Raw genomic sequence first — 1,110,804 nt, 5'->3', positions numbered from 1 at the left:
AGAATATAGTACTTAGTGTAGTATTTCAGACACACAGCTGTATGTTTTTACCTGAACTTGTCATTTTTTCTAAAAAATGGCGTGCTATTGTATACTGATTTCAGTTGCTATAAAATATGAGTTTACAATATTTTGAAACAAAAGCAAGAGAATATGTACAATAGCAATGAATTTAAATTATATTAAAGATGCTGAATTTTTAAAAGAGAATCAGATTGCTCTCAGATTCAAGTGGAAGTCTCTCCTCCTTGAAAATTATTGCTGACTTTTAAAGAAAATATAAAAAATGAATATGAAATGATATCCACATTCCTAAAGCAGCAACTGAGAACAAAAGCACAAGCCCAAGAAATAACTCAAAGACAATGATTTAAGGTTTGAGTGTCCATAAATCATGCAGATGGCTTTCCCCACTTCTCTCGTGATTAATTCAACATCTTCCCCAAAACAAAAGCATGCTTTTTGAAATTAGAGATCAGATCATCAAGAGAAGCACCTAAGATATCAAGGTCTAAACAAAAATTAATTTATTTCCCTTCCTCCTTGTACTTCTTGAAGACACAGACTGAGAAGAAAATCAGGATTAAAAGAGATGTGCTTAGGTGAAATCATCTGCTTAAACCTCACATGCTCGGAGATGAGTGATTAAAAAGCCATCCTGCACTTGGATGGAGTCCACACTGGGGGCAATGCACATCCGCACTGGCTGTCTTCAAGCCTGCGTCGTTGTAAAGCAGGCCCTGGGAACATTTGCCTGGAGATGATATGTGGATTATATAGGTCAATTATACACTTAATCTGCCTTCTGGAGGATTAAGTATTTGCAGATTGACTCTGCATTTGGCTTCTCTGTGGCAGTTTTCAGATCAGGAAAGGGCTCCTTACCAAACTACCTCATAAGCACTTAATCAGGCCACACGGTCAGGTTCAGCCAGGGCTACTGCTCTAGGTTCTTTGCCTTGCACAGATTTTGACTTGCTGTTCCATTATCAAATCCTGTAATTGTCCACTTTATGTGTCAGCACAATAATTTAGTGTGAATATTTTCTTTTAAAGAAGTAATTTGACAAATGAAACCTCTACCTATTAAAATATAAAAATATATAAGATATAAAAATAGGGTAGGGCAAAAGTAGGTTTACAATTGTGAATATGAGAAACAGAGTTTGTTCTTGTCTTATTATTTATTACTTGTATTATTTTCCACATGAACAATTATAAACCTACTTTTGTCCCACCCTGTATTTGCTATATTCATATATGAAACCACAGACAAGCATATTTTAATAACATTATTAAATTACAGAAGTGGTATCCACGTGAACATGTATCAAAGTAGGAGTCAATCTTCTAGAGGAAATGCTGAGGAATAGACTCTGAGGAAAGCATTATGTTGTTATGTAAAATCTGTCAGGTAGTCACTAACTGTCCAGGTGAAGGAAACTACTTCCAAAAGTATGAAGTAGGGAGAGGTGCACAAGATTCACCAGTAAACAGGTTATAGTTCCGGTGAGCTGATTAAAGAAAATCAAGGCATATGGCCCTGTAGACACAGAGATAGTGAGTGATTTCCTCTGTAATCAATAAGCAGGTTTGACTGCCCCAAATGGGAACTGTTGTGTAGTGATCATGGGCCTTGCTTCTGGAGACTTCAGATTTCACCCCTGATCCTTCCAAGCTGGTTGACCTTGGACAAGGTATTTAATCTCTGAGCCTCAGCTGATACACCTACATAACAGATATGATAATAAGCAGAACTTTCTCATGGAGTTGACATCGGGGTGAAATGCCATGTGCAACTGCAAGCATCAGGCTCTGAAGAAGCGTTTGGTAAGTGTCAGCCACCACCACCATCATCGTCATTATATCATCATCATCAATGAAAGGGAATGCTTTTCCCAGACATCTTTTTTTTCATGTTAAACAAAACTCTATACCTGTTCTAATGTGCTGTAAGAGTCTTGCTATCACATCCAGACATTAACCTCAAGTTTGCTTAGAATTAGTTGATATACAGCAGCCTGGTGGTACCTTTTTACTTAAAATAAAACGTAGTTCTGAAACAGGCCCACGGTGATGGTCGGGACTGGGGCATTGAAGTTAGTCAGATAAAAGTAGACATCCTGATTTTGCTACTTCTGAGCTTTCTAACCTCAGGTGAATTGTTTAGCCTCAATTTCCCCATTCATAAAGAAATTGACTTCTTGTAGTTGCTGGAGGACTAAATAACATAATGGATGTAGACTGTAGTAATGAAACATTCAACAAGTCTTTCATTATCATCATCATTCAACTGATATTGAAATGACCTAGCCCTACCCCCTAAGCAAAATCACAGTGTATTGGCAAATAAATATTGACCTTCTGAATGAGAGGAGTGTTGTGGGGGAGAAGGGAGGAGTGCTAAATACCTTTTATTATTACAGATGCAATATACATACATTGTAGGCCTTTAGAAATAGAGCTAAGCAAAAATAAGAAAATGTTATATTCCCAGTACCCAGAGATTATTACTCAAGTGTTTATTCTTTTGGATCTTGTTCTACATGCTTATATACATTATGTACTTTTTACTAAAATAAGCAAGCAAAAAAATGCTTTTTAAAGTTAATGATTTACATTTTCTTTGTCAATAAATGTTCATCTAATACACTGTCCATATCCAAAATTTCCCACTTGTCCCCAAAATAGTTTTTACAGCTTGTTTGTACAAACCAGGATGCAATGCAGGGTCCCACCTTCATCTGGTTGTGATGCACTTTGCATTTCTTTTCACCAGCACTGGCTCTTTTTTTCCCAATCCTGACTTGTTAAAAGGACTGCCGTGCCAATTGTTCTGCAGACTGGAGGAGTTTATTACTATCTAAACATAGAACTGATTTGAAGAGAAAAAAAAATCTAGCTGAATTCAACCAAATAGTTCTTTTAGACATAATTAGTAACTCAGCATAATTCAACCAGGGTTTTTTAAAGCTGTTCTCTGTGTGTAAGAAGAATTTCTGAAGCTGGTTCTTTAAAAAAAAAAGGCAGCAAGAAATTTACAGAGGCCAGGGTACAAGTTGGCCATGTGAAGAACACCAGGGACTTTATTTCATGAATTAAGGCATAGATATCTGAGCTCAGTGTGTAAATCTAAGGTCCATGGTCCACAGTCCTTAGTATTTCTTCTGTTGCTGTAGCTGATTTGGTGAAATCTTGGACTAGTAATTTTGATATATGCACCCCTAGACCATTAAGAAGGCTCCTTTGTTAATTCTGCTAGAATTTTCCTAAGGTTATCAATCTGAAATTATGCCCTTCAAATCAGCCTGAAGCTGAGCTCTCATACTCTTCAAATCGAATTTTAATTGAACTATGGCCTCATTCCCTCAATTATCCGGTTGAAGCGCATGTCTTCAGTCTGCCAAGACTTCCTTTAGAATCTGTGTAATTATATACATTGGAACAGGAAAACAAATCCAATAGGGACCAGGAAAAGCAGCTAGGAAAAGAGAAAACATTGATTTTCCACTAAATATTGAATACCAAAGAAAGTTCTGGTAGTTAAGCCATGTCCTGGGCTGTGCATTAGACCTATAGAGGACTATCATTTCCCAAGAACATTATGGAAACTGGATACAGTCAGAGGGAGATAGGAAGTAGAAGGAAAGAGAAGGCTTGTCCTGCTCACCTTGATTTGTAGCATAAGATATATACAGGGTCCAGCAGAAGTAAGCCCTGTTTGAGTATGGTTGATAGGGTAATAATATTGGTGTAATAATTTATAGTTTTACTTTGAACATATCACCTAAGATGTCGTATGGTATGCTTGAGTATGATATTGTTATGTTACAGAATTACATGCTTATGATTTTGCAATAAAAAGATTTTACAATACAGAGGGGTGTTATTTGTGCCAGGCCCTGTATAATAATGTAAATTGCATGTATGTAACTAGATACACAATATTGCCAAATACGTATAGCTATAAATCAATAGATAATACACATATACAGATTTGATTGAGGTTTGTGTTCTTGGAAGTGAACCTTATACTCAGACCTTTTCCAACTGAAATTAAACAACAATCCAAGTTCATCTTCCTGACTTTCATCCTCCAATGCCCCTCAAAGACCCAATATCTTCATGATTTCCCTGATTCCCACCATACGCATATGCTTTTTTTCCTTAAAGAAAAAAGATCGTATTTATTTTTTTAAAGAGAAGGGAAGGGAGGGAGAAAGAAAGGGAGAGAAACATTGATGTGTGAGAGAAACATCCAATGCTTGCCTCTCACATGCCCTCAACCAGTGAGCCTTTGGTTTGCAGACTGATGCTCAGTCCACTGAGCCACACCAGCCAGGGCACATATGCTCTTAACAGGTTTGCTATTTCTTCCCCTATTAAGGTAAAGAAGACTTAGTGCTACCGTTGTTGAGACATTTGCAATTTTAACAAAACACTTAGCCAAAAGAAAAGGTCACTCTAATAGAAGTTTTTGGTCTTGGACATGAGAGACAGCAGACTCTGTGAGAGGGGGAGGGGATGGAAAGAAAAATGTCTTGAGGCCTCTGATGCCGTTGTCATGAATCTTATATTCAAATATGAATCCTCCCGTGTCCCATGGCATGGCCTTCACAGTAACATGTAAATGACAACAATTATTTATTTTGCTTTTGGAGTTCTTAGGTATAAGAACCGGTAGGTGTGTTCTAGGTATAGAGCACATTTCTATTTGACATGGATATGGGAGTGTTTCTCACCCATGCCTGTGTGGTTTGAAGTTTCAGCAGTCTTATATGCAGAAAACATAAGGGATCATTAATAGATTGCAATCATTTGGATTGTGTCAAATGGATTAATGCTATCCAAAAGGAATTGTTTATTTTTGTTAGCATCACCCTTGCAGATTTATATTTCAGTGGCATGTCTTCAAGTAGTTCTTTTCTAATCTGGCTTCTTCCTCTTAAAGCCATTCATAGAAATAGTCCTTTTTTACTTTGGGGCAAACCTTAAATAAAACCAGTCTTGAAATTTCTCTGGAGCTTGTGTGCAACAAAGAGTTTTGCTAAGTGTCTTTAATCAAAACAGCTCTCTGTATTCCAGGAAACACTTGGTGAGTACAGTTAATTTGTTTTCCAGAGAGGAATGTTCCTAATAATTATCATAAGAAGTCATACTGATTGCTCTACTATATTAAGGTCACAGTATACTTGCTAACATAACCCATAGACTTAGAAAAGGTTTTTCTCTCCATTGCAAATTTATGGCATAGAGGCAGTAAGCAACACACTTTCACCACACATGTGTGCACATGGATGCACACACACAGTAGCCAAGGTGCATTTCGTAGAGCAAATATTATTACATTGTGTTGCAAGATGTACTAAATTCTCAAATACTTCCCATTAACTAACCCGGTATCTATATCTCTTCCTGCTGAGCTCTGTAGAGGATACTTTCACAAGATTTCACTGTCTAACCATATCTAGAATCATAGTCACTTGCTCTAATATTTTTTAATGAATGAAGTTAAAACATCATCTAGGTTGTTATTATTCAAAGTGTGGTTCATGGACCCTTCATCATCAATCTCACCAGGGAGTTTGTAAGGTGCAGAATCTGACCCCAGCCTAGATGATTCTAAATCTACATTTTAACAAGATCCTCTGTTAATTCAAATGAACATTAAAGTTTGAGAAATACTGGACAAGATCAATGACTTTCAAACTTATTTGTTCATGGTTCACAGTAAGAAACAAATTTTACATTGCAACCCATTATAGTATGTACACACATGCACACACACATGAAACAGAAGTTGATGAAACCATATGTACACTTCATATGATTCAGTCTGATATTTTCTATTCCATCTTCAAAAAGGTTGGTGGTAACCAGTCAAATTATTTCAGGGTACTGCTAGGTTACAACCCTCAGGTTAAAAAACACACCTTGAACAAAGTTTCTCATCCTTGACATTATTGACATTTGGGGCCCGGTAATTCTTTGTTGTGGGTTCCAACCTGTGTATTGAAACATGTTAAGCAGCATCCCTGACTTCTACCCAGTAGATACCAGTAGCACCTCCCTCTCAGTTGTAACAACCAAAAATGTCTGCAGTTGTGACCAACCTGGGGCTTAGCTTGGGAGCTGTGCCAGTCTCAGAAGTAGATTATGTTGGGGAGCTTGATACAATGACTGGAAAAGTTTGTAATACATCCAGACTCTCCACCCTCTCACTGTCTCTTCCTAGAATAGTCCCAGTCAGAGCCCAAGAAGGATCTGGAGCAGCATGCTAGATCAGTAGGGTGGATCCCACTTTGGCCTTCCTCAATTGCTTTTCTGCACTTTGCTTTGAGTAATTCCACCTGGACCTTGGAGACTATATATATATATATAAGTATATATATACTTATATATATATATAATAGACAGATATATATATTTATATATATATATCTTCTACCAGTTGGCTACAAGTTGTTTTTGTGTGTCCAAAAATCTGAAATGGAGACTCAACTTGAATACTTCATTCACTTCAAATTCCCAGTTCCAAAGAGAATAGCTAACAGGTTCTGTTCTTCAGTTAAACTCCTGCCAAGTTTATTAAAAATCCCAATTAACGGAGTCAAGTGATTTGTCTCTAGTGTGGATATTTCCATATCAGAAGGCTTACAATGATAGTGTCACTTGCCATATTGTGTGCCTTGACTGCCTTTGGCAGAATTTTTTACTCTGACCATCCCTGGACTAATGCCAGTTTTACCAACAAACCCCTACGTCTTGCCCAGGACGTGGGTATTATTACCAGATATATATGCCAATCAGGATATAAGAGACCCTCTCGTTTTTTGTGTATAAAAAATATTTTTTGAAAAGAGCAATAATATGTAAAGTAAGCAAAGTTAATTTCATGAGTTTTCTTATAAAATTCTCTAACTCACTTTTTTTATAGAAAACTGAGAATTTTTTTAAAGATGGTTCATCTTTTTAAATTTTATTTATTTATTTTTAGAGAGGGAAGGGAGGAAGAGAGAGAGAGAAACATCAATGTGTGGTTGTTGGGGGCCATGGCCTGCAACCCAGGCATGTGCCCTGACTGGGAATCGAACCTGCGATGCTTTGATTCTCAGCCCGTGCTCAATCCACTGAGCTACACCAGCCAGGGCTTCTAACTCACTTTTTAACGAAGAGAACGATTACTCCCTTTTGTTCAGAAAATTCATCACTTGGCCCAGGAAACGATCCTGTTAAAAACAAAACACCCTGTTGCAATGTGCCTCACTGGCTTTGGGAACACTGTTTCTCACCCAGACCTGACTTTGCTCCACCAGGGACATTCAGCAACGTCTGGAGACATTTTTGGTTGTCACAGATTGAAAGGTGCTATTTGCATTTAGTGGGAAGAGGCAGGGAAGCTGTTAAATGTCCTGCAATGCACAGACAACCCCCCACAATGGAATTATACAGCTCAAAATGTCAATAGTGTGGAGGTAAAAAAAAAAATCTGTCTTTAATGATATGGACTCTTTGAGGTTAAATCTGGGTGTAAAACAGGAACATTATCTCTAGGTCATTTTCTCACCCAGGGATTCCAATGACTGCCTCTAAAGAATACTCTACTAGGCAGATAGCTCAGAAACTACTCTCAAAAATCCTTTTAAAAAGCTTCATCCAAACTACTTTTTTAGGGTCAAAAAATAAAAACTAAGGAATTGTTAACATCTAACATTCTCAGCTTGAATTTAACAGTCACCCTTGTGTAGTTCCCATGGAGCTTCACTACTTCAACAAAAACTCCAGTCTCATCTGTTAAAGAAATTACAGCAGCTTCCTTCTACTAGAAAGTGACTCGAAGTTTTTAAGGAACTGGATCCTTTATAGCAAATAGATTTAAGAGTACAGGTTTTGGAGTAGGACGCACTCGAGTTCCATTTTTTGGGTCTGCTTCTCGCTAGCTGTGTGACTTTGGGTAACTTTCTTAGCCTTACCAAGCCTTAATTTCCTCCTCTGTAAAATGAAGATAAAAACATTACCTGGCTCTTTGGATTAGGACTAAATGAGACAATGCCTATAAATCATAAACCACAATATTTGCTGAGTAGAAATTATCCCCCAAATGTCTTCTCTTCTTCTTCTCATCTCTGTCAATGGTAGTAATAACATAAATATCAGCTCATACCTTTACCTAATACTAAGGTAGGCCTTGCAGAGAGAAGAAAAGTGGTGATACGTTTGTTACACGGATTCTAAGAGCCAGATGTGAATTGATCAGAGACCATGGTAACAAGCAGCAAAGAAGCAAAAAGTCCAGTCGTATGCAGAATCCCTCAAAGAAATTTGTTTTAAAGTAGAGTAAGAACCCAATGTGATTAGAGCCCCAGAGGAGGCAGCTCCATGGCTGGATCTACAGATGTCTAGGATTCAGAAAGGAGAAAGATGTAGGATTCTGTGCTCAGGCACTAAGCAAGGAGACATGATTGCTTTCCCTGGGAGCATCCCTGACTCACCAACACCATGTTTTCACCATCCTTAGCAATGCTTCTGTTTAGAGAGGTCCTTTCAGAATTTAGACAAGGGACATAGCACCACCTGGGTTATGATGATGCCAATCTAGGCATCTGGATATTAGCTTCTCCATAACCTGAAGGCCTGAATTCTTCCTGTATTAATATGTGTTGTTTTGTCTTTTATTGTGTGCTTCTTAACCAGGGCTGCACATCAGAATTACTTATGTATATTTTTAATTGTAAAAATGTCCTCATCCAAATTATATACCAAAAATTCTGAGTCATTAGATCTAAGAAAAGGCTCAGGCATATTTAATAGATAGATAGATAGATAGATAGATAGATAGATAGATAGATAATAAATGCAAGTGTGTAATCTGACCAACAACCATTGATTTAGAGGAGTGATCTTCCACTGTAGGTGATTTTGTAATCCAGGGGTATATTTGGAAATGTCTGGAGACATTTTTGACTGTCACAGCTCAGGTTGGGGTAGGGGTAGGTGCTACTGATTGTCCTTGCATGGTACCATTCTGATGCCATGGTAGATGGTAAACATTCTACACTGCACAGGACAGCCTCTCACAACAAAGAATTATTATCTGACCCAAAATGTCAGTGGTGGTGAGGTTCATGAATCCTCATTTAGTGAATAAAAGATGCTGAAAGATGTGTTTATTTCTATTATCTCTTTCAATACCATTCTTACTTTGTGTCTTATAAAATAACTTAATAACTTTGTTTATTTATTTGTTTGTTTAGCAACAGTAGGAAGAAACAGGAGAAGGTACTGTAATTTCCACTTTTAAGATAAGAAACTAAAGTCCAGACAGAGCTGCCCAGGACTATAAGGCCGCAGGGTCCCTACCTTCTGAGAGCAGCAGTCTTACCTACCTCACTCACTGTTGCATCCCCAGTGTTTGGCATTTTGTAAGCCCTCCGTAGTTATCTGTTAAATGTGTATTGATGAATTCTTAGCCCCTTCATAATATATTGTGTGCCTTGTCAAGGATATTTTTTATTTCCAATTCTAACTCAAAAACAGTAATTAAGGCCTTTAAGTATCTCACTGTGAATTATTGCAATTATCATCTTGTTTTTTTGGAAGCCCTGAATACATTGTGCTCTGGTTAATTTAATGGGGAGTGAATTTTTTCAGCCTATTTGATATTTTGACTAATTTGAAAATTTATTGGAAGACCATAGCTGTTTAAACTACTTTTGAAACGATTTCTAAAATTTCTTAGTTCTATTTTCTCCCTTACTGAGCATTTGAAACAGAATCTAAGTCTTTGGGTCAAGTTCTTTCAAGGCTCTGGCTATACCATATTTAACCTCACCCATTACTATCCAGAACCTGAAATATGAAAAAAGTTAATTACCCAGGATCGCACCACTAATAAATTCCCACACTCCAAATACAGGGCTCTTTCTGTCACACCTCACAAGAAGATAGAACTGAAATGTTTATTAGCCCACAGACATTCTAAAAGCTGCTCTTTTGATTTGGTCCCCAAAAGGGCTTTCAGGAAGAGGAAAAAGGGCAGCTTTCTCTTAAAAGACAAATGCAAACAGGGAAAGACTCTAATTAATTGAGGGTTTTAATAAATAACTATTTAAGAATAAAAATGATAACTTAGAGTTTCTTTTATGTATATTTTCCTGACTATACGTTGGAGACAATAACATCATCTTGTTGAGAATGTTATTTCTTTTAAATCCTCTTAGCAGCCCAAGGAAGTAGGTGCCTAATGATTCTCATTTTTTAGCATGCAGGCTGACAGCCAATATCCAATAGGTACTATCTATGCACCAGGTACTGTTCTAGGCACTTAAATGTAATAATCTGTGTAATTTTCATGACTCCCTCTGAGGCAGGTTTTTACAGTTAAAGAAGTTGAGTTATTGAAAGGTAATTAAGCACTAAATTCAGAAGCCTGGGAAGTGATCGATTCTAGATCAACCTCTTCTTCCTAATGCAGAGTGGATAACTAACCATAATGTCTTAGAAAAACTTATACAGTTCAAATATGTGCCCAAAACTCCCACTCCAGAGTGCTCTGCGTCCCCACACGATCCACTGTTATGAGAGTCACTGTTGCCTACATGGCACCACAGCAGTGACAGAAATTGCAATTCTGTGATTCTGGTAGAAAGTGGCTTTTAGTCATGGCTTGTCCACTAACAATCTGGGGAGTTGTATAGCTAATCTGGCAGACCCCTTAAGGAAAATTCAGCCCCACTGTGTCAAGCCTCCTCTTGAATGTGAGAACATTGTCACTGGGCTCAAGTTCCAGGAACACCAGCAGAACCTAGACCTAAAGGTGGGACATCTTGGGAAGTGTGACTGTCCCCACTTCAGGGTGAAACCCCATCCTCAGCAGAGAGGGACCACAGCACAGTGGGGAAGCTTGCATCCCATATGTGCTGCAAAAAACACTTCCACCTAGACCCAGCTAAGGAGTGGGTTTCAGTTTTTGGTCTGTATCTCCCTCTGTCTTCTAAGAATTTTTAACCCATAAAAATAAAGTTTAGTGGTTTACTGGGGGGAGGGGAGGTGATGGTAACACAATAGCATTACATCTCAGAGTTGATAACTACTTTAGGGTAGCAGCTTAAGTTCCTTAACCAAAGTTTGACACAGTGGTATTATTAAACAACAATGCTCAAGATTTTCCTACAAGGACCTGTTGACTCTTTTACCCTACCCACATAGCTAAGTTTTCAATGGCACTATGAGATTTCACAGACCGGCAATACTTTACCGGTCTGTGAAAGTAATCCAAAATTACAGAATAGCATAGTTATACAATCCATGCGTAATACAAATGTAGTTACAACTAAATCAGTATGTGGTCATTGTCCAATAATGTCTAAGGTGTCAGCAATTTGAAATTTTTCTATCAGGTTTCACCAAAGTCCTTCCTTGATTTATTTCCAGCCAAAGCTTACAACAAACAATGTGACAAGGTGATGAGTGGGAAAGGAAGGGAGGGCAGGAGGAAAGGAAGGAAGGGAGGGAGGGAGGGATGGAGGGAGGAAAAAGAATTGTTTTTATCTTTTTGAAGCTTTAAAGAGCTTACCAGATAGATTGTCAGCTGTTAGCCAACCCTTGAAAGTGGCAAATCCCTTGGCTTGTGGAAAGTGGTCTCTGTGGATTGTTTCTAAAGAGTTTGTTTATTCAAAATATGTCTGCTTTTGGCATTGTTTCTTCCGTGAGCATGAGCTCAGGGGTAGTAGCTGAGTCAGCGTTGTGCACCCTTTCATGAAGCTCGCTGCTGACTGTGGTTTTTTGAACATCACCATATAGTGGTAACCTGGCACAGGGGACATACATAGGGCTGGGATCTAATTCTTTTAAAGACTTCCCGCTTGGCTTACACAGAATCAGAGAAATGGAGGCCTGTTTGCATTTGTTGGTGCACATTAGAAATAAATTTGGACATTCAGCTTAAAGAACTTACTAAGGGCAAGATGCACAAAGAAATGCTATTATGTTTTCAGCAGTCTTTGTAAGCTTGGCTGGGCAAGGGGATTTATCAAAAGAAATATGTAAATAACACAACCTGCTTTACAAAGGAAAAGAGAATAAAATTAATCCAAGACATCCATGGCATAATACTATTTTCTGCCCTTAGCTTTTCTTTCTATTACTTGCAACATACAGCTTAACAGTCCAACACAAACAATAACATGCTAAAACACACACACACACACACACACACACACACACACACACACACCCAGGGCATCCCTTGGTCCCTAGAAAAGAACCCCAAATGAATCTTCAGCCTCATGCACAATATTATTATTAAATCTAACACGATCATAGCCAAATTATAGGCTTGGACACAACCCCCTTCTCTCCCTCCTTTTTTGGGGGAAAGTATTGGGAGAGGCGGGGAAACCAAGCCAATCAAAGTTAAAATAAAGTCTCTTTCTAGCAAGACTACTGTCTATAACATGTTGTTCCTTATAGAAAGTGGGATATGGTGGCATTTGCTTGATTAACTTGCTCGACAAAAGTGACAGCTGCTGTGAGTGCATGCGGATAAGCTGCACGGCGCAGTTCCGCCTTTGTACATCTGTCAGCAAAAAGGGAAGAATAAAGAGTGAAAAGAGACAAATTGGTCCCAAAAGACTCTCCATTCAACTTAGGAGGTTTGTCCCATTCAGGCACTCACTGTGCGCCTCAAGTACTGAGAGCTTATTCAATTTCATTCACTCTTTCGAAAGAACCCACAAGTGTTTAATTTCTTATTCTGTCGCCTCAAAAAGGTGGGGTGGAGGAGAAGGGGGCGGGAGGCTGTGGACAGAAAGCATTCAGGGCAGGGCAGGGTGATCCTGCCTCATGTATTAACTCATGGCTAATTTACACTTTAACTCCTATGTGCTCAGGTCCTAGACCTGGCTAGTGCTTCTGCAGGACACCTGACACACACTTTTTACCTCCTGGCTGGCTGACCCCAGACCATCTGTAGATGAGGGCACCCAGCAAGGTTGAAGTGTGTCTTGTGTAAGGACAGTGGTCTGAGGTTCTTGCCCTTTCCAGAGAAGGAGTGGTGGACTCCCCAGGATGAAGTTTGGGTAAGCAATCTGGTGAATGTGGGGTATTTTTTCCTCCCATAAAAAGAAAAAAAAATAGACGCAGTGAGATGTAGTAAGAGAGGAAGACAGTTTCCAGAGATTAAAAATAAAGCAAGAGAAAAGGGCTCCATTGGGAGGTAGATCCCAGCTGTACAGGGGAAAACACATGTTAACTTTTCAAAACCAGCACTTTGTCTTTCTTTTCCTCAGCCCTGAGCCCTGGGCATCAGAACCTGTTTTCCAGACTCCTTTAAAGGGAAGGTCGCTATGTTCCCCCAAATGTTTCCTCTAGGAGTTTGAGAAGCCTGGCCAGTCCCCTGTGCTATCATGCTCTGCTGGAGACTGCTTCCCATCTTTCTCCTGCCTTTATGCCACTCCTCCTTCTCTGTTGACACCCAACATTCCCTTTCATCTCCTGGGCCCTCATCTGAATATCGTCCCTGCACTCAAGCCTTCTTTGTTGACTGCTTTTTGAAAACCACTCAATGCCAGCTCTGGCTCCTAAAGAGATCATACCCTTCCCTTATGAGAAAGCATCCCCCATAGAGTCCAGGCTGACCATGTTGACATAGATCTAATGTTAATGTGGGTGGAGGACTTTTTAATTTTATACTGGATGCAGTTATAATTGTTGGCTTTTTTGCCTTGAAATTCGGAAGCTCTGAATTGTGCCTCCTAAATGGTATAATCATGTCCTTTCATCATCTGCTTGGAAACTTGCTGGGTGTTTGGACCTAAAGCATTTACCTATTTACCTGAACATTTTCCATGTAATAACATGGAAATTATGTGAATGCACACATCATGTTTTTTTAAATATTGAGAGTTGTTATTAAAACAACTTTGGCCAGGAAAATGACTCCCTGAAGTCAAGGTGAATTTTCCTGCATAAAAACTTCAATTTCAACTGACAAAACTCTCATGACTCATGACTGTACAAAGTTTAATATGTGCAAATTATGAAATTAGCCCTAATGTAATTAACCAAACCTGTTTTAAAAAGACAAAGTTGGCTTCTACTTTGTCTTTCCGTTCTGTATATGAGTTGCAATCCTTATTTTAGAGTATTTCTATACAGTATGCAAATTCCTTATTCAGTTGCTTACGTCAATCTGCTTATGAATTAATGCAGTTAACTCTGAAGGAAGTTCCTGTATCTAAGACGCGATCAGGCAGTGGGCAGATGCTGTTCGTGAATAATTGAGTTTAGTTCATAGGATGAATCCTTCTCCTATTTCTGAAGTCCTTGAAAGCATATCAGAGAAGAATTTTCAGATAAATTATTCACACACCTCTCATGGATAATAGGTGGTAGTATGTGCCACCAAAACTGGAGTTTTGTTTTCAACATAATTGAACTTAAAGCGACTGATGATTTAAAAGTCTGAATTTGGGTTGTAACTATACATTTTCTCAAAACAGTAGGTTCCTTTGAGAGGGCAGAGGCTAAAGGCATGGGGGTCCACTTTCTCAATGCACAGGGAGGCCTAGAACTCAATCTCCAACATATCCAGAGAAAAATAGGCCCCAGAAAAAGGTATTGTTAACCATGGTCAGTTTGTTAATTCTCAAACTGCACACCTGCCCTGGGCAGCCCAGGTGGCAGACAAGACCCGGTCAGAAGCTGATTGGGGCTTAATCACATTGCGCTCATTAGTTATGTCTCTTGGAGAGAGAAATAGTCTGAACTGAGAAAATCCAGGTACCTAAGAGAGCTGTTTCTTTTTTCTTAAATATCATAGTTCCCTAGTCCACTTGCTGAAAGTTAGGTGTCAGCCTCTGACGTTTGCTACAAAAGCTTGTATATTTAACGGAAGTCACAAACTCGAGTCTGTCCTGATTTTCAGTGTAATGGGTCCTGCTGATCAGCCAGGGAGCATTAGAACAGCTGGTGTTGGGCCCATGTTCCATGGTTCATTCAGGGTTTGACTACTAGTTACATTTTTATTCAATTACTTAGACGCCCAGCAGCTTCTGAAGTCAAATTGTGTACAGGCAAGCACAGATCTAATTTTGATACCTAAATTGGATTCTTTCTTTCAGAACAGCAGGGCTTTGGAGGCTAATCAAAAGAGATAGAATGGAAAGGTATATTTTGTTCTTTGGGTACCTTAACTTCAAAGGTAGGAGGATTTTGCAGGAAGTTATGCCTCACTCCTTATTTAACTTAATATTAAATAGGGCATGACGTTATAGGAAAAAAATAGTTATTTAAGGAGTCCCTGGGCTTCAGGATCTCTGGTGATTCAGAAGCAGGAAAAATACAATGAAAATTTCAAGCCATTTTATTACATGTGGCTAGTTATGTTTCCCTTTCTCTCTTTTTCATAAAGAACAAATTCATATAACTATTACATACTATACAGAAATGTAAAATGGGACTTAAAAAGTAACTATATCTTGAAGTGGTTAGGAGAATTCAAGTCTGATTTATATAAACTGCTTAGACTAATACCTGACATATAAGTGCTCACTGAATGTTTACTCATTATTTTTATTGCTAACTTTTATTTTATTTATCTTATTATTATTGCTAGTTCTTATTATTGTCACTATGGAAATTTTTTCAAAAGTGAATTCAGTGGAATATAAGTACCCTAACAGATATTAATAGGTGGCTCAGGAAAAGTGGTTTTTCTTTTATTTTATTTTATTTTAATCATTGTTCAAATACACTTTTCTCCTTTTTACTCCCAGTCCAGCCCCCCCTTCCACCCCTCCCACGTCCCTCCCATTACCACCCTCCCCCTAGTTTTTGACCATGTGTCCCTTAAGTTTGTTCCCGTGAACCCTTCCCAATGTCCCCTGAAATTCCCTCTTCTCTCCCCTGTGGTCACTGTCAGCCTGTCCTCTATTTCAGTGTCTTTGGTTATATTTTGCTTGCTTCTTTGTTTTGTTGTTTAGGTTCCTGTTAAAGGAAAAGTGTTTTTTCAGTCAAGTACATGTGGAAAATACAAAGCAAAGTTAAATGAAGGGTTTTTTGTTTGTTTGTTTGTTTTACCGCAGGACTTCTCAGAGCACTGCATATCTTAATATAACACTACGGCTCTGAATCACCAATACCCTTCAGACACAGTGTACACTATGCCTATATGTATTCCATCCACAGGTCAGTTAAAAATGCAGGGCTGGAAAAGTTTACACTGGTGTCACTTTTATTTTCTTTAAAAAACTTGCAACCAAATACCCCTGAGTAGTCTCTGAGTAGTAAAGGTAGGTCCTCTCTACCTTTAGCCCAACTGATATTACAAAATAGTAAATGTTCCCCAAAAGAGCCTTCAATTTTCCTCCCAAACTTTGGAGATAGTAGCTGAAGGCTCAAGGGGTACAGGACTTTGCCCACAGTTGGGAGGCCACTGGCCTTTGATGCACACATGCTGTTTGCTTTTTAGTGGGCATTGTTCTGTGTCTTCATAATGTCTCTGAAGGCGTCCCACGGCCTGGAATTCACAAACTTCAGAACCACCTTGGATTCTAAAGGTGAAAGGCCCTTACTCAAAATTTCAAAACAAGTTATTATCCTGGACAAAGAGAGGAGTAGCCTCTCTCTAGAGCTTTCCAGTCCAAGTTTATGTCACCATTTAAATAAATAAAAAGACACAAACTCTGGATTGGTTCAGCTGGGCTGGGAGCCCTGCGATAAGAGGTCACTGGTGTGAGTTACTATGGTAATTGAGTAGTATCAGCAATAGTTTTGCTCTCATGAGCATTAAAGCACATAATAATAGGCAAACAACAGTGGTTAAAGCAAGCAGGTAGGATTACTATGTTCTTTTGTCAGAAGTATATAATGTCTTGTAGTCAGTTTTAAAGACTTCTCAACCCCCAAATCCACCCCACCATCACCTGCTGAGTAATTTTGTATGCTTAATCTCCTGCCCTTAGCTCCAAGATCTCTGCTAATTTGAGGCAAATGGGTATTTCTGACATTAAATGGGGCAGCAAGGAAGCTCTGACCTAGAAAACCCACATTCTAAAGCACCGAGAAAAATATTCTTTCAACAATTTCGCTAAGGCTCTTTTGAATGACGAAGAGGGAAAAACAGCTTTCACTGAAATAGAAGGTTGCAGCCTCCCAAGGAAGGGTTTTTGCAGAACAAGAAAAAAAGAAAGAAAGGAGAAAGAAAGAAAAACTTGCAGAGCATCCCCACTCCCAACTTCCCCCATAAAACTTGTCACTTCTCATTGCCATCCACTACCCCAACAATAATCACTCCGTGCCTATTGCTAATTGCAAGCACAGCTGAGGCCCAGCGGGGAGCCCTTGCACAGTCTCAGGCCTTTATACGAGGCTCAATCTGTTGTATGGCACTTGTTCACACACAAAAAAACTACCAGCAAAGGCAGAAAGAGGCAGAGTCACAGGTTTCTTGTAATCCCTCCGCCTCCCCGCTGACAGCCCAGCCCTAGAAGCATTCCTGGTTTTGTCCTCCTCTTTACAAAATCTGAAGTGACCTTAAGCTGTGAGCATGTCAGCTTTTGAATGTCGAGTTGCCGGCTTCTTCAGGTGCATTAAGGAGCATGGGGAGGGAGCTGCATCTGGCTTCTGCGTGTCTGTTTGCAGCACCCCTGGGGCGAGCTGTGGCTTCCTGTAACATGTAAAATATGAGTGTGAACTCAGAGTTCATGGCAAGGAACAGGAGGTCATGCCTCCATTCAGTTCTAAGTAAAGAAACTGGGAGTTTGCAGATGTTTTTCTGTACGTGTAATGACACCACCCCCTCCCCAGCCACCACCACCCGAGCACCGTTTTTTGATAAAATGTGCCACAATCAGTGTGCTACTTGCAGATTTATTCATATCAATTTTTGCAATTTATATATTCAGAGACAAGATTGCTATTTCGGCAACTTTATGTTACATGTTGTATGTTTGCATCTAGAGAAAAGGGGAAAGATGTATGGGGTGAGGAGGGTGGGCAGAGAATGAAAAGAAATTAAGTCTGTTCCTCGGGCCACCAGCTGGGGTGTTTTCAAGGAGACAAAATGTCGACAGGAGGGTCCATGCCCCCTTTTTGCCCAGAGGTCACTTCCTGCCCAGGCATGGAGGTGGCAGATCTATTGCTGCTGGCCCACCTGAAAGCCCATGAATAGCTACTGTGAGGAGGAGAGTGGGGTTGGGGCTAGCAGAGAAAAGCCCCTCAGGAGAAAAGGCCCATCTAAAGAAACACCTTTCTAACCTTCCTCAAGGTCAAGAACAGGTAGGCCCAAGAAAATCCTTGGCCTGGGTCTCTATTTGGGTCCGGCAGGGAGCACCCAGTCCTTCCTGTGCACTTTGCCACCCTCTGAGGTGGCAAGGGAATTAAGCCTCCTGTGAAATTCCCAGGGAAAAATTCTGTTCCCTGCCCAAAGCCTCATTCTGTATTTTCCCTGAAGGAAGACATAGGTGAAGTGAACATGGGGATTAATCCCCCTTAGCCTGGGTAGTAAATGTTCCTCCGTGGGGCAGTGTTAATTGCCAAGCTGGGTGCAAAGATCATTTCAAAACATTCAAGAAATACTTGATTTTTATTAGTATAACTGCTCCACGTAGGAGTTATTTCTCAGCAAAAGGGCAAAAGCTTTGCCCGCCTCACCTTATTAGCCTAATTCTACTTAATGGTTTCTTAAAATAAGGGCTTCCCGAACATGTATTTCAAACCTTAATAAGTCTGTGGTGGTGGGAATAATCCTGGGTAGGGAGCTGCTGCTCTTTTGGGCAGAGAAACAGGGGTGTCATGGCTGAGGGCTGCCTGATCAAATCTGTGCTTGGACTATCAAGGATGGGGGCCAGTGAGAGCCAGTCTCTGTGAAAACATGAGGTAATGTGTCACACAGTGTGAAAAATGCATCCTCTTTGTTGTTTGGGCCTAATTCTCTATAAGGATTCTCAGTCCTCATCTTTGGGTTTCATTTAATTCTATTTCACAGATTTAGAAATGTTGGCCCTGTGGAATGTTTTAAATAAACCAAATAAATGGCTGAGCAAATGCTACCAGATTTGTTCTTTGTTCTTCAGTCTCAAAATTCGGCCCTGAGAAATTGTATCAGTCTTGCTATTAAAGAAAATGCCCACGTTCATTTTAAAATGAATTTTTTGGCATTTTGTGAAACACAGTTGTGTTTCCAGATTAGAATATGTACATTGCTACATAACCGAGATTTCGTAAGAAAATTTCCTTTCCAGTATGGAAAGTGATTTTTTCATTTCCTGTTTTTTTTAACTGTGGTAAAGTAAACATAAAATTTAACATGTTAACCATTTCAAAGCATACGCTTCAGTAGTGTTAGGTATATTTACACTGTTGTGCAACCAATCTCCAGAACCCTTTTCATCTTGCAAAACTGAAACACTGTGCCCATTCAACAAGAACTCCCGTGTTCTGCACCCTAGGCCCTGGCAACCACCTTTCTATTTTCTGTTTCTCTGAATTTGATTATTCCAGATGCCTCATATAAGTGGAATCATGCTATATTTGCCTTTTGATCACTGGAATACTATCCTTAAGTTTACTCCATGTTGCATATGACAGTAGTTTCTTCCTTTTTAAGGCTGAATAATACTCCATTGTGTGTATATAGCACCTTTTGTTTATCCATCCATCTGCCAATGGACAATTATGTGGCTTCCACCTTTTGGCTATTATAAATAGTGCTGTTATGACTATGGATGTGCAAATACCTCTTCAAGATACTGCTTTCAATTTCTTTTGAGGCAATACTCAAAAGCTGGATCTCTGTCTTCTTATAATAACATTTACTTGGGTTGTGGAAATGGTGGAAGTGTTGTGTCAGCGTTTGAGTTGATATAACATTCACAATTGAATATTCACTTTTGTGCTTCTGCTTTAGAAAATATTAGTACCTTCCTGTCCTTAGGTAAATATCTATGAGTTGATTTTTGACTTAGTTTTCTCATTGAGAGATGGTACACTGCTTCCAACAGTAACTACTGGAAAGTATTAGGAAAGAAAGCCTTTCAGAGACCATCACATCTCCTTACAGGTAACCACTTACTATATTGAAACATGGGATTGGGCATTTAGAACTTGTTGGGTTTCATACAGTCTGTTCAATGCAGAGGCAATAGACCAGTTTCTAGTCTGCCTTTGGTTAGCTTGGATAGCTTACTAAGACTGCCAACAAGTTAATCAAACCATTTAAAAAAACAAAGAATGTATCTTCCAGAGAGGGACTCCCAGGAGCTTAGCTTTGAATTAATCTCTCCTGCTTGATTTGCTTTCAGAAAGGGCCATTTAGTACTGTTACTTCTCTTATATTTTTCCACAGGCAACTGATAGTCATAAGACTGACTTGGGTTAGAATACTGCAGTGCATCAAGTCAGGAGTTTAAGTATGGACTCATCATTTTGATCATTCATATGAAATCTCAACACTAAAACACTTGTTGTTTGCTATTTCTCTGCATTTCAGGTTTAGAAAGTTGCAATTTGGTACTGAATAGATAACTACTTATTTTAGTAAGAGAATATTAAAGTATTACTTGGGCCCTTTCTAAGGAGGTTCAAATAATATTGCTCCTAAATGCTAAATTCTATACATGTTCCTGCAGAAGAAGCAAAAATGTCAAGCAGTAACAATTTAAATCAAGTTTTAAAAAATTATATTTTGTTTGCTCTGTCTCTCCCTAAGAAGAAGATGCTAAAGGCAAAAGCATAGCTGAATAATCTCAGCTCCAAGTTATAGATAACTCTAGTCTCCAGGACCAAAGTTTTCCACAAGGGACCCCTGCCTTATCCAGCAGTCTGGATTGCATTACTTTCAGGGGATGCAATCCAGAGTTTAGAACCTTGAGGAGCCACAGCAGTAAGACAGTTTTGCAAAGACTTTTAAGATATGGGGTTTTAGGCACTTAAAGAATTACAGATGTTGGGGGAAAAAAAACCTCCCTCAACTGTAAAAAACATTTGGCTCAACCTAGAAGGTCATTCTGATTATCTCTATCCACTGATTTTAGTTCTGGTTATTTTTGGTGTCTTTGTGCTCTTAGCTGAGCGTCCTGAAGCTGTGACTGGGAAATACCCATTTCTAGGAGCAGTTGTTTTGGTAAATCAAATAAGACAGAAGATTGTATATTTCAACTATGTACTCATTTTTAAAAGCACTCAGATGATACACCCTTTTAGATAAGCCCTTTGGGAAGCTTTGACAAATCCTGAAACTTGCATGCACTCCTTCAGTGCTTTTCCCACTTGGTATAGATAACTTGAACATGCCCGGGTTCCTTAATCACACCCTCTCTGAGTCTGAATTAGAACACTGAATACAACTATAATTCTGGCAGTACTTAGACCTGAGAGACCTGGCTGTGGAATTGCGGCTTGGTTGAACGAAGCTATGGTACTTTGGTAGTAGTGTAAAAAAACCCTGGATGGTGCTTTTCACATGCTCTTAAATTACCCAAATTGTAAGGAAGAAATATGCATTGAAAGTTTCAAACGTAAAAGATTTCATTACAGTATTTCAATATAGCAATTGAAATAGGTTGTGGGGTTTTTTCCTAATTATAACTTACTTTGGTCACAAAAAGCAAAGTGAAGAACTTAGTCACATGGGTGTGGTCAAAGTATTATCTTCCTCTTTGACTCCTTGCCAACAAACAAAATGTCCTTTCTTCCTTAAACACTCTAGGCAAGGTGATGAGGCAATTTTTCTGAAGTGTGGCTGTGCTGGGTTGGAGAAAGGGTACTTTCCAAAGAATAGATAAAACCCCTCCAGCATTCACTGTGTTTTTTCAGTCCAGAAATACAGGTTGATTACCCAAAGGTTACAAATTGCCTGTTTGCTCAAACATTTTCAGAAGAATAGAAGCTGCTCAGAGCTTTGCACAACCCTGAATAACTCATACTTTGGAAGATGTGTTTTCTTATTCATGATACAGGATAGGATAGTGTGGTTCAGATAATTATAGCTGGTATATGCCTAGCACTGTTGTAAACACTCCACAAATAGTAACTCATTTAATCCCCACAAGAACCCTTAGTAGTTCTTAATTAATCCCATTTAACAGATAAGAAAAGTGAGACCAGAGAGGTTAAGGGTTTTATGAAGATTCAAACACGGGAGAGTCCTGGTTCAAGTTCATTCTTTAAGCCACTAGGCTGCACTGCCTCTCAGCTCTTGAGTCCAGGCTCCACCTCTTGCTAGCTGCTAGACCACTTTGCTTCTCTGAGCCTGTTTCCTCATCTGTGAAGTGAGACTACAGATGATAATAAAGACTCACCTGTTTAGAGTTTAGAAATGAACTCTACAGGCATTTAGTGCTTGTTCTGCCTGGCATATATGCCTTGAACATGCCAGTTTCAAAGGACATACATATTTAGAAATGAACTAACAAGAGAACTTATATTTTTGTGAATTTCAACCCATGCACGGTTAAGTTATATTGAACTGAGTCACAAGATTTTAATAAAAAAAAAGTGTGTTGCATGGTATAATTATTGGTCCTTATGGTAAAAAAAATACCATAATTTCTAAAAGAGCTCATTTTTATGATACTGGCCTAAATATTGCCCTCGTTTATAAGCATGGGGAAATATGTCTTATTGGGAGTATGTGTATGTGTGCAGGTGTTTTCCTAAAAGTGATACACTATGGAATGTATGTCTCACTTCAAAAAATTGTTCTTTAGAGAAAAAAGCAACACAGAAAGAACTGAGTTATGCACTAGACTACTTTCATTAGATTTAGGCTAAAATTGTTTCTTATAGTACACATTGATGACATCTTCTTTAATTTTACATGAAACTAAATTTTCCCAAGACTCTATTTTTTCTCCCTATTCACTGATAATTTTAAAGCTTATGATGTATAATTTCAGAAACTGAAATTTTTATCAATGTTAGAACTTTTCTTATCTCCAAAACTCTGTTAGGTAAATTCAATCCATTGTGATAAAGGCAACTGTTCTAATCATATTTCTTCTTGAAAACTCAAAGCGCCCACAGTGAGAATTTTCTAACCTTTTCTCAGTAGTAAATGCTGAGTTACCAACTTAAAAAAAAATAGGAAGCCAGGCAGGGCTACAGGGGAGAAGAAGAAATATGTTGATTTTAACTACAAAATAGCATCCCTCATCCCCATCCTACTTTTTCTAATCACATCCTTTAAGAGTCAGTAATGGTTGACTCTCAGCCATCAGTTCTTTAACACTTTGAGTGTTTTTCCATGGGAATCCCCTTCACTCCCCACACTGGGCTTAGTGACTTTCCAAGCCCATAAAAAATAGAATCTTTTCAATACCACTGAACTTAGGCTCTGAGACATGTTCTACAGCATTCTCCTACCCACACACTTTTTCTTTGAGAAGTTCTGAGCTGAGTGACTTTGCTAAGGAAACTTTGAGAACTAGAGCTGTTTCTATATAAACCATTACTTATTTAACTTATCTATGCCTCCTTTTTTATGGGGCTGTTAATAGTGTCAACCTCTTCAGAGGCCAGCTTGATAATTAACCTATGTAATGCTTGTAGAATGCTCTGCATAGTGTCTACAAATTGTAAGGACTCAGTATTCAATAACTTGGTAGCTATTTTTATTAATTGTGTGGGGCATGTGTGTGTATTAGGAACCTTGTGTGAAATAGTACTTTGTGTAAAACAGTATACTGAAATCTTACAGAATGGTCTGGTCTAACTAGGGTTTCCTAAGTTAAGGGGTAAGTTACCCTCGTGATTACTGAGTAGGAAAGTGCAATGAATAGTTCTACTTCTTTTCAGCCTCTATTCCTTGTTTCCAATGCCACTCATGTGTGATATGCGGCTTGCACTGAACACAAATGAATCATTAACAGTAAGGTCTCTTTAGGACATCAAATTAGCATCAGGATGGGAGTCTGGCATTTCGACTCATCTAGGTGGAGGTGGCCATGGCCACTGTAGTAATGTTCCATCTTGTTGATTAGGGATCGTCCAAATCTAAGTGAAAGTCCATTTTCTGTGAACTCCATATTGTCCAATGAGATGCAAATTATTTATCTTATCTGTCAACCTTTCAGCCTTTCCACTAGATAAAGTTTCCAAGGGAACAGTGAACTCAAGGGTAGGGATTAGAGAAAAGAACAGGAGTCACTTCTCAGATGCAAAATTTTGAAACCTCTCAGTTTTAAGAAATACAGTAGTCAAGAAAAATAATATTTTAACATAGCATTTTAAAAATCTGAATGAATGGCAAAAATCCATGATGAACAAAATATCACAATATTAATTAAAGATAGTATCCAATCCTGCACTTGCAAAATCCTGCTTCACTTACTTCACTCTAATCCTGGTTATAGTGAACCTTGATATTGTAGAAGAGATATGTTGTGTGTGAGAATTGCTCTGTGTGAAGCTTGTGTGTTTGCAGGGCAGAATCTGTGACTTGAATATATCTGCATATTAATTACCTAAGCTTCTACTAGATATAAATCAAGAAAATTTATTTTGTTGTATAATGAAAGTACTTATGTCTGTTATATTTCTGGGTATAATAATAACAAAAGTGGCTAAATTTTATTGAGTACTTACTATGTGACCATCACTCTGCTAGGCACTTCACATAAAGCAATTATCTCTTTTAATGCCTATAGTAAACCTGTGAAGTAGGTACTGGTATTAACCCCAAGATGAAAGTGAGAGTCAGAGTGTTAAGTAGCTTGCTTGAGTTTACTCCGCTAATGGGGGTAACCCAAGATGAAGCTGTAATTTACCCATGCAGGGTTTGAGAAATCATTCATTGTTTGTCTAAATCCTTTTAATCCAATATTTAAATCTAGGTCAGAATAATTTAAACTATGCTTTAAAATTCTCCTAGGATGGTTTTGTAGGTTTTGTTGATGATCTACAACAAAACAAGTTTACAACAGAATTTGCATTGCTTAATGTCCTTTAAGACTGATGCATCCAATTCCAGAGATACTCAGTTAGGAGTCATTTCCTCCTCCACCACGTGGCTCTTCTGGTCACTTGCTCTGTTTTCTCCCTTGTCTCCTGGTATCCTTGGGGAATGAGGGAGGGAAAGTGAGAGAAGAGGAGGGAGGTGATGGCAATGGTGATGATGGTGATGTTCATGGAGGAAACATTTACTGAAGCCTTATCATGTGCTGTGAGAGGAGATTTACCCACCTTACTTCATTAAGTCATGAAAAAGCCTATGAAAGGCCAGCTAATCCCCATTTTTTAAATCAGGAAATTGAGTCTCTGAAAATATAAGTAACCTATCCAAGATCACAAACCCAAGCAAAAGGCAGGTAAGGTCTATGCTCTTAATGACTACATTGTAGAATGGAAGAAAGAAGAATTAAATGACAAAGTTTTAGATCAGCCTTCCAGCTCCTCTTAGAGCCTTCAGAACTGATTGTGTCTTCTAGAGAAGTCCTCAACTTTCCAAGGGCCCTATTGTCCTTCAGGCCACAGCTATGATGGGCATTCTTTTTGGTTCCAACTGTAAAACCCTTTAGAATTATCCCCAGAAGGCATACTTTAGAGGTGTCCAGGGAACTGGGGATTTTATTTCTCCAGTGCCTTTTTAACATTAAAGTAACCTTACTTAAGAAGTTTCCAATTAATATTCCTGAATTAAGGGCAGGCAGCAAAGGAGACATGATTACACTTAAATACCTATTACATATCATCAGTTCACATTTTTTTTATCCCTAAGAGTTTAAAGAATATTTTAACCAAATAGTTTAGTTTAACCAAAGAATAGTTTAACCAAAATTTTACTACCCAGGTTTTAGAATATCTCTGGAAAAGGCATATCAGAACAACAGAGAAAACAAAATGGGGAAAACTAAAAATGTTTTATTAATTTCTACTTTTGAAGAATCCTAAATCTGCTGTGTTAACCACAATCTCAACTTAAAGCAAACCTGATTAAAGCCTTATAAACAGCACCAGGAAACACAGGAACAACCCAGAAACCCAGTAACCTGATGATAAATGTTTAACAACTGGCTTTCTGGGAGGGAGGGTGCCCTGCTTTGTGGTGTTAGCCAATTTGTACAGTGTAAAAATTCCCACTATGGCCTATTTCTGCCTGTTAATGTGCTACTCTGAATGTGGAGTTGGGAAGAGATGCACAGGATTAGCTGTGATGAAAGTATGCTATTATTATAGCCTCCTAGGGAGGAGTGATAAAATGATCAGCTATTTCAGTCCAGGGCTTAATCCTGGAGAGCTGGGGTCACTAGCTGTGTGACCTTGGGTAAGTGGCGTCACCTCTCTGTGCCTTTGTCTTCTCCACTACAAAGGATAATATGAAAGATGACTTTCACCCCTACCATTTTAAAGTTCTAGAAGGCAGTGACTCCTGTTTTCTCTGACATCCAAATGCCTTTAAGCTCATTTCTGGAAAACCAAGTTAACGCTGTGCTGCGTCCAAAAGTGCCGCCAATTTCATCTCCTGAGCATAAGGTTTAGAAAGGAGCGACTTCTCCCTTTTGCCTCTTTAAATGTGTAGCCAATGGGGCATCATACATTTTTTACACTTCTTTTGCTAGATGTGAGATCCAGGAGGAATTGATGTTCCAGGGCTTTCTTGTTCTCCTGGGGTGGGAATCTGTAAGTGTGATATACTGATCCATTGCAATCTGCATTGCCTACCCCTCTGCCCTTTCAGCAGCAGAGAAAGAGTCCTGATGGTGTTCTTTCTCTTTGTTTTTATGTTTTACTACTCTGATGCCATTTGCAAGAATGAGAACTACTCATATAAAACAGGGGTGGGGGTCGGTTTTTTCCCCTGGAAGGTGGCACATCTCTCAGCAAAGAGAAAAAGGCATGTTGCACAAGGCTTGCTGGCAGTGATCGAAGCCAGCACCGGTTTGCCTGTTGTCACAGCCAAAGCAAAATGCTGCCTCTGCCTAGAAGCCAGGGTGTTACATTCCTCTTTTGTGTCCCTGAGATGCACACATCATGAGGCCCTGGGCTTGTAGGTTTGGCCAGGAGATCATCCAGGTTCCTTGAAGGACATCTTCCATCCCCAGGACCTGGGGGGCAGGAGGGGAGGCTTACTCATAACTCTCAAAATAGGTTATCTGAGCCCCCGTTGCATGTCAGATACAGCCAGTAAATGTGGAATTTGAGGCCTAGGGTGAACACAAGAGCAGCCCCAGCTGCCGAGTAAGGTAAAGCTGAAGAAACGCCAGTGACCTAGTAATATTCCAGTCCCCGGACCCCTTCTTAACAAACCCAGACACAGTGACAGCACAAGCTCCAGAATCCCAACGCAGGAGGTGACAAAACACCCCCAATAATCACCACCCCCCCACAAAAAAGTTTCAGTTAAATGTTCGCACTCCTGGAGGGGAAAACCTGTCCATGCCTAAAGCAGCTTGACCTGTCAAACCACCCCCCTCCATGGAGTGAACTGCAGATCTCAAGGAAAAAATCTCCACCCCCAAAGCCTGCTCTCTGGGGAGGGACAGAAGGCTCCTAAACTGACAGTTTCGCCTCCATGATCTTTAAAAGAGCAGAAGTTGGCTGTGAGGCTGCAGTGCTGCCTTGATTGAGGTATGTGGTCTCTGTTTGCGGCTGGGCTCCAAGGAGAGCCACAGTTGGCTTTGATGAGGAAGGAGCCTAAAATGAAAGATTTCAAAGAGGGCTTCTGAACGCCATGGCTGAGACTCCATCGTTTCTTGCAAGGTGAAACTTGGCAGTTCTACCTTGCAAGTAAAAACCCAAATTAATTTTTTTAAAGAAATTAAGTCAGAAACAAGCCTTCGGAAAAACTGTGAGTGTTAGGCATAAACTGATTTTGGATGATCTTTCGGTGAGAAAGGGTGGAGTTACCATCAAAAACATGTTTTTATTTATGCTTTTCAAATCCTGGTGTGCAATGTGTGTGTATACATGTGTGCTGTGTGTATGTGTGTGTTGGTTAGCATGAGAATATGCATCGTCTCAATGCTCTAACCACTCTTTTTTTTTACATCTCTTCTGTGCCCAGTTCATATAGATGCCCTATAAATAAACATATAGGTCCATCCACACCTTTTCATCTTATTTGTAAATTGTTTGGTATAAGCGGCAATGCGTAATGAAACCTGGTGAAGTTTAAAAGATTAGATTTTTTTTCATACTGACACTTCATAACACTGTTCATATGTCTCCGAGTGAGATTTATGAATATATGAGCAGTACTGCAAAATTATACCGCACCAGAGACTTCCTGCACCACAGGGGTGGCAGTCTAAAGTGACACAGCTTCAAGCATTTTTCACAGACAAGAAGCAAAATTTAACCCCCTTAAGGGGAAGTATGATTTCAACAGCTTGAAATGAGCTCATTTCTAGATGTTTTTTTCTCTCATCTTCCATAATTTTTTTGTGTTAAGATTAAAACAGATTGCACAGCCAACATAAGGGCACATAAGATGCCCAGAGTATAATTTGGCCATTAAAAAGAAACTCTTCTTCATTGTCTTTATCCAAACATCCCAATAAGGAAAATGAAAGTAGACTTTGCTCTAAATTTTAAGGCTCTTAACCATGAATCTTGGAATTGTCCTTTACAGACAAGTTCTGAATATTTCAAAAGGTAAGCAGCAAGTGACATCAATTAGCTCAGTGGAGAAGCCCCATCTTCCTGGGCACGTGAGACAATGGCATTAGTAAATAAACAATGACTTGAATCTCCACTGAGTGAAATTAACCAACAAAAAGGAGAATCAAAAGAGCAAATGTTGATCTTTGTGAATTGATGGTACGTGAGATGTCTATAGTGGAGGAGCTCTATTTTAGTTTCCAAGTCCAAGCCCATCTCTTTTAGGCTGATCTGGCATCTTGTATTTTATGTCAATAATTGTTCATGATCTCTATGCCCTCATATTCTTTTTAACCATTTCATTTCCTCTTGGAACAAAGTAGGGCACTCAGATGCGTTCCGTCCCCTCTCTGCTCTATACACTCTCCATGATGTGTTGGCTGGAGAACTTTTGTCTCTTTTTTCAGCAATGGTACAACAGCTCCATGAACGTGATCTGCACTTGGTTGACGGACCGGATGGACTTACAGCTTCACATTTATCAGTTGAAAACACTAATTAGGATGGTAAAGGTAAAAGAAAAAATAATTATTCTTCTTTGCAAATAGCTTACCGAAATACATTTCATTGGCAAGCTGAAGAACCTCCTAAACACAAAGAAAATGAGTTTACATTTAAAACAAGGTGACTTCTACAACAGTATCTCATGCAAGAAAAACCTATGAAGTGATTTTGGGATGCATGGTTAGTTTATTACTCAGACATCAAATGAAAATTTAATTAAAAATAATTTGATACTTTATCAAGGCTGGAAAAATACTTTATGTATTTGCTGTGTAAAAATAGCACAGTGGCCATTGTGTACCCTTTGCATTATATTTTCAAAGGCTGGCTTTTGGTACCACTGTGCTAATCACATCAATTACCAATTTCATTTGTGGTTTAATTAAATAAAATTTTGCCACAATTGATTCAATAGAAATATTTACCTTCAGCTATTTCTAAATATGTCCTGAGATCAGGATGCAAATCAAGTTGTCCTCATAGCTAATTGGAATCGTTTCTCTGACAATGCATGTATAGAATCCAATGTAAAGACTCACAAAGGTGAGATAACATACCCTGAAAGTAGCTTTCCCCCTGTTCTTGTGTGTGTGCTGTGGACTAATGATAATTATTTCAGCGTGAAATCTCAGTGGTTTACATAAAATAATAAGATCACAGAAGGAGGTAAATACGTTTTTGATCATTTCAGTTTCCATTTGATACTTCTCCATAGCAGGTTTTAAAACATTTATATGCAAAAATCTCATTCAAAGCACAAAATCTCCTTTAAAATATTTTAACAATAAAATGTAGCTGAATTTCCATTTCTTAACAGTTTGCCCAAACTGCCTCCTGCCCCTGCTATCCCCACCTTACCCCTGCCCACCCCACTTCTTAGGCTCCATTGGATTAGCACCATTTCAGTGAAGGTGTCCTCCACCCCACTTAAACCAATTACTAATCTGTTGAGTGTAATTAAGGAGAATTATTATCATCTGCATGTGATCTTACAGAGAATCTGTCCAGGGAACGTTACAGACAGCAATGCACTGCAGCTCCTAAAGAAGAAATATATACACTCAGACTATGGACCCAGACTAATTTTCACATGTTTTTTTATTTCAGTTCCTTAAGGCAATTCATTAGCCATTATTGCTTGACCACCTGAATTCCATTTTCTGGGTATAAATACTCTTTGGGTGAATTTCTGTTTGACCCCTACTGAATAAACATGAAAATAAAACATTAATTTTAATACTTTAAAATATCTTTCCACTACTAATATCTCCACATCCATGTTGGGAATGTTGGGATTAACAATATTATATTAAGAAAAAAATATGTCAGAGGGGAGGTTTATTCTTAGCCTTCTGCCAAAAAAAAATATCCACCAACATGAATCACAGGGAAGATACAGAGAAACATCACAGCCAAAGAAACCCCTTCATTTTTGCCAAAAGTGAGTCCAGCTTAGCTAAAGTCACAACACAGAAGGATAAGGTGGAATTTACCACCTCTTTACAAAGTACATTTCCCAGAGTCTCCTTCTTCAAGGCAAATATCCAAAGATTATTGACTTTCTTTCCTGCCCCTTCATCCACTCCATGTATTCATCCAGTTATTCATTATTCAGCAGCATTTAGTCATCCATCCAACATAAGACAAATGTCAGTTGAGCCCCTACTTTTATATTACAAGGTGGAGGATTAAAAAGTAACAAGATACAGTCCAGCTGAATTTGAATGAAGGAGAGAATATTCAAATGCTTTCTACCTTTCTTTCTCTCATCATATCTGGCAGCATTATGTGAAATGTCAGTAGAACAACTTATTGAAAAGTACAAAATAAATCAAGTTAACTACTTGGGTATCTGGTATATACCATACCTACCTTTGCTCAACCTCCTAGCCTTCCCCTTCAAGGTGAAGACACAGTTCAGGTAGCTACCTAGGAGAGCTTGCATCTCAATCTATAATTATAATGAGCTTTTAATTTAGTGTCAAAACCAGACTATTTTAAGGGGGAAAGCAGGTACTATGAAAACTCATGCTGGGACAACAGGTATAAACTAGCAAAGTGGACATGAAGTCATCCTATCAATAACCCTATGTGATTGGACTTTCTGAGCTGGACTGCACTCACTAACTCTACAGTCATTACAACACAGAACCTTTAATAAAGGTTGACAGTGTGACTGGTGACACTATGACTGCATTAGGTAGACTACAAAGAAATGGAAATCCCACTGGGAGTGGTATTGAAGTATCTTAACATTCCTTGTCTTGCCCATGTAGCCAGTTTCCCACATCAATAGGAGAAACAAACAGCAGAACTGGTAGCTAAAATGATATGCAGTGTGATGAGAAAAAGTTGTAGTTAGAGAAAGACCTCTTTCAATAAAATTTTTTATGAAGTAGACAACAGCCAGATGCTCCTGGTCATGTTCAATTAACACTAAGAGATTTCTAGAAAAACAGTCCCTGGGATACCTAAGGAAATCCGAGAGAAATTGCCTGAAGGAACAAAGAATCTGTGGTACAGTAATACTAAACCATTCATCTTGAAAAAGAGCCAGATTTCTTCCCTGAGACCACAAAGTTGTGAACGGAAGAGACACACTTCTTTCCCAAGGAGATCAGAGATGAGTCACATGCCTGCAACATACTGATGAGGCTTCAGTGCTCCATCTTCCCCACAATCATTGCTGCACTTAATCCATTTCAGATACCAACATACATATGTCTGTCTTGTGAATGAGACAGAGGGATATGCAATCATGAGCCTCAAAAATACTAAAAACCAGACTGCAACAGGAATTGCAAAATACTGTAATCACTTGATCTATTATTTATATTTTAGAGCCCCTTATACTGCCTATCATATTCTAATAACCTAAGAGGAAGAACCAGACACCCTCCACCCCCCAAAAAAAAAAACAACCGAAACAATTAGGGAACATTTCCCTTTATGGAACTGAATAAACACAAGCTTATGTTCTTTGCTTTGTCTCATCTAATACAGTTTATCCTGTCACAATTTCTCATTTTCTGTCAATCAACAAATCTCAGTTTTCAGTGCCAGGGAAATCTGAACATGATGGCTTTTCATTTGACCATGCATGACGAGTGACACTTAGCTGACGGCCAATGTTCTCAGCCCCACACGTGCTTTCATCCTTTCCCTCCCCTTCATGGAAATGAGATTTCCCTGATCACTGCATCTCTTCCCTCCTTAGAAAACCTACAGGGACTTCCGATTGCAAGGAGTCCTGGACTCGACCTTAAACAGCAAGACATATGAAACCATCCGGAACCGGCTCACTGTGGAGGAAGCCACAGCATCCGTGAGTGAGGGTGGAGGTCTTCAGGGCATCAGCATGAAGGACAGTGATGAGGAAGACGAAGAGGATGATTAGAATGCTTGGGCCGGCGTCCTGTGGGACGGATCCCGTAATCAATGCATGTCCTTAGTCCGTTAGTTAACCCCATTAGGGAATTTCCTGTCAACTATCATGCCTATGAGATGTTTACCAACACAATTGCCATTTTAGCTATGTGGTATCAAGATTAGCAAACGACCTACCAATCCACCATTTCCCAATCCTTGTCTATATGTTTACAGCAATACAGAGCACCATTCTTTAAATACTGATTGTGAAGAATCATAGTCCAACTGCTAGGCGTATCCCTTTTACCAGCAAAGTTAAATGATGCTTCATTAACGTGCTGTGTATGCATTGACAGTAAATGGATGTGAGGGCGAGTACACCAAGTACTTTTACCTCTTTGTTTCATGTATATGGATGCCAGTTATTTAAATGAGTACAATAAATTAATTTAATTAAGACACATAGGTCTGCTTTGGTTTTTGAGAAACAAAAAGCAAGCCGCCTCCAACAACCAACTTTTGGTTCTCTCTGTTCCCCTAAAACTAAAAAATGAACCCCTGGTGTCCTTGTTAACCCATCCTTTTATTTATTCTTATAGTTAACCAAAACAGGATGACTACATACCAATAGATCAATCCTTTTAATTGCCATGGCAAGGATGATCCTATCATGACTCTAGATATCAAGCACAGTTCAGAGCAACTGTCTTCTGTCCGAGTTTATCCTAGTACATGTTACATTTTGCTTTTATGTTTCAATAACAGTGTATGTAAAAAAACTGAATATTTAAATTACAACCCTAGACTATAAATGTGTTTATAATAATATATGGATATTTCCTTCAGTAGACTGTAACCATAATTTAAATTATTTTGTTCCACACTGATTTTTATATCTGTCATGTACATTGCACTTGGATCTGTAACTGCACGATGCTGGGGTCCTCTGCAGAGCTATTTCTTTCTGTGTAAAGTAGTGGATCCATCTTGCTTTTGCCTTATATAAAGCCTACAGTTATGAAAGTGTGGAAAACTGTGGCTTCTCAATAAATATTCAAATGTCCAAAGATTACCTTTTTCTGTTCTTTTTTCCTTTGTGTCCTTTGAAAGTCAGAACTGAAACATGAAGCAGGAAGGGATGGAAAGAGGAGGGAAGGAGTAATTTTCTTAGAGTGCTTTTGCAACTGTTGTAGTGGGGAGTTCTCTGAGCTTGTTTTCACAAGAGACAGCCTGAAACTTCGTGATTTAAGACTCCACTAATTCAGAATCTGTGGGCATTTGGACATGTTGGGCAGATTATGCTTGCATTATAGGATAAATAAGGGTTTGCTAAGCAAGAAAGTAGTGTAAACGAGAGAAATGTTTCTCCTGTATGAAGAGAAGGCCAACAAACTGTTTTTAAGCACCACTTCAACAGCAGTGTTTGTATTCAAACAAAGTGTGTGCCAATTATATATGATTCTTATATATTTGTTAAAGCATTTTACAAGATTCTCTAAGATATGGAGCACTCCTCTCATTCCCCAATCTTTGTCAGCAATATAATCACCTAGGTTTGAAAGAAATCAAACAAGGTGTCACCTTACCTGTTTTATCTGTGACTGCCATTAAATCATACTGACCTTTCCTGGGGCTGATTGAGGTTTTAGAGAAATGACTACTTTTTCTAGTAGAAGCAGGTGTAATGGTCACCAATTGCTCTCTAGAGCCCTCTAAATAGCATGTCCCACTCTTGTTTAATCCTCAGGGTCTGCAAGTACAAACCTGCCCTTGGTGGGATTTAGGAATAACTCCCATTTATTGAGCAGTTCTGCTCTGCTAGACATTCTGCACATATTACCTTATTTAAATTTTATAACAACCTTAAGAGGAGAGGACTATTATTATCCTGATTGTAAATGAGAAAATTGAAGTCAGAAAAGGTAAGGTAATCTGCCCAACCATGACACAACTCTCTCTAAAAACATGAACCCAGAGATTCCAACATAGACTTGATAATAGAAATGGTGGTAATATAGCATTCAGATGTAAAAAATCTTTGCTGAATGCACCAAGTTAAACCAGTGTGCAAAAATTTTACAAATGTATTTGTATGAATTATGTTCTGAGTTGCAAACTGAAGCATATTTCCTGCAACAATTACAAACAATTAAAAATGTGCAAAGTAAAGAAGGAGCATTTGCCTAATGTATAGAAGATGGAAAAATTAAAAACAAACAAACAAACAAACCATGCTCAAGTGCTCTGGGAGAAAGCTAATTGAGTTAGGTATCAAACATGATCCAAAAGGCATAAAGAGGGACGAGTCATAAAGACTGTCTCAAAAACTAAGGTTTAAAAAAAATACCTTCAAAAGAATGCTTCATTGCAGCCTTACAGTGGCAGCCTGGTGAGTAGTGGCCCCAGAGTGGCCGCCCTGGAGAGAGGGCTGTGAAGACAAAGTGACATCAGAAGAGACCAGAAAGAAAGAACTGTCCAAGGCTAAGTCAAAGTTATCCTTGACACACTCAAAGTTGAAAAGGAGACCATTTTGGAATCTTCATCTTTCTTTTTTATTCCTTTGGGACAAAATCCCAAGTTTTCTGTTCTTTCCTTTTTATTATTTTCTATTCAAATGTAATATACATATAGAAGAGTACACAAATCCTAAGCATACAGCTCAATGATTTATCACACAGAACACACTCGTGAAGCAACCACCAGATCAAGAAATAGAACATAATGAACAGCCCCAGACATACCCATACCCAGGCCCCTTCCCAGTTGCCTACCACCTTACTCTGCAAAGATAACCACTATCCTGATTTCTAATAGCATCAATTGAATCTAAAGTTTTATATGATTAGAATGTCAGTATACATTCTCTAGTGTTTGGCTTGTTTTTGCTCTACATTAGCTTGTTGGTGTAACTGTTGTTCATTTCACTACTTTATAGTATTCCAAAGTAGGACTATACCACAAGTTTTATTTATCCATGTTAAAATGTGTTGGGTTTATTTTGTGGTTTTTTTGTTTTGTCTTGTTTTTTTGTTTTTGTTTTGTTTTATTTTTAGTTTAGGGCTGTTATGAATAATGCTTCCATGAATTTTCTTGTACATGTGTGTTGATGCGATTGCTGGGTGATAAGGTAAAGGTATGTTCATTTTTCAGAGATACTGCCAGTTTTCCATGGAGGTGAACAAGGTTATACTCTCACCAGAAGAGTAGCAAAGTCCTGGCAACACTAGGTATTGCCACTCTTCTTATTTTTTATCATTCTGGTAAGTGATGTATGATTGTAATTCCCTGATTATAAAAATGGAGTTGACTGCCCTTTAACATATGTATTGACAATTTAGGTAGTCTGTCTTTGGAAATTCATGTTTCTTTTCCCCTCTTTTTAAGAGGAAAATTATAGAGTTATTTAAGGACTGATAAAGGGCTATAGGAAAAAACTGCCAGATGGGTGGTGAGGAAAATGTTAGCCTGACAAAAAAAGTATTCACTGTATTAAAAATCAGTTCCCAGTAGTTAAGTACATATTGATCGCCTCTGCTAGAAACAGCCAGGTTCTCTCTAACCCATTCTCTCTCATCAGCCAGGAGGACCTTTTAAAATGTAAGCGTGACCTGTCCTTCTTTCAGTGAAAAGCATCCAATGGCTCCCCTTGCTCACAGAATGAAACCCAAGGTTGTTAAGGTGGTTTACACAGCCATATACAATGTGACCTCTGCCCACCCCTCCAGCTTTCTCTGTTAACTCTGCTCCTCTCACTCTAGGTTTCAGCATCTGCCATCATCTTTTGCTTGCTCCTGTGCACAGTGGTTCTTCTCACCTGGAAACTCCCCCTAAGCACCTCATCTCATCCTTCCAATCCAGCTAAATTTTTCTTCCCCAGGGAAGCCTTTCTACATCCCACCCTCAAGTCAGCATCCACTTCCCCGGTATATATACTTAAAATACTCTCTGCTTATCTTTCATAGTATTCGTCACAGTCTCCATGCATGGGTTATTTGAATCATTGCATGTTTCATGTAGCATTTCTTCAATTCAGGAAAGTACGTCCTGCACCAGCTTTTCTACTCTATTGTATTCAGTAAATACAGGGTCTGGCACAAATAATGCCCCTCTTTTATTACAAAATATTATATTATAAAATCATAAGCATGTAATTCTATAACATAACAATATCATACTCAAGCACACCATATGACATTTTAAGTGAAATGTTCAAATTGCTGTCCATCTTGTGCGAGATACTCACATACCATACCAACCACACTCAAGCAAGCCTTACTCCTGCTGGACCCTGTATATGATTAATAAGTGAAGACTAAAAATACAAAAATGTAGATAATCTGATTACTCTTCTCTTAAAATCTTTAGTCTAGATGATATGAATCTTCGAAAGATTCAGATAAATTAAATACTGTAAGATTCAGAGGAGGGAGAAGGAAGGAAGGCTTCCTGGAGGAGATGGATTTTAAAGAGCACATAGAAAGGACAGGAAAGAACATCAACTAAAGTAGAGAAAGGTGAGGGGATTGGCCACTCAGCTGAAGTTGTTTTCTTCTTGGTGCATTCCCAGTGTACCTAGTAAACACTCAACAAGTACATGTTGACCCTATATATTAATGAAAATGTTCAGTGTATTAGGGAAGTCTGGCTTCATGGAAAGATTCACAGAGGGGGTTGGAGAGATTCAGATGGGAAGGGTGGATTAAGGCTTCAAAGGACATTTAGTTTCCTTTAGTTTGGGTTTGTTGGTCTGAATAACAGAGCTAACCAGTATTTTTATTTTTTCAAAATATTTAAAGACATTTTTAAGTTTAAAAATCAAATATAGACGAATTATATGAAACAAAAAGTTGAAGTCTCTTCCTTCCCCAACCCATTTTCCCCAAAGTAGCCATTGCAAACAGATGGGCACATATTCTTCCACATATGTTCAAATCACATACAAGTATATTGGATATATATATTCTCCATCCAATATCCAGTTGGATATATTTATATATTTTATGTATTTATATTTTTAAAATATATTTTCACAAATGGGATTCATCCTCAACCCACTAAGACAAATCATATTTTTCATTTATCAGTGTAAAAATCATTTTCATATCTGCACATATAGATTTTGCATATTACTTTTAATTGCTGTGCTACATTTATGGAGATTTTCTGGTCAAAGAAGAAACAAGAACAAAGTAAGGTAAACTGAAAATGCAACATAGATTAAAACACATTGGAGGAAATGAGCCATCTGTGGAAGTGACCCAAGAGACTGTTTGAAATGTGTGACTAAAGAATTTCTGAAAACCCCCAAATTCAGTCCCTGTTTAATCACACTGTATTATAATTATATGTTTATGTATCTGTCTCCCCACTAGACTGCCAAATTCTTGAGGTCAGGAACTATATATCCATTTGTGTATGCCAGTCTGACATCTGGGATATGGTAAACACTCCATAAACATCAGTTGAATTGAATGGGTGGAGATCAGAGAGGCATACCTGAGTATGATCAAGGCCAAGAAAGCATAAACTAAATTTATTACAATATACTTTTTTGACAAAGAAACAATTACTAAATGAGGTGAAGAATCTCAACAGCCTTTGGAAAACAATCCACCTCACCACCAACATAACTTAAATTTCTAGTGCAGGCCTGAACAGTCATGCCATCATAAATTCAGGTTTCTATGAGAATTTTTGGAAATCAACCAACCAACAATGGTTGTATCATTATTGTCTCAGCGTAAGTTTTAATGAGTTCATTTTACCTAATTTTAAACTCCAAAATGAGGGTGTTCTTTGTGGCCAACTCCCATCAGCACATGATTAAGAAGTCTGAAATTAAATCAAATTATGCACTGTTCTGTAGTTCTTGGTAAACAAATTTTTAAAAATCAATATTCTTCTTTTATTCAAGATTGTTTTGCTTCTTTGTCTGAGTACTAAAATTATTATTTGTTTTCCTTCTTATGAGAACAAATGCATTTCATCTAAACTTGTAAGTCTGCATTTGTTGTAACCAAGTAAAACATGAGAAAAAGGCCCATGATAGTGCAACCTGCCCACAGAGTTCTCTACTCTGACAACTGCATGCTGAAGGTCAAAGAGAAACACTGCACAGTCAAGTAATCACAGCCACCAACCAACAGAGGGATAAAATGACCACAATTAATTCACACAGCTACAAGATAAGGGATGCAAAGGCAACAATAAGCCAAAGTACACAAATAAGATTTTTTATTTCCTAAGAATTGATAGTGCAATGGCAAAAAGCAACTGTAAACACGTTTAAGTTGGCATATTTCCCTCTGTCCATTAGAAAAAAGTTGGCTTGTTTCCTGGCTGGTGAATACAATTGCAAAGAATAAACAAGGCTTTGCTTAAATCTTCAAGCAGGAACATGTAATTGAAAATAGTACAAATTTGAGAGAAAGTGTAGGGAATTTTGGAATGTACTTAAAAAAAATCAAAGACAACCTAAGAAGAAGACAAATACTGGTGGTATTTGGTGTAAAGAAGAGTGCAGTTTTTGTGGAATCTGTGGCTGGGTTTCAAATTCTAATGTCACTGTATTATTGTGAACAGAACTACGGAACAATGCAACTTAGCCTCTTCAAAAACCTCCTGGAACAGGGTTTTGAACACAATAAATTCCTCCACAGTATTCTTTGGTGCAATCAATTTCATTTTGAATAAAAAGTACCCTTTAAAAAATCAAAGATCAAGATTATAGACTAAAAATTCCAGAGCATCTGGAAAACATTGTCATTGAAATGTACTTGGAAAGTTGGACTCTTTATAGGATGCACAATTAAACAACCATCTCTAGTTTTGTGAGATTGAAAGTCGAATTCTATGAAATGATTTTTGGCAGGGTGAAGAAATAGTTTCTCTCCAAAACTCAGAATGGTCCTGATAAATTAATTCTGGAGACATTAAAGTAGAGTAATACTCTTCTACTCAAGAAAATGGGTTTCTTTTTCATTGATAGCAAGTAAAGCCATCTCTGATACACTTCTTTTCCAATACTTAGTCAAATCAATTCTTGTATTTCACTAATTCTAACAAAAAACTTTTTCACTTTTAACATCTCTCTGAATTTGGGATTCATCCTTCCGCTGTAAGAAAACAAATTCACATTTCTTCCACCCTCTGCCACTACCATACCTGTGTAACAAAACTGGTATACACAGAGTCTGGGGTTAATGGTCCTTTGGAGAATGCCAGGAAAAGGAGGTATGTGTCCCAGGGAAGAGCCTTCCACACAGTAAACAAGGCAGAAGCAGAACGAGGGACTGATCCAGGAGTGGACATGAGACATATGCTCATTTTCCCCACTATATTAGAGAAAGATGACTTGTGTGGTAGGAAGAACCTAGATCCTGTTATTACACAGAATGTGGGCTCAAACCACGTAGTTAATTGTTCAAGTAGAGGTGAAAGCAGTGGCCACAGGACTGTAGACCACTGGGTGACAGGTATAGCCAGAGGGATAGAAGCTGAATTTTAAGAGCACAGGTTCTAGAGTCAGGCTGACCTTAATGAATATCCAGACTTCAGACATTCATTGGCAATCACCAGCCACATAACTTTGGCAAAATTACTTAATTTCTCCAGACCTCAGTTTTCTTATCTGTAAAATAGAAATAACCAGAATAATACCCTAAACATGACCTACTGTTATAAACTCATTAGATTAGATGTGTTAATGCACATAAATGCAAAAAAAAGCCTAAGTGCTCAGTAAATGTTAGCTAATATTTTACTGTTAATTTCTTAACCTCTGAAGAGCCTACCACATGTTTCACACTCTGAACAGATTGCAGGTATGGCTAAGTCACTGTCCTTTGGAAGCTGGGTTCTGCTACTTGCTGTTCCTTTTTTACCTCTTCGCAAAACTAACTCATGATCAGCTTTACATTGAGCAGCACTGTGTTCAGCAAGGCATTCTTGACACCTAAATTCCTTTTTACCATTTGCTTTTGTGCCTTAGACAAGAAGAATTTGTCCCCTTTGTCTACATTTATGTGTTCTCTCTTTTACTTTCCTTTGACATGGGTCTCAGTAAATAATTATTGAAGAAATGAATTAATGAATAAATGAATTTCTTTCCATGTATCCCCTTCTCTACCATCACACTCTTAATTTGGGTTCCCTAGAAACAGACTCTGAGACAAAGATTCTAATGCAAAGGGTTTACTTGGGTGATCCTAGCAAACATGAATAGAGGAATGGGCAGGGGAAGACTGGGAAAGGAAGGCAGTCACTGGGGTAGCTGGACACTGATCACTCTAGAGAAATGGGAGCCAGATTAGGCCATATATTTTATAGTTATCCCCCCTGAGCAGTGAGAATACTGGGGTATTCTCATCATTGGTTGAGGGTGGCTGAGAGGTGAGGCTAATTCTCCAGCACTTCAGGCCTGCAGGTCAGATGGACAAAAACACATACACATGCTCACACACAAGTCCAGTAATCACAGAAAGCCCTCAGGCAAGTAAATAAATAAATACAAGAACAGCAGTGGGAAAATCAGCACCAGTTTTAAAGACGTAGTAAGGCCCAGGAGAGTGGGTACAGCACTAACAGTCTCTATTGTACAGTCACACTTCTACACCCCAGGGCAGAGGCTGTGGTCCACACTGGCCTGAAGACAGCAAGATAGAAACAGCATTTCTTATGCCAGGTATATTGTCACACCAGACAAGACTGAAAAGCCTCCCAAGAGTAGTGAAATAAAGTCCAGCCTTTGCTACAATGGAATGCAATGGAGCCAGGAAAAAGAATATAGTAGGTTAATATATGCAAAATGTCCAAGATACACTGCTGAGTCTTTAAGAAAAATCAAGGGCAGACCAGCCTTTTTAAAAGGCTTAAAATTTAAATAATTTAAATTTAAATGATAAGCAAATCTAACTGTGTGCAAGTGTGAGTTGTATATTTGTTTATATATACACACATTTTTAAGAGATTAAATAGACAGTTGCCATTGTGGCTTCCCAGAATCCAAATCCAAATTCCATGGAAATTGAATATTCCAAGAAAAGGATATTCCTTCCTCCTGCCCTAACAGGTAGAATGTGGCTAAAACAGATGCTGTAGCTCTGAACTTTGACTCTTAGGAAAAGGACCTGAAGCCACACCAGCTTCAGAGGACATTCCTGGGGCATCCAGTGATGGGTCTGTGGGCCCAGCAGCAGCTGTGTTCCAAATAGAGCTGGCCCTGCAGTTCCCTTGCCTGTGTCTTACCTCCCTTGTTTCTTGGTTCCTGACTAAGCCTGTTCTCCAGCCTTCAGTAGATTCTTGTTCTGCTGTCTGTTTTTGTTTTTGGCAACCAAAAGCACTGAGAGATGTAGTTGGGCTCAGAAGAAGCTGGTAACAATGTTTAGTTACAATTTTGACAACTATATGTCAGTATGATTGGTCTCATTTGGAATTGTACATATTTATCTTATGAGTTTAAAAGCATTATTCTGAGAACTGGTCCACAGTCTTACCAGACCATCAAAGGGGTCCATGATGTATGAAAGAGAGACAGAGACAGAGACAGAGACAGAGACAGAGGCAGAGACAGAGACAGAGACAGAAAGGATGAGAACCTCTGCCAAAGTTCTTCAACTTTCACTTCCCCATGCTGCTACTTGTTTATTCATTGTCTTTCTTCCTAATGTTCTTACCTATAAAATGGGGACAGCAATTTTCCTTTCTAATACAAACCATGTGAGCAATACACTTTTAATTTCTTGAAAGAAAGTCAAACCACAAACCAACCAAAACAATTTGACAAATGATAGTCTACAGTTTACTGCTGGAGGATATTAATAGGTCATAGTTTTGTATTTCTAGAGCAATACAAAAATAATGGTTAAGAGCAATGGGTATGGGTGGGGTCAGGTACTGACTATGCAATTAGGTCCTGCCTCTCATCTAAACACATAGCCTTAGGTTAATCACTAATACTCACCAAGTTTCATTTATTCCATCTAAAGATGGTGATAACTAGTCCACCTGCCCTATAGGGTCACATTTTTAATGCAATAATAATGATAATTGCTAATAATTACTAAGCTAACAGGGCCTGGCAAATAAAAAGAAACCAGTAACAGTGGTTACTTCTGGGAAAAGAGACTAGAGATTTAGGGTAGAAGAGAGACTTGATTTTCACTGCATACTGTATTATGTTGCTTGAACTAAGTGTCAGCAATCATTATTACTGTACACAAAAGACATTGAATGGAGAAGCACAAAACTGTGATCTACTAATAATCGCCTAAATGATTGCTATTAATTTATTTACTCCATGTTCTCAAGGTGAGAGCTTAATCTAATCTGCAAACATAAATCAAACAGAAATATTTTCCACACTGAACTATGTTAAATAGCACATGCTCCAATATAACTTAATAGTGGAAACAGAGACTTATATGCTATGGCTCTTCTTTCTTTCCCCAAGTGAGCCCTCATTTACAGAATGTAAGTTGCTCCTGTGCTTCACTGTGCACCTCTTCTGCTTCCATACCCAAGGGACCTAGGGAGGTGTGGCTGGGAAAGAGAAGCTCTGTAGGAGATCATTATTCTGGAATTAAAATAAGTATCTTCTCAATAGCCAAGGAAAAGTCTGAGATTACTTCCTTCTCTTCAGTTGAAAGCTGGAGGCCTTTCTAAATATGAGTAAAAAGAAAGAAAGCACCAGCCTACATTCCAGAACCAGAGAGAATGAAATGTTAGTCTGCCTGTTAGTCCAAAGTAGAAACAAAACAGAGCATGACTCTCTCAGTCCTTAGGTTCATCCAACAGATCAAGTGTGCTTGCTCTCCGGGTGGTGGTGTGACAGCAGGTTCCAAAGCCGAACAAGAGGGTCTCCTGCCCTCCAGGGGGCTTACACAGCACAGGTTTACTCTCAAAAGAATGTTCCAAAAGTGGCAGAAAGAAGGGCAATATCTTAAGCAGTAGTTTTTTAAATTGCCAACACCACAGCAATGCTATCAGCAAAATTCAGACAATGGAAAACTCCACAGGACAAAAAAAAAAAAAAACAACTGTTTTCAAGAAAATAAATTATAAGGAGAAAAAAGACAGAGATGGAGAAAAGTCTATAAATTAACAGAGACTTAAAGATATCACAACCAATCATAATGTATGGACCTTACTTGGGCCATAATTTAAACAAAGGATTATTTAAATTTATGACATGCATAAGAAACTGGAAATGTGAACACTGACTGGCTATTCGATGATGTCAATGAATTATATTTTAGGTGATGATACTTAAGGCATTTATAGATAAAAATATTCTAGGACTTGCTTTAGAATAAATTATGGGGGAGTAGATGGGGATGTAGACTTATTAGAATTGGCCATGATTCATCTTATTGGGGCTAGGTGATGATATATGGGTTCATTATATAATTCTGTACTTTGAGTGCGTTCAAAACTCATAATAAGGCTTAGCTATTTTTTAATCCTCACCTGAGGATATGTTTGTTGATTTTAGAGAGAAAGGAAGGGGGAGAGAGAAAAAAAAATCAATGTGAAAAATTTTGATTGCTTGCTTCCTGTACTCACCCCAACCAGAGATCCAACCCACAACTTAGGTATATGCCCTGACTGAGAATCGAACCCCCAAGCTTTTGGTGTATAAGACAATGCTCAACCAACTAAGTCACCCTGCCAGGGCAAGCTTGGTTACTTTGATCAGTTGAAATCAGAGAGGTAATGAAAAGCTTGCAGTTCCCTGGCTAGACAGAAGCTCACATCCAGCATGAAAATCTAGTTCCCATGAATAAATAACTGTGTGCCTTCTCTCCTATGTGTTGTGTAGGCAGGACCCCTCTTTTCATTGCTAGTACCTCCTTCAACTAGAGCTTCTGATCCCTTTTCGAGGTGTGGTGAGATATTAAAACTGGTCCTTCCCTTGGCCAGCCAGCTCGAATTTGCAAAACATCTGGCCAAGGCCAGAGAAAGATCCTTTGGGAGCCCTTTCAGAGAAGCACAGGCCACCTTTACCTCATTAGCCTGAGGCTTCCCCTATGGGTCTGGACCTCCAGCTCCAGGTCAGAACCCACATGCAGTACCTAGGGGCGAGCTTACCCAGAAAGGGACAGAAGGTCTAGAAGGCACAGAGGTGGCAACAGCTCCCTTTCTCACTGGGGCTTCTGAAGAGCAGGGAGAGTGAGAGTTTCTCAAGGAAATATTCAAAATCTAAAGAAATCTGGAACCATCTGGATGCTCAAAAATGCAAGGTCTGTCCAGAAAAGAGTCCAGCCATTGTTAATAACAAGAACAGTTTGCATGGCATCAGTATAGCCTGGCAACCAAGAAGAGTGGACTAGAATGCCCATGCATGAACAATAATGACTTCACTGTACTAGTCAATGGGGGCTATAGATACCCCCACTGAATTAGTATGTGTACTGTGTGGTCATCACATGTAAAATGACTGAGTGAGTAGAACAATGAATCTGCATCAAATTTTCCATTAAGCTTGAACATTCCTCCTCAGAAACTATTCGGATGATTCAGAAGGCCACAGCTATAGGCAACTGGTGATTGGCAGCTTCATCACAAACATGTGCCTGCTCATTCACGAGGTCTAGTGCAATGTTTTTTGGTGAAGCATCAAATCACCCCTGTGACTTAGTCCCCCTACAGCCCAGATTTGGTGCCCTGCAATTTCTGGCTTTTCCCAAAACTAAAATTACCTTTGAAAGGGAAGAGATTTCAGACTGTTGATGAGATTCAGGAAAATACAATGGGGCAGCTGATGGCGACTGGGAGAACTGTGTGAGGTCCCAAGGTGCCTCCTCTGAAGGGGACTGAGGCATCATTGTCCTATGTACAATGTTTCTGGTATCTTGTATTTTCTTCAGTAAGTGTCTTTATTTTTCATATTACATGGCTGGATATCTTCTGACAGACCTTGTATATGACACTGGCCTCCCCTTTCTCTGGACATTTCTCTCTCTGGAATGTCCTTTCTCATATTTCCTCCTTTTCTGTCACCCAGGTCTGTACTATCATTTTCACATTCCAATTTCTCCATAATTTGGCACCTGAGTCTGCGCTAGGCAAGAACATAGTGGCAGAAGTAGCAATGAGATACTATTTGGGACCTATCAAATTGGTAAGGACTTTTTAAATGATAATGCCCAGTGTTTGCCAGCACCTTCATTAAACACTGGGCATTATCATTTAAAAAGTCCTTACCAATTTGATAGGTCCCAAATGGTATCTCATTGCTATTTCTGCCCCTATGTTGCAAGAACATAGTATCCCTTTTCTGAAGGGCAGTTTGTCAGTTGATATCTAAAACTTTAAAAATGATTATATCTTTTGCCATAGTCATTATACAGGGAATTTGTTCTAGAGAAATTAGCTACTCTCAAATTTTATGTGTAAGAATGTTCCTAATGTGATATTGCAAAAAACTGTGAACAACCTAAATATCTAACAAAGGATCATTTAACTCATGTTAAAACCACATAGTGGAGTAGTACACAAACATTAAAATCATGTCTTAGTTGAATGTTTAAAACATTGGAGAATATTCACACTGTATTAACTGGAAAAGCATATTATAAAATAGTGTATATCATATGATGTCAACCTTGTAAATGCATAGAAAAAATATATGCCAAAGCATTGTCTTTGATTTCTGGGTAGTGGGATTTGTACAGTTTTAATACAGTTCTTTGTGATTCTCTGCTTTTCAAAAAAATTCAATTAACTGCTTTTTAAATCAGAAAAAAAACTCACTTCATTTACAAAAAGAGGCGAAAAGCAAAATAAGAAAGTTTGTTGCCCTCTTGTCCCCTCTCTCCCCCATCAGACTGAAGGACCACAGTTATGAATAACAAGAGTTGCTAAAATAACAATAGCTAACATTCTCTGAGTGCTTGCCTTTGGTCAGTCACAGAGTTCTGTCTGAGCTCTGCCTGTGCATTTTCTCATTTAGCTCCCACCACCTTCTGATGAAGTCTCTGTTCATCTTCTGTCAAACATGGGAAACTCAGGCTTACAGAAAGGTTTAGTAACCTGCCTGTGTACACAGCTAACTGAGAAGCCAGGCTTTTAACTTAATCTAATTCAGAACCCCCTCTGCCTCAAAAACACTCAGTCCTACAAAGCCCAGAAAGGAGTTTCATGTGGTGTTCTAACAACTTAAGAAACGTTGTGCTCCAGGGATACCCAAGTCCACCCAGAAGCGAATCCTGTCTCCAGAAAAGAACTAAGCAACAAGCAGCCAAAGGGAAAGTCTCCCCACCCATCATGGAAATGACTCCAGAAACCCTTTATTTATTAGTTTAGCCTGTGGCCTCTGACAGAGTGAGAAGTTTTAAATTTTTTTAACTTTGTCATCAGGGAGGGTTTTTTTTTTTTGCTATGTTTTTGTTTGTTTGCTTTTCTTCTATAACTCTGACCTCTTTGAGAGTCTTGGACCACAGTAGCCATATGCATTGTCCATATCTCATTTATAGGGTATAGTTTGCAGAAGTTATTTGTGCATGCCTGTTGGTTGCATGAAGGAATGTAAGCTGCATGAGGGCAGGGATTGTATCTCCTCCAGTAAGCACTGTATTCATGGCATTTATATGCTTCCCAATATACAAAGTCTCAAAATAGGTGTGCTGGCTAACTAATGAATGTATTACATCATGCTGGGTCTTAGCTTCTCTCACTCTTTCAGGACAAAAAAAAACTCTTATTTTTTAGTCTAGCTAAATTAGAACACCAGCTCTTACCTCCTCACCCCCACCTTAATTGCTTTAGTCATAGGTTCTTATCTTTCTTCAAGTGCCAGAGGTCAGATTTGCCACCAGTACCACTGGCAGAATTCAGCTGGATTTGACAAAGGAATTGTCAAGTATTAGGTTTGATTTCTGTGCCCCAAGGCTTTTTTCTGCTAAAATGAACTTCCCTGCCCTCTCCCAGAGCAAGATTGTTAGTTCTGCTAACTGGGTCACTTGCCAATGAGCCAAGATTCTGTCTAGAATCTTTTCCTCTGGTCTTGTCTAGAGCCAAGAACCAATGAGTTGAGCTCTAAAGACTTGCCAAGGCTTTCTATTAATGCCAGTTCCTACAAACATCCCATACCCCATCCCACCTTCAACCAGATCCTCCACCTCCCAAGGCAACCTGCCAGATTGTGGGTCTGGAAAATATGAAGCAGTGTCTGGCCTGAGGTTCTTCACCTAGAGCCCTGGGCAGAGTACAGGTCCAAGTTCAAAGCTGCCACCTCTCTGCTGAGGTCTTGGGTGAGAAGAATGCTTCAAATGAGCTCCCTTGATTAAGCATTCTTGAGCCTTGAGAACTTGGAGCAACTGTCCAGGCTTCAAAAACAATTATGTCAAAAATTTAGATGGAGGTTGTTTTTAAAAGTCTATAAGAGATGTCAGTTGAGGTGGTTGGTCCAGAGGAAGAAATTCAAGATGCATTACTCAAAAGATAGATGAGGAGCAGTATGTTTTGGGGGAACTGTGGGAGGGAGGCAAGTCATAAAATTATACTGACCATTCACTTATTAACAGATACAGAGATATTATAATAGATATATAAAGTGTGAACAAATAAATGTATTTAACAGGTATATAGAAGTATCACAAGTATGTAGAAAGAGATTCAAATAGTAACTGTATACAGCTTGAAGATATTAATAAACCAGAACTCAGATCAGGAAATAGACCATTACCAGCAACCTAGAAGTTCCCTTTATGCCCCCAAATATTGCCTATTATTTAATTTTATTTAAATTGACTCATGAAAAATGTAGTCTTTTGGATCTAGCTGCTTTTGCTCAATATCATGTTTGTGAGACTCACTGATGTTGTTTAGGGTAGCAGTAGTTTGCTGATTCCTACTGATATGTATAGTGTTTCACTTTGTGAATATACCACTGTGTATTTACAAGTTTCACTCTTAATGGTTATTCAAACAATTTCCAATTTACGACTATGACAAACACTACTGCTGTGAACAGTCTAGTGTATGTCTTTTGGTGAACAAAAGTACACATTTCTGTTGGGTTTGTGATACTTAGGAGTGGGACTGCTGGGTCATAAAAGGAATGCAAATATTCAATTTTAGTAAATATTGCCAACCAATTTTCCAAAGTGTCCCAGTTTACACTTTTCCAGAAGTTAAGGCTGAGTGTTTAGCTATGGGTTTGTTTGTTTGTTTGTTTGTTTGTTTTAGCGTAGTGGTTAGGATCACAGGTTCTGAAAATGAACTCTTACCAGTTATGTGATCCTGAACATGTTATCTAGCCTCCAAGAACCTCAATTTTCAAGTCTCTATAATGGGCATATTGATTATATGCACTGGCTTCATAGGACTTCATAGGATGAAGTGAGAACTAACTGGAGTGGGCATTTAGCTTAGCACTATATTTGTCATGTAATAGACCCTCAGTAAGAAGGAACCATTTAGCACTCACTGACTGGCTTAATCCTCAAAAAGGCAGATGCTGTGTGAGGGAGACTTCGATAGGGACAGAAAGAGATTGTTCTCAGTGATGCTCTGCACAGCTTTTTTTGCAGTTTCCCGTTTTGTGTTTACCTGAGTCACACTACAAACTCCTGGGGTGACACACACGCAGACAGAAGTCTTTACCCAGGTGAGGAGAAGATAGGATTCGGCTGAACATGTGAGAATTCAAGAAACCCCAGCAGGAAAGAATTTTTTCGTTAGCACGCACACCTGGGAAGTTCCTATCAAAGCCAAACTGAACAAAACAGAACTGAGAGATTCACTTGTAAAGCAATCCCAGCATTTCAGCTTCTTATCCAATGTATCATCCAGGTCAGACCTACCTGCTCTCCGACAAATTTCCAGAAGTTTGAGCGAACCTGAAATCTCAACCCATTGCCCCTTCCAGTCCCTCTTTCCTCCCTCCTGCCACCTTAACTCCTCTTTTCAGCACTTAAGCTAATACCTTTGGGCAGGCTCCTTGGGTTTTAACTACCTGCCAAGTTAAATACCACAGGAGATCCTAAGCCGGCTTCCCAGGGAATCAGAAGTTGACATCACTCGAACTAGGCAGGGCCCTTAATTCACCAAAACACCTTTTTATTACATGTATTTTAAATACATGTTATAACACTCATGTATATGTGTGTATAATACGTATTGGATATATCACAAGTGTTCTTCATAAACTACTGTTTCCTTTGGGTTGCACACCAAAATTGTGTGGCAAGAGCAAAGAAAACGTGTTTGCGCAAGGCGACTGCCTTCCCACACTGCGCCTCACAAAATGACACGTCCGTTGGCCAAGTGCTATGCGTGGGTATTGGATCAAATTCCTAATTAAATGGCATTTCTAAGTGGAGGGTTGTCGATAGCAGTGATATATATATATATATACACACACACACACACACACATATATACACACACACACACACATACACACACACATATATGGATGGATATACACAATATGCATATATATGCATATATATGATATATATTTAAATGTTTTAAATATGTGTGTGATTATATATGCATCCAAGACAGATAGGAGACACACCTAACTTGTACGGTAGAGACTGCTGATCTGCTCTTCTAAAAGACTCCCTCTGGCCTAGGAGCATGCACACTGCCCAAATTTCCGAAGATGCAGCGAATGTCCTCTGAAGTGGTCACAGAGTGGGTTAGGAGGATTCTGGAAACCATGATAGGTTTGCACCACCACCCCCTTCCCTCGTTGGCTGCAAAGCCCGCTGCCCTTGGCTTACAGGCGTCTCTCCTGTTAGAGAATGAAATCAAGTCTGTGCGTTGAGATTTACAAACCAGTTCCCAAATGCAACTGGCGTTGCGAAACAGCCGCCCGGTGCAGTGGGACTGGCGCTTGGCACCCTGGGTTTGGGCGCTGCAGCCTCCCCAAGGACGTGGGCAGATGCAGACGGCTCTGGCCCATCTGTCCCTGAAGGCCAGGCCCGAAACTGTGCTCGCGCTCTTCGGGCGGGTACCCAGAACCCGGGAGCTCTTCGGGCGCGCCCTGCCTCGCTTGGCCCCGGTATCTGGGGCTCTTTGTCTTCCGCCGCACTAATCCTGCAAACGGCACGCACTGAAGGCCGAGGTCCCTGCGCCTCCTACGAGCCCGCCACTGGCAAGCGGATTCGAATGTTTTCAATAAATGCTTGGGTGGGGGGAGGGAAGGGTAGAATGGGTTTTGGGGAGAGATCGCAGAAGAATTTCTCTTCAGGAGTTCATCTATTTTCAGCGGTTAAGCGCGGCACCATGTAAATCAGATCCTAAATGTCCCTTTAAAAAGAAGTAGGGAAAGAAGGGAGGGAGGGAAGGAAGAAGTGAGGGAGACTCCTCAAACCATAAAGTTTGTTTAGTTTGCTTTTTGGGGGTTTTTTTTTTCGTTTTCCAAGCGATGTACACAAAGCTGGGAGAAAGAACATCAAATCTACACAGTGAGTGTTTCCCCAAACTCAGCAACCTTAAGCATGCTGTCTGCGCTTCACCTCTCCCTGAAGTGCTCAGTCTCTGAAAAGATGGCATAAAAGGATGCATCACGTATTGTAATCTAATGATCAGCAAAGAAAAAGCATTACAGTATTTTTTATTAATGCCATCTAGAATCAAGAGATACAAGCTACCAGGACTGGAATTACACCTTTTTGGAGTAGAGATGTTTGGCTTTCCCCTCTACAATCCCATAAATGATGCAAATGGGTGAGCTTTCCCTCAAGAAAGGGATTTTCCTCTGAGGTTGTCTACACTCCTGCAAGGCTTCTGCTAAGAAAGTTGTCCTAAAGTGAGGGTGAGTTCTGGCATTAAATTTTTTTTTAACCAAAAGTCGTCATGACGGCATTCCAGTTAGTGACCATGAAAAGGCCAGAGGGAGGGGGCAGGAGGAGAGGCCAGCCGTGCCAGTCATATTTAATATGCTTCCCACAAGAGAAGCCCCTGTAAAATCCAATAGACAGCCGCCAGCTGTGCTTAAACTACAATTTCTATTAAAACATTGAGCTCCAGTCCTTGGGGTTGAGACTGGCTCCTCAGTCAGTGGTGCGCGAGTGGCTTGGCCAGGGTGTGGAGTCCCACAGCCCCAGATCCTCGAGGTCCCGATCTGGATCAGGCCTTGCGGAGCCGCAGAAGCGCCAAGCCTTGGCACCCGGTTCTGCAGCGTAGGAAGAGCACAGGCCGTGGAGGGGCGTCAGGCTTCACTCTGGCAGTGTTTCCCTACCACAGCCGATGTGTTGAGGCCCAAGCGTGGGCCAGATGGGCCGAGGCGAAGCGTCTGGCTTTCGGCTGATGTACAGGGAATAAGGGCCGAGAGTTTTTGCCTCAGAGAGAAGGAGGACCCCACGGTGGGTCCAGGCCTGACAGGCCAAGAGCGGTGGGCTGCAGCCTGCGCTGTCCAGTGAGGCTGGCCACCGAAGACCTGGGTTTCCCGAAATTGTGGGAGCGTTGCCTAAGAATCCGGTCCCTGGGGCGGACCCTGAGCTGAGGCCTAGCAGTCCTTGCTTGGGCAGCGATAGCATGCCACCAGGTCAGGTGGCTCTTTTGGTCTGGCTGTCGACCTACAGGCACCGGATTCAACAAAGTGGAGCTTGTATACCACTCTGAGTTGGGAGAGAGACTGGGACTTCCAGTCTGCCTCCACGGTCTCAGTTCACTTTGTACCAGGAAAATCATGACTTTAAAGGACAGGACTTCTTAGAAAGGGAGGTTTTGGAAAACTTTATTTTCCATGAATGGATTCACATGCCTGAAATATCTTATCCCTGGACCTTCCTATTGCCTTTCCTGTCTAGTTATCCGGCTTTCTTTTCCTTCACTGAAAATGTGTAGGTAGAAAAAAGTTACTCAGTATCTCATAGACCGCCCCTCCATCAATCCCTTAAAAATGTCAAATCTTAATTCTTATGGTTGTCCCACTTTTTTAAAAAAAGCATTTCAGCCTCAAAAGAAACAAAAGACACTGCAATTGAGAAGAAATTGAAATGTTGGGGGCAGCAAAGTGAAACCTCAGCACTCTCTCCTCCGAGCACCACGTTTCCCTAGTCTTCTATTCTTCTGCCTGAAATCATCTCGTTTACAGAAAATATTTGTTTGCACTATTAGTTGGTACTGGAGTTAATTACTCAATGTGTTAACGTGAAGTAATATGTATAAAAGTAGGATCAGTGTTTATTGTGTGGGTGAGCTGTTGAGCGGTGCTTGAATAAACTGCAATTAGGGTTAGATAGAGATTAATTAACATGTGAGTGGCAAGGTGTAAAATAGTTTCCAATCCTCCACTTCAATATAATCTGCAGGCAAGGGAAGAAGTTTGTGGAAGCTAATTAAATACTTTCATAAAAGCCAGTGTACTCGCCCAACATTTGGAAAAAGAGGCACATTAGGGACAACTTGTATTTACCCAATTGTTTTCTTTCCGTGGAGGTAGCACTCCTTTGTGATGCCGGGCAGAGAGATGGCTTATGCAGCTACAAACAGCGCTAGGAATGGCAAGGCAGGTTCACAGGCTAGGAATGGCAAGGCAGGTTCACAGGAAGCCTTGGGATGACTTTCAGCCTGATGGAGCTTTCAAACCAGCAGATCTCTCAAGCTGCTGCCGAGATCAACAATTCCCCAATTTGGAAAGGGTGTTGGAGCACAGTGCTGGTGGCTGAATGAGATTCACAGGAAAGTCAGGGTAGAAATTCAAGTTTTGAAACCCTGTGGGTGTATTGATACTCTTTCAATGTCAGGGTGAGTTGTTGGTTTGTTTCTTGTTTGGTGGTGGTGTGTGGGGTGGGAGGAGTGCTTCATCTGTGTTCTTGCTTTCACGTGAATAGGATAGGGGTACACTGGGTCCGGAATTCTGCCTCTCTGGACATCTATATTATATGGGCTCTATGGAAATGTTCTCCTCCAGAGAAGCAAGGTTTTTTTCTAGCTTTGGAATTTGGATGTTGGTGGGGAAAGTGTCGGGGAACAGTATCATGACTCTGAATTTAGGGGCACTTTCTGAGCTTGGCAGGGTGAAAATATTTACCCATGACAGTCACCATGTGGGCCACTTTCCCTCAGAGACCTTGCTTTGTTCCTACTCCTTGCTTTCCAAGTATACTTTTCCTTTCTTTAACCTGCCATGTCAATACCCTGTCTGAAAGTGCACTCAGAGGGTGAGTGGGTAGGAAAGAGAAGTTCTGAAGGGGGAAAAAAAAAAGGAGTGATTGCCTGACATTAAAACTAAACCTGTCCTTGTCCCTTTCCCTGAAGGTTTTCCCAGGATGTTTTTACCCAAATGTCTTTTGGCAGATTTCAGCAGAGAGGGAGGCCTAGGATGGAATACTCAGGCCATCCAGACCTGTTCCTGAGTGAAAAGGGAGAGAATTTGTGTCCACCAAGAATTGTTTGAGCTCCACGAGATCGTGTGTCTTTGGAGATGGAATTCACTATCAAACCCTCAACCCTGTTTGCTCATATTATACCCACTCTAATCCTCTTACACCCTGGTTGCATCTACAAAGCTGGTGGTCTGGCAAAAGCCGGCTGGCAAGATATAATTGTCCCACAAACAAAACCGTCCAAAAGTATTTTTTTTAAAAAACCCATGCGCCCCTCTCCTCCTTTCCTAAACCTAATTGTCTCCCTGCTCTCTTGCTAGAGGTACCCCCACCTGGTAAGGACCCTCAGGCCTTGACCACTTCTGTTGTCCAAGAGCACCCGGCCTGTTGAAAGTGCTGGAGCGCCTTTGAGCAGTTTGTTGTGATACGCAGGTGGAACGGTCTGCAAACAGATGAATTCAGCCCCTCCATACCGAGCTCCGAGAGCGCTGCTTTTGTGCGCCAGGCACAAAACGCTGAATTCCTCCGAACTTAGTTGGGGCCTGTCTAGAAAAGGGCCTTTTCTTCCCTCTGCTTGTACCTCTGGCCACACTAAGTCTCTCCCGCCCCCCTCAGGGCTCCCTCCCTTTCCCCTCTGATAATCCTTCTCTTTATTTTAGAAAAACACAAAACCCGGTTCCACGCGGTGCTTTAGTGGCTAAAAGTGAAAGAGCTGCCTTGGCAGATTTCAGCTCTATGAATCACTTCGGAAAATTGGTTCGACTGAATGGCCTTAGGAGGAAAAAACGTTTTAATAGGATCCAGGGGGAGGTTCTGCTGTTTCAATCTGCTCCTTAAACAGGTGGAGATTGGACCTTCTCAATTATACAAACAGCAAGAACCCATCAGCGTGGAGAGCTGCCCCCTGAATCCTCCCTGCACGCAGTCCTAAACCAGCAGCAGAGCGGGGCTTTGCCTCAGACACCCGATCACAAATCAGCGATTCTGATCGATTAGGATCTCAAACAGGCCTCAGCTAGTGGTGCAGTCTCCCGCAGCCGCAGGCAGGGAGCTGGCCTGAGAGGGGGAGGCTCACTCGCCAGTCGCCAAGGTATGGGGGATCTGGGCTCGCGGCCTTGATCTTCCCGACGCTTTGGGGTCCTCCTTAGGCGGCGGGAGCTCTCTCCCGACCTCCGACACCAGCCAAGGCGAGCTCGTTGTTTTTGCATAAATTAATATTTCCCGATTAACAAGTTCCCCCTCCAAACGCTGCGCTCGCGTCCATGCGCCACATCCTAATGAGGTAATTATCATTTGCGCGTGTTCGGGGCTGGCGCCGGCTCCGTGGGTAACTGGCAGTTTATTAGCACGATGCCCAGCTCGGCTGCAGAGGGCTAAGGGACACTTCGGCAACTAGACGGACACCAAGGGGCCCTTTGGGACTACGAATCCAGGGCCCCCCGCCCTCGCTGCGTCCCCCACACCTGTAGGCCCCCAAAGTTGTGACTCACGCACAGAACTCTGCTTGGGTTTGGACTCCCCCCACCTTTTTTTCCACCGGCAAAACCATCACGATTCCTCCCCCTCCCCCTCGCGTCTCTCCCCTCCTTCCCGATTCGCGAACCGCTCGCACTTTCCCAAAGGGAGCGCGAGCGCCAGTTGCCTCCTTTTAAAGTTTGAGGGGCTGTGGCGGCGGCCGGCAGGCGCGGGGGAACACAGGGGCCGCTACTGGAGCCGCGCCGCCGCCCAAGTCATTCCACTTGAAGTGACTTCATGTGATGTCAGCTGAATGTAAAAGACAGTGATCTCACGCGGAGGGGAAGATGTTTGCCATTAAAATGTGACAGAGGAAACACGCTGCATGGCTCGGAACGCATCTCCTTGGCGGTGGGGGAAAGAGGTAAACGCGAGGTACCTTTCCTGGTCCTCTTTAACTTTGCCTCTTCACTGTCCAGCTCCCAGCACGCGTGCCGGAGGCCGGGGTCCAGGGAACGGCTCAGGGGGGGCTAATTTAAGGCTCTTTTCTTTCTTTCTCCCTTTCTCTCTCTCTCTTTCTCTCTCTCTCTCTCTCTCTCTCTCTCTCTCTCTCTCTCTCTCTCTCTCTCTCTCTCTCTCTCTTTCCTTTTTCTTTGTAAGCCCTCCCCCTTCTTCCCCTTTCAAAGTCCCAAGGCAGGGGCTGGTGGGTTCCTTTGCGCGCCGGGTTAATGGGCGGTAATTTGGTACCCTTGGGTGCACTTTGTTCTGCCCCTGTTCATTTGAATGCAAATGGGTGACCTGGACCCGACAAGGTGCTTATTAAATTGTGGTTTCCCTCCCTGCCTTTTCTGGAATGCAGACTTAGAGGAGAGAGGCTGCGCCCTGGCCCAGTCCGGCAAAACTCGGCTCTGTGCGCCATGGCAAGCTCGGCTTCCCTGGAGACCATGGTGCCCCCGGCCTGTCCTAGAGCCGGAACGTCGCCGGCCACTTCCAAGACTCTGGCCTTCTCCATCGAGCGCATCATGGCTAAGACGTCGGAGCCCCGTGAGCCCTTGGAGCCCCGGCCGGGGGCATTGGAGGCAGACAGCGGCCAGGGCAAGAAACTGCTGAACTTGTGCTCCCCGCTGCCCTGCATGATCCCTCTCCAGCCCCTAGGCTACGACGTGCCGTCCAAGACGCTGCTCAGTTACTCCGAGCTCTGGAAAAGCAGCCTCCGGGCGGGCGGTGGCGGAGGAGGAGGCGGTGGCGGCGGGGGGGCTCCGGTGTGCGGCGCCAGCGGCTTGTGCAAAACCAACTGTGGCGTGTGCTGCAAGGCCGAGCTGGGCCTGGCGCCGTCTGCGCTGCCCGCCGGCAGGGTCATCAAACCGCAGGTCATCAACCACGCGGTGGGGCTGCCGGCCAGCGGCTCGCTCTACTACTTCAACTACCTGGACTCTGCCGCGTACCCTCCCTCTGAGCTGCTCGGCGGCCACCTCTTCCCGTCCAGCCTTCTCAACGCACAGGCCCCCACCGCCCTGGCCGCGCACCCCAAGCTCTTTTTGCTGGAGAATGCCAAATTGGCTGGCCTGGCCGCGGACAAATTTTCCCATCCGGCCCCCTATGCCCATAAGGAGCGCTTGCCCGCGCCGCTGGAACAGGTGCTGAAAGAAAACTCGGCCCTGACTGCCGAGCGCGGGGGCGTCAAGAGCCACGGCAAGCTGCCTGGAGCCTCCGCGGATGGCAAGCCTAAAAACTTCACCTGCGAGGTGTGCGGCAAGGTGAGGCCTGGGGTCTGTGGGGTCTCGGAGGGGGGAGCAGCCTGGAAGTCCTCTTTCTCAAGTTTAGGGGCTCCCTGGTACCTGTCTACTCGAATCAGGGGCCTCGGTTTCCTGTTCTGTAAAATGGGGATGCCGTTGTCACTAGCCACACAGTACAGGCGTGAGCAGAGGTTTGGGAAGCCCTTTGCAAAATGAAAGGGCTCTGGTTGGGGGAGGGTATTGTTGGTTGGGCAAAGTAGGCTGTGGCCTCCCGGGGCTGATGCTAGACTCTCTGATGGACCCACCACAAGGCCCCGTCACGTCCTTCCTTAGGTGTTTAATGCTCATTATAACCTCACCCGCCACATGCCAGTCCACACCGGAGCCAGACCCTTCGTGTGCAAAGTCTGCGGCAAAGGCTTCCGCCAGGCCAGCACGCTGTGCAGACACAAAATTATTCACACCCAGGTACGTGCCCCGGGTCCGGCCCAGTTCGCGCGCAACATCCCGCGCTGGAGCAAAGTCTTTGGGGAGAGGATGGCCGAGGGTTCCCGCACCCCTCCCGGAGTGCCCTTGTTGCTTCAAGGTGTTCCTTCAAATTTCCCGGAGGCAGCCTTTCCCTGCGGGGCGATCAACCTCACTGTGTTCCCGCCCCTCTCCGCAGGAAAAGCCTCATAAGTGTAACCAGTGCGGCAAAGCCTTCAACCGCAGCTCCACACTCAACACGCACATCCGCATCCACGCGGGCTACAAGCCCTTCGTCTGCGAATTTTGCGGCAAAGGCTTTCACCAAAAAGGTAACGTTCGGGGAGAGGCCCTCTTTTCATCTCACCCCGGAACTCGGCGGGTCACCTCCACAAGGGAAAACAAAACAAAACAAAACAAAACAAAACAAACAAACAAAAAATTCGAGAGCTGCGGGCTTGGGAGCAGCATTTCTTTGCAATAGGGTTGTGCTGGGTTTGGGAAGAAGCTCCCTCGGCGATGTTAGTAGACCTCGCTGGATTCAGGTTGGTTGCATAGAGAGAGACTCCGCATTTGGCGGGTGGGAAGGAAGGCAGGGGTGGAGGGAAAGACAGTGGGAGAAAGTGAGTATTGTCCTACAGGAAAAGCTTCCCTTTGTAGCCGAGACTCCCCTTTCTAATGAAAAAAAATCGTGGCAAAATCCACCACTTGGAAACAACTTAAGGGTGGGGGAAACTGCTAACTGTCCAGAGTACCCCCAACCCGCGGGACACCTCTTGGATTTTCCAAAACATTGTCATGTCCCCAGGTGATGGTTGGGGGACCAGAAGGAATTTTTTTTTGTTTAATGAGAAGGAAAATAAAATGAAGCCCGAGTTCGTGAGAATTTCTTGGAGCGAAGTAGTAGCCCAGAGTAGGACCCGGAGTGTCTCTGGGCTGCGCAAAAGTTTCCAGGCTCGCGGAGCACAGCGGGCGGGACGCCAGGCAGGCCTCAGGGCAAGGCGGGGCAGAGGCCCTGGGCGGCAACTCCGGACTCGGCCTTCCAGCAGGTCGTGAGCGCTCCGGGCTTGACGCACACGAGGTTTGACAACTTCTTCACTTTGAGAGGTCGCGCCCGCTTAGCCAAGCATCGCTTTCTTTGCTCGGGCCCCTGAGACAACCCCCGGACGTCCAGACTCCCCGCCGCCTCCCCCCAATCCACTTCATTCCCCCACGTTTTTGTTTTTGGTCTCCTGTAGGGAACTACAAGAACCACAAGCTGACCCACAGCGGCGAAAAGCAGTACAAATGCACCATCTGCAACAAGGCCTTCCACCAGGTCTACAACCTGACCTTCCACATGCACACGCACAACGACAAGAAGCCTTTCACGTGCGCCACTTGCGGCAAAGGGTTTTGCAGAAACTTTGATTTAAAGAAACACGTGCGCAAACTCCACGACAGCGTGGGCCCTGCCGCCCCCTCCACAAAGGACCTAACTCGGACAGTACAGAGTTGAGAGCTACTGCCTCGCCCTCCTTTCCCGCCCCACCCAATCCCCAAACAGATCACATGTATAAACTTATTTCTAAAATTAAGAGGGAAAAAAACTATAGCAGAGAGGCTAAAATCTATTTATCGAAACCAGCATATTTTTGGAAAGCTAAACGTTTCCTCGATGACTGGCAGTAAACAAGTGTCTCCCACCTTTGCGTATTCGGGAAACTTACTTAAACCCAATGCCGAAAACTATTTAATTCCAGGCCTTGGCTTCTCCTCGGGCGGTGGGTTTTAACAGGAGTCTGTCACGTGAATGCCTGGAAAGAGCACGGCGCCCCCAGCCATCTTTATACAGTCATGTAAATCCTGCTGTACATGCGAACACGGAATATATACATATATAATTCAATAAACAGAATCATTAGTGCGCGTTTTCTTCCCCGCCCCCTCACCCTCGCCGCAAGGTCAGCTCAGCAACCCCGAAGAATGAGAAGGAAATAGGCATTTATAGCATTTTCCTGTCCAAACGCGACTTCTTTGGTGCGCTGGGACAACGATGAAGCCCAACCCGTGTTCCTGAGGTGCTTGCCCGTTAACACCCTGCTCCCCTACACAACCCCAAGAGCCAGGGTGAAAAGGCCTGCATCGGCCTCCACATAACGAAATTTTTCTATTTGGTGAATGTTCCGACGCTTGGAATTCTGGGTGTTGCTTTATTTGAGTGAGAATTTTTTTAAAGGGTTAAAGTGGTTGAATATTGGGGAGCAGGTTTGGGGTGCGTCCTTGAGCAAAGCGCAGCATTGCGCGGGGATAAACGGCTGAGGCACTGCCCAGCCGGGGCGCTCCTGGACATGTACCCTTCTCTGGACGACCTAACGGGGACAACCCTTCTTCCCAATCTTTTCTGGAGGCGAGGGCTGAAGGCCAAGGATCCGCAGCCCAGGCTGAGCTCTGGGGCTCCCTGATCCACGCTGCTGATCTGGGGCCTGACTCCGGGTGCCGGGCGCCCTGCCGCGGGAGGGCGCACCGGGACTCCCGGAGCTCGCAGCCGCTGCCTCCAGCTCTTTGATTACCACGCAGTTAGCCCATTTCCTGAATAGCTATCTCCGCCGCCGAGCACGCTGATGAAATGATTTCACGCTTGCTTCCTAAGTAATGACCCAAATTAAGAGAGAAAACAGAGACCCTTCAAACAGCATTACATTAATCATCTAATCATTCCCAGGAGGGGGTCGGCCGCCACCGCCCCGTTTGATCCGAATCTGGATAATCAAAAGCTCGGATTACTGGCTCGGACCTCCGGACCTCCCCCCCCCCCCCCCACCACCACCACATACACACTCTTAATATTTGAACGGGGATTCAGCCCACGTCTTTTGGAACAATGTTTCCCAACGCCAGGAGGAAAGGCGGCGCGGGCCTGGGAGTGCGCTTCCACAGAGCCTTGCTATTGCAAGAGCTAGGGCAGCGGAGGCTGGGCGCTGGTCTGACGCGGGCTTCCACGGCAGTTGGAGGCTATTTGGAGGGAAAGATGAGAAAGGAAATCCCCAAGTAACTCTGAACGTGACTTGTTATCTGGTTATTCTAACGCTGGGTATACTCTAGGCGCTTAGTACTCCTCCCTTCAGAGGCTTACACAATTTTGAAAGCTAGCATTTCTTGAGAGCTTGTTTCATGCCAGGCCCTCGGTACACATTCTTTCGAATGTTCACAACCCGCAAGCTGCGGGGTGATTGTTGCCACTTTACGGATGGACGGAGAAGTTGAGGCAGAGAGAAGCTAAATGACACTCTTAGGGTCACGGGGACTAGGTAGGACTGGGATTCGAACTTTTAGGGAGTCTAAACTGCTTCCAGTCCTCGTAGTTGAGGAGGAATCTTCAGGTTGGGACCCAGGAAAGACGTTCAGCAGCTGGGTGAAAGCTTTGTCCTAGTCACAGTCAACGGCCGGGTCCCAGGCCCCCAGTCCAATTCGCAGATCCATTGCGTGGGGAAGGAGAATTGTCGATTTTGTTTGTACAGAGGACGGCGACAGCTTCCTCAGGCTGTCGCGAGGGTATTTTTAGTACCTCCGATTCAGAAATAGGAACGTGTACATTATAATTCCATTTCCTGAAAGGAGAGCGTCCTCGTTTTTGTATCCTCCCCCAGACCCCAAGTCTGGGAAGACGCAGCCAGGGGAGGAGGGGATGAGGAAGCGAGGAGGAATTTAAATGTTAGCTCGTTCTGGCTGCAGTTCACTGAGGGGAGATTGGGACCCAGAGGGATATGCAGATTTTCGGAATTTAACTCCGAAATCTCGGTAGATGCCACAAACTCCAGGAAACCCCAGGATGGGCGAGAAGGACTTGACGGCTAAGAATATGGAAATATCGCCTAGCTTTTCCCAGGCATTTATCTCAAGGGCTGGCTGGAGGAGCCCGCGCCTTCCCTTGTTCTCGGAAAAGGTTTTATTAGCCCCGCCTCCTACGCACACCCCTCCCCCATTTCTGAGAGATCGTGGGTGCCCCAGGGCAGTACCCCCAACCAAAATGGGTTCCTTCTTGAATTCCTGAAAAGGGCCCTTTGCAGCTGTGCTTGTTGTGCTCGACAATAGTCGAGGCAAACGCACCTTGTTTCTGAATAGTTCCAGAACTTTGGGCAAGGGGCAGACACCACAAAATTTGGTGTAAATGCGTCTTCTTAGAGAATTGGGTTTAAAAGTTAGCCTGCAAGTGGAAATCGCGATCAAGTGCTCCGCTTTCCCTTTAAGAAGGAAATATAAATAAAAACTAAGTGGAGTATTCCCCTTCCAGGGTATTAACTTTCCAACCATCAAGTGAGAGAACTTTCTTAGAGAAATTTTTCTGTAATAAATTTTCACAGGAAAAAGATAAAAATGTTGCCCATTCATAAAACTGGAGAAATTTTGTTTTCAGGTGCAGTTCTGGAGAGGGGTGAAGATGGCATTCTTGCAAACTAGATAGCAAATGAAATAAAACTAATAGGTGGCGCAGAAGGCATTTCTCTCTTGGACTGCTCATCTCTGCAGTAACGGGCTCTGAGGCAAACCTGAGCAGAGTTTCTTGCTTACTGCAACCTCCTTGAGGTTGTTTTCTCATAATCTGATTGTTACTTAACCTTCACACCAGCTCCTGCCAATCGCTCTCACCTGAGAAGGTGTTATTTCACATCTGGTGGTAATTGTAGATAAACAGAGTTATTCTCTATCTATAGAGCTTAGCTCTACTTTCCACAGGTTTGAAGTCACTCCTCCCGGGTGTAAGATGTCTGCTTCCTTCAAGTGTGGGGTTTAATAAAGGATTCCTTCACCGGAAAATTAGTACCAAGAGAAAATGAACCTTTTGCCTGAATCATAAACATCTTTTACAGACAGTGCAGGTGCTGAAGGCAACTCTAAGTCCTCTCAATAACCATCTTAATTAGGATCCTTCTTAGTTATTCACCATGCATTGGAATTAATGGGTGAAATGCTCTGTTTTCTGATTTTTTTCTCTCTTAATATTAAACTGTTTGCATGACTTGTAGTTTGCAATATTAGTAAATGACTGAAACAAGGTAGTCATCAGCTGCATGTTAATATTCTAACCTTGATTGAATTGAAGAGTCCACCCTTAAGAAATATTTGAAACAAATCAAATTGCGGGGGAGGGGGATCCTGTCACAGACACAAAAAAGACTCCAATTATCTTTTCCCCTACAAGATGTTTGTTCTGTCCATGACTGCTCACACTTCAGCAATCTTGCCAGCAAGACTCAAAAAAAAAAAAAAAAAAACCCTCTCCTTCTTCCAAAGCCACAGCCTTGTACATAACAGATTGTACAGTCCTATTGCCTTAGGCGGGTTAGAGGTTCCTCTCTGCAAAGAGCGACACAGAGAAGTTGCCAGCATCCAGACGTATTTGGGGGAGCACTGTGCTTCTTCTTGCCTTGGCTGCAGAAGTAGGTCTATAAAGTCCCCATAGGGCTGTTTGGCTCCCAAGACGGTAGAGGGCTGCCTGAGCCAGGCCCAAGAGTTATAGCAACAAGGCATCCAGGTGTGCTGGTTCTGAATGGGCTTCAGGATAAAGGCAGACGAGTAAAAGTGAGGGGTGGGGGTCTGCCAAAGAGAGGACAGGAGTCTTGAGAAAACGCTGGGAAATAAACAACCTCAAGGCAGCTGCGTTGCCCTTTTCCCTGCACTTCCCTCTCAACCGTCTGAGCAACCAGTTTGCTCCTAGAAACATGTTAATTGCCAACGGAGCTCATTAAGGCATGCACATGCAAAACACAGCAAGAAAGATTAAATGGACAAAAGCGCAATAATGAACTGTCAACAATCGGGCCCATGTACGAGACCAGGATCACTCAAGAATGAGGCATTTAGAGGCAACAAAGGATTGTCTGGGACAGGAAGAAAAGACGACCTAGACTTTTGTTTAGTCAACACAATTGATTACAAATGAGAGATTAACAGGATAGCTTCAGATTTTTTAAAAAAGAGGCAGAAAAGAAAAGTCCAATTAAGTCCACCGAATGTTAACTATATTGCGTTCCATGCCTAGCCCCAAAGAAATTCTCATTAAACCATCCCTGGCGATCCCTTTTGGAAAGTAATTTGTCTCCCTGATGGAGCAGAGAAAGAGAATCGTGTAAAAGAAAGCGTTAGTTCTTGGCACAATGAGCTTAGGAGACACACTAGAAAGAGCCAAAGGGGGAGTTAATGAGCATCTGACAAACTGCTTGGATTCAGGCCTAGAGAACAGCGATGAAAAGATGAAATTGGCCAACAACTATTCTTTATATCAAACATAAAAAGGCCAATCTGAAATGGGGCTGCTCAAAACTGGTTGAAAGTACATAGCCCAAGAAAAGAGAGCTGTGGTCTGGCCCTGTGGTGGACACTGGACAGGCAGAGACAGAATTCAGCAGGCCCTGAGCTAGGAAATGGGCAGAAAGGTGGGCTCTCCATCACAGAGCAAACTCCAGACACTGGCCCTAGGTCTTTGGAGGGGCTGATTTGAAACTGTTGGTGCCCCTACTACTGCCCTCTGGATGTTTCTTTCATGAGTGAAAAATGTATCAAGCTAGCCTTTGAAGGTTTTCTAAAAGTTCTGGTAATCTGGTCATTCACCAAAATATTCCTCTCTTCTAGAGCCATAATCCCCCACCTCCAGGGGGTACCATATGTCACCAGTTCACATTCAGTTCTTCTATTCTTCCTCCTAGTGACCATGCAAAACCTCATGCCAGGTGATTGTCTTCCAAATTTTGCATGGAACAGAGGGGGCAAGAAAGTGAGGACAGATACACAGTTTTGTGGACAGGTCATGAAGTATTTAAATTGTTTCTCAGAGTTGTTCATCTGCCCTTAAGAAACCACCTCATTTTAATTTTTTCTCTGTAGAACAAACTAGATCAATGATATATATCTGAGAGAAATAGTGCATCTTATTTAAACATAAAAGTCCAAGCACTCCAATAGCAGAAGCATTCGATGTCTGGGAGAGCCAGGTGAACAGAATCTAGCATTGTGGTGGGGTTTTTAACTGAGTCTACCAGGAACTCAGAATGAATTCTGTGGTTTCTTTCTTTTCTTTTTTTTTAAAGATTTTATTTATTTGTTTTTAGAGAGAAAGAAAGGGAGGGAGAAAGAGAGGGAGAGAAACATCAATGTGTGGTTGCCTCTTACATGCCTCCTACTGGGGATCTGGCCCACAACTCAGGCATGTGCCCTGACTAGGAATTGGACTCTCAACCCGTTGCTTCGCAGGCCAGCACTCAATTCACTGAGCCACACCAGCCAGGGCTCTGTGGTTTCTTAATGCCTTATTTATTCCATTTGAGGTGGGACCTGTGCCATCTCAGATACTAGAGTGCAGCATTTAAATCTTGATTCTAGGTTTTGTATTCTTATTCTCAAATCCTTGGTAACAACTATCACATTTCTGAGGGCTTGGCTTACACTTCAGGCTTTGCTCATGCTTCATGGAAAAAATATATATTGGTGTCTAGAAGTAAAGAATGAAGAAGAAATATACCAATTCAAAATAAAAACAGTCATCTAAGATTAAAGACTAGTTCTGGTTTTCAAAGCACAGAGGTGTTATAAAATCTAGCAAGGTACATTTTAGGAATGAAACTTTTCTATTGCAGATAAATCAGGGTCTGATATAAATAGTTCTTCACCAAGGCATTCTGTCAAGGCCACATGACCGATACATGATCATCACTGTCAATGTTCTCCTTTCATCAATGTTTTTATCTTAGGTCATATTTAGAGCTTACTTTCCTCAAAGAATTTCAATGTCTTTATTTTGTCCCTGAAAGTAGGTGGGGGTGAGTTATGTAGGGAAGGATAACATCTATAGGATAGAAAGTAAGAGTGAGTGGTTAGGGGCTTGGCATCTGGCATCAGTGCAGTTGAGTTCAAGTTCAAATCCTATCTCAGCCACTTATCAGGGGAAACTATTTTGGGAATATTAAATGGGAATATTAACAGTACCTGCCTCAGAGAGTTGTTTTGAGGCTTAAGTGAGTTGACGCATATAATTAGAACTTAGAACAGCACCTGACACATGCATAGTAAGCATTGCAGAAGTTAGCAGCCATTATTAGAAAAATGTAAGTAATAAAATTTTAATATAGCAGTTTATAAAGATACTTTACCTGTGCTATCTTATTGACTTTTCATTACATATTAATATGTAGACTTTCTTAGCCCCAATTTAAAGAGGAGCAACCTGAGCTGCTGAAGATGGTATGGCTCCCTTTATTTCATACAACTGGAACTCAGTGATAGAGTGGGACCTCATACTCAAGGGATTCTGATTGACTATGGAGCCATGGTTCTAAGAAGAATGTGCATAAGGATCACATAAAGGCTTTGCTAAAAATGCACCTGAATCCAATTTACTGAGATCATGAGTCAATAGTTCTGGTCTGTGGCCCAGGAATCTGTATTTTAATCAGAAGCACTTGGTTCTCCAGATTATACTTTGCAAAACACTGATTAGCACTTGTGTTCTTTCCACCTTACCATAATGCTGTCTTTGAAAGATAAAATAACACCATCAGCTCTTCATAAATTAATACATTTGATTATTCATTCAACAAATGTGATGTGAACATGTCTACTGTGTCAGACACTATACTGTCTGCTGGAGTTACAACAAAGAGAAGTGCATAGCCATTGCCTTGGAGTTTATAGTTTTGTGGGGGAGAAAAATCACATACAACAAAAATCCCCATATCATACTTGGTTATAAAGATGAAATTGGGCATTCAGTCAGTCTGGGTTGGGGTGTGTAGTGGACATCTGTTATTGTTGCCTGCTGATCATCATTCTCCTGTCTGGTAACAACAGCTAACATTTCCTTTGGAGACATCACCTCTCCCCCACTCTCAGTTCATGCAGTTAAGGTGGGGGCTATTCCATTTCTCCACCATGGGCATGTGACCCAGGCCTGGCCAATCAGAACACAGCATCTTCCTGTTCTCAGTCAATGGCTCAGGACTGGGCATCTGCCCAAAATGGGGTCAATAAAAGTCCTACCCTGGACTTAAGCCTAAACAGAGAAACTCTTCCTCTGAGGTGCATGAGTAGTTTGGATGTTACTCTGGGGATCCCGTACAGGCATATGTATTACAATGTTAGGGAAGAATGTCCTGTACTGGTAATATTAGAGGTAGAGAGGGAGTGGAATTGAGAGCTTGCCCTAATGACCTCACTGACCCTGCTGTGGTTCAGGCCTGATGCACACTGGACTTCATAGCTATTTGCTCTAAATGGAGTCTCTCTGCTCTCACCCCCAGACTCCTGGCATACTGGGCAGAAGAAGGGAAAGTCTGAGATGCCTCTTTAGAGGAAGTTATGTCTTAGTTGAGTCTTCAAATAGCAGGTGATGTTTGCTCTGGGGAAATGGAGAAAGCAGCCTAAGTGAAAGCCCAGAGATAAAAGAAAGACAGTGAGTTGATGCAGTGTAGATGGGGGTTGTTATGGTTGGCTGGGTTTAATATCAATAGGTGTGACTTTGAAACCTACTGCTACTTCTGAGCAGCTGTAGGGCTATGGGCTAGAGATGCCTTTTCTAAGCCTCAGATTTCTCCTCTGAAAAATGGGCACAAAAATAGCATCTGCTGCACCAGACTGATATGATTCAATGCAATGAGGTAAGTCAAACACCTGATCCATCATACATATTTAGGTAAATGATTGCAATTATAACCATAAGGTGAGGCACCTTTAAGAGGGTGTGAATGACTGGTTGGCATTCTAAATTTCCTGCATGGTCCAGTGGCATGGTCTGCTGGGGCTGGAGATGTCTTAGGGAAGAGATTAGTACCCTGGTACCCTGTCATTGTCTGCTCAGCTGCTTAAGCCTGCCTGTTTCTGATGAAGCAGGAGATGGAAGTGAAATATCACAGGCTTTAGGATCACATAGACCAACCAGTTTCAATACTCATGAGCTATGTGACCATAGGCCCTTCCTCTTAACATTCTAAGACCCAGTTTCTTCATCTTTTCGATCTTAACATTAACAGAATTGTTAGAAGGATTTAAATTATATAAAATGTGTAAAGTGCCTGGGTATTTATTCTTACTAGTTACTGATATTACAATTATTACCACTCAAATAATTTTGAGATCCTTGGTCAGCAGAGCAAGTAGAAATCATCATCCTTCAGCAAATAAAGCTCCGTAAACATATGAGGACAGGGGCTATCTGTCTTGTTCACTGCTGTGTGTCCAATGCGTGGCACATACTAGGTACACTGAAATGAAGAATAAGAGATCAGCTTCTCTTCTCTATGGGCAAAAGGTTACCCGGCTCTCTCTTCTGGGCAGCCACTTGCACTCACATCCATAGCAATTCAGTCACAAAACAAATATTTATTGAAGGCCTGCTGTGTGCCAGGTACTGAGGTGGGGATATAACTGAACAAGACAGACTTTGACTGTGTGGACCTTACATCCTAATGGGACACAGATGATGAAAACATCCATTAAAAAACAAAATTCAACCAAGTAAATTTGAAAATATAATTGGCTTTATTAAGTGGTTCATGAATTGGGCAGTATCATATCTAGCAAATAAAAAGGGAGCATAAAGGGGCTTTACAAAATGGAAGGTTTTTATAGGAAGGAATAAGGGTGGGGAAAGGGAGCTATTAACAAAAGAAAGAATTATTTTTAGACCAAAACAATTTCTTTTGTGGGTAGAGAGCAGCAAGTGTTTTTATCATGCAGATTGCTTCTTCTTTCTGTGGAGGTGGATGGGCCCTTGTGACAGATTACCTCACTGGTACTTGACCAGAAAATTCCACACCGGTTAATTAAGATTATATTTCCAGGAAAGGTTGAAACAGCAATTAGGTCAGGTGTCATTGGGTAAATCATCATGCTAAAACACAAGTGACACCATTTTGGGCCCATGGTTTTCTCTTTAACAAAGCCAAGAAACAGGAAATAATTTCAGATTATGGAAAACACCAGGAAGGAAATAAAAGAGAGTAACCTTATAGAATGTATGTAGAGAAGGCTGCTTGAAATAGGTGGTCAGTACCAGTGTTGGTGCAATTAAAGTCCCCATTGTACCCAGGAACTAAGGAAAGTATCAACACAACTCAAATGTCCCCCTGGAATTAATCCACTTGGACTTCATAAAAAAGTTTCTCCTCCCCACAGCTCCAAATTTCCCATTGGTTGTCCCATTTCAAATGTGCTTGGGACTCAGAAAAGGGGTTTCCCAAAGTATGCAACAGAAAACCAAAAGCACCCCTGAGCAGGGGTGCTCTAGGCCATTGACCCACATACCATTTTCCCACTGAATGGTAATTGATCAAAGTAAAACATTTTATAGAAAGAGATACTGCTGCCATGTTTTTAAAGCGTGTGTTTCCCAGCCAAGTCTCCAGATGGAATCACCGAAGCAACACATCCTTGACTTAAATGTGACTGTTTAACAGTTATATTGGGTAGGCCATATTTTTCCATAAGGAGGTGGTTGCTTGTCTTAGGAACTTGAGACTCTTAACAGACTTTTGGGTAAGAGCTTTCCAGGATACCACTCTGTCTCTCACACTTCCTGAAGTCACAGAAGTCAGAGTCCTGACTGTAGTGTCAGTAAAGGGAATAATAGAGTGAACAGCTTGTGGAATGATCAGGTTTGTAGGAAGTCTTAGTGCCAATGACTGCCACTAATGAACGATTCATAAGCATGAGGATGATTCTGTTGTTTGCTTTTGCCCGACTGTCATCCATTTTCCCTTCCTCTGCTCATCAGCATTCTGTTTTCACTCTGAGGGAGCTGCCCTTCTCCACTGAGCACAGACCATTATTGTACTTGTGAAGAAGGACCCCCGTGCCATGTCCATTGGCTACTATACAGTCATGGGCATAAGCTGGGTCACACAGATGCTTTCTTTGGAGTTTGACCCTTGAGCAGAGGGATAAGACTACATATAACTGATGCTCATTCATTCTCAGGAGACTGTGGATAAGCCTGTTACTTACACATCCTGAGTTGCCTACTCCCTGCCCTTCCACACCTGGTGTTGCAACTTTCCTTTTGTTCTATTTAGCTCCCCCATAACACTCCAATGAGTTAATGTTCCACGTAAACTGGCCAGAGTCATTTTCTGTGGCTTAGAACCTAAGGTGTTGACTAGTACAGTAATCTTCCAATCCATGACCCACCTTCTCCTTATGGTCCTTAGAAACAATATCTGAAGATCAAAAATGGATTTTCCTGCCTGGCATTTTAATTGTCTACCAGAGTCCCTTCTGTTAGTTCTGAGGCTCTTTCAAGTAGACATGGACTACTTTGCTACATGAACAAAATTTGGAGTAAGAAAACCCTATTACCCTATGCACACCCTACATTTATATTCAGAATAAAAAATGCCTTCAGGTGGAGGTGGGGCTAAGGCAAGGAACTCAGGCAAGAGGGAAGAAAATACAGCAGAACAATGATGAGATTTAGGATTTTTTTTTTTTTTTGCTTAGGAAGAGCTCTGGCAGGGGGTAGGAGGGGAGGGGAGAAATGGGGAGATGTTTGTTAAAGGTCCAAACTTCCAGTTAGAAGATTAATAAGGTCTAGGGAGTTAATACACTGCATTGTGAATATGGTTAACAGTGCTGTATTTTGAAACAGTACTATACTTGAAAGTTGTTAAGAAAGTAGACCTTACCTGGCTGGCATAGCTCAGTGGATTGAGTGCGGGCTGGGAACCAAAATGTCCCAGGTTCGATTCCCAGTCAGGGTACATGCCTGGGTTGCAGGCCATGACCCCCAGCAACCACACATTGATGTTTCTCTCTCTCTCTCTCTCTCCCTCCCTTCCCTCTCTAAAAATAAGTAAATAAAATCTTAAAAAAAAAAAGAAAGTAGACCTTAAATGTACTCCCCACAAAAAAGCAATGGAAATTATGTGGTATGATAGGTGTCAGTTAATGCTACTATGGCAACCACATTGGAATACATAAGTGTATCAAATCAAAAGGTTGTATATCTTAAACTTACACAATATGTCAATATAGCTCAATAAAGCTGAGGGGAAAACAAAAATAAAATAACAGCACCCCTCCAACAAAAGGAAGAGTTTTCAGGATATATCTGGTTATTTTTTCCCAGTACTTCCATGTTGTAGAAACAACTTGTTAAGTGTAGTCTACTGAGAAGGGGGACATCTTAACATAGACTTTAGGAAGAGAGTTGGCTGGGGTCAAGCAAGGAGATGGGAAGAAGGCTGGCTTTAATTCCTGGGGGTCTGAGCCTAGAAGTCTGTGCTTTGTGTATTGAAGAACACAAATCCTAAAACCTGGTGTGCACTTGGGGCAAGAAAGCAGTATTTATCTATCATGTGTCCCTTTTAAAAAATGCATTAATATAAATTCACCCAAAAACTCACACATTCAATTAGGTAGTGAATATAAGAACAAAACCAAATAGGAGGAAAGTAGGCCAGCTACAAGGATTACTGAGAGGGAGGACTGGCTTTGACAGACACTGAATTTTCCTGGTAGCTAAGCCAAAAAAGGAAAGACAATGGGCTATATTACACTAACATTCTTCAAGAGACACCAGAGAACAAACAGAACAGCTTCTTTGATCATATTTTCTTCTAGATTTCCTTTCAAGTTACCTCTTCAACCTTGAATATTGTGAAGTATGTGCTCATAAGCCTGTATATTGATCACATTCTTATAGGTTGGTGCCTAGAAGGGGTCAGCTCACTTCAGTCACAGCACAGAGTCCCTGGAAAAAGAAAAAAAGGGAATCAAATCCTGACTCTTGTGGCTGATTCCTGAAAACACGTGGCTTTTAGTGAAATTGTCCTCCTGGATGGAATTTTCTTCGGAGTAACTTCTCATAGGTTCTACATCTGTAATAGCATTTGCAGATTTTCTCTAGGGATGAAGGTGGAGCAGAGTTTGGCTGTTCTGACTGAGTCAGAGTCAGTGTGGGATTTAAATTGTAGGTCAAAGATTAATTTGAAGATGCACAGGGTCTCCATGGTTTTCTTTCAAATCTATAAAATTGACATAAGACCATTGACTGTCTTTGACTAACACAAAGGAATATTGTGTTAGAAAAAGAATGTACTGGTGTTTGCAATTGCAACCCTTGAAGGGTGCTCTGTAAAACTCACAAGTGGCTGCTCTAAGCTTAAAGTACCCATCACATCACTTCTGGTTAGGTCATGAGAAATCAGTAGCTTTGAAGTCAGTGTTATATATTCCATCCTCTGGGAAAAGAAATGCCAAAGTGTCTGCTCCAGAGAAGAAATCTGGGAGGTTTTAATTTCCCCATGAGTTTGTTTGTTTGTTTGTTTTTTGATTGCCAGCTGATTTGCTCTTTGGTTTGACCTTTCCCATTTCCAGTATTTTGCTCTTGCTATTTCCTTTACTGAGCTCATGTAGTGACCTCTTTCTCCCTCCACCTCACTCATCTTGTGGCTGCCTCCTTCTCATCCTCAACATATAGTTTACTTTGGGAGAGTCTTCCTTGGAAAGGAAGGAGTGCAATTATACAGAATAGGTAGCCACCTTCAGGTGGGTTTGACCTACAAAGAGGCTTACTCTTAGAAAGGGCCTTTATCTCACCTCCCCCTACTCTTTATTCCAAATGTTCTTCCTCTATTTTCCCTCTCACTCCATATTTCCTCCCTTCTTTTCCTTTGTGGTACTTACCAAAAGTCCCATATTCACTTGTTCCTTTCTTGTTTGCTCCCCAAGTACACTGGAAGTACCAGTATTTGGGGTCATGTTGCACCAGTGTGTGTCCAGTGCCCAACTTTGTGCCTGGCATGCAGTAGGCGCTCTCAAGTCTAGGTAGGAATGAAGTAATGTACCTCCTCCTTGAAAAAATCATATGTTGAAAATTATATGTATGCAAGGTTTGGATTGTAACTGTCTTGCTTGTTCCATGCCCTCACTCAAACTGGGGAACAGAAACTCAAACCTGCAGAATGTATATTCTATCACAAGGACTAAGGTGTATTTGGCATTTACTATACAGGGAATTTTGTGAACACTATTTTTAATTCTCTCAAACCTGCAAGGCACATGTCATTTCAGTTAGAGAAAAAGGAGGCTCCCAGAGGCTCCAGTTTAGCATAGCTGTCATGGCTGAGTAGGCATTTGAGGCCGGATTTTACTCCCAGTCTGTGCCCTTTCCACCTTTCCAGGATGTCATCTCCCCTTCTGGACATAGCTACATTCCAGGTACCCTCAAAGCTCAGTTAACTGCCTCCTTCCTCCAAATATCCCATATGAGTTCTTTCTTCCAAAACTCTCACAGCATTTTATCTATGGCTCTCCTATGATGTCTGATATTTTTCTACAGTATTTTGGGTCATTGATTTCTCATTCAGGTCCAGGGTTTACTATCCAGCATGGTCTGGCTCCAGCCTACAACTATTCTAGTCTCATCCTGGGTTACTCTCTCCTTCCTGCTTTGGGGATGAGCTGTGCCAGTTTCTCTTTGTCCTTGCAACAAGACACATCCTTTCATTTTTGGGGCCCTGAAGCATGTAGTTTACTCTGTCTGAGGCCCTCTTTCCCCAGAGTTATATTTTGCTCATTTCTTTAAGATTGACACATGATATGATCTCCTTAGGGAAGTCTTCCTTGATGGCTTGCTGCAGAGAAACACACACTTCTCTGTGCATTCTCCACACCATATCTATCATTATGCAAGGTCCTTCCTTTTCCTTTTTCAGCATTATCCCAACTAGAATTATTATTATCTTTTGGTGGGTACAGTGAACTTTATTGATGGTGTATGACAAGGCAGGGCTCCCTAAGTCCCTTCCCTCTTCAGGGGGTCTAGGATCAAAGCTGAAGGTCAGGAGATTCTCAGTGTGTTGGGGGATCAATTTGGGGGAAGAACTCCCCAGCAGCTGAGGGTCTCTCTTCCTGTTACTGGGGCTGGTGGTCCAGGGGGCACTTACTCCTTGGAGGCCATGTGGACCACAAGCTCCACCCCCCTGTTGCTATAGCCAAACTCATTGTCATACCAGGAAATGAGCTTGACAAAGTGGTCATTGAGGGTAATGCCAGCCCCAGCATTGAAGATGGAGGACTGGGTGTCACTCCCAGTGACAGGGTATAGCCCAGCATGCCCTTGAAGGGTCCCTCTGATGCCTGCTTCACTACCTTCTTGATGTCATCATATTTGGCAGCTTTCTCCAGGCAGCAGGTCAGATCCACAACTGACACATTGGGGGTGGGGACACAGAAGGCCATGCCATTGAGCTTCCTGTTCAGCTCAGGGATGACTTTGCCCACAGCCTTGGCAGCGCCAGTGGAAGCAGGGATGATGTTCTGGGCAGCTCCTCAGCCATCACGCCACAGCTTCCCAGAGGGCCCATCCATGGACTTCTGGGTGGCAGTGATGGCATAGGCTGTGGTAATGAGTCCCTCCACAATGCCAAATTTGTCATGGATGACCTTGGCCAGGGGGGCCAAGCAATTGGTGGTACAGGAAGCATTGCTGACAATCTCCATGGAGCTGTCGTACTTCTCATGGTTCACACCCATCACAAACATGGGGACATCCACAGAAGGGGCTAAGATGATGACCCTCTTGGCCCCACCCTTCAAGTGAGCCCCAGCCTTCCCCATGGTGGTGAAGACACCAGTGGACTCCACAACATATTCAGCACCAGCATCACCCCATTTGATGTTGGTGGGATCTCACTCCTGGAAGATGGAGATGGACTTTCCATTGATGACAAGCTTCCCCTTCTCAGCTTTGACTGTGCCTTTGAACTTGCTGTGAGTAGAATCATACTGGAACATGTAGACCATGTAGTTGAGGTCAATGAAAGGGTCACTGATGGTGACAACATCCACTTTGCCAGGGTAAAAGGCAGCCCTGGTGACTAGGTGCCCAATATGGCCAAATCCATTCACTCTGATCTTCACCATCCCGTCTCAGGGTTGAGGCTGGCACTGCTCAGGAAGACGTGGCATCTGTTGAACAGGAGGAGTGGAGAGGCAACTAGAATTATTTTTCTAAGCAGGTTTACTTCTTTCTTTCCCACTTATACATAAGCTCCATGAGGGCAGAGACCATGTCTGTTGTGTTCATTAGTATGTCTCCAGCATCCAAGTATCTGGCCTAGCATAGTACTTTGCCCACAGTAGGTGCTCAGCAAGTATTTTTTGAAAAACATTGGATTGTGTCAGTTCCCTGCTGAAAACCCTCTAATGCTTTACTGTTTACCTCTCAGTGTTCCTGTGACTTAAGGCTTCTTACCCTCATCCCCTTGAATTGAAGTCTCTGAGTTCATCTGCTTTCTTCCCCTCACTGATTCTACACCAGCTACACAGGTCTCCTGATGTTTCTCACACATGCCAAACAAGTTCCTGTCTCAAGACCTTTGCATTTGCTATGCCTTTCTCTGGAACCATTTTCTTCATGGGTCCCTTTCTCCCTTCAGGACTTTGCTCAGATCCTGTTCCCCGGGGTAGGTCTTCCCCAGCAAGTTGAAATTTGAAGCTTGTAGTTTACACACCCTTTACACACCCACAGACACACCCCCATACAGACATTCACACACATTCTCTCTCTACCTTCGCTGCTTTATTTGCTGTCTATCTACCCTTACTGGAGTGTAAGCTCCACTAGGGCAGGTGTCTTTATGTATTTTCTTACTGCTGCTTTCCTCTGATGCCAGAATAGTACCTGACACACAGCAGGTGTTCAGTAAACATGGAATGAATGGGCATCTTTCCTCTTCTGATTTGCCCCATTGTTTTTCATTGCCTCAGAGTTGCAGCAAGTCTGCATTGAATATCACTTCCAAGAATGAAGGATTCTGTTGCTAGGTACTAAACATGGTCACTTCAAAAAGTGAAGCAGACACATTGAATAATCTGAAGATCTTCAGCAGACACTTGCACTACTTTCAGAAAAATGACAATGAAATAACACTGAAAAGCCTCAGCTTTTTGTTTTCTGCTTCATTGGTGAGTTTAGCTCATAATTAATGAGAGAAAATAATGTCTTTTCTTGCTATTTATTTCCCCCCTTATTGTTGACATCTCCCACAGCACCCCCTCTGCAGACCCAGTTTCTTTCCATTAGACCTTCTCTGGGTGAGGGAGTTGACTTCTAAAAGCAGAGCAGTTATAGCAATTCTTGGGGTGTCTAAACTTTTGGTTTAGCTCTACAATTAAGAGAGAAACAAGCAAAGAGAAAGAGTTAGAGAGGTTGTACTTATAAAGCATTTTCAACCTTGTTCATCCAAAGTGAAGAGCTGCATTTCAAGGGCTACCTGGATGAGTTTGGCTTTTTAGTAATTTCAGGTCACAGGTGTGATAGTGTCAGCTTCGTGTTTGCTGGGCCAAGTGATTCATCTATTGGAGTTGTCTGTGTTTTCTGTTTTTGTTGAAGAAACAGCCCTTCCTCATGCAGAAACTTTTCCTTTGGCCTAGGTCACAGGACACTTCCCAGCCACCCACCATGTTCTCTTGTTCTGCCCCGCCGGTCCCCTGCACTGCTCTGTGCCATAGCACTCACCAGCTTTTGCTTCACCTGCCATCCCTTCTCTCTGCACACCGTCCTCTCTGCCACTCTCTTACAAGCTTCTGGAGCACAGGGGGAGCAGGGGCTCCCCAGAAGTTCACTGAACAAAGTAATAAATGAATATAACATGCTCTCACCCTTTCTTTAGAGATTTAGTTTGCTAACTTCTATTTGACCTCAATGTAAGTCACACCTTCACTACTACTCTTAGACACTCAAGGAAGATAAAATGTCTCATTTCAACTTCTTAGATAATTTAGGCAAGACTATTTGCAGAATCTTTCCCTAATCACCTTGATTAAAAGAAAAACAATGTCGGTACAAATTAAAAGCTTCTGAGAAGCTTGATTAGAAATCCCTTCTTTAACTTATTTTGTAAAGTATGAAAAGCCACACAAAATTTTAAGGACTAAAAAGCCTTGAACTTCTGCAAAAACTCACCTTTTGTTAGTTGTAAATGCCCTTGAAGCCAAATAATTTCTAAATCCTGCTCCAGAATTTGCTTCTGTTCTGCAGCACTTAGATTGATCAATTTTCAAAAGTTGTGGGAGAGAAAGTAAATTCTGTCTCCAAATGATGTTTATAATCTCAAATCTAAATTAAAACATGTCGATTCCACAGCAATAGTCACTATGGAAATAGAAACATATAGGCCTTGATTCTAAATCAAGAGAGTGTTTAGCTGGGTGGTATATATTTTCCATCATGTTTTTGAAAAATCTGTTACAGTGTATGCATTTTCAAAGGCTTGGATTTGATAAGCTTCTGAGAAATAGTACATGTGTGGGTCAGATTTGAATTAAATATACTTTGTATACTTTTCAAATATAGTTTAGAATTTTCTGCTCCTTTATTAATGAAAATATTGTTGAATTTTTAGTCTTATGGGATTAAAAAATAAATATGTATTTGAAATAAATCCGTGGAAACTTCTGTAGCAGGTAGCTAGGCCTACACATTATCTGCATTCAAATTCTTCTCAAATTCAAAAGTTTTATTAAAAACACTAACAAGTATAGAATAAATATTAAAGAGTTTAAATAGAATTGCCACTCACATCTCAATTTACACCTAATTATCAAGGTTTATTTAGTTTTAGAAACTGTTTAAAAATATATTTGCTAGTTTAAAAATTGTGAGCTTAATAAAACCCCAAAGATAATGATAGAAGCTATTTATTCTAAAGATATATCATGCAAAAAAGGTCTTTAAATTTATTTAAAAGTTTTATAAGTTAAAAAGGCTTTCTCCTCTGTTCAGATGAATGAGCAATGTATCTCTTTTTAAAAATCTTTTTGCAGCAAGTAATTAATAAATAAATATTCCTTTAGTCAATAACTGTTTGATGGTACTGTGCTAGGCGGCAATATTCTAAAATCACATGTCACTTCTCAAATGATAGGAAACAAATATATGCTGTGATTATTTCCTTTAAATATCTTAAGTCAAACATAGAACTTCTTTACATAAAATACATAATTATTTTCATTTTAAAATTACATAGTTCCTTTCTTTCAAGGAGCTCAAGATATGAAAACAATTAGCTTTTGGAACTTAACGGAAAGCAAGCTCCATAATGGCAATCAAGTCCTACCTACCTCTTATTGCGCCTGGCATACCTTTCTAAAAATTAAAAATGAAAAGGAGTAATTACATACCGCTTGGTGAAGAGAGAGTGATACACTAATTCTGCCAATTCCTTGTCCAGTAATCTCTCATCAGTTAGACAGTGAGGGTGGCCTAGCTTCCCCTTCCTCACAAAAAGATCTATTGTCAAAATTCTGTCCATCTTCTCTCTCTTTTTTCCCTTGTCCCCCAGGCATTAGATTAGGTCAGCATCTCTCCCTCTGCTAATACTTACTGCCTGCTTATGTATACTCTGCAGTATCATGAAATGAAATAGGTCAGCCTCTCTTTTCTGTGTGCAGAACTTTAGCCATTTAGACATCCTTTTAAGTGTACAGCTTGTTTCTTAATTAGCCCAAATGCTAAGATCTTTCTCAGTGTCAAGTGTCTTGTAGTCATTCCTCCAAAAGTATTGGGGATAATGATGTGTGAAATTCAGGGTGAATTTGCGTGTGAGGTTTTCCCCCCCTTGTTCTAATAGGGCTAACCTAGGCAGCAATTCTCTTGTCTACTGTTTTGCTCTCCCTATTCAACCTCACTCCATTTACTCCATTTACTTGAGTACAACTAAAATTCTGAGAAATTTTGGTTTTTCCTTGATACCATACCAATTCATACACTTAGTTTCTGTTTTTGAGCTGAAATAACTAGGTGTTTTGCAGTCGCACAGATCCACTCTTGATTTAAGCTTACAAATGGTTTTGCCTGAAATTTAAAAAATCAATATATTGTATCACTCAGAGCTCTCATCTGCTAGTAACATGCCCGAGGCTTAAATGACAAGGAAGTTGATCATTTCCCAGTGTAAGAAACTGAGAAGTATAAGCCAGGTCTGTTTCTGTGTGGTTCTTTATATTGGCTCTCCTCTAGTGAAGTTTTCCTTGAGGCTGGTAGAAAGATGCTACAGGAATTCCAGGCTCATGTGCAGTTCTGACAGTGTCCAAAGTAACAATCTTCTGTCTTTCAGGAGCAGAAGAAACTTTCCCAGAAACCCTCTGGCTAACTTGCTCTCCTGTTTCATTGGCCAGAATATTATCACATGTTCATTCCTAAACCAATCAATGGCAAGGAGAAGGGGATTAACATGGCTGGTTTAGATAAAGTACAGCACATCCCTCTCCACTATTGAGATGGGGAGCTTCCCCAAAGCACTCAAGGTTTGGAGAAAGGTGATATTTTAATAAAATCGAGTTGCACTTAAGAAGGAAGCAGTAATATGAATGCTAAGACAATAGTGGCAGGTATATGTGATTTTGGGAAAAAAAGCCAAGAAAGGAATTCACAAAGTCAGACTGGTGTTTTAGAAATAAAGGACACTTTCCCCCAGGTCAGCAAAATATAGAAAATGATGTATTTATTTTTTGGATCATAGGGTTTTTTTTAACCCACATCTCAGCGCAATGAAAACACTAAGTATAGATAAAGTTATTTAATGTTGGAAATTCCCACTTAGTACAAAAACAGAATTTGCCCTTAAGAAAAATTAGCAGCTTATATAATCAACTTGCTTTGTATTAAATTAGCAATTATAAGTGACAACAGAATAAAGCATTTAATAACCTCTGTGTCCAAAGTTCAAAAATTATTATCAGTGGAGAGAATTAATTAGCTGAAGTCATCAGAATACTCTGTAATTTGTTCTCCTCTAAATGTGATTTGACATTTATATTAAACTCAGATTTTGAAAAAAATGTTTTTGATGCTACTTGGCATATCTTTGTGCTGCATTATGTGTTGCTGTAGAATTTACAAGATCAACATTAAGATGTCATCAGGGAGACATATATCCTTGCACTGTGATAGACATTATCAGGCACTCCTAAAGTAGCAGCAGCTATTTACATTGAACTTAAATAGGCAACTACGGAAATGTCAAGAAGCATTATATTTTTGGAGCTTGGAAACATTGAGGAGAATTAGGCTTTTCATTTTTAATTTGCATTCAAGTGACCAAAAAGTATCTTCTGTGTTAGAATGACTCCATATGGGTGGAGCAAAAACCAAGGTAGCTAGCAATCTCATGCATACAAGCCTTTAGTGCATTGCAAAATTAACTTAAGGGGTCATTACCTGTATTCTTTTTTTCCTTCTATGATATAGTTAAGGAAAAGAATATCAAAGAGCATTTTATATAATAAGAGTAAGAGTAGATTCATTTCTTTTGAACTTCATTTTTCATTATGAAAAATTTGAAGCATATACTTTCTTAAAGTATATTTTATTGATTATGCTATTACAGTTGTCCCAATTTCCCCCCTTTATCCCCCTTTGCACTGCACCCCCCAACCCTCCAGCACTACCCCCTTAGTTCATGTCCATGGGTTGTACATATAAGTTCTTTGAATTCTCTGTTTCCTATACCATTTTTGACCTCTCCCTGTCTATTTTATGCCTACCAATTATGCTTCTTATTCACTGTGCCTTTTCCTCCCTATTCTTCCCCTCCCCCTTCCCACTGAAATCCATCCATGTGATGTCCATTTCTCTGATTCTGATTCTGTTCTAGTTGTTTGCTTAGTTTTGTTTTCTTTTAGGTTCATTTGTTGATAGTTGTGAATTTGTTGTCATTTTATGATTCATATTTTTGATCTTCTTTTTCTTAGATAAGTCCCTTTAACATTTCATATATTAATGGCTTGGTGATGATGAACTCCTTTAACTTGACCTTATCTGGGAAGCACTTTATCTGCCCTTCCATTCTAAATGAAAGCTTTGCTGGATAGAGATATCTTAGATGTAGGTCCTTGCCTTTCATGACTGGGAATACTTCTTCCCAGCCCCTTCTTGCCTGCAAGGTTCTCTTGAGAAATCAGCTGATAGCCTTATGGGCACTCCTTTTAGGCAACTCTCTCCTTTCCTCTTGCTGCCTTTAAGATTCTCTCTTTATCTTTAATCTTGGGTAGCATAATGATGATGTGTCTTGATGTGTTCCTCTTTGTGTCCAATTTCTTTAGGACTCTCTGGGCTTCCTGGAAGCCTATTTCCTTTGCCAAATTGGGGAAGTTTCCCCTCATTATTGTTCAAACAAGTTTTCAATTTCTTGCTGTTGTTGTTCTTTTTCTGGCACTCCTGTAATTCAGATGTTGGAACGTTTCATGTTGTCCCAGAGGTTCTTAAGTCTCTCTTCATTTTTTTTGAATTCTTATTTCTTTATTTCGTTCCAGTTGGATGTTTATCTCTTCTTTTTGTTCCAAATCGTTGATTTGACTCTTGGTTTCCTTCCTGTCACTGTTGGTTCCCTGAATATTTTGCTTTATTTCACTTTGGGTGTCCTTCATTTGCTCTTTCATTTTGCGACCAAGCTCAGTCAGTTCTGTAAGCGTTTTGATTACCAGGGCTTTGAACTCCCCATCAGATAGGTTGACTATCTCCTCATTACTTAGCTCTCTTTCTGGAGTTTTGCTTTGTTCTTTCATTTGAGTCATATTTCTTTGTCTTGGTGCACCTGTTAAGTTGTAAGGGGGTTGGCCCTTAGGTATTCACCAGGTCTGGACAGCCCTCCTTGTTGCCTTGTGGCACTATCTGTGGGGGAGGGGCCATAGAGGGGAAAATGCAGCTCACCTGCTCAGCTCCCAGCCCACCTTCCAATGAACCCTTGTGAGACTGGGAGTTTCTCCCATGGTGGCAACCCCTACTGTAGTCCATAGTCTGTTGTGAGTCTCAGTTTCCAGTTCAGCCAGCCCCACCTGCATGGTCCACCACCTTGCCATGGGTTCATACTGTTTGGTTGGTCTGGTTGACTATTTCTTTAATTTCTTGGTTGTTGTAGTTCCATGCAGTTTGATTTTCTGACACTTCTGGTTGTTTGTTGATTTTAAATTGGTTGTCGTCCTCCTTTTGGTTGTGCAAGGAAGCAAAGGGTTTCTTCCTGTGCCTCCATCTTGGCTGCAACTAATCTCATTGCTTTTTTGACATGAGAATATGTAAGATCTAGTCTCTCAGCAATTTTGAAGCATGTAATTGTTGAATGTAATCACTGTAATATGAATTAGATCTCCAGAATTTATTTTCCAGTGGCAAGTTTGTACCCTTTAAGAATATCACCCCCAGGGTCTTGTAACCACCATTCTACTGTTTCTATGAGTTTGGCTTGTTTATGTTTCACATTTAAGTGGTACCATGCAATGTTTGGATTTCCCTATCTGGCTTATCACACTAAACACAATACCCTCAAGGTCCATTCACGTTGTCACAAATGCAGGATTTCCTTCTTTCTAATGGTTAATAATATTCTATTTTGTATATACATATGGAGATATGCCACATTTTCTTTACCCATTTATCTGTTGATGGGTATTTGGGTTATTTCCATATCTTGTCTATTGTGAATAATGCTGCAGTGAACATGGGAGTACAAATATCTTTGCAATGTAAGTTCTGTCCAGAAAAAGTCCAGCCATTATTAATATAATGAAAATGGTTTACACAACATTCAGGTAAGCTGGCAACCAAGGAGAGTGGACTGGAATGCGCATACATGAATGATGATTTCACCATACTAGTCAGTGGGGGTGGTAGACATTGTTGGGTGAGCATGTTTTCTGTGTGGCTGTCACATTCCAAAAGACTAAGTAGAGCAACGAATCTGCATCAAATTTTATGTGAAGCTTGAGCATTCCTTTATAGAAACTATTTGGATGATTTAGAAGGTCACAGCTATGGGCAACTGGTGATTGGCACCTTCATTCTGACAGTGTGCCTACTCATGCATCACATCTCATGCAGAAATTTTTGTGAAACATTAAATCACCCAGGTGACCCAGCCCCCCTACAGCCCAGATTTGGCACCCTGTGACTTCTGGCTTTCCCCAAAACTAAAAACACCTTTGAAAGGGAAGAGATTTCAGACTGTCAGTGAGATTCAGGAAGCAGCTGATGGCGATTGGGAGAACCGTATGAGGTCACAAGGTGCCTACTTTGAAGGGGACCAAGGTGTCATTGTCCCCAAGATACAGTGTTTCTTTATTGCTTCTTCAATAAATGTCTCTATGTTTCATATTACGTGGCTGGATACCTTCTGAACGGACCTTGCATATTCAGTAGTGGATCATATATATGGTAACTGTAATTGGGTGGGGAAAAACTCCATACTGTTTTCCATAGTGGCTGAACACTTACATTCCCACCAACAATATGCAAGGTTTTCTTTTCTCCACATCATCCCAATCAACAGTTATTGTCTCTTGTCTGTTACATGATACCCATTTTGATTTTTGTTTCCCTGACAACTAGTGATGTTAAACACTTTTTGATATACCCATTGTCTATAAGGACATCTCCTTTGGGAAAATGTCTATTCAATGCTCTCTGCTCATTTTTTAAATAGAATTATTTATGGGTTTTTGTAGTTGTTGTTATGGAGTTATATGAGTTATTTATATATTTTGGATATTAATCCATTACTTGATATATGGGTTTACAAATATTTTTCCCATTCTGTGTGTTGCCCTTTTATTTTGTTGATTTTTTTACTTCTATGCAGAAACTTTTTAATTTGATATAGTACCACTTATTAATTTTTACTTTTGCTTTTTGTGCTTTTGGTGTTATACCTAAAAAAAATCATTGTCAAGACTAACGTTAAGGAACTTTGTCCCTATGTTTTCTTTTAGGAGTTTTACTATGTCAGGTCTTATGATTAAGTCTTTATCATATCCATTTTGAGTTAATTTTTGTGAGCAGGGTAATATTGAGGCCCCATTTCATTTTCGTGCATCTGGTTATCCAGTCTTCCCAACACCATTTGTTGAAGAGACTACCCTTTCCCTATTGAATATTCTTGGCTCCCTTTTCAAACATTAGGTGACTGTGTATGCAAGGGTTTACTTCTTGGCCCTCAGTTCTGTTGCATCAGATTATGTGTCTATTTTTGCGCCAGTACTATGCTGTTTTAATACAGTTTTGTAGTATAGTTTGAAATCAGGAAAGTCGATGCCTCTGGTTTTGTTTTTCTCCTCAAGTTGCTTTGGCTGTGTGCAGTGGTATCTTTTGTACTTCCAAACAAAGTTTAGGTTTCTTTTTTCCTAATTAATTTTGTGAAAAATGCTTTTTGGATTTTGATAAGGATTGCATTAAATCTATAGATGGCTTTGGGTGTTATGGACATTTTAATTACATTCTTCTGATCATGAACATGAGATATCTTTCCATTTGTGTGTGTCTTCAATTTCTTTCATCCAAGTCTTACAGTTTTTATTGTTCAGATCTTTCACTCCCATTGTTAAATTTATTCCTAAATATTTTATTGTTTTGGGTACTATTGTGAATGAAATAATTTTCTTTATCTCTTTTTCAGGTATTTCATTGTTAGTATGTAGAAATACAACTGATTTCCAATGGTTGATTCTATATCCTGAATTTTACTGAATTCATTAATTCAAGCAGATTTTTGGGTTTTCTTTAGGATTTTCTCTATATAAGATTGTATCATCTACAGATAATGACAATTTTACTTCTTCCTTTCCAATTTGAATGCCATTTATTTCTTTGTTTTGTCTACTTGTTCCAGCTAGGATTTCCAGTACTATGTTGAATAATAAAGGTGAGAATGCACATTATTGTCTTCTTCTGATCTAAAGGAAAATTTTTCAGTCTTTCACCATTGAGTGTAATGTTAGCTGTAAGTTTGTCATATGTGACCTTTATTATGTTGAAGTGTGTTCCTTCTATACCCAATTTGTTGAGGTTTTTTTTAGCATGAAAAGATGTTGTATTTAGTAAAATGCTGTTTCTGAATCTATTGAGATAATACATGTTTTTTATCTTTCATGCTAGCAGTGTTTCACAACATAAAGGTGCTTCACATTTATTGATTATGTATATTGAATCATTTTTGTCTGCACAGACAAATCCCACTTGGTTATGGTGTATGATTCTTTTAATGTGTTATTAAATTGTTTGCTAAGATTTTATTGAGAATTTTTGCATTTATGTTCATAAGAGTTAGTGGTCCATAGTTTTCTTTTGTGCCCTTATCTGGCTTTGGTATCATGGTGATATTGGCCTTGTAAAATGACTGTTCTCTCCTTTTAGATTTTTAAAAAGAGTTTGAGAAGGATTGATGTTAATTAGTCTCTAATGTGTGGTAGAATTCACCAGTGAAGCCATCTGGTCCTGGGATTTTTTTGTGTGTTGGGAGGTTTTCGACTAGAGATTCAATTTCCTTACTGATTACTGGTCTGTTCAGATATCCTATTTCTTTATGATTCAGTCTTAGTAGGTTGTATGTATCTAGGAATTTATCCATTTCTTCTAGTTTATACAATTTATTGGTTATAATTGTTCATAGTAATCTTTTATGATCCTATGGATATTTGTGGTATCAGTTGTAATGTCTCCTCATTTATTTCTGATTTCACTTATTTGGGTCTTCTCTCTTTTTTTCTTAGTCTAGCTAACAGTTGTCAGTTTTGTCTGTCTTTTGATTAAAAACCAGATCTTGGTTTTGTTTTCTTTCTTATTGTTTTTCTGGTCTCCAATTTATTTTTGTTCTGGTCTTTGTAATTTCCTTCCTTCTACTAACTTTTGGCTTAGTTTTTTCTTCTATTAGTAGTTCCTTGAGGTGTAAAGTTATTATTTGAGATCTTTCTATTTTCTTTTTTTTTAAAAGATTTTATTTATTTATTTTTAGGGAGGGAAGGGAAGGAGGGAGAGAGAGAGAGAGAGAGAGGGAGAGAGAGAGAGAGAGAGAAACATCAATGTGCGGTTGCTGGGGGTTATGGCCTGCAACCCAGGAATGTACCCTGGCTGGGAATCGAACCTGGGACACTTTGGTTCCCAGCCCGTGCTCAATCCACTGAGCTACGCCAGCCAGGGCTTCTATTTTCTTAATGTAGGCATTTATCACTAGCTACGAATCCCCCATTTTCTGAAAGTTTGCATTATACCACTTCACTTTTATGAAAGACCTACATTAAAGCAGTGATGGTTTTTCTGTAAAGGCAAAAATCCTCTTTGGATTTCTTTAACAAAAACAGGTATTAATGTAGGTCTTTTGTGAAAGTGAAGTAACATAACTCAAACTTTTGGAAAGCAGTGGATATTGTTCACTTGAAGCCATTTCAGTTTATGAAAGGTTTCATAGGAGCACTGTCCTTTTGGATAGTGGGGGAAACCTGTAACTATTCTACTGAGAACTGCTTTTGCAGCATCCCATAGTCTACATCTATATACATCTATTGTGATTTGTTTCAAGATACTTTTTGATTTCTCCTTTGATTTCTTTTTTGACCCATCAGTTGTTTGGGAGTGTGTTGTTCAGTTTCCATACATTTGTAAATTTTGTAGTTTTCTTGTTGATTTCTAGTTTCATTCCATTGTGGTTAGAAAAGATACTTGATATGACTTCAACTTTTAAATCTGTTAAGATTTATTTTGTGATCTATCATATGAGCTGTCCTAGAGAATTTTTCTGCGTGCACTTGAGAAGAATGTGAATTCTGCTGTTCTTGGTGGAATGTTCTTTAAATATGTTAGGTTTAATTGGTATACTATATGACTCAAATCCAATGTTTCCTTGTTAATTTTCTCACTGGATGATCTATCCATTGCTGAAACTGGGGTATTTAAGTCCCCTACTATCCTTGTATTGTTTTCTATTTTCCCTTCAGATATGTTAATACTTCCTTAATATATTTGGGTGCTCTGATGTTGGGTACATATGTATTTGTGGTTGTTATATCTTTTTGATGAATCAACCTTTTATCATTATATAATAATCTTCTTTGTCTCTTATAACTGTTTTTTGCTTAAAGTGTAATTTGTCTGATAGAAGTATAGCTATCCTTGCTGTCTTTGGTACACATTTTATTTACATATTCAACCAGGTTATTTCTACCTTTTGGCTATTGTGATTAATGCTGATATAAGTGTTGATATACAAGTATCTGTTGAAATAGTGAGGGTTTTTTTTTTCATTCTTTATCATAAACCTATTCATTAAACTTACACAATATACAAATTATTGGGTGGACCAAAAAGTTCATTCATTTTCTGCAGGCTGGCTCTAGTAGTGCTTAGTTGCCTTTAACTTCTTTTCAAACAATTCAGTCAGATTGTATTGTGACAACTGTCATATCAGCATGCATTTAAAACAAAGTTATCAAAATTGGTGAATTTTTGAATAGCTATTTTAATATTGAAGATGGAAGAAAATAAGCACCATTTTGGCATATTATGCTTTATTATTTCAAGAAAGGTAAAAATGCAACTGAAATGCAAAAGAAAGATTTGTGAAGTATATGGAGAAGGTGCTGTGGCTGATTGAATGTATCAAAAGTGGTTTGTGAAGTTTCATGCTGGAGAGTTCTCCCTTGAAGATGCTCTACAATGAAGTAGATCAGTTGAAGTTGATAGCAATCAAATTGAGACATTATTGAGAACTATCAACATCATAACACATGGAAGACAGCCAACATGCTCAAAATATTCAAATCCATAAAGTTATTGGTGAAGATGAAAAAATATGTCTTTTATTTTAGGGAAAAAACTAAACAGACTTTTTGGCCAATCTAATACTAGCAGAGAAAACGTTGCTTTACTGGAAACTCCCCAGTCAAGATCTTTGAATAGGGAAAAAAGCCACTTTGTTTTAGTCATATTTTCTGAGAAACTACAAAAACTGCTTTGTTTTCTTGCACTAAGAAAACACTTTAGATATTCATACTATAATAGACTTTGTCACCATTTAATATATCAAATATTACCTTTTTTTATCACTACTTTCTCAACCCCCTCCACCCACTGCCCCCTTCAAAACATAAATCCCATGAGAACATGAATTTTTTGGGGAGGGTGGTGTTCTGTTTACTGCTATATTCTTGGTGCTTACAACTGGTCCTTGTACAGAGTAGGCAGTCAGTAAGACCTGCTGAATGAATGAATAGTGCTTGAATGTTATCCACCTCTATTTTAAAAGGTTTTAGATTTTGCTTCTTTTGAACATCTGAGTATTTCTTTTTCTGGTAGAGCAGTCTACTACAATAGTATGTTGATAAATGTTATAGAGTTTATAAATAGTATGAAAAATAATTATGTTGTATTGGGAAATATAAAAAGATAGAGATGGGCTACAGAAAATACATAAATACAATTTTGTCTCCCTTTAATTTGACTGTGTTGTCCCCAAAGTAGAATTGTACAAAACATTAAACTCATACTTTGATGACCTTGACTTAGGAAGGAATAATAAAGAACACTTTGACCTTAACAGTAGAGGTTAAATGATCCAATTATCATAAAAAAGATAGAAACAAACTCAATCATCACTTTCTAAAATAAGAACACTTCACTCTTTCCCCTCAATTCACTGTTAATTTGTATCACAGTCAATCTAGACACTACTTTAGCTGGGGCTCAGTATTTGTCTGAAACACAAATTAAGAGTTCTTAAAATAGCAAGAACTTTAAAACATTATTATAAGGTAGGGGACCTGGTCCATTTTCTTGTAAGCAAGGAAACTTGACTCTGAGAGGTGAGATGATGTCCGGAAGCATTTTTTAGTCTCTGTCTTTGTTGTAGTCATTTTCCTCATCTTGGATTTTAGTAGGGATATAATCTCCGTTCTAGTCAGAAAGGGGATCACAATGCCAGGTGTCAATTCCACCAATCAATCCTCTCCTTAATTGCTGAAGTTTGACACATCCCCATGTTTGCCCCAGGAAACTGTAAATGTTCTTTTTATGAACAATAGGGAATTAAATTTCCTATGAAGACAAATTAACTTCTAAATTATAAAAGAAACAAAACCACCACCAGTGAGAGTCAAACAGACAGACAGACAGAGAAAGACCCTTGCTCCAACTCCAAGCCTTCAAAAAGTTAATTTTTTCCCTTCTCCATATTTTCAACCCTTTTTTTCCTGTTTGAACTCACCATGTAGTTTTTATCTTCTCTGATAAAATTTACACTTCTCTGAAGTGTAGATTTTGGTCAGGAACCTAATTAAAGTGGAAGAGGTCAAAATAGACTATTGAAATGAAGTGTCATTTAAGCCATGGTGACTATTATATTTGGGCAATTCTTAAAAAGAGGGAAGAAACTCTTCAGGGAATTTAAAACAATGTTTTGAATAACAGACTTACAAAAAATATAACATAAAATGGTATGAATTGACTTAGAGTAAAAAGACATTAATAGAGTAAGGAAGGAAAATAAACTGTTAAGTAGATAAGTCAAATTCATGGCCTTATGCATCAAATTTTATACTCACAGTGGTTTTAAAGCTTAATATCTTCCTGTTGTCTAAAAATGGTGATTGCAAACTCTGGTTTTTCATCTAACCCAGACTCACCTCATCCTCAGTCTGTCTCCAGTGATTTCAGAAGTACTAAAATAACCTCCAAATAAGTTTAATTTTGATTAAAAATATATCCACATATCCACCTTATTATTATTATTTTGTTTGATAGAAAGGGAAATGAGGCAGAGAAGACAAAATTGTAAAGAAAGTAAAAGATTAGTATTCTCATCTAAGTCTTAAGGTAACCAGTTAAAACACCTTGTACACAATGCAGAGAATAACTGTTGGTTTGCCTGGTATTTCATTCACACTGCTCCTTACACACAAGGAAGACCAGAGGTCTGGTTTCCAGAATATTAGGCTTTTTCCTTAGTACTTCAAAATTTAATTTTTGAAGTTCGGAAAAACAAACTGCAGCACTTTCTGATGCATTTCATAGCTTAATAATCCCATATACTAGAAGTGTTTCAGCAGAAAATGAACTTTGACTATAGATTTGCAACAATTTAAGTAAGGCTGTAGAAACGAATTCTTGAAATGGCCCTTATTTTGAAAACCCAATTACCCTAAAAAATTATGAATTCATAGTTTTCATGAAGGATAAATAGTAGGTAAAATGTAGCATATAGAAAGAGGACTAAATTAGAGGTGGGAAGGTATGAGTAGATGGTATTTTTTTTCCTGTTTGATTACTACTAATTGTGTACTAAAATATATATTAGACATGGTATTTTGCCTCTCCTTAAGAAAACAATATTTGGAAATTCCCATGTAAAGCTAATATGCCACAAGGAATATAAAGACCTTTGGTGGGGTATCCATATCCCTACAGAAATTACACACACACACACACCATGTGGTGCAATCTGTTCCAGTCTATACGGAGGGAGGAGTGGAGAAAGCTCTGTAGGGGCCAGGAATAAAGTCATCTCTGGGAGTTTTTAAGGTATTAACTAGAAATGGGAGAAATGATCCAGCTAAAACCTAGAGAAACCTTCCCTTTTGCCCTAAATCCTAACCCAGAGTATGTTAAACTTAAGCATTCTTTATTTTATTTTGTTTTTTATTGTTGTTCAAGTACAGTTGTCTCCATTTTCTTTAAAAACTATTTAGCAAGTTAGGTTAGGGGAGAAAAATCCTGAACCTTTTTTGAGATGGTGAAATTGCTATTCATTTTGTATTTTAATCTAACCTACTGGTGATTTAATTTACAGAACTCAAAGGAAGTGTATGCTCAAATATTTGAGGACGTTAACATATCAACCACTGTTTAATTTTGGAATGTGCCTACTTGCTTGACACAATATTTTACCATCTCAACAAATGTTTAGCCTTTTTTTCATTTGACTAAAGAGAAATAAGTTTCACATTGCTTCATTCACCTTCTTATGTGCATATGCTGGGAAAGATTGGATGTTAAAAAAAAAACTTCCTCATGTTCCTTTCTACTACATCTAAATCTGTTTACCAATTCAAAGCTGCTAAAAGGCACTGCATTCTCCTGCTAAATCAACTGGATGGCTAGAAACCAAACTGTAATGTAACAGGAAAAAATTATCAATTTATTTTCATGACAGAACATTCTTGAGAAGGTATAAATTTTTTCTGGTCTCTATGCCAGTTTTCTTTTTTCTTCTTTTCTCTGTCTTTTCAAAAGGCTCTCAGCCTTTAAGCTGATACTTTTTATAGTTATATAACAGTTCTAATATTTTGTGACATTTTGTATTGTGACACCATAGATGAAATTGTCATCGGACTGACACTCTGTGCTGTTTATTCCTTAATTACAACTGTTAAAACTGTAAAGAAGTATGCTAGTCTGCCAGCACATATTATGAAAACATTATTGTTATCCACACCAGAACCCACTCAATAGGGTATTTCCAAAATGATAGTTTAAAGAAACCTAACACAATGAACATTTCAATTTTGTTTTAGTTCTCCTATTACCTTCTTTAAAAAACACAAACCAGTTTGGAATATAAAATCTTTCATTGTAACGTAGCATAGACTCTCTTATCAGTAGGACCTGCCTACATAGTTCGAAAAGGATAATTTTTGTGAATGTTCAGGCAGCAGTGCACTGAAGAATCTCAGGGCTGTGTAGGGTTCTGACCCAAAGCTTTCTGATTGACAGTTGCTTCAGAAATAATGAAAACAGAAGGGAGAGGGAAGGGCAAGTTTAAAGATAAAAAAATAACAGAGGAGTTATTTGCACTCACAGGGTTGACAAGTCAAAATCCAATAACCATCTCCAGCTTTAATAGGTATCCTTTTTCAGAACCAGTCGGGGCCTTGCTGAAACTGACTACTTAACAAATGCTTTGTTTTGGTTGTTTCCTACAACCGGTTATTTCTAAGGAACAAAATTCTCTGAATCTATTTTCTGATAGAATATTATTATACTAAAGCAGTTAAGTGTGACTGTCTTTTCATTTGTTAAAAGAAACTAAAATGGTGAGCAAACAATCACTTCGATCCTGTGCCTTGCCTTTATACTAAAATAACTGAAAAGCAAAGATTCTACAAAATAAAAAATCAGAAGAGCTGGTATTCACTGTTTAGATGAAAATGACTAAGTGATTTTTTTTAAAACAACACACAACATTTAGCAATTTATTGAATAAACAGTCCACCTTTCAATGTTAGTTTTTAATACTTGCAGGAGACTGATAGAAAGCGAATGCATGACCTTGAAATAGTCGTAGGTCTCTAAGGGGCAACCCAAGACTTGCCAGTAGATTCTCATGTCTTTGTCATTGAGGAGTTAATGGAACAACATGAATATATTAGATTCCTAAAATTCCTGCAGTGACCTGCATATTCTTTAGTATCCAGCTTTACTAAGCAGGTTTTTTAAAAACAATATGTGAAGAAGTTATTGCTGTGCCTTAACTTCTGCTTCCTTTTCTGCTTCATTTTGATTTTCAACACCAATAGGATATGGTGCTCTTCCTAAAAGAAACTGCTCCCATTTGGGAATATATTCTTCTACTGATGCCCAGTAAAGAGTCTGGAAAAAAAAATCCCAAAGTAAAAAAGCATATCAAGCAATTGAACTTGGCTCTTCATAATAGTCTAAATGTTTATTCACTTGAATGTATGTGTGTGTGTATACACACACATATATGTAGAATGCACCTCCTTTACAGAATATCTTATGTTAATTTTAGAAAAAAATCTGGCTACTTACTAGTGTTAATTTTCAAATTTCTCAGTAAAACCAGAGCCTGGCAGAGTTACAGGTTTCAGAATTTTATTGTGATTTTACACGCCCTCTTGTGGCCAACCTTGTGTTTATTACCAGTATCATTTATGACTGCAGTTATTAAATGTTTTTGTTTAATGTTCCAAGTCCCATACCAAATGATTACCCACACTATATTTGTTACAAGAAAATAATTAATCATGACCTGCTTCAGGTGAATTGACCCCCTTAATTGCATGGGGAAAATATTAAAAAATGCATCCACTATATCTTTTAACAGAGCACTTGATATAACAAATTTTAATTTATTCCCTTTTTTGTATGATGAGAAAATAATATCAAGATTACCTACCTAACCATTTTTAAATTCAGATAACTTGGATGTTGAGGTGCTGTATTATTGGCCTGACTCTAGCAATCTGTAAGTTACAGAAGCTCAGGCAACATCACCACCATATTGTGTATACAAGCTTCAATGGCTTCTTGGGTCAGAAGCCAAAGAAAAGTACCTGCCAAAAGCCCTGAATCACAGGAGGGCATTTAGTATTACATCATCATTATCGACCTCATTTTGAGAAATTCAGTCAAAAAGTTAGCATTAAGAACACAGTGATTCACTCTGATCATTAAAAAGGTACAGGAGTTCCTAAAGTTGATAATGGTGAGGGATTCTACATATCTCTGCATCTATGCATGTGGTCTGAGAAAGAACCTGACATACTGAAAATAAAGGTCATCCTGCTGTGCAAGACTAGCTAAGAAAAATACCACCCAAGGCCTGTGGTTGGTAATTTCTCCACCATTCACAGCTGGATTAACCCCTATTGTGTGGGCCCTATATGGGCCAGAGTAAGGTATTGGAGAATTCAACAAAGAAAAAGACATGCCCAGGGCACAACTTTGTACCAAGGCTTTTTCTCTCCTTGATCACTGGCTTTTCTTATTACTCTAGATGACACAGAAAATTGAGGGGCAAATTCTCAACCTTTAAGTTTGGGTCTATTCACATCCCTGGTTAGGCAGCAAGCAAAATTGTATTTGAAAAAGGTCATTAAAAATATCAAATAAAACTATTCTATATGTAGTAAATTCCCTTTCATCAAAAATACATTCATATGCCAACTATGGTTTGGTTTATTTTTGCCAACCATCTTCCCAATCTGTTCTTGAACTGAGCAAAATAAAACAGATAAAGCCACAATATACTGCATAAAATGCATTTAAATAGCATTGGTTGAATTTTTGGTGAAGGGCTGAACTGCTTGCTATGTCTAACATCAGCCAACAGGAAAAGCACTTTGATTAGGCATATTGCCAGCTTAATAGTTAGTGCATATTTTCTGTTAGAGTTTAACAGGATAGTTGTTTCTAAGTGACTAGGTGAAAAGACACAAAATCTTTATACAATTTTCACTTGTTCAAATTTTTGTTTAAATCAAGATACTTATTACCTACTATGTACAAAGTATGGCTCTGTGGACAGGTAAAGACCAGACCCATCTTGTTTATTTTAGTTGAATAAATTAATCTTGTAAATACAGACATAATTCAGTCTTTACCATTCATTGTTCCTCACAATTCTCACCTCAAGAGAAACCACCTCAGGTGGTGGAAATGGCTGAATCCAGGCCTGTAGAAACTTTTCTGCTCTTTCTATGTCCTGCAACAGACATCAGCATTTAAAAACAAATGTATTTATATAGCATGCATAAATGGCACCTGTAATTTATAGCTACATCAATTTCCCAAATCTCTCCCCTCCACTCTTCTCTGCATACAGTTTGAACTGATGGAGGGGCTCTGAGGTAAGAGAACTCATTATTGCTTAATTAACCAGTTTCAAATAGAGAGTGCAGGGCTTTCTATTTTAAAATAAAAGGTGGAGGTGGTACTTCTAAGTTCTGCTTTATTTTAAATAGTGTCAATAATTCTTGCAGGAAAACAAAAAAAAAACTTCCTCTAAAACTGTTCAGAGTGCCAACTTAGCTCTAAAATCATTAAAAACAGTCAGATGGCTAAAATAGTCAAATATTCAGATACTAAAAACAGTCAGATACCCAGACCCACATTGCACTATCCTTAAAAGTAAAGAGATTGAGTCTGTCCAAATCATGTAAATAATATATTAATGACACATTTCATTTGTTCAATATTCCACTTTTAAATTTTATACTTATGAAAATATTAATAATATTTAAAAGACAGTCAATAAGGTATGTCAACACTTTACAACAACACCTTTTCACTATACTCTCTAGATTTTTAGTACTGAATTTCTAAGGTAATCTCCACAATGAGTTTTATTGCTTGGTAGTATAGCATTTAGCTGATGGCATTCAAGCACTGTGCTTTAATCTGGGGCTTAAATTGTAGATATGTGTATTTTCTCTTATGATTATAGCAACACAAGGGCAATTAAATGTAATTCATACCCTGGGAAAGATTCTACCTTGATGCAGGCATTAAGTTCATGCCCAGAAACATTTGAGTCCTGTTTAAATTAAAGCTCCCAAATCAGCACCAATGTTGTCTTGTGCTTGCTTGTATTTGTCAGGTTCACAAGAGGCCTTGGTTGAAGGCCATGTAAATTTTGTCTCTCCTTTGAGCTTTGTGATTTGAGAGAAAAAAGAAAGCATTGGAGCAATCTTAGTACAGGGCTGTTGGACAGACGGAGGGAGATGGAAAAGGGCGTGGGAGTGGGTGTGAAGAAGCCAATGCTGAACAGGAGAAAAGAGACAGCAGATGGCAGCGCAGGGAGCATGGGATGGGTGTGAAATGTAAAAGGGAAAAACAGGAAATTCCCTAAAGGGACTCCCCAAAGTTGCACAGCTATTAATGCACCTGCTGTCTAGAGGAAGGTGATTTGAAGGGGAAAAACATCAATTTAGGGATAAAAAGCCCATCTATTAGCATGTTGATCCCATCCCAGAAGTTTACATCGAAGACATGCAAAAAGCTTTTGATGCTGATGCTACAGCAGACAGAGAATAACTTTTCTGTGAGTACATTGAGATTTTACGAACTCCTGAAAAAATTCTTACTTTATAAACCAGATAGGATAAAATAACAACTCCAATTATACCATTATTCTAAGGACAGTTACAAAGTTATTGTTAATGGTAGATCTAGGTGTCACTAGTACCTATAGACAAGATTATAAACATTTTTCCTTTTCTAAAATATTTTTAATCCTTACCTGAGAACATTTTTATTGATTTTTGAGAGGGAGAGAAAGAGAGACAACGGGAGAGAGAGAGAGACAGACAGACAGACAGACATTGATCAGTTGCCTCCTGTATACACCCTGATGGGGGATCAAACTCATAACCTAGTTATGTACCCTGATGGGGGATTGAACCTGCAGCCTTTTAACGTATAGGACAGTGCTCCAACCAACTTAGCCACCTGGCCAGGGCAACATTTTTCTTAAAGATCAGAAAATTTCTTTTCTGATCTTTAAATTTCTTTTATTGAAAAGCAGATACAGTAGGGACATGTGACCTGGTAAATAAGGCCTGTGGTTAGTAACTTGACTGTCACCTCTGCATCATTTCCACAGGAGGTTATCACTCCAGAGCAGTTTTTCCTGAAGTGGTATTTCACTTCTGTAGATGTTTTGCTTACCTCTCTGAATCTTTGTCTTCCTCCTTACCTGGCTCCTTTGTTTCTCTTTTAGAACGTTTCTCAGGGTAAACCTAACAGTGGGCTTTCTTAAGATTTGTGACATTTGTCATTTTCTTTTTACTTTTTCACCCTTCAAAATTGTCTTTTCTCTAGCTTCCACTATTCATGTAGATGGATGGATAACTTTTCTTCCTAGTCCTTATTTATCAGCCTAATAAAACTACACTCATTTTCTTGCTACAGAATGTATTGAATGTATAATAGTGGGAAATCTATTCACCTAGATACCCTGTATCTTCAGCTCTTCTTATTCCCTGTCATTTATTTATTTTTATCTTTAAAATATTTTTTATTTTAATTGTTGCAGTACAATTTTCTTTTACTCCCATCCCAACCCACCCACCCAGTCCTCCCCTCCTCCCTCCCATTTCCACCCACCCCTAGTTTTTATCCATGTGCCCTTTATACTTCTTCCTGTAAACCCCTCTTCCCCTGAAATTCCCCGGAAATTCCCTCTCCTCTCCCCTCTGAACTCTGTCAGACTGTCATTTAAAAGTTCAGAGCTTCAGGATGTTTCCTCCAGCTTCTCCATGCCATTCCCAGTGCTATGGCCTTATTATTACACTTATTCACTAAACAACTATTTATTGAATACTTACTTTCACTTATACTTCAAATAAAATATTCTTATTTTACTTCAATCCATACTGAACATGGAATTGATTAGTTTTGCTAAAACTACTTTAAATAGGTCCTTACTTAGATTTAAAAAAAATGATACCCAGTATGCAGGAGATGAAATATGAATTCCTTAGCTTGTCTGAAAAATTCTTTGACTATATGCTGCTAGAAGGAAAGGACTAGTGATTGCATTTGAAATGATATTTTATATTTGTGATGGAATTACTTCTAATGACATTTTATTTAATCTATTTCATTTCATTTTATTAAAAGTACTTACTAGAAAATTTAAAATTACATATGTGGCTCATATTATATTTCTGTTGCACAGCACAACTTAGACTTATCAATTTATAGGGATTCTGGGAACTAGAAGAACATACCAAATGACACCTCAGCTATGTAATTAGCAATATGCAGACTCTGGGAAAGTCTGTAGGACAATGATCCAATTCCTTCAACAAAGAAATTAAAAGGGCAGGGGAGACTTAGAGATTCATGACTCCTATCAATCAATTAATCAGGGAAATATGAATCCTTATTGGGTATTTGAGGAATTATCATAAATTTCTTAGATTGATAATGATACTGTGATTTTTCTTTAAATAGTCCTTGTCTTTTAGTGATAAATACTGAAATAATATAGAGATAATTTGCTGAATTATTTACAAATGAAACAATGAGATATTGAAGATTAACTTCAAAATAATCTGAGGGGTGGGAGGTGAGGAGTATGGATGAAACATGATTGGTCATGTTTTGATAATTATTTAATCTGGGTAATAAGCACATGGAAGTACATTCTTCTATTCCCTCTTCTACACAGGTTTGAAATTTTTCATAAAAATTAGAAAACAAGCGTCTAGTGCGTATGATGGTGTAAATGTTACACAATGGCAGAATTCAGCAGCCTGTATAAATGAGTTGACTTGTGACTAGGACAGGTAGAACAGGAGCAAAAACACTTGCAGATTGAGATCTCCTCTCCCCCTCACCCCTGCCTCCCAGCCCAGCAATATATATCTCCCTATAAATGTATACAGTAAACTCAGCTATGGCTGGGCTAGGTTTAATCTTTTAATCTGCTGGAGGTGCAATTTCTGGGATGAAAGAAACAAGATACTAAAACATAAGGTACAAGGTCATTGGTACAAGGAACACTTAAACATTCATTGAACTTATTCTTCATTGAATTGGAGAAAGTGACAGATGTGAGGAGGAAAGAGAAGAGATGTGGACTTGTAAGTCATTGGCCATCCTGGGTGGCAGGCAGTTTGTTGAAGGATCTGATTGCCAGTTGCCCTGTGAAGGCTTCCAGGACATACCTACATGGAAGCCCTCAGGGCATCGCTAATGCGCTGGAGCACTTTCCCATTCACTCTTACCCTGGAGTGTTTGTCCGCCCTCCTCATGAGATGACCTTCATTAGCATGAAATTGCCCTTTATGGGTAAAACTAAGGTTTTTGTGGATAAAGGTGAGAGAGATGACAGTCTAAGTTATGGAAATATTTTTTGTAACAAAATCCTCTGTTTCTCTTACAAATGCAGACCAATTATGCTTATATTTTTAAAAGGCAAATAAATTTCATTTTCTAAATATTAACAGGGAAAAATCACTCAGTCTGTTTTCAAAGTCCACTGTTACAATATTTACTGATGAAACCCTCACTGTGAGTTTTCTTCTACTTATATTCTTGTTCATTCTTTTACTAATAAGTTTGAATCTTTTATGGGACTAGGCTCTTCCTTATTGCTCCTTTTAAAAAATATTCTTTGATATTCTTGCTAATTTATTTTTGCAAATACATTTAGAGAAATTTTATTGGGTTTGATACACATTTTGTTGGAATTTTGTAAATCTAAAAATAACATTGTGACAGCTCACTTGAGAAAAGTAATACTCCCCACTCAAGAATAAGGCATGTATTTTTACTTAAATTTTCTCATAAATCTTCCAATGAAATGCAATAATTTTTTCATACAAATGATGCACATCCCTATTTAAGAGCATTCCCAAGTGTTTTATAATTTAATTGCTAAGGTGAAACTGATCTCTTATATTTTCCAGCTGTATCTGTAGAATTGCTATTGATATTCACCTTTTATCCATTAATTTTGTTCAACTCAAAATATACTAGTTTTAAAATAATTTTAGGTTTTCTTATTATATAACCATACCACTTAAAAATGCTAGTGCTGCATTTTCCTGTCCAAAAGTTAAAACTCTTTCTATTTTAGTGTTTATTATATTAGCCAGAGCTTCTAAGTAAGATCAAATAATGGATGGAGATGTAGATCATCCTTATTTTGCTACTACTACCTTTATAGGAATTCTTCTAAGTTTTAATGGAACCCTTTTGAAGCACATTCTGCACTTAAGTACATATCCTAATGTAACTCAACCTGTTCTTAACAAGGAGTATTAGGAGTAGTTATTATGGTTTCCTCATCTCTAAATTAAGGAACTAGAGCAGACTAGCAGTTGTCCCAGTTCCTTAGAGCCACAGAAGGGCAGACAAAAAAGGGCTGAATGGGTGGGGCTTTGGACCAAAGCTGTCCACTATTATCTATTTTACAGCTTTGAAATTGTTTCTATGCTAAAAAAAAATTGAAAACTTTACAGATGACAATCTAATCTGTATGCTTTTAAATGTCTCTCCCAACTCAAAATTCTGTACTCACGTCCTATTTATTTTACTTTCACAATAATTTCTATAACAGAGCCATTAAATTGATTTCCAAAATTAAAAACTATGAGAGAAAGCAGGATAAAAATCGCATATATAATTATCCAAAACATGTAAAACAAAGACTGGGAAGATAGCATCTGTATCTGGGATAAAACAAGTGCTCAATAAATGTTTATTAAAGACTGTAAGGAAATACACGAAAATATATTAGTTCCTAGGCAAGCAGGATAAAGAAGTTATTTCATCTTCTTTGCTCTTCAAATTTTCTGCAGTGAGAATATATTACTTTGATAATCAGGAGAAAAATACCATTTCACACTAGTTTCTGATGACTATGAGATAGTTCATTATTTTCCTTCTAGATATGACAGTTACTACATACTTCTATTAAATACAATCTCTCCATTCTTGAAGTGACTTTACATCTAAATAGCAAATGAATCTTTCCTAAATATCCTCTCATATGTTTCTTATATAAGTTTTTATTTTTCTTTTGTCCCAAAACTTTGAGTATTGTATTATCTCTATATAGTCTCAGTTTACTCACAGACCTCACAATACATATTCAACTTTTTTCTGTGACTTTCCAAGCTAGTTAGCTCATAGTCCTCTGACATTAATAAAGTTCTTCTGCTGGCTCTTTCATAACAATCCAGCAGAACACCTTGCCTTCTGCCAATTCAAACACAGCTCCAGCTTAGATTCCTCTCTGAGACCTCTTAGAATATTTGAGCTCTCAAAGATTTTTTACACCTACTCCTAGAATATGAGTGCTGAGTGTTCCACAAAACTTAATGTTTAATCACATAAAGTCTCATATTTTGTGTGTGACAACCTTACAACATCAACTAAGCCTGTTAGCTACTTGAAGTGAAGAGCTATGACTTAATGCTTGTTTTGTGGTCCCCACTTTCTAACCAGAACTAGCTCAATAGTAAGGACCCTCTGGGCATTCATCAAATATTTGCTTAATAAAATATTAAGCAAATATTACCTGCACTTGCTGCAGGAAGTAGCAACCAAGACTTCAAGCCTTCTAATTTCATTTTTCTGACTTTTTCACAGCAAATTCCAGATTACCCTATATATTTCCATTTAAAAATAAATATTGCAAACACCATTGGGCAAGTAAGACATATGGCAATATAGAATGCTTTGGTAGCACTATGGCTGTGACTTAAATTACTGTGGCTCAAACTGCCAGAAGCTGAGAAGATAACTGAATTTTCTCTTCCTTTATCTCCTCTAGTGAGGACAGAAGATAACTATATCATGCCTATCGATGAAAATATTTAACAATAAAAAACTGAAAACACTTCTTTATAACTTAAATAATATAGCCTTAGTACCAAATGTTTTAGTCATAGGATCTCTTGGAAGCTTGACTAGAAGCAAACTTTTAGGGTTTTAATTATGGATGAAGCCATACAATTCTGGAAGCAAAGCATAGCAAGCAGCCAAAAATGTTACACATATGATTTTACTCCAAGTGGGCACATTGGCCAAATGGTGAGGCCCTGCGCAATCACACACTTTGACCGCCCCCTCCATCACCATCCAAAGGGATCTTGAAAATCTGTTATCTTACATATGAATTCTATGTGTGGACTGTGGCCCCACCAAGGCAAATCAAAGTGTTCTTGTTTTTATGATGTTAAAGAGTGTTGAGTTACATGTAAATATACTATAGGTACTTTATGGTATTTTAAAATCTCCCTACAAAGAAAAGATGAAAGATTGAAAGCTACATCTTATATTTATTACTTTTTGCATAAAAGATGACCTTAAAATTCCTTCTGTAGTCATTGAAATTTCTGGTTGATTGAAAACATTTAGCTTAAGCAAACTTCACTTTTTTTCATTTTAAAAAATGAGAATTCATATGCTCCTTATCTCACTACATGGCTCTGAAAAACAGATGATGCTTCATTAATTCTATTTATTACTCGTAACAAAGACATTGTACAAATCAAATTATTAAATTCACGTCAAACCTTTTTCAAAGATGGAAGAATTCCTTATACTCAAGTCTTGGAAACTTACCTTTAAAAGACTAAGGTTCCTTTCAAATGCAGCTTCAGCTGCTTGAATCTGAGATGCCTTTTCCTTGTTTTTATCTCTAAATTTACTCTTCATTTGTTGAAGTGACTTTACTCTTTTCGATACTCTAGAAAAAATGAAGATTATTATATATATAGTTTTTTAAAAGGAAATATTTTATTGCTTGACCAATGTAAAATATCCACTTCTTAACTGTACTTCAACCTATTTTATAAGCCAATTAATAAGACAGCAAAAAACTTAGGTAGTTCAATATGTCTTAAATCTGGATGAAATTATTTTTATTTTCATTAACATATACCATAAGTATATGCTTCTGTCTTTTTTAGCCTCCTTGGTCTTCTAAAATTATTTTAAAGTGTTGAAACCATATAAGTTCTAATTTATTGATGAAAATTCAAACATCTCCTTGTATACATACTTACATATACCTCTACACACATATACATTGATGTAACTTGCTGCACTAAACCTTCTGCTCAACACTTTAATACTCCTGAATCTTGTGTTACACATTTAGAATTGTGCTAAACTTCCATATGTCTGAAAAAGCAATACAAATATTTTTTTCCTCTTTTTCTAAGAGAAAGATGATGGTTCCCTAGATGAGTGAAGAGGCTATGTGTATGTATGCAAACTCACCACAAGGTAAAACTGTAGCTGAAGAAAGATGTAAAATGTTGTTAGTGAATTATCAAACTACTTTGTTATATAGAATATACTTTAAAAATGTCTCACTGGTACAATGTTGAGTTTACAAGTTTTTGGTCTTAAATGATTAATAAGTAAATATGTCAGATGATAAAAAATACATAAATAGTATATGTAACAGACTAATCATCTCCCCAGTAGTTGTAGAGATTCTCAAGAAACACTTGTTTCATAGGGCTGTTATTGAGCATAGAACTAAACTTTGATACAGTCATTTTTGTAGGTAAAATATCTTAAAAGACAAAGGAAGAGGGGCTGGTGATTAATTAGAGAAAAGGAAAACATGAGAGCCCATAGTCAGAGATGGAGAAGGGTTAATACAAAATATAAGTGCAAGACTGGCTATATAATTGCAGTGCCCTATGTAAAATAAAATTATGAAGCCCCTTATTAAAAAGTATTAGGAATTTCAAGAGTACAACATTAGGACATTAAACCAAGTGCAGGACCTGTGGTCACACAGGTCACAGACCCACAAAGCTGGCCCAGGACAAGAGGCTTCAAGAATTCCATTAAATATTAGTGTGTAGCCCAGAAAGTGTGACAGGAAGGGTGAAATCGTCTAGATACCAGTAACAAAAGCAAAAAGATACAGAACATAATTGTAAAAACATACAGAACATGATTATATCTTTCAATCTTTGTTATTCTTAAGGACAACGACATTCCCTTAGACCAAAATCTCTGAAGTGTCAGGAAATTAAAATGACACACTTTCAGATTTTTAAGTCTTCTTGTGCACACAATGTTTCACTAATAAAGTCAGCATAATTTATTTATTTAGATTAGCTTTTTAAAGAAACTTACATTTCTTCATGTCTTTTAGACAGGCGAATTTCTTGAGTGAACAAGGAAGTCATCTTTAGTTAAAGCTGCATTAGAAGCTTTCTGCTAAATAGTAAAAACATTTACAGTTATTTCTACCACATGTCCTCAGCTTCACAATATTTCATCGTTTTATTTATTCGATCATTTGTTTTCTCAGGAGAGAAAACTAAAACTTGAGATATAATACTGTATAAAATGAAATAATGTATTTAAAAACATTTTTATTTATGATGCATAGTTTTCTTATGCCAGATGCATCTAAGAATACTGTTAATCAAGTAAATTCAACACATTTCATATTTTCCCTCTTTTCTTTCCACATTTTAATCTTAAGCAATTCAAAACAAGCAAGCAGCTAGTACTAAGACTAGTAACATTTTATGAAGTAAATAGAAAAATATCTTCTCTGTAAACCAATACAGGAGCACCATCCCTCATGCATGTGCACACATATACATAGGAAGGCAAACATGTATTAGAAGCAACTGGAAATTCATGGTCTTTCCTTTATTGGAACACTGTCCAGTTCTACCATTTCTTTTCCAAACAGGAAAGTGATTTTTTTATATGTAACTGTGGGGGGAAAGCACCATTGCTCCCTGCACCTTACCCTGGCTGCTAAGGAGTCACATTTGGGAAGTTCGGGAAGCCCATTTTCCTGGCACATGAGCAAGCTCACCTTGGCTGGAGAACCTAGTCCAACATAGAGGTTGCTCTAAACTTAGGATTGGAGCCTGAAGGCAAATGGTCTGATTGGGTGCAAAAGTTGAAGGTGCCGGCCCTAAGGGAGAAAAGACAGGAATGAAATTCCCTTCTGGAACGAAGTACTAGCTTTCTTAAATTTTATGAAATGTAACACTGATTGCGGATCAACCAAGTGTCCAGAGCTGATGGAGACATTGAGCTCTAGACGCGGAATTGCAAATGCCACCCCGGCCCTCATCGAGTTTCCTCCTCCAGGGACCACTGTTTTGTATTCAGCACCGAGGACAGCAATCACTCGAAAGGTTTCCCCTTCCCCAGGCCCACCCTGCAAGGAAGAGTTAGAGAGATTTTCCGTTAAAATTACTACAGGCCAGTCCTCACTGCCTTCTTTCCAGTTTCCAGTGCAGTGTCAAGGAAATCCTGTAAAGTTGGTCCATAATAACTTCTTTTCTGTTACGCCTGCCATCAGCACTTCACACAAACCCCACAACGAATTCTGCCTTCTGAAATGAAGATTCACATAGTCTCAGAGTCATCGGCCCTCTGACCACCCCAGGTCCCGCTTCCATCCAGAGGACTCAAGAACTTTCCTCATCACCCCAGCCCTTCCTCCTGAACAACATCGTCCCTACCGGCCATGCAGGCACCTGCGCTGCCTGGGAAAGCCAAGCACCCACCGGCGCAGTGATGCTGTGGGACCTCACGCTCTGCGCCCCACTCTGACCTCTCTTCCGGAAAAGCTCTTGAGTCTGCGCAGAGGCTAGGTCTCAGCAAGGGCCTGGGTGTGGCCACGCCCACCTCTGTGCAGCGACTCAAAGTGACGTAATGACGACGTTATAAAAGGCCGCCCTCTGGCGCTCAAGGTCAGGTGGCGCTGCTGGCAGGCAGGATCTCTGAGTTGGTTGTTAAGAACTGTGAATTTGGTGGTAGCTCAATTTCAAGGCAGTTTGAGATGGGACCTGAGTATGTTAAAAAGGCTTCCGAGAGTGAAGCTGATTTCTTAAAACCTAAAATGTCATAGTAGAAGGTGGATGTGAGGAAAAAGTCTTCCAAGTAGTCCAACATGTTTGAATGGATTTTACAGTCTGTGAAAGCACCTTTGAAGAGTTTCAGCCTGGATGCCCCGTGGGGAGTATAGCTCGCACACCCAGAGGGATAGTGATGTGGATCTTTCACGTTTTGAGTTTGTGTGCCAATCACTGTGTTTACGTGGATTAGGTCATTCATCGAATCCCCACTGCGCCCGATGAGATGGATACTATTATCCTCACTGGAAAGAAGAAACAAGCTTGATAATTTATTTCGTTTATGGATTGAAGCCAGCAGAGCCTTTATTAAATTTACCATTGCCCTCAGGACACACATTTGGGACTCATCCATTAGTACTGTAAAGTGCATTCTCAAACATCCTTTTCCCTCTGGGAATAATTTTGCGAGTTATGTGGTACCATCTTTAATTACAGAGGAAGACATTGAAGTTCCAGAGAAGTAAAATTGTTCTCTTCCTAAAAGTTTCTGATTTGGTAAAAGCAAAGAGCTAGGACTCCAATCCAAGGATCTTTTATTCGTTTTCTCCCAAAACATCTACACAAAACTTAGCTTCTGCTTGGGGGCTAAGGCACGTTGTGTTTCCTTTGCTTGGAAAGCCCCTTCCCCAGATACTTACATAGTCTCAGTTCCTTGTCTTTCGATGCTGTTTCCTCAAAGAAGCATCTCTTGAACCTCTAGTGTAAGACTGCAGGTCCACCTCTTCTGTGTCCTCTTTATTCTGCTTTATTTTTCTCCACAATACAGCACCATTCCACATACCTTATAACCATTTGTTCATTTTTTTTACCAGTCCACCCCCCTACTAGAATGTGAATGGCCTAAAAACAAGTATTTTAGGAGAAAATTTGGACCTTTATCATTTATTTATATAAATAAAATATATTAGGGTGACATTGGTTAATAAAATTACATAGGTTTCAAGTGTACAATTCTATGACACATCATCTGTATATTGCACTGTGTGCCCACCACCCAAAGTGAAGTGTTCTGTCATCACACATTTGATCCCTTTTATTAGCCCCATAATCCCCCTTCCCAACATACTGTTATTTGTGTCTTTGAGGGGTTTTTTTTTTCATTCCACGAACATCTATTTATTTCTGCATTTAGGTTTTCTATATTTTGTCCTAGCATCATTTCTAGTTTTTCCTTTCTAATTTTATTTTAATCATTGTTCAAGTACAGTTTTCTGTCCTTTACTCCCATCCCAGCCCATCCACCCATCCCTCCCCACCTCCCTCCCATTTCCATCCCCCTTAGTTTTTGTCCATGTGTCCTTTATATTTGTTCCTGTAAACCCTTCCCATTCTCCCCTGAAATTCCCTCTTCTCTCCCCTCTGGTCACTGTCAGCCTGTTCTCTATTTCAGTGTCTTTGGCTATATTTTGTTTGCTTGTTTGTTTTGTTGTTTAGGTTCCTGTTAAAGGTAAGATCATATGGTATTTGTCTTTCACTGCCTGGCTTATTTCGCTTAGCATTGTGTCTCTGAGTTTTTGAAGAAGAGGTATTTTTGTCTCTTTTATTTGCTGCTGTGTCCTCAGCAACTAGAACTGCCTTGCATGTAAGTGTTCTGTAAATATTTTATTTATTTATTTATTTATTTTTAGCAAGGGGAAGGGAGGGAGAAAGAGAGAGAGAGAAACATCAATGTGTGGTTGCCTTTCATGTGGCCCCCACTGGGGATGTGGCCTGCAACTCAGGCATGTGCCCTGACTGGGAATTAAACCTGGGATGCTTTGGTTCACAGCCCGTGCTCAATCCACTGAGCTATGCCAGCCAAGGCTTGTAAATATTTCTTTGAATCATAGATGCAGTAATTTCCCAGTAGAAATTTCATCATAAAGTCATGGAGGCCTGTTTTCAGGTCATAGGACCTTTGACCTAGCTGTCCCATAGTTTTAGTTAGTAAAGATGCAAAATAGAAGTTACAAGACATTCTTGTTTATATTTTATATAAGTTTAGACATAAGAATTTTTCTTAAGTTGGCAATGGGTTGCATGAAACAGAACTAAAAGAGTGCACATTAAAGATTTGTATGTTGCTTAAAACAAACTTTGCTCACCTCCCTGCTTTGGAAATTTTCATGCAGGTTTTAGAATAATGGTAATCAAGAATACCTCACAGATACTTAGAGGTTATCTATTATTTGTAGACAGTGATAAGTTTACAGCCTCCCAGAAAAGTACTTACCCTCTACATAAAAATCTGCTGTGATATCTCCCCTCTTCACCTCATAACCCACAGCTGAGCCTTTCTGTGAGACACGGAGCTAGAGAAGAAGACTCTCTGGAAATTGCAGACTATCTATTATTGTACAGCTTCAGCATTTATTAGGCAAATTTAGATATTTGCTGGGGTGAGGTATGCATGGTCTATTCTGCAAATTATTGCAACTCCTAAGTAACACCTGGCCCCTATAATAGGGCATTCTATAAATGTGTCATGAAGTTAATATTTCCTAACCCTGTACTAGTTGTGCATACCAGCTGGCTATCATTGTCCCCTTATCCTCATTATTTAGAAAGTACTATGTCATTTAGTCATAAATTATATAAGGATATGCTTATTAAAAATCTGTAGGATGTAGTCTCTGGCCTCCAGAGTCCAGAATCTGGATGAGCGCTTAAGGTATACCAAAAAAACCCAGAAAACAAAAAACAAAACAAAACCGTAGAGGAGAGGATGACAGCTGACAACATACAAATGACTAATATTTATTGCAGGCTCACTAGGCATTTTGTGTGAATTGCCTTGCCTAATCTAACAACCCTGTGAGCAAGGGTACTGAACTCACACTGTCATCATTTTATAGCTGAGAAAACAGAGACTTGGAGAAATGACTTAATATCACACTGCTAGTAAATAAATCCCAGCTTGTCTGATGTTAGTAGTCAAGTAATTATGTATGTTATATTGAGAATGTGTAATTAGAAAGTATCATGTAGACTACAAGGGTGCTGGAGAAGAAAAAGAGCACTATGAGTTGGAATTGTCTAGATAGCATTTTAGAAGACTGGGAGGTAGATTTTGAAAACTGGGTGGGATTTGGAGGTCTGTTTTTGTAACTGGGTATATCAGGACAGGAGAGTGGAACATGGTTTATTAAGTGAAGGAGACAGCATGCATGGAAATGTGTGTATGAGATTACATATGGGGTGAGGACCAGTGGAAGGGAAGCATTGAGAAGAAAATTTTCTCCTCATTTCTCTCAGTTTTGAAGATTTCATTTCTGGTGTCAGAGAACTTTAAAATAGAGGTTTGACAGTGATAAAGAGAAGGAATTGTTGGAGAAGGTAAGACTGGTAAGTAGAGAGTAGAAATGAGGAAAGAGAAGATGTGGAGATAAAAAATAAAGGACAAGCTTTATAGAATTAGAAATAAAAAGAATTTCAGAATCTTTGATAATTTCATCACTCCAAATTACTACCAGTAAGTTCTGTTGTAGTTAATAGTGAGTCTTTTTTTATAGAGTATTTTTAGACCTCCTTTGAGTTTACTCTGGGTACATAATTACTAAGAAAATTTTAAAAAAAAACCCCTCATGCCTGAGATTTCTGGTCAAGATGAGGCATATATAGATGTGCTTTGCCTCCTCCCACAACCACAGAGAGAATTACAACTAAATCTCAAAGCAAATAACACCCAGAACTGTCAGAAAATTGAACTGTATGAAAGTCTCCAACAACTGAAGATTTAAAGAAGCCATATTCATCCAGATGTGTAGGAGGAGTGCAGATGTGGAGACAGGGTGGAGAAATGAAGAGACATGGTGTGGTATGGAGAGGAAACAGTGGTGGTGAAATGGGTGGTCCCATATTCACATTTGGATAAAAATCAGGAGGGATATGTTAGGAGCAAGTGATCCCAGCCCCAGGTGACACTGCACAGTCCAGGGTTCCAGAGCTGGGGAGATAAGTCCTCATAACTTCTGGCTGTAAAAACCATTGGGGCTTGGGGCAACAGAATAAATTACCAGATATTCAGGAGACTTTGCTTAAAGGGCTCACATAGTCTTAGAATGTGTGCAAACTCACCCACTCTGAGATTCAGCAGCAGGGCAACAGCTGGAAGGGCACCAGTTGCATATGAGGAGTGGGTGACATGACAGTAAATGGAGTGAGTGCCCAGAAGCCAGGTGATTACCTAAGACTCCACCACACACATTTTACAGGTGCCTTTTCTACAATGGACATCTCTACTAAAACAGGGAGTCAAAGTAGCTCTACTGAATACCCAGAAACAAACACAGGGAGGCTGCCAAATTGAGGAGACAAAGAAATATGGCCCAAGTAGAAGAACAGAACAAAATCCCAGAAAAAAGAACTAAATGAAATAGAGATAACCAACCTAGCAGAAGCAGAGTTCAAAACATTGGTGATCAGATTGCTGAAATAACTCATTGAGTATGGCAACAACATAAAGGAAGAAGTGAAGGTTACTCTAAGTGAAATAAAGAAAGATCTACAGGGAACCAACAGTGAAGGGGAGGAAGCTGGGATTCAAATCAATGATTTGGAACATAAGGAAGAAATAAGCATTCAACCAGAAGAGCAAGAAGAAATAAGAATTTTAAAAATGAGGATAGTATAAGGACCCTCTGGGACATCTCCAAATGTGCCAACATCCAGATCATAGGAATACCAGCAGGTGAAGAGGAAGAGCAATCAATTGAAAATTTATTTGAAAAAATAATGAAAGAAAACTTCCTTAATTTTGGTGAAGGAAATAGACATACAAGTCCAGGGAGTACAGACAGTCCCAAACAAGTTAGGCCCAAAGAAGGCCAAAGCAAGACACATCATAATTGAAATGCCAAAGGTTAAATATAAAGAGAGAATCTTAGAAGCAGTAAGAGAAAAACAGACAGTTACCTACAAAGGAGTTCCCACAAGACTGTCAGCTGATTTCTCAAAAGAAGCTTTGTGGCCTATACGAGACTGGCAAGAAGTATTCAAAGTGAGAAAAATAAGGACCTACAACCTAGATTACTCTATCCAGTGAAGTTATCATTTAGAATGGAAGGGCAGACAAAGAGCTTCCTAGACAAGGTAAAGCTAAAGGAGCTCGTCATCACCAAGCTATTATTACATTAAATGTTAAAGGAACTTATTTAAGAAAAAGGAGATCAAAACTATGAATATTAAAATGGCAACAAATTCACAACTACAAACAACTGAAACTAAAAAAAGAAGTTAAGCAAACAATCAGAACAAGAACAGACTCATAGATATGGAAGGTCATTAGCTGGGAAGGGGAAGGGGGAGAATGGGGGAAATGGTGCAGGGATTAAGAAGCATAATTGGTAGGTACAAAATAGATGGGGGGTGTTAATAATAGTATAGGAAGTGGAAAAGCAAAAGAACTAATATGCATGACCCATGGACATAAACTAAAGGAAGGATTACTAGAGGGAAGGGGTACTGGGCTAAGAAGGACAAGAGAAAAAAATCAGGACAATTGTAATAGTATAATGAATAAAATATATTTTTACAAAACCTCATGCCTGAAATGGAGTTAGTTTATCTTCCTATTTCAGGAAATCCAGATGAAATTTGGTAAAGTGTGTCCAATTGCCTATGTGTCTGCTTTTCTTCACTTTGAAATAAAATAATTAGAATTTTACTTTTTTTCCATAATTGTAGACTGTCCATTTTGCTATGGAAAAAAAATATTCCACACTCAAAACACATCTGAAAGTCTTTAAACTAGCCCTTGATGAGCTTTGACCAGAGAGAATATACAACCAGATACAGTACCTCTTTAGGATCTTTTGTCAGCTATCAATCTAGGTCCAATCAAATAAAACTCTACAATAGAGAAATCATTATCGCAGCTGGTACCTACAATGTAGACATTGTTGACTGAGAGAATAAGTCATGCTGATGAACCCGTGTTTGGTCCTAGAGATTTCCAGTGAGAATTTGAATTTGCCTTTCCTTCTTGAGAGAGCAAATTAAAACCTCACTAAGTCAGTTGAGAAAGCATTAGCATTTTAAAATTGAAGTCACACATGGTAATTTTTATCAGATCATTTGTATGTTGTATATATAGTAAATATGTATACTTTTTTACTTCCCAAATATCAGTAATTTAAAGCTCACACATCCTTTTCTTTTAAACTGACACCCTTGGAACTCTGTATAATTTATAAAGGCATTTTTTTTGCAACCCATCTCCTTGATTTCCCAGCAATTTTTATTGCATTAACCAGTCTCTCTAGAACTCTAGCTTTTCTTGAAGCAACAATTTTCTTTCACAGCCTTCCTGCCTGATTGTTTTCTTCATGTTTTTATCCCTTTTGCTCTTATAATCCTGTAATAACTTTATCATTAGTCCACCTTTGAGTAAGCAATTAAAAACCTTAAACGCATACTTGACTACTTGGTAAGCATTGTATTCTGCCATTCTCATCTTTTTGTAATGCTCTGCAACTGTGTTTATTGCAAACACTCAAGGCTCTTTGCACCAGCCATTTTTTTATCATTATTGTGTGCTATATCTATCCATCCACTTGAAAAGTTTTGTATAATTTTCTTTGAAAGAAAACAAGAGTTGCAGTTTTACTGTATTGCAACTTCTTTGTTTCAAGATCTAATGATGTATAGAAATATTATTAGAAGAGGCTGTTGTGGTTTAATGTGTTTGAGAACAGACAGACAGTTTTTTTTTAAAAATCAGTATCTTTGCCCTGGCCAGGTGGCTTAGTTGTTCAGAGCTTTGCCCATACACCAAAAGGCGGCAGGTTCAATTCCCTGTCAGGTTGTGGGTTTGATCCTGGGTTGGGGCACCTATAGGAGGCAACTGATTGATGTTTCTCTCTCTCTCATCTTTCTAAAATCAATAAAAAGCATATCTTTGGGTGAGGATTAAGTTAAATAAAAAATAAAAATCCATATCCTTTGTTTATGTGAGAAAAGCATGAGAAAATGTTTTACCTAATCTTTTTTTTAACATTTCATGTGAATACATTTCTTATTTTGCTAGAGCATCAGGTCTTGTTTACAAATGTTACATTTTTTTCTCTTAAGTATGTCTTTGGTTTTGCTTTTCAGTGATGGCTTTCTTGAGTTGAAAAGCAACTGTACTGGTGGTTTATTCTTATAAACCTCCTCAAATTTGGATAAAATGTCACTTTTAACACAAGAATATTAAAATCTTTAGTTACACATTTGGGATTTGGATAATTTTAATAATCATGTATTTCAGAAGTAAAAATGATTTTTTATTATCTTTATATATAGTTCTGCTTTTCTTGAGCTATTAAAAAACGAATGGAGCCCTGGCTGGTGTAGCTCAGTGGATTGAGTGCGGGCTGCAAACCAAAGTGTCGCAGGTTCGATTCCCAGCCAGGGTACATGCCTGGGTTGCAGGCCATAACCCCCAGCAACAGCACATTGATGTTTCTCTCTATCTCCCTCCCTTCCCTCTCTAAAAATAAAATAAATAAAAATCTTAAAAAAAACACAAAAAAACAAAAAACAAATGTAAGGCTATAGAAATACATTACAAATTAATTTTATTTAAGTTTTTTTATGTATTTCCCCAAGTCCAAACATGGACTAGGTTGTTTACTGACTTGTTTCTATGTTCAGAAATCATGTTTTCATTAGATTCAATATAAGCCTCCCTTTTTAGTCAATCTAAACTACCTCCAGCTGGTGGAAATGTTAATGATACTTTAAAAATTGGATAAAGTTATTCTTTCACAGTTTTTTGTGTGAATAATATTTGTTTGATATAATATAGGGGTTAAACATGTTGGCTTATAAGCCTAAAATTTTGAAGAGGAGTAGTGTAGGAGAAGAGAAATGAATTCATTTTAACTCTAGATGGCAGTTAAACACAGCTAACAAAGACCAACTTGTTTGAAATTCAGAAATAGTAAAACACACATTCTGTTCTACCATCCAGCTAATTATATTCTCAAAATGGTGTCTTGGATTGATATTACTAAACAAATATATATAAAATGTAATTACGCACAAGTGGAGTAAATAGTGTAGGCCTGTAATTGCAAGACTTTTTTTTTCAGCTGGTAATATGGCATACACCTGTGCAATGCTTTATATTGCTCATATTTTATTTTGTCATTTTTACTAACATTTAATTTGGTATAGTTTCATTTCATGAACAATTATTTACCAATATCAATGAAACCATATGCCACTGGGAAAACTATTACAGATTTAATGTCTTGGAATTTTTAAATATAAGCAAAGCCTATTTTCATGATGAAATGTGTTCCATAAAAATCCACTCCAAAATCTGGGATAGATATCCAAACATGTACATTTGAGATTGCCTTTACTTTACTTTGTTATACATTTAAAAATATTTTTACATGTAAATATTTAATTCATAATGTTAGTTTATTGTTTTTTAGGTTATTAAAATTATGTTTCTGATAATATAAGGGAAGGGAAAAGTTTGTCAGATCATATTATGTTTTCAACTCATGGTCTCATCTGTTTGAATAGACTGTCTATAGACTTGTAGAAGGTGCCTAACTCTGGTTTTTTATTATTTTCCATGATTATGATGTCTAGCAAATAGGACAAAAAGGACTTATGTATATCTAATTAGTCTCTTCTGATTTGTCAGATGGCTTAGAGAAGGAAATGATGTGATATTTAAAAAATGTTATTGCAGATTTTAGACAAAAACTAAATCCATTTGAGACAACTTACTTGATAGACTGTTATTTCTTGTATTTAGCAATTTATTCCCTGGGGCACAGGTCCTGCATATGAGCACCCAGGCCATTTATAGTCATTCTACAGTATCTGCAGGGCATTGGTTCTGGGACCCCATGGATACCAAAATCTGTGGATGCTTAAGTCCCTTCTATAAAATGGTATAAAACAATGCATGTAGTTAGTTGGCCCTCTGCATCCTCAGATTCCAAACCATGGATTGAGACTACTATTTTCTATCTGTGGCTGGTTGAATACAGGGATGCAAAAACCCTGGATATAGAGAACTGGCCATAGTTTCAAAACCTTGTAGGCCTTGCACAGTGAAGTTGTGCCTCTTAGTTCCAAAGATGGAGCGGTTCAGAGAGGTCTACTGGAAGATAGGCTTTGAACACCTCAGATCCTGGAATGAGTGTTTACTTTTTGAGTTGGTGGGCTAAACATTGAGTAGGCTCTCCAAGATGTAATCACATTGTAAAGAGTTCCTGTGTCCTTGAAATTATTATGTAAACTACAAACTCCTAATAGCAGGTGCTGGTTTATAACAGGTTCTTGATAAATGCTCGTTGACTATAAGTTGGCAGAAGAATAAATGCTTTGCTTTTTTCTTTTTTAAAAAAGCAACATAAAAACAGTCCCATGTTACTCAAAAAACTGAAGTAACAGAATTTATCCATTTATTTTAGAGAAGTTTCTACTAGAACTTTATAATGATTAATGTACTTGCTGTTCCTCTCTAACAGATTGTTGCCTTGCATGAATACAAAGTTGCCAGAGCTGATTTTTTAAGTGAAGACAGAAATTTGGATTTTCACATGAAATCTTCTGATTTTTCAGTGTTAGCAACTAATTCAAATAAAAAACAATGAAGTAAAAAAATATATACTAGATGATGGCTTGCAATCTTCAGTACATACATACCACTCTCATTTTTTCTAAATGTTATAAATTTGATTAATTGAAATATTTTATTTATGATTGCAACCCAATCATACTTTTTTGAGGTTAGACTTTTAGTTATCTTAAAATTAGATTTTGGATTCTATCTAATAGTCTTTAATTTCATAGCCACCATCAGTCTCTTGGGCAATAGCTACAGATACTGCTCCTGTCTTTTGTATTTTGATCCTTCCTAATTTCATTCTCAAAGGATAACCTTAAATTAAATTTTGGGAGTAACTTGTTATAGGTACATTGTGCCACTTATTTGGTGTCTAAAAATGCAAGTACTAAAGAAACATATCATAGCCTCTCCATTAATTTTTCTTTTACTTTTTTCTTTCTACAATCTTCTTTACAATCAAAGTGATTATTGTTTCAAAACATAAATCAGAACTTGTAACACCTCTGCTGGGATCTGCCTCAGACTGGGCAGTGGCTTTCCACTGCCATTAGAGTAAAATCCCCATTCTTTCACATGGCCCTGCTTGGCCCTACTTACTTCTTTGAACTCATCTTTGCCAGGCCCCCCCTCATTCACTCTTATCTCACTCATGCACACCAAGCCCAGTCTTATCTCAAGAACTTTTGCATTTGATGTCCCCCTGCCTGGAATGTCTGCCACAGAGCTTTTCATATTCTACATATGTCATTCTCTGAGAGAGTCCTTTTTTGCCCACCTTATCAAAATTAATCCCTTTCACCACCCCTTTGTATCACCTTTTACCTTACTTTATTATCTTTTATAGTACTCACCTCTTCCTCATATAAATTTGCAGGTGTGTATACACATATACATGACATATCTGATATATTTGCTTACTTGTTTATTATCTTTCCCTCCCACTAAAATATAAATTTCATGAAGGCAGGAACCCTATCTTGCTGATTGCTGTGTCCTTAATACCTAGAATAGCACCTAGCCCCATTCTGTATAACAGAATTTTTAAAAAAATGAGTAAGTTGGATCTAGATAGCCACTGTGGTATTGAGTGGTAGAAAAGAGACCACAAGTTTAAAAGGGCTGCAGAGAGAAAGTTGGGAAGCTGTGACTCCGGTACCTCAGTTTTACACACTTGATATATTTGCCCACCATTGTAGCCCATGACTCCAGTTGCTTTATTTTTTTTTTCAATTTATAAATTTGATTTTCTATATTGTATGATAGAATTAAAAGTGGTATGTTACATGTGCTTTGTAGAACTGCATTTCTATAAACGACTTGCTAAATTCATGGGGTGATCTTGCATGTGGACTATAGTGTAATAATATAAAATCTATTAGAAAAGTATCATTTCTGAATCTACACTGTAATAACAGCTGAGTTTTGCAATAAAATCCTTCAGATGTGTTTCATAACAATACTTTGAATTGCTATCAGATAGCTAAGGATTCAGAGAAATAAGATTGAACAATTATTTATACAGTATTTGCTTTGTTTTATATGTCCTTAGCATAGGTAAATTCTTGATAGAGAAGTAATTCATAGTAGAGACAACATAGAAAATATGTATTTTTTCTTTAAAGATTTTATTTATTTTTAGAGAGAAGGGAAGGGAGGGAGAAAGAAAGGGAGAGAAACATTGATGTGTGAGAGAAACATTGATCAATTGCCTCTTGCACATGCCCCAAATGACCCAGGACCAAACCCACACAACCCAGGCATGTGCCCTGACCTGGAATTGAAAGGGCCACCTTTTGCTTTGTGGGATAATAGTCCAGCCAACTGAGCCACACTAGTCAGGGCTATTTGTTTTTGCTTTGTATATCCTTAGCATGTATAAGTTCTTGATAGAGAAGTAATTCACAGTAGAGACAACATATAAAATATGTTAACTTTTTAAAGTATTTCAGTATTGTTAAAATTAAGATTTTGAGAACTTTTTAAAAACAACTTTGTTTTGCATGTGAACTTTTAATGTATTTGTGTAAGACAAGTTTGTTAAAAAGATGATTTAGAAGGGTGACAATGGAACATTATATTATTTCCAAAAGCTGTACAATTTATGGCTCAAATGAATTTCTGACAGCTGTTGAATTCTTCTGAATTCCTTTTAAGATCACTATTTTGTTTCCATTGATAGTATAAATATAGTCTGTTGGGAGTACTTACATGACTTATTGAAAGTTCTATGAAAAAAATACCTTATTGTATATGAATTTACTTCTCTGCCAACTTTGCTCTGTATAAACATATCCATTCAATACAACTTCTATCCTGAGTAAGAGTAGATTACTCTTGGACTGCATATATAGAAAAAGAAATATAAAAGTAGTAAACCATCTTCCTATCCCAGACATATTAGAAATTTTAACCTAGTTTATGCTGTGAATAAACCTAAGCCTGATCTTTACAACTGAAAAGCACTGGAACCTTGAACTGATGATAGATAAATAGGCAGTGTGGTGAAATGGTGACATTGGTTTGCCAAATTAGACACATGGATTCTAGCTCTGAATTTCCTACCTAAGAACTCAGTTTCACCATTGACAAGGAAAGGAAAATAGCACCTTCTTTCTCTACTTCACAGGATACTGGTGAGGCCCAAATAAAGTAATGTATGTGGAAGTGTTTTCAGCATTGACATACAATGTGGAAAGTATGGTTCTCACTTTTGAGCAGCATTAATGATAAAGTAGATCTACTTTATTTGTGTCACACATAGTCTTGTTATATGTGGTAAAACCTTTTTATAAGTTGTTTAATTTAGAACATGGTTCTATCTTATGGATTCAGGTTTCCTTGATAGCATAGCTCTGGTGTATCTCAGTTCCGATTTATTCTATGAATTTTTAGTTTATATCTTTTCAATGATAATATTTTCTCTCATCTCTGAAATAATATGAGCTGAATAGACTGATTACTGCTAAGCTTATTTAGCATGTGAATACAGGTATTTATGCACTTATTGAACAAGCAAATAAAGGTAAATTTTTTACAGTAAATCTTGCAAAATTATCCTTAGCTTTACATTTTTTATTAGGCTTTGTGAACTAATTTTCCCAGACTTTTTAGACTCAGAAGAACTGAGTCTCATTTTTCATTCTGAAACTTACAAAGTAATTCTCAAAAAGTCACTGATAAGCAAATAATCTAAAGTTAATTTAAAAATGTTTTTAGACCCACAGTAAAGCTTTTCAGGAGAGTAGAATTAACACATCTATTGGACTTTGAGGTATTTTTTGGAAGCACAAAATTATAATCCTATTTAATACCAATATGTATGAAAAAGACTCAGTTATTTCTAAATGACTGTTTAAGAGGGAGCTGTACTATTTTTATTTTAATTTTGTGATCATTCTTAAGAACATTTCTAAGTAAGAGAAAGTCTTATCTAAAGCTGTACAAGAAAATTCTTATCTATCTTTGAGAAGACATGTTTTCTGGAAAAAATTGAAAAAAAAACTGGACTCAGACCATTTGTTTTATGGTTTTTCTTTGTCAGTAACATTATTCATATACCTATAACTTCAATGGCAAAGTAAAGATCAAACTCTTTTTTAAAAAAAGATTTTATTTACTTATTTTTAGAGCAAGGGAAAGGAAGGAAGGAAGAAAGGGCAAGAAACACTGATGGGTTACCTCTTGCACCCCCCACGGGGGACCTGACTCTCAATGCAGGCACGTGCCCTGACCTGGAATCAAAAGGGCAACCTTTCACTTTGTAGGACGACACCCAACCCACTGAGTCATGCTGATCAGGGCTTTTTTGTTTGTTTTTAATTTTTACCCAAGGATATGTTTTTTATGGATTTTAGAGAGAGAGAAGGGGAGAAAGGGAAACATCAATGTGAGAAAAAAATATTGATCAGCTGCTTCCCATACATTATCTGAACAGGGATCCCACCTGCAACCTTTTGGTGTATGGGATGGTGCTCCAACCAACTGAGCCACCCACCCAGGAAAAAAATAAGGGGAAAAAGCTGTTTAGCTTGATATTTAAGGTCTTCCATTCTACAGCTCTCATCCTACTTTTCATGTAAATTTTTAGGATGAAAATACTGTTGATACAGGACTTTCCCCAACTTTCCCAAAAACAGAATGGCCTTTATTACCTACCTTGCCACTCAAAATCTACCCATTTTTTAAGGTTTAACTGAAGTGTTATTTTCTTCTTGAACTTTTTCTCTGAATTCTTGTGGCACTTATTTATGTTAATAATACAAATCTATTTGAAACCTAATTATATGCTGTTATATATTGTTTTATAATTTTTCAGGTTTTAAATAGCCTTGGTACATGAGTATGTGTGTATATATAGAGACTATATATTATTTTACATTATTTCTATCTTCTATAGGGCTTAGAATACAAAGAGATAGGCATATATGTTCAATAAACATTAAAATGGTTGCTTTTCCTAGTATTACAGTTCTTGGCTTGAAGTCGACTTAACATTTAAAGATGGATTCACAGACTCACTTAGATTACTTTGCACTGTCACCCTGTCACCTGGAATGCCCTTCTCCTTCACTCCTAATCAATGTTCAGATGATGACTTTCTCCTGGAAACTCTTTCTGACTAGTTAACTGATAACTTTTAACAGTAACATGAACCACTTTGTTCTTACACTCTCTCTAGAACAACTCATTGTAAATCTGTTCTTTATCTTGTTAAGCAGGAGTGATTCCTGAGAAAATAAAGGTGGTGGGTGAGAAGTGAGGACAAGACATACATGTTACTCTATAAGGAGAAGCCAGCACTCAAAAATAAAATGACCAAAAAGCCTTGGATGAGTGGTGTTTGACATAATAAATTGACAGGTAGATAACCTCTCATAATTAACTGTGAGGTGGGGGCTTTCAGTAACTGAGATAACTGAGAGCTGTATAAGGAGAATGCATGATGACTAAAGATTATGTGTTTCCTAAATAATCTTTCAAACACTAAATAAGGAGAGTATTATTCTGCATAGGGAGCACTCATACTCAAAGAGTCCCTGTCTCAGGTTCTAGGAGTGGATCAGTGAGTGAATGGATTGGACTTGCAAAGGTGTGAGTTGCAAAGAAGAATATAAGGTTATATAAATGGTAGTAGTCAATGGAGGAATGGTGACATCTTTAAACCAGGAGTTGACATTTGATATGATTCAGAAAGAAAACAATTAAGTGTTCTAAGGAGGACTTGGTTGATTCTTAAGAGACACCAATTAACAGAGCTTTGTACTTACATTCTCCAAATATGTTTTTGGAATGTATTTATTAAACATGTTCTCTTTATATCCCATTTGCTCCACAGCGCATGTGGCTACTACAGAGCCTGTCTGATGTAAACTCAACAATGTATAGTGCTTTGATTTCTTTGGATACTTGGTCAAAGTGTGGTTTTGAATATACTCTGGTTATTATTCTCCAATAATAGTTTTAATTTTTCCTTTTTGATTTGTTTCTCTTGCTGCATAATGTACATATGAATCTGAGTATAGTTGTCTGTGGTCTATATGACTCTTTAACAAAGCAACATAATCTTGTGTTAATGGCAAAAGATAAGTATGATAATATAATAGTATTCCCTCTGCTAATTTTAACCCAATTTTTACTCAGTAATTTTACATAGGGATTATACTAATCTCCTAAACTCTTCCCTAAGGAAACTACATTAACAGCTTCTAACTAGGCTATCATTAATAAATATGTAGAATGTCACCAGGAAAACATACCTATAGCAAGTGTTGACATTGGAAACTTTGAAAAAAGAATATGTGTAAGAATATGGCTCTAAATAGAAATATGTTTTACCCATTTACATAAGTCATTTTGGAAGAATAACCTATATCCTGGATATTGAATTCTAGGTTGACATTTTTTTCTTTCATCATTTTACGTATGTCACTCCAGTCTCTTATAGATTGTGTGGTTTCTAACCAGAAATTGGCTATAATTGTTATCTTCCTCCTTTTTAGGTAAAGTGTGTGTTGTGATTCTTCTTTAACTTTGGTTTTCAGCCATTTGAAAAGGATAGTCCTAGGTTTGGTGGTGGTGATGATGATTCATCCATATTCGTATTCTCTAAGCCATTAAGATCTGTGGTTTGTTATCATTTGGAAAATCTCTGCATTTATTTACTGAAATATTTTCTTCCTGCTTCTTTCTCTCTTTCTTCTCCTCCTGGAATTCCAATAATATATGTTACATTATTTGATATTGCCCACAAGCATTTAAAAATTCTTTTTGTAGGTTCTATTTCATTTTACATTTCATTTGGGGTCACATTTATTAATGTAACTTCAAGTTCGCTGGTTCTAATAAGTGTATTACATTGTGGTTTTAGTTATATTTACTTCATGACTAATAATACCAAGCATCTTTTTATGTGTTTACTTGCCATCTGTGTAACTTCTTTGATGAAGTATCTGTTCAGCTGACTATCTATGTTTAAAATTGGATCGTTTCTTTTTTTAACTTATTTTTAATTTAATTTTTTCATCGCCATTTATCCCTCCATACCTTCTTCCACCTCTACCCACCCTCCCCGGCCTCCTGTAATCACTACTCTGTTGTTCATGTAAATGAATTTTTCCTCTTTTTCTTTTCTTTTTTGCTCAATGCCTCCACACCCTTGAATCCCCTCAGAGCTGTCATCTGCTCTCTATCTATGAGTCTGTCTCTATCTATTTTGCTTGTTAGTTCAGTTTGTTCATTAGATTCCACATATGAGTGAAATCATATGGTATTTGTCTTTCTCTGACTGGCTTATTTCACTTAGCATAATGTTCTTTAGATCTACCCATACTGTTGCAAAGGGTAAAATTTTCTTCTTTTTTACAGCTGAGTAGCAGACTTGTTTATTAAATGGCAGGAAATAAACAAATCAAGATACTTAGGTTTTTAGCCTGACTGCCTGAATAGATGCTATTGCTATTTATTTAGGTGGTAGAAGACTGAGGAAAGAGCAGGTAAGGGAAAAAAAATTCAGAGTTGTGTTTTTATCATGTTATATTTGGCATCCTTATTAGGCACACAAATGGAGATGTTAAATATCCATTGGATATTAATCTGGATTTCAGGTATAGTTGGGACTAGACATATATAGCGGTAGTTGGGGGCATATAAAATATTTAATTCCACAGTATTGGGTGAAACCGAAGAGGCTATAAATGGAGGGGGAAAGGAGCCACTTTAACAGAAGCCTAGGGCATGCTAGCATTTAGAAGTTGTATACATAAAGTGAACCCAACAATGGAGGTTTCATAAATAACATACAGAAGAGATGAGATATCTTACCCTTAAACCCTGAGTGTTTTCACTCTCCAGAAGTATCTATGGAGCCACAGTTCTGACACCAAAAATGGTTTACAGAACCTTTTTAACCAGTGAGGTAAAAAACACCTTACAAGACAAATCGCAGAAATGAAGGGGTGTTTCAACATTTTTTAAAGTATATTTTATTGGTTATGCTATCATAGTTTTCCCAATTCTTCAACCTTTACCCTGCCTGCGCCCTGTACCCCATAACCCTCCAGCATTCCCCTGCCCTTAGTTCATGTTCATGGGTTGTACATATAAGTTCTTTGACTTCTCTGTTTCCTATACCATTCTTAACCCCTCCCCATCTACTTTACATCTACCAACTATACTTCTTATTCCCTGTACCTGCCCCCCCAATTCTTCCTCACCCTTCCCCACTGAAAACCCTCCATGTGATGTCTATTTCTCTGATTCTGATTCTGTCTTAGTTATTTCGTTAGTATTTGTTTTCATTGTTGTTGTTGTTGTTTAGGTTCAGTTGTTGATAGTTGTGAGTTTGTTGTCATTTTACTGCTCATGGTTTTTGGTCTTCTTCAATTTCTTAGATAAGTCCCTTTAACATTTCATATAATAAGGTCTGGGTGATGATAAACTCCTTTAACTTGTCGTTATCTGGGAAGCACTTTATGTGCCCTTCCATTCTAAATGATAGCTTTGCTGGATAGAGTAATCTTGGGTGTAGGTTCTTGTCTTTCATGACTTCAAATACTTCTTTCTAGCTCCTTCTTGCCTGTAAGGTTTCTTCTGAGAAATCTCTGATAGCCTTATGGGCACTCCTTTGTAGGTAACTCTCTGCTTTCCTGTTGCTGCTTTTAAGATTCTCTCTTTATCTTTAATCTTGGGTAACTTAATGATGATGTGCCTTGGTGTGTTCCTCCTTGGGTCCAACTTCTCTGGGACTCTCTGGACTTCCTGGACTACCTGGAAGTCTATTTCCTTTGCCAGATTGGGGAAGTTCTCTTTCATTATTTGTTCAAATAAGTTTTTTTTCTTTTTCTTTTTTGTATTGAGTATGCTATTACAATTGTCCCATTTTCCCCCTTCACTCTCCTCCACTCTGCCCACCCCTTCCCACCCACATTCCCCCTCTTTAGTTCATGTCCATGTATCGTAAGTTCTTTAGTTTCTACATTTCCCATACTATTCTTGCCCTCTCCCTGTCTATTTTCTACCAACCGTCCATGCTACTTATTCTCTGTACCTTTCCCCCGTCTCTCTCCCTCCCACTCCCCTGTTGCTAACCCTCCATGTGATCTCCATTTCTGTGGTTCTGTTCCTGTTCTAGTTGTTTGCTTAGTTAGCTTTTGTTTTAGGTGTGGTTGTCAATAACTGAGTTTAGTGTCTTTTTACTGTTCATATTTTTTATCTTCTTTTTCTTAGATAAGTCCCTTTAACATTTCATATAATAAGGACTTGGTGATGATGAACTCCTTTAACTTGGCCTTATCTGAGAAGCACTTTATGTGCCCTTCCATTCTAAATGATAGCTTTGCTAGATAGAGCAATCTTGGATGTAGGTCCTTGCATTTCATGACTTGGAATACTTCTTTTGAGCCCCTTCTTGCCTGCAAGGTCTCTTTTGAGAAATCAGCTGACATTCTGATGGGAACTCCTTTGTAGGTAACTGTCCCCTTATCTCTTGCTGCTTTTAGAATTCTCCCCTTCATTTTAATCTTGGGTAATGTAGTTATGATGTGCCTTGGTGTGTTCCTCCTTGGGTCCAACTTCTCTGGGACTCTCTGAGCTTCCTGGACTTCCTGGAAGTCTATTTCCTTTGCCAGATTGGGGAAGTTCTCCTTTATTAATTGTTAAAATAAGTTTTCCACTTGTTGCTCTTCCTCTTCTCTTCCTGGTACCCCCTATAATTCAGATGTTGGAATGTTTAAAGATGTCCTGGAGGTTCCTAAGCCTCTCCTCATGTTCTTGAATTCTTATTTCTTCATTCTTTTCTGATTGTATGTTTTTTTCTTCCTTCTGATACACTCCATTGATTTGAGTCCCAGTTTTCTTTCCATCACTATTGGTTCCCTGTGCATTTGTCTTCATTTCACTTAGTGTAGCCTTCATTTGTTCATCTAATTTGCAACCAAAATCAACCAATTCTGTAAGTATCCTGATCACCAGTGCTTTGAACTGTGCATCTGATAGGTTGGCTATCTCTTAGTCACTTAAAAGTATTGGCTGTGGGGCTTTGATTTGTTTTGCTTGAGCCATTTTGTTTGTGGGGGGTGGGGCCTGGTCGTGCCTGTTACATATTGAGGGGTGGAGCCTTAGGTGTTCACCAGGGCGGGGCAACCCAGTGTCTGGGTTGTGAGGCTGTATGTGGGGGCGAGGTCAGAGAGGGAACAATGGCACTTGCTGTGCTTTCTCTCCACTCCCTTGGACTTCAGTGTCCTCTGCCACTCCCCCACAAGCAAATTGGGCCCTTCCGGTGCTGGCTCCCAGGTGGGTGGGCTTGTTTATGTTCTAGGACCCTGTGAGTCTCCCCAGGAAACTCTCCTGTGAGGTTGGGAGATTCTCCCGGCACCTCAACTCCCACAGGTGTTTTCAGTCAGTGCTTTTAGGCTTTATTTCTGGGTGCTGGGTCCCTGGGTGCATGGTCTGTGTCACTGCCCATTTTCGCCTGGTTTATCTACACATGAATGTGTGACTGCAGACAGCCAGCTGCCTTGCACACCTCACTGGGTCTGCTTGTTGCCTCCCATGCCCAGGAACTGGTCGGTCAGCCGCCCCTGCACACGTGTGGTCTGCCAACTGCTGCCTGCGCCCTGCATGCCTGAGTCTGCTGGCTACCACTTTTTCCTGCCAGGACCCCTTGACCCCTCTTGGTCGGCCCCCGACTCCGCCCTTCTTACGGGTCTGGATGAATGGTTGTCAGACTTCCGCACAGTTCATTTCTCTGTCTGTTCTGGTTGTTTTTTTTGTTGTTGTTTCTAAATTTTTGTTGTCCTTAGTTTTGGTTGTGCGAGGAGGCACAGTGTGTCCACCTACGCCTCCATCTTGGTCAGCAGTTGTTCGAATAAGTTTTCAACTTTTTGCTCTCATTCTTCTCCTTCTGGCACCCTTATAATTCAGATATTGGAACGTTTAAAGTTGTCCCAGAGGTTCCTAAGCCTCTCCTCGTGTTTTTGAATTCCTGTTTCTTCATTTTGTTCCGGTTGGATGTTTATTTCTTCCTTTTGCTCCAAATCGTTGAGTCCTGGTTTCCTTCCTGTCACTGTTGGTTCCCTGAATATTTTGCTTTATTTCACTTTGGGTAGCCTTCATTTGCTCCTTCATTTTGCGGCCAAGCTCAATTAGTTCTGTGAGCATCTTGATTACCAGTGTTTTGAACTCTCCATCAGATAGGCTGGCTATCTCCTCATCACTTAGCTCTCTTTCTGGAGTTATGCTCTGTTCTTTCATTTGGGCCCTATTTCTTTGTCTTGGTGCACCTGTTAAGCTGTAAGGGTGTGGAGTCTTAGGTATGCACCAGGGCAGGGCAACCCTCCTCCCTGCCTTGTGGCACTGTCTCGGGGGGAGGGGTCAGACAGGGAGCAATGCAGCTCACTTGCTGGGCTCTAGCCCCACTTTGCAACAAGCTCTTGTGTGAGACTGGGAGTTTCTCCCATGGTGGTAACCCCCGCTGTAGTCCACAGTCAGCTCTGAGTCTCAGTTTCCCATTCAGTCAGCCCTGCTCACTGGGTCCACCTCCTCATAGTGGGTCATTTCAGGGTTCCCTGCCTTGCTGCAGGTGCTCTCAGCCAGCCCCCGGCTCACTGTGCAGTCTCCTCCTATGCCTCACCATGGATCCTTTCAGCTAGCCCTGCCTGTGGGATCTGCCACCTTGCCTTCAGTTCTCTCCTTCCGCCTGTCTGTCCCATCTACCTCCTACCAGTCTGGTTGTCTGGTTGACTGTTTCTTTAATTTAATTCCTTGGTTGTCAGACTTCCATGCAGTTTGATTTTCTGGCACTTCTGCTTGTTTATTGTTTTTAGATTGGTTGTTGTCCTCCTTTTAGTTGTGCGAGGAAGCACATGGTTTCTACCTGTGCTTCCATCTTGGCTGGAACTCCCTCAATTTTTAAACTTTGTGATTTTTTGCTGAGTAGATGTCTGTCATCCTCCTTCACTCCCTGTCCCCTTCTCTGATTTATTTAGAGATTGATTTCTTTAAATCAATATTTATGGATTTATTTAGTATTTTATTGCTTATGCTATTACAGTTGTCCTATTTTTTCCTCTTTCCCCCCTCTACCCAGCTCTTCTACTCCCTCATGGCAACCCCCACACCATTGTCCATGTCCATGGGTCATGCCTAGATGTTTTTTGACAATTTCCTTCACCTTCTTTCAACCACCCCCCACTTCCCCTTACCAATGTCAGTCTGATTCTATTTGCTCATTAGTTTATTTTCTTCATTAGATTCCACATATAAGTGAAGTCATATGGTATTTGTCTTTCACTGACTGGCTTATTTTACTTAGCATACTTGTATCCAGGTCCATCCCTGATGTTGCAAAAAGTAAGAATTCCTTCTTTTTTACTGTTTCATAGTATTCTGTTGTGTAAATGCACCACAGCTTTTTTATCCACTCATCTACTAGTGGGCACTTAGACTGTTTCCAGATTTGGCTATTGTAAGTAAGGATGCTGTAAATATAGGGGTACATATATTTTTTTTTGTATTGGAGTTTTGTGATTCTTAGGATATACTCCCAGAAGTGGAAACACTAAGCCACAGGATAGTTCCATTTTTAATTTTCATGGAAATTTTTTTCTACTCCTTCACTTTCAGCCTGTGTAAATCTTTTTGTTCTGAGGTAGGTCTCTTTTGGACTATATATATATATATGTGTGTGTGTGTGTGTGTGTGTGTGTGTGTGTGTGTCATTTTTTAAAATCCATGCAGCTACCTATGTATTTTGATTGGAGCATTTAATACATATACATTTAAGATTATTGTGGGTAGGTACTTATTCATTGCTATGTTGTTGTTGTTTTTGTTTTTGTTTTTGTTTTTTTACTTATGTCACCTCATCCCTGTCCCTCTATTTCTTCTTTAAGCAGTTCCTTTAAAATCTCTTGCAGTGCTGGTTTGGTGGTAATAAACTCCTTTAGTTAGTTTTTTTTGTTTGTTTGTTTTATTTCTTGGTCTGGGAAGCTCTTTATTTTGCCTTCAATTTGAATAGCCTTGCTAAATAGTGTAGTCTTGGTTTAAAAAAAATTTAAAAGGCCATGAAAAAGAAAAAATAACAAAATAATGAAAAAGAACAAAGTGAAATTTGTCTCAGCAGAGTTTAGTGCCTGTGGCTCCAGTGTAGTCTGATGCTGGTGTCAGCCAATGTCAGCTGATGCCCTTGTCTGGCCCTCCACTGCAAGTTTAAAGCTGAAAGTTTAAAGCTGCAAGTGATCCAAGCTCTGCTGGGCTTGGTTGCACATGGAGGCACCAAGCTGCACTCCAAAGCTGGCTTTACCAGGACAGTGCTCAGGGGTGGCTCAGCAAACATCCCAGGGCACTGAGGGATCTGCCTCTGCCTGCTGGACTGAAACTGTTTCTGAAAGGGCTTCTGGTGGAATCAGGAGAATGGACACCCTGGATCTCCCACTGGGGGGCGGTGCAGTTCAGATTTCAGGGAAGCTGGTGGATATATTCTCCTGCCCTAGAGCCACACATCGGAGTCGTTGCCAGATTATTTCTCTGACCTTAGTAAGGCAGAGCCTCTAGTAGGTAAGCAGGTAAAGTACTTGAATAACTTGATAAGAACTGTGGGATGATGATGATGGATCACTAATTTAAACAGTTTGAGAGAATGGAAGAAAGGAATGGATCTTGTGACTATAGACACCTGTCTGAAGAAGTTTTATAGTCAGAGAGAAACAACAATATGAAATGGCAGTCAAAGGAATCTCAGCATCAATAGAAGGTATTTCCAAGTTGGTGATAACAGAGCGCATATATATATATATATATATATATATATATATATATATGAATGATTTAGTAGAGAAAGAGAAGTGTCTGATTCAAATGAGAAGAAGGCTGATTACACAAATGAAGTCCTTGGGAGGATAAGTAGGCATGGACCTCCTCTGAGTAATGGAAGATAGAATGGTTGACCTTACGTAGGAGCAAGGACGCTTACATAGTACCAAGGGAGAGGTAAAGATTGTGAGTTTCAGATGCAGGGAAATTGATTGGATTTTAGTTGACTTCTGCCTGAATTATTGGAATAGGGCAGCCCCAAATCCTTTAAGTTTTCTCATGTAAACACCGTACTCAGTTGTCAGAGAAGACATCATAGTAAACCATGAAGCTCTAGAGACTGTCTGTATTCCTATTTGGAGTGGTTTTACAGTGTACAAACCATGCCTTCTATTGGGGTTTATGTTTAATAAATAGAAAATATGATGGGGATGTTAATAGTAGACTACAGCTGCTGCCAGCTCAGTAACCATAATTCACTTGCTCTGATGCACACTCTCATTTGGAGATGTGGGTTACCTATGAATCTAACCCAGAATTATAACACTGAACAAAGTGTGTGGGGGGGGTGTTCTTGAGGAAGTTGAGTGTGGGGTTAGCTGCTGTAGCACTTCATGTTTTCCTCAGTGTCCAGAATTTGAGGAGATATTTAGGCCTAAATCATTTTGAGAATAGCAAGGACTCCTTTATCATTTTGTAAAGGCCTGGAAGAATTTTTAAAAGCCAAAGGATGATTTTAGAACTATATAATCTGGGTACTCACATGCATGCATCCACATGAGACATTTAAGAATTAAGATGAAGGGGGGAATAGGAAATGTTTTATCTAGTAGAGAAAATCTGATTATTAGTGTGGTGAAGGCTTAGAACTTAGGAATACTATGCAAGTTGCTGGGATGTTCTGACAGAAAATCCAGTTTACATATTCTTAAGCAATGTGAGAATTTTGTTCCAACAAAGGGTGTCTTAATAAGTAATGTATATGATAAATTCAATTTAAATGCACATAATCATTGTGCATCTTTCCATGAAAAATTATTTCTATACCTAGTATTCTAATAGCCTATCTCACATTATTATTTAATAACTTTTAAAATTTATTTGATTTGAGAGAGAAGAGGAGAGAGGGAGTGAGAGAGAGAGAAAAAGTGAAACATTGATTTGTTGTTCCACCTACCTACATATTCATTGGTTGATTCTTGTATGTGCTCTGACCAGGGATCAAACCTGCAACCTTGGCATATTGGGAAGATGCTCTAACCAACTGAACTGCCTTGCCAGGGCTGATATTATTTTTTAAATGATCAATTTTGAAACAGTTACAGGATTCATGAGTCATGAATGTTAAATATTGGAACATTTTAATTTGTTGTTAAAATACCAAGAGTTCTAGGATAAGTAACCTTAATTTATTTATTCTCATTGTTTCTTTCTTCAACAATCTATAAAACTTTGGCAGAAGAAACAGATTATCTTATTTAAATAGTGAGATATTCTAAAATAATGTACTTTATAGGCTTTAAGAACAGGTAATATTTCTAAATGTGGCAACTTCTTCACAGTATGATAGTGAGTAGCTAAAAAAGCCAAGTAGACCTAGGGTGAAGAAAGATGTTGGTCAATAATGTGGTATATTGAAAGTAGTGAAAGATGATATAAGAGATAAAAATCATCTGAGGATAAAGGAATTATCACTGATTAGTAGTTTATAGGGTTTGGGGATTGAGATATGGCAGTGCAGCTAGTGATAGAAACAAAATTTGACTTATAGTCAAGATGGAGACAGAGTTAAACACAGCTTGCCTCCTCTGACAACCACATCAAAATCACAACTAAAATATAGAATAACCATCACTCAGAACATCAGAAGCTGAGTTGAATGGAAGTCTGAGAAGTATGGCATTATCTTGATAACTACATCCATCAAGACTGGTAGGAGGGACAGAGATGCAAAACAGGCTGGTCCCTCATCCATGTGTGGTGGATAAAAATTTGGGAGGGATATCTTGGGAGCAAGGTGTCCCACCCACCAGCCTCCCCAGCCCAGGGTTCCAGTGCCATTAAGATAAGTCCCCATAACTTCTTGATTGCATTGGTGGAAGAAACTTTGGAGTCCCCAAGCAGTTCCCCTTAAAAAACCTACACACAGACTTACGCAGATTCAGTCTCTCTGAGCTCAAGCACTGAGGTGACAGCTTAAATGGTACCAGTGGCATACAGGGAGTAACTGAAGTTTCTCACATCAAGGCAGGAGCTGGAGGATCGTTTTCTCCAGAAAGAAAGACGGGTAGAGGCCATTGTCCCTTTTCTGAGTCCTCTGCCCATAGAGCTACAGAGATGGCAGTTTAGTACCATATCTGAGACTCCATGAACCTGGCTAAACAATCTTTGTCCTGCCCTGGGGTTTCCCTGAGACTCCATCCCACCCAACTTAAAAATCCACCCAAACTGTTAACTGTGACTTTTCCATATGAGTAGATGGACTTGGCTCATGTTTAACAACTTCTGAAAGACTATCAAACAAGCAACAGCTGGCCTCATTGAGCCCCCAACCCCTGTACATCTTGCTTAAGTGGCCTCTGGCCTGGCACTGGCAGCAGCCAGCCTAGATTCACAGCTTGGCTTCACCTGGGAATCTCCAAGTCCAGCACAAGAAGCAGCCATCTCTGATTGCTTTATACCTCATGCAGGGTGGCCCTGGGCAGAACACAGGTGGGGGTGGACCTTGGCCTCCACCATCTGGGAAACATTAGAGCCTATACACCCAGTGGACAGCTATAGATCATGCTGGAGCACCACCACCCTGCCCCTGCACAGCTGATCCTCCATGGAGGGTGGAGGTTGGTGGTCAGTGGTCATAGCCAGTCCTTGCAGCTGCTGGCCTGGGTAAATCCCTCCCATTGGCCTTCCAATAATACACCCTCAACTACAAGAGGAGGGTGTACTCAGCTCACATGAACGGCACACCTCAAGTACCGAGCTTGGGTGATAGGGAAGGTTGTGCCATTGGACCCTACAGGATACCTACTACATTAGTACATGCTACCTCTATAGGAAGTCATAGCAGCTCTACCTAATGCATGGAAACAAACACAGGAAGATTGTCAAAATGAGGAGACAGAGAAATGTGACCCAACTGAAAGAACAAATCAAACTCCAGAAAAAGAACAAAATGGAAATAAGCAATCTTATCAGATGTAGAGTTCAAAACACTGGTTACAAGGATGCTCAATGAACTTTGTGAGGACCTCAACAGCATAAAGATCCAGTCATAAATGAAGGTTGCATTAATTGAAATAAAGAATAATTTACAGGGAAACGTCAGTGGAGTGGATGAAGCCCAGAATCAAATCAGGGATCTGGAACATAAATAAGCAAAAAAACAAGCAGTCAGAACAAAAAGAAGGTAAAAGAAAACAAACCAACCAACTAGGGTAGTATAAACAACCTCTGGGAAAACATTCACATCATAGTGCTGTCAGAAGGAGAAGAGAAAGGGCAAGAAATGGAAACCTGTTTGAAAAAGTAATAAAAGAAAACTTCTCTAATTTGATGAAGGAAATAGACATGCAAGTCCAGGAAGCAGAGAGAGTTCCAAACAAGATGGATGCCATGAGGCCAACTCCAAGATACATTATAATTAAAAGGCCAAAGGTTTAGAGATAAAGAATCTTAAAAGCAGCAAGAGGAAAGCTGAGAGTTACATACAAAGGAATACCTGTAAAACTATCTATTGATTTCTCAAAAGAAACTTTGCAGGCAAGAAATATTCCAAGTGATAAAAAGTAAGAAATTACAACCTACAGATTACGCTATACAGCAAAGCTGTCATTTAGAATGGAAGGGCAGAAAAAGAGCTTCCCAGACAATAAAAAACTACAGGACTTCATCATCACCAAACCATTATTATATGAGATGTGAAAGTGATTCATTTAAGAAAATGGATTCATTTAAGAACTTGGAGTTCTGGCCAAGATGGAAGCACAGGTAGAAACCATGTGCTTCCTCGCACAACTAAAAGGAGGACAACAACCAATCTAAAAACAATAAACAAGCAGAAGTGCCAGAAAATCAAACTGCATGGAAGTCTGACAACCAAGGAATTAAATTAAAGAAACAGTCAACCAGTCAACCAGACTGGTAGGAGGTAGATGGGACAGACAGGTGGAAGGAGAGAACTGAAGGCAAGGTGGCAGATCCCACAGGCAGGGCTAGCTGAAAGGATCCATGGTGAGGCATAGGAGGAGACTGCACAGTGAGCCGGGGGCTGGCTGAGAGCACCTGCAGCAAGGCAGGGAACCCTGAAATGACCCACTATGAGGAGGTGGACCCAGTGAGCAGGGCTGACTGAATGGGAAACTGAGACTCAGAGCTGACTGTGGACTACAGCGGGGGTTACCACCATGGGAGAAACTCCCAGTCTCACACAAGAGCTTGTTGCAAAGTGGGGCTAGAGCCCAGCAAGTGAGCTGCATTGCTCCCTGTCTGACCCCCTCCCCCGAGACAGTGCCACAAGGCAGGGAGGAGGGTTGCCCTGCCCTGGTGCATACCTAAGACTCCACACCCTTACAGCTTAACAGGTGCACCAAGACAAAGAAATAGGGCCCAAATGAAAGAACAGAGCATAACTCCAGAAAGAGAGCTAAGTGATGAGGAGATAGCCAGCCTATCTGATGGAGAGTTCAAAACACTGGTAATCAAGATGCTCACAGAACTAATTGAGCTTGGCCGCAAAATGAAGGAGCAAATGAAGGCTACCCAAAGTGAAATAAAGCAAAATATTCAGGGAACCAACAGTGACAGGAAGGAAACCAGGACTCAACGATTTGGAGCAAAAGGAAGAAATAAACATCCAACCGGAACAAAATGAAGAAACAGGAATTCAAAAACACGAGGAGAGGCTTAGGAACCTCTGGGACAACTTTAAACGTTCCAATATCTGAATTATAAGGGTGCCAGAAGGAGAAGAATGAGAGCAAAAAGTTGAAAACTTATTCGAACAACTGCTGACCAAGATGGAGGCGTAGGTGGACACACTGTGCCTCCTCGCACAACCAAAACTAAGGACAACAAAAATTTAGAAACAACAACAACAAAAACAACCAGAACAGACAGAGAAATGAACTGTGCGGAAGTCTGACAACCATTCATCCAGACCGGTAAGAAGGGCGGAGTCGGGGGCCGACCAAGAGGGGTCAAGGGGTCCTGGCAGGAAAAAGTGGTAGCCAGCAGACTCAGGCATGCAGGGCGCAGGCAGCAGTTGGCAGACCACACGTGTGCAGGGGCGGCTGACCGACCAGTTCCTGGGCATGGGAGGCAACAAGCAGACCCAGTGAGGTGTGCAAGGCAGCTGGCTGTCTGCAGTCACACATTCATGTGTAGATAAACCAGGCGAAAATGGGCAGTGACACAGACCATGCACCCAGGGACCCAGCACCCAGAAATAAAGCCTAAAAGCACTGACTGAAAACACCTGTGGGAGTTGAGGTGCCGGGAGAATCTCCCAACCTCACAGGAGAGTTTCCTGGGGAGACTCACAGGGTCCTAGAACATAAACAAGCCCACCCACCTGGGAGCCAGCACCGGAAGGGCCCAATTTGCTTGTGGGGAGTGGCAGAGGACACTGAAGTCCAAGGGAGTGGAGAGAAAGCACAGCAAGTGCCATTGTTCCCTCTCTGACCTCGCCCCCACATACAGCCTCACAACCCAGACACTGGGTTGCCCCGCCCTGGTGAACACCTAAGGCTCCACCCCTCAATATGTAACAGGCACGACCAGGCCCCACCCCCCACAAACAAAATGGCTCAAGCAAAACAAATCAAAGCCCCACAGCCAATACTTTTAAGTGACTAAGAGATAGCCAACCTATCAGATGCACAGTTCAAAGCACTGGTGATCAGGATACTTACAGAATTGGTTGATTTTGGTTGCAAATTAGATGAACAAATGAAGGCTACACTAAGTGAAATGAAGACAAATGCACAGGGAACCAATAGTGATGGAAAGAAAACTGGGACTCAAATCAATGGAGTGTATCAGAAGGAAGAAAAAAACATACAATCAGAAAAGAATGAAGAAATAAGAATTCAAGAACATGAGGAGAGGCTTAGGAACCTCCAGGACATCTTTAAACATTCCAACATCTGAATTATAGGGGTACCAGGAAGAGAAGAGGAAGAGCAACAAGTGGAAAACTTATTTTAACAATTAATAAAGGAGAACTTCCCCAATCTGGCAAAGGAAATAGACTTCCAGGAAGTCCAGGAAGCTCAGAGAGTCCCAGAGAAGTTGGACCCAAGGAGGAACACACCAAGGCACATCATAACTACATTACCCAAGATTAAAATGAAGGGGAGAATTCTAAAAGCAGCAAGAGATAAGGGGACAGTTACCTACAAAGGAGTTCCCATCAGAATGTCAGCTGATTTCTCAAAAGAGACCTTGCAGGCAAGAAGGGGCTCAAAAGAAGTATTCCAAGTCATGAAATGCAAGGACCTACATCCAAGATTGCTCTATCTAGCAAAGCTATCATTTAGAATGGAAGGGCACATAAAGTGCTTCTCAGATAAGGCCAAGTTAAAGGAGTTCATCATCACCAAGTCCTTATTATATGAAATGTTAAAGGGACTTATCTAAGAAAAAGAAGATAAAAAATATGAACAGTAAAAAAGACACTAAACTCAGTTATTGACAACCACACCTAAAACAAAAGCTAACTAAGCAAACAACTAGAACAGGAACAGAACCACAGAAATGGAGATCACATGGAGGGTTAGCAACAGGGGAGTGGGAGGGAGAGAGACGGGGGAAAGGTACAGAGAATAAGTAGCATGGACGGTTGGTAGAAAATAGACAGGGAGAGGGCAAGAATAGTATGGGAAATGTAGAAACTAAAGAACTTACGATACATGGACATGAACTAAAGAGGGGGAATGTGGGTGGGAAGGGGTGGGCAGAGTGGAGGAGAGTGAAGGGGGAAAATGGGACAATTGTAATAGCATACTCAATACAAAAAAAGAAAAAAGAAAAAAAACTTATTTGAACAAATAATGAAAGAGAACTTCCCCAATCTGGCAAAGGAAATAGACTTCCAGGTAGTCCAGGAAGTCCAGAGAGTCCCAGAGAAGTTGGACCCAAGGAGGAACACACCAAGGCACATCATCATTAAGTTACCCAAGATTAAAGATAAAGAGAGAATCTTAAAAGCAGCAACAGGAAAGCAGAGAGTTACCTACAAAGGAGTGCCCATAAGGCTATCAGAGATTTCTCAGAAGAAACCTTACAGGCAAGAAGGAGCTAGAAAGAAGTATTTGAAGTCATGAAAGACAAGAACCTACACCCAAGATTACTCTATCCAGCAAAGCTATCATTTAGAATGGAAGGGCACATAAAGTGCTTCCCAGATAACGACAAGTTAAAGGAGTTTATCATCACCCAGACCTTATTATATGAAATGTTAAAGGGACTTATCTAAGAAATTGAAGAAGACCAAAAACCATGAGCAGTAAAATGACAACAAACTCACAACTATCAACAACTGAACCTAAACAACAACAACAACAATGAAAAACAAATACTAACGAAATAACTAAGACAGAATCAGAATCAGAGAAATAGACATCACATGGAGGGTTTTCAGTGGGGAAGGGTGAGGAAGAATTGGGGGGGCAGGTACAGGGAATAAGAAGTATAGTTGGTAGATGTAAAGTAGATGGGGAGGGGTTAAGAATGGTATAGGAAACAGAGAAGTCAAAGAACTTATACGCATGACCCATGGACATGAACAACAGTGTGGGGATTGCCTGAGGGAGTGGGGGGTACTGGCTGGAGGGGTGTAAAGGGTGAAAAACTGGGAGAATTGTAATAGCATAATCAATAAAATATAATTAACTTAAAAATCAATGATAAAAAAGACACAAAGGTCAACTTTTTCCATAGTATTATATCATTTTCTGCACTTGGTGTTTGACATGAAGGAATAATACTGTTTCACTTTTCTAAAACTATGAAGCTTTTTCTTAAAAAACTTTCTTGGAATGCACTGAGATATTAAACCATTAGAAGAGAATTATTGAAGCATTGGGGCATCATGTGTGTTTGTTCATTCCATGCTTCCGCCACTCTTGTTTCTGGACAGTAGGGTATGTGGATTGTTCTCTGTCCATCTTCACCCCCATTTAGCACTCTAATTTGACACAGTGAGCTTCCTTATCAGTGAAGAAATATCTCAATATTACTATGCAATTGGGCAAGCTAAGGTAGTTGACTTATGTTTCATGATTGACAAGAGATGTGCTAAGCAATTGAAAATTAAAGCAAGATTATAGGATAGTTATAATGGCTAACATTAACAGTTTCTCCCAAAAGCTTTGCATGCATCGTTTTATTCACTCCTCACAGCAGTCTAACAAGTAAACATGTTTATCTTTTTTTCCAGCTGAGGTAAATGGCACATAGAGAAGTGAAGTAACTTGCCCCAAATCACCCAGTGAATTACTGGGTGGGCATTTCTGCCCAGTGGGGTGGCAGAATTGACTGGAACCCTTGGCTGTTTGACTCCATAGTCCTCATCCTTTAACATTTTTTTTCACTATTGGAAAATGCAGAATACATAGAATTTTGTCAGCACAGTCTATTAGTTAGGGAACATAGATGGATACAGGTTCACACAGGTGAACAATTATTTTTTACTCTTTCCCTAAAAGTCATCTCTACTATTGTGCTAAGTAAATTGAAGAACTAATTTTTAAGATTAAATGGTAATCTTTGCCTTATCTGACTTGAAATGCCTCTATCAACAACTTCATATTCTGTACAGAGTATAACTAACATGTAGCCTGTGGTAGATATATAGCAAATGCTTATGGAATGAATTCTAATGGAATGCTCAAGATATCTACTGTTCATTTAGAGCTTTGCATGGACCTTGCAGAAGTAGTCTGGGGAAGGGGAGATAAGATTTATAGGACGGTAACTATGCAAGTCGAATTATTTCAGATGACCACAAATCAGTTAATTTCCTATTTTTTTATTTTAAAGCAACATAATATAATTATTAAATTCATATAAACCTCTGGCCTAATTATCTTTCTGGCAAACTTCATAATCACAAAAGCCAGTTTTACCTTGCTGGTACTAAACTTTCAGTTCCTATCTTCTAGTGCCTTATTTGTTTTACCTACACAGGCAGAAATGGAGCCAATGTCTTCAATCCTGTCTCTGAATCTCCACATGACTAGTAGTGACTTGTTCCCAATCTTAAAAGTTCTCAACAGTCTAAATCCACTGTTAGAAAATGGAGTTTTGGGTCAGTGGCTCTTTGCACTCTTGTTTCTTTGCCCCATTCTTGATAGAAGTGAAGCTTCCTTGTCCAGCGTTATACTCTAGACAGTAAAGGCCATGGAGTAGAGAACTGCTTTAATCATTTTGAACAATCATAGCTGCTGTTTCACGGAACCATCTTGGGTAGACTTAGAAGTAGTTAGGAATGTGGGAACCCTGTTTGCCCCATGCTGACTTCCTAGGATTGTGGAGGAAGACCAATATAAATACTTCTGCTGCTCCTGCTTGTTGCTTTACCAGCCTGAGATGGTAGAAAGATGATATCAAAATTCTCACGCAACTTCTCATAGGATCCAGGAAGCTTGTTTAAACAACTGATGATGGGCAGACATAAGGTGATGGAAGAGACATCGGCTTTGGTGAGTGGCAGAGTGCATGTCTCACATTAAAAAGACAACCAACTGCCACTCTTCTCGTTTGTTACTGCCACGTATTGAGTGCAGATGGCGGAATTTGAGGAAGAGTAGGATCACATAATCAGATTCATTCTTTTGTGCTGAAATTGGTCTTTCTTCCAGATACCAGTAGAAACTACCAATAAATACTAACACATTCCCAATTACTTAGGGGGGATGAAGTTTCATCAGCTCTTTAATATCTATAGGAAGAGACACTGGAGCCCTGGTAGTAGACTTCCTGGATGTGGGGCCACCTAAAGTTCAAAAAGAATGGTGTACCAAAGCTGCCAGCTTTAGGACCCCTATTTGGAAATGTCAAAATTCCTTGTAAGTAGAAGCAATTGTAGTGACATTTTATGTTTTGTAGATTCTCCAAGTCTTTCCAGGATATATATCCTTTATCCTACAAATATTAAGAGGGGGAAGTGGCTACAAATCTAGTTGATACACTGGGTCTTAGCAGCAGACTCATAAAGTGAATAAAGTCAGTATACAGGTATAACTTTGTAATTATTTACACTTAAAAGTAGGCAGAACTCAGGAAAGACACTTCATTTTGGCTTTCTGGCTGTGTAAAGATGACTCCTAATATTCATTTTACTACCAAATGATCTAGCATGAAGAGTCAGTGTAAATATGATCTGTTAAGGGAAACTAGTAACCTGATTTTACTGGATATAGATATTTTCACAGAAATGCTCATTACTAATGAATACATCAAAAACCATACTTTATTTTATGTATAGCAATACAATTTACATATTAAATAACACTATAATAGAGTGATTTGATATAGTTTTAAACAGAAGAAAAAAGGGAAAATTTCAGGTTACAAAACCCCTCCCCCTGGACAAATTTAAAAAAAAACACACTTTTTCCAAATGGGTCAATGCAACAATGTATTCAGTGACTTTGTCCAATTCCTACTGCACAAATGGTTAATGGAATTAAAAAGAAAATCCAACTTTCACAATCACTGCCTCAAAGAAATAACACACGTGGGATTCTTTTGGAATGCAAAGATGATTCTTGGCTACTTCAATGCACAGAAAGTTGAATTCACATATCCACCACAAAAACCAAAAACCAAAAACCAAAAACCATGACGGAGTTGAAACTAGAAAAAAATTAGCTTTATATGAAAATATAAAATTCTATGATTATATACCATAGATACAAAGTTCCCAGAAGATGTTTATTCAAGCAACAAAATATTTACAGTTTTAATGATTTTAGCTATTTCAAAATGAAATGAAAGAAACACAAATCAACATAGAGGCTGAGTTTTTTGTTTTTTGCTTTTGTTTTTTTAGAAACAATGGCTGCTTGCTAGATTCAAATGTCCTAACAAAAAAGAAGTCACTACCCCAAATGTTGGAGAGTTGCGACATTTTATAAAACCGGCTGTCTCCTTTTCTGGAGATTTTATTTCTTAAAACTCAAGATATTTTTCTTGAAATTAATTATCCTCTGTAGAAAATGCTTCCCTTTGCAAATATTTAACAAAAATACTAAAAACAGTTTAACAGCTACGACAAAGTAGAGGCCAAATATCATTATTACAATTCCTTCCTATTTGTAGCATGCCTTCATTCTAGAGATAAGTAAAGCCAATATTGTATGGTAATTGGCAACTAAAGGAAAGCGCAAAGGGGTAAGTGAAATTATAGCTGTTTTAAAAAAAAGCAGGCATTTTCCCTTCATATAAAAATTCACTGACACCATCATAACATAAACTTTAGAACATAGGAGTTGAAATGCACTTTCCAGTATAACCGCTAAATTCTTAAGACAATCTACATTTTGATTATTATTTCTTAAATTATGATGAGTTTGGGTTTCTTTTTCTTATTTTTTGCTTAGAATTAGTAATATGTATCTTTGGTAAATTGGTACTATATTTTAATTTTTAAATATAGTATATATGCATTTAAGAAAAAATTCATAACAAGGCAGTTGTGCTGTGTCATTAAAAAATAATTAAGGTTAATTGTTGATTTAAATATGTCACTCTGGGCTGAAAACTCTGAAAGCCAGACCTTGTTATAGAACACCATAACCTTCTCTGACCTTGCTGGACTTTTCAACTTGAAATAGACTCTGAAAGCTCCAATGAGTAAGAAATAGGCAAACCAAATCAATTAATCTTATTCTTCTTGAAATTCAGAACTGTGTGTGTGTGTGTGTGTACACACAGTGGGTTTTGGATGCAAGAAAGAGTTCTCCTGATGGAAATAAAGTTTTTTTTCCTTCTGATGTCCAGCAGAGCCACTTGGTCTGATCATTGCAATTCAATTTTGTATGATGTGTGCATTCTGATTGCCTAAAGATAAATTCATATAGCCAATAAGCTTATTTTATTAAGTAGCACACATTAATTTGCAATAGTTATTCCCTTTCCCCCTGAGTGCAAGTGGTGATAACCTTGTCATGTAGTTAAGCAATGTGCTTATGTTCAAAGAAAACACCATACTTGAAGCTCTGCCTTGGGAAAGATGGAAGCATATTTCTGCCAATAACAAATGAAGAATAATAGTGCCAATACACTCTGTGGTGAAAGCGAGGAATTTCTGAATATAACTAACCTAAATGAAGTATGTTGGGATCACTTTGGCAAGATGGACAAAGAGCAATTGCTCATAGTTTAGTGGGTCAGCATTTGTATAGACTTTGGTTCAAGCCTGCTGTAGATACACAACTGGCTCACAGAAAACTTCTAACCATCCTCGTAACATTCTGTTCTATTTACAAGCTATCTCTTTTATCATGATTCTGATGGCCACATAAGAGATAGTCACAGAATTATGTTGGAGGGTATGCAGTTCCATGAACTGAGACCATTGTAAATAGCACCGGAGGGAATACTTGCAGTGTGTCTTCTAACCAATGTTTACTTATATATTAAGAAAAATTACTTAAGGACCATGACTCCAACCCATGAACCCCAACCTGAACATTACTTCTGCAAGTCAAGTCCACTGTGCCAACTACTGGGAATAGCTCATATCAATACTCTAGACAACCAAAGTAACCTACCGAATTAACTAAAATGCTCTAGCTCTTGCTATGATCTAAAACCTTTCCCTTCCTGATTCCCTTTAGCCTTTTGGCAGTTTTAGTGTTCAGTGGTCAAGCTTTTTTCTTCACTGTTAGGTAGAGCTTCCTTGTATCACCTTGGATGGGGGCTATAGTGGTGTCTGTTTCATCTAGAGGGGCTATAATGGTGTCTGTATCATCTAGCACATACAATTTAGCAAACTTGGCTCATTTGCACACCTTTTCTCAAGCTGCAGCCTACACAGTTTGTGAACAGTGGACTATTCTATGTTGATGAATCTACATGATTAAAAAGATGAGATTAATTTAGCCCTGGAAAGTTATGTAGTTCATGACAACTCCATTGACCTGGCCTATGCACTGGAACTCCTATTCCTGACCTGTAGACTCTCTCTGCCTAGTAGCTTTGGTCCTTTTCAGCACCATTCTGACAGACTTCATAGAAATCCAACGTAAGAGCAATAGAACCTCAATGCTGATTACCATTAATGTTCTAATGCCTACCAAGATAGTATAATAGCCAGCGTGGGCTTTCGGTTGAAGTTTATTAACATAAATAACCCAAACCCTTTTTTCCTCCTGTAACAGGTCCAGTTCTGGTGGTGATTTTGTTTCTGACAGAAGTTGTCCCTCAAAAGCAAATAAGGAATATAAGAAAGGGATCTCAGTAGCTAGATTATTTTTCTAATGGAATTGAAATTCCTTATTAATGCTCCTATTTTCCTCTTGTGTACTCTGGGGTGAATGTGGCTGCACAGGCCGACCGAGTAACTGCCTGGTGCTCTGTATGCTGACTGTTTTACTGAAGTGTATCTGTTTTTGAGGCTAAACTGCACAAAAACATACAAATTTGTCTCTCCCCCTTAAAAACTATTTGGAAATGTAGATACTATCTTTCTTTCAAGATTGTAATTTTCTCTCTCCAAATCTGATTTATCCATGTGTGGGAGTCTAGATTAGTCCTAAGACTTTTTGCTAATACAGTATTTTCAACTTAATCCTAAGTAGAAGAATGTAATTATAAGATTTATCATGAAACATGTGACAAAAAAAGGAAAGAAAAGAATGTTAACTATATAGGTAGTTTTTATTAGATTGCTATATGAGTAATAGGGATTTTGGGGACTAGTTTCAAAATTATACACTTGCAAAAATTTTCATAATTCACCTGCCATGAGATTTGGTATTTTATACCACAAAGCATTAATGCAGAGTCACTAAAGGGTTTCTTAATTGAGTTGTGTGAAATATTGCCATCACTCTATTGTAAAAGATAGCCCTGATTTTAGGGTGTAGCTATTTCAGAGTCAAAATGGAAATAACACACAGTCCACATAGCTACTGTGAAAACTGTAATACAGAGATATCCTTTATTTTGACACATCATTTTTTTTAAGCTATGAGTATAAGTTTGTAACTAATAAGTGATGTTTACATGAAGCAACTCTTAAACCTTCTAATTTCTTAATGGGTGTCTTCACCATCATAAATGCAACTGTTTCAAGGCCATGAAGTTGACAGACCTTCTTAGTAGCTCCCAATAACCTGCTATGCTTTGAAAGAAAACAATGTGCATCCACCCCATTAAAATATAGAAGGCATACAGTATTGAACAATGTCTAAAAAGAACAGGAGAGGAGGACTGAGGAAAAAATACAGCATTGTCTGCTAGTAGAACGCAATTGCTTTAGCCATAACAATAAAATCAAGATACACTGTCATAACAAAGACTTTCACTGTACTGAACTAAAAAGTAGCATGTATGTCATTACGGAATGTCACATCAGCATTTGCTTCAGTATTAGATTATAGGCAGTAACACTGATCAGATAGTGCAAACTAGGTCAAACTGCGTTTCACTGGGGGAAATGAACAGAGGTGCAAATGCTCAGTAGGATACCATTAAGACATAAAATGGCAAAAAATAAATATCAAAACTTTTATCAGTGTAAAAAAGTAACCGGGTTATTGTATAACCTAGAGTCTGGCAAAAAAGGCCTCAAAAAAGTTCTCAGTCTTCAGAAGTTTTACAAATGAAGTGCGCTGTCAGGATTCCAATCAAACTAGAGATTCCATGCTCTCAGCAGGGTCCGATTCATCTGCAATGAGAACAGCACCATTTTTGTCCACTGTCATGGGACCGTTTCCATTTTCCTTAGTGCTGACCAAGCTGAGCATTGCTTTATAGACAAACTGGTATTGTTCCTGGAAAACAAGAGAAAGACAGTTTGAGCCAGAAGGCAGCTTAAGTCATTCCATCTAAGGTAGGAATGCTAATTATAATCACAAATGTGAAAAACATGCTAGAGAAACAGGAATATACATTTATGCTGTCTAAAAAATCATGTGAATCCTATATAAACAAGACCTATGCTTGCTTCACATCCTTTTGATTTCTGTTGGCTTGGAATTAATTCTCAGTGTTGACAATAAATTTAAGATAAAGAGTATATCTGCATTTTATAACTAGAGAATACTATACTGTAAAGAGCAGAGTTTCTCCACATCAGCACTACTGACGTTTTGGGGTGATATTTCCTTGTTCTGGAGGTTTGTCTTATGCACTGCAGGGTGTTTGGCGGTAACCCTGGACTCACTAGATGCCAGAGAGTACTCCAGATATTGCCAAAACAACCCCTGGGGGTTAGGTAGAGAGCAAAATTACCCCCAGCTGAGAACCACTACTCCATAGCGTGAGCCCAAGTTTCAACTGGTGGCGTCCAGGTTTCATAAATAAGCGAGGTACTTACGATGTCTGTGAAGACTCCAGGCCTCATAAGATTGATCATTTTTGCAACCTGGAAAACATCCACAGCGTTTTCATTCTCTAGTTGTTGGGACAGGGTGGTGAGGGCACACAACATTCCTGCCGAAACTGCTCCATACCTTGGGGAAGAAAAAATATGCTATTTCAGATTTACTAAGGGACTGAAACTACCCTCTCATATTTCTAAGCAGACCATATTGACACTTATCTGGAACACAAAAATGAATGAAATACTGGAGAGGGAGGAAATTTAGAGGGTAAATCTTTATATAAATGTGACTTTTGACTGTGAAATCTCCCAAATTGGTTTTATCAGATACATAGCTTGATATTTAGTATTAAATGAGAGATTAAAAAGTATACTTGGAAGAAATACCGAAGATTTGATATTGGGGACAAATTAGATGATATTGTAGGAAAAATAATATGAGTGGCTTAATTACAGGCTATTGGGCAAGTAGAAAGGTGAGAGGCTTGAAAAAAAAACTTTTTAAGCAACCCCAGACAGCCAAACTGAACTTATAGAACAGGAGATATGGAAATACACTACGCAAATGCTGTCAAGAGATTTTTCAAAATGAGTTCATAATAAGTAATTACTTTTGATGCTGAACTGGGACCTTCTTAATGAGGACACCTTTTATAAAATTCTTTCAAAAATGTTGTTTGCTTTATCCGCCCCCCGCAACAACAACAATAAGACTCAAGAGAGTAATAGGCGTTTTCATCAGGCCAGGCTGGCAAGCCCATGTTTCATAGGGACCTGTCACAGATGGCACACAGTTTCCATATTAGTGACACTTAATCCAAACAGATGGATTCAATAGAATTGTTTGAGGTGGTGTTTCTGGTAGAAATAAGACTAGCACTTAGATGCCCTGTGCCTGCTGTTCTGTTAAACACTATTAAGTATGCAGTTTCTGAATTATTCTGACATGATATTAAAACATTACAGATGTTTTACGTTGTTAATAGAAATAAGACCAATGTCCCCTCAACAACCACTCCAACTTTAAAGGTAAAACAGAGATTAAAAACTGTTACGATTTTAGATGCACACTTCCAGATGTAGGTATATCAATACATTTCAATCCAGCTCATTATTTATTTCACCTGCTTGCAGGCATACTGGGCTTACTCATTTCCTTCTGGACGGACATTTCAGTTGCATGTGTCTTGTGTACATTAGAAGAGGGGTCGTGTGCAGAGGAGCCAGATTACAGGTATGCCTGTTTTTAGTTCTAAGGACATTTTCACATGTCTCTCCCAAGAGGTTGTTACCTGCTTATATTCCTCCTAGCATAGGAATATTTGTTTTTTTTCTCATTATTTTAAAGTTAAATGCCTCTGTCAATCTGGTGGGTGAAAAGTTGTACCTTATGTAGTTTTATTTTGCATTTCTTAATTATTAAGAAAGTTGAATATCTTTTTGCTTATTGGCAATCTGTATTTCCTCTTCTGAAACTGCCTATTAATACACTTTGGCCATTTTTCTATTAGGTTGGTCTCTTTGAAATGGATTTATAGAAGTTATCTTGTATTGTCTACAGTACATGTTGCAAGTATTTTTTCCAATCTCTAGTTTCTTTTCACATTGTTTGTGGTTGTTTTTGTTGTACTGAAGTATAACTTAGATATAATCAAGTTTCTCAATCTCTCATTTTTGGCTTTTTTGGAATGTTGTTTGAGAATGCTTTCTCTAGCTCAGTATTTTACATTGTCTTAGGTTTCTTTTTTACATTTAACGAATTCATCTGAAATTTATTCTGGTTTTGATGTAAGGTAGTGTCCGATTTAGTTATTTTTCCAATGGGTAACCAATTACTCCAGCATTTTAAATTAAGTAGCCTCATCTTTTCTCATTGACTTGCTCTGCCATACTGAATTCTCACATATGTAGGCCTGTTTCTGAACTTTATTTTTGCCCTTCAATAAGTTTGTCTATTTTTTTTCATTTTCCTACTTTTAATTTGTACAGATTTTTAGTAAGTCTTGGTATCTGATCAAACAAGATTCCATGCTTGTTTTGGTCATCTCTACTACATTTATTCATCTTACTTGTTTTTGGTGCTTCAAATATAAATTTTTCATTTTTCATTTGTACACTCATTTCTAAACACCCTTCTATCCCATCCCATTTCATATTAATTTTGAAACTGGATTGTCAAAAAACTGACTTTGTTATGATTTTGGTCAGGTGGCATGGGATATTTTTATTTGAGGAGATTAACATCATTTTGAGTTTTTCTCTTGATGAACATGATGTCTTTCAAGGCTTTCAATGTGATTTTACAGTTTTCTTCATAGTCTTGGCTAATTTAATTTTAGGTAAATTCCTAAGTACTTTAGAGTTTATTACTAAGACTGGGCTCATGGCATTTTCTGTTTTGTTTCAATTGATAGAAAGTTGAATTTCACGTGGTGAACTTGTATCCAGCCACACAGCAGAACTCTTTTAAGTTCTAATCTGTGGTTTCTCTCAGAAGTTGGCTACATCTTTATCTGCCAATAATGCCAATTTTGCCTCTTTTCAACTTTTATACTTTTTACATCTTTTGCTTTTACTATGTTGGCTAGGACCTCAATAGTTTTGTACTCTAGAACTGCAAGGACGCATCACATTGTGTTCTTTAATGGTAAAGCTTACAAGTTTTTAATACAGTGGAATCTCGGTTCTCGAACTTAATTCATTCTGGAAAATGGTTCAAGAAGAGATTTGTTCAAAAACCAAATCTCCTTTGTTGCCTGAGACATATGTGGCTGATCATATAGGTATCAGCATGAAAAGGCTATTGGGTAGAGAATGGGGACCTGAAGTTTTGTTAGACCACCGAGGCATGTTTTCCACAAACAACTTGGTTGAGATCCAAACTGTTCAGAAACCAAGGTTTGACTATATTCAGTAAAAATACTTTACACTCTGATAAGTAGCACTGATCATTTAAAGAGGATTCTTGATGCTTTTAGTTTGCTGAGAGTGTTTTCTTTGGGGGAGGAGGATTATGAATGGGACTTATTTTATGCTTTTTAACATCTATTACTATTTTAGAAATACTTTTAATAACGTTCTGAGTCCACTCAGAGTTTTTTGGTAATGTTTAACCACCTCTAAATTCTCAGGATTAATCTTTTTCAAAATGTATAATTCTTTTAATATAACATACTGGGTTTTATTTGACAGTATTTAGATTTTTGTGCTCATATTCTACGGAGTAAGATTGGCCCATACTTTTTTCTGTTCTGGTGCTAACCATTTTTTGTTTTTTTTTTGTTTTTTTTTTTAAATCAAGTTAACATTAAATTTGCTCTCTGTGTGTTATTTGTTGAAATGCAGCCTCTCAGAACCTACTGGGTCTTAACAATTTTGAGAACTCATCCTTTCATTCAGTTCTTAGTAATCACTCATGTGTGGTATGCTCTTTCAATGTTGCTAAGTTTTGTTTAGGTATTTTACATGCATCAACTTAATCTTCACAATAACCTGTGTTGTAAGTACTATTATTATCCCCATTTTGAGGTTGAAGAAACAAGGCACAGTGGGGTGAAGTAACTGGCCAGAGTCTCATAGCTTGTGACTAGAGCCTATATTTGAGCTGATACATATAAATGGCTCAGAACACAGATTAGCACATCTACCATATGTTCAAAAAGTATCATTTATTATGCTGATTGTGACTTAGGGTTAAAAATTTACTAATATGAAATTATACCTTCAAACATTTATGCCTTTAAAATATTTCTATTATTTTAACCTTTTATTGGGGTGGCCAAAAAGTTTGTTTAGTTTTTCTTATACGATGGCTCTAGTAGTGCTTAATTGTCTTTAACTTCATTCACAACAATTCTGTTACTGTATTGTGACAGCTGTCATATCTGTGTGCATTAAAAAAACTTACTGAAATTGGTGAATTTTTGTGCAGCCAGTTTAATATTGAAGATGGAGGAAAGTACACAACATTTCCAGCATATCGTGCTTTACTATTTCAAGAAAGGTAAAAAATGCAACCAAAATGCAACAAAGGATTTGTGCAGTGTATGGAGAAGACACTCTGACTTATTGAATGTGTCAAAAGTGGTTTGAGAAATTTCTTGCTACTACTGATATTTTGGCCAAATAATTCTTTATTGTGGGGCTGTCTTATGCATTAGAAGCTGTTTAATAGCACCCCTGGTCTCTACCCACTAGAAACTGATCGTGGGAGATAGCAGACATACTCATATCCAAATCAATAAAGTCATTGATGAAAATGAAAAAATGTCTTTTATGGAAGAAATTAAATAGACTTTTGGCCAACCCAATATTATAGAAAATATAAAACATACACAAAAGTATAATAGTACAGCAACCCTCATGTACCTATCACTAAATCACAGCAATCATCAGCTGAAAGGGTCTCTTGTTCATCTCTACTTCCTTCCCCATGTATTTTATTCATTAATATTTTATTATAAAACTTTAAAAGATAAGGATTTGAAAAAATAAATGTTATCATCACACCTAAAGATATTAACAATTTTCAAATGTTTTGATGTAAGTACAAATAAATGGTAGTTTTTTTCTTCGCCATTTTCCAAATTCTATCTTTCATTAATTAGATTTACTATCCTCTTCCTGCTCCCGATTCGTTGCTGTTTGCATTTATCTTTTAATTCATTGTAGTTTTTATGGACTTTTTGGTCCCCTACTCCCAATTTAAGTTGAAACCTTAGTTTATTTTTAATCTTTCCTGAAGCATATGCAGCTTAGGCTACACTTTTTTTTTCTCAGTGTAGTTTGGCTACACCATACCAGGTTTTGAAATGCAGTGCCTTCATTATTACTTAGTTTTAATTATTTTGAAATTTCTGTCTCCAATACCTCTTTAGCCCACGAATTATCTATAAGAACTTGAGTGTCTAGGTATAATGACTGGGAGTCTCATTTCATTGTTGGTTTTTAATATTAATGCATTGTCCTTGATGAATGTGGCCTTGTATGGTATCAGTATTTTTTTTTTGGTGGGCAGAGAATTCCATTTGTGGAATTTATCTCAACGATGTGCATCGGAAGAGACTATATGGTCTCTCAATACAGTTCTTAGGTGCATATTTTTATATATCACTATTTGATCAGCCTTATTAATTATGGTATTCAAATCTCTCTGAATGTTATTGTTCCAATGTATCCTGATCATTCAGTTTATGAATTTATCTCTTTATTCAGTTCTTAGAAAATCCTCAGCCATTATTTATTCCTCTTTAATCTCTTTCATCTCTCCATGGGATCACCTCTTAGACATATGTTAATATGTCTGTGTTTTACTTTTACATCCTAGTTTGATTTCAACTTTGCCCATTTTACTGCTAGCACATCTCTTATTCTTCTATTTCTTCCTGGTTCATAACACATTTTTAATTCACTTCACATAGTTGTCCTTTAGATTGCTGAACATATTTTAAAATCCTATTAGAATTAATCTATTAACTCTGGTTCACTATTTGTTCTTTTGTTCTTGCTCATCATGTTGTCTGTCTTTCCTCACATGCTAAGTTGTACTGAGCTTACCTTCTTACCTTCTTATTTTAGCATGGTACTGATGTTTTTCAGTAGGGGAAGAATTTAACCTTTGCTAGTTTTCTAGTGAATCTGTTAGACTCAGGATCTTTATCCCCTCCTCCTTAGTGCTTTCTTAAAACTATCCATAGCTGTTAAGATAGAAAAGTCAGGTATTATGTATTTTTATGCAGTGTCCACTCCATGTGGCCTTTCTTACAGTTAGTCATTCTTAAACAAGAACCTAAATTAAAAGGAAGTACCTACACAAGAAGACTTTAAACACAACTAGAAACTATGTCAAATCAACTGAACACACAGATGCTTTTTAAAAACAAATTTTAAAAAAAGATTTATTTATTTACTTCTAGAGAGAGGGGAAGGGAAGGAGAAAGAGAGAAAGAGAAACAGCAATGTGTGGTTGCCTCTCACACACTCCTAGCTGGGAACCTGGCCTGCAACCCAGGCATGTGCCCAGACCAGAAAGCGAACCAATGGTCCTTTGGTTTGAAGGCTGGCGAGCCACACCAGCCAGGGCCAAATGCACAGATACTTTTATATATCTTCTACAGACCAAGCATTGATATGAAAGAATACAGACGGAAAAAGAAAGGCCATTCTTTTTTTTAGTAATTTAGGAATTAAGTAGGATTAAAGGATATTTGTCTAGTGTCATAGATCTGCACTTAATTATAGGGCCTTGGTTAAAAAGTGAAAAGTAATTTATAAGCTAGGGAAAATAAGAATAGTATATAAATTCACTGTCTTTGGTATTTTGTTTGCCGCTTTTTCAAAGCGATGCTTGTTTAGCCAGTGCTGTTAAGAAAAAAAAAAAAAAAACCTAAAATATTTTCATCTTTCCCTGTCCATGCTGCAAAGAAATCATAGAAGAAATGAAAGTAAGTTACCAGTGCAATACTTTTAAGTGTTCTGCCTATACACATTTTAAGGCATATTGGGGTTCCTTGTATAGTCAGTGTGTATAATATCTATATGTCCATTTAACTATTTTTTTACTATTTCATGTAACTACTGACAATTATTATAGGTTTGTTTTTAAGATTTTAAAAAAGATTTTATTTATTTATTTTAGAGAGAGGGGACGGGAGGGAGAAAGAGCGGGAGAGAAACATCAATGTGTGGTTGCCTCTCACACGGCCCCCAGTGAGCTACATCAGGCAAGGCTTAAGATATTGTTTTTTAAATGATAACCAAGAATGCAGTCCAGACTCGTAACTCTGTCACTGTGAAGAAAGTGAAGCTTCCTTTGGAAATCATTAGGGCAAGAAGGAAAACAGAGTGAAAGCCTGAGTATGTATCCATCCTGGGGGAAAATGGCAATACAAAAGCCTTCTACAGGACTTTAAGAAATTAAAACTTTGTAAGTAAAGGAGAAAATAAAGTAGGAAAAAACCCCCACAGTCTGAAGAAATGACAGACGTGAGTGCATGAGTGTGCACATGGAAACCAGCAGAGTGAGACAGACCCCAGCACAACCGTGGCAGGGCTGGCTCCCAGGCTTGCCACCGGGACGGTGTGGGCAGGTGACACTTTGGTTGGTACCTTACTCTGAAGTCCTGCACTTAAGTTTAAAGCTCTAAAGTTGTCACCTGTAAATTCTTCATTAGTTTTGGACAAATGTTTCTGCATTTTCATTTTATACTGGACTCCACAAATTACATAGATGGTCCTGGCTCTGACACTAACTATATGTGCACATATGCCCTGTTACTTAGCTTCACTGTGTCTGTTTTCTCATATGTGAAGCAGGGCTACTAAAATTATCCCCCCAGTGGGGTAAATTTGAGGATTATATGAATTAGTTATGAATTAATGTCTTTACAGCTATTGGTACAGAAGGCACGCCATGTACTGCTGCATCTCCTATAGACTATCTCAGGACCAAATTAAGAAGTTACTTGGACTTCCAGCAGGATGGAGGCATAGTAGACACACTGTGCCTCCTCGCACAACCAAAAGAAGGACAACAACAATTTAAAAACAAAATAACAACCAGAACTGACAGAAAGTTGAACTGTATGGAAGTAGGACAACCAAGGAGTTAAAATAGACACATTTATCCAGACTGATAGGAAGGGCGGAGTTGGGCAGCAGGTCGGAGAGGGGTCGCAGCACAAAAAGCAGTGGTACCAGGTGTGTAAGGCATCCCAGGAGCGCAAGACCACAGCAGGCGGACCCTGGCATACAGGCAGTGGCTGGCAGACCCCAGGCACAGGGTGGCAATAGGCAGACCCAGTGAGGCAGTGATTGTGAAGCGAGGCACTGCGTGCAAGGCGGCTGACTGACCAGGCAGTCCCACATTCATGTACAGATAAACTAGGCGAAACTGGGGAGCGAGACAGACCACGCAACCCAGGGTCCCAAAGTCCTAGTTCCAGGCTCAGTGCTGAGCCCCAGGGCACTGATTGAAAACACCTGTGGGGGTTGACATGCAGGGAGAGACTCCCAGCCCCACAGGAGAGTTTGTTGGAGAGACCCATGGGGTCTTAGCAACGTGCACAAGCCCATCCACACAGGAATTAGCACCAGAAAGGCCCAGTTTGCTTGGGGGAAGCAGAGGAAGGGACTGAAATCTGACAGAGAGTGGAGCAGGTGCCATTGTTTCCTGTTGGACCCCGCCCCTACATACAACGTCACAACCCAGAGACTGGGGTGTCCCACCCTGGTGAACACCTAAGGCTCCACCCCTCATACATAACAGGCGTGACAAGACAAAAAAAAAATGGCCCAAATGGAAGAACAGATCAAAGTGCCACAGCAAATACAACTAAGTGACCAAAAGATAGCTAACCTATCAGATGCACAGTTCAAAGCACTGGTGATCAGGATGCTCACAGAATTGGTTGAATATGCTCACAAATTAGATGAAAAAATGAAAGCTATGCTGAGTGAAATGAAGGAAAATGCACAGGGAACCAATAGTGATGGGAAGAAAACTGGGACTCAAATCAATGGAGTGTACCAGAAGGAAGAAAAAAACATACAATCAGAAAAGAATGAAGAAATAAGAATTCAAGAAAATGAGGAGAGGCTTAGGAACCTCCAGGACATCTTTAAACGTTCCAACATCCGAATCATAGGGGTACCAGAAGGAGAAGAGGAAAAGCAACAAGTAGAAAATTCATCTGAACAAATAATGAAGGAGAACTCCCCCAGTCTGGCAAAGGTAATAGATTTCCAGGAAGTCCAAGAAGCTCAGAGAGGCCCAAACAAGTTGGACCCAAGGAGGAACACACCAAGGCACATCATAATTACATTACCCAAGATTAAAATGAAGGAGAGAATCCTAGAAGCAGCAAGAGATAAGGAGGCAGTTACCTACAAAGGAGTTCCCATCAGAATGTCAGCTGATTTCTCAAAAGAGACCTTGCAGGCAAGAAGGGGCTCGAAAGAAGTATTCCAAGTCATGAAATGCAAGGACCTACATCCAAGATTGCTCTATCCAGCAAAGCTATCATTTAGAATGGAAGGGCACATAAAGTGCTTCTCAGATAAGGCCAAGTTAAAGGAGTTCATCATCACCAAGTCCTTATTATATGAAATGTTAAAGGGACTTATCTAAGAAAAAGAAGACAAAAAATATGAACAGTAAAAAGACACTAAACTCAGTTATTGACAACCACACCTAAAACAAAAGCTAACTAAGCAAACAACTAGAACAGGAACAGAACCACAGAAATGGAGATCACATGGAGGGTTAGCAACAGGGGAGTGGGAGGAGGAGAGAGGGGGAAAAGGTACAGATAATAAGTAGCATGGATGGTAGGTAGAAAATAGACAGGGGGAGGGCAAGAGTAGTATGGGAAATGTAGAAGCTAAAGAACTCATGATACATGGAAATGAATAAAGGGGGGAATGTGGGTGGGAGAGGGTGTGCAGGGTGGAGGGGAATGAAGGGGTGGAATGGGACAACTGTAATAGCATAATCAATAAAATATATTGAAAAAGAAATTACTGAAAACCTCCAAGAGCTTTGGATTATTTGGGCTCTATGTGTCAATATATACTTTATCAGAAATTAGAACTCAGAAAAAGGTTAAAGCACAAAACAATGCAAGCACACATTCCAGTAGCCATCAGAGTGAGGGTGCCACCATATCATGCACCTCTGGAACACTGTGCACTCGTGACAGAATGAGTGAAGAAGGCAACAGTGTCTTTGCATCATTATGAAAATAGCTGTGGCCTCTTGGATCTCTTAGAAGGGCTCTGAAGATTATCCCACTCCTATCTCTAACCAGGAGTCCTAAGTTCACACTTCAAGAACTGTTCCACGAAATTAGTCTACATGACACCCAGTAGGGTGCCAGATGTATTTCCAGAGTGAATTAACATTAAGTAATCGCACAGGAAACTATTCTGTTCTGTGAGTGAAGGTCTAACCTATTGTCTCTTAAGACTATGTAAGAACCATGCCTATCTTCCAGAGTTCCTCTGTAGAAACACAGCCTCCTTTTTAAAAATCTGACAGTAATGATACAGATCAGCCTCTACACAGAATTGTCTTAAACAGATGTATATAGGATACTGTGAAGAAAGTAGTTTGCTTTTAAGCTGTGCCTGTCCTCAAGTAGAATCAGTTTACTTCTGGGTAAGGAATTTTATCCTTAGATCATTTACCTAGAAATGTCACCCACCTGGTGCACAGCCGAGCACCCTGAAAGTAGGTATTAAAAAGATCTCTGTGAGGACTAAGAGATATTGCACAGTTTGTGCACGAAAAGTTAAACATTTTGACTTACAGTGGAAGCACTCAGCTCTCTCCACCTCTGCTTACTCCTAATCTGGGGCATAAAAAACTCTGTAATTGGCCTTATAGTTCACAGAAGAACTTAAGAAAGCAAAATGACAACAAAAAGCCTGGTGCAAGGCTCTCTGGGGAAAGGTCACATAGGGATGTACAGCCTTAACATTTGTAGGTCATCGAATTTTGAAGCAGAAGTTTGAAGTGCAGTACCCATTCATGCCAATAACTACCCAGCCCCTACTATGTGCCAGGTACTGGGCTTTACCCTATGGAGACCGGGATGAGTAAGTAAGTTACCACTGCTGGTCTCAGTGTGGGGGTGGCAGTCCTGGGGACAAATAGTGACAATACATGATAAACAGGAATGGCACTGGTAAGAATGTGACATTTACTACTGATATGGATTATCACCCCTAAAATGAGTTAGAGACAATTTCAGAGAGAGCGACTTTTGAACTGTGTGGTGGATGAAAGGGCACTCATGGGAAATAGTATTTATAGGGAAAGATGTGTGGAAGGAGGTACTTCAGGAAGAGGGAGATGACAGCTGGGAAAGTAAGCAGGCCAGACTGTAAAATAATTTGAAAAGTGTGCTGAAAGAATGGCTGGCACCAACAAGACTTAGTGAATGGGGCAGGCTGGAAGATGAGTGTGGTTTTAAATAAGTTAAATATGAGGTGTCTGTATGCAATCACGAAGGGACACTTATAGGTACAGAAAGTAGGTAAGGGGAAACTGAAAGGTAACTGGCATCCAGAGTATTGCAGTAGACCTAGCAACTGTTTAAACATTTTAAAGTTCTTCCTCAGTAATGTGGAAAAATAATTTCTATGTACTCACTTTTCTCCTAATAATAGTGTAGGGATAAATGAATGAACACATTTCTTTAGTTGGTTTTAATCGGGCTCACCAATATGATATTTGTAGATCCACTAATTTAGGGTTAATTTTCTCTTTTCTTATTTAGGCCTAAGAACAGCTATCTTTGGTTAATTTCAGAAGTGACATATTCAGCATGTGGCATAAAATAAAAATCACTGAATAAGAGAAATATACCCAAAAGCTGAATACAGATAAGTGAAACAAACAGTTCAGTTAAAACTTTTTAACTAGGTGGTAGTGTTTAGTGTTTTTTTTTTTCCTTTCCTTCCTCCCTTGCCATGAAATACAAGATTAACTGTATTACTGACTTTAGGACAAAATTGCTTGGAGCCAAATCAGTCATAGAACTTGGAAAGCAACATTAGGATTTGGCCTGAATTGATAGGAGATGGTAAAACCCAGAAGTAACTTAAAAATCTGTTTCGCTTTGGTGGGCCCCAAATTTACACTCTAACTGCTCACCTTAAAGATTCATGGCCAGAAGCAGCTACCCAGTTATTCTGAGACTATAATGCTCTTCTAATCTTAATTCTCAATATAAGATAGGCCAACATTGTGAAATAGTCACTATTTCTTAAGACAGACCGCAGAACTTGTTGGAAGCAGCCAGTAAAATGGCTTACTTCAAACAGAAGAGTGCTATGGGTTTGAACTAAAGGTGTGATGTAGGCCAAAAAATCTTTTATGTGCTTTCTATTATACCATAAGTTCAAGGGAAAAAGAGACAACAAGCTTTACTTTCAAATTTATTAATACCTATGCTATTAAACTAGTTGGTAATTTAATGAACATAATGTATGCACTGAGAATCTGCTGGCCAAGGCTGCAAGCTACCTAGGAACTAAAATAAGAAATGAGGACATGTAATAGGTGCCACATTGGCTAAAGGTTTGTGAGGTCCTAAATAACTGATTTGCAGGTTGATTCCAGCTATGAAGTTTGTCTCCAAATATGCATATACCATAAGGTCTGTCTTTAGCCCTTTCCCTCTTATTAAAGTGGAAGTGGCTGGACTTGAACACCATTTGTACCTTAAAATCTCTGAGCCAGGAGTAATCTGTTCTTTTTGCCATTCATATTCTTTACTTTTAAATCCCAAAGACAGTACTCTAAACTTCAAAGTACATTGTAAACTCTAATAGTTTAACTTTTTTGGTACTAATTAATGACACCATATTTATAAAGGTTTCTTCCCTAATACCTGTTTGCTAAAACTCAGTGTAGGAGTGTTAATAGGTTTCTAAATCTGTCTTCCCTTTCCACTGCTAGAGCAATGTAACAGGAAAAATGTTTGCATTTTAAAAATAAGCAGCATATACATACTCATCATGAACAATGGTGGGGCCATCCCTCGTTAAGGCCTCCTCCTTGATGACGTTGATAAGTTCAAAGGTACTGCTTATGGGGGCATCAGGGTTAGGCCATTTGGGACACTGAAAGTGTCGAACTTCTAGGACATAGTCATCCTGCAACCAAGACAACAAGAGTTTATTTCACTCTATACTCTAATGACTAGAACTTGCTCTTGAGAAAGCATATCTTACGGGTAGCTGAAGAATGCCAGATTAACCAAGGTGGAACTGGAAAAACAAAAATATTAGGGCAGTCTGCCTGCCATAAAGAATGAGGAGCTCATGACAGTGAAATAGCAGAATCCTATTTTGATAAGGCATGAACTTGAAGTGATGATTCTTATCTTTAAAAATAAAGAAAAAAAGGGAAGGAGTTAGGAGCTCATTTCAGTTACTACATAAGCCAGCTTCCCTCTTAGCTACCCTATAAGAAGGCAGTTATTACATGTCAAAATGCTGTGTAGCAAGAGTCATAATAGTATCATGTCTGCAACATACTGCAAAGTTTACATTTCTGATGGCAAAAAAAATATTGAGCTCTAGTATATATTGCTTGTATAATTATGTCAAGAGACCTATTTGTGTGTGTGCTCACTCAAAGGAACTGGTTACAACTCACCTATCCAACTGGGAAAGCAAATATTTGAAGAAAGAAAAAAAAAGGGAAGTGTGCATATTTAAAATTAGGTTGTACTCAAATGCCAGGCCTGCCTTGAGGGTGGTAAATTACCCCAGTATTTCTCAGGATGACCCAGGGCCAGATACAGCTATGACTCAGGAACTGAGAGTCAGGTTACCTGTGTAGCTTCCAGGATAAAGTCATGGATGATAATTTGTTCTTCATTAGAGAGGCACAGTCTGTCTTTGCTGATAAGGGTGACGGTAAAGGCCTCACAGTTCATGGATTCTTCTCGGCTTGGCCAGTACACAAACTCATCTTCTGCCTATAGGAACAACGACAACAAAATCCTCTGCAGTGCTGTTAAATATTTGTTTATGAATTTTCTCGCAAAACAATTTATGTTTGCCTACCTCTCAAGTCATCTTTCAAAATTGGTTCACAGAATTATGTATCTCCCCACCTAATATGCTGAGTTCATTGGTTACTGTGTTGTAAAACATATATGATAATAACCATTTCCTAGCACTTTTCACCTGTGTCACTGTAACAACCAAAATGCATTCATGGGGAATGCATTACCCGCATTTGAGAAGTGCTCTGCAATATAATTGTCATGAAAAAGGAGATGAGGTTTAGGTCAATTAATTGTAACCTATTATTCACAATTGTTTAAGCAACAAATTGTTATTTCCTATGGATGATGTTAATAACAGCGCCACAATTGATTAGCACTTTGCAAAGGACTTTCTTAACATTATCCATCTTAGTTTTTACAATATACTAGTGAGATGAAAGATTTTTACCACCTGCGTTTACAGATGAGAACACCAAGGCTCAGAGAGGTCTGAAGTTGTTTAAAATCACACTGCTAATAAATGTTATATACTGAAGTTGTCTAAAATCACATTGCTAATAAATGTTATACAACCTCTTGGGGAGGTTGTATATAAGTAAGCATGTTGGCTGTAAGTACAAGGTGTTCTTAAAGAAAAGTTAATATGTCAATGTTAGGTTTCAAAAGGGGATAATAGAGAAAGTCTTTCAGCCTTGAATCAGGCATGCTTTAAAATGTTCATCTATTTTAAGATTAGAAGTAAATATTCAGGCTTGGTACTTGAATTCCATCCTTAAACTAAGGAGTCCTAAAGAAAGTTAATTGCATAGGCTGGAGACTTTGTGAGAGATAGTGATTTTTGTAATAGGCCCTCCTTCCCCTTTTTCTAATTAGTTCAAATGGCAAACTAAAGTTTGCCTGTAATTTATAAATTTTTATGGCATTTTCTTGAAAATGCTTCAATACTACTAGGAAAGTCAGAAGTAATTCTGAATAGTGTTCAAAACAAAGAGGGCTTTGTTTAATCTTACAATGCTGCATTACAAATGAGCCAACAGTCCAATAAGACTTATCACCCTTTCAAGTTTCAATACAGCTTATTGCCAAGTACATTTTTATTTTTAAAGCTCAGCATACGGGGGAGCAGATTAGCAACTGGGTTCAGGCTATACAAAGGAAGTCTGTGACTGTCATGTGTTTCGGTACATTTTTGTCCAAGGAAATGGAAGTAGAGCCCTTTAACAGGCGTTAAAAACAAGGTAATGATGGACAGGGTCACTACGTTTAACCAATATGTACAGACTAAGCATAGGATTTATGGTTGGATGTGATCGTGAATATATTAATCTAAGCCTTAAATTCCATAGCTGCAAAGTGGAAATAATAAAACTACCTAACCTCAAAAAACTTTTATGGTGATAACATGAATAGTAAATTATTGGATTGGTCTAAAAGCTGCCAGAGGGATTTGTGGAAGGCAGGAAGAGAAAAACTTTTGAATGCAGTTAGAAAACTCAGGAATAATTGATCATCTTGAAAGACTGGGAAAAATAAATCTACTTCTTAATTCAGTAGGCACACTGGCCTCATGCTTATTTTGCTGGCAAATAAGAGGTCTGTCCAGGAGGTATCCAGCCACATAACATGAAAAACAGAAACCTTTATTGATGAAGATACAAGGAACATTGTACATAGGACAATGGCACCTCATTACCCTACAAAGTAGGCACCTTGGGACCTCATACAGGTCTCTCGGTTGCCATCTGCTGCCCCATCATATTTTCCCGAACCTCATCGACAGCCTGAAACCTCTTCCCTTTCAAAGGTGATCTGAGTTTTGGGAAAAGCCAGAAGTTGCAGGGCACCAAATCTGGGCTGCAGTTGGGCTGAGTCACCTGGGTGATTTGATGTTTCACCAAAACACTCTGCATAAGATGTGATGCATGAGTGGGCATGTTGTCATGATGAAGCTGCCAATCACCAGTTGCCCATAGCTGAGGCCTTCTGAATCATCTGAATAGTTTCCATGGAGGAATGTTCAATCTTAATGCAAAATTTGATGCAGATTTGTTGCTGTACTCGCTCAGTCATTTTGAATGTGATGGCCACACAGTAAACATCTCACTCAACGACGTTTACCACCCCCACTGACTAGTACAATGAAGTTACCATTGTTCACACATGTGCATTCCAGTCCACTCCCCTGGCTGCCAGGTTACATCAATGTTGCACAAACTGTTCTAGTTATATTAACAATGGCTGGACTTTTCCTGGATAGACCTTGTGTATTTATATAGGTCAAAGATGCCTAGGTATCTCTAACAGTGCTTTCTGAATAAGGCACCAGTGACTTTTGGGTTATTCACAGAACTGTGGTCTTGTCAAGTTATAGTAGTAAGTAATAAAGCAAACTCGGTATCCAGAGACATTATTTTATGGAAAATTACAATAAATGCATCTGACTTTTGACCCTGGACCTGAGAGTGCAGATGAGTGTGATTGATAACAGCCCAGCCTCCCTAGGTGTCAGAAACACTGAGGTGACGTGTTCCAGGGCAGTTCCTCCATCCTCACTGTCTGCAGACCATTTATCCACTTATTTGTTCCAGTTTGCCCCTAGCCTCCCCATACAAATGGGCTTATGGTAGATACTTTTGGTGACTCTCCTCTGTTAAGTGACAATAGCAAAATACTAACTCAGCCAAAAAATGAACGTTTTAACAACCCTAAATGCCTCCAAATTCCACATGCTAACAGAAAAGACCCCTACTGCCAACTAATTTGAAAATTTACACTCCAGTTTTTAGCTTCAGATTCTCAACTTTGTTGCCATTCTTCTATCATGCAGAAGCAGCCTTGGAATTCTGAAGCTGAGCAAAATGCGACACAGTGAAGAAGTTCCTACTGACTGGGCACACAGTCAAATGCATGTCACCCAGACGAGGGTTCAATCACATGCTGTTCTTTCCTGATTAGAAACTCACTAATCCGATGCTCATGGAGGCCGATCCTCACTGTGTTTCTGTTTTTGTTTTGACTTCCTGTGCTTCCATGTCCTTATACTAACTTCTGAAACCAAACTATTTCTGGAACTTAGAGAGCTAAGCACAAACATTTAAGCTTCTTTTGATAAACTTGCTGACCCTTCTATATAGAGGGCTCAATAGGGAAGGTCTAACAGGAGGAGAAAGAGATAGTAGCATCAGAAAGTTCTTAAAAGTAAGTTGTAAGAAAACAGCCTTTCCTTATCTCCTCCCCTATAATAGATCTGACTTATCTATGGCAGAAAGCAAAGTAATGATATTATTACCTTTGATACCATTTTGGGGGGGTACAAAGAAACATTTCTATGATATGGGTGCAACACATACTATAGGAAAAATGATTGAAAGCATGATCTCAGGAAAGAGGTGACTCAGGTTTAAACCCTGACTCTAATTGTTTGTGTATGCCCTTGGGCAAGTTACTTCCTCCAGTTTGTCCACCTATTAAATGAGATGATAATAGTACTTACTGATCAAGATCAGTAAGTGATCAAGAGGAATGAATGAGTTTAATGCATGTAGAGTAAGAAGCACAGTTATATCCTCAAATGTTAGCTGCTATTATAACTTATTTTTCCAAAGTGACATATAGCAACTAGGACACAGGGCTAGGGTCATGCATTATTGAGGTTAGCAAAAGGACCTTTTCAAAGACTTCTGCCACACTGCCATGTACAGCACAACTGAGAAGTGCTATCACCAGCATTAGAGAACAAGTAATGGAGCTGACCTGGGACTACAAAAGGAATCTGTACAGCCTTGAATATGAGAGTTCTGAATTCCCTCCCTAGCATCTATAGACACTGCAGCCCTGTGGCAAGGTATCAAAGTAATTTATGCTTATGGCCACACTGGCTCGTTAATATATAGCAGATGTGCTTTACTCACCAAGCTCTGGTTGTCTGGCAGCATGACAATGATCTGTGCATTATGATCCCAAATCATTCGCCAGAAATCTTTCGTAGTATGTGGCAGAGGATGCTGGGTTATAATAAATTCATTGCTCCTATAATAGCCCTTCAGTTAGGAAGACAAAAAATCAGTGATCATGGGTGTTTTATTCTTACTTTGTAGTAGTAAAACATACTGATGAAATAAGATAGCATTATTTTGATACTAAAATAATTGAAGAAGGCATTCAGTGCATTTGAATTTTTAGACATACTTCTGCTAACATGGGTAGAGGATTTTCTCTCCATGTGCAATTCACTTCTGGTTACCCCTGCTGTTTTTACTTAACAGTAATTTCAACATTTTTTCAAAGACTAGATGGGTGAAATTAACAATAAAATTAATTCCTTAACAAGCATTTTCCTTAATTTAAGCATTTATATACCCCCACTGATTAGGTACCTTTTGTTAGAGGTTCCAAGGTAGGAAAATCTCTGTAATTTTGATAATTTGCATTGATAAATTTTTTGAAAAAATGGAACCAGCCACATAGGTGGTATCTGCTCTTTAGCACCTTTAAGTTTAACGGCCTTTATTTATAATTAACTGTTGACTCTCACCATGATATAAGAAGCGTTAATATAATCTGTTCCTTTCATGCCAGGCAACGGTGCAAGACCCACTCGAGCACGTTCAGCTGTCATATGGAAAAGACAAAACACCACATTGCCTGTTACACACAGAACCAACAGTGCTCTCTGAGTAATTTACTTGGGAAGTAATATATCCTCCTGGTTACCCTGTCTTTTTAAGACTTACCTATATTTTTAACCAAGCTAAAGTGTTATCAGCTCAGGCAGAATGTAAAATGAAATTTTGCTACACATTCCCAGGACACAGGCATTGTAGAAATAAAATTTTACTGTGGGAGAGATTTCCACAGGACATCCCTAATACTCTGTGTAGAGATGACTGAGGGTCTAAGATAAATTTTACTCTGGTTTACTATTCCTACAATTGTACCACTATATTTCACTTTGCTCTTTTCCCTTCCCCTTATCCATATCTTTCTCCCCATGAAGGGCTTAAAACACAGTGCCTTTTTCCAGTAGAGGTAACCTCTCAGCAATCACCCATGCCTGTGTCCACAGCATGCACACAGTAACCTCTGCTGTGTCCTCAGTTATTTACACAAAGGTCACCACCTATCAACAGTGCTTTGATCTCAATAGCCAGAATACTTGAATGATGTAGTTACCATTGTACAAATTAACTTGGGAATCTATGTTTTAAAGGAGTGTAATGCCACAGTGAGAATAGATAACAATTTTTCTTTTCACTAGTTACGATAAGGTAGAAGGCACCTAATTCTTGAATTTTGAGGTGAACTGAAACTAGATTTCATGCCCCACAGATGCAGCATCTTGCTGGCACTGACCCAGCCTTTGCTGTCCTGTGCATAATAACCTCTCTCCTCTTCCTCCTTACATGACACATAATACCCAGTGAAACAGATGCTAATACACTGAACCAAGGCAAACTGATTTTGAGATCTTACATGGCACGACTGAAGAGTTTCTGTTTTTTTCTTTGTTACACTCTTTCTGAGCACTAAAGCATTCCACATATTTTGCATTACATTGTGTGACCAGCTGAAAGAAAAAGAAAAACATTTCAGTCTTCCTTCAAAGGTAGAGTTGTCACCATATTGTGATAATCATTTCACAATATATACATAAATCAAATCATTACCTTATAGACTTTGAACTTACACAATGATATATATCAACAAAGGTAGAAAAAAACCAATAAAACCAACAACCAAAAAGGAATAATTGATGGCATCTGCTTGAAGATCTGGGGAAAATACCAATAATCAGATTACTGAGGAATAAAAACAATTTTATGCCCTTGAGAACATTTTTTGTGTTTCATTAGTGGTACTTCTCTCAATTATCTTAGTTGTTTGCATGCTTGTGCTTTTTTTCCTTTACTTTGATAGTCTTCCACCTTATTTATAACTGAGTAGTTAGGAGGAGGATCAAGGGCTTGGACTTTCCTCTAGCAACTTCCTCCGCTTGAGCAAAGGGAAAAATAAGAACACTTTCATATAAAGAGAATGTCACCATAGGGAACTCTGCTATTTTGATGTGAGGCCACTCCTAAATATTCCAATAACCAAGCAAAACCAAGCAGGCTCACACCCTGAGTTGCTTGGGACAGGAAGTAGGTGGTTAGTATCCACAAGCAAACTCAGGCTGTAGAGTCAGGAAAAAAACCCTGAGTGTGAGTCCTGGCTACACCATTTATTGGCAGCAGGAGCCTGGGCAAGACATGTCTCATCTCCTCACTTCTTCCTTTATAAATGTGGGGCCATATCCATCTTATAGGATGCTTGGAAGATGAAATACAGGGTGGGGCAAAACTAGGTTTACAGTTGTGAGTATGTGAAACACACAGTTTATTCTCATGCTATTAGTTATTAATTTTTGTATGACTTTCCATCTGAACAACTGTAAACCTACTTTTGCCCCACCCTGAATTTCCAAAGGTCCTAAAACTGTACAAACACTCAGTAGGTCTTGGATAAATGGTGCTTACTTTCTGTTTGCATTAATATTAAAGGGTATTAAACACAGCAACATTTTCAAGTTCTAAATAAGTGGGAAGCCTATCAGGTGAATGCTTCTTATTTCTATAATCAGGTGTTAGGCTTCTTTGTGATAGGTATTATATAAGTAATAGATATTTACTGAATTAATGTGGATTTTTTTGTTGATGTCATTGCTTTTGTGAATCTTTTGTTCCTTAGGCACAAGAGCTACACTAGGAAAAACTGCTTCATGGTAATACATGCTAACCATATTTCTTAAAGAATTGACTGAGATCTCAGTAAATTTCTGTCGAACTGACATTGTTCTAAGGCTGTTATAAATAATTAACCCAGTAGTTTGGTTGTTCTTCCTTGTTCTGTAAAAAGGTTGAACCACCCTGTCAATCCTACATACATGTACACATTTTGGTCCATCCTAACAGCGGATATGGGAACTGTCTCCTTCCAGTGCTTTAGTACTAATGTCAACGACCCTAAAGGTAGTTTTCAAGTTTCTGATTCTTGTTTTTTTCCTTCTACTTAAGTTCTAAAGTGGATAGTGTCTGCAAAAGGACTGATTACCTGGTTTCCAAGGGAATGAACTGATTTCTTTGATGAATTTTTTTAAAAAGTATGTGTAAAATATTATAGAAATAGAACAGACAGCATTTAAAAAATGTTGGTTCATATTGTCCATTCATATATGGAATTTAATGAACAAATGAACAAGCAAAACAGAGACAGACTCATAGATGGAGAGCAGATGACAGCTAGTGGGCGGGGTGCGGTTAGCAGGTGGAGGGATTGAGAGAAAAGGAAAAAGGACTCATGGACATGGACAACAGTGTGGGGGGGCAGGGGGGTGTAAGGAGACTCTATGGTAATGGAAAACATATAATAAAGACTATATATTTAAAAAAAAGAAATATTGGTACTTAATAATTTTTTAGAGCTCATTTTAGACATTTAAAATGAGACACTATGTCCCCACTATGAATTAACTTAAATGGTATTTAGAGGAGTTTGGACACTGTGAAGGAAGAGCTAGGAATATGAAACTGTTACAATCCAACAGTGAAATTAATCTTTTTCACTTCATCTCACTTGTTACACTTTGTTTGGCTGTCTGATTTCTTCAGGTGAGATTCAAATGAAAGATTCAGAGTCTATGGAATGTTTTACCATGAAAACTAAGCTATAAAGTTTCATCTAATTCTTTCCATCTTGATACAAAATGAGAAATTACACATAGAACAATATGCAGAAAATAGAATTTAAAAGACTGAGAGACTAAGAAATAGGAAAGCACTTAGTGATTAGACAACATTTGACAGTTATAATAAATTCTTTGAGATAACTCAGCTTTTCTGATCTTAATTACTTTAGAAGTCCTTATAGTCTCTTTTTTTCACCATTACTTCAAGTCAATTCCACAAAACCTTAACTACCTGTTAACTTTTTCATGCCCCTATGAAAGAAAAAGAACAATCATTTAGGGAAAGTTAACTTTTCTCTAGTATTCTATAGATCTTTCCCAGTTTCTAAATCATCTATTAGGATAGTCTTTATTTTTTAGAGCAATATGTCAACAATTACCATTCTTAATAAGGATAAGATAGATTAGTGCAAAAAATGCAGATTTTTTTTTTGAATCGTAAGGACTGACTCAGAACATTGTTATTGCAGTCAGGGGCTGATGTATTTGTTTAGATAAAGCTGTAAATTGTTCAGGAGAAAATACAACACCACACTATCTACTTGGACACCAACAATGCACACAGAAGTCAAACTTTGTATTTCTTAGCATTATGTTTGAGGAGTATAAATAGCCATCCATTTTAGTCCGTAGGTTTATGCAAAAAGACATACCCAAACTCAAGGCACTTCTTTACTTCCTTGCTTTTCTACCAAAGAAATGTATGTGAAGCACTACCTTGAATTGTTTTTCCAGTCGTGTCTTTCCGCCTACTCCTGGTATGAGGATGCTATTCACATAGCTATGCAGTTGATTTGAAGATACTTCAGTCTCTTTTCCAAGAATGGCTTCCAACAAGGCATCATGGATGAAAATGTACTGCTCCTAAAAGGTACAGTATATGGTAGTAACCTCCATCCTGTCCATTAAATCTACATTTGATGAGCTCTTCCCCTAGAAGGCACCTCCCAGTGAATTCCTTCAAGTATTTACAGCTCCGTGGTTTGCCCCAATACTTACTTTGTAACTTTTTTAAGGTAGAGATTGTGTTGAGTGTAGTTCTGTATTTCATTCCACGCCCCAAACAGTAGGTTCAATGCATTGTGCAATGGATAAATGTGTGTTCAGTGCAGAGCTCTAGAACCATTCTCTCACATGTTATGTATTTTTTTCACTCCCTATAGCACTGAACACAGCCCTAGACCCTAGAATGAATCTATCTCTTCAATATCATTCAACTTCCAGTTAAAGAATGTCCCAGAATCTCATGACACTGGCGGCTGGCCACTGCTTACCTCAGTCTGGACGAGGTAGTTACGCTGTGTCCTGATATGCTTCAGGAAACCCAGGACGTTAACTGTGCTTTTGTCTTTTATCTGTTGCAGCATGCTGTCTATTACAATGTAGGTGCCTGTCCTGCCCACACCGGCACTGGAAGAAATGGGACACTCAACTAGTACCTCTTGCTTTATCATGTCATGAACTGCAGATTAGAAAAATTACCATCTCAATGGCTAATGAGTGTAGAAACAATGCTGATGCTTAGATAGATTATTCATCCTTGATAGTATCCAAAATCTTTATTAGGATATTTCCCATTCTATTAGTCTTGATGGGGAGCAAAGGCTGCCTTCCTGCCACAGGAGCTGCAAAAATGACACCTCCTAGTCTTCCCAGTCTCCTGTGGCAGCAGCCATCTCTACACCAGAGCCATGCCTGCTTCTCTGACTCCCTCAGTGGTTCTGGGAGTGCCTGTTAGCCTTTCAATAAATCCCTTTGCTGCCCAACTACTTCTCCAGTCTGCTCAGTCTGAGGAAGTTCCTATTTAAAGAGGTGCTTTCCTTTAATAATCCAGGTATAGAATAAGAATGCCACGTCTAGACAATGAGGCCTCTTATTCACATTTTCTATTGTTACTGAAACTGTATTCAGTACTGCAGACCTTAGATGTAATGTAGCAAGCTTCTTTTGGCAGAATTTTCCCCAGCAGGTCCCTGTTTGATACAAGTCTACTGACACCCAAGCCCTTTTGATAGGCATTTATCTGTATTTTATTGATTCCTACATGGGTTAGCAAACATGTACAGTTCTCATGGGCCTTTAAACAGAAGATGGGTTCCCATTTCTGCAAAGGATCTTGCGTAGCATAAGAATAGCCCAGGAAAATGCTTAGGAAATGCTGTGCACAATATCCATTTGAATATCAGTGAAAATAAAAAAAAATCAAGAATGAAATTTCAAACAAAACTCAGTAAAAACATTTTTTAAATAGCCAACTAAGGTTGTTTGAGGTAGTTAAAGAGAGAAAATGGATTTTACAGAAGGCTTTCTGTAAAGCCTTTAAAAGTTTAAAAAAAGTGTTTTAAAAAAGTTTATATAGCATGTAAAAACTAAAATTTTGTAAATAAAAGCCTTTCATGCATATTGTAATTAACATTATTTCGAGGAACCCACAAGGAAAGCCATACATAAAACCTCAAGATCTCTAGTGTAGAAAGTTCTAAACTTGTGTTTAAGGTTAGATTTTTAGATATTATGAGCAGCCTGCAATTTCCCTATACACAATGGAGATAACAAAATAATGTTATAAAATCTAGAGGTTCATGCTCTAAGAGTAGATTTTGTTTTAATCTCAGAAGCAGCAGATCTTAATGTCATGGGAATAGAGTTACTTTACATAAGCCTAACAGGTCTTACTGCTCCCAGTTTTCAATGGAAGACTCAGTTTCTTAAACAAAACAGTAGCAGGGCCACAATGGCCCAGATTCACAAGGCCCACACCCCTTGCTCTGCCCATCTCAGATGCAGAACCCAGGCAGAAGACAGGGAAAGACGTCAGCCCCACCTGCAGTGCACCAACACAGGGCCCATTTCTGGCGTCCGGGCTGCCGAGGACCTCCTCACAAAGGTCAGGACTGGCAGGGCGTACTCAGGGACTCCCATGTCAGGCCACTGTGTGTAGTGATACTGGATTACCACCCTTTCATTCTGACGGCCCTTGGGATTTCCCTTCTGACCCTATGAGAAAGGTGAAAAACGATGTCTTTAAGCCGACTGTGAGCATTTTAGAGATAATGTAAGCATGCTAGGAAACAGCACACCCCAATCTCATTCATCCTAATGTTCCTGGGCCAGGTACTTCCTCACTGTGGCCATCTCATGCCATAAATGGAGAAACTGTATTAGACATCTCTTAGGAGAGAAAATGGTTTAAGGTTATACCAAGAATGAATGTTTAAAATTAGGATTTTCTTTGAATTTGGAACCATATAGAACACTTTGCAATTTGTCTACAAGGCCTCCATTTCCTGACTTCTTGCACCAGAAGGCCTGAGTGCTCTGCTCTCATCTGATTGTGGGCCGTGGCTCCCATTCCTTCCCACTGTCGGGGTGGGACCTTCAGGAGCCCAGGTGCTGGCTGCTGCTGTGCTCACTCCAAGAAGTGCGGGGAGGGCCCTAAGTTACAAATGATTCTCTGTCTCTAGAGTCAAAGGCAGAAATAAATTTATCACTTTTATAAATGAATTTTCCAGAGTAGTTTTCTTTTAAGTGGCTAAACTTTTTACAACTTAAATATTTCAGATGAAAAATTTCTCCAAAAATATCCAAAAAGATGATATGTCTTTTCTTTCTACCAATACCTCTAAAAAAATTTTTTTTAATGACTGAGAGTCATGAATAAATCAACACTGAAGCTTGTAGGGCATTTGGCCCTGTGCTACAAAGACCCCGGATGGCTTTGATTTCTTAATTCTTCTGTTAACTCTCGTTTGGCTGTCCCTTTCTCGTTTTCAGTTATTACTTTATCCTCTTATCAGTGAGCAAAACATCTGAAATTGCCATGTGGTTTCTTCCTCTGACTAAAGCTATTTCTGAACGAAGAGTAAGTGGGCCATGTTTAAATACCTGATGGGCTTCCATGAACAACAGGCTTTGTAAGTATACACTGGTTATTGGTTAGCTTGAGTTAGCTAACAGTTCTCTGGTAAAGAACACAGATAATACAGTGCTACTGATTTTTAAATACTTCTGCCATTCTTGGGAAAAACTATACATAGAAAGGACTGTTAACCTTGGACTACATATGGGCTTCAGAGCCACTGAAATTGTATATAATAATTTCAGTGAATGAATTCCTCTGGAGCAAGGGAACTACAGTTTCGTCACACTCTCAAAGATGTCCAAGACTCAAAAAGTAAAAATTAAGACCCAGTGCTACAAACAACTGCTATTTCTGAGTCTCTGCAGAGTAACTACTTTACATTTTCTTAATGAGCATCTGTCTGGAGTTCATAGTACTGCTTTACTGATCTGAGTCTTGATGGGATGGTAGAGTTTGAACAAGAGGAACTGACATAACTTGAAAGAGCATTTCTACAAGGTGTGATTCTCAGGATGTTCATTTCTACAGAAAAGGGTTTTATTGCCAAGTGCTGTTGGAAAACACTCGGCAAAACAAAGTTAAGTAGGTTTCTTAACTGCAGCACTCTAATCACCTGTGTTCACTGTACATTTCTAAAGGTGGGGGGGGGGCATATATTATGTAGCATTAGTTCCCCGTACTCTTAGGTAGCAGGATCTGATTTTTGCAAGCATTTTGCAGGCTTACTATTCCCTGAAACATGCTTTGGGAAACAATGCCTTAAAGCTGTCAGAAAATTGGAATTAAAAAGCAAACTCAACAAACAGATGCTGCTGTATCTGATAGTTACCAAAACCTAAGAAGACCTTTTTAAAAATTAAGCCTTCTTCGTAAAGAGATTAAAGAACTCAATCAGGCCAATTAAATTCCATTACGTGCTTTGCCAGTATCTTTCACACAATACATTGATGTCAATCAACAGAGTTGTGAAAAAATGTTTTAAAATACTTTCTAAAAACCAAGTTGGTTATGAGAATTGGCCTTGGTTGTAATTATTTTCATCGACGTTTAGGAAGAGACACCCTGGCATCCCACCCGACTCCTTCAATACCTTTTTCACTTTTGTATTTCTGACTGAAAAACGACGAACAGTATAGCAGGCGTGTACTTTTGTGCTCTTCAGTGTGACAATAATGTTTCCATACTCCTCACTATTCTCCGTTGGCCAATATTGATCACATTTTCGCTGCAAAAAGAAAAACGTAAATTGCAACTGCAGTTGTTGCTCTCATTATACTGTTGATAATATAACTTCAAATGACAACAACTTAAAATGATATTACCTGTTAAAATGTAGGTAATATCACTGTTGTTGACAGAAAAAGGAACTCATGGGCTGAATTGCTTAGAGGAAGGTATGGCCTCTGAAGAGGTTAGGAAAAATTTGGCCAAGATCATTTCAGAAATGAGCCTAGTATGCATGATCATCTTTCAACATATGCTATACTATCAAGTGGGCTTAAGAAAGAAACCTGTATGCTGGACCTGTAAGAAATGTAGGTAGGGTATGTTTGTTACAAAGGGAGCTTAAGTGAGGCTGGGCCGCATTCACAGCTTGGGTCACCAAAAGCAAAATAGAGACTCCAATAGTTAAAGTGAAGCTGTAGTGATTTTAAGTAATAAACCTGGAAATGAGTCCTTATCACAGCCTAAATTAGCACCATCTATTATAAGTTCATAAACTCTAAATTATTAATTATCTTCTTTAAAAAGGGTCCTTTTAATGATGGTCAAGGTGCTTAAACAGTCTCTTTACTTCCCCCAATGGAATGGTTAATACTCCCTGACTACACTCTTTCTTCCCACTTCCCTGCCTTTGTCCTTTGTCCCCCCTACATGTAGAAGCCCTCCCTGCTCTTTTCAGCCTCCTAACTCTCCTCCTAACTCGTTCAAGTCTCACTTCAAATATTGGTTTCTTTACTAAATACCTATACTAGACAACACAGTCCCCCACTTTGCAGCATCCCCCAATATTCTACTCATCTCTGTATCACAATGGACCCACTCCTGTGAGTGCACAGCTCTCACTCCCACCAATCCACAAGCAAGGAAGGGACAAGAGGACACTCTGCATTCCTATAAGTCTCTCCATAGCCGGTGGAGTTTCTACCCTGCAGCAGGCACTGCACAAATATTTTTTTGAACAGGATACATGATTAAGATAGTAAGCCAAGAGGTTCTTACTCTTCCTTTTTCCACAAGGTTTGTAATCATGACAATGATCCCAGTGTTTTGTTCCCAAATCATCCTCCAGAAATCTTCAAATGTAGACTTTAAAGGTCCCTGGGTGGCGATGTAGGCTTTTGCTTTGTTGTAACCCTTCAAAGATGACACAGCACAAAGTAAGATGAAAGGGGTATCCCAGACTAGTTAATAATTCAAGTGCCATCCATACTGAATAGGCTGTGTTTTCAGTGAAAGCTCCGTGCAGCATTAACACACACTCAAAAGTCTCTGTGGCACTCTTCAGTGATTATAAACAGGTTTATAAAAACATTTTGACTTACATCGACATAGTTTGCATTAATGTAGTCGCTGTGCTTAGAGTCTTTTCCTGGTAAAGGTCTTAACTTCACCCTACTGTGATCATCTATAGAGGATAAGAAAACAAAAGAGCAAAACCAAAATGTATAATTCAAAATCTAGCAGCATTCTGAAGTACAAGACAAGGCAAATGGTTTTTGTGGTATCTCTTGGATGCCCCTGAGAAATCTTTTGACGGAAGAGCAACTAAAAATTAAAAGAGCATTTGAAACCATCTCAAAAACACAAGGACACTTCTACTTCATGCTCTGACCTGTGAATGCCCCCCAAATGTAAACATGTTTTTATTAGTTAATGTAAAACAGCTGCAAGTTGCAACCTTCTCAAATTTCCTTGTCCTATAGTTTAAAACCAACTGCCAAGGTCTTTGATTACCCATGCCCCTATCCTCTCCACATTAGTACAAGTATTAAAAAGTCATATGTTATATCAAGTCTGCAACATCTATTTTCAGGAGAGTTCACTACTAAAGTCAGTTGGAGTCTTTGCCAGGCCAATAGAACCTACACGATTGAGGGAGCTAGAGCTGCTTGTAACAGCAATGTCACTGCAGGAATATGAATTCAGTGACCAGATCTTAGGATCCACTTGGCTTCAGCTTATGAACAAAAGGGGCAATGCTGTCTCTAGTTGCCCCACAGAGTGAGCTTGTATTTTCAAGGTAACAAATTAAATTAATAAAAGAAAGCTGAGCTGATAATTTTATTTTCCTTAGCTAGGAATGGGAAAAGGCCAATTTGCATTTCTGTTTATGGTCATGATCATCAACAGCTAGCTCAAAAAAAAAAAGTCCAATGCATGGATTAGCCCAGACACGACCGACAGACTTATCAAGCACATTTTCAAAGCCCTTTACACTCTGGGAACTGGGAATCGCTGCTGCTGTTCTGACAAACTCTCAGACCACAGGTGATATGAGCAGGGCTGCCTGATGTAAATAGGCCCCATATGAAAAATTTCAACTAAGGCGTCTGTGTATGCAAACTGTCCTGGCTTGATAGCATTATATTGTAAATTGTTATTTCTCAGACAGACAAAGTAAAACATACTCTTCAAGTTGCAATTTCATATTTAATTAATAAAGTAATAGGATCACTAAATAGATCAATATAGGAGTTGGCATGGTGGCATCAACTTATACTTTGAAAGCTGTGATGCTCTGTGAGAGAGGCTTTTCCTACACTGTTTTTCTGGCATAGTCATGGACAAATTTTACTTGCAACATGACATTTCCATGATACCCTTTGCTTTATAAAGGTATTCATGTAGGGGTAGACCAATGTGACAAGTGATATGTCCAGAATCTGACAAAGTGGCCAAGAGAACACCAACCCAACTCTTCAAACTTTGGAAAATTGAATCATGTGTAATTTGAATTTGTGACAGTAAAACCACAATGAAGTTGTGAAAGTATAACCGCATCTAGCTGGAGATGGTGGTTTTCCAGCAAAACACTATGATCGTTGGTCACATCACATAGCAGTTGCTTTGACTACCTGCCTCTTCTTTCCTACGTATGTTTAGCCAAGGCAGTGAGGTCACTAGAAATAAAGACTGCTAGGGCAGAGAGAATGGTATGTGTAGATATATGCAAGACATGTATTTTGTATATATCCCTGCCTGAGTTACATGGTTAGAAATGAGCCAAACAAACAGGTAAATGCTCAGTCTCAGCAAAGTGAGCCTTGACTGGCTGGCCAACAAATGTAGCCAGATTGAATTCATTCAAGATTTGGAGAGAAAAGAAAAATTTCACTCTTCTTCCTTGTTCTCTTTTTTAACCTCCTCATCCTCTCTGAAAAACTGAAAACTGAAAATAATCATTAGAACTAATAAATGAGGTCAGCCACGGTTGTAAGACACAAGATCAATATATAAAAATCAATTGCATTTCTATACATTCAATGAACAATCTGAACATAAAACTAAGTAGACAATTCCATTTACAATAGCATTAAAAAGAATAAAATATCTAGCAATAAGTTAAACAAAAGTACAACAGTTATAAAATGCAGACTGTACAACATTGTTGAAAGAAAAGATGACCCTAAGTTAATGGAAAGGCATCTGATCTTCATGAATTGAAACACTTACTATTGTTAAAATGGTAATGATTCTCAAATTAAAATTGATCTACAGATTTGATGCAATCCATATCAAAATCCAAGCTTCCTTTTTCTTGCAGTAATGAATAAGTTGATCATATGGAAACACAAGGGACCCAGATTAGGCAAAAGAAAAAAAAATCTTGCAAAAGAAGAACAAAGTTGGTTGGAGGACTCACGGTTCCAATTTCAAGCTTATTACAAAGCTACAGTAAATAATCAAGATGGTGTGGTACTGACATAAGGATAGGCATTAATGGGATAGAGCTGAGAGTCCAGAAATAAACCCTATACCTTCGTTGGTTAATTTTCATTAAGGGTCTTAAGACAATTCAATGAGGAAAAGAAGAGCTACTTTTCAACAAATGGTACTGGGACAACTGGATATTAATATGCAAAGAATAAAGTTGATCCCTACCTCCAACCATATACAAATATTAATTCAAGATTGATCAAAGACCTAAATATAAAAGCGATAAAACTATTTGACAAAAACATAGGTGTAAATATTAATATAGGTATAAATATTTAGGATCTTGCATTAGGCAATGGTTTCTTAGCTATGAAACCAAAAGCATAGGCAACAAAATAAAAAAAAATAGATACACTGGATTTCACCAAAACTAAAAAAAAATAGAGGGAGGTGGGGAGGGCTGGGGTATTGGGCTGGGGTGGGGGGAAAAGGCAGAAAACTGTACTTGAACAACAATAAAAAAATAAATGCATCAAAGGAGGACATCATGAAGAAAGTGAAAGGGCAATGCAGAGAATGAGAGAAAATATTTGTAAACTATCTGATCAGGTATTTGTATCCAGAATGCATAGAGAACTCTTCAACTGGAAACAAAAGGACAAGAAATCCATTTAAAAAATGGGCAAAGAATGAGAAGAGTTATTTCTCCAAAGAAGCTATACCAATAGCCAACAAGTACGTGAAAAGATGTTTGTCATCACTAATCACTAGGGAAATGGAAATCAAAACCACAGGTAGATACCACTTCACATCCATTAGGATGGCGAAGTAAGCCAGGTGGTGAGAGACAAATACCATATGATCTCACCTGTAAGTGGAACTTAATCAACAAAACAAAAAAGGAAGCAAAATATAACCAGAGACATTGAAATAACGAACCAACTGACAGTAACCAGAGGAGGGGAATAATGGTAAAAAGAAAAAGGGTCATCAAGGAACATGCGTAAAGGATCCGTGGACAAAGACAAAGGTGGGGAAAGGATTAAGGGTAGGAGGTGGGGGTGGGTGGAACAGGGGAAAGTAGTGGTGGGCAAATGGAGACAATTGTACTTAAACAACAACTAAAAAATGCCAAAAAAAAAAAGAAAGAAAAAGAAAAGGATAGCTCTTTTCATAAAAACAAAGTCACAAGTGTTGACAAGGATGTGGAAATACTGGAGCCCTAATATAGTGTTGGGAAGGTAAAGTGGTGCAGGTACTTTGGAAACCAGCTTGGGAATTCTTTGAAATATTAAACAAAAACTTACTATATTTCTAAGTATAATTTCAAGAGAATTAAAATTATTTGACTATACAAAACCACATATACAAATGTTCATAGCAGCATTATTCATAATAAAAAAGTTAAAATAACTCAAATGTCCACAAATGGTAAATGAGTAAACAAAATGTGGTATTTCCATACCACAGGGTATTATTCAGCTACGAGAAGGAATTAAATACTGGTACAAGCTACAACATGGATAAATCTCGAAAACAGCCTGCTAAGTAGAAGAAACCACCTCCAAAAGGCCACATATTGTATGATTCCATTTATATAAAATGTCAGAATAGGCAAATCTACAGAAACAAAGTAGATAACTGGTTTCTACGGAGTTTAGGAGAAAGGGATGAATTGGGAGTCATGGGGTAAAGGGGCTTCTTGTTGGGGGTGCTAAGGATGTTCTATAACTAGATAGTGGTAATGGTCACATAACCCTGACTATTCTAAAAAGCACTGAAATTTAAACTAACTTTAAATGGGTGAATTTATATGGTATGTGCATTACATTTACTCAAGTATTATTAAAGACTATCTACAGTGGTCAAATTTAACTGGTCTAATTTAAATGCACTGTTACATAAAATTCTATGTATGTTAACCATATGTGCCACTGTCCTCAATATCAAAGAATGTATTATCTGTCAGTGACCCAATTACCAATGTCTGTGAAAAGTGGCATTCTAGCCATAGAAGTGAACTGTGCTCCTAGGCTATTCCATGAGGCTCCATAAAAATAACACTTATTTGAGTCAGGAATCTCCATGATATTCCTTTTTTTTTAAAAAAAAAATAAAACCTTCAGTCATTCCTATTTTTTAAATTTTTTAATTTATTGATTTCAGAGAGAGAGGAGGGGGGCAGGAGAGAGAGAAACATTGATCTGTTGTTCTGCCCATTTATGCATTCATTGGTTGACAACTTGTACGTGCCCCGACCAGGGATCGAACCCACAACCTTGGTGTATTGGAATGATGCTCTAACCAACTGGATTACCTGGCTAGGCCTCAAGAATACTCTTGACCCAGAATATGTTGGACAGGACTAAGCACATGGGCTATAGGACTGGAGGCTCATCACTTAAAGGTATACACCTAGTCTTAGAAAGAAGGATGGTTTTGAAATCAGCTTCATTCAATTCTCAGGACATCTATTTTTTTAAAGATTTCATTTATTTCTTTTTAGAGAGAGGGGAAGGAAAGGAGACAGAGAGGGAGAGAAACATTGTTGTGTGAGATCAGTTGCTTCTCACATGCCCTGAGGACCTGGCCTACACTCCAGGCATGTGCCCTGACTGGGAATCAAACCAGTGACCTTTTGGTTCACAGGCTGGCACTCAATCCACTGAGCCATACCAGCCAGGGCTCAGGATATCTATTTGTATTAAATGACTTGGCTCTCATTGATTAAAAACAATGTCAAGGTAGCTATGTGATGTTAAAATTTTGATTCCCAGCATTGGATATGGAGTCACACCATGTGGAAACAGTGAAGCTCAGAACATTTTCTTTCAATCGTCTTATTATTAAGCTTAATAAAAAAGATCCAACAGCTTAATGGAAGAGTAAGGAGGGCAGAAAATGTCCCCATTTCTTCCTATGCACTGTTGAAGAAGATAGGCTAATGACAGGATAACTGGCAAGGGTCATTCTTTTCTGGCATCCTGATTCTGACTGCATGCCTTTCAGCTTACACCCAGCATGAAGATTTAATTTCCTCGAGGTTGAAGATAAAGTTTATTACTCACATGCTAAAATGTTGATGTATCTGTTTTTGTGCTTGTTATCTGGATGATTGGAATGCTCTGCAGTGATGTTCATATCAGCTGTACAGCGCTGGACTTCCTAGTGAAGAAAACAGCAGGGTTTCAGAGATTTTAGACACACTTGAGACAATGAACAGCAAGGTCATGGAAAGAAGCTATTCATACCCAAAAGCATAAGGTATTCACTCACTCCGTAGCCACTGCCACTGTTACCTCCCCAAACTCAACCTCAGAAATAATTACTACTGACATATTCATAACAAACATAGGAAGGATGTGAACAAGATAAAAGGATTTCATCCTTTACTAATTCATCAATCATCTACTTTATTATAGATTTTGACCTAGGCATGGGGATTTCAAAGCAGTATATCTTTTTAAATGTCACGGTTTGATGGGTGAGAATAACATGCAAGAAGATAATGACAGTCAAATGTGATTAAGAGCAGGGAGGCCTGAAGAAACTATGATAGGTGCAGAGAGGAAGGCTTCAGACAGGAGATCATTCACAGGACTCCTAAAGGATGAGAAGACTTTTCCAGGCAGACATCTAATCTCCACCATGATTTGCAATATGCTCATTGGTTATATAGCCTCATTTTACACTATCAGATTGCAAATTGGCTATAAAGACTCAATCCTGAAATGACACTAATATATGGCCCAATCAGTTGTCATATCTGGCTTAAATATATGTCTCTGAAGAATTATTTGTGAACTCAAATTTTATTTAAATTATCCTTCTTTAGAAAAACAGCAGAAGAAGCAATTCTCATTGGCTACCTTTGTCATGGATATAAATGTTATCCATTAGCCTAAAATAAGGGTGCTGAAAAGTCAAATTTTTCTAAACTGCATGCTTCAAACCCAAGAAAGTACTGGAGCTGACTAATAAGGGAAGTCATTAGCAGTGCACAGCTGCTACAAAGAGCAGGAGCAAAGTGACACAAAATTATCAGGAGAAAAGTTTTACACGTAGCAGATGTAACAGAGTTTAGGAGCATGCAGACGTTTTTTTTTCACAAAGGAGTTGCTTAGCAATTAGGGATGTTTTCCACAGCATTTACATCAGGCATAATGAACACAAGGAACTGGCTGTCTTTTATATTCACAGACTACTTCGCAGTGAGGAGTCCTCTGTTCTCTCCAAGGAGGAACTCACTTTAATTGGAGAATTTGGGGTATAAAAACAAAAGGATGCAATCTAGTCAAAGAAACCATATTTAAGGACTCCTGTTTCTTGGATGTTGAAGATAGAATTTTTCATAGTTGTAGGCCTTCCCAGTTGTCCATTAAAAAAAAAAGAAAAGAAAAAAAGTCCCACAGGCTTTAATTCAACATACCTCTCTGGGGAAAGTGTGTTTTTCAGGACAATTCTTACCATTTCTTTACTCTTACTAAATGTGATAAACTCTGATATTTTCTATTCTAATGGTTTATAACCTATGGTTTGGCAAATGCTAGTTTAAAGGGGTCTAAGGCTGTCTTTGGCTCTTCCCCCTAAAACAAGATAAAGTGCTGGGCACAGAGCCCTGAGGTAAGATCTTAATAGCAACAAGAACATAAGCAAACCTAGCCACAAGTGTGTTTGTGGAACTAGCCTTTCAGAATTGCCCTGAAAGCCTGAGGTATACGCTTTTGAATACCATGAGGGCAGAAAACTTTGAAAATGGAAGACACTAATGCAATCTATACACAAATCCTTGAAATAAGCTGACATCCTTTGTTGCTGGATTTTAAAGGTCAGACCTTTGGCATATATCTCTTGAGGGCTGAGTTGCTGAAATTTCTTGCGAGGATTCTAGCTTTTAGTACTTTAGTTTGAGATTCGCTTTGTTTACTGATATTTTTCTCCACTGTGTAAATCTGACCACCCTAGTTATGGACTAAGGCTGAGCCCCTATTATAATATAATGCAATTGACCAAGACTGCTTTGGGAGGAGCTGTCTGCACTGTTTAAAGCAGTCATTCAATAGGGCCAATCAAACTTTCTGTTATCTAAAACCCTCGGTCTGATCTGTCACTTCTATTTCCCTTTTCCAATTATGTGAATGACAGAAAACAAAGAATAGTCATAAATAATGTTAAATCTGATTTTATAGAACCCAGGAGGTTTGCCTAAGGCCTTCTGATTCTGTCCTGTTGATGATAATGTCATCTGTAATTCCTTGCAGTTGCTGCTTGGCTCATTTAGATGCTGATAATATCATCTGATCCTGGGGTGGCCTTTTCCCATCAGAAATGGCATTTCAAAGTTAATGTGATTTTAATAGGTGTCGCAACGTTCAAAGTGACACTGGCTGATGGAGTATGTATGGTAAAGTTACCTATTTAGCACTCTGATAAATAGTTTCAGATTTAAGTTTGTATTTTACTGTCTATATAACAAAGATGGAATTCTCAAAATGAGTATTCTTAAGACTAAGAGGCACACAACCACAGAAGATGGTGGAGTGAAGACAAGCGATTTAAAATACAGTACAACTTTAAAAATGAACATAAACACTAAAGTTGATATATTTTTCCTTGGGAGATGGAATAGGCTAAATCTCCTTCTGCCTGGACTTGATGGTGAGACGCTGTCCAAGGGCACATGGAGACGTACTGTCCTGCTGTTCTGTGGCTCAATATGAACAAATAATTGAACAAAAGTATGTCTAGAAATCTTTTGGATTACTATTCAGCTTTACAAAACAAGCTGAGAAGAAATATTTTGACCTGGTGACCAAGTGTTAGGCCGAGTATGTGTAATATTCTTAGTGCCTGAGTTCAGGCAGCCTAAATGGCATTGCAGGGAGAGTTCTACAGAAGACTGACAAATTTCAGTCCTGAGGACAGCCCAGCGCTCGCACTGTCAGACTCAGGGCAGCCCCTCGCCAGATGCTGGTTGCACTGCATCTTCCTGCATCAGTTCTCTGCTCAGGCTACAACTGCTGCCACACTGATTTTCTTCAAATGCTGTTCTGACTTTGTTATTATTGTCTTGCTCAGAAACCTATAGATAGATTCTAAATTCTTTAGCCAGCCTTTCAGGTTCCCAACATATCTTTCACCAACACCCTTCCCAATCCCAAAGTTTTAATTCTGTGCCCTTTGCTTCCTTGCTATTTCCCTAGCTCCGAATGCCTGTTCTCTCCCCTCCAAATCCAGGTGTCTCTATCAGAAATCCCCGCCTCACCGCTCCAGCACACGACCCCATCTTTGGAGTGTACATCACAGTGCCTATTATCCTGCCACAGGTCTATAAAATAACATTATCCTTTTTATACAATCTGTGAACTTTGCCTAACTCACTTTTGTCTCACTCTTCATAAAAACTTCATCTTAACCAACCATGATTTTCTTCACAATAAGGGTTTAAAAACATTTATCTTCAAGCCATTTAAGATCCATACTGGCATTTTGTCACTATGGCTCTGGAAACTCTGCAGGTTCATTTTCTGCCACCTTGCAGCTGGCAGTCTGCATGCAGCATCACGCCTCTGTTCCCCATTATGTGTCATGGGCAACATGAACTCTGCATCCTACATAGTGCTTGTGGCCATTGGTCCCTCAGTGCATGGGCTCAGGTGGACAAAGCTTTGTTCTCTTGATTTAAAATGAGCAAATGGCCCAAATTTAGCTCAGCTGGAGTTAATTGCAACACAGGCGACACCCCAAAGGATCCTGGACCTCTGGCCTCAGTCTTTAATCTTGTGATGCTCTTGACCCTGCCTGTTAATTCTGCCAACGCCAGAGCCTCAAGCTCCCTCTTTTTGAAAGATTATGCTAGCAAGGTACCTTTGGAAGCCTCCTGGATTATGACAAGGAGGCTGGGGAAGACTCTGGTGGTTGAAGTCAGCTCAGGTAGCCAAGGGAACAGAGTCATCGAATGCCGTAGCTGAGATGACGGCTGATGTTATTTCCTGTGACTGCAAAATCTGCTAGAGGTATAACGTCTCCAGCTTTCACAGGCTCCAAAATTTATCCGACAAGGGCAAAAGACTTGCTTTCAACATCACCTCTACACAAAGACTCAAAATTACCAGTCAGTCATTTCTCTCATTCTCTTCCAAGCAGCAAAGTTCTGAGAAAGTGACAGTTATTCACCAAAATTTTTTTCACGTCCATCCATGATTTTTAAAGATGATGGGGCAAATAGAAGTTTTGGTGAGATACCCAATCAAAGTTCAGAGTGGGCCCTCTCCTCTGCACTCCCCTAGAATGCTGGGTCTGTGTTAGTACTCACTTTGCTTTGCCCTCTATTTCACTGGTGTACCCTCCGGCCTCACCCCAGCAAAGAACTTGAGGGCAGAGTCTTTAATTCACCCTTGTACTTTATATTATTTCCAGAGGCTATAAGGTACTCATAACTGGTAGGTGAATTGTTTTATTTCCTCCTAGTAGCCAAATATCAACTGTTAAGTGGTATTTTTCTATGATTTTAAGATTAGTTCTTTAATTTTAGGGCTTTATTCAGATTTTTATAGGTCAGATTCTCAGCATTCTGGGAAGGCTCTAGACCAAAAAGGTTATGTAATGGACTTCCAACATTCTTAGTGGCAGCTCCTTAATTTTGGCTGCCCCCCACCCTGTTTTTATTGTCAAGGCAAGTGTTGGCCCGTCAGCAGCATGATCAGTTTTAGACAATCACTGCTAACCTTGGATTTTCTCCTTCTGACTTCAGCTCATTACAGGACACTACTCTACTGAAAGTCTGGAGGGGGTTAAGGTTAAACATGTGTGCTGGCTTCAGACAGTCCTGATCTGAACACCTGTTTCTATCTTTTCAAAATGAAGCCACCCAAAGCCTTAGTTTTCTCCTGGGTCAAGTTTCCTCATCTGTAAAATGGGAACAGTAAAGTGCCACCTGTCATGGGGTGCTACTGAGGAGGTAAGTATGCACGGGCCATCCATCTATTACTATTCCACATAGAGAGATCTGACATCTGGGGCCAAGGTTACTACTCTCTTAACATAATGAATGTTTTGTTTGTGGTTTTTTAAAATCACACAAGATCTGTTTCCCTGACCTTCCTTTTATACCTATTACACTCTCTTGTTTATAAAACAGCCTTAATACTGTTTTATATAGACTGTTACCCATTTTCCTTTTTAGCAGAGCCACCAAAAGGCAAAAATACTGTTTTTAAATACTTCAGACTTTCCCTATATGAGAAGATGACAGTGCATTAGTGAGATTTGATACTGTCTCATTCCCCACTTCACGTTGCAGCCTCACCGTTCTGAATCAGAAGAAAGGATATTCTTCCCATTCTGAATAGCTCTGATTTCCACCCTTTCAAACCTGATCTTGAAATGACATCAGGAGAACAATGCCTCCCGCCCCATTGTCCCCCCACCCCATTTCCTTCCCTAACTACCAGCCAGTAACATTTAAACTCTGAAGTTCAATATAGGCTACAAAGGCTTATGGCCACAGTAGGTTTTGTTGTTGTTGATGTTTTGATAGAAACAGGGTACAGATGCACAGGACTTGTTAACAGGCATTATTCTGATGCAGCAAAGCCCATTTTAAGTCAGATCAAGCTTACAGAGGTGTAGCTGATTATTTTGAATAATTAAATGGTGTCAAAACCAGCTGTGATGAATAGCACTGGGATCTCAAATCATAAATAATTGAGAAACTGGAGTTGCATTTGATCATCCTGATCAAATTCTGTTCTCTAGAGGATAAATATTTGTCCTGAATACTATCAACATAGTTAAATGCCTCAATATTCTTGCTCAGTCATCCAGCCAACAGTCAATTGAACTAAATCACTTTAACACCACACACAGTTGCTGTCCTCATGAATACAAAATGTTTGACTTTAAACCATGTTCTTTGTAGTGGAATAGGCACCTTTTTTGGTTAGCATCTAATAGGCACGTTAAATACTTGACATGTTTTTATTTGTTACTTTAAACATGACTTTGCATGAAAAATCAGAGGGTTCTTTCACTCTACCACCTTTGCTTTGATTCTGCTCAAAAAACAAAACAAAAACAAATAAAAAACTAAGAGAAATACTTTATTTAACATGAGTTGTCAATATAATTGCCTTGTGATGGCCGTTGGAAACTCAGAAATTTTGCATGGAGACGGGGGCTTTTGGTCTTGTTTTTTATTCCTCACTCTCCATGCAAAATAACTGCACCTCCCAGCTGTATGTATGGCTCTAGAGCAGAAGTCCCCAGACTCTGGACTGCAGACCAGTACTGGTCCAGGCCTGTTAGGAACTGGGCCACACAGCAGGATGTGAGCTTGTATGTAATGCACTCGAATCATCCTGAAATCATCCCCCCAACTCTGGTACATGAAAATATTATCTTTCACGAAACTGGTCTTTGGAGCCAAAAAGGTTGGGGACTGCTGCTCTAGAGAATCTCAAAGTGCTCACTTTCCATTATGTCATTTGGACCCTCATAACCAATTTTGCAAAAAGAGGTAGACAGGTTAGCTTCATCATCATCATCATCATCATCATCATTTCCATTTTCAAGTGGAAATGAGACAGAGAAAGGAACTGATTTACCCAGAAAGCTAGAAGACAGCTGAGCTGCCATGAAAACTTGGCCTCCTCTGCACAACTCCTGCTGCCAGAGATGTGCCTTCTTGAAGCGCCTCAGTGACGAAAAGGGCAGTCTGTTTAATAGCTCCTCATTGACGCCCTGTCACTGTGGAACTGGCAGGGAATCCAGAGCTGGCAGGGGGCTGTGAGCTGCTCTCTACCTTGTTTCCTACATGCCAGCCAGTTCTTAGAACTAGGAGGCTGTGTTAACCCAAGTCTTGTCTCCAAGGAGTAATAATTGTGACAACATCAGCAATCAACCTTTGCATGGGCTTCACTGGGAACCCAGCAGTTGCAAAGATTAAGTAATCATTCACTTTTCCCAACAACTTTAGAAGGTAGGCATCACAGGTACCACTTAAGAAATGAGGACACCAGTGGTCAGAGATGAAGTGACTGGCTCAAGGATAACAAAGCTCATTATGGTGGAGCCAGCATCATGCTCCTCAAACTTCAGATCTGCTGTCCCCACCACATCTTGTACACCCTGGAAATGATGTGGGATAACGAGCCCTCTCCTCTGTATTATGGCTGCTGTCCCAGTTACAATGAATATGAAGGCCCTGAATTTGCCTTTTTTTTCACTGCTAAGCCTGGTCTTTCATAGAAGTGCATGTTCAGGACATGTGCAACCTAATTTTTATTTGAAAAGAATGCCTGTTAAAATTATAAGTGAAAGGGAAAAAATCACCACTTTCCTCATTGTTATGCATTAAGTAAGTTCATTTCCAATTTACAAAAATCCCTGCAAAATAAGAGTTAGGTCTCTGGAAATTTCATTTTAAAACATACCTCAAAATCCTCAGAGAACCCATGCTGGTTATTAGAATAGAGCTCACCGATGTGTTTCACAAACTGTTTGACAGGAATGGCTTCCATGTCATCTGTGGGAATAAAATGATATTCAGAGTCACACAGTCCACTTTCACTAAACAAATAACACTCATAAGGGATGATAGAAGACAAATATTTGATTTTTGAAAAGAGTGATATAATTGTATCACCTAAAACAGATGTCTTCAAGACAAGCATCAGCATCTATTTTATATCAGTATCTCATTATGATTTTGAATGCCTATGAGCTAGGTTAACTAGGTTTTTTAAAAAAGGTTCATCATAAAAAATTATGTCTATTTTTATATTCAAGGCAATTTACATAGTTAAATGATCATATTATACCCTTAACCAAAAGTCTGATCTTATCGAGGGTAACTATTTGTCAAGAAATTTTATCACAACCTAGGGCTTTTTTTTTTAAATTGCTATTCAATAGGGTCCAGCTCATAGTTGGAGCAATTATGTTCTATTTCCAGTCTTTGATGTCTAAGCAATCTTTATACACCATTACAGATAGATGCCATTTTACCAGCTGGCTTCAGGGACAATGCCATCTATGTTTAAGTGTTCAAAATTTCAGTTCAAGACAGCTGTGTCCACATGATGCCAAATAATCAGTTTGGCTCAAATAACTGGATTTTTCTGGTGTTGACAGACTAGGTATAGCTTCAGGAAGACTCCACATTCCGATTTATTAGTGTTGTCACTTCACAAGGACTATCTCAGTTCGTGCGTCCCAAGTAGGTTTTCTGCAGCTTTATCTGACCTGATGTGATACTTGAGTACTGCTGTAAAATGGCCACACCCCACTAACGAGCTCCCCAACCTCTTCCCTCCCCCACAAATATTTCCTTTTAAAAATACTCTGCTGAATGCGAGATAAACAACAGACATGACATTTACTTTATTCAGAGTGAAAGATCCTTGGCAAACGCACAAACATCTAAACTGCCACAGATGCTTTTCTTAGCAAAGGGTATGAAGATCTGTATGTGTAAATGAGGTCCTACTTTGGCAAGAATGTTATAGATCCAGGCCTGACAATCTGATTTCCCTTCATCTGGTGACAGTTAACATTGACTATGTCATTCCTCCTCTTTCTTTCGAGAGAGCAAAGCTCTAGGGTGGCTTTTTGCATCTATTGACATTTTCAAACTTGAATCATTCTTAAGCGGAAAATAGCATCTCTTATATTTTGTTTAAGGAAGGTGATTTATATGTTCATAATCCAAATTGCCTAGCGTAGCAGTGTTACTTATCAAATAGGTGGTGCTCTGTATGCACAAATTCTTTCTGTGTGAACAAATTAAAGACCTAATCATTTTAATAGGCCACCTTATGAAAAAATTGCCAAGTTATTTACAAATATTTCAGGATTGAAGATGTTCATGAATATGCAATCATTTTGCACGCCCAAGAAATCTATAGCTCTGTAATGATGTAACCAGCATTAACAAAGTAAGCAGAGCCAAAATGTTTCCCCAGAATATTTAGCAGAATGCACAGTTGGAGAAAAATTTCCAAAATTATCTGATCAGTTCACTTAAAATGTTTAGAAGTAAGCAAATTCTAAAATAATGATTAAATGGCAAAGAAATTATCTTAGGTTGAAAAAGGGGTTAATATGTACAAAATTGGAGATTCTGAAAAAAAGATTAACCCAAGAATAAATTCCTTGTCAAACAAGAGGCAAAGTAAGTGCAATGGAGCACAACCCAGTCCCACAGACCCCCCAGGATGAAGACCCCAGCGCCTCTCCCATTTCCAAGGGCAGTGTGTCATTGTTAATAATGTAATAGCTTGCAGACAACATTTATTTCATGATGATAGTTTAGAATTGTACATTCCTAATAAAGCTATGGTGCCATGATTAAGCACATGGACTCTAGTTCAAAATAAGAAAAAAAAAATCAGCTTTAAAGCTACTTTATTCCACATGGTACAAGCCACAGCATTTTAAAGGTCACAGCCCACCTTAAGTCATAAAAACATACTTTAATGTTAACAATTTATTATTTTTTCCTGCAAAGTGCTCAACTGTAATATCCAAGCTAAAGCACACATGCCCAGAGAACAGTCTGCCTGCTACCCCCATGACTAGATGCAGCAGAAATCCAGTAGAGCTCGCATGCTAATCATGGCAATACATGACTCACCAGTCTCTCCAACTTGCTTCCTTGTTCAAGGAAGTCTGACCACGCCGCTCTGGGTTTCCAGGCACCACGAGTAATGCCATAAAATGGGCAGACAGACAGATGCACACACCCCAAACATGCATGCTGTACTGACCACCATCAGCTACCCACATAACACATTATTTGTCTTTTAATCAAGATAAATGAAACTGAGGGGTCATAAATCTTTTTTTCTCAATAGTAAGATGAATATAAGGCTATGACTAATTAGAAGCCATATTAGTTTTCCTCTTACATAGTGTTTTCTATTACATTTCTTTCAACACGAGCCAGATAAAATACAATTGCTGCATCTAGCAGAAGGCCAAGCAATTAGGACATCATCATAGACCTGCACTGCTCAATCTTCATCTGGACAGACCCTGTGTTTTAAGAAGCTATCCATCTGTAAGATGCTATTTCCATCTAAATATCTGAGTTTTGTTAACAAATACACAGAGTATTAGCAGTGTAACGATGGACCAGTGCCCTTTTATGTACATGCATTAACATGTAAGATTTTCATACTCAACTTATAGTTGAGATAGAAGCTCAGATAAACTAACTGAAGGCTAGAGTGTGGCTGCAAAAGCTGGCCACCGATCCAACATCAAGAGTTCTCTGGCTCAGAAAGAACAGGTATGGCGTAGGGAAGTGTGAAGGGGAAACATCTGAATGAGGTGTTGACTGAGCACCTAGGACTCAGCCAGATACTAGAGAAGGGGTGGGTCTCTGCCCAAGGGCAAGCTGCGTGTTGGAGAAGTGAGGAAGGTGACATAGTGAATGCAGGGACACTGTGTAACCACACAGTAAGGATGATAAGTGTCACCAAAGGATGGATCTGATAACTCAGGTGAGAATGCATGTCTTTGATGGAATGGTGATGGGGGGTGGGCAAAGACAAAAAAAAGCTGGAATCCAAGTGAAAATGTTCTCACTGACCACAGGCTAGATGGGAGTTTGTTACTCTATGATGAAAGACAGTCTAGTGACAGTCAGTATAAAGAGAAGAGAGCCACCATTTATTAAGCCCTTACTGGTTGCTAGGGACTGCACTATATGCTTTTCATATATTTATCTTTGTAAGAACTAGTTAAAGGGCACACTGTTATCCTCATATCACACATAAGGAAGCCAAGGCAGAGCTGAGATTTGAATCCTGGTGTATACTGAACCGAAAGCCTGTGCTCCTATGCACTGTGATTCACTCTCAAAGCACCACAGTTTCAAGGAAAGGCGAGGAAATAGAATAGCTCAGTTAATCTGACAAAATGTTGCTTTGTAATTCTGTGCCAAAAATTTTACTTACAGAGTTTTCAGATAACCAAGGTGTATTAAATTAGGAAAAAAAAAAAAGAAAAAAGAAAAAAAGAAGGGACCACTACAGTTATCACTAAATCACCCCATGAATCAGTATCTGAAAAGTGGACTGCTTCTTAGTAAATCATATTTATACTTCATTCTAAGGTTTTAGCCTTTTGTGGTTGGGATTAAATTCTGTAGGTAAGAGGTTTTTTATTCTGGCAAATCCACAGCCAAATGTTTGTTTCACTTCTGCTGAAACCTGAAATTAATCTTTGGTTTGTAGGTACCAAAAGCAGAGCATTCAAAGAGGGTGAATACCTCCTGAGAAGAAAGTATCAAAGCCAAGAGATTTTAGGAGGAAAAGAGTTTAATAACAATAGCCTCAAATGCAACACGGCAGGAAATAGGGAAAAATGTATCTGAACACAGAAAAAGGTTGTTTCCAAAACCTGTGGTTAGGTCTCTGTTGTACTTACATACTCAGAGCCAGCAGAGGGAAAGCACCCAGACTTTGCCTATGCTTCCAGCCTCCTTGCATATGCTAATTCTGCTTTCCCTTAATCTTAAGGAATAACAGACTAATAAAGAAAAATGGAAAAATTAAGCTTTCTTGTCTGCAGTTTTGGTTTGATATCCAAAAGGAAAAATCAGCACCCTAGGCTGTGCCTGAACAGCCACCGCAGGACACTGCTGTGGGGTGGGCCCTTTGGCCTGCAAGACAGTAAAATTGTGCAGCTGTCATTCTGTCAGCTGCAGTGGTGGGGTACTCCCTGAGTACCAGGCTCCCAGAGGCAATGGTGTGAATGCAAACACTGGAGCCAGACTGCCTGGTGGTGTGACTTCACCTCTGTGTGACTCCCCTTCTTCAACTATAAAATGGGAATAACGACAGCACCTAATTCACAGAGTATTACAAAAAGTAAACTAGATAATGTAAGTACTTATTGGAGCACTGGGCTTTTAGTACATGCATAATAACTGTGATTTACCGTTAGGTGCTAGTTCCTTTACATGTATGACCCGCCACCCCCTGCCACCCAAGACCTAGGGGCTATCATTACCTCTATTTAGAGATGGGAAAATGGGCTAAGAGAGACCAAGGAGCTTGGCTAAAGTCCATTGTCATTATCAAGTAATAGGGCCAAAGCTGACTCCCAAGTTGGCTTCTTTCACATTATAGGACTTCTCTAGACCTTAAATTAAAAATACATGGTTTGAGAGGGAAGAGAACCATACAACACAACACATTTAAAATAAACTTTCCAACAAAAAGGATTGAAGTGAATCGCTTTAGCTTTCAGGGTAAGCTTCAGTTACCTGGAAAGCTCGCACTGGTGCTCTGGTCTGCTTGATGATGCCAGGTACATCAAGTGTTACAGCATACAGCCTACCGGCCCAGATACTTAGCTGCTTAGGTTAAGTGGCTTAAGGTCTGTTTAAATATATTCCTGCCTGCTTACTCTGGCAGTGTGTGGGTACATATGTAATTACCACTGAGATTCCACAGGGGCTTGTCACTCACTCTGTGACCAATCTCTGTAAAGTTCATTTAATCCATAGTGGTTCCCTCAAATCCTATTCCAAATTCCAATCAAATCTGTCTGTGGGCAAGGAGAACTTGTGAAGTCCCAGCACAACACTTGGATGAAGTCAAATCTTGACAGACTTTCCCCCCAACCTCAAGTCCCAGGACTGGGCTATTATCAGGGACTGTTAACCACTCCTCTGTCAAACAGATCTCCAACTTAGGAACTCAGTACACTTCTTGTCTGCCCTCTCAGCCTCCAAAGCCAATCTCAGGCCTCTCTCTTGGCTACTATCAACTTAGGAAGATAAAGCAAATATGAAATAAAAGAACATTATCGAGACTTCAGTTCTTGAGTTAGGACACAACAAATAGATTTTTGTCTAGACTCTTAGAATGCAAGGAGTGTTGTGGAGATTGGAACATTTTATTTCCTGCCATAAAAAGAAATATCTTTTCATTTATGAGATAATAAAGTCAAGGAAGAAAGTGCTTCATTATAGTCAAAAGACCAATGAATCTCCTTCAGAGACTATCTTTGTATAAATAAAATATGCCAACAAGGTTGGTTTAATCCCAAGGGTTTTAAACTGCAGGTTGAAATCCCTTTGATATGCTGGCACCCTGCTGAAGCCAGCGACCTTCCCATTACTAAAATGTATTTAACTACCAGAAAGGCAGTAATCATTTCTAGATTTCTAAGCTACTGGTTAGCAGCAACATTCCGTTTTGTAATGCTCTTATTAGAAAGTTTGATTTTCTAATTTCCAGAGAAAAGCATTTATAAGAACATTTGTGTTTGACAATATGCACATTTGGATAAGCCCTTTCAACATGCTCTATAAACAGATTAATTTCATGTGCTAATTTCTGAATTAAGAAGCTATATACAATGAAAGTCTAAGAGAGTAAGTAATATGATACAGTAAATATAATTTATAAGTGATAATATGTACATAAGGCTTCATTAATAATCACAGCAAAAATATTATTCAAGTTTGTTACTTCAAAGCAACACCCCCATGTTGGGAATACTAGATTTTTAAAAGTACTTGTAGGTTTCAGAATAATGTGGATTTTAAAGGACAGAAGTTCGTGACCACTTCAGTTATCTTGGAAGATGGAAAGCCTGCGAAGGGACTGACGGCTAGGCTACTGCGTTCAATTATATCCATCCTCACACATTAAACATGGGGAACCAGTAGCCATGGAACATTTGATTTTGAAAAACCATCAGTGACAAATAAAAGTGTCAAAGCCCCTTTTCTTCTCCTGCAGGAGCCACAGTTTAACATATCTGGGGAAGGGGAGAAAACCCACTTTTCCCAAACATCATACAGGGAGCAGCCACTGCAATTCACAATTTTTATGGTGAAAGAACTAATGTCACTTCTGTAATGATTGGAACCTAACCTCAAAAGCACCTCTTTCACCCTGGCTGGTGTGGCTCAGCAGAGTGAGCGCAGGCCTGAGAATGAAAGGGTCACTGGTTCAATTCCCAGTCTAGGGCACATGCCTGGTTGCAGGCCACGTCCCCAGCGGGGGGTGGGGGGCGAGCAGGAAAGACAACCACACATTGATGTTTCTCTCTCTCTCTTTTTCTCCTTCCCTTCCCCTCTCTAAAATAAATAAATAAAATCTTAAAAAATAGAAAAGCACCTCTTTCATGTTCAATAAATTGTCTTGCATTATTGGTGCTTTCTAATGTGGCTAACTAACCTCAGCTACCATGTCTTACACAGGTGCAGGTGAGACCAGGAAAAACATCTTCATTCTTACAAGATTGTATACAATGCAGAGTCTAAATTCCTAAAACTGTTAAAATTAGTAAAATTGATTAACTTAAAAATGCTCAAAAATACCTATAAACTGCTCTCTCCAAGGGCTGACTATCAAAAGGTTAGCAAAGCTTTCCTTAACCATTTGCCTATTTTATATTCCTTTTCTAAAGTCAGAATAACTTACTGATTCTACTTATGCTTTGGGATTGAAAGATCAGAGCTATTTATTTATGAATGTAAACCACAGCAGAATCATTTAAAAGTTGTTGCTTTAGTGTCTAAACTTACTCAACATGTTTATGAATTGCTCCTAAAGTCATTTAAATCACACAGGCCTATTTTGCACAGGGAATTAAAGTATCAGTGGGTTGAGAGTCTTTTTCTTAGGAAGGAGGAGAATAAAAATGACTAGAGAACAAAGGCAAGGGGAGAGATTCTTTGATATGGAGGAAACTTTAACAGAAGAATGATCAACTCCAGGAAGATGAAAGAGAATTTAATGCAAAAGGAAATGGTCAGTGCCAGTGAAAGAAAGTACAGATAAAGTACTAGTGAAAGAACAATTTGGAAAAAACTAAAGACAATATTCATATTTTGATTTTGAAGATGTCTTGATTGAAAATGAAGAGCCTCAAGATTCCAGACATCAGAACTGCCAAAATAGCACACCAAGAGGTAGCAGAGCCATTGCTAAGCATCTGTGCTTTGAAGTCACACAGAATTATAATGCTTGCTCTGCCATTTATTTATGTCACCTTGGGCAAATTAAATAATGACTCTGAGCCTCAGTTTCTTCATCTGTAAAATGGAGATATCACTTGCAGCAGTTCTGTAGGACTACAGTGAAAATAAACATACTGCACGAACTTGGTAAATGCTTGATAAATATTAGATGGTGATGATGATGTTTTCTAAAAAAGGATAAATGTAAAATAAATTCTAGGAACAGATATATTACACATTCTACAATGCTGATGCAGGAGCTCTATTTTACAGCAGTTTGGTACCCAAATTTTCAATCTTACCCTGTTACACACATTTTTTAACCAGTATGATGGTTCAGTTTACTGGTAGTTGTCTGGATATATCTTTTAAAAAATCAGTTATAAAAAATGAGGCATTCAAGTGATAAAATAAGTTGATAAATCTGGGCCAGTAGTACAATTCTTAGGTTTTGAACAAGGATAAGATGTGATTGAGATTCAGTGGGCAGAATAAGTGTTCTATAAGAGCTACATAAATACCCTATTATTTTTAGAAATAAGAACAAGTAGATAATTCCTAAGGTAAATCATTTAAAACCATCGCAAGAAAGTCTCCATTAAAGAAAAGTTGCATTGAGAGTTTTAACAGGGTGAAAATAACTCACAAATTTATTACGAATTGTGTTTTTCTTATAATGAATTAAGAATAAAGAACATAATAGATGGTTAAAGTGCTTCATAAAAATTAAAATATTTTACAAATGTAATTATTAAACAGGATTGTGGTGCTTAATTTAAGAAAAATAAGAAATGGGGATTGAGTTAAAAACTATTTGAAGACAGGTCACATAGGGTACTGCTTCCCAGTTAAGGGTGCAATGCGTTCATCCAGGCACCTCTTCATAGTTAGAAAGGCTGTTACCTGTGAAAACCTGAGAAAACAGAGCAGCCTCACTCTTGGTTTCTCTGGGTAAGTTCTTGAACACCACACTGCATTACAGCTAAAGTTATTCATTTTTACGAACGCATAACAACTTGCCAAGGATGCATCTGCTATGCCAAGCGAGGCACAATCGAGAACCATGGATTTCTGTCAGAGGCGAATTTGAAGACACTTTCTTTTCTTGTACTTACAATGAATAGGAACTAGCAGGAAGTCACATTTAAAGGAATGCCTTTGGGTTGTAAGTATTTTACTTGGTAATTAAATAGGTAGCTGGCAAATGATTCAGAAAAGATTTTAAAAGCACTTCTAGTCTAAGACTCCTACTCAGAGGTGTGGCAAGGCAGGAATGACTGATGGCATTTTCTGAGGTTCCCAGAGATCTGGAAGTCCCAAAGCCTGAGTCAAAGAGCATGGCACAGAGGGCACAGCCAGTGGGTGTGGTTCAGTATTAGGGATGATCTTAACCTGAGAACCACACAAATGCTCGCTCTCCAGGCTGCTGGGATGACCACCAGCATGACTTCCCAGCTGACACTTTTGGCTTACTCTCTGGTTTCCAAAGTACTTTTACACTTATCACCTTGAGTGCAGGTAGGGCAGAGACACCACTCACCTGACAGACTCTGAAAACTCATGCTCAGAGAGGTGAGGTCGTAGACCCAAGGTTTCATAATGGATGCAGGGCAAGAGACTAGGTTTTCTGATACCTAATCCAGTGGAAACAGTGAAAACAGAGACAGCACAAGAAGTGTCTCACCATTTAACATTTTAAAACAGATCTCAACTGCACAACTACCCAACAGCTGTGTTTGTCACATGAATCAGTTCAGAGGAGAGAGGCTCCCAGGCAATTTCCAGAAGTCAACAGATATTCTAGGTGATGCAAGAGGAAAGTGATTAGCCACATGCTGTTGCACAAATCAGGCCAATTTGACAATACTATTTTTCCCATGCTAGTGGAAGACATGTGTCCTGCCTGCTTCCTTTCCTCTCAAAAGCACCAGTGCAGCTCCTCTGCCCCAAGAGTGAAATTTTCCTGCTACCCTCTTGTTTCTGGGGATCAGGTTTTACTGAGAAGCTGACTAGATGGGGAGAACCTGTCCAATTCCAACAGAATCTAATGAGCTAACATACACAGACACAGAGAGGGCCAAGTAAGTCCCCAACCACAACTATACCTATTGGGGGTTCACTAACAAGGAAACATTCCTTCTCTGTATTCCAAGAATGACTGACTGTGCCTCTGAGCTTCACAGCTCTGGCCTTTTAGGAACTTTCAGGAAGGTTTTCTGACATTTATTCATTTATTCTCTCCCTCCTGCCCTCTCCACTCCTTCTTGTCACAATTTAAAGGGTACCTACTATGTGCCAGGTATTATTCTAGCCCTAAAGAGGCACCCACTTGCCTTTATGAAGCTCTCATTCTAGAGGGTGGACACCACAAACAAGTACAATTGGATGGTGAAAAGCGTTCTGGGAAATGAGGCAGATAAGTGAGCCAGGGAGCCTTGGCTATGTGGGGGATGAAGCTATAGTGCAAGTAGTACTGACCTGCAGCTGAGATGGGGGTGTAGGTAGGCACACTTCACCTCCCTGGGTAACCACAAAAAGAATTACAAGTAAATCTCGAAACAAATAACACCCAGACTGTCAGAAAATTGAACTGTATGGAAGTCTGACAACCAAGGATTTAAAGAAGCCCTATTCATCCAGATGGATAAGAGGGAGGGAGAATCAGAGCTGGGGCGGAGCCAAGGAGACAGCGGAGAGGCGGCAGCAGCAGTGGTGGAGCAGCACGGGCAGTCCCACACTCACATGGGAGGAATACCTGGGGAGTGAGTGATCCCAGCCCCAGGCCAGACCACACAGCCCAGGGTTCCAGCACCAGGAAGATAAATCCCCATTAACTTCTGGCTGTAAAAACCAGTGGGGGTTGGGGTGGCAGAAGAAACTGCCAGATTTTTAGGAAACTCTGCTTAAAGTGTCCACATGGTCTTAAAATGTACACAAACTTACCCACTCTGGGATTCGACACCATGGCAACAGCTGGAAGGGTACCAGTTGCATACAGGGAGTAGGTGAAGTGACTGGAAACAGGGTGAATGCCAGGCAAACCCCCAGATGCCAGGCAGCAACACAGTCCTTTCTCTGGGCCCTTCCCTGACACAGAGCTGCAAAGCTGTGAAGCAGGTTGCCCCACCCTGACAATTACTCTAAGGCTCTGTCCTACACAATTTACAGGTGCATTTTGCAGGGAGTCAAAGCAGCTCTACCTAATACACAGAAACAAACACAGGGAGGCTGCCAAACTGAGACCACAAAGACATATGGCCAAAATGAAAGAACAGAAAAAAAAAAAACAGAAAAAGAACTAAACGAGACAGAAATAACCAACCTATCAGATGTAGAGTCCAAAACACTGGTGATCAGGGTACTCAGAGAAATGACTAAGTATGGACAACAACATAAAGGAAGAAATGAAGGTTACTCTAAGTGAAATAAAGAAAGATCTACAGAGAACCAACAGCAAAGGGAAGGAAGCTGGGATTCAAATCAATGATTTGGAATATAAGGAAGAAATAAACATTCAACCAGAAGAGAAAGAAGAATTACAAAATACGAGGATCGTATAAGAAGACTCTGGGACATCACCAAATGGGCCAACATCCAAATTATAGGGATGCCAGAAAAAGAGGAAGAACAAGAAATGGAAAACTTATTTGAAAAAAAAAATGATGAAAGGAAACTTCCCTAATTTGGTGAAGGAAATAGATATATGAGTCTAGGATGCAGAGAGAGGCCCAAACAAGATGAATCCAACAACGACCACACCAAGACACATCATAATTACAATGCCAAAGGTTAAAGGTAAAGAGAGAGAAAGCAGCAAGAAAAAAACAGTTACCTACAAAGGAGTTCCCATAAGACTATCTACTGATTTCTCAAAAGAAATTTCACAGGCAAGAAGTAGTGAAAATGATAAAAAGCAAGAACCTACCACCTAGATTACTCTATCCAGCAAAGCTGTCACTTAGCATGGAAGGGCAGATAAAATGCTTCCCAGACAAGGTAAAGCTAAAGAAGTTCCTCATCACCAAGCCCTTAGTATATGAAATGTCAAAGCAACTTATTTAAGAAAAAGAAGAAGATCAAAACTATGGACATTAAGGCAACAAACTCAACTATCAACAACTGAATCTAAATAACAACAACAACAACACAACTAAGCAAACAACTACAGGACAGGAATGGAATCACAGTATGGAGATCTTTTGGAGGGTTATCAGTGGGGAAGGGGAAGAAGAAGAATAGGGGAAAAGGTATAGGGGTTAAAAAGCACAATTGGAAGTTACAAAGTAGACAGGGGGGAGTAAACGATAGCATAATGAAATGGAGAAGCCAAAGAACTGAACTTATATGCACGACCCATGGACACAAACTAAGGGGGGCATTGCTGCGGGGGGAAGGGTGGTAGTGGGTAGAGAGGGGCAAAGAGGGAACAATTGGGACAATTGTAATAGCATAACCAATAAAATACACTTAAAAATAAAATAAAAGCCACCAGAAAAAAAGTAGTACCTCTGTTTACAAAAGAATAATTAATGTCTAGAGCAGAGGAGGCAAACACAAGGCCCATGGGATGAATCCGGCCCTCCACCTCATTTTATCCGGCTGACACCCTGTTTCTAGCCAGCAGCAGAGTCAAGCTCCTTGCCCCTAGTTAAGGAGTAGTTACATTTATACAGCCCTAAAATTACATTCAGCCCTTTGAAGGCAACTGCAAGGCTGATGTTGCCCCCAGTGAAAATGAGTTTGACACCCCTGGTCTGGAGGATGGCTATATAAGATATCTAAACATAGGTACTTATAAGTACAAAGGGAAACCAGCGGAGGAAGTTGAAATTGGGCAAAAAGGAAGGAAGGCCAATTAAGAATGGTGGGGCTATCGTCCAATCCCCCATCCTGACTGTCACAGCTAAGCCACTGTTGAACTCCCACAGGCCATGGCATTTGCTAGGACTAACTACAGTGCATGCCACTAATCCTTCCCCTAACACTGACTGTTTCATATTTGTGCTGGAGGACAAATGAAATACATACCAGACCTAGAACATACCCCCAGGCTTCCACATAAACCGCTTAACAACCAAAACTTCCCACTCTAACATAAATTACTTTCAGAGTAAGGAATACTAGGAAAAAACTCAATTTAAAAAAGCATATTGCAAATTATGGTTTTTAGAAATGTATGCATAACTGATTATCAAAATGAAATTTAGTCCAAGTACACTGCAAATATGTATGTTTTTCCCTTTTTCTACTCTTACTTCCCTCCCCTGAATGGAAATCTATAGTGTATTAAGTCATAGTTATTTGTTCCTTTTAAAGAGGACTTCATTACTTTGCAGACATGTAAAGCAGCATGGATTTCATTAAATTACACTTAGTCAGGGATCTCTGAAACTAGGCAAGCTTTAAAAGGCTATACAAATAATATTTGGTTATGGCCATGACATACAGTTGAGAACAAAAGAAAAAAAAATTAGCCCGTTGGAAATATGAGTATTGTCTCACTTACCCGGAATAGGAATAATAGGAATACTTTCATTGGGGACCACCCGAGGTGAACTGCTGTCTTCCACATAGAAATGAGCTGTCTGAAAACATTTTCTGCGCAGGAAAGAGAAAAACATGCCAACAGTGAGACCAAAGAAATGCACTCTGTCTGAGTTCATTATGTTTCAATTCTCCCTTCACAGATCTTCTCAGCTTTAAATATCAAACAGCATGCAGCAACAAAGTAACAAGATACAAAGAAGGACAACATTCAGCTCATTGGAAGAGTCCCACACAGCAGATGAATATTTATTTTTTATGATACTCTACCTATCCCGATAGTCAAAAGGGGAAAGTAACAAACCACTCAGATACAGGAAAACTTGGCTTGGATGGAGTACACATGCTCCACAAACTGCTAGGATTTAGCCCACAGCATTACTAAATTTGACATGTTACCGAGGAATAATCTGCTATCTGAAACCCCCAGCACCAAGTTCAAAACCACACCTCAAACTTTCCCAAATGAAGTCATCAAACAGCTGAAGGACACAATAGCACCACATTGTTAATACTTTGTGAACACCCCCAAAGCAACAGACAGCTCCTTAAGGGGGTCAGAGGGCTTCAAGGGGGCAAGCACTCAAAATCAGAGGCCCCTGCCAGACAGAATCGGAGATAGAGACCTGAAGCCCTCAAGTGTCATCTGCTTGGTTTTGGTTCTGTTCTGTTTTTACCTGTACTTCAGGCAAAGCAGGGAGCAGACACTGGTCATCATAGGACAGGCAGTGCACAGAAAAACCATCAGCCGCTCACTCAGCCCTCTGTCTCTGATGCTGGCTGGCCTGGGCTTTCCAGCATCCACGTCACTGCTCATTTCGGCCCTAATGAGCTGCCGGAAGCACAGGCTGAATATTTAATGAGGCTGCTCAGCGTGAATGGCTATTGTGACCAGAGAAGGGCCCCTGCTCATCTGGCAGAGGGGCTTCACAATAGCTGGCCCTACTGCTGGGTCTTTTAGCCAGGCAGGCGGCTTCCTTCTGGTGCTGTGTCATGGGGATTCATCTTACTCTGGCGTCTCTCACCAAGCCCACTGACAGAACACCACAGCCTCGCTTTTCTGTACTCCAACCACTGGAGTAATTCAGCTTTTTTCCAGAGCTGTCTTTGCTCATTTAATCAAAGTATCCTGGGAAGATTCTGTTGGGCACACCTTGTTTCTATGAAGCCACGGAAGGGAGATGGGGGCTGGAAAAGTCCAACACCTCTATAAAGCAAAGGTGGGAGTGGGGAGACCTCCAAGTCTTGCAGATTATTCCATCTTAGCTATCATAACTTCATGCAGTCAGAAATAGTCCCATGTCCCAGTGTGAAGTGTTTTCCTTAAGCAGTGCCTGTTTGCAGATGGAAAGATGCTAACCAGTGACACTGGGCACTGCTCTAGAAGAGATCCGGATTGCTGCTCTAGACCATCAGGAGGCCTGCATGTGACTCTCTCCCACTCTCGGCACATGTCTCACAGGACTGCTCCTGCAGAGCACTGAACAACGATATTTTCTATGAATTGCCTGCAATTTGTAATATAAATAATAAAACAAGATTTCATCACTTGTTTAGAGACCTTTACCTGAATTTGGAAAATCAGTGAGGCTAAAGTAAGCTCCAGGATAGAACATGCACAAACACTTAACTTTTTGGTGGTAATCTGCTGAATGAGAAATTATGGAAATTCACATGAAAAAAGAAAACATGTTTCTGATGACTGAGGTATTATCTTCTGTTTCTAAATTAGTCATAAAGTTTTCTATGCTTGAATTGTGTTCCCCACCCCCTGCAACTTGCAGATTTCTAAAATGTATCATTAGAGTTAAAACACAGCTTCAAATGAACTAGAACTTGAACCACCCAGAGTTAGAGCTAAGAAAAACTTGCTTGCAGCTGCTGAGATATTAGACCATTCAAGTATTTATTAGCGCTAGGACATGTTCTATGACACTGAAACAGCCAGCACCCAATTTGCCAGGTCATGTTATAACTAACTGAAAAAAACAAATCCCAGAAAAAGAAAAAAAGAGTTCTGTTTGAGGACCAAAATTAGTATGACTATTAAATTTCTAAAATATAAAGGTATTAGTAAAAAGAATTGTTGTTGGCCAAAGTTCTGGTAATGTTAAGTGATTTGGAAAGGATACCATGTATACTATTGATTCTTTTTCTGCAAGAAGATGGGCAGGCAGTTCACCCAGTGTCTCAGTTATACGTGGAACTAAAGACTCTACGTTCTCTTCAAGAAAAGGCTGTGTGTATCAAAGCAAATCACTCCTATGCCCCATGTGCTGCTGCCTATAATGAATTTTCCCTGGGGGAAAACAACCGTGATTGCCGGAGAGGAGCACAGCACTCGATACAGGTCAGAGAGCGGGAGAGTGCTCTTCACTGCTGCACCGTCATGCCCGGCACACACCTGCTCCCACACAGGGACTGGGGAGGAGGGAACTAACAACAACAGAACTTTGGGGGGAAATGTCTCCCCTTAGAATGCAGGTGTCAGCAGACTCAGGAACCATTTCTTTAGTGCCCACTGCATGGCACGGAGTGTGCAGGTAAGCCTGGGTTAGCATTCAAGAAATTTAGAAAGAATCACCCCCATAATACGTGATCTATGCAGAAAAATTAAGCAACACAAATAAACAAAGAAAAAATCCACTGAAATGATCCAAAATCCTCCTCATAGTGACCATCACTATTAACATTGTAGGATAATATTGTTCCATACTTTCCCTCGCTTATTAACTATTTCTTTGTTTTAAATAATTTTATTTACTGATTTTATGGAGAGAGAGAAATGTCTATTGTTCCACTTTTCAATGTGCTCATTGGCTGCTTCCTGTATGTGTCCTGACTGGAGATCTCACCTGCAACCTTGGCATATTCAGGACAATGCTCTAGCCAACGCAGTTACCCGACCAGAGCACATTTTTTGAGTATTCCTTGATCACTGATGATGAGGTGCTAGAAGTAGACCAATAAACAAGACAAGGTCCTTGCCCCTCATGGTGCTTATGTGTGCTCTCTCTATCTCTAACACACACATACACCCCAGTCAAGTTTCAGTCAAGCAGTGGTTATTGACCTGCAGTGCCTAACTCTTTGGTTTGGGGAGCTTTAAAATTAATAAAGACAGAAAAAACTGTACTTGAACAACAATTAAAATAAAATTAAAAAAAAATAAATAGAGCTTTTCAAATACTGAGGAAGATTTCCACACACAAAAAAAACAAAAACCCACCACGAACAAGATAAAGGGATTAAGCAGTAAAAATTGGCAGTTACAGCACATTCACGAGGATGTAAAGTACAGCACAGGGAATGTAGTCAATAATATTGTGATAACTATTATGCATGGGTCTGGTGAGTACTTGAAGCAGTGGGGGGACCACTATTAAAGTACATGCTTCCCTAATCACTATGCTGTACACCTGAAACTGATAAGGAATAACACTGAATGTCAACTGTAATTGAAAAAAATGTTTAAATAAAAAAACCTATCTATGTTGTAGGGGTCCCACTCCTGTGCATTCTAGAATATTTTCCTGAACGATTCTGGTGTGCACTATCCCTGGGGAAGGACCTCTGTGGGAGCCTCCAGTACTCTCACTAAGAAAGCTTTTAAAGAAATAAAACAATCTCAGGCGTGAGTACCATAAAAGTAAGACTCCAGAATTTATAGGGCCCATATGGAAAGGAATCTGTGGTCAAGAATTCAAAGATGTTACTGTAATCACCTCAAAAACAAAGAAAAATGGTACTGCGCATACTTTGGTCTTCCACCCCATTTCTGTTAGAACCTCGGTTCTCGGAATGCAATTCTCTCAAGTGGAGCACAATGTCCACCACCCATGTGGAATAGTCTTAGATCACAGGAAATAACTCCTATTTCTCAAATGAAAGGGTTTTCCTCCTAAAGCTACCTTTTAAACTATCTTTGTGGACTGCTTTACTTTTCTACCAGCAAAGTAAATTTTAGTTTCTAAGAAGGAATTGAATTTGTCAATATGTACTTCAATGTTAAATAATTTGTGATGTTCTGAATTTCAGTGTGCTGTCACTTGAACAAACTTGAAAGCCAGTGAGTTACATGGCTTTCTAACACCCACCCCAAGAAGAAAGTCCTAGGAGAGAGTTATATCAAACCTTCACTGAACGCTCTCAACATGGGAGCAAGAGACAGACATCCCAGTTTGCATGAGAGAATTCTGCAGTTCAAACCCAGTGGGGATACAGGAGTGAATTAAATGAAATGGGAGATGTGAGTCTGTTGGTCCCTGAGTTGGTAGCATGTCTCACAGGACTTTCACAGAGTAAGCACCTCATTACACTGAATGCCAGTCAGCTGTTTAAAGGCACACATTTCTCATACAACCCAGCCCCTGAATACAAGCCAAATGCTTCTTCTGGTGCTAGACCAAAGATGGGCAACATATTTTATCTATGTGTATTTCCCAGAAAGGCCTAAGTAGCAAAACTGAAACAAGCTTTCTATGTCACTCTCCATTCCTTCATCCCTTTTTAGAAAACCACCATGGGCTCCATGTTTTAAGATTTCTAAGACAGGTTTGCCTGGAAGTCAGGAGGGTCATGTGTGAGATCCTCTCCAGGAGCTGATCAAATCAGTGTGGATTGTGGCTCACAGCTCCCTGGTCTCAAGGCTATGCTCCACGGTCCAGACCCACAGTGTGTCTGAAGGCCTTGAGGTAAGTGGGAGTACGTCTGTGCATCAGTTTGGCTTCTGCAAGGCCTATGGGCACATCATGCTTCCAGTCATGACTATTTTTCTAAAAGTAACTTTTCATTTTTTCAGATAAGAGAGGTATTTTAAAGGCAGATACTTTTTCAAAAATCAAAAATTCTGCACTTGAGAAAGCACAGCACATGTCAGAGTACATTCCCTAGTTGGGACGCAGTACATATCGACCCAAATCAGTAAAGCCATCATTGATTCCCTGAGCTCCACGCTGAGACTCACACTCTGCCAGCACGTGATGGGCCCTCTTGCCTAATCTCTCTCTCTCTCTCTCTCTCTCTCTCTCTCTCTCTCTCTCTCTCTCTCTCACACACGCACATGCGCGCACATACACACACACACACCCCCCTACAGCTGCTGACAGTGCTTTCTAAGTAGTAGTGAATACTCAAGTTACAGAGGCTTACTACTCAAACAGAATGCAGCAAACTACTAAGACAAGCAGGAAATCTCTAGACTCCCCCCACCCCTCCAGGAGTCTTTCCAGGAATCTGACACACCCTTGAGGCAGAAGCCTCAGTATGGCCCAACTTCTGCACCAAGAGTTTCCTTTCCATGCTCCTATGTTGCAGGTAACTGCTCAGATAACCTCTGTTACGTCCTAAGAATTTTCCTCCTTTCCCCCTTTCCACCCCTCCGACAAGAATCTGGGAATAATTCACGTGACTTTTCCAAATCAAAGTGCTGATCTTGAGCCCAGAAAGGCTGAACATTGGAAACGTTTGAAATTCCAGTCAGCACTGCTGCACACCGAAAAGGCTCCTCCGAAGGGAACATCCAGTCCTGCGTACAGGAAGTGGGTGTCCGAGGTCTGCAGACAGGTGGGTCAGAACGAACCTCCCTTCGGCCGACCTCAGGATGACACACTGTCCTCACCCAGGGTCCTGGCTTACAACGCTGCCCTCAGTGTCACTATGACTGCTGGGGCACAGGCGAGAACAGAACCACAGCACCATTTCCAGATTCCTATGAAAACCTGTGACTACAAAATAACCAAATGCCAATATAAGGATTAGAAACCAAGTCACTGTCTTCAAATTAAGCTCAATGGATTTATAATCACATCAGGGCGACAAGGAGTTTTTAGTAGTGTGCAGCTCAAAATGCTAATTGCAGACTATGTCAGGGTAGTTGGCTAAGCTGCTGTTGAATGTTAATTAAGCAATCTTAATTGATTTATATACTGCCCTCATTTGAATGTACAGAGGCACGTCTGCTAATAATCCCATTTATTCTCATGCTGTTGAGTGCAGTAATCACATTAATATTTACTTTTGTAAATGGATCTGTTGTAGTAAACCATGTATGAACAGGAACCACGTATAAATAGAAGTTGGAAACGTTTACAAGCCTTCAAGGAAGATGACTGAGAACCGTGTTAAAAAGATGTGGACTGGTTTGTTAGGGCTGTTTCGAGAAACTGAAGTGACAGAGACAACAATAGAAGGAAAAGACTGTGGGTGCTGTTGGGCTTTTCCTCAAAGGGGAGTATCTGCTTGAAATAACCCAGGGTCCCGTTTGGAAAGGAGCCCAGTGTTAAGTTCCGAGTTGGGATTTTTCATGTGCAGCCACTCACTTGTTAAGTTTCCTTTACTGTCCATGAAATGACTCTGAAGAGCTCGGTTTACACTCACAGTATCTTTTTAAGGAAGGGATCACCTACAAAGAAAAATTCAGAACTGCTCTTGTCATCTGCACATTGCCCAAACCGTAAAAGGGACACGAGACCTGACAAATACAAATGTGCTTCTGGAGATGATTGAATGGCATGCTCCGAGCATGAAGGCTGTGCTGGAGATCCTGGGACATGTGCTTGTCATACCTTGGGCACACAAGCTCCTCAGATGTGAGGAGATGAAGGGGGAAGGGAAGAGAAAACAAAAAGAATCAGGTTGGAGCTGGGCAGGGTGTGAGAGAAGATATAGGTATCAGATGAGAAAAAAATAATTTCAAAATATTCTGGATCTCCCATGGGTAGGAGAGGTGTCCCATTCAACTCTTGTTATACTGGAAGGGACGACCACCTGACTTCCCCAGTGAGAATTTTATCGGGGGATACAAACTGTCTGCAATTAACTCCTAGGAAAGTGAGAGAAAATTAACAAATTATACACACATAAGTTACCTCAAGGCAATATACTTTCTTGCTAAGCATTAGGCTTGCCAAAGATCCCTTGCAGGCACTCAGGAATGACTGAAGTCACTTTTATCTCCTGGTCAGACTTTCCAGGAGATAAAAGAGCAAAGGTCATTTCATGAACCGCATTTTGATCAGACGGAGAACAGAAACAGGGAAATTTTTACAGTGCAGTTTACTTGAAGGAGTGGGCTCAGCACAGCACGCCCCAGTGCTCCCAGCCGTGACCCAGAAAAGAGGGCTTGAGGACAGGGCTTGCAGAGGTTGTCTCAGACTTAGTTAGGATCCCAGAATGTTCTGAATTTCTGGACTGAGGCTGGGGGTCACAGATACAACCCCCACTTGCTGGGGAGGGAAAAGGGGCCCTGATGGTCCCACTCGCTTCAGGCAGGCGACAGGAATGGAAATTCACATTTTATGTACTGCACATATGATTCAGTATCTATATCTTAAAATCATCTGGTAAAAAAACCTTTTGGCAACTACTTATTTCATTAACATACTGACTGAAATAAGCCAGTCAGACTTTCGCATTGAGTGTTATTTTAAGGAGGAATTACGTGCCTTCTCACCGAACAGCCCCAGATTGTAGTACTTTTTAAATACTTGGGACCATCTGGGGGGAAAAAAGTTGATTCAGACATCATACTATCAACCAGGTTATATTTCAAATGACTTAAGAATTTAGTATTAAAATTTGAAACCATGAAAGTATTAAAAGAAAAAGCAACCTCAGAATAGAGAAAGACTTTCTAATGATAACTCAGAATCCAGAAACCAGAAAAGAAATTTATGGTAAATTTGACTCTATAAAATAAGCAACATAAACATAGTTAAACGGCAAACCACAGATTAGGAAAAAACTTTTGCAACCCATATTGCTGACAAGATATCCCTCTCTTGATTAGAAAAAGACCACAACGCAAAAGAAGAATGAACAAAAGATAAATATTTTACAGCAAAAGAAATACGAATGTCACAAACACGAGAGATGCTCTGCCTTATTTATCATTAAGAGCAAACACATGAAAAACTACACCAAGACACCTTTGTTTTCACCTCTGAAGTTAGCAAAGATGCTGAGCTTCGACAAAGCACTGTGCTGGAGAAGCTGTCAAGAAACCGGCAGGCTCCCCAGTTGCTGACAGAGCTCACCTCAGTATCCCACCCAGTAGGGCAATGTGGCAGCATCCCTCGAGGTTAAAATGCATGTAAGTTTGCAATGCTACCAATTTCTTGAATTTATCCTACAGACAGAATTAAGAGTACTACTTGAAAATGACACAAAGTTATTCAGCAGGGTGTTGTTTGCAAGAACAAAAGACTGTGAACAACCAAAATGACAGCCACAGGGGACTGGGTAAATAAAAATGAACACATCTATACAGAGGGATACCATGCCCCTGTGGAAGTGAATATATATATATATAATTTATAACTTTAAACTTTTTGTTTTTAGAGCTGTGTCAAGCACTCCTATTCAAAACTTAAATTAACAACTTTTTTAAAACACTTGGGTCTGATTTTTTTGTTGGTTTCTCTTCTGCCTTCTGGGGGCATCATTAGCTATCACTTCTTGCAGTGCCCATCCACCCGTCTGCCTTTCTGCAGTGGCAGAGGGTTAAGGCAGGTGAGGTGAGACAAAAGAGGCAGATGAGTACAGCCCTTAGGTAAATGAATGTGGACTTTGCAATAGCTATTTTAAATGTCTGGAGGGTTGCCATTCAGGCAGCTTTTGAGGCTTTTCTCCTGATTCCCTGCCACATTTTGGATGGAGACGCAAGCTGGGAGAGGAAGGGAAAGTGGACAGAAGAATGCCTCCACTCCCATACCCCAGTTTCCTGCAGCGCCTGGTGGAGGAGGGGAGGGCCACCTGTCGTCCTGAAGGTTTTTCACAGAGCAGTGGAGGATGGAACTGGGTCAGGATGCTGCCACTGAAGCTCCTGGGATGTAGCAGCAGGGAGGCGAGGGGGAAGCAGGCTGCTAATCTTCAGTGCACAAAACCCTCAGAAGGAATGAGGACAGTAGGCCAACATAAGGAACAGCAGAGACTTTGAGGTCAGAAGCTCTTCACCCTGGAGTGGTTATCACAGCACACCAAGCAGCAAGGAGAAAGGGCATTGCCCAGGCCTCAGGCCACCAGGGTGGCAGTCCCCACTGAGACACCTAAGTGGCGTGGCCTAGCCAAGCACCTTCTCAGAGCCTCAGCGTCTTCATCTTCTCAGTGGGGTAATCTAGTTCATACACAAAGCATTTTACAAACACAACATCACTTAATCTTCACAACAACCCCATAGGGACTGATAGGGGTTGATCCCCGTATCAATTTTCTAGATGGGGAAATTGAGGCTCAAAGGGTTTTGGTCGCAGAGCTGGGAAGAACACATTGACCCCATGTCTTGAGGAAGTGAACTCTGTCTTTCTTAGCTGCTAGATTAAAAAAGTAAACTAAAATACATGATTCATAATCAGGTGGATTCTATAATATAAACACTTGTAGTTCCCAAGATGGTTCTCAACTCCTGGACCTACATGAAACCGAGTGTGCTTCCCCTAAGCTTCTGGCACTTAGAAGTAGGAAAGGTACCAGAGGAAGTGAGCACCATGTAACAATACAGCCTCTCGGGTCCTAAAAATACAGGGTCCAGCACAAATAATGTCCCCTTTTTATTACAAAATCTCTTATTAAAAAATCATAAGCATGTCATTCTGTAATATAACAATATCACACTCAAGCATACCATATGGCACTTTAGGTGAAATGTTCAAATTAAAACTACAAATTATTATACCCATATTATTACCTTACCAATCATACTCAAGCAGTAGTTACTTCTGCCAGACCCTGTACATCTGTAACAAGCCCATTCCTGCATTTGGGCCAAGAGTGTAAATTAGAGTAAAAACATTCCGTGGCTAAGGCATCATTTCTGGAGAGGACTAAGAGAGTGGCTGTGTATTTATCTTTGTACTGTGCATGAGGTGATGCAGGCTTTTTTGAGTTACAGTAAAAAGCTCATTATATTTATAACAGACTAAGCAAGAAAGTTAGGCATTACTGTGATGCCCAAGGTTTGCTCTTTTAAGATTAGATCTTTGGCTCTAAAGCTATTTCACAGGGATTTCTATTTCAGTTTTTACCTCTGGAGCTTTGAAAATGGATTAGAAATTGAAGACTTCAATAAGAAGAGATCATAGAATGAACAGTTGTATTACCAGTGTCCACAGCTACAGCCTTTCCCTGCAAGGCTGAAGTTGCACCATACAGCACAGAAGAAGATAGATCAGAGAGTTTCTCATTAATCTCTCGTAATTCTTTACTATACCTTCTCAGATCTCATGGGCTGACCTGATTATAGTGGATGGATATGGAAAATTTCATTAATAATCTGATTTACCTATAGATTTTACATGGAGACCAATCATTCCATGTAGAAATTCTAATATAAATTCTATCAATTGGTTCATTGAAAGTAATGGATTGTTCACAATATTGATTAGTGAATTATCTTAATCAGCAAATAGTAAGTGAGGTATGCCTAGATAAGCCGTATAGAAATATTATCGAGAGGCTCGTGTGTGGTGACTAAGATTACATGATTGTGATTTTCAAAGGTTTATTATAAATTTTCCAGGATAATCACTTTCCAATTACTCAAGCTATCTAGAACATGTGCCTTTATTTTAGTTTTTTAAAGCTCATCATTCTTATGGAAAAATATATGATATATCCCCATTTTCTCACTTCACTCTTCCCTTCCTACTCTTCTTCTCCCTACCTTATCTATAAATTTAGGTTTCTAAAAGATATTTTCAGTTGTACAAGTAAATGCATGCATAATCTATTTTTTAACTTTCAAATATGCAAACATCTAAAATTTTGGAAAGAATATGGATGCAACAGACATACAGACACACAAACAAAGAGCACCCCCCGTATGTGCCACTCTAGAAACAAAAAAAAAAATCCCCTAAAATGGCAAAATAAAGCAAAGCAAGCACAAGCAGGACGTATTCTAATCGATGCCAGCTACCCGCAAGCTGCATTGGTATTAGCAAGTCTTACTTTTGGGAGCTGGGGGAGGATGGGACAGGTGGGTTTCAGCATGTGCTGTCTAGAGGACTTTGACCCCCATGGCAACAAAACAAAATTCAGCAAGCCCGTCCCAGCAGAGACACCCCCCTGAAGCTTGACTGCCCCTCACCTGCTCCCCTTCTCTCCTCTCTCCCCAGAAGAAGGCACTTCACGGAAACGTCTGGGAAAGCCCTTCGACTTTATTTTGTTACACCCTCTAAATGGACAAAAAAAGAGAGAGAAGAGAGAGAGAACAGGTGTAGAAGACAGTACTTTCAATTGGCTGCCAAGAGTTCCATACAAATGCCCTCCCTCCCATCTAAAACAGGCACCCCCTCATCAAGTCCTGTTTGGGACATTTTCAAAAGAAAGCTTATACACAAGAGTGACTGGTTTCATTAGGGTTTTTTTAAAGTGAAGTAATAAACACGAAATAGAAACTTTGCTCTTAAAAAGCTGTCTTTACATATAAGAAACCTGTATCACCCAGTGTTAACAGAAGGCTAGATTATAACAAGCCCAATAATGAATGACCTTTCTCATTCATATACCTATCTTTCCACCTGTCACATGCTGTCCTGGCAAACAGGATGGCTTAAAATACCACTGGAATAAACAGAATGTAGTAAGCATCTTGTGGGTACCACGTGAACCTCCCTTCGGCCACAAATTTCCCGGAACGGAGTGTCTTTTCCCCATGCGTTATTCTCACTGCTGGACACACACTGTCCTGACTCACAGTGCAGTGTGGGGCATGGGAGGGGCTCTCAGGGAAGGCGGGGCAAGCAGCTGTCCCTTATTACTATTCACTAGGTCCGATACTTAGTTCCCCTTAAAACTTAGCTGTAGCAGCTGAGACTTGGCTCTAGCATTCAAAAGAGGCTCTTTTGTCATGGGAACACTGGAAAGCATTTATTTAATTTTATTTGATCCCAAACCACCTGGATCTAGAATTTCACACTGACATGATTCCTATTATCTCCAACCTCTATAAATAGAACAGCAAAGACAAACTGAGATATGCAAAGGTTCTCTTTTGGGGCAGCTCTGATGAATTCTCTGGAGAACTCTGAATTCAGGTATGGAACACCAAAGATCATTGGTTACCTTCTGGTTGACTTGGTGGCCTTTTACTCATAGGAATGAACATTCTGTTTCAAGTGTTAGGTGTTTTTTCTCCCTCGATAGAAGCTTTCATTTATTTTGAAAATAATTAGGCTCCATATTTAGGGTAACAGTGCTTAGCACAGGAACCAAAATTGGGAAAAATCAAAATTTGGGAATGTGATTAGTATGGGGCAGGGCAGAGGGTGGGGAGTTGGGAAGAGTCCTGTAATTCAGGACTTCTTGTCTCCCTCTATTGAGCACATTCTGGAACTACAACTGTCCCCAAAACAACAAAACACTCAGAGCGGCTACAAACATTAATCTGAAAAAATCATGACTGTGTTGGAGTGTTTTTGCAAATTTTCATAGAAACTTGAAATTTGCAGCTTCGTAAAATATTTAGACTTCTTCTCAACCCCTAGCCCTATGCTGAATCCTGCCAGATTCACTGTTGCGGGAATTTTGGAGCAGCGCCTGCATCTCCGCAGTTTTCCCTCACACACAATCACAGGCGCTTAAAACTCCCACCCGTAAACTGGCAACACTTCGCTCAGAAGCAAATGCCAGCAAACCAATAACTAATATCTCAAATAATCGAAGGGGCTACCTGAGCAAACTGGCAGACAGACACAATCAATCCTGAGAGGAAATTTCATTCTAAGAAATCCAAAGAAAGGTATTAGTTATGTGCATCAATTGAGCATATATATAGTTTGCTTTTCCTGAAAAATAAGTTAGGTTTGAAAACGTGTCCATCTACTTCTTTCTTCTCAGAATCAATCCGTCTTTTCAGAATCATGGCTATGTTTAAGTGGCAACCTTTAGCAGTGCATCTCTCCCTGCTTTTGTCTACTGACAGCGTGTTAGTCTGTTCCAAGAACTCTAACTGGTATCTCAGGGCCAATTCAACGGCAGGGGGCCGGTTACTATAACAACTGACAATTCTCTTGAATTCTGAAAGACCCCAGGGTAGCCACTTGGGAAACAGTTATTGAGCAAAAAGTTGCCTGGGATCAACAGCATTAGCTGCCACATGACACAGATCTCTCTGCACATGGCTGCAAGAAAAAGAAGAAAAAGTTGCCCACCTCTGGGAACAGCTGGGGAAATCAAGACTCCCCACCCCCATGCCTTTTAGCATCTCAGAGGAAGACAGTGTAACCTGGGTCCTCCTGAACTCAAGCCCTGGGACAACTCATATCTGGACATCATGAAATCCACCTTCGCTCTCCCCACTGGCTTGACACATTGTCAGGTTTTAAAGAGCGGAATTGTAAACATTACTCCTAAGGATAATAAATTCATTGAAATATGGCCACAGAAAGAGAGGACTGTCAGGGCCCTCACCAGTTTTAAAAGAAAAAATGATGTTAAAATTCCTGCAGTACTGTGAATAGTCTGTTTGCAGAAAAGATAAAGGTGATCATACAAACCCACCAAAAAATGTGACTTGAAAGCTCAGACTTCTCCAGACTTGAGAAAAGTTGCACATGAACTTTCAGTTCTTATTTCCTCCCTCGCAGAACTGACCCCATGCCTCTGCACAGGAAGAATCTCCTGGAAAAAAAACAGGATTCTACCCATAAAAGCAGATGCTTTTTGGCAGAGAGGAAGGGAAGTTTGAAGATGTTTTCTCTCTGACAATCCTGAACACACCACCACTGCATGCCTGTTGGCTCCCTCCTACACAGTTCCCTCTGCCCAGAGCATTCGTCCTATTCTCTGTTCTGTGAAAATCACAGCCGAACGTTCTCTCTTCCAAGAAGCCTTTTCTGCCTCCGTCTCTCCCACCTGATGCTGGTGGTGGTCAGAGACCCTCCCAGAGCACAGCTGTCACAGCCCCCACGGTCACTCGGGAGACCAGGCCGGAGACTGGGGGGAAGGCAGAGACGGGCAGACTGTCAAGAGAGGGGCACTCCATCCAGCCCCCCAGTGCTTCGGGGATGTGAGAACAAGGTTGCCAGTTCTCCCAATTCATCCCCAGAACCCAGACAGCTGGGGTTTTAAGTAAAAGCTTCCCATTTTAAAAATAATCTGGATTTTTGAAACAATAGTAGCTAAATAAAACAGGCCTAGAGGTTATCAGTTTTTGACCTCTATTTGGGATAACCTTTGTGTACCTGTTGGTCTTCTCCATTAACCTACAAACTCCATGAAGAAAAGAACTCTACCTCCTTGCCAAATCTCCAGTGCCTGCCATTAACTAGATGGCTAAGAAATTCCTTTGGATCGCTGAACAAAAGGAAGAACAGAGGGGCCAACCATAAAGGGCCTTACCAAACCCTAGGTGCAAGTACCTCCAAACAGTAGCTGTGTGATCCTAGGCCAGTCATTTCCCTTTTGGGAACTTCCTCTGTTGGGAAGAAGGTATGGTATAGTCCCAGCTGCCCTGGTTATCATGTTTGGCTGCTGCAAGGTTAAATAATGTGGTGCATGCTTTGTATTAATCCATCCATTATGGGTTGTTGTGATTAGTGATGTTTCCCCTTTGTCAAATGTTCAGTCACCTGCACAGAGCCATCATTCCTACTGCACCTGTCTCCCTTGTGGCTTTGCTGGAGGAAGAGGAACAAATATCTGAACTACACCAAGTCACCACCGAGTAAACTGGAAGTGTCAGCTGCCAGACCAGATGGGCGGAGGATGCATGCCCAGCTGCAGCCACTCTGAGTGTTTTGTAGCTGCCGCAGAAATACAGGCGGGATCAGAGCTCCACTGGGGCACACGTGGTCTGTCACTCCATGAGCAAGAGAGGGGTGTTTCCACAGGCCTATACTTGACTTTCACACACGTTTGTTTGCTGGAGTCTCCATTACGCCCATACAAAGCCCACCCACATTTGTGTCTGCACCTCTTTGTATTTATCACCCTGTCTCCCACTGAACATCCAGGGGAGAAAAAATACGCCATGTCAACAAAACTCAGTTTGTTTTCATGAACAGCATGCTTAATGAGGAGGCACCAGCACATGGCCACATTTCTGAAAGTCTAAAGATGGGAGTAAAAGAGAGACCTCTTTTCTATCTGCCTCTGAGGCTAAATTGGTATTGATTTACCACAGAATTTACAGATGGCTCGGTCATGTGCTGTACAGGGACATGAATTTCTTAGTCAGAGCGTGAAATCCTTCTAATACCAAACTTCAACAAACCTGGGTCAGTGTCACAATTCCCACATACGGTTTCTAGTTTTCTGTTCCAGAGTCTGTGTAGTTAGTTTAGTCCTATCTGAGAAGTAAAGGTGCTTCTACCCTTCTGGGAAGTTCTTTCTAAGCTAGCATTATGGTCAGTAAGATACTCAATTTGTCATCACGTTAACTAGCATGGAACAGCTAGGACTAAGATAAAACAAACAGACTATAGTATTGGACTTCAAAGTCTATTCAACTTCTAGAATACCTGAACATATATATAGTTGGTCCTCTGAAGTTTTCTTCCATAAATTTTGGCAGTTCCAAACCATTGGATCTTTTCGACACACAAACATGCTCTATAAAAACAGACTGTAGAAGGAAGTACAGCCGGGCACACTGGAGCTCCTCCAGGAAAACAGTGCAATGATTAAGATGGTGGGCTACGCTGTCAACCTGGCTGGCTTCAAGGTCAGGATCTACCCTAAGGTTAACCCTATGACTTGGGCATGGCACCAAAGCTCAGCTTTCTGATGTGCAAAATGGAGGTTATAATTCTTAGGATTTGAATGTGGATAAGGTGGGAAGGTAATCTGCTTAGCACATGTCTGGTATAAATAGTCAATAAAAGATTCTTGGTTATGTAGGCCTTCAGACATATAAAGTCATTTCAGGGGTGAGACCTTGCTGATCAGAGAGAGAAAAGCTACATTCAAAGCAATTTTCCTCAAGATTACAGGAAAAAAAACCCAACCAAGTTAAGAATGTTTTCTCAGTACTCACAATTTTAAGTGGACACTAATGTCTTGCCTGCAGTAACTAAGCTATTCTCTGGAACAAGTTAATAAAAATAAACAAGCTGATTACTACCACGCTGACTGGACACCCTGCTCACAGCGCTTCTCTGAGCATCTACCCCAAATTACGCAAATCAAAAGGAAACCTTCCCAAAACTGTCCCCTTCATTCTGAGTGGCTGCAGCTGTGCTACTCCGTCATTTCAGGAACATCAGCACATTAGTGCATATACACAGCCTGTTGTGGGCAAGGCAGGGGAGCTGGAGCGGTGGGAATGCCCTTTCTGACTGTAGTCATTCTAGAGGTGCATTTTATTACCTTGAATAGTAAGGCCAAAATGACACACTGCAACTATTAAATTGATTTCTCCGCCCTCGTTTCAATAGCAACTACTACAATACTGAAGAGGCACACACAGGGCCACGATTTCCAAAAGGAAGCAAGTTGTAAAGTTGTTAGTTATTTTCTTTAGCTGCCCGATGACTCTGACACTGGTCCCCAAATACTTTACATGTATTTCTTCCTAGCTTCACAGCAACTTCTGCATTATCAGGGATTTTGGTTCCTACATCTCTTTAAGACAGGCCTTTTCATGGAGCATTTGAGTGAAAGCTATACCATCCTACCTGTAACACCTCAGCTAACAATATTTTAAATTCCTCCCAGAAGTCCATGTTGCTGCTTATAAAAATACTGCTCAAATCATCCCTATGGGCCTCTGTATATCTTTCAGTTGACAACAAAATCTGAGGCCTCTACCTGTATTTTTTAGTTCGGCCAAATTTGAAGAGATGACACTAATGACTGCCCTCCAAAGGTGCCCCTTTCAGGGAACACACTCAACCCAGTGCCACCAGTGCATCTCAATATTTAAGGATGCTCTGGCAGTGATCACGGAATTCCCGAGTGCTCCCCGATCTTATCTTGTGTCCTTTGGGCTGTGTGACCATCTTTGGCCAATGGGAAACAGTATTGAAGGATTCCACTTCACCATGCAATTGAGAGCTGTCTGTTTCTTGGTTTTTCTATCACCCCTGCGGCAACTTGACAGACACACGCTCTAGAAAGTCACAGGTGGAAGAGGGCCGTCCATTCCAGTGGTCCCCACCCTTTTTGGCACAAGGGACTGGTTTCATGGAAGACAATTTTTCCACTGACCTGAGTTGGCAGTGGTGGTGGGGGAGGGAAAGGGAAACAGGAGGGGCGGAGCTCAGGTGGTAATTTGAGTGGCATCCATGGACAATGAGGAGGGAGGCTGGGGATCCCTGGCCCAATTCCATCACACTTCATGTGGGTGAGGAATAAACTTTGAGTTGTTAGCCCACTGGGGTATTGGGGTGTGTCTGCTGCAGCAGTGAATGAAGCTTACTCTAACACAGCCAACTTTGGGTCCATGAAGCTGGCCACTGGGCTTCAGAGTTGTTCTGGGAGTATGGTGGGGTCACATCTGCAACCTAATGACTAAGGGATGTGCTGCTTTAGTCCCATTGGGAGCATCACCCAAAACAATTTCATTAATGTTTTTTGTTTTTGGCCCAAAGTAGTTCTGCTCAGCTGGTTCACCTACATTTATACTGTATTTAGCTCCAAATAACTTTTAACTATTTCTGGGATCAATACTTGGCACAACTCATATCACTATAGAAGGAAATTCCAAAAGTTATTTCCAAGCAATGTTTTAAGCAATGGACATACGATGGGAAATTATGTACAGCTATACAATGTGATTATATTTAAGGGACAGCATTTATTTAGATCTGTAACTCTGATTTTTCTTTATTGGAGAACAACAACTTTTTTTAGGTATACTAGGACCCAGAATTAAGTTTATATTTTTCCCTCAAGTTGGGGATGATACAACACCTACCAATGTGTGCCCAGCACTGGGGTAAGCATCTCCCAGAGCTCACATATAATGCTTACATGAACCCAATGGTGCATTTCTTAACTCTATTCTTCGGGTGAGGAAGCTGTCGGTGATGGAGGAGTCAGTCTTGTCTGAGGCAGTGTTACTCAACCTGGTTTTTTTTTTCCACTGGCACCTCTTCCAAGGGACCTTTATATAGTCATTTTCTCCCCTAATTGCTACCTCACATTGAAATTTTAATAGCAGTAACATACTATACATCTGTGTATAGCTGTGCTTTTTTTACACAAAAAAGGTAAAGATTTTCAGCTCCCAAGAGCCCATTTTACCCTATGGAGACGGCTGCAATCCTGTTAATACGTGTTCCTAGGTGACAGAGGTAGTAAGTGAGTGGGAGGTGAGCTCCAAATGCAGGCAGTCCAGCTCCGGGCCCCTGTGCCTCCTTCGCACTACCCAGTACTGCCTCCTTCTCTCCTCTCCCCTCTGCAGGTTTGGCTCCTTCAGTGCCTTCTCATTATCCTAAGATTAAGGCACATATCCCCACAGGTGGCATCCATGGCCTTCATGACCTGGCTCTTGTCCCCATATTTTGCTCTTCTGACGCTGTACCACAAGTACCTGCTTACAACAGGCCAGACTGTCCCTCTTCAGCCCCTGCTTGCACACCACCTGCACTGGCTTACAGCTTTGTGCTTCAAGGCCCAGTTTGGGTATTAGATCCTCCAGGGAGCTTTCCTGGGCCCCACCCCTGTTCCCAGAACTGGCTGAAGCCCTTTGTGTTGTCATAGCAACTTGTACTTATTCCTTTCAAAACATCCTCCATACCCTATTATGCTGTATTTACTCCTCTGGCTCTACCATTGAACTGCAAGGGCCTTGAAGGAAAGAACTTCATTCCTGAGTCACCAGACCCAGCACAGTGGTGGCAGTGCTCCGTAAGCACTGCATGAATAGCAGGAAGCTGCAGCGGGTCTGATGCCCATGCAATAGTAGCAACAGCTTTATAATTTTACACAACACAACACTTCAAACTGCTGTCTGCATTATCTCATCCTGCAGTTGGGTTGGGATTGAAAGTGGGCCCTGGTTTTCTCAGTCTACAGTACAAGTCAGCCCTCAAAGATACCATCTTTAAACTAACTGGAACTTTTAGAGAGACCCCCTTCCCACTGAGATGAGGGAATGTAGATCCAACACAGGCCAGGGGACACTGGGTAGGAAAAGCAAGAGGGCCTGCCTTACATAACAGATCCCACAGAGAGAGTGAGGACACAGGGACAGAACGAGAGTCCTGCTGTCCTTGTTCCAGCTTCTGAGTTCAGTTGTGCCTGAGGCTCCTGAACATTTTAATTCCATGAATCACACTTTTTTTTCTTCTTATGTTTAAGGCAGTTTGAAATATTGGGGTGGCCAAGAAGTCTGTTTAATTTTTTCCATAGAAATAAAAGACACATTTTTCATTTTCACCAGTAACTTTATTGATTTGGGTATTTTGAGTATGTTGGCTATTTCCCTCATGGTATAATATTGATTGTTCTCAATTAATGTCTTAATTTGATTGCTCTCAACTTCAACTGGTCTACCCAACCACGGAGCATCATCCAGTGAGAAATCTCCAGCATGAAACTTTGCAAACCACTTTTCACACATTCGATCAGTCACAGCACCTTCTTTGTAAACTGCACAAATACTTTTTTGTGTGTCAGTTGTGTTTTTTACCTTTCTTGAAATAATAAAGCATCATATGCTGAGAATGTTGCTTATTTTCTTCTGTCTTCAATATTAAAATGACTGCACAAAAATTCACCAACTTGGTAAGTTTTTTTTAAATGTATGCTGATATGACAGCTGTCACAATACAATCTAACAAAATTGTTTCAAATGAAGTTAAAGACAACCAAGTGCTACTAGAGCCATCTTATGGAAAAAAACAAACGAACTTTTTGGCCAGCCCAATAGTTGTTTGTTAAGTCCAACAGAAATGTTCTCACCAACACAAGGGATGAAAATTCTGTACACTGCTCAGCGCACAATTGGTATTCAACAAATGTCAGTTTCCTTTCCCTTCTCTGGTCAAAGAAAGCAGGTGAATCTGACTGTTAGTCACTGGTACATGGCCTCACAATCCTCCCTCTTTGGGACACAGCTAACATCAGTCACACTCAGCCTTCACAGTATGTAGGTGTGAGGCCTATATTCTACTGCTTAATTACATAAACTCTGTGTTCTAGAGCGAGGACGTCTGGTGTTCAAAACCAGGTCTACCACTTGTGCAGGACCCTGCACAAGTCATTGGACCTCCATGAGCTTCTGGCCCCCTTATGTTTAAAATGAAGAGAGCAACAGTTCCTACCACACAGATCTGTTTTAAGAATCACATGAGATGGCTCAGTGCTTGGTACTAAACAGGAACTCCATGGACATTCAAAAGCACTAACAGCACCGTATAATGGAAGCCTAGTGGAAAAACAGAGTTCAGAGACATCGGGTTTCATTTTCTGCTGTTGCATGAACCCATGAAACTTCAGTGTCAACAACTCTAAGTGAGCACACTCAGAAACCAGAACACAGCTGCAAAGGGTCAGTCTTCATTGTAGAAACTGCCACCATGGCGAGCTGGTATCAATCCCTGGTGCTAAGCCCGCCAACCAAGGAAACGATCCAGAAGGTTCTGATCTGCCTCAGTGCTCTACTTGTATCAAGTCTGTTCACCAGTCACCTGCTCTTACTGAGCCTCAAACGGCCAAGAGACATGCTGCCGTCCTTGCTTCAAAACTGCATTGCCAAAGGAAGCACACATCTCTTCCTCAGTCACCAATTTTCTGTGTGAACTCCCAATGCTTCCTTCTTTCACATTAATGAAAACAAAAAAAAGCTGGATAGAAAAAAGGTTCTTGTCCCCTCTAGGCTGTTCTTACCCATGCAAACACCAATTCAGTTTGGGTGTCCTTGCTATGTAGGAATTTTGTCCTTCACACTCACTTTGTGCACTGGCATTAGGAGTTTGATAAAAGCTCACAGGCTGAGCCTACTGGATGATGTTTAAGGCTCTGGTTATTTGAAACCATACATACTTATGTATACATATGAAACAAAGTATAAAAAGTTGTAATTTTCTAATGAGGAAATACATCTTAAATGGAAAGATTTTAGGCTCTCTTTAGCACATTTCACAGCCCGTTCCTCAAAGCAGCTTGTAGTCAACATGCATGTCTCTTCAGCAACAGAGATCTGTTCTGGGGTGGGCAGAGGACCAAGGTGGGTCAATCAGAAACAAGCCTGAGGTTTTTGCTAGAACTGCTTGAAATATGAACTTTTTAATGCTTAGGCTGCTAAACTAGGGTCACTCAGCCTGGGGCAGCTGTGGGCCCCACTGCACCTGCATGGGGAACCTGAAATTAAAACTACCCAACACTGAGCAGAACCAAGATTGGGGCCAAGAGATGCTCATGCAGACCTTTCATTACTCCCACATGCTTAGTTAAACTCATACTACCAGCCTCCAAATTAACAATGGGCTCCAAATACTTGTTTACAAACCATTTTGTTCTGGAGAAAGGATGATGCATAGGTGGCTCTAGTGTTTTTAGGCTCACCCCAAAACCCAGTGTAGTTCACAATCTGGCTGGTCTGCAGCATTAACAGTGCTATGATTACTGTTAGATGCCTAGAGAAGCCTGAGATGACCCATTCCTATTTTCTTTGTTCTATCCAATTGAGAGCAGACCTCAGGGTGCATGACCAATCTGTCTGCATCTTCTGTTGATCTTTAGTCAGTTCCCATCACCCGCACTGCTACTCTCATCTAAGCCACCACCACTTCCTTCTTGTACTAGTTTAGTAGTGTTCCAGCTTGTCTCTCCACTTCTGCCCTTGCTCAGTTCATTCTCTTTGCAACACAGCAGCCAAGTAATACTAAAGTTAGATCACAACACTCATGTATACCGAACCCTACTTATCTTAGAGTAAAAGGCAATGTGTTTACAGTGGCCCACAAAGCTATACATGACCTGACTTCTCTCCACCCGGTTTCTTCCTGACACCTTCTCCTACCACTCCCTGCATACTCACGTGCTCTTGCTACATGGATTCTATGCTATTCTTAGAACACACCAGGCAAGGTGCTGCCTCAGGACCTTTGCACATGCTGTTTTCATTGCTTGGAACTTATCCTATATGGAGTGCATTTCACTCCCTCCTCCTTTAGGTCTCTGCTCAGATATCGCCCGCCAGTTAGGCCTTCCTTAAGTACTCTGAACACTCGTGGCTGTGCCCCAGCATGCCCCTCCCTTTCCAGATTTTGTTTTCTCCATTACATGCTTAACACCATCTTGGGTATTATATATTTTACTCATTAGCTTTGTTTATTGCCTGTCTCCCCATGAAAGCAAGGATTTTGTCTAGTGTCTTCTTTTATATCACCAGCACCTAGAAGAGTGTCTGGTACACAGCAGGGGCTCAAAATGGACTGAATGAACAGAAAGGAGGGAGAGATGGAAATATAATACCTGTTCAGCACTGATGAAACTTGTTAGATGAAGGGCAGAAGCCTACATTTGTGTAGGTGGTACAAACAGCCAGGCCAACCAAATGGGCCGCCTGCCTCACCCAGCTAAACTGGCTGAGAGGGTACCTGAGAAAACACAGAACTTCCGAGCAGAAGCTGTCAGCAGGCTTCTCCTGGGAAGCAGTGAGAATCGGTTCAGGACAATGGTACTATAAGGATGGCTTACTGCCAGCCATTTTTATCTTACATATATTAAATGCCACATAACATGCTAAATGTGTTCTTATCACTCAATTTTCAGCAGCAAGCTATCAAAAAATTAAGGTAAAGAGGAGTTCTTCTGTGGGTATAATGAAGTAAGGCACAGTCTCAGAGAAACTAAGTTTTGACACTAAAGCCCAAAGTAGAAGTGGGATTTGCAACCAGCAAGTAGCAGGGCTGAGATTTGAACCTGGATCTCCCTGGTTCCCAAGCATAAGCCTCTTTGACACTAAATCCCAGAGGCTTTTCATAAATGCTTTGATCTCAATAGTGTCTCTACCCACTGGCTTCTTCCAGATATAAGTGGGTGTCCCAGGTGTTGATACAAGAAACACTCCAGCTGCCTTGCCTTTAAGAATAAAGGGGCCACGGGCTTCTGCTCCCCACTGCACCCCCCAGGGCAGCATGCTTCCAGCAGATTCCCCCCCAGTCCCCTCACCATGCGGGTGCTGCCTGGCTTACTCACCTCCAGTAAACTAGCACAGCGATGAGAAGGATGAGGCACACGAAGGTCAAGGCTGATACCACAATCAGAGGGATGATCCACTCCATCCTCCCTGGAGAAGGGCGGCCTATTATCCCAGAGGTGTTCTTTTCTGCTGCAAAGAGAAACCACAGCAGTTAGAGGGCAGAGGCTGGCGGAGAGGGGGAGCCAGAGTGACCCAGACTTCTGCCCTGGTCTGGGTGCCTACAGAGACCTGGGCTCCCGCTCAGATGGCCTGATGACAGGGGGGCAATCTGAAGCCCACACCATTTCCTCCCGAGCCCCAACCCAAACGGGGCCTTTGCTGCTGGCTGCATTCTGCATTGTCAGTGGGATGGATTTGCAGGAAGAATTCAAGATCTTTGTAAAGAGAGCTGTGCAGCAGACGGACATCCATCCTCACTACAGGAACATCACTGCGCCAGAGTGACCCTCGGACACACTGAGGAAACATGCTCAGCCTGAAGGCAGCAGCACACTAGCTCTGGAGAGGGCCCCTCGTGGACTTGCGAGCGCCTGGGCAGGAGAAATGGCACAAAGGATTTTCCTGTTAACCAGATCTGAAGACGACGGTTACGTGTATTCGTTGTGAGCTTAGCAGCTGCCCTCCTCCTCCCCAGTAACTGCACCCCAGTTCTGCTTTGGGGAACTGCCTCTCCCTAACACAGTCATGGTGAGGCAATCATCCAAACATGGGACTCCCAGTGTCCCAGCCGAGGACAAATGTGGGACTGCCATTGGGACAACGTGCTCTCACCCTGGAGTCTCAGACGGCCACTCATTCTGAACAGCAGCTCAGCCGAGCATGAACACCCACTGGTTGCCCATCAGTTCTCAGCACCCAGGTCCCCAGAGAAGCTGTTTCTCCTCAGATCTGGTTCTACAGCTTTTCCTTTGGTTTCACTATCTCCCACCCCCACCCTCATGAAAACCCTAAGACGACCAAAGACAGGAAGCCACGCTCAGTCTGCCCCCAGCACACGTCTGTCCAGAAACAGCAGCCAGTGCAGGGGTTGACGGGAAGGCTGTGAACTGGCTCAGGATCCTCTTGGGCCCACTGCTACCTCTTACCCGAGCAGCTCCTTCCTCTGTGTGTCAGGCCTCAGAGCCTCAGGCAGACCCTGCTCTCTCTCGGAGTGTAGGGTAGGTGCCTAGAGATCGCTAGGTGGCCCAACTGGAGCGCGGGTGTGGTGTGGGGCTGGGAAGAGCAACCGTGGGCAGAGGTGATCATGGGAGGCAGGTGGCGAGAAACCAAAGGTTAACTATAACCAGAGGGAGAAGCCCCATGAAAAATCCAAAGCTGGAAGCGGGCTGACGTGTGCTCAGTGAGATTCCTCCTGCTCTGCAAAAATGAGGCCAGTGTTCAGCCAGCACGAGTCCCCCTGCAGGACGGACTGGCTAATCAGGCTGAGTTTCTGAGTGAGAGAAGGTGGGCTGAGCAGGAAAGAAGTAAGTGGCCTTGGGAGCAGATTTTTAAAGAGGCAAGGCTCCCCAGCAATAGAGTGTGTTTCAGTGCCTTTCACCAGGTTTCCTTGAACGCAGCTGATCTTGGTCACCTTCTTTGTTCCATGCAGGACCCCGAGAGACAAGTAGGGCCAGATGAGTGCCCCGCTCACGGGGAAGAAGACAGAGGCAGGCAGGTGAGGCACACTCTGACTAAAAACAAGAGAGGACTTCACAGTTTAGAAAGTGCCTTCCTCACAGCAGCAGCTCATTCTTCTTGACCCCTAGCTCCACAATTTTTGCTAGAGAGCTACTGGCACACCTTGGAGGTGTTACGGGTTTGGGTCCAGACCACCAAAATAAAGCAAGTGTCACAATAAAGCGAGTCATAATCTTCCTGCTGTTGGAGGGTCTTGCCTTCAATTTGTAAAAAACATAACATCTGTGAAGTGCAATAAAGCAAATCACCCCAAATAAGGTCGGCCTGTATTTGCCAAGCCCACTGTGTGGCAGGCAGGCATAGAGCACAGGTGGCAAACAGTAGGCCTGAGGGCCGAAGCCAGCCCTTCACCTTGTTTTATCCGGCGGCAGCACCGAGCTCCTTGCCCCTAGTTAAGGAGTAGTTACATTCATACAGTCCTAAAATTACATTTGGCCCTTTAGGGGGCTGACGTGGTCCCCCGTGAAAATGAGTTGGACACTGCAAGTGTAGGGGCTGGTATAGGAATGATTTAAAAGGGGAGAGGCAGCCACAGGAACAAGTAATTAGAATAAAATGAGTGTGACGCCATGACAGGTATGAAGGGAACGGGGAAAGGCCGTGCATGCCTAGGGATTCCCGAGGGGTTCCCTGACGTTAGGGTGAGACCTGGAGGATGAAGGGGTGTGACCCAGCCGAGGTCCGGACAGAGAGCACTGTGGGGGTAGGAGTACGAGAATGAAGGGGGCGGGGAGCAAACCGGAGACGCAGAGGCCAGGTCAGTCAGGGATTCGCTGGCTGGATAAGAACAGGTTTTAGTTCCAAGGACAATGGAAGCTACTGCAGGGCTGCAAACTGAGGCAGACAAGAGTGAGCCCCATCTTCTCTCCCTTGACATAGAGCTTTAATAGCAAAGCTCTGGGGATCAGCCAGAGCAATCAGAGTTGCAAATAAGAATAATTTTGCAGGGCTCCAGCAGGGGGCAGCCCAGCCAGGCAAGTATCTCAAAAGGCCGGAGGTCCAGCTAATACAAAATAGGGCAGAGGGCTGCCATTATATGCCATGTGCCCAGTGAACTCAGAAGCCACCCTGTCAGGCCCTTGCCTCCTGGAGGGACTCCCAGTGTCCGGTTTCCTACCTCCTTACAGAAACTGATGCCTTCCTGGGCTACTGCTGAGTAGACAGGTTGGGGAGGAGGCTGAATGCAAACTCCACATCCTACTCATCTTACCACTGAAAATAACTCTTAGCCAAAATAGTCCCTTTATACTGGTATTTCTACACAGTCACTCGAAACAGCAGTTCCGTGGAACTTCTGCCACCCTGAAACCAGTCAACAGTGGCCACTCCAGAATGTCTAGGCCTTGGAGGGTCTTTAGGAGCATGGGCTGGTTGTGAGGGTGAGTGGTGCATTACACTGTCCCTGAAACCCCATCTATTGGCGATTATGCCTGCCCTCCCCTCCCACCCTCCAAGAAGCTGAGGGTGAAAGCCTTCACCAGATTCTCAGAGAGTTTCAGCAGACAAGACTGGGAACCACCAGTGTGGACTCATCATCGTCAGAGGAGAGAATGGAGGTCTGAAGAGGCTAAGGGTCGGATGTGTAAGCACTAACATGTAAGTGAGAGACCTAAGGAAGTTTTTCTGACAGCAATTCGATCTTGACCTTGACTAACAGCAGTCAGTTGGATTTGCCCAGGTCTTTCACATAAAGCCATGCAAAAATAGGAGTGCTACTGGATTTCCATGCGGGGAATGATAAAGTCATTTTCATTTTCAAAATCATGTCTTCACGGTACCTGTAACCTAAAAGTCATTCTATCCCCCCAGGTTCCTGTCACTGTCCTGAGGAATTCCACTGCCCTCAGGGACAGCAAGGCTGTTAGTTCGTGAGTGGGGCCTTTCATCCACCCTGTCATCTCCTGCCACCCCCAGCACTGCGTTCCAGCCACACCCAGCCAGCCAGTGACCACCTGGGCCGCAGTCCTGCCACTCTTTGTCCCTGCCCATCCCACCGCCGCATGCCTTCCCCTTCCTGCCCCCAGAAGCCCCTATTGATCCCTCCATCTGGTTCAGGTGCTACCTTCTCTGTGAGGCCTCCCTAGCCCTGGTCCGTGTTATCTCTGGAAGGCAGTGAAGAGCACAGGTTCAAATCCTGGTTCTGCCACTTTCTATGTGACCTTTAACCAGTAAATTTCAATCAATTTGGGTGGGAGATCTTCATCTATAAAATGGAATAAAAGAAGAACCTGCTTCACAGGCACGTAGGAAAATGCAATGGGAGTAGATGGCACAGCGGTGAGCCTGGCAGCAAGGCAGTGCTCAGTGAGGCCTGCCACCGTCGCCGCTCTCCTGCACGTCTCTCACTGCACGCACCTCGCTCAGCTGCTGTGGCTCTTTCATTACCACAGCCCCCAAATGTGGGGCGGACTTCCATCTGGAGAGTGAAAAGCTCTGTCTCCTGGCTATGCAACTCCAGACAAGTTACTTCACCTCTGTGTGCCTCAGTTTCCTCATCTGTAAATGGAGATAGTAGCAATGCCTACCATGCCATAGGGCTGTGGGCATTAAATGAGCAAGTACATGTCGAACACTTAGAATGCTGCCTGACACTTCTAAGCCTCTGGTTAATGTTATCCACTGTGACAATCATCACCCCTCACCACACACAGCATCACTAATTATCACCACCACTACCCTCTACATCGACAGCCTAGCACAGCACCAGGACCTAGTTGCCAATCACGAGAACCTCGACCTTGTGGGGCATAAGCATTGGGGACCGAGGGGGGAGCAGACTTCTGGCCAGGGGCCAGAAACTCAAAGTTTGCCCAGAGAAAGCAGCATACCACACTCTTGCCTCCTTCAGAAGAATCACTTGTCCTGCGGCCTGACTTAATCTGTGGCCCAGCAGGTCCTCAAAGGAGAAAGTGTAATGAAATGGTGAACTACTAGAAACTACTAGGAACGTATAACATGCTGCCTGGGGTGAGTGTATTATCTTTCTCTTTCCTCTTGTGCCTTCAGTCCTGACGATCTTCCTCAGGCCAAGGTCCCCAGAGGCTAGAACATACCAAAAACTTTTCAGTGCGACCAAGACTCTGCACTCCAGAGTCAGGCAGACCTGACTACAAAATCTGGCTCAGGCCTTTCTCGCGGTGTGACTTTGGGTAAGTGACTGCCCATCTCTGAGCCTCTGGTCTCCCCTGTATCAAGGGAGACACATGATAAAACTCATCTCTCAGGAGACTTATATGTGTAAGGATTAAATGGGAATCCACGGGAGACAGACTATGTAAATTACGGCTACATAATTTATAGAGCCAGATGCAAAATGAAATCACAGGGCCGCTTGTTCATGAATCACTACAGTTTCAAGATGGTGACAGCAGAGCAGGAAAGCAAGTGCAGGGCCCCGGACACAGCTCGAGTGACTGCACAGGTCCTGGGGCAGAAGCCGCCCTGCCCCGCCCCGCCCCGCACAGTGGGGCATCCGGAGAGTGTTCACTCTTCCCTTCCTTACAATGCACGCAAGCAGCAGCACTGACAGCATGACAAAATCAGATGCACCCAACTGTTAGGAGCAGCTTGCTTTTATTCTTGGCTTCACTTGTTACCCTGGGAAGGTCCAGCACTATGTGGCTGCCCAGTCACTGAAGGGTTTACGTCCTTCTGTGATGCCTAAATCCTGAACCACAAGGAGTTAATACAACTTTTCCTCATTTCCACCTCTGATTTATCCAGATGGCTCAGTTTCCCAGCAGGACTAGCCCTTCCATTCCTACTTGCCATGGGTTATGTGAACTGGCAGCTCCCAGATGTGTGTGGTTTGGCACCCCTCCCCCTATAATTATTAAATTGTGAGTGGGCTGTCACCATTTAATAAGGAATAGGGTTGACATAAAAGTCAGCAGTGGAATCATGTACTGGAAATAATACGGTTGCCAACACAGGCCTGGGTTCCCATGTGGCAAACAGGAGCTGGGCCCCAGCAGCACACTCTCCATGTGGTATGTGCCACCAGCTCACCCCAGTCCTCACTGGTCCCCAGTGTCACACCCCAGACCTGCTTTCCACACTCCTGACTCCTGCTGCCAGCTCACTCCAGCCTGCCTGCTGCAGGCTGCAGGACAGCGCTCAGACCAGGGAATCAGCAGAACAACATAAACTTGGGTCTTTAAAACAGGCCTCATAACCCAAAGCAAAAACCATTGTCTCATCAACTGCCAACCAGCATCCTGAAATGGCGAACCTGTTTCTGTACCAGGAAGCTTTCTTAATCCATTATTTCTTTTCAAAGAGATTTCATTTTTCAATCAATCAGAATCTAACCACGCTGTTGCTCCCTGGATGTGACATGGGCCATTCCCCTCAGTGAACCTGGACGGTTTTTATGCTCTTTCCAGAGCTTGTCGGTTTGCCGGTCTGTGTGAGAGGATGAAACGGCAGGTGTGATGACGTCCACCCCTGCGCCCCTCATGGAGGTGAGGTGCAGATGAAGGGCTGCCAGGTGGGTCAGAAGACCAGAAGCCAGATGGGGCCAGGACTCAGGAGGAAACGCCTGTGTCAGAATGTCTTCCAAATGGCACTTGGAGAAAGATGCTAACTAACCCTCAGCAAGCATTTGCAGGAGGGGGAGAAGGTTTAATGACCGCCCCCTTGACAGACACACAGCTTTCCTCCACGCAGGTTTTATTTCAGAATCCAACAGAATCTTGAGTACAGTGCCTCCATTCTGCCTTTTAAAAAATTTTTAAAAAAAGAAAAAACAGTTTTCAGTGGCATATGTCATCACTGAATTAATGCTGTTTGCCTTTTACTGGCTTGGCTCTCATCCCAGTAGAAGCAAATAAAAATGGAGTACAATGTACTATAAATGCTACAGGCGGTGGTGCATCAGATGGACCCATCTGAAAAGCTTCCCACCCACGGTAAGGGTGCAACTTCCACTACAGGACAACACCCTCTCCGTTGTCCAGACTAAACGAGCTTGGAGCCGAGGGGCCATTATCTATCTGGATAGGAAAAAGCAGGATCCTTTCACTTTTCGAGAAAGATCAACAGAGAGCCAATCTGTGCACATAAAACTCTACAGCCTGGTTTGATTGTGGGCAACTTGACTATATTTGTTCTGAGTAAAAACCACCCACATCCGTGAATTAAGACGGCTGCCTTTTCAAAAAACTGTAGTAAAAAACACATAAAATTTACCATGTTAACCATTGCTATGAGTAAAGTTTAGTAGTGTTAAGTACATTCACACTGTTGTGCAAGCAATCTCCAGAAACTGCTTTAATCTGCAGAACTGAAAGACTGTCTCCATTAAAGCCCACCCTGGCCCTGGCAACCACCACTCTGCTTGCTGTCTCCGAGACCTCCGACTGCTCTAGGCACCTTGTGTGAGACATATGCATTTGTCTTTTTGTGATGGGCTTATTTCACTTAGCGTGATTTCCTCAAGTTTCATCCACACTGTAGCATGTGCAAGAATGTCTTTTTTTTAAGGCTGAGTAATATTCCACTATATGTATATACCACATTGTGTGTACCCACTCACCTGTCAGTGGACATCTGGGCTGTTCCTACCCCTAGGCTGCTGCAAATAATGCTGCTATGAACACAAGTGCACCTCCATCTCTTCAAGACCTTGCTTTTAGTTCTTTTGGGTACATACATACTCAGAAGCGAGATGGCTGGATCGTATGGTTTTCTACTTTTAATTCTCTGAGGAACTACCATAGTGTTTTCTGTAGTGACTGAACTATTCCACATTCCCACCAACAGTGCATGAGGGTTTCAACTTTTCTACACCATCTCCAACACTTGTTATTTTCTATTTTGCTTTTTTTCTTGATGGTGGCCTTCCCTAACAGGTATGAAGTGAAAAAAGGTGGCTGCTTCTCCATAGGGCCACGGAATCTGTCTCTATTATTCTCAGCCCCCAATGTCAGCTCACCCAGTGTTGCAGGATCACGACTGCCAGTCAGACACACATGTGTGTTCCTGCAACAGGACACTGGTTCCCTGTTCCCATCACCATGTCTGGGCTGGGTTGGGTCATCATATGTTTCTGTTTCCATCCACCACGGGGCGCACTTTGTCAGACTCAAGCAACCAGGCCAGCCCCTCGTGTCTGTTTCAATAAGGTGTGAGAGAGCTGAGGGTATTTGGTAAGTTCCAAGCCCCACAAATAGGGCTGGTCCTGACCTACCAAACTGCCAGCCACAGACGCTGACAGCTCTGCTCCCAGTCGGGGTGGAAGCTGTGTACGTACGTACATACTGCTGAACATCAACACCCAGCCCCTCACACCCTCAGTTCCCAACTTCAGTCTCCCCGAAAACCTGCGTGTTCCCTGTGCGTCAGCTTTCCCACACAAAGGCGCAGATAAGCTGTCCTCCTTCAAAGGGCGCTCAGTGGGGCTGGAAACTTCCTTCCTCTGGGAGCAAACTAAACAAGCCGGCCCTTAGGAATGCCCGAGCCACTCCAAGCTAGTTCCTTAGTCAGTCCCAAGAAGCCATGGCCAAGAGCATGGGCAGTTACCTAGGAAACATCTACCAAAACAGGGTGCTGGCCAACAAAGCCAGCCCTGGTGAGAGCTGCTTCAGGTGCTCGTCGCACACTTGTGTGCTGTGACTTATTTTAAATGACGTAGGCTGCATCTCCCCACCTGCATGTCCTCTGAGGGAGTATCGCATTCTTGGATTCTGCCCTATCTTCATGAACCTGTACCACTCACTACTTGTCCTACACTAACTACTATTTTTTCCCCTCAAGTCAAGTTCTTTGAAAAGAAAGCTTTCTGCTAATACTACGAGTCAGTGTCTCAACCACAGCACTAGTGACATTTTGGACCAGGCAATGTCATGCCGTGGGGACTGTCCTGTGCATTGTAGGTTGTAGCTCCCTTCCCCAGTCACAGCGACAACCCACAATGTTGCAGGATGTTGCCATGTCCTGGCAGAAAGGGAAAAACCGTATATGGTTAAGAACCTCTGCCATACATGAAAAACTGCTATCTATTTTTAAAGCACACATTCAAATATTCACTTACTAAGTACTATTTCATTTGAAATCATCCTGTGTTGCCCACTCAGGGAATAAGCCTCAAAGCACAGGGAAAAGAAGCGTGGTGTGGGTGGCCTCCCCTAAACTGTGGAGTCAGGGTCCATGCTTGAGCCCTGTCTTGCCGGGGCAGTATTGCTCAGGGCACGCCCCTTACAACCTTCTGGACCTGTTTCCTCACTGGCCTAACAGCAGCAATGTCAGCACAGTCCTCATGGGGGCGCTGAAGGATAACTGACATTGCAGTTGGGCTTTTAGCACAGGCAACACTAGTGCAGAACACGTTAAGTGGTGTTACTGTTTCTATAATCAAAGGCTCTCCAGCAGGGTTCCTTAGAGCTTGAGAGCTCCAAAGAGGTATCCTGAGCAGAGGGGTGGCTGGCGCTCAGCACCCTCCACTCAGCTGAGACAGAACAGCAGCCCCAGGTCTCAGGCCAGCTCTGCCCACTCTCAGCTCCTGGCCCGGACAAAATCTTATGTGACTCTTGCACTGGACCCTTCCTTTAGCACCTGGCTCAGGGCTGATCCAGGAGGCTTTCAGGGAATGAGTGCTTATAATACATTTCTGAGCAAGACTCAGTCTGGAACGAAAAGGTTTCCTTGATTTATGGAAACAAGAAATAAAAACCCTAGCACTAAGTGATGAGTCTATAGACTATGCCCACCCTGAAAGGCTTTTGCTAGGGCCTTCTGTACCACACCCCACCCCAGGGACATTTTCCCGCATGGAATGTGGTGTCTCCACCACATTCCAGCCGTGGCTCCTGAGGGAGGGACCATGTTGGATTTCCACGCAACACACACCCCACTGAGGCTTCACTCTCAACGGGCGCTGATGAAACTCCTGCAGAGAGACGCAGTGACTGCACAGAGGCCTCTAATCCTCTGGTCAAAGTGTGGCGCAGGGGCAGCTACAACAATCAATGCTGCTGTAGAGCCAAGCACCAGTGGTTCCTGTCTACCTATTAGCACATGTGAAAAAAAAATTGTTTTAAAGATTTGAACTCACTTAGAAATTGGAAAAATCTGCACCAAGACCTGGATTTCTGGCTCACTAGGTAGGCCCCCTCGCTAGCCACCCTCAGGTGGAGATGAGTGGGGTGGCCCTCTTCAGGAAGGACGCGTGCTGCCTAGTCTGCCCTAGTCCTCGCCTCTCCCTGCCGCAGAGCCCCTGCTTCTCCGCTCTCACTGCTGTTCCCTGACTGACTTCTGTAGGGGTCTGAGTTTCCCATTCCTTCAACAGAAGGATTCTCCTTCCTCACCTTACCTGTCAATGAGTATGCTAAAGCTCCTTACTCACAGGACTTGAAAAAATGCTATCAATCAAGTGTATTCACAAGCCTCTTGGAGATGCAGGTAAAAACATAGTTTATAACTTTAAACATTAATGCTTTTTTCACAAATAGTGAATGTGAACTGAAATAGTTGTTTTTATTTAATGTAAAGAAAAAATAAATGTGGAGGAGATTTAAATAAATGTGCATGCACAGTCTTTCAAATAAGTCACAACTAAGATGAAAATGATAGTGATTTCATGTGAAGAATAAATATGAAGCTGGAGGAGGTAGCTGGGGGAGGACAGGATGCATGGAAGTGAACCGAGTCCTTAAAGACCGTGTGCTTTTGGGGGCGGGGGGGGGGCGTTGAGGGTTCCACTCTCAAGTCACTCACGTCCTTTAATGACAGACAGGCACAGACATTTCTGCTTAAACTAGGGGTCGGCAAATGATGGCTTGCAGATCAAATCTGGCCCACTGTCTGTTTTTGTAAACAGTTTTACTGGAACTCAGTCACATCTGCTCACTTATACATTGTCTTTGGTTGTTTCTGGGCCACATGGCAGAGCAGACCTACAGCCCACCGACCTGAAAAGGTTCCTGTCTGGGCCTTTGCAAGAAACAGCTGGTGATCTCTGGCTCAAACAATCAGTACTCCCACTCTCAGATTTGAATTGCCTGAAATTCTAAAGGAAGCTCCCTTCGAACCCTGGAAACAAGCGAGCCTTCCCACTGAAACGAAGGTGGTAAGGAAGACTCACTCTCTGATTTAGTGCTGGGGGTGGAGCAGAGTTCCCAGAGGTCCTTTTAAATGCCAGTTCATTGGGAATCACAGTCCTGTCATGCTCTTTAAGGTCCAGGGACGACTGCAGAAGAAAGAACTGCTGGGTTTCCTCATCGTCACCATGTTGATTGTGTGGCCTTGGGCTGCTGCTCCTTCCCTGTCAGTGACAGCAAGGGTGGCTCCACTTATCTAACCCCCTTCTGCACCGATGGCTACTGTCACCCCCACTTTACACAGGGCTCTGAGCAGACACTGACCTGAGGACCTTGAATGTGTAAGGGGCAACCCACTGGGGTGATGTGGCTCCAAAAGCTAGTCTGCCAAGATGGTTGACGGTTGCAGCTGGAGAATCTCACGCCCCACCCTGGAGGAGGGAATCCCCAAGGTTCACCATCTGTTTCTTCTCCACTTTCTCCGAAATCTGGACTTGGACTCCAGCAGCCATGACTCATTCCACTTCCCGGGAGCAGGTCCCCACTCCAGTCCAGACTCTCAATGTGTAAACACTCCCAACCCCAGCTCTTCACAGTCACCTTTTCCAGGAATGAGGGCAGAGCAGTGTTTAAGAGGAGCAGCCTGACAACACTGCCAGAGCCTGCAGTCCCGAGGGAACCCCTCAAGCTTGCAAATCAATTCCAGATCCATCACTTGTCTTTGGAGAAACTACAATGGCCCAAGCCACCATTGTCCTTACCTCCTAACTGGGATTCCTATGTCCACTCTTGCCTTCCCTGTATAACTTCCACACAGAGGCTTGAGTGATCTTTCAAAAAAGTCCGACAAATGCTTGAGTCTCCTGCTGAAATCCACCACTGCTTTCCCATCAGCTAGAATCAAATCCTTGGCCTGGCTGACAAGTCCTTTTCCAGTCTGAGCTCTGCCTGTCCCTGAACTCATCCCATACCCCCCTCCTGACTCTGGCCTACACAGATGGCCTTCTGATGGCCCCTCGGCTGCTCTAAGTCAACCCCCACAGCAGGGTCTGCAGAACCGCTGTGCCTGCAGTGTTTTTACATGGATCTTTGCGTGGCTGCCTCCTTCCCACCACCGGGGTCTGCTCAAACATCATTCCGTCACCACTTGATGCTACTGTGTCACTTACCACTCTAGCACAAGTTACACATTTGTTTACTGGAATATCCTCAAGCTCCCCTGCCAGAACACAAGCCCCAGAGGAACAGAGGCCTGCTTTGATCTGTGTTCTATTCCCAAGGCCTAGTTCAGTCTGTGGATATTTGTTTACTATCCTCAAATCTAAGAAAATCAACTTCTTCACAGCAGTTGCTGGAGGGAAAGTCACTGTTCACACAGGAATGGCTTCAAACAGCTTCCGAGTGGCCTGGTACCTCCTGCACTCAATCCCGCAGCAGGCTGCTCTGACCTTTCCCCGAAACCGGGGCACACTGAGCGACACCCACAGGAAGCCCGCACTTCCAAAAACAAGTCTGCACCAGCTTCAAAGAGGCACGTAATTCAAAACATGAAAATTTATTCTAAGTTGTATTTTAACATACGAGATCTCAGCTTTAGATGAATTTTAATGTTTACAAGTGCAAAAGCAAATAAATATTTACCAGTTGCTTTTTTTTTTTTGCACTCTTATAACTCCACAACAGCTTAGATGCAAAAAGTTGTTGTTAAACATCTTGTAGTCTGGCAAAAAGAAGAATTTCTTATTAAGAAAACCCCTTGCAACAATAACAACCCCTGATGCTCAAGGCTTCCATGTGGAAGCTATTAGGATGGTTCATTAACATCTAAGGGCACTGCACAGCCACAGTGCTGCTGGTCAGGGCGACGGCCGCTGCTGCACCGGAAGAGGCCTGAGCAGCCTTGCCTCAGTCTCGCCAACCATACACTGGGCGCTGGGAGGGAGAGCCAGACTGGGGTCGTGGGCTAATCCTGGCTCTCCCCACGCTAGTGCCTCTTTTCCTCTGGCTTCCCACGTTGCCATGTCACTCCCTGAGAGTGGCCGCTGCCCTCCTCATTATCCTTCTAGATGGCACCCTGTTTATTTCCTTTATTGCCATTTCACTGACTTCAATTAACTAGCCAACTTCAGTTAACTAGCTTTCTGGCTTGCCCACTGACTTGCTTTCCAATGTGCCTGCTGCCCCGCTTTCTGGCATGCGCTCCAGTGGCCGCCAGCACCTCTGTCTGCTCCTTCCTGCCCGGATCTCGCAGGGCGGCCGCCTTCACCTGGGCTGGTGCCCAGCGCGGGGCTGGCACCGAGCAGGCAGTCCTTAAGTACAGGTGTTGAATACGCGAATAAGGTATTAAAACTTAATGAGTAAGTTCAATATCAATGTCTTCTATGTTCACTTACTTCACTGTGTGGTAGAAGTCCTTGGAGTTACTTTGAGGAAAATAGATTTTACCAGGAAAAGTATCAAGGCAAGACTTATTCTAGCAACAGTAAGAAAGTAGGTTATACTCTTACTAGAACAAAATATAGGCACTTGCGCATGCGCACACACACACACCCCTTCTATACCAGGGACACACACAAGTCCAGGAACAGTAAGAACTTTCTGGATCTTCATAATCTAACCTCATCACTTTTTAAAGGGCCAGACTGTGCACAACATCATGGAGCCTCAGGTGAGAAGTCACTTACCTGGATTAACAGTGATAAATCTGCTGTCCTCAGAAAACCGGTCCCCTCGGGACACAGGCTTTTTAGATGGCATTTCGGGAACCTTGCGATCACTCCCTTCATAATGTTCCTCTGTGACTGTGGGGGGCACTTGGGTGGAGGTGACCGAATCGGAGTCTAGGCCACGGTTGGCATCCCCCGTGTCATCAGGCTGGTCGGTGGGGGCAGCAGGGTGGTCCTGCTGGGACCCAGGTATAGTCTGATGCCCCCTGTCCTGGGCAGTTCCACCGGGAGACGAAGGCATGGGGGTGGGCTCGGCATGACCCCGCCCCTGGGCGGCATGGGTCACCCCACTCTTCTCCTTCTTCTCAGAGTCCTTCTCCCCCTCCTCCTCATGCTCCCGCTCCCCATCCTCACTCTCACTCTTCTCATCCTTTTCCCCTTGCTCGGCGCCCTCACCGTCCTTGCTCGGTGCCGTATCACCATCTGGGCCAGGAGAAGCCACAGCCTCTGTGGTGGCCAAGACTGGCCTGACAGCCTGTTTGCTGGCTGCTGCGGCCGTTGGGAGGCGTGTGGGCCACACGGTGCTGGGGAAGGAGGAGATGCTGCCGCCACCGAACCCGAGGCCAGCCAGGAGTGTGCTGGTGACCACGGAGGCCACTGTCGCCTGGCTGCCACTGGAGGATGGGCCCATCCCAGTCGCCATGGAAACAAATGAGAACGGGATGCCAGAGGATGTCCAGGTTGAAGACCCCGAGCTGATGGGGGCCATGTCGGCTGAAGAGGCAGGAGACGCTGTGGGCTTGAGAGGGCCACCCAGGTGGTTGGGGAAGAGATGAAGGAAGAAAAAGCAGAGAAGTGTCAGCCCTCAGATTGGGAAAGAGGTCCTGCCCATGACCCTCTCAAGGGTTCTATGCAGTTTTTATTTTACTCATGTGGGTTCCCAGAGCATGGTGTGAAAGCTGACATTAGGTGATCATGGACAACCAGCTCTAATCTTAATGGTTTTATAGTTACTCTTAAGTAGTGTATCAAACCAAACTTTTCATGATATTGCTCAGGAGGCACTAAGTGGCAAAAAAGTAAGCAGCATGAAATTGGGCTGAAAGACAAACATGAAATGAGCAGTAAACTGGCAACATCAGATGGGCAACTGATCTTGGGCACTGGACGAGGCGGAAGGCCTTAGATGTCACTGGTGCTGTGGACACCACAACGCTCCCATGTCCAGAAAGGCTGTCCAGGATCTGGTCCCGCCGTCTCACAGGGACAAAGTGGATGGACGGAGGGAGAGGGCCCCGCCCCCACCCGAGGTGGCAGGCTCAGGAGTAGGGGCAGGAGCTACTCTGCCCTGCAGGCCCTGGGACCTGGTTTACAGCCCTGCACCCCGCATCCCGCACAGTACAGCTGCGTCCTTTTCTGAGTCTCCGCGTTCACCCATGTCAACATCTTTGCCCCCGTACACGATGACAACCACTGCTCCATTTAACAATTGCCCATGATGTGCCAGGGCTTCCCATGTGACCCTGGATGGCCATCGCCCAGTTTTACAGATGAGGAAACTAAGGCATGGAGATGTCAAGAAAAAGAGATAGGGCTGCCTGTGTCCAAACCTTAGCTCATTCTTCTCACTGTACTAAATTAGGGCTCAATTGTGGGACTGTGCACTCACATACGATATCTCAGAAAAACAACAAGCATTGCTCTGAGTTGAGTTTAATTTTAATTCTCATAACCTGGTGTTCAGAATCCAGAAATCCATCCAATCACTCACGTAGTTCAAAACAACATAGCCAGAATACCCTAGATTTTACAACTTTTATCATGAAGTTTTAGTTTGAAAACCTGATAAAGATAATCAGGTTAGCAAATGTTGAGTTCCAAGGTTGGTGAATGCAGTGCCAGATGCCACATAACATGAGGCACTGGAATGAAGGAAGACAGACCGCCGGGCTACATCAGCACCGTGTCTGCTCTCGGGGCAAGCTGGGCACATCCCATCACTCATCGAGCCTTGGACTCCTCAGCCAAAATATGGGAATAAGATGAACACCAATCTTGTGACATATTTTAAGAGTAAATAAAATAATTTGTGTTTGGAAACCCAGAAAATGCTTAGTAAATTTTAGGCTATTATTGTTATTACCAACGATGTGACCAATAGTATGATTATTGCACAAGAAATAGGAAAACTTAGATATTGATTGAGGCTCCAGAAATCTGTAAATCCATGTATCTTTAGGCAAATGATTACTTCTGAATTTTAGCATATGTCCAAGGAAGGGCTTGGAGCTGACCTTGTGTACTCCTACATCTTAGAGATAATAAATAAAAACTAGACAATTTTACCTTGACAAAAATTATACTGTGTAACATTACTGCTTTAATTCTGTTGTACAGCATGTTTTCATAATGTATTTAATTATAAACAATAAATAATGTATTTTTTCTTATTTTTTCTTATTTCTTAATGTATTTTCTTAATTTCTTAAATTAAGAATTTAACCTCTTCACATTAAGCAATTAAACAACATCATACCGCCACCTTGTGGTGACAGTTTTAACTGCAGGCAAATTAACAACCAGGACAAAACAATTACCATTCTCTACTTACCACTCCTGTTTTAACAATTCTGGTCCCTTGGAATATTCGAGTAGTATTAGCTGAGAAACAGAAAAATAACATTGTAATCTATGAACCTTTTTTGTTTTTTGTTCCAACAAAACTTTGCTTACAAACATAAATGTCAATTACATATAATTTTCACATCATGAAATAAATATTACTTGTTGGAGTTTTTCCAAACCATTTAAGAATGTGAAACCCTTCTTAGGTTGTGAGTCATTAAAAAATATGCAGAGTGCTAGATGTGGCCCATGGGCCATAATTTGTTGAATCCTGTCTTAAGTTATTAGCCTAAATTTTTTTAATGGTTACTGATTTCTGATTTATTGAGCTAAAATTACTTAAAGTAAAAAGTACAGATCCTAAGTGTAGAGTCCAATTAATTTCCACCTCTGGGAACACCGGTGTAGCCACCACCCACACTGAGAAACAACATGCTCCTGCACCCCCACCAGTCTGCACAGACCCCATCCAGCCGGTGCCCACCCCCCTCCCTGTCAGCGCTCTGTTTCTGGACTTCGTGTAAAAGGAATCCTATTATTTCACAGCGCTTCTCCATTCGCTTGTTTACGATTTCTTATATTATTCTTTCAGTGATTACAATATATACCCTAAATTTATTATAGTTTACCTTAAATTAGCACTTCTAACACTTTCTAAAAATGTAACAACTATACAGTTATTTAACTCTATTTGCCCACCTCACCTGTTGTGTATTGTCAAATATTTTACTTCTACTTAAGTTTTAAAACTCACTGTTGCTTTAAATGGTCAAACTCTTTTATACTAACCACACATTACTCTCCCTGATGTTCCTTCCTTCCTGTAGTTCTATTCACTCATGTTATTATTATTAAATGGCATAATTTTTAAAAATGTTTACTTGTGGTAAAATACACATAGCACAAAACTTACCACCTTCACCACTGTTACATGTACAGTTCAGTAATGCTATGTTCACACCGTCGTGCCACGGGGCTCCAGAACGTTCCGTCTTGTAAACCGAAACGCTGTCCCCATCAGACAGCACACCCCCGCCCTTCCCCCCAGCCTCTGGAAGCCCCACTGGCTTTCTGTGTTCTTCAGTTTGACACTCCAATACCTCACATAACTGGAACCATACACGTTTGTCTTTTCATTAACAGGTTTAACTTCACTTACTTCACTGTCCTCAAGGTTCCTTCAGATGTTAGAATCTCCTTCCTTTTTAAGACTGAATGGTGTTCCACTGTATGTGTACCACATTTTTTTTTTTACCCATTCATTATTGATGGATGTTTGGGCTGTTTCCACCTTTTTGCTATTGTGAATAATGCTACATGGTATAACTTTTAAAAGTAAGAACATGTCACACTGAGCTTTTGCAGTTATCTTAAAAGCCAATAGTGCTAAATAAACGAAAAGTCTGCTTCCTATAGATACATGACATTGAAAATTAACAAAAAATGCTAAATACCACAATAAATGACCTTTGTGCTCGTTGTTGTTTTTATCTAAACCAGAAGTGGCAGGTGACCAATATAAATTTTGTGTGGTTGCAAGCTGATTTAAGAAAACTGAATTTGCTGCCAGTGTAAATTTGCACTTTGTAAACACTGCAAACAACAGCCTTCACCTGAAAAAAAAAATCCCAAATTCCCACTTACCCTAAAAAATCACAATTTTTGGCAAAACTGAGCTCATCTTCCTGCAGGGCAACATTTAGCTGAGGCTAAGTGCCTGTCACCCCTTTCAGTGGGCACAGGACCTCCAATTTCCCACTGACAGCCCCCCCTCCACGGCACACCTTCGCTGCCCGGCCCCGGGGGGCGCCTGTGTTTGCAACCTGACCTAACTGTGTATTCATTTGTATTGCTGTCAAGTGAAGTGTGCAGACATAAGTGCGGGGAACAGGCAGATGGAGAAGTCAATGCCAGCAGGTCGAAGAAGGCAGCCCAGGAAGCAAAAGGCTCTCACCGGGAGTAACCAGGAGCTCCAGGGTCGGAGCTGCACTGGCTGCCTCAGACAGGTCTGTGTACCTCCCTTTGTCCAGACAGGAACAAAAGTTCCCAGGAGACTTGCCTCACCGTTTCCTTCCAGAGGCTCTGATCAAGGCCAAGGAACTACACAGCCACTCTACCCGCATGCCTGCTTTCATGAATCTTGAACTTTCCAGCAGGCACAGTTCTACCCATGCTGACTAGGAAGTTCCTACAGGACCTTTCTGAGCGGGAGTGCTTAATGTGGGTCCACAAGGCCTAATGGAATTCAGGGACAAGGAAAAATGACATGTGCATGGTCCCTTGTCCCCAAGCTCTCACTGAGATACAGCTCTTCCTTCCACTGTGAACACAGCAACAAATCTCAGCTGTGTTAGCAGGACCTGAGACTTGGTCTCGAATTAAAATAAGGCATTTTCTTACTGCCTCACAGTTGTAGCTCTTTTGGAGTGTCATTTCTGTTCATCACGGCTCAGAAATCCCAGCAGCTACCAGACCCACTGCTTGTCACTTAATTCTTTAATAAGAAAGCGCACATATTACCACATTCCAAATTTGTTTGTTTAAAATATTTTGACAACTGTATTTGAATATGAGTGGTATCCTTTACTATGTATTTTGCTTTTTTACTTTAAGTCATTTTAAGAGAGGATCCATCAGCTCTGCTGCCAGGCTGCCTCACAGTCTGTGGCTCAAAGAAAAACTCAAGAACCCCTATTTTCCATGACTGTTGAGAGTCCCAGAAAAGGCTTTGAACACTTAGTAAGTCAGCACTGTTATTACCCATTTGTTGAAGATGGGGGGTATGTGGCTAATGTTTACTCTTTGGGGGTGGCCACTGCCGTGCATAAATGCCTGGACTTTGGAATAAGAAATTCAGACCTGACTCAGTAGCCAAGTGATTTCTCACAGGTTACTTAGTTGCCCTGAACACCATTTCCCTCTTGTGAAATAACACCTGCATTGCAAGTCGCCCTGCGGTCAGATGAAATAACTTAAGGGCAAGTGTGCTGTAACTGCAGCATTCTCTAGACACTGCTTGCTGTTGTTGCCATTACATTTATGACAGTAAGATAAATGTAACACACTTATTGTTATGTTATAGAGGACATAAACAGTGGTACATTTGCCATGATAAGGTAAATACCCCACATGGCTTCCTCATGCTCCCAAACCAGAGGGAAGGCTTATCACTGGGAAACCCAATTATTCCAAACAAAGCTTCCATAAAGTTTCTAAGCTTTTATCTTTTTTCCATTAAAACTTAAGTCCTAACACTTAGAAAATTTTGTTCACTGGTCCCTACTGCTCATAAATTCCTACTTGGCTCACCAAGAAAAGGTAAGTCAGCCTACTTCCGGTGAGACCAAGTTTTTGCGCTGCCTCCTGGGTGCTGTGGGGAAGATGCTACAGCCACCGTGGGGAGAAGCAAAGGGTCCGCGCCCTTCGTCAGCACCCGGGACAACCGCCAGTGCCTGACGGGGGCACACGCACGTCCGCCTCTGAGCGAAGGGGGTCTACGGGAGTGGGGGACACCAGCCCCCTTCAACAAGCCACTGTGTTCAGACATTTTAAATAGTCTATGCTTAGAATTAACGGCTGACAAGGCTTTTTAAAATTATATTACATTACAAACATTTAATTTTTCAAAAGTCCACGCAGAAGCCAGGAAGCTCAGGGGGCTATTTGTTAGGAAAGGCAGTTCTGTGGGTTCTGGGCTCCTGGGTGGAGCCTGAGGGAGACCCGACGGCGATCTGCGTGCCCAGGGTAGCAGGTCACCTATGGTGCCCCCCTCTGCCCCTGGGCTCTCGCCCCTGGGCTGCCATGGACTTGGCCTCGGCCCGAAGTCCCTCCTCAACACAGGCAAAGGGCCGATCTGTTTAGAGCAGAGCACAGGTGCACAGGGCAAGCGTGCTTCATTTGTGAAAAGTAATACAGCATGCTCATTTTAACTACTTTAAATGGAAAGATGAGATACTGTGAACATTAGCAAAGACACTTAAATACTAACTGCAAAAGTGTAATGCTGGAAGGGATCCTTGGGAGGGAACCTAGGCTGGAGGGCTTCTTGCTTCTAGGCTTAGGCTGGGTTCATTATTTACTACTTTTAAATCAAACCTAATAGTAAGAGGATATTGATAGTCAGTACCAGACACTATGTGAATTACTTAACATTCATCACCCCAACTCACTACATAAGGACGCTATGAGGTTGTTACTACTTTTGATCGTGAAACTGAAGCTTAGAAAAATCAATAAACATTCTTACAACTGCAGAAATGCTAAGTGTGGTCAGGACCCAAACTCGGGGTCCTCATTCTGGGATTCAGTCTCAACCAGGAGTTCTCAGACTTTAAGGTGCATGCCAGTTGCCTGGGCCACTTGGCTAGAACTCAGATTCCTGGGCCCCACCCACAGAGAGCCTGCAGCTACCCATCTGGGAAGGCCCATGAATGTGCATTTCTCACAGGCTTTGGTCGACACACCGCTGCTGGTCTCACAGGCATCACAGGGCCCCTGAAGGTATACGCTCAACTGTGGCCGTTTTCTAGGGAAAAGCCTTTACCAGATACAGGAGTCAGGAAGGTGGAGAACCACGGGCCTGGTAGGGATGTGTCCCTGAACCCAAGGACCTAGGAAGAAGCAACCACACCAGGGAGGAGGGGAGGACCTCGGCCTGACAGAGCACAGTGACACCCCGTCCCTCTGTGCTGGCCTTACTCGGCACACACACCACTGGGCCAAGCCTGCAACTCCGGCTTACAGGTTGGCGGCCCCGGTCGGTAAATAAAATTTTACTGGAACTAGGACTGGAGCTGGATTAGGGCAGTGATTTTCAAACCTTTTTCATCCCATGGCACATGTAAACAATTGACTAAAATTCTGCAGCACATACAAAAATACATTTTTTGCTGATCTGACAAAAAAGTAGGTATAATTTTGTTTCATTTACACACAGCGGCTATTGTTGTGTTGGCTGTTGTAATTTTTTAAATTCTACCATCTAAGGGAAAAGACGTCAGTGCCCCTGACTAGAGAGTCAAGTATTGCATGTTTTAGAAATTCTTGTGGCACATGGATTGAAAATTGCTGGGTTACAGCAAGGAAGACAGAGTGGATTCTACATTCTTCACAAATTTTTAAAACTGATTTTGTTTAAAAAATCCCATTAAAATATCATGTGTCTTAATTACCAACTTTTTTGCACCCCTTTAAATTCTGAATGCCTCTCTTGCTTCACCCTAGTGCTGGCCCTGGAACTTTCTGCCTATCCAAACCATCAGAAACAAATGTCCATTTCTCTAGAAGTTCAAGGACCCCACAAGCAGGGGCCTGTCTGTGTGGTTCGCCAGCTGGAAGGGGGAGCTGTATCTCCTGGGGCTTTAGTTCTTGCATCATGCTAGAAATGCAGGCGGGCCGGCCACAGCACACCCAGGAGGGGCTCTGTGATCGGTCTGGCATACGAACACCTGGCTCCCACAGCTGGAATGGAACAGCAACAACAATAATGAAAACCACTGCTCTGCTCTCCTTCTCCTCTGGCCTGTGAGCCCCACAATCTAAAAGACAGGCCTAAATTCCTGAGGCTTCTCCGGTGTGACTTAAAGTCCCACGTTCCTAGGCCTGACTTGTATCCTTTTGTCGGAGCACCTCAGCAGCAAGGAGACAAAGGCTCAGGGGACTCTGGCCTTACCTTGAAAGAGCATTGTTTGGCTGAAGTCACTTCGCATGTCGTTCCGACACACGGCCTGGACACGGAACAGGTAAAGGCTGTCAGGTGAGACATGGCTAATGGTGGCTTTCTGTAAGTGAAGAAAGAAAAGCAGTGAGCAGGTCTGAAGGCCAGTGCACACACACCTTCTAAAGCCAAACCTTAAGGAATGTTCTCTATCCCTTTCAGGTTTCGGGTGCCCGGCACAGCCCAGCAGACACCCTGCAAGGAAAGCGCGGCCAGAAGTGACCTCGCCTGGGAATCTGGTTTCCACACTGAAATGTGCAGGACAAGAGGTAACAAAGTCGGTCTGGACTCATGTTCTTGACGGTGGCTTGGACTGTGTCTTCGGCCCTCTTTGCACTTACGAGTCTCAGACGTGTTCATCATTAATGTAACTCAGAGATTGTAGTTATCTACCCTAGACAGCCTCTAGAATTACCAGGTGTACCGGATTTCCAGAGCCATGCAGAGTTTAAAACCTCAAACAAGGTCTCCGCATGTCTGTTTCTTCGCAGTTTAAAGGCCCCATCGTATCTTGGTCATGGGGTAAAATGGGACGCGATGCCAGGAAGGACACCGGCCAGAGGTCGGGGTCGGGCACAGGGACATGCAGCCTGTCCACTCACTCACAGCTGTGCTTCGGAGCCAGGGGCCTGGTGTCTTTGGCCTGTGCTACCTTCCTGTGCAAAATGGGGAGAGAAACAGCTCCCTCACAGGATTCTGGTGAGAGCTAGTTAGCACAGGCCAGGCAGACCTTGTTCCTGTGTTGCCCGTGTCCTGCAGCAGAAAAAGCAGCCCTGGTCTGGCACAGGACCAGCAGCTCAGCTCCCAGGCCACGTGCGGCCCTCTGTCTGTTTGTAAATAAAGCTTGATGGGCACACGGCCACCTACATTCCTTCACTTACTGTCTGTGGCAGCATTCACCCTACAATGGCAGGGTTGGGTTGTTGCCATAGCGATCTTATGTCCCATAGACCCTGAAATCTTTACTATTTGGCCTTTTCTAGAAAAAGTTTTCCATTCCTAGTCATCCTGCCAAATCCAGGTCCCAAATTCTCAAAGTTTTATTACAAGAGTCTTCAAAAATGATAAAAAAGGAAGTACCTAAAACAAGCAGACAGCACTGACTTTGTGAAGAAACAAACACAAACACAAGTGATTTCAGACTTCTCCAATAGATAACTGTCGCGTTGCTGAAACGTGTCTTCGGGCCACGTACAAAAAGCAGCCCTAGGCGCTTAACCGCGAGCGGGTTTTCCCGCTGCCCCCACTGAAAACCTCTGAGTGGGCCTGAAAATGTCTTTGTGGCCACACCTGCTTCCGCAGCCTGGACAAGGGCTTCCTGCTGAGAGCAATAGGTTGGGGTCACATTATTTAACTTTAAGCCTCATTTATCTCCTTTGGAAAAAGTAGCAGTGCCATCTGCCCCACAGGTGTGCAGTAAGGATGAGGAAGAGGCATGCGAACTGGAAAACGCCACACCAATGTTAAATATTACTTTCAGGTTTCTGGGCTGCAGTCCCCAGCAGTTAGAGAATAGTTTTGTTGCCATTAAGTCAGCATGCTTGACTTCCTGAGGAATTAAGAAAATTAATTTTGCGTGTCCCAGAGGAAACTAACCACCCCTAGAAATTCTTACAAAAAAGAACTTGCTGTCAAAGCATGTTTTTCCCTACATCGTTCTCTTCCTCTGAAAATAATTTATGCCTCATTCTCTAGGCCTCTGACCCCGTCTTCTGTTCAGAGCAAAATCTTTGCTTCATCTATGCAGGGATTTATTAGAATTCACTCCAAGCCAGTATCTATTCATCTCTGCATGTTTAATTATTTTTCACTTAGAACAAAAAAACTGCCTAAGTGCCTGTATAGTTTCTGCTGATGAATGCAGGCATCTTTACTTCAGAAAGCAAGAAATCCCTTATGGACTTCAGTAGTGGCAAGAGAAAGGTTAAAATACATCATCACCTTGGGTAACTTCCAGTAGATTCCTCTCTGATTTCATGAAGCTCATCATTCCCTTATGTGACCCAGATAACAATGTCTAGTAGGTAAATTGAAAATATAAATGGAAATGAAGTAAAAGAATATTCATCTAAAGAAATATGAAAAGTATTATTCTGTAACTGATTGAATGGGCCCTGGGGACTCTGTATTGGGAGGAAAAAAGTGATAACCATCATTTAGAATCCCACTCTGTGAGACTGTGTTTTTCATGTGCATATACAATTATAGATTCCATTATCTCAAAGCCTCCCTTTGATTAACAATAAAGGCAAAAGCTTTCAAACCCAATTGTGTCACTTTGAGCTTCTATGCACAGAGTTGAAGGCCCGTGCTTGCGGAAGGATCTGCTTTTATGGGGGAAGAGGACAGCTTCCAAAACATCTGCTCTGAAGGGTCTTGTGGGGTGTGGGCCACTAGACATTTATACAAATTTTAATATGAGACGTGGAATTGGCGTGTGCAGCTCAAAATGAGGTCAGATATGGTGTTCAGAACAGTGGTTAGAAATGACAGGGTCACAGGGGTCCAGCAGGCAGGAGCATGGGAGGCAGAACAGCTGCTGCAGAGGGAGTACAGGCCCAGTATGGGCTGCACGTGGTGGTGCATGTAGCAGGCGGGAAGAGGAAGAGGAGGGGAACTGCAGGGATACTAGCAAGTACTTACACAGTGCTTACCACATGCCAGAGCCTGTTGTACATTCATAGAACATTCAACATTTTACAATAACCCTGGAAGACGAAGAGGGCTCCACAGAAGCTCTCTGTTTTTATAATAATGAAGGACAACAGTTAGTTTTGCAGGGCCTAATTATAAAGACATTAACTGGCTTTTCCAGGCGGCACTAACTGGGCAGTGAGGGTGGACAAGGTGCAGGCCAGCTCCGGGCACGGGTCACACGAGGGGTCACTACAATGCAGCAGAGCCGGTGGCAGCATGAGGTTGGGTGGCACTGACAAAGCCTGCCTTCGGGGCCTGGCAGAGTGACACGACGGGTCCCCCTGCCTAACCGCAAGGGCGGCAGGCACCCCGACTTTTACCAGTTCTTTGTCGCTGTCCTTTGTAAATGTCTTCTCCTTCTCATCTTCGTTCTTGGTCCAGCTGTAGGAGATCATGTAGTTCATGATGGGCGGGTGGTAGATGGTCTCGGGCTGGCTCCAGGACACCTGCAGCGCCGTCTGGTTCAGAGGCTGCACCTTCATGTGGATGGGCGGAGAGCTGCAGACTGAAGACACAAACCGCAAGCTCAGGGGCTCCTGGCGCAACACTCTGTTCGGTAGCTGCCCAGGGCTCTTAGAGCCCAACCTCGAAAGCATGACATAGTAGTGGGGACACACAACACCCACACTCTCTTCACCTGAATCTGTCACTGTCAACATTTGCCACCTCTCTCCTCCCCCTTTCTCTTTTCTACACACACAATCACACACACACACACAACTCTTTTACTGCTAAATTATCACAAGCATGTTGCAGACATCCTGATATTTTACCCTGCAACTCCTAAGAATAAGGATATTCTACCATATGATTGAAAGACAGTGGATGTTTTGTCCTCCCAGATCCATATGTTAAAACCTAATCCAAAAATGTTTTGTTATTAGGAGGTGGGTGGGGTCTTTGAAAGGTGATTAGGTTATAAGGGTGGAGCCCTCAAGAACGGGATGACCGTCCTTTCAAAAGAGACCCCAGAGAGTTCCCTGCCCCTATGCCACAAGAGGATGTTCTTGGACCAGGCGGTGGGCTCGCAATGACAGCGAGCCTGCCAGGGCCTTGCCAGCCTGCAGGCCCGTGAGAGATAAGTTTCTGTTGTTTTAAGCCTATGGTAGTTTGTTAGAGCAACCTGAGCTAAGACAGAAACCCATTATCATACCTAAGAAAATAAACATTATCTCAAAAACACTATCTGATGCACAGTCCATATTCAAATTTCCCCGATTGTCTCTGAAAGATTATTTAGAGCCATTTCCCCCATCAGAGCTGCATGTCTGTATTAAAAGACTTGAGCTCTTCTAATCTAGTACAGTCATCTGGCCTTTTTCCTTGATGACTTTTTTGTAGAAGCCAGACTATTTGACCTGTGGGGTATCACAATGAAATAAAATTGTAGATGAAATTCTATTATAAATAGATAAGAGTATAAAGAAATACAATTTAAAATGAGATGTTAAATAAGTTCAAAGCAAAGGCACAAAAAAGAGGATGACTTTCTCTGACACAGCAGGAGCTCATGTAACAATTATCCTGATGTGGGGCTTAAGGAAGAGGCAGGCTCACCCTCCTTTTTATTCCTTGTGGCCAGCAGGTTTGAAGGGACATGGTGGTTCTACATCTACCTATGCAGAGGCTGAGAATATCAAATCACCCCTGGCTGCGAACCACTGGTCTGAATGGGGAGACGGGGATTCACCAAAGGATTCCACACGTGGAGCTGACATTACTCCTCTGGATGAGATGGATGCGGGGAGGAAAGGTATTCAGGATCGTCCAAGCACTCTATGGGTGGGTGTGACCCAGTCTGCGGGCCCAGGGAAGACTTGGGAAGGCACACCTGGAAGCTGAGGGCTGAGGAGGCTGACTGGGTGGGAGGCAGAGGAAGAGAGGAGGGCAGGCCGAGGGACCCCATGGGGCGGGGGAGGCCTGGGGGCTGAAAGGAAGCTAGCAGGGCTGGACTGAGGCACAGAAAAAGAGGCGGGAGGAAACAGTGCTGGACATAGCTGAGTGGGAGGTCGCATAGGCCCAGCTGAAAATTCTGGTCTTTATCTGAAGGGCACTCAGAAGCCACTGGAAAATCTGAACAGAGGAAGACACAGAAGGTTTGCACTATACAGAGCTCCCTTGAGCAGCAGCTGAGCACAGAACATGGAGGGTCCAGGAGTGAAGGAAGGGGGCCTGGGATGAGGTGCTGCAGATTGCCTGCTGCTTGTAGACTTGGGAGGGGAGGGGAGGGGGCAGCGGAGTCTAGATTGTACAGTTAGAGTGAGTGGAGGAGCTGAGCCAGGGGACCGTGGTATGGTTGTGGCATTTCCCAGGAGCCCACTACGGCCAGCCTCCCCAAAAGTCCCAAGCCCCAGGCCACCCCAGGGACCAGTACACTTCCCTGCACTAAGGAGCTGGCTACTGGAGAAAAGAGATTGGTTTTGACAGGGAGGCATCCTTTTGCTCTTCAACTGCCAAATCATGCTGCAGCAGAAGAGATCTGCTTTGTGTGACTACGACAGGGAGGAAGGAACAAACTAATGAGGCATTCCCACTGCCCTGAAGAACCCTGGAGGCATCGGCATCGCGCTGCCTGCTGCACAAATGCCACTAGAGCAGGGACATCAAAGTCTGTAGGGAGGCTTCCACAGATACAAGGGGTGGGGGGTGACAATGTGGACACTAGGTGGCACTAACATACCATTCAAAATAACTTAAAACTTCTAGTGTCTCAAAGCAGCTTAGAGTAGGGGGGGAGGTCAGGAAAAGATCTATATCCCCATCTTTCCAAATGCCAATGAGGAATTTACTTATTGGAAGCTCCTGTCCCTCACAATGATGACCATGTAAGAAGTCCTGACTTCTCTCCTCACCTCTTACCATATTCTTATCAACCCCCCCCAGTTCTGAGGCCTTCACTCTCCTGTCCCAATTATCAGAGAGCTGTATGGGGATGGAGAGCTGTATGGGGATGCACGTATCTCCAACACTTACATCAGCACCGCATAAGTAATTCCATCACCCACATGCAGATGTAACCATTCTTATTTATCCTTTGAAATTAAAACAGCTGGGTTTTCTTTGCTGATTAAGATGACTCATGTTAATGTTTTAAAAAAGAAACCCAAGTAGAACAAAAAAAGTAGGAAGAAAATTTTTTTTAAAAATTTCACCCCAAGTTCTGGCACCCAGAGGTAAGTTTTGTTAACTTTCTGGGGAGTCAGCATCCAGATATGTATGTGAAAGCACATACATACAATGTGATGTAAATGGGGTATGGCACAGATACTACGTGTTGATTTTGCATGCTATTAAATATTCTACTACTTCTGATTTTTTCAACTGTTTAAACATAAAAACCATTCCTAGCTTATGGATGTACAAACAATGGTGGTGGGGGTCAGTGGTTTGTTGACCCCAGACCTAGAAGATAAAAGGAAGCCAAACCTTTACCTGAAACTTGTATCCTTAGCACTGAATTCTGCCCTCAGCACAGCCTGTGACCCACACTCCATGCAGCTGAGATCCTTCCATGTGGTGCTGCAGGGGGCTGACCATCTACAATAAATAACCAACTCCCTCACTAGAAATGTGAGCTCCATGAGGTTGGCACATTTTCTGGCTTGTTTGCTACATTATCAGTGATGCCAAACAGGACCTGGCCCAGAAATGAATACGGGCTCCATGAAGGGATGCTGGTTGACGGGATATATTCCTTGATCTCACAGTTCACAGGTCCTGTAGGACATGGTCCCCCCACATCTCCAAGTTCATGGCTTTCCTTTATCCTCATTTACTTGTCTCTGACAGCCCCACCCCACCCTCCGGACAATCCAGCTTCAACATCATGCTTCCCTTTGGAGGTCTTTCCTCCACCCCTCTGACTGATTCGTGAGCACCCCATGGCGAGCATCAGGCTTTTCCCCTTCGCTTGCATGGGGCATCAGGTTTTCCTGACAGAAAGAGAGAAAGTATGTTGCTCTTTGGTCAGACTACTGCTAAATATCTCACCTACAAAATCGGTATACCACATAATCCATTCCTGGGCTCATGTTCAGGAGCCTTCAGTTTGTGGGAGAAGCCTGTCCCCAAACCTTCACCTCACACCTTGGCCAAGGAGGCATTTGCTAATCAGAAAGAGCGTTCATTAGGTCTGAGAAAGTGGCAACAACCCAGTGTGCTCAGTGGCTGGGAGACGCAAAATGAACAGGTGCCCTGCATGGACCATGAAAATAAGTAGACAGCACACTAGTGTACCTGTGCTTCTGAGTTTTGCCTGCTTTTTCAGTGACAGAAACCCTTCTTTCATGTAAAACCTCCCTCAAAATCCCACATACAAAGCAGACAAAAGAAGGGAGTTTATGGAGCCATTTGGAAATGCTGGTATAAACAAGTGTGGGCTTCGGAGCCAGACCAACGCAGCGCCCACGTGAAATGGGCGGTCGGACCCAGCAACACTCTCCTCACAGGGCTGGGTGAGATGACAGGTCAGTGGGCCGGAGGCTGTCGGCCGTACGGTATTACACAAACTAGTATATTTTATATACAAAGCTGGACTTCTGCAGCAGGCCTGCGTCCACATGTGGCAGTGGTTACCTGGAGTGGCAAAGCACTTCAGACTGGGTGGGGGGCGGTGGTTGCTCACAGTTGCCTCAGTCTCCGCCATGTCCCATCGCCTGCCTTTACCCAGTCTGCCTCACCCACAGGCCTGGCCCCCTGGTCTTAGGAGCACCAGGAACTCTGTCACAGGTGCACTGCCAGACCACACACCCACCACTGCAAACTGCACCTAACACAGGGAGTCAGACACTCATCTTGACATGCCCTCTGAATAACACTGAAGGCTTTAACCGTGTGGGACGCGCCTGTAGCTGGTTCTCTAGAGAGATCTCCCCTGCGAGGTGCTCCTGACACCAGCCATCCCCTCCTTGGGCCTGATTACAGTCCCACTGGTGTCTGATTGCTTTCCACAGGATTCTTGGCCGACGCTCATGCCAGCCCCAAGAATGTCTGCCTTCATTCTGAACCACCTTTAATTATGACCCCAGACTTCGTTAAATGACAAGGCTTCTAGAAGAGCATCCAAGGTCCTGTGACTCTAAATCGATGTCAAGGATATTTTCTCAGAGGTTCCAGAAGTACATGGTAGGGTCGTCCACCCCCACCACACTCCTCTTCACTTTGGCCGTTAGGTAATATGATCCATGTGAAGTCACTGTGATTTTAAATGCCTTCAACTACTGGGGTCTAAAGGTCCTTCCAAGCACCCACAGGTCAATTACAGGTCAGAAGTCAAAGACAGCACTGCTCAAACACAGCAAGTTGGTACCAGTTCACTATTTCACAATGCTTATCAACAGAAATGGAAGTGGGGGGAACGGGCCGGGGTGGAATGCGATGTGACATCATATACCACACAGGGTGTGTCCAGGGATCAGCCCAGCCTGAGTCAGCTGAGCAGGTGTGTGCCTCCCCATAGGGACCAGGCAGGTGAGAAAGCAGGACTCTATCTCCTCTCACCAAGGAAGGGAAGGGTTCCCGTGGAGCAGAGCTGCAAGCCTTGCCTCAGATAGCTTAAATGCCTGTCTAAAGAATACTTTATCACCGCAGCTCAGCTCAAGAACCCTTGAATATGGAGCCCTTTGGGGGAACTTTTCAAAGAAATGGCTTCGGGGAAAGATTTCTCTTTTTGAAGGGCTGTATCAAAGAGGTCTAGGTAAACATGAAATACCCCAAGCAGACCATGTAGGTCTTCAAACCTGGAACCTTGGTGCTCCCTCCTCTTCCCTGCCCAAGGTCTTCTGAAAGGGGACGTGCAGGGCAGGGATGCCAGAACTGGGAGAGAGGAAATGAAAGTGGGACTCCTGCTCCAGCATTCTGGGGATTTACAGCACCCCAACAGTATCTGACTAGAGCTGCCAGCTGCCCAGGGCATGCCGTGTATTCCTCTCAGACGATCCATGTACACAGAACTGAATCCAAGAGGCAGATTCAATTATTCTCCCCATTAAAAATGAGTGAGAACACTGGGGTCCAGAGAGACCAAGTCACTGGGCTTAGCCAAGGACACAGTCAAGGGTGGGTTCAGAATTGGAACCCAGTCTGTCACATTCCACACCAGAGAGGGTCGTGTGCGTTCCACCTGCAGACACCTCCCGCATATGTTTTCTTATCTGCAGAGTAAGGATGCAGGTGTCAGGAGGGTTAGCCCAAGTGCTTAAAGAACACCCAGGGTTATGCATCTACGGTAGGCTTAGGTCCGTAATCCTTTGTGCAAAAAAGCTTCCTTCCCACTCTCTCTGCCTTCCCGAGTTTCTCTGTTCTCAGTCTAACAATTTCCAGAACAGCCTTCAACTCCCTCTAAAACTGGACACAGCCCAATTACCATTCTCCTCCATCAGAAATGCAAACTACATTTGGGTCCCTCGAGCCATCATGGGAATTCTGGGAATATACACAGTGGTGCAGGCAGACAAGCCCCGAGGCCTATACTCTGTGCCATTCTCTGCTGACACTTTAAAGAGTCCCATCTGATGAGCCTGGCTGGGGGTGGATGGGATTACACAAACCCTTACTGTAATTCAGTGGGGCTGCTGGCTCTACCATCACCTCTGTTTTAGAGGCTGAGACTCAAGACTTATCCACTCTGGAGTCAGACTACTTCAATTTTGGACATATCAGCAGCATGGTACTGGATAAATGCATAACATGCCCAGCACTTGCTGACTGATGTATAGGAAGCGTGCTGTAGGAAGTAGCTATTGTTAAATATTTACTGAACATCTGCTATATGCCAGGACCCTCTCCAGCAACTAGCCATGGAAGTGAACACAAGTTGACATGGCTCTTGAACCTCTGGAGATTATAGCCCACAGGGAGAAATGCACCAACCACCTGATCCCTACCAATTAGTTCTCTAGCTATAAGGTTGTTTGTTTGTTTGTTTGTTTTTAGATTTCACATAAGAAAAATCTTATGGTATTTCTTATTGTCTTTTTCCATCTGACTTATTTCACTTAGCATATTAACCTCTGGGTCTATCCACACTTTCATAAAGGGAAGGGTTTCTTTCTTTTTTAATGGTTGAACAATATTCCACTGTATATATACCACACTTTCTTTATCCATTCATTCATCCATGAACAACTAAGGAGTTTCCATGTCTTGGCTATTGTACATAATGCTGCAGTGCACCCAGGAGTGCAGATATCTTTCACAGTTTTTGTTTCCCTTCAGATAAATACTCAGAAGTCAAACTGCTGGATTATATGATAGTTCTACTTTTAATTTTAAAGGAACCTTTATACTGTTTTCCACATTGGCTGCACCAATTTACATTGCCACCAGCATTCTCACCAACACTTGTTATTCCTTGTCTTTCTGGTGATAGGCATTCTAATAGGCCTGAGGTGAAAGCTCATTGTGGCTTTGATTTGCATTTCCCTGATGATTGATAATGTTGTGTATCTTTTCATGTGCCCATGGGCCATCTCTGTGTCTTCTCTTATTCTAATATTAGGTCTTTGTCTCCAGTGTCTGACACAGGGCTCCTAAATCCTTAGGTGATGAGAACATTAAGGAGCATCTCTTGTTCTGTGGAGGGGACTGTGTGGGCTTCTGGATGGCCTCTGGATTGTGGCCAGTCACTGGAAAGATCAAGCCACAGTTAGAAGCCCAAAATTTTCAGCCCCACCTACACCACCTCCCCTAGAGAGGGGAGAGTGTCCAGAAATGGAGTTACTATTGATTACACTTATGCATCACAGCCTCCATAATAATCCCAAAAGTATGGGGTTCCGGGTGCTTCAAATCTGGCTGTTCACCTGTATCCTTTATCATATCCTTTAATAAACTGGTAATTGTGTTTCTCTGAGCTCTGTGAGCCACTCTAACAAGTCAATCAAACCCAAAGGGTCTTGTGGGAATCTCTTATTTGTAGCCAAGTCGAACAGAAGTCGTGGATAACCTGGGGATCTGTTTTTTTGTTGTTGTTGTTTTTTTTTTTAATTGGCTTCTGAAGTGGGGTGGGAGGAGTCTTATGGGGCTGAGGCCTCATCCTGCGAACCTGATGCTGTCTCCAGGTAGGTAATGTCAGAACTGAGTTAAACTTTAGGACATCCTGCTGGTGTTGCAGAGAATTGCTTGATGGGAAAAACTCTCACACATTTGGTGACCAGAAATGTTGGAAGTGATGGGTTCTGTGTGAAAGTACAGGAGACAGACACAGGAGATGGACAGTTGGCTTTTTCCCTACTCAGGAGGCAGAACTGGTTTTCCTCCACACCTGTGGCGTTTTCTCTATACCACCTGGTGGCATCCTCTCCATTCCATGAACAAATCCTGGTGTGTAATTCTGTTTCTCAACCCCCGACTGAGTATTAGATGCTCCATTTAGCAACTGCCATGAAGACGGCAAGTTTGAAAACTTCCATATCCCATCAGTTGTATCTGCTGTGCATGGAACAGAGCCATGCACTTAAAATATGTGCAACAGCAGCAGCCTGGGTCTGGGAAGGCAGGGGTGGACAATCAATTCTCCAGTCCTCTAAACATGTGGCTTTCACTTTCCCACATTATACTATTTCTGACCTCTCCTCCCTCCTTAAAAGTCTTTTTCCTATGCAATATTCCTCTTCCTCGCAGAGCTGAAAGCCATGGGAGGTGTCTATGTCCTGTGCAGGAAAAGGCATTGTTCAGCTTGTCGCTAAGGGAGGTGGCCAAGTTTAGAATGATGCATCTTTCCAGCCCCACTTGATGCCAACTGCTTCTCCAACACTGGGTGGAAGGCTGGATTCCATGTACCCTAGTACCCTTCCTTCCCCTTTAACTTTAAGATGCTGTGCTTTCCTGCCAAAAGGCCTAAGTGGCTTTCACTGACATCTCCCTCTTTCACTGGACACAGCACCCTTTCCACGTGGTACCTTTTAACTTTGACCATTTCCCACTGCTTTGCTCTAGTCTGGGCTCCAACTGACAATCTGTACCAGAGATCAGGGTGCAGGTCTAGGATGGGCAAATACTGAGTGGCCTTGTACTGGAGCTGGGTTTTCTCTGGCTGAGTCTCCTATTTCCCATCAATAAGATGATGTTATGGCCCCACTTATTATGAAGAAACACCTGGGTCACTTGGAGGCCCATAGCTGCCCTCAGGAACTTGAGACTATTATCTAAACACCATCCAAGATCTAAGAACTGATGAGCTATCCTTATCAGTAATCCCAATGGCCATGTCCAGTGATCATCTGGTGACCCATACTGATGGGGTTAGCCAGGCTCTATTAAACCATTGACTCTAAATGATTTTAATACAAAGAGGTCAGAGTGCCCTCATTTGTTTCAATTTGGTCCTTAAAAATGGTTTTTCTCTTAGAATAGGTATCAATGAGGCTTGGTACCTGCCTCTCTAATTAGTTCTGGTTCAGGGAGGCCTTAGGATGGGCTCCACTGTTTGGATTCCAACCCTGGTTTGACTCCTAGATGTGGCACCTGTACCAACTAGTCATTCGGTAAGGATGACCCTCTGTGGTATGGTACCATGGTCTCCCACACCTGGGAAATGGCCTCAGCAGCTCTGGGCTTGGTCAAGAGGACCCAGAGGAAAAGAGGGTGCCTGACACTAGTATGGAGAGACCAGGCTATGAAAGGCTATGCACCCCTAGTGGGGAATCACCTACGCAGCACTTGGGAGGATGGAGCTACTCAACCTCTGCCGGATGGCTACACATATGCTCCGAGGAGTCTGGGCTGGTGAAAGCCAACATTTTTCAATGGTTACACTCCTCTCTGAGAAGGCTCCTCTCTTCTGGCAAACCTTTGCAGATGCCAACTCAAAAGCATGGAAGCCACAGGGTCCCATGTACTTGATGTGTAATACCTGTTAGCATTAGTATTAGACATATAGACAGGGCCTTCAGAACACAGATGCTGGGTTGGTTTGTATTTGAAACAAAACAGTCAAAACACTCAGTGTAGTCCAAGCCAGTGCTTTGGAATCATAAAACCAGTCCAGAGAGGGCCCAGAAGTGAAGTAAGCAACCATGATGACCACTAGCTGTGCTGGGAAGAAGTGAGTCATCACTCAAGAGGACTCGACAAGGGCCTGCACTTCCAGGTCTTTACAGATGGTCTTTGGATGTCAGGCCTCCAGGGCAGAGGTGAGACTGTTTCCTAGGATAGTAAAGGGTTCTGGCCAACGTCCTTGAACCTTAGCTAACATGTGTTTATGGAATAATGAGTGGGAAGAGCGGGGAAGATAAACAGTCTGTTTCCCTGCTCTGCTCCCCGGTGATTCCAAGCAGACGCACACACAGATCTCGGGCCCTCCTGCCCCACGGGTTGTGAGTGCTAGTTAGTAAGAGGCAAGGAAAGTGAGCAGTCACTCTGGGAAAAAGAGTGCTATTGGCCTTTGTTAATTTTCACATGGTTGTTCTGGAGCACCACAGTACCCACACAAATAAATGCAATGCCAATGAGGAGTTTTCTAGCAAACAAAGAAAAGCTGAAGCCATAGGAGGGTGGCTAAGGTAGCCTCAAAGATCAAACTGCCTAACCTGCCTAGAGACTGAGAGACTAAGTAATTAGGTAACATTTATAGCACGGAGGCGATAGATGACCCTTGGCATCTGTTAGAAATATGAGGTCAATGTTTCCCCAGTCATAAAGTACTTCTGCCTGGGAGCATCCTGTTGCCAGTGCCTGCAACTTTAAATGCCTCTATTTTCTACTGTGAGGCGGTGGTATGGAGTGATTGTTACATGGGTTAGAGAAGATAGCCCTCTCTCCATGGTTTTTTTGGATAAATATTTTCATCCAAGTGGTTTATGGTCAAAGTGGAAAATGTTTTCCCAGATCCTGGGAGCCTCTCCAATTCCTGGGAGCGATGTAGAACCCTACTGCAAATGCCTGGCTGTGCTTCCACAACAGCACGCAGCCTGGACTAGATCATAAATGCCCCAACTGTGCCAACTCTTGTGAAAAGAATGTTTTTACTCCTGGCCATGTGACTTGTGGGTTAGCTTAGTGGGTCTTTGCGTCCATCCATCTATCCATCCATCCTTCCAACTGGGCCAGTAGTTACGTAGGAGCTAACAGTGAACACTGCACTCTCTCTGACACCACAAAAAAGAAGACAGCCTCACCCCTCATGGATCTTATGTGGTAATGAGACAGCTATAGATGAAAAAACACACACACACAAATGAATGTATTGTTTCAATAGTGATAAGCGTTACAAGAGAAAAGTACTGGTGCTTAGACACAAGTGGCTGGGCCAAGGTAGTTAGGAAATGCCCCTGGGGAAGGGACCCTAGAGCTAAGCTAGGAAGGCTGAGGAGGGGTCCGTTAGGCACAGAGGTGGGGCAAGGGCCTTCCAGGCAGAACAAACAGCTGGCTGGGACTGGAGGGTGTCAGTGGACTAAAGGGTAGGATGCCAAGGGAAGAAAAGTGCAAGATAGGGATGTAGAGGGGGCAAGATGTGTGAACCATGCTAAGAAATACGGATTTAATTTAAAAAGTTTTAATAATTTCAAACAATCTGGCTTTGCACTTCTATGAGCAAGAGAGCATGGTCCCCTATTCTGAAAGGAATTCTCCAGTGATCATATCACATGTAACAGGTTGTTCGGAACATACAAAGAAGCCACTGCTGACCAACACACAAGAAAGTACAATTATTAGCAGAGTACTTTCCATGCCCCAGCCTCCGTCATATATGTTGCCTACATCGATTGATTGAAAGGGCCACAAGCCAAGGAGGGAGCTATAATTATTACCTATACTTTACAGACAAGGAAACCAAGACTTCGTTACTAACTACATCAAAAAAATGTAGAAGTAAATGGCTGACCTGGAATTTGAGTCCAGGTTTGCTTGACTTCAAAATCTATATTCTTACCCAGTGCTTTGTATTTTCTCATCACTCACTCACTCATTCATTCATTCATTCATTCACTTATTCATTCATTCAGTGAACAGTTACTGTACACCTACTGTGTCTTAGGCACTGTGTTAGGCTCTGTTGATTCAAGGATGCACAAGATCTTCAGCCTAACAGGCCCCAAAGTCCAGATCAAGGGCTTGCCCTGGCTCTGCCATGAACTGAATCCATGTTCAAGGCCTCAGCAGCCTGTGCCCTGAGTACCCAAGATGACCTGCCAAAGCAAGCCAAGTAAATACAGACTGATTCCTTTTGCAAAGGAAGCATACCCTATCCCCACAAGTATGTTTAGTTGTATAGCTCCTTCATTCAGGATGGAGTAATAAAGTGTGTTGTTCAAGCCACCTGCAGACATCTAGAAAACAAAGAGAGTACCATTGTGGATTCACTGGAACCCAGCAGTCTCTTGGAAAACTGAAAGAATGCTGCTTTTGGACATAAGAAGATCTCAGTTCACATCACAGCCCTGTTAGAGTTCCTGACTGGAAGGCTCTGGATAATCACTTGCTCTCTCTGAGTCTCAGACCACTCATCAGTTAAAGGGAAACAGTCACACTGCACTTCTCTCTTTGCACACCCCCACCACCCTCCATCCAAACTGTTGGAAACCTCAGAGACTCTAGTCCAAAATCCATCCCTAAGGATCACTTCTACCCACATCCAACCACTGGCATCCTGCCTGGAAGATTTCTATCAGCCTCCTGCTGGTCTTGCAGATTCTACCCTGGTTCTCTGCAAACATTCCTCACATAACAGAGAGATAGGTTTAAAAACCTGTTCAGATCATTCTATTGCTCTGCTCAGGACTCTCCCAAGGCTTCCCACTGCTGTAAGAACACAACCCTAAATCCTTAACAATAAAAGCTTTTCCCACACTTCATCGTTGCTCCCCACCTCTCTATGCTGGTTCCCATGCCCCAGGGCTTTTGCAGATGACCTCTCTATGAATTTTGCAGAGCTGGCTCTAGTCCTATCCAGGGTAGATCCCTTCCTTGCTATCTTATCACCTTTTAGCACTTTTAGTAAACCACTGATGTGGTTTCAGAACAACAGGGAAGCTCTGTCATTGGTTGGCTCATTTGTTTCATTCTCACCACTAAAATAAACACTCAGGACGAGGAACTCTTCTCCCTTATTCCAACCCTTTTCCTAGTGTCATAGTAGATGCTCAACAAATGTTTCATAAATGAAAAGTGAGTCATGACAGAAGCTATTTTGGTGAATAAATAAAACATGAATGAACAAAAGAGGCAAGTATAGCATTTGGTACACAAACACGCTTAATGCCACCTTTTTAACCACACATGCTTCAGGTACAGCTCCTCGAGTCAAGAAATTCTCCAATGGCAGATGGAACTGTCTGACAGATGAAAAGAAATTCACTGGCTACAACACATGAAGCCAAAGTAGTTAATGCTATGTGAAGTGTCTATGCAATATTAACTTTATGCCAATCAATCAAAGGCAACTTACCCGAAGTCTTTATATATTTACCTAAAATTATAGTACTAATGGGATATCTGGCATAACCTTCAAAACTGTGAAGAACCTAGAAATTTGGACAGCCCTAAAACCAGCCCTATTTTTTGCCTTCTTTCTTAATCACTTTCAAGGTTAAAAAGAAATAGCTAAATGATAGCTATTTTTATTTACTTATTATTATTATTATTATTATTATTATTATTATTCCTCTCCTGAGGGTACTTTTTATTATTGATTTTAGAGAGAGAGGAAGGAAGACAGAGAGACAGAGACAGAGAGAGAGAGAGAGAGAGTGTGAGTCAGAGAGAGAGACACAGAGAGAGAGAGAAGAGAGAGAGAGAAGAGAGAGAGAGACAGAGAGAGAGAGAGAGAGAGAGAGAGAGGGATATCAGTCTGCTGCCTCCAGTACATGCCCCTATGGGCAATCACACCCCTAACCCTTTTGGTGTATGGGACGATGCTCCAACTGGGCCACCTGGCCGGGGCTAAATGATAGCTATTTTTAAAAGAAGGAAGTATAAAATACTCCATGGGGGCTGGATTAAAAATGTATTTTCCCTAGTAATTTGTTGGAAGTTTCTGGAAGTCACAAGATAACTTTTTGGAAGAATTTCTGGAAAGGCAGCTGCCTACAAAAGACTTAAGTGCTCATATCAGAGCTTCTTTCAATAAAAAAACAATTCAAGCTCATTAATCCTGTGAGTGGAAATGATTAAACTGAAAATAGAACAACATTAATATTTTCTCCCAAAATAGCAGAAAACCATATTTGTAATGTAAAACTCATTTAAAAAGCAATTGTGGATTTACTTCTTTGTTTGCTAATTTGGGTGGGAAATGTAATATTCTTTCTTAATGTACATTGATTTAAAATAGGCTAGTTACTTAGGCATTCTCATACAGTGGTTTATGTCCTTAGAAACTGCTTTAATCAAAACAAGAATTTAAAATGTGGAGAAAAAGGGATCCTTCCATCAGCAGAGCAAAGACCATATTCTAAAATCCATGGCAGTGGCTTAGAAGAGTTGAGGGACACAGGCAACCCGGTGTTCTCGACATTTCCTCTGCTTTCATTACATTATACAGTGTCACTTCAATTAAGTCATCAAATCAAGTTATCAGATCAAGTGGTTTTGATTCCACTGTGATTTGAACAGGTTTCATTAAATTAATAAACCATATGTTTCATGTTGTTACAAGGAAAGATATTTTTCTCTGTTCACTGTTCCAAACGTCTTCACAATAGACAGCATTCAGCACTTAATCACCAAATGCTCTTCCTTGTGCCCGGGATGTGTTGCAAAATAACTGAAATGACAGCCCATTAAATCCTCAAGTCTGCCCACATTACTTACCGATACAGGGCAGACTGGCCAACTAAATGTCCCTTTAACAATCCACCAAGCCTAAATACTGTTTCCATTTACTGGAACTAAAGCTTTTACTTCTTTATGGGTGACATCCACTATAAGTCCTTCTTCGGCAACAATACAGTATTAAGATGATGTCCCTTCCCCCTTTCTTTGGTGTCGCTCATGGCCATGCATCTCATTCTTGGCATCAAAAGACTTAATTCTGTTTTCTCTATTCCATCCAGTACATCTAATCATCCTGACAGAGGGCAGGATGGGGGCCTATTAACTTAGGCATCCCCTCACTGGGCTGCTCCATGAACAGGAGTAAATGATTGCTGCCAGAGGAATGAGGAGATAGGGTACTGCATTCAGTCAACTGAGGCTCTGCTTACACCTCTAGTGATAGCAGACACATCTAGTGGGATAGATGACTAGGTGATAAGGTCAATTGCCAAGTGCCAAGTGCCAAAGGCCAATTGCCAAGGTCTGTTAGCAAGTTAACAGACCTTGAATGGGTCCTAGGGTCTTGTAGTGGAATGGAGGAGTAAAACCAACCAATGGACACTTCCACCGTCATAGCCACTATCTTGTAGGCAGAAAATAGTTAAAGAAAACCTGTGATTACGTTTCACCTTAGTTTGAGCCATCCATTATAGCAGGGGCCATTAAACTATGGTTTCTGGGCCAATCCAGCCTATCACCTATTTTTGTAAATTAAGATTTTTTATATTTCTACATTCAGCCATTTCTAAATTGTCTATGGTTGCCTTCATGTTAGTGTGGCAGACCTAAGCAGTTGCAACAAAGACCGAAGAACTCATTACTTGGCACTTAAACAAAGAAGTTCACTGACTTCTGTCCTATTTAATTAATTTATTTTCCTTTCTTCTGTGACAATAACCCAATAAACACATAGCTCCATGCTCAACATCCGAGTTCTCCTAGGCACTGAAAACTTCCTTAATGATCAGGTAGAGAATGTCAATCAGACAGAATTGATTCCTTTTGAATTACCTGAAAATTACAGAATACCATCCTTCTCTTTTTGAAGTCCTATATTGGCTCTTTATTGCTTAGATCTCTAAAGTCAATCAACTAAGTCCTCCAGGCTGACTGACAATGGCCAGCATCTGTGGTTGGCTTTTTGCATGTAGTACCCTGGAATTAAACTTGAGTTTTCTTGGGGTGGGGGGGAGTATTTGGTCAGGTGACCATGGTTCCATTGCATGTGCATTTAAAAACAAATAGGGGCATCATTACTCATTAGGGATGTGCAAATCAAAACCCAAGAGATACTACATTACATTCACTAGGATGGCCAAAATAAAAGAGGTATAACAAGTGTTGATGAGGATGTGGAGAAATCAGAACCCTCCTACACTGCTGATGGGAATGTAAATTGGTGCAGACACATTGGAAAATAGTTTGGTAGTTTTTTTCAAAACAGTAAATGCAGTTACTGCATGACTCAGCAACTTTACACATGGTTTATATCCAGGAGAATTGAAAATTATGTCCACGCAAAAACTTAAATATGAATGTTCACAGCAGCACTATTCATAACAGCCAAAGTGGAAAAAACTCAAATGTCTATCAACTGATAAATGTATAAACAATATGTGGCATATCCATTCAATGGTACAGTATTTAGTCATAAAGTGGAATGAAGTTATGATTGATACATGCTTAAGTATGGATGAACCTTGAAACTATGCTAAGTGAAATGAGCCAGACACAAAATGCCATATATTGTATGATTCCATTTACATGAACAATCCAGAATAGGCAAATCCAGAGAGACAGAGAGTACATAAGTGGCTGCCTGGGGCTGAGGAAGTTGGGGGAAGGTGTGAAAAAGAAAAGGAAAGAGAACAGGAATGACAGCTAATGGGCATGTTGTTTCTTTGTGGGGTGATAAAAATGTTCTGAAAGTAGGTAGTTCTGGTGACTGCACAACTCTGTGAATGTAGTAAAAACCACTGAAGTGAACACTTTAAAAGAATGAACTTTATGCTATGTGAATTAAATCTCAATAAAGCTGTTATTAAAATATAAAACAAACAGACTTTTTTGCAAAAAAAAGTAAGCTACAATACATGTATATGAGAACATCATGGATAAATTTTAAAATCCTAAAATCAACTTCTGAAGTGATCAGAGGTTGCTTGGAGTAGAGGACAGGAGAGAAACTGGCTGCAAATGGGCATGAAGGATCTTTCTGGGGTGATAAAAATGGCTATACAACTATAAATTTACTAAAAATTACTAAACTGTACATTTGTAATAGCTGAATCTTATGGTATGTGAATTATGCCTAGAAAAAAAAGGCTGTAAAAACAGTAACTTTCATACACTGCTGGTATTGGGTTGGCCAAAAAGTTCATTTGGCTTTCTCAATCAGATGGCTCTAGTAGTGCTTAGTTGCCTTTAATTTCATTTAAAATAATTTTGTTAGAGTGTATTGTGACAGCTATCATATAAATGTGCATTTAAAAATTTATCACACTTGGTAAATTTTTGTGTACCCATTTTAATATTGAAGATGAAAGAAAATATGCAACATTTTTAGCATATTATGCTTTATTATTTCAAGAAAGGTAAAAATGCAACTGAAACACAAGAAAGATTTGTGCAGTATATCGAGAAGGCTCTGTGACTGAACGTGTCAAAAGTGGTTTGTGAAGTTTGGTGCTGCAGATTTCTTGCTGGATGATGCCCAACGGTCAGGTAGACCTGTTGAAGTTGATAGCAATCAAATTGAGACATTAATTGAGAATGGTCAGTGTTTTACCATGTGGGAGATAACTGACATACTCAAAATGTCCAAATCAATAAAGTTATTGGTAAAAATGAAACATGTCTCTTTTATTTTATGGAAAAAAACATACAGATTTTTTGGCCAACCCAATACATACAATCATTTTGAGAAACTGTGGAGCAGTGCATGTAACCCAATCTGCACACATATGTGTATGCTGGGCTGCAGTCTTTTTACTCCTGGGTGCATACCCTATGGAGATGTGCCCATATGCTTATTAAAAAACATATTCAAGAATTTTCACTCGTTACAATTTTGGTCAATATAGAGGCATAGGTAAACATGGCTTGCCACCTTGCACAACCACAGCAAAAATTACAACTAAACTACAAAACAACTATTACCCAGAATCGTCAGAAAATCAAGCTGTATGGAAGTCCGACAACCAAGGAATTAAAGAAGCCACATTCAACCAGTCAGGTAGGTGGAGTGAAGGAGTGGAAAGGCCTGGAAAGGTGCTGACTCAGAATTGGAGGTCCCACACCCAGGTGTGGTGGATAAAAATTGGAAGGGATCAGGAGCAAAGGATCTCAGCCCCATACAAGACCACCCAGTCAAGGGCTCCAGTGCCGGGAAGATAAGTCCCCATAACTTCTGGCTGTAATAACTAGTGGGGGTTGGGAACAGTTGAAGAAACTGTGGATTCTCAGGAGTCTCCTCTTAAAGGGTCTGCAACTGACTTAGGACTTACACAGACTCACTCCATCTGGGTTCCGGCACCAAGGCAGCAGCACCAGCAGCATATGGGGAGAAACTGAAGTGTCTGGCACCTGGGTGAGTACCAGGGAATAGCTTCCTCAAGGACAAAACTCTAGAGGCCAGGCAGCAGCATTGTCCACTTTGTGAGCCCTGCCCTACACAGAGTCACATAGTGGTGACACCATATCTGAGACTTCATCAACGTGGTTTACACAGGTTGCCCTGCACTTGCAATCACCTAAGGCTCCACTCCATTCAACTTGTCAGTGTGCTTTTCTACAATAGGCCATGCTCATAATAGAGGGAATCAAAGCAGCTCTGCTTAGTGCATAGAAACAAACATGGGAGGCTGCCAAAATGAGAAGGCAAAGAAATATGGCTCCAATGAAAGAAGATAACAAAACTCCGGAAAAAGAACTAAACAAAGTGGAGCTAAGCAACCTATCAGATGCAGAGTTCAAAACACTGATTATTAGGATGCTCAAAGAACTCACTGTGTACTTCAACAGCATAAAAAAAGACCCAACAGAAATGAAGGTTACACTAAGTGAAATAAAGAAAAAAGTATGTAAGAGGAATAAAAGGTAATGGAAAAATACAATCAAGATCAAATAAACTTAAAAAAAAAAGAAAAAAATTTACAGGGCACCAACAGTGGAGTGGATGAAGAGGAGAATCAAGTGAATGATCTGGAACATAATGAAGTAAAAATCATTCAGTCAGAACAGCAAGAAGAAAAAAGAATCTCCCCCACCTCAAAACAAAGATGGGATAACTTCAAACATACTAATATGTGAATCATAGAGATGCTGGGAGGAATAGAAAAAGGGCAAGAAATTGAAAACTTATTTGAAAAAATAATGAAAGAAAACTTCCCTAATTTGGTGAAGGAAATAGATGTACAAGTCCAGGATGCACAGAGAGACCCAAACAAGATGGACCCAAAGAGGAACACACCAAGACACATCATAATTAAAATGTCAAAGGTTAAATACAAAGAGAGAGAAAGCAGCAAGAAAAAAGCAGAGAGTAACCTACAAAGGAGTGTCCATAAGACTACCAGCTGATTTCTCATAAGAAACTTTGTAGGAAAGAAATATTCAAAGTGATAAAAAGTAAGGACCTACAACCTACAGATTACTCTGTCCAGCAAAGCTATCACTTAGAATGAAAGGGCAGATAAAGAGCTTCCTAGACAAGGTAAAGCTATAGGAGTTCATCATCACCAAGCCATTATTATGTGAAATGATATAGGAAATTAAGAAAAAGAAGATGAAAACTACGAACATTCAAATGGCAATAAATTCCCAACTATCAATAATTGAACCTAAAAAACAAACTAAGCAAACAAGCAGAACAGAAACAGAATCACAGATATGGAGATCACTTGGAGGGTTATCAGCAGGGAGGGGGACCTGGGAAAATGGAGGATAAGGTACACGGATTAAGAAGTACAAATTGATAGGTACAGAATAGACAGGGGGAATGTACTGTTAAGTTTAAGTACAGTATAGAAAATGAAGTAGCCAAAGAACTTACACACGTGACCCAGGGACATGAACTAAGGGAGGTGGAATTGCTGGAGGGAATGTGGGGTACTGGGTGTAGTGGGGCAAAGGGGGAAAATTGGGACAACTGTATAAGCATAATGAATACAGCATAGTTAAAAAAATAATTTTCATAATCACCAATATGTGGAAATAAATCCATATGTTCATGTCCATGGAAAAGGATAATAAATTCAGGCAGAATCATACAGTGAAACTTAGCAATAAAAAAGAACAAACTGCAACTACGTGCAAGAGCATAGATGACTCTCAAAACCAGAACAACACAGGAGCAAGACACAAAAAGGACATCCAGGCTGTTTCCGTTTATATGAAACATACCAGCATAATACCAGCTCTTGTCAGAGCTCACTCCTGGTCATGGTTATCCTTAGAGACAGTCTGTGACCAGGAATGGGGAGATGGAGGTTCTCCTCGGAAGTTGGTGATGTAAGCTTCTTGATCTGGGTGTTTATTATTCAAGTGTATTCAGTTTGTGAAAATTTATCAAGTTGTGCACGTATTATGTGCTTGCTTTTCTGTATGTTACAATCCCATATTATGTTTCAAGAAGAAATTGGAGTGCACATACATCTCTGTCTGCTCTAGAAAGATCACAAAACCTTTTAATATTCACACATCTTAGGAGTCAGCCATGGACACTGTGATAATTGCCACCAACCTTGTGGAATGAAGAACTGATCCCCTACATTTAAGGATGGGTCCATGGCTCTGCTCAAATTCACAGAAAGGCCCTTCTTTGGAGGCTCCTGCCCACTTCAACAATAGTGTAATGGAAACCATTACCTTCACTTTCTTGGGTAATAAGGGCCACACATTATCTTTGCACAGCTGATATATATTGTGTCCTCAGCCATTTTTTAGGAAAGAACGTTATAACTGTTAACCTCAGCAATTCTGACCTGCCAGATCTGGTACTCCCTTGCGATATAAATTCCCATCCTCTACATCCTCTGTGTTCATCTCTCACAAAACAGCCAGTCCCTAAGAGCTTTCTGTTTCCCAAGCAAGTTCTCTTGGGAGAAAGGTTTCAAGTTCAGTTGTTTTCTTTTATTTTTAGCTTGGTTAAAAAAAATAGCCCAATGGGGTTTTCTGTGCTGGCCCAATCTAAGATATTTTACAGGTCTGTGTGCTTCTTAGCTCTTCCATTGTTCCAAGTTGACAAACGATGCCCTTGACAAAGTGTCCATCCCAAATTACTGGGATCTCAAGCAGTTCTTGATGGAACCAGCCAGACGAGTTCTACTCACAAACCTCAAACAAAATCACAAGGAGAGGAAGGAGATGAGCACATTCTTAAACATCCTTTCCTCTTGTTTTAGCTCCTTTTCAAATATATAAGCCTGGAAAATGGGCTCATTCTTATCATCAAAGTGCAAGTCAATGCAGTTATTTATGGGACAGAAACTCATGGCCCCATTCCCACTAAAGTCACATGCCAGTATCCTGTTCCATTTTATTGGGAGTGGGGACACTCTCAAAACAAAACCTCCCCATGTAACTCACCACACTAAAAATTCCAGTGTTTAATAAACAACACAAGCTCTCCCCACATTACCCAAGCTCACAATTTCGAAGAAGGCAAGCATTGGCTTGGGAGAGATCCATACAAATGCTTTCTTACTCCTTTCTCCCGTCCAAGTACTAGGACATGGATCTGGCTTATTCCTCTGAGTGCTTCCCAAGCTCTAAGCCACAATTACCACAAATCACAGAGCCTGAAAGGAGGGCTGCTAGGGTGCAGTCAGACTTTCTAGTTTCCTGGGAGAAAAATTCATGGTCACTTCATATAAGAAACTAGAAATGAAACATATTAGGTGTCTGAAAATTAGAAACTTATGTTTATCAGGCATGGAAATTAAACCGTTAAGTGAGAGTTTAACAAGGCCATGTGTTGTCCAGTGGGGGCAGAGCTGAAGGTGGAGCCCTGCCTGGTGCGGGTGTTGGTAGGAAAGCTGCAAACCAGGGTACAGGGAGCAAGTCCAGGGTCCTGATATTTGAGCTCAGAGGTAAGCTCCTGATCCCAGCAGGAAAAGAATTCAAAAGTAAGAGCTCCAAAAGTTTTCTTTAGAAATAAACTAACTAGTGTTGATGTCACAAGGTAAAGTATCAGACAGAATGCCTAATATATTACTAGTCAAAAGGGCAATTCTGAACATATCGCTTTAACTGAAGTTATTCCCACAACTGCTTGTACTTATCATCTAGGTAAGTCTCTTCAGCAGAGAAACATATGCTCTTAACATCATGTTCCAATTCTTGGCTGGTTTTGAAGTCCTTTTAATTTAAAGTAATTGATGATAAGGAATCTTTCTCAGGGCAAGGGCACTTTACCCAAACATACCTTTAGAGGCTTCTGTCCCCAGTGGGTTTTCTAAGAAGTCTGTCATGTCATGGTTCCAGGCATCACGGACGGCGGACTTGGACACCACCCTGTCATTCAGCCCTTGCTGTGGTCGAAAGTTGTTTCTCAGATACTCCACTGACTTGACATGGTCTTGCTGCTCCGTGGTAAAGATAGAGTAGAAAGCCTCGAGCTAGACAGAGAACAAGATTGGGGAGACAAAAAGAACATCAATTAGAAAAGCTCTGTGGTTCAAAGCATGTGGGAGTGACAAGAACACAAAAATGGTAGGATGTGCCTCATGCCAAGTCTGACGAACCCTGTAGGACACAGGCTGCCAGCCAGAATCCCTGTCAACAGGCTAATCTGGCTGAGGTTTCTGTCCTACCAACTAACCAGGAAAACACTTCATTAGAAGGTGTACAAAACTCTTAGTTTGTGTCTCAGACAGTAGTCCCAGATTTTCTGCAGTTTCCCCTCCCCACCTGCCGTGGGTAAGACCTTCAGTATTATGGGAACAGGGTATTGGTGAAACTGGTAGGTTCCAGAGCCAGACAGCTTGTGTGAAAATTCTAGCTCCATGGCTCAACCACTCTGTGACGCTAAGAAAGGTGCTTAACTTCTCTGAACCTCAAATTTCCTCAATAAAATGGTGATAATTATAGCAGCATCTACTCCATAGGGTATAAGTCAGCATTATATGAGCTAATGTATGTACAGTGCTTAAAACAGTTTCTGGCACGAGACCTCAATAAATATTACTGACTTAATTCATACTAAGCATCTCCTTATATACTAGGGATGATACAGTGCACCAGTGGCTAAATGCATGGCATGCAAATCAAATTGCCCACCAAGGCCAGCATTCACCAGGTGCATAATAATGGTCAGATAGTCAAGCTTTCTGTAACTCAAGTTTCCTTATCTGTAAAACAGATAAAATACCAGTATCTATCTTATCAGGTTATGGCAAAGATGAAAATTGATGCAAATCACTTAGCACCTAGTAAGACCTCAGTAAAGCCTGGCATCTATCATTATTAACATTATTAAGAAACATCTTCCACCAAACTGCTGACCAAATTTATGGGAAAGCAAAGAAAAAACATTCATAACTCCAGGATCCTATTTCTATGATCAAAAATGATTCCCCTTGGCCTTCAGCATTCTGCTCATGGGAACAGGTCATACGAGGGGTGGGAGGCTGGGTGGCAGAGGTTAGTTCCCAATGGATCACAAAGTTATTCTTGTCACCAAGTAAATGGACTGTAACCTAACATTGCCAGCCACCAAAAATGTCAATTCCTTGATGTGGGGGAAGAAAACAGAGTGAAGGAAAGAGAAACTGATTGAACTCTTTCTGAACCACCTGGCTCTGTGAATGCTAAATCAGAACACTTCCTGCAGGAGAGCAGGACAAGGTGAGCTGGCAGTAGAAAGATGCTTCCCCAGCGGGCACTGAGTGGCTGCCCTCTGCTGCAGAACCAGAAGGTGGGTAACACCACTGCATAAATAAACAAGAGAGTTGGTACCTTGGCTTCTCAGAGGCTCCTGTCCCCAGTGGGTTTCTTGAAGCCTGGAACTAACCCCAGCATTTCTCCAATAGCTTCTGAGAAGCAGGCAGAAAACAACCTGCTTCCAGTGTGAAACTCCCTCCCTTTGCATCAGAGAGCATAACTACATAAATAAAGTAGGTAGTGATTTTAGCCAAGACAAATCATTCAAGTATATGGATTCGCCTATTATTCCACCTTCCCTCCAATTCTGCAAATGTGAAGTGATAATAAACCATGAAACCTTTTCTGCTTTTTCATCAAGGTAATAGAACCAGATGGTCTCTCAACCAGCCTAAAAGCAAAAGTAGCGCTTTTTTCCTGTTACTTGAATTCTCTACTATTCACACAACTTTTCTGCTAACAACTCATATCATTGCTATGTAGAATTAGCCTTTTCTCCCCATTCTTCCTTCAGATATTCCTTCTTTATTTATAGTGAAAGAAGAAAGGCAATAAAAGCAGAAAACATTTAAACAATTGGATGGTTTACTCTGCCCAAATAGGCCCCATTTGGATGAAGATAACTGAAGGTGTTAAAAAGAAAAATCACTAAGCACGACACACTTGCTTGATAGGATAACCAAAATCCAAACTGAATACATCCAAAAATGGGAAGGTTTCAGACTTTCTTAGATAAAATAACTTCTTAAAATTACATGAAGGGAATTAAAGACCCTCTGGAGACAGTCTAGGGAAAGACCAACCAAAATGATTAAAGGGATGGAGAATAAATCCTGTGTGGAAAGGTTAGAGGAAGCGGGATTGTGTAGCCTGAAGAAAGGCGAATGTAGAGTAATTTGATTAAAGGCCCTTGGATGTGGAAGATGCTGACCAGCTCTTCTCCATGTCCAAGAAGGCCAAGTAAGAGGAAATTGGTTTAAATTAAAGCCGTAGGGACGTGAGTTGAATAGAGGAAGGAATTCTTTAACATTCAGAGAGACTTAAAAAAATAGACTGTGCTGCCATACACAGCAAGTTAGACTGGTAATTTTCTGGAAAAGACAGCCATCTGTCCTGACATACCTTAATCTCTCAGATGCCAGGAGAGGACGTCCTGGGACACGGTCTGAGCAATACCATCAAAGGTTTGTTTATTCCCCACAATATTTGGTTCTTTCACAAGTTGCATTGGTTCTAAAAAGTTTATTGATGCCTTAGGAAAGAATTAGTCATATAACTATAAAAACAGGCCAGCCAGGTTCTGAATTTAACACAAAAATGCTTTTGCTTAAATTGCTTCTTACAGCCTAATGACATACTATGGCTTAAAAGCTCTGCCACTTCCTTGTCATTAACTCAACTTGCCCAAAGATTTTGAAGGGAGGTTATGATGGTTCTAAGAGTGAACCAGTGACCTGAACAATATTATATTGTTAATGGGATTATACCTTTGATAGACAGTCACACAAAAGAGGAAAGGGAGGACAAGCTTAGCGGACTCATCAAATACCCTGTCATTCCTCTAAGTTGAATGAAAATTGCCAGTAGCCTCTCCCATTGGTACCAGGCATGCCTGGCTATTAAATGGAAACCCGTATGATTCCTGGACTGACAAGAGGAGTCTATAGTTTTCACTTTGGCAGTAAGCAGTGATCATCTGGGCCAGAAAGCTACTGAAACACTGGTCTCTCTCCCTTAGCAGCAGTTTTGCTTTCTGAGATTTCAGTTACTTGTGGTTGGCCACAGTCTGAAAATATTAAAAAAAATTCCAGAAGTAAACAATTCATAAATTTAAAACTGTCTACCATTCTGAGTATTGAAATGAAATCTGCCGTCCTGCCATCCTGCCTGGGACATGAATCATCCCTTCTTCTAGCATCTCCATGCTGTAGATGGTACCTGCCCATTAGTCACTTAGTAGCCATCTCAGGTATCAGATAAACTGTCACAGTATCACAGTGCTTGTGTTCAAGTCACCCTTGACTTAATAATGGCCCCAAAGCATAGCAGTAGTGATGCTGGCAGTTCAGATACACCACAGAAAAGCTGTAAAGAGCTTCCGTTACGTGAAAATGTGTGTGTACACACACACACACACACACACACACACACACACACACACACACACATATAGTATATGTAGGGTTTGGTGCTATTCGCAGTGTTAGGCATCCACTGGAGATCTCGGAACATATACTGGCAGGCAAAAGGAGACCACCATGTACCATAGGACAGATGCTTCTGGTTGCCCCTTGATCCTTACCCTTGCCTTGAACATTCTCTCAAGGTGAAACAGACCACCAACTGAGCCTCCACTTTTCCAATTCCCAGGGATGCCATTTATGGAGCCTACAGTGAGGAAGTGCCTCCTAGAGCTGTGCGGCCCAGCAGCCTCGCCTAATGCGTCAGCCACAGAACAACCTATACAGTGGTGCTTCTCTGGGCCTCTCACCAGCTTTCTGTTCAGCTCCCCTAGATCTGGTTAACAGCCACACAGTGATGTTTTAAAATGTACGTGACATCATGTCACCCGTTCAATACCTAATGATCTGTGGGGCCCGAATGATCTGGCTTGTGCCTGTTTTTCCAACCTCAAAACTCTTACTGTTGCCCTGGCCAGGTCGCTTAGTCGGTTGGAGCGTTGTCCCATATAGCCAAAGGTTGTGGGTTCAGTCCCTGATCGGGGCACGCATGGAAGGCAACCAATCAATGTTTCTCTTGTCAATAAAAAATATATCCTCAGGTGAAGATTAAAAAAAAAAAACAAATACAACTCTTACTTTTGCTACCTGGGTTCAAAGCCCTGTTTGTAATCCCTACTTGCTAAAGGCACGACCTCATTCCAAGTATTTAATGTTTCTGAGCTTCAGTTTTCTTACTTCTATAATGGAGACAACAGCACTGTCTACCTCATGTGTTTTTTGTTACTATTAAATGAGTTACTACATATAATGTGTTTGGCATAATTCCTAGCACACAGTAGGTAGTCAAGTATTATTATCATTACTACTTACTGTTATTACTACTTTATGGGGCATGTGGTGCTCGTCACTGCACTGCAAACTTCCAACAACTGAAAGATGCTCCATCTCCTTCTCCCTTCTCTTCCTCTTTATGATATATTAATACATCTATCAAGCCCATATGCACTATACAAATATTTTGGTTTCTAACTTATTTTTAGCTTAACATAACATTATTAATAACAATATTATTACGCTATCAATACTAGCAGCTAATACTTACTGAGTGTTTATTATGTGAAAGGCATTGTGCTAAAAGTCTTATGTGCTTTCTCTTACTTAATCCTCACAGAAATCCTGCAAGGTTGGTGATACAATCATATCATGATTATATTTGACTAGTGATGAAACTGGGTTTAGAGACATTAAGTAACTTGCTGAAGATCACACAGGAACCAAGAGGTAACTCTTTTCATGCTATCAGCCACTCCCTGCCAAATGCACGACAGGCCTGTAGCATCACTCACTGAGAGAGCAACACTGCAGGAAGAAACCGAACACGGTGATGGCAGAGGCCCCAAACAATGCCTCTGAGCTAATCCCCAAAGACCATTCATGCAGGACGCCCCCTCTTGGCAACCTAAGCCTATCTGCACTTTGGATTCTCTGGAAAGAAAGAGCCTGTGTGTGGCCAGCACAGAATGACCTGGGCAGCGTGAACAAGGTGGAGGCATGAGGGAAAATGCCGCCACCACCCGAGCCTGCATCGTATTCACCTCACTCTTCCAGGCACAGGTAATAAACACACTAGAATTTATCTTTACTTTAATATAACTAATGAAGACTTTATCATATAGTAAAAACAAATGAAAGTTCTGACTTCTATAATATTAAATTGACTTTTTAACTTTTGAAGTGAACATGTAAAACATTTCTTTCTTTTATCCTTGCTCAGGGAGTTGTAATTACATTTTAACTGGTGCTGCTTCAAGAACAATTTTAACCTTGAATTGCAAATGTGTTAGCTGAAAGTGTATATAAATCATTTCAACTTAGTTTTTATTATAAAAATATTACAGAGAATAATTAGTTTTTAATCTGTTAGTTTGAATCAAAGGGAAGCTGAAATCTATTCATGCCCATCATGTGCACCAAGAGATCTCGTCCACAGAACTGGGAGAGTGCCACTGTAGCTGAGGGTGGAAATGAGAGAAAATCAAAAGTAACAACATTCTGTACCTTGAAAAGGCTGATGTGTATAGTATTTTATGGAATGGGTATATAATGGCAATTAAATAATGCCAGAGTCTGTTATAAGCATAATAAAAAACTCCAGGATAAGCATTAGGAACTGAAATGTCATGCCTAAGGTCAAGGACACACTTTAGCTTCACCATACATTTGACAGGTGACAGAGGAGGTGCTGTGTTGTTGGCTCATTATTAAACAAGACAATAATGATGGAATATTAAATTCTCAATAGCCTGGAGCCTCCAAAGGTTTACTTATTGAAACATCATTGCAAAAATAAAATCCAAGAATAGCTAGCTAACTACAAACCATGATACCGCCCTCCCCCTTAGCTACAGAGAGCTTTTCAGGAAGGTGATTATAGAGAGGCTGTCTACAGAAGGGAAAGGATTTAACCATAATTAACAAAGAAAGCTATCTGTGTGGATTAATAATGACACCTTCACCCCACCATTTAGAAAACCTTCATTCACACGCAATGCCCATTATGTCGTGTTGGAATAGAAGCTTTCTGAATTAAGTGATTCATTAGTTATTGTGGCCTTGAGAGAAACAGTAGAGCTGCAACAGCCAGCAGCCATATGTGGCTATTCCACGAGGGAGGGATGTGGTGAGCCCTACGCATTGAAATAATAATCATTTCAAAAACATTGGGCTAAATCAAATATGGTAAAATTAATTTCACCTGTTTCTCTTCACATTTTTATTGTGGTTACTGGAAAACTTTAAATGATGTATGTGGGTTTCACTTTATTATATTGGATAGCACTGCCCTACAGCCTGGGTGATCACTTAATAACAGCAATGAAAAACCGGCCCAGGATCTTCTGAGCACTTCCTGTGGTGCCAGGCACCAGTCCCAGCATTCTACACACATTCCACCATTTCATCTTTGTGATGACTCCACACAGTCAGTACAATTATCACGCCCATTTTACATATGAAACTCGAGGCAGAGAGTAACAGAGGAGTTGAGTAATTTGTCTGAAAAATGGACCCAGGAGTGGAACCCCAAGCAGTTAGGCTCCAAATGGAACATGGTATTAACTCCAGAGAGTTGCTCCACTGTGTATGAGAAAGAGAACTCTGGTTTAAAAAACAGAAGTCATTCAAATAAACTTTCCCTATTGGCTTGTGCTTATTGTTGGCGGGGGGGGGAGATCAAACATCTACAAGCAAAGAAACTAGACATGTTTAGACATTTACTGCTGTTTTGATTGAGTCTTCAAGAAGCACTTAAATATAATTCATGCTAAGGAAAATTACAGGCAGCGTCATATTGAACTACAGGAAATAAACAGTCCTGGAAGGAGGGTTGGGACAGTCTCAAATGGCCAAAGCACCGTCATTTGAGAGCTACCGTTTTAGAAGAAAACACATCCTGGTACACTGGACTCAGGGTGATCATGTTGTCTGACTGGTCATGAACACAGCGTAGGCACCTGTCTCAATGTGTCTGTTCCCTGGACCCCTACACCAGGACTGAGTGTCACCACTTTGTTTGGGTGTCAAAATCATGGCATGATTTTTGCTGGTATTAGCAGCAGGTGTTGAATGGAGCCACATAAGCTATCCTGACTGCTGGCCAACAAAGACTACGTGGGATTTCATTAGCAACACTGTATTTAATTCTCGATTGTCACCAAGTCAGTCAGGGTTCACTGGCTGCAGTGCTGGGTTGAATGTCCAAGCAGATTCACAAAACAGAACAAAAGAGAAAAAATAAGCAGTTTTTCATATTTACTCTGGAAGATTTCAAAGAAATCCACATCATGCAAGTCAACAGATTGTGCCAACCACTGTATTTTATGGTGAACCCATTCTCATTCTCACAGCTTCAGGCCTGCCTGCTGCGTAGGAGAGGTGGCAGAGCGAGAAGGATGAGGGCTGGGGATATCCTGTTTCTAAGAGAAGCAGACATGGAGCTGTCCACTCAGCTTTTCCAAATTGGCTGTTCACCCTTCTGAAATGAACAAGCTGTGCTAACTTCAGAAAGCATGTTGGCAGGGCTGAGGGAGGGTCTCAAGCGATAATACGATAATGCATGGATGGCTAGCGCCTTCCTTTCCGAGGGCTGACAGAGCTGTGACCTCCATGCAGCTAGCAGCAGGGATCCAGTCTGGCCACATAAAAATGAGCTGTTTTCCTCCCCTGGGAGACCAGCAGGGATATATGAAGCTGTGCCTGATGAAAGGAAAGTATTTTCTGAAGATGGGTTATAGTAAAAACATGGGGAAGCTGGTATGATTAACTTATTTCTTTACTATTTCCCTGAAACAGTAATTAATTGCTACACAGAAGTCATCTATTAAAAGTCAAAGAGAAAATCTCTTTCATCATTTCTTCTCTTTGAGAATTTGGGTGGCAGGGAATTTGAGGGTAAACCAATCTTAACAAAGAAAGGCCCCGTTACCAAATGTCAAAATGCTTCTAATTGACCAGACATCCAAACCTAAAACTCTGATACTACAATGACACCCAGGATAGTTAATGGTCCTGATTTCTCTCCAACTTAACAACTACCACTCTTTGTCTCTGCCCTTCATAGGGCCAGACCTGTGTATCTTAACAACATTATGGCAGGCCTTTATATGTTTGAAGACAAAAGCATTTATCTTAATCCACAAGGATTCCTTTTCAAAGCTCCTCCATCCCCTGAGGATGTAAACATGAGGACCGTAACAATGCTGGCTTCACCAATAGGAAGAAAACACTTCATAGTTCATTATCTCCTTGAGGCTGGCAGATCCTATTCAGAAACCAAATTGCTAGTCCTTCCTTTTTGATAAGAGAAGAAATAAAAGAAAAGAAATCTGAAAGTCAAATGTTTGCCAAGAGCAATGAGGCCAAATAAGTCTGTTTTGCCTGGGCCCATAGCACCTAACATTGTTAATGGGGTGATCTGTCTCTCCTGCACAGAGCTCCTTCTAAACAACCTGCTCCATTTATCCCCAGAGGGGTAACCCTAGTGTCTCAGGACACTACCCAGCAACTCTGCTGATTTATTCAAATTGGGCACATGACCCAAGAGCCAATCTGTTGTATGGCCAATGCTTACTGGATCTAATTTCTTGAATACTATCTGACATAAGACCCAGACTGTTGTCAGTGGGTAGCTGACCATTAAAAGGTCAGCTGGTACTAGAATAACCATATGGGACAAAGCAAACAAATAAATAAACAAACAAGAAACCAGAATTTTGTAAGAGTACAGAATCACAAAGCCATAGCAGAAACTCTAAGATTTAAGAGCCTATGTGGCCCCTGAAAGAGAGTAAAGCATATACCTCACTTTCTAGTTACATTCCTGGTCACAATGGCTTCACCTCAGGATGCCCCTACTATTGTTTCCTGAAAACGCTCCTTTTACATAAGTTATTTTAAGTGGGTTTTTATTTCTTATATCCAAAACAGACCTGATCATTGCAACATTTTCCCTACTCTCCATTCCATATTCTCTGCTCTTGGTAGAAAAAAATCTTTGCACTATTTTCCAGGCCAGCCAGGTTCATAATCTTGTTGCCGGTGTTTCCAGTTATATTACTGATATTATCGTATCATTCCAAAACCTACCCCTTCTCTGTACCCCTAATCCCTTCCCTATCCCTAGCTGTCAAGCTCTAAGGAGGCATTTCTACGAGTGGCCAGACAGGAACCTCCCATTTTTAGGCATTGCTGGTTAATGGCTTAAATTGTCTTTCTTAGAAATCCTCCCCAGTGTTCTGTTTTCTGTAATTATGGAGAAGAAACCTATGCTTCTGCTACCTCAGTGTATGCTGCATTGTTTGACGATAAAAATAATCCCTCCAAAAATATTCCTCTTTCATCTACTATTCCTGATGAGGTCATTTCAAGGCCCCTAATTCCCCTGAAACTCCTCTTCCTCTGGCAGTGCCCTCAACTGCATGCCCATTTCAGCAATTCTTCCCCACAATTATCAGCTCAGCCTAAATTCACATTCTTATGAAAACTGCCCAGGCTGCACTAACAGATACGCAGTTCACGTAAGTGGTTAGCAACATGGGTCCTGAAATTAGACAAACCCAGGCTTGGTTTCTGGCTTCAACATTCATGAACCATCAACCCCTGGGCATGTCACCCAGGCTTTCCACACCACAATGTCCTTCATGTGTCCACTCCTAGTGCCATACCCATCTCTCAACCTTGTTTTGCAATTTAACTGAACATATGTAAAGTAAAGTAGTGTGCTTGGCACATGCAAAAAACTCAATCAATTTCTTCATGTGTATAAATCTCTCTTTTCTGAATGTTGGTTAAGTTCAGTGATTCTGACCATGATCTTTGGGATCAGGCACCATGGCTTGGTAATCAGCTGAGTGACCTTGGGCACTTCTGTGTCTCCCCTCTACAAGGTGCGGGTACAAACAGTAGCTACCTCATGAGACAGCTGTTTGTAGGATGAAATGTGTTAATGCATGTCACAGGATTAGAAGAGTTCCTGGCACAAGATATCATCATCAGTGAGGAGAGCTGTTAGTTCCTCGAGATTGAATACTTACACAACCCTTGATTTCATGGCTGCAATTTTCTTTAGCTAGTTAATTTGTAGCTGAAAAACCATATTTTATGTTTTACAATTTTTAGGTTCAAAAACATGCTTGTTAGAAAGAATGAAGGAATTAACGAGGATCAGAAAATTTTTAAAAAAGCATTAAAAAAATCCTATCTGGCAATGTTAAAGAGTTAAGACAACACAAGACAAATAAACACAGAAGTCCCATTTGGGGCTGAATATCTACCTGGTGGTAAGAGATGGGGACAGGCTTCCGGAAGACTATCCACTCCACAATTTCACTACACGGTGGGGTTGTCAGAGAACCTGTGTACCGGTAATAGCTGCCCAGGGATGCAGGCAGGAGGTCCCGGAGGACGAAAGGATCCAGAAAGGTCTCCTTCTCTGTTGGAGGAAAGAGGCAAAAGAAAAGCACAATTGTAAGCTGTACCATGCTGCAGATGCACAGGCAAAATCTTCTGCCTGCTGGTGCAACATCGCAGGCCTTCTGTTTGCTTAACCTTTAGAAACACTAGCATTTGGTGGTGGGAAAGCCACAGAAAACAAAGAAGCATTTCCCAGGTGTGTTCTGAGGCACCAGCACTGCACTGTATTTCATGAAAAATAGGTTCCATGGTGAACAAAATTGGGCAACTTCAGTCCCTCTCTCAATCCCCAGGAAATAGAAAAATATTAGCATAGTAAAGTCTCTGAGCAGTCCTTGAGAGAAGCAATGGACTTGACTTTGTTTAACCCAAACCCTCACAATCTCATTTCACCAGAGAACACTTCTCTGTCTGATACTTAAGAACAAATAACCAATAGAGCAAACTTTGGGGCACTCATGAGGAAATCAATGTAAAGAAAAAACAACAACTGTAAACCAAGGGTGAAGTGCAGCTCCAAAGTTGGTTATATCTCCTTTTGGCTTCACCCAAGGCCTGTGGAAATCAAAGTAAAACCTAACCAAGGACCGACCCCGAGATGATCAAATGGGGGCCCTGAAAATAGGCTTCTTTGTTTTACAAAAGTGCAAATGTCTTCCCTGAAGTAGAATAAATGACTTTTAAGCTGAGGCCCAACAAGGATGCCCCACAATAACTCCGTGAGAAAAACAAGGTACAGAAGGGTCACAGAGCTTCTAAGTAGCAAAGCTGGGATATGAACCTGGGCATGTGGACAGTGGAGCTTGCACGGTCTGACTCAGCTAAAGAAGAAGCTGAAGTGAACCAGGTGAATACTGAAGACTGAGGGCAAAGGAGGAGGACAGCATTTCAGCCTTGAGCATGGCACCTGTGAAGGTCCAGGGTAGGAAGGAATAGTGCAACCGAGATTTTGGCTGTGTGTTATAACTCTCCCAATCCAGCTCAGCAGGTCATCCAGCTTCTTTCACAAATCAGAGAAGTTACTAGTCTCTACCTAGGTCTCTGTAGGTCTAGTCCTGGCCTGAACTTAAGTCTGGGATGCCTTTCTCATCCCTTTTAGGCTATCAGAGTCCTGCTAATGGCTTGCCGTAACTCCTTAATGGCTTCTATCCTCCTTGAGCCCCAACATGTTTCTGGGGGACTTGAGGGACCCAGGATACTTCATGGCTACACCTGTGCCTACAGATATATTATTCCCAAGCCTGACCCCTCCACCCACTTTTTTCTTGTTCAGCAAACAGTGCATGTATTTGTTCAAATGTATACTGCTAAACTCAAGAGGTCTCTGTCACTAGAAATGATGTAAAAACCCCAATAGAAATCAACTGTATTAGAATAATTAAAATTGCATTTCCTTTTAGTAGAGGTTGGTTAAACAAAACTTAACATTTACTATATGCCAGGCACTATTCTGAGTGTTTACATGTTGAAAACATTTAAACAGCTCTTACTGTATGTGCCAGGCCCAGTTCTGAGAGTGTTATACAGGCTAATTTCTCTGATACTTAAAATGGCCCCGTGAAGTAGGTCCTATTTTACTCACACTTCATTGAGCTGGAATGCAAAACCAGGTAGTTTAGAATCCAGACTTGTTATTCTTAAACCATCACTGTACTCTCTCACTTCACCACCCTATGAAGTACATACTTTTAATATCCCCATTTCACACTTCTAGAAATCAAGGCACAGAGAGGTTTAATAACTAAGCGCAAGTTCACTGGTGAAAAGTGAAGTAGCACTGGTTATCCATGAGATTCAGAAACTTTGGCTGGTTCTTATATAGGTCTTCAATTTGCTTTTTAAAGGGAAAAATAAATATTAACAATAAATGTCAAAGACCTCAAATCATAGGGATCTACAATCAAAATGATAAAAGGTTTTCTGTTAAGACAAAATGCTGGACATAATGGAATCAAATCTCCACCCACTGGCAAGTCTGGGCTTTAATTTAAACCTGGTTCCCCGCAGCCTAGTGATGGGGGCGGATCTCTGCAGGTGCGCTTGCCTGGGACTGGTTTGGCTAAAAGGAGGAAATATTTTGGCCTTTGTTTGCACTTCCTGGGCTGTGTAAATAGTCAATACAAGGCCTGATGCACTTGAGGGTGCTCAGGGCTTTACATCACAAACCAGAAAATCACCACCTTCACTTCTCCCTCATGTTGAAGGTGAACATGGCTTCACAGTGCAACACACAACCCGCCTCAGGATCAAAGGCTCCAAACTAAAGAAGCAGAAAATCTTTAGTTTTCCCTGAGAGCCTGCTCCAATATTAGGGTTGCAGCTGAGAATGCTGCAGGCAGACAGGAAGTGACCAGACAGTCCCTGCAAGCCCCATGGAGGCAAAGCCCCCATCTGAAGCACCCACTTGATGAAGAGTCTGGGGCTTTAAAAAACATTAAAAAAATAAAGCAGAAACACCTGTGCTACCAATCTCAGGAGACTAGACTTCAAAAGAGAACCCTGTTTCAGCAGGATCAGGAGAGAAAGTTCTTGTATAAGCTCATGAATTCAGCAGGGACTCATAGAAATTGCAGCTGTGACAATCACTACAAATGTAGAGGCTTTCTCTGTCCTTGACCAACCCAAGGGCAGGTTTTGGCTTTAACTGATTAGAAGGTGCAATCGAATGGGTGGTGAGATAGGCACACCTGGTGAGGGCACAGAGAAGGTGGCTTCATTCTTGTTCATCCCGCCATTGTCACTGCCCTTGGATCTTAGAGCTCTGAGACCTGGAAGGTCACTAGACAGCCCTAGTGGCTCCAGAAGTGAAAGAACCCTTTCTTCAAATAAACTCTTACACAGGAGCCAGGCAACTCAAACAGCTCAACATGCAGCCACCATAGCTGAAGCTAGGCTGAGAAACCAGGGACACTGAAAACTACCACTTTAGTTCAATTCTGATTCTACAGTTAGGGAAATGGCAGACCAGGGTGAAATAATGAAGCCAGGGTAAAAATCTGGAGAATACGGACACTTGGATGGGATTCTTTCTTCAAGGAAACCCCTTAGAATCTAGAAGCAGTAAGCCTGGGAGCAGGAAAAATCACCTGTGCTGAAAACCAACACCAAACCACTGCCCTCCTCACCACCTCATCCCTCCATCCATCCCTACAGAGGCTGGTAAAGGGAGCAGATTCTTAGTCCACTAGTCCAAATTCCAACTCTTCCACTTGTGACCTGTGTGATCTTAGTTACCCAAACCTTTCCAGGCTATTATGAAAATTAAGTAAATCATTATAAGAAAGGGGTTCAGGAAGAGCTTGGAACATAGTAAACGTGTCATAAATAATGGTATTATTCTTATTTTAATTACTACTTGTACTATTGTTTTTATTATTATTCCTCTAAACTACAAAGGCCTAGCCATGCACATCTTACTTCCTTTAAGTGCTTGTGCATGTGTCTTATTTTTTAAAACCTGGATTACTAGTGCTTTACAGGAGTATCATATCGGACATATTCTTCACCAACCTCAGCAGTGTGGGTTAGAATTTTTGCATTTCCTTTGCCAAGGTCTAGAGCATGGCTCTGAAATCAACTGACATTTAATGGTTGTGTGACCTTAGGTAAAGATCTTAACCTCTCAGGTACTTCCCTTATTTTACCAGGTTTGCTGTGAAAATTAAGCAATTAATAAACATAATAAATGTAAAGGGCTTAGCACAGTGCCTTGTAAACCCTGATTTATCAAGAAGCACTTAGCTGAGAGCAGGCTGGCTCATATTGTGTTTTAAGCCAGGGATTAGCAAGTGTTTTCTGTAAAGTGCCAGGTAATAAATATTTCAGGTTTTGCATGCCGAGAGGCAAAAATCAAAGATGTTATATAAGTACCTATATAACTAATACATCTCCACAACCTTATTAACGTTATTCAAAATGCTAATAACCACTGAGGACAATTTTTAAAATATGGGTCTTCTATAATAAGAATGAAATGCTTTTTGGGAAAAAAGCCATTTCATTTAATTAGGGTTCAAATGTAAGATCCATTCTTAGCTTAGGGGCCATACAAAAATAGGCAGTAGAATTGATTTGGCCCTCAGGCCACATTTTACCTCTCTTATTTTAAGATGTGTTGGGGGCAAATGTTAGAAAGTCACCTTGATCGTCCTAACTAGAAGCAGGGGGAGGGGCATGATACATGTTAAGGTGCCTCTATCACTAATGTTAATTTCTTTTGCGAAAATACATTACAGAATTAACTCTTGAGTTGTTTTCTTTCTCCCTTTAGTTTTTTAAGTTCAAATGTAACATCAATTTTTACTGATCTTCCTCAAAATACCATTTTCTGCTCAGTCCCATAAGCAGTGCTCCACTGACAAATGGGGTGTTTATGATGCTTAATTCTAAGTCAGAAATAACTTTAGAAATGGTAGCCCTGTATTTACAGCACTGTCCACAAGCTCACATAAGCCACAAGACACTCAACTGACTGGACCCAAAACTGGGAGTTCCTGAGTACAGCCCCAAGAAAAAGGAAAAAAGGCACTTTTCAGCTAAAAACTCAAACTATTCCACTAAGAGTATCTTAATAAATGTAGATATTGTATAGTGGAGAGAAGTAATAGAAGAGAGCCCCTAGATTTGAATCCTAACTCGCCTACTTAAAAGTCTGACCTAAGCCAAGTTACTGAACCTTCCAGCAACTGAACCCTCATCGGTAAAATGAGATTCTAATACTATCAACCTCATAAGGAGGTTCAGAGCATAAATGAATTAAGAGACTTCTGGCCAAGATGGAGGTGTAGTTAGATATATTTTGCCTCCTCGTACAATCATGAGAAGGATAACAATCGATCTAAAAACAAAAAACAACCAGAACTGCCAAATAATCCAACTGTATGGAAGTCTGACAACCAAGGAGTTGAAGAAACATTCATCCAGACCAGTAAGAGGGGCAGAGACAGGCAGCCAGGAGGAGAGGACATTCAGTGAGTCAGTGGCAGCAACTTGTGGTACAGGTGGTCTCACATTCCCATGCAGCAGATGAAAACTAGGAGAAACAACTGGAGAGCAAGCAATCCTAGCCCCAGGGCAGACCATGCAGCCTAGGGGTCCAGTGCCAGAAAAAATAAAGCCTCATAACCTCTGGCTGTAAAAACCAGTGGAGATTTTGGCAGCAGAAAAAACTGCCAGTCTCTCAGGAGTCTGTTTGAAAGGTCCACAGGTTCCTAGAATATACACAAGCCCACCCAGTTGGGGAATCAGCACCAGGGCAGCAGCTGGAAGGACTTCCAGTTACTTTTGGGAAGTGGAGAAAGTAACTGAAAACTGAGTTAGAGCCAAGCAAGCGCCACTGTTCTCTCTCTGACCCCTCCCCACATATAGCTTCACAAATCAGCGAACCAGGTTGCCCTGACCTGGTGAATACCTAAGGCTCCATCCCTTACAAGATAGCAGGTGTGCTGACCTGGGGAGTCAAAGCAGCTCTATGTAATGTACAGAAACACGGGGAGGCAGTCATTTTGAGAAGCCAGAGAAATATGGCCTAAATCACAGGTGGCAAATGTAAGGCCTCGGCTGGCCCTCCACCTTGTTTTACCCGGCTCAGCACCTTATTTCTACCTGGTGGCAGCACTGAGCTGAGCTCTCTCTTGACTGTTAAGAAGCAGTTACATTTATACAGTCCAAAAAGTACATTTGGCCCTTTGAAGGCAACTATGAAGCTGATGTGGCCCCCGGTGAAAATGAGTTTGACACCCCTGGCCTAAATAAAAGAACAGATCAAAACTCCACAAAAGGATCTAAATGACAAAGATAGCCAACCTATCAGATGCAGAATTCCAAACACTGGTAATCAGGATGCTCAGAGAAATGATTGAGTATGGCTGAAAATAAAGAAGTGAAGGCTATGCAAAGTGAAATAAAGAAAAATGTACAGAGAACCAACAGTGAAGGGAAGGAAACTGAGATTCAAATCAATTTGGAATAAAAGGAAGAAATAAACATTTGCCTAGAACAGAAAGAAGAAACAAGAATTCAAAAAAATGAGGAGAGACTTAGGAACATCTGGGCCAACTTTAAATGTACCAACATCTGAATCAAAGGAATGCTGGAAGAAGAAGAGGAAAAGCAAGACATTGAAAACTTATCAGAAAAAATAATGAAAGAAAACTTCCCCTAATCTGGCAAAGGAAATAGACCTATAAGTCCAGGAAGCTCAGAGAGTCCCTAAACAATTGGGACCCAAAAAAGGCCACATCAAGACACATCACAATTAAAGTGCCAAAGGTTAAAGATAAGGAGAGAATCTTAAAAGCAGAAAGAGAAAAGGAGAGAGTTACCTACAAAGGAGTTGCCATAAGACTATAAGCTGATTTCTCAAAAGAAACCTTGCAGGCAAGAAGGGACTGACAAGCATTCAGAGTGATGAAAAGGAAGGACCTACATCTAAGATCATTATAGCCAGCAGAGCTACCATTTAGAATGGAAGGGCACACAAAGTGCTTCCCAGACAAAGTAAAGCTAAAGGAATTCATCATCACCCAGGCCTTATTATATGAAATGTTAAAAGGACTTTTCTAAGAAAAAGATCAAAACTATGAACATTAAAATGACAACAAACTTACAACTATCAACAACTGAACCTAAAAAAAGACAAATGCAAACTAAGTAAACAACTAGAACAGGAACAGAATCATAGAAATGGAGATCACATGAAGGGTTATCAGTGGGAGGGGGAAGAGGGAGAATGGGGGAAAAGGTACAGAGAATAGTAAGTATAATTGATAGGTACAACATAGACAGGGGGAGGTTAAGAATAGTATAGGAAATGAAAAAGCCAAAAAATTTATATGTATGACCTACAGGCATGCACTAAGAGGGTGGGACTGCTGGAGGGAATGGGGGTACCAGGTGGAGGGGAGAAAACGGGAAAATGAGACAATTGTAATAGCATAATCAATAAAATATACATAATAAAAAATAAAAACCAAAAATTATTTATGCAGAAAAATACATGAGTTAACATTAGTTACAGGCTTAGGCATAGTGATAAGCACATACAAGTGCTTGTTAAATGAATCTTATAAAAGGGCAGTTTGACTTCAAACCCATCCTGATCAGAGTCTTCTGTCTCCAACTTTTATCATAATTAGTAATTTGAATTGAAAACATTCCTATCCCAGCCACTTAACTAGTTGAGAAAAATATTTGAAACACTTTATTTAAACTACCACTCATTCCATTATACCATAATGAGCAGGTACTGTGCATTACTAGATAAAGGAATTGAAAAGAATCTCATATTCCACTTTCAAGGATCCCAGTGCTATGCTCGGACAATATTATATTTTAATAATTAATTGTTCAAAGAGAAAGATGAGGAACAGGGATGCTAAATTCAAAGTTATTCAAATTGCAAAAATGAATAATGTATGACTTTTATATTAAATACACACTGTATTAAGTAGTCTACATTTCACCCAACTCTGTCTTTCATTTTTAAGCATTCTGAACGACAATATGAACAATCAGGGGAGGTTTATTTTAAAAAAGAAATACCTATTTGAATGCAAACAGAGTATATCTGAAGATAATTAAATTTTTCTTATCAATTAGAAAATTTTGTATGAGGGCTTTCAAGTCATGGTCAACCAGCTCAGCCCAGTCATCCTGGCAGTTTCCTTTCAATGTTAAATTATATCTGGCTTGGTTCCGTTCAATTTCTTACTTCTGATAGCAGTGCCAGGAGGCATTCTTTAATTAAAGAAAATTTTAAAGATTCAAACATGCATAATTGGATTAAAAATGTGATCATTAAAACATTAGATAATAATCATCTGACTGATTGTCTTTTTCCAGTGTGTTAATAACCTAATATTTTCATGCTTTAGTTATATAAGAAGAAATCCCTTTATAAGATATGATAAACAGTCAACATACAGACAAGAGCTATGCATGCAGTAACCAAGAATTATGAAATTACTCTGAAAGCACACACACACAATGGAAGGTGCTTGGATAGAATGTGGCGGTTTTTAGGGGACGAACATCCATGCAACCCCCAAAATAAGGAATCAACCAATTTTATGGAAGTGTAGAAGATAAACTAACAGAAAGCCCAAGCTTCTATTTTTAGCCAATGATTGTTTAGTTTGTCAGGATTTCCCAAATCTTTTTAAGAAAAACCTATTAATTTTTCTTTAAATACTTAAAATTACTGGGGTAGCACTGGACTTCTGCTTTGTTACAGGGAGAGTAGGAAGGGAGTAACAGTCAAAAAAAGGCTGGGTATCAGGTCATTCTAAATGGGGAAAGAAGATTTATGACACTGCTCCTCATAAATCACCTGGCAGGGCTGGTTAAATGTAGATTCGGATCCAGTTAAGTCCGGGGAGAACAGAGATTCTGCATTTGTTATAATGCTGACCACACTCAATTAGCTGGTTTCTAGAAGGGCAGTACCAATGAGTTGCTACACCCTCTGCAGCCTCATCCACTGCTACTTTCTGACTCTTATTAGAGCCACCTGCTGTTCCAGATCACACCACCCTGGGGCCTTTGTGCTGGCTCTTCCCTCTGCCTGGAACATTTCTTCACTGCTCTCTATTCATATCTGATTTTTTTTTACCAAATGCCTTTCAGCTGCTAATGACTTAGTCCTATTAGAACAACGTGTTTCTCAATGAGGTCTCCCCTGACTACTGTTTAGAAAATGGCAGTTTTAAGGGCAGGCTCATTAAGAAGGAATCACTTGATTAAAAACATGAAGGCGGAAGTGAAGCATGTGGCTACCCCAGGAAAAATTCCAGGCAGGCAGAAAAGCCAGTGTGCAATGGGATTCTGCCTGTTGTGTGGCTTTAATGAAATGTGCAAGAGGGAAAATAGAAGAAAAAGTTCAAGAGCCCAAAATATGAAAGTCTCTAGGAGGAAAAAAATCAGCTGCGTTAAGTACAGCTGGAATTTGGCAAAAATTGTAAGGCAGCCGAAACACTAGACATGGAGCCAGCAGCTGTGGGTTAATTCTGGCCCAGCCACAAATGGACTCTGTGATCTGGGAGGAGCAATGGATCTGACTGGCTGGTGACAACACAGGAGCCAGAAATGGGAGGTCAGGATAGAAAGAAATCTTGAGGACCAGACCCAGGGATTTTAGGAGCCTGGTATCTAAAATACATCAGGGAGGTCAGAAAGCATTAGATGATAATTAAGACACTGGTGAGGCCTCCTACAGGGAGCCAAGGAATTAATTTTATGATTTAAATACAAGCAATGATACTAATTGTATATAACTGGGTGCTATCAGGCATGTTATCTGTCATCAATAAGGATGATGAAATCGGGAAGGCAGCACATTGAAAATGGGGCTGGCCTCTTCTCAAGGTGTAGCTACCTACAAGGGGCTTCATGAGAGATGACTTTAGGGACTAGATTGACATCATGAAGAGATCCTAGGGAAGTCACCAGAGAACCAGAGAGAACTGTGGGGCTCCAAAAGTTTCAAAGGACTCCAGTTCCAGGTCATTTTACAAAAGAGGAAAATGAGGTCCAGAGGGAAAGTGACTGCACCAAGATTACACAGTGAGGTTGGCAGAGAATCTGAGTCTCCAGATGCAGAAACACTCTCCACCAGTGGGCAGAGGTTAAATGCACAACCCTTTGCCTTTCCTACAAGTACAGTCCAGAGAAAACCCTAGAGGTTCATATTATGGCATGAATAACTAGTATTATTACAGGGCCTGAGAAGGATTGGCTTGAGAGGGTGAAGGTCCACCTGATTAATCAGATCCCTATAGTCAAGCACCCACAGAGGGGCTCCAAGGTCATGAAACAGTTTAAAGACATCTAACCTCCTTGAGTTTATCTGTGGCTTCAGTTGGTGAAATTTGGCATTTTGATTTAACAGTTGATGTGTGAATGAAACATATGTTGACATTTATATTTCCAAAAAGAAATTATACGAAGAATAGAGTATTATCAACAATTAAGGAAAGGAACATGACATTTAAATGATACAGAGTTACACAGTGACAAAAACCCAGTGTTATTCCTCAACAATTCCATTGCTTGCCTCTCTCCCCTACATAGATCTAGTGTCCACAGCTGATGGTGTGTACATTCTTTTAGTTTTCTTTTGATGCTTAGTCAATGACCTAATTCACAGAAGGGAAACTGAGGCACATAGAAGTTAAGTGACTTTAAAAATAATCAGGAAGTTAGTCAATGCTAGAAACAGAAGCTGACCAAGCAAAGCAGGGAAGAGAATGCATTTTCGAGTCCAATGACACTGGGCTCAAATCATCACTTTGCTGAATGAGCTGGGATGAATTAGCTAGTTTCTCTGAACCTCAAATTTCCCATCTTTCTAATCGGATTAAAAATTCCTATTTCACTGGGAAGCTCCTGGTTATGTAAAATTATTGAACAACAATTGGGGTGGGGGGGAAGGACAGACCAGGCATACAGTCAGGGGTTAACAGAAGAGAGGCTGCTGCTTCTTCCTTTCATCCAATTTCTGGTTCGTTATCCATTATCCTTTCCCCTGACCTCACAGGCCCCCCTTCACCAAACCCCAAATCATCTTTTTTATCATCTTCATCATTTCATTTTATTTTTGTATGACCCAACTAAGTCAAGCAGCACACATTCTTTTTCAATAGCCAGGTGGTGAGGGAGACAGAACTCAGAGCTCCAGAGTCATTTGCTTGTCTAACAATAACAATGCCAGTGGTGGCGGGAGTGCTGACGTGTGCCAGGTACAAGTATTTACAGTAAGGCACTGATTCCTCAGGATGAACCAGTAAGATTGGTGGTATTATTATTATTATTATTATTATTTCATTATACAATTCAGAAAACTGAGCCACAAGGAGCTTAGGCGATTTGAGCAGATTTCACAAGTAGTGAACAGCAGAACTGGTATTCAAATCCAGAGCCTGTGCTTACAACACTGCCTCTCCTATACCACAGACACATGCGTGTAGCAGGGTAAGAAAACCACGTAAGTAGCCTCAAGTGCTTAAGCAAGCACTCTTGCAATAGGTAACTCAAGACATATTTTTACACTCTCGTTGCTCTCCATATCCCATTGAAACAACCAGGAAAAGGACGTTTCCCTGGGCTCTTGTCGCTTTGTTCAAATGACAAAATATTGACAGAGAGGGCTGGCCAAAGGAGAACTGGCTTCAAATTGGTATTTAACCCAGAAGGAATCATGTTTGAAGTCTTTTTCTGCCTTAACACTACTGTTAACAACATTATTAATGATACAATAGAAGCCACACAGCATCCCATTTCCTGGCTCTAGCTAAGAAAAGAAATGGAAATAGCTAACATCTGTGGTGGAGGTTCTGACACACCAAAACCCAGGAAGCTGTGGAAGTGGCCTAAGAGCTCCTGTTTCTATAAGATTTTGAGATCAAAAGTGTTCAGATAAGCATCTGCCCTTCCTGGATCCATAAACAGACACGAGTCAAGACCAAGGTGCTGCATATTTTTAGCACACTTCAAAAAAGTTCCATATAATTAAATGATGAAAACATAAACTTCACATGGGAAATTCTGTCGTGTATTAAGACGTTCAGAATTACCAGTGGGCTGTAGATAATACAGCACTAGCTTTCTCATTAGAAAGGGAGATAATAATTTGAACAATTTCTTTTTTTTAAGGTAAACACTTAAACAGAACCCTCTTTAATTCAGTTGAAATACATTTCGATTACATGGTGATTTGGGCAAAATCAGGTCCACATCCATAAAACTATCAAATGGTACGTAAGGACCTGAGTTGGGTGTTTACATCATCCCCAAGCAGACAAGCCACTAGGTGAAGAAAATGGGATTAGTAGAGCTACTGTATAGACAAGGGAGGGTCGACAAGCATTTTGTGTGAAGCAACAGAGTAAATATTTAAGGCTTTGTAGGCCAGATAGTGTCAGTTTCACAACTATTCTATCCTTGTTGTGTGAGGAAAGCAGTCCCAGACAGCATGTAAACAAATGAGTGTGGTTGTGTTCCAATAAAACTCTATTTAAAACAATAGACTGCAGGCCAGATTTGGGCCAAATTCTGTGGGCCAAATGACCTATGATTTAGAAGACACTGAACACATGGCAGACACCCTTTCTGTAGGTACTTCCCTTGTCTTAAAGCAGCTAGCTTTAATGCCCTGGAGGGAGGCCTTTCATTAGCCCCAAGGTGGAAGGAACCACAGGGACAGTGGTACAGCGATTTGTACAGGATCACACAGCTCCCAAGTTTGAGAGTCAGAATTCAAACCCAAGACAGACTGAACTTTGAGGAACTGTTCCAGATTCCTTGTTCAATGGTGTTAACAAAAATCCATTTCTTCAAGAGTACTCCATAATGCAGACTTTACAAAAACTCATTCCAAAATTTCAACTGCTTATTCACACGCACCTGAGATTACTTTGCAGACAAATAATATTAAGTCTTTTTGACCTTCAGCACCGAGAATGCCAAGGCCAAAAAAATTTCTTATGAGATTAAAATTCTCATAAAGGGAAGGGACATCTTGTCTATCAGCTTACCCTCAAAACCTTGACTAGCCCTTATTAGGCACTGGATGGTGGGAAGGATGAACAGAAGCTATGATTATATGAGCCTAAAGTTCACATACACAAAACAGGCAAGAACCCCTCAAACACCTTAACTCATCTCTGCTTTATCTTCTTGATTTCAAACTATGCTATTTCTGCCTAGTAATTTATTTTTTCCAGAAATCCCTTGTGCTAGGATTTGTTCTCTTTTTCCAAAGTCCATACAAGTTGTTTTTTTTTTTTGTAAACTTTAGTAATTTAGCCTCAGACAGAAAGTGTATGTCAAGATGTTCAACCCCAGATATAATCGCAACAGGCTGGAATAACTAACAAAACATGGTCTACATGTTTCTTCACTTGCCTCCTTAACAATCTATATGTTAACCTCAAGGAAGACAGAAAGATGTGGGTGGTGATTCTGGCAGAGAACAGAAAGGGAGGTGGTCTGGGAATAATGAGGGCTAGTCTGAAATCACAAAGACCTTGGTTCAAGTCCCTTAGCCACTGCTCGCTTTGCCAGTCTGCAAAATGGGGGCCATGATAGCTGTACCTTAGAGGGTTTCTGGGGGATTCAGTGATGCCTGTTGGGCTAATTAGACCCTCACTTAGTTCAGAGCCAGCATGCATCAGCACAGCAGCCACAAAGGGCCTGTTTTTAGTCCTGTCCCCTGACAACCTACCCCCTCGATTCCTGATTTCCTTTGTCTAAACTCTGAAAGAAGGTATTGGCTTCCCAATTCATTGCTTAATGATACAATCCCAAGGCAGCCACAGTCTTTTCTCTGGCCTGCCAGGGCTACTTACAGTGAAAGTTTATTAGAAAGTGCCGTCACTCCCTCCCTGCTTGTCCTGAGGCCAGTGGCCAGTTGATGTGTCCCAGAGGAAAGCAGTGCCTGAACTTCCTACTTTGTAACGCTAATCATTGTCTTCTTTGATTGTGAAATTCAATACACATGCAGAAAGGTGCACAGAATATCAATGTGCTGTTGACAAATAATCAGGAGGACCCTGATATGACCACCACTCAGAACAACAGGAACACTTAGCACCCTCCCTGGGCCTGTCCAGACCCTCTCACTTTCCCTTCCTGCCCAAAGAGTAAGGACCAGCCTCTTCTGTAAGAATGATCAGTAATTTGCATTTCTTTTAGTTTTACCACCTATATGGACACCCCTAATAACATGTTTGGGTTTCTCATTTTTTGAACTTTAGGTTGCAGAATACTCTATATATTCTTCAGCCTTTTACTTCATTTCACAATTCTTTCATGCTGTGAAAAGCAATTGAGTGAAATGTTTTATTGTATGACTTCACTGTGCTGTATTTATCCAGCTTGCTAACAATAGCCATTTGGGGAATTTCTAGGTTTGGGCAGTTAGGAAAAAAAAAAAGCCACAAATATTGTCTTACACTTCCCATGGCACACTTACATCTGAGTTTCTCTAAAGGATACACACTAGAGGACCTGCTACCTAAGCATGTGTCCTAAATGAGAATTGAACCCACAATCTTTTGGCTTTGGAACAACACTCCAATCAACTAAGCCACCCCAGCCAGGGCCCGTCAGGATTTTTAATAGTGAATTACCTGGTTAGTGCTTCTGGATTATTTTTGAGCTTTGTGCATATAATATCTTTGAGAAATTAATATATAATATTAATTATATTATATATTATATATTGGGCTATTCTTTAATTCACCAATACTCAAATGCACAACTCTAAGGGGATATTTTATATTATATTGTTATATTATACTTCCAGATCAAGATATATACTATTTTATCACCAAAGAAAATTCTCTCATATCCCATTCCCATTCAGTATACCCCTCCTCCCTGGCTGGTGTGGTTCTGTGGATTGAGTGCTGGCCTGCGAACCAAAGGATTGCCAGTTTGATTCCCAACCAGGGCACATGCCAGGGTTGTGGGCCAGGTCCCCAGTATGGGGCTTGTGAGAGGCAACTGCACATCCGTGTTTCTTCCCCTCTCTCTCCCCCTCTCCCCCTCTATAAAAATAAACAAATAAAACCTTAAAAAAATACCCCTCCACCTCACTTTCTGACTTTTGTCATCATGGATTAGTTTTGCCTGTTCTTCAACTTTACATAAATAGAACATGCAGTATATGTTCTTTTGTATTTGTATAAATAAAATAGTTCATTATTTTTAATTGCTGGGTAATCATATTCCCTGGTATGAATATATTATAACCTGTATATCCAGGCTCCCACTGGTGGACATCTGGGCTATTTTCATTTTGGGATTGTTATGAACAAAGCTCCTGTGTACAAGTCTTTTGTGGATATTTTCCCTGGGTATTTACCTATATGTGGAATTGGTAGCTCAGAGGGCAAGACAGAAGAAATGGCCACATGGCCTTTGAAAGGCGGCACCATCTTCATCTTCCCAGCAGTTACCATGGAGTGAGTGCTGGGAACACCACAACCTGGGGCTGGTTTCTGTGTACTGTGGCCAGAGATGCCAGGGCAGTTGTTAAGGTAAAGGCCACCCACTGCTTTAGAAGGAATTCAGATTGCTTCAGGCTCAGAGTCTTTTCCAGGTTACTCTTGATTGCATAAACCTCCATTCTAGCAGGTGGGCAGACGAGGCGGCACCAGTTCTGAGCAACATGTGAAAACAACACCTGGCTGGGTAGTCACTGGCCAAATTTACTCCATTTCTTCCCTTCCTGCTAGATGCCTGGATTGACTCTAGCTGCTCTATGACTTTTGTCTGTAGATTTGGGGAGCTGATGATGAGTACTCCAGGAAAGGAGAGAAAAGTTGTGGAAAACTACAGAAGTGAGCCCAGTGAATAAACTAGTCAGTTAGGGAAGCTACTCTGCAAGGAAATTTCTGATCTTGTCACAGCCCCAACTTCCACTGAGACAACAAAGGCTTCCAAGAGCCTCATTTTGTAACATTCACAGAAGGGTGTTCTCAGGTGATAATTTATTTGTACTTTCACTGATAGCTTTCTCGTAAAAGCCTGGGGAGGAAGGACAGGACGACAAGTCATCTGAGTCATCTCACTCTGACCGGTGTCTGAGGCAATTTCTAACTGCCCCCACTGACCCACACACATTTTCTCTGAAGGAGAAACCTTCTTACTCACCAAAGTGGTACATTTGGGAAGAGAGAAGTGACGACAGGGAGGAGAGAGGAACAGAGGGACAGGTAGTCAAAGCTCAACAACCATACAGTCACTACCAGCAAGTTTCCTCTCAAAAATGAAAAACTGGTCTTCTTAGACAACTAACATGAGGGAGTGGTTAGTATTGCAATTGCAATGCCTTTTGACGGTATTCTAGAATATGCACACAAACAGTCTGCTGGGTTTTCTTTGGGTGAACACTATGAAAGAGAAGAAAAGTAGGTAATTCAAAAACATTGAAAGAACAAAGGAAGTAATTTTTAATTGACATTGGGTATAATGTGCATTTCTTAGTATTGGCCAGTTGAGTAAAACTACTTATAAGAGAAGGCCCCATTTCTATGCCAGTTCACATGCAAGTCTGTAGACGTGGACTATGGACAAAAGTAAAATGGACCCACAAGAATCAGAACTAGAGCTTTGGCTGCGTGGCTCAGTTCGTTGGCGTGTTGTCCTCTGCACCAAAAGGCTGCCGGTTCAATCCCCAGTCAGGGTGTGTACAAGAAGCAATATATTGATGCTTCTATTTCTCCTGTCCCCTCTCTAAAATCAATAGAAATATATCCTCTGGTAGGGATTAAAAAATTTAGAACTAGACTAAGTTTTTCAGAACCAGTATTTTTATGAGGCATGGCTACTCACAAGGGCTGGTTCTTGTACATAAAAAGCACTGTAAATGACTCAGTCAATGCAGTGAACAGGATTCACAATTCTCCTTAAGTCTGTCCTCTCCAGTGGATGCTGATAATAAATGAAATACCTTACTAGATACTTTTAAGTACTTCCTTCTATTGTTCAAAGGATAGACAGGACCAGAATCCATGGCAAGTCACCTCTCTCCATTCTATTTATATTTCTTCATGGCTCTATAAGTTTGTAAAAATCACAATTTACATAGTGAAACAGACATGTAAGAAGTGGCATTCTATTTTGCCAAGAGGTTTCTAGGTATTTCTCCCTAGCACTAGAGAGGCAATACCGCTGAGCTCAGAGCCTCAAACACACCACCCACAACTCTCACCAGCAGACACTTCATCTCTGTAGGTCCTGCTTGAAATTCTGTGCTCCCTTCTCTGGCTGGACAGTCTGTATGCAGCCTTTACATTTTAATGGTCACTTTTTCTGAGATGCAGTCTCTAAGCATTAAGTCTGAGTTCAGTGTGCCACTCCCCATTCTTTAATGTAATCACATGCTTAGCTGTATGTCTCTCCCAAGAGTCCATAAACTCAGTGAGGGCGGGTTCCTGTCTGCTGTGCCCTTGATGCCTCGCTTCATGGTATATACACTTAGATTAAGTACTTAATAGACAAGCACAAAAGGAACCAGCAATGATGTATGAACCTCTGAGCATTTTAAAAACCAAAGGACCAAAATGTCTAAGCAATATGAACCTCTGTGCCAGTCATGGAAATGCACCCCTAAAATCTTCCTTCCAGAGACAAACTGCCATAAGGAGCCTTGTTAGCTGATAGCCTGCAGTCGCCACCGGGGTCCACCCCTGTGTTCACACAGGTGCCATGCTTACTGGGTGCTCAGCCAATAACTAAACGTGCTGAAGGAACCAGGACTGGGCCACCCCTGCCCAGTCTGGAACTCTTCTCACAGGCAGTCTTGGCTCTGCAGGTCTCTGATGGCCTGGCCAGGACTCTCTTAGAGCTGCCTTCAGCCATCCTCCTGGCTCCCCTGTCCTCTCTCAGAGGTGTCACCCTACCTCTCACTCTACCTGCTCCTGCTTCCTCTCCCTCCTTTGCAAGAAGCCCCTCCCTGCCAAAAAACTCACGTGCACTTAAAATTTCATCACGGTGTCTGCTTCATAGAGAACCCTAGTGATCATATGCCAAGCATGGTTGGCTAGTGAGACCAGATTACTCATCCCCTTTTTCCAGGTGAAGGAACATGTAAGATTCTTCCTATTAAAAAAGCATTCACTTAATGAGAAATTAATATTCTAAGATATGACTCCCAGAGCTGAAGACATAAAAGCCAATTCTGCACTACAACAAAAATCATATTGATTTTTTTTCCTCTTTACACATCTCTGCCATCATTTCCAAGCCTGAGATTCTGTGAAGAGCATGATTATTTATGTCCCATCAAATTAAGAGATCATTCAAATCCTTCATAGGGCCTCCTTCTGAAAATGCTTCTAGTTCTAACAACAACAAAAAAATTCTTATTTAGCTGTTTCAATATGTCCATTGTCCTTTCCAAAAATTACAAAGTGATGAGGGTTATTGAAGTGGAAGTCAGCAGCAGCCTGAGGACTGAGAGAAAATTTGTTTCCAAGACATCCTCCTGTTCCTTTCCCCTCCCAATCGAAGCAGAGCCTGAAGCCCCATGGGGTCTCCTCCCCATCTTGCAGTTTTTCCATTTTGATATTTTCACTTATTTCTATGCTTGCTTGATTCACTTATTTGGTTAATATTTATTAAGCATCTACAATTCACTGCACACTGATGTGTTCTCACCCTCAGAAAGCTTACACTTTAGTAGGTAATGTATGAGTGAAAAAGCAAACAAGGTGATTTCAGGTACTTTTAAGTGTTTCAAAGAAAAAAACCTAGGATGATGTGTCAGGGAGCAGGAAGAGGGTTGGTAATTTCATAAAATGATTGAGAGAGTGAGCTCTGAACTGAGAACTGGAATAGTAAAAGGGCAATAACCTTGCTATGAGCTAAGGGTCTTCAGGAACCTTCCTGACAGCCGGAACAGAAACAGCAAATGCAAAGGCTGGAAGGGGTACACTTGGGTAGGCTGGACAAAGAGGGAGGCGGCACTCCACCTCCCCTCCAGGTGTCCCAGACCTGGCCTGCATTAATCCTAACCAATGTGCCAACCTTGTGAGCTCACAGAGTTGAGAGGCAACAGTTTTGCTAAAAAATGTTGGTGAACTGACTTTGCAGGTTTCCTTTGATCTCTCAGTTAGAAGGTAGAGTAGAACAGCAGCCCAGGCATCTGTTCCTCTCCCAGTGCCAGGTAACATCCTCCTACATATTACAGCCTCTTAGAGGTAATCGTGGATAAAGAGGAAAGATACCATGATTATGCTGGTTCACAGCTTGTGAAATGAGTGGTGACTATCCTTCTAAGATTTGGAGGTCTGAGAGTTAAAGGAAGCCTACCGCATGACTTTAACATATGGAATCTCCTTCAATTATCATTGTGGAAATAAGAATACTCAGATTTACTCAAATGCCACAGCTGGTGGAGAGCTTCCTCCCTGGTTGAAAAATAGGCACCTGTTTTGAAGTTTCTACAACTCTTTACAGCGTGTTTATTTTAAAACAGAAAAACTAGTCTGGAGGAAGAAAGATTTATCCATCATTTACTACATTTCAAACTCCAAAACTCATAATCTACACTAGGGACCAGAATTTCAAGAAGGAGTTTGATCAATGGAACATTCGAAGGGATTATAGCTCAGAATACACATCATGTTGCCCCCAATACCAGCTTTCTTTGCACTTCTAAAGCTGCCCAGAGTACAGGGCAAATTTCCAGCCTCCCAAACTCCATTCTTGCTACCAACATCAAAACACAAACGTGCAGACAGATGCAGTTTTGGCAAAGGTGTCTTGTTCCCTAGGGGACCTGTCATATTACCTACTTCCCAGGTCGGCGAGGTTTGCTTCAGGCACAAACCAAAACTGGGAAGAAGCAACAAAAACTTCCTACAATAATAACCTCTGTGACAGGGGTCTCAAACTCATTTTCACTGGAGGCCACATCAGCCTTGTGGATGCCTTAGAAGGGCCGAAATAATTTTAGGACTGTATAAATGTAACTACTCCTTAACTGTTAAGGAGCTGAAATTACATTTGGCCCTTTGAAGGCAACTGTGAGGCTGATGTGGCCCCCGGTGAAAATGAGTTTGAGACCCCTGCTCTATGGGGGTGTCTTCAGTTACTCTCTTTCACTACTGTAACTAGGTTTACTATTATCACCTGTTGCATGATATATAGGAGCAGAATAATTAACCCGAAATTCCACTTGATTCAACCAAACACAGACAACTGGTTTTAATTTCCCTTAAAAAAAAGGATGGGGTGTTTTGTAAGTTCTGCAGAGTTGGCTAATGTCTAAAGACAATTCTTCCAGAAAGGTATAAAGACGTTTAATCACAGCTGTGGAGATAAAGGGGAGATTTATTACAATTACTAATGCCATTTCTGTCATGTCTTTGAAATTCTAAGTAGATTATTAAACCTTTTCAAATCATTACATTACATCTAGACTCCACCCCTCCCTGTGACAATTTTGAAATTAGAGGATCCTGATGTCACAGGTAATGATATATTACCAATAATAAAGTTGCAAGGAAATTTCTACAATAAAAACCAGTTGGGAAAGACAGAACCCATTTATCTTACTTCCTCTCCCAGTTTTATGCCTAAGGATAAGATGTTTGCGGCACAGAACAATGGCCAAGCCTTTTCCACTCTCAGAGCAGGCTATGCTTGCTCACATGCGGCAAACTTTAATGACTAATCATTGCTACTTAATTTTTTCCCTCAATCTGAGACGCATATCAAGAAATTTATAAATTAGAAGATACTTGAAAAAATATTTTTGAAGAGATATGAGACAAGTGGCAGGTTTAATGCTTATGAATGGTACATCTTAGGGCATTTTGATTTATGACATAGGCATCCAAAGTAATACCTGAAAAGAAATAAATTGCTTACAGTTAACCTAGATCCATTTGTAAGTAATAAATGGGCGTGCTCTTACCCATCAAATAATGGCTCTCATGCCCTTCAACCATCAGTGGATGAGGAATGAGTGTCACCCTATGTCCTCTGCAAGATAACCCCATTTCTTTAAGTAGGGATCTTAGCCCTTCACCTCCCAGCAAAAAGAAGTGTACGTGGTTTACTTACCATGATGTACGACGCCCTTCAACCCATGGATAATAGGATCCAGTGCAGAATTGTCCCTTGGACTGACCTACATGTAAAGGAAATATGATTGGTTAAATCTATGCTGGCATCAGACACAACAGTCTCAGTTTAATCTTCTAAAGAGAAGGAGGGAAAAATAGATGTTATCTAGCAAGCTGCTTAGGTCTCACATATACCATGGCTCTCACGAAACATAGATTTATCACATAATAAAATCAAGTGAGGAAGTCTAAATCAAAAGAAAGAAAATTCTCAGAATATATGAGAACAGGAGAGAAATACCACAGTCCTAGCAAAATTTTAAAAAGCAATTGGTAAGACATTCTCCTCTTGCTTTGTTTTATTTAAAGTAGATAGACCCTGATCAGCTAAAGTCATTGAAAGGCACCAAAGAACAATCCATCCTTGACTGAATATTTCAACCCCTTATTGTGATTGTGTTTATTTCTCTTCTTTGTTTTAGAAAAGGATCTGTTCCTTGCCAGCCTACTCTCCTTCTAAGGACCCTGGTCTCCTGTGTCTCATCACATACTACAAGGGACATTTCTAAGAGTCACTCAAAGCAAGAGAGATGAGAAAAGAGGAGAAAAGAGTTTGAAGAGAAGGTGTCTCCCACCTTCATTTCCTTCTGGGGTTTTTAATACCCCTACAAGTGAAGCCTCTTTGATCCTGACCCTCATCCATTCTTTCCCTCAACTTTCTGATAGTATTCAGCATAAAGCCTTATTCTTGACTATTCTAGAAAATTAACATTACACTAGTATATTATAATTTTGGTTTTTAAGTATTTTCTTATAGATACATATTGAAGTATTTATAAACGAAATGACATGATGACTGGAATTGTTTCAAAATAATGCATGAGTGAATGGCAGGGGAAGTGAGCAGTATATAGATATTAAAAGGCTGCCCATTATCAATCATTTGTGACCTTGGATGATGAGTACTGCCTGAATCATGACACAATTTTCTCTACTTTTGTGTGTGTTTAACTTTTCCCAAAGAAAGAGTTTTTCAATATCTGCAGCTGTGTCAGCATAGCTTTTGAATTGTTTTTCAGGGGCGGTATTTACTTGTAATCCATTTTTAACATAATAAAGTTTAGTTATCAATGAATCTTTCAATGTTATGTTTCCTAGTCATGCAGGGGAACAGGGCCATCACTGGTTAAATTTTAAGGTAACTTAAAAATTTCTCCTCTCCTTCCCTGCTTATAGTCCCCCTGTTGGGTTGCTGTTCCCAGTTTGCTCTTTGATAATAACCTGTACCTCACACATTTCTTACTCTCTTCTGTCTCAGCATTTCCAGGTTAGAGCAGTGGTTTTCAACTGAAGCAAATTTTACCTGTCTACCACTCCCTACTTCTTCAGGGGACATTTGGCCGTGTCCACAGACAGTGTTGGTTGTCACAAGTACAGGTGGGTGGTGGAGGAGGAGCTAGTAGTATCAAGTAAGTACAGGTGGGGATGTTGCTAAACACTCATAATGATGAGAATAGACTCTTCCACCCCTAGTAAAGGATTATCTGGTTTGAGATAAAGTTGCAAAAGTTGAGGTGGGGGAACTCGGTTAGATGTTCTATGAGTTAACAGTGATTACATATTAATGTCTGTAACTTTGAGTGATAACTAAATTCAAACACTGGTGTCATTATGTATGGTGTCATGTTTATAGACTAATAAAATGATGTGGGATTTGGTCCTGCATAGTAAACACTACATATATGGAGGGGTGGAATCAGTGGTTAGGAACCCAGTGTATCAGATTACAAAAGTTAAATTCTAGGAGTTGGCATGAGTCTACTTCCAAATTGCTGAACAGGAAGCTCAAGCCAGAGGTTTAACATACTTAGTGAAGCACAAAATATTCTTCAATGACAAAAACCCACAGAATATGCCAAAATGAAAAAAAAATTGTGCCATAGCAAATAGTTGATCAAAATTTTAAAACATGATAAAAAATGGAATCACAACTAAGGAAGCGAGAGAGTCTACCAGTAAATAAGCCACATTTCAAAAGTGGTAGAAGAAAATAAAAGCCTAGAGAAATACCCCACATCACACTGAAGTTACAGATAAAAAGATGGCCTCCCCTTTCCAGATTGAGTCTGGAAGAGATGTTAATGTCAGTTCAACTACTTGTACTTACTCTAATATTTGTGGGAAATGACAAAATAGTCACAAACTCCTGCTGTTCCTGTCACATGCACCTTTGCTCTTTAACTTTGCTACTCCTCCCATTAATGGTGTTTATTGACTTCTCCACTTTTTGAAACTGGGCTTGACTATGTGGCTTGTTTTGGCCAATGTGACATTAGCAAACATGATGTAGGATGTGGTTTACGTGGGACTTCAGTGCAGTATCTTCTTGTTACTCTCTGAAATCCTGAGATGACCAGGTGAACCAACCCAGGCTGGCCTACTGGAGGATGAAAGATCACAGGGAGCTGACAAAGGCCTTGTCAGCTGACATTATTTTAGATGTCCTCCCCTCACCCCACCTGCCAACTACCAGACAGGAGACTGAGTCCATTCGAGACCACCCAGCCTCAGAAGAACCTGCAGTCTGCAGAGACCAGCCAAGCTAGCCCCAACAGAAAGACCCAACCAGCCAACCTATGGAATCATAAAGTAATTAAATAATTATTGTTTTAACTAATTAGGACCATTTGTTACAGAGCAAAAGTTAGAGTTTCTATGAGTGCGTAGAGATGGAGGATAAGGGACAGGCTAAGATACAAATAATTTTCTTAACCAGTACACCTTGGTCTGTCCTAAACATTTCTCAGTGAGATTTCATGTCATAAGACACAGCATTTGCTCTCAGCCTGGTAACTCATGTGCTTACCTTCCTCTACCATGGGAACATTTCACAGATACTCTGACTTTCAATTTCATCTGCAGGGAACTATTCTGTATTCATGGGAACCTTTAAATGCAGTACTCTTATTTGAAAAAGTGAAAGCTCAAAAACAAGTGTTCCTAATCTTCCATGACTACACCTACCAATAACATCTGTAGCCCGTGGAAGAGGAAAATAACCAGACAACCTAACCCAAGTTTAATTTCTGGTTGGTCACTGCTGACTGCAGTATCTCTATGTCTGATTACTCAGGCCTAGTCTCATTGAAACTCAAGGGCCAGACACCAGATTTAAACTGAGCTCATAAATGGAAAGCCTTTCTGCAATGCGGGTTTATATACCTGAGGCTGAGAAAATGGGTGAAGAGAAAGGGAGAGAAAAATGGAGGTTACTGGCTAGTCAAAGTAACTTCATAATAATACTAAGCCCATTCTCTAGTTGGTCTTTTGGTTCCAAAACTCAGGGTGGAAATCTAATCAGCATGCTAAAAAAGGTTTATTCCAGTAATGCACAACCTTAACTGAAATAACGCCTTTCAATCACTGTTTCAATTAATTTGCAATTTAAAAAAATTCATGGACATAAGCTAAGCAATATGGGCAGCTTTAAAATATGCCTGCAATAAAGGATAAACCCATGTGTACAAATTCTGGGCTCTGTCCAGGGTAGAAGAGGTCAAGCAATAGAGAAAAAAATGGAATTCCAAGTCAGAGACGAATGAACCTGATAGCTTCAGTGTCCTCATCTGGGAAATGGGGATAAATCTCCTAAAGCTGCCATGAGCTTACATGTGTAAAGCTTGCAGTATATTGCTGAGTACAAATGCAACACTCAATGGGGTGGATGTGACTGGGAAACAACTTGATCCGGACACTGAAACTCAAATCAATGTCAAACAACAGCAATTTTATCTTGAATTTCTCAATGTGCTTAGCTCTAAAGGTAATACCTACTTGAGTTCAAATTTCAAAAAATCCAAATTTGTGTTTGATTTGATATCCGCTCAATTTCAAAACATGCTGCTTCTTTTAAAGCCACATGATGAGTGTTCCTGGCTCTTGAAATTTGCTTCCTTCCACTTTAAGATCAAAGGAGTTATGCAGCAATACCGAGAAGGCAGCAGTTGCATAAATGAGCTTTAAATGGATGAGAAGAAATGGGCACCCTCTTTGCCTTCAGTCTGTGCTCTTGTTGCAACACTTAGCATCGGATACTTCCATTTTGGAGCATCTTTCATGGCATCGAGTCATCTTCAAAAAGGATGGTATACAAATGCAACATAGGACTCTGAGTTAAAGCTGTTAAGTGTCTTCAGATATAACCAAAACAAACACAGATGTCAGCAATACAGGTAACCACGACATGCAGGTTTGGTCAAAAACCCAAATTTATATAAGTGCTAATGAAATAAATCTAAGCTTCATCAAGTTTCCTTTCCAAATAACAGCCCCCATAAGGATTCAATCAACTATCAAATTAATAACCAAGTTATTAGTAATCTCTGGAGATGTTTCTATAGTGCAAGCTCTAGAGGAGGATTTGTGTCATTCATGCTTTTGAAGCAAAATGAAATGGGGGCAGAGAGGCCCAGGCAGAGTGTACCTGTCTGCATTCACATACACGCTGCCATTTACTCTTCCTACCCACTGTACCACTTGGCTCTTGACTTGGATTCTAATAATTTTCAATCCATTAAGTCCTGGCCACCTGCTAAACTGGATATCCAAGACAACCTACTTGCCTTGAATCCGACATTGCCAGCTGCTCCTACAGTCCTATAAATGTCATGTCCACCAATACCCTCTTGTGGGAAAAGGATTCATGCCTGCGGAGGGTGATGGCTACACCATTAACCATGGCTGCAGAGGCAAATGACAAACAGCAGGACTAGAGACTCTGCACAGCCTTCCTAAACTGCAGAGAGGATGCTCTGTCCTCACTGACTGTGAGCATGTAACTGTGTATTCAGAAGTTACAATGTCTGCTCAGGACAAGGGCTTGTACTTCTCACCCACTCTGACTTTAGATCGGATTATCCTCTCCTTCCTCGGCTCTTACCTAAAGGGCCATGTAGCCAGGATGCTGCAGCTTCTTTTGTTCTGACTTCAACACCTTGGCTACCAGTGACCAGAATTTGGTTCAAGCTGCTGTCAAGAACTTCCTGGCACAAACCATTTAAAACTTGGCTATTTTCACATCTTTGCATTTCAGATAGGCCTTACTTGAGACAGAACACAGGCCAGATTCCTTTATGAATAAATTATACACTTGTCAATAATTCAGGAAATGTGCCTATGCACAAGAAGACAGTAATAGCATCAATCCACCAACCATTGATCTATATTGAAAGCATTATTCTTTTTCTGAATTTCCTTTTTAATGCTCGCAAATGTAACTTTTCTTCTTCTCTGTTTTGAAAGCACAAATCTCTTTCTTTCTTTCCGACACCCCAACAACATTTTCTGTTCCTTGATGCTCACTGCTGCAGTGAGAGGACGTAAAGCAGAGTCACAGGGGTGGGGGCACTCAGCACCCCAAACTGCCTGGAAGGAGGTTTGAGAGGAAGGTGAGGTACAGCTCAGAGTGCGGCATGGCTCTGGAGAGCTGGAGGACATTTCAGGAAATGAAGGGTTTTTGTGTCCCAATCAGCTGAAGGCAGGTAACCAAGTGTGGACTCGTGGCCAGGAGGCTTGGTTTAACTCCCACTAATAAATTTCCAGCATCACATTTTTAGCCTCATCTCATCAATATGCCAAAATGAGAGAGGCAGCTCACAAGAGAAGGAAGAGCCCCATCACAGGCATGGGGTACGGCCGTGTCATCATCCATTTTCCAGCAATTGACAGCACACACCTGGGGCTGGTTTCCATCCACAGATGAGAAAACTCCAAAGGCCTCAGCCATGGGAAAGGATTAATATGAAAAGCAACACAATTACAAATGCTAATAGGATTTGTCCTCCCCTCCTTCAAGTGGAGCTTACACACTGAAATGCTTACTTACTGTTAATTCATAATATTAGTGAAAACTAGTCAATACATGTTATTCATCTATAGAGAATTGAAATTCATGGTCAGAGAAGGCTTCAGAGGGAATGAATTTAATGTTCTTGGTCTACTTACACTGACCACTCTCTATCTCTCTGCCCCCATATCTCCAGCCCACCAGACTTTATTTAATTCTCAGACTGGGCTTGGAGGAGCCTATTACTGAAAAACCCAATACCACAGGGTGACAGTGAGGCCCTCTTGCCAGCAGCAGGCTTGTCTATTGTCAACACAGGCCATTTTCATTTCACCAGGATCAAACTATCCGGGGGTGAGTATACAATGCCGTTTCCTCTGGCTTCAGACTGACTCAGCACTCACTTTCAAAGCCAAAGCAGAAAAGAGGGAGGGAGTAGGTAGGATGGGGAACCTGGCAAATGAGATTTTCATAGGGGCCCACATGGTGGTTTTTGTCCTCCTTTGTCTGTTTAAGGCATTGTGTTTCAGAGCCAAGAAGGTAGTGGGGGAAGCCTTGTTACAGCAGTTCAAGACAGTCCCAGAACCCACCTGCTCCACCTCTGCCAGTCCACTCAAAGTAAAGATTGCTCTTGAACTAAAAAGAAGCAAAAAAGAAATCCCAACCTAGCAAATTACAACCTAGGGTATTAAGCTACAGTGCAAACCATTTCACACAGATATTGTATGCCCTTTGAATAATAGTAAAAAAAATAGCATGTGATCTGGGGAAGCCTGAGGCAAGAGCAGCTTATTTCAGGTTCAGTGACTGGCCTGCGAGTTTCTGGTGTTGAGATGGTAGACAACTTTGACTTTCTCTTGTTAATAATCTGGCCATGCACCGAAAAAGCCCCAACAGTATCAAAGGCTTATGGGAGAAAGTGGGGCTGACTGTTTCCACACACAGCAAAAGACTTCAACCCAAACACATTAGATGTGAACTCTCACCTTTGCTTTTTTATCCCCACCCCCGAAGCAAAAAGCTGCTCTGGGCACTCCATTTACAAAAGACTCAGAATCCAAAAAGTACGGTGTGTGGGGACTGCCTTAAATCTCCACCATTCACGCAGCAAGAATAATGTAAGAGATGAGGCGAATAGGATCAAAAGGGTTGCCAGATTAATTCTTCTCTTGAAAATTTCTTCCTATTAGTAGGTAAGGTCATCACTATGCATATAACTGAAGTTCAGTAATCAAGTAACCAGATGGCATTAAGAGGGATAGGGGTAGACTATGTAAATATCAGGTAGGTATCAAAAATAAAATATTAAAACAATCTTGCTTTTCCTCATAGTTGTATAAAGAGGCAACAGGAAAAATGTTATGTTCAAGTCACAAGAGCCTAGCTCTTAACACTCATTCACACAACCCATATGCATGGGCACTACTGCATGCTGTGGCAGGCTGACTCTGACAATACTCACAGTGACCCCTGGCTCCAGGTGTGCACACCCAGTGTCATCTCCTCCTTTGGAGGGTGGGCTGATTGAGTAGCATCACTTCTATGATTAGGCAGAGGGAAAAATCACTTTCATGATTAGTTTACATGAGAGTCTAACCTCCATCCCACTGCCTACTCAGCTTACACCCCTTGTGATATAAAAGGCCATGCCAGAGAAGCCCACATGAGAACTGAAGGGAAACTGAGGCCCTTGATTAACTGAATTCTGCCAACAACCTGAGTGAGCATGGAATGGGCTCCTTCCCCACTTGAACTTTCAGATGAGACCCCAGTCTCAGGTGACACCTTGATTGCAGCCTTGTGAGAGACTGAAACAGAGGACCCACAGAAACCATGAGGTGGTAAATGTGTGTTGTTTTAGCTGCCAAGTCTGTAGAAATGTGCTACACAGCAACAGATAACCATATGCCAAGAACTGGGTACTGGGATGTTACAATAAACAAATCACAGTGCTCCCCCTTACATAGCCCAGAGTCTAGTTTTAGCTCCCAGAGGCATGAGGGCCTGGCTTCCATAAAGAGTCCACACCTCCCCACTTTCCTTACTCTAGTGCACCAGCTATTAAAAGTTGGTTCCGATGCTTGTAAATAAGCTCTTACCCCTCATAAACCTGCTATCATCAGTTTCTAGAGTTTGAGGGGAAACAACACATTTAGAATCCTAGTCCCAAACAGGAACTGTTTATTGAATGTGGCAAAAATGAGCACACCCCAAATGATGCAATCACACATTGATAATTCTGGGATAAAGAGTTTTCAGTAGCTTTTATGTTTAAACAAACATAGAAAACCAATAAATTACAGTATCAAACCAAGGCCTTCTTAATGAAAGATGTCCCTGGGCAAGGCGTACAGCAAGATACACTGGTGTGAGCAGCTGTTCTTTCTAATTCATAGCAACCAGTCTAAGCGAGAACTAATTACACACCTCAACGCCTTTCTTTGGGAGAGATATTTCTACTCTGTGCTTCCTCTGGAGCACTGAATAACTGCTGCCATATTATTGTCTCTGAAGATTGGTTAAGTATCAATCCACTCTCGTAGGTAATACCTCACAGGGCTTTTTCTCTGTTCCAAGCCATGCACTCATGGGAAGACTTCGGTGTCCAATACTGTCGCTAGAAGAGGACTTCAGCTCCCTGTCACTGTATTTCTGAAACCAACCAGTTAACTCATGGAAACATCCTGCTTTAGTCCACCAACAAACCAGTGAAAAATGATTCTCTAGACAGTATTAAAGCTGTCAGAGCATCTGATTTAAGAGCCTATGGTAAGCAGTGTTTGGTAGGATACAAAAAGATTATGTAAATAGGCAAATGTCTACAAATCAACAAATTAGAAAAATTCCTTTCACATGGGGTGTTAGTCTAAACAAAGGCCAGCCCCACCTCAAAGAGGACACAGATTATTGCTAACTGAATGGTTCAGGTTTGTATTTAAAATGCACCTGAGTTCAACAGAGGATAAAATTAAATTGCGATGAAGAAAGACAAAATCTTTCCCAGCAGGCCCTGATTGATAGAATGTGCCATTTGTAGCAGAACAAAATGGAAAATCAGAAAGTTTGTTCCCAGACATCATTGTTGCATGGGGCTAACTTTCTCTCCTTTGAGAAAATAATATGATTTCTTCATAGAGCATGTAGTCTACTAACTTGTGCTCAGGATCTTTCAATTCTTTTAGCAGCTCAGGTGGAAAAAACGGCCCCAGTGTGGGTGGGGTAGGTAACATTCATGCTGTAGGTAACAGGAAGAAGCTTATCTTATAAAGGCTGCACTTGACAATTAATTGAAAACAAGTCACTCCACAGAAAATAATGCAGATGGATCTTCTGTAGGTGATGAGCTTGTCTTGAACAGTGACTAGGAAATATAAAAGTAATGTAGTGGCTAAGTGTAAAGTTTTTGAAACCAGGCTGGGAAACCCAGGTTAAAATCTTGCTCTTCCACCAAATAGCTGTGTGATCACTGCAGTATTGCCATGACTCAATTTTCTCATCTGTAAAACAGACAGTACTTCCCCATAACTTCTTGGGGCTATTGAGGATTAAATAAAAATTTATCATAGTGCCTAACACACCCACCTATCTTTTAAAATGGAGCAATAGCGACCCTTGACCCAAAGATGCGGCATGCCCTACGTACAGAAACACACACAAAAACACAGTAATAACTCTACTTCTGGTCATGAACAAACAGTTTTAGGGTTCTAAGATAAATTCAGTCAATCATGACCCCTCCACCGCATTTCAATCTTTTATTTTCAATAAAATGGTACTGTCTTTCAACCCAGGAGACCAACCCCCAAATCTAGGAATTATTTTGATTTCTTCCTTTCCTGACACACCCAGATATGGTCTATCAGAAAGTCCAGAAGATTCTACCTTCTGACCATACCTCAAATCTGTCCACAATGACTTTCCAGCTCTCCATAATAACTCTAGCCTAAATCACCACCAATTTGAACCTAAAAGACACCCAGCAGCCTTAACTAACTGGTTTCCTTGCTTTCTCTACTGCCCTCCACTCCCCTCTCTACACAACAGTTGGGCCAGTGAGTCTCCTCCTGGCTGTCCACTAAAACCACCTTTCATTACTTTTAAAAGAAAAACAAAGGCTGACAACAACTATGACAAAATACTGCTCTGATTATCTCAGTGTGGCCCGGGCATCTGGATGTTTAAAAGCTTCTCTGTGATTTTGAGAGTGAGAACCACTCAGTGAGAATGGCATTTCAAAAATTAAATTTAACACATGACTCATCTAAGCTCTCCAGGATCTGGGCCCAGGCCACCTGCAGATTCTTTTTGCCATGATTTCCATAGTTCATTACAGTTCAGCTCCATCAGCTTCCTTCCTCTTTCTTAAGTATTCTGAGCATTTCACTACCTCCAGGCCTTTGTTGAGCTGATTTCTCTGTCTAGAAAGCTCTTCACTCTGCTCCTTGCAGGGTAGGTTGTCACTCACTCTTCAGACCTCGGCTCAATGTGACTCCACCAAGAAGCCTCCCTTGACCATGCATCCAAAGCAGCCCATCCTAAATATGTGCTAGTGCATCACTATTTTGTCTCCTCCTAGTAGATCTGCCTGTCAATACCTGAAGCTCAGGATACAGCCCAGGTGGTTGGTGCATCTGAAGGAAATCCAGGCTGGAAGGCCCTCGAAGTTTAAGCAAGTCAGAGGTCCTCATCCCCTCCAGTGTCACCAGGGTGCCACCTATAATGTCCTCTCTTACAACATTTAACATACTTCAACCACCTGCTTTAACACCTGCCTCCCTGATTGAGCTGAGAGCTCCCTGAAGGTAGGGCTCATATTTTATTTAATTGGACTTTATACTTCCAGCTCTATCTTACTGTCAGCACAGAGAAGACACTGACAAATGTTTGATTTCTGGAAAGAACAACAGGTGAAGAAGAGGAAAGGAATAGGGAGAAAAAAGATAAAAGAAAACTTTAGCCAAGAATCTAATGAGTTGAAAGATTTCTGAAATTTATGCCCAGTCCAAAGAATCTGATTCGGCTCCTAGCTGTATGATTGAAAGTGAGTGGCCTAATCATTCTGGGCATGTGGATGATGTGCCCACCTCTTGAGGTGGACCTGCAGGGGCATAATGAAAGGATGTGGGGACAAGGGCACCACATCCCATAGCACACAGGCCAGGGGACTAGTACATTGCAGGGGCCTTTAGTTTTACTTTCTTTCAATTTGCAATGGAAGACTTTGGAGGGAAAGGCAAAAGGAAAAAATAAATAATAAATATTAATGCAGACCACTAAAGAAAGTTTCTTGCTTTTTGTTCCTTATTGGTTAAATAGTTTTCAAAGTTACGTTGCCTTGGTTTAACTCTAAGTTCTACCACTGATGCTATGTGATAAGGGTCAGGGTACCAGGGTCCCTGGGACAATCCCATCCACTGACCCTGTGTAAATACAGTTTTATTGGAACACAACAATGACTATTGGTTTACACATTGTCTTCGGCTGCTTTTTTACTACAACAGAGTTGGGACAGAAACCTCAGGGCCTGCAAAGCCAAAATATTTACTATATGTTTCTTTAGAGAGAAAGTTTGCTAACCACGGCTAGAAGTAATGAATTACTTAACTTCCTTAAGCCTCAGTTTCCTCAATCTATAAAATGGAGATAATAATAACAGTATTTCCCTCATAGAGTTGTAGAGAAAGTCAAATGCAATAACTCACATATAATACTCAGCACAGTGCCAGGTAAATATGACAAGTTCAATATATACAGAATATTTCATATATATATGAAATATTCTTGTTAAATTCTGAGTATTAAAGTTCATCCATCATCCACTCATTCATTAACTCACTCACTAACTCACATATTCCACGAATATTTACTAAGTACATCATAAATGTCAACAGTTGAACTAAAATATATTTTATTACAGATACATCTACTAAATGAACAAAAGCCAAAAAATAAAATAAAAATTTTCTGTTCACAATGTGCTCAAAGCCTATGAGTTATATAATAGTGATAGGAGTATTAGTAGATATAGTATTAGTATGATTACTGACCACACTTTAGGTTTGGTTTTATTTGCAGAAACACTAAAATGGGAAGCCCAGGGCCTAACCCACAATAAGTCTTCAAAAAATTTGGAGGGAATCAGGATGGGTGGATGGTTATTACAAAGGATCCAACCACTAAGCAGAGAGGCTTCCAATGATGGTGCAAAAACTGCCCAAGTTTTATGGTAAGTTAACTGTTTCTGTCTGTAAACAACATATGAAAATCATCCCAAATCTGGAAACAGCTTTTCACAGGTGGTGTATTATTCAGATCTTGGTATCACTGCAAAAGTAATTCAAAAAGGATGAGTACATTAGGAAATATGAAAGTTGTTTCAGAATGTTGGGGCTACAAAGTTCAACTCTGTGAGATGAGGTGCAGTGCAGTGACTCTGTGAGGAGGTGCAGTGCAGTGAGTCTGTGAGATGAGGTACAATTCACTAACTCTGTTCATAGAACAGTGTGGAGAATGAGTCACATAAAACAGTTTGTTAACCTGCTTGGAAAGGTCTCCTTTAAGTTCTCAAACTTTCTTACAATTTCAGATAAAACCTTGGTAAAATGTATCTCAAGCTTTATTGACTTCTTAAATATCATCTTTCCTTCAGTAAATGACTCAGTTGAGCCTTTTAAATAACAACTTCAAAGCTTCAGGGTGTATTCCCCTATTAAGTATCACTAGAAGGAAGATCTCTGAAGAGTTCTCTTGTAAACGAGGTGCTTTGGTGTATGAATACAGTAACATAAATTAGTCCTCTGAACATTCAAAATTATTTTTAAATTCCTGCCTGTGCATTACCTTTTCAAGGTTGTCAAGTCACTGGTCCTCATGTAAGTTGGGTGGCAATAGGAAGTTTTATTAAACATCAATTCTAAGATGCAGAGATCCTTACGTTAAAAGGACCCTCCCATAGATGCTGGATGAAATAGATACTAGAGGCCCTGGATGAAATGAGTGTAGTGGTTTAATTATTATGTTAACTTTTAATTCAGGCATGATATGAAATAGTAAAGTACTCAAATCTTAAGTATACAGCTCTGTGAATCTTCACAGATCTAAGTTCAGTCCGGATGAAGACAAGCCACTTTCTTTACTCTAGAAGCCTTCCTTATGATTCAACCCCACCCCTAAGCAATATAGCCATGTTCATAATAATGGGATCATAGCCCAGTCTCTTGTTTTATCTCCTTTCTTATTATTGCATCTCTGAGAGTTCACATGTTCCAGGGAGCAGTGGCTTATTCTTTTTTATTGCTGTAGAGAATCCCATCATATGAAAATACTATGATTTATTTATCCAACAATTTGCTGTTTTAGTGAGAAATTTGTCCTTCTGTCATATAAGCCATCACCAACTTGATGCAGTTATAGAAAGGTCTGAAGCCAATAAGGTAAATCAGAATGGATGCAACATTTCATTTCAAAAATGATACTGAGAGACTTCCAGCCAAGTTGGAGGCGTAGGTAGACACACTATGCCTCCTCGCACAACCAAAATAAGGACAATAAAAATTTATAAACAAAACAACAACCAGTACTGACAGAAAATTGAATTGTATGGAAGTCCAACAATCAAGGAGTTAAAGTAGACATATTCATCTAGACTGGTAGGAAGAGTGGAGTCCAGCAGCCAGGCGAGAGGGGTCACAGAAAACAAAACAAAACAAAACAAAACAAAACAAAACAAACAAACAAACAAAACATGGTGGCTGGAGGATTCCTGGTAAGAAAAGCAGCAGCTGGTAGACCCCGGGCGCTCAAGGTGGCGGATTGTGGAGGGCTGGGCATGCAAGGTAGCTTTTGGAATCTGGTGGTCCCACATTAGCATGCAGATGAACTAGGTGAAACTGGGGAGCGAGACAGACTGCGCAACCCAGGGCTCCAGCATGGGGAAATAAAGCCTCAAAATACCAATTGAAAACACCTGTGGGGTTTGAGGTGCCAAGCAAGACTCCCAGCCTCACAGAGAGTTCCTTGGAGAGTCCCACAGGGTCTGAGAAGGTACACAAGCCCACCCACACAGGAATCAGTACCAGAAAGGCCCAGTTTGCTTGGGGGGAGTGGAGGAAGGGACTGAAATCCATCAGAGAGTAGAGCAAGTGCCATTGTTTCCTCTCAGACCCCTGCCCCACATACAGCGTCACAACCCAGAGACTGGTTTGCCCTGTCTGGGCAAACACTTAAGGCTCCGCCCCTCAGTACGTAACAGGCACATCAAGACAAAAAAAAATGGCCCACACGAAAGAACAGATCAAAGCTCCAGAACAAATACAACTAAAGGACCAAGAGATAGCCAATGTATCAGATGCACAGTTCAAGGCACTGGTGATCAGGATGCTCACAGAATTGGTTGAATTTGTTCGCAAATTAGATGAAAAAATGAAGGCTATGATAAGTGAAATGAAGGAAAATGCACAGGGAACCAATAGTAATGGGAAGGAAACTGGGACTCAAATCAATAGGGTGGACCAGAAGGAAGAAAAAAAACATACAATCAGAAAAGAATGGAGGAACAAAAATTCAAAAATAATGAGAAGAGGCTTAGGAACCTTCAGGACACCTTGAAACATTCCAGCATCCAAATTATAGGGGTACCAGAAGGGGAAGAGGAAGAACAACAAGTGCAAAAGTTATTCGAACAAATAATGAAGAAGAACTTTCCCGATCTGGTAAAGGAAATAGACTTCCAGAAGTCCAGGAAGCTCAGAGAGGCCCAAATAAGTTGGACCCAAGGAGGAACACACTAAGGCACATCATAATTACATTAGCCAAGATTAAAATGAAGGAGAGAATCCTGGAAGCAGCAAGAGATAAGGAGGCAGTTACCTATAAAGGAGTTCCCATCAGATTGTCAGCTGATTTCTCAAAAGAGACCTTGCAGGCAAGAAGGGGTTGGAAAGAAGTATTCCAAGTCATGAAAGGCAAGGACCTACATCCAAGATTGCTCTATCCAGCAAAGCTTTCATTTAGAATGGAAGGGCAGATAAAGTGCTTCTCAGATAAGGTCAAGTTAAAGGAGTTCATCATCATAAAGCCCTTATTATATGAAATGTTAAAGGGACTTATCTAAGAAAAAGAAGATAAAAAACATGTGTAGTCAAATGACAGCAAACTCACAATTATTAACAACCATACTTAAAAACAAACTAAGCAAACAACTAGAGCAGGAACAGAACCACAGAAATGGAGATCACATGGAGGGTTAGCAACAGGGGATTGGGAAGGAGAGAGAGAGGGGAAAGGTACAAAGAATAAGTAGCATAGATAGTAGGTAGAAAATAGACAGGGGGAGGGCAAGAATAGTATGGGAAATGTTCAAGCTAAAGAACTTATAAGTATGACACATGGACATGAACTAAAGTGGGGAAATGTGGGTGGGAGAGGGTAGGCAGGGTAGAGGGGAGTGAGGGGGGGAAATGGGACAACTGTAATAGCATAATAAATACAATGTATTTTTTTAAAAATGATACTGAATTTGAACTTTATTCAAATGGTACCAAAAGGCTTGAGAAATACTGTTATAACCATGACCAGGGGAATGAGCAGAGTATTATGGTCAAGTGTAAGTACTTTAAGAGTCAGGCACACCTTCAGATTTGAGTTCTATCTACCTGGCTGACTTTGGGCAAGTCACTTACCCCCTTGATATTCAATTCCTTCAACTTTGAAATAAAGATAGCATCAATAACTTCTTTCATCTGTCATAAAAACTGATAAAATAATGCATTCATTGAATAACACCCAAAACACTTCTTATTATTGTATTATAAAGCTATAATATATACAATACTGTATGCTTGAAAAATTGCTTTCAATATATGCAAACCATGATTGACTAATTGAAAACATCACAGTAATTTTATTTGTGAAAAATCTCTCTATTTACATTCTCTTCCACTATTAGAATGTACCATGGATCAATCAATACTGTGCCTGATACAGTTATACACTATATGTTGGAATTCTTAAATAATAAAGATAAATTAGTAATACTGACTTCATGCACATATATAAGTGACATTAATTCTCTTCTTTGGGCTTAGCTGTCAGTGAACAGCAAACATGGCTTTCATAGTCTTTCTTCCAATATCAATCACTTTTTACGGGGCAGTAACCACCTGTTTATATCCTGAACCCCTTGAAAATCTGCTGATATTGCTTAAAACTATACGACAAAATTTTAATTGGGGATCTGTGCCCAAGATTACTTTTTTTTTAATCTTTGAGGGAAAGGAAAATTTTTGTCTGTGATTCTCAGTCATTTCTATTAGTGTGGAGAAGATAACCCAATAGGAGGTTTATCTATGAATTTTAGATTCTCTGTATACCTCCCATGAAACCGGAGGGAGATTAAAATCCTACCTGGTTGGAAGTCAGGCCACTGGGACAAAGAATAATTAGGAGGTAGGAGGATAAAGAAGAGACATCTGTGATGATGGGCTGAAAAATCTACCAGCTTTGAAAGTGCCTATATGAAACTGAAGCATACAGTTGAATGCCATTTAGCAAGGTTATATCCATTAGGACTAGCCCAAGAGTGTAAATCACCATATTTATTTTGTTTTAAAAAAGTTACTCTACAGGCCAACATTTTCTTTTTATTTGTTGGTTTGTTTTCTATTGACTTTCCTATAAAACTTAAACAGTTGAAGTGCATGAAATCATTAGGCTACTGCAGATAGAAAAGTTAAAGAATAAGATTGAATAATAATACCAAAACCCTGGACAGTGTGGCTCCGTTGGTTGAGTGTCATCCTGCAAAGCAAAAGGCTGCTGGTTCAATTCCTGGTCAGGGCAGAGGGCATATGCCCAAGTTGCAGGTTCAGTCCCTGGCTGGAGCGCTTACAAGAGGCAATAATTGATGCTTCTCTCTCACATCAATGTTTTTCTCCTTCCCTTCCCCTCTCTCTAAAAATAAATAAAAAATTTAAAATGATAGCACAAAACCTTGTGAGTTAAAATAATGACCTCCAAATAAAAAATGCCCCATGTTGATAAGAAGCTTGTCAAGTGGTTATAGGCATACTTGGTTAAAGTACTATTAATCTGATATAGGCTTTCAAAATTAATATTGGCATACCCACTGACCCAGGACGTCTACTTCAAACAATTTGTGGAAGAAAAAAACTTGAAGTGAATAAGGGTACAGACACAGGAATATAACACTTTGGTGTTATTAAATTAAACATATTAAAAAAAATTAATAGCTAAGAAGTTAAATAAACTACGGTATCACCTGTTCAATGTAACATTATAAAGTGGTTAAAAAGTAACAAGGAAAGCTGTATCTACCAACATCAAGACATGACTATAACCTATTATTAGGGTCAAATCCACTTTATAGTATAGTTTCATTCTATTTAGGTGATGTGTATTTACAAATGATTTTAAGGCAGTGGTTCACTCAATCCTTGCTTCTTCTTAATGGACTTCTATGCTGCTTGAAATCTGTACAATATGATTATTTTCAGAACCAGCAAAAAAATGAATGCATTTTGCAAAGATACTGTATCCAAATACTGACATGATTGTATATGTCAAATTTGATAATGCTGGTAAAGGGCACGTGGAAGCAACAGCGCTGCCCTGGTTTTCAACGTGTTGCTGTCTTCCTGACAGGGCCAGAGGTTGTCAACCCAGAGCATGGCTTCTATGTGGTGGGGAATAGACCATAGTCCCACAACATTAACCTTTTAAAAAATTTATTTTAAGATTTATTTATTTTTAGAGTCAGGGGAAGGGAGGAAGAAGAAGAGAGGGAGAAAAATATACTGTGTGAGAGATATTGATTGGTTGCCTCTCACATGCCTCCAACCAGTGACCTGGCCCACATCCCAGACATGTGCTCTGACTGGGAATCAACAAGCAACCTTTCAGTTTGTGGGACAATGTCCAACCCAGTAGGCCACACAGGTCAGGGCTCATACCACTAATCTTTAATCCCCTCTGCTCTCATGGAGACCTGGATGGGGAAGAAAATGCTGGCATTGAATAGCTCTAGACATTTGGGAGCCCGGCCTCACCCTGACCTGGGCAAGGACAACAGGAAATGATCTGTTAAGGATTACACGCTATTTTCCCAAACAGGCCCAGGGTGAAATCAATGAAATAATGATTCTCCGACAAGAATTATTATTCCTGTCTAATGAACTGAGATACATGTGGTTCTTTATACTGGAATTGGGTTTAAGAAGACATGATCTTCACTGAAAGGCAGTTAAGATCTGAAGAACTACACTCCGAAGTGACTGCCAAAAGAATAGTCACAGCAGAGGGTTGATAAGTTGATATGCAGCCCCAAACTAAAGGAACAACTTTGACCGAGAGTTGCTATTTTTCTTTCCCACTCCTTAAGGACCCCTCCTTCCAGACATGAACACACACACACATCTTAGGGTTATACTTAATGCTTCTGGCTTTACCTGGTGTCAGTTACAGTCTCCCCCATTTCTCCAGCAGGACCTGTGCAAACCTAGTACAAAGTGATTTCTATCACTGCTCGTATAATGCCCAGGTAACATCTGCAGAAGACCATTCCAAATGCTGGCCACAATCTAATCTTCTTCAAAATAATAACAGTTAGTATTTGTTAGTATCTACCAGGAGGTTATAATGTGCCACAAACTACACCAAGTGCTTTACATACATTATTTCATTTTGCCGGCAACAACCCTATGAAGTAAGATTATATAATAGATATGGCACCTAAGTTTTTGTGAGAACGGTGATTTGCCAAAAATCACAGCTAGAAAGTGGCTGTGTAGGTTTCAAGCCTGACACCATGGCATTTCTAGTACAACCTAAGCCTCTGCCTACATCATCATAATTATGACACCTCAGGTGCATGGTTCCTTGCAGGCCCCATGACCAGATATTCAATTCTTCTAATTTTTAAGAATGGCAGCAGCCACGAAAAATCCTTTAAATATCATACAGTTCCCTCTCTCTCTCTCTCTCTCTCTCTCACATACACACACACACAGGCTTAGAGACAGATACAAACAAACAACAGATGTCCTATTTATTGTAGGGAAAACAATATTTCAGTGAAACAATTGATACTTAGTGTGAGAAAGGATCCAGGAATGCCATAGTGAAAAACGACAGGTTCCTTTCATTTCAGGACTCAATCAGAGAGACTTTGCTATGCTAATGCAGTCAGTCCTTACAAGGAGGAGGGGAATGTACTATAAAGCATTTCTCAGGACTCCATCAAGGTCAAGCATCTTCCAGGACCAGTGCTCCCCAAAGTACATGCTTTGGGAACCAAGGCTGGTCTAAAGGATTCAGGAGCATCACCTTCAGCAACAGTTCAGAATTCCAGAAGAAGAAGGCATTGTCTGTCAATGTGATTTAATGTCTCTACAAGATAAAGGCACACAGTTCCACTGGAGAGCCTCACTAGGACAATCTGGAAGGATAACATCTTCAATATTATTCTGTATAGGGTGCATGTATGAAGGGACAGCAGACTCTCAATCTGGCTGTGCAAATGTTGCCTGTGTAAAGCTTTAAAACTAGAATCTTCTAACACAGAGCCTTACAATCTCCAAACTAATGACATTCCAGAAAGTACCCCTGCTTCATTCCACACAGCTGGCTTCCAGTAATTTATCCAGTAAAAGACATGCTGCCTAAAGACCCAAAGTGTGCATATTTAGACACCAGTCCAAAGATCTAGTGTCATAAACTATTTTCATTGATTACAGAGGACCTACCAATTTGCAGCTTTTGAAATTCCTATCAGCAAGTATGGTGTATGTAGAGAAAATGGGAAACAATTCAAAAGACAAATGCACTTAGAAATGTGATCAGATTGTACAGAATACAACACCTGTGTTCCACAACCTTCCTTAGTCTAGAAATACGAAGCAATACATATGCTAATGGGGCTGTACGCTTCCTTGCAAACTCTACAGCATTGTTGGTTAACTTTTCACAATCACCCGGGCCCTGTCTCCCTGAAACACTTGTGAAGCAGAGCCACAGTATCAGTCCATTTTTAGCCCCCTCATCAGTGCCAAGCCTGACAATGGTGCTGAATAAATGCTGAGTGGATAAATGCTTTCATATTATGGAGCCATAAAGGAGTACGCACTTATTTTGTATTCAGTTCTGTTGGGAATATTCGGTACCTAATTGTGGAATGTCTGAAGTTATCCATTCTGAAATAAAATTAAGTTATTAAGCATGTCAAAAAAATAGGGTGTTGGTCATGAGTTGGAAGTTCAGCAGCAATTAAATCTTTTTGCAAGTGGCTCTTTTCTTGCCCCTTCTCTTTCAGCCAGGGTCCAGTCAGGAGACAGAAATCATATCAGTAACTTGAATATTAAGAAGTGCTAATAAGTAAAAGGTGGTCAGCTAGCAAAATGGGAAATATAGAAGGTTCCAAGGGGAATAGGAAAAGAACTGGCAGAGAGTGGCTACACCTCAAGAATAGAAAGGGAGTGAGCAAGAATGAAATTAAGAACTCAGAAGAGGACCCTCCTCACAAGGCTGACATTGAGACCTCTTTAGGGCACGGACATCACTGGACATATAACCCAGGGCAAGGAAATTACCAGAGGGTGTGACTTGACAATGAACCAGAGGACTGGCCCACTTGTAAGCAGAAAAACTTGCTGGAGAGTGAGAGCAGGCCAGACCAGATCAGAAGACTGATTTGTTGGGTGGTGGTGAGATTTACCAGAAGGCATAGACATAGTACACACAAAATACTAAGAGTAGTAGGTCAGCCCACCTAGTGGTGAAGAAACTTGCTGGAGTATGTGGCTGTACCTGTTGTGAGCAATGCCAATGAGCCTCCCTCTTGCTGAGCTGCTCTACCGTGTTCATGCCACACACAAACGCAGACATCTCTCCTTTGGCAGTGTACTCCAGCACCCTCTATTGACAAAACTTACCACGGTACCAGTTACCAAAGAAAACAGGTTTATAGGGTTTAGATCAAATAGGTAGACTTGAAAGTGAGAGGCAATAAAAGGCTTAACAGCACACTTTCCATTAGAGACTGTGGGTGAAAAGGTAGGAATTTCCACTGACTCATCATCAATAGATGCCAAAAATTCTGTAAGGCACCAATTGAAAGTTTTTGTCTCTGTAACAGAAGAATTGGAAAACAGTAAGTACTTACTACAATGCCTGATACAAATAGGTGCTCAGTAAATATGTAATCAATGTTCTTAGTGTTTTATATTTGACCATGATTCTGGTTAATTTGCCAGATTCTGGAGGGAATGTTAGTACTCAGATAACAGAAAATGTATTTTGCACATTTTCTGTTAGAAGATCACTTAAGAAATCTTTTATATATAACACATTGCTCAAAACTCAATTCACAAGGAAAAAAACATTTCTAGGAATGTCTTTTAAAGATATATTTTATTGATTATGATATTAGAGTTGTCCCAATTTTCCTGCTTAAGCCCCCTCCACCTGGTATTCCCATTCCCTCCAGCAATACCCCACCTTGGTTCATGTCCCTGGGTCATGTAAATCAGTTCTTTGGTTACTCCATTTCTATACTGTTATTAACATCCCCCTGTCTATTTCATACCTATAATTTGTACTTCTTAATCCCTGTACCCTTTCCTCCATTCTCCCCCATTTCCTTCCTAACTGGTAACTCTCAAAATGATCTCCATATCTATGATTCTGTTTCTGTTCTGCTTGTTTGCTTTTTAGATTCAATTGTTGATAGTTGTGAACTTATTGCCACTTTAATGTTCATAGTTTTGATCTTCTTTTTTCTTATATAGTTCCTATTAGCATTTCATATAATAATGGCATGATGATGATGAACTCCTTTAGTTTTAACTTGTCTGGGAAGAACTTTATCTGACCTTCAATTCTAAATAATAGCTTTGCTGATAGAGTAATCTAGGTTGTAAGTCCTTGCTTTTTATCACCCTGAATACTTCTTGTCATTTCCTTAGAGCCTGCAAAGTTTCTTTTGAGAAATCAGCTGACAGTGTTATGGGAACTCCTTTGTAGGTAACTCTCTGCTTTTCTCTTGCTGCTTTTAAGATTCTCTTTTCATCTTTGACCTTTGTCATTTTAATTACGATGTGTTTTGGGGTGACCCTCTTTAGGTCCATGTTGTTTGGGACTCTCTGTGCTTCCTGGACTTACATGACTATTTCCTTCACCAATTTAAGTAAGTATTTTTTCATTATTTTTTCAAGTAAGTTTTCAATTTCTTCCTCTTCTCCTTCTGGCATCCCTATGATTTGGATGTTGCTATTTTTGAAGTTGTCCCAGAGGCTCCTTAGCCTATCCTCCTTATGGGGGGATTCCTTTTTCTTCTTGCTGTTCTTACTGAATGTTTTTTTCTTCCTTATATTCCAAATCATTGATTTGATTTTCATCTTCATCCCTTCCATTATTGGTTCCCTGCAGATTTTTCTTTAATTCACTTAATGTAACGTGCATTTCTGCCTTTTGTATGGTGTTGAAATCCCCAAAGAGTTCCTTGAGCATCCTGATAACCAGTCTTTTGAATTCTGCATCTGATAGGTTGCCTACCTCTATTTTGTTCTTTTTCTGGAGTTTTGCACTGTTCTTTCCTTTGGGTCGTATTTCTTTGTCTTCTCAATTTGACAGTCTCCCTGTGTTTGTTTCTGTGTTTTAGGTAGAGCTGCTTTGACTTACTGCCTTAGTAGCATGGCCTACTGCAGAAAAGCTCACCTGTAAATTATGTGGGGGAAGCCTTATATAATTGTCAGGGCATGGCAACCCATGTCACTGCTCTCTGGCTCTGTGTAGCATAGGGCTCAGAGAGAGGACAATGCTGCTCCCTGGTTTCTGGCATTTCGCCCTGGAGGAAGTTGGCTTTGGTTACTCTCCAGGAGTCAGTCACTTCAGTTAATCCCCGTATGCCACTGGTGCCCTCCTAGTTGTTGCCTTGGTGCTGAATCCCAGAGGAGCTGAGTCTGCATGAGTTGTAAGTCTATTGTGGGCCCTTTAAGAGACACCTCTTGAGAATTCTGCAGATTGTTTCACCACCCCAACCCCCCTGGATTTTACACCCCGATGTTACGGGGACTTCCTGGTTCTGGAACCCTGGGCTGGGTATGTGTTCTGTGGCTAGGATCCCTTGCTCTCAAGGTATCCCTCCTTTTTTTTTTTTTTTTGGTCCATTACACTGGATATAGATCTGCCTGTTCTACATGTCCACACCTCTCCACCCCTCCTACCTGCCTGGATGAATGTGGCTTCTTTAAATCCTTCATTGTTGAACTTCCATACAGCTTGATTTTTCTGACAATTCTGGGTGATATTTGTTTTGTACTCTAGTTGTAATTTTTGCTGTATTTGTGTGAGGAGGTAAGGCGTGTTTACTGATGCTTCTTCCATCTTGAGTGGAGTTAGGGACATCTTGATCCATTTTATATCATGGAATTTAATGTCAAAATAAACATTTTTAAGTTAATATACATTATTGCTTGGGACTTAGAAATATTTTAGTGGAATTATAAAAAGCTGTCTTTATCACAATATATGTTACAGCAGTGTTTCATACACATGCTTTTATGGTATGGGCATATCTGTACACATAGTGGCCCAGAAACCTCCTATTTAATGAAAACAAGAGGACATGAAAATATCAGCTGAAATTTGGGAGTAAGCATTTTATAGAAGTATGTTTCATTGTATAAATGCCTTACCATAGCAATCATTGGAACAGCAGACTCCAATGTTGCACCTAAGAATCTAATTCTATCGACAAAATTTGTATTGAGACATAATCCACCAGAAGCATGTCCACTGTGAAAGGTGAGATATAACCAACCATATGCTTGAAATCTATTTCTACAAATAGCTGTTTCCCATTTCTCTTGTTCTCAAATTAACTGGAATACCTTGAACATCTCTAATTGATAAGTAAGAGAGATCACGGTTCAATACTTTATAGGAAATTAAGTACTTAATGCTGAGAATAGTCTGACCCTGATATTTTTAGTGAAGATAATAAAAAAAAAAAGAGACACAGCTACCAATTCTCCTTTCAGTAGTCTTGTATTAAATTCAATTACTTGGTTCTTCTCATAAAACCATATGAACCCTTAGAAAGGTGACTGGGCATAAGTTTCGACAACCCCCACCTCCCCGCCAAATTCAGTGCTATACAAACAGATATTAAAAAAAGAACTTGACAACATGAAACTGCCACATCACAGAGCCATGCTACATGAAACACATTGTTTCAGTAGAAAGCACAGTTTTACTAAAGACATTGCAGGGAATTAAATAAAATCAGAACTAGGACTGGAAATGAATCACTCCAAAAGAGATAACATTCAGTCACTGGATTCCTAATGGAGTTCTCCCCTCTCCGATTTTAGTTTCCTGCCGGAGTTAGGGCTTTCAGTACTTGTCTATCCAGTGTATGGTAATAGCTGAAATGGTCCACAAACCTGCTACCTAACTCTGATGCTAAAGTGCATCTAACATGGTTGGTGATTAAAAAAATCACCCATCATGTGCCCCTCTCCAGATCCCATTTCTGTGCCCATGATGTCAAACCATGGAAGTGGTAGAAAATCTGCCAGTATCTGCCTATATCACTTCCCTTTCAGTTTTGGAACAGAAGATGTGATTTTACCTAGGTAAAACTATATAAATATAAATATATATAGTACAATTAGATTCCATAGGGTTACCATGAGAATAAAATATGGGAATTCTATTTTAGATACATGATGAGAAAGATCACTTACTATGATACAGCTTTGACATCTATAAGTAGCAATAATCCCTAAATTTTTAGACATTACTGTAGAAAATAATTGTACCAGAAATCCTCCCACTGAAGTAGAAATTGCATGTGTCATGCTCATTGCTGTATAGTAAGCAGATAGTACAGTGTTCACAGAACATTTATTAAATGGCAATTAATGAACTTGAGAAGACACCAAGTTCCAAGTTGACATGTGCATGATGGACATCTTGTTACTAGAACAGTGATTAGTTCCACATTATCTCTAGAAGTCATAGGTTCTATAACTTATAGACCTTCTGCTGCCCAAACTGAAATTGTTGAATCCTCCCAAATTAAGTTTCTCCTATATGCTCCCTTAAACTAGTTTCTTATTCATCTTTAGACAGCTCTCCCAGTACTTTCCCCAGAACATCTTCCCAGAACCTTCTGTCTTAGACATCTCTGTAGGCAAGTGAACTAACACATTTCCAAAAGAAGTCAAGATCAGAATGAGGCTTTCTATGCTGAGTCTGTATTAGGAAATCTTCTGTCTCTCATTTACAGTGTAGTCTTATAGTTGTTGATTTTAGTTGTTCATACAAGAAATACATTTGCAGCATGACAGTTAATACCAATCTTGGATTTCCTCAAGTTTTATTTGCTGAAAGAAAAACTCATGTCAAAGCCTAATAAAACTATGACAGTAATTAACCCAAATCAAACACCAGAACATTAATACAGCTCTTCAGCCAAGGCTGCTAATACAGATGCCCTAGAAATACAATGAATTTTCCCACTGACAATGACTAAGGCATGTTATTTGTCTTAGTGAAACTCTAGCCATAAATTTCTGTGGATAACTGTTCAGCCTTCTAATTCCACTGTAACAATAAAGTCCCTATATTTGTTAATAAAAATACAGGCTACTCCTAATTACAAAATGACCACCCTTCTATAATTGAGGTGTTTCCCTTAAACTATAGTTAAAATAATTATTTTTAATAATAATAATCATTAATAACATGTTCATTGCAAAAAATTTAGAAAATATTTATAAGCAAACTAAGAACAAATCAAAGTCTAACCTATCATCTACACATAGACATTAATATTTAGATATACAGACCTTCAGTCTTTATTCAATGCAACACTCACTCATTGTGTGGCAAGTAATGTACTAAGCTATGAGAATTACCACATTCATTTGCACAATGACTCTATGCAATTGATAAAGTATTACTATATTATAGATGAGGAGATTCAGGTTTATAGATGTTAAGACTTGCCAAGGGTCAACACAGAAGCCAGATTCCCAGGTACCGCCTACATTATCCTGTTTCCCAAATGTATGAAAAGTATATGGACAAAGCAGTTTTGTCTTTTCAGTTCTTAACTATTCTTCAACATTACCTTTAGAAGCTGCTATGATTACACTGCAAGACAGACCATAATGTATGTAGCCCATTCCACTACTGGAACATAGAGATTCTTTTGAAATTGTCACTATTATTATTTTTTAGTGTTTGAGTGAACACCTTTACAGCTATGTGCATATTCCAATTAATTTCTTTGGGATAAACTTCTATAGGTAGATTTTTCAGATTAAAAAGCTTAACAATTTTGGACTCAATGGTCACACATGGCATGTGCACAGTCTGTTCCAGATGTTACTCCCATAAGCAGGGTAGGAGGCAGGGTCTTTTCCTAATGAAGCATTTATGTGACCTCTGTTCCTCACCAAAAGCAAGACTAATAAAGTAACAGAGAATTATGTGTAAGTCCACTATTTTAAATGGCCCTTGATGCCATAAATGCACATACCATTCTACACTTCTCCCCTGGACACTGAAATTGCTATGAAATTCAGCATGTATTTCATCATAATTTACTAAGTAAATGACTGAATCAACAAGTGAATAAAGCCAAGACAATTACAAACAGAAAGACAATTTCTAGCTAACAAAGCAACAGATTGAAAGCCCTTTAGGGCAGACTTCTCAGGATTGTGGAGAGTTCCAACTTAATTTGGCTAGTAGGTAGGGATCCCAGAATTTCCAAAGCTGTTGAATTTCATGCCTAAATCTCACATCTGGCTCACAAAACAAAGCAGCACAAGAAGAAAGAAGATTAGGGCTCATATATTGTAATTCGATCATGACACAGCACCTGAGTCTGTGAGTTTGCTGAAAGAGCACCATAACAATGTCCTTCTGTCATTTACAACAATAATATAAAAATCCCTGCAAGATCCCAAACTAGTATTGCCATAAAGTGCATTTTGTGTTTTGGGGGGAAAAAGCAATGTAGCAGAGTATAGGTTGTGGCATACATAGCATGTACCCTGAAGCAAAGGGCACCATGCAAACGGTAACATGAGTGAGACAAATATGCCACATAGCTTCCTTCGTCGTCCAAACCAGGCAAGGCTGACTCTTTGCCCAAATGGTCAGAGTACAGCAGCCACACTGAACCAGTTTTGCTAGACAGAGTTGGAAAAGTATTGCTATAATTTGAGAATCTTAAAATGGACTATCAGTGACATTCAGGAGACTTTGAGCAACTAAATAATACACACAAATTTAAGAGAAAGACAGAGAGCATTAGAGTACTAAAAGGCTATCAGAAAGACATGGCTGATTACAGAAAAAATTTGTATGTACTATTCCTTTCTTTGCCTTGTGCGAGAAAAGCCTATAATGTAATGTCAAAAGTTTCAAAATATCAGCTATTCTATTTTTGCACTTCCCTCCAGAATGGTAGTGTGGCAAGAAATTAAAGGCAGAACTTTGCTGGTGGATCATTCTAGGTTGGATAGTGCAACCCACTTGAAAATGAAAAGCAACAAGAGAAAATGAGACAGTTATCTACAAAGGAGTTCCCATAAGGCCAGCAGCTGATTTCTCAAAACAAAAACAAAAACAAACACAAAAACAAAAACAAACTTGCAGGCAAGAAGGGGCTGCAAAGAAGTATTTGAAGTCATGAGAGGCAAGGACCTACATCCAAGGTTACTCTATCCAGCAAAGCTATCAGTTAGAATGGAAGGGCAGACAAAATGTTTCCCAGATAAGGTCAAGTTAAAGGAGTTCATCATCACCAAGCCCTTATTATATGAAATGTTAAAAGGACTTATCTAAGGAAAAGAAGAAGATCAAAAACTATCAACAGTAAAATGACAATAAATTCCCGACTATCAACAATCAAACCTAAATAAAAAACAAAAACAAACTAAGCAAACAACCAGAACAGGAACAGAACCACAGAAATGGGAGATCACATAGACAGTTATCAGCAGGGGAGAAGTATGGGGAGAATGAGGACAAAGGTACAAGGAATAAGAAGCATAAATAGTAGCTACATAATAGACGGGGGAGGTTAAGAATAATATAGGAAATGTACAAGCTAAAGAACTTACACATATGACCCACAGATGTGAACTAAGGGGTGAAATGCGGGTAGGAGGCGGGGTTCAGGGCAGAGGGGAATAAATGTGGGGGGGGGAATGGGACAACTGTAAAAGCATAATCAATAAAATATATTAAAAATAAAAATAAATTACATAATTAAGAAAAAAAGAAAATGGCAAGTGGCTTTGATAACAGATCTAGGGGAGAATTTCAACCGACTCAATCAACTCACAGTTCTGAGCAGCTATGCTGGAGAATTAAAAGTATACCTAATATTCTAGAACCAAAGCTAACAATATTGGTTAATTAGAAGGATAGCATAATGCTGATGACACGCTTATTTCATTGACTATTTTATTGTAACAGGATTCTTCACCTGATGGTGAAAAAGTCAAGTGATAGAAAACATGACTCAAATTACAACCAACTCATGCAAAATGCAACACATGACTCAAATTACAAACAACTCTTGCAAAAACGCAGGTTGCTTAACAGTTTGGATCTAACTGAAAAAATCACATCAAAATCACAAGAGCTTTTGGGAAAACTGGTGAGGTTTCCAGACAGACTGGCCACTTCTTCTGCCTGGTTCCTGAGATAGTCCTCAGTCACTAGACTCTCCAGTGACAGTTGTCATCAAAATGCAGATACAGATACTATGCCGTCTGGCCTGGGCTTGCTGACTTTATTCACCATCTGTCACAAAATGGTATCAGAATGAAAAGAAGGAAAGAAGAAAGCACCACGGGCTTGAATTTCTTCACAGAAACTCAGGAAATGGAATAAACTGGGGGTAATTAAATATTCCTTTCTAGGTCTGGCCTTTCTAGGTGCATTTCAGACTATGGAAACAGGGAAGGTTTTTCTTTTTCAACATGAGATAGGAATCTCAGATATTTTTAGGTTTATCACTCTTTTTTTATTCCTTCAGATGAGTTCAATATAGACACGTGTGGAAAGGGAAAGCAAAACTTTGCTGAGCACTGTAACTGGTGGTGAATTGTGAGAGCTGAGATCTGCAAATCTCATTAAGAGTATGAGTTAATGGACATCTACCCAGAACAGTCACAATGCAAAAGAATGAAGATGGAGGAGTACATAGAAACACTTTGCTTCCTCACAAAACCAAAAGAAGGATAACAACCAATTTAAAAACAATAAACAACCAGAAATGCCAGAATAGCAATCTGCATGGAACTCTGACAATTGAGGAGTTAAAGAAACATTCACCCAGACCAGTGTGCCATCATAAAGAAATGTGGCCCAAATGGAAAAAAACAAAAAACAAAAAACAAAACAAAACAAAAAAAACAGATTGAAACTCCAGAAAAAGAGCTAAGTGATGAGGGGATCAACCTATCTGATGCAGAGTTCAAAACAATGGTAATCAGGATGCTCAAAAAATTGATTGAGCTTGGTTGTAAAATGAAGGAAAAAATGAAGGCTACACAAAGTGAAATAAAGCAAAATATCCAGGGAACCAACATTGAAGAGAAGGAAACCAGGACTCAAATCAATGATTTGGATAAAAAGGAGGAAATAGACATCCAACCAGAAGAGAATGAAGAAAAAAGAATTAAAAAAAATGAGGAGAGGCTTAGGAACTTCTGAGACAACTTTATGTGCTCCAACATCTGAATCATAGGGGTGCCAGAAGGAGAAGAGAAAGAGCAAGAAACAGAAAACTTATTTGAGAAAATTATGAAGGAAAGCTTCCTCAATCTGGCAAAGGAAACAGACATCCAGGAAGTCCAGAAACCCCAGAGAATCCCAAAGACATTGGACCCAAGGAGAAACACACTAAGGCACATCATTATTAAGTCACCCAAGATTAAAGATAAGGAGAGAATCTTAGAAGCAACAAGAGAAAAGGAGACAGTTATCTACCAAGGAGTTCCCATAAGACTAGCAGATGATTTCTCAAAAGAAACCTTACAGGCAAGAAGGAGCTGGAAAGAAGTATTTGAAGTCATGAAAGGCAAGGACCTACATCCAAGGTTACTCTATCCAGCAAAGCTATCATTTAGAATGAAAGGGCAGATAAAGTGCTTCCCAGAAAAAGTAAAGTTAAAGGAGTTCATCATTACCTTATTATATGAAATGTGAAAGGGACTCACCTAAGAAATAGAAGACCTAAAACTATGGAAAATAAAATGACAACTAACTCATAACTATCAACAAGTGAACCTAAAAAATAAAAACTAAGCAAACAACTAGAACAGGAATAGAACCACAGAAATGGAGATCACATGGAGGGTTATCAATGGGGAGGGGGAGGTGGACATTGAGGAGAGGAAAAGGTACAGGGAATAAAAAGCATAATTGGTAGGCATAAAATAGGCAGGGGTAGGTTAAAAATAGTATAGGAAATAGAGAAGCCAAAGGACTTATATGTACAACCCATGGGCATGAACTAAGAAGGCGGGGGGGGGGGATGCTGGAGGGTGGGGGTTACAGGGCAGAGTGGCGATAAAGGGGGTAGAAAAATTGGGAGAACTGTAACAGTGTAATCAGTAAAATACACTTAAAAACCGAACAAACAATACAGAAGAATTCAAAAGACTGATTTCTCCATGTTGGGAGAGTCCAAGCATGCCTTAGAGAGATCACAGTCTTTAGGCTAGGTATGCAATAGCCACAAATACAAAGAAAAGAAAATGTGATGAGAAATAGCTGAGAAACAAAATTTTTTTTATTAAAAAGTGATTTTACAGGACTAAAAATGATGGAGAAAAGAAGGAAGCAGGACATCACAAAGGATGGCCAGTAGGATATAGCAGACTTTCAATTTATTTTATAATTTCTAGTAACAAGATCAAGAAGTGAAAAAAAAAAGCCACTGAAAGCATCTAGAGCAACAAGTTAAGAGCTAAGTCTCCTGAAAACGTGCTAATCACATGAAACCTTTAGTTTAGATGACAGCATAAATGCAAGAGAAATTCTTGTTAAGTACCATGTAGTCCAACCAACTAATTTTCAGATTTCAGCCCATACACTTCCTTTTCCTACATGTTCCTGTATGGGGAGCAAGCTTACAAGCCAGAAGGGCAATTACTCCTGAGTTATTGCCACTGCGGTGTCTTCTCAGACCTCTGCAGGGGTGGCCTCTCAGGAGTTGCAATGAAAAATTAAAAAAAAAAAAGATTTCCCAGCACTAAGTAATACAGAAATTCCTATTCAAAATGGACACCATTCTATTATTTTCATTTTTAAAGAAAGGTGTTAAAAGGCGATGACAGATATTTAAGGACCTACCTGCACTAGGCACTAGATCAGGTACTAAGGATGCAAAAATGGGTCAGATAACAGGACTCTTTAGTGAGTTTACAATTTAGAATGAAGGATGAGCTTGAATTTTGCTGTAAAATATTAGTATAGAATATGATAAGAATAAAATAGATGTGAACAAATATTTTTAAATGAAAAACAATGAATGCCAATGAAAATCTGAAAAATGTCCTCCAACCTCAAAAAATAATTTTAAAAATACTTTTTTTTTGGTCTATCATATCAAGTGACATTTTTGAAAAAAATATTAATGTCCACTGTTTATTTGCTAATGGTGAAATGGGCACTGATATACATTTGGTGGGAGTACAAATTGACACAACTCTTTCAGAAGCCTGCTTCAAAATAAGTATCAAGAATTTGTAAATAGCTCATTCTCTTCTTACTGTGTAGTTCTATCAAATGGTTTGTAGTAGAAGAAATCAATCTGCAGAGTGTAGGTTTGGGCCACACTAAAACATCTGGATTTTATTCACAGGTACCTAGAGATCCACTGCCAAGTTCTGGACAAGAAGAACGATAAAGGCAAAGTGCTACTAGTTTCAAGGGACCATGAAGGATGGCCTGGAAGGCCAGGTCTGAAATCAAAGTGAACATTTCAGATACTTTTATAAAAGTCCAAGGGAAAGATAAATAGTAAGGGTTTATAAATGCTCAAAAGCCAGTCTTATACATGTCAAAACCCGATTGTATTATTATAATAGGATTAGTTGAGTGAAAAAACCAGTCAAATTATTCTTTGGCATGGTTTAATAAACTCTGTATGCAAACAATGTGATATAGACCTTCAGAAGTTTTTACATTTCAATTGCTTGTTTTGCCATACTTTAGATTAAAGTTCTTTGTAACTTCCTTGACTATTTCCCTTTCAAATTAAATTTGTTTTGTCTCATGATGCAACAGAACTGCTGACATAACAGTTAGGTGTTCGATTCATTTTTTTATTATAATCTTTCAACATAAACAAAAGCAGAAAGAGTAGCTTAATGAGCTCCTCTGTACCCATCGCTCAGCTACATAACCAATTTTCTTTTATCTGTATCTTCACACTCCTCTAATTATATTGAAGTAAATTGTCAATCATTATTTTATTAGTAAATATTTTCACATATATTTTTAAAAGAAAGGGACTCTTTTCAAGTGTCTTTTAACAGGTTCCTTTAGCACCTGTGATAAAACCTCATCATTGCAAAGTATAGTTTATAGAGTCAAACATTTTTATATGGTGTGGCAGAGAAGTAGGGAAAAAAAAAGAAGAAAAAAATTTTAAATCTCAACAAAAACCAAACAGTTTCTACTTTCACCAGCAGAAGACAAAAAAAGGGGACTATCTGAAATAGCATAAACAACCCATCTGTCCACAGCTCAATGGAAAGAATGCACCATTTAAAAATGCTTCCCATTATTTATTCCATAAAGCCTCTACAACTATTTATCCCATAGCTAAAATGCCCAAGCATTTCTCCAAGTCAACTAAAAAGTTATGAGTTGAGAACTGGGGAATTATGAATTGAGATCATACATTCCCATGTGTCTCTTAGGCTTTTGCTTTATGACTGGAAAGCAGAAAAGTGTTCATGCCAATTTGGTAGGTATCTGGATCTACGTTCTCACTAAAGTGATGCCAAGTGAGGGCTAGAGATCCTGGCCACTGTGGTTTGACTGCACAGAGGCTGGAAGGCAGGGAAATGACAGAGTGAGTGGGTTTTCACTCAGTGACAAGAAAATTCTGCAAGGTGTAAAAAAGTATTCCATTTATTAATTTATTTAAACTTACCTTCTGTTCTATAACACAAATATCACACACTCTTTTACAAGATACAGAGAAGACTAGAACTCAGGTAAACAGTGGTGGAAATTGGGCCATGTGCCCTTCCAAATTTTCCTTACACACATGAACATATTTTACAGCATGGATGAGATCATTTGTTATGGACCCGACATTGGGCAGAACAGCTGCAGTGGCTAAAGTCTTGGGTTTGAATCCCCCTTCTCTACTTATTCGGTATACAGCCTGGTATCTGGACTCCAGTTTCTGCACCTAAAAATGAAGTTGCAAAAAAAGTACTTCCCTCATAAGTACTATGAGTACTTACCTCAAAGTGACTTGACATATATAAAACACTGAGATGAGTGCCTCTCCATAGTTACCATATAGTTACCATATGTAATATAGTAACCATATTACATATAGTAATAGTTACCATATGTTTACTATTTTTAATTCCTTTGCCAGCTTATGATATTAACACTTTATCAATGATAGTATTAATTAATAATGTGCTTTATATGTCATTAAAAGTCTCCATAAAGCATGACTTTTAATGGCTGCATAATATTCCATTGTCAGGATGGGCCTAACTCATTCAATCCTTTCCAAAATGTTGGGCATTTCAGTTTGTTCCTCCAATTGCAGTACCATAAATCATAGTGTAATCAACACTTCTGTGCCCAAAATTTTCCCAATACTTGAATTAGTCTCAGGATTATTATTTAGGCCTAAAATACCATTTTGAAACACTAGTGTAAGTAATGATGAATGGTAAGAAACCAAGAAATTAGATTCTACACTAAGGGTTTGCTTAAACCAGAATTTGTGGTGAAAGAAGAAAGATGCTTATGAAAATCCCAAACGAATCCAACTTTGGATTCTAGTCACAAGCACAAGCATATAGTCCTTAGGCAGTCAAATTCCAGACAAAGGCCCCAATTCTAACACCAATTATGAGAATTCCTAAGTGTGGGGATCTTAGGAGTAAATCAGAAAGCAACATCAGAGGCACCTTCTGTCTCAAGCAACTCTAAATTCTACGTTGTCATGAAAACTCACTATCTCCGAATTTGTTTGATCCTGAGACACTCTTGCTTCTAAGACACTGTACGTTTTAACACTGCCATCCTTACAGTCAGGGTATTCTGTGGCTGTAACCTTTCAGGATTATAAATCCAGTTTATTTCTACCATCTGTTAATAATGAGCTATAATGAGAGTAAATATAAAAATATTTATTGTGCCTTCCAGAATATTCCCTTGACCTATCCACCTGTGAAACCTAGGAGAAGGCCAGCAGCTACAGATAACATCAACTTTCCTGGAAGGCAGTGAAGAATACAAGCATAGCACTAAAGATCTGGCTGCTAGTTCCAGCTTTGTGAACTTGAACAAGTCACTTAACTTCTGAACTTTCTTTTGCCCAAGTCTGTTAAGAAAAATGACCAGAAAAAAAGCTGGGCCAGGAGGGAGGGTGGAATGAAATCCACAGAGCCTATTTGCCTACTTGTTTTAAGGCTCACACAATGTAAGTAAAGGCATGGGATAAACTGCCAAACCCTGTACAAAGGCAAATTGATATGAAAATATTTGTTTTAGTTCTTTTATCAATTAGCCCCATACACGTAATCTCTCAAAAGCTCAGTACCCATAATGAAGATAATCTCTAATTAGGATTAGTAAATCTCTAAGACAGCAATTGTTCAAACCTGGGAAATCATGATGGAGGAAATTATTGTTCTGAGATATACGAGTATATTCCTTACTTTAACGATAGAAGTTAATTTCCTGGCATTATATTGTGAATTTGGAAGATTTTTACTGAAAATACTTCTGAGGATCTCAAATGCCTTGTCTTCTAGAGAGTGCTTTGTGAGATAATGGTGTTTGGCCATGTTGATCATCCTACTGAAATCTTTCTAAAAACATAAATAATATACTTTGTATACCTTATAAAATAATAGAAAATTGGCAGAAGTACAGAGGAAAATCAACACCATATCTGTGTACTACAAATGCATCATTTAATTTAACCCAAGTTTCAAAACAGGCAGACTATATAGTACAATGAAAATTCCACAGAAGAGATTCTTTAGGAAAATGAATTTCTAGTTTTTATGTATTTTCTGACCCTATTATTCCACACTTACTATTTATTAAATAAATAACTTTATTACAATTATTACTTAATACACACATGCAGTGAATTTAGCTATTGGACTATTGGGGTTTTTGGAAATTCTATTTCCTGAGCATTCTAGATACAGGTGGTACAAAAGAGTGAGTGAACTTTATTTCACACAAAGGATACCATCTAGAAGTTTGATTTTGAGCAGATCCCTACTATGCTATGGTATTTTCTAACTTGGGCAAGTGGTGTAGAGGAATCCTCTTTTGCCTCTAAAACAGGTGTGCATTGCCCCTGCACCCATCCAGACTTACATACCAGTAATATGAGCATGTAAAAAAAGTACCACTACTCATGAGTATTTAAGTGGAAACGCTAAGACCAGGACTTCTTTAAAGAACAGCAGGTATTCTGTGGGGTTTATTTAGGTTTTCATTTGCTGAAACAGTCACATGTCTGAAGTACTATCTCCTTTGGCAGAACATCCTGACCTGCACTTTACAGGAGACATACTCTCACTTTTCAGCTGGCAGATTACATGAACAAGATCTGAAGGACCTGGGAAGGCCACCCTTAACTAAGTTTATTTTATACTATTAGCTTTTACAACCAATATCTTCCTCTACAGTCCTAAGTAGAACAAGGCAATCAGTAACAAACAGGATCTGAATTCACCCTTTGCTTAAATGCACAATAATAGTAACAGCTAGCTGGGGGCCTTTTGTGTTTCTGATGGTGGGTTCCTAATCTTAAAATGGCTTGGCCTTACAATTTCACTTTTAAGATGAATGCTTTTTGCTTTGTGTTTTTAAGATGCACCGGTAAACTGTGTATGTTTCAAAGTCCTTATGTGCCAGCAGTGAAACCGAAATGAAAGGTCTTAGGAATTGCAAACCACAACAGGGTATAAAATGTGATCGGCAGTAAAGGGCACCACAGCTAGAGGCCATCCACCTAACTTGTTCTTCTATTCTGATCATTATAATCAGGCCTCAGCCTGGTCATCAATCTGTCATAAAACAGAGTAGAGACATAATGTGATAACTATAAATAATGACTATAATATACTAGACATCTAAGGACTATTTGCAGAAACACACTAATAAAATCTCCAAGAAGTTCCATCTACAGATTTACAGATTTTACAATATGGTTGCAAAATTAACTTTCACAATGGAAAGCAGTCAGTTGTGTTAGCAGAGATAACACATAACAAGATGTGTACATGGACTGATAATCATCATCACACTCCAAAATTAAAATGGAACTAGAAGACAACAGAAGGCCCATTCAATACAATGTGAATAAAACACACAAAGAAACACAACAGGAGAAAACATCAAATGTGAAAAGCAGCAAAAAGTGAATGAGAAACAATTGCCAATATCAAAACAAAAATGAGGATTTTCTACAAACTCAATCATGAGCAGAATTAATAAAACCTGCTCTGACCTGCTTTCTTAACCCAGAAGTGTTATTTTCATTAGACACCAAGTTGCCTCAAAATGTATGCTCCCAGAGCCTGAAACTAATTTTCTTCCTCCTATATAAGAACATAAAACTCCTACAGTCTTGGTAATTGAAAGAGATCACTTGCCCCCAGGTTCCAGCCACCACCATCTCTTTTCTTTATGACAAATGGATGACAGCACATCTTCCTGGCTTCTCTCCAGCTCAGTCTTCTTACCGTATCCTTCCTGATCTGCTCCAACATGCTAGCCAAGTGAGTCCTCTGCCCAACCAGTTTTGCAATGGCTTCCCTGTAAAAATCCAGAGTTGAAGGCCCTTGCGGGGCGGGGGGGGGGGGGGGGGTCCAGCTCCAGCCCTAGTGGCTTCTTTTCAGGTCTCCAGACACTCAGTTCTGCCTTGAAGCCATCTCACACGCTGTCCTCCTTGTGCTGAGAACTTCCTGGCCTAGCTAAATTCTGGTCCACCGTGTCTTCTGGTGGCCTTTGGTGACCTCCAAATTGGGCCTGATCCATATCACATGCTACTAAAGCACTGAATGTCTCTTTCCCTCACTGATGTAACTTGTTTAATCACACATCTGTTGGCACATTTATATGATCAGTATCTATTCCTCTAACAGACTGTGATTCCAAAAGGACCAAGACCCGGCCATGTCCTCACAGGGCAGCCTGCTGCCCAGCAGAGTGCCTGCCACACACTCAGCTACAAGCACTACTTGGTGAATGAATACTGCAAGGCCAGATTATTCTCTATAAGTAAACTGGAAAGGCATGGAGAGTAACATTCTTCTTTCAATGACAATGCAGGACAGCACACAGTCCACTGCATTGCTGTAATGTCCAACCACTGTCATTTGTACCCAGAACAGCCTTAGAAGCCCCCAGTTATAAGTTGTGCCCAAACTGAGTTGTAAAAAATTCCTTTTAGACATCCTTCCTTTGCCTTACTGAAGGCCACATGGGATGTAGCTTTGACGTTCTCGATGACGGAAAGCATCGCTGCCTAAAAGAGTCCCCTCTGACACCAAGACTGTCTGCTTAACAACTTGGGATGGTAAACACTGCTCTCATTTTGCTTTATGGCCCAAAAATTTTAAAATGATGCTTTTATGACAAAATTGTAATTGAAGGTGCTTTGCTGGGTCCCGGGCTGGTTTTACACATTTGCCCAACAGGAGAACACTGCAACATTTCATCATTTATAAAGCCTAGGGGAGATTACAACATGGGCACTTTGGTGAATACATGCGTGGAAGGGAGGTTATCATTCTGCTTGGTAAAACCAGCCTGTGGACACAAGTACTCCTGTGTGGTAGGTCAACACCTTCCTAATTTAGGAATGTCAAAAGATGCCTATTGGCAGAACACAGCCAGATGTACGTAGAACTGCTTCTGAGCTTCTAGAAAGTTTCAGTAGCAGCCAAGTGGTCAGTCAGCCGATAGAGACTCGCCCTGACCTCCCCGGTCTCACAAGCCCAACATCCCTCTTGGCCCAGTGCATTGGTGAGTTTTCACCATCGAAGGACCTTTGATGGCCTCAGTGGGGATGTCAGGCTGGGTGAGGCCTGGCTCTGCCACTGAGATCTCGAGCAGGTGCTACCTGTGCTAGGGACATTCTAGCAAAGAACATCCCACATCTTTTACTGAAGCAGCAGGACTGGGGAAGCTGCATGGCAAAATCCATAAAAACCAATTTTGAGGAGCTTGAAGCTGGGTTCCATAGGTAGCCCATAAAAATCATGTTCTTTGGAAGCAGGCTAGTGAAAAATATACAGCTCTCATAACCTTAGCATATTCCAAATTTTAGGAAAGCTGCCAGCAGGAAAAGTGGTTCAAAAATACAAGTTTCCCCAATAACGACTTTTCCTTTAAAGTCTTAATTGCCTTAGGTTGCAAGTACTGTCACCACAACACCACTGCAGGTCCATACCAGTGGGAACAAAAAGAGTGCTATGGGTTCACAGGACTGTGAGAGCAGCATTAAGACTGAGGTTAAGAAGATGGAAAGAGCCTCAAGGGTAAGCAAGATGTAAATTCAAATGCTACCATTTTTGAGTCATGTGAATTTGGACAATTTTATGTTGATTTGTGACTTAGTTTCCCCATTCATCAGTTAGAAGCAGAAGTTCCTGCTGCACAGGCCTGAGGCACTGAAGGAGATAATGGGTTCAGACTGGCCCACAAAAACATGAGAGTCTCCTCTCTAATGTAACAGAAAGGATAGAAGGAGCAGGAGGGGAGACACTTGCTTCCCTCTATCCCACATTCCCTCCTGGGCTCACAGAAGTAGGAATTTATACCAACACAAATTTAGCTACACTGCTTGGGAAAAAGCTCTCCCCTCCCTCCAACTCCCAGCTCTGCTACTCTGCCCCCACCCCACAGGCAAGGGTAACCCCTTTAGCCCTGGGCTACTCAAAGGAAAGCAAGCCCAGCCCTCTGCTCTGCACCTGCCTTCCCAATTCCCCAGCTGCAGCCCATAGAGTGGATACCCTGCCTTCCAGCTTCCAGCATTAAGCAGGCCCAGGGGTCAGGCCAAGACACCAGTCCTAGCTCCCTATCTGGGGATTAATGAATAGCATGCCTTGCTCTGCCTGCTCAGGTCTGCAGGGTAAAAGCATGGAGACTCAGGTGAGCTCTGGTCCCAGTGGTACTCTTCAGTCTGCCTCATCACCAACAAATCTCATCCTTGACTTTCTTTCTGACTCAAACTAGGAGGTAGGACAAATAGCTAGGTTCCCTGACACCTATAAGAATATTGCTATTCTGCATAATACAAGGTGGAGTCACCAACAGACAATGACACTTCCCAGAAATGTTCACTATAAAATAAGAATAGAATCCAAGTGGGGCTGGCCATGGTATCCTGAGATAGGGAGGCAGGAAGGTCATCAGGATCCTAACAGAAGAGAACACACTTTCTCAGGGAAACTGGAACCCCACAGGTTGAGGCTAAAATAAATCAACAACTGTCTAGGCAGAAAGTTGGTGGGGCAGGGGTGAGCGTGAAGGACGATTATGGCCTGGCTGTGCCAGCAGACCTCAACCTGTGCTGCACTGAGAATCACACAAGCTGCTGTTGAAATGCTAATGCTCAGGCCACCTCCCAGACCAATGACCGAAACTGTGAGAGAGGGTCCCAAGCATGAGTAACATTTAAAGCGTGCTCGGTGATTCCAACATGCAGCCACTGTTAAGGACTACTGTGCTGGACTCTCTCAGCCCACTGAGTTTAGACAGGAAGAGAAACAAACTCACAAGTGACATGACACAACCCCTACTCAGGCGAGAATGCCTTGCCTCTCTCACACAAGGCTGGTAAATCACTCTGATTTTACACGTTGGTGTTGTCTGATTTTACTCTGATGTTACACGTGCTGTTGCACGGGGTAAATGATTATCAGCATATAAAGGACAATATCTGCTAGTGTTTAAATTAGAATGAGAGCTAACATTTATTGAAGGCTTACTATGTGCCAGGGACATGTTTATTTCACAGGAATTAACTAATACAAGCCCCACAACAACCCTTCAAGGTTGGTCTTTTATGGCTTTCTTCATGTTCCAGATGGAAAGGTTTAGTGAACTTGACTGAAGTCCACTACTACTGATGAGCAAAACTGGGATTTAATCAAACAATCTGGAGCTAGAATCTCTTCATCGAGCAGACTCGCAAGTAATCTCTTTTGTTTCCACTCAATCTCTCTCTGGTAGGCATTCAGATTACAACACCAAACAAGCAAGGTGTTTGTTTTAAGGAGCTGACAGATGTGTGTGTGGACATGTACACAGAGTGACCTCCTTGATGGCAGGGATCATGCTTTATTTATTATTTCTCCTCCGGTCACTGTGATGCCCACTGTGTAGGGAACGCCATAGTGACTTTGCAGAGGGAATGAACACAGAAGGCAAATGAAGGGCATCAAGAGAGGAGAGAGGGGTATGCATATGGGATCATCCCATCTCTTTAGATAAGAGGGAACATGGAGTCACAACTGCCGAAGTGCAGAAGGAAACACATCTCCCACTTACAACCCCAAACTGTGATCCACATCAAGCAGGGGGACAGATGAAACGAATTGCCAGAACCGGCAATAATTCACGTGCCATAGTATTTAAAAATCTCTAACAATAGCATCATTACTACTGGCAGTGCCTCCAACCAAGCAAACACTAATAAGGGCTCTCATGGAAGAGGATACACTTCTAGCACAAATAAGGCCACAAAAAGGCTTCCTGGTTTACCACTCTAAAACTGGAAAGGAATTCATTACTATGAATAACACAGTCACTTGGAGGCCAGAAAAAATGGCGATGGGAACCTTTTACTTTCAAATGGAGTCCCTACCACGCACAGGGACCTGGGCCCATGTCAATGTGTACTTTTCTTTCTCCCAGCTGCCCAGCTTCTCCAATTAAGTAACTATTTCACTAGCCAAGGTGTTATGACTAATTACTTTAGCCCCTCTTCAAAGAAGAGAGACATGCAGTGCTCCTTGAGAAATCTGAGTTTGGTTACTTCCTCCTGAATCACTGAGTTACAACACCAGTAACAACACTGAAACTTCAGAACCTGGTCTCCAAGGTAATCAGAGAGCTGAAGTGCCTCCACCAAAATGCTAGAGGAGTAGGAGGGTGCATAGCTTTGATGTACCAAAACAATGTGTTTATTTAAGCATGCCTATTTCAGACCAGGCCTCGCAACATGGAAAAGTAATAATTCAAAAAAATTACATTTTATTTTAGCATTTCAACTCCTGTTGTAATTATCATCACCATCAAAACTGTTATTTTAACAATTTTTTAGAGTGCTTCAAAATCTGCTCTATAGTGCTTCACATACACACTTTCACTTTAAATTCACAGCAAACCAATCAGGTACCAATAGTTCCATTTGATGGACAAGAGAATGAAGGCAGATAGGAAATAAATACATTTGTCCAAAGGAAAGGGCAGTAAGTGACAACTCAGAATTTTAGCAGAGAATTTTTCACGCCAAAACCCCACCCTTTCTAATGGCTTTCCAAGACATTGATTTCATAACCAAAGGGAATCTAAGCATCTGGTGAAGCTTCTAGGATCAGAAGCTCCTTTTCAGAGAAGTGTTATATGCATTAGATAAGATAATGCTTGGCAGAATTGGCAGAGGGCTTAATACATGACCAACGTCCATAACTATCACCTACTGTTTTTTATTACAGCTTATATTTAAAGAAAATCAGAAACTGGAACTCTCTTTTTAGAAAATTTGGGATTTTACCTATCTGCATTGTTTACTGGGATGAGGATATCTTTCACTTGTAAAACTCAAAATACAGAAGAACCCAAGTTTTAGGCTGAATTCTATTAAAAAAAAGAAAAAAGAGGGTAGCCAAGCTACCAAGTTCAGATGTGGCCATAAACATTAATTTTCCTTCCGGAAAAGTTTAGGAACTAGCTTTGTGTTAGCTATCCACTAGCATTTCTAAGCCATCTGGTGCTAAACCCTATACAGGCATACGTATTTCAGAGATACTGCGAATTTGGTTTCAGGCTGCCACAATAAAGCGAATATCATAATAAAGTACATCACAAAGTTTTGGGTTTCTCAGTACACAACAAAGTTATATTTACACTATAGGGTACTATTAAGTGTGCAAGAGCATTATGTCTAAAAACACAATGTATGTACCTTAGTTTAAAAATGTTTTATTGCTAAAAATTGCTAAACATCATCTGAGACTTCAGTGAGCCATAATAATCTTTTTGCTGGTGGAGCGTTTTGCCTCAACATTGATGAAAACACATTATTGGCAAAATGCAATAATACAATGTATGCCTGTAATCAGTTAAAAAAAAAAACACTACCAACAAAAAACCTAAATAAGACTAGTGCCTGACAGTTACCTTTGGAGGTTACCTAAAAACAGGAGTAATTGGTTGAAACCTTATTAGAATGGTGTTCAAGGATGCCAAGGAATCTGGGAAAATGCTGTAAAAGGTAGAGTAAAACCCCAGTAACATGTATTGAAAAATCCCAGGAATTAAATTATCAGAGTCAGACTGGTTATTGCTTTTGAGATATATAATTTTATTTCATTTTATGTGATTCAAACTAGTAATGTAATTCCAGGAGTATCCCTCACCAAATCTCTGTTACATAGTTTTCTGTTACAACCAAAGGACTAATATCAAATGAATACTATATAAAATCAGTTGATAATACCCAACTGACACACACAAATTGAGCAAACTGCTTTTGTTGCAATGTTATCTATAGTATTGATGTACCTAGTTAATTCTTTCTAAAGTAAAGCAAGTCCAGGCTTATTTTGATTTTGCACAAATGCAAATTTCAAAAGAGCAAGATCTAAAATTAATTAATTTTACTTACTATTTTAGATACAGCTAAATGGGAATTTACACCCCCCCCACCCCTGGTCATATAACTTAATACATATTCAGAGAGCAGAAAGGGCTAAGAAAAACAATCTGCTGTGCAAATGTGCCCGGGCAGGGCAATGCACAGGTACATTTTACAACTCCCACAAAACCCTGAACAGGGGGATCCCATGGTAATAATTTTCTCAAAAGACACCTGGGCAAGCAAAATAAAGAAATGATATGAGTCCTAACTACTGTGCCTTTTACTTTATCACATTTGCTTCAAGTTAAAAGGCATGAAGGAGAAAATATTTCTATTATGGAAGATCTCCCATACTCTCTGTATCCTACTCCCTCACAGACCCAGGAGTAGCACTCCTAAAGGATACCATAGCTGGCCAGACAGTCTTACTAGATCAAGGTGTTAGAGAAAAAAAGGGGTACAGATAAATCATGAAATGTTTCACATAGATGAATAAATTATCTTCCTAATTAGCTATCTTATCATGTATTGGGTTGGCCAAAAAGTTCATTTGTTTTTTTCCATTAAGATGGCTCTAGTAGTGCTTAGTTGTCTTTAACTTCATTTGAAAAAATTTTGTTAGATTGTATCGTGAAGCTGTCAGCAGCATGCATTTTTAAAGAAACTTATCACAATTGGTGAACCTTCTGTGTGACCATTTTAATACTGAAGATAGAAGAAAATAAGCAACATTTTTGGCATACTATGCCTTATGATGCCCAAAATAATAAGGGGGACCAATTTGCAAGAAAGGTAAAATTGCAACTGAAATGCAAAAAAAGATTCATTCAGTGTGTGGAGAAGGTGCTGTGGTTGATCAAACATGTCAAAAGTGGTCTGTGAAGTTTTGTGCTGGAGATTTCTCACTGGATGATGCTGTATGTTTGGGCAGACCAGTTAAAGTTGATAGTGATCAAATTGAGACATAAACTGAGAATAATCAATGTTATACCATGCAGGAGATAGCTGACATACTCAAAACATCCAAGTCAATAAAGTTATTGGTGAAAATGAATCATTTGCCTTTTACTTTAAGGAAAAAACTAAACAGACTTGGCCAATAAAAATGACTGAATGTATTTCCACTAAATAGAGAAAATCTGTGCAAACTGCTGTCTTTATAATTATGCCATGTGGTATACATGAAGTGCTTTGGGAGGTCAAAGGTACACTGAAGAAACTAATAGGCATCATCCAGAACTGAGAAACAAAAGCTCTGGGCTTCAGATGGTACAGACACACCATACAGTTTAAGCTGCTATAGACAGGGAAAACAAATAGCAGTTTTAGTATGAACCCTAAATACAAAAGAGAGCCACAGCTTCTTCTAGTAAGGGTAACTCCAAGTGAGCAGCATCAAGATTCACACAGCTACAGATGGTCAATCGCTTCTGAGACAATGCCTAGATGGCCAGAGAGAAAACAGATTTGGAAAGAGGCAATAACAAACCTCTAAATAAAACTAGCATTAATAGCTTTAAAATTCTGCCCTAGAAAATTACTTCTGCAATTCCATGGGAACCAAGTAGTGCTATAATTGGGGAGGCGGGGGGGGGGGGGGCGGGGGGAGACACAATTTTCCTATAACCACCAGAGGGAGTTTCATTGGGCATTTTTCCAACCAGCTCCCATTGATAAAAAGTTCAAAAGCATGTGCAGATGCTCCCACTGATTTCAAGTTCAAAAGCATTTGCACATGCTCTTTATTTACTTTTTTATGTCCAAATGAATGACCTACTAAATTGGTGCTTCTTTCACAAATCATTGCACTTATCTGCAAACAAATACCGGTATGAGCTCTTTAAGGGGACCAAGATGAAGCTGGAACAGGTATTTTGCATTTTGGCATATCAGCTTTTAAAAACATTTTCCTTTTTATTACCTTTTTAGAAGAGTAAGTTATAAATTTAAGTTCATACAATTTGAATTTTTTATAGTGGCTCCATTTAACTACAGACTAACAAAATTTCCTGAAAATTTCATAATGAGTTATTGAAAGCTGGTATGAGCTCTTCACTGAATTCTGTCCCTTAATATTGCTCTTCCAGAATATTCTAGATTTGACCCTTTTTATTGAAGAATTTATTTATTTATTTTTAGAGAGGGGAAGGGAGGGAGAAAGAGAGGTAGCGAAACACCAGTGTGTGGTTGCCTCTCACATTCCCCCTACTGGGGATCTGGGCCTGCAACCCAGGCACGTGTCCTGAATGGAAATCAAACCAGCAACCCCTTGGTTTGCAGGCCAGCACTCAATCCACTGAGCCACCAGCCACGACTTGACGCTTTTTTGTTTGACCTTAAAAATTTCCTGATCTCAGCTGACATGTACATATATGCTAATGATTCCATATTCTTTTCTAGCCCAGATTTACCCCCTGAGATTAAAATTCATGCCTCCAAGTATCTATGGCATCTCAGAATCATTATCTCCAGAGGAGCACCTATTCCTGTGGCCTTCACTTCATTGTTCCCATCTACCTAGTCATCCTGGGATTCTACTTTCCTCTGACATCTCATTTCAGTCTCCAGATCCTGCTGATTTCATTTGCTAAGTATGTCTTGAATTTGATATTGCTGTAGTTCCTATTGTGCTCATCTACCATTCTTGTTAGGGATACTGAGCTAGAATTCTAAATGGTTTTCTGGTTCTGGCTTGATCATCACTCCTCCCTCTTTTTCTCTTCCAAATCATGTTCCACACAGCTGTTGGAGACATCCATTTGAAGTGCATGTAAATCTTTACAGCTGGTCTTAGAATCCAGTTGACTAAGCCCTTGGTTGAGCAGGGACTAAGGGACTTATTGGGCATGAGATTGTTGTTGTCATTACTACTACTGCTGCTGCTACTACTATTTATTATATCAGTCCATAAATAACCCAAAGAGCCCTCACAGCTTCCCCACCACCGCCCCCCATCTACTGAGATTAAAATATCCAATATTTACGGCAATCAAATAGCTGATTAGCAGAAAGCAGGGGTCTCAACCTCAGCACTGACATTCTGGGCCAGATAATTTTCTGTTGTAGGAGGCTGTCTTGCACATTATAGGATGTGGATCAGCATTCCTAATCTCTATCCCCTGGATGCCAGTACCAATGACAACCCAGTGTCACAAACATGTCTTCATACATGGCCATACGTCTCCTGGGGGGCAAAATCCTGTTCCCTCCCTCCTCCTCTACATAAGAACTACCACCATTAAAAAAGTTATTAAATGACTGTTTAAAGTTTACCCCACTCACTGATACTATCCTTATCTATAAAATAATTACAGGTGCAGAGCCAGAGAGAATTTAGAATAGGATGAAAAGATTTCACTATGGGCAAAAAGAATAAGAACACAATTTTAAGTTATAAGAAGATAACTATTTCAGTACTAGCATAATTGACAAAATCCCTAAAACACTTATATAAACACAATAATAATTGGAACCAGTGATATAAACTTTGTTCCCTATCTTCTTCAGCTAAATAACCAATTTTTACAATTCAGCACTCCTCTAAAAGCACTGATCCTGGAGATACTCTGTCCCTGTTGAACTACAGGCTCCAATATTTATTGGCCTGTGTAATCTTGAAGAATTTTTATTGAAAAAAGCTCCATGCTTCAGCTTCTGCACCTATAAAATGTAGAAGGTCCCAGTGAAGATTAAATAAGGTAATAATGTAGGAACCTCATTTTTAGCATTTTACATAAATCAAGTCCATAATAAATGTTAACTGTTATTAACAGTATTTGTATTCTGTTTAGAAGAACCTTTTCAACTGGTTTACCTGGGGGAGGGAGTGTGGGGAGAGGACAGTTGCCAGTTACTTCTAACCTTGGGGTGCAAAGTGTTTTATGGGGAGAGTTCTCCCAAGACATCTAATCATCTAGGGCATCTGCATCTGCTGGACCACACTCCAGGAAGGACACGGTTAGCAAAAACAAGACAACTGGACTGGGAGTCATGAAACCAGAATCCTTTCAGAGAGCAGATTCTCTGTCAGGTCTCTCACCTCATTTTAGGGAGACCATTATAGAGTTATTAATGTTTTCTCTGAGACTATGGCAGTTAAATTCAAAGACATGTTAGAGCTAATGGCCAAAACAAGTAAATTCTAAACTAACTGATAAACACTAAACTACCATTTATTTAGTTACAGACAAAGGCAAAGTACTTGCTAACTGTCCTTGAAGAGCAGTGATTTAATTAAAGATTTTCACATGGTCACATTCAAAGAACTCGAAGTCTCTTAATTATGTAATGCTTCACCAATTATTAAATAGTCCTCTATAAAGTCCACTAAGAGGAAATTTGAATTACAGGCCATTTGCAGACAAGAGATGTACTGAAAACACCTGATAGGCTATAAATTCAATGCTGTACATCTACAAATCTGTTTCAAAACTGCATCTGAACATTAAAAATGACTCTGGCCTTCACTTAATGACAAGTCCTATGAAATCAATTAGCTGTTAAAATAGTTTAATTGGAGCATATGTATTTTAATTTTTGTATGTGTATTAAAAAAGTCTTCTTAATCAACCCAAAACATTCTGAAATTACACTTCTAGGTAATGTAGTAAAAGAATTAAACTTATAACTGGATAAAACCAAGGATGTGGAAAATGTGAGAAGGATGATATTCAAACAGCAGCAAGTGTAAAGGAATAAATTAAGAATCATATTAGCTTACTGCAATTGCCCTAAAAAGCAATGTAAAAAGGAAGAATTAACAACCTACCACTACTGTCTGGCATAAATTCATATGTTCTCCAATTCAAAAGTCCTTTTGGGTTTTCTGTGGTGGGTATTTGGTAGAAGGATATAATTATTATTTCTTTTTTCTGTTCTCCCTCCTGCCCTCCTTATTCTTCTATCTTCCTTCCCTTTCCTTCCTCCCTCTCTCCCTCCCTCCCTTCCTTCCTTCCTATAGTAGTGATCCTTGTTTTACATTTCCAAGAGGCCCAGTCAAAAGTTTAATTAATTAATTAATTGATTGATTGATTGATTAAAAATAGACCTAGAGTAATGACAGAAAAATGTATTCTTCATAATAAAAGAAAAAAGACTCTTCAGGAAGTTTTAAAAAGCCAAAAAGACCAAGTTAGGGCACCAAAGATGCTTTATACTTTAATAGTGGTATTTTGCTGTGTAAAAAAATGGAAAAAAACACACACAAAAACAAAACACCCAAAACAAATGGAGAGAGTCCAATTCCAAAATTCACAAATAGAAACTTCATATTCTCAAAATATTCATCATTTTGAAACTATACACAAGATATAATTCTTAGTTTTCATTTCTTGATATTTCATTTTCTCTTATCTCCCAATGATAAAATAATGCTACTGTTGATGAGAGAATTCAAAGGCCAATGCTTTTCCAAATGTACTGCTCCCCAACAACTTTAAAATCAGGTGACAATCCTGAGGATACATTTATAATATGCATGGAGAATGAATGGTACACAGAAGGTGCTTAATACATATTGCAGAATGAGCAAATGGGTTAGCAAATGAGAGCATGAATAAATAGATGAGAAAATAATACATTTTGTTCACTTAGAGAAACTGATGAAGAAAAAGGGGGTGAAGGGAGAAAAATATAGACATGTAAAAAATGGCAAAAGCAAGAAACATACATACAGGTATGTGGAAGCACACAGAAACTAATCCATTAGCTTTCACAGAGACACCCTAGGAAGGAAATACTAGAAACAAAGGCAAGCCAGAAAGGAAAATAGCAAAACAATCCAACAGTCTCTTCATTCACCATCTACTGAGATAAAAGCATTTTAATGGGTAACTTTATTAAAACATTTGGAGACACAGATATATCCAAATATTCTTGGCAATGAAGTCTCCGAAGCAATACTACTTTCAGATTTTTAAAGCCCTGTTGCTATTTCACAACTACAGGCATAAATACAGATACATCCCTTAGCAGCATGTTAGACCCAGTGAAGCCCAAGTCAGAAAGTTACCATACTCAATGTAATCAGCTGATCCATGACCTTTAGTTTAATGTCCTTCCTTGACCATGTCAAGAGTCTTACACTTCTGATATAACCACCATCATTTTTAGGTGAAGCTTACTTACTTATCCACCTAGACATATGCTTTTTCAAAATCCAAATAATTAATGTTGTGGTAAGCACCCTGAGAAGTTTCCTGTAACTCAGTTCTATTCAGTACATATTTCCTGAGCCATAATTCAGCCAAGGACACTGAGGTGAGGCTAGGGAAAGGCTGGTGATGGGGTACAGAGAGAAGAGGAACAAGACATGGACCTCAAATTTGACAGCTTCTCGTGCCTACGTGTAATGCATCTTAGCTGATAGGCTATCAGGAAACACTTCCTTTCCAATCAAGACTATGAGCCTAAATATGTGAATTCAATTAAGTATTTGTACAATCAAGCCCTAGAGTCAGCCACTTACAAGAGATACAGTGATGAGTAAGTTAAGTCCCCAAGTCTTTAATGTTCTCACAGTACAAAGGCAGAAGGAGACAAATAAATCTATAGGTTCAGGGCATGATGGGAGGCTAAGAGAAACAGGTGGCTAAAGGAAGAACAAATCATATCCACCTTTGGGGAGTTGGGGGGGGGGTGTGGAGGGAAGGTGTGATATAGGGAAGTGGAGAGGAAGGCTTCCTTGCCAGCTCTGGATGGATGAGTCATCAAGAACTCCTTCTGCCTTCTCAGTGGCTATAAATAATCCCAGGTGCTGCCATTTCATTTAATTACTAAGCCTCTCCAGATGGAGGAAAATAATTAAGCAGTCTGTGTCACCAACATGATGGGGTAGAAACTTGAGAAACATGTCAGTTTTTAAGTTTGCTTTCAGCTCTGAAGTAAGGGCAGAAATTAACAGAGGGCAAATGACTGAGCCACGTGGACCTTAGGGAAAACCAAATGACTGAGCTACACAGATTCTGGGTAGAACTTTAAGTAGAAATAAAAAAAAAAATACTGCTGCAAAGGGGCTCAACTCTCCCAGTAGAAGTAAAACTGTTAACACTGAATGAAAAACTTCAACAGAATTGTGGAACATAGGTTGTCAAAAGAAATCCTTTAAGACAACCTTTAAATAAAAAAAATCCAGATGCAATTTATTTATTTTTAAAATGTACAAGAAATATGCCACTGACAGGGCCTCTGGATGCAGACATGATGAAAATTTTATATCTTTGTGTCTGATGCAAATATTCAGAAGCAACTACACCCAAACAGATTAAAAAGGGAACAGAAAAGAATATCACCAAAAGAAAAGATTCTAAATGTATGCGCTCTTAAAGAATCATGCATTTATAATTCCAAAGTTCAATGGAATCAGGAAATATAAATGAAATTTTAGGCATTCAAATAACAGTGGCAACTGAGTTTTAAAGTTAATGAGAGGTTCCCTTCCAAATCAAAATACAAAGATCATTGTGTGCTGTGTGGAAAAAAATGCAATAATCAAAACTAAAACTACAATAATCAAAAGTTTGGGGTTAACCACACATTTATGAGCATCAGATTGAAAGCCATTAAGATGGTCGCATGGTTCAAAGGCATTTTAGTTCTGGTGGGAAAAGGGAGGGAAGTGTTCATGTGGACTGGTGAAGAAAGGACTGTAAAAGAAAAACCAAATCAGAACCCAATTCATAGAGTGATGATGGAAGAGTCTTGGTCTAAAAAAATATATATGGCCTGGTTAAAGGTAAGGTCACTGCATGTATTGGGTACTCCTTCTCCATCATCTTAAACCAGAACGAATGAAGGCATGCAGAAGGATGTGATGCATGGAATGCGAACCCCCTTCCGAGCAGACGGACAGCCACTACTCAGATCTTGATGGTTGACTACCTGAGGAGAAATATCAATCTCCCGCATTTAACATTCTTAGAGAAAGACTGAAAATACAAAGATCTCAGAATATGGGATCTAACTAGACTGCCAAATTAAAATAACACAGTTTTCATTTCCATTGCATGCCATAGTATGAACTCAGATGTATAAATGCCCATGTGGACTTAGAAGGAAAACAAAGGAAGCAGTTCAACACAGCTGCTATCTAAAAATTATTCTGGCTCTGACTGGTATGGCTCAGTGGGTTGGGCATTACCCTATAAACCTAAAGGTCACTGGTTCGATTCCCAGTCAGGACATGTGCCTGGGTTGCAGGCCAGGCTGCCACTTGGAGACATGCTAGAGGCAATCAATGTTCTCTAATATATTGATGTTTCTCTCTTTCTCCCTCCCTCCCTCTCTTCAAAAATAAAAAATAAAAAAAATCTTTAAAAATAATTCTGTTCTATTTCATATTATCTGTCCTTAATTTTGTGTCTAGAGCACAGCAAACCAAAATTTATAGAAAAACTTACCAGATGCAATGCACCTTACATTTTTTTGTAAGTGTACTAGTAGTCATTTCCTAGAAATCCTTTAAAATTCAAAAGCTAGATTTCACACAGAGGTATTTTGGGGGTTTGTACACCAATGTACTTTGACCACCTAAGACTAATTGGTCTTATATTTAACAAGAGTTTACAGAGCTAGAAAAATAGAAAGCTTTGGGGTAGAGCATGCTGTGAACTAGTCCTTTTAGTCCTCTTAAAAACATTTTAAAACTTTATTTTCCCATAAGGAACATGACCTATAAAGATGGGCCTCGTTGAGCCAGTCACGGTGGGCATGACAGAGGAGGGAGTTCGATTTGATGGTAGCACTATGGGACTAGCAGTCCACTTAGCTGAAAAACAGCATGCCAAGAGGACAAGAGCATAAAACAAGGGATTAGCCATGTCAGTGAAGATTGTTTAAGAGTGTTTCAAGTGACCCCAGTATTGTCCAAAGCAAACAAATCATACTTTAGAAGCAGAAGGGGTCCAGACAGAACTCACATGAGTTGCCAGGAGGACAGTGTCCAAAACAGAATTCTGTTCATGCAAAGGAGACACATGCACCATGGGGTCTCTACCCCATAGTAACAGTGATGGGAAGACATGGATACATATTATTTGTCATTTCCCAGTGTCTACTATGTGCCAGGAACAAGAAACTTCATTTAATACTTCTGCAATCTCGATAGTGTAGAACTTGCTATCCCCACATCACCATTATGCACATGTTAAAGTAGAAGGGACGGGATTCAAAAGCAAATCATTTTTATTTCAGTGAATAAGCTCTTAAAACACTACACTCTACTATAGTTCATGACAGTAATTAGGGAAAAGATACATGTGGGAGAACAATGGGAACAATGGCAAGATCAGCCCAATATATAAAATTAAACAAATGACTTTAAAATATTGGTCTATAACCCACAATAACAAATACATTTTTATAGCATGATCTAGTGCATATTCACTATATCCCTCTATATATAAATGACTGAAGACAAGTTCTACAAACATATTTATCCCTACTTCGTGTGACATACTAATATTTTCTGATTTTATTTTATTCCATTTCATTATTTTTAAAATGCTGGTCATGACTTCCTGAAACAACGTCACAGCCCACAAGCGGCAGGTCAGTATGCACAGTTTGAAAACAAGCCCCAGAACCAATGCTGATGACCTCCACTGTTACTGTTTTTGATGTTTGAGTAGAATAGAAGGCTTTTCAATTTTTCACATATGATCTCCCATTTGAGCCTTTATTCGAGAAAAGGAGAGGGAAAGAGGGTCATTAAGAAGGAGAGATAGACAGTGGAAAGTATTTTCCATCATATTATTTTTATCACTAAAAAGAATAGTGAAATTAACATACTCCAAACAAGAATAGCTCCATCTCAATGACAAAGGAGCTTGGCCCAAAAGGTAGAAGTAAAAGGATCATGTTGGAGAAGGTTTTGATGTCCTTAATGTTCATCTGAATTGTCAGAAAGGCATCTTTATCAACAATGAGTCACTGGTAAAAGGAACACCTGGCATGTAGTCTTTAGGCAAATTTTAATAGTCAAAGACATGGCACATACCTACTATTCAGGTTACCTTCCACACAAAAAAATGCCAGGTCTCTCCAGTCTGTTGGTCAAGACACTTGATGATCAATATTACTTTAATTTGATTTGACTTATTAAAAAGTCTGGACAGAATTATCTATGAAAGGATGCAAGTTTTGGCTTCTAGGTACAGAATCAATTCATAAGCCAGAACATTCAGTAATGCAAACATATAGAGAGAAAGGATGACAAGTCACAAGTGTACTAACTTAGAAATGGTCTCCATAAAAACTTGAGTTACCATGGGGATTTCTGAAAGGGAACGAAAAGGGGTCTCTTTAGAGAAGTGACTGATGCTATTTATTAATCTACGTGCAAGTAATGTCAACTTTTAAAGTTGTTCCAAAGAAAACCACCTATATTTTTTTACATCAGCCTCTTAATATGCTGAAGGAAACTGTTCAAAATGCTTCAGCAGTGAAGTGACTTAGATGATAAATGTGTTCTTCAATCTGTGCACCAGTCAAGTAGCAATAAAATCAGAATAACTCATGCAAAAAATTTCATTATGTTTCTAAACATACTTATTTACATTCTAAATCACACATTAGACAATATGAAATATCTTTCACTTAGACAGGTGTGAACTAGGAAACAGATGCGTTCATTATACATAAAACCATTTGTTGACTTAAAAAATACTAAAAAAAATCTCTGGTTGAAGTACTTGGGCCACTGTTAACTTACTTGAAAAAATATGGCCATGGCTCCGATTATTCTGTTTTCAGAAATTGCAGTTTGAAAGCTGTCAAAGTCGTCTGGATTGTAAAAGAAAATCTGCATCTGTAAAAGAACAATTAAAAAATAGTAAACTTTTCACACCTCCACAAAAGTAGAGAGCATTGTAAAATGAACCAGTTCCCCTTACTAAGGTTATTCATCTCCCTGTATTTTTTCTTTGCTAAATTGAGAGCAAACCCCAGATATGCTATCACTTCACCTCCACATACTTCAGCAGGATCACTAAAACACACAACTCACATAACAACAACGCCTTCATGCCACCCAGACTAAGTAACACCAAGATCTTCCACTCATGTTATGGTGGAAGTTCCTTATTAAGAAACAAAATTTTTATGGAATTATACATATTGAAGCAGAAAACTGATCTGTGAAATTCAGTCCACATGTTAAAATTATAAATGCTCAAATAGGTACATCTTTATAAACACCACCCATTCTAATAATAAGAATTTGAAGGGGTCTCTCAGTAGCCTTAAGAATTAGCATAAATGCAATGTTTCAGTAATTCCACAAAGAGATACAATGGTAATAATAATAATGATGCCTTACATTTCACAGTTTGGGGAAAGCCATCACATATATTATCTCACTTAATCCATCTAACAACCCCTGTGAAAGTGGGGCAAAAATGACTACACTCAGTTATAAATGAGGAAATAGTGCTCCAGAAAGATGATGTTATCTTGGCTAAGGTTAAACATCAGAGGAAGAATGTCAAATCCAGATGTTCTCATCCCAACCTTAGATACCGTCTCTTACATTTGGCTAGACTTTCTTATTCAAAAAGCAGGACATAGATAAATCATCATAAAATTATACAATTTTAATGCTTGAGCACTCTGATAATTCACATAATTTAGAGAACAAAATAAAACCATAGACCATTCTCCTGAAACCATGTTTATGATAAAAATAATAGAGCGGGGTTCCTATTTGGGTTTCCTCTTTTACTTGCCTGTGAGACCTCAGGTAAGCAACCTAATTTCTGAACATCAGCTTCCTTGTGTGCAGAATCAAGTAGTTACCCTTGGTAGGGTGCATATGGGAACCAAACAAGTCAGTGTATGTAGCACCATGCCTAGGTCTCACCAGTGCTGAACAAGTTACCACCACCACCACCACCACCACCACCATGTTGTCAAGTTGATGTTTGGTAGACATCTTAAAATTTCTAATAAGAATGTGATTCTGCTAAATCTTCTAGAATGAGCCTACTCCTTACATTAAATAAAATCTCCAGTATCACTAGATCTCTTCCATGACCTCCTTCCCCCACTTATCCAAAATGGCATGATGCTCGTTTCTGTAACAGACTGAACAACCACACCCAAGATGCAGTTGGGAGAGTCAATACTGAATGATAAATTACTAGCGGTGAAAGCAAAGACATAGAGACTCCCAGAGATATAGGTCAAAGGTAAACAGAGTCCTACCAACTGAATTAACCAAGATGTTAAGAACAAGGTGACCTTTCTTTCCTGAAAGGTAAAATCTGGTAACCCAACTTAAGAGGACACTATTTGGGAAAACTCAGGTACCCAAGTGGATGTGAGAAGAATGGGTAGATTCTTTTTGAGGACTTTCTTTCTTAAAGTGAATTATTTTTCTCAGACTGTGAATTTCCACTGAATCTGGCAGCTTCCTACAAATGTGTTGCCTGTAGGCTTGGGCAGTTTTAGACATCATGAATTTAAACTGAGAGAAGTCTATTCAATGAAGGGTAGATTAAAAGAGTCTCCCTGGCTGGTGTAGCTCAGTGGATTGAGCGCGGGCTGGGAACCAAAGTGTCCCAGGTTCGATTCCCAGCTAGGGTACATGCCTGGGTTGCAGGCCATGACCCCCAGCAACCGCACATTGATGTTTCACTCTCTCTCTCTCTCTCTCTCTCTCTCTCTCTCTCTCTATCTCCCTCCCTTCCCTCTCTAAAAATAAATAAATAAAATCTTTTATAAAAAAAAAAAGAGTTTAATACTGGGTGCGCTGCTTTGGGTACCTTGCTACTATCCCAAGGAAGAAACTCCACAGAAGTATATTCAGAAAATTATACTTTACTTCCCTATTAAACCTCAGGACCTCAAATTAAGTAAGTTCATAGACGATTTTCTTATTCTTCACCACATGAGCAAGGAGGGTGTTGTTTAATGCATCACCTGAGTAGTGTGTGATACAAAATATGTTAAGTCTTCTTCAAGGGCATTTTCATTTACAACTGGGTGAGAAACTCATTTTTAGAAAATGTCTTTGAGTCATGGCTCCACCCATCAGGATAATAAAATGCCTCATAAAAAGAACAGCAGCATAGGTCTGAAATATCAATTTTCCTGGCTATTTCTCCCAAGTTGAAATCTACTGAATCATGTTAACACTTTAAGCTATCTTAAATATAAGAGTAAATAAGGAGATGGAGTTCTGCTGAGTGAAATGGACTTTAAGCTATTTGGATGTTATTCTTGATGAGATATACTTGAGCAGAGGCAAGAAACCTGTTTTCCAAAAACATCTTTGGAAGGTGTTGGGGTGGCTACTAAATACCTTGAGTAGCCCATCCGCCTTCTGTACCTGCTCTCAAGAGCCACACTCACAGCCTGTCCTTCAGTCCCCACCCCAAGTGTGTTCCTTCTAATAGTGTAAATCTAAGTGACACTTACTATACAGCAATCATCCTTCTGAAGAAACACAGTCACATAAGCTGAAAAGATGTGGAAACTCCAGCAGCAAAGAGATCTATTTAAAATTACATATCTTTCACCACTACTACCAATTAGTTACTTTTACCCCACTTGCACCCTCTCCATCTACCCACATGCACAATTTTTGAGTCATTTATGAATACTCAAGCGTATAATTTCTAAGAATAAGGATGTTCTCTTCCATATAACTACAGTATAATTATTAAAGTTGGCAAATTTGATTTTGATACTATACTATTATCCCATTTACAGTGCATTTTCAAAATTTGGCAAGTGCCTAAATAAGCCTATTATAGGTCATTATTTTGGTTCTGAGACCAGGAATCAAATCTATGACCAAGCTTTGCATTTCATTGTCATGTCTGTATGCTGCCCCCTCCCTCACTCCCAACTTTCATCTGGAGCACTCTTTTAGTCTTTCCTTACTTTGGTGGTATGACATGTACAGGGCAGTTATTAGGCAGAATCAGGTCTTGTCTCATGGATTTTATAACTAGATTACGAGGTGCATTTTGGGCAGGTTACCACAGTACTAATATTGTATCTTCACAGTGCACTGTATCAGAAAGTACATTAAATGGGTGTTTAACTTGTTCAGGTGGTTAAGTTAATGTCTGCTAGGCTTATCTACTATAAAGTTATTAATTCTCCTTTTGCAATTAAAAATTACTTTGTAGGGAGATATTTTGAGATTAAATAAGTATCCTTCCCTGATCTAACTTTCATCTACTAGTTTTAGTATCCATTGATGACTTTCTAACTCTACCCTATTCCTATATTCATTAATGGTATTCTAGTATAAGATACCGTCTTTCCTTCCTCGCAGTTCATTCACTCATTCATTCATTCACTCATTCATTCACTTACATCAACAAGGAATCCATTTATTTTGTTTTTATTTTATTCAGTATGTTATAATCCATTACTACCAGTATGTTGATGCTCAAATTCCCTCAGATTGGCCCAAAAGGAGACTCCTCAAATAGATTCCTTGATGATGTCATGTTCCCACCTTTTCCATTTTTTAAAACCTCTCATTTGCAGGCAGATGTTCTATGTTCATCTTGTTTTTTTAAAATATATTTTCTTGATTATTCAAAAACAGTTGTCCCATTTTTTCTCCCCTTTATTCCCCTTTACCCTGTGCCCCCGCTCCCACCATCATTCCCCCACCTTAGTTCATATCCATGGGTTGTACATATAAGTTCTTTGACTTCTTCATTTCCCATACTATTCTTAACCTCCCCATGTCTATTTTGTACCTACTATTTATGCTTCTTATTCCCTGTACCTTTCCCCCCATTCTCCCCACTCCCCATGCCTGCTGATAATCCTCCGTGTGATCTCTATTTCTATGAGTCTGTTCCTGTTCCAGATGTTTGCTTACTTCATTTTTGTTTTTTTTTTAGGTTTGGTTGTTGATAGTTGACATTTTAACGTTCACATTTTTTATCTTTTTCTTAGATAAGTCCCTTTAACATTTCATATAATAACAGCTTGGTGATGATGAACTCCTTGAACTTGACCTTATCTGGGAAGCACTTTATGTGCCCTTTCATTTTAAATGATAGGCTTTGCTGGATAGAGTAATCCTGGATGTAGGTTCTTGTCTTTCATGCCTTCAAATACTTCTTTGCAGCCCCTTCTTGCCTTCTAGATTTCTTTTGAGAAATCAGCTGATAGTCTTATGGGAACTCCTTTGGAGGTAACTGTCTCCTTTTCTCTTGCTGCTTTTAAGATTCTTTCCTTATCTTTCATCTTGGCTAATGTAATTATGATGTGCCTTGGTGTGTACTTCCTTGAGTCCAACTTCTTTAGGACTCTCTGAGCTTCCTAGTCTTCCTGGAAGTTTATTTCCTTTGCCAGATAAGGGAAGTTCTCCATAATTATGTTTTCAAATAAGTTTTCCATTTCTTGCTCTTCCTCTTCTCCTTCTGGAACCCCTATGATTCAGATGTTGAAACATTTAAAGTTGTCCCTGAGGTTCCTGAATCTCTACTCATTTTTTTGAATTCTTGTTTCTTCATTCTGTTCTAGTTGAATGTTTATTTCTTCCTTCTGCTCCAAACCATTGATTTGAGTCCCAGTTTCCTTCCCTTTACTGTTGATTCCCTGTACATTTTCCTTTACTTCACTTTTCATAGTCTTTACTTCTTCCTCTATTTTGCAACCATGCTCAACCATTCCCGTGAGCATCCTGATTACCAGTATTTTGAACTGTGCATCTGAGAGTTTGGCTATTTCTTCATCACTTAGTTGCATTTTTTCTGGAGCTTTGATCTGTTTTTTCATTTGGGCCATATTTTTTATCTTGGCGTGCCTGTTATGTAGTAAGGGGGGGAGCCTTAGGTATTTGCCAGGGTGAGGCAATCCACATTGGTGCACTGTGATGCTGTATGTGGGGGAGGGGTCAGAGAGGGAACAATGCTGCTTGCTCAGCTCAACGGTCTATGCTCATCTTGTATTTTCCCTGCTTCAGTCCTAACATCGGCCATTTCTTGAGTGAACCCTTGTTCCTTGTAGTGAGAAATGCTATTTAAAGACCAAATATCTTTATCTCAGTGTTTTCCAAATATATTTGAGATTAGAACATTTTGGTTCTTCAAGAAAACTATACAGCTTAAGGCTGAATCTATTCCAAACAGTAGCCTCTTTGCAAGGGAAGAAAAGCTATGTCAACTTTGTATAAACAGATGTCGCTCTATCACGCAGAGTGCCATAAGATATATAGATCTCCCTCACAACAGGAACAAACTGCATGAAGCTCAGCTACAAAGACACTGGTAGACTGTTGTGTATCAGAAAACAATCAATGGGCCAGTTCAAAAAGAATTTTGAAATGCATGAGCAAAAATCACAGACCTGGACACATCATTCATTTCTACCATGTGAAATGGCTGCAAAGGAAAAAAAGCTCCAGGCAGTTCTCCAGAAGGATCAAGGTGATAGATAAAATAGAAGATAATATGTCCTAAGCTGACACTTAGAAAATAGAATTTCACAGGGGGAAAAAGCACCATGACTTACCAGGAGGCGTGTGCTAAAATATAGATTTGGAAAATGCATGAACAAATGGCAACATTGCCAAGTAATGGGAAGGAGATGAAATGGTACTATGAGCATAGGGTTGATAGCAGTTGATGTGCTGCTGTTTGGGTACTAACGTGACATACACAGAGTCACAGCAAAATGTGTACTTAGCTGCCCCTTTTTCCTGGCTTCCAATTAAAATGACTGTAGTTGCAATTTCATTGAAAAGTTAGGTATATGTCTGGTTTCCAACTTGTGTCATTATCTGTATTAAGCTGAATAAATAGAAAACAACAAATCTAAAAACTAAAGTCTTCTATGTTTTTATTAATGTTATTTTTCAAACAGTCAGTGAGTTTCCACAGTATGACAGGCACTGTACTATTATTCCTTAACATTCAGGGAGGCAAGCACCACCATGACCTTCATTTCACAGCCAAAGGAACCAGAGATTTCTAATTTGCAGAGCTCTTAAGGAAGGAGGACAGGGTTGTGACAGAAACCTGATTTTTCCAGTCCTAGTCAGTCAAGGCCTTAACCACTGTGCTTCCTCCCAAAAGGCAAAATTTTTTGCTTAATATATATTATGAATAAGGTGCTATGGAAGATGAATACATGGTTTGTGCTTGGGAAGACCAAAATATCAATGGTGAGACAAGGTTAACTTTTTCTCCTTGAATGCCAAAATTGTGTCACAGGTAAATTTGTCACCCAAAACCAAGACAATAAATGGTTCATGGTCAAGTAGAGCATATATCATATGAATAGTAAAATGATGCAGGCAAATCAGCGAAAGGGGACATCTTGTGGAAAGGTGGACTTCCTATCTTCCAATGTTATATTTGTGTGCATTAGTAAGCTCTCACATCTCTGTGATAATGGTGGCAAGAGGAAATGTCCCAACATAAGCGCAAAAATCCAACAGAACCTTCCTTTGTGATTTAGAAGATGCTACATTTTCATTTTCTCTCAAAGATGCACTCTCCACACACACACATGGCCCAAGAAAAAAGTCATGATGAAATAAGTAAGGAAACAGCATGTGGAGAGTTCCAAAGAAAGTCAATCTACTGATTATTCATTAGACATTTCCATAAAGTGGAAGAACCCACAGGAAAATAATAAATGAGATGTGAATAGGATATGATGAAGATGGTAACTAAAAAGGGAACAGCAAAAATTAAAAACCAGATAGGAGGCAGTAGATAACAGAATTGAAGAGATGAAATGTATATTTCTAATGATACTTGGTATTAATCTGCAGAAACACAATTTGAGAACATGGCGGTGCACAAGGAACAGTTGTCTAAGAATAAAAATGTGTAGCGAAAACACAGTAGAACTCCAACACAGTTAATAACCTGGTGGATCCACTTTGTTGGATGATTTGCATAGGATAAGGCCGGATTTAAGATTTTTGTACAATAGGTTGGTAGTATTAATTGAGTTTTAGATTATGGTGTATTGAGCCAACTATTGAGGCAGATCACACACACTTAACACAGCTGTTCTAATTATTTAATTCTGCCATTGGCATCAGACAGGAAGATCAATGCAGACAGGACATCTATTTGCCTAGTTCAAGGCTTGTCTTGAACAGCGCTGTTCATTTTAAATACTAGTCACTTATTTTTGAAGTCCATAAAATGAGTGCAAGCCCCGAGTGACTAAAAGCAAGGATTGCCAAATGATAAAGCCACAAACACTATGATGAGGTTCTTACTATCTCTAGGAATAAATGACAAAATGAGTAGCAAGGAGAGATCAGACTACTAAGAGAACAAATGTATTTACACTGAAAGAGAAAATGCTCAAGAAGGTGCAAATATAATCCAAAATCACTGTGAAATGACTAAGTGGTCCCAGGTATGGTTATGCTGAACACAGATTATATTATTTTCTCTTCATCTACAAGATATTCAAACAAATTCCTACAGAAGCAACTCTAGCCTGAATTTTTAATGCTCCAACAAAAGAAAAACCATGAATATTGGTGGTTTTTCAACTGAATTCACACCCATGATATTGGTATTTTTATATCAATGCACAGTTTTTACTCACAGTTACCTTTTTATAGGATCATTATTAACTGTGATGGTTAAGTTGATAATTAATTTTATGTATCAACTTGGTTACACTATGGGGCCCATTTGTTTGATCAAATATTATTCTGGATGTTACTGTAAATGTATTTTTTAGATGTTATTAATATTTAAACAGCAGACTTTGAATAAAGCAGGCTAGCTTTCATAGTATGGTGGCCTTGTCCAGTGGGTTCAAAGCCTGAGGTCTCCCTAAGAGGAAAAAATTCTCCTGCAGAGGCAACACAGAAATTCTGTTTCCAGCCTTCAGACTTTAGACCGCAATATAAACTCTTGCTAGAATTTCCAGCCTGTTCTGCAAATTTCAGACTTGCTCATCTCCTGCACTGAGATAGCCAATCCCTCATAATCCTAACCTCTCTTTCCCTCTCTCCACACACACACTCACATACACACAAGAGATACATATACCCCAGCCCCTACCTTCTACAGATCTATATAACTATATCTACGTCTACAGCCGCAACCCTGGAGAACCCTGACTGTACATTTCTAAGATCACTATGGATTTTAAGCAAACATATCCAAGTATATGTATATAACATTATAAAACCATTCTGGAACCCAGTTACTTTTTGAGCATCTCTGAGCTCTGTCCTCCTCATTCACCTTTGCTCACAGGCTTCACCCCTAAAGAACATAGCAGCCCCTGTTACAACCCACTGTGAAGTAACTTACAGAAAATATCCATGAAGTTGGCAGCCAACACAACGGGGTGATATTAAATAAAAAATCAATAACCATGAGACCTGATATGTATATTGAAGACACAGGAGATCTCCAAGGCTCAGAATCCCCTTCTATCAAATAGAGGTAATGTTTACCTCATGGGATCATTGCAATAAAGATTTATAACTCGCATGCTTTGGAAAAGTAAGAACAAATTAAACAGCTCTCACTTTTATTATTATGTACCTTTGTTACTTTCTTCATAACCAGAAGATATGCAAATTAAGGTGAAAACAAATTGTTTCATGGTCCAGCCAACATCCCTGGGAGCCAAGCCACAAGGAGTGGCAAAGATATCTGTGTGGGCTCCACACAGTCTTCACTTAAGAATATTTTTAGAAGAACTGTGCTCCAAAGAAGATCAGGTATTCAGCACCTTTGCAGGAAAGGTAGTGCTTAAATGAACATTCTGAAACGTTTGCTTTATACATTATCATTAATCACAGAGTAAACTAATCCTTAATTATTTCCTTTTTTTCACTTCACCTATAACATGGAATTGTCTTCAACTACTTTCCAGCAGGAATCCAACATTTTGGAGGAAAACCCAAAGGCACACCAGGGCTGTGTATGACTCACACACAATCAGGTGTCGGGATGTTCTGTGATCCCTTTTAAAAGTCTCTGTGTGTAACTTGTTTATGCCATTATATAAGTCTATTTATTAGTTGATTTTTGGAATTTCTAGTTCAGTGATGCATCTGATCAGTCAAATAAATATTGAATCCTTGGGATTTTCCCTCACTAGGGAAGACCTCAGGTGTTTGTTTGTAACAGTAAGTTGAGTTTGTCAGGAATTTACTATGAATGATTATTGAGTTATCAATATTTCTTATAGTTCAGCGTGAGTCTGGACACAAATGAGGTGTGGCTATATGTTAGCTCGATACCCTTATTATGTACTCAGGAAAGGGGGCAGTGAGCTATAGCTCTCCCATTCAATAGCTGTGTGACCTAGCTGAACTAGTTGCCCTCCCTGAGTCTTAATAGTCCCACAAGTAAACTGAGGATAAGAAATACATCACTGGGTTACGTAAGGATTAACTAAAATAACTCAGGTAAACACATCCTAGGTCTGGCACACTGCAGGCCTGATTCACATCTTTAAAAATTACTTAAAGGAAGAAAAGAAAAAAATATACAAATAAATCAGTGAAAGGGCTATTTGTAGTAGCCCCAAATTGGAATCTACCCAAATGCTGATCAACTAACAGATGGATAAAAAAAGTTGTGACACAGTCACACAATGGATCTAACAGGATGCCCTACACCTACAGGTAACAACGCACACAAATCTCACAATGCTGAGCCAAATAATATACGTGTGTGTGTGCACATGCGCACACTTATACACACACTATATGAGTCCAGTGGAATGAAGCACACAACCAGGAAGGCTCATGCAGCTGGATACCCACACAGTGGTTACCCCTGAGGGCAGTAAGGAAGTGGGACTCGGGTGGTGCTGGTCAGTACTCTTTCTTGATCTGGGGTCTGGTTATAAGAGTACAAATATTCATTCAGTTGTAAACTTAATATTTGTGAATTTTCCTCTTTACATATTAGACTTTAATGATATATAAATAAAATCAGCTAAATAGCTGCACTTTTAAAACTGCGATAAACAACAGTATGTCACCTGAAAGTAGAGCAGGGCTGAGTTTGCTTCTGTGCCCTGCACCCATTCGACTCAATAGAGGCTTCTCTGAAAAGCACATGGTAGGGCCAGAGAGAACCCACCTGCTTGACAGAGCAAATCCAGGTCACTGTATCAAATGTGTAGAATCACATTAGTCCAGGACCACACAGCAACTACAGGGACCAAGCCTTTCTTCTTCCCTGCCCCTTACCTCTAGGAGCATACTGCAAATGAGGCCAAGAAGCAGTCTCCTTCATAAAACATGTCACAAGTGTTGCTTAAATGTATCCAAATCTTATAATCCTTTACCTGAATTAATTCCATTAATCTTTACTATCACCTTTTGGGGTAGCTACTAATCTTTCCTCATTTTATAAGAAAAAAAAATTAAGGCTAAAATTACTAGGTCTTGTCTCAGAAGCAATAAAGCTGGAACTCAAACTCAGGCATTTGGTTGCAGAGCTCACACATTTAAAATTCTCTCCATATAGTATCCTGACCAGAATTCCCACTGGCAATGAGAACTACCCATTTGTTATCTCTAGGACATTAGCACTAAGCTTCCAGAGCAGTAGTTTTCAACCAGGGGCAATTTTGAACACCAGAGGAGATTTGTCAATGTTTAGAGACACTTTTTGTTATCATAACTGGGCAGGAGATACCACTGGTATGTAGTGCGTAGAGTCCAGGGAGGCTGCTAAACAACCCACAATGCACAATACAGACACTCTCCTCACAAGCAAATAATTACGCTGCCCAAAATGTCTATAGTAGAGATGTGTAGAAACTTTGTCTACATCCATTGCCACATGAAACCTAGTCACTGGATGTGTTACAGCCCTTCCTTTTTCTTCCCTACTCTGACTCCTGAACTTTAAACGGGGAGGTACAAGTCTGTAATGGGGTCCAAAGACTGGGAGAGCAGCCTTGCCCCCCCACACAAATCAGTAACTTCAAGGCCACTTTCACCTAACTTTCCTTGCTTACACAGCTGTTTTATACATACAGTTGGTACTGAAATGCAGTGGGCTCAACACCTTGCCCACAGTGGAGAGGGAGGAGTCCCCAGGTGCACCTGGAACTCATTTGTATTTCAAAAACACGAAAATAACCACAGCGGTGTTTGTGCTCTTTATAATACGAAACTTTTTAGAAATTGCTTTGTACTTGGGAATAACAGCCACATGATTCACCATGAAATGAAGTCTGGAAAATCATTTTGGATAAATGGACCTATAAATTCAATAGAATTTCCATGACAACATAGACTGCAACAGTCAACCATAAATAAAAGGTTATAAATCATTCAAAACCAACTAGGAATCAGCAATATGTCTCCCACTTTAAAATACAAGAAACCTGAAACGTAGTTTATTTGTTACTTACTCACCCAAAGTTCCCATTAGAGTTCTTTTCTCACTTCTGATATTGCATTTTCTACCTCATAATAGATTTTGGGGAAATGATGATGCCAAGAATTTACAATTAATCTAAATAAAATTAACACAGGTATAGAAGCAGTTGCATTCTTCCCCTTCCTCTTGCCAGAAACCCACAAGAAGCTTGTGCACCAAGTTACGTGGTTTTATGTAGAAAATTGCATTTTGCCCTGTGAAGCTGCCAAACCAGGGGATCTATAAAGAAAAGGCTTTATGCAAAACATTCCTGAAAACACACATGCAAGACAACCTGGGCAGTTACCAAATACTTTCGAGTTCTATAAATCAAAACCATACCCTCAAGATCCATCCACAGTGAAGCCCTTGAAAAATTAGCTGGGCCAACCAAACTAGAATATCTGTTCTTTACAAGAGCTCTCTGCTCCTCTGGTCACACTTCATTCTGGTGGGGGTTCCCTTACAAGGGACTCTACTAGATACAGGATGCTGGGATGTCTCCCACTGGGCAGTGCTGGCCCCAGGACCAAGCACACAGTAGGCATCCATTAAATGACTGGGGAATGAATGATTGGAGTGAATTTCTCTCATGGGAGGAAATGTGTTGCATTCCCCTATTCAGAACCTCTTTCATCATTAAGCCTCCCTTATAGCCAATGGCTTTGGGGAACTGACAGGTAGAGGTGAGGGGAACTTCATGGAGCTATGGATTTGGCTTCCAGAAGGGCTGCACACGTCCTGTAATGCTGCCAAAGGCTGTGCACGTGTGCCCTGGACAGCGTCTATCACTTTGCATGAAATGAACTCTCATGGTCCCACCTATTACCACACGCTGATAACTTCACGACACATTTTCAGCCCTGAGCTCACGTGGTCTGTGGCTCTTATCAAAATCTTCAGGGGCTTACTATAAAGAACATATAGTGAACATGCCTCTATGAGCACAAAATGCTCTCTTTATCTGAGACAGATCCCAGACCTGGGTCCAACAGTCCCCTAAAAATGGTACACATGTTTTGTACTTTAGATAATGATGTATGAGAACACCAATCTTCCCACACCATCACTACCCGTGCATTTATAGATCCTTCACACTTACGTTCACATGTTTAATTTGCCTAATCACCAATAAATAGTGAAAACTGGTGTTTATTTTTTCTAATTCTTTCCATTTTTATAATTTAAGGAGGTCCTTTATTTAGAAAATTAAGATTTGTCACAGGTGTTGCAAATACAAAGACAAACGTACAGGTACATTTGTCCCACCACTGTTGGCATCAGGAAAAAAAACTGACAAACAGGCACTGACATTGAAAGTTCTTGAAGATATACTGTTAATGAAGAAAGTCAAGATGCAAAATAAGTCCACACGTATATGAGAAAGAAAGCCATACAACAAAATACTGTATGTATTGTATATGAAGCTGCACAGATATACAGAACTAAGGAAGGGAAAGAAAAGGCTCTGTCTGGAAGATAACACAAACTCTACAAGTGGTTTTCCCAAGGGAGGGGACTTGGATTGGTTTGGGGCCAAGACAGGTATTTTGTTTTATTGCAACTCTTTAAAATATTTGCTGGTTCTAAATAATAGCTTAGCTGGGGGAAAAATCTCCTTTAACATGAGAAAGATAAAAGAAAAACTGAAAAAGCACAAAACCAAAATCATCACAACTTCTGAAAAGGGAGAAGGTGAAGTAGGTGGATCCACTTGGAGACCCAGCTCAGGAGGCTGGCCCCATCAACAAAGTGCCCCAAAGGGGTGAATCTATCAGCCCTTGGCAATAGACAGCCCAACATCATAGGGCACCCTCTTTTACTACTACTTCACTTCAACACAGTTCTCTAATTTCTGCTGCAATGAACCATACAACCACTCCAATTCACTACCACTTCAAAGGAGGGAAGAAAAAAAGAAAATACTGAGCTAATGTTTCTGATCTACACAAACTACTGAATTCATTTAACACAACCACTCTGTTGAAAAGTATTTTTATTTAGATTAATAACACTTTCCCACCTATCTAGCCATAAAATTACAATATGCACATCTAATAAACACAAATCACTAATTCTCATAGACTACACCTTTGGTCAGAAAAAAACACCAGCTAATGAGGGAACAAAATAAGGCTACCCAGAGCTGGGCAAAGCATGAGCATTGCTGATGTACTGGGTACAACCTGAAAGGAATGACTTAGAGAGAAGCCATCAGGAAGTGGTTAAAGGCCCCAGTGGTGAGGAGAGCAGGACTCCGCCTCCAACATAGCTTTGATCAGAGTTCAAAACACTTTTGGCTAAAAGATCCTCCTTTTCATGAATTCCCCAGAGTATGATTTTTGGATTTCACAGTCTTACAATCAGAGCAAACACATGATGGAGTACCAAAGATATGATTAAAAAAATGTTAAGTTCAAGTTCAAGCTCTGCTTCATCTGGTTTTAAGATCATGGGCAAATTACTTAATATTCTAGGTGCCTGTTTCTAAACATGGAAAATTGAGATGACATTTCTAGGTCAGTATGGATGATGATGAACTTAAAAATGTTTAAGGATAGAACATAACCTTACAGGTTTGGTCTTAGGATTAAACACCAAAGGGAAATAAGAATGCCACAAAATGTATAGGATGTTATCAATATTTTCTTCCTCATTATCACTATAACTATTACAATTATTATACAAAACTTCTTTTTTAAAAAATAAGTGCCTTTCTTCAACTTGTTACCTGGTACTGACTTCATTGTTTGTATGACTGCAGATCAAATGCATTGTTGATTAGATTTCCCATTGTGTTTAATGGTCTCCTCCCCCAACATTTTATTATAAAAATTTAAAAATACATGTTGAAAGAATGCTGCTGTTAACACTTTTATATCGCCACCTAGATTCTACCATTTATATTTTAATATGTTTGCTTTATCAAACAACAGTCCATTTTCCTATCCATTCATTTAATCAGGTGCTGAGTTTTAAAGAGAAAAAACCCATCAGCAGTTTCTGACAGCCAGTCATTGTCAAACTAGTAACTTCAGCATTAAGGGAAAGCCAAGCAATGTTTTCCAGGCTTTGAGTCCAAGCCAGAGAGAGCTTTGCTGGTTTGCAAGTAGGTTAATAACTCTATTAATGAGAACATCTTGAGATTCTGATAGCTACAGCCCAGTGGGGAACTGTTAATAATTCGGAATAAAGACCGAGTTTAAGAAGGGATAAAAACAACAAAATATCAATGCCATGGCTTTTTCAAGCCAAGAGTCTATAAGGGAAAGTGTCAGCCAATAATTATGTTATTGATTGACTCCATTTATGTCTCATCTTGGTCAGCTAATATGAGAGAGCACATTCAGAGAGACTATACATTAAATATAAATCAAACACTTGTTTGTTTTACTTGTCTAGAACCTACAATATACAAAATAACAGAGAACACCCCAAAAGTCTACCCAGGAAAGCTGGTTCATTATCTCCAAATTTGACATACAACCACCATAGAAAGTGATCCCCACAAAACTCCAGCCCAAAATATTAATAAAGAAGGTATTTTAGACCAAAAAGAGATTATAATTGGATACCTTAGTTGGGATTTGAGCAGTGTCATAGATGCTACTAGGGAGATTCATGGAGTTCAAGAAGCATTATTTATAACAGTAAAATACTATAGATAAGTTCACTGTCAATCAATAGAATGACTAAATAAATTGTGTGCATCCATACTGCGGAATATCACGCAGCTCTTAAAAAAAAAAGAATCATGTGAATTCTATATCTGATATGCAAGGATGCCCACAATATATTATTGAGTTAAAAAAGGCAGTTATGAAACACTATGTGCATGATCATCTCATTTTTCAGGTAAAGAGGATAAAAAAAGGACACAGGGAGGAAACAGGCCTGGAACAACCCACAGAAAATTTAACTGCCGTTACCTCTGAGAATTGAAAACAAAGAGAGAAGGATAAAACAATGGCTTCAATTTTTACTTCATATAATTAGTACTATTAAAAGATTTTTAATAAGAAAAAATTTCTGCTATAAGTATTTAAAGTAAGTGAAAGAGAGCAACCTCAAAGAAAGACTAAAATGGAACCACACAGCATATGGATGACAGGATTTGTTATCAAACTTTACGAAGTAGTGACAGACAGGCAGAATATGCACATCACAAGTACATCAAGGTAAGTAATCTTGGAAAGTTTTAGAGTGAGCACATCCATGTAATACTCTGACCTCAGAAGCCTCACGTGCCCCTCTATATGGTCAGTATGCTCAAGAAGGAATAACCATCTCCTGACTTCCACCAGCAAAAGATTCATTCTCCTGACCTCGTCCTAAACATGAGATTGCATGATGCTTTAAAGTAGATCCTCTGTGTTCATACCAAGCCTCCGTCCACATCCTTAAAAGACTGCCAAAGTTCATCAGTTATCTCTTGTTCCGTGGTTTGTTTCCTGGATGCTGAGGGTCTGTAGCAGTTGTATCAGAGTCTTTAGAGGGCAACCTATAAAGCTATTTTCAAGGTGGTTCCTGGTAGGGGAGATGGAATGGTCTTCCAAGACCATTGGAAGACCAATGGTCTAACAGATAATGAAAGAGCCCAAGTCTAAAAATTGTGATCTATACTTTTGTGAACTCCACTTATGAAACAGCTGCCAGATCATGTGCTTTACAAAGATTAGGGAATTTTATCTTCATGACTACTCCATGAGAGAGGTGTGTTATTATTTCCATTTTAAAAAGTGGGGAAGGGAGGCTTAGAAAAGTGTAGAAATCATGAGCAGTCGGGGATCCAAACCTGATCCTCCCCCCAGACAGCCCAGACACCTAGGATGTGCTCCACTGGGGGACATCCCGATCAGCGGGAGGATTATTCGCTTCTGCCCATCAAGAACAGCGCTCTGCTGTGGAGCCCCCAAACTGTAGGACACACCCAGCAGACACCATAAAGAGCCCTTGTCTGCTGATCAGATCTCAGCTTGAGTGAGTTCTGACCACTGGGGCTGTTTTCTTTCCTTAGGGAGACTAGACCTGGTTTTTCTCATAACTACTTTGGTGAAACTTCAAGTTATGTCCCACTTGCTGGATATTCATAGCAACTCTGGTCCCTCACCTCTCCCAAAGTTCCTAAGCAGAGGTTAGGAATGGGGTTGTACCAGACACTGCACAATAAAGCCACACAGCTTATATGAAGAGCTGTGGGCACATAAATACAGTTTCCCATCCTTCTTTCTGAACTGCAGAGAGAAAGGCTGGACCCACAGAAATTTGCATGCTAGGGAAACACATCTGCACATGCATTGTTGTATTTTCAAAGGACCACAGGTAGGGGTTTTATTTTTATTCAGAACATTATATTCTGTCTTAATACAGCCCCGTGTCCTTGTATGAAGGTTGGAGTATTGAGCTTTATTATTTTTTCAAACGCCTACACTGCCAGTATTTTTAACATGCTGGCTCAATAATTCGTACCTACAGATTCTTCCACATGACCATCTATTTGAGCTTCACAAAGATACCTTGTTTTTCGGTTCCCCATCTGGGAGCACAAGGTAGTGGAGAACACACAGCTCTCTGAGTTCTTAAGCAGCACATTAAGACCTCTCTGGAGTTCTTGGGCATTACCTTTTTGGAACAGTAACTGCACAGCAGATGGATTTTTTCTTTTTTCAAAACCATTCTGCTGGAGCTCCAGGCCATCAACACTGTGGCTCTTGGAGCTGTGAACCTGTCTGGACCCTGCCTTGGCAGAGGAATCTTTGTTTGTTGGCATTTCCTATGGTAAAGCTCTGATTGCTTTTTCCATTTTCATAAGCTCTTACCTGTGCCTACAACTATGTTAACGGTTGGGGACAAGAGAAAGTACACTGAGTTAATTGGGGGCAGGAGCACACCCTGGAGGGGTAGATACGCTGACACATCTCAGGAGACAGTCCCGGTGTTGTGGCAAATCAACTCCCAAAGCACTTTTCCAAAAAGAAGAAGAGTACTTCTCCATCTTCTTGAGCAGCAGAAAAGAAAACAGCAACTGGAGGATGAAGATGCAGATGAGCCTTAAGTCAGGATTTCTGGACTATACTCCCACGTACAGTTGACTGGCAATGGCTTCTCACCATAAAGAACAGGTTAAAAACCTCACAAGCTGACCCGTAGGTGGAACCAGGATTTCCCACCCTGTCTCCCTAAGATGGAAGGCCCAGTAAAATCCTGATCTTAATTGCAAATAACTCCCAAAACAGTGAATAAAAAGCATTAACTTCTGGTTTGCTATTAGAAACATTTGCTTTTTCCTGGAAACACGGATAACCCCTTGCTGTTCAGATGAAAGATCTTTACTTATATCTCAAATTTATTCCAAAAACTCTATCTTGCTTTGAAAAATCAAGAATCATAAACTGTCTAGATAGCATGTATAAAGTGCTTTAGTCTTTAACTCTCCTTTTTCTCTGTTGCCCTCCTCGTGTCCAGAGATGCCACAGAGCCTCGCACAAGTTCAGTAAGGAGGGCCTGAGCTCCTCACACTCTTGACCATCAGTCACTCTATGGAAACATGAAGTCTCTCAGCACAGCCCAGCCCAGCAAGTGCCAGTCCAGCAGTCAAGCTAAATGCCATTCCTACCTTTCTAACCCGTTGTTCTGAAATGCTGCCCTTGTCCACTCCTGCACCTCAAGGATATTTGGCAAAGTTTGGACATGTTTTTGGTTGTCACAACTGTGGCAGGGTGCTATTGGCATATATAGTAGGGAGAGGCTAAGGAAGCTAGTCAATGTCTTATAGTGCAGCACATGACAAAATGAAGCATTATCCAGCCCAAGTCAGCGCCAAGGCTGAGATATCACCTTCTATTTAGACTAAACAGACAATGACTCATAAGTTTTTGTACACAACACAGTACATGTAACCTATCTCAGTGAAGATCAAAAACCTCCAGTTCCATGACAGTGGAACTAATGCTTCTCACCGGGGCATATTCCAGGTCAATTCTGTCTGGACAAGATGTTCATATCGTGACGTTTGCCTAGTGACTGTTGGGTTAAGAGTGCACAACATACTTGGATATTCACACCTGCACCAATGTGTGAGGGTCCCGCTGTTAAAGCCTTGGGCAATGGAGTCACATGGAGTTGAGTTTGAATTCTCTCTCCACTGCTAACTAACTGGGTGAGCTTATATCATGTTAAAGTCTGAATTGTGTCCTCTAAAAAATTATGCTTTGGCTTGAAACACCAGTACCTGTGAATGTGAGTTTATTTAGAAATGGGGTCTTTGCAGATGATCATGTTAAGACAAGGTCATTAGAATGGCTCTAATCCAATTCCTCCATGAAAAGAAGAAATCCGGACACAAAGACACAGGGAGAATGTTACATGAAGACAAAGGCAGGTGATGCATCTGCCAACCCAGGAACACCAATGATTTCCAGCAAATCACCAGAAGCTAAGAGAAAAGCGTGGGGCAGATTTTATTCCACAACCCTCAGAAAAAAACAACCCCGCTGACACCTCGGTCTCTCACTTCCAGTCTCCAGAACTAAGAAAAAATACATTTCTGTTGTCTTAAACTCTCCTGTTTATGGCACTTTGTGAGGGCAGCCATAGAAAACTAATACAAGGAACTTCATTAAGTGTCTTAACTTTCTATTATAAATGATATTAAACATAAGAGTCTCTAGTTCTTAAAGCTGACTTGAAAAGGAAATGTGACAAAGTGATGTGGAGTGATCTGTCTGTGTCAGATGTTCAAGAAGCAACAGCAGTTCTCTCGGGAGGACACCCAGCCTCGAGGACCTGAGCCCTCAGGGCTATTTCTGCTGCACCTTCAGCATTTTTCCTAACACATTTTGAAATTCTAATCTGAAATCTAAAAATGTAGTATGGTGTCATCCTGAAAATGAATGTAATGCTGTAATAATAGTCCTATATTAATGACTGCTGTAAATTTTGCAACACAGTAAAAGCATGGACTCAATTCCACTAATACTTGAAATATAATTGGGCCTTAATTACAATATTAGCCACAACAGCAATTTATAACATGAGTATATCAATTCAGCACAACCAGAAGCAAGAAAGCTTAAGATGTACTTCTACCTAGAAAACTCCTACTCATCTTTCAAGGCTCAAATTAAGTATTACCTGGTACGTGAAACATTTCCTGACCAATCAGCAATTACTCCCATGATCAGACCCCCCCAGACAAACCCAGGGCAGGGATTACTTTCTGCTCTTAACACAGGCTGTAATCAAGCCTTAATAACTCGTCAATAAACTGTCCCAGGTGGCAGTATACATGCCTCTTCCGTGTGAGCACTGGATAGACAGAAGCCACATCTTTTTCATCTTTGAAAGTCCTGTCACATGCTGCCACATGCTTAATAAATGAAGGAATGATGCAGTTCTGTTATAACCATTAAGTATGATTTTTAAAAGGTACAAATATAACAGGAATTCCCGTTTTTATTTCCATTTCCATAAACCTGAAATTATTCAAATGTCCTAAAGAGATGGCAACTGGACAGCTGCTTTGACTTTCACTGTTAATGTTGCCTCCTCCTCCTGACAGACTCTTCTCTGGTGACCAGGTGAAGTCCAGAGACGTCCAGAAGAATGAGCACCCTCCTGATCCTTTCCTCTTCATCAAATTACCTGACCCCCACTACTGTTAGGAAACAGCAAGCTAATCAAATCAACTGATCCTCACAAATGGGTCTGCAGACACTAATATCTTTTTTAAAAATTTAGTTACTGATTCAGGAGAGAGGCAGAGAGACAGAGAGAGAGACATTGGTTTGTTGTTCCACTTATTTATGCCTTGACTGGAGATCAAACCCAAACCTGCAACCTTGGCATATCTGGACCTAACCAACTGGGCTACCTGGCCAGGTCAGACACTAATATCTTAACAAGCAACACTGAACTGGTGACATGTGTATTAAAGACCAAATGCATAGAGAGAAGCCCAAATAGAGAAAACCATAATCGAAAACAGTAGCTAACTATGAACACTTCAAATATTATTGAAGGCCTTCCAGAAGATTCTGTAGAGAGGCAGGACTTTTCTCTAGCTCAGAGCTATTGAAGTTATAGAAGTTTGAGTATCCCAAGAATAATATTCTACCCAAATCAGAGTTAGGATATAAGCAGCAATTATAGCATGAACATGCAAAAGGGGACAGAAGAGGACCAAAGTAAGCACAACAATAATTTAGGGGTGAAGCCAAAGTTCCTGACTGGGAAAGGGTGCAAGGGAGATGTCAGGGGTGATGAAAATGTTCCATACCTTACAGGAATGTGGTCGTGTGGATACACATACGTAAAATCTATTAAGCTGTAAACTTACTACTTGAAAACTTTACTATAGGTACGTTGTATTTCAATGCAAAGCTTTAAGCATTCAGCACTGTTATCAACAGCTGGCTCGTCAGAGCTAGAAGACAAATGATCTAACCATCCATTTGAACCTTCTGGCCCTTTGAAAGCCCTGAGGGTATGGGAAAATACACACAATGTCTGTATTTTAGTTTACATTTAGATGAGAAGAAATCTCTGAACAGAGACCACTCCCTGAAGACCCAGAGACCGACCCGTAATGTAAAATACTAAACACTTCTGACCCCGCCACAGGTGTGAGCCACATGTCATGCTTGTCTTTCTTACAGCAAACAAATTCATGCCTCCAGAATATTAAGAACCAGCTAGAGAAGTTTCAAATATATGAAATCAAGGCAGTGAAATTCAAAATACAGATAATCACTTACAAATTACTGATTTCCTTTAGAGAGCAATTACATTTATAAATATGAATACAGTCTATATTAAACCAAGAAAAATGACATTCAAATAATGCCTGTCAAGAGTTTGAGGTACCCAGGCAATGCACAGTAACACCACCTTTTGTCAAATGGTATTGAAACTGGAAAGGCACATAGGTTTAAGAGATTCTGGTCTAAAGGGTAGTTTAAAATTAATGTGTGGTATGAGCTGAACTTCCTGGCTATTCTGGGTAGATCCTTTATTCCACCAATAAAGCAATATGCAAATCGGACAAACAGAGTGCAGGCAATTTACAAATATGTAGATACAGGTGAGTATTTTCTTTATGGCAAAAATCTAACACTAAATGGCAATTTCTTTCTTCTTCCCATTTGTCTTTTTCAAATTCAAGCAATAAGGTAATGATGAAAGGCAAACCAAATGTACCATAATATGCAAAGCTTGGCTACTTCTTCTTTTACAGAGAAGTGGTCCCCACTTTTCAGGTCTGTACCTGCCCCAGCCTTCAGATCCTGATGTGTGCATGCATTCCCACCATTACCTTGGTTTACTGGTAAATTATATACTTGGATTACGGTGCTAAGTAACACACTACATTCTTCCAAAACACACAAAAGTAGAAGGGAAAATAAACATTGTTTTAAAATATCATGCTATCTTTACCATTTTATAATAATTTATAAAATATATTTCAGGTGAGTTTGATGTCTAATGACAAGGGACTGAAAAGCACACATCAAAATTGCCTGGATCATTTATAATTTGCATGTAAGAGCTGATTAGATCCTTATTAATTTTTACCCATATGGCTGATACAGGCATGCTGATTAATCCACTTGTCTATTTTAGGAGTGGTGGTTTAGTTAAAGCATAGCATTAATGCATACATTCACTTTTTTCGGCACACATAGAATGCAGTTGATTGCAATATGCTGAAAGCAATGGAATGCTCATGCAGCTTGCTGCTCCCACCCTTTCCACTGGATACCTGCCACACAAGACATGTGACCTCCTGGCACACAGACCACGTGAGGTTGTTGCTATCATGTAGATGTCAAATATTAATAAAGCGTTCAGGTCCAGGGTGGGCCCCTAGAATTTGAAGAGTTTAACATGATAATCCATGCCTCTAGCTTTGAGAAATTTCAGTTGGTTTGTGGGTATGCTAGAAATAATCTGCACGTGTTATTAGGAAGGCACTTACATTCAGAGTGCTCCTTCCTAGAACACTGGTTCCTCACCCTGGCTGCAGGGCAGGGTCACCAGGAGGCTGCTGAAAGAGCACATTTCTGGGTGCCCATGCCAGAAATGCTGATCATGTCGGTCCAGAGCAGCTGAGGCCAACGCATCCCATGGCACCCAGTAGGACCTAGTACCCTACTGCCTGTCCAATCCAAAATGGAATCAAATGGTAGTGAGACTGTTACTACTTTCTATATCTGGCTCATGGATGACACTTCATAAATAACTTGCTTTATTAATGATCCCAATGCAAAGAATGGCAGCTTGATGTGGAGGCAGGAAACCTGGAGGTGAGCCCCAGTTCTGTCCCTAAGTAGCTCTACGTGCTGCCTGAGACACCTGCGGTTGTTACCCCACTTCTGGTAACTAAGTTCCATTTTTCTTTGGGTAACAATTCCTTCCACACCCTTAGAAGAAAAGTTTCCTATGGAGCCTTGAGCTAGAGGAATGGAAATGTGATCAATTCAGACATAGCAATTAACAGGGACTTTTCAGGCAAGAGTCAGAAAGTCTTTTATTTTTCATTGGATTTGAACCCAGGAGCATGGAAGCTGGAGCTGCTGGAGGGAAACCCTGGGGACAGGCTGCTTCAGAAAGAAGGGCCAGGCCAAGGAGAGGGGTTCCCGATATCTTACATTTATTATCTTAAATCATTCCCACCCCTGTACTTCTTAGATATGTGAACCACTAAATTTGCACATTGTTCTTAAGTTAAACCGGGATGGAATCTGCAGTTCCCAATTCAAACAACACTAACACAGCTGTGCAAGGCACACAGCATCCCTGTTCTACATTTTCCTTCTATAAAAAACAAGGTCATTGGGCTGTCCAGCAAAAACCCTGGCAAGCCTATATTTCTATTATGTTCTACATAAATTAAGAGTCTCGATTTGGGTATACTATTTTTTGTATGATAGATTTATTGTTTTACCTGCTGTACCTCTTTTAACGATTTCCCTGTTTAGGTGCTATCCTTTTCCTGATACTGTTGACATTCACTAAAACACTCAATAAGCTTAACTTTTCAATCTACTGACAGCTTTAAAGAACTCCTTGGTGCCATTTTAAGGGGATATTCAATTATTTCTAACATTTTCCCGATTTAATACTGTTTTTGATGTTTTAAATTTTGATGCCCAGCAGAAACAATCCTATAGAAAGCCACATGAAAATTACCTCCTAACACTCCTTTACTTCAACCAACAAGTTTTAGCTGTCCTCAGAATTTATCTGAACAGCTCAGAAATATTCCTCTTCGCTGCTTTTGATTCCCTTTGATCTATCGTGCAGGCAGAGGGCTGCGGAATTCATAAAATGTTCCACATGTAAGTTTCACCAATTCTCCCATCAGCATGGTATGGTATACTGAACCCATGCAAGTTCAAGAACAGATTAAATCCTACACATCACTTGGGAAGTTACTGAGTAAAGATGCACTTGATTACATGAAACAACAAACACCTCCAAAGTAAACTTTTGTAACTTCCATGTAAATGTATAAAATAGGAGATGTATTATTACCAGACTGGAACTCTGAAAATTACTTCTAAGCAAACATCTTACTAATTTATTTGGAAATGGAGAAATTCTACAAGCTGAAACCCATTTTCAAAGCAAAAAGACGCTTGCATAATCTGGGGTAAAACCCTAAAATGGCACACATGTGGTTCACACTGCCTAGATTTGAAATGGACATAAACAGCCTGAGTTCTGAATTAGCTGCAGGATACAAAGGGAGGGCAGTGAAAGAGTTTTCTTTTCCCAAATTGTTTTTTAAAAATACTTTTTAAAGGAACCTTCACCTTCTCACTCTGTTTCAAGGTTATCAACATCAAATTTGTGTTAAAGTCTTTTCTCTTTTTTTTGATATTTCACATTCAGTTCACAAAATATTCAGTTACATACTGTATCCCCTTTGAAAGGCCAGAGAGAAATGGGCAGCAGGCCACTTGTTCAAGCTTATCTCAACCTTCCTTTGCTCAGAGCCTTTAATTAAATGAAAGTTATGTGCCTTCAGTGGACCAATTTTTGAATTATACATATTCTCCAGCTTTGTTCCTTACAAGAAAGGAAAAAGAACACCTTTACAGAACAAATTAAATGTGATGACACAGCAATTATGTGATGCAGGTAACTTGAATGATTCTAGATGGAAAAATAAGGACCACACCACTTTCCTTCAATTTCAGTCTACAGGGGCTTCCTGGCACTAATTTGAAAGGTGTCAAGAAGACAATAAGTTTACATAAAATGTTGTCCCTCCTACTGATAACATTATAGTGTTTTCCTACACCTCGACTTCACAAGAAGTGATTAATAGCTACTGTAGTTTTCCACTGAACAGACAGAAGGATTTACTTTCTACCTTTCTTGTCTCCACTTAGTGGTCACAAAATATGTATCTTGAGAGAAATAAGGATGCACTCTAGACTGTTTTGTTTCCCCTTATCCTCATGCCCTAAGAATCAAAGGCAAGGAGAGCAGAAAAGTTACAAACTTCCAAACAAGCAGGTTATAAATCCTGTTACCCAGCTGGACCTAAAGAGGTTTGGGCCTGTGTGGAGACACTGTCTCATCTGTGTGTTTTCTCTGATCTTGGGAAACAGCAACATTCACTGCTTTCTTTTCTTTCTTTTAAAAAAAAATTTAAAGCAGGCTTTTTAATCACCTGTATATAAATTCATCTTCTTTTCTACATAAAACTGAATCATTATGTTAACATTATATTAAATGTGAAACACTCGGAGGTGGCTTGCAGAGGTAAACTGTCTTACTTTCAGCAAGCTTCTAAGGAAAGGAAGTTTAGCTCCCCAACGTGAAATACAGTAATTAATGGAGTGTCAGGTTACTAATGCACATGTAAGAAAACATGAGTGAAATTAATTAGTAATGCATCCCATTGTTTTAAGTGCAGACTGTAGCTAAATAGCTGTGCTGGCTATTTTGCATTCATGTACATCTAAATCTGAAATCCAGTTTTAAAAGGCAGGGGAGGGATTGGTAAGGACAGAAAAAGAGAAAATCTTACTGTATTTATAAACTGAAAGACCTCATGAGATTTCTGTCCAGGGGGAGTGGTCCCACCATCCTGAGGCACGTGCTATCTCTGAGGAACCCAGCATTGACATCCAGCATTGAAGAGAGGAGGAAATGCTTATTTACAGAAGCTGACAACTTAATGGGGTAGAAAAATCTTATATAAAACTTGAACTTCATGTAAATCTGAAACTGTGAGCAAGGCATTCAGGGAAACTACTTAAATAATAGGAAGTTGGGCATGTGAACCAAGGAATCCAAATATTCCTTGCATTCTGGAAGCTACTTTTAAATCAGCATAGGGCAATTATGTAGAAATTACATGGGGTTGTGTCAGACAGAACATTTTAAACAGGAAGACTATGATTTAAGTTTTAGATAAAGTTTGCAAATTCAGCCGATACAGGTTCTGATTCTGAGCTCTGTTTATGACTCTGGCACTTAGACGCAATGGTTAGTAACCCTGTCCATATGGGATGGTAATACCACCTACTTAGCACATTTGTGAGAATTATGTGACATAATTAGCTCAACACATAATCTTGTACCCAGGTAAGTCCCCAATTAATTATTGGCATATTTTTCCAATGCATACATCAGGTCTAAAATGTTCTTTAAGGAAGGGTCAAAACAATACGGATAAACACCTACCACTAAACTTAAGGATAATTATTCCAAAGATTAAAAAATATATATTCTTCCTTTGAATGAAACCATACCAAGATTTTTGCATGGGAAAACATGACTAGTTGAGACACGCATTCTGAAAGTTTGATTTTTTAAAAATCAGCATATAATGATAAGAGACAGAAAGTTCCCCAGGCTGAACATGAAGAAAGGCTTGAACTTAAATCGAAGGCAGCTAATAGGTTCAATCTAGCATGCAAATGCTGCCTACATGGTGCGGCTGCTTGGCTCCAAGCTTCAAGAAGGATTAGGAAATCTATCAGTCTTGCAGGAAAGGAGCCTATAATCAGCCAGGGAGGTCTATCTAGCAGGAGCCCAGGAGGGATACTCAAAAGGTATTTGTTATTCCTTCATCATATACTGCTGTTACTCTCCCTAAAAAAAGAAAAGGTCAATGGAAGGTGGACAATCACATGGAAGAGAGAAAAACAGAAGAAATCCTGCAGGGCTCATCCCCACGTGCACCATCAAAGCACGGATGGGGCAGAGCGGATGAGAACACCCAAGAATATCCTTTGGGGAAACAGCCAGGTGTAATCAATCATCAACATCATCCAATTTATGTCTTGCTCCAATTCCATTCTTACATAATGGGTTATAGCTGGCCTTCTGCAGAAGATTTATAGAGGGGAGAGAGTGCCCAGATGAGGTAACTAGAGCATCCCACAGTAGATAGCTATGGCCTTCAATGACAGCTGGGAGGGGTGGCAGATGGCTTATGCAATCTCCTTTAAGGAAGCTGAGGAAACTGACCACATCTTAAGGAACTGAGGGAGAGTCGACCATGTCCTAATGGAGAATCCAAGACTATGCTGGTCCAGCTGGAGAATTGTCCTTGAAATGCCTGAGCTGAATGGTCACTCAGCTTTTGGCCTTATAGCTTGGTCTTATTAACTCAGTCTCATTTCAAAAATAGTATCTATGACTTAATGCAAAGCTTGCCTTATAATAACAGGTAAAGCTGGAATACAATTTTCAATGGAATACCACTAGGCCTGGAGGGAAGGAGGGGCTCAGAACCATGACTTATATAGGCCATGGCCTACTAAGACAAGACCTAACATATTTTATTCAAGGTAATGGCTGAAGAATGATGGTAAGTGCGGAGCAACTGTTGCTACTCTACATGGATTAAGGTATTATAACTCATTACTAAGGGCACTTGACGTGGTATAAAAAAAAACAGCTTCCAGGGCAATGCAATTTACTTACATATGCAATATATATACTTCTGATTTGTAGAGCTGTAAATCTAAATGCTGGACAAAATGAGGTTGGACTCTACATAAGTCATATCATTGAAAGAATTTTTTTTTTTAAAGAAAAAGCCCAGTGAGAAAAAAATGCACCAGTTTCCTTTCTGTTTCTTAGCTAGGGGCTATGCAGCTAACTCAGTATCAGCTTTGAAGCCTCCAGTGGGTAAATTTAAATTTCCTTCAGATAAATGTTTTCCCAAATGAGAAAATGCTATTTTTAATGAAACCAAATAGCCTTAATTGGTTGTGATGGGAAGTAAACTCAGAGATAAACACGGCATAAATAATTCAAAGCTTTCCATCTGGGAAAATGTCTTCCTGAATTGGATAAAGAAGATTCGACCAAAGACAGACTTCGCATCATTTGAAAAGCAACAACTGAATCTAACATCCAAACACACAGCTAAGAGTCAAGGTAGCATTCTGAGACTCTTGTAAGTTTCACCAAATGGATACCCTCATCCCCAAACACCCCACCCACTATTAACAATGAAAGCAAGTTAAAACATTCATCATGGTCACACTCCTTTAACCTCTCCTCTATCACAGTGCCCTTTAATTTAAAATAATCATTATGTAGAGCCTTGATTAAAAGGATGAGAAAGAAATAGTCCCAAGTTTCCAGGACATACATAATAATAAAATGCATTAAGTATTAATGGCTAAGTAATAAAATAAAAAGTAAATAAAAGTAAAGGAAAAGTAAATAAAAATACAGAAGGGTGATTAATTCCAATGGGTGAAAAGAGAAATCTTAATGGAAGGGCTGGCATTTAGTCTAAGCAATGACATACCCAAAATTAGAAGGATATTAACAACAATATGGTTGCATAACGTTATTATTTTTTCCTTTTTTATTAATAGCCACAACTAACATTTCAGAAGTATTTACTGCATGTCACCCTGAACTAATGGCTTTAAACACAATAGTCATTTAATCTCACAACAATCTCAAGAGGTAAGCATTTTAAAGATGGGGAATAAGCTCAGAGAGGTTATGTGACTTGTACAACACTGTTCAGCTAGTAAGGCACAGAGCTGAGAATCTGCATTCATAATCAGATTCCGGCAATTCTGCCTCTGGAAATGGCAAGGGTTTGAATGTTGCTGTTCAAGTAGAGAGATTCCAGAGAAAGGTGTGAAGAAGAGTAACAGGTGCTCACTGGCAGGTGCAGGGTGATGGCTCCATAATCACTGTGAACAATTACCCTCCAAACACCTTATGCAAGACATTGGAAACTTTCCACCTCACCCTTCCATGTTGCTTCTCACTTTCTGCACATATAACTGTCTTCACTGAGCCACAATGACTTTGGAAAAAGCTGCCCTGTTTTCTAATGGCCTCTGATGGAGATTTTAAAACTTTATTTCACTGACAATTTTGTTATCTCTTTCATGTATTTTCTTTCTAACTACATTACACCACCCCTTGGGCAGAGGTTGGCCTTTTACTTTCTGAACTCCGTGAGAAGCTATCACAATCCCAATAATAAAACTAAGAGAACTTTAGAAAAAAAATCAGGCCATGATGAAAGTTCATTTTCCTATACCTCAGTCAAGATGCCCTAAATTCTAAATCCCAATTTTCTGAATTTTAAACTTAACACCAAAAAAGACCTTTAAAAAAAACAGAAGACAATATCTTACCTGCTCTTTAAAAATTAAAAAATAAAACCCTTTCCCTCATTGTTTTCATTATTCCCTCATGTGAAGGGGTCTAAAGTAATGGCATAAGGGAACAATTTTAATTGTATTACCCCAAGGCAGATAATAAAATAAATATTGCTACATTAAAATTACTCTGAAATAAGCAGAATAGTTAGAAGACAAGACACTGGAGTCTGTCTATATATAGACTTGACTATGCAAAGTAAATATTGAAGCCGAATGAAAAAATATATTGGACTCCCTTGTATTTATTTATATAATCTTATGAGCTCAAATTAAACAGACTAGGAAAATAAGTTTTGCTTTTCTTTATGTCTTCTGTCATTAAAAAAGAAAACTTCAAACTGATGAACTTATTAACTCCACTTAGCCTAACGACCTCCTTGACACATGTTGTTCAACAACCAAAAAAGTACACCCTAAAGAGTACTTTCATATTGGAAGTTTGTTATAACTACAGAGTAGTTAATTATCGGTAAGTAGAGGATTTGACCCTTTAAGATGCAGATCAACTGGTAAAAGGTCACATCCCTAATTCCTTATATTGTGCTCCCTGACACAGTGGTTCTGATGTGCAAATATGACATGAGTTCATTCAAGCAAGGCAACTAGTATTTACAGAGCACCTAGCTTGTGCCAAGGCGTGTAGCTAAAGGCTGAGCACACAGCCACGGACATCTACAGGAAGCACTCACATCCCTGGAAGCTCATGGTGTCAAGAGAAAGAGAGAAGAAAACAAGCACTTCCAGCACAATGTGACAGAGGCTAGGAAAGAAGTGAAAATGCCACAATTACACCTAGGACAGGCAAGGAAGTAGGGAGTTGGAGGCCCAAAGGCTTCTAGGACGAAGCAATTAGATGACACCCAGAGGCTAATTAATAGTAAAGATTGGCTGTGTGAGGTAGGAGAGCAGAGAGAAGAAAGTCATAAGTAAGGAAACATCATGCTTAGGGACCAATAATATAAAAAGGTACCAGACAAACTAAATATAGAAAGGGTTTCAGCATAAAGACATACTTTAGAAATCATGTCTTCAAACGTGAACAGTAAACCACCCTGGGACTTGCTCTGAAGGCAAATGGTCACGCAGGACCCACCTTCAGAGCCCAGGTTTCCTCCACACCAGTCCTTGGGCACGGCTTTTAGGAGAGGCCATGTTTATGCTGGAGGCACTGTCTACAACTCTGCCTCCACAACTTTAGGGGAAGCTCCAGGCCAAATTTGCCCATCTCTGAGTTTACCTCAAGTCCTAGGAGCTCCAGAAGTAACTGGTGTACCAGCTGTGCCAGATTTTCAGCGACACCTCAGAGGCAGCACACAGAGAGGTCAAGAGGTAAGGCAGGTCTGGGTTCTGACCTCAGCTCACCATTTCCTGGGTTAAAGCTGTGGGTAAACTAAAGCCTGTCTGTTCAAGAGGGATGATGGTAATACAGAACTAAGAAGAGGCTACGAGGGTTAAAAAGAGATAATGCAGGCAAAGTACTCAGCACTGTGCCAATGACATGGAAACAACACAGAACTACCATCACCATCACCATCACCATCACCACCACCTCTATCCATAGCTGCAAATGTCACCATGACAACTGTTACCACCCAAGTCATATCTGGGTGTTGGGAACCGCCCTGACTGGTATCAGAAGCTGAAACCCCCGCCCAGGCTAAGGCTAAGGGAACGCCCTTGGAACTGTAAGCCAGCAAGGAGACAAAAGCTTATCTTCCTGGCAGGAATGCTGCTTCTGCTGCTTTATTCATGACTGAACCCCAAAAAGCTTGGTCGGTTAGCTAAAGACGGGTAAGATTCCCCACGGGGGGAACGACCTAAGACAGGCACGATCACTTTGGGAGGCCCCCCAAAAGAAGGACTTGGGGGGCTGCAGCAAAAGGGGATGATGGACCCTCACTCCTAGGCTTTGACATAGCTTGAGTCCTCATCATCTGGGAGAAAACCTCCTTGTCTCTCGGTTGCCTTAGTTCCCTTGCTCCACCTAAGCCTGAAACAATGACAGGGTAGTGCAGCTCTGTACTGAGAAGTGCGGATTCCCCAGGGTGATCAGGCCTAAGAAAGAACATGTAAATTACTGTGAAACCTTCTTTGTTTAGAATGCTCTCAGTTGAATGAGAAGGGTCTTAGGAGGAAGTTATTTTGTTCCTCAGTCTTACAGCTCTTTGACCCCCAACTCAATAGACCGGCAGAGTTCTTTGTTTTCTATGGTTCCTTACTTCCCCCTAATGAGTACTGTACTTTACCTGAATTATTATGCAGAATGAGCCCAATAAAAGCAGGTATGGACGGTAAATCAGCGCGCTCCTCACTAGAAGGGGTGGCCATTTCGTCCCTACTTCTCCACAGAAACTAGTTTGTCTCTGTGCATGTTTTTTCTCGCGTGTTTATCATCGAGCCATCCACAGCGTTCCGTGATCACTGCTGGCCGGTGACCCACGCAACATCTGGGCAGAAAGGTCTAGTAGAAGATTTTTCAGACAGAAATGAGAAGTTCCTTTGAACTCATTGCTTTAATCTAAGAGAACTCCTCAGAATTTCAAATGGGGGAGGGATGAATAAAGGCCAAAAAGTTATTTCTTAGCACAGTGGTAAATCTGAATATCTGTAGGGAGAGATTGTGGAGAATTTCCCTGCATTACAAATGGGAGGATACGCAAGGTCATCCTCAATCCTTTGTCAAATTCAGGCTGAGGGTCCTATATGTTTCCAGAATTCACAAATGGTGTCATCTCAACCTTCTGACACCAATCCACTCACACACAAGAAAATATGCTGGTGCTACACCAGAAGAAACAACATTCTGTGTTCTGAATTTATCAAATTTGGCATCTGAAGAGGCTTCTAAGTCTCCAAATCAATCCTTATCTGGAGCAATCCTGCAAAAAATTAACTTTGCTATTCAATTGCACACACAAAAAATAGACAGTAAATATTTAATGAATACTTAATATCTGTGGGTGCTTCCATATGCATCAGCTAATATAATTCTCCAAACACCACAAGAACAAGATTTAACTGTACGACCCACGATTTACAGAGGAAGAGTCTGACATACAAGAGGTTAAGTGTCTTGACACACTTACTCAGCAAAATGGGCAGAGCCAGGCCTCAAAGCTTGATCTGTCCAACATAATCACCTGTGCCTAATCTCTACATCTATCTCCTGCAGCTTGGCAACCCCAGCACTCTGCCTAAGTAAGCCTCCCAATCAGTCTACCCATGAGAACCATGTGCAAAATTATTGAAACTAGTACTCTTATATGCAGATCGCACACCCTAGGTCTGTGAGTTCTACACTACAGAGGCCTAGAACGAAGCTCTCTCAAAATAGAAATCAAGGTGTGGACCAGGCTCAACTTCATGTCATGGAGCAAAGTCTGAACTTCTGTACTTTACTACCCTATGTCCACTTTAAAACTCTACTCACGAGAACCATGTGCAGATACAAATAAACTGTGAAGAGAGACTGACTTATCTGTAATGCCTCAGAGCTTCTGTGGGAAAAGAAATTGTATGTCTTAATCATTACCCACAGCACATTCCCCAAAGTTGCTCAATGCGAGATAAAATCTCTTATCAAGTGTGCCTTTGTGCTTGGCATCTTTAACCTTAAAACTGGTATTTGGGGAGAAACTGTTTCCAATTTGTGAAACTTGGAACCCACTTTGGTGTATGAAATATAAATATGCTTAGAAAATAAAAACACTTTCTTCTTATGTTCATTAGGAAGAGTCTTTCAAAATTTAGAAGCAATCCTTATATTATGTTTTATACACAGATGCACCAAGAAGCTATAAAGGGGACTTTTTAAATATTAAAGACTTGAAGATGGTTGTCAGCTGGAAAAGTAACACCCTATAAAAAACACTTAACACTGAAAACCATCAGAAACCAACAATTTCTTATTTAATCTATTTAATGTCAAGCGTGTCTCGCTGAGTAGAATAACTTTTTAAAATATTTAACATGCTGCTCTAACGGTGGGGGGAGAAGGCAAGTGCCTTGACTATCACAAAGCAAAGGCGCCAAGTATTTACAGCTGTGCTGGCAGCAGACTGGGGGGGGCGGTGGTTATAATACATATTTAAGGCTCACCAGCTGTGGGAGTCCCTATGCAGCTGATTACCCAAAAGATATTCTGAAATCAATTTAACACACGGCCACATTTGTTTAACCATCATCTATGAAATTAATTGCCCAGGATGGCAAATAAGAGTTCTGTACACAGACTGTCTTCCAATCTACCAAAAAATGGGGCTGAAGTTTAAATTTGTGTACAAGACCATGATTTGCCTTAAGTGAAGGAAAATGTGGGACAAACACCAAAGTCTTTGGAAAAACCTTTTATGCTTTCAGGTTGCTATTACTCATCGTCTTTCCACAATTTTATTAGTGGAAAAGAGATTTTTTTCCCCCCATTGCATGAAAACACTGATTCTTACCAGATACGGTAAGGAACTTTCCAAAAGTTTCTAACTAATTTTTTTTACATCAGTAGTACAAATAAAAACTTCTACTTTTTCTCTTCTTCCTCTTTCTCTCTCTCTCTCTCTCATTCACACACACACACACACACACACACACACACACACACCTCTGTCTCTTTCAATTATGCTAATAATTTTGGTAACTAAGAAAGAAGGCAATTAACTGGGTAAATTATAACACATTTAACCAAATGATATGAAAAAACTACACCAAGTGCTACAAATATATTTCAGTGTGTTTTTATGATTTTGAAGGGATGTCTGCATCACACACCAAAGGATATGTATTAAGAGACTTTTGGAGAGAAAAGGAAAAACAAAAATCTCTTTCCTGTTAAAAATTGCACACCTTACAACAGACTGTTTCATTTGCTCTCCAAAACAAACCCATAAGGCAATTATCCCCATTTAGCAGCAGGTCAGGAATTAGGCTAACAACGGTTAAATAATTTGTCCAAACAATAAGCTGAACATGAGTAAAGTACTGTCTGTCTGACTTCACACTCACAGTACTATGGACTGAATGTTTGTGTGCCCCCCTGCCCCATTCATATGTTGAAGCCCTAACCCTCAAAGAAATGATGGCTGGTGAAGATGAGATCTGTGGGAATAATTAGGAATAGATGCCGGGAGGGTAAGGCTCTCAAGTGCTCTTATAAGGCGATGAGCTTGCTCTCTCTGTCCTAGTGCATAAAGTAGACATCAAGTGAGCAAACAGGGAAATGGCTGTTACCAGAAGCTAAGAGAAGAGGCCTCAGTAGGAAATTCATCTTGCCAATACCTTGACTTTGGACTTCCCAGCCTCCTGAACTGTGAGAGAGAAATTTCTGTTTGTCAAGCCACCTGGTCCCTGGTATTGTTATGGCAGCCCAACATTCAGTCACAGCTGCACAGTTCCTAGGTGGATCAGAAGTCTGACCAGAGAGGAAGACTTTCATTTTGGCACTTGAGGGTAGGTCTGTGTAGCCTGGGCATCTCAACCAGAGGTTCTTAAACAGGAATGGCCTTGCCCCCAAAGTACATTTAGCAGTATCTGGAGACACTTTTGATTGTCAAAACTTAGAGGGGGTGCTACTGGCACCAATGAGCAGAAGTCAAGGATGCTACTAAACATCCCACAAATCACAGGACTGTGCTCCACAAAACAGAATGAACTGGCCCAAAATGTCAGCATTGTTAAGTTTGAGAATCCCTGCTCTGAAGCGCCACCTGGCATATAACAGGTGCTCAATAAACAAACACCTGAATGAATTCCATGGGTACTTATTGAGCAACGACTGTGCAAGACACCAGCAGTGTATACAAAGAAAAAACGGGTACTGGTCCTTCTCTGAGTGTGTACATATTCAGCACAAGGACATAAATTTCCCAGAAACACTGGGAAAATTATGGCAGGAAAGGGTGACCAATTTTAGAAACAGGCATAACCTCTCCAGGTTTTTAGGGAAAGGAGACATCCACACAAAAAGGGCACATGAACAAGGAGAGTTAGTCTAAAGGTAAGAGGTGAGGAATGGAGATGCTAATTAGAACATCTAAAACAAATTCCATCAACCCTATAACCTTTCATCATGCCAAAAAAAAAAGCTTAACTAGATATAATTAAATATATTCTTGCATGCTCTCTGTAGCCTGGCTGCCTGTATTCCCACCCTGATGTCATCATTTAGCTGGCTGTGAGTGCTAGGGATCACTACATTAACCACTCGTGGCCTTAGTTTCCACATCTGGAAACTGAAGGAAAAAAAGCGCTTCTCTGATAAGGTAAGATGAGATAATGCGCTCAAAGATGATTATCATTAAGTAATTACCATTACTGGCTTCTGTACTTTAGGGAACACTACAAGTGCAGTACTGAGAGGGTGGTGGGAAGCAATGGCAAATTAAACAGGAGTTATCTGAGAGCAGAGCTATTCACTTGCATGTGTCATCCCCCAGGCACAACAAAGAGGAATGGACTATGCCCCAGAGGACCGATGATTTGCTCATGGCCATTTAATCATAGGATGGTGCAAATTACCCAGCATTTGTCTTCAGGCTTACACGTTTACATAGCTACTGCTTTTCTTGTTGTTTATTTACATTGTTTCTTTTAGACCAAAGTCTCAGTAAAACTGCTCTGGGGACATTTTTATCTTTTTCCTTCCCAAGAAGTTGCATATGTAAGTGCACCATTAGAACTGAATCAGGTCAGTGAATCATACTGAATGCCACTAAAAGTGAGGCAAAGCATGCCCAATGCCAACATTCTCCATTTGCTTAACTCTTGAATAGATTTTTTAAAACTTTGTGTTATTTTTTTAAATATTGTATTGATTGTGCTGTTGCAGCTGTCCCAATTTTTCTTCTTTTGCTGCCCAGTCAGTACCCCCCACTCCCTCACGCAATCCTTCTACCTTTGTTCATGTTCATGAGTCATGTGTATCAGTTCTTTGGCTACTCCATTTCCTATACTGTACTTTAACTTCTCATGACTATTCTGTGACTACCTATTTGTAGTTCTTAATCCTCTCATCTCTTCACCTCTTCCCCCACACCCCTCCCATGTGGTAATCATCAAAAACACTCTCCATATCCATGTTTCTGTCTCTGGTCCTCTTGTTCACCTAGTTTTTTTAGATTCAACTGTTGATAACTATGTGTTTGTTGCCACTGTATCATTCATAGTTTTGATCTTCTTTTTCTTAAATAAGTCCCTTTAACATTTCATATAATAATGGTTTGGTGATGATGAACTCCTTCAGTTTTTCCTAGTTTGGGAAGCTCTTTATCTGCCCTTCTACTCTAAATTATATCTTTGCTGCGTAGAGCAATTTTGGCTATAGGTCCCTGCTTTTCATGACTTTGAATATTTCTTGCCAATCCCTTCTAGCCTGCAAAGTTTCTTTTCAAAAATCGGCTGATAGCCTTATTAGAACTCCCCTGTAGGTAACTAATTGCTTTTCTCTTGCTGCTTTTAAGAGTCTCTCTTTATGTTTAACCTTTGGCATTTTAGTTATGATTTGTCTTGGCGTGCTCCTGTTTACATCAACTAGGCTTACAGTATTTGTCCCATGCTGGCGTTTACTTGAGGCTCCACTCCACCCAACTTACAGGCTGCCCCCAGCCCTCCTACCTCTGGGTTAAGGAGCCCCAGGCCCAGCATTAGAAGCAGCTAGCTTTAGATCACAGTTTGGCTCTACCCGGGAACCTCCAAGCCCAGTACAAATAGAAGCCATCTGCAGATTGCTTTGTAGCTCATCATGCTAGGTGGCCCTGGGAGGAACAGAGGTGGTAGCTGATTCTTACATGCACCACCTGGGAAACCCCTGGGTCTGCACACCTAGTGGAGAACTATAGACCATGTCAGAGCCCTACCATCCTGTGCTGACACAGATAATCCTCCATGGAGGGTGGAGGTTGGTGGTCTGTGGTCACAGCCAATTCTTGCAGCTGACTGGCCTGGGTAAATCCCTCCCACAGGCCTGCCAACCACAATCAAAGCTCAACTACAAGAGCAGGGTGTACTCAGCCCACATGGAGGGTATACCTTGAGTATCCAGTTTGGGTAATAGGGGAGGCTGTGCCACTAGACCCTACAGGACACGCTACCAAGACAGGGAGTAATTAATACACAGAAACAAGCATGGGAGGCTGCCAAAATGAGGAGACAAAGAATCATGGCCCGAATGAAAGAACAGAACAAAACTCCAGAAAAAGAACTAGACAAAATGGAGATAAGCAATCTAACAGAGGCAGATGCAAGGAACTCAGTGAGTACACTTCAACAGCATAAAAAGAGGCAGGCAGAAATGAAGTATATACTAATGGACATGAACAAATTAACAGGGAATCAATTTTAGAGTGGATGAAGGGGAGAATCAAATCAGTGATATGGAACATAAGGAAACAAAAACAACCAAGCAGAACAACAAGAAGGAGAAAGAATCCAAAAAAAACAAAAAAACAAAAACAGTGTAAGGAGTCTCTGGGGCAAACACAAGTGTACCAACATTCACGTCATAGGGGTACCAGAAGGAGAAGAGAAAGAAAAGAAATTGGAAATCTGTTTGAAAAAATAATAGACAAAAACTTCCCTGATAGGAATGGATTTCATGACAAAGTGTAAACATCACACGTAGATGTCACATTCTGAAATCTACCAAGTCGATCAATTCCCAGTGGAGTGAGGCATGGCAGGAGGGTCAGCCAAGATCCTCAAATCATGCCAGGGCATGGACAGAAGAAAAGAGCATTCAGAAGTTAGAAAGAACAAACAAAAAGCATTTTTAGTGTCTGATAACTCAGGATCTGTTATTTTCCAATATAATTGATTGACTTAGCCAAACTAATCTAGAATTCCCTGTCTGAGTTCTGAGACATTCCAGATCAGACTCACCTTTCAAGGCTTTGCTTCAATGTCACTCTGGATGAGGCCTATTGAAGCTGAACCCCCACCCCCAACAGATCCATGGCTAAACTGATTTCCTTTCGTCTACCCCATTTTTCTCCAAACACTTTCCACCTTTCTAAAAAGATAATTTATAATGTGTTTTGGTCTGTCTTCCTCTTGCTAGATAAATTCTATAATGCCAAGAATTTTCATCTATTCACTGATATATCATTCCAAGTACATAGATGGTGTTTGGCATACAGAAAGTACTTGATAGTGTGTTGAATACAACACTGAATTCACGTGACATGAATCCTTCACTCCTAAAGTGTATAGTTAAAAATTAACATTGCTGCCACCAACTGAGGGACATGCATGTACAAACAACGTGAGGCTGCAATATTATCCAGTGCCCGAGAGAACAGCTACTCTCAGCAAGGATTGCAGCTAAAATGAGGAATTTCTCATTGGATGCACTAGCCAAGTTTCCACCTAGAAGCTACAGCTCCTCTATTAGAGAATGATAAATGTCATTGTCATAATCAGACATTCCCCATGGTTTTCAATGTGCTGGCTTTTATGCTGAAAGCCAATGCATTAATAAAGCAATTGAGGGAGTAGGATTATAAGTCTATGAATGTCAGTGGCAAGGTTTCACGTATGTCACTTGCAATAATAAAGGATTTCAGATAAAGTGCTGGGGACTGGGCAGGGCAGGATTACTTGTATTCTTTTTAATAGAGGATAGTGAAGACAAAAGCAAAAGCAAATAAATGAGAAAAAGGAAGGCAAATTCAATTAATCATTACCCTGCTGACACTTTAATGCGTTATTGTTACAATTACTCTGAAATGTCCTGGAAGAATCTTTATATCTCCTCACCCCACCCCATCCCATCTCACCCCATCCATTTTTCAGGGCAAGAAAGCTGAACTGCAAACTTTTTGATTGACTTCACATTTGGAGAAGCCAGCTCCCTGTTTCCAGGTGTTGCTAAGATTTTTTAAGTATCAGGTTTGTCTGATGACCAGGGATGCATATCATTCTATTTCAGCTGTGACTCATGCTTGGAGAAAAAGTCTTCAAATGCCAAGTCCAAAAACAGTGCCATTTTCAAGCTCCAAGCAGAGCCCTAATGTTCAGATTTTGAATTTAAATTTACCCCAGGGTTTTGCTGTTTTGATCTCATGATACTAACTTACTCAGAGGCCAGGGGCCTGCTCAGTGGAGCCCACAGTGCTGGGGCTCCTGTCCTGCCTCAGAATGTTTAATATTCTCATCCATCACCTGAATCAATACAGCACAGCCCTACTCCCCAAGAGGGAGCTGTGGACGAGGATAGCCACATGGACTAAGTTAATTTAAAAGGAACAGAGTGAGATTGCTCCCATTACATTTATCGAACTGCTCCTCTAGTGACAGGCTGCTCTGGAGGCCACATCCACTGCAGACCATTGTGGCGACACCCAGCAAAGCCATGGTGTTGATTTTATTTTACAATCATTCATAGTTTTCTTCTGAGGCAATGCGTATTTTCAAACTTGCTTTTAGGGGAGAGGGTGCTGACTTAGTAATGCTATAACTCCTTTCTCTCAATTACTTGACTAGTCTGGTCACCATCACAACAGAAATCTATACCAACTGTTAAGAATCTTAAAAAACAGCTACTGCTAAGTAGGTGTAACTCTGACAAACCAGGAAGACTAGAAGAGGGGCTTGAAAGACAACCTACCTAGAGATGAAGCTGGAGCAGCTACCTTTCAAAGACCCCAACATCAGGCCTCACAGAAGAAGCCACTCCAGGGTCTGAACCACAGTGACATTTCTCAGTGCACTTCCCAGCGGGGTTACCCGGGGCTGATGACTTCGCCTTTTTGTACCTCAGTTTTGTCATGTAATGTACATGAAGACAATACTGTCACCATCGGGGGCCTGTGAGAATGAAAATACTCCACATGCTCAGCACATACTGAGCACTCGGTACACTAATTTATATTCTCATTTTCTCAATGAGAATCAACAATTAACAAGAGGGTCCCTGAAAACTTCAAGGGTAGTCAAAGTGGTTGTTACCAAATTTTCTCCCTTTTCTCCCCCCTCCCTCCCTAATTTGCATTTACTCAAAAAAGTACAGGGGACAATGAGTGTTAACAGGGACCCTATATCTCAGCACTGAATTGAGAGGAAAGGCTTCCTCCAAAAGTGACAAATGAAGTGAGATGTTTAAAAAATGGAGGAACCTGCTCTGAGGTAAAAGAGTAGATCTGAAGGTCCTGGGGCAGGAAGAGGCAAGGCCATCTGAAAGGAAAAGGTCTTTGAAAGTGGAGCAGCGAGAACAGGGAAAGAGTATTTGCAGATGCAGCTGGGGCGGGAGGGGGGCAGGAGCAGGGTCATGCACACGTGATACTTTTGTAGGATGCTTATGCCAGCATGTGACAGGCAAACTGAACATCCACTGTGAGACTGGAACACGATGAACTCATCACGTCTCTAGCTTAGAACTAGGTCGGTCATTCAACCATTTCAATATCATCTTGCAGGAGCGAATTTATAGATAAGTCTGTGCAAATTCTGCCATCTGATTGCCCTTAGCATTAATAGTTCTGCCCGACAAAATCAACTGCCTCGGCCTAACACTCCACTTTTAAGTCTCTTACACATGAAGAGGCGTCACGAGTTTCCACTGATCTGAAATTAAAATTTCCACCCATAAAAATACATTTAGATCCAAGGCTACATGTCACTTCTGAAATCTTGTCATTTAAATCATGTTAGGTGTTGAATGAGATATAGGTGAAATTCAACTTTCACTGCATTTTAGTCTCCATCATGGCGAATTTATAACCCAGGAGTAAATCTTGCTGTCAAGGAAAATGTCTTCACTAAATCAGATTTGTTGCTTCCCTTCTTCCTTCAGTACTTTTGTAAAATTGGAATGCTCTTCATAAAATCCAGTTGTTTCATTCCTTCCTGGGCCACGAAATGTCTATTGGCATTGCCAATTTAGCCACTGGAAACTTCAGAATTCCTGTAATGGTATATTCAGTATTCAGGTTTGTTCAGCAAATGGATGGAGTGTTGGATATTTCTATTTAAATCTACACTTATTGTTGACTAAATCTAAATAAAGCAAATGACTGAGAAAAAGGTCACCAATACGTTTTCTTATAGCTGACTTCCCTCACAGTCCTCATCCTCACATGACCTGGAGGGAACACCTCATGATGTCGATGGTGCCTGCATTTCTCAAAACAAATGCGTCCCTTGCCTTGTGTGATCACAGGTTTTCTTTGCACTTCTCCAGCTATTTCCTTCAGTCTTCTCTACAGACCCCTCTTCCCCTAGGCATCTCCTGAAGGCTGCTGTGACTCTCGGCTCACAGTGACCAGTTCTCACTCAAGCCAGCTCCTCCTAGTCACTGTTTTCATCACAAAGGGATTAACTTCTGCATGCATGCTAAGGCCCCTCAAACCTTTATTTCCAGTGCAGACTTCTCTCCTAAGCAGCAGATCCATCTAAACAATTGGTTTGTTAGACACCTCCCACTCAATGTTCCCTGTATATCTAGTACAGAACGCCCCCTCACTGGGGTGGCCGACTCAATGAAGCGCGGCCTTGGACCCAGCTGTGCAAACCAAAAGCCTTCACATCATCTATCTTCTATTCACTCTAGCACAAGTACTTACCACCTTCATTTCCCAAATGTCCCTCATTTTAGTCCCCTACTGTCCCTGGCCTCTGGCCCTGACAGGTCTAGATAAATAACCATCATCACTTACTGTTGTAACTTCAGGAGCCTCCTGGGGCGACCTCGGCCTGTAGGCCTCCTCAATCTATTCCCTGGTCTGCACGACAGTCCCAGTCACTGCCTGATAGGTAACCTTGGTCACACCACTCTCCTTCAGAATACTTTCAAGCATTTCTCATTCCCCTTAGGATAAAATCCTAACTCATTACTGCCATGTCCTTTGACAACACCACTAGTCTTTCCTCTTAGTATGCTTTAACTCAGTCCATTAGCTGTCCCAAACTTTTTCCTCAAATGTGCCATTTACTTCCTAAACTCTGGGCCTTGACATGCTGTTCCCTGAACATACCTTTCCCCAGGCCCCTGATACAATTCTTCAACATTCTTTAGGTTTCAGGGAATATGGAACTTGTCTCAGGAAGTGGTCCCTCAGCTTTTAGGCTGGGTAGATGACTCAGCTAATTTTCTGCCAGCATAGCCTGTAGTCACCTGTGGTACTCTAACCACAGTCAGCATACTAGTTGTGCTTTCTAAACCTTGCAGGGAGACTGCATACACTCAGAGCTCAATACCCCTTTGCTGACTGTTACAAAGGCAGTTGGGTCCATCTGAATTCCTGTCCCATTCCAGAAGTGAATCAGCCTTCCTCGCCAATGAAGTCAAGGACAATTCCTCGTCTTGTTCAGACTTTGCATAATTAGTCCATTATGGACACTCACACCATCTCCTCAGATTTATCTGCAACTCAACATTCTTCACTTCATACTGTTTGCTGTTCTTTAGCTGTACATGAGTGCATCTCACTTCCCAAACTGAATGCCATGATTTATGAATCCCTCACCATTCCAAGACCTAAGCCTCCTCCATATTCACTTGAAAGTCAACTGATTGACCAATGACAACATTTCCAGTAAAAGCCTAATTCTCTGTACCCGTAATTATGAAACATGCTCAAGCTGATTAATACTCATTTAACCACAATTCTATAATAAATCCCTAGGCTGATAGTCTTAACTTATAAAAATGTTGTATCATTTATTAAAAATAATAATTCATCTTATGTATAGTTGTCCTCATACCTACTTCCAATAATTCCCTAAAGCAGTGTTTCAACTAGACTGCTTTTATAGGTAATTTATGAGGATTTTGACAAATTGACATTAGGTTACCATGTAAATATCAATAACAAAAAACTGTAATAAACATTTTTGATAATGTGTCAAAATGTACTTAGATAAGTATAAAAAGTGATTTAAGTTAAAAAATTACAGGGAAAAGTCTGCTGTCTTTTCAGAGCTATGAGTATATTTAGAACACGTATCTGCATAAAGTTAAACCTGTGTTTGGATACACATGATTTCACTAAAAGCCTCATGCCGTTTAAAGCTGAAGTCAATCAGAATACCCAAGTGATTGAAGTAAATTGTAAACAATTTACTCATCAAACCTATATCCTTTAACAGTAATGTAAGACTAATCATGTAAGCAATTTATAAAGCCATTCAACCAGAGCAAGAAAATGCAAGCTGGAAAATCCGATGGGACAATGCCTTATGACAGGTGGAAGGTGGCCAGGCAAGAGGAAATGCAATGAGTTATTTAAGGAATGTTACTCTTGCATGGGATTCATAATTCACATTTTATCATCATCTATAAAAAAGTCTAAAGTAAATGCAAGGTCTTATGAAGGAAGACCTGATCTCACCAAATAAACGGGAGGGGATGTGTCTGAGTGTATGCATTTTCCCTTTTTCACCTCCACCCCTTTCAGCACAATGAGAATAGAAACTGACTAGCTGGGATAAGAGGCGGTTTGAAGGTCATCCACGTTGTAGACAATTTGCCTCAGATTTTAATTTATGTGTTTTTAAAATGTGGACAGCATCCAGATGGTAAGTTTTCCAACAGAGATGGATAAATTAATAAATAAATAACCCAGGCATCCCTTTAGAGGACACGCTGTTATTCTGACTTGTTCATAAATAATACTGAATGTTTTAGCCTTGTTTAAGGGCATGCTAGGAATGTGAATTGTAGCTAGGACACCTCTGGTCACCTTTTGATAATGAGCCCGTCTTTAAATGATAGACACCTTTCTCTTTTGTTTTAGAAGGCAAATCTGAAACTTCTGAACATGGGAGATAGATCTGTATGAATGAAGTAAAAAGCAGTGTCTCCAAATAGACTCTAACTCAGACCCGTGAATCACGCTTACAATCCATGTCCAGATGATTATAGGGAGTCTTGTAAGACCACCACTCTTGAGTTAGGTAAATAGGTACCTCTTGCAGAAGTAAACATGCACAAGTCCTTAATGCATGAGAGAAGGGGCATTTTAGGGACTAGCCAGCCCCTTTTACTCTAGAAACACCCACACAGAGAATCATTGGTTCAGGTCCTAGCCTGCCATATTTGTTCTCTCCACCGCGGCCACAGTCACCTGGACCAGGTATGGACCACCTGACCACAGGGCCAATCGAGTAGGTGTCTTTTCTGGGTCTTTGGCAATAGGCTGGAAGGACTGTTGGCATTAACCTATAATCTACAAATTTGAAAAGTATTGGGAACTAGAATGTATCACACTGACCGCGTGAACCTGTTTATGTAGAAGGTACAAAGGTAGCAACCAGGAAGACGCAAACAGAAAATGAAGATGGACAGAAAGCTTTCTGTCTACTTGCCAGCCCCTTTCTAGCCACATTAGTGCCCTTGAGTTCTGAGACACTCCAATATCTTTATAAGAAACTCTCCTTAAGCTGACTTGAGTTGCTTTCTGTTTAATGTAACAAAGCTAAAATATACAACAATATTCTGGTTCCAGGTTGTGACATGACTTCCCTTTTTGGTGGCTACTAGGCAATATAACATAATATGGCAGTGAGCTTGATTATGCATAGGAAGGTATGCACAGATTTAGAAATGCAATTATAATACCTTAGCGTCCTATTTCTCTGTTTGAACTAAAAAATTTTCTTCTGCCTGAATTAACAACAGACTCAACGAAACCACATATTTAATAATGTGTTTGGTCGTGCATTTCAGTTTTATTTGGAATCAGAAACACTTGTCTCCTAGAATATGACATATTAAACTATTAAAAATGTATAGTCAGTAATTAGTGTATCATTGCTAGAAACACAAGAATGTTTTGCAGTCTAATGTGGATGTCATCACAGAAAGGTCATTTTGAAAGAACTCTGTATAATATTTTTTAAATGCATTTCTTTTAACAGGATATTAAAAGTGGTACCTTTAAAAGTGGTTCACCTTTCTATGGAGATTGCTTTCTTCCCCTTCAAAATGAAGAACCATGCAGATTCTGGCTTCCAGTAAACCACTGTCTCATCCTTTCGGTAATTAATGTATGCTCTGATAGCAAGAAATCCTAATGAACATTTTTCAAGCCTTAACTGTGGGCTGGGCTCACTCACACATAGCACATCTATAAAGACCTGGGGAATAAATAACGTGAGCTGCAAACACTGCCCAGAGCATTTGGGTACCAACCAGATTTCCAGCAAGGGATGTGCTTTTTTTTTTATATATCATAACAATGAAAATTACTTACTGAGACAAAAAAATGTGCCTCTCTTCTAACCCCTGGCCTTGTCTTATAGATGAACACACACATTTCCCAGATGATCATTTAGCAAATCCTTTTTTTAAAAAATCACATTGGCTCTGAGGCACAGTTTTTTGATGGTTTTGAAAATCTGTGCTCATGAAGTAAAGTTTATTTCTTTGGTGCAGCCTCTGACTAGGTTAAAATCTGATTAAACTAGCCTACAGGTAAATTTTTGTCAGCTACTTGGCTTAAAATATGAGCCAGCACTGGAAAATATTTGGAGAAATTCAATTTAGCATGGTAGAGACTTTTTCAGGTAAGAGACAGATTATTTTTAAGCAGACACTCGCTTTTAGGCAAGATTCTGCATGTCCAACACTCTGGCTGCTGAGTGGGGATCTGAAGAGCTGGTTTACTTGAATATAAGCTTGTTGGGTAGAATCTGCATTTTCCAGGGGAGTGGGTCGGGGAGAGGTGGTATCAGGAGGCTGTGGCTCTGAAGCAGAAGTAAAACAGTCAGTCACACCTCTATGGCCAGAAGCAGAATGAAGTCCAGGCAGTGGAGGCCAGTTTAAGGGGTGGTACTGAAGACAGTGAGGGCTGCATGGAATGCAGACTTCCCTGCCCATACAATGTTCCTCAGGCCCAGAAAGGAAGTCTTCTCTGCCCTATTTATGAGTGATTTTTTAACTTTCTGCAGAAAAACAATTTTGAATGAACACAATGAGCACCATTCCCCAATTAGCCTAATAAAAAGCCACTGGGGGAAAAGCACTACAAAAAAGGGAAAAAGAAAATTTAAATAGTAAGGGGCCTCCCTTTTCATTAATACCTATGCTGACTCAAAATGATTACTGATCTTGTTTTGACTCATTAGTTGTAACAACAATAAAACCAATAAAACACAATAATTGTTACTGTTTATTTGCCCATACATCTGGCACCCTGCCAAATACCATCAACACATATTTGTTGATCGTTGTTTTATATAACAATCTCCTAAGTAGGATTTTCATGCCCATTTTTAAGATGAGAAAACTAAAGCTTACAGAAGTAAAGTTATGTGCCCAACGCATGCAGGCAGGAGTGAAGGGGCTGGCATCCACACCTAGGCCCGCAGTCTGAGTTCCTATCCTAGGCACTGGCCACGTTACTCTCTGTGCCTCTAAGATGAGCCCAAAGGCAGTGCCTCTGGGAGTCATAATACTTTAGGGAGTTTCAGAAAAGTCACACACATGTAGTTATAAGGGCTGTCTAGGAAGTAAAATACATGGACAAGAAGCTAATATAAAAAATTTTTGTCCAAATACTGTATTTTCAACCTTTATGTATGAAACTTTTAAAACCTCTGTATTCGATAATGAAGATTAACCCAAGACCAACATTTAATACAGTCATCATCACCCTTGTATGTGATAAAACCTGCTTCAGGCTAAGAGATCAATTCCTTTATCGCTACTTATGAAGCAATGCTAGTAAGTATGAGAAATAAACCAGCCTCACTTGCACCATTGATTACCAAGTCTTAAGACAGATGGCATTGAATGGTTTAATGCATGGTTTGCAAAATCATTTCTCTCTTTAATAGCATATCCTTTATTGAAAAAGAAATCATTTCAACATCATGACAATAAAGCACTGCAGTTTCTACTAACCTTTCAAAAGCCTTCATTAGAAATGCATCAGCAAAATATGAATGAATATAAAAATGGTTTTGCCTTCTAAAAATCAACACTTTAGGAAGACACCACTTGAGGTTTTCTCTTGTAATTCGGATTAAAACTAGGTCATCACTGAATACTCTATGTAACCTAACCCAACAACTTTGCCCAACCAGACTAATTTTTATTGTGTTTTTATGTTAAAAGATTGATAACTTTTACATAAGTTCAAAAGAGAGTTATTCTGGTCCTGATTGGTGTGGCTCAGTGGGTTAGGCATCATCCTGCAAACTGAAGGATTGCTAGTTAAATTCCCAGTCCGGGTTTTGGGCCAGGTCCCTGGTTAGAGGCGTGTTAAGAAGCAACCGATTAATGTCTCTTACACACTGATGATTCTCTCCCTCTCTATCTCCCACCTCCCCCTCTTCTTAAGAATAAATAAAAATAAAATCTTTTGGAGAGAAAATTATTCTGAAACTTAATGATTTTTAAAGGACGGGGGGAAACTATCAGAATAACTGAAGTTATATGAAGAGAATTCAAAGGGAAAAAAAAACACTCCAGCAGTTACACCAAAACACAAGCTTGGGTCCCTCTTGAAGTCCTGATAAAAGCCAGGTCATGTCAATTAAAAAAAAATAGTTAAAAGTTTGGTTACTATAATAAAGGAAAAGTCATATCAAAAAACCTAGAAAAATAATTTTCGTAGTATTGAATTGAAAATTCATAAAAATTATTTATAAGTAGAGGAACACAAACACCAAACATTCTCAGAGTCCTTCTGCCAAGCTTACAAAACTAAGTTCTCAAAGGCCAAGGCTAAAGGTAAAAGTAAATTTACTGCCTACATTTGTATCAAGAATATGTGTGTTTCTCTTTATATATATATAGGTCTGTATTCAGACCCAGAAGTTTTTTTTACAGAGTTCTGCTTAAGCACAGAAGTGGTTAGTGAGAGCTAAGATACCCCACATTAAAATTTCTCAGTGCTTCATCCCACTCTCTAACTCCGACTTCACTGCCCACGTATAAAAATCTTCTGGTCTAACTCCTGGACTATTACATAAACATCTTCCTTCTACCTGGGGTCACAAGCAGAACTTATACACTCCAGGAAGACAATGCTCATACCAATAAACAACAGGAAATTGTTGAGTTTAGGTCAAAATGATAGAGGACTTATTTTTAAAGATAGAGTATTACTGAAAAATGAGGCATAACTTCCTATTACCTCATACCGGCATATTGGAAAGCCTTGTGTCAAAAAACACAAAATAAAACCCCATTTATGATCCTAAATCCAGAAATATGAGTTGAAGTCTAAAGCATTTATCAGATTTGAGTTTAAATTTATTCATAAATTGATCGATTTTTATCTATCAAATAATGTGTTAACAGAAGGAGAACTTGTGTCCAAACATTTTTACTTTCTTTCTTCAGACACCCACTTGACAGAAAGGGTAATAAGTAGTGACATGGTCAAAAAGAGTCCATAGAGAAGCGAGTAAACTGGAAAACCCACACACAGATAATGAAACTCAGATCAGCTCTTGTTCAAGTCAACTGTCCATCCCATCCCATCGCTGCTTTCATGCAGGTAGTGCAGGCTACCTTCGTCAGATGGAATGCAAAATCAAAAACAGTCAAAGACAGTAATATAGCCATGTGTTCTTTTGACATTATTTGGCATTCAAAAAGCATATGTTCTATATGTTTTTTCCCTAGTAAAAACACCATGAAGATAAAGTAGACTTTCATTTCATCAAAATAAATTACACCATGGAAAAGTGGGGAAATCAGGAACAGTGACTTGACAAAAAAGGAATTCATTCGTTAGTACCACAAGGTTGAGTTAAAATAAAGTACATACTGAATTAAGGCAAAAAGGACTTGGAAAAGGATGAAAGTGAGGTGGTAACCAATATAAGAGATACTCTCCAAACACCCTTATTTCATTTGTCTTTCCAATAAAGATGAAAACTAGACTTCTTTGAACCTCCTGAAGATTCAATTACTCTCCAACAGAAAGGTGGTTAATAAGAATATTACTGAAGGATCATTGCACAGCATCTTGTAACCTTGTTAATATTTTTGACGAACCTTACAATTATCCAGGTTTTACTATGTTCTAAAACACTACGACAACCAGTACCTTCTTTACCATTTATCATATGCCAGGAAAGTGGATTTTAACCTCTTCATATTCGAGTGGGGAACTACCCACACTGGCCCTGAGATCTCCAAACAATCTGTCTCTCTGGGTTTCCATGTCAATAAAAAAGGGCAGATTTTGGATACATTTGAATTTCAGAAAGTTTAGTCATTTTTGGTAACTGTGCCTAAAAATTACTTTTTGTTTCTTTATTTAATTATATATAAACAAGAATGATGAAGAAAGACAAAAGAAATACATTAAAAAATAATACTTGGAGACATGTATAGCAAGAAGAAATATTTCAAAGCAAATGAAGTCACTAATAACTTTAGAGGAAAAAAAGGATGAAGAAATCCCAGGAACAAGACGTAAGGAGAAGTGGAAGAGATCAGGGTCTTTGGCTGAAATGCCTTACTTGCTGCCCACTGGGGAATATATAGCTGTATTAGCAGGGCAGGTGGACAGTTGAGGTAAATGTCATCATACTCTGTTTTTGTTCAATCTCATATTTAGTCAAGAAAAAGTTCAGATTTCCTGATATTTTCATTGGGATTATGAAAATGAAAACTTCAATCTTTCCTTATTAATATATTTATATCTGAGGTTGGTTCAGCATTATGTGTAACACAAGGGTATAATTTACTAAAAATATAATAGGCATTGTTATTGGTTTTTCTGTTTTATTAAACTATTTAAAATAGGTAACATGTAGCAATTAAATGTAACCTTTTGAGGTTGCATTTAATTAGTGAAGCATCTTCCTAAGAAATGTGTTCATTTTGTCTTTTGAATTTATTATGTTATTTTAATAAACATGAAATAAGGCTAAAGAACAAATTGTGAAAAGGAAGAGGACAATCAAAAAATAAAAATCTTCAATAAACAATAATTGCCAAGCAACTAATTACCTGGTTTTATTAACTAAAATAATAGTTTTTATTTTTATAGGAATAATAGTTGTACAGAAAAGCCTCGTATGGCTTATGTGCAAAATACCTAGTACCACTAGGTTTTTTTTATCCGAAGCTGTTGCTGGGTGAAATTCAGACTCAAAGGTTCTATCATTCTAGCTCTTAGCAAATCAATTTACTAATCCACTCAAGAGTCTATCAATCCTGGAGCCAATCTTTCTACCTATCACCAAAACCAGGGTTCCATCCCCATTCATAAGAACATTAGACATGTCAAATAAATTGAAGATCCTATTCAAATCCCAACTCCCTGCCAGTTCTGATCTCCTCCATAGTTCACACTACAATCTACGTAAATTGAACAAAGCCTGCTGGGTAAAACCTGCTGAACTTTCCACCCTCTCCTAAGCCAACTGAAAGTGACAAGCAATGAGCCTGCCAGTCAGTATGTCAAAACAAATGCTCATCAATACTGCTTCTGGTGCTGGCATTAGACCAGATTTGACTAAAACACAGAGACATTCTGTGAGCTAGTTCTTGTAAACCTAACCTGAAAGACTCCTTATACATCTAAATTAACTAAGTAAAGAGCAGTGGATACTTTCTTTTATCTTACAAAAAACTTAAATATGTCACATACAATGCACTAGCTTCTGTGTTTAGCCATGGGTTATAGAAGCTAACACGGGCCAGGCTTTGGTCCCGGACCATTGCGGCTGGGAGAACAGTCCCTATGGCAGCCTACATTGAGCTTTCAGAACTCTAGAAAATTCATGAGATAGCAACAAGGTTATAAATAAAATTTTGTGTAAATTTTATATATTTTGTACATTAGAAAGTATAAGACAAATTAATGGTATAGAAAAAAATAGTTCTTTCTCCTGAGATTCTTTACTATTTTGAGGGGTGGGGAAGGAATATCAGAAAACAGTACTAGAGTCTGAACGAAGCACTAAATGCAAAAAAATAAAAAGACTCCTAATATACAAAATTTCACATGCAGTTTCAGGAGGTTTATTAACCTCACATTAGTGACTATGCCTCCTGGTGAGGAAAGGTAATTATTGTTATTACAGACAGCTTCAGAATTTATTATATTCACCAAATTATATTATCTTATAATACAAAATCAATTAATTTTATATGACACCCAGAACATTCTTAATTCATGAAGGTAAAAACAAGTAAATTTAGCTTTGAGATCAAACATGCTGGCTAACTGATCACCAATTCTAGCTCACCAATCAGCTGTGAAGGCCAAGATAGTATATTTTACATAAAGGGTGTAATATATATATATAAATACAGAGATTCTGACTTTTTAAAACAGAAATTTCCAGGTTTTTTTGAAAAACCCACACGATCTGACTAGTGTTGGCTTATATTCTCAAGTGTCAAAAAACCAAATAGCATTTTAGATAATTCCTACCTTTCACCTGCATGCCATGTAGCTGGTCCCTAGAAAACCCGAGTTTATCCCAAATATATACTGTACACAGTGTGATTTTTTTTTTACAGAAAAAAAGGAGCTAAAATGCTGCCCATCAAGAAGGCATCACTAAAATGAATTGCCACATCCATACCATGAGAAGCAAAAAATTTATTGATTATCTACTATGTGACGCTAAACTAGGCACTCAAATAAATATTGTCTATTAATTCTTCCAAAAATTCTCATCAAGTAAATATTCCTATTAAATATCAGTTTATTGGTAAAGAAATAGGATAAATAGATATCCCAAATCTCATAGCTAATAATGAAATTTGAACCACAGTAACTGGGCTAAGAGGCTAAGCTATGCAACATTTAAATACCATGATGAAGATAACTGCTTACTGACAAAAGGAAGGTTGCATCCACTAGGAAGTAGAAATGAGCCTATAAAATTATGTGCAGCAAACTGGCATTTCTATAGAGTGCTATGTGTTTGCAGGAAAAATGTATACTTTGCAGAAAAAAACTTCCCTTTTAGTTCATACGTTGTGTAAATTATTACCTCATTGATCATGTAAATATGTAACAACTATTAGATAATTCCTAATTACATTAAGAACATATATTACTTTGATAATCAAAAAAACAATGAAACCATTTGCATTTTGAGAAAAATTACTTCTTATGTTTTCATATGCTATCTTTGTACTTTTTCTGCTTAAAAAATAAGGTCTCAGCAATGACATTAAATTAGCCTCATTGTTCTGTTATTTCTTCCTCAATTTAAAGTAAAATCCAATAACTGAAAAATTTGTAGAATGCAGCAAGATACAAGTAAGAAAATTAGATTTCATTTTAAAAGAAGTAAAGAATATTTCAAAATATGAAAAAATATTCGTAATATGTGTAGTGATAAAGCAGGCTATGATCATAATCACTTTGATAATGATTATACTTTCATCTCCCTCAGGCCAAATATTGGAAGAAAACAGATCAATGTTAACAGGGATCTCTCTGTGATCAGTACAAAGTGACATCAAAACTCAGACTGTAGGCTCTTTAGTGATTTACACCACACCAGCTTTAGCCTCTCCTGAGCTTCCTATCAGGGCAACTTTCTTACCTCAGTTTTCTTATGTGAAAAATAGAGATACTGGTTATTAACTGCTGTTTTCATAAAGCGATGTTTTCGTAAGTGATGATTAAATGACATGTGTAGAGTGCTCTAAATTCACATAATAAGTACTCTTTGAAAAGATAACTATTATTGTTATCCCAGGAGATGTTTTTGATGGAAGTATGGGGGAATATTGTTTATTTCCTAACACCTGACTCAAGAGGTCCACAGAGGGACTGAGAAAATGGGATTTTGAAAAATCTCCCCTGAATTATGGGAAAGAAACAAGCACCTGAAAGCACCTGCTGCTGGCCTGGGTACTGTTCCCGAGCTGTAGCCAGTTTCTTCCTAGAGGCTACTTTTATAGGTTCCGTTTCCATTCTGGGCCCTCAAAGACAGTGCTGATTCCTTACTCCACGAGAGTCCCTTCAAAAATATCAAGATCCACTATCACACTCTATCTGCAGCCCACTGTGTATTCCAATCTGGTATGCTCTTCAGATGAGGCACAAAGCCAGTGTTCCTTCTGGATCTAACCCTTCCTCTCGCTGGCCCATAACCCTTTTCACACCGTCTCTGGCTCTCTTCCCTGGGCGGCACCTCAGCCATGCCCACACTGCGTCCTCTCAGACTTCACCTCTTACACATCTTACTCAAGTGCTGCCTTGCTCTGAGCAGGATCCGATGTGTTTTATTAGAATGTTCAATGAAGATGAAACTTTCATTTTGCTCTTTCCCTTATGTTAGCATTTGACAAGCCAACTATACCTAAATTCAACTGGTAGAATTTCAGGCATTTTTGAGATTAATTTGATTGCCCTCGATCAACCATTCAAAGATACTGACCCAGTAGAAAAAAGGGACAATACCCCCAGAGTCTACAAATCTATTATTTGACTCCAAATCCAGTTCCTGCTTAGATCATGGGATTCTCCTAAACTTTGGAAAGAAAATAGGGAGACTGCACACAGTGGAGAGGCATGGTGTTCACATTAAGGATACACAGCATTTTATCTGAACATGGAATATAGACTATCAAGTAAGAGCTTTTGTTCTGCCTTATTTTTTTTTCATTTATTAGTAATAATGAATAAATCAAAATTATCTGAATTTGATTTTGGGAAATAAAAGAAATGCCCACTTGATTTTGATGTAAATTCTGGTTGAGATTCACTGAGCTGGTCTCTCGGGTGTCAAAAAGTCAAGGGACATGTTTTCCTTGTTCATTATGAAATTGCCCAGTACCTATCACAATGCCTGGTCATCAGTGAATACAGAGGAAGGCAAACACTGGGATGGGGTGAGGGTGGGGCACAGGACAACCTTCTAGGAAATGAATCTGCAGAGAAATGCCTCAAACAATTCCCAGGGCTTCTGCCTTAGCTCATGAATGAAACTGGTAATCTCAATGTAAAATCCCCAAAGGTGTCCCTTTTAACTTTCCTACAGTAATTGCTCATGTACATATTAACAGCTTTCAAAAATCTGGACCTCACCAACTAATTGGGACAATCTGTCTGGATATGAAGATATAATGGTTGTTAATACAAGCTACATTATGAAAAAATAGACCTTAAAAAGATCAGTTTGCTCGCTGCATGACTAACGCTCAGCCTTAGGATGAATGTGTTTCTTGGAGAGTAACTAATTTATCTGGGTCTTTCATATCCTTAATACAGGAGGTAGTTTGGGGGGAGGATTTGCGTCTTTAAACGTCTGTTTTATGAAGGCATGACAGGTTTTCCTTCTCAAGGGTTAGGGTTCCTTGCCTTCTAAACCACTGAGACCAAAAGATGATAGAATACAAGCATGTCGGTTTCTTAATACATATCACTGCTTACCCTTTTACAGGACTGTATACACCAACAGTCAAGATTCAGCAGTGAACAAGATAGAGAGACCTCTCTCTCCTCTGGAAGAGTATGTGCTGTGTATGTATGTGTGAGGAGGAGGTGAGTTAATAAACAAGTAAACAAATCAGTAAGTAATTTCAAAAAGTTATGGGTACTATGAAGAAAATGAAACTAGGTAACAGGAAGGAAAGTGACTGAGTTAGAAGCAGGGAGAGAGCATACAATGTTCTAACAGGTTGGATTTGGAAAGGAACGAGGCACAAGAAGGGATAAGCAGGGAAGAACATTCTGGACTGAGGAAACAGGCAGTGAAAATGAGGTGGAGAGCATGAGTGGCAGGCGGAGTTAAGAGCAAAATCAAGGAGGGTCTTGTAGAACAAGGATCTTTGGATTTATTCAACATGTGATCAGAAACCATTGGGAGACTTTAAGTAAAGGAAAAGTCTAATGCAATTCATGTATTTCAAACTTTGGTTCCTGAGTAAGAAGTGACATGTGGGTTCTAGAGAAATGGTTTAGAAACCTACAGGATGCTGATGGCTTGAACCAGGGTGGAAGAGTGGAAAAGAAAAGAAACAGGTAAATGGAGGATCTACCGCCCCACGTAACCAGAGGATGTGGACATAGAACTGATGCTTGACACTGAGGAACTTAGAACTTGTCAGATCCTGTTTGAAGCACTACATCCATTAACTCGAAGTAAGCCTTCAAGAAAGGAGCTTGTTTTATTATCATTCTGTTTAGTCATTTTGCTATATTACATTCTCCTTTAGTGTGTAACATTATGTAAGAATACATAATACACAGATTTCAAATATCACATAATCAAAAATTTAAAAGAAATTTGAAAACCAATGAAAAGATATAAAATATTACAAATTAGTCAGTTATCCGTGATTTCCCTCTCCTTGGTTTTTTAAAATGGAGAAATACAAGATTCATCTGCCTTGATTAGCATGTTCTTCCTTCAAAATAATCAGAATCCAACCTGTTCTCCCTGTACCCCTCTCTGGCCCCAGCAACCATCATCACCTCTCTTAAAATACTGTCATAATTTTCTGACCTCAGTGTCCCCAGGAGTTTCCTATTCAAGTACAGCCAGATCCTTTTAAAATATAAGTCAGATGCTAGTCTTCTGCTGAACACTCCAAGGGCTTCCCATCTCTCCTGGAGTAAAAGTCAGAGAGCTTCTCATGGTCCACAAAGGTGCATATAATCAGAACCTTGACTGTTTGGTCAACTGCTTTCCTATTACTTTGCCCATTACTTGCTCAACTAACAGGCCAGGCAGGCTTTTGGCCTCAGGACCTTAGCACCTGCTGAAATAAAAGTCCCTTGAGACCGACCAGAGCAATTTTTCAAGGCTCTGTTTAATCAATTGCATGAGCAAACACTGCTGATAATTTAGAAACTGGGGAGGAGTGGAAGGAAGAAATTCAAATATTTTAGAGAGCACAAAGGAATGGAAGAGGGATCACTGTTGAATGACTTGGGGCAGCACTCTAGTGTATTCTTGCATTTATTTAACATGGGATTGGAAACAACTATATATTTGCCTCATCATTAGCCTCTCAGGATATACAAATAAAAAGAATTCCATGGTCAGCTGAGTTTGGGAGATTCCTGGTTAAATAAAAATTAAGTTGGTTGTTCCAGTGAAATATTTCTTAAAAATTTTACTGTTAGCCCAGTATCAAGTTTTAAGAGGCAGACATATTATGCAGAATTTCTTAAACATATATGACCACAGATCACTTTTCATGCAGAGCATTTAGACCAACTAACAAGGATCCAGAAATAATGCTGGGAGCATAGTTTTCTAAGGATGCTACATATATATATGGTTATGATATTTCCACCCAGTTACCCTGCCAATAAATAAATTTAAAGAAATAAAGTGGTGAGGAAGAAGAGGGGAAGGGAGGTAGGGAGAAAGAAGCAAATTCAAAGGAAGAAGAAGGCTGAGAAATGTCAGGAGATCACAGGATAAATCTTCTTCCCCCCAAACCTTGGTGTGAACACTGAGGCATAAACTAAGAAAGATTCCTGAAATACTGAACCGTAAAAAGCAAAGTAGTGAAGGTGTTAATACGGAGATTCAGAAATCAAAGCTCTACTTGTGTAGTAAAAGCTAGGATTTAGAAGTTATTTTAGTATTAACCCAAATACCTCTCATGTATTAACCTATGTTTTAAAGCCCTATCTTTTAAGATATCCTCAAACATTCAAGAGATGAAGTTTATATTTTTAAATAAAAAAGGGTTTTGGTGAATTTGCCCAGCTGGTCTCTGTATATCACAGTAAAGGTACCCAGCAATACCTATGCTTAACATAGTGACAAGCCATGCATTCCAAAGAGTTCTGCTTTGTGAAGTTCTCTCCCATTCCCTTACATGGGGGCCCTATGATATTCTATGCTGGGGATTTAAAGGAGAGACAGAAAAAAGACTTTCATTCAATTTTTTAAAAATTGATTTGAGAGAGAAAGAGAGACATCAATTTGTTATTCCATTCATCTATGCATTCATTGTCTGATTCTTGTATGTGCCCTTGTATGTGCTCTTGTATGTACCAGGGGGCATTAAACCTGCAACACTGGCGTATCAGGACAACGCTCTAATCAACTCAGCTACCCCGCCAGGGCTCAATCAATTTTGACTTCTTTCTATTCCTTATAAATCTTTCTAACTATCCTTTCTGAGTAATGGTGACACTACAGAACTTGCTAAAGGCCTTAGATTTAAGATGGTTTAAAACATTCCTGCTCAAATTTTGACAGGACCAAACAAAAAAAAAGAGAAAAAAATGAAAAAAGTGGAAGGAGGGGCAGTTTCTAAGCCATAGTCCCATAAATCCCCTTGACTGGAACTTACAATATACCTGACTTGGCCCACTGAGGTCTCTACCTTCAGTGCACAAAGGGCTCCCCAGCCAGTTTTATTTGAGTTCCTCAGCTTAGAAATGGATTCTAACAAGAATAGTGTCTAAAGCCTTGTAAACAATGTTCAATAGCTAGATAGGTAGATAGGAAAAACCTAAAGCTATTTATAAGGAATAAAACCTGCACCACATCTTCGTGGAATCTTTTCAACAACTAAGTCAGATCCCAATACAAAATTGAATTACTTTATGTATTTCTTGATTGGTGGCGAAAAAGTTTGATAATTACCACAAACTCGGCATAAAAATCCCTTCTAAAGAATTTGTTAATCTTTTGGTGAGTCTATTTTCCAATTTGAATCAGTGTGGTCTGGCCCCTCCCTGCTCCCTATCTGCATACTTCAGTACAGCAGTCATTAGCTGCCGGGCTACTGAGCATTTGAAATGTGACCAGTCTCAATTCAGGCATGCTGTAAAATACACACCAGATTCAAAGACAGAAAAAAAAGAATGTGAAATGTCTCACTAATAATTTTTTATATTATTACATGTTAAAACAGTAGTATTTCACTGTATTAGAATAAAAACAGATTATTAAAATTAAATTTTTGTTGATTTTATAAAAATTATTACATAATATAAATTGTATAAAACAAAGTATTGAAGTACAATAAAATCACTTGTTTCTTTGTACCTGTTTAATGTGACTACCAGAAATTTAAAACTATAATGTGTGGCTCACATTATATTTTCTATCAGACAGTGTTGCTCTTTGTGATTAAAGAGAGACTGAAATCAGAACAATAAGAAAAAAGAATACAAAAAAACCCCAAGGATATTGTAAGCAGCCTCTCGGACAACTTCAAGAGGTCCAACATTTGCATCATAGGCGTGCCAGGAGAAGAGAAAGAGCAGGAAATCAGAAATCTATTTGAAAAAATAATGAAAGAAAACCTCCCTAATTTGGTGAAGGAAATGGACATGCAAGTCCAGGAAGCACAGAGATACCCAAACCAGATGGATGCAAAGAGGCCCACTCCAAAGCATATCATAATTAAAATGCCAAATGTTAAAAATAAAGAGAGAATCTTAAAAGCAGAAGAAGAAAAGCAGTTAGTTGCCTATAGGGGAGTTCCCATAAGACTGTCAGCTGACTTCTCAAAAGAACTTTGTAGGCTAGAAGGGACTGGCTTGAAATATCCAAAGTCGTGAAAAGCAGAACCCTACAGCCAAGATTGCTCTACCCAGCAACGATGTCATTTAGAATCAAAGGTCAGATAAAGAGCTTCCAAGAAAAGCAAAAAACTAATGGAGTTCATCATCATCAAAATATTAATATATGAAATGTTAAAGGGACTTATTTAAGATCAAAACTATAAATAATAAAATGGCAATTAAATACATATAAATCAACAATTAAATTTCAAAAACAAACTAAGCAACAAGAAGAACAGAGACAGAATCATGGATATGGAGAGTGTTTTGATGATTACCAGATGGGATGGGGGTGTGGGAGAGTTCATGAAGAGGTGATTAAGTACAAAAAGGTGGTTACATAATAGCTGTGGGATGTAAAGTACAGCACAGGAAATGAAATAGCCAAAGAACTTATACATATGACTCATGGACATAAGCAAAGTTTTGAGGATTGCCTGAGGGAGTGGAAGGTGCAGAGCAGAGGCGGGCAAAAAGGGGAAAAACTAAGACAACTTTAACAGTATAATCAAGAAAATATAATTTAAAAGTGGGACAAAAAGATTGAAGTGCTCAATTCAGATAAATGTGGAGTGTTTTCTACACATACTCTAGGCCAAGAACTGATGGCATTTTCTGTTCCCTTCCCCACATCTCTGTATGTTTTACTGGTTCAACCATCTCTGAACAACTGAAGCTCTTCCATTTTTTTTCTTTCCTGTTATATAATAAGCAGCATTTAAGCTTCAAACAAAACTATTTCCACTGCATTGTTGGCTCTAAAAACAACTTAAACCAATGACAATAAAACCAATGGAAATCACTTACTAAATAAAAAGAATTCTGGGTCAGATTTTGGAGACACGAGAGCCTAGGTTCAGGAGTACTAACAACATACCTCAGGCAAGTCAATTACCGTCCCAGAAGCTCAGTTGTCCTGTCTTTAAGATGGGAACTGTAAGAAAGCTCCTCTCTCACAAAGCTGCTGAGAAAATGTAATGACGTAACATCTGGACCATTTGTGACACAGGTAATGTTTATTAATGTCTACAGTATCATCATTACAGTCGCAACCACTAGTGCCACTCCAGCACCATCCCTGACACCTAAGCCTTCTCTTTGGTTGTCTGAGGGGCCCCCTTTTTCTGTATGGAGAAAGTCTCTAATTTAGCCAGTTTTCATTTTAGAGAATATCATCTGCTTGTCTGTGGTTCACAGTGTGGTTCAGTTATTTGCATGCCACATGTCAGCGACACACCCACAAACAGCCCTGAGCCAAGTTCACATCTAAGGATGAATGGGTATGATGAGGACTGTCAGACATCACAGAGACTTTCCACACCAGGGACCGTAGCTGCTTCTAACTCACAAAACCAGTTCTCGGGCTCTGCACAAACAGGCATTCACTCTCCACTGAGCATACTCTAAGTAACGGGGCCTCCTCAAATGTTCTTCACTAACATGGGACAGACACATAAAAGATGAGCCAGGTGCAAATGAAATATTTCACTAGTAAAGGATGAAACATTCTACTCTAAAATGGAATCTTTATTTCAATAAAGTCATTAATTAAATTTCAACCAATTCCCTAGCCACTGGATGGAAATCACTACAGAGGTAAACACAATTGACCACACCACAGAGTAACACCACCAGAGACCCATGGAGCAATCTCTCTCACACTTCCAGTGTTCCATGGTGAGACAGGCAAGGCACACAGACACTATCTCGAGCTTCATCAACAAAGGACTCTCTTGGAACAAAGCAATGTTTTAAAGAACATGTAAATTAAATTCCAGGACTTTAAGTAAAGAACAAGGGAGGGCAAAAGAAAACATATGATACTGAAAAAGCTACTTTTAATAGAAAGTACTCTATCTCCCTTTAATGACAGTTCTCTCTAATGACAAAGCAAGATAGTATCAAGCTCACAAAGACACCAAAAATTATTCTGTGAACAAGTCAAGTTGGTTTCATAATTTTCAAGATAATTAAAATCCAGATCATCATCTGTGTCCTCTGAAAACCTTAACTGAATAGGAATCCACTGCTTACAAGGAATACGGATTGAAGGAGGAGAAGGGAAAGTTATAAACCTCACTTCTAAATAACCGATATCACTAGCTTACATTAAAATAGACAGGGGCAGCAGTCAAATATGTTTGGAAAAACTCAGAGTTAAACCAAGATAAATAGAATTCTTCATTGGAGAACCCTTCTAAGACTTTAATATGCCCATGTATAAAACAAATCTCCAAGAAGGCACTAAACAATTCTAAATTTACTTTCAGCAGAACAGGAGGGATACATAAAGGAGGGCTAGCCAAACTGAACATTTAATCCATGCTCTAGACAGCAGTGATCAACCTTCTGGTGTCTCTGGGCCACGCTGGAAGAAGAATAGTATGTCTTAGGCCACATATTAAATACATTGCGACACATAATCACAAAAAATCTCATAACATTGTAAGTAAATTTACAATTTTATGTTGGGCTGTATTCATAGCCATCCTGGGCTGTGGGTTAGACACCTGCTCTAGAATCTCAGGCTACTGAAACCAGGGGCCAATGTGGGAGCTCAGCCTCTGGCTGAATTGCTCCACATGTGAGTTGTGGAGTAGCCTGTGATTCTTGCATGAGTATAGAGGGTGATGCTGTGTAACACCTTTGTGTGTGTCACAGGTGCATGAGCTTACCTGGGAGAAAGAAGGTAGATACCTGTTACTTGGGATACAACCTAGAAGTATACTGCAAGATCATCATCTAACGAGAATGAAAAAGAAGCATCAGAAGAACCAAGATCCATTTAAAGAACAAAAGGCAAATCATTAGTGTGATCTAGGCAGGAAGGTAGGGGCTCCATAAACAGGCAGAGTACAGGCGCAGGTCAAGGGAACCTGCTCAAAGACATGGAGACTGAATACAACTGCCTACCCAAAGAGAATGTTAACATGGAAATGAATCACAGAAAAAGTCAGCCCAAGACTAGCAACTTTCTGCCCCTGAACACACGCTAACTTTGATTAAGATTTTCGTACACCACCACAACAGAGCAGGGAGGACGATGAGAGTAGCACCTGTACACATCAGCCTGCCAGGCACACATAACTCACTGTGCGAGTGTCATGGTCACAGCTGACTCATGCTCTTTGGGTCGTGTTATAGAACCAGTTTTTAAGACACGGGTCTATAAATCCTTTACTAGTAATTATGAAATCTCAAGAGCTTCTAAGACTAAAGGTGTTTTATTACTGTTTTATTTATGATTTTGGTGCAAAAAGTAATTTGGCATTAAAACCTGATATGAAGAGATGTGAAGCTCTTTAGAATTTTGTTATTTCCTACTTAGTGTGAATGCTCATCTGCATGCTGCAGGAATATTAATGTAGTCAAGGGGTACAGTCCCAGACCCTACTACATGTCCTCAGTAATACGTATGGCATATGTATATAATACCTTTCTAGAAAAGAGATTCTGAATTCTAAAGTGTCTGGCCTCAAAGACTTCAGCTAAGGGACAGCAGACCTGTACCACATGGTAATGTGTACTTTGTATATATCAGGAAAAAAGCCTTTGCTTCTGCTCACTTACTAAGATGCTCTAAACAGAGCTGAAATGAACCAGCTGTGAGTTTCACTGGAAAGGGCACACACAATCAATTTGGATCATTTAAACTTATTGAAGACTTCAACTCATAAAGCACCAGTAAGTCTGAATCAACAACTCCTGCAATCTATTATTGTAATAAACAAGATTTTAATTACCTCAGACAACAAGCATGCAATGAACCTGCACTTTTATAGAGCTCTCAGACATTTTATCTGGAAATTTCTCTTTGCATTAACTCCAAACTCAGTTGGAAGCAACACAGAATTTAATCCCTATTAGTGGCATGTGAACATTAAGTTACCAAGCACATAATAGGGTATGAGAACAAGATACAGAGGAGATTTAGGAAAGGATAGAAGCCACACTAGATGATTGTGATTAGACAAAAAACACAAAGTCCAGTAGCCCAGCAAGAACTAGAACAGGACACAATGATGTCACTGTTTTAATATGAGAATATCCTGATTCTTCTGACTTCAGACACTGAATGACATCTGCAAAGTCTCTCTTGTCATGTAAAGTAATATACCCATGGTTTCAAGGAATAAGTGGTGGGTGTTTGTGGAGGGCCATTATCCTTCCTACAAAACCACCCACTGGTAACTTATTATTCCTTAAATTTACGAAGTATAACTTTCCTTCAGGGCCTTTGCATATCCATGTTCTACAGGCAGGCTCCAATTCACCTCTTCCATCTTAATAAATATCATTTAGTAGTATTTTATATCTTAATAAACATCTGCCTCCACAGAGGTCTCCTCAATTGTGACAAATGTTCCTCTATCAGAGATTGTATCACATCTGATACTACACTTTTTACATGACTATTTATTCAATTTCTTTTGTCCTGACTAGATTGTAAATACCTTAAGGACACTCTGTCCTTCTGGTTTACCTTTTTGTAACCTGGCATCTACAGGAAAAAAGGCACCTAAGGAAAAATTGCTGAAAGGCAAAAAATAAAGGTGAATAATAAGTGGTGAGGACATTGGAGGGTTCAAATTGGGTCTAGTCTCCTACCTGTGGCTTGTAATCTAATTCCTAATTTCTTTTCTAGCTTTAACTGGGCTATAAGGAATGCTGACTTTTGAAGGGCTTTGCCTTTATTTTTATAAGGACATTTATCTTTCTATTAGACTGGATATTTTTGAGTGTTGGGACTACAAGTCCAAGTCTAGGATTTAAGCCAGAAAAATGTGGACAGGTCTAATTTCTGATGTGTACAAAGTTGTAGATGACCTCCAAGAATTCCTGGGAAGCAGCAAAACCTACAAAATTGGGTTTGTTGCAATTTACCCTCAGGAAGCAGGTCCAGATTCTTGTGGGACATATGCTTAAAATTGCACCTGCAGAACAGAAGCACTGAGGCAGCTGTGGAAATACCCAATATTGTGACTTTATCTCAGGAGGAATCTAAAGGAACCAGGCCCAGTGATGCTCTTACCCATAAGGCAAGGTACATTTTCTCTGTAAAAACCCCAAGAGGATGAAACAACTTCCCAAGCAATGAGTCCTCATTATTCAATTGTACTTAAAATGATGCCACACAAGTAAAGGAAAGTTCACTTCCACTAAACACTACTTTCTCTATTCCCCAGGCTCACAACTGTGATATTTGGGACAGGGCAGTTCTTTGTCATGGGAGCTATTCTGTGATGACATTTTTAGTGGCATCCCTGGCCTCTACCCACTACAGATATGAGTAGCTTACCACTGCCCACAATAGCGGCAGCCAAAATTGCCCTCAGACAGTGTGTAATAACCCCCCACCCAAGGCGGAGCACTGTCCCCAGATAGGAAACATGCTCTATTCTCTAGTGCAATCATCAACGATGACACTTCTCTGACACAAAATACAAGACAAATACTGTCCCCAATGCTGATAATTTACTACTTGATACCTAAAATTTTCTTACTTTTACTTTAATTCCTTAAACAACACTGTAGTTATATGAAAAAATAAATAAGTAAATCAAGTCTGAGATGTTCAAATAGTACAGAAATCTCAGGAAATGCTGATATTAATAAAGAGCTCAAATAAAGAAATTTAACATAAATATTACAAACATGTTTTGGGCAAAAGTGAGCAATTTTTCTGTGCATATTTTAAAGTAAAATTTGATCCCATTACCTTAGATCTCTGATTGTCAAATTCCTCTACCTATATCCACAAAGTAATTTAACTCATTTATCACATTTAAAAAAAAACAAGCTATGAACTAGACAGGATTGGATGAGAAGTCCAATGAATATAGGCAGCCTTAACCATCTGACATTACTTAAAAGAAATAAATTCAAACAGCTTGGTCAAACAATACATCTGGGCATTGTAGCTGCCATTTCTCATTAGCTTCTGAATTTCATGGCACTCTTGGAGTAAAAGAATACCACAATATTCATTTAAAGTAATATTTCCAAAAGAATATGTATCTAGTCTATACATTTTTCCAGAACTAAACAGGAGGAGGAGATAGGCCCATCTGGGCACTAATGAATGTGACCAGGGAAGGAGAGGAATTTCCCAATTGTCAGCTCTAGAATTCTTTCCCAAGGCAGCCACCAAAGTATGTTTTCAAACTTTTAAGCACGAGTCTTTTGTCCAGAACAACAGTAACTGAACAAATGGCAACTCTATTCTAAGATAAAAAAGCTCTAGAACAAAGCTAGTTGGATACAGACTATGGCTCAAACTGCCCATTGGAACTGGTCAGCAAGAACAGAAGGGAAAACCCAAATTTAAAAATAAGATGAAATCTTGCATCTAGGAATCAAGTTTTCCAAGTACAAATAAAGCTGAGACTTCAAAGAGAGATGATTTATTCAATTTAAAGGGGTAGGGGAGAGCCCATTAAACAGAAATCCTATTCATGAGACTTATAATTAGTGTGAGCAGGTAGAACAGGAGCCCCACAGACAGATGAATCCAAGTACAGAGAAATTTTGGTAATAAGAATTTCTTGTGTGCTGATTGCAGGGTTTGGGAGGGGGTATAAGGAAACTAAGTGGTGGTGGAAAAAATACAATAGAAAAGAATTAAAACTTTTTCAAGTAAATAAGAAAAAATATGAAACATTTCCAAAGAGTAGTTATATCTGGTTTCTCCAGTAATCATGTATGCATAAGAAATTATATATATGTATATATATACACACACACATATACCTATAAACAAATGTTATTGATTTTCTCGTCTTGTAGGGATCTTCACTTATGGTTCAAGGATGCCAAATGGGCTTCAGGAGCTAAGGGGAGAGATGAAATCCTATAAATTATGTACAAATTTGTGTGTAAATACATCTATATTCTCTATGGTGGGGGGGGAGTCTCAAGTATACATAAGATTATCAAAGTAGGTCATGACTTCTAGAAGTTACAAAACATTAAGAGTTGTCATTCCATGTTTGGGTCCAGCCATAGGCTAGAATGCACAGCCGCTCAGTTCTTCACAAACTTCTAAGGGTTACCACCACATGGGAAATCGAACAACCAACAAATACAATTGTCCCTTCAAAAGAATATTCACATCCTTAACATTATTAAAGATAAAAATAAGGTTAGCAATGGAAGGGGCATTCTGCCCCCACCCAACATGAATAAAGGAGCTTGGAGAGTCGCTCTTTCCCCCTCCCTCCTTCACTAGAAAGAAAGACACGACCTACTGCACACAGACCTTTTTTCTGTCTAGCTGCAAGGATCTTTCAGGAAACTGACATGGAGGCAAAATGTCACAATCGATCCCAGCAAAGTTAACAGGGAGTCATACAACCAATGGCCACAGCCTCTTTTTTAATAGCAGACAGAAGCAAACAAACTTTAAAAAAACACCTTAAAACAGCTTCCCTCCTGAAAGAAGGTACTGAGACTGTTATTAACTTTTCTCTATTCCAAAGGGTAAAAATGAAATCACCTCAGTTTCAAATGAAATTTCACCTTTTGAAAGCAGGATTTCAAAAATGAACAGGGAAGACAAACTCAGTCGAATGAAACAAATGCTTAAAAGTCATTGACCAGACATGCACTACCGAATCCAGGATATCCGTGATGTCTACGTGCTTAAACAAAGTTGAGAAGCTTGAGATGCATGTTCACCTGTCAGGCTCTACATGAAAGATTTCCAGAGACAAAGGTAGGCACAGGACAAGTGTGATTTGAAAAACGACTGGGGGGAAAAACAAAGCATCTCATTAATGTAAAGACCCAGGGCCCAGCTACCCTATGACGTCTGGAGTTCCGAGTGTCTCTCACCTCAACAGGAAAGCGCCTGCCATTGATGCTGTGTTCAGAGCCTGCAGAGCCGTTGCTGTGACCCCAGTGAAACTCAACCTTCTCAGCTTTGAATCTGCCAGGCAGGCCAGCGCCACTGACAAAGTAGTCGTCTTTCAGAAGGATGGCAACTGTGGAAAATGGAACGAGAAACAAAGTGAATTTCAAAACTGAACTTGGAAGATTTCTTCTGTTGCTTCAAATCAAGTTTATGATCACATTTCCTCACATATCTGTTAAAAACAAGTCAAAAAACAAGCAGCCTCAATGAACTAGCACATTCTAAAGCAGAAAATGCCAGTGGATTCTAAATCATAAAAATTCCCAGGGAATGGTCTCAGAATTTCTAATCCATTTAACACGAAAAAAATAAGACAATGACAGAGTAAGTGGCTCTGAATTAGGTACTCCTAAACCTGCTTAACAATCAAAATTATCAGGAGAGTGAGGTTCCTGGGGATACCTCAAAATTCAAGGCCTGGAATGCAATGGGAAACATATATGATAAGCCAAACGTGAGAGGCATGTTTCTTTGATCACAAAACTTAGACAAGTTGCCCTGGCTGGTGTAGCTCAGTGGATTGAGCACAGGCTGTGAACCAAAGGGTCATTGGTTCGATTCCCAGTCAGGGCACATGCCTGGGTTGCAGACCAGGACCCCAGTGGGGGCCACATGAGAGGCAACCACACATTGGTGTTTCTCTCTTTCTCTTTCTCCTTCCCTTCCCCCCTCTCTAAAAATAAATAAATAAAATCTTTAAAAAAAACTTGGACGAGTTAATCCGAAAATAACATTTTCAGATTCTTCCAAAATGAAGGCAACAACAGCAAGAAGGCAGCTGGAATTAGGTACTGCATTCACTATATTAGATAAAGATGCTCAGGAAAGTACAGGGGAAACTCGACTCATTAAGTTACACAAATCATTGCAGATTAAATTTACCTTACTGCTCCTATTCATTACAAGTATAAAAGAAATCCCCTTTGCTCATTTAAAAGAACACATAAGAACGTCCATGTCCATAGGGTGCCTCAATCAATTCAACCCTAAATACTTTTCCTTGAAACATGGAAAACAAAAACCAAGAGGAAATAACATGGACTAATACTAACAGAAAATTATTTTTCCAAAAGAAATGTAATATACCAATGTACACAAACATTTTATTTTATAAGTCACATGTATCTCCCCCTTTTTTGATTTCTAAGGTGAATTCATTCACTCATTCAACAAAAATTTATGGGCTGCTAAATAAATGCATGACACCAACCAATATACTAACTAAATGGTTTATGAACAAAAGCCAAGCCCATTAAAGCCAAGGAAAAGCTCTTGTATCCTCACTGCCTCCTCTTCCTAAAGAAATCCCAGTACAAGCTTCAGAGGAAAAGTCCTGCATGAAAATTAGGTCTTCATGAAAAATAGGGACTAGACTAATAACCTGTTTCTAAAACAATGCAATTAATTCCAGCACTTCTCGATACAAAAAAGAAGGACTGAAAGCACATGAAGGAATCCTGTTCATAGAAATCCCTCTTTATTGCATTCAAAGGCAGTTTTTCTCGAACTTCTAAAAAATATACAATGAATGTTCAATCAGAGGAACCGAAAATTAAAGAATAAAGTGAAGTAAAAACAAGTGTTTCTTATGGTGATTAAACATTCTACAGCACTGTTTCTGTAAAGGGTGAGATAGTAAATACTTAAGGTTTTGTGGACTCTATGGTCCCTGTTGCAACTACTCAGCCTAGTCTTGGTAGCACAGATGTAGCCAAACATACTACATAAGTGAATGGGTCAAGCTATCTGAAATAAAACTTTATTTATCCACAGTGAAATGGATATAGTTTTCATGTTTCATGGAATATTATTCTCTTTTCAACTTTTTTCAAGCATTAAAAAATGTAAAATTGGGGGCAGGAATGTCACTCAGTGATCTCCAAAATTCAGTATGATATTTTAGGAGATAAACTATTACATGAAAACAATCAGATACCATTAGTGTTAAAGCCAAAATACAAGGGGTGAGCTTGGCAATGTCTTAAATACCATTGATTACTTTCGGCCTGTTATAAATTCTATAAATAATATTTTACATCCAAAGAATGAAGGCAAAGTATTTTGAGTGCATCTGTTAAAATACACAGGGGGACACAGAGCATCTTATTAATATTTGATTTTACCTAAATCATTTATGTCTCCATCAGGGGTCATTTTACTTGTTTTATATGAATAATTAAAAGCATAATTAGGACACTGTACAATCTGAAACATTAATCTCATTTTTCATTTTACAGCATTTCTCACTAGAGCACACAGCATGCTACATGCACACACCCCCCTTCTGAAAGTGGCTTATATTTTTGTTTACATATAAAATTGGAAAGAGAACTTTCCCAGCCATCGTGGAACAATTTTCTGATGATCACTGATAACAAAACTCTGTTTCTAAACAAAATGCACCAAAGGTAGTCACTTCAGAAGACAGATGTACTAAGCATCATGAGCTCAGGAGATGGACAAACCTGGGCTGGAATCCAATTCTGTCACATAACAGTGATGTGACCTTGGGCAAGTTACCCCATTCCTCTGTGCCTCACTTCCACTACTGTTCAAATAGTTCCTACCTGGCAATCATGCCTGAAGGAAATCATATCTGAAGGAAGTCGCACGTGGAAAGCATTAAAACAGTGACAGAAACAGCATGTACATGCTCAATGGCATTATTGTCAAACTCAGTTCTCAAGATATGGACTAAGTTCAAGGGCAGCAGAGAAGAGCGACCACATAGGCAACATGCTCCACTTTCAGATAGAATTCAATTTTAAAGCAATACCGTCTTTCTCACAAAATAAAGAATGTATTTTGTAGGGACAAAGCTGGGCAGGTGTGGCCCATATATTTGGGAGGAGATCTTAAGTGTTTTGAGATCAGTAAAACACAAGGAAAAATGATTTTCCTTTTCTTGACAATTCCTATCCTTTGGTCACATCAAGGAAAATATTGTAAAATCCTAATTTGGTGCTAACATGCCCTCCTCACTAGCTCGATACTAATTCATTTCCCCCATTGACCCAAGAGGAAGTATCATGCTAGAATTTAATAACTTTGGTAAATTCAATGTATTTTCATAAATTATGAATTTTTAAATTTTTTACATAAGTCTAACCATGTCATATAGAACAGATTTTCCCATTAGGATGTTGATAAAAAAAGTTTTATTTTAAAACCAATTTGTTTATGTAAAATAAAGTGAGTTGCCCTGGCTGGTGTGGTTCAGTAGACTGAGCACTAAACTGAGAACAAAAGGGTTGCTGGTTCGCTTTCCAGTCAGAGCACATGCCTGGGTTGCAGGCCAGATCCCTGGTGGGGGGGTGCTTGAGAGGCAACCATACACTGATGTTTCTCTATCTCTTTCCCTCTCTAATAACAAAAAAAATTAAAATAAAATAAGATGAGTCAATCAAAATAAAACATTTAAATTTTAAAATAACAGCAGTAAGAGTTAAATTTGTTAAGGTGACAAATGAGAAGGTAACAAGCAACACCTACTGACTGAAGAACAATAGGATAGGAGGGGGCGGAAGGAAAGGTATATGGGAGTGGACTTTCTAGTACTAGGCCCTCTACCTGTTAAACTGCTAACAAGTATTGTGCTTGAATCAAAGCAGAATGATAGAGGGATTGCAAAGAGCTAGGGCTTCACATTTAGAGTTCATAAACCAAGAGAACAAAGTCCGTATCTGGAGTCTGCACCCTGTTGATATAGAAAGTAAAAATCTGACCACGGCTGTGGGTGTGTTTGTGTATGTGTGTGTGTGTGGGGGGGGGGGGAGAGAGCGGGGGGCGGGAGAGAGAGAGAGAGAGAGAGAGAGCACAAACACTGTTCTCTAGATTCAGTGGGTCTGAATTTGAGCCTAGACTACCATTGTCCAGTTGTGGGAAAAGTACGGCATTCCTTGGTGCCTCAGGTCTAGTTCTATAAAACTGGAAAAACACAAGCACAACTTCACAGATATGTTATCAGATCACAGGAGCTGGCATAGAAAGACTGCTCAGAGAGTACTTCATACAAGACTTTATAGCATGCAGACTGCATTTTATGTATTGCTTTCAAAGGTTATCTTCCTAGGAGAAGGAGCCACAGCTGTCACGGATGTCCCTTGTCTAGAGCCCCCATCATGTGAAACTGCTGTGCACAGCAGCAGGAGCAGGTACAGTCATACCATGGAGAACAAATTCGTTTTCTCCTGAGCTTGAAGGGATTACCGAGGACAGGGCATTCATGGCATTCTTTGCAGGGCATCCACCAACTGTTCACAAATTAAACTCAACATGTCTATGTAATGCTGAGCTAAACACATGTTCACAACAGAATCTGAGTAAAAAGCAGCATATACCAAAAGTTAAGTAAAAGTTGATGAGAGAGAAAATGAGCTGCTTAATATCTTACCTCCACTGCCCCCAGCCAGTTTTTAACATTTTAAGATGGGAAAAAACTACCATTATTGGATTTTAATGGTGGGACACCAGACAACCTGCAATACAAGTGTCCATCAGGGGGATACTCTGGGTCCCTGATGAAAAGGGAAACACTTTGGCCTGGAAGTCAAGACACATGAGCTCTAGTTCAGCCTCCTACTAATTTCCTATAGGCACTGACCTTTATTTTTCAAATATTTAACAAGTAATTACTGGGGAATCAAAGGTAAGTAAATCAGACACAGCTCCTGGCCTCATGGAGTATACGAATTCTGTCCTGAAGATATCCAGCCATGTAATATGAAAAAGAGACATTTACTGAAGAAGATACAAGAAACATTGTACATAGGATGATGAAACCTCAGTCCCCTTCAAAGAAGTCACCCTGGGACCTCACACAATTCTCCCAGTCACCATCAGCTGCCCTAGTGTATTTTCCTAAATCTCATCGATAGTCTAAAATCTCTTACCTTTCAAAGGGGATTTGAGTTTTTGAAAAAGCCAGAAGTCAAAGGGTACAAAATCTAGGCTGTACAAGACCTGAGTCGCCTGGGTGATTTGTTGTTTTGCCAAAAAACTCTGCATGGGATGTGATGCATGAGAGGGCACATTGCTGTGAGGAAGCTGCCAATCACCAGTAGCCCATAGCTGTGGCCTTCTGAATCATCTGAATAGTTTCCGTGAAAGAATGTTCAAGCTTAATGCAACATTTGATGCAGATTCATTGCTCTACTTGCTCAGTCATTTTGAATGTGAACGTAATGTGTGATGTGTACAGTCACACAGTACACGTGTTCACTTGATGGCATCTACTACCTCCACTGACTAGTACAACAGTGAAGTCATCATTATTCATGCATGTGCATTCCAGTCCACTCTCCTTGGCTACCAGGTTACACTGGTAACCTGTTCTCATTATATTAATAATGGCTGGGCTTTTTCTGGGCAGACCTCATATATGGGCAGTGGGAAGGACAGGTCCTATCAACTAAATCAACAACAGAAGCAAACCTGCAAGTGGGACAAGTGATAACCGCAGAGCTTCCAACCCCAGCTAAGAGAAGGACTGCTGGAAACCCCTGAGGTGCATGTTGAAGGAGCCACACTGGGAGTGCTGACAAGAGGGGAGCAGAGTTGTGGAAGAGAAACTCATGCAAAGGCCCTGTGGTCAGAGAAGTAAGTATGAAGCCAGGGTAACCAGTGCCCAGAGAATAAACTAGTGTTAGAGAATGAGGCAGAGACAGCAAGTGGTTAGTCTGCCTTTAACCCCAGGAAAAATGGTTGAGAAAAAAAATAACTTTGATATGGTAAACAGACAGAGAGAGCAAGGGGAAAAAAAAGAGGGAAAGGCAGACAGGCATGATTAGATTAGAAAATAAGAAGAGCATTCTGGCTACTAAGTGGAGCAGACCTGGAAGAAAAGCAGCACTGGTGAGGAAGTTCTCTCAGTCATCCAGAAAGGAGAAATTGGGCATGTTGAATTGGAACAACCTCAGACATCCACGAGATGTCAAGTCATGAGATTATCTTGAATCTTGGTGAACTCACTACTACATTGTGAACAAGATGAAAAAAGTAGATTACTTGACCCTTTCATCATGTGAGATATGGCAGATGGCAACCTAGCAGAGGGTTCTGTGCCCCCCTAAAAGAAACACGGTCCTTAAAAATGATCCTCAAAATTCAAAATTTACACAGTCTATCTGTGTAATACAGCAGTTGCCTTCCTGTTATATAAGTGGCAAATTATACTTCTATCTACCTAGAAACTAGTTTCTATCATGTGAACACAGGGGGGCTGTGAGGGTAAAACAAGAGAAATGAGCTTAGTGAACATGAAACTGGGCATGGAGTGTGTCTTGCCAAAAAGAGGCCCAGTAAAATAATTTATCTTGAATTCCAAGGTTCAGGCAAGCCTAAACAGTAATAGGATGAAGGAACCTAAGAATCTGGGTGTTTAAAGTATGGGAACTTAAAAAGTGAAGAGCCAAAGCATGCCCCAAAAGAAGACGGATGTTTAAATTTTTCTCTTGGGCAGCCTTGCGCTAGCTAGAGATGCCTGCAGGTATTGTAAAATCAAGGTTGGGCATGCCCAATGTAAGTGGTGCTGAATACCCAGATGTTTCCAAGCACCTGTCTACTTAATTCATAGTGTACTTTTCATAGGAAATCTTGGCAGCCTCTTTGTGAACAAAATGACCATCTTGTTAGTGATACAAACAAAACTCAGAGCTAAAAAGAAACCATGATCCAGGAATACAGACCCCCAACTAGTCCCATTTCACTGCCCACATTTATACCTGTCAAGAATGACTCAGAATTGAGGTGGGAGGGGAGGATAACAGAATAAAAATAATTTAATGGTTTGATATCAAGAACATATGCTTGGGGGCTCATTGTTTACTTCACTAGTCCAGACCCTTACCATCTATATATCAGGGATAGACAGGTTCTATAATGAAATGAGAGTATACTCAGGTTTTCGCTCTCAACATCATAATCTGTAGTCCATAAATACAGTAAATGAAAACACTTTTACAACTTTGGTTCTCATCTGCACCCAGCTATAACGAAGGAAGACAGGAAGAAAAGACAGAAAGGGGCCAAATCTAGAAGCAGAGGGTGAAACAGAGGAACGGGAGGTGGGCAGAGACATGCCACAGCACGGGGAAACACAAGAAGGAGACCAAAGAGGAAGGGCGAGAGAATGAAAACAGCAAAAAAGTGAAAACTCGGTGAGATACAAAGAGCAACACACATCTAATCAATCAACAGAACCGAAGAAAAAAGAGAAAGCCCAAATGGAAATATAAGACAAACATGCCCACCCAAAGACTTCCTAGACCAGCGAGTTCCAACACTTTTCACCTTATGGCATATATAAACTAACTACTAAAATTCTGATGCACACCAAAAGTTATATCCTATTTTTTGCAAATCTGACAAAAAATAAAATCTGGATTCATTCATACCAGACCACTATTGCTGTGTTAGCTGTTGTCATTTTTTTTTAAATTTCACAATCTAAGGGAAGAGAGGTCAGTGGCTCTAAATAGTCAGGTATTGCATGTTTTAAAAATTCTTGTGGCACATCGGTCGAAAATCACTGCCCTAGACTCTTCCTTACCAGACTCAAGATTGCTAAAGGCTTTTCCATGTTCGTTACCCTTGGGCAAGCATGCTAGTACCAAGCAATCACATCCTGAGTGAGAGCTAAGCATTCAAATCTATCAACTGGGGAGGAAATCAAGCATCATGGAGATTGCTATTGAAAGCCCTGTAAGGTACAAGTAACAGCCTTCAGAAGCTGAATCCCAGACTTGCATCAGTTTCACATCAACCTTCAAACATAACACTGACTCTTCAGCACAGCACAGAGGCCACTGCAAACTTGAGCTATGAAAGGCAAGGACCCACAGGACACAGTGTCTCTTAGGGTCGGACATTTGATTGGCCCTTGGGGGATGCCTTGCCCTGTGGGCAGGCAGAGTCACAGGGCCCAAAGCTCCTTTTCCAGGAGCAGGGGTCACATGCTCATCTAGGAAAGAGGTATGTAGAAACTCAGGTTGTGAAGACTTTGTAATTCTCTTTACACCAGCCGACAATGATCTTGTTCTTCTCTTAGGTGGTGGATTCTTAGGGTGCCGCTGTACTATAAAATTCTAAGGGCCAGGGAAATAAAGTAATGTAACAGCCTCTTAAACCCTGTCTAAATTTTATGGACTCACAATATTCTGGGATGTGCTTCCTGACCTACTGATCCACACCTACCATATTTTTAGGACTATAAGACGCACCGGTCCATAAGACACACCTAGGTTTTAGAGGAGGAAAATAGGAAAAAAATTTTGAAACAAAAAAATGTGCTAAAATATTTAATAACATAACATAGGCTGCACCCCCACCCCCACAACAGCGAGCCAGGTAAGCTACACTCGGACTATAAGACGCATCGCATTTTCCTCTCAAATTTGGGTGTGTGTCTTATAGTCTGAAAAATATGGTAGTTTCTATACCACTGATGTGCTTCTATTAATTTAAGCAAATATTTCTTGAATCCATCTAAACCACACACTGTGGTATAGCGGTATTTGTCTAATAAATGAGAATGCAGGCAAAGAAAAAATATTTAGTGAACAAATATAAAGTGGGAAAATGGAAGTAACATACATGATGACAAATGGATTTACTATTTGTTCTTGGTGAGGGATGAAAGGTTAAAAAAATAGAAAACCAAAAAAAACAAAGTCACAAAAGCCTTCAAATGGTTAAAATTCATAGGAGACTTATTAGCATACCTCAGAGCACCATCTAAATCTTAAAATCTGATCATTTAGCTACAAGCTAATGCTAGAAACAGCAAGATTATCTTGAAATGTTCTTGATGAATGCATTATCTTTTCATTCCACAGAAATGAAAGGGATATAACTTTAGATGAAATTGAATCAGAACTGGTACAATAGACAGTTATGGCTCCTCAGGAAGAAATACAGAGATGCTATCTATCTTGTAAAGATATTTTAGATGACTTTTGAGAAGTGGGCTACGTACAACCAACTTGCTGTATTGATTATGCTAGATTGGATATATAGCACTCTCAGGGGTGAAGACAGATATGAACACTAAAGCTGTTTTATGCGAAAGTTACTGTCTATATGTACTAAGCTGCTTTAAATATTAACTTTCTATATTCATATTTCAATATCCAAAAGATGGTCTATTTTACAGATAAGTGGCTTGTAAATTTTTACCAGAAAGAAAAAACAAATACTCCTTCCTGAATTTATTTTCTAAAAATACAAGGTTCAAGAAAAGAATTTTGGAGAAGAAAAATGTGTTACTTAAAAATTAGTGATTAACATTTCTTCATCTAGGGAGGCAAATTAGATATAAAATGAATGACTGTAACAAAGATACACCATATGGCTTATAAAATTCATTTTAGTAATTAAACTTCTAATTTTTCTGATAATTGTAAATTCACATGCAGTTGAAAAAACTAATACAGAGGTCCTGTGTCCACTTCATCTAGTTTTTCCAAATCGTAACATCATACAAAACTATAGTACAATAAAGGGTGTGATTTTTTAAGCTGATATTATCCAAGTTGCCTATCAATGCAATTCACTCTGGATATTCTCAACCCACACCGTCAACTTGCCCACACAGCACCTTGCACTGTATGTGTACCATTACTCAATTGACTTTACATGATCAGTGCATATTAGGAAAAGCAACTGAATCTTCATTTCTCTGAAATACTTGAAAGTTTATGAACTCACTTGGCACTTTAAAGATGACAAAATGAGAGAAGTTTCTAGGTTTGTGCTTATCAAATAAAAACCAAGAACAACACAGGCTGATTTCTGCAATACCATATACTTAAATCTTTCTAGAAAAGAAATTCCACATCCTTGGTTAAAATTGCCTATAAAGTTTGCCACTTAAAAAAAAAACACTCCTATAGAATGATCTTAAATTATTTATGAAATATTTGCCTATCTAGTATGATGTCACAAATGTCATAGTAGTGATCACAATTTAGGAACAATAATTTCTTTCTTCTTTTCAGAGCTGAGCTTCTTCTGAACTTGGAGACTGTTCATATTTTAATAGCTGTGTCTAAAATCAAGCACAGACACTCACAGATATGCAACAAGTTGTGGATCACTGTAAGAAGTCAGCAGAGTGACAGGTTGATAATCAGCTCTGGAAGACCAAGGTCATAAATCAACTTGCATGGAGTGAACCCTATACTCCTCTAAAACCTGTCATTGGAGATACCAAGCTGAAAGCTGTCACTGAAATGTGTTATCTCTGCAGAAGGTTGTCAAGTGTTTCAAGTCAAGTAGAAAACCATATCAGAGAGCCCAGTGAATTGCTTTTGGCAGGCTTCCGGGATGTGGCACTGAGGTGGCACTCAGATCCAGGATCTGATTACACCTAGTGTGGCAAAGCTGCCATCTACCCACATTCAGGAAGTCTGAGGAATAATACTCCCCTTAGAGTCCTCCCAATGACACTCCTATTTGAAATACAAAGCAGACCACTGGTAGAAAAATTCAAATTGTACCAATAAGCATGCATCTCCACTGGGAGAGTGGAGGGGGGAGTGGTGAATACTTGTGCACAGATAACATAAAATTACATATATTTGTGTCTAATAGCTACTCAAATAGGTGAATCAAGAACAGGACTGGGTACCCTGCTATAAAAGCAGGATGAGCACTGTTTACAGGGACATCATGAAAAAGCCAAGAATCACTGTGCTGAATGAGTGGGAAGCAATTCTATGAACAAATCAGGCCAGCCCGAAGCAATCAACCATGAATAATTTCAGACAAATGCTGCTTTGGAGAAAGAAAATGGATCCCCAAAGTTGCTCGTGCAGCCAGTTAGGTTAAAACAAAAGGCAACTCTGTGACCCACAACATGAACAGGACCAGAGGGTTGATGGTGAAGTCATTTTAGCCCAGAAGAATTCTTCAGGCAGCCAGGGCTTCTAAAGGGTTTACAAAGATCAAAGGGATCACTGAGAGAAAGGGGCAGGGGGAGGGGGTGAGGAATGCTCGTTTTAATGAGTTAGGACCTGAGTTCAAAAATAAGACATGAAAACTACCTTAAGCACCCACAGAAGCCCAGGTAGCAACTAAGCAGAGGTGTATCGTTAACACCCCAATGTTCATTTTCAGACCAGACAGTGGGGCACAGCAAAACATTCACAGCTACTTCAACTGGTAACTAATATGATAAGAAATATTAACAAAGCAAAATCACAGGGAAGATAAGAATTTTATTTAAATTTGCACAGCACTGTTTGATCTGGTAGCTGTTAGCCATGTCAGTACTGGGCAGTTGAAATGTGGGAGTGCAATACTATTTATTCAAAGGAATATACAGATTCAATGCAATCCTTGTCAAAATCATAATGGAATTTTTCACAGAAGTAGTATAAATAACACTAAAATTCCTATAACCACAAATGATCCCAAATAGCCAAAATAATCCTGACAAAAAAGAGCAGAGCTGGAGGTGTTACATTTCATGATTTCAAACTATACTACAAAGCCACAGAAAACAAAGAGTATGGTACTCACATAGGAACAGACACACAGACGAATGGAACAGATTCTAGAGCCCAGAAATAAACCCATGCATATACAGTCAACTAATATTGACAAGGGAGACAAAACTAGTTAATGTGGAAAAACAGTTTCTTCAGAAATGATGGTGGGAAAACAGGATATTCACATACAAAGAATAAAACTGGACCCCTACCTATACCACTCAAAAACTTAATTTGTAATGGATTAATGCCTTAGGGTAAAGTCTAAGTGTTGAGAGGCTGGGTAAAAAAAGAAGAAGGGATTAAGAAGTACAAGCTGATAGTTACAAACAGTCATGAGAAGTAAAGTTTAGCATAGGCATTATAGTCAATAATATTGTGATAAGTAGGTATGGTACCAGGTGGGTGCTAGACTCACTGGGACAAAGTATTTGTAAATTATATAAATGTGTAACTCCTATGTTATACACCCGAAGCAAACATAAAACAATATTGAATGTAAATTGTAATTGAAAAATTAAAAAAAATAGATTAAGGCATTAAATCTAAGGCTTGAAACTGCAAAATTTAGAAAGAGAAAAAACAGAAAAGATATTGGTCTTGCTAATGGTAATTTGAAGATGAACCCAAAAGCACAAGCAACAAAAGCAAAAATAACAAGTTTGGCACATCAGAATAAAAAGTTTTGCACAGCCAAAGAAACAATCAACAAAACAAAAGGCATAATGTTATATGCCGATTTTATTTCAAAAATCTGGAAAAAAATAAGTGAATTGATTCCGCCCATAAAGATCTGAATGTGTATCTTCTCTGCTTTCAAACATTGCAAATAGCTTCACAAAGGTGGGTGAAGGAAGGCATTATGTGCCTAGTAAAACTGAGGGAATGAATTTAAATCTTACTTAATTTTAATTAATTAAAATTTAAATGTATATGTCTATATATGGCGAGTGGCCACCATATTAAATATTGAACACAACAGATTTTAGAAAGTTCATTCTATATATTTTACATATATTGACTCATTTCATTCTTTATAAACCTATAAGCTTGAAACAATTTTATTATCCACATTTATCATATTCTTAAAATCTGAGACACAGAGTGGTTAAGGAATTTGCCACAAATCACGAGCTAGTAAAGCAAGAGATTGTTTCTCAAACTAAGAGTTGATCCCAAAGCTCTCACCCAGTGACACATTCTCCATACTTCTGTGCGGTAATTGAGGAGCAAGTCCTCTTTAAGGAAAATACAGTGACATCCAGAAATACTTCATGTTGTTTTTGGACAAATGAAGAAGACACAGCCTACCTGTTTTCCCTGTGTTTTTCATCCAGGTTTTGTTAGAAGACTCATTGTCAAATCCATCAAGTTGAAGCTCCTGGTACTCTTCACCAACACGAGCATGCTGGTCTAAAATGTCTATAGGAGACTGGTGATGGCCCCCACAGCTGACACTAGATGTCACCCAGTGCTCAGGCCCATAGGCACCTGTTAAGAAAAAACAATACTTCAATCCTCAGGGCTCAAGGGTTGGGGGTGGAACAAATAAGAACGACAAAGTCAAGCCTGCATCTAGCCCACAGTAGATTTTCCTACATGACCCCACCCCAAAGAAATCAGTGAACCAGAAACTATGAATCCAAGCTATTGGCTCCGTAAGGTAAAAAGATGTCAGAAAAGATAAGTTACTTAATATATTTGTCTTCTTAATTTGTAATCAAATATTTGCTAACTTTATCAGTAATCAGAGTAAAAGAGTTGAACAGAAAACCTGCCGGAGTTTTCACATTTTATTTTTTTATTTTTTTATTTTTTAAGTATATTTTATTGATTATGCTACATTTGTCCCATTTTACACCCTTTTATTCCCCTCCATTCTGCACTCCTCCTCCTTCCAGCATTTCTCCCTCTTAGTTCATGTCCATGGGCCATACACATATTTCTTTGGCTTCTCCATTTCCTATACTATTCTTAAACTCCACCTGTCTATTCTGTACCTATCATTTATGCTCCTTATTCCCTGTACCTTTTCCCCCATTCTACCCCCACCCCCTCTCCACTGAGAACCTTCCATGTGATTTCCATTTCTGTGATTCTGTTCCTGCTCTAGCTATCTGTAGTTTGTTTTTTAGGTTCAGGTGTTGATAGTTGTAAGTTTGTTGTTATTTTACTATTCATAGTTTTGATCTTCTTTTTCTTAGATAAATCCCTTTAACATTTCATATAATAATGGTTAGGTGATGATGAACTCCTTTAACTTGACCTTATCTGGGAAGCACTTTATCTGCCCTTCCATTCTAAATGAAAGCTTTGCTGGATAGAGCAATCTCGGATGTAGGTCCTTGCCTTTCATGACTTTGAGTACTTCTTTCCAGCCCCTTCTTGCCTGTAAGATTTCTCTTGAGAAATCAGCTGACAGTCTTATGGGAACTGCTTGGTAGGTAACTGTCTCCTTTTCTATTGCTGCTCTTCAGATTCTCTCCTTATCTTTCATCTTGGATAATACACTTATGATATGTCTTGCTGTGTTCTTTCTTGGGTCTAACATCTTTGGGATTATCTAAGCTTCCTTGATTTGCATGTCTATTTCTTTTGCCAGATTGGGAAATTTTTCTTCATTATGTTTTCAAATAAGTTTTCAATTTCTTGCTGTCCCTCTTCTCCTTCTGGCAACCCTATGATTCAGATGTTGGAACATTCAAAGTTGTCCCAGAGGTTCCTAAGTCTCTCCTCACTGTTTTGAATTCTTGTTTCTTCATTCTGTTCTGGTTGAATGTTTATTTCTTCCTTCTGCTCTAAATGATTGATTTGAGTCCTGATTTCCTTCACTTCACCATTGGTTCCCTGTACATTTTTCTTCATTTCATATTGTATAGCCTTCAATTTTACCTTTATTTTGTGTAAGTACTTAAACAATTCTGTGAACATCCTGACTACCAGTGTTTTGAACTCTGCATCTGATAGGTTGGCTATTTCCTTGTCACTTAGTTATTTTTCTGGAGTTTTGATCTGTTCTTTCATTTGAGCCATATTTCTTTGTCTCGGTGCACCTGTTGTATTGTAAGAGGTGGAGTCTTAAAAAGGGCAGGACAACCCACTTTGCTGGGTGTGGCACTGTGTGTATGTGTGGGTGTGCGTGTGTGTGGTTGGGGGATGATGGTCAGAGACAGACTAATGTCACTTGCTCAGGTCTCTGCCAGCTTTCAGTCACTTCCCCTGCTACCCAAAAGGGAATTGGGCCCATCTGGTGCTGATTCCCAGGTGGATGGTTTTGTATACATTCTACCATCCTGTGGGTCCTTCCAGCAGACTCTCCTGTGAGATGGGGAGTTTCTCCTGCCAACACAACCCCCATAGGTGTTTATAGCCAGAGGTTTTGAGCCTTTATTTCTCTGCCCTGAAGCCCTGGGTTGCATAGTCTGTCTTGCTCCCCAGTTGTTCCTCCTGGTTTATCCGCATGCAAATGTGAAACTGCCCAATTTGCCAGCTGCTTCCTCACCGGCCTGTCCGCCAGCCACTACCTTGCCTCATGATCTCTTCACCCTGGCTGCCCAACTTTGCCCCTCCTACCAGTCTGGATGAATGTTTCTTCTTTAACTCCTTGGTTGTCAGGCTTACATACAGTTTGATTTCTCGGCAGTTACGGTTGTTTTTTTTGTTTTTTTTTTTTAAATTGGCTGTTGCCCTTTTTTGGTTGTGCAAGGAATCCAGTTTTCACATTTAAAAATTTTTTCACTATGTGCCCTAAAATAAGCAAAGCATTTATTCACCAGGAAACACCTCAACCAATTTAGCTTGTTTTGCTATTGTGATCAGTATACAAAGCACAACTTTTTTCTTAGTTTCTAAAAGTTACTGAAATGGAAGAGGAAAAAATTAAAAATGAAAGAAACACAACACTGGACAAGAGACATTGCAAATAATGTAGATGATGAGGCAGGGTTCCTTTGGCTAACTGTGAAGGATTTTTCTATTTGGCTAGAGTTTGTTCACTTGTGAATTAAGGCTCTCACCTTCCCTCAGCCCATCTCTGTGGTGGGAGGCCAGGATATAAAGTTACCTTCAGATTGGACTCAGCACTCATATAAATAAAGACTTTTGGGGGACAGATGCAACAGAAATAAAGGAAGTGAATGCAACTATAATGTAAAGCCCTAAAAAGTAGCAATCAGGAACAGGAATATACACTGCATAAGCTTCTTTGCCTTATTTGGAAATGCATTATTCTGGGGGATATATCTATTAAATTCATACTAGTTCAAACTTTTCTGCATCAGACCTTTGACTTTCTTGACATGACAAAAAAGATCCTTTGCTAGAAAGATTAAGATAATTCTTTTTGAAAATTTTGCATAAAGTCTAAATTTTACAACTTTTAGAAGATACCAATTTGGCTACCCACTCAATAAATTGCAGTGTGTGTATACACCTGCTTTCACACAGGTAACCCAAGGTTCTTAGCCTTACAGTCACGCACATATCAGACAGAGAAGGGTAACAGTCAAACTGATTTTAGGAGACCAAGACATCAAGCAACCCATATTTTTATGCCTCAATCTATAAGACACACTCCCCACCCGAAATTTGGGAGGAATAATGGTTGTTAATGCTGCTGTTGAGTTCCGTTTACATACATTGGTAAAATATTATGTTATTTATGTTATTAAATATTTTACCACATTTTTTGTTCAAAATATTCTTTTCCTATTTTCCTCCTTTAAAACCTAGGTGCGTCTCATGGTCTGAAAAAATATGGTACCTTATGGTAAATCTCTCTGCTACAAAATAAGAGTCTGAACCGATTACTACATACTTATTTGTGATGGGTTTCCCCATCTCCCTATGTTTGCTATAAACAAAGGAACCATGAAAACAGGGCAGACACAGACGATCTTCTCAGTCATACTAATGGAAGCTCTATGGCTCCAAGAGCAATTGACCTGGCTCCCTAAAAATGATTCCTGATCTTGCTATCTGGCAAACAACTTGGCCTTGTTCTATGCCTGGGTCCTTTTCCCTGATTCTCACTCAAACAGCAAGATAAAAGGCACTATCAGAAAAAACACATGTTCACTAACTAGCAAAGATTTAGCAATCTTGGGGAACTTTTCAAAAGCATTTGCAAATGTCATAATACTTCCTAGAAAAAGTTAACATCGCCATTTTCTTGATTATAAGACTCCAACTAAATTTGGAATTGCCAAGGTCTTTTCATTCATATTGTTTCTCCTCTTGGTCAAATTCCCTAAAGACTGTGATGAGTCATAAAGGAACAGAGTGCATAAGCATGCACAGGGTCCAGCACAAATAACACCTCTTTTTTAGTACAAAATCTTTTATTACAAAATCATAAGCATGTAATTCTGTAACATTATTATATCACACTCAAGTACACCATATAACATTTTCCATGAAGTGTTCAACTTTCTGTCCATCTCATGTGAGACACTGACATACCCTACCCACAATACTCAAGCAGCCTCACTTTGCTGGATCCTGTGTACTCTAGACTAACCTTGTTTTCATGCTGTATCAATATATTTGAAGGATAAAAAGGATGGGAAGAGGACTTAATGAGTGGCTCCAATTATCCTGCCCACTCTTTAAATTTTCTTCCACATGCCAAAAATATCCATTGAGAAACTAAATAAATTGAATGCTGATATATTTGGGCCTGAAATATGGAAACTAATGTTTTAATATCATGTATAATACCTTTTGGAAACCCATTAGTACAATAAAATTACACTCAATGGGAAAAAATGCATGGTAAAATAAATCTAAACGTGTTTGACCCAAAAAAAGTAAGAATGCCAACTATCACCTACCTGTACAAACATGGACACCTGATAATTAACAAACAAATAAAAAATATCCTGTAACCTCCAAAAAGTACTCAATGTTCACTACTTCTCATAATCTTCTAAACATGAGTGAAATATAATTTAGCACTTTATAAAAATATAGTCAGGGTTCCAGCCAGTGGGATTCATTCATTCACTGGTAACAACCTGAAGATTTAAGCTGACTACATGCTTGCTTTCACACTTCCACCCAATGTACGTTCAAGTGCAATTTTAATTGAAACTGATCTTCCAGTTCAGATTTTAAATTAATTCTTCTTTGGAGTGCTTCATGCTCCAGACACCCTTGCCTTGCAAAAACCCCAACGTCATTAGTGGAGGAAATAGAACACTTTTCTAAGCTTGCAGGTATTGATTACCTATTCTCACACCAAAGCTCCATTGCCATTCCACACTGTATAAATCTCTTCAGTGTTAAGACACTTTATAAAGGACTGGGGATTATATCATTTATCATTTGAAGTTGCACAAGTCTCACAGTATTGAATGCTTTGTTTTTCAAAACTTTGAATGAATGGTTTTAAGTTAAAAACATGACACTAAATAAAGACTGTAGTTAACGTAAACTCTGTTTTTGGGGTGAAAAAAAAGCAAATCAGCAAGAAGCCTTCCTTTCTTAGGTATGACATAACACATCTGAAATAAGAAGGAAAAGTCATTTGCACTTTAGTTTCCCCTTATTGACTCCTGCTTGAATGAGAAGGAAATTCGCATTTTGGCAACTGGACTGATTTTGAACAGCTCACCAACTCTGACATGGCCACCTAATATATATACAAGGACATGTTCTCAAAGGGGAGGGGTGAGGCACAGCATAGAAACCAAAGGGCACTTTGGACTGCCGAAAGTAATTTCCCATGTTGAAAATCTTACAGGAATGAGATTTTGATGGAGACATACCGCTGACATATCAGTACCAACAGAGGCTAACATTTTAGCTTGAGTTTCTCACTCTACTATGTTGAGAAATATTTTCTTTTTAATGAATTCAACAATTGCATCTGACACCCCTGGCTCAAGGTTTGATTTCAGTGTAAATATCCCATTGTCAGGAAGGCTTCCATGAGAAATGGAGAAGGATTCCGCACCATCCTGGCAATAGGTTCTTGGTTTCCTTTGTACATCTTGTTACTCTTGTAATTCTCATGTTGTTTATTCCTTTATCACTAGGTGATTACTCTACGATAACAGGTTCCTTCTCCATCTTGTTCAATGTTATTCCAGCTTAGTGCAGAGCCTTACATACAGATTTTTTTCCGGGGTGGGAGGGGGCACAAATAAATGAACTACAAGATGAGATTAAGGAGTTGCATGGTTCTGGCCTCTAATGATACTACAGCATGTTATCTGAATACTGTTTTGGTTTTAATTTTATACTTCTATCTTCTGACTTCTTACTAACTCTCCCCCACTCACTCCATCTCAAGAATCAGAATGTCAAATTAGAAAGTAAATATTCCTTTTCCTATTCATTAATATGTCACATTAGTCTCAATGGTGATAAGGTACAGTAAGCTGCAAATATGTAATGTGCATCATGAAATCTATATGCCAATTTAACAAGCGCACCAACACTGACAATAATTTTTAGAAGGTGATAGAAATTTTCTTTCACTACCTTTGGTGAAGCATGATTATTTTTAAAGTTCCCTTATTTTTTCTATGTTTTAACAGAGTTCTCTAATCAAAGAACATCAATCAAGAAGGAATATTAGTCTTGTTAATCAATTCATCACTGCATTCATTTAAGTACAGATTGCACACTTGCTCATTACCAGTCACATTACTGAGCAATGGGTGCTAGGGAGCAGGGCTGTCCTAGTTCTGGGCAACAAGGGACTTGCTCATTGAAGTGCAGACAAGTTTACTGCCCTGGAGCTTCCCACTTGGGCAGAAGACAAGAATCAAAAAAACAACTGACCCCTCTTCAAGGCAGACTTCATCCCAGCACCAGCTGGATTTAGTTACTGGCTTTCAAAGAATAAAGTTAGGGAAACAGAAAAACAGCCAACTTCCGGTGGAGAAGCTTGGTAAATAAATGCCATGTTAGGCAAGTGACGAGAGTTAACATCACTTGAGATTTCATGGATTATCATGCACATCCTATTAGGAAGTCATAAGAAGGGCACAGAGCCTCTGTGGGATTTTCTAAAAATCTTTAATCCTAGTCTAATCATGAGAAAGGCAGAAGACAAACCCAATCTGAGAACATGCTACAAAATACTTAGCTGATACTCCTCAAAAATCCCAAGGTCATAAAAGGCTAGGAAAGATTAAAAAACTGTCACAGACTAAAGAAGATTAAATAGTTGCCAAAAAAAAGTGCAATGTGGTACTCTAGATTAATGGGACCAAACATGAATATTGATGGGAAAACTCATAAATTCTGAATACATTTTGGGATTCAGTTAATGGCAACAGAGCATTGTTTCCTCATTGAAGCTTGTCTATATGGTTATTTTTAGTGGATACTTTGACAAGATGAAGACATGCATGAAACTTTTCAGAAGCCAAATAAAATCCAGGATTTGTCAAAATAGATTGTATTTTAATATCCTGATTTTACTGGATTTACTATTATATTCTTGGGGGCATATCTAAAGCCTAACAGGTAAAGGAAATGGGCACTGACTTATAGATAATGCTAGGATTATTGTTCTATCCTCTTTGCATAAAAAGAATTTGCACAAAGCAAAATCAAAGGGTAAGAGAGGCTGGCCTAAAAAAAAGCACAGCAAGCAGGTGGCTGATATTTCATTAGTTAAGGTTACATAAAAACCTTACAAATTTGTAGAAATTTACCTTTAAAAATTATAGTTAGGAAACAATGTTCTTACCTCAATACATGACTCATTTGTACATTAAAGGAATCCAATTCTACCTTCTTGGTGTACCATTAAACAAGTCATTGTCTTTTTTCTCATTTTGTGATTCTCCAATTCAGTAGACCAGCAATAGAAAGACATATTTCTACATTAGAATGAATAAATGACACAACTGGATATTAATTATAACTGGCCTGTTTAAGGCAGACAGAATTCCTCACATGCAAACAATGGCAAATTCTGTAAAGCTACCTCCTGTCTGAGAGCCTACTTGATGTTCAGTGTTTCTTTAAGGCAGACTTAACCCAAAGTACTTGGCTGACATGCATACATTTTAAACCAAACTAGTTATTTTGTTCAAAAAGTATAATAAAAATCTGAGGGACATATTTCATTTTGCCTACCACCTACAGCAGTACTATTTGAAAGTCCAACATAAACAAATATAAATGCTTTGCAAAAGACAATTTAACTGTCTCACTTTAGCATAGTTTGCTATTAATACCTACCCTGAGAAAAAAAGATAAAAGGGCTACTTTTAGTGCATATAAATCACACTTTTGTTTAAAAGCAAGAAATTTCAAATTTTTGCCTATGATTTGTGTCCCAAACAATGGTTTCTTTAAATGCATAAGAGGTTCTGTGCAGAAAATATGCATACACCTTAAATTTATTTTACCATAATCCATTTAAATAATGGTTTCTATTCACTAATGAAATGCTATTAAAAGTAATGAATTCTGTCTAAATATAATTAAAAACAATACTAATAGATATGTTATGTGCTGTTTCTAGTCAAATATGCCTATTAATGCATCCCTCAAGGAATTTACATTGAAAGTATTACCCAGACCCAGGGTTATTACCTGGTGGCTTCTTGTTGTCTACTTTTAACCAAGAGCAACAGTCCAAAAATATGTGTATTCATTGTTCTGTTACTTAATGATATAATTAATGCTTTCTCTTCCAAATCAAAAACACATCTTTAAACTATTCCATTTTTTCATTCAAAAGCTTTATGGGATTTATCTCATGATTCTTCTGCATTCTCCACTACTAGTATCCTCAATTAACATGTGTGCACGGATGGCGGCATATGTGAAAAGGAAAAGTGCTAAAAGCATCCATATTGGTGCCCTCTATGGCTTTCATTTTATTCATGTATAATTATGAAGTTATTCAATGTTGGTGATTAAAGTATCCTAATTGTTAAGCCAGTTAGGAAGGTAAATTTACCTTCCAAATAATAAAATAGTTTCACAGATTTTTCACTTCTACATTTTAGATAAAAACAACTTAATTCTCTCATTTCACATCAATGGCATATTTTAAGTTACCTATCAATAACTAACCACAACACCAGAAATATATCAAACAATAACACTAGAAATGGGAACTATTTTATTCATTGTTTTCATACCAAGTGTTATTTGTTTCATTTCCCAGAGTGGCTATTTTAGGATGGAATGTTAAAACTAATTTCAGGTCAAATGTGAAATATCACAAATCTCTAAATTGGGATTCTCAGATTCTAATTCTGATGCTGAAGATCTCTCTGGAGCCTATTTTCTGTTCTAAAAAGTGAGAATATTACAAAGAGTGAAGATGCCAATAATAACTACCTGGGGTTTCAGAGCCGAAGACCTTCAGGCTGTCTGATTAGTGCGAGCTGCGTGAGCGTGTGAGCTGACAAGAGCATGCACCGTGAGCATGCATGCAATTCACCAACTGGAGCGTCCTAAAGGCCCTTCAAAGACAAAGTCCTGTGCACATATAGATGTATCTGGGATTGAAAGGTTCACTCTCTCAAGTTGAATCTATCCACATCCAAATATGCAATCAAAATGTCTACTACTAACTGGAATGGTTTATTCACTCAATGTTATTCACTCAATGGTTTATTCTAACTAATGTTATTTAAAGTTGGGCCAACTTTATTTTTGCTTCTTGTGCATATTACATGGAATTAGTTACAAAAACATCAGAGATATAAACAAAGAATCACAATTCTCATTGTCCAATGACGAAATCTGAAGTGTTTATAAAATGTTAGTGAGTTCGCTGCAGACCGAAAGTTTTCAACCTTCAAGTCAAGTTTGTCTTCAAGCAGTCAACATTTTCCATATGACAAAGATCTACTCTTTTAGAATTCTGACTGTCCCTACGAAACTTAAACTATCACCCAAGGACTGAGCAGCTCACGTGGCACAGAGCAAAGAACATTGGGTAAGAAGACTAGCAACTTGAATTCTAGTTCAAGGATGGATATAAATTCAATTCATACGTTAAACAGCCGTATGATTACTTATTCATAAAGTCAAGAATAACTAGCCATGTCTGTCAAGAGTATCAGAGGACCAAGTGGTGACTGTCATGTCATGAATCTCATCCATTCCAGTTTCAATTCTGGAAAGTGGAGCTGAATGACACAGTGCTCAAGTCTTACCAAGACTCAGTTTCCTTACACACAAATTGTAAGATTATATCATATAACCTGTAAAACTCAGAAGAGTTCTAAATTCTATAAAACCTTCTTATAATACCTGAAAGCATCAAATGGACACATAAAATGTTTGTTAATAGCCCATCCCCACTCGATACATTCCTAAAAATAGCCACAGGGATGTGATGAGCATTAAATAAATTATTACACTCACAGCACTCCAACAGTCCTTGGCACATACTAAGTGTTCAATAAACATGATTGTATACACTTTGTTCTGGGAACCACAACCAAACCCTAAGATCTGGATAGCTTAACCCTACTCCTGGGATCCAGAAATAGCTCCCCACTGGCAATGGGCAATTAGTTGAATCCTCCGCCTTTGACAAAGAGATTGACTCAGGAAGGGATGTTATCCCAGACTAAGCCAAGTAGGTTGGTATTATTCAAAACAAGGCACCAGACTTCTGTTCAGAGCCTGCAGGAAGAACCTACCTTCCTCCCAGAAGGTAGTAAATGAAGCAGAGAAAGTGACTGAAGAAAAATTAGCTGGAGGCCAAAGCTGACAAGTAAAAAGACTGAAGAAAAAAATAAAGAAAAAATAAAGGTAGGACCTGATCAAACCATTCCTGAAATTTGAATTTTATCTCTAGACTTTTCAATTTTAAATGTCTTTGTATTTAAAATAGCTCCAGTAGGCTTTCTGTTATTTGCAACTAAAAAATATGAGATATAATCAGAATGTTTGTTTAAAAAGACCAACACTAAATTATTCAATTCTTTCTACATTCATCACTGAGACGAAAATGTCAAATTATAAAGATAAAATCAGGAATGCATGCTGGATGAAATGTATAAGGATAACATCTCCCGATTCCCCTTCCCTCCTCTCTCTTTCTTCCTACCCTCTTTCCCCATAGAAGAGGAATAAACTTGGGTAAGGGTGTAAAGATCTCATTTAGACAAAAGGAGAAAAGAGCACATTCTGAAGTCCCTTTCCATAAAGTTGTTACTCTTAGTAACACTGGGGTCATGGGATAAGAATCCCTAAAAGATCTGAGGGGAACAGCTGCTTCTCACCAGTCTTCTGCCTGAGCAGGGCCAGAGCAACAGTTTTTACACAGGGAAGACTGGCTGAGGGACAATGCTTTATTTCCAAAGGTCAAAGCTGCACCCCAAGAAGGGAAGCAAAACTGCCCATTAGGGCTGGGATTTCATTTCTTTGGAAGGAAGGCCTTTTCCACACCACTGCTGTCTATCATTGGCACCATGTCCCATACCTGTGTCAAAATTAAAATGGCTCCAGCTCATGAGGAATTCTAATCACACTAGGAAAAGGAAAAAATTCCCAGAGACAGAATTGGGGAGGTTGGTGCTTGGAAGGGATGATTGTCTATATGCCAACCTACTGACATAAGGGCTGAAGGAAAAGAACAAAAAATTAAAATCAGTTTTATGAGGCACTCACTCAACAGCTGAGGGCCTGGTGTGGAGGGGATGTGGGACTGGAAAACACTTTAGAGGGTGCAGACAGGATGATTAACGCCCTTCCTAGACAGCTATAAAAGGAGAAATGTATGCTGCAAATATATTAACTATTAAGTGCTCTCTGGGGAAATGTCTAGACATAAAGGGCCACTTTTATGAGGTAAAGCCAAAACAACACGATGGCTTCTTTGTGTCTCTCCATTACCATGTGAGTAGTTCACTTTAACCTGTACTTTTTCTATTGCAGTAAATTTATAGTGTGAGTAACTTCCAATAAAGGGGATCTAAAAGAAGATTGGAGAGAGTTAGGAGAAGTAACATGACAAAAGAACATTAACAACTCCCTTCATTCAACTAATCACAGTGAGAAAGGATAGTAAGAAGCTAAGAAAATTCCTTGGCAAGTAAAATAGGGAAACTGAGACCCAGAGTTAAACACAATGGCCAAAATCAATTTACAGCCAGGTACACATGGTCACCATGGCAGCAGGCCCCAAGTGCCTGGAAGGGGGCAACACTGAGACACAATAAGGACCTGCTCCCAGGGTAACTTCTCCCCTGGCCTTTCCTCCCTGGAGACAGCATTTAGGCCTCTGTTGCATTTCAGCTGCAGGCCCAGAAAAGCAGCAAAACCTGGTGGGTGCCACCATAACCAGCTGCAATGACTAAAGACCCCACCCACACCCTTTTACTGACCAGTCAGTGAAGACCATGACTCTGAAAACTAATGAATATTCTGCTGAAACCCTCCCCTGAGTCTCTTCTAAGATTCCTGCCTGCAAGAAAGAGTTAAAAGCCTAGAGACAAAGGACTCAGCCTATGCTCTCTCTGGGGTGCAGCCTTTGCCTTCACTTCTTGTTCCCCCACTTCTTTCTCCTAAATTCTAAGGCAATAGGTAGCTGGCAGCTTATCCCAAAACCTGTCCCTAAAGCCCCCTTTTCTCTGACTCCCCAGTGAGATAAGGCAGCCCAACCTTGGTTCTCCCATTTCTTCTTCCATGCTAAGCTCTTCCTTGTTTCTCTGTCCTCAGCTTTAATAAATGGATCCTGATAGTCACCTGGACTCATGTTGTAAACTCTTTCCTACATGAAGTCAAGAACCCACACACTCAGCTGGCCCTAGGCAGACCTATGCAGGGCTAGGTCCTGACAGTTTGGTAACAACAGGGGGTTTCACTAACCAACCTAACATAACACCCCCATTTCCTTTGCTTTCTTAACTTTGATCAATTCTCTTCTTAGGACTATATGGTCCAGGGGAAAATAAGCTCCATGACATCAGATACTTGCCTATTTTGTTCACACAGCACACATAAGGTCCTTACTAAAAAACAGTGTTCAAAAGGGCTAGAATTTTGGTGCAACATCACCAAAAATTCAGTAATCAAGACAAATAATATTAAACGAAATATCTTAAGTTTTAAAATCAATGTGAAAAATCCATGACAAACTCTATATAAAGGATGTAAATAAAGATAATATCAGTAACAGTGCTGTATAAAGTCATATTGGAGTCTGAGGCAAAAGAAAATATCAGTAATCAAAAATATTGCATTAAAATATAATGTTCCTTGATTGATGAGTGTTTTGACACCCTAGTCCCTGCCCTGCTATAAATGACTGAGTGACATTTAATCGCACACATCAATAAAATGACACCAATAAGGCACCATTGACTTGGAGAAAATTTACTATGTGCCAGGCATTGTGATGAAAACTTTCTACATTTTATCTTTGATCCTTTCAACAACTCATGTCAAGTATGAACTAGTTTCCACATGTCACACATAAAGACACTGGGGCTCCAAAGCTAGGAAACTTGCCTTCCTGTAGTAAATGACAGTCAGAAGAGTCAGTTCCAGAATTATGAGACTAACCAATATTGAAAAAAGGGGGTTTGTAAACTATGGCACGTGGGCCAAATCAGGCCCACCACCTGTTTTGTAAATAAAGTTTTATTAAAGCATCAACATATCCTTTCACTTAGTATAATCTATGGCTGCTTTCATGCTATAACACCAGACTTGAACAGCTGTAAAAAGAGACAAGAAAATCTAAAATACTTACTATCCTGCCTTTTGTTTATAATATGAAAGACCTGACAATAATGTAAATATCCATCACTAGGAACTTGCTAAACAAACTACATGCATTAATTAATACTGAACAAAGGTTCAGAAGTAGATAATTCTAGGATAAATTCCAAGTGAATCCAAGATTTAAATATTTAAAATAAATAAATAAAAGTACAAAGAATGTAGCCACATGGAAACCTTATTATCTTTAATCTGGTCTTTAATTTTTATTATATTTTTTCCTTTGGCTCAAACTGGCCTCACTGACACCCTAACTCACCCACCTGTCTCTGCCCTGCTTAATCTAAGCTCTCAGGACGTAGAGAGCATCCAACAGACTTAGAAACAAGGTTCTGGGTGAACTGACATAGAGTTTTCAATCAAATTAAACATAGTATCTTGGCCTCAAGTTGTGTTTTAGCTCCAGACCCAAGAAAGCAGAACGACCCCACAGAACAAATCCTTGTGAAATTGGACAGAACAACTCCATGGCTGACCTTGGGACCAGATGCAATGATCAATTACCCACTACCCAAGCACCACCCAGTCAGTAGAAACCATGACCCTAACTCCATTAGTCAGCCTGACTAATTATTTTTTTCCCTATAGAATCTATCCTGGAAGCCACCAAGGAGCCAGGTCTTTGAGCATTGGCTCACCTGTGACTCCAGGAATGGTGTTGTCTTCCATAAACCCTTACTTTCCTGGTTGCAAGCTCCTGTTTGGGGCTTATTGGCCTTTGATGAACACAGGCCAAGGAACCCCTTCAGTTAATAACAAAAGCAGTCGTGGGGGCCCTGGCTGGGTGACTCAACTGGTTATAGCACCACCCAACATGCCAAGGTTGGGATGTCCAACCCCAGTGAGAGCACATGTAAGAATCAACCATGATATGTAAATAAGTGGAACAACAAATCAGTGATCTCTTCCCCCTCACCCCTTTCTCTCTCTATGTCAATTTAAAAAAAAAAAGACAGTTGTGGAAACATTTAGAGTAAGGAAAGCATTTTGACTTTTCACATGAAAAAGAAAATCCAAAGGCAGAAAACATCAAATATATTAAATAAATATTCAATTTTCTGATTTTCAGAAATTACTGTCATAAACATCAAACAAAAATCAGTAAAACACTGCAATTCATACCACAAAAAGAAGTTCTTCAATATATTGGGAGATTCCAGAAACTGATAAGCCCAAAACATTACACAAAAAATGGATATGTAATAGTTCAGGAAAAGGATATACAAATGGTCTCAATGTAGGAAAAGTTGCTGTACCTCACTAAAAATGAGAAGCACAGATTAAAATGTATGGGTGCATTCTTTTACCTCCTAAATTTGCAAACTGCAAGATGTTTCACTACACACTATTAGCAAGGATGTATTCGAATAAGCACTTTCCTTTATGGCTACTGAAACACTGATACAATCTTCAGACAAGGAAATTTGGCAATAGCTATTATCAATACAAATTCACACTCCTATGACCCCAGTGTTAATTATCTGGACATGCCTGCATTCACTCAAGGTTAGCATCAGTCATGGCGGCACTGTTGGTTGGTAATGTCCACAAATGGAAACAAGACAAATATCCGGTCGCCAAAGACCTGCTTAATTAAATTATGGCAAACAGAAGCAACAGAATAGTGTAAAACTGGAAAATAAAAAGAAACCTCCTTAAGCTAAAATAAAACTTTCAAGTTAAAATTTTTAGTGTAAAATTCAGTATAAATAATAGTATGCTACCAGTTTTTTAAAATGACGAGATAAATGATCATATATAGATAGATATATAGTATGGCCATAATACACCTCTGGAAGCACATAAAAGTAGCCATAACACAAGTAAATGATGAGGAAAGAGGGAGGGAGGATTTTCCACTGCTTATGTACTTTTACCCTTTGAACTTTAAACCATATTAATACATTACTTATTTAAAAGTTAAATTTTAAAGATTCATTGACATTTTAAGTGGTAGGAGTAGTATCTGACACCAGTCAGTGGGGAGAAAAGCTAGTTACAGAGCAATTATTAGAGGATTACATCATATCACATAAAGGAAAATTGCATACAAATCAAAACAGTGAGGGGCATACACAAAGATTAAGAGAAAACTCGCTAAAGTGTTCATGGTGGCTACCTTTGGGATGGAAGATCCAAAGATGTTAGTATGATCTAGGAAGATATTTATTTTGTGAATACATACATGTAGCACTTCTGTAATTAACAACAACAAAAACAGTAATAACTTATTTTTTTAAAGTGGACACATGCAATTCTAAAACCTTGACTTAAGAACATTCTCAATGGACTCTGGACCTGCTGAGGTCTCAAAGAATCATGGCATGTACTCTCAACGGGGGTAACGTTGCCCAGTACAATGAAAATTGGTTGAAAGTTGGTTGGTTAAATTTTGTTACTCTTTTTTGTCTTTAAAACACAAAAATATAGAGTAAACAATCGGATATACAGTTAATCTATGGTATTTAAAGTGCATATAGGCTAGGGGTGGTTATGAAACAAGTGTCTGAAAGGGCACCTTTGGGAAAGGGGCAATAATAGAAAACAAGGTTGAAGAAAAAAATATGGAATTATGTGGGCAAAATAAAGATAATCCAGTCTTTTTCATGTGACTCTTAAGTCAGATGCATATTAAGGCAGATACTGTATTTTAACCTTAAAAGGAGATAAGTTCACCCCACATGAAAACCCTGTAAGTTAATAATACACCCATTATTACAAATGGGAACCTGAAACTCAACTTATGAGCTGAGAAACACTGAGCTGTGGTTTGCACCAGTCCGCACAGCTCTTCGTCTGGGTGCCCCACCTGTTGCTCCTCCACTGAATCATATTTAATTTTCACCCATCATTCCTGCCACTCAGGAACCGGGGAGATCCTCTTTTTGTCATCTTAACTTCATATATATGCCTCCTTGGCAACCTGCCAATGACAAACTTAATAAATCCATCTCCTTTGTCAAGTTGTTGATAAAAATGCTCAGAGGGCTGGGCCAGTGATAGGCCCCTCCATCATGACAGTGGGGCAGTAGCAGAATTCCCTGGGAAAAGGTTTTCAGTCTGTTATGAAACCTCATTTCTTCATCTCAACTCTGAGAGTATCAAGAGACATTCTGTTAAGGCCCTCTCTGAAACCCAGGTGCCCATGTTGGTTGAACTGGAAAATCTTGTTATGTTTTCAACACATGGCACAACTCTAAACCAGGGGAATGAAAAGAAACCCCATTGAAGAACAGCAGCACAGAGGGCTTTGCACGCAGACACACTTTGATCTTCTTACTATTCTTACTGACACTTGGCGGTACAGGCATTGGATAAAGAAGGGTTGCATGACATAAATGAGGCATACAAAGGAAATATTAAAAACAAAGCTGTGAAAACACAAAAATGACCAGCTATCTTCTTCCTTGTTCTGTCAAAAAAATTGTGGTCATAATAAAATGTTTAATGAAAAGCTCCATAAACCTTAAGGATCACTACGATATTTTTAGGGACTAACTGATCATTGATGAAGAAGAAACAAATGCTACTCTAGGAGTTACAGACAGGATCTATTTATATAGGCAGCAAATGAAGTTAGTGGTCACCATTGCTCTGGCCAAGTAGCTAACTTGGCTGGAGTATCATCTAACACACCAGGGCTGCAGGTTTGATACCTCCATCAGGGTACATACAAGAATTGACTGATGAATGTATAAATAACTAGAACAACAAATCGAAGTTTCTGTCTCTCTCTTTTTCTCTCTCTCCCTACCCCCAAAAAGGCAATAAAAAGGGGGGGGGTCACATATGAAAAGAAAGGCATCCTATAGAAAAATACCAGGAATTTTTTTTTGTAAGTGAAACACACTCTGATGTCATGATTTAAGTAGCAAGATGTGGCCATGGCCAATGCAAACAATGGCTTCCGATTGCTGAACCAAAGACCGGTGCTGCTGGGTTTCAGGTACTGGAAAACTTCATTAAAAATAATATCCATATTTTTAAACCCCCACAGCAGCATTTCCAAGGAAATTGTGATTTGAAAACAATGAAAATAGCCATAAATAGTAAGTACTAAGAGCTGACACTAATGCATAAGTGCAGCATAACAGGCATCATCTCATATACTTCTCAAATCAACCAGAAGCTATAACTTCACTGTTATATAGAGGAAGCATGTTGCAGGTCAGAGGATAACTTGTCCAAGATTACTCTCCGAGTAAGCAGATTTTAACCCCCTACTTCACACCCATTCTTTACATATGGCTAAATTTTATAGACCACTGACAATAGACCAATGTTCATGGATTAACTTATTTGTGCATGACAAAACTATTCCCATTTTATGGATGAAGATACTAACAGTCTAGAAAGGTTAAATTATTTGGTCTTTAGGTCCCACTAGCAAGTAGTAAAGCCAGGATTAAAACTCTAGTAGGTGGCTCCAGAAATGCCAGTTGAAATATTCTATTACAGTGATACCTAAATGTGTGGATACTTCTGTACAGTTCTGATATTATCCAAATCTGGAGATCAGTATCAACTTGGACTATATGTCTAGGTCCAAAATACTCCTCCACAAAGAACTGAAACTCTTAGCCAAGGCAATACAATGGGGGAAATAGCCTACTGGTAGCTGACCATCATTCCTCATATTCAACAAAGAAAATACTGTAAGAGTACTAACATTTTTTCTTATTCACTTTTTTTACCTTATTTATTGATGTTTGAAAATAGTTGTTGCCATTACTTCCCACCACCACTTAGTACTAACATTTTAAATAAAACCATGTGTTTGTAGGTAGGGCACAAAGCTAAGTGAGTTGGAAAATGAAGTGAGTAGCCATCTGCTGCTGTTGCCTAAAGACAGCCATTCACAGAAAGACACAATGTCCCATAATCACCACACTAAATCTGAGAAGACCAATGCCATTAATACGGCAAAGTGAGGGTAGAAGAAAAAATAGATGGAAAAAATAATGTAGACCTGACTAAAACCACACAATTTTGTGTTCTTAAGAGGGCCCACCCTAATTAAGGTAACAAAAGATTTAAAAGTATTTAAAAACAGAATCAAGTCACTTTAAAGAAAACAGAGGTGAGGCAACAGAGAAGATAACCCCAGTAAACACTCAGATGAAAAGAAAAAACTTTGGATGAAGGTACAGCTAAATGGTTCTGGTGCAGTAATTCTTCAACTAGGTAATTAACTATCACTGATACCATGAGAAAAAAAAAATTCCTGACCACATGCAAGGCACATTGTTAAGAACACAGAGCTCAATTTGACAGTTAAATGGGGGACTCCTTTATGTCTGGCACTCTTTAAAAAAAGAAACTAATCATTTTTTCAAACAATACAATGAAGAAGCCTACTTGGCAAAATGCCTAAGAAACACAATTAATAAGAAATGGAAGTTAAGATCCAAAGCTTGTGACTAAGCAGAAGACAGAGTATACACTTTTCCTTCATGATTTTGGAATAACAATGCTGAATGACACAGCCTAAGCCAATTCCTGGTCACTGTACTGATAAACTTAGCTAGAATTGTTCAGTTCAGGAGCTCACACACCACAGAAAATGTTTAGTGATTTCCAAAACAGTAGGATCCCAGTTGTGAAGAACAAGCTCTGTAATTAGCAAATTAGAAGTCCCTTACTTGCAGATAAAACTGCTAATGCAGACAAAGTCTCAACATAAAGTAATAACTTTCAGAAGATGCTGGACAAAGTGGAGGAAGCAGGCTGTAATCCGCTTTCATTCTTTTCGCAGCCTTTGTACTCAACTGTAGGACCACTGTTTAAGGGGGATTTAGGCTTTTCCAGGTAAAGGAGGTTGTTTTCATTTATAGCATTAAACTTTCTCCCCAACTCCCTCCAAATAAACCAAACTCAGAAAAACAGGGGGGAAAACACATTTGATAAAGAGTAGACATTTCTTTACATAGCAGGCTCTTAACCATGCCTACTGGGTCACCTGAACATTCCTCTAAACCACTGTGGTTCCAAGCATCACTTAAAGTACTGTACTTACTATTTCATTCTGAATTTGCTTTATAATAGGTCAAACTGGAGGTGTTCATTTCTCTTTGGGTAAAGTCTCCAAGAGAAGCAAATTGCAGCTCACCAAGAGAAATCAAACTACTCCATTCCCTTTTTGTACTCTATCAAAGTTAATAATGAATAAAACTGAATACCCGCATTACTAATAAAACTGAATACCCGCAAAATGTCCTGTGCCTCCATGGGCATGAAGTACCTTCAGCTAACACTGCCCTGGCAAGCCTGGAAAGCTACTGTTCTGAAAGGGGTATTGATTCTGACCCTTCGAGATATGCTCAGGAGGAAGCCATAGGCCCTGAAGAAGACATCAATCAGGTCACAAAATCCATCTGCCTACTCCTTATCTCTACTGATGATTACTGGGCTGCTCAGATTTCACCTGTGTAGACCTAAAGGTCAGGATTTTTCTTCTCTCTTGAACTTGGCACGGTGTGGTCTTCATCATCTTTGAGCATCCTTCAAGTGCTCTGGGCAAAAAACTTGGTTCTATTCCTCACTCATTCTTTATTTTATTCCTCAGATACAGCAATAATCCTAGGCTATACCTTCACAAGTGATCTGAAGGCTGACTACTTCTAGCCATTTCCAGTTGTTACCACTCAGGCCCAAGTTGCCATGACCTCTCCCAGGAATTGCTGCAACTGTCTCCCACCCTGACTTGCTGACCCACCTTCCTCTCCTTGGGACTATTACCACCATAGCGGCCAGTGATCTTGTTAAAATATAAGGCAGATCATGTCACTAGCCTTCTTAAAACCCTCCACAGCATTCTACATCATTCAGAGGAAAGGCCAAAGACCTGAAAAGTAGTCTACAAGACTGAACACATCTGCTCCCTGCCCCCGATTACCTCCCTATTCACAGCTCCTACTGTTTTCAGCATTGATCCCCCTATAGGAGCCAAACAGGTCACCTTACCATCCCATGAACATGTCAAACATTTTCCTGCTGTCCTATCTAGGTAACAAGTAACCCCCTCACCTCCTTAATCCCATGTCACTTTTTCAATGAGACCTGCTCTGCCACTCAAATTCACCCCTCATCCAGATGTGCTTTCTTCCTCTTTTTATTTTTTCCTCCATAGCAGTCATCTTCTAAAATCATACATACTTATGTGTTTTGTGTACTGTCTGTTGTCTACTCATGGCCCCCAATGGCAGGTGATCTCTGGAAGGACAGGGACATGCCCCTGGTAGCAATGCATATAAACAGGGGTCAATGAACACGCTAACAAACAGAAACAACAGGGGGGCGGTCTCGGTTTGAAACAGAGGATTTTGAACACCTTTATTGAGGTACAACAAATAGGCTTAAATTCAACCATTTCAAGGGTACAGTTGGATGATTTTTTAGTAAATTTATAAAGGTGTACAATCATCATGACAATTCACTTTCATAGCACTTCCATTATACCAGACAGCCCAGAGAGGGATATTTAACTGGAAATGCACCAAACATCATATCTCTTCTCTTGTTGTACAATGAAATCAAATTTCTAGAAACACTTCTTTTAACGTACTTTCTCACAGACCACTGTTAGTCATCAATCTATGATTTTTTTCAAGACACGAACATGTTTTAGTTCATACACAGCACTCAGCACTGTGAAACAACAGAAATAAGATGAGTGGAAATTGAATCCTGTTTCTTTTACCAACAACACCGGGTACCATATATAGGAAATCAACATACAAATGCTGATCTCCTAGCACTCCTACTACAAAATGTGGAAAAGTCACAGAATGACCTGATATAGTCCAAACAAATTCAGGTTCCTCCACTGCCTCTCTCTCAGTCACATATGGCCGGCTACATCCTTCCATGATGGTGAGTCTACAAGAGCAGCCTGAACTTTTGGAAACCAAATCCCCCTTGAAACTACTATTCACTAATATTCAAATCACCCTTTGACATTAATATACTAATGGTGAGACGGAGAATAAATTCAAATTGAACCAACCTCTCTCACTGTTAACCTTAGGTTTTAGAAGACTTCAGAAATCTTAGAATAAGTGGCAGGAATAACTTCCCATATATGAGCTAATGGCTCCAATTCCTTTATTGGGTGTTTGTTTCCTAAGTTGCCCTCTCACTTCTACCAAGTTCAAAGCCAAGAGTTTGATTTGACTTTAAGATGCAGAACCAGATCCTGGAATTTTCACTGAGAGTTCAAAATAAATTCTAAACAACCACCTTAAAAATCACAACTGAGACACCACTACTAATCTGCCTTTACTATTAAATATGTCAAAAAACTCCTCTAATCCAAAAGGTCGTTTTTCCCTTACAAATTTATGGACAATTTGTTACACATTAACAAGTAGAATTTCAAAGCAAAACACAGATCAGCTACCTGTCCTTTCAAGTATTACTTATGATTTGCAGACAAAGGTATTAAATTAGCTTCCCAAAGTTGCAAACAGTAAAATTTCAAATTTTATTATTAAAATTTGAAAATAAGGTGACTGTGAATTAGATGTTTCTGATTTTTTTTGCATTTGTATGGTAATTTTTTAAAACAAGAAAGAAAGGATAACTCCTTAGGAATGACTTTCTCCCTAACACTAAAACACAGAAAGGTATCAGATAGCAAAAGAGTTAAAAGTCATTTTTCCTTTTCTTCATGAGAGACAGAGTTTTTTAACACCATTCAAAAGTCCTCCAGATACTCTACACTGATGAAACAAATTAACTGACATTACTAACAGAAACAACCAGAAGAAATACTTCACATGGTTAAAAAATGGCATTTCATTAAATTGCTTGAGAATATTTATGACTGAAGTCAAATGAACAATTATCTGTGCTAAAAAGAAGTAATAAGAATCTATAGCTGGAGACATATCTGCCTCAAAACTATCTCGAACTTACTTTGAAATGCAATCTTCAAAGCAACCTAATAGATTTCATATTAATTTGCACACACATGTAAATAAACCTGGGCTACAAATACAACTGATGAAACACTGGGGCGTGCTCCACCTCTCCACTGAAGACATCCAAAGAAAATAAATGTGCCCCTGATGTCTCCTCCTGCATCACAGTCACGAGGCATGCTGGGCCACGTGCTTTGCTACCGAGGATGGCAGTGTGCAACTGAAAGATGACACACATTTTAAAATTGGATGGTCAGATGTCCTCATCAGGGTCCACCAATCACATGCAAAATGGAAAAGATGAAGGACACTGAGTCTGCAGTGTATTACAAAATCATACAAAATCATTCTCAAAAGAAGGGTTTGGAAAGCCCAGATCCAGCACACCACCTCCTCACCTTGTTCCCTTAGCACCCTTCGCTAACCAGCCTGTTCACATCCGGCCCCTCTCAATGGAGCCTTCCCTATCTTCTCCAATATGTTTCTGGAGAAAAATTAATTTGCATTATACAATTCAGTGTTGGACTACAGTGTTCCAATTGTTACTTTTTATCTCATGTGTTTAATATTCCCCAAGAATAATTAATTCATTATAACATATTGATAATCTTTTACTACTCCTATTATGAATTCATTGATGCAAATATTCATTCGAGGTTGTTTTCAGGGCTTGTTTTCACTGAGCTCTGCATCCAGCATACATTGGAACACAACTGAGAGACTAGGCTCCCTGTCCTCACAGACAGTACACTCTTGTGTGTGCACTGCCTCCCATGCTGTGGCTGCAGCTGCCTACCTTTAATGAACCATTCACTGAAGCAGCCAATCAGCCTATATTGTTTCATTTTACTCCTCATCCTGTCCTGTGTCAAATATAGTATCGCATTCCCATTATACAGGCATGGAAACCAATGTATGAGGAGTTAAGTCATATGAAGTGGAAATACAAATTCTGGTGAATCCAAGACTCATTTGTACTCTTACTCTTAGCCATAAGTGACATCAACTTTACAGTAAAATGTGCAGAGAGGAGACTTCCTGTCTCAGAAAAACTTAAGAATTTAAATGAAGGTGAGCTATGAGAATAATTGCCCTACCTATGTTCTTTAAGGCGGACCAACTGTGTTAACATGTTTTCTTTGTACGATCCCTAGAAATAGCATCATCTACCCAGAAGTATCACCACAACTGTCATCCCTCACCATGCCCTCCCCCACCTCCCATTTAACAGATGAGGAAAGTGAAGTTAAAAAGGCTTAAATGAATAGCCCAAAGACAACTTAAAAATGGTAACACCTTGATTTTACCATGTTCAGAGTCTGTATTAAGAGATCTTCCCACACAAGAAACTATGAGTGGTAAGAATACAAGGGCAGAAGTACTTTCAAATGATGTCAAAGGCATTAAAATTTACACATATATTTTGGGGGGAATTTTCATAATGTGTATTAATGTGTTAACAGTTTTCACATAAAACCCAGTGAGTCTATGTGTGAAATTCTAAGAACCTAAAAAAGCCCCATTTAGTAAACAGAATGAGTTGTGCACACTCACTGGGCAGAATATTACACAGCTCTGAAAACATAGTTTCCAAGACCGTTCAACAAGGGAAAGGATTCTGAAATGCAGCAAAAGCAGGATATGAAGTTAAAAACCCACCATAATTAAAACAATCACCACAACCACAAAGGATTGATAAAATTCTTTACATTTAAGGTTCAAATCATTTTGTTAGCCAAGTATAGAACTTGTTCACAACTGGAATGGCATGTACCATTTAGCTCAAAGTCAGAGCAATTATTTCATAGAAGAATAAGATATAGTGAGCAATTCCTCTCTGTTCAGATGCTACTTTAATAAGGCATGCTTGATGTGCTTTAATATATATTGTACCCACTCCTGCCTTCCCAGGGAAGACCAAGATTTTACATGTAACGTTAGCCAGACATCATTTTTATTATTACATAAAATACTTGCTTTACATACTCACTAGAGATGATTGAGGTCATTTGTGTGTATATTACATACAAATATGTATTCACAAAACACAACCTTTTGTTTACATATGCATCTTTAAAAACACCCATTCACTTTGACCCAGGATTTACACTTCAAAGAATGTTTTCCTTACACCAATAGTCAGAGAGAGACTATGCTATCTTAGCCAACATGGAAAGCACTTGTTTAAATTAATAATCAGTTTCAGGGACAGTCCCCTGCACTACATCTATGAATATGTCACTCATGTCTATCAGAATGTCACAATTATCAATTAGCATCATCAACCTTTTTCTGATTCTAACTATATATCCTTTTCTTCCCAGTAAGGGAATGAATTCAGACATCTAAAATGCAGCTAATATAAGACCAAGGGTTTTAATGCATTACAAACATTTGAAATGAGGCTTGAGACCATTCCTATGGTAGGCTAATATTTTTTACTACTTCTGACAAGTAGAGTAGAGATTAGAGAGTTGAAAAGCTGAGATGAATTAAAGGTCTTGCTGATAAAATGAGTAATAATAAAATGTTTGTAGTGTACATTTTTAACGCTCTATTCTGCCTAGTTTGTTAGAAAGGCTTTACAGTTCAGTATGAAAAATAAAAGCACAATCAGAGGTCCCAATGACAGGCTCACTTCCCCACCAGGACTATGGTTATAGGTCAGTCCTGGGAACCTGTGGCAGACCTGCGTCTGGTGTCATAACAGCCTTGGTCAGGCCTCAGCTCCATGTCACATATTCAAATTGCAGCAGAAAAGTCCCTTTTTCAAGGAATTGGGCCTTGTTCTGCCATTCTACGTCAGTTTACTTTGTTATAGGCTTCAGACAACCATGTGGCTTTCCTTTGAGACCACTAAAGCTTAGTTCATTAATTTACTTCAAAGAATTTGAACCTATGTTGCTTTTGACAATTCATATTGTCCCCCAGCTCAAGAACAGTTTCAAGGCAGCTCCGACAAATAGCTGGGAGAAAACTTTGGCCATAGAACTCCCCAAAGTCACCTAAATAAACAAATAAGCTAAGCAAAAGCAAAGAGCTTACTATACCAATGTTGTTGTGAGACAAATCCCAATAGCTCCAACTTGTATCCAGACTATAGTGGCTGAATCTTTTATAGAAATTGTAGAGCCCACCTACCTGTTTTGCTCTCCATTTTCCTATTGAGTGTAGCAAAAGTATCTGGCACATATTAGCACCCAGTAAATCTTTCTCCTTTTTTTTAAGATTTTATTTATTGATTTTTAGGTAGGGGAAGGGAGGGAGACAGAGAGGGAAAGAAACATCAATGTGTGGATGCCCTAGGATGCCTACTGGGGACCTGGCCTGCAACACAGACTAGGGATTGAATCTGCGACCCTAAATTTTTCTAGAGTGAGTAAAATAACGAACGAACTAATAAATGAATGGGGACGAAGCCAGTAACTCTATGCATATTAATCCATGTTGTCCACATGGAGCTGATGTAGCATTATAAATGCTGAATCCCTGTCACCTAACTCCACTGAGGTCTCCATAACTCAACCTCAGATCAGCACACTACCTAAAACAATGGTTTGGTTCACAGGCTAAGCATCCCATCAGAACAAAACCATACTGGCCTTCTTGACATCCTCATCACCTGCTGATCAGGATAACTCATTAGCAGCCAAATCTCAGGTGTCTCAAGTAATGTCCTGTCCTCCTATTGGCAGCCTGTTTGTAGTACTGCCTGCTGTGCACACAAGTAATTAACTTGCAATGCTCCACTGACTCTGTCACATTCCACAGCACTGAAAAATTCACAAGCAGGTAGTCAAATACGCAAGCCGCTTCCCATGTTAAGCTCGATAACCAAATATCACATCACGTGTAAGGGTCAGTAAAGATGGAAGACCTTCTTGACATACAAGTCACATGTCAGATAGGGAGGCACGGTGACTATAGTTAAATGTCACTCCTTTGAACTCCATTAATTCGGATCCTGCAGTAATACAGACAGAAAATGAATAAAGGCTTCCTTTTTGCTATGGAAAAAGGGCTTGCTTTGAGAGTCCTGAAAATAAAGCTGTATAAATCAAGTTTGACTAGGTGACAAATTCAATAAAGAAAGATGCCATACACACATTGCCTAGTGATAAAAACCATGAATTCTAAACCCTGATCACTGAATCTCACCTTTGCCCCAGGCAAATTACCTGAACCCTGTGCACTTCAGTTTCCTTGTTTGTACAATGGGGATAATAGTACCTAACTCACAACACTCTAATACAATAAAGTGCTGAAAGCAGAGCCCAGCAAACAGTGAGCACACTGTATTAAATAGTAGCTATTAGTAACCTGAGCATTATTATTTCCCAATACTGAACATATGGTAGGGCCACCAGATGTGTGACTGACTGAACATACCTAAAACTCTATTTCCGCAGGTACCTTACAGGGAAATCACTTATAAACAACTCAAACATTCTCTACTCAGGGATATGGACCACTCCTAAAAACTTCAACTTAATATTGTACTTATCCTCAATTCTTTACTAACTACACAATTATTTCACTGTTATGGAATTTCAAAAAAAAAGTGAATAATGCAGGGAGACACTAATCTAGAATGCATTTTCTTCTATATATCTCTAGGTCAATGAGACAATATGTGACCAAATGACAATAGTGGGTTGGCATGACCCAGCGACTCATTAAAAAGAGTTTAAACAGCAGAGAGAACAAAGCCTCAAGTTCAGGCTGAGCCAAATACATGAAGGTGTGATACGACAAGGATAGACGAAGGAGCTATAATAAACACTGGGAGGAGCTGAGGTAATGAAAGAGGAGATGAACACGAATGGAGAATTATTGGCTTCGTGGGCGACTAGAGAAATGTACAAAGGTCATATCGCTTCCCCTTGCAGGGAAGGGCAGTTTGGCATTCTGGAAGTCAACAACGTTGGACATGGGGTTTTAATCAACAACTCACATTTTGCTGCGGCAGAGGCAGTGGAGATGGGTGGTTATCTCACAGCGTCAAAGGAAATACATTCATATGCACAGGACTGGACACAGTGGCGGAAACCATCCAAAAAACTCCCTAAAGGTACAGGAATCTTCCCATGACATCTCCTACCTCACCCACCACTTTATACCTAAGTGAAGACTGCTGATTAATTTTATCCTCTCCAAGTCATGGTTTATATTATATAGCCATCCTGCCAATACCCTTGGGAAGGTCTCCAAACCACTTTAGTGATTATAGAATAAAATTGTTCTCTCATCCCATCAATTTAGTTTTACATCTTTGAAAAGGTAACATGTTAACCGCTGTGGTCTACACCTCCTGCAACCGATTCCACATGATACTCAAAATTCTACTTATACTAATAAAGTTTATATTCCAGCTACTTCCTAAATAGATGAGATACTGTCACTAAGGTACCAGATATAATGCTATCTGAAAGAATAAATAAAATTAAGACATTCATTTATTCATATGCTCATTTACTGTCTCTTCTCTCCATGACCATAATACGTGGATCTTGTCTGACTAGTTCTGTGTTGTCCCAGCTTCTAGACTAGTGCCAGATATATATTAAGCACTAAAAGAAGTAACCAAAAAGGATTCAGATCACTTCTTATGATTTGATGATTTATAATTTTACATGATTTATTACATGCACATAAATATAGTTAAATAGATGATTAATCAACAAATAAATTCACCAGTTTTGACTATATTCCTAAAGTTTGTGTTCATTCATCAAAAAAGGTTGATACATTTCATTCTGACCATGCAAAATGAACCTTGAAGAACAAGGTTTCTATATGCACATCACACACCTCTCACCACTTGGCTTTGAGTTAGGCTGTATTACACCCCTTTCACGGAGAAGGAAAGCTGTGTTCAGAGAGGTTAAGGGCATTCATTCAAGCCATTTGGTTTTAGGAGCAAAGATGAGGTTTTGCAACCAGGTACGCCTGATTCTAGAACTGTAGCCAGCTTTCTAGTGTACTTAGAAAGAGCTGATTCTCTTATAACTTAAGGAATAAAAAATAATACTTCCCTTTTAGACAGTCTCTTATCCAAATCTTGTCTTAAGAGTCAACACAGCTGTCAACAGTTGTCCATAATGTTAAACATACTCTTAGAGGCATATCCCTCTCAAAATGTATTTCTTACTCAGGCTTACAGAAGCTTAAGGGACTTAAAAGCTTAAAGTGTCAGATCTATTTGAGGCAGAACAACGCACATACAACGCAACCCTAAAATGCACACCAGTTCCCTGACAAAAATGTCTCCATTTTTGTCTAAGGACAGTATCTATCACTCAGCTCCAGCTCATGGCAGCAGTTGGGAAACCTAGATCCAGAGAAACCTTAATATTTTTCAAGTCAGGCTGGATTTTCCCTTTCTATTTTATTTTTTATAATAGTATGTAAAACAAATAGGTCAAAACCAGTATGCCCAATTTTATTATTTAGGGGCCAAAGCAAAGCATTAAGCCACATTTGCCTCAAGAAAATGGAATGTAATCTTATGTGGGAGATAAAGTGAAATAAAATGGCTTATTTTTTTCTGTACTCAGTCAAGCAAAGTTTAGAATTTTAAGATGTCCATATGTGCCTCAGCCATAAGGTATCCCCACTGCTAAGGGAAAGTTGTGTGCATGCCCATCTCTACACTCAACCCCTAAAATATCATTTGGAAAAAAATAAGGAAAGCTAAATTCAAAGCAAAAAATAATAAATGAATACATGTTTATCTTGCCCAAGAAAATGTGTATAAGTAACACTTTTCTCCCTTCCTGGCCTCCTCCTAGGTCACACCTATGGCACTCCTGTAGAGATTAAGATGACGTGTTGAGAGTACATATCATGCAAAACACCAATACAAAAGAACCTTTGCACCCCAATGTTCATAGCAGCACAATTTATAATAGCTAGGTGCTGGAAGCAACCTAGATGCCCATCAGTAAATGAATGGATCAAAAAACTATGGTACATTTACACAATGGAATTCTATGCAGCAGAAAGAAAGAAGGAGCTCCTACCCTTTGCAACAGCTTGGATGGAGCTGGAAAGCATTATGCTAAGCGAAATAAACCAGGCAGTGAAAGACAAATACCATATGATCTCACCTTTAACAGGAACCTAAACAACAAAACAAAGAAACAAGCAAAATATAACCAAAGACACTGAAATAGAGGACAGGCTGACAGTGAACACAGGGGAGAGAAGAGGGAATTTCAGGGGAGAATGGGAAGAGTTTACAGGAACAAATTTACAGGACATATGGACAAAAACTAGGGGGAGGGTGGTAATGGGAGGGAAGTGGGGAGGGCAGGGTGGGTGGGCTGGATTGGGAGTAAAAGGGAGAAAACTGTACTTGAACAATGATTAAAATTTAAAAAAAAGAGAGTACATATCATGCAAATGAATCCTTAGTAGATCCCTGCACAAACAATACTATCATTAAGCCTACTTTACAAATTTAAAAATGGAGCTAATGGATTAACTTGCCCATAATAAATAGGCAGAACTTGTTTCATTGTGCTTCACTTTAGTGCACTTCACAAATGCTGCATTTCTTACAAACAAAAGGCAAGACAAGACCCTCCACCAGCAAAACGATTGCAGCTCACCTTACAGCAGGGGTCTGGACCCAAACCTGTAGTGTCTCTGAGGTATACTGGTGGAGCTGATCAGTGAAGGAGCTGTAATTTGAACCCAGTCTCTAGTACACAGGTGGCAAACACAAGGCTTGCAGGCCCAATCCAGCCCTCCACCTCGTTTCATCCAGCTCAGCACCTTCTTTGTACCTGGCAGCAGTGCTGAGCTCTCACTTAACTGTTGAAGAGTAGTTACATTTACAGAGTCCTAAAATTACATTGAAGGCAACCGTGAGGCTGATGTGGCCCCCAGTGAAAATGAGTTTGACACCCCTGCCCTAGTGTACCAGCTTTCACCCCTACCATTAGCTGCCCTTAATTGTAGGAATTATAGGAGCCGGGGAACCTGAGTATAAGGGACACCAGTGAGAACATAGGGGTGTGGGATCCCTCCCAAGTTCCACTATAAAGCTGCAATTTCTTACTATCAGAGTAACAAGCTAAAAACCATTTTGTCCTCTGATCCAGAAGCAAAGGAGACACAAATGCCTACCCTGCTAATCAAAAACAAACGAACAAAAAAACATCTGGATGCTAAGTCCTGCATTTGGAAAACAAAAACAATGATTCCTACAGGCTGTCAAGCAGAGTCTACTACATTTCTTGTTCCTGAGACATCTCATTGATCTGATAACGTAACTCAGTCTATATAGCTGACTTCATAACTTAAGTTTATGACTTGAACAAATGATGCAGAAAAACAACCCAAAAGCAACACGATTCTATTATGCACATTACAGAGTGCTACATTCATAGCAGGGCAGCTGACTAGACAAACAGGGAATTTATCACCCTGATACAGGTGGCCTCATGCTGGGTTCCATTTCAGTCGTTCAAGGAGTGGTAAGACAGCCAGACAACTGCTCATTAAAAAGTCATTTTTACAGGTCTTCCCCCATATACCAAGCACTGGGTCCAAGGTAAAAAAACCATAGATAGCCTAAACCTTGTGGAGCTTGCATTCTAGTAGGAAGGAAAGGCATTACAGAATACACAAGAACAAATGTATGAATGTCACTGTGTGAAGAAGAATATGAAATAACTAAATGTGAAGTAAAATGATCAAGGAATTCTATTAAATATACAGTCTCTTGAGGAGGTAACATTTAAACTGAGCCCTAAAGGACACAAAGGGTGAGGGACAAGCATTCCAAACACATGGGGCAGCACGAACAAAAGTTGCAATACAGAAGACAAGGGTAAGAACAGCACAGAAAGTTGGGGAGCAGGACAGGACTCACCCCAAGTAGACATGAAATGAATGGAATGTATGACTCTCTAAAAAGGGTAAAGAAGAGCAAGATCACTCTGAGCTCTAGTGGTTCAGGAAGAGAAAAAGATCTATAGACAGAGAGTGACCAACAGATGCTGAAACCATGGCAAAGCAGCACCATCAGTCCAAGAGTCAGGCAGGCAGACTGAGAGAAGCAGTACAGCTGGGTTCCCAGGACTTTCCCATGAAGGGCCCTTTTCCAGCCCTGAGTTCTGTCTGTATGTACTTCAGGGCTTTGATTCCCAGAGACACACCTGTATTCTACAAACAAATTCCTGCCTTTGCCTTAAGAAAGTTTATGGAGATTTCAATCTTGTACTCAATGATCCTTGAATGATACAACGAATATTCTGAGGACATTTAGTCAAAAAAATTTGACCATCTTCAATTAAACAAGTAATTATCAAGTGCATATTTTGTGTTCTGCAGAACAAAGAAAAGATGAATAAGAGTTAGTTTCTGTCTCTGAAGACTTTACCATCCAGCACACAGACATCATTAAGGCAACTTGTGCAAGGAGGACTCATAAAAGAAAACAACAAATGAAACCCCATAACTATGGAAGCATACGAAAGAGCATGCTTAGTTTAAACTAAGGGAATCAAAGACAGTTTCAGAGGAGAGGCAGCATTAAGGATGCTTGACCCTCACCTGTCCTCAGATACAGCCAATATCACTATGTTGCTATTACTTTACCTGATTCAAGAAAATTCCTTAAATATCTGTAGCTTGCCCAATGACATGAAGAAATAAAATAATAATAATAAGGTCTGCAACAGTTTGGGGAAATAGAAAGTACATCCAACAAACCAGCAAAACACATAAACCTCATTAAGGCAAATCCTCCAAGCCCGATAAGGAAAGGAAAGTACAAGAGTCACAGATTATTAACTGGCTACAGCTATTTGCTTTCAGATTAAGAAAGGGGTGGCCTAACCACCTAAGTGCCATTGTTTCAGCCCAAACACCCTATCTGAGGCTTTCAGGTGGGCTGATTCAATAGTGCAAAACTGGCTGCTGAAAAGTCAATTAAAATGGAGTTCCATGAATGCAGGGGCTCCTCAGGAACAATGCAAAGAGAAAATACTAATTCTGCCTGTGAGAGGCAAAATGAAATTCTTTTAACCAGGCACTTCAGAAATATATGGAATGAATTTCTTCCACTTTCTGATAAAGAACCTACATAATGACACCTGCAGGAAAGGAGGAGACAGGCATCAGGTGGCAAGCCTAATGTTTATCTAATTGTTCCTGAGGACAGCAAAAATGATGCAATTACATACACCAAAGGATGGACATTTAGCAACTACATGTTTGCATGCTCTCCATAAAAATGCTGAATCCTAGCCCGTAAATCTGTGGGGTGCATTATACAACACAGTGCATCATTCACCTAGAACTGCACAGCCCAAGAAGCAGAGCAGATGGCATAGGAAGTGGAAATATTGATCACCGTGAATAATTTTTACCAAAAAACATATAAAAATGGATTTTAAAATATTTCTTAATAATTTATTCACTGTGGTCTCACTGTTTTACAATTCTGTTTATAAATATTTACAGTGCACCACCTTCATGCAATAATTATTATTCAGTGTTCACAGTAAAAAGAAAGACATCAGCGATGACTGTGAGTATGTGTCTGCTAATCTGTGTGACAATATTATAATTTAGCATTAATTCTCAGCTCTTCCCAGTTAAACATACATGGCTTTATTTGCTCTCTGTTTTAGCTGATATTTATAGACACACAACATGCATCACAGTACCAGTTTTTATTTGTAATGATTTAGTGATAAAAGGAAGAGACCAAGTTAATATTAATGTGGAATACTCACAAGTTTTCAACCCAACTTCCTTAAACAAGTCAAACAAATGGAAGAAGCAAATCACAGGGCTGGGAATGACATGAAATAATGTCATTAATGAATACTTAAAAGGAATGAGAGACACACTGAGGTGCTATTCAAGGACAAAGACAGGTACATAGCCAATAACTAAAAACCCCTCCTGGGTGTCACCAATCCAGTCCAATCAGAAATGTCACTACATCTTGAAATGGCTCTGAAAAAAGAAAGTATGCAATTATACCCTTCTATGGTGCACAAGTAAAAAAAACCTCAACATAAGGTTTGGAAATCTTAGTATCTTCTTTCATTTTAACATATCAATTAGCAATCCTTCTTGCTCCCCTTCACCCTTCTCAGGTCATTAGCTTTCAGTTTCCCTATACTCAACCTCTAGATTCAGTGTCTGGTATATCCACTGAGTTGAACATTGAACTCAGTTTTAGAACAGGGATTGGTAAAGAAGCAGTCTTTCCAGATCTCTGTAAACTAACCAGATTGTGCACTATGAGATCATTAATAATTTTTCAATAAATAGTGATGCTGAGGGGTAATGATAGTAAGTCTGACCAAAATTTGTAGTAAGAAGGTTCTGAAATAATTCTGCATATTAAAGTTGGAATATTGGTATCAATAATCAAGTCCTCTTTCACTTTCTTTCCTGCAGAATAAATGTGTTAGTACACAGTGAGCATGTGCATATGTATATTAGGGCTGGGTGTTATGGGTGATACCTGTAATATAAATAATAAAGAGAATAAAAATATAAAATAATTTCTACAGGTAGTATTTGGAAGTTGGATATCACATGACTGTTGGAAATAAAGACATAGAAAACAACTCTAAGAAAATTCTGTATTTTAATAAATACATCTGATTAGATCTCATGCTCTTTCATTTTCACATTAAAATAAGGGGTTGATAGTATATTCCTTTCCCCAGAACTTATGAACTTAGCAATTTTTCTCTGAAAATGAAATTCTGTTCTTTAACTGAGCATTACATATTATGTTGTGTTACCTATTTTAGGAGTGAAGAAATAAAAATTCTGTGATACTCCACAGTGTTATGATACAAAACATTTTTATTTAATTTCAGAGAATATTAAAATCATCTCATGTTAAAGAACAGCTTTCTCAAGTACATTTGTCTATACATACAGATATGTGTGTGCCTAGGAATGCTATTATTTAAGTGGAGCTGAAACATAATGCCAATCTTTAACTCCCCAGAGTAACACAGTATGATAATCACCAAGCACATTTCCTGCCAAAGTAAATTTAAGACAAGGATATTTTAATAATGGGTAACTGTAGGGAAATTTGACATTTAGTTATAATTGAGCAGGCAGATGTCTACCCAAATAAGCTACCTATGCTGCTCACATTCCAAATGTGCACATAAATATATTTTAGCTATAGTTGTATTTTTAAGCCATTTGAAGCCATTCCTGGCGCCTAATTCATACACACTTATGTAGATGTTCATAAATTCTTCCTAAGTCCAAAATGAAATAGCATAGTATTACAGGTTAGAAATATTATTTTAAAATTAAAAACAATTTGAACATTAACATCATCATTAGCTAATGGTTTTTACCTTCCTGTGGGACAATAAAAGCATTAAAATTCAATTTATACTAAACATTTACTTCTCATAAAAAAACTGTCATTAATATTTTTTCAGTTAAAAATCATCTAATATCCTACTGGGCCATAGTAATAAAGAAGATGGAGGTCTGAAAAAGACTGGAAGAGAGAAAAAAACCCAAGTTGAAGGATATAACATATAGTAAACAGAAGTCTAGAGCAGTCAGTGATTCTGATCCATTAGGTCCTCAGCCTATACCATAGTTTACATCCACAGACTAAGGTGGGGGTTAATGTTAGATTAATTGCTGGGAGATGCTATTATATATGGTCATTAAATTGAAATAATACTATGATTATGACAATGTATCACAAGTTGATTTTATCAGACCATTATCAGAGACCTTTCCCAGGATGTGAGTGTCAAACTCCAATGCAGGCCTCCCTTCCACCTGAATTGATTTCCCGGCAAGAGTCCCCTTGCCCATCTGATTTGTTGAGCCCTCCGCTCCACATCTCATTGAGATGTTTTCTCCTGTACATCCCCTGATCTTTCTAATTTATACTGCAGAATTCTCATAATTTCACCACAAGATATTTCAAGCAGACCTCTGCTGTAACTTAGCTCAGGAAAGAAAAATGGATGTAGCTGGAATTTCTCAAAGAATAAAGGGAAGTATGTTACTAGTGTCAGCATCCAAAAAATCTTCCCCTTTAATTCTCTGCCTTGCATCTCTTGAGTCCAGTCTCCCCTCTCCAATCTCACCTGCCCAAACTGTGCCATTTTTCAGGGTCAGAAGAATCATCCTCCTCATGAATCTCTGCAGGCCCCTATTGCTCACTTCATTAAATAAAAAAGTGCTACAAAAGCTTTGCTTTCCCCAGCAATCCAACCCATCACTCTTTGTCCAGACAGTGCTAAATACAAGTTGGCTTACAACTTGGCCTTGTGTAGGAACTAGGCATGTCTTTAAATTCAGAATCATGTGAGAGAGTCAGTGTATAAACATGTTGCAATATCTTAGAGCAGCAGATTCATACATCACCCCTCATATTTTCTCTGGAGTATATGTGCTTTAGAGGTGAGTGGCGGGACAGCTACATGCACTATTTACATGCAGGAGCCTTTGTTTCCTTTGCCCTCACTCTCCCGCAATGGAGCTGAAAGTAGTAAGTTAAAAAAATATATGCTGAAGGCGTGTAAAATGGTATGGCCACTGTGGAAAACAATATGAAGGTTCCTCAAAAAATTCAGAATAGAGCTATCTTATGACCTAGCAACACCTTTTCTGGGTAGAGCAATACCTATTCTGGACATCTGTCCTAAAAAATGAAAAACATTTATTCATAAAGATAGATGCACACCTATGTCCACTGCAACATTATTTACAGTGGCCAAAACCTGGAAGCAACCAGTGAGTCCTTCGATAGAGGACTGGATAAAGATGTGGTTCATACACACAGTGGAAATACTACTCAGCCATAAGAAAAGGTGAAATACTGCCTTCTGTAACAACATAGGTGGACCTTGAGAATACTATGCTAAGCGCAGTAAGTCAGACAGAAAATGTCAAGAACCATATGATTTCACTCATATGTGAGATATAAAACTGAAAGCAACAAATGAACAAACAAGACAAACAAGCCAAAGCTCACAGAAATGGATACGTGGAAAGAGGATTGGGGGTTTATTAAAAGGTAAAAGGATTCTAACATATGGTGACAGAAGGAGATTTGACTTTGGGTGGTAAACACACAATACAATATACAGATGATGTATAGAACTGTACAATGAAAACCTGTATAATTTTATTACCCAATGTCACCCCAATAAAGTTAATTTAAAAAAATGTTAAGCATAAAGCCAATCTTCACAGTCCTTACACATTGGAGGAGAAAGTACAGCAGTGAGCCTTGGGGCGAGAAATGATGTTAATGAGAAGAGCAGCAGGGAATGAGCCTGCAGGAAGAATCTCCACTCCCGAGTACAACCACAACCACCTCATTTATTCACTGCTCAACTGCTACTGCACTATCCAACATTAATTTACCAGGGAGCCCTTGTAAACCTTGTAAAGCTGCTTGGTATCCTGAAGTATCCAGGTTCCTACAGAGGAACTGAGACTAGGGATTCTGCCTAGGTTTGGGGTTTATTTTGGAGAAGTTTTAGGTTCATAGCAAAACTGAGAGGAAGGTACAATTTCCCATATACCCCCGTCCCCACACGTGCCTAGCGGCTCCCAGTGTCAACCTCCCATACAGAGTGCTGCATTTGGTAGAGCTAACGGTCATATATTAACTTACCATCATCACCGAAATCCACAGGGTTCATTCACTCTTGGAGTTGTAAAGTTTATGGGTTTTTTACAAATATGAAATAACAGGTATCTATCATTAGAATAGCATACTGAGTAGTTTTACTGTCCTAAAAACTTCTCTGTGCTCTGCATATTCCTTCCTTCCCTACCCTGTCGACCACAGAGCTGTCTCTGTTTTCACAAAGTCAGTAACAGAAAGGCTTGCCCTCGATTCCTTTTCTAGCCCTTCCTTTCACCTGAATGCCTCCAGTGGTACCTGTTTTCTATCTATTTTTGCCCCTTAAGGATTACTGGAGGCAATCTTTAACCATCAGTAGCAGAACAAAGGTGGTACAGGGTATTGGGAGAACAAGCAAGGCTCTCACTTTACTGGGTGAGAGAAGCCTCCTAAAGAAGTAGTTTAATCTCAGTCCTCATACATTAATTAGACTCTAACCAATGATGGTGAAAGGCAAAGCTGGGAGGAACAAAAGGTTGTCGAGTAGAGGCGGCTATAGGTGTAGGGCTTACTGGGGAAATCGTGGACTTGGTGTAGGCAAGGGAGGAGAGCAGAGCGAAATCGTGAAGAAAAGCTACATTGGGATCCTGGAATGTATCCTTAGACCAATGTAAAGCCACTGAAAGGTTGTCAGTGAAGGAGTAACACAATCATATTTCCATTTTGAAAAGATGCTCCAGATTTCTGTGCAAAAGAGTGAGGTCACTAGAAAGTACACCTGGATAGATACTCTGAGGCCTCAACAGTCACCTAAGAAGGAAATTATTGTAGACTGGTGGCAGTGAGTATGGGGAGAAAAAATGGATTCAAGCAACATTCAAAGGTGAAACTGACATAAGCTAGCAAATGGTTAATGGAGATGGAAGGACAAAGAAATCCCAGGTTTGGAGCTAATGTGAATAGATTTATGGTTTTGCCACTCATTGGGACAGGAAGGAGTGGAAGGGGAACAGGTTGGAAGTAAAGTAGCAGAGGGCGTGGATGCAGAGCTCAGTTTTAAGGTGCCCTGAGGAGCCTCTGTGGCCCCATGTCAAAGAGGAAGTAGCCTGTACAGGCCTTAAAATCAAAAGGAAGACCTTAGCCAGAGATAACAATTTGAGAGCGCCCTTGAGAGTTTAAACCATTGTGAGGCTGCCTGGGGAAGACAGTGTACAGAGTGAGCTGAGAAGGGGCCTCCAGATGGATCCTTAGAGGAATTCCAACAGTTAAATTAATTTAATGAATGACAATGACTCAACCCTTGTATAATTCAGTCTTGATGTGGTTAAAATGATGGCTTGCCATTCACAGATCACAATACTGCAAAGAATGCTCATTCATCACTCAAAGCAAAACGGCCCACAAGAACTTTAAAATCCTGGCTGATAGGCCAGATTAAGAGGGTTGGTCCAATGAGGTCAGTGGTGACTTTCTGGGGCCCCAGGCTGGTAGTCCTCCCTAAGGCTGCTAAGAATGACCTGCCTGTCCTGATAACTGAGGAATAATGGGATTCTGATTCTACCACTTTCGGTTTGAGTTTGAGTAATAACAGTCAAAGAAGACTTTGTAGAAACAAATAAATAACTCCACTGGTAACAGAGTACAACCTTTCTGCACTTCATGAAAAACTGGTAGTGAGTAAGCTGTTGGCAAGAAGATGTTCTCACACATTCCCTGCAAACACTAAGGTGGGTGCCTAAGAGCCAAGCACGAGCATACTGGAGACACAGGAAACCCACCGAGTCCCCTGCATTTGGGAAGGCCAAGGAAGGCAGACTGGGATGCATCCTGCTGCTAAATGGTCCAGACACAAACACTTGAAGATTCTTACCACCGCACACAGATAAGGAATGTGTCTGCAACAGCTGTCTGAAGAAAATATGCAGCCTTGATGTGATACCTAGTAGTAAGTGAAAAGATAATATTTCCAAATAAGTTAAAGAAACAGGAATTCCAAGAAAATTTTGAAATGATAGAATTATTATAAAACCCAGAGCACTGAAAGCTATAATTTGAGACCAATAGGAAACCAATAGGAAAGAGCATCACACTTCCTAAATAGTTATAAAAGAAGCCTCATAAAAAAAATCACTGAACAAACTAGATTAGAAATGACTGTCACTTCCAATCCTAGTAGCTAGGACCAAGAATTCAATTAGGAGGTGAGAAGACTCTTCCAACAGAAAAGATGAGGAAAAGCTAAAAAAGACTCAAGCATCCCTACCTTCTGCATGGGTATGCATTACCACATCTGACAGTGATTACTATCCCTAAGAGCTAAGGGACAATACATAGCCTCTTGCACTACCTAGGAAAATGATTTTTTATCTAGCTCGAAGTTCCCTCAGTTCCCTTGATGCAAGTTCTGCAGAGACAGTGACCTGGGAAGGAAAGTGCCTTAAGACTCTCAGGTTCCTCTACCCAGAAAGTACTTAGCCGTACCACAAGACAAAGGATTGTTGCAAAGCCTCCATAATTCATCCCAGGATACTCTATTCTTCACTGTGAAAATGTTCATGAACACAGCATGCTAGTAGCTTCTGAACTCTTTCCAGTTTTCACACCTTCTATTAGTAAGTTGAACCTCTGAATCTAAAATTAACAAATTTCACATTTTTTGTGAAAGGCATAAATATGGTAAAATAATTATGAGGGCTGAATCATCCAAATTCAGGTATAAACCAAGATTTCCTTGATGAATGAAGATTTTTTTTTATCCAATTACAGCTGCACCCCCCATATCAGCAGGGGGACACATTCAAAGAAACCCAGTAGATGTTTGAAACTACAGACAGTACTAAATCTGATATACACTTTTTCTTTTTTTGGCTATATATACATAGCTATAATAAAGTTTAATTTATAAATTAGGCAATTTCATGGATAGAGGATTTGTTCTTGCCATTGATCTTAGCAACTTCAACGTATAATACATTTTTCTTTCCTTATTAAATCAAAAACTTTTCTTTCACTTGAAAGGATGCCCTTTATGACTTTTCTTTGGCATATGTAAATTCCCAGTATCATTACACTTGCAATCTGGGGCCATTATTAAGTAAAATAAAGGTTACATAAACACAAACACTGTGATACTGTGACAGAAGATCTGATAACAGAGACAGGTAGGCAGAGACTATGGGAAGTGAACAGAACATGGAGATGCTTGATATACAAAGCCATAATTCCCATCCCAGGGAGGACAAGCAGATAGTACAAAATTTCATCAGGCTACTAAGAATGGTGCACAATTTAAAAGTTATGGATTGCTCTTAATTGTGGAATTTTTCCATTTAATATTTTTGAACCATGCTCAACCACAGGTAACTGAAACCAAGGACCAGAAAACCATAAATAAATGGGGGCGAGGGCGGGTTGTGGTGTGGGGAGGGTTGCCATACCAGAGGCACAAGAAAGCAAATGCAATCTGTTCCTAACAAAACCATACTGAAAAGAACAAAAACAAAAAGAAAACACCATAGTGGGTAAGTTTAAAAAAGTATTAGCAAAACTCACTTGAGAAGTGATTACTGTTCCTAAAGTTTTTCTTGGCATTTAAATCTGAAAAGAAATACTAAGAATTATTAGCCCTCTCAAACCTACTATTTACATTTCTTTTAGAACATTCACTTCATTGAATAAATACATACTCTGTGAGAAAAAAAAAAGAAACTAAGATATAACTTCTGGAAGACTGGAACTCCCAAGAGTTCCCACAATCAAGCAAAAGAAAACTACAATTAGAGGCACAGTTTTCTAACAGGTATAAGCAAGGCTGCAAGGCACAATAGGAAACGAGATGGTGGTGGTTCAAGGACAGAGGGAGGGAGCAAGTGCATGCCAGTGCATGCCAGGGCAGACAGCACAGCACAGTGCAAGCCCCAGGCTACCTGCAGGGCAGGTTCAGAAAGCAGTCTGTAATCCATGCAAAATCATTCCTCTTTATATTAAGAGCCATGCAAAACCATTCAGGGAATCCTGGAGGGAGGGCCTGATCACCTTACCAAGGTTTATCAAATGATTTGAGTAGTCTAGGCAGTGGTTAAAACCAAAAACTTATTTAGGAGAGAGAAATTTCCTGTTTTCACTGCCTGAGCTACAATTTGCCAGCTGTGGAAACTCAGTTCCTTAAGTTCTCTCTGTGACAAATGCTTCACATGTAAAATTAGGATAATATTGGTTACAAGGCAGTATAAGCCACGCAGAAGGTAAGATACACTTCAGAGACAAGTAGCATGTACACAAAACCTGACCCGAATTATGCATTCTCCCCCAACAATGCCCAGACTCGAAATTTCTTCTACATACTTAATTTCTGAAGCAACTATCTTTAATGAGACAGCCTGTATCACATCCTCCCCTTCATGTTTGTACACCTCAAAAAATAAACAGCTACAATATCCTCACTGTTACTATCAGTATTAAAAACTGTACTTTAATTTTCCATTTCCTCATTTAAATCCCAATTTCCTCAGTTATAAAAGCTCTATCATACCACTTTTTGTTTTTATATTTTTTATTTAATTTGATTGTATTTTTCTATTACCATTTATTCCCTTTATAGACCCCACCCCCCCAGCAATCACCACCCTGTTGTCCCTGAGTCCTTTTTACTTTTGCTCAATCCCTCCACCCCTTACCCCCCACTTCTCACAATGGCTGTCATCTGTTCTCCATCTATGAGTCTGTCCTGTTTCCCTTGTTAGTTGTTTGTTCATTAGATTCCACATATGAGTGAAATCATATGGTATTTGTGTTCCCCTGACTGGCTTATTTCACTTAGCATAATGTTTTCCATGTCCATCCATACTGTTGCAAAGGGGAAATTCTCTTCATTTTTTATAGCCAAGTAGAATTCCATTGTGTAAGTGTCCCATAGTTGTTTTATCCACTCATCTACTGATGGGCACTTGGGCTGCTTCTATATTTTAGCTATTGTAAATAACATGGCAATGAACATAGGGGTGCTTATGCTCTTTTGAATTAGTGTTTTGGGTTCTTTTAGATACGTTCATAGCAGTGAGATTGCTGGGTCAAAGGCAGATCCATTTTTAATTTTTTGAGGTATCTATATATTGCTTTCCACAGTGGCTGCACCAGGCTGCATTCCTACCAACAGTGCATGAGGGTTCCCTTCTCTCTACACCCTTGCCAGCACTTGTTGTTTGTTGATTTTTGATGATGTCCATTCTGACAGGTGTGAGAGAGCTCACTGTGGTTTTAATTTGCATTTCTCTGATGATCAGAGACAGTGAGCATCTTTTCATGTGTTTATTGACAATCAGTAAATCTTCTTTGGAGAAGGGTCTATTCAGGTCCTTTGCCCAGTTTTTAATTGGGTTGTTTGTTTTGTAAGTACTTTGTAAATTTTGAATATCAACCCCTCATCAGATGTATCCATGAGTATGTCCTTCCATTCTGTGTGTTATCTTTTCATCTAGTGGATGATTTCCTTTGCTGTGAAAAACTCTTTTAGTTTGATGTAGTCCCATTTGTGTATTTTTTTCCTTTGTTTCTCTTGCCTGGGGAGAGAAAATATCTGATAAAAAATTTCTAAGAGCAATGTATGAGACTTTGCTGCCTATGTATTCTTCTAGAATTTTTATGGTTTCTGGTCTAACATTTAAATGTTTGATCAATTTTGAATTTATTCTTGTGTGTGTTATAAGAAGCTGGTCTAGTTTCATTTTCCTGCAACTATCTATCCAATTTTCCCAACATCATTTATTGAATAAACTATCTTTAGTCCATTGTACATGTTTGCTTCCTCTGTTGAATATCAATTGACTACAAAGGTATAGGTTTATTTCTGGGCTCTCTATTCTGTTCTTTGATCTATGTGTCTGTTTTTATGCCACTGAACCAGGCTGTTCTGACTGCTATGGCCTCATAGTATCGTTTGATATTAGGTAGCATGATTCCTCCAAATGTGTTCTTCTTTCTCAGGATCACTGTTGCTATGAAAGGCCTTTTATAGTTCCACATTAATTTCTGAAATATTTGTTTTAGTTCTGTGAAACACATCATTGGAATCTTGATAGGAATTGTGTTGACTCTATAGATTGCTTTGGGTAGTGTGGACACTTAAATGATGTTAATTCATCCTATCCATGAACACAATATGTGTTTCCACCTTTTTGTATCTTCTTCAAATTCTTTCTTCAGTGTCTTATACTTTCCCGAGTACAAGTCTTTTACATCTTTGGTTAGGTTTATTCCTAGGCATTTTACTCTTTTTGTAGCAACTGAATGGGATTGTTTTCTTCATTTTCCTTTCTGTTACTTCATTATTGGCATTTAAAATTCAACTGATTTCTTGATATAAATGTTGTATCCTGCTACTTTGCTGAATTCATTTATCAGTGGTAGTAGTTTCTAGGTAGAATCTTTGGGGTTCTCCATACATGTATCATGTCATTTGCAAATAAAGACAGCTTTACTTCTTCCTTTCCATTTTGGGTGTCTTTTGTTTCTTCTTTTTGTCTGATTGCTGTGGTTAGGACTTCCAGTACTATGTTGAATGAGAGAGGTAAAAGCAGACATCTCTGACTTGTTCCTGATCTTAAGGGGAACACCTGCAGTTTTTAACCATTGAGTATGATGATGGCAGTGGGTTTGTCACATATGGCCCTTACTATGTTTAGGTATGTTCCCTCTGTTCCCACTTTGCTAAGAGTTTTGATCATAAATGGGTGCCAGATTTTATCAAAAGCTTTTTTCTGGCCCTGGCTGGTGTGGCTCAGTGGATTGAGTGATGACCTGAGAAACAAAGGGTCGCTGGTTCAATTCCCAGTGAAGACACATGTCTGGGCTGCAGGCCAGGTTCCCAGTAGGGGAAATGTGAGAGGCAACCACACACTGATGTTTCTCTCCCTCTCTTTCTCTCTCCCTTCCCTTCTCTCTAAAAATAAATAAATAAAATGTTTTTTAAAAAGTTTTCAGCATCTATTCACATGATCATGTGATTTTATCCTTCATTTTGTTTATGTGGTGAATCACATTTATTAATTTGAGAATGTTGTACCATCCTTACATTCCTGCAATAAATCTCACTTGATCATGATATGATCTTTTTGATGCATTGCTCTATTCAGTTTGCTAATATTTTGTTGAGGATTTTACCATCTATGTTCATCAGGAATATTGGCCTATAATTTCCTTTCTACATAGTGTCTTTATGTGGTTTTGGAATTAGGATAATGCTGGCCACGTAAAATGAGTTTGGGAGCCTTCCCTCCTCTTGTATTTTATGATATAGTTTGAGAAGGAGAGGTTTTAGTTCTTCCTGGAATGTTTGGTAAAATTCACCTGTGAAGCAATCTGCTTTAGGGTTTCTGTTTGCGAAAAGTTTTTGATTACTGCTTCCATTTCATATAGGTGTATCTGTGTATTCAGATTCTCTAATTCTTCCTGACTTAGCTTTGGAAAGTTGTATGTTTCCAGGAACTTATGCATTATGTCAAGGTCATCCAGTTTGTTGGCATATAATTGTTCATGATATTTTCTTACAATTCTTTGTATTTTTTTGGTGTCAGTTGTTATTTCTGTACTTTCATTTATGATTTTATTTATTTGGATACTTTCTCTTTTTTTTTCAGATGAGTCTGGTTAAAGGTTTGTCAATCTTGTTTGTGTTTTCAAAGAACAAGCTCTTGGAGGCACTGATTTTTGTATCATTTTTTAGACTCTGACTTATTTTCTTCCTTCTACTCACTTTGGGCTTTGTTGTTGTTTTTTTTTCAAGTTCCTTTAAGTGTGAAGTTAGATCATTTATTTGAGCTTTTTCTTCTTCTTCTTCTTTTTTTTTGATAGACCTATAATGCTATGAGTTTCCCTTTTAAAATTGCTTTCTCAGTGTCCCACAGATTTTGGATGGTTGTGTCTTCATTTTCGTTTGTTTCAAAGTATGTTCTGATTTCTTTGATCTCATTGTTAACCCATTTATTATTTAATAACATGTTATTTAGTTTTCACATCTTTGTGTGTTTTTTTGGTGTTATTCTTATGATTGATTTCTAGTTTCATAGCATTGTAGTCAGAGAAGATCCTTGATATGATTTCAACCTTCTTAAATTGAGAATTGTTTTGTGTCCTAACATGTGGTCTATCCTAAAAAATGTTTCATGTGCATTACTTGAAATGTATGTATATTCTGCTGCTTTGGGTTGAAATGCTTTGAAGATAGCAATTAAATCCATTTAATCCAGTGTGCAGTTTAAGGCTGCTGTCTCCCGTAGATCTTCTGTCTGGAAAATCTATACATTGAAGTCAGTGTGGACTTAAAATCCTCGACTGTGACTGTATTTTGGTTGAACTCTCCCTTTATGTCCATTAAAATTTGTTTTACATATTTAGGTGCTCCTATGTTGGGTGCATAAATGTTTACTAGGATTACATCCTCTTGTTGGATTGTTCCATTTCTCAATATGTAGCATCCTTCTTTGTCTCTTACTATAGCTTTGGTTTTAAAGTCTAAACTGAAGGACACAAGTACTGCTAACCTAGCTTTTTCTCCCCTTTCCCATTTGCATGAAATACCTTTTTCCAACTCTTTACTTTTAGCCTGTGTGTATCTTTTGATCTGAGATGAGTCTCTTGGAGGCAGCATATACAAGTCTTGTTTTCTTATCCATTCAGCTACCCTCTGTCTTTTGGTTAGTTCATCAAAGCCATTTACATTTAAAGTGATTATTGATAGGTATGTACTGCCATTTTATTGTTAAGACTGTTTTCCTCTTATTTTCTTTCCCTTCTCCTTCTTCTTCAAGCAAGTCCTTGAACATTTGTTGCAGTACTGGTTTGGTGTTAAGAAACTCCTTTAGCTTTTTCTTGTCTGGGAAGGTCCTTACTTCTTCTCCAATTTTAAATGATACTCAGCTACTTTAAATGCTGAGTAAAGTAGCCTTGGTTGTAGATCCTTGCTTCTTACCACCTTGAGTATTTCACAGTCCTCTCTTCTGGCCTGAAATGTTTCTGTGGAGAAATCAGATGACAGTCTAATTGGTGCTCCCTTGTATATAACTCCCTGTATTTCTCTTATGGCTTTTAGAATTCCCCCTTGTCTTTATGCCTTGTCATTTTAATTATGACGTGTCTCAGTGTAGGCATCTTTGGGTCCAATTTATTTGGGACTCTGAGTTTCCTGGACTTGTGTGACTTTTTCCTTCACCAGATTAGGGAAGTTTTCAGTTATTATTTCTTTAAATAAGTTCTTGATTCCTTGCTTGCTTTCCTCTCCTTCTGGTATTCCCATGATGCCAATGTTGTGATGCTTCATGTTGTCCAAGATGTTTCTTAAGCTCTCCTCATTTTTTAAAAATTCTTTTTTCTTTTTGCTGCTCTGCCTTCGTGTTTTTTTCTACCTTGTCTTCCAAAACACAGACTCTATCCTCTGCTTCATCTAATTTACTGTTTATTCCTTCCGGTGTATTATTTATTTTAGATATTGCATTATTTATTTCTGATTGGTCCTTTTTTATGCTTTCGATGTCTTTTTTCTTGCTGTTGAGTATCCTTAGGATCATTACTCTAAACTATCTGATAAATTGCTCGCCTCCGTTTCATCTAGTTGTTCTGAAAAATTCACTTGTTCTTTTACTTGGAGTCTCTTCATTTTCCCATTTGGTTGCTTTGTATTTTCCAACTTAGTTGTTAACCTAATCGTATCTTAAGCTTATCAGCTATTAATCTAACAGAACTATAAGCAGCCAGGCTTAAGCACCACAGGGTGGAGGACAGTAATTCCTGGGGAAGAGGCTATTGCTTCCCTTCAGGCTGATACCATTGGAGGGGAGGGCTCCTGCAGTACGGGGATGACTCAACATAGGGGTCCTGGTAGCTGTTTCTTCAGTTCTCTCCCCAGAGCCACCAGCCCAAGACTCTACTCAAGCATCTGTAGTCCACTCTGCCGTCCCTTTGCCAGTGCCAATGGTAAGTGGCTGCAAATGAAATTTTGTGCTTTGGCTTTTTAAGAGGCTCTCGGCATTTCTAGCTAGCTCTCTCTGATAGACAGAAACCCTGCTGCTTTTCATAGCTGGGTTTTATCTGGGTTCCTTTCTGGCTCTGGTGATATAGGCTGGAGAGCCCAGCTTGGGGTTTAGATACCACACTTCTCAGGGGGAACACCTGGGCTGCTGAAATTTCCCTCCGGGACTTCAGCTGGTGCACATGGCAGCCCAGCCAGCCCTCTAGCATCTCCTCCACACTCCCTACCAGTCACATGGTGGTGAAGTGGTTTCTCCTGTCTGTCCATGGTTATAAGGCTTCTCTCCAGCTAGAGTTTAGTTGGTCATTCTGGATGGTTTCTCTACAAATTAGTTATAATTCCAAATTGGTACAAGGAGGAGGTTAATGTAGTTTCCATTTACTCCTCCAACATCTTGGAACCTTTTCTTTTCTTTCCTTTTCCTTTCTTTTCCTTTCTTTTCCTCTTTCTTTCTTTTCTTTCTTTCTTTCTTTCTCTCTCTCTTTCTCTCTCTCTCTCTCTCTCTCTCTCTCTCTCTCTCTCTCTCTCTTTCTTTCTTTCTTTGACATTGGGTCATTCTCTAAACAAAAACAACCTTTGGGGAAAAATTCAGCCCTTTGGCAAGAACCAGTTGAACATTCCCATTAAGAATACCACACATGTGTTAAAGTCTCATAGCATTAAAATCTTTATTTTTCTTTTTTGTTGAGTGGCTTTGAATGTCTGGAGTGTTTGCAAGTTGAGCTCTGATACTGAAAGAAAAAAAAGAAATGCGTTTTTTTCCCCCTGACAGCTATATTCCTACTGTGACAAAGATAATCATAGACATTAAAAGTGGTAACAAGCTATTAGATCATCAACTCTGTGCTTCTTCCAGGGTGGGCAAAGCATCAAAAATAACACAGTATCATGACTGCATAATTGAAAGGTAAATACATTAAATCTCACTCCCAAATAACAAAACAGCTCTTTACACACATATGCTAAATCCCTCTGTGCTTTATAAAATATTCTAATGCCAGTATCTACTGACATCCTCCTCTTCAGAGGTAGTCAAACCTCTGTCCATTCCTTCTTTTCCTTTCTCTAATACACCCACTTTCCTGTTCCTTGATTATTTTGCCACTCAAGAACCAGTCAATCCCTTTGCCTTTTGTTATATCTATAGCAACAATCACTCCATATTTGGAGAAACCACCCCATTCTTGACCCCTCCAACAACAACATAAAGATGTAATAAGCTCAATGAAGAAAGGTATTTGGATGTGTGCTGTGCACTGTCAAACACCTAGCACCTAGAATGATGCCAAAATGTAGTAAGTGCTCAATACTTCTGTATTAAAAGATGAGTGAATAAGTGGATCAATGAACAAATGAATGAATGAATAATGAATGAACAAACGAAAGAAACACAGTTGCTTTCCTAACAGCTTACACAACAGCTGTTGTTCCTGCTTAGCCAGCATTGATGACACACATAGATTTCCTTTTGGGAAATAATTGCCTCAGTCCATATTCAGCCTTTGTGAAAAAGGCAAACAAGGTGTCTAGACCTCTGAAGAAGCAGCCAGGCAGAAATCCAGACATAACAATCAGACACATGTATCCCTCTGGATGCACAGAGTGACTGGTGCAAAGATCACACCTTCGCAGGAAATTTCAGGGGAAGGACTCCTGTTCCATTGGTATTGCAAGCCACAAGGATAATTTAAATCAACCTGAGGGTGTGGGAGACCACCACAAGAAAAGTACCCACCTAAAAAAGAAGCTGACCAGGGCAGACACAAACAAGCCCCAGTCAAGCTGAAACCCAGAACCAGGCTCAGAGTTTTAAATTATTTCAGTCCATGAATTCCAATGTTTGATTCAGTCCAGTTTTCTCTGGATTTTCTATTACATGCTACTGAATGAGTTCTAAAGGATGTATTTAACTCCTCACCTTCATCCGGTACACTCCCAGTCTGAAGACTTCCTAAAAGTCATTGACATTCCTTCACTGCACACCTCCATGCACTTGGCCTCAGTCTGTCACTCCTGTATTGACCAGACACTGGTCGGAACCATCACTGCTCACATTAATCCACCCTTGTGTCATGCATTTCATATGCATAATTCCTCAGGTATAAGTCAACCACTGTCCATTCCACCATGAGGCATTCTTTGAAGTTGCTGTAAATTTTGAACAATCGTTCTATATACTTTGAAGAGATCCTCATTACATAGGCCAACTACAAAACTGACCCTTAGTCCACAAAAGTTTATCTCCTTCTGCAGTCCCACAGATAAGGACAGGATCAAAGCCCAAATGCTGACATGCTTAAGCTGGACTACGTATCACAGTTGAAAAAAAGCACTGTCTTTCTGGTCAGTCTGCTTTGGTAATTTTTAAAAGAAACCTGGGCCTTCATTATAAAGCAATGAATCTCTGCTGGAAACCTCTGGACCTCTTTCTGACATAATCAGAAGACACACTCCCCAAGAGCAGATTTTAGCAGAATACTCATTCTTTTATTAGGAGCTGTCATTTCTCATCATACCATGACTAAATTTGTTCAAATGTTTTCATTAATTTGTAATAATTTGGTAAAAATGTTCTAGAAGAGATAAGATACCGAAAGGAACTCTAATGGAAGAACCTGCTTGTGTCCTACATATTTCATGCACTTGAAAAGGTCTTTCAGAGTTGGAAGTAAACAGATGTCTTCAAATTCCTGCAACAGAAGAAAGTAGTACCAAAATAGCACACTGGTGCACTAAGTGGTACTGATTCCTGAGCACAGGTATTTTTGGCCTCTCATTTATAAAATCAAGACAGAGCTAAATCCACAGGAAAGGAATATACCTGTGCTTGGCTTACCTGCAGATCGGCATCTCATTGGAAATAAAATCTCACTGCAATTCGTGCAGTAGAAAGAACATCTCTGAAGGTAGCTGCAGGACCACTGTTAAATGGCCCCTCAGAGCAGTGTGGGATTATGAGCCTGATGCTCTGCCTTCCTTCTTCTTAATTATAACCTAAGTCTCTACAAAACTATTTCTAAATTAAACCTTTCTCTCCTCCCTAAATTAATTCTTTTGTGTTCCCCATTCAAACCTCTCAAACATAGCAGGAGTCAACATTTTTACTTAGCACATTAAAACATGCATTGTGCTTTTTACCTTCTGCCAATTGTGGAGTTACTCTCAGAGCCCAGCCGTAATTACACATCTGACAGTCAGAAAATTTGAAACTTATCCTGTGTGACTTTATTTACTGCTAGTGAAGGTGGAGCTGATTTTGGGATGACTGTAAGGAAGAAACAAAAATACTAATCCCCTGCTGGGCTTCAAGAACACTCCAGCATGAGTTTTTAATTTTGTGCCGGCTGAACACTTAGTAACTAAATCACAAGTCCAGTACTCTAAGTAACAATTTATAGTTTGATACAAGAAATAACACAATTGTAATGATACAATGAATGAGTGAAAGACAGAGAAAAGCTTGTTTCAATAATGATGTTTAATAACCTTATCACCTGGGCAAACCACCCCATTTCTCTGTGCTTCTTCCCTTCTCTCCCCTGTGGGACAAGAACAGTAACCACGTCTACTGCTGGGCCTGCCCTTATGGTCTCTGTCAGTTTTAATTCTACATTCAGACTTCTCAGAACAGTGCCAGGGTACACATTACAATCTCAATAAAAAGTAGCCATTTTTAACTTCATGAATTTAGCAAAATTCCTTGAATAAAGGAAAGAAGTATATGTTTATAGCACATGACCAAGGTGTCCCAGAGAAATCTGTACACGAATCACTTGTCACTCAGATGAGTTGGTGCAAACTCCCTGATGTGTCTCAACATTTGTGCTCAATGGTTTTCAATGTCAGCTAGACCAAATGTCTCCACGGATGTCTGTGAAAGTATACAAAGTTTCCTGGTAGATTAAAACCTTTCTAATACTTTGTTTATAATTTGTTGATCAAGACCGTATACCTTAAAACCTATACTGATATTACGTTTAATACTAACAAACTCAGCTCTGCCACTTTGCTACCCAATTCTTTTTAACAGTCACAAACTGCTGTGCTGCTTGGCTACCCACCTCAGGCACACTTCTCAGAACAGCCAGGTGAAGAAGAGACACCCATTCTATGGAGGTCTTCACGATATACATTGTGACTTAAATACAATTCCTGTCTTTCTCAGCAAAATGACTGCAATCTATAGGAAAGACTTCAGGGAGAACTTTACAAAATACTACCATTAACATCATAGGGAACTTCAGTAAGGGGTAGGGGGAGCCAGCTGGCCAAAAATGCCATGTGGTTCACTAGCTAAAATCATACAGATACATGCTAGACCACACAAGTAAAATTTGTTATAAAACAAAGCCAGGCTATTGCTGATAATAGTGCATTCCAGAGGAAAAGGTTGTAGATTAAAATTGAAACAAAGAATTGATTTAACATTATATGTTGGAAAGGCAAAGCCTGACAACTATCTTGGCCATTCCCTGATGAATTCAAAAGGCTTGAAATCACAGACAATTTGATTATAGTTTAGCATGAGGCTGTCTGGCCCTTTGGAAAAGGGAGATCCTGTCTGTCATAAAGTCAAAGTGAGAGGGACTTAAATTCACCTGAATGTCACCACCAGACTCACTGAAGCCAGGTGACTGTGAGCTCTGAGAACGGAGCAAGAGGAAACGGTGACAAAGGCAGTGTGCCTTGTGGTCATATAACATACGATGCCACCCACACATCAGAAGGAACCACCCCTCACAATCCTAATCACAGGAGGCCATTCCTTATAAGATGCATCCTACTTACAGGGACACTAATAAATGAAAACTGCGCATCATAAAACTCAGTAGCTTTCAACCCAGTGTGATTTTGTTCCACAGGGGACATCTGTGCAGGGTCTAAAGAGACTGACACAACTGGGAGCGTCCTTGCACCTAGTGGGCAGAGGCCAAGGGTGGGGTTAAACCCAGTACCATGCACAGAAGAGCTCCTCAAGGTGAACAGTGCTGAGGGTGAGAAACCCTGACATCACTGATGAAATATGGTTGTTTTGTTTGCTGCTCTATCCCCGGCATACAGCACTTTCTTCACATATGTCAAATTTTTTAAATAAAATTACTTTTAGTGTAAGTGACTTCAAGGAAGTAGAACACAGGTGGCAAACACAAGGCCCGAGGGCCGAATCTGGCCCTCCACCTTGTTTTATATGGCTGGCACCTTGTTTCTACCCAGCGGCAGCACTGAGTTCTGGCTTAACTGCTAAGGAGTAGTTACATTTACACAGTCCTAAAATTACATTTGGCCCTTTGAAGGCAACCGTTAGGCTGATGTGGCCCCTGGTGAAAATGAGTTTGACACCCTTGAAGTAGAAAGATAGCCCTAGAGTTGGATCTGCAACTAAAACTCTTGCTTTGGTGTGCTCTACTCTAACCTCAGCTCATCAGTTAAATATCAGCCATCCAGTCCTCTGATAGCATAACTCCTCTCATGTCATTCATGTTTCCTTTAAAAGGCCCCACACTAAGTGACTGGCATGAAAAGTTTGAAGTATGCCATCCAGAGAATAAAATATTTTGGGGGGAATAATGATGACAGTGGCAAATCAATGACAGGATGAAATCTACTCTTTCTTAAAAATGTATTAATTGCTGTGTTTTAAATAATTGCACAGGCATTGTAACCCCACAAGTGCATTATTAGAGGCACTTTTATAACCATTTATAGAGCAGTATCTTCAGAAAGAAAACTCAAAACAATAAAATGATACATCCAAAGTCCCAAACTAGACTGTGGTTAGGCCCTAAATCCCAAAAATCTGGTCCCCAATTAACTCTCTTTTACTATAAATAATCATTTTCAATGTGTCTGCTTTTGACATGAGGATATTTCTGCATCTGGTGCCTAAACAGCAGGAATGAAACTCGTAACAGAAACACAATGACTTATACACAAATCCCTTGAACTTTGCAATGACCCATTGTCATAGCTGGAGCATTTGATGTTTCAAAGTGAAGTTAACCTTCTGCCTCTGGAGAACAGCCACATGATGAAAATCAATATACACCAGTTCCCACATTCCAATTATGAATACTACCTTTCTTACCACTGGTAAACAGTATTGTAGAAATCTAAAGTGCCTGCCTGGAGGACAGTTCACTCTTCAGTTATCATAATTTATGTTTGGATAGAAAGCTTACTATAGGTTTCAGTTTTTAAATTACATTTTCTGTATATGGGGACAGTTAAAATAGATATTTAATGGAAAAGGAATACTTTCTTGATTACTTCAAACATTTAAATGAAAACTGACCATATCTTCGTTTCAAGATTTGGGGCAGAGTTTTTATGGTGTAGCAGAAATAAAAATAACCAAGAATTGCCCATACTTGGGTGAAATGCTTAGCTCTTCTAGCTAACAGCAGTGTAAGTAAGGCTAATTCACAAACCTCTCTGAGCCTCAGTTTCTTCATCTCTTAAAAAAACAAACAAATAAAAATGTTAATAATCATTACCTACCTCAAAGACAGGTAGGGAGAACAAAATGAAATATACTAATGAACCTATCACAGCACTTCACATAAGGTGGACAATAAATATTTATTGAGCCTGACTGGACCTCTACTAATGAAATCTGCAAACTCAGAATGACCACGGAGGCCAGGCAGTAAGGATTAGGAAAATACCAAATGATCTTGGTCTAAGTTTCATGTTCCCTTATTTAATAGTTAGATAAACAGAACAGGTGTTTCACTTGTTAGTTCTGCTGTCTGGAAAGCAACAGCAAATGTGTGGTGACAAACAGCAATTAGCATTTGGTCTCTGAGTCACGAGGCGGTCTGGACAGGAGTGGCATGCCTGGCATGAGAGCACACGTCCCCACAAAAGGGACAGCACCAAGTTGGCTCTGGCAAATTTTGATGGAAAGAGTTCTGATTTCTTTTTTTCAGAAAAAAAGTGTTTTTCCATGTTAGATAGCACATCAAACATTTCTTTAAAAATAAAATGTAAGCCAACAAAATGTGAGCCAAACTGGTTAGGACCACATACAGGCAAGATGACCAATTTTAAAACTGCTCTAAAAAAGAAAAAATAAACACAATGAGGTAGAGTAAGTTTAATTGGCCAAATGTAAGATCCAGCACAAAACCGTACTTTATGACCCCTAAGTCACTGGCCTCTTGCCTGATCATTCAGCCTCCCAAGAAAACCCTCACAGAGAATCAGAATGATGGCAGTCACTCATTTCAGGGACTGGCTGAGCCCTTTCCATGGTAAAACATGTTAGGCAACAGTGGGAATGGTTTCTCATGTTATAATTCATTGTCATCTTGATCCAAACAAATTTGTGAGAAAGGGCTTTCCTTCCTATTTAGAACATGAAGAATGTTCACTGTCGTCAGTTAATTTGCCTAAGAAGAAGAACCAATAGCTGGTGTGGGGATCAGAAGGCCAATGTGCCCAACTTCAAGTACAGAATTGCTTCCATCGGACCATATCTGTTTGACCACCATAAAATAAGCACCTATTAAATCCACAGGACTCAATAAAAAGCAGAATAAAATCTGGTCTCTTCCAGAGTAAAAGATATAATTCTACTGGAAATAATCACAAGACTTTACATAAACATATGCTAAATCAGATGAAGAAACAATTAAAACAGAAACCAACAACTGTAAAATTGAGAAAAAAGATCTCAGAACTGCTTTCACAGTATCATCAAGGTTTCAAGATGAGAAGTTCTAAAGTCCAGCATTTTCACAAATGTCATTCATTCATGCATAACTTGTGCAAGTGGTGGCCATAGCAACCTGTCACCTGGATGAGTATGTACTCAGTATTTTCCTATGAAATAACTTCTTTTTATTACAGTTACAGTTAAACAAGGGGTAGAGGAAATAAGTAATACAGTGAATGAAAAACAAGCAGGTGATGTGTTCACTTTGGCAGCACATTCAAAATAACTGAAACCATGAAGAGAAGGTTAGTTTGGCCCCATGCAAGGACAACATACAAATTCAAGAAGCGGTCCATAAGAAAAAGCTAGTGACAAAGACAAGACTTGAACGTAGCCCAGACTGCTTTCCATTCAATTCAAAAGGTCCCCAGCATTTTCTTTTGCTCTGTTTCTACATCTACCATGGTGGACACCCACCCACTGCATTATGGTCAAGAGGCAGCCCACAAAGCTGCACATACAGTTAGAGGAGGGTCAGAAACTCCTCTTCATGGCAACAAAGGCTAGAGTTTCCTATTTGGCTTTCCAAAAAGAAAATAAATATTATTTCATAAAAAACAAGTCAGTGTTATTTCGACCCTTGGATCAAAGCAGGAGAATAAAGTTAAACATGTTCTCAAATGTTTCACATACTATTAATAAAATAAGCTCATGATTTCAGAAACAGAGTATGGATTACTTTATCCAAAATGTAGCACCTTACTTCTTTTACATGCCCACACATCCAAAAAATCTTAGGCAACTTCTGTGTATTTCCTTGGAAGTTTGCTATGACTATAGATTTAGTCATATATCCCTACATTATGATTTAATTAAGCATTGGCTTTTTCCTTAGGTTCAATCACTTGGGCTTTTTATGAGCTCTACAGATATTTACTCATTTTTCTTGTGTAAGCATCCTGTTTTAAAGCTTACTGAAGGTAAGTATCATGGCTGAATCACCCTAAAGGTACACTATGTCAAGTCATTCCACTGAGATTTGCAATCTCAGTGTGACTAAATATAGAGTTGCTTTGCATCAGTAAACAAAATTTTATTTTTTTAAGTTTCCTTAATTTGTACCAAAAAATGCTCCCAAACACATTGCAAATGGGACTACCAGTTTGGTCTCATCTGCACAGTATCCAAACCACAGTCTACATCAGGAGTGTGGATGCTGCAGCTGTACCAACTTTTGGTTTCTCCAGGAGCTTCACTAATTTCTACATACAACGATGGAAATGACACGCTGACAGCTGTCTTCCCCAGGCCATCTCAAACAGTTCTGGACCCATGACTATGGACATCGAGTGAAGAAAATATTAACCAAGGCTAATACCTATTTTCATTCCAGAAGATGTTAATGTCTTCTAGAAAAAGACCATTATAATAATAATTGTTATTTTTTCATTTTAAACTTAGTTTTGTATAAATATTTGAAATGGCTACACCTTTAACAGCTTTCAAGGCAGGCTCATGTGAAAAGTTATTAGGAAAATAAACTAATGTAAGTTATGAGGAAATATATAACTAATATAAACACAATATTCATTATAGAGTGCTGAATACAAAATCAACTTCCCTTCTCTACTGGCATTCACAGATTTCCTCAAGAACACCTAAAATAGAACTTGATTGAATGATAAATTTCAATTTATATAGAAATCCAGGAAAATATATGAGGCATACCAAAAGCCTTTTTCCAGATCAGGCAGTCTCTAATTTGCAGAGTAAGGCAATGCAAATTCTTTCTTAAAATCCATTTCCAAATTTTATGGCCATACCAAAAAAGTTTATACACCCATACCATGTGGCTCTTTAAAAACAAATCTGGAAAAATATTTAAACATAAAAAATAAAAAAATGGGAAAGAGAGGAGGGAAAAAGTCCAACAGAAAGAAAAATATTGAAGCTTTGTTAAAATGAGCCATTCAGATCTGGTTAACTACAGAGAAAAGAAATTTTGAATAAAAGGAAAAAGGCATTTTTAAAGCCTTTACTAAGATGAGACAGATAACTTCTAATGCAGTCTTAGAACAGTGGGAAATCTTAAGTCCAGATAAAAGAAAAGGTGGTGTTATAGTTTAAAATTCCAACGAAAACACACAGAGCCAAATTCTAGTCTAAGATAATTCACAGGAGGGGGTAAAACCCCAAGATCAAATGCAGGATTGTTTTTCCTTTTCATTTACAGCTTAAAAGCTTCTTGGCAGCACCAGTAATATGTCAAAAAGGGTGAAAAATTATGCTTGATAGATAATTTTAAGACTTTACTCAAAAGATGTTAATAAATATACTGGAGCTGGAGGTTGGCAGCCACAGCCGCAGCAGCAGTTCAGTGAGCACAGTGTTCTCCTCCTGCCGTCACCTGTTGTAAATCTAAAAATGTGACCACTCTGACAGCATGATTCTTGCCTCTAAAATAAGCAAGAAGCTGTGAAAATGTTTCCAAGTTTCCATCCTCAGAGAAGAGAGCATAGAATTCATAAACGGAGACGTCTTTAGCTGCTTTCATCAAAAGCAAGTTGGTTTTGCCTTTTTAAGTGTTTGCTCAGAATAATGGACATATGATCAGCTTTAAATCCTTCATAAAGATATGGACGTGGCTTCTAAGACCCCAGATCTCATAACAAATATGTAAGGATGGCCTGTCCCAGAATCTGAGTTTAGTTTACAAGGGGTGAAGCTCATCAAGACTTGCACCAACTCCCTCAGGATTCAACAGCTCAGTCAGCAAGAGTGACAAGACCAGGGTAAAAATGAAATGGCCGGAAAAGGAACTGGCAAGGAAGTGGAGTCTGCTGGGCAAATTCAATCCATCTACTTTCTGATGCTCTCAGGTGAGGTCTGCTCATAGACTCAGGTCTTTCAAGGAAAAGACATTTGCAACTGAAATATTCTAAGTGCTTTCTTTTGATTCTATTTCTCAGCTAAGTGACTGGGCAGTGATATACTGTCTCTAGAGAAGCTGTTTCCTATTTTAGTTCAGAACATGCTGTGGGATGTTTAAAAAGAAGGCCTTAGTTTGCCTGGCCATGGGATTTGCAAGATACTTGTGAGACTTCAGCAAGAATTTCTGAAGTGTACCTCAATTTTCTGAACTTCTTCAAGGATCAAGTATGGCTTCTAAGACAAAAATCCTATTCCTTTGTATGGCTTCATTAAGGTAATGTTTTTGCAGTTGTTTTTTTATAAAGAAAAACCATAGAAGGTATTCTTTCCCTATTATCACTTCTAATAATCCTCTTCACATAACAGCTATAAATAAGACCCAATTCCCACATCCAAACTTGAGGATCTAAAATATAACCCAGAGACCTCACTGTGTTAGTAGAAAACAAGTGTGATTTTGCCCATTTTGTTGCAGGCACACTAAGGAAAAGCAAAAATGCATGGCTTGAGCTATGTAGATGCAAAGAAAATAAGGCCTTTTCAACACACAGCTCTCCAGTGGGGCCCTCATTTCTACTGCCAGTGGATTAAGAATAGGTCTGTTTTGACCTGTGTATGCATGTATATACATGCTCCTGTGTGCACGTGGGGAGGGGGTGCTATACTATATCTGTTTTCAGGCTTTCACTGATCATTTATTTAATGCACACAGAAATGTGATGCAAGCCATGGCCTGCCCTGGTAAAAGCCAAGCTTCAAAGTCACAGAGAAGATAGTAAACCTTAACGATTGTTCAGGATCATGAGGTCTGGAATCAGACCTCTTCAATCTCATCTGTGAATAGGAAAACTGAGCAAGCTACTTATATCACTTACACTCAATTTTCTTGAAGAGAATGAAAATGGTACCTACTCTAAAGGGTTAGTAAATATTCTAAATGAAGTACTCAGACAACCCTGCCCAGGTCAGAACAAGGGTTGGGTGAGGGTGGCTAATATTAATATAATTTTAAGATATATATACTTAATATAATCAGTGTCTCCCTGGATTTGAGACATCTTCTAAATGTGTAGAAAATATAACATGGAAAAAACAAGGTGAGGGCACCTGAGAATGAGGACAGGCAAAAAGAGATAATAACATTAGCAACAAACCCAATGGGCAAAATGAACCTCAACATTGGTGCCACCACAATAAGAGTGAGGCAAAATGCACCACTGACCCAGCTACTCGATGTGCCTGGACTCTCTGCCCTACGTGGGCAGTGCTTCTTCCAGCTTCTAGAGAAAGGTCAGGAAAGTCCATTCCTTACTTAACATGTATTTCTGGTGGGGGAGCATGTGGGTGAATATGTATGCATGTGCATATCTTTGCAATTCTGTGCCACACAGAAAAGAGGCTGAGGCGAAAGTTTGGAGAAGACAGTGTGTCCATCAAAAGCTCATGAAGCAGACTGCTTTCTGTCCATCTGTTACGTGCAAAACTGAGAAGTTGTGCTCCATTCTGAAGATCACAGTATTAAATAAGAAATGAGCAAAACTGGAATGAGTTTGGAAGTGAGAGACAAGTATAGGGAAGAAACTCAGTGTATGAAAATGTACAACAGTTAAAAAAATTGGGTCCTGGGTCTAGTTGTGGAGAAGATAGGATGAGCTGTAGTTGGCAATTGTCTTAAAAGCAATAAAGGCATATTTGGGATGGGGAATGGGTTTGTTCCGTATATTCCTGGAATAGAAAGAAGAGCAATGATAGTGAAATGAAAAACATTTGCATGGAATCCAGAAATATTCAAATCTGAGACAGACTCCATTGTATTCATTCACTCAAGCAATGCAACAATGATGTGCCAGCTGCTGATCTGAGCACCCAAAAGGGCAAACAGGCTTTTCACAGTGAGAGTATAGCCTATGTCAACTCAACTGGAAAAAAAAAAAGTAATAGACCCCTGAATTTTATCTGGGCCAATGGCCACCCAACTGACATTTCCCAGCTTCCCTTGCAGTTATGTGTGCATATCTGAGTAAATTCTAATCAGTAGGACAAGAGTGGGAGCAGCATGTACAGCTCAAGGTACTTGTATTTAAAGGTAACGAGATAGGCCCTCAACTTCCCTTTTACACCTTCCAGCTGGCCAGAGAACAGCTATAATGGCAGGACTTGGATCATCCACATGAGATCATCAGACGTGCTATGGGTGGTAAATAACAAGGCAGAAGGAGACTCGGTCTCTGTACTGCCACCATATTAGCACTAAATTCCTCTGTGTAGACTATACATAAGAATGAAATTCAACCAATTATTTAAGTCACTATTACTACAGCTACTATTGTAGAAGATGAATGAATTTCCAAATATACATACCTAAAAAATATACTTTAGTTTTGTGAATGGCAGATCAGTATTAGAAAATCCAAATCTCAAAGCATATGCAAGTATATAATCCACTTTGTAGATCACTTATGGAAGCACCTCCAGGGGCACTGTGACACTCATCAGAATATGCAATGTCAGTGATTCTAATTCTAATTCATATATAATACACACACACACACACACACATACAGAGAGAACTTAGTGTGATCAGAGCTGTGTGTAAGACTGACACGTTTCCTCTCACTCTAACTAGGATATATAACTTGGATACACTGAAAATCAAAACACCTTCCCCTGAGAATCAAAACACCCAGTAGAAGCCCCTGACCAGGAAGCTCAGCTTGTTAAAGTGTCATTCTGATATGGCACGGTTGCAGGTTAGATCTCCAGTCAGGGCACATACAAGAATCCACCACTAAATGCATAAATAAGAGAAACAGTAAATAGGTGTTTCTCTTCTCTCTTTCAAATAAATTTTAAAAAATTTAAACACCCAATAGAACAAGCTAATGCTCTTATAGAGTAAGGCAATTGCATCTTTCAGCCCATAAAATATTCAGGCACAAAAAACACAGGTGCAGAAATGAAAGGAGGCCTGCAGCCCGATCCACATGTGGCTCACTTGCAGAGAGGAAATTTGCTTTCCCTAGGCTTGATGGCACAGATATCTAATGGGGTAAATTTCCACAGTGGAGACTATTTTCAAACTGGCTGATCAACTGATTACATGTTTGAATATAAATGGCAAATAAAGAAAAGACTGGTATCAATGAAGAGACAAGAGGGAAATCTATTAGATTATCTCATTGCTACTGGTGAGATACAGAGACTGAAAAGCACTCCAGAAAATGCAGGCAAACAATGGAATTAAAAGAGCAGCAGAAGGCAAGATATGAGTAGGTGTTACACTCACCTCCTCCCAGGACTGAATTGGAATAACAACTAAAATACAGAAGAATCAACCTAAATAACCAGCTGAAGAGAACCTAAACCATAGTCTTATAACCAAGGATTTACAGAAGCAGCCAAAATGAGATGGGAAAGAAGGGCAAAGATACTAAAAGGGCTGGCCCTGCTTCCAGGTTATTCCCCAGAGGTATATCTCAGCTGCAAAGGTTTCCATTAAAAGTTGTGGTCTCAACCACAACCAGACTCCTCAGCTCAGAGCACCAGAGCCATGAAGTTCCAGAGCCCATACAACATCTCACTGTGAAAACTAGCACGGAGTCTGTCCGGCAGGAAGAGACAGAAGTCTGTTAGAGATACAGGTGTCCTTCTAAAGGACTAGCACACAAAATCTTATTCACAACCACTCACACTGGGCTCTGGAAAAAGGAGGGTGAAGCAGACTAGAGTCCTGTGAGGAGAGACTGGGGTCTGCAGCTCCCAAAAGAGAGCTGAAGGTCATTCTTCCATAACACAGATGCCATTTTTCTTGGGTAGAGCATGTAACTCCATATAACATCAACCTGAGAAGGAGCAAGAGCCCCACCATCCCTTACAATTGGGAACGAGACAGGGACTTCCACTTTCACCACCCTTTATTCAATATAGTACCAAAAGTCCTAGCCACAGCAAACAAACAAGTGGAAGAGATACAAGGCATCCGAATTGGAAAGGAAGAAGTAAAACTGTCATTACTTATAGATGACATGATATTGTATATAGAGAACACTAAATATTCCACACACACAAAAAAACTACTGGAACTAATAAATAAATTCAGTAAATAGTAGGATACAAAATAAATATCCAGAAGTCAGTTGCATTTTTATAAACAAATAATGAACTATCAAAAAGGGAAACTAAGAAAACAATGCATTTACAATTGTATTTAAAAAATACCTAGGAATAAATTTAACCAAGGAGGTAAAAAAAACTATATTCAGAAAATTATAAGACACTGAAGAAAGAAACTGAAAAAGATATGAATAAATGGAAGCATATGTTTATGAATAGGAAGAATTAACATCATTGAAATGTCTACACTAGCAAAAGCAATCTGTAGAGTCAAGGCAATTCCTATCAAGATACCAATGACCTATTTCATACTGAGACATTGAGATAAAAACAAACTGACAGTAAGCGGAGGGATGGAGGAGGGGGATAATGAGGTAAAGAAGGGGAAGGGTACTCCAGGAACATGTATAAAGGACCCACGGACAAAACAAAGAGGGGTAGGATTGAGGGTGGGAGGTGGGGATCAGTGGTACAGGGGAGAATGGTGGGGACAACTATACTTGAACAACAATAAAAAAACAATCCAAAAATTTATATAAAACCATAACAGACTCCAAATGACCATGACAATCTTGAAAAAAAAAAAAAGGAACAAAGTTCAAGGAATCACATTACCTAATATCAAACTATAATATAAGGCCATAGTAATCAGAACAGCCTGGTACTGGCATAAAATCAAACACATAGAATAATGGAACAGAATAGAGCCAAAAACAAACCCATGCTAATAGGGACAATTAATGACTAAGGAGGAAAGAACACGCAATGGGGTAAAAACAGTCTATTCAATAAATGGTGTTGAGAAAACTGAACAGATACATGCAAAAGAAATGAAACTACACCACCTTCTTACACAATACAAAACAGTAAATTCACAATGGATAAACAACCGAAATGTAAGAATTGATTCCATAAACACCCTAGAAAAAAACATAGGTAGTAAAATCTTGAACATTTCTCTTAGTAATAGTTTTTCTGATTATCTCCTAGGGCAAGGGAAACAAAAGAAAAAATAAACAAAGAAGACTACATCAGATCTGAAAGTTTTTGCACAGGAAATCATCAACAAAATTAAAAGACAACCCACTGAAGAGAACACATTTGCCAATGACACATTTGATAAGGGACTGATATCCAAAATTTATATAAACAACTCATACAATTCAACTCTGAAAAAACACAGAATCCAATTTGAAAAATGGGCAAAGGATCTGAATAGACACTTCTCTAAAGGTATGACCTGTATAAGGACATACAGATGGCCAATACACATGAAGAGGTGCTTGATGTCACTCATCATCAGAGAAGTGAAAATTAAAACTATAATGACATACCATCTCACACCTGTTAGAACAGCTATCAACCAAAAATCAACAGACAAGTGCTGGGAAACATGAGAAAGTGGAACCCTCACGCACTATTGGTAGGAATGCAGATTGGCACAGACGCTGTGGAAAGCAGTATGGAGATACTTCAAACAATTAAAAAGAAAACTGCCTTATGACCCAGTGATTCCACTTCAGGGTATAAATCCATATAAAAGCAAAATACTAATTTGAAAGAATATTTGCACCACTATGTTCATTGCAGCATTATTAACAATAGTCAAGCTATGGAAGCAACCCAAGTGTCCATCAATCGAGCAGGAGATTAAAAAGCTGTGTTACACATATGCAATGGACTATTACTCAGCCATAAAAAACACCAAATCTTACCGTTTGGAACAGCATAGACGGACATAGAGGGTATTATGTTCAGTGCAATATATCAGTCATAGAAAAAAATAACATATAGTTTCACTTATATATGGAATCCAAAGAATAATATAAGCAAAAGAACAAAACAAATTAACTCATTGATACAGAGAACAGACTGGTGGTTGCCAAAGGGGAGGAGAGTTGGGAGTCTGGGTGAGAAAGGTGAAGGAACTGAGAAGTACAGATGGGTGATTGCAAAATAGTCATGGGGATGTAAAATACAGCATAAGAAATACTGTCAATAATATTATAACAACTATTTATGGATACAGGGAATATTGGAAGAAACATTTTGTAGGGTATGTGATTGTCTGGTCACTATGCTGTACACGGGAAACTGATACAAAACAATACAGAATGTAAACTAACTGTAATTGGAAAAAAAATCTAAATCCTCACCCTAGGATATGTAGGCGGGAGAGAAACATCGATGTGAGGGAAATGTCAGTAGGGGCCTCCCATAGTGGCTACAACAGGAGACTGAGCCCACAGCTCAGGGTGTGTCCTGAACAGGGATAAAGCCCGCACACTTGTGGTGTGGGGGACGATGCTCCAAGTAACCGAGCCACCCAACCAGGACTGGAAAAATTATTTTAAATTACGAACAAAAAAAAAGCAGCAGGTGATATTAAGACAGTCACCCGGTCTTATGTGAAAAGAACTTAAATAATCATTCCCAAAATTTACTGCTACCAAATAAGCAAGGAGTGACATGATAGGAATCAATCAGTGACTAAAAACCATCAACAGCAAACATTGTAGTTATCACTTATATTTCACCAAACACTATGAGTAAAGTGTACTTTGAGAATCTCAAAAATCCTGAGCTGTGAAGTGTTATTATTACCATTTTACAGATGAGAAAACTAAAGCTTACTATTTATGAAAAACATATTTAATGGGTACCTATAGACTATCTATCACAAACAATTACTAATTGAAGGCAAAGAAGAGAAAAAGAAAAACCCTCTGCCCTTATAGACTAACCATGTAACTGCAGAGGGCACAAACTCGTATCCTAGCAACATTGTGATTGGCCACCAAGCATTTAAGATTTTATTATTGTTAATTTATTAACTTGAAGCGGAAGGGAGCATGAGCTTTTGATTGATACCTTATCTCCTCCAAACGCTTGACTGCAGCTCCTTTCTGTGTGGCAGAGAGGGGCAAAGGTGTGCAGGGAGCAGGCAGGCTCAGGCACTACCACTTCCTACTGTCTTCCACTATCTGTTTGATGTGCTATAACCCCTGACTGGCTTCCTGCAGATATTGGCTTTTGGGAGAAAAAATATTTTTCTCAAACTATTTTGCTTGTCTAACCACAAATTCTTAGCCATATGAGTTTCCTAATTGGCAGTCCCCTTTCCAGACAGCAGACATAACCCATTCTGGACTTGAGCTTCTTTAGCTTTAAGTAGTAAGTGGGGGGTTAGAGCTAGAAGAATCTAGCTTCGTCAGGATGTGCCTCTGAGGGATTGCCTGCCTCTCATGAGACCCTGAAACAAGGAAGAGAACATGGCACAGAATCCCCAGAAATCTGCAAGGGAATGCCAATAAAGATCAAAGAAACAGTGAGAGAGTGAGTTAATCCTAACTATGTTACCAAGACTTCTGTGGTGGTTACAAGTTTTGAGGTCAAAGGATATGGGTTCTAATCCCACCCCCCTCTCTTCCTGTGTAATTGTGCCAAGTCTCAGGACCTCTCTGGGCCTCTGTTCCCTCAGTCATAAAATTAAACTTTAAGACAGTATGATGTTGAAGACTAGCTGTGATAAGGCAAATGAAACCATGAAAACAATACCTTGCACACAGTTAGAACTCAGCAAATGATGGAATTAGATGTTTTTATATTTGACCCTTTTAAAAGCTAGTAGTGCCAAAGGCACTTGGTCAGCTCATGCTGGGAAACTCATAATACATTTAAGTATTCATATTTTCCTACATCTTTCTCCTAGCTAAGACGCCCGAGGCTGCCAGAAATAATCACACTGTTTGTGATCCTATGTTTATGCAACAGAAACAAAATGGAATTTTATGGTCTGCTGTGTTCAACACCGATGCCCACACTGGGATAATTCCATGCAGTGCTGTGTAACAAGAATTTATGCAATATCCAATCCAAAGACCCAGGTCCCAGGCCGGCAATGCTTTACCAAACCAGTGGCTTAAGAAAGGAGCCCGCCAGCCCCACATCTGCAGACTGCATCTTACAAGCCCTTGGCAGCAGCTAGTTAATTGACCTGGAGGGGAAATCTGATCTTATTAGTTTTTAAAACAAGCAAACAGATTTTGGTGGGGAAAGTACATTTAAAATAACAAAAAATAAGTGGAAAAAATGAAAATACAAAGGAAGAATAATTGCCATTTTTAGTGTAAAATAAAGGTGCTGGTTGATAAGAAAAATAGTCAACACTCAAGAGTAATGTTGCCAATGTCAATGTCCTAAAAAATACTTTAGGCCTAAAGGTCTAACTTTGGAGCTAAGGATGGGAACAGCAAGTTGTTAATAAAAATGAGAGTTTGTTACTCTATCCATCCAGCAACCTCATGGACTAAACAATGAAATATGTTAACAGGATTATCACTCGAGCAATCTACTGGCATTGCTTTTATATTTATTTTTTTTTTGCTGGAGAATATACTCTTTTTGCTTTTAAGCTACCTCAAGGTAAACAGACTTGACTCCATTTCTAGTGTGGCTTTCCCCAAACCTTGAAATCAGGGTGGATCACGGACTTCAATCCCTATGCCCTGGGCTACAGGCAATCAGGAGGCAGCAAGGTCAGCAGTGGGTGGGAGGGCAGCTGTAGGAGAGAGAGGGCTTTGCTCTAGGCAATAACCGAATGGGGGCCAAGATGTCTGCTCCTTTAAACATTAAATTCGTAATGATGCAAATTATTTGGGGTACAAAATATTTCATACATTCAACAAATATTTAGTGAGTGCTCACTCCATGCATGGTCGAGGGTAAAGCATAGAGGAGTGGGGAAGGACAAGCTGTCTTTCTACAGGATTTACATTCCTGAGGGGGAAACTGGAAAGAATAATTCTTAAGCAATAAATAAGTCAACATGATAGCTTGCAGTTAGACCCAACAAGGAATGAACCTTTAAGCAGAGACACTGAGGGTGAAAATAAGCCAGGAGCAGAGCCTCCCAGACGCAGGGAACAGAGAACCAAAGGGGGATGAGAGCACTGCAAGGTGAAGCAGGAAAGAGAGAGTGACAGGCAGAGAGAGACAGAGACAAAGTGAGGGAGAACATGTCACAACTCCAATCTTCAGAAAATTACCAACATTCTTAAGGGTGAAATTCATTGGGACTAATTTTCTGGTGTCCTTGGGTCAAAATTTCTTTTAATGTCAACCTTGAAAGTAAAAAGCCACATAAAGTACAAAAAACAATTTATATAAATACAAATGTTCCACATTGAAATCTTCCTACAAACACACACATCTGAAATAGTCAAGAAGGCAGTCACTATCACGTTTTGTACACACTGCTATATTTATAGACACAGTGTAGGTAGCGCCATCTTTATCTTTCTCTATAAATATGTATGCTGACAATTTGTCAACCTGATTGTGAAGACTTAAAGGAGATCTGTAGGACTCAAAAAAACCCAGTCTCTGTTATTCTATCATTGAGTATGTACCCAATATCCACATACTCAAGGCTATAAAAGGCATTGCTAATAACTTTAAAACCTGAGAGCGCATTACTGATAATTCACTGCCTTTTACTTAGTACAAATTAGTATATATGAATCTGTATTCATATGATATGCACCAAAAGAAAACAAAGGTCAAGGAGCTAAAACTGTACCCATAAAAACTTTAACACAATTCAAGGTCAAAGGATGTGACTTTCATAGACCCACCTATGGTTGTTGCTTCGAAGACCACAGGGACAGAGTGTGCAGTGTTATTGGCACTGAGTCTGAAGGGTGATGCTCACATGGTGTCTGATAAACAACCTGTGCTTCATTTTTCAAATGAATTTGTGTTAATTACAGGTCAAAACTAAAATGAGTTTAACAGTTTAATTCATCACCTTTTGGGCAGTGATCCACAATGAAAAACTCACATCCAAAGGACAATTTGGCTCAATTATTGGGCTTTTCTCAAAGGAAGCTCACAATGAAAACCATACGGAAGCAGAATGGGCTATTCATTATACAATTAAATGTTGAATTCCAGTCTAAAAAAGAAACCTGAGGGCTGACGATGGAATCATTTAAAAATGACTAAATTAAGAGAGAATACTACTAAAAAAATTTTAATCTTGTAAAACAAGTTAATATTTAAAAATTTAAACACAATTCTTCAATAAACTTGGATTTTATAATGTAAAATAGCTCCTCAGTCTTCATTCCCAGAGTCAGACAACTTCTAGGACAGGAGTATCAAATTCATTTTCACCGGGGGCCACATCAGCCTCACAGTTGCCTTCAAAGGGCCAAGTGTAATTTTAGGACTGTATAAATGTACCTACTCCTTAACTGTTAAGTGAGAGCTTGGTGCTGCCGCCAGGTAGAGACAAGATGCTGGGCTGGATAAACAAGATGGAGGGCCAGATTTGGCCTGCAGGTCTTGTGTTTGCCACCTATGCTCTAGGAAAAAATTTAGCTCAGAAGGGTCACATTTGTTACTTTTTAAACAAGTAATGCTTTTTGCATGTCATGAATGGACGATATATTTCAAACAAGTTTTTGTTAATGACTTAAAGATCAAATAAAGTAACATTTGGTTTTGGTTATGCCAGCCCAAAGCTTCCTAACAGCAGCATTATGGATACTCTAGGTGAAATAAGTCATTGATATGGGAGACTGTCCTGTACATTGTGTGATATTTAGCGGAATCCCTAACTTCTGCCCAGTAGATGCCAGCAGCACTTCTCCCACCTGTGTCAAGCACAGAAGTCTCCAGACTATGCCAAATTTCCAAGGAGGGAACGTAAAATTACCTTCAGTTGAGAACCACTACATTACTAGGGACTGCCACAATATAGTTGATACCTCTATAAAGACATATCAAATCTGAAAAGAGATAAGATGTTTTCAACCCCCTTATCTCCAACATCTGTGTAATTTTGAAAATAAACCTAAAACTTTTAAAACAGAAAAACAACTAAAATGAAAAATAATTAAACCACCAGTGTGCGCCTCCATCTTCTCAGTGTCATATTATCACAGGGAGATGAAAGTTTTAGTTTTATGTAGACTCCCAACGTCCTATAATTTAAAAGCTCATAAACTTCAGGAATTTATTATATGAAATACTGGTCCCATCCATGAAAAACACATAAACCCCCTCCTCACAAAGTCTGACAATTACTATGATTTTTCTTTCAGTAAATTCATGTAATTTTATCTTCTCAATAAAAAGAAAGGGATAAAAAATAAACAGGGAGGCAAATTAACAAGTATGATTTTAAAATGTGATGAGGTTTCATGCTACATTCACTGGAGATAGAAAACCATCACACGCTGTGTGGTTAGCAAACATGTTTGTGTTAGCTCAGTGTTTTGAGAGCTCTCATGGTGGGGATGCCTCCATCAGAAGAGAGCCGTCATACTGCCAAAGTTTCTTCAGGCTAGTTCCCAGGCAAAAGAGGGAGCAAGAACCATTAAGGGGCAATGCAAGCAGCTGGGGGTGGGCCATCTGAGGGAGCTCAATGGGCCATGCAACCCTGCTGTGTCCTCCCACTGACAAATGAAGTGACTGTGTGTCAGTCACTTAACTTCTCGCCTCCTACTTCTCATAGCTGAAGAAAGATGGCGGATAATCCATCATCCAGCTAATTTGTCTTCTTCCACAACTTCATGGAAAACTTTCCTTTAGATTCAGATGGCTGGCTGACAACAAAAAACACCCAAGTTACAGATGGCTTCCTGACCACCCCTCTCCCACCCCCCATAACCCCATACCCCAGCCTGAGTATGAATATACTTCACTTTGAGAAGGGAAAACATCCAATCTTAACAAACAATTATGAAATCTTTACAGGGGAATCTTATCTCCAATTTCTACAAAACATTAAACTATCACCATTACAAAAGAAGAATAATCCGATTTATGAACCATAGAAAGGACACAACTTTAAAGGAGGCCTCAATTTTATAAAGCAAAAAAGAAAAAATCCTATACCACAGTTTTTAAACCTTACAGACAAACCATACCAAATACAGCCCCAGGATTATTTTGTCCCAGTCATGCTTAAAAGGCATCACTTTGCAGACTCAGAAGGTTAGCAGCAAACCACAGTGAGTTCCCAAATGAAATCATGCACTTCTCAGAACCCAGCCAGCACAGCCGCACAAATGGAACAGAGGGCTCCTGGCCGACACTCATGGCCAAGTTCATCCTGTTTCAACAGGACAGGATATAACCATGCTCCAAGCAGCCAAGTGGGAGACCTGCCCAGCTGGCAAGGACAGTCTACAATAGGCTCTCCCCATATTTAGCTCACAAGAGCACACCAGTTAATGAAATTCCAAGGGACGGACAGTTGAGAGCTATGCCTTAGAATATGTAGCAAGACTTGCAAAAATAACTGCAGGCACAGAGCTGGTGTCTGGGACCAAAGGTGTACCATGAGATCGACCACATTTCCTCTTAGCCAGGCTTTTAGTTCTTAAGTAAGCCCTAGGCGTTTTGATGAGAATACAGCTGAAAGAAAAACATCTTCATGCTTTAGAAGCTAATATGTCTACGGAAGGAAAAGATCAAATGAACAGAACAAAAAATAGAAACAGAATTCTGAAATGGAATTTGGTGGCTTAACTGTGGAGTTTCCTGTGGTCAAAAATAGAATCCAGACACTTGACCGTCATATGTTCTCTTGAAGTTGCCCATAATGAATTATGGCAAACTATGTTCAAATAAGGACAAGAAGTACCATGTCATCTATATGCACTATGATATGGGTAAAAGAGAACAATGTTTACAGACTTTGTCTTATTCCCCTAGACTTCGTTCCACCCCACCTATCCCCCTCCCCAACCTTGTACCACCATGAACACTTCTAGAACTTGCTCGGGGGGAAAAAGCAATGGGATGGGCCCTCTAAAGAACTGTGCACTATAAATGCTGAACACAATAAAATGAAGATTATAAATGTGAAACATTATTATACAATGGGACTTATAATGGCATTATATGAATGGGAGCCAAGAAGGGGCTACCGATCCACTCTCTCTCCAGTTTTGGTTTAACTATCCTTAAAATGGCCTTCCATGCCCCTAGAGATCAGCCTTCTCAAACTTTAATGTGTCTGCAAATCACCTGAGGATTGTTAAAACACAGAATGGGTATTGACTCAGTGGTTCTGGGTAGGTGTGAGGTTGTACACTTCTAACAAGCTTCTGGGTGATGTGAAACTGCTGGTCAGAGGATCAGGCTGAGAGTAGCCAGGAGCTCATTCATATGGAAACACTGTAGCCTAGCTGACCAACAGCTTCCTCTGTTCTTCTCCGTCAAAGACCCTTGACTTCATTGAAACAGCATGTGCTCCAACCAAAGGATAACTCATGCTGGCACCAAGCCAGTCCTGGGAATCAGAGTCCTCTCTGCTCCACACTAACAGTGGGGAGGGCAGATGATCCAACTTTGGCCAATGATTTGTAATAGAAACTCAGCTGGACTTTTCTGCGATGAAAAAGTTGTTTTCCTTCCTTTTGTAACTTTTGTGTTGCCTCTGCCATGGGAGGCTGGGCTACCGGAGGCTCTACAAGTCATCTTGGAACCACAAGGTGACAAGGGATGAGGGAGAAAGGGAACACACGGAGGATGATAGAGGGAAAGTAGAGAAAGAGCCAAGACCAGGGGCCAGCAGACTATGACCCACAGGCCATATGAAGAATGCCAGCTGTTTGTATAAAGTTTTATTGGAACAGGGCCCACATCCATTTGTATACTGACTGTTATGTGGTTGTGCTTGTGCTATGGTTGTAAAAATGAGTATTTGCAGCAGAGACAACATACTTCTTTAAGCCTAAAATATGTACTATCCGACCCTTTTCAGAACTTTGCTGACCTTTGGCCAACGTCATTAAATCACATATCCGTATGCTGTATTAAAACCTCTATTTCACCTCTGTAGCAATTCAGCATCAGGAATCACTTCTTCTATAGCTATCTTCCTGTTGGAAAGTAAACTCCTTAGCTACCTTCCTTACTACTATATGCCAGCCTTTAGCACACAGGAGATGCTCAGTAAGTTGAACAAATTATAATTAAGTCCATACTTTCTATGTTTTTAGATTTTATTTTTAATATATTATATCAATTATGATATATAATTTCCCCAATTTTCTTCTTCTTCTTTACTCTCCTCCCCCACCCTTAGTTCATGTTCATGGGTCATGTAGATAAGTTCTTTGGCTACTCCCATTTCCTATACTATACTATACTAACATCCCCTTATCTATACCTACTAATTTATACTTCTTAATCCCTGTACCTTTTCCCCCATTCTCCCCCTCATCCCAAATGGTAACCATCCAGATGATCTCCACATCTATGATTCTGTTTCTTTTATGCCTGTTTGCTTAGTTTGATTTCAATTTCAGTTGTTGATACTTGTGAATTTCTTACCATTTTAATGTTCAAAGTTTTGATCTCCTTCTTTTTCTTAAGATAAGTCCCTTTAACATTTCATATAATAAGGGCTTGATGATGATGAACTCCTTTAGCTCTACCTTGTCTGGGAAGCACATTATCTGCCTTTTCATTCTAAATGACAGCTTTGCTGGATAAAGTAAGCTAGATTGTAGGTTCTTGCCTTTCATCACTTCAAATACTTCTTGCCAGTCCCTTCTAGCCTTCAAAATTTCTCTTGAGAAATCAGCTGACAGTCTTATGGAAACTCCTTTGTAGGTAACTATCTGCTTTTCTCTTGCTGTTTAAGCCTGTACTTTTTAATCAAGATGTTTAGAATTTTCCTCCCCCCCTTATATTTTGCCCTAAATATAAGGCATTTAGAACATGCAAAAAAATCACAGTTCTTAATATAACCTCCTATTAATAACAATAAACTGCTTTTCATCCTCTGCAAACTCCATTTCCTTCCTCTCAGGCCTGGCACAGGCATGATGGATTGGAGATTCCAAATGTGGGCTCACACTATCCAGAAGCAGGAGGCCCAGAGACCTGGAAGTCCAGGTGGAGCTCACGTGACCATCAGACCCCTGGCAAACAGCGAACAGAGAGCCCACACTCCAGCCAACTAGAGTCCACACCAGACACAACACACAATAGCGGGCAGCTTTTGTGAGCCCAAGAGGAAACATAAACTTTGAATAAAGGCAGAACAGGAAAAAGAAGTAGAAGATCGAAAAATGATAAAAGCCCAACCTTCCTACAGCACTAGAGCTACTACTACAGGATATCTTAAAAACATCTCTAAATTTTTTTTATTTTTTTAAAAGATTTATTTGTTTTTAGAGAAAGGGAGGGAGAAAAAGGGAGAGAAACATCAATGTGTGTTGCCTCTCGCATGCCCCCTACCGGGAACCTGGCCCACAGCCCAGGCATGTGCCCTGACTGGGAATCAAACTGGTGACCCCTCAGTTTGCAGGCCAGCATTCAATCCACTGAGCTACACCAGCCAGGGTTGAGATCTCTAAAATTTTTATAAAATTTCCTTACAGCAAAATAGTGTGATGAAAACAATGCTTATTTTCAAAAAGGAATAGTCCCCTTGATAAAATCAGCAGTTGATACACTCCTTCTATTTTCTATATTTTATAGCATAATACCACAATAATAAAACAAAAAACATGAGCTGTGGAGTCAGAACCTCACTGGAGTTCCTACTTGGGGACCTGAGCATATCATTTTACCTTTCCAAGCCTCAGTTTCTAATCCATAAAATAGGCACAGCACTATTACCACTCCTATGTATTTATGAGATGATTACTTCTTAGATAATAAAAAGATACTATGGTTGCTGTTTCCTTTTTAAAGAAAAAATATAGAAAAACCATTCAAATACATTACATAATAACTTTCACCCTTTTAAATATTCAAGTCCCCTTCCCCTTACACTGTTTTGACACCAAACCCTTTGTTTTCTATATTGTGAATGCCCCCATCCCCTATTGTTTACTTTTGCCTGAGAAAGATATTATAAGTAATATATAAAATGCTCATTAATAATATATTGTAAACTAGGTTTAAATATTTCTCCTCAAGGAAACATGAATGAGAAAAAGATAGTTTCAATATGAGCCCTTTCCTTTTGGGAAAACCTGGATGAATTCACTGAGCAAGTCAAGAAATATGTGGAAATAGCAAATATGTCTTTTAAATCCACTCTTAGCACTTTCTAAAGTCATTATTTACCATCATGTAGCTCAGGGCTTCCACCTACACACCTGTAAAACAGCTTAGTTTTGTGATGTTTGGGGGAAACACACAAATAGTTAAAGGGATCAAATATTTGAAGAAGAATGCCCTTATATGTCAGCATTAACTTAATAAATATTAATGGGTTCCTACTAAGCTCAAAGCACTGAGAAAACAACAGGGTTCAAAGGGTTAAATTCGAATGGAGGAATATGACAAAAATGGCTGGTGAAATAATTATTCTGAAAACAATTAAAGAAAGAGAGGTAAAAAGAACAGAGCTTGACAGAAGGGCTTATCAGTGGGTCTCTCTGGGAAGGTAAAGTCTGAACACAAAATGAATGAAGGAGCAAGTTTTACTCCTTGAGTGTGAGGAGATGAGGGGGATGGGGGAGGGTAGAGAGAAAGACATGTTCCAGACAGAAAAGTGCAAATGCAAGCCCCTAAGCCTGTTCCAAAGGAAGGCCCACCATGGGTACCAAAATGATACCTGCCCCCCCCCACACACACACACACTAACGCACATACACAACTCGGTGCCTCAACGAGTTCATCCCTGTGAATGAGCAGAACCTCATCTGTGGACAAACTGGGACATTCACACCTTTGAGAGGAGTGTACAAATGAAGAAGCATGTAGAGGGTTTCTGGACATGTTCTTCCATAGGCACATACTCTGGAAAATACTCTGGAAAGCATATTTGACAAGTGAGGATCGGTTTATTCCAGAACTGAGATAGACATGGGAACAATTCCAGGAATGCATTACCTCCTTATGGAGAAAAACCTCCCCCTCACTGGACACCACCTCCCTCTCCCATAATACAGTTCATCACACCTCTGAGACTACCTCTGGACTGGACGGTCGAGTTTCACACTAACAACACCTCAACAATCCCCTACCTGGGGCACCACCATGTGATCACTTCTTTTTCTTCTTCTTCTCCTCTTCCTGAGCAGCTAACGAGATTAACAGACAGCAAGGCCAGCTGAGTGCTCTAAGGCCAGCTCTGAGAAGATGGCAGTGCCTAAGATCAGGCTGCATTACTGAAGAGCAATGGGTGAAAGAAAGCAAGAGTAATTATTTTTATCCAAATTCCAAATCATTTCTCTTTTAAAAATGCTGCTTTCTCAGACTAGATGGACGGGTAGTGTTCAAAGAATAAGTGAGGCATATTAAAAATGTGAACAGTTTATATGAGCAAATTTGAATGAGGCAGCAGCAAACTGGAAGCGGTTATGAGTGATCCACCATCAGAAACTGGGGAGAGACTTCTATAGAGAAAAGGTGGAAGCAAAGGAAGAAAACTGTTGATGGGTTACAACTTAAAACCTTAGTTGGCTGTTTGTGATTGGTTTTCCTGAAATTTCAATTTCCTAATATTGTGGCATTTACAGGCTTAGGTGTTGGATTGGTACACAGGCTGCCAAGGCATTAGATCCACCTTAGTCTAATAGCTCCTTATTTAATTAATCAAATAGTAGATTAGTGGATAAGCAGGTATGCCAACAAGTAAATATTATTATTATTGTTTGGCTTTTTATTTGCTTTCTATTTGTTACAGCATAAACATAGTAACTATTTGACTATTCTCTAGGTGTCTGCTATTTCTGTCACATTGTACTCTGGAAAGGCCCAACACACTGCCTGCATTCAACTGTAGAAGACTGACCATGTGTGTATTTCCAATGTTCCACAAACATCCAGATGAAGCAAGAGGTAAGCGACTACCTGATGGGTAGACCCCACATAAAACAACACCCCCTTTACAGCTCAAAAGCTATGCGTCCAAAAGGCAGCACCAGTCTCCTGCAGTTCAGTTCAGGTCTCTGACTTCAAATACAGGGCATCACAAGAATTACATGCATGAATGCCCTGACCTTTTGGGAGCATTTCCACCAGTGGGAACCCACTCCAGTGTGGGAACTTACTACAGAGATTCCCCAGTCCCATAAACACAGCCACTGGACTCTTCTCAAGAAGCCATTAACATCACTTACAGATATATAAAAGGATATTTACAAAACCAGTTTTTTTCCAGGAAATGAGGTAGCGTTTTTGAGTCACAATGTGAAAGAAATCAAGAAGGATCAGTTGGTCAGCAATATAAAATGTATGTTAGACAAAAAGGAGAAGGAGGTAGAGAGAGAGGTTTCAATCACTGCCATATTCAGGGAATGGTGAAGGCACCTCCCACCCCCATGCCCCACGCCCCAATCCATTTGCAGTGTCTAATTTAAATACAGCCCTTTCAAAGCCTTAAAGAAACAGAAGCTATTCCTGGCACCTTCCTTTCCAACGTGATTTCTGAGCTTATAGCTGAAATAAACTAACAGACAACATTTATGGAGCCTTCTAAATGCTAGTGACATTTACATGCTATTTCCTATCCTCACTAGTATTTGTACAGGGGGAGGGGGTGTCATACTCATTTTCAGATAAAGCTCTAAAGGATTAATTGGCATGCCTCTCTCTAGCTGGTGTGTAACACAACTAGAAAATAATAGAGCTAAATGTCAAATCAAGGTCTGGAACCCAATGGTTTTGCCAGAGTACCATGATAAATCTTAGGGTGATTAAAAATAAATAAATAAAAACATACCTCCAGTCAATAATTGATTGTTTTTCTCATTTATGTCCTGATGAGTTCAAATGTATCTGTGTTTTGATGACACCAGTTTGGAACAGCTCAATGTTTCTTTTTGGGTGAATCTCCCAAGAATGCCCTACCTCCACACAGACATCAAAATTTCTGCTCATAAATGTACTATCACATCTAGAAACTGACATTCTATCCTAGACTCAATGCAAGCACTTTTTATGTAGCATCTTTCTCGGATCATCTCTGAACTATACTACCCTTCCCCCCACTTTCCCCCATTTCTCATTGCTTACAAGCCAAGTCACAGAGGGGAAAATACAAGTGTTCCACAAACACTGTTTCTGTATTTTGAACTTTATTGCAGGATGTGGCAATCTCCTTAATCAAAGCCTGTTTGAGTTCTTGACTTCAATCTGAAAACAAGCCTTAATTGAATGTCCCTTGTTAGCAAGACATGTAACCAAGCTACTGAGAGGTGTTTGTCAAGCTCTCAGGAGCCCCCAAGTACTGGCACATCAAAAGAAATCTTGAGTGAGAAAGGTGTGTCACCAAACTTCATATATGGCTCACACCAAGACAGGGTGTCGTTTTAGCAAGACGCAAAGAAGCTGCAAGACGCAAAGAACCTGCAAGACAAAGATGAGTTAGATGTGGAGTAACTGCCAGGCAATGTGGCATGTTCATCACTTAAACACTCCATTTCATTCCAAGGTACCAAAACGATAATAGACTTTATTTTAATTGGATTGTCTGCAATGAGCCAATTTAAGTGCTAAATGCTGCGAATTATTCAGCTTGACATGGCGATGCACTGATGTGAGCCGCTGCAGGGCAGAAGGTTTGTGCAAAGTGTGAGTTCCCAAGACATAATGAGAGCCGAGAGTCTGACTTGGCAGACCTCCACAGCACAGATTCACATTGTCTCAACAGCTGTGGGAGACCCAGAAAGCACTGGCTGCCACCTTGACCCAAAATGCAACTGCCATCAGCCAGCCAGCACAGCTGATTCGGTAGCATTCCAGCCCCCAAAGACAGGTCAAAGGCTTAACAGGAGAATGGCTCAGAACACAAGAAAGAATTACCCTTACCCACAAGAATGGACATGACTCACCATCAGTTTGGTTACAATATTCTGACATTTTTGGAATATTATAATTTTCAAACTCATAAAGACACTGCTAGAGGCTACAGTTTCATAAACAATGATTAAAAGCTTGAAATACTGAATGGAAATGCATTACCATATTTAACTACAGTTAACTGATCCCAAGGCAAGTTATTTAATATTCTTATACCTTGGTATCTTCATTTTTAATATATATTTTAAAGATTTTAATTATTTATTTTTAGAGAGAGGGCAAAGGAGGAAAAAAGAGAGAAACTTCAACGTGCTGTCAGTTGCCTCTCGCAGGCCCCCAACCAGGGATCTGGCCCACAACCCAGGGATGTATGCTGACTTGAGTTGAACTGGTGACTTTTCGGTATGCCAGCTGGCACTGAACCCACTGAGCCACACCAGCCAGGGCAGCAGCTTCATTTTTACAAAGGGCATGATGACAGTGCCTGTGTCACATGACTATTATGACAAGTAAATATCTATGATTTAATTGGGATTTTGGACATGTATGGAGACCAATACAAGTTAATGACTAAAAATATTTCATGACTAAAATGTATAGCTAAACATGATAAAAATAATGTATACTTATAAGTTTTCTTCCAAAGCAGATTTAAAGAGACATAATTACACAGGCATCTATGAAACTCTACCTGTAGCCTAAATTGTCATGATCTCATATTAGAATCACATAAAAAGGTACCTAATTTGAAAGTGGGTTCTTATTCATAGCACAGTTCTGTCTCAGCTTCACTTCTAGAAATGATTAAAAAAAACAGGGGGCCAAATAGATGGTCTCTTGAGTGCCATCTAGCACTAAAATTAGGATTTTTCAAGGTTAATTTATAACTATGATAACCTTGTTACTAAATAATTTTCAACAATGCCCTGTTTCTAAATCAAACTGAATTTTATGGCTCTCTATATAAAGCCAACAATAAGTCTAGAACACTATGAAAATCTGAATTGACAAATGCCAACAAAGAAAAATATTGAGCCAAGTTGTAATGGCTCAAGAGGAGAATGTTTCTTCAGCTTCCTGACCAAAAAGTGAATTAATATTCCCATGTCAAATGCAACAGACTCTGTTTAGGCCAAGGCATTAAGTGCCACAGCATTCACGTCTGACTGAACAGTGCTCTGTATATTTCCTATTCATAAGAATTAACAACAGTTGACTAGTTTACTTGAAGACTTTTCCCGCCTCTGTGCTAAGTCTCACAGGCCCCCCAAAATTAATTTAAGAACCAGCTGCAATTATTTGTGCTGTTCAGGGAGTCATAAATGCCACCCAGGTTGTCTTATGACAGTGTCACTATTTGGGATTTCCTGTATTATCTGGGTGAGGTATATGACATTATACATCAAGTGATAATATGATGATTTGTACTCTAACAATGCACTCTAACAATGCACCATTAGAGTTCTTGTTGAAATTTTAACTTCCACTTACACAGAATATCTGAAAAATAATCAGACACAAGCAATTCCTAAATTTCAAGGAGAGGGGTGGGAATGGCAACAGGCACACTTTCCTGTAAGGCCTCCCTAACCCTCAGCAGAGACTCAAACTACAGCTTCTGAAGAAGGATTCACACACTTTATCACACTGATCTGCAGAAAAAGGCCAAGGAATATAAGAGGACAAACACATACATTTCACAGCTCTATTTACAGAACAACACTGCCTTCCCCCAACTTGAAGTCTTCTCTTGCTAAAAAACTGTGAAGAAGCATAAATACTTCCACATTCTCCTCCACTTCCCCACTGCCACACTGAAGCCAGCAGGGGAGAAGGGAGAAAGGTCCCAGGACATTCAGAAAACACAGGACAGGCAGAGTGGCTAAGAAGGACTATCTTTTAGAACTTGGCTGAGGGAGAAAGAATGCAGGATTACTATGGAGATATACTGAAATGGTTTTTAAAAATTTTGTCCATGTAAAAAAATGATTTTGTAAGTTAAATAGATTCTCATTTTAAATGAGTCAAACAACACAGCAACTTTGGTGAAACAAATCACATCCCTTACAAAGCCCATCTGTCCCCTGCCCATTTCTTCCTCCTCTTCATGAATTGTTACATTTGTGCATATCCTTTCAGTTCCCCTTCTATAATCTACTTACATACTGAGGTAATCATATCTTCCCTTACGGCCAACCTTCTACTTTCTTGGTAATAAGCTAAGAAGAAAATGGAGCTAATGAAATCAGGTAGATATTTTACTCTAAAAAGAAACAACTAATGTCATTTCAGGACAACATCTTTATTCATAAAGACAAAGATTATTCTGACTTACTTACAAGGAACACTTGCAGATGCTTAAACTTGGAATAGGAAAACCAGGGATGGGCAAATACCCCTCCTGCACTGTTGTCTTTAGAGCATGAAGGAGGCGTAGACAATGATGACTACCAGAGAGCAAAGAGCTGCCCAATGTGGCTGCAAGTCCCAGCACATTTCTCTAAAATTGAGTAGAAGGCAGCAATGTGAAAACCACACAGGGCACTGATTTGACCTGGACCATAGAGTACAAGGCCTATAGTGAAGAACATTGATGAATTTTATAGCTTATGCCAACAGTCCACATGAAATCATGACAATGTTATGTCAAGTAGAAATTAACTGTTTCCAACCCAGGAAAAGTGGGTCAAGGAAGTCAGAAAGACAGAGACCAGAGGTATCTTTATATTGACCTTCATCTGAGTCCTCATCATGACATCAATTACAGAGCCATCTCCCTGAAGTCCTGTTCCACTCAAGAAGGGAACTCAAGAGCTTTGGATAAGAAGAAAGGCAACTCCATGACCAAATGTTTTCCATTCAGATGGGAGACAAACCAGAGCTTTATTCAGTGATCCCACTATGAAATACACTCAATTAGACTGAAAAGACAGGAGAGTTTTCCTTTTGTTATAACACAGACACAAAAGAAAACTCTTTAGGAAATTTGTACTAATCTCTGAAAGCTGAGCTCTTAGTTAACACTGTGCCTCTCAGTTTACCTAGCTTTGAAAAATCAGATATTCCCACTGGCAAAAAAAAAAAAAACACACAAAAAACACAAAAAACAAAGGCAGCAGAAAGAACTAAAAGCTGGGGAGTATTCCCTCAGAGGTTTAGTAACACAATGGAGTACACTCACTTCAACTTAAATGAAGAGGGTAACAAGTATGCAGCCAAAGGTGCTGACTTATTGAGAATATGCTATGGGGGGGGGGCGCAACAATTGGATACCTCATTTTAAAGATCACAAATGCAATGCATTTTCTATGTACCAGGGCGACTTGGGATTTTCCTGGTCAGATAGTGGTCATATATGTGCTCTTAGTTACAGGAGCCCTTATCTGCACACTCTGCTTATGGTTTTACCTGGTGCTGGAATAACCTTCCAAACCACAAATATAAATTCCCAGAATAAGAAGAACTTCTTCTGTATGTCCCTTCAGCACAGGGTGTTGCCCACTAAAGGACCTCCAGTAGAGATGCTCTCATTCAAAGAGAAGCAACAAATTTCATGTTAATATGCCTGCTGGCAGCTGCTTGCAGAGCTGTGGTGAAAAGAATCAGGAGGATACAACTGTGATGCCTTCCATGACATGGAGAGAGGTGAAGTGCGTGGGATCCAGACTAAGGCTTCCTTATTGCTGGGTTTTCAAATAGTCTTAGATTTAAGAATTAACCTAGGAGGCGTATCCAACCTTTTGGCATCTCTGGGCCACACTGGAAGAAGAGTTGTCTTGGGCCACATATTAAATACATTATGACACATAATCACAAAAAAATCTCACAATATTTTAAGTAAATTTACACTTTTGTGTTGGGCCACATTCACAGTCCTCCTCCGCTGCAGGTTAGACACCCCCGAAAGCTTTTCTTAGTAACAGCACAAAGCAGGCACATTGTAAAACAGGTATTTATTAAAAAACACCATCAATGTAAAAAGGAAGGAAGCTGGGAAGGAAAATTTGGTAGCATGCTGTAACACAAAACATTACCCCCAAAAACAACTATTCAAGAAAATGCTTTATAATTTCAATATAACTTGTCCAAATCAAAACTGCAATAATTTCATTTAATGGTTCAATTAATTCCATTTTCTATTAAGGAAGAAAAATAGAGCCTTTGCCATAAAGAAAGCAAAACATTTTTAAAAATATTTTAGCTAGGAGTAACAGTAGCCAGACAGAGCTTTTTTTAAAAAAAAGATTTTATTTTTAATTTTATTTTTTAGAGAGGGAAGGGAGGGAGAAAGAGAGAAAGAAACATCAATGTGGGGTTGCTGGGGGTCATGGCCTGCAACCCAGGCATGTACCCTGACTGGGAATCGAACCTGTGACACTGGTTCGCAGCTCACGCTCAATCCACTGAGCTATGCCAGCCAGGGTGCTTTAAAAATAACTCAAATATGTTAGTTGTCTACAGTGTAACTATAATTACATAATTTTTAAGTACCAGGTCTTCGAATGTTTTCTTCAAATATGATTTCACTTTCTCCATTGCAGAACAGACTATATACAAATTTAATGATTACACATGCTACTCTGGAGCTAAATAAAAACATAAAAATAAGGCTAAATACACTCATGGCTCTCTGAAATTAAACATATTAATGAAAAATTAGTATTTCCATAATTATTTCTCAAGAGCATATTTTCACTACAATACAAAGGACCCTCTTCCTAGGTACACAATGAATCTGAAGTGAATGTTAAAAGAGCAAATATGCTTTATTTCTTCCAGAGAAGGAGTATTTGGAAAGTCAAATGGACAGAGATAAAGAGTGAAAAAACTCTGGCCCTGCTTTAATTTTTATTGACTCAGTTGAAAGTTTTCTATTATTACCACAGTTTATTCCACCAGAGTAAGACTGAAAATCAGCAAAGTTAGGCAAACATCTCAAATAGAGAGTAAATTTCAGAAGCTCTCTATTGAATGTGTAGATCTTTCATTCAGAGACCAACAAAAACTGAGAACCTTCTCTGGGATATTCACTTAAATCTTTTGAGTCCTGGGGATTTGTGTTAAGCATACAGTAAACGAATGGAAGAACTAGTAAACCATGCCAAGCAACTGTTAAAAGACCATCTATACCCTGAGAAGATGGAAGTTCAACCCTGGAAATGAGATATGCAAGGCAAAGAATCCTGAGGATTGGATAAACTGTGTCAAAGGACAAGAAGAGAAAGTGATCCAGAAAAAACTGCTCAGACATTAGGCCTGGTCTTAGCCATCAGATGCTAATGTGACTCCTGGGAAGGGTGTGTGGCAAAGCCACTTAAAGGAGGGGAACTGAAGCTGGGCGTCCGGACTTCACGACGTATTGGTGTAAGATCATAGGCCCCCTCTAACTTCAGTTTATCTCCACTGAAGTATATGTGCCCTTCCCGGTTCTCAGGAAGCAACATGTATGTGAGTCTAATAAAAACTACATGGGTTGTCAGCACAATCAGGTGATGAGAACAACCAAATTATTACATCTGGTCTTCAATTATCTAATTATACATAGTGCAGAAATATTTTGAGAAGGAAGGAGCCTATTCCTTTAAAAAAGCAGCCTCTTTGAGCTCTTTTATGAGCGAAGAAAAGCCCTTCCTTCATCAAAATGTGGGAAAAGAAACAGACAGCAGGAACCAAATGTAAAAATATATTAACCATTTACAAATATGTTCTTCATCATCAAGAAAAAAGGTAAGATTAAAATCAAAGAACATTTGACACTTTGTTGACACTTTGATAATATTTAACAATTTACTTTCCTGAAATGAAAACCCAGTGTAAAAGTACTAGTCTGAATTTTGTCAACTGAAAAAATATATGTGAATTGAAGATATACATATGCCAAATACACTCATATACATGCCTTTCGAGGTTTTTCACAGACTGGATTTACACCTTTTTAAAACACCTAGGAGGGTAGCTTTTGAAAAAGACTACATTAAATTCTAAGTAACAATTTAAATGCAGTGAAAAATCCAGCTGTATGTTTGGAGATTATGTAAGAGCTAGAAAGTTGACCACAGAAATAGGCAGATATAAGCTGAAAGCCTGTGGGCATCTGACAGGAAGGTTTTAAATCCTGTAAAGAGGCCAACTATAGTCATGCTACAAACAGTGAAATACTGTACCACAGGTCATTCTCAAAGGATCCTGGGAGGCTGGTCCAACACTAGCTGCATTTACTCAGGCCTATGAGGAGATGGTTAGTCAAATGACATTTAAAAAAAAAAAAAAAGAAAAATGGGACAACTGTAAGAGCATAATCAATAAAATATACTAAAAAAGAAAAAAGAAAAAAGAAAGAAAAACGATCGAGTGGAAACCACTGGTTCTGCTTGAAAAGCAGGAAACAGAAAGTGCCTGCACTTCTTTCTCTTGGCACAGAAGTTTTCCTTTTCATGAAACTTTCACAGTCTCTTGAGTCCTAAGGAAAAAAATTAGCTCCTTCTGGATGGAGACTTAGAATCACAGCAGGGCCCAATTTCAAGTGGTGGGTACTGGCAAGTCTGAAGCGGATGAAGGCCCCACAGCTGCGCTTGGGTGTTGAAAACGAGGAAGAACAGGATGAGGTTATGCCAACGCGGAGGCACAGAGCAGCACAGGCTGGGTCTGTCCTGGGCATGGAAAAAAACACACAACGCTCATCAGATTCCCTCAGCCCTAGCGGGAGAAACTGAACACCCAGATGTGAAAAAGACTATTTACAGAAGCATCTCTTCCTGCCAATACCTGAATGACATCCATCTTTCTGGCTGACAAGTTAAAGTGGATCCAGAAATGTAAGAAAACAGAACAGACACATATTTTTAAAAAGGGGGGGAAGGGGTGGGAGAGCTTTTAAATTTTAATGACATGCTCCCTATTAATAAAATATAAAAATAATTAAGTGCAGGACCACCATATGACCCAACAGGAAGGCCCTGGACTTAATTTCCTTAAAACAGAGAATATGCATTTGTATACTTCAATGTGACTTGACGGTATGTGTTAATGAAAACATGCATCTTTGGCCTGCAATTATTAATTGGGTTTCTCTTAAAGGAGCCTATCTCTACTATAGTATTATATACAGAGAGTACCATCAGAGCAGCAAATCCAAAAGACTACAGTAAAGGCCTTAGAAGATTAATGGTAGTCAGATGGAAAGGACTAGGAAAAGCATTAGGAAGGAGGTAGCTTCTAGAATTGCTGGTAAAGTTGCACGTTCATGTCTGAGGGTAGGAAATACCAGACAGAAAGAAAAACAGGGAGAAATGGGCAGGTGGGGCATGGCATGGTTTATTTGAGAGATCTGGGATAAGCCATCTTACTTAGCCACAGTACAAGGTACATAGAAAATGCTTAAGGGTAATAAACTGCAAGGAGTTTGGCAGATCTTGTATGTATATATGCTATTGACACACACATTCAGTCCCAATGATATGGCCAAGAAAAGCAGCTCTTTCTGGTGGGAAAGGAGAGCTCAGCTCAGGGGCAATTCTACTGGTTACTTAGGTGGTAAGTCCTTTACTATGTCCACAGGATACCGTGAAAACTCCCCAGAACTAGGGTTTATGTCTACTTTGTTCACTGATACATAGAACAGTGGCAGGTATGTACCAGTTGTGCATAAAAAGATCTGTCAGTTGACTAGGAAGAAAACGCCACTGGGAGACATGGCCAAAGAAGAAAGTTAATAATGACTACTGAGCACTCACTATGTACTAAGACACAACTCATATTTTATAATCCTTACAAACTTATGACGTGATTACTTCCATATTTTACAACTCACATGTTTATCTCTCTGAAAGCAGGAAATAGATGATAATTGATGGTATACTTAGCAATGCATGAAATTTCCGAGTGGAACATTTAAAAAGTGGTAAGTTTTACAAACAACAGTGAATTAAAGGTATATGTAATAATCAATTTCATAAAATAGAGAGATTTGTAATCTCAACGTACAGGTGACAGTAACCAAAGCTCCACAAATTTAAGTTTGCTCCCTTGGGCCTCGAAGCACCTGTCTCCAAGCACATGCTACTCAGCTCTACAGTATGAACAACCACACTACAGAAAGCTATTCTCTGGATGTCGTCTCACCTAACCCTTTCCTCACAAGCAAGCAGGAGCCTCCCTGAGGCCACCCTAACAGCTATGTCATTCCTTATCAGTCCCAATCAGCTTTGGACATAGAGAAGAGAGTGGCTCTATCTGGGCCTCCAGATCAGGCTAACTGGTCAGCATACGGACAACTGCATGGAGGGCCAAACAGGGACAGTCCACACTGGGTCAAACCAACTAATTCATGTTCACTTAATGTTTCAGTCTCTCCATCCTGAGCTGGTAGGAAAATAAAGTACCTTCTCATTCAACCATTCTTTGCTGTCATATTTCATTACAGGATAATAATCTTCATTGAGAAGAAAAAAGGCATAGAGTGGCTGCTTATGATGACCACTGTGGAGCAGTGGGTGCTGGTGCAGATGTTACTGGTGCTCTATGAGGCTTCTGCTTAACATCTTATCTTGGAAGGAATTTGAATACTCTGAATAATCAGATTTCTTTAGCCTAAAATTTACAAATTGCAAGAATGATCTTATCTTACAGTCAAGTTACCCACAAAGCTACACAGAATAAGAGCCTTTGGCCTGTGGTAAGAGGTAAGGAGGCTTTAATATATTCATTAGCAGTAGAAGATAAAGGCTGGCTTTCTGGTCAAGATGGAAGCATAGGTAAACATGCCTCATCTTCGTGCACAACCATAGCAAAAAATACAGCTACACTACAAAACACCTATCACCCAAAATTGGCAGAAAATTGAGTGGAAGTCTGACAACCAAGGATTTAAAGAATCACATTCACTCAGATGGGTAGGAGGGGTGGAAACCCAGAGAGGTGCAGAGAAGTCTGAAGATGGAAAGGGGTAGTCCCACGTCTGTGTGTGGTGGATAAAAAACAGGAGAAACATGTCAGGGGTAAGGGATCCCAGCCCCAGTGCAGACCACCCATCCCACAGTCCCAGTGCCAGGAAGGTAAGTCACCATAAATCTGGCTGTAAAAAATAGTGGGGGGTTGGGGTAGAAGGAACCACATCCTTTAAAAGGGTTCACAATGGACTTAAGACTCTTGCAGACTCACCCCTCTGGGATTTAGCACTAGGTCAACAGTGGGAAGGGCACCATGGCGGTGACATGGGTTGCCCCTACCTGGCAATTACCTAAGGCTCTGCCCCACACAACTTAACAGGTACATTAAGACTGTGAGTCAAAGCAGCTCTGCCTAATACACAGAAACAAACAGCCAGAAAGATAGAGGCTGCCAAATTGAGGAGACAAAGAAATATGGTCCAAATGAAGAACAGAAAAAACTTCAGAAAAGGAACTAAACAAATTGAGATAACCAATTTATTAGATGCAGAATTTAAAACACTGGTTTATCAGGATGCTCAAATAACTCACTGGGTACTTCAACAACAACAACAAAAGAAGACCCAAGCAGAAATGAAGGTTGAATTAAGTGAAATAAAAGAGATATCTACATGGAACCAACAGTAGAAAGGATGAAGCCAAGAACCAAACCAATGATTTGGAACATCAGGAAGGCTAAAGAATTCAATCAGAACAGCAGGAAGAAACAAGAATTCAAAAAAACAAGGATAAGCTTAGGAACCTCTGGGACATCTTTAAACATACCAACATCTGAATCATATGGGTGCCAGAAGGAGGAGGAAGAGTAAAATGTTGAAAATGTATTTGAAAAAATAATGAAAGAAAACTTCCCTAATTTGGTGAAGGAAATAGACATACAAGTCCAGGAAGCACAGAGTCCTAAACAATATATTCCCAAAGAGGACCACACCAAGAAACACCAGAATTAAAATGCCAAAGGTTAAAGATAAAGAGAGAATCCTAGAAGCACCAAGAGAAAAGCACAAAGTTACCAACAAAGGATTTCCCATAAGACTATGAAGTGATTTCTCAAAAGAAACTTTGCAGGCTAGAAGGGATTGGCAAGAAGTATTCAGTGATAAAAATGAAGGACCTAAAACTTAAATTACTCTCTTTAGCAAAGCTATCACTTAGAATGGAAAGGCAGATAAAGTACTTCCCAGACAAGGTAAAACTAAAGAAGTTCATCATCACCAAGCTATTATTATATGAAATGCTAAAGGAAATTCTATAGGAAAAAAAGATAAAAATGATAAACATTAAAATGGCAATAAATTCACAACTATCAATAATTGAATCCAAATGACATACTAAGCAAATAAGCAGAATAAGAACAATATCATAGATATGGAGATCATTTGAAGGGTTATCAGTTGGGAGGGGGAAGGGGAAGAATGGGAGAGAGGGTGCAGGGATTAAGAAGTACAAATTAACCATAACAAAATAGGCAGGGAGATGTTATGAACAGCATAGTTAATGGAGTAGTCAAAGAACTTATATGCATAACCCATGGACACGAACCAACGGCAGCAGGGTTTGGGGGGCTGGTAGATTGCTGGAACGAATGGGGGTACCAGGTGGAATGAGGCAAAGGGGAAAAAACTGGGACAACTGTAATAGCATAATCAATAAAATATATGTTTATAAAAGATATAAAATTAAGCAATCATAAGTATGATGTAATGTTACTTTAAAATGTCATTTTTACTAAAGAGATTCCTTTTACCTTTTTAATGGTGCAAAGATGTAGTAAAAATATTGATGTTAAAATAATGAAGAAGAGTCATTCTATAAAACCAGGATCCTGAATTTATCTCAAATAGGGTGGTTCAGAGCCCAGGAACAGGTGGTCACCCTAGGTAAGCAGCTGGCAAATTGGCTTATCTCTGAGGCAGTGTGAAAAGGCTCTAATCTCCCAGGCTGCAGACTCTGGGATGCTATTAACACATATTGCAATCTCACTGGACAGTGCACAAAGGGGATTGGTTCCCTGTAGGTTGAAGGATCTCCAATTGAAATTGGGAAGCATAAAAATCGTGTGCACATCATGCAGCTTTACCTTCTGATTTACAGCTTTGAAGGGACCTACAACACGATCTTAAAGGTTTTTTTTTCACTTATCTCCAATTCTACCCAAACTCGGTGTATATTACCCCAGACAAGCAATGAATCCACTGTGCTGTCATCAGCAGTCCATAGAACATCATTAAGAGTAGAAAGCCGATCAATAATCATGTGCAAAGAACTCAAAAATGGAAGCAGCTCTCTACTTACCAATCCAACCTTCAAGCTCATTATACTATAAAAACACATTGCCAAAAATCCGAGCATCACTTTGTGTGGTTTTATCTGTACCAAAAACTGCCAACATGCACTGACACAACAGCAAAATATAATTAAAGAGAAAATACCACAAAATGTAAATAATACATATAAATTTATTGATTTCTGGCTTAAACAATATTTAAATGTAGACTACTACAAACTCTGAGATTCATTCATTCACCTGTTCTGCTTTCCATTTCTACAAGGCACCACAGCCTTTATCAGCAGGAAAGACTACTCAGCTAAGGTGAAGCACAACCCATGAGCCAAGCCCCCAACTAAGAATCTTCTATGCTCATTTCCATTGACCTGAAAATGGAGACTAAGGTTACACTAGGTCCAGAACTTGTACCTGGTCAGACCAGCTCTAGAACAATTATTCTATACTACCACCCTCATATTTTAAAATGCAGAGCATGAATATAGTAACAGCTGCCTAAAATAACATGTTCTGAATGCCACTGGACTTTCCCTTTTAACCTGTCTGATAGCTGCTACCACCTCAGTGATCCTGCCATGAATTTTTGCTTTGGAAATGAGTTTATAAGCTGTAAATCCTAAACTTAGCTTATGTACCAGTGCACGAATGGGCCTCCATTGTCTTAGCATTGGAAGAAGGAAGGTTTGGGGGCTGCAGGGCAGCATACTTGAAGGGGAATGATGAGAGAACACACCTTGCATCAGGGACCAGATTAACAGCATCTTCACCAACTCTGCAGGTGTGCATCAATTTAGAGACTTCTAACAGATCACAGATGTGTCTGTGACAGAAGAAGCAGGCCTTTAATTAAGAGACTGGGGGAGGGAGGATGAACATCACAGCAGCCATGGTAGAAGTCATTTATTTTTCTAATTAAATTCTCAGATTGGTGGGAATAGCCTATTTAAAATACAAAACAAACCAAATGGGAAAATGTGGATTTTAGAGGTTAGTGTCAGCATTATTTTTTTTTAACGATGATACAGCTAAAGGAAAACATTAAGACCTTGTGCTATTTGCTTATTACCTCCAAATTTGGGTTCTGGCCATCATGACGCCATGTCATCTGATACTTGTAATTTGAGTTGATGCACTCAACAAAACTATTTGTGTTTAAAACTGTGTTAGAAAATTACATTTCTTTAAAAGGGTATTTGTAGAGCAATTTCTATTTGCAAAATGCTTTCCAGTTATTTTTATGAAAGGAATTCTTAATAACAACTATGTAAAGTAGGTCAGAGATTTTATCCATTATGCCTCCTTTTCCAACAGGCTGAATCAAGGAAGGTACAAACAGGTTAAGTGATTTTCCTGGGGTTGCACACAAAACTAGTTGCAGAACTTAAAATGCTACCACAGATATTAAACCTCAAATGGTGACTTCATCCCAGTGGTCTTCATTCTTCCTTTGGCTCCATTTCAGATTTCCTGGGATCTTTGTCTCAGTGAATATATACGGAGTCCTGGGCCCTCCTCCAAACCTGCTGACTTAGGGTCCAGAACACGGGTCCTGAAGATCCACTCCTGTAACGGTTAGTCCCCAGATGAGGCTGCAAGGAACTGCAGTGTGGGACCCACCACAGCTACTGGTGGGTGTTCTGGAAGGCTCAGCCCACACTCCCACAAGTACTTGAGAACAGACAGTATTGTTATATGGAGGCTGAGACCTCACCAAAGCAGAAACTGGCAGCTTTCTCTCAAAAAGGAGTCTGTAGCAAATTATTCAAAATCACTTTCTGTCTTCTTGTCCGCTAAGATTGTTCACCCATTCCATGTGCAGCCAGCACAACATGACCTGGACTGACCACCATTTACAGACAGCATGCAAGGTCCCTAGGCTGTAGGCAGAGTGGGTGACTTGCATTATTTCATTTAATCCACCTTGAGGGAGATGTCCCCATTTTACAGATTTTAAAAATGTATAAGGTATTGAGCAAGTTGCCCAGGGATGCACTAATACTAATTTCTAGAACTTGGGTCCTAGCTAGATTTATCTAACCCCAGAATCTACAAAAACATTTTGTTTGTTGTTATTTAAATTCCTCGTTTGGTTTTTTTTTATTTCCCTTGTACTTCATCACTTCAACAGCAAGTGACCCATTAAGAAACAGCCCTCTTTGCATGTAAAGTCCTTCCCCATATGCTTTGGCCAATGACAAAAGAGAATTCAATGCAAACTCCTAGAATGAGGAGGGGCAATGCCTGGGAAACAATGCAAGGACACACACAGCAGCTATTTCCACTGCCAGATCAGGAAAGCTACGTTTAAATATGAACTAAGATGATTGGGATGCATGAGATAACAGTACCTGCTCGGACAGGCATGGCCTGAACTTTGAAGCATAATTTGTAGAGCTATAACAAGAGAAAGAAAGATTAAGTCAGAAGAAGAGGAAGACAGAGAAATAGAAGGGGTATGAGGGCCAACATGAACAAGTGCACCTCTGCACAACATTTTAAAAGATGTAGGTGTTTCATGACTCCTGTCCTTCCCCAAACACAGTGTCATAAAAATAAAATGTAAAGTTGAAGGAATCAAAAATAAAGAAAAAGACATAGGCTATGCAAACCTCCATACCAACAATCTAAATAAGAAAAAAATCATATGATCGTATCAATGCCACAGAAAAAGCATTTGACAAAATCCAGTATTCACTCATGATAAAAACTCTCAGGAACTTAGAAATAAAGGGGAATTGCCACAATGATTTTTTAAAAGCACCTAAAAAAGCATCATTAAAAAAAATCTACAACTAACATTATATTCCACGAAGAACTAAATGTGTTCCTTCTAAGACAGGGAACAAAGAAAGGACAGCCCCTCTCTTCACTCTCATTCAATACAATCCTGCAAGTTCTAGCCACAAAAAGAAAGCATGAGAAATAATTTAAATGCAGAAAGAGAAGAAAGAAATAAAACGATCTCTGTTTGCAGATACGGTTGTCCACATAGAAAAATTCCAAGGAATCTATAAAAGGAAACCTCCTAGAACTAGTGAATTCAGTAAGATGTCAGAATAAAAGATCAGCACACAAAAATAATTCACATTTCTATACACCAACAATGAACAAACAGAAACAAAATGGTACCATTCACAAGTACTCAAAAGAAAATGAAATACTTAGGCATGCATTAAACGAATCCGGTACAGGATCTGTATGCTGAAAGGTTCAAAGATGTGGAAGGAAATCAAAGACCACAATAAATAGAGACACACTGTGTTCATGGGTAGAATGACACAGCACAGTAAAAATGTCACTGGCCCACAAATTGATCTATACTGCTAAAGAAATTTCCATAAAATTCTCAGTAAACTTTTTGTAAACATAAACAAGCTTATTGTAAAATTTATATGAAAAAGCACAGCCCGAGTGTAGCTAAAACAATCATAACAATGAAGAATAAAGAGGGAGGCATCACTCTACCTGATATTAAGGCTTACTATATAGTCACAGTAATTGAGACAGTGTGGTATTGGTGGAGAAATAGACTCATAATTCAATGGAACAGAAAAGAGAACTCAGAAAGAGACCAGTACAAATATGCTCAACTCTTTTAAATGAAAACTTAAAACTAATGAAGGGAGGAAAGTCTTTTCAACAGATGGTGCTAAAGTAACCAGACATCCATAGGCTAAACAAAACAAAACAAAACAAAACAAAAACAAAAGAACATCAACCTTACACAAAAACTAACACACAAAAAATCACGAATTTAAATGTAAAACTTTAAAACTTAAAAAAAAACATAGAATGTTGTGATCTAGGACATAAGCAAAGAGTTCTCAGACTTAAAACCAACAGCACAATCTAGAGAGGAAAAGCTGGTAAACTGAAGCTAATCAAAATTAAAAACTTTTCCCCCAGGCTAACAGTGTTCAGAGAGGAGAGGGGAGGGAATTTCAGGGGAATTTCAGGGGAAAAGGGGAAGAGTTTACAGGAACAAGTATAAAGGACACATGGACAAAAACTAGGGGCGGGTGGAAATGGGAGGGAGGTGGGGAGGGCTGGGTGGGTGGGCTGGGGTGGGAGTAAAAGACAGAAAATTGTACTTGAACAATAATTAAAATTTTAAAAAAGCTTTTCCCCTTTGGAAACCCATATAAAAAGAATAAAAAAGACAAGTTACGGATTGGAAGAAACATTTGCAAACCAAAAATATGATAAAGGACTAATGTTTACTACACGAGGTCTGTCCAGAAAAAGTCCAACCATTATCAATATAATTAGAATGTTTTGCACGACATCAATGTAACCTGCTAGCCAAGGAAAGTGGACTGGAATGTTCATGTGTGAACAATGATGACTTCACTGTACTAGTCAGTGGGGGCAGTTAGACACTGTTGAATGAGTGTTTGTACTGTGTGACAGTTGCATTCAAAATGAGCAAAGTACAGCAACAAATCTGCATCAAATTCTGCATTAAGCTTGAACATTCCTCCCTGAAAACTACTTGGATGATTCAGAAGGCCATAGCTATAAGCAACTGGTAATTGGCAGCTTCATCATGACAACATGCCTACTCGTGCAATATGTCTCGTACAGAGATTTTTGGTGAAACCTCAAATCACCTAGGTGACTCAGCTCCCTCCTACAGCCCAGATTTGGCACCCTATGATTTCTGACTTTTCCCAAAACTAAAATCACCTTTCAAAGGGAAGAGATTTCATACTATCAATGAGATTCAGGAAAATACAACAAGGTAGCTGATGGCGACTGGGAGAACTGTATGAGGTCCCAAGGTGCCTACTTTGAATGGGACTGAGGCTTCATTGTCCTATGTACAATGATTCTTCTATCTTGTATCTTCTTCAATAAATACCTCTAATTTTTCAGTTACATAGCTGGATACTTTCTGGACAAACCTCGTATATAAAGATCTCTCAAAATTCAGAAGTGAAAAAAACATAGTCCAATTCAAAGAGAAAATGGACAGAAGACAGGAAAATATACTGCACTGAAGAGCATATACACATGAAAAATAAGCATCTAAAAAGACAATCAATATCGTTAGCTACCAAAATGAAAATTAAAAGCACAATGAGATTATCACTATATACCTAACAGAAGGGGTAAAATAAGAAACAGTGAACCCTCCCCTCCAAAAAAAGCAAGCCTAGAAAGGAGGCACAGAAACTAAATCACTTAACAAAGCTGAGAGAATGTGGAATGGTACAACCACTTTGGAAAACCATTGGCTAGTTTCTTATAAAAGTACATATGCAACTACCATACAGCCCCAGCAACTGCACTCTTGGACATTTATCCCCGGGAAATGAAAACAGGTTCACAAAAAACCTGTACATGAATGTTCACAGCAGCTTTATTTGTAACAGCCCAAATCGTAATCAGCCCAGATGCCCTTCAACAGGGAAAAGGCTAAACTGCAGCACATCCATACCCTGCAATGTGATTCAGCAGTAAAAAGAAAGAAACTACTGATAATACAAGTCAAATGAATCCCCCCAAATTACAGATAAAAAAGCCAGTCCCTAAAGATATATACTATATGATTCAATTTATGTAATAATTTTGAAGTGACAACATTTTCAGAAATGGAGGGCAGATTAGGAGTGTGTAGGAGTTGGGGATGAAGGAAAGAAAGGCGGGCATGGTTACTGAAGGGAACCATGAGGGATCTTTGTGGTGCTGGAGCTATCCAGTGTCTTGACTATGCTAGTGGACACATGGACTTACACAGATAATACAATTGTATAGAATTTAATACACACACAAAATTCTATAAATTAACATCAAGAACATCAAATAAGGTAAGTGGATTGTACATATACACAATAGATACTATAACAAACCATAGTTCCATTAAATGTTACCATGGGGGGAACTGGGCAAAGTACATAAGAGATTACTCTTTATTATTTTGAACAATTGCATGTGAATCTAATATCTCAATAAAATCTTTCAATTAAAAATAAAAAGATGTAGGCTGCTGACCAGGACAGAAATTTCTGAATGGTAGGGACCTGAAATACAATCAAAGGCAAGCCAAAAGCAGTGTTTTAAATTGCAAACAATGCCTTTTTAAGGTGAAGGGTCTCCTCCTAAACTGAGATTTTGATAAAACACCCAATACTGAATAGCAGCAGAACTGAGAGTTCTCTCAGTGCAGCAACCACTTAAAAACTAAATTGCATCACTAAATCCCAAACTTCATTTCCATCAATTGTTTCAACATTTATTTAGAATAATGTGTTGCCTTAAATTGCTACCAAGAAGCCCAATATACCAATATTTAGAAACACAAAACTTGGCTTCTTAAAATGATGTGTCTTCCTGGTGATATTTTCAAAGTCAAAAGGTGGCCTCCTCTGTCTTAAGGTATATGGATAATTAACCCTAGGCTTATAAGGTCAAAATCTTACACATTTATATGCACAGCTGGGACCCATGAGCAAATCATTAGCTGAACTGTAAACTTAATCACTGGCATAATAGGCCGCAAATCAGAGAAAGATTATAAGGACAGGGAGAAAAGCATATACCCCTATCATGCCATGTATAACGCATTCCTGTGTATAATGCATACCCACATTTTTGGCCCAAACTTTCAGGGGGGCGGGGAGGGGGAAATCTATCGTTTTAATTCTTTAATTCAATTATTTATTTATATTTAGAAACAAAACTGATATTGTATTCCAGGGTATCATTTTGCATACAGATATCGTTATTGCTTTCTACAGTTACACTTTTAATGCATAAACATAAATAAAAGAATTTAAAGCAATTATATAGATACAGCATTAGTACTACCCATGTATAATGTGCATCCTTATTTTTCTCTCAAAAATTTGGGCAAAAAAGGGTGCATTACATGGCAAAATATGGTAAATGCTCACAAACGTACTGCACTCTGTTGCTAAGTAGAAAGCATAGATGGCTTTTACTAAAGCACGTGAGCTTCCTCTCCTTGTCTTAGTTCCTCTCCAAGTGTGGTCCAATAACTAACCCAGGTTAGTACTTGGCAGGTTTCTTTGGCTCTTTCCCAGACTTACTAAGTTAGAGTAATGCTGAAAAAGGTCCCCTGCAAACCAGACATCAAGTGACTTTATACACAGGAAGTTTCAGAACCCCTGTAAAAATAATTACTTGCTTACAGTTTATTGCTTATCTTCATCATATAGAACAGTGTGCAAACACTTTGGTTGTGGCAACTGGTGAGTGGAGTACGGATGGCTGCGCTCCTGGCCTCTAGTGGGTACAGGGACCAGGGATGCTGCAAAATGTCCTACAATACACAGGACAGCCCCAACAGCACAGAATGACTGGGCCCAAAATGTCAGTCGTGCTGAGGATGAAATTCCCTGACACAGATGATACATGCATTGGATTTAACAAGAGGAATACTCACATATGATTTAAAAAAAAAAAAAAAAAAAAAGACACCACCTCATCAACTTGGAGCTACTAAGTGGAGGTGATCTCCAAGGCAGGGATGGTTCTCACTGCCTTGACCCTCTTCAGTCTGATTCATCCAGAGGAAGAAGATTCTACTGGTAATCAATTACCATGCTTTAAGAGAATCAGTTCTAGAGCCATGAAGTCCCAATGAGTATCCCAGGTTTGCCACTTAATATCTGGGTGACATTAGTGTAGGTAATGACCTTTGGTAAGTCTCAGTTTATTATCTGTAAAGGGGAATTCATAACTGCCCTTCCCTCTAAGGAAAATGAAAATAAATGATGTGGCTATCTTGGAGACTCTGCAGAGATCCCAGACACTAATTGTGTCATATTGTTAACGAACCCTCTCACCCTTTCTCAGCCAATCTTTTTTATTTCTCAACTGACAACAAAGTAAACCATTTCTGATTCTACATCTTTTACAGGTTAAATTTCATTACTCTGTAAACTAGTTTCCCCTGCTCTGGCACTAGATTAAGAGCTAGCCATTTCTAATTGGTCTGTAAGTTTGGTGCCAGCTGCTTCCTCTGTGGATAACCTGCCCCGCACTTTTATCAGCCACTTCATTCACCACAGCAGTGCTCTCATACAAGGATAACTGGCGCTGTGAGGAAAACCACCTGTCCTGTTACCTAAGCAGCATTCACCAGACTGACATGAATGGAGTGTTTGACAGATATATTCCTTAAAACTTGTTTGTGTAATCAAAATGTTTCTTTTGGTCCCTAACCAATCAAACTAGATGCCTCAGTGTGGGCATGCAAGCCTGGCCAACAAATATTTATTGCATACCACTGAGGGTCTGCCCGTGCTGGGCACTAGGAAGCAAACAGTGACCATGACCCTCGAAGGTTCAGAAAAAAACTGTTCATACCCAAAGACTCCAAAAATCACCGGAGTCTAATTAGATAGAGGAAAACCTTTCTGTTAAAAGAAATATTATCCAATCTTCCCATGGATCTTTGCAGGAGTCATCAAACCACAGAGGCAGCTGAACTATAGTATGTATGGTGGTTAAGAATGTAAACAGTGAATGGCTCTTCCACCTACAGTCGATATCCCCTAACCATGCTGGGTCTTATTTGCTCAGAATGATAATAAGAGATAACTCAGTACCTACCTCATGGGGTTCTTACAAAGATCAAGTTAGCTGTTATAGATGATACAGTTGAACAGTAGCTGGTACTCGAGTACTATTGTTATCATTATCCTTATTAGCAAAGGAATTTGAATTTTGCAACCTGGTGTCTCAGAGATCTTCATTCTCCAACATGTCTACCATCACATCTTTTAAGCGCTTGCTTTCCCAAAATATGCTACCTCCTTAAACCTTGATAAGTCCTTAAATTTTCCCTACTCCGAACACTCCAATTAAAACATCCTCACCCCTCTCACCAAAGGGTCCCTGGAGCATTCATCTACATCTCATCAGCAACTGCTGATAAAGACATGCCACCAATCAAGATAAAAGTCTAAATGCAGTAACACCTGTTAGTTCCTTGTGCTAGAAACTGGGAATGGAGGCTCTCTCTGAACACATCAAATTTTATTCTTATTCTGTGTTATACCTTCTCTATAGTTATTAGCTGGCAATATTCCTTAAGACCCTCTTATTAAAAACTGAACAACGTATCCTTATTATTCCCTTAATTAATAAATACAGGTATTGATAATCAGTACCTACCTACAGTGTGGGTTTCTACTACTTTAACTTTAGCTGAATGGACTAGAAAATGTCCCTCAAGCTGAGATACACTTTCTGATCTGTATAATGGAGATCACAACACTAACTACTTCACAAAGCTACTGAGAACATTGAATGAAAATCTTTCTTAAAACAAGCACATCTAGGCACATTGCCAGTACTCAGTTAAACTAAGCTATTATCATTTTCATAATGACAGCTAAAAATTACTTTTTAACTCAGCTAAACTCATTTATATTGAAAAAGAATGTAAGTTTGTGTTAACAATTTAGTGAAAGCACACCACTGATCTTTGAAAAGTGCTAACTTCAAGAAGGGCTGACACTGATGCAGGAGACCTATCTTCTCGAAAGTGAGATACTGACTGTGTCCCCCAAACAGGGTAAAGGGTCGCAAAATTATCAGTAATTACATGGTGTATGATAGCTTTCCAATCACACTGCCCTACACTAGAATCATCTCTGTAAGACTTTAGATGATATGCCTTTCCTATTTCAAAACCAACCTCTAGTCATCAGCACTGTTCTCAGTTACCTCATGTGCTTTGAGAAGGTAAGGTTCTACATAAAACATGTCTTGATCTGTAACTTTATTCTTTGAATCATGTATCTATTCACCAACATTAGGGAACCGCCAGGTCAACCCACCAAAAAATGGGTAAGACTGAAAGGATTCTTTTAAGTCAGCAGATCTGTATTTCCACAATAAGACAAAATTAAATGGATTGCACACAGAACCTCTGTGTAGCTCATGTCATTCAGGGGATTCAGAAAGAGGTCTCTCAGGGCGTAGATCTGAGTTGGCTGAGACCAAACACAGGGTGAGATGGAGAAAGAGAAAGGTCACTGTGATATTAAATTTTAAAAATTTTAAGCAGATAAAACAGAAAACCAAAACCAACAGTGTCTATACATAAAAACAATGACTTTTCAAGAACCAATGTAATGATACTGAAGTGGTCAAGGTATGTGAAAGTACATTACTAATTATCAAAAAAGGGTGATTTTTTATACTGATTTGACAATTTAAACACTAGCTGTAAAACATTCCTCGCCTTCTCTTACATCAATATAAGCAATGCCTTTTGTCAGAATCTCAGTAGCTGAATAGGACTCAGGTTGGGTTTGGACTTAAAAAGACAGTGTTTATACCAAATACCCTTTCTCTAATTTGAGAGTTCAAGATGAAGACTTGACTTCAACCTTCTGTACATTTAAAACAAAAAAGGAGTGGAGCAAAGTAACATAGCTATTTGAAGGAATGACTGTAATTTCATTTTTGGTAACATGGTCAGATGTATTTGATCAGAGACTACAGAACTATCAAGTTAGGACCTGAAAAGAAAAATGACAAAAACTGGCTATGAAAAGGCAAAAAAAAAAAAAACCTCACAAATATTTCTGTCACCCATCACCTTGTGTGGGAAAATACAGGACTTAGTTAATCCAAAAGACTACGACAGATAATCACAGAAAAGGGAGACAGGGAGAATCAAAGGACAGAAAGGACAATATTCTTTCTTAAATTGTTCCCACGGTTACTTTGGCAATGCAGTTAGCCTTAAATACCAAATTATGGATTATTTTCCATCCAATAAATACCTTAAAAATCATGACTGAGTTTCAAGTCTGACTTTCAAACTGCAAAAATGAATCATACTGTGCTACTAAAAAGACTGCAACAGCTGTCCCCATATACTCAGTAGAAAAACTTAAGTGAAAAACTGAAAATAACTTTTTTCAAAAAGTATGAGAAAATTTATTTGCAAAATCTCATGATCTGGGGACCCCTTACCAGAACACTCAGCTAAACTAATTCCAGGTGTTTCACAGAGAATACTCTCTGTCCTCAGCTTCCCTGACATTGATTGCTCACGTGTCTGCAGATGTGGCTCTGTATTCCAAATTTGTTTTAAATTATATCCAAACTATGAATAGGGGCCTGCCGCAGAAGTGATGAGGGAAATAAGTTAAATATTAAAATAACAAGGAAAAAATAGAATAAAATAACAATTCATAATAAATTGTATCTGGAGTTAATTATGCAAACAGTTTAGCAGGGCATGGCTGACTTATGGGACAGAATGTGATGCCATCCCCCCGAGAATCATCCACTTACTGGAGGTTCCATTTCAAGACAATATGAATTAACTTTAAATGTAAAGTCTAAGCCAGGTAACAATTCAAACATATATACCAAAAATAATCACAGCCTTTTGTATGAGTGATGAAAAATACTGATAGAAGGAACAGAGCCACATTACAGTTGTTAAGTTTTCACATCGAGGATTATTTAAATATTATATTATTGTGTTAAAATTTAACTTGCCTCATAAGTTAGACATAATAGGGATATATGAAAGTGCCCCAGAGACTCCCAGCCAAGATCGAGGCATAGGTACATACACTTTGCCCCCTTGCACAAACAAAGGAAGGACAATAACAAACTTAAAAACAAAAAACAACTAGAACTGCCAGAAAATCAAACTGTATGGAAGTCCAACAAACACGGAGTTAAAGAAGCAACATTCATTCAGACCAGCAGGAGGGGCGGACATGGACCACCACAGTGGGAGGATAGGGTGGGCAAGGCAGTGTCTGAAGGACCAGGCAGTCCCATATTTGCATGCAGATAAACCAGGAGGAAAAACTGGAGAGAGAGACAGACCGAGCAACTCAGGATTCTAGCTCAGGACATAAAGCCTCAAAACCTCTGACTGAAAAAACCTGTGGGGGTTGTGGCAGTGGGCGAAACACTGCCTCACAGGAGAGTTCACTGGAGAGACCTATAGGGTCCTAGAATGTACACAAAACCACTCACCTGGGAATCAGCACCAGAAGGGCCCAATTTGCATGAGGGTAGTGGGGGAAGTGACTGAAAGCCTGCAAGAGGCAAGCAAGAGGCATTGTTCCTCTTGAACCCCTCCCCTACATACTGCACCACTACAAAGTGACGAGGGTTGTGCCACCCTGGTGAACACCCAAGGTTCCACCGCCACTTACTATGCAACAGGCGTTCTAAGACAAAAAAAACATATATGGCCCAAATGAAAGAACAGATCAAAGCTCAAATAATAGAACTAATTAAGCAATGAAGAAACAGCCAACTTATCAGATGCAAAGTTCAAAACACTGGTAATTAGGATGCTCACAGAAATGGTTGAGTATGGTCGCAAAATAGATGAAAAAGTGACAGCTCTGCAAAGTGAAATAAGGAATGACGTACAGTGAAGCAACAGTGAAGAGAAGGAAATCAGGACTTAAATCAAAGATATGGAGCAGAATGAAAAAATAAACATTCAACCAGAACAGAATGAAGAAACAAGAATTCAAAAAATAAGGAGAGGCTTTGGAACTTCCAAGACAACTTTAAATGTTCTAACATCTGAATCATAGGGGTGCCAGAAGGAAAAGAGAAAGGGCAAGAATTTGAAAACTTATTTCAACAAATAATAAAGGAGAACTTCCCTAATCTGGCAAAGGAAATCCAGAAAGTCCAGGAAGCTCAGAGCCCCAAAGTAGTTGGACCCAAGGAAGCACACACCAAGGCACATCACAATTACGTTCCCCAAAATGAAAGATAAGGAAAGAATCTTAAAAGCAGCAAGAGAAAAGGAGACAGTTGCCTACAAAGGCGTGCCCATAAGACTATCAGCTGATTTCTCAAAAGAAGCCTTAAAGGCAAGAAGGGGCTGGAAAGAAGTGTTCAAAGTAATGAAAAGCAAGGACCTACATCCAAGATTACTCTATCCAGCAAAGCTATCATTTAGAATAGAAGGGCAGATAAAGTGTTTCCCAGATAAGGTCTAGTTCAAGGAATTCATCATCACCAAATCCTTAGTCCTTATTATATGAAATGTTAAAAGGACTTATCTGAGAAAAAGAAAAAGATCAAAAGTATGAAGAGTAAAATGATGGCAAACTCACAACTATCAACAACTGAACCTAAAAAACAAAAACATAAACAAACTAAGTGAACAACTAGAACAGAAACAGAATCACAGAAACAGAGATCACGTAGACTGTTATCAGCGGGGAGGGGGAAGAGTGAGAATGGGGGAAAAGGTACAAGGAATAAGAAGCATAAATGGTAGGTACAGAATAGACAAGGGGAGGTTAAGAATAGGCTAGGAAATGGAGAGGTCAAAGAACATGTATGTACAACGCATGGACATGAACTGAGGGGGGGATGCTGTTGGGAAGGGGGTTGCTGGGTGGAGGGGAATAAAGAGGAAGAAAAAATGGGACAACTGTAATAGCACAATCAATAAAAGTTATATTTTTTTAAATGTGGCTAATTTTCTGGGGGCGGGGGGGGGGGTGGAAATGACCCAGAAATCAGCTGGACGGTATCCCACTAGCCAAATCTGGGAAAATCTATTTGAACACCAAAATGATGAGAGTAACAATTACAACCCACGGGATAAAGCAAGACAATATGAGTCCCAGTGATAAACACCAATATGTAAATAAATTAAGAGAGAAAAAAGTACTTTCCGTAGAATTCCAACTAATGTATAGATATAGTGTAAAAAAAATCAAAGAATTAGAAAATTACCATTTGGCAACTATCATAGTAACATCAACAATTATCAATGGGTGTTACTCCTACTGGGTAAAAGTGTTGCTGAAGAAAAGCATATTTAAAGAGATGCAAAGTATCATCAATAACTACTTATTACCTGGGAAAATAGTAACTTTAAAATTGCAAAATCTGATTGATTTCACCTGACACCCAAGGCTTCCTGGTATGATGCACTGAGAAAAAAAGAACCACCTATGAGTATCCTAGGCAAAAATGCATGACCAAAATCTATGCATAAGCAATCATCAGAAAAACCTGATGTCAGAGACATCGCAGGGAAAAATAAATAAATAAATAAATAAATAAATGAAAAACACAACTAACTTTTACTCCCTTTACTTTTCAAGATTCCAATTTCATATAATGCAGATACAGACTGAGAAACTGTTGTACAGTATAGTGGACTCAGAACTCATGACTACTAAATGTAAGATATGATCCTGGATTGGAGAGAAAACCACCATAAAGGACACAATAGAAGCCAATGGTGGAATCAGAACATGGAATGTAGATTTAGATAACAGAATCATACAAATATAAAACTTCCTAAGTTTTCTTGTTAGGTAAGAAAATATCCTTTTCCCTAAGATAAACAGTGAAATATTTGTAAGTAATAGGGCATAATGTTCAAAACTTTTTAAAATAAATACAGAGAAAAACGGATTATGAAATTGGTGAATGTACATCAAAGGTACACAGATAGTGTTGTACTATCCTTTCAACTTATTTTGAAGTTTGAAATTATGTAAAAATATAAAGGTACCCATAAATATGCTTAGGAGTGTAGAAAAAGACATGAAAAATTTACTTCGCCATGAAACACATTAACTTGAGTACCTTCTATCTCTCTCACTCTGTTTGGTTCTAATTTTTTTTAACACATCTCCTTTACTTGATATTACCTTAATCCATTTTAGTATTCTCCAGAACTCTCTGATTTAATATATAACACTGTCCCTATGAAAAATTAGATTTTGAGTAATCTTTCTCTAATATCTTTGCATTTCCAGGAATATGACCTCAGCGATATATTTATTAAATTTTGTTTAACAGTAAATAATATATGCAAAGATACTCACAGGTTCTCTTTTTTGCCCTAAATAAATATGGATGACTTAACAGTCAGTTCTTTCTTTGTCCCATCCATTTTTTAAGGCCATGGAAAGCCATCATCTGTAAGTAAAGCCTAGTGCTATATCACAAAACAAGGTCAGTCCAACCAGATACTGTGGTTACTGCTCAGAGCCACCACACAGTCACAAAGCATTTAGTAGCAGTTCACATCCAGAGTTCCAAAAATTTCATTAATTGGTAAATAAATTTCCAATCATTTTATACTTTCCTACACTCAAGATATCTAAATACTCTTCAAGATTGGGGACACGTGTATAAATAGTGCATTGGGAAATCTCTGTGAGAAAATCTTTAAAGTTTTGCTGGACTCTTTATTCTAGCATGTGTTTTTCACTGTGTCTAGAGGTCATATTAAAATTGGCCTAATGGCCGTTGGTTAAGGATAAGAAATGACTGCCAGGGGTCTAGAAATCACAGCACAGTCTCATGCTGTAGACTGGTTTCCAGCTTTCCATTCTCTCCTCAGGGAAGGCTGAATTTGTTTTACCCAGCTACAATGAGTATTTAATGAAGACACTTAAAAATAAGATGTTGCAGTTATTTATACTTGAAAAATAGTACTTACAGACAATGTTTAAGTGGAAGACAATCAGAAAATTGGAACCACAGAGTTTTTCCTCTCATTAACAGAGCATGCAAGATGCTTCATTGCTTTGCTTAATAGTCCACAGACACTGAGCACTGTCTGACTTCACCCCTCATCAAAACCTCACTTAAGAAAAGAGAGGTCCAGTCCTCTTGCTGATCAATTCCCTAACAGCAGGAAAATGCCACAACATTCAGAATCTGTGAAGCAAACATGTAATCAATTGTTTACACTCAATTAAGCAAAAAAAAAAAAATAAAATAAAACCTTCTATTTGGAAGATTATCTATAAAACACAAAGCTGAAAAGAAACAGAAAACAGAAGGGCCAGTTAGTGTAGCACAAAATGGTCTTCGGTCATGACTAACCAAAAAGTACTTCCCCAGCAACGCCTTGTGTCAAATAACCCTTCCCTTCAGGTTCCCGATTACCTGATTGAAATGATCCCCTCTTCCCTTGTCGACTTCTGAAGATCCTAACAGCTGTGGGTGGGCTCTAGCAGGCACACAGGACAAGATATTGAACATCTAACATCAGATATCAAGGTCCTCGAATACTATCCTACAAACTCCAGTTCACCCATCTTTGCAATGGTTTCCTCATAAAATCAAACCAAAAGAACACAAACAAAAATACCATTCCAATAAAAAGGCATAAAAAGAGGAATTGAGTAAGCCATTAAACAAGACATTAAGATTTGAACATTCAAAGAGGAAATGCTTACTTTTATGTGTATCCTTGAAGGGCCACAGGAGGAAATGGTTTTATACTCCATTCCCTCAAAGAGGAGGAGTAATTTCTCCACGACAATCCCTGCACCCACTTCCCTCCTGAGGAAGGAGATGGCTTTCCTGATTTGTAACAGGAAGGAGGGACCTACTAAGTATATGGAAGTACCTGACAGGTTCTCTAACTTTAGGGATAGCTTGTCCATGATAACTTTTTTCTCTCTATCTTCCTCTCCCTGGTATGTCCCTGTAGGGTAGTGTCCTTACTGTGAATTGTTCTACATCTACCTTGCATATCCCATCACCCCATAGATAGGTCCCAGGTTTCAGATTCTAGGAACAGGTATAAAGATGCTCCACCAGGATTATTAGTGCAAATGGTACTGCTCAATTCATCATTACCACTGATGCCATGGAAAGTCTGATCTGACACATTGTCTTGATCTCAACTGCAGAGACTTATTGGGGGAATGGTAAGAACTAAACAAATGGATAGTAAGGATATACACACACATGAGTTCCTGCATAAATTAATGTGAATGTGAACATTTGGGAAAAAAAAAACTAAAAAAAAAATCATTCTAATAATAGCTAGCTCTTAGTTGTGAAATAATGAGTAATCATTTTCTGCTTCTTTAGGTTTTAGTGCACTTTCCAATATTCTACAGCAGTGGTTTTCAACATGTGTGTTGCTGCAAACCAGTGTGCCACAAGAATTTTTTAAATGTAACGACTATTTAGTCAAGGACACCAACCTCTTCCTCCTTAGACTATCAAATAAAAAATGGCAACATCCAACACAATAGTTGTCCAGTGTAAATGAATCAAAACCATACCTTTTTTTGTCAGAACAGCAAAAATATATTTTTTCATGTGCTGTAGAAGTTTAGTAATTAGTTTATGTGCGCCATAAGATGAAAAAGATTGAAAATCTCTGTTCTACATTATTCTTTAAAAAAACACACATGCACACATAGGTTTTTTTAAAAAATAAAGAGCAGAATGGAGATTCACAGAAAAAACCCAGAACAAATTTTATCCAGTGTCTGAGTCTAAGCAAAACTGTCAGAGTTGACCCTGTTATATGATCTATGAAATTTGCAAATTGGTTGAAAACATAGCAAAAAACCCACCTCTATACCTTATCTACTTGTATTTTCATAAAAGAACATAGTTTTCAAATTGGCAGAGTAAAATACATGACATTTTGCTCCAGCCAACAATGAAAGCAAACACCACATGTCAAGATTATTTACTGACTACAAATGCAGGACAGATCTCGAAGCAGCCCTGGGTGTAGGAGCAGGTATTCTGATTAAAACTGAAGTTTCCCACATGCCCAAGCTTTAACTACGTTTTTCTCCAGGGTTTCATTTGCTAGGAGCATTTTACTTTTTAAAATATATTTTACTGATTATGCTATTACAGTTGTCCCATTTTTTCTTCCCTTTATTTCCCTCTGCCCTGTACCCTCCCTCCCACCATCATTCCCCAACCTTACTTCATGTCCATAGGTTGTACATATAAGTTCTTTGGCTACTCCATTTCCCATACTATTCTTAACCTTCTCCTGTCTATTTAGTTCCTACCATCTACGCTTCTTATTCCCTGTACCTTTTAGATCTGTCAAGAACCAAATTTGAAGATCACTCTTTTAGTGTTGAGTGTAAGTGGAATGTGGGAACTTTGAAGCACTTGTAGCCTTGGATAAACATCTGCTTTTTCAAATCAAAAAGAGATGAGGGCCTTCAAAGATATAAAGTTCATGCCATTAAGGAGAATTTCAATATTTTCAAGCAAAAATTCAAATTATTACTCCAAATACACAGATACTCTTTATGTCTTCAAACAAATCAAGATAATGCCAGACCTGAGGATTTGGAGTAAACGGTTCCCTCCAACAGAGACAACACGCCTCACTCTGCACCCAAACAGCCAAGATAAATCTCAAGTCTTTTTCACTTTTTCATGGTGCAGCTCAAATGTGATCCTAAAAAGATCTTCTGCAACCTCTATTCATGACAGATCAACTGTCTCAGACCATTCTGCCCTCCAGAGACAGGACATCACAACCTCTAAATATTTAATGCACTTTTTCTTACCTCTTCCAGTCCTCCAACAAGGCTCAACTCTAAGCAACTCAAGAGCAGTCTCAACAACTTTTCATATAATTTTAACACTCATTTACACCTCACTGGTGCACCATGTGCTTTCCTAGTAAGTGAAAAACGCCAACTTCAGTTCAATGACTAAATCAATATTGTGTCTCCTATAGCACTTGATTGCAGTAACATAAGTGTCAACTTAGCAACCATACAGGTTAAGTTTCAGAATAGGGATGAACAGAAAGGCAGGAAAATGTGTGAAAATCCAGAAGAAATTTAAAAGGCAAGAGAAAAGGGTTACAAATGTCCCAAAGATGTCTCACATTTTTTATTGTTTTCTGCCATGTTAATCACCAAAAGTTTATAAGTGAAGACAACAAGAATATAACTAAGATTGATGAAGGTGGACAAAAGGAACAAACTTCTAGCTGTGAAATACAGAAGCACCACAGATCTCATGTTCAAAAGGATGACTACAGTTAACACTGCTGTATGATATATAGGAAAGTTGTTACGAAAATAGATCTGAAGTGTTCTCATCATAGGGGAAAAAGCATGTTTCTATATGAATGACAGATACTACCTAAACTCACTGTGGCAATTATTGCATGTAAGTTAAATCATTACTCTGTACAACCTAAACTTATACAGTGCTAATATGTCAATTGTATCTCAATAAAATGCGGACAAAATTAAGTAAATAATGAAGCAAGGGGGAAAAAAGAATACAACAAGCCCACTAATTCAACCTGTCAAAGTCATTTCAAACTTCACTTTTATATTAAACTCACTTCTGGCTATGTTTTACATCTTATTCCTCAAAGATACTGGTTTTTGTCCTCATGAAATTCTTACTAACTCTTACATATCCCTGGTAAGTTGTTAACCTTAATACCTTTTCTGGAACAAGATGAGTTTTGAATTAGTAAATGAGACAAAATGTTATTTTAGAGTATACTCTAGCAGGAGGAATTATCCTGCCTGGAGAAATCAGGGGAAGATTTCTGGATGATAGGTCTCTGTTATTTCAGGACTTGTGGAGTGAGCTGGAGCTCTCCAGCTGGAGGGCCATAGGGAAGGACACATAGAAAGAAGGAACACGAGGACCCTCACCAGCACACAAGTGTTAAAGTGCCTGATACACTAATGTAAACAGAAAGACCTTGAGGGGCAATTTGGTTAGAAGATAGGATTTGCAGTTCACCATATAGGTTTTATATTTTTTTCTTTTATTCTCCAAGATTTTCTTACCTTTTCAGTGACTATTAAAATTCTTTTGGAAAGCCCCAAGAAGGATATACAACAAACTGGTGGCCCAGCCTCAAAAACCCTGTCCATATGAATTGCTAAGGCATTCAACAGCTGAGACCGCCTGTAGACATCAGCAGCCCTAATGAGAAATTCAGAACCCTATTGTTGAAGGTTACAAAGACAACTCTATCTATTAAGGGAAAGATTTGCATTAGGGTGACCATCAAGTACCTACTAGAACTGCTCAGCCATGATGGCAGAGACATGAGGGAGCAGCAGAGGAAATGGAAAATTGTGGGTAAGTAGTAAAAGAGGTTTGGAAGGAAAACACAGGATGCTGGGCCACTCATGTTATCAGTAACCATTTCCTGTGTGTCTACTTTCTTTAGGGACATACACGATATAGAAATAAATAAAAACAAGAGCTTACCACTACATAATCTAGCAGAATAGACAAACAAATGAACAGGCCATTGCAACACAATGTAATAGGGATTCTGAGACAGGTAAACTCAGAGCACCCTAAATTCAGATAGCGATACTCTAAAAATTAAGACGTGGACTGGCAAAAGATACAAGGTATTTAGATGCACAACAGATTTTAACATCAATAGGCGTATGTGGGATTTCTAAGCTTTTCTGGAAAAACACAGGTAAGTGAAATTGCCCAGAGCTTAAAAACCAAGAATACCTCCTATTCACTGTGTCACCAAGAATGAACTAAGCCAAACCCTCATCTCCAAGATCAATGATTCATCTATCTAATGCAATTAGGAGTAACTCCATAGTAAGTGTATTAATGTAACTTCAAAGTATATCATGTAAGAAGTATGGTTTCCAGGGCATTTTGGCTCCCCAAGTGCATAAACCTATTTTATTTAACCAACCTTGTCTTTTAGAAAGTAAACCCATCTGAGTAAGCCATTCAGCTCAGGAAAAACAGCTTTCCATCCAGCCACTGGCATTGTGTAAAAAGTACATGCACTTGATTGACCCATAATTTATGAGTTTCCCAGATGCTCTTTAATTATGTTTCAAAATGCCAAATGAATTTTCCATTCGGAAAATTGTTCCCAGCTTATGTTCTCAGGAAATGAAAGATTTGGCATATACTTTATTGAGGAGGGACACTGTCAGTATGAATGCCATGTGAGTGGGACTTAATCGAACATGGGATTCCCATCCCACAAAGCTCTTACCCCAGCATGAGACTCAGGGGAAAGAAGCAGCTCTGTTATGCATGTATGTTGTTATGTATGTGGTGACTGGAAGTGAGGGAGGTGGTTTGTGAGAAGATACTTCAAAGGAGAATATTACAAGAATATTTAGAAACAGCCTATGCCAAAAAAATTGGAAATAAACACACTAACAATCAAAATAAAATATTATAGTGTTTATACACTGTCTCCATGTTCTAAACTGCTACATGTTTTGTCTATATTCACATTCATTAGTTGCATGGGAAAGGTTAATAAAAAACCATTTTACAAATAAGTCATGGAGTAGTCTAACACATCGATCTCTAAAGGTGTTGCTTTAGCACTACAAACTGGTAAGTTTCTTAGAAAAGACATAGTCACACTAATGCAATCCAAGCAGTTCTCAACCAGGGCCAATTTTCACACATGCCCACCACCACCAACCTCAGGGACATTTGCAATGCCTGGAAACAGTTTGAATTGTCACGACCTGGGAAGAAAAACTCATACTGGCACCTAGTGGGTAGAGGCCAGCAATGCTGCTAAATATCCTGAAAGACACAGGCCAGCCCACATGTCAATGAACAAAATGGCCTAAAATGTTAACAGTGATGAGGCTGAGTAATGCTGCTGAAGAGGAAGGCAGGTCTCCAAGATGATCAGAGCCACTGATTATTCTCCTCTGTCCAGGGTCCTTAGGATGTCCATCAGGAGCAATCTGTTGGGAACCGCCCTGACTGGTATCAGAAGCTGAAACCCCCGCCCAGGCTAAGGCTAAGGGAACGCCCTTGGAACCGTAAGCCAGCAAGGAGACAAAAGCTTATCTTCCTGGCAGGAATGCTGCTTCTGCTGCTTTATTCATGACTGAACCCCAAAAAGCTTGGTCGGTTAGTCAAAGACGGGTAAGATTACCCACGGGGGGAACGACCTAAGACAGGTACGATCACTTTGGGAGGCCCCCCAAAAGAAGGACTTGGGGGGCTGCAGCAAAAGGGGGTGATGGACCCTCGCTCCTCGGCTTTGACATAGCCTGAGTTCTCAGCGTCTGGGAAAAAACCTCCTTGTCTCCCAGTTGCCTTAGTTCCCTTGCTCCACCTAAGCCTGAAACAATGACAGGGTGGTGCAGCTCTGTACTGAGAAGTGCGGATTCCCCGGGGTGATCAGGCCTAAGAAAGAACATGTAAATTACTGTGAAACCTTCTTTGTTTAGAATGCTCTCAGTTGAATGAGAAGGGTCTTAGGAGGAAGTTAATTTGTTCCTCAGTCTTACAGCTCTTTGACCCTGACTCAATAGATGGCAGAGTTCCTTGTTTTCTATGGTTCCTTACTTCCCCCTAATGAGTACTGTACTTTACCTGAATTATTATGCAGAATGAGCCCAATAAAAGCAGGTATGGACTGTAAATCGGCGCGCTCCCCACTGAGGGGGTGGCCATTTTGTCCCTACTTCCCCACAGAAACTAGTCTGTCTCTGTGCATGTGTGTTTTCTCTCGCGTGTTTTCGTCGAGCCATCCACAGCGTTCCGTGGTCACTGCTGGCCGGAGACCCATGCGCAACAGCGATCTGAGACAATAAACAGGAAGCCAAGAAGACTGGGATCTAGACTTCGATTCTCTCTTGACCTCTCTAAGTTCGAAGTAGAAGGGGGGAAAAGAGCTGTTGTGTAAAAATATTTGAGTGAAATGTTCTGACTAAAAATAATGACTCTAGTCAACTTTATATTTCTATTTCTAAGAAAAGATATGTAAGTAGAATCTTCCTTTAAAGAAAGAAGCAATTGCTTTTACTATCACTAACTCCCTTGCTATTCTGCTCATGAACAACTCAAGTAGTTAGGAATATCACCCTGTAAAATGGTCAGACAAGAACATAAATGATGTAAGAATGTAAAGAAGGTCACAAATGAGTGAAACAGGCCAAATGGATAGCACAGGGAATGGTAGGGATTGTGGCAATAAAGAATAGCATGCTCTGTCTAACGAGTTCAGTGGCTACCCAGTCTAACTGTTCCAATGAAAGAAACACTGGAAATCTCCTGGTGTTGAGGCTACATTCTCTCTCGGTCCAACCTCCGCCACCGTCATCAAGTCTGTGTGCCAATCAACATGCTACTGTGTCCAGAGGGAAAATATTTGTAATCACTATCATGCAATTGTCTCCCTTCTTCATCCATATCCCACAGTTCTTGGCTAAACATCATGCAATCACTCAGATTCTTTTAGCTCTTCTCATATTACCTGGTTTCAGGCCTTTTCACCCTACCATTTGTCTGTTTCTGAGTGCATTATAAAATAGAAATTCTAAAAAAGGTGGGGAGGAGAAAGTCTAAACAGATTTTACATTTATGAATTTAGTTGTTAATTTGCCTGCTTCTAGCAACTAGACTAACTTTCTTAAGAACTGCTATTTCTCCAGAGCATCAACTACACCTGGTATTTGGTAAGCACTCAATATTTGGTGAAGAAATGAATTAAAATATCCGTATTAATTTGCCTGATGTGATCATTCCATTAATAGAGCCTGAGAATATGCAGCTCTTCTTTGCGTTAAAATTCAGTGAGGATGCAGAGAAGAGGCTGTTACCTGAACCATCACTGGGTCAATTATCATGTAAACACACAATAAGCCAAGTCCAGAAAAAGGCCGGTATGTTGCAGCTGAAACCTCTGGCCCAGTCTTCCATATCCTCCACTATAAAATGAAATCCAGCTTGTTTCATTATAATGTAAAGACTTAGAGAAGCACCACATAAGACTATACATACACTCTGAGAAGAACATAAACCCTGAAAAACATTATGAATCCAAGGATGTCCAGTCTCACCATTTCTATTCAATTTTCTACTGGAAATTCTAGCCAAAGCAATTAGGTAAGAATAAGGAATAAAAAGCATCCAGATTGAAAATGAGTAAGTCAAACTATCTCCATTCACAGATGATATGATCTTACATATAGAAAATCCTACAGAAAACCACCCAAAAAGCAAATAGAGCTGAACAAAAAATTTAGCAAGTTTGCAGGCTATATCAATATACAGAACTCAGTGGTTTTTCTATACACTAGCAATGAAAAATACAAAATAAATTAAGAAAACAATACTGTTTTAAAAAATATCAAAAGAAATAAAACATATAGGAATGAATTTTATAAAAAAAAAAAAAAAAGTTCAAGGCTGCCCTGGCTAGTGTAGCTCATTGGATTGAGCTTGAGCTGTGAACCAAAGGGCCACTCATTCAATTCCCAGTCAGGGCACATGCCTGGGTTGCAGGTCAGGTCCCCAGTGGGGGCCACGTGAGAGGCGACCACACACTGATGTTTCTCTCCCTCTCTTTCTCCCTCCCTTCCCTTCTTTCTAAAAATAAATAAGTAAAATCAATAAAATCTTTTTAAAAAAAGTTCAAGGCTTGCACACTGAAAAATATAAAGTGTAATGGAAAGAACTTAAAGACCTAAGTAAATGGAAAGACATCTCATTTTCATATATCAGCAGGCTTCAAGTTGTTCTAGTATTCTGGTCTGAGCTGATCCTGAGGACACAGAGATGAAGAGCCTAAATGCCAACAAAAATGAGCTATCCATCTGTCTAGGTTTTCAGACTCTTATTAATCAACATTCATTTTTTATCGTAAAGAGCCTTATGGCCACACAGTTCATACTTACCAATAATTTTTGTGAAAAAATTTTAGAACTTCAAGCCCTGGCTGGCATAGCTCAGTGGATTGAGCGTGGGCTGCAAACCAAACTGTGGCAGGTTCGATTCCCAATCAGGGTATGTGCCTGGGTTGCAGGCCATGACCCCCAGCAACCGCAAATTGATATCTCTTTCTCTCTCTCTCTCTCTCTCTCTCTCTCTCTCTCTCTCTCTCTCTCTCTCTCTCTCCCCCACCTTCCCTCTCTAAAAATAAATAAATAAAATCTTTTAAAAAAAAATTAGAACTTCAGTTTATTGCTTATCAGAAAAGGAAATGAGGTGAATTCCATAGGATTTATTTCTGGTGAACTTATGTTGATTTTTAATAATGACTAGTGTTCAGCCATTCATAGGCTTGATTAGATTTTCTTTCTATTACCGTATGGAAATAAATGAAAAGGACCAAGAAATCCTAATATACACAGGTTATTGATATTACAGCGTAATATGCATTACTAGTTAAACCACATCATGAATACATCTATAAATTATCAAATCATATCAAAATGTCCTGCATTCCAACTCCAAAGGTTGTAGAACAGTTCCACTGTGTTTTACAAACCAGGTTGTGTCACAACTTGACTCAACCAAAATTGTCACAACTGAAACAGAAATGCAAGCTAAAGCAAACTGGTGCTCACGTTTTATATTTCCTAGCCTGACTCAGCAATCAATGATTAATAGAAAACCAAAAACAAGAAAAAGAATTAAATCCAACTGGCTCATGTTTACTACCCAAGTCACTGAACAAGGAAGGCTCTGGCACCCAAATGGATCTGTGTATCATTCAGAAGACTTGTCTGGTCTCCCATAATTAATGTCTTTCCATGTGCTGCAGTAAATTCCCAATTTTCATGAAAGGCCCCATCCATAAAAGAGAAAATGTTAAGTGTTTTGAAGAGTTTTGGTAATAAATGCCAGAATATGTTCACCAATTCTGATACCCTGACACTTCTAGTAAAATCTGCCTCATACAAAAAGTCCCAAGTTTAACAATAGACATCTCAGGAAGAACTTCTCACATTTAATAAGCTTTGGCAGCATTTCAAATTAAATATTCTATTGTGCAAGGAGCTAATTAAGATTAAATCCAAAGAATGATGGGGACATTTACTGTACTTTCAGTAATTATGGGCACATTCTATGCTCAAGAATTCAATTTCATAATTTTGAAAGGTGTCACCACTAACCCAATAAATTGCACAACACACACAGCTTGTTTGGAGTTTAAATATTTTGGAAATAAAGTGATCCTTTCCTTTCATCAACAAGCATTCACATTACACTTTCTCCTTAGTATCATCATTTTCATTATTTCAGTCCCACTGCATCAGATGTTTCTCCATGTAAACATGTTAGTGTTCTGTGAGTATGGTTCTGGCATGCAATCAAACAGTAATTGCTTTTGCTGCCAAGGCCTACACACAACCAGTGAACTTTACTCTGTTTAGAATATTTTTATTAACTACTGCAATATGACCAATTTCAGCACCTCATTTGGTTGGATTTTTCCTGTTTCTGGACTAATGATAAACTACAAAGTAACCAAAACAAGGTACCTGTGTTGCTTCTCTGAGGTTGACTTATTAACCCCCTGCTGGGGGCCTAAGCATTTGCACCCCAATTCAAAAACACACAATTAACCTCTGAGGATGGGCCCCCATTATTACACAGCTCTCTACTGCAGCAGAACATTCGTGTTCTCAGTGCGCAGGGCAAAAACACCAAACTCGAAGTCACACTTCTGGGCTCCCTACATGCTCACACTGGTCTAAAAAATAAATAAAAGCTGGAAATCACAGGGTTTAAATATGACTTTTTTTCTTAGGAGATTAAGTATAAATGATTTTTATGTTTAAACCCAGACATGGATATCTCAGAAATTATAGTTTAGATACCAAACAATTTAAAAGGAAGGCAAAGATTGCACAAGACAAAGATTCCATATTCTCTGATACAAAAATATAGGCCTGAATTAAAAGTTACATTTCTTAATACCCAAAAAGGGGAATACACAGAGATGCTCAATACTTTATGAGTGGTATTCCAAAGAGTTGAAATTCCCATCAAATACATTATGACAGGTTAAAAAATGTAACATTTTATAGCAGGTAAATGACATAAGGTAGAAATATATGTACTGAAGAAAGTCATGAATTACTGATTTGCGCAGGGAGGTAAGTTACAGAAAGGCTCATGCAGAATGATCACATTCTGATTAAGATATTACCAAGGTACACATTTGTAAACTTGAAATCCTGGATTTCTACCTAACTTTTGACAGTGGGGGGTGGGGGAGTGCGATATAGTGATAATGTGAGAGGCAGTGGAGACAAGAATTAAGTAAAAGGAAAATAACAACTTTATATTGCTCAATTTTTCACTATTACTTTTATTACAAGCATATTAGTTTCATAATAATATTTTAAAATGCCAAGCACTAACCTCAAAATGCTTACTAATGTAAATCCCCTCAATTTAATAAATTAATTTATCATTTAATATTCAGAATCATCACTCATAGTCTTACAATTCATAAAACTAACACATTTGTTCATTATTTACATGAAATGCTATTGAAATTGCTATCTAGATTAGAAACTATAGAAACTTTAATTTGTTTTGTTATACATACTATGCACTGCTTTTTAAAACAACCAGTTTGTATTGAACAAATTTTACAATTACAGAAAAGTTGTAAATTGTATAGTTTCCATATCCCCCTCACCCAGCTTCCCCAAATGTTGTCATCTGACATAACCACAACACAATTATTAAAACCAGGATATTAACATTGGTATGGTATTACTGAACTGAAACACAGAGCTTGTTTGAATTTTAGTAGGTTTTCTCTTAATGTTCTTTTCCAATTCCAGGATCCCTTATTGCATTTAGTTATTTCTTCTACTGGTCTTTCATGATATTGACAAGAGAGGCCTTCCTGATCAAGTACTGTACAATGGTCCTCAATTTGGCACGTCTGACGTCATCCCAGAAGTCGAGTGAGGGTACATACACGTGTTTGGTGAGAACACGGTGAAAGTGATATTGGGTCCTTCCTCATTACTGTTTTTAATTGTAAAAATGCCTTTCATTGATATTGAGCTATCAAATATTGACATTTTTAAGCACCATTTGTCATTTTTTAATAGAAAAAATGGCTTTTAGTCAATCATAATTAAGACTTGAAAAAATAGGGGTTGGGTTTCAATCACAAGGTTGTGTCTCACACCTTGGGTTCTTATCAAGGGGAGTCAAGAACAAATGGAATCTGGCCTATAATTCACCTTGATTCTATACTTCTAGAAGGTAGGAGTGAAAAAATAAATTCAGCTGTCTCTCCAAGCTTTGTTCTCCAGTTACACCTCTGCAAAAAATAATGCACTTTTAAATATAATAGAAGGACCTTGACAGTCTACAGCTGTGTGCGCGTGTGTGTGTCAGCCACAAATCCAAACAGACAGCCCTTCATTTAAAATGTCTGAATCCCTAGCTCTCCAAGTCCCAAAATATAAATATAGAGCAAACAGCTCTTTCTAGTCACTAGATACCTTCATTTCCAAGTTCCCCTTATATATAAAGATTGGAGTTTAGGGATTCATCAAGTAGCCTATAAAACTAACATTAAAAACATTATGATTCCCTAAAAGAGGATCCTCTCTGTTTCAAAGCCTTTTGCCTCACAGATGGAATTCAAGTGCTTCTGAAGCTAGCCCCAGGCACTCCCAGGGCCCTTCTGGACTGGCTCCCTGAATCATATCAATAGGAAATACTTCTGTAAGTGTCAGTGCTGAACCAGGATGCCGAATAAAGAAGGCTCCAGGCTGTATTAATAGTTCGTCTTCTAAGCAGGTCTGCACTTTGACATAAGATTTCAACACAAGGAATAGAGAAGAAAATAAAAAAAGGGATCAAAAGCCAGAGCAACAGATTTAATCAGATCTTTATCCACTCTGAATCTCCCTTCCTTACAGAAGGGCCTGCGGCTGTGGGAAAGGAGGCGGGAGAATTTCCAAAGATAACAATTTTCTATTCTTGTTTACCCTGTCTACCAGTTAGGAGTCCCAGCAAAACTGTTAACATGTTTGCTTCTGTCCTGACCTGCTTTGTCTTTCAGTTCGACACAAGAGTAAGTCTTTGATGCCAGATTCATTTTATACTGAAATGATACTCATGTGATGAGACCCTGTAACCCCAGCTTTGGACCTCACCTACAACTCTCTCATTAGGCCATGGGCAGCATTTCTGAACCTCTGCACTACGGACATTTGGGTCTAAATAATCCTTTGCTATAGGGGAATTCCTGTGCATTGTAGAGTGTTTAGCCACATCTCTGGCCTCTACCTACTACATGCTGGTAGCACACTTCCTCAACCTCAATTCTTAACAATCATAACTGTCTTGAGACATTGCCACAGGTCTCCTAGGGAGCAGCACTCCTGGTTGAGAACCCACCACAGTCCTACACCAAGTCCTACAAATTTAAAGTGAATGTGGGAATAAAAAGAGAAGGCGGAATGGGGTAAAGTATTGTGGGTGTTTAAGTAAAATGGGAGGTATTTACCTCTTTGACGGAAAAGGCACCCCCATTGCAGAATGCCCACAAATTTGACATTATCTTGTTGCCTTTAAGTACCCAATCCATCAGCATTACTCAAAACAGTATTTGCATGAGCCAGATGAAACCCTAGAGAGAAACACATTTGCTGAAACTTAAAATTTATGACAGACCACAACCAGGACATGCATTGGGAGAGCCTGGGGGAGGGGCTCCAGCCCAGGGCTGAGCTCTCCAGAGGCATCATCAGATAGTGCACACAGCACTTACACAGCAGCATGTGCACAGGTCACGTCGAAGGTGTGACTCAGAGCCTCACCCAAGCACAGACCTCCACATGGTTTGTCATGGCTGCATGTACAAGGCTACAGTCCTTTCTTTTTCCCTCGAAAAAATCATTTTTGGTGACGGCACACCTGGTAGACTTTTATAGTGGACAACACACCCACAAACTTGAGAGCATAAACTATCCAGAGTTGCTTGAAGGAATCCAGCAAAGGTTGCCAGGCCCATGACTCCCAGCCCCTGTGCTGAGGAGTGGCTAGGAGAAAACACAGGGCAGTTCCCTTTTGTTTTGCTGTCCAGGGAGAGCCTGAGCTGCAGGGATGAGTGGAGTACGGAGGAAATGGCACAGGCTCAGTGCTTAGGGCTCTGGACTCCTGTGGCTGAGAGGCTGATTCACAAGATCTATGGCTATGGTCCTGTAACTGCATTTTGGAGTTCCTTTTCGCACAGAAAACTGTAAGAAAAAGAGCTAATATTTATGCCGTGTCAAACACTGTCTGGTATTTGAATCAACAAAATAACTGCATTCCCCACCTACCACTCTGTGGACACTGTTTAACAGGCAACAGGGAAGAAGCCTGGTCTTCTAGGAAGTAGAACATGGAGTGGGAAAAACTACCTTCCCCCTCCCATAAACCAAATAGCCATACTCACACAAAAAAACTTCTCGTGCCACTCATTATCAATTTCTTTTCCTTGAGGAAGTACTATCACATAAAAGTAAATGCCATGTGCAAGTCATAATACATCCTCTATTATTTTTCTTTTTTTCTACAAGCTATTTAAAATTAAATAATATTTCAAATGCCCAGAAACAATAAACTGACAGTCACATAGCCACTACTATTTAACAAGACTTAATGCCTTGTTATATTTGCTTTAGATGTTTTAATATTAAAGATATAGAATGTTACAGGTAAAGCTAAAATTGTATCCACCTTGATTTGTTGGACCTGTTTATTCATTTTAGCAGCTACAAGGTTCCCCAAGGGATGAATATACAACATATATTAACCTACCGCCTGGTAAAAGTCATTCAGATTGCAGCCAGCTCTTCCATCACAAACTGTTATGACCATTCTTGTATATGTTATCTAGGCTACAAGTATCAAGAGTTTCTCCGACTTAAAAATGGACTTACCTGATCATAAAGCATAGAAATGTTAAGCTTTACTCAATTACTAAATAGCTCTTCCCAATGGTTGTATCAATTCACCCCCATTCAATGTCTCTGCTAAAAAAAAAAAAAGGTCACATTTTGTAACTCTATTATTTCATTTTTGACTCTTCATCATTTCATTGATGGATCGGTCTAATTCCAAACCAACTCCTCATATTTTCTAAGATGGATCTCAAATGAAAAATACAGTTCCTCAGAAAGCATATTCTTTTTCAAATGTAGCACTTTTACCAGGTTGGTACTTCTGCTCAATTTCAGGATTTTTCTGGGAATACATGAACTAGACATGCAAAAGTCTCACCTGAAACCAGCCCAGAGATTGCTCGCCTCTCAAGAAAAGCAGACTACAACTCATTGCGGCAGGCAGCTGGAAAAACTCCCCAGGAAAAATGACTGTGACCCGTTCTATATACATGGTGCTGCACTTCCCAGATGGTCAAGAAGAAGAAGAAGAGTGTGGCTCCTGCTGCATGAGCACTTAGGCCCAGGCCAGGCAAGGCAAGCTCTGCCAGCATCGCCAAGTCATCCTCAGAACAAAGTGTGACCCATTTTATAGATGGGGAAACAGGCTCAGAGTTATAGGTAATTTGCCCAAGATCACAAAGTTAGTGAGCCCCAGAGCCAAGCACTAGAAAAGCAACTCATTCTATCGACCTCCAGACCCAACACGCTCACAAAGTGTTTCAAACACCAGCTATGCCACTTTACTACAAGTGCACATCATTTTCCACAGGAAATGTATTTATTTGGCCCAATCTTTTCCATAACAAAACATTTAAAAAGTGTGTTTGCCTTACTGAGGTTTCCACAGTAAATGCTGTACATGAGAGAAGCTCTGCTATCCTAGAATCAGCTGTTTCCACATTTGGTTGAATAAAGTGAGGGGGTAATTTCAGCTGCTGAAAGCTTTGAGCTTAGCTTCTGAAATGTTGGGCAGGAGGACTCGGGTTTAAAATACAGATCGGTGGTTTCTTAATGCCTATGGCCTTAAAGTTCAGCATCCTTTAAGAAAGGAAAGGAAAAGAGAAAGACAAAGGGGGGGGGGGCGGCATTTATCTCCTTCAAAAAAGAAAGCAAGCAGGTGACTTTGCTTGGGAGGTGCATTTCCAAAAGGCCCTGGTGATTTCCATAACCATGGCCCAAAGCTATCACCCTCAGAATCAATGGGAAGTGGTACCCAAGATGAATTCAAAAATACAAGGCTAGAAACAGTCTTTCTCCTGTGCTCCTGTGCAAACCTGTCACATTTAAGGTAACTAACTTGTAACCTAACAGAACAGTTAGATGCTGACAGAGGAGATAAAATAAAAATAATTTAAACCATCAGCAAAATTTTCTTTTTTTCGTAAAAGTTACTACAGATTCTATCAAACAGTAACATCCCATGATCCAACTGGGCCCAGAGAATAAAATCTTTCTATTAGAATCAAATTCCTAGCAGACAGCCACATTTCTATGCTTTTTGTCAGTAAAAGGGAATGTGGGGACAGTGGAGTGCTGAAGGGACAGTCAAGGTACACTGATTGCCCCTGCATTCTGGAAAAAAAAACTGGAACAAAGAGATGGACAATCTAAAAACACTATTCTGCTTTCCTAAATTCCCTGATTTGAATATTCATCTATACCTCTTCTACTACTGATTTCTACACAGTAGTGATTTAAAAAAATAAAATCCCTAGCCCTGGCTGGTGTGGCTCAGTGGATTGAGCACCAGCCTATGAGCTGGTTTGATTCCCAATCAGGGCAGGACAGGGCACACACCCAGGTTGCGGGCCAGGTCCCCAGTTGGGGACCTGCAAAAAGCAACTGGTCAACATTTCTCCCACACATCAGTGTTTTTCTCTCCCTCTGTCTCCTTCCCTCCCCTCTCTCTCAAAATAAATAAATAAATAAATAAATAAATAAATAAATAAATAAATCTTAAAAAATAAAAATGTCTTTATAAAAAATTCTTAGTCAGATTTATTAACTGAGCTTTTGGTAAATAATTTATTTCACAAACAGAATCCTAACCTAACCCAGTTACAATGATGATTGCCTCTATTATGGCCAACATTTCAATAGAACTTTACAGTTTATACAGCACTTTTGAAGATTTTATACAATCATATGATGCTCAAAACTGGAAAGTAAAAATCATTTCTTCCACTTTACAATAGAAAACTTAGCATCAGCAAAGTGTACTATGCATAAAAACTATTTATATGTATTCACAACAAAAGGCAGAAAACAATGCTATTTCTAAAAGAGCATATATACACTTTTGTTCTAAAATGATGGGAACAATCATGCTGGGCATTTTTATTTCACGTTTCCTTGCTTGGATGATTTTAAATCATAGTATTGTATTTTAATTAACTAAGACAATATGCATCATCACTGCTTACTCCCTCATTTAAAAAGATACTTGAAATATTTTCAGAATTCCATATTGAAGTGTTTTATCTTAAAGCCCTAAAACACAGATATCTGGAATAAATCTAACTCCTTCACAATGGCTCTTAAATATCTCTCAAATACCAATATTCTGATCTCCTCTACTAGAAATAATATTAATGTATATATCAAAGAGCAATAAAAATGTACATGTCCACAAAAATAACATTTATATTTCAGGTCACAGCAGCTTTATTTACAACCCAAAATGTCCATCAACAGGCAGGGAGATAAGAAATTTGAGGTAGCAACATACAATGAAATAGGACACAGCAAAAAGAGAACAAAGTGTTGATTTTGGGGGGTTGTTGTTTTTTTCGGTGTCCTTTTTTTTTCTTTTTTTTTAATTTTTATTTTAATCATTGTTCAAGTACAGTTTTCTCCCTTTTACTCCCAATCCAGCCCACCCACCCAACCCTCCCCACTTTCCTCCCATTACCACCCTCCCCCTAGTTTTTGTCCATGTGTCCTTTTTTTATTATATTTTATTGATTATGCTATTACAGTTGTCCCATTTCCCCCTTCTCTCCCCTCCACCCTGTACCCCCTCCCACCCACGTTTCCCCCCTTTAGTTCATGTCCATGTGTCATGAGTTCTTTAGCTTCTACATTTCCTGTACTATTCTTGCCCTCCCCCTATCTATTTTCAACCTACATTCTATGCTGCTTATTCTCTATACCTTTTCCCCCCTCTCCTCCTCCCACCCCCCCCTGCTGCTAACCCTCCATGTGCCCTCCATTTCTGTGGTTCTGTTCCTGTTCTAATTGTTTACTTAGTTTCTTTTGGTTTTGCTTTAGGTGTGGTTGTTAATATTTGTGAGTTTGCTGTCCTTTTACTATACATGTCTTTTCTTTATCTTCTTTTCTTAGATAAGTCCCTTTAGCATTTCATAAAATAAGGGCTTGGTGATAATGAACTCCTTTAACTTGACCTTATCTGAAAAGCACTTTATCTGCCCTTCCATTCTAAATGAGAGCTTTGCTGGATAGAGCAATCTGGGATGTAGGTCCTTGTCTTTCATGACTTGGAATATTTCTTTCCAGCCCCTTCTTGCCCGTAAGGTCTCTTTGGAGAAATCAGCTGATAGTCTGATGGGAACTCCTTTGTAGGTGACTGTCCCCTTATCCCTTGCTGCTTCTAGGATTCTCTCCTTTGTTTTTACTTTGGCTAATGTAATTATGATGTGCCTTGGTGTGTTTCTTCTTGGGTCTAAATTCTTTGGGGCTCTCTGAGCTTCTTAGATTTCTTGGAAAACTGTTCCCTTTGCCAGATTGGGGAAGTTCTCTTTTATTACTTGTTCAAATACGTGCTCAATTTGTTGCTTTTCCCCTTCCGATTCTGGTACCCCTATAATTCGGATATTGGAACGTTTAAAGGTGTCCTGGATGCTCTTAAGCTTTTCCCTCGATTTTTTGAATTCTTATTTCATCATGCTTTCCTGCTTGGTTGATTCTATCTTCCTTCTGGTCCACTGTATTGTTTTGAGACTCAGATTCCTTCCTTTCACTATTGGCTCTCCTCCGCATATCTTCCTGCATCTCTTTTATGGTAACCTGCATCCTTTCATCTAAATTGCGCCCAAAATCAACCAATTCCGTGAGCGTTCTGATCACCAGTGTTTTGAACTGTGCATCTGATAGATTGGCTATTTCTTGGTCGCTCAAAAGGATGAGTCCTAGGGGACTGATCTGCTCTGTTGGAAACATGTCTGTCCCTGTCTCTCCCTTTTTTTTTTTTCCCGGTCTGGTCACTCTTGTTACGGTGGGAGGTGGAGCCTTAGGTGTTCACCAGGGCTGGGCACCCCAGTCACTAGATTGTGACGTTATATGTGGGGGCGGGAGCAGGGACAGGAGGGAACAATGGTGGTAGTTCCGTTCTCCTGGGCCCAGACCCTTCTTTGGGATCCTGGGCCGCGAGTTCTGCCCTGGTCCACAATCGCTGCCCCACTGGGTCCGCTCGCCGCAGCTTGCATACTCAGGGATCACCGCTGCGTTCTTGTGCCCCGGATGGCTGTCTCGCCGATTTCGCGCCAAACTTTCCCCGACTCCCGCACGCCGCCGACCCACACCAGCCCCGCGCCCGCCCGGCTCATCTTCTCCTACCAGTCCGGATGAACGGGTCTACTTCAACTTCTTGGCTGTCCAACTTCCATTCAGATAAATCCCCTATCGGTTCTGGGTGTTATTCTATCTGTAAATTATTGTTGTAAATTATTGTTGTTCTAATCTTGGTTGTGTGAGGAGGTACGGTGCGTCCACCTATTCCTCCATCTTGCCGGAAGTCTGTCCAAAGTGTTGTTATGTGTGCAAATACACAGGCAAATCTCAGACATGCTGAGAGGAAAATCCAGGCACAATAAAGTGCTTATCATATGGGTCCATTTATAGAAGACTGAGAACAGACTAAACTTGTCAGTGGTCACAGAAATTAAAAGAGTGGTTACCTCCAGGAAAGGATGGCTGGTAGGTAAGGCGGGTGTGCGAGGACCTGTGTGAGGTGCTGGAGACATTCTCTTAGTCCACCTGGGGGGTGGTTATGTGGACATCAGCACATGCTCACCAAGCTGACCAGGGAAGGAGAGGGCACTTTATGCACGCACAACTATGCCCACTTTCATAAAACAGAAACAGTACTCATTCAGTGGCCCAGACAGGGTGACAAGTCTGCTCAGTGAAGGGATACACTAGAAAAAGCTATGAACATTCAAAACACCTCTTTGATTAACATACACCACAATCTATACAAAAACTAATAAATAGGTACATCTTGTGTTTTTATTTGATAGCATGTCTAAGTGATAGTCTTTCTGCTAATATTTTGATAATTGAAAGTCAAAAGAAAAGGTAGAATAAAAGTTTTATTCAATCATCACTGATCTATTAGAAACCTAGATTACTTTCTGTGTAATATTATTCATTAACTTAACAAAGCCTTTCCTATACTGTTTTTTGTTTCTTACAATAACCCTAGGAATATATTACTAATATATTACATTTTCCTAGGAGAAAAGAGTTAAGGCTCAAATAAGTTAATGAGCAGTACAATACGTCTCTTGCAAGGTACACAGAGACTTTAGAATGAAACTGTGGATTTAAAACCTTACTCTGGACACTTATAAGCCACTTATTCTTGAATAAGTCACTTCTCCAAGCCAGTGGTCAGCAAACCACAGGCTGTTACCCAAGAAGAGCCTCCCTCATTCTTTACGAACTGTCTCACAGCTACTTTTCCACTACAGCAGCAGAAGTGACTACCTGCAGCCAAAACCAGGGGCCACAAAAGCTAAAATATTCACCGTTGGCCCTTTCCAGGAAAGGTTTAGCAATCCCTACTCTAAGCCTCATGGGCACATCTAAGAAGTTGTTGAGAAAAGTGCTTAAGCAGAAGGTCTGTGCCTGGTGGAGCTCAACCAGCACTGGCAACAACAAGTGGCAGAAGAGCAGGAGGGTGGGGGTGTTGGTGGCAGGAGGGGCAGTGAAGAAGGAGAGACTCACAGGAGCATTTAAGGGACATAGTCGAGAACAGACCTCAAGGCTTCAGAGCATATCATGGACAACTTTCAGAAGTTCATAAATAAACACACTAGAGTATCTTCTGGTATAGCCAGCCCTGGCTGGTGTGGCTCAGTGGACTGGGTGCCAGCCTGTGAACCAAAGGGTTGCTGGTTGGATTCCCAGTCCAGGCACTTGCCAGGGTTGTAGGTCAGGTCCCCAGTAGGGGGTACATGAGAGGTAACCACACACTGATGTTTCTCTCCCCTTCTTTCTCCCTTCCTTCCCCTGTCTCTAAAACTAAATTTTTTTAAAAATCTACTAGTATAATTTGAAAAGCGTGCAGTCACCTGACAGGAAAGCAAAAAATTCATTCTGGGTTTTGACCTTTTTTTAGTTGTATGGCCAAAATATTAAACATAATTTGTCATAAAGATCTGCTCTTGGACTGACCTCAAGATGTTATTTTTCTTCTGTGCTTCTCACAAAAGAGGACCCAGGGATTTCTGTAATGACACCCCAAATCAAAATAGAAAATAAATTCTGAATCCACACTTACACTTTAAAGAAGTAGGAAGTATTATGTAGAGAAATCTGGGCATACTCATCATGTGACACAGACCATCACACACAGCATCATCAATATGGAGCCACGATGGGTGGACCAATTATAGATATCTCAGAGCAAAAGTAAAATTAGCAGCAAGAAATGCCATAGTGACTAGCAAGTGAAATTCCATCTACCTCACAGTCTGCAGAGCAAGGAGGCGCATCACAGAGAAGAACAGATTTGTTTTATCAAAAAAGTTCCTAGAGGTGACTGACCCAGAAGTCAGAAATCCCATATTCTGCTGAAATCTTTAATAAAAAGAAAGAGAAAACCACAGATTTCTGAGCAAGTCATCAGATAGGACTTTGTTAGAAATGTGCATATTGAAGCTATTTCAGGTACAAAGACCCACGCCCAAAGGAATTCAAAATAGTTAAGAGATCTAGAGAGCCTAGCCCTACAAACCTCAAAAACTGTAAGAAACTGTATTTGACCTTGACCCTGGGTTGTTTGCCTTACTTGTGCATACTCAAAAAGAACATCACTTTACAAACAATTTTGTTACAAATTAACCTCAGGGTAATTCTATAAGCCAAACGTGTTCTATTTGACCACCAAAACCTTCAAAATCAAAGACATGGGAAAAAAATTGAACAGAAAAAGGAGAAAGCCAGGTGGGGGAGCATGAACACCGCAAATAACGGGCCCAGGTGGGATGTCCCAGCAGGTCCTGGGAGGCAGGAAAGCCAGGGTGCTGTGGCAGACACACAGGAAGTCAAGTCAATGAGATGAGCAGGGCCAAGGTTGTAGAGGGCCTTTCTTCTAGGATTTAGGGATTTTGAAACAGATTTTGAAAGAGGCATAGAATCACAAGAGAGTTGTGAACACAGAGATGACATAAGAGATACTTCATACCCTGATCTTGGGGCTCTTCCACTGCGAGATTAGACAGAACGCAATCCACTACACAGGGGTTTCAGGACATTGACATAAAATATCCAACATCTGAAATGCCCAGTCTGGAGCCGAGCACAAAGCCAGGTCTCAAGACATGTCCCCTTTCTTCTTTGCACATCACTGGCTATGGGAGAATTCAGGAGATAGGGGAATAGGCTTAAGTAAACAGGAGACCTTAAGCACAGGTCCTGCTTATTAAACCACATCACAGGACAGCCACAGAGGAAAGAAACCACAGCAGTTTCTGGTGCTCTAGGGTTGCCTGGAGAGCCATGCTCAGCCCAGCATGGTCCCAAAGGCTCAGACTTCCAAGGAAGCAAGACCACAGCCTCAGACTTGACAATCTCTAGGATCCAGGCTCAGGCAAAGAACTCCTGACTGGACTTCCCGCACCTTATAAAGGGTCAGAAGTATTTGTTTGTCCCCAACAGCTCAATTTTGAGTTGCTTAAGTGACGACCTATATCCTCTAGTTCCGTAATTCCACCCCCAAACTAGTACAGGATGGGTACTCAAGGAATCCCTAAGGAAAGAAGGGAGACAGAGCTGAAAGATGGACAGAGGGACGGAGAAGAGGTACAGTGTGTAGAATCCGGTTTATCAGTCAGACCAACCTGCCCCAAGGCCTCGCTTGCCACTTACCAAAACGTGTGACCTTTAGCACTTGGTATTACTTCTCTGGGCCTCAATTCCCCTAATTTCAATATGAAAAAAAAGTTATGAAAGGATCAAATGAATAATTGATGGGAAGAGCTTAGCGTATGGTTCAAAAGAAAGCATTTAATAGTAGCCTGGCTGGTGTGGTTCAGTGGATTGAGTACCAGCTTGCAAACCAAACAGTGGCTGGTTTGATTCCCAGTCAGGGCATATGCATGTGCTGCACCTCAGGTCCCCAGTAGGGGCCACGCAAGAGGCAACCACACTTTGATGTTTCTCTCCCTTTCTTTCTCCCTCTTTCTCCCTTTCTCTAAAAATAAATAAATAAAATCATTTAAAAACTTAATTTAAAAAGCATGTAGTTATTAAAGTTATTATTATTAAACAAAAATGAGAAATGGGGAAGACTCACAGACTGCTAGTCCTGGAACTGCACCACATCAGCCCCACCATATATGCACAGCCTCTTAACTTGCCAGTCACCTGCAGGGAGCCCCTCCTCTTAGCTTTTGCTTTCATCAATTAACTGTTTAACCATTCTCACTCTAGGCAACCAAATCAGCTCAATGGGGGTCATTGGCATGTCCCCACACCCAGTCATTCCTTGGCGGTGGAGGAGGGCTGCAGGGTGTGGGCAGCAGGAGGTAAGTGGGATGCCAGCCACCCAACAGGGCACCATCAAAGCCTGCTGCTGCTGAATCACAGCAACAAGAAAACTTCTGAAGCCAGGAAGCCATCTGGTACTGCTCCCCAGTCAGTAAGAATCCTTGACTCTCATGTCAAACCTTTCTCTGAACCTGGGCTCTATCACTGCCATGTCTCTCTTCCCTATAAACACAGTCTCTGCCAGGATAAAAGAGCAACCAGTTAAAAAAGGGAAAACCTGCATAATTGTCATTTTTACAGAAAGGAGCTATGTCTCTCCCCAACCTCCCAAGTATTCCTCCTTTTTCCTGCCAATCTTCGGCTATACCCACAGACCCACACCCATCTGGGCAGTGGTCTCAGAAGCATTCTAGTTCCTGATCAACATCACCTTCTGCTCCTTTAGTGTGGGCAAAATGAAGAGCTTTTCTCCACGTTGTGGAGGAAAGAGCTTTTCTCCACGTCAGGACTGGGTGGGAAAAGTACAGGTGTTTAATAGGCAACACAGAGTAACACAATGATACCTAGGGAAAGCAATCAGAGGCAGTGTCCCTAAATAGTGGTCATATCAAAACCAGCCTCTTCCTGGATGCAGTGGGAACAACATTTGCTTGAATTATCCTCACCACATACAAGCAGGCACAGAGGAGTTGCCTGGTTCTTTTATAAAACTGTCACAGGGGACCTCTCCAATAAATATCCTCACGTTGGCTGTTCAAAGAAGTGAAAGATTACACCTACAAACAAAACAGAGCCCCTGTGACTAGCAAAGGAAGACTGTATCAGCACTGACTTACCTCTGCAGACTTGTTACGGCAACAGCCTAGAGGATGATAATTAGATGTTGGGGCCTTTGAAAAACTGCTGAACCTCGGCATCTCATAGAAGAGCACAGATGAAGCCAAGCAAGCAGCACAGCACCCCTGGCCTCCTGTGGCTGCCCGGGCTACACAAACATCAGAGGAAATACATTTTATCCCGGGACACCGGGCTCAGAAATCTGGCTCCACTGGCAGAAAAGGAGGAGAACTGAGTCAGTGAAAAGGTAAATGGGCTCTGCCATGCTCTTGTCATGGGCACAGCTTGCTGCCCCCTGCCTAGTGAGCATAGGGATGCCCAGGCTCAAAATAGGATGATTTTATTATGATCATGTATAAGACCACCCATTTGAAACAGCAACACCAGCCCTACCTACTCCACACCTGAGAATAATACCCAAGGAACCATGTGCAGACCATACAAACTTGGGCACCAGGTCAAGATTGTCTGATTTCAAGTCTTAGCTTCACTACATACTACTCATGTGTTTTGGGCTGAGGCCTCTAGCACTCAGGTTTCTCAGCAAGAAAATGCAAAAAACAATAGTATTTGTCCCCATGGGACTTTTTAGAGAATTAAATGAGATTGAACAATGTAGCTAACTGAGAGGTACTATTTTTGTTACTACTGATGTTACACAATACTGATGTATTGTGGTGGTTGAATAGACAGAGTTGAGACTACACACTGAATGACAGCATCCTAATTTGCACTGTCCTGGCCCCACAAATACACTGGCCATCTACACAAAGCAACTCCCTACTGTGCCTCTAGACAAAAGAGCACCATCGCCCTCACTGATCAGCAAAAATGGCCCTGGTCTCTGGACACCCAGACACTGCCAAATGCTTGAGCATGAAGACCCGGAGGGAGCAAAGCAGGAAATAGTCTCAGAGCAAATGAACAAGGGAATGAGTGAGTGTGCCCAAGTGACAACGGCATGCTGACACAGATGGTCCTTCTAAGACACCTAAATTTCACACAGACTTTCCGCAGAACCATTTAAATAGTGTAAATAGGAACACTGTGAAACTATCTCGAATGAATGAGAAAGCAGACACTCTACATTACAAGGAGATGGACCCTGTGGACTCCCTGCCTTCTTCTCAGTGTACTTGGAAACTGTGGGTCCCTCCCAATTTCCAGAGCACAGATGTTGGAGTGAAAACCTTAAAATGCCTGGGTTATTGAATGCTCTGGGTGGCTGGTGAACCAGGTTTAAAGAGAGCATGGCAGCCAGAGGATTATAGCTACAAGGTGAAAAATTAAGAGTGGAAACAAATTCAGTTCACCACGCACAGCTGAACTTGATAGTTCATTACAGAAAGATCAAGTAATGAGTAAAAAACTCTGATTTCCTAATCCCCCTGGGATTTGCTTTAATTCTCCCAGAAACCTTGAGATGCTCAGCTCAGCTGCTGTACTTACAAATAGGAAGCATTAGAAGGTTCGGAACCTCCATACCTGGGAACCAGGGGTCAGAGAGAGCACTTTTCACTTACCAATTTTCAAACAACCTTTAGAGATTATTGTCACTAGACAAAGTCCCTATATTGCTGTGATAATAGAATACATTTGTCTTCTAGAGTACTGAATAAAATCTGGGTGAATAAATACAGGGGTGAAATGATAAAGTAGGTTTTAATTAATTAGGAAGCAGGATGAATCCTACCACCCCAGGTAACATTTATGGAACATTCCCAATGACAGGTGCTAAAGAATATTATAGGGATTGTTTGAATTTGTTCTCGTAATAATTCCCATGTGATAGATAATTTCACTATCACTGCTTTACAAAGAGAAAAGCTGGGGATTCAAAGAAATTGCATGATTTGCCTAAAGCTCCAAACTTAGGAGAAGGTAGGCCTCAGAAGTGAATCCAGGGTTCTGGTTCAACCACCACTGTCTTTACCCAGCATGAACCTAACCCAGAGCGACTTGCTCAGAGTTGGTACTGATAAATGAATTCTGCCGAACACATAAGCAAGCTCTGAGGTTCATAGGTAACTCTCTTAACCTCCTAAACTTCTTCCCTTCTAGTAAAGTGGAAAAAAAAAAAAAAAAAAAAGGTGACCTGCACATTCACCACACAGGCAGAGCTGGCCTTTCCTTTAACCAGTTTAAATGACATGTTCTAAATTTTATGACAACCTAGGAAAACAGTTGCACCATCCAAGGTGTGGGAAGAGAAAGAGTGATCAGAGAGCCCTGCCTTAGGGACCCAGAGTCATCTTGCCCAAGGACACACAGGGAACCCTGGGCCCCACAATTAAAAGCTGGGATGGAGTGCCCTGCACAGCAAACACGCAGAGGAGGCAGAGGGACATGGAGGCACCGTTCAGCTGTCACAAATTTATGCCCTGTAGACACTCGCCACTCCCTGAAGAGGAACACCCCGAAGAGCCTAAGGAGGCCAGAAATGAAGTCTGTGTTACTGGGAACTGCAGCTAAACACGCACTTTTGATTTGACCCCAAGGTTTAACCAATCAATTCCCACTGCAATTTTTTCCTATATATTATCAAGAAAATGTTCCAACACACAACAAAGTTGAAGAAATTTTGTAGTCAACACCTGTATGCTCACTACCTAAATGCTATGGCATCGCTGAGGCAGGACTACAGGTAAAATTGATCCTCCCTAAAGTAGAAGGGTGAAGAAAGGAGACTCCACAGCACCAGTCCATTGTCAACCTGTCTTCAAAATAGTGTGAAGTCCTCACCTGCGCTGGCCCTGAATGCTGGCAATGCAAGGAAACCAGCTTCTTTCATTAGGCAGTTGCTGAGTCTGTGCCACAAATTCCAGGCGACCACACTGTCTCATCAATCTTCCCTCAGCAAAAGGCACCAGATCTTATATTTATACCCACAGATTTTACTGATTGCTAAAACTGGAGGGGAGTTTGGGAGTCATCAACAAAAATCTAATCTTTTATTTTACACTTGAGGCAAGTGAGACCCCAAGAGGTTAAATGCCATGCCTGGAATCACATGTGAGGAGGGAACTAGAACCTTCCAGTAAACCACCTTCAGTGTTCCCACAAACACTGTTTGGGCAGATTACAGACAGAAACTAAGAAAACAGGAGGGGAATCTCTTGAAACAGATACTTACAAGCAAGCCTAGAAAACAAAGTCCAGATAAGTAGTAAGAGGTAACTATATCCTGCCATTCTTTAAGTGTGGGAAACACCCATATTACCCTTTAACACTAATTATGATTCCTTAGCCAAAGTTCCAGGGAGACCATTATTCTAGGTGACAGTATCAAAAAAAATCAATACATGATGCTACAACTTCAAAGTATAAGAACTTTTACCCCTTTCGCCTCTGCTTGTACCATATCATAATTCAATCCCCATAAGATTTTTTCAATCTAATTTCACAACGCATAATGCACATCTAAAACAGCAGTGCACCCCTACCACACAAGGCAGAAAATTTAAATAGCGCCGTAGAACCCACGGGTATCCACGCAATGACTGCCCTCCTGAGCCACGACTTCGGAGGAGTGCCCCGGTGACAAAGGGCCGCACACTGATTGAGTATGCCAGCAACATGCTCCCCGTCCCATCCCTCATTAACACCACTCTGGGCCTCCCGTCAAAGCTTGTGAAAACTACTGTGACTGCTCTGGTTTCACCTGGAGCTGAAAATTACTTTGCCGATAGCACAGAATAATACTTCCCACATAAACAACAATAATGACAAGCCTCTTTGGTAGCCCCTGTGTCATTTTCTTTTATGTGGCACATTTCTCCAAAGCTTTGAAGGCAAAGGACAGGACTCCACTAACAGACAAGACAGTAAAAGGAAGACAGCATTTTTCTGCCCTCCAGGACTTCCACCTACAATGACATCTTTGATCTAAGTGTTCCTGGGATTTTGTTTTCAGCTACCCGTTTGGCAAAAGCTTCAAGGAGCAATGTCTGTGCCAACTTTTTTTTAATTTTGTATTTACTGATTTGAGAGAGACATTGATTTGCTGTTGTCCTTATTCATTCATTCATTGGTTGTTTCTTGTATGTGCCATGATCACGGACCAAGCCCACAACCCTGGTGCATCAAGACGATGCTCTAACCAACTGAGCTACCCCGCCAGGGACCCTTTCTGATTCTATACCTAAAAATAAGCCACTCAGATGGAAACTCTGGAAAACAACAACTGTAGCAAACAATCTGCCTCCAACACCTCATGTCACTGAAAATACTATAACAAATGCTAGTTTCCTTCCTATAAGATTGTCTTAACATGACCATACATATTTTTTTAAACTAGCAATTAAAACACACACACACACACATATGCACTGATATACTCAACAATTTGGGTGAATCACCAAAAAATTAGACTGAATGAAAAAAGCCAATTCCAAAAGATTGTATGATTCTATTCATGTAGCATTTTTAAATGACAAGATTTTATTTATTTTTCAATTTCATCCATCTATTTTAGAGAGCGGGGAAGGGAAGTAGAAAGAGAGAAACATCAATGTGCAGTTATCTCTAGCATGCCCCCCCATCCCAGGGATCCAGCCCCCAACCCAGACATGTGCCCTGACTGGGAATCGAATCAGCAACCCCTTGGATTGCAGGTCCATGCTCAATGCACTGAGCCATACCAGCCAGGGCTATTCTCAAAATTCATATAAATGTAATCTTACATGTGTTCCTTAGTTTGTCTTCCTTTGAAAGGCTGAATATATTCCATTATATGTATATGTGATGTTTTGTTTATCCATGTGCCATCAATGGATGCATGGGTTGCTTCTACCTGGTGGCTACTATAAATAGTTCTACGAATATGGGTGCACAAAACTCTCTTCAACTTTCAATTCTTTTGGGTATATACTTAGAAGCAAGATTGCTAAATCATACAGTAGTTCTATTTCAATTTTTTGAGGAACTGCCATACTGTTTTCCATAGTGGCTGCATCACTTTATATTCCCACCTACAGTGCACAGGGTTCCACTTCTCCACATCCTCACCAACACCTTTTGCTTTCTGGATTTTTTGATAGAAGCCATCCTAATGGATGAGAGGTGGTATCTTGTGGTTTTGATTTAAATGACAAAATTTTAGAAATGCAGTGAAGATTAGTGTCTGCCACAGGGATTAAGGACAGGGGTCAGAAAAATGGAGGGATGTGGGTACTGTTTTAACAGGTCATTGTGGTGTTGGAACTAACTGTTCAGTCTCTTGACTGTGGTGGGAAAGATGGTTGATAAAACTATAGAATTTAATATATCCACATGTGTGCATGTGCACACACACAAGTATAAGGAAATTGGGAAAATGTGAATCTGAGTAAATAGGTGGATTGTATCAATGTCAATATACTGGTTGTATAACATTACACTATACGTCGGTAAAACGTTACCACTGAAGGAGTTCCCCAGTTAACCAGGAAAGGTACACAACTACATGTAAAGCATCGATTAATGCAAAAGTTCTAATTTTAAAAAATGAGCTACACTGCTATGCGCTGCGGAAAAAAGCTGTCTCCCCCCGCCCCCTGCCCCAACCAATGGCATGGAAGAAATCATCTAAGAATCCGTGATAACTTGAAGGAAGAGCTCAATTGTCAACAAGATGAAATGTGGTGCTTAAGGGACATTGACATTTAGGGAAAGGATTTCCTTTCAGCCTCACACTCTGAGAAACTGCCTCGATTTTACATCCTCGCTTGAGGCAGAGCTCTTCACTGTGCAATGTGCAGAGAATGTTTCCTTCTCTGTATTTCAACACCTTTGGTAACATGACTATAAAAAAAATCACACAAGATTTTATGCATTAATGTTCAAATTGGAATTTCTGAGTGTTTTTCCAGAGTTTCCTAAATTTTAAAGGAAATGATAGTTAATAAATAATGTGACCTATTGATCAAAATTGAAGATACAAGACAAGAGCAGTTACTGGGTTCAGTTCATAGTTCTACAATTATTTAATATGCTTCTCATTTACCAACATTTCCGTTCTTAAATTTTCGTATTAAAAAAAAATCAAGAATCTTGACCAGCTCAATAGTTGACAAGCCAAACTTATCAAGGGCCCAGCAGCCACAACTCTGGGCTGCCCACCAAGGCCTCGAGCAACAACTGTGCTTCTGCCCAGTGTGCACAGGCCCCCTTATGATTTTGTTTGAACAAGCTTTTTCATACCTAAAGCAAAGAGGGAACAGGGAACAGGAGTGTGGGAATAGGTAAGACTTCATTTGATGATAATTCTGATTTTCCCATATGTGACATTCTATGATTTTAGGTAAAGGATAATTTAAAATCAGACCTAAGTTCGCATCTCAGCTCTCTGATGTAGTAAAATTGAGACATGAGCTATGTAATAATCATCCCTAGAACTCAATTTCCTCATTCCTATGAATTTTATGGATTATTACAATGAGAAAAATCCTTTTAAGGTCTTAAACAATGCCTGGCACGTAGGTATTTAATGAATTATCAAAAGTACAAATAATAAAAAAATTCTGATAATAAAGAATCCAAGCATCTTTAAATATTTAAAAATATTAGTATTAAAATGCATTTAAAATAGAATTTTTAAAATAGATTATCTTTTTTCTTAAGGTCTCATGTATTTATTCTTAGAGAGAGCTGGGAGGGGGAAGAAAGAGAGGGAGAGAAACATCAATGTGTGGTTGCCTCTCGCACACCCCCAACCAGAGACCTGGCCTGCAACCCGAGGCATGTGCCCTGACTGGGAATCAAAGCAGTGACCTTTCACTTTGTGGGATGATGTCCAACCAACTGAGCCACACCTGTCAGGGAGATTATCATTCTTTTTATTTTTCACTAGACTAGCTGTTATTCCACTTAAAGTTTTTTATAAATAATCTCTAAAAAAATTCATAAAGATACAACCATAAAAGCATAAACTTTCATTCAAGAACTTTTTGACCCCATCTTCTATTTTTTTTCATTGCAACCCGCATATGCAAATCATTGGGTGAGATATTTGCTAAATGAGAAAAAGCAAACGACAGTATTTATTTTCTAATTCATTAGTGGACAATATATTAAAAGCAGTTTCTCCTGAACCAGTCTATCATACTAGATATAAACATTGTGTTTATAATCTTTAAAATTCAATTTACAATCTTCTCCAACGGCACATGAAGGCATCATAATTAAAACTGTAGAATATTTACTTTTGCTAGTACTGTAGGAACTGGGCTACCATAATTTCAGCTCTCCCCAATTGGCATCTTATGACCTTTTCTCAACAGAAGTCATATATAATAATAGTGAGCTTCTAAACCAAAATACCAATAGAGTAAAAATTCATTTACCTCTTCAAAAACAAAGTGGAATACCTAATATCCTAGGAAAAGACTTAAAAAGAAGTCTTCTGTACTGTATTGAGAAAATAATCAACACATTAAAGTTACTTGGTTTACTCCCATGAGGATATAATCTTTTTATTATAAACACTGTATTGATTATAGGTTTGTTTTTTACACTGTGTCAAATCTGTACTCCTTTTTAAGAATAAAATTGCCTGTAGAGCACTATTAAAGTAGAATATCCTCTTAAAAGAAATAAAAGTAGTTGGTAATGTTATTAATAAAAATAGGCTAAAATACATTCACCCATAAAACCATCTCCCACTACCACTTTCTGATGTAGCTGCTGATTGCAGTGTGCCCTCTATTGTTGCAAAATGAGCTTCTGTGTTTCTAGCTCTCCTCCTCAGTCCTGTAGGGAAGCAAAGCATCCTACTGCCTTTCTGAAGATAATGAGTATTTATTTTCCTTCCTGCTTTCTTGGCACTTCTAACACCTGAAATACAAATGAACCACACAGAAAATGACCTTTAAAAATGTATTACGACCCATTTAAAGCATGTGCTATTTAATTCAGTGGAGATTTTGTCCCCGAAGGTTTGTGGCAATGTCTGGACAAATTCACAGTGGTCAAGACTGAGGTGTATATGCTAATGGATTCTAGTGGGAGAGGTCAGGGATGCTGCCAAAGGTCCTGTAATGCACAGGATAGGACAGCCCCCCACAGCAAAGCATCATTCAGCCCAATGCCCAAAGTGCTGAGGTTGAAGACAGCTGGGTTTAACTAAAACCAGTAACATTTCTTCTAATGGAAAAAGAAAACCATATCTGATTGCAGACAAAATAAAGCCAATTTCAGAAACCCAACATTCAACTGCAATATACTAATTAAAAATGTATAAAATGTTAGGAACTACCTCAGTCTTCCCAAGACTGGTTATGAAGTGCACCACCAATCAGAAACTTGTGATTCAACCACTCAAAGAAAAATTAAAGCAATGTTGGCTAAATAGTCTCATAGCTGTACAACACATAAGACTTCAATCTGTATTTGCGACTGCTCCCAAGGCTGACTCTCAGAACCCCTGAAGTAGAATTAGCCAGCCACACTGAAGAATTATTGGTGTGGTGGGGTACAAGTATTACCACTCGCTCATCTCCCCTCTCCCATTTGTAGCAGACATCATTAATCAAAGTCACACCCTTCCTCATGTGGAGCACTAGTTCATAGAATTGGCATGGGTGTTGTTTTCTATCTGGCCTTCGCGATGGCATATCATTCTAGGAGGAGTGGCTTCAAGCCTTGCCTTAGCTGCTGGATGGCTGTGTAGATTTAAGCAAGTCACTTAAGCTCTGCGGTCTATTTCCTTCTGTTATACAATACACAGTAGGAGATCTTCAAAGGGTCTAAGTCCAAACAAGATGTTGCACTATGAGATTTCTGGAGTAAGGAGGTATTTGTACTTCAACTGCAAAACTCCCAAATGCTGAATGTATGAAGCTATGTGAAGGGAGTGAAAAAGAAAAATTAGACACACACAGGAATCTAACAGTAGGGTGGAAACTGACTGGAAAAAGAAATGGCCAACAAAAAAGGGGATGGGGGAGTTATCTTTAAAACTAAAGGAACAACATGCAATAGTAGAGAAAAGGCATTGGAATTCTATTTGTTAGACCTCAGTATAAGTACCAGCACCCTAGAGCAGTACTACGCCTGTGTTCTAAGATAAATGAGTTAACCTCTCTCTGAGGTTCAGTGTCCTAATATACCTGCCTAACCCTCCTCATAGGACTTTCTCTAGATTAATACTAAATCTTCATGGGGCCCCCAAGAACAGCATGACTGAGTAATTTATAGACTACCCACACTACAAAATATCAGAGCTGCAAAGTAAATGAGTTATACCTGTTGGTAACTATCGACAGTGCTGTTCATGGAGTACATGCACAGAAGCTAGTTGCATAGGGATGTAAACACCATAATCCCATATTTGTAAACAGTAAGAGAATGAAGCAAAGATACGTGAATACATGTGTGTCCATGCAATGGGAAAAACGTGTGGAAGGACGCCCCAAAATGTTTAGCACTGAGGTAGGGCAGTAAAGCAGGAGTGGATAAAAGAAGAATGAAACTGTGGGTTAGACTGAGGGCTTTGTTTCAGCATAACTTGCCATTTTGGCTTTTTATTCTGCAGCTAAGAAGACAAATCGTATCGCTTTAAAATATGTTCAAATACACTCGGTCTTAGAAAGCAGACTAGAAACTGCCAGGGAGGGAATGGAGGGAGTTGGCAATGGGGAGTGACTGCTACTGAGTCTGGAGTCTGTATGTGGGATGGTGAGAAAGTTCTGGCTTCAGAGGTATCCAACCTATAGTCCTTAGGCCGTGGCAGCTCAGGGTGACTATGAATGAGGCCCAACACAAAAGTTGTAAATTTACTTAAAACATTATGAGATATTTTTTGTGATTATGTGTTACAATGTATTTAATATGTGGCCCAAGACAACTGTTCTTCAAGTGTGGTGCAGAGATACCAAAAGGTTGGACATCCCTGCTCATAGAGAGTGGTACTGTCTGCATCATATTGTGAAATGTAGTAAGTGCCATTGAACTCTACAATTTAAAATGGTTAAAATATTAAATTTTATGTTATCTGTATTTTACAACTTTCAAAATTCTTGGCCTTGATGTGCTGTATAAGTGGAAGAGACCGAGACAACCATGGCGAGCAGCCCACCAGTAGGCAGTGGAGCAATGCAGGACACGGGTGGCAGAAACGGGGAGGGCGCCTGAGGGCTCTTCTGAGAAGAGGCAGAGGTGGGAACCAAGGTATGCCGAGGGAGACAGAGACTTTGGCTTCTCCCTAACTCAAGGGAAACCCAACTACAGGTTTCACACTGACCTGATATCCAGCAGTTGTCTCACCCCGAACTTTCCTGGCTTTATGTCTGTCGACCTCCACAGTCCCCAGAATCCCCAGCAAGACAGTGTTCAAGAAACCTGAAGCTTTCGACCTCGGCAAGCTGAGGCACTAAAGCACTATTCAAATCAAGAACATGGAAAATAAAAGTAAAAAATTACAATAATTACATGTTTTATTTTTAAAAGGTCTACCCTATGATATTACTTTATATCCCTATATAGAAATTACAGGATTATACGTGTACTTGACAAAGTTTTTAGAGCTATTGCAAGTATTTCTTCAAACTGAGTTTTGAAGTTTTATGTGGAAGACCAAAATATAGAAAAGTGAAATTTGTAAGCCTCTAAGGAACCACAGAATTCTAGAACACACTTTGAAAACCAACAGACCTGGGCAAGAATCTTGCTGTTTTAGAAGAAGGCTGAGAGCCTCTAAGTGGACTCCCTGACAGAGAAGAGCAGATTAATTACATGAGATTGAAGGTATAAATTGCCACAGGTTGATCTCAAAAGCCATGGTTCTCAGGTAAAATGGTTCACTTGGGGAACCATGGTTCCCCCATGGTTCACTTGGGGAAAATTCCAACAGATAAAAAAAGGGCAGGCAGAGACAAACTATGAGAGTCCAACTGTCCATCTGTGAATGGTTTATGTTCTCCTGGTGCCCCTGTTCTCCCAGGTGCTCACGGAGTAAGGTCAGCAGCCACAAGGACAGAGAGCTGAGCAATCAGTTTAGGCCCCTAAAAACCGATCTAGGCACAGAATAGACAGACATGACAACTCTCCAGTAACTATGCCCCTTCCAGTGCAATTAAAATAAGGGGAAAAATCACAGCCATCTCCAAAGACTTCAGACCTCTATAAACCAGTATCTCCCCAGCTTCACTAAAAAAAATTAATGCAAATATTTAACTTACACACCCAAAAAACCTAAAATGGATGGAATTTTGTATCTCAAATTCAAAACTGTAACATGTGGACAGAGTTACAGCTTTCTTGGGAAACCAGAAATATAAAGTATTCCTCTCCACGCCACTGTCCAAATTCTCTTCCTTGCCACACCCCACGTCACAGATCGTCAGGATGCGTGGCTCTCTGGGGAGTGGCACCTGATACTTGGCGCCGACCTCCGTGCAGCTCTGCCCACGCAGACAGCTTACATTACAGGAAGACCTGTAATGTAAGAAGACCTGTCTGTCTTACCAATGTATGTCCACTAGAACAGCTCTTCATAAGCTTGTGAATTGCCCTAGTATGGTCTTCCTAACAGGGCAAGTTTAAAAAAAAAAGGTGTGTGTGTGTGTGTGTGTGTGTGTGTGTGTGTGTGTGTTCAAGATGCACAGACCTTAAAGGAAAAAAAGAAAGCTCGGTGCTTGGTGTTTTACAATGGAGTATAGGGTTGGGGAAGGGAAAAAATGTATTACTAGAGGGAACACAGAAATGTCTTATACACCTTCCCTCAGTAACTTCTCAGAACACACAAATTGAGACAGGTAAAATCAGACCTATTTCATGGAAGGAAAAAAAAATGAAACAAACCCACCTCAAAGTGGCTTAAAAAAGACAAAACTGAGAGGCAAACGGGATTACCAGCTCACCCAATTGAAATGATCAGGGTACACCTTGCGTATGTAGATAGTACTGCTAAATACACTCTCAAAATCTCTCATCACAATGCACTCTCTCTCTTCCTGCCAACTCACTTCTGCTTCCCAGGGCTAGCTTCCCTCTCTAGCAGGGCTTCCTCTCCAGATGAGCCACCATGAGCTCCTAGCTTATGGTCCAGAAATCACAGAAATTGCAGCACACAAAGGGCTTCTGGTCATGGCAATTTGATGGAAGTGTGGAACTGAGACCCTGAATGCCCTGGCCTGGGTCACCTACCCACTCCTAGAGCCCAAAAAAGCAAAAGATGGCTCACCCAGAACGCATCAACTTTGAGAAAAAGAAGGAGGACACAGCTATTTCTCCAAAGCCTTTTTATGTCTGAGCTTTCCTGACACACCTACATTAGTTACCAAATGCTGTGTAACAAAATCTCCCAAAACTCAGTAGCTTAAAACACCAATAAACTTTTATGACCTGTCACAGTCTCCATAAGGGCAGTATTTAGCAATGGCTTAGCTGGCTGATTCTGGCTCAGGGTTTCTAATGAAGTTGCAACTAAGCTGTCAGCTGGGCCTACAAACTAGACAATCCATTTCCAAAGTGGCTCACTCATGCGGTTGCCAAAACAGTGCTGGTTGCTGGGGAGTGAGTCTCTTTTATTCCCTAGTGTCCCCTTATAGGGTGATCAGCTTGTTCCAAAGCAAACAATCAGTGAGACAAAAGCAGAAGCCACATGTTTTATGGCTTGGTCTCAGAAGAAATAACACACTGAACAAAACACACAAAATTTCCTGTCCTTGTAGAACTTACATCCTATGGAGAAAAACAATGAGTAAGATGAATGAATAAAATAATTTAAATAGTGGTGAGTTCGAAGAAGAAAAAGTTAAAGCAAAGGTTATGAGAAAATTGAAATTTTAAATAAAGTGTGTGCCAACCCTAAAATGGCCCCCAATGACACTCACTTTCTGGTATTTGCACACTTTTCTACTATTTTCCCACAATGAATCAGAGCTGGCCTGTGTGGTAAGTAGAATGTGGCAGAAGTGATGATGTGTGACTTGTAACAGGTTAACTGAAGGTTCATCCCCTCACCTCTCTGAGACTCAGATGCTAGTGCTTACAAGAAGCAACATACTCATCATACCAAGGAACTCCTCTCAATTATGACACCACGGAAGCTCGAGAGGACAACATCTGATTAGGTTTTTAAAAAACTGTTCAGGTAACTAAATCAGAATTGTGCAAGTGGCTGCACCTAAACATACAGTTGCATTTAAATGTCAGATTCGGTTTTCAAATTCTTTTCCCAGGAACTGAGCCCATCTTATAACCAACTGTACAACATGCTTGAAACATAATCCACCAGGACAGATTCCCATGAAAGGGCAACATAATCCTCATTACAATTTTAGAGCTGAGCAAAAAAAGAGAAAGTCAGACATCTTGGAAAACGACAGTGAACAACCAGAAAAATGACTCCTTTTCAAAGATTTTGTTCAAGGAAGGGTGAAGGCAGAGAGAGAGAAACAGGACCTAGGATTTTTCTTTAAACATTTTAGAAAATATAGCCCAATTGTGTCCATCCTGTATTTGTTATCAATTTTTAGATAACAGATTACCTCAAAATTTAGTCACTTGAAACCACTAACATTTATTACATCAGATTTTCTGAGGATTAGCCAATCTAGATAACTACAATCAGAAAACATTAGTAAATGATGTGGCTCCAATTTAAGGTGATTATTTCTTAACTGTACCTTCCTATTTTTTACTTTCAAAACAATGCTATCAAAGGCAAAAGAGAAAAGAACTGATTGTGCTACCCACACCAAAACCCCAATCAGAAGAGTTTTTTATCATAATAAGTAATCACAAATCCATCAAGAACAGTCTTGTAATTCCAGGCCTCCTGATGCCAAGTCTCAGGTATTTTAAAAATCTAATGTGTTTCACATACACTTCACCTTAGTCTAATTTTCTGAAAAATAGATATACGAGTAATACCTAATTCAAACAACTAGTTCCCCACTACATGATTAACCATGTATTAGATGTGAAAACCAAATTCTGAAAATGATAGATAGCTATAAAGAAGCTGTGAGATATATTGGCAAACTTATTCAGGGGCAGCAGATACTGTGTCTTCTGACTACCCAACAGCTGTATTCCTCCTCCTGCTCAGAGCAGCTGGACTTCTTTCGTGTTACTAGGTTTTCCCAACTAGATCTTTTTTAACAAAGTATTTAAGCAAGGTATTCACTTTTCCTTCGACTAGGCCCATTATATAACCAAGAGACTTTTAAACACTAGCAGTGAAAATAGTTTCGGAGCAGACCCATCCCCTAATCTAATTCTTTGTGAGCTGAGTGTTTCAGCTTTCCCAGAGATTTCATCAGCTCCCCCATCTTTCCATACCCAAGTCCATGTCTGCTTAAGCTTGCTTAGCCAAGTAGCCTTCTGTTGTCCGCAACACTGATTGATAAGGCGTTAAGTTAATTTGGTTTTTTATTTGAGGACGCAGTGGTAGTACCAGGTAGCACCTGTTCAACAACCAGGGCACTCTGTCATCAGTGAGCAGGCAGGAAGGGAACAGTCCTTGTTCACACACCGAGAGAAGCCCACCTAAGAGGGCACCCAGCTCCTTGGTGCTGTAAGCTCTAAAATACCTACTGGAAGGCAGCAGGCACCTGTGTCAGCTTCCTTTTATCAGATCTATCACCGGGAAGTGAACCTGAGGATCTATAGTCACTTTTATCTTATTTCGTACCAAGGCATGTTTTGCTTTCCTGAAAGTGTCCCTAAACATTTGCTTAGAGTTGGTGTTCTCATTTTAGCAGTGTCTATTAAAATTTTAGCAAGGAAACACATAGATAGATGTTTAATCAAGAATCAACCTTAATGTCAAGGAGATATAAACAATCTAAACATCTAATAATGGAGAAGCAAATAAACATGGAATAGCCACATTAGAAGGTATAACAAAGAAGTTTAAAACATGAATCAAATATATAGTAACTAATGTGGACAACATATGCAAGGCCCAAATGAATTAGGGCAAACATCAATTAGGATAAATATATTTTTACACCTTCTATATGTTATACCTTCTACATTTAAAAGTAAAAGAACAACGATTTCCCATGGGGATGTGAAGATATTCCGTATGCATACTAAAAGCCAACTGATAGTATTATATTCACAAAACCAGTGCTAGCTTTTATTTGACAGGAAGAAGGAAAAGGATCTGGAATTAGGGAACAAACTGGGAATGAAGTCTGTAAAAACTTTTTTTTAAAACTAGGAGAATAACCGTGTATTTATTGCATAAAATAATTAAAAATTAGTCCTGAAAATATTGCAGCCTGAAAAATTTTAATTGAGCTCAAGTCAAGTAAGCTATTGTAACTATTCAGAATGGGAAGAAAATATAAAAGAAGTATGAGAGCCCACGCACAAAGAGTGGGTGAACCAAGCACCCCAGTCCTTGGGTGTACCTGGGATTTGTTCCATAAACAGTTTTGGCTACTGTATTGTAACAAGGAAAAAATTAAATGCCCAAGTGCAGTCACTGTTTGATTACTGTGCAGACTTCCCTCAGACATGATTGTGTCCTATTAACTTCATCACATTCTCTCCAATAACAGTTAGCAATACTTGGGTTTCAGGTAGCCACAGTAAACTGCATTCTGATCACTAAAGGTACAGTACCTTGTTTTATTTCAAATCCACTTTCCAGAGAAAGTTCTCAAACAGTTTTAATCACATAGTGCTCCTTTCCCTTAACTGCACATTATCTCTTCACTACATTCCTAGTTTATAAAATAAAGCCCTGAAGAATTATTCATTAACTTCCTATGTGGTGAGTTCTGATAATTTATTCAGGTACGAAATGCGCACATCAAACCGTCCACCATTGTGCTGATTTGAAAGCACTAATTGGGGCAGTGGTTTTATGGAGAATGTTATCTACTCCCATCCTGTACACATTTGGGAGAAACTGTGGTTTCCTGTTCCAGGGTGTTGTCCAAGAACAACTCCACAGAAGTCTGCAAAAATAAACTTTGGCGTTTTGTTTCAAGAGGAACACTTGGAATTTCTCCCACTGAGAAAGGAAATGGGTTTGTCCAGACTGCAAAAGGCCCCCGTGTGCTCCCAAGACTGTAAGAACAAACACAACTTTGGTTTTAACAATGTTTAATGAAATCACTCTTTCTCAAGCCTGGGGAGTTGGTGGGGCAAGGGTGGCTGTACTGGGATGTCAGATAAGCTTCAGGCTCTCCTCCAGTCAGTGGATCGGTTCCTCAGGTTCCTCAACTTGGTTACAAAATGAGATTATACCTGCCTCCTTATATAAGATTTATTGTTAAGAATAAAAATGAATTCGCTGTGCTCAGCAAAATGCCTTACACATAATAGGACACAATAACGGTTTTATATTTAACACACACACAGATACAAATATTTTTCATAAACAGAATATTAATTGAGAATAAAACAACCCAAGACACAATATACACTGAGCTATTTAGGGAAGAGCAAGCTCTTTATGTTCCATATTCATTATAGCAATGACTTCAGCTTAATATATAGCCTAGTGAATAAAAAGTATGAAATAATTCCTGTATGAAATGATGAAATATTTTTTCAAGATCATATGGGTTTCTTTAAAAGATATATTGAAGATACTCTGAAGTATAAATGCACTTTTAAAAGAACATCCTTAACTTGACAAGGAAAAAAGTGAAAATACTCCTTCAGCATTTTTCCTTTCCTTCTGACTCAATGAAGGCCAAGTTTGCCAACAAAGGCATTTCAGGACTGAGAGGAGTGGCTCAGAGGTCAGGTTCACACAGTTCTCTCTTGACCAAGGACTGTAAGAACCCGCCTAGGGCAAAAACTGCAGGAAGGATGGTAATTTGCCCCCTTCACCAGTCACAACCACTGCCAGCAAATTCAAACTCACTCCCAGGAGGAGGGGCATTCCCCACAGAGAGGTATTCACCTCTCCTCCAGGCCTGCTGACCATTTTACAGCCAGCCCCCAGTCCTGAGCCACTCCACGATAGGTTCTCAGGCACCCACTTTTCAGCCAAAAGAAAGGGTGCAGAGTTTGGTACTCTGCCCTCGGCCATGGCTGGGAACTAGAAACTGGCTCCGCAAGCCCTGCAAATCCTGAAAAAGTTGGAGAAGTAGAGCAGAGAACCCTCATCTGCTCATCTATTTACATCTCAGTGTGGGACAAGGAGTAAATGCAAACACTTTTATATAGTCTGAACAAGAAAACAAGGGGAAAAAGCAGAGCTGGATATGAAGGAAAGCTCTATATATAGGATGTAATTATGTTAAAGAGTTGAACTGTGGAAGCAGAATCAGAAATCAGTCTGCACGTAAGACAAGGCTCTTGGCTGCTTTCACATGTCCTCCAGAACAGGAAGTCCCCGTGAATACTTGGCTGTCTGACCAGCCCAGTTAAAAGGCAGAGCTTTTTACCCCCCTTTCCTTTAAATCATTTATGTTTCACTCTGGATTTCAAGACAAAGAACATACTTCATATAATTCATTCAACCTTTCATACTTTTTTTAGTGTAAGCTGTCAAAGCTGGGAGCCATGTGGAAGCCCCCCACAGTGCTGTCCAACAGAACTTTCTGCAGTAAGAGAAATGTGCAGTAACTTCACTACCCTGTGCAGTCCCACTATTTGGCACTTTGAAACATGGCTAGCAACATGACTAGCAGAACTCAGCATATCCACTGTGCTGGGGCTGTGCTGGGCCTGCAAAACAAAGTACCACAAAGTAGGTGACTTAAAACTAAAACGTATTATCTCACAATTCTAGAGGCTAACAGTCCCAGATCAAGGTGTGGATGAGGTTGGTTTTTCTGAATACCATGAGGAAAACCTGTTCCATGCCTCTTTCCTAGTTTCTGATAGTTTGCAGGCAATTCCTGGCACACCCTGGCTTGTAGAAACATCCCACTAAAATCCTTCATGCCCCAATGTTCTTCCTGTGTGTGTGTGTGTCTAGGTCCAAATTTCCCCTTTTGATATGGACAGTAGTCAAATTGGATTAGGGGCTCATCATACTCCAATATGATCTCAACTAATACCATCTACAATGGTGCTATTTCTAAGTAAGATTACATTCTGAACTACTGTGGGTGAGGACTTCAACATACGAATTTCAGGGAAACACAATTTAAAAGAAAAGACTGAGGAACTTAGTTTTGCTTCATTCTAATTATTTTGAATTTAAATGGTCACACGTGGCTAGCAGCTGCTCTACTGAACAACATAGCCATCAACATATTTCCTCTCTGGCACTGTCCTCGCTCGCCAAGGGCTTAGTGAATGAAGACAGTGCACTGTGTGAAGCTCTGCACATGGAAGGTACTATTACTGTCAGTTACTCAGGGAGGAAGCCTGAATTCACAGAGAGTATGTACTTGTAATTTGATCAAGGTCAAAGAGCCTCTAACTCAGAACATGAATCAGGGTGTGGAGATTTTTTACACCAAAACCAATCCATCAGCCGCTTCCTGTGCGACTTAACTTCTGAATCTGTCCTGGGACATGTAACAGTCCCATGGGTGATACATTACTAGAGTCATCTTATGGGAAGACAACTCATCACTTAGATATCAATTGCTACTATAGGGATTAATTACTTGCTATTGTACTACGCCGGATCTTAATAATGTGACAATTATTATCTCTTAAAGAGTACATATGTACATAATATAACAATTCAAGTTTTTACAGCATTTATCAGACGTTAGACACAGAAGTGAGTACTTTACACAGATATTCTTCAATCCTGACAGTATTATTATCCCTACTTAATAGATGAGCAAACTGAGGCTTTAAAATGTTAAGTGATTTGCCTCAGATAAGAGAACAAATGAATTTGATAAGGGACTCAAGAGTTGGAAATGTTAGCTTAAGGTAAAAAGTTATAAGCCTACCAAGTAATATATATATATTAAAGCTTTTGTTTCAGAAACTACAGATAAGGCCCATCCAGGCTCCTGGGAAAACAGCCGACCTCCTGGGGCACTGCTGAAGAGCCCCTAGGAACAGCTAACTGCCCAGGACAGGAATGTTGCAGCTTTTTTCACCTAATCCTCCCTTAATCTCAAAGCCCTCACCACACCTTGTTTATTCCCGGCTATAAAAACGTTGGCCTTGAAAGAAAAGACAAGATGGTCTGTTAGGGTATGAACCCTTCATCTTCTCAGATAGCCAGCCATCTAAATAAAGCACCCATAAAAATTCAGTCACTGTCATTGCTCATTGGGTTTGGTAGTGACAGGCAGTCCAAATGCCGGTGTCTTTTCCGGTTTTAAATTGACCCCAACTCAGGTCTGCCTGGATTCCAAAACTCTCTCTCTGACCCACTCTGCCATATGAGTTTATACAACATATTAATACATATGCTTTTGTACCAATTTAAAAATGGCAAATACATTACATGACACGAAGATTTTCACGTTAGCTACATGCCACGTTCACACAGAAAACACAAACCCTTTCTTTCTAATCTTACACAATATTCACCATCACACCAAATGTGACACTGAATGTGTTTCCTGTAGATATTTCTGGAAAGAAAGGTTTGGCTCAGGTAATGAGTTTGCCTGGGAGTTTGAGGATAAAGTATGTGATTTTAAAAAACAACATCACAGCTTTTCAAGGGGAAAATTGAAATTGTATTTCAAGTCCCCAGATAATAAGATCAATGGACAACTTCCTAGCAGAGGCATTTGCCTTTGAATGACTAAAGCAACAGTCTCTGCAATTTGCCTCAAGAGGCCACCCCCCAGTTTAATCATCCTCACTGTTCGGACTTTTTGTCCTCATCTACAGGGTAACAGTCTTTCTGTTAAATTTGAACACAGTAACCACAAGCTACTTTCCCAAACAACTGCCCTCCCGCAGTGCCCTGCACCCACCAAAATCCCTTGATCGGTGCGTGTTGTTTCATGAAGCCCCTACAAGCTTTTTACAAGGTGCCTTTCAAATCACTAATAATTCAAGAACACAAAAGAAAAACATGAAAAAAAATCTCCAACTACAGCATGCTTAAAACAGGCTGCTAGGGAAAATGTGTAGAACCTCAAGGAACAAACAAACAAAACGGAATGAATGGATGAATTTTCCTGTATTCATATACAGTCAAATGAGAAATGGCTACTGGACACTTACTAAGTGACAATCACTGTAGTGAGATTAGAAATGGAGCATCAAATAAGTGACATGTAGCTTTACCTAATATATAGAGACTTAAAAATCTTTCAATGTTGTAATATTTAATGTAGTTATCCCCAGATTATCAAACCACTTAATATGTTCTTTGAGTTACATAATGATTCAGTTACAGAAACTAGATACCAGATTTCACAAATAAAATTAAAATAGCCAGTTATATTTGGATTTCAGATAAATACTTTTTTACTCGAGTCTTACATTTTACTTGGCAAGCACAGAATATACAGCCTACTTATTAATATTAAGCTGCAGAACAAATATGAAATATAGATGTTTACACCAGAGCTCTAAGAGCTCATGAACAACCCTCATGTTACTGTGTAGAAACAAAGAGAACCTGGGGGCCATGCAATTCCAGGACAGGTGTGAATGGCACCCCCTAAGTGAACAAAAACTGGAAGGTTTAACTAAAGTTTTGCTTATGAGATTGTGGTTGCTGGATTTATTTAATAGATACAGTTATGGGAAACAATGCAGTGTTGAACAGGACAAGAGATAAATAATAGGTCTGTCTTTGAGTATGCTATCACACCTGATACCACATTTAATCCAAAAAAGTCAAGGTTTTAGCAACCTGCCCCTCCAAGTATCTATCAGTTCTGTGTGCATCCATCACTCAGCAGCAGTAAGATTTCTTGTTTGTAGAGGAAATGCCAGACACCTGGAAGGTGGTGGATTCACTGTGACCTATACATGCATACACAGACAAACACATTCTCTAACCAGCCTGGTGAGCAGCATTCCTTCACTCAAGCCTTCGGTTTTGACCTTCCTCAGCACCAAAAATGTCCCCACTGGAGGATGATCCTGATCTACCTTCACTATGTGTCCCTGTATTCTGCAGCTACTATTCTGTGGGCACACCTTAAAGCAACTGGATTTATATTTAGTATGTGCAGGGTGCTTACTTCAATGCTGCAGCAAAGACTTACACTGCTACAATACAACTTGTTTTCTTGTTTTCTCCTGATGACACAAACATAGTGAATTTCCCAAAGTCCTTCATTCCAGGGTAGGAGTGCACAACAGAAATGATGGTGGTCAATGGAAGGTGGCAGAAGTGATGTGCACCAATTCTAGGCCCAACCCAAGCTAGATGGGGATGTGGAGCTGTAAGACAGAAGGAGCCTGGCTGGGTAAGTGGCAGCCTGGACCTGCATGACTAACTTTGCATGAGTTAAAAGGGAACTGTTTTACCACGTAAAACCGATGAGATTTAAGAACCTGTGCCAACCACCGTTGTTATTAATAGGTACCCAAGGCATTGCAATGCAAATGGAATCCCAATTACATTTAATGAAATAAAATTTAATGAAATCTCTGTGTGCCATTCCAGCATGATTTATAACACCTCCCTACTTCAGAAAAAAACTCTTTTATCTCAGTTTCATGTTAACTCATTCTGCAAAGTAAAGCCAGTTTTGCTGAATGTCAATTTAAATTTTCATAAGCTATATTACCACCATATGTGGAAATGTCTAAGTTAGGTTTATGAAGTTCATCTGGAACAAGAATTACCAGAAAGAATTTGAAAGAAGAAAAATAAATATTAAGGATTTGCATTACAAGAAAAACCATATACTCTACTGTGGTACTGCCAAAATGACAGAAGAGAAAAGTAAAACATACATGCAGGGCCTAGAATCAGATCCACGCACAAATGGAAGCTCAGAGATATAAATGAATGTAGGATAGCAACTGCCTTCAGAGATTGAGATAACTCACAGTAGGGAAAGTTAATTGAAATGTTTTACTGAAGAAGCTAAAATGCTGATTCAGCTTGTATGTAATATATTTTCATAACTTTGGCAGTTCCCAAATTCTTCATTCCTTCTCAAATCCAAGAGATATTGTATCCCTGAGGTAATTTTCCTCTCTTTTTTATTGCCAAAACAAAATATTTATTTTATCCTCAGGATTCCATTGATTAGAAAAGAGTTTTCCTTTCAAATTCCAAATCTTAGCTCAAATCCTCCTCTAACATGGCTAAAGTGAAATACTTTATTAGTTGAAGCCAACACCTGATACCCAAGGTACTCCAGCAGAAAATCTCTTGAAAATTTAATGTCCCTTTAAAAAAAACTCTCCAAGTTATCAATTCCTTGCACTTAAAATGCTGCAAAACTGAGACAAAGTAGAATAACATTATAGTTTATATCCATGTCATGGACAGCTTAGGAAATTCATATCTACAACTACAAAAAAAAAAACAACAACAACAACAACAACTTCCCAAACCTTACTTTTACACATAATTTCAGGTAGGATATCTAAGCATTCCTCATTTTCATTTTCAATCATTTTAATTAAGTACAAGATACATGAAATAAAATCAACCATTTTAAGTGTACATTTGATTATTTAATAAAATACAGCTAACACCCCAATCAAGTTATAGAACATTTACATAACTCCAACATGTTCCTTCAAGCCCCTCTAAGTCAATTCCCTCTATAATACCTGTAAGACTACGCATCTGATTTTCATCATTATAGTTTTATTTTTCTCAGAATTTTGTAAAAATATATAATCATATATCATCTTTTATGTCTGGCTTCTTTCACCCAACATCATGTTTTTGCAATTCATCCAAGTTGTTGCATTTTTTGTGATATATCTCTGTCTACTGCTGACTTGAATTTTGCTGCATGTATTTATCACCAGTTGATGGACATCTGAGTTGCTTCCAATTTTTGCCAATTATGAACAGTCAAATGTTGTGTGAACTTCCTCCTTGTGATTACTGTCACTTTACAGTAAGTCCTTAAATCAGATCAACTCAATCCTCAACTCTTCTTTTTCAAATCTGTTTGGATATCCTAGGTTCTGTGTACTTTCAAAGCATTTTAGAACCAGATTGCCAATTTCCATTAAAAGGCATAATTGTATTTTGGTTGGACTTGCCTAAAATCTATATCCACTTCTAACTCTAACAATGTATTTATCAACTATATATATCTAACTATATATATCTAACTATATATATCTAACTATATATATCAACTTCTAACTCTAAGTATATATATCAATTTCTAACTCTTGTTTTAAAAGTTCTGATATGTGGGTTTGCAATCTAACCTGCCCTCTACGACATTTAGACAGGGCTTCTGAACCAACAAGCTGCTGTGTAGTAGGAGTAGCTCTGAGCAACCCAGAAGGCTACTCCCTTCTCTTCCAGTTCCCACTGTGGTCCTACCCTTCCACAGGACTCCTGCACTTCCCCAGCTACACAGGCTTTAGCAACACACAATCCTTCCTTCATTCCACAAAAAAGTACTTGATGTACCCCAACTGTGCCCTGAGAAAACTCCATTGGGTTGGGGCTCCTTCTGCTCCAGCATCTCAGAGTAGCTTCTCAAGGAGATCATGTCTCTTAAGTTGACCTCACACTGAGACAGTGAGGACTATTGTGTTCCTACCACACTGAGCTACAGTCACCAAGTGGCACACCCACTTATGGTCCTTTGTTTACAAGTTTACTTGTACCCAAGGAGCTTTACCATTCCATGGTATTGCCTTTGTTTCTTATTTTTCAATTATTTCATTGAGTGAATTGCCAGTGGATAGAACCACCAAACTGTCCTCTTTTTTTGGTGTCCTCTTTTTCTCTTTTTGAAATATATTTTATTGATTATACTATTACACTTGTCCTATCTCCCCCCCTTCATTCCCCTCCACCCTGCACACCCTCTCCCACCCACATCCCCCTCTTAAGTTCATGTCCATGTGTCATAAGTTCTTTAGCTTCTACATTTCCCATACTATTCTTGCCCTCCCCCTGTCTATTTTCTACCTACACTCTGTGCTACTTATTCTCTGTACCTTTTCCCCAACTCTGCTCCTCTCACTCACCTGTTGCTAACCCTCCATGTGATCTCCATTTCTGTGGTTCTGTTCCTGTTCTAGTTGTTTGCTTAGTTTCTTTTCTTTTTTTGGTTTAGGCATGGTTGTTAATAATTATGAGTTTACTCTCATTTTACTATACATGTTTTTGATCTTCCTTTTCTTAGATAAGTTCGTTTAACATTTCATAAAATAAGGGCTTGGTGATGATGAACTCCTTTAACTTGACCTTATTTGAGAAACACTTTATCTGCCCTTCCATTCTAAATGAAAGCTTTGCTGGATAGGGCAATCTTGGATGTAGGTCCTTGCCTTTCATGACTTGGAATACTTCTTTCCAGCCCCTTCTTGCAAGATCTCTTTTGAGAAATCAGCTGACAGTCTGATGGGAACACCTTTGTAGGTAACTGTCTCCTTATCTCTTGCTGCTTTCTGTCTTTCATTTTTATCTTGGCTACTGTAATTATGATGTGCCTTGGTGTGTGCTTCCTTGGGTCCAACTTCTTCGGAACTTTCTGAGCTTCCTGAACTTCCTGGAAGTGTATTTCCTTTGCCAGATTGGGGAAGTTCTCCTTTATTATTTGTTCAAATAACTTTTCTACTTGTTGCTCTTCTTCTTCCCCTTCTGGTACCCCTATAATTTGGATGCTGGAATGTTTAAAGATGTCCTGGAGGTTCCTAAGTCTCTCCTCATTTTTTGAATCCTTATTTCTTCATTCTTTTCTGTTTGATTGTTTCTTTCTTCCTTCTGGTCCACTCCATTGATTTGAGTCCCAGTTTTCTTCCCATCACTATTGGTTCCCTGTGCATTTTCCTTCATTTCACTTAGTGTAGCCTTCATTTTTCATCTAATTTGCAACCAAATTCAACCAATTCTGTGAGCATCCTGATCACCAGTGCTTTGAACTGTGCATCTGATAGGTTGGCTATCTCTTCGTCACTTAGTTTTATTTGCTGTAGAGCTTTGATCTGTTCTTCATTTGGGCCATTTTTTTTGTCTTGTCACACCTGTTACATATGAAGGATGGAGCCTTAGATGTTCACCAGGGCGCGGCAACCCAGTCTCTGGGTTGTGATGCTGTATGTGGGGGTGGGGTCCAAGAAGAAACAATGGCACCTGCTCCTCTCTCTGTAGGATCCCAGTCCCCTCAGCCACTTCCCCCAAGTAAATTGGGCCTCTTCTGGCACTGATTCCCGTGTGGGTGGGCCTGTGTATGTTCCAGGACCCTGTGGGTCTCTCCAACAAACTCTCCCGTGAGGCTGGAAGTCTCCTCCTGCGCCTCAACCCCCCCCCAGGTGTTTTCAATCAGTGTTTTGAGGTCTTATTTCCCGCCGCTGGAGCCCTGGGTTGTGGGGTCTGTGTCGCTCCCCAGTTTCACTGGTTTATCTATACATGATTGCGGGACCACCCTGTCAGCCAGCCACCTGGTGTGCAGTGCCTCACTTAACAATCACCACCTTGCTGGGTCTGCCCCTTACCACCCTACGCCTGGGGTCTGCCAGCCATTGCCAGCATGCCCGGGGTCTGCCCACTGCAGTCTTGTGTGCTCAGGGTGCCTTGCCTGCCCGGTGCCACTGCTTTTTGTGCCATGACCCCTCTCCGCCTGACCATCCAACTCTACCCCACCTACCGGTCTCGATGAACATGTCTATTTTAACTCCTTGCATGTCCAACTTCCATACAGTTCAATTTTCTGTCAGTTCTGGTTGTTATTTTGTTTCTAATTATAGTTGTCCTTCTTTTGGTTGTGTGAGGAGGCACAGTGTGTCTACCTATGCCTCCATCTTGGCTGAAAGTCTGGTGTCATTTCTTAAGCATTAAAATATTCCTTGGGAACAGGGAGAATGGGAATGGGGGGAAGGGGAGCTAATTTAATCATATCTCCTTAGACCTGACCCTACAGTCAAAAGGATTCAGTGAAAAGGTTTTAAAAGAGTCCATCTTGTATCTCGGGTTAATTCAATGCCCCATTAGCCCAAGTAATGACTTTATACCTACAGGACAAAGTTTATTTTTTCTTTCTTTTAAAAAATAAAAAAGAGCCCTGGCTGGTATGGCTCAGTGGATTGAGCACTGGCCTGTGAACCGGAAGGTCACAAGTTCGATTCCCTCCCAGGGCACATGGCTGGGTCGTGGTCAGGGCCCATGGGGGCATGCGAGAGGCAACCCATCACTGTTCTTCTCCCTTTCTTTCTCCCTGCTTTCCCCTCTCTCTAAAAATAAATAAATAAAACCTTAAAAAATAAATAAGAAACCTTATAAAATTAAAATCACTGTAAAAAGGAGCGATAGGCTCTAAATTTCTCCTCACAGAGCATTCACTAAGTCCTTATTTTTAACTCATGCCATTTCAATACACATCTTACTTGGAAAGTCAAATAAAAGGCTCTTCCCAGCTCACTGTGATATGGCTATCTTAAATATACATAAAATACCTCTTGAACATTTTTTGGTTAACTTTTATCAGTCATAACATATGAGTTGATTTTTTATATTTTCCTCTTAGTTATATTTAGTAAAATAATTAATGGAAATAAATATCAAACATATTAGGGAAAAATCAGAGATATCTGTCTGAAATTAATTATATCTTGTATATCTGTTTACTTACATAGTGTCTACAACCCACCTCCCACCTACAACATAAACTCAAAAAACTAAACAAATTCCCAGTCACCCACAGCCAGAACATGCCTGGTCAGAAGTAGGCACTCAATGATTCTTTGATAAATAAAAGGACATTTATCTCAGGCTTAAATCATCATGACCAAAGCACAAAATAGTTATATAGTTCATACTCTGATATCTCTTATTATAAAACCCAAATCATCCCCATTACACTTATTGACTTTAAATCATTTAATTCAAGAGATGAAAGCTTAATGTTTTTTCACCTCGGAAAAATAACATCCATTTGCCCAAATCATAATTCAATATGTAAGAAATTCACTCTTTAGATAATATGGGTTTACAACCATCAGTATTTTAAACTTGAAAGATTAATAACTGAAAGAATACAAATCAAAATGGGTCTTGTATATTTAGACAAAAAAATTAACCAAGAATATTCTTCAATTATATTTTAACAAAACATTAAAAGCAACCTAAGTGATAAAAGCAAAATCATACCAATTAGGGAACAATTGTACGAAGTAATATGATTTAACCAATGTAAGTGCTCAGCCCATAACACTATCAGGAAATGCTTAAGATACAATATCCAGGAGAAAGAACACACACACAATGTAAATACACAGGGTCCCACACAAATAATGCCCCTTCTTTCTTTCAAAATCTTTTATTACAAAGTTATCAGCATGTCATTCTATAACATAACAATGTAAAACTCAAGCACACCATATGACTTTTTAGGTGAAACATTCAAATGAAAACTATAAATTATTACACCCATATTATTACCCTACCAACTACACTCACTTCTGTCAAGCTCTGCTTATGCGCATATAAATTACAAATGTATACATAAATGTATGTGAGCTGTATTGCCTACATTCCACAATTCTATGAATTCTGAAATACACATTTTAATAACAGCTTTTATGGAGGAAAAAGAAAGAGCACCACATAAAAAACACAACTCTAAAATGCAGTAGGACTACAAAATAACCCAAATGTGAGAGAAGGGTAAGTGTTATAATAAAGAAAATGCTGTTTATGTAAGGGTACAAGGGTAAGCACTGATAGAGAACCCAGTGGAAGAACAGAACTGGAATAAAATCCACAAAATGTCAACAATAATAATTTCTATTTCTCACTTTTTTTCTTCATTTTACAACTTCTCTATACTGAGCACACATTGTCCCTATACTCTTAAACCATGAAATCCATTTTAAAGGTTTATTTTCAAACAAGAAAGTAATATTGCTATATGAAGTTGGACTAGAAAAATCCCATCTTTTCAGTTCAAGCCTCAATTCTGTTGAGTGCAGTTTGAAACATTTTAAGCCCAAAGCTCTTGGAGCTGGCCCATCCTAGAAATTCCACTCTGCTGGCAGCTGGAAAATATTTACCGTTTTGCTTTAGTTTGTTTAGTTTGCTTTATCTTCCTTGATAATCTAGGGTGTCAGGAGAAGCTGGATGTATTTTTAAAGAACACAGAACAGTATCATAGAACATCCTCATGTCCACTGCTTTCTGTGCATCTGAAGTAAGTCCTACTTTCTACAGAAGCAAAACTCATCTCTATCTAACAGTAAATATTTCTCAGATGTAATGAACACAAGTTATTTAATATATTTAACACATCAAATAAAATCTTCCTGTCACCAATAAAAATAAAAATTTGCTGTGAAACAAAAATCCTTCTTTATTTTCTCAGTGATGTTCCTTATTACAAATCAACTTTTTAAAACCCATAAATGAAAGTTTTAATTATCTTATAGGAGATATATCTTGTTAGTTTTAGATTTGCTTACAACATTAACATTTCACTGATAACACATAATTCAGAAACCTGCATACTTCTCTCATTCTTTCCTGAATTCATAAAGCACTAGTTTCCCAGACATTTTAAATAATATGTGCTAACTTAACACCATTGCTCACTTAAAGACTAGTCCATTAAGCATGAAAAGCTTAGATTTTATATAGCTCCTTTTAAAATGCAATCCTTCAGAATTCTGGTAACAAAGACACTAATAATATGTTATCAATTTTATTTACAGAAACACAAAACAAGAACTAATTCCAAGTGATAGTTTTAGCAGGAGAAAGCAAAGGAAGAAAAAATTTAGGGAAAATGGTAATAGTACTCAATTTGGGCCAGTCATTAAACATAGAATATTATGAACTAAAATTTAGTCAACTATTATTTTAAAGTTTTTCTACACTGATATTTGGTTCAAAAGGTCCAGTCCACACAAGCAAATGTAAGTCATTACATGCTTAAGGACTCTTCTTTACTTAAAAAATTCATAGCCATAAACTCCTATGTGGAGGTTTATCATAAACTGCTATGTACAAGCTTAAAGGGAAAGACTTGTTTTAATCACCCAGAAGCCAGAATATCATGCTGCAGGCACATATTGCATATTGCAGTTCATTTTAGGCCAGGCTTACAGAGGCAGTCAAACTGAATGGAAAACAGAAAATTCAGCCTGGCCAGGGAGCTCAGTTGGTTAGAGCGTAGTCCAGACACACCAAGGCTGCGGACATGCTCCAGTAAGGGCACAGGCAAGAACGCATAAACAAGTGGAACAGCAAACTATCGTTTCTCTCTTTCTCTCTCTTACTCTCTCTCTCCAGAGTCAATTAAAAAAAAATAGAAAATTCAAAGTCAAGCTAAAACTTACTAAGAGGTTAAATCTAACACCTTATTTTATAATTACAACTAAACTGGGCCTTTCAAGGAGAATCAGCATATATATATATATATATATATATATATATATATACACACACACACACACACACACACACACACACACACATACATACATACACACACACATACATATATACAATATATATACATTCCTGTGTAGTTTTGGTAGCCTTTATTTATAGTCAGGACCAACCTCTAGAATTAATCACTTAAAACAAACATAACTCTTCAATTGATCTGAGGTAGGTCAGCCAATAGCACAACCTTCCCTGGTGAACTGCTCTTCACATACTAAATTTAAAACAAGTTCACAGTTTTTCTGGATTCTTGGTCTAGTTCCCTCCTATTCACCACACCTGGAATCTCAGGTCAGTCATTTAACCTCCCCTGATGTGACAGACATGAATTGTGTCCCCTCCCCCCAAATTCACATGTTGAAGCCCTAATTCCCAATGTGGTAATATCTGAAGATATGGCTTTAAAGAGGTAATTAAGAATAAATGAGGTCAAATAGGTGCAACCCTAATCCAACAGGATTGCTATGTCCCTTTTGGAAGAGGAAGACACGCAGTGGACGGACTATATGAGGACACAACGAGAAGGTGGCAGTCTGCCAGCCAAGGACAGAGGCCCCAGGAGAACCCAAACCTGCCCACATATTGATCTTGGACTTTCCAGCCTCCCAAACTGTAAGAAAAAAAATCTGTTGTTTAAGTCACCCAGTAGGCAGTATTTTGTTATGGCAGCCCTAACAGACTAACAGAGCTGGCTTCAGCTTCTTCACCTATTTGGATGAGGTCTCCAAATTGAACAGTAAAAGTGCCTAGGAGTTGAAAATTAAAAAGGCATGAAGCAAGATGTCTGAAGACAGAGCAGAGTAAGTAGTAGCTGCTGTGCTTGGTATGACTAAGAACCCTGAGTAAAGGAAGCAGAGAGGGAAACCTAGTAGCTTGTTCTGGAACTGGGCCTACCTCCCTTGTATACAAACACCAGGCCCCAGAATATTACAATCTCAAAAGCCTTCACCTCAACCATTTATTTCCAAGGTGGATGGTGAAGCATGCCTGTACCAGAGAGGACAGAGGCTGGTGGGTGAGACAAATAAGAGGTACATCCCGTAACAGAATGATACACCAAAAAGAATTTAAAAAGAAGAGACTCCCAGTCTTCACTGAAGGTGAAGACTTCAGTGGTGGGGCCCAGTCAAAGCTCTGAGAACAAGACCTCTAAACACCCAAAGAGCCATTAAATTGCAGTGGGTCCCAGGTATTTGCATTTGCAACAAATGCTCAAAATAACCCTGATGGAAAACCAGGGGTGAAGACTACATGTAGTCTTCAGGCTGCCAACAAGGCCAGACCATCATGGACTTGCATGGTGACAATGATATGATCCAACTGAGGAAGAAAACTGACTCTGCCATGTAACACTAGTCACAGGAAGGGCTGACTTGCAGCTGAAAAACCTAATCCTCTTTCTTGGAAGACAACCTTGATAAAGAGTCACTGTGAAAGAGACATCAAAGGTAATACAACCTGCCTCTCACCCCATGGGAGAAAGAGAGATCTGGAAACTCCGAAACGACAGCATAATTCTGAATACAAATGCAAATAATCTTTCAGTTGACCTGATGCCTAAAATGCTAGACTTAGGTGTACTTCTGTATTTAGCTAAATTAAAGATGAAAAGCAGTCAGCCCTGACTTGTGTGTCTCAGTGGGTCTGGTGTCATCACACAAAGTAAAAAGTTGCTGGTACAATTCCCAGTCAGGACACATGCCTGGGTTCCTGGCTAGGTCCCCCGCTCTGGGCATGCGAGAGTGATTGATGTTGCTCTCGCACATCGATGTTAATCTCCCTTTCTTTTCTGCCCCCCCCCAAAAATAAATAAATAAAATATTTTAAAATAAAAGTAAAAAGTAGTCAAGGGGAATGTCGATATGAAACAAAGCCCAAAATATAAATAAATAAGCCTACATATTCAGGCTTCATTGACTAAGAATAACAATTTAGCTGAAATAAAATCTAACTTTCTAAGCCTTGAACTCTGCATCCCTGATATGTCCACTTTTAAAAAAACTTTGAGGATGAGAAACCAAAATAAGCATTGTATATCTGAACCAGATTTTTAAATAAATTAAGCCCGAAAAAAAGAAAGATTTGTACTGTAAATTGCCCCCCTACCAGCGAGAATATTTTTGAGAGAAAAATAATCTTAAGGTCAAAAAAATAAATCTTTATGAACAAACTTGACAGTAAAACTCTTCCAAATGATTCTAAGGCCAATTTTTATCAAAGCTGATTCCAACAATCGTAACTGCAGGAGGTGGGGGAGAGAGAGACAGAGAGACAGAGAGAGAGAGAGAGTGTGTGTGTGTGAAGAAATGACTTGAGGGAAGCAACCTGTCAAAAGAGGATGCTATAACAAATAATTTCCTTTCAAGGCAAATGTCTTTTTTGACAAATAAGTTAGAAGAAAGAATGTAAGAATAAGTTGTCTTAAATATTTATTTCCCCTCAAAAAAGTCCTCCTGAAGTCCTGAAGCTGACCTTCATTTCATTAATCATATTAAGTTACTGTGCTGTGATTAACTGAAACAGTCTTGTAGATTAAGAAATTTAATAAAACCCATAACCTTGTGGATTATAATAGCTAATATTTAGACAAAGACCTCCTTTCATTGATGGGCTTGTATGAAAAACACTTTAGCACTAAAATCATGAAATACAGAGAAACGCTGAGGAAGGGGCAGGGGATGAAGGACACACCTAGGAATTGGTACCTGAGTTGGGTACAACCCTGAAGGTTTCTCTTTCTGTTAGTTATAGAATAACCACAAACACTACCTCAGGCATAAAATCTAAACTTCTGAAGTTAACTAGATTAAAGCAGTAAAAGCTCTTGTGATTTCTCCTGTGAATTTCTAAGTAGATTTTCAAAATGAAAAGTTTGCATGCCTAAATTTGATAGATGTAGCAAACTGCCCTGCAAAATTGTGAGTATTAAAGTACACAGCCTATATAGTATTTAGGAGCCCGTATTTAGAATTCATTTAAAAACTTCCAATCAAGAGACTCCACCTATACCTTGGGCCAATTCTACTCCGTCTGCCCAATAAAAAGGAGCAGGAAATTAGAGGATAAAAGTAGAGACTCGATAGTCCCAGGGAATTATTCTGAGTCTCAGTTTTTTCAACTGTAAAACGAAAATAACACCTACTGTTTAGGAGGCCTAGAGGAAATAGGTCAGAGAGTGGGAAGTAAGGGCCTGTTCCCCTGAAGGCAGCACACAACAGTGGGGTTAACAGTGCTAGCTCCAAATCCAAAAACCCTGGGTTCAAGTCGAGGCAGTCTCTTACAGTTGAGTGAACCTGGGCCAAAGGAGTAACCTATCTGTACTTCAGGATTTCCATCAAACATGAGATTGTACCAGTACCTAACTCATAGGGCTGTTATTAGAATTAAATGAGTTAACAAAGGCAAAGTGTTTTCAGAAACACCTTGATAAAAAAGGAAGAGGGAAGGAGATCGTCATTATTTTCAGCAGCAAATTCAACACTCCAAACCATATTTCCAAATACAGTAATTTTGAAAGTGGAGCTTCTATCACCATGTCAAAACTAAAAGCACAGCTGTGGGGAGAATATGCCTGTTACAACTAGATGGAAATGTGAAATCATTTGCATGGAATCATGTATGCAAAGTACCTCCTCCTTCTTGTTAGGCTGAAATAGATGATTACACTTATTTTGGCTGATATAATTTCTTGATTGACTCTTTCTGGGGAATTTTATAAGCTACAAATGTATAAATAAAATCTTTCATCTGGAAATATTTTTAAAATACTAAATTTTTAAAACCATTCCACCAAAAATAGTTATAAACAATTAAAATGTAAGTGTATCCTCTTTTCTCTCCCAATAAGTAATTTTTTAGTTTCATCAGAGGCAATTAAAAATATTTTCCACTATAAAAATGCATCATATTGATGTATATATATAGTATGTCTCTATATATAGTTATATGTATATATACACACTGTTAAAAACCAACAATTCCTACTAAAATTTTATTTCCTTTTTCAGTGGGGAAAATGTCTCAAAAATATCTCCCATAAGAGAGAAATCAAAACACCCAAAATTTGTCTGTTTTATTGGTCACTGGCATTATCCCAACTCATTCATTCTGGAAATTCCCAAGTAGGAAACACTTATAAATGGAGCAATCAGATTAACATAGTAAAAACAAGGTGGGAGAAAAATGGAGAGCCAAAAAAGAAGGATGAATGGTAGCTTAAGCCTAAGTTTGCTTTCACCTGGGTTACGTATCAAGCAAAAGAAGTGATATGGGGTATTAAAAAAAAAAACCCACAAAAAAAACAGGTATCACCCAAATTAAAAATGGAACAAAAAGTTTGTTGTTTTTGACGTACTTATATTGGGTGAAGATTACCCAATTGTTCACTTGACAGCTGTGCTTTTTAACAGCTTCTTCCTTCTCCTTTGCATTAATGGATAGTGTGTTTGCTCACTATCAAATTTTGTGAGACAGGTGTTTACACAGATTATTAATATATTTCAGTCAAAAAATTTGCAACAAAAGCTAGGACCATGCTGAGCTTTGCCTGAATCTGAGCCCTCCATAAAAATATAATACATAACCGTATGACATTCCATCAGCTTTGAGTATACAGATCACTAAAGAAACATACTTCACAGCTAAATGTCCATCACTCTTCTAATAATGTTTAAAAAACTTGAGAATACCAGACAGTGCAAGTTAAGGCTTCAAATGGTGAACCAGGACATTTGTGTTACTTAAACACTGCCATTAGGTCTCAATGAAAAGAAGACGCCAAGCAAAACAAAGCCCAAATTTCACTTTGGTTCCACAAATTATGATATGCTGTTAGCTCCTGATGAGAAGAACTATCCCCAGTTTTAACCACTGTAGTCAAAATGGAGAGAAATTGTCAACAAATCTGCAAAGGAACAGCCAACCTAGAGAAGACCTTAGAGGTGCTTCTTAAAAAAACAAATACACATATATGTAACATAACATGTATGTTCATGTTTCATATGTTTGTATATCTACTGAGATATATACAGAAATTTTGTTTTATGGTTGATACGCTATCATACAACTAAATTAAACATTATCGACTTCAAAGATGACAACATCCTTTAATACAAGAGACTAAGACAGTTCACACCATACAATTCCAAAGCATAGCAAAATTCACTGTGAAGTTTCCAAAAATATAGCAACTTTGATTTGCTGCTACTCAGGCTTTCAGAACTGGCAATGTTCCTAGGGTTATGCCAGATGACATCACAGCATTTCTCAAAGCCAGCTGTTAAATACATTTTTAAGTGAATAACTTTGACCAGGCTTTGATGTAAATGCAACTTTTAGGAACAACTACTGTGTATAACAAAGGTGCTGTCATCACACTGAAGAATTAAAACCAATCCAGGCAAAGGTTTTTGTCTTTTCTGTAAGATGTGTACCATCTGGAGGGTGAAGAGCCTTACAGCATTTCCAAACTAAAATAAATGCAACGGTCCTCCATAGTTGCAGGCTGAACCAACGGAGCCAAACAGATCACAAGCAAGACAACCTTGTACTCCAAGTTCAGGACAATGGTCGACCAGCAAACTAAAAGTACTAAACAATTTTCTGTACTACAGGCCTCTTACTTGAAGGTTGACAGAAATGTTTGGTGCAAAAAAGAGAAAGTAAATTTGCCACACAAAAACAGATAACAAACCCCTGCCAGAGTCCTCAATGTGGGAGAAACATTTTTCTGTGGACTAATACACTCTCTGTGGCAATACTGTCAAGTGAGTCAATTCAAAGTTTAGTAGAGCCAAATATAGGGCATAAGGGGCGGGGGGCACACAGAGGCAAGAGAGAGGGTCAGACGGTATTTGCTTTTGAAACAACCCACGAAGGCTTTCTTTGGGACTGATCCTTAAAGTGGGGGTGTATCCCTGGTGGTGTCCTTGAAGGCAGTGACTGGCTGAGTGAGGGGTAATGAATGGCCCCCAGGCCCAACAGAGGTGACACAGGCCCTGGCCATGGACACAGAAGGTCATTCCTTACCCAATGTGAACAAACAGATGAATGTTTGTGATAAATAATGGTCATTATTGAACTACAATGCTCTCTGGGAATTCCTAACACTTCTTGACATTAATGTACTCACTCATACTGAGTATATTAGTACTCACTCAATAATATTGAGGCTCACTCAATATTATTTAGTGTTTCATGCTTTATGTGGCATGTCTCATACCAGAGACATTTAGTTCTTTGCTGGGATGCATGTGTCTGAACAAATATGGACGTCTTCATTTCTCATATTGCACAGCAAGTCTCTTCCTCCTCTCTCACATGTACATTCACATCCATACACACACACACTCCAGGCTGACACCAACAAAACATAACACTGAAAATACTGGAGAAATGGTCTGTTCTAGGCTTTATCCTCTTCTGAGAAGAGGATCAGTCACAATGATAAGCACATTATACCCATGACTAAGAGGAAAAAAAAATAAAGTACATAAGGTGTTAGCCCAAATAAAGACATCTCTCAGGAGAAACAAAACCACAGCTCACCTCTTTTTACATAATCTTTGACACTAAGCCTTCTTCACATAATAAGCTGTTGTCACTGTAGGCAAAGTCTCCCCAAAGTCTTCACCAAGCCAATTCCCATCGGCCTAAAAGTCCAACAGTATCCTATTTAAAGCCTTACACACATCTCACCCTGACATGCACATTCTGTCCCCTGGGTTCACAGCAGAGTAGCTCCTTGAGAGACTACACACAGCACCTGTTGGGCACAGGGTAGTGGCTGGTCACAGGTCCATGCATTCACTCAATCACTCTTTGGTGTTAACCCCATACCAGGCACTTGCAAATAAAAAAGAGGTCAAACAACATACAAAGAGACCTTGTCTACCTTGTTCCAGTCTGGTGGAATTCTCCCCACAAAGCAGGGAAGACCCGTGACTTCTTCTGTGTACTCCCAGATGCTACACCCCCACTGGTAGCTGCACACATGATTACACGACTGCAGGAAAGGAGGCACAGGTGCACACACAATATCTGTCCTAGTGTGACACCCAGGCTTCATTACTGCACAGGGGAATGTAACTTCCCCCTTTTCCAGCTAGGACTCTAAACCTTTAAAATGTGAAAGGCGATTATTTTATTTCATAGAAACACTGGTAATGTACAATTATAACAATCTTGAGTTAACATACTGAGAATAAATAGCATGAAGAGGAAAAAATCACATACCACAAAAATGTAGAAATGACTGTACTAATAGCAAAACAAAAACTAAGTATGGTACATGGGACATAAGCCAATAATGCATAATTGCCTTGATCTAATAATCATGAGACCATTTAAGAATGATTTAAGAAAAAATGTACTGTAATGGTGAGAATAATACCTAAGATGTCCAAATAAATAAAGACCAAGTATGTATCACTCCTAAAGTAGTACACAAGATAATATGATATTTTAATATCTCTTAATATAGATGGTGTTAAAAGTATTTATGAGACCAGCACATACACTATTCCAGAATTAATTCTAAAATGTAGATTTATTTCCTTGGATCCCAAGCTAACTATATAAAAAAAGGACTACCAGTGACAACCTATACTTTAGAATAGAAAATCTTTGTATTTTATCTACTTGGTATTAACATTTATATCCTTTGTAATTTTATAATCTAATACTAGGAAGTAGATGGACAGAGAAATGGATGGATGTATAGATACCTAGATCCTTCTAGATATATAAATACATGAATATATTCATATATATGAACATATACAAATACATATGTCAAGAAACTATCTCTATAGCCAGGGACATTCCCATGGACTGAAGAACAGATCAAGGATGTCACTGGATGCCAGGAAAAGACTCTTCAATGGTTAGATGTTACCTAGAAAATGCCTGTCACTGCAGCTTTGAGTGAGACTACATTCCCACCGTCTGTCCTCCCATCTGATGCAAGCTGCTATCGTGGTGAGTGGAGGGAGGAGATGAAGTCCTATTATGTACAAAGTGTAGAAAGATCACATTGGAAACCAGGAATCAAATCTCCTGTTTAAAGTGTGTATTAAATTATATTAAAGCCTAAAATTGGAATTCTTTATTTTTGACCCATATTTCCCAGGGTAAACTAAGTTATGCTACAGAAACAAAGAGTCCTCCAAAGCAGAAACTCAAAACAAGGTGTTTTCTTGCTCATGCTGCAAATGTAGCCTCTAAGAGACTAGGTCAAACATCTCCCTCACTCAGGTGCTGAGGCTGAGGGAAGCTGGACTTCACACTTGCTGGACTTCACACTTGCTGGACTTGCTGGACCAGAGAACTGTAAAGGGGCTACGCAGCAAAGCGTGTGCCTGCTCCAAAAGCTTCCACCTAAAGGTAGCACCACTCACACTCACTCACGTGGCCGATGTGCGCTCTAAGTCTCAAGGCCATACCCAACTCAGAAGACGGCAGGAAAGCGTGATGCTGCTGTCTGCCTAGAGGTGTGCAGCTAAAAATATTTCTTGAAACACAATAATTACTACTCTGGTCACCAAATGATTTCAGGACAAGTTAGGTTTTTTATCATATGACCAATTTGAAAAAACTTTCCATTTTCAGAAATTTTTATATTTGAGCATTGTGTCTAAGGGACTTTAGGCATATAGTTCTTAACAGATGCAGAATGGTGAACTCACTCACCTTTCTTAAGAAAAAAAGTTAAAAAGGTTGGTGGAATAATTAAGTGTTAGGGTGAGAAGCAAGTATTTTTATCACAGAGACAAACACATGCACCAAAAAACAAAAACAAATAAAAATTTAACTCCAGGCTGCCACTAACATACAAATTAAACATTTAACCATTCTTACATTTTTAAAAAATGAGCAGCCATCAAAAGCAGGAAGGGGAAAACGGCACAGATATTTTAAGTTCTGAAAAATATGGAGAAATGGCCTGGGTGACACAAAGATTATGTCAAAAACTTTTGTGCAGGTGGGAGGGTCAAGTGAGAGGGCAAATGCACTGCCCAGTGATCCCTAGCAACCTGCATTAATCACCAATAACTCCATGTCGTTGTCATGTTAGATCCACTTGGCAACACTGTGAGTCAGTCTCCTGGTGACTCCATGATTTGAATGTATTGCAGTGAATGTATGTCCACCATATGCAACACACCATTGGGGAAAGAAGTCCCTCTGACAGAAAAAGGATGAATGTTTTTAGCAGACAGACTCTGAATCTCCAGAAGAAAAACAAATGAAGAGGATTCCCCAGGCCACAACCATCCAAAACCCACACTTAACAATACTGTTTTTTATTTTTCATGTCAGAAATCTCTTTAATCCACTCAAAACTATACAGATAGTTGTTAAAGATAATTGTGGCCAAAATTTTGAGTACTCTCCATGTGTCATGCACACTGCTAAATAATTTACATGGATTATTTCTATGAATCTTATAAAATTGTTACTATTATCATCATTTTATTTAAAAGATCATGGAATTTGCTATAATAGAACTCTGACTAAATCTTGGTCTTCCTCCAATTTTGTAAAATTTAGCTAACACACAATATTATCTCCTTACTTTTTAAATTAACTATAATATACCTTATAAAATCACCAAATCAATAGGTATGAAATGTTCAAATGTCCACATTTCCCCTTTGTACATTCTGGTTCTATTTCCATAAATTGAGACAAGAAGCAAACTCATTTCTTACCTGACTGCAAATACCTACTTGCATTTTTCTGTTTTTGTTCTGTGTTCAATATGACCAATCTTCTACTTGAAGCATTTAATTGACTGGTTTCAAATAAAACTTAAGAAGATGGTCAGCCCACTGGGTTTCTCTGAATTTACTGGTCTGTGTGGTGTGCAATGTTACCAGGTTTTGAACAATAATCCAGAAAGTCTCTCCACTGATGGTAAGTTTTCTTTCAGGTGCATCTTTAATGTTCTGAGCCTTCTCACAAATCACCCTCAGAACAGATGAAGGAGCCAGGGTTGGAAAACAACCCCTTTTCTCCACTCTGGAATGTCTCCTTTAGCTTGTTACCACCCACATCTCATGATAAGCCTGAGCCACACCTGAAACGTCAGCTAGATGTCAAGCACCTTTCCCTCACTGCCATGGTCTCTGTCTTCACTGGGTCCTGAAACCTAAGGAAGCCAAATGAACTTGTATGACTGATGAACATGAGAAGCAGCTCATTAAGGGGTTTTAGTTTACCTCTTGCAAATTTTATTGATTGTGTAAAATCAAGAAAATCAGGGTTTTACTTAAACATCTCACAGAAAGTGAGAATGAACTTACAGCTATGTTTTCCCTGCTGCAAGAAAAGCCATCTTCAATGCAAATTTTGGTTTGCTTCTACCTAACTATCCCACCTGAGCAGCCACACACTGCCCTATGGGGTTTGTACAATTTCATCAGCCAAGGAACAAACAATTAAAATGCAACATGGCTTCCCAGGCAGAATGAACATGTTCATCTATAAATATAACAAGTATTTTATATGAAAAAAGTCTATGAAATATTTTAAAATAACTCAACAGAAATACTTGTTATAGTCTAGATTGTGAAACTGTTCAAGGTTTCTGACCCAAATCTCCCAGTGTCAACAAATTTTTCAAAATCTTTAAAATATTGATATACATATATCATATCATCATGACATATACTTTAAATATCTTATGATTTTATTTATAAATTATACCTCAAAAAAGCTAAAATCAAAAGAATAAAAATTTTTTAAAGATTTTATTTATTTTTAGAAAGAGGGTAAGGGAAGGATAAAGAGAGGGAAAGAAATCAATTTGTGGTTGCCTCTTGCACACCCCCTACTGGGGACCTGGCCTGCAACCCAGGCATGTGCCCTGACTGGGAATCAAACTGGTGACCCTTTGTTTCAGAGACCCACACTCAATCCACTGAGCCACACCAGGCAGGGCGAATGAAAATTTTTAAATCACACTAATTTTAAAACTGTTGGACATACAAACCCAAGAATTAAAGATATTTCCACTTTATCAACTTCTACTAGGATTATGAATCCATTTTAATTTTATGTCCACGAGGAACAGGATTTTTTTGGTGGATTTTTTTTGTTTTGCTTTATTTTCTTTTGTTTGGCCTAATATCTAGTCTACAAAATAAAAATAATATAAATTACCACAATAAACTTTGTTTTCCATCACCTCTGTTAAAATCTATTTCATTTTACTTACACACATTTCTTACACTAAAAATACATACCACAGTTAATTTCTACTCATGCCTCTGCACTGACTAATACCATTTCACTGATTAATATAATCCTTGACAACTGGTTTGTTAATTCCAACTCCATCAATCTCCCATGTAACCAAACTTCCAGGTGCAAAGTAACAGGATGAGGTGAAAGGGGGAAAATATTCAACCTGGGGTTATCAAATGCCCCAAGAACTCCTGACTGAAAATACAACAGAAAGATCTCAGGGATGTTGACCTTTAACTGCCAGAGAGAATGGACATTCACCCTTGAAGAGAAACACAGCTAAAGTGTTCTCAAACACCCTCAGCCATATAAAGGATCTATCTAAAACAAATATTGCCTTTCCTGTGTCTTCTTTTGGGGGAAAAGGTCTGAGAACAGTTACAGAAGAAATTGCTACACCAAAAACCTGCAACTGTTTTAGCACCAAAATACCCTATTGGTGGCCATGTGAAAAATAATCTCGCATTGGAAAATTCCTCATTGCTTAAATTGGAAAGTAAATTTTGAGGCAATTAGAATCCTTACAAATATAACATTCTCAAGATGTAGCCCCTTTCCTTCAAGTGCCTGATTTATTTTTCTTGTCTACTTGATTTTGCCAAACAGGAAGGATCCCTGGGAGAACAGAAAAGATTTTTTTCTTTCCTTTTCTACAGAAGGTCGCTGTTCTACATTCATTACCAGAGCTGGCTGTGAATGCTTCCATCAGTGAATTATTAGTGAATAAAGTTCAGGGACAACATTAACGTGTTACTCCTCATTAACGGAAAAGTTAACTCAAAAGCCAGGGACAAGAAAGATATTCTCTAAACATCAAGCCAAGATTCCCAACAGGCCAGATTATTTTCAGGCTGCCTTTTATCTTCCCCAATTATAATGTGAAACCCAACCGTGACTTTCTTCATACTTGGGAATGTGGATGGAAAGTGAAGATGAGAACAATAAAAAATGGAGAAGGAAGTCAAAGAGACAGGATTGAAGGGACAAGAATGTAGCCTGAGAGGAGCTATTCCAAAAACAATCTCACTGAACAACTCAGTCAGAAAACAGAGACTCTTTTCTCCACAGTTAGTTAATCTGTCTTGAGTACAGACACCTACGCCCTCAAGAAAGAATAAGCCCCATTACTATAATGGGTAAGAGACAGGTAATTATTACTGGGTCATGGTCCTGCACTGACTTAGCTAAGCCTGCCCAGAGCAAGTTACATAATATGCTAGGGCTCTGTTTACTCATCTGTAAAATGGAGGACATAACAGTGACCACCTCATAAAGGTGCCATGAAGTTTAGTGGCACAGAACTACAAAGCTCTTTGCATACTTCCTGGGAGAATGTTTTCTATCAGTACAATCATCAGTAGGTCATTGCTCCACTCTTGTCCACACAACTCACTACCTGTTACTCTCTGCTATTTATACCTCTGTAACCTTTCTGTCTCTCCCCCTTCTTAAGCCTCTTTCTTATACCCTAGTGTCATCCTGTTTTTTCCTCTTTAGCTCTTAACTCATAACAAGTTGCTTATCTTTTAAGGCTCAATTTTTTGTATTGAAAATTAAAGAAATAGGACCACAAAGGACTGAAAATACAAAAAATTTAAAGTTCTGATTTTCCTTCAACCTGAGGAGGGCAAACAAATGGGAAGTGATTGAAAACAAATGAGAACAGAACAAGGATGATTTTGTTATTATTGTTAATACTATTTTAAAAATTAAGTCCTAAGGCTAAGATTAGCTATCAATAGTTAAAGTAAATCCACACTGAGATGGATACTAGAAAATGTAGAAAAATTTCATAAGAAACATAGTATTTAAAAAACACTAAGAAATTTTTAAAAAATTTGTTATACAAAAAGAAATAAGCTCATTAACGTTCACAGTGAATAAAAAAATGCAATTGTCTCATAAAAGAGTTACAGGTAACAAGTAATCAAGTTCTTCAAATGGCCTGAGAACCCTAGGAAGTTACACTCACATACATTTTCTTACTGCCCTAACAAAATAAGTGCAAAAAAGGAACCCCTGTAGATGAATACTGTAGATGTTACTGGAACAATCCCCAGCGACCAGGAGCCTCAATGTACTGAGCAGCAAAACCTGTGTTTTCCATTTTGATGACCACAGTGACTCAACACCAGTGAATTACTGTTTGATCACCTATGGCCGACAGAACCAAAAAAACAAAGGAATGGAAAATAAAAAATGTGTTTTCTATGTTGATGATTAATTTTATGTGTCAACTTGACTGCTTAGAGAATGTGTGTCTGTTAGGGTGCTTCTGGATGAGACCAGCATTTATATAGATGGACTGAGAACAGCACACAGCCCCCCTCAGTGTGGCTGAGCATCATGTGATCTGTTGAGGGCCTGCATTTAACAAAAAGGCAGAGGAATAAAGTCAGTCTCTGCCTGACTGTGGGTCTTGACGGGCCTTCGGACTCGGACAGGACCTACACCAACAGCTCTGCCAGGTCTCGTAAGACTCTTCAGCCTCCAAAATCAATCACCTGAGGCGATTTCATATAACAGTGATTTTCAACCTTTTTCATCTCACGGCACATGTAAAACAATTACTATAATTCTGCAGCAAACAAAAAATATAGTGTATTTTCCTGTTGATCTGACTGAAACAATAGGCATAATTTTGATTCGTTTACACCAGATGACTACTGTTATATTGGCAGGGAACAGAAGCCAGTGCCCCCAACTACAGTGCCAGGTATTGCATACTTTGAAAATTCATATGGCATACCAGTTCAAAATCGCTGCCATGGAACAAGTCTCTCATTTTAACTTGCTTTATGTACATATATGTGTGTATACATATATGTGTATATGTATATATGTAAAAATATATATCCTATTGGTTCTGTTTCTCTGGTGAACTCTAACACACATTAAAATTTCAAGTGAGTTATTTAGCAGTCCATGTACTCTCTTTTGTCATTCAAACCTTTTCTTCCTTATCTTCTTTATGATTACTAATAAAAGCCAAACTATCATAAAACACTTAGAAATATAAATTACTGATTCCTATACATCCAATATTCACATTTTCCAATTACACTATAATTCTTTTCAATTTTTTTATTTGGTTGCTTGATTCAGATTCCAAAAAATCAAGATAAACTAATGTACTCTGAAATCCTTTTAATCTACAGGTTCCTTTTTCATCTCCTTTATCCCGTCTGTTTTACAACTAAATCTTTCATATTATAAAGTATGCTGTGTCTGATTTTGCCAATTTACGTGAATAAAGCCCTGTGGCATTAACATGTTTCTCTATCAATTTTCTGTAAGTTGATAGATCTAGAAGCTCCATCAGACTTAAAGCTCCCTGTCTTTTTGATGAAACTACTTCACAGGTTGTATCCTGTCCATCTACATCTAAGTGTCTCCCTGTTTGTAAAGCCACTGGCCTTTAATCCAGATCCATGGGTTCTTCTGGGGTGGAAAAGCGCTATCACCATTGGTGTGATCCTCACTGAATCCACCATAAACTACAATCGTGATCACAAAGGTAAAACTGCGGCTTTGTAAGCTGAAATAATTCTACAAAGAAATAGATCCTTCTTCAACCTTTTAGGCATTTGCCTGTACTCAGATCATCAGTGCTTCCTCCCCAAGTTTGAAGGTAGTCTGAAGCTTGTTGGATTCTTCAAGAAGAGCTCACAGGAATATTTCCTGATTTCTGGCACCTTCACAACAATCGGCCTGCTGGTTTACATTTGAAGATCAGTTTGGCTGGTTATAACTTTCATGGCTCACATTTTCTTTCCACGATTATTTTAAATATGATACTCCATTGACTGTTTTTTGTCATAAAGCACTGATGTTCAAAAAGTCTCATGGGAATCTAATCTTCTTTCCAAGGTATACTGATAGAGATGGTGATAAAATCTTTTTGCCTGGATGTTCAAAGGTGTTTTTTAAACTTTTCATTAAAGACCACACTCGGACTATCCTATGTCTCAGTGATTATTTGATATCACTTTATGAGGAACAAAGTGGCCCTTTCAATATATAGCTTCAAGAACTCTTGTTTCAATAAATTATGTATGGCTTTTATATTGTTTCTTTCTGTTTAATTTCAATTTCTGCTTGTAGGTAGGACTACCAGTGTATATATTTGGTTCACTTTTAGATAGTTTCTATACAACTTTTCCTCAAGTGTGTTTTCACATCTATATTTTTCTTTGCTTATTCAAATGTTCCATCTCCTCCGTTTTTCTTTAAGTATTAACACTTGTGTTTACTTAGTCTTACATTTTTCCTCCCTTACTCTTAATTTCTGAAATCGTTTTATTTCTACTTTCTTCCTGAATTCTGCCATCTTTCTCTTAAAATCTTCATTTCTGAGGTTCTCTAATATAGATGTATATGCTCCTTTAACATCTCTTCCCATGTTCTTAATATTTTTGTTGTTTTAAAATGTCAGGATTATCGTTTTCAACTCTTGTGAGTACTATTCCTCATTTTCTTTTTAATTATAATAACTCCGCATGAAGTTCAACTACAAATCCTATTGCTCATTTTTTATGTAAAGTAAATATTCCCAAACACGGGGGCAAGTGAGGTTTGTGGCTGAGATTTTCCCATTCAAAGGTCCAGATCCTTTGCTTTTATTGTCCTCACAAAGTGATTCTAAAAACTCTGACCCTCTGCTTTCTCACAGATCAGTCTTTTCAGCTGACACACATTTTTCTGAGCCTCCTCTTTCTTTGACCCTCACTGCTCCATCTTGGTCAACCCAGGTTCTACTCCCAGCACTTTCTCCTTGATGCTGATTTCTACCATGGAAGGGACATTTGGTTTGTTAGTTTGTAACATGATGAAACCCAGACATCACCAGACCTGGCTCCACCGCGGTCTTGCCCTCACCCAGGACGGAATGTCCTATGAAACTGCTCTCAGCTTTGGATGCACGTCCCCTACGAGCCCACCAAGATTTCCTGTGGGTATCTGTGGCTGATTAGGGAAATTTAGATCCTCCCTAGCTTCCCTCCAGGGCCAACTCCACACAAGGCTCAGCTGTTCGGTGGCTTCTCCCATCCACACATATTATTCTGAGACTGAATAAGATACTTTGTAACCTAGTTTTATTGCAGATAGTTTGTGGGTTTGTAGTTTAGTTTTCCTAGTTGCTCTCATTTTTTCAGGGACAAATTTGAGATTTAAGATCCATCAACACTGGTGTCCTCTTACCAGAATTCACTACAAATTAAAATTATAATGATTCAAAGCCAAAACCCAATCCATCTTTTTGTATTTTTAAAAATTATAAGTACATAAAAGCATTTCAATTGTCCCTAAAATCAAATATTCCTATACCTACCAATGTATTCTATGAAATTTTTCAATCACTTATTAAAATTTTTTCATGAAATAATTTTAGTGATTTAAATGAAATAGGTTTAGGATTATATTTTTTAGAGTATCATAAAAATATACACAAAAATTAAAATCCATTGATGAAATTCTTATACCTACCAAAAAGCTTCACAACATGAAATTTAAATTAATGTTTTCAAAACATTCCCTCCCCTCAAAGCTCCACTTTCACATGGACTTACAGAGGAAGCTGTTCAGAGCAGCACAGGAGAGCATCAATCCTGTCTCACTGCCACGTGAAGATCTGGGTGCTTCTCTGCACCCCCCCCCTTATCACCCTCAACCCAACTTTTGTCATCTCTCATCAAGGCTACTGCAAAAACAGCCACCAATGTCCCGCTTCAATTCATTTTCAAATAATGTATAAACATATTTCAACATATGTAGCCAAGGAGTCCTTGTTCCCAAAACCTTAAGAAGCAGTAGAGCTGGAAGTGTCTAGTAGGTGGATGGGATAGAGTAAGAGTCCACCAGTATTTTGGGGTTCATGAATTCCATTCAGGAATGGAAAGACACAAAATAGCAAGCCTGAAGTTCTAGTCTGAACTAAGTTTCCTGGCTATTTGAACTTCCCCTCCCTGGGCCTCAATTTCCTCACCTAATAAATACAAGGGCTTGACTAGATAATCTTTAAGTCATCTTACAGATTTCATAACAAAGTTAGGGTTATTCAACAGCAGGCAAGAAATCCCCAGGGAACTAAATGCATCAGTTTTGCTACTGAGAAATCTTCATTCACAGTGGTATTTTCAGGGATTAAAGATGGCCTATAACCAGAGATTTTATAAAATAATACAGCCTACAACTAAATAAAAATAAAAATAAAAATAATGAGAGGTCCATTCTACTTATATTTCTAGGGAAAACCAGAAAACTGATCTGCTTTGTGAACATCTGCCCCCAGTGCCTATCATAATGCCCAGCATGTGACAGGAGCTATATATACTGGGCTCGGCACAAATAATGCCCCTATTTTATTAAAAAATCTTTTATTACATCATAAGCATGTAATTCTGTAACATTACAATATCATACTCAAGCACACCATATGACATTTTAGGTGAAATGTTCAAATTGCTGCCCGTCTCATGTAAGACATTCACACACCCTAGCAACCACACTCAAGCAAGCCTTACTTCTGCCAGACCCTGTATATTTGTTGGATGGATGCATAGGACCCCTTAACCTTATAAACAGCCACTGTATCTTTCATCATGCTTGGTAATGACTGAGACCATAGAGCAATACGGTTCTCAATAAGCACTGGCAATAAAGGAGGCATAAACTACTTTTGCTCAGTAAAACAATGAAGCCCATCATCTGGGTACCTACAATCTTGCCAATATATAAACTCGTATGCTCCTATTAGTTCAGATGAGAGATGACACTGCAAAATGGTTATCCCCAGTACAATGTATTCCATCTCTAGGCTGCACTGGAAACAGGATTACAGCCAGTAAAATGGAATTTCTTTTAATAATAAATGAAAGTAAATCTGAGAAAGCAGCAGCCGTTAACAACCTAACTAGCAGGCAGGTCACATAGAACCTGAATCTGAGACAACCCTGCAGAAAGAAAATGTACTGGATTTGGAACCGGGCAGATGTGAGTCTGAACCCTGTCTTCACTATTGGCCACCATAAGCTTCAGCATCTTTATTTATAAAATAGGGATAAAAAACCATAGCTCTCTGATACACTTGCTGCCTGAGGTAACTGAGATCAGGCATGCAAAACACAGATATGCAAGGTACTTGGCACAAAGCAGTAAGGCAATGAAATTTATTCTCCAGAGACCCTCCCAGTGATCAGAAACAAACTGAGAGAACCATGGAGATAGAAAACAAAAGGCACCCCATAAGGATACCCATTTTTTAATATATGTTCTTTCTCCTAGGTAGCTAATCCTAACTTTATATAATTTCAAGCAGCCTTCCATGTAACTCACAGTTCCCTAAGGTCAGGGGAGACTTCAAGGGTAGATTTGAAATTATACACAACAACAACAATAACAAAAACAAGTAGAAAACCTATGAGGCTGCTAAACAGAGGCTGAACTATACTAAGTCAAATTTGAGCAAAATGAGTTATTACCAGACGTAGTTCTACTGGAGCACAGATTTGCTCTCTGTTAAAAACAAGCAAAGCTTGTCTTTAAATCTGTTTTTCCATACCAGAGGTGGAACACTGTCACGGCTACTGAACACAAGCTCATAAGCAAGATGGTCCAACTGCACATACAAGGGCCACCACCAGGCCAGCTGGTTAACACTGGGCATAGTTAAGGAGCCTACAGGAGGAGACAGAGGGCTCAAGTTCAAGTCCTCCTCCACTATTCACTGAATGTGACTCTTAAACAGGTGCCTTAACTTTCTCCATTTTAGTTTCTTCACCTGTAGAAACAATATAAGATTTCTGCAAGGCTCAATGTAATAGCTAAAAGGCACTCAGAAGTAAGCTTGGCACATACTATAAAAATACTACTAAGTGAGCCCTGGCTGGCGTAGCTCAGTGGATTGAGCGCGGGCTGTGAACCGAAGTGTCGCAGGTTCAATTCCCAGTCAGGGTACATGCCTGGGTTGCAGGCCATGACCCCCAGCAACCACACATTGATGTTTCTCTCTCTCTCTTTCTCCCTCCCTTCCCTCTCTAAAAATAAATAAACAAAATCTTAAAAGAAAAAATACTACTAAGTGTTTGGGACATAAAGACACCACTTTGTTTCTTTTGCCATGTGAAATATTAACAGTGCCTTCATAAGAATGCTGGGATAAACTAAACAAGATATCCCATGCAAAGAGTAGAGCACTGGACCAGGAATACAATCTTCCTTCAACAAATGACTATCAATAGCATAACTGCAACTACTGCTATTATATTAAAGACATCCAGAACTCTTTAAGCCATGACTGCTGAAAAACAACCCAGGACAATCTCACACACATACAACCCCCACACATGCAGATTTAAGTTCTTATATTCCTCAGTCTCTCTAAAGCCTCAGGCCCCATCCTCTGCCATTAAGATGAGCTCCATGCAATACCTCATACTGGAGATTTTCCTCTGTTCTACCTTATTACCTGGCCTAGTATCTCAAGACACTGGTCTTTGCTAAACAATAATGGATGGGAAGCTGTTTGAGGTAATCTAAGCAATTGTTCATTGCACATAACAATACAGATCACAGGATTTGAAATTTAAATGTGCCCATAAAGCATGAGGCATTTAAGACCCTAAGACAGATATGCACATTTAAATGAATCCAGCATCCTGAACCAGTAAGCGTATATTAAATATTCATAAAACCAATAGAACAGTTTTGACAGCCATTTTGATCTGCCTCAATGCCCTGAAATACTTCCCCCACTCCTATCCCCATGGCCAGATTTAAAACTGGGGGCTGGACCAACACAGGCAGGACTGAGTATGGGTATCGGGGGAACCGTACAAGGGCACAGTAATTATTTAAAGACCCAGAACCATTTTGCTGATATTGTCGCCCCTTAAGAACTACTGAGGAAAGCAACTAACTGAAGAGCTACCTGGAGTTTTAGGAAATTTAATGATGAATCTGAATTTAATGTTTGTTTAGAATAACCCTCAACCTGTATTATAGAAAGCTGCTAACCAAGGCATCATGTGGAAACTTAGGAAATTTAACAACAACTCTAGGTTTTAAATGATTTTTCATTGTATTGTAAAATGTACACATACATTTGCATAATTGTCAACCTTGTATGAAAGATTATACACACACACACACACACAAAAACTCACTTGATTGTGTCCTGAAAAGAAGGCAGAGAATAAATATTTGTTGAATGGCTGACAGATGGATTGACAAAGTGAAAGAAGAATGTCAGTACTGCTGCTCAATTACCTCCGAGACAGTAAATCTAAAATCATGGTTATGACACCCATACATACATACACACACACACGCACACACATACACACACACACACACACACACACACACCCTGAAGCTATCCAGAAGAAGTTGCCAGAAAAATCTAATCTTTGCAGCAAGGTTGTGCTGTATCAGGGTACACAGCCCCTGTTCATAATGCAAAACCATGTGCATTTTAAAACTTGCTCCATCCTAGCAACTTTTCCTTCTGAGACACTGAGGTTCAGCTCAGAGTTTTCCCCACTCTGTCCTCAAGCACATTTTGAAATATAAGCTGCTTTTGAAGAAGGGCCCACTAATAAATTAAATTACTTCTGTTATGCCACAACTAACGGAGAGAAAGCACAGAGCTCAAGCTGAACAATAATCTCAATCATCAGATCTGATTGGAACCTGACACGCCGGCACATGAACAAAATGAACAAAACGAACAAAACGGACGTGGGGCTGTAACACCAGGCAAGGCGTGTTGTCAGCACTTGAGGGAGTTTTGATGTTTTAAGCCTATGGGAATTTGGAAAAGGTCTGCAGTACAATTTTTTACCTTATCTGACTGACATAGACATTATACCTTTAAATTAAGTCTAATAAAGTATAGTGCCTTTGATAATCAGAACGTGAAAGCTCAAGTTGTGTTTTGTGAAAGAGCAGGTCATTTTATTACACTGGACTCAGACATGGTTGAATAAGGTGCTTCACTACATTTTGGCTTCAGTCAAACAAGCAGTTTACACAACTCCAGAAGAGACTGATTTAATTTCCCACCTTGCTGATCACTCTGGCTCCTTCCCTCAGCGTTCTGGATGAAAAGCAGATACAATAGTCAGCCTGGAACCTGTACAGGTCAGATTTCTGCTACAATAATATTGTGTGGCCTGCTCCCCCAACCCAGAAAAAGAAAGCTTTGGTGGTGGACAACAATCAGGTGTTCTGGATGACAGCACTGAGCAGCAGGTTGGGGCCAGACCCTTCCACACATCTCTCATCCCGGGGCCAGCAGCAACCTGAGAACATGGGGCATGCTATCTCACAGCAGGTGGCAGAGCAGAGCCCAAGTAGAGCTATGCAGGCACAGGCAAGGTCTCCATTCACATGTTTCCACTGACCAGAAGAACCCCACAGCTCAGCCCAAGGTAAACAGGGCAGCAATGTGTCCACCCACCAAAAGGTCAGAAGAATCAATCACTTGGCAAAGGCTCTGCCTGGCTATTACAGTGGGAGAATATGAAACCTGCACCACAATTACATCTGCCACATGTGCTCTGCCAGACTCACCCCAACCTGCCCTTCTGCTGACAGCCTCCCATTCCCCACTACACAGGGGTGGAAATAAAGCTAAGGAGGGACTTTGGTTGCAGAAACGATCATTCATAGGTTGGTAGGTGACCAGTCAGATACACATTCTGTCTGTGGTGTCACCTTGAAAGTAGAGCACTAAGGTAAAGGTCCACAAAACAACTTCAATAGCCCTTATAGTCCTTCTTGGGGACTGCATTTCTCTATTTGTCCTGGAATTCCTTATCATACTTTAAAATAAATGCCTGTTTCATTCTGGTTAGTTTAAGCGGGTCTCTGTCACTTGCCAGTCGAGTGGCCACACTGGAGACAACTGAATTTCTATCCTGGTGGAGCTGAGAGGAGATAACTTGTCCAAAAGAGCTTAGACTGGCAGTGGCAGCCACCTGGGAACCTGTCTTCACCTGGTGTTGTATGACAGGCACATGGTTGGCTCTAGTAAGGTCACATGCCCAGAGAAGATGAGGGCTAATGAGCAATACTGAAAGCAGTGGGTTTTTAAAATGTTAAATAAGATACCCCTTGGTCACTGTCACTGCCTAGGACAGGCCCCTACAAAGAAATCATCCTGTTAGGCTTGTTGTTTTGTTCCTGTCCCAAGGTAAAATGTGTTATGGGCTTCTGGAAAAGGTCTGACTCTCAGACAGAAAGACAGATGTGGAGAGAAACTATTTTTCTGCTATTTGCCCAAGCAAGCTACTGAAATCATGAGAGGACAAAGCTTCGATGCTTGTGTACCTCATCAAAAAGCTTCCATGGTTCCCAACTGTCAAGTGAATAAAACTTATATGCCTCAGCTCAGTATTAAAATGCCTTCACTATCTCTATTGCCAAATGAAGTCTTTCTATCCCCTTCATGCCAATACAGAGTAATTATATGACTAGCCACTGGTGTTGAGAGTTTACAAGGTGCCAAATGGCCTGCTAAGCAAATTACATACAGTATTCATTTACTCCACACAACGCCATGTGGTCAGTGTCATTTTGCCCATTTCACAAAAGGTAACAGGACCAGAACTCACATGTAAGGCCCCATCTTTTCAAATATATTTCCTGGGTACTTTCTGTATGTCAGGCACTATTACACCCTATCATTACCTCTTCCAGTTTGTCCTTCTGTGCTTTCCTTCCAGATGCAGCAAAAAGCCATAAGCAATCACATTCTCCTCCTTAAAAAACTGCAATAGTTTTTCTCTTCTTTCCTTATGGCTTTCAGCCCTCCCTATTGATACGATGGTAATTTAATTACACCTTCTGCCAAATTTGAGGGCAGAAGCTCTAGACTAAGGCTGCCGCTCAACCATTTGTAACTTTCCCTGCACCCCACACCCCCCAGGTAAGAACAACAGACAACAGTTATTGAGCCTTTCTCATGTGGAAGACAGTGAAGTAACACTTCACATATTATTTTATTTATTCCTATAATAAGCTTACAAATTCTACTACCCTTGTTTTACAGCATAGGAAACAACATGTGAAAACATTGAGTCACCTGCCTCAGGTCACACACCTAATGGGTAGCAGAAACAGATGCAAACCCCAGAGATTCAGTAAGAAATAAGCAACAAAATGTAAAAATTGTCATACCTCAGTTTTTATCAACTAAAATACAAAAGGTCTAACTCTGAAGCGCTTGAGTCAAAAGTCTCCATTAGGCGTGACTCAAGTTTAAAAACCCTTTTCACTGCCAGATTTGAACAACAGCCATGGATTTGAGAAGAAACTGCACCCTGGCCAATTTCTACTTGGGAGGGCAGGCAAGGAAGGGGTTTAGTCCAGTGTTATCTAGGTCAGTGGATCTGTGCCCAATGCACTACACATTCCAAAGACCTTAGACCTAACTTAATCTGTGTGTTTTGTCAAAAGGATGGTCTGTCTTGCATAATTAATTTTGCTTTAATATCCAATATCAGATTATGGAATTTAAATGACTTACATTTAAAGAAATTAATTCCTCTGAGGGAAGGCTATGATGTGGTTGGTGACCTATTTTAGGAGCTTCCAAAGTAGACCAAGGGACCACCTGAGTAAGAATTGTCCAGGGTGCTTGAAAAGAATATTTGATGTCACAGATTCAGAATAGGCTTAAATGCCACTTAGAAAGGGCCCCAGGGGTTTCTGATGAGCTGTAAAACTTTAAGAACCACTGAGTTCAAGTCCCATCCACACTTTCCAAGTGCCAACACTTCTTTCTGTCACTTAAGCTTAAAAATAACCCAACAAAAAAATCAGATGGTCTTCTCATCAGTTTTGGCCTTAGTCTACAATGACTGCAATTTTGAAGCACTCCAGGCTATGATAGTTAAGTCTCCTCAATATTTGGTTACATCCACATCAAAGGCCTGATCAGAAAAAGTACATTCTCTGTGTTTTGACGGTGCCTGTTCAGAGTTCTGTTTGTGTAACAATATCAGGATGCTGTGCAGGTAGGATCACATCAACCCAGGAGTAGGAAGGACACACTGCGTAAAGCAGCTTGCCTTTCCATAATCTGATAAACAGGTGTTAACAGAAGCACCACAAGTGCTGGACGCCTGGGCCTGCATACCGTTGTTGAACCATATGTCAGCGTGTTCTAGCTCTACACAAGATCAAAAATGCAGCCTCCAAATGAAGTCATTCTCTGGGTTTCCTGCCAGAATCTGAAGGAAAGAAGGGCTTTGCTTAGAAGAATGATATAGTCTCAACACACAGTTCAGAGTTTGGAAGAATAAACAGCCTGATAATACTCTCTAATACATATATACACAGACACATTTAAATCTGTCATCAATGTGGTATTTATCAATATAGTGTTTGCACATATGTATATATGTGTGTACTTGTAAGATTTACATATATTCACACATACACTAGGAATTTCCTGGCAGACTTAATAATATAACTGACTTCAACTTGAATCAGTATCAGCTAAAAAAATAAGGAAAGACATAAAATAATAAAATAAATAAATAAATGAAGTTAACCACTGGGACTTATACTGGTCAGGATTTGTGACAGGGAACTGACCACAACTGAAATGCAATTGTTAGCTCCCAGATGATGAGAGAGAAAATGGAAAGAGAGTAAAAGAAAAATCCACAGTTTTTACAGTCAAACCTAAGTTTTGACAACATCACTGCCATGACATATACTTCTGTCCCAGAGACAGAGTGAAAGCAAATTTGAATAATGACTAGTAACTTTAATTGAACTCTCCATCTGCTTATAAGCTTGATGAACTTCAAAATGTATTTGCCCACCAAGAGAGGGTCTCTTCCAAGCAGAAATCTTTCCTTATCAATCTTTGACAAACTATTAAATTTCCCATTTTACCTCTGACCAATAGTAGAATGCCCTCTCTGTCTATGATTTACAAGTAGTCTCAACAATTAGGACATGATGTGTACATGTCCTCATGCAATTCATTTTAATAGGAATTTGAATGGCTCCTCTTTCCCTTTTCAAAATACAATATCCTGCATTGTCCTCTCTGTGCATGTGATAAACAACTTGGGCACAGAAAATGAAGACTTTTTAAATGGCAAGATGAAAAGCAAGATTCTGCATTCTCTGCTTATGAAGGGCCTGTGCTCCAAAGTGATGACAGCTGAGGTCCTGCTGTGTTTCCACCTGCAAAACTCTATTAAGTCTAATAGAACTTACCAGGTACAAAGGCCACCAAGAATGAAACCTAATTTCCATCTCGGTTCATTTGATTTCCTAAAATTACATCAACAGAAAAATCAGATAGATGGTGGATACTGGTTTTATGGGGCTTCTAATAGGTAAAAACCTCATTTAGTATTTAAAGAATAATTACCACTCTGTGATCCACCCAGGGCCTATTGGAATCTGTGCTGTCTCCTCCTTTCCCTTCCTTTGCCCACAGACATAACCAGCAAAACCTGCTAACTCCTCTACAACATTGTCAGGAACCGCCCTGCCTGGTTTTAGGAGCTGTAACCTTTCCATGGCTAAGGCTGAGTGAGCAACCTTGGGACCATAAGCCACTAAGGAGACAAAGCTTATCTCCCTGGCAGGGGCGCTGCTTCTGCTCCTTTTACTTCGCCCTGCCTGGCCCCCATTGCTTGATCCGTTAGCCAATGACAGGTAAGATTCCTCAAGGGAGGGATGACCGACCTAAGACAGGTACGATCATGGGGGGCCCCAGGGAAGGACTTGGGGGACTATAGAAAAAGGGTGATGGACCTTCGCCCCTTGGCTTTGACATAGCCTGAGTCCTCATCCTGTCTGCAAGAAGTCTCCTAATCCCTTGGCTGCCTTACTTCCCCTGCCTAACTAAAGCCTGAAACAATGCTGGTGGTGGGTACCGCCTGTGTTGGAAAGGGTGGGTTCCCTTAGGAGATCAGGCCTAAGAAAGAATGCATAAAATCCTGTGAAGCCTATTTTGCTAATACCCTCAATTTAAATAATAAGGGACCAAGTAGGAAGTGAGTTTGTTCCTCAAAGATTTTATGGCCCTTTAGCTATTTGATCCTGACTCAGAATAAGCCCTCAGAGTTCTTTGACTGTTATCTATTGTTTAATCATTTCTGCCTGATAATGAGTGATGAGCTTTATTCCTGTGTAAACTGAACCCAATAAAAGCATGTCAAAGCAAGGGTTAGGGCGTTCTCCCCTGGAGAGAATGGCCGAGCCATCCCTTTTTCTCCACAGGACTTGGTAGTCCATGTGAATGTATTTCGTCTCATCCATAATGCCACGGACACTGCAGGCTGGTGTCCACGTCACAACATTTTGAAGAGAACTTAAGAAAAAAAAGATATTCATTAAGATGCACTGTAAATCCAGAAGCACAAAAATTCCCAAGACTCAGAAATCAAAGTGCCTTAACCATTGAATTCAATTTCCATTCACTGCATCTAAAATGAGTTTCAAAGCAGACAGGACGTATATGTACTGTATTTAGAACTTGGATGAGGAGGATGGAAAAACAAGGCCTTTGACCCATCCTTCACAATACCCTGTGAATTATTCTGGGGAGACATTGTCTGGATAGAGAGATGCACTTGCATACTGGCTCGATAACTTTGAAACCCAACTTTATTTCTCATCAATACCATTAGTGCCCATGAAGCCCATTCTGAGATCATTCAATCAAGCATGCTTACTATAAATGGATTCTCTCCCTCCCTTCAACCTGACGAACCAAATTGACAATGCTGAAATATCCTATCCCATGAGCTCAAGCTAAAAATGGTATGCTAGGTCTAGCAGAGACTTAGGCACACAAGACTGCATTCAGTACATTTGATATTTGTCAATTCAAAAGAAACTAGCTCCAAAGGCCTGACCCAGAACATCAGCGATCATCCCACATAATTTTGCCACCATGTACTTATATCCGCAAAAAGGTCTGTGTTTTCTTTTCCTAAACTGGCAAAGAGGGACTATGATCATCGGCTTAATAGAAAATACAATCCACAATATAAAAACAAAAGGTCATGTCATATGTTGCAAAGGGCAAGATTTATAAATTAATTTCCCCCCTTTCACTACACAGCATCTACCCTTCATAAGCAATCATATCAAAATGAAAATAGAAATTTCCCTCTGCTAAAGAATAACTAGCCCTGGCTGGTGTGGCTCAGTGGACTGAGTGCGGGCCTGTGAACCAAAGGGTTGCTGGTTCGATTGCCAGTCAGGGCACATGCCTGGGTTATAGCCAGGTCCCCAGTAGGAGGCACATGAGAGGCAACCACACATTGATATTTCTCTCCCTAAAATTAAATAAATAAGATCTTAAAAAAATAACTAAAGAGCATTCCTTCATTGTCTTCCCATCACAAACTAAATACACCATGAGACTTAACTGCAGTTAACACTGTCATACGTCCCAGCAGGGTGGCCACCTGGGGACTCACACTGTGGCACTCTTTAAGACAGACTTCACAACTTTCTGTGTCTGTTAATCACCCCAACCCAGAAAACAGTCCTTGAAGACCATCAGTGGGTAACTTGTACCACGGGACCCCTTTGATATTTTTTCCTTTCCTTTTTGCAGAAAAAGTAGAACAGGAAATTTCCTTAAGAGCAATTTGTTATGAATATAGTTGGTGGCTTTTCATTTATTGGCTTTTTTGTTTTAAAAGAAAAACAAAAACAGAAGAGAAACCCACAGGCCACAGCTCGATCCTAGAAAGCAACCCTTGCGCAGGGTTTCTCAACACTAGTGATAATTTGAGCCTGATAATTCTCCGTTGTGCAGTGTAGGATGCTCATCAGCATCCCTGGTCTCCGTCCCTTAGAGGCTGGGAGCTCCAGTCCTATTGTACCAACCAAAAATATCTCCGGACTTTGCCAAATGTCCCCTTAAGGATAAAATTGCCCCCAGTTGGGAACCACTGCTTTATAGCGAAAGAAGTGGACCCGTTTAAAGTAGCTAAGGCTGGTCCTGGCACTGCTGGTGGAGGAGTGCTGTAAGTCTGTCCAGCTCCTGTGGGTTTCCAGCTCTTGTGTCTCCATCACCAGTGAAGCTGGGAGCCAAGATCACTAGCAAATGTTTCTACAGACCTGTATCCTTCTGTCTAACCCTTCATGATGTGCTATCGTAAAACTGAAGCCCACAAGATAAAAATGCCTGTGTCTGCAAAGGGAGGAGAATTAGCATTTATACATCAGGAAGGGGGAAAATCCTATGTGTCACAGTGCTACTTTGGCAAATACCTAACACTCACAGACCTATTTTTAGAAGTCGGGGAAGAGAGGAGCAAAGAAACAGAAAAGTCAAAGTATGTTTATAACATCTTTTCATCTTTTTGACATATCAATGAAGCTTTTTCCTTTCCCTTTTTTTTTTTTTTTTTTGAGACAGGAAAAAAGTCAGTAACCCCTGCAGTAAAAATAAAGAATGAGCATATGAAGAAGTAAAGCTAACCATCAGCACTTTTAAGTTACCCTTAAACAAAAAGACTCTGATGAGACCAATTTATTTTAACCCCTTTGCAGAAGAGGTTGCCAAATACATTCTATATGTCACAAGGTTCCACTGGGAAAAAGAAGCAAAACCAAGTCTGGCAGCTTGGAAACTAAAATCTGAAATTACATTCCTTGCCTAAGAAATTGGGTCATTCACACCCTAGTAAAGAGGGTGCAAAGCTAGTTCTAACCATTAAACCCCAGGTTGCCCACAAAGTCAGGAGAAGGCAGCGAATTCTGGGCAATAAGTCTTTATATATCAAATGTCAAACAGTGGAAACATGGGACTAATCCAAAAGTATTTTTAATAATGAGCTGGTCCAGGGTAATTAACACTCCTCCCCTGTTCTTCTAAGTAAGATGCTAGAAAACCAATCCACAGACCACCAGGTTGATATTACTTAGAGGAAACTCAGAGGAATCTAAGTAACCAAACACCACTTCTCAGGGGACTTGGAAACTGTCATTTTCCTTTACTTCAAACCTGCATTTCAGTCTTTCTCCGTCGCTAAACGTGATCATGTTTGCACTAAGCACTTTCCAGAACTTCCCACTGAACCAACCGTAAATCAACTCTCAGGGAAAGGTAGTGATTACTACAACAGATGGATTTAGCCATAGCAGATTTTTCATACCTGACAGCTATGTCCTAGAGGAAGTACAAAAGACCCAGGCATTGCAACTTTTAACTCTCCAAACAGACCCAGAAGATCCACAGCAAAGAGATGTTTTTTTAAATCTCTAGAGAAAGAGACAACTTGCAAGGACCAGGAAGTGAGTGCATGAAAGCATGTCACCCATTGAGAGAGCCCGGCCAACCATTAGACCTTCACATCCCAACATTCAGGAGGCAACAAACAAAATTCTCTGGGGGGGAAAAAAAACCCACCCATCATAAAAAGTGAACATAAGTCAAAATGGCACTGTACTGTGAGTTGCAATATTCTCACAGAAATGCTTCAGGCATACCTTCTAAAACCACATTGTCCAATACAGTGACTATTAGCCACATGTGGCCAATCGGGCACTTGAAATGTGGCTGAAAATTGAGATGTGCTCACAATGTATAACACACACTGAATTTCAAAGACTTAGCAAGAAAAGAGAATGTAAAATATCTCACTAATAATTTATTGATTTGATGATGAAATTATAATATTTTTGAGATATTGGGTTGAATAAAATATACTACTAAATTTAATTTCACTTATTTCTTTTTTACTTTTTTAATGTGGCCACTAGAAAGATGTAGATTATATATGTTAATCACATTTTGCTTCACAGGATATTTCTAATAGTCAACACGTTCTAGAACAGGAGTCAGCAAACTCTCTGCAAGGGCTGGACAGTAAATATCTTAGGCTCTGTCTCTGGTGCTAAAGCAGCCACAAACAATAGATAAGCAAATGGATGTGGCTGCATTCCAATAGTATTTTATTTATAAAACAGGCAGATGAATTTGGCCTGTGAGCCCTAGTTTGCCTTCTTGGGTCAGGGCGGTTGACAGCTCCCTATAAGAGGAATATAAATACACCAGGAGCCCATGACATGAATTCAGCCTGGAGATATGTTTGTGTGCCCATCAGGGGTTTTAAGCAAAGCTGTACTTGAATGCATTGAGACCGGGCACGGATGATCCACCTCCTTAGTCAACTATCACTCCCCAAATGGGCCTGGCCTTCTATACACAATGACCATGCACACTTAGCATTCCTGCTATAAAACTGGTGTCATACAACGAGCCAGACAGTAATGGAATAAGATAATGGGAGTTCTGTGAGAGGCCAGGTGAGATGACCGTATAATTTGTCAACCAAACAAAATCAATTCTAAGAACGAAAGGAAATATAATTAATAACTGTATGTGGGTAAGCAACTGGGTGTGGCTGTGTTCCCATTTGCTTATCTATTGCACCAGAATGTACACATCAGTATCCTACTACTAAAGGAAGCTAGGCCTACAATAAAAAAAAAGGTCAACTTTCTCCAAAATGCAGACATAAACAAGTATGGGGACTGTCGGTGGCACTTCTCTAAAGCACACTGTATTAAACGAACCCTGCCGAACACATCTGACAGGGCTGGTCCCCCTTAACGTCTGTGGGATGAACACTGGTGGGCTGCACCTGCTCTCTGCTCTGTTTCCCACACTCTATCTTCATATTTCAACTCTGGGTAACAATCCTGGTTTTAGTCTGGGTGGTCAGTGCCTTCCCCATCCAAGTCAGGGACTATGATTTTAAAAAGTCCCACCCAGGCTGGGTAATGAGTACATGGGATTCAGTACACCGCTCTCCCTACTGCCATGTATCAATGATAACTTCCATAGTTTAAAAAATACTTGTGAGGATTAAACCGGGACTTCAGGGTTGCAGCACAGAGCTCGGTTAGCCTAAGATAACAACATGCACAAATAATGGAGGCTGGGTGCCCCTGACACAGCCTGGGAACACTGAGCTACCCGGAGACCTGGGAAAGCCCTTCTCCCACACAGCACACTCACCTCCCGTGCTTCAGACACAGACATGACATCATCATCATCATCATGTCGGGGGGCCAACATGAGGCTAATGCTGACACTGGGTGACAGACACCAGAGACAGAAATAAACAGCAACCTTGACCTCAGTCTTGGGCTGCTGGACCAAAACAAAACTGAAAGCAACACAAATTTTATTCTTTCTTGTTCTGTTGAAACCAACTGGAGTTTCTTCTGTTTGCCTCTGACATGGTTATTCCTATGACTGGCTCCTGTCTTCCCCTTCTTCAGTTAGCCCCTCCCCCTCCCTCCTGCACCCTTCTCTTTCTCTGTGTAAAAATGACACACCGAGACATACACATATTATATATTACTCCCCTCCCTACAGTGGTCAGTACCTAAAGGGTATGCGTGTGTGTACAAACACAAGCACACACCATGCATCCTCCACGTACAGACCCCTGGAGAGGAATCATGGAAGGATATGAGGTTTTGAAGCTAAGTTAAGCAGTCAGAAGCCATTCATTCCCCACCTCACAAGCACTCCCTGAGCTGCCGGTGCATCTGTTTTGTAGAAGCAGCTGGTGACATACTTTTTACCTCACCAGTCACTTCCCAGAGGGACACTGAAAGTGATAGTGCTGAGTCAGTGGCTCCAGAAGAGGAACATCACAAAGCTCTTAACCAATTTCTGCTTCCTCCTACCTTTCTCCTTCCTTAAAGGAAGTAAGCAGAGCTCACACCTCAGGTGACTGCCCTTTCTCCACTCCTAGCACTTACGGTATTTCTTTCCTCCTTCAAGTTGAAACACCAGTCCTGAGAGGCAGGAGGATGACAGCCTCACAGGAAACACTCAGGCTTCAGAGATGACCAGGACATCACACAGAACAAGCAACTAACCGCCAAGCTACAAAGACGCAGAGATACATCCCTGAGAATCTCCACACAGCTCTACACCTACTACCCATCTAATAAAAGTTGTAACCTCTACTGGGGCTCAGCATAATTTTTAATCATGTGGTTTCTTGTTTGTTCTTATGTTTGAAGTTGGTGCTGCAGCAGCAGCATGTCACCTGTCTTCCAGCAACTCATCTGGAAAACCCTACAATCTCCTAAGAAAATGAGATCCATAAAAGAACACACCAAGTTTGAAACGAACAGCTTGCCCCCCACACACAAACTAGTTTGTTTACATAATCACAACAATATTGATTACACAATTAGATTTTGCAGCCACTGCACTAAGCACTGTATCAGATTATTTCATTTAATGCTTGCTATAGTCCCACTGTTGGCCCCCGATTAGGCACCGAGTGGGGGAGGTAACTTCTCTAGGGCATGCAGCTAGCAAGGAACAGAGTTGGAATTCACAGCCAGTCTAGTCTGGCTTTGTGTCCACACTTTTAACTCTTAATAGTAACCACCTCCCAAATTAAAAAGTCATAGTCTCTCAAATTAGGAATTCAATTCATTGATAATAAACACACTTAATGTACTGGGGAGAAAATGTTATCTCCTGCTCCCAATAGGGTAAAGCAATATGGTAACTCTCTACTCCTGAGTACTTTAGGTGTTGGGTACTCGTAGTGAACTCCCTCCAAAAAGTGCAGTGTGAGAAGGTGTGGTGGGTGTGCATATCCAGCACAGAAACCTAGCAAACACTATCACAAGCCAGGCGATCAACATCAACATCAACAGTAACAAACTGTGTTGATGGCATATGCCCATGATATGATATGATGAAAATGGCACTTTACTTCCATTATCATCTACCCAACAAACTGAATCTCAGTCAAATCAGGAGAAAAACATCAGACAAACCTGAACTGAGGGACATTCTACAAAGTACCTGACGAATACTCTTCAAAACTGTCAATATCAACAAAAACAATCAAAGTCAGAAAACTGCCACAATCCAGGAGAACCTAAGGAGAAGACACAACAAAATGTAATTGGATAGGCTCCTGGAACAGAAGAGGACATTAGGTAGAACCAAAGAAAATCTGAGTATATATTGACTTTAATATCAATATATCAATTTTGGCTCATTATCTGAAACAAATATATGAAATGAATGTAAGAGGTCAATAACAACAAAAAATGGATATGGAATTATGGGAACAACTGTACTATCTTCACATTTTTTTTAAAAAGTATTTACTTAACATAAAATGCTTGTTTTAAAAAGTATTTATGTCCCTAATAGATGGAGAGAAGGTGTAAAAGATCGAGAAGCCCTCAAAGCTTCCAGATTTAGCGATGATGAGAACACTGCTCAGAAACAGACAGCTGTCTCGTGCACGGGCACTCAACAGTCAACATGCTGCCAGTGTGTCCACTGATCACTGCGTTCTCTAGTTGCTACTCATCCGTAAAAGCAGATTATTTAATTCACTAGTCAAATCCTCACATCATCCCACTCTTCAGCTATCAGACTGCCTATTTTTTGAACCGACTATTTACTGACAACATTTTACAAATTAAAAAAAAAAAAAACTTCATTAAAGAGCCCCTTTCAAAGCAAAGGTAAAAATGCAAACATTCAAAATCACACAAAGGTTTAAAAAAAAAAAGAGCAACAACAACACTTTGAATGCTTTATGAGGGCGGTAAACAATAGGGTTTTTAAAATGCAGAATGACTAAAAAATTTTATTCCTTTCTGGGAAATAGTTTGTGCAAAAGTCTCAGAGGAAAAGCAGTTAAGTTGCAAAGGATTTTGACCAGCATTACTCTAATGAAGTAATTTCATGCTTCACATTACTTTCAACACCCAAAGAACCCTCCCCTTCCTTAACCTACTGAAAAAATTAACTACATGTCATTTGCTGTCACATACAGTGTTTTGGTGGGAACTTATATGGGGGAGGCAGGCAGGCACCTAAAATGCTGAGCTGGAATCTACAGTTACACTTGGGTCCACCACCTTCCCCAATCACCTGAAGTGCTTCTTCCCTACATCACAACCACTGAACTCTTGAACAGCTCTGTGCCTATGCTGGGCAGGGTGAATCATAGTGGAAAAAGTTTATTCCTATAAGAAATAATTCATGCAATCATTTGTGCTAGAATGCAGACAAATATTTAAAGAAGGAAAAAGTATGTGACCATACTGACCCAACAGAATCAACAGATGCCTGGATTCAGTACACAATCCCCAAATCTCTGACTCCTTTTATTTTATGCTGGCGAAAAGAATCCATAAAGTTTTTCATTTCTTTTCCTTCTCCTCTTCCCTCCATTCCTTCCCCGCTCCTTCCTTTTATCCCTCCTCCCCACACTGGTCCATGTTCTTTCTTTCTCTTTGACAATGAAAATTGGCGGTGAACATCAGGGAACCCAGAAGTGGAAACACAGGGCATCCTTAAGACCCCTTGTCCACACCAGGCTTGCAGCAGTCAGCACTAAATGACTCTGACACCTGCCTACAGACCCAGGCCTTGCCTTCACAACCCTGAACCCAGAGCTCCAGGGAGCACTGGCAATCAATGGCACTACAGAAGAAACCAATTTGTCAATCCAAAAATCCAAAAACCTTGATTCATAAAGAAATGTACAGAAAGGTAAAGTGACTACTAATTAATACTAGAACTAAAAGAATCCAACATCCAGTTTCCAGGCCTGGGCTTCTTTCTATTGAGGGAAAAGATAAGGAAACTAACATTTATTACATGCCTAACACTGATACCCCTCCCATAATTATATTATTTCACAAAGTCAAAGACTTCAATAATGTTCAAATGTGGGGGAGAAAAAAAACAAAAACAATTTTTAAACACTACGAACTGAAAATTATGCTCTGATTTCAGAGATGTTAAAATATGAAGAAAAAAATCTCAGCATCAATGAAATCTACATTGCTTAATCCTCAGGAAAAGCCAAAAGCATTGTCAGTATCATCTCTGCATTTCACAGATGAAGTATACACTAGGCTCAAAGAATCAGTGATGGAGATCTTAGCCTTAGCCCCTGCATGGAACAGTCACATGATCTCTGGCCTTTAACAACCTGATCGGTCTGCAACATGCTTTCTACCTTTTCCTACAGTCTTCCACTTGACTTCTTATTTCCATACATACAAAGTTGGGTCCAAAAACTAGCCCATCACCTGGGAGAAAACAATGATTATATGGAATAAATCACTCATTGACTTTTGTTCTCTCAAGAATCTTCAGTGCTTAGTAGTTTCACCAGGCCCTGCATTGACCCTGAGTAGATAGCGAAGAACAAAATCTTTGCAGTGCTGTCTAGGTAAGAGACAAAACCAATAAACAAGTTCAGAGCAGGAACACAAAGATGATATATAATAAGAATGCTCTGGAAGGGCCACACTTAAGAATCAACATTTAACCTGTGACATGGAGAGAGAGGGTTCAGTGATAAAAAGAAAGCAGAGGGAACCATACACTCCAAGGGTCAAAAGGTATAATCAAGAAGACTGCAATAACAACTCCCTGCTACCTACCCTCTGATCCTCTTGCCAAAATGTTCATCTTGCACACAGAGGCTATGCAGGTATTCATCCTTTCGGAGCAACTATGTAGCTTTAATTGCCCAAGGAACCAAGTTCTGCCCATTCATGCTCTTGTAGGGGCAACTATCTGATCTCCTGGCCACAGGACTGAATGGCTACTCTTTGATTAACCTAAGGATCAGAGTTGTTTTGAGTCACACAAAGGGAAAAAATATTAATAATCTTTGTTCCAGGACAGGTTTCTACAATCTTCTTTTCTATTTCTGCAGCTAAGATAAAAGAGCTACAGACACTCTGGAAACCTAACGCAAGGTACCTGAGTACAGACTATCAAATTATTAACATTGACCAATAGCCTCCCAAGTCATCAGTCTCTTTAATCTTGCTCAATGGTTAACATTTGGGAAATACTCCCTTGTCTCCAAGAGACATTATTCTCAGTTATAAGCTATGGGGACATCCCCTTGGGTCATCAAATTTAATGTGTTGATTATTAAAGTGAATTTGCTATTATTAATGCCCACTTCAGACTTGAGGGCCTGAGCTACAAATTTCTCCTCATTTTGGCTAGTGAGAAATGGGCCAAGGGTGAAATTTGAACAAAGTCAAGAGGAAATCTGTTACTGTTTAATTCTTTACTATATCATGTAAGACATGTAGTAATGCATTATCTACCCAAAGATATAATTACACTCAAAACCATAATGAAATTTTACTATCCAGAGGCCTCTTCGTCATGGGTGGGAGAGGGGGAGGGACAGTAAATACATATGAAATTCTATAGTGTAACACTAATCAATAGCCTTAATAATAATCATAGTTGGTATTTACTGAGCACTTACCAACTAGGCAGCTGTACTTTATCATTTAACTTCTCAACACTTTCAATGTAGATACTGTTGCCATCTACTTTTAACTGATGAAGAAACTAGGATTTAGTGATGTTAAGTCCCCCTGATCTTTACAGCCTGTGCTCATAAGACCCACACCACAAAGAAATGCAATTCAGGAGGTGAATCCTGAGCAACGGATTCAGACCACCAAGGCTGAAATGCCAGCTCCACTACTTATTAGCTGTATGACTTAGGAACGCTCGATGACCATTCCTCAGCTTCAGTTCCCTCATCTGTAAAATGTAATCACCGCAGGTATCAACACAGAGAGTGGGCTGCAGGACTATGTGAGACACCTGCCACACTGTCGGGAATACAGCAGAATTACAAGGAATGTTGCTCACTGATACTACTTCACACCACTACTACTGCTGAGAGTGATGTCACATTCCTACTTGACTTTAAAACATCAATAACTTACTATTCATTTATTTTAGCCATTCAGATGATGACAAAATGAATCCAAATACCATCATCAATACAGCATAAACCAGAAATGGCAGAATTTTGTAAAACAAGCCCAGTTCATTTCTGATTCCCATTAAGAAGCCTAAGATCCCACTGTTGTGAACTAACTCAGAGAAAAAAATGTGCCTCCATTTAGATAAGCTCTGGATGCCACAAAATTCTTCATTATAACCTGATGAATTTAACTCATTTTTCAGAGTATGCAACCTGTAGATCATGGTTAAAATGCAAAAGGGAAACGCTCCATGTTTTAAAGACTTTTGCATATTCAGTCTGCAGGCAGCAATCTGCTCTGGTATAAGCAAAACATGCTACCACTGACGTCTTACATTTCAATTTCCTTCACACCCAAACAACAAAATATTTAAACAGTTAACATCTGCTCAAAGACCTAAGAGACGAAAAGCATAGGCGGTGTGTTGACTATGGAAAAAGTCAAATTACACAGGGGCCAGAGTTTTGAAAGCCTGACCTGCTGTGTCAGAAAAGGAGAACCAAAGGCCAGAAAATGTAAGGAAAAGGAACTAAAACCACAAACCGGCTGAGAAAATTTAAATGAACAGATGGCAAAAATAAAGACAAGGAGAATTTTTAAATTAATACTAAATCTAACACATTCTTTAAACAGAAAGAGAAAGAGATATCCCAAAAATAAGGCCATAATAACTAATCGTTATTAAATTTTATTCTGGTTTTTTAAGAAGTAAAATGTGGATGAAACAGAAAACAGGGGAATATAGTGGAAAAGACAGGATTTAGATCAAAGCATTCATCCAAAACCATCTTCTGTGCTCATACAGTCTTGAGACACTTGAGCAAATACACACGAAACTGAGCCTTCGGTGCAGAGCAGATGGACCAAAACTGCATCGGTATCCAGATCTTCCAGGGACGTCACCTCCTCCATGGAAATCAGTTTAATCCAAGAAGATATCAGGTGAAACAACCTCAACATGCATGGAAAACAGAGACAGGCACAGTTGTTTCTGTTTTACAACCTAGTCAAAATTTGGAATTAATCCGCATCATTTCATCTACAACGAAATTGATAAGGGGTGGATGGTGCAGGTGGGAGGTGAGGGAATGGTGGGAATGTGTAATATAGATATATATATATATCCCACAAAGCCTCAAGTATTTATTATGTGGCTCTTTACAGAAAAAGTTTGTGAATCCCAGTCTAAAACAACTTACAGCTAAAATTCCAGTGATCTAGAAACTTAAAATAGAATCCTGGCTGGTGTGGCTCAGTGGATTGAGTGCTGGCCTAAGAACCAAAGGGCTGCTGGTTCGATTCCCAGTCAGGGCACATGCCTAGGCTGCAGGCCAGGTCCCCAGTAGGGAGCACGTGAGAGGCAGCCACACACTGATGTTTTGCTCCCTCTTTCTCTCTCCCTTCCCCTTTCTAAAAATAAATAAATAAAATCTTTTTTAAAGAAATATAAATTTAAAATAAAGAATTAATTTTTATTCAAGAATATCAAATTGGTTGTTTAATTCAGCATTTCCTTCAGTTTAAAAACATGGGCAAAACCACAGTACTATTAATAGTACCTGACCATATATAAGTATTAGAATTCACTCACATTACAGTTGCTACAAGTATCTCAGAATGTCCTATGTATTCACAACTTCATTATTACAATAGTTGTTATGCCCACTATTAGATCTGATTATGTAATACTGTAATACATCTGATTGTGTAATAAAATGTTAATAAAATATTAGTGTATTGCAAATCACATATTTTAATATTTTGATAATATTTAACTGTATCACAATACAATTAGTTCCCTCTGTAATCCAGTGTACTCTAATTTATGCAGTTTAAAGTATTGATTCTAAGTGTAGTAGTCCTAGGCATGAAACATGACCCTCTGCCTTGAAACTTAGACTGCCCTGTGCAGAACATGGGATGCTGAAAACAAGTCTGAACCACGTGAATACATACATTTCTATTAAACTGCGAAAGGGAAAGGAGTTGGTCACCAAGCCAAGTCTGAGGACAGGGTTAGAAAGACGTAAGCACTGGGAGGTTCCCAACCTGGGAGCTACCATCTTTGGTTGCTGCTACAGATTGTTTCTTTTTCTCAGACAAGCTCACCTGCCGATAGTCTCCCCCACGTCAGGGGCCACCTTAAAGACAAAGGACAACAGGAGAGACAGTATTCTCAGGGAAAAAACAGCCTAATTTCAAGACTTAACAGAACTCCACTGGGTAACAAGGTCTATTACTATAACCACAGTGGGCATGAATGCCTACCAAAAAAAAAAACCAGTAATTCTTATAATAAACGGAAATAGCTTTACAGCCCATCAAGTCAATAAAATGACCTTTTATGAAGTTTCTAAGAACAAATTGACTTTAACAACTCCATAGGAACCAATGTGATATAATTGTACCTATCACGCCAAAATTAAAGGCTTCTAATAAGCAATGACCATTAAGGTCCAGAATAGGCAACGGGAGACATTTACGGTCCATGGGGTCAGTGATGAAGCATTACGAGCTGCCGGAAGGGCCTAATAAAGCAAACCATGGTGATCCAGTCACTGCCTATACTGTCCTGCTTTGTGTAGAGACCTTCTTCTTCCCAGCACACTTAAAATCAAAAAAGTAATGATACCACTCAGAATCCTTACAGTTTCAAACACCAATGACATACGGCATCTACTGAAACTAAACGAAGGAAAGTATTCTCAAAGACAAGATGATTCCAACCATGCTGCCTGAGGTCCACCACAAACAAGACAGAAAAGGGAACAACAACATAAATAACTCCTTGTAGGAAGGTTTTTTTTGTTTCTGGATTCCTTTCAAAGTAATTTTCCTTAATCTTAATCATCAATAGAAAATATAATTAAACACTGAATAGCCATTAAAAATTACTCATCATTGTGATTCCTTCAGAACTTTAACTTTTCCATACAAACAATCTATTAAGAAAGTACTAGAAATTATTTTAGTCTGTGTGATAAAACACTTTTGAAGAAGCACATTAGACCACCTATATTTCCCCCTTTGGGTAACATGTTAAAAACTGAAACTGCTTTGCTTAGAAAAACCAGCAGTGAAACATCAAGACCAGGCTGGTAATACAGAAAGGATTCAGAACATGTCTATCTTCTCTCTATCATTTCAACAAAGTATGTAAGGCTTCTTCTACTCCCCCTGGGGCATTTCAAAGGCACTGTGCTAATTTTCCTCAGATTTAGCATATTCTAAATGTGCATGATCTAATCAGAGAATAATCATTTTTAAATATATTAATTCCAAGACTTGATAGGCATGTGTCATTTCTTATGTTTAAAGAGAAGGACCACAAAGGTAAAAGTGGGCCTTTTCTCTAAAAATAATGCTCCTGCTGCTCCTGACACGACCACCAACACACACTCCTGCTGGGGCAGGTTCTTCCCTCTCGTCCAGATTCCCCAGCCTCGACTCTCCAACCACCCTTGAATTCCTCCAACAGTTATGACAACTAGCCTAGCCATTTTAAGTTTTCTGAAGATAAAGGATGATAGACTCGAGACCAACGGAAATGAAATGCCTCATCAGGCTTCAGGAGCAAGTCAACCCAACCCAAACACAACACTGAACTAAGTTTGGTTTTGTCATCTTCCTTCCTCATCAGGAGGTGAGCCCAAGCTCCAATCTCTGCTCTCTTCTCACAGTAAGAGCTAGGAACAATCAAGAAAGAAGAAAAAGACCAAAATGAATTTTTAAAAGCTAAAATACAGTGCCAACTGCCTGGGGCAAACCTTCCTTGTTCACTTTCTGAAGGACCACTATGAGGGGCACATCTGACCCCACCTTCTCCAAGCCTCTCAGAAAACAGGGTGGGAGGGTGTTTTTAAAATTCTGTAGAAAATGGTGGAGGGCAAGGAGGGTGGAGCCCACAAGCCAGAGGCACATAGGATTTGGGGAACCTACATATGATGTTTACTTATAAATCTAATGAATGGTTGTCACTTACAGTTTAAAGAGAGGCTACAGGAAAGGGGGAATGAATAGAGGGAATAAGGAGAAGGACTGACTCCTTACAGCCCAGGAGAGGACAAAACCAAAGCAAGAGAAGAGGTGGCACAGAACCAGCCCTAGTTTGTGTGTGTGTGTGTGTGTGTGTGTGTGTGTGAGAAAGAGAGAGAGAGAGAGAGAGAGAGAAACAGGCTGTTCACTAGAGAATCATTATCATGACACTACATGTACGTCCAATACTGTTTACATAATTTCTAATGACTTCTCTACTACCCTCCATATATTTCTGAATGTAAAGATGCTGGATTTCAAGATCTGTCACTATAACTGCCAGCATGTTTTTAATTTGATGTGCAATATTTTATATTTTCCGAGTTATTTTCTCTCTGACAGACATCTGTTTATTTTGTGGGCACTATCAATTAAAGCCAGACCTATACCAGCAAAATAGCACAAGACCAACACAAATCATAAAGTTAATTGAATACCAAAAAATTAGCTTTTACGGGAAACATGCAGCTAATGAAGGTCTGAGGATTTGGGAAGAACTTTAATTAGCTTGAATTATCTGGATAATTACATTGACTTTTGCTAAAGTAAATTCATTCTTAATTGAATGAACTTAAAGCTAACTCTATAAATATATATCTCTCCTATAATTTTTTGGATTTTTCAAACAAGAATTTTCCATTTAATTTTTCTTGGTAATAAATTCTGCACGTAATTTTATATTTGTATAAACAAACCTCCATGTGGACATGACCTAAAAAAGCACATGTATTTCCTGAATTGTCTGCCTTCTAATTACATCATCCTAGAGACCAAATACGGAGGTTAACGTGAAAAACCTGTACTTAATGCACAAATGTGGCTTGGAAAAATGGTTAGCAATTGCCTGTTAGAAGCACAGCCATGAAAATTTCTGTCACATTTCTGCATGTAATTAGCCTTTTTATCCCCTCAACTACTTATAAATGTGTAAATATACCTGTGCTCTACGTAACAAAGGCCAACGGTGACAACATATTGATACACAGCGCCACTTCATACTTGGAAATGAATATTTCATTAGCTGGGTTATCACTGCTGGGTTATGAACTTCAACTCTTGAATTTTAAATTCATTTGTTTTCAGACTGTTAAGCTGTTCTTGAGCACACCGCAGAAATTACAGATGTAGAGGTAAATTTTCAAGATAATTTTTAATTCCAAAAAAGGTCAAGAATATGAATACTAAATTCTTAAAAGGAATTGTATCTCATAATGAGAGCAAATGGGTCATTTGGTTGTTAATGATATTTGCTTATACATGTAAAAATGGAAAGACAGAAGAAACAGATCATGATCGTTGAATGAAATTATCACACTCCTAATTACTCAGTACAGCACATGAGAACTTGAAAAAAATTAACTACTTAACAGATCAACTAACTAGATGTAGTGTATGCCTTCACCCCAGAAGATGAGAGTAAAACACAGATGTCAGCTTCTAAGTCAGCCTCAACTGCCCCATTCCTAGTTCACCTCCCAGGAATAACTTCCCTGATTCCTTTTACACACTCACACTTCTGAGGTTATAAATATGTCTTTGCAGGCTCAAAAATATTTATATTTATTATAGTGCACATTAAGAAAACCGTTAGTTGAAGGACAGCTGCTTCTTGCCCAGTGAAACCTCCCACCACTCACTCACTCACTGGCCCACCCTCACCTCCCACCACCACAACAGCACTTGGCTTCACTGTGCAGGTGAACTGCAAGAATAGGCTGTCAGGCTCCTGTGGGCGAGGGCCCACTGACACCACCAATTATTCTTAAAACTTGGAAAGCTTTGGGCTCATCCCACACTCTAACTTCACCATTCCTAGCCTTTCTGATCTGGGCTCCTCTCCCTTATCAGCTCTTTAAAAATCTGTGTTACTCAAGGGGATGTTACTCTAAATGCTTCAGTTCATCTCAGCTGATCCCAAATCTTTGTTCCACCTCAAACTTGAGCCTCAAAAACTCAACAACCACTGGACTTTACCAACAGGACATCCCCTGCACAGATCCCTTTCACGGCTCTCCATTTCCAAGTCCAAAACATGGCACACAGGATCCCAACGATGAGGCCCCTGCTTGACAATCTGAGCTTATCTATCTCCACTGCCTGCCCTCAAATTCCTTCCAGGGCTGAGGAGCTGCCCGTGGACCCCAGCAGGAGCTGGGCCAGAGCTGACCTCCACACCTGGCTCACACTCTGTCTACTGCATCAGCTGCCACCAGCCCCCATTCCACCCACTCTCAGTCTCTCCCCTCAATATACCTTCCTCACCCAGATGGCCTCTAGTCCTTCTTTATGTTTCAGTACAAGTATCACCACCATTCCCCCAAAACACCACCCTGTCCACTAAATCCCATCTCAGGACAATTACAGCTAAGGGCCATACACTCATCTACATTCCCTTACTGCAGTTCTCATAGGACGGTCATCAAGCGAACTGTCATCTGTTCTGCCCAACTAAGATCAATGGGCAGCTGTGAGTGCTTTAGTACACAGTACAATGCTTAGAACACAGCAGATTATCAATAAATATGCTCTAAAAAGTGAATTACAACATGAAATAAACAACCACACTCGTAATTATTACCTTGGGAAAAAGTGCAGATCCTCACTAAGACCCTCAGGTTAAATATCACATCAGCAAGGAATGGCTCAATGATGCCCCCAGTCAACTAGGTCACAAATTCCTCTTAAACCTCTTTGGCCTTCATCTCTCTCTAGACCACTGCCTCCATTAGCACCATCAATTACTCCCCTGCAGAACTTCACAGCTTCTGGCTCACCCAACACCCTTGTTTAGTGCACACTACACTTCTTTGCATACATCATGCTTTTTACATCAATGACTGGTGAAAGTATTTTTCTCATGTCTGTGTTCCATACCAACTAAGTGTGAAAACAGGATTCGTCAAATGGCTGACAGTTCACACTCAGTTTATGGACTGATGTAACACATGACACAACTGATGAATAAAAAGCACTGTCCTCATCTGTTACTAATGTGTCACTGACTGGTTTGTCAAATATGCCTAGTGATATTTGAAAAATAAATAGCATCTGACATGGAGGAGACGGTAAACTAGACAGGTACATTTGTTTCATTTAAAACAAGTTTTAATGTAAGTCAAAGGAACATAGAAACATGAAGTACCCTGCTCGTTGGCCTTGGAAGTCTTAAAGTCATAGTGGAAATGCTGTTCCTCAATGTTGCAGAGACCCTAGACAAAATAACTACCAACTGAGTGTCTTTGCTTATGACTGTACTCACATCCATTCAGTAAGATGGCACATTGGTCACCTTGTGCAAGGCAGAACCTCTGGAAGATTTAAATCATATTTATTAAGAAAAATGGGAAGGGTAATAATAATTACCTAATGAATTCACTTACTTTAAGTAATCAACAACCTCATAATAATTCAATTGAAAATGCACTGTCTATATGTATTTAAAGCAGGATGGTGCAACTGTGCTGAGAAAAAGCCTGCCCTGGTCAAGGACAAAACCATGTTCAGTGGAGGGGTCAAGACATGAGAAGAGACGACAGGTATCCCAAATTCACTGTTCCACACAACACAGAGTATCCCTCGTTAGTTTCAAAAAACCCTACAGACTTAAAATAATTATCATCCAAATGATAGTCATCAGACTGATAGTTTTTTGCCTATCATTTATTCCTAGAAAAGTAGACTCAAAATCAGATGCTCACTTAACCCCCAATGTTTCATCTGGAAAGCACACACAAGTAAGCTTATTTTACAAGTTCCATCTCACTGGTTCTTCTACTTCTAAAGGTTTATGAACTTTTTAAATGTAGGTGGAAGGAGGGAATTGATAATGGATCTCCCAACAGACACGGTCACAGGACATCCTTTCACCTACAGAGGTCATCATGAAGAACCTCCTACCCTCATCCTTTTAACAGCCACACGTTCCCTCAGCATTTTGGCAGACACGCTGAAGTCATCTGAAATTAGCTAACATAACTAAAGGGACCCAAGACAGATACTCTAAGAGCTACATAATTACAAAAATTCCTCCCAGTCCCTCTAGAGGCACGTCTGGGAGACCTCTCAGCTAATCGATGTTTTTGTTAACAAAATCCCATTAACTTGTAATATCATACCATCAAGCAAATCACCCTTTAAAACAAAGAGGATGGACACAGACACACATTTTAATTTCACAGATTTTTTATCTTCATATTTAAAGTTAATTGGCAGGAGGGATTAAGAATTAAGTTTTTCACATAGTTAATGAACTGAAAACAAATTTTGACATCACGGATGCAAATGCAAATGTCTCACAGGGTCAGGCACAGGATGTAAAAGGGGAAGTACAAGGAACTGGGCAGCAGGGCAGAAGAAAGCATGGTTCTCAAACAGAAATTAGGGCCTAGTGTTGCCAGGTTGCTTGATTTTAAGATTTTGTTTACAGTGTGCACTGTGATTTTAATGTAAGAAAGATATTAATATTGATCTTTTAAATTAAAGCCCCAATTTTCAAATGCTGAAAACTGATTCAAAGTTGTTACAAACACCACTGGCCTCTGCCTGAATCCTAAGCAGGAAGCACTCTCAACATTGTTACACCAGGCCGAGGCCTCTGCCTGCACCCCGCTCAAGATTCTATTTCCCAGCTTCATATAACCGTCCTCCCTGAAAAACCACAAAACAAAATCTGACTGTCATTACCTAGAGTTTCTGATTAAATGACTAATTTCAAGCAACTTGCCTTCACGTAATTATACTTTATATAATAACTTTGACTTTGTCTTATTCAAGGAAACATACTTAGGTTTCATATGTGACTTCCATATCTGGTAATGAAGCTTTGTGGCCATTAACTTGTTAAGTCAACTTTTCTTAAGACAGAGTGTCCCTGGCTGGCGTAGCTCAGTGGATTGAGCGTGGGCTGTGAATCAAAGTGTCGCAGGTTCAATTCCCAGTCAGGGTACATGCCTGGGTTGCAGGCCATGACCCCCAGCAACCGCACATTGATGTTTCTCTCTCTCTCTCTATCTCCCTCCCTTCCCTCTCTAAAAATCAATAAATGAAATCTTAAAAAAAATAGAGAATTAGAACTAGGAGTCTGGGCCAGTTCTATATATATATATTTTTAAAAAGTGTGATAAACCTTAAAAAAAAAAAAGACAGAGTTTGGGGGCTACCCAGAAAGAGGTCCTGAGACAAAGATTCAAAAACAGTTGACCCTGAACAAAACGGGTATAAACTGCATGGATCCACTTACACATGGATTTTTCTTCAATAGATAATGTAAATGTATTTTCTCTTCCTTATGATTTTCTTCATAATGTTTTCTTTCCCTAGCTTATTTTATTGCAAGAATGCAAAATAAAATACATACAAGATACAAAATATGTGTTAATGAACTGTTCACATTATCACTAAGGCTTCTGGTCAACAATAGGCTATTAGTTGTTAAGTTTTGGGAAATTCAAAAATCATACATGAATTTTCAGCTGCACTGAGGGATGGTATCCTTTGGAAGGTGTCCCAGGGGGACAATAAGGAAGGGGAAACAAGACTGAGGAGTATTATAGGACACCGATCACTTAGTGCCTGAAAGCTGCTGGTTAAGTGGCATGAACTTGCCCACCCCTTTCCCACTGCCAGGTGCAAGTTCTTGTGGCCATAGAGAACCTGCAAGCAGAGGCCTACAGGAGCCAGCAGCAGGTGGACAACAAGCCAATGTGAGCAGGAAGGGGAGTCCTTGAAAAGGAGAGGAGGAAATATGGGCAGAGTACTAACAGCATTTATGCCACAACTTCTTGGCATACCCTACTGATAATGAGCAAAGGCTTAAACAAGAAAAGTTAACAGATCAATCTTTCTAAGGCCAGAAGGTTTGGTGGCAAGCATAGGCTCTGAGCTGGCTCATATCTATCTACCTACCTACAAAAGACCCTTTTACACAGTCCACATCCCTCAGTCTCTACTTTTCTGCATCTCCACTGCCTGGGCTTGAGCTACAAAAAAGGTTCATCTTTGGGAGCTATTTTAAACTCATCTCTCCAGGAATAAGTCATCTGTGATATACAGTGCCAACCAGTGGGCAGTCAGCCCCCAACACCAGCGTGTGTAATTAGGAAGGCAATTAGGAGCAATCACACTCTTCTGGCCAATTACTGCCTCTCACAGTGGGCTCACTCTCAAAATTAGACCTGGAGTCGAAACCTACTTGTGTAGCATTAAGTTCTCCACTTTTGTCTCTCCAAGGATTCATCAGATGTTCCCCAGGTTTACTTAGCTCCAAGCACTCCCAGGAGAATACAGAACTCTGCAGTTTCTTAACGGATTTTAATCTATGGCCAAAGAGAAGGTATCTAAAAAGAGCAGTGTGATTGACCATAAGAAATGTTTAGTAACTCATAAAATGGACTAAAACTTCACAAATTTCACTCTCTCAGAGTATGTGTGTGTATTGTAAGTAAATCTTTTATAAATGTAAATATTGCTCATCTTTAATGATTGCTCATGATCCTGAAGGACCATTGAGACATCCCTCATAATTCTGCAGAATATAGTTCCTATTTTCCTCCTTCCTTTCTCCTTGTGGGACCTCATCTCACATGACTCTCATCTTGCTCACTTTACTCCAAGCTCCATGGACTTCAGCCTGATGCTACCACAAGCCACCCCATGTGCTTTTGCCACCTCATGTTCCCTGTTGTACTCACTACTTCTTCGGCCTGGAACTTTTCCCCCTGATGCATCACATGACTGGGAGACAGTCACTCATCATCCACTGAAAACAGATTCCTATTGCTGCTAATTATCACAGGCCAATTCATTTCCTTCCTTCCTGGCTACAATAGATTAGTTTTAGATGTGTCTTGCCTGACTGCCCCTCTAGGTGTGTCTCACGGGAGTAAAGACCAAAAGGGTCACATTCTCCGTAAAGCCAGTGTCTGGCATGGAGTAAGCCATCAAATATCTGCTGTACATATAAATTAATGAATGAATGAGCTCAAGCTGCCTGTGTACCTTCGCATGACAGGTATTGTGCTAGGCACTGGAGATTCAAATATAAGCTAAATACACCTGGTACCTAAAACTCTAGAAATTTAAGTGTCAGGGCTGAGAGTCAAAGAAATGGACAAAGTAACAGAACTTAACAGCCCTGTCCTATAAGAGACTTTCTTCAGATATGGTTAACACATCACTTACTTACCATCTACCACATTTCACGTTATCTAGAAACATATCTACGCTAATGCCCTTCCACCAAGTCCCACAAAATATGCTCGCTCAAGTGATCCTCCGCCTCCCCAGTCTTGCCCCAGATCCCATGGTTTTGGCTATGAACAGTCTTTAGCTTCATACTACCCTTTTCTATATGTCCCCAATTCTCTGATTACCCTGACAGCATCACACTTAGCATCCTGTGTTAATGATTGATGGGATCTTATCAGTCTCTCTGCAGGACTGTGAAAGCTTTCTGACTCCTGAAATTAATAATGCTTCTTGGTATCCCCAGGGCCTAGAAAATGTACTGTCACCTAATAGGTGCTTAATAAAGATTGCTGAAAGAGAAAAAAAATCCATTTAAAGCAACTTATTTCCCTGCCTGTGCTGTCCAATACAGTATCAGTAGCTATTAAAGCCAAAACTAATTAAAATTAAATACAATTTAAAATTCAGTTCCTTGGCCACACTTGCCATATTTCAAGTCCTCAGTGGCCATGTGGTTAATGGCTACTGTAATAAATAGCACAGAAAAGCACTGCCTGGTGTGGCTCAGTGGATTGAGCACTGGCCTCTGGACTGAAAGGTTGCTGATTTGATTCCCAGTCAGGACACATGCCTGGGTTGCGGGCCAGGTCCCCAGTTGGGAGAGTAAAAGAGGCAACCAATTGCTGTTTGTCTCATACATCATGTTTCTCTCCCTCCCCCTTTCTTTCTCCTTCTTTCCTCTCTCTCTAAAAGTAAATAAATAAAATCTTTTAAAAAAGAAAAGAAAGAAATATTTTTAAATAGATAGATAGATAGCACAGAACAGAACATTTCCATCATGGTAAAGACCTCTACTGGACAGCATTGGTAAGGCTCTTTATAAAATAAAGCTATAAAATAAACACTTATTATTTATTGACTAGAAGAATGTTATTTCTGTATTCCACAGAGATATGTAATTCAATACACCAAATATTTATTTACGAACTTCTCTATTTGTGGTACCCAGTTAGGCCCAGCAGAGATTCAAAAAAGAATGAAACCTACAGCTTGGCCTTTTTTAGGCAAAGGAGTGGTTTTTGAGATACATCTTCAAGACTGGGAGGATTTTAACAGACACCAAGAGGCCATCCCAGATTCAAATCCTGTGTAAATTGGATTCAGATGCAGAAAAAATCAGAGAAATTTCAGGAATGACAAATGTTCTCAGTGCTGATGTGTGAAGTGTAAGAAAATAGCAAAATATGAGGCTACAGATCATGGCAAACAAAGGAGATCAAGAACCAGCAGCCTCCAATTCAAGGGATGGAATTCCCTGTGTGGAAAATGTTGAGTGGGCCAGTCCTAGGAAGGCCCAACCCACTTCCCAACTCACTACTGATGGGAGCTTCGCCTAAGTTTCCTGAGGCTGAGGAACTAGTCTGATCAAAAGAAAATATACACAAACTGGTTCTTTCCATAACCATCCAGGAATACCTGAAATTTCCACTCATTTTTGGCAAAGGGGAAAGCAACAGTTTTGACATAAATCTGTTCGCTAAAACTATATTAAAATTCCAATAATGATGGGAATTTGGGGCCAAAAAATCATCTAATGTTCTAAAGAAGTAAATCAACTTCATGACCCTCATTCATCCAAAACAATTTTGGATTGAGCAGCAGTTCCACTCCCTGAGCAAATAGCATCCATAGGCCCCCACATCACTCACCATGACAAAGATGAACATCAGGAGATGCAGGGTTGTCAGACTAACCTTGCCCAGATGTCAGAACCTTCTAGTCTCAGCAGGAGCTAGGTTTGCTGTACATATAGATGAGTCACTTATTATGTAAAGCAATTTTTAAGTGTTCAACATTTAAAAAATAGTATATCTTTTTATATCAAGTAAATCATTGAAAAGATTTCCTTTATAAGGCAAACATTCTTCCTGCAACATCATTTCAATACTATTGAAAAGATATGTATCTTTTCCCATATGCAGGGAAACAAGGCAGGCCATGGTGCTTTGTGAGCTTTCCTATGTTCTTGCAAGTTTCAAATATTAAAAACATTTTTCTTTAAGGGATAAAATATCACAATCACAAGCTCATTAAAGCCATTAATTAAGGGTCAGGGGAGAGGGTGCACCGTGGGAACTGAGCACACAGAAGGCACAGGCAAGGGGCCCGACATGGAACAAGACAGAGCAGGCGCAGGTCAGACACAGTGCAACCCCTGGGTCATTTAGGCTACCATTTATTTTTTATTTCTTAGTATATTTTTCATTGATTGATTTTTTTGGAAAGAGAGAGAGAAACATTGATTTGTTGTTACACTTACTCATACATTCACTGATTGACCCTTGTGAGTGCCCAGATTAAGGGTCAAACCTGCAAGCTCGGCATATTAAGACAAAGGTCTAACCAACTGAGCTACCCGGCCAGGGCACTTAGGCATCAATTTCAACCTTGTTTTAAAGGCATCCATTTCAATATTGTGTTAACCAATAATTGTTTTATGGTTGTGCTTTCACAATAACCTAAGGACCTGCTCAACAGCCGTATGTGGATGGGGAGGGCGGAAGGGACCAGAACAGCCAAGTATCCTGCACTCTTTGCGGCCTGCACGCACAAATTCATTCCTTCCTCTGTGTTGGTTATATTCATACAAATTATAAAACGATTTCAACATTGAAATGTCCCAAGAATAGTCAAGGCACAATCGGCCTAGAACTTGAGGCCTGCATCAAAGTGAGGCTGCCAGAATCAGCATGTCGGATGTCCTCCTGCAACTCACAGTACTGATTCACGTGACTTATATCAAAAGCCCAATTTCAAAATGCTAGGAAACCAACTACAAATAAGGTATTTATATCCATACAAATTTCTGCAAAACATAAACAGTTGAAACATGCAAATGAATAAACTATGCAATCTAGTCCCAGGCACACTCTCGCATTGTACTGACCAGACCTGTGTGAATGGCTCACATTTTGGAGGCCCTTCTGTCACCAAGCTCATTTAGACTTCGCCCTTGTAAATTAACTAGGTTTTAGAAAACAAATCTTCCTCTAATACCATGTTTTACTGTGTTCTGTGTGGTCAAGTTGCAGAATTACTGCAATCTCAGATGTTCTCAATGACTGGGATGAATGAACAAGTCACCAGGTAAAAGTTCTGAAGTTTTTCACTTATGAACAAATCTTTATTAAGCACTCATTATGTGCTAGGCCCTTTTTTAGGATGTCAAAATACAGTAGTGAGTACAAAGTTACTTAACTATGTTCCTTGATTTTCACACTTTTAAGTAACGTTAATAACCACACCCGCCTCTCAGGATCAGTGGTTAAAAAAATTAAGAAATTATTCACCTAAAGCAACTTTACATAAAGAAAATGTTCAACAAATTATTATTTATTCAATAACTACCTTCAATCCCAAAAGTCCTCCATTTGGTCACATGTATCAAATTTCCAAATCTGCAGTATCCCTGGAATTTTCTTCCACTTCTTTCCCGCACACTGAGTCCCTTATTACTCTGCCAACACCGATCAATAGTTAGCTATTCATCTTCCCTCTTGCTGTCTTCTCTTCTTCCGCTCAAGCAAGGAATACTTTTCAAACTTATGAACAATGTATTTCAAAGCAAGCACTGGATCACTTTCGTTTCTTAAATATTGAATCTGGCAAAATTCCCTCACCTAAGTCTCTAATGAATAAGAAATTGTTATTATGTGGTCTTTGTAACTTCATGAATAGTTTCACCTTGTCTACATTTTAGCAGAAAACCTCTAAAAAATTATACAGGATAGACTCAGTTCCCCCAAACAAAAACCTACAATGATACCACCAGACCTCCACACATATAGTAGTTAAGAAATGCATCTGTATGTTTTTATTTTAAACTCAGCAAACCAACATCTGATATTTTAAACACTGTTTTGCCTAAAAAATTCCTTTACACAGATCAATTCACTTATTATGTCTATATATCGATGGAGTTGTTCCTTTCATTTCTCCCATCCTTTGTGATGGAGGAATAATCAAAGTTGAATAGCCTTGGACCAAAGGGTACAGGAAAAAGAAATACCATTTTCTTTAATCTAGGAGCCCCATGTTGACAATCTCTTCTATGAAAATAAAAGCACCAGAACATAAGAAGGAATACTGAAGCACTTTGGTAGTGTCGAAAACTGGATACAATGCAAATGTCTGTCAAGAAAGAAATGTTTAAATAACTTATATTATATCCAGATGAAAAAATGACATGCTGTCATTTTTTTTTAAAAAATCATGGTTCCCTGGCCAGGTGGCTCAGTTGGTTGGAGCATCATTCTGTACACCAAGCAGTTTGTGTTTGTCCCCGATCAGGGCATATACCTAGGCTTTGGGTTCAATCCCCAGTTGGGGTGCACGCAGGAGGCAACCAATTAATGTTTCCCTCTCACATCAATGTTCCTTTCTCCCTCTCAGAAAAAAGTCAATAAATATATCTTCTGGTGAGAATTAAAAATAAATAAATAAGAAACAAACCAACCAACCATGGATCTATCTGTATGTGCTGGCTCAGATGAATATCTATTCTATATTATTAAAAGAAGGATGTTAGCAAAAAAAAAAGTTAAAAAGAATGCTACACAAGTGTTGTGCGTGCGTGTGTGTGTGTGCGTGTGTGTGTGTGTGTGTGTGTGTGTGTGTGTTTATGGACAAAGGTTAGAAGAGTTACCACAGTTTCCCCATCAGTTTGAATTATCACAATAAGCCAAGATATAAAATACAAATTGGATATGCATAATAATTATTTTTGGTATTATATTTACATCTCATATCCATGGTAATTAAACTGCAAAACCGAAGGGAGGGAGGGAGGGAGGGAGGGAACTAAAGGATTCAAGTAATAACCCTCAGCATCTTAATAACATTTAGATGTAAGTTAATAAATAGGACAAAGTCATATGTACAAGTCAGCTCTATGGTCAAAATGAAACTCAAGAAACTACCAGAATATGAAAGTAATATGACTTTCAACTTATGTAGAAATTTAAAAAGAAAAAGACAAAAAGATAAAGCACTCAGGTTTCTACAACCCCCTTTCTTTCCTGTTTGAGATGCCAGAGCAAACTGGCACTGAACACAGAAGAAGAGGTTTGGCACATTTTCTGGCCTCCACTCAACATTATGTAAATTAAAAGCTTCATTATGGTCAAGTGTCAAAGTTTCATCATAATGTATCTTATTTTCTCCTTGCTCTGACTTTTTTAAAGACACTGTACAGTGTAAGAGAGATCAATCCACTTTCTTTGCACTGAACTTGACTGCCCCCTCACCTCCTCAACCTCCCCAACCTCCCCAAAATGAACACAAATGGGAGGAGAAATAAAGGGGTCCATGGCAAGGGGGCCTCACCAGAAACAAGGGCCAGAGAGGAAGGGATGCCTTCTCTAGGTCCAACAGGAGGTAAAGAAGGAAGAAAGAAAATTCTGTCAAACAAAATTTACAGCTCAAGACACAAAGGGAAATGGTAAAAAGAGGTTTCACAAAGGGCACTAGTGTCCAGGCCAAAGAAAAAAATATTGCTTGGCAGGTATAAGACAGGTTAAAAGAAAGCTTACTTTCTGCTCTGAAACTTAAAAAGACAAGTCTTAATTGCATTGAAATATGAATTTGAAAAAAAATATTAAGTTATTAAGCTATAATTCCAGGTAAAATTCTAACTCAGATAAATGCAATTTCCATTTTTGAAAAGAAGATCTCAAATCACAGACTGTTTTAAATTCTTTGTGAAGCCATTTGCACAGAAATTAGAGACTGCCTGAATGAAATGAAATTAAATGCAGAAGAGAAAGAATATGCAAAGTTAAGAAAATCATTCAAAGAATAATAAATTCTACTGCAGCCCATTTGTTACAACAAATGGTAAAAAAAAAAAAACAAAAAAACACTTAAAATTGCCCACCTGCAACAAGGAACCTTTTACAATTACCTAAACAAACCTGTCAATTGAAACACCATGGTCAACCTTATTGTCTAATATGTCTACACTATTATGCACTGTTACTACCTACTACTGTGTGCCTTACATGCTCTACAGCAGTGATTTCCAACCTAGCAGGATTTTGCCTTGCATGCCCTGAGAGGACACTTGGCAATGTCCAGAAACATGTCTCATTGTCCAGATTGGGGGGTGTGCTAGTCTTTACAGTCAGGAGGGAATGGACAGTGACAGAATCACATCACCATTTTTCCTTCTCTCTCCATACTCTCCAATCCCAGTTCCCTCCCTCTTCTCTCTAAAAATTTCATTCCCAAACTTAATCTTTCCAGGTTATACTCACTGCTGAGGCTCAAGCATATGCAGTCTGGCTTGACTGAAATCTTCCTTTATGTCAAATTCAGTTCTTAGCAGGTATATTCCTATCATCTAACTATTTCTTGATGACAATTCTATTATTCCCAAATTCAGTATGACATAAAACCATCCCACACCTCTTTAGAGAAGTATTATATAAAATGTTTGTCCATAAATTTAAGTGTAATCACTTCTAGTAAATATTTTTATATATGGTAACATTAATACATACTTTCATCACATTAAACTAAATGGTGTTTCATCCCCCAAGGAATTTTTTCATACGCAAATGTTCCATTTCCAATAAGTAAGGAAGAAAAAGGAAAATATTTCTAATGTAGACTAGCATGGTTTTTCCTTTTAATCAAGCACATCTTTGCATTTTACTTCATTGTTGACATGTAAATCATGTGGAACTCACCATTCCAGACTGAAATTTCCCTGCGCCCATACTCTGTACCACCAGCCTAACCCTCCCAAAGCTGTTAGGAAATAATGACAGAAGACACTGATCCAGCTCACGAGACCCAATCTCCTACCCATACTCCCACACCCTCCTGTGCCTCATTTCTTTTCCCCTCCCTCGCTGATGAGGTGTATGAGTGCACAGTAAAGGTGAAGAGCCCAATTTGATTTAGGAGTAGAACATTAAATCTGAAAGTCTTGTAGTAAAGAAACCTGCACTCCTAGGTTTATCTCAACAATCCCCTGGCTACAGGACCCTCCACCATAAAAAGCCTATTAACAAACAGCCTACTGAACTAGTGATCCAGGCCAATTTGGGGACAATGCTCTCTGAGCAATTATCTTTACTCAGTCCCTTTCCAAGGACTTCTGACACTGAAACTCAGTAGATATAAACACAAAGATAACAGAGTAATTCTGGGTTCTGGGTGGTTTTTTTCCCTCCCATAGAAACTCTACTCCCAAAAGACAACATCAAGAAATCAGTAAAATTATTTAAATCTTTATGTTACTAACAGTGAAAATGCCTGCAAAAGTCTCACAGTATCTAAAATTAATCCTTGTAGTAAATGTTGCTACCAAAAAAACACATACATCATACCTGTGAGTTACAGAGATATAAATTCTCAATTCCTCGTGATAAATGGAAGGACTGGTGATCTTCTGATGAATAACTCCCTCTCTCTCAATCAAATTCTAATACCATAAACATGGATTCTAATAATACTATTCATGACAAGTACTTTATAGACAGAAATCTGAAATCAACTGATATAGTTCTAATTATTATATTTCCTGTCCTCTGCATGCATAAATTTATTCTGTTCTGTAAGGAGAGCTCAAAATCAAGTATCAATTATTCATCTGAACTTGTATTTTAAGAATTCTGCAACTCACTCTAGTACCTTTGAACCCTGAATGCATATATTTCCCACCTTTTATATTATGGCTGTACCTAACTTATTAAAAGTAAATAAAACATCTAAATGCCAAGCAATTAATGTGAAAGAATACGTTAAATGCTCTTAATACCCTGCAAAACATATTCTGCAAAGGGCAACACTCGGCTGGAGCTACCTTTAGACCAATTACTTAAATAAGAATCTCTCCATTTTGGAGTTGTCTACATGAGGAAAATTAGTAGGAAGAATTTACTACAGTGTATTTGAATAAGACAAAAGAAAATAAATGAACCCAGTATGCCATGTTTACCACTAAAAAAAAAAACATTAAAAATGGAGTGTAGTAATCTTCCTAATCTAAGTAAATATTTTAATAATAAATACCCATTTTATAACAAGCATTTTAATTAAGAAAATCTATTTTAATACAATAGTGGTGTTAAACAATACATTTGTGATAGACACCCTTTTGTAATGCGGTCTGTGTTTGATTTGAAATTCCAAATCTACTCTTTCATGTACAGATGGAGACTTGCAAAATGTGGTATCAATCAAAGATGTGAAACTCAAAATCTAAGAGAAGAAATCTAAAAGAAAAAAATACCCCAAAATAAAGTTTCTTGTCAACAGCAATGACTGAAGAAAGTCCTTTGGAATCAGTTTGAAATGTTCTTTTTTTTTTTTTTTAAAGAAAAAAAGATGCTACAGTAATTCCAACATCCCTTTGGGAGAAAAAGTGGGTCATGGGTATCTAGAGGTGTCTACACTGGAGTTCCAAACTATAGGGTCCACGGGAGCTAGAATAACACATGCCTGAATACAATTTAAGTAGCTATGTCAGTAATCTGGTAAGATGTTATTGTTCCAATTTAAAGAAAAAATATTTGCCCTGGCTGGCGTAGCTCAGTGGATTGAGCGTGGGCTGCGAATCAAAGCATCGCAGGTTCAATTCCCAGTCAGGGCACATGCCTGGGTTGCAGGCCATGGCCCCCAGCAACCACACATTGATGTTTCTCTCTCTCTCTTTCTCCCTCCCTCCCCTCTCTAAAAATAAAAATAAATAAATAAATAAAATCTTTAAAAAAAAAAAGGAAAGAAATTTAAAAAAAAAAAGAAAAAATATTTCTGGACCAAACTTTACAAACTCTCAACAGACCTACAATAGGTGTATCAGGATAAATATATTAGATCTTGGTGTATTTAATCTTCAAAGTCACTGGCTATCACTGGTGATGAAATTGTTTTCAGAAGCAAAAAATGAAAAGAGTATATTGGGGGCAGAAACCACATGAATCTGTCTTTATGTCTAAACATGTACAAGAGGACTTGGGACAGAGCAAGCACATAATAACCATGTGCTCTGCAGAAAGTCAAGGGCACCATGACATGTGCAGATAAATATCCTCACACTTATACCCCCATACACAGTGCAATTTTGATTTAATCTCCAGACAGAAAAAAAAAAGGGTGAGGAATCCATTCTTGGAGGAACCTGCAACCATTATTGTAACATTTATGTAACTCATATCAAATATTAAACTGCCAACACCTGACAAGAAGCTGGATCACGATGACCTGTTGTCAGTTACCATTCATAGCTCTATTTTCTTTCCCACTCCCTTTGCTGAAAATAAGCACTCATAAAAGTGTCCTATGCTGTGCCCAGCTTTCAAGTGACTTGTCAGGGTTCACACTGGGTAACTGTACATTTTCTATGGTGCTGCAGTGTCTTAGTCAGCTCTTCTGGAGAGTACTTCATGGTTAGAAATACTAAGACAAATATTTCATAGCAGCCTCTTAGATCAAAGGGTTGGCACATGGAATAGTCCGCAGAGACTTCAGAAGTGAACCAATAATGAAAGCAGTCTCACTACCTCTTTACTGGGGCACGACTACCATTCATTGCTTTCACACAAGTGCAAGGTAGGCTTTTCACAAGGACCAGAGCTATGATTTGTTTCTTTATGATTTCATGCATAGATGCCTGGAATGGTCAAGTTGCCAAGCTTTCCATTTCTCCTCTCCAACCTCTAGAGAAGTCTGAACACAGTGCCACTCACTTGATTCTATAATGCCTCAGCCGTCCTCCTCAATTAAGGATTTGGATCAATAACCATCTGGAAAGATGGAACTCTCACACAGCATCATGGTGATGGACTGCACAAAAGCAACGAACTCTGACGAACCTCTAGCAAAGAATTTTCTCAACCTTAACAATATTTGGGGCCAGGTAATTCTGTATCGTGGGTGCTGTTTTGTGCATTGTAAGATGTTGAACAGTACTCTCGGCCAATCCAGGTTTTAGAGTAAGACCAACTAAAATTAGTAGAATGATTTTAGGTTCAGTTCATCATTCAGTCTTTCTGAGTGCCTGCATCTGTGTCCTGTGACTGGAAAGCCTGCCCCCATCTCCACAGGGCTCAGTCCCTCATTATACCCAGCTCTCCCCGAATATCATGTCACCAGAGAAGCATTTTCTGCCTTACCCCCTAAAACAGCACCACACTCCACTTCATCCCTCTGGACTGCCTTACCATACTTTACTTTTCCCCATAGCATTATTTGATGAGATTTCATATTGTTTTGTGTGTGCTTCACTGTGTGCCTTCACCAGGTAGGAGGGGGATTTTATTTGTGTTATTCTTTGTTGTGGCCCATGTGTCTAGAACTGAGCTTGCCTCATGGCCAGTGTTTGATAAATACTCTCAGTAAGTAACTCAAGGAATTGTAGACCAGCAAGAGGAAGACATACACAGACACACGTCCCTGACTTACTGAGCCGAAGATACAGAACCTCAGCAAAAGTGATGCTCAGTAACTTTAACAGCACAACTCCTGAAGGCCACCAAAGAAAAGAGGGGCCTACATAGGGTCTTCCTGGATTTGAGAAGCTTGTACACATGTAGCATATGCAAGTTTTTCAAAAATATTGTAAATCAACGTCTACACTTAATGCTTTCCACTTAAAAGAATGTTTGCAAATATCAGGTTTTCCCACTTCCAAACTTAGCTCCAATAGCTAGGAGGGTGGGGCGGCACAGGTGTCAGTACTCAGAAGAGGTCTCAAACATGCTTTGAGGGAGACACTTCCCCATGAAGAAGGGTTTTCCTTTCTGCAAAAGGAGCATATTTCTGAGGGGTGGTGTGAACAGCAATTAAGACAGACAAAGCAATGAGCCCAGTGCCTGAGACAGAGTCAGTGCTCAATAAATGTTACCTGCTGACTTCTCTGCAATGTCTAAATCCTCTGAAGAGCACTGTCCAATATAGCAAAAGCTCTATTGCAAAAAAGGCATGCTGTTTAAAAGAGTAACCATTAGCCCTGGCTTGTGTGGCTCAGTGGACTGAGCACCAGACAGCAAACCAAAAGGTCACCAGTTCAGTTCCCAGTCAGTGCACATGCGTGGGTTGTGGGCCAGGTCTCCAGATGGGGACATGTGAGAGGCAACTGATCAGTGTATCTCTCACACACTGATGTTTCTCTCTTTTTCTTTCTCCTTCCCTTCCCCTCTCTCTAAAACTAAATTAAAAAATAAAAATAAATAAATAAAAGGGTAACCATTAGTCATCTGTCGCTACTAAAAACTTAAAACCTGGCTAATATAATTTTTATTTAACATTATTTAAATGTAAATAGCCACATATGACCAGTGGTGACAGAACAGTATATTGCAACCCTGAATACTATGAAGAACCTACATTCTGGAGCTCTGTTATTTTATTTGTGACCATGTTATGCTTCTGAAATCAAATTTTCATTTCAAAAGTAATTTCTTTCCTGTAACTTCTTACATTATTAAGCCAAAACATTACTTAGTTTTTAATGCCTGAAAGAGACAACAAGAATTGAGGACACCATGGGCTACTTATTGAAACGCCATTCTCCCAGCTGCTTTTGGGTAAATCCTGATTGGTCTAAGCCAATCATGCTAACCCCATTTCACTTGCCAGTGATTGGATTAAGCATGAATATGAGATCCAGTTCTGACCAATGAGATAGAAGGGTTGATTGTCCAGAGGTAGGTAGGGTCCTTTGAGGAAAATTTAACTTGCTCTTAAGTAGAAATACAAAAAAAAAAAAAGGGAAGGGAACTTTCTCTTCTTTCTCTGAACTTTGTACCCCACCATTTGACTTCTGGAACTGCTGAAATATTAAAGCCATAAGAAAAGTGATTCCAAGATCAAGCCTACTGACTAAGGGTAGCAAAGTAGAAATACAAGGAATGTTCTGTACAGATGGCAAAGGTGCGAAGATGCTGCAGGGAGGTGCCCTGCCTCAGGACAGCTACCCAAAATGAGAAACTGCCCTCATTATTAAGCTGTGGGTGTCAAGAGGTCTCTTCCAGAAACAAAACATGGTAACTGATACAAAAATAAATCCTTATACTCAAACATGCTCCTGGAAACGACTTCTGAATGAATTGAAGAGAACAGTCCTGGTGATATTGCCAACCAGGAGCACTGTTATCACAAAGGGACGCAAACCTTAAGTGATTCCTTCTGGCGCAGCAGGAACTCAATCAATAGGCCCAGAATGGTGAAACTTCTTTTCACACCCCAGTGGCTGGTGAGAGAAAGGGCATCTTTACACAGAAAGGATGTGATAAGATAGCTCATTAGGAGGTGATGTAAGAATATAAAAGCTACAGGACCTTCAAAAATGTCAAAATCTCTCCCCAAAAGAAGTGTGTAGACTATGTAGCTCACCTCAGTGTGGAGAAAATACCTTCCATTATCACAGCAAGCGCCAGAAGCAGAGACACACTGGAAGTGACTTCTCTCATTTTTGCAGATTCTAGTCAAACAGCCTAGTAGAGGTTCATATTTCATTTTCCTGCTAAAATTTCTCAAATGACCAATCAATTCCAAAAGTACTACTGGCATGCACACTCTACTAAAAGGAAGAACACGGTGCTAACACTTGGAACTAGGGTGAAGGGTGGGACAGAGAAAAATGGGTTCCAGGAGGGAAAGGGGCCAACAACAACTGGGGCAGAGCAACAAAATGATACCATTGGGAGCAGCAAATTTTCATGCAGCTTCAGTAAGGAGCTTGTTTTCCTCCCAGGGAATGGTCTCAAACTGGAAGAACGTGGATCAGCATAAACAGAAAATCTGGATCAAGTAGCTTCCTGGTGCCATGGAAGATCTCAGGGTCAATGAAATCCACTAAGTGGGCCACAGAGCACAATATGTACCCTGAAATACTGCCACTTTTACTCTGTGAGATTTCCTCTGTCAGGGTAAGCAGAGATAATACTTAAAACATTTAACAAATCAGAGGCAATAACCACTAACAATAAATGGTAGAGGATGAGTTAGAGGTCCACTGTTCAATCCTGGGGAGGTCTCAAACTGGGAGGAGTGGCCAGGGAGGTGACCATAGAAGAAATTCAGGGGGCTTGGGCCACTGCATATTTTTAAGATTTATAGTAATCTATAATATACCTGCTTCTGTACGAGGACCAGAACATACAATGAGCCACATTTTGTTTTGTTTTGTTTTTTAATTAGCACATGAAATAATTTCCTTAATTCTTAAGCTATTCAAGGAAATGCTATACGTACCCTTTATGACTTTTCACAGAGCAGACGAAAGACACTGTAGGGCATATGAGAGGCTTCTTGATCCTTCTGAGGTGGTGGTAATAACTCCAAGAGAAGAAAACTTATTTTGCCACATTGGAGTGCCAGCTGAACAACTGCTGAGTTAGTTTTTTTTATTTAAACCAACTCACTTTTTATAAAACCTTAAATATATAATGAACACACTGAAATGGAAAATTAGCATGGCCTGCCAGATATGAAAGTTACCAAGAAACAATGAAAACCATAAGATCAAATTCTAAAATACTCTACCAGCTGAAGTCTCTGCATAAGACCTGTCTCTGCTAAAAAGAAAAACTGGCAAGTGACAAAAGTGTTGCAGACCTAAGAGCACCAAACTGTGAGTGTTTCCTCAATAAAGACCTCAAGAAAAAAATGACTTTCTTATGTTAAAGTCAACTCCTTAAATCAAAGTCACTTTTTATATTACATAAATTCATATTCAATATTACATTCAGGGAAAACAGTTATTATACACTATAGTATTATTAATGAAAAGTAAAATTACTAGAAAACATCTAATAAAGTTTCCAAAGTTACTAGAAAGGATTCTCTAAAGAAGGGAAGGTTCTATGTTATGTACATAAGCTGATTTGTTTTTCAATCTAAACAAGGTCCTAGTTACATGATAGATATAAGGTTTAATATAAATGAAACAGAGGACAGATTAAATTTTAACAGCAAAGAAAATAACCAAGAAGATAGGCCACCCTTAATGCTACTGATCTCAACAGCGTCCTGGGGGATTACCAGCTAAAAGATGAAGGTGAGGCTAATTTCATCACCACTTACACAAGCATTGAAGACTAACATCACCACTTTACTGTCATCAGAATGGAAGAAAACTCAAGGTGGACTGACCACAAGAGAACCCCATAAGATACAGACTTTTGCTCAGGTACAGATTACACTTAACCTTAGGAACTGAGTTCTCCTCTGCGTTTAAACAGAAGAAAAAAATTCAATCTTTAAGCATACATTAGACACTTAATCCAGCTATGTACTGGCAGTACCAAAAGTTCACAATCCAGTGACTTAGTGTCATGCCTTCCCTTGCCTTCCCTTCCCTTGCCTTGCCTTCCCTTGCCTTCCCTTGCCTCTCTTTCTTTACCCTCCCTCCCTTCCTCCCATCCTTCCTTCCTTTTGCATGTGCCAGTCTAGTTCTCCCAACACCATTTATTGAAGACAGTATTTCTAATCCATTTTATGCCTGTGCCCTCTTTGTCAAATATCAATTAACTATAGAGACATGGGTTTATTTCTGGGCTCTCTATTCTGCTCCATTGATCTATGTGTCTGTTCTTAATGCAAGTACCAGATTGTTTTGATTACAGTGGCCTTGTCGTATAGTTTGATACTAGGTATTGTGATAAAAATTTTTATTTTTAAATTACAGTTTACATAGAATATTATAATAGTTTCAGTTGTACAAAATAATGGTTACATGTTTGTATACCTTACGATATGAGCCCCATGATATGTCAAGTACCCATCTGGCATCATAAAAAGTTATTAGGACATTATTATTATTATTATTATTTAAAGATTTTATTTATTTTTTAGAGAGGGGGAAGGGAAGGAAAAAGAGAGGGAGAGAAATATTAATGTGTGGTTGCCCCTCAAGTGCCCCCAGCTGGCGGCCTGGCCTGCAACCTAGGCATGTGCCCTGACTGGGAATCGAACCAGCAATGCTTTGGTTTGCAGGCCTGTGCTCAATCCACTGAGCTACACCAGCCAGGGCTTATTAGGACATTATTGACTGTATTCTATCTCTGTACCTTACATCCTCATGACTCATTTTGTAACTGGCAGCTTGTAGTTTTTAATTCCTGTTCACCATTTTCACCCATCTTTACCTCCACCAACCGGCCTCCATCTGCCAATCATCAGTTTGTTCTCTTTATGAGTTTGTTTCTGTTTTCTTTGTTTATTTATTATGTATTTTTTAGATTCCATATATAAGCTATATCACATGGTATTTGTCTTTCTCTGTCTGACTTATATCCCTTAGCACAATGCCCTCTAGGTTCATTGATGCTGTCACAAGTGGCAGGATTCCATTCTTTTTTATGGCTGCATAATATCCCACTGTTTGTATGTGCATCTTCTTTATTGATGGAGCCTTTATGGAGGGCCCACTTGTAATATCTGTGAAAATGTTAAATGTTGATAGTCTTAGATCCAGCACTTTTGCTTCTGGGAATTTGTTGTTTGGAAACACTTGTGCTTACCTCCAAAGCAGTACTATGTTTGACAGCCTGAATAACCATCACTAGGTGCCTGGGTAATTTATAGTACATCCTCATAAGGGAATGCTTACCAAATATCTACCAAAAGGAAACAGGTTGAGCTATAAGATATATTAAAATAATACTGTTTTATTAATGGTCTCATTAATGGAGGCTATAAACAAAAGTTAATTGTAGTTATCATTGAGAAATTAGAGAGATTGCCTTTTTTCTTTATGTTTTATAATATTCTAAGATCAGATAGTATTATACCTAGAATATTTTAGTTTTGTATACCAATACATTCAAAATACTTTCTAAAATAAGTCCTTTATTTTAGAATGGATAGCTGCATTATATACAATTCCTGCAGTTTTCTTGGTCACAGTTTTGAGGGAAGAGAAAGCCAAAAGGAAAGCAAAAGCTTTTTTTGTTTCTTTAATTTACTGTATCTAATTTTTTTTAGGTAAAACATTTTCACTGGCATTTTAAATTTTATAAAATGCTCATATGAACCATGTAGAAATTAATGAACTGATACCAACTTAGTTTGAAAATGAACATCAAGATTTATTGAACAAAGCAATAAATATTGACCTAGCCAAAGGTAAGGTCAATATTTGCTTTGATATAACATAAATCCTAATATTCAGTAGTTTAGTGGGTCTACAGAAGGCATACAGAGTTATCTATAGATATATATTTTACATATCTGTGATGGATCTAACTCAAATGTTTTTCCCTCCTGGTTATAAATTTGAAAGGATGATGCTCTCTCCTGTGAACTGTCTTTTTGGGCACAGGGGTAGGGGGAGTGTGGATTTGTGGAGGGACATGAATAATTTAAAGGTTCAGAGGGCAAATATACCCAGCTTCATACATGCCTGATAATTGGAGAGCGATTATTTGCATGTGCTGTGTGATTTACTTAAAGGCTATTTGTCTTTCTTTCTAACCTAACAAAATATACTCATTTATTATATCTTATTTGGTTCATAAAACCCACTCTCTTACTGTATAAAACAGGGGAACTTTCTATTTTCCCTTTGGATATTGTTAAGGTATGTTATGTGGATTTTTTTTTTAGCAAACAAAATGTCATTGGTATATATCATGCTGAGTAACACTTTATTGGCCTTTTCCCTTGTTGAAAATACTAAGTTGAACTACTCTTACTGCTTATCTTATCTCTTTTCTTGGTGGGATGGGCCTGGTTGCAGTACTAGCTAAAGGAGCACTAAGTCACTGGATTGTGAACTTTTAGTACTGCCAAAAGGGAAAGGGAAGGGAGAAACTAGACTACCAACTGAGATCACACACCAGAATAAACTCAAATGGGAAAAAGACTTAGGTAATGATACCATGAAAGTACTAGCGGAAAACATAGGCAGTAAAATTTCAGATATCTCACATAGCAATATTTTAGACGATATAACTCCTAGGGCAGGGATGTCAAACTCATTTTCACCGGGGGCCACATCAGCTTTGCTGTTGCCTTCAAAAGGCCAAATGTAATTTCAACTCCTTAACAGTTAAGGAATAGTTACATTTATACAGTCCTAAAATTATTTCAGCCCTTCGAAGGCAACCGCAAGGCTGATGTGGCCCCCCGGTGAAAATGAGTTTGACACCCCTGTCCTAGGGCAAGTAAAATAAAGGAAAACAAAAATAAACAAACGGGACTTCATCAAACTCAAAAGCTCCTGCACAGCTAAAGAAATCATCATCATAATGAAAAGGGAACTCACTGTATGATAGAACATATCTGCCAACAATACATCAGACAAGCATTTGATCTCCAAAACATATAAAGAACTCATATGACTCAACAACAGGATGACAAACAATCCAATTAAAAAATGGGCAAAGGACCTGAATAGACACTTCTCCAAAGAGGACAGAGATGGCCCGTAGACATATGAAAAAATGCTCATCACTAGCCATCAAAGAGATGAAAATTAAAACCACAATGAGATATCACTTTACACCTGTCAAAACCTGTCAAAATGGCTATCATTAATAAATCTACAAAAAACAAGTACTGACGAGGATGTGGAGAAAAGGGTTACTCTAGTGCACTGTTGGTGGGAATGCAGACTGGTATAGCCCCTGTGAAAAACAGTATGGATTTCCTCAAAAAAAATTAAAAATGGAACTACCTTTTGACCCACTGCTGGAAATATACCCCAAGAATCCCAAGCTGCCAATTCTAAAAAATGTATGCATCCCTATGTTCACAACAGCACCATTTACTATAGCCAAGTGCAGAAAACAGCCTAAGTGCCCATCAATAGGTGAGTGGATTAAAAAACTGTGGTGCATTTACAAGATGTAATACTACACAGCAGAAAAAAAAAGAAGAAATTCCTACCTTTTGGGACAGCATGAACAGAACTAGAGAGCATCATGCTAAGTGAAATAAGCCAGTTAGTGAAAGACAAATACAATATCATTTCACTTATAAGAAGAATCTAATGAACAAAATAAACTAATGAGCAAAAGAGAACCAGAGGCATGGAATCATGGAGCAAACTGAAAGCACAAAGAGGGGTGGAAGGTGTTGAGGACTGAAAGAACGTGAAGGGATTAGTCAAAGCATATATGAAGGACCTATGGACATGGACAACAGTGTGGGGGTTGACTATGGAGGTAGGGGGTGGGCTGGCTGGAGGAGTGCAAAGAGGGAAAAACACTGGGACAACTGTAACAGCATAAACAATAAAACATTACAAAATATAAAATAAAAAATTTTAAAGATCAAAAGGGCTCCATCAGCTTACTACCCTCAGAGCCAATTTAAAATTTAAATGCTTTAGCCTTCCATGTATCCATGTTCCAAATGCCTCATCATAGCAACAACTGGAATTGTCATCATCAATATTTATCACTTGATATCAATCGTCACTGAACAATATATCATCTTCCTAATGTTTTGCAAGGGTCACAGGGGCCCTAAGATATGTATTGATGTCTTCTTACAACATACAATAGCATCCATTAACTTTACAAACACTGTGACACCCTCTCGAGAGAGAAGGTGCTAAGGAATGTAGAACTAAGGCAGCAAGGATTAAAATAAAGATTAAAAAAAATATATATCTCTAAGATGTAAAAATAATTCCTCTCAAACAGTTCAGGGAAAAAGAAAACAAAACTCAGCCAAGTACTAAAAAATGTTTAAGGTATCCTAAGCATAAGGCAAAACATTTTTCTCTTTTATACATGAAGTACAGATTACTGTGTGACCATATGTGTTTTTTCTCACTCTATCTGTACTTGCAACCACCAATCGAAATCAAAAAAGAGTACCTATAGGAAAAAACGGTTTGTTCCACAATGCATTCCTACTTGAGAGACTCCTATTCTCAAACATTTAAGTAAAAACAGGGAAATACAAAGGTTAATTACATAAGAAGGTTCTGCTCAAAGAGCACAAATTTTAAAGGGTATAAAAAATGTAAATAAAACACTATACACCACATCTTAATAGGTTCAAGTCTGAATTATTTTTATCTGTATAACCACCCCGCCATTCCTCATTTACTCATTCCTCATTTACCCATTTTAAATTAAGAGCCATGCCACCTCCTGTTGTCTTTGAGATCATTCTAGACGATTCATTTTGCTTTCTCTTCCACGTACTAATGATGATGAATTCCTCTGAGCACTGTCCTTTTCTCTCTCAAATCCTTGATGGTACAACCACATCATTTTTCATCTTAACATCTCCCTCACTGACCAATCTCTAACCTTACAACCAGTGGTCTCACTCAAACATAAAGCTTAGTCCACGCCCACCATGAAACCTTGAACAATTCCCTAGCATCCTTGGAAAGATGTTCTAGGTCACAAATAGAGTACTGTCAGGACACTTCAAGGCCCACCTCCAACACCCTATTATTCCCTCTCTCTACCCTACTAAATGCCCTTAGACCTACTGAGCTGCCTCCAGGTCCCAGGTCACTGACACACCGCTTCATGCCTCAAGGCCCTGCATGCCTTCACAAACACGTGTCCATCTTTAAAGTCTGGGGTCTGGCAGCAGCAACTCTAAGGCTTCTCTGGCCCTTCCCCTTACAGCACAACACCTGGCATGCAGTAAGCAATTAATAAGTATGTTAAATGAATAAGTAAACAACTTCTGTTTATAAACTGTAAATAGATTAATAAGGAATCATAGAGAAGATGAGACTTAAAAATAAAGGGAAGTATGATCAGTTAGGGAGAAAAGGATCAAGCTAAGTATCAAGATGGGAATACCTTTGAGCAGAAGCTTGGAAAGATGAATCTTTAGGCTGATTCCTCCCCAAACAGTGTGGTTCCATCAGATCAGAAGGTCTCTGTTACAAAGGAAATGTCCTGGGAAAATGATTCCCTTAATAGATCTGGGAGAAACAGTAGGAGAAGGGCAAATAATACACCAATATTAACACTAAATTTTGAGGTTCTACAGTGTCTTCCATTCTTGTAATGACAAAAGTGGAGTTGAGGCATGTATATTTTGCTTTGCCCTGTATATAAACATTGTTAAAAATAGGCATGGAGATGTTATTTTAGGAATTTAATTTTATCTTAAGTTCACCAGGAGAGCTCATTACTTAAAAGGATCCAACTGTGAAACCTTTTGTAAATCACCCACTAATTTATCTGAATTTCATGGCAGGATCCCTTTGGTGAGTTCCTAAAAACAGACTATGGCATGAGTTCATTTACCCATCCATCCATTCACCCACTTGAACAATATGCACCAAAGATGCACAAAATAAAATATTCTGGCTCACAGTAGGAAAAACAAAAAATTATAAGCTATGCTAATCCTTATCTTCAAGAACTGTACATTTAGCTGAGGAAATGAGACACATACCTACCTACACACACAACACACATGTGTGTTATAAAACAAGATGCTTATATACATAATGTACTGGGGTGGCATATAATTAAAGGCAAATGCATGATATCTATTCCACTCTAGAGTAGAGGCCAAGAATTATACCTAGTGATTACATAATATTACTGCTAATCCTCAAAGCCATCCTGCAAGGTATGTCCTTTTATCTCCATTTTACAACTGCACAAGTCATCAAACCCCAAGACAATACAAAACGGACAATGCCTATCTCCTCCCGCAATTTCCTGGCCAGGGCCCCAATGCCTCCTAGAATAATCCTACTTGACCTTCACGGAGAGCAACACCAGACACTGCTAACAAGAAATTTTGGTCACTGCATGTCTCAGCTGTGGATTGCTCTAAGCATGTAAACTATCCTCTTGTTCTGACTCAGTGTCTTCCTACACAGAAGGAACAACAAATAAAGATTATTAAAAATGTAAAAAACCAGAAGCCCTGGCTAGCGTAGCTCAGTGGATTGAGTGCAGGCTGCGAACCAAAGGGTTGCAGGTTCAATTCCCAGTCAGGCCACATACCTGGGTTGCAGGCCATGGCCCCGAGCAACCGCACATTGATGTTTCTCTCTCTCTCTCTTTCTCCCTCCCTTCCCTCTCTAAAGATAAATAAATAAAATCTTTTAAAAAATAAAATAAAATAAAACAAAATAAAATAAAAACAGTCTTAGAAGATAATAATAAATAAAACTTTTTAAAAAAATGTAAAAAACCAAATAGAATGCACTAAAAAAGGGATGGGGGAAGAAACCACAGCCTGGTTTTCTCTAAGTCTTTGAGGGGGAGGAGAAAGAACAGATAGCTTTATAAAAATGCTTCAAATTTTTCACTTGAACTTGCTCATTTCCCTTTCCCACAATGATAAACTACCTAGTACATGTTAGTTTTTTCATGAATGGTCATCACCTCAAGTAACACAGAAAAATATATGTATCTTAGTCAAGTAGAATTAACAAAAAAAGAGATTGGTTTAATATTTCCAATGAGATACTCTTATTTGAACTATTGCCCTTTGTTAGCATAATTTTGCATGAAATACATAAAAAGATCTTTCCCCTTTTTGCCCTATCTTGGTATAAGAAAAATAAATCCAAAGATATAAAGCAATCTTGAAATTATATTGCCATTATTATCAGTTAACAATGATATCTTACATTTCTGTTCTGTCTCATATCTCTAATGCTTGATATTTTCCCATTAGACTTAGATATTAAAATTCACCTTTTTTACAGTAGACAAATTAAGAACCAGAGAGATAACCAATCTTCAGATGATAACAACAGGATTAGAACAAGTATCTCCAGGCTCCTCCAGACCTCTGTGCTAAAGCTGTAGGTGTTCACAGTGGCATTGTTTGATACGCCTGAAGCAGTAAAGGTTTTTGGCACTTCAAATATAAAGAGAATATATGCCTTATCCAAGATGATGCAAGTTAGCTAGTATTAAAGCAAAAAGTTGCACTAATATTAATGAACTGCTATTACAATAATATCCTAAAAACAAGCTTAAATACTTACACAACTCTCCTCAAGTGAGTGGGCTGGAATGCCACAGGAATAACCAAATCAGCATCTTTCACCAAACACCACCCACAAGAAGGTAATCTACAACAGGACAGAGTAACACAAGGAACCCCAGAATGGCCAATGCCCACTCATCTCCCTGATCTACCCTTTCAACACCCCACTTGCTCATCCTTGTTCCTCCCAAGTCCTCTCCAAAAGCAGGACCACTGGAATCACTATGAATGCTAACCTGAGCTTGCCAAGGATATTCCAGCACAATGGAAATGCAAGACCCAGGGTGGTGAGGCAGGTACGGGCAGGGGAGCAGGGAGGAGAAATCATAGCCCAAATCTCTGAAAACTTCTGTTTGAGTCAGGCTAACATCTGCTCCAAAACCAGGGCTGTATCAGTGTGAACAGAAAGGCAAGCCTTTTCTGTAATGGGGCCAGATAATAATGTTCTAGATTTTTTTGGTCAAAGGTCTATGTGAACTACTCAACTCTTCAGCTGTAGCATAAAACCAGCCAATGACAATACCCCAAGGAATAGACATGGCTGTGTTCCAATAAAATTTCACTCTCAAAAGTAGGCAGTGGTTTGCAGTTTGTCAATGAACCCCTGAACTTGAGGACAGTTTGCTTAACCCTCATTCCCAAATCCCAAATGGGAAATTCTTGGAAATGATGAATGATAGAATTTAGCTCACTTAGTGGTCATTATTACCTAGTGACCACCCACTGTCAATCACAGCTACCCAGTGAAAATTCCAATAACAACAACGATAGTGTCAAAAAGAGCAAGAGTAATACTAGGTACTTTATGCCAGATATTTGTTAAATTTTCATATGTATTATCTCATTTCATCACCATAACAACTCTATGAGAGAAGTACTATTAACTGTTCCTATTTCAAAGATGGGAACACTGAGGATCCAAGCAATTAAATACCCTCCCAACATCATAAGGATATTAGCATATAAAACTTAGATTTAAGCCATAACCTATTTATATGAATTCAAAACTCATACTCTCACACACCATACCAGCAAAGTATTACCTTAGGAGGAACAAAGACAAATCCATGAACTGGAGGCATGAGATTAAAATCTGAACCATTAAACCAATCATTCAGAATGTTCTGCTTTGTTTTTGCTAAATTTCAAAACGCTTCCCTCTACAAATAAGCCTTTCTTTTGGCAGCCCCACTTTTCAAGCACCATTTATACCTAGAGCTATACCTGCAGCTCATAGTCCAACATCTGTTTTGCTGTGATTTAAAGGTCCCGATTTGATGTGCCAAAAGTAACAAGCAACATTTTTGATAGATGCCAAGTCTTCTGGACCTGAGAACCAATATTCCACCCCTTAGGTGTGAAAGGAAGTAGAAGCTGGCACCGTAAAATATGACTTTAGGGATATTACTTATGTTAACCTGGTTAATTTTAAGAAAACAAAAGAAAAAAAAGTTTGACCTTCCCCCTGCCTTGAAGAATTTAGATAGAGGGCCTGCCCCCAAAAGAGAGATATCACCATAGATACCATAGATGACTGCATTTTAATATGAACCATCCTGTGATGGACATAGAGGAGCCTAGCAAGGCCCATCTAAGCAGAGTACTCCCTGTGTTCCATCCTTCTAAAGCTGCCCAAAAATTTTTGTTTACTAAACATTATTGCTTTTCAGAAGTCCTAGACCCTTACCCCACCTACTTCCTTAGTCCAGAATGACTATTATATCACAGCTTGTGTTACTGTCTTTGGAATTGTTATGCTTATGTGAATTCCCCATGTGCATGTATTAAAACTTGATTTTCTCCTATTAATCTGCTTTATGTCATTTTGATTATTAGTCTAGCCAGAAGAACTTTCTAAGGGCAGGAAGAAATTTTATTTTTCCTCACCCACAGATGTGAAGCAACAGCTAATAATGCAACCATGGTAGAATTTTCCAGAAGAAGTAAAGCATGAGGACTATATATCATTTGATACCTTTCTCATTCTTTTCTTTGCCTTTGACTTTTCTCCATTAAGCTTGGTAAGTGACCTCACTGGTTCTTCTAAATCAGTCCGTATCTTTCTGGGCTAAGGAAGTAGCTAGTCCTCATGTGACTATCCAATCCCAATTCCAGGAAAAAAATCTATTAAAAACCAGGGGTTGCCAAACTATAACCTGTGGACCGTATCCAAATGGCAGCTATTTGAGTATACCCTACAAAATAAGAATAGTTTCTATATTTTTTAATTGTTGAGAGAAAAAAATCAAAAGAAGGTATAATATTTCCTGACATAAAAATTACATAAATTTCAAATTTCAGTGTTCATGAATAAAATTTATGGGAACACAGTCAGTATGTCTAGTAATATATATGTATGACTGCTTTTACACAAAAATGGCCAGTTGTAACAGAGACAGACCATGTGCCCTGCAAAGCCTAAGATGCTCACCATCTGCACCTTTACAGAACAGCATGCCAACTCCTGAGGTTGAAATATCGAACTTTCCATCAATAGAAGATGTTCCCAAACCCAGACACAATGCATTCCAGAATTACAAAATGGAGACTCAGTAAGTCCACTAGACTTAGCGATGCAACAATTACACCATCCCAAAGATCACACGACTATGTTCACTCTTAACTACCGTAAGTAATGAGAAGACCTGAAGCCTTTCATTCCTTCACTGCCACTTTCAACGGGAGATGCTGATGGGATATAACTTCCAATTTCTGACTAACAGCGTAAGTGTTCTAAATTGATGAACTGTAAATAGCAGGCCACTTTTTGCCTCTTCTTAACTGAATTGAAGCCACAGAGTACAAAAAGATAAATTTTCTTTGGTTTTCTTGGCAAGAAGCTATATATATATATGTAATTTTGGCTTTCATCTCCCAATTTCCTTCATTTATCAAAAATGTTGACAAAGAGGCTTTAATTAGATCATTCTAATCACAAGGAACTGAGTGTGATGGAAGACTTCAGAATCACTATCTGTTCTTTGCAAAACAAAACAGATAGGCTACTCTCCCCGTAGGGGCAGGAGATTTATCAATAGACAAAAGGATGCAGAAAGCCAATAGATAAGGTGTAATTAAAGATCAGGCCTATAAATTTTACACTGACATAAATTTAAGAGGATTTGCATGTAGAAATTCAAGATTCAGAACATAAGTATCATATGAAAATAATACCATTCAGCTCTGTATGCAACAACATTGCATAATACATAGATTTATTATTAAGACTACTACTCTGCCTCCAAGCCTTTACATATAAAGAACTTGGGTCATTCAGTGCCAAAGTAATTTCAAGTGGTCTGTCTATCTTCTCAAATATTTCTCCTTAATTAGATACATTTTCCATGTTCTGAGCATCAAAATCTGTTTTAGAAACAGAAGTCACCTATCAAATGTTTGCATGTTGTTAGAGACATAATTTAGAAAGCTCTGTGTATTCGTATAGGACTTCATTTTCTCTTTATAATGTAATAAAATTACTACCAATGTAATATTCAACATGGTTACAATACAGGGTGGGGCAAAAATAGATTTACAGTTTGTATGAAAATAGTACAATAATTAATAACAAATAATACAAAAATAAACTCTGTGTTTCACAGACTCACAACTGTACACCTACTTTTGCCCTGACCTGTAGTGGTCTCTCTCTTTACTGATTCAAAAGCTAAGAGTAAAAATAAAAATGAAAAGAACTACAGAATACCATAGACTAGAGGGCAGAAGTATATTCAACTAAGATCTGGTCTGAAGCTCAAGTTGCATTTCTTAGATTAAAGCGTAATAGATCATTTTGATTTGTGATGCTCTGTAATATTTAGCAGACATTTAGCAGCTCAAAACTAGCCTTATATTTTCTGCTCTCTAAAATCACAGCCACTGGAGAACAACAAAAGAAAAATAGCTACATCTTTTGGAAAATTACAAGTTTGGTACAATAACTCATTAACAAGTAAAGTTCAGAAAATAAATTTAGGGGAAAAACAGGTTGAGAAAACAGGTGGGAAAACAGGTGGGAGAGATAAATTAAGGTTCTGGAATAACCTTGAGGCAAAATACAACTTTTACGGAACTACAAAAGCTTTGAACAGACAGAAATCAAAGTGCGCTTTCCAGTTGAGTTTAATGGGATGTTAACTGGCCCCTGTGATCCTGGTCAGGACAAATCAACTTACCGGAGTAGGCCCAGTAAGGGTCCCCTGAGGCTTTGCGCCTGCGGATCTGAGCTGAACTGCTGCGTCTGTTGTCCTGAAGGGACCCAACGTAGCCTTCTGTCAATGCTGGAAGACAGGGAGAGCCACAGTGAGACAAAGTCATCACCCCACTGGACACAGGAAGGTGTCAAAAGCACACAGCTAAGTGACTTCCCAGACACACAGACCTTGTAATAACTGAATAGAACCTCTTGGTTTTACAGAAAAGCAACTACAGGAGACTCTAGAGAAATTGCCATGGTTAATATTAACATTAATCACAGCTTACAGTGAGTCTTTACTTTGTGCCAAGAAGGGCAATACACTAGACACTTTATGTACGTCATCTTATTTCATCTACAACAGACTACCAGGCAGTAGACACAATGACCCCAATGGTGAGGCCATTCCATATTTAAGCAAACTGGAGTTTAGAGAAATTAACTATAACTCGCTCCAGGTCATATAACTATTAGACCTGTAATGTGCAATTTTGGTTCCAACTACATATATAAGCTCATGTCCTAGGTACAAAGGACCTCTAGCCTTATTTGATATTCAGAGAGCAAGGGTCATTCTCTCTCTTTTACAGATGGAGGAATTAAGGTTCAGAGTCCCAGGTCACAAAGGTAAGTATGCAGCAGGTCAGGCAACCGAACTTACGCACACCTACATCAAAGCCAGGGCTTCTGCCACCCACCCCAAGCACAGTCTGAGGCCTAGGAGACCTCCCATGTTAAGTATCAGACCTCTACCTCCTTTGAAGCCCAAATAGTCAGTCGCCTATTGCACCAGACAATGTGAAATTTAAAACCCTCTGAGGACAGCAGAAAAGAAACATTGCTTAATGATGTATTTTTTGAACACTCAAAATGAATCCAATCTTCTACCCCATTGTGGAGGGTTTCCATCTGCCAGGTACAGTGTTCAAAGCCCTCCCCTCCCATCCTATCACAGACACAAAATTCTTTTGCTGTGAGCCCACACCTGAGTGCACTGATGTTTAAAAAGACAAATAACACAGGTGCCCAGAATGCAAAATGAAATGGAACTGCTCTTCAAACAATACATCCCAGCTGTCTACGTTAACATTTAAATGCACCCCAACAAAACCAAATGTGCTTTTTAAAAGCAGAGAAATGGTTAGGGGGACTGTACAATCAATTAAAGATTAAGATGGCACCAGAGAAACAAAATACTTTTTCTACTCCAAATTAGTCACAGTAATAAGAATAATCTCACCATGATAGCATGAGCTTTGTAGACACTGTGACAGTCATGAGGAAAATTAGGAAACATGTATAACACTTTATGTTTACATGTCAATTGCAAAGAATGGCAAAGACTGGCTTTAAGAGAAGTAATGACTGAACAGAGAACAAAGTCCGTTGACATGAACCCTTCTGAGAAAAGGAGGAATCTTTCACAATACTAAAACACATCTGAAAGGCAAACCTGGTATCACTGCTCATTGGTCCTGAATGACAAAGTCAAAATCTAAGTTGCTATTCACTTTTCAAGAATGATGAAGGTTTAAGTATCGTCCATCCACTCCATCCTAGATTTTGCAGATGAGCCATATAGAACCCCAGGAAGTTGACCATTCTAAGCTTCTAGTAATCAATAATAAAATCTCCTGCCCTAGCTGGGTGGCTAAATTGGTTGGAGAGTCATTCCATACACTAAACGTTGCAGGTTTGACTCCCAGTAAGGGCACATACCTGGATTGCAGGTTCAATCCCTGGTCTGGCCATGTGTAGGAGGCAACCAATCAATGTTTCTCTCTCATTTCTCTCTCCCCCCACCCCTCTCAAATCAGTGAACATACCCTCTGGTGAGGATAAATAATAATAATAATAATAATAATAATAATAATAATAATAATAAAATAAAATCTCCCAACTAGTCTCCTAATCTATTTTTCCCATACACTAAAGCATACCAAATGAATTGTTACATTTTCCATGTATATGAGGAAATTTTTTTAATATATCTGTTTACTATGTGTCTTAGAGCTAGTTCAGCCTAATTGTTCCCAAATAATTTGAGTAAAAGAGTGTCTTGGCCTTGGGAGTAATCCATGTGACTTCCATTAGGGCATGTGACTGAGTCTCAGCTACTCTGTCATGTAGAGATAAAAATATCAACCCCACAGGACAGTTATGAAGATACACAAGTTACTATGAGCAGAGCACCTAACTCTGAATGGGATATAGTGCTTTTATTTTGTTTTTATTGATGAGAGAGAGACAGAGATGAGGGGGAGAAAGAGAGAGACAGAGAGAGAGAGAAAGAGACAGAGAGAGAGAGAGAGAGAGAGAGAGAGAGAGAGAGAGAGAGAGAGAGGGAGAAATTGAGATTTGCTGCTCTACCCATTCAAGCATTCACTGACTGATTCTTGTATGTGCCCTGACCCTGGATCAAACCTGCAACCTTGGAATAAGGGAACCGTACTCTAACCAACTGAGCACCTGGCCAGAACTAAGGCCTGGCAACATAGTGGCACTTTGTTGTAGTCACTGTTTTTAAACCATCCTACCTCCCCACCCACTCCCTTAGCCAGGAATCATATACACTGGCCCCCTCGGCCCATCTGCCCGCCAGCTCTGGTTTGGGGTAGACACTGGCTTATGCTCCCAGCCTCAATAATATGTTTAGAAATGGGGACATCTGCCAATCAGAGATATTATTCTCTGTTCCTCCATGATTACAGTATGAGCTGGAAGCCTCAAGGGGGTGACTGAAGGTCCAGAAAGGGATCAGGAGAGGAGCTCGAGAGTAGAACCAAACCAGATGAAGCAAACTCTAGAGATGGATTCTTGTTGGAAAATTTTAAGCCAGACACAAAGCCAATTTAAAAACAACCCCATGTTAACTTTCATATTTACATAAACCAATTACCTGCCAAAGTGTACTTTTCTGTCTTTTACATGCAAAAGATCCACAAATGACAGGAACTGTGATCTGATGACCTTCAAAAAAAAGTCACTTAAACTCCTGATCATCAAGCTCTCCGTCCATAAATGCCATTGATGGATTACAGCTCTGACTCTCAACTCTGGTTGCTTTAAAAAAATAAAAGTTAAAAAATTAAAGAACCCTACACCATGGACCCTACCTGCAGACATCGGGATTTAATTGGTCTAAGGGGTACCCAGTTATCAGTATTTTTTTTCCAAGTTATCCAGGTGATTCTCTTAAAGTCAAAAATAAGAAGCACAAACTTCCCTAATGAGCCAGACCTAGGGTCCAGTTCAGCTCTGACAGTCTCAGCCCCTATGCTACAATCTGTAACTTCACATGCCAAGTCTTAACAGTTGCATCAGGAAGTACAACAACTTGCTAGTACTGAGAAATAGACCCTAACGCCTGGATACGGGCCGTGAGTGCAGGTTTCCAACAACTGCCAGCTTCCCAGACCAACAAAACACTGTATTATTAAAAAATTAAAACTACAGAGATATATGTAATTCAAAAAACAAGGGAGATGCATGTCAGAAGGTCCTCCCCTGACACTGCAGGTCAATGGCATCCATGTCCCAAAGGGCAGACACCTCCCTAGCCATCCGTGCCCATCACACTGTGGTGTGAGCAATGGAACTGCCTGTCTAAAGGTAGATCAACTTGGGACAAAGTAAAAGGTATGGTTTTGCTCTATACAGACCAAAGGATAAGAAGTAACAAGGGGGAGAAGGCCACCTCGAGGAAGGTGGTTACCCCTGTCTTCATCCCACTCCCCAGAGTACTGAGGTACAGTGTGGACTGGACACAGCAGGGTAAGAATGGGCAGGAAACCCTGATTCTGAAAAGTATGCTGCATGTGGCCCAGGATTCCCAACCTACCACCCACAATGAAGCCTGATGTATAGTGGATGTTCAGTAGCTAGTGAGCAAGTGATTGAATGAATGAATACATGAAAAATCAGGAGGCTGATGGTATCTGTGTTGAGGGTAAGAGTGTGTGTATCCACATGCATATATGCTGTGTTTATATACACCACAAGCAAAAGCACCAGAAACAAGCACCATCTACAACATGAAGCAGGGAGGAATAACCACCCCCCAGGACCTCATAAGCAATTCTTTGTACAGACAACTCAGAAATGAACAGGGTAGCAACAAACTTTATCACCCTGGCACCAGCTTTCTTTTTAACACATAAACTGTGCATTAAAGATGACTATATTTACTGTTCCCTTTTATTTCATCTATGTCAATGATGTGTGATTTCCTTTTCCCTGAATGAGAACATAACCATAGACTACTGGCACTTGTATATTTAAAACAAAACAAAATCTTAGTCCCAGATGTATTTTCATCATATGACAAAGACTTTATTTTAAAAAAACTTTAAAAATTATTATTTGAATAGCAGACATAAAGGTGTATCAGGTATATTAAGGCACTTACTATTTTACTGGAAAGGAACAGAGATTTGCTAAAAGAAACAATCTGCGGATCCCAAGTAAAGACACAGACTCAGCACACCAAATCCAATCAATTTTAATACTCTGTGCACTCTTCGAAACTCAAACAGCCAACCAGTGGCAGCATGGCAATGATATGTATGGTAAGGCTATGAAACATGTTATTGATTTTCAATATCTTCTGTGCAGAAAATTAAATTATGCAAATGCATGCCTTTACGGATCCTTACCTTAAAGTAAAATTGTATCCCTGTTTATGTCAGCAACTTAATTACACAATTAAAAATGAAGCATGCTTATGAAAATATGTAGTTTCATTCTTTAGAATAGACAATAACTATAAATCTGCCCTTAATTATCATGTGTCTAACAAAGAGGAGGAGCTGGTGTTACACAAATACATCCTACCAAGTTCTACAGCACCAAGACCACAGCAGGGGCTGAAGTAGTCCATCAGCATAAGCTCAAAGGGGCTTTTAAAAGTGCTGCCGCCAAACTTGTCAGAACTGAGACTGCAGTGAGGTAACAAGGGTGAGAGGCACAAAAAGCGTTCAGTCCTGTACAAGGATGCAGACTGCTCCTCCAAGAGGTCACCTCTAGTGTGTCTAACCAACACACAGAAATGCACAAGCACACACCCAGGCACACCCACACACACAGCCTAATCTGGGCGTGAGAAATATCAAACTTGGGCAGCCTTCAAGGGTCTGGATACTGTAATAATGAAATGAGTTTTCAAAGGGAAAATCCAGCTGCTCCCACCATCCAGGGCAATCTGAGTCTCTCAATTCTGACAAGATGAAAGTGAAGATTTTTCAAACCAAAAGCATCAACTAGCCACCATGCTATGTCTCACTCAGCAGGAGGAATCCAGCTACTGTGCAGGGTGACGTATTTTCATCAGGTAGTTTTCAAGAACTCTATCACCTCTGAGAACTTCTACCAATACTTCATTTCCAGCCTGACATTAAAAAGATAAAAAAGTTTCCAAACCCAATGATTTCCTATAAAAATATCTTAAGAGTTATCCACCTCCAAAGATATCAACAAAACTGTTTCCTATGTGCATGATTTGACTTCCCAGAGCCACTAGACAAGTTTAAAACAAGAAGTGTTCTTACTCTGTGAATATAAAAGCAGATGTGTATCCCATCTGCCTCAACTGTAATCTTCAAGAGGAAGGATTCTGCGTAATCCTTACTCTCAGGGTTTCACAGAGATTTTGATTTAGGGGAAAAAAAAGAGTTTCAAGCTGTGTTAACTCTTGTGTGTTAATGTGCAGGCTGAACATTCTTCATACAAAGAAACCAGCTTCTCTAAACACTACATTAGATAACAGTCTGGACATGAATGTCTTTTCTTCGGTTTTACTGCCAGAGAGAAGAGTCACTGAATGTACATGGGATAAAAAGAAACATTTTTCTCCCAAAACTGCAAATGCATGAATTGAAATGACAGAGTACAACTGATATCTTACTGTTTTTAAGAAAGGTGGTATATTTACATACATGCATTTGTTTATCTGAAAAAATAAATGGAAGTCTGAGGTGCCCACTAAGAAAGGAAGACATGTGGTCACTTCAAGAAACAAACACAGCATTCCTCCACATTAGGTTTCATCTTACCATACTGAACTGAGAGCATCCACTGAATAACAGCTATGTCAAGATCTCCCACAGGGTAAAGTGGTTAGATGGTAGACATTAGGGAGAGCGGAAAACAGTAAGTTTACGGTAAGAACAGCCCAGAGATCCATCTACAGCATGTTGTATTACAAAATGCACTACAACACATCTTGTACTCAAGGCAAGATAGATCAGTGACAGCTTAGTGTATTTCCACTTTTAACTATATGTCCAACTCTAGGTCATTCCAAAGGACTTAGATGCCTGGGAGAAGTGATCAGCTTCCATCCAAAATTGAAAACATCAAGACAACAACAACAAAATTCTGGTTCCCCAATGCCAGAATGAAAATTACTTAGGATGATGGATGGATGGCTCCCATGTAACAAGAGTCCTAGTTCACTTCCGGAGTTACTGCCAGAAACCAGCCCACTAAAATAAGTAAAAGGCACCCATTTTTGCAAATCCAGAACACATATTTCCAGAATGGTAGACAAGCAGTTAAGCAGGCTGTTTGTATCTATTATAACTGCTCACACAACAAACTAATTAAAGATCCCTCAAGGATGGTGAAATCGCTGTCAAGCATAATTTCCTCTAAATTTTAAGAGCATTTAAGAACATTAAAACCACACAATAATCTAAAATGAATAAATCTTTATCTTTTTGTGCCTATAATGGGCAAAAGTATCAAATTATAGTTAAAATAATTAAATATTCCAATCAGTCTCTCATCTCTCCTTTGTGACTATCATTCAGTTAATCGTAGTAAAATGTAGTTAGCAAGTGTCCCAAAAAGTAAAATCATGAAGTGCATTCCTCTGTAACTACTTCATTACAAATAGTCCCTCAGTTATTTGTGATATTGAGCTGACCTCAAATATAACAGATATTACAACAAATTATCTATTTTATCATAGTGAATTGTACTTATTGTCCCAACTACAAAAATATGTCTTCTCATCATCTGAAGTAATAAAGAAACCTCACATAGAGCCATGACTGAAGCTTATAGGCAATTCAAGGGAAGGAGGAATCACACAGGAATGCAGTATCCTAGCGAAAAAGGGAACACGAAGCAGGCTTGTAAAAATGAGTTAAGTCAGAGGAAGAAGTAAAATACTGAAATTCTCTCTTCATTATTTCACTGTAAAGTAACATTCATTCCAAAAGCAGAATCTATTTTTTTAATCAACTAGGACTAAAGGAAGAAAAAATTAGAGCCATGCCTCTGCTATTAACTACATTAACAGTTTTAAAATTTCAGAAATAAAAATGCATGATTCCCAACAGGTTCAAAAAAAGGTACACTAAGAAAACTGATTTACACAGGGGCTCAGAGCCACACTCCTAAAAAAGAATTGTAGGCCTGACTTCAAATATTTTATAACAGCAGATAAAAATAAACCAACCAATGCTTTCAATGCATTTTAACACTATATGATTTTCAAAGTATCGTATCTCTGGTTCTCACAAGATTCCTGGGAAAACAGGGATTAATCATGGATAGTATTGTGCTAATGTTGATCACCACAAATCCACACTTCTAATTTGACAATTGCACCATCTCTCTGAAGCCTTAATAATCAACAGAAATGGCGAGTACAGATCACAGATCACATATTGTGGCCATCGTGCTAAACACAGCCATTGACCCAGATGTTCTGTTTCACCTACTGTACATGTATGCATGTGTCTTGAAGTACTGCCAACATGGAGAGCTCCAATATCTGTGTTTTGTTTAACAGGAGATCTGTACTTTGTTCCCAAATAGCAACAATATGCCAAGTCAATAGCGACTAGCTTTTTAGAGAAGAATCATGACCCCACCCATTCCCATTTGATTCCCATTTTTATTCCCTGTCTACTCTTTATGGCCATCTAAGTTTGCCACCCATGGCCTGGCCCAATAATAAGCTGCTTACTAACTCAATTACTGTCTATGTGGCAGGCATTATTAAAAGTAACATCAATACAATGGCTCATGTACTTCTTTTAATAATACTGTAGCTTACATACAATTATTCAGAAACAGCATATAACCTGCCCAAGAACACACATCCCTAAACAATGTATTAGTTTGAAGCCTATGTAATTGTCTTTATACAACAACCATTCTTTACAAAATTGAATTTTAGTAATTATAAAAATACCTGCATGAATAGCTACTCCACCTGCTCAAACATAAACATCACAAGTAAGAAATAGTTTACACATGTGCCTCAGAAAACTAAAATGTAACAAATGCAAAAGAAGCTGCCTAGTCTTCTCTTCCTGACACCACTGGCAACTAAGATAAAATCATGTTACCATAATAGAACAAAAAAAATAGTCATTTTTCTAACGTGATATGGAGAATATCCTATTATAATTATATAAACATTGGTTATTGTCTATAGAAAAGAAGGGCACTTTTATTCAAGAACAAGTTAATATTAAGTTACAACCGGAGTCAGAAAAACGAAGTGATACACTGATTAATAAATTCTCTTCCTTTTTTCTTCTCTTTAAAATTTATAACTGTGACTACCTAATAAATTTTTATAACTGAGAAATAAAGGATAAGCTTTATAACTTGGGCTTCTTATACAGGGTGGGGCAAAAGTAGATTTACAGTTGTTCATATAGAATATAATGCAATAATTAATTAATAACATAAGAATAAACTGTTTCACGCACTCACAACTATAAGCCTACTTTGGCCACATCCTATATAGTTGAGTCATTTATATATACATACTCCCTGTGAAATACTGAATGAAAAATATTTAGTAAAATGGGTATTTTTTTTAATAGAACAAAACAAAATGGCCCAGGAAAAAAATCCTACTTAAATGTCTTTAGTACCCATTTCAAAAACATGGCACATCCACCAACCCCAGCAAAACATGCCAGCTTGGAGTACATGATTCACATTTCAGAATTCAGATGCAGAGAGCTTCATGTTGACAAAAACACCCACCAAGATAATTCCCAAACCCTAAGAAAGGGTAGAAAACACATTGCAGGCATGTGCTCTAAGCCCTCAGTTCAGGGATCACACAGAAGTCACTGCAATCATGACACCGATTTGCTGCAGATACCAAGCATGGCTGAGGACAGACCTGCGCAGCTGAGTGAACCCAGAAACGTGTGACTCGGGGCCAAACCAGGGACACCACCGTGAGAGACAGCATGAGCGGAGCGCTATTACCAGAGAGCCAAGAAGCCACGTCAGAGGAACTGCCCTGCACACCTTGTCTTCTCCATCCTCCTTCCTGGACCAAAGCACCAAAATTCCAAGGAGTCAGTAAGAACTAGAATATTCTCTTTGTAAAAAATGATGAAAACTGGACTCTGCTGATGACCATACCATTGTTAACCAACCCGTGAAGTACAAATGCAGCCCTTCCAGTCTCCAGCCAGTCTGTGAAGTACAGACCGAACCTTCCCTCATCTAGCACCAATGAACTCGTTCATCTTTATACAACTTACCTCGTCTCCCCCCTTTTCCCACAAAACCCCAGGAGTCCCTCTCCTGTGGGGGAGTGGGGGGGTGCTACTATTTGGGCTTCTGTATAACTCTGTACTCCCCGATGTGCAATTTCTTTAATACCAAAGAATCTTTTTTGTTAAGTTATTGCCTCCTATTAACACCACTTGAACCCTGACCATCCATCCAGGCCTAGCTATCCATTTATTCTCCAGACCTCTATTCAGTCAGCAAAGCACCCATGCCTTCACACACAGTAGTTCCTAACTCCCTCCAGCCAAAAAGAGAATTTCTAGGGAGTTTGATGAGATGTACCCAAGTAGTGATGGTCTCTCCAAGGTCAAATGCTAATATACCAGAGGCATTCAGGAGTGCTTGACCCCACATCAGCCCTGCCTTCTCAGAGCTTCAGCCCACTAGGCAGGTGAGCTAATAACTACACAAATTATAGTTTGTATACACAGTGAAACAAACATGAAAAATTAAATAAAACAAACATGCTAGAGCCACAGAGAATATAAGTAGGGAAGAAGTTACTCGGAGACAGTAGTCAGGGAAGGAGATGTCATTTAGGTGAAGTCACTGGCAGGATGAGAGGACAGAGTACAAGAGGGAGAGTAGCACATGTGAGGATGTCGAGGCAGGAAAGGCGTGAGGCCGCCTGGGGGAACCTTGGTGAGCTGACTGGGGTTGAAAAGGACTTTCGGGACTTTGAAATGAGCCTGAAGGAGTCCAAGAGGAATCAGTATGTCCAATGTATGCCTTCCTTTAAAGCAGCTTCACTGCGATACAACGGTTTTCAGTATATTCTCAGAGATGTACAACTGTAACAACAATCTAATTTAAGAACGTCTTTATCAACATATGCTTTGAAAAGGTGACTCCGCTAACGCGGAGAACAGGCTGAAGGGAGACTGGCCAGAGCAGAACACGGTGGCGCACCGCCCTGGCCGCAGGGCGAGCTGAGGCAAATAGTTCATTAAATGTGTGCTCGCACCTGTGTGCAGGGGCCAGCGCCCCTGGAGGCCAAACTCTGGAGAGCAGTCTCCTGACAGTCACCTGACCAAATGCCAAGACCCTAGTTTTTGGTTTTATTTGACAATATTTTCTACAATTTCCCTTTTGCCCTTTATCACCTGGTGTGGATATGCTCTAGTTAGATCAGGCAATTAATTGCTTATGCACATCAATTAAAAAAAGGTAACAGTTAATGAAAGGTAAACAAGATGTAACCATTTGCAAACAAAATGAGGAGGGAAGGCAAAAATACACATTATATTTTGTTAGAGTTATGCAATGCATAAAACTATATTCACAATATCATACAAAAAAATTACCTGCTTATATGATACCCACAGAAGAACAGAACACCCTACTACAGATGTTGGAGGAGCTTAGATGGGTGATTTTTTTAAATAAAATTTTTATCATTGTTTAAATATAGATATGTGCATGGCTTAAACCCAACTTAGCTTCTCTCTGCCTCCCCAAATGATATTTAAAAAGGAAAAAAACCTCTCTTCCACAGGTAGGTGTGAGCACTGGAACAGGAAGCGACCTAAGTAGGGGGTAATTAATAAATTTAATCTATGGCAATTCACTTCTGAATGATGGCAAGGATTTTGTCTTTAGCAATCCTTCACAGCTGTCTATAATCACAAAAATATAATCAGAAACAAATATGTTTTGTGGCTGGTAGGGAGAGATAAATCACCAAGTATCCACCTCTCTGTAACTCGAAGTCCATTTCTCCCTTCTGAAACACTGAGAAATAGGCCTCCCATAGATGCGTCTGATTCAACCAAAGTAATAATAATGCAAGGAATTGGGGAGTATTGCCCAGGCAACCACTGTGATGCTGCTGGTGAGACTACCCCAGGGCTACAAGTTCATTTTTGTTAACTCCATTTTCATTAGTGTTAGTTTCACTTTCCAGAAAGAATGAGGTTTGCTTTGTTCTCTTCGGTTGCAGAAAGAAATCTGTAGAAGAAACAACTTGCATTCTGCTTTGCTTGAAGAGGAATTATTTATTCACTTGAACTAACTCAATGGAAGCCTCAACAAAAATAACTTAAACGGCAAAAGAATTATTTAACCAAAAGTCCTCTCCTGTTAAAGAAATGGCAGCTATTAAATCAGAGTTTGCTTCTTTTTTTTGTTTTTGGTTGTTCTTTTTATAAAACTTCTGACTCTGACCAATTACACCACAAAACTCATTTGAAGCATCACATGAAAAAGCAGTTTTATGTCTTTAAAAAGCTCAAATACAAAACTGGAAGTTTCAGTTCAATTTATTTTTGTTCCCCTGACTATTTATATACATGAATCTGAATGGAATCAATTGCAAGGAGACTTTTCTACTCTGAATTCAAATCCTTATATAACTGCAATACAAACTGGGGATCAGAGAGGGTATGAAAAAAGTTTCCTTTATTTATTTTTATACATACAATGATACTGAAAAGAAACTGTGTATCTTTTGAACCTTCCCTATCAGGTGAAATTCAATGAAACAAACTGTGAGTTTGATTTTTAGACAGCAGATGACAGAGATGTAGCATCTGCAGTGAATCCTCTGGAACAAACCCTCGTATCAAAACTACAGGACTGCAGATTACAGAAATCCTAAGTAAATTCTGAAAAATACACTCCTCTAAACATTACTTACCAAGGTTTAATTGAACACATTTGCTCTAAAATATCAACTATGCATAATCGGTGAGTGAGCACTGAGTGAAAAAGTCAGAATGCATGGCTCTGGCAGCTGTGGAAACCTCCGCCCTCCCTTCTGTGCACAGCCATGCTGTTCTGGCTGATCCAGTCTCTGACATTTAACACAACAGAACCAAAAAGGCTGCAGATTTCAGGTGCTTCAGGTGTTTCAGAAATCATGCATGATATTTGAGGTTTGTTCAGAAATAAATATTTCAGAAAAAGTAAAAACATTTTGTGAAATACGTTTAAACCTTTCCCTTCACTCTACAGAGGGGAGAACTCTTTGATAGAAATGCTCTGACCAGAGAGTTCTTAATGAGGTAGTATTACTCAAGGTGTGCTCAAACCCAGAACAAAACAGTAGATGAAATAAAGAAATAGGACTAAAGATATTGTGGCAAAAACAAAGACTTTTAATACATGTTTTGGAAAGAAGTAAGGATACTTTTTAACCTCTCTCAATGTCAACAAAATAAATTCATTCCTAAAATTCTTCCTGCCCTACCTTTGTTCATAAAATTAACAAAGATAATTAAGAAAGATGCTGAGGACAGCTAATATTTCTTTAGCATTTACTGTGACAGAGCTGGTCAGATGGATTATTTCATTTAACCCTCACCAGAAGGTTGAGGAGTAAATAAATCCTCTCATACTCCCATTTCCCTAGGCACAGAATAGACCATTAATCACCTTGTCAAGGTCACATTACACTGTGAGGATGGAGAAAGGAATTCAAACTCAGACCCTCTAAACACAAAGGGAAACAAAGCTCCACTGAGCTTCCCTAGAAAGTCTGAGGGCCTACAATATGGACACGGAAGGCATCTCATTTAGGTTCTTTTGAAAACATACACAAAGACCCAAATATAACATGTTACACAGAATATATTTGTACTGATTCCAATGTGATTCAAAGTGACCTTTGCAGCAGGACTCCCAGGGACAATTTTAATTTTATACATTCTGTCTCAAGGACCCCAGTAGTTACTGAGATGTCCCAGTCCTGTGTCCCAAAAGAGGCAGTGTGTTTTCAATTGTCCTTTTAAGAGATTTCACACGAAAGAATCCCCACTGTAAAAACACTCTAGGTACAACTAAAAATACTGTAATAAAAGTGATAATTCCTGAAAATTATTAAAAGGCTTGCAAAGAGAATTCTAATGCTACAGCCTACACAGGGAAGCATTACATTAACACCAAGTAACTGCTGAGAAAATAATTCACTTTCTCAAAAACAGAAAAAAAAAATAAGAATGTTCCACACAGGCATATGTTCCCATTTTAACTGAGAATTGGGGATTAGAAAAAGCCTTTAGAACTGCTCTGTTACAGTCTAGCTACATGGGGCAACCCTGAGCTGAGAGTTTAAAACACACACAGGATTTCAAATACGGAGCAAAACATATACACACACACACACACACACACACACAAATATGTACGTGATTGCAAAATAGCTCATTAACATTTGTCACTTTAGTTACATGTTAGAATGATATTTTGGATATTCTGGATAAAATAGAAAACTAAACCTCCATGTAAACTCTCTGTAACATGTTACATTAACACTATGCAAGTCAGCTCCTTTGTCGTTTTTTTTTTAAACGTACTTCCTATAATGCTCTTACCCCAGGCACCAAATGTAACCTAGAATAATTTAGTGAGCCCACCGTCTTCCTTCTATCTACCCCTTTCCCACAAAATAGGGGAGCTCCACTTCTTTTGTTTTCCCTCTTCTATTCAAGAGACTTCTGACTCAGTGGGGAGGGGGGTATTTTTATGGAGGCATATGGTCCACTGGTCTCTTCATGGCTTCAGCTGTGGAAATGTAAGGCTCATAAATCAACAGGAGGCCTAATGGCTCGGCACTGAAGAATACGGGAACATCATGGTGTTGGGCATGCTGCCAGTCTATTTTTCAGAGGGGACAGAGTTAGGGGGCTGCATATACAGAGTACAGTTTGATTGTAGACACTATTACTTTTAGAACAGAAAACCAAATGAATCACTACATTAAATCTGGAAATATAGTTGCCCTTCTCACAATGACCATGAACATTTTCCAAGTAACATGACTTTAGAACCTTTCCCAAATTTTATATCCAAAGGCAACATCTGAAGAAGTCTAGGCATTCCCGGGGGTGCCCAGTTCCCCACATGACCGCTCATCCTGGTGTCAACCTTTGGAACTCCAAGCCTTCCTCCCTGAAAGAGAACAGGACATGCCTTGGGAGACAAGGCCCAAATGCCCAAATCACTGGTTAAAGTGTTGTTGCAAGAATACGCCTGTAAAATCATAATTTTTCTGTCGGCAATTTTTCTGTCGGCAGCGATTCTCTAGAATACACTTTTTAAAAACTCTCTTCTGGGATCACATGCAGGTGGTCAACAGACTACATTCGGAGCAACACTAATTTGCTCAAATCATCAACAATAAAAACCCACAGTTAATAGACGACAGGAAAATAAAAATCTTTTATGAAATAAGTTAAGAAAAATATTTTTAATTAAGCCCTCTAAACTGATGTGTCTGCAGAACGCCTGGAGATAAAAAGTGTGTTTTGCATTTCTTTCTGCTCTGGGTTTTGAAGGTCACGGGACTCACAACAGATGTGGCCTGGTTTGAACCAAAAAGGTCTGCACGGCCAACAACAGTTAATGTAAAAGCACAACAGCTGAGGCACTGTGGCTGCAACAGTTGGTGAGCTCCAGCCCAGCAGAACAAGCCCCTGGCTCTGCCAAAACAGACCGTATCCCTTGCAGGCCAGCTGCCCAGGGGTGGGACCAGCAACTTATATGCCCACAGTGGTCACAAACCCCATTCCATCAAAGAAGTCACCTCAAACCTGAGGAAGACCCATGTAAATGTACCTAAATAGCACAATGAGATGCACCATTACTTTGCTGGAACAAATGAAATAATGAACAATTACTTTGCTGGCAACAATCTTGGAGCCATGAAACTGATCAATAATCATATCACACATCTAGGCATTTCCACAATAAATTCTTTCTTTAATAGCATTCATTGCTTTTTCTGATTATAAAAGCAATAAATATTCATTGTAGAAGCCCATTAGGTGAAGCACATTAAAAAACAGGGCACATTAAATAGACAAGAGGGTACATAAAATGCATAAAAAAAGAAAATAAAAATAACCATAACCACTGATAAAATTTGAGTATATTTTCTTCTTTGTTCCAATAATCAATGGGCCATTTTTTAATGTATGGTGCATCTTTCAAAAATGAGTCTGTTTAACTTTATTAACTCTCAAAGTAGATGAATGTGCAAAAGTAAAGCTCATTTCTACAAAAATTAAAAGTATCACCACTAACAGGCCATGTGACTTTGCCCAAACCCAGCTGTTTTGTCTGTAAAAAGCAGGCATCAGGGAAATGACTGCTATGGTCACCTCCCATTCCGACATGGTCAAATGTGAACAACTTTGTGTCTCCTGTTGAATACTCTAAATCAACCAAGCTCAAACGTGGCAAACTGGTGGCCCACTACCAGGAGCCCATAAAAACAGAATATCATCTTAAAAGTTGCCAACATTTACAAAGGGGAAAGGACATGTGACAACTGAGCCTTTAATATTCTCTTCAAAAATTTCTAATATCAAGTCATACCCAACCATATGGCAACAACTGGCTCAAGATGCACAATTTTGAGTCACCTTCACTGAGTATAAACTTTATCACTGTCCCCACCAATCACAAATCTGTCCCCAGCTGAGATGCCAGGTATTAGCTGCAGATGCTCATATGCTTAATTTTATAAGATGCTTCTATTATTTACGGTACACCTCCCTGGTCCTTTTAAACAAGTGGGTTTGCAAATCCTTTAGAGAATATTTACTATGTAAAATAACAAGATTATATATAGACATAGATATAGACATATAGATATATATGCTTATCTATACATCTATATGTGTGTGTGTATACACATGTATCTTAGAGGTAATCTTAATTGAAAACTTACTATGTGCTAATCAGCCTTTTAATCCTGTAATTTTTTAATCCTCATGACAACACTTCAAAATAAACACCATTGTTCAACCCACTTTAGATGACCAAAATGAAGCCTTAAAAACTTACTGATGTGCTTACGGTCACATAAATAGAATGTGGCAAAGTCATGTCCAAGGTCAGTGCAGAAAAGTAAATAGTTCACGACAAGGTATGTGATTCAGTCCCCTCCAGTCAGCATCCCTGCTTTGCCGACATGCTAAGTATACATGAGAGACATGAAATGTACTCTAACGGGATAAGAAAAAAAGGGAGAGTGGGGATGGGACTGAAAGTGCCACATGTCGACGGCGAAGGAGAAAAGCAAAAAAATAAAAAATAAATAAATAAAAATCACCAACAGTTCAATTGCAAACTTGTAAACTGACTTGCCTTGGAGACAAGTAGATCAGCTATCAACATTAGCCAAAATCAAAAAGGTACAATAAATAAAACTCAGCAACTGTCAGTCTCCATGAATCTTCACAAACTGCTGATAACAAAAATGATCCCGAACATAGAAATAAGGTAAGGAGAATGCAGCATTTCCTTTCAATACCATAGTGGGTCAACCTTAACAAACTTACCCAAAAATTATTTAATTACCTAGAGGAATGTACCATAGTTTGACTTGCTATTCACTAGGATTAAACACCAGACTTAGTGAAGTTATAAACATTAACCTGTATATTTATGTCCAATTTCAAAAAAGAAAAATGGGTTATGGTTTTATAACTCTGTAGGATATTAATCAATGTTGGACCTAACTAACCAAGCGATTGTTGGGAACCGCCCTGACTGGTATCAGAAGCTGAAACCCCCGCCCAGGCTAAGGCTAAGGGAATGCCCTTGGAACTGTAAGCCAGCAAGGAAACAAAAGCTTATCTTCCTGGCAGGAATGCTGCTTCTGCTGCTTTATTCATGACTGAACCCCAAAAAGCTTGGTCGGTTAGCCAAAGACGGGTAAGATTACCCACGGGGGGGAACGACCTAAGACAGGCACAATCACTTTGGGAGGCCCCCCAAAAGAAGGACTTGGGGGGCTGCAGCAAAAGGGGGTGATGGACCCTCGCTCCTCGACTTTGACATAGCCTGAGTTCTCAGCGTCTGGGAAAAAACCTCCTTGTCTCTCAGTTGCCTTAGTTCCCTTGCTCCACCTAAGCCTGAAACAATGACAGGGTGGTGCAGCTCGGTACTGAGAAGTGCGGATTCCCTGGGGTGATCAGGCCTAAGAAAGAACATGTAAATTACTGTGAAACCTTCTTTGTTTAGAATGCTCTCAGTTGAATGAGAAGGGTCTTAGAAGGAAGTTATTTCGTTCCTCAGTCTTACAGCTCTTTGACCCCCAACTCAATAGACCAGCAGAGTTCTTTGTTTTCTATGGTTCCTTACTTCCCCCTAATGAGTACTGTACTTTACCTGAATTATTATGCAGAATGAGCCCAATAAAAGCAGGTATGGACTGTAAATCGGCGTGCTCCCCACTGAGGGGGTGGCCATTCTGTCCCTACTTCCCCACAGAAACTAGTCTGTCTCTGTGCATGTTGTTTTTTCTCGCGTGTTTATTGTCGAGCCATCCACAGCGTTCCGTGGTCACTGCTGGCCGGTAACCCACGCACAACAAGCGATCATATTCTGGCATTAGCTAAAAACATCCAGCTCCTCCCACGCTCTCCCAAAAAGCGTTACTATATTACTGTTTGCCTCATTAATGATCTGAATTTGATATGCATTAATTCTGTTTGTGTAAGAGCCATAAACTTTGTGAAAGTTATGATTTGACCACAACAACTTGAGGCACTCTCCTGAACAATTTGAGCTCCAGGCCTATCCTTCCTTTCTCTTCCATTTCAAACTACTAAGAAACATGACACAGAAGCTCAACATTCAGTTCTTTTTTTTTTTAAAGATTTTATTTATTTATCTCTAGAGAGAGGAAGAGAGGAAGAAAGAGAAGGAGAGAAACATCAATGTATGGTTGCCTCTTGAGAACCCTCCACTGGGGACCTGGCCCACAACCCAGGCATGTGCCCTGACTGGGAATCAAATCAGTGACCCTTTGCTTCACAGGTCAGCACTCAATCTACTGAGCCACACCAGCCAGAGATCTTAATAAGTGGGATCAACTTCATGCATCACACATTCAGGGGCACAATGTAATCTAGAAGGCTTCTTGGGATGCAAATATACAATAATAACAACCCTTAAAGCTGTAACTTCAGGTACCTAAACAGATCAATTAGAAGGCTGGCATTAAAGGAGATACAATTCAACCACCAGTCTTTAAAGGATTATAAAACAGTTATTGTCCTCGGTAGGAAAGAATCTACTTACAATTATTTTCGTGTTTTCCACTTAATAGTAGTATATTTGCATTATAAAATCCTTAATACAGTGAGATTTGGTAATATTTTCCCTGAACATTATTCATCCAATTCTTACAGATATACTTTAACATCCAAATCCCATATATTTTCAACCATTAACACATGAACATCTCCAGCCATGGTGAAAAAAAATCTCACCAAGTCACAAATCAAGAGATCCTTTCAATGAAAAGGAGAGTAAACAGTAGACAGCAGAATGACCAGAAACCCAGAAGACAATGTGGCTACACATAAACCAAAATTTGAAGACAAGAACTGTAGCTTCTCTCAGATTTACATTACAATGTCATACAGCATGGCGATTCACTGGAAATATGTAAACTAGATAGGTTATAGATTGTATGTGTGGGGTGGGTCTGTCCTCCAACACTCATCCCAGCCACACTCATAAACTTCTGGCTCTTCGCCAGCTAAAACTCAACAGTGCCTTATTTGCTACCAGTAAGAACAACACCCAGCAAGTTGCCAGCCTGTGAGTATCCTAAACCCAAGGCAGACAGATAGCAGTCAAATTTCACAGCACTCTCCTGCTGAGCCAGGCCTTGTCCTTTCAATGCTCCTTAAAACTGGATTCCACAAACAGAATAAAATAAAACAGATTACAAGCAGACATCACCAATCTGTTGGAATTGATCCTCAGGATAAAGTGTGCCACATTAAAGTGAAGATTTCTCAAAGGAAAGTGAGTTCATTTGTACTGAACACAGTAATCACCCAAACAACAACAACAAAAAATAATAATGGGGGGGGGCCCAAAAAGTATCAAATCTTCAAAAGAGAATACCATCAAAAGGGAAGAATGGGGTGTGCGGAATCCCTCTACCCAATTTTAAGACTTGTTTTAAAGCTACAGAAACCAAGAAAGACTTTGTGGTATTAGCAGACAAACAGAAATCCTGATCAATGAAAGAGAATAGAGACTTCAGAAAGAGCCCTACACAGTACAAGCAACTGATTTTTGACAGGCACAAAAGCAATTCAATGGAAGAATGAGCTCTTCAAAAACTGGTGCTCTGCAGAGCAACTGAATATCCATAGGGGAAAAAAGAGAAAGAATCTTCACCTTAACTTCATACTTGAGACAAATATTAATGCAAAATCAATCATAACTCTAAATGTGAAGTGTAAAGCTGTAAAATTTGGGGGGATAGAAAAGGAGAAAATGTGGTGGACCTGGGGCTTGGTGACAAGCTCTTCGAAATGACACCAAATGTATGATCCAGGAAAAGAAATAAATGCATTAGACTCCATGAAAATTGAGAGCATTTTCTAAGGGACTTGGTTGAGAGGATGAGGAGAGAAGCTACGGAAGGAGAAACCATATTTGCAAACCACATATCCGATAGGGGACTACTATCTAGGTTGTTTGGAGAACACTCAAAACTCAACAATTAAAAAATAAGTAATCCAATTAAAAAGTGAGCAAAGGATAAGGAGAGCCACTTGACTGGAGAGCATAGCCAAAATGCACATGGAAGGACATGCAGCACGGTTCGCCATCAGAGAAACACACATTGCTGCTGCAATGCGGTATCACTACACACCTATCGGAACAGCTCAAATAAAAAACAGTGACACCCCAAAGCCCTGTGGGAATGTAAAAGGTTCCATACCTTGTGCACTGCACTGGGAATGCGGAATGATACAGAAATCTGGAAAATATGTTGGCAATTTCTTAAAAAAAGAAACAACAACATACATTTACCATACGATATAGTAATTGTACTCATAACTAATGTCCACATAAAAAATCTGTACACAACTATTAATAATTGACTGTTCTAAAGCAAGCAGAAACTGGAGGGGCGGGGGGGGGGAGAAAGAGAAAGAAAGAGGCAGAAAAAGAAAAGAAACTTCCCTCTACAGGTGAACGGGTAACAAACCGGGGTGCAGACCTGCCCTGGAACACTCCTCCACTACCGATGTGTGCAACAGCCTGGAGGACACCGGGTACACTGTGCTGAGTGAAAACAGCAACTACGAAAGGTCACGTACTGTATGATTCCATGTATAGAAGATTCTCAAAATTATACAGATATAAAACAGATTAGTTGTTGTCCAGAACTGGAGATTTGGGGGGGGGGTAATTAAAAAGGAGAAGGATGAGGGGAATCTTTGTGGGATGAAGTCATGCTGAATCTTGATTTCCACAGAGATTGCACCAATCTACATATGTGATAAAATGGCCAAGAAGTGTACACACACATTAAACCAATGTCATACTCCTAGTTTCCATACGGTACTATAATTATGTCAGATGAAACCATGGAGAAGCTGGGTAAAGGAAGAATGGACCTCTTTGTACTATTTTTCACATTTCTGTGAATCTACAATTATTTCAAAATTGAAAATTAAGAGTACCTGTGACAGTCTAACAATGGCCACAATTTTTGCTTTCTAGCCAATTCATTTTGATAATTCCACATAAAAATTTTAAAAAATCATACCAGAAAAAAAATGTATGTTTATAAACAATAAGACTGTTAGAGTTTTCCCTTTACGTGTTCTCCCCAAAATTTAACACATATTCCCTTTACAATGGTAATGTCAGCATGTGGCCCCAGGAGTGGGGAGAAGGGGTGCACAGTAGATGAAACTCAGCACCTCCTTGGAAAGATATCCCCACAGATAATATGATCATGAAATTAACGTTGTATCAGCAGAAAAAAAGCCACCATTACTATAAATTTGTAATTTCCTGTCGATCATCTGATAAAATATTGGGAAATAAAACAAGAGTCTGTTAACATATTACTAGGCCTTTAAGCAATGTAGCAATTAAGGAATGGATTATGTAATTGCTAAAACAGATATTTCCTGAAAAGAGAAGAGAAAGGAAATAAGCATAGTCCTAAATATTTGGCCTAGGTCAAATACCGAATAGTTCTAACCCAGACACAAGTTTAAAACCAACTTCTTCAAATTAATCATCTATATCTGTCCACACCACAAACCCACTCCCAAAAAGCTTCATTTCTTTCAAATCACTCAAATTAAAACTCTACTGTGATAACTCTGAAATGTGGCCTGGTGACTTTATGCACTTCTTAAGAACAGAAAACATTTACTCATATATTCATGATTAAATAACTATGTATTAAGCATCTGTGTGCCAGACAGGACAGTAAATCTTTAAATAAAGAAATCTGTTTAAAATTTTAATCAAAATAAACAGACTTAATTGAAAAATTGACCACAATTAATCCCCCAATTATGATAACAGTTTCACTATGAAGTTTTAACAATGAAATTAAGGAAAAATAGGACTATAAATGTGATGATACCTTTCATATATCAAATATTCACTTAGGATTTGGCACTTGCAGGAGACACTTCTGCATAAACACAACTCCAAAAGCCCTGTTCAAATGCCAGCAAGTGGGCTGGAGGCCCATCCTGTATCTGTTCCACCACCCACCCTGCTTCCTCCAGGTCAGAACCCACACTCAGTATGGATTCTCCCTCCACCACTCAGCTACAGCTTCCAAAAGGCTGCCTCAATTCACAGCACATGCTAGATGGTCCAAAGTGGTCTAAGCCCCTTTCTGCTAGTCTAGATGTCTTTATGTAGCTGCTCCATTTTGCCACCTTGAGGAGAATCATTGAGGACAAATCTGATACACAGATGACAGAGCAGAAACTTGGAAACAGCCTGCCTTCACAGTAAAGTTGGCTGACCACTGATTACCTGGAAATCCACTACCTCTAAATCTCTAGTGCAGATGATAAAATTCCTTTTTCCTCATTGCTCAGAGTTGGGTCTCTCCTCACTTGCAGCTGAGAGCTTAAGTGATGCACAGGTCATTACTCATGGCAGCCTGACCTGGGATAATCCCTGTGGTTTTTTGGAGAATCAAGGCCTCTAGGTATTTTCTAACTTAGGAAAATATGTAGGACATGTTGTTAAACATAAGAAATAAAACACAAATTTGCCCTAAAATATAATGCTCATCTTCTTTAATTTTTAATGATTGTATAATATTCCATCACATACACAGTCAAGCCCGGCCATCAGCTGATATTGGGACTTTGTGAGAGTTAGAGAAAGTATCTCTTCCTCTGCACACTTCTTGGCCAGAATAAAGACCAAATAACTTTACTTATCAATTACACAGTGCTTCTGTCGTGAATGACACATCCTTGAGTTTGTAGACATGTCTATAGCTTCACACAGCTCTAACCCAAATTCCAGGAAGCCCCTGCATCCTTAAACTAATCAAATTTCAAATGGTTAGCAGAACAACCAAATCTGATGACACTCTATTAGTAAAGCACTAAAATAATTCAGGTGTCAATTCTAATGTAGACATATAACTAGAACAGTAACCAATGCTCCAGGAGTCCCAGACAGGATCCAGTGACCAGGAACACAAATGTACAATAATTCCAGTGAGGAAAGAACCAACATGAAAGAGTATAATCCGGTGCAAATTTATTAAGCTTGGTTGATTTTCAATATAATTTAAAGGCAAAAAGAAGTTAAGCAGATGACATGATACTATATACAGAGAACCCTAGACTCCACCAAGAAACTATGAAAACTGAAAAATTAATTTAGTAAAGTAACAGCATACAAAATTAATATCCAGAAATCAGTTGCACTTTTATACGCCAATAATGAACTATCAGAAAGGGAAACTAAGAACACAATCTCATTTACAATTGCATCAAAAATAGATAAAATACCTGGGAATAAATTTAACCAAGGATGTAAAAGACCTATACTCAGAAAATAATAGGACATTGAAAAAAGAAATTGAAGAACATACAAATACGTGGAAGCACATACCATGTTCATTGATAGGAAGAATTAACATCATTAAAATGTCCACACTACTCAAAGCAATCTATAAAATCAATGCAGATCCTATCAAGAAACAAATGGCATTATTTCACAGAACTAAAACAAATATTCCAAAATTTCTATGAAACCACAAAAGATGCCAAATAGCCATGTAAATCTTGAGAAAGGAGAACAAAGTTGAAAGAATCACACTACCTGACATCAAACTATACTATAAAGCCATTGTAATCAAAACAGCATGGTAATGAAATAAAAACAGGCATGTAAGTCAATGGAAAAAACAATAGAGAGCCCAGAAATAAACCCATGCCTTTATGGTCAATTACTATTTGTCAAAGGAGGCAAGAACATAAAATGGGGTAAAGACAGTTTGTTTATTCATGTTGGGAAAATTGGACCTTTATGTACAAAGAAATGAAACTTGACCTTCTCCTTACATCATATCAAAGAATAAACTCAAAATGGAGTAAAGACTTACATGTAAGTCTCAAAACCATTAAAATCCTAGAAGAAAAAGACAGGCTATAAAATCTCAGACATGTCTCATAGAAATATTCTTTCTGATATATCTACTCAGGCAAGTGAAACAAAAAAAATGGGACTATATCAAACTAAAAAGCTTTTGCTTAGCAAAGGAAATGATCAGCAAAATGAGAAAACAACCCACTGAATGGAGAACATATTTGCCAATGACATATCTGATAAGGGACTAATATCCAAAATTTATAAGAACTCAAACAACTCAATAGCAAATAATCCAATTTAAAAAATAGGTAAAGATCCTGAAGAGACATTTCTCTAAAGGACATGAAGATGGCCAACAGACCCATAAAAAGATGTTCAACATCACTAATCATCTGAGAAACGTGTAATACAAACTACAATGAGATATTACCTCAGACCTGTCAGAATGGATGTCATCAATACATCAACAAACAGAAAGTATTAGGGACAACATGTAGCAAAGTGAACCCTATATACACTGTTAGTGGGAATGCAGATCAGTGCAGTCATGAAGTTACCTCAAAAGATTAAAAATGAAACTGCCTTATGACCCAGTGATTCACTTCTGGGAATATATCCAAAGAAACCTGAAACACTGATTTGAAAGAATATATGCACTCCTATGTTCATTGCAACATTATTTACAATAGCTAAGATTTGGAAGCAGCTCAAGTATCCACAAGTAGATGAGTGGATGAAAAAGCTGTAGTACTGCCCTGGCTATTGTGGCTCAGCTGGTGTGGCTCAGTGGATTGAGTGATGGCTTGTGAACCAAAGGGTCACCGGTTTGATTCCCAGTCAGGGCACATGCCTGGGTTGTGGGCCCAGTCCCCAGTAGGGGGCGTGTGAGAGGCTACCACACATTGATGTTTGTCTCCTTCTCTGTCTCCCTCCTTTCCCTCTCTCTAAAAATAAATAAAGTATTTTAAAAATTAAAGAAAAACCTGTGGTACAATTATAAAATGGAATACTACTACTCAGCCATAAAAAAGAAGGAAATCTTACCTTCTGTGACAACACAGGTGGACCTGGGGAGCATTACACTAAGTGAAATAAGCCAGTCAGAGAAAGACAAGTACCATAGGATTTTACATATATGTGGAATCTAATGAACAAAACTAACACAGAACACAGACTGACAGCTGTCGGAGAGGAGGAGTGTTGAGGGGCTGCGTGAAAAAGGTGAAAGGATTAAGAAAAAATGAAATCACCAAAGCCAGCGTGGTTCAGTTGGTTGGAGCGTTGTCAGGTAGACCAAAATTGCGTCAGGGCACATACCCAGGTTGCAAGTTCAGTCCCCTGTCAGAGGACATATGAGAAGGCCTTCTTCTCTCACTGAAACCAATGGAAAAATTAGTGAGGATTAAACATTTAAAAAGAAAGAAAAAACAACTCATAGATACAGACAACAGTATGGTAATTACCAAAGAAAAGGGGGCTGGCTTGGGGGATGGCTAGGGAGTGGTAGAAGAAGGTATAGAGGGGGAAAATGGTGATGGAAGGAGACTTGCCCTGGGGATAAACATACAATACAACATGCAGATGATGCATTACAGAATATAGACCTAAAACTTATGCCATGTTATTAACCATAGTCACCCCAATACATTCAATTTTTTAGTGTATTTTCACAGACTTTCGTGTTTAAAATGGAGTTTTACCAGTTACATAATGTCATATTTTCAAATGGCCCTTGTCTTTCACCTTTGAGCATCATGCAAAGAACAACATGTGACTTTTTGAAATAAAAATGGTATGCTTGCATATTTTAAAACACTTTACTTTGTCCCATGTAAATCAAATTATTGGAAATTAGTTCATTATAAAATGCACTCAATAAATTATATAAAAAAGACTTGCAAAACATTGCTAAAAATTAAAGCTCTAAATACATATAATGACATTACAAAAAATGTTAAGTAATCCTGTAAGACATTACCAGAGAAAGGTCTGATTTAAGTGACTAGCAAACAGAATAGACTTAAATTAGAATCACAAGAAAGAAGAGTGGACTTAAAGAGATCACAGGTAAAATACTTAGATAGTCAAGGCCAACACAGCAGAAACAAGTGACAAATCCAATTGGCTACGTTATAGCAGCCAGTGTCTTACAACCAGATACTTCAAAAGCCTCTAATTGCATTTTCCAATGACTGGGCTTAATTCACAAAAAGAGATCAGCTTAAGAAGTTTAGTTACATCACATGTACAGGTCTCACTTCCAATATTGTGTTAATTTGCTCAACCAGTGTTGACTTCGTACCTACCAGGAGTTCTGGATACAGCAGTCAAAGAAACCCACAAAAGCCTCTGCCTTAGGAATCTCGACCATGATGTCAGAACTCAGGCCCTTAAAGGGGGAAACAGTGACTAAAAGGGGACATGAGGGGGCTTCTGAAGTGTTAGTGATATCCTCTTACTTGACCTGGGCTGTTTACATGGGTGCGCTCAGATTGTGATCATTCATCCAGCTGTTCACCAAAATGTGTATGTCCGCTCTCCATGTGCAAGTTACTATTCAATAAAAATGAACAAAATATGCCCTGGCTGGGTGGCTAACTTGGTTGTAGTATCATTCTGTGCACCAAAAAGTTGCAGGTTCGATCCCCAGTCGGGGCACGTATTGAGGTTGGAGGTTCCATTCCAGGTTAATAAAGGATAGGGTGTGTGTGTGTGTGTGTGTGTGTGTGTGTGTGTGTGTGTGTCCTCACCTCCTTCCTCCCTCCCTTCCTCCCTACTTGAATCCCTCCCTCCCTCCATTTCCCAAATCAATGACTGTATCTTAAGTGAGGATTTTTGAAAATGAACAAAAAAATCCCTCTGGTTCATGGTGCTTATAATCTAAGGATGGGGGGAGAGGGTAGGGAGAAGAAACAACAAGCAAGATAAATTAAGGTAAAATATATAGAATGTGAAACAGTGCTCAGGAGAAGAAAAGTAAACCGGGTAGAGGAGACAGAACAAATCAGGAATGGACTGCAATCTGAGATCGAGTGGCCAGAGGAACTTGACAAAAATGTGACATCAGAGCAGAGATTCACTAGCAGCCAAGAACAAGCAAAGGTCTCCGGGAAAAGAACATTCTAAGCAAAAGGAAAAAAATTTACAAAACACTGAGGCCAGAGGGAGCCTGGGAGAGTGCAAGGAAGAACAAGAGGGCCAGTGTGGCTGGAGCAGACTGAGCGAGGGGTAGAGAAGTAGATGGAATCAAAGAGGGGATGGAGACTAGTATCCTAAGTGTTAGATGCTGGTAGAAATCTCACTGAGGAAGGGGTTGTCAATCAGAGGAGTGGCAAGATTTGAGTTAAGGGTTTAAAATATTCAGCCTACTACTGATTCCAGATATACAGAAATCCTTTAAGGAAAAAAAAATGCCATTCAACTTTCACAGTGATAGCACGGTACACGTAAGAGTGCTTACAAGAGACACTGAGGCTCCCTATTTAGAATCATGACATCTGACCCACTTGTTTGATAAACAAGTCAGAGAACCAACACCAGCACATGTTTTCTAAAACAAACAAAAGCAAATGAACATGCTTTCTGACTCTAAGTTTCTTTTCCCACTATAATCCTTTTCTAATTAAGCAAAGAGTAGACTGTCAGATTTCCTTCATTTAGTCATTCCACAAGAATTTACCGAGGTCTACTATGTGTCCAGCAGAAGTGAATTATTAGATGGGAGGGGCTGACCCTCAAAGTCAACAACAAGCCACTCTGATTCGAGGATTTAAGTTACCAGAGGGACAGGTACATGGGAGGAACATGTGACCTTAGGGTTGGAGCATGAAGTAAGGCTTCCTAGAAAAGGTGACAGCCGAGGTGAGGCCCAGAGGAGAAAGAGAGGGTCAAGGGGGACCAGAAATAACACAGCATCTGGCCTGGCACAAATAACTGATCAACATAAGTGACCAAGCTACCAGCTGGACCGCCAGGTAACTTCAAAATCCCTTCTCTTATTCACCAGCCCACACAATACTGGTAAACTACACTGTGGGTTATCAAAGCATCTTTCTCTAAATTATTTATAACTGGCATTGCTCCCAAGGAATAAAATCTCTAATTCTGATTACACTGCTTTGGAATGTGAGATCCTTTGGGGCTGCAATTAGTTTGGCCTTGTCCAGAAACAGAGCTTGCAATCCAAATCAAAAGAAAAATGATTTAACTGGTTTAGGAAACCAGGTTGATTCACTTCAGACATACAAATCAGTGAGTGATGCACACACCAGGCTCCTATGTTGGCTGGGAAGGTGTTTCAAAAGAGCAGGGTTCCTCCATCTGAGCACTACTGACATCTACATCAGGACAATAATTTTCGATAGGGTTGTGTATTATAGGATATTCAGCAGTGTTTTTGGCCTCCACCACTACATATCATTAGTAAGTCACTACCCTGGGGATGTGACAACCCAGAATGTCTCAGACATTGCCAAAATCACCCCCAAGATGAGAAACACTGCAACAGACGGGAAACCCCAGCCCTTTTGCAGTTTTTGAAGGAATACTAAGGCAGGAAGGGAGGTAAATGGCTGCTGTACCTGACCCATGACACTTCTGTGTCATTCAATAAAGAACCACAATGGTGATGATCAGAGAAAATCAACCCAACTGTTAGCCCCACTGTTCCCGAGGCTTACACAACACACATGAACTCTGAAACAAGAACTTCAGATTTGAGGTGACTAAGAGATAACTGCTACCAAAAGGAAACGGGGTGAAGGGCTGAGAGGAGGAAAAAGAAGGTAGGAATCTAAATGGGCAAGAGTGGGCCAACACACAGGTTTATTCTACCTCCTCTAGGTTCACTTTCTTTGCCACTACAGAGCCTGCCACCAAAGACCCTATATGTCAGGTGGGAGTGCAGGAAAACTGGAAGTGTGGAGACCCAGGAGAGCCCATAGTAACTAGGAGGAAGGAGAGGAGGATACCGAGTTCTGAGGATGCCACTCCCCTGGCACCTGTATAGGAGAAGGTCTCCATACCTCAATCATCCCCTCATGTCCAAGGTCGAGGTCCACTGATAAATGCTTGAGACTCTCTGTGGTATTTTGTTCTATGAAAGAAATTGATCTCGGGGCCCATCCTCAATTATATCTTCCTACACAACACAAGTCAACAAACAGAATTCTATCCCAAAGGTTTGTACATTTCACACTCAATTGTCCTCTTTCTTTCTCCAAGGTTAAGGTTTTATGGTTCAGTAGTAGGAAAGCAACATAATTTTTCATATATGTAATCTTTGTTGTTTGTGAAGGCTTATGCAAGAGGAGAAGTGGAAATCCTTGCCTACAATGAACTTAAGGGATTTCCATGGCTTGTAGTGAGTCAGGTAATGGCTGGGACCTATACCATTCCTGAGAGATCACTGGGGACAATTTATGAAGCCAACAAAGCTATTACAGGGAAGAATATAATGTAGGTTGTTTATCCCCTTTCAATTTAAGACCCAAACTTCAAATGCACTTTGTGCACCACAATTCAATTACTGCATGAAATTAAATACCATTGAATTCCATGCTTCCATTACAAACGGGAAAGGATGAGAGAGGACAAGACGCCAAGACAGAAGGTTATCAAAACTTTGCTACAAAATCTGGCTCTCCATGGTGTGCTCACCAACATGTCCTATGAGCCTCTGGGTCCCTTCTATGTCCTCTGCTTTCCAAAGGCCCTGCCTTCTAATTTCCAAAAAAGAAGCATCTAATTCACAGGAGCACTCAACTTAGTATCCAAAATGCTACTCCAGGTACAAAGAATTTTCTTGATTTCTTTCAAAGCAACACAAATACTGGCAAAATTTCTATCTTTGTCATTTCTTCCTCAACCCTAATAACAAATATAAAATAGTCCAGGACTTGAAAACTAAAGGGGGGTATCAAAACATCATGCCATTTTAACTCACTACAGCCAAAAATGCATTTGTATGGACACCTCGCGTAGATTCATACCTTCTACAGCAAGCAGCATGAATATACCAGCATCTTTCAATTCACTTCGACAACCCGTTACAGTGGGCTAAAGTGAAAAGAAGCCAAGGATATGAAACAAATCTTTAATTAGTTAATAAAATAACTCATGGCATCAATCCAACAAATTCTTCCCTGAATGTAACAGGTCAAGAGGACAAGAAGGAAGCTGGAGTTTCTAAATCTGTTATGGCTCTCTGAATCTTATTTTCCACAAGCTGCATTTGGGCCAAACAGGAGTTTAATGTATTCTAACACCTATAATAAGACACAAATCATTCCGTACAATTATACCCACTGTTTCTCCACCAAGCATAAAAGTCAAGTATATACCAATTTACCATTTGTGAAAAAACTGAAGCATGGTTTTGACTTCTCATAAAACAAGTTTTGAGGCAGTCATCTCCCAAGTACTGGGTCTGTTGCCTTTGGCCATGAGAATTTGGGCCTTAATCTCCTCATCTGTAAAATGGTAACAACAGTAGATACCGCAGTGGGTTGTGGTCAGAATTACATATTACACTTAGGAAGCACTTAAGAAACTGTGACCAATACTACTACTACCACTGCTCAACTTCCCTCTGCACTCTCAGGAAGCAGAGGAAGCACAGAAACAGCTAGCACGGACTGTTCAACTTGAGAGGCACAAAAACATTTTGCAACGTGTGATCCAAGAAATATTTACAAAAACTGGACCAGAGAGTCAATCTATTTCTTGCAATAAGGGCTAGAAAAGATTAAGACAAAGAATTAAGCCACCAACATAGGATATGAAGTCAATGTCCCAGGCAATTTTTATACAAAATTCAGGCAAATACATTTACAAGACAGTTTAAGCAGAGGTTTGTTTTTTAGCACTAAAATACTGTGAATATAGGACACTTCATAAGCCAACAAGAGTAGATGGTGAGGAAACATATAAAAACAGCAATAAATACCATTTTCTGTATCAGAAAGGACAATAATTTGTTTATATATCCATGGGTTCCTGACTTAAATAATAATGGCCCAAAATGCTTATAAAACATACTGCCTTCCCATGGGGTAGATGATCTCATGTTTTGCTGTGCTTTGTAATAAGAAATTGATTTCTCTCTTCCAGTGAAGGCATATCCTTGAAAACTATCAAAATTCACTGTCTTACAAAAAATTAGGGCTCTACAGATAAATTTTTCATAGAGAAATACTATAAAATTACCACAAAATAGCACTTCAGAGTAAGAAATATACCTGTGCAGGGTTCAAGATAATGTTAGACCCTCAAGACTTGAGACACAAGCCCCAGTTCTGGGGAGGTAGGGGGAGGGAAGCCAATAAGCTGCTCCCTAAAGAGTTATAAAGGAAAGGGGCATGGCAGGTGGGAGTGTTACAAGGCCTGCAAAGCCACTTCTGTGGCTTCTATGGGACTCTGTACGCTATTACACAAGAGACATTACAGACATCAGAGGCTGCATCACCTCGGGGAGGACCCTATACCCTGTGCACAGGAGGCAGCCAGTAAGGATCTGCTGTGCAATAAAACAAAAAATCCAAAGGAACCTTTGCAAAGAAAAAACAGTGATATAGGTATCAGATTAGGTCAATGCAATGGTAATAGAAAATGGCAAAATAAAAGTGGCTAAAACACTATTAAAGGTTACTTCTCTCTCCCATTGATGAAACTCAGAGGTAGGGAGGTCTGGGGATGGTGACGTCCTCCATAGTAACTAGGCTCCTGTGGCAGGTACTTTTGAATAAATAAGGAATGGTACCTCTCCTGGTGAAGGCAGCCTTATAAGTTCCTGGCTTAGAGTAAACACATAATCTTTTTGAGAACAGTAAAAAGCCCAACATTTCTCCAGGTACATGACTTGGGAAACTGAGCCTGGATAAAATTCCAGCTCCCTTAACCTCTTAAACAGAGGTGTGTGTGTGTGTGTGTGTGTGTGTGTGTGTGTGTGTGCGCGCGCGCGCGCGCGTAGTGCTACCTGGACTACTTCCACCTTGTGGCTCTGCCAGCTTCTGCACATAATACCAAATGGCTAAACTCAGCCATCATGCCCCCTTCCAGCCAGCAGCAAGGAAGAACAGATGACGGACATTCCTCTTTTACTTTAAGGAAATGTTCTAGAAATTGCACACCATTTCCATTTATGTCCCATCAGCTTAAATGTAAATCACACCTAACTCCTGAGGCTGAAGGCCATCCTTTATTCCACACAGCTTTACATTCACCTGGAAAAATACAGCTTTTATCATTGAGTAAAGAAGAAAACCAGAAATCTGTACTCCAGAATCCAAGGTTCCATTAATATACCAGCATATGACAAAAGGTAGGCCAGGGCCTCTTCTTGAGGTTTTCAAAGTGTGACACAGTTTAAGTCTCAGAAAATTTATTATTAGCTGTAGAGCTCACACTTTGGAAAAACCAGAAAGAACTTACTAGAAAGGATTTTATAGAACATTCAGTTCAAATATCCCATTTGAATATTAATGTTTTATAACATTACTACTTTGCACAGATACATAATGCTATATTTTAAAAATATGGCATTATCATTCTTTTGTAACCTACCAGTCCTCTGTTAATTATTACAACAAATGCTTTAATGCCTTTTTAACATTTAAATTAAATCACCCATGCAATTAGCACAATGTCTAATAACAAATGGAAATGGGCACATAACTTTTACAGGCCATTTAGTAAGAGTGTGGATGCCTCATTGCCACATAATAGGCAAAGTGACCACCTTCTACAAACCAAAACCTAGGACACACTACCTGCCACACAGAGAAATGATGGCAACCACAGCTGAACACTAAGGCCAGCACATAAAATCTGACTATATTGAACCACAAATATTACTTTCAAAAAAAAAAACTGTAGTGTACTAAATGGAGGGAGAAGATGAAAAATAGAATAATCTGAATATAAGCTCTGCAGGAAAGGGTTATCCATCTATCTCACTCTACTGTATTTCCCCTTGCGTACCAAGTACCTACAGGGACTTAAAAGATATTTTTTGCTTCAAAGAATCTGTCAAAATTCTGATAGGAACTTAAAAACCCAGAGACTAGCATTTGAAAGCTGCAAAAAATATGGAAAATCAAAACAAAACAACAAAATGCCTGAAAGATAAAAGGGGACTTGGGGTACTGAGTAGGAACTCCTGAAGTTGGTAAAATGTTAATGATGCCCAGCATATACAACCTCCAGGAATAAAGAAACATCATTCTCTAATATCATTTCCCACAGAGCATTTTAGTCAATAAATTGTCAACACGCAATTGATTGTAATTGCTGCAGTTGCTACATGATTTCCCATGCCTGTGTTGGTAGTTCTGCCACCTCTACATTACCAGTGTGCTCACATAAAACAAGGCATCACATCAGTATTAAAGGAAAGAGTACAGCTGTTTAGGGATTCTGCAATTCTCTGGTGTTTTCTCTTTTAAAAAAAAAAATCTTCAGTGACAAAATATTAGCATATAATATTAAAAGTCAATTCTGGTGAATTTTCTCTATGTAAAAATTTGCCATAATTCAAATTTTTAAATATGACAACTAAACTAGAAAGAAAAGCTTTTTCTAAGAAAATAATAGTAACATTTTACCTAACAAACTATCTATCCTTTTAAACTTACAGGTAAAATTTTTCAAAGTTTAAAGAGACAAACATGATTCACACTTGGCAGTCATGGAAAGGGTGAAGGCAGGATGCTAAGAGCACAACTGGAAAATTGCGTCATGAGTAAGAGAGCAATGGGAAAATTGTGTTAAAAGGATGTGGGGCCACTTACTAGCCAGTGACTGTGACAGGGAGTTTCTTCTTACATCTCTTCCATCTTCTCTCAACTCTGTTTACTTACTTTTAAAATGGAAATACTAGTAAATTATTGATAATTTGATACCAATACTATCATATAAGCAAGGAGGAGGTTTAAATATATATTCACCCTTATCAATTATTAAAACACTCAAGTTCCTAAGTATCAGCTATCTCCATTTTCATATATACGAGACCTGTCCAGAAACTATCCAGCCACACAAACATGAAAAGGAGCTTTATTGAAGAAAAAACATTGTACATAGGACAATGGCACCTCAGTCCCCTTCAAAGTAGATACCTTGGGACTCACACAGTTCTCCCAGCATCCTTTCTACTGTTCAAAACACTCCGCACAACGCTTTGTTGGAATCACCATTAGCTGTCTATCATATTTTCCTGAATCTCATCAACAGCCTGAATTCTCTTCCCTTTCAAAGGTGATTTTAGTTTTGGGAAAAGCCAGAAATCACAGGGCACCAAATCTGAGCTGTACAGGGGCTGAATCACCTGGGTGATTTGATGTTTCACCAAAACTCTCTGCATGAGATGTGATGCATGAGTGGGTACATTCTCGTGACAAATCTGCCAATCACCAGTTGCCCATAGCTGCAGCCTTTTATCGTCATATTGTGTCTCATACCCGATGAACAACATTGAGGTAGTACTCTACTAATTGTTTGGCCTGGAGGAATGTACTTGTGACATACAATACCTTCCCAATCAAAATACCAGTTAACACAGTTTTGATCTTGCTTTCATTTTGCTGCACCTTCTTCAGGCGTGAAGAACCAGGCAACTTCCATTGGGACAAGTGGGCCTTCGTTTCCGGATCATAGCTGTAGACCTACCATTCATCTCTGGTTATGACCTTCTTGAGGAAATCTGGCTCATTGGTTAACAGTTTGAATTAAATCATTAGCAACAGCAGCACAATGTTCCTTCTGTTCTGGTAGCAGAAGCCGGAGAACAAATTTTGCCATGACACATTTTATGCCAACATCCTGCATCAAAATCTCAGACGCTGTAGTTTTGGGATTCCCCAGATCAGCCTCTAGTTCCCTCACTGTTGATTGCAGCCTGTACACTTTCAACATTCTCAGGTATTCTACTTGTTACAGAACTTCCAGAATGTGGATCACTTTCAACAGACTCTAGACCATCTTCGAAGCATTCATGTCACATTTATTTGCGCTTCACTCCCTGTATCATCCTAAAAAAGCCTTCTGAATCATCTGCATGGTTTCCAGAGACAAATGTTCAAGCTTAACACAAAATCTGCTGCATATTCGTCACTCTACTTGCTCAGTCATTTTGAATGCAATAGCCACACAGTATACACATGCTCACTCAGTGGCATCTACTGCCCCCACTGACTAGTACAAGGAAGTCATCATTCTACATGTGCATACCAGTGCACTCTCCTACACTGCCAGGTTACACTGATGTTGTGCAAACCATTCTGGTTATATTAACAATGGCTGGACTTTTTCCATCATATCTAAGTTTCTTTGTAATCAACAGAAGAGCCCTTTTTACTCAATGCACAACTATGTCATTCTGCAATGCTCTGGCTCAAACTTGGAGGGGCTGCCCTCCAACTCAATGGAGTGAGACACTTGCAGTGCCTTGGCCAACATCCCTAATTCCTGCCTCATTCCCCTGGCTCTGCGCTTCCCCTGGTGTGATCCCAGAAGAGCAGTCCCTGGGAGATTGTTAGAAATGCCACGATTCTGGTCCTACTGCAATACCTCAGGGATGGGACCCTGCTATCTGTGTTGGAACAAGCCCTCCACGTGATTCTGATCCAGGATAAGGTTTGAGAGCTGCTGGCCTGACTGACTTTCCCACATAAGAGATTTCTTCAATTTCAGGTAGTTAAGGGGTAATAATAATCATTAAGAGTAGAGACTGAAAAAATGTTTCCATAAAGGCTAAACAGTAAACACTTTAGACTTCACAGGTAAAGGGGCAAAAAAATTCAGGTAGGTAAATATTTAAATGCAATTATTTAAAAATGTAAAAAACCAGCCCTGGCCAGATAGCTCAGCTGGTTAGAGCATCATCCCAATGCACCAAGGTTGCAGGTTCGATTCTCAGTCAGGGCACATACAGTAGTCAGCCAATGAATGCATAAGTAAGTGGAACAACAGGTCGATATCCTCCCCCTTACTCTCTCTGACTCCAAAATAATATTTTTTTAATTTAAAAAATAATTAAAAATTAAAAGTGTAAAAACCATTCCCAGCTGAGGGCTGTACAAAGGCAGGTGGCTAGCCACACCTGCTTACACTGATCTAGAATTTGGGGTCAACATTTAGATCACAAGCATTTTCTGCCTCCCCCTCGCATAGCTATATCCCCTGTGTGCAGACTGCTCCCCTCCCCTTCAGTGAGCTCATCTGAGTCTGTAGGGTGGTGGGAAGGAGCCCCAACTGAGTGGGCTTAAAGCCCAAAGCCAGCACTATATGCTGAAGTGACCTGCCTGCTGCTGGATGCTTTGTTTGCACAGTGGTCTTACTACTAGAGTTAACTTCCTTCCAACAGATTTAAAATCTAAACTGGACAGATCTCATGACAATTTTTTTAAATTATTCTGTTTGATTTGTGTTCCTAGGCTAGTCCCTTCAAAGATGGATGGTAAGTAGCCACATGAAAAATAATCTGTTTCCAAAACATCTTGAAGAAACCCAGACAAGCATTCTCCATTCAGAATTAAATTTTTATACACTGCTTAATGGAATTAAGAGCGAGCTCATTAGGAATGATCAAACAATCCAAAGTTTTTGTGTATAAAAGGGACCCAGGGTCACTCGGCTTCTGTAGCAGCTCCTGGAGGCAGTCAAAGCTCACGCGATGGCTTTAAACCACAATGGCTTTAAACCTCCCCTCACTCGGACAGAAGACTGGCAATGTTTAGGTCACCCCATTTTAGTGACTCAGTATCTTTAACAGACTTAAATCACCAAATGGCTGAGACATGCAGAAATAAGGGCAGGGTAATCTTTTCATTCTTTGCTGACAGGAGTAATACAAAGTGAGAAAGCATTAGGGACGACACAACAAACTATGCATTTAAATTTGAAATACCCCTTTAATAACAAGTAATCTATATATTTAATTAGATGAAAATTCACATGTGCATGAAGATGTATGTACTAAGTTTTATTTTTTTTACTGCAGCATTTTTTTGCAATACCATACAACTATGAATAGCTATGTGCCCTATCAACTATAGAATAACTCTCCTATGGAATACTCTGCAGCAGTTCAGAAGGAAGACCTGTACAGATCTCCAAGATATATCAATGGGAAAAAACAGGTTGTTTAGCAATACGCGTGTACCTTTTATGGCAGGGGTCCCCAGGCCCCAGTACCAGTCTGTGGCCTGTTAGGAACCTGGCCACAAGGGAAGTTCACCTGAGCTTCGCCTCCTGTCCCTCCCCCCACCCCATCCCATGGAAAATATGGTTTTATGTAATATGAAAACTGGGTATCTTTCTGTATGTAAAAGTGCAGGAAATGTACAAAATTCACATTTATCTTTCAGAGGGGTCTGGAGTTCATAGATTGCTTTCTTAACAACAAAAAATCAAAAATACCAATACACTGGCAGAGTTAAGATAAAAATTAAATAGGTTGAGGTGCATAGGTTCTTTTGGATTGGTGTTTCAGGGCTCTTAGGGTATAATCCTAGCAGCAGAATTGATGGGTCAAAAGGCAGCTTCATTTTTAGTTTTCTGAGAAAACTCCACACTGTTTTCCACTGTGGCTGCACCAGTCTGCATTCCCACCAACAGTGCACTAGGGTTCCCTTTTCTCTGCATCCTCTCCAACACTTGTTTGTTGATTTGTTTATGTTGGCCATTCTGACCCATGTGAGATGGTATCTCATTGTGGTTTTAATTTGCATCTCTCTGATGGCTAGTGATGCTGAGCATCTTTTCATGTGTCTCTAGGCCCTCTGCATGTCCTCCTTGGAAAAGTGTCTGTTCAAGTCTTTTGCCCATTTTTTAATTGGGTTTTTTTTTTTTGTCTTCCTGGAGTGGAGTCATGTGAGTTCTTTACAATTTACAATAGCCAAGTGCTGGAAGCAACCTGAGTGCCCATCAACAAATGAGTGGATCAAAAAACTATGGTACATTTATGCAATGGAATTCTACACAGCAGAGAGAAAGAAAGATCTTATACCCTTTGCCAACAGCATGGATGGAACTGGAGAGCATTGGTGAAATAAGCCAGGCAGTAAGGGACAAATACCGTATGATCTCATCTTTAACTGGAACATAATCAACAAAAGAAAAAAGCAAACAAAATATAACCAGAGTCATTGAAAGTAAGAACAATGTAACAACAGCCAGAGGAGAGAGGAGAAGGGACAGTGGGGGGAAGGGTTTTCAGGAACTACTAAAAAGGACACATGGACAAAACCAAGGGGGAGGGTAGAAGCAAGAGAGGGAAGTGGGTTTGGAGGGTAGGGAGGGGTGGAGAGAAAATAGACAACTGTAACTAAACAATAAAATAATTTAAATAAAAAAATAATTTAAAAAAATTAAATAGGTTGAGTTAATGTAGTTTTTACACTTATTCTCCAAAGCAATAATTTAGAGTCTGCCTTCCCTGATAGCTTTTGTCCAATTATCAGTAAACGAAACAGATTAGGGCCTTGATTTAGACTGAAGATGGAGCTCATCTCAATGGGCCAGGTCCCAGCTGCATCCTATACATTCCCCCAGGTTTTATTTTTTAAGTTTGTTTGCTTTTTTAGTGAAAAGATAGTCTCCAATTCTGAAAGATCTCTGTATACCTCAGTACCCAAAACATCTCATAATGTCAATAGGTTGTAAGCATTTAACCTTGTGTGCATGAGAGGTACCACATCCGCACTTTCAACCAGCCATCCCTCTTCAGATTTCGGGTGGGGAGACCACTGGGGAAGTCACTCTCCTACAGCCTAACTGCCCCTTAGGGCACATACAAACAATATGAAACAAAAAGCAGAGTGAGTGATGTAACATCTTGGGAAGTGGGAATACACTTGTGTGTCGCTACCATCTTGCCAGCCACTTAGGGAAAGGTCAAAAAAAGGTAGGGAGAGAAGGGCAGGAAAAGTGGGAGACAAACGTCCCAACCAGCACCTCAAACATAAGAGGCACCACAATGGCTCTGCTCCACCTCCATCCTCACCAGGAATGGCAAATATGGGCTACCACCATTCCTTAATTCGGCGCACCTAGTCCCACTATACGCAGTAATACAAATGTGGCAGCCTAAGATGAAATCTGTTCCTGGCCCTGGTGAAAGAAGAAAAAATACGAACCAGTAGCAACCTTCCATAACCCCAAATTGACTCAACATGAACAACTCCTCTTTGTTCAATGGTTGTGCTTCTCCTCCTTTGGTGACAAAACACCTTTTCTTTTATGTTTCAATACTGATGGTAAATCATATCATTTTTTTCTTTAAAAATCTTTATTGGACAACCTTACTGGCAGTTACTTTTCATCAGTCCTCCCATTTTATTTTAAACTGATCCAAAAAATCCAAAGCTGGAAAGTAAGTAACATCCATCCTTGAATAAAGAAAAGGGATAATAAAGAAAGAATCAGAATCTATCTGCCCTCTTTCCAACCTCCAACTCCCCTACCCCAACAACCGGAACCCATGAGTCACTGAGACTTCACTCCCCTGTTTCCAAGTGTTTTTTTCAGCAGACTTGTTTCTACCTGTTCTTTAAGCCCATCACAGGCACCCTCACCAACCCAACTCCAAGCTTCAGGTGCCCCAAACACGGCTTTTCTTTTTTTTGTTGATACCTCTGAGGCATGTGCTCATTAATAGGTGAGGAAGTAATATTAGGGACTTGTTTCTGTCACCCAAAACCCTTTCTGTGTATCTTTTATCACCATCAGCTAAGCTCACCACTGCCTAACACCTGTGCCCACACCCCCAACAGGCTATCACTCTTGGCAGGGCTGCCTGACTTTATCATGATTAACAGGTCTGCTCTGAGCAAGGACCAGAGAACAAAGCCTGTTTGCAGGATGCCAGGAAGCTGGGCTGCAAATGGGCAGGGAGCAGAAACCATCACTCCACAGGGGCCAGGGCAGTTGTTCTTCAAGAAGCAGGTGGGTGTTAATCCTACCAGAATAAATGCAGTTCATCTCAAAGAGTGCATCAATAATTCAGCAAGCAGGGAACAAAGAGACTTTTGTTACCTCAGCATTGTTAGCTTTTTGTTTTTGTTTCTATCTAAAGGGCATCAGGTAGAGAATTATGGCTTATTCACAGGAATTTTTCTTTAAGGCAACAGTCAGCAAGTGTTTTTCTATAGCACTTAGAAAATTGAATTTAACATAAGACCAGTGGCTGTGGGGGTGGAAATGAATTTGGCCTCCTCCGTGAGGCACTTGGCAACACCGAGAGAAATTTTTGGCTGATACAACTAGAGGAATCTAGAGGACAGAGGTCAAGGATGCTGTTAAACATCCTATAACGCACAAGATAGTCATCAGAAAACAATGATCTGGTCCAAATGTCAAACAGGTTCAAGGCCAAGTAACCCTGTATTGACTCACTTAAAGCCCGACCAAACCTCGATGGTGGGTGCAGTTACTATACTCTTCTTACAGGTAGGCAAACTATGGCACAGAAAGGGTTAAGTAAGTGGCCCATGCAGATCTGAGACTCCAATCTGGTCTGTAGCTGTCCACCTGCAGAACCTGCCCTCTTCACCATTATACACCACCTGGCCTTTCACACAACCAATGTTTGCCTCACCTCTCCAGCAGCTACTCACCAAGTCACATCCTGTCCCCTCACTTTAAACCCTTAGAGGGCACTGGCTGTTTGTTCACTTCTCCAGCCTCACAGCACAGGGCTGCCTCAGGATGACAGTCCACAAAGACGTTACTTAACAGGCAACCAACCATGCAACCACCTCACTGTTGCTACAGGGTGACCATGGAGTGTCATTTTCGTTTTCACTGTGACTGGGTACACTGGCATCAAGACAATAAACCTGATACAATAAAAGATTTCTCCTCCAAAATGCAGAGAGGCGAGTTTTTTCTTATTAATTTAGAAATACACTTTATAATAAAGTATCCTGAACAAAATGTGCATGAGCAAGCCCCTGTGAAATTTGACATAAATCTGCATTTGATTTTCAAAGGAGAGAATCAAGCTTTGAATTACCAAAAGGACTGAAACACCGTGAAAAGGTTAAGAACCCTTGGTGCATCCTACATACATGACCTTTTGTAACTGAACAAATTAAGGCATGAGAAAGAGGCTTCCTCAAGGTCATACAACCAATCAGCGCGCAGAGAGCCCAGGAAAGATGTCAATTTCAACTGTGGAACATCTTAGAAACCTATTTCTCCTTTCTAAATTTGTATCACTCAACCTTTAGTACCAAGGCCTAACATTAAACAAAATAAAGCCAAAACAGCAAAAAATGTCAACCAGATTAAAAATTGTTACTCTCAATCCCAATCTTGTGAAATCTGACATTATTGTAACTGAAGCTTCTTCATAAACTTTTAAGCAAGCAATAATGAAAAGATGCATTTTTATCAGTGTCTATTATCTATTTCACAAAGGCATCAGTCTGAAAAAGACTAAAATGATAGGAAGTTTAATGGTCTGGCACCTGTGTAAGCAGGCAAAACATGAGTTGCTAAGAAACAATTGTGATATTAACCTGTAATAAGAAATATGTAATTGGTCTTTGTCCCAGTTCCTGACACTGAACTCCTAAACTAGAAAAATTTATTTTGTTATTCACAACATGCCCCTTTCAACTACACCTGAGTTGATACTAATGAGGTGACTTTTGAAAACCTCAAATAAAAACCCCAGAAGTATGGAGTTCAGAGAGCTTTCAGATTGCTGAACCATCACATCCCCCACCAAAGCTCCACAGGGACAGAAGCCCCTGCTTTCAAGGCCCAGCCTTCACCTTATGTATCTTCCATCTGGCTGTTCACTTATATCCTTAAGAGATCCTTTGTAATAAACCAGTAATCTAGTAAGTAAAGTGGTTTTCCCAGAGTTCTGTGAGTCACTGAATGACTGAATCTGAGGAAGGGGTGTGGCCAAGTTGGACAGAAGTCCTGGGTAAACCTAGGGGCCTACATGCAACTGTCATCAAGTGTGTGTGTGTGTATGGGGGCGGGGGGGAAGAATGAAAATTAGGAGTTAATCTTGTAGGACTGAGCCCCTAACCTACAGGATCTGAGTTAAACTGTCAGGCACCCAGTTAGTGTGTGCCCTGCACTGAAGAACTGCTTGTGTGGAAAAACCCACACATCTGGTGTCAGAGTGTTATAAGAATGTGGTAATAGGTGGGATGAGATGAAGAAATACAGTTTTCTTTCCACAAGTCGAAGTGCCAGCCCACTAAACTTTCACAAAAACCTAACTTCATCACCTGAGATTGTTAAACTACAGGCATCGGCAAAGGGTAGTGCTGAAGCACCAAGGCATGAGTAGTATTACCATAGAGCCAAGAAGCCACGTCAGAGGAACTGCCCTGCACACCTTGTCTTCTCCATCCTCCTTCCTGGACCAAAGCACCAACATTCCAAGGAGTCAGTAAGAACTAGAATATTCTCTTTGTAAAAAATGATGAAAACTGGACTCTGCTGATGACCATACCATTGTTAACCAACCCGTGAAGTACAAATGCAGCCCTTCCAGTCTCCAGCCAGTATGTGAAGTACAGACCGAACCTTCCCTCATCTAGCACCAATGAACTCGTTCATCTTTATACAACTTACCCCCCTTTTCCCACAAAACCCCAGGAGTCCCTCTTCTGCAGGGAGTGTCACTATTTGGGCTTCCAAGTGAATTTGTAGTCCCTGAATTACAATTACTTTGATCCAAAATAAATGCTCTTTGTTTGATTATTGCCTCCTAGATTTTTTTTGATTAACAGGTAAAGGACCAAGGTTCATATCTAAGCTCTGCACCCACCTTATAGTGCCTTTATGGTAGGGACCCAGGGGAACTGCCTACAGATGTGCACCAACAGGCAAGCAGGAGAATGTTCTGAGCAGTTCATTCTGAAATAGCTAAAAGCCTAAAACTAAAAAGAGCCCTAAGGTCAACCAAAATGAAAGAGAGTCAACTGTGGTGACGTTTCCTATAATCAAAGAAAACTAAAGAACAAGTACCACACACAATGAGTGAATCTCACAGACACGTCAGATACAAAAGAATATATAACTGTCTGGTTCCATTTATCTGAAGTTCTAAAACAAGCAACAGTAACTGTGTCAAGTGAAATCACAATGGTGGTGGTCATCTAGCTGGGAGTGGAGAGAAATGACTGATGTGGCTGAGAGGCTGGAAGCGGTCTGTGTCTTGATCTGGGAGGAGATCACTCAGATAAAAACAGTGCACACCTGTGTAAATGTATTCAATCACACTTAAGATCTGTGTACATATATTAAACATTACAATTAATATTTATATACTATACATGTATAACTGTATAATATATTATATATCTATGTTTAATATTTTAGTATAGTAAATATATGATTATAGTGAAATCACATGTTAATTTATGTATAAACTAATATATGCACTTATTTATGTTATGATTCAATTACCAAAAATATTTCCATTGTTTTTTAAGTAAATTAAAAAACTAAAACTTTACCACTTATTAGCTGAAGTAATTAAAACCAGATATTTAACTTCCTGGGCCTCAAATTCTTCTTCTCTAAAATAAAGATAAAATAACCTTTATTCTCATCAAGTTGTAATAAAATAATAAATAAGGTAAGTATAGATGAAATCTTAGCATGCTTCTTCAAAACACATAGTCTATTATTTCTGTCATTATCATTATGATAACAATTCTTAAATATGTGTCTGTACTTATTTTTCTTCATATATTATAGAGGTAAGAACTAGATATTGAATGTAGGCTTGTTTTTTTTTAACCCACCACTTTTAGCTTACAAAAGCCCCACAAATATAGATAAATATTGTTACAGGGGTGGACAAAAGTAAGTTACAGTGGTGAGTATATGAAACAGTTTATTCTTGTATTATTATTTATTAATTATTGTATTATTTTTCCACACAACCAACATAAACCTACTTTTGCCCAGCTCATGTGATAATAACATGCAACTAGAGACGCAATACAAATTAGAAAATGTGACCAGGGCTTCCTCAAACTCAGACCTATCAGAGCTATGAAAATGAAACAGCACTTGGCCCGTTGCAACCTGCATCCCGCACACAGCATCCAAGGTGCTACTGAGGAGTTGTCAGAGACCTTGTTAGCAGTGGAGGCAAATGTGAGAAGGATCACACTGCTATTCTGCATGTCCTGACAAGACCAGAAGGAAGGAGACTCCAAAGAATCAGAGAACCCAGCAGGCAGCCTGATTAATCAATCACTGGAGGAAAAAGCCCACATGGTGTGATGGCACAGTGCTCCATGAACACACAGGAAGAAACATGCAGCCGGCAGGACACAGAACAGAGGGTCAAGCAAGAGGATGGGGAGCTAGGCGAAAGCAACTACTAAATCTCCCACTACATATGTCTTCAGAAAGCCAGGGGCTGTACTTCCCAGACTGTTTTCACTTGGCTCCTTACATGGTAGCGTCTTTTGACCTGGATGGAGACAAAGCTTACAGCGGAGGCTTTAATGACAGAGACACACATTTATTTCTGTCGGAGTTGTTAGGATGTTTTACATGTGTTTCCTTTATAGTACAGACGCATGCAATTCCAGCTTCTCAGAGGCAACAGGGTAGACATAATATTGGGGAGTATATACAGAGTACAAGGGACACAGCTGAACATGAGTCTGAGAAAAATGGGGTTATTAACCCTTCTTATAGCCAAAACCCAAAATGTGAACTTTCTGGAACAAGGTAAGACTGATTCATTGCCAGTTTTGAGGCAGGAGATAGTCAGGAAGGAGGAAACTCTGGAGGTGCCTGAGGGCTAAGACAAAGGACATCAATACAGGACAGAGACCCTGTTCTAAGACCAGTTGTTCTCTGTTTCTGGAAAAGTGCTGAATCATGACTGGCGTGAGTCATGACTGCGCCTGTGCAGAAGATGCTACCTGACCCCTGTTTCATTATAATAGCATTATAATAAATTAACATTGTGCAACTCCCTTCTCCAGTGGCCAATCAGGGAAAATCATGGGAGACCACATGCGCAGTAGCTTTAAGGTAATACAAACACTTGTACATGCACAATAAAAGCCTGCCAAAACTAGCCAGGAGATCTGCCCTGGAAGAACAGAATCCCTCTAGCCCCTGAGGTCAATCTCTGCTCGGAGCTGGCCTGCTCCCAAGTCTGTAGAGTATACTATCACTTAATAAATCTGCTCTCTCTCTTTCTGCTATCAACTCTGTGTGTTAGTTCAACTCTTTGTCCACGATTACCAAGAACCTGATTACCTGTGCCTACCTGTGACAATTTGTTTGTTTGAGGTTTTGTTCTAGGGGCATTTGGTGGGGAGAAGACCTAAAGTTCAACCTCCGAAGGCAGTCAAGTTCACTTCACCATCTTCCCAATATGTAGTTACATCCTCACCACAGTTATCACTGCTATTAAGAGGTAAATTAAATAGAAATATGTTATAACAGGTAATAAAAGCAGGCAACCAGGGAATTCATTGAGCCCAATTTAGTTATAAATTCCCCTTAAAGTTATGCTAAATATAAAGAAAAGGTAATTACATACAAGCTTTTAGCACTTCAACTTTCATTTCTACCTAGCCTGGGCCACAAGAAATCCTGCTGTTGAACATTCTCAGCTTATTTGCAGCTTCATCTCCCAATCTATTTACTCACAGGCATCTATGTACAAAACAGATCTGGGTAAAGTTATTTTGCCTTTTTTTATGAACAAAATCTCACACCTATGGATTTTTATTAGGATCTCACAGTATGGTTTCAGCAATGTGTGACTCAATTTTTTCCTTGGTTGAAGTCAAGTTTTAGAAACATATGGAAATCCTTGGAGAGTAGAGAGTGCACAAAATAATAAAGGCACATTGGGTATGAAAACTCCCAGGATAGCCAGAGTCATTCGTTCACTGAATTAGGATCAATTCCAAGATGAACCCAGAGACAATCTCCCCACAAAGAATCCAAAGTTCAAGGGCCCTCAACACTAAAGTATGAAACATTTGTTCTTGAAAATCCTGAAAAGTTATTTCAAAAGCAGCCATGCTAAGGTTGAGTCTCCTTTTATATTTAACCTTATTTTCTTGGAGCTTCTCAAGTGTTTCCATTTTATGCAAATCATTCTTTAAGGCTTCTTTGTCATCAGAGGCATTCTCCAGTTATGAAGCTCCCTTCCTTTGTTCCCCTGTCCTCCAATGAATTCAGACTATCTCCTGGCTTTTGTTTCTCAATGGTAGTAGAACACTATTGCGATACAGTGGAAGACAGTTTAAACTAAGACGACAATCATTTCAGAAAATATAGCAAACCCACTTTTCATAAACTCCTGCCACATAACTAAATACACCTTCTGAAGCAGGGGAAAGGACAAACATGCTCAGAATAAGATGACAAAGAGCCCTCTCTCTGCCTTAAGCACTGTCTTCTTAGAAACCTCTGTGCTGAGAGGCAAATGCAGGAAGAAGCTAATGCTCAGGCTGAAGAGAAAAAGAAGAAAGATGAGGCAGAGGTCTAAGTAAAACGCTAGCTTCTGCACCCTCGAAAGCCATGGGCCAAAGAAATAAAGGAAGCCAGAGGCCCATGTCACTGGTACAAATTGTTGGACAGCACACCTGCTATCTAGAACTTCTCAGTGGATCTAGAACATAGATGTCATCTAAGCACTGCAACCCCCTTTTGAGAGATCCACCCTGCTCTTATAAAAACAGTTCCGTTTGGTCCTTTGCCCTGGACCTGTGACTTTTTGGACTGGTTCTGTTTGCAGCTGCGGCTGAATGTAATATGTATAGAAATCATCTCTTCCTAGCTGAAGGGGGTTAGGGGGAAGATGACAAAGAAACTTGGATATGGTAAGTAAAAGCAGCTGGCATAAGGTAATACCTAACCTAATTTCCTTTAACAATGTCTGTAAGAGCAGTGATTCTCAAAGTGTGGTCCAGAGACTCCTGGAACCCCAGGATTTCTTCAGGAGACAAAGCGATAGTTTCTGAGACTTATATGACTTGGAACATCACCAACAGATCGAATGTAAGAGCAGTTATGAAAACTCAGCTGTTTTCTGTTGAAACTGACAGTAAATAGATTTGCAAAATTGTAAACCAATACCACTCTTCTCACTAACATTTGTTTTGAAAAAAAAAAGCTACTTTTCATTAAAGGGTAATGTTAGCATGCTATGGTTTTATTAGAGCTATTTTTAAATAACTAATAGTTTTTTTAATATCTCAGTTTGTAGTAATTATCAGTGCAGTAATTATCAATAGATATAACCCCTCATAAACAAAAGCTCTTGGGGGTGGGGGTGCCATCATTTTTAAGAATGTAAAGGAGACCTACAATTAAAAGGTTTCAGAACACTACTATATAAAAGAGATCAGCAGATGACATCCTATGGGCTAAATCCAACCTGCCTGCTTTTGTGAGCAAGGCTTTATTGGCATACAGCTGCAGTTGTTTGCAATTGTGTATGAGCCAATTCCAGCTTTTATAAATGGTCGTCATATTCATAAAATTTTGCTGGGACAAAGTCACGCCCATTTATTTATATATCATCGTTACTGGTTCCCAAGGGCAGAGTTGAGTAAGTTGTGACAGAAACAGCATGACCTGACTAAAATATTCACTATTTCCTTTTTACAGAAAAAAAAAAGGATAAAAATGATAATCAATCTTAACTGACCATCAGACACTGTACCTACCATGAGTACTCTAGTTGGATTAAATCAATCTTTTTAGCAATTCCATGAGAGGGACCCTATCAACATCCCCATTATAGAAGAAAAATTCCTCTATAATTATAGAAGAAATGTAGAAGAAAAATTTTAAGCTCAAAAAGCTTAAGGGCCTTTCCATTCACAGGGCTGTACCAGGCAGCACTCAAACCCAGGTCTGACTCCAGGATCAACCATTACCTGACTGAAGCATGAAAAATAAGTATGCTAACTCTTCCAAAGACCTACAGGAAAAAACTCAAAATCATCATGGAAGCCTGCCCTACATTGGCAAAGCCAGAAAAAGCACTTTTCCATTGACGAAGGCACAGAACTCCAGTGATTTCCACCACAGACAAGTCATCAGGTTAGTTTCCTCCTCATCAGAGCACCTGCCCCACCACAGTGGTGAGCTAGCATAGACACACACAAGTGTCTCCATGCAGCCTGTCAGCAAGAAAGCCTTATACAACCCAAAATAAGTTTGTATTAGCCATGAGCATGTGCCTTCTTGTGTATCAGTTACACCTCAATAAAGTTGTAAAAAAAAAAAGAATAAGTAATAATAATGTGACCCCTTTTATCCTTCCTGATCTCAGAGGTAGGACTTTTCATTGGCCATTGAGTACCTTGTTTGTTCTAGACTTTCTATAGGTACTATTTATCAAGTAAACAAAATTTCCTTCTACTGTGAGAAGAGAAGAGAAGGGGAGGGGAGGGGAAGGGAGGGGAGGGGAGGGGAGGGGGGAAGGGAGCATGTGGTTACAATTCTTTAAATGGTCATGCACTTAAGATGTCAATCTTCACAGTAAAAGATCATTTTTACTGTGATCAATCCACGGTCATTCTAAGCATGACCACATAAGGGGGAATTATGGGTACAACACAGTGAGAAGAATATGATGATGATGAGGTTGATTCTCAAGGCAACACTGTCAAAAATCTTAGTTTTAAGAACCTGTAGCTATGGAATAGCATAATCAATAAAATATATTTTTTAAAAAAGAACCTGAAGTTATATTCTAATCAGCTCAACGCCATATGAACAGTGCCATAGATTGTTCTCAAAACATTTCCTTAAATCCCTAACTCACGCTATCCCCCTTTCCAAAATACATATTCATTTACTCATTCTCTCTAATATTTTTGAACTAGGGGTATTTACTTAAAAATTAATGTACATCTAACAGTGTTTATCTCATCTGACTGACTGAATATCATATAATTAATACTATCTCTGATTACAATTATTGTACTAGGAAAAGGCACTTTCTCAGGTACATAACCACAACCTAAAAGCCTAATGACAATGCGGGCATTTTTATTTTTAAATTTAGAAAAAATGGAGACTAAGTAACAAAAATCAAGTGTATACAGTGAAAAGTAGCCCACTGCCCATGAGTTACCTCTGGCAATAGTTCTTTTACACCCTTCCAAAGACTGGGTGTGTGTGTACACACCTGTGTGGATGAATGAGAGAGAGAACAAGAATGTTCTCTCCCACCCCTCACTGGCTTAAAAGTCGTAAATACAATACCATACAAATTCTGCTTGTGGCCTGTTTTCACACAGTACCTGGATCAGAAATCATTCTAAGCCAACATGTACATAGCCACCTCCTGTACATGGCTATGAAGTAAGCCATCATATAAATGTGTCCCAAGACTTTAATTATAAATATTTCATTTGTTTTGAAGTCCATGCTATCCTACTATTCTGTACAATGTAAACTGAGTACATATGTGCAAGTTTCTCCACAAGACAGACTCTCATAAGCGGGAACTTGGGAGTCCCAGGTATGCAAATTCTTCCTAAGGAAACTTACAAACTACCTTCCAAAGATTTTTGAATAAAATACATAATAATACGGTTGTAGGCTAGTAAATAGTTAGAGATACAGCACTTTTATCTGTACCCTTACTGATATGATGTTTTATCAAACATGTTGATCTTTACCAATCCATGTAAGATATAATGTTATGTCACTATGGTTTTAATATGTAGGGGACTCTCTAAAACATATTCCTATAATGGTTCCTACCTGGCTATCATCTTTTTTTAAATAATAAATAATACTAAAGAACAGGCAATAGAAAAAATCACATTAAACAGGTCTGGCATTTTTTATTAACCAACTCATGTGGAATATTTGCTACATTATAAAGAAATCCTGGGTACACTGGATATCTTGGGTTTCTGAACCCACTGGTGATTTTTTGACAAAAAGAGAGAGAGAGAGAGGAAGGGAGGGAGCGAGGGGGGAGAGAGAGAGAGAAAGAGAGAGAGAGAGAGAAGATGAATGGATAAAATAGCTACGGAACACTTACACAATAAAAATACAACTCAGCCTTTAAAAAAAATCTTACATTTTGCAACAGCATGGATGGACCTGGAGAACATTATGCTGAGTGAAATAAGCCAGTCAGGGAAAGACAAATACCATATGATTTCACTCATGTGTGGAATCTAAGGAACAAGCTGAACAAGCAAAATAGATAAACACTCATAGAGAGCAGGCTAACAGCTCTGAGGGAGGACGGGGACTGTGGCTGGAGGGACAAACCAAAAAAAGGAAAAAAAAGAGAAAGAACTCATGGACAAAAACAACCATGTGGTGACTGTGGGCAGCAGGGGGCAGGGTAGGTAGAGGTTGAAGAGAATATAGGGGGGATAAATGTGGATGGAATGAATGAATAAATAAGTAAGTAACTAGATTAAGAGGAAAAAAAGATGAGGAAGAGTGAAGTCAGAGAAAGAGGGGCTATAATAAATGAACTCTAGGTAAATGTGTATAGGTAGGTTGTAGGTGTGGAGGTAACTACAAAACAGATCATTAAATTGATTATTGGCTTAAAAATTTCCTATCCTCTTATGGCTTCATTTTGTTCTCTTCAGCTCCTGACATGTTCTAAATAGTGTTCATATTAATCATTAAAAGAAATATTTATGTGATTAGGCTGACTTAAAAGTTATAATAATACGGTTAAACAGTAAGGTAAGATTCAACTTTAGTATAAAGGAGGAAAAAATCTCTCATTCCTTTTAAATAGCAAATTTTGAGATGGGGAGAGAGAGAGACTGTAAATAAACAGTCTACCAGAGGGTGTCAAACTCATCTTCACGGGGAGCCACATCAGCCTTGAGGTTACCTTCAGAGCACTAAAATAATTTTAGGACTGAATAAATGTAACTACTCCTTAACTGTTAAGGAGTTGAAATTACATTCGGCCCTTCAAAGGCAACCACAAGGCTGATGTGGCCCCAGGTGAAAATGAGTTTGACACCCCGGTCTACCATATCATATTAATGTAAATGTTAGAGCAAGGGCTATAGAAAATACCTGGCAATCTGCTTTTATTGTCACTTAAGCTTTCTTGAGTTATAGTTGACACATGAGATTATAAGACGTTTAAAATTTACATCATGGTGATTTGTGATAAGATTTCTCCCCCCAACCTACATAACTAATACACCCATTGCCCCACATATTTATCTCTCTCTCTTTTTCTTTTTTGGCAAGAACATGTTTAATTCTACCATTATAGAAAAGTTCAATTACACCATATAGTGTTAGCAGCTATAGCCAACACATTTTACATTAGACTCTCACACCTTATTCATCTTAAAGCTGAAAGTTTGTACCTTTTCACCAACTTCTCCCTACATACTACCTATAAACTTCATGCCTTTTAAAAACTCTCACAATCCTTCATGAATGGGCCTTTTGCCTACTTTATTCTACTTTCATGTCACTTACATCCTCAGACACTCCCTAAACAACTAATTGGCATTTTTATGCCCACGTGTCTTAATACATGCTCTTCCCTCTACCTCTCTGAAATGCCAATGGTTGACCTTCAAGCCCAACTAGGTCATTCCCTACTCCAAACAAAGTTTTCCATCTCTCACCTCCTCTCCACATAGGAGCCCAAAGTCAGAATTCCTTGCATTTGCTTCTCCTTCCCTACCCCACAACACAAATACCTTTTAATATCTTTGTTCTGTAGCAGATTATACCTTTGTTGCTTTTCCTAGAGTATCTGCACAGTTCAAGAGCAAGGACTCACCCATCTTTCAGGGCCCTTTAGCACTAAGTGCTACCACCTAATGGGCAGAAACTATCTGCTGAATCTACTGGATCCTGGCTGACAGACAACACAGATATGAAAGTACTCAATTATAATACCTTATTTGGGCACTTAACCAAAATATTCAGAGTATATTAATAAAGTTTAAAGGCATCTCATGGGCATCTGAATATTCTTTACATAAAATATATTATTTCTCATCAGAAAACCTAATAGAAACATAAAAATCATTTATTCTAACAAGTTTTGGACAGGCATTAAATTCAAAATTTCCCAAATATTTACCATTTATAAATCTTGCTAAATACTGGGATGTTAATATTATGCCTACCTCTCCATAAAACTGAGTTGTCTGATGTAATTAAATGGGTAAATTGCATTTTTAATATCTTCCATTGTTAATCTTTTTTTCATTTTTATTCCAAGGAATAGCAACCAATTAATAAAAATTCTTAGTCTCACATCATATCCAATTGCTATAAAAACAACTGTTAATAAAAGGACTGGGAAGATATTGAATAAATTGTGTAATATACTAAAAAGTTTTCTATGTACTTTCATAGAAGGAGCTAGCTTCTGCCATGAATTTTTCACTTCTGATCATTTCCACTATATCAGCCCAAACATAGTATCAGCAGGTAAAAGCTATGAAATCTGTGCCACAAACTGTAGTTAGAACCTAATACTCACATCAATTGTATGTAATCCAGTAATTTTGTCATTCAGATTTTATAGCTGAATGCTCCCAGCTGTAAGCTTAATGCAAGGATGGATTGCTACCAAGTGGTACAATGGAGACTTGAACTCTGAGCTGTTCAACTCCATGGGGCAGGCTTTTTATCACGATGTACATCTCTACTCTGTGTGCCTTATAAATTGTCAAAGTTTATGTTTTAAATTTGAAAAAGTGTCATTTGCAACATACATGCAACACAAAACCTTTCATCAAATCATTAACTAGCACCACACATACGAAAGGCAGCTGAATCCTTAGAGAGGGAAGAGTACATGGTAGTACAGGAAAATTCATCATTTATCATATATCATTCAGTTTAGCACTGAAATGTATAAAAAGAAGTAAATGCAGTCTGAAATACTCATTCTTCATCCTACCTACTTTATATATTCTCCATAACCTAAACTGTATTTATCTTCCACCTGTATATAATAACATTGCCTGCTTATGCCCCCATCAATAAATTCTTTGTGAGCCAGGGTTCCAACATATGACTTCTTAATGTGGTTCAAACATATGACCTCTTTACTTTACCACCATACCTATAAGCCCTTGGAAAAACCCCATCTGCCTTTCCTGGTATTAAAATTTTACTAATTTTAAAATACTAATTGGCGAGCGCGGGCTGTGAACCAGGCATGGCAGGTTCGATTCCCAGTCAGGGCACATGCCTAGGTTGCAGGCCATGGCCCCCAGCAACCACACATTGATGTTTCTCTCTCTCTCTCTCTCTCCCCCCCTTCCCTCTCTAAAAATAAATAAATAAAATCTTAAAAAAAAATACTAATTAGCATTAAAATACTTGATGCTACACATCTATTCTTGATGGGAATCCCTATGGGTACCTCAGGCAAAGTACTGTCTGCAATGGCCTTGTTGGGATATTTTCCAGAATTTGCATGTCCATTATATTGCATAAACATATTCTTGTACAAGATCAGGACAAGCTGTAGGTTCAAACAAAACACAATGGTCATCCTTTGTCCCCTTCTTCTCAGTACTACTCCATGCCCCTAAGAGAATCTAGTTTTGTTTATAGCTTTTTAGTCACTTTTTCTAAGTGAATACACGTACATTCACCAAGACACACATGCATGATAGGATGGTCCTTCAACTCCTTTACAAAACACACACATCCCATATTGTTCTGCAACTTGCTCTCATCACACAACAATATAGTAAACATTTTTCTATGTCGGTATACATAGACTTAGGTCATTTGAGGGGGAACAAATGTCCCACATTTTTGCTGTGCCATATTTTATTTAAGCACTCCTCTATTGACAGATAATGTAATTTTGTTTTGCCTATTTAAAAACACAGCAATTCTCTAAAAAAATCAATCATTCGCTAAGCAGTTTCATCTGAAAGATGTAAAGATAATCTAACGTACCTTTCAAGGAAGACAGCGCTGAGATCTAAAACTGCATGGCACTGCATCTATCATTCATTCTATTAATGTTCTTCGCTTTGGGGCTGGGGGACTCTATAGCAAAAGCCTGACACAGACTCAAAAGCCAACAGAGGATTGCTGTTATTCCAAGAGATTTGTTTTTGGTCAAATAGTTAGAAGGGTATTTTAAAGAACAGGGGTCAGCTGCCAGAAATCATCTGAGTGAATGGTTTTCTCTTAGGATGTGGAATCTGTACATGGCATACTGCTGGCCATAATATGCAATGACAGGAGGAAGGATGAATTTACCCTTTCACAGATCTTCAGGGTAAAAACACAGCGAGTGTTTTAGGGTCCCAGACTTTCCCTGATTTTGTCAATGTTTGTTCAACCTATCTTCAACTTTGGTGTATTCCCTCCACTCTGTATATATCATATGTCAAAGAGATGGACAACAAGGCAGACAGGAACCTGAAACATGTGTTGTACATAACCCATGTCCCCATCAAACATGAGGAAAATTAAGCATTTGCCTTTTATCCCAGAGAGAATCAGTTAACAAGTTAGCCTGAAACAAACTCAGAAAGGATCTTACTCTACCCCTTAGTGGGTCGCACTCTCCCTTCTGGGTTTAGTGGACTCAAAGAACCAAGAAGCCCCTGAACCTCCAAGAAGTAAGGGCAACCACTGGGATTCACCGGGTTTGCATTCCAAGCCATCTGCTCCGTACAATGAGAATGCATCAGGCTGTCACAAGTCAGGTCCACTGTCTGGTTAGGGTTAATGCCAGAACAAAATCTGGCAAAAGCTTTCCCCATCAGTGAACCCACAGGTGAAACTGGATTGTTCCCAGAGGAAGGGGGAAAAATGAAAGCACAACAATCGTATGGAAAGAACAATGACTCTTGGTAAAAGGTTTGCCCCCTTGACTGACTGGGGGTCCTTCCACTGATAGGAGGAACACCCAACATTCATTCAGAGGAACATTTTTTCTGATACTACTAAAGCTTTGTAGATGGAAATTTTCAGAACACAAGCTGAAATTCCCATCCCAGAACGCTTTCAGCATAAAATAAATCAAAACTTGTTGAATTCTCAATTTCTCTGACCAACTAATTTCAGTGTAAGCACACTCTGACTTCTAATTTGTCATCACTATTATCAACATACCAATTTATTGGCCTCCATTTCTTGAGAAAATTATTCACTATCAATAAAATGAAAGACTAGAAGCAGATCTGATGCAAATCAATGCCTGCAATTCACATTTGCCACTGCCATGTCAGCTTTGGCGCTGACATTTCCAAGGGCACTCCAGTTCTCAGCATCCTGTAACAGAGACTTAGTCTTCCCAGCTGGGCAGCCTCGATTCTTCTCACTCTGTCTCACTGGATTCCAGCTGCCCTAGACGGAGATGACTACCTATTTATTTATCTGAGATGCTCCCTGAGGCCACTTCTAAAGTGAATTTCATGTATGCCATGCAGTCTACATTTAGGTCAAACCACCATAAATATGCATCTAGACTTGTTGAAATACCTAGCATTTCTGGACTTTGGTCAAGATGGCAGCATAGGTAAACAAGGCTCACCTCCTCACAGAACCACATCAAAATTACAACAAAAATACAGAACAATCCTCACTCAGAATGGTCACAAATCAAGATGAATGGAAGAAGTTTGACAACTATGAAATTTAAAAAAACACATATCCATTCAGACTGGTAGGAGGGGCAGAGACACGAAACACGCTGCTGCTCCCACATCCACGTGTGGTGAAGAAATATTCAGGAGGGTTGTCTGAGAGTTAGGAGGCCCAGCCCCACACCAGGAGCCCCAACCCAGGGTTCTAGTGTCAATAAGATAAGTACCCATAACTTCTGACTTCAAAAACCAGTGAGAATTGAGTTGGTGGAAGAGACTTCTGGAACCTCAAGGAGTTCCCCTTAAAAAATCTACACATGGACTTACTGAGACTTACTGCCTCTGAGCTCCAGCACTGGGATAGCAGTTTCAAAGGTACCAGTGGCATACAGGGAGAAACTGAAGTCTGATGCCTGGCATCAAGGCGAGAGCAGGGCGACAGCTGTCCCCTATACAGAAAGGGGCAGGAGCCACTGGCTGTTTTATGAACCCTCTCAAAAGAGAGCCACAGACCTGGCAGGCTAGTGCCATGTCTGAGACTTTATCAACTTGGCTAACACTCTTTGCCCTGCCCTGGAGATACACAGAGACTCCATCTCACCCAACTTACCTACCACCCAACTTACAGACCCACCCAAGATGCTTTTCCATATGAGTGGCTGGTGTTGGCAAATATATCACAATTTCCTAAATCCTCTCAAAGAAGCAACAGCCAGCCTCAGTTAGTCCCCAGCCTGTGTACCTCTTACTGAGTGGCCTCAGGCCTGGCTCTCACAGCAACCAGCCTAGATTCACAGCTTGGATTCATCTGAAAATATCCAAGCCCAATGAAAGTAGCAGTCATCACAAATTGCTTTATATCCCAAGCAGGGTTGCCCTGGGCAAAACACAGGTAGGAAATGACTTCGGCCTATATCACCCAGGAAATCCCTGGGCTGGCATAGCCAGTGGACAGCTACAGACCACATCGGAGCACCATCACCCTGTCCCCACACAGCTCATCCTCCGAGGAGGGCAGAGGTTGGTGACCAGTGGTCACAGCTAGTCCTTGCTGCTGACTGGCCTGGGTAAATCCTTCCCATTGACTGGCCAAAAGCAATCAAGGCGCAAGCACAAGAGGAAGGTGTACTCACTCTACATTAAGGGCACACCTCAAGTACTCCCACTGGGTAATAGAGAAGGCTGTGCCACAGAACTCCATAGGACACCTACCACATTAGGGAGTCATAGCACCTCTACCTAAAACATAGAAACAAACATAGGAAGAGTACCAAAAAAGTTGACAAAGAAACTTGGATCAAATGAAGAAACAGAAAAAACTCCAAAAAAAGAACTAAACAAAATAGAGATAAGCAACCTATTAGATGAAGAGTTCAAAATATTGGTTATTAACGATGTTCAAAGAACTTAGTGAGGACCTCAATGGCATTAAAAAAAACTGTCAGAAACTAAGGATACATTATTTAAAACAAAGAACAACTTACAGAAAAACAACAATAGAGTAGATGAAGCCAATATCAAATCAATGATTTGGAACATAAGCAAAAACAACCAATCAAAACAAGGAAAAAAGATTCTAGAGACTTCCAGCCAAGATGGAGGCATAGGTAGATACACTATGCTTCCTCACCATGGTCAAAAGAATGACAAAAAATTTAAAAACAAAAAAAATAAGCAAAACTGCCAGAAAAATCAAACTTGATAGAAGTCCAACAACCATGAAGTTAAAGAAGAAACAATCATCGAGACAGGTAGGAGGGACAGAGACCAACAGCCAGGGTGAGGAGGACTCCTAGCAAGGAGGCAGGTAAAGGGTGGGGCTAGCTGATCGGGGGGTTCAACACTTGGGTGCTGATAAACCAGAGGGAACAACTGGGGAGCAAGTCAGGCCACACAACCCAGGGATCAAAGCATAGGAAAAGAAAGCTTCAAAACCTCTGACTCTAAAAAACCTGTGGGGGTTGGGGAGGTGGGGGGGGGGAGAAACTCCCAGCCTCACAGGAGAGTTCTTTGAGAGATCCACAGGGTCCTCGAACTTACACAAAACCACCTACCTGGGAATCAGCACCAGAAGGGCCCACTTTGTTTGTGGGTAGTGGAGGAAGTGACTGAAAGCCAGCAGAAAGCTGAACAAGTGGCACTGTTCCACCTTGGACCACTCCCCCACACACAGCACCAAAATGCAGCAACCTGGGTTGCCCCACCCTGGCAAATACTTAAAGCTCAGCCCCTTACTACGTCACAGAAGCGCCAAGACAAAAAAAAAAATATGGCCCAAATGAAAGAACAGATCAAAGCTCCAGAAAAAATATAACTAACTGATGAAGAGATAGCCAATCTATCAGATGCACACTTCAAAACACTGGTAATCAGGATGCTCACAGAAATGGTTGAGTATGGTCCCAAAATGGAGGACAAAGTGAAGGCTATGAAAAGTGAAATAAAGGAGAATGTACAGGGAACCAACAGTGAAGGGAAGGAAACCAGGACTCAAATCAACAGTTTGGAGCAGAAGGAAGAAATAAATATTTAAATAGCATAGAATGAAAAAACAAGAATTCAAAACAACGAGGAGAGGCTTAGGAACCTCCAGGACAACTTTAAACATTCCAATATCTGAATCATAGGGGTGCCAAAAGGAAAAGAGGATGAGCAAGAAGTGGAAAACTTATTTGAAAAGGTAATGAAGGAGAACTTCCCCAATGTGGCAAAGGAAATAGACTTCCAGGAAGCTCAGAGAGTGCCAAAGAAGTTGGACCCAAGGAAGCACACACCAAGGCACATCATAATTACATTACCCAAGATGAAAGAGGAGAATCTTAAAAGCAACAAGAGAAATAGATACAGTTACCTACAAAATGAGTTCCCATAAGACTACGAGCTGATTTCTCAAAAGAAACTTTGCAGGCAAGAAGGGGCTGGCAAGAAGTATTCAAAATAATGAAAGGCAAGGAACTACATCCATATTTACTCTATCCAGCAAAGCTATCATAGAAGGGCAGATAAAGTGCTTCCCAGGTAAGGTCAAGTTAAAGGAGTTCATCATCACCAGGCCCTTATTGTATGAAATGTTAAAGGGACTTATCTGGGAAAAAGATCAAAAGCTATGAACAGTAAAATGACAACAAACTCACAACTATCAACAACTGAACCTAAAAAACAAAAACAAAAACAAACTAAGCAAAACAACTAGAACAGGAACAGATTCACAGAAAGGGAGATCACATGGAGGGTTATCAGCAGAAAGGGGGTTGGGGGAAGAATAGGGAAAAGGTACAGCAAATAAGAAGCATAACTAGCAAGCACAAAATAGACAGGGGGAGGTTAAGAACAGTATGGGAATTAGGGAAGCCAAAGAACTTACATATATGACCCATGGACATGAACTAAGGTAGAGGGATGCTGGTGGGAGGGGACATACAAGGCATAGAGGAATGAAGGGGAGAAAGAAATGGGATAACTGTAATAGTATAATCAATAAAATGTATTTTTCAAAAAAGAATCTAAAAAACCAAGGATGCTGTAAGCAGCCTCTGGGAGAACTTCAAGCATTCCAACATTTGCACCATAAGGCTGCCAGAAGGAGAAGAGAAAATTGGAAATCTATTTGAAAAAAGAATAAGCCACAGCTGGTGTCACTCAGTGGTTGAGTGCTGGCTTGTGAAGCACAGGGTCATCGGTTGGATTCCCAGTCTAGGGCACATGCCTGGGTTTCAGGCCAGTTCCCCAGTAGGGGGCACAGGAGAGGCATCCACACATCAATGTTTCTTCCCTCTCTTTCTCTCTCCCTTCCCACTCTAAAAAATAAATATTTTTAAAAAATAATGAAAGAAGACTTCCCTAATTTGGTAAAGGAAACAGACATGCAATCTGGGAAGCACAGAGTTACAAACAAGATGGATCGAAGAGGTCTACTCCAAGACACATCATAATTAAAATGCTAAAGGTTAAAGATAAAGAGAGAATCTTGAAAGTAGCGAGGGAAAAGCAATTACTTACCTATATGGGAATTCCCATAAGACTGTCAACTGATTTCTCAAAAGAAGCTGCAGGCTAGAAGGGATTGGCAAGAAATATTCAAAGTCATGAAAAGGAGGGACCTATAGCCAAGATCACTCTACCCAGCAAAGCTATCATTTAGAATCAAAGGGCAGATAAAGAGCTTTCCAGACTAGAAAAAACTAAAGGAGTTCATTATCACCAATCCATTATTATATGAAAGTGTTAAAGGGACTTATTTGAGAAAAAGAAGAAAATCAAAACTATGAACAAATATACTGGCAATAAACATACATCTATCAACAATTAAATCTAAAAAATAAACTAAGCAAAGAAGAAGAACAAAAACAGAATCATGGATATGAAGATGTTTTGATGGTTGTCAGGTGGGGGGGTGTGTGGAAGAGTGGGTGAAGAGGTGAAAGGATTAACAAGTACAAACAGGTAGTTACAGAATAGCCATGGGATATATAGTACAGTACAGGAAATGAAGTAGCCAAAGAACTTCTATGCACGACCCATGGGCAGAAACAATGGTGGGAGGATTGCCTGCCGGGTGGAAGGGGTCATAGGAGGAAAACTGGTACAACTGTAATATCAGAATCAATAAAATATAATTAAAAAAGAATTCTAGAGTTTCTGTAAATCCCATAAACATGCTATCACATGTGCACACATGTGAATGCATACATATAGTCTCAACTTTTTAGTACGAATGAGGACAGGAGAGCAATCAGTTATATAAATCATTGCCTCAGAAGTTCACTCCACTAACTGAATCCTTTCTGCCTGGCATTAGGGGTCATTGCTATGGCATTCCCAAAAAGGAAATGCATAATGCTCTCCTTAAGCTAACATTAAGTATAATTTTCATTCCTAGAAATAAAACCCAGAGTGATGGGTTATTCGGTAAAAGGAGTCCTCAAACAGATGTCAGCATGCCTGGGCTAAATCAGTTCCAATTTGCCAGCATGGTAACCGATTTTTCAATTCCATCACCAACCTTCAACCTCTACCCTCCATGTCAAGTGATTATACCAGACACAGTTTCCCTAGAGCACTGAGAATAGAAGTAAGAGACAGCCTACAAATTCAGCAGGCAGGTCAATCCACCCTGTCTAAGATTGTGCTACTGACAAGCCTCACACAAGATAACCTAGAAAAGAGCTGGATATGGCAGTGTTTAACATTTACCAGCCAATGACCTAGAAACAGGAAAGAGGCATATGGTAAAGTAGCAGTTCACAAGGGCATTAACAATTGAATTTTGCAAACATTAAGTGTTAAGTACTTTGCTATGAAAAACACCAGGGGTGAGGATGGACATAGGCTCCTTCCTTTCCCTCTGAGTTGCATGCCCCCTTCAGTGAGAAGCCAGATTAGTCCACTCCAATCCACCAAACAGCTCCAGGACCAGGGAAATGCTAAGAGCCTTCCTGCAGGGCAGCTAATCACTAACAAAGCTCAAGACCAGTTCCCACAGCTGGTGGCCTTGAGTCTGTAGGGAGATGGTGGCAGCTCAGGAAAGAGAGCCTCTGATGAGCTCATGCTTTCTCTAGCTCTGGTTTCTCAAAGATCCCCAGCTGGGAAGACACATTACTGGATACAGAGTCTAGACTGCCACTGAGGAACCTGCTCCCTAGGTTGGTTAGCATGCAGCCACTTTTGTGGCTTGAGGATAAAAAACAATTTTCCAGGGAAACACTGGTATAAAGCCTAGTCCCTGCTTAATTCCTTGTAAATAATGTAAATCTGGCTGGAAACAGGCATCACTCCAGGGGAGTCCTCTCTCTGTGTGTCTGTCTGGAGACATCCCTATCTGGCAACACAGCCTTCCTGACAACCGCCTGAATGAACCAAGGTAGAGAAGATATCAGCTGCCACTCCGGAAGGTCAGACACCCTTGGAAGAAGGCACCCAGTGAGCACATTTCTAAACCAATTACCAAGGAGCTGTACCTAAACGACTTTTGCTAAAAAGCTGCTTTTAAAGGCCAGGTACCCAATTCCACCTCTCAAAGCTGGTGTGAGCTTCCCACACCTCATCAACATAATGGCATGTGATTTAAATTATCTCGTTCTATTAGCCCTTTAGCAGATATGAAAACAAAAAAAAAGTCAAAATGTTTCCTACCATAAATCTGTCATAATCTGAGGGCCATTTAACTCACTGACTTCCTGAAAAGGAGCAGGTATTGTCTGTCGCACATTATACACCACCCCCACAAACATTTCTCTAAGTGAATGCAAATTGGCCTCTAAAATTTGCCTGATGTGTTAAATAAAAAGATTTCTATGACCATCCATTGAAGCTACAAAGTCCTTAAAAAATAATTCATGCTCTTCTAACTTCTCATTCTTTTTCATACTTCTGTACAGATATGAAAGTTAACGGTTTCATGATTTCTTTCATTTCTTTTCATTGCAATCACTTTCAGAAGAAGAAGAAGAAAAAAACATTAACCAGTAACTTCCAAAAGGGTCCCTACGCTACATTTGATCAGGTCAGGCCAGGTCCCTTAATGTCCACCCCCAGGGGTCCATTCCCAGCCTTAACAAATACATCTGGATGGTGGACTCCCCACACTGCCTGCAAAATCACTGTCATTCATAAATATACGCTGGCTGTCACCCCGAGCAGAGCTGACACAGGCAGCACACATGTGCCCTGCACTTCAAATCTGGGTTTGTGGGAACCCTGGACAATGAATACTGAATGGCCAAGTACCAATTTAGGTGTCATGGAAGGTGCCCTAAACCAAATTTCAGATAAGCCATATAATAAGATTTCAAGTCAGAGTATTCCCAACATTTCCTCCAAATTTGGTGAAAATCTCCTTGGTGGTTTCCTCTCAAGAGGAAATAAACAGATATTGTGTTTTCTTTCACTGTGTTGCAGCTATTGTCTAACTGGTAAACTTTATACAATTATTTCCTTCCTGCTCCTAATGGACAATGAATAATTCATTTTTGACAAATTGGTTTTAGAAATTTCTTTATTGAGTTTTCCAAATTGATAATGCATGCATATATTGTAACAGTCAAATCCAAGTTACAAGGGAATGGACAGTGAAAACTATACCTTCCCTCACATCTTCCGCAAACTCCCAGGGCAGCACTATCACCACGATGCTTGTGATACTCCTGTATGTGTCCCAGAAAACAAGTAGCCTCATCTACCTACTTTTGTGTACCTTGCTTTTTCCCCCTAATAAACAAGATATCCAGGAAAATATAAGCATAGATAGAGTTAAATGTACGTATCAGTTCAGATCGAGTTGCTTCACTGATGTAACATATGTAACAGCTGCACACATGCCATTACTTAGCAAACCATCATTTACTACGACAACCCTGTTAATGGACCATCAGGTTGTTTCCAATCCTTCCCAAATCCAAACACAGTTGTAATGAATGACCTGGGCATAAATCATCTTGCACTTGTGGAAGCTCATTTGTAGGATATGCATCCGGGGGCAGAGTTGCAGATCAAAGGGTTTGCCCATGTATAATTGTGAAGGAGTAGCCTGATACTTTCACAGACACTGTACCAATTTCAAGTCCCCAAGAGTGGTGTCTAAGATTACCCAATTCCCCAACAGTCTCACCAACTATTTATAGTACAGGCCAATCTTAAAAGGCCTTTAACCCTGACACATTGAACAGTAAGAGGTATGAGGGGGCTGGTGTGGGCCAAGTCCTCCTTGCATTCATTACCCCAGATTCCCTCTCTCTGCCCCCTGGTGGCAGAGCAATTAAGATCATAGGCTTGGTGGGCAGAAGACCTGAAGCCCCATCTCTACCCTTCCTGAGTTGAGTGGCCCTGGAGCATCTTTACATCTAATGTCTTAAAGCTCAGTTGCCTCATCTATAAAGTCAACTTCAGGCATGCATTCTACTGAACAAGTACAAGCCACTCTCTCTCCATGCAAGAATGGGGGAAAATTTAACCGAGATGACCACAATGCATGGACCCATGAATGTTTAGCAAACGTTCACAATGACTGCATTCCCACTCATAATCAACCTTTCCAAGACCAAATGACAGCAATAACATACCTGATTCTTTGTATGCCAAACTGCCAGGAAATGCCCTCCTCTGGGCCACTGGTGTACTGGCAGCCAATTAAAATGTATACATTTTTTATTACAGTTGATGATAAAATGCTATGAAGGAAATAAACAAGATGGAAAATAAGCGCAGGGGCCCCAATTTAGATAGTAGAGCAGCCTAGTTGGGGGTGGAGGGCATCACTGAGATCTTGATGCTCAGCTGCAAGGGACCTTCAGGATCCTACAGCTTTGGGACCAAGGTAAATGCTCTTTTCAAACAGACCCCAGACAAGGGCTGCAAAGGTGTGGGGGGCTGGGACCGGGCCATTTCTACCAAAAGGTGAAATGGTCAACCTTTGCTCCACAGCTTTCCACTGTCTTGGCTGAGACTGTGTCAGATCTGTAGCATGTTCTGGGGTTCCCCATGTCCTGTCCTGACTCTTCCCCCATTGTCTGTCACAGGCATTAATCCTCAGTAAGCTCCTTGCACCGATAACTCAGGGTCCATATCCCTGAACTGACATGGACAGGGCACCCTATTGGAATCACCAAGGGCACTAACCAAACCAAACCTTAACCTTAATCAAACCCCCTCACCTCCCTCATCAGACCTTCCTTTCCACACACACTAACCTGCCCTCCACAAGAAGCATTACCGTATCCCTTCCCCTGCCCACTTCCCTAGCTTGCTTGTGTACTTTTTGCCTCCACTGATATTTCCAAATTCTCAATTAATAAAGACAGGTACTGCACCCAACTCTTCACAGGAACTGTCCCGAATAGTCTTCATGACTGTTACCTTATGGAGTAGGTAAGTATTCTTGTACGTAAGAGAGAGAAAGGAATGGGGGACAGTCACTGCCAAGAGACTAGAGTTGGGTAAAATAATTGGTCCCAAGGTGAGCCAATGCCAGGGAAGAGACTCACCCAGGGGCCTCTGTTATCATAGATCATGATAATGTTTACCACCCTGGTTCCCAAACCAGCTACCCCAGAAAGACTCCTCCCCTCGAGATAAACTTAAATCTCCTGGTCCTTTAGAATATCACAGGCAAGTTGAATCTGAATTTATTGACTCTTAGTTGTGAAACTGTACTAAGTGATTTCTCATGGTACAATTTTGGCTCCCAGTTAAAGCTGAAAAGCTCCAGATCAGAGGCCACCACTCTTACAACTTTTGTTTCCCAGAATACTTGGGGTGAGACTTCCCACACTGACAATCACACCAGGTTCAGGATCTCCTGTCACATGCCAAGAGTCCCTCTGAGCTTAGGTGTGTTCCTCCCAGTATCACTGGTGTGTGGCCAATCCTGGCTCAGAGAAAACCCACACTAAAAATGACTGCATTTCTGAAGGGCCTTAAATGATCTAAACAAGACACTCAAAGGAAAACCTAACTGTACACTTGCTTTGAAAGAAGAGCTAACCACACCTGAGGGAACACAACAGAGGCCCATCCCTGCATGCAGACAATATACCTGCAGAAGGGCCAGCCGCAATGTACCAATGGGGACACAACAAGAACAACGCCCCCAACACTTCTGAGCTACTCTTAAAAACAGAAAATATCTGCAGCCCCGTTAGGAAACAAAGGGCAAAATAGTGGCAAATGGAGGCATGACTCCCTCATCGCTATGCTGTCACCAGGGAACCTCAAACGAGCATGCAACTGCAAGGTCATGTTATGTCCTGCCTCCTGCTACCGCGGAGCTGCTGCGTCTGAGCCACAGATGAAGTTACACATTTCTAAATGTTACCAACACAGAAGCACATTCTAATTACAGCCCCAAGATGATAATCACGTAATTTCTAGTTTGTGCATAAAGGCTATTATTAAATGCCTAGACTCAAATGGGAAGTCTCCTTTATAACTCAATTTACCGTGTTTTTAAAATGTGGGTTTATTTGCTCTGCCCCTAATGCCAAAGTGTAGCCTCAAGTCTTTCACCAATGTTTTTGAAGAAGGCTTCCAAAACTGAAGGGAGGGTTAAGTTCAGTCCAGAGAAGGCTCCAGCAGCCCGCCAAGAGAGAACTAAATATAACACATGGGAAAGGAGAACACTATGTCCTATGAAGAGGAAAACAATTCAAAGGGATTTCCAGTTTAGTTTGGCTACCGAAACCATGGTTTTAGAAAAGGCCACAATTTCAAAAGTACTCCTGAGACAGCCCAATAACCCCAAGGATGAAAGAGCTGTTAGTGCCATTTGCAGGGGAGAATTTGGATATTTGTTAACCAAATAGTATGGGAAAAACACATTTCCTAACAGGGAAAAAAGTATAGATCCTTGACCTGGAATTGAAAATTACAGTTCCACAGAGAACCAACCAACTACTGATTCTAGGCCCATCCGCAGCAACAGTTGTTGCCTCTGCTTCAGTTACATGTAGCTCATTCAGAAAACTGTCCAGGGCCCAAGAGACTGCTGCATTCTCATTCTGCCCGGCCTCACCCAGGGTTTCCAGGTTGGGCTGTGGTAAGCTATCAGCCCAGCTGTCTGCAGTCACTGCACTGATCTTTATGGACCAAATTTTGCAATGCTGACTGCAGAGAGCAATTCAACTTTATGGGTAGAAAACCACATTTCAGCCCAGGAAATTAGCCCTGAATTTAATGTTTTAGCCCTGAAATTAGCCCTGAAATTAGTCAGCAAGACACCTTGAGCCTTGTTATACCTAAAAACAAATCCATTTATCTGCTGTAGAGGAGCTATTCATGCCACTTGGAAAATTAAATAAGGGGAAAAGAAAAAAGTTTTCCACTTGAAAACAAGTTGGCTACTAGATCACCTGTGTTCTGCTTTGTCTTCTGTTGCCTTTTTGGGGTTTGAAATTTTATTACCCTGGGGCATTTGTACCAAACAGAATCTCCTTGCTTAGGAATTAATCCACCCCTGCTGTTCATTCCTCATTTGAGTCATAACCCTCCATTTGTGACATCACAATTAGCCACTTGTGGTGATGATTACAATGTCATGAACAAAAGATTATGACTGGAGTTGAAAATGAAACAGCATGAGCACAAACAGCTGCGTAATGAAGTTCTTCTTGTCAAATAACCAGGCCCAGCAATTGGGAACTAGAGTGTGGGGAAGGACAGCAGGGTGGGGGACTCTCCAACTGAGAGAAGGGCACCTTTGGATGAGAAACTCTCGTCCACAGCCATACCACCCTGAACATGCCCGAGCTTGTCTGGATGAGAAACTCTAAGCAAACGAACTCAACCAGAAGTTTTACCTAGTTTCACAAAATATTTACCAGCCATGTTTTCTCTCACCAACCCATTTTTTTACATTTTATTTTGAATAGTACAAAGATTCCTATATATCCTTCACCTACACTCATCACTGTCAACATTCAGATGCATTTGCTTTATGATTCTCTATGTGCATCTATTTTCCTTAAGCATCTGAGAGAAAGTTGCAGACATTATGCCTCTTAACCACAAATACTCAGCAAATTTCTTAAGAACAAGGACATTCTCTTACATAACTCTAGGACAATTATCAAATTCAGGAAATTTAACATTGCCATAAGATGATCTAATTTACAGTCCATATTCACTATACCAATTACTCCCCAAATTTCTGTCATTTGTTTTCATTATTAGCTCATTTTACAATAATCAAGAGAATGAAGCCAACATCTTTTTCAACTCTCTCCAATGGCAACAGACTCACTAATCAAAAATTCAGAATTTTTAAAAATGTAAATCCAGTTAAGAAATATCATAATGGCTACCATTTACTTAGTGCTTACTATGACCTCATCAATAACTTTACATGAATTATCTCATTTAGCCCTCATAAATACTCCATGGGGTGTGATTCCCTATAATCTGCATTCTATAAAAGAGGAGCGTAAACCCACATCCTGAGAACGAAGCACATACTGGAAACAACACCAAGGTGAAGCACACATCCTAGACTTCTTTCTCTCTGAAGAACTGGATTCAAGCTGGTCCTAGCAGGCAGTCTGACATGAATGGATTACCAAGATCCAGTCAACCTTCAGGACTTGCTAAAAGCAGATTAATACTTTGTATATGAAGACTACAATTAAAAATGCAGATCACTGGGTCACAGCTAATTGCAATGTCTCAGCATTTGATCACTGCAGAACAGTCCAATACGTAGTCTTGCCCTCCGAACAAGTTATGTGGTTGGTTGTACAGTGGGCAGCTTCTAAGGCTTTCGTGCCTGTTTAACACATCCAAGAATGCCATTTATTCTAAACACAGAGTGAAGGTTTTAAAAGCAATAAAAGCAGCTTTTCACAGGCTAAAAGCTTTTAGGGTGGGATAGACCTTAAATCGCCTATTTCACAGAGAGAAATGGCTCCAAGGGAAGCTTGGACATTATTACATTTTTTAGGAGAACATAAAAGATTTAAGATTAACTCAACCTTACTCAAAACCAAAGCTATTCATCTAAACTGGTTATGGAAAGGAACAAAAATTTATGACCTAAAAGCCATGATCACATTTGAAAATAATTTCTATGTCACTCCTGTTTCCCATTAAACGCATCCCATGATGTACTGTGACATATGTCATACACAGATTCCCATCACCCACCAAGCTATAGCATAGAAACCGAACACCCACCAGGTTCCAGTAATTATTCTATTGCATTCTCTGTCCCTAGTCATTCCTGCCCAGAAACCTGTATTGGAAGAGCCAGAGGAAAAGTTTCTTCACCAATGTATCCCCATAGCCCATACTTAAAGGTTATATCTCCATATCTTCGTTTTTCCCCTGTTTATCACCTATGCTTTAAAAAAAAAGAACAGAAAAATTCCTTCAAGAGCAGCCAACAGATCACCCACATATTTTTCCTCCTCCACAGTACTCATTATAAAACTGCATAATGGCCAGCATTTTAAAATTGGGGGATTCACCTAAAAGTCCACATTTCTGGCTACTCTTTATGGCAATAGTGGGTGCACATTCACCCAAGGCTTTGCTGATGGCTCAGAGAGCCAGCCACCCCCTGCAGTAAGGGCCCACACATTCCGACACCTCTGCTCACCCTGCTTCACTCATCACCACTCACTCATTCCTCATAATTAACTGTCTAAAATGGGACTTTCTGAGAGCGGGGGGGCACTGTTAATAATTACACTAGGACAAATGGCATTAATGGGACATATGGTCACCGGCATTGGCTCTAGCTTCAAATCTCTGCAGGTATGTTTTTGTTCTTTACCACCCCAACAGCTCTGGTTTTCTGTGTTCATCAGTTTTGCCTTGGGATTGGGAGGCCGGGAAATTTTCATGTCTAATTAGTAAATTGCTTAAGGGGACAATGAAAATTGAGAAAGGGAAAATGTTCCAGTAGTGGGCATTTGAGGAAAAGTAGGACAATTGAAAGGGGCAAAGTGTCAGGGATTTTACTACTCCTGGGGATCATCCCTAACTTCCCACTGAATTTCATTAAACTTCATGAATGCTCTGCTCACTGGAGATTTTATTAGTTGGAACCTAATGAGGAGACCTTGAGACCATACTGTTAAGGTTTTTCAAGTGTTTACCAGAGTCACTCTGGCGGGCTGGTGGTAGGGGTGCTAAATTGCCAGTACCTTTTAAGGAAAAACAATACAAGCTCCTCTGAAAAGTGAGCACCTCCTCAAACACCTAGCATGCAGTCTCCCCCGATGAGCTGTCAAGATCTCCCATTAAAATGAACCCAATGTGCAGCTGGGCTCCTTGCCAAATGTGGCAGGCTTTAGTTTGAAAACAGTTTGAAATGCTCAAGCTTTGGAGTCATATAATCAAAATCAATTAATGTACCATTTGGGACTTTGAATATACATCCAGACCTGAAGCAGCAAGCTTTCCAAACTATCCAATTTGACTGTGGCAGTCTTGCAGCATTTGTATCAGCTTGCCAATCACATTAGGGGGGTAGCCTAGTGAACATTCTCTCCTCTTAGACAAATAAACTTAAGGATGACTGTCTTCACCTAAGAAAAATAAAATTAAAAACTGACTCCAGACAAATTTAAGAGGAAAAAAGAGAGAAAAATGTAACTACTAGAGAGATTTTTACTGAGGGGTCCCAAAATTCAGAGGCATCCCAAAATTTGGAGATGGGGATGCAATCTGGAATAGTGTCCTGGGTGTTACAATGGGCATTTACTTTTGGAGATCAAAGAGAAAATTGCAGTCAATCAACCAACAGAAAGTGGATGACTTTGGGGTTATTTTTAGTAGTTACCAAAACAGGACATCGTTATAACAGGATTACGAAATAGTTCAGGTAATTATTTTCTAGCAACATAGAAGCCAGGATAGGAAATTCACTTTGGGTTCTCAGCCAGTAGTTTTATCAGGGTGGTGACCACCTTATTCAGTGATGCTCCAAGATAGAGAGACTGAGCTGCAAAGACAAAGGGAAAGGCTACAATGGACAGCACTTTGTTTAAAAGAAAAAGGCAAACACCACCAGGTGGTACCTGACAATTCCAATCCCACCTACTCCTCCCTGTTCTTAACACCCCTTCATGTTTTCAGTTTACATTACTTATAAACACTAGGCCCTTAAACAGACATTTTACAATACATGTTGACTATTTCTTCCCGGCCCAAACATAAACATCTATCCCTTCATTTCTGAAAACTCTTCAGACTACCCCCTTCAGGTATTCCAAATGGTTTCCTCAGCTGCTGGGTTTTGAGGGTCTTTCAAAGACAATCATTTGCATTCATCATCCACATCCCTTGTGCTTGGACAGGGCACACCACACCCCCTTTGACTTGCTCATGAGACAACTAGAAGCTTCTGGAGCTGAGCCCTCAGATCCCACAGCTCCTTCTTACTGCTTAGCCGGCACCACTGTCTAATGATGATAAAGCATTCAAAGCTACTCAGCATCAAAGTGTCTACTCAGGCTCTATACAGAGCACGTGGTGTTTCCAAATAAGACGTCTGAACTTCTGAGTATTGAATTTCCCAAACAGCTTTCATAAATTTTAATTCTTGAGCAAACTCTCAAAACTCTGCCTGGCACTTCCCTCCCCGAGAGCCAGACCCAGTAATCACAGGTGCTCTTTATAACCCACTCATGCTCTAGGTGCTCCATATCAAAGGGGGTTGCCAGTGTTCAGAAATTGCTAACTTAAAAAATATATTAATAAGCAAGGCCCTCTACTGCTCTGACACCCTGCCCATGAGAATTCTGAATCAAATTAAGAGGGACTGAAAATGGAAAGTCAGTAAAATTTGGTCACTGAGACATGGATAGGAAAGAAACTTTCAGATACATAACAATGGGTAGATTTTAATCACAGCCCTAAATCTAGGGGTTTCCATTTGTAAAACTCTTAATTTTAAGTAAATATACATCCACCAAAAATTCACTACTGATCATCTAGGGATCTTGATCCACATTATTCAGTGGGTTGACTACAGTGTTAAAAAATCTAAAAGCAGGCCCTGGCCAGATAGCTCAGTTGGTTAGACCATTGTCCCCATATGCCAAGGTTCCAGGTTTAATCCCCAGTCAGGGCACATACAAGAATCATCCAATGAATGCATAAGTAAGTGCAACAGTAAATTGATGTTTCTCTGCCCCTCTCTCTCAATTCTTAAAAAAAATCTAAAACCAGCAGTACGACTTTCACTGAACTAGTTATTTTGTCTCTCTAGGCCTTATTTCCTCACTGTAAAATGGGAATAATAATAGAAACTGTCTCTGTAGGTTGCTGTAAGTATTCAATCAGATAAAGTAGGTACCACATATAATACAGTCTGTCCCATACTTACACTCATGCAAGAAGTAGGAAGTAATATTAAATATATACTTCTTACTCAAATTAACTTGAGGTTCAGAGAACTAATGATACTGCTCATTCAGGACTCTCAATCTAATGAAATCTGGAGGCAGGTAAAAAAGAAATTGTTGATTTTCATGACTTTTCACCAAGATGGAGGTGTAAGTAGATGCATTTTGCCTCCCCCACAACTAAAATAGGGACAACAAAAAAATTAAAAACAAAAAATAACCAGAACTGACAGAAAATCAGACTGGATGGAAGTCCAACGACCAATGAATAATAGATGAAACATTCATCCAGACTAGCAGGAGGGGTGGAGATGGGCAGCCAGGTGATGAGGAGTCGCCACATGGCTGCAGCAGCACCGGGCAAGGGAACAACTGGCAGAGCAGGCAGTCCCACATCTGCACACGAATAAACCAGGAGGAACAAATGGGGAGCGAGACAGACCACACAACCCAGGGATCAGGCATAGGAAAAGAAAGCTTCAAAACCTCTGACTCTAAAAAACCTGTGGGGGTTGGGGAGGTGGGGGGGGGGGGAGAAACTCCCAGCCTCACAGGAGAGTTCTTTGAGAGATCCACAGGGTCCTCGAACTTACACAAAACCACCTACCTGGGAATCAGCACCAGAAGGGCCCACTTTGTTTGTGGGTAGTGGAGGAAGTGACTGAAAGCCAGCAGAAAGCTGAACAAGTGGCACTGTTCCACCTTGGACCACTCCCCCCACACACAGCACCAAAATGCAGCAACCTGGGTTGCCCCACCCTGGCAAATACTTAAAGCTCAGCCCCTTACTACGTCACAGAAGCGCCAAGACAAAAAAAAAAATATGGCCCAAATGAAAGAACAGATCAAAGCTCCAGAAAAAATATAACTAACTGATGAAGAGATAGCCAATCTATCAGATGCACACTTCAAAACACTGGTAATCAGGATGCTCACAGAAATGGTTGAGTATGGTCCCAAAATGGAGGACAAAGTGAAGGCTATGAAAAGTGAAATAAAGGAGAATGTACAGGGAACCAACAGTGAAGGGAAGGAAACCAGGACTCAAATCAACAGTTTGGAGCAGAAGGAAGAAATAAATATTTAAATAGCATAGAATGAAAAAACAAGAATTCAAAACAACGAGGAGAGGCTTAGGAACCTCCAGGACAACTTTAAACATTCCAATATCTGAATCATAGGGGTGCCAAAAGGAAAAGAGGATGAGCAAGAAGTGGAAAACTTATTTGAAAAGGTAATGAAGGAGAACTTCCCCAATGTGGCAAAGGAAATAGACTTCCAGGAAGCTCAGAGAGTGCCAAAGAAGTTGGACCCAAGGAAGCACACACCAAGGCACATCATAATTACATTACCCAAGATGAAAGAGGAGAATCTTAAAAGCAACAAGAGAAATAGATACAGTTACCTACAAAATGAGTTCCCATAAGACTACGAGCTGATTTCTCAAAAGAAACCTTGCAGGCAAGAAGGGGCTGGCAAGAAGTATTCAAAGTGATGAAAAGCAAGGATCTACAACCTAGATCACTCTACCCAGCAAAGCTACCATTTAGAATGGAAGGGCAGATAAAGCGCTTCCTAGATAAAGTAAAGTTAAAGGAGTTCATCATCACCAGGCCCTTATTATATGAAATGTTAAAGGGACTTATCTAGGAAAAAGATCAAAAGCTATGAACAGTAAAATGACAACAAACTCACAACTATCAACAACTGAACCTAAAACAAAAACAAAAACAAAAACGAACTAAGCAAACAACTAGAACAGGAACAGATACACAGAAACAGAGATCATATGAAGGGTTATCAGCAGGGAAGGGGGAGAATAGGGAAAAAGGTACAGGGAATAAGCAGTATAAATGGTAGGTACAAAATAGACAGGGGGAGGTTAAGAACAGTATGGGAATTGGAGAAGCCAAAGAACTTACATATATGATCCCCTTACATGAACCAAGGTGGGGGAATGATGGTGGGAGGGAGGGGTATAGGGCAAGTGGGAAAAAGGGGACAATAAAGGGGAGAAAGAAATGGGACAACTGTAATACATAATCAATAAAATATATTAAAAAAGAAAAAAAAGAATTTATTGATCATGTTCACAGTTACCCAGACTCTAGAGTTGCCCTCAGCTGACAAATGGGAATCAGTAGCTGGCAATGGAAAAACAACACAAATATGACAGAACACTCATGAACTACCCAATATCCATGTACACAAAAGATATCTCCCGAAGACTCAAATGCAACTGTGTCATATGTTAAAACATATTAATGCACTAAGGCATCTGGCAATACAAATTATTTGGTAAATGCCATGGCCAGGTGGTTCAATTGGTTGGCTGGATGGCCAGGTGGTTCATTGACCCATACACCAAAAAAGTTGTAGGTCTGATTTTCCATCAGGGCACATACTTAGGTTGCTGGTTCAATCCTGGGTCAGGGTGGGCACAGGAGGCAACTGACAGATGTGTCTCTCTCATATCAATGTCAATCTCTCTCTCTCTCTCCCCCCCCTTCCCCCCTTGCCCCCTTCTTCTCTCTTTAAAATCAATAAAAAACATATCCTCAGTTTAGGATTAAAAAATATTATTTGGTAGACTAAAATGTGTATGTGTGAGAAACTGTAAGATCCATTTGAATTACAACTCACCATTCATAAAATACACTGATTTCACTTTAATAACTTTTCTAATTAAACATTTCTGGTTCTCATCTCTTCAGTTATCATAAGATTTCTTGTGGAATCATTAAAAAGCTAAAAACTTAACTGACAAAGACCTAAGAAGATGACCAAACAAGTTTGCATACATTTGCAAAAATGGTCTAAAATACTGAAAGCAGTGGTATAATAGTGTCTTGGTTAAATTATGGCCCATGCTACAATGGCACAAAATGGGACTCCTAAGAATGATTACATCACTGTTGATCTGTAGCCCTGAGAATATGTTTATAAGTAATTGACATATATAAAGTTTTAAAGAAAAATTTAAAATTTATGCAAAACCAAGAGTATAGTGAATTGTCATGCACCCATTACCCAGCAGAAACTTTCCAAAATTTAAGACTAATTCTTGTCTCTGCTGAAACACTAGCCATAACTTCACCCCTCACCTCAATAATTTGGACGCCAATACCATACACCATATCAATCATGATATTCTATTAAATGGGAAAAGAGATAATATAAAACTGCCTGTAAAGTATAATCCTGCTTATTTTTTTAAATGCCAAAAGTATATATGTATTAGGGAAAAGTCTATACACCCAGAAAGTAACTAGTAATGTCTGTGGGTGATGAGAATACAGGACTGCATTTTCAGCAGATTTGTTTTTAATCAACTTTATCTGCAATGAAAACAACCACACATTACTTACATTGTAAGTCTGCTGGGGGTGGGGGAGGGTGAAGTGGGTAAAGGAGTTCAAATATGGTAATGAAAGAAAACTAGCCTTCGAGTGGTAAGTACACATGGAGTGTACAGATGTCAAACTATACAGCTATACACCTGAAAACTGTATAATGTTATTAATCAATGTTATACCAATAAATTTTTTAAAGATTTTAGTTATTTATTTTTAGAGAGAGGGGAAGAGAAGAAGAAAGAGAGGGAGAGAAGCACCAATGTGTAGTTGCCTCTTGCACACCCCCTACTGGGGACCTGGCCTGCAACACAGGCATGTGCCCTGACTGGGAATTGAACTGGCGACCCTTTGGTTCACAGCCCACGCTCAATCCACTGAGCCACACCAGCCATGGCCCAATAAATTAATTTTTAAAAAAGGGAATAGCTTTTAGGGAAAATTCTTTTTCAAAAGATAAACCTACCCTGTCCTTAAGAATATTTCAGTACTAAAAATGAAACAAGTCATTTTACTAATAATATTCAAATTTATTTCTAAGCCTTATTTTTCTATTTTCTATATTTTCCTAAACTTTATCATTCTAGAATAGCCCCCGAAAAAATGATCCAAGTCAGCAATGTACAAGTGTAAAAGGGAAAAAATTATACACACACATGCACATACATACCTACAAAGTAAAGTTTGTATAAAGAACATTGATTGCTGTACATCATGTGCCAGTTTTACTAGAAAAGAAATAGTTATTTTAAAAATGTTCAGAGGTGATGCAAATTTACAGGGTAACAGCGCTGAGTGACAGACATCTGCGGTAGGGTAATGCTAGGCTGTTTCTGGCTTTGTTGAATCAACAATCAGCACTGAATGTCTTCTGTTCTAATTTATTTTAACTTCTGCTTAATTAAATGCATAAAAAAACTAATGTGTTGGATTTGGGGATTTAAAATGACTTTCACCCAGCTGTTTTTAAATGCACTAGGAAATTTCTTGAATATAATTGTTCTTTTAGAAGCAAAAAAACGCAGACTGTAACCATGACATTCACACAGAGGGGAATTATCACCTAGTGACGCTGTCTGACAACTTATAAACAGTAATTCCCAGCCCCAGTTTAAAGCCATTTTAGAATTTCTCCAGCTCCCTATAAGGTAATGTAAAAATTGCAAAAAGGAAAGGTCAAGATAAAATTATTTTAAATTCATTTTCAACCAATTCAACAAAGAGGTGCTCAATAACATTTACTAGATCAAACAGAATCAAGCAAGCGCGCCAATCCAAGTTTTTGAGAACTGAGGACTCTTCTCCTCCTACCTCCCATTTTTTAAAACATTTTGTATTTATTTGAGAGAGAAAGGAAGGAAGAGAGGGAAAGAGGGAGAGAGAGAAATGCAGGGGCAGGGGTGTGGGGGGTGCAGAAGCATCATTTGTTGTTTCACTTATTGATGTATTCATTGGTTTCTTCCTGTATGTGCCCTGACCAGAGATCGAACCCGCAACCTCGGCATATGAGGACAAGGATCTAACCAACTAAGCTACCTGGCCACAGCCTACCCTCCAATTAAAACAACAACAGGGCAGTTATGGAGCTCCATTATGGCTTTAAATATGGTAGGAAATAGTAAAATCCAAAAATGAGAAAGGAGGAAAGTGGAGATCAATATCCAGATCTTTCTACTCAAGGTAATACATAAGTGTCTCTCTCAGAGGTGTTTCGTAGGTTTTTCTCATGTACAACTATGTTTCTTTGTCCTGTCGCTGAAATATAAGTGACACAATAACATTATGTCACACTGACATTATATTCAGGTATATAACACAATGAATTGATATAATAATAAAAACAGATTACTTAAATATGTGATCTAACATCCATCCACACACATAGTTAACAATATCTGTCCTGTGATGACAACTTTTAAGATCACTCTCTTAGCAAGTTTCAAATATTCAACACAGTATTGCTAATTATAGTCACCATGCTGGGCATTACACTGCCAGGACTTAATTTATTTTATAACTGTTAGTTTGTAACTGACTTTTTTCTTAAATAAATCATACAACATCTTAACATAAGGAATTTACATTCTACTTGCTCTAACCCTCCCAGTCAATCAAGTGTTAGTCAGAGATCCACATTTGTTTTTCAATTTTTAAGTGTTTGTTGATTTTAGCGAGAATGGAAGGCAGGGAGAGAGAGAGAAACATCAGTTGGTTGCCTCACATACATTTGCCAAACAGGGATAAAGCCCGCACCCTAGGTATGTAGATAGATGAGGGAGCAAACCCCCAACCTTTTGGTCTATAGCATCAGTCCCCAATCTTTTTGGCACCAGGGACCAGTTTCCTGAAAGAGAATTCCTCCACAGACTGGGGGTGGAGGGATAGTTTCCAGATAATTCAAGCACATTACATTCAAGCTCACCTCCTGTTGTGTGGCTCAGATCCAAACAGGCCCAGACAGGTACAGGTCCTCGACCAAGAGGTTGGGGACCCCTGGTCTACAGGATAATGCTCAACCAACCTAGCCCCACAGGCCAGGGCTTCAGAGTTCCACATTCAAAAAGAACATGTAGGAATATATTTTCTGCTCACTCTCATGCCAAATATGGAGTTTGCACTAATAGAGCTGAATTGCAGTAACATATATAATATATTAATAGTATACTCACTTTGCAGCCTGAAATATCATAATGAGAGCCTAATATTGTAATGCCTCAGTCTAGTATTTTGCCTTACCTAGCCTGACTCCTCCCCTTTGACAATGTGCCTATGCTAGCCTCCCCCAAGTTAGGTCAAGCCCAATTTGTAGAAGACTGAAATTTCAATGACCACAAGGCAAACAAAAAAATACCAACCAGAAGATCTTTTCTATGGTTCTCCTTAATTATTTCTGAAAAAAACTAAGTAATAATTTACAAATGAGAGTACAAACTGGATCACGACAAATCCCTGCATTTGATGAGAACTTGTACCAGGGCAAATGAATGCAGTGGGGCTGAAAGAGATTTTACACACAATGCCTCCCATAGCTAGTTTCCCTCTGGAAGGTTTCTGTTTCATGTCCCAGAGGTTAATGAGTTAGTGCGTCTCCTCTAGGTCTAGCTTTGGAGTTTGACCATATGGGCAGCAGAGATAAGCAAGTAAAAAGATGTGGCGTTGATTAATAATGGGGTAGATAATGACATTCTAAACACAGATTACACGTCTGCAGTGCTCTGTATCATAATTTAAACAAATATTACAAAATGGATTCCTACCAGGCAAGGTGCTCTTAAGAATAACTTGGATATGTCTGAAAGGCACAGTGACATTTTGAGAGCCCTGGGAACTAGTTAATCCTCTAACATCTTTAAATAACGCCTTGCTGGCATGAAAAAAAAATAGCCAATTTTCAAAAAGAACCTGATTAAAAATAAGTCAACCCTCTCCTGCGTCTTCCCAAGTTTTTAAACATTAGCCACTGATGTACAGACAGAGTCCCAATGCAACTCAATCCAGATTCAACTGATGGGGGAAAAAAAGCAAAAAAAAAAACAAAAAGCTAGCAATTACAGAGAATTGCCTGCATACCAGGCCAGGTGTTGAGCTCTTCAACACCTTCCCAACAGGCTATGATGCATGAAGCAGGTATTTATCCCCATCAAAGAGAAAGAGACTGCTGCAGTCTAAATGTTTGGTGTCCTCCACAATTCTTATAACAAAATCCCAACCTCTAAGGCAACTGATGTTAGGAAGTAGTATCACCTTTGGAGGTGATCAGGTCATAAGGGTGGAACGCTCAGGACTGGGATTAGTGCTCTTATAAAAGAGACCCCACACAGCTAACTCATTCCTTCCACCAGAAAGTAGCCCTCACCAGACACCAAATCTGCCAGCTTCTTGACCTTGGAGTTTCTAGCCTCTAGACTTGTGAGAAATAAACTTATTTGTAAGCCACCCAGTTTATGGTATTTCTGTTAACAACAGCCCAAAGGGATTAAAACAGAGACTAAAGCTCAGAGGGATGGAACCTAGTTATCCAAGGTCATACAGCCAGTGAACTAGGATTCTCGGTCACAGAAGTCTAGGTCAGCTGGACTCCCTATCAAGCTGCCTCTTCCACAAAAAGGGCAGCCCCACAGCACCGTACCTATTGACAGCACACCTGCTGGCCTATGGGACCTCCCACTCCCACCTGCCACCTCCTTGCTGCCCAACTAGTTGTCCATAATGCCAGGACATGCCAGAATCCCTTCTCAATCTCTGCCAGTCTGTTTCAAGCACAACTGATTTTTTGTAGCAATGGAGGTCACATACCTCAAAAAGTAATGTGTGCCCTAGAGAATGTTAAGATAAACCTCTGCTATGCGGTTCCAAGCAGGGAACCCCTTGCTTCAGAGAAGAGAAAAACAAAACATTTATTCATTCAATGATATATTGTAGGCACCGGGGTCCAATAGGAAACTTAAATAAACTAACACTCTATCTGAAATAAGCATAGATCTGTCATTAACTGTATTGGTAAGTCCATGAAGAGCAGAAAGGAAGGAGAGGAAGAGCTGCTCCTTTAGACACTGGAAGCCATGGCTGTGACTATGCTGTCATCACCATGAGTATGCTCAGTGTTCCTTCCAGCCTCGTTTGAGACCAGCATCTGAGCACACCACACTGCTTGGAATTGGTCCTGCTGACCCCATGCTGGGTCTCAGTGAGCAACTCATACTATCTCAAGCTCTATGCCATGAAAATCAGCCATCAAACCCACAGGAAATGAGGCACTGAAAAATCTATGCCTGAAACAAACACTTCTGTTCATACTTTTTGTTTTGATCTACACAAGCCCAGTCTACTCTCCACCTAAAATCAACACTTTAAATAACCAGTCCTAGAGAGTGGCCGGTATCCTTCACTCACAAGTACCTAGAAGAAGGAATCAATAATAAAAATTCAATGCACAGTATTAATTTTACCTGGGAGCAAAACTATAAATAATTATAAGCATTTCTGTATTAACTAAAAGTTCAGCATAATACATGAACCTAAAAAACAATGCCATCATTTATTTAATATATAGTAAATAAGTATTCCATGAATTACTGTGAGCAAAGAGCTCTGTGTTGCAACTCATAGCAATTTCAGGTAAAAGGCGCTTGTGTGGTAGAGTGAATCCTCCTAATAAATTACAACTTAGTGTAACCTAATTTTAGCCCAAAATAAATATCATGTCTTGAAAATACCGAAGAGTCACATTTGTTGCAATTTTACTACAAGAACTCATTAAACTTCAGGAAGTATCTACAATGTTCATTCAGTAGAGGATAAGGCTCACAAGTGACTTTATAAAGAACCTGATAACTTTTGGCTTTCAGCTCAAGAGAAGGCAAAGCTGCAACTTTCTTCAGTTGTCCCAAATCCAGTTTCATCAGACACCAGCTGCCTCCACAGTGCCATCAAAGTTCAACCCAAACAAGATCAAAGTCATATACCTGAGGTGCAGAGGTCGGGAAGTTGGTGCTATGTCTGCCCTGATCCCCAAGACTGGCCCTCTGGGCCTATCTCCAAAAAAGGTTGGTGATGACATCGCCAAAACAACCAGTGATTCGAAGGGTCAGAGGATTACAATGAAACTGACCATTCAGAACAAACAGGCCCAGATGGAGGCAGTGCCTTCTGCCTCTGCCCTGATCATCAAAGCCCTCAAAGAACCACCAAGGCAGAATGGAGGGAAAAACACAAACAACATTAAGCACAGCAGAAATCACTTTTAATGAGATTGTCAACACTGCCTAACAGACGTAGCACCCATCTTTAGCTAGCGAACTCTCTGGAACCATTGAAGGGATCCTGGGGACTGGCCAGTCTGCGGGCTGCGATGTCAATGGCCACCATCCCCCAGGAAGCGATCGATAACATCAGCAGTGGTGCAGTGGAATGCCTGGCTAGTTAAGAACTACAAAGGAAAATATTTCAATTAAAGATCATTTGACAACAACAAAAAAGAACATGATAAAATCAATTAAAAACATGCATTTCCTCTAATATTGTAAAATTCAAATAATGTTTTATTTGACAAAAGAGACTCATTTTGCCTGTCCCACACTTGACCTTGAGCCACTGTGTGATGACGAGCCACCCTAAATGCTGCATTTGCTGTCCACAAAAATGGGCCTGTCCATGTGTTCTATTCTGAAGCTGTTGCAGGAAAGCAGGAAGAAGAATGGAAACTTTGAGTGCTGTTTTCAAATTCTGCAGAGTTCAAGCCTACTCTGTGGAGTAATACTGTCTGTCCATAACTCCTTTCCTTCTCTACAGCACCTTAATTGCACTCACTGACAAAGGTCCCTTAATCTATCTTGCCATACTCTCCTTTTCACGTGTTTAACTTCAACTGCTCCTTTTCCATCTCCCAAAAAGAACTGTTGAGAATATCTTGAGGAAGAGTTGTGCCCTGTATGTGTCTTAATATTCATCCTAACACTGAAAATGAGCCAAATATTTGGACTCTCAATATATGAGATGAATTAAATTAAGTAAATTGTATTTGGAAATATATGGACTTATAAATCTTTTTATTTTCCTACCTTTCTGGACCGCACATATGGAAGGGAATAGACTTATGCAGGGGTGGGCAGATAGTAAAGGGCCAGATATCAAATATTTTGGGCTTGGCTGGCAACCACTCTACTATTATAACTATTCAACTCTGCCATGGTAGCAAGAAAACAGCCATAGGGTAGTAAGTCAACAAACAGCATGGTTATGTCCCAATAAAACTTGATTTACAGAAGTAGGGAGCAGACCAGATGTTTGCCCATAGGCTCTGGTTTGCCAACCACTGGTCTTTGCAGATCAAGTCTTACAATCTGTAGAAATGAAATTAGTGACTAGTGGTAGATCAGGTGGCCGCCTGTTAGCTGGGTAATTCTAGGCAAGTTATTTAACCTTTCTTTGCTTCAGTGTCTGTGTCTATAAAATGCAGAGGGAGCTGTGGGCATGACAGAACTTAAAGCACAGGATTGCTCTGAGAAGCAAGTGAATTGATATGGAAATGGTAACTGGCACATATGAAGTACCATAAAGTTTGCAATAAGTGTTACTTTTAATATGACTAATATCATTATCCTGGAACCAGTACCTATATACATTTTTTTAATCATCATCCAAGGACATTTTTAAAGGGAGAGGAAGGGAAAGAGAGAGAGAGAGAAAGACAGAGAGAGGGATGAGGAGAGAGGGAAAGAAAGTGAGAAGATGACAGAAACACTGATGTGAGAGAGAAACATCAATTGGTTGCCTTCTCATAGGTGCCCTGATTGGGGATTGAATCCACAACCTAGGTATGTGCCCTGACTGGGACTCGAGCCTGCAATCTTTCAGCCTATGGGACAATGCTCCAACCAACTGAGCCACACCTGCCAGGGCCCAATATACACATTTTTATTACTAGTATATTTATGTCAAAGATGCCAGATATTCTAGGAAAAGTTACAAAAAAATTTTCTCTCCATCCCTGTGTCAACATCTATGCATGTTAGAAACAAATTTTAAAGACTTTTATCGAGGTTAAAATGTCAAATCAAATGCATAACATATGCAATCCACTTTTAGCTTGTTGGGGACACATTTAACTTTTAATCTTATTCATAAGCTTTCTGTGTTTCTTCTCTAAGGATCTCAGTTCTAGTACAATTGAAGTCAAAGGACACCATCTCTGCTATTGTTTTCAACATCCATCCATAGTGATTAATGCTGATTTAAGCCACAGGAAGGAACAGATGGTTGGGCCTAAGTTTCAAAAGCAACTTTTTCATCATTAGTTCAATCGATGAGTAAGAAAAGGGAGGAAAGTCACTACCATTATATAATTTCTTTATTAAATAAAAAAAATAATATTAAATTGAAGTCATTCATTCCAAGTACTGTTCCACACAATTTCTGATCAAAGGAAAAACTGACATCAGGCTTCATCAAGTACCTTTCTGTCAACGGCCAAGAGCAATTTAGAAGACATCCTGTATCACAAGTACGGAATTGGGGATGCCACTGACACCTAGGGATAGAGATCAGCAATGCTGCTAAACATCCTACACAGCACAGGACAGTCTCTCACAACAAAGAATTAGCCAGTTCCAAAGAGCAACAGTACTGAGATGGAGAAACCCTGCCTTAGACTTAGAGAAACCCTGTAACAGTAAAACCACCTGCCAGGTACATTGTGTTTATCAAGTCACTTCACCTTCAAACACTTCTATAAAGCTGGCTTCCCTTTTGTTCACTGACAGAAGACAAAAAAATATGGCACAGGGAGGTCCAGTTGACTGCTCCAGGCCCCATGGCCTTAAAGAATTGAATACAATCTCGTGGGGTTTACCACACATGCTTCCCAGAAGTGAAAATTATCACACAAATGAAGACTGGTAGGTTTAACTTAAAGAAAATAAGATATCCATGTATCTGAGCTGCTATCAAAAGAAAGTCCTGTCTCCATCAGGCCCAGATGTAATTCAGACAGATAACAGGAGAGTAGAAATCTCATCACCTTCGCACCTTCACACCAGTAAGGAGCCCTCCTGGCTTCTCTGCAGCAATGCCCTTGATCTTGACCAGTCAGCCCAAGAGGAACAGGGGTTTTATCGAGCACCTGGGAGTTTATTACACTCTGCAGCTCTGTCTCCTTTATAGAATTTCCTGCCCAAACTCTACAGCCACCAGCATTCTGGAGAGGTTAACATCATTCTTTATTAACACTCACAGCTACCTGTCTCTGGTTCCCAGTGTAATTAGCTATTTTCTCTGGGGGAAAAAAAAAAAAGGTAAGGCTTTAAGAGCTAGACTTCTAGTTCTTTCCAATATAATGTTATTTTATTTCATTTTCAGGACTTCTAAAATCACATATAAAATTCCCACTAAACGAGCTTCATCTGCACATTTCACTTTTTTAAAAATAAAGTCTTTCCTTTATAATCATAAATTTATACAGGCAAGGATGCAGAAGGCCAGATAATATACAGGTCTGGCACAGATAACACCCCTTTTTATTACAAGATCTTTTATTACAAAATCATGAGCATATAATTCTGTAACATAACAATATAACACTCAAACACAGGATATGACATTTTAGGTGAAATGTTCAAATTAAAACTATAAATTATTACATCCATAGTATTACCCAAATCACACTCAAGAAGGTGTTACTTCAGTCGGACCCTGTATTTCTTAGCTCTTCTATGTCTCAGGTTCTAAATGGTGGAAAAGCAGGGGCTCCTGTAGTCAAGATTGCCCCCATCTACTACACAAGATCTCCTTTCCCCAAAATCTCACCCCTCAAGAACAGCACAGCAGTTCAAAAATAGAATAAAACCTGACATTAAATATAAACTCCCTCATGAGAGTCCCCATTTAAACAGAAGTCATACTACTAATAGCATTAAAATTTATCAGAAAACTCCATTTGCCATCAGTTCTTTTTAAAAAACTAACAAAATAGGGTACATCCAATTGGTTAAACTTCTTAAAACCTTCAGAGAGAAAATTCCTATTCAATATCGTCCCATCATGCCCCTTTTAAGCCCCAAACTATCGTTCGTAAGTATTATTATAGCACAAAGACAGAATTGTTTTTACTAAATGCCCAGATTAATACTAGGTCACTTTATTGCAACAATCTCAGTGATAGAAAAATAAGCTGAAACACTCGTGGACTGAAGATTACAAGACAAGACAGGATGGTCACCAACATCAAGGCCTCTGCTGCGGCTGCCCCCAAAGTGAGTTCCAGGAGCCTTTCTTCCTGCGGGGTGACTATGACTCACAGTTTCAACATTACCATCTTGGAAATGAGAAAGCTGTGACATCAGCTTGACAATGAGGAGCATGCAGACAGGTAACCTGGAAAAAAATCCACCTAATATGTATTACCAAAAATGAAAACCAATCCACCAGTTCATTTTCTGAATTCATCACTGACAATTTAAAGAACTGAATTACCCAGACCAAGACAGAAAGTGCAACCAGACCAAAACTTCACATTTATTCCCTAACCAACATAATCAGAATTAGTTCTAAGGATTTTGAGAAATATATGCTTACCTCCTAGAGGCCAGACAATCTAGACCAGGCTTTAAACACACCATCTCCAAACCTTATAGTAACATTTTAAGATAGGAGCTATTTATCCCCATTATACAGAGCAGGCTACTGAGGCTCAAAACCACATGATGATGTTCATTCATTCACTCAACAAGTATATACTGAGAATCTTCAGGTTCCACAACACCAGATACTCAGAAGTGAATGACACAGATACACCCTGGCCTTTGTACAGATCAGATTTCAAACCCAAATCTGAGTGGAATGCCAATGTCTTTGCTCTTCCCAATGGTTTTGGGAAGAGCAAGTAAAAGGAAGTAAATGAGTCACATTGGAAGCTACTCAACTTGGAGATGAATCAGAAGCCAATTTCTGTATTCTACATCTACAGCACCTACAGTCCTTTAGGATGAGAAGAGATAAGATCTTTGGGAGAACTCGGGTTTATTAACCACAAACCTAGACCTGGAAGGTAAGTTTAGAGTTGGTTTCTATTGGTTGGTCTGTTAACCAAACTAGCTAACAGATCAGCTACACAGAAGTGTGAAAATCATACTTCATGAGGCATGAGGCCTAGTACTTATTAAAATTTTCAATATTTGCAAAGAAATTGCAAGAGATTGGTTTTTCTGATGCACAGAGTTCCTAAATTACTATTCTCTTTTCCACAGTCACATTTCAAAACTATCTCATAGGTGCTGGGCTTTTATATGTCTAGGGCTGCATTCTTTATATAAAAATGTTAATATCTATGCAAAAATGAATATCTACCATTTACTCAGTCTCTAGAAAGGAAAAAAAACTAGGTGATTTACAAACAAATAAACAAAGTCCTTTATCCACTACAAAATAAAAAGTGTAGAATTTATAAACAAAAATGAAATAAACTTATTTAATTTCTAGTGTTTCTGATATTTATAACATGATAAATGTCTCTCAGCTAGAAAGTCATTCACCAAAGACACCATAATTCTAAGAAATAGTCAGTTGCATAAATGCTTACATATTTTAAACTGCCTCAGGCAGCCATATAAATAAGATATACTCAAGCACGAAAAAGAGCATATAGAAACCAGGGGAGAAATAACACATTCACCAAAGTCAAGATTTGCTACTCCTCCATCAGAAATAACTTGACTTAAAAAAATAAGTAAATAAAAGGCAACTTTCATTTAAAAAATAAAACATATAAGACCACACTTCAGCACAGTCTCAGCAATCAGTAAGGTCAGCCACCTCCTTTTTAAAATGGAGCAGTGGGTCTCTGTAGCACAATCAGTCAGCACATTTGGCTGTTAACCGAAAGGTTAGTGGTTCGAGCCCACCCAGGGATGCCTTTGTTGCTCTTTGGAAGTAAAATAGGGCGGAAGGAGTGGGGAGGAGTAGTTAAGAGATTCAAACCTGTTTAATGAATTTCCTACCTCCAAAAATCATCAGTGCTGTCAAACACCTGGATCCCATGTTGTGTGTTCTGAACCAGATGCTGCCCTGGAGACATCCTCTGCATCCACCCCTTTAATCCTCACATCAACACCACGAGGCAGGTACGACTATTCCCCCATCTTAATGAAGAGGAAACCAAGGCTTAGGGAAGTTAAATAATTTTGCCACTCAACAGTTACATGAACACTAGGCAATCCAGCTTCAGGGCCCACACTTTGGACCACTATTCCGTACTGTTGCTCATACCACATACATAAGGCGTCTCTCAGAGAAAGCCTGAGAAGGCTTTGGGTTCAGATCTACTCCCTGCAAAGAAACTTAACAACAACATTAATATCTCTGCCTTTAGAAATCAGAACAAATTTCCACCTGCACTAAAAAATAAAATAAATTAATAAATAATAAAAAATTTTAAAAACCTGTCAGGCAGGTTAAGATTCCTCTAAAATTTTCCAGAATTTTGTTCTCTCTCATACTATGTTCATGGTTTCTACCATATCCACATGCCCCCATACACTAATTTTACTTATTTTAAAAACCAACTCAGTTCTTTCAAGTCAATGAACTTGTTTTTAAAGGAAACTTCACAAAAATCCAGGAATGAAAAATTGGTGTCATCCAATTTAGGCCAACAGATCACCCAAAATATAAGCTGACATGACACTTTCCCACTGGATGCAGACATGACTTCAGAATTCATCTCAGCACAAGTGTTCTAAGCAATCTGCACCTATTAATCACTAGTGATATGCAGAATGATATCTACTAGCCACACCACATGGAATCTAATCTTCTCTGGAAAGAGGAGAAGCTAGACACTTTTTTGTTTTGTTTTGTTTTGTTTTGTTTGTCTATCTGCCTAAGCTTTTGTTGGGTAGTAAATGCTCAACATCAGAACCTAGGCTGCTGTGTCCTGACTCTTCTTCCTGCCTGGAGAAACTATGTACAAAGGCTTTGTCACTTAAAGAAGCAAATCATCTTCCTCTCTGATGAAGCACAATGCAATCTCAGTCAAGAGCTATTGAAATTGAACTAGAAAAAAATCAACTGAGCAGCACTGTTTGGACTTGGCACAATCAGAGCCTTTGTCAATGAAAGAAAACATACATTTCATATGCCTATAAGAAGCCCCAAAAACATCTATTCATACTGACAGTTGTGGAGGTAAAAAAATAAACCAACCAGCATCCTGTCTTTGATGTTTACGGGACCATGGTTCTGGACCCTAAAAAGTAGAGATCAGCAAGTCTTTCAGGCTGCAAGAGTCCCAGGGAGGCCCTGCCAGGCCTTGGGCACTGTCAGAGAAAGGGGAGCAGAGAACAGAGCAGTGGCAGGAGAAAACACAGCAGGGCTCATGCAACAATCCCCAAAGACATCCTCCAAAGCCAACCAGGGAATGAGTGTTTGTTTGTCAGTCTGAAAAAGACTCAAAGTTAAGTGCCAAGGGCACAGTGGGCAGAATCCATAATGTCTGAAACACATCTACTAGGTTTCTACTTTGTGATCTTTTCTTGGAAGCAGCAAAGAAATGTTGTCCAGGGAGGACAAGATAATGACCACAAGCCCCCAGCAAACTCATTCTTTCATTCTGCAAATACTTCATCTCTTACGTGCTAAGGGCTGGGGCAAAGCAGTAACCAAAACAAAATAACAAACTCCCGACTCTCAACAAGTTAGTGTCCTAGACTGGGAAATAAGAAGCAAAACAGAAACTTATCACAGCATAAGTGATAGAAGGAAAACAAAGTTTGAAAGTACAAGTGTGATGATGGCGATGTAGGGGGAATAGAAACCAGGGTAGCTCAAGTTGACATCTGACCCCTATTTTAGAGATAGAGAAATAAATTCAAGTTGTGATCCAACTTTGCCAATGTTACGTGAAATAGTTCACGTCAGAGCTAGTATTTGAACCCATAGTTACCTGGCTGTAAGGTCAATCCAGGCTCTTGATCATGATGGCACAATGCCCCATCCAACCCTGTGCCTGCTCCTGAGACCTCACTGAGTCACTTTCATCAGGGGCATATGGATGCACAACATCCACTGGCAACTCAGAGGCAGTGATGCATACTTAGTCCAGGCTGGAACATTCCTATTCTGAAGCCCCCTTTCCATCCCACTCCAGGGGCTAGAACTCTTGTATTTCCTGCACATCTTCATGGATCTGTCTATCCAGCAAAGCACAGTAACCACTGTGGAAGTGCACGCTCACCAACAGCAGCAAAGCAGAGCCAAATGGACCCCAGCTGCTCAGCAGCCCTCTTTCCAACAAGCAAAGTACAGGCATCTTCCCAAATGATGCCTGTTATCAATCAACTTAATGACAAAGAAGACAGTACAGCACTCTCAGCAGCCATGTGAACGGCACTTTCTCAAAAGGAAAATCCAAATGCTCATTGTGAATAACTGCTTTAAAGCCTCTGGTGTTCATGTCACTTTTAATCAACTGATCTCATTTAGAGCTGGAAAGTTGGAGGGGTGGGACAGAACACATATAAGAAACACTAAAGTACAATGAATCGCAAGAAAATAAGTCAAAGACACATGCAATGAGTCAGCTGCAACATGTACTACAGTGTAAGCTCCACGAGGGCCAGGATCTGCCCTGCTCACTGTTCTGTCCTCGGAGCCTGAAACGGGGTGCCTGGAATATAGCAGGTAAGTAGTATCTGTGGAACAAAGAAAAATTCTTCACAATAGCAAAAAGTTAAAAACAAATTAAAGGCTGTGAGACCAGAAAGCAAAGATAAAACTAAGGAAAGCTAAGGAAAAACAAGATGGAAAGTCCTCAAAAAATTAAAAATAGAAATGCCATACAACCCAGCAATTCCACTTGCGCGGGTATTATCTGAGTAAAACAAAAACAATAATTCGAAAGTTATGTGCCTCCCACGTTCACTGCAGCATTACTAGTAATAGCCAATATATGGAGGCAACCAAATGTCAACCAACAGATGAATAATAAACAAGATACAAACATACAATGGAATATTATTCATCAATTAAAAATACATCTTGCTATTTGCAACAACCTTGATGGACCTAGAATAGGAGTATCAAACTCATTTTCACCGGGGGCCACATCCGCCTCACAGTTGCCTTCAAAGGGCCAAATGTAATTTTAGGACTGTATAATGTAACTACTCCTTAACTAGGGACAAAGAGCTCAGTGCTGCCACCAGGCAGAAACAAGGGGCCAGGCCAGATAAAACAAGGTGGAGGGCTGGATTCGGCCCACGGGCCTTGTGTTTGCCACCTGTGACCTAGAAGATACTATGCTAAGTGAAATAAGTCAGACAGAAACAGACAAATTCCATATGCTCTCACATATATGTGGAATCTAAACAAACAAAACAAAAACACACCCAGAGATACACAGAGCAAGCTGATGGCTGCCAAAGGTAGGGAGATGGAGGAATGGAAATTTTTAAAGAAAAGAAACTAAGGAAAATGTCTTTAATATTCAAGAACTTTGGACAAGACTTAGCCAACCACCCCCTATTTTATGGGACAGTCAGCTCTTAGTTATTCACATGGAAATTGTGGGCTATAGTATTTCAATTCTACATTTGCTAATAACTAAGACCAAGGCCACTTGTGAATCACCTCAACTTTTGTATCAGGTAAGGGATGCTCAGGAAACACAAACCTGAAAGAAAAAAATACCCTTTCATGAAATAAACAATATCAACACTTAAGAGTTAAGTAACCAAACTATGCAACTATGCATTAGCACATACCAACCTGAATATACCTCCAAGAAAAATGATTGGGTATAAGTGACATTCCTCCTTGACCGAGATGTTTCAATGAAGTGGTGATTCAGTCCATACTTCTAAGCACCTACTGCAGACCAGCATTGTTCTCTAGGATCATACAATGTAAGAATGAGTAAAACTGATTCAATCCCTGTCAATCTCACTTTTATCTACTGAGTAAAAAAAAATCATGAACAGATCAGCAATGACATGAAAATGTAACTTGCAAATGTGGTCGAATGCTGGGAAGGCAATAATCAGTGGTAAAATAAAGAGAAATAAGAGGAAGAGGTAATGACTATTTCCTGCCATTGAGAGGCAGAGCTGAGCCTGTGTGCAACTCTAGACTGACCTGGCATGGGGCAGATACTCCCCCATCCCACCTGGAGGATGACTCACTAAACAACCACATCTGCCCTTCTGCCCACATCTTGACAAACTAATAAGAAAGCATGGCAGAACCTTCATGATGGCACCAGCAGGAAGTTCAAACCATGCAAGAACCCAGGACAGAATGGTGAATAGACCAGAAAGATATTATAAATATATATTCATCTAACAATGAAACCTCAAAATATATGAAGCAAAAACTACATAATCCTACCTACTCTATCTCCTAACTGTGCTATAAGACCTGAGAATGCATGTCAAGCACCTGGCATATTGCAGGCATATGACAGGTACTCACAGTGATTCAAAGGTGGTAACAAGAGCAGTCTCATTCTCTTGAGTGACCACCACTTGCCAGACCCTATGCCAAATGCTGCTCACGCATCAGATTCTCACAACAACTGTATGAGGCACAGAGTAAAGTGAAATCCAAAGATATTAGATATGTGCCAATGTCAAAGACTTAGGAAAGGCACACAACCTCATTTTATACCCTCTTTACGCCTCCTCCTGTGCTGCACTCAGCTTCCCATGAGGCCAGTCATGAAAAACAGGACAAGACACATGCATTCTGTCAACTCTCTGTGTAACAGATTAAATTCCTTAATTAGCCTTACGTGTTCCTCGACAGCTTCCCCAGTTCACAAAGCACACACATTCTTTTTCTAGGAGATTCTGGGTCATGCTGATTTCACTGAGAACTGGGAGCAAACTAAGCCACGGTCGATTCTAATTTCCTAGACAAGCAGATTACAGAGCTTCCCTTTCAAAGAGGCTGGCTCCTTACAATGGGAAGAGGTTGCCCAGATGAGCAAAGACAGTTGGAGGCGGGTAGACAATACCTACGACAGCATGACACAATGATTCCCAACAATACAAACCAAAGACATAAACAACGATGTAGCCACAAGGATGGAGCTGGGCTGTGAGATCCGTGAGGGCAGGGTCCTGTTTTGTTCACTTGTTCACTCCTGGTCACCAAAAACAGGAATGCTGGGAACATACTGCGTTATAAGTAAGTATTTGAAGAATAAATTGAAGCATTAAAAAAATGAAAAAATTAAATGTCCAACATTGAAATAATAGAAAAATAGATATTGGTTCATTAATTGAGGGCCCCTACTGCAGTTGTTAAAAATTATGCATAAAAGCAGACAAGAGGTACTGTCTATTACGAACCATGATGAAAAGGAGGACTTAAAGAAATGGGAAATGTTCACAATATAAGGTGAAAAAGTAGACTGTGAAACATCATGGACAGTATGCCCTTTCTATCCTTGAATATATGCCTTATCTTTCCTATACGCACAGAAAAAAGAACTACAAGGGTGAAGAGCAAAATGTCAAGTCACAGTCACCTCAAGATTATGAGATGATTTTTTTCCTCTTTAAACTTTATTTTTTAATTACAGTTTATATTCAATATCACCTTATATTAGTTTCAGGTGTACAGCATAGTAGTTAGACAGTCATATACTTTACCAAGTGATCCCCCCAATAAGTCTAGTACCCACCTGGCATGCTACATAATAGTTATTGCCATATTATTGACTATATTCCCTGTGCTACACTTTAAATCCCCATGAATATTTTGTAACTGCCAATTTGTATTTCTTAGTTCCTTCATCATTTTCACCCAGACCTGCAACCCCTGCCCCCTCTGCCTCTATCAGTACATTCTCTTTTAGATTATGAGATGAATTTTTTAACATTCTTCCTTTTCTTGTTTATAATTTAATTTTTATTATATAAGTTTCAGGTATATAATAATTCAAAAACTGCCTTTTCCCTATCTTATATATATTCATAAAGTATTCTACAACAAGTAGGAATTTGTTGACTAACATACCATATTTTTCAGACTGTAAGACACACTTTTCCCCTCCAATTCTGGGAGGAAATGGGGGGTGCATCTTATAGTCCAAATGTAGTTACCTGGCTCATTGTGGGGCGGGGGCAGTAGAGCGGGGTCACAGGTTATTAAATATTTTATCTCATTTTTTGCTTCAAAAGTTTTTTCCCTATTTTCCTCCTCTAAAACCTAGGTGTGTCTTATGGTCCAGTGTCTTATAGTCCTAAAAAATACGGTAACTTCTACCCCCGTGACATTGGTCGTTGTATAGTAAACCTCCCCTCCTTTGACAAGAAGATTCTGCAGCTGGCCAAATAGGCTTCTGACCCTTCACCCAGTGACAAATAGCTGGTAGTTACTTTAGAACAATGGTTCTCAACTGGGGTGGGATGAGGGGTGGAGAAATTTGTCCCCCAGGAGACATTTAGTAATGTCTGGAGATCCTTTTTTTGGCTATCCCAACTGAGGTGGGGGTGCTAGTGAAATCTATTGAGTAGAGGTCAAGGATGCTGCAAAACACCCTACAATGCACAGGACGGCCACGCACATCACAGAATTATCTGGCCCAAGAACATCAATACTGCTGACATTGAGAAACACTACTTCAGAGTATTAGGATGAAAATCACACTGTGGGGAGCCAAAAAGCCTATCCTAAATATAAGAAAGAGGAGAAGAGAAATTAACCATACTTAAAATGTTTTGTTACCAGAGAAGCAAGTTTTCAGAAGCACAAAGGGGGGGCACATTTGTTCTTCTGAGGGTCCCCTCATCATAGCACTGTCCAGGGCATGCTCGGTAAGTGTCCCATCCATCAGGGAACACAAACTTAACCCACGGAGAAAATTCCAACCGCAGAGTCAGGCACCGATGACTTGAAGATCAGTCCTGACAATGGCTAACACTCAGAATCTGCAAAATGAACAGTGCTATTTATTCAATTATTGTATGTCTCACACAGGACAATGTTTATGAAACTTTGCACACTGTCCAAGACACACAAGAGCCACAGTATCAGGAGGTGACCTTCTAAGTACAATGTAGATACTCAAACGTGTCGATGCATGGCGATAGCTAACCTTCAAGGTCACTACCAGTGAAGCCAAGGAAAGTCAATTCCCATATGGACCAGTTGCCATCTCCTGGAGAAAGCTATGTTCCATGAACTAAGCCTAATCCTCCAGCCTCGTTAGGTCTGGTCAGGACATGCTATCACCAGTCAACTGCTAACTGCACGAGCACATAAGTAAATTACTGGTACCATCTACTACCAACATTTTTTGTCAAAGTCCTAAAAAAACATTAACAGTAAGGCAAAATATAAAGATTTTTTTTTAGTAAAAATCCAAAAGGGGTAAGATTACCTCTGCTGAGACTGGAAATCAGTACACAAGAACTTAATCAACTAAACCCTACCAAGACACCAGATGGTCTGTTAAGCATTTAGGGATTTTTTTATCTTATAGCCAATATACCCATCTGGTAGCACATAGAAATTTTGTTTTTCCTTAAAAAATGAGAAAGAGAATGTCCAAATACACCAGTGTAATTGAGGTTGATGAATAGGGCTCTGAAGGGTAGGCAATGCAGAAAGAAATATAAACATTCACACAGATAAATGTGTAATTTATCTGAGCTATTAAAGTCAACAGAATCGTATAAACTTTTTACTAGACAACTTCACAGCCAAAAATATAGGTTCAAGTTGCTGAATCATTATTCAGATGTAAATAGGATTCCTAAAACTTTTATTGGTGATTAAAATTAGTTTACAACATAAAGTAAACAAGAAAAGCAGACTATAAAGCCAGAGGTGAAAACCCTTTCCAAAGCTCACATCTGACAAAGGTGCTCATTTGTAAATCAAGAGTCAGAACAACACAAAGCAGTTGAAATGACTGCACTAATAAATTTCAAAACAAAACTCAACCATGCATTTGATGATGAAATGTTTATTCAATTTGAATAAATGTTCACACTAGTACTCAAAAACATTCCACAGAAAAGAACACTGCTCGTTAGAAATACATGTACTCCAAAACAAAACTTCTTCCTCACTCAGTCATCACCCTCAGGTTCACGGTCTTCCTCCTGAGAACTGCAGATGCATCCAAGGGTTGGATAACTACTGCATCCTATTAAGTCAGGTGCCAAATTTCCCTTCTCCTGGCCAGGGCTCAGTCACTCCTCCCTCTTTTTTGGCTGCTTCTCAGCAGTTTTGTGCAGAACTCTGCACTCTGCTCTTCAAACACCAGTCTCATTCCACAAAAATCTTGTATTACATGTTCCTACTAATGTTCCATGGTATGTGGCGATGGCCGTTTCTGTAAGACTTCACTGGCATTCAGTGATTTAGCATTACGGGACATACAGCCTCCACCCTTCAGCTTCCTTGGTTCTGCTTTGTAACTTGCATGTATCAAACGATCATTTCTCAACAGCGGTGTATAGCTCTGTTTTTCGTACCTTCACTGTGTAACACCACATTTCCACAGGTAAACAAAATTAGCAGGCATTGTAATCCCTGGTGCTTATAGGTTTGTTTAGAAAAGAGAGAAGTAAGGACTAGAAGGAAATGAAAGAAACCAGAGATGCCCCTTATTAAGTCTGTCATAATAAAACCCAGTGCCCTGTTTATTAGGACCTTCAGGCTATTATTTGTAAAGGGTGTTCTTTATTCTTAGTCTGATTCTGACAAGGCAGAACATAGAGTGCTGGCTGAAATAACGGCTTATGGACACAAAACAAGATCCAAATCCCAAACCCAGGCTCTGCCAATTAAATTGTCACCAGCCATATGATTGAGGGGAAAAAATTAATTAAAACATTCTTAAGTATAACCTTGCTCATGTATAAAACCGGACAATCTACTTCTGAGGAGTACAAGCAAAAAACCTTGCACTACACTTTACATAATAAAGCCTTGTTGTCATTCTCATTGAGCCCCAAAATTGGCACCAGGTTCTTTCAAACTCACATCTTGGTGCTCTTCCATCACATTACTAGGCTATATTAAACCTGTATGCATTTCTTAGCTTGTGGGCTTGCTGAGGCAGTTCAAGAAAGATATCCTTTAATTTCACATTTAAATAAGTAATCACTACAGCTAATATCAGAATGTTCAAAGTGGAGATGGCCCCCACACCCCACTCCTCACACACTGCCAACCATTACTCTTCTTCTCATTTGGAGTTTGAAATACACAAAGAGCACATGAAAACATTCTCTTGGGAAACATTCAAGTGATATGCCATTATTCTTCCAATAGAGGGTAATGGAACCTAATAGAACATTTTCTACGCCCTCTCTTTGGAAGTGCCTCCCAGATGGCAGCCGAATGAGTGTCAGGAGTGTGTGGTTCTGCAGCAGAAAGCCTAGGAGGTGCAGGCATTCCCCTGGTACATTAGCTCAGGTTCAAACCAGTCAAATACCCTGCTGGTAGCACAAAATGAAATGTCTTTTGTCTCAGGGTGGAAAAATGTAGATATTCTAAGATGTGTACTAGGGAAAAAAAATTCCTCCTGTACCACAAGAAATTGGGAGTATTTCATTCTTTCCCTACAGGCTCTCTTGCTGCCCAGTTTTCATCCCCGCTTCTTATGGGGACTGTGTGTACCCTGACAGTGGCAGGCTAAGCATCTATTCTAGCTGGATCCTCAGAGCCTAGGACTGTGCCTGGAACACATGAAGGAAAGGCATTCAAGGATGGGAAGGATGAGTTTCTTGGGGATGCCAGGGAATCCATAATGGTTACCTGCTGTTGAGTTCAGCGAGGATTCAGTTATTAGGGCCTGGCTATGGAACAAGGCTGGCATGGGTAATGAACCCACTGCTATATGAGTCTGTTGGGATTATTTTAATCTCAGAAAGTCTTCATCTTCACTGTCGTTCATTATACTCTACAACAGTTTCCTTTACTACTTCCACTATTAGAATATTCTCAGGTGACCAGGGTCAGCTTAGTCAAGCACTGAGTTCTCCACTCAAAAGAAAAAAGGCAGTGGAGCATGATCAGAATCAGGACACTTGCTAAGAGAACATCTCAAGGCATTGAGTGCATCTAACAATCAGTGGTAGAGTCATCTTTTGCAGGTTTTTAAAAAATCCGCGATACAGTGAAGCCACAATAAGTGGACCCCGATATAGCAAGGGACGACTGTATACTTCACTGGTGAGTACCCATATAGAATTTTATATGTTGTTAAAATTACGTAGGTTTAAGAGTGTAGAAAGTGTTTAAGGGCATATGAAGTGTTTATAAGAGTGTGGGAAAGGTTTATAGGAGTGTGGGAAGGGTTTATAAAGCCTGAAATATATATAAATAAGATAAATATAACGCCGCTATTTTGTGGGTTTTCACCTATCGCGGGGGGCTCTGAAACATAACTCCCACAACAGGTGAGGGATCACTGTATTCAAAAGGCAGTCTAGCCCTGCCTGGGTGGCTCAGTTGGTTAGAGCTTCATCCCAACATACCAAGGTTACAGGTTCAGTCCCCAGTCAGGGCAAATATAAGAATCGACCAGTGAATGCATGAATATGTAGAACAACAAATCAATGTTTTTCTCTCACTCGCTCTGCCTCTTCCTCTCTCTCCTTTATCTCTGTAAAATCAATCAATAAAAAAGTTATTTAAAGATAGTGTAACAGGGCAATTAACAGCACTAGCTCCAAAGACATTTAGAGTTTGAACTGCGGTGTCTGCCCCTGAAAGAACTAGATGAACTTAACAGTTAACTACATGCTTTGTGACTCAGTTTCCCTCTCTACAGAAATAATGGTATTAACTCTCCTTTGGGGATTTAATAGGATTGAATTAGATAGTATGGCATTTGGTATATCTGGCATGCAGAAGAACTGCAATTACCATTTTGGGAAAATTAACCCCTGTAACGGTTTGAATGAGAATACAATGAAAGACAAGAAGAACTGTTCAAAAACTGCCATTCCAAGCTGTCTGTGCCTACTCAAGGAAAATAGTTTGGCAGATTCCTATAAAACAAAGCCTGTGCTTACCACATGACCCAGCAATTGTACTCTTGGGCATTTATCTCAGAAAAAAAAAAGAAAATTCAGTTTCACTCAGAAACTTGTACACAAATGTTCATGGAAGCTTGCATTGTAAAAGCCAAGACTGGAAAAATCAGATGTCCTTCAACAGATGAATGGTCGAACAAACAGCTATGTCCAGCCACGAAAAACTACTAAGCAAAGAAAAGGGACCAACAACTTATATGAACTGGAAGAATTATGCTGAGTGAAAAAAGCCAATCCCAAAAAGTTATATACTGGTGACTGCAATCATATGACATTGTTGAAACAACAATGAACTTGTGACAGCCGGGGTAAGGGAGCCCAGGGCTGTGGCTCTAAAAGGGTAGCACATGGGATCTTTGTGGTGATGGAAGGGTCCTGTAAACTAATTATAGTGTTGGTTACCTGAATCAATGTATGATAGAAATGCACAGAATTACATACACACACACATGCATAACTGAGTACGTGTAACACTGGTGAAATCTGAAAAAAGTCTGTGAATTTGACATCAAGTTCCTGGTTTTGATACAGCCCATCAGAACGCACCATTAGGGGAGACTAGTGAGGGAGGGGTTGGGTATACCGCACCCCATGGAGGAAAAAATGTTTCAAATGAAGTGTTTCAAGATGTGTAAATCCAAGAAGAGTTTTGAACAAAGAGGCAGATTAAATGATCTACTGTAGATAACCAGGAGTAAGCCATATTTACCCCTAAAGAGCGGCCATCTCTTTGGAGGTAGATGCAAACCCTACCTGTGTCTGTAAAAACCAGGTGGCATTTCACAGCCCCCACACAGTGCTTTAGGACTAAGGAGTCTGGAAGTAGGATGAGTATCCTAGAGGCAAGCAAAATAAGCCTACTCTGCTTGATTTTAAAAAAAAAATCACTGGAAAGTATTAAGTAGCTCAGCTCCCAGGATCACTAGGTAGGATAGATCAGAGATTAGCAACCATTCAAAGTTCAAGATCACATATTATCTATGGCTGCTTTCATACTTTAAGAGCAAAGTTGAGCAATTCTCCAAAAGACCCCATGTCCCAAAGAGCTTGTAATATTTACTATCAGAAACATTTACAGAAAAAAAAAATTGCCAGTGTATGGCTAGATAATAGAGAACCAAGTTCAAGAACTAGGCCAGTGGAGGCACTGTGGGCCCTCCACTGCCACCACTGCCCTTATAAAAAGGAAGCTATAGCTACTGCCAAAATGACTTTTTCTCTGTCTTTGCAAAACTAGCAACAGACCCAAAGCCTGGCGCAGATGTATGTAACTGACGGAGTCCAGGTCACCTGCCCCGCACACTAGCTGCAAAAGAGGCAGGACTCGGAGAGCAGGAAGGCGAGCCCAGAAAGGGGTTTCAGACAGGAGGCAGCCAAACACAGCAGGGAGGTGGAGTGCGGACAAAGCCATCAACCACAACCCGACTGGATAGTTTTTATTCTCTGTGGTTCAACCCAAACACTGGGTTTTCCGCCAACTTAACCAATAAGAGGTGTTAATTGTTGTCAATATTTGCTAAGCCTTGGCTTCCATTTGTTTACTTTCATCTTCAGCTTTCCCTTATATCTTTGATGCTATATTTTTATCCCTGGTCTGAAAATGTTTCGATTTTTTTAAATGCTCTTAGTTTGGTAGGAGAAAATGCAATACCCAAGCTCAAGAGCCTCTTCAATTATGTGCATTTGTGAAGCTAATTTTGAATGACAAAGCAAACTGGGCAACCCTAATGTCACAACTTCCTAGCAGCAAATGGATTCTGTCAACCATAAAGCAACACCACCTTCTCTCATTGGATTGACTTGAAGATAAATGAGTATCTTGTCTATTCAAAATAGGAGGCAGAAAGTTCCAGCAATCTAAAGCTTATATAAGAGATAAAAAGGAAGGAACGGGTGGCATTTTCAGTCATTATCTCCTTCAAAATATCCCCTTTGATTCCATAAATCATCAATATCATGTATCATTCCTAGCATGCCATCTTGCACCCAGGATTTCCCACTCAAAGATTTCTTACAGTTAAAGAAGGCAAACTATTGCCAACTAGGATAGAGTTTGAACAATCAGGCGTAGAGGTACACAGCCTTAGTGCTGAAGCTAAATCTTACAAGATTCAAGTTCAAGGCCCATCAAAAACAGTCATCTCCCAAAAATACACTGAGCTTTAGAACCACTACTGAATTCTCTTCAGCAGCTTTTAGTTCTCCCCTGGATTACTTAGTTGACTTAACTCTATCACCTCAGAGATGAAAATCTATTGTCATACATTGAAAACCCCCTTCTTTGGAAATAATATGTGGAATTTTTACTTGTAACAAGTCACATCAGTTTCATAGAAAGTTTTCACAATTAACAAAAAATAAAACCAAGACTTGTGTGACACAATGTTTGAAACCTAACACTCAAAAGTTAACTTTGGCACATCTGCCACAAATGATTTTCCAGAGCTGAACAGAGGCCTGGCACAGTAGGTGACACCTCTTTATCAGCTCCAAGAACTCCAGGGCACATAATTAGCACCCAATTAGTTATTAATAACTTAATATCAACACATCTGCTGAAACTCTGGAGATGCACAGTATGATTTCACTGTGATGGTGATGATCGCTGTTGGAGTAGGTGCTATATACATAATGGATGTGATTCCGCAGAGCCCAGGGAGGGGAGGCGGATCAGAAGCCTCATTTGTTCCTTTCTACACTGTGTAAATGGTCAACTCAGAAAAAAGGGTGTCCAAAAAAAAAGAAAAGGAAGAAAAGGAAAAAAGAGTACCCTAGTTGATCTGAAAGAATTATACTTCCCCGTTATATTATTACACAATCAAACTGACCATATAATAAGCATTTACTGACTGCCTATTAATGCACTCACTGTGCTAGATTAGACAAATGCCTTAGGATGCTGCTAAGAAGGCTAGCATACCAATAATTATTATTTATAAAGCCATTATTACACACCAGGAACATATCCTAAACACTTTAAACACACATATTACTTCATTTATTCCATCATTTACTCCTCACAGCCACCCTATGAAGTAAGTCTAATTACTATCCATCATTTTACAAATGGGGAAACTGAGACACAAGTTTATGTAATGTGCCAAAGCTCACAAAACTACACGTAGCACAGCAGTTTTCAAACTCAGTTCTGTCAGCACTACAGCCTTTGCTTTTAACTACTATGCTGGAGTCAACTATTTTCCTCTAAGGCTTTGCACAAAACTCCACATCAGTGGGTTTCCAAGGCTAAGGAGGGGTCCTGAGTAACTGTTCCCCCAACTACCTTCACATGGCCTGGGTGGGAGTCATTAACATTGACTTTGGGTAAACTACTTCATCTTTGTATCATATTGTTTTTCATTTTAATAATGGAACTCATATTTGTGTTATCTGTAGGCACAAAGAGACCTCTTCCAACACCCACTACCTACCCACTTCCAAAATCAAACACCTGACTCCGTGGTTACTATAAGTTCCCTTATCCAGAAATGGGAGATGTACCTACCTATAGGCTCTTGCGTGGAATTTGGGGACACAAATCAGTTTCATGCCCATTCTTTCAAGAATGATACAATCCCTCAGGAGTAAGTAAAAGAGATTAAGGATGGAGATATGGAAGAGGGAGAACTCACCCTCTGATTACAAAATACATGTTTCTATGTGGTCTCTAAACAACTCCAGTAGCTGGTTGCACCCAATCCAAAGCATTTTAAAACACTGGTGAGAAAAATATTAAGTTATTTTTTCAAACTTGCATGGAATATGAACACTCAGAGTCATCTTCTATTTCATTTCCAGTGTTCCTCACAAGGAAATTTTTATCTTTGGACTAATAAGTGTCAGAGCATGGGTGGGGGTGGGCATCATGGTTTTTAGCTTGATTAAAATGTTGGCTAGTCATTGTATTTTACAAATGCTACATGGCAAAACCTGAGTTGTAAAGATGGCGTCTTTACTATATCTATATGTTTACTGTAGCTATAAGCAACAGCTACCTAAAACAATGGAAACAGATGTTGCCTGAGCACTTCCAAGGAATTTATTTAAAGAAAGAAGGAAAGGTGTCAAGATTTAGTTGGAAGGACTTATCATAGCACTCATCATAAGATCCAAAATTGTAAGCACCCCTTTATTATAACAATAAAATAGTTAAATAAAATCACAGTACAAGCATTAAATCAAAGATTCCTATATAGTCAATTCCAGAGGTTTTAGAAGGGTATTTAGCAGCCTAGGACAACCTGCAAAATAAAGAGTTCCATGAAAAGAGCAGATTACAAGAGAGTACACTACAGTATTCCTTTTCCTCCAAAAAAAATCTGAGAGACATATCTATGTACACACATACAGATGAGGTAACTAATGCAAAGAGATTTACTTTAACTGCATTAATCACAATGGACATATATACCCTTTATATTAGGAAAATCTTTCTCAGCAATACCTTACCATATCACCCTCTTTTATTTCTACTTATGGAAAAATTCCAATGAACATTAAAATAAACAGAAGCCCCACGCACCCACCTACTCAATGCTCAGGGCCAGTCTTATCACATGATGCCCACTCACATTCCCTCCTTGCATATTATTTAAAACCAATCTTAATTATTTTATTTCATCCATAAATATTTTAAAATACAGGCCTCTTTTTTAAAAATCTATGAAAGTATTATCATTCCTGCAAAACTTTAAATTGTTCCCTAATACTGTCCCATTTCCAGTTAGGGTTAAAATTTCTAAATTGAATCAGGATCCAAATGAGGTCCACACAGGGACTGGCTGACATGGCTTTTAAAACCTTTAATCTACCGTTTTTCCTCCCTATTTCTTTTTATTTTCCATTTGCAATTTTTTTATTAAAAACCCCAGATCTTTAGCCACTCTAGAATATTATATTTCTATGATACTATTTATCATGTTTTTCACTCCTCTGTAATTCCTGAAAATTAGTAGTTAGACATTTGAAAAGACTCAGGTCTTCTGTTTTTGTTTGTGGGTTGGTGTGTGGGGGGGTGGTAGTGGCTGTTGTTGCAAGACTACTTCCTAGGAGGGGCCATGCTGTACCAACAGGAGCTCAGAATATCTGATTGTTATCAAGTGTTAAGTGTTGATGTCCTGTACCTATATCCCTTGATTCATTAGATGGCTGCAAAACAGCCATCTTTTATATCTATCACTCGGTTTCCATTTTTAGCTTTAATTTCAGAGGAAAACAACCTCCCTTCATTTTCTACTTGGTTACTCAGCATCAAAAGCTATTCTTAATTTTAAAAATATACATATTTAAACATCTAGGTTTCCACCACATACAGAGTCACCAAAACTCACAAACAAAAGCTTCGTTATTTTCAAGTCAAATCTGGAGTTCAAGGAGTTCTCCAAAAGGTCATAATGGATGCACTTGGGTTTTACATCCACTCAGTAAAAAGGGCAACAATGAACAGAGATGCATGGAGTCCACAAAGAGAACTCAGGCCTCACTCTGGCTCCACAGTTCCCCGCTCACAAAGCAGACCTATCCTGGGGGTGGCGGACCACCACTCTGCTGCGCAGCACAGCTCTCGGATGCAGGCCACTCCTCAGTTGCTTTCCCAGAATGGTCAGAGGCCCTTGGGCTGCCCCCAAAACTGAAGCAGTATCTGTGAGCCCAACAGAAGATCTCCGGAGGCCAGGCAAGAAAGGTCCTCAACAGGGAAGCAAAGCGGAGAGAACTGACAAGCTATATACGAGAAAAATGGAATCAGCAGTCTGAATTCAATTTAACGATGGCTTTACAAATTGGAAAGCTGACAGCAGAGCTAGAAAGAGGAGCCTACCACAGCAGGGGTCGGGGTCTGGCTGGTGGATGACTCCAGGCTGTGAAAAATGGCCGGAAGAGCCAATTTAATAACTCAGGGTCGACACTTGAACTCCTGCCTTGGCCCTTTGATTTTCATAAACTAACAATCCAGGAAAGTGGGCCACATGAAAACAGTCCCCCAGGTGAGCCCTGCCATGGCCTAGGTAACAACCATGCCAGATTTCCCTCTGGGGCTCGAAGACCAGGAGCCTGGGCATGACCTCCTATGGCCAATAAGGCCTCCTCTGCAGGCATTCCTTAGCTAAATGTGCACCAACCCACAGGAAAGGGGCCTGAGCCATTAAATATAAATGCAAATCCAAATTAGACCCATCCATCCTAAATCTCAGATCTTTGCAGCAGGCAAGGTTTACTTCCTGCTTTTAATTTTTCTAAAACGCATAAGCACTCAAATTACAGCCTATAACTATACTTCTACATTTGGGACCCACACCTTCCAAACAAAGGAATTGGTTTTTTTCTTAATTGCTGTCAGATTTCAGAGGGCATCTGTTGACACTCCTAAATCTGGATTAAGTTCCTATGTAAATACTAATGGCCTATCTTTTAAACAGAAGCACAGCCAATCTGTAGTGGGACAAAGAACAAAAGCTGATAAGCCTTAAGTGAATTAGAAACATTACCTAAATGAAAGTCACAACTGAGAGATTTTCCTTTAAAAATAATGAGCAGGGCAAAAGTAGGTTTACAGTTATTCACACAGAAAATAATGCAATAAATAATAATACAAAAAGAAACTATGTTCTGATAACTCACAAGTATAAGCCTACAATTTTGCCCCACCCTGTATATTAATAAAAAGGGTGGCTCAGAACAAGGAAAAGTAAACATTTGCAAAATTTCTTTCCCCCAGAATAATTATCACCTAACAACCTACCCATCATGTAACTGTAGTCCACAGGATGACAACAATGTGCTATGGCTTCTTGCTCTCCCGAGGTTGCCACTTTGTCCCACTCAGATAAGCCACTGGGGGGCAAGGGTCTTCAACTATTTTCTGTTCATTGCTGTATCTCCAACACCAAGAATAATATTTTACGGTAAGTGCTGTGTGTGTGTGTGTGTGTGTGTGTGTGTGTGTGTGTGTGTGTGTTTGAGGAAGAGTGAGAAGGGGGTGAAAAAAAAAGAAAGGTTTATTCATTTCACTAGAACTTGGGGTACCTTAGAGTTGACAGGACACTCCAAAGAGATAACTGAAGAGCAAAGCTTCACATTCTTTTTATGTAAATGTGCCTCCAATTTCACATGAGCAAAAAACAGCCTGTCTGAATCTCCACTAGCCAAAGCTGGCAGAGCTTTTCCTGACCTCCCATATCTCCATGCTGAGTTCTCCAGGGACCTTCCAAACCTCACCTCTGATGTGCAAACACCTTCCCACTTAAAGCACTGAAGAAAGAGAAAAGAAACTCAAAAGGCTGGAGACCTGGTTCAGTCCATATTCATTATCCTGTATTCTGAGAGTGAACCAAGAAGAAACCAGAAGAGCCATAAAATAGCCAAAGACAAGTAGAGCTCAACTCAATTGCTACATTGCCTTTAAAATAACCACCTTTAAATTCCTTAAAACCAAAAAGCCCATTCTGCAGGATGAGTGAAGGGGCAGAATGGCTTAACAATAAAACTCAGACTCCAGACAAGACAGTTCAGACACATGGTAGGCACGGGAATTGAAACAGGTAACTTCTTTCCTGAGACTCACTGACCTCATCTATTAAATGGGATGATAATAGCATGTAGCTCCCTTTGGGGGTTGCATGAGGTCTACACGTGGTAATGTGCAAAAAGTACCTGGCACAGGGTCTGACCCTTTCTATATGCTCAAGAAGTTGTGTACATGGGGAGAGAGAGAATAATGATGATGAAGATGACCAACACATATCACACCCTGGAGAGAAGGCCCTGGGAACAGTCAGTTTACATACCCATGTCATACTCTGATTTCACCAGAGGGTAGCTTTTATTTTGGGGAAAGAGAAGACAATGATGGCTGTCCTGCACTCACCCACTAACTACATTAGCTTCATTTCCTCCCTTAAGGGCGCTGTGAATTTTCATGTTCACATGAACCGCTCAACCAGGAAATGAAGCTGTCAAATGTGGACTGTGGGCAGGAATTTCTGAGAAGGCAGACAAGTGAGGGAAACGTGTGGACGCTAAGGGTTCAAGGAAGAAGGCCACACATTCAGAGTCTCCAGTGGAATGCACACCCAATTAAAGCCAAACCTAGCATCTGTAATGCTTTGAAGGGTATATTCCCCATGATACCTTCTCTGTGCCTAGTTCATGCTGTTTTTATTAAATGAATGTTTTCCTGATGTTTTCCTAAACATAACAGAAAGAACACAACTACATGTAAATACTAACTTAAATATAACTTCTACTTTAACACAGAAAACATCAGTATAATATCCACAACAGCATCTGAAGAGAATTAGCAATAAAATGCCTGTCTTCCCTCGGCCTTTTCAGTTTTTCTAAGGCCTCAAGGGGTTGGGCTGTGAATATCTTCAAATAATAACTTGGTACCACAGCTTTAAAAACAGTAGCAACATGTTTGAAAATCTAAGGGGAAAAAAACTCTTAAAAAAAAAAAAGGGCAACCAGGAGCCCTGGCTGGGATGGCTCATTGGATTGAGTGCTGACCTGGTAACCAAAGGATTGCCAGTTTGATTCCCAAAGGGTTGCTGGTTCTATTCCCAGTCCAGGGCACATGCCGGGGTTGCAGGCCAGGTCTCCAATAGGGGGCATGCAAGAGGCAACTACACACTGATGTTTCTCTCCCTCTCTTTTTCCCTCCCTTCCCATCTCTAAAAGTAAAAAACCAACCAGGAATGTTTACTTTAAATTATGTCCTTAAAATTCCACAAGACTGAGTCATAGCTCCAAGTAACAATTGAAATGTGATTATGATGTGGAGATTACACAGTTCTCTTTAACAAGATTATTCCAGCCTAAATGAATAAATTCACAGACTGGAATGATATGATGCCTATGACAGCTATTCTGATGGCCATCACTAGGTAGGCAGATCATGAAAGGACCTGGCTGTGTTCACGTGCCAGAGTTTTCTCTATGTGATGACCAGCTGAGTTTCAGCTGTGACTGACATCTGTTTGTGGTGCGTGGCCAACAAAGCATACACACACGAAAATGTCAGACAGCACTGTTGAGGAAGGGCAGTGTGGAGCCTGGTCAACTCCTAATAAACCTAAAATTCCACAAGTTTGTGCTCCAATCACAGATTCATTCCCTTCAGAAGCTGATAAATTAAGGGAACAAAGCTCAGAAGGAAAAGGAGTGTTGTGTTTGATCTGTGGAGCTCCGGCTTGGTCACCGAGAAGGTCATGTAAAATTCTGTGGCCTCCATTTTCTTCCTTGAAACACAGCCCTGAGCAACATGCCCTGCACACAATGAGTACTCGGTATGGATTCCTTCACTCAGTCCTCTCAGTAGCTTTGTGAAGTGTGTGCTACTATTATACTCATTTTCCAGATGAGAAAATTAAACAAGTTAAGCTTCAATTAACTTGCCCAAGGTCAATCTGATAATAAGTGATGCAAAAGCCAAAATTCAAATTCTGATCTGAGATGGAACATGAAACAACTAATCAAACCTAGAGATGAGAAACTGGTATGGACAATCCTGTAGTAGTAGAATATCTTGGTCCTGGAAGAAATAAACGGGTGTTTCTAAAACCTGGAATACTTCATATTAACATAAAAATGTGTTAGTCCCTTAATTGCACAAAGAACAGTAGCCAGGAAGAGACAGCCTTGCCTCTTCCACAGTAACAGACCATGTGGCAGAGAAGCCACCCCCAACCTGTACAGTACTTTGATCTATGATACAAAGACAGAGACTGGAGATTTAACCAACTGGCATAGTATACAAAGGTTGGAATAAGCAGATCAAAGAATCTATCAAAGAACCAAAATTATAAACATCCAGCAAGGTAGAACCAGACTAAAATCAACCACATAAGATTTCACCATGTTCAATATTATATTCAGATTAACCAGCAAGTAAATACAATAAAGGAGCAGAGAGAAACCAGACTGTTCAGTTAACAGAGCATTTGGAACAAAACAAATGTTTATCCCAGCATTATTCATAACAGCCAAAAAGTAGAACCTACTCAAATGTCCATTAAATGGTGACTGGACAAACATCATGTGGTGTATGCGCTTTGATGGTCCATGAAAAGGAAAGAAGTTCTGACACATGCAACAAGAGGGATGAACCCTGAAAGCATTATGCTAACTAAGTAAAAGAAGCCAGTCACAACAGACCATTTATTGTAACATTTCATTTCTATAGTGTCCTAAATAGGCAGATATATTTCAAAAAAAATATTACTAGTTGCCTATGGCCAGAGAGTATTGATGGAAAATGGGGAGGTCACAGTTAAAGGGTATGGAGTTTCTTTTGAAGGTGATGGAAATGTTCTAAAATTGATTATGCTAGTTACACATTCTATGAATATAAGAAAAACACATTAGATGGAAAAACTGCATGGTATATGAATTCTATCTCAATGAATCCATTATAAAAAAACATATCTAGAGCATTTATTTGCCTGTATGTTTAAATAGAGATAGCAACATGCCCCGGTCAGATGGCTCAGTTGGAGCACCATCCGGTACATCAAAAGGTTGTAGGTTCAATCCCTAGTCAGGGCACATGCCTAGGCTTTGGATTCTATCCTTGGTAGGGGCAAGGCCAGGAGGCAACTAATTAATGTTTCTCTCTTCAATGCACCCCCCACTCTGTCCATCTTCTCCCTGAAAAGAAAAATCCTAATCTTGTCATGAATGACACTTACATAACTAAAGAATGACTGAAAAGAATTAGTCATTGAATTAGGATACGCTAAAAGTACAAAAAGTAGAGGTGGGCTGCCTGTAATCAAATCCATACTCCACCATTTAATACTATGGCCTTAGAGAGGCAATGTGCCCAAGGCTTATTTTTTTGTTTTATAAAATGGAGTCAATTATAATAATAATAACAACATAAATCAATACTCCATAGGCTAATTAGCAAGAATGAAATAACATGATAAGGCCCTTCTCATAGCATCTCACTGGATTTTGAGCCAGATGAGCCATAGCATTTCAGCCTTTTTAGTAACACTAGATAAACTATTATATGAAAATGCTGAACTAAAACTAAAACACCATTTAACAGCATTCACTGACTAAAAGGGGCAGGATCTTCTCCTAAAGAGAGATCCCAATATCCATGTTGTTTTCCAAGAAATATTCAAAAGTTCTAAGAAATATTAGTGCTATTTTAATACCTTAATGAAGGCATAGACTGATATTGGACAGTAAAACTCTCCCAAACCAAAAAAACTTATGTCTCAAACTACTGAACTCGCTAAATTAACACTCTCATACTTGACATCCTATTTTTCACCAACTCACTTTCCTGGATGTTATTTTAACATCAAGAATAGAAGTCCCATGCAACTAAATCATGCCTGTAATAGAGCTATTTAACAAGGCCCCAATGAGTAGAAGTTAAGTCTTTATTATTGCACGCTCGGGAAGCCCATACGTGTACTTTACAAGGTCTCAGCACTCCTTAGATATCATAAATACCAGCTTTAGATATATTCTCACTTTCAGATCACTTACACCATTGACTATTTGCAGGGCAAACGAATGCAAGCAAACACTAAAGGTTCAAGGAGATTAGAGAACTGCCAAGGTCTGAACTATATCAACAGCTCACAATCACCTCATTCAATAGTGCTTTGACAGTATTACACCTGCAAAACAAACAAGGAACAGGGTGCACATCAGATATGGCATCATGTTCTAGCAGTTTGTTTTGAGACTTACAAGGAAGCATCCATCGTTACAGTTGTTCCCAAAGGACGAGCACAGGCATCTTCGGGGATAGTTCACAGGCTGATAGAAAGCTCATAGAGGCAAGGGGGAAACTCCCAAACCTCTGGTCAGTAGGGGTATAGAAGGAAAGTTCTGTCTCACAATCCTGCTTTAAAAAGAAGAAATCAGGCCCTGACTAGGAAAGTCAGTTGGTTAGAGCACTGATCCCAAAGTGGTTTGGACACCTGGTCAGGGCACACAGAAGAATCAGCCAATGAATGCATAATTAAGTGGAACAACAAAACCAATGTCTCTCTCACTCTTTCTAAAAATTTATTTAAAAATAAAAAGTAATCAAATCTAAAACTTTAGGTTTCCACAGAAAAATCATTTGACAAAATCCAACACCATTTCGTAATAAAAACACTCAACAAACTAAGAATAAAAAGAACTTCCTCAGCCTGATGATAAGGGACATCTATGAAAAACACACAGCTAACATCACACTCAACAGTAAAAGACTGCATGCCTTCCCTAAGATCAAGATGAAGGCATCTGTTCTCACCACTTCTATTACAGAGGCACTTCTATTCACTTCTACACTCGAAGTCCCAGCTAGGGCAATTTGGCAAGAAAAAAAATAAAAGACATCCAAATTTGAAAGGAAGAAGTAAAACTATTTTTATTTGCAAGTGTCATGTCTGGTCTATAGAATATTCTAAGGAATCTACACATACACAAAAGAAAAAGCTATCAGAACTAATAAAGGAATTCAACAAGGTTAAATGATGAATACATAAAAATCAATCATATTTCTATATATTAGCCTTCAAAAATCCAAAAACAAAGTTAAAATTTTGTATTTCACCATCACATGGTATATAAATGTCAAATCACTATGTTGTTCCCCATGAAACTAATATCAATTTTATATGTCAATTATACTTTAATAAAAAATATTTAAGTTTGTGTTTCACATTAGGTTTGTCAGAAATAAATTTTAGATTTCCATAAGCTGCAAATTATTTCATCATTCCAATAATTCTCTTTTCTGACTCCTGGGAACCACAGCTTAAGCAATTAAAGGTTCATTTCTTCATTTAATAAATACCTAACAAGTGTTTCCTATATTCCAGGCACTAGGAAAACAGTGGTGAACAAAAAAATCCCTGCCACCACCCATCATGAAACTCACAAACAGGACAACAAACAGATGAGCAAAAAATTCTAACTTCCCATAGTGCCAAGTGTCATAACAAAAATAACACAGAGGAGAAAGATGGAGGCTGATGGAAAGGTGGGGTATACTTCAGATGCCTTGGTCAGAGATGCCTCTTTGAGGAGGTGCTGTTCTAACAATGAACCAAATCAAGAAGCAGACTCAGGGTGGCGTCCTATGCAACTGCAGTGTAAGAACCCTGGGGTGGGAAAAACTTGGTGTGCTCCTGAAACAGCTAGCATACAGGGTAAGCAAGGAGGCCTGTCTAAGGCTAGTCTTGTAATGTGATTGCCACTGAGGTGACAATTATCACCTCTGTCATATTACATAATTATCCTTTTTTAGTGGTTGGAATAATTTCTAGTGTCTTAGTAAAAGTTTGTTGATTATAATGCAATACTGTCTATATTCACTATACTGTGCACTGGAGTCTCTAGGATTTATTTACAACTTAAATTTGTACCCCTAAATAACAACTGTCCTATTCCCCACCCCACCCTCTGGTAACCATCATTTTACTTCCTGCTTTTATGAGTTTGGGTTATTTCCTTATTTAAATAATGAAACAGGGTACAGAGCAGGGCTGGGATCCCCAGAAATACTCCCCACAGCCCATGGTTGGGGGATGGCGGAAGGGGATGATAGGCAGTTAAGATACTTTTCACAACAAAAAGTAAGTTAATAGCTGTGCCACTTCCCCAGGCAACAGGTGTACATGACTTTCAGATCCCAGCACTCCAAGGTCTGACACAGACGCTAGAAATTTATGACATAGCCAGCAGGAACTTACACCTCAACTGTGGGAGACGCAGGGAGGCGGGGGCTCCCATGTCATGGAGTACTTCTGTCCTGACTAAAGATGGCAACCAAAAGAAGGTAAAAAAGATACAGAGGAACTGACAAAGCTTGCACATTGTAGGAGGGGCTGGATGTGAGGTCACATAGGAAGCTCTGGGTAAGCATTTAAAATTAGCAGGCTAAGAGGAGAGTCGGCCATGGGAGGTAGTAGTAAGGAAGAGGGGCAGCCATGAGGAAGCAGCCTTAAAGTAGGGATTCAGCCATGAGGTCTGAGAAAAGAAGCAGCAAGCAACTATGCAGTTTGTAGTGAAGTGGTCCGCCATGAGGGCTGAGGTGTAAGGTAGAAGCCACACTACCTTACAGGATTACAGCATGCTGCCTACGGTGAGAGAGGAGCTACTTCTGCTTCTCTCAGAATTCTGCCATGAGGGCCAGTCTGCCACAGGGTAGTGAGGAAGCAACAAGCAGCCGTGCCCGTCTGTAGTGAAGAGGTCAGCCATGTGAGAGGGATTCTGCCATGCTGCCTGTAGTGAGGGAGGAGCTACATCTGCTCCTCTGAGGATTTGGCCATGTGGCCTGGTGTATTAAGGAAGCAGGTATGTGGTCTATAGTGAAGTAGCAGCCATGTAGGAGGAAAGGGTGTCAGGAGAAAGCTGATGAAGCTGTGCGAGACCCTGCTAAACCACGCACTGATTCTTGGGAGATGGGTGGAACACTGAACTGTGGCTGGGAATGCTGAGACTGGAGATTTTTGCTTCTCTGAAGGATGCACAGATGAGCCACTTTCTTATTCTTAGGACATATGCTTTCCTGGACTTCACCATAATCCAGTGTAACATGGCACATGTTTCCTGGACTGCTACATGGAAGCTGAGGACAACGTACCCTAGATCCTGAAGGACAGAGCTGCTGCAAGAGGAAGGAGACTCTGTAACCCACCAGTGTACTTTCCAGAGATGATGGAGAACTGTTTGTACAGCTGGCTTCAGAACAGATAAGGAGATTGGGAACTTCTGGATTTGGTGGTTTTGGCTTATATATCAGTGGGGAGCAATTGAAGTGCTGCGTCTTGTGGGAGAACAGGGCTCCAAGCAGAAGTGCTCTCAGCCCTGTCCGGAGGTTAGAATCCTATAAATAAAAACCTGTTTCCCTCCATAGTAACTGTTGGGCCATGCATCAAGGTACTACCAAGTACAAGCCCCAGTTTGCTCACTTACAATAATATAATATGTGAAACTATTTTAAGGACACAAATTAATTTGATTTCATGTAGAACCAGATAACTATTTTAAAATTTAATGGCTTCCATAAAATGCTTAAAATACAAGTCTAATTCTTATTGTGCAATCTCTACCCCAAAGAAATAATGCAAATTAAAATCAGCTTTTTTATTTTTGATAAACACATCAAAATACTAAAGACTCAAAACAGAAAACACAGAAATTTGAATTTCCTTTTTTCATTCAAAGTTAAAATCTGCCTTTCTATTTCCTCCTCTCAACTCAAAATGGCTGGTTAGCAGTTTTGGAGAGGACGACACAGCCTAGAGCCTGTTTCCGTCATCGTCTGACACTTCTTTCCCTCTCACCTGACGGTCACCAGTTCACCACTCTTCATACTGAAAGCTTATTAACAACTTGTCCTGAGGAATATAATAGTCTAGAGCAATGTGTTCATTTAATATTTTTTTTATGTTTCAGCTGATAAAGGAGTGTTTCTCTAATTGTGGTCCAGGCTACAAGTATCAACATCAACTTGATATTGTTAGAAATGCAAATTTGTGGACCCCACCCCAGACCTGGGGAGCAGGGCTCCACAATCTACATTTTAAGCTGTCCCAGATGATTCTGATGGGTGCTGCAGCCTGACAACCACTGGCTATAAAGATATTTTTTAAAAGGTGTCCCACAATCTAATGAATGTACAGAATTTAAAATTATTGTGAAAACATTTACTTTTCAGTGGAGCCAAGTGCAAGACACAAGGGTCCTACAGGGAAAGGAACCCATTTTTCACAAGAGATAGGAAAGGCTTCAAAAAGAAGAAGCCTATGTATGCTTCGACTGAAACTTGAGACAGTAGCTTTCTCCTGAAAAAACAAGTGAAATAGGCATTGTAGGTAGAACCACAATGAGAAGACTCAAATAATAATTAGGCACAGATATTGTGAGTAGTTGATGTTTTAAATCTTCTATAGAATCATTTGCTCTTGATCTGGTTTTCATAACTTCAGGGTTAAGTCCTTGTCCAATCTGAAAAATACACTAGAACATACAGAAAAGAAAGCAGAGAAGCCACAATGCATAGGACAGAAGTATAATATAGGGCTTTAAAATTTCACTCAGAGAAAGAACTGGCACAAATGTTCATTTTTGTGTACTTGGTTCTTAACACTTGGGCATGGTTAATACTTTGTGTCCATAAACCAGTTGCTTCATTTCTATGATTTACTTTTCTCACATGTAACTGGAGATGACAGTAACTACACCATGTGACTTACTGGAATGATTAGATTAATTAAGATAAAGGGATTGGCTTTTTTAGATTCCACATATAAGTGATATAATACAGTATTTGTCTTTTCCTGTCCAACTTATCACAACATAATGTGCTCAAGGTTCATCCGCGTTGTCACAAAAGGCAGGATGTTTTCCTTTCCCATTAAAGACACAGGTTCTAAGTGGTTGACAATTACTTCAGCACTTTGGGAAATTACACTAATATTTCTCTCTGGCCTTGCTGTCAAAGAAATTTGAGATGATAAATATTTTGAACCATGACAAGACCACAAACACACTGTAAAAACAATGTCAACTGCACTGGAAAATTGCTTTGGTTGATCCAACCTTTAGAAAGATCCTCCAATGGGCTGTTCAAAAAGAGACTCTTTAAAAAATGTAACTTTTTCTCATTTGGGATGGATGACAGAACAAAACATCTTTGACTCAGGAAAAGAGTTGCTAATAATAAGATAGCACAGAATACTAAAGTATTAACCAGTGTAGTACCTTAAACATTGAAGGAAACTTAAAGGTTTTATTTCTGTGTGGCTTTTGTATTCATATAAGGTGGAAAGCCAAAACAGTGGAATTTGTTCATATAAGTTAGCTCAAGTAAACTACTGCAGAATGAAGTTCTTTACAACCTCTTCAACTAAATGAATGCTTACTTCAAATCTGCCCCAGCCAAAAACTACATAAAAAAGATCTAGAATAAGGTCCAGGAAGCAAGCCTATGGTTCTATCAGTAAGACTACCCATTTAGACCTGAATGATATGGCTCAGCTGGTGGGAGCATCATCCAGTGACCAAAAAGTCACAGGTTCAATTTCTGGTCAGGGTATACACCTGGGTTGTAGGTTCGATACCCAGTCCAGACACATACAATATCCACTCCAGGCACTTACGATCCTGGCTGGGACACATACGGGAGGCAACCAACTGATGCTTCTCTCTCACATCAATGTTTCTCTCCCTTCTTCTCTCTCTCTAAAAGGAATGAAAAAATGTTCTCAGGTGAGAATTAAAGAAATAAAACTAAATAAAGACTGTTCATTTAAAGCACACATCCAGCTAACCAATTCCTACTGCCCAGCAGCCAAGAAACACCACTTAAATGGATCTTAGTCATTAGCCCATGCATCACTGCAAACCAAGTAACACCTCCAGTTCTATGAGGTACTGTTCATTACTTGAAAATCTGTTCTCCATCCACCTCCAGCTTTCAAACGTTCTGCTCCAGACTTCATTCCTCGCATGGTGCTCTTCACAGAAGAGCCCTTAAGGGACAAGGAACCCAAGCCAAAGATGGAAACACATAACTTCACCCAGAGTGCCTCTACATCAGCTGGGATCTGCCATTTATTACTACTTCACACTTTCCATGTGCCTTCAAAAGAATCTACATTAAACATCTACCCTTTTTATCTCCTTCTTATCTGATACCATAAAAGTAAGAGCAGTTTCAAGCTTTAGGAAGATACTGCTTTCCTGCCAATGCATGGGGCTCAGAGCAGCTTTGTTCACAAAGTTCTCTCTCTACATATAACATCATGGAGACATTTTCAACTCCAGGTTCGAACAAAGCAGCAATGCAGACAAAAAGTCAGCAATGCCATTTCAGAGTAACCAAACCTACCAGTGTCTGTCGGTCCCTCCTGTGCCCCCTTTCATCCAGAAAATATTTGAGCTATAGATCTAATTTAGGCAACCTTAAAGTTCAAGCAGCCACCCAAAGTAAACTGCTTAAAAATACAAATGTCTAGCTCCCAAGTGTCCCTCCTCCCTGCCTCTCAACTTCCCATAGAAAACACACAAGAAGAAACATCATGGTTAAAACAGATGGCCACTGTTTCATTGGAAAACTGCCTTTATCACCTGCACTTTGGAGAATGTATATGGGTATGGAGGGTTAGTTACAATCTCAACTTTCTACAGACCTAAGCACACTGACCGACAAGAATGCTTAGGAACCATGAGACCCTGATCAAGTTGCTCAAGCTTGTGGACTTCCATTCATTCCCTAAAAATGGGAGCGATTCTTACCTTGCAGGGTTTTTAGTGGAATAAGTTAGACGTTTCCACATGCACACAAACGATAGCTACGCGCTCCACCCTCCCTCCCTCCACTTCCAAACTGCTTCAGCCTAATACCTTTTTCCCAGATCCAAATAATTTACCATCACCATGGGCATTACATCATTAGAAGCTGAGAGGGCAAAGTTGCTAGCAGAAGGGAAAGGTAACAAAGATAAGAGAAGGGGGTAGGGGGTGTGGGTTATGAGTAGGGGCAGCTGACAGTTTACATTCAAGTTAAACAAGAGTGAAAAAATGTAATTCCAGGTTGCCTTATTCCTCCGTGCATAACAGAAATGAATACACAGTGGACATTCCAAAGAAATCTTTGCAGCATGAAATAAAATGCAAAAATGGAAGTGAGGGCTCAACGCTGCAACAGGGGCTAGATTTGTCAGTAAATCCTACCTTATCTCAACTATCTAAACTCAAGGTCTCGGGCATGACCCCCAAAACCTTGGCGATGTTCCATGTAGCTACTGTTCTCCTCACACAGAAATGTTTGCCCAAAGGCTAGAAAGATTTTCCTTTGGCTCGGTTTACAATAAAGCTGCAAAACATTAAATTGCACCAAATTTGACCTTAGTGAACCCAGGACACAAAGAACATGTTTATTCATTACCCCCAAGTTCTCCCATTTGATTCTTTCATACTTTAAACTTCCTTTAACAACTTTCTACTGCATTCAGCAAATGAAGAATCCTACCATTGATAAACACCTGCTAATTCCTACAAAGGCATTCAAAAATAAAAAAGAGTCTGATGAATAAAACACTCCAGTCATTCCATAGAGTTGAGTTCCAATAAGGGAAAATGAGTCATTAAATAAAACTTGTCAATTCTTCGAGGCTTAATTTATACAGTTGGTGACTGTATTTATATTTAGCTTCCTTTGAGGTAAAAGGTTATACAATATATTAAAGTATTTATTATCCCAAGAATATTTAAAAAGTAGGTCTTGTAAAGTCAGGAGTCATCATAAAGAACAGAACACAGCACAGTCATTCTTATTTTTACATTTTCTATTTATTGTAAAAATTTCAAATATTCAAAAATAAAGAATCCCCACATACCTGCCTCCTATCTTCAACAATTACCATATATGGAAAATCTTCTTTCTTTTTACCTTGACCCACTCTCTACTCCAGTTGGATTAACTCATAGCAAATTGCAAACATAATTTCCTCCATAAGTAGATCAAGATCTAGCACTAAAAGATAAGTCTTTTTAAAATATAATTCCAACAGTTTATTGGAATTATTTTATCTATACCTAAAAAGTAATAATAATGCCATATGTCAACATCCAATATTCAAATTTCCCCACCTCAAAAAATAAAAAAAAATTAACAGTGATTTGATCAAATCAGGATCCAAAGCCTACACATTGCATTTGGTTGATATGTCTCTTTAATCTTCTAATCCAAAGATTCTTTTTGCCTCTTTAAAGTATTTAATATATTTACTGAATAAACAAATCAACTGAAGAAGAAATAAAATCCCCCTCATTCTGGGTTTTGCTGATTATACTCCAAGTGTGTCACTTTATATATGCTCTATCCCCAGCATTTGATCAAGAGGCTTGATCTGATTCAAATTATTGTTCTTTTTCCCAAAAAAGACATCATAGATGGTGAGATGGGTCGTGTAAAATAAATTGGACGACAGTTGAGTGATTTGCCAACCAGACTTCCTCATGTGACCCCCCAACCTGCCAACCCAAGCACTGACTGCTGACATAGGGGGTAAGTTGGCATCAGCAGAAGGCTGCAAGCACATGCCTTAAAGAGTGATCACCTTCCTTCCTAGGCCAGGCTCCTGGCTTGGGAAGGCTAATAATTTGGGGGATGCAGAGAACTAACCCTACTATCATCTGCTTTCTGTCTCACGTGTAAACATTTCCAACTGCTTAGCATATTTAGGTTTTGAACAGTTAAGTAACACTCTAGACCACAGTCAAGTCACCTATTCATTCCACAATCTATCAATATGGAGAATGCAACCCCTTGCGTCTTATGTTAAATCAAAAATGGGATTCATGCTACAAAATCCCTTTTTAATGGCACACCAGCAGGCAAATATAGATTTTCAAGCAATAAGCAATTTCTATTATCACTGCTAAGGGAGGGGGGAAACAGCCTTTCTTTTTTGCTGCTGTCAGGATGGATGATTAGATTATAGGAAAATGCATTTTTAGTTTTTAAAAAAGCTTTATCAAGAACAGGCCACCATAAAGTAATTCATCTATAGAGCTAAAGGGATGTCATCAATTTTACCTTACACTTGAATCACACTCTTGATTCCCATTCAGCTGTATTTCGATTATGCTTTTTATTTGAAAACAAGCCCCTACAAACACATAATGTCACCTAAAATGATCATCAAAAAAAAACTCTGTTGGGACAGGGAAGTTATTTATTTAATGCATAAACTACTCTGCTCCATTCCAGAGGTAATAGTCTCAATGCACAAAATATTTGCCAAGAAAAGAAAACCAGCTATACCAACACTGAGCTAACATTTTCTTTGTTCCAGATTTAAAAAGAGTTAAAGAAATTCTACAATGGTGGAAATTTCAGAATTTTTAAATTTTTATACTTGGAATGTAATGTAAGCAAGTCCCACCCTTCTGAACTTACTGTGGAGGCTGAGATGTTTTGAAATATTGTCACAGATGCACACTTTAAATAGCCTGAGACAGCATGTCCTGGGATACTCCTAGGATGACTCTCCAGGACACGAGCTCCTGTAAATTCACCAAGAACGTCAAGGGGCCCACAACACATATGACTATGACCACATTGATACTTTATTCTAAAGAATTCTAAAGAATGTGGAAAAACAAACCATAGGCTCTTGTATTTTTCTCAGTCACAAGCTTGAAACTGACCCAAGTGAATACCCAAATCTAAGAATGCCGAAAGAGCCAACGTTTAATGCCCTACAACAAATCACCCCTTCACAAGCCCTTACTGATGCTAGAATCTAGAGTCTACAATCTAGAAGTATGAAAACATCATTTGCAAAAATGAATTTATTTTGGGGGAGACAATTTTTTATAAAAAAGTATTTGTTTTTTTGTGAAGATTTTTTGTTATAAGAAAAATGGTAAGAGACTAAAACTTCATTAATAATATGTTATATGTATACTGTTATGGGTAAAACTGTATTGCCCCCAAAAAAGGAAATACTGTAGTTCTAATTCCCAGTACCTCAGAAAGTGACCTTACTTGGAGACAGAGTATGTACAGTGATAATCAAGTTACAACAACCTCCTCAGAATGAACTCTGATCTAGTATGACTGACTTGACTGGTTCCTTATAAAAAGGGGAAATCCATAAAGGAAAGATGATGTAATGACAGAGAAAAGGTGGCCTTCAGTAAGGCAAAAAGAGAGGCCTGGGAGATCCTTCCCTCACAGCCCTCAGAAGAAACCAACCCTGTCAACGCCTTGATCTAAGACTACTGGGCTCCAGAACCGTGAGACAGTAAATTTCTGCTGTTTGAGACACCCAGTTTGTAGAACAGTAATCTAGGGAACTAACATCTATAACTAAATGTAGTGTGTGATAATGGTAACAGTAATTTCAAAACAAAAGTAGCAGCTGCCAGTCATGGTATCATTAAATCCTTAGCCTGACCCCACAGCATAAATACTTTATCTTCATTTTGCAGATGGGGAATCTAAGCTATGGTATCAGGAACTACATTCTGATGTTATCAGAGAACCATTACAAGGACTTAAACACACAAGGGTTGATTTCTTTCTGATAACAAGACTGGAGGTTGATGGCTGCAAGCAGACACTCAGCAGCTCAAAGGTACCTCAGTCTCTGCAGTTCCTTGGGCTTTTCCCTCATGGTCCCAAAATGGCTACTGAAGGTCCAAGCCATCACATCTGTATTTCACATCTACCCCATGATATTTATAATTCTCAAACAGGTGAGGCTCTCACAGGTGGTTTTTTACAGAGCTTCTATGAGCAGCAACTTAAGTTTTCTTCACCTCGTCTTTAATTGCTTCTTTCCGATTACAGAAAGCCTATATTTATAGGTGTCTGCTCCACTTCATTGTCAATCCACTCTCTGCTAACTGGGAGAGATTTTCTCTCCCAATGTTAGATAGCATCATTCAGGAACCAAATTCTTGAATCTGATGCTAAGGAAAGGAAAACTAGCCTAAGCATCCACAGTTACAGCAACCACTGAGAAAATCACTCTCTCATCAAGACTTTCTTGAGGAATTCAGAGCCCCTTCCTGCTCCAGCATTTGGTAATCTACTCTCTGACGGAAGCCACTTAACTAAAGATAATGATTTCTCAGGCTGCAGTTAACCTCATGGTCTTTTCCTCCCACCTCTCCAGGTTGTAACTCCCCAATTCTCCTCTGCATTATCCATGCAGGCGTCCTGTCTTCCCCAGCCAAGCCAACTAGAATCTCTCCCAGAGACAGCTCTGGTTTGTGAGGGGAGTGCCATCCCTAAAAACAAGATATGGAGGGACCAACCCATTCCAGTAACACTGGGCCATTACCTCTCACTCTCATAGTTCCTGCCTTATCCAAGTTCATTATGCTACTTTTTTTTCGTCCGGAGGATAAACTTTGAGTACCCTTCCAAGGCCAAGTTTGACTTAAATCAGAATCCATCCCACTTCTTGCAATCAAGGAAACCCTCTTGCATCAGCTTGTAATACATATGAGATATTTTCCCTGATATTAAGACACACCATGGAAAATTAGTCTCTCCTTCAGCCTCAGGGGTGATGCCTAAAATTCTAGATCAGGAAAATAAGGATATTACTACTTTTAGTAAAAAAAGTAACAAAGTAGTAACTTCCCTTCATTGTACTTAGGGTGCAAATATGCCTTTCTAAAGACAACTTGTAAAAAAGGATATGACTGAGGCACTTAATCTGATTCATTAAGAGGCAGTTTGCTAACTAGAAATAACCAAACTATACTGTCCTTCATCTTAGCTCAGTAAGCCACACAATCTATACTTCTTGCCTATTAAAGTAAGCCTGTTAAAGAATGAACAAAACCAGAGAACAGATTCTAAAAGACATGAAGCCATGGCCAGGTTAGAGTGTTATCCCAATACATCAAGGCTGTGGGTTTGATTCCCAGTCAGGGCACATACAAGAATCAACCAATGAATGCATAAATAAGTGGAACAACAAATTGATGTTTCTCTCTCTCATCAATTAAAAAAAAAAAAAAACAGTCCCTTAAATCTCAAAAAAAAAAAAGACATGGAAAGTTTTACTGTATTTGGTAATAAGATTTACAATCACTTGCATAATAAATCAGAGAAAAACTCTTGCACTTGCAAGAGAAAAGCAATTTACAAGATTCATATGTCCCTGTTATTTAGTAAAATTAAGTCTTTACCTACTATGTCTAAAATTCCAACAACATAATCTTTCAAATCAAATTGGGTGGCAGTTCTTAAAATATATTCTGCAATCTGCCACTTAAAAATAATAGCAAAAAATAGTATTATCCAGTGTGATTGACAATTGAAAAGTATAGAAGTGTACTAACTTCTGTTCAGCACTAATTACAATTAGCAAAATCTCCTTTCTAAATTCCTTCTGGCTCCCCCTTCCTCACTTACCTTCTCTAATTCCAAAGCCAATATTCTGATTCAACCAAAAGCTGTCTTCTGATGTGATGCAAAAATGTCATTTAACTGCCCTGGCCAGTATGGCTCAAGTTAGTTGGAGCATCGCCCCATAACCAAAAAGTTGTGGGTTCAATTTCAGTCAGGGTACATACCTCGGTTGCAGGTTCAATCCCCAGTCCAGGGGCCTATAGAAGGCAACCTGTGAGTGTTTCTTTCTCTTTTTCTCTCTCACTCTTCCCCCCCCATCAATGTTTCTCTCTCTCCCTCTCTCTACAAGCAATGAAAAAATGTCCTCAGGTGAGGATATTTTTAAAAAATGACTTTTAACCTAACAACTACGAATTAGTTCTTTGATTACTCATTCAGCATGGTGTTGAGGAAAGAGACCAAAAAAATGGTAACTAACCACAAAACAAAGTAACACTTGGTTTCCACCCTCCAAAATCCAAATTTACTGGTTAATAATCATATAACCACGCCCAGCAAATATTGTACCACTTGACATTTTAGTATCCAAGAGCTCTGAGGTTAGTGAAATTAGTGTTGGCTGGAGTGAGTGAAGACTTTCAAGAAATACTTTCAAGTAGTCCAAGGACAGGGACTGCTGAGATAATAATTATATCGTAAATGAATGGGCATTTACCTGATGTCAGGCCCTGTGTTGGCTGTTTCACATGCACCTTACTTAATCCAACAGAGAACTACATGGGCTAGCAATGATTCCCATTCCATGGATAAGAAAACAGAACCAGAGGAATTTACTTGCTCACCAAGATCACCCCACCTAATCAGTATAGTTTAGACTAAGTGATAAATCTATTGATATTCTCTCATTCACTCATTCAAATACCATAATTACTCTAACTTCAAACCACATACAGAAAGAGGACCTCAAAGAAAAAACACATATGGAAAATACTGCGTGTCCCATGGCATAAAAAAAAAGAAAGAAAGAAATGGAGGGAGGGAGGGAGGGAGGGAGTGAAACAAAGTAGGAAAATTACTGAGATGAATCAGGATGTAAAATTTCTAAGGCACAGCATTCAGATAAAACATGACACATTGGCTTTACTTGACTTACGCTATTTCTATCCTACACGTCATATCTTGGGCAGAGAACCACTTATGAATGTTCGGTATTAATCCAATCCCATCTGTAGCACACACCACATGCAGTAAAGGTCAAGATTAAGGACAACTATTTCAACAAGATGCCGGCAACATGGAAGGAAAAAGCCCCATCTTCTCCATTACCTGACACTGTCCATCACCTGCAAGTGTAACCTAAGGCAACAGCTACCATTTCCAGCACTGAGTAACCACAGGTGCATAAGATGATTCCTCACAGTTAAGAAAAAATATTTATTTAAACTTCTATTGTAGTAGTTTTTACATCATGCTTTAAATGCTTTATGTTTTATAATTTACATAATATTTTAGTATAGAACCACATAAACCAAATTGCTAAAAAAATAAATATACATATATTAGGGTCACAGGTCCAAATTTTACTGATAAGACAATGAGTAAGATTAATGAAGACCACTGATCCACACACTTATTAGAAGGGTCATCTGTTAACTTCCAGGACCTTCAATAGCCAAACTAAATGACATCACATTGGAACCACTCCATTAGCTGGAGGAAAAAAGAAATTCAAGTTTCATTTCAGTCTCTCTTTGAAAGGTATTTGATTCCTAGCTGATTCTGGGCACAAACAATGTTTGAGCATTACAAATCTATGGGGCCACCTCATTAGGAGTTCATACTGCAACCAAATCCCATTTTCCCTCTGCAAATTCAATTCCCATCAATAGCACTATATATCACTGGCTACTGCTGTTGGCTGCCTGATTTTGAATCATAAAAATTTTTTTCAAAGATTACTGCCAACACATAATAGGCAAACTGCAATTTCAATTCCCCACACATGTGCTTGAAGGAGGGGGGCTATGCAAGCTACAAAATGTAAATGCAGCCTGTTGTTATCAGCTGTTTATAAGCCCCATGACATCCCCCAGTCACATAAGGCAGAAAAAAAAAACATCAAAATGCCGCCATTCAAAAAGTCCTTTTATTATTCTACTCAATACTAGTTCCCTGGTCTCTTAATTTTCTGGACTGTGTATACAAAATGCAATGAAATTAAGCAGTGGTGGCCGTATACAGCCAATCTTCATTAGGCAGAAGCAGTGTGAAGAAGTAACACAACTGTGCGATGTTGTTTATTGAGATGTTTTCATCACCAACTTTTTATGAATGCATCACCTACTAGAGCTAACATTTAAGAACAACATACACTCTGAACAAAGGCAGACTTCACAGGGGACAAAGCAATTCAGTTTCCTCAAAGGCCAAAATAAATCCATTGCCTGCCCTGTCACAAACTCTGGGTCTGTCCAAGGCATCACTTACCTAACACATTGCTCGCCCATCGCTCACCTTCAACTCCTTTGTTTAATGTCATATACTACCCAATGGTAATGTGATGGGAAGGTAATACAGGAATCCATGGTGAATCAATGCCCATTTTTAAGTGGGAAATAAAGGGAGACACAAGGAGATCACTGTTAGGGCTGGATTTCTCAACATCCTCACTAATGACATTTTGGCCCAGATCATTCTTTCCTGTGGGTGGCTATCCTGTGCACTGTAGTACATGTAGCAGCAACCTGACTTCTACCTACCAAATGACAGCATCACCTCCCAGTCCTGACAACCAAAACTCTTTCCGAGATGGCCAAATATCCATGGGAGCAGGGTGGGTTGTGAACCCCTGGTCGCAAACTGCTGGTCTAGTCGGTCTACATACCCATAAACAGACAGAACTTTCATGTATATGGATTGTATAAAGAGGGAACAACAGGCATAAGTGCATTGTACACCCAGGCAGTAGTAGCCTATCATGCCCATAAACATTTATGGGATAATGAGCAAAGTTAAGTTTGTTGACCAAACAGTAGAAGGCTATGCTGAGGTCCTAATTTTGATCATTAAAAGTCTACTAACAGTCAAAGGTTCCTTTTATAAAAAAAAATCGTGCCACTTTATTATTGTATTGGCTCAATAACTATCCAGAGAAGAACACCTGAGAAATACCTGTCATGGGTTTTTCCATATTCATCAACAGAAAACCTCTAGGAAGTTCACTTTTATGGCCCAAAATTTTTCATTTAATCAACTGTCAAAAAGAGCCCTAAGAAAAATTTCTTTAGTATCAAAAGCCCCCTTAGTGGATATGCTGTGATATTTAGTTCAATGGAAATAAAGAGGTGAAAGGATTTTTTCCCCTAAACAAATACTGCTGAGCTTCTGCAAACCAATAATGAAAAAGACAATTTTTATTTAACAGTTAAAAGAAACCAGCTTTCAAAAGCTCAATTGCCATCTGCAATTATAATCAGGCCTAATTTAGAATATCCCACTATGTTTTAGTCTTAATTAAAAATGGCACATCCTTGCAAGGGAATGCAATGTGAACACACAATTCAAATGTGAACACGACATAAATACACACACACTCTCACACATCTACACTGAAGTCTAGGCCTGGGAAACTTCATTTAACTTTAATATATACTTTAACTTTCATATTTTAAATTAGAAAGGTGTGTGGATTATGTTAAGACAATTTGCCAAAAGTACAATGGACTTTTTTAAAGCCAGCCACCTTTCACAAAACACATGGCCAATCCTATGTTCCAGCAAGTTTACTGTGTGTAAAAAGGCTATGTTTCAGTGTGGTATTTCCACTGATGCAATACAGTTTTTCCACCACACTAAATATTAAGACTTACCAAGTACCTCTTGGCCTCTTTGCAAGTTTAATAATTAGCTGTAATACTATGTCCCTGCATATTTTGAATTCAGTATTAATTTTTACATTGTAATTTTTAATATGGTCTCCAGTACAAGCAGCCCTTTGCATATAGAACATTAACGTGGATATTACCTGAAAACCACTATACAAACACCTGCTGTCAGTCACAGTCACTTAAAATAAGACAAATACAAAGAGGACATAGAAAGGAGGAACTAAGAGCAACACATGGACACCTTTAACCTGCAAGATTAAAGAGAAGTGTTCTCCTTCCACCCACTATGTGGTGACTCCTTATAAAAATCCAACTTCATCCAAAATTCGTTCGTGTTAGATGCAGGTTGTGCTGCTGGAACAGAGCCTCTGGCAAGGAAGGCAAGAGGGGGGTGGAAAGCTGTAAACAGTAAGTGTACCTCCCATGTATGCCTGTAAAATTAAGCCTCTCCCAGTTGGACAATTAGCTTTATATAGCTAATCAGGAGGAAAGAAATGAAAACCATCTGGTTCTTAGAAGAAGTTCTTCATCTGACTATCTTCTTGAAAGTAAACTTCCTATGTACAAGAGGGCATGAGAAAGCAAGAGAACATTCTTTTAAATTGCCCATATACCCTGATAAACCCACATGTGGATCAAGACCCTGACTATTTTATCTGAAAGCAATAGAAGAGTGATTACATGTTGACTCCCTAACTGGACAGACCTCATTTGATTCCTAGCTCCATTACTTATTAATGGGTTAGCCTTTGGCAAACAATTAGACCTTCTCCATAGTAGATTGGATCATTGTCCCTGTATCCAGGTCCTTTGCCAGTCATCTTACAATTCCTCCCACAGTGCACCTCTCTGTCCTTCATTTTGGGGTTTGGCCACATGACTTGCTAATTTGGTAGCTTAACCTCAACTCTCCTTGGTTCACACAGCATCATACCTGCAGCAGCAGCAGCCCCCTAGGTCCCATAGTGGGTTAAAGGCAGAGTAGGAGTCGACCATCAACCAATCCAGTGTAGTCAGGGGTAGAGTCACCAGGGCTGCCACATAAAGTTGGGTACTTGATAAAGAGCACACAGGTCAATCAATAGATGTGAAATGAAACCCCTATGACCCTCTTGCCAAGCTGAGTATCTTGGCATGGCGTTGCTCTCTGGCAGGAGAAAGAGGTAACATTTTCTTTGCACAAAAGAATCATTTGTCCAGAAGAGGCACCCAAGTATGATGAGCTGGGCTTCTGTATCTGGCAAGCAGAAGGTTGGCATCTCGAGAGTTTAGGAGGGTGTCTACATGGAACAGTGGCCCAACATGGGGTGGGACTGATTGAATAAATACGTATATTTATCTTGAATAGGTTTGTATATATATACATATGTATACACACACACACACACACACTCTCTCTCAAATAGTGGAAGCCAGTTTACTCACTGTCAGACAAGGGAGTTAAAAATACAGAAAGGGGAGCCCTGGCCAGTGTGGCTCAGTTGGTTGGAGCATTGTGCTATAACCAAAAGATTGTGGGTTTAATCCCTGGTCAGGGCACACACCTGAGTTTTGTGTTTGGTCCCTGGTCTAGGAGCCAGTGTGCAATTCCCAGTCCAGTCACATGCAATCCCGAGTCCAGACACGTATGATCCCTGGTCTGGGAACACACGGCAGGCAACCAATCAATGCCTCTTGCTCTCTCCCTTCCTCTCTTCCTTCTTCTCTCTCTGAAAGCATTGGGGGAAAATGTCCTCAAAGTGAGGATTAAAAAAAATACAGGGAGGAGAAAAACTAAATTGAACCACATGGTATTGAAATGTTTGGAATTAGAGGTAGTGAACTCATGATTTTTACTATATAAAAAAACAGAAGTAAATAGAGTGAATGTTGTGTGTACATACATATATATATATAATCCCTAGAGATTTGTGTATACTAAAGGGTCTGGAGCTATCACACCTCATGAGCAATGACTATACCGTATTTTTGGACTATAGTTGGACGGTGCACTTCCCCCCCCCAAATTTGGGAGGAAAAGGGGGTGCATCTTACAGTCTGAATGTAGCTTTACATTTACATTGGTGAAATATTGTTATTTATGTTATTAAACATTTTACCACATTTTTTGCTTCAAATTTTTTTTTCCTATTTTCCTCCTCTGAAATCTAGGTGCATTTTATGGTCCGAAAAATACGGTACCTAATCCCCAAATCTTGGTTTCTAAATATCATTCTCCTTTTAAAGGAATCAGAGGTCCAAGACTCCTCAGCTCCTTGGCTGAATCCAGGGCTGGGGCCAGCAAAGTGCAAGACAAACCTAGAACTTTCTGTTCCAGAAAGAAAGAAAGTGCTCAAATAATGATATTGACACATGTCAAAAGGACAGAGGAACCAGCTAGAAGGAACTCTCACTATCTAAATGTGGGGGGATTTAAGTATCAAAACACTGATAATATCTTTATAACTCAATAAATAGAAGAGAAATCCATGAGTCCCATTCTGATGTAATTAATAGACAAGATGAAAATTCAAGGAGAATCTTCTTAAAGTACCTATACACAAAATACTCACGACGAGAGAAAACAAGAGTAACTTTACAATGGAGAAGCCTGACAGGTGCTGCCTCTGTCAAGTGATCAAAGTGAACATCACCAGCAATGGGACACATGGAAATCACATGATCAGATACAATGAAAGGAACAGAGCATCACTTCTACAGTATGTCTGCCCTGCTGCATAACCTGAATCTAATCGTGAGGGAGTCTCAGACAAACCCAAATTGATGGACAGTCTAGAAAATAATCAGTTATCTTCAAAATTATCAAGGTCAGAAAAATCCAGGAAAGCCTGAGAAATTGCCCCAGAAACAAAGTTAGACTAACAAATAGCATATGATCCCAAACTGCTTTAAAAAGAAAAACAAAAAACTGAGATAATCAGGGCAAATTTAAATGGGGTCTGAGGGCTAGATAGTAGTGTTGTATCAAAGTTAATTTCTCAGTTTTGATGGATATATTGATGGATGTGTAAGAAAATGTCCTTTTTGGTACAATATACATATAGAAGTGTTCAGAGATGACAGGCACCAGGTTGGCAATGAATTCAAGCTGATCTGGGGGAGGGTGTGGAGCTCCTTGATTTGTGGTTGAATTTTTTTAAACTTGCAATGGTTATAGTACAGGATGGCTATGGAAGGGATGGGCCCTTTCAAAAGGTAGATGGGGAAGATCGCTCAGAAAAGACACTTCAACTGAGATGTACAAGAGAAGGAGTAGCCATGCAAAAATGCAAAGGGTGAAGATAATCATGCTGCTGATTTAAAACAAACACACCTTCATCAAACTCTCATACCATACTCACGGAGTGCAATGCAATGGCCTAAGTGCTTTCTATATTTCAATTAATTTATCCCTTATGACCACCTTATGTAGAATTATTATTAAGTATTATCAAGTAGAAATGTTATTACCCCCAACTTAAAAATGAAGAAACTGGGAAACAGAGAGGTTTCAGTGAAGTCATCAGGTCACAAGGCTGGTTACTATTATAGCCAGGATTCGAACCTACCAGTCTGGCCCCAGGGTCTGTACTCAACCAGTAGGCTATGAAGGTAACCCAAAGAAACCACCTGCATGTGATCCTGAGGCAGGACAGAGCCAGGACTGTTTGACCGTTGCAGCCACAAACATCAAAGCAAGTGAGTGAGTGAAACTCAAGATGTACGAAGTGGAGGCAGGTCCACTGTGAAAGTCTGGATATTTTTTTTTCATATTTTATTTATATATTTTTAGAGAAAGGGGAAGAGAAGGAGAAAAAGAGGGAGAGAAACATGGATGTGCAAGAGAAACATCAATTGACTGCCTCTTGCACGCCCCCAAAAGGGAACCCGGCCTACACAACCCAGGCATTTACTCCAAGTGGGAATCAAACTAGCAATGCTTTGGCCTGCTGGATGATGCCCAACCCAGGGCAACACCAGTCAGGGTGAGAGTCTGGATTTTTCATGTATAGTGGGGAAGATGTTTCTAAGAGCAGGGAGACTACTGAGAAGGCTGTCACCACATTTTAACTCAGACAGAATGATGGCCTAGCCCAATTCAGTAGCAGAAGAGATGAAGAGCACTGGCCAGAGATTCAAAGTTCGTTTTGGAAATAAAGCCAAAAGGGTTTGGATGATTGTTCTAGAAAGCCAGGCCATGAAACCATCTTTAAGTACAACTGTATTCACCCACCCAATCCCTTGGATCATACTGCATGCAAGGAGGTCAAAGTATGTTAGTAGCAGTTTCCAATTCTGACTGCCTCACGATGCTCCCCAAGAGCAAAGAACGCAACCCTACCCTCTTCTTTCTAAGGCCTTCATGAGACTACACCATGTTCAATTTATGTAACCATTTTCTCATAATAATAAACAATGCCCAGTTCATTCTGATTTCATAGCTTTCCTCCATACAAAGAGAACGTATCTCCCACCCATTAGGTCATTTGTTCTCCCTGAATCTCATCAAAGATTACACCTGGCACTGTAATTGGGAGGATGTAAAACAGATAATTTAACCTTGAGAGGATGTTCATTCGACTCAACACATCTTTCTAATCTGAGAAACACACAAATTCCCTTTTACCTCAGCATGTCTTGCTTTAATTGTGACAGCAGTGCCGAGAATTTTATTTTCAAAGAGCTGACTGAGCAACACGGGAACATTAATACCTAAATATTGAAGCAATCCTGATGCTTTGCTTAAAGGGAAGCTGAATTTGCTAGATGAAAGGTTCCAAATGTCTCTGGTCTATCTACGCCTTCAAACAAATAACAAAATAAAAACATCATTAGCATATTTTACCTCTCTGCATTAAGTCAGAAAGTAAAAGGCATGATTTGTCTTAAAAAATGAAAAATAAAAAATGCTCTGCTTTCTATTGCTAGTAACTGCATTTGCTGAGAATGATGCTGGCTTGTCTAACAGGTATGATTTTCTTCACCTGTGAATATGGAATAAATGCTCTTTCAACTCTTTGACAGTCTAAGTGTATTTCACTCTGCAGTGCTGACTGTGACTATAGAAAGCGTTCTGCTTCACAGGCCTGCCATTAGGCAGGGTGAGCACGGACAGCGAGGACTGGAGGCAGTGTGCAGGACACAGCTGACCTGCTCTTTGTCGTCCTCGCGCTCATCGCAGGGTCTGTTCCATCAAATTATACAAGTACAAAAAAAATTAATTCCAGGACCAGAGAATTCAGAACAAGGATAATAGGGTCCCAATCCCCCAAAGCCAATATCATCAAATTCTCTCACATGATTTACAACCTGGTAATCTATCTCTTTCCATTGATTATCCTGCTATTATGGGGTATAACTGCTCTCTGCCCATTTCAAGAACTCTAAAGTGTTGCGCTGAGACTACACTAATGCACCTTTAATGCAGAGAAGGCAGGGAGGAAAAAAACCCAAGGAACAAAGAAGTCTGGAGACTACATAAAGCTGAAGTTCCTTTCGAAAGCCCTGGAGAAGTTAACAGCTTTTCAGGGAGGCAATCAGGTAATTCATGCCCTGCAGTGACCTGGCCTCACAGCTTTAACATTTCTAACAGGGAAGAGCCCAAGAAAAGTGTCTGGACCTGATCAAATTTGGCCCAAGACACTGGCCAAACAAGCTCGGTACATGAGAGCCTTCTCTGCTGCACAGATTATTTGTAACATAAGGTTTATCAAAATCTTAATGCCAAGGTTGGCAAACTCCATTCCGCAGTCTTTTTATATGGTCTTCAAGTTAAGAATGGTTTTTACACTTTTAAATGATTAGGAAAATAATCAAAAGAAGAAAAACGTATTTTAATAAATGAAAAGTATCTGCAATTCAAATTTCAGGGTCCGTAAATGAAGTCTCGTCAGAATACAGCCATGCCCATTTGTGGGCTACTGTCCACGGCCACTTCCAAGCCACAGTGAGGTCCAATTGCAATATAGGCCAGCAAAGCCAACCAGTTCTACTATCTGACTCTTTATAAGAAAAAATCTGCCAATCCCTAGCTTAATTCACCCACAAATTTCAGAAAAACAGCTCCAAATAAACTGGAAGTCCACTACAAAAATGTAGTTACTGATGGGAGAAAATTTTTACCTTTTCCTTAGGCTCCGTCCTCAGAAAACTCAGCAGAAATGGGACAACGTGCATAATGCCCCCCAAAAGCTTTCAAGTTTGTCACATGGGTAGTCAAGATGGTGGTTAAAAATAAAAGAAAAAAAGATGAAAATAAAAAAGACCAGGAAGGCCTTTACTGGTCACTTTACCTACGTAATTCCATTTAATGTGCACAGAAAGGTTTGGAGAATGGTTATCCTCACTTTCCAGATGAGAAGATTAAGTCCAAGAGAAGTTGTCTAAGGTCCTTACAAGGTCATGGCATCAGGACTCAAAGCCAGGTTCCACTGGCTCAAACTCTATACTTTTGCAATTCAACTACTACAAGATGATTTGGGCTTTTTAAAAAACTCATGCTGCTTTTGCCATTTGGAAAAACAGAGTAAGAGAGTAAGAGAATAAATAACATTTAAGTGAATGACATGAGAGGATCACCTACCTTTGAAAGGAACAGTCATTTAACAGAGAATGTTTGTCTTGTTAAATACCACATGCTTTGGTGTTGAGCTCTTAAGTAACAATCAGTTCCTGTACTTACTATCAGCCTGAGTATAGCCAAATCCATCTAGACAAACACACTATATAATATTTTTATCTGTCTGCTGTGAAGGCAGCTGGCTTTAGCCCAGCATCCTTTCCCCATGGACATTCTTTCCCCCATCTTTACCTCCCAGGACAATTTTTTACACCCAGCAATAAATCACTTATAACCTCAGAGACAGTGACACTACATCTACCAAATGATTCAGGTCTTTCAAAACCTCTTAGCAGAGCCTGATGCCACAGCCAGGAGTAGCATTGCGTATTTTATTACCATGATTGTGATGATACTCATGGCAAACACACACAGCATTTACTGTGCACCAGGCACTGTTCTGAGCACTTTAAATGGACTTGTGTATTGAATCCTTTATCCTCACATCCCTACAAGGTCAGCACAATAACTACTCTTATTTTACAGATGAGGAAATTGAGGCACAAAGGAATCAAACAATTTGCCACAGTCTCATTGCCAGTCAGTTGCAGAGCTGGGATTCACACTCAGGCAGTGTGGCAGCGGAGTCCACACTTTCTACCCCACATATCACATTGCCTTTCCACACTAAATCAAATAAAAACATTTAAATCTGAAAAGCAATTGTGTATGGTCAAGCTTATCTGTGCTATTAACAGTAAAAGGGCAGTCTTTAATTTTTAACAACTGAAAAAAGGTTGGGAAGAATAACCTACATACATGGACAGAAATAAGAAAACATTTTTAAATGCAATGTTATTTCCTACTTGAAAAATAAGGAAGAAACACCTGGAATGTTTAGAGATGGTGGGGTGCTTCCAGTTGATCTGCCTTCACAGCAAAGGTGAGGCAGGGACCCCTTTCTGTTTTATACACTTCTAAGGTCCTGAAATGTTCTGGATTATATTAAACACAATTCAGCCTCTCCCTAAAGGATGAGGCTCTTTCCATAATGAGGCTAATCAACCTGAAGGGTAATTTCCATAAATATTTTAATAGTTTAAATATTACAGACTTAATGTCTAACCTTTTTTACAGAGGCAAGTGGCCTCAGTCCATGATTAGGCCAAATCTGACCACAAGTCATTGGCGGCAAACACATGGTACACATGCCACTCCTCACTCGAAACCCCCAGGTGGATGTAATTGATGACACTCCTCTTCCCCATGGAGTTCAACCTTCTCAACAGAAAAATGGAGTATTAGCCAAGATAATCGTCCAAAGGACCAATAGCAAGGAATCAGAGTAAAGACATAAGAAGAAGTCCTTCCATTACCTAACTCTAAATTGGTGACAGCCAGGCATCAGGGAAAGCCATCTTTATCTCCAATAATTCATGGGGTCTACAAACTGACTGGGGTTTCTCCCCTAGTCTGCTCCCCTAACCATACTGTCTCAACCAGAAAAAAATGCATTATCTTGCACAAAACAACGTCCAATGGAAGGACAGGCTTTGGGGGTGGTTGTTTCAGCAGCTCAAGAATATCAACAAGAATCCACATTCTTCCCTTCCTTTCCAGGCTAGCCCTCCTCAAATGTGACTTCACCCTCAGGCTGACAGCGTGACAGCTACAACAGTGGTGAGTGGTACATCCCAACAGCACCCAGAGCAAAGACCATAGCTTCCCTGGCTTCAAGAAAAGACGCAGCTTTCCAAGGAGGGCCCAGCCCACACATCTTCTCATTCTATTGGACAGAGTCAGATCACATAGCCAGTTCTGAACCACTCACTAAAAATGGAGGTAAATCAAATAAAGCCAACCCTAAAGCGACAGTTTACCTTCATAGAGGAGGGTGGGCACCAATGTAAAACTGAGGCTCTATTCAGAAAGAGATGGATGCTGTGAAGGCATCAAACAGCATCCCCAACAGACCTTCCAACCTGAGCCAAGATATAGACCAGAGATGAGAACTGGACAAAAGCCAAAAGACAATTACTTCAGCCCTCGTGATACAGTAAAAACTGAAGTCATTAGCAAAAAATTTTAATCGGGAGTAATTAGGTGAAATTTAAGGTATCTACTTTCTCTTGAAATACTGGAATGATCTAACGCTGACTCTAAGTCCCCCAGTGCAGCCATCAGCTCAAGTCAAATAGCGCTGGCCTTGCATAAGAGGCACGTTGTGTACAGTCCTCCCGTCTGGCCACTTCCAGTGGCTCGCCTACCTCACTTCTTTCCTTCAGCTGCTGAGCCCAGAGGGCTTTCAGTTTACAACCTCATACTGGTCATCACAGAAACCAGCTGGAAAAAGTAGGCCCACAAACTGGAAAAACCCAATGGGGTAACATTCACCTATAGGCGTTTTCAGAGAATTTAATCTGAGGGGGAAACAGAAGAGTCAGGTTAATAATCAAAGTTTTCTAGCTACATCCTCAAGATGCTTCTGACCCCCACAAAAGTCATGTGAGAGTTAAAGAGTCTGCGGAGCTGCCTTTTCGTGGTAAAGAAAAAACTTATCAAATGAGAGCATCAGAGAGATCCAGCTTGGTGTAGCCTCTGATTTAGTGCAGTGTTTGATGCATCTGGCTAGCATCTGGCCCCAGGCATTTCAGTTTTAATGAATCCCAAAGAACATAGTTTGATCTGACTTCTGAATTCATGCGGCATTCTCTCAGGACAATGTTCATGTCTTTAAAGGAGACCCATTTCAAAAAGACAGAGAATTTATACTAAAATAACCGACCAGGGTCCACCACACACCCAAAGCTTTTATTTCACAGATGGCTGTCCACACCACTTCTGTTACACCATCTATGGTGTTGAGGAAGCAGGTGTAAGGAATTCTAATTCTAGAGCCCTGAAATTATACCAAGGTGATCCACTTAGGGCGTGCCTATCACTCCAGGTTCCCAAGTGGGTATCTTATTTTTACCTGCCCAATGATCTTGGCAAAGACTCATCTTTCCTAAAAGAAAGCCCTTCTGGGAGGCTATGAGGGGTACTTTCACTTCTATGTTGGTGACAGTGGTACAGACATTATCTAAGCCTGTCCAGTTATTGGTCCAGCCAAATGTGACCCGAGTCTTGATAACTAAGAGTAAAGCATAATATCTACACTCAAGGAAAGTTTCTTTCCTTGGAAATAAGGAATATAGTAATTCTATATATACGTCTGCAGGTGATCTGAAGTTGACCTGATCTAGCCATGACTGAACCCACTACACCCTTGCATTGTAACACCAGTAAGCTCTTCTATCTGCTTGAGCTACTATGAGTTGATTTCTCTCCTTTTCAACTGATAATTGAATGCAATATTCCCTAGGTCTAGTTCTGAGGTCTGAGCTGTTAATATCTACTTAAAGGTCACAACCCATCCCTTAACATAGTCCTTGGCACACTGTCAAGGCTCTCACAATACTTACTAACTGAATGAGAAAATAAATATATGCCTGATTAACACCTCAACCAACCAAAAGGATCAGGAATGGGATGTGCCCATTTATCAAATGGAAGATCTGCTGAAGAACAGAGTGTGGTAGGGCCCTACAAAAAGGGTCTTTGGGTCCAAAAAGACCAGAACCCCTCTCTCAACTGTCTCTTTGACCAGTTCTATGATCCTGGCCAGTGAACAAAGTTCACCTACAATTCCATCTTCTCACCTACACAGACAGAAAGATGGCCCTGTGAGGGCAGAGACAACGGGAGAGAACACCACGTGAAGATGACGGCAGAGATTGCAGTGATGCACCTACTAGTCAAGGAATGCCAAGGATTGACAGCAAGGTCAGAAACTAGGTAGTGGCAAGGGACAGATTTCCCCTCAGAGCCTCCAGAAAGAAACCAACCCTGTCAATACTTTCATCTTGGATTTCTAGACTCCAGACTAGACTCTGAAACTATGAGACAATAAAGCTCTGTTGTTTTAAACCAAGTTTAAACCAGGTTTATATGGCACTCCTAGCAAACTGATACAGAGGTTGGCCCTAATCAGTAATGTATTTGTAAATATTTATCATCCAGCTCTGGGTGGGGGTTGAATTGTAGCATTTGCTGATTACCATGGAGTAAACAGTCCCACCACAGCTAACCTCAAAATACCAGTATGCCACACTGCATCTCAACCCATCATCGTAGAATATTTCCACCATACACATACAGTAGACAAAGGCTCAAGAGCATAGATAACAGTAAACTGTACTAAAATAATTAGGAAGTGATACATTTGGGGCATTTACTACTGTACTTCTTAAATATAATTCAATTATAGATTTCCATAATTTTGCTTGAAAAGACTGTTTAGTAACCAGCTCACAGGCCTTGGCCAGGTAACTCAGTTGATTATAGCATTGTCCCAATATGCCAAGGTTGTGGGTTTGATCCTCAGAACACATACAAGAATCAACCAGTGAGTGCATAAATAAGTAAAACAACAAACTGAGGTTTCTCCCTCTCTAAAAGTTAATCAAGAAAAATTAAATAAACAAAATAACTAGCTCACAAAATTCCTCAAAATCTAAGAGTCTCACAAGCCTGCACAAGCAGTTCCCTGGCCCAAGAAAGGGTGGGCAGAGCAGAAATCCTCTGGCCTTGTGGCCCTGGGAGTGTGGACTTCAAAACCAAGCCCCTCTGCAGAAGACCAGTCACACCAGCTGTCAGATGGTAATAGACAGTGTCCGGTTAATTAAGCAGGTTTTAGTGCAGCTAAAACCCTGGGCCTATCTTCTCCCTGATCCCATAAAGCATTTGTGGCACTTTGGTTTTTAAGTAATACAGGAGTAATTTAAAATCAATTTCCTTTCTTCTTGATGAACAATGGACTATTTAGTGTGACCCACAGAGAAAATTAGAAGCTGTGCACATGAAGCAGCAACCTGGAGCCCCAGCTGCAGGGAGCTTCCCAATTCCAACTCAAAGCTGATGCTTGGCTGGTACCATGAGGATGCTGGTCTTATTCCTTCCTCTCTCAATTGTGTGGTATCTATCAGTGCTGGCTTGGATATTTAATCCTCTCTCTAATTACAGGGTGTGGGGAGACCATATTTTATCCTTTTCTTTTTAAATTTATTTCACTTATCTTTTATTGATTATACTATTAGTTGTCCCAATTTTCCCCCTTACCCCCTCCACCCAGCACCCTCCACTCCCCTCCAGCATCCCTCCTCCTTTGTTCATGTCCATGAGTCATGCATGTAAATTCTTCAGCAACTTTACACTGCCATCTTGACTACGGATCTATTTTACCTTCTTGGTCCATCAATATAGATATAATGAGCAACAACTACGACTGAGGTGCTCTGGAGAGCCCAGTGAGCAAGACAGATACAGCTTCAGCCTCTCTGGCACATACAGGCTAGCAAAGACTAGGAGGGCCTGCAACAGAAATTTGAAGCCATTCAACAGAAACCATTAAACACAGTCACAGAGAAACATTTGTCCAATTAGCCAGCTGCATCTTGCATCCAAAGGTTGTGATTCCACCATTACTGCCTAGACACTTGATTCTGGACAAGTTTAGCCTGAGCTCAGTGTTGAGATGATAACAGTACCTCCTCTTAAGGGTTACTGTGGGGTCCAAATGAGATTATGCAGGAGAGTGAGCTGTCTGTCCCCTCTGTACCCCAGATAACACGAGCTAAACTTTACCTCCTTTTACCTCCTTCACACCTTTATCCAACGACAACTTTTCCAAATGAGGTCTATTTAAATAAGTGACACCTACCAAACTCCCCATTTCCCTTAACCTTCTTTCCTTCCTCCTGACACTCATCCTCTTCTAAAGTATTAGTCCCCCCGCCGACACACACACAATAAAACACAAGCCCCAAAGAGGCAGGTGGCACTTGTTAGTTTTGTACTTTTTCAAATATCTTAAACAAGGTATATCAAATAGTAGGCACTCAATAAATATGAGGGATAGATGGATGGATGGAGACTAAACTCTTATGGAAGAGACTGTATCTCATTGATCTTTCAATCTCCCAACATTTTACACAAATCACACTCAATTTTTGTTGAATAAATAAAAGAATAAACCATGAACATTGATTTGAGCCCACAAATAACCTGAGATTATCTAAAGAGTATAACATTCTTACTTTTTCCAATTTCCCTCTACATGAAAAAACCTCTCACCAAATAGCACACACGCTCACATGTATACATTTCTCAATGTCTTTTCCAACTATGCTCTGGGCAAGAGAACACAAGCAAGGAAGGGGGCAGGGAGGTTGACTGGAAGCCTCTATCCTGATTCAGTGAGATCTTTTTAAAAGTGTTTTTTTGTAGATTAAGACTTCAAGTAAGATTTTTGGGGGTTTTGCATGAAAATATTTTTTTCTTCATTTTCTACATGCTTTTTAAAATTGAGATATAATCAAAATACTTATATATTGAATCTAAAAACAAAACAAAATTAAAAACCAAGCTCATAGATACAGAGAACAGATTGTTGGTTGCCAGAAGTGGAGGGTCGGGGGACAGGCAAAATGGGTAAAAGGATCACAAGGTGCAGACTTACAGTTATAAAATAAATGAGGGATGGAAACATAATGCACAGCAAGGCAACAATAGTTAATAAAACTGTATTGTATATAGGTGGGCAAAAGTAGGTTTATGTTGTTTGCATGAAAAAAATGCAGGGTATGATTATTACAATAGTTTTATTAACTCAAAAGAATGTCACAATGGCACTCCTTCTCTTTCTCTCTCCTTTCCCCTCTTTCTAAGAATAAATAAAACCTTAAAAAAGAGAAAGGGAGGGAGGGGAAAGGAAGGGAGGGAGGAAGGAAAGGAAGGAGAAACTGAGTGGAGGACTAAAGTGTTCCTGCTCATCTATAGGATTTACTGTATTTTGTTCTATTATAAAGTCTCTACAACCTTCACAAACATGAATATATTTGTTTGTTGTGGTAAAGAACACAGGATATGTGAAAGCACCTAGAAAAAATACTGTAAAACACAGATGTTCACCAATTTTGAATACGAACCTTAACTGAAACTATTCTTACTTTGTCTCCCAAACTATATACCCTAACCCCACTACCTCAGAGTGTGACCTTAGTTAGAAATAGGGTCATTACAGAAATAACTAGTTAAGATGAAGTCACTAGGGCTCTGGTCCAGCAGCTCAGTTGGTTGGAGCATCGTCCTGTACACTAAAAGTTGTGGGCTCCATCCTGGGTCAGGGCACATACCCAGTCAAGGCACATACAGGAGGCAACCAATGGACCTTTCTCTTTCACATCAATGTTTCTCTCTCTCTTCCTCCCTCTCCCCATCTTCCCCTTCCTCTCTCTCTAAAATCAATAAAAACATATCCTAGGGTAAAGACTAAAAAAAATGAAGTCATTAGAGTTGATCTTCATGCAATACAACATCCTTATAAAAAAGGGAAAATCTCCACCCAGACACACATGCACAGGAGAACATTGTGTGAAGATGAAGACAGAAATCAGGATGATGCTTCTACAAGCCCACAGAACACCAAAGATTGGCCGCAAACCTCCAGAAGCTTGGAGACAGGCATGGAACAGAGCCCTCAGAAGGAACCAACCCTGTCCACAGCTTCATTTGGTCTTTTGGCCTCCAGAATTGTGGGACAAATTTCTGTTGTTTAAACTAGCCAGACTCTGGTACCCTGTTACAGCAGTGCTAGAAACTAGTGTGACATCCAAGCTCACCTTTTCTGCTGTGGCCCCACTACAGGTCACTGCACCCAAGCTCTTGGGCAGTGGTCTCCCGACTTTAAGTGGAGTTACAACTTAAGTGATTCCTGAGTTTAATGAATGTGTCTAATATACCTCCACTCTATCATCAACTAATAAACTCTAAAATAAGAGACAGGAAGAGGGCAGCACAGGATGACCAGTCACGTGTCCTGATTCATGGATAATAAAAGGAGTCTTCATGGTAAAACGACAGAGACACTAGCTGCACTGTCTCGCTCAAGCAAGAAAACCCATTGTCAATTTCTCTCCTTTGCCGGACCACTCCTTTGCTTCCCTGGCGAGTAAAAACACCCAAGGGGAAATGTGAACTTGATGAATTTCATCAACATTCCTAGCCAGACAGTGAGCTGCTTAATGTCTTTATCAATTCCTTGTTTCACTTTTCTTATGTGTCTGCATTGGCGCAAGCAGTCCACACAAGAAGAATCAAGATGGTGTTGGCAAAAGGGCATTATTTCATTTTAAGCTTGTTACCACTCTCACCAGTCAACCCTACACAGAAGCAGCCAATCTCAAAACAAGCATGTGCAAAATTCCATTTCTTCCACACCAATAGCTCCTTCCATGGCCAATGTCCCTTGATGTCAAAGACCTATCTTAGTTTGTAAAGAAAAACAAACTGTGGCAAAAACTGTGCCCTTTAAGTGGACTTTGCATGCTAGAGTGTTGCTTTGTTTTGTTTTATACTCCAAGATAATGGTTCCAAATGCTTAAAGGGGGTAAATTTCATATTAGTAAAATGAGTCCAATTACAACTAACACAGCCACTCTGTCTCTCCATCTATTTCATATTAAATATCAAAATGTGGCAAAAAATAAAACTGACAAAACCCATTTCAAAGAAATATTTGAAGGATCTTCAATGCCCTTGCAGATTGATCCATTGTAACTGGTTAAATTAAACATGATGTAAGCAAACAACACATCGGATGTTAAAACAAATTTATCAATGTTAGGACAATGACCTAACACCAAACAAGGTAAAAAGATTAAATCAGACCCTTTAACAAGTGAACCTGGCCACTTTAAAAATATGGGCAGTTTTGCAGTATTCTACCGCTAACACACCAGGGAAAGTGAAACTTGACATTGATTGTTCTGTACCATTTATTTTGGTGATATGTACAGTTACTAAAAGTTGGGTTAAATGGCATAAAAACCTTGAGAAAATTATTCCATTCTGAAAAGCAGTTGAAACTCCAAATTTACATGTGCAATTACCATTTTTGTTCATCATCCTTTCTATCTAAAAGGAACAATCAGTAACTAGCAACTGAGCCAAGGGGATTTCAAGCCTACTTCTACCACTAACTTGCTGTCACCCCAAATGGGTCTCAGACTCGGCAGACTTCAGGATTCTCAGCAGGAATGAAAGTTTGGACTCCATCAAAAACACCTTGTTTTAAATCCTCATGCAAGAGCCTCATGTACCACCTCCCAAATCATCTGTCAGATAAATAAGATAGTCTATGCCTCACGTTCTGTGCTTCAACAAGAAATATCAAATTTGAAGAAAGGATCTATTTTAAAAAAAAGTCTAAAACCACTGGTGAAAGTTGATCTTTTGCTTTCTTTCTCAAAATTATCCCATTACTTGTAGAAATGAGTATCTACGTTGTTCCATACTCATATAAGAAACATGATGTAAACATAAAGTACCACTTATTTTTAAGCCAAATGTGGATATTCAGTGTTTTCATATACAAAGAAAAAACAAAGTTCAAACTAATTTTAGGGGAGTCAAGAATATGAAGTTGACCACAGATATACTGGTTTTTTGCCTTAATCTAAGCCTTTCAAAATAAGCAGCTATTGAAGATATGTTTTGGTCAAGTTACTGAAAACTAGTCTAAAAAGCATCTATTTTCCACACTGCTGAAACCAAATACAAATTGATAGTGTTCAAATTTGTTTCAAATCTCATTGTCCTCTTTCCTAAATCGATTTTGCTTTAAGGTGGGGTAGGTGTAAATTAAACAGAAACATAAAAAAGCTTTCTTTTCAAAAATATTTAAAATGTTTCAAGTTTTCCTAGAAAATACAATGGCACTGACTGCTGCTCAGCAGTCCAGTACAATGGTCCTGGCCACAATGGGGGGGGGGGGGGGCACCAAGGCACTGGGTGCAGGTTAGTCACTGTGCGTGGCAGCAAGGGAGGTAGGGTAAGGATGTTGGGGGCCGCCCTGCCTGGTCTCAGGAAGCTGTAACCCCCTGTGACTTAGGCTGAGTGAGAGACCTCCAGACCAGGAGCCACTAAGGAAACAAAATGTATTTCCCTGGCATGAACGCTGCCTATTCTGTGCCTGATCTCCTAAGCTTGATCAGTTAGCCAATGACGGGTAAGATTTCCCATGAAGGGAATCAATCATCTAAGACAGGCATGATCACGTGGAGGCTTCTGGGAAGAGACTCGGGCCTGTGGAAATGAAGGGGTGATGGACATCAGTCCCTGCCCCCTTGGCTTTGTCAAAGCCTGAGTCCTTGGTTCTTAGAAGTGAGTAATCCAAGTCTCCTGGCTGCCTTTGTCTCCTCTGCCTGACTCAGGCCTGCGGAAATAGCAGGGGCGGTGCAGCCCAGACCAGAAACAGCCGACCCCTGGGGTAATCAGGCCTGGGACATAGAATATGCAAGATCCTGTGAGATCTGTTTGCTGGAGGATGTTATTAGATTACAATTTGAAGGCACAGACAGAAAACCGTAACTAGCCCTTTGAGCCCTGTTAGACCTTTCAAATGATAAAACACAGCGGGGGCTCTGCCTGCACCTTTGTAAGTCACCTACTTCTTTTGATCTTTTCTGCCAGACTGTGAATCCATAAACTAAGTCTGTATTCTCAATAAAAATCTGCTTGGGAATAGAGACGAGGAGCTCCCCACTAAAGAGAGTGGCCCTTCTGTCCCTATTTCCCCACAGGACCTGGTTATCTCTGTGTATGTTTTTCTTGTGCTTCGACGAGCATCTGCAGCAGAGATGGATACTGCTGGCCGGCATCCGCCACATAAGGAGATGACCCTAAAGGCCCCCGTGGCAGTGAATAGCATCACTGTTTTTCTGATCTATGTCCTCGTTTATCAACTACAGAAATGGAACAAGAGAATGTCAACTTGAGTAAAAGGCTGAGCGCAGACTCGGACTGTGGCTCAGCCACCCCATCCAGGAGGGCCAAGTACAGCAGCCTCTGTCTCTTCAGCCCTGGGGAAGCACCAAGGAGTTCGGGAGAACCTATTCTCTCTCTGCATGGGCACTGCCCAGTGACCACTTCTGGACTAAAGACTTGTGTGCTGCCGAACACCCAGACCATCATGCACACTAGCACCTGCCAGCTAGCAGCTAATGTAGAATTAAGTTCCCCAAGGAGTGTTCTTGTCATCAAGAAGATCCAGATGCCAGACTGCACCAGCCCTTCAGGGACCTCTATGTGCACATGATGGAGAAAAATGAGATTGTGTTTGTGAAGAAAGTTCTAAAAGGCTCGGTAAGGAGTGACAACTTTGGACCACTGAAAAGGAAGTTCTGCACCTTCAGAGAATTATGATGACATTTCACATCAGATCGGTTTTGTCACATGATTGGGAAAGACAGGGCTCTAAATGTCCAGAGCAGCCCTCCTCCAGTCAGGGCATTCTACCTGGACTCCCCGTGCTTCTTGACCCCTTCAACTTTGAGAACTTTCAGTCTTAAGTTATTCAAGTGATACTGGAGAACACACTGTTGCTCTTCAGAGCCAGCTGAACATTAGAGTGAAGACGGTGTTCAAAGGGAAGAAGACGGCTGTACTGAAGAAGCTCAGTGGTAACAGATCTAAACAAGGAGGTCTAGAAGCAGGTCATGAAGCAGGAACAGAGCTGGGCAGGAGGTCGGGTAGCAGGTCACATAGTACCATTTCTTGAACAAGCTGGTGACGGACAGAGGCCCCTCCTCACACCTATCCAATGTTGACATCTATCTGGGCTGACATCTCATCACCACCGTGCATGACAGCAATGTGATCATCTCCACCCCAACGGGCAGCACAGTGTATGTGGCCGCAGCCTGACCCTGCATGATCTACTCCAACATGCTGGCCATCATGGCTGTGCCCAGCTGTCCCCATTCACTCTCATTCCAGCTCACTGTGGTTCCCACAGCGGATAAGCTGAAGATCACGCTGTGCCTGGAAGCAAGGAATACCAAATGGGTGTCCTTCAACTGGTGAAAGAGTCAAGCAATCCACCAAGAAGATAGCATCAGCATCACTACCTCCTGCTCTATGTTCCCCTCTGTCTGCATCTGAGACCCTGTGAGCAACTGGTGTCTGCACTGCAAGATATAGAAAAAGCAGGCTCACTTCACAGAGGGGAGGAAAGTGAGGAGGGATAGGCCTGTGCTCCTGCTGTTGCCATGTGGAGGCCCCAGAGCACCGAATCCTCTCTGGTGTCTTTTTTCCCTTTTTTGACTCCTTCCCACTGGCCTTGGGGGGAACAGGCCACCCTGAACACGTGTGCTGTAAACAGTCACGGCCTGCACACCTATCAGACACCTTGGCACTATTATTTGCGGCCTGGAATCTGTCTGTTATTGGCCTCATCAGCCATTCTTAACATTTTAAATCTGACTTCTTTTTAGCATTTCTTAATAAGTAAAGGCAGCAATGGCCAGAGCTCCGAAGTCAATACCAACATACCTATATTGTGAGTCAGGGACAGCACACTGGACAGGTTCTTTCTAATTCCTTGTCAGGAAGCTTTTCTATAAATCAGTCTATTGAAATTCACTGGGGACCAGAATGAATTGATCTATCCTTTGTTTTTGAAAAAAAAATCTCTCATAGCCCAATAATGTTAAAAAATAATAATAAAATGCCGCTAACAAGTCAGTCTGTAGCTGCATCAAACTTCGTTTAAAGAAACTCAACATAAATTTTCTATCTTTTACATTAGCTAGACTTCTTGCCCATTACACAAACCAGTTACCCAAATCTACAAAAATAATAAAGACTCTATGACCCAAATTCAGTGATATATGGGAATCTCAGACACATGTACACCCACAGCTTGACAGGTGCCGTGTATATATAAATGGTACTCTGTCTACTACCTGATGAATATAACATTAATTATTTCTTTTAGTAGAAGAGTCAAAGACTTCCAAATTTAAAATGAAATTCTCTTACACCTTCCCCTCAAGAAGCCATAAGAAATACCTCTTTACCCAAATTGTGACATTTAGGCCCTTTCCTAGAACCGTGACATTACTGACACTTCTTGGAAAACACCCAAGAAGTGACATTACTGACACTTCTTGGAAACACTTTGAAGACACATTCCCAGCTCCAAGAAAAGACACTTTAGAGTTTCAATACATTTATTTAAATTACCATCTTTGAGCAGCTAAGTACCACGATATAATCAGACCTTTCTCTCCATCTGCAAAATTAATAAATTTACTAAAACATGAGTAGGACTGTTCTGATCTCACCATCCACACATGGTGGAAGCAAAGAGTTCATGGCTGACAACGCTGCTACATTCGGGCCACAAAGGAAACACCCACGTCTTGCTCGGTTCTGTCCAGGGAGGTGGGAGATTATCACAGCTCAGCCACGTACAGTATGTCCAGATGGAAAGCAAAGAATGTAGACTGTCATTTGTGTGTTTTGACTAAATGACAACATCTGTAAACAGACAGGCTTTCTCACTTTTCACCCAGATTAAGAAAAACTCCTTCATTTTCCCACAACAGATTAGGAATAGTTTTTTAAAAAAGCATTAGTTACAACAATGCCCTGTCAATCTCAGCCTTAGCTATGTACCGATCAGGCCAATTTTGTCCTAACATCGCGTTTCTTCCTATAAGCCATTTCCCCAAACACACTGTGCAGATTTCTTTGTCATGCTGTATTGTTAAGAGTCAGGCTTGAAAGCAGGGCTGCCAGATTACTACCACAGATTAAGTACAGACATACAAAGCAAAGTGCTGAGGGATGTTGCTGGCTCCATTGGCATAGGCAACTGAACAGCAGCTCTAAGGCTTAACTGCAGTACCAAGGACTTGGTGCAAAGTAGGCACTTAATAAATTCTTGCCAAACTGTGTAACAGTCTACCTAACAAACATGAAACATCAAGTTCTGGGTGTGCTTCAATAGAAATAATTGATTTGGAGGAGGGCTGGGGACAGCCTTCGGAAGTGGCTCTTGTCCTCTAAATAAGCAGTATTTGCAATCGCTGTTTCTCTCCTACTAGGACTCCCAGCATCCAAGAGCTACAATGAAGGCCTGACCTAATTTACTTGAGCCCATCAGCACATTGGCCACCATGTCAACTCATACTAGGTCTGCTCAAAATGGAAGAAATGCCCATGCAACCAGCAGCCCAGAGCTGCACCCCGCAAAGGCACAGGTGCAGGTCCCTGTGCTGTAATCCTCCCGTGTCCTCCTCCTAGGTGAACACTGTCATCCTCTCTTTTTGTTTAAATCCAGTCCATCCACAGCATCCTCATGAAGCCCTACAGGGCAGAGAACAGGCTTCCAAAGACTTGCTGATTCCATCCAAAAACTCAGGCCCAGGCTGGATACTCAGTTAAGAACCATGCCTACTACAGTTTAGACTCAGGTTTCAAATTTATATATAAATATTTTGAACATGATCCTATCAATGAATATACATTCATTACATGCCACAGTGAAAACCATGAGATGTGTTTTATTTTTTTTAAACACGGCTGTCCATCTGCTGCTTACATTGCTGATAAAGCTCTAAGTGATTAAGGAAAAAAGAGAATTTGTTTGCTGTGATAATACACAGATCTGTGTATCTTTCCAACTGCCTTCAAGGTTGAAAGAAATGAGGTTTTGATGAGTACCAGCTAGCTATTAATTAGATTTAGCCACAACAAAATATTACTTTTCAAGCACTTTAAAGAACTGAGAAAACCTACAGAGCTTAGCAGAATTTTTCTTTCTGTGTTTTGGTATCCCTGACCCCCTTTTTAAATTCCTCTCCTTATTAAAAATGCCTCACTCCAGAAGCAAGTGAACAGAACAAGAGCTGATAAGTAAAAGCAAGTGATGATGTATAAAAACCTCATTCATCCATCTCCAATTTTCAAAACCCATTTCATTTTGTCTAACCAAGAAAAGGAGAGTTGTACACACAGCTTACTTTTAAGAAAGACTTAAAAAGCCTTAAGGAGAATTTCCAACCATAAAACCACAGCTGTTTAGATTATAAACAAAATATGGACTATCATCTTCCCTTTTTTTCATCTATTTTCACCTACTTAACAAAGAAAGTGCTGATTCCTGGGCTGAAAGTAGAGGCCTCCCTAAAAACTGTAGGCCGATGGACATCTGCAGCAATACAACATCAACAGCAATCTTCAATCTGAGTGTGGTAAAGAAGGAAAGTTTAGTGCAAAACAGCCCAATAGTGACTTAGCATGGCTATGAAGAGTTCAGTAGTGATACAGCAGGCCCCTCCCTAGCTAAGACAGCTCTGCTCCGCATCTTAGTGGTCTGCTTTGCCATGAACTGGTCAGCTCCACTCCACTCCTGTGAGGTATCTTTAGTGTTTCAGCTCAGCTGAGGAACAGAGTCTTCAGTAGAAAGGGAAAGTACCTCTAAAGAGCCAGAGTGAAGTTGGCTTAAACACACTGAAGTCCTCCCTAGGTCCCTGATCAGTCCATCTTTATGTAAATAAGGACCCAAATCCCGGAAGTTTAATTAGTCCAAAGGCACTATCCTGATTGGTCAGAATTGAGCCATCTAGCAAGTGAAGATATATTGATGGGGATATAGTTGGGCAGCTCCAGTTGTATGGGGAAAGTCTCAGTCCTATTGGCTGAAAAAGGATTCTAGGAACACCTTTAAAAGGGCTGACTCAAAAGGCAGAAACACAACACAGGCAGGCAGTTCAGTGCAGAGGGAGGTAGTTCAGTGCAGCCTTCTCCCTGACATACCGTTTCTCTGAGAGACCCATCTAGAAATGGTTCCTAGGCTCTGTTTCGTGTGTGTGTGTGTGTGTGTGTGTGTGTGTGTGTGTGTGTGTCTGTGTGTGTGTGTCTGTGTGTGTGTTTGGGGGGACAGGGATTGTTTTTTTAATTTGAGCCCAGTTAGCCACCAGGAGCCCTTTTTAGTATCTTTTTTCTCAGAGTTCACAAGCAATTCAGCACAGTGGGGTCTTTTTCACATACACTGTTTTAGGGTTCCAATCTGTCTTGATAGGGGACAGCAGTTCCTGGGGTGAATGTGGGGAAATGCTGCAAAGAGGGGTTGTAAAGATGTGGGCCCAGTTACTTGGACTTGTCTCAGGCCATCGCTTCCCAAATTTCCATGTTCATAGGAATCACTGGGGAATCCTTAAGTGCAGATCCAGAGTGGGGTCTGCGATTCTAACATTCTGCATTTCTAACAAGTTCCCAGGAGATGCTGATGCTGCTGGTCAGAAGATGACACTTTGAATAGTAAAATATAATATACCCTGCCCTGCCTAGCATGGCTCAGTTCGTGGGGCATTGTCCCACAAAGCAAAAGGTTGCCCGTTGATTCCCAGTCAGAGCACACACCTGTATTATGGGCCCAAGAGGCAACCGATTAACGTTTCTCTCACATCCATACTTCTCTCTCTTTCTCCTTCCCTTCCTCTCTCTTTAAAAGTTAATAAATAAAATCCTTAACTTATATGTAACATCGAGCAATTTAAAACCCCAGACCCATTCAGAACTGTGCTGTTTGTGCCAGCCCAGCATCCACTGTGGGACTGCAGAGAACCAACCAGATGACTTCAGGGAGGTCAGTGGGTGATGTTTCCCCCTATCCCCCAGCTTTATTGGGGTATAATTGACAAAGATACAGTGATTTTCAAAGTCAAAATACCAAGTTCACAAGTTGGGCAGAGTCACACTACTCTGTGGAAAAAAAAAAGTGTTTCTTGAAATTTCTACAAAGAAAACAATTAGAAACCATTCATTTGGCATAAACATGATATAAAAACAAAAATGGTATGCTGTAATATCCACTTGCTCTAGCATGGTTTAAGCTCCAGAGAAAGGGAAGATTCAGTCATGGTTTTTTTTTTTTTCATTCCTCCAGTGCCTCTTATTGAAGATACTTTGCCTCCTTGGGGCTCCTTCAGCATTTTGCTTATGCTCATTTACTTGCATGTCAGTTTCTAGGTCCCTGAGTGCTCTGAAAGCAAGACCTACTCTAAGTCATCTTTTCTAGTCTCAGCACCAGGCTCAGTAACTGGGACACACAGGAGAGAATAAACAATTAGTGCATAGTGAGTGTCAGACACTGTAGGTGACCCTTTCACATCCACTGTCCTCTGGAATCTCACCCTTTAGGACTAATCTCAAGGATCTTCACAGAAAGCCAGGTTCACAGCAGGTTGGTTGACTTAGCTAAGCCTAAAACAAGATTCAAACCAAATCTGTCTACCCAGTTGCAAAGCCTATGCTCCCCACTCAAACAACTATTTCATGGTGCTTCAGTGAGTATCTCTGAACAGAAGCAAATCTCAAGTTCACTGCCAAGTTCAAAACCTGTTGTCCACAGGTTCTCTCTTGTTCCTCCACACACCTCATTGCCCTCTCTTCTTCCTACTGCCTCTCCAATTACGTTTCACAACACCTACCGGAGGTAGATGCCACCAGCCCCTCCTGCTACGCTACTTTAGCATTAAGACAAGGATGCCGTGGTAAATCTAACACATCTTTTGTCACTCCACAACCAACCAAGGACATACACACAGGACATACTTGGATTTATGTACAGATGCTCAACTCAAGGAGGTTACATTACATTTCCATAAACGGTAAGTTCAAAATGCATTTCATACACCTAACATACTGAACATTACAGCTTAGCCTAGCTCACTTTGAACATGCTTAGCACACTTACATTAGCATACAGTTGGGTAATATCATCCCACTGCCGCTGTTCAGCAACGTAAGAGTTTCAGACTAAATGTCAGTACTTGGGAAAAGATAAAAATTCTAGGTATGATTTCTACTTAATGCATATTGCTTTCTCCCCATCCTGAAGCTAAAAAATCGTAAGTCAAACCATGGTAAGTCAAGAAGCTGGCCTGCAAATAACACAGCAAGCTTTTCCTCTTGGCCTCTCAACCTCCAAAAAGAAATAAAAATAAATAATATACACAAGAAGCAAGGCTAAGCAGACCAGCTAGGGAAAAGGGAATCACACCCTAAGGCATCAAGGACTAGAGAGAGAGACAGCACAGCCAAGACCCTCATTTCTATTTTCCTGTAACCCAGCAGTTTCCATTCTCTGTATTGACCCTAAACAAATACTGGCAAATGTGCACATGGAAATACAGATAAAAGGTTGCTCTCGGTGAAGTGACCTTAATGACCATCAGCAGGAAAATAGCTAATTGCCTCTGCAGGATATTCTTAACAATGGAATGCTATATTGAAACTAAAGGGACTATATTAAATGTATTAGGAAGCAACAATATTTTTAAAACTATTGTTAAATGAAAAAGGCAGAATGATACAGTATATTGTTTATGTAAAAAAAATCTATGTATTTGTATAAATATATATGTAAACCTACTAAAATAGCTTCATATTCTAGGGAGGCAGAATAAAGAGAAATAGTCAATAGATTTAAGCTGTAACAAATGTTCTAAAAGAGAACATTGATATATAATAGGCAATATTTTTGTTTTATTTTAATGATTATGATATTACAGTTTTCCTGATTTTTCTCCCTTTGCAGCCCTATTACCCAGCACCCACCACTCCCTCAAACAATCCCCACACCATTGTTTATATCCATGGGTCACACATTTAAGCTCTTTGGCTGCTCCATCTCCTAGACTGTACTTTACATCCCCATGACTATTCTGTAACTACCTACTTGTACTTCTTAATCCCCTCACTTCTTCATCCATTCCCCCATACCAACCTCCCATCTGGCAACCATCAAAACAAAGTGCTCTCTGTATCAATGATTCTGTCTCTGTTCTTCTTGTTTGTTTCATTTGTTTCTTGATTCAATTCTTGTTGATAGTTATGCCTTTTTGGCCTTTTTATTATTCATGGCTTTGATCTCCTTTTTCTTAAATAAGTCCCTTTAACATTTTTTATAATGGCTTGGCAATGAGGAACTCCTGAAGTTTTTTCCAATCTGGTAAGCTCTTTATCTACCCTTCGATTCTAAATGACATCTTTGCTGGGTAGAGCACTCTTGGCCATAGATCCCTGCTTTTCATGACTTTGAATATTTCTTGCCAATCCCTTCTAGCTTGCCGAGTTTCTTTTGAGAAATCAGCTGACAGTTTTATGGGAACTCCACTGTAGGTAACTAACTGCTTTTTTCTTGCTGCTTTCAAGATTCTCTTTATCTTTAACCTCTGACATTTTAATTTTGATGTGTCTTGGTGTGGTCCTCTTTGGATCTAACTTGATTGGGACTCTCAGTGTTTCCTGGACTTCCATGTCTATTTCCTTCACCAAAATAGTGAAGTTTTCTTTCATTATATTTTCAAATAGATTTCCAATTTCTTGCTCTTTCTCTTCTCCTTCTGGCATACCTATGATGCAAATGTTGGACCTCTTGAAGTTGTCCCAGAGGCTGCTTATTACTACCTTCATTTTTTTGGATTCTTTTCTCTTCTTATTGTTCTGATTGGTTGTTTTTTGGTTCCTTATGTTCCAAATCATTCATTTGATGCTCAGCTTCATCTACTCAGCTGTTGTTTCCCTGTAAATTGTTCTTTATTTCAAGTAGTGAATCCTTTGTTTCTGACTTGATCTTTTTTTATGCTGCTGAGGTCCTCACTAAGTTCCCTGAGCATCCTCATAACCAGTGTTTTGAACTTTGCATCTGATAGATTGCTTATTCCATTTCGTTTAGCTTTTTCTCTTGAGTTTTGATCTGTTCTTTCATCTGGGCCATTTTTCTTTGTCTCCTCATTTTGGCAACCTCCCTGTGTTTGTTTCTAGAAATTAGGTAGAGCTGCTTTGGTAGTGTGCCCTACTGTAGTAGGTGTCCTGTAGAGTCCACTGGCACAGTTTCCCCTATCACCCAAGCTGGGTGTGCCCTTTGTGTGGGCTGAGTACACCCTTCTCTTATAGTTGAGCCTTGGTTGCTGTTGGCAGATAATTGGGAGGGAGTTACTCAGGCCAGTCAGCTGCAAGGACTGGCCGTGACCACTGACCACCAACCTCTGCCCTCCAGGGAGAATCAGCTGTGCAGGGACAGGGTGGTGGTGCTCTGAAGTGGTCTGTAGCTGTCCACTGAGTGTGCTGGCCCTGAGGTTTCATGGGTGGTACAGCCCAAGGTCAGCTCCCCACCTGTGTTTTGCCCAGGGTCACCATTCCTGAGTTATAAAGCAAACTGAGAAGGCTATTACTTGTGCTGGACTAAGAGATTCCCAGGCAAAGCCAAACTGTAAAACTAAACTGGCTGCTGCTAGTGCCCAGCCTGGAGCACACTGAGGCCAGCTGTTGCTTGAAGATGTAGGAAGTTGTGAAGCTTTAGTCAAGACCAGCCATTCATATGGGAACGCAGTCTGAATGGGCCCATAAGGTGGGTAGGGCAATCTCTGTGGATCTCCAAGGTGGGTTAAACAGTGTTAGCCAGGTTGATGGAGTCTCAGATATGGCACCAGCTTGGTGGTTCTGTGGGGAGAGGGTTTAGAAAAAGGACAATGGCCTCTGCTCGCCTGATAACAGACTCTTCAGTTTCTCCCTGTGTACCACTTGTACTTTTCAAGCTGCTACCCCAGTGCTAGAGCTCACAGATGAATGAGTCTGAGCAGGTGAGTCCATGTGTGGATTCTTTAAAAGAGGAAGTGCTTGGGGCTCCAGAATTTTCTTCCATCAACTCAACTGCCTGATTTTTGTAGCCCATAGTTGTGGGGACTTATCTTACCAGCACTGGAACCCTGGGCTGCAGGCCTAGTGTGGGCATTAAACTCCTCACTCCCAAGATATCCCTCCTGAATTTTTATCTACCACATGTGGGTGAGGGACCAGTCTGTTCCGCACCCACATCCCTCCTACCAGTCTAGATGGATGTGGTTTCTTTAATTCCATAGTTGTTAGACTTCTATTCATCTCAATTTCTGACATTTATGAGGGATGGTTGTTCTATATTTTAGCTGTAATTTTGATGTGTTTGTGGGAAGAGGCGAACCATGTCTGCCTACACCGCTATCTTAACTGGAAGTCCTATGCAGTATTTTTTAATTAAAGAAGAATAACAAATGCCAGTGGTGCCTACCCAAATAGTTGGTGTTCCCTTGCCCCTGGCCCAACGTCTGTTTCAGAAGCAGATGATGATGTCATCCTGAGAAGGCACACGGAACAAGGCCCAAGCATCCCCAAAGGACTTGCCTTCCTCAGTCACCACTTACTAAATAACTGAGAAACCTGAGGTTCTACACCCTCATGCTTCCAGCCTCACCTTATTTTTCACCCCTGAACTTCTTGCCTCCGATTCCCCAAGGCTGTAGGAGGCACGCTCTAGCTCAATATGAAGTGGCTCTACTCAGTAAATGTAATATAATAACTGACCCTGACCACACTTCCATATCCCTGACAGGGTATCACCTGTCAACTTTTTACTAAGCGGCAACCACGCGCTCAGCATGCCAGAGCCACTGCAGTGGACCAGGCAAACCTCACTGCAGAGACCAGTCTAGGGGCCTGGGCTAACCTCAATGATCAGCAACCCACCCCAGCAACCACCTGAATTCTGAAATCCAGAATGACCTGTAACCACCAGGGTACAAAAGATCTGCTTTCAAACCACAGTCCCTTCACTTACAATGTCATCAGGGCAAATTTTTCTCCCTGTGAGCCTCAAAGTTTGTCATTTCTGAATGGAGACAATCGTTTAGAATGAGATATCTTAGCAGACTCCTGTTTCATGGGATGGTGGTGAGGATTAATACAATACTCTAAATTGAGGACCTGCAACATATTACTCAGTAAGTGGTAGTTTCATTAATAGATGGTGTTAGAGGAGGAGTTGGCACACACATTCCATAATGGGCCACACAGTGAAGAGTTTAGGCCTGCAGACCACACTGCACTCTGCTGCCTGCAGGCAAACAGGTGGGGCTGTGTGCCAGTAAGTTACATACAGAACTTACAGTTGAATTACATGATTTGCACATGCCTTAAATTATTACATGTTTAATCTTTTCAATAATTTTAAAATGTAAAAACATTCTTAGCTCACTGGCTGCACAGAAACAGGCAGCAGGTCAGATTTGGTCCCAGGTGAGTTTGCTGATCCCTGTATGAGAGGAAATCCTACACCTAGCACAAGACCAAGGACTCCCAACCTACCATGCGGCAAGTCACTCTTCCCTGCAGAGAGCTAATTATAACTGCTGCTCGTTGCAGGAGTCTGTAGCACTGGGCTACTTGAAGAAAAACAACAGAACACCTATGTATTTACACACATGTATGTATGTATGTGTGTGTGTGTATACATAAATATTTATATAAGTATTCATTTATCCCTTTTAATTTGTATTTTGGGCATGTTTTATGATGTATATAGCATCAGTATAATAGTACACCTATAGTATAAGTGAATTCTACTCCCGCCAAATTTACATGTTGAAGGTCTAACCACCACTGTGATGGTATTTGAAGGTGACACCTTTGCTAGGTTATTAGGTCATGAAGGTGGAAGACCCCATGATGGGATTAGTGTCCTTGCAAAAAGAGACATGAGTGAGATCTCTCTGTAGCTTGTGAGGACACAGCCAGAAGACGGCCATCTGCCAGCCAGGAAGTGCGCCTTCATCAAAAACGAAATTGGCCAACACCCTGATGTTGGACTTTAATCCCGTTTACAAAACTTAGGCATAAATTCTGGGTAATATCATCCTGCCTCTTGGTATGAACTTTCTGACATCTCGTGCCTCCTTAAGATGTCAGAAAGTTCGTGCTAAAGCCACCCTGATCTGTACTGGCTGGGCCTGGCAGGGAAAGAAGGCTCCAGAGCTGTGAGGAACAAAATTTGTTTTTTAAGGCACCCAGTCTCATTTTGTTAAAGTAGGAAGAAGTGACTAATATAATCTATAATTTATAAAAACATGCAAAGTAGAGGTGCATGTTTAAAACTTTCTTCCCCAAGGAAGAGTATCAGATCAAAAACAGTGGAGGCATAAAGGAGGTGGGGGGAGAGCATGGCTTCAGGCAAGTTCTACATATTCTTTCTCAGAAACAGGACACATAGAGAAAAAATGATAACCCGAATCTAATCATGAGAAAACATCACACAAATCCAATGTGAGAGAAATTTTACAAAGAGGCCTGCTCTGTTCCAAGGGCAAGCTCATGAAAGACAAAACAAGTTCCAGACTTAAGAAGACTAGAGATAGGACAACCCCATACAATATGTGACCGTGTATTCGGATCCTGACCAAAAAAAACTTTTTTAAATATTTAACATTTTTTATTTTCCTATAAAGGACATTAGTGGAATAACTGACTAAATTTTAATAGGTCTATAAGTGATAGAATTATATCTATGTTAATTTTCTGTGGATGATTATATTATGCTTATGTAAGAACGTGACCTTGTTTGGGGAAATATACCTTTAAGTAATTAAAGGCAAAGAAGCATCATGTGTGCAACTTTCTTACAAACTGTCCAGACAAAAAGTATATGAGCATGGATGGGTATGTGTCTGTGTGTGCAGAGAGAAAGAGAAAGTAAATGCAGCAAACTTAATATTTGGGGAATCTTGGCAGAAAGATACACAGCAATTCTTTGTACTATTTTTGAAACTTTTCTGGAAATCTGAAAGTATTTAAAAATTTAAAAATTTAAGTACCAAGAGTAAATGATAGTTACAAAGTTCTGTGTTAAAAGCTCTTATATGGAAAGCATACCTATCTGTTTTCTGTTTCTATTTTACAAAATAATGTAAGGTGGTATTTGCCATTAGTGCTTCAAGTAAGCTACAATCAAGATTGTGTATGACATCACCATAGGACCTAAGATCAAAAGGAGACAAACACTTCTCCTACCCCCATAACAGTGGCCCCATCAGTGGCCCGTTAACAGGCAACCTCTCTGGCCCTTGAGAGGTGCATCACATTCCCTGTACATCCCTCCTGTGGGCAGAGGACTGATAACTGGATACAGACATACAAGTACTGGGGTGATACTTTGCCCTACAAATGATAAGGAAGAAACAGAAAGAAAAAGGTTGCCCAGTCTATTTATTGATATTCTGCCATTTCTATAACAACCCTAGTGAATGAATCCAAGTAGACTCCTTTCAGGGAAGAGAGAGGCCCCCACAGCAAATGGGACATCCAGACCAAAGGGATGGTCCACAGATAGGCCCACACCTCTCCCAATCCTGTGCTTCTGGTTTGCTCACTGCCACAACCCTCTGGCCTCGTCACCATGGCCATATCTTTCCCAAGAAGCCATCCTTTCTTGAGAGTATCAACTGTTTAAAGTACTATCCACTCTGTAGACAAGTTAACTTCAGAAGATATTAGTTCAAATGAACAGAAGAAACAGAACTTTAGTAACAGCAGAGGTTTATTTCCCTATCAGTGACCTGTGGCAATCCAAGATGACAAGATCTAAAACCATCCCCAATTTCCCTGGTTGCCCTATCATCTTCACACACCAGAGTCCAATCCCAAAACCCTCACTTGAAAATGACCTGCTAATTGGGTCCCCAGTGCCTCCATCATAAATAGATGCTGCAACTGGCAGTGTAATTAGCAAGCTTCCGCTGCCAAGACAACCATCTTTTCCCTCCTGCTGAAGAAGTTGCCCTTCCTGACCTTAAGTTAAAAATCCTAGATATTTTCGGATGGAAAGGCCTATTCAATCAGAGGAATCTATCACCTAATGAAAGCAATTAAAGTAGCAGTCATTCAAAATTCATATTAGCAAAGCAAGGCAAAAATAAAAGGAGGAAAATTAAGCAAAAGCAAGCCATGTTAATAATTCCTTTGTCTCAACTATCTAGAAAATGCACATTAGAATTCAAAAGCCTAGTGCCTGAGTGTTTCTTTTCCTCTGTGATGATGGACTTCAGGGCCCCACAGATGGGAGGCCGCACCTGACACAGAACAGGACTGAAGAAAGAAAGGTCTCTTCCTCAACAATCGTCCTTTCCAAACCAGAGGAAAACTTGGATCTTCATCTTTCATCTCCTAAAAATTAAGCTATGCTGAATACAGATGTTTTAATGTATTTCACAATATGATTCTAATAGAATTTTTTAATGTTACAGAAACACATAAAAAAGCTGTAGGCCACAGGTGGCAAACACAAGGCCCAGGGGCCGAATCCAGCCTTCCACCTCGTTTCTACCTGGCAGCAGTGCTGAGCTCTCGCTTAACAGTTAAGGAGTAGTTATATACAGTCCTAAAACTACATTCGGCCCTGTGAAGGCAACCGCGAGGCTGACGTGGCCCCCAGTGAAAACGAGTTTGACACCCCTGCTGTAGGCCAACACAGTTAGTCACTAGTTATGTCTGGTATTGAGATTACAGGCAATTTTATTTTCCTCTATGTACATTTTTAAGTCCCCTATTTTTTACAAACATTTGTTACACTTTAATAGAAAAAATTACAGAAAACAGGGAGATTAAAATAACATTTACATTCAAACACAGAGGGCTGTCTTCGAACTCTGAGGTGTTTCTGTTCGCCTGGGAGTCTTGTTGAAAAGCAAATTCTGGTTCCATTGGTTGGGAGTAAGGCTGAGATCCTCCTACATTTCTAACCAACTCCCATGTGACAACTGGGCAAATCCAATGGCGTCTAATTGCCAAATACCTATAAAAAACAAAAGTAATTGAGGTGCCAACAATCCCAGGTTTAAGGAGCTCATGATGATAAATAACAAGGCCTTAAATCAAAGTAAGCCAACATCAACAAAGTCTTACGCCGAAAAATTTAATGCATTTGGGCACCAGCCAGAAAAAGGAATACATAAAACAAAACTGAACTTTACTTGAAAATACAGTGCTATGCTGGAAGCACTTGTCTTCATAGTTAAAAACAAATGAAATTGCTTTTTATTGATTTTAATTTAAGTTGGAACACGTGCTGTCCAATAATGCCAGCACAGGAAGTCATAAGTGGGGACGAGATATGATAAGAGATGAACTCTGGAGGCCACCAGACACTCAGCCAACCTCCAACCTAAGTAGCAGTTAAAATGTGATAAACGGGATTGGGTGTGGGCAAAATACATGACCAGATACACGGCTCTGCATTAAACTCAACCTCAAGAGCCTCTTACTATCATGGACTTTTTTTAATTCTAGCGCTAAATGTTGTTCGATTAAGTTTTACTCATTTCCTTACAGATCCTTAGGATTCTCATTTACAAATAAAATCAAGAGCAGCCATGAAGGCCAAGTATTATCAGCATGTCTCCTCAAGAGATGCTGTCCCTAGCTCCAAAATAAAAGCCCTGGTATTCCTGGAGATAAAAAGCTTAAAATGAATGAACTTGAAAAACCAAACGAATGAAACCATTATTAAATGACTCTTTTGGGCAGGCAGGGAAGACAGTTCCTGTCCTTCTCAATGTACCTACTTACCTACCCTTTCATGTACCTCCAGATGATCCTGGTGCCCTCTGATTGAAAATGAACAAATCAACCCTTGGTTAGCACAGGCAGAAAAAGAGCACGTTGAAAGAATCTTGAACATCTCAAAGAATCCAATCAACAGCCAAACAATTCAGCTTCTAAAAGGGCAAGGATCAGAGAGGATCTAGGGATTCAGGCAGCAGGAATTGAGAGAGAAGTCAATCCTTGTGTCACAGGACTCCAGCCTCAACTCTAGGGAGAAAAGGAGTGACCAGCCCAGCCTGGGTTTTGTACCTCAAATGGAGGTGGACAGAGCCCCTTGATTAGCAGAAGGCCCAATTAAGACCATGGATGAGGGATCACCACCCAAAGAGTAGCAAAGACGCTCTTGGCAAAACATGGGAAGGGGATGCCAGGCAAGCAAAACAAGAGCAATATAGTAACAACAACACCAACAGCTGTGTGCGTGCTAGGAACCAGCACCTTACTTATGTTCACATTTAATTGTACATCAGCTGCATGAGATAGCAACCATTATCCCATCTTATGGATGAGGAGATTGGAGGCAGAGGTCACAAAGCTAGGCCATGACAAGGCAAGAAGGCATTATTATAACACTGCTGTCAAAAAGTCATTCAGCCTTTCCCTGTGCTATCTGACAGTCACAAATCAAGCCCAAAAGCCTCAACCTGGCATTGAAGGGCCAGTCAAAGCATCCAATGTTGGCTCCCACGCCTCTCAAACCTCCACAGTGGTTTGCAAGCTGACAGTCACTAAAAGCTTTATGCCATAAGGAAGCAGCTAAGATACAAGGCAGACATGGGGCCAAGTCCCAAAACTGCATGACTTCGCCCTTGCAATGGGCCCACTTACAACCAGTCAACCACCTTAACAGGCTCATTATTGCCTCTGCTTACTAGCTACCCCTACTCCATGTGCACATTTAAAATACCCCCTAGGCTTCCAAGTTTCTAGAGCAGCTACTCCCAGGAAGGTATGTTTCTCAATATGCTGTTGCTCTTGAACAGTGAGTATCCGAGCATTTTATTGTATCTTCAGCCTTACACAACAGCTAGGCAAGCTGTTTTAGGGGCCTTTACCTTATTTCCCCAATTCACACACATTTTTAGAACCCCCATACACCACGCTAAGTGCTGAACACATGGAGTTTCCACTGATATTTGACTGGAACCCATTATTTGCTTTTAAAACTGGGGCTTTGTTTATATGGAGAAAGACAACCCAATTCGACCTTTCTTCTCACCCCTGAGCTTGTGCGCTTGTTGTCTGATTAACTAGTGTCTGAAACTAATTAACAGGTATAGCAAAAAAAGAAAGGAGAAAACAAACCTTGGCAACTTTCTCTCAAGGAATTGATGACTCCAGATTTACATTTCCTCTAGGCTAGAACTAACTGGGAGCTCAGTAAGGTGGACTCATTATTAAAAGAGTGTCCACCTACCCAGTCTTTATATGTATCCACCACAAAGAAAGAAAAATTACAAATTCATCCCCAACTACCTGGTTTCTTCCTTGGCTGTAGATGGTGCCCAAAATATCATCAACAAAAATATGTGAGTGAACCAAGCCCCAAAGCCTCGGAAAAGGCAGAGGACGAGTGCATGTTTTTGCTGTGCTCTGAGACTGAGACAGCAATGAAGGAAACACAAGTATTTTCCCCACATCAAAGACATTACTTCTCTGTAACCACCCGGAAACCTCTAGAAACCAAAAGAAATCACACAGTACCTTGAAAACATGCCCTCTGGATTATATCCTATTACCCAAGGTAAGTCCTGAAGCACTCCTAAGAGGTCTCTGTAGCCAGAAGAAAATACAGTAGTCCACCCTTATCCATAGGAGATACGTTCCCAGACCCCTAGTGGATGCCTGAAACCACGGATAGTACTGAACCTATATGTACTATGTTTTTCCTATCCATACATATGATCACGTTTAGTTTATAAATTAGGCACAGTAAGAGATTAACAACAATAACGGTAAACTAGAACAATTATAAAAATGTGCTGTAATTAAAGTTCTGTTAATGTGGTCTCTCAAAATACCTGATAACTGAGCTTCTAAGTGACAAACGGGGTACACAGCATGGACATGCTGGACAAAGGGATGATTCACACAAGATGGTGCAGGATTTCAGCACATTACTCAAAACGGCACACAATTTAAAACTTACAAATTGTTTCTGGAATTTTCTCATTAATATTTTTGAAAAGCAGAGTGCCTAAAACCACAGCAAGCACAATCACAGGTAAGGGGATACTGCTGTAATAATCTTTAAGTGCTTTTACTTTATTCTTACCCAGGAAAGCATTTTTTTCTTACTTTTATTAACACTTCATTTATTGGGTTTTAAATCATTCTAGCATTTCATCAACCCTATGTTAGAACACATACAAAGAACTGAACCTATTCTATGTATTCCTACAATGCCAAAGTGGGAAAAATTAAGAGATCTCTTTAAGTTAGTCTTCAGGTCTCCTTACCTGGCCTTTCGCTTTTTCAAAACTCAGCTATTGCCTTAGAAAGTACCCAGAGTTCAATCCACTAAGTGTAATTCACAAAATGTGCAGAGCTGGTCTTCTATGTATCAACAGAAACACCACGTAATTAAGGAAAAGATCATTGGATTTGCAGTCAGAAGCTGGATTCTACAACTTACAAAACCATCCCAGCTGGTCAAGTTTCTTAACTGGACAAAAACTCTTATTTGCACACCTGGGAAATAAGGTGTGTCTAGCCCCCAGCACGAGGCTCAGAGTAGATGCTGAATAAATGCTGCTTTACGTTCGCCATGCCACATTGTAAAATCGCCTGCAGAAAGAGTAACAGCAAAATTTCTGATTCCCTGCCTCATCCCTACCAAGCATGCCTAAGAAGGAAACTGTTCTTCCTAGAAATCACGGCTCACAATGGAAACACTGCACAGGAATAAAATCCCCAAATCCAGTGAAAAGGCAGAAGGGAGGCAGCTATCAGTAACAGCAGACACAGGTGATCGGTCAATCAGGTGATCACACCATCCCTAAAAAGGGGACAACCTACCAAGGGGAACACTAGTTCTGGAGGACTATTTTCCTTCAAGTCACTCTTGAAATCTGGCTCTACTGAAGAGTATGAAAAAGTCCTGGGAGAACTCCTTTTCCTCCCCTTCCCATGTGGGCCTGCACAGCTGCTCTCATCACCCTCCCCTGGTTACCAAAGCAGGCTTAGGGTAGGACCTGTGGCTCCTTCAACACCCTAACTTGAAGACTTCAACATCCTTATTTATACCTCATAGGAATACTCACAACTGAAACCCAGATGCTTATCACCTGCAACTGAACAAAGGGCATGTGTCCAGCCTGCCAAGGAAGCATTCCCACCAGAACCTGAAAAACAATTAGTGGGGATGGGTTTTCCCAGCAGGCCTGCTCCCTCCCTCCCCAGCACTGGCCACCCTTGCCCAAGTTCTTGGCCTGCAGATGCAAACGGACACATACATAAGACTCAATGCTAGAAGCTCGTCTGGGCAGACCTGACCTTTCTGAAAAAAGTGTGTTTTGTGTGCCTCATATTCTCCCTACTTCCCATTTCAAATTAAGTAGCAGGTTAGCAAGCACGGAGTATGTACTTGGAAGGGCCACTTGAAAGAGCCTTTTTTTTTTAAATCTTCACATCAGTATGTTTACTGATTTGAGAGAGTGGGGAAGAGAGCCATAAATTGGTGGCCTCCTGTCCTCTCCCTGACCAGGGGTTGAACCCACAACCTTTTGGAGTAGGGGACAATGCTCCAACCAACTGAGCAATCCATCCAGGGTGGAAGAGCTATCCATTTGAATATCTGTTGGAAAAAGGAACTAAACATCCTAAAAGGATTGTTTGGGCATCCCTCCTATACAGATGCAGAGACTACTAATTGATCCATCTCACCAAATCCACAACTGTGTTACAGTCTGCCCCCTAATAAAACCTGGAACCCAGCACTTGGATGCAGTATGAGCTTGGCTATTAACCAGAAATGGGAACTCGGGCCTCAATAAAGCAAAATACCCAAAAGAGCAAATGCAAGGGCCCAGGATGCCATATGAGGCAGAGTTCTACAGCCTCCTCTACCAGGCAAAAGGGAACCAGCACCACAATGGACTAGCACTCTGGTCAGGGAGCTTCGCACATCAGTCCACAGATCTCTGAAGATCTCCAGGGTCTTTCCTGTCTTTCCAGTTGCTAGGCGTGAGCTCAGTCAAAATGCTCAAGGTATTCTACACTGCCCTGGGAGCAATGCTGGTGTTTTAAAAGTTTGCAACCCTCCATAGGTCCCACACATTTCACCAAATGGAACCCAAAGAGGAAAAAATCACAGCCGGGAACTCTGCTAAATGCCCACTAAGGAGCCAGTAAAATAACAACAATGGCTGTTATTTTCAGGTGCTTGCTATTTGCCAAGTCTGTGCCAAATGCCCTTCATGGCTTACCTCATTTACTCCTTAAAGAACCCCAAAAAGCAGGGACTGTTGCCCCATTTCACAGAGGGGCAAACAAGCCCACAAACCTAATGACCCCTACTCTCTACCCTGATACCCGGACTCCAGTGATTCCTAGTGACAGTGCCTTCCAGAAGGTAACCCTCTACATCAATGACAAGAGTCTTTCTTGGCACTATGCTTTGAAGGGGCAGGGAAGGGCTAAGCGGTAATCTTTGTCTCTGAGGGGATGACAGCTATGAAAGCTTCTTCTGAAAGGTGAGATCAAAACACGATAGTGAGAAGCTAGGAAAACTTGGCAAGTGGAATAGGGAAACTGAGACAGACAGCTGAACACAATGGGCAAGCAATTTACGGTCAGGTGCAGATGGTCACCAGATGGTCACCAGGGCAGGAGGCCCCAGTGCTGGCAGGGGCAAAACTGGGAAAACAAAGATCTGGGGCTCCCCTCCGCCAACTTCTCTCCTGGCCTTTCATCCCTGGAGACAACATCTAGGCCTCAGTTGTATTTCAGCTCCAGGCCCAGAAAAACAGCAAAACCAGGTGGGCACGACCAGAACCAGCTGTGGTGACTAAAGATCCCTGTGCCCTTTCACTGACCAATCAATGATAAATATGCTGCTGAAACCCTCCCCTGGGACCTCCCCTAAGATTCCTGCCTGCAAGAAAGAAATAAAAGCCTTAAGACCAAGGACCAAGCCTGTACTATCCCCCTTTGGGGAGTAGCCCACTCCATTCCCTTTCCCTTCTTCTTTCCCTCCCATTCTTCTTTCATAGGCACACCATCTCCTAAACTCTAAGGCAATCGGCAACAGGCAGTTTATTCCAGGGTTCCCTCCTGAGCCAGTCATTTTTGTGGGACTTCCCGTGAGCTAAGGCAGTCCAGCCTAGGTTCTCCTGTTGCTTTTTCTATGCTAAGTCCTTCCTTGTTTCACTGTCCCCAGCTTTAATAAATGGATCCTCATAGTCACATGGACTCATGTTGTGAAGCCTTTCCTATATGAAGAACCCACACACTAGATCCCAGGCCTGTAACAAGACAAGGTGGGAAAGAGCGATACAAATACAATGCAAGCCAAGAGTGCAAGCCACATCTGTAATTTTACATTTTACATAGTCACATGAAACAGTAAAATGAAATAGGTGATAATAATTTTAATAATACACTCCACTTATTCCAATATATCTAAAGTATTATTTCAATAGACAATCAATATAAAAATTTAATGAAATGTTTTATACACTTTTTCATACATCTTTGAAATCCAGTGTGTATTTCACACTTTAAGCCCATCTCAATTCAAAGCCACGTTTCCAGTGCTCATTGGCCACATGGCTAACACATTGGTCAGCACAGCTCTACAGACATTTCATGATAAATAAGCTGAGGCTCAACATCAGAAAGCACCTACCTGTAGGAGAAAAATTTCATGTCCACAAAAAAATGAGATTACTTAACATCATTCATGTACTTGGTATATTAACCAAACACCACCAATGTATCTGATATCAACTTCACAAAGACATTCCTTTCACCTTTTATCCCTACTCTCTAATTTCCTTAACAAAAATAACACTGATCAGAGGACCACTCAAATTCTGAGAAACAAGCTATCTACTCTTGCGTAACAATTAATTTATTCAGAGTAAACATGAGGTACTTTACCAGGTATAAACTACAGGGGGAAAAGATCCATTTAGTCAGTCACTGTTTTAAAAACTGCTGTCACCAAGCCCATACTTAACACTTACTTAATAGCTAAGAATTCAGAAAGGTGTCACTTTGAAATACAAACCATCCTACAAGAGCCATATCTGATGCAAAACCTCTGGGCTTTGAAGAAAGGAAAAATAAACTACTAATTTTAGACCACCAAACCTCCATTTGTAGATCACACCAATTAGAATATGATGCAACCACCAGCAACAGACTGGGTTTTCCCTCTATAAAAATGAATGTGAATCAAACATGAGCCCAAATCAATTTCATGGATCAGGAAACTTTTGCACATAATACTTGTTATTGATACATGCTCTTTCAAGTCAATTTCAAAATAGCTCTATGGCTTAAGAACTGTCTGTGTAGCAGCAAACCTATTTGCAAGATAAAGCCCTGTGGAGAGTTTCTCCTTATATTTTCAAACACTGGCTAATATGTCTCTCAGTACAGCAAGAGACGGCACAGAAGTCCTCTCCCAGGCCAACTCTTACAAAGCATTCTAGGACACTTCATGTGTTAGCAGGAAGGAGCTCTGTGATCATTTAGCAATGTCTGACATAGCTATGGGCCTGGGAACCTTCATCTCAATGTCAATCTCCAATCCCTGTGTAGAAAAACTGTAAAATAACGAAGGGCAAGAAGATAAAATCTGTGCTATCGATATGCATTGAATGTCTTCATCCACTACCACAAAGGGGACATGGCAGGGCCCAAGTTAACACAGAAATATACAGCAAGGCATATATATCATACCCACACAATTTCAATAATAAAAACACCAAAAGTAGCGCTAAATCTGTTCCTTAAAGCTGAGGGCAAACAACGCAAATTAAAACCTAAGAGCCATCTTTAATAAATCTGTCAATGGAAAATATTCCTAAATAACCATATGCACCTTAAATTCATCCACCACCTGCTCCGCTAGCTGAGAAACATGACAGCATTCAGAAAGTCAAGTTCAAATTTCAATCCCACCACTTCATTAACTGTGGGATCACCACTCTTCCTGAGCTCCAGCTCTCCTATCTCTTCATAGGGATGTATAGCAATAACTGAGAGCATATTTATGCAAGCATTTGTTTCACAAATGCTAAGCAACAGCTATTAAAAAACAAGTACCATTTATAACATCCTATACACCTAATGCTATTCTGGTGCTTTGCACATGGTATTCCATTTAATCTTCCCAAAGACTCTAAGAGGTTCAGTCTCCCCATTTCACAGATGAGAAAACCAATAAATTGGCCCAAGTTAGTAAAGAACAATGCTTGGATTCACTAATGTGGGCCTGTTATTTAACTTGATTGACTAGATCCTGTCCAATTCAAAAAAACACGCATTTGCCACTGTCTCTTTCATCAGAATTCACCTGTTTCATTTCCTCAAAACCCTATTAAAGGTCCCAAAGCATAAAAGATGTATTTCCGCAAACTCCTTTATCTGGTCAGAATGCTTATATTTTGCTCATATTCTCCAGAAACCTATTTTCCTTCCACTTAGCATAAAGAGTAAAGGCAGAAACCTCAAGAACCTGCAAAGCAACTCCCTTACATCAATTAAGATGCTCCAATAACAACAGTGAAGTTTTTCTTTTAAAAACCACACCCTGAAAATGTTCAGAAAGAATTCTAATGCTAGAGTTACCCACCTTCTGTTACAGCTTCTGCGCAAATGGACCAACTGAAAAAATGAGGGGCTGATGCCTGACACAGTCAAGTGATGTTCTACACCCTCCACTCAAGGCCTTTGTACACATACAAGCAGAGAAAATGACTAGTTTAAAAGAGAGAAAACAATGCATGGGAGTGGAATAAAATAGGACAAGCATCAACTAGTGACATAATCTAGAAAACTTAGTCCATGATGCACCAGCCAACATCTGTCTATTGAGGAATTAGACAAGGTAGTCAACCAGTACTTGTCAAAGAAGCAAAAACAGGTCAGTTTCGGCAAGCCCTCTCTCCAAGACCAACCTACCCAAAGCCTTCAATGGGCAACAGATCAGTATTCACCTTCATGCTCTCTAATCAGCTCAGGCAAGTTCTGCTACCCTCTACAACACTCCATGTCACTACTTCTACAACCACCAAATCACAAGTGAGGACATGTACTCCTCCTAGATCAACCCGAAGCCAAGGCCACTTCTGATGCAACGAATCCCAGATTCACAAAATTTAGCCTAAATTATTTCATAAGAGGGGGAAAAAAAAGGATTGTAGCCACGGAAACATGACCCAACTGCCTCATAAGACATCTGACCCCTAAAAGAAATATATCTTGTTTTCAGCAATAGATACCTTGATGGCCAGCAACAGAAGTTACAAATTCAGCTTCTCCCTTTTTAAAGGTGGACTTCAAACACCATGACAGTACACTCCAAATTCTCATAAGGAAGATGTTAACCTTGGATACAGATCTCTTAAAAGGATGCAATACACAAATGTGAGATTTCTGGAAATGGCATACAACCATACCAAACTCTTGTAAAATGTCCCATAATTGTTTCAGAGATCATTATCTATCTGTTCATTCTACCTGTTCAGTCCTCAAATAGGACCATCCCACCTAAATAAAGAAGATACAGCAGGTGGAAGGAGGAACAATGTCCTGCCCTCATATAGTTTACTTAAGCTCTGAATCATATGTGAGGAATTCATGACCATACTGTATATTATAACAACCACTAAAAGAACACAGACTAGAATTAGGGTAAATCTTTAATCTGTACATGTCAAAAACTGATCACTCTATTGATTCAAAGTTTAGGTTTTCATATATTATTTCTGGAAACTTAAAATGTGTGATATTTTTATCATGTATTAGAAATGCATGCATGGGTTTCATGTGCAAAAAATTAAAGGGTCAGGGATGTTATGTGAAAAAAATTAAGATCTTTGGCAAGGGATCCACTGATATAACATCTCTAATATTAATTTATTCAAATCCTTCTGCACTGGTCAGTGTCTTTCTCTAGTCCTCTCACATGAACCCTTTTATGGGTATTTGACAACAAGAAATGACCACAGGAGCTGTTTCTTAAATTAAAGGAAAGTTTTCAAAACACAACCAACAGCCATAGAAGTCACATTACTGAGAAATATCCAAGCAGCAGGCCATGGCAGAACCAAAAAAGGACACAGCAGCATAACTGCACATCAGACAGAGAGGAATGAAGTCATTTCATCAGCCAATGATGCACATGCTCACACTAGCACATGCACATACAGGCACATTTACCCATACCCAGTCCAGGTAACACAGAACCATAAACAAGTAAACATATACATCTGTCCCTCAGGTCCAAATCTACACATCACCAGTATGCAGATGGCAAACACCTCCAGGGACCAGCTGAATGTTGTAAATAAGCCCTGCGGGCCAGGACAGTGTCCCTTCTCAGGGGACAGCCATGATTTAATTCCAGCTTACTGTTGTTGCCAAGCAAGAATACAGGCCCTAAGTTGCAATACCTTCCAAATTTTTCAAAAGTAACTCAGACTTCTATGGGAAGCCACAACCAGAGCAGGAACCTCCACCTGTTCTTGTCATCACTATCCAGTGTGACCATACAAGTTGATAACAGCATGAATGTAAAATGCTCCAATTTTTAACTCCATTTTTTTCAAATATATTTTATTGTTTATCCTACTGCAGTTGTCTCAACTTTTCCCCCTTAGTTCCTCTCCACCCAGACCCCCCACTCCCTCAGGCAATCCCCACACCATGTCCATGTCCACAGGTCATGCATATATGTTCTTTGGCTACTATATTCCCTATGCTGTACTTTATATCCCCATGATTATTCTGTAACCACCAATTTGTACTTAATCCCTTCATTTTTTTTGCCCATCCTCCAATCCCCCACCCATCTGGAAACATTCAAAATGTTCTCTGTATATGATTCTGTTACTAATCTGCTTATTTATTTTGTTTAAATTCAACTGTTGATAGGTGCATATTTATTGTTATTTTATTGTCCATAGTTTTGTTCTTCTCCTTAAAGAAGGCTTTTTAACATGTCATATAGTACTGATTTCATGGTGCGAACACCTTTATCTTTTTTTTGTCTGAGAAGCTCCATGTCTGCCCTTCTGTTCTAAATGATACCTTTGCTGGGTAGAGTAATCTTGGTTGTAAGTCTTCATTTTTCATCACTTTAAATATTTCTTGCCAATCCCTTCTGGCCCACAAAGTTTCTTTTGAGAAATCAGCTGACAGTCTTATGGGAGCTTCCTTGAAGTTAACTGCTTTTCTCTTGCTGCTTTTAAGATTCTCTTCAACCTTCACCTTTGGCACTTTAATTATGATGTGTCTTGGAGTGGGCTTCTTTGCACCCATCTTGTTTGGGACTCTGCTTCCTGGACTTACATGTATATTTCCTTCACAAAGTTAGGAAAGTTTTCTTCCATTATCTTTTCAAATAGGTTTTCAATTTCTTGCTCTTCTTCTTCTCCTTCCGGCACCCCTATGATGCAAATGTTGGAACACTTGAAGTTGTCTCAGAAACTCCTTACAGTATCCTCACTTTTTTGCATTCTTTTTTCTTCGTGCTGTTCTGGTTGGGTGTATTTTACATCCTTATACTCCAAATCACTGTATTGATGCCACCTCATCCGCTTTATTGTTGATTCCCTGTAAACTCTTATTTAATTAGTGTACCCTTCATTTCTGACTGGATCTTTGTTACAATGTTGAGGTTCTCACTAAGTTTGTTGAGCATCCTCATGACCGGTGTTTTGAACTCTACATCTAATAGATTGCTTGTCTTCGTTTTGTTCCGTGCTTTTTCTGGAGTTTTATTGTTCCTTCATTTGAGCCATGTTTTGTTAACCTCCTCATTTTGGCAGCCTCCCTGTTTGTTTCTATGTATCAGGTAGAGCTGCTACATCTCTCAGGCTTGTTAGCGTGACCTAATGTAGGAGGTGTCCTGCAGGGCCCAAAGGCACAGCCTTCTCTATCACCCAAGGTGGATTACTTGAGGTGCACTCAACCATGTGGGTTGTGTAGACCCTACTCTTGTATTTGAACCTTGATTGCTGTTGGCATATCCAAGTTCAGCCACAAACTGTGTTCTGTCCACAGCCACCCAGCATAATCTACAAAGTGATCTGCATATGGCTGCTATGTGTACTGGGCTTGAATCTGCCCAGGCAAGGCCCAGCTGTGAACCATGGCCGGATACTGCTAGTGCCAGGCCTGGAGCACCTTAGGAGAGGCATAGGGCTCACTGAGACCAAATGCTGCTTGTTTGAGAGAATTCAGGATTACCTGAAACATGAGCCAAAACAAGCCGTTCATATGGAAAAGCCCTGGAAACAGCTCAGGTGTGACACATTGGGTGGGGTGTCAGGTAATCACCGGGGTGGAACAAATGATATGAGACAGGTTGTTGGGGTATCAGATATGGTGCTCACCTGCTGGCTCTGTGGGCAGAGGTCTCAGAAAAGGAACAACAGACTCTGCCAGCCAGCACTTGCAACTGGGATAAAGCTCCCCAAAACTCCCTCTGATGCCAGACGATTCATTCCTCCCCCCCCCCCTTGTCTCTGGTACATTTCAATCTGCTGCCCCTGCAATGGAGCTCAGAGGAAGTTTAAGTCCAGGTGTGGGCCCTGTAAGAGGAACTGCCTGAGAATCCAGAAGCCTCAATCCCCACTGGCTTTTACATCCAGAAGTTATGGGGCCATATCTTCCTGGCACTGGAACCCTGGGCTGAGGGTCCTGGTATGGAAATGGGACCTCTAGTTTCTGAGATACCCCTCCCAATTTTTACCTACCACATGTGGGTGTGGGACTAGCCCATTCCATGTTTCCAGTCTCAATATGGTTTCTTCTTTAATTGCATAGTTGTAGGACTTTCATTCAGCTTAATTCCTAACAGTTCTGAATGATGGTTGTTCAGCCATTTAGTTGTAATTTTGACGTGGTTGTGCAAGGAGGCAAGCTGTGTTTACCAACACCACCATCTTTATCGGTATTAACTTCTTATTTTCAACACAGTATGGCCAAAGGCAGAATCTGCTGGACAGATGACCCCTACATAACTCCAGGTAATTCAAATAACTATTTCTCCATTTCTCTTTTTTTTAATTTATTAATTTGACACAGAGAGAGAAACACTGATTTGTTACCCCACTTATTTATGCATTCATTGGTTGATTCTTGTATGTGCCCTGACTGGGGATCAAACCCACAACCTTAGCATATCAGGACAGTGCTCTAACCAAATGAACTACCCAGCCAGAAACTACCTCTCCATCTCTCTTGACTAGCACTAAGACAAAAGATCCAAAACAAGACTTCTGTTCTCTTTTTAGACCACAAATCTTGCCACCACTGACCCAATAATAAATCACATTAGTTTTAAAGGTCACTCATAAGTTCATTGGCATGAGGAAACCTCCATTTTTACCTGCACTACAGCAGAAATAAGATTTAATGTTAGAAAAAGAAAATAGCGTATAGGCATTCCATTAACCAAGGTCCACTAACAACCCTGTTTGCTATTCCCTGGGGATAGTCTGTAGCAAGGTTAGCAAGATAATCAAAGGGTTCTTAGACAGTGCCTTAGGAAGCAAACTCTCAGAGGAAAGTTAAGAAATACACTTCACAAATCATAATATAATATGCACTGGGCATTTGACTTACATGTTGCAGAAAGGTCACAACCCTTCCAAACTGCCCAGCCTGGAATCAACAATCCTCAAATTCCAGAAACAATTTAGAAGCCATTCAGTTAAGAGTAAAAAAAAAAAAAAACAACCCAAAAGGAACTTAGGGTCTTGTCCAGCCAGATCCTACAGCTGGCTTGGCTAGCTCCCATGGCTAGTTCCAAACTCCAGAGGAAAAATCCTGAACCCAAACCACTCTGGCCTAGTACCACTACCTCAGACCTTTTCCTGAAATGTGACTCAGAGCCTACAGCCCACACTTAAGTAATATATGGGTAATAATAACACCACATTATTGAATGTAACCATTTTCAATGCCCCAATAAAAGATCTCAAATTCTATACTAAATCAATTTAGATCATTTTAAAGATTAAAAAACTCACCACCCACAAACTCACTCTATCCACAGTTATCAGCTTATTCAGAAGCTAATGTCATTTGCAGAAAGGTCATCTCTTCAATGTAACCAAATAAAACCCTATACTAATTGCATTGCTTTCTTATTTAATTGTAGTAAGTAGGAAGACAGCTTTATTTCATCCAGTATTTATGGGAATTGTGTATATGGGAAAAGTAGTGGGGTGAAATACCCTAGGCTTGGTCTGTCTTTTAATTGCACTTTCTGTGGAAGCAGGAAAAAAGCTTCCAAATAAACAGCAACCAGCCTGAAATTCAAAATAATCCTGAAGGATTAAAGAAACATAGTATAGCCACTCCCACTTACTACAGGGGTGAACTTGGACAAGTGGCAACCTCCTTCAGCTTTAGTTTCCCCATTCTCAAGTGGTGATATTCATGGTTTCCAATTCCAAGGAGCATTAAAGTCATATAAGAAGCCCAGGCATGGCACCCAGATCATGACAAGCACTTGGTGAGTGTGGGCTATCAATTGCCACTGTTCCCATTTTAGAGATTAAAAAGCCAAGGCCCACTTGCCCCAGATAACACCGCTACAACAGGTAAGAATTTCAACCTGGGCCTCTGGTTCCTGAATACCAGGTATGTATATCTAGAACTCCCAGACCCCCGACCACACTCAACCCCACTTCCGCAAGATTCTGGGTAATTTGTCCAAGGAAGCCCAGCTACCCAGTGACACAGCCAAGCCCTCAGCTGGTTCCAGCCTCCGCACTCACATGAATCCAAACACATGAGGAAAATGTATACTTTTTTAAATGAATAGAACTCATTTATGAATAACTACTGCTTTGTAAATAAATCCTTTTGGAAATTCAGAACTAACTTGACTCCTGAAAAGTCAATGACATTTCCTCACCAATTTGAACTATGCTTTTGTATTTGGTAAATGGCTTCCGGTTGTGCCTTACCCAAATAATTCCAAATGGATGATTTTATCTGATTTAAGTGCACTGTGGAATTTATGGGGCTACAGTGGTTTGAAAACTCAAATACTTCTTACATTCATATAACTGGTATGAATAAATTCCTCAAAAGTATACCCTCTGCAGTATAAATCTACAAACTGACTCCTTCTTCTCATTAGAAAAATAGTATCAGATCCAAAACTAAGACCAATTGTCCTGTTTACTTACATGTATTACATATTCCATGAACTATGCTTTCTTCTTTTTCAGTTGCTAGATTTCAGGAGCCAACTGTGTCACTTTGCTACAGTCCAAAAATAGCTAAGTCCAGTAATTTAAAATCACACTTTGTTGTTTGGCCAGAAAACCATCCTGCTGATTTCAGTTTGCAAAAAAACTGATTAGAGGGCAGGCACTCTGCACGGTGTGTGGTTCTCTCATATGCTCCTCAAGCCTGAATCCATGAAGATATGGAGACAGGGACATTAGTATTCTCACCAATCACACAGTACAAAATTAAAGCAATATCCAAATACTACGGTGTACTTCCCATTAGTGCCACAAAATGAAAACCCAGAAATGACAGTAAAAAGGAGACCCATTCTCCTTGGTTAACGTGCAGTCCAGAAGGCCTTAGGAGAGGAATGAGCATTCCAGGGTGCAGGACCAAACAACTCCTCCTGTGAAGAATGCCAGCCTGGAGACTCACCTGGAGCATTTTAAGCCTGTAGAAAACATCTTTCCCACTTTAAGCTGGAAAAGTGGACTTCACTAGGGCTCTCTCATTTCTTTAAACCTCAGGCCATCTTACGGGAGGTCAGATCTTCAGGTAAAATGTGATCATCTCACCGATATCACACATGGGATGATGTCCTCAGGCCAGCCCTTACCCCTCTCCTCCTAACCCTCAAAGGCAAAGCCACATACAGAAACCACCAGTTGAATTTATATGAATTATAATTTTTGTTTTGCATGAAGTTGTCCTTTTTGTTTTATCTGCTCACATACTCCTATTCAAATTTCTTTAGTACATATAAAATAAAAAAGGTTAATTTATTGAGCACTTAGTATTTACCATGCACTGTGCTAAGTTCTTAAGCAGGCATTCTCATTCAAAGCCTCACAAAGACTTTAGGAATCAAGGTGTAATCAATCACTAGGCCACTCCACAAAGAGAGATATTAAAAACAGGCAGCACAGAGAGGTTAAGAAACTAGTCTAAAGCAACAATGTGAGTAACGGCAGAGACAGCCTAGCAGGAGAGACCATATTCTTAAATATACTTCATTATATTTTCTACAACTTTCCATAGCAACCCGGTATTGAAAGAAAACAAAAAGTAGTAACATTGCCTCTTGCACCCCCCTACTGGGGACCTGGCCTGCAACCCAGGCACTGTCCTCTGACTGGGAATTGAAATGGTGGCCCTTCCATTCACAGGCCAGTGCTCAACACACTGAACCATACCAGCCAGGACCAGATTTTTTTCTAAATGTTTATTTATTGAATTTAGAGACAAACTTCAATCCATTGTTCCACCCATTTATGCATTGGTTGATTTCCACATGAGCCCAGATAGGAATAGAACCCACAACCCTGGTATACCAGAAGACATTCCAACCAAGCTACCAGGCCAGGGCCAGATCTGTTTTTTAAATTCTGCAGTCTTGGAAATCTGAGACAAAGAGGTATTGCAGGGAAAAGCCAGAGGGGGATAAGGATTTTTAAAACACATCTTTTTTGGAATGCTTTTTTGGTTACAACTCCATATAAACATAAGACCAAAAAAAAAGTTCAAATCAGATATCTTTTTTTATTACAGATGTGCATTTGATCTTGTAAGTACACAGAATACTACCATGTCCTATGTTTGGTCCTTTGCAAGAAGCCAAGATATCAGATCTTTTAATCACTTCCAAATATTTACTGAAGGTCTAAAGGTGTGCCCAGGCACCCGCATCCCAGAACACATTCAGTGACTGCAGCTGAGTTCCAGGAGAAGCTCTCAGTGCCTGTTGGGGGCAGGCTCTTCCAGAAGAACATTTCTCACTTTCCTGAGCCCCTCCTCAGTCTTTGCCTGGATCAGGCTCCATGGAGAACTAAAAGTGGAGGCTCAACACACTTCCTTGGCTTCCTTTATGTTATTAGAGATGCAGACCTTTTATTCTCCACACAGGTACAGTCAAAAATTGAATTTCAGTGATTACAACCTGTCATCTGCCAGTGGTCAACCTGTAACCAAAGCATAGGAAGGACTTATTTGGGGAGGACATCAAACACTTTAGAGATAATTTTAGGTACCCTGACTTATGAAATGTGACCACATGGAAAATGTGCCAAGAATGAAATTGTTGATCAACATGTTTTCACACTTCCAATTCAGAATACATACCCCACTGCATGCTCTAAGTTAAAATATGAATGGGAAAGTCAGGAAGGAGGGGAAAAAAAATTCACCACAGAAGGGAAAAGGTTAAAGCACAAATACCAGCAACATTTAGTTTGCTTTGTTCACAAAGGTGAGGCTAATGTTAAGAGTCCAGACTGTACTTTTGACTATGAGTTTTTAGGAAAGTAGGGAAGGAGATAGAAGGGGTCCCCTAAAAACAATTGCTCTAGGGCATCTTACATGATCGTACATGAGTGGCAAGAAAATTCATTCCAACTGGTACACTGATAAGTAACATACTACATTAATCTTTTGAGTTTTTCAGAATAAGAGAATGAATCTGAAAAGGTTTTCTGTTTTGCTGCATAAAATCATCAGCATCCCCTGTACCACTTTACATAAACTACAATATAATCTTTTACCCAGTAAAAACAGGTCCACAATTAAGAGAAGATGCTCAGAGCTTCACTATACTGGCTTCACTTTTTCTCATTTCAGCCCTTCTTCCCTATAACCTTTCTGCCTCCAGCAGCAGCAACCTCCCCTATTTCGAAAAAGTCCTGTTATGTATTACTGTGCTAATTTCATCAACTCTAATGTGGACACTTTTTAGAAGAAAACAACAAAGGTTTTATTCCACAACTGTGTCAGAAGAACCAGTTTAAAGACTGGATAAAGACTCTATTTTCAAACAAAACATTTGAAGGGGGTTGGGGGAGAAGGCATGATTTCTCCCCCACCCCATCTCTGAGAGTAAGATAGCTGACTTACAAATATTCCTTTTGTATTTTTCTAAGAAGGCCATAAAGGATGTCCATCAGGACTAAAGCATGTACATGCAAATACACCAAGACAGCTTAGAGGGAGATGCACCAGACATCAATCATGGATCCTAGAATTCTGACGCCTCCAAAAGTGCAACGCAGAGCTTATCCATCTTCAGTGTTTCCGACACTGGAAACACTAATTAGGGTACAAAACATACCAGAATCAAAAAGAAGGGTTTCAGTGAGGATGAAGAGAAGAAGTCAATTTTTAAAAATGTAACTTTCTGCTAAAGACCTTAAGAATGTAAAATATGTAAAATGTTATTAAACCTCCCAAGTAACTTATTTATATTCTGTTGGATGCTCTTATGTTCTCAGTAATTAGCAATACATAACAAATGCTTAAATGAATAGTTGCAAGATGTGCTTTAAAAATGAGGTGCTGGGAAGAGCATGGGTGTGTAGGAGGGGGAAGACAGTTGATCCTTGCAGCTGCGTGGAAGGGTCCATTACATTTTCCTGTTTTCATACATTTTTTTCATTAATCGAGTATTTTTAAAGAGATGTACGTAAGTAACATACTATATGCACTGTATCATGTTTGTAAGACTTCTGCTAGGTAACGTGGAAATATCACTTGAAACACTACCAGCAACGCGCGTCCCACACCTGCCATACTTTTGTCAAGACTAAACACACTGCTTCAGATCTGCTGGGACAAAACGATGGCAGGTTTTTTACCAAAACCCTCCCAAATTATACCTCCCCGGTACCCTGAACAGCAGCTGAGAACTTAAATGCAACTGAGAAGTTGGTGCAATTCTGAGAAACAAACAAAATAACTAACAAGAGATCTTGGTTAAAACCTCACAAGAAGGACCCTAATCCAATACTAGAACGTTTTTATCCCTGGTGTCAAGCAGATAAATGCCTCCCAGACTAATGGGGGGGGAGGGGAGCAGTGCCAAACTGAAATTGAGCCCGCAAGGGGTTGAAAGCGGACTAAGACCTCAGAGCAGAGCTGAGGTCGCCTGCCCCACAGAGGCGCACCCATAGAGCCCGCGCCTGGGACCCAGCCGAGAGCGCCCCATCCCGGCTCCCACGGAGGCCCACCAGTGAAGGTAGCAAGAGCCCAACGAGTGGCTCGGGGGCGCCCCCTGAGGTCCAGCGGCGTCCCCGCACCTTCGGAAAAAGGAAAGCCAACGTCTCCCAAGGTTCTGACATTTTAACTTTGCCTGGTTTGCAGTGCAGCTGCACCCTCTTCCGCGGTACTTTCCTGGTTTCCCCGCGACTCACACCACACTGCACTGTCCCTTAGCGACACCCTTAGGCTCTCAGGCCAGGGTAATGGCTATTTATCTTGCAGCGTGTTCCCGAAAAGAAAATGTGTTAGAAGAAAATTATGCAAGCCCCACGAAGGCGGCATCCCTGGCGGTCCCATTTTAGATTTCAAGATTCCTCAGACCAGGAAAAAGAGAATCACGACCGGCCCACTCACTGCATGCCGAGTGAGCGTAAGGAGAAGCCAGAGTGGAATTGGAAACTCCTCTTACTTCGCAAAGCTTGCTCTCTTGCTGCTTCCCACTGCCCTCAGTAAAGCGTGACCCGTACAAAGCTCGATCCCAGTGTGCATGTAATCTCACTCAGCCGTCAAGTCCACGCCAAAGAAGAAAGTCTAGAAAGAGCAGGTGACTAACACCAATACTGAGCACTGGTCCTTATTAACAGGGAGAAAGCATTGACGGGAAATGTCCACATTGCCCCAAGCCCCATGGAGGCAGGGCTCTGGGTGGGTAAATCCCAGGCCTCTGGGTGTACGGACCCACGTTCTCGCTCGACATCGGGCTGGGTTTCTGGGCTGTAGCAGCTCAGTGCGGTTCCAGAAACAGGAGAATGCGCAGGAGAGTGGGTGACGGAGAGAGCACCTTTCTGCACCTCGAGATTGCCCCTGTGATTGTAAAGGGGACACTCACTACCGGTCCCCAGGGGCAGCAAAAGCGCCTGCGCCCTCTACTAAGGTGCACAACGGAACTGAGGGATCTGGTGCCCCAAAACAGAGCGCTCGGGCCGCCCGGGAACAGGCGACTGTGACCAGGGGCAGCAAAAAGCATCAAGGCACGTTTCCTTTTTCTACTGATAACCGCCACCTCCAGGTATCCAGGATCTGGTGAATGAGCAGGCAGAAAAACCTAGGATTCTCTATCCTTAGGAGAGCCAGGGATGAAAGCCAATCGCCCCTTCATCTCACCCCTTCCCCAGCTAGGGCAGAAGACGTAGCCACCACCCGCGAAGAGGGGGCTCGACTGGACAGATTCAAGGGTGTTCGGGGCTGCTGTGTGGAGGGCCCGCATGAGGGCAGAGGGAGGCGGCTGGCCTCTGTCCTCCTCTAGGGTAGGTTGGGGAGAGGGGAGAGCTGGAAGTGGAAGGTCGCAGAGAGCTGCTCGCTGCTACGTGCGGCAACTTACTACCGTCATCAAAGGCCAGTCTTAACCTAGCCAGAAAGGAGCGGGTCTGTGTCTGCCAGCAGCGACAGCCTGCAAAAGGGCAAAGATGAAGGTAGGCAGAAGCAGACAAGAGGAAACACCCGCCTAAGCGCCCACGGCAACCCAGCCGCTCACGCGCCCCCAGTGCCCCGACCGGAGCAGCCCAGCCCAGCAGAGTTTCAGGGTAAAGGGGCTGCAGGCTGGGGCTGGGGGAGCTAGAGATCTCCCTAAGCTGCCTGCTCCCTGCCCTCCCACAGTGCCCAGGGCCCCGCTCCTGGAAAGGCTGCCTAGCGCCAGCACCGAAACACAGCCCGCGCTTCAGCCCCGAGCGGGGGGTCGCCCCAGGTCCCCGAAACCAGAATGAGACTGCTCCCAACATCCCTAAACCTCCATGGTCAGCCTCCAGCTTTCCTCCTCCAAAACCCAGTGTCTAAAGGGTCGCGGAGCAGCAAAGAAAGCACCCCCTTTCTGAGCTCCTTTAAAATCCGCCTGAGCCAGAGGCGCACCCTGGGCCCCTCAAACCCACAGAGGCATTCCCCCATAGTCCCAGTCTCCCCTAATAGCCCCAGAGTTCTAGCTCTCCCTAACTGCGGCGGATCAGCAGAGCGAGTGCCCCTTTTCTCCTGACTCTGGCTCCCCAAGGCCTCCCAAACCCAAGCAAGAGCAGACCCCTGCGGCCCCTGTCCCCCTCCCCACCCAGCCCCTTCTTCCACCCTCCCCAATCACTAGCCTCCCTAAACGCCGTCAGAACCAGCAGAGTGGATCCCTTCTCCTCCCAGGGCACGCGGCCCCCCCCCCTCCACCCTCTCCGGGGTCCCCAGGACAGGCACCCAAGCTCCGTGCCCAGGCGACAACTCCGCATCCCCGCGCGCGCCGGTCAGGGCCGCGTCCCCTCCGCGGCCAGCACTCACCCGGGAAGCACAAGACATAATGGAGCACGGAACTGGTGATTTTCAGGAACAAAATCCACCAACACGGTTCCAGTAACCTCCGCATGTCCGAAAACGCACATCGAAGATAGGAAGGCAGGGGGGGTAAACTTGTTGAATAAGTTCTTGCCTCTGTATGAGCCTCCACTAAACCTGGGCTCTTCCCCAGTTCGCCCGTTCTACGGGCCCCCCGCGCTCAGCGTTCCGACTGCCCCTGGAATCTAGGAAGCCAAGTGTCCCCCGGAAAACCTCAAAAAGTGACTGGGAACGCCGAACCACGCTACGGACGATCCACGGCGAAGAAAGACTGCTTTCAGTTCAAAAAGGAGAGAGCCGATCGAGCCAAGCGAGGAGTCGGCGGGCGGCAGCGATGCCCCGCGCCCGGGGCAGGCAGGGGCCGCAGGCGGCGGCCAGCAGCCGAAGATACCCAACTTGAGTCGGCAGCGCAGCCTGAGAGCCGGCGGGCGGCGGCAGGGCTGAGCGCGGCGTCTCCGGGCTTCAGGCAGGCAGCTCCTTCCAGGGCCCCGGGAAGGAAGGAGGCATGTTTGCGAGCGGGGAAGGGGAGGGGAGAGGCGGGGGGAGCGAAGAGCCCCCCCAAAATAGAAACGGCAGGAGGAAAACAAAAAGGATCTCAGAGGGGCGCTGGGGCCAGGGCGCCTTCAGTCCATGCTTCTGAAAGTTGTGGCTCCAGCGCAGGCTAGGGAGGAACAGGGAGCGCGGGGCTGGAAACTGGCCATGCCTCCATACAGGAAGTAACATGTGAGCATGGATCCTGGCAGAGACTTTAAAGCCGGCGAGAGAGCGAGCGAACCGGCGAACGAACGAGGGAGCGAGCAGGGACTGCGCGGCGGCGGGAGCGCGCGGGGACGGCGGGAGCGCGCGGCCAGGGACGGGCGCGCGCACTCCACGCTGTTAAAGCAGGCACATTGTCCTACCACCTCTGGAGGGTCCCACAGCCCAGTTCTCAAGGCGCATGGCCCGGGGGTCTGCGGGCTCGCCTGAGGCAGTCTGGGGGATAAGGGCAGCTCTGGCCCTATCTTGGAAGAGAGGCAGAAAGGAAACTGCCTTCTGGGGCTGAGGAGTCTCCCAGATTCCCGTTCTGCAAGGTCTTAAAGACGCCGCGCTTTGCGCGGCTCGGCGAGGTCTACCCCCACTGTCCTCTTTTCTCTTGGATCCAGGACTTTCTCGGGGGACCCTCACTTGGGTTTGAGGAGGACGGCGGTAGGCTACCTCGTTAGGGCTTCAGGGTATCCTGTTCAGTTTCACCGCCCTGGCAGCACCGCAGCGGGGCGCGTCCTGCTCATTCCCTGCGTGCACCCCTGGCCCGGCCCATTCCTCTGCCTAGAAACAAAGCCGAGAGGCCTTTGCACTCCGGACTGTTGAGGGATTTTTTTTTTCCGGGCTCCCATTGGCCGAGTCCAAGGCTGGGGGTAGTTGGGGGAGGAATATCGATCCTTGACTGGCAAAATCCAGCCCTTCCGAGCCCCCCACCCCACCCTATTTCCTCGCGCCACGGTGGATCGGTGTGGAGTTTTCCCAACTCGCCGCTCCACGGTTGGAAGAAGGGCTCCGCCACTCCGGCCTAGTAGTGGGGAGGGCGCAGGAAGTGCGACTCTTACCCTCGGCTGGAAGAAAGCAGCCCCGCGGGGTAGCACCGATTTCCTGGCAGCTACGCGGGGAGCGGCAGCCACTACAGCAATCTGGGAGAGGCGTCCGGGGGAAATGGGAGTACTAGGTTTATCTGTAATGAATGTTGTCCCTTGGCTCTTGGTGAGATATTTATCTCAGACTTCTATGCGCCCTATTTGTCTTTTACTCTAGTGCTAAAAGTGGGGGAGGCGGGCTTTTGATTAAACATGTGTTGAGCCAAGGTAATTAGCTATTTATAATTTTTGCCTAATTTTTCTGTCTCTATTTAAGTCACTTTGACGTGTTTTAACAGCTCCTACTGTTTCATCTTACCATTAGGGTCCCCCACCCACCCAAACATCCCAACCGGATGCTAAGTTTTCAAATAATATACAGATGTTCAGAGATCCTCCCTTAAGATGTGATTAGAGAAGCAGTTTCACACCAACACTTCCAAAAGAAAAACCTTTGAAAAGTTACCTTTGGGATTACAAACTAATAAAAGCCAGGAAGTTCTCGGGGAGGGCCCTCCTCTATCTTTAGCAGCCCGGAGTGAACACCCTCCCCCAGGGTGGGGAATGAATGGACTTTGTTTGCTTTGGAATTTGGCCCTTCCTGGTTTTGTTGAAATCCTTACTCCCCTATAAATGCTTGCCTGGGTCAGTTTTCTTAGGAGTGTTATATTTAAAGGATGTCCATCCTCAATGGGACCTTTGAGTAAGGTTAGAATGACCCCTGTGTGTCTGACTGCCTTACGAAAATTGAGTGATAAAATGGACAAATCCATGGAATTTAAATCAGACTAGAACACCTATGTAGACATCCCCAGGTGAGTTTCCTTCTTTGCAAAATGAACATCATAAAACCTGCTTACTATCTGACCCACTTTGTGCTGAATTCTTTCCATAAACTGCTCATTCCCCAAGTTTACTGAGCACTTACTGTGTGCAGGGCATATGGGAACACAGGCAAAAACAAAAGGACTAGATCTGTGACCTTTGTGGAGTTTACCTTCCAAACACAGTACACATTCTCTCATGGAGTCCTTACAACAGTTCTGTCAGTGCCAAGAATTATTTCTCCCATTGTGTAGACAGGGAAACCTCAGAGGAGCAAAATAATGGATCCCCAGCTAGAGAGCAGCAGAGTTAGGATTCAGAGGCCTGTCTGCTTCCCCTGGTGTGAAAGGAATAATGGTTTGAAAAGACACTGAAATTTGGGATGGGTAAAAATGGCTTAGGAGTGGGGGAAACCTCACATAGGTTTGGAGAGTGAATTACTACTGCTGTTACAGTAATAGGAAACCCACACAAAAAATGAACATCAAATTAATTCTGCCTGGGCCACTGTCCTAGGACCCTGGGCTGAAGTTTAAGGCAAACTGCTCTTGCAAGCACCCCCCTCCCCCGCTGCCACACACACACATACACACACACACACACACACACACACACACACACACACAGGCTAGGCCCCACCAGTTCCCAGAACAAAACAGAATTTTACAGGCATACCATACAGGATGCCTGTTCATTCATTCTGCAACCAATTGCGGAACAGCTCATACATGTTAGACACTATCAAGTCTTTGCTGCACAAAACAAGCTGACAGGGTACCTGTTATGCTCCCACCTGGTGATTACAACCCCCCGGTGGATGTGGGAGCTGTACAATACAGTGTTCATGCCAGGAGAATCTGTATGAGGGACCTAGGAGTGCCAAAGGAGAAAAGGGCTCCCCTGATGCGAAAATAAGGCTACAAAGAGAAGGTTCAGGTATTGGTAATAAATTACCCCCAAACTCAGTGGCTGACAATACACATTTATGATCTTACAGTTCTATAGGTCAGAAGCTGGGGCACGGTATGTCTGGGTCCTCTGCTCAGGGTCTCCCTATGTTGAAATCAAGGTGTCAGCCAGCCATTCTCATCTAGAGCTTCAAAGGTCCTCTAGATTCTTGAAAGAATTGAGTGCTTAATAACTATAGGACAGATGCTTATTTTCTTGCTGGTTGTTGAGGAGGGGTCCATCTCAGCTAGAGGCCACCCTCAGGGTTGGCCACATGGCCCCCTCACAACATGGCAACTTACCTCTTCAAAGCCAATAGGACACTCCCTACAGTCAACTAGGTCTACTTTTGCTAGTCTTGCCACAGGCCACTCATGCAGCTATAGCACCAGCACCAGCTTCTAGAGGCTCCTCTGAGATTGCACAGTCCAAGGTGGCTTCACTTGCATGCCTGGCAATTAGTGCTGGCTCTTGGCTTGGACCCCTCAGTTTTCAACCACTGATATCTCCAGCAACCTATCTCAGACCTATTCACAAAGAGGTCTCAAGCCAATAGGAGAGTAAGAGTTACAGGCTAAGCAGTAGCATAACATCATTTCCACTGCATTTCATTGGTCAAAGCAAGTCTAAAAGTCCAAATTCAAGCAGATGGGGAAAGAGACTTTGTTTAGTTCTTAAGGAGAGGAATAGGAAAGTTGCATTTCAAAGGAGCATGAAAACAAGTGTGGGACAAATTGTGGCCCTTGCAAATAATGTACTCCATCTATTAAAATTAAACAGTGCCTGATGGGATGGAATTGTGTCTGCCCAAAAGATATGTTGAAGTATTAATCTCTACATTAGTTAGTGACCTTATTTGGAAATAGGTTCTTTACAGGAGCAGTCAAGTTAAAATGAAGTTATTAGGGTGGCCCCAAAATGTATGTAATTAGTACCTTTATAAAAGGGGAAAATTCAAACAAGCACAGTGGGGAGACTGTTCAAAACACATGGGAAAAAGATGGCCATGTGATAGCAGTGATGTATGTACAAGCCAGGGAACACCAAGGATTGATGGCAAACACCAGAAGCTAGGAAGGGGCAAGAAAGATCCCCCCCTCCCCGCCCAATTTCAGAGGGAGTGTGGCCCTGCCAACACTTTGATTTTTGACTCCTAGCCTCCAGAACTGTGAGATGATAAATTTCTGATATTTTAAGCCACCCAGTCTGTGGTACTTTGTTGTAGCAGCCCTCAAAGACTAAGAGCTTATTAATCTTTTGCCCTTCATGGTTTTGATGTAGGCAAACTACACTTGTGACAGTTTACAACCTCACAGATGAATGCTTATAAAACAGTAATAAAAGAAAAGATATTCTAGTCATTCCGACTGTAAATTTGGGGCAATGTTTATTTTAGGGTATAAAACAAAATTAAGACTAACAAAGCATGTTTACTCTGAAAAAATGTAACAAAGAAAAATCTCAAAGTCCTGTAACAATATTTGTCATTACATGAAACCCTATATCCAGTAACCTAAAGAGAATGAACAAGTAAGAGCGCTAGTTGAATACACTTTTTGAAAAGTAAGGTTAAATACTTACTGATTAATAACAAATATGACTGATAAGGCTGTTTTGGTTACAAGTAACAGAAGCCCAAAATAAGCCAAATGGAGCAAAGAGAGGAAGTTACTAATTCACGTCCCTGCTGGAAAGTTCAAAGCTTTGTTTAAAACCACATCAAGTGGGTCCAATGCTGGCTCCAAATTCCCTCTCAAGCTCTCATGGCTCTGCTTTTCTCTCCTCTGACTTTCTTGCTTGGCTCCTGGTGATTCCTGCTCTCAAAAGGTTATCTTTCCCAGTGTTGATATTGATTCTACAAAATGTATTTTGATTACCCTTGCTTGGTTCCTGTACCTCTGCCTGGACCAGGGCATTGGACTTGACCAACCTGATGATGGAGGCAGGGCTCACTCCTGATTTTCAGCGTATTAGAAGAACAAGCAGTAGAAGAAACGGCTAGTAAACAGTAGCTAAAATCTCATTTAGTCCTTGACAAGAGTCTTCCAAGGTAACTATTATTACCTCTATTCTAAAGAAGTGAAAACTGAGGCATCGAGTGTTGTGGTGATTTGAATGAAGCTACCAAGGACTGGAGAGTAAGGGAGGGGTTGTTGATGAAGTAAGTACCCTAGTCTCTGAAATAAGTCCTGAAGCCTAGTTACAAGACCTAAATTCTAAAGTCAGAGCAACATAGTAACATGACTCACAGACATTGTAGGTCCATAGCAACCAGAGATAGTGACAATGATTTATGAACAAGAATATTTACCCTGGCCTGGTAGCTCAGTTGGGTAGAGCATCCTATGATAGGCCAGAGTTATGGGTTCAGTACTGGTCAGGGCACATACAAGAATCAACCAATAAATGCATAAATACGTGGAAAAACAAATTGATGTTTCTCTCATTCTCTCTCTCTCTAAACAAAAATTAAACACACACACACAAAAATGTTATGGCCCTTGCCAGTGTATCTTGGTTGGAGCATGGTCCTGTACACCAAAAGCTCATGGGTTTGATTCCAGGTCGGGGCACATACCTATGTTGTGGGTTCAGTTTGAAGATCAGGAATAAGACAAAGTTGCCCACCCTCACCACTCCTATTCAACACAGTACTAGAAGTCCCAAACAGAGCAATCAAGAAAGAAAAGAAATAAAAGGCATCCAGACTGGAAATGAAAAAGTAAAATTGTCTTTGTTTACAGATGATATGATTTTATATGTAGAAAACCCTAAAGACAACACCCAAAAATTGTTAGAACTAATCAACTAATTAATTTAAGTTGCAAGATTCAAATTCAACATACAGAGAATTGTGTTTCTATACACTAATGAAATATCTGAAAAGGAAATAAAACAATCCCACTCAAAATAGCATCAAAAACAATACCATACTTAGGAATAAATTCAACCAAGGAGGTGAAAGATCTGTATGTGACACTACAAGACTTGGATGAAAGAAATCAAAGACTGAATAATATTCCATCATATGGCTGCACCACATTTTGTTTACCCACTTATCAATCACGGAACATTTGGGTTGTTTCCACTTTTTATCTGTTATAATGCTTCCAGGAGGATTTGTACACAGATTTTTGTGTGGATATATATTGTCAATTCTCTTGATTATATACCCATGAGTGGAATCATTTATTACAATTACATATAAACCTACAACTATATCAAAACAGTAAGTTTAATTTTTTAAAGTAAGCTGCTGAACATTAAGGAATAGTTTATTCAATCTTAATAAAATAACAAACAAATGTATATGTGGCTGGGTACATAGAAACTAGAGCAATGGTTGTCAAGCTACATATTAGAATCACTGAAAGAGCTTTTAAAGATCCTGAGGCAAAGGCCACAACCCATATTAATTAAAAATGATCTTTTTAAAAATTTGAGATATAATTGATATATAACATATTAGTTTCAGGTGTACAACATAATGCTCAATTTATGTACCATATTTTTCAGACCATAAGATGTACTCCCCCCTCCCCTAAATTTGGGAGGAATAATGTTTGTGAATGCTGCTGTTGAGTTCTGTTTACATTTACATTGGTGAAATATTGTTATTAAATATTTTGCCATAATTTTTGCTTCAAAATTTCTTTTTCTATTTTCCTCTTCTAAAACCTAGGTGCATCTTATGGTCCAAAAATATAGTATATATTGCAAAATGATCACAATAAGCATAGTTACTACATCTATCACTACACACATGAGGTCTGACCATAAAAATGGAATTTTAATTCCATTGTTAATAACATGAAAATGGTTTGCATGACATTGATGTAAACTGGCAGTTAGGGAGAGTGGACTGGAATGCCCATGCATGAACAATGATGACTTCACTGTACTAGCCAGTGGGGGTGGTAGACCCTATTGAGTGAGCATATGTACTATGTGGTCATCGCATTCAAAATGACTGAGCGAGTACAGCAATGAATCTACATCAAATTTTGCATTAAGATTGAACATTCATCCATGGAAACTATTTGGATGATTCAGAAGGCCACAGCTATGGGCAGCTGGTGATTGGCAGCTTCATCACGACAATGTGCCTGCTCATTCATCACATCTTGTGCAGAGGTTTTCAGTGAAACATCAAATCACCCAGGTGACTCAGTCCTCCTCCAGCCCAGATTTGGTCCCCTGTGACTTCTGGCTTTTCCCAAAACTAACATTACCTTTGAAAGGGAAGAGAGTTCAGACCATAGATGAGATTCAGGAAAATGCAACAGGGCAGATGATGGCAATTGGGAGAACTGTGAGGAATTAAGGTGCCTACTTTGAAGGGGACTGAGGTATCATTGTCCTATGTTCTTGTATCTTTTTAATAAACGCCTCTATTTGTCATATTGTGTGGCTGGATACTTTCTGGACATACCTCATAGTTACAATAATTTTCCTTGTGGTAAGAATTTCTAAGAGTTCTTCTCCTAGCGACTTTCAAAAATACAATATAGTAGTATTAACTATAATCACCACACTGTAATTATATCCCTAGGACTTATTTTATAACTAGAAATTTGTACCTTATCAACCCCTTCACCCATTTTGCCCAACCTCTCCTCCTATCTCTGGTAACTGTCAGTCTGTTTTCTGTATCTGAATTCTATTTTTTTGTTTGTTTTGTTATTAGGTTTTTCGGGGGTTAGATGTGTTCCACATATAAGTGAGATTATACAGTGTCTTTTTCTGTCTTGGTACACTTAGCAAAATGACCTCAAGTTCCATCCATAATGTCACAAATGGTAAAGTTTCCTTCTTCTTTATGGATGAATCATATTCCATTATGTAATATACCACACCTTCTTTATTCATCCACCCATCAATAGACACCTATGTTGCTTTCATGTCCTTGGCTATTGAAAATAATGCTGTAATGAACATGGGGTACAAGTATGTTTTGCAGTTAGTATTTTTGTTTCCTTTGGATAAATACCCATAAGTGGAATTGCCAGATCATATGGTAGTTCTATCTTTTATTTTTTGAGGAAACTCCACACTTCTTCATAGTGGCTGCACCAATTGACATTCCCACCAACAATACACAAGGGTTCCCTTTTCTCTACATCCTCATCAACACTTGTTATTTCATGCCCTTTGATGATAGACATTTGCACAGGTGTGGGGGTAACATCTTATAGTGGTTTTGATTTGATTTCCCTGATGATCAATGATGTTGAGCACCTCTTCACGTACTTTTGGCCATTTGTATGTCTTCTTCAGAAAAAATGTCCATTTAGATCCTTCCCCCACTTTATTTTATTCTTTCAAATGTTTTTATTTTTTATTGTATTTTTCCCTTACCATTTATCCCCTTTATAGCCCACCTCTCCACATTATAAAATCAAATTGTTTGTTTGTTTTGTCCTTGATTAAGCATGATCTTTCCAGCTAGAACAAAGATATCAACATTTTCCAATCTTCTACCCTGGCTGGTGTGGATCAGTGGATTGAGTACCTGCCCGTAAAATGAATGGTCACCAGTTTGATTCCCAGCCAGGGAACATGCCTCGGTTGAGGTCCTGGTTCCCAGTTGGGGGCATGCAAGAGGCAACCAACTGACGTTTCTCTCCATTTCTTTCTTCTTTCATTTCCATCTCTCTAAAAAAAAGTAAATAAAATCTCTTTAAAAAAAAACTATTTTCCAATCTTTCTAGGTGACTCTAATTTGTAGCAAATCTTGATACTGTTATAGTTGATACATATAAAATTGTATTAATATGGTTGTATGATATTATAATACCATTATCTCTAATGAGATTACTAGTAATTTATATTCTTAATTTTTAACACTTTGTAGTTATTCCTATCTTACAACTTGTACATACTATATGTGCAATCTCAAAAAATTAAGCTATTGCAATTTTTAAAACAATCTACTGTTATAATTTTGTCTAGGAATATTTACTCAAACAACTACAGGAACCTATATGGTAATTTAATTTGATTATATAATTTCTACTTTTAATAATTGTGAAATAAGTAAAGTTTTATGTACCTCTTTTGTATAACCTATTTTTTTAAATAAATCTTTTTGTGAAACTTGCCTATAAATACTAGTCAGTACTCTTGTAACAAAATTCCAATTCAAATGGTCTTAGGCAAAAATTAAAAAAGAGGATTTTAAACACTCAGTGAAATATTGGCAAGTGGAATCCAACAATAATCTAAGAAGAATAATATACCATAACCAAGTATGGGTTATCCAAGTCTGGCTCTATATTTTAAAAGTTAATCAATAGTAAAGGATAAAGAGGGGAATCAAATATACAGTGATGGAAAGACATTTGACTTCAGGTGGTAAACACACAGTACCATATATAGATGATTTATTACAGAATTGTACACTTGAAACCTATGTAAGTTTGCTAACCAATGTCACTCCAATAACTTTAATTTTTAAAAAAAATTAAATTGACTTTACAGAGAGGAAGGGAGGAGAGACAGAAAGAAAAAAAGAGAAGGAGAGAGAGAGAAACATCGAGTTTTTGTTCCACTTATTTATGCATTCATTGATTGCTTCTTATATGTGCCCTGACTGGAGATCCAACCTGCAACATTGGCATATCTGGACGATGCTCTAACCAACTGAGCTACCTGGCCAGGGACTTAATTTAAAATTTTTTTAAAGATTGTATTTATTTATTTTTAGAGAGGGAAGGGAGGGAGAAAGAGAGAGAGAGAAACATCAATGTGTGGTTGCTGGGAGCCGTGGCCTGCAACCAAGTTATGTGCCCTGACTGGGAATCGAACCTGCAATGCCTTGGTTAACAGCCCTCGCTCAATCCACTGAGCTATGCCAGCCAGGTTAATTTAAAATTTTTTAAAAATTAGGTAATATATTCCATCATACTAAGAAACTCAAGAAAACTACACAATCACATCAATTAAAGCAGAAAAAGCATTTAACAAAATTTAACATGCAGTCATGGTAAGAACTCTCACTCAACTAGAAATGGAAGGGAAGTTCCTTAAAATGATAAAGGGCATCTACAAAATGCCCACAGCTAAAATCAAACTTACTTATAGAAGACTGAATATTTTGCTCCCAAGACTGGTAACAAGGAATGGATATTCAAGTCATCACTCTTATTCAACATAATTCTGAAAGTCTTGCCAGTGCAATAAAAGTAAGCAAAAAAGACATTATCTACTAGTAAGCAAGAAAGAAAACTGTCTTATTTCCAGATGACATGATTGTCTATGTACAGAACGCCAAGGAATCCACAAAACATTCCTAGTACTAATAAGTGAATTTATCAAGGTTCTAGGATACAAGATTTTTCTATACAAATAACTTGTATGTCTACATATAACAGTAAATCAGTGAAAATTGAACTTCAAAATTTGAAACATCCAAAACTGAAACACTTTGATAAAAATCTAATAAAGTGCATGTGGGATCACTATAATGAAAGATATAATGTTTTAAAAAGTGATCAAATTAGAGCTGAAAATGAGAGATATACCATCTTCATGGATTGGGAGACATCTTTATAATTAAGATATCAATTTTCAATAAATCAATAGGTTTAATGCATTTCCAATAAAAACCTCAGCAAGACTTTTTCTACATACTGACAAACTGATTCTAAATTTACGGAAAAGCAAAGAAACTACAATGATGAGCTCTGGAAGTGAAAGTCTAGTTTCCACAGGCAAAGGAGAAAGGGAAATTTGCTAACCAGTTGTATGTGTTCAAACTACTGTGATAGAATGGGGCCACATTCTGAAATGAACTACAGAAATATATATTTTTTAAGATTGTATTTATTTCTTATTTTTAGAGAGAGGAAGGGCAGGAGAAAGGGAGGGAGGAAAACATCAATGTGTGGTTGCATCTCACGCTCCCCCAACTGAGGACCTGACCTGCAACCTAGGCATGTGCCTTGACTGGGGATTGTACCATTGACCCTTTGGTTTACAGGCCAGCACTCAGTCCACTGAGCCACACCAGCCAGGGTTGGAGAGAGATTTTTGACAAAGGTCTCCTGTGAGGTCATAGCTCCTCATGGGCTCCTGGGAGGTGGTGTAGTGAGTGATTAGAAGTGGGGATCCAGGGTCCTCCTGGCCTTGGTTAGCACATTGCTAAGTGCCCCACCACAGGTACCTGAAGTTCGTAGATGTAAATCCCTTATCTGTAAAACAGGCATGGTAACAGCACCCACTTTTATGACTGTGGCAATGATAATAGAGATAACATATGTGAAATGTTTAGTAGAGTGTCTTGCACAAGTTAAATATTCAATAAGTGTTAACCTCAAAAAAAGGAACTAAATAGCAACGTAATTATGAAAATCAAGAATAAATTGGAAGCCTTACCTATTACTTGATTTTCAGACATTCTATAAGGCTACATTAATGAAGTCAGTATGTTATCAGTGGAGGTATAGACACATAGAAAACTCACAAGCTGATACACATAGATATGGCCAATTTTTATAAAAGTGCCAAAACAATTTAATGTACTAAGGATAGATTTTTTCAACAAATGTTATTGGAACAATTGGATATTCATATGTAAAAAAATAATGCTCAGCCTATACCTCACAGCTTTTTCAACAACTAACCCCAAAAGGATCATAAATCTGAATGTAAAACATAGAACAATTAAAAATTTAGAATAAGACATAGGAGAATCTTTGTGATCTTGAGTTAGAAAGAGTTCTTCAATAAGATACCAGGAACAAAATTTATAAAAGAAGAATACTGATAAATATGACTTCATCAAAATAAAATTTTTCAGCTCTGGCCAGTGTGGCTCAGTTGATTGGAACATTATCCCATAACCAAAGGGTTACAGGGTCTATTCCATTCAGGGCACATACCTATGTTTTGGGTTCCATTCTAGTCCAGGCATGTATGATCCCCAGTCAGGGCACATACGGGAGGCAATCAATCAATGTTTCTCTCTCACACACATGTTTTTCTCTCTTCCTCCTCTCTCCCTTCTTCTCTATTTTAAAGCAATGAAAAAAAATATCCTCAGGTGAGGATTATTATTATTAATAATAATAACAATAACAAAATAAAAAATTAAAAAAACTTGTTCTACAAAAAATAGTATTAAAAGAATGACTTATATCTAGAATATTTAAAGAACTCAAAACTCAACAATGAGAAAATAAGCAAAATTAAGCATAAAATATGCATAGACACTTCATCAAAGAATATATGAATGACAAATAGATACATGAAAAATTGTTCACCATAATAATCCATTACAGGAATACAAAGTAAATCACAAAAAGATATCACTACACACCTATTAGAATGGCTTTTTTTATTCCTGAATTAACTATAACTTTTTTCTTTTAATTATATTTTATTGATTATGCTATTACAATTGTCTCAATTTTTCCCCCTTCAACCCTTTCCACCCAGCACCCCCCACTCCCTCAAGCAATCCCCACACCATTGTTCATGACCATGGGTCATATGTATAAGTTCTTTGGCTACTTCTTTCCTATGCTGTACTTTACATCCCATGGCTATTCTTTAACAACCTTTTTGTACTTCTGAATCCACTTACTTCTTCATGCATTCCTCCATACTCCCTCCCATCTGGCAACCATCAAAATGCTCTCAGTATCCATGATTCAGTCTGTGTTCTTCTTGTTTGCATAGTTTGTTTTATAGATTCAATTGTTCATAAGTATGTGGGTTTTGCCATTTTATTGTTCATAGTTTTGATCTTTTTTAAAAAAAATAAGTCCCTTTAATATTTCCTATAATAATGTTTTGGTGATGATGAACTCTTTTAGATTTTTCTTGTTTAGGAAGCTCTTTATCTGCACTTCAATTCTAAATGATAGTTTTGCTGGGTAGAGCATTCCTGGCTGTAGGTCCCTGCTTTTCATGACTTTGAATATTTCTTGTCAATCCCTTCTAGCTTGCAAAGTTTCTTCTGAGCAATCAGCTGACATCTTATGGGAACTCCCCTGTAGATAACTAACTGCTTTTCTCTAACTGCTTTTAAGATTCTCTCTCTTTATCTTTAAACTTTGGCATTTTAATTATGATTTGTCTTAGAGTGGGACGCTTTGCATCCATCTTGTTTAGAACTCTGTGCTTTCTGAATTTGCATGTATATTTCCATCACCAAATTAGGAAAGTTATCTTTCATTATTTTTTTCAATTAGATTCCAATTTCTTGCTCCTCTCTTCTCCTTCTGGTACCCTTATGATGTGAATATTGGGACGCTTGAAGTTGTCCCAGAGACTGCTCACACCATCCTCGTTTTTTTGGATTCTTTTTTCTTGTTGTTCTGATTGGTTGTTCTTTGCTTCCTTATGTTCCAAATCATTTACTTGAATCTCAGCTTTATCCATTCTACTGTTGTTTCCCTGTAAATTGTTCTTTATTTCAATTAGTGTATCCTACATTTCTGACTGGGTCTATTTTATGCCACTAAGGCCCTCAATAAGTTTCTTGAGCATCCTTATGACCAGTGTTTTGAACTCTGCATCTGCTAGATTGCTTATCTCCATTTTCTTCAGCTCTTTTCTGAAGTTCTGACCTGTTCTTTCATTTGGGCCATGTTACTTTGTCTCCTCATTTTGGCAGCCTCCCTATATTTGTTTCTATGTATTAGGTAGAGCTGCTATGATTCCCTGTCTTGGTAGCTTAGTCTAATGTAGTAGGTGTCCTGTAGGGTCCAGTGTCACAGCCTCCCCTATCATTCAAGCTGGGTACTTAAAATGTTTCCTTTGTGTGGGTTGGGTATACCTTTCTCTTGTAGTTGAGTTTTGATTGCTGTTGGCAGGTCAATGGGAGGGATTTACCCAGGCCAGTCAGCTGCAAGGACTGGCTATGACACTGACCACCATCCTCCATCCTCCATGGTGGATTAGCTGTATAGGGGCAGTGTGGTGGTGCTCTGACATGGTCTCTAACTGTCCACTGGGTGCACAGGCTCTGGGGTTTCCGGGTGGTGCAAGCCAATTCACCCCCCACCTGTGTTCTGCCCAGGGTCACCCTGCATGAGCCATAAAGCACTTGGAAATAGCTGCTATTTGTGCTGGGCTTGGAGGTTCCCAGGCAAATCTAAGCTGTGAATCTACACTGGCTGCTGCTAGTGCCAGGCCTAGGACCAGTTAGCAAGAGGTATGGGGGCTAGGGGCTCACTGAGACTGGCTGTTGCTTGTTTGAGAGGATTTAAGAAGTTGTGAAGCATGTGCCATGACCAGCTATTCATATGGAAAAGCCAAGGTTAACAGGTTGGGTGGGCCCACAAGTTGGGTGGGATGGAGTCTCAGAGGATCTCCAGGTCAGGGCAAACAGTGTTAGCCAGGTTTATAGAGTCTCAGATATGGCACTAGCCTGCCAACACTGTGGTTCCCTGGGGCGGGTGGTGGGGAGGGCTTAGAAGAGGGACAATGGCCTCTGCCTGCCTTTCTGTCTGAGAGAAAGCTGTCCCACAGCTCCCGCCTTGATGCCAGACACTTCAGTTTCTCTCCATATGCCATTAGTGCCTTTCAAGCTGCTGCCCTGGTACTGGAGCTCAGAGGGAGTGAGTCTGAGTAAGTCCATCTGTGGCTTCTTTAGGAGGAACTGCTTGGGACTCCAGAAGTTTCTTCCACTGACTCAGTCCCCACTGGTTTTTGCAACTAGAAGTTATGGGGACTTATTTTCTTGGCATTATAACCTTGGAATGCCAGGCCTGGTGTGTGGCTGGGACTTCTTGCTCCAGAGATACCACTCTTGAATTTTTATCCACCACAGGTGGGTGTGAGACCAGCCTGTTCTGTGTCTCCACCCCTCCTGGATGTGATTTCTTTAATTCCAGTCTGGATGAATGTGATTTCTTTAATTCCGCAGTTGTCAGTCTTCCATTCAACTCAATTTCTGATGGTTCTGAGTGATGCTTTGATGCAGACAGTGGGGTCCATGTGTTGTCGTTGTGACAAACAAATTCACACCAACTACAGAAGTCTTGTGGAGAAAAAGGGATGGCATGGCCACTCCCTAAGTGAGAGAGGGCCCCGACCCCTGCCTGAACAGACCTTCATTGTTTATCTGGGAACATTACATCAAGGATAGCCCTCATTTACTCTGCACAGGTTTACTCTAGGTGGTTACCTTTTACGGATAACAAAGGAGAGGATGTTGCTAATTACTTCAAAGCAAAAGGATATTTGCAAATACAAGGAGAAGGGTGGTTGAACTGGTTACACTCCATAGTTGAGATGTTTAGTGCAGATTTTTTAGGAAGTTAAAGTTATGCAGTAAACATTTGCTGCCTCAAAACAGGGTGAGGGAGTTTTAGCAAAAAGCAAGCCTCAATGCAGCTTAAATACAATGCACGCCTGATCCATGGGCTTGGTTCCTGTGTGCTGACTTGCTTCCCTGACCCGGTTTTCCAAATCAGGGGCTGGGCTACATTTGCCACTGCCACAGGGATAGGTTCCCTATAATGGTTGTTCTATATTTTAGTTGTAATTTTGATGTGGTGTGAGAAGGAGGCAAGCCATGCTTACCAATGTCACCATCTTGACCAGAAGGAGTATGGCTTTTGAAAAATATGTTGATAATATTCAGTGCTGTCAAGGAAGCATGGCAAATAGAACTTTTTTTCTTTGTTGATTGGGATATGAAATGGTATAGCCACTATGGAAAACATTATAAAGTTCAACATATACTTACTTGTATGACCCAGCAATTCCACTTCAGGTATTTACTCAAGTCAAATGAAACTTATGTTTGCACAAAACTCTATATATGAATGTCATTAGCAGTTGTATTCATAATCACCTAAACCTGGAAACAACCCAAATGGTCTTCAGTAGGGAATGGAAAAACAAATTACAGTACTACAACTATACAGTGGACTAATACTCATCAATATAAAGGTATGAACTGTTAGTGCACACTGTAACTTAGATGAATTTCAAAGGCATTATCCTGAGTGAAAGAAACAAGCTTCAAAAAGTTACATTTGTAATGTCCCACTTAAGTAACATTCTGGAAAGGATAAAACTGTGGGAATCAAGAACAGATCAGTAGTTGCCAGGTTTTAAGGTACAGAAATGGTTTAACTATCAGGGGACAGCATGAGAGATGGACATTTGGGGATGAAATTGTTTTGTATCCTGATGATGATGGTAGGTATACATATTCATATACATGTATTAAAACTCATAGAACATGCCCTGAAAAAATAAATCAACGTACTGTATATAGATTTTTTAAAATGGTGGTTCAGGGAACACTGACTTCAAGAATCAGGGGTCTAAACAATGCCAGCAAGAGTTAGCCCCTCTCCAATTCTTATCTCTTACTCTAGGCTAGGTTTACTCTAACCCTGGCTTTCTCTTTGATGGGAGTGACTTTCATTGGATCAACTTGGGGCATGTGTCCATCCTTGAATCAGGAACAATGTGTGGCCAGAGGAATGGAATATGCTGACTGACTGGTCCTGAGTTATGTGCTCACCATGGCAGCCTGAGGGTCAGGCAGATCCAATTATCAGGGACTGAAAAAGAGGAAATATTTTCCCTGAAGAAAAATAAAGTTGTTATTAGAAAAAGAGAATATGTGCCAGACAGAAACAATACATGTCTGTGGCTCCCACTTCTTTAATTCTGGATTATGTTGCACTCTGCTCACTATGTGCTATCTAATCTATAAACCATAAATTCTTTGAAATCAAGGACTCTGACTTATTTTTCTTTTTAGCTTCCAACACCATACATGTTTTCTTCCACATAGTAGGTAAGAACAGTATTAGTAGTGTGCATGATTGATAAAATGAGTGATAACTACACACATATGAATATGCTTATAAAACTATACATTTGTGTATACATCAAAACCTCTAAAGGCACATTATTTCATGTTTCGCTGTTCAATTAATAGCCACGTTCCTGTTCAATCTTGCTCCTCTTCACTGAGGTTTTAACACATGCAGCTTAGTTTTCCGACAGTGGCAAATCAATCATTACATCATCATCCATCATGTCCCAGTTCTCAGTAATGAAGGTGTCTTTCTTTCCACATTAGCAATTTGTGTGGGCAAAAGAGCCATAGAGATGTATGACAGAAGACTGTAGAATTGGATTAAACAAGGTTAAACAAGATTCCATTTTCTGGGTGCCTCTTTGCTGCAGGAATTTTGTTGATCCACAGAATGAAGGGGCCAATTGTTTGGAAGATTTTTCTTCAAGCTCTCAGAAGAAAATTGTACTGAAATAATTTTTATTTTCTCTTTTATTGGAATAGCATAGAGCTTGGAAAAGCAACTCAAAACAATGACTTTTTTTTTATTTTGAAGTTAAAGGAAATATTTTATCTAACTAAAATCATAACTTGAGGCAGATGTGGGGTTCAGGTTCATTGTTCTAACATACCATAATTTAGGAGCACTCATTGCCACAGCCACAAGGCCCCAAATGATTTGGCCTTCACATCTCTGTCTCCCTCATCACTGTTCACTTCCCAGGCCTCGGAATGTTTCAAATGTTTCATCTACACCTACCTTTTATCTATTTCTCAGGCTTAACATTAATTCCCACTTTAGGGTCTTGGTGGTTGTTCATCCCTCTGGCTCAGGGTTTCTTAAAGGTGGGCACTATTAACATTTTGGACTGGATAATTGTTGTGAGGGGGCTGTCCTGCACATTGTAAGATATTTAGCTGTACCAATTAAATCAGAATCTCTGGGGGAAAGGATCCCTGGTATCTGTCATTTTTAAAGCTCCCAGGTGTTTCCCATGTGGACCTCCAATTAGAATCTCTGGGACTCAAGTCTCATCAATTCTCCAGCAATAAATGCCAGTTTGCATGAAATATATGGGGAACAGAAGAGCAAGTGAAATAAAGCAATCAGCCAGATCAAAGGGTGACAACCCAGTTTCTCTCACAAACACATCAGTGGCACTAAAAAAAGGAAGACAGACAACATTCTGCTTTCTCTATTTTGGGGTATAGATGTTTACTTCCTTTTTAAATAACAAGTTTAAAAAATCTTTGAGGGTAAAGCCCAGGAATCTGCATTTTAACCCCATCTTCAGTGGATCCTGGTGCCTAATTAAACTGAGCACTCCTACTTTGGAGCAGGGAATTTTTTATGACCCTGGGTTTTCTCATTACCACTCAAGTGGGTTCTGGTACTAAAAGCACAATTCTTTTCAGTTTGCCAATAGGATTTACACTGGCTAAATTTTTCCTGGGGTTGTCTAGGTCTGCACTGCCCAATACAGAAGCCACCAGCTACATGTAGCTGGTCCAAATCACATCCTGTAGGTATAACAGATGACACCAGATTGCAAAGACAGTACTGGAACAAAAAAAAGTAAAATATCCCATCAATAATTTTTATATTGATTACATGGTAAAATATAATATTCTAGTTATATTGGGTTAATTAAAATCAAATTGATTTGTTTCTTTTTTGTAAGATAGCTACTAGAAATTTCAAATTACATATGTGGCTCATACTATAATTCTATTTAATACTTTAACTCTAGGGATTTGCTACTCAAAATGTAGTCCACTGACCAGCAGCCACAGTGTTCTCTGGTGTTCATTAAAAATGTAGGGTTCAGCCTATTTAGGAGTACAGCCAGACTCTGCATTTGGTGGGAATCCTCCAGCCTCTGCGTGGCCCCTCAGACTCTCATCTTTAACATTTTGCATGGTCTAAATCCTGTGGCTCAGAGAGGCTTAGCTGACTCATGCAGTCCATTCCCCTGCCCCAGGCAGCACTGCGTTCAGATTCTCTATGTACATCATCATCATCATCAAGTTATCCACCTTTTTTGTGCAGAGCCAGGAAACCAAATTCCTCTTTTAACCTCTTTCCTGCTATTTAAGTCTTTTAATATCCAGCTCTGTTCTCAATTACTATAGAATACCAGTAATTTTTTTCTTTTTTCATTAATACTTCCTCTTCCAGGCCTTCTTTAGGTTGTTTCTCTTAGCTGATTCCATATTTGTCTCATAGGACCCATTTCCCAGCCCTCCCAATCACAGCCAGCGCATTTCCGGAGGCAAGCTCTCCACCTCAGACCAATTCACTCAGTGCTGGGGTGTCACCAGCCTGTTCTCTATGGTAAACCTGAAAATGTCTGGTGCCAGTTAGATCATTTGAAAAGAGGACTTTGATGAATGTTCCTGTCTTTGGAAGGTCAGACAAAAGAAAAAATAACAGGGAGGGGCTGAACTCCTCAGGGACCAAACAGGAAGCCGTAAAGTGAAGTGCTTTTGCCTGTTCTGGAGTGGGTTCACTGGAGCAAGGAGGCTATGCAGGAGCTTAGTGATTCTAATTTTGGCTCTTTCATTAGCTTTCATCACAAACTCAGGAAAAGTCACCAAGCCCAACTGCCCCAATTTCCTTGAGTCAATGAGGACAATGTTACCGTTCTATCCTACAGGGGATTTTTAAAGACTGGGATTACATAAGTAAATAAAATAAAATTAGAAAAAAAAGGGAGAAAAATAAATAAATAAATAAATATATAAGAGCACTCTTAAAAAATCAAAACAAGCCACTTTCCTTGTTTGTAAGCAATATTTACTTCAAAATGGGCATGATAGTTATTCCCCCATTTGGGATTTCTATGTGCATTTTATTGGTCAAGTGGATAGCACCTCCATTTGAAAAGTTAAATAGTTCTTTAAGCAAGTCATTATCCTAGAACACCTCACTGATATAAACCAGCTCGTAAAATCCATTACATTGATTTGGTGACTCAGGACCCCTTATTTCCACAAGTAAAATGAGCAATTTAATACCCAACAGAGAACCCCTTCATGACAAAGAGGAGATTTAAGCGCTATTATGCCCATATTAAAGTTTAGAAGTATTCAGTAGTGGAAATCTTTGGAAACTGGGAACAAGTTCATTTTTTACTAAAGTGATCTCATGGAGAAAACAGTCATATAAAATTTCTAGTTCCCTATTTTCCTCAAAACTTTAAAAACTTGCCTTCTCTCCCAAGGCTCTTCTCAGTTGTGCTCAAAATGAACCCAGGCCTCTGAAAACTGAGTCTCATCACCATCTAATGCTTTCCTGGAAAAAAAAAAAGTACTAAAACATTTACATTCCCTCTATGTGTGATAAAATGATAAAATTCCATTGCATTTAACATTCAAATTTGACCCTTTAAAAATTACCCATATTCTGCATTTCCAAGACACTTTACTAATAATAATACTATGATACTAATTAATATCATAGTTGGGAAAGTGACTTTTATGCTTTTCTCCCAGCAAGTAGGCTGTGTTTAAGTGATTCACCCTTTCTGAGAGAGGAGGTCAGGGACAGAATTCCCGGATGTGAACCTGTACAAAGACCAATTAAGGCAATTTTTCAGGAACTTAACAAATATCAATCTGGTGATGTGAAACTTCCTTTGAAGAAAACAGCTGTTGGCCAAAAATGAGGTCTACAAGAAACCCCATGGATTTTAAGGGTAGGGAAGATCTACACAAGCTGGGTTGACTTCTCTCCCAGGAGGCAGCCAAATGGAAGGCAAGAGGCCCAGTGATAACAGTCACTGACATTTCTTGAGCAGTGACTTTACTCGTATGATCTTATTATTTCTCCAATACATTGAGATGTGTATCTTATTGTTTTTATTTTACAAATTACAAATTAAAAACCTCAGAGAGATGTCATAACTCGTCATCTTAGTTCAAAGGCTAAAATTTGAACTAACTATCTGAAGCTAAAAACTCAAGTTCACCTTCTTAAACAAAATATCCACACCCACTCTGCTTCAATTACAGGATGTCAGTCATAATGATTTCTTATTTAAGCTTGAAAGCCTTGTAGACTAAATCTTGCCGACTTCAAAGTTCACATTATTAAATCTAGACATGCTACATCATTATTTCTATTGCTCAGCTGTAAACTGCATCTTAGAATAGAATAAAAATTTGGAGATGAAATGAATGACAAGAGTATTGATTAATTAAGAATACTGATAGCTCTTATTTTGAAATTACTAAAGGCAACAGCAGCAAGCAGAGTTTAAGGCATATCTATATCTTTATATCTTTATCTATTTCTAAATCAATCAATCTATCTATCTATCTATCTATCATTTATCTATCTATGTTTTAAAAGACCATAATTGCTTTCTTTTCAGTAAAAGGAAGGACAAAAAGCTATCCAGGATATTGTGTACTTGACTGTAAATTCATATTATTTAAATGCAGGCAGTTCCAACTTCCTTCACTATACAGTTTTTTTCTACTCTATTTCTCAGAGATGTTCTTTTAAGCCTTAAAAAGTAATGTACTTAAAAATATATGTATCTATTAGTATGCAAGCTTATCAGTAACACTAATATAATAGCAAAGCTTTCTGTGAATTTTTTTTTCTATTTGATATTTATATATGAAGGTTTCATCTCTCAACCCTTGGCCAAAGTGTTACTTTAGCATTTAGACCTTGATTATTATTTCCCTACTTTTGCTCACATCATCCTGAAATCATCAGTGCTTTGTTTTTTATTAAAAACTTAGACTTTGTAAAATGGTGAACTTTGAACTAGGCCTAGTAAGTGCCTGGTAAATGCAGGATGGGGCAAAAGTAGGTTTACAGTTGTGAGTACCTGAAACATGGCTTATTCTTGTATTATTATTTATTCATTATTATATTATTTTCCATATGAACAACTGTAAACCTATTTCTCCTCACCTTGTATTTACTGTAAGAATATGGAAAAGATAGAACTAATTCCATTTGACGTGCAAAGATGAGGATCAAGTAAGTGCCTTACAGAGATTTTAAAATAGAGGGGCCTAGCACAAATAATGCCCCTTTTTATTACAAAATCTTTATTACAAAATTATAAGCATATAATTCTGTGACATAAAAATATCACACTCAAGCACACCATATGCCATAAATTATTACCCTAAATATGACCCATATTATTACCCTACCAACCACACTCAGGCAGGCCTTACTTCTGCTGTACCGTGTATATCCACAATGCCCTGACTGGCTGGCTTAGTTGGTTAGCACATCGTCCCATACACCAATAGGTTGCGGGTTCAGTCCCATCTGGGGGTGGGTACAGGAGACAACTGATCAATGTTTCTCTTTCACATCAGTGTTTCTCTCTCTTGCTCTCTCTCTCTCCCCCTCTCTCCTCTCCCTCTGTCTCCCTGCCTCCACCCTTCCTCTCTCTAAGCATATCCTCAGGTGAGGATTAAAATAAAAATAGTAAAATAAAGTATATCCACAAATTATTTGGCACTTTTCCTTATAAAAGGTGGAGACTAATTTCCTTTCCCTTGCACGTGAGATAGACTTACTCAGTTACTTCTAATGAATAGAATGTGGCTGTGATAGTTTGTATGATTCTTGAGTCTGGATTGTAAAAGATATTGTCACTTTCACCTTGCTGATCACTCACTCTGGGGAAAGCTAGCATTAGTATCCTATGGAGAGAGTCATGTGGTAGTGAAATGAGGCCTCCTGTCACCAACCAGCACTATCCTGCTGGGCATGTGAGTGAGCCACTTGGGCAGGGGACCCATGAGCCCCAGTCAAGCCTTCAGGTGACTGCAGCTCTGACTGACAGCTTGGCTTCATAAGAAGCTCTGAGCCAGAACCATGTGGCAAAGCCATTCCTGAATTCCCAACCCAGGGAAACTGTGAGACAATAAATGCTTATTCTCTTAAGATATGTTGTTATACAGCTATAGATAACTGATAACATGCCTCAAATTAACCTAAGTAGATTTGGTTGTTCACAACTCATGTGTTCTTTTTTATTGTTATTAAGAACCTCCATGATCAGACTAGGTGAGGACTCTAGGTCCTCTTCCTGACAGTAGTACCGAATGAAGGGATAACAGTGAGTCTCAGATCCAATTGGGCCATGCAAACAAGCAGGTATAAAACCATCCAGTCTGTGACCTCAGTAAATTCCCTGTTCTTTCTCAGTTTAGACTCTATGATAGCATTTTGTATGGAAGGTGTATTCCAAGACAAATGTGCCCATGTTGTGCCAGCAGGACTAACCTTCTAGTTCAATCATATCAAAGAATCCTCCAGTAAGCAAGTTGAGATGACACAGAACTGAACTGAATTGTAAACTTTAGTGTCACTCAGGAGGCATCAGACTTCTTGCTCACCAAATAATTACACCTCGCCCATGCCACAGAGAAGGTACCTGTATAGAAGTTCCTGTCAGCATCATTTCACATGTGAAAACTTATTTTTAAACATCTCTTATGCTAATTAATAAAACTGCAAGTGCAAATGCAGATAGACATATTTGGAGCTCTGGCTTCTCTGGTGTGTTGATTCCTGATTAAGGGTCTTCAGATACTGACTGAACATGGATTCTTGATTAGGGCACTTTGAATGTTAATTCTGCATATCTAACATGAGGCATATACATAACACATACACCTTAATGTGGCTACTGATGTATTTTGAAACAAGTTATAAACGATATAAAAACAGAGATATTGTATGAGAAATTAACTTGATGTAATAATAGCCTCCAAATAAACTACCAGGTAAACTCAGAGATTACTTTAACTGGAAAGTTCACAAATCAAATAAGATGTTCAAATCAAATGGCTTATTGAAGCAATTTAAAACACACATTGTTTCTCCAAAGAGGATACACATATGGCCAATAGACATATGAAAAGATGCTTAATGTCACTAATCATCAGAGAGATGTAAATTAAAACCACAATGAGATGTCATCTCACACCTGTCAGAATGGTCATCATCAATAAATCAAAAAAACAGGTGCTGGCAAAGGATGTGGAAAAAGGAGAACCCTAGTGCACTGTTGGTGGGAATGCAGACTGGTGCAGTTACTGTGGAAAACAGTATGGATACCTCAAAAAAATTAAAAATGGATCTGCCTTTCAACCCAGTTATTCCACTTCTGGAAATATATCTGAAGGAACCCCAAACTCTAATTTGAAAGAACATAAGTGCCCCATGTTCACTGCAGCATTATTTACAATCACCAAGATATGGAAGCAGTCCAAGTGTCCATCAATAGATGAGTGGACAAAACAACTATGGGACATTTACACAATGGAATACTACTTGTAAAAAGAAGAAAATTTTATTCTTTGTAACAGTATGGATGGACCCAGAGAACATTATGCTAAGTGAAATCCATAAGCCAGTCGGAGGAAGACAAATACCATATGATTTTACTCATATGTGGAATTTAATGAACAAACTGAACTAACAGGCAAAATGAGGACAGGCTCATGGAGACCAGGATGACAACTAGGGGAGCATGGGGGTTAGCAGGTGGAATGATTTAGCAAAAAGGAAAAAGGACTCATGGACATGGACAATAGTGTCATGATTGCTGAGGGGAGGTGGGTACAAGGGGACTAAATGGTAATGGAAAAAACATACAATAAAGATTAAATAAATACACACACACTGCAAGTAAGCAGGAAGAGATGGGATAGGTTAACATAGTTACTTTAACATAGCGTACCAATGGGTGAAAGGCCCACACTGTCTGAATTCTGGGGATGTTTACATTCTTTGTCTTTCTCTTTCTCTGTCTCTCCCTCCCCAACCCCTGGCCCATATCAGTAATCTTTCTGATGATGGTATGTTTATGAGAACCAGTAGTGAGGTTTGAGCAAGGTATACAAAGAGGGTACCTGGGACCACAATAAGGTACTCAAGACCATAACATATACTTGCTCTACTGAGACACCCGCAAGTACTCGTGGTCAACATCTGAGCTTGCCAAAAACCCAGATGAACAACCATTGGTGTTACTTGGGCAGAAACCCTAGAACCAGGAAGAGTCCCAACAGAAGTCAATTTAAGACCTCATAGACTGAGTACTATATGATTCATTAACATTGTATCTTACACAAATAACATCCTTACAAAAAAATCTTGTCCTTAACACATGCAACAGGCATATCTGTGCCCCTTGGCTTTTTCAGCCTTCCTATCTATGTTTGGCATATATATTCCACTACTTAGTTTATCTGTGTCTAATGTGTCTTACAAGCTAATTTCTTCTGTTTAGTGTCATTTCTTCTCCTTATTTACTTTTCTTATTTTCTTTGCAGAGCTGAATAACTTCAAATAACATTGCAAACACACATTACAAGAGATTATAATAGAATTAAGAGATTTTGAAAAAAAAACATTGGCTTTAGAAATGATGATGGAACCTATTTTACAAATTTCATTTAGCTTATGTATCTTTGGAAATAGCCAAGGGAAAACCCTTTTTTGCTGGTGGTTTGCTTATCTAGGGATTTCACCTTTAAAAAGAGAGGGCTCTGAGGAAAGCAGAGATTGCAGAATTAAATTCTAAGTGGGTTTGTGCAAATGAAAATTGGAGACTGGCTAATTCAATTAATTTCTATTCATGCCATCAGTGAGGCAGGAACTCTCAGCATCTGATCAGATTCAAGAAATCAAGTGAAGCAGAATTCAGGAAACCAAATAGCTTTCCCATGCTTCCAGCTCAGGCAACCACAAGAATGTTCTTGGTTGAGTTGTGTCAATCAGCTCAGCACCAAGACCCATGCATGGTTCATTTATGAGACCAAACGGCCAAAGAACACATTCCACAAGGGGGAGCCCATTTGCCTAACTGAATGAGTTATTTCACTTCATAAATCACTCTGCTGGTAATTCACCTGTTTTTCTAGAAACCTGGAGCTTTCAGACACTTCTGAGAATTCTGAATGAAATATATAAAGTCTTTCTTGTAGTGAAAGAGAACAGTAAGAGTACAAAGAGGTTATAAATAAGTTTTATTAATATAGATTTCACAAATGGGTTCTCATTATGAGATTTAACTGGACAGTTTATTCTGCATATTTCTGGCCTCACTCCAGACAGAGTAGGAGTTCAGGAATCTGCATTTTTAATAAGTGGCACAATATGTTCTTCTGCAGGCTGAGTTATGATCAACAGAACTAAGGAATTATTTTAACTACAATCAAAAGGATGTAGTAATCCTGTTTAGAACTGTGTAGAAGTTAAGCCCTTCTTGTAAGTTTGCAATTAAAACCACAAAGTGTATAGCTAATGTACAATGAATATTTTTTCACTTTGGTTATAAAGATAATTAGTGGACCAATTAAAAAAAAAAAACTCATCGAGCCCTGGCTGGTGTGTCTCAGTGGACTGAATGCCAGCCTTTGAACCAAAGGGTCGCGAGTTTGATTCCCAGTCAGGTCACATGCCTGGGTTGTGGTCTAGGTCCCCAACTGGGGGCACACAAGAGGCAACCACACATTGATATTTAAAAAAAAAAAACTCATTGGGTGACACCTGTGGAAAAATTAGGCTATTTGTATATATTTGGGCTTTGATAACTCCTTTTTGTTGAGTTTAAATGGCAGAAGAATCTGGAAGCTCATTTCCCTTAGAGTAGGGTTTTCTCCTCTTAGGTCAAAGCCCAATGATTTTTAAAAAGGCTTGATATAATATTTCCAAATTGAGGTTGAATTTACTTAAATGCCAACTCCAAGTTTAGTCTCCTTCCTATCTCTTCAGATCCTATTTACCTATTCATACTTGTCTTTTCACCAAGTTACTCTAACTTATTTGGGCATTGGAATCCCATCTGTATAATGGGAGTAAAAGTAGAGTATTCCAACTGTTTTCATGAAGATTAATAGTAGCAACTAAAACATAGTCCCTAATCTACAGTCTTGAATTTCCTTTTTATGTTCTAGCTACTAAACGTGAAACTCATCCTCACCAATGTCCAGGAAATTGGCTCAGTTGATTAGAGTGTCAGCACCCCCTCAACAAAAAAGTGTTTGATCCCCAGTCAGGGCACATACCTCCTGTGTGCACAGGGGAGGTGGCCAACCATGTTTTTCTCTCACATTGATATTCCTCTCCCTCTCTCCCTCTCTCCCTCTCTCTCTCTCTCTCTCTCTCCCCCCCCACTTCCTGCCCCTTCCTCTCTCTCTAAAAGCACATTCTCTGGTGAAAATTAAAAACAAAACCAAAAAACTGTCCTCAGGGCAGGGTTTTTCAAATTATTGGGCTCAGAAGAATCACCAAGGGCACTTTTTAAAATATATAAATTTTATATCTATTTTTAGACAATCTGATTTAGTGATTTAGTATGTCTATGAAGAGAGGGTGCAGGCATCAGGATTTTAGATGAGATTCTCCAGGGGTTAAGCTAGGAGTGTTGCCTGAGGGCATAGCTGTCCTTATTAATCACAAAACTGATCTCCTTGGTAAAAATATCTAGCTGTTTTCTTCTGAGACCCACCAGCTGGAATGGGATTGTGCCACCAGGGTTTTTATTTGACTTTGACCCCTATTTGGATGATCCCCTTCTTGCCATTTCCTCAGCTGCAAAAATAGTGTAAGGTGGCCCCATGCAAGTGTGTGAGGAGGCTGAGCTAAGAGTAGGCATTTAATAATAGACCTGCATAGGATTATGTTTTTGAGCACTCACTGCAGGTTTCTCAGAGAATGTTCAAAAGGAGCACTCCTTCTGTTTCTGATTTGGCCAGCTAGGCTTGTCTTGTGGATGCTCCTAGCATTCCAGAATTAACCTACATGAAGTGCAGATAGGAAGGGCTGAGTGAGCCCTTTCTACCCACTGTGCTGTCACCCTCACTGTGTCAGCTCACTGCTTGAGATTAATAATGACATTAATAATGGCCTGTTGGTAAACTACATTCCAGAACTTGTCTCAAGCTTTTCTTGTGTTCTTTGATGTTAGATGACCTTGGTGAAACTATTTGGGGAGCCACACATGTCTTCTGCAGCATGTCCCAGACTTACTTGGCAAGTGACAGCTCTGGGCACCGTTCCCACCGACACTTATTCTCGAACTTGGTCTCAGAAACTCCATGTTGCCTGCTAGGCATTGTGAAGGACGCACTGACCTTTTCCAAACTGACAGAGGATGGCAACAGAAAGATCACTTGGGTGCAGACAGATCCAGGTTCCAGTGGCACTTCTGTGATCCTGTGTGTGTGTTGGGAGGTTCCCAACCTCCTAGAATCCTCACCTGTGAAAGACGGAAAGAAAAGTGGGGCTTCACTCACAGATGTCTGAAGATTGAATCAGATAAGGTAGTCAGAGCACTTGGTAGACTGCCTTTCCAGTGGAAAACACTAAAATTTAGTTGTTACTATTACTGATTTTATCAATTCTTAGATACACATAGTTTTTCACATTTTAACCTCTTCAGAAATGAGGATGTGTCTTTAAATTGCTGGCATGTCACAGTTTTACTTGGCAGTACTTTTTCTTGGTGGTATAACGGTACAGAGCATGGATTCCCTGATAATAGGGGAACAATCCCCACAATCCTGCCTTCAGGTAGGTTTGGGGGACAGGGAAAAGTGGAAAGTACAGCATTTAAGACACATTATATAACAAAGGCATATTAACAGCAAGTGCCTTCCTAAAAAAAAAGATCTTGGAAGCTGCAGAGTTGTGTGCTGTGAGAATGTGCAGTGAGAAGGTACAGTGACTCGTGACATGACCTGGGGGTGGATGCCTGTGCATTGCTGGGAACTCTTGCCTTGACTAAAAATGGGAGCTGAAAGAAGGTTAAGGACACTAGGGAGATGACAAAAATGGTGGACACTAAAGCACCATAGGAAGGGCTGGATGTTAGATCACATAGGAACTTCTGAGTAGAGCATTTAAAATTGGAGCAGGAGGTCTGAAGTGCAGTGAGTCAGCCAAGAGGTCTGCAGAGAGGTCTGGTGAGAGCACAAGGTCAGGAGGTCTGCCTGGAAGTCTACCTGGAGAAGACAGTGACAGATCTGGCGATGCTGCGGGACTTCCCTGGCCACCCAGACTTGTGAGAGATTCTTGATGCCGAACTGTGACCAGGAATGCTGAGCTGCAGACTTCTGCTTTTCTAAATGACAGTATCTCTGAGTGGTGTATTCTGAAACTGGCCTGATTTGGACTATTTGTTTGTGGATGTTTTTTAAAGGAAGTGGGACTTAATGGCAGGAACCTGCCATTGTTCTTAATCTGTATAACTTTTTTTAAAGATTTTATTTATTTATTTTTAGTGAGGGAAGGGAGGGAGAAAGAGAGAGAGAGAGCGAAACATCAATGTGCGATTGCTGGGGGCCGTGGCCTGCAACCCAGGCATGTGCCCTGACTGGGAATCGAACCTGCGATGCTTTGGTTCGCAGCCCGCGCTCAATCCACTGAGCTATGCCAGCCAGGGCTTTAATCTGTATAACTTTTAAATAAATGCCTTTCCTTTTTCATTAAACTTGTGTCTTGGGAGTCATGCTTCTTGGTGGCAGGCAATCGAACCCTACAGCTGTTCCAGATCAGCATTGGCTGGTTCTATAACACTGGCATATTAAAAAGCGTTGTGTTCTACAATTGATGTTGTTTTAGGATGGATAAGAAATCACAGTGGCCATCATCATGAGAATAGCACTTGGATTATTTTACCAGGGGACCATGTGTATTCTCTGAGGGAACTATTTAGCAATGTGTAGGTCGTTTTTCTCAGTTTTTGGAATGATGGACAGCCAATGAACTTTGTCTTTCTTTGATCTGATGGGTAAATCTGCAATATGATCCAGAACTCCTAATCCTGAGTGTCTTCTTCAAGAGAATACCTTCCACACAGTGAAGAGTTTTAAGTTTCTCAAAAAAGCAGGCTGCTCTTTCTGCCTGCAGGGACCTGATTCAGAAATCTTCCTTGGGATTCAGCATGACAACTGATCCTTTGTTGTTCCCTCCAGCAACAGGCCAATAAATAAGGGTTTAAGACCCAGTTGTTCTGGACCCCTGTGGCAAAGGAAGAAACAAGTACTTGGTTGTGGCACAGACTGATCATCATGCAGTGTCACTGTTGTTCTCATGGGAAAATCAGTGCCCCCAAGGCCTGTGCACTGGTTCCTAACAATCAGTCTGGAATCTGCTCTTCCTTGAGTTAACCACGTTGATGTTTTTGGTCCTGTAGTTAGTAAGAGTCTACCTCTACTAATCACCTATCTAATCTCATCACCATTTACATCATCTCATTAAGCATCTACATGATTTCATTTACCTCTGCCAATAGCCTTATAAGACTGGATACATTGTAATAAGCATTATATGGAGCAGCCTCAGAGATCTGGATTCAAATCCCAATTTCCCCACTTACTCGCTAGGTAGCTTTTGTAAATTAACCTCTCTGGGTCTTAGATTCCTGTCTTTAAAACATAAGTGAAAATAATACTTGCCTCTGCTAATTGACATGAGAATTAAATGTCATTATTCCTGTGGCCTTCTAAGCACTATGCTGGTACATTGTACACACTCAGTAAAGGTTTCCCAAACACAGTTTCCCCAGCACCCTGCAAGCTGCTTTGCCATAGTAGGTGCTTAATAAAAGCCAATTTCTGAGAGAAAGAGAGAGTGAGAGAGAGAAGGGAGGAAAGCATCAGTTGATCGATAAAAATGAAGTATCTCCTCTTAAGCTTTAAGCTTGTGCTGGGAACTGCACAGGCCCAGGTGAACAATAATAACACTTTGTATTTATGCAGCATTTTATAGCTTACAAAGCACATTTATATGTTTTCCTTTAAACCTCCCAACAAACCCAAGGCAGAAAGGATATTCTTACTACCATCTCGTGAGGAATCTGAGCCCCAGAGAGGGTAGAGAACAGAGGAGCCCCTCAGAGCCTGCACAAATCAAAGAGGATGATTGCAGAGCAGAGGTTGTGGGTTTAGCAATAAGGAGGCCCTTGGTGACCTTCCAGAGATCATGGTCATCAGTGTGGTGGGTAGAGAGGCTCACCAGACCTTGGGGACCAAGGAACATAGGATAGAGAAGAAAGAATAATTAACCTCTTCACAGCAAAGTAATGGAGAGAAATGAGATGCAATCAGGATCAAGTAATGGCTTTTTCAGAATATGGGTGACCTGTGTGTGGTTATTCCTTGGAAATGCCTGGTTCAGGCTGATTTGTGATGACCCAGACTTAGAAAGGGATAAATCATGGCAGCAGAAGAATCACTTTGAAAAATGATTCTCTGCTTTGCAAAAGAATTCTCAATAGACTGGAAAAACATCAAAGTGGTCAGTAAACACAGAAAAATACACTCACCTCCCCTAGAGTAAAAGAAATACTAGCTTAAGTAAGAATGAGATATCATTTTTCACCAATAAGAATAAGTAGTTTGTTAATATGAAGAGGAGGTGAGGTTGTGAGAACAGAGGGACTGACATACACTGCTGTTGGGAGTTGAAGTTAGTGTACTTTTGGGGGGAATACAGTTTGAGAACATTTACCAAATTTAAGATACACACACTTTCCCACCTAGAAATTCACTTGGAAATTATTCTATAGACATAGTTGCATATATGTGCAAAATGCTCACTATAACTTTGGTGTGTGTCTACTGGTGGGGGGAAATCAACTAAATTTCCATAAGTATTGGAATAGTTCTGTAGATCATAGATATATGGTATATCCATTCAGCAATTGCAAGAAAGTGGGGGTCTATCTCTTAACATAGAGTGGAGTTCATCATGTATTCATAGGTGAAAAAAGAAAGTCAAATAAAATCTTGTTGGAATATACTACAATAATAGCTGGGAGATAACAGAGGATTAAAACTGGAGAGGAGTGGATTTTACCTTTCATATTATTTCCCTCTCTACTATGTGTGAATTTATTTTTAAACCATGAGCATGTATTACTCATAGCATCTAAAATAAAATTTGATTTGATTTGAAATATGCCCTACAAGATCCCTTTAAATTTCTAGGTCTCCTAGTACACTTTTAAAAATTCCATTTATAAAAATTTGATTTATTCATTCTTTTTTCTAGAACACATTTACTGCATTGAGATACACCAGTACAGTTAAATGACCCATCACCAATAGGTTTCTGTAAAGACTTTCTTCTCCACTGCCCATTTCCTCTGCTATGGAGACTAAAGTTGCCAGGGAGATAGACTCCCAACCCAGGTGATTAGAGACTTTTCAATGGCCTCAGCACAATCAGGCTTGTTTGAAATGAGTCTGATTACAAAAGATTGTTGAGAACTCTGTTTCCATTGTGGCTTAGCAGATGGAGTCTCCCAAATCTGATTGATACTTATAAGCTCTGGGGTGTTTAAAAAAAACCCCAAAACCCATAGAGTCTTATATTACTCCTCCCCATTCTGACCTAATAAGTCAAGATTGATGCCCTGAATCTTTTAATTAATTGTTTTAATTCTCAAGAGCCTTGTTAGGGAACTCCTCCTGTCTTGCACTGTTGGAAAATTCTCTTTTCTTCTTAGAAATTATTATGCAATGGTTCAAGTCATTTTCTCTAGAACAGGAATGTCCCTATTGGCTCGGCAACTGGGAACATGTCTATGGTTGCCAGGAATCTACTGACGAGCAGAGGAAATGTGCGAAGAGGAGAGGGTTCCTTAAGCTTCTCCAGGTGACAGTATCAGCCACAAAGAATACCTTCTCCGTGATTACAGCTAAGACATCTGTTGAGCTAAAGCTGTAAAAGGCAGGACTAGTAAGAGCTGTTTAAAGCCGCACTTACCAAGAATCAAAAGACATACAGAGCTTGTGACGGCAGTCTAGGTTAAAGTAGGAGCCATTGCTGAAATAATTTACCCTAATGTCTACCTTTGTTAAAGCCTCGCTGATGATTCACTTAATAGAGATGGACATAAGTCTTGGAAGAAACTCAGTTTGGTCTTGAATGTAGATATCTTCCCACCTCCCACCCTGCAACACTATCTAAAACATTATCCAGAGGTTGGTCCAAACTGGGCTTGGCATTAAGACAACTGCCTATCAGGACGTTTGATAGTCTCTCACTGACACCCACATGGAAACTTAATCTGCTTTTCTCTCACACTCATCTAAACCAAAAATTGTGTTGGCCCTGCTTGTCTCTCCAGATTAACCTCTCAATGCTCCAACTGCTTTTGTAGCCCTGGCTCTGACCTGCACTGCTTGCAGTTCCCTGAATGCTCCAAATACTCTGTACCTTTGTCTATGCTCGTCCTTTGATCTTCCTTGCCTTTTTGGCATGGTTAATTCCTACCCTTCACATCCAAAGGCAGCCTATAGAGAACCCATTTCTGACCAGCACTAAGTTAGGACCCCTTGGAGCACACCTCTCTGATCTCATCTAATCAGGAATTACCATTTTACTCTCTAAAATTCCATTTCTTTATTTATATTTACACAGAATGTCTCTGGACAATATACTGGAAATTAAGACCATTTATGTGGGTAGTTGGATGGCTGGAAGACAGGAGTGGGAAGATGTTTCATTGTATACATACCTTTTGTTCCTTGGGAACTTTGGTACTATATAAATTTATAACTATTTCTTTTTTTTTAAGATGTTATTTATTTAGGAGGGAAGGGAGGGAGAAAGAGAGAGAGAGAAACATCAATGTGCGGTTGCTGGGGGTTATGGCCTGCAACCCAGGAATGTACCCTGGCTGGGAATTGAACCTGGGACACTTTGGTTCCCAGCCCGCTCTCAATCCACTGAGCTACGCCAGCCAGGGCTAATTTATAACTATTTCAATCAATACAATAGAAAATTGAAAAAAATAACAAATCTTAGCTGCAGAAGAATTTCTACTTTCTTCTCAAATTAACATTTATAAGCATATTTCCAAATATCTTTTTTTATTTTATTTTTAATTTCACAAGTAATGTGTAAATTGTCTTTATTATAAATGCCAGTACAAATTAGTCTCTCTACTACCAGGCTTCTGTAACATGATACACGTGATTTCCATTCTTGTCTTAAATGTATTTTAACTGTTTTTTTTTTTAAATCTCTGGTGTGTATTCCAAACAATTTACCTGAAGAGAGTAAGTTGTTTGAAAAATGCATACTTGAACTGCTTTTAAGTTAATAATATTGGGTTTTGCTGAAAGAGTTCATTGGAGTGACTGCTGTCCCAGTTTTCCCAGAACTGAAAAGGTTTCCAGGATGCTGAACTTTCAGGGCTAAAATTAGGGAAGACAATGCAAACAATTAGATGCTCAGCAATTAGAATGAATACTGGCCCAAAGAAAAGGGATGCTTATGTACCACATGAGGTATTGGTGCATGGTAACTGATTACCAGCCCTGGTTTTTTAGCTCTTCCCTCACCTATCCAGAAGCATTGTTCATCAATTCTATGACATTTTTAAAAAGACCTTAAATTCTACTTTAAATTTCATAATGAAATAAATGTCATAAAGAAAGAATTTCTACGACATTTGAAGCTGTTATGTTCGTAACTGAAGGTGGGAGATTTATCACCTTTAATGGTGCATGCAAAGTAAATCTTATTTTTAACTTTAGACCCAAAAAGAAAATGTACCATTCTGACATTTTTTTTAAATAGTCCAAGACTCATTAAATCAAGAGCAACTGAATGCAATTGTACAGTATGATAGAAATAAGCAACTAAGAAGTTTAATTGACAGATTAAAATAATGAGCTTATGAGCGAGAGGGGCAGAAAGACCTATAAAAAGCCCTGAAGCTGAGAAAAAAAGTGAAGATTTATTTCAGTTAGAAGTTGATATAGAGAGCTTATTGCATTTTCAGCCTAAAACTGAAATGCATACTAAATAAGACTATTCCAGACTTCATTAACCAGTAATCTATGTCCATAAGTATGACAATGAACAAATAAATGCGGTAGAGCAAAATAAATAAGTTTTTCAAAATAAATGACTTTTAACAGCAGTTGGTTAATTAGTGAGAAAAACAGAACAAGCAAGACTGTAAAGTTTTCCTCTTTGGTACTTTTCTTCTTTATTCACAATTTTGTTTCATTTCAGGAACCTACAGATAAAGGAAGCAATTTCATATACATTGTGGATCTTTTGTAACCAGATGAAAACTACAGACTGGAGACTTTGTCCTTAGACAGATCACACAGAACACTTTAAAATGGTTTACTTTGGCCATTTGCAATGGTTTAGGGCACCCAGAGTAGAAATTCTTTACTTGGAAAACTTTCTGTGCGTACAAAACCATCTGAAAGTTAGAAACTACCTGCGAAGATTTGTATTTGTATCTGTGTTTTCCTGCAGAAAAAGTCTTCAGTTTTCTTTAAATTTTCCAAGGGTTCTGTCACCCCTAAAACGTTTATTAAAAATTGGAGTACTATAGAAAAGTGATCTCTCTGTCTCTTTCTCTAATCTTTTGGTAAAAAAAAATGTGATAGGGCTCTTTGTTTGCTTTATTTAAAGAGCTGAAAATCCAGCTTTGTAAGTGAAGAATGGATAACACACTCTTATTCTATACCCACTCATTGGTGACACCAATAAATCATCCTCCAGAAATGTAGAGAAATAGACCCACATACAGATGACCTGGTTGATGGGAACAGGTGGACAAATTTGCGTAGCGGCTAAGATATCTTCAGGGAGGAATGAAATCTAGACCCCAATACTTTCCTTTTCCAGTTTTTCAAAAAAAATTTTGTTTATTTATTTTTAGAGAGAGAGGAAGGGAGTGATAAAGAGAGACAGAGAAACATCAATCAATTGCCTTTCATATGTACCTGGACAGGGGACCGAACCTGCAACCCAGGCATATGCCCTGACTAGGAATTAACCAGTGATTCTTTTACTTTGTGGAACAATGCCCAACCAACTGAGCCACACTGGTCAGGGATCCTTTTCCACTTTAATATGAAATTTCTAATAGAGTAAAGAGGCCCTGAATGAGGGCCAGCTTACTGAAAAAAAAAAAAAAATAGCAGACCTCTCCAAAAGATGAAAATAACGCTCAATAAGGGTAAAGTTGGAACTGGTAACTTGGACTCTATATGGCAGGGGTGTCAAACTCATTTTCACCGGGGGCCACATCAGCTTTGCAGTTGCCTTAAAAGGACTGAGTGTAATTTTAGGACTGTATAAATGTAACTACTCCTTGACTAGGGGCAAGGAGTTCAGTGCTGCTGCAGGGTAGAAATAAGGTGTTGGGTCAGATAAAACAAGGCGGAGGGCTGGATTCGGCTCACAGTCATTGTGTTTGCCACCTGTACTATATGATGGAGAAAAAGAATATGCAAAACTTAGAAATAGGGAAATACATGCTGGGTGCTCTTCAGATCAGTGCTGGACTGCCTTCTATTGTCAGGATGATTTTATAACTCATGGGAGGCAGTTAACTTATAGATTTTTGTCTGATAGGGTTTAGCTAGATGAAATTCAATTATATATGGTAGAACAGATAACCATAAAGGCTATAATTTGTGATCATGTTGGACATTAACCAATTCTTTAAAAAAATTGAGGTAAATTCACATAGCATAAAATTAACCATTAACTATTTTTTTTAAAAAAGAGAGAGGGAAAGGGAAGGAGAACAGGATGGAGAGAAAGCAATGTACAAGAGATACATCAATCAGTTGCCTCTCAATGCCCCCAACCAGGGACCTGGCCTGCAACTCAGGCTTGTGCCCTGACCAGGAACTGAACCAGTAACCTTTTGGCTCACAGTCAGGCAATCAAACCACTCTGCCAATCCAGCCAGGGTCATTAACTATTTTAAAGTGTATACTTTAGTGGCATTTAGTACGTTCAAAATGTTGTATAACCATCACCTTTATCTACTCTAAAAAATTTTAATCAACCCAAAGGAAACTCTTTACCCATTAAGCAAGCAGTTACTCCCAATTCCACCTATTCCTAGCTCTTGGCATCCACTAATCTGCTCTCAGTCTTTATGGGTTTGCTTATTCTGGATGTTTCATATAAATGGAATCTTATAATACATGACCTTTTAAAAAAATCTGACTCCTTTTCATTTAGCATAAATATTCTTGAGGTTCATCTATGTTGTTGTATGTATCAATACTTCAGTCTTTTTCTGGCTGAGTAATATTCCACTGTTTGGATATACCACAAGTTGTTTATCCATTCAATGTTGAGGGACATTGGAGTTGTTTCAACATTTCGGCTATTGTAAACTGTTGACACTATGACCATTTTCATAGAAATATTTGAACAAATGTATTCCATTTCTTTGGGTATGTATTTAGGAGTGGAATACTTAGGTCATATAGTTATTTTATGTTTAACTTTTTGAGGAAATGCCAAACTGGTTTTCACATGGCTATCCATTTTACATTCCAACAGGAACAGACAAGGTTTTCAATTTCTTTAATCTTGTTAACCCTTATTTACCACCTTTTTTTGGGTGGGAGGTTATAGCCAGCCTAGTGAGTGTGATCTCCTTGTGGTTTTGATTTGCATTACCCTAATGATATTGAGCATCCTTTTTTTTTCTAACTTTTTAATTGAATTTATTAGGGTAACCTTGGTTAATGAAGTTATGTAGGTTTAAGGTGTACAATTTTATAATACATCAGCTGTATATTATACTGTGTGGTCATTACCCCAAAACAAGTCTCCTTCCATTTATGCCCCCTATACCCTCCTCCACCTCCCCCATCTCCCTTTTCCTCTGGTAATCACCATAGTGTTGTCTGTGTCTATGAGTTTTGATTTTGTTTTGTTTTGTTTTGCTTAATCCCTTCACCTTTTTCACCCAGCCCTAATCCTTCCTCCTCTCTGACAGCTGTCAGTCTATTCTCTATCTATGAGTCTGTTATTATTTTATTAGTTTATTTTGTTCACTAGGTTTCATATATAAGTGAAATCACATGGTACTTCTCTTTCTCTGACTGGCTTATTTAACTTATCATAATGCTCTCCAGGTCCATCCACATTGTCACAAAGGGTAGCATTTCCTTTTTTTTTTTTTTACAGCTGAGTAGTATTTCATTGTGTAAACGTACCACAGCTTTTTTAACCACTTATTTACTGATTGGCACTTGGGCTGCTTCCTAATCTTGGTTTTTGTAAATAACCCTGCAGTGAACATAGGGATGCACATATTCTTTTGAATCAGTGTTTCAGATTTCTTTGAATATATTCCCAGAAGTGAAATTGCTGGGTCAAAAGGCAGCTCCACTTTAAATTTTTTGAAGTAACTCTATGCTACTTGCCACTGTGGCTGCACCAGTCTGCATTCCCACAAGCACAGGGATTCCTTTTGATCCACATTCTTGCCAACACTTGTTGTTTGTTGTTTTACTGATGATAGCCATCCTGACAGGTGTGAGATGGTATCTCATTGTGGTTTTAATTTGCATTTCCCTGATGATCAATTATGTTTAGCATCTTTTCATATGTCTATTGGCCATCTGTATGTCCTTTTTGTACAAGTGTCTATTCAGGTTCTTTGCCCATTTTCAAATTGGATTGTTTGGTTTTTGGTGTTGAGTTGTGTGAATTCTTTTTACATTTTGGATATTAACCTCTTATCAGATGTATCATTAGCAAGTATGTCCTCCAATTCAATGGACTGTCTTTTCATTTTGTTTATGGCTTCCTTTGCTGTGTTTCCACTTATTTGTATCTTCCTCAATTTCTTTCTTTTTCAGTGTCATATTATTTTCTGAGTACAGGTTTTTTACATCCTTGGTTAAATTTATTCCTAGGCATTTTATTTTATTTTTGATGCAGTTGTAAATGGGATTGTTTTATTTCCCTTCCTGATGGTCCATTATTAATGTATATAAATGCAACTGATTTCTGGATATATTTTTGTATCCTGCTACTTCACAACGTTAATTGATCAGTTACAGTAGTTTTTTGGCAGAATCCTTAGGATTATCTATATATTGTATCATGTCATCTGCAAATAATGACAGTTTTACTTCTTCCTTTCCAATTTGGATGGCTTTTATTTCTTTTTCTTGTTTGACTGCTGTTGCTAGGCGTTCCAGTACTATGTTGAATAGGAGAGGTAAAAGTAGATATACTGGTCTTGTCCAGATATTAAGGGAAACACTTACAGTTTTTGCCCAATGAGTATTATGTTGACTGGGTTTGTCATATACGGCCTTTATTACATTGAGGTATGTTCCCTCTATTTTCATTTGGCTGAGAGTTTTTATCATAAATGGGTGCTGGATTTTATCAATTTTTTCCTCTGCATCTATTGATATGATCATGTGGTTTTTATCATTCATTTTGTTTTTGTGGTGTATCATGCTTTTTGATTTGCAGATATTATACCAACTTTACATCCTCAGAATAAATCCCACCTGATCATGGTATATGATCTTTTTAATGTATTGCTGGATCTGGTTTGCTAATATTTTGTTGAGGATTTTAGCATCTTTACTCACCAGGGATATTTAGCATATAATTTTCTTTCTTGTTTTGGAATTAGCACCTTAGTTTGCTCAGGAAATTATAGTATCTTCTTATAGAATTACTGTAAGTTATTCATGAAAGCGCTTAAAATAACTCTCACATAGAATGAGTGCTCTGTAAATGTTAGCTATTTCATTATATCATTATTGCCCAGCAGTTATAGCCCTCAGCTGAATAACGAAGAAGCACAGAAATCTTCAGGGCCCTAGATGTCTCTGAAGAAGGGTTTTTGGAGAAACCATAGAAAATGATTGGTCTTGATGCTAACAGTGAGAACGAATGACTTGCACAGGAAGTAGATTGGATAGTTCGGGCATCTGAACTATTAAACAACCAGGTTAGTAGGTTCTATCTTACTGTTGACTGCCTGGCAGATGCAATTCTTCCTGGTAAATGTGACTCTGTCTGGAGGAGGGGCAGGCAATAGACTCCCAAGGGGAATTCATCCTGTGTTTCTGGCTTCCATGGCTCCAGTACATTCCCAGACCACAGTGGCTGACTCACAGGTTTTCCCTTGTTAACATGCTCACTTCCTCTGCTGCATCACGGTGGCCATTCTCTTCCACATGCGCATGGATGGGTATAACACCTGATCCCTCCTCTTCACCTACAATTTCTGCTCAGCCCTTCCATATACCAAGGCAAATGAGACAGAATTACAAAAGTAAATGATTCCCCCAGCTGATCGAAGGGCCCAGATTCTTTCCTTCCTCCTGCTCTGCCATACACAGTGTATCAGCGACATGTGTTCCTTCAAAGTTGCAGGGTTGCTGCTGCAGCATCAAAAAATCAACAACGTCCAGAAGTAGGAAGGAAGAGAGGAAAAGATTTCTCTCATGCATTTCTCTCTTTACCCCAGGAATTTCACCCCACAAATCCCATTGAACAAGAATTAGGTCACATGTCTACCCTTAACTTCAAAGACGCTCAGAAATTGAGTATCTGGATTTTCAGCCTCCTTTGGAAGGTTCTGCTAGCAATAAGGGTGGGAAATGGCTGTTAGATTGGCAACTAAAGGTGTCTGCGACAAAATACCAGTTTCCATTATATGAACAGGGTTGAGCAGGTTGGTATATTTTCTTGGGACAAAATGGATTTGCTTAAAGATGCTATTAACTACAAGCAAATCCTTGTGTCTCTTATTGACCATCACATCACACTGAGTTTTGATTCAATGTTGCTGTGGCTAGAGAGCCCTATGTGTCTTCTCTCTTCAGACTTCTGTAGAATTTGTGAATCCCTAAGAACCAATTTAATTTAATTACTCTAATAAAGGACAACACAGGAGAAAGCTCCTATTGTGCTGCAATACTCAGGAGCTAGCTCTGAATTTGCTTATTTTTTAAAAGTTTTATTAAAAATACAATAAAACAAATATGTTATAGTGTACAATTATTATTAATCTTAGAACAGATTATTTTCATGCACTCATAAAAAAAAAACCAAACCACTCCAGTATTCTTCTCCAGCCTTGCATTTCAAGGTAAATTCACTGAGGAGTGCCTCTTTGTTTTACTTCAAGGTTCTGCTCTGTGTTAATAAGAAAGTTTAACTTTTTATTGCATATTTTCCTTTTTTTATCTGTTGTATTTTTGCCCAAGCTTTAAAAAAAAACGATTATTGTTTAACAATGCAAGTTGGTTGTAAAGAAGATACAAATAACATAAAACTATAAAAACTAGCTCTGACTAGTATGGCCCAGTTGGTTGGGTGCTGTCCCTCAAAGCAAAAGGTCACCACTTTGATTCCTAGTCAGAGCACGTGCCTGAGTTGAGAACTCAGTCCCCAGTTGGGGCGTGTACAAGAAACACAGTTGTTTCTCCTTGTCTTTCTCTCCCCGTCCTTCTTTCTAAAAATAAATAAAATCTTTTTAAAAAGCTATAAAATTAAAAAGAGAAAGTGTCCCTCTCTTGTCCCCTCCTGCCCCTCAGCCAATCCTCTGTCATGAAATACCCACCCCCAGAGCTATCCGTAGTTAGTTTTGTTTTTAGCCTGGGCCTATACAAATATACATATGTATAAGTCCAGAGAAACTCGTGAGCTTTTTAAAAACCACACATATATTACATATGGGTGTGAGCAAAAGATTTACTGTGTGTTGCCAGCTACTGGTTCCATTGTACATCTAAACTTCCATCAACTATAGACTAGAGGCTTCTAGTCAATATAGCAATGTAGGCAGACATAGCTCACCTCTTCACCCAACCACATCAAAATTACAACTCAGATATAGAACAACCATCACTCAGAACCGTCAGAAATCGAGTTGAATGGAAGTCTGACAACTGTGGAATTAAAGAAACCACATCCATCCAGACTGGTAGGAGGGGCACAGATGCTAAACAGGCTTGTTTCTCACCATTGTGTGGCAAAAAAAATTCAGAAGTGATATCTTAGGAGCAAGCAAACCCAACTGCACACCAGGCCCCCCATCCCAGGGTTCCAGTTGCAGTAAAAGTCCCTACAACTTCTGGCTGCAAAAATCAGCAGGGATTGAGTCAGTGGAGGAAACTTCAGGAGCCCCAAGTAGTTCTTCTTAAAGAACCCACACATGGACTTGCCTACTCAGACTCACTCCCTCTGAGCTTCAGTGCCAGGGTGGCAGCTGGAAGGGCACCAGCAGCATACTGGGAGAGTTTGAAATGTCTGGCATTGGGGCAAGCAGAGGCCATTGTCCCTTTTCTGAGCCCTCTCCCTGCAGAGCCAGCAGGTTGGTGGCATATTTGATACTCCATCAATCTGGCTAACACTGACCCGCCTTGGGGATCCCCAGACTCTGTCCTACCTAACCTTCAGCCTGGCAATGTTGCTTTTTCATATGAATGGCTGCTTCACAATTTCCTAAATCTATAAATCAAGCAATGGCTTGCCTCAGTGAGCTCCAGGCTGGGCACTAGCAGCCAATTTAGTTTTAAAGCTTAGCTCCTCCTGGGAATCTCCCAGCCCAGCACAAGTAGCAGCCTTCTCAGATTGCTTTATAGCTCAGGAATGGTGGCCCTAGGCAAAACACAGGTGGGGAGCTGACCTTGGCCTATATCACCCAGGAACTCCATGGCCAGCCCATCCAGTGTATAGCTCCAGATCCATCAGAGTACCACCACCATGCTCCTGCACAGCTAATCCTCCATAAAGAGCTGAGGTTGGTGGTAAGTGGTCACAGCCAGTCCTTTAAGCTGATTGGATATGGTAACTACCTCCCAATTATCTGCCAACTGCAACCAAGGCTCAACTATAAGAGAAGGGTGTACTCAGCCCACACAAAGGGCACACCTTGAATACCCAGCTTCGATGATAGGGGAGGCTTTGCCAGTGGACCTTTAGAGGAAAACTATTACACTAGGGCACACTATCAAGATATGGAGTCAAAACAGCTCTACCTAATACATGGAAACAAACACAGGGAGGCTGCCGAAATGAGAAGACAAAGAAATATGGCCCCAATGAAAGAACAGATCAAAACTCCAGAGAAAGAACTAAACGAAATGGAGTTAAGCAATCTATCAGATGTGGAGTTCAAAACACTGGTTATCAGGATGCTCAAGAAACTTAGTGAGGACCTCATCAGCATAAAAAAGATTCAGTCAGAAACAAAGAATTCACTACTTGAAATAAAGAACAATTTACAGGGAAACAATAGTTGAGTGGATGAAGCTGAGAATCAAATAAATGATTTGGAATATAAAGAAGCAAAACAAAAGCAAAAACAAAAAAAACAACCAATCAGGAAAACAAAAAGAAAAAAGATCCAAAAAAATGAGGGTAGTATAAACAGCCTCTGGGACAACTTCAAGTGGTTCATTTGCATTATAGCAGTGCCAGAAAGAGAAAAATAAAGAGGAAGAAATTGGAAATCTATTTGAAAAAATAATGAAAGAAAACTCCCCGAATTTGGTGAAGCACATAGACATGCAAATCTAGGAAGCACAGGGAGTCTGAATCTAGTTGCACCCAAAGAGGACCACACCAAGACACATCATAATTAAAATGCCAAGGGTTAAAGAAGAGAGAATCTTATAAGCAGCAAGAGAAAAGCAGAGTTACCTATGAAGGAGTTTCCATAAGACTGCCAGCTGACTTCTTAAAACTTTGCAGGTAAGAAGGGACTGGCAAGAAGTATTCAAATTGCTGAAAAGCAAGGACCTACAACCTCTACCCAGCAAAGCTATCATTTAGAATGGATGGGCAGGTAAAGTGCTTCCCAGACAAGGTAAAGGTAAAGGATTCATCATCACCAAGCCATTATTACATGAAATGTTTAAGGGAATTACATAAGACGAAGAAGATAAAAACTATGAACATTAAAATAATAACATAATCACAACTGTCAACTACTGAATCTAAAAAATAAAAACAGAAACAGAAACCAATGACATAAACAATTAGGACAAGAACAGAATCATAGGTATGGGGATCATTTGGAGGGTTATCAGCTAGGAGAGGAAAGGAGGAGATAGGAGGAAATGGTGCAGGGATCAAGAAGCATAATTTGTAGGAAGAAAATAGACAGGGGGATGTTAAGAATAGTATAGGAAATAGAGAAGCCAAAGAATTTACACATATGACCCATGGACATGAACGAAGTGGGGTGGGATTATTGGAAGGAAGGGGCATATTGGGCAGAGGGAGGCAAAAAGAAAAAAATTGGGATAACTGTAATAGCATAATCAATAAAATATACTTTTAAAAAAGAAAGAATAAAATGGGTTTTGCATACGCACAACTAACTGTCAACCTAATTTTATCCACCCCTGCATTATTCAACAACTTTTTATTTAATAATATATCCTAGTCAACTTTCCATATGCTTATATATATATTTATTTTTTATCATATTATATTTCACATAATGTACCATTTTCAGTTTTCAGCACATTTTTATTTTGCTCTCCTTTTTTTTCCACAGGAAAAAAGCGCCTGTTGACTAACCCTATAATGACTGTCTAAAGAGTTTTTAAAATAGCTCTAATAAACTTTAGGGATATTTGAGTCTTACAGAATAGAACCTTCTTTAGCATGGAATTGGGTAGAAGAGGACTCTATGGTTTTATAATGATGATGACTGTGATAACCCCTACTTATGTTTATACATTTTAAGACAATTTTCTATAAAGGATCTCATTTAAACTCTATCTAATAATATTTTATTCTGGAAGTGCCTGCAGATTCTCTGATCAAACTGTTTTTATTGTAATAGACTCTTACAACTTGAGCTGGGAACAGCATGATAATGCTGTGATTACTAACTATTTAATCATTATTTAATATAGATGAAAATTAGTATTTCCAACCTCACTTCATGCCCAGCTTTACTCAGCTTTGAATGTGGGTTCTGTGACTATATCCTGCTGTTTCTGACTTCTAAGCTTCAAAATACAAGAAGAAAAATGGACAGAATTAAAGGGAGAAAGACAATTGCAAATTATGTTGCTAGATTTTGATACTATGTCATGAGAATTGATAGAAAGACTAGACAAAAAAATTAGTAAAGACATGAAAATTTTGAACAACACTATCAACCACCTGATTGATATTTACAGAATATTATACCAGGAAGACAATACATACTTTTACAGGCCTCACGGTGAATGACAGAAATAACTGTGCCATAAAACAAGTCTCAATAAATTTAAAATGTAGTAAATCACACAAAGTATGTTTTCTGACTGTAGAAAAACTAAATTAAAAATTAATAACAATACAATATGTAGAAAACCTTGAATATTTAAACTTAAACAACATACTTCTAAATAATTCATGAGCCAAAGTAGAAATCCCAGGGGAAATTAGAAAATATTTTGAACTATATGGTAAAAAATATATATGTACAATATGTCAGAATTTGTGGGATAAAGATACAATTGTATTGAAAAGGAAAGAAAATTTTAAGTGCTTATATCAATGACCAAAAATTATGTATTCTCAAGAAGCTATAAGAGGAAGTACAAAGTAAGCCCAAATAAGAAAAAGGAAAAAAATAATAAAGATAAGAACAGACCAATAAAATGCAAACCCATAAACAATGAGGAAAATTAACCAATCAAAAAGTTGTTTCTCTAAAATGATCAACAAAATTCACAAACTCATAGCTGGAAAGATCAAAACAAAAACAAAACACAAATTACCTATTTATATCAGGAATTAAATAGGTCTTTCATTACACATTTTACAGACATTCAAAGGATAACATAATATTATAAACAACTTAATGTCAAGAAAACAATCAGCGTATTAAAAAGCCAGATGAAATGGACAAATTTCTTGAAAAATACAACTTACCTAAACTGATACCCAATGAAACAGAAAATATCAATAGCCCTATATCTAGTAGAGAAATTAAACATATTATCAACAACATTCCCCAAAATAGAGGACTTCTGGCCAAGATGGAGGCATACATAGACACATTGTGCCTCCTCGCACAACCAAAAGAAGGACAACAATAATTTAAAAACAAAAACCAACGAGAACTGACAGAAAATCAAACTGTATGGAAGTCTGACAACCAAGGAGTTAAAGAAGACGCACTCATCCAGACCAGTAAGAGGGGCAGAGACTGGTGCTTGGAGAGGACTTGAGGCAAAGTGGTGGCTGGAGGACCAGAGTGGGTAAGGCAGTGGCTGGCCAGCAAGGCTATGGTGGTGGCTGGTGGACCAATGATCCCACATCTGCACACAGATAAACAGGGAGGAACAATTAGGTAGAAAGACAGAGCATGCAACCCAGAGTTCTAGTGCAAGGAAATAAAGCCTCAAACCACTGATTGAAAACACCTGTGGGGGCTGAGGCAGCAGCAGCAGGAGAACTCCTAGCCTCACAAGAGAGTTTGTTGGAGAGAGCCACAGAGTCCTAGAATGTACACAAACCCACCCACTTGGGAATCAGCATCAGAAGAGCCTAATTTGCTTGTGGGAAGTAGGGAAGTGACTGAAAGCTGGCAGAGAGAAGAGCAAGAGTCATTGTTCCCTCTCAGACCCCTTCCCCACATACAGCATCACAACACAGCAATGTGGGTTACCCCTCCCTGGTGAATACCTAAGGCTCTGCCCCTCGCTATGGAACAGGTGCATCAAGACAAAAAAAAAAAAAAGCCCAAATGAAAGGACAGATCAAAGCTCCAGAAAAAATACAACTAAATGACGAAGAGATAGCCAAGCTATCAGATGCACAGTTCAAAACATGGGTAATCGGGATGCTCACAGAATTGGTTGAATTTGGTCATAAATTAGATGAAAAAATGAAGGCTATGCTAAGTCAAATAAAGGAAAATGTACAGGGAACCAATAGTGATGGGAAGGAAACTGGTACTCAAATCAATGGATGGACCAGGAGGTAGAAAGAAACAACCAAACAGAAAAGAATGAAAACATAAGAATTCAAAAAAATGAGGAGAGGCTTAGGAAACTCCAGGACATCTTTAAACATACCAACATCTGAATGATAGGAGTGCCAGAAAGGGAATCAAACTGTTGCATCAAATCAAATGCAACAATATAAAAAGGGCAACAAGTGGAAAGGTTATTTGAACAAATAATAAAGAACTTCTCCAATCTGGCAAAGGAAATAGACTCCAGGAAGTCCAGGAAGCTCAGAGAGTCCCAAAGAAGTCGGACCCAAGGAGGAACACACCAAGGCATGTCATAATTACATTACCCAAGATTAAAATGAAGGAGAGAATCCTAGAAGCAGCAAGAGAAAAGGAAACAGTTACCTACAAAGGAGTTCTCAAAAGAGACCTTGCAGGTAAGAAGGGGCTGGAAAGAAGTATTCCAAGTCATGAAAGACAAGGACCTATTCCAAGATCGCTCTATCCAGCAAAGCTTTCATTTAGAGTGGAAGGGCAGGTAAAGTGCTTCTCAGATAAGGTCAAGTTAAAGGAGTTCATCTTCACCAAGCCCTTATTATATGAAATGTTAAAGGGATTTATCTAAGAAAAAGAAGATAAAAAACATGTATAGTCAAATGACAGCAAACTCACAATTATTAACAACCACACCTAAAACAAAAACAAAAGTAAACAACTGGAACAGGAACAGAACCACAGAAATGGAGATCACATGGAGGGTTATTAACAGGGGAGTGGGAAGGGGAGAGAGGAGGAAAAGGCACAGAGAATAAGTAGCATAGATGGTAGGTAGAAAATAGACAGGGGGAGGTTTAGAGTAGTATAGGAAATGTAGAAGCCAAAGAACTTGTATGTATGATACATGGACATGAACTAAAGGGGGGAATGTGGATGGGAGAGGGTGTGCAGGGTGGAAGGGAGTGAAGCGGGAAAATGGGACAACTGTAATAGCATAGTCAATAAAATATATTTTTAAAAAAACATTCCCCAAAATCAAACACCAGGTCCAGATGCTTTTGCTGGTGAATTCTATCAAACACTTAAGTAAGGTATAAAACTGCTATTATATAATCTGTATCAGGAAGGAAGGGAGACAATCAGTTCTCACTCATTTTATGAGGCTAGCATAATTTTAACGCTTAAACCTAAGAAAGACATTATGAAAGAGTTAGTTACAAATCAACATTTCCCAGGAACATTGATGCAAAATCTTTAACAAAAAAAATAGCAAATCAAATCAAATGCAACAATATAAAAAGGATTAGATACCATGACCAAGTAGGGTTTATTCCAGGAATACAAAATAGATTTAAGATCATAAACTCAATCGATGTCCCTTTTTCCTGTCATCAGTGATACTCTCCATTTTTCTTGAGAGATATGAAGGCAGGCATGTGGAGGCTTGCAGGAGAGCCTCACCTACATCAGGAGACCTGCTTCAGGAAGCTTCTTTGCCCCCATGAGCTCAAAATTCTCCTCCCTCGCCCAGAGACACAAAGGCAGTAATAGAGAGACCTTCCACATCCTCCCTCACCAGGAGTCATCTGGTGGCCTGGCCTGGGGAAACCTCTTCTGTCTCCCAGACAGCATCAGGGTCACCAGATAAACAGAACAGAACAAAACAATATTACAAAGTATCTGAAAATTAAATAGCAATTGAAACCAGAGAAGCAGGCCAGTGACTGATATGTGCTCACTGGCCTGCAGTGAGCACGGAACGCAGCAGATGGCTCGTCGAAACATACACAGAGACAACCAGGTCCTGTGGGGAAATAGGGATGGAATGGCCACTCTCTAGTGGGGAGTGCCATGGCCACCCTCCCTAGGGGAGAACGCCCCTAAGGGAGAACGCCTCATTATCCTGCCCAAGCAGGCTTTTGATTGGGTTCATTTGCATAAGAATTCAGATAAAGCTCATTACTTATTGCCAGAAAGTAAGGATCAAACAATAGATAACAAGAAGTCTGAGGGCCTATTTTGAGTCAGGGTCAAAGAGCTGTAAAAACTTTAAGAAACTAACTTACTTCTTCCTGGGACCCTTATCATTCAGTTGAGAGCATTCTAAACAAAGCAGGTTTCACAGTATTTTACATATTCTTTCTTAGGCCTGATCACCTGGGGAACCCACCCTTTCCAGCACAGGGCGGCACCATCCTGTTGTGGTTTCAGGCTTAGGCGGAGCAAGGGAACTAAGGCAACCAAGAGATAAGGAGATTTTCTCACAGACAATGAGGATTTAGGCTTTGTAAAAGCTGAGGGGCGAAGGTCCATCACCCCCTTTTGCTGTAGCCCCCAAAGTCCTTCCTTGGAGGCCTCCCATGTGATCATGCCTGTCTTAGATCATTCCCCCCTTGGGGAAGGTCATTCTCCCCTTCTTACCTGTTATTGGCTAACTGACCAAGCATTGAGGGCCAGTTATAGATGAAGTAAAAGGAGCAGAAGTGGTGCTCCTGCCAGGGAGATAAGTTTTTGTCTCCTTGGTGGCTAATGGTCCAAGGTCATTCCCTCAGCCTTAGCCTTGGCTGGGGTTACAGCTTCTGATACCAGGCAGGGCAGTTCCCAACAAGTGACCATACCCTAAACCTAAGTAAGGTGACTGACTGCTAAAATGAGATTTACATAGGACCTACAGTCTCCTAATAAAATGGACAGAATCTACAGAATAAAATTGAAAATCATCTAATACCAAGAACCAAAAACATCACAAGTTGAATGAGAAACTACAATTAACTGACACAAACTCAGATAAATCCAATTTGAAAGCAACCAACATAAAAACTATTTCAGTAATCAATTATAAATTCTCTTGAAACAAATGAGAATAAAAAATAGGAAATCTCAGTAGAAACTAAAGTTATTATAAAAAGAACAAAATGGGAATGATAGAACTAATGAGAAAAACAGATATTTTAAAAACTTGCTGGATGGGCTCAAGAATGGAGTGGAGATAAGAGAAAATAGGATCAGTGAACTTGAGAACACAACAATGTAGTTCATCCAGTCTGAACAACAGAGAGAAAAATAGAACAAAATACATAAAAAGCACTTCAGAGACCTGGTGGAAATATTCAAAGATCCAGCATCTTTTAAAAAATATTTATTTATTTATTTATTTATTTATTTATTTATTTATTTATTTATTTATTTATGTTTTTAAGACTTTATTTATTTAGTTTTAGAGACAGGGAAGGGAAAGGAGAAAGAGAGGGAGAGAAACATCAGTGTGTGGTTGCCTCTCATGTGCCCCCCCTGGGGACCTGGCCCGCAACCCAGGCATGTGCCCTGACTGGGAATTGAACCAGTGATCCTTTGGTTTGCAGCCTGTGCTCAACCCACTAAACTACACCAGCTAGGGCAAAGATCCAGCATTTTTAGCATCAAAGGCCCAGCAATTCAGCATAAGGAAAGGCAGGGGTGGGGGAAGAGACCTGAAAGAGTATTTGAGGAAATAAGTCTAAAACTCCCAAATGTGGTGAAAAATACAAATCTACTGGTCCAAGAAGCTGAACAAATCCCAAGTATGATAAATAAAAGAAATCCATGCCAACACACATATAATTTAACTGGACAAACTAAAGATATAGAAAAAATTTTGGAAGTAGCCATAGAGAAACAATGCTTTATATGTAGGGGATCACCACTTCAAATGACAGCAGAATGAACCCATGGAGTCAGAAGTGTCATATCATTTTTGAGGTGCTAAAAGAAAACCACTGTCAATCATGAATTCTGCCTGGTGAAGCTATCATTCATAAATAAAGGGAAAATAAAAATATTCTCTGGCAAAGAAAAACTGAAAAAAAATGGACTCACAGATATTCTTAAAAATTAGCGCCCTGGCTGGCCTAGCTCAGTGGATTGAGCGCGGGCTGCGAACCAAAGTGTCGCAGGTTCGATTCCCAGTCAGGGTACATGCCTGGGTTGCAGGCCACGACCCCCAGCAACCGCACATTGATGTTTCTCTCTCTCTCTTTCTCCCTCCCTTCCCTCTCTAAAAATAAATAAATAAAATATTAAAAAAAAAAGAAAGAAAGACACGACTTTAAAAAAAAAATTAGCTAAAAGAAATTCCTTCAAACAGGCAGGAAATGATAAAAGAAGGACTCTTGGAGCATCAGGAAGGAGGAAGAAAAAATGGGCAGAGCAGAAATATGTACACATATGATAGGTGATCCTTTCCCTTATGAGCTTAATAACAACTATTTAATGATTTGAAATAAAAATTATAATATTATTTGATGTCTAAAGCAACAATATTTAAAAGTGGAGAAAGTAAAAGGATCTAAACAGAATTGAGATTCCTATACCCAAAGAAGTAAAAGGTTGCCACCAACCGGTAAGTGTTATGTCACATATATATTAAAATACCAAGAGTAAACATAATGAAAACTATACACAGATATGAATTAAAAAATACCATAAGTTAGGATAGAATCCTAAAGATTCATCAAGCAATACACAGGAAATCAAAACAAGAGAAACAGAATCTGGATCTAGAGGTAACAAATTAGAAAATGGACAGATTTACGTGATAATATAACATTATCTTAAATATAAATGGTCTAAATGCACCAATAAAAGGACAGATTGGTAGAGAAATTAATTTTAAATCAATGACATTAGGTATGATGAATGTAAAAGAATGGAAACAATTATAGCATGCAAACAATCAATAGCAAGAGTGTCTATATTAATATTTGATAGGGTGGATTTCAGAAAAAGAAAATTATTAGAGAGAAAGGAGGGTCATTACATAACAATTAAAGGATGAATCCACCAGGAAGATATAATGTTCCTAAATGTGTAGGTACCAAACAACAGATACTCAAAACATGTGGAATAAAAACTGACAAGCTAGCCCTGGCTGGTGTAGCTCAGTGGATTGAGCACAGGCTGCGAACCAAAGTGTTGCAGGTTCGATTCCCAGCCAGGGTACATGCCTGGGTTGCAGGCCATGACCCCCAGCAACCGCACATTGATGTTTCTCTCTCTCTCTCTATCTCCTTCCCTTCCCTCTCTAAAAATAAATAAATAAAATCTTAAAAAAAAAAACCTGACAAGCTGAAAAAAAGGATGGTCAAATTATGATTACACCCATTGGCAAGTACATCACATGCTGTTTCAACAATACAATGACCAAAAGTTTCTTATTGACATGCATAAAACACTTCATCCAAGAACAGCAGAAGAGTCATTGAAACATTTAGTAAGACAAGCCATATCCTGGGCCTTAAAATAAACCTCAACAAATTTAAAAGAATTAAAATCATACAGAGTGTTTTCTTCAGCCCTAATTGAATCAAACAAAAATTAATAACAGAAAGACAATGGAAAAAATCTTTAAACATGTGAAAACACTATTCTAAGTAATCTGACTTGAAAAGGAAGTCTCAAAAGAAAAAAAAATCCTTGAGCTCAATGAAAATGAAAACAGTAAAATTTACAAAATGAAGCTAAAGCAGTGCTGAGAGGGAAATTTATAGCACCAATAATTATATTAGAAGTGAAGAAAGGTATAAAATCAATAAACTATATTCCTACCTCAGGAAATTAAGAAAATAAGAGGAAAATAAACTCAATGCAAGCAGAAATAACAAAGAAAAGAACAGACATCAGTGAAATTGAAAGTAGGAAAACAATAGAGAAAATCATTGAAAAAAGAAAAAGCTATACCTTTTAAAAAACAAATAAAATGGATCAACCTTTGGTAAGGCTGACAAAAATAAAAATATAAAAGAAAGAAATCCCCTGTATCGGAGATGAAAGAGGGGATGTTTGTACAGATCCTACAGCCATTTAAAAAATAAGAGAGTACTATGGACAGCTTTATCCTTATAAATTTGACAACTTAGAAGAAATGGACATATCCTTCAAAAACCGCAAATTACCAAAACTCAACTAATATAAAGTAGACAGAACAGCCCTGTAAGCATTAAAAAAAATTGAGTTCATAATGTAAAAATCTCTAAAAAAGTAATTGTCAAACCCAGATGTTTGTATTGGAGAATTCTATGAAACATTTGAAGAAGAATTAACCCCAATTTTACATACTTTATTTCAGAAAGTAGAAAAGTAAACACTTTCTGATTCATTTTATGAGACCTATATTACCCTGATACCAAAACCAGGTGAAGATAATAAAAAAAATACTACAAACCAACATCTCTCATAAACTTAGATGTAAAAATCTTCAATGAAGTACTACCCAACCAAATCCAACAATGTGTAAAAAAATTATGCACTGTAACTAGTGAATTTATTCCAAGTATGCAAGGGTGATTCAATATCTGAAAATCAATAAATATAATCTACCATGTAAACAAACCAGAAAGGAAAATCATAATGCTTATTTATAATATATGTATATAATATAAATAAAATATATTTATATTAGAAATGTGTTTTTATATGCGAACCACAAATAAGAAACTTAAGTTTAAACTCCATGTACAGTGGTGCTCCCAAATGCAAAATATTTAGAAATCTACCAATAACACCCAAGGCTTTTACACCAAAAATATTGCCAAGATTTTAAAGATGATCCAAATAAATGTATATATATGTGTGTGTGTGTGTGTGTGTGTGTATATATATATATATATATATATATATATATATATATATATATACAAAGTTTGAGTTGTGAAACTATGTATTGCTAAGATATCAATATGCCCAAAGGTGATCTATAGATTCAACACAATCCCAATCTAAATTTCAGTCATTTTTTAAAATAGAAATTGATGAAACAGCTTTTAAAATTCAATGTACATGCAAACAAGCCAGAATTGCCACAACAATAAAAGAAGTCTCACTCTTCACTGGATAAGAGAGGCTCTATGTTATTATGACTGTTGTATTCATCATGTTTTACTATAATCATTATTAATATAATGTGTACTCCTGGAGGACATGAACCATGTCTCAATTATCTCTGTCTTAATTATCTGTCTCAACACAAGCACAAATGTTTTCAGTAAAATGTGCTGAGCTGGTTAAAAGACAGTGACCGTTTTGTATTTATATGACTTTAATTTGAGAAAAAAGAAGATTGGCCCTGGCCAGGTGGCTCAGTCGGTTGGAGTGTCATTCCAGACACCAAAATGTTGCAGGTGCAATTCCCAGTCAGGACACACATCTGTGTTGCAGGTTTGATCCCCAGACAGGTTGTGTACAGGCCTCGGGTGAAGATTAAGAAATAAAAAAAGACTTGGCATTGAGCATCTAAATCTCTAAGCATTTGAGCATGACTCTCTGGTGGTAACATCAGAAATGTAGCCAGCTTTTTATCTTTCCAAGAGCAAGGTCCAGAATCTTGGGACACTTGCTCTTGGAAAGATAATGAGGGTTCCACAGGGAACTTCCCCCCAGGATATTCCATGAGTTTGGTTTATAACAAAAAATTGGAGACTGGCTTCAGTCAATCCTAGATTTAATTATCCATGGAAAGATTACTTGCCAATTGACATCTTTGAATCTGGTAATTTCTATATTTGACTATATGTGGCTTCTCTTTCTATAGCACCACGTATCACTTAACTCTTCGAGATGAAAGCGATGACCCCTCTCAGAATTTAAGATGAATTCCTTGATTCTGGGCAACATCAGTCAATGGATTTTATATTTTGCAAATTCTTAAATACTTTATTCTTAATTCACAGCCCTGTGAACTTTTAAGGCTAATCACTTTCTCTTCATAGAAGTTGCAAATTGGTGTCAGTCCATATTTTCATATTTCCAACCTTCCTACCCAAAGTTGTTTATTTGCAACAATATGTGGTCCAGTTTAATGTCTAATGATATCATTGATAATAGCTTTGAGATCATCTGGTTTTTTTATTGTTTATGTTCGGGAAACTTCATAGCACACTACTGAAGTCATCCCAGTCAAAACCTGTCTTTCCTTTCATTAGGTCATTACAAATAGCACCAAATAAGAAGCTCTTTCTATGTACAATAAACACAGACGCTGCTATTTGATTTTCTGAATTACACAGTCTCTGACCAAGAAGTTTTAAACAGTGTCAAGGTAATGCAAAAGATAAATCTATTCAGATAAATCAATCCAATACTGTCTACTCTAGGGTGGCTGTTGGGGAGACAAGGCACATGCATGAAATGGTTAGGTTCAACCACACAGGCAGCATCTACATGTAGCTGCTATAGTCTATAGGTAGCGTCCAACTAGTCAATGTTTGTTGAGCATCTGTAGCATGTACATCAAGCATTAGGAGGATTTCAGAGATGAAAAAGATAAGGTTCCCAGACATACATCTGTAAAACAAGCAAAAAAGTATATGATAAAGATAAGTAGAGGGGTCTGAATCAATGCTGTTAGCCTGAAGAGGGAGAGGACCTTAAAATTAGCTATACTCTAGAAGATTTCATGGAGGGACATGGTAATTGAACTGAATCTTAAAGAAGGGATAAAAGTTCCATAAGGAAGGAAGGATATGCCAGGTAGATGAAATGGCACATGCAAAGGCCTAGAAATAACACACACAAAGTTCTGCAAGCCAGAAAGTCAAAAGAGATCAAATCTATCTATCATGGAGTGTGTGTATGGTCTTCTGGTCAGCAGAACTTGAGTATGCCAGCTGTTTTATTCATAATGAATAGACAGGAAGTGGTTGATATGTTTGACCAAGACTCACCTCTGTACAGAAGCCATCTAGGGCAGTGATTTTCAAATTTTTCATCTCATGGCACACATAAACCAGTGACTAAAATTCTTCAGCACACCAAAAATATATTTTTACCAATCTGACAAAAATAGGTATAACTTTAATTCATTCACACTGGGCAGCTATTGTTGTGCTGGCTGTTGTCATTTTTTTCTTTGACAGTCTAAGGGAAAAGAGGTAAGTGCCCCTGACCTAATAGTCAGGTATTTCGTGTTTTTGAAAGTTCTTGTGGCACACTGGTTGAAAATCGTTGATCTAGGGATTTCTAGTGGGAGGGAATAGATATTCTTTTTTCAAAGAATAGCTTACTCACTGAGTAGAATCCAATCCATATGTAAAGATTTGCTGTGCACACATACACTGGACATCAGTTTCCTCTCCGTTGAATAGGGTTGAGAGAAGTAGAGCATGACTCTGCTTTGACATAAGCAGGGTCTGGTTAAGTTGGACCCAAAGGTAAAAGGGCTTTTTAAAAAAAATGGGATTGATACAACTTGATGATTTGTCCTTGATACAGGCACCAACTTGGAGAATCACAGCACCTTAGAGTTGGAAGAAATTTTAGCGACTGTTGAGTCTTGAACCTATACTTTGTTCAGGAGAAAAATAAGACTTAGTGTGGTCAAGTAACTTATTCAAGAATGCCCCACAAGACTGAGGAAAAACTTGATCTCAAATTGAAAAACCTCAAATGCCCATACTAAGAAAGAGAAGAATGCCATGGATAGTATCAAGTCATTTTACTTGAACTTAGAATGTGATATATAATTTTTAACCACCTTTATATTATTTTTATATAACTTAGAAAGTAAGGTGACTTTTAAAATTATGTTTGGCTTAAGCTAGTATTAATATTAATTTGTAAATTCTGTACTCATTTTTCAGATATGACCTTCAGAATGGGGAAGAAAGGTACCAGGATTTATTGAGTGAAAAGTAGATGCAAATGTTAACATGAAATATTTATTGACTACTAACCATACACAAGGTCCTGAGATAAGAGTTCACATACATCATCTCAATCCTTATAACAGCATTCTGAAATAGATACTATCATTTCTATTTTAAATTTGAGGAAATTAATACACAGTTAATTAGCTTGGCCAATGTCTCATAGATAGTGGGTAGAGGATCCAGGATTTGAATCTAGGCAATATGGCTTCTGTGTATACTCTCAACTGCTAGGCTAAGTGCAATGGGGATGATAATGGCATATCTCTCAGTGTGCTGTTGTGATCAGTTAATGTATTAAGACATGTAAAGTTCTTGATCAATATTGGTGTTCAGTTAGTACCTAGTAAACGATAAAACCATTATTGAAAGATGAAGTTACTTGCCCAGAATTTCATGTGGCCAGACTGATTAGAGCTCAAGGTTTTTAACCCTTAAACTACTGTATATATAATCTTGACTTTAATATAACTATGTCATCTTTTGTTGTATTATTTAATTTTGCTTCAAAAGCCTTAACTTTTTGCAGGATTTCATTGGCCAGTAAAAGTAAAATTTGAATTCCATGTTAAGCATGTACAAACGTAAAGTAAACATGGGTGAGCTCTTCAATCACCATGACTTGAGTATTTAAAAAAACATATTCTACACCCATGTTTTTAGCAGCATAATTCACAACAGCCAAAAGGTAGAAGCAACCCATGCATCCATAGACAAGTGAATGGATTTAAAAAATGAGGTATATATACACAATAAAATATTATTCAGATTTAAAAAGGAGGAAATCCTATCACATGCTATAATAAGGAGAAACCTTGAGAACATTATGCTAAGTGAAATAAGTTAGTCATAAGAGGGCATACACTATATTACTGGATTTATATGAGGCACCTGGAGCAGTCAGTTTCATAGTGACAGTAAGTAGAGTTGTGGTTGCCAGGGGCTGGAGGGTGAGGGGTTGGGGAGCTAATGTTTCATGGGTACAGATTTTCAGTCTTGCAAATAAAAATAGTTCTGGAGCTGGATGATGGTGATGGTTGTACAACAATGTACAGTTCAGTATGCCACTGAATTGTACATTTAAAAATGGTTAAAATGGTAATTTTTTTAAAGATTGTATTTATTTTTAGAGAGGGAAGGGAGGGAGAAAGAGAGAGAGAGAGAGAGAAACATCAATGTGCAGTTGCTGGGGGCTGTGGCTTGCAACCCAGGCATGTGCCCTGACTGGGAATCGAACCTGTGATGCTTTTGTTTGCAGCCTGCGCTCAATCCACTGAGCTGCACCATCCCGGGCAAAATGGTAAATTTTATATATGTATTTTACCACAATTTTAGAAAACCATGTATATAGAAAAGTTGAAATTTATGTATTCAACCAAATGCAAAGGGCTTTATGGTCATCACAATAAAAGTGAAGTATTTTTGAAAATAGGTAGAAGTCATTTTCCTTTTTACACATTGTAAATACTACTTAATGAAATTTTTGCTTATTTCAAATATTGAAACATTAATTGAAACCTACAGAATACAGCAGTTGAAACTTGGGTTGCAGTAATCCTCTTCTCTGTTGTTTTTCTGATGCTCTTATTCTAAAACCTAATTCTACTGGGGAATGTTACTCCTTTATGACAGGTGAACAGTTTTTATAATTTGAATATTCAAGAATTTGAGAAAGCTGCGGGGTGGGAGGACACAGTAGGGAGAGCTGCTATTTTCTTGGGGACACCATATTAAAAGGAGTGGGAACTAATATTTTTTTTGAGCATCCATTACCATCCATGATTTGAGCAACCACACTGGGCACTTTGTAAATGTTGTTGTGTTTAATTCTTCTGGGATGAAGATAAAAGAAAATATATTTAGTTATAAGAGATTGCAAGCATCTTTCTCCTCTCATTTCTGAAGGGTAAGAAGTTTTGCTGCTGTATTAGTCAAGGAGCTACCTTTGTTGTGTACAATCCAGAAGTTCCTAAATTAAAGGAAAATCAAGAGATGGAGAGACTCAGTTTGTCTACATCATCTGCATCTTGATATTTTGTGCTAAACAATTTTTTATTTGGGGGACTGGCCTGTGCAGTGTGGGGTGTTTAGTGTATTCATGGCACCCACTCAAGAATCATAGATATACATGTTTAAAGGGTTGAGGCTTGGAGGGAAGAGGCAAGCTAGACTGGGGAGGCAACAGAGCTGGAGGGCAGTTTGGGGGCTGGTGGGGAGACAGAGAAAAGAGAATTTGTTTGAGAATGAGAGAAGATCCAGAAGGTTTTTTAAGAAGGTGTCTATATATTAAAAGTAAGTTTTCCCTTTTATTATTTTCTTGAAAGTTTGAATCAAGATTTAAGGTGGTCTGAATTGTGCTTTTGAATCAGGTTTTTAAAAATGTAATTCGGTGTTGAAATTTGAGTATGTGGCATGGGGTTACATACACTTTATATGGGTCACACTTTTGAATTCACATATTTTCAGAATGTCAGGTTGCACATTGTACCATTCTGCCTCCTCTCTCTTCTTTGCCTTCACAAATAGGACCATTTTTTAGTTTTCTCAAAATTTAAAAAAGACTAGTATGAAAAGACACTTTCTTCTTTTTTTACATGATAGGATATCTTTCATTCAGAGGTAATTTAACATCTGATGATATATGATTCAGGAAGTCAGTCTATAAGTTTCTTATTTCTGTTGTGACAAATTACCACAAATTTAGTGCTTAAAATAATACAAACTTATCTGACAGTTCTGGAGATCCAAAACTAGCCTCAGTGGGCAAAACCAAGGAAATGCAAGCAGAACTGCATTTCTTCTGGAAACTCTAAGGGAAAATCTATTCCCTTGCCTTTTCCGGCTTCTAGAGGCTGCCTGCATTCTTGACTCATTGCTCTGCCTCACTTCAATCTGTTTCTTTCATTATATCTACATCTCTCTTTGACCTGCCCGCCTCCCTCTTATTAAGGACACTTGGGATTACTTTGGGCCCACCTGAATAAACCAGGAAAACATTTCTCTTTCAAGATACTTAACATACTTAATCACATCTGTGAAGTCCCTTTTGCCATGTAAGGTAACATGTTCACAGGTTCTGGAGATTAGCATATGGACATCTTTTGGAGGCTATTATTCTGCCTCCTACAGCAAGGGTATGGGAACATGCAGTATGTGTGGTTTCATTTGATAACATGCTTGAACAATTCCAGTTTGACATGATTTGTTTTAAATGTGAAGCTTGTAGGTATAGCTGACATTCAATTTTCACATTAGAAAAGTAATAATGAGTAGTCAAATTATAATAATATTAATGGAGATACTGACAAAGTTTTAAATGCAAACTCAAGTTCCTCTTTAACCTCATTCCTGGTAGCTCGTTATCAGGATATCCAGAAGAACAAAGCAATGGCTATAACATATCCAATGGTCTTCCTAAAACACATAACACATCTAATAGTTAAATATGTGGAATAAATCCCCTTTTAACAGATTCAAAATTGTCACATGCCCTGCACAATGCCTGGCACAAAGCAGTGTTCCACAAATGTTGGTGAAATGACTAAAAGACCATGCGATCACATCTGGTTTGATTCATGTTGGAATATCATATAAAGAAAAGCTGTTAATACTTAGCAATACAAAGTGGTCACCAATTATGGGGCACAGATATGGTGGCTTTGGGAGTTCACAGGAGACCTGGAGTACTCATGGAAAATGAGATCTGATCTGAGTTTTAAAATCAAGTAGCCATCAGAGACTCCTAGGAAATGGGTAGGGTTTCCCAAGTTAGCAAGAAATCTTAAGCAAAAAAGGGATGAGAAGAGGCTTAAGGCAAGGGGGACAAAAGATTTAATTTCCATGTTTCCCCTTTGATTGATTGGTAATGGTACTAGGTTAGGAATGAAGCATTATGTATTTGCTCAAGAATTGCAAATGAATGGAACTGCCTTATGATCCAGTAATTCTACTTCTGGGTTTTAATCCGAAGAAACCAAAACACTAATTCAAAAGAATATATACAGCTCAATGTTCATTGCAGCATTATTTACAATAGCCAAGCTATGAAAGCCACCCAAATGCCCATGAAAAGATGAGTGGATTAAAAAGCTGTGGCATACTTCTGGCCAAGATGGAGGCATAGGTAGACACACTGCGCCTCCTTGCACAACCAAAATACAAATTTAAATAGACAAACAACAAATTTAAAAACAAAAACAACCAGAACTGACTAAAAATCAAACTGTATGGAAGTCTCAAAACCAAGGAGTTAAAGAAGAAATATTCATCTAGACTGGTAGGAGAGGTGGAAACAGGCAGCCAGGTGGAGAGGACTCACAGCAAGGCAGTGGCTGGTGGACCAAATGAGGCAATGGCTTGTGGACTGGGCAGTCCCACATTTGGATGCAGATAAACCAGGAGGAACAACTGGAGAGCAAGAAAGACCACACAACCCAGACTTCCAGCACAGAGAACTAGAGTCTCAAACCCTCTGACTAAAAACACCTGTGGGGGTTGAGGCGGCAGCAGCAGGAGAAACTTCCAGCCTCACAGGAGAGTTTGTTGGAGAGACCCATAGGGTCCTAGCATGTACACAAACCCACCCATCAGAATCATCACCAAAAGGGCCCAATTTTATTGTGTGTAGCTAGGGAAGTGACTGAAAACCAGCAGAGAGCTGAGCAAGCAGCACTGTTGCCTCTTAGACCCCTTTCCCACATACAGCATCACAACACAGCTATGTGGGTTGCCCTGCCCTGGTGAACACCTAAGGCTCCACCCCTTACTAGGTAACAGGCTCACCAAGACAAAAACAAACAAAATGGCCCAAATGAAAGAACAGATCAAAGCTCCAGAAAAAATACAACTAAGTGATGAAGAGATAGCCAACCTATCAGATGCACAGTTCAAAACACTGGTTGTCAGGATGCTCCAGGAACTCACTGGGTACTTCACCAGCGTAAAAAAGACCCAGGCAGCAATGAAGGTTGCATTATGTGAAATAAAGAAAAAACTACAGGGAACCAACAGTGATGGGAAGGAAACTGGGACTCAAATGAAGGGTTCAGAGCAGAAGGAAGAAAGAAACATTCAACCAGAACAGACAAAAATTCAAGAAAATGAGGAAAGGCTTAGGAACCTCTGGGACAACTTTAAACATTCCAACATTCAAATCATAGGGGTGCTAGAAGGAGAGGAGGAAGACCAAGAAATTGAAAACTTATTTGAAAAAATAATGAAGGAGAACTTTTCCAATCTGGCAAAGGACATAGACTTCCAGGAAGTCCAGCAAGCTCAGAGGGTCCTAAAGAAGTTGGACCCAAGGAGAAACACACCAAGGCATGTCATAATTACATTACCCAAGATTAAAATGAAGGAGAGAATCCTAGAAGTAGCAAGAGAAAAGAAGACAGTTACCTACAAAGGAGTTCTCAAAAGAGACCTTGCAGGCAAGAAGGGGCTGGAAAGAAGTATTCCAAGTTATGAAAGGCAAGGACCTACATCCAAGATTACTCTATCCAGCAAAGCTGGCACTTGAAATAGAAGGACGGATAAAGTGCTTCCCAGATAAGGTCAAGTTAAAGGAGTTCATCTTCACCAAGCCCTTATTATATGAAATGTTAAAGGGACTTATCTAAGAAAAAGAAGATAAAAAATATGAACACTAAAATGACAAACTCACAGCTATTAACAACTGAACTTAAAAAAAAAGAAAAACAAAAACAAACTAAGCAAACGACTAGAACAGGAACAGAATCATAGAAATGGAGATTCCATGGAGGTTTATCAGCATGGTACTGGAATGGGGAGAGAGCAGGAAAAGGTACAGAGAATAAGTAGCATAAGTGGTAGGCAGAAAATAGACAGGGGGAGGTTTAGAATAGTATAGGAAATGTAGAAGCCAAAGAACTTACATGTATGACCCATGGACATGAACCCACCATGGACATCCCCACCTTTAGGTGGGGGATGCGGGTGGGAGGGAGTGTGCAGGGCAAAGGGGAATAAAGGGGGGAAATGGAACAACTGTAATAGCATAATAAATAGAGTATAAGTCTGAAAAAAAAAGCTGTGGTATATATATAGAATGGCTATTTCTCAGCCATAAAAAAGAATAAAATGTTACTTGCAACAGCATGGATGGACCTAGAGGGTATTATGCTAAGTGAAATATGAGGGGAGAGATGCCCAAAAAGCAGAATATTATTTATAAAAAATTATGTATATATTTACACAGTGGAATATTACTCAGCAGAAAGAAAGAAGGAGTCCCTACCCTTCGGGATAGCATGGATGGAACTGGAGAACATTATGCTAAGTGAAATAAACCAGGCAGTGAAAAACAAATACCATATGATCTCACCTATAAGTGGAACTAATCAACAAAACAAACAAGCAAGCAAAATAGAACCAGAGACATGGAAGTAAAGAACAAACTGACAGTAACCAGAGGGAGGTGAGAAGGGATAATGGGGGGAAAAAGGGGAAGGGTCAAGTCAGGGAACATGTACAAAGGACCCATGGACACAGACAAAGCAGGGGTGGGGTGGGGAGGATTGAATATGGGAGGTGAGGGTGGAAAGGGCAGGGGCAAGTAATGGGGGAATATGGGGGCAACTGTAATTGAACAACAATAAACATATAATTAAAAATTGTGTATTTATTCCTACATGTTTATGCTTCACCGACTTTCAAAGTACTCTCCATTTGATGCAATACACCTATCCAGATATTTTTTCCATTGCTCAAAACATATTTTTCCCATTGCTGGATTCTTGAACTCGTTGATTTTTATCTCTTTTAGTGCTTCTGCCATTTTTTGTTTCACCTCTTTCACATTGGCAAATTGTTCCCCTTTGCAGACTTTTGTCATTCAGGGAAACTAAAAAGTTGCTCAGGGATGAGATCAGGTAAATAGGGAGGGTGGGGCAAGGGGGTCATGCGGTTTTTGGTCAAGAACTGCTGAACACTCAGCATGATGTGAGCAGGTGCATTGATAAATCACCCATCATGAAATGGGCAAATGCTTTGAAAGGGTCTTCAAAAGAAATTCACTGAAACTGAATGCAGCCTCTCACAACAATGCCAACCAGTATACTGATACAAATGGGTTCCTACAACACTCACCTAGTGGGGGAAGACTGTACCACCAGGAGCCTGCCCTCCAGAAGATAATTCCTTTTTTTGAGGGGTCCTCCTGGTAAGCCACAGAGAGAAAGACAAATACCATGTGATTTCACTTGTATGTGGAACCTAAAGAATAAGACAAACAAAATTGAAACTTACTCATAGGCAGATTGTGGATTTATGGTTGCCAGAGGGGAGAGGGGTTGGGAAACTAGGTAAAAAGGGTGAAAGAATTAATAAGTACAAGTTGGTAGTTACAAAATAGTCACAGGGATATAAAGTACAGCAAAGAGAATATAGTCAATAATACTGCAATAACTATGTATGGTGTCTGGTGGGTACTGGAAATATGGGAGGGAACACTTTGTAAAGCATATGATTTTTCTAACCACTATGCTGTATACCTGAAACCAATATAAAATAGTATTGAAAGTTAACTATAATTGAAAAATTAAAGACATAGATTAAAAAAAAGAATTGCTTAGATGATTGAAACTGCATCATTCAAGTAAATGAACAATAGGCAGAATATGATTAGAAAGGTATTGAAATTAGCCTTATGGTTTTTTAACCTCTCATGAGGAAGCCTTTGAAGATATGGAGTGATGAAAATAACAGGAGACATAAAATGATGCACCTGAAAATGAAAAGTTTCATTGTTTTTCAATAAGTTAAACATTAAATTATCATATGACCTAGCAATAAAAATTTGTACATGAACATCCATAACAGCACTATTTCAATAGTCAAAAGGTGGAAATAACCCAAATACCCATCAACTGATGAACAGATTTTTTAAATACAATGCATCCATGCAGTAGATATTCAAAAAAAAGGAATGAAGTACTGATACATGCTATGACACAGATGGATCTCAAAAACATTCCACTAAGTGAATGAAGCCAGACACAACACACCACAGATTATATGATTCAATTTATATAAAATGTCCATGATAGGCAAATCCATAGAGATAGAAAGCAGGTTAGTGGTTGCCAGGCACTAAAGGTAGGAGTGTGGCAAGAGTGATTAATTAATAGGTATAGAATTTCCTTTTGAAGTAATGAAAATGTTTTGGAACTAGATAAAGCTGATGGTTGTACAACATGGTAAATGTACTAAATGCTGTTGAACAGTATACATTTTGGTTAAAATGGTAAATTTTATGCTATGTATATTTACCACTATTTAACAAATGGGATGATATGAAGGCCTCTTCTGAAATTTAGGGTACATGGATGTAAGGAAGTATGGGGATATCTGCATGAGCATAATAAGACTTGGAGTTGTAAGCTAAGCAAATTAGATGTTGAAAATTTCAGGAATAATGCCCTTAGTATCCCTTCAATTCATTTTTTTCTATAGAGTCAAATAAAATTAAACAATATTTTATTTAAAAGCCATCTAAAATACGTGATTTTAAAGAATTTCTATCCATCTATCTAATCTATTTATCACACAGTTTATTTATATAGCCACACTTCTCTCTGTACATATACAGAAAAATGTCCAGAATAATGTTCATCTGATATAAACAATAGTAATTTCTGGATGGTAGAATTTGTGGTAATTTAAATAAACTCTTTTTTCTGCATTTATCAGCTTCTTTATATTGAACACATATAATTTTTATAAACACCATGGTGTGATTTTTCTTAAATCAACGAACTAGCCTAAAAACCAAACATAAAATATGGAGGAAAATAATCCAAGATGTAATGGCAATTAATTCTGGGGTAAATATTATTAACCATTAATTCTTTCCTTGTGCTTTTTGGGGGTACTTTTTAAATCCCCAAAGTAATGTTTTAAAAATTCATAAAATGTAAGAGAACCATTAAGAAAGTTGCCCAATGTCACAAAGCTGCTAAGGGTAGAGCTGGCAGGGTTCAAATCAGATTTGCTTCACTCTACAGCTCAGTGCCCAGTCTTGAGTTAATCTTGCTGTAAGTAATATGGTTTTATTTTAAAAAAATTCAACCTAAATACATTTCTCCTCTGGTTGCTACTACTGACTGAGTCCCACATCTGTCCTTCAAAATGCCAATACTGCAAAGGAGGATACTGTCTGTGTTACATCTTAGGAACATGATGAACTCACTAAATTTCCAGGAAATTATCCACCTACTATCAAAATGCCCAGACACGAAACATCTGCTGTGTACAGGGCACACATAAGCAGAATTGTTCAGAGAATCTGAGTTTGACATTGTCATGAATTAAGATGCCCAGTAGCCCACTGCAGAGTGCTGGTATAGGGCAACTTTCAAGGCATAGATTGGTTTAGTGGCTCAGCTATCATCATTGAGGCCCCAGTTTCTGTTTGTTTCTCCATATTGTCTTCCCCATTATCAGCTTCATTAAAGATTGCCTTTTTGTTTTTTAATGGCCACAGAAGGCTGGAAGCAGAAATAGGAGCTACATTTTTTTAAGCAAACAGAAGAAAATATTCTTTTGGTAGCTTCTACAGAAAAGAAAGGACTCTTCTTTCTCAAAAGTTTCCAAAAATACATTCACTCTTACATTCACTTGATGTAAGCCAGGCAGGACCTGTCCTTGGGTTCTTGGGAGAGAGAGTTCAATGGCAGCCAAACCCTCTGACTGAGAAGTTTGAGGTCCTGTTTAAAAGGGAGAGTCTAGAACAGGGGTGTCAAACTCATTTTCACCAGGAGCCACATCAGCCTCGTGGTTGCCTTCAAAGGGCTGAATGTAATTTTAGGACTGTATAAATGTAACTACTTCTTAACAGTTAAGTGCAGGGAGCCATTCTGCATGGCACGGGGAATGTAGCCCAGCCCCCACTTGGAAAGGCCAGTGGGGAGCGAGGTCCAGCACACAGGATCCATGCCCATGGATAGATTCTCCCGTGGGTTATCAGGCCTGCATTGTACCTAGGCTGCTATGAGACTAGCTTTTGCTAAAACTCCCTCACCCTGAATTGAGGCAGCAAATGTTTACTGCATATCTCTAACGTAACTTCTTAAAATCTGTGCTAAACCTCCCAAGAATGAAATGTAACCATTTCAACCACTTTCCCCCTTGATGTGTAACATCTTTCTCTTTGAAGTAATTAGCAACATTCTTTCCTTTGTTATCTGTAAAAGGTAATTACCTACAGCGAACCTGTGCATAGTAAATGAGGACCATCCTCAATGTAATGTACCCAGAAAAGTAATAAAAGCTTTTCCAGGCAGGGGTTGGGGCCCTCTCTCTCACTTAGAGAGTGGCCATGCTGTCCCTTTTTCTCCACAGGACTTCTGCAGTCCGTGTCCATTTGTTCATTGCAGCTGATGGGCCCACATCAGTTAAGCGAGAGCTCGGCACTGCTGTTGGGTAGAAACAAGGTGCTGTGTGGGAGAGCTCTGTTCCACAGAGCTTTCCTGGCCTCCTCAGATGAGAATAAATCTACCAAAACATGATCTGCTTGGGGAGGAAAGGCTGACCAATCTCTCAGAGGAGAAGGGCCTTGAGCACCTCTTTCCCTGGGCTTTTATTTGGTTTAGTTTGCATAGGAATATAGGGCATATATGTAAAGCTCATCAATCATTATCAGGCAGTAGTGATCAAGGAATAGATAATATTCAAAGAACTATGAAGGCTTATTCAGATTCAGGGTCAGATAGCTAAAGAGCCATAAAACTTTGGGGAAACAAACTCATTTCATGCTTGAACCCTTATCATTTAAATTGAAGGCATTCTTAGCAAAGCAGGTTTAACAGGATTTTATGCATTCTTTCTTAGGCCTGATTGCCTCTCCCAACACCTGCCGGGAACTGCCCATTCTGGCACAGGGCTTCACCCCCCTTCACCATGGTTTCAGGCCTGAATCAGGTAGGGGATGCAGGCAGCCAAGAGACTAGGAGACTTTTTACAGATAGAATGAGGACTCAGGCTATGAGAAAGCCGAGGGGTGAGGGTATTTTGTCCCTCCTCCATAATCCCCTAAGTCCTTCCCTGATGGCCCCTTCTTGGATGTGCCTGTCTTAGGTTGTTCCTTCCTTGAGGAATATTACTTGTCATTGACTATCCAGCTATCCTCCAGGGGCCAAGCAGGGTGAAGTAAAGGGGGCAGAGACTGTGCCTCTGCTGGGAAGATAAATTTTGTCTCCTTAGTGGCTTATGGTCCCAAGGTCCCTAGCCATGGGGCCTTTTCTCCTGTAGCTCCTGAAACCAGGCAGGATGGCTCCCAACAGTGCCAGGCTGGATAAAACAAGGAGGGCTGGATTGGGCCCACAGACCTTGTGTTTGCCACTTGTGGTCTAGAAGGTTTGTGGGGAGGCAACCAACAAATATGGTCCCCCAAATCCTGCTTTTTATTTCAAGGTATACTCATTTTATATTCTACCTTAAAACACAATGCATTATAATCCTTTTTGCCAATTTCTGGTGAGTGTGGCTAGATGACTGACTTTAGTTCAAGAATGATCATCTACCTACTCATAGATTGACCTAGAAATAGATTAAGAGGGGTGGGCTCCAGTTTTTTCTATGGAAGATATCCATCAGAAAGATGAGATTATTTTTGATTTTTAAGAGGCACCTTCATGTTTAATGACATACTATGCAGACTATTTTCATAATTGGAAGGAATTCATGCTGAGACATGTTGATACTGGATTTAAAATAGTTCAGACTGGCTACTAACCCCTATTCCCACAATAGAGCTACTAATTATTTAGGCATTTATAAGCATGAGCTTCATCTCATTGTCTACCAGCACCTAAATTTATGGTAATGCAAGAATTACTTAAAATTATGTGTAATAAGGATGTCTACAAAAAAAGGAATGTTGAAAGGTAGGCAAATCGTATGACAGAGGAAAAAATTTAATTTGGGTGAAATTTGGAGCTGACTATTTACATGATGTGCTTTATGGCCTTCATTGGTTCCCTTTGAACAAATAAAGCAAATGTGAACATCTGGAAGAATGAGGTTGATGACCAGCAGAAAACATTTATATATCAAGATAATTGTTTCCCTTATACTATATTCCCCTGGTGACCTGCATGCTTACCAGGATCTGACTTCTTTTCTTCCTCCCTATTTGTCTTTTAAAGACTTTTGAGATCTTTTCAGTGTTAAATGCTTGACTGAGTCTCATGGTATCCAGGAGAAGTCTAATACCATTTCTGGTGAGCTTGAATATTGTTATAATTAAAGAAAACTATTGGTTATCATTAATTCATCAAATTAACAAGAAGTATCACATCACTTTGTTCCAAAATATCTCCATAAGGTTTATTTCATTTTTCTCATATGAAAAACCAAAAAGTGTTGGGGGAAAAGAGTTAAATAAATAGTTAAAACAAGTAATTCTTTACATAAGCTACTTGTAAGCATTTTGCTGCTATAGTTATCTTTGGTTGCAGTCCTTAAAATACTATGATTTTTTATTCATTCAAATGCACAAAAGAGGTTGTTAATAGTTATTCATATTATTTTTTCTTTTTGTTTTTTGTCTTTTCAGTTTTTTAAATATATAATAGTTAAACATGCCTATAAAGTAAAGAAATGAAAGCTTTAAAAATTATTATAATTCTAGAGATGGAAAGACACAGCCTTTAAGTTACCCTGTCCTTTTTATATTGAATTTTATTCTGGAAGTGTTTTGTGATCACACAGGTAGAATTCAGGCCACAAGTATGGGTGAAGGCTGGCTTGTAGTAACAAATCCTCAGGGGAGATTTCTCCTCTTCACTTAGAGCTGCTTTCTTGTGGTTCCTTTCAGTTCCAGAGTTTCATTTCTCCTCACTCCTAGTAGCCTTTTTTGGTCTTTGCTTTATGAGGGAATAGCAAAGTAGAACCTGTGGGCCTTCAGACTCACCCCTCAGGCATGGCCCTGAGCAACTGTCAGTTCCAAAGTTCAAGGTCTTTAGTCTCAGAAGAATGTATCTAAAATTCTTGCTTTTTGGTTCCTGGCCTCAGGAGAATCTATTCATCCCAGCCAAGCAAAGCACTTAAACAGATGTTTTTGTATATTTAATCCAGCTTTTTACTTCTTTTATTCAGCAGTGTTCTTTGTCTAGTGTCTGCCCTGATACATGAAAATGCTGAATTGCTTTCTAAAATGGACTTTCAAATAGTTGTTTCCAAGTAACATGACTTGGATTTGTGAGGTTATACATTTAGGAACACTTTCTAAATCTGTCTTAAATCTCTCTCTATTTTTTAAAAACAATATCAGGTGACCTTCATAACCATTTAAACACCAGCATTGTTGAAATTGGTTGTGGTTTGGCAATTCATTCTTCAAATTAAAATATTTGAGCATATGTCCTGTAATGAGATATTTGATAAGGATTCAATTACAAGGCACATCTCTTCTTTCTGGTGGATAAATGTTTGAGAAAATAAAAACTTACCTTATACTCATGCATATATGGTATTCTTACACAAACACCTACAGTTAGTCTGTATGGGTCTTAGTCTTTACTCAAGGCCTTTAGTATCTTGGGGCTGAGGAATGTCTTCTTTATTTCAGCGTGTCTTACCTCTAGCCTCACAGATGGGCCTTGCATCCAACTTGCTCAAGAAATGAATGAATAAAATAACTAGTTGCCTTAGAAGTGTCTTGGTCTATCATGTTTTGTATATTCTTGACTATTTCCATGTTACTCTTGATCAATTTTGGCTAGAGTTGGAGCCAGAGTTTCCATCTACTCTGGCTATGTATTTCCTCTATCATCTATGAATAAGCATGAGAGAAAACCCATAGAAGTGTTATAAAGATGTTATCTTGGCTGACTATAACTTTTCATTTCTGCCAATAGAGGTAAAATAGTTTACTGTGCTACTCTCTGTGTTTCCTCCTTCCCATTCATTATTAGAGCCCCAGTTTCAGGGATAGACAGTTATACATTTACACATACATTACTGAGGGCAGTAGGCATCCTCACCTTTGTTCCTAGTTGGGACCAATTAAAATGCAAGGCTGGTTGTGTTATTCTCATTTCTAATATATAGTTCAGAGCCTGGTAAATAGAAGTTACACATAACTTTGAATAAATGAAAAATCCTCACACTGATGGGGGAGAGAAAAAGAATGAGGAGAAAGTAAGAGGCAAAGAGAGAGAGAATTAGATTCAAAAGTCCTGGCAACTCCACTGAAAAAGGTTAATATCAGTATCATTGTAGAAGATCATATTGAGAAGAAGCAAGTGGTTTTACTTGCAATATTAATATTATTATTCATTCTTATCTGAGGACATTTTTTCATTGCTTTTAGAGAGGAAAGGGGGGAGGGAGTGAGGGAGGGAGGGAGGGGGGGAGAGAGAGAGAGAGAGAGAGAGAGAGAGAGAAATATTGATTGGTTGCCTTCTCCCTGCAACCTGGTTTTGTGCTCTGACCAGGAATTGAACCCATGACCCTTTGGTCTGCAGGACAATGCTCCAACCAACTGAGCCATACCAGCCAGGGCAATAATAATATTATTATTTAATGCCTATGATTCATATGCTAAGAACTGTGGTAAGTACTTGACATACTTGATATATACATATGTCTCAGTTGGATTCTCAGATTCAGATGCTAAAATGGAGTTGGGGTGCAAGATGTTTATTAGGAATCAACACTAAAAAGAAGGAGGATGAAGTAGAACTGGGCAGAGAAAGAAGGCCCTCCAAATTCTTAGCCATCCAAGGGGAAATTCTGTGATATTGGTCGTTATGGTATCCTGCATTAGGCCAAAATAGCCAAGCCTTTATATTCATTCCTCACTCAGTCACAAGGTGTACACTGCCCCAGGGAGGGCATGTCCTTGACTGAGGGTCTCTCTACAACTGAAGCTGGCTCAGAGAGAATTGACAGCTGGAGTGTCTGCAGCCTGTACCCCCTGCAGCTGGACAGTTAGTGTTTCCTTGAAGGCAACTATGGGTGGCCCATCTTCATGTTTATCATGACATACATTAGTGGATTTAATCAGCACAATAGCTCTATAAGCTGGATACTGTTAATCTTCTCATTTTTCAGATGAATAAATTGTGGCTTAAAGGGGTTGATTTACATGTCAAAGCAATGGAGCCAGGATATCTATCTAGATCTACCTGACTCCCCAGAGCTGGGGCTTTATTATACAGATTACATTACCCATGGTCTGAATATTTATTAGATTCTTAAAATCTCAGATTGGGAGAGAAACATGTATTTTTTTTTCTTAGGTCAAGTTCTAAGACTTAAATTTTCAGTGAGATCCTGTATCTTACGAGCATCTATCTTTTATAGTTTTTGACCATGGAACCACAGACAGATGATTAAATTTGGGGGTTGAGGTTAAGAAAAAGATATTAGAAATAAATATGTCAAAATGAACTTTTTAGATGGAGGTGTAGGTAGACACACTCTGTCTCCTTGCACAACCAAAAGAAGGGTGACAACAAATTTAAAAACAAAAAACAACCAGAACTGCCAGAATATCAAACTGTATGGAAGTCCAACAACTAAGGAGTTAAACAAGAAACATTCATTCAGACTGGTAAAAGGGCCAGAGATGGGTAGCCAGGGTGAAGAGGACACATGGCAAGGTGGTGGCTGGAGGACTGAGAGGGCAAGGTGATAGCTGGTGGTCCCACATTTGCATGTGAATAAACCAGGAGAACAACTGGAGAGTGAAACAGACTGCTCAACCCAGGGTTCCAGCATGGGAATAGAAAGCCTCAGAACCTCTGGCTATAAAAACCTGTGGGGATTGTGGTGGTGGAGGGAGAAACTCCCAGCCTCATAGGAGAGTTCATTAGAGAGATCCACAGGATCCTAGAATGTACACAAAACCACCCACCTGGGAATCAGCACCAGAAGGGCCCAATTTGCTTGTGGGTAGTGGGGGAAGTGACTGAAAGCTGGCTGAGAGCCAAGCAAGCAGCATTGTCCCCTCTGGGACCATTCCCCTACACAAAGAGTGACAATACAGTGAAGTATCTTGCCCCACCCTAGCAAACACCTAAGGCTTCACAAACCTATCAGATGCACTGATAATCAGGATGCTCACAGAAATGGTTGAGTATGGTCACAAAACAGAAGTGAAGGCTATGCAAAGTGAAATAAAGCAACATATAAAGGGAACCAACAGTGATGGGAAGGAAACAGGGACTCATGAACAATTTGGAGCAGAAGGAAGAAAGAAACATTTAACCAGAACAGAATGAACAAGCAAGAATTCAAGAAAATGAGCAGAGGCTTAGGAACCTCTGGGACAACTTTAAACATTCCAACATCGAAATCATAGGGGTGCCAGAAAGAGAAGAGGAAGAGCAAGAAATTGAAAACTTATTTGAAAAAATTGGTGAAGGAGAACTTTTCCAATCTGGCAAAGGAAATAGACTTCCAGGAAGTCCAGGAAGCTCAGAGAGCCCTAAACATGTTGGACCCAAAAGAAACACACCAAGGCACATCATCATTAAGTTACTCAAGATGAAAGATAAGGAGAGAATCTTCAAAGCAACAAGAGAAAAGGAGACAGTTACTACAAAGGAGTTCATATAAGACTCTCAAATGATTTCTCAAAAGAAATCTTATAGGCATGAAGGAGCTGGAAAGAAGTACTCAAAGTTATGAAAAGCAACTACCTACATTCAAGATTACTCAATCCAGCAAATCTATTATTTAAAATGGAAGGGTAGGTAAAGTGCTTCCCACAGAAGGTAAAGTTAAAGGAGTTTATCATCACCAACTAAGCAAACAACTAGAATAGGAACAGAATCACAGAAATGAAGATCACATGGAGGGTTATCAGTAGGGAGGTGGAGAGGGGAGGATGGGGAAAAAGGTACAGGGAATAAGAAGCATAAATGGTAGGTACAAAATAAACAAGGAGAGGTTAAGAATAGAATAGGAAATTGAGAAGCCAAAGGACTTATATGGATGACTCATGGACATGAACTAAGGGGCAAGGGTAATGCTGGTGGTAGTGTTGGCGCAGGGTCAAGGGGGATAAAGGGGAGTAAAAAAAGGGGGCAACTGTAATAGCATAATCAATAAAGTATACTTTAAAAATGAACTTTTAAGAGAGGGAATATGTATCAAAAATTTCAAACAGAATGACACAATTCATAAAAGTCTTATTTCTGTTTATTCTTCATCATTCCAAAAATACTAATTGAGTACCAATTCCACACCATTTGTTATTCTGGGTTTTTACAATGCCATGGAGAACAAAAGGAACACAGCCCCTGCCCTCATGGATATTTTTTTCTGAAGATACTCATTAAACGAAAGCTACCCAGCATTCAGAATCTGGAACAGAGTTTCCATAAAATTGGAGTCTTTCAAAAGTTGAGCTTATTACACCTTATGCCAAATTTTTAGTTGCATATCTGTATCCTTCTTTTGTCAGTGAACCCCTTGGAATCTTATTCTGCCATGTATCTCAGATCTTAGCATAGAATGAATGAATGAGTGCCTTTTAAGGACTATCAGTTTTTAGCTTCTTTGTCAAGGAAGTCAGTCATAATTATGCCATATACAAAGTGTGTAGCACCTAGAAGATGCTTGATTAATTGTTATTGAAGGAATGAATTGTGCAATCTGGTACAGCCTGGAGAAGAAGTATGATGCAGCTGCAAAGAATGCCCACAGTGCTATGTTTTAGTGACTGGTGAGGAACACTGGGTTCTGCTGCAGAGTTATTCAGTGAATTACAGCCTCCTCACATTCCTCTTCGCATTTTCCTCATCCATGAAATTATGTGCCTGAGCTGAGGGATGATGTTTCAGGTCATGTGGATTCCAGTCTTGGTTCCACCATTGCTGGCACATGCAAGCCTTGGACAAGTACTACTACTCTGACTTCCAGTGTCCTCATCTCTAAGCGGTGGAAAAGAATAGTCTAAACTTTTAAGGCTGTTACCAGGAATAGCATACAAAATTTAAGAGGATGCCAAAAAACAACTCAGCAATCAAGATAAGTGATATTTAATAACGTGTTTTTAAAAAATCAAAATTAATGCAAAAATTTCATCCTGAACAAAATATCAACATTTTCAATAAAGACAGATCAGTAACAGCACTGGGCAAAGCCATACTGCAGTTCCAGGCAAGGAGAAAAAACAATGAGACTTTGCTTGTAACATACTTAGCACAACATTTTCCACAGAGTGAATACACAATAAACAAGTATAAAACAGTGTTATTAAATAATCTCCAAGGTTTCTTCTAGTTATGAAATTGCTTGGCTGCCAGCTAGCCCCACAATTAAGGGCTAATTTTAAAAATCATAACTACTGGTTTAATTTTATGCAAAAGTGCTATAGGGTTGGCACAATACCTACCTACCATCCCTCTGTAAAAATGAAAAATTAGTGTTAGGGAGAAATAAATTAAACCACATGCTAACCTTCTATGTGTGCTTAGGATACAACTAAACACATTGTACAATTAAAATAATTTCAGAACAAAGGTAAGTCTATATGCAACCAGAATCCTAATCAGACCAAACACGAATAGCCACCCATTGCTTGTCATCATCCAAATACTCATCCACCTACTCAGAAAATCCACTTTGAAGGCTTATTGTGTTCCACTGTATTGAGGTAGAGGTTGGACATACAAAGAAGGAGGTGTAGATCCTGTCCTTGGAGTGCTCTAAATGGGAAGAGAGGACATGCCTGAGAACACAGGGAGTCCATATCCTGTTTCAAGTCTACCTCTCAGGGAAAAATGCAACTTACAGTGCAAAGATTTATAATGAGCAATATTTCCATATTGTTGTAAAAAAATCTAGATACATACTCAGAGCCTTGCCATTCAACACTCTTTATCCATTAACATTGACCTAAAACACATTTTAAAAACACTTAAATGGCATTATGTAAATACTGAAAGAATAATAAAAGGCCATGTGCAATCATTTGTACTTTCAAATATTGACCTTTGGCTGGGTGGAGGAATTACAAGGTAGCATGTTGCACAGAATCCCACGGCCACAAGGGAGAAGAGTAAGGACTGTCCAAAGCCATCTCAACTCTCTATCAATTCCATGTCCTTGTTGGGGAGGTAAAATGCAGATAGGGGATGAGAAGGAACAGTTTAATGAAAGGTCTTCCTCCTTTATATCCTTCTTAAAGAAAATAAGGAAGGAATAAGGCATTTACTGATTTTTATGACCAATTTTAGAGTTGTGTCTTAGAAGTATTCTGAGGCTTGTAATGAAATGGACATGAGGAGAGTCATATGGGGTGGGGTCTCCCTGACATGTCTGGAGAGCTGAGGCTCAGTTCTCAGCTTTTCCCACCAAGCACAGTCAATCTACTAGAAGAAATGTCTTCTTGGTGAATCAAATTCTCCATTTTGCTACACTGTTACAAAAGTTTATATGACCAGAGATACACAGAAAGGTATGATCTTATGTTCATACCTTCTGATCTTATGTTCACCTGCAGCCCAGGTTTCAAGAACTGAGTTAAATATCTTAATTTTTCTGCTTGAGAACCTTACATGAGCAACCTCTTGTGTCTCAATGTCTGTAATTAATTTTAAATTATGACAGGAAGATAGTATGATCTAATACGTGGTTGATGAGTTTTGTGCTACACCCTATGAGCAGTCAGTATCTCTGATTGGAAATATGCTCCAGAGATGTCCGGTTTGCATGTATTCATAAGACCACACTTCAGATGAATTTTACTACAAGTGCTTACTATATTTATCCTTGACTGATACCAAAGATCTTATTAATAAACATGCTGAATATTAGAAATGGGTTTTCATTAGAAAAATGATTGGTGTTCAAGATATGTTGATTGGCTAAAATATTTTAGAGACACTTTATAATTTCACGTGAATAGGACATTTAACTCAAGTGAGCCTTTTACTGTCTGACTTTCATAATGGTGTCTGTGGCTTGATTCAAATATGGTCCTACCTCCCTCCACAATGTTAAATGATTCTGGTTGCCTGATGATTCTAGGAGCCTGAGTGAATTGTGATGCAAGAATGTTGTTGTGTCTATCTCAAGAGAATTTGTCGTGTAAAGAATGGCTGGAACAGCCCTGGTCGGGCCACTCATTCAGTTGCAGTGTCATCCCATATGCCAAAGTTGTGGGTTTGATCCCTGGTTTGGGTATGTAAGTGGGTAGAGGGAGACAACCAATCAATGTGATATTTCTCTCCCTTTCTGTCTCTCTCAAGTCAAAGAACATATCTGTGGGCCTGAGTTAGTTCACACTGTCCTACTACATCCTTCCAAGCCAGAGATATGTACATCCCGACAGAGAGTTTGTTCAGATGCTAATAATTGTCATAAAATACATCCTGTTTCTTTTCTTCATGGACTTTATCAGAAGAATAATTTCACTTGTAGAAAAAAATACACCAATGCACTTGAGGTTTGAGAATTTGAGCTTTCAGACTTTTTTAAGGCTTCTAGGCTTTTTCATATATCTCTTGGGAAGGTCCTGCTTTCACACAGGTGTTTTGATCATATGCTTTTCCTCTCTGTCAGTGAGAGCTGCCTCCAAGTGATATAACTTATAATGCAGTGATAGCAAAATACGTTGCACAGAAATGAATTATGTGGCTGCAAGAGGAATACAGGAAAGGTCAGTTCACAGAGCTGATGTCTCTAATTGCATTCAACGAAGAGAGGGTTGTGATAACGATATATAAAAATACATGGGTATTTAGAGGAGAGAACCACCTTGATCCAAGAATGATGGGGAACTTCTTCATGAAGTAAGTGGCTTTTAAGCTGGTTCTTAAAGAGTGGGTAGGGCTTGTATACACATCTACAGTTGCTCTTCTTTATTGGAAATAAAGGTAAGAGATATAAAGTCATTCATGTGTTTTTTTCCTAAAGGGCCATTTGGTGTAGTCACATTTATAATAAAGTGAATGCTTATCTCCCGATTATAGGACAAAAACCTCTTGTGAAAATCAAAATGGTGGGGAGAGTTATGGATGGAGTTACAGTGCACTCATTAAGGCTGATGAATAGAACATGAGATGAGACCGGCAAAAAGGGGATTAGCTAATGTTGCAGGGTGGGGGACAATTAAAGAACATGAGAAGGGCTTTTAGTGGCATATTAGCATGGGGGATATTTTTGAGAAAATGAGATTTGCTAATAAATGAGGAGTGTGAAATTAATCAAGCTTCAGCAAATGGCTGAAGTGTTGCATACCCTTTTTCTGTTCATCTATAATAAAACTAATGGAAAGGAGAAATCTGTAAAATTAAGAAAAATTACAAAAGGTGGCTCTTTTTGTAAAGTAGGCTCTTTCACTTACTTTTTGTGGCAGTGTAAATTGGTAAAAATTTCACAGAACCAGAACAAATATTCCAAAAATTTATATGAAACCACACACACACACACACACACACACACACACACACACACACACAAACTACAAATAGCCTCAGCAATCCTGAAAAAGAACAAAGTTGGAGTAATCACTCAACCTAATATCAAACTATAGCATAGGGCCATAGTAATCAAAACAGCATGGTACTGGAATAAAAATAGGCATATATATCAATGCAACAGAAGAGAGAACTCATAAATAAACCCATGCCTTTATGGTCAATTAATATTTGACAAAGGAGGCAAGAACATACAATGTGGTAAAGACAGTCTAATCAATAAATGGTATTGGGAAAATTGAACTGATATGTGCAAAAAATTAAAACTAGACCACCTCCTTACATTATACACAAGAATAAACTCAAAGTGTATTAAAGAGTTAAGCATAAGTTTCATTAAATGAGCTCTGGCAGGCGTAGCTCAGTTGATTGAGCACGGGCCGCGAACCAAAGTGTCGCAGGTTCGATTCCCAGTCAGGGCACATTCCTGGGTTGCAGGCCATGGCCCCCAGCAACCGCACATTGATGTTTCTCTCTCTCTCTCTTTCTCCCTCCCTTCCCTCTCTAAAAATAAATAAATAAAATCTTTAAAAAAAAGAGAGTTAAGCATAAGTTTCAAAACCACAAAAAATCCTAGAAGAACACAGGCAGTAAAATCTTTTAGCAATATTTTTTTTGATATATCTCTTTGGACAAGGGAAAGAAAAGAAAAAATGAGGAAATGGGATGACATCAAACTAAAAAGTTTTTGCACAGCAAAGGAAAACATCAACAAAATGAAAAGACAACACACTGAATGGAAGGACATATTTGCCGATGATACATCGGATAAGGGGTTAAAAACCAAAATTTATAAAGAACTCAAACAACTTAACATCAAAAATAAATAATCCAATTAAAAAATGGGCAAAGGACTTGAATAGACACTTCTCCAAAAAGTATATAACAGATGACCAATAGACGTGAAAACATGCTCAACATCACTAACCATGAGAGAAATGCAAATTAAAACCACAATGATATATCACCTCACACTGGCCTGAATGGCTACCATTAAAAAAATTAACAAACAAGTGTTGGGAAGACATGGAGAAAAGGGAACCCTCATGTACTATTAGTGGGAATGCAGATTGGCGCAGCCACTGTGGAAAATACTATGGAGTTACCTCAAAAAATTAAAAATGGAACTGCTCAATGACCTAGCAATTCCACTTCTGGGACTATATTTTAAGAAACCTATAACATTGTATGTTCATTGCAACATTTTTTACAATAGCAAAGATTTGGAAGCAGCCCAAGTGTCCATCGGTAAATGAATGAATAAAAATGCTGTGGTACATTTATACAATGGAATTCTACTCAGCCATAAAGAAGAAGGAAATCTTACTGTTTGTGACAGCATGGACGGACCTGGAGAACATTATGCTAAGTGAAATAAGCCAGTCAGAGAAAGAGAAATACCATATGATCTTACTTATATGAACAAAATAACAATGAACAAAATGAACAAAATAAACAAACAAAATAGGAACAGATTCATAGATACAGAAAACAGACTGACAGGTTTGGGGGTTTTGTGGGCTTGGGTGAAAAATGTGAAGGGATTAAGCAAACAAAGAAACAAAAACCTCATAGATACCGACAACAGTATGGTAATTACCAGAGGGAAAAGTGGTACAGATAGAAGAAGAGGGTAAAGGGGGGATAAATTATGATGGAAGGAGACTAGACTTTGGGTGGTGAATATGTAATACAATATAAAGATGATATATTGTAGAACTGTACATTTGATACCTATATAATTTTATTAATCAATGTAACCCCAATACATTCAATTAAAAATTAAAACTTTTTTTGAGAGAAATTTGACAGTGTATGAATCCAGTTATACCACAGTAACAAACAACCCCCAAATAATGGGGACCTAAAACAACAAATGTTTATTTCTCTTTCATGCTGTGTGTTGTGGTAAGTCAGATGAGGCTCTGTCCCACACTGTCCTTACTGCAGGACTCAGACTGGTGGAGCAGCCACTATCTGGAATATTGCTGATCATTTTGGTAGAAGATAAAGAAGGTTCTAGCAGGTTTCAAACTGGCAATTAAAGGGAGATGACATATGTTCCTTGTACTCACAACTTACTGGCCAAGTCACATTGCCTTTCTATAGGCAAGGGGACCAGGAGGCGCAGCACTGTGAGGCCCTGAAAGACAGAAAGCTGGGGATATTCTGGGGCTGGAATAGATGACTTCGCTGAGCCATAACTATTAAAATAAAAAATGTCTACACCTGTGTGACACATAACACCATTTTTCGTGAATTTATCCCAAGAAGATACTCCCATAAATACCCAAATTTGTATGTTCATGGATTTTCCTTCCAGCGTTAAAAACCTAAAAACCATCAATAGTGGAATGATTAAACAAATTATGTAATACCAATGTATTGGAATTCTATGAAGTCATTAAGAAATAAGATGGATATTCCAGATGAGTTAAAGCAACTTAAAATATTATAAAAGCTTATTCATAGAATGATACCAAATGTTAAAAATCATGTTATGTTAAAAAGTATGAGTACATTTGCACAGAGGAATGATAATGCAAAGTTTTAATAATACTAACATAGCTATTGTTTCTTGAGCATTTACTATGGTGAGGCACTGTACTGTTAAATGATCTGTAAGCATAGTTTACAACTGAGGTAATAGGAATTATCACTCCCATTTTACAGATGAAGACCCTAAGGTTCACAAGTTAAGTGACTTGTCCAAGGTCATACATACAAGCAGTTCTGCAGCTAGAGACCCAGGCTGTCTCTGGGGGTGGAGGTTGCTGGTGGGACATAGAAGGAAGGAATTTTACAGTCCATTTTATGGAGTTTAATGAGCTTGTATTTGTTTTTCTTTCAACAAGCCCGTATTTCTTTTTCAAATATATATTTTAAATTAAACTGTTTTTTAAAAAGTGAAGTGATACAAGCAAAAAGAAAAAATAGAAATTTTGTACACAGGATGGAGATTGCCACATATAAATAGAAATTGAGGATTCTAAGGGAAAACTATTTACAAATGTACTAATTATTTAGTTCTAGTGGAGGTAAGAAGGAAATCTTACATCAAGTTGACTTACTGTCTAAAACAAAAACAGGGTGAGGTTTCTGGCCAAAGACCCTGGGAGTAGGGGTCTCTGAGCAAGGTGGCATGGCCGGGCAAATGGCTGTCAAGTATTTCTGACAGCCTCCTGGAGGAAATCACGAAGGCAATCTTGAGAACTCTTCTTAGGATTGTGGGTCACTGAAAATAACCAGCAGGGTTTGTCCAGAATAATTCATGTCAGGCACTTTGACAGTCCTTTAAAAAAGAGAATTATTAGGCTTACAGATAAAAGAGTCATTATGGTCCTCTGCACTGGGAGTTCAGCAGGACTGGCTGGAGAACCCCTCCCATATAATTTTTTCAAATGGGCTCCCGCTGGGGCCACGGACGAAAATTCAGAGATAGATGGAAGACAGTTATTTACACTTTCAAAGACACACTTCAAGGATGTTCATCACAGCACTGTGTGTAATAGGGAAAACTGGAAGTGACCTAAATGTCACCAATTGAAGATTCATTAAAAATAGTTTGAAATATCTACAGAATAGACTATTATGCAGCTGTTTAAGTCAGGGATTGGCAATCTATAGCCCATGGGCCAAAATTGCCCCATGAGTTAAGAATAATTTTTATAGTTTTAAATGATTTAAAAAATTAGAAGATGAATAATATTTCACAACACATCAAAATCATATGAAATTGAAATTCCCATGTCCATGAATTTAAAACAATTCTTTAATATAGCCATGCCAGTTCATCCACATATTACCACTGGCTGCTTTTACACCGCACCAGAGTTGTGGCAAGAATGGCAGGCCTGAAAAGCCTGAAAGATTTACTATCAGGCCCTTTACAGAAAACATTTACTGACCCCTGTTCTGAAATAGATTATTGAATGAGATTCTTAAAAACAGCAGCTTCATTTTAATCTCCTCTTCCTGAAGTGTCTGCACTTCTTATTCTGGCTCTGTCTCAGCTTCCTTTGACCCAGTTTATTTTTATTTGCTTTGTTTTTTGTTTTCATTTGTTTATCTGTCTCTGTCTTACAGATGTTGAATGAAAATATTCATTATACTGAAAACAAAATGTTAGTTTTTTTGTATTAGTTGAGTAATAAATGCCTAACCATTGTTTTTAAAAAATCAAACATTATGTATGTGTATACGATAGAGACGTCAGTCTCTGCTATTGGGATGGAAACATCAGAGAATAGTGACCATTTCCTCCTTCCACCCCCAGCACAGGGCAGACACTGGTAAGCCCTCAATAAAGACTTTTTAATGAATCATAGTTTGAATGAATACTATCTGTGTATATAAATGGAGTCTTTTATGCAACATACTGTCCTTGTCTGCTTTTTTCTACATGGTGATATGTGAGGCACATCAATACACTGAGATTATATTGTACGTGTGAGGAGACAGAGCATTTTCCTTCTTTCTTGGCAACAAAATTCACCCCTCTGCCACAGGAGCCGAGGCCGTTGTAGTAACTTGCCTCTGCATGGCTTAGATGTTGCCTCAGGCAGGTGGAGTGGATCATAGTCTTGAAGCATTTCATTAATCTGATTTAGAAAACCAGTGTGGAGCATTTCCTGCGCCCTCTTACTTAGGAGGGTAATTGTATTTTTGTGCTAGGAGCCAAATAAACCTTGTTGCTCTCCACCTTGCTCAACCTCCCTTCTTTTTTCTATCTTCTGACTTGCTGCTCTGCCCTCTCTTTCTGTCCTTGTTTTTTTCCTGAGATGCTGTGCATATGGACATTAGTAACATTACATTAGAAATGAGGGGCGCTGTGGATCTTGTTTTTTTTGCCTTAGATTTGTGAACTATGCTGAGCAAGTTTGATTACCCCTATTTTATTGATAAGTAAACTAGGGTACAGAGAAGTTAAATAACTTGCCCAAGGGGAAACTCTGGCTCCCGAAGCAGTCTCTGATCACATACCTTGCCACATAAAACACGGTCCCGAGTATAATGCACACCCACATTTTTGGCCCAAACTTTCAGGAAAATAATCTTTCATTTGAAATTTTTAATTCAATTATTTATTTATTTATATTTAGAAATATAACCACTTGTCATATTCCAGGGCATTATTTTGCATATGGATATCACTATTGCTTTCTAGACTTACACTTTTAATGCATATGCATAAATGAAATAATTAAAAACATTTATATAGATATGGAATTAATACTACCCATGTATAATGCACATCCTTATTTTTCCCTCAAAAATCTGGGTAATAAAGTACACATTATACACAGCAAAATACAGCAGCTAGGCTGCCTTTCAAGTGCCCATCTTCTGCCTCCTGCTCTGTGCTATTTTCCCTTTCTTGAGATTCTCTGACTCTTGAGCTATTCTCCTCTATCGTGGGATTCTCCCACTCCTGTGTGATTCTTCTCTGCTATGTGGACAGGACTTCACTTGCCCTGTATCCTCAGTGCCCCTCATAGAGGGGTGCCCAGGAGCTGACGCTGGTAAGGCAGCTGAAAAGATGGACTGGGAACAACTTTCTGATGTTTTCCCGAGTGCTCCATGTACAGCTACTTTATAAGCTCTTCTGTAGAACCCCAAGAAGGTGTACTTGAATAAAACTTTTCTGGAGGGCAACTTGATAATATCAATGGTAGCAAAATCTTCTTACTATTGGACAATAGCAATTTTACTTCTAGGAATTTGTCTTAAGGAAATAATCACAGATGTATATGCATTATATGTATATAATAATGTTCATTGCAGTATTACTTATAATAATAAAAAATAGGCAATTGTCTAAGTGTCTAACAATAAATAATTAGTTAAATATAATACCATACATTTCTATGAGGGAACATTATCCAGCCAAGAAAAATAATATAGCTAATTGGCAAGTGGGGAGAAGAAAAGAACATTATTCCAGAGGTATATTTTGAATTATGTTCCAGAAAGTTTGAATTGTGTTCCTGATGATTTATTTCTTAAGCTGGGTGATGGGTATAGGGTTTGTGGTATTCCTAATACCTCTTTGTAGTCTAAAATATTGAATAATTAACTGAAAAAATAAATGAAAATTATGTTAAGAATGTGTAATGATGTGGAAGAATAATAATAAAATATTACCTTTGAACAAACAGGTTGTAGTAAATAATACTAATAAAATCCCAACTATGTAAATCATATGTATATATAGACATAAAAGTAACATAAACTTTTAATTGCATTTATCCTTGAGCAGTGTGATTACAGGTGACTTCTATTTCTACAATGAAACACTATTTTTTTAAGTAATATTTTTAAATTTACGAGCTCTAATTCATGGTATTTTCTCCTTTATGCCTAACTTTCTAAGCAAGAAACTCTAGCACAATTTCCAGCTTGTCTTTTTCTTTATATTCATATGTCCATTTTTTGCAAGATTTTACTATTTTCTTTCACATTTCCTCAATCTATTCCTTTGACTTTAGTCATTCTCTGCAAGGTTTTAGACTTGATTTTTGTCATGAATCTAAAGCAGAGGTCTTTAAGTTACCAACACCTTGGTCCAGTGATATTGAAAACTGTTATGTTTTCTTTGAAACAATCTGAGTTTTATTTTAAGCTCCATGAGGGCAGAGATCATAGGGTTTGGCAATAAATTATTTGTGGGGAGTCAAGGAGGCAGTAATAAGCTGCAAACTGACTTTATACCTTCACACTAGAAACAAAGCTGAATCATGTTGGGGGTCTCAGTTCCATCCCATCCGATCAGAAGGCCATTAAATATTAATGGGTCCCAGTGTCTCACTGAGGGGTAATGCATTAGGAGGCTGAGTATGCATACCAGGGTAAGTTCAAGGAAGGTACCTTGACCTGTCTTCTCTGAGGCTTCTCTGAGTCTTCTCTGAGTCTTCTCTCTGTGATTCATTCTGATGGAGAACTTAAAGTATTGGGTGGTGGAGCCAGGGAGGTGTTCTTATTTCTTAAAGAAATCACAGCTGAAATAAAGGCATCAAGGTGATAGCAGGGGCTGCATAAAATGAAAGGTTTCCTTAAAAAAGAAAACAGCAGAAGTCAAGTTCATTTGGAATGTTTCAGCATATGTTCTGAATATGAAAACACTGTACAGAAGGAAGGCAAGGAAACAAGATTTTGCTGCATAACTTAGGAAATGTGTGGGAATGTGTTTGTAGCAGGAGACTTCAATCATAAGAGCTTCCTGTCCTTCTCTTATGCTATATCACTTTCTGTCCTAGAACAGAAAGAGTGGTTCCAGATGGATGGATTAACAACCCCATGAAATCATCTTTGTGGGGGTCAGTCTACTGCTTCCCATATGTATTATTCAACTTCTGCAAGTGACAGAAACCCAATTCAAAAATAACTTAAGCAAAACCTAAAAAGACTTTATTGGTGGGTGTAATAGAAAAGCCCAGTGGTTAGTGCTACTTCAGTCATGGCTGGATTCAGAGGATTGTAGAGGGACACCAGGAATCTGTTCTCCTTAGCCTCTTGATTCTGATTTCCTGAGTTGGTTCAGTTCTTAAATTGACTCTCCATTAATGCTGGGAAAACAGCCTAGGTCTAAATGTCTTAACAAGCTCAGCAGAAAGTACCTATTTCCATAGCTCTAGCAAAAGCCTAGATCTGAGTCTCACTGGACTGGCTTGAGTCTTATGTTTGCGTCTGAAATCTATCATGATAGCAAGGACTAGGTTCTGTGCCTACCCCCGGAACTAAGGAGGTGGTGTCAACCTCACTGAAATGACACAGACTATGGTTGGGAAATAGAGGTCTCCCAGGGGCATACTGGATGCCCTTGTCAGAGAAGGGGAGGAATCATGATGTTGCTCAGTCAGAAGTCTCAGAGGTTCACTCCCCATTGGAAGTTTATCTGTCTGAAGATCAAGATAACTTTAGCATCTAGAACTAGTTTGTTAACAACACTACATAGGATTGATTACCTTAGCTGGGAAAAAAGGTTAATAGCTCTTACTCTGTTCTGCTACATTTTTTTGTGCAATGACTAACGTTTTAGCCAGAAACTTGTGACCAAAGACTTATTACCATAGAAACTTCCTTTTAAGGGACAATTAGCATCTATTGTTACCACTAGAATGTCATCATTTCATCAGGAGTTGCTAATAATTGCACTTTTGGTCTTCCATGCTTTCCTATGGATCTTCATGTTGCAATCAGTTCCCTGAGGTTATAGTCTACATCAGCACTCTACCAAGCAGCTCATTAGTGGCTTGTCAGATGTTCACTTGGTTCTACCAACTCTTCCTCTGCTTGTAGGTTGACAGAAGCTCTTGAGATGCACAAATAAAGAAAAGCTAGTGAGGGTATTTCCAAGCTTGCCAACCTAATTACAGCATTTTGGAGCTCTCCCATTATATGCAGACACTACAAGCATGGGATGTAAAAGAAGAATAAGTAAATACAGGGTGGGACAAAAGTAGGTTTATAGTTGTGAATATGCAAAATAGTTTATTATTGTATTATTATTTATTAATTATTATATTTTCCACTCTGTCATCTATTAACCTACTTTTGTCCCACTCGGTATTGTGAAAACAGTGTCTTTTTATACTTTTGAAGGGATTTGACAAGCTTATTTATGCAGGAATGATGGCTGGAGATAGCTAAATAGTGGTAACTTGTCCTTACCCCAAATGATTTGGTAGGGAAGTGCTGAAAATTAAGGGCATATTTTCAAAGGTTAGACTTTGAATTTCTTGAATTAGAATTGATTGAAGTCATGGAATATCTCTTTGGTTGAAAACATGGGAATCTGACCAGCTAACTTGAACCAAAAGGTATTTGTTGAAAAGATATCTGGGCAAGTTGGACGAGGATTCATAGAACTAAGGGGCAAGGTAGGAACTAAGGAAACTCTGTGGCCAAGATGCAATAAACACACAAGTGCCCCATGTCTGGAACAGGACATCATTTCTGAGCTGCATTATCTCTGCTTGTCCCTTCACTCAAATTTCAAAGCTTTGGGAGAGGGCTTTGAATTGGGACAGGGCTAAGATTGGCTAAGCTTAGGTTCCCATGCAAATTTTTTGGCTAAATCACTGATGTGAAAGGGGGTTTGGCTTTTGTTGAGGTGAGTGCCTGGATTATATTATATTTCATATAATAATGGTTTGGTGATGATGAACTCTTTTAGTTTTTTCTAGTCTGTGAAGCTCTTTATCTACCCTTCAATTCTAAATGATAGCTTTGCTGGGTAGAGCACTCTTGGCTGTAGGTCCCTGCTCTTCATGACTTGGAATAATTTTTACTGATCCCTTCTAGCCTGCAAAGTTTCTTTCGAGAAATCAGCTGACAGTCTTATGGGAATGCCCCTGTAAGTAACTACCTGCTTTTCTCTTGCTGCTTTTAAGATTCTCTCTTTAACTTTTGGCATTTTAATTATGATGTGACTTTGTGTGGTCCTCTTTGCATAGGCCTTATTTGGAATGCCCTGTGTTTCCTGGACTTGCATGCCTATGTCCTTCACCAAACTGGAAAGTTTTCTTTCATTATTTTTCAAATAGATTTCCAATTTCTTACTCTTTCTCTTCTCTTTCTGGCACCCCAAGGATGCGAATGGTGGAGCACTTAAAGTTGTCCCAGAGGCTCATTATACTACCGTCATTTTTAAAATCTTTTTTTTCTTGTTGTTCTGATTGATTTTTCCCCTTTCCTTATGTTCTATATCATTACTTTGATTCTCAGTTTCATACATTCTACAGTTGATTCCCTGTATATTGTTCTTTATTTGCATCAGTATATCCTTCATTTCTGCCTGGGTCTTTTTCATGCTGTTGAGGTCCTCACTAAGTTTCTTGATTATCCTTATAACCGGTGTTTTGAATTTGGAATCTGATAGATTGCTCTTCTCCATTTTTTTAATTCTTTTTATGGAGTTTTGATTATGTTCATTTATTTTGTCAGCTTCCTTGTGTTTGTTTCTATGTATTAGGTAGAATTGCTATGACTCTCTGTCTTCATAGCATGGCTTAATGTAGTAGGTGTCTTGTAGGGTCCAGTGGCAGAGCTGCCCCTATTACCCAAGCTGGATACTTGAGGTGAGCCCTTTGTGTGGGCTGAGTACACCGTCCTTTTGTAGTTGAGCTTTGATGGCTGTTGGCAGGTCAGTGGGAGGGAGTTACCCAGGCCAACCAGCTACAAGGACTGTCTGTGGCCACTGACCACCAACCTCCACCCTCTGTGGTGGATAAGCTGTGCAGAGGCAAGGAGTGGTGTTCTGACATGGTCTGTAACTATCCAGTGGTTGTGCAGGCTTTGGAGTTTCCTGGATGGAAGAGGCCAAGGTCACTTCCTCCTGTGTTCTGCCCAGGGCCACCCTGCATGAGCTATAAAGCATTCTGAGATGGCTGCTACTTGTGCTGGCCTTGGAGATTCCCAAGGTGAAGCCAAACTGCTAGTGTTGGGCCTGGGGCCTCTTAGTCAGAGGTATAGGGCTGGGTGCCTGCTGAGGCTGGCTGTGGCTTGTTTGAGAGGATTTAGGAAGATGTGAAATCTGAGCAGAGACTAGCCATTCATATGGAACAGCCACTGTTAATGGTTTGGGTGGGCTGTAAGTTGGGTGGTTCAGAGCCTCAGGAATTCACCAGGGTGGAGTAAACTGTGTGAGCCAGGTTTATGGAATCTCAGATATGGGCCCTGTCTGCCAGCTCTGTGGCTGTATGGGGAGAGGGCTCAGAAGAGGAGCAATAATAACCTCTGCTCATCTTTCTGTCTGGGAGAAAGCTGTCCCCAGCACTCATCCTGATACTAGACACTTCATTTCCTCCCTATATTCCATTGGTGCCTTTCAAGCTGCTACCCTGGTCCTGGAGCTCAGAGAGAATGAGTCTGAGTAAGTGTGTGTGGGCCCTTTAAGAGGAACTGTTTGAGAATTCAGTAGTTCCTTTCACCAACTCAAATCCAGCCAATAGTTATGGGGGCTTATCTTTCTGGCACTGGAACTCTAGGCTGGGAGGGCCTGGTGTGTGTGGGCCTGGTACCCTTTGCTCATGAGATATCTCTCCCAAATTTATCCACCACAGGTGGGTGTGGGACGAGCCTGTTCTGTGTCTCCACATTCCCTACCAATTTGGAGGGATGCAGTTTCTTTAATTCCATAGTTGTCAGAATTCCATTTACCTTGATTTCTGCTAATTTTGAATGATCATTGTTTTGCATTTTAATTGTAATTTTAATGTGGTTGTGCAAAGAGGCAACCCATGTTAACCTATGCCACCATCTTGACTAGAAGTCCAATTTATCTGTAATGGCTCAAACTGGAAACAACCCAATGGTCCATTAACAGATGAATGGCTAAACAAATAGTGTTATACCCATATAGTGGAATACTATTAAACAATAGAAAGAGTGAACTATGGATACACACCACATGGGTAGATCTCAAAATAATTGTGTGAGTGAAAAAGTCTAGCCAAAAAGAGTACATACTGTTTATTCCATTTATATAAAATTGTGAAAATACAAACTTCTAGTGACAGAAAGCAAATCAATCATTGTCTAGGAATGAAAGTGTAGGGAGGGATAATGGAAATTATTTTGTATATATATTATATATAGTATAATATATATATAACTTAACCAAGGGTATATTCACTGACTTGAGAGAGACAGTGGTGGGGGGAGAGAGAGAGAGAGAGATATCAATGTGAAAGAGAAACATTGATTGGCTGTCTCCTGTATACATACCCTGACTGGGGATTGAACCCATAATCTAGGTATAGGCCCTGATCAAGAATTGAGCCTGAAACCTTTTGGTGTACAGGATAATGCTATAATCTACTGAACCATCTGACCAGGGCAAATAATGGAAGTGTTTATGTTTATTGCAGTCACAATTTCACTGGTGAATACATGTGTGAAAATTGATCAAATTGTACACTTTAAACATATGTGATTTAATGCATTTCAATTATGCCTTGATAAAGTTGTTTTAATTAAAAAAGAACCTTGGATTAGGATTCGGTAGACAAGGAGTTTGTGTGTTACCTTAGACAAATCTTTTTTACTTCTATGTGTCTTCACATTTTTATTTTAAAATGAAGTGATAGATCAGTTTATGCCAAAGGACTCACCCAGTTGAAAAATTCTGATTGTTTAATGGCTTTTTGGCCAATTGGTATCAGTTTCGTCAATTGATCTTCTGACTGTGTTAAATTTCAGTCAATTTACTGAATTCTCCCAGCTCAAATACAACAGACCAATAGCTTGAATTTGTCCAAGCTTTGAAGAGATTGATATAAGCCATAAAGTCTTCATGTTAAGTCTGTTATCAGTACCTGCAGATTCATAAGCAGCTGCCAGGTGAGGAATGTATGTTAGCCATGATTCTTGATGGTGACAGTCACCAGAGAAATGTGTTTAACTTTCCTTGATACCACCTTAATAGACTATATTGTAACTGACCAGCTCACACACTGCCTCCACTATAAAGCCTTCCTCGTATTCTTCTGTGTGACTAGCTTCTCTTTCCTGGAATCTAGAAGCACTTTACCTCATTATTATTGTACTAGTGTCATCTGGGGAAATGATATAACTTTTCTTTGTTTCTGCTCAGTAAAATGGGTATAATAATATAGAGCTACTGTGAGGATTAGAGGAGCTATTATATGCAAAATATTTTAGAACAGTTCCTGGTACAATGGAAGTCTTCCAATAAATGTTAATTGCAATTGTTGTAGTTAATGCTATGTTGGCCAAAAAGTTCATTTGGTTTTTTTCTGTAAGATGGCTCTAGGAGCACTTAGTTGTCTTTAACTTCATTTGAAACAATTTTGTTAGATTGTATTGTGACAGCTGTCATATCAGCATGAAACATTTACTTCGTATTGTGCTTTTTTATTTCATGAAAGAAAAAAATGCAAGTGAAATGCAAAAAAAGATTTGTACAGTGTGTGGAGAAGATGCTGTGATTGATAGAGTGTGTCAAAAGTGGTTTGTGAAGTGTCATGCTGGATATTTCTTGCTGGATGATGCTCCACAGTCAGGTTGAAGTTGATAGTGATCAGATCGAGACATTAATTGAGAACAATCAACATTATGCCATATGGGAGATAGCGGACATACTGAAAATATCCAAGTCAATAAAGTTATTGGTAAAAATGAAAAATGTACCTTTTATGGAAAAAACTAAATGGACTTTTTTGACCAACCCAATAATATCACTGGGTAATATCATCATTAAAATATTTGTGTCATATCCTTGGGGGAGCAGTAACTGCTTCAGATTCCTCTTTGTGTCCCCTAGGGCTGGTGTTCAGTGAATGCTTTTTGGAAAAAGGCACAAATGATGACTAACAGCAAATATAGGGACTCAGGAAGTTAATTTCTTTATTGGACACACAGCCTCTGTTCAAATCTTGCTGACTGCAAAGGAAATGTCACCAACTGTCAGAAATACAGAAACACATTGCTCAAGCATATGTGCCAGGGAAGCCAGAAATTTGTTATTGTATGTGTGAGAAATCCACAACCAACACAGTTAAAGAAATGCTCTTGGGTTCTTCAATGAACTCCAACAATGTATTTAAATAAATAAACTTCACTCTCATGAGTCTACAATGATCATTTATCTCTGTGCACTTGGGGCAAGGTCATGGCATACAATCATAACTCCAATTTGTGGTGTGCCTCCCCCTGTGATTTCTTTCCTGTTCTCTGAGGGCCTTTTTATTCCCCCAGGCTTGACTCATTCAGTTTGGAAGCTGCAACAAAGATTTTAATCCTGAGAGTTAAGAGGCTTCTGGCCCAAAGATTTTAGATGGGTGCTTTTGGGGTGAGTTATTCTACTTCCCAGAACTTGAAAGGCCTCTGGCTAGGGACGAGGGGGGAGATGTGGCCACCATTCACACTGGAAGCTGACTTAGTTCCAAGGTCAGTTTGGGTGCTATCTAGGGGAAACCACTAACTGCCAATGGCTGGCCCATCTGTCCATGCTCAGCTTAAAGTGATGGTGGGTGTCCTGGTTCTCTGGCTGGTTCTACTCACCACCCATTGCTTAAATGCTACCTCCATGTTTCTACTCTAAGAGTTCCTTCAGACACTTCAAATAAAAGGTGTGAGGCATGGACCCATTATGAATTGAAGTGGTAGGTACACTGGTAAAGCCTTGATGAAGGCGGGACAGTATAGAACGTGCTGGAGTTTATCCTATGAGCCATAGCACCTGAGGACACATCATCTCTTTTCAGTAGTAAGGAGAGCTCTAGAATCAGACTGCATGGGTTCTAACCCTAACTTTACCTTTTTCTACCTTTATGACCATGGACATATTTCTTAGCTGATTTTGTCATCTTTTCAGTGACAGTTAGTATTAAATTATAAGCAATGCAACTGAGTCTAACTTAAGCAAAAATCATTCATGTGAAGGATATCAGTGATTCATGGACTTGAAGACAGCATGCACAGGATGTTAGGAAGAAGGAAATCCCAAATGGTCCCCTGGTCACAGGAGTATGGTCTGAATGAAGTTCCTTTCATCTCAGTATTCAGATTCCAGGAAGGGAGCTCTTGCTTGGCCTAGAAACCTGGGTTACACCTTGACACTTGGTTGGGAGAGTGGGACTTATGTCTAATAGTCCCAAATACAGACTATCACCTGGAAAAGTAATTAAGAACTGTGGATTCTGAAAAGTCCTCAAACAAAAAATGCCCAATGTGCTAACTTATATGATTTTTGTAAGCATTAAAATGAGATAATGCTTTTCAGGCTCTTAGCACAGTACTTGGAACAAGAATATACACTTAGCGTATACTAGCTCTTATTCACTGGAATGTAAGCTCCACGAGGCCAGATATTGTGTCTGTCTACCACTGCTGGGCAACATTATTGAGTCACTAGATAGTCATTGAATGAACAGATGAGTGAATATCTATATATAATCAATGTTTAATTATGTTTATAAATTACATAGTGTATCCAAAACCAGATACAAAATATTAAAACTGAAACTCATCCCTGTGGGAGGCTGCTCTGTGTGGTGTGGGCCCAGTTCCCACTGGGAGATGCACAGGACCCACACCCACAGATAGGTTTTCCTGTGGGGAATCAGGCCTCAATGTACCTAGGCCACTTTGGGTCTTACTTTTTGCTAAAACTCCCTCACCCTGAATTGAGGACATTTACTTCAAAGCAACTTCCTAAAAACCATACTAAACCTTCCAAGGATGAGTGTAACCAGTCCAACTACTTTTGCCTTTTCATTTGCAAATATCCTCTTCTGTGATATGATTACCAGCATCCTCCCCTTTGTTTTCTGTATAAGGTAACCACCTAAATCAAGCCTGTGCATTGTTAATGAGTACCTTCTTGTAATGTGCCCAGTAAGACAATAAAAGCTCATTGGAGCGAGGGCCAAAGCTTTTGCTCCCCTTGAGAGAAAAGCCATGCTGTCCCTTTTCCTCCACCGAACTCGGTAGTCTGTGTGAATGTCTCATTTCATCCATAATGATGTGGACCCCACGAACCAGGGTCTGCATCACATCCCAACATCCCATGGCTTGTTTAAAGATAAGGAAACATTTAAACTGAAAGATCTCCATCCTTGACCTCTTAAGCAAATTCCATAATGATAACCTCTGGACATTTCAACATCAGTGTTTCTAATTGTTCCTAGAAGCATCTGCTGATCACTGCAGATGATGATGTGATGTGCTGATTCAGTGACCTGTAGATGAGTTATCTCTTAGGATGAGATAGAATATGTTAAGTGATCTTAGCACTTGTCTTTTGTTTGAGAGTTGTTATTATTATCATTACTATTATTCCTACAGGGAAGTCAGGATCATGGTTGATGTGTTTATTTTTTAAAAGCTTTTATTTACTTATTTTTAGAGGGAGAGAAAGGGAGGGAGAAAGAGAGAGAAGCCTCTATGTGAGAAAGAAACATCAATCAGTTGTTTCTCATACATGCTCACAACCCAGGCATGTTCGTTGACTGGGATTGAACTAGCAACCTTTTGCTTTGCAAGATGTTGCCCAACAAGCTGAGCCACACCAGTCAAGGTGATGTGTTTATTCTTTTTTAAATAATATATTTTATTAATTATGCAATTACAGTTGTCTGATTTCCCCCCTTCACTCCCCTCCACCCTGCACACCCTCTCCCACCCACATTCCCCCCCTTTAGTTCATGTTCATGTGTCATAAGTTCTTTAGCTTCTACACTTCCCATACTATTCTTGCCCTCCCCCTATTTTCTACCTACCATCTATGCTACTTATTCTCCGTACCTTTTCCCCCTCTCTCCTTTTCCCACTCCCTTGTTGCTAACCCTCCATGTGATCTCCATTTCTGTGTTTCTGTTCCTGTTCTGGTTGTTTGCTTAGTTTCTTTTGTTTTTGTTTTAGGTGTGGTTGTTAATAATTGTGAGTTTGCTGTCATTTGACTATACATGTTTTTTTAATCTTCTTTTTCTTAGATAAGTCCCTTTAATGTTTCATAAAATAAGGGCTTGGTGATGATGAACTCCTTTAACTTGACCTTATCTGAGAAGCACTTTATCTGCCCTTCCATTCTAAATGAAAGCTTTGCTGGAAAGAGCAATCTTGGATGTAGGTCCTTGTCTTTCATGACTTGGAATACTTCTTTCCAGCCCCTTCTTGCCTGTAAGATCTCTTTTGACAAATCAGCTGACAGTCTGATGGGAACACCTTTGTAGGTAACTGTCTCCTTATCTCTTGCTGCTTCTAGGATTCTCTCCTTCATTTTAATCTTGGGTAATGTAATTATGATGTGCCTTGGTGTGTTCCTCCTTAGGTCCAAATTCTTTGGGACTCTCTGAGCTTCCCGGACTTCCTGGAAGTCCATTTCCTTTGCCAGATTGGGGAAGTTCTCCTTTATTATTTGTTCAAATAACTTTTTCACATGTTGGTCTTCCTCTTTTTCTGGTACCCCTATAATTCAGATGTTGGAACATTTAAAGATGTCCTGGAGGTTCCTAAGCCTCTCCTCATTTTTTTAACTCTTATTTGTTCATTCTTTTCTGTGTGGTTGTGTCTTTCTTCCTTCTGGTCCACTCCATTGATGTGAGACCCAGCTTTCTTTCCATCACTGTTGGTTCCCTGTGTATTTTTCTTCGTTTCACTTATTGTAGCCTGCATTCATTCATCTAATTTGCGACCAAAATCAACTAATTCTGTGAGCTTCCTGATTACTAGAGTTTTGAACTGTGCATCTGATAGGTTGGTATCTCTCGGTTGCTTAAATGGGTTCTGGGGCTTTTATTTGGTCTTCTGTTTGAGCCATCTCTCTCTCTCTCTTTTTTTTGGGGGGGGGGTCTGGTCACGCTTGTTACGGTAAGTGGCAGAGCTTTAGGTGTTCACCAGGGCTGGGCACCCCAGTCACTGGGTTGTGACGTTGTATGTGGGGGTGGGGTCGAGAGGGAACAATGGCTCTTTCTCCATTCTCCTTGGGACCTCAGTTCCTTCTGCTGCTTCCCCCTAGCAAACTGGTCCCCTCTGGTGCCAATTCCTATGTGGGTGGGCTTGTGCATGCCGTGGGACCCTCCAAGAACCTCTCCTGTGAGACTGGGTGTCTCTCTGTGCAGCTCAACTCCCACAGGTGTCCTCAGTCAGTGTCCTGAGGATCTATTTCCCAGTGCTGGAATCTTGGGTTGCTCCCAGTGCTTTGCTTCACAATCGCCACCTCACTGGGACTGCTAGTTGCCAACCCTTGGCTGGGGTCTCCCAGCTGCCAGTTGTGCACTCAGGATCCACCTGCTGTGGTCTTGCATGCCTTGGATGCCTTATGTACCCCCGGAGGCCTTACGCACCAGTCCCAATGCTCTCAGCTCTCTGTGCGGAGACCGGAGCCCAGCTATGCGACTCCGTCCTTCCTACTGGTCTGGATGAATGGATCAATTTCAACCTCTTGGTTGTCCGACTTCCATTCAGATCAATTTTCTGTCAGTTCTGGTTGTTATTCTGTCTCAATTGTTGTCCTCCCTATCTTGGGTGTGCAAGGAGGCACAGTGCATCCACATACACCTCCATCTTGGGCGGAGGTTGTTTATTCTTTATTAGAGATTTAATCCTTGTGATCTTTAGGTACTTTAGCTGTGATCTTTAATAATATTTACTTGTTGGACTTATACTTGCAAGGGAGTTTTTTTGTAGCAATTATTTATTCAATTCTTTTATTCATCCAACAGATATTTATTGAGTGTCCTCTTTGTACTGTGGACAGAGATAGGGGCCAGAGAACTATATGATGAACAAAAGCCAACATGAAACTAAGCATATGGGGGTACAGATGGATGTGTGTCAAAATTCATAAATACATGTAAAATCATCTATGATGAGTGTTATTAATGAGACATATATTTTGTCTATCAAAAGTATGCGGCCTTGTCTGGCCATCAGGAAAGTCTTTCCCTATTAGGTGATGCTTGAGCTGAGTGTTGATGGGCTATTTTGGCATTAACTAGGGAAAAAAAGAGAGAAAGGAGAGTTCCAGGGAGCAGGAGATGAAAGGAAGGCCAGAAAGAACTTGGTAGAGACCGGCTAGGAAAGGCCAGAGTGGCTGGAGCAGGGAGGTGGGGTGGTGCAGTCTAGATTGCAGCTGGAAAGTTTGGTTGGGTGTCAATTCATATATGGTCTTGCATGTTAAAGTGTTTAGTCAGCAATGGATTTTAATCATGGACATGACCCAACACTATTTGCATTTCAAAGTACTGAAACCAAAAATACTAATTCAAAAAGATATATGCAGTCCTATGTCCATTGAAGCATTATTTACAATACCCAGGATATGGAAGCAACATAAGTGTCCATCAATAGATAATTAGAAAGAAGAGGCAGTATACACACACACAATGGATATTATTTGGTCATGAAAAAGAATGAAGTCTTACCATTTGTGAAATGTGGATGGATCTATAGGTATGCTAAGTGAAATAAAACAGAGAAAGATAAATATCATATGATTTCACTTTTATGTGGAATCTAAAAAACAATAAATGAACAAACAAAACAAATAGAATCATAGATACAGAGAACAGACTGACAGTTGCCAGATGAGAGGTGTGCTGGGGGACTGGTGGAAAACGTAAAGGGATTGAGAAATACAAATGGGCAGTTACAAAACAGTCCTGAGGATGTAAAATACAGCATAGGGAATATAGTTTATAATATTGTAATAACTATGTATGGTGTCAGGTGGGTACTAGTTTTATGGGGGATCACTTTGTAAGTTATATAAATTTCTAACTAATATTCTATACACCTGAAATATTATAATATAATATTGAATGTCAAGTGTAATTGAAACATAAAATTTTTTTTAAAAAACTACTGAAGTGGTGGTTTCGAAAAGGGACTAGAGGGGCTGGAGTGATGCCAACAGTCCAGTGTGTTAACTATGACTCAGCTCTGCAGAAACATATCTTGGGTTGGTGTGTGTAGCAGATGACAACTGTGGTGAGAACTTTTCCACCAGGCATGTTGTCTCCCATCTATCACCACCATCTGATAACTGACAACTCAAACACTGTTTAATGCTGGCTTCTGCAGAGGCCTCATTAGCAAATGGAATTCTACATTATCTCTCAAATGGATCACAGTAACTTCCATAAAAAGAAATGTGAAAGAAAAAGACATAAAATAGATGATACTTTAATTATCCCTGCTCCAGAAAGATTTAATCCTTTCCCTGTTAATTTAAAAAGAAACAGTAGTTGTAACCTTTCCACCACCTTCCATTCAGTTATTTTTCATTCATTTACTCATCCAACAGCTTGTACTTACTATCTCCACTTTTGCTCTAGGTGTTGGTAAATCAAATGTGAATTAAAGAGTCTCTTCCCTTCTTCAGGGAGAACACATTCTAACAGGAAGGGAACAATGAACTAATGTCAACAATGAACTAATATACTGTGCTTGATGGGTTCTAGGATAAGATGTATGTGTGTCTTGAAAAAGGAGTAGTGATTGCTTCTAAAGAGGTGACAGGGGGAACTTTGCTGAGGGGGTAATTTCTGGCTTGGTTGTAATAGCTGATAACTATTATTTGGGAAAAATGGAAGTCTACTGTGGTGGAGGAATATTTTAGGTTAAGTATTAAGTATATGAGATGTATTTGGTCAGTGGGTATGTAATTACATCTAGTATGCTTGGAATATATGTTGGAACATATTCTGTAAGTTACATTGGTCAAAAGAGAATGTTCTAACCTTGTGTTTGTCCAGTGTGGTAGTCACCAGTCACATATAACTCTTTACATTTAAATTCATTAAAATTAAACAAAATTAAAAAATTAGTTCCTCAGGAACATTAGCCACATCTTAATGGTTCAGAAGCCACATGTGGCTAGTGGGTACTATATTGAACTGAAGTAATACAGAGTATTCCATTGCAGAAAGTTCTGTGGGAAAGCTGTACTAACCTAAATGCCTTTAGGAGAAGGTGAATTGATCAGAGTAGTTATAGGAAGACCTCAGTCAGGGTCAGTAAGGGAGAAGGCTGCAGAGGGTTTAGATCCCTTTGACCACAGAATTAGATAAGCCAGCTGGAGATAAACCAAGTGAAGCAGAGGATTTGGCTGAGGCACTTCTGATTGTCCTGGCTAGAGGGTTTTCATCTCATGTCAATGACATTATAAGATGGTCATGCACAAATAAGATAAACAGGAATTGTGGGTGGTCTGGCTAGTTTCATTGTGGAGGAAAGTTGGGGAGAAACTGAGGGGAGGTTGTGTGCCAGAGGAATAAGGATGATATGTCAAGGGTTTGGTGGGGCTGTAAACAGAATGGTTGAACTCATTTGAAATGTACTGGGTATTGCAGACCTGGTGTGATTCTGCTGACATGGTTGCAGCCACCAAAAATTAAGTAGGTGGTTGGAAATCCATGCTGCCTTCCTATTGACCTGGCAGCCTCTGCCCAGAGGAAATGTCTGGGGGAGACAGTAGCACTCTTTCTCTGGGGACTGGCTGGGGTAACTAAGTTTAGCCAGCTTGTTTCTCAGTACTTCCTACTTTTGCTTCCAACAAAGAGTCTGCCCAAAGGTGTTAAGTTGGGTGGAAAAGAGTGGCTTGGATGTGCACTAAAGCAACAGGAAAAACTTGTTCAAAAGCACGAAGGAAGGAAATACATGGCATGCTTGGGAAAGAGTCCTGTGACTGAAATGCAAAGAATATAAAGAATGTAGCCGAAAATGAGGCTGGTAATTTCAGGTGGGCCAGACTGCCAAAGGTCTGCTGGAATGTCCTGGAAAGAGGCACAGTGGAAAGATCTGGTCTTCAGAGCCAGAGGTGTTCTATCTATTGGCGCTGTGAATTTGGGCAAATTTTGAGCTTCAGTTTCCTCATGATTATACCCTGTAAGTAAGGGTTTCCTATGGAAATGAGTGCCAACATTTTAATAGTACAGTTTAGATGTGCCAAAAATTAGAGCTTGTTTATTTCCAATAACTTATCTAAACATCTTGAGTGTCCATTCCTTTAACCTTGCTTAGACATTTGGGTAGATCTTTAGTTCTGCTTGTCTTAAAGGATTGTTTTTCTTCTTCCTCTTAAACTGGTGCCTGTGTATACAGATTGCATGTACTGTTATGGACTGGGGCCTGTACTATTTGTCCACAAGGCTGGTCCCTCTGAGTCTTTGCTGGCTTCATGAAGATATCTTTGTCTAACCTGGTAATGGCCACTAAAGTTTAAAGTTGGTAAAACTTTTGTCTAATTTTCTTGGTTAGTTTTCTTTGGTGTGTTTTTCTTCCTCCCCTTGCTGATGTGGGCCTTTTTGCTGTAGATTTCCTGAATCTCAGCTATATTCTGCATCTGAGCCCAAGATCTGGTCTACCCCTAGCCTGTATAACACAGTCACCTCTCAAAGAACTGCTGACTCTCAACCTATTAGTTATCTTTTTGTATTCCTCACTGGGCACACATGGAAACATCTGGATTTCTTCCATGTCATTTCTGTCAAAAATATGTCATCTTCCTTTTCTTCTATTATTGCACATCTTTAGAGGGACTCCAAAAGTAGTTTCCTTCTAGAATTCAAGTGAAAAGTTGGTCTCAAATCCCTGAGGTTTTCAGGTCCCACCTAATATTATGTGACATGTTGCCATCTTTCACTCAGTTCCACCCAGGTTCTTGACCCTGGTGGGAAGTCAGTACCACTGTGCCTGACCTGTGGCCTCTCTCCCTCTTCCTCCACTCCCTCCTCCAAAATCCCTTACCATGCAAATACCCTCCACTTCCTGTCTGGGCAGCTGGGAAACTTTGTTATGTCATATTTTGATATCTAGGCTCCTGTAGCTTGTGGTAAAAAAATTATACATTCAGACCTTAAAAATCTTTACTTTGGACATGGTCAATGGAGATTGTAGAATTACTTTTTTTCTCAATTAAAACTAGCTTCAGTATTTTTTAGGACAGTGACACACCAGTGAAACAATATCATTGTTTCATGGAGCATCATGGTGAATCATGGAAACCCAACAGATGAAGTGGAAGGATGTAAGAATCTTAAATGGCAAAGGATACAGAAACAGACTGTTAGAGAAGAATTTGTCCCTGCATGCTATCCAAGGGATGGCTTCTTAGGTCTCTCAAGTTCTTCATAAGAATGTACAGATATGAATCTTATTACTTGTGCTCAGTAAGGAGTCTGCCAGGTATGAGATGCTACTTTGCCATTCTATTTTTTAAAAAAATTCTGCTGACCTCTTTTCCTGTCTGACTTAGATTCTGGCACATCATGTGTGCCATATATATTTTGCAATATAGTCCCAACTACTTCCTTAGCATTTACTGTAACATGATATGAAGTGAAGGTCAATTCTTCAAGGATGCACCCTGAGGTCCACTCCTGTAGCATGAGACTCCAAACCCAATTTTGGTGGTCATAAAACTGAGCAGTATTTTTTATTGTCTTATCATAGGCTTTCTCAACCTCAGCACTATTCTCATTTTGGATTGGATAGTTCTTTGATGTAGAGGGCTGCCCTGTGCACTCGATACAATGCTGAGCACCATCTTTATCCTCTACCCACTAGACACCAGTCATTCTTTCCTAGTTGTGACAGTCAGAAAGTCTCTAGATATTACCAGATGTCCCCTAGGGGACAAGTCCTCCCTGGATGGAAATGACTGTTCTACTGAGGAAAAATGGAAACCATGTACTCCACAGACAAAAACTACAGGGCACATAATTTAAGAGAAATTTTAGAAAAGAAGTTGTTTAACAACTTATAAACTATCATAATTGTTATGTTGTTAAATAAAATACTTACTAAATGCCCAACATATAAGTTTTCTTTATTTTTATCCTCACCTGAGGACATGCTTATTGATTTTAGAGAGAGGGGAAGGGAGGGAGAGAAACATCAGTGTGAGAGAGAAACACTGATCAGTTGCCTCTTATATGTGCCTCAACCAGGGTCAGAACCCATAACCTAGGTATGCTTCCTGACCAGGAATTGAACCTACAACCTTTCATTTTATGGGATGATGCTCCAACCAAATAAGCCACACTGGCCAGGGCTATAGGATTTCTTAATGGTTATTATGAATATTTTGGCCTAAGTTCAGTACAATAGTGGTTTGCCACTAAAGATTTTTAAAACAGGGTCCTGACTATATCAAATTTATATTTTAGAAAGAGGTATCTCTGATGGCACTTTGGAGGATCAATACAAGGAGGTAATGTTGTTTACAGCAAGATTAGTCAGAATTTGGAAAGAGGATTCTGATTTCCCAAATACTGGTAGAAGAGTGTGGGCTGGATATGTATATATACAGAGTGGGGCAAAAGTCGATTTATAGTTGTGAGTGCATGAGACATGGAGTTTATTCTCATATTATTATTATATTATTTTCCATATGAACAACTGTAAACCAATTTGTTCCTACCCTGTATAGTGGTTGGAACAGAGATAATTAGTGGCAATCAGGAGTCATTCAGACATTCTCTCAAAGACTGGGAGGCTAGTGGCCTGATAGCTCGTCAAACAGTTTTGTTGTAGGATATTGTAGCACACGAGATTGTAATGTAAAGAAGCATTCTTTTCTTTTCATCCCATGAACCAGACTCCAATCATAAACATTTCAAATGTGTTACTATTATAAAAATCCATTTCTTGAAGATGGCTTTCTTCAGGCATAGCGACATCATTTACAAAGCCCAGAAGTCTCCTCTTTGTTAGAATGGAGTAACTCATTGCAGAATCCTTTTGAAAATTTCCAGGGAGAAATGATGGATTGTTTGTGTTCAGTTTTAGCACTGGCATCCTTTTCTATTTGATAATTTACCTGTTTTCACAGAATGCTAGGCTCCTGAGCATCCTAGGACATAGCTCCATTTTGCCACCTTGTACATTTTGTATATGTTGCATTCTAGTGGATGAGAAATGGCCATGGTGCTGCAAACATGAATTTAGAACTTGATGGCATGTGGATCAGTAATCTATCTTGAAGAGAGGGAGCAGCAAGCTGAGGAGTTCTGGAAGCAAGCAGTAGTGTTTCTGACCAATCAATTATGGGCTAAAACTTATTCATGTTGCTGTTTCCATTTTGAACTCAACACTTATAAGACTGCTGCTTATCAACCATCAGTGGCTTACAGACACAGTGGTGACATGCTCTCACTAGCTTTTGCAGGTGTGGTTTTCAGCAAGAGACAATGTATGCACTTTCTTCTGCTTTTGTGTTGGCGAATTGGAGAAATTTTTCCCTCCTGGGCTCTGCCATGTCCTTCTCCAACCTGCAATCAGTTTTACTCTCCCCTCAATAATTAGAAAAATGAGCTTTTATGATAAGTTTGCTCTTAAATTAACTTGAAGACTGTTCCCATACAGATTGCAATGTTAAATGTCTTCCTAAAAATCAATCCTTGGAAAGTTTCAGTGCGCTCAGAGAAATGGTTTAAAGAACAATTTGCAGCATTATCCAGAGTGGGGTGTTTACGAACTCCCTCTTCCTTTATGCTGTACAGCACAAATCTCTTATGTTCTGCTTATGCTGTACTGATCTGCCACTTTTGATGTGCTTTGTTTACTCTCAAACTAGCTACTGATGTCCTGCTGCTTAACGCATGTAGCTTCCCTGATTGAATGCCAGACAGCCCCTCTCAATACAAAAGTCATATCTAAGATCCACTTGCAGGCCACCCAAAGTGGGCTTTTGATATTTTGGAGTTGTTTTATTGTACAGTTCCAGCCCCTGGCTTCAGCAAACACAAGTTTCATAACAGTTGTAATTTCTAAGTCCATTTTTTCATACCTTTGGTCAGGGTTTTCTGGGACGTTACTTTTCCTGTATTAACAGGCTTCCTTGCTCCTCCAGCTCTCATTCTCTGACTCCCTTCTACCTCATACCCTCAGGTAGGGTATGTATTAGAAACTCAAATACAGTAGAATAACCTTTTCTCAAGGAGAAAATAAGGCTCATCCCTGCTTAAAAAGAGAACAGGGCAGATGGCATTTGCATTCCAGAATGATAATGATGATGACAGTGATGATGGTGATGATGATGGTGATGATAATGGTGATGATTATGCTACCATTAATGGGAACAGCTAATATTTGTTGAGGGCTTACCAAGTGTCATGCTTGATGCTGTGCTTTACATATTCAACATTACTGAGTCCTCACAACAGTTATACAAAGCACTGCTGCTATTCCCATTTTACAGATGAAGGAGCTAAGAGAAGTTATTAATTAACGGTGACTATAAATAAAGAGAAGGAATAAGAGTTGCCCTGGATGTTAGTGGTCAAAGGCAATATCCGGTGACATCGATTCATTAATTTATTTATTAATACAATTTTAATTTTTTCTATATACCAGGTTTTAAGCTGAGTGCTAGGCTGTAACACTCTCCAAGGTAATCCTTAATGTGCTTAAGTGATGATTCTTTCAGACACTCATCAAAAACCTGCAATATACAGGGATTCTCTGCTGACATCTAAATGAAGATTTGCCATGTTCACAACTGGTTACTTGAAAGTCTGAAAGACACAAGTCTTTTGTAGGATACTGAACAAAGTAGGACAGAAGTTTTGTCCTCTAATAGAATTTTTTAAAGATTTTTATTTACTTCTTGTTTTTAGAGAGAGGGCAAGGGAGGAAGAAAGAGAGGGAGAGAAACATTGATGTGGGAGAGAAACAGTGATCGGTTGCCTCTCGTATATGTCCTAGCTGGGGAACAAGCTCACAACACAGGCATGTACCCTGACCAGGAATCGATCTGGTGACCTTTCACTTTGCAGGACAATGCCCAGCCTACTGAGCCACACCAGTCAGGGCTGTCCTCTAATAGTATTTAATCTATTTTTAAATTAAATTACCTGCAATTATAATAAATTATTTTAGATGTGTTTAACATAGTGAAAACCTTTTGTTCCATTAATTTTTATTGATGTGGTTGAATCTTTGTTTTCAAAAAGTATAATATATTTTTTAAAAGAACAATAGTGAACTCTGTTGCATACAACATGTCCCTATGAGTTTGTTAAATTTACATGTACTTTGAGTTAAAAATAGATTTATCTAATTCTGAAATATTGGGATGAGCAGTTCACTGAATTATAAGTGGGACAAAGGATATCTATTTTTTTATGTAAGCACGAAACTAATGGAACCTATTTTCTGAGGCATGGTATAACACAAACATATACATTGTTTTAAGAGGGTATGTCAAAGTTTATAAATGGCAGCTCAGGAAAACTTTTTTGAATTTGATATTATGGAGGCTACACTGTCTTGGAGATATCAATAGTCATTTGTTGAGCAATACTGTATGTATGCACTGTGCTTTGCAACTGTTTTAAATTATACACAGACTTTCACCCAGTCTCCCTAGTGAAATGGAAGGGAAAAGCTGTATAATTATAAAGATTAAGGATTAGCTCTTTTAGCCTTTAACATGAAATAAAAAAAGAAACATAGGTGTACTCATCAATTTAGCTATAAGGATATTCATTGCACTGTTTAGAATGGTTGAAAATTAGAAACCACTGAATGTCCAACAGCAGAGAATTTGTTAAATAATTAATTGTAGACCTGACAGTGGGGTTGAGTACTTGGGATCCTCTTGCCTGATACCACCCTTCTAGGCAAAAATTCCAGACACAAAGGTTTGGTGATGGAGGAAAGGAGTCTTTATTCAAAAGCAGTTACTTAAGCCTATCAAGTCACTGCTTTAATCACTTAAGCCTATCATTAAAGGCTAAACTCTAACACTTCAGTTCTCCTATCTTCCCCCCAATCCCCACCCTCATTGGTTTTTAGTTATCTTGTTTATATAGGGTCAGTTTACAAACAAAACAATATAATATACAAAACCTGAACAATCTTAGAAGAATGGCAGGCTTCTGCCTCAGAACCTGTTCCCTCTAGAACACCCAAAAAATAAACCGGCCAACCTCTGCCAGGCCAGCCTGATCCTAGGCTGTGCCTAGAGACCCTTCCCATACAAAATACTGTCAATTGGAAAATACAGGCAACTGTAACACAATCATCCTGGCATCCTCCAGGAAGAAGAGCCTGAGAGCAAGCCTGAGAAAGTGCCAGCTCAGGAGCCAGACAGCTTTCTCTGAGTCAGAGAGCCAGCCTCTTTTTATTTCCATTGGCTCTGGAGGCATTCAGCTTCTCAGCCAATCCCTTCCTAGACTGTCCACAGTTGCCTCGGCAAACTTCTCCTATGGCTTCTTCCTACTTCTTCCCTGTGATCTGAGTGATCTTAATCAGATCTCTCTGTATCAGTGTGGTTCAGTTGGTCCGGTGTTGTCCTGCAAAGTGAAAAGTCTCCAGTTCAATTCCTGGTCAGGGCACATGCCTGGGTTATGGGTTTGGGTCTGGATTAGGACATGTGTGAGAGGCAACTGATTGGTCTTTCTGTTCCTTTCTTTCTCTGTCCTTTCCCTTCTCTCTCAAAATAAATAAATAAATAAAATCTTCTAAAAAGTAAATAAATATTTTAGTCAGGATTCTCCAGAGAAACAGAACTAATAGAATCTCTATAAATATATGACAGGAGATTTATTACAGGAGAAGGTCTAAGAACTAAGGGAACTGATGGTATAACTTCCAATCCGAAACTGAAGGTCCAAAAACCAGGAGCTGTGATATCCTAGGGTAGGAGAAGATGGATATTTCAGTTTAAGAAGAGAGAGAATTTGCCCTTTCTCTACCTTTAGCTCTGTTCAGGCCCTCAACAGATTGGATGTTGCCCCACCCCCTTGGTGAGGGTGGATCCTTTTTAATCAGTGTATTGATTCAATTGTTGTTGAATCTCTTCCAGAAACACCCTCACAGATACACCCAGAAATGTTTACCAGCTATGTTGGCATCCCTTAGTCAGTTATGTTGAAGTCCCTTAGCCCAGCTACATTGATATAAAATTAACCATCACATTAAAATGGCAATGAGGAGGAATAAGGAAGACACAGAGAAATGTTCATAAGCAAATTTCTAACAGTGTATACAGTGAGATTCCACTTTTAAAAGTTGTATGTTTAAAAGTTGTATGTGTATGCAGAAGATTGATTAGAAAAGACATATTCCAAATATTAGCAGTGACAAAACTTAAAGTTAGCCCTGGCTATCTTGTGTAGTAAAACAATGGTGGTTTTATGTTCATATTTATCTTTACCTTTATTTAAAAAATATCCTACAATAAACATGCATTACTTTGGTAATTTTGAAAAAGTGGTAAAAATTACAAAAAAAAATACCTGGCTGGCGTAGCTCAGTGGATTGAGCATGGGCTGTGGCGAACCAAAGTGTCACAGGTTCAATTCCCAGTCAGGGCACATGCCTGGGTTGCAGGCCATGGCCCCCAGCAACCGCACATTGATGTTTCTCTCTCTCTCTCTTTCTCCCTTCCTTCCCTCTCTAAAAACAAATAAATAAAATCTTAAAAAAAATAAAGGAGGAAAGGAGAAATACACATAAAGAGTGAGGAAGAGATTAAAAAAAAGAAAAAAGAGAAAATACTAGTTAAAGGATTTTAAGACCAATGAGGAGTGCAAGAAACATAAAAACCCAACATAGCCTGAATAGGTCAATGGCTGAAAAAAAATGGAGAACAATATGGTACCATGAGATTTAAGTTTTACTTTCTCTCTTATTTCTTATATTCATTTTTGTGGACCTACTTGTTTTTAACAGAGATTTAGTTTTGACAAGGCAACTAAAAATTGTGGTTTGCCCTATTCTATAAATTTCTTGACCCATAAATTGCTCTGCTATGGGGATATCTAAACATTTTATAAAGTTTTCATTATAATTATCACTACAGCCAGATGATTCAATAACAGGCACCATTTTTGAAATCCTGCTCACAGTTTATGAACTTGCAGAATTACTAGATCCATTTCCCATGCCATCCCACTCTGAGAGTACCTGTGAAATACAAAAATAAATACAAACAATCATCATGTTGAGAACGATTAAACCACATGAAGTATAAAATTATGGCTATTTTACTTTAACCTTGAAGAAACTTAATTTTTGTTATAAAGGTGGGAAAATGTATACTTTTAACTGTATATAAATTGTTTTGGAAATAAAACATGGAGGCTGTTATATATCACTTTCTCTAACATTAATGTGCTGGGTGATCAAAAATGATAATGTATCCCTGGCTGGTATAGCTCAGTGGATTGAGTGTGGGCCTGTGAACCAAAAAGTCACCAGTTCAATTCCTAGTCAGGGCACATGCCTGGATTGTGGGCCAGGTTCCCAGTAGGGGGCATGTGAGAGACAACCATACATTGACGTTTCTCTCCCTCCCTTCCCCTCTCTCGAAAAATAAATAAATGAAACCTTTTTATTAAAAAATGATACTATAGATATGGAATGTGATTAGAAAATAATAATATTTGTTGAGTTGGAGAGGCTGTGTAAGTGGCACCAGGGCATGCTACATAATTTGCGGGGCCCAGTGCAGAGTGAACAGGAAGGGCCCCTTGTTCAAAATGTTTTAAGAATCTCAAGATTATGATAATAGCATTAAATCAAGAGCAGAGCCCTTCTAAACAGGGGCCCTGTGTGATGGTGAGTTTGTGCACCCAGGAACTGGCCCACTGGGCCCACTGGACCAGTGAGTGGAGTAACAGGATACAAGGTGCTGGTCCAATATGACCAAGCCAGTCTCCTATTCCCTTTAAACTTCATGTTTCTCATCTTTAAAACCAAGAGGTTATTTCGGGGAAATCCTTGGTTGTAAGTTATAGAGATTTAACTCCCGCTAGCTTAAATTTTGGGAGCTCACAAAACAGTTTAGGGCTGGCACTGGTCTTACTTTAGAGGGGGCATCAGGGAACTTTTTATGTAAACAGTCAGAGATTAATATTTTCAGCTTTTCATACCTTATGGTTTCTGTCACAACTACTCAACAATGTTGCTGAAGCACAAATGCAGGCACAGATAAGATGTGAATGAATGAGCATGGCTGTTTTCCAATAACACTTTATTTATGGACACTATCATTTTCATATAACAGGCAATATTCTTGTCTGACTTTTTTTCCAACTGTATAGAAATGTAAATATCATACTTATTTGTCAGGTCATGTTAAAACAGGGGAGGGCTGGATTTGACCTTCAGATGTTTGTTTGGTGGCTCATGTCTAGAGACAGAAGGCATTATTAGGTGTTTATATCTGTGCATGTTTATCTCTCACATGGTTCTATTCCTCTTTTGATGTTAGCCTCATTCTTTTCCATCAGAGATGGACCTTCTCCACATGACCAGATGAGTGGAGAGGGGATGGGGAGTGAGATCAACAAGAACTCCAGTCTTACCACCTCAATTTAGTTATCTCAGAGGAAAGAATGCCTCTTTGTTCCCCAGCACCTACACATGTAATCCTGTTTGACTAGATCAATTTGGCTTATACAATGATCTTGGGTCAACCACTGTGGATAAATGGGTAGAATATTTCCCTTTCAAATCACCACTGACAAATAGCTTGAAAGCATTCTCCATTTTTGCCTCTTTCCTCTCTTCAACCAGTGGAAATATGACTCCTATACCTCCCTTGCCACTAAAGGCTTCTTTGGACACCTAGGACCTCCAGATTGCCACATCTCTAAGTTCTTACATACTGTGCCAAAATTTAAATATCTGAGCATGCCCTCCAGCTTGATGTCTCTTTTATTGGCTTTCATATTTCTATAAAGATAGTGCATAGCAGTTTATGACAACTACATTATCTCACCAAATCCTTATAGCAAACATGAATATAGATAGAGTAGGTCCTTTGCCCACACTTTAGAGATGAGACTGACATTCAGAAACATTAAGTGACTTGTTCCACATCCTTGATATCTGGCAGAGCTAGGATTTGAATGCTGGTCTTTTGACACTAAATCAGGACTTTTTGACTCATGTACATGTTGATATTTTACAGCAATCAACAGATTCTCCTCCTTTTTTTTTCTATTTCTCCTTCTCAGTCTCCCTGGCTAGGTCCTGCTCTTCCTCTCTTAGGCAACATAAAGATCATCATCAAGGGTCTTTACCTTTTCAGACCTATCTTCTTTGGCAATAATTTCTACTTGAGCTAACTTTTAGGATGGTCTCCCTGTCCCTGTTGTTGACATGAGCCATCACTTCTCTGTCCCTTGTTTCCAGCCCTTTTTAATAATGTCCCCACATGGCTTTAATTGTGACCCTTGTGTACTTCACTCTCTGATGGAGAGGATCTCTGTCACCCATCTTAGCCTTTTTTCCTGACCACCGTGCTGTGTACCCAGATGATACATGTTCATTTTTATTAAAGTGCAATTGAATTTAAAAACTTTAGAGCATCAGAAGACACTACCAACAGACTAAAAAGACAATCCACAGAATAGGAGAAAGTATTTGCAAATCATATATTTAATAAGGGATTGATCTCAAGAATATGTAAAGAGCTCCTATAACTCAATGATAACAAAATAAAAAGCCTAATTAAAAAAATGAACAATGAACTTGGGTAAATATTTCTCTACAGAAAATAAATAGGTGGTGAAAAAACACATGAAAAGATGCTCAACATTGCTAATCATCAGGGGAATGCAAAACCACAGTGAGATACCACTTCACACTAATTAGGATGGCTACTTAATAAAAAGCTGCCCCTCCTCCCCAAAAATAAGTGTTTATGAGGATGTAGAGAAATTGAAACTGTTGTGACTTGCTGGTGGGAATGTAAAATGGAAGACAATATGGTGGTTCTTAAACATAGAACTCCTACATAGTCCAGCAATTTCACTTCTGGGTATATACTCAAAAGAATTGAAATCAGGGATTTGGACAAATACTTACAAATAGATGTTCATAACAGCATTATTAACAATAGCCAAATGGTAGAAACAACCTAAATGTCCATCAATGGATGAATGGATAAACATAATGTGGTATATATATGTACAGTCAAAGATTATTCAACCTTAAAAAAGGAATGAAATTCTGATGCATGCTGTAAAATAAAAGTTGAGATGTTGTACTAAATAAATAATCCATATACAAAAAGGATAATTATTATATGTTTTCAGTTCTGGGAGGTGCATAGGATAATCAAATTCATAGAGATGGAAAGTTGAATAGCAGCTATCAGGGCCTAGGAGGTGGAGGAATGGGGACTTAATTGCTAAATGGGTACAAAATTTCAGTTTGGAAGGGAAAAGAATGTTCTGGGTAGTGGTGATGGTTGCACCAATATTGTGAGTATACTTATAATGGTAAATTTTGTTATTTTACCACAATAAAAAAATTAAAAAGAATGAAGTGAACCAAATTGCATTCCAGAGGACATCTTTAACGCTCTGCATAGTCTCTTGTAGCAGTGGTATAACATGGTATATAAGTACTACTTCATTCCTAAGACAACCAACCAATGGTAAGATTGAACCCCAGTCTCATCATGTATGAGTTGTGTGACTTGAGGCATGTTACTCATTTCACTGTGCCTCACTTTTCCTAGATCTGGAATTGGCATGATTAAGAACAGCAGCAGCCCCATGGGTGGTGATGAGGATGAGATAAAGAGTGCAAGTTGCTTAGCAAAGTGCCAGGACTACAGCAAGCCTTCCGTGAGTTGAATGTATTAGTATGATTTTACATATTTTAGATATGCTAAATAATGAGGACAATTTATGAGTTTCTCAACGAGTTCTTTGTCTCCTGGGCTAACACTTGAGGTGGAATCTCTGTGCAATCATTCATTTTCATGGACATTAGGAGTCTTAATATCTTCAGTTTGCTTTAGCCTCATTCCCCCATCATCTGCCTAATGGACTCAAACCTGCCAAGGATGAGTGATCCAGACAGGTGAGGCTTGTCAGCCATTCTTGGCAGAGATCCACGACATGGGTATAATTTAGCAGCCATTTTCATACTGCATGTTTTTGCCTTGCTCTAGGTGCTGCTCCTCATATGTCCATGTGTACATTGGGGCTAATGATGCTTGGGGTGTGCTTCGTGATATGATTAAGCCAGAGGCTATGTGAGTTATTTAATTAGGACAGATATAATTCCATGCCATTTAAGAAGCTGTTTCTTGTCTTACTACACAATTCTACAGAGCATATATGAGGGCAGAGTTCTCTGAACTCTGTGAGAGGTCTTTCCTGAGTTAAATATCACAGAATGTAGGATTCTATGGGATTGTTAACTATTGTGAGTTAAAAAAAAAGGTTATATCATGATAGAGAAGTAAAGTGGGAAAGCTTGCCTTAAATATGGAGAAGAATAGGTTGACTTGCCCTTGCTCATTAGGAATTTGGGCAAATTTGACCATTCTGTGGTTTACCTTTGTACTATCTAAGACATATGGGGTTATAAAGTAAATGAATCACATAAATAAGATAGTTCAAGTAAATGTTTAACTCATTATTGAGAATCAACTGTTTTTAAGGAATTAACTGAACCAATTTCCAAGAATTCTCCAAAATTCTTTACTCTGGTCAAATTTGTCTCATTCCTCTCTCCCATCCCATACTATCACCGCCCCCCCCCCCCCGCCATTAGTTTCTTTTTTTACATTTTTCTTTTTAAAAATATATTTTTATCAATTATGCTATTGCAGTTGTCCCATTTTTTTCTTGCTTTTATTGCCCTCTGACCTGCACATCCTCTTCAACAAGCATCCCCCCCCCAACTTAGTTCATGTCCATGGGTCATACATATAAGTTCTTTGACTTCTCCATTTCCTATACTATTCTTAACTCCTGCTGTCTATTTTGTACCTACCATTTATGCTTCTTATTCCCTATACCCTTTCCTATATTCTCCCTCCTTCCCCTCCCCACTGATAACCCTCCATGTGATCTCTATTTCTGTGGATCTGTTCCTGTTCTAGTTGTTTGCTTAGATGTTTTTGTTTTTGTTTTTTTATATTTGTTTGTTGGTAGTTGTAAATTTGTTGTAATTTTACTGTTCTTGTTTTTGATCTTCTTTTTCTTAGTTAAGTCCCTTTGATATTTCATACAATAAGGGCTTGGTGATGATGAACTCCTTTAACTTGACCTTATCTGGGAAGCACTTTATGTGCCCTTTCATTCTGAATGATAGCTTTGCTGGATCGAGTAATCTTGGATGTAGGTTCTTGTCTTTCATGACTTCAAATACTTCTTTGCAGCCCCTTCTTGCTTTCTAGGTTTCTTTTGAGAAATCAGCTCATAGTCTTATGGGAACTCCTTTGTAGGTAATTATCTCCTTTTCTCTTGCTGCTTATAAGATCCTTTCCTTATCTTTCATATTGGCTAATGTAATTATGATGTGCCTTGGTGTGTGTTCCTCCTTGGGTCCAACTTGTTTGGGACTCTCTGAGCTTCCTGGACTTCCTGAAAGTCTATTTCCTTTGTCAGATTGGGGAAGTTCTCCTTCATTATTTTTTTTTCAAATAAGTTTTCCATTTCTTGCTCTCTTCTTCTCCTTCTGGCAGCCCTATGATTCGGATATTGGAACGTTTAAAGTTGTTCCACAGCTTCCTATGTCTTTCCTAATTTCTTTGAATTCTTGTTTCTTCATTCTTTTCTGGCTGAATGTTTATTTCTTCTTTCTGCTCCAAATCATTGATTTGAGTCCCAGTTTCCTCCCCTTCACTGTTGGTTCCCTGTATATGTTGCTTTATTTCATTTTGCATAGGCTTCACGTTGTCTTCTATTTTGTGACTATACTCAGTCATTCCTGTGAGCATCCTGCTTCCCAGTGTTTTGAGTTGTGCATCTGATAGGTTGGCTTTCTCTTCATTGCTAGTTCTATTTTTAAAGCTTTGATCTGTTCTTGAATTTGGGCCGTACTTTTTTGTCTTGGTTGCCTGTTACATTGTATGATGGAACCTTAGGTATTTGCCAGGGCAAGACAACCCATGTTGCTGCATTGTCATGCTGTATGTGGGGGAGGGTTCAGAGAGGGAGCAATGCTGCTTGCTCCACCTTCAGCAGGCTTTCAGTCACGTCCCCCAATACCCACAAGCAAATTGGGCCCTTCTGGTGCTGATTCCCAAGTGGGTGGGTTTGTGTACATTCTAGGACCCTATGGTTCTCTCCGATGAACTGTCCTGTGAGGCTCTGAGTTTCTCCTGCTGCTGCCACCCCCACAGGTTTTTACAGTCAGAGGTTTTGGGACTTTATTTCCCCTCACTGAAACTCTAGGTTGCATGGTCTGTCTCACTCCCCGGTTGCTCCTCCAGTTTATCCACATGCTGGGACTGCCCAGTCTGCCAGCCACCACCTTGCCCAGTCCTTCAGCTGCTGCCTTGCTGAACATCCTCTCCATCTCAGCTGCCCATCTCTGTCCCTTTTACTGGTCTGGATGAATATTTATTTTTTAAGTCCTTGGTTGTCAGACTTCCATACAGTCCCATTTCCTGGCAGTTCTGGTTATTTTTGTCTTTAATTTGTTGTTGCCCTTCTTTTGGTTGTGTAAGAAGGCAAGGTATATCTATCTATGCCTCCATCTTGGCTGGAAGTTTTATTTTCTTCCATGCATTTTTTTTACATGCTTTTGTCCATTAGCAGGAAAGTTTGTTCCTCTGTCCTCTAGTGCAAAATAATTTATAGACTATTGACAAAACACCCAGTATGTGTCAGAGCCTATGTCAAATGGTGGAGACAAAGAGAGAAATGAGAAATGGAGGGGATGACTGTGGAAATTAAGAGAATTAACATTAATTAACACATTAGTGTTAATGTGTTAATGGGACATAGATTTGAGTCCTGGCTGTATCACTGAATGGCTGGGTCATGGGTCAATATTCTCAATCTCTGTGAGCCTCAGATTTCTGATGCATAAGATGTAGAAGACTACAATATCTTCCCCAGAGAATTGTTATAGAATTCAAATACAGTAGAATATTTCTATTAAGTAGATATTTCTAGTTGCAAGGGTCAGAAACAGAATCCCAAATCTCATAAGGAAAAAAGACCGTAACAACTCATATAACTGAAAAGTCTAGGGGTGGATTTCAGGTATAACTGAATCCAGGGGACTTAATTTTGTCAATAGTCAGCTTCTTTTTCCATCTCTGGATTATGCTATCTTCTGCCTTATTGCATTCCCAAGAGGCCTCTCCAGTTTTATATTATTATGCTGGTCACAGCAGAAGGGGATCTTGTGCCTCCCAGCAGTTCTAGCAAAACTGGGACCAATTCTCATTGGATCAGTTTGGGTCATCACTGACCAATGACCATAGTCAGGGAGGTGGAATATTTTGAGAAGTTTAGCCTGGGTCACATGCCTTCTCACCAAAACCAAGTGGACTATAAGTGTGTGTGTGTGTACATGCAGGTACGTATAGGGAATGGAAAGAGTTTCTCAAAGTAAAATCTGAATGCTATTTCCAAAAGAAAGGGAAATGGATGACAGTAGGTTAAAATCAGGAGTTTACCGGAGTAGGTTAACACAAAGGCTGGCATGTAGAAATTTTTGTTATTATTATAATTATTACTTTGAAAATAATGAAGGAAAAAGTAAAATGGAAATATGATCAGATTAAAAGAATAAAAATGATTAAAATTAAAATAAAATAGGAAATGGTTTTATTTTCCATTATAATGGAGAGAATAAACTAGAAGGGTCAGGGTTGTCTCAGAAGGCCTATCAGCAGTAGTTGGAGAAGACCCTGACAGGGTGACTGATGACACTTCGACTGCCTACTCCCTCAGTTCCTAAAAGTGTCATCAAAAGTATGGGCTAACAACAAATGCCCTCAATAATGACTCTTTGTGAAATAGGTTATTTTGTAATGGTGAGGGAGTGTCTATTTTAGAAATATTTGGTCCTCTAATTTATAGGATGCTCAATTAATTGATCCTCAGAGAAAGCTAGATTCATGAAGTCCTCTTGTATGTCTTTGGTGTCCTCCCCAGCATTTTACATATGTGTGGTAAAACACATTTAAAAATCAGTCTCAGTTACCAATTAAAACTATCCCTAACATTCGGTCCAGCATCTTGTTAGCCATTAAAAAAAATTAAGGGTATGTGCTAGAAAAACATTTATTTCCAAATATTTTCCTTTTCACATTTTACTAATTTACACTGGCTTTATCCTCATTAATCAAAATTAGTGCCATTTTGAGGCAGGAGATAGAAGAAGAATGAGGAAGTCCTGAGACACTTCAGCTATCATCAGGCATCATCGTGATTTCTGAGAATTGCCTTGTGATACCTGGCAAGGAGCCATGCTTGAGCACTTTTACCTCATTAAGAAATTAGCATTGCAGTTTCCTTCCCAAGTGGGCAAAGGGGATTTTGGGAAATCACATGTAAAAAACCCTGTAAAGCCTGTAACTGTTCAATAGAATGGGGACATTCTCTCATCAAAAATGGCCTGATCCTGTATCTTGGGCTTAATAAATCTTGCTTGCTTAGCTTCTTTGCTTATCTTTGTTTGTGTAGTGCACTCAGTTCTTTGTTTGTGACCACCAAGAGCCTGGACCCCATCTCCATCTGCAACAATTTTACAGTATACACACTCTTTAATAATTTTTCCATTTCCACCCTATTTAAAAGCCATTTTCTTTCTTTAGTTTTCCAAAAATGTGATTATTTCCAACTCATCCATTTTAAGCTCAAATATTTTTTGAATGGACCAAGATAAAGATTAATATCTTGCATAGAAACCCTGAAAGACATATACCTTGATTCCAGACTTTATTTTATTTATAGTCCTGTTCTTCTCTGCAAAAAAACATATCAAAATCTCATTATTTATAATCCCATTAGGTCCTTAAGACATTGAGTCTTATACTGTTTTGGATTGATTGATGTCCCCCCCCCCCACAATTAATGCAGGAAGATCAGTATCTCAGCTTCTGAAAATGTGTTTCAAGATCTATTTTATTTAGAAGATCATATGATAAACAGGAATTATAGACAGTTTATCATTGAAATCTTTTTATTTTTGCAATGAACTTTTAATAAGTTCAAGGCATTGTTTTCATCATGCCTTAAGAAACATGTTCTGCTTGATTTATGATGTACAAGTTTATTTTTTGTTATAATCAATATCTCTATAGTATAGTGCTCTGGTTAATTAGGAAACATTCTACCATTTGACTTTGCCTTCAAGAGTCTGTTCTTTCTTTTCTTTTCTTTTCTTTTCTTTTCTTTTCCTTTCTTTTCTTTTCTTTTCTTTCTCTTCCCCTCCCTCCCTCCCTCCCTCCCTCCCTCCCTCCCTCCCTCCCTCCCTCCCTCCCTCCCTCCCTCCCTCCCTTCCTTCCTTCCTTCCTTCCTTCCTTCCTTCCTTCCTTCCTTCCTTCCTTCCTTCTTTCCTCTTATTTCTCTTTCTGTCTTTCTTTCTGTGCATTTTTAGAGACTGTGACCAGTACCTTTGGGGTTTCATTCTTTTGGTGGCCTTTCATGCCTGACTCTAGGCCCTGGTTTATTGCCTTTAAAAAAGCACCTTAACTAGCAGTTCCTATTGCTGTCCCTCTTGCCTATGGTTATACTTCATGGTGTGAAGATTAACCAAAAGGATTAATCAAATATTTATTAGCTCAGAGAAAAAAATGTCTTAGAATATGTGTGTGTGTGTGTGTGTGTGTGTGTGTGTGTATCACATTTACATATACATTAAATTTTTTTTAAACTAACCAATCAGCTTGTCTAGGGAATCCATAATGTATTTAAAAATAAAGAATTCAGTTTTTTAAAATCATACCTGGCATAATTTATGATCCATTCAGGGAGTTAGGCAAAAGCCTAACATTTAAAAAAATTTTTATTGTTGTTTAATTACAAGTGTCTCCATTTTCCCCCAGTATTCTTCCCTGCCCTACCCACTCCCTACCTCCCACATTCAACTTCTCCTCTATTGTCTTTGTCCATGGGTCCTTTATACTTATTCCTTGACTTGACCCTTCCCTATCTTTCTCCTGTTAGCCCCATCCCCACTCCCCTCTTGTCATGGTCAGTTTGTTTATTTCAATGTCTCTGGTTATATTTTCTTGCTTGTTTGTTTTGTTGATTAGGTTCCACTTATAGATGAGATCATATGGTATTTATCTTTCACCACTTAGCTTATTTCACTTAGCATAATACTCTCCAGTTTCATCCATGCTATCGCACAGGATAGGAGTTCCTTCTTTCTTTTGGCTGTATAATATTGTATTGTGTAAATGTACCACAGTTTTTTTTTTCACTTTTAAAAAATTTTAATTGTTCAAATACAGTTTTCTGCCTTTTACCTCCATCCCAACCCACCTCCCCAGCCTTCCCCACCCCACTCCTGTCTCTATCCCCCCCTTGTTATTGTTCATGAGTCCTTTATACTAGTTCCTTCAAACCCTTCCCCCCTCCCCCCAAAATTTCTTCCCCTCTCCCCTCTGGTCACTGTTAGCCTGTTCTTAATTTCAGTGTCTTTGGTTATATTTTGCTTGTTTGTATGTTTTGTTGATTAGATTTCTGTGAAAGGTGAGATCATATGGTATTTGTCTTTCACTGTCTGCCTTTTTTGCTTAGCATAATGCTTTCCAGTTCCATCTATGGTGTTGCAAAGGGTAGAAGCTCCTTCTTCTTTCTGCTGCATAGAATTCCATTGTGTAAATGTACCATAATTTTTTGATCCACTCATTTACTGATGGGGACTTAGCTGTTTCCAGCAATTGGCTATCGTAAATAATGCTGCTATGAACATTGGGGTAGATAGGTTCTTTTGAATTGGTGTTTGAGGGTTCTTAGGGAATAATCTCAGTACTGGAATTGCCAGGTCAAAAGGCAGTTCCATTTTTAGATTTTTGAGGAAATGCCATACTGTTTTCCACAGTGGTTGCATGAGTCTGCATTCTCCCCAACAGTGCACTAGGGTTCCCTTTTCTCCACAACATTGCCAACACTTGTTTGTTGCTTTGTTTATGATCACCATTCTGATTGGTGTGAAGCGATATCTTACTGTGGTTTTAATTTGCATCTCTCTGATGGCTAGTGATGCTAAGCATCCTTTCATAAGTCTCTGGGCCCTCTGTATGTTCTCCTTGGTGAAGTGTCTGTTCAGGTCCTTTGCTCATTTTTTAATTGGATTGTTTGTCTCCCTGATGTGAAGTCATATGAGTTCTTTATATATTTTGGAGATCAAACATTTGTCCGAGGTATCATTGACAAATATATTTTCCCATACAGTTGGTTCCCTTTTCATTTTGATGATGGTTTCTTTAGCATTGAAGAAAATTTTATTTTTATGAGGTCCCATTTGTTTATTTCTTTTATATTCCTTGCTCTAGGAGACATATCAGTGAAAATATTGCTGCATGGAATATCTGAGGTTTTCCTGCCTATGTTCTTCTCTAGGACTTTATGGTATCCTGATTTATATTTAAGCCTTTTATCCATTTTGAGTTTATTTTTGTGTATGGTGCAAGTTGGTGGTGGAGTTTCATTTTTCTGCATGTAGCTATCCATATCTCCCAACACTATTTATTGAAGAGGCTATTTTTACTTCATTTTATGCTTTTGTCTCCTTTGTTGAATATTAATTGACCACAGAGATATGAGTTTATTTCTGGGCTCTGGGATTTCTATTCTGTTCCATTGATCTATTTGTCTATTCTTATGCCAGCACCAGGTTGTTTTGATTACAGTGGCCTTGTAATATAGTTTGATGTCAGGTACTGGGGTCCCTTCTGCTTTTTTCTTCATTCTCAAAATTGCTGGGGCTATTTAGGGTCATTTATGATTCTATATAAATTTTTGTAATATTTGTTCTACATCTCTGAAATATATCATTGGTGTTTTAATGGGGATTGCATTGAATCTATACATTGATTTGGTAGTATGGACATTTTGGTAATATGTTTATTATTGATATGTACTTATTCACTGTCATTTTTACCCCTTTGTTGTTGTGTTCCTCTCTCTCTCATTCTTTTTCTTCCTCTTCTGAAAGAAGTCCTTTTAGCATCTCTTGCAGTGGTGGTTTGGTAGAGGTCTTTCAGCCTTCTTTTGTCAGGGAAGCTCCTTATTTGGCCTTCCATTTTAATTGAGAGCCTTGATGGGTAAAGTAGATTTGGGTGCAGGCTTTTGCTTTTTATCACTTGGAATATTACTTGCCAGTCCCTTCTGGCTTGTAGTGTTTCTGTTGAGAAGTCAGCTGCTAGCTTTTCAGAGCTCCCTTGTATGTCACTTCCTGTTTCTCCCTAACTGCCTTTAAGATTCTCTCCTTATCTTTGAATTTTGGCATTTTAATTATGATGTTTCTTGGAGTGGGGCTCTTTGGGTTCCTCTTGATTGAGACCCTCTATGCTTCCTGGACTTGTATTACTTTTTCTCTCGTCAAATTAGGGAATTTTCTGTCATTACTTTTTCAAACAAGTTTTCTATCTCTTGCTCTTCTTATCCTTCTGGTATCCCTATTATACAGATGTCATTACATTTCATGTTGTCCTGCAGTTTCCTTAACCCCTCCTTGATTTTTTTGAGTCTTTTTTCTTTTTCTTCCTCTTTCTGGGAATTTTTTTCTACCTAGTCCTCCATCTCACTGGAGGACAACCTCTGTTTCATCTATCCTGCTTTTGATTCTTTCTACTGTGTTCTTCAATTCAGAAACTGTAGTCTTTAGTCTTGGCTGGTATGGCTCAGTGGATTGAGTGTTGGCCTTTGAACCAGAAACTATAGTCTTCATTTCCTCCTGGCTCTTATTAATAGTTTCTATGTCCTTTTTCATGCTTATGTAGTTTGCAGTAAGTTCCTTGTAGCTTTCTTGTCATTTTTGTAATTCTCACTGAGCTAATTGAGCTTTCTTGTAACCATTGTTTTGAACTCAATATCTGATAATTTACTTGCCTCTATTTCACTCTTATTTGCCTCTATTTTCACTTAGTACTCTTTCTGGGGATTCCTCCTTTAATTTTGAATGGGGATTATTTCTTTGTCTTCCTTTTATGCCATTTATGTTGGCTTTCTGGATGTAATTGGGCTTTGATTGTTGTTCGCTCATCCTTTGGTGGGTCCTTCACTCTAGCTTGATGAATGATGGTCACTTCACCCACCAGTATTGTATGTTGTTGTGCAGGTACTGCCAGAACAAAACCACAAAGCCTCAGGAAACAAACCCACACCTACAAAAACAACTCCTGACCAGAATCCCAATATCAACAGCAAATGAAACAGTATTAATAATGGTGTAAATAGATTAAGACTATTATAATAAAGAATAGTGAATATGAGATGACCTACTGCAAGAAAAATGATTTTTAGAGGGTAAAGGAAGGAGCACTAATAAGAGTAGGGAATCAGAACATTGCGAAGAGAGAAAGTAAAATTTCATCATAAATAAAAAAGGGAATGAAGAAGGCAGAATGGAGTAAGAGAAGGGAGGCATGTAGCATTAGGTTTAAACAGAAATTCAAATAAAATAAATGTGAGACAGAGAAAGAAGAAAGTAAATAAATAATAAAAAATAGGAGTCAAATTGGAGAGGAAGATGCACCACAGCACCACCAATAACAAATAAGCTAAAATTAATATATGTGGAATGAGAATAAGAGGGAGAAAAGAAAGAAATAAAAGGTTAATAGATGTCTAGAGGAAAGGGAACTGATTTTGAGATGACAGAAGGAGAGGGAATACTATAAGTGAGGAATGAAAACCAAGCTAAGGCAGGGAAAAGTTAGAATTTGAGATGAAAAGAAAATGTAAAAGGAAAGAAAGGGCAGGATGCAAGAGAAAAAAAAGATCAAAAAACCTAAGACAGGGAAAAATTAAAAGTTGAGACAAAAAAGAGAGAGGGAATAGTAAAATTTAAGATTTGAAATAGAAAATTAGTGAAGCTCTAGAGCTAAAATTGAAAAAAAATATGCAACAACTACCCTATCCACAACCAATGAGCAAAGATTGCTAAAGGTAGAGAGATAAAGTGGGTATTTTAAGAGTGGGAAACAGAATGTGTGATGACCATTAACAAAACAATTAATTTTGAGAGGTTGGATAGGGGAGAAATAGTGAGTGTGTAATGGAAACAAGTTGTAGCAATAGAGAAAGCAAAACAAACTAAAATAATAAGAGGAAAGAAAAAGGTAAAATGGGGTAAGAGAAGGGAGGGGTAAAATATGTGAATTGAATTAAACAATAGTATAAAATCTAGTGATGTAGTATGCCCAAACTTAAAGGACAAGAAATGAATGTTAAAAAGCTATTCAAGAAAGATAATACCTCAAATCATGGAGAAGACCATGCTAAAATTTGTCTTGGTAGTGTCTAATATTTACTACTCTTTTTCTTTCTGGATACACCTCTGGTGATGTCAGATGGTGACCCCATCTGACCTTAGGCAGCCGGTTGGATACTACCAGGGATCTACCACCTGTGCCTGACTCCCTCGGTTGTTAATCTAGTCACTCTGCAATCAGCAGTCAGGCTTAACCACCACAGGATGGGGCAGACTCCCCCATGGGGGCAGGGCTATTGCTTCCCCTCAGCCTGATGCCACTCTGAGGGGAGTGGTCTGTCTGAGCAAGATAGCTCCTGAAGTACGGGGCTTGACTCCGCACCAGGATCCTGGTGGCTGCTTTCTCATTTCTTTCCCCAAAGCCACCATCCCCAGTTTCTCCTCAAGTGTCTCTAAGTCTACTCTGCCTGCCCCTTTGCCAGAGCCCAGGGTAAGTGGCTGCAAATGAAAATGTTTGCATTGGTCCTTTAAACAGTTCTTTGTGTCTCCATCAAAGTGTCTCTGGCAGAAAGCAACTCTGATGCTTTTTGTCATTGCTTTTTATCTGTGTACGTTTCTGGCTCTGGTGCTCTATGATGGGGATACCAGTTTAGGGTTTATACCCCACAATTCTCAGGAGGATCCAACTGGCTGCCTAATATCCTTCTGGCATTCCAGTTGCTGCCTGTGGCTGCCCATCCAGCCTTCTTGTGTCTCCATGGTACTCCTTACCAGTCAGGTTGTGCTGAAGCTGTTTTTTCTGTCTGTCCATGGTTATAAGGCCTCTTTCTTGATATAATTCAGTTGTTTGTTCCAGGTGATTTCTCCACAATTTAGTTGTAATTCCAGATTGTTCCTGGGAGGAGGTTAGTGTAACTTTCATTTACTTCTCAGCCATCTTAGATCCCCTCCTTTAAAAAAAAATTTTAAGACCTCTAGTCTCTTTGGGAAAGGGTGATTTTTTTACCTCAAACCACATATTCAAGCATCATGTGAATGGCAAAGATGGAATTATGGTTACTTGAATGTATAAGATTAATATTTTCATTGAATAAGAGAAGTATAATAAAATATATAGTTATGACATTTTAAATTTTTAATTGTTATTTACTGAAAATCATCCTCCCTCTACTACCCAGGAGGATACTGGTGGCTGAGAGATATTTTGACTATTCCTATATCTTTTCTTCATCTGCAGCATTAACTCCTACTACATGGAAAGATTTTATTAAAGAGATTATAGAAGTATCACAATATGTATTGGTGAAGAATTAACATTAAACCCTCTCCAAACATTGGTGTTACATTCTATATGGAGCAATTATATTATAGTGTTTATGGGTATCTGAAATGAGCAGCTGGGTCTATTTTCTGGAACAAACAATCCATATAATGACAGTGTGTGATGCCTCCACAGATGATCAAATTGTCTATACAGAAGGAAATGCTTTTACTGGTCATCCAGGGCCTGAAGTGGAAGAAGAATCCATCACAACCAATGCTATATTAGCTTTAGTTGGTGATGTTATCTGGACACAGTTCTGTCCCTCTTTATAGCCCATAAGGAATGGGTTGACAACTCTGATTTTGCTAGGATCATTTTTTGCATAAGCTGGATTGTAAGGAGGATGGGAAACTAACAGTGGCTTGGTTGCAAATTTGTTCAGAATGAAGAAGGAGATAAAATTAAAGGTCAACCAAAGGGGTTTGGTTATCTAAGATAACCTACATGGCTATTTTTAGCCTCATAGACTTTTAAAAACAGCATATTTAGGTATAATTTGCAAACCATAAAATTCACTCATTTTAAATGTGTAATTCAATGATTTTTAAATAAACTTACAGGTGTGTGACCATCACAACAATCTAATTTTTGAACATTTTAATCACTCTAAAAGAGATGTCCATTTACAGACACTTCCTGTTTCCTATTCTACCCTCAGGCAACCATTCATCTACTTTGTGTTTCTATAGATTTGCTTTTTCTGAATATTTCACATGAAAAATTAAATAATATGTGGTCTTTTGTATTTGGATATTTTCATTCAGCTTAATTTTGGGGGATCATCCACATTGTATCATTTATCAATACTTAGTTCATTTTATATTATTCTTTTGTATGAATATAACAAACTTTGTTTATTCACTCACCAGTTAATAGATGTATGGGTTATTTCCACTCTTTGGCTATCATGAATAATGCTGTGATGGACATTAATGTGCAAGCCGTTATGTGGACATATGTTTTCAGTTTTTCTGGTTAGATACCTAGGAGTCATTGTTCTGTGCTTGAAGTTTTCTAGGTGATACTGCCCTCAGCCACTGTAGGTTGGACTAGAGATGAACATCTGACTGAAAGATGGCCACTGCACTGGTTGACCACCTATCTGTGACTTGTCAGGCACCACCAAAAGTCAGATGAATTTGCTCAGATACCCTCTTAGAGAGGTTGTCATAGAAGCTGGGCAATAGAAGAGGTAAGTCATGTTGTCTAGGGTCTGAGGATATCACTAGACTATACCTAAGATGAGTAGGCAGAGGAAGTGAGGCAAGAGGAAAAGAAAGGAGCTAATTCTAAGATGAAGAAATGTGAAAAGTCATATAGAGAAATCTTGGCTGGTGTCATCTCCATGCTCTCTCTGGACTGCATAGCTCTTCTTGATTTCTGTGAGATTGCAGTATCATTACAAAGAACTCCCACCTCCCATTTTGATTTGAGCTTGTATGAGTAGGTTCCTATTGCTTATAATCAGGAGATGTTTGAGGAAAACACCTAAAATGCTAACTTATGATCATTTTGTGAGCATTCTCACTCTTAGGCCTTGCAAACAGGACTTTCCATTTCATCATTATTTTAATTTTTTTTCTGACTAAAGACCCACAGATAGTACTTAATTATCCATATTAGTAAAAGTAAACAGTTAAAAGTATAAGCCAAATCTTAAATTTCATAGTATATATTGTAATGATTAAAAATAATTAGTTGTATCTACTGCAAACTTCACTATTATTCATTCAACAAACAATTGTTGACTGCCTATCTATTCCAGACACTGTCTATAACTAGAAAGATAAGGTCCTGGCTCTCAGAGAGCTTTCCATTGAGTAGCACAAAGGGATTAAAAATTATGTGGATAGTTCACAAAATGGATATAAGAAAAGGGATATTATTGTGCCTTATCAGGCACATGATGGTATTATTTCCTTTGTAAATGGTGCTGCAGTGAAGACTAACACATAGCCTGACTTTTCTACAGGCCTGAGGAATAAATTATGATAAAAAGGAGCAAAAGTGCCTTGGCCAGTGTGGTTCAGTTGGTTGGAGCATCATCCTGTAAATGGGAAGGTCACAGGTTCAATACCTAGTTAGGGCACATACCCAGGTTGCAGGTTTGGTCCCTGATGTGGGTGCCTATGAGAGGCAACCGATCAATGATTCTCTTTCACATGGATGTTTCTCTCCCTCTCTTTCTCTCTCCCTACCCTCTCCCTCCTCTGTCTAAAATCAATAAGGATGTCCTCAGGTTAAGACAAAAAACAAACGAACAAACAAAAAATGAATGAAAATAATCCACCTATAGCAACCAAACAGAGAAGCTTAACCAAAGATAGTAACACCCCCAGGATGGTGGCCCCATAGGAAAAAAAAAAAACAAAAGCAAAACAAACCAAACAAAAAAACAACCCTCTAAGATCCCAGAGGGATTGGAAAGATGAGGTGGGAGTAGGGGAGTTTTGACCTTACTGCTCCCTGACTCCCCAGAAGTTGACTGGAGAACCTGAGACTTCTCGTGGACACCCCAACCAGGAGACAAAGGCTCCCCAAGAAGTCTTTTGTTGCTCTCCTGGCTAACACTCTTTGGAAAGTCCCATGATGGGATGGTGGAAAACAAGTCTGAGTGCAACCATTCCTGAGGTGGCCACGGTCCTCCCTTGGATACTGTGAAGTGGGTTCAGACCTTTAATCACATCAGAGAGGAGCACACTGCTCACGGATTCTAATGGCAGCCCTACACCACACCTGTGAGTGTCCTTGGGAAAACAGAGAGGTGGGAACAGTCCCCTTAGAAGCCTTGAAACTAGAAGGTAGGTGTGCAGACCTCATCAGTTCTGGGGCAGTGGAAAACTGGCATAGTTTTCACCAAAAGAAACGTGAATACTTAGTGAGAACTGTGTCAGCTTGGGGAGAAGCCACCCTGCCAATTCAGACTGCCCATCTCTCCTGAGCCACCATGCATTTGGTTCCAGTTATGCCACACCTGTGTTGGGAGAGAAGCTGGAAAGAGCAGCTGGTTGGCACTCAGCAGAACTAACCTCCACTCCCAGTACGTGACCTTTGTGAAACAGGGCATGTGCACACAGTTGTGACCCTTCAGGTGTCTTTGGCTCTAAAATAATTGTACAGTTCATGGATTCTGCCTACAACCCTGTCAAAGATCACAACTTGTTAGTAAAGTATGCAGTGGGAAAGAAAGTTCTGGAGTCACCTTAGCACTAACTTCAGGACCTGTTCACTCCACTATTCAAGGATTGAAACCTTGATCTTTTGAATTTGCTGACCTGTTTGAGATGCGATGGGAAGAAAAGGCCTTTAGTAAGTGATGCTCCTAAATATGTATTTGGTGTGTTAATGAACCACAAACGAAAGGAACTGCAGTCTTTATGTTGTTTAGCGAGATTCTTTACAGCAAGCTTGGCCCTTTCAAGTGGACTATAACTAAAAATACTATGGGAGCAATTACATACCTAGTAACCCCTTATTAAGTAGTAATTTTATCTAACCTTCTCCATTTCCTTCTGAATATGACAATGAAGGGAGAGAAGAACTTAATACATCATGACACTCCATATGCTCTGTGTGGACCATATAGAGTGCAGCAGGGTGGCTTAACGGGTATGTACAAGCACCATGCAGAATTTGGGGGTGGGGAGATTTTCATTAACACCTCCCACTCTTCCACCACCTACACTTCAAATCAGTCCAAAATCCCAGTGCTGTCAGAGAAATGTGGAGGTGTGGGAGGGAAATTATAGCTTACTGGCACCGTCTCCATTTCAAGTGGCAAATGTGCATGTAGCATTAATACTGTTTCAGAGTTGGGGGTCTTAACCAGAGGCTAGAAACAACCGAGAATTAGCATAGGTGAGTCTCTTGAGGAGGGGCTATTAGCTGTTTCTCTGTTCTCATTTCTTTTAATTCTTGATGGGAAGAGTCTTTATATTTTCTGAACATAAATTAATTTATAACAAATTATGCCTGTAATCAGTACTGAAACAAATGCATACAGATAAGTAAGGAGATAAAATGATCCAGAAGTAGAAACCTCCGAATAATGTGTTTAAAATATTTTTACTGACATCTTTCTTTCCTCTATAATGATTTCAAATGACCTAACAACAAATTTGTTTCCCTACTACCCCTTTCTCTACTTTTCCTGGCCAGTAAAAACAATGAATAATGTAAATATGGAATATTCCTAGGATCCTTTCCCCTTTGCTGACTGCTCTGTCTTAACAAAAACTATTTTAAGCTCTGGCTGGTTTGGTTCAGTGGATTGAGTGCCAGCTTGCCAACTGATGGGTCACTGGTTCAGTTCATGGTCAGGGCACATGCCTGGGGTGTGGGCCAGGTCCCTGGTTGGGGGTGTGCAAGAGGCAACCAATCGATGTTTCTCTCTATTTCTCCCTCCCTTTCCCTCTCTCTAAAATAAATAAATGAAATCTTTAAAAAACTATTTTCAGGCATGCTTTGATACATGTTGCCAAATTAGGGGTAGGTACCTAATTGGATTTCAGTGCATACATACTATTACAGAATACTACCAGAATCCCTTCAATTTTCTGCTTTCACTTATTCTTCTTTTAGACTTCTTTAGTAGTCTCTCTTTCTCTCTCCCTCCCTCCCCTTTTGCTGGATGGTAGATGCAGGGGGACAGGTGGTTAAATATGTCTGGCTTGGAACAAAATAGCCTGACTGGCACTCAGCCCCTGATTGTGCCTCTAATTCACACAGGTGAGATCATAGACTAAGAGCGTTCTAGATTCCCCAGTTAGGAGAAACACTATAACTAAAGCTTCATAACTCAGAGTCACACCATACTTTGTGTTCATCTTCAGCTTCACTTCTTGTTTATTTACATGTGATCTTGTCACTGTTTTGAGTAGCAGTCCCCTCCCTTTGCCCTCTGCATGTGAGTCTTTGCTTTGGTTCTCAGTTTAACAACCCTGTATCAATGGTGGTTCTTCTTATTCCCTAGGATTTGCAGTGCTTGGTCCTTTACCAATTTTCTAGATTCCATTCCTACTCTCGGGTTTAATCTGACTACCTCTTTTACACTGTGGGGTCAGGCTCATCTCCAGTTCCCAATTAGCTCATATCCAGCTCGTTCCACCAAACCCAAATTTGACATGAAATAAGAAAAAAGAAAATAGTCACATCACTTCTTATCTCCTTGTTCTGGTAATCCACTGCTGTGTAACTAATTACTCTGAAACTTAGTGACTTAAAACAATAAGAGTATTTCCTTATCTTTCATGGTTTCCGTGTGTCGTAGTTTGGGAAGAGCTCAGCAGGGCAGTTCTTGTTTGGGTGCTCTATGCAGTTGAAATTAGAAGGTGACTAGAACTAGAGCATCTGGGGACAGCTAGCCATTGCTCTATTTATGTTGTCTCAGGGTTCCTCTAGCAGGCTTTGTTGGGCTATGTTTGGCTTCTTCATAACATGGCATCCTCAGGGAAATGGTGCTGCTTACATGTAGCTCAGGGTTCTAGGAGGACTGTGCAGGTGAAAGACACAGAAGCAAAATTTTATGTCCTAATTTTGCAAGTAGCATTGGGCTGACATATGCTGTTGGTTGAAAGTTACAAAAGGCAGCTCACATTCAAGAAGAGGGAATTAGACTATCTTTTGGTGAGAGATGTGGCTGTGGAAGATGAGATCTACCACATCCTTCTCTCATGTCCTCTTCTCCAGTTTTCCTCCAATGTAATTAATACATTAATTTCTTTGGAGAAGTGGGTAGGCAAAACAGAAGCTCCTTCCTGTGTCTTTTCACTTAGTGAAGGTATGCCTGTTCACTGTGAACAGAGATCACAGCCTCCTCTATCCTTTGAGGAAGGCCTCAGAAAGGCTGTCTTGTCTCCTGAAGTATAAAATAACAATAATTGAAATAGTGTCTTATATTTAACAAATCGCAGTGCCAAATTTTCCACTGTCTATCTTCATAATATTGTATTAGTGTGTGTGTGTGTGTGTGTGTGTTTCCCCTACCTATATGCAGGAATCTTGTATTTAATTTTGTTGTTCTCTTTTACCCCTCCTGCCAATAGGGATGACACCCAAAGTAGTTCCTCAGGGATATCTGCTGAATGAATGGATGAATGAATTAATGAATGAAAGTAAAAGACAAAACCAAGGCACAACTCAAGGAGTTGTGCTGAAAAACATTATAAAAAATGCCTTTCTGCCCTGGCCAAGTGACTTAATTGGTTGGAGTGTCATCCCATATTGTGCGTTCCATACCTATTCAGGGCACATATCTAGGTTGAGAGTTTGATCCTTGGTTGGGGCATGTACAGGAGGCAGCTGATCAATGTTTCTCTCTTACATTGATGTCTATCTTTCCCTTCTTCTCTCTTTATAATCAATAAATATATCTTCAGGTGAGGATTTAAAAATGCTTTCCTTTAAAATGCTCTGTGCTTCAGATATTTTTTGGGGGGTGACAAGTGGGCTGGGCACAAAGTTCTAAGTCCACTCAAAGATAAGAGTTCACCAGACACACCTATTACTTACTTGGAGCATCCCTGGACCATACTGCCTTGTATGCTCAACAAACCTGTTAAAAGCAGAGTTGTTGACAGACCAAAGTGTAAATTAAAGGGCTGGGAAACATCATTAGACATATGGTCTCCTAGACATTGCAAGCTTTCTTTAGTAGTTGGAATTTATAGCACTTTGGCCTCCAGGACCACTTGATTGTATTCAGAGCTGCCACCAGAAATAAATACTTGACTTCTAGTGCAAGATTCCGTCTTGCTGGCCCTGTCCCACAGCCACAGAGAAGAATTTTGTGCAAAATCTAAAAACATAAAATTAGCATTTGGTTCAAATCATTTTACTGATTTTTAAGTGATAATTTCACCTTTTTTATTGAGCGGGTTAATCAAAGACAATCTCTGCTGAAGGTCAGTGACCCTAGGCTAATCCTGTTGTGGGCAGAGAGCAGGAGTTCTACTATACAATTCTGTCCTTTTAGCTAGAGATGATGGACTGGGCTGATTCCTCACCCAGGACAACTCCTCAGGCTAGTGCCTTAAGAGATAGCCTGCTCTAAATAGAAATAAAACAGAAGAAACTCCACTACCAACAAAGAATAAGAAATTAAAATTGTGAAAACAATGCTATTTACAACAGTATCAGAAAGATGAATTACTTAGGGATATATTTGATAAAATATGTTCAAGGCCTGACCTGTACACTGAAAACTATATGTAACATTCCTGAGACAAACTGAAGATGATATAAATAAATGTAAAGACATTTAAGAATTGAAAAACTCATTATTATAGTATTCATTTTTTCCCAAATTAAACTTATGGAGTCCATGTAATCCCAATGAAAATTTCAACAGACTGTTTCTTAAAAAATCAAATCAAAACAAACCTTTCAGCCCTGGCTGGCGTAGCTCAGTGGATTGAGCTCGGGCTGCGGACCAAAGTGTTGCAGGTTCGATTCCCAGTCAGGGTACATGCCAGGGTTGCAGGCCATGACCCCCAGCGGCTGCACATTGATGTTTCTCTCTCTCTCTATCTCCCTCTCTTCCCTCTCTAAAAATAAATAAATCAAATCTTTAAAAAAAACAACCTTTCAAAAAAAGAGAGTTGGACAGCTACCACTACCTGATTTCAAGACTTACTATAAAGCTATAGTAATCAAGACAACATGGTGTTGGTGCCCAGTTGGACAAATAGGTCAATAGAAAAGAATAGAGTGTACAGAAATTGACCCACAAATATCTAGTCAATATAGTTTTTAACAAAGGCCACTCTAAAGGCAATGCAGTGGAGAAAGAATAGTTTTTCGACAAATGGTGCTAGAACAATTGTACTGTATATTCATATGCAACAAAATGAACCTCAATCCATATTAAAAAATTGGCTCAAAATGAACAACAAACCTAAATGTAAAACACCAAACTATAAAGCTTCTATAAGAAAACAGAAGGAAATCTTTGTGATCTTGAATAAGGCAAAATGTTTTAGATATAACATCAAAAGTACAAACCATAATGAAATTGATACACTGGATTTTATCAAAACTTAAAACTCCTGTCATTTAAAATGCACATTTAAGAGATTAAGACTGGGAGACTGGAGACAGTATTTGCAAATTGCATATATGAGAAAGAATTTTTATCCAAAATACATAAATAATTCTCAAAGTATAATAAGAAGACAGCTTAATACAAAAGTAGGCAAAGAATTTGAACAAATTCTTCACTAAAGAAGATATATGGATGGCAAATAAGCTCATGAAAAGATGCTTATTATTTTCTTAGATATTATTATTCAGTAGAGAAATGCAAATTTAAAGCACAAGTAAATGCCATCACTCTGTTGGAGTGGCTGAAGTTAAAAAGATGGACACATCAGTGTTGATGGGGATGTGGAACAATAGGAATTTTCATACACTTACTAGGAGAAAGCACATATGTCTACAGAAACTTGTCCACAAATACTTATAGCACCTTTATTTGCAATAGGCAAAAAATGGAAAACAATCCAAATAGGGGAGGGAAGATGGCGGCTTTACTCTAGGCATCGTTTTTCTCGGCTTCTGTGAAGAGGGGGGAAACTCACGGATTGGTGGAGAGGCAGAGCAAGTGAGCTGGGTTGCCGAATCACTTTTGAAAGCAGTACATCAGAAATTATTGCACTCACTGGAAAACCAGATGGTAAAGAGTCTGATACAGGACAAAAGGGGCCCAGGGATCAGCTCGGGGTCTGGGGGTGCGCAGACCTCAGGCTCGCCCGTGCTCCAGGCTCTGCCCCAGGGCTCCCTGGAGAGGGAAGCCACTGCTCCCTCCCTCCCTCAAATACAGGGGTGAGCAAGTGCAGGGGAGAATGGGTTGCTAGAAGGAACAGATTGGCCAGTAGGACTGAGAGAAAAATCGCCCAGGGAATATGAACATCCGCCCAGAGACCGAGAAGTGAGAGCCTCTAGCTGACAGGACCAGGGACATCTCTAGCCCGGTGGAAGTGCAGATCAGTGGAGAGCACGAGCCGGCCTCGCTGGGCTCGCGCCCCAGAGGGAGGCTGGAATCGCACGCTGTGATCCCGGAATCTCGTGCTGCGATCCTGAGAGGGACATGGTGCTGGGTGCATAACTGCAGTGGTGGCTCAGAGATTTCCAGCCAGCCCAACTGGGGGAGACAGGAATGGCGCCAACATCCGGTCGGAGTGCGGTTCGGCGGGAACACAGAGCTGGAAACCGCTGGGCTCGTGCACCGTCATCAGTAAGACTGACTCTCGCGCGCCAGTGTGTGTGGGGGCGCCCAGGGTACCTGACAGACTTGCTGAGATCTGGTTGTGAGAGAGAGAAGCATTTCAAAGGCCCCTCAGCCAGCTGAAGCTAGCAAGATCAGAAAAACTGGTCTGGCCAGTTAGAAACCAACAAGAGGTTTTTTGTTTGTTTGTTTGTTTGTTTGTTTGTTTGTTTTGGTTTTGTTTGGTTTCTCTGGCTGTTGTTGGTTGATTGATTTTATCTTGTGTTTTATGTGACTTTTTTTTCAATTCTTATTATTTTTATCTTGCAATCCCTTATGTTTCTCTTCCTTTCAACCTAATATTATTCTTTCCACTCCAAATTTATCTCTCCTGCACCACATCTTCTGCTTTTCTTTCCTTTTTTTTTATCTTGCAAGTTACTGTAAATTTGTATTATCTTTTTCTCACTTTTCCAACATTTTTTATTTTAATAATATTTTGGTATTCTTTTTCTTTCTGTATAATCTTCTTTGCTTGGCTGGTTATACTGTCATTTGATAGGTTCCCCCTGGTATCTCAGTCACAAGGTGTTGATAAGTTACTATCCTTCATCTGTGTTCCATTAATACACCTCTCAAGGTTCTATACTCTTTATTCTTGTTATCTAGACCTCCTCGATTCTGTCACAAGACTGTCACTTTACTATTACTGCTAGTAAGACCTAGTCTATACAATTGTAAATGCTTCTCAATACCCCTACCTGATCTCAGCCCACTTTTCAATATTCTGAACTATACTATTGTGGGGGTTGTCTCTATTCTTTTACTCACTACTCCTATATACTAATCTTTAGTCCAACCCTACCTTAGAAGCTGACCTCCCACAGCCTCACAGCTTTCTAGATCCAACTAACAATCCTCTCAGCCCCAATAAGAGTCTTACCTTCTTTCCATCCTTTCTAAAATGTGGATAGTGGGGTGGAGGATCACGGTTAACACTATAAGGAGCCAAAGGATAACCCATCTCTTCTCTACTGGCTGCTAAAGTAAATATCATAGTATACTGTCTTGCTGTTTTAAACCATTTTGCCTTACTCCTCCAACTGATCCCCAAAAAAGAGTAGGGGGAAGCTGTGAACACCAGGATACACGAAGGAGATTGCACCACTGAAACACACAAATATTCTACCACAGAAGTTCATACCATAATTACAGGGAATCAGAACAGTTCAAATTAACAAACAAGAAGAACAAAGAAGAAACCCATGAACAATGAGAAAACAAAGAAACAACCCCCAACTGAAGGGAAATGAGGAAGCCTCAGGAAAAATGCTAAATGAAAGAGAGGCAACTCAACTATCAGATAGTGAGTTCAAAACAATGATTACCAGGAAGTTCAATGAACTCACAATGAGCTTTCAGAAATTAGAGGGAAACTACATCAATCTCACTGCAAACTATATAAACATGAAAAAGGAAATAGAAACTCTCAACAAAGGTCAAGAGGAAATGAAGAATACAATTTCTGAACTGAAGAACACAGTAGAAGGAATGAAAAGCAGGATTGATGAAGCAGAAGATCGGATTAGTGAGCTGGAGGACAAAGTAGAAAACAGCATCCAGAAAGAACAAGAAAAGGAAAAGAGGCTCAGAGAGAATGAAGAAGGATTAAGAGAAATGCAAGACAATATGAAATGTAATAATATCCGTATAATAGGGATACCAGAAGGAGAAGTAGAAGAGCAAGGGATCGAAAACCTAGTTGAACAAGTAATGAAGGAGAACTTCCCTAATTTGATGAGAGAAAAAGTTACACAAATCCAGGAAACACGGAGAGTCCCAATCAAGAGGAACCCAAAGAGGCCCACCTCAAGGCACATCATAATTAAAATGACAAAATTTCAAGACAAAGAGAGAATCTTAAAGGCAGCAAGGGAGAAGAAGGAAGAAACATACAAGGGAGCCCCAATAAGGCTAACAGCTGACTTCTCAATGGAAACACTTCAAGCCAGAAGAGAATGGCAAGAAATACTCCAGGTAATGAGAACCAGAGGTCTGCAGCCAAGGCCACTATATCCAGCAAGGCTCTCGATCAAGATTGAAGGCCAAATAAGAAGCTTCCCAGACAAAAGAAGTCTAAAAGAATACACCTCGACCAAACCAGCTCTGCAAGAGATTCTAAAAGGACTGCTTTAAGGAAGAGAGGAGAGAGAGAGAGAGAGAGAGAGAGAGAGAGAGAGAGAGAGAGAGAGAGAGAGAGAGAGAGAGACGTACATAAAAGACAATGAATAAGTACCTATCAATAATAACCTTAAATGTAAATGGATTAAATGCTCCAATCAAAAGACATAGAATAGCTGATTGGATAAGAAAAAATGACCCACACATATGCTGCCTACAAGAGACCCACCTCAGGATAAAAGACCTACACAGGCTGAAAGTGAAGGGCTGGAAACAAATCTTCCAAGCAAATGGACAGGAAAAAAAAGCTGGGGTAGCAATACTCATATCAGACAAAATAGACTTCCAAAAAAGGTCAATAAAGACAGACCCAGAAGGTCACTTCATAATACTCAAGGGAAGAATCCATCAAGAAGACATAAATATTGTAAATATATATGCACCCAACATAGGAGCACCCAAATACATAAAGAAAATCTTAGAGGACTTCAAGAAAGATATGGACAGCAACACAATTACAGTGGGAGATTTTAACACCCCACTATCAAAAATGGACAGATCTTCTAAACAAAATATCAACAAAGATATTGTGGCATTGAACAATACCCTTAAGGAAATGAACTTTACTGATATATACAGAGCCCTCTATCCCAAAGAAGCTAAATATACATTCTTTTCAAATGTACATGGAACATTCTCAAAGATAGACCACATGATAGGACACAAAACAAGCCTCAAGAATTTCAAGAAAATTGAAATCATACCAAGCATTTTCTCAGACTACAAGGGACTGAAGCTAGGAACCAACCCCAAGGAAAAAAACCCAAAACACTCAAAATCATGGAGATTAAATAGCATGCTATTAAACAATGAATGGGTCAAGAATGATATTAGGGAAGAAATCAAAAGGTTTCTGGAAGCAAATGAAAACAAACTCACAACAACCCAAAACTTATGGGACACAGCCAAGGCAGTCCTGAGAGGGAAGTTCATAGCGATACAGGCCCACCTAAAAAGGTGAGAAACATTCCAAACAAACAACCTAACTCTACATCTACAAGAACTCAAAGAACAACAACAAAGGCAGCCCAGAGCAAGCAGAAGGAAGGAAATAACCAAGATCAGAGCAGAATTAAATGACATAGAGACTAAAAACACAATTCTAAGGATCAATGATTCCAAGAGCTGGTTCTTTGAAAAGATAAACAAAATCAACAAGCCTTTAAGCAGACTCATCAAGAAAAAAAGAGAGAAGACCCAAATAAACACTATCAGAAATGAAAGAGGAGAGATTACAACAGATACCACAGAAATACAAAGGATTGTAAGAAATTACTACAAAGAGCTGTATGCCAAGAAATTTGAAAACCCAGATGAAATGGACAACTTTCTAGAAAAATATAATCTTCCAAACCTCAATGAAAAAGAAGCAGAAAGTCTGAACAGACCAATAACAACAAAAGAAATTGAAGCAGTAATCAAAAAACTCCCAACACACAAAAGCCCAGGACCAGATGGTATCACAGGAGAATTCTACAAAGCATTTAAGGAAGAGCTAACCCCTATTCTTCACAGACTATTCCAAAAAATCCAAAAAGATGGGAGTCTCCCAAACTCTTTTTATGAGGCCAACATCATCCTAATTCCAAAACCAAATAAAGACACAACAAAGAAAGACAACTTCAGGCCAATATCACTGATGAACATTGACGCTAAAATCCTCAACAAAATACTGGCAAACCGCATCCAACAATACATTAAAAAGATTATACACCATGACCACGTGGGATTCATTCCAGGGATGCAAGGATGGTTCAATATTCGCAAGTCAGTAAATGTAATACATCACATAAACAAAAGCAAAGACAAAAACCACATGATCATATCAATTGATGCAGAAAAAGCATTTGACAAGGTACAGCACCCATTCATCATAAAAACACTCAGCAAAGTGGGAATAGAGGGAGCATTCCTCAACATAATAAAGGCCATATATGAGAGACCTACAGCCAACATCATTCTCAATGGGCAAAAATTAAAACCTTTTCCATTAAGATCAGGAACAAGACAAAGCTGTCCACTTTCACCACTTCTATTCAATATCGTACTGGAAGTTTTAGCCACAGCAATCAGACAAGAAAAAGAAATAAAAGGCATTCAAATCGGAAAGGAAGAAACAAAACTGTCACTGTTTGCAGATGACATAATAGTAGACATAGAAAATCCTATAGACTCTACCAAAAAACTGCTTGACCTAATAAATGAATTTGACAAAACAGCGGGATACAAAGTCAATATCCAGAAATCAAAGGCATTTCTGTACACCAATAATGAAACAGCAGAAGCAGAAATCAAGGAAAAAATCCCATTTGAAATAGCAAAAAGAAAAATAAAATATCTAGGAATAAACCTAACCAAAGAGGTAAAAGACCTGTATTCAGAAAACTACACAACACTGAAGAAAGAAATCAAGGAAGACACAAACAAATGGAAACATATACCATGTTCATGGATTGGAAGAATTAATATCATCAAAATGTCCATACTTCCCAAAGCAATTTACACATTCAATGCAATTCCTATTAAAGTACCAATGGCATATTTCACAGACATAGAACAAACACTTCAAAAATTTATATGGAATCATAAACGACCCCGAATAGCTGCTGCAATATTGAGAAAGAAGAGTAAAATAGGAGGGATCACAATACCCGACACTAAACTATATTACAAGGCTACTGTAATCAAAACAGCCTGGTACTGGCATAAAAACAGACACATAGACCAATGGAACAGAACAGAGAGCCCAGAAATAAGCCCAAGTCTCTATGGTCAATTAATATTTGACAAAGGAGGCAGCAACATAAAATGGAATAAAAATAGCCTCTTCAACAAATGGTGTTGGGAGAACTGGACAGCCACATGCAAAAGAAATGAAACTTGAGCACCAACTTACACCACATACACAAATAAATTCAAGGTGGCTAAAAGACTTAGATATAAAACATGACACCATTAAAGTCCTAGAGGAAAACGTAGGTAGGAATATCTCAGATATTTCACGAAGAAACTTTTTTACTGACGTGTCCCCTAGAGCAAGGGACATAAAGGAAAGAATAAACAAATGGGACCTCATCAAAATTAAAAGCTTCTGCACAGCTCAAGAAAACAGTATCAAAATTAAAAGAGAACCAAATGTATGGGAAAACATATTTGCAAATGACACCTCAGACAAGGGTTTAATCTCCAAAATATATAGAGAACTTACACGACTGCACTCTAAGAAGACAAGGAATCCAATTAAAAAATGGGCAAAGGACTTGAACAGACACTTCTCCAAGGAGGACATACAGAAAATCCTAAGACACATGAAATGATGTTCAGTATCGCTAGCTATCAGAGATATGCAAATTAAAACCACAATGAGATACCACATCACACCAGACAGAATGACCATCATAAACAAAGCAACAAACAACAAGTGTTGGAGAGGTTGTGGAGAAAATGGGACCCTAGTGCATTGTTGGTGGGACTGCAGACTGGTACAACCACTATGGAAAGCATATGGAACTTCCTCAGAAAACTAAAAATGGATCTGCCTTTTGACCCTGCAATTCCACTGCTGGGACTCTATCCTAAGAATACTAAAACACCAATTCAAAAGAACCTATGCATCCCAATGTTCATAGCAGCACAATTTACAATAGCTAGATGCTGGAAGCAACCAAGATGCCCGTCAGTAAATGAATAGATCAAAAAACTATGGTACATTTACACCATGGAATTCTATGCAGCAGAAAGAAAGAAGGAGCTCCTACCCTTTGCAACAGCTTGGATGGAGCTGGAAAACATTATTCTAAGCAAAACAAGCCAGGCAGTGAAAGACAAATACCATATGATCTCACCTTTAACAGGAACCTAAACAACAAAACAAAGAAACAAGCAAAATATAACCAAAGACACTGAAATAGAGGACAGGCTGATGGTGACCGGAGGGGAGAGAAGAGGGAATTTCAGGGGACAGTGGGAAGGGTTCACAGGAACAAACTTAAAGGACACATGGTCATAGACTAAGGGGAGGGTGGTAATGGGAGGGAAGTGGGGAGGGTGGGAGGGGGCCTGGATTGGGAGTAAAAAGGAGAAAACTGTATTTGAACAATGATTTAAAAAATAATAATAAAAATTAAAAAAATTGAAAAAAAAAACAATCCAAATAGGTGTCAATATGTACATAGATAAATAAATTCTGGTATATCCTTTCAGTGGACTACTGCTTAGGAGTAAAAAGGAATGGACTATTGATACACACAGTGTCATGGATGAATCTCAAAATAAGTATGCTAAGTAAAAGAACCAGACACAAGGAGTACATACTGTGTGATTCCATTCATAAAAACTTCTTGGAAATACAACTTCATTTAGCGAAAGAGAGTATACGAGCAATTGCCTGGCAATAAAGAGTGGGAGTGGGGAGGGGCAGAAGAGAGGGTTAAAAAGGGATTTAGGAAACTCTGGGATGACAGATATGTTTACTCTTTTGATTGTTGTGATGGATTATCAGGTGTATATATAAGTAAAACTTAAACTGAATTGTAAATTTGTCAGTTATACCTCAGTGGTGGGAAGGAAGCAGAGAAGAAAGGGAAGGAGGGAGGGAGGTAGAAAGGAGAAAGAAAAAGATGTTCATTGCTAGGAACAGTTGGATACAGTATCTAAAGAGATTTCTAAATCTGTTTTTTTTCCTTTTCTTAGCTTTGTTTTCTTCTCCTTGGCTTTAACACCTGACCACTAGTCCCCTGGTGACAAGACAGCTGCTAGATTTACAACTGCTCAACTGAGAAGCCCTGGGAAAAAGAGATGTCTTCTCCAATGGTTCTAACAACTGTCCTGATATTGGGCCTCATCGATCTGGCTTGGATCATATGGACCTGGCTACAGAGGCTCAGCCAGGTGTCTTCCTTGAATAAACTGGGAGGAGTGAGGTCTGCATACACAAAACCCAAATACGAAAGAGTTTCTAACAAAAGAAAATGTGTTATTATCAGGAAAGGGAGGGTGGGTGCCAGAAAGTGAGTCATAACAAATGATCACCTCCAGCCCACACTTGGGGTCAAGAGGCTGCTGGTCTGGGCTCACAAATGATTTTCCCTGCATGAAAGCATAGAATAGCCACAAGTGAGAACTTGGGCTTGGTACAAACCACCACTCTGCTGGGCATTAGCCTGAGTGTGCCTGCAGAAGACCCTCACATGCAGACGTGCTATTCTAAGGCCGCTTAATCCTCAGGACCTCAGAGTAATTACATTCCCAGATGATGTTTATGAATAAGAACTTAGATGTATTTGAGGGAAGGGATACAGGTTATTCTGTAGAGGCTTCACATCAGGGACAGACTGTTTATAATTCATTCCATATTGAATCCTCCAGGATGATCTCCAGGTGGTAATGTAACTAGTGTACAGGTAAACGTGACAGGTGAGAGGGCTAGAGTCCCATATTTCTTCTGGATTTGTTCCACAGAGGCAGGAGAGTACAGTAGTTAAGAGCATGGCTCAGTAAAAAAACCCCCATAAAAAACAAATCCCCCCAAAACTGGGTGAAAAGCCCAGTTTTACCACTTCTTTTGACCTTGAATAAGTTGGTTTAGTTCCAGGCCTCTGTTTTCTTATCTATAGAATGGGTTGATCTTAATATCTACATCATACGGTTCTTGAATTAATTCATATAAAGTCTTAATTGTTGTGATCATCATTGTGTATGGCCCTACAGAGTGCTAATCAAGGAATGTCCATATGGTATGGTTTGGGGACAGTACAAAGCATGTCCTCGAAAACACCTCATCTACAAACCTGGCTTGGGATCTAAGGTTCCCATGTTCCATCAAATCTTTGGTTTCAGGAAGAGTTTGTTACATTTCCTGGAAGTTTTAAAGGTTCCAAGGATCTGCTTCAACCACTAGGGGAGGAAAGTGGATTACATGGTCCTTTGGTAATTCCCAGCCTAGGAATATCTACTTTACATACTGACTTCCACATGAAAAATTTTTTGTTGAAGTGTTCTGTGGCTGAAGAAGCAGTTCAGAAATGGCTGCATCAAAGTGTCAGAGCTACCTACTAAAACATCAGTGTGACATCTGGACAGGGATGAGACTGCTAGAAGAAAAACACAACTCTTTATGTATCTGAAGGGCCACCACCTGGGTCCAGAGAGTCAACAAGAGCTCTGTCTCAGCTTGGTGGAGAGCAGGAGGAAGATGTTTCTAGCAATTCAAGCTCTTCTTCCAGCAATTTTTTTTTGGGGTGGGGGGGCGTTGTGAGCAGCAGTCTACTGCTGTCCTAGCACCGTCCTTGCAAAGGCTTTAGGCTATCAGGACATTACTTAGGCGATTCCTTCAGGAGTAGAATGATGGACTGTGATCACCAAGACTACATCCAAACTGTAAAATTCTGTGATTCTGAATAACATAGCACACTATTAATATGTTACATGCCCAGTAAACTTCTTGGTAAAATTTTATGACCTTATTAGATTCTAAGAGTATGGCTTTAAAGGAATGTGCCATAGGACAGTTGTGCTTTGAACTAATTTTAGATTTATAGAAAAAAATTTAAAAAGTCAAAAAGTTTCATGTCTCTCACCAAGCTACTCCTAATGTGAATATCTTTCATAATCATATGCAATGATCAGAACCATGAAATTAGCATTAAGAACTACATTAAAGACCTTACTTGAATTCCTTCAGATAGTCCACTAAAGTCTTTTCTCTAACACTTAAAAACCTGGGATTTATTATTTACAATATATTGAGTTATTTGATCAGTGTTAGTAGAAACTACATAAGGTGGTTTTAATATTATTAACCTATACCCCTAAGGAAACACATTTCTTGACTAAGTTACAACTCTATCTCCAGAGTCACGATTTTTAGAGTTTGATTGTAAGCTTAGCAGGTACAGCTCATCTTCCTCTCTTGAGGGAATCCTATTGATATTTTCCCTGACAGCCCATGTTAGAAAAGTCTTGGCATGGTTTTTCATTCAGACCTATGTCATCAGTCATTCAACAGATACGTATTTATCACCTATCTAAAGGTGTGTGCGACACTAGAGATATAGAAATAATAGATATGACCCTTGCCTTCTAGAAACTTGTAGTCTAGAAAGAAACAGAGCAGCAAATAGGCAACTGTATTGGAATGGAATGTGAGATAGAGAAAATAAAGCAAATAATGAGTACAATACATAGGATGAGTGTCATAGTAAGATAAATACTATGGGAGCACAGAGTGGGCACCTTACTCATCTTCCAGTATAAGAAAGGCTTTCTGGAAGAAGATGATGGTTGAGCTGAGTCAAGAGGGATTGGATCCCTAGATTCAATTTCTCCAATGTTTCCTCTGCATCCTGCAACTTCAAGAAATTTAACTCTGAAAGTCCCAGCGGATCTATCTCTATCTCTATCTCTATCTCTATCTCTATCTCTATCTCTATCTCTATCTCTATCTCTCTCTCTCTCTCTCTCTCTCTCTCTCTCTCTATCTCTATCTCTATCTCTATCTCTATCTATATCATCTATCTATCTCTAACTCTATCTCTATCTCTATCTATCTCTATATCTATATATTCAGTGAGCTAATGTGTTATATTAGTAAGGTATTTTACTAAGTGTTATTGTTTGTTATTTCATTGACTCTTCATAACAACCTTGGAAGATCTGTAGAACAGATGATGTTTGGTTCCTCTATGGAGAAAAACTATAAGAAGTCAAGAGTAGTAGTTATGGTCCAGGTTAGAGATGATACAGCTTAGACATACAGAATGAGAAATTAGACCAGTTGCAGCTGGGAACTTACCAGCTGTGGGATTTGGTCAAGTAACTTAACTTCTCTGAGCCTCAGTTCCCTTAATTATCAAATAAGGATTAAGAAAACCTATTTCATAGAATAAATGTAAGGGTTAGGAATAATATAAAATGAAATAATAAATAATATAAAATGAGATCATGCAGTAAATGCATAGCTGTCATGTTAATTACACAAATCTGCCAAGGTCCCAACAGGGAACAGATTGTGCACTCAAATTACAATAATTCAAGGTTTAATTATGGGACAATTTTCAAAGATATGGACAAGGCTTATGGAAAACCACAAAGAATAGTACAGTACCCCAGATGTCCTCACTATCTCTTGGCCTGAAAGGAGAAGCAGGTAGTGGTTACCAGAGCTGGGAAGGAAAGACTGAGTGGAGAGGGCATCATAAAAGGGGATCTAATGTACAGCATATTGAAAGTAGTTAATAATGCTGTATTATATACTTGAAAATTTGTAAGAGACTATATCATAAATGTTCTCACCACCATAACAAAGGTAATTGTGTGAGGTGAGAGATGTTAACTAACCTTGTTATGGTAATAAATATTCCACAATATATAGTGTGTAAAATCATCATGTTGTACACTTTAAACTGTCAGTGTTACATGGCAACTGTATCTTCATAAAGCTGGGGAAAAGAGGGGGCTGTGATGGTTGGTTGGGGATATAGCTAGACTGAAAGGACCCCTTTCTCCCTCCCTTGGATTCTAGCTGGTGTCCCCCACTCACCAAATCCAGCCAAAATTTAGGGGGCCCAGGAAAAATTCCTCTCATCTATTTACTTCAACCTTCTTGGATAGAAAGGGTTATAGGGTCAAAGTGGTTCTACAGGGGTAAGTGGAAGGTATCTGGCTGAACCATGAGGCAAATGGAACAATTCTCAGAGAAGGATAATTGGCTGGGAAGATAATTCCAGAAGGGTCCAGTATATCTTCCAGTTTGTTGTCAGTTTGCCTACCCACTATCTTATCTCTTGGCCAAGCTATTTTTTAAAAGATTTTATTTATTTATTTTTAGAGAGAGTGAAAGGGAAGGAGAAAGAGGGAGAGAAACATTGACCAGCCGCCTTTCACACACCTGCTACTGGGGATCTGGCCTGCAACCCAGGCATGACCAGAATTGAACCAGTGACCTTTTGGTTCTCAGGCCAGCACTCAATCCACTGTACCCAATCTACTGTACTCAATTCATGATACCTATCAGGGCATCAGCCCAGCTTTTAACTGGAAACTTCAGTGGATATACAAGGTCTATCCAGAAAGTATCCAGACATGTAATATGAAAAATAGAGACATTTATTGAGGAGGATACAAGATGCAAGAAACATTGTACACAGGACAATGACACCTCAGTCACCTTCAAACTAGGCTTATAGGAACCTCATACAGTCTTGAATATCATCAGTGGTCTGAAATCTCTTCCCTTTCAAAGGCAATTTTAGTTTTGGGAAAAGCCAGAAGTCTCAGGGAGCGAAATCTGGACTGCTGGGGTGTTGAGTCACCTGGGCGATTTGATGTTTTACCAAAGCATTCTCCACAAGACATGATGCATGAGTGGGCACGTTGTTGTGATGAAACTGCCAATCACCAGCTGCCCATAGCTGTGTCCTTCTGAAGCATCTGAATAGTTTCTACGGACAAACGTTCAAGCTTAATGCAAAATTTGATGTAGATTCATTGTTCTACTTATTCATCTTGAATGTAATGACCACAAAGTACACATCTTACTCAATGGGGTTTACCACACTCCCACTGACTAGTACAGTGAAGTCATCATTGTTCACACATGTACATTCCAGTTCATTCTCCTTGGCTGCCAGGTTACATTGATGTTGTGCAAAACATTCTTGTTATGTAAACAATGATGACTTTTTCCCGATAGACCTCATAGGTATTTTCCCTTCCAGCCTCCATTGTCTTTTTTTCTAGCAACAATACCTTTCCCTACTGTTGGTCTTACATGATTGGAGTGGGATTCTGTCCTGCCAGTGTGAGCATGTTACTCAGGCCCAAGTTACCCAATATGCCTGATCCTGCTGGCTGTGGTGGTTGGTCCAGGATGGCGAACATGGCTCAATGAGACCCTGAGAGTCACAGTGAATCTTTTGCTAAGAATTTGGGGAGAGAGACAGAGAGAGAGTGGCTGCTCCCATCTTGCCATCAGAGTCAACTTTGAATCTGAAAATGAAACCAATCTGGCAGAAAACTGAGCTAAGAAACCCGAATCCAGATGCGTCACCATTTAATTTTGCAGTTAGGCCAAAAACTGTATTTTCACTTGTGCTGTTTTGAGTTCCATTTTCTGTCACTGATACCAAAAAGAGTCCTGTGATAGAAAATTATCCCATACATTAGTTCCTCTTTTATAGATAGTAATTTTAATATAAACCTGAATTTAAATATAAATATTGGCCAGCATCATCATTACTAGAGGCTGCTTCATATATCCTGTCTGTTATACTGTCCTTTTTCAAAGAACAATGTTAGTGATATTCTAGCATAGCATAAGAGCAATTCACATGGTAATCAGCTGTAAATGTAATAATAGGGTAGTTGAGATTTGTGTTCTAAGATATATTCTTGTACAATTAGTTTCCCTATTTAATTCATACAGAAAGCTGAGGTTGGAAATCAAGATCGATAGCACAAATCTGCTGAGTGGCTGGTTGTGTAGACAATGAAAATCATGCTGAAAGTTAAAGTCTACTATTTGACTGAATTGACAAAATAGTAAAATTCCAATTGATTTAATTCCCAGTGGCTGGTGCTTTTATAATTTTTCTTTATAAAAACTATGATTCGGAAATTATGAGGCTCTCTCTAATTCATTGATCAAATGTTCTTATTTAAATGCCTCTATTTCAATATAATTCTTAAATTTTACCTAATTAACTTTTAGAATATAAGGAGCATTTTAAAGAACATTACTTTAAAATTAAGAATTTTAAAAATCAGCTTTTAAACTTATTTTTACTTAGGAATATAGAATTTGTTTTCTCCTAAGATGTAATAAGAGAATTAAAAAAAAACAATTTTATTGAAATATAATTTTTGTGCCATGAAAAGCATCCATATAAATTGTTTAATTCATTGATTTTCAGTATATTAGCTAAGCTGTACAACTGTAACCACTGTTTAGCTCTAAAACATTTTTATCTCCCCCCAAAGAAATTCAGTACCCATCAGCAGTCACCCCCATTCTCTTCTCACCCAGCCCCCAGCAATCACTAATCTACTTTCTGCCTCTTTTTATATATATCATATAATGTGTGACCTGTTATGACTGGCTTCTTTCACTTAGCTTGGTGTGTTCAAGGTTCATTCATGTTGTAGAACAGGATTTTTTGCCTGAACTTTCAAGGAACAATGAGGATATTGATATAGTTAAGATGCTGGTATTCCTGCATCTGCTCTGTCTTAATTTACCAATCCATTCTCCACACCACAGCCAGAATGTTTTCTCATATCTACATCACTTCATCTGTCTTCAACAAGCCCCATCAGGCCCTGCCTGGCTGCCCTGGCCTATTGCCCTACTTCCACTGGGCTCTTTTCTTCATTCAGCTCCTGATGGGCTCTCCCAGCTGAAGGCATCTGCTCATCCTGCCCCCCTCTGCCTTCCATTGCTCCTCTGTCTCTTTCAGTTATTTCTTAGACTCTTTCTTCAGATCTCAATGCAGTTGTCACTTGCTCAAGTTTAGGTCGTGTCCCTTAAGTACTTTCCTTTGTAGCATTTATTCAATTTATAATTATAACCCCATCAATGTGACTATTTCATTAATTTTTATATCCACCTACTAGATCATAAGTTTGCAGAGAACAGGGACATGTCTGTGTGGCTTATTTACAAAAAATCACAGTTCCTGGCTCATAGGAGGTACTTCCTTTGCGTGAAAGAATTTCTAAAGTATTTTAGTATAGTATTCATATTCTGTGTGTTTACGAATAGTAGAATACTTTGAATATTGGAAACTCTGCCAACCGGAATATTGGATTGACCTTTGTCTGATCAGCTGTGTAATAGAGTTCACTGTTCTTTGTTTAATGTTGACCACCCTGGTCAATAACAGTGGGTTAGAATCATGCAGAGAGCAAAGGAATAAGGAATCAACATAAAAAGCTCCCCAAATTGTATATTAAAGGAATTCTCTCCTTTTCTTCCTGCTCCTCCCTTCCCTCCTTCCTTCTTTCCCTCCCTGCTTCTCTCACAGCCAGAGGAGAGCATCTTTCAGATTAAATTATAGACCTCTCTCTTTTCCAAGCGAGGCTATATGTGCGTGTGTGTGTGTGTGTGTGTGTATACATATATATACACACACATATATATATATCTATATACATAAAACAACCCTACATTTTATAGAACAATAAATGACATGATCTTATCTTTTTGCAAGGTAATGATATTAGCAAATCTATTAAAAGTTTTGCATACAACTGATTTAAATACCTTTGAAAACATATGATAAAGTATGGTAGGTTTCCTCTTACAGAAAATAATTGATATCCCAAGGGGTCAAATGAAATGTTATGGGAATTCCTGCCTTCACAGGTGTTATGAAATTCAAAGTACATAATGAACATCAGTCTGTTTCAGTGCTTCTGAAGTGAGGGTGATTTTGTGTCCCCCCTCCCTGCCAGTGGGTATTTGGTAATGTTTGGAAACTTCTTTGGCTGTCACAATTGAGATTTGGGAAGCTATTGTCATCTAGTGGGGAGATACCGAGAATGCTGCTAAACACCCTATAATGTTCAGGACAGCCCAAATGTCCATAGTGCCAAGGTTAAGAAAATCTGGTATCTGTAAAAATCAACATTTTAAGGTGTTATTTAAAAAATAAGTAATAGTCCTTTATTCTTTTGCTAGTGAACAGTTTGTAGAAATTCTTGAATAATAAATCATGCCTTCCCTTGTTCACTCAACTAGCCTTTCTTTAGCACCATGCCAGGGACTGGGCTAAGCACGACAGATACATGGTTTAAAATATTTGGCATTTAGCATTTCGGAGCTTATAGTCAGAGAAACAGATACCTCCCCTGGGATTCAAAGAGGCTTCATGGAAGACATGAAACACTTGGAATGCATTTTGAAGGTTGATAAAAGTTGCAAAGAGGAAGAAAGGACATTCCTGGCAGAAGGACTTAAAAACCAGAGGAGTAGAAGTGTGAACCAGGAACTGCAAGCTGTTTGATGTTAGTAGTGTAGTGCAGAAAGCAAGGAGAGGCAAGAGATAAGACAAGGGATGGAGGTTCTTGTGTGCAGATTGAGGAACTAGAGGGAAGGGGAACAAGTATGGGTTTTAAGAAGCAGAGCATTTCGTACAAATAACACTAGCTACCCTGGAAATGATGATATTAAGGGACTAAGACTGGATGTGGGGGTGAGGGGCAATTAATAAGATGTTGCAATAGTCCAAGAAATAATGAGTGCTTGGACTTAAGCAATGGCAGTAGGTTGGAGAGAAGGACTTGGTTGGAGACAGATTAATAAGACACACTTATCAGGGTCGTGATTGATTGGATGCGAGAGCTGAGGGAGAGGGAGCACTCAGAGAGGACTCCTAGGTTTCCAGCTTGAGTGTTTCTGTGATGTGTGCAACCTCATCTTCACTTGTTTACCTCTGCAAAGACCCTATTTCCAAATAAGGTCACATTTACAGGTTCTGGGGGTTAGAACTTCAACATGTATTTCTGAGGGACAAAATTCAACCCATGATAACATGCTTTACTTTTAATTATTTTTAAATGTTAATAAGGTTACACAAGCTTAGGGAGTGTATACTCTAATTAAATAACTCCTGTTTTCTTAAGGAAAATTTGGACACATGCACAGAGAAGAGAATGCCATGTGAAGACAGAGACACACGGGGAGAATGTCATGTGAAAAAAGAGGCAGAGATTAGAGTGATGAGTCTAAGAGCCAAAGAATGTCAAAGATTGCCAACCAGGGCTGGAAGTTAGGAGGAAGGCAAGGAAGAGACTCTTCTCATAGTCTCCAAGAAGAAACCAACCCTGCTGACACTTTGATTTTGGAGTTGTAGCCTCTGGAACTGTGAGATAATAAAGCTTTGCTGTTTAAGCCATTTATTTTGTGAAAATTTGTTATAGCAGCCCTACGAAACTAATGCACACATCCATGGTTAGGATATTTAAAAATAAAGATAAGACGACAGCAAACTATAAGTGAAACACCTTGGTTTTTTTTTCATTTCATTGGATGTTTTGGAAATCTCTCAATGTCAGCACATACAGAACTACCTCTTTTTTTATAAGCTGCTGCCTCCTGGGAATGACAGTGTTTGGTGATTGATCTGGCAGAAGGAGAAGAGGAAATAGAGAGGTGGGGGAGAAGGAAGATTAGCCAAGAGTAGCTTCTTGAAACGGAAAGTTTCTAAAAGACCTAAGTCATCATCTGGATTTGGAGATATAGACTCAGCAAAAATCAGGTCTGAAAAACATTTTGGTTTTTGATACTGTGGAAGCCTTAGGCAATCAGTGTAAGAACATTTCAGTGGAGGTGGAGTAACAGTAGCTATGTTAAGTAGAAGATCCCCATTCTCTGAGAAAAGACAAATAATTGTGCAAAATAATGCATAGATGAGTGTGATCTACAATGATAGAATTGAGGTTGGAAATACTTAATTATAAAAGATATAAAATGTCAAATGTTATATTTGAGCATGGCTTCAGCAGTCAATATAGGTATGTACTTTACTTGGATTCTTCCTAAAAAGGTGTCAGATAATAAGACTTTAAGACTAGTGCATTTCACCTCTCAAAAAGTTGCCTACTATTAGGGTCAAGAACCATGTTTTTAAGATTATATAAATACACCCTTCTAACACTGAGCACTGATAACATTCTTTCTTTAAAAACACTTTATTTATTTATTTTTAAAGAGAAGGGAAAGGAGGGAGAAAGGGAGAGAAAAAGGGATGTGTAAAAGAAATGTTGATTACACCTGTCTCGCAAACCAGGCGTGTGTGCTGACCGGGAATTGAACCTGTGACCTTTCACTTTGAGAAGCAATGCCCAACCCCCTGAGCCATGCCAAGGGGAGTATTGATAACATTCTGAGCATTGTATCTGAAGCATTACCTCATTTCCTTCTTACAATCCCCCTTGAAATAGGTTCTTTTAGTATCTTTATTTTATTAATCAGAAAACTAAGGCCCAGGTAAATTATTTTCTTCTAAGGTCACTCAGAAAGGAGAGGTGCTGAAATTTAAACTCTGGGCTCAGAACCAAGGCTGTAATCACTAGGCAACAAGGCATAGTGGGTGGACGGATGGGGAAGAGAGGGCACTGCCCTCTTATTGTTTAACAGTGAGTTGCCAATAACTAGAACCAAGGTCTACAGCATTGTGTCCCCCCAAACAGCATTGTCCAACCAGACTGAGCTGGTAGGGATCCCAGGGTAGCAAGAACAACTCTGGGCAGGTTTGTTCAGCTACAGGTAAAACAACAGTTGGTAGAGACTTCCTGGAATATTGTCAAATATAAATCTGTCTTATAATATATGATGTAACATTCTCATTGCCTCCAAAAAATGCAAGCCTTGGATGGAAGAAGTGAGTTTGGTTCTGAGACTCAATATAGAGGGCAGACTCTTAGCCATGTTAATCTAAGATATGAACTTGGTGAGAAGCATTATGGAGGATAGAACCTAGTGGGCTCTGGAGGAGGGACCCCTGATGCATGGTCTTCTTCTCTACAAACCAAGATGAAATGCTTCAGATTCACACAGATGTGCCCAACCTGTGGCCTGTGGGCCACATGTGGCTCAGGATAGCTATGAATGCAACCCAACACAAAATCATAAATTTGCTTAAAACATTATGAGGGGTTTTTTTTGTGTGTGATTATGTAACTCAATGTATTTAGTCTGTGGCCCAAGACAACTCTTCTTCCAGTGTGACCTAGAGATGCCAAAAGTTTGGACACCCTGACTCCTGTTTTTCTTAAAATTTTGTATAATATACACATGTGTGTATATATACACACACACACATACATATAATATGTATGTGTGTGCGTCAAGCCTGTGCATAATTTCAAGCATACACAAAAGAAAAGAGAATAAAAAGCAAACATTTATGTCAGGGATGGTATGTGAAATGTTTAACAAGCAGCAGTCATTGGACAGTCAGGAAAACATTAGCCATAAACGGGCTAAGGGGCTGCACTAATAAGCACAGCTGACAGCAGCTCTTCCCAGCCCTCTCCTACAGAAATGATTCTGTTCACTGTGAGGGAAGAGCACACTTTCGGATTGAGCTAGTATGTTTACAAGCAACAATGTTTATAAGAAATTTTTAAAAAGAAATGTTTGTAAAATTTATTTACTTTGCTTGGTCTATTATTAGCATTCAGTAGATGTTATTCATTTTTGTCTCTAATCAGACTTGGAATAAACAATGCATATATTAGCTCTGCATTAAATAGAAACGTGGGCTCCGTCTAAACAGGGCAATTTGTATTTATCACATTATCTCACTCGAAATGTTCCTGTCCTGCCCTCTTGATTTTTGATTTTCTAGAGGCCAGAAATAGGGTTAAATTAGAGAAAGAGTTAAAAGGAGTAAGAAATTATAAGCCAGTGCTTGTGTTGCACATAGGCATTGGGGTCTGCCTTTTATAGTTATTCCCCTGGCAATTCAAATGTGGTTTGTCTGGAAATGTCCCCTTTAATACACCAGAACAAATGTATTTATTGCTAATTTTGCTGGCAGAATATTTATAAGGGAATGCCAACTCCCAAGTTAAGAAAGAGTGTCCCTGTCCTTCATAAGACATTTTTCCAATTCTTGTGAGTCACCAGATATGGCCTAATACAAAGAATAATTCTCTCCAGATCTATGAAACCTATCTTAAAATAATAGTGTCAAGAGTGTGAGATAAATCTCAGAGATAATAAAACCTGACTTACCTACCTCACAGGTTTCTTGGGAGGATAAAATGAAATAATAGATACGAGTTTTTTTTAAAAGCAAAAAATGCTATAAAGCTCAAGGTCATATATTTTTGTGCCTTGGTCGCAAAATTGTTTTCTATCACATTGTTTATCAGCTTGTCTCCTTGTATATACATATGAAAAGAGCATTCATGACCCTTTTTCTCTATCCTCAAAAAAAATTAGATTTTTTCTGTTTTTTTTTTAACAAAGGTACTATCACTTAGATTTTCATGAAATGCTCAGTTCCTCATTATTTTTACACCATCCAAAGTGAGTTTAGGATAAGTGCATAGTTCATTCTCTGAGGCCTAGTACTCTTTGACCAAATCTATTTTTTTTGTTTTTTTAATATAATTTTTATTATATATATGTCCGTTACCACTTATTATACACCTGTCCCTCCAGCAATCACAACACTATTGTCCATGACAATAGTCCTTTTTCCTTTTGTCCTTTTCCTATTGTCCTTTTTTCTAAATTCCTCCACCTGCTAACCCTCATACCTTCCTGGTTGTCATCCTGCTGTCTATGAGTCTGTCCCCATTTTACTTGTTAGTTTAGTTTGTTAGTGAAATTCCATGTATGAGTGAAATCATATGGTATTTGTTTTTCTTTGGCTGGCTTACTTCACTTAGCATAATGTTCTCCAGGTCTATCCATGCTGTTGGAAAGGGTAAAATTTTCTTTTTGTTTATGGCCAAGTAGAATTCTATTGTGTAAATGACCTATAGTTGTTTTATCCACTCATCTATTGATGGACACTTGGGCTGCTTCCATATCTTGGCAATTGTAAATAACGCTGCAATGAACATAGGGGTGCTTATGTTCTTTCAAATTAGTGTTTTGGGTTCTTTCAGATGTATTTACAGAAGTGGAATTGCTGGTTTGACCAAATCTATATAGCACAAATGACAGGATCTCTTTGGGAGTAACATTTCCAGTCCAATTTGAATATCTATGGATTAATCTGTTGGTAAATTAATACTGTGATATAACAAAATATTGTATCAGCCACATGGATAATAACATACCCACAGTCAATTTATAGATTTCTCTTTTCTCCCCACTGAAATGGAGGCCATCACTATTTCAGATTCCCCATTCAAATGTATCTTGTTAGTCTTTCTTCTAAGGCATCATTAATTCTTTTAATCCTAGACAGTAATTTCTCTAACTCTACTAGCTGTCCATTTATAAAAAGAGAGATTGGAGAAATAATGCAATAATACATATTTGAATGGTTTTTATTACCTAACAATGTATAGCTTTTTATGAATAAAACCAAAGACATGAAACCAGAAATAAAATGAAAATGTGAGCTGTATATATTTGTCTCTGAATGCTACTTGGGTAAGGAATGAATCCCCAGATGAAAGCAGTGTGAGTCATTTCAAATCTAACAACCTCATATTATCAAATTGCATTGATATATTTGTAAAAACCCATGAAGAATTCTATAAGGCACTTCTGATCTTGGCAGAATTCAGGGGTAGAAATGAAGACTGAAGAGGGTATATTTGTGCTTTTTTGCAACACAGTCTCATTTATTTTGCTAATGAAAACAGGTATCAGATTTTGAGATTTGCAGACAGAAATGATTGCATTTCTCTATGTAGAATGTTAGAAATGAGAGACACTTAGTGTCTAGTTTAGGTATAGATCTTTCTATATTCCCCTTACATTGCTAAGTAGTCCCTGCAGTCCTTCCTGCTAAACCTTCAGATGATCTCAGAATTCTTCTCAACATACACCTCTATAGCCATTACTAGGCAATTAGAGATGAATGGATGAATGAAATCTTTACCAACCCCTCTACAGAGCATTTCAAATAACCTTTAATTTCCTTAAAAATATGCCACAAATATTTATTTTGCATTACTATATTCTAGACATTGGGCACATACACAAATAAAGAGAACTTAATCTTGCCCTCAGTGAGCTTGTACTTTAGAGAGGGGAAAGTGAAGTTAGCAGGTAGTTAAAATGCAGAGTACTAAGAGCCAAGATGGAGGTACACATAGGAGGGCCTCATAACACAACCTGGTGGGACTTGCCATTTTTCTTAAGAGATGATGCCTGCTTTTATCTTGAATAATGATCAGGAGTTATCCAGGCAACACTGAGATGCTCTAGGACAGCAGTTCTCAACATTTTAAAGAAAATCTCAGATCCCTTTGTAATCTTGAATGTTATTAAGGATTACTCGAAAAGTGAAACATACAATTACTATATCATCCAGCAATTTCACTTCCAGATATATACTCAAAGAAACTGAGAGTACAGTCTCAGAAAGATACTCGTACACCAATATTCATAGCAACATTATTTTTGAAAATATCCACCAGCATATGAATGGGTAAACAGCCTTAAAAAGGAATGAAATTCTGATATCTGTGACAACATGGATGAATTTTGGAAACATTATGCTAAGTGAAATAAACCAGATATAAGAGGTCAAATATTATATGATGCTTCTGATATGGGGCACTTAGAATAGGCAAATTTATAGAGACAGAGAGTGGAATAGAGGTTACCAGAAGCTGGGGGTGGGGGTGGAGAATGAGGAATTATTATTTAATCGGTACGGAGTTTCAGTTTGGGATGATAAAAATGTTCTTGAAATGGATAGTAGTGATCATTGCACAACTTTGTGAATATTCTTATTGCCACTAAATTGTACATCTAAAATGATTAAAAGGGTAAATTTCATGCTATGTATATTTTACCACAATAGGACAAAGCTATTTAGGACCTTAAAGACCTTTTGTTGAGGTGAATTATATCTATCTATATTTAGTGATTTCAAAATTAAAAATATTTATTAGTGCATTTAAAATAAAATAATAAACCCATCACATATTAAATAACATTTCTTTAAAAATAATTGTATTTTCTAAAATAACAAAAATAGTGACAAGGGTAGTATTATTTTAAATTTTAACAAATATCTTTAATGTCTATGCTTAATAGAAAACAACCTGTCTCATATTTGCTTTTGTATTCAGTTTATTGTGATGTGTTGTTGTTGAAATATAAGAACATCTGGCTTTACAAATATATATGGTTAGAAAAGAGAGGTACATTTTCAGAGCCTGTTCATATAATTTTGGGTATTCATTTTTGGTTTTATATCAAAACTGGACAGGTCATAGTTTTTTAAAGGTTCATTGCAATGTGGAATCTAAACTTGTATCAATGAATTTTTTGTATATGGTTAAATTACAGTTCATTGATCTATCTTGCAACTTGAAAAGCTTTTTTAATCATAAAAACATGAATTAGTTCATTGTGTGCATATATTAAAATTTGTTTATCCATTTACCTGTTAAGAGACATTTGGGTTGTTTCCTTCTTTCTTCCTTTCTCTCTCTCTCTCTCTTTCTTTCTTTCTTCTTTTGCTATTAAGAATAAGCATATGAACTTTTTTTTGGACATATGTTTTTATTACTTCCGAGGAAATAACTAGTTGGCAATGGCTGGATCATGGAGTAGAGAAGTAGTTCTCAACTGCATATGACTTTGGCAATGCCTGGGGACATTTTTTTTAAATGTCTGGGGAGGTGCTTCTGTTATCTAGTGGGTAAAGGTCAGGAATACTAGTAAACATCCTATAATGCACAGGACAGTCTTCACAGCGAGAACCTTATGGCCCAAAATGTCAGTAGTGTTGAGGTTGAGAACACTTGCATTGGATGTATGTTTAAAGTTTAAGACAACTTCTACACTGTTTTCTGGAACTGTACAGTTTTGCATTCCTCATAGAAATGTATGAGTGTCCCAGTTGCTCTTCATCCTTGTTAACTCTTGGTATTTATTGTCTTCCTTCTATTTACTTTGATTTAATTTGCTCTTTCTTTAGATTCTGAAGATGTGAGTGTAAATCTTTTTTATTAATATCATCATTTAAAGGTATAAAATTTCCTCTCAGCACTGCTTTAATTGTGTCCTACAAGTTTTTACATATTTTAATTGTTTCAATTTGAAATATTTTCAAATTTCTCTCGAGGTATCTTATTTGACCCATGGGGTACTTAGAAGTATATTGTTTCATTTACAGATTTTGCTCTTTTCTTTATATTTTATTGGGGAGTAGAAATGATTTGCTGAGAGATTGGATGTCGGGCATGAGAGAAAGAGGTAATCAAAGTTGACTCTAAGGGTTTTGGCTTCAGCTCCTAGGTGAATGGTTGTGGGATACATTGTGATGGGGAATGCTTAGGTGGTAGCATGTTTAATATGGGAAATCACAAAGTCAGTTTGAGACATTTAAGTCACTTTTTTGAAACTGTACTATGAAAGGGAATGACCCTCTGGTATCCTAAAAGAAATTTATTCTTTTGGTAACTTTTGTGCTAGAGTATACTTATGAAGTGGAAAAATCACAGTTCAAATAAAAAAGTGCTCACGGAGGATAACACCATTAGAAGAGAATTTATTATGTGGTTCTCAATTTCTGTTTGATTATGAGTGCAAGATTTTGACATTTAAAAAATCAGTAATGTAATTCATAGTCCAATTAAGTGTCATAATTTTCCTCGAAGAGGAAATAAAGTGTATGTGGCATGTGCAGTCAGTTACACGAAAGACAGTGGTAAAACCTAACAAGTGGCTACCTCATGGCTCTGTTACTGGAAGAGCACCAGAAAAATAGTAGCCAAAAGAGAAACACTGGAAATAGTCATAGATGTGGGTAGTTCTATATTTCTGGGATGTGATTATGTTTACATGGAAAAATCTAAGAGTGTATGTCACAGTTCACTCAATTGTCTATTAGAACTTCTGTGAGATAAGATGGCAAACTTCAAGATGTCATCTTTTGAAAGTGTGTACAAGCCCAGTTAATGTATTTTAGAAATTCAATTAATTTATTTAATTTTTACTACAGTGAATATCTCCTTTGCACCCGTTTCATGCAAAAATCCAGTTTCCCTCCTATCCTGTTCACTAGAAACCACATTTTTTGGTGTCTTTATAGAGTTTCATTATGCACATACAAACAAATATTAATATATTTATTTTATTTCCTTTTTATACAGTAAAAATAAATGATGCATAATGTTTTATACCTTGCTTTCTCACTTAAAAATATATCCTGAAATGTTTTTCTAGCTTGCACACTAGTCCCTTATATAGATGAACCATGTTCCATCATTTATGTAAACAATTTTCTATTGATGGACATTTAGATTTGTAAAAATACTTTGCTGTTAAAATTGAATAGGCTTGTGCATATATTATTTATCTGGAAGATAAATTCCAATAGGTATAATTGATATACCAAGCAATATCTTAAGTTTTCTACAATGTTCCATTTGCTACAAGAACTTTTCTTTTTTGGACCAGAGAAATGAAGAAGTGAAACAATATTTTTTTGGAGACTAATTTCATATGCAACTTAAAATTCTTTATGAAACAAAAAAGACTATAAAAGGAAAAAATAATTTAGGGTTGTACATCTATGTGTTATTCTTGGTTATTTATGTAGATGAATCCTCAGCACCATTTTGCTCTATTCAGATATTAAAAACTAAGTCTGAGAGGGTTAAATATCCTGGTCAAGTTTGTGCTAGTAATTGTTTGTGCTAGTAATTGTGCCAGAAACTTCTGGATTCTGATCCAGAAGTTTTTTCTCCTTCTTAAGAAGGACATGTCTACTACTGGGAGATTCTATTTTTTTTTATCACAACTAAACTTCATATACCCTTTGATGATAAATCCAACTCATCCATGACTCTTGTGCTAGGGGGGCTGCAAGGACATTTACGCTGACCCCTGAATTCTGAGTCACCCAAAACTTGGTTAAACTATGAAACTCACTGTCAGAAGATGGCACAGAGTTAAATTTTCTAGAATATATTTTTTTCATAGTTCTGTAGAATACCTTATCTAATAATAGCATTTTTAGCTATACATTCAGATCTTTTGCTTAAGGATATAAACTAATTGCTGGCAGAAGTGAATCCAGAGAAAAAATATATGTTTTGACTAGAGTCCAGTAACTAAGGAGTCTTAATTCAGGCAGGCCAGTGCTTTCCAGGTGATGTGAGGAAAAATATTTAACCATGACTGTTTCTGCATTGTATTTGTAAAATGGAGGTCATCGATAACAATCACTAACAATATATTTGGCATAAAATTAGTCATGATTTCTGATGCAACATGAAAAGTGAACTTGGTAAGAGACCAGACGGATCTGGGTTTGAATCTCTTTCTGTTCTTTACTGGGTGTGTGACTTTTGAGAATTTCAGTAATTATTTAAACCTTCCTTTGCTTTATCTGAAAAATAATATCAGCACTACCTCCCTTATAAGATTGTTGTAAAAATTAAATGAAATCACATGAATATAATGTTTAGCACCTAGGTGAAGACACATGTGTCACAGGTGGGCATAGGTAACCAGGTTCTTGGTGATTGGGACAAAGAATTGAACTGAACACCCAGAGTTCATAGAAGAAAATACGGGAACAGGCCAACTCCAGGCGGAGATTGACCCCATGGGCTGTAGGGATTCTATTCTTATATGGCAGATCCTTCCTGGCTAGTTTTGGTGGGCTTTTACTGTGCATGTACAAGTAGTTGTATTACTTTAAAGCTAAAGCACATGTGGTCTCCCGTGATTTTCCCTGATTGGCCACCAGGGAAGAAGGTCCCACAATGCTACTGAATTGATTCCCCCTTCTTCTAGGGTCCCCCTGTACTAAGTTCACCTTTCCCTTCACCAGAGAATTATAGCTCTCCATGTTAGAGATTGGTGAAAAAGAAAGGAGTTATTTATTCAAGTTATACAGACTAAGAGTAATGACTTAATGTCTTCATCAAAATCCCAAAGTCCCTTAAAACACCCACCAACACACACAGTCCTTCCTTCCCCACTTTGCCCAGTCTGGGGTACTGTATCTCAGGAAAAGAAATAGAAGTCCATGGCTCAGGCAGTCCCTGGTTCTTCCCAGTAATCTGTGCTCGGCTGGTAGGCCTCCCTCGGTTCCCAGCACCATCAGCTGTGTTGCCGGGATCTCCAGCTGAAGCCGCATGGTGGTTCTTTGCTAAAGCTGCATGGTGATTCTTCTCATGGATGTGGGGGTTGGGGGGACCCTCCCACTCTGGCCAAAGCCACGTTGTTCTCATTGTCACAGCTGCATGTTCCCCTCTTCAATGGCTGCAAGAGTCTCCACTCAGCCAAAACTTCATGGTTCTCTTTTCAATGGCTGCCGAGTCTGGGTTTAAATATCCTTCCAGCTTTACTGGGCTCCATCATGAGTCTGTGTAGGGGTGGCCCCATGTCGTGGAGCCAATTGTCTCCAAGCTCTCATGCAGATGCTGTAACTAGGGGGACTTGCCTCCCAGTTACATCTTTGGGGAAGTTCCTTCCATCCCCTTGGCTGAGAGCATGGGCACAGCTATTTTACATATCTATGTAACCTGTTAAAGGTTATAGATGTGTTAAATGACCACACCAGAGGTTAGCTGCAAAACTGTTGCTATGTAAAACAGCTCTCAATGGTCCTGCTCCATGTGTCCCTTCCCCTAACTCACACCTGTGGTGGAGGGTGAGGACATCCTATATATCTTTCTAATATTTCCTGGACACTTTGAGTTCTGGGCCCCATTACAAATCCTTCTTTTGGGGGCCTCCTGGCTGCACACTCCTACACATGGACATAATGAGTACTCATTAATGGTAACTGCTATTATTATTTCATATTACTGCTCATTCCTATCCTGATATTTCTTTAGTACTGGTGGTTGGGGCAGATTTCTGTACTGGGTGAACCAGCTTTGTGTGTTTAATATGGCTTTATGGTCATCTAGATCAAAGCATAGAAGTAAAGCTCTACCTGACCTTTTCAGCAATTAGCTTTTGCATATTCGTGCATGAGATTTGATTATCATTGTCTTAGCTTGTGTTACCTACATATCATAAAATTATCCCAATCTTTTAATAGCCTGTCACAAACATTTATCTTTTTAATCTTTGATGAAATTGTAGCAAGGTTGCCTGTTCTTGAATACATCTATCTCAGGTAATATGAAATGACCAGTATTTAGGTTTAATATTTGCAGCATGGTCATTTAAATGCCATGAGCTTTGTCACTAGATAGCACCATAATAGAACACATTTTTTATAGTTATCTTTTACTATCTAGGAAGACATGCCATAGAAATAGGAGCTAAAGCATAGTTTTCATATGTGAAACTGAAGTTGGGAGGGTTATGAAAAAGGATGTTTTACAAATGGGAGAATTTAGTCTTTGACTATTATGTGGTTTGAGTTCCTCCAAAGTACATGCTGAGACAAGGAATGTGTGCATGCATGTTAAGTAAGAACTGATCTTGGGGATTGGAATGAGAGAGAAGTTAGAGATTAGAAAGTATAGGAGACCGTTCTGCATGGCGTGGGCCCAGCTCTCACTGGGAGATGCACAGGACCCATGCCCATGGGTAGGTTCTCCCACGGGGAATCAGGCTTGCAATGTACCTAGGCTGCTTTGAGTCTTGCTTTTTGCTAAAACTCCCTCACCCTGAATTGAGGACATTTACTGCAAAGTAACTTCCTAATATCCATGCTAAACCTTCCGAGGATGAGTGTAACTGGTTCAACCACTTTTGCCTTTTCATTTGTAAATATCCCTCTTCTGTGATGTGATTAGTGGCATTGGGTCCTTTGTTTCCTGTAAAAGGGAACCACCTAAAGTGGACTTGTGCATAGTAAATGAGGACCATTCATGTAATGGGCAGAGAAGAGAAATGAAGGCCTGTCATGGCTGAGGCCATGGCTTTTGCTCCCCTTGAGAGAAAAGCCATGCTGTCCCTTTTCCTCCACCAGACTTGGTAGTCTGTGTGAATGTCCCATTTCATCCATAATGACTGGGACACTGCAGGCCAGTGTCTGCATCAAGAAAGGAGAAAAGTAGAATCACAAGGGTGATGTTTCAAACTCTCACTGTGCGCAACAGGGCTTAATCCTATTGAAATGTCTAAAAAGCACATAGAATGCCTCCCAGATTTGTCTGAATGAGAGTTAGGAAGTAGGAATGTTTAACCATTAACTTTTGTTCATTGGCCAAGATTGTACCCTTTCTTTCCATGCACATGTGGAGGGGCCAGAAAAGCTCTGAAAGTCCAAGACAGCAGTGGGGCAGAAAGTAAAGACTCAGTGTAGGCTACAGGTGGGATGCTATCAGCTAAAGCAGATCTAAGCCTGCATTGTACAATCCGTTCCAACCTAGATAGAATCAGATGTAAATCTAGGTGGATGTGACTCAGGGCACCAGATGTGTCTGCTGCAGCTCCTTAATAAATCATGTACTCTGTAAATTCTTCCATTTGAAATAAACAAAGAATCCTAATGAACCATCTGCAACTCCATATCCTCAGGGACTACCCAATAGGTATTCTGGTAAATGTGTAGTGCATAAAAATGTGAATGGTTACTTTATGAAATTCACAGGAAGATTTCTTGCCCTTTATAGCCTAGTATTAAAGGTCCAAATCTTGCCCTTTATATTCCAATATGGAAGGATTCCCAGATCTTTCTTTGCTTGGGTAGTAGGACATAGGAGCAGGAGGTGTTTATTGTTATAGGGAATAAATGGGTTGGATGGTATGTACAGAGGAAATTGTATTGGACTGGGAGTTCAGAGAGCTGAGAAACTACCTGTAATGTTGGATAAATAATTTAGGTCACCCTAAATTAAGTTTTGAGACTTAAATATCTTTATTGTAATAGGAATATTTGGCTGAATTCAATCACTTTAAGCTTTCTTTTAGTCCTAAGAGACTATGAAAATTATACATGTAACCCTAGTTGGTGCAGCTCAGTGAATTGAGTGTCAGCTTGTGAACCAAAAGGTCTCTGGTTCAATTCCCCATCAGGGCACAACCAATTAATGTATTTCCTGTGCATCAATGTTTCTCTCCCTCTGTCTCCTTCCCTTCCCTCTCTCTAAAAATAAATAAATAAAATCTTTGAAAATATATACATGCAGAAAACAGTTGATTTTTGCAAATGAGCATATTTTACTTTTATGTATGTGTATGTTTATATGATGATAATATGAATTCTTTGACATTGGAAATGATGACATTGGAATTGAAGATGTGGAAATCTCCTTGATCTTTAAAAATAGAAACTGCATGTACAAGTAATATATATGATGTCTCTGTTCTTTTTTTATTGTTTAGTCATATAGGATTCTTTATTTTTAAAAACTAATTAGTTAAAGAATATTTTTAAACAATTTTTAAAAGGTTTTATTTATTTTTAGAGAGATGGGGAGGGAGGTAGAAAGAGAGGGAGAGAAACATTGATAGGTCGTCTCTCACATGTCCCCATCCAGGGACCTGACCTGCCAATCTAGGCCTGTGACCCAACTGGTATTCAGACTGGTGGAACTTTGGGTTCACAGGCTGGTACTCAATCCACTGGGCCACATCAGCAAGGGCAATATTTTTATGAAGGTAGGAAGAAGGATAAAATCGCCATTAGAAGAAAAGTCATCATATAATCTATTGAACACACTGGACACTTTTGAGAGTGAAATAATACTTGTTCCAGGATAAAAGCCATAAATCAGAACCATCCCAGGCAAACTTGAATAGAGTATGACCCTATTTAAATGTTGATTTCAACTTCCTTAGGGTTTGAGCAAGTGGTAATGTAAATTAAGACCCAATTTTCTAGTATTAGACTAATCTTCCCCACTGAGCAAAACTATAAAATCTCAGTAAAATACAAAATAACAGCTGATTAAAGCCTTAGGACAACCAAGATACCCAAAATTTGAAGGGCCAACATCTCCAAGAGAAGGTAAAGCATGATGTAAATTGTCCATTTACTGGTACTTTTGCTTGTGGAGCATCTGTTAATTTGCCTTGCTAGGCAGAGAGACTAAAGACAAACCAGAGGTCTATGGCTTGCAGCAATATCATCAGAATGGGGAACTCAAAATTGAACTTCAAGGCTATTAAAACAGCCAAGACTTAAGTGCCAAGAGAAATGGGAACTTCAGAGAAGTGATCCTGAATTCACTACACAATTTCCCTTCCAGGCACTAACAAATTCCTAAGCTGTGTGAGTTGGGTGAGAGGCTAGGAAATCCATAGAAAAGTAGTTTCTAAGAGACTAAAAAGCTAATCAGAGCTTTTTGACAGTCTGACAGTGCTAAAGAAATAAAAAAATTATAATTTAGAACCTGCCAAGGAGAAGAAATACCAAAAAATTCCCAGGCTTTTAAAATAGACCCCTGAAGTGTTATGACTGATAATAGGGATAAATCAGTGATAGATTGGCCCTCACAAAGACTTAAAAATAGCCTCCAGTTGGTTCAGTCTCTAATTGGATCAAGGTTTCTTGCCTGTCAGGCAGAAGAAATGAAATATTCCCTGGAGAAATACAACATCATCCACAGTCTCTATAATAATCATCACCTATAATGTCAGCAATCAATCCAAAGTCACCCCTCCATGCCAACAAACAGGACTAAATGACAAAGCTAAGAGAAAAAAATTGCAATAAAAATAGGATCATACATCATACAGATATTGGGGTTAACAGAAATATAATTTAAAAATAAATATCATTAATGCACTATAGAAAGTAGATAAAAAATAGAGAATGTCACCAGATAATGAGAATCTATGAGAGTATAACCAAATGGAAGTTCTAGAGCAGAAAGAATTAAGAAATCAAAGACGAGTTTAACTGCAGATTAGACACAGCAGAATAGAGAATTAGTGAGCTGAAAGTAGGTAAGTAGAAAACAAAGTTTGAAGTGCAGAGAGGAATAATAAAAAAAAGTAAGATAGGAGTATAGTGCACATATAAGAGTTGGTAAAAATGTCTAATATGTGTAATTGGATTTCAAGAAAGAAAGGAGAGGGAAAATGATGCAGAATAAATATTTAAAGATACACTGGCTAAGTAAGTTGCAAAACTAATGGAAGATATCAAACAATTTATCTTTAAAAATAAATATTGAAAGCTAGTAGACAGTGGAATGTCTACCCATAAACTGTTAAAAAAAATAGCCTCCAAAGAATTCTATGCATAATGAAAATACTCTTCAAAAATGAAGGTGAAATAAAGACATTTTAATTCAGATAAAAATGAAGACAAATTGTTGATAGAAAACTAACACTAAAATAAACAATAAAGGGAATTCTTCAGCAGGAAGTTAATGATCTTAGATGGAAGTGTAGAAATGCAGAAAGGAATGAAGAGATGAATATATGGGTAATTCTAAATAAATATTGATTCTTTAAAACAACAATAATAAGATCTAGTGGGTTTCAGCTATATGCAGAATTAAAATACCTGACAATTGCACAATAGGCAGGAAGGAGTAATTGGACTTACAGAGTTGTGAGATAATTGTACTATCTGAGAAGTGGTACAATTACTAACCTAAGGCAAATTAATAAGTCCTGGAAATATGTTGCAATATCAAGGGTAGCTGCTAAATGAAAAAAAATGTAAAAGTAACAATCTCATAAAAAGGAGAAAATGAAATTATATGATAATTACTTGATTAATCAAAAAGAATGCAAGAAAGGGGAAAAAAGGAGATGGGGCAAATGGAAAACAAAAAGTGGTAAGTTTAAACTCAAATATATTAGTAACTATATTCAATGTAAATGGATGAAAGCTTTCAATTAAAGGCAAATGTTGTTACACTGAATTTAAAAAACAGCAAAATATATACTGCTTATAAAAGAAGTGCCTTAAACATAAGGTAACAGAAAAGTTGAAACTAAAAAGATGGAAAATGGTATGGCATGCAAACACTAACCAAAAGAATGGTGGTTTATCCATATCAATAGTAGACAAAACAAACTTTGATATAAGAACTGTTACTACAGGTAAATGGGGTCATTACATAATGATTAAAGGGACAATTCAATAAGAAGATATATCTTAAATTTTATGTACTTAATGACATAGACACAAATATATAAAAACAAAAGCAAGCAGATATAAATAAAAGTGGAAATAGACAAATCCAAATCATAACAGTGAGACATTTTAACACATCTCTCAGGCAAGAAATGTAATAGAGATACAGAATATTTGAGAAATGTAGTGAACAAACTTGCATACATTCATATGTGTATGTTGTATAGCACTGACCCCAAAATACAAAATATACCCATTCTTTTTCAGGTGCTCATGAAACATTTATTAAAATAAGCTATCCTCTGAGTCCTGAAGCAAGGTTGACAAATGTCAAATTATTCTTTCCCAAGCTCATAATAACTATCAAGTCATAAGAAAACCATTAGGCAAATTCAAATTCAGGGGCAATTTACAAAATACCTGATCAATACTTTTCTGAACAGTCAGTGTCATTAAAAACAAGAAACGGTTAAGTAACTGTTAAAGACCAGAGGAAACTAAAGAAGCATGAGGACTAAATGTGATGTGCTATTCTGGTTTGGATTATGAAGGGAAAAACAGACATTACAGTGGAAAAACTGGAGAAATCAATCTTGAAGTGTAGTTAATAATAATGTGTCATTGTGGGTTTGTTTCTAATACCTAACTAATGTACCACGGTAACGTCAGATGTTAACAAGAGATGAAGTGGGTGAGGGGAAGTGACTGAAAGCTGGGAAAGAGTGGAGCAAGCCCCATTGTTCCCTCTCTGACTGACCCCTTCTCACACAAAGCACCACAGTGCAACGATGTGGGTTGCCTTGCCCTGGTGAATACCCAAGTTTCTGCCCCTTATGACATAACAGGTGTGCTGAGACAAAGAAATATGGCCCAAATGAAAGAACAAATCAAAACTTCAGAAAAAGAACTAAGTGATGAGAAGATAGCCAACCTGTCAGATGCAGAATTCAAAACACTGGTAATCAGGATGATCACAGAAATGGCTGAGTATGATTGGAAAGTAAAGAAAGAGGTGAAGTTTATGAAAAGTGAAAATAAGAAAAATATATAGGGAACCAACAATAAAGAGAAGGAAACCAGGACTCAAATCAACGATTTGGAACAAAAGGCACACACACACACACAAAAAACATTCAGCCAGAAGAGAATGAAGAAAGAAGAATTCAAAAAAATGAGGAGGGGCTTAGGAACCTCTGGGACAACTTTAAATGTTCTGACATCCAAATCACAGGGGTGCCAGAAGGAGAGGATGAAGACCAAGATATTAAAAACTTATTTGAAAAAATAATGAATGAGAACGTCCCAATCTGGCAAAGGAAATAGACATGCAAGTTGAGGAAGCTCAGAGAGTCCCAAGCAAGTTGGACCCAAGGAAGAACACCCCAAGATACATCATAATTACATTAGCCAAGATAAAAGGTAAGCAGAGGATCTTAAAAGCAGAAAGAGAAAAGGAGACAGTTACTTACCAAGGAGTTCCCATAAGACTATCAGCTGATTTCTCAAAAGAAATCTTTCAGGCAAGAAGGGGCTGGAAAGAAATATTCAAAGTCATGAAAAGCAAGGACCTACATCCAAGATTACTCTATCCAGCAAAGCTATCATTTAGAATGAAAGGGCACATAAAGTGCTTCCAAGATAAGGTCAAGTTAAAGGAGTTCATCATCACCAAGCCCTTACTGTATGAAATGTTAAAGGGACTTATCTAAGAAAAAGATAAAAAACAAGAACAGTAAAATGTCAACAAACTCACAACTATCAACAAACAAAAGTAAAAATCAAAACCAAAAACATCTAAGCAAACAAAGAGAACAGGAACAGATTCACAGAAATAGAGATCACATGGAGGGTTATCAGTGGGGAGGGAGTGGAGGGAGAATGTAGGAAAGGGTACAGAGAATAAGAAGCATGTGGGTTCTTGCATGTGAGTGTGTATCCTTGGAAAAATCAAACAGATACATAGAATGTTCATAGTTGAAAATATAAGAACAATACTTTGATAATGAATTAATTGGTCCTCTGTGGTCTGTGATTAATTTTAGTTACCACATGAATTGTTACATGGAGACCAGTTACAATTATTGTACCAAGTAAGGTCAAATTAAGGTGATAGATTCTTCTGATAATCTAATATTTCAAAATGCAGAGAGACATGTTTGTATGTCTAATAATACTTTTACAGAATAGGAACCTCATGATCAAAGCAAGTTGAGGTTAACATTAATAGAAGATTTAAGTAAGAGAAAATGAGAAGGCGAATCAATATCTCTGAGAGGAGACTGAGAAGTAGAAAGCATGACAGCAGGGGGCTTAGAGCTGTGGGGCTTTTTCATTTAAAATAATAATTTAATACCAGCAAGTCACAGTTTTCAGCATTTACTTTATTTTTGGCAGTATGGGAAGTTTCTCTTCCTTTCTTGTGGGTCCAGGACAAAGCTGTTAGAAACTAGTTAACTTGTTAATGTAATATGTATTCTGAAAATCTCTTCGTTCCATTGCTAAATGCAGAATTACCACTGACATTTTTTCTTTTTAAATAATAGTTTCCCCCTTTCACACAAAGAATGTATATTTAGTGTAGAAAAATTAAAAAGTGGAAAAGTAAAATGATAAAAACAAATACATTCTAATTCTAAAGAAAATTATAGTTAACATTTTAGATTATTGAATATAGATTTTTTTCTATCCTATGGAACTGTACATATATTTTTCTTAACAAACAAAACCATATATAGAGTTTGTATTGTCTTTTCTCTCTAAGGTAGTATCACAGATATTTCTCATCATTGAATCTTTCTTCACCTTAGTTACTTTTCATTAGCATCTAAAAATACATTTGAAGATAATTAGAAAAGTTGAACACTCAATTATGACTTTATTATCTTTTGATTTAATTTTTAAACTTTTTTATTGATTCATTTAATCATCAAATACTTATGATGTGAGCACTACATGCACATCATAAGTCTACTACTGGGACTTTTTGGCAAGGACTTTTGTCTTACTCACCCTCATATCTAGTGCCTGGAATTGTGTCTGGTATGCAGAGGTGCTCAGCAGATAAGGTTGGATGAATGATTATTGTGTGAACACTGTTGGTATTTTTATTAGTCCCTACCTCAAACAAGGGTTGAAGATAAAAAAAAATAAGCCACTTCACTGCCATGAATGTGTCTCTTAGGCAATTCTGGCTTGGATTCTGAATTGTGAGCTCTTGACTTGGTAGATGCCTTCTTTTCCTCACAAGGTCTGGGAAACAGGACATCCTGAGATCCAGACTCAACTTTATTATGGTCTTAGACTATGGAAAGAGTCTCTTTACACATGACATTTGTGTGTGTTTGTGTGTTTGTGTGTGAGTGTGTGTCTAGAAAAGTACTTGAAAGAAGTTCTTCACATACATATTTTTCTTTGAACTGCAATGTATTTGCATTTGGTCTGCTGAGACTTCTCGAGTGACTTTCATAAGCCATCTCTAAGTTCTCCCACCAGCCTTCTCAGTACTTACTTGGAACACCGTGCCCTCACAGCAAAGTACTTCATGTGTACACTCAAGCTGGACCTAGGCCAAAACTGCAGTTTTTATATGAAATGGTAATTTCCTCTCTAAGGCTTAAGATAAAAATTATATATATATATAAATTATATATATATATATATATATATTTAAAAAGAGATTAAAAATAATTGGGGCTCAGGAAAAGGTCTTTCCTACAAGAAAAATGACTTTCCTTCGTGACATTTTCTTCTTGAAGGTTAAAAGTAGGAGTTGGCTGGGAATGTGTGTAGTGAGAGCAGGTAGAGGAATGAGCACAATCCCAAACATGTTTAGATCAATTTATAGACATAACCAATACCTAGGAAGTCCTACAGCAGTGGACAAAGAGTGTATTAGGGACCCTGTCAATATTTTTTATTTTCTCAGTCCCATTTCTGTGCCTGTAAAATGTGCTTGTTAAGCTGTGACATTTGTGGGCAGTGAGAATGGATGTAACTTGTAACTTTTCTTTGTTAACTCAGTATTATATTAACTTTTCAGGGCTAAATACAGAAAGAGGAATGCCAGTTCTTTTGGTATACACAAAGATTGGGAGAATGGCCCAAAAGACACTGCTACTAATATTTTTAAAATACTCCACTCCTCCCCACCACCAGAGGGAGACTCTTTTAATCATCACTTTATTCAAATGATCATTTCAGTATCTCTAAATGATTTACTTCCTATTACTTTTCAATTTATCGATTTTAGGTTGTTCACTGCAGACTCCTCAAAAAGATCACCAGAAAAACCTGTTGATGAAGCAAAGCTAAGTTTATATTTACAGCAGTAGACAGAACAACTTCGCACAATCTTGCTAGGTCTCAGAAAGGGGAAGTCTGTTGGGAACCACCCTGCCTGGTTTCAGAAGCTGTAATCCTCCATGGCTAAAGCTGAGTGAGAGACCTTGGGACCATAAGCCACTAAGGAGACTAAGCTTATCTTCTTGGCAGGGGCAATGTCACCTCTGCCCCCTTTACTTCACCCTGCTTGGCCCCAAGCCTGACTGGTGAGCTAATGATGGGTAAGATTCCTCAAGGGAGGGACAACCTAAGATAGGCATGGTCATGAAGGAGTCCCTCAGGGAAAGACTTGGGGGCTATGGAAAAAGGGGGTGATGGACCTTCACCCCTTAGCTTTGACATAGCCTGAGTTCTCATTCTGTCTGCAAGAAGTATCCTAATGTCTTGGCTGCCTTACTTCCCCTGCCTGAGTTAAGCCTGAAACAATGCTGGAGGGCTGTGCAGCCCTGGGCTGGAACGGGTGGTTCCCTGGGGTGATCAAGCCTAAGAAACAACACATAAAATCCGGTGAAACCTGCTTTGCTAAGAATGCCCTCAATTTTTTTTTTTTTTGGTGAATGGTAATTTTTTATTTTATTTTTTTAAATTTTATTTAAATTGTTGTTGCAGTACAATTTTCTATCTTTTACTCCCATCCCAACCCACCCACTCAACCCTCCCCTCCTCCCTCCCATTTCCACCCACCCCTAGTTTTTATCCATGTGTCCTTATACTCATTCCTGTAAACCCTTCCCCTTTTCTCCTGAAATTCCCCTGAAATTCCCTCTCCTCTCCCCTCCAAACTCTTTCAGTCTGTTCTTTATTTCAGTGTCTTTGGTTATATTTTGCTTGTTTCTTTGTTTTGTTGTTTAGGTTCCTGTCAAAGGTGAGATCATATGGTATTTATCTTCTACTGCCTGGCTTATTTCGCTTAGCATCCATGCTGTTGCAAAGGGTAGGAGCTCCTTCTTTCTTTCTGCTGCATAGAATTCCACTGTGTAAATGTACCATAGTTTTTTGATCCATTCATTTACTGATGAGAATGCACTCAATTTTTTGATAAGGGTTCAAGCATGAAATGAGTTTGTTTCCCCAACATTTTATGGCCCTTTAGCTATCTGACCCTGATTAAGAATAAGCCCTCATGGTTCTTTGAATGAGGAATGACTGCCAGACAATGACTGATGATCTTTACATATACACCCTGTATTCCTGTGCAAACTAAACCCAATAAAAACCCATTGAGGAATATGTTCTTAGTCCTTCTCCTTTGAGAGTTTGGCTACTTTTCCTCCCCAAGCAAATCATGTCTTGGTAGACTTATTTTCATCTGTGACAGATGGGGGGCTCTGAGGGCAAAGCTCCCCCACAGAAGTCAGAGAAGGATATTTATAGTTTTAGGTGATTTTAAGACAAATTTGGCAAAGCAGAAATTGATTGGAATTGGGCTGAGTTTGTTGGACACTAATTTTGTATTGGTGGGCACAAGATGATATTTTAGAGCAAATGTTGATGAGCAAGTTATATAGTTAGTTCAGTTTTACCTTCTAGGAGAAGGTGTTCCTGGAGTTATTTCTAATTTGATTGCAGTATTGTTTAGCACAGAAACAGAAAGCAAGATTGTTCTGGATTCTAAGAACAGTGTTTAAGTAGATTATTTACATCATTCCCTCACCTTAGTCCACAAAATTAGTTCCTCCAATAAGCAATTCTAGTTTACATGAGAAAATTAAAATTCTATTTTTTGTTTCATCACCAGATAGAATGTTAACCTTTATAATGCCCCTCCTTTGTACTATGAATTTGTTCTATGATTCTTCTTGGTTACAAGCAAACATACTTTTCAGTTTGACAAAATAAACTGCATATAACTCAGACCTCAACATGTAGCTGGCATGATGTGTAATCAGCGTTATTTTGGTCACCCTCCTCCCAGGGCAGGAAATAATCCCAGGGATTTACGAGTGTCCAGAAAAACCAGTTAGTGGATATTCTGCTTCTCCCTAACCTGGGTTCATTTGAGGGGGGGTAATTCTGAGCCCACCCCTCTTCTCTTTTATTCATGCCTGGTTTGGCTACTAGAACTTCAACACCATTAAGATTGTGATTAGTCCTCAGAATCCACATACTCGCTCCATCATAGCTGTAGCCATTCCAGGGGTTCTGTATTGGTGTAGTGCATGGGTCTTCATCTTCATTGGGCCCTTTCATTTCCCTGACTTTAGGGGATTCCAGCTTTCTATGGGGTCTGGCTACTTTCCTTCTATTCAATTTTTGAAAACCTTTATCTGTGCCACAACCAGGTTCTAGCATTTTAATACGTGTAGCAGTTAAAATAGTGGGCTCTGCCCAGGTTGAAATCATTGCTCCTTTCAGAGCTATGTAGGCCTTGAAGCCCTCTGAGCCTCAGTTTCCTAGATAATGGGAATGATGGTAAGTTTTACTGCATAGGGTTGTGGTTGAAGATGAAATAATTTAATTGTCATAAAGCATGCTTTGCACTGTGTCTGGCACTTTGTAATCCTTCTGTAAATGTCAGCTATTATTATAATTATCATTATATTGCTTTGTGATTTGAGGGTTTTTAAAGCCAAAGTTTTGAACTCTACCCTGGGAAAAGAAAAGCTGAGTTCTCCAGGATATAAAGCCTTGTTTCCCTCTGGGGAAGAAGGGAGAAAACTACTATGAAAGTTAGAGAGATTATTTCTCCACCTGTGTGTATCCTATCAGATTAGAAGGCTTGGCTTAGTACAGCATTCCCCTAAATGAGGAATTGGCAAATTAGGCTGGTGGTCCCCGTGTCTGATTTTATAAATAAAGTTTTATTGGAACAGAGCCACACCCATTAGGTTGTAGTTTGAAAACAGCTACAGACTATAGAAATGTATGGCCCACAAGCCTAAAATGTGTTAAGGATACCTGTCCCTCTAAGAAAAAATTTGTTGATTCCTATCCCAGAGCACTTAAGTTGCCTTTGATTTAAGTTAAGAACATTGAAATATTTACTCAGGTTGCATAGGTGAGTAGTGTGGGAGTCAAGGTAACTAATTTACTGGTTACTGGTATTCAGTCTTCAAACAGGAGGAGGACATTGATATGTCCTTCACGTTCTCTGAGTGCCAAAGGGAAATAACTGAGTATCCAGGAGCTTCCCGACTGCATAGCCCATGTGCTATAGTGGGTCTCCCAAAAGTTTCTTCTGGTTCTGCCCTTAGACACAGGTGGAAGTAGAACCCAAGTTTTTTTTTTAATCATTGTTCAAATACAGTTTTCTCCCTTTTACTCCCAATCCAGCCCACCCACCCAACCCTCCCCACTTCCCTCCCATTACCACCCTCCCCCTAGTTTTTGTCCATGTGTCCTTTACATTTGTTCCTGTAAACCCTTCCCATTGTCCCCTGAAATTCCCTCTTCTCTCCCGTGTGGTCACTGTCAGCCTGTCCTCTATTTCAGTGTCTTTGGTTATATTTTGCTTGTTTCTTTGTTTTGTTGTTTAGGTTCCTGTTAAAGGTGAGATCACATGGTATTTGTCTTTCACTGCCTGGCTTATTTCGCTTAGAACCCAAGTTTTAAAGGACTCCACATGTGATATTTTTTTTCTTTTCACTCTTGTCAGAAAAATGAACAAACAAGACAAACAAAAACTGGTAGACACAGACATGAGTATGGTGGTTACCAGAGGGAAAGGGGGTTGGGGAAGAAGGTAAATGGTAAAGAAGGTCAAATATATGGTTATGGAAGGAGATTAGACTTTGAATGGTAAACACATGATACAATATACAGGCGCTGTATCATAGAATTATACATTTGAAACCTGTATAATTGTATTAACCATCATCACCCAATTCATTTAATTTAAAAATAGATGCATTAATTATAAAAAAAAGTTGAGGAAAAAATTGAGTTTATAGAAGCTAAGGAAGAATGACATTTAAACTTATGTGTCTCCTCCACCCTTTGCCCACCAGCCTGAAGATACAGAACTCAAGGCTTACAAGTATGGGAGCTGGGGGATAGGAAGCAAAAAAATTACAGCCTTTGTGCTTTTGTTTCAATTTAGCAGCCCTGAGTCATTATAAGCAGATATCTAGGCAGACTGGGTTCCTCAAATAACTGGATGGTATAATTTTGGGTTTTTTAAGAATAGCTTTTGGAGATATATTCACGTACCACCCTAATCATTCATTTAAAGTGGAAAGTCTAAGGCTTTTTCATATATTCAGTTATGCAACCATCACCACAATCAATTTTAGAACACTTTGTCACACCAGAAAGAAACCTGTACCTATGAGCAGTCACTCCCAACCTCCTCAGCCCTAGGCAATCACTAATCTAATTCCTGTTCTTACAGCTTTTTTTTTAGAGCTTTGATTGTTTTAGACATTTCATGTAAATGGAATCATACAATATGTGGTATTTTGTGAATGACTTCTTTCACTCAGCTTAATGTTTTCAAAGTTCATCTGTGTCATAGCATGTATAGTACTTCACTCCTTGTTGTTGTCAAATATTCCATTGTCCATTGATCAGGTGATGAACATTGGGGCTGTTTCCACTTTCTGGCTATTAAAAATAATGTTGCTATATGAGAACATTAATGTACAAATTTTTGTGTGGACCTGAATTTTCACTTGTCTTTGCTCCCTAGGAGTAGAATTTCTGGGTTGTATGATATCTCCTTGTTTGAATTTTTGAAGAAGTTCAAATTTTTTTCCAAAGTAGCTGCAACATTTATTATCACCAGAAATATATGAGGATTTCAATTTCTTTACATCCTTATCAATACTTACTATTGTCTATCTTTTTGGTTATAGATATTCTAATGGGTATGAAGTGGTACCGCACGGTGCCTTTGATTTACATTTCCCTAATGGGTATGATGTTGAACATTTTTTTCAATTGTTTATAAGTTATCTGTATATCCTCTTTGGAAAAATGTTTATTTTAATCTTTGCCCATTTTAAAATTAGTTTTTTTTTATAATTCAGTTGTAGGAGTTCTTTATATATTCTAGATACAAGTCCATTATCAGATGTAAAGTTTGCAAATATTTTTTCCATCCTTTGGGTTTACATTTTCTTGGTGGTGTCCTTTGAAGAACAGAAGGTCTGAACTTTTGATGGTCTAATTTATCTATTCTTCTTTTGTCTTCTGTGCTTATAGTGTGGTATCTAAGAAGACTTCACCTAACCCAAGGTCATAAAGACTTACTACTATGTGTTCTTCTAATAGTTTTATCATTATACCTCTTAAATTTACATCTGTGATCCATTTTTGAGTCAATTTTTTTATATGTGGTAGAGATTAAACTTCATTCTTTTGTTTCTAGAAATCTCAATACCATTTGTTGAGAAGACTACTGTTTCCACATTAAATTGTCTTGGCACTCTTGTGCAAAATACATTGACTATAAATGTTAGGATTCTATTTCTGGCTTTTAAAGGGTATGTCATTAACCTCTATATCTATTCTTATAGATGTATACCACACTGTCTTTATTATTGTAACTTTGTAGTTAGTTTTGAAATTGGGAAGTATGTGTTTTCCAACTTTGCTCTTCTTTTTTGCAAAGTTGTTTTTGGCTATTCTGTGTCCCTTGCAGTTCCATGTGAATTGTAGGACCAGTTTGTCAAATTCTGCAAAAAAGTCAGCTGAGATTTTGATATGGATTGCATTGAATGTATTGATTAATTTAGGAAGTATTGCCATGTTAACAATATTAAGTCTTCTAATCCATGAATATGGAATGTCTTTCAATTTATGTAGGTCTTCTTTAATTTCTTTTAAAAATGTTTTATATTTTTAGAGTATACACTTTATGCTTCTTTTGCTAAATTTATACTTAAGTATTTTATTATTTTTGATGCTACTGTGAATGGAATTATTTTCTTAATTAATTTTGATTTTGGATTGTTCATTCCTATTATCTATAAATACAATTGATTTTTGTATGTTGATATTACATCCTGCAACCTTGCTGAACTCGATCATGAGTTGTAATAGATTTTTAGTCCAGTTACCACCCACAAGTTCTAGGACAGAACCAAGGTCTAGCTGTCACCCTACCCTGTTCAACATGTTGTGCTACCTGTAGGCTTTCAAAATCCAGGCTGGAGGGCAAGTCCAAAATATTGGGTTGCAGGGCTTTGGGAGAGGGACTGGCTGAAATTAGGTCAAATTATAACTTAATATTTCAACATGCTATGTAGTCTCCATTTGTATTTTTTCCCTGGGTCCCATAAATAATAAGGGTGGGCTTGTTTTCAATCTACAACTCTACTGCCTTAATATTCCCAAAACTACCCACTAGTTTAATGGCATAATATTCTATTATTTAGATATTCACTCTCTTGGGTTAAGGTATTTCTCCTTTAAGACTCTCTTTTATTAGGGACAGATTGTTGAAATGAGGCTAAATGACTGACAACTTTCAGGCATGGTATGAAGTAAATGTGATTAAACTAAGAATGTGTTTTGGGGGTGGGGAGAGGGCTGGGAATCATGATCACAGTAGCTATAATGCTTGTCGTGCTTTAAAAAGAAGTAAAAGGTTAACTTTATTCTTAACATGTTAATTCAGAAGAATGCTAGGCTTTTCTCCAAAATAATATTTCCCTATTTTATTTTCCTCTTTTTATTATTTTTATGATGTATTAAATTGAACCATTTGCTTGCAGTGTGCTAGTTAAGACAATTTCCTTAGCATTTTCTGAATGATTTGGCAGACTAGACATCCTACAAGTAAATTGTAAAATCCCATTAAAACCTAGTCATATAAAAATAAAGGATGCTGCCTGCTGTACTCCATGACATGTTATGGTGAGGTCTTATCACATTACAATAACAAATGCCAAGAAGAAGTGACTACTGTGTAATAGAATATGATGAAGAGAGAGTAGATTAGTGATGCAGGCAACTGCATTTAATTAAATCCCGTGTCCAAATTAGTTCCCTGATTGGCATGTTAAAAGAAAACATGTTTACTATGATAGTTCAAGTGACACAATTGTTGTTTTAGCACATAGGCCTTTTAGCCTTTTTGTTGTTGCTGTTATGTCTTCAAATTTCTTGCCACTCCAAGGATAAAGTAGGTATTACTGAAGTTGCTCATCTCTCTGGTGAACAAACAGGTTTGCATGGGATATGTAGCTTGCCCAAATCACCAGCTAGTTAACAGCAGAGCTGAAATACAAACAGGCCAAGAAGATTCCGGAGTCTGTGTTCTTTCATCTATGCCAAGGGTTGGCCAACTACATCCTGTAGATCTGGCCAGCTGTCGGTTTTTAGTCCAAGAGTTAAGAATTGTTATTATATTTTAAAATGGTTGAAAAAATAAAAAAAGAACAATATTTCTTGCTATGTAAAAATTAGATGAAACTCAAATTTCATTGTTTGTATGTAATGTTTTATTGGAACATGGCCACACCCATTCGTTTATGTGTTGTCTGTGACTGCTTTTGCACTACAGTCAAAGAGTTGAATGTTTGAAATGGAGATTATATGCCTGGAAAAGATCAAAACATTCACTCTCTGGCCCTTTATAGAAAAAGTTTGCCTGTAACACCCCTCACATACTAAATTAAACATTCAACTGGAGGCTGGGGACCAGGAATTTGTGTGTATTTAATAAATTCCTAATATCACTTTGAATACTTCTCAAATTAATTATTATTACTGTCATTCATGATGATTATTTGTGTATTTCCTCCTCTTCCCCATCACTCCTTGAGGGCTGTGACCATGCTGAAGCATCTTTGAATGAGTAAATGAGGGTGCAGTTCATCCATATGTTATTAGACATATATTTCTGAGTTTCTCCTCTGTTCCAGGTACTCCTCAGTGTAGTACCTGGAAGTCTGGGAGATTAGTAAAAGGGCTGTGATAAAGCTACATATAAGAATCCCATATTAATTGAATAGAATAATAATTGCTATTTAAATTGGCAACTTATAAGATTTTTCCAGTTTCAAAGATTACATTATTTTGCCTCTTTTGTAGTATTAGATACATCTTATAGATATAGAATTTAAGGGTTTGTACATTGGTAGTACAGAAGTAAGCTATAATGGGTAGGTATCATTGGGATTTGGAGGCCAGACACCAGGGTGTTAACTATACTTAGAAGGGAATGGTGAATTGGTGTGAATCCTTAGGGCTCATTTGTACAGCTGTTGTCTGGCCATTAGAATAAAAACAGATGGATGTCATTATACCATAGATGGAACCAGATAGAGAGAGTCCATTTTAACTTTAATAGGAAGGAGTCTAAAGATCAATTTTAGCATTTAGTACCACTATATGTACAATATTGTGTTGAATAAATCTAATGGACTTTAAAGTATTTTTTAAACTTTGACTTAATTATAATTTTCTAGGAACTGTTTAACTCTCCCTTTTCCAATATGTTGGGGTACCATAGCAGACTGGGAAAATAAATTTTCCATTGTAATATTACCTCTGTCCTTTGGTCATGGAAGGAGCAGCTGTTACATTGCCAAAGCAGGGTCAATTTTTGAGAGACACTAAAACATTCCATGAGGAGCAGAAAAAAAATGACAATGCCATTAAGAAAAACAGAACAGAAAACTTTAAAAAAAAATACTTTCTGTAGATTTATGTATTAGTTATGTATGGCTCTGCAATAAATTATGCAAACTCACCAGCTCAAAACAACACACTTTTTATCTCATAAGTTTGTAATTGTCAAGAATCCAGGCATGGGTTGGGTGGGTAATTCTGGGTCAGAATCTCACAAGATTACATGGTCAGCACTACACTCATCTCTAGATTCAACTGAGGCTGGAGAATCTACTTCTAAGTTCAGTCATGTGGTTGGTGGCAGGATCCAAATCCCTGTGGACCATTGGACTGTGGCCTCCCTCAGTTCCAGGCCACATGGACCCCTTCGAGGGGTGGCTCATAGCATGGTAGCCAGCTTCCATCAGAATGAACAAATGAGAGAGCAATAGAGGGCAAGATAGAAGTCCAAGTTATTTTGTAAACTAATCTCATAAGTGATATCCCATTACTTTCTTTGTATTCTTATTTACTAGAAGTGGGCGACTAGATCCAACTCATCCTTAAGGAGAGGCACTTACAGAAGGGCATGACTACCAAGAGGCAAGGCAATCTTTTATGATTAAACATGTAATGTAAGCAATGTCTGAGATTTTACTACCTATGTTTTCTTTTAGGATTTTTATGGTTTTGAATCTAACATTCAAGTCTTTAATTCATTTTGAGTTTATTCTTGTGTGTGGTGTAAAAAGGTAGTCTAGTTTCATTTTTCTATACATATCCGTCTAATTTTCCCAACACCATTTATTGAATAAACAATATTTTTTTCTGATATATCTTCTCAGGCAAGGGAAACAAAAGAAAATATAAACAAATGGGACTACATCAAACTTCAAGTTTTTTCACAACAAAGGAAACCATTGACAAGATGAAAAGACACCCACTGAATGGACAAACATATTCACTGATACATCTGATAAGTGGTTAATATCTAAAATTTACAAAGAACTTATAAAAATCAACACCAAAACTAAACAAAACAAAAAACCCAACCCAATTAAAAATGGGCATAGGACCTGAATAGATACTTCTCCAAAGGGGACACATAGATGGCCAATAGGCATATGAAAAGATGCTCAGTGTCACTAATCATCAGAGAAATGCAAATTAAAACTAAAATGAGATATCATCTCACACCTGTCAGAATCGCCATCATCAATAAATCAACAAAAAGCAAGTGCTGGCAAGGATGTGGAGAAAGGGGAATGCTAGTGTACTGTAGGTGGGAATGCAGACTGGTGCAGCCACTGCGGAAAACAGAATGGAGGGTCCTCAAAAATTAAAAATGGAACTGTGTTATAACCCAGCAATTCTACTTCTTAAGAATTTATCTGAAGAAACCCAAAATACTAATATGAAAGAATATAAGCACCCCTATGCACTGTTATTTACAATAGCCAAGATGTGGAAGCAGCCTAAGTGTCCATTAGTAGATGAGTGGATAAAACAACTATGATATATTTATACAATGGAATACTACTGATCTGTAAAAAATTAGAGAATTTTACCCTTTGCGACAACATGGATGTAGACCTGGAGAACATTATGCTAAGTGAAATAAGCCAGTCATAGAGAGATGCATATCACATGATTCCACTCATATATGGAATCCAATGAACAAACTGAACTAACAGGTAAAACAGAGGCAGGCTCATAAATGGAGAGCAGGATGACAACTCTAGGGGGTGGTTTGAGAGGTGGAGGAATGAGCAAAAGAGAAAAAGGACTCATGGGCATGGACAACAGTGTGGTGATTGCCCAGGGCAGGGGGAGGTGAATGGAGGTGTAAGGAGCATAAATGTTAATGGGAAAAAATTCAATGAAACACAAAACAAATCATAAGAACAATGACTCTAAAAAATGTAATGCACAAAAATTCAACTACTGAGAAACACTGATAAAATATGTATTGAATATGTACTATGTGCCAGACATGAGGGATGCAATAGTATTCAAAACTAGCAAGTACCCTGCCTTCCGGTAGCTTACATTCTAGAGGGACATTCTGGAGGGACTTGGCATTTAGAAGCTCACTTAAATGCTTGTACAAAAGAAGGCTCTTAAAAAATGTTACTTTGTTTTTCAAAGTAGACATCCTGTCACAGAAATAGAGCCAGGCTACCCAGTCTGCGGCATCTCTAATCCTATTGTAGACAAATAGGACTTGCTTACCCAGAGCAGAAATGGTCTTTCTTTCCTTTATGTTTGAAAGAGGCAATTCATAATAGTTTGCAACACTACACACTTGTAACTGACTTTCTCACATTTGTGTTTTTAAAGTAACTATTTCCAGAAAAAATATAAAAATACTGAAGAGTCCCACAAAAGGAGCTGTGCTTGTAGTTTTCCTCGAGTGCCCTCCTGACCACTGTTTCCTTTTGTTTGACACATGCCAAGTTGACCTAATGTCTTCCAGCTCTGAATTATTTTAATTGCTTCTTTTCTGGATGCATCTTTTCAGTCTCTCAAGTGCTCTTTAAAAATGGCTTCTTGAACTACAAACAAGATTTCAAATGTGTTCCTATTTATGCCATTATTCTGTAGTTGCTTTCTCTAATTAGTATTCCAAATCTCAGAAACTGTTTCCAGATTTTAATTGACTTTTATCACCCCCATCTCATTCAAGTACTGTTTTGACCATCCTTGCCCATTACTAATAAGCCAGGCATACTGTGCTTTCCATGCCCCCTCCCACCTGATGTTTAGTTCTTTTTTGAACTTTGTTTTGAGTGACAATTGAAGGATAATTTATTGGATTGGGATTCTACCCCTAGCATTGTCAGCTATCATTTGCTATTAGGATAAAACTGTCAATCAAGGCATTACTCACTTGTGAGGATAGACATAACTTATTTGCTTGCATATAAATACCTTCATATAATATAGAACTAACCCCCCACACTGCTGAGAGAAGTATACTAACAAGTCTGTGTTATAAAGCATTTTTATAAAATTGCGATTTAGTCTCCCAGGTTTAAATATATTTCCAAACTATAGTAAAAGGATAACAATTTTGATGAATATAGTATATGTTCATGAAAATGGATTTTTAAAAAGCTTTCTTTAAAATACTTGGTGTAACGTCTTTTATTCATCATTCTTCATTGCTAATGTCACAGATTCTGCCAAATTAAACTCTCTCCCACACCCTTCCCAAGAAATTTCCTATGGGTTGCCACCAAGGTAACATCATTGATGTGGTGGTAGCAGTCTATCTGAAACCTGTTGATCTTTTCTGTGGATTGATCTACTCACAGGACTTCCAGGCATGGAACATCTATTTGTAGAGCGTTGACTTTTCCCTGTTTGATCAGAACATCTTCTAATGCTCCTTTTAAAAAGTTTTGGTATCCATCTGAAAGGGGCAGTGTAACCAGCTTCTACTCAGACCACCGAGGTGCATGAGAATGACTTTCCAGGAAGGTATTTTCACTAATAAATGACAAGAAAACACATTACAAGGACTTTAGCCCAGCAAAGCAGAATCAGGGGGAGGAACACTTAATACCTTTAGTATTATTTTTTCCCCAAGTATCAGAACATTGGAGTTCAAAGAGAGAACAGTCACAAAACAGATATTTGGGATTTATTATTTTTCGATTAGATGCTTATAGGAAGAGGAAAATAGATGGATTTTAAGGAAATTACCCGGATATCTTAGGGTATGCCAGGCTAGTCTTCCTCCCACTCCAAGCACACACTGGGCCACTCAGTAATGATACTGTCCTGTGGCTTCTGACATATTTTACTATGTTCTTGATGCGATCCCATACTTCTTTTAAGGATTCTTGACTATAAATGCAAGGCATGCCCCCTGCAAATGACATTTCTCTTGCTCTTGTAAAAAGTGACTTCTGGCTGGGTTTGGCCATTGGGAGGCACTGGAAGGGGAATAGAGGAAGAGAAGAGGGGAGAAGCCAGTGAATTGTTTTCTGTCTTTTTCTACCAGAGGTTAGAAGTCCATCACTAATGCCTCTCCTACATGGTTCATGCTCTCTTTGGGACAATCTCCTATGGGGCAGTGCCAGTGTTTGAACTCTGGTAACATCCTTTCCTCTCTGTGTGCTGCCAGCTCTAAGGTAGTAGCCACTTTCTGCTATTGCAGATCTTTGGGTGGCCTCATTGTTCCCTGCTTATCTTTTCAGCTCATCCAAAATTTTTTAACTGGTTCCCTGTATTAAAGTTTTCCTTTCAAACTACCTGGCATGAAGACTTCTGTTTCTTCAAAGAGGGAATAGACAAAATTTATCTAATTCCTTCTTCTAAATATAACAAATTATAATTTATAATATAGCTAGATATAATATACAATATAACAATAATTATATAAATACAGTTATAACAATAATTATATATAGCATAGTTTATAAATATAATTTATATAATATATTATAGTATTATATATATTAAACAAATATAAGAAGACTGCAAGGTGGGGAAAAGGTATCCTGGCTAGGTTCTTTGAGACCAAAATAACAACATGGCAGTGAGTCCCCTGGGGTTTCTTTTTGATTCATACATCTCAGGCAGGTTACTAAAGAAACTGGCAACCCAAACCACCAAAGAGTGCAGATAAAACTGACCCCAACAAAAGCGTGCTTTCTTTAAACAAAGAATCAAGGAAAGGGCAGCCTAGTAAGATACAAAATTTTTAGAAAACAGCTGCTGTACAGAAAAAAATAGTTGTGTCAGCCTTATCCCCATTTGCAGAAATGAACAGGGAAGCTGAGTCCCATTCTCACCAGGCTAACTGAGGGGTCAAAAAACAGAGCCACAAAATATGTGAAATAAAAATGAGAGAGTAAAAAGATGAAATGGATGAATCCACAATTAGAGTTGTAAACTTAATTGATAGAACACCTGGACAGAAAACTAACAAGGATGTAAAATTCAGCAACATCATCAACTGACAGAATCTTAATTGACATTTACAGAACTATATGAGGGGGATACCCAAAAAACAGTAATTATTTTCTGGAGGGTGGGCCCCTTGTAGTACAGACTTTCCCTGCTACATGAGTGTTCTAGGAACCCATCTGTATTAGTGTTCCAGCTGGCAGTTGTGGTGAGAGGCTGCATTTGGCTTCAGTGAATTTTTTAAAAGACTCTTCCAATGTGTTTGTCTATTTCATGATGGGTGATGTACCAATGCACCTTCTCACACAGCGCTGAGTGGTCAGCAGTTTTAGACCAAAAATGGCATGAACCCCATGCCCCACCTTCTCTATTAACCCAATCTCACTCTAACTGACCTTTTTTTTGTTTCCCTAGATGAAAAAAATTTCTCAAAGGGAAATGTTTTGCCAATGTGGAAGAAGTGAAACAAAAAACAGCAGAAGTGCTAAAAGGCACCAAAATTGATGAATTCAAGAACTGTTTTGAGGGGGGTTCAAAGATGGTGGCTTTGCTTGAGGGAGCGTGATTCTCTTCTTCTGTGCAGGGGGAAAGAAACTCGCGGATTGGCAGAGAAACAGGGCAAGTGGCCTAGGTTACCGAAACATTTTAGAAAACAGGACATCAAAAATTATAGCGGACATTGCAAAACCAGACAGTAAGGAGACTGCTTCAGGACAACAGGGACCCAGGGATTAGCGCGGGGACCAGAGGGGTTGCAGTCCCCAGGCCCAGTGCTCCTGGGTCTTCCTCAGGGCACCCAGGAGAGCGGAGTTGCTGCTCCCTCCCCAATGGGGATTGAGCAACACCAGGGGAGAACTTGTGGCTTGAACGCACAGAGAGGGGAGTTGGACTGGGAGACAATTGCGCAGGGGCTACAAGCACCCACCCATAGCCCCGGGAGAAGTGAGTGCCTCCAGCCGGCCTGACTGGGGGCGGCCTGGATGTGGGCCCACGCCCGCAGCCCGGTGGGAGTGTGGCTCTGTGGAAAACCCAGACCTCACAGCCCTGAACAAGGAAAGGGCACCGTGGTTCTCGAGTTTCTGGAGCCTGCGGTGGTGAATTGGGGAAGTATGTGCCCCCTCGGGAATCCTGACTCTTGCGCTGTGAATCCGGAAGGGACGCAGTGCTTAGGGGGTTCCTAGAGCCCGAAACTGAAAAATTGGTGGAAGTGAGTGCCGGTTTCCAATCCCCAGAGCTTGCACCGTGAATCCAAAAAAGATGCGTGTGCTTCCTGAGAACAAAGCGTCTGCTGAGGTAAAATTTTGGGGAAGGGCGCATCTCCTTGTGATCCCCGGAGCTTGCATTGTGAACCCGGAAAAGACACAGGAGCACTGAGGGGCCCCAGAGCCTGGGAGACTGCAGCAGTGAGCTCTGGAGAACGTGCTCAGGAGCGCCCAGGGTCCTGTAGGGGAAAGTCAGATTGGCTCTGGGGAGAGCGCCCTGCTGGCCCAGGGGACAGTACCTGAGAGACTTACTGAGTTTTGACTGGGAAGAGTGATAAGCATTTCAAATGCCCCTCAGGCTGCTGAAGCCATCAAGACTGGAAAAACTGGTCTGGCCAGTTAGAAACCAACAAGAGGGTTTTTTTTTTTGGCTCTTTTTTTTTTTTTTGCTGTTGTTGGTTGATTGTTTAATTTTTATCTAGTTTTTTCTAAGTGACTTTTCATTTTTCCATTCTTTTTATTTTTATATCTCTTAATCCCTTATGTTTCTCTTCCATTCATCCTACTATGATTTCTTCCACTCCAAATTTATCTCTCCTGCACTCCATCTTCTGCTTCTTTCCCTTTTTTTTTGAGCTTGCAAGTTACTGCAAATTTGTATTATCTTTTTCTCACTTTTCTGACATTTTTATTTTAATAGTATTTTGGTATTCTTTTTCTTTCTGTATAATCTTCTTTGCTTGACTGGTTATACTGTCATTTGATAGGTTCTCCCTGTTATCTCACTCACAGTCTATTGATGATTTACTATCCTTCATTTGTGTTCCATTAGTACACCTCTCAAGGTTCTATACTCCTTATTCTTGTTATCTAGATCTCATATATTCTGCCACATGATTTTTGCTTTAATATTACTGTAAATAAGACCTAGTTCATACAATTGTAAATACTACTCAACACCCCAACCTAATCTCAGCCCACATTGCAATTTGCTGAACTATATTATTGTGGGGGTTGTCTCTATTCTTTTACACACTACTCTTATTTACTAATCTTTATTCCCACCCTACCTCAGAATCTGACCTCTCTCAGTCTCACAGCTTTCTAGATCCAACTAACAATCCTTTCCTCTACCATAAGAGTCTTACCTTCTTTCCATCCTTTCTAAAACATGGCTAGTGTGGTGGAAGATCACAGTTAACACTATAAGTAGCCAAAGGACCTCCCATCTCTTCTCTACTGGATGCTAATGTAAATATCATAGAATACTGTCTTGCTGTCTTAAACCATTTTGCCTTACTCCTCCAAATGATCACAAAAAAGAGTAGGGGGAAGCTGTGAACACCAGGATACACGAAGAAGACTGCACCACTGAATCTCACAGGTATTCTACCACAGAAGTTCACACCATAATCACAGGAAACAAGAACAGATCAATTTAAGAAACAGAGGCTGACAAGAAGAAATTCATGAACAATGAAAAAACAAAGAAACAATCCTCAAATGAAGGGAAAGGAGGAAGCCTCAGAAAAAATGCTAAATGAAAAAGAGGTAACTCAACTCTTAGATATTAAGTTCAAAACAATGATTATCAGGAAGCTCAATGAACTTACAATGAGCTACCAGAAACTACAGGGAAGCTACAATGATCTCACTGCAAACTATATCAACATGAAAAAGGAAATAGAAACTATCAACAAGGGCCAAGAGGAAATGAAGGATGCCCTTTTTGAACTGAAGAACACAGTAGAAGGAAGGAAAAGCAGGATTGATGAAGCAAAAGATTGGATTAGTGAGCTAGGGGACAAAGTAGAAAAAAACACCCAGAAAGAGCAAGAAAAGGAAAAGAAGCTCAGAAAGAATGAAGAGGGACTAAGAGAAATGCAAGACAATATGAGACATAATAATATCTGTATAATAGGGTTACGAGAAGGAGAAGAAGAAGAGCAAGGGATAGAAAACCTATTTGAAAAAGTAATGAAGGAAAACTTCCCTAATTTGATGAGAGAAAAAGTCACACAAATCCAGGAAACACAGAGTCCCAATCAAGGGGAACCCAAAGAGGCCCACCCTAAGACACATCATAATTAAAATGACAAAATTTCAAGACAAAGAGAGAATATTAAAGGCAGCAAGGGAAAAACAGGAAGTAACATACAAGGGAACCCCAATAAGGCTAACAGCTGACTTCTCAATGGAAACACTCCAAGCCAGAAGAGAATGGCAAGAAATATTCCAAGTAATGAGAACCAGAGATCTGAAACCAAGGCTACTTTACCCAGCAAGGCTCTCAATCAAGATAGAAGGCCAAATAAGAAGCTTCCCAGACAAAAGAAGTCTAAAAGAATACACCTCCACCAAACCAGCTCTGCAAGAGATTCTAAAGGGACTGCTTTAAGGAAAGGAAGGAAAAGAGAGAGAAAGAGGAACGCATGTACATAAAAGACAATGAATAAGTACCTATCAATAATAATCTTAATACAAATGGATTAAATGCTCCAATCAAAAGACGTACCATAGCTGAATGGATAAGAAAACATGACCCACACATATGCTGTCTACAAGAGACCCACCTCAGGATAAAAGACCTGCACAGGCTGAAAGTGAAGGGCTGGAAACAAATCTTCCAAGCAAATGGACAGGAAAAAAAAAAGCCGGGTAGCAATACTCATATCAGACAAAATAGACTTCCAAAAAAGGTCCATAAAGAGAGACCCAGAAGGTCACTTCATAATACCCAAGGGAAGAATCCACCAAGAAGACATAAATATTATAAATATATATGCACCCAACATAGGAGCACCCAAATACATAAAGTCTTAGAGGACTTCAAGAAAGATATTGACAGCAACACAATTATAGTGGGGAATTTCAACACCCCACTGTCAAAAATTGACAGATCTTCCAAACAAAATATCAAAGATATTGTGGCATTGAACAAGATCCTAGATGAAATGGACTTTACTGATATATACAGAGCCCTCTATCCCAAAGAAGCTAAATTAACATTCTTTTCAAATGTACACGGAACATTTTCAAAGATAGACCACATGATAGGACACAAAACAAGCCTCAACAATTTCAAGAAAATTGAAATCATACCAAGCATTTTCTCCACAAGGATCTGAAACTAGAAACCAACCCCAAGGGAAAAAAAAACCCAAACACTCAAAATCATGGAGATTAAATAGCATGCTATTAAACAATGAATGGGTCAAGAATGATATTAGGGAAGAAATCAAAAGGTTTCTGGAAGCAAATGAAAACAAACTCACAACAACCCAAAACTTATGGGACACAGCCAAGGCAGTTCTGAGAGGGAGGTTCATAGCGATACAGGCCCACCTAAAAAAGTTAGAAACATTTCAAACAAAGAGCCTAACCCTATGTCTACAAGAACTCGAGGAACAACAACAAAGACAGCCTAGAGCAAGCAGAAGGAAGGAAATAACCAAGATCAGAGCAGAATTAAATGACATAGAGACTAAAAGCACAATTCTAAGGATCAATGAATCCAAGAGCTGGTTCTTTGAAAAGATAAACAAAATCGAGAAACCTTTAAGCAGACTCATCAAGAAAAAAAGAGAGATGACCCCCAAAACCCCAATCAGAAATGAAAGAGGAGAGATTAAAACAGATACCACAGAAATACAAAGGACTGTAAGAAATGTATGCCAAGAAATTTGAAAGCCCAGGTGAAATGGACAAATTTCTAGAAAAATATAATCTTCCAAAACTCAGTGAAAAAGAAGCAGGAAGCCTGAACAGACCAATAACAGCAATGAAATTGAAGCAGTAATAAAAAACCTCCCAACACACAAAGTCCCTGGACCAGATGGTTTCATGGGAGAATTCTATGAAGCATTTAAGGAAGAACTAACCCCTATCCTTCACAGACTATTCCAAAAAATCCAAAAAGATGGGAGACTCCCAAACTCTTTATGAGGCCAACATCATCCTAATTCCAAAACCAGATAAAGACACAACAAAGAAAGACAACTTCAGGCCAATATCGCTGATGAACATTGACGCTAAAATCCTCAACAAAATACTGGCAAACTGCATCCAACAATGCATTAAAAAGATCATACACCATGACCAAGAGGGATTCATTCCAGGGATGCAAGGATGGTACAATATTCGCAAATCAGTAAATGTAATACATCACATAAACAAAAGTAAGGACAAAAACCACATGATCATATCAATAGATGCAGAAAAAGCATTTGAAAAGGTACAGCACCCATTTATGATAAAAACACTCAGCAAAGTGGGAATAGAGGGAGTATTCCTCAACATAATAAAGGCCATATATGAGAGACCTACAGCCAACATCATTCTCAATGGGCAAAAATTAATATCTTTTCCACCAAGATCAGGAACAAGACAAGGCTGTCCACTTTCACCACTTCTATTCAATATAGTACTGGGAGTTTTAGCCACAGCGATCAGACAAGAAAAAGAAATAAAAGGCATCCAAATCGGAAAGGAGGACACAAAACTGTCACTGTTTGCAGATGACATGATAGTGTACATAGAAAATCCTATAGACTCCAAAAAAAAACTGCGTAACCTAATAAATGGATTTGGCAAAACAGCGGGATACAAAGTCAATATCCAGAAATCAAAGGCATTTCTGTACACCAACAATGAAACAGCAGAAGCAGAAATCAAGGAAAAAATCCCATTTGAAATAGCAAAAAGAAAAATAAAATATCTAGGAATAAACCTAACCAAAGAGGTAAAAGACCTGTATTTAGAAAACTGCATAACACTCAGGAAAGAAATCAAGGAAGACACAAACAAATGGAAACATATACTGTGTTCATGGATTGGAGGAATTAATATCATCAAAATGCCCATACTACCCAAAGCAATTTACACATTCAATGCAATACCTATTAAAGTACCAACAGCTTATTTTACAGACACAGAACAAACACTTCAAAAATTTATATGGAATCATAAACGACCCTGAATAGCTGCTGCAATTTTGAGAAAGAAGAGTAAAGTAGGAGGGATCACAATACCTGACACTAAACTATACTTCAAGGCCACTGTAATCAAAACAGCCTGGTACTAGCATAAAAACAGGCACATGGTCCAATGGGACAGAACAGAGAGCCCAGAAATAAACCCAAGTCTCTATGGTCAATTAATATTTGACAAAGGAGGCAGCAACATAAAATGGAATAAAAATAGCCTCTTCAACAAATGGTGTTGGGAGAACTGGACAGCCATGTGCAAAAAAAATGAAACTCGAGCACCAACTTACACCTTATACAAAAATAAATTCAAGGTGGATAAAAGACTTAGATATAAAACGTGACACCATTAAAGTCCTAGAGGAGAATGTAGGTAGGAAAATCTCAGATATTTCACGCAGAAACTTTTTTACTGACATGTCCTCTACAGCAAGGGACATAAACAAAGAATAAACAATGGGACCTCATCAAAATAAAAAGCTTCTGCACAGTCAAAGAAAACAGTATCAAAATAAAAAGATGACCAACTGTAAGGGAAAACATTTGCCAATGATACCTCAGACAAGGGTTTAACCTCCAAAATATATAAAGAACTTACACGACTACACTCTAAGAAGACAAGGAATCCAATTAAAAAATGGGCAAAGGACTTGAACAGACACTTCTCCAAGGAGGACATACAGAAAATCCAAAGACACATGAAATGATGTTCAATATCACTAGCTGTCAGAGAGATGCAAATTAAAACCACAATGAGATACCACTTCACACCAGTCAGAATGGCCATCATAAACAAAGCAACAAACAACAAGTGTTGGAGAGGTTGTAAAGAAAATGGGTCCCTAGTGCACTGTTGGTGGGACTGCAGACTGGTACAACCACTATGGAAAGCAGTGTGGAACTTCCTCAGAAAACTAAAAATGGATCTGCCTTTTGACCCAGCAATTCCACTGCTGGGACTTTATCCTAGGAACACTAAAACACCAATCCAAAAGAACCTATGCACCCCAATGTTCATAGCACAATTTACAATAGCTAGATGCTGGAAGCAACCGAGATGTCCATCAGTAAATGAATGGATCAAAAAACTATGGTACATTTACACCATGGAATTCTATGCAGCAGAAAGAAAGAAGGAGCTGCTACCCTTTGCAACAGCTTGGATGGAGCTGGAAAGCATTATGCTAAGCAAAACAAGCCAGGCAGTGAAAGACAAATACCCTATGATCTCACCTTTAACAGGAACCTAAACAACAAAACAAAGAAACAAGCAAAATATAACCAAAGACACTGAAATAGAGGACAGGCTGACAGTGACCACAGGGGAGAGAAGAGGGAATTTCAGGGGAGAATGGGAAGGGTTTACAGGAACAAATTTAAAGGACACATGGACAAAAACTAGGGGGAGGGTGGTAATGGGAGGGAAGTGGGGAGGTTTGGGTTGGTGGGCTGGACTGGGAGTAAAAGGGAGAAAACTGTACTTGAACAATGATTAAAAAAACTGTTTTGAGAAGTGGAAAAAATGTCTTGATAGTTATATTGTATCAAATGGAGAATACTTTGAAGGTTACTGAAGTGTACACATGTAAGAATAAATGCACAACTTTTAATAAATAAATTCCATTTTTGTGTCCCTCTTCCTGTATATTAGGTTGTAAAACAATCTTCAACAAAGTCAAAAGTTTAAGATAACTGAAACCATACAGAGTTTTTCTTTGCAATCAAAGTAGAAATGAATATCAGAAAGATAACAGAAAAATCTTCCAACACTTGGGAAGTAAATAATACATTTCTAAAGAATCCATGAAGCAAAAAGGAAGTCTCAAAGGAAATTAAGAAATGCACACATACACATACACACACACAACCCTGGCCAGTGTGGCTCAGTTGGTTGGAGTGTTGTCCGATAGACCAAAATGTTGTGGGTTCAATTCCCAGTCAGGCCACATACCCAGGTTGCAGGTTTGATCCCTGGTCGGGGAGTGTATGAGAAGGCAAGTAATTGATGTTGACCTCTTGCTCTGTCTCTCCCACTCCGTCTCCCTCCCTCCCTTCCTCCCTCCTCCCTTGCTTCCTTTCTCTGAAAAGCAATAAAAAAAATGTCCTCAGGTGAGGATAAACACACACACACACAAAACATTGAAGTGAATGAAGTACTTCATATCAAATTTACAGAACACAGCAAAAGCAGTGATGAAAGGAAAACCTACAGGATTAATGCTTATATTAGAAAAGAAGACAGGTCTCAATCAGTATTCTAAGCTCTCACTCAGCAGCCTAGCTTGAAGAGTGCTCAATAAAGGGATGATTGATCAAGGTGAGGGCAGGGTTAAAGAAAACTAAGAAGGGACGGTGAAGCACCTCAAGTTTAGCAATTAGAAAGTACAACCACCCTTTAGGCCTGAAGGCACAAGAAGAGGGAGTTTCTACTGGAACCTGGTGAGAACTGCAGCTTTGAGATAAGGTTGCCTGGAAGGCACTTGGCATTTGCTACAGGAATGCTGCCACTGCCAACTTATGGGAAAAGAGTCAGGAGAATATATACCCTGACTTCTCTCTTTCTGTCCTCTGACCTCCTACCATGTTGTCCACTGACTGACTTGGAAAGGAAGCCAGAGGGCAAGTAAGACTTGTTCCAGAAAGGCCTCCCAGAACATAGAATAAGTTGAATGATGGAGAATATTCGGAAGTTTCTTTCAAGGATATCCAAGAACTTCAAGTATAATCCAAGTATTTTCTAGAAAGTACCTTGTAAGAGAGCTATTTGTAATCATCAAATATGCAAGGATTTGAATAAAGATGTTAAATTTTAAAGAGCTTGAGCTACTTGAAAATAATTGCCTCACTTATCTTAATACCTGCCTTTCCCCCAACCAATATGTAATCAACAGTCTATGAAGAAATATTGCAAAGCAATGGTTGACAGTAGCTTGAGCTTGGGAATATAAGCAGACTAGTGTTTGATGCTTGGTTCTATCTTTTTCTCACTGGGTGACCTTGGGCAAGTAACTTAACCTCTCTGAGGTTCTGTTTACCTATCTATAAGATAGGTGTGATAATGTACTTCCAAGAATGGTTGTGTACTTAAGAGGATTAAATGAAAGATGCATATGAAGGCACCTGTTAGGAACTCAATACATGTTGATTGAATTTGAATTGCAAATTCCAAATTAATGGCTTCACAATTCATGAGGTAAGGCCACAAGTTAGGATTAAAAGTGAATTTTTAAAAAGAGAAGAAAATCTGCTTAGACTGTCAATGTCATCTATCACTCAATTATGATAATATGATCAGCAAACTGTTCTCTATTGATGGATTTTCACCATATTTTGATTGCAAACGTGAAACCCTACCAGAATTCAGCTCATATTAGGAATTCAATGAGTTTCTTAATTATCTGATAAAGTGCAAAAAAAAAAAAGCAAGTCCTTCAGTGAAGGATGCTAGTTACATCAAAAGTTTGTGCTTTATCCACTCAAAATTGAGCATTATTGATGAATATTAGCTATAGGGAAGCCTGAGGTGCATCTTTTTGCAGCCCCCCTCAAACAGGTTGCCATGGTAATGCTGACAGTAACGAATTCTTTAAAAATATTGTTTTTATCTTCACCCAAGGACATTTTAATTATTGCTTGAGAGAGAGAGAGAGAGAGAGAGAGAGAGAGAGAGAGAGAGAGAGAGAAACAGAGAGAGAGATAGGAAGAGGGAGAGGGAGAGAAACATTGATTGGTTGCCTCCTGTATACACCCAAGCTGGAAATCATACACACCTGCACTGTATGTAGAACCACCCGCTGCCCCCCAACCTAGGCATGTGCCGTAATTGGAAATCTAACCTGTCACCCTTCTTTTACAGGAGGACACTCCAACCAACTGAGCCACACTGGCCAGGGAAATCACAAATTCTTAATAGAGATTACTGAGGGTATGGAAGAAAATAAATATTGCAGATAGAGTTTCAATCCAGAAATATTGTAATTCTAACGGTATTTCCTTTTCAGTTACAAGCTCAGACTTGGTTATTTTAAACTTTTATCAATTTTAGCCATCTTTGCTTCTATTAATTTTTCTTCTGTTGGCATACTTTTCAAGAACAAGCCAGGTGTACTATTTGAATAGGCAGGTGTATTTTATTCATGAGAATTATTTTGCTGGGTCAGAGCCACACTTTTTTTTGACTTGCCTATTACAGAAGGCCCTAGAATCATATCAATTGCTTTCTCTTCCAAAGTAATTTTAAAAGACTCAAGGATCTGCTACTAGATTTTTTGTGTGTTTACTTTTGATTTTTATTTAAATATTTTATTGTTTATGCTATTACAGTTGTCTCAATTTCTCCCCTGTTATCCCCCTCCACCTAGCCCACACCCACTCTTACAGCTGGTCCCCATCCTGTTGTCCATGTCCATGGGTCATTCATAAATGTTCTTTGACTAATCCCCTCATTTTTCCAACCAGACCCCACCTTCCCCCTCCCCTTTTACTGCTGTCACTCTGTTCCATATTTCTATGCCTCTGGTTCTATTTTGCTCATTAGTTTATTTTGTTCATTGGATTCCACTTATAAGTGACATCATATGGTAGTTTTTTTTATCAACTGACTTATTTCACTTAGCATAATAGTTTCCAGTTGCATCCATGCTGACCTAAAAGGTAGGAATTCCTTCTTTCTTTCTTTATATTTTTTTTACCACTGCATAGTATTCCATTGTGTAAATGTACCATATCTTTTTATATCCAATCATCTACTGTTGGGCTCTTAGGCTGTTTCCAGATATTGGCTATTGTAAAAAGCACTGCTATGAACATAGGGGTGCATATATTCTTTTGAATTGGTGTTTTGGGATTCTTAGGGTATATTCCCAGCTGTGGAATCACTGGGTCAAAAGGGAGTTCCATTTTTAATTTTTTTGAGAAAATTTCATCCTGATTTCCAAGTGGCTACATGAAAATCTTGCATGTTGGTGGGAGTATGTATTACCGTCAACAGTGCACTATGGTTCCCTTTTGTCTCCATCCTTACCAGGACCTGTTGTTTGTTGATTTTTTGATGATGGCCATTTTGGCAGATGTGAGATTATATCTCATTGTGGTTTTAATTTGCATCTCTCTCATGGCTAGTGCTGTTGAACATTTTTTCATATGTCTGTGGAGCACCTGTATGTCCTTCTCTTTGGAGAAGTTGTCTATTCAGGTCCTTTGCCCATTTTATTTTTCATTGAATTGTTTGTCTTCCTGGTCTTGGGTCATTTAAATTCTTTATATATGTTGGAGATTAAATACTTGTTTGATATATGCTTGGCAAATACATTTTCCCATACAGTGGGTTCCCTTTTCATTTTGATGATGGTTTCTTTAGGTGTGCAGAAGCTTTTAAATTGGATGTTGTCCCATTTATTTTTTTTTCCTTGCCCTAGGAGATATAATGGCAAAAATATTCCTAAGCCAGGTATGTGAAATTTTACTGCCTATATTTTCATCTAGGAATTTTATGATGTTGTGACTTATATTTTGAGTTTATTTTCATGTATGGTATAAGATGGTTGTCTAGTTTCATTTTTTTTTTTGCGTGTGCCAGTCCAGTTCTCCCACCATCATTTATTATTATCATTACTTTTGTTATTTCATATTTTGCTGTTGTTCAATTACAGCTGTATTCCTTTTACCCACATTTCTCTCCCCTGCCCTGCCCAAACCCCCTCTTTCACATACAACCCTCCCCTCCATTGTCCTTGCCCAGGCGTCCTTTATACATGTTCCTTGACTTGACCCTTCCCCTTCTTTCCCCTGTTATCCCCTTCCCCTCTGGCCACTGTCAGTTTGTTCTTTATTTCCATGTCTTTGGTTCTATTTTGCTCTGTTGTGTGTTCTGTTATTGAGGTTCCACTTATAGGTGAGATCATATGGTGTTTGTCTTTCACTGTCTGGCTTATTTCAGTTAGCATAATGCTCTCCAATTCTATGCACACTGTCTCAAAGGGTAGGAGTTCCTCCTTTCTTTCTGCTGTGTAGTATTCCATTGTGTACATGTACAACAATTCTTTGATCCACTTATTTACTGATGGGCACTTAGGCTGTTTCCAGCACTTGGCTATTGTAAATAATGCTGCTATGAACATTGGGGTGCATAGGTTCTTTTAAATTGGTGTTTCAGGATTCTTAGGGAATAATCCCAGCAGAGGAATTGCCAGGTTAGCAGTTCCATTTTTAGTTTTTTGAGGAAATTCCAGTGGCTGCACCAGTCTGCATTCCCATCAAAAGTGTACTAGGGTTCCCTTTTCTCCACAACCTCATCAGTACTTGTATGCTGACTTGGTTATAATGGCTATTCTGACTGGTGTGAAGTGGTATCTCATTGTGGTTTTATTTTGCATCTCTCTGATGGCTACTGATGTTGAGAATCCTTTCATATGTCTCTGGTCCTGCTGTATGTCCTCCTTGGAGAAGTGTCTTTTCAGGTCCTTTGCCCATTTTTTAATTGGATTTTTTGTCTTCCTGGTATGGAGACACATGAGTGATTTTTTCAAGTATATTTTATTGATTATGCTATTACAGTTTTTCCAATTTTTCCCACTTTACCCACCCTCCACCCTGCACCCCTCTAGGTTTCCCCCGCCATCAGTTTATGTCCATGGGTTGTACATACGAGTTCTTTGAGTTCTGTTTCCTATACCATTTTTGGCTCTCCCCATCTATTTCATGCCTACCAATTATGCTTCTTCTTCCCTGTACATTTCCCCTACATTCCTCTCTTCCCCCTCCCCACTGAAAACCCTCCATGTGATCACCATTTCTCTGATTCTGTTCCTGTTCTAGTTGTTTGCTTAGTTTTAGTTTTTGTTGTTTTCCTTTCCTTTATATTTTTAGGTTCATTTGTTGATAGTTGTGAGCTTCTTGTAATTTTACTGTTCATATTTTTTATCTTCCTTTTCTTAGATAAGTCCCTTTAATATTTCGTATAATATAATAAGGGTTTGGTGATGATGGATTCCTGTAACTTGACCTTATCTAAGAAGCACTTTATCTGCCCTTCCATTCTAAATGATAGCTTTGCTGGATAGAGTATTCTTGGATGTAGGTCCTTGCCTTTTATGACTTCAAATACTTCTTTCTAGCCCCTTCTTGCCTGTAAGGTTTCTTTTGAAAAATCAGCTGATGGTCTTATGGGAACTCCTTGGTAGGTAATGCTTTCCTTTCTTCTTGCTGCTTTTAAGATTGTCTCTTTGTCTTTAATCTTGGGTTACTTGATGATGTGCCTTGGTGTGTTTCTCTTTGGGTCCAACTTTTTTGGGACTCTCTGGGTTTCCTGGACTTCCTAGAAGTCTATTTCCTTTGCCAGATTGGAGAAGTTTTCCTTCATTGTTTGTTCAAGTAAGCTTTCAATTTCTTGCTGTTGTTCTTCTCTTTCTGGTACCCCTATAATTTGGATATTGGAACATTTCAAGTTGTCAAATAGATTCAAAAGTCTCTCTTCATTTTTTTGAATTCTTGTTTCTTCATTCTGTTCCAGTTGGGTGTTTAATTCTTCCTTTTTTCCAGATCATTGATTTGAATCTTGGTTTCCTTCCTGTTGTAACAGGGTGCAGCCAAGAGGGGAGCCCCAAATAGGGATTTGTAATAGGCTCCAGAAGAGCTTGGAGATAATTGGCTCCACACCACAGGGCACACCTGCCCAGAATGCTGGCAGCTGTAGCCAATTGTGGGAAAGGGGCTGCAGAAGAAGATTGGCGCTGGGATTTAAACCCAGTGAGGCAGCCATTTGGCGTCTCTTCTTGGGACCAGGTCTCTGTTTGAGACCGCATCTCTCGTTTTGGGACTGCGAGTCGGTTTAGGACCACACGACTTTGGCATCCTGGTTGGGACCATGCGGCTTGGGTGAGAGTCAGGACCACGAGGCTTTGGAAGTGTTGCCTTTTGCCATGTGGAGGGTGCCGGGAGGACTATGTGCATTTGTGGGTAACTTTAATTTGTGTTATTTCGAATGAATAATAAATTCCTTTCCTTTTCACTGAATCTTGGGCATTGAGAGATATCTTTCCTTTGGCAGCAGACATAACGAACCTGGTGGCGGGGCTTCCTTCAGGGAATAGTATATTGCCCTTTGAGCACCCCCCCCTTGTTGCTATGCAACACTGTCACTGTTGGTTCCCTGAATATTTTGCTTTATTTCGGTTTTGATATCTTTCATTTGTCTTTTCATTTTTCGACCAACTCAATCAGTTCTGTGTGTATTTTGATTACCAGGGCTTTATATTCTCCATCACATAGGTTGGCTATTTCCTCATCACTTAGCTCTCTTTTTGAAGATTTGGTCTCTTCTTTCATTTGGGCCCTATTTCTTTGTTCAGGACCCCTGTTATGTTATTAGGGGACAGGGCCTTAGATATTCATCTGTGCAGGGCAACCCTCCTTGCTGTACTGCAGTGCTGTTTGTTGGGGAGGGGCCAGAGAGGGAATAATGCAGTACCCCTGCTCATCTCTAGTCTGCTTTTCTTTTTCAGACTGGGAATTTCTGCTTTTTTCATGTGAAACTGGGAGTTTCTCTCACTTCAGCAACTGCCACAGTCCGCAGCCACCTGAGTCTCAGTTTCACCTCCTGTCAGCCCAGCCCACACAGCCTTCTGCCTTGCTGTGGTTTTTCTGAGCTGGCTCAGCCCACACAATATGCCACCTTATTGGTCTGGTTGATTTTTTTCTTTAATTTCTTGGTTGTCGGACTTCATGAAGTTTGATTTTTCTGGCACTTCTGGTTGTTTATTGATTTTAGATTGGTTGTTATTTTCCTTTTGGTTGTGCAAGGAAGCGAAGAGTTTCTACATATGCCTTTGTGTTCGCTGAAACCTTGAGTTCTTTATACATTTGGAGATCAAACCCTTGGCCAAAGTATCATTAGCAAATATATTTTCCCATATGGTTGGTTCCCTTTTCATTTTTCTGATGTTTTCTTTAGCCATGCAGTAGCCTTTTAACTTTATGTAGTTCCATTTGTTTGTTTCTTTATATCCCTTGCTCCAGGGGACATATTGGTGAAAATATTGCTGTGTGAATATCTGAAATTTTCCTGCCTAAGTTCACCTCTAGGATGTTTATGGTGTTGTAACTTATATTTAGGTCTTTTATCCACCTTTAGTTCATTTTTGTGTATGGTGTAAGTTGGTGGTTGAGTATTATTTTTTCAAGTAGCTGTCCAGATCTCCCAACACCATTGTTGAAGAGGCTACTTTTACACCATTTTATGCTCCTCTTCTCTTTGTTGAATATTAATTGACCATAGAGACATGGGTTTATTCTCAGCCCTCTATTCTGTTTCATTGATCTATATATCTGTTCTTATGCCAGTACAACTGCTTTGATTACAGTGGCCTTGTAATACAGTTTGATATCAGGTATTATGATCCCTCCTACTTTATTCTTCTTCCTCAAAATTGCTGAGGCTATTTGGGGTCATTTATTTTTCCATATAAATTTTTGAAATATTTGTTCTATATCTCTGAGATGTGTCATTGGTATTTGAATAGGAATTGAGTTGAATTTATAAATTGCTTTGTGTGGTATGTACATTTTGATGATGTTAATTCTTCCAATCCATGAACATGATATATGCTTCCATTTGTGTCTTCCTTAATTTTGTTCTTAAGTGTTCCCTAGTTTTATGAGTACAGGTCTTTAATTACCTTGGTTAGGTTTATTCTTAGGTACTACATTTTTCTTGTTGCTGTATCAAATGAGATTTTTTTCCTACTTTCTGTTTCTGATATTTCATTGTTAGTATACAAAAATGTGATTTCTGAATATTGACTTTATGTACCACTGTTTTGCCAAATTCACTTATTAGGTTGAGAAGTCTTTTGGTAGAGTCTATAAGGTTTTCTATGTACACTGTCATGTCATCTGCAAATAATGACACATTTACTTCCTCTTTCCCAATTAGGATGCCTTTTATTTATTTTTTTGGTCTGATTATTGTGGGTAGAACTTCCAATACTATATTGAATAGAAGTGGCAAAAGCAGACACCCTTGTCTTGTTCCTGATCTTAGTGGGAAAGAGTTTTTGCCTGTTGCGTGTGAAGTTGGCTGCAGGTTTCTCATATGGCCTTTATTATGTTGAGCTATGCTCCCTCTACTCCCACTTTGCTGAATGTTTTTTATCATAAATGGGTGCTGTACCTTGTCAAATGCTTTTCCTGCATCTGTTGATATGATCATGTGATTTTTAGCTTTCCTTTTGTTTATGTGATGTACTGCCTTTATTAACTTGTGAATATTGTACCACCCTTGCATCCCTGGGATGAATCCCACGTGATCAATGTGTATAATCTTTTTAATGTATTGCTGGATGCAGTTTGCCAATATTTTTCTGGGGATTTTAGTATCTATGTTCATCAGCAATATTGACCTGTAGTTTTCTTTCTTTGTTGTGTCTTTGTCTGGTTTTGGGATTAGGATGACACTGGCCTTATAAAAAGAGTTTGAGAGTTTTCTCTCTTCATGGATTTTTTTTGGAATAGCTTGAGAATGATAGGTGTTATCTCTTCCTTAAATGTTTTTTAAAATTCTCCTGTGAAACTGTCTGGACCAGGGCTTTTGTGTGCCAGGAGTTTTTTGATTACTGCTTCAATTTCACTAACTGTTATCAGTCTGTTCAGGCTTTCTGCTTCTTTTTGAATCCATTTTGGAAGACTATATGTTTCTAGAAATTTACCCATTTCACCCAGGTTTTCACATTTCTTGGCATATATTTGTTCTCAGTAATTTCTTACAATCTTTTGTATTTCTGCAGTATCAACTGCAATTTCTTCTTTTTCATTTGCCTTTGTTTTTGGATCGTCTCTTTTTTCTTGACAAATCTGGTTAAAGGCTTTTCAATTTTGTTTATCTTTTCAAAGAACCAGCTCTTGGATTTATTGGTGTTTTAAATTGTTCTTTTAGCGTTTATGTCATTTAATTCTGCTCTGATCTTGATTATTTCCTTCCTTCTACTCTCTCTGGGCTTCATTTGTTGCTGTTCCTCCAGTTCTTGTGGATGTAGAGTTAGGTGGTAGAGCTATTTGAAATGCTTCTATATTTTTAGGTAGGCCTGCATTGCTTTGAATTTCCCTCTCAGGACTGACTTTGCTGTGTCTGATAGGTTTGGGACTGCTATGTGTTCATTTTCATTTTTTCCAGAACTTTTTGATTTCTTTCTTAACCCATTATTAACCCATTCATTTTGTAATAATAAGTTATTCAGTCTCCATGAATTTCCCCTTTTTTTGAGGATTTTCCTTGTGTCAGTTTCTAGTTTAAAGTCATTGTGGTCCAAGAAAAATGTTTGATAAGATTTCATTTTTCTTGAATTTGTTGAGGCTTGTTTTGTGACTTACCATGTGGTCCACATTTGAAAATTTTGCTTCTTTAGGGTGAAAGGTTCTATATATGTCAATTAAGTCAATTTCATCGAGTGTGTTATTCAGTGCCACAATATCCTTGTTGATTCTTTGTTTGGAAAATCTATCCATTGTTAACAGTGGTATTTTAAAATCTCATACTATAAGTGTGTTGCTGTCTATATCTTTCTTGAAGTCCTCCAAGATTTGTCTTATATATTTGTATTTGTATCTCCTGTATTGGGCATGCATTCTTAATGGATTCTTCCCTTGAGTATTATGAAGTGTCCTTCTATGTCTCTTATTGTGGCCTTAATTTTGAAGTCTATTTTGTCTGACATAAGTATAGATACCCTGACTATTTTCCCTGTCCATTTGCTTGGAATGTTTTTTTTCAACCCTTCACTTTCAGTCTGGATAGGTCTTTTCTTCTCAGCACTTGTGTGGGTCATGTTTTGTTGTCCACTCAGCTACTAATGTTTTGATTGGAGCACTTAATCCATTTACATTTAAGATTATTATTGATAAGTAGTTATTCATTGCCATTTTTCCCATTCATACCTGTGTTACTCTCCCTCTAGTGAGGAACTTTTTCTTCATTTTCTTAAAGCAAACCCTTCAGCATGTATTGAAATGCTGGTTTGGTGCAAGTGTATTCTTTCAGCCTTGTTTTGTCTGGGAAACTCCTTATTTAACATTCCATTTTAATTGAAGGCCTTTCTGGGTAGAATAGCCTTTGTTGTATGCCTTTGTTTTTCATTAGTTGGAATATTTCTTGCCATTCCTTTCTGGCTTGTACTGTTTCTGTTGAGAAGTCAGCTACTAGCCTCTTGGAGCTCCCTTGTATGTTACTTCCTATTTCTCCCTTGCTGCCTTTAAAATTCGCTTTGTCTTTGAATTTTACCGTTTTAATTATGATGTGTCTTGGAGTGGGCCTCTTTGGGTTCCTCTTAATTGGGGCCCTCTGTGCTTCCTGGACTTGTGTGACTTTTCTCTCATCAAATTAGGGAAATTGTCCATAATTACTTTTTCAAACAGGTTTTCTATCCTTGATCCTCTTCTCCTTCTGGTATCTCTATTATACAGATATTATTATGTTTCATGTTCTGCAGCTCCTTTAAATTCTCTTCATCCTTTTTGAGTCTTTTTTTTCCTTTCCTTGCTCTTTCTGGGAATTTTTTTCTACCTTGTCTTTCAGCTTGCTGATCTGATCCTCTGCTTCATGTATCCTACTTTTAATTCCTTCTACTGTGTTCTTCAATTCAGAAATTGTATTCTTCATTTTCTCCTGGCTCTTACTGATAGTTTCTATGTCCTTTTTATGCTGAGATAGTTCCCTGCAAGTTCCTTGTACCTTTCCTGTAGTTCTTTGTAATTCTTATTGAGCTCATTGAGTTTCCTTATAATCATTGTTTTGATCTCAGTGTCGGATAGTTTTTTTGACTCTATTTCATTTAGCACTATTTCTGGGATTCCTCCTTTCACTACAATTAGAGTTTGTTTCTTTGTTTCCCCATTTTAGGGGAGACTCTTCTTGTTTGCTTCTGCTTCCTAAATTGATCTCCTTTGACTCCATGTCTTTGTGGTGTGAACTTCTATGGTAGGAGACCTGTGTGACTCAGTGGTGCAGTCTCCTTGATCTCCTGAACTTCATACTTCTGGGATGCCCTTTGTGCCATTTATGTTGGCTCTCTGGATATAATTGGGTTTTGGTTGTTGTTGGGTCATTCTTTGGTGGGTCCATTCCTCCAGCTGTTTCACTAAGGGTTGCTCCACCCACCATGTCTTGCATGCTGTTGTGCAGGTGGTGCCAGAGCAAAACGACAAAGCACAGGAAACAAATCCACACCCACAAAAATAACTCCCACCCATAATCCCACTACCAACAGCAAATGAACCACTGTAAAGAGATAAAACTATTAAAAGAAAGGAGAGTGAATATGAGAATCTACTGCAAGAAAAATGTTTTTGAGAGGATAGAATGAGAAGCACTGATAAGAGTAGGGAATCAAAGTAACGCAAAGAGAAAAAGTAAAATTTACATCACAAATAAAAAAAGGGAATGAAGAAGGCAGAATGGAGTAAGAGAAAGGAGGCATGTAGTATTAGGTTTAACCAGAAATTTAAAAAATAAAATAAAATGTGAGAAAGAGGAAGAACAATAAAAAAAGTAAATAATTTAAAAAATCAGAGCAAAATTGGAGGGAAAGTTGTACTGCAGCACTATCCACAAAAAAATGAGCTAAAATTAATATTGGTAGGATGGGAATAAGAGGTAAAAAAATAAAGTTTAAGAGATGTGTAAAGGAAAGGGAAATGAGTTTGAGATGACAGAGAGGGAATAGTAAGAGTGAAGAATGAAAACCAGGTGAAGAAAGTGAGAAATTTAAATTTGATATGAAAAGAAGAAAAAAAAGGAGGAGGCAGGATGAAAGAGGGAAATAAAAAACCAGAATAACACAAGGCAAAATTAAAATTTGAGACAAAATAGAGAATGGGCTGATTGAAGGCAGAATGGAGTAGGAGAGGGGAATGGCAAAATTTGAGATTTGAAATATATAGTGAAGATCTAGAGATAAAGTTGAAAATATGCAACAACAACTACCATACCCACAACCAATGAGTAAAGATTGCTAAAGGTTAAGAGAGAAAGCAGGTACTTTAAGAGTGGGGAAAAAAATTATGAAATGACCACTAACAAGAAAATTGGTTTTGAGAGTCTGGACAGGGGAGAAATAAATAGTAAGAGTGCAGAATGGGACCAAGTTGTAGCAACAGAGAAAGCAAAATTTAAAACTAAAATAATAAGAGGAAAGAAGAAGGTAAAATGGGGTGAGATAAGGGAGGAGCAAAATATGAGAATTGAAATAAACCATATATACAGTCTAGTGACAATATGCACAAACTAGAAAGACAAGAAATGAGTGTTAAAAAACTATTCAGGAAAGAAAATATCACCAATCATGGAGAAGACCATGCTGAGCTTTGTTTTGGTAGTATCTAATATTTATCACTATTTTTTTTTTCTGGATCCATCTCTGATGATGTTATATGGTGACCTCATCTGGCCTTACACAGCTTATTGGAGATAACCAGGCATCTACCATCTGTGGTTGACTCCTTCATTTATTAATCTAGCCACTCTGCAATCAGTAGTCAGACTTAAGCATCACTGGGTGGGGCAGCGACCCTCCTGGGAGTGGAGCTTCTGCTATTCAGGCTAATGCCACTCAGAGGGGAGAGGTCTGCCTGAGCAAGAAGGCTGGTGCAGTATGGGGGATGACTCAGCACTGGGATCTTGGTGGCTGCTTTCTCATTTCTCTCCCCAAAGCCATCATCCCCATTCTCTCAAGTCCACCTATGCTCTCCTATAAGTCCACTCTCTCCCCACCCCCACTTTGCTGGAACCCAGCATATAAAAATGTATGCATTGGCCCTTGAAACAGTTCTTTGCATCTCTAACTGTCCATCTCTAGCAGAGAGAAACCCTGCCACTTTTTGCAGCTGAATGTTATCTGTGCACTTTTCGGGCTCTGGTGCTGTACGCTGGGGAACCTAGCTGTGGGTTGAGGCTCTACAATTCTTGGGGGGATCCCTTGGCCACTAAAATATCCCTCCAGCAATTCAGCTGCTGCCTATGGGCACCCAGCCAGCCCTCTCCCATCTACACCACACTCCCTACCAGTCGTGTTGTATTGAAGCTGTTTGTTGTCTGTCTGTGGTTTTAAGCCTTCTGTTTCACTATTGTTCAGTTGTATATCCAGATGATTTCTCCACAACTTAGTTGTAATTCCAGTTTGGTCCTGGGAGGAGTTTAGTGTAACTTCCACGAACTTCCCCACCATCTTGGATCTCCCCAACACCATTTATTGAAGACGCTATTTTTACTGCATTGTATGCTCTTGCCTCCTTTGTCAAATATTAATTAACCACAGAAACATGGTCAATTAAGACAATTAGAGACAGTTTATTTTTGGGCTGTCTATTCTGTTCCATTAATCTATGTTCTCTTGATCTACTGTTCTTATGCCAGTGTCAGACAGTTTTGATTACAATGGCCTTAGAGTATAGTTTGACATCTGGTATTGTGATAACCCCAACTTTGTTCTTCTTTCTCAAGATTGCTGAAGTTACTCAGGGTCTCTTTTGGTTCCATATAAATTTTTGGAATATTGTTTCTAGATCTGTGAAATACCCATTGGCATTTTAATATGAATTGTGTTGAATCTATAGATTGCTTTGGGTAGTATGGACTGTTTTTGATGTTATTCTTCCAATCCATGAACATAGTATATACTTGCACTTATTTGTATCTTTCTCAATTTCTTTTTTCAGTGTCCTGTAGTTTTCTGAGTACAGGTCTTTTACCTCCTTGTACAGGTTTGTTCCTAGGCACTTTGTTTTCATGTTGTTGTTGCAATAGTAAATGGGATTGTTTCTTTAGTTTCTCTTTTTGACCATTCATTATTGGTGTATAAAATGCCATTTTTATGAATATTGACTTTGTATCCCACTACTTTGCTGAATTCATTTATTAGGTCAAGTAGTTTTTTGGTGAAACCTATAGGGTTTTCTATATATAATATCATGTCATCTGTGAATAATGACAGTTTTACTTCTTTCCTATTTGGATGCCTTTTATTTCTTCTTCTTGTCTGATTGCTGTGTCTAGGATTTCCAGTGCTATGTGAAATAAGAGTGGTGAAAGCAGACACCCCTGTCTTGTTCCTGATCTTAAGGGAAACAGTTGTAGTTTTTGCTCATGTTGGCAGCAGGTTTTTCATATGTGGCCTTTATTATGTTGAGGAATGCTCCCTGTATTCCTACTTTGCTGAGTGTTTTCATTACAAATGGGTGCTGGATTTTATCAGCTGCTTTTTCTGCATCTATTGATGTGATCATGTAATTTTTGTCTTTTATTTTGTTTAGGTGATGTATCACATTTATTGATTTGTTAATATTGTACTATCCTTTATTCCCTGGAATAAATCATACTTGATCATGGTGTATGATATTTTTAATATATTGCTAAATCTGCTTTGCTAATATATTTTTTGAGGATCTTAGCATCCTTGTTCATTAGGGATATTGGCCTGTAATTCTCTTTCTTGTTATATCTTTACCTGGTTTGGGAATTAGGATTATGCTGACCTCATTAAAAAAGTTTGGAAGTTTTCCCTCTTCTTAAATTTTTGGAATAGTTTGAGAAGGATAGGATCCTTCTCAACGATTGGTAAAATAGTCTGTGATGCCATGTGATCCAGGGCTTTTTGTGCCAGGAATTTTTGATTACTGCTTTAATTTTGCTAGTTGTTATCAGTCTATTCAGGTTTTCTCCTTCTTCCTGATTCAGTTTTGAAAGAATTGTTTCTAGAAATGTATCCATTTCCCCCAGGTTGTAAGCTTTCAGCAAGTAGCTGTTCATAGTAATTTCTTACAATCCTTTGTATATATATCTGTGGTATCAGTTTTTATTTCTGCTCTTTTGTTTATGATTTTATTTATTTGGGTCCTCTCTCCTTTTTAGTTGATGATCTGGTAAAAGATTCATCAGTTTTATTTATCTTTTCAAAGAACATGCTCCTAGATTCATTGATCTTTTCAATTTTTTTCTTTTAGTTTCTATGTCATTTAATTTTGTTCTGATTATGATTATTTTCTTCTACTCTGGCTTTGCTGATATTTTTCAAGTTCTTTTAGGTGCAGGTTTAGGTGGTTTATTTGAAATTTTTCTATCTTCTTTAGGTAGGCGTGTATCCTATAAACATCCATCTCAGGACTAGTTTTGCTATGTTCTATAGGTTTTGGGTTGTGTGTGTTCATTTTCATTTGTTTCCAGTTACTTTTTGATTTGTTCCTTGATGTCATTGTTGGTCCATTCATTATTTAATAATGTGTATATGAATGTTTTTGAGTTTTGTAAATTTAGGTTGATTTCTAGTTTAAAGCCACTGTGATCTGAGAAAAAATGCTTGATATGATTTTATTTTTCTTGCATTTGTTGTAACTTATTTCGTCTCCTACCATGTGGTCTCTCTTTGAGAATGAGCCATGTGCACTTCAGAAAAATGTGTATTCTGTTGCTTTGGGATAAAACATTCTGTCAACATCAATTTAATAACATTTGACCTAGTGTGTTGTTTAAGGTAGCTGTTTTCTTGTTTCTTGTTTTTGGTCTGGAAGATCTATCTATTGGTGACAGTAGGTTGTTAAAATCCACTACAATGGCTGTCCATCTCTTCCTTAAGGTCCTCCATGATTTACTTTATATATTTAAGTACTCCTATACTGTATGCATATATATTTATACCCAGAGATTATATCCTCTTGTTGAATTGATATGTTTAGTATTAGATAATGACTTTCTCTGTTTCTTATTATTGCCCTTGTTTTGAAGTCTATTTTGTCATTTATAAGTATTGTTATAGCAGCTTTTTGTTGGTCTCCATTTGCATGGAATATTTTTCCATCCCTTCACTTTCAGCCTGTGTTTTTAAGCCTTTTGTTCTGAGTTGGGTCTCTTGTAGACAATCTCCTTTAAATATATGGGTCATATTTTCTTATCCATTCAGCTACCCTATGTCTTTTGATTGGAGCGTTTCATCCATTTACATTTAAGGTCATTATTGATAGGTACTTATCTATTGCCATTTTTGCCTTTTAATCTGTGTTACTTCCTCCCTCTTTCTGCTTCTCAAAGCAATCCATTTAGCATCTCTAACAATGCTAGTTTGGTAGAAATAACTCCTTTAGCCTTTTTTTTGTGGTCTGGGAAGCTCTTTATTTTGCTTTTTATTTTAAATGAAACCCTTGGTTGCTGGATAGAGTAGTCTTGTTTGTAGGTCCTTGCTTTTCATTACTTGGAATATGTCACTTGACTCCCTTTTGGCCTGTAGTGTATTTGTTGAGATATCAGTTGGCAGCCTTATCGGAGCTCCCTTGTAGGTAACTTTTTCTTGCTGCATTTAAGATCCTCTCATTGTCTTTAAACTTTGCTGTTTTAATTGTGATGTGTCTTATGTGTGTCTGTTTGGGTTCATGTTGATATGGACTATCTATGCTTCCTGAACTTGTGTGACCTTTTCCTTCACTGGGTTAAGGAAGTTTCCTGTCATCATTTCTTCAATCAGGTTTTCAATTCCTCTCTCCTTTTCTTCTCCTTCTGGTATCTCTATGATGCCAATGTTGTTACATTTCATGTAGTCACCAATCTCCTTTAAATCATTCCTGTTCTTATAAAGTCTTTTTTTCTTTTTGTTGCTCTGACTGGTTGTTTTTTTCCACCTTTCTTCCAAATCACTGGTTCAACCCCCTGATTCATCTAACCTGCTTCTAATTACTTCAGTGTATTGTTCATATTGAAGTCTTCATTTTCAACTGGTTCTTTTTAAAAAAATATTTTATTTATGTATTTTTAGAGAGAGGAAGGGAAGGAGAAAGAGAGAGAAATATCAATGTGTGGTTGCCTCTCATGCTCCACACAGGGGGCCTGGCCTGCAACCCAGGCATGTACCCTGACTGGGAATCAAACCAGTGACCCTTCGGTTTGCAGGCCCGTGTTCAATCCACTGAGCCATACCAAGCAGGGCCCAAGTGGTTCTTATTCATTGTTTGTATGTTCTTTTTCATGCTGATATAGTTCTCCCTAAGTTCTTTGAGGATCCTTGTAACCATTACTTTGAAATTTGTCTGACAATTTGCTTGCCTCAATTTCATTTAGTTAGTTTTCTGGGTATTCATCCTTTCCTTTTGTTTGGAGGTTGTTTCTTTGTCTCACCATTTAGGTGACTCTTTTTGTTTGCTTCTATGTGTTAAATAGATCTGTTTTGACTCCCTGTCTTATAGTAAGACTCCTGTGAGATCCAATGGTGCAGTCTCCTTGATCTCCTGAACTGGATGCTTTAAGAATACCCTTTGTGTGGGTTAGTGGGCTCTCCTGTTGTATTTGGGTCCTGGCTGTTGTTGGTCCATTTGTTGGTGGTATCTCTCCTCTGGTTTGCTGACTTGAGAAGCTCAACCCCCACCTTGTCTTGTTCGCTGTTGTACAAGTGCTGACAGAACAAAGCATACAACACAAAAAACAAATCCAAAACAAGCAATCCCCCCCAACAACAACATCAGAATGAATGACAACAAAACAAAGAATAGTAAAATTAGAATGAGAACCAGAATAATAGAGAAGGCAGGAAAATAATAAAGCATAAGAGAAGACCACAAGAAATAAATGTAATTATGAGAGGAGAAAAGGAAGAGAACTAATATGAATAATGAATAGAAAGGGAAACAGGGACGAAAGAAAGAATAAGAAAAAGAAGGAAAAAAGAAGGGACAATGGAGTAAGCAAATGTAAGAGTCAGAGATATGAAAGAAAAAATAGAGCAAAGAAGAAAAACTGAAAAATAATAAAGAGGCTATGAAAAGGGGAAAATAATAAAAATAATGAAAAAGAAAAAAGTTAGGTTCATCTCAGCACAGCTTAGTGCTTGTTAGCTGGGTTCTTCCTTTGGCTATGACTCTGATGCTGCCTGAGGCTGGTGTCAGCCAATGTCAGGTACTGCCCACGTCTGGCTCTCAGCAGCCTCTTCAAAGCTACAGGTGATCCACAGTTTGTGGCTGTTTGTTCTGGGCTTGGCTTCACACAGGATGGGCCAAACTGCTCTGAAAAGCTGGTTTTTATCAGCACTGGGCCCAGGGATGGGTCAGCTAATGTCCCAAGGCACTGTAGGATCTGCCTCTGCCTGCCTGCTGGCCTGGTGTCATCAGTCTTAGACTAGTGACTGACTCAACTGTTCCTGAGAGGGCTTATGGTGGAATTGGGGGATGGGACTCCTGGATCTCCCATGGTAAGTGCCTTTCAGACACCTGTTGGGGATTATTTCACTGAACTTGGCAGGGCAGAACCCCTAGTAGGCTAGTGGGTAGGGTCTCCAGAACCCAGATTTTGGTTCTGCTGGAACCCAAGAGGGTGTTTCTATGGCTCTCCCATGAGTGGGAAGTGCCAGTCTTGTTCCCAAGAGAGTGTATGGAATGGCTGCACCTTAAAGCCAGTCTCTTACACCCCTGAATCTGCATACGTTGCTGTCGCCTCAGCAGGAGTTAAGATGCAGGATGGGAGAAAAGAACGAAGAAAATAAAATACCAAAGTGAAATAATACAAAAAAAGAAAGAGATGCAGGGTGGGATTCCAGAGGGTGAGACAAACATTATCCCAGAGGGTAGGGTAATTGCTTTTCTCCTGGGAGAGGCTTGGTCTTCTCAAGAAAGATGGTGGCTGCAGTATTGAGGTATATCCTGGCAGACAAATCCCCACAGTCATTCCCCTACATCTCTCCCCAGTGCCTCCTATACTATGCTCTCCTTGAGAAACTCCAGTCCACACCACCTTCCCTTTGCCTGAATCCCAGGTGAGTGGCTATGAATATAAAACCTATGCTTTGGCCCCTATAAGAAAAAAAAAAGTGTTTTTGTCTCCAGAGGGCTCTGTCTCTCCCCATTAGACAAAAAACTGGCTACCATTCACTGCTGGATGCTATGTGGGTGGCTGATCTTGGCACTGGTGCTGCTCCATGCTCAGAAGCCTGGTCTTGGGGTCCAGGCCTCTCTGCTTTTGGGGAAGCTCCCACAGCTATGCCGTACCCTTGCCTGCCACCCAAGGGAACAGGGCTGTCTCCTTTCACATTCTCACCCTTCCAGCCAGTCTCTAGTTGGTTTCTGGTTGTCCTTGGTTAAAAGTCTCTTTTTCAGATAGTCTTTGGTTATTTATTTCAGTTGACTGTTCTCCTCTTTAGTTTTATTTCCAGTTTGGATCTGGGAGGAGGTGCAAGAAAGATCCTCCTACTCTGCTGCCATCTTGCAACTCTAGATTTTTCTTTTTTTAAACAAAGGAATAGATGTAAGAAATCATCTATGTTTCAATGGTCAAAATTTTTAGTATCAGAACATTGTCCCTCTGCACATGTGTATCTGTGTGCATGCACACATACAATATCTTACAAAATCCATCCTATAATTACAAGAACCATGACTGCAGGAGCCTCATTAGTTCTATTTGCACTATATCCCTAGTGCCTATATTGGTGGCTGGCACATAGTAGGTAGATGCAGTGTGGGATGGTGGTTTAAAGCAGGGCTCAGCATGCTTCTTCTTCTTTTTTTTTTTTTTATAAAAGACCAGGTAGTAAATATTTTAGGGTTTTTGGGCCATATGATCTCTGCCACTACTCAACTCTGCTGTTTTAGTAAATGCAGGTATAGACAACATGTAAATGAATGGGTGTGGCTGTTCCAATAAAACTTTGCTTACAAAAACAGATGAAGGATCAGATTTGGCTCAATCTGTCAACCTGTAGTTTAGGGCTGGACTGTCTGGGTATTTACCTTGGCACTGCCCCTCATTAGCTGCATGGCCTTGCTACTAAGTTATTAATATGTGGAGTCATTAAGTTTTCTGTTGCTCACTTTTCTTTGCCTGTGAAAAGTGGGGTAATAACAGTCTTTCTGCAGTTGTCAGTTTTCATGATGAGTGTGTGTGAAGCTTTAGGACAAAGATGTGCATTGTGTGTCAATTGTCATTATTATTATCTATCATTTGCTAAATCAACATTAAAGAGACAAATCAGTCTTAAGAGTACAAAACACAAGTATGCTTTTATTTATATAGCATTTTCCTTTCTTTAAGGATGGTCAGTGACAAGCTGTGGAACACCAAGTATGAAATTGCAGATGTTGGATAACTGTTATAGTTTTGTATTGGTCCCAGCATTCCATTAATTTTGTTCTGGTTGTATGGTATTAGGAAGCAGCTACCAGTGGTTTTATATAGTGATGGTGTTGTTAATCATCTCATCATGCAATCTCCCAATTACTTATTTGAAGAGTTTCTTCAAATAAGTTGATATGGTGGAGGAATTTTAAATCTCAGGTTTATATATGAAAATGAATTAATCTGGCTATACAAATTAACACATTGAATGTAAATTGGGAGTATGATATATTTGTGTGTGCATATGGTTTTTAAAATTTTTGTTTTAAAATATGTGTATATCTATAGACACATAGGAAATGTGAATTGGTTATGTGGGTTTTCTAGATGCCTTATAAATAATGTACATGTATTTTTACACACATGTACCCATGCAATGTGAATCAGTTATGTGTAGATTCTCTGGAGGCCTTCATGGAATCCTTGAATACTCTGCAGCTGGTCCTGTTGGAAGCTGTGATGTATGGGGGTGGATATAGTTGTGATTTATTGTGGTGTCTCCTGCCTTACTCTTACCTGTTCTTCACATGGTAAACTGAGTGATGTTAAAATATCTCAACTGTCACTGCCCTGCTGAATATGCTTCCTTGGCCTCCCTTTTCAGGGGCATCAAGTCCAGGCTCCTAAGCACAACCTGAAAGGCCCCATGTGGTCTGGTTTCTGGCTGACTCTCACTTTCCCCTGGACCTGTCCTGTCACTGTTGGCACCTTTAGCACCCTTTACACAGGTGAAGTAATTAATGTTCTTTCTGGCCCTTCAAAAAGTCCCATTCCTTTGGTCCTTTGCCCTCGTTAATACTTCCTTGGCCTAAGCTCCTCTCCACCATCCTGCCAGCCTGGTTCCTCTGCAGCCTTAGACCTCATTTAAGTGTCACCTTTTTGGAGGTAACCACCCTATGTAAAATAGTGCCCCTTCCACCCCCATTTACTTGATTGCATCACTTTATTTACTTTCTTCATAGCATACATCATAATCTGTAATGACCTCATTGTTCCCTTTAATTATTATCTTTCTGCTCTAGTGGAATGGCAGCTCCAAGACAGTGGGGACTTGAACATCTTGTGATCATTGATCCCCTTTGTCTAATGCAGTGCCTAGTGCACACTATGGAAGTCTTTGTAGGACAGATGCCTCCAGGAAGGACTCACTATGTAATCTGTAAAGCCCAGTGCAAATGAAAATGCAGGGCCCCTTGCTCAAAAGTTATTAAGAATTTCAAAACAATAGCAGAGCATTGAACCAAGCTCAGGTCCTTTGTAAAATTGCACACCCATGATGCTCACCTGGCTTGAGGTAAATTTTTTAATTTCTCTAGACTCAAATTCCTCTTCTGTGAAATGGTAAAGGTAGTGATAACCCCCTCATTGTGTGCTTGTAGGCATTAAATGAGACCGTGAAAGCTTCAGGATTAGCAGTAGTGTCCTGCCTATAGTGATCTCTCCTGTACGTCAGTATTATAATTAATTATTAGCTTCACCCGTGTGAGGTGAAGCCCCCAAAGCACTTCTGTGCTGGCATTCCTCCTTTCTGAATAACCTCCATAGCAACTCTCCCAAGTGACTAACCCAACTCTATTGAATAAGTTGGGGATGTGGGTGTTGCTTGCAAATTATTTTGACATATTCAAAGTATAGACCGACAGCATATTTGGCTTGCTGAAAGGAATGCGTCAAGTGGAGTTAGGCTGTTATGAAAACTTGTTTGACAATAGGTAAATCACGTCACCCTTCTGAGCCCACCAGTGACACTAGAGAGATAAATAATATCTGCCACCCACCTTTCTGACAAGAGTGAGTTGAGCATGAATTGGATTAAGAAGAAGCCAGTAGAACACTTTGATTTTCTTGAAGAGAGGGGATCCGCAGGCCCTGCTAGCTAGAGTACTGCATATTGTCAGTCTCCCTGTTTACTTAGTCTGTGTGGCTCTGGTTGTGGAACAAATCAATTGCACCTTGAATGGAAACTGTTCACAGACTTTCACATTTTGATTTATTTTTGTTGTACAGGCAGTGATTCAGGTTAGTTTAGAAATGCAGAGAGGAAAGGCAGCATGTCCTTTACATTTATATTGTGGTCTCTGGGGTGCTTGGAGCTGTGTGGACTGAGAGACAGGACTGACTCCCTGGGAGGGAGCTTTAGTTCATTTTCTGCTGGACACTGATTTAATCAGTGGTTTCTCTTTGCAGTGAAGGCTAAAATGAAGTGAAAAAATGACATCTGTGAAGCATATAGTACATAGTATACAGCACTGTGTTGTGTTTTACTTGCTCTGAGAGATTGTATAATATAGTGATTAAAAGTGTACACTCTAATTTGGCAATTATACCTCCATAAAGCTAAAAAAAAAAAGTTTATGCTCTGGACCAGACAAGTGACTTAACCTCTCCAGTCTCAATTTCCTCATCTGTAAAATGGAGTGTGTTGGAAATCTCTCTGTGCCTCCAAATCTACTCTCCACATGTTCTACCCTGATGTCTGCTCCAAGAGGCTAGCTGCATGGATGTTATCCACAGGCTATAGCCCCTCACAGGCTATAGCATCCTGTTCAGGTTGGCCAGTAGGGAACCCATGCTGTAACTGAGGAGAGCAAGTTAGGGTATTTATTTGCCTAGCTCTCTGTCTTCAGAGTTATTCTGTGTTAAGTGAGCTCTGCCAAACTTCACTATCTCACTACAACTCACTCTCTTTCATCTTCCAGTAGTGCTCCTTCTTCCCCTTGTTCCTGCAGGTAGGGGCTGGGGGGCAGGGGGAAGCTCTGCTGCTCTCAGCCTCAGGTGCCTGCACTCTCCCTTATAGTTCTTTACACCCAGCCTACATCTTTGTAAATAAATAGCCTCTTTGCAGATAAGCCATTTTCAAAGCACTCTAACATTTGTTTATTTTTATTTATTTTTATTTTTTATTTTTATTTTTTAAGATTTTATTTATTTTTAGAGAGGGAAGGGAGAGAGCGAGAGAGAGCGAGAGAGAGCGAGAGAGAGCGAGAGAGAGCGAGAGAGAGCGAGAGAGAGCGAGAGCGAGAGCGAGAGAGAGAGAGAGAGAGAGAGAGAGAGAGAGGGCGAGAGAGAGAGAGAGAGAGAGAGAGAGAGAGAAACATCAATGTGTAGTTGCTGGGGGCCATGGCCTGCAACCCAGGTATGTGGCCTGACTGGGAATCGAACCTGCGACACTGTGGTTCGCAGCCCGTGCTCAATCCACTGAGCTACGCCAGCCAGGGCTTGGGTTTTTTTTTTTTATTTTTAAGTAATTTCATTGATTATGCTATTACACTTTTCCCAATTTTCCCCCCTTTATCCCCTCTCCGCCCTGCACCTCCCTACTCTCCAGCATTTCCACCCCTCCCCTTAGTTCATGTCCATGGGTTGTACATATAAGTTCTTTGACCTCCGTTTCCTATACCATTCTTAACCTCTCCCTATCTATTTTAGGCCTAGCAATTATGATTCTTATTCCCTGTACCTCTCTCCCATTCTTTCCCTCTCATTGCCCCCTGAAAACCCTCCATGTGGTCACCATTTCTATGATTCTGTTCCTGTTCTAGTTGTTTGCTTAGGTTTTTTTTTTTTTTTTTTAGGTTCAGTTGTTGATAATTGTGAGTTTGTTGTCATTTTACTGTTCATAGTTTTTTGTCTTTTATTTCTTAGATAAGTCCTTTTAACATTTCATATAATACAGCCTTGGTGAAGATGAACTCCTTTAACTTGACCTTATCTGGGAAGCACTTTATCTGCCCTTCCTTTCTAAATGATAGCTTTGCTGGATAGAGTAATCTTGAATGTAAGCCCTTGCTTTTATGACTTATGTCTAGCCCCTTCTTGCCTGCAAGATTTCTTTTGAGAAATCAGCTGATAGTCTTATGGGAGTTCCTTGGTAGGTAACTGTCTCCTTTTCTCTTGCTGCTTTTAAGATTTTTTCCTTATCTTTAATCTTGGCTAATGTAATTATGATGTGCCTTGGTGTGTTCCTCTTTGGGTCCAATTTCTTTGGGACTCTCTGAGCTTCCTGGACTTCCTGGAAGTCTATTCCTTTGCCAGATTGGGGAAGTTTTCCTTCATTATTTTTTCAAATAAGCATTCTATTTCTTGCTCTTGTTCTTCTCCTTCTGGCCTGTAATTCAGATATTGGAATGTTTTTAGTTGTCCCAGAGATTCCTAAGGCCCTCCGCATCTTTTTGAATTCTTGTTTCTTCATGCTGTTCCAGCTGGATGTTTATTTCTTCCTTTTGTTTCAGATTGTTGATTTGAGTTCCAGTTTCCTTCCTTTCACAGTTGGTTCCCTGAATATTTTGCTTTATTTCACTTTGGGTAGCCTTCATTTGTTCCTTCATTTTACAACCAAGCTCAATCAGTTCCATGAGCATCCTGATTACCAGTGATTTGAATTCTGAATCAGATAGGTTGGCTATGTCCTTGTCACTTAGCTCTTTTTCTGAAGTTTTGGTCTGTTCTTTGATTTGGGCCATATTTCTTTGTCTAGGTGCACCTGTTATGTTGTAAGGAGGTGGGGCCTTAGGTATTCATGGGGTAAGGGGGCAAAGCTCTTTGCAGTATTGTGGCGCTGCCTGTGGAGGAGGGGTCAGAGAGGGAACAATGAGGCTAGCTTGCTCAGCTCTAGCCCCACTTTCCAACAAACTCTGTTGTGTGAGACTGGGAGTTTCTCCCACTGTGGCAACACCCACAGTAGTTTACAGCTAGCTTGAGTCTTTAGTTTCCCATTCAGCCAGCCCTGCCTTGCTCACAAGGTCTGCTGCCTTACCTCAGATCCTCTCCACCCACCTGGCTGCCTATCTCCATCCCTTGTACTGGTCTGGTGAATGTTTTTTTAACTCTTTGGTTGTCAGAGTTCCATGCAGTTTGATTTTTCTGGCACTTCTGGTTGTTGATTGTTTCTATTTTTATTTTTTTATTTTTTAATAATTATTATTTTTTAAAAAATTTTATTTTAATCATTGTTCAAGTACAGTTTTCTTTCTTTTACTCCCAATCCAGCCCACCCACCCAACCCTCCCCACTTCCCTCCCATTACCACCCTCCCCCTAGTTTTTGTCCATGTGTCCTTTAAATTTGTTCCTGTAAACCCTTCCCATTCTCCCCTGAAATTCCCTCTTCTCTCCCCTGTGGTCACTGTCAGCCTGTCCTCTATTTCAGTGTCTTTGGTTATATTTTTGCTTGTTTCTTTGTTTTGTTGTTTAGGTTCCTGTTAAAGGTGAGATCATAGGGTATTTGTCTTTCACTGCCTGGCTTGTTTTGCTTAGCATAATGCTTTCCAGCTCCATCCAAGCTGTTGCAAAGGGTAGCAGCTCCTTCTTTCTTTCTGCTGCATAGAATTCCATGGTGTAAATGTACCATAGTTTTTTTGATCCATTCATTTACTGATGGACATCTCGGTTGCTTCCAGCATCTAGCTATTGTAAATTGTGCTATGAACATTGGGGTGCATAGGTTCTTTTGGATTGGTGTTTTAGTGTTCCTAGGATAAAGTCCCAGCAGTGGAATTGCTGGGTCAAAAGGCAGATCCATTTTTAGTTTTCTGAGGAAGTTCCACACTGCTTTCCATAGTGGTTGTACCAGTCTGCAGTCCCACCAACAGTGCACTAGGGACCCATTTTCTTTACAACCTCTCCAACACTTGTTGTTTGTTGCTTTGTTTATGATGGCCATTCTGACTGGTGTGAAGTGGTATCTCATTGTGGTTTTAATTTGCATCTCTCTGACAGCTAGTGATATTGAACATCATTTCATGTGTCTTTGGATTTTCTGTATGTCCTCCTTGGAGAAGTGTCTGTTCAAGTCCTTTGCCCATTTTTTAATTGGATTCCTTGTCTTCTTAGAGTGTAGTCGTGTAAGTTCTTTATATATTTTGGAGGTTAAACCCTTGTCTGAGGTATCATTGGCAAATGTTTTCCCTTACAGTTGGTCATCTTTTTATTTTGATACTGTTTTCTTTGACTGTGCAGAAGCTTTTTATTTTGATGAGGTCCCATTGTTTATTCTTTGTTTATGTCCCTTGCTGTAGAGGACATGTCAGTAAAAAAGTTTCTGCGTGAAATATCTGAGATTTTCCTACCTACATTCTCCTCTAGGACTTTAATGGTGTCACGTTTTATATCTAAGTCTTTTATCCACCTTGAATTTATTTTTTGTATAAGGTGTAAGTTGGTGCTCGAGTTTCATTTTTTTTGCACATGGCTGTCCAGTTCTCCCAACACCATTTGTTGAAGAGGCTATTTTTATTCCATTTTATGTTGCTGCCTCCTTTGTCAAATATTAATTGACCATAGAGACTTGGGTTTATTTCTGGGCTCTCTGTTCTGTCCCATTGGACCATGTGCCTGTTTTTATGCTAGTACCAGGCTGTTTTGATTACAGTGGCCTTTAGTGTCAGGCATTGTGATCCCTCCTACTTTACTCTTCTTTCTCAAAATTGCAGCAGCTATTCAGGGTCGTTTATGATTCCATATAAATTTTTGAAGTGTTTGTTCTGTGTCTGTAAAATAAGCTGTTGGTACTTTAATAGGTATTGCATTGAATGTGTAAATTGCTTTGGGTAGTATGGGCATTTTGATGATATTAATTCCTCCAATCCATGAACACGGTATATGTTTCCATTTGTTTGTGTCTTCCTTGATTTCTTTCCTGAGTGTTATGCAGTTTTCTAAATACAGGTCTTTTACCTCTTTGGTTAGGTTTATTCCTAGATATTTTATTTTTTCTTTTTTGCTATTTCAAATGGGATTTTTTCCTTGATTTCTGCTTCTGCTGTTTCATTGTTGGTGTACAGAAATGCCTTTGATTTCTGGATATTGACTTTGTATCCCGCTGTTTTGCCAAATCCATTTATTAGGTTAAGCAGTTTTTTTTGTGGAGTCTATAGGATTTTCTACGTACACTATCATGTCATCTGCAAACAGTGACAGTTTTGTTTCCTCCTTTCCGATTTGGATGCCTTTTATTTCTTTTTTCTTGTCTGATCGCTGTGGCTAAAACTCCCAGTACTATATTGAATAGAAGTGGTGAAAGTGGACAGCCTTGTCTTGTTCCTGATCTTGGTGGAAAAGATTTTAATTTTTGCCCATTGAGAATGATGTTGGCTATAGGTCTCTCATATATGGCCTTTATTATGTTGAGGAATGCTCCCTCTATTCCCACTTTGCTGAGTGTTTTTATCATAAATGGGTGCTGTACCTTTTCAAATGCTTTTTCTGCATCTATTGATATGATCATGTGGTTTTTGTCTTTGCTTTTGTTTATGTGATGTATTACATTTACTGATTTGCAAATATTGTACCATCCTTGCATCCCTGGAATGAATCCCTCTTGGTCACGGTGTATGATCTTTTTAATGCATTGTTGGATGAGGTTTGCCAGTATTTTGTTGAGGATTTTAGCGTCAATGTTCATCAGCGATATTGGCCTGAAGTTGTCTTTCTTTGTTGTGTCTTTATCTGGTTTTGGAATTAGGATGATGTTGGCCTCATAAAGAGTTTGGGAGTCTCCCATCTTTAAGTGAGGCCTATATTGCAACCAAGCACTCAGGTAATGAAGTCATAGGCATATGCCCATATCTCAGGAAAGGAAACAGAAGTCCATGGCTCAGGCAGTCCTCTGGTAATTCCCAGTTAGTACTCCGTCTTGACTGGGAGACCTCCCTTGGTTCCTGGCACCCTCAGCTGTGTGGGTTGGATCTCTGCTAAAACCAGGTGGTGATACTCTCTTGCAGGGCTGTGGGAGTCCCCACTCTGATAAAGTCACATTGTTCTCTCTTCTCTTGGCTGCGGTCCTCCCTGCACTGCCACAGCTGCATGGTTCTCCCTCTCAGGGCTGCAAGTCCCCACTCAGCCAAAACCGAGTGCTTCTCCCCACAAAACTGCAGGGAGCAGGGTGGGAGGGGGTTGCCACTCTGCCAAAGCTGAGTCTCGATTTTCTGCTAAAGCTGCATGGTGATTCTCTCTCCCAGGGCTGTGGCAGTCCACACTCTGCTAAAGACCCATGGTTCTCTCCCCGCCCCCCTGCCACCCCCCATTGATTGTGTTTAGATTGGTTGTTATCTTCCTTTTGGTTGTAAGAGGAAGCAAAGGGTTTCTGCCTATGCCTCCATCTTGGCCAGAATTCAGTGTTGTTTATTTCTAAATAATTCACAAATGTAACTCAGAAGTGTTTTCACAGAATTTTTCAATCACAGTTTCTCTCTCCATCCTTGAGTAGGTATATCTGTTTTATTTAAGTCCTTATAATTGCAAATTTAAGTCCAAAATAATTCCCTCTCACTTCCCTATTTGTATAAGTATCAAATGCTTTAAACAAAGAGATATCTGTTCCTTATCTACAGAACTATTTCCCCATTGACTTCTAAAAGAGGGGAGAAAAAGATTCCCATTTTCTCTTCTACGTCAAATGGGTCCTTTTCTTGTCGAGCCTCTTTCAGAGACAAATCCATCAGAGGACAACTGGGATCACCCCAGTCCTTCTTAACAGCACCATACTGGTCAATGTATCTTCTTGTATTAGAGCAAGTATCTATGAAAAGGGATTTCCCACACTGATTCTTCTGTGTTTTTTGTTTCTCAGACATGAGACAGTTTTTTTGCAATGTCTTCTCCACAGAGAATCATGACTTGATAGCTGGCTAAGTCTTTGAGTGACATAGCAACAGCTGATTAAGTTTTGCATTAAGTTCAAGATACATAAGGTGAGGAAGGGGAACTGGGGTGGAGATCTCAGGTCAGAAGTGCAGACTAAGTTTTCAAGGCCACTGTCTTGCCTGGCTTAGTGCAAGCCTGCCAACGAATAATTTTCTTATTGTTTATTTTTTAAAGCTGTAGTGATATGGCTGGATGGCATTTGGATTTGAACCGAGGTCTTTCTGGCTGTGGGCATGACACTGTTTTCATCTGTTCATTGTCCCCATCAATCCAAATTTTATATATTAAACCACACCTCATTTTTCTTTAGATGAGGTTTTCTTTTTTTTCTTTTCTTTTTTTCAATTTACTTTATTATGTGAGTTGCAGGGTGGAGGCCAAGCCTATTCTTGGAAACTCACTTGGAATTCTTACTGACTTTGGGCAAGTCCTTCCTCAAAGCCTCTGCTTTTCCATCTGTAAGGGGAGGAGGTTGGACAGGATTTGTCCTTTCTGGTTCTAACACTCTGTGAGTAGAAAAATCAGTCTTTGAGTTAGTACAGCCTGTGTGGTCAGAGGCTAATGTAGGTTTGTGCCAATTACCAATAAAGTTAAAACAACCCTGCTCATTAGCATGGAAACATGGGCCATTTTTCCACCTTACATTAATGTCTTTTAATTCAAGCTTCCTGAAATACTTAAGCTCCACAGTTTGCAAAATGAGCACATTCTCTCTTGGACTGTTCCTGAATTGTCTTACATGTGAGAAGTCTCATCCTTCTGGGAAAATGTTAAGCAACTTGCAGGTAAGATCCACTCTGATGGTTTCAAGTGTTGCTACCTATTGGTCTCTGTCCCAAACCTGTCACCTCCATGTCCCATAGGCACCTCCAAAGCAAACTGTTTACAGTTAAACCTATTTTTTCCTCCCAATTCTGTGTTTTTGTGTTCTTTATCTCAATGAAATCACCATTATTTGCCAGTTGACGAAATCCGAAACCAGGAAATCTTCACTCATGCCCACTCAGTCTCCTTGATTCAGTCCACTTAATGTTTTTCTTTCTTTTTCTAATTTTTTACTGTTTATGCTATTACAGTTGTCCCAATTTTCCTCCCTTTGCTCCCCTCCACTGAGTCGACTCCGTACTCCCATAGTCAATCCCCACACTGTTGTCCCCTGATTCCTTTAAATCTTGTGTTAGTTTTCTAGCTCCTGTGACAAATTACCACAAATGGAATGGCTGCAACAATTGAAATTTAATCTCTCATGTTTCAGGAATCCAAAAGTCCAAAATCAAGGTGTCAGCAAGGTTGGTTCTTTCTGGTAGCTCTGAGGGAGAACTGTTCCATGCTTCTCTCCGTTTCTAGTGATTTCCCAGCAATACTTGATGTTCTTTGGCTTCTAGACAAATCTTTCCAATCTCTGCTTCCATTTTCACATCACCTTCTCCGTGTCTTTCTGTATCTTTTTATGTCTCACGAGGACACTCCCATTGGATTTAGAGCCCACTCTAAACCAGTATGATCTCATCTTGCTCTCTACCTTGATTGCACCTGCAAAGACCCTATTTCCAAAGGATACTTTCTGCCCTTCTGGGTGGACATGAATTGAAGGGGGGATACTATTCAACCCATTTCAAACCTTTTACTCTGTTATTATGTTCTAAGTTCTGGCCTTTCCTCCAACAGCCTCCTGTCTCCAGCTTTGTTTTCTCCTCATCCCAATCCACATTTTACTTAATTTTTATGACTTTCTGAAATGCCTATCTTTTTGGTTTCTTGCTCCACTATTTAAACTCTTTCAGATCCCTCCCTACCCAATGCCAGAGTAATGGTCTTTAAGCTACCAGGGGGAATAATAGGTTCTCTGTGACCAGCTGGAGCACACATGGATGGTTATCTACCCAGTATCCCTTTCCTTCTTCTTCAGGATCAGTGCCCTGGTGGTTTGGGACAACAATGAACCCAACTATATTTACCATTCTCTCTAGCACCTGTTATTTTTGTTGGGAACATTTGGCATAGTTCTGGCTAATAAGAAATAAATAGGAAGATGGGACTTCTAGAAAAGGTAGGCAGATTTAGTTGGTACATAATTTTTGTTCTCTGCCTTCATTTTCTCCCTGTATGGAATGAAAATGAGATGCTGAAGGTGGAGTGGCCATCCTGTGACCACAAGGTCAAGTACATGCTAAGGGTACTGAGGTGAATGATAGAGGGACCATGAGTGGTACTATGGTGCTTCTGTACCAGTTCTAAATTGTCTACTCTGGGAGTCATTGTTCCATTAGAAAAATAGAAGATTTTAAATATTGGTCAGAGGAAACAAAGTTTCAGATATATAGGATAAATAAGTTCTGGGGGTCTAATGTACCATAGGGTGATTTTAGTTAACAAAATGTAATGTATACTTGAAATTTCCTGGAAGAGTAGATCCTGTTTTCCTAAAAAAATTTTTTTTGAAAACATAACTGAGATGATGGATATGTTAATTTGATTGTAGAAAACATTTCACAGGATATACATGTGTCAAAATATCACATCGTATACCTTAAATATAAACTACTTTTATTTGTTAATTATACCTCAGTAAATCTGAAAAATAAATAAATAATAAAATAGAATGAACAAAAAGAAATCTAGGAACTTTGTTTAAGGCATCGTTTTGGGAGTCTGTTACTAACAGTCAGATTCAATTCTTTAGTGATTTTGATTCAACTGTTTACCTAATACTCCTCCAACACCATCTCCTATTCTTGTCAAATTTTAATCCTAAATATATGGCACATGGACTTATTTCCTGCACTGTGAAAGCACCATGCTGCTTTTCAACTGGGCTTTTGTAGATGATGCCCCTCAGCTCTGGGCATGGTCTGTTTATCTTTCTGACCCAAGTGCCATTGCCTTGTGGAAGTTTTTATTTATTTTTAGCAAGGGGAAGGAGGGGAGATACAGAGAGAGAGAAATGTCAATGTGTGGTTGCCTCTGGAGCTCCCCCTACTGGGGACTTGGCCTGCAACCCAGGCATGTGTCCTGACTGGGAATTGAACCAGTGACCCTTTGGTTCTCAGGCTGACACTGAATCCACTGAGCCTTACCAGACAGGGCTTATGGAAGCTTTCTAATCCTTCTAGGCTAGGCTTAGCATTCGTATCACTCCACAGGCATCTCCAACCTAGTTCTTAATGTATTTATATTGGGAAAAAACATTTTCCCTCTTGTGTGTCTCCTTTACTTTTACACAAAACACCTAACTTCTGACACTTCTGTCACCAAATGTGTGAGGGTTTTGCCCCACCAAACAGTTCTCTGTGACACCAGCTGGGTGTCCTACAATTTAACTCAATTCTGATACTCTCTACACAGGTTAAGGCCTCAGACCTACAAGACTCCTCTCATCCCACTTCAGATGTCAATCACAAGTAATGTCAGTCACAAGTAATAGATTCACAAACTTTTTGTCCAACTTGGCTACAAATCAGAGGTTCCCACTACTCCCCTCTTTGGGTTCTATTAATTTGTTAGGGTGGCTCAGAGAACTCAGAGAAACACTTACTTATGTTTACTGGTTTATTAAAGAATATGATAAAGGAAACAGATAAACAGCCAGATGAAGACATACACAGAGTGAGGTCTGGGAGTGTTCTGAACCCCTGAAGCAGAAGCTCTATGGAGCTGGAGTGTATCACACTCCCATACATGGATGTGTTCATCTTCCTGGAAACTCTCCAAACCCCATACTATGGGGATTTGTATGAAGGCTTCACATGGAGGCATGATCCATAATTACCTTCATTTTAAGCCCTTCCCACTTCTCAGGAGTATGGGGGCATGCTGAAAATTTCAAGCTTATAATCAGGTGTTGGTATTTCTAATAACCAGCCCTCATCTGGCAGCTGTCCAGAAGCCCACCCAAGTGCCCTCACTGGAACAAAAGAGACTCCTTTCACCCAGGAAATTACAAGAGTTTCAGGAGCTCTGTCAGGAACCATTGGGAGACAGAGACCAATATATATATATTTTCTATTATCTCACAGCACTGTATTATGACAATCTGTTTATTTGTTTCTTTTCCCCAAAGCCCCAAGAAGAAAGGGTCAGGCCTTTCTATTAATGTCCAGCACCTTGCTTGATGTCAGACACTTAGTAGATATTAAATAAACACGTTGATGAAGGATTGAAGGAACATGTGGGAAACAATACCAAGTACATAGGAGGTTTTGAAGAAATCCTATTGAATTAGATATGCATGGGTCACATTTCATCCTTAGTTATGCATGTGGTTATCAAAAGCATATGTAATCAAAGGTTGACATGAGATTTTGAAGCAGATTAGCAGTTCATTATTTTACAAACATTTATCAATTGACTGTTTTACATTTTTTTTAAGATTTCATTTATTTTTAGAGAGGGAAGGGAAGGAGAAAGAGAGAGAGAGAGAAACATCAATGTGCAGTTGCTGGGGGCCAAGGCCTGCAACCCAGGCATGTACCCTGACTGGGAATCGAACCTGCAATGCTTTGGTTCACAGCCTGCGCTCAATCCACTGAGCTACGCCGGCCAGGGCCTGTTTTACATTTGTTAAGGGTTGGTTCCTCATCTTTTTCACATTTGCATTCCTAATACAGCATCTGGTAGCTAAAAAGTACATAATATCTTTTCCTCTATTAAATTGCAACAAAGGTACAAATTAGTGCTGTGTATTTTCAGAGGAAGGAGAGGATCGAGAAAAGAATCACAGAGGAAGAGGCATGGAGCTGGGTGAGCCAAGTGGTGGGGCCTGGGATGCCAGAACCAGTGTGGGCAAAGATATGAGGATGGAAAGGCATAAAGTTCTGTTTGATGGAATTAAAGAAGAACAATAATGCCAAAAATGTGAGATGAGTATGATCTTAGAGTAACTAACCATGTGGTGCTCTCAGTCTTGTTACTTGTGGTGGTGGTAACTACTTGCCTCCCTAGTATCTGTTTTCTTCCTCCATTTAGTAACAGAACCTTGATTTTAACTCATGTGCTTGTGAGTAAGTCTGATCAATGAGTTATAAACAGAAGAGTCACAAGGGGATCTCAGAAATCTATTCAAAAGGATGGAAGTGCTCCTCCAGCCCTTTCTTCCATCTTGCTGCTAGAATGAGAATATGTGGCAGAGGTCAACTGGCCAGAAAAGGGGCAGGTCTGCTGCACTGTGAGCATCTCCCTGAGGATGGATAGGAGGAGCCTGGTCCTAAACGACATCATAGAACTTCCAGACCAGTCGCCAAATGGCTTCCCCCACATGAGAATTCTCCTACATGACAGAGAAATAAGCCCACTTTTCTTTATCACAGTGTTATTTGGTGGTTTCTTACTTTATGTAGCTGAACCTAATCTTAATTGATACATCACCCAAATTTAGTGTTATGAATGTTGGGGAACCAAGATGAATTTTCCAGAGAATTAATTGTTATTCCTATCCCATGCCTGGCTTTTTTTCCCTTTACAAAGCCACACATTCAGTTTCTTAGGGTTGTCTCTTCCTAGGACTGACTGTGGAATGGGACCAAGGGTTCCTAGCCCTCCCCATTCTGTTGCTATGACTGAAAGTAAGCATATGGTCCCTTTTTATTGTGGATGTTTATAGATTATTAACATCAGGAAATGAGTCAGGAAGTAACAAACAAGGCAGTTATAAGTGGTCTTATACCATTTTCATAGCTGAAATTCTTCTTTATAGTCCTTATTTCATTGGAAGTTATCAAGGGATGTATTATTTATTGCTGCATAACAAATTACCCTACAATCTATCATCTTAAAACAATAAATATTTATTATTTCACAGTTTCTGTGGGTCAGAAATACAGGTATGGATTAGCTGGGTACTTCTGGCTCAGGATTCTAATGAAGTTGCTGTCAATCTGTTAACTGGAGCTACATTAATTTCAAGGCCCCAATGGGGGTCTGGAGAATCCACTTCCAAGCTCACACAACTGTTGGCAGGCCTCTGAAGATCTATTTCTGAGCTGCCTGAGTATTTACATGACAAGAATGTGGTCATCTAAATGAGAGAGAGAGAGTGGACCAGAAAGAGATATATTAGTAAGACACTCAGTCTTTTTATAACCTAATCTTGGAAGTGACATCCCAGCACTCCTGCCATATTCTAAGTATTAAAAGCAAACCAGTAAGTGTGACCCACAGTATGGGGAGGGATTACACAGGGCATGGTTATCAGGAGGTGAGATCTTTGGGGGTCATCTTAGAGGTTGCCTACTATAGGGAAATTCACTTATATCCTTGTTCCATTTCATTCCTGAAGGTAATAGCTCTTCAGACATTCTCACCTCCTAAGAAGGTTTCCTCTCTGAGTTGGTAAATCCAATGGTATTTTCATTCACTTAACAAATATTCATGGAACATCAATGTGCCAGGCCTGGAGATAGACTGGTCGGTATAAATACACGTAGTCATCACTCTAAAGTCCAGGATGATGCCTTGGGCACTACAATATATAGGAATTCATTATATTGTATTTCCCCATTGGATATGAGCAACTTGAGGTAATCATACATTTTGTCTCTGTACCTCCAGCCTTAGCCATCATCTCCTCCAACTTGTCATTGTGTGTGTGTGTGTGGGGGGGGAGGGTGCGGGGGGGGTGGTGCTCTGCCAGTGGAGGAACATCTCTCAGCCACTGCAAATGAGAATAAATCTACCAAGACATAATCTGCTTGGGGAGGAAAGGTAGCCAATCTCTCAAAGGAGAAGGGCCTTGATTCTGTTCCTCAATGGGCTTTTATTGGGTTTAGTCTGCACAGGAATACAGGGTGTATATGTAAAGCTCATCATTCATTGTCAGGCAGTACTGATCAGACAATAGATAACATTCAAAGAACTATGAGGGCTTATTCTGAGTCAGGGTCAGATAGCCAAAGGGCCATAAAACTTTGGGGAAAAAAACTAATTTTATGCCTGGACCCTTAATTGAGGGCATTCTTAGTAAAGCAGTTTTCACAGGATTTTATGCATTCTTTCTTAGGCCTGATTGCCCCCTGGGGACCACCCATTCCAGCACAGGGCTGCACCTGCCTCGGGCATTGTTTTAGGCCTAAGTCAGGTGGGGGATGCTGGCAACCAACAGGTTAGGAGACTTTTTACAGGCAGAATGAGGACTCAGGCTATGACAAAGCCAAGGGGTGAAGGTCCATCACCCCTTTGTGACTGTGCCTATCTTAGGTTGTCCCTTCCTTGAGGAATTTTACCTGTCATTGGCTAATCGGTCAGGCTTGGTGCCAAGCAGGGTGAAGCAAAGGAGGCAGAGGCTGTGCCTCTGCCAGGAAGGTAAGTTTTGTTCTCCTTAGTGGCTTAAGGTCTCAAGGTCTTTTTACTCAGCCTTAGCCATGTGGGGTTATAGCTTCTGAAACCGGGTATGGTGGTTCCCAACAATTAAGGATCCCCTGGACTCAAGTGATTGATTAAGAACTTGTTGGTAGGGAGGGATCTTCCTGGAAAAGCCTTGCATTCCAATCCCAGCTACCTTTCACTAATTAAATGCTATTGTGTAACTTCATTTCTCCAAGCCTTATTATACTTATAAATGAAATGGGACAAAGTGTCTACTCATAGGGTTGTTTTGAGAGTTAAATGAGAACATGTACACAAAGTACTTGGCAGAGTCTGGAACATGGCAGGCAGTGGGAGGATATTAGTGATTCACAATAACAGCCTGCTGTTATTAATTTTACTACTATTATCCATTTGGAAGTAGAAATGAGCATAGGAAAGAAAAGCTTCCTGGATATTCAGTTTGTCAAGTTGTGTTTGAGTTACCTCAAATCCTCTTGCCACAAGCAGGCCCGGGTATAAATAAATTAACTAATGATGAAAAAGTGCTATGTATTTTGACTTAGTATGACTGTAATCCCTTTTGCAATTGCAAAATAATCTTTTGGTAAATAGAGAAGGTGGAACATGTTCAGAATAACAGCTTTTAGTAAAAAATGGGGAACTCTTTAGCATGCCTGATACCAGCAATAGTCAAAATTCAGAGCTCTGAGTATGCCCTCCTTTTGTAGCATGCATCTGGCTTCTAAATGTATGCCCAGCTTCCTACTTTAAATTTATTCTGAGTTTTCCACACATGTGCACATGCCAGGAATGATGAACAGCAGTTTTGAGAACACATCCTAGAAATGCCAATTTGCAGATGGATTTGTTTTGCTACAAAGCGAGTTAACACTTGATTCCTGACATAGCCAGTGGAGCGATGGAGAGTGGGTTCTCATACCCACATAAGGTGAGACCTGCCAAGGCATGGACAGCCAAAAGGAACTGAGAAAGCTGAAGCAAGTACTCAAATTATTTTCTGAAGATAGCTCATCAAAGCTACAGAGAAAAAGAGAAAGGAAAAAAACAAAAAACATACAAGCTGGTGGGTAAATGATGACCCCTTTTAACATTAAAGCTGTCCAATAAAGCTGTGATTTGGTTCACTCTGAGACTGCCTGTTTTGTTCTTGAATGATTAAATATGTAATTATACAAAAGCCTTAAATTTCTTAGACAGTCTCTTTTCCTTTCCCTTCCCTTTTTTTCTTTTTTTCTTTTTTTAAAGTAACATCTCTGGGAAAAGGCATTACTCAAGAATACATGAAAACATTTAGAGGGAAACCTTAGTAGCAGACACTTTCTGAATTTAGACATGCTCTAATTTAAATCCTGAAAATGTGGTTATGTAGTTGCTCTCAACAGTAACTTACTGGCTGACTTTCCCTATGACATGCTCAATAGAAATGTTGAAATAGTGAATGAATGGTACCTGGGAGTCAGTCTGAGAAAAGATAAAGCCATCCATAGTATGGGTAAAAGATGTGCAAATTAAGAAGTAAAATAAAAAAAACAGTTGAGTTAGTTTTGTGCAGCTATTCCTTTGTTCTTGTAAGAATAAAATACATATGCATATATGAGTTACAAAATATAAATTGTGTAATCCCATTGATTTTGCACAAATGCTCTTATATTTGCACTTAAAACTGCATTGTACATTATAAAGGCAAATGGTAAAATCATACTAATAATTTAAATTTCTGATTTTTCTTTACATAGAACAGCATTAAGAAGCAAATAAAAAACACTCTGACAAATCAAAAGAGAAACTACAGAACAAAGAACACAATTTTATATTTTAATGCTGTTAGGAAAGTTTTTCTTTACACTATTAGGTTCAGCCCCAAACCACAACTCATCTTCCCCTTAGCTCAAGATGGCATATAGGTCTCCCATCTGTCTTTGGGGTCTCCTATTCTAATGGAACTCCTGTATGTACATATGTAATAAATTTAGGCATTTTCTCTTGTTAATTTGTTTCATCATTTATTAGTCTGGCCAGAAGAATTTAGAAAGGTAAGAGAAAAATTATTTTTACTCTTCTATACTTTAAAAAATGGAGTTATACTATATATAATATTTGGTTAGTTGTTTTTTTACTTAATAATATTTTGACACTTTCCAAGTTTTTAAATATTTTCTTCAACATCCTTTATAATGATTGCAAGCTATTTCATCTTTAATAGGTACTTTTAAAAAATTTTATTTTAATCATTGTTCAAGTATAGTTTTCTCCCTTTTACTTAATAGGTACTTTTTAAAAAGTATCACTCTTAACTACTCTCTGCTTAAGACATATTTTCACTGCAATAGTACTTCCATGGAATCTCTGTAGGCAACTTTTTCCACACATTTGTGATTATTTTCTGAATGTCTCATTTTATCTTGTACACGCATAAGTCATTTCTCCTATTAATCAAACTTTGAACATCTTGATCATCATTCAGGTCAATCTGTGTCTATTTCCCTCAGGGTGCTTTAAAATGAGGAGGCTTTCCAAAATGTTTATCAAATGAAATCATTTATTTGTATGCATTCTACCTTAAATAAAATAAAAAGGATAGGAAAAGAGGTCAAATTAGCCAATTTATACCTGACTTTGAGTAACTGTCTGTCTCAGTCATCTGTATCATGGGCTATCTGTGGATCCTTTCCCCCTCTCTAATCTTCCTAAGTCAAAAACATCTGGCTGCATTTTAAATTGATTCGCACAATTTCACCATCCTCTAGGCTCCATGCCTGTACATGAGAGAATGTAATCTCTCCTTGAATCACTACATTAAACTGATTCTCCACATTGTTTAGGGTGAAATAGGATTGTTTTCATTCCATTTACTCTTTTACTTTCTTAATTACAGTGACCTCCAGCTTGAATCCACCAACTGTTGGATTTTATTATATCTTTCTAGGAATCCCTCCTATAAAAAGGTTAACTTTAAATAGTGCATTTCCTCCAGAATGACATAAAAATCACTCTTCTTTAGAAAAAAAATCAAGTCTTTAATAGATGACTGCAGACAGAATTCTACAAAGGTTGGGGTCATGTAATTTTGGATGCTCTTGCTGAATATAAATAATGCTTAAAGCAGTCCTGCCAACCTGGTGTTAGGGCCTGTCTTCAGGAAAAATCAAAACATTGTTTATTTGATGAAATTTTACTTACTATAGAGAACTTTTAAATGTTATTTCTGCCCTCTTAGAGTGGCTCAGTTCATTGGAACATCATCTGGTACATCAAAAAGTTATGGGTTCGATTCCCAGTCAGGGCACATACTTAGGTTGCGGGTTTGATCCCTGTTCGGATTATGTATGGGAAGCAGCCAATCAGTGTTTCTCTCTCACATTGATGTTTCTCTCTCACCCTTCTTCTCTAAAATCAATAAAAAATTATCCTCGGATGAAGATTAAAAAAAAAGTTATTTCCTTTGAGTGCAGAACTAATTGTGACCCTGCCTTTCTATACTCTTCCTATAAAAAGAACCAAAACATGATGGTGGGTCAGATGTTTGGGAAACATATTACAAGGGTTGATAAATGCACTTGGTCTTTATATTTTTGCCTCTGGACCCAGCTTCACCTGCTCCCTAGCATTCAAATGTGATGAAATGGTAAGGCCCCAGGATGAAGTGGCCGAAATAATTATTGGGATTGTTTCCCACCCCCAACCCCCACCCCCAGTTTCTGAAAAGTCAGAGAACTTCTACTTTGTAATTGTTGTCTGCAGCTACCACCAGTTCTTTGCTCTTGAATTGGCTGTCTAATGCTTACTTGATCTCTTGACTCTAGATGACTCCTATCTCTTTTACCTTGAAGTCTCTATTTACTTGTGTGTAAGCACCTGTTTCTCCCCTGCCCCCCCCACCCCAACCACCATCATGGAGAGTGATGATTCTGGTGGTGACCCTCACAATTCTGAAATCCTCTACAAACAGAAGCACTACTATGTCTTATGAGATGTGGCCTCACCTGCCTTTCTACCCTTCCTCCTCCTGCTCTACTCACACTTGAGCATTTGAAGCTCTAAGGGGCAGAAGTCATTCCCTTTGCCTGGAACATTCTTCCCAATTCTCCCAAGGCCAGGAGAATTCTGTCTCCTGTGTTTGGACCCAGCCTGAGTGTCATCTCCTTGGAGAGGCCTTCCTAAACCACCAAATGTGATGTTGTACATATTTAATGGTCCTTAGGCATAGTTAACAATAAATCAGATCAAGCTCCAGTATTATCAAACAGTATCCTTGTAATAATAGGTTAGCCAGGTGAATACCAGCTCTTGCTGACCCACCCGATCATTTGATTCACAGCAATAATTACAATATGTAAATGTGTATTTATTTATTTTCTCTTTGTGAGTATATTCTTTGGTAAAATACAGTTTCCACGAGACCAAGAATTTTTCTATCTTTGTCACTGTCAGACAAAAACATTCTCTACACTCTTAGGTTCAGTGATCCAGGGCCTGTGAGTTAAAATGACTAAGATTAGCATGATTAAAGACAGACTTTTATTCACTTACGGATGTGAGAGTTAACAAAAACGTGGCTCACCATATAGCCAAATATAAGGGCTCACATATTAATAAGGGGAAAGGGAAGAAGAAGAAAAAGGCTTTTATGAGAAGAACAAATGAGTTTCTTTAGGAAAGACAAATGAACTTTTAGGAGAACAAAATGGGAGGTAAGAAAGCCTGTGATTATGTTTGATTGTGTAGGTTCAAGTGCTCATCTCCCTCTTCTTTCTGCCCCAGAGGAGAGTTATGGAAATTTTACTCTCAGCTTTCTTCCTTGGGAGTGAAGTTGCCCCAAAGAGGGGTTTTACGGTATCCTCATTCCTAGAAGTTTCTGCCTTTGGTCAGATAATGGAAGCTCCAAAAGGCTTCTTTTTGGATCTGGTGAATCTCAAATGTTTTAGTTTAAAATAATCTACATATCAAGTCTGAGGGACCAAGTGGGTCACCTCAGCACCTAGTACTATGCCCTAAACATGGTAATGGGTACTCAATAAATACTTGTTGAAACATGAGTAAATAAAGTGGTGAATACAATGTTCACCATTTGCTCATGGTGAACAGTCATTCGTTGTAGTTGCTTAACCCAGGTAGAAAAGAGAGGAGAGGAGAGAGAAGACAGGGAGAGAGAGAACAGAGGGGAGGGGAGGGGAGGGGAGGGGAGGGGAGAGAGATAGGTCATATATGTGAAAGTTCAGACAAAAATATTCACAATGCCCTGAAATAAATAGATTCCTTAATTTTGTAATTTAAAATACATGTTTCTTTTCTTGGAGAGTTTGTAAGTCCTATGTCATGATGCAGATGCACCTTGTAGGTAGATTCTTGATGATATGAGCCTCCTTTGATATATTCATATTGCCAAATAGAACACTTTTCTGTACTTTTCTATACTACTATACCTTTCTATAGTAGTCCAGAAAGAGCTACTTTTAATTTTTCTCAGTCCTTGAGATCACCCTGAGTGGGGGGCAGGGGGCAGCTGCAGATAGTAAAATCTCTGGGTGTTTCCTAAGGGACAAGGAAGGTAAAATCTTTAATGGTGGGAAGTTGTGTATGTGGAAGGAGGAGGAGCTTTGTGGGATGAGCCCAGGAGGTCATTTCGCTTCTCACCATTGCTCTGTCTCTACCTGAAGCATTAATAAATATGATGGCAGGTGCTGTCCCATTATCTACTGGGATGATATTTTCTTTTTTCTTTAATAGAAAACTTCAAGCATAAACAAAGTAGAAAGATTTGTATCATGCTTTGATATATACCATCGACTAGCTTTAACAATTATTTACATTTGGACAATCCTATTTCATCTCCAGCCCATCTCCCTGCTTTTTCTTACATTTCTGAACACCTCCCCTCACTAGCTTATTTAAAAGTAAACCTCAGACAGCATATTCTTTCATCTATTAATACTTCAGATCTTAGTTCTAACAGAATAAGTACCATTTAAAGATTATTATTATACTTATTTATTTTTGGTGATTTTGTTGGTTTGCTGTTTGATTTTTTTTTATTGTGGTAAAATTCCAAATTTATTATTCTAACCATTTTAAGTGTATAATTCAGTGGCATTAAATACATTCACATTGTTGTGCAACCATCACTCTCAACCCTCCCCAGAACTTCATTGTCTCCCCAAACTGAATCTCCATAACCATCAAACAATAACTCTGTATTTCCCTAATCCCAGTCCCTGGAAAACACCATTCTACTTTTTGTATGAGTTTGACTACTCTAGGTATCTCATATAAGTAGAATTATATATTTGTAGTATTTCATTCAGGGTAATGTCTGACTTTCATCCAGGTTATAGTATGCATCAGAATTTTCTTCCTCTTTAAGGCCAGATAATATTCTGTTTCTTTGTATAACCACACTTTTTTATAGTTTAGATAGTACAGGATTTTTCATTCTTGTTTATTCTATTACAATTGTCCCAATTTTTTCCCCTTTGCCTCCCCCCACAGTCAATCCCCACACCATTGTCCGTGTCCATGGATCATGTGCACATGTTCTTTGACTACTCCCTTTCCCTTCTTTTCACTGTTCCTCCACTCCCCCCTGTCCTGTGGCAGCGGTCAGTCTGTTCCATGTTTCCATGTCTCTGGTTCTGTTTTGCTTGTTAGTTTATTTTGTTCATTAGATTCCTCTTATAAGTGGAATCAAATGATATTTGTCTTTCACTGACTAGCTTACTTCACTTAGCATAATACTCTCCAGTTCCATCCATGCTGTCACAAAGGATAGGAATTCCTTCTTTCTTAATAATAAGAAATATTTCATTGTGTAATATGTTCAGCTGTATAATATTTCATTGTGTAAATGTACCACCATTTTTTAGCACATTCATTTTAATCCATTCATCTATTGACAGGCACTTAGGCTATTTCCAATACTTGGCTATTGTAAATAGCACTGCCATGAACATAGGGGTGCATATATTCTTTTGAATTGGTGTTTTGGAATTCTTAGGGTATGTTCTCAGCAATGAAATCACTGAGTCAAAAGGCAGTTCCATTTTTAATTTTTTGAGGAAACTTAATACTGTTTTCCACAGTGTTTGCATCAGTCTGCATTACCATCAACAGTGTACTGTTTCCCTTTTCTCCACATCCTTGTCAGCATATGTTTTTTGTTGACTTATTAATGATGGCCATTCTGATGGGTCTCAGTGTAGTTTTAATTTGTATTACTCTGTTGGCTAGTGATGTTGAGTATTTTTTCATATGCCTATGGGCCATCTGTATGTCCTCCTTGGAGAAGTATCTATTCAGCTCTTTTGCCCGTTTTTTAATTGGATTGTTTGTCTTTCTGCCTTTGAATCACAGTTCTTTATATATTTTGGAGATTAAACTCTTGTCTGATGTATCATTGGCAAATATGTTCTCTCATATAGTTGGTTCCCTTTTCATTATGATGATAGTTTCTTTTGCTGTGCAGAAGCTTTTTAATTTGATGTAGCCCATTTGTTTATTTTTTCCTTTGATTCCCTTGCCCTAGGAGATATACTGGCAAAAATATTGCTACATAGGATATCTGAAATTTTACTGCCTATGTTTTCTGCTAGGATTTTAATGGTATGACTTATATTTAAGTCTTTTATCCATTTTGAGTTTATTCTGCTGTATGGTATAAGTTGGTGACCTAGTTTAATTTTTTTGCACACTTATGAGCCCAGTTCTCCCCAAACCATTTATTGAAGGGGCTATTTTTACTCCATTCTATGCTTGAGCCCCCTTTGTCAAATATTAATTGACCATAGAGACATGGGTTTATGTCTGGGCTCTCTGCTCTGTTCTATTAATCTATGTGTCTATTCTTATGCCAGTACCAGACTGTTTTGATTACAGTGGCCTTGTAATATAGTTTGATATCAGGTATTGTGATCCCTCCAACTTTTTTCTTCTTTTTCAAGATTGATGAGACTATTTGGGATCTTTTTTGCATCCATATAAATTTTTGGAATATTCATTCTGGATCTGTGAAATATACATTGGTATTTTTATAGGAATTGTGTTGACTCTATAGAATGCTTTAGGTAATACGGACATTTTAATGATGTTATTTTTTCCAGTCCATGAACAGGATATATGCTTCCATTTATTTATATTTTGCTCAGTTTTTTTCTTTAGTGTTGTATAGTTTTCCCAGTATGGGTCTTTACCTCCTTGGTTAAATTTATTCCTAGGTACTTCATTTATTTATTTTTGCAATAGTAAACGTAAATTTTTCTTAGTTTTCTCTTTTTGATAGTTCATTGTTGTTGTACAAAAAATTCCATTGGTTTCTGAATACTTTATATCCTGCTACTTTGCCAAATTCATTTATTATGTCAAGTAGCTTTTTGGTGGAGCCTATAGGGTTTTCTATGTACACTATCATGTAGTCTGCAAATAAAGACAGTTTTACTTTCTCCTTTCCAATCTGGAAGCCTTTTATTTCTTGTTTGATTATTGCTGTGGCTAAGACCTCCTGTACTATGTTGAATAAGAATGGCAAAAGCAGAAATCCTTGTCTTGTTCCTGATCTTAAGGGAAATGCTGTTAGTTTGTGCCCATTGAATATGATGTTGACAGTAGGTTTTTCATATATGGTCTTATTATGTTGAGGTATGCTCCCTCTACTCCCATTTTGCTGAGCATTTTTATCATAAATGGATGCTGGATTTTATCAAATGTTTTTCCTGCATTTATTGATATGAACATGTGATTTCTTTCATTTTGTTTATGCGATATATCACATTTATATCCTTGTATCCCTGGAATAAATCCTACTTGATCATGGTCTATGATCATTTTAATGTATTGCTTGTTCTGATTTGCTAGTGTTTTATTGAAAAATTTAGCATCTATATTCATCAAAAATATTGGCCTATAATTTTTTTTCTTTGTTGTGTCTTTACCTGGTTTTGGGATGAGGATAATACTGCCCTTATAAAAAGTTGGGAAGTCTTCCCTCTTCTTGAATTTTTGGGAATAGTTTGAGAAGTATAGGTGTTAGTTCTTCTTTAAGTGTTTGGGAAAATTTGCCTGTGAAGGTAGCTATCTGGTGTAGGGCTTTTGTATGCCAGGAGTTTTTTTTTTTTATTACTGCTTCAGTTTTGCTAGTTACTATTGGTCTTTTCAGGTTTTCTGTTTCTTCCTGAATCAGTTTTGGAAGACTGTGTGTTTCTATAAATGTATCAATTTCACCCAGGTTATCTAATTTCTTGACATAGTTGTTCATAGTAATTTCTTACAACCCTTTGTATTTCTATGATGTCAGTTGTTACTTATCTCTTTCATGTCTAATTTTATTTATTTGGATCCTCTCTTTTTTTTTTTCATGATGGTTTTGGTTGACAATTTGTCAATTTTGGTTAGCTTATCAAAGAAACAGCTCCTGGATTCATTGATCTTTCGAATTGTTTTTTAGTCTCCATGTCATTTATTTCTGCTTTTATCTTGATTATTACCTTCTTCCAACTCACTCTGGGCTTTATTTGTTGTTATTCTTCTAGTTCTTTTAGATGTAGGATTAGGTTGTTTATTTGAGATTTTTAAATCTTTGGTTAGGCCTGTATTGCTATGATACTCCCTCTCAGGCCTGTCTTGGCTGTGTCCTGTAGGTTTTGGGTTGTTGTGTGTTCATTTTCATTTGTTTCCAGATACTTTTTTTAAAGATTTTATTTATTTATTTTTAGAGAGGGAAGGGAGGGAGATGGAGATAGAGAGAGAGAGAGAAACATCAATGTGCGGTTGCTGGGGGTTATGGCCTGCAACCCAGGCATGTACCCTGGCTGGAAATCAAACCTGCGATGCTTTGGTTCACAGCCCTCGCTCAATCCACTGAGCTACGCCAGCCAGGTGTTTCCAGATACTTTTTGATTTCTTTCTTGATCTCATTAACCCATTCATTATTTAATTACATGTTATTTTGTCTCCATGTATTTGAATGTTTTTGAGGGTTTTTTGAGGTTGGTTTCTAGTTTCAAGCCATCATTATCTGAGAAGATGCTTGATATGATTTCAATTTTTTGCATTTGTTAAAGCTTGTTTTGTGTCCTGTCATGTGGTCTATCTTTGAGAATGATCCATGTGCACTTGAGAAGCATGCATATTTTGCTTCTTGGAGGTGAAATGTTATGTAAATATCAATGTTCTGTAAGTCCATTTGATCTAGAGTGTCTTTCAATACTGCAATATTTGTTGATTTTTTTTGTTTGGAAGATTTATCCATTGTTGACAGTGGGGTGTCCTCCAGTATTTTCTTTATATATTTATGTGTACCTATATTGGGTGTCCATATGTTTACAGGAATTATATCCTCTTGCTGGACCCCTCTTGCTTATCCTCTTGCTATTAGAGAATTATATCCTCTTGCTATCCCCTTAAGTGTTACATAGTGACCTTCTTTGTTTCTTGTTGTGGCCTTTGTTTTGAAGTCTATTTTATGAGATATGAGTATTTCTACCCCAGCCCTTTTTTATGTCCATTTGCAGGGAATATTTTTTCTATCCCTTCATTTTCAGCCTGTATACATCTTTTATTCTGAGGTAGGTATCTTGTAAGTAGTGTATATGTGGTTCCTGTTTTCTTATCCATTCAGCTATCCTAAGTCTTGATTGGAACATTTAATCCATTTGCATTTAAGGTTATTATTGATAGATACTTACTCATTGCCATTTTTCCCCTTTGTGTCTGTGTTCCTCTCTATTTCTTCTTCTTCTTAAAGCACTTTATTTTTTAAAATATATTTTATTGATTATGCTAGTGCAATTGCCCCATTTCCCCCCTTTATTCCCCTCTGCCCTATACACCCCCTCCCACCTGCATTCCCCTCCTTTAGTTCATGTCCATGGGTTATGCATATAACTTCTTTGGCTTCTACATTTCCTATGCTATTCTTAACCTCCCACCATCTATTTTCTACCTACCATTTATGCTACTTATTCTCTGTACCTTTTCTGTTTCTTTCCCCCTCCCACTCCCTTGTTGATAACCCTTCATGTGATCTCCATTTCTGTGATTCTGTTCCTGTTCTAGTTGTTTGCTTAGGTTTTGTTCTTTTTTTTTTTGTTTAGGGTTGGGTTGTTCATAACTGTGAGTTTGTTGTCATTTTACTGTTCATAGTTTTTATCTTCTTTTTCTTAGATAAATTCCTTTAACATTTCATATAATAAGGGCTTGGTGAAGATGAATTCCTTTAACTTGACCTTATCTGGGAAGCACTTTATCTGTCCTTCCATTCTTAGTGATAGCTTTGCTGGATAGAGTCATCTTGGATGTAGGTCCTTGCTTTTCATGACTTGGAATACTTTTTTCCAGCCCCTTCTTGCCTGAAAGGTTTCTTTTGAGAAATCAGCTGACAGTCTTATGGGCACTCTTTTGTAAGTAACTATCTCCTTTTCTCTTGCTGCTTTTAAGATTCTCTCCTTATCTTTCATCTTGGGTAATGTAATTATGATGTGCCTTGGTGTGTTTCTCTTCGGGTCCAATTTCTTTGGCACTCTCTGAGCTTCCTGGACTTCCTGGAAGTCTATTCCTTTGCCAGATTGGGGGAGTCTTCCTTCATTACGTTTTGAAAAGTTTTTAGTTTCTTGCTATTGTTCTTCTTCTTCTGGCAATGCTATGCTTCGAATATTGGAACGTTTAAAGATGTCCTGGAGGTTCCTAAGCTTCTTCTCATGTTTTTGAATTCTTGTTCTGGTTGAATGTTTCTTTCTTCCTTCTGGTCCACATTGTCCATTTGATTCCCAGTTTCCTTCCTGTCACTGTTGGTTCCCTGTACATTTTTCTTTATTACACTTAGTGTAGCCTTCATTTTTCCTCTAATTTGCAACCATATTCAACCAATTCTGTGAGCATCCTGATTACTAATGTTTTGAACTGCGTATCTGATAGGGTAGCTATCTCTTTGTCAGTTGTATTTTTTCTGGAGCTTTGATCTGTTCTTTTATTTGGGCCATTTTTTTTTTGTCTTGGTGTGCCTATTACATAGTAATGGGAGAAGCCTTAGATGTTTACTGGGGTGGGGCAACCTACATTACTATGTTGTGATGCTGTATGTGGGGGAGACGTCTGAGAGGGAACAATGCCACTTGGTCCACTCTCTGCCAGTTTTCAGTCACTTCTCCTGCTACCCACAATCAAATTGGGCCCTTCTGGTGCTGACTCCCGGGTGGGTGGGTTTGTGTACATTCTAGGACCCTGTTGGCCTCTCCAATGAACTCTCCTGTGAAGCTAGAAGTTTCTGCTGCTGCCACCTCAACCCTCACACATGTTTTCAATCAGAGGTTTGTGGCTTTATTTCCCTGTGCTGGAACTCTGGGTTGTGCAGTCTGTCTCACTCCCCAGTTGTTCCTCCCAGTTTATCTGCACATGAATGTGGGACTGCCCTGTCTGCCAGCCACTGCCTCGCTGTGTCCACCAGCTGCTGCCTTGCCTGCCCCAGTCCTCCAGCCACTGCCTGGCCACGAGTCCTCTCTGCCTGGCTGCCAGTCTCTGCCCCTTCTATCAGTCTGCATGTATGTTTCTTCTTTAACTCCTTGGTTATTGGCTTTGCATACAGTTCAATTTTCTGTCCGTTCTGGTTATTTTTTTTGTTCTCAAATTTGTTGTCCTTCTTTTGGTTGTACGAGGAGGCACAGTGTGTCTACCTATATCTCCATCTTGGCCAGAAGTCTCTTGAAGCATTCACTTTAACATCTCTTGCAATGCTAGCTGGGAAGAGACTTTTGTCTGGGGAGCTCTTTATTTTGCCTTCCATTTTAAATGAGAGCCTTACTGTGTAGAGTAGTCTTGGTTGCTGGTCCTTGCTTTTCATTACTTGGAATATTTTATGCCAGTCCCTCTGGCTTGTAGTGTTTCTTCTGGTTCTCCCTTTGGATACCGCTCTGATGTCTGAGTCTGGTGTAAGCCAATGTCAGGTGTTGTTATGTCTATCCCTCAGACACCTTTTCAAAACTACAAGTAATCCACACTTTGTGGCTAATTCCTCCGGGAATCACACCAGTTTTTTTTGCTGCTCTGCAAAGCTGGCTTTTATCATCAGTGCATCCAGGGGTATGTCAGCAAACATCCCAGTTCACCACAGGATCTGCCTCTGTCTCTGCCTATTGGCCTGATGTTACTCTTAGAGTAGTCTCAGACCAGACTATTTCTGAGAGAACTTCTGATGGAAACAAGGGGGCTGTGATTCCTGAATCTCTCATGGCAGGTAACTTTCAGACTTCAGGGAAGATGATGGTTGTGTTCCCCCTCCCTTGAGCCACTAGTCTGAGTCTGTCTGTGATTATTTCCCCATATTCATCAGGGCAGGACATCTAGTAGGCTTCCAGGCCAAGATTTTGGGTCTGTCAAATGCCAGGAGGGTGTTTCTGTGGCTCTCCAATGAGTGGGAAGCACCAGTCTGTTTCCGAGGATAGTGTGTAGATTGGCTGTAGATTTTAACCCTATTACCAGTCTCTAATAGTCCCTGAGTCTGTTGTTGCTGCATCCTCAGCAAGGGTTAAAATACAGGATTGGAGAAATGAAAACAAAAACAAAAACAAAAACAAAAAAACCCCAGAATACCAAAACAACAAAACTGAAAAAAGAATTAAAAAAATTACTGGGTGGAGTGAATAGGATTTCAGAGGTTGTAGCAAGGGGATTTCCAGAGGGTTGAAGGAGTGGTATCCCACAGGGTAAGGTGATTGATTTTCACATGGAAAGAGCTAGCTCTTCTCAGGAAAGATGGCTGCTATGGAGGCCAGGTATATCTGGGCCCCCCAAATCACACAGCCACTCCCCCAAGTATCTCCCCAGTGCCTCCCATCCCAGACTGTCCTTGTGGGACTCCCATCTATGCAGTTCTACCTTTGCTGGGGCTTAAGGTGGGTGGCCGCAAACACAAAACCTGTGCTTTTCCCCTTAAAGGGAGGAAAAAGATGGTGGGTTTGTCTCCAGTGATTTTCTTCTCTCCACAGCACTGAGAGCCCCCCACCCCACCCGTGTGCTTCTTGATCTCCTGATCTGGATGCCCCAGGAGTGTCCTTTGTGTGGGTTATGTGGACTCTCCTGTTGTATTTGGGTCCTGATTGTTATTGGTCTGATCATTGGTGGGAACTTTCCTCCATCTGGCTGATTAAGTGGCTCAACCCCACAAAGTCCACCTTTGCCTTGAGAGGGCTTCTAGGTGTGGGTTGGATTGCCAGTCAGGACATGTACAGGAGGCAACCTATTAATGCTTCTCTCTCACACTGACACCTCTCTCTCTCTCCCAAATCAATGCAATATATCCTGTATGCATCATCTTCTTTCAAATCTCATATCATCCTTATGGGGTGGGGGAAAGAAGGGAAGAGTCCAGCAGCAAAACCATAACATAGGACAGTGGTGGGCACTTGCACCTCTCCCTCTAGTGAGTTTTAGCCTTGGGCTCCCACTGCTGCACTCCTGCTGCAGCCTTTGCATCCAGTGCCTCCCTGTCTGCCTCTCTCTGCCCCTAGTTGTCTCATCTCTGCCAATCCGCAGCCTCCGTAGTCAGATTCTGTCTGGCTCATGGTTCCAGTAGTGCCTGGGGCTGGGGTGGCGACAGCCCCATCCCTGGCAAATACTTCAGCACCTCGTCCCTGGATCCCAGCAGTAGCATGGTGTGCAGCCTGGGCTGGTGCGGAGGGCACAGAGGCAAGGCTGCAGGGCATTGAAACACCACGCTCATGCCGCTTCTTCCTGAGGAGGATTTTGTAAATTCCACAAAATGGCTCTGGCTGCAATCCTGTGCGGCCAGAAGTGCTGGGCTGGGCTGTGGCAGCAGCAGCAGCTCCACCAGGAGAGCCTAGGCCACTCACCTCCGAGTGCCCTCACTTCGGACCTGTTAAAATGTATATACCACATTTTATTTATCCATGTATCCTTTGATGGAAATTTGGATTGCTTCCACCTTTTGTCCATTGTGAGTAATGACTATGAGTGTACAAGTATTTGTTTGAGTCCCTGTGCTCAGTTCTTTTGGGTACATACCTAGAAGTAGAATTCCTGGATATGATAATTCCAGGTTTAATTTTCTGAGGTGAACATACATTTTAAAAGCTACAACCACAGTTCTATTGTACACCTTAAATTTTAACAATAACTCCTTAATGGAACAGGGTTTACAACTACCCAAGAGATTGCACTGAGTCTTTAAGCCTGGCTTCCTGAGACTTTGGGCAGATCACTGAATTATTCTGTGTTTCAGTTTTCTCATTTGTAAAATGAGAAAGTAGGTTAAATGAGTTAATATACTTGAAGTACTGTAGGCAGTGCCTATCAATTTTAAGTACATGTTGGCTTTACAATACACTTGTCAGGTATCAGTGCTGCTGATGAGAACTTTCACATAAGCCTGGTTCTTGTTCAGTGTAGGTAGCTCAGGGCTGAATCCAAGATCTGAGAGCCTAAAAATTTAAAAGGCCACAAAAATGGACACATGCACACCCATGCAAAATTTGGTAAGGGTTTTTTAAAAATTTTTTATTTTTTTAGAATCAGAGAAAAAAAAATCACAGCAAACAACCAGAGTTTTGGAGACTCAAATTTCTGTTCCTGAGACCTCTTTAGCCAGTTGATCTGAAATGCTTATGGGGGTCCTTGCTGATTTCAGTCTGGCTTTCCCTGTCACCTAGGATGTTGTGAGGTTTGAATGAGTCATTATTGTATGTCATGTGTTTAGAACAGTGCCTGGAATAGAGTAAGTGCTCTAAAAATGTTAATTATTATGGTTGGTAGGTCCATTCTCCAGAAAAGCGTGTATTAGAAGAGGAGGAGTTTGGGGGATAGGAGTCAGAGGGAAGTATAATCTGCCTAGTTTGGGGTAAGAGTTTGCAGTGCCTTTTAACCATCTGAGAAAAGATGTTAGTTAGCACTCTATTAGTGTTTGATTATGATGATGATGATGATAATGATAAGGTCAACAATGTTAATGATAACTACACTAATAACTATGGAACTGACTCTGGCCCAGGTAATTTCTATACTGTTTGCCATAGAATGGGTAAGCTTCCTGGTAGCTCTGAGTATAAGGGCAAGGATTACTACTTAGCTGATTTGACTTCATGGAGGGAATCAATTCAGTAGGCAGGGAGCTGGATTCTAAACTGGTGGCTCCCAAATACCAAGAGGTGGAGGTGTGTTCTGTGGAGGGCCTGTATCCACTAGAGCATTCCTTCCTCTTTAGGAAGTTTCTCAGCTTCTTTAGACAAGTACCATCTGGTTTTCCAGCCTAGTGGTAAAACTGGGGTTGAAAGGAAGTGACAGTAGGTCAAGACCTAGTTTTGTTTGCCTGCGAATAGAGGATTGGGGTGGGCAGTGTGGAAACCACAGTTGTTTCATATTCCAAGCACTACAGCGTTTGCAGCAGGATTGGGAAAAGGAAGGTAAGAGAGGGCGCTGATGGAATATTTTTTTCCATTATGATTTCGATTAACTTCTTTCTCATTCCTACCTGGTTCCCTCATTCCCTGACTCTGCCCATCTTGATTATATTTTCTCTAGGGCTCCCCTAAGCCATTTGTCTCCTTCCTCCTATGGTGTTTCCTCCTACATACTCTGCAGCTTCTTCCTTATTCCCTCCTCTTCATCCACCAGTACTCTTCCACCCTCTACCCCATCCATCAGAAATTTGTCAAGGTGCCCTATTTACTGATGGCCCCACTTCTGTGCTGTCTTGGTTATGGGTTTTTCCTTTTACTATCACTTATTGGATCTTGGCAAGGAGAGATGATAAATGTTTGTAGTTAACTTCTCTCTTTATATTGGATGCATTTTTACCCATGTCTAAAAATACCTTTCACTTGAATATTCCATTTCTAAGAAAGCAGTCTATTCTCTTGTATCAGAAGTGAAGGGCAAAACTGTATTAGTGGTAAAGAATTATCTAAATCAAATATGAGCAGTGACAGTTGTCTAGGGCATGTTTCTGTTATTATCAAATTCACTTCATTGCTGCTTTTGTTTGACTTGAACACATATGGGCCCTACTCCCACCATAGTTTAGGCTACTGAAGATATTTCAGTTTGCTCTCTGCCTGCTGATCTTTGCCAGTCTCAGACAAAGATTTCTATGTTTAAAGTAACTTGATTAAAGATACCCACATTTTCCAAATACAGTTACCAGTTTTGCTTCCAACATTTACTACTTTGGTTTAGAACGACCAAGAACCTGAAATAGACTCAAGTCATTCACGGCCAACATAGCAACAGTCCTGTAGACTGTGGGAACTACCACACAAAGCTAGAAAACCTTGGTTCCCAAAGGCAGCTACATATTCCTTTATTTGGAAGGCAATATGAACTGTGAATAGGGACTTTGTAGGAACATAATGTAAGCTGAAGCCCAGCATTAAGAGAGAGTCATTGCTTTGTGGAATCAATTCCTCAGCCTTCTCTTAGTTTCAATTAAACATATAGTAAGTCCTCATTTAATGTAATTGATATGTTCTTGGAAACTTTGACTTCAAGAAAAATGACATATAACAAAACCAAGTTTATCATAGCTAATTAATATAAATAAGAGTTAAGTTCCTATGGTGTATTTCTGGTCACAAAAATACCACAAAAATTCTAAATTAAACTCCCAAACACTTAAAATTATTAAATGTTGAGATAAATGTGAAATACATTTAAGAAAGATGAATAAAAACAAAAAAATTATTCCAGTCCAGGATTGCAGATGGCTGGAGCCTGTCCTAGCAGCTTAGGGTACAATGTGGGACTCATCCTGGACAAGACACCCTTTCATTGCAGGGTGCATCACACACATCCACACTCAGACCAGGACAATTTAGAGATACAATGTGTACATCTTTGGGATGTGGGAGGAAACCAGAGTACCTGAAGAAACCCACACAGACATGGGGAGAACATATAAACTGCACTCACACAGTGGTCCTAGTCAGGAGTCATTTTTTTTTTTCATCAGTGTGACACTATTTTTTCAATGACCAGCTATAATTGAGAGTGTCTTTTCCAGGATTTGGGTATTATTTTTACATTTGTACTAAAGAGTAGACAAAAAGGGAAGGGAAGCCAAATAAGGAATAAATATTGGAAAGGGGTGAAAAAATTATTGTTTGTAAGTGTATCAGATTTTATAAACTTATATAATCCATGGATCATTTCCATGGTAGACTATTATGGCTCCAAGGAGCCATTGTGCTAATGTAGCAGTTGATGATCTTATGCAGAGATTTTGCATACTAAATGCCCTTCTGAAATTGGGAATGAAATAAGGGAACTGAACATAGCCAATAACCATTTTTAAAAATAATGAAGTACTCTACCACCTCATTCTTCTCCCAGCCCCCACCAAAAGCATGAAGAGCTGAGTCAATGTAATGAACTAATTGCCTGAAAATGTAATTAAAAAAAAAACAACTCTGTGTGTAGCAGGAAAAGAAACTAAAATAGGGCTCATATTTTGAAGCATAAAGCATATTTTTGCATTTGTGGGAAATCGATGAGCCTGTGCCACATTTGATTTTAACAGCTATGTTTAAGCCTTAAAAGTTAAATCATAGACACCCTGGGTTTTAGAGAAGGAATGTAGGTGGAGACTTGGCTTTACCAAGGTACTTTGGGCTTAGGTAGCAACACCCTGCTTGGTCATGCTGGAGAGTAGACTGCCAATTGTGCCAAATTATATGATGCTTTTGAAATGTGCACAAATAGCCCATTATACTTTTCACAGCACTTCTTCATTAAGCCTGCAGAATTGTTTCTTTATGTTTTTCCCATAATAGCTTCTGAAAGGTCAAGAATTGCTTACTTGACTTTCTGGTGCCCTTCAGGGAATAATGCCATTAACCATTTGTGGCTTCTGCTCCTCCAAGCTGACACTTGTCTAAAGTCTACCACTGGTTATCAAGACAGGGCCGCCACACACACATACACACATACACATGTGCACACATACACACACACCCCTGTCAGTTGGGGATAAGAAATATAAGGAGGACATTGGAACCCCTGCCAGCTGAGACATATTTGATTTTTCTCTTGGAGTTGATGTTCAGTTCTGGTGGCATTTGGAAAGCAGTGGGGAATGCTAGTTTTTGGAGTGGATCAGACAGCCCAAGGTCAAATCCAGATCTATTCCTTCTAAACTGGGCAAGTCATCTCGTCTCTTGAAGTTTGATTTCCAAATGTATACAATGGGGATAATAGTAGCACCAGCTCATATGGTACTTTCCTGGCATGCAATAAACATTAAAATATTGACTCAAAACAAAAACAGCTAGCTTTGGAAGCCTGCAAAGGGTAGGCCTTGATTGGCAGCATTGCATAAACACAAATGTCCATTTCCATTCTGATGGTTCATTCCCAGCCTTCACTCAGATCTGTAAGGAGGCAGTAATATTTATTACATGACTTCTCTTTGCTGAGGACTTACTTGTGCTTCTCATTTAATTTTTTATGCAGCCCTGTAAAATAGATATTCTTATTGCCATATTATGTATGGAGACACTGATAGTCAGGGCTAATGATAATGACTACCTTTTATTGAGTGTTTACTATGTGCCAGGCACTATCTTAGACATTTTCATCTATTTTCCTGTCAATGGGCATATTGGTCATTTCCTTTCTTTCTTTTATTTTTTTCTGTTTGTTTTGTTTTGCTATATGAAGAGTGCTCTCATGGACCTTCTTGTCATGAACACATGAACAGGATTTTCTCTTGGGACTACACACCTGGGACTAGAACTGCTAGGTTAAAGGTATGTGAATGTTCAACTTTACCAGAAAATATAGCATTTCTTTCCAAAATGACTATAATAATTTATCCTCCTACCAGACTGTGTAAGTCTACCTACTGAACCATATTCTTCCCTACACCTGACATTCTTATTTTTCCTAAGCTAATGGGCATAAAATGGTATTTTGCCCTTGATCTGCATTTTTCTGATTACTAATGAGATTGGTAATCTTTTTATATTAATTGGCCATAGATGTATTTTTTCATGACTCTTTTACTGTCTTTTACAGTGCCCTTGGAGTGATACTTTGCCAAGAACTGTCCCTGTGCCCTAGCTAATATAGCTAAGTTGATTGGAGTATCCTCTTGTAAACCAAAAGGTCACAGGTTTGATCTCCATTCAGAGTAAATGTCTAGGTTGATGTTTCAGTAGCTGACCAGTTAGGTCATGCATGGGAGGCAATTGCTTGATGTTTCTCTCTTTCTCTCTACACATCACCTCACCGCCCCCCCCCCCAATTCCTTTATCTCTGGAATTAAAAACAACAATAATAGTCTCTCTGATCATTCCAGTCTCACAGATACAGGGGTACAGGAACACAAGCTTCCCTCACCTCCAGAGCCAGGCAGTCAAGGGGCATTTTCTGGATGTAGCCACAAAACTGAGGTGTAAAAACTGGGGCATCAAACATTTAGAAGTTTCCTCTGGGAAATACTGGCACTCTGGAGCGGCATTCTGGAATGCACAAGTGGCACCTACTGAAGAAAAAAGGAGGAAAAGGGGAAAATGTAGGAAAGAAAGGAAAAGGAGAACATAGAAAGAATAAGAAAGAGAAAAAGATTTTAAAAGTTGTGCCTGCTGGCTTTAGTGAGTCAGTGGGAGTGCAGGAAGATGGTACCCACTAGCCTCCAACCCTAGTGAGTGTCCCAGTGGGTCTCTGACCTCAGATCAGTATTTTAAAATAAGGAAATGAGTCTCATTCACATAAAATCTAGGAGCTTTTCAAAGGGCTGCTTCTGCGTTGGGCCCTGGGGTGGGCGAGTCTGCACCTAGTCCCTTCAAGAGCCGTCTCTCAGTTCACCACAGCCCTGCTGGTCTCATTGGCATGAGCTACATTGGTCTGCAAAGCCAGGTGTTTTGGGTTACTCTCTCAGGTGCTGGTCTTAAAGTTGGGTCAGCAATGTGGGAGAGACTGGTTTTGAGCTTCCTCCTTGTTGTGGTAGCTGAGTGTTGTGGTGAGATTGTGTGATTGTGTCTCAGCCTTTCCTACCAGCTGCAATGTGATTTCTCTCTCCTTTGCCTGATGTGAAGGCATGGCTTCTCCAGTTTTTAGTTTTGTTTCAGAGAAAATTATTCCATATATACTATTCAGAGTTAGCATGTCTGCACCGAGAGGTGAGTTAAGGATCTTTCCAGTTTGCCATCTTGTAGTGGAAGGCCCGGGACATCGTCTTTCCTGTGCTCAGCCACCTGTGCTCCCTGTTCTCAGGCCTTCAGGCTCCAACTGAATTGTGTCACCAGTTTTCCAGAGTCTTCAGCTTGCAGAGGGCAGCTTGTGGGACTTGTCAGCTTTCACAATGATTTAAGCCAATTCCTATAATAAATCTTTTCATATATATACACACACATGCACACACGCACATGTACATATGAAGAACCATATATGTGTGTATGTATACCCTTACTAATATAGTGGTTGTATAATTGCAAATATTTTCTCCCTGCTTATGACTCGCTTTTTCACTTTCTTATATATAAATATGCATGCCTTCATACTTTAATGAATTTAGAAAAATATTGATTGCTTTCTCTGTTTAAGGCTCTATGCCTAAAGTTTTATTGTTGCTAAAGCTGAGTGAATATTTAGGAAATATAATAATGTTTAAGAGACTATAATAATGTTACAAATTTTTTTCGATTTGGCAACTAATGTAATTCTTCTTTGAGTACCTTAGTCCAGGAAAACATTTATTTTGAATCTTTTAGCTTTATTACTATCCTAAACTAAATTAAAACAAACAAAACCCCTCCACCCTTAAAATGACAAACTTATCCTCCAAGCAAAACACCTACTATCTGTTTGTTTAATTAAATAAGAAAACATTTTTCAAGAGCTTGATCTTACCTTGGCCTTAAAATCAGATTTATATTTGAGTTCTCAGGCTGCCACTTATTACCTTTTTGACTTTGGATAACTTACAGAACTTCTTCTAGTCTCAGTTTTTCATCTTTCAAATGATAAAATCAATGTCACCCCAATAAAAATAAAAATGTAAAATAAAATCAGGGTAATATCTACCTTGTAGAGTTGCCAGGAATATTATTTACTTAAAAGCCTCAGAAATGCTTGCCAATATTTGTTTTTGAATTTTAATCAGTTTTTATTATAAAAGTAACATGAGCTTCTTATAAAATTTTAGAATAGCACAGAAGGGTATAGTACAGAACAGTATAGCAAAAACTAGAAGTGCCTTCCCCCCAAAAGTATCCTGCTCTTCCGCTCCAAGTCAATCTAACACTTCTACAGAAACACTGAATTCTCAGGATGTGTTATTATTGAGAACACTCTTAAGGTTCCATGATGGGCAAAAATCCTTGAGATCCTGTAAAAACATCATATAACAGGTAAGCTAAAAATGTCCAGAACATTTCTTTAAGATAGCTTTTATTTTAAAGTTTTTTTTTATTTTCAAACATTTTTTGAATTAAGAAGGTAATTTGAGGCTGTCTTAAAACTAACAGTAAATATTTGGTTATGCATATTTTAAATACATTTTTGTTGTAATAGTAATGCATTCTTATAGAAATGTCAAGCATTTAGGTGTATAGAGTAAAAAAATGAAATGATGTTTTTACACTTCCCCAATCCCACTCCCCAGAAGTAATCACTTGAGACAGTTTTGATGTCTTAACTTTCATATTCTTTACACACAAGACTTGAAAAGTCTCAACTTAATTGCAAGGTTTCACCCTTTTCATAACAATGTTAATTTTGCTTTGGTTTGTTTGGTACTGCATTCATTCATGTAGTCATTCCTTTATTAAGCATATACTAGGTACCTGCTCTGAGCCGGGTACTAATGAAGGTTCCAGAGACTCTTAAAAGATCAAGTTAGTGTTCTTATCCCTTACAGATAATTATAATACTGTGTCTCAAGTGCTTCATTATAGTCAATTAGTGCAGGATGCTATGGGATTGTAAGGGAGGACAATAAACCAAGGTGGTCTGGGAAGACTTCCTAGAAGAAGCTATTTCTTAGTTGAGAACTGAAAGCTGAATAGGCATTAGGCTGGTACAATGGCCAGAACTGTGGAACATAGCACTTTGGAGGATGATGAGAAGATGGAATGGAGAGCACAGCTGTACAGCAGCAAGGGCTGAGGATGTAAGAAAGGGATAGATGAAGCTGGAAAGAAAAAGAAAGGGACTAAATCATGAAGAGCTTTGCAAGACATGCTAAGATGAATGAACACTGAGGGGAGTGATGCTGACATGCTTGTGTGTTGGAAGTCTCCATCTGCCTGCAACAGGGAGAAAAAACTGGAATGGGTAAACTAGGAGGCAGGGGCAATAGAAGTGGCTGTAATAACCCAAGTGAGAAATGATGGTGGTCTGGATTAAGGAAGTGGGAGTGGGAGGAGGTAGATTCAAGAATAGAGAAAGTCTTTTTTATTCAAGGATAATTGATACCTGGGAGGAGTCACTAAAAGTAAAGCCATTTAATTCAGGGACCAATTTTTGAAGTAAATAGTGAGGGCAAAAGACTTGATTTAGATTCTAACTTGAAAAAATAAACTAAAATTAGTTTTTAAATCCCTATTTAATATTATAAATTATTTAAGTTATAATCACAATTATGAACTAATGTTTAAATTGAAGAATGAATCAGGAGTTAAGGAGGCATAACTTTCCAACATGATTATATGGTAGTACGATAATAACTCCTTTCACCTCATGTTTAAGTTTTGTAGCAAGTTCGTAATAAAAAACATTTTCAAGAAAATATTTGTTCTTAGTCAATTTCCCCAAGGATATCTTCTTTTGATATTCAGATCATTTTCTTTTAGAGGTGCTATTATGTCATCCCCCATGGGTATAAATAACATGTCACATTACATCAGTTTCAGGTGTACAAAATAATAATTCTATATTTGTATATACTGAAAAATGATCACCAGGTAAGTCTAGTTAATATCTGTCATTTGCAGTTACATTTTTTCCTGTCATAGAACTTTTAAGATCTATTCTTTTAGCAATTTTCAAATATGCAACATAGCATGATTAACCATAGTGACCATGTTGTATATTACATCCCCATGACTTATCTGTTTTATAATTGGAAGTTTGTACTTTTTGACCCACTTCACCCATTTAATTTTTTTAAAGCTGTTAACTAGTTCAGCTAGACCAATTTGTCATTTGCCAAAGGCTTTGTCTATATTTGGATCATTTCTCCTGGATTACTTTTATTGACTTTATAAAACTCTCTCTTTTAGAACATTTTTAATTTCTTTGCAGTTGATTTGCTTTGAATTCATAGTTTCACATGGATTTTATAATTGAGTAGTAATAATGTCAAGGGTAATATAAATAGTATGCTTATTAGTAAATATTTTTGTGTTATGATGACTTTTACTTTTCTATGCAACCTGTTACCTTATAGGAAATTGGGTTAGGAAAACTTGGATAATGAGAAAGCCCTATTATTATCTGTCACATACCCACCAAGATCATCTCCCAAAACGGAAATGTGGAACAAAGTTCTCCTTAGAGAGAAGGAAAAGAGTAAAGTCTTCATTTCCTAGAACTAAATCCTTTGTGTATATCAAAGATGCAACAGAACAGTACATGAAATGCCTTCTTCAAATTTCTTTTCCATACTTGCTCAGCTGAAGGTATTTTCTCAGCAGTGCTTACATCAAAGGCCACAGGATTTGCCGGAAGCATCTTTGTCACTGTCTGGTAGGAAGCCCATATCTCATTACCAATAAAAGAACATCATCTTATCCACTAATGTTTTCTGAAGTTAAAAAAAAACAACTGTTTCTACTTCCTTGATGGGAACATAATGTTCTTTCCACCCACTCCCTAGTCCCTCTGTCCATCCCCAACCACAGGATCCAAGGAGATTCCAGATTACATTAATGTCTTCATTCTCATAAAGATTTAATTTACTGGGTTCTGTGAATTGATCCTGATTTTACACCATTGTTAAAATCTTTCAATTGATAATATTGATCAATTATCTATCTAATTCCTCCCTTCTTCCTTTTCTTCCCTATTTTCTTTTATAAACATGTATCAAGTTCCACTTTGTGCCAGGCACTAAATGTGGGTGCTGAGGTTTCAATGCCGACATCATCCCAATATGATGGGAAGTATCATAGGGGAGTGACCTGATCCAACTCCAAACCTTTCTTCCTGCTGTGTAATACACAAGTTGTAAATAAATAGTGATTTTCATAAAAAAGCCTAAGGTATGCTTGCTCTAGACAGACATTTTATTCCACCTTTGCTGTTTGACTTCTCCTTTACAGTCCTTTGTTTGATAGGGATCTTTGTGAGTGACAGAAGTCCCCAGGAGCAGGAGCTCAGATTGGAGTCACAGAGGTCACTCTGAAGCCATGATCCTGTGCACTGGGTCCCAGGAGCTTAAGAGGCAAATGGGGCCCTGTCTATACCTGGCAAAAGCTCAGGAGGTTTTATATCACACCACCCAGCCTTCCTTTTTCCCAAAGCAATTCTCAAGAACCAGATATTTTTCACTCTCTCTGCTTACCATTTGTCCTCTCCATTCTTTTATTATTTAGGCCACAGATGTGCCAGTCCAGCCTTCTCTGCTCCTGGATCTTTCCTTTCCTCACACACATATATCTCTATTTCTTTAGGAAAGCCATTCAGCTCTAACCTGGTTGCTCCAGTCTGTGTCCCCACACCCAACATTTAATCACACGATATTTAAATAGATTTTTAAAAACCCAAAACTCAAACTACTACACTATAGGCAGTCACCCTGTTGGAGAGCCAGCTAAAGACATTCCAGTTTACAACCTTGGCCCCAGTGTCTCCTCTGCACACACTCATTCATTCACTCACTGATATTGCGTATTGGTGTCAATTCCCCTAAAAGCAGAACCTGAAACAAGGGCTTAGGTGCAGGAAGTCTATTTAGAGGTGATCTTGGAAAGCAGAAGCGAGGGAGTGAGGAGAGTGAGCCAGGGAAAAAACCTGTAAAGCTACATTACTGAGCTGGTTATTGCAGTGGACACCTGGGGCTCAAGCTCCTGGGGCTCAAGCTTCCGGGGACTCTGAAGAACTATGTAGAACACCTGTCAGAATTGTCCTTCTGAAGGATGGGAGGGTGGGACATTTATCCACTAACTCTCATTCCCCTTTGGTTGAGAGTTATTCTTAGCAACAGTCACACTCCTCCCTTCTAGTCTGCCCTGTCCTGGACTGAGCAAGCCTCCTGAATGGAAAATCTGGGACCAGGAAAGCTGTCAGCATGCGTGGGAGCTGTCCACCACAGCTGCAGCTGAAGTCAGAGAAGGGCTCAGAGCGTTTAGCCTGGGGCACCAACACCAGCTGCTGCAAATAGTGTTCACCACAGTTTTACTGTAATCATTCATTCTTGCTTGGCTTCTTCCACGGAATAATTAATTCCACAATGTCAAGGACATCCTCCTCATCTTTGTTTCCCCATTGCCTAGCATGGTGCCACTTTCATGGGAGCCCTTCAGGTCTCATTTCCTGAATGAATAAAGGAATGAATGAAAGAACAATAGACTGACACCAGAAACCTGAGTTTTAGTCTGTTTAGTAACTAGTTTCTCTGTGACCTTGAATATGTCAAAACCTTGCATATAAGGGTTTTGTTAGTTATGAAATTACAAATTAGTACAAAAAATAAATGTATATATCCAAACATTATTATTGTAAAAGGAGAAAATCCCCAACAGTGACTGATCTTAGAATAAAAGGCACTCTGACTTCATGGCTCCCTCTAATTCTAGGTTTAGGTCTCTCTGAGGTGTAAAGATTCCACTGTTAAAATAGTAAGGGTGTGTTGCCAAGTTTCTTAACCAAAATATGTTTTGTATTCTGCATGATACTTGCCTTAGGAAACCTTTACTAATGCTTTCATGTGAAGAGCGATAGAATGATAATTTCCCACAGATTCATTATCACCATGAAATGAAATTTTGGGATACATCAGAGGTAAATATAATGTGCAAATGTAGAATTCAACAATTTAAATTTTAGCTGCCTCATGTTTTTACACCTGTGCCAACAAGAACCTCATTAAAGGTTTTTCCCTATTATTCTACTTGAAAAGAAAACTGAAGAGATTATTATAATATCGAGGATGAAGAGATGTTCTTTCTAGTCAACCCTTTATGAAGAGAGTCCATCTCTGTATATATTCTAATTATTTATTATTTGATCACAAATATTTATTGTGTTTGGTACTGTGCTAGGTCTTGGTGATCTAACCCTGGAAAAAACTCATACTCAGTCCTTCCTTTTACAGATCGTACCATCTAGTAGGAAAAAACTATATTAATTATTTACATAAAATTACATTCTAAAATAAACACTTCTGAAAAGGAAATGTGATTTTATTAGAGCAAAATACAATGAATATCATATAGTCTGAAAGGTTAAAGTAGGTTTCCTCACAAAAGTGGGATTGGAGTAGAAAGTTAATGAATGAATAAGTAAATAAAAGGCAGGACAGCATGTGCCAAGGCCAGGGGGCAAGAACAATAGGATGCCTTGGAAGAATTGAAAAAAAGCCAGGGCCTGGCTTGCCCAGGATGAGAAGTGTGGTGTGAGTGAGGTTGCAGAGGCGAACCAAGCCAAACTAGGCAGGCCTCTTGGGCATGTGACGGGGGCTGGTGTAAAGGCATGGAGAGTCATTAAACAGTTCAACATGATGACATGCTCAGATCTGCATATTTTTAAAGGGGCCTTTGTCTTCCCATCATTTTATGTTTTTCATTTTTATATGAGGAAATCAAGCAAAATTTTTATATTTGCCTGAATCATGCTGATGATTGCAGATAAATGTATGCATGACCACGCACACACACCAAAATAATAGTCCAGTTTGCCCCAAGATTATCAACATCTCTCATTCTCATTTAGGTAAAATTTAGTTTGCACTCCTGGGCACTGACTACATCTACCCAATAACCAAATTTCATGCTGATGTGTCATGGGGAATACACAGAAAGTCCTATCCCTACATACTAAGTGTGTGTCTGAAGTTGCCCTTTTCTTTTGGAAAGGGTGAGAACAGCAGCTATTGCTTCAAAAGATGGGTCAAAATGAATTGTCTGGGGGTATCTGCAGGGCTCCCTCAACAATGTCTGCAACATCCATTTCCTTCCCCAAATATCTTAGCATATCCAAAAATGGATTAAGTTGCTTTGACAGGCTCTATTTTTTATGAACCTCTTTGGCTATTACTTACTATGTTATTTTCCTCAAGGTGCTCATGGACTGATTTATGATTTCATTTAGGGGTTTGACTGGTAGTTTGGATACGCTAACTAGCCTACCTTTTCCCGGATCTGCTTTTGGCTGCTTTATCTCCAACACTAAATCAGCCTGCTTAAATTTCCCTGGTACATAAGTCTTCATGACGAACACTAGTATTGGAGGTACGTCCTGCCTTAGCTGGTTTGTTGAATATGTTCAAATGAATCCCATCCAGCTCTGCTGATTTATAAATATTTAAATTGTATAAATATGTTTTTACCTGCCTCTTATTAATTCTGTTTCTTGGTATTCTTAGAGGCTCATTACTATTTATCTTACTAAGTTCCTGCTTCCTTCATTCCTTGTGTTAAAGGCAGAGGCAAAATAGTAGTGTTGTATTCACTCTTCTCTGCATCTTTCATAATATGTTCTCACCCTGGTATAGCAACAGTAGCCATTCTTTTCTTGGTCATAACATCCTATTTTATTTTTAGAAATCTTTGCCATAATTTCTTGCTTCTTTTGCTTCTCTAATTCTGCCATTTCAGCTGAATCCTGGAGTTGTATTTTCTCATGCTGCATATTCTTTTCCCCAAACTCTACACAATTGGATTTTTGCTTTTTTTCCCCAAAAGGAAACAGTTATGCTTTAAACCTTGTATACCAGAATATGCTCTCTGGTTATATAATAGCACCCACCAGCCACTTGTGTGTTCATTTTCTAGAGGATGTACTTGAGTGCCCACACCCATGTTTTTCCTTTCAATAGAACAACATACATAGTAATCATTTAGTTCCTGAAATATGGTTGGGTGCAGTCCATTAATTTCAGAGTATGTCCAGAAAATTGACCTGAAGCAAAAAGCAAATAAATAGGAAAGAGATTTCCAGTTACAAGTAAAGAATAATAATAAAAAGTAGAAGAGTCCATGAATATACTTCATCAGAAACACATTGGAAATTTAAATGTGTTTTCAAGAATGCATACTGTTCACCATTTTTAAAAATTATATATACCATATTATTTTGTAAGTTCCAAGAATAGGCAAAACTGGACAATGGAGATAAAAGTTAGAATAGTGGTTACCTGGGGTATGAGTATTGACTGGAAAGGATGTGAGAAAGCTGAAAATGGTGGGTACATAAGTGTGTACATTATGTGTACATGTAAAAATTCAGCAAGCTATACACTTATGGTTAGTGTACTTAAAAATCAGCACACTTTCCTGTGTTACACCTCAATAAAAAGTAAAATAAAACAATTGATTTACAAAGTCAGTTGCTACATGGTATAATATATACTTGTAGTAATTATAGATTATATTTGAAGTTATCTGAAATACAATTATTTTAAAATTTTGATATATACCCACAGGTATTTGTCATTGGACAAACTTTTCTGCTCAGGAGGTTGGCAGAGTGAGAATGAGCATGGTTACCATTTCCTGAGTGCCTGCTGTGTGACAGGCATTGCGCCCACAGTGTGTCATCACCATATGGGGAAGGTGATATTATTCTCATTTTTCCAGATGAGAACGTTAAGCCAGAAAGATCTTAAGTAGTTGCCAAAGAACACATAGCTAACGAGAAATTAGAGATTTAAATTTGGGTTTCTAAGAATTCAGAGCTTATGGGCTTTCTCCCTCTTTATGTGGCACCCAGGTATCCTAAATGAAGATGGGTTAGTATTTTTATTAGTCATTTCCACTAAAGGCAAGGTACTTTGCTACATGTAGCTTTTATATATTCCCATCTCTTCTTTTATAAAATAAGTGAATGAGCCCTGGCTGGCGTAGCTCAGTGGATTGAGCACAGGCTGGGAACCAAAGTGTCCCAGGTTCGATTCCCAGCCAGGGTACATGCCTGGGTTGCAGGCCATAACCCCCAGCAACCGCACATTGATGTCTCTCTCTCTCTCTGTCTCTATCTCCCTCCCTTCCCTCTCTAAAAAGAAATAAATAAAATCTTTAAAAAAAGGAAAATAAGTGAATGTATTTTTTAAAGATTTTTTCTTTATTTTCTTTTTATATTGAATTTATTCGGGTGACATCGGTTAATAAAATTGTGTAGGTTTCAAGTGTACAATTCTAAAATACATCACTTGTATATTGTATTGTGTATTTACCACCACATGGAAATAAATGAATGCAGATACACTTAAATGACTTATAAGTAATATTAGCTGATGTTTATTTCATGTCTAGAATGTGTCTGATCTTACACCCAAGCATCACCTTAAATAGGCAGAGGAAGTCTGTGAGATTCAAAATGTTTCTTTTCTCCACAATACTGATGAGGATGCTAAGACTCAAGAGATCACTTAGCTACTAGATTTCAACCTGTGGTAGTCTGGCTTCACAGTACACACCCTTTACCAGTCCATTATATTGTGTACTAATGATTTTTGAAGACTGCAACTGAAAGAAGAAATAGACCAATCAATTTTTAAAATCTGAAAACAATTTACAAGAACAATAGACATGAGTATAAGAAATATTTGTCAGATTTGCATCTATTATTAATATGATTTTGAGAAACAATATTGGTTTATTGGTTCTTTCTGCTTTTTAGAAAGCTTAAGAGTTTAGTGATTGCATGGTATTAGGCATTTTTGCAAGGAATCATGCAATTGATGGTGGTTGAGTGGTTGAAAGCTGAGGTTTCCATTTCTGCCAATCATCTGTCTGTGGACTCATCATTTAAGAAGACAGGTCTAAGGTATCTATTCCTCTCTTGTCTTGCTTTAATAATCATTTCTGGTGCATGGGTAGCTGTCTTGGATCATTTCACTGCAGTTCCATTATTCTAAAGGTATTCTTATATGCAGTAAAATCTATTGTTCTATTTAGGGTCAAATATTATCTCACCATAAAAGACTTTCCACCCCTGCTTTTTATTTCTAACAGATAAGTTTCACAAGAGTAGTAAAACAGTCAACTTTATACTTTTCACCTAGTTTTGTCAATTGTTAACATCTTACTACATTTGGTTTCTATTTCTCTCTATAAATTTATGTGTGTAAATGTATGAGCATGTGTGTATAATGTATACATAAATGCACACATAATTTTTCTGAACCATGTGAGAATTAGTTGCTGATATAGCAACAAATACTTTAATAGTCACCTGTTGAGAACATTTAAATTCTATGTAGTCACAATATGATTGTATTGTGGGACATTTAAATTTAATTTAACATCATTTGATATTTTCCTCATATTCAAATTTCTCCAACTGTCCCAATAGAGTCCTTTATAATCACTTTTGTTTTTACAATCAGAATTCAATTGAGGATCCCACATTGTATTTTGTTATCATGCCTCTTTGGTCTCCTTTCACCTAGAACAATTCCTCAGACATTTTAGTGTTTCATGAATGCAGGTCTTTGTTTTAAACATCTTCATTGAGCCTTCTGAGTTCTAAGCATCATTCTAGGTACAGTCAGTCACTAAACAAATCCCTGATTTGTTTCACAGATTATTCCATATTAAAATAATCTTGTGCACTTTGGAAAAGATGGAAATATTTTAAAATACATCTTGGAACTTCAGTGATTCTCTCTTGTTCATCCAGTTAAACATGTTGGTAAGACTGAAGGACACGGAAGAGAGAGCTTCCATCTCAGCCTTTTAGATGCTCAGTTTCTGATTGCAGATGGAGGTAAAACACTTTTGCAGGAACAAGGTGATTTTGCTGTTCTGTGCCAGCCTGGGTTTTAGAAAGAAAACAAAGTTCCATCCAGTCCCTTTATAAATCCGAGAAACTATGGGAAATCAGGGACACCACACAAGGCATCCTGAGCAGGATAACATATTGAAATGCTAAGCATATCTAATAACAAAATATTTTTCTTCCAAAAGTTACTGTTATGAACATTTTTATCACTGTCATACACAATTTCCTTAGATATCAAGGTGAGCCTTCTGAGAAAGCAATTGTGGCTTCCTTGAAAAACAAGGAAACTAGCAATTGTTCAATAACTAAAAAGAAAGTTATGTTAGAAGTTGCTGTAATGACACGATAAAGCTGTCCCTGTGACTTAATTTCAGCCACATTGTATTGGAGTTGATGTCGTGTTTTAAAATGAGTCAATATTTTAGGAGTTTTGAAGAAAACATGTATGGACTGAGTTCTCTTCTGGATGCAAGTCTGCCAGTAGGAGGGTTTCCCATTTACTCTCCTCATTCCTTGATCAAACAGAAGTATTTTTCTATGAAGCAGAGCTTAAATGCTGTTTCTGGAAATCTACTTTCATTGCAGAGAATTTGATAAACTATCAGGTTACATGTTGCCATTAAGCAAATCAATATTGAGCCTATCATCCATTAACAAATTAGTAGAAAATCTGAGAGTGTCTTCCCCAACTGTTGAAGGCAATGTCAGATGTGAGCATTTTTGAAGATGCATCATTTTATTGGCTAAAATAGAAAACCACCTTTACAATAAAATTTTTCTATTCTTATTGTTCTGAGGGAAATATAATACTATTTATTGAGTACTTTGGGTTATACTGTATGAGTGATATCTTTTATGTGCATTCTTTCATTTGATTGCCCACAGCTAAACTATGAAGTAAGATTTTATATTTTTATCTTCACTTGCAGATGAGGAATCTGAGGCTCACAAAGGTTAAATAATACATGTGGTAAGTTTGGGAGTTGAGATCCAATCCAGTGCAGATTCCAATTTAGTAAACATAGGGTAGAACCTGAGAGTCTACATTTTAATAACCCCCCTAGAGGGGCCAGTGCCTCTGGTCCAGGCACCATCTTTGAGCAACAAGGGCTTCATCCACTTCACAGTGGTTCCCATGTTTGAGTATTTTACTTGTATAGGAAAAAGTAGTGGACCCCCAGCAATACACATGATGACCTTAAGTGCAGAAACACCAGACATAAACTGGAGTCTAATTCTATTACCAGTCTTTCAATTAGGAAATATCACACAAAAGTTATTTTATTTTTATAATCTGTAAAAAAGATTTAGATTATAATTTAGGTGAAAATATAAAATTGTTGTATAACAAACTGCAATGTAAAGTCTATAAACTTCTGAGGTGCTCATGAAACCCAGACTGAGAAGCAACACATTACATGTTACATGGCAGTTTGTAAATTTGTTGCACTGAATAATCCACCTTTATAAAGTAGCTATTCTCCCAGTTTCCCTGGTTGTTGCTACATTAGTAAAAGAAAGGTTATTATGTAGAAAACCTTCCATAGATAACTTCTTACCAAGCAATTATATTGAATTACTTGCAAAACAAACTTACATAATCTTCATTTTACATGCTTCCTTTCATCAGTATGTATATAGTTACCACTACAGGTAGGACTAGAAAGCGAGCTTTTCCATTTTTGGTATTTTATTTAGAATGTGTTATTTATAGAAAATTCTAAAAAGATAAGTTCATATGCCTTTCCTGATTCGTTAGGTTAGAGACAATGGGGGTCTCTAAATGAAGGATGAAGCTTTATTGCTGATAGACAGGTTGGTACATTAACTTGTTTGATTGGTATCTTAACCTAAGTCACTTTCATCGGTGAGTATGTGTACTTAAGGAAAAGAGCCTGGAAAGGAAAGAAAGGAAGGTCCCTGAGTTGTAGGAGTGTGTGCATCTCAGGGTTTTTTTCTTTCTTTCTTTCTTTTTTTACCCATGCCCTCTTGAAGCAGTTCAGTGTTTTGGTTTCAAAGACTGGTTCTGGAATCACACAAACCTAGATTTGAATCTTAACTCAGGCAGTGATCAATTGTATGGACTTGGATAAATCACACTGCCCTCACTGATGTCTTTGGAAAGAAGTAATAGGTCCCTGGCAGACATAGTTAGTACTCCCAAGCATGCTCTGCCCCGCAGTTGCCAGTGGGTTTTCTCTCCCACCACACAGCACCTGCATCTCTGAATCTACATTCCCCCACCCCAGCCACCTAGCTTTGAACCAAAGGTTGACAGGTGTGAGATCTAAATACTCTGACTCTCTTTCTGAATTAGGACAACTCTGAGGTGTGCTACAGCTACACTTTAGTTTGCATCAGGATCTCAGAAGGGTTTGTTAAAAATGCGGCGTGCTAGGCCCCACCCCAGAGATTCTCATTCAGCAGGTAGGGCCTAATACTTTGCAAATCTAAAAAATTCCCAGGTGATGCTAATGGCTGGTCTGGGGAACACCCTTTGAGAACCACTATCTCCAGAGTTCCCTGAAATGAAGCCAGTTTCCTAAATAATAAGGCTTTGCTTATATTGCGCTCTTGTATGACTCCCTCTCCTTCCCTTCCCTGTCCCTCTTTCTCACTTCCCTCCTCACCCTTGCCTGTCAGGCAAACATTTCCGAACACTTCCACACAAATTTGCAGTTTGCAAACCCAAACTAAGATAAGAGTTCACCTCATTGAGGTTCTGAGGAGGAAATAAATTAGCTCTTGTTATCAACACTTACTCTCCTCATCTTTGAAAATCACCCACTCATCTTGCACACCTTCCTAGCACTCAGGTTGATTTCATTATCTTTCTCATAGGTTGTGTTATAAAACCAGATGTAATTTGTACTGTTTCAAATTAAAATATTGCATATATTTTAAACTACTTCTATGATAAATTTTATATAATTTATATATATCAAACTACCTCTTCCTGAAGATGTGATATGTCTTCCTAGGGAAGCTGTCCCAGCTGCATGCCCCAGCCCTTTTTGGCAATCACTAAAGCAGAGTGGCCTGGGTCACAGGAGGAAAAGAGCCCCTTGGTCAGGTTGTTGCAGGTGTGTGCCTGAACAGAGAATAGCATTTAGTTTGAAGGGTGTTTACCTGGAGACAGGGGAATAAGGTGGGCAGTTGTTGTCTTCTCTCCAGTGTGGGAAACAGGAACGGCATGGGGCATGACAAGGTTTGGCCTGTCTGGATCTTTGTGGTTTGCAGAGTATGTCCAGTGTACCTGGGATCACCTTTGAATACTTAGAATTTATTTGTCGATAACTGCATATTAAGGCAATATTCTGTAACAATGAAAAGCATGGGCCCTGGAGTCAGATTGCCTGCATCACAATCCTGCTTCTACTTTTACTTGTTTTGGGATCTTGGGTAACTTTAAAACCATTCTCTCTCTATTTCATCATCTCTAAAATGGAGATAATATAAATCTTGTCATCTGTTAAATGGTAACTTAAGAAGTTTTTGTTTTCACCTCACTCATCCATGTAAAGAGATGAATACATTCTCTAAGAAGTAAGAAGTTAGTAATGTTATCACTGTTGTTGTTTTTATGATAGTTATTATTGTTTTTTTTTGCAATTATTAGGACTAATTTAGTGCCAGTCATTAGGCAATGGGGTGGCTACAAAACTGAATCATAAATCCTAGCATTGAAATTAATGTCTAAATCCTGGGGTACTGGCATAAAGTTTGAGTGGTCAGGCAAGAAGGGGCTGAAGAAACTGCTGGACCTGGCTACCTGTGGAGTATCCTGCCCTGAGGCTCCAGACTGTGATCAAAGGCAGGAACCTCTGTCCTCCAGTAGGGTTGGTGTTGGCATCCCCATGCCCTTGCACAACTCTGCATGGATGCAGTTTCTGCTAAGTGGCATTTACCAACACACCTGTCTTTATTGGTTGATAAATACATCACCAATTGAGGACTATACTTGCTTGCAATTTGTAAAACCATCTGTTGTAGCAGGCAAGACTCGCTACCTACAGTCCCACAGGTAAAAAAAAAATCATGATTGAATCTCCAAATTTCCTTAAATCTTTGCTTACATTTTCTCATCCTGACAGAATCAGTCCAGTTTCAACCTTGGCCATGATTAGAACACTTGTCTTCTCCATGTTCTCTTTCCTCACCCTCTACCCAGGGTGCTGTGCAAAAGGCACCTAAGTCTCACATGGCCCCCAAGAAAGCACGGGGTACCAGTTCATCCCACTAAACAATTTTCTTGGGCTTGGAGCGCTTGAACCTGAGTACCTAGCTTCCAACCTCTTTAAGTATTCTAGATAGTCCCCTCTGAGGTCTTAGTGCCCTCAGAGTGCTGCCATGGTTAAGCCTAAAGTTCTGGCTATCCGGAGGATCACCAATATTTGTCATTTTCCCCATCTTCTCTGAGAAATGCCTCCCTCTTCCTCCTATGACCTTTAAAGGCCCTTCTCTCTCCCCACAAGATCCGGAAAACCCATAATAATCATTTCAGTGACTTTGGGTTTCCACACAAGATAGAAATTGCAGCTGACTTCAGACTTCCCCTGAAAAAAGGATATCCAAAGTTTAGCTGTTTATTTGAAATGAGAATCATAAAAATTAAAGGAAAAACCTACAAAAGTGAATACCATCCCCAAATTATCTTTTATTTTTCATTGGATTGAGGAGTTTCATTCATTAGCTTGATTTATTGAGCTTCCATTGTATGCCAGGCAATGTGTTGGGTGGTGGGGGTACAGGAATGAACCAGACATAGATCCTTCTGTCATGGACCATTGAGAAGTGCAAGGCAGGATACCCTGGACTGTGTCCAAATCCCACAGGTGCTAGAGATGAGAGCCAGCTGCCATTGCCAACTTGGCCATATTATTACTTAATGTTAGTGAAACTCATAGTTGCTTTTATTTATTTGAGTGTCACTTGTGGAGGCAAAGCTTGTGAAGACAACCATTTGGAAAGTCACAAGTGGTTATTATCAGGGCTTTATTGAGCTGAAGTTCCTGGCTGATATATGCCACTTTTGAAAGGTGGCACTAATTGATTTTTACTACTTCTTGGCAGGAGTCCATCTTTTCTTAGAGTTTTCTTAAAGGAGCTAGAAGATTGAGGCCAATTATTAACCATTATTTTTTTTGTCACCCAGAGGCTCCTGAAACACCTATTGTTGGTGCTTAATTATGTTTGAATATTTTTTTTTGCTCTTATTGCTTCATCCAGGAGAGTTTTATTTTCCCAGTGAATGTCTGAGCTTCTTGAAAGCATAGAGCACATTGTGTCCTTGATTCACTCTTACATGAGGGCTTAAGGAGTGAAGCTGTTTGCATTTATTTGCAATTTAGACTTTGGTTGATTGCAGCTTTTAAATTAAATTTCTTGGTGTAATACTGGTTAATAACATTATATTTCCAGTGTATAGTTTTTTAATACATCATCTGTTTATTGTATTGTGTGCTCACCATCCAAAGTCTGGTCTTCTGTCACCATATATTTGATCCCCTTTACTTTCTTCATCCCCTCCCTACCCTTACTACTTTCCCCTCTGGTATCCACCATACTGTTGTCTGTGTCTATGAGTTTGTGTGTTTTATTTGTTAGTTACTGTTTGTTTTAATTCCCACATATGAATGAAATCATATGGTTCTTTCCCTTTCTGTCTAACTTATTTCACTTAGCAGTGTTCTTCATGTTGCCACAAGTAGCAATATTTCATTTTTTTTAAAGCTGAGTAGTATGCCATTGTATATATGTATGTATGCATCTTCTTTATCAATTATCAGTTGAAGGACATTTTGGTTGTTTCCATGTCTTGGCTATTGTGAATAATGCTGCAATGAAGATGGGGGTATATATACCTTTACAAAAAAGTGTTTTCAAATTTGGGGAAGTAGATTCCCAGAAGAGGGGTTGCTGGGTCATATGGTAGCTCTATTCTTAATTTTTTGAGGAATCTCCATATCATTCTCTATAGAGGTTGCACCAATTTACTTTTCCACCTGAAGTGTATGAGGATCCAGTTTTTTCCACATCCTTTCCAACATTTGTTATCTGTAGTCTAATTGACAATAGCCATTCTAACAGTTATGACATACTTATCTCATTGTGGTTTTGAGTGCATTACCTTATAGCTACTGAAATTGAGCATCTTTTCATCTATCTATTGGCCATCTGTATGTCTTTGTGGGGAAAGGATCTGTTTGGATGTGCCCATTTTTAAATTAGATTGTTTTTCATTTATTTGTTTTTGAGTTTTATGATTTTATGTTTTTTTCTTGATACTAGCCCCTTATTGAAAGTGCTGTTAGGGGGTAGAGGGATTGAACAAAAAGGAAAAAGGATTCATAGACATGGACAACAGTAAGGTGATTGCTGGGAGTGGGTTATAAGGGGACTACGTGGTCATGGAAAAAATACAATAAAGATTAAATCAAAAATAAAAAATTAAACAAAAAAGAGAAAATATTGTTTGAAAATATCTTCTCTCATCCAGTTGTTTGCCTTTGTGTGTTGTTGATGGTCTCTTTTGCTGTGCAGAAGCTTTTGGTGATTACAGTTTTTATACCGTTCCATGTAAGGTATCTTATACATGTTACATGTAGCCCACTTGATCAATATTGGGCTGTTTATACATAAATTGCCTTTCTGTGTCTGACTTATTATTTTACTTTCAGTAACTGTTCAAGGGAATATATAAGGAGATGACTTACTGTAATTGGTATGAGATAGATGGCTTGGCTGGGTTTCTTAAGTGGGAAGGCAGAAGGAATAGTGGTAGGAGAAGTAGGGAGCAGACCAGCAACAATCCTCAGCTTGTCATTTCCTATTTATTTGTGGCCCCAATAGCACAGTTTATCTGTAGTATACAATTGGTATGTGCTTGAGAATTAATGAGGGAAAACAGAGATGCAATTTATCACAATGTGTATGAATGTGAGCTTTGAGATTCTATGGACCTAACTATGAGTCAGTATTCTGCCTCTTGCTTTTTGGGTGATCTTAGGCTGGTCATTTTACCTTGCTGGTCCTCAGTTTCCTGATGTGAAGTGGTGGTACATTACTATCTACTTCAGAGGGTTATTAGGAGGATGAAATAAGTTAATACATAGAAAGTATCTAGTCCTCAATCATTATTAGCTGTTATTATCCATTAAGACATCTTTCTACCCCCTTTCAGACATTTTACAAGGTTCCCAGTGCAAAACTACGGGAGTTAGAACACTCAGTCTGGACTTGATGCTTTGGGGCTGAGAAGGAGATATTTATACCAGCTGATTAAAAGATAAAAGACCTAAGCTAATATGCATATATTAACCCTTCTGCCCTTCTCTCTCTTGCCTTGGCATGGGGGCTAACAAAAATTAATACTTTTCCTCCCACCTTCTAAGTTCTTCTAGCTGGGGTAATAATCAAATTAACAGAGATAGACTAACAGGAGAAAATCAAATTTTAATACATGTGCATGGGGAATTCACATAAGCATGAAATTTCTAAAGGCAGTGAGGTAAAATTTGGTATGTATGCTACTTTGGACAAAGGAGAAGGTTGGGGACTGATGGGATTTCAAAGAAAGTAGGCAATTTATAGGCAGTTGAGGAAGAAATAACATACATGGCAGGTAAATGTTTGGTAGGCAGTCATGTCCACCCCCACCTTTTTTAAAAGTCTGATCCCAGCTTGTTTTTTATATGTCAGTTGGGCAAGGGAGAAGATGAGGCATGAGTGTGACTTTTATTCCATCCTCCTTCCTCCAAATAGGGCCTCTTATCTGTGCCCATGCAACTAAAATTTTGCCCTGGTTTGAGAGCTATGCATGATATGCTCAATCATCCAAGATAACAGATTCCCAAGGGAAGATTAAGTTCAACATACTTCCCTTAAAAAGGCATTCAAGTAAGAATTTTGAGAACAAGGGTAGAAGCAAAATTTAGATTAACCACAATGTGTCATTTCTGAAGCTATCTGGTTAATCTATTCCTTAATATACAGGATTGGGCAAAAATAGGTTTACAGTTGTTCATATGGAAAATAATATAATAGTTAACAGAAAATAATACAAGAATAAATCCTGTGTTTCACATACTCACAACAGTAAGCCTACTTTAGACCCAACCTGTATTTTGAAAAATATTCATAAGCAACTTTGGGAATGTTTAAAAGAAATTCTAGTTTTGAAAGGACAAAAGCTAAGCTGCAAACACAAGTTTTACAATATGATCATGTTGATTCAATTTCCTGAAATTCTGGCCAATTTCTTCTATTTCAGAGTTTATTCTAATAGCACTAATCTATCACTTGCCTTTGAGACTAATTTTCCAACTGGTATTCTCCACAAACAATTTAAACTACCATTGGAATGACTTGCATTTCCAAGTGCTTAATATGTTCTTCTGAGGTGATGTTTGTGCTTGGGTAAGCTTCTTGAAGTTTTACACATTTTTAACAATCCAACACCCACTTACTTGGGTTTTACACAGTGTAGTTAGCACTTTGACTAACATATTTCTTAGCTCCTTAAAAAATATGTATTTTTTATGTCTAATATATTATAATAGGGTTCATTTTATATTAAATTAATATAGCTTAACAGGACATGATATTTGCTAAGGAAAAAAGACCTTGCTCATCTTTTTAATTTATTGTTGAGCTGTGCATGGAGTTTCAACAAAATACTTTGAAATTTACTTGGAGAGAAGAACACTCCCTGTCAGCCTGCATTTATTTTCAGGAAGGTCACCAGAGTATTGCTAAATTTAGTGTGCCTGCACGACTACTCTTACTTATTATTGACTTTCATCAGTATTTTCTGCATGGGCTCTTCTTGGAATGGTCTTCAGATTTTAGATGCAAATAGGATGAAGCTAATATCTGCTTGACTGGTAGCTTCGGATAGAGTTGAAAGAAATGCTGGTTGCTGTGTGTTCTAATCCCCGAGGCAGCAGTGGTGGAAAAACCAGTGGAGGAGCCAGGAAGAATGTCCCAGGAAAAACTCATTGAGGTGCTACTGGACTGAATATAGATTTTTCCTAGGCAATAGCATGAAGAGCAAACCCTTCAGGATTATTTATTTTAGGATAACATGGTTTTTACAGAAGCCTTGGTGTTAAATACACACACAAAAAAAACCGGTTCTCATACATCAGTGTTCCAGATACCCTTTCCAATCCCCTTTGACAGTAAAAGCACTGATTTTTCTGAGTACTTGGCTCAATGAAGGACTGACATAAAACCAGCAAGAACAAGAGAGATATTAAAATTCTGTGCTGCAGTGAAGGATTATGGAAAAAATGTCTTATGTTTAGTTTTTAAAGTCATAAGGTAATGAGTATAAATAAGAAAACAGACACTGCACTGGGCATCTCATTGGTGCTCTTGACAGACTCTAGGTGGCTTCTCTTTAAAAACTAAGTTGAATTGTAGAAGCTAATTAATTAAAACAGAGACCTTTTGTTTGCTTTACATATTTGCATTTGTTTTTCTCTATTTACAAGCAAGTAAAAGTGATTTTTGGCTAAAGGGAAAATGTGTTTGGGACCAAATGTGTTTGGTTATACCTCATTGTCTGCTTTGCAAAAACATTGTGTTCGTAATTTTCCTATGTAATGAGTAATTTGTTGGTAAGGAAAAGGGTTATGATGTAGGGAATGGAAAATAAGGAGTCCCTGGTAAGTCAAAACTTCGTATTCATTTCACATTAGACCAAATTTTTTTCCCCATTGTTTCTTCCCATGGCTTTCTTCTGTTAAATTCTGAAACTCTAAATTTGTAGCTCTACTTTCCAGATTAAGATGATATTATATGGAGCTTAAGACTCACTTTCTTCAAATCAAACCATCATAGTTTCTGTTTTTTAGTTTTACCATTGATTAGTTTTTAAACACTCCTTTAAAACACTGTTTATCTTGTGGATGAAAAAAGTGGCCATATACTAAGCCCGACATGCTCAAGGGAGGCCTGTATGGCAGCCTTAAAAACTGAGAGACCTACAGGTAACCACAAAGGATGGTCTGAAATTATAAGTTCTTAACTAAAGGTGAGTCATGGTGGGCAGTCCTGTCCTAGGTAGGTACCTTTCTGACAAAGTCAATCTTTACCTTAACTGAACCTTTCTATTGTCTTTCTGCATCTACGATAACATACCTTTGAAATGCCAGAGTAATCTCCTTTTCTAGATCCCTCAGGGCACATTCTCCTACCAGAATATGAGACCACAGAACCTGTTATATTACCTTGTCCAAATACCATCTCTATGTGCTGTAAATGTTAATTGTTAACTATCCTGTACTCACCAATGCAAAGTATGTCTCTCCATTTTCCTCTTTATCCAATCTTGGACAGTTCCCTGTTTTGCTTTCTCCTGCCTCCCTTACCTATTGCCAGTGGATTTCCTGTAACCCCCATACATCTTCCCCTTTGATTTTGATGTATAAAATAAGTGTAAAACTGTCATTTTTCTGGGGCATTTTCTCAATCCTTTGAAATTTTTCTTCCGGGCAATTGTCAGTTTAGCTCCAATGAACTCATAAAAATTCTCTATAGATTTGGACATTTCTTACTTCCACAATCTTGATATTGAGGTGTGTTTTTTTTGGGGGGGCCCTTCTTTAAATTTTTCCCCTGAGAGGGATGCCTGTTTATCAAACAGCATTTGGGAAGAAAGTTCCTGGCGTGAATGGGCATATTTATTCACTAACAGCTGTCTGCACTGGTTGAGGTTTCTCCCAGGGGTGTTAAATTCCTGCCATTTCTGAATGCCTTGCCCAAAGGCTATGTAAGCTCCACTGGTGTGGAGGAAAATGGCCAGACAGAGGAGAAAGGCTGGGTGTGGGAGGTGGGGGGACCTGTCAACATGTCTGGGGACTGTGCTCTGCAGCTGAAGTGGACCATGAGGGTGAATAGACTGAGGAGACACAGAGTGGCCAATGGTCAATATTTAGAGTATGGTCTCATTTAATCTTCCCAGTAAGGTATGTAGTAGTGAGAGTTAGGACTAGGCTAAGGTTAGGTGATTGAATACCAAAAAAGCTCAGCAATCAAGATAAATAATATTTTAATAGAATACTTTTAAAGCCCAAAATTAATGTGAAACATTGTGCTAAACAAATATCAACATTTTAAATAAAGACAGAACCAATCCTTTACTTGCATGACTCTGCCCTACTCATTCACCTAAACTGGAAACTCTAGTTCCAATAAAACTTTATTTACAAAAATACATGGCTGTTAATTGTCAATTTGATTTCCTAAAATCATGCATTAAAGTATGATTTATCTTAACTAGTAAGTTTTTTGACAAACTTAAATTTTGCTCTTGAGGCTAGTGCCTTACTTGCTAAACTCTGCTCTGTGCCTTGGCACCAATATTATCTCCATCTTCCAGATGAAGAAGCTGAGGCCAGACACTTGAAGCCGATGGCTCTCAGTCACATTAAGTGATGCCAGACTAAGCATAACCAGCAGTGCAGACCTCTCTCCCAGTCACTGCCTTTTGGCATCTATGTCAGGAAGGTATAGAAGTAGTGTATGATTCCCCACTT

The 1,110,804-nt window shown here is 39.5% G+C and overlaps 4 protein-coding genes and 3 pseudogenes across 44 annotated transcripts in view; 4 read left to right on the top strand and 3 right to left on the bottom strand.

The window, feature by feature from the left end:
• CADPS (calcium dependent secretion activator) overlaps positions 1-33,539 on the top strand; it is a 461,254-nt gene extending 427,715 nt beyond the window's left edge. For all 26 annotated transcript variants that reach the window (XM_045832207.1, XM_045832200.1, XM_045832201.1 and 23 more), the window contains 2 exons: positions 29,007-29,111; positions 32,321-33,539. In XM_045832207.1, coding sequence (XP_045688163.1) covers positions 29,007-29,111; positions 32,321-32,500 — 285 coding nt within the window. In that variant the 3' untranslated portion in view covers positions 32,501-33,539. The remainder of the gene's footprint in view (positions 1-29,006; positions 29,112-32,320) is intronic.
• Positions 33,540-55,522: 21,983 nt separating this feature from the next.
• On the top strand, positions 55,523-59,163 carry FEZF2 (FEZ family zinc finger 2). The gene is made up of 5 exons (XM_045832420.1): positions 55,523-55,638; positions 56,074-56,971; positions 57,284-57,418; positions 57,615-57,747; positions 58,654-59,163. Exons 2-5 carry the CDS (start codon positions 56,132-56,134, stop codon positions 58,911-58,913), a joined length of 1,368 nt encoding a protein of 455 aa, XP_045688376.1. The 5' UTR covers positions 55,523-55,638; positions 56,074-56,131; the 3' UTR covers positions 58,914-59,163.
• A 14,033-nt stretch (positions 59,164-73,196) lies between these two features.
• Positions 73,197-101,059, bottom strand: LOC123814416 (annotated as a pseudogene).
• On the bottom strand, positions 86,846-104,075 carry CUNH3orf14 (chromosome unknown C3orf14 homolog). Of its 14 annotated transcripts, none has more exons than XM_045832210.1 (7): positions 103,964-104,057; positions 103,668-103,789; positions 103,261-103,362; positions 102,561-102,644; positions 101,025-101,148; positions 93,571-93,645; positions 86,846-91,790 (listed from the first exon to the last, which is right to left on the bottom strand). In XM_045832210.1, exons 4-7 carry the CDS (start codon positions 102,611-102,613, stop codon positions 91,656-91,658), a joined length of 387 nt encoding a protein of 128 aa, XP_045688166.1. In that variant the 5' UTR covers positions 102,614-102,644; positions 103,261-103,362; positions 103,668-103,789; positions 103,964-104,057; the 3' UTR covers positions 86,846-91,655. The 14 variants fall into 14 exon arrangements, with proteins under 14 accessions (XP_045688166.1, XP_045688165.1, XP_045688169.1 ...); XM_045832209.1 differs by having other exon boundaries at positions 103,919-104,026; XM_045832213.1 differs by having other exon boundaries at positions 103,651-103,789; positions 103,919-104,010.
• Positions 104,076-137,634: 33,559 nt separating this feature from the next.
• PTPRG (protein tyrosine phosphatase receptor type G) lies at positions 137,635-842,516 on the bottom strand. 3 transcript variants are annotated; one of them, XM_045832024.1, is made up of 30 exons: positions 841,287-842,516; positions 662,731-662,835; positions 430,257-430,436; positions 417,378-417,526; positions 350,836-350,931; positions 297,131-297,197; positions 276,418-276,575; positions 265,948-266,140; positions 244,088-244,272; positions 241,026-241,134; positions 235,341-235,390; positions 232,748-233,528; positions 219,345-219,477; positions 207,340-207,426; positions 196,216-196,307; positions 183,157-183,248; positions 175,792-175,888; positions 170,389-170,471; positions 170,066-170,200; positions 168,933-169,067; positions 166,805-166,977; positions 165,255-165,390; positions 164,698-164,844; positions 161,730-161,823; positions 160,792-160,868; positions 160,169-160,297; positions 156,078-156,224; positions 155,252-155,394; positions 142,729-142,864; positions 137,635-142,183 (listed from the first exon to the last, which is right to left on the bottom strand). In XM_045832024.1, the coding sequence occupies exons 1-30, from the start codon at positions 841,369-841,371 to the stop codon at positions 142,037-142,039; spliced, it is 4,341 nt and encodes a 1,446-aa protein (XP_045687980.1). In that variant the 5' UTR covers positions 841,372-842,516; the 3' UTR covers positions 137,635-142,036. The 3 variants fall into 3 exon arrangements, with proteins under 3 accessions (XP_045687980.1, XP_045687981.1, XP_045687982.1); XM_045832025.1 differs by having other exon boundaries at positions 219,345-219,474; XM_045832026.1 differs by lacking the exon at positions 207,340-207,426 and having other exon boundaries at positions 841,287-842,515.
• Positions 731,399-743,331, top strand: LOC123814306 (annotated as a pseudogene).
• LOC123814304 lies at positions 805,075-806,303 on the top strand (annotated as a pseudogene).
• Positions 842,517-1,110,804: the final 268,288 nt, after the last annotated feature.

Source organism: Phyllostomus hastatus, unplaced genomic scaffold (assembly GCF_019186645.2).
Source record: "Phyllostomus hastatus isolate PE091 unplaced genomic scaffold, TTU_PhHast_1.1 phas_contig_16, whole genome shotgun sequence".
Classification (NCBI taxonomy): Eukaryota; Metazoa; Chordata; class Mammalia; order Chiroptera; family Phyllostomidae; genus Phyllostomus; species Phyllostomus hastatus.
This window is presented reverse-complemented; position numbering and strand designations above follow the sequence as displayed.

What these genes read in the sequence shown, in the direction of transcription:
- PTPRG (XM_045832024.1), bottom strand. Translation starts at nt 841,371, where the DNA reads ATGCGGAGGTTACTGGAACCGTGTTGGTGGATTTTGTTCCTGAAAATC. An exon ending in TTAATGCAAACTATGTCGAT is followed by an intron (nt 170,201 to 170,388) that starts GTAAGTCAAAAT and finishes TCATCTTTGAAG; the next exon opens with GGTTACAACAAAGCAAAAGC. An exon ending in ACTACCTCGTCCAGACTGAG is followed by an intron (nt 164,845 to 165,254) that starts GTAAGCAGTGGC and finishes TGTACCTTTTAG; the next exon opens with GAGCAGTACATTTTCATCCA.
- CUNH3orf14 (XM_045832211.1), bottom strand. Translation starts at nt 102,613, where the DNA reads ATGACTTCCTTGTTCACTCAAGAAATTCGCCTGTCTAAAAGACATGAA. An exon ending in GGAACCTTAGTCTTTTAAAG is followed by an intron (nt 93,646 to 101,024) that starts GTAAGTTTCCAA and finishes TGTCTGTTGCAG; the next exon opens with GACATAGAAAGAGCAGAAAA. An exon ending in CTGAGGTGGTTTCTCTTGAG is followed by an intron (nt 91,791 to 93,570) that starts GTGAGAATTGTG and finishes TTTTTTTTCCAG; the next exon opens with ACTCTTTACTGGGCATCAGT.
- FEZF2 (XM_045832420.1), top strand. Translation starts at nt 56,132, where the DNA reads ATGGCAAGCTCGGCTTCCCTGGAGACCATGGTGCCCCCGGCCTGTCCT. An exon ending in CCTGCGAGGTGTGCGGCAAG is followed by an intron (nt 56,972 to 57,283) that starts GTGAGGCCTGGG and finishes GTCCTTCCTTAG; the next exon opens with GTGTTTAATGCTCATTATAA. An exon ending in CAAAGGCTTTCACCAAAAAG is followed by an intron (nt 57,748 to 58,653) that starts GTAACGTTCGGG and finishes GGTCTCCTGTAG; the next exon opens with GGAACTACAAGAACCACAAG.